The sequence below is a fragment of the Anticarsia gemmatalis genome, chromosome 9 (assembly GCF_050436995.1).
Source record: "Anticarsia gemmatalis isolate Benzon Research Colony breed Stoneville strain chromosome 9, ilAntGemm2 primary, whole genome shotgun sequence".
Lineage (NCBI taxonomy): Eukaryota > Metazoa > Arthropoda > Insecta > Lepidoptera > Erebidae > Anticarsia > Anticarsia gemmatalis.
Window position 1 is genome coordinate 11,895,959 of NC_134753.1, and position 1,153,433 is coordinate 13,049,391.

At 34.0% G+C, this 1,153,433-nt stretch overlaps 25 protein-coding genes and 1 pseudogene across 40 annotated transcripts; 15 read left to right on the forward strand and 11 right to left on the reverse strand.

The window, feature by feature from the left end:
- The first annotated feature begins 2,966 nt into the window (after positions 1-2,966).
- Ndg (Nidogen) lies at positions 2,967-13,008 on the forward strand. The gene is made up of 6 exons (XM_076118051.1): positions 2,967-3,183; positions 7,182-7,672; positions 7,750-10,079; positions 10,187-11,167; positions 11,291-11,750; positions 12,002-13,008. The coding sequence occupies exons 1-6, from the start codon at positions 3,001-3,003 to the stop codon at positions 12,231-12,233; spliced, it is 4,677 nt and encodes a 1,558-aa protein (XP_075974166.1). The 5' UTR covers positions 2,967-3,000; the 3' UTR covers positions 12,234-13,008.
- Positions 12,927-17,219, reverse strand: LOC142975297 (transmembrane protein 50A). Its single transcript, XM_076118057.1, has 4 exons — positions 17,010-17,219; positions 16,542-16,679; positions 15,581-15,716; positions 12,927-14,890 (listed from the first exon to the last, which is right to left on the reverse strand). The coding sequence occupies exons 1-4, from the start codon at positions 17,103-17,105 to the stop codon at positions 14,784-14,786; spliced, it is 477 nt and encodes a 158-aa protein (XP_075974172.1). The 5' UTR covers positions 17,106-17,219; the 3' UTR covers positions 12,927-14,783.
- A 1,074-nt stretch (positions 17,220-18,293) lies between these two features.
- On the forward strand, positions 18,294-19,546 carry LOC142975298 (chorion class CB protein M5H4-like). The gene is made up of 2 exons (XM_076118059.1): positions 18,294-18,453; positions 18,948-19,546. Exons 1-2 carry the CDS (start codon positions 18,403-18,405, stop codon positions 19,323-19,325), a joined length of 429 nt encoding a protein of 142 aa, XP_075974174.1. The 5' UTR covers positions 18,294-18,402; the 3' UTR covers positions 19,326-19,546.
- A 147-nt stretch (positions 19,547-19,693) lies between these two features.
- On the reverse strand, positions 19,694-47,832 carry Hexo1 (beta-hexosaminidase 1). Of its 4 annotated transcripts, none has more exons than XM_076118054.1 (16): positions 47,696-47,832; positions 45,442-45,500; positions 41,249-41,385; positions 36,392-36,522; positions 35,349-35,454; positions 31,113-31,276; positions 25,899-26,007; positions 24,759-24,880; positions 24,146-24,280; positions 23,065-23,170; positions 22,364-22,539; positions 22,000-22,098; positions 21,486-21,606; positions 21,117-21,209; positions 20,445-20,592; positions 19,694-19,963 (listed from the first exon to the last, which is right to left on the reverse strand). In XM_076118054.1, the coding sequence occupies exons 2-16, from the start codon at positions 45,492-45,494 to the stop codon at positions 19,876-19,878; spliced, it is 1,788 nt and encodes a 595-aa protein (XP_075974169.1). In that variant the 5' UTR covers positions 45,495-45,500; positions 47,696-47,832; the 3' UTR covers positions 19,694-19,875. The 4 variants fall into 4 exon arrangements, with proteins under 4 accessions (XP_075974169.1, XP_075974168.1, XP_075974167.1 ...); XM_076118053.1 differs by lacking the exon at positions 47,696-47,832 and adding an exon at positions 46,944-47,039; XM_076118052.1 differs by lacking the exon at positions 47,696-47,832 and adding an exon at positions 46,832-46,853.
- On the forward strand, positions 47,657-50,425 carry TfIIEbeta (transcription factor IIEbeta). Its single transcript, XM_076118056.1, has 6 exons — positions 47,657-47,797; positions 48,101-48,214; positions 48,500-48,662; positions 49,223-49,332; positions 49,667-49,844; positions 50,142-50,425. The coding sequence occupies exons 1-6, from the start codon at positions 47,736-47,738 to the stop codon at positions 50,400-50,402; spliced, it is 888 nt and encodes a 295-aa protein (XP_075974171.1). The 5' UTR covers positions 47,657-47,735; the 3' UTR covers positions 50,403-50,425.
- A 491-nt stretch (positions 50,426-50,916) lies between these two features.
- On the forward strand, positions 50,917-54,371 carry LOC142975422 (uncharacterized). 2 transcript variants are annotated; one of them, XM_076118240.1, is made up of 7 exons: positions 50,917-51,123; positions 51,494-51,634; positions 51,914-52,045; positions 52,416-52,579; positions 52,923-53,059; positions 53,677-53,863; positions 54,176-54,371. In XM_076118240.1, the coding sequence occupies exons 1-7, from the start codon at positions 51,040-51,042 to the stop codon at positions 54,357-54,359; spliced, it is 1,029 nt and encodes a 342-aa protein (XP_075974355.1). In that variant the 5' UTR covers positions 50,917-51,039; the 3' UTR covers positions 54,360-54,371. The 2 variants fall into 2 exon arrangements, with proteins under 2 accessions (XP_075974355.1, XP_075974356.1); XM_076118241.1 differs by lacking the exon at positions 51,914-52,045.
- Positions 54,372-55,465: 1,094 nt separating this feature from the next.
- On the forward strand, positions 55,466-59,850 carry LOC142975429 (uncharacterized). Its single transcript, XM_076118252.1, has 7 exons — positions 55,466-55,668; positions 55,750-55,890; positions 57,255-57,386; positions 57,690-57,841; positions 58,186-58,319; positions 58,944-59,127; positions 59,695-59,850. The coding sequence occupies exons 1-7, from the start codon at positions 55,591-55,593 to the stop codon at positions 59,825-59,827; spliced, it is 954 nt and encodes a 317-aa protein (XP_075974367.1). The 5' UTR covers positions 55,466-55,590; the 3' UTR covers positions 59,828-59,850.
- A 712-nt stretch (positions 59,851-60,562) lies between these two features.
- LOC142975419 (UDP-glycosyltransferase UGT5-like) lies at positions 60,563-64,340 on the forward strand. The gene is made up of 4 exons (XM_076118236.1): positions 60,563-61,612; positions 61,695-61,917; positions 62,948-63,164; positions 63,531-64,340. Exons 1-4 carry the CDS (start codon positions 60,779-60,781, stop codon positions 63,793-63,795), a joined length of 1,539 nt encoding a protein of 512 aa, XP_075974351.1. The 5' UTR covers positions 60,563-60,778; the 3' UTR covers positions 63,796-64,340.
- SpdS (Spermidine Synthase) lies at positions 64,327-69,482 on the reverse strand. Its single transcript, XM_076118237.1, has 4 exons — positions 69,140-69,482; positions 68,312-68,531; positions 67,838-67,963; positions 64,327-66,686 (listed from the first exon to the last, which is right to left on the reverse strand). The coding sequence occupies exons 2-4, from the start codon at positions 68,513-68,515 to the stop codon at positions 66,153-66,155; spliced, it is 864 nt and encodes a 287-aa protein (XP_075974352.1). The 5' UTR covers positions 68,516-68,531; positions 69,140-69,482; the 3' UTR covers positions 64,327-66,152.
- Positions 69,483-69,734: 252 nt separating this feature from the next.
- Positions 69,735-71,806, forward strand: Atg10 (Autophagy-related 10). The gene is made up of 3 exons (XM_076118149.1): positions 69,735-70,239; positions 70,669-71,560; positions 71,751-71,806. The coding sequence occupies exons 1-2, from the start codon at positions 69,944-69,946 to the stop codon at positions 70,868-70,870; spliced, it is 498 nt and encodes a 165-aa protein (XP_075974264.1). The 5' UTR covers positions 69,735-69,943; the 3' UTR covers positions 70,871-71,560; positions 71,751-71,806.
- Positions 71,807-72,337: 531 nt separating this feature from the next.
- On the forward strand, positions 72,338-106,313 carry LOC142975359 (phospholipid-transporting ATPase IF-like). The gene is made up of 17 exons (XM_076118148.1): positions 72,338-72,960; positions 80,852-81,050; positions 85,456-85,581; positions 88,497-88,718; positions 90,802-90,981; positions 91,380-91,685; positions 91,935-92,182; positions 95,401-95,814; positions 96,172-96,343; positions 96,753-96,943; positions 100,457-100,738; positions 101,049-101,185; positions 101,557-101,692; positions 102,073-102,218; positions 102,912-103,079; positions 103,540-103,695; positions 104,132-106,313. The coding sequence occupies exons 1-17, from the start codon at positions 72,856-72,858 to the stop codon at positions 104,319-104,321; spliced, it is 3,378 nt and encodes a 1,125-aa protein (XP_075974263.1). The 5' UTR covers positions 72,338-72,855; the 3' UTR covers positions 104,322-106,313.
- A 395-nt stretch (positions 106,314-106,708) lies between these two features.
- On the forward strand, positions 106,709-108,804 carry LOC142975300 (transmembrane protein 126). Its single transcript, XM_076118061.1, has 4 exons — positions 106,709-106,949; positions 107,328-107,499; positions 107,967-108,098; positions 108,498-108,804. The coding sequence occupies exons 1-4, from the start codon at positions 106,837-106,839 to the stop codon at positions 108,738-108,740; spliced, it is 660 nt and encodes a 219-aa protein (XP_075974176.1). The 5' UTR covers positions 106,709-106,836; the 3' UTR covers positions 108,741-108,804.
- Positions 108,805-109,279: 475 nt separating this feature from the next.
- On the reverse strand, positions 109,280-119,956 carry LOC142975299 (uncharacterized protein CG5902). Its single transcript, XM_076118060.1, has 4 exons — positions 119,637-119,956; positions 119,035-119,120; positions 115,446-115,676; positions 109,280-114,544 (listed from the first exon to the last, which is right to left on the reverse strand). The coding sequence occupies exons 1-4, from the start codon at positions 119,828-119,830 to the stop codon at positions 114,390-114,392; spliced, it is 666 nt and encodes a 221-aa protein (XP_075974175.1). The 5' UTR covers positions 119,831-119,956; the 3' UTR covers positions 109,280-114,389.
- A 460-nt stretch (positions 119,957-120,416) lies between these two features.
- Positions 120,417-134,484, forward strand: LOC142975301 (uncharacterized). Of its 4 annotated transcripts, none has more exons than XM_076118064.1 (24): positions 120,417-120,789; positions 120,858-121,045; positions 121,513-121,709; positions 122,093-122,222; positions 122,530-124,100; positions 124,189-124,262; positions 124,586-124,818; positions 125,214-125,376; positions 125,711-125,809; positions 126,030-126,187; positions 126,513-126,681; positions 127,493-127,623; positions 128,058-128,177; positions 128,621-128,739; positions 129,154-129,272; positions 129,529-129,646; positions 130,069-130,297; positions 130,770-131,046; positions 131,453-131,522; positions 131,686-131,789; positions 131,942-131,979; positions 132,058-132,517; positions 132,604-132,703; positions 132,790-134,484. In XM_076118064.1, exons 1-24 carry the CDS (start codon positions 120,645-120,647, stop codon positions 134,117-134,119), a joined length of 6,342 nt encoding a protein of 2,113 aa, XP_075974179.1. In that variant the 5' UTR covers positions 120,417-120,644; the 3' UTR covers positions 134,120-134,484. The 4 variants fall into 4 exon arrangements, with proteins under 4 accessions (XP_075974179.1, XP_075974180.1, XP_075974177.1 ...); XM_076118065.1 differs by having other exon boundaries at positions 129,157-129,272; XM_076118062.1 differs by having other exon boundaries at positions 124,583-124,818; positions 132,790-134,483.
- Positions 134,485-134,507: 23 nt separating this feature from the next.
- Rbbp5 (retinoblastoma binding protein 5) lies at positions 134,508-139,579 on the reverse strand. Its single transcript, XM_076118066.1, has 11 exons — positions 139,433-139,579; positions 139,285-139,310; positions 138,867-139,061; positions 138,401-138,607; positions 137,007-137,188; positions 136,568-136,687; positions 136,085-136,278; positions 135,525-135,700; positions 135,146-135,259; positions 134,727-134,847; positions 134,508-134,599 (listed from the first exon to the last, which is right to left on the reverse strand). Exons 1-11 carry the CDS (start codon positions 139,449-139,451, stop codon positions 134,523-134,525), a joined length of 1,431 nt encoding a protein of 476 aa, XP_075974181.1. The 5' UTR covers positions 139,452-139,579; the 3' UTR covers positions 134,508-134,522.
- A 471-nt stretch (positions 139,580-140,050) lies between these two features.
- Positions 140,051-149,385, forward strand: LOC142975329 (poly(ADP-ribose) glycohydrolase-like). The gene is made up of 12 exons (XM_076118109.1): positions 140,051-140,184; positions 140,263-140,549; positions 142,579-142,740; positions 142,963-143,072; positions 143,452-143,595; positions 143,803-143,891; positions 144,459-144,621; positions 145,109-145,239; positions 145,767-145,954; positions 146,529-146,772; positions 147,172-147,317; positions 147,807-149,385. Exons 1-12 carry the CDS (start codon positions 140,145-140,147, stop codon positions 148,197-148,199), a joined length of 2,097 nt encoding a protein of 698 aa, XP_075974224.1. The 5' UTR covers positions 140,051-140,144; the 3' UTR covers positions 148,200-149,385.
- Positions 149,386-149,580: 195 nt separating this feature from the next.
- On the reverse strand, positions 149,581-947,040 carry bru3 (CUGBP Elav-like family member bruno 3). Of its 7 annotated transcripts, XR_012959608.1 has the most exons (15): positions 946,883-947,040; positions 858,298-858,338; positions 842,217-842,305; positions 727,365-727,447; positions 332,334-332,382; positions 301,486-301,611; positions 202,452-202,531; positions 163,404-163,562; positions 161,413-161,530; positions 160,574-160,750; positions 160,166-160,255; positions 159,155-159,232; positions 157,894-158,070; positions 157,479-157,669; positions 156,683-156,892 (listed from the first exon to the last, which is right to left on the reverse strand). XR_012959608.1 is itself a non-coding variant. In XM_076118110.1 (13 exons), the coding sequence occupies exons 1-12, from the start codon at positions 796,111-796,113 to the stop codon at positions 157,542-157,544; spliced, it is 1,602 nt and encodes a 533-aa protein (XP_075974225.1). In that variant the 5' UTR covers positions 796,114-797,066; the 3' UTR covers positions 149,581-156,892; positions 157,506-157,541. The 7 variants fall into 7 exon arrangements, 2 of the variants coding, with proteins under 2 accessions (XP_075974225.1, XP_075974226.1); XR_012959609.1 differs by lacking the exons at positions 842,217-842,305; positions 858,298-858,338; positions 946,883-947,040 and adding exons at positions 778,953-779,012; positions 782,789-783,277 and having other exon boundaries at positions 156,681-156,892; XR_012959607.1 differs by lacking the exons at positions 842,217-842,305; positions 858,298-858,338; positions 946,883-947,040 and adding an exon at positions 795,777-797,066 and having other exon boundaries at positions 149,581-156,892.
- On the forward strand, positions 547,090-554,295 carry LOC142975463 (parkin coregulated gene protein homolog). The gene is made up of 5 exons (XM_076118312.1): positions 547,090-547,379; positions 548,176-548,330; positions 549,281-549,452; positions 551,485-551,634; positions 553,350-554,295. Exons 1-5 carry the CDS (start codon positions 547,244-547,246, stop codon positions 553,508-553,510), a joined length of 774 nt encoding a protein of 257 aa, XP_075974427.1. The 5' UTR covers positions 547,090-547,243; the 3' UTR covers positions 553,511-554,295.
- Positions 947,041-947,433: 393 nt separating the features above from the next.
- GCC88 (GRIP and coiled-coil domain containing 88 kDa) lies at positions 947,434-957,885 on the reverse strand. Its single transcript, XM_076118464.1, has 12 exons — positions 957,594-957,885; positions 956,815-956,913; positions 956,326-956,441; positions 955,191-955,336; positions 954,829-954,911; positions 954,332-954,504; positions 953,598-953,814; positions 952,330-952,727; positions 951,591-951,794; positions 950,870-950,979; positions 950,471-950,548; positions 947,434-949,929 (listed from the first exon to the last, which is right to left on the reverse strand). Exons 1-12 carry the CDS (start codon positions 957,676-957,678, stop codon positions 949,758-949,760), a joined length of 1,881 nt encoding a protein of 626 aa, XP_075974579.1. The 5' UTR covers positions 957,679-957,885; the 3' UTR covers positions 947,434-949,757.
- A 1,651-nt stretch (positions 957,886-959,536) lies between these two features.
- On the reverse strand, positions 959,537-963,767 carry LOC142975368 (ELAV-like protein 1 pseudogene; annotated as a pseudogene).
- A 45,837-nt stretch (positions 963,768-1,009,604) lies between these two features.
- Positions 1,009,605-1,064,587, forward strand: Atet (ABC transporter expressed in trachea). 2 transcript variants are annotated; one of them, XM_076118117.1, is made up of 8 exons: positions 1,009,605-1,009,835; positions 1,047,432-1,047,616; positions 1,056,923-1,057,228; positions 1,057,723-1,058,297; positions 1,061,993-1,062,184; positions 1,062,507-1,062,905; positions 1,063,198-1,063,298; positions 1,063,423-1,064,587. In XM_076118117.1, exons 2-8 carry the CDS (start codon positions 1,047,462-1,047,464, stop codon positions 1,063,921-1,063,923), a joined length of 2,229 nt encoding a protein of 742 aa, XP_075974232.1. In that variant the 5' UTR covers positions 1,009,605-1,009,835; positions 1,047,432-1,047,461; the 3' UTR covers positions 1,063,924-1,064,587. The 2 variants fall into 2 exon arrangements, with proteins under 2 accessions (XP_075974232.1, XP_075974231.1); XM_076118116.1 differs by lacking the exon at positions 1,009,605-1,009,835 and adding an exon at positions 1,027,883-1,027,944.
- A 40,431-nt stretch (positions 1,064,588-1,105,018) lies between these two features.
- Positions 1,105,019-1,107,714, forward strand: LOC142975433 (trypsin, alkaline C-like). Of its 2 annotated transcripts, none has more exons than XM_076118262.1 (5): positions 1,105,019-1,105,074; positions 1,105,631-1,105,802; positions 1,106,107-1,106,166; positions 1,106,688-1,106,943; positions 1,107,394-1,107,714. In XM_076118262.1, exons 1-5 carry the CDS (start codon positions 1,105,035-1,105,037, stop codon positions 1,107,679-1,107,681), a joined length of 816 nt encoding a protein of 271 aa, XP_075974377.1. In that variant the 5' UTR covers positions 1,105,019-1,105,034; the 3' UTR covers positions 1,107,682-1,107,714. The 2 variants fall into 2 exon arrangements, with proteins under 2 accessions (XP_075974377.1, XP_075974376.1); XM_076118261.1 differs by having other exon boundaries at positions 1,105,020-1,105,080; positions 1,105,634-1,105,802.
- Positions 1,107,715-1,110,547: 2,833 nt separating this feature from the next.
- LOC142975488 (trypsin CFT-1-like) lies at positions 1,110,548-1,112,706 on the forward strand. The gene is made up of 4 exons (XM_076118342.1): positions 1,110,548-1,110,636; positions 1,111,069-1,111,237; positions 1,111,584-1,111,836; positions 1,112,382-1,112,706. The coding sequence occupies exons 1-4, from the start codon at positions 1,110,588-1,110,590 to the stop codon at positions 1,112,664-1,112,666; spliced, it is 756 nt and encodes a 251-aa protein (XP_075974457.1). The 5' UTR covers positions 1,110,548-1,110,587; the 3' UTR covers positions 1,112,667-1,112,706.
- Positions 1,112,707-1,114,012: 1,306 nt separating this feature from the next.
- On the reverse strand, positions 1,114,013-1,116,764 carry LOC142975272 (trypsin CFT-1-like). Its single transcript, XM_076118013.1, has 5 exons — positions 1,116,666-1,116,764; positions 1,115,496-1,115,664; positions 1,115,306-1,115,425; positions 1,114,841-1,115,096; positions 1,114,013-1,114,317 (listed from the first exon to the last, which is right to left on the reverse strand). Exons 1-5 carry the CDS (start codon positions 1,116,721-1,116,723, stop codon positions 1,114,030-1,114,032), a joined length of 891 nt encoding a protein of 296 aa, XP_075974128.1. The 5' UTR covers positions 1,116,724-1,116,764; the 3' UTR covers positions 1,114,013-1,114,029.
- Positions 1,116,765-1,120,426: 3,662 nt separating this feature from the next.
- On the reverse strand, positions 1,120,427-1,123,165 carry LOC142975714 (trypsin CFT-1-like). The gene is made up of 4 exons (XM_076118721.1): positions 1,123,055-1,123,165; positions 1,122,273-1,122,441; positions 1,121,803-1,122,055; positions 1,120,427-1,120,728 (listed from the first exon to the last, which is right to left on the reverse strand). The coding sequence occupies exons 1-4, from the start codon at positions 1,123,101-1,123,103 to the stop codon at positions 1,120,444-1,120,446; spliced, it is 756 nt and encodes a 251-aa protein (XP_075974836.1). The 5' UTR covers positions 1,123,104-1,123,165; the 3' UTR covers positions 1,120,427-1,120,443.
- Positions 1,123,166-1,126,490: 3,325 nt separating this feature from the next.
- LOC142975571 (trypsin, alkaline B-like) lies at positions 1,126,491-1,128,724 on the reverse strand. The gene is made up of 4 exons (XM_076118505.1): positions 1,128,673-1,128,724; positions 1,128,295-1,128,463; positions 1,127,680-1,127,929; positions 1,126,491-1,126,817 (listed from the first exon to the last, which is right to left on the reverse strand). Exons 1-4 carry the CDS (start codon positions 1,128,719-1,128,721, stop codon positions 1,126,530-1,126,532), a joined length of 756 nt encoding a protein of 251 aa, XP_075974620.1. The 5' UTR covers positions 1,128,722-1,128,724; the 3' UTR covers positions 1,126,491-1,126,529.
- Positions 1,128,725-1,153,433: the final 24,709 nt, after the last annotated feature.

Here is a 1,153,433-nt window from a genome sequence, read left to right on the forward strand (position 1 = left end):
ATAATATATACAGGTTGATTTTAAGAAAACAATAGTTTGTCGTATCACATCTAGCTTAAACCTAAAAAGACTAATCGCTTTTCCTTTAAAACCTCGGAAAGTCATACAACTAAAAAAGATATACATTTTCATAAATGCGCTTTTAAATGGAGTAGCGTGTTCATATTTTGCCCGTAACTGTACAATGTACATTTAATGAGCGCGGGTTGCGCTGAAAACCACATACATTCTCTCGTGACTGTACCACAGAATAATAAGTACTATACCAACATACCTTTGTTCATCCAATTGGGCGCGAAGTACGTAAAACGTTTCTATCTTTTAGCAAAGGAAGAGTTAATTTAACCCAGATTATGTGAACATCGGAGGCAAGTTGCCAGGAGTGCACTCACAGAGGTCACTGACCCGCGAACTGTGAATTAAATCGCGAAGATATTTTCGCGCGTATTATCTGACAGGTCAATGCTCACAGATAAATGTACTGATACTTTAATATTGCGACATTTAAAACAAAATAAAAGTAATCATATCTCCGGGTTTTTTGTTGTTTTGTTAGATATTCGAATTCAATTGATGTATTTTTTCGTTGGATAAATCCCATATATTTATTAGAAACATTAGACCCGTTCGTATTTCCTGGATTGCTATACAATTTTAAAAATTATTTTCACATACATTAGCTGTAACTATATGCAGACTTAAGGTCACCTGACACTTATTTATACACTATGAAACTGGCGGTAAGACTAGTACCCGAATTTTAAAAATATTACACTTAATACAGGCAAGAGCGACATTTTATGAATTAATGTTATCGTCTCCACAATTACATATGACGCAAGGATTCTTCAGACGTTTTAATCACACCACTTACCTAGTACTTATAACTATAGGAACTTTTAATATGACGGGGCTATCTAAAGAAAGTTCAATATAATAGTATTTATGGATAATATTCTTAATAAAAACAACTCACACGCAGTATATTCTCAAAACGCATTCCGATACCGCAATTGGGATTCCCGAAAGTTAAAAATACACGAGAATATCTTCTCGAAATAAATCCGAAGACTAAGTGTCACCTCTCATTTATCGAGGGTTTTTAAAGTCAAATTCTTTTCCAAAAATAGTTGTGCCACTTCTGTTTGTTTGTGGATGTGGGACTTTGATGAATGGGAATGCGAGAATGCGTTACGGTTGCGACAAACGTACGGAGAAATGACATTTTGAATGGGTTTACCTAGTATTGTATTTATAACTGACTAGCTTTAGACTGTAATTTTGTTTGCACAGAATATAATGCTATTTTCTTCTAAATACGAATAAAACTTTTGCCTATATAGGTTCAGTGGTTTCAGAGAAAATAACTCACAATTCAGAAGATACCGACAACAGATTAATGCGTTTATATAAAACTAATTTCTTATTTGCCATTTAGCTAGCCTAAGCTAGCTATCTATAGACTACGGGTTAATCTACCTTCTAAATTTATGTACAAAAACGATATGCGTACACGATATATTATGTAAACAACTGAAGAGATATTGCAGAACAGTTTTCAGTTTTCTTTTTATGTCACGTTTAAGAAAAATAAGTAGTAGCTATGGTTGAATCCGTAGCAAAATGACATCTTACTCGACACAAAGCGTACAAAAAAGAATAGACTACAAAATTTTAACTGCAACATGACGCATGTACAACTAAGAAAAAATAAAAATCAACTGCAACTATGATATTTAAATGAATCTTGCATAAAGTGTTGATATTAATAGAAGGACTGTGTATTCTCCCTCTCGGAATATCCACTTAGTCACGTCTTGCCTCCGTACCTAGTGTAACTGTAGGCTACTGAAGCAATCTCCACGAGCAGTCTGGTCATTAGAGTCTCATCTTATAGACGTTGTATACAAGTTGAATGTTGCACGCACCGTTGAATTAACCGCTGAACTAACATGAAGGATATTCGAGTGTGTATTCTATAGACCAAGTTTAGATACATAATATTACGCTTTTACCCATGGGGTAGCAGACCAACTGTCGTTCTAAATACCGATACAAAACAAACAAAATTATATAAAAGCGAAGTTTGCAAGGATCGTACCAACAGGCGTTCTCTAGTCTCTACCTACCCCTATGAGAAAAAGGTGTATTATTTTATGTATGTATGTATGCATATAATAATTAATTAATAGATTAGTTTCGTAAAATTTGAGAAATAATACATTGTGTGAGTAACGATTTGAAAAACAGTACTGACAATGATCTGTGTTCTAGAAAAAGAGGGAATGTTGGAAGATGAAGGTACAGAGCTAGTCTTATAATAAAGTTTAAATGGTAATAAAGACATTTAGCAAGTATTAGCAGTACATAATGAATGAAGCAGTAATCGGATGCTTAGATAATAGCAGTTTAATGGGGACAGACAAACAAACAGCGCGTTACAAACTTTGTGATAGATAACAACATTCCTAGCACTAAGATACTTAGTCATTACTTAATTAGGTTATGTTTTGATCAAGGAAATATGTAAAGAATACATAATAATGTTTTTGGTGGCTGATCATCATTTGTATTCATTAATTAGGTGTAGAAGTAATAAGAAGTAAATCATGTAACAATACGAATAGAAGTACTTAGTATTTGGTAAACGTAGCAACTGGCGTTTTTTAGTATCCTACCGTTAAAAAACATACTTCAAAGAGCGGGAGCAAAGCCATGGATTAGCTAAAAGATTCTAGTTGTTGATAGCTCCTCAACTGATGCGTAACTTTTGATGTGGTTACAAATAATCTCCTATTAAAAAGATACACTAATGATCACTGAAAATAAATAAAACAAAAACAACATCAACCCATTAGCACCAATTAGCCGCCATTAATACCGAAAAACTCGAGAGTAACTTACGAAACAAAGCTTAGTTTATTTCAGTAGTACGAGAATGTCCCATTAACTGAACTGTGTTCGTTCCAGTGATTCCAGTGCGTTGTGCGAAGTGGTAAGATGTGGACGTGCGCGGGAGTGCTCGCGCTTGTCGCGTGCGCATGCGCAGTCACGCGAGATCAGTTCTACCCTTATGGGCCCGGACTAGACCGAAATCTCCCGAAGGGCAGCGAAATACCGTCCCCGGAGTTCTCGTTAAAAGTACCCGTTAGATTCTACGGAGAAATCTACGAAAGCGTTTTTGTAAGTACTTTTTTATTTTTATTCTTTTGGGTATTAATAACACTGTCGTGTGTAATCTTCACAAAATACTCATTTGATGATTTGAAAAGTATTAAAAGATTGTAGGCAGATGTGCATGAAATACATCTGAATTTCACCGTTTACAATCTTAGTCCCATGTAATAGGGGTCTAGCCTATTGCCGAAATTACTGGGCACGTTACTATAATTATTTAATAAATTATTTTATTTACATAAATATTTTCCCGAGCGGTTGCAGGATATAGTTTCTATCCTAGCACCATAATTTTGTCGCTAAGATTTTCGTTTTATATAAAGGGAAACGAGCCTGTTGCTAATTTTACATTTGGGAACATATTATACGGGATATTACGAACACGAACCAACTATATTTTGTAACATCATAATGCTATATTGTCTTAGCATAACCGTTACGATTATGGTCATTGTATAAGTCTTTGATCTCTCTGCCTATCCCTACGGAAAGAAGGCGTGATTTTAAGTATGTATAAAAGCTTGTGTACTTGTATAGTTCATTTCAATATTTGATTTAAAATGTCTCAAACAATTTAACGCGAATAAAGTTGTGGACAATAACTACCTAGTTTCCAAAAATATATCCGATTCACGAGTCTCATCTTTCTTTCTAATTCTTTTTCTATCAAGCTCCATTCACGCTTTAAAGCAAATAAAGCCCTTTGTACTCAAGGCAAGTCTTCAATAGTCAACGATTTTAGTCTTTAAATGACTAAGTAGTGCAATACATCGCGGTTCGTACACGATTCTCGCGAATAAAATCATTGAGTATCGGAGATTTATATACGAAAGGCCTTACCAATAGTTACATACATAGGCACGTATAGTCGTGAATGGTACTGATCTAATAGCATTAGCTATTCAATCCTGATATTAAGTATTCATGCTAGTTTGTATTGAACCAGACATCATACGTCACGGACTATTGTCGTCTAGTAGGTACTGTATTTGCATACTGTAGTATTTATTATTTGGCCACTTTTGGTTGCACAGTTACACTAAATATTCAAGACTTCGACCAATAAAATCCAGCTGAATTATACTATCCCAATTTAACCAGGGTGGTAATCATAAGGCCTAATCCTTCTCTCATTCAGGGAGCCTAGCCTCGTAACGGATTTCTGTTTTAATGATTTGAAAAACATAAACGATGTGATAATCTGTGTTTAGAAAAAGATGGCGACGAAAAAGAGAAGTACAATATCAGTTCTTCTCTCATTCAGGCAGCCTAGCGTCGTAACGGATTTCTGTTAAAATTTTTGATGATGAAAGTTTTGATTGGGAAAAACGACAAATCAGAATCACCGAGTTAGTGCGTTGTCGTACTGATTCGCAACTCTAAATTTGTGTAGTGTATTAGGTAGATTATATGCTACCTAAAATCAGCTACGTAGTATGTAATGCGTTATGACCTTCGGCACAAAAGTTATCATCGTTAGTGTGAAAACCACCGGCCAGAGACAGTTATATTATAAATATAAGTATCCATTGAATAAAAAACGTAATTTTTCAAAAGAAAATGAACTCAATGGAATAAAATTTTACAGGATTATAATAGAACATAATAATAGATATATTTCTGAGGAAGAATATAGGCAGCCCTTTCAGCAGGAAGCGCAGCGGCATAAGCTAGTTTAAATAAACTATGTTGCCACGCAAACACTTAATGAAATAATTAAAAGAAGTAGCACATTGACCTCAGATGTCGAACCTACAATGAGAATACCTACTAAGTTAGATTGAGTCACAGCTAATTTTATTGTTATTTCGTTACCTATTGAATTAATGCGTTAAGTTCAACATGTCAAATTACATTATGCACATATTTTGGATTCCGTTTGCGACATTTTGTCAATACATTGGAAAGTACATGAATGAGAATGAGAATGTTATATATTAGGGTGTTTCCACTCCGGGTATATTTATCGGTATGTTTTGCAATTTGATCTTTGCACGAAAAAGACGTACACAGATCACGTCGACAATGTCTTGAAAAAAGGTCAGGTGCGTAGAACTCTTAACCCTTGGTCCGTTATGACAAGATGTACGGATGTGGCACAAGGGAAGTTTGTAAGGATCATACCAAGTGGCATTCTTTGGTCCTACTCCCATGGGAAAAAGCGAGATATTATGTATGTACATAAGTATGGATGCTACTTTAATTGCCCTTGACGGGTGTTGCCCCGGAAACGTGCGGAAACGCCCAAAAAATGCACGCCTGATTTGAAATCGCAGTCAAGGCACTTATCATCATTATTACATGAAAGAAGGCGAATCACACGAATAATTTCAATTATATGGAACACAGTCGACAGCCGCATAAGGAAAATGTATATCTACTTATTATTTGCCGCTTATTTATTTACACTAAATAAGACCTGAATCCTGTTTAGAAGTTTTACTTCGATTTGACTAACTGATCATACGTCACAGAATGAAAACATGTAACACATCCCCTAAAATCATGTTTCATCTACTGAAACACTAACAGAGATTCCTATCTTAGTGTAATATAACTCACCATAACTTTGAGCATCGGGAAATTGACCTAAATTATTTGATTTTGACCCTTAGTGTTGTATCAGACAATGTCATGAGAAATGCAAGTTAGGTACAACAATGTGTACTGAGATGAACGGAAGTGCACGTGGGTGCATATCGCAGTGATAGCGACAGGTCATTGACTGCGCACTTGATTTTGGAAAATATATACCTAAATAAATACACATAATGAACCTCTAAAGTGTGAATCGAAAAAATATTACAAATAAATAATTCAATTTAACTATTTTCCACTTTGAGTTGTGGGTTTTTCATCCTGAAATGGGAGATTCGGAAAATTAGATGTAAGATTATGGTTTCTTTTTTATTACAAACATAAAAAATGGAGACTTTAGAAACTATGAATCAAAGAATACTTGAAGAATGTTAAGTAACTTTTAGTTCTGGGACTATCATCATAAATATATTGTGTGACTTTATCATTAATGTGATTTTATATTAAGTTTATAAATTATAATTTCTTGTGCATTTCGTTTATTTAATAAACGGGTTAATACCTGTCTGTATATACCATAGCAACAAAGTTACCGGCGTAAATTCACTCACTGTATTATTGACTGTCATAAGTGTAAGCATTTGATGTAAATGAATAAGTGATTTGATTTTGAAAAGGATTATATTCTTTGCTATAAAGCAAAGCAAGAATAAAACAGAATACTTTCGAATACGATAAAAACCTTCATACCTATCAACAATTGCGTAAAAAGGAACGATAAAAAGTCAGTACCAATTTATAAAAACACGTCGCAATTAGACATTTTAAGAAACATTATCATAACGAGTTGAGCGAATGTCGGGACCTTTAGTTAAAATTACCTAAATGCCGTATTATCGCACCGGGTCAACACCGTGTTTATATAACTCACTAATGTAATAGATAAACTACTACTTACTATGTATTATAATCGTCGAAATATAACTTGATTTAGAACTATAGAATTACATATTTATGTTTCTAACTAGAATGATCTAACGACTCGTGCGTTTTCCAATGCCGGTGATGTTTATTTACTTTCACCTCAAATACAGTGTCAAAAATCTCATAATAAGTATATTGAAAATATTTGAAAATATGTAGTAGCTTTTACCCGCTCCGCCACCTAAATTTTCCTATGGGAACGCGTAATTTTCCCGGGGTAAAAAGTAGCCTATGTCTTTTCTGGGGTATCAAAATATCTCCATATCAAATTTCATGCATATTGGTTCAGTAGTTTAGGCGTGAATGAGTAACAGACAGACAGAGTTACTTTCGCATTTACAATATTAGTATGGATAATAAGCTATAATGATAAATAATTAAAATGTGAAATAAGCCATATCTATGATGTTAAACGATTACCTGTAAGAACAATCATTGACGCTTGGCACTGGTTATTGAAAATGTCATTTGCTTCTTTACAGATAAATAACTTCGGAGTACTCTCATTCCGGACAGACATCCCGTCTTTCCTAAACATCGAGTTCCCGCTACCGTACCCCTCCATAGCAGCATTCTACACTAACGTAGATACCACAGAACAAGGCGCGATCTACTACAGAGAGACAGACGAACCCCACGTCTTATCCAAAGCAGAGGAGAGCGTTCAGAACAACTTCCATGAATACTATGACTTTAAGCCAACCAGTGTGTTCATTGCCACCTGGCTTGATGTCACATACTCTACGAACAAACCGAACCCACCAAGGAACAGCTTCCAAGTCGCCATTATTAGCAACGGCACAGAAAGTTTCACGGAACTCCTGTATCCTGAACGTGACATCCAATGGATCCAAAAAGAGACTGAAATCGTAAGCCAACCCGATGCTAAGGCTCAGGCTGGTTTCGTGTCAGAAGATGGACGCATGCTTCCCATGCGAGGCTCTGGTAGCCATCAGATCAGAAATATTGTTGCGTAAGTATTCATAAAATTTTAAATTACTTTAACTATGTTGAGCTGCTAGCTTAAATCAATGTTATCTTCAATTCCAGATGGTCTAATACACATGAGCCCGGGAAGTACGTATTCCGTATTGGAAATATACCTCCAGAAGGAAACGTTGCTGTTCCAGATCAATACAATCAGAGCGAATTGGAAATCGAGGAGGAAGCTAAAACATGTGGACAGACTGGTTCAATCGTGTGCCATACGGAGGCTAGATGTATAGACTATCCAGCAGGAATTTGCTGCCAATGTAACGAGGGATACTATGGAAATGGAAAATCGTGTATTAAAAACGATCTCCCACTGCGAGTCCATGGAAAAATTAACGGTATCTTGAATGACGTGAAGTTGAACGACGTCGATATACAAGCGTACGTGGTGGTTAGTGACGGTAGAGCGTACACAGCGCTCTCCCTCGTGCCGCAAGGACTCGGCAGCAGTATGCAACTACTCAATGTACTAGGAGGAGTTGTAGGTTGGTTGTTCGCGAAGCCGGCATCATCTGCCAAAAACGGTTACCAATTAACGGGATCTTTATTCAATCACACAGCAGACGTATGGTTCCCAGCATCTGGTGATAGAGTTTCAATCAACCAGGAATACTTTGGACACGACGTCTTCGATCAAATTACTTTAGAGACTGATATCAGAGGTACAATTCCAGTGGTTCTAACAGGAACCTCACTAGAGATAACGGACTATGATGAGCAATACACTGTCGTCAAACCTGGTGTACTAAGGGCCGACTCGAGCAGAACATTTAAAAATAAAATTACGGGCGAAACAATTGAACAAAGAGTTTCTCAAACTTTCACATTCAGTACATGCCGTTTTGCTCCTCCAACGGCCGAAGAAAACACACCATTAACTTTAAAAGTATCCAAGAATTACTTGGGCTACGAAAGTCCAGCGAATATTGTTAGGTATGGTATGACTAACAGAGTATTCCTTCTCGGTCAAGAAGATCCTTGCATCAAGGGCCGCGACACTTGCAGCCCTCACAGCACATGCGTGGTACAAGGAGACACGTTTGCCTGTGTTTGTCAGTCTGGGTTCGCAACTATCCAACATGAGGACTCAACGGCTTGCATAGATATAGACGAGTGTGCGGCCGGAACCCACAACTGTCACGCTAACGCTGACTGCTACAATCACGCCGGTGGCTTCCAATGCAGGTGTCGACAAGGGTTCACAGGTGACGGATATAAATGCGAGGCTCTATCACCTTGCTATAACAAGAACTGCGACCCGAATGCGCGTTGCGTAGAATCTGGTCAAGAAGCTTCGTGCGTCTGTAACCCAGGATTCGTTGGTGACGGACAATTTTGTTACGAAGGACAGCCCCGAGAGTCGCCTGATAACAACGAAGCTGATTACAATGACTCTGTCGTGTTACCAAACTGTGACAGAGACAACGTGTGTTCATGCCCGCCAGGCTACTCAGACTACAGAGACTCATTGAACAACAGGTTGTGTCGACTAGACAGCTACAATGTTCCAATACCTGAACCAAACAATGAGCCATACTATTTTCCTCTGTCTTCTGTGATTACTACGCCACAGCCTACTCCGTATGCACCACCCGCAGGAGACCTTACTAGCGGTTCGGGAGGTGATCGTAACTACCAGCCAGGACAAAACAATCAACAGAATGGCTATGACCAAAACCAAGGCAACAATTACCCATCACCAACAGATAACAATTACAACGTACCACCGGAGTACAATGGTGAACCAACCCCAAGGAACAATAATCAACAACAGCCAGAATATGAATATCCAACTGAGAGGAATGTTTATGTAAACCAATGGGGTGATAACCAACAACCTACAAACCCACCAGAGAACAATTTTGACCAACGGCCGCAAGACAACTATAACCAAGAGCCGCCAAATAATTATGACCAAGGGCAGGAAAACAATTATAATCAGGGCGGACAAAACGGTTACAACCAAGGAGGACAAACCAATTACAACCAAGGTTCACAAAATAATTACGAACCCCAAACACCAAGGAATTACAATCCCCAGCCGCAATTCAACTACGATCAGCAGCCGCAAAATACCTATGAGCAAAGGACTCCCAGGAATTACGATCCACAAAACCAATACAATTATGATCAGCAAACACCTAGCTATGATCCACGCACACCACCGGCACCTACCTACGATCAACAAAACAATTACGGCCAACAACCTCAAAACAATTATGATCAACAGCCACAAAACAACTATGATCAACAGCCACAAAACAACTATGATCAACAAAACAATAATGATCAACTACCTTACAATTACGATGAGCCTAACAACAACTACGACCCTTATCAGCCAACATCTACCGAAAACGAATACCCACCATCTACAGACGATTCCGGTATGTCTTTAAAATATATTGCATTATTATTTTACTTAATAGCAAATATAATTTTTAAAACAGATTTTAATGTAATTTTTTATAATTATTTATACTCTTTTTTTCAGTGTCATGTGAAGATGATTTTGACTGTCCCCCGCATGCCATCTGTGTTTACGATCAAGAAGTAGGCAGGAAGCACTGCGTTTGCCCTGAAGGTTACGAAGGCGATGCATTCGAATGTATTGAACGCACTGGACCAAACTGCGCGTGTGGTGTAAGTGCGCACTGCGTCAACGACCGCGACACTTACGTCTGCGTCTGTGACCCTGGCTACCGAGGCGACGGTTACGACTGCCGACCCAACTTTTTCAGCTGCAAAAATAACTCCGACTGCGAATTCAACGCAGAATGTCGGCCGGATCCCAAGAGCAACGAGAACGTCTGCCAGTGCATCAATGGGTTCATCAAGGACCAAAACGATGCCTGTATCCCTGATGCTCAACTATGCAATGGAGCAAGATGCGCTGAGCACGCAAGTTGTCTTTTCGATGGCGAATTAGCTCTGAACTATTGTCACTGCGACGATGGTTACAGTGGTGATCCGCTCTCACAGTGTGTACTCGCCGGTCAGACATGTGAAGTGAAAAACGACTGCAGTCCGTACGCTGTCTGCACACCTATCCTCGCCACTTACCAGTGCATCTGCCAGGATGGATATTACGGTGACGGATACAACTGTCTTCCAGAAGCAACGTGCAGGAATAACCCTAACATGTGTGATTTGCACGCTTCTTGCTTGAAGAGAGAAGGTGTTTACATTTGTGAATGTAATTCTGGTTATAATGGCAACGGCAGCTCCTGCGAATTGAATCCCAGGCAGGCTGGAAACTTCTTGGTGGCAAGTGACGGTGCTTCAGTGTACAGAGTACCTTTCAGAGTGACGCCGAGAGATTTCGCCACGCCTCTGAACAGTGGGATATCGCAGATAGCTGTGGGCGTGGACGTCGACTGTGCGATGGGAACAATATACTGGGGCGACGTTGTCAGTTACGCTATCAAGACAACACGTTATGATGGAAGCGGCTTTGACACATTCTTGGCTGATGGTGAGTAACTTTCATTCAGCATAAAATGCGCTAAGTCATTTCCATTAAACCTAGGATCTTTAGCGCGAGGTGTATCATTTATTTTCTTATTTCAATCCACTAACGCATTATTGTGTTTTACAGCTGTGAAAGCACCAGAGGGCATTGCAGTCGACTGGTTAGCAAGAAACATATTCTGGACCGACTCGAAAAAACTAACGATAGAAGTTGCAAATCTGGACACTAAAAAGAGAAAAGTATTGTTTGCTATCAATAATATAAGCAACCCTAGAGGTATTGCGGTGCACCCACAAAGAGGGAAAATCTTCTGGTCGGACTGGAAGCGCGCGGACCCTAAGATCGAGTGGGCTAACATGGACGGTTCTCAACGAGGCGTCTTCCTGGACAAGTCTGATGTTGCGTTGCCAAATTCTCTGGCTATCGACTGGGTTCGCGACCGATTGTGTTACGCTGACGCCGGCCATAATAATATCAAGTGCGTGTCTATTGATACTCGTGAAAAGGAGACGATTGCTACTAACTGCTCATATCCCTTCGGACTTGCGATCAACGGAGACAATTTCTATTGGACTGACTGGAGAACGTAAGTACTCTTCTTCTAAGTTGTCTTTGAGAAACATCTACATAATACATAGAAAAGGGGAATACAGGAATAGTCTTAGTATCTACACAAAATTAACGAAATATTTTTGTACAACCCTCAACGCGTTAAGCTTAACCATTTAAGATCACAACTGCAATCTATTCATAGCCCATTTGTTCCCCGAGACCAACAAAGGCTACCCACGTTTGGCTATTGGACAACTCCAAATAACAAATAATTCCATTTTACAGACTAAAAATTGAATCAATCGACGTTGGAACGCAAGTCCGCGGCCAGGTACCAATAGCGACGGCTTCAAGACGCTTGTACGGAGTAGCAGTGGCCCCTGACCAGTGCCCACAGATAAGCAGCCCCTGCATGTATAGAAATGGAGGCTGTTCGGCTGAACAACTGTGCCTATCCAACGGAAATTATGGAAGAACTTGCGTCGATGCTGACAGCACGGTCACGAGGCGACGCTAGGTCGTTTTCAGGTTAAGAAGTTTTGGCTAATGTAGATACGATTAAGTGTTTAATAAGACACTAACGGATTCAGGGAAATATTTAATTCAAGCAAAAACATTTCAAATTATTTCTCTTTAACTATATTTGGGTCAAGCCCCAAACTAAATACCTGGATCTGCCATTGATAGAAAATGAGAGTTAATATAAACTCAGATGGCGCTAGTGTAGCAGTTGGAGGTCAAAGGTAGTTTAGTTTGAAATAGATGATAAAAGATGTCGACCTTCAAGAGTAGAAACGCCATTAGAAATAAAACAAAACTTACGACTTTCTCTCATATTCTACGGACTTGAAATGTTTTTTAATTAGTATCGTATTCAGCCATCACTTTCGAAACCTAAATATCTATTCTAAGAAGTTGATATCGACATTAAATGTGTCGATCTGTTGCATAATGCGTGACAACTGATAAAACATGTTTTTTTAATTACATAAGAGTACTTAGTTTAATAAATATACTAAAACCATGATAACCTTAACCCAAATCTCGTAACCACTAAAATATTTCCCGCCTAATTTAACTTTTTAATCAAAAAATAGATAATGCTATTGTTGTCTCAGTATTCATAGACAAATGTTTTTTTCTGAATACTGCCAAAGAAAAATACCAAAAAATTGAAGTTGTAATCTAAACGTTAGAATAAAATAATGAATACTCTTATTAAGATCTTTAATGTACTTCAAACAATGTAATTTATTAATGCCAAAACAATAAAGTTATTTATTTATACAGAACATTTATTTTTTGTTAACCTTTTATTGACAATAACATAGTAATAAAAATAATAATTGGAATCTTTGTCAGAATGTAAAATATGATTTATATTTATCTATATTTTAGTACAGGTAACATTTGTTACTTTAACCATCTGGGTACACATTATAGCTGTTTAAATTACTATGATATTGAGTATTGATTTCTACAGTAATTTATTTTCTACTTTAGAAGTCTATCTTCGTCCCAATTTTACATTCACTGACGTCATTATAATGTAGTTTGAATTTGCGTATTAGGCATTTTTATAGCATTTGCTACCTTGAATGAGGAGCTCGTGGTTAAGTAACAACAGCCACTTGGATAGCCGAGGTTGATCAGCGGATGGGTGACCATATTTTAAAGACACGTTAAATTGTCAATTACAAAGATCATTGACAGTCATTACCAGTAGTCAGAAGCTTGAAAGTCTGACAGCTAGTCTTACCGAAGGCTTCCAGTCTCATCAGTAGGCTGATACTGTCTATTCATCTTGAACGATAGACACGTAAAAAATACAATTAATAACCCAGTGTAATCTCGTCATGGCAAATACGCAAATAAAAATAATCAAGTTAACTCAAAATGTAGGGCTAAAGTAACTCAGATGGTTATAGCAAACTAAGGCCGTATTTCACCACTCCTGGATAAGTAACAGATAGCTTATTTGATGGAAATTTGACAGTCATTTTTATGGTATCGTGTTATAACCCAGGTAACTGGATTGTGGAGGTACGATAAGCAGTCGCTTCTTATAAAATACTAGTATTCAGCTGCATTCGGTGAGATTGCAAGCCGACTCCAACATAGTTGGAAGAAAGGCTAGGCTGACAGTTATTTTAAACCAACTACAAATAAAGACGGAGGTTCTCAATTTGACCGTAAAAACAAAAATTATTACTTTTTTTCTTTTGGCTAAGCTATCTGAAACTTATTCATAAGCTTTGAAACTGGCCCTAAATCTCAAGTACTTAATAATTTAACCTAGATTATAACATAACTCGACTAATAAGTCTGTCTAGCACTGATTAGTCATATGCAAATAATAAAACAAATTAAGTAGCAATTTGAAATTGTCAGTAGTTCAACAATAGTGGTATACTCATATCCCAATACTGCCCATTACTTGAAGATACTAGAGAATTTACCGCAAGTTGGAGAAATATAATATTGTTATTTTGAAGGTCAGGTGTGTCTCTTATCACTTGGAGTAATAGAGTGCTTTAGTGAGGGAACCCTAAATAAGGACAATTTCTGTGAGGGAACCCTAAATAAGGACAATTGGGCGTAGGATGTACCGAAACCCGCACGCCACGGTGCGGTTCTCGGTACATGCTACGACTACTATTTCGTCGCACGCCGACACACATGGTGGTTTATTTGGTATGCCTGCCCTTCTGGCGTGAAAGTATAATTAAGATGTTTGCAGAAATAGCAGGTGGCGTTCTTTACTAAAGTAAGGTACGACTTTTGTAGTCTTGAAATTCCACAACCAATTTTATTTTTATATAGTCTAACTTCCACAACCAATGATTTTTTCAAGAAAATGAGATGTTAATACTACAAATATAGTAATACTTATACACTAAGAATACTAGATACTATAGTGATTCATCCCCATATTTCTACGATGGACAATATAAGTTACCAACTATGATGAACTACTAACAACTTCTAATACAAACAGTAGCCAAACTTACAAAATTTCGAGCACTTGGTGACGTAATAATACCAGACAGACATTTGTCTTTGAGATTTAGCCCCATAAGTCCTCGGTGCGGCCGAACTTAAACACTAGCGAGCCGGCGAATATCAACGCGTTCTGCATGAAGAGACACACGCCGGGGTACGTTTGATCCTTGCCTGGAAATAAAAAATAAGTAGTTATTATAACACCGAATACATCCGAACGAAGCCGAAGCTGTAACGAAGTGGGTATCACAAAATGGTCGGTGGCAACGGGGAAGCCCCAAATGGAGAGAGTCAAGAGTTAACAAACGACTGAGGGGGCTAGCACGACAGTAGAGGGACATGGATTTAAGCTATTTATTTAAAAAAATGCCCTTAAAAACGAGTAAAATACTGCCACTGTTAACCTACTATCCGAATGCAGAATCACAAGCAGACAAGCAATCAAATGTTTCTCGAATATCCTAACTAGTAGGCTTGATAATATATGCGCCATTTGCAAAAAGCTGAAAAAATTTGCTAATTTTCTATTAACTATAAAATGTGTATATTTGACATGCTTTCGCCAACACCTTCCAGTAAACTAGGTGTCGCAATATACATAGTAATAACTGACATCCTAAGATTTGTTTACTACAAAAGAATATCAAAGGGTTATTGACTGGACAGATAAGAATACCAATATGGAGGTCATATTCCAATACTGTCTGAACAGTATTATATTGAGTCTAATGCCATTAATCTTTTAGCACACAATTTGAAAGATTGCTTTCAATAATTCTAACATGATATTTTATCTGTACAAATGATCAAAAAGAAATGATGAATAATGTCTTACAACTAAAGTGACTTTCTGACACTTACTTTTATTGACATAATTGGCAAAGAGTATCCATACAGAGGCGATGAGGGACGCGAATCCTACTACAAAGCCAAGGAAGAGCCACAGCCTAGCTCCTCGGGGGCCCATGCACCCTCCTGTGTATGTCTCACCACGGACCTGAAAATTAACAGTTTATAAGCCTATGAATAGTGTGAAGACAAGCATATACATTGCTAACTTTGCCTCATAAAATGATGACTACCGCTATTTGATTGCTACCCTATTTTTTGATTGTTATTAAGCTACCAGTGCATTGTTGGTAGTAAAGTTCGACAATAGTAACAAATGACTTGTTGTTACACTAACTATATAATGTCGCACTTACAAACTAAGCACATATACAGAAGAGAGATGAGACACACTCTACACTAGTTTGGTATTTTTACAAGATTAGTAGCATAAGTAAAATACAGTAAAAAGCAACTGTCTCCATGTTAAATTTAATCAAAAGCAGTTGGGTACTTTAGCCATGATACTAGAACTGACAGATGCACTTTCACATTCCTTATAATATTAGTTTTGGATCTGTAGGTAGTATACAGACAAGAATTGCATTATTTAAGCAATAACAAGGATATCTGACCATTAAACTCAAGTACATAAATCTCTCATTCTGTATAAGTTATTAACAATGATCTTCTATTGATTGATCCATGTTTTCTATTTAAATGTATATATACTACATTTCCATTTCAGATGTACTCTGTGTCTGTCAAGAGTTGCAAACACAATGACATTTATTTAACAGTGGGTAGAGTTGGGATAATTAATGTATAAAAAAGTACCTATTCAAAGAACAGCCAGAAAAGTGTATAAGTCATCATTTGTTTGAATTGGCTGGCTTGACCACAGTCTTATTCACTAACAAATTTGCTTTTTCACACATTTTAGGTCATGACACAATGTATGATCATAATAATAGATGTGTACAATATTACTCACCTGTGCGTTTGAAACTGAGTTCACCATGATGAGAGACAATGTGGCCATCACGCCGCACACATGGGCAGCTCCGGGCAGGCGGTTGATGGCATCTGGCACTGTAGCAGCGTCTATTATGAACCACCATCCTGCGAAAAACTGTACAAAGAGAATATCGTCAATATGTCATTCTGCACTTTCTGCAGTTACATCAGATTTTGTTTTTGACGGTAATCTGCCGATCAATACGAATGAGAAGGCTTAGATGACGCTACTACTCATTAGTATCAAGCTATGTACTTGTTAACATTAAAAATTAGGCGACCGTATTTTTTTCTTTACAAAGAACTCATTGCAATTTATCGATCGAGTAGCAATATTTTTGCTATCTCCCGATTTTCAATAAACTCATAGGTATCCCTGTTATCTATTATGTTTACACACAAGACAATAAAGAATAGAAAACTGCATGATTCATCAAATACAAACCAAGAGCCCCGATATGATGGACGCGATTATATTGCGTTTCTCTCCACTTTCAAACCACACACAACTCGGCATAGACATGTTCTCGAAACAATTCATCTTGTAATGTGAATATATTAACAATTTATAAAGAATATCGTTTAATATTTTGTGAAAAACAACTCTTTCACATAAAAGTAAATACAGATGTGACAGAATTTTTCGATTGACATTAATGACATTGCTATTATTAACGCGTTCCGCTTTTTCATAAACACAATATTTAGCATGGCAGATGGAAACAACAGTTTTGTAATCCAAGTTTCTCTAATTGCAATAAACTTACGAAATTAGTTTGCAACTAAATGGTGATACTAATATGAAAGGAGTGATAATAAATTTTGCAATGCTTGCAATTTAAAGCCCTACTGCAAGAATAGTTACGTGGCAGTACGTAAATATACTTTAATCACTGCGTTTTTAATGACCGCACTCGGTACTTCTATTCGTAATTATTATATACTTGTTAGGTAAGTGTGAAAATTACGACAAATATATGAATTACGACAGATATGATCCCATGTACCTTTATAATTACAAATTACTTATAACCATGCTGGTACCTAGGTAACCATACCCATCACAATTCCTACAATTAGGTAGTTTATGAAACAAGGTATTTATGGGTGCGGCAGAACCATTTGATCGTACTTTCAAGTAAGTTGCCATAGTAGGAAGCAAGCAGAACATAGTCCGTGCAAAGGGCACTCAGTCGACTGATCTACCAATCTGGCAATCGAATAGTCCTCGGCGTCGCGGCGTCGCGTCGCCCAGATTTTTTTCCCAGTGGACATAAAAATCGTTCACTGCTACGGCTAGCACCATAGGTCAAGTTAATTGACAACCTTTGCCAAGATACGTCAATTGCTGTAAACATTTCCTTTTGAGACTTTTATTCAACTATTTTATTTTATTTTCAAATCCCTAGAATTCTTTAATATTAATACATACTATTACAGTGCATCGTTTCGAGGAATACAGAATAATATATTACTTTAGACATGTGATTGGTTTACCTAATATAACCCGTTATTAGGAAAGTCCCTTGCTAGAAATTGTGCAAAGGCAGTATCAATTGATAATTATTATTATTGTCGACAAATCGTATTTTTATTTCAATAATAGGTAAGTATAGCGTAACATACTAATACCTAAACCTAAAGTTTTCGAAAGATAACCGATAAAGGTGTAACATATAGATAGCTAGAAATTTTGTAACAGTTCCTGTTCATTGTAATAATTACACACTTTTTTGTTACGCAGTTAGTTGTATGTAACTGTTACAAGTATTGATAAGCTAGTTTAGTATATAACTGTATCATTTTAAAATTAAATATTAATTAGTTAAATATCAACCATGTGGGTGAAGGGACTCTTCATAATTTGCATTCAAGCCACACTTTTGAAGGTAGGTGCCCTTTCATTTTGATGAAGTAAAAACAAAATCGCTACTAAAGCAGATCGCTACCAAAGAAAACAATGGTTATGGGAGACTTTGCAAAGCGCTATAGTCCGACAACTTAGGACAGAGCTGCAGGATGTAGCTCTGTCCTAAGTTGTGCTCCATTTATCTAGAATATTACTATTAATGCTGTGTATTTGCACTTGCTGCAAAGTTGTCAGACTATACCTATCAAGCGTTTGCTACTTATCACGCGTTCGATTCCTACCGCGAGAAAGTATTTTTATGACATTCTCAAATAGTTCTTATAATTAATTTGGTTGTAGGGGAGGCTTCTACGTCGTATTTTGTTTGTAACAATCGAAGAAAGCTTGTCTCATGCCTTTTGCTAACAAGTTCATGAATCGGCTACGACATTTTTTAAGAAGAGTGAATCCTTTTCTGCCGCTTGGGTTTTCATAAACATTAATTTCGTATACTTACAAATGTTTTTTTTTCAGGCTGTATTATCTCAATGCATCAGACAACCTGTACCACCAAGCGAAGGTCTACTTCCATCCAATATGGCGTACGAAGGATTGGCGCCAATAGCTCCTGTCACTCGTATTATAGGCGCGAACCTTATCGTTGACACATCAGCTCCTGAACCTTCGGGCGTATCCATATTCTCCGACAATCTTTACATTGAAGGAAATGTTTTAGTTACCGGCAGTCTGCCATTTTTAGGTACTGTGGCCTTGGAAGGCATCGTTCCCGCTTTGGGAAATAGTGCTGTGGCTTACGAGTGTGGTACTGGGGATATCGGTATGGTTAGTGATGTGCCAAATTATGAACTTGGATTAGGTTTGGCTGATGTTAGCAGGATAAGTAGATTGTAAATTTTTATTGTTTGTTATAAATTTGTATAAAGGGAAGCTGTTGTTTGTTTACCCAAGACCGAAATTGCGTTAGGTACCTAAGCCTTAAAACCACGTTATGTACGATTTCGTTAGTAAAAGACTCCTATCTTTCAGATATAATTACTGACACTATTAATAAAATATTGCTATTCCACAGAACATATCGATCGAATAAACATGACAAATAAAAAAATTGTACAATATTAGAAATCCTAATACAGGTTTTTTCTATTTTATCAAACATCTTTGCGAACTCCTTTTTCCCTGTTATGTACTGTGTGTACGAAAACAAGTCACACTCACATATAAGTACATATTTATATACCCACAAAAATAAAACACTACACTACATCCAAAATAAATCATTTATTACAAAAAGATTGTACATTACACAGTCACGATAAAAAACACATTCCGTGTAGTGATTCGTGTAGAGTCGATCACTGGTGTAATTTCTTCAAGTCACGTACATACGGTACATACGTGCTAGGGTTTAAGTCTAAAGTTACGTAATGGCGAGTGGTTGATATCAACCGCGGTAGCAGTAGCCCTCGTTCTGATAGCACCATTCAGGTTCCAAGGATTCTGCCTGGATACCCATGCGGACTAGACGCTCCCTGATGGAAGAAAGAAATATGTTAAGTAATTTTATTGCGAGGGGGTGTTTAATGTCGTATATAGGTGTTTGTTTAAAAATATCTATCGTATCATTAAATTCATTTGTAATACTTGCTATTAAAGAAAATAAAGATACGGGACCAAATATGGATTATAGATTGTAGTATCCTGAAGTACCGTAAATGTGTGGTGTCAATAAGTGGTGGTCCACTGGTTTACAATTTTTATGAAAGTAAAAATTTGTAAAATGTTTTCATTTAAAACATTAATTGGTTCCCGACATTTGAGGTTCTAATAGCAGCAATATAACTAAAAATCTGTCATTTTTTAAGACGCTTACAAACAAGGTAACACTATTAAAAAAAGAGAACGCCAAGCAAAATTTAAAAAAAAATGACAAGAACTCCAAATGCTAAAAATAGTCAGCTATCCCTATAATTGTATAGGTATCTTAAATAGTGTTATTAGCGGTGTACTCACCGCACATGCAGCATGCGTTGCTCGGCGTGCTCCCAGGAGGCGCGCGGCTCGGCCCACAGGCGCTCGGCCAGCGCGGCGGCGCGCGGCCACAGGCGCCCGTCCAGCGTCGCCGTGTCCGCCTGCTCCGACCACAGCGCCGCCTCGCCACCTATATAACAATATACAATTACATTTGTTTATCTTTAACATGGAGGCCTTTGTCCAGCAGTGGACGATTCCCGGCTGAGATGATGATGATGATGATGATCTTTAACATAAGCTCCTAATGGGAATAATAGCAGCCCCTGGAGGGCACCAGTGAGGGAAGCGGTAGCGAATCCAAGTCAAAAGATAAAGTAACAAAAAACATAAAATCGGTATAACTAATTAGTTCATGGTGGCTGGATTGTTTTTGGAACCTATGACTTATAATATAGCTATATTGCGAGGGCCAAATTAAATAATTCCGATTATTATTTGCAAGGGACCAATGACTACTTAGTCGTAAACATCGAATAACAATCACAAAAAATAATAAAAAATTAAACTAATCTGAAATAAGAAAATATTTTTTTACTTTTTCAAATGAATCTTACAGAATAAGTTTTCCGTTTTATCTAAACAACAATTAAATATGTATAAAACACTAGAATCTTTCTAAAAATTATATAAAGAAATACAATTGCAACTTACCGAGTATGAGATCTTTGTGTGCTTTGGCAATGTCAGCAGGGCTGTTCATGTAAACCTTCTGCCAACCGATGTACGGAGAACACCAGTTGTTACCTGTTTAAAAAAATAATTATTTATTTAAAAATACAAGTACACTATTCTTCTAAATCATACCTACCTTGAATAACAGCTTGTATTATTTTTAAGAATTATAAGGACCACTAAAACGCAAAACGGTATTAATAAGAATCGGGTGAGTTTTACAGACAATTAACCACATTGCCAAAATGCCAGAAATACAAGTATTTTTTAAATATTTTCTATTGAAAACTCTTTAACACATTTCATATAACTTAAGATACAAATAGATTCAAGTAAATGTTATCTTACCGTCTCCAACCCAGGCGCCGTAACCGCAGTCGAAGTACAATGCATCATAGTTGGACATAATTAGACGGTAGCCCTTCTCCAATAGACCTGAGATCTGAGGGTCCACACCGGTAGTCCAAACCTAAAGAAATAAACAATATTTACTAAAATATTATATTATTAATACTTTGTATGCTGAAGTCTGCCTTGTACGATTTTACGGCTAAACTGCTGAACTGGTTATGACAGAATGAAGCATGTTGCAAGTTAAATACAGAACTAAAGTAGTAAAAAATTAACACCTGAAGCAAAAAAGGGAAATAAACTTTGTACACAAGCTAAGAGTCTACTATTGAAATAAAAAAGAGTATTAACATAAAAAAGGAATCCTCCAGAAGGCCAGGCAATGGCCCTGAAATGGAACCCGCTGAAGGAAGAAGGAGAAAGGAATCGACAACCATTGATAATATAATCAGACACAGGTGGTCAGACCATACAAGCAGTACGTAAATATTTTTTATAAATAAACACTTACCTGAATAATGTAGTCCTTAGGGTCTAAGAAGTTATCGACGTGGGAGAACTCAGTCAGCGTGCTGGTCCACAAAATAATTGGCAGTTTCTTTCCAAAGGCCTGGAAACAAAAAAAATAGACGTGGTTAGAAGAATACCTTCCATATGTGAAAAAGGTCCATACTAATGACATAAATGGCTTTAACGGCAAAACTGCTTAACCTCGAATTTAGATATAATTTGTTGATTGATAAATAACATTCCGGAAACGAGCAAAAGTATCTTTAACTAAACTTAAACTATCTTTAACAATAAACCAAACATAGCCAGATTGGTTCCAGTATCCAGTGGTTTTAAGTCTTTTAAACTATAGCATAACTAATTACCTTGTAAGCTCTATCAGAAGCCTTCTTCTGGAAGTAGTTCCACAGCTTCAAGAAGCTTGACTTGTCCAGATCCCAGCGGTTCTGGATCATGAAGTTCTGAATCTCTTCGGAAGAGTTCCAGCACCTCTCACTCACTTCGTCTCCTCCCATGTGGAACAGGTCTGTGTTGAACACGTCTGGAAACGAAGAAAATTATAAAGTAAAAGTAGGTAGAGAGTAGTAAAGTAAAAAGTAGATATAATCAATGGTCATGACTGTTTTACTGCTAAGCTTATGTCTTCTATGGCAATTTGAATAAGCTTGATATTAAGGCCATCTACCACGCTTTACCCAATAAGGTTGGAGGAATTAGAGAAGAAAATATATATATGTCTCAGTCTCGTGTCTATACAATATATACTTACAATTCCGCATTTGCGTAAAAAGATGGGTTCACGACTACGCATAAGCAATGACATTAAACAAACTAATTTTTCTTCTAAATCAAAACTTCATTGTCAAACAATGTGTGTGTCTTATAAATCGCGACGCAAATTCGTCACTTGCGCGGTTCAGGATTTGTCATTTACTTAATAGTTTACCTGTGAACCGTAAGATGGCGCTATCAAAATATCCGTTGATCGCCAAGTGTTAATTAATAAACAGATTGTAGCTCCAAAGAAAAGTAATAAATATAAACTTTGTTCTATTTTTTGTTTTACCTGCCATATCCCTGTAGATATCTTCCAAATGGTCGTACAGCTCCTCCTTGGTTGGGTTCAGCTGACCGCAAGGTGGCTCTACGCAGAAATGTGCCCATGGCTCAGCCTGCAAAATGGAAATAAATACATATGTATTATGTAGTTCTTATTACACTGCGGAGTTATTGTTTTTATCCTTCTAAACTAAAGGAGACATCTTATAGAACTAAATATTTTGCTAGAATGGAATGCGTAACTTGTAAAAATAATTGTCTTGAATCTAGTATAGATACTATTTATTTTGTATGTTTGTACAGACCATATCACAGAAATTCAGTGCTAAGGAATTACAGAAATTTATTTTTTTATTAAATTTATTGCTCGCAAATATTTTAGATTCATCCTTACCGTTAAATCATGATTAATTTTGGATACTGGCTTTGAAAATAAGACCGGTTCCGAAAAATAAATTAAAAAATGAAAGATCGACTTTTATTATTATAACCGGATTTGCATGTAGCTGTTCATAGTAACAATTCGTTTAATTTATTCAGCAACGGCATTTATAACTGCATTTAATTACTACACCTTATAATAAGAAAGAATTATAAAATAAAAACATAGAATAAATTTGCAAGTGAATTATGTTTTGAGAGAGCTTGGATACTGATGCAATTTTAAATCTCATCCTATGACCGTGTGCACAGTTAAAGAATCACGGTTGATTGTGCATACCTAAGGCTGATTTTAGTCTTACGCCGACGGCACTCGCACCGTCAGCGCTTATGGCCGATATATTATTATATGAACTTCTAGGAAGCGTTTTTAAATGACGCGTAGCTATCAGCGCGCACAGTAAGGCGATCAGTACGATACTAATACGCGCTGAGCTATGAGCGCTGACGGTGAGCGTGAGACTAAAATCAGCCTAAGAAGTTTCTCTCTGATGATGATTTAAGTTTCTTAATGGAAGAAGCAGTATGAATTAGCTCAAAAAATAATACTAAGAGCATCCAGTTGTCTACATTCGGCAGCGGTCTGCACCAGGCTGTATCAAAACGTATATAACTAGTACAAAATGAAAACATGTAGCTATAGTAACCTTGAAGCACACAGTGAGGCCGGTGTCCTGCCAGCCCTCGCCCACGTGCGCGGGCGCGTCGAACTCCGGCAGCACGCGCACGCCGCGCACGGCGCCGAACTCCACGATGTCCTGGATCATCGACTTGGTGTACACCTGCGGGATGAACCACTACTGTTAATATTCTGTTCGAATAATAATCTAAACTTGGCCAGCGTGATGGACTTAAAGCCTAACACCTCCCTCATTTCAGGCGACCTTTGCCCAGCAGTAGGACATTCAAGGGTTAAATTTGTAATAGCTTTTTCATTGATGAAATGGGCAATAGTGGCCTAGTACTTACAATTGACCCAAAATTATTTAGCGCGCTTCTGACATATTAGTTGAAACAAATCATTTTATTGTCTTTTGCATAAAGGAAATCATTACAGGAAATGAATAAATTCCACTTATATTCCTAAAACAGCTCTTAAGAAACTGTTGGCCTACTTATCATAACAAACCAAAGGCCTTTTCTTTCGAAAGGAACAAAACTTTAATATTAAATAATTTTCTAAAAGGAAAAAGAATTAACATAATGTAGATTCTGAATAATTGTACTAATATACTCTAGATTCACTGTATCGTAACTTACTTTAGCTGGCGAGTAAGCACCAATCTTATGAAGATGAGGCCTCCTGGTAGACTCCATGGGGAAACTGTGGCTGTCTGTGATGTGCCAGTGGAAAGTGTTCAGCTTAACGGCGGCCATAGCATCTGGAAAAATAACATAATGTTACATTTTGATTTTAAATTTAACCACTCAACATTGCACGACCAAAGCAAAAACCTACAAACATTATATTTTATGATGCTTGCGATACCCGAAAGTTTAGGCAGGCAGAGGAGTGCGAAATACATTTGAGGTTTTCTCCAGTAAGAATATATTATAGTAAATGTACAAAAGTATTGACGTCATTGTACTGACCACATATTTTTACATGGAAAATCCTTATAGTGGTGCGTTTAAATGTCAAGTACCTACTTATCCGAGACTTATTTTTTATATTTATATTTTCTGTCTTTTAGACTGGCTCTGTGGCACGGCCGGTAGAGTATTCGATTGCTAATCATGAAGTTCCAGATTCGAATCCCGGGACGGGCAAGGTGCTACTGGTCTTTTCTTATCTAATTTGGTATATCTCAATAGTAGTCCCGAGATTGATAACGAGCCAATTGCCACGTCCAGTACGTGGCAATAGGCTCGGCCCCTATTACATGGGACAAATATTGTGAGTGGCGATCCGGAGTTTGGTAATGCAACCGGTATATATATGGCAATAGGCTCGCCCCGTATTACACGGTACTAATACTAGTGTATTTGTTACTACCGCTGCCTATATCTTCAGGTTTAACAGGCGTGTATGCACGTTATAATTTTACCTATCAATATTTCTGTGCCTCTGGTGAAAAAAAGGTATAAAACCGATTTTGACGAAAATGACTTAAGAAATTAGAGTGTACTTATATCCCACTTTAGCGAATTTTTTATAGTGTAAAAATTAAGATAACATTTTTTGCACATTAACAAATTTCTTATTTTAAGATAAACAAAATCTATTTTTAGCAATGGATAGGGCATTTTTCTGACCATTTTGGTATACTAAAGTCATTTTAGAAAAAATCGTACTTATAACCATTTTCACTAGAGACGCAGATTGACCTTAATCAGTTTCAATTTGATGTTTATCTATGCTTGTGAGCGTACAAAATATGAGGAAAATGCATAACTTACTGATAGTAGCCTTGATGGAGTCGACTGAGAAGTAATTCCTCGACGTGTCGAGCAGGATACCGCGGTACGGGTACACTGGCTTGTCCTTAATTGATACATCTCGCACGATCTGTAAGACAAGAGAAAATGGATTAAGAAACTAGATATGGATCAGAATAGACAACGGCAGATAACAAATATCATAAGCCTATACTCAGGCCGTTACAAACGTGCGAACTACGTCTTATTCAAAAAATCATAGGAATGGGACAATGTGTAAGTGCGAGCGAGAGACTCCGATAAAATGACATGACTTAGTTCGCAAGCTTGAAATGGCCCGAGTATAGGCTTCATGACTTATGGGTAAGTGTCTAATAACCTGATCTAAAATTATAACAAAATATGTATGAAAAAACCTTGTCAATTTTGATGCAACTGATGCTTACTTAGAAAAGATAACGCTTGTCGTAAGTCTATAAAGTCTAAGTTGTAAGAAGTAACTTTGTGATCCAAGTGGTATTTAGTGTGCGAGTAAAATGAACATCGGTCGAAACTTATCGAATTAATGTTTTATAAAGGCCCTAGAGAAGTACAAAGATATAATATATATGAAGAAGTCAAATAAAAGTTCAAATAAAGTCGATGTTACGTGAAAACTTCCAATAGAAAGTATTGAAAAACTTAATTTTATTACGTAGGTGTACCATAGAACGCAATGAATAGGCAAATAAGTTAAAAACTATAAAAAAGTGAATGTGGTGGAGCTTAGTTATTAACAGGATATTTTGTATAATTACTATTGTTTGGAAGGGGAAAATTCCCCATTCACCACAAACGTTAATTGGGATTTTTTGTAGGAAAGTGCCAGGTACCGCGGAAAATAAGTACGCCTGTAGATTTTTTCCCGAATCTTACAGCCTACTGATATTATTATAATAAATGCGAAACTTTGTGATTGTGTAGCTATGTTTTAATTACTCTAACGCAAAAACCACTGAATACATATACATATAAGTCAACGGAATTTGGCACACAGTTAGTTTATAATCTGGATTATCACATATCTGCGATACTTTTAACACTAGGAAACCTTTTAACGCAGACGTAGAAGTCAACAAAAACTAAACTATAAAACTCATAAGTTATTACAGAAAAAGCCAGCTTTTTATATAATTCGGTATCAGTATCCGTTACTAAACATCCCCTATTGGTTTTTTTTTTAATATATTCAATGTACAGAATTGACCTCTCTACAGCTTTATTATTAGTATAGATTATTGATACTGCGCCTTACAAGATTGTAAATCTGTACCAAAATATTTTTCGAAATGAAAACCAGTTACTAAACAAAGGTGGGTGCTAACACTATGATATCATCTTTGATTAGTTTAGTCATCTATTCGTATTTAAAATATGAATAGCAGATGTCATATTGAGATGTTAATTAATTGAAGTGCTAATTATATGAAAATGTACCTATAGTTTATTATTTTTATCTTTAAACAATATATAATGTTAAATATACAGTAAACAATATTATGTATGTACTTATGTAGTCATGTAAACAACACATTAGATTGTTAAAAAAATAAGTGTAGTATAATATGTTATTTAATTAATACACCACCTTGCTACAGACTCTTTAATACCTACTACTAATTACCAGTTCTAAGGGCCCAATATGTTTGAATTTTCCTGTTTACTTTTGCTAGCAGAATTATGCATGCATATGTGCTTGACTCAATTTGGATGGCAATGTCTGGTTAATATTTGGTGTAGAGGAAGATTTTTGAATATAATTAGCCTATTAAGTTTATATAAACTTAGCTTGAAAAAACAACGGACTTTCGCATCTATGATATCATAAAAAAAGATGGATTTATTTTAGTATTAAAATTGTCGTTTTTTTGTCTATTTAATGAAACAATAAACGTGAACTACAATCACGGTACACTTTATAATTGTACGCACAAGTCATGCTCAGTGCTCAGTGGTCAGACTCATAACTGACTTTCACCAGGATATTCTACGTCAGAACATTCGACCTGCTATAAACAAAATAATACAACGTACTCATTTTGAATCGGTTTCAATATCCAGTGAGAAATTAAACAATAGGTAAATATTTTAAAGGCTATTGGGTCTAACAAAAGATTAGGTTTATTTCTCGACTTGAAGACAGATAATTTTTGTTTCTCCAAAATACCCATTTACTCAATACTCAACGAAAAATCTGGGTCTGACTAGATTTCCAGAAACAACAAATGACCGAAGAATCTGGAAGTATAAGAAAGGGCATTGCCCGAGAACCTGATACGGACCCAGGCTAATAACAAAATATAGAGATCAGGATTCCATTTTGTTTGTTTTTTAGGTTGAATTGACGCCAATATTCGTCCAAAACATGTTAATTTAAGAATCACAAATAAAAAAATCATCTAAAGGAGTCCAAACCCAAGGTTGATTGACCTGTCAATAAACAAGAAGATAATATAGCAGAAATGCCTTGATCCTGACTTCTTTATGCTAATACTGTGAACTAATATCAAGATTGTCAAGTCAATAACCGCGACCGGTTCGATGGTGTAAATATAAAACTCGTTCTCCTGTTTCATTGTACCAGGTTTTAGGCCCCAAGGCGTGTGAGAAACATACGTACCTGCCCATTTAAAGGATACCTAATGACAATGTAGTTTTTTGTTTGTGCATACAAATTACTTGTTGCAGATGATGGAGTGTAAGGCTTGCTACACACATATTTAGTTTGGCATTAATCTTAGCCGGGTGGCAAAACCGAATATGTGTAGATGAATGTTCGGAGAAAATGCCGCTCGACATCGCCGATTCGGTTTTGTTGTTCGATAAGTACTGCCGAACCGAATGTGACAAACCGAATATATGTAGATGATGCCGATCGGCACAGGCCGAACAAGTAAACCGAGTAGATTACAAATTACAAATATTGCTGAACCCTACGTGCCGAACCTAATATGTGTATAGCAAAAGCCTTATGAAAAAAATAACGAGTAAACTTATTGTCGCTGACTGACATACGACTAATTGAAATAGCGCCTTGGGAAAACATTACAGGGAACATAGGTGTATGTAAGCATACTGTTAATTAAATGTACTTCAACGTACATTATATTAGTGGCTTGTAATTGAACACGTACATATATTATTACGGAAACACGTGTAGAATATAGGTAGTGTTAATTAATTAAATTGATTAATTTACCCGTGATTATTTTCAATAGGAAGCGATTTTTCCGATGCGCTGGCAAATGATTTCATATTTATTTAAAAAAAATGATTTCGGACAAACAAAAATTCGATCGGATAATAGGGCTATAACGTTCTGCTGTATTGATTACTTGCATTGTTATATTATCGCAAATCTCAATTAGTTTTCTATTGTACTTTTCCATTTCGGAAGTAATTTGTACAAAAGAATAAATCTTAATGTAAACTGTATCCCGTATGGAATAGATAAGGCGGACGTAGCAATTGAGAGTCATGTGAGCAACCGCGCTGGCTGGCAGACGATACAATAAATCGAATTACACGGTCATTAAGTACTTAGAACAATCCTGTATAAGAATTGAAAAGGATTGATAAAGAGTAGCTTCAAATGTTAGATTGCATATACAAACATTTGTTTTTTACCTATTGGTGTTCCATTGCTGGGCAAGGGCTAACTCCTCCTAAACGAGGGAGGATTTAGGCCGTAAGTTCACCACGCTGACCAAGTGCGGGTTGGAGACTTTACATGCTCTTACACATAAAATCACGCCCAGGGATAGGAAGAGACCAAAGAACGCCACTTGGTACAATCCTTACAAAGTTCTCTTGCTTCATTCACATCCATACATTTAGTCAGATATTATATTGTATATCTATTTTATACTAGTTACTGATTCCGCAACTCGGTCTGCGTCAAAGATATCCTCAAGTAAATGCTATCGATAAAAAATAAAGAGAACAACTTTATTTAGAATTTATATTGGTACGGATTTGTAACCCCAATTTTATAGCTATTGCCTAGGCCGTTTTATTCTTTTGTTAATGATAGTTGCGCGGACGCCTTTTATCGTGAGTCACACAGACTTTAATAGTTATAGTAACAGTCTTACAAAGAGTCGAATGTCTCTGGGCATCGAATACGGCTGGGTATGTAAGACACAAACTTACTTTTTAACCGACTTCAAAAAAGGAAGAGGTTCTCAATTCGACTGTATGTTTTTTTTGTCACTTCTTTTTTCTACATGAGCAGCAGCTTTTATGCTAATTGTAAGCACTAAATCCGAAATTTTGTTAAACATAAACGCTAAAAACATTTTGTAATTAGTCCTGCTATCGCTTTTGTAGATGCAAATGATAACATTCAATACACGAATAGTTATAATTCAGCGAACCGTCCTTCACGGTCTAACAGCCAAATAAATCAGCAACAGTACACAAAAGACATATTGTTTCAAAACATTCTATAAGATTGGTGAACAAATCCTTTGGTCACGTTTTCAATCGGATTAACGAGTGCTTATCCAAATCCGCTCACCGTCTGTATACTGCGGTAACATAATTAGTATTCTACACTAATAAATTAGCACCATAGCAATAACACTTACACACAAAACATTTAAGTTTGAGTCAAGTGCTAGATAATCTGTCAGGACTAGAGATAATCTTTGAAGTCGCCGAATAAGTCTTATTCCTTTGTCTGTTACGAAACCAAACAGCAAAAAAAAACATAATTCTTAGTGATATCATAATAATGCTATAACATACACTTTCAAAATTCTCATTTTTTTATGCACGTAGAGTGCTCCAACATTTCTAATGTAAGTAAGGATTATCTTAGTACCTACTTAGACATCTTTCTAGCTTAGTCTTAGCCTGAATTTTAAGTATACTGGTATCTTTAAGCTCGCACACACTTATACATAAACATAAGATAAAGTAACTACATTACGATTTTAAAAAGCGGTACACGTATTAGTTTTAAACTTAAAAAAGACTGAGCACGTTAGCAAAGAATTTATACTAGAGAATATTATCAATCCGAGCTCGCACGGCCTAAATACATCACCTATTACGATGAAAATTTACATAGAGATAGTTGGAGAACCAGAGCCAAACATCCAGGCTCCTTTTCGTTTCAAATTAAACGCGAACGGGTGATGGGTCACAAACCAATGACGTCCATAAGTGTGTAAAAATTTGTATTTAACTTACCAGCATGTGATTCCTAATGTCGTCGTACACAATCAGCTGCGAAAGGGTCTCAAGTCCGTTCCTAAGTCCGAAGAATGATCCAGAATTGATGGTAGCATTGAGGGTGTCGGATGAAGCCGGAGTAACGCGCAGCGTGTAGCTTTCATCCATGTCCAGGGAGAACTCTGGGAACAAAATAAGAGCTAGTATGATCTTCTGGGATAACTATAGGCTCCAGAATTTCTAGGAGGGATGATATCCACCCAGATATGGACCAAAGAAAGTCTGATTGCCACAGTATTCCAATATTTACTTAGTTACGGACGGTACAGCTGTGCGCAACTGCTAAACTAGGATTTTAAAAACTATATAGACATATTAGAAAGGCTAAATAAAATATTTTTTGGTAATGTAAAAGGAAAAATATGAACGGATCTTGTGTCGCGAGGATTTTACATAGAAGGCCGAGTCTGAGAATGCATAAATCTTTTGTATGAAGGAAAGTGTCAACCCAGTGTTCTTAACTATAGATTACCCTATGCACGTAGTGTACATGCCATTTCAACTACGGCCAGCTAGGTAAAGTAACAGACCTAGGATCGTTAACAGTCGTATCCTAGGTCTGTTACTTTGTTTATAGTTATCGAATAGCTTCTAAAAATACCTAACTACTGGTAAAGAAAACGTACGACAATTCCACACAGTAGATATCGCCTAGTAATTGTAAAAGTGCATATTATTATAATAACAAAAATAAAAGTAAACCACGTCAAGGTCGGCGGAATATGACGACTTTGGAAGCTGTCTTTAAAAACCGAATGTTAGACATCAATCTGTAGCAAGATTTTCCGTATACGATGAGCAGTTCACCCAAATCACCTTCTATGAGTTCATATGTTAATGAGACATTTACTAAAACCTCCATACTTAAACAGAATTCTAAAAAGGAATGGGTCTAGTGTTTGTTTCTTTTACTAGTGAATGTAGAGGCACCGGTCTGGCGCGTTGATGCCAACATACACATTATGTCACCTAGGTGTAATGACCTCCATGCTGGTGTCAAGGACTCCAGATCTCAATTATTCTCAATACTTATTGAATAAGAAAGATGTAGTACATTCATTCTGTTGTTCCGTAATGACCGATAATGCATTACGCAAATATGCGATAGAGGAATGTGTATTGTTTAACGATTGTTACGATGTTCAACATTTTGATATATAGATTTTTATTAAATTCTATGAAGCTAGTGTTCATACAGTATCTATTATTTAAATATTTGGTCTATACATATAATGAAATATACAATAATTATACTAATGAAAGACTAATTCAAAGTTAAGCTACGATTGTTGTTGGACAACTCACACACGGTCATTTGATTCCAAACTAAGCAGAGCTTGTACTATGGTAACCAAATAACTGATAAACATACTTATATACTTTTAAGGAGGAGCTCGTGGCTTAGTTTACAACAGCCGCACGGATCGATCTCTGAGGTTAAGCTACGCTTGCCGAGGTTGTTCCGTGGATGGGTGACCATCCTAAACATATCGAGTTTCTCCGTGTTTCGGAAGGCACGTTAAATTGTGGGTCCCGGCTGTCATTTTCGAAGATCTTTGACAGTCGTTAACAGTAGTCAGAAGCTTGAAAGTCTGACAACCAGTCTTACCGAAGGGTATCGTGTTAATACCTAAGTAACTGGGTTGTGGAGGTCAGATAGGCAGTCGCTCCATGTAAAACACTGGTATTCAGCTGCATCCGGTGAGACTGGAAGCCGACTCCAACATAGTTTGGAACAAAGGCTAAGCGAATATATATATACTTATATACTTTTAAATATATACTTATATAAATAAATTGACAACCAGGCTCAGAACAAATACTTACCCGTGCTCATGACACAAAGATTTGTCCCGGGTGGGATTCGAACCCACCACACGCGGCGCTACGGTTGTTGCGGCGAGGTGACCGCTTTAACCACTGCGCCAAACGTGCAGTTAACAGATAGTTAAAGACCCAGAATACATCACGCCTTCTCCCGATAGGGATAGGCAGGGACCAGAAAACGCCACTTGGTACGATCCTTACGAACTTCCTTTGCTTCATTCACATCCATACATCTTGTCATACAAGACCATCAAACCAGTATTTCCATTTAATTTTCAAAAATCAATTTACACGCAAACAGAATTGTGTAGACCTGGTGAGCTAGCTGTTAACAATGTATTCTGTAGTTATATTATGTTGGTACTATTTGTGATAGATAGCTTGACGATATCTCCTATTGTTCCTTTTACACTTAGCATGTCCACAAAAACGTGTTTTATTGTCATTCGCAAACAATCAACGCTTTTTTCTTTCTTTATAATTCAATCAGATATTTTTTGTGTACTTCGATACTCTATCGTTATTTTGATAACAAAATGATGTCATTATATCACAGTTTCATTATTATCTTCTGATCTAAATTTGATCCATTTGATGTAGTATCGAAGTTCTACGTAGCAAATGAAAACTATATTTCTTAAAAGACTACTCCTGCACTAAGAATTGCTCTTTTGTCGCGGGGACTTTTACAAACAAACAACGGACACAAATACAACAATTCCCGAAACAATTATTTGTAGATCGCACAAATAACTGTTCCGTTTGGAAATCAAACCTACAACCTCCCGACGCAATGGAAGCGGCGGGCGTGGCGACCTAAACCAGTGCGCCACGGAGGCAGTTACTATAGGGCTAGTCAGAAAAAAAGAGGATTTTTTGCTTTATATTCATACCTAACATAAGCTTCCATCTTCCCTAAAGCCTATAAGCTAGCGTTAAAGTGATCCATATTGATAGTTATCAAGCATACCAACTATACGTAGTTACATAATATTATTATGTATCTCCCATACACTTCACGCATAAATGGAAAACATCACAGGTAAAGTTCCACCCCTAACCCACATAGTTATCGTTCAATGACCGTGAGAATGCACTGGGGTGGTTTTATTTTTAGAGACTAAACGGTGAGAGGGGATAAACCCCCGCCTATGTCGTAGGCCATTTATTTTGAAGATTGTTCAAAATGGGGTTTCAATGTAATTTGATGCTATTATTTAGCGGAAGTTATTTGCTGAGAACATTTTATTTAGGTGACCGTAATCTACACTTATCCTTTTGATATCGTAGATTTAAAACAATGGTGTTTAAACAACATCGGAGAATGCCTTCAAAATGCATGAATGTGTAATGCAAAGAAAATGCTGACGTAACGCTAAATAAGATCCAATACCTTATTGTTGCATTCAGAACACAGGAATTCAGCATTAAATGCTTTGCCTACTTTAAATCATGCTTTGTTGTCATGGGGTAAGGATAGCCATAAGAATGACACTTGCTACCATAGCTAAAATCTTCTGCTTCATACTACTACATTCATATTTCATACCTCTTGTCAACAAAGACGTGGTGTTTTGTATAATTTATAATAATTATAATTTAGTTTTCACATTTTCTGATCTCAGGTGGCAAAACAAAATAATAAAGTTAGACCTAGAAGCAAAGCAAGGTGGTTAATGTGTCCCTCGCGGATACTAATGGCGCTAAAATTAATTAAGAGTAATTTAGGGCACACGTTTCGCAAACTAGTAGTGTAAGGTTTCCTTTAGAAAGTGAGATAAATTCGAAATCTGTTTAAAGGCATGCATCTTTAAATTTTTGATGAAATAAATCGATAAAAAGTAAAGTACAACATAAGATAATTAAAAAATTACACAACTTATTTGGGTTCGCATGTCAAGTCGTGCCCAGGCGTACGGACCATGGAAAAAGATACATTTATACGTAAAATACTGCTACATCCTACAACTTGTATGCATACGAAATCATTATAGTTTAAGATCCAACTAACAACTTTGTTCAATTACTTAACAATGAAAATATTGTTAAGTAATCTATACTAATATTATAAAGCTGAAGAGTTTGTTTGTTTGTTTGTTTGTTTGAACGCGCTAATCTCAGGAACTACTGGTCCGATTTGAAAAATTCTTTCAGTGTTGGACAGCCCATTTATCGAGCAAGGTTATAGGCTATATATCATCACGCTACAACCAATAGGAGCAGAGTACCAGTGAAAAATGTTACAAAAACGGGGAAAATTATGTCTCTCTTATGTGACGCAAGCGAAGTTGCGCGGGTCAGCTAGTTACTTCATAAATAAGCCGTGGTTTATAATTCAAGAATACAAGAGTTTTGTCATAGACTTACCTCTGATATCGGGGTGCTCATTGTCAAGATGCACGATCAAAGACTTTCCAGTGGCTTTAGGAGTAATGCCTCTGGGTATCGCCGTGTTAATCAAGTCTTTGAACCTCTGTGAACAAATATTTTAAATAATAATTAATTACTTATGTATGAGATTATATAAATTATTCTATGACTCAACAGGAATGTGAAATACATGCGTATCCATACGCTAGCCTGGTTGCACCCTTATAGGAGAACATGATAAAGGGATCCAATAAGAAGGCAGTATAGTTTCAAATTTTCAAAAAAAAGTTAGTTTATCTGGTCAGTTTGATGGCCTATAAATAACTTTTTGGCGTCAAATATCGAATTAATTTCTGGTATAACTTGAACAGTGATTCGGCGAAGCCACAGAATAATTGTTATTCCAATCAGGTAGGTTCGAACCAAGGAGATTTACTTGAACCGTTACTACGTACTTGTTCTTCAATACAGACTTATTGGATCGCCGCCAGTTTACAAGAAAGGAAAGGAGTGTATTCAGGTGCAATCAGAGAGCTATACTCATAATTAAAGACGTTAAAAATATAATCTTATCTCCCAAATAGCAGCTTGTATCATTGCATACGATATAAATAAGAGAATTGTCGCTTGGCTTTGAACCGTTCGCTAATCTTAAAACTCTGTAACGACTAATCTCAAGAATTTCAGGTAAAAAAAGTATTATTTTACCATAGATAAAATTACGTTGGTTGGGTCGCAGGGAATATAACAAATATACAAATTACAAGCAGCGGTCACAAAGTACAATACAACCAGACCCTGAACGACTATTTGTGGACCTCAAATATTTGTTCTCATCCAACCACTACGAAAATACAAAAATCCATCATTGCGCCACAAAAGTGCTCAAACATACTCACATAGTTTTAACATTATGTATCGACCAACCTACACATGACCAGCAGGGTCGACTCAAGGTCTATTTTGGTCCTTATCCAGGAGAAGACCCTTGCCCTGCAGTGTTTGCGAGACAATTATAGTTAAATAAAATATCTACTCACATTACCAGCCTTCCTCATAAGATCATCCGACCTGCCCTCCCTGACCAGCTTGATGTCAATGTGGTTGATGTTGATCTTCGACAAGAAGTTGCCCAAATCCACTTGTCCCGTCGGCCTCGGCCAGAGCAAGCCTGCAGAAGAGACGCATGTTGAAAACTAGGCTTAATTGTGAACAAAAAATTTGAAAAGACGTTAAGTCTTTCCAGCCAATATGATGGCCCGGTTGGTATAAAGTACGTTTTCTGCCAGGTACATACATGCGAGGGCCCTGATTTAAGCCAGAATCAACTAACTCAAAATAACGACAATCATACACCTAGCCCTTAAGCTTTCTAAACTAATAGCTTAAACATTTTTTAAGATATTAAACTCAGGTTTTATACATCATTGTAAAAAGTCATTATATATTTTGAAATAAAATTGATTCACTGTGAACTGTAAGTATGCCAAGCATCTAGAGCTCAAACCTCGAAAATTACTTATTAAATTAACCTTAATCTACCGTTATCAGTGTTTATATGAAACTAATATTATTAAATTTATCAAAGGATAAAAATACTTCTGATTGATATGAGAAACGGAAATAACTAACACAATTAGTAACTGTCCCAACGGTATAAATCCATAAAATCTTCAGTGATTTATTTAACGCCGATGACTTGAAAATCAAGTTATTTGCATGCAGCAAAAAACCAATACCATAAATTTGGAATATTTTTATATAAAATAAAACAATATTAAAACAATTTAAAACCAGTTCTCGATGTAAATTGGTATCTCAGAATTTATTATTATTATTGTCAACACAGGTTCTGGTCCGAAATAAAATAACAAGTCATCGAATTTAAAAAACAAGATAAAAACTAATGGGAGTCCTAAAGAAGCCCTAAAATATTTTACCCAAATAATTAACATAATATAACCCAGACGAGCTTATTTTTTGGACCCATAAAAAGGATAGAAATGACCAATTTGCATTTAGTTCTGAAATGCAAATACCTGGCATAATACCTACTTATATTTATATCCCTTTTTAAAAATTAACATAAACCAGCTTATGGTTTTAGGGTCAAAGACAACATAATGCATATTTTAAAAATATTTTTAAGGATTATAGCTTGCATAAAAAAAGCGTTGACACAGGTTATGGTGCCTTGAAATTGTCTCTTAATAATTCAGATCGTACAAAGCCATATTGATTTTGAACAAGTCAACGACCAGTGATATGGACTAAGGCTTATCTTTTGTACCTAATCAAATGAGGGAAGCAGGCCATACATTATGCCATTCGCGATAGACAATCTGAGCACTAGTGTTAAATGGCAGCTATCAGTACATAATATAAAACCAAGTTATCCCCGCATAAGTATATCTGTTGGCGTAAAACTCAAAAACTACTGAACGAACTTTCATGTACCTAGTGTTTTGTTAAGAATTTTTGTACATTGGCTAATTGGCTACAGAATAATGAGTTGAAGATGTTGATAAAATAAAGCGAAGATTGGTAAAACATCAAAATATTATGATTGTTGTCTTGTAAATAATTACGTTAATGTTAGGTACATGTTTACAAAACAAATATTTCAATGTTACTCATTCTCAGATCAGAATCATCAGAGCGACTGATTTTAAACGTTTAAGATCACGTACGTAGGAGGAAATTCCATCTCGAATGGAGCGCTTTAAAGAAACACTGAAAGTGTGTTTAAATAATATATGGCACTCTCGGAGATGTTGTGATAAAAAGGTAAAAACCTGGATATCATTTGTTAATACCATGCCACTAAAAAACCACTTATTGTACGACTCAACACGTAGGTAGATATTGGAATATAAAGACTTTTTTTTCGGTTTCTGTGGTCTAAGTTTTCATTATTGATCAACTTCTGCCCGAGACAGTTGTTCAATCAATCAATATTTCTTTAGTAGTTTAGCCGTGACTGCTTAACAAACATCCTACATCATAATATTTGTGAAAATAGCACCTATAGATTATGTTAACATTCCATTTTTGAGTAAGTACATCGGAGTGGGTGAAATTGAATCAAAATCCTTCTATAGCCATAGGTCGGTACCAGTCACCGGATTATATTCACTTACATTAAATAACGTCACAAGCGATTATTTGTATTTGTGTGTCTCTACGTTATGCGTCGCCACAATGCTTTTCCTATTACCGCGATCACTATTCTACAAACATTGCTTTGGCCTCATTCAGAGATGATACATTTGCATAACAATACAATAAAGAAACGATAAACGCAATTTCAAAAATCTCATGTGATGTCTACTTGTTGTATCTGAACGACAAATGTTTAGACATTTTTGTTTTTACTTTTATCAGCTGATGACATGCTTTTTCGGTTTGTAGGTGGTTTTTCTAATGCCACAAATAAAAAAGGTTTTTGAAACCAATCAGAACCAATGCTGATTACAGATAGATCACCGTAATGATAACCATTGTTTCAAATTATCTATCTTGGGTCTCGGTTCACTACTTCTACATCAGTCAATTGAGATAGTTTCAGAGAATCCTCTACAAACAAAATACCATCTACATACCTACTACTTATACATAAACTAAAACGATTACGTAAATATGTAATCAAAAGTTCAATCAACAGTATTTTTTAATTACATCTAAAGACTGATTTTGAAGGTACTTATGTGTTCAGTAAGTACCAATTTGCCGTAAAAAACTGTATAACGATAAGTATTTTTGCGTTTAGGGTAAATGAATGAAGTTCGATTACGATACCTTATCTTCTTATTAAAATAAAAATACGATTAGATTATGATTACAGTAATATGGTATCACTCATATAAACGTTAATAATAGAATGGTTTTCAATAACCCAACGGTAGTTAAGGATAAGTAAAACCACAGACAACATATTCATATCGCCGATCTATTGTAACCTACCAAGGTTATGGTTTTAAAATAGCAGTAAGTAAAAAGAAAGTAGGAATAACAAACGTAATGTAGAAACATTAGCGTGATTTACCAATATCATGTTAAAATCCCATTAGCTAAACGTAACAATAAAATATTTCGGTACCTCAGTGAGTCATACGATTGACATTTGAAAACCGGTCTTGATTGTGTCGTAGCACGAACCATTTATATAAATATAATTATCATTGTTGTTCCTTTGATATATCGATTGAAAATCAAGAATCAAGGCTGTTGAACTCTTTTTAATGTTTGGCCGAAGAAATTTGTTTTCATCGTAAATTATGTTAAGCAAACGACCGTTGTCTATCCGGTGTTTAAACTGGTATTTTTATTTAAATTTAAGCTTATTCGATAAAATCCTCCGTTATGTTATAAAATCAAGCCAATATATTACTTTGTGAATATAATTACTAGTTAATCAATTTTACTGTTATACTCAACTGATCTCGTGTTAATATTAGTTTTCTGCTAAACTTCAGACTTCATACAATTTTTTTAGGTCCATATCAAAAGCAATGTATGCCAGGTAGCTTTTATTAAAGAACATAGATACTTTTATTTATTTTTTACTAAGAAAGGGAGAAGAAAATGTTAACTCTGATAACTCTAACCTAACCTAACCAAAAAAGTAATCTGATAACTTTAACCTAACCTAACCAATAAATCAGATAAACGTATAAAATAATATTACAAAATATCTAAATATCACATTCCTATTGGGTTAAATAATACCCGGTTAATAAATACCTAGACAATAAAGATCTTAGTCGTAATTAGATATAATTATATCGATTAAATGCGGGTAATAACATGCATAGGTGAACATTATTGAACTTTACTTAAAAAAAACACATCTACTATAGCAAAGTTCAAATTGTATTAAATTTAAAAAATGCAAAAATGGACATCGCGTAAGATGGGAGTCGGATACTTTGTACGTACAAACATCTGTGTGCCTGCCTACCTCCCCCATGGAAGGTAGCCAGATATCACGAATTATTATATTTAGTATTTATCTAACTTTATCTCAGTGCTTGAGATAAAGCGACACTAAATATCGCTGATAAGTGATAACAATGACACATTTTTGTATCATCGTATTTGTAAACATAATTACAGCTCATTGTAGGACAGCATACTTCGGAAAATTTAACTTTAGTATGACACCCTAGTGACCAATTAAGTAATGGATTCTACCTCATATATCTTTTAGGGACAAATAGCTTCTTCAAGCCGTTCCTATAACAGATTTACTTCATATTTTAGTGATTTAACTTTTGATACAAATATGTATTTCCTAAGAAGAAGTCGTGCAGGCAACCGGTCGTAAAACATCAGCCAAATATCTTTACTGAAAGCTTTTGAGAACGAAAACATGTTGTACGGACCTTACTCAGCGTAGGATAAGGACAAGACAAAGAAGATACACTTATGTATTGTTTGTATGTTACGATAGCTTTACCAATAACATCATGCCAATTATATTAAAGCCGTATGAAATAGAGCAGGTTTGTTGATATTTACCGTAATCATTACCGAGAATTTCTTTATAAAAAACCCGTTAATTCGGAACTGATACTGGTCAATAGATAAAACGTCGCGTCATTATTGATTATATTAAAAGACAATAATCTATGTATCTACTTACTAAATTATGTACATTAATTCATTGAAAATGAGTAATATCCTGAACCGTTTCAATAAAATTGATTCAGCAGTTTTGGCATAAAGAAGTAACCAACGTACATTCATCTTCGCTAACTCTCGCATCTGTCTGGTACCAAAGACTATACTAATTACTATAGTAAGACACTCCGGCCCGTATTGCAATGTTTCAGAAAGAAATGACCTTAAGTACCAATGATTTTACTCCTAGATCAGCCCTTTCAACTTTGACTCACCGTTTTCATTGCAGAACATCTTGCATGCTTCCAGGCAGAGTACGGGCTCCTTATTCTGCGGGTCATTGCGGGTCTTCACACATTTGCCGTCCTCACACGCCCATCTCCAAGGCGATACTTCCTCGCCATTTGTGGCACTGAAGAATAAAGCAAAATATTAATAACTTGCATAGAATGTGAGCATCTCTGTGCACTTACTCGGAGAAAAACGAAGTCTTATATTTGGATGGTTTCAATTAAATTGCCTGCCGTTTCTGAACATCGACTAGGACAACAATAGGAAGAACTTTAGAGTTAACGAACTAACCAACTCAACTCAAAAGCTAAACTTATCTATATTTTGTGTCGATATGGAAGTAAAGGTTCTGGATTAGGATGTCAAAAAAGCCTTGGGTAAACAGAGGCACAGGCGACTTCGGATGGACAGAAGGAGGATATCAATTTTATACGACACTAGCTGACCCGCGCAACTTCGCTTGCGTCACTTAAGAGAGAATGGGTCAAAATTTCCCCGTTTTTGTAACATTTTTTACTGGTACTCTGCTCCTACTAGGCGTAGCGTGATGATAATATATAGCCTATAACCTTCCTCGATAAATGAGCTATCTAACACTGAAATAATTTTTCAAATCGGACCAGTAGTTTCTGAGATTAGCGCGTTCAAACAAACAAACAAACAAACTCTTCAGCTTTATAATATTAGTATAGATAAAGGTGTCATGTCTAAACCAAGTGACAAATCAATTCTGGATTCGCCCTTTGTCCGATTTTAGTTTAGCTAAACAAGGCAACGAATGTAGAGTAAGTTTAGAAACTTATAGAATTACCTGGACCTGATAAAAAAATACAAGATACCAGGTGTTTAAGCCTAATTCTAACTGTAATGTACCTATATTTCTCTCTAACTCTAATGGTCCGATCGTGCTAATGTCGGGAATGCACTCGCTTATAATTGCAGTGGCGATTAAAGTCGTTTATCCATTACATTCAGTTAACTACTTGTACAGTCAAGGTTACGTGAAACTAGATTAGCGTCATTATGACCTAAGATCCTTCGCTAGTCGTAAGTATATTTGACGATGAATCCTAATGAGGGTCGATACGACCTATCGACCCAATAAAGCTTTTGTGAAATTGTGGATGTAATATCTATCAATAAGAAAAAAAATGGCCGGCCGGCGGAAAATTTGACCTATGTGAAAATTAAAAAATGAAGTTATACATAATTTAGGACAACTTTTGGCACCATATTGGCGCTTATGAATGTTACCACATTCTTAAGAATTTACCGCTTAACATGTCCATATAATTTACCGCCAGTTTGGCAGCTGGAACTGAGAAAAGCTAGTAGATGATAGTGAACTCTTGGGCACTCTTCTAAATCGCCAAACAGGCATTCTTCAAAAGATCAATGGAATTTAGTCAAGAAAAAAATTGCTTTTGAAAAATGTTAAGAAATGTTAGTTGAAAGTAGACATATTTTGCAAAATTCGATCGCGTGATAAATGAGAATTACCTAAGTAAGTTAGACGGTGAGTAAGTAGTAATTATTACAGGTAGGTATAGATACAGTCACAAGCATAACTGTCTGTACTACAATATCAATAAATAAAATTATTTACAAACGTACCTATCTTCCTATGATTACTAAAAATAATTATATTTATTTGTATTTCATACTAACCGAACGTAGATCATTCAACTCATTGTAAAAAACCTACCTTAGAAATTCAGTGTTGTAGTAATTGTTGTAAGGTAGCCCCAGGATCTCGTTCAAATGTAAAACTAGGCCCACCCCAACTAAACTATAAAATACAATCAATATTTAAATAAGTACTTATTTCGAGACTCATTTATCATCAGCTATTTTCACAGTAGCACACGACCAGGGGGGCTTACTCCCGACGGAATCGAATTTGAACATCATTGAATTAATTCGAGCTCGAATTTGATTCTGTCAAAAGTTAGCCGGCAGGTACTACACAAGACATAGTACGACACGTACACATAAACTCTCCTGATATCTACCAATTACACATACAGTAAATTAGTAAAAAATAGGATTGCAATGATTACAAAAAAAAAGATGACGGTTAAGAAGAGTACAAAAAAATGTACGCCGGTCCGTGGGCAGTCGATTTAAAGGTTATTGTTTAGGGTCCCGAGACCCAGTATTGCATTGCACTGCTAAGCCCTTCGGAAGCTACGCCACTGTTGATATTTTAAAATACCCTTCTTTCGAGTCCTAATTTGAAGAGGTAAAATATTAATTAATGCCTGTGACTGTACAAGTGTACATGCGTCATAATATAATGACACGTACAATATAGGTATACTATGTTTTATTGATTTACCACAGTGGTATATACGGCCATGAAATAATTAATAAGTAGTTCAAGTCAGGTTATAGAGGAATGACCTAAGCCAGGTTACGACTAAACAATAAAAAAAAACAATTGTTACGAACAAATATGGAAATAAGATAATGCCATTTATATCTAAAGTTCATTTTTCATCTTGTTAAAATAGCCAATGAATAGGTAAAACAGTCGCAAAATTGTAACCATTAAAACCAATCTACGTATTATCAAATGTAAATAGGATCTAATATTTTGTAACTATCCAATTTTATATAATATGCAATTACATTTACGGACTCGTAAAGTGGTCAATAATAGTAGGCTACTTCGCCGGGGTTTTTACGAATTAACCTCAACAAATTATATACATAAACTTTCCACTTGAATCACTCTATTTATTAAAAAAACCGCATCACGATCCATAGAGCCAGACGGTGGAAAGCGACTTAGTTTTAGACTATGTAGATAATATATAAAGTACTTTATAATTGCAAAAACAAAACACGTATCACATAGACCTGGAATCGATACCACCTAATACAGGAAACATACTGCTTACTATGTAACCGGCTGAGAAATTATATCGTGGGAATCATAGCACATAACGTGCGCTACTGAACTCGAGTAGTAAGTAGTGATGGTAAATAATATGAGGGGTATTCGTTTGACATGTTGAAATATTAGTGACATAATATGTCACTTATAAACATATTATTATTAACAAAAACATATTATGTTTTCAGCCAACACTCACTGGCCAGCAAAAGGCATTCCGAGCATTATTTTTCCCAGACATTCGGTTTTAGTATCATAAACTACGGAAAATGAGTAAAAAATTGGTGCCAAAAAAAGGATACCTACCTAGCCACTAATAAAATTTAAAAAAAAAGATTTTTTTAGACGGGAAATGGCCAGTATGTTTTTTTTAATAGTTTAAGCGTGGAAAAGTTAAAAGAAAAAATACAATACGAGTGCTTCGGTCAATATTCGCTAGTTAAGTTAATCGATACTTAATTGCAGGTGTTGAAATGGACCATACATAAATTAGTGAAACAATTACGCGGATATCTTACTTACTATACCGGATATATATAGCGGATATCTTAATTACTTACTTACTATTAATAAGTAAGTATACTTATACTTACTTATTAATAGTAAGAGTCCCTCTATAGGCATTTACCTAATTATTTTTATCCATGAATTCCGACTGATTTAATCTATACTAATATTATAAAGCTGAAGAGTTTGTTTGTTTGTTTGTTTGTTTGAACGCGCTAATCTCAGGAACTACTGGTCCGATTTGATTGAAAATTCTTTCAGTGTTGAATAGTCCATTTATCAAGGAAGGCTTTAGGCTATATATCATCATGCTACGACCAATAGGAGCAGAGTACCAGGGAAAAAAGGTTACAAAAACGGGGAAAATTTTGACCCATTCTCTCTTATGTGACGCAAGCGAAGTTGCGCGGGTCAGCTAGTATTATTATATACGTTGGATTTGAATTCAACATGAGAATATTGTCATATTTAGTAGTAATAATATTCTGCGATTGATGTGCTAAATAATCTAAAAATTGCTTAAGACTCTATATTGGCCACTATAGTTATTGCTACGGTTACATGAATTTTCTAATTTTCCATCAGTACGATTTATCGGATAACTATTTTTTTAAACAGATATGAACTTCAGAACATCTAATCAGATATGAACTTACATATTAAAATAATTACGTTTAATAAATTATGGGACTTACAACGGCACTTGAAAGCAGATGGACAAACGATACAAAAATAATAAACCCAGATTAGTAAATAACTAGAAAAACTTACCATAATAATACTGCTAAGTAAAGAGTGTATATGAAAAATCTCTGAAGCCACATCGTAGTCTGTAACAAAAAAATTAAACCAATTAGGCATAATGCAGTCTCGCCTTTGCTTTGTTAACGCCTCATATGGGTTATGACTTTACGAGGGAATGTTAGGCGTGAAATACACAATCACTTACAGGCATGCTTTCACGGCATACTTTTGTACAGTGAGGACTAGGCCTTTGTGATGCTATCACGATTTATTTTTGTTGTAAAATTTTCATAGATAAGTACTCGTAACTACTCCGTTGTAGCTTGTAGTAGTCTTTTTATTTCCCTGTTATTTTATTTTAGGCTGCATTTCATGTACTCTAACCGTTTATGTCGCTCTTATTTAATTCCTCAGTGGCGTCTAAACATAGTTCTATATTTTTAGGTGATTTTGGTTGGAATAAACGGAAAATATTTAGTTAGCGCAACCTAGTTAAATACAGCGATAAAGTGGGTAACAAAACGAAAATACGCAATCGTAATTAAAATAATCAATCCATTTATGGAAGTTTTAATTTTGGCTCTACGTGATATCGTTTGGCATAACGCTTAACTACCTCTTAACAAAACACGCAAATAGTTACGTTTGATATCCAACAGAGCAATATCCCGCTGACTTGAATGAAATTAATAAAATAAGATCAAATGATAAAATGTGCTAAAAGACCTACGACCTCACGACGTGTCGTGAGCAAAAGTAAAAGTCAACTAAATCTAGGGCGTCTAATAAGTGACAAAAAATACGCAACATTAAGATTAGCTGATAACAAACCCATGATGCCGGAAACTCTATTGAATCTTTTTAAAAATAAATTTCGCACTATACCTTTCAGCTATATTTCGCATTACATGTAAAATGAATATAGATGTAACTACCAATAAATTTTAGCAATTTTTCTTTTTTTCTAAAAAAAAATACAAAAACAATGCACCTACCTGAATGTTAACCGCGAGCTACAACATATTTTTACTATCGAAAGTTCACAAGCGGAAAATGAAAACTAATAAAAGTTACGTATTAACTGGATAAGTACAGTCTTACTTTAACTATAAAATGTGAGAAAAATATTCATAAAACTACACCCACAAAACATGTTTGTTAATATAGCATTTCTTTTATTTATATTTTTTTTAAACTACATTTATGTATTTACACAGTCAGTATTCCAAAATTATACAACACGCACAACATTCCAATGTTTAAAATTACCTATATTTAACTCGTTTCTCAATAAAAACCAAATCATAAGTTACAAACAAAATAAATACAAATTCATAATATTTACAGTCATAACAAAACAAGACCATGTCCTAAAAATAAAGCCAGGAAAATATTGTATTGATATAATTATATTCACCTGCATGCACAAATAATTGAAAACACTACCATTTAAAATACATAAAAAGTTCACATATATTTTGTAAACGTAAATATGTTTATGAAATACGAAATAAATAACGAATACGCACCTAATGTATAACGTCCACACTGCTCCGCGAAGGCAAGAACAGTGGCATGTGGACAAATAATTTCCCGCTCATGCAAACAGACAACGAAACTTGATTTTTCGCAACTTGCAGCGGCTGCAGCGATTTTTTTTTTCATGGCTTATACGAAAATTTATGTATATAGCTCACTTATTTAAGATCCGCATTGACAGTATTTCTCGCTGTAATGAGTTGCAGCGCTTACTGTGTAAGTAAGTTGGTTCGATTCTAGTTAAAGGTAAAAGCTAAGATATCTCCCCTGTACTTACTTCATGGCTATCAAATATCAAGTTTGTTTAATGTTTAATTAATGTTAGATGAAATTAAAAAAATATAATATATAAAGAATTAGCGTGGAAGCGTTAAAACAGAACTAGTGCCTATTATTATCTTATTAGAAACGCATAAGAAATTTAAAACGCTTCCAGAAAATGTTTTTGCCCTTAAATTATATATTTAAGTAAGTTACCTAAAATAGACCTTTGTTAATACATTAGAAATACAAATATGCGACTATGTAATTAATTACTTATAAGAAATAGATTCCTATATAAGTCGTATTTTAACAGCTTTATAACTCAAAATACATAGTTTCAAAACTGCAGGTGTCAATTATAGTTTGACAGCTGTCTAATGAATTTGACAACTACATTGATTATCGAAACAAAAGTAGCTTGCACAGAATCATAGCTGAGTTACTAAAATTGGGTAAACATGAGTAGAAACGTACTTACTTTTTAGATAAACATTAAAGAAACATCAAGTGGTGCAACAATGGATCCCGCTTTGCTCCGGGAACGTGAAGCGTTCAAGAAAAAGGCACTTGCTACACCGAGGTACGTTACATTCTTCTGGACACCGTGAGCTAACTAGCGCACAGTTCGCGCCGTCACGTCATTTGCGTACTTTCTCTCGCTCCCACACGCGGGCCCAGCACGCGATTATCAGTCAACATCAAGATTACTTTTAGAAAAGTTATGAGAATGATTTGTTTTTATTTCTGTGTGGTTTTAAACAATATAATACAATTTCTTGAGAAATACGTCACGTTTGCGAAATGTGCGTCAACATTTTTAGTTTCGTTTCTGTTTACTAACAATTAATGTCACAACTTTAACATTATTATTTTAATATTACAGTGTTGAGAAGAAAAAGACCAAGGAACCAGACTCCTCTTTCAAAGATGACAGCAAGAAGTCAAAATCTAAATCATCAAGCTCGGTCAGTACTGCACCGAAGCTTGATGCTACTAAGTAAGTACCTCTGAGAATTACTACTTTCAAGTGAACATTATCTGTTCATCAACATAATTTAATCAATTATGTATAATACCTCTTATTACAAAGGATAATTTGAAAGAAAATAACTCAACATAAATTTCAAAATTAAGTTCTGCGGCCTATGGTCAGATGAGCAAAATCCCTGCAATAGCAAGTTTTAAGTTATTTAAGTCATGTGATTCAATATTATAATACGTATTGCTATAAGGGAGAAAAACTTATCTATAAACCCTAAAATAAAATCTATTATTTTTCTAGCTACAAAACCATGCCGGGTAGCTCATCCTACCGGTTTGGTGTTCTGGCCAAAGTAGTGAGGCATATGAGAGCCAGACATCAGGAAGGAGATGATCACCCTCTCACACTTGACGAAGTTCTAGATGAGACTAACCAGCTAGATGTAGGCAACAAAGTCAAACAGGTAACTACACTATAGTAACAACTATCTTTAGAAACATAATGAATAGATTTTGAAAATTTTTTGAGTATTTTTTTCTACATACATAAAGCCTCACCCACCTTTACTCATTAAATTAGGCCTAATGCTAGTAGTTCTACAAACTTTTTTTGATGTGTATTGTTTTTTTTGTCTATTGATTTGCAGGATAACAATTCTAAAACATAACTACTTGTATACAAATCAGTTATAAATAATTTAGTAATAATAGTAAGTGTGTAATAGTGTGTATAATAGTAAGCATTGCCAACTTTAAACAAAATATATTTTACTTATTACATAATATGCACAAACAGTTATTACCAAAAGACTTTAAATTTTTGTTGAAAACATAAAACAATAAATTGTGATAATAAAAATAATCACATTGATATAAATAAAAAACAAATACAAACTGTTTTTTTTAAATAAAATTATGACATTGACATCATATTTTATTGTTCTTTTTAATCCTCTATTACAAATGAAGAATGAGGTTTATTGTATCTGGAACTTCTATTAAAATTAATAAATTCTCTTTTCAGTGGCTGCAAACAGAAGCTCTTCAAAACAATCCTAAGATAGAGGTCACACCAGATTCCAAGTACATTTTTAAGCCAGTCTATAAAATTAAAGATAAGAAGTCACTATTGAGGTATGTGAAAAATATTCATTAACAAAGTATAGTCAGAAAGGACACAGATTGAAGGGGATGGGCCTAGGAGCATACCCTTCAAAAGGCAAAAATAAAATAAATATAGGAAAAAATAAATAGAGGCTTCTTTATATAAGCTTTTGCCATATTATTATGGAAAATCTTATCATAATTCATTTAGTAAGTTTTGATTCACAAAGATTATAATGTCAGTACTTATTTATACAATATGAGATGTGAATCTGATCAGTTATTATCAATAATAATAAGAATAAACCCCTCTTGTTTCAATCTATATGAACAAACTTATTAAGAGCTTTATTTTCTCTTTCAGGTTACTAAAACAACATGATCTGAAAGGCCTAGGTGGTATTTTACTGGAAGATGTTCAAGAATCTTTGCCCCACTGTGAAAGAGCTTTGAAAAGTTTGGCACAAGAAATTTTATACATAACTAGGCCCACAGACAAAAAGAAAATATTGTTCTATAATGATAAGACTGCTACTTTAGATGTAAGTATTTGAAAAAATGGTTTTATTTATTTAATGTAAAGGTTGTTGGATTCCTACAAACTTAAATTTCTTTAAGTATTCAGTCTAAGTAACAACTGAACAGACTAAGGCTACCATTGCTAATGGCATATGAAATCTGAGTTGGATATTGGACAAGGCACTGGGATGACCCCAGTTTTTCTAGTCATCTGGAAACCCAAATTTATAATTTATTCAAAGAGCCTTTTATCAGGCAGTATACCGAACTTCACTTGCCGGACCTGAGGTAAAAATGTAATCGCATTTTATTATTCACAGGTTGATGAAGAATTCGTGAAACTTTGGCGCGCAACGGCTGTTGATGCTATGGATGACGCGAAAATTGAGGAATATCTAGAAAAACAAGGTATCAAATCTATGCAAGATCATGGTCCAAGGAAACCTGTAGTTCCTAAACGTAAGAAAAATGCGTCAAAACGACGTCTACACAAGAAACCCAGGGACAACGAGCATTTGGCTGATGTGCTTGAAACCTATGAAGACAATACTTTGACACAAAAAGGTGTTACTATTAAGTAAATAAAAAATATTTTTGATTAAAATCTTGTTTTATTGAAGGATAGTAGGTATCATACAGATTTTATTTCTAGCTCCTCGGCATCTAATATCTTCATATAAGGTGATATTTTCAAGTTCCGTACAATTTTTTACAAGAATCCATCGTTTCTTGGCCACATTTGGGCTCAAAATATTGAAAAATTAGAAGTCAATGCTGCGTTTCATTCAATCTTTACAGCATTACATTATTTCACATATAAAACAAGTGGTTGCCAGATAAAAAATAAATATCCATTATCTGTTACGGAAAACCATTACGACGTCTCTGTATATCGAGTTCTAACCCACCATACTTTAAGTAATTATGCGCTTTCGTTATTAGCTATGAGAATTTGTATAGGAAATCAGTGACGATAGTCTGTTTACTCGACCATTTTAAATGATTTCGGAAGGGATATTACTGTCATTGAAGTGGCAGCACTATTTTTTCAGGGAAAATTATCGAACTTCCTTACTGTCAATAGTGTCACTGTCAATCGTCAAATGTTTTTAATTTGTTAAACATGTCCAATGTTGTTATTTTGTTGTGAATATAAGGACATATAAAAGAAAAATATAATTATTTACGTCCGGATAGTATCACTGGGTTATATAAAATATGGCCACGGACGAACAACATTTGTCTTTAACCTGGGATGCTTTCCAGAACAATATTTGTTCTGGTCTTAGCGCTCTGCAGCAGGTACGTTTAGGTAGTGTTTATTTGTTTACTCTTTTATTTGTGGTCGTGATAACTCGTAGTCCTATCTAGTTATGTATCGATCGACCGCCTGATAAAACAATAAGTAAGTAATTAAAGTAAGCAGAATATCTCTAATGACTAAAATCTGAACATATATAATTTTATTCATCCTTTCTTTTGTGGACCCCTAATATTAACCTTTAAACCAAAAAGTTGTATTGAGTACCTAAGTTATGTCAAATCAATTTTAGCCTATCAATACAGTAGGTACAATAACTTGAAACTCAATTACTGTAGTGATTAATTTTTAACTGGAAAAGCTTTGTTTTATTAGTTTTTCACCTGTGACCATATTGTTTTTAATTTTTAGCGCGGCGAGTTCGTTGACATGACTCTAGCAGCCGACGGTCATCATGTGAAAGTCCATCAGATAGTCATGTCACTTGTGAGTCCTTACATCAAGGATCTCATCACTACTGCTAAGTGTACACATCCAGTCATCTTTCTCAATGTCAGTATAGAATAAAAAATTGCTTTAAATTGTAAAAAATACGAATCATTTGGCAATCAATGTTCTGAGTATGGTTCTCTTATGTTTTATGGCTTTACCTGGTTTAATAAATTATTTAAAAAACTTTTAGAATTTTCACACATAAATCTTCTTGAATCACTTTATCTTTAAAAATCCAGCATTAAAATTTCTTGTGTAGTTTTAAGGATCTAAGCTAACATAGGGACAGACAGGTTAAAAAGACTGTTTGATACTATTTACATGTCTGATTCATTTCAGAATATATCGTACACAACCTTATGTGCTTTAATGCAGTATATATACACGGGAGAAGTATTGGTGCCCAAAGACATGCTACCTGATTTATTAGCAGCAGGGAGAGCATTACAAATAAGAGGACTGAGAGATGTGGTATGTTAATCATCTACACATCTATACTTAATATTATAAAATTGTAGAGTTTGTTTGGTTGTTTAGTATTTGTTTATTCAATGAAGAGCACTAGCTTCTACCTGCAACAGTTTCTGCGTGAAATGATTTCCCAGGGTAAAAAATATCCTGTGTGTTAATCCAGTTTATAAGTTACCAGTGTGAAAATTTCATTGCCATCTGTCCAATACTCTTTTAAAGAAAGAGTAACAAACATGCACAGTCGCACACATTCATACATTCATCCATACTTACAAACATTTGCATTTATTACATAAGTAAGTAGCATTGGCAGGCCCTTTCCTGGTTGTGGAACTATTTTAGAATAAAATACATATGAAATTCTTTTCAGGCTAGCCATGACACATCTCAAGAAGAAATTACAGACTCAAGTCCACCAAAGAAAATCTTGTTAAAGAAGTTTCAACAGATACAAAATAAATTGGATAATGAAATTGAGGAAATAATAGAGGAAAGACTGGACGAGGACATGGAAGAAGAGATTAAACCTGTAGAGTATGTATCAAATATTATTTCCTACATATATACACACATACATAAAATCACGCCTTCTTCCGATAGGGGTAAGCAGACATCAGAGAATGCCCCTCAGTACAGTTCTTACAAACTTTCTTTGCTTTATTCACATCCACACATCTTGTCATACAGGCCCAGTAAAAATGACTACATTCACCAATATTCACCTAACTTCGAGTTGCACTCAGTAGTACATATTACTAAAACTGCAATTCTGTTCTGAGAATGTTAATTACAAGTTAGCATGCACGCGTATACGTGCACGTGCGAATGTGATAGCAGATGATAACTAATAAATATCTGTAAATTCTTACTGTTCCAGAATTTTCGTCCCTGATAATATTGAAGACACAGACGACACAGATAGATCCGATACTCCTATACACCCAATGGAGAGTTCAATGGCTCGCGATGACACTATCAATAATGAGCAGTTACTTGTACCGCCTAAGGCATATAGTAAGTTCATACTATTTTTACTGTATATGAATAAAAACTGTGTCGCGAAGCTAACTGATACTTTCTGTGTAAACATTGTACGTAATCAAAAAAATTGGAATAAAATATTATTAACACATAAATATTCATACATATGTAGGTAAATATCACGCCTTTTTCAATAGGGGAACGCGGCTTCATACGATCCTTACAAACTTCCCATGCCTCATTCACATCCATACATCTTTTCATACATATTATTATTTTATGTACGTTAACCATATTCAAAAACCAGCAACCCCAATTAAATGCTGTAGTAGTAGTAGTAACAGCACACAAGCGCAATGTAGAGGCCACTCGGTGGATCGATGTACCAATCGAGCGAGTGCAATGGATGAGCACTCATTTCCAAGTGGACATTAAAATCAAGTTTAAAGGCAAGTTGTTTGGCAGCACCTATAGCACTATATGTATGAACAGCCCTGTGTCACGGTTAGTAGTGTATACTACTGGCCATGGGATCTCGGGCTCGATTTCCGGGTCGGGCAATTACAAACTGTGTGTGTATTTTACACGCCTACAGCTTCGGGTATAACAGGTGTGATATGATGTATGTATGTAAAACTTTTCGTTTTCAGATATCAAAGGAAATATACAATACAGTATGTCGAACCAGGCCGGCTTGCAAGTAATAATAAACAGATATATTTACAATTTGAAGTATGTACAAAAGAACCTCGATAGATATTGGCGATGCGTTGACTATGCTTACAGAAAATGTCCGGCTAGTGTCTATACTAATAACAAGAATCAAGTTTTAAAAAGGTTTGTGTTATCAATCGTTTACTATATTTATCACTTGCTGACCCTCTCGGCACCATTCGTGTTTTTGGTCATGAAATAGAGATTTAGACATGGATTTGTTAAGAGAAAGTATAGGTTACTATACTCATGCTAAACTTCATCGAATTCGACTTATTGGTTTAAAGCGTGAAGACATAACAGACAGATATTCTTAGATTAATAAAATTATTTACACTTTACCAATCACTGCAAATTTTCATTATGAGTAGCGTAGTGAAATATAAAAAAGCTATATTTTAAAAAGTATCAATATTTAAGTAACAGTATTTACAGGAAAAGCGACCACAATCATCCGTTTCACGATAAAAAAATAATGAAGAAGGTTCAACTCGGCACTGTTTACACTGCTATGGACGAAGCTGAGAGTCAAGCTAAAGCCAAAAAGAACGCTACCAATGTTGAAGAAGTGAGATGCCCCAGCCCCCCAAAAGAAACTAATCACGAAGAAACCGAATAAATATTATTTACACCCAAAATATTGCGTTTTTATTCAAATGTTATTTATTAAATGTATAGATGAGAAATTATAATTATGAGACCACTATGAGACGGTAGTACCAATAATAAATAATGAAAAATATCGACAAAATGTTATAATCATTTTAAAAAGATCTAAGTAGGTACTTTTTTATGTCTTTTTCTTTCTCGAGGAAAAACATCTTTCCGGATAGCAAGTCGCCATAGTACTCAGTGCTACCCGCCTTTTTCTGGGAGGTACCTAAGCGGAAAGCGAGTTTTATGGTACTGCCACTAAAAAAAAAACATCAGTGAACCTCATTTTTGTTTTTCATTGAGCAAGATCTCTAATCACCAAGCAAATGTTCTTTAAAATTATTAGAGACAGAATAGTGTTAAATGTGCGAACTCAAGGCGTCATAATGACCCATGGCAGGATGGGTTGATCTTGACGACATACCTAGTTGGCTTTACCGAGTTTATCGTAGCTTGGAGAGACCGAAAGACCTGGGTGAGAGCTTCACAATATGGGGAAGACTTGGGCAAACGGAATATCAGTGTATAAAAAAGATGTAAATGATGATGATTATAATAAAAATGTAAGAACAAGACCAAACTAACTTTTGATTATTCAAACTTAAGGTCTAATTGCCCACCTAAATACTTAAAATTTAAAATGTTATTTATTTAAAAAAAAAAGACAACTCCCGCACTAAGAATTGCTCTTGTGTCGCGGGGACTTTTACAAACATACAAACAACGGACACAAAGCACAACCAGACCCGAAGCAATTATTTGTGGATCGCACAAATAATTGCTCCGTGTGGGAATCGAACCCACGACCTCCCGTTGCAGTGGTATCGGCGTGGCGACCTAAACCACTGCGCCACGGAGGCAGTCTAAATGCCTTTACAACTCCATCAAGTCTATAGACTGGTGTCTCTATAGTCAAAAGCGTTCCAGAATTTTTATTAATAGATAGGTAATAATATTGCATGCATATCTCTCATAATAATGGACGTATTTAATACGTCCATGCAGCCATGACATGGCGCATGGCATGGGTGTAACGCTTTCTTGGCCACACTCAAATTGACATCTGTCAGAACTTAGTGTCAAACAAAATCAAATGAAGACGCCCAGATGTCAACAAGTTAAATAAAAACAATTTATTACCGTGTGTAAATAGATATTAATGTACAAGTTTAATTAATTATTTTATCAATTTTATCATGTCTCAATCTCAGTTTTCGTTGTTATGGAACGCGCATAAGAAAAACATATGTAGCGGGCTGAGCAGTTTGCAGCAGGTTAGTTGAAGTATTCTTGTACAAATCGGTAAACAATGCTATAATTACTTTTGTTTTTGATGGATTTATGTATTGTTTTAGAATGGTGAGTTTGTGGATATGACTCTGGCTGCAGACGGCCATTTAGTGAAGGTACATCAAGTAATCATCGCGCTCGCAAGCCCCTTTATCAAAGAACTGATATCTACTGCTAAATGCCCCCATCCGGTCATTTTCCTTAACGTAAGTTTTATTTTTGACAAGTTTTTACCATTTTCTTTGTGTTAGAGCCTATATTTCTATGTAGTTATTGAATGTATTTGCATTCAAGTCTGTCTGTAGTGCAAGTGATCTAAAATGCATGATCCATTATGTATGGCTGACAACCTCGAATGATGAATATCATAACTGTATAGTGCAAAGTCTTACTTACAGGAATCTTGTGTACCAAATGTAAATGTAGTTGGGTGATGATATTATTAGCTTTTTGGGTTGGAGTGTAGCAAAGGGTGTGCAAGGCGACTAGGACTTAGAAAAATTTTCGAAAATTTTCAAAAATGTTATATATTGTAATTCTTTTGCTTTTATCGTATAGATTGGCTAAAAATAAGCACTTTTTGTCCCTTGAGTTTTTTTGATCCGACCCACCGTTTGCCGACAAAATGGGTTTGAAGTTCTCTCCTTACTATAGGAAGCTGGACTTAGAAAATTTTTCGACGAAAATTAAAAAGTCTCAAAATGTTGCTGTTTTTGGTTTTTATCGTATAGATAAGATAGAAACCACCCAGAAGGAGGAGCCCGGCGGGGCTCCGGCGACATCTTCAAAATCCCATTTATTTACTTTTCGTCTCTTTTGATATTACAGCATGTCGCCGGAGCCCCGCTTCGCGGGGCTCCTCCTTGTGGGTGGTTTAAAAAAAAATAACCACGAAGGCTGAGGTGGGAGCTTCGCTTCGCTCGCTCCCACCTCAGCCTTCTAACCTAACCTACCCATGTCGGTTTGCCAAAAACTCCGTTTTTGGACTTTCATTTTGATTTTGTCGGCGAACGGTTGATCTGATCAAAAAATTCCAAGGGATAAAAAGTGTTTATTTTTAGCCAATCTATACGATAAAAACCAAAAACAGCAACATTTTGAGACTTTTTAATTTTCGTCGAAAAATTTTCTAAGTCCAGCTTCCTATAGTAACGGGAGAACTTCAAACCCACTTTGTCGGCAAACGGTGGGTTGGATCAAAAAAACTCAAGGGGCAAAAAGTGCTTATTTTTAGCCAATCTATACGATAAAAGCAAAAGAAACACGATTAATGAATTTTTCAAAAATCGTGAAAATTTTTCTAAGTCCTAATCGCCTTGCACACCCTTTGCTACACTCCAACCGCTTTTTGTTTTATTTCTGTTCTATTCCACAGTTTGTACTAAAAAGAATATTGGAGTAGATACAGTCCAAGTTCAAATTAAATGCCATTCAGCTTCAGGCAGTTGCTTAAATTAACTGGATCTTGGACTTAAATGTCTTATACCATTAAAGTTGGTATATTGGCATTATTTGAACATGAACAATGACAATAATTATTTATTTATTCTGTTTTTTTTTGCTATTTCAGAAAGTATCATATACAACTTTATGCTCTATATTAGAGTATGTGTATACTGGGGAAGTGCTGGTATCTACAGACAATTTGAATGAGTTTTTAGAAGCAGGCAAAGAACTACACATCAAAGGACTTGAAGATATGGTAATTATTTATTTATTTAGATTAAAATTGTTAGTTCAAATAAAACTATAAATTTACATTAAAATATATTATGTAAAAGGTTAAAAAGAAATAACTTTTTAAAATGTCCTATTTTCTAACTAAAGTTTTACTCAACTTTTGTAATAAAAAAAAATTAAAAGATTTAAAAATTTACAGCAATAATTCCTACATTTTCATTAATTCCCTCAATGTTGTCTAAATTACGAACATAAATTATGCAGAGGAAAACCAATACAGCTTCACAGTACTCTATGTTTAATTCAAATGTTTTTTTGTTAACAGAAAATACATGAAACAGTAAGTTACAATGAATTATCACAGAATGAAAACGACACTGATTGCAATATGGAGACTTTAAATGATGATATTTGTTATTTTGAAATATCAAATGTCAAGGGATCAGATGACACTAAATATACTATATCTACTATTAGGTAAGTTAAATACTTACTAACTATTTTAAATGCCAATGAGTATTAGTTAATCCTTCTTTTATGGCAAAACAGTTGAACCATTTGTGATGAAATCTGCCAAGGCAATTGATTATATATTATAGAATATAAGTTACCATCCTAAACGTATAAAACGTGCGGGCAAAACTTTTGGTAAAATCTGTTAAGGATGTTATTAGCACATAACAATCTATAACATCATTGTAGCAGAGATAAATGCCACTTAGTATGATCCTTACAAACTTCCCTTGGTTTATTCACATCCATAAATCTGGTCATATAATACCTAATATATTATAATGTTAATTTGTTTTGTGTATTTGTAGGGAAGGTGACTTAGACAGCAGCAAAGCATTAAGCGCAAATGAAGAGGCATTATACACCACAGACGGCAATGAAGACGACTCAATGATGGATGGAACCAAACAAGAATATGAAAAAGAAGAATCATTGGACAAGAGTAAGTGAATAAGTGACTTTATTTGATTGAAGCTTAGATATGCATAATATTTAGTAGCTTGCAATTTTTTTATTTTATATCGCTTTGGAGTTCCCATACACGGGACACCGCCATATCATTAACGTAGAGGAAGACATATTTTACTGTTTTTCTTAGGCGCTTGTAACTATTTTAGTAGCGCTCGCGGGTCGGTAAACGTCTAAATCTGAGGGCTCGCAAGTTGGCAACATTTTATTGATTGCTTTTATTATAGGCTCATTGTTGTTATATTTTTTATACATTTTATAAAGAGAGCATTGCACATGGTTAACGATGCGTACGGCGCCGGTGAGCGCTACACGCTTAATTTCTTCACAAAGAAAATATGCCGGTGGCCCTTATTATAAAATATGCTGCTATCTATAAATATATAATTACATAAAATACTATAATACATTTTTACTGATATGTAGAATTTGTGTCGTTAGGCCGAGTAGATTCCGAAGCTTGGCCCTGATATATTTTGCACAGGGCAAACCTTTTGTGGTCGTCTTGGCAACATTTTATATGAAATGTTTTAGATAGGATAAAAAATATACTTATAATATAAGTCCGAAGTTTTTATTCATAATCATGTAATTTCAGATGTAAGCGTAATACAATACACGGTATCGAACCAAGGCTCGCTTCAGATGATACTGAACAGATACATGTACTACTTGAAGCATACGAACAGAAACAACTCGCGACAGTGGCGCTGCGTCGACTATCTCAACAATATCAAGTGTCCAGCACATGTTGTTACCAAAGATGATGTTGTTTTGCAAAGGTTAGTCATTTTAACGATTTTTTTTAATTCATTTGTAAAATAGTAAGTACAACAACTATAACATACTTACTCGCCAAGCTCTTTCGCTTGTTAGCGAGATACACTCTTAATATCTACTTATCTTTTACTTTTTTAAATTTTTATTTTCTTTCTTTTAACAAAAGGATGTTGACTGATGAATAGTTAAGTTAAATGACAGTTTTCGTTAATTCTCGATTATTATGTATATGTATGGATATAGGGAGGTAAAATTCATGTTTCCCATTAATTTCTTAATAGTATCTATAGTTATATACTTGTAAATAATATAAAGCTGAAGAGTTTCTTTGTTTGAACGCGCTATAATAGTCTCAGGAACTACTGGTTCGAATTGAACAAATATTTTTATGTGGAATAGTCCCTTTACCACTAATAGAAGTGGAAAAGAAAAGAAAAATGTGAAAACGGAAAACTTAGGTCCACGTGGACGAAGTCGAAGGCGCCCGCTAGTTAGATAATAAACACTATAATTTACTATTATTATTACAAATGAATAAAAGAAGCTTATATTTATTTATTTTTAAACAGAATCGCGGCCCACATTCACCCGTTCCATGATAAGAAGATATTGAAGAAAGTGCGCGCAAACGCTGTGTACTCCGCCATCAGTGAGGCAGAACAAGAAGGTCAGAATAAAAAGAACCTGGTTTACGCAGAATGAAATAAACATAGTGTTTTAACAAACTATTTTGTATTATTTATTTATAACCTTGTTGAGAAATTTAGGTCGAATTTCATTTTAAGTTATGGATGTCAGTAGCGCAATTCTCTACATTCGGTACTGCCGAGTATAGAGGGTTTGTCATTTAAAATGTACGGCAAAAATAGTTCTTATAGGGCCCGGTAGAGGCGTTAAACAGGTTTTTGTGATAAATTTTTCGATAGCTAGCCGATTTTTGGCAGTCGATAGTAGCAGAGAATCGAGCTACAGTTCTTTTGAAACAAAAAGAAGACAAATGACGAATGACACTCGACGCTTGCTATGTCTCGTTCAATAGGTAGTCAAGGAATGTTTCGGTCTTTAAGCGACTTTGTGAATTATAATGAGATGTATTTAGTGTAGTAAAAAGGTAAAGTCCTCCAGTTTCATGATTGCTTGATATGTCTCGAATAATGTGACAACAAATGTATAAATACATCTGTCAGTATTCCTCTTGAAAAAAAAATTAAATCTTATTGTAAAAATAATTTTAATTTCGAAATTTATATTAAATTATGTTACTTAAGTAGGTACCTACATTGTATTGCTCTGTAAAGCAAAATTTTCAGCTTGAATGATTTCAATAACCATTACAGTCATGGTATAGTGATTATTATGAATAATTTCTTTGAAACCATCCATATAGAACATGTCTCGTTATAAATAGCTGCCTACTTATCTATTTTATACCTACTTACTTAAATTACATAAATATGAGTTTTGCAAAAAATCACAATTCATAGGTAAAATACACTCAATTTGTGGATGCACCGGACAGATAGGCATACAATTATCTTTTGTATCATTCCACTTCTCTCGGCCAGCTAATAATAGAGGGACGCACAAATTACACTCACATGGCCGCAGTTAACCGCGCCGATTCTTTGAACGCAGACGCGCGCGTTGCTCACGATGAAATATATCGTGTTACTTGCGTTAATCGTTGCTTGCGAAAGCTATAATATATTGGTGCTGCTCCCTTACCCAGGCAAGAGTCATCACATGGTCTTCGAACCACTCCTCGACGAGCTTACAACACGAGGGCATAATCTTACCGTCGTCTCCTTCTTCCCTTCCACAAAAGTTAATAAAAACCGGCGGGATGTCAGCCTAGTAGAGTTTGCGCGTCTAAACGTCGAAATAGTAGATCTACAAACTTGCGATTGCACTCCAAATTTCTTGCTGAAATTCATTCACCACGTCCAAACAGTGCACAGTTTTACTAAAGCTAGTGTGGAACTTTGTGAAAAGTTAATAAATTCTCAAGTCTTTGAAGAGTTCGTGAAAGCTGAAGGGAATTATGACGTTATTTTGGTAGAGCATTTCAATAGCGATTGTATGCTCGGCCTGGTTCATAACTATGGGTTACCTTCGGTTGGTCTGATGTCGTGTACCTTGATGCCTTGGACACCGTCATGGATCGGAGGTGATGACAACCCGGCGACGTTCCCGAGCATGATGCAGCCTTTCACGGAAGACATGACGTTTATGGAGATGGTTGAAAATTTCATCGATATTATGTTTAATAAGTATTGGCATTCTTATTATGTGGGTATCAAGGAGCGAAGTATGTTGGAAGCGAGACTAGGACGGACACTGCCTTCTTTGAATGAAGTCGCTGGCAATACTAGTGTTGTGCTTGTGAATACATACCACGCTTTGAACGGCGTAAGAGTTTTGCCTCCATCAGTTATCGAAGTCGGGGGTATCCACCTTCACAACAGGAGCATAAAACCACTCCCCTCGGTAAGGAAATCACTTGTTTGAACTTCTGACCCAATAATAGTTTGAAAACTAAGTATATTAATGTAGTGTAATTTTGTCTCAGGATATCGAGGAATGGGTAATAGAATCAAGGCACGGTGCCATCCTCTTCAGTTTTGGTTCCTTGATAAAAGGTTCAACGATGCCGCGCAAACAGTTGGAGGCCATATTGAAAGTTTTCGCGCGTTTACCACAACGCATCGTTTGGAAATGGGAAGGAGACACCATAAAGAATCTACCCGATAATATTATGATCAAACGTTGGTTGCCTCAGTTCGATATATTGAGTAAGTGCCTTATATTACATCATTACTTACACGGTTCTTGGGTGGCGCAACGGTACGTGTGAGCGCCATTTCTATGCAGAGGTAACAGGTTTGATTCTTGACTCAGAATGGTCAAGATTTTCTGTAATGGAAATTTCTGACTTCTTGTTATCATGGCATTGAGTTTCGTGTTGACTAACCTAGAAACGACTCATAGAAGTATGCTATGATATTATTAATCACAAAATCATCGCGTGCGCCTCACGCACCGTTGACACAGTTTCAGTGTTTGTACTTCTAATACGTACACACAATATGCCCAACTACACAGCATATTATATGTATGTAGGTATTATATGACGCATATATAATTCATAGGCCTTGTATGAAAAAAATCTGTTTATTGTTAGGTATCTCAACTGCTTTTTAAATACTTAGTTTTTCTGTAAATATCATCGTTCGAAATTGTTTCGAGTTTACCCCATAACAATTCAAGTACAGAACAAGCTTTAGATAGGTACCGTATTTTCAATCTTTGTAAGTTTGAATTGGTTATTAACTAGAAACTGTCCCCAGTTTCACCCGGACTAAATAAGTAGTGCTTAGGTACACTAAAATCTTTTTTGAGTAGGTACCTATAGCTCTATCTATTGAAGACTGCATGTAATTTCGTTCAGAACATTTTGAGTTTAGTTTAGTTTTCGCGAACAGACAAACTGACGTGGCAAGTGAACCTAGTTTTAATACACTTTGATATATCTATACTAATCTATACTAATATTATAAAGCTGAAGAGTTTGTTTGTTTGTTTGTTTGAACGCGCTAATCTCAGGAACTACTGGCTCGATTTGAAAAAATCTTTCACTGTTAGATAGCCCATTTATCGAGGAAGGCTATAGGCTATATATAATCACGCTACGACAAATAGGAGCAGAGTACCAGTAAAAAATGTTACAAAAACGGGGAAAAGTTTTACTCATTCTCTTATGTGTCGCAAGCGAAGTTGCGCGGGTCAGCTAGTGATATGATAAAATTTCTCTCTCTATTCCAGATCACCCTAACTGTGTAGCGTTTATAACCCACGGTGGTCTACTAAGTCTGACAGAAGCAGTAGCGTTAGGAGTACCTGCTCTCATCATACCAGTGCTAGGTGATCAGCCCGGAAATGCCGCGTACGCGAAACGAGCTGGAATCGCCGAAGTACTGCCTTTCAGTGAAATTAATGAATATAATCTGTATGCCGCGATGGTGAAAGTTTTGTCGCCAGAGTGAGTATTTTTACTTAGTAGCTATTATAAGAAATCTTTTTATCTGCCTTTGCGGTCTGCGGAAGACCTCCTAATTAACTATCGTATAGTACCTACACATAGTTTAATAGGGGGTTTTGCGTTCGAATTCTTATTAAAAATGCAACAAGGGGCTATTGAGTTTTTTCTACTGTTGTTAGCATCTTTTTTAATAGTATCTCAGAGAATAGTGCCATAACGTACATAACATCTGTTCACGTCAAAACTACTAAACAGTGAAATTTTCGTGGATATGAAGCAGGTAGTCGAAGAAGTAAACATATTATACTACTTATTCAGAGAAATCGATCCCTGCACATATTAAAAATCCTTTTATTTATATTATAGGATGAGTGCGCGAGCCAGATCATTTAGCGAGCTCTGGTGGGACCGTCCACTATCACCGATGGACACAGCTATCTACTACATAGAGAAGACGGCAAAATATGGCCGCCTCAACATGACGTCACACGCCCGTCTTTTAAACAAACCACAACTCTTGTTATTTTACAATATGGAGTTTATTGTTCTATTTGTCTGTTTTTTAAGTATTAGTTTAGCTATTTATAGGTGTTGTTGTAAAACGAAAAGGGTTAAAGTTAAACAGAATTGAATTTATTTGTGATTTACTAGAGGCGGTATATCAAGGCGGACAATTTTGCTTAACATATTTGTTAATGTTAACTACAAAACATCTCGAGCAACGTTCGACAATGTCGGCAACGGCGTTGCGATTTGTGTTGGCCTTTAACAGGCCGTTACAAACGTGCGAACTACGTCATAATCAAAAGAATGAAATAAATGTGACAGTGTGTAAACTAAGTGTGAGCAAGAGATAAAATGATCCGATAAAATGACGGTGACTTAGTTCGCACGTTTGAAATGGTCCGAGTATAGTGCATGCCTGGGTCTTATATTTTATTTTTGTACGTGCATTAGGCTGTTGCTAAACATACGGTCGTGAGAATTATTTATTTGTGCCTCATAAGAAACTAATTACTATGTAAGTAGGTAAATAAAAATACTTATCGGAATAGTAACGACATATTAAGCAACCATATTTTATGAGTTGTTAAACTTCCGATAAGAATTTTATTTTACTATTTAAACGGGTTATTAGGAAACATAAAATAAAGGCGTATTATTAAAAAAATACATTTATTGTCCCTGATTTAACATTTATAAAAAAATATACAAAATAATTGTACAAATATTTATTACGATTTGTTATCACATTATAATGAGCAACTTTACTGTACGAGCGGAATGTAACGTAAAACGGAATTAATATGCAATTTCTAAAAGGGCATATAACACATTATAAATACATAAGACTTGCGTCCTTTTGAAATTGTACATTTACATATTTCCATGACTTTAAATAAATAGTTTCGTAAATAATATCATGTGTATTTTATTAGGCAATGGTCCCATGAACTCTGGCCTTCAGATTACAAAACGTTTTTATGGAAATATTCGAGTCTGTCGCAAGACTTTTATGGGTATATTCCCAGCTGTCACGTCTACGCTGTCACCCCGGTGTGACAACTGGGAATTTTCTTCGTACTTTTATTCCCGTTTGTCACCCCGAGGGACAGTGTTAGGGGGGACAAATGGGAATATACCCTTTTATGGCTTAAAATGGTTTGTAATACAAGGGCTTATTTATTTTTAAAAACTATAATGATCGCTTTAATTACGGAGAATATTTTTGTCTGTTATATTGTTATCTATCGTATGGTTTGTGTTCAACCTAGTGTTAAATTTGTTTGAGCCCTCGAAAGGCCATTGACATGGCTTAACAACTGTTATCTTCATTGATAACGACCTGCGCCAAGGGTTGCTTAACCCACAGATCGTTTATCGACCGGTGAGTGCAACTGGCTATGAGGGCCTCAAACTTATAATATAATATCAAGCTGTTTAATAAAATTGATATTGGCTTACTCCTGATCGGAAAAGGCGTGATTTTATGCATGTAAAATTGACTAAAGTCGGACAACATAAATTATAATTATGCTTAAATATTTTTTGTTAGTAAAATGCTTTTTTTATTCAAGCAAGCATTATTTAAGAGACATTACAGACTAGATTATAAGTATAAATAAATTTCATAATTACGTTTTATGGAAGGAATGTTAAACTTCAATGACAGTGTCAGTTTCACCACTTGCTGATAAACTATTTGATAGATAAAGTGGCAGCAAGTAACATGGATAAGCTATAGAGCTATGTATGTATAATTTTGTTAAATGGTTGAAAGAATCATGTGTATTGAATATGTCTCTCAGTTTACTTTGCAATACATCGCTACTGTAATGTAACGTATTAATTACATCACTAATGAGAAAAGCACTGAACAGTAAAGTAGCGATAAAATAGTTGTCAACTAAGCTAGACAATACAGGTGTACAGCCTTATGAAAAAGAATTAACACGAAACTCACACTATATTTGTGAATTTATCGCCAAATGGTTCACGATATTTAATACAAAAATTATTGATCTTTTTAGAAGCTGCCATCAGCGGAGTACATTAAAAGTCATAAGCAGAAGTGCTGAAACCGACTGTTATATCCGAACCGAGTATTTATAAATATACACTATATTGTCAATAACACTTACAATCTAATATAATTTGCAACAATCGTAGAAAATATACTTTTATTGGCCCCGAAAATATTGATTATGCTAACATTAAAGACAAACAAGCTGTTTTAAATACATTCATAAGATCGAATCACTTGCGTTCTTAAAATTGTATAAAAATCCAAGAAATAGAAAATGATTTAATTTCACTGCATAATTATTATTCAACTAGGCAGTGATACATTTCATATAAAAAAATTCATAAATATTTGCGTAAACATAAAAATATTTCAGCCTGTTAGTATTGTGTAAAACACGATATAAAAAGACTCTTAAACTAATATAAATGCACATTTAAGTACAAAAGTTAGTTGTGAGAGTATCAAGCTAGGCGTTTTTTAACAAATGTGGGTAGTACGAACGCTGCTTTATGTATATCACTGTTGTAGTACCTTAACTTCATATTATCTTCATCGGCTGAAGACAATACTAATTGTGGAACATCAAATTGCACATCTCCATCGAGGGAGCCGATTACGAAGCCTATTTGGCCGGACGGATAAGTAGGTACCGACGCAATAGCGTAGGCAGCTTTAGGGAATTGATTTCTGCAAAAATTGAGGGTATTTGAGACTAATTCTAGATCATTCCATACGGTTCCTGCTTGGGAGCAGACAATACCGTTTGGTTTTAATGCACTCTTCATTAGCGCGAAGTAGTTTTCTTGGAACAAACTGACGGCAGGTCCGACGGGGTCACTGCTGTCTGTGATGATGATGTCAAACTCGTTGCTGTGGTTCTTCATGAACTCGAAGCCGTCGCCGACGTGTAATGTCAGTTTCGGACTGTCGAAACCCACGGCCATGAACGGTAGATACTTTTTCGATACTTCGATAACTTTGTCGTCGATTTCTACCTGTAATTAAAAATAAATGTTTATAAGTGCTTGAAATGATTAAAATTTCGTTTTTTATAATAAGTTTTTTGTATCTCTACTGACGTCACATCACAGGAATGATAAAACATCAAAAACAATCTTCAGTTAGTTACAATAGAGACAAAGCTTCCATATATTGATAATATCCTTCCTATTGAGGTCAGAAAGTCATCTTTATCGTATACATAACTGATAATACATAACATTGCTCCATTGATAATGGGGGTTATATTGTATTCGTTATCTCTGGACTTAGTTAAACGACAAATATTTCATTCATTACTAATTACGTGAAAAACTCATTATTAATAGTGTATTAGTTAATTCTATTGAAAAATCATTAAGTTAATCTAACTAATGAGTCAAAAAGTTATTATGAATGTTAAGTTTTTAGATGTGACGAGAAATAATACGAATAAATATAGTCCCAGACATGTTCCTTGTGGTATGCCAGTGGTTATCGCGATATAGAGGTCAACGCTTCATATAGATACGCGTTTCTATGTAATACGTAAACCATCAAATATAATTGACGGATAGAGGTTGCTATACGCGCCACAAATTAGACGATAACATAGAAATTTTATAATCAATGTAATCAAAAGCTTCTTTCTCTTAGTGTGCATTTAAAAGAAAAACAGATTTCTACAAAAACTATTTTATAATATTGATAAACCTAATCAAGTATTAAACAAACACTATTACATCACAGTATTATCTTTTAAGTACACAACAGTTAGACATACACATGTGTACACTTGTTACTTTGTAATATGTTTTAAATCATAGACACAATAGAATGCAATCATTATTATTGTAGCAGACAAGAGATGTAATATTATGAAAATATACCCTTCTGTGTAGACATTGAAAGATTTTTTTCAGTAACAAAGACTGCACATCATATCATTAGTCTCCATGCCACTATAATCATAATCCTAGCTTTCTTAAATGGATCAAAGATTTGTGTGTCAGACAGATAAGATTTTTCTCTAGAGAAATATTTTAGTCTCTCTAATTGATATCCTGGCCTGGACTGGACATACTTTTTAACGGCATTTTCTATAATAGTAATTCTGATACAAAATGTATGCCTGGTAAAGCCATAAAATTAAAAGTATAATTCCCACCTGAACAATTTGTTTGACTTTAGGATGTTTGGCCACTTCTCTTGCAACACCACCATCGCCCCCTCCCACAATAAGTACCTTCTCTGGGTTCTTATGACAGCACAGAGGCAGGAAAGATATCATCTCCTGAAATATACAAATTATAATATTAAGAAGTGTCTACCTTAAATTATTTTTATTTTAAACAAAACTTTATGACATAAAACAAATGGTAATGATATGACAAATTAACAAGCAAACTTAATATAAAAATGTACAGGTTGATTCTTTTTTTATTATATTATTTCATATATCATTTTCATATTTGATAAGGTCAACAGAATGTTGATTTCATTTACTCTCAAAATACTGTACAGGCATTACCATCTAATACTTATCATACACCTAAGTCAATATTCTAATATATCAGTGTTAATTCCTTCTTCTATGTACTACATATCTAACACTATTTAAAAAGACAAAAGTATTACATACCTGATATGCAAACTCATCTTTCTCTGTGCATTGTATAATGCCATCTAAAACCAGCACTTTGCCAAGACTTTTGGAATCACAGACTAACACATCTTGGTACTTTGACTTCTCAGTATGCAGCACTTTTGTCACCTCAAATGAGAAGGTGGCTCCGGGCCACATCTCACATGACTCTGAGAACCAGTTGTCTTTGATTTGATCCATAGTGAAGGTTTACTGGCTGAAAATAAATAGAAAATATAAAAATAAATTTAACCCATTAATGTCCCACTGCTGGGCAAGGGTCTCCTCCTGTAATGAGGGAGGGGACATAAAAAGGAAAAGTGAAATAAAAATAATGAATTGTATAAAAAACAATATGAAGAGTAATAATTTTAGATAGACAATTTGTTATGAACTCGCCTGTGAGCAGGAAATTATTTCCTTGTAGCATAACAAGTTGTGTAATTAAAACAAGTCTTATTGATAACTATATTATAAATTCTCTGAAGTAGTAATTGTTTTTCTATAGTATAATATAACATTATACCTATAAAAACAGTTCTCAGTAAGTAAACAGATAGGCTTTAAGTATCTACATTTTCCTCAAAATAGTCGTATTTATTGAACTACGCAAACTATTCTAATGATTTTATCTTTACGGATTAAAAACGAAGGAAAACTCCGTAACAAAATATATAGGTACTAATTATACACACGTGCGACGAATTCGAAAGGTAATGAACCTTAACATAAAGTCAGCGAGAGTAATGTAAGTAAATCGCACTTTAGAACAAAAACAAAACTAAATTTCAAACGTAAGTTTATAAATTAAAACATGACAAATACCTTGTTATAAATGAAGGCGGAGAAAAACAACGTAGTGCTTACGTTGTAACCTTGCTACTGTACCGTTTAGGGCACGAACGAAGCTAATTATCCACAAGCAAGTTTATAATTTTTGAACCGCCCGGGCGAGTCGAACTTCACGACGTGATAATATCACAACTGTGACTAACCGACCCCGTTCAATGGTTTTCGATAGGGTTTAATGAGTTGTTTAATATTTTTTATCACTTGGTAGATAAGATTTAATTACGCTTGCTTATTTAGAAAGAAAATATCGAATCCAATACCGCTACAACTAGGTACAAAATAAAATAAAATGACAGTCAGTTCACGTCAAACTAAATTCAACTTTATTGACATTACAATGACATTTTTTGTTTAGTTCATTAACTATGTTTTGTCGTGCACCAATTTAAAACTTGTAATTCAAACGAGGTATGTTTTTAGTAAAGTAAAAGTAACGACGTTATAGCTAATTTAGTATCGTAATATGTGACAGTTTTTTATCGATCTCCGAAAACATTTCTATTTATAATTTAAAGCAGTCTTAATGTTCTTAAACGAATTCTCAAAACGCCTTAAGTCAGGCGTTTGCAGGCGTTGATATCAACTGTCAAGAAGTTGGCGGTGTTTGTTGTTGTTTTGCGCCTGTAAAATCAAAATAATTTTGAATATAATATTTAACTTTGATTCTACAGTGTAAAGTTTATATTTACACAGTTTAATGTAAGAGCATGAATAGTTATTGAACCGACTCCCTGTCTTTGGCTGGACGGGACCTCGGTCCTAAAATTACAATCTATCATGAGTTCTATAACATTTGAGGAGTATTTGGAAGCTGCAAAGATATTTGTAGCAAAATCAAATTGGCTTTGTGATGGATGGTCATTGAAGCAGCATAAAGACGACATGCAAATGACTTATATAACAAAACAGTCATTCATACAACACAATGAAGACAAGAAAAGTGTGTTATTGAAAATCGAGTATAATATCTTCTATCACTTGAGCTATGGAGTTCCGGCGTTTAGTTTTAACGTCTGGAACGCCTCTGGTGCTTTACTGTCTTTAGAAGATATCCGGAAGATGTCTTTCGTTCAGTAAGTATGATAGAATATATAAAATTATTATTTAAGAAGTTCTTTTGGGAAATGAGTAGCCACTGCCAGGATCTTCCCCACTGCAAATCCTTATAGTTCAGCAGCTTTGTCATGAAAGTATAACAAACATGGACAAAAACATCCTTTGAACCTATAATGTATTTGAGTGAATATTGCTAAACAGTTTTATTAAATGTTTTACCTAATAGCTGCATACTGACTGACCGAGGAGCCTCGCGAGGCAATATCTAGCTTTCTTTTCTTTCAGATTGAAATGTTGCCTCGCGATGCTGATTGGTCAGTCAGTACGTGACTATTAAAGAGTTGTAAAATAGAACTGAAGAAGAGAATCTTTACTTTTGTTATTTGCCAATTTGGTATTTTCTGTTTAAAATCATAAATTATGTCAAACTATAATTTTAATTTCAGGATAAACCAAAAGGATTTCTACTCAGTGATAACCCAGCAAGAGCACCCTATATTTCAAAGACCATACTTTATGGTACATCCATGTCACACAGAGGAATTACTGGCAATGTTCAAAAAAGACTCCCGAAACATTATAGTGACTTTCCTCAGTCTTATCACACCAATAGTTAAATTTAATTTACCTATGGAATATGGACTGTAAACATCAATTCAATATTCTGACAATGAAAAAAAAAACCTCTTCATATTTTATTAAACAAATAAATACATTTTGTTTCTTCAAGAGCTACGTTTAAAATGAAAACCACATCAAAGTAAAATCACACGTTTTTCCCTTAGATGTAGGCAGAGACAAAAGCAAAATAATGGCATTTGCTAAGATCCATCACACATTTTGTTATACAATTTTGCAATTTCAATATATTCACTTTTATTAACTAATAACTAGTAACTATAAAATGGAGAACTGCACTGAAGGCTTCCGAGGCCCATGGAGTTGAGTTAAACTGAAGGTCATAGGAAAAGTAAGGCTATTAAGCCACTGCGATAGTACACATTGATCATAATAATGATAGAGAGCATCAAACACTCAAACAAAGATGTTCTTTTTGTTCTGCTATGTTTTGTCAAGAGCAAGAAGAGATGACAAGATACCTGGACATAAATCAGATTGAATTGTTAGAACTGTCTGCTGATATGGCTAATTTGAAAAGGGAGCAGCAGTTTGCCCAATAGTGGGACACCCAAATCTGGAAGAAAAGAATGGTTGCAACTACCCTAAGCCGACTTGATTTGAACAAGATATGTTAGTACATAATTTGTAATGGCAGCAGTATGGAAAAGAGTATAATAAAATAATTAAAGGCTCTACTTTGAATGCAAAAAGTGCTGAGTAAGTATGATAATATATTGACTGCTAGTGATATTTGATTATATACCTTATCTTCTTAAGTATTAGGTTAATTTTCGTTTGCATTAAATTTGTTACTTTTTATTCTCTGGGAGATAAAATTTATTATGCTATAAAGTGTTGTACAAATAATTAAAGTGAAATTGATGTAATGTTTTCTTTTGTCTTCTAGAACTGTAACACCTTGTTGAAGAGGTTTTCAATCATGAAAGAAGAATGAGTAGCTGGTAAGAACATATTTTTTACATTAAACATAGCATTAACATAAATGACCCTTAAAAACATGGACTCAAAAAACTTAACATTGATCTCATTTATGACAAATTCGAACGTGCGACAGTCGATTTAAGGCGACACATAAACATACCTGCCTACTTAACACTCATTCTACAGTACTCACATACTATCGTTGTCTAGCCAGTTAAAAACTTCTTTCACCATCAGCCATTCAACTTATACAAAAAAAAAGTAAAAGTCACCTTTATTTCTATTTTAAGTATCAGAATCTTAAACACCTGTTCTAGTATTCAAACGCTACATACTTAATTTGGTAGACTCATTAATAGTAGTATTTTATTCAATCACTTCGGTTATTGTGTGAAAAGTAAGCCAAGTTCTAATAAGGTTGCTTTTACTTTTAGTAAAATAGGATGTATTCTTTCTCTATGACTCGTATCTCTATTTTTAGAAGACGAATTTCCAATGACTATAAATATGTCTTTAATAATTGATTTGAATGGAGATGACACTTTCTCTGATTAGTTTTAGATTTATGTATATTTTTTTAGATGACTGGTTAAGCTATTTTCAAGGTTTTCAAACCAAGCAAGGCCTAGGCTGATATAGATCAGCGATACACCCATTTAACATATGACTAAAGTGTAGTTTTTTGGAAACTTAGCCTCGCACTACCGAGTGCCCAGTTAAATCATAGCTAACAGATGTTAATACGTTTACTAATTAATGTCACCCTACATATAAAACCAGTTAGTGTTCAAAGCCCCCGATGTCAACACCTGTCATTATTCTAGCCCATGTTTTTATTATTTTTAAACTACGATAACAGCTGATAAATGAAAAACTAAATTATGAGAAGGTCTAGGGCCGACGTCACGATGTCGCTGTCATGTCGTCAACTTTTATTGATATCGTATTGAGCCGCGATAAGATAGTTTTCGCTATCAGTTTAGCCGCTCACATCCATTGTTGTATTTGTGTTCCACCGTACACGGTCATACGTTATTGTGTCCGGAAAATGTAACTCGAATGTGAATAAAATGAGACAGTGTGGTGTGTTAATGTACAATTGGTTTGCGCGGCTGTGCGAGTGTATCAAGTCGTGTTTTGTTTTTCTATGCTGTTTCTGCTGTTGCTGCTGCTATGTGAGTTCGCAATTTTAATTATTCACTTACGATGTTATCCAATGTATTGATCGCGGAAGTGCGCGGACCAATCACAGCGCGTTATTATTGCGAATTGACCAATGATTACGCGTAGTCGTATTTACGGTTCTAGTTCAAAGGGATGCTACTGATCATGGAAATGAATTGAAACATTAAAATATAAGTTGTTGTTGTAAATGTTAATATTTTTTATGATATCATGTTATCAGATCATTATGAAATCGATTAGTGTGTAATCACATTTCGATGTTTATTGTTGCTGTTGTACGGTGGCTGATAAACACTCGTACAAAAGTCTTTTACAAATTACCTATTCTTGTTTGTCCTATTTTGGTAATTTATTTGACAATGGGAATAATAATATAGAAAATAATTATGGACAGTGCTTCCTTAACTTTTGATATGATTGTTGAAAATATTATTTAATCGTCTCAGTGATTAGTTATCACTGTCTTATTAATATTCAGTACTTAATATTATCTGGCACTTACTGAATGAAAAATGTAAAAACCAAGTGTCGCAAATGTTATCTACAAAGTTCCTTTTACTTTAAAAATATTATAAATGTATTATATGAGAAACGAGTGATATTTTCTTCACAAAAATTAAATATTTTTTCTTTTAAAGGCCCAGATTACCATGTTGTGAATTTCAAAAATAATAAGGCCCTTAAATTGAACTGAGGAAACTTATTTCTCACCTTTTAAATTGTCAAATAGTATTTTTTTAATAAATGATTCGTCTATGTTCGCCGCGTATCTTATAAAACACGTTGAATACTCAACTTCAAGATAATTTCTAACAATTTTGCATATCACTCCGAAATCCTTGAGATTAAAAAAATATGCGTTGTTACGTGTATAGTTGTATGTATTTTTAAAACATCTTGGTCTTTCATTTTTCTAATTGACCGATCAAATCAAAGCTATCCAATATAAAATTCCAAAAATATGAAATTAACTTAAATGTAAAGCCTTTATTATTATTTTTTCTTTCCTTCCACTAAAGCTTAGCCGTTTTGTGAATAGAAAGGATAAGCAGTCATTATAAAGCTATTCCTACAGATGGAAAAGCGAGTTAGAGCACACAATATAGAATTGTCGCTGAAATGTACTCAACTTAACTAAGAAATCTTGATAGCTATGGTACTTTATTTGCTAGATACTTACCTACTTCTTTAAAATACAACTCATAAAATGTTTACTCTACGTAAACTGCTTTCTAGCCAATTTGCACTACGATCGTTCAATAATGCTTACAACTTGAAAAATATCAGCTATTACTCATATTCGTATGCAACGATTGATGATTTACGTTTTGTTATTTGTTATTATATTTATCGCAATACATGGATCAGCGGTAAAACTCTTAAATCCAGCCTTATCTGAATCATACCATATGCTGATACTTAAGAAAGAAGCTCCAAAGTGCTGAGCTTAATCTAGTAACACACTATAAATATTATGCATGATTTATAGCTTGTTTCATCATCATCAAAAGGTTGACTTTATAATTCAGATGTTCTTAATAATGCAGTTAGTATCAGTAGCGATTTAAGAACTGCGCCCCTTAGATTACACACATACATAATATTGACCCTTTTTCCTATAGGGGTACCAAAGAACGGGACTTGGTTCGATCCTTACAAACTCTCACTACATTAGTTGAAGAAAACTGTCTCTATATAATTTTTCAGAAGAAAAAATGTTGTGTGATCATTTACTAATCGCAAGACTATGCTAATTGCTAGAAAAACCGAATAAAAGCGGAATATATGCTGAACATAAATTCGTGGAATGTGATCTGACAACTTAAATGAGTGTGTTTCGAAAAGAACAATCTCTGCCAATATCAAAATTTAGGATTTTCTATATATTTTATTGCGCTACTGACTTGATCTTCCAGTATTATTAGGTACCATAGACATACTCATTAATGATGATATGCTAAAGTCATAAAAACCGTAAGTACTAGTCTTTGCTCTAATTTCGTGTTTTTCAAGAGCCTGAACGTAAACACCTGTGCACTAAATGACGTTATTCTGAACGTCACATGATTCTGACGAAATATTTGTGATTACTACAAATCGCTTAAGTAATTAATCAATTCTATTAATGGCTTGACACGACATCAAATTTTGTCGTCTCATTCTTGTTGAGCTGGCCTGAGAAAGTACACGAATGCAGCATAACTCTTATCTTAAGGGGCAGGTATAGCCGTTTACTATAATCAAGACTTTTTATAGTTCGTGTTAAGCAGGTCTTGCTCCATTTCCAAAAGCACGCTTGGTTTTTAGTATCCTAGGCCATATTACATAGCGACATGATGATCCATCTTCCTTGGTGTTTGTCGCTATGGTTTCATCCACTGTTTTTTCCACGGTACTTATTTCACCTAGACTATATTACCCAGACGAATAAAGTAGATTTTCCAGGATCATTCTTTTATTTGAAAGAATTTCATCTAAGTCTACTCTAAGTGATATCTACGTAGTCAAAAGCAAATCATTTATTCATTTAGGTCAAATGCTCACACTTATGATAGTCAATGAAATTTGCTTCAAACTATTTATCCCTAACTCAAAGTCATGGGCTGTCTAAAATTTACAGTACCATTCAAGCTTTACACTGAGTACTTAAAGCGAGAAATCACAATGAGTTCATATGTTGTCCTTTAAAGAAATAGGTCATACCATCAATTGCTCGTCCAGCATTTAATAACAAATGAAATAGTTTTTCTATAGAGACTTAATACGGCTAGGACTGCCACGAGTTCGCTAGTTTCATGGACATTCGTAGCCATTATAAAGTCTTTAAAACTTTGCGTGATTAAATTGTTTTAATTAGTAGTTAGTGTTTTGGGGAAGTCAAAGGTTTGAAATTTGGTTAACGAAATTTTGTAATTTATAAGAAATACAAAAGGATTTTATTGTAATGCGCGTTTGTGATAAGGTTTTCTTTCATTCGGGGTGGTGAAAAAAAAACTACTAAAAGAAACGTTTGTTTTGAATCTCCTCTAAAGCAAATACTTTTGGCTATTAAATTTTCGTTATCTGTCATAAGATTTGGAGCTGGTTTACTACTATACAGATACAAAAATACAGGAAATAATTTGTATGACCTTGCTTGATGACCAGCAGTCGCAAATGGATACCAAACTCCATAGCCGTCGCGTTGTTTGTAAGACTGGACGAAAAAATGTCTTACATTATAGAGAAGTCCCCATAGCATATTCTATATATTATTATGCATGCATGTTTTATTAAAAAAGCAACATAATAACGTAGCCATCAAGTTTGAACATGTCCACCCTGTCATTGTGCACTGAATGCCAAGGAAAGTGCTAATTTGCAGACACGTGCCACCCTTCTCACAATTACTGTGTAGTTCCAGCTAACATTGGCCCAGTGGTCAGAGTCGCTATGGCCGTCCATAGCAATGACCGCGAATATGTCGCGACTAATAATTGATTGTTATTAGTAAGTTTAAAGTCAGTTTTAAAGTTATTTTGAGGACCGATGAAGGTAATTGATTTTGTATTGGAGTTTTGTTTTACAATGTCATGTCAATGTCGCGAAAATCATACAAGGTCTTCTGGTAGATTCCCTCAATGCGGTTCTTACTTTTTCTTATTTCTTCTATTTCTTTATTTGTTCTTTGTTACCTTTGTTCCAATTTGTATCCTATCCTAATTTGTTCTCTTTTTATGTCATCGTGCCAAATTCCAACTGTAGGAGCAGAATTGACCATTCTTTGGAGATGTTAAACTTTCTTCTTGAGCTCGTTTATCATTCAAATGACTTTATATTCTGACATTTATGTATCTTCTTTCTTACCTTTTCTAATCACGGCTTACACCTCAGTTTTTGATGAGTAACTAGAGAGAATGTGAGATGAGTAACGTGAATTTCTTATTTCTTGTGTCTCTATGAAACTTTCCGATTTACGGAAAATATTGTTGAAATTACATTAGTTATTATTAAAGAATGAACAAAAAATCATTTTTTTACGTTAAGTCACGTTAAACCTGTCGTTTCCATCTGTTATCTCAAACAGTAGAGCTATCTCAATCAAGATAGCTTATAATCTCAAATGTTTACTAGACTCGTGTATCTAAATAAATAAAGATAATATTATTTCAATACTATTACATTTTGTAACTACAGAGTGTTTTACATACAGCTTTTCTATCTGATCTTATTCAGCCAATATTTTGCACAGATTTCATCCTGTTTTACATCTCATCATCATTGGCCTGTGTCCATCTATTGCAGATGATTTAAGTGGTGTCAGACAGGGGAATATTTGTAACGAAAGAACTTCTTCATTCATAGCTTAAAAAGCCTATGTGGAATTGACAGCCGCATAGGTCACAAACCATGGTCGCGGTTGTTATTTCGTAGAACCGTGGAATTTAACGATAAATGTCTTGTGAATTTTTATTGGAATACTCTGATAGACGGAGTTACTAAGTCATATTCCCATGCAAATACATATGTGAAATACACTTGCAAACCTATCATTTTGTGTACCATATCTCAGGCGAAAAGTCTTCGTCTACAGACTACCTACAATATTTAGTTATAAATGCACTTCCATTTGCTACATACCTCTAAATTGCGTCAGCATATTTAAAAGCTGATCTATTAAATCTTAACTGCCTAAGATATGACGCAATAAATTACCGACGTCATTATATTCCAATGCGCAACTTTAGTGGCTTTAATGGTCACTCCTATTCATGACGTCACAATGTATTAACTCTGAACTTTAAGCCCAGTTTCACCACGTCTAAATATCATACAGGTAGCTTATCATATGGAATTATGACAGTTGTTTTCAAACTGTCTCTATATTTAACAGATAGGTTATCTGACACTTTAATATGAGCTGGTAGCGCCGGGAGTGGACGTCCCAAAAAGACATACATAGATCATATCGGTGATGACTTGCAAAAAGATCGGGATATAGGTATGAATGTGAATTAGGTAAGGGAAGATTGTAAGGGTACAAGTGGCGTATCTGGTCTTTGCTTACTCCTATTTAAAAAAAGGCGTGATTTTATGTATGTATGTTTAATATGGACTGTAAAATTGGCCCTTAATCTTTCTCTTCGTTTCCTGAAATCGCATCGTCGCAATCTCAGCAAATGAGCCTTAACAATATTTCAATCTGTAGATAACATCACTATGGCACTTACGCACGTTTATAAATAGATTCGTTCCGTAATCAATTTATCAAGTATTAAGCCTTATCTTTTATGACAGTTCCGAAAAACGGATGAGGAGTTTCTTCCGTTAAGGGTTAGGCAGTGTGCAAAAATAAAATGATTAGGTAGGTATATAATAGCGGCCCTTTACGAAATTTAGTCAGAATATGTTTTAGGTGTGAACAGAAACAATATCAAATCTATTACATAAAAATAAAGTACACCTTTCCTGATGGGTCTTTCTTTACCTTGCTCTGACAATGCAGTGTGGTCGGGCGCTAGCGTTTGACCATGAATAGGTAGTCATTTTTAATTCAAGTCGTTTGAAGTTTTTTCCCAGAATCCCCTCCCAGCTGTCATAAGTATTGGTTTAAGTATCGCTACCTCGACATTCACATTGTAAAATATTCTCTCTCATTATATCGATCAACTTTGACCATACAGTCTGTGCATTACACTCGAATGAGCAGCATTGTTTTTTATAATGCTCCGTACTTAAACTCGATCGAATACGTGAGGTTTTCTCGAAGTGATGACTCGAACGAGTAAAATTATTTCCTTAAAATTGTGGGTTTGGAACACAAATTTAGTTTTACTCGGGTTCGAGTAAAACTATCGCGCAATGCCTTATGTAAATACAGAACATAATAGGAACATCTTTGTTCTAGACCCGTTGCATTAGTATTATGTCTTCAAGTCGAAATAGTTTTCAATTGTGATTCATTATTTTATTGCAGTACAAGTTATTATGGGTCCGTTATCAGTGTGCGTTCTAGATTTTCAGTGGCTTTTCGGATTACCGCGTTGAAATTGATATCCAATGAACTAAATGCTGATCTTTGAGGTGAATGACATTTCATTTTTATTAAACCTTAGGTAGCTTCAAACAACAAATAAATTGTTATTGCTTTAAAAGATTATTGCTCGCAGATATCGATATTTATCGCTCGTTTTCATATATGCTTCCTAAATTTGATAGTGATCGTTGATTTAATTGTTAAAACACTTTGTTGGTCTAGTCTTGACCCTTTTCCCAATTTTTCCTACCAAAAAAATTTAAGCTGCCCTACTCTGCATTGATCTTTTCGTCATAACTTTTTGCTTATCATTCTCTTAATTAGCAGTAATGCAGATCTCAAATCTCTGCGGATTACATATCCCAAGGTTGTAGTGACGAAAAATACTACTAAAACCGAGGAAAAAAAAAATCCAGTAGCAGTCAGAAATTTTATCGGTCTTTCTTTACCATGAACCATTTACCTCGCCCCAGAGTAAACAGATGTTATAAAGCAGTATTTTTCTAAACAATTGTACGCACATAATCGATATGGTATCGATTGTTAGTATAGAAGAACGTGGGACCTTGGCTTCACACTTTATTTCGCACAACTACCCTCCTCGTTGATAGCCGCTTGAATATTTAAACACATTCCGACGCTGAACTTTCGTATTGGATTTATAAGTTTTTCTAGACGGAAAATATTTTTTCTTTGTTACTACTTGAAATTTATTCCACACATACATATGTATAGACATGAATTCACGCCTACTTCTCATAGGGATAGGCAGAGACAACGCCACTTGGTACGATCCTTACAAACATGCTTTGCTTCATTAATATCCATACATCTTGCCATACAGAAGATTCCAATTTAAAAATATTTTTCGCTCTGGAAAGACAGTTTTTATACACATAAAATATTGACTCAACACAATAAGCAAAGCAAAAGAATATCTAAAGATGCACACAAATTGAATCAACTAAATCAGAACGCATTACGCATTTCACAACAATTATATTTAACAAAGTTAGCAAAATTTCAATAACTTGACTAAATAATTAATTTAACTTTGCAAATTGATATATGGCATCATCTCGACACTATGCTTCTATACGCTAAGATTTCTTTTAATAATTATAGTTATTCAACAAGAAATAAGCTTTTTCCGCTGTGAACTTACGCCTTGAACTTAATTCTAACACTAACAACTGTATAACTATTAATTTAATTTACAATTCCTAGTTTTACTAACACCGGGTGTAATTATGTTTTAATTGTCGGATATCAAACTATCAAAGGCACTGACAAGTTCACATAGCACCTCCTACAACACTTTGAATAATTACGTGTTACAAACGTCTGAGGTGTTTGAAAACGTTCCTTTCTATTGAATCATTAAATAATACGCCAGTCATTTTACGTGCACACAAAATACTTAGTGCATGGTGTATATTTGATACGTAAAGGGACACAACGAATACACGACCTTAGAAACAGTATAATTAATTTGTAAAATGTCGGCTGACCATTGGGTAAACTTTTTTGTAACTTTCATCATCAGCTTTTTAGGGTGAAGGCAGAACAAGAACTTAAAACCACCTTCAAATTGTAATGTCGCGTACTCTACTTGTCAAAATTGCCAATAAACGGAAGAAATTCAGACGCAATCATTCTGTTTTAATAGCATCCAACTCCTAGTGCCTATATGCCATCAGCCTAGTGCCGTAACAATTCAGACTCCCAGTGGTAGAACGCAAGAAACGAAAAATAGCGTCTGCGCAGTATTATTTTCGTAGTCTTACTTGTCTTCAATCCGGGCGTCTCGACCATCAGAAACATTAGCATATAATATTTTTCTAATAATTTTTCTTCTCCCCCAGGGCAACAAAGTGTCAGCGGTGGAAGAGACGCGGCAGATCGAGGTGGGGGCGATGGTGGAAGGTGACAAGAAGAAACACAACAAGATCAAAACCTCCAAGTATACGCTCCTTATGTTCCTGCCCAAGAACTTGTCCGAGCAGTTCCGCAGAGTCGTCAATTTCTACTTCCTGATAGTCACTGTTATAGCTGTTTTTATTGGTAAGTTTAATCCTGAAATATCGTCAATCTAAATATAGTATAATATAATATATATCAAAGGTGATTCGACTGACTGACATAGTGATCTATCAACGCACAGCCCATACCTCTGGGCGGATTGGGCTAAAATTTGCCATGCAGGTAGATATTATGACTTAGGCATCCGCTAAGAAAGGATTTTGATGAATTCTGCCGCCAAGGGGATGAAAGTTTGTATGAAAATTCTGTCCTTAGTCAGAAACCACGCGGGGGAAGTATCAAGTCTAGTTTACTATAAAATTAGGTCTGAAAGATACGTCATACATACATACATACTTAAAATTACCCTTTTAACCCTTAAGAGTAGTAAACTTCCCTAGCTCCATTTTTCATCCATACACCTTGACATACAGGAACGTTAGCTACAAAGGGGTCTAGAATGCGATTGCGACTAAAACGCAAAGGAATCTGAGATCCATATCGTACCTTTAAATTATTATCGCTCTTCCGTGTAGCAGTACACGTACGCGTATGGATTGAAATCATTAATAGCAATTGAAGGTTACCGGAAACTTAATTTTTCTGGCTAATTTGAGAAGTGTCATTGATCGTCTGAATTTCAGGAGTCCGTATGTTACTGAAATAGATTTAAGTCTACGGTCCCTTTCTTCGAATGTATAACCAATATCTATATACAAATTATTTGTAGGTGGCAAATAAAAGTAGGCTTATAGTTTAGTTTTTATTACTGAACAGAAAGAGATTACCCGAGGTCTTGCGGTCACTGTGGTTTTTACTCTAAAAATGCCCATTTACTGGGAATTCCATTTATACATAAAATCGTTTAAGTGATAAACTAATTTAACGATGAGTAATCGATTATAAATAACTATATTAATTTCCAATAACGATAACTTCATCACGTGTATTCATCTCAATGAAATTTTATGTTGTTTAGTTTATTTAGCAATAGAAAGAATAATTTGAATAAAACCGTTACCCAAACATATCAGATCAGAGTTAGTTTTCATGTTATTCCAAGTATTCTAGAGATTTTCATATGTTTATTTGTTCACTAGCTGACCCGCGCAACTTCACTTGCGTCACATTAAAGAGAATGAGTGAAATTTTACCCCGTTTTTGTAACATTTTTTACTGGTACTCTGTTCCTATTGGTCCTAGCATGTTGATACATAGCCTATAGCCTTCCTCCATAAATGGGCTATCTACCACTGAAAGATTTTTCAAATCGGACCAGTAGTCCCTGAGATTAGCGCGTTCAAACAAACAAACAAACTCTTCAGCTTTATAATATTAGTATAGATTAGTATAGATTTTCCTCAGCTTGGCAGGTTTACGCTAAAGCTTTAAAATCCTATGTTAAATGTAGCAAAGGTATAACGACAATTAAACGTGAATATTCTTGATCAATCACATTCACGTAGTTAAGCCATTATCTTTGTCTAGCCTGCGGTTGTAATGAAATAATTTCTTCGACAATTTCAAATAATTGGTACGATTTGAATGAAAATGCTGGGTTATTGAGTTTGTTCTAATGATTCACGTGAACTAAAGTTATTTATAATAACGTATTTTTATTAAACTTGCTATTAAAGTAATCGTATTGGTGCGCAGCTTAAATAGATTTTCTATTATGAATGAAAGTCTGGAGAAATTAAAAAACGTAACTCGTAAAATAACTCCTTTTGATACCTAAACGATAAAAAGGTACCATATTTCTGAGACTTGCTGCCTGTTCTTATTGTAAATGCAAACATATTCATCCTGCTCTTTTACCGATCTCTCTTTCCAGGCAGTAGGCACATTTGCCAATCTATCAGATAGGTTTCCAAGTATTCGTTGTCACGACGTCGTCAAAATCAGTCTATGGTTATTTTTCTTATTAATATTACAAACCCTTATTAGAAAGCCATATTAAAGGGGAAACATTTAATAATCTCGGGACATCATAAGCTTTATCTTATCAAAAAAATTTTTAGCAATGAGGACTTTCTTGATCTCGAAGTGTTTAACAGTATTAATGTCATTCTGTATCGGATTTCTTCTTATCTTCAGCTGTTTTAGCACGTGATAATCCTTGATAGATCTTAGGCCAGCCATATTAATTTAATAATAGAGTCCGTTTACGGTTCCAAGCTTTTTTCTTCACGAATTATCTCCTTCGCTGAAGAATTCAAAATTTGTGAACATAAACTGTCTTCTATTCAGCCCACTTCTACCCACTGTTGAATACAGGCCTCCCCTACCGTACGCCATATTTTACAATCTTGCGCTTGTCTCATCTATTGTAGTTCTACACATTTCACGATGCCATCCGACCGTCAACTGTTTTACTAACTAATAAACGTCTAAAGCTCAGATTAGTTATATAGTGTTTTGTCACTTTCAATCAATTTTGAAACTGCAATTGAGTGAATAAGACAAAACACTGTTGTCTGTCTGACGCCTGATTTCGTTTTTGTGTTGTAATCCTATATTTGCCCGCATTTACCTGAATTTTTATGTTCGTAATAATATATCGTTACTGTACAAGTGCACTATTTCCTCAACTAAGATCTATAAGTAGATATCGTTATCGTAGTTACATTAATTATAATAATTATAACAGATAAGCATCAAACGTAATATTGTAATCAGTCATAAACACACTGTACTGTAATGGTCGATGTAAATAAATATCGAGTGGTTTACAAGTTTAGATGCATGTGCTCACTCATGCGGTGATTTGTACAATGTATTTCCTTATTTTCCCTATGGATAATAGTCATAGTTCAAGTACTTTTACTAAAACGAAGGTGCCCGGGGCAGATTGGCCAGAAGTTCTAAATTTTAGTAGACCGATTTTACAATCGATAGTATCAATATCGTGAGTCTTGATCACTTAAGCCCTTTGTAAAATTAGTTCCTACTGCACTCGCTAGGGGTATTGATTAGTTTTTCATTAAAAAATTGATGATGGTTATCCGGTTTTCGATAGTTAATAGTGGTAGAACATCGCGGTACCGGCTACAGTCCTTTCTTCAGAGGTTATCTACATTATTTTTGAACATGGACATGGCATAGTAATATAATGAGTACGTCAAAGCAACTGCCTGCAATAAAAGCACGGACGTATTGAACATTATCGTGCTTATGACCATAGCTTTTGACATCATAAGTTTTATAACCCGTGAGTAAATTTAAACGGTGCAAAATACACGTATCTTATCGTGGTGTAAACGTGCCCGATATATTTTGGCTATGATTAGAATATCGCGCGATTTACATATCCTTGTTGGTTCTACTTGATAATAATGTTACGCACTGATTGGACTGGAAAAGGAACGATATCCGTAGACCGAAGGATGAATTTTTATATGGTCATTTGGCTTGTGGCTATTGGCGTTACACATTAGCATTATAGAAAATGGTTATAAAAATATTGCTACAAGAGACGTGCTTTCTTTTCTCTATCGCCAAAAATTCTAGTCCGGCGTCGCATTTTACGAAATGACCTCTGAATTTCTATCGATCGATACCAAAGTTTGACTTTATGTATATCCAACACCGTAAAAAATCATCCTTTAAAAATAGGCACTGAAGTTTTCTCTCATGTAGTGAGCTAAACTTCGATATGTGTATCTATAACATTTAGTTAATGTTCGTTAATCGTATATATTGTAGAACACAGCCGGTCGAGAGTACTCAGGTTATTCGCACTTCACATATACCTGTGTTATTTTCATAAAGATAATAAACTCGTTGATAAGCTGACGCATAATTCCTGGACAGTATTATGATACTGTTTCGGTACCAACTATTTATAGGAGTTGCTGTGTGATTTAAAATATAAACGTAGCCTAGGAATCCCCTAGAGTCATTCACCTGGATGAATGACGATGTGGATAGTCTAGATCGAAAATATAAAGCTGTTCTTGACTGTATTTCTATTCATCCATTTACTGTGAAAGCTGCAGTTTTGGAAAACGAAACACTTCATCGACAACACATAGTTATAAAGTTATTCGTTTTCTAAAACTGCAGTAATTAAGATATCTTATTGCATATTTTTTGCGGTAGTGTTTTATTCCTGACTTGCCTTCCAATAGCCCCCTTTACACACACACTCTATCGCACGTTTTTAGGAGCGTGAAAGATTACGCGCGGGAAAGCAGCGAGCTCTTCGCTTGTGATTTTCTTCGCGGGCTTGACAGATGAGCGCGGCGCGTGTCTTTCCTTTCCCTTCGCTCTTTCACGAGCGATTGTTGTTTTATGCGCGATAGAGGGTGTGTGTAAAGGAGGCTATTTGGTCCGCTTGTCAACATACAATAATTATAATCTACGTAAAATGTGTTCAATCATAGTCTTTTCCAATTGATTCCCTTTCCACAGTTCTTTAAAATAAAGGTGTTTTCTTTGTTCTCAGACAGTCCAGTCTCACCGTTCACGAGTATAGCTCCCTTAACTTTCATGGTGCTGGTGACGGCTCTCAAGCAAGGATACGAAGACTGGCTGCGACATAAAGCTGACAACAAAGTTAACAATCAGATAGGTAAGTTTTGACTGCTATTCTTAAAAAACTCTTATTTCCCTTGCTCTAAATATTTAAGTAGGTTTGAAACAAAGAAAACAAAATATATCGTAAATACATAAGTACATCTTCTGTCACATACATGTACTTGTGTGCAGATGCTTGTTGTGCTTTAATTTGATAGTCTTGTGTCTGCTATGAAAAGGAAAAAGTATAAGATTGCTTTTTCTATTAGAGATGTGTGAAGTAGCTTAGCGTTATTATGACAGAATTCGCTCCAATAGGATTGCTTCAGTGGCATTTAACACGGCTAATCCTATCAGTAGAGATTTGGACGGTGATTTTGGTGCAACAGCGTTTGTCGAATAATTTATAAGCGATTGCTCTAGAATAGCGTTCGCTTGAGAATTGAGCAATAAACGATTGGTACCTTACTCTGTTGTGAATATATTTTTGTAAGAAGTTCTTTGCAAAACAAAGAAAACTCAGTTAATGTCTACATTCTCATCTACAAACACAAAAGAAAGCAAATAAAACGAACGATGTAACCAAAAAGCATTGTATAACATGTTATCAAATATTATCAGTTTACAATCCCGTCGTAAATATTCTTTAATACGGAGTAGCTTAGGCTGGGCAATGTCAATAAATGTTTAGTCAGATCTGATTCATTTGCTTTCAATGTCAAGTTGTAGGTACATTTGGTTATCTTTAGCCGTGGACTTGCCTGTAAAATACTTCAGAAGTCAAGCATAACTATTTATAGTTATTGCTAGATCCTTGTTCGACGACAGTGCGAGCCGTCTTGTAATTCCGTTAGACTTTATCTATGCCAGCTTTTTACTAAAAGTGAGATATTTATCTCATTAAAAGTGTCAGAATCTTTCGGTATACAGAATTCTTTAAGATCCTTATCTCTGGCTTGAAAGTAAAAAGCGAAACGATGGGTATATGTAGTTGTTAGGAGTTCTGCTTCGACTTTAGATTATAATCATTAACCCCCGGTTTCTGAGTACATTTAGCGGTAGTTTATATTCAATATTTTTTTATGAGTTTTAACGCTATTGAATAGATAAACTACCTCTAAATGTACCTCAAAAATTGGGGGTAAATCGTTTGAATTGCTTACTTAATTATCAATTCATGAATCAACAATAACATCGAAACTTTTAAGAGACATTACGTTGCTAAATGCTGAAATAATTTTGATGGTAATCAGTTTTTTATAACTAACGATAAAGATAGAAGCTTATAATATAAGCTATAATATAAAATATAATATTATTATACTCGTAATAATGCGCAATGCGTCTACGTTCTCCAACTGATATAGTTTTAATTGACGTGATAAATAAACATACAATACACATTATTGATTAATGTTTTTATTTTTGCAATGACGTGTATTGTTGATATCGGGAAAATACATTTCGCTTGTCATTGTAGAAAGCATTTTCTAGTTAAATGTAGATAGAGGCATTCGAGCTTTTCAATTTTCTTTTCGAATGAACGTACATTCTTACAATCTTACTGTATCTCTAAGGACTTTTGAATTAAAATACAACTACTTTCGCCATGCCTATTTTTTGGTTCCATGTATTAAGTCTACTTTTACCAAACTTTACCTGTTTTTTTTACCCAAAGGTGTTTACCGCAGTGTCTCTACAACGTCACGTTCGACGTCTATCCATGTATATTGTAAGACTTGTTAGTACGATTTAGCTAGGAGAAAGCCTATTGCCATAGACTTAGCACATTACCCAGCTCAGCTTACCTACATTATTACGTCAACACCACACCAATATTTAATACTAGCTGACCCGCGCAACTTCGTTTGCGTCACATAAAAGAGAATGGGTCAGGTTTTTGTATTCTGCTCCTATTGGTCGTAACGTGATGTTGTATAGCTTATAGCCTTCCTCAATAAATAGGCTATCGAACAGTAAAATATATTTTTTATTCGCACCAGTAGTTCTTCAGATTAGCGCGTTCAAACAAACGAACTCTTCAGCTTTCTAATATTAGTATAGATAGCTCTAATACATAGTGACTGTAGCGATATCGTATCAACTATATACCAAGCTGGTAGTAAAAGTATGTGCAAACAGTTTATTTTCAATTTATCTATTTACACACAAATATGAGGACACAGACCTTGATCATTGGAGTATCGAGAGTCGAGACGTATCAGTTTATCTCTATACTTGATACAGATTCTATCTGATAGTGACTGATATCCGCGTTTACGAATATAATGGGATTTTTGGTATGTTCATAACATATCAGGGACGACAGGTGGTATTTAATAGATAATCATTTTGCTACAATATTTGCTAGTGGAATCAATATGATTTACTATGGGTTTCAAAACGGTGTAGACCTGTTATTCATAGGGCTCTAAGATTATCGACACTTTACCTACTACGTTTTACGATAAAATGACATAGACAATGCAATTAATTAAACGAAACTTCTAACTGATAGAGTAATGAAATGGACCTCATCAAATGTATCAAAAAAATTGTGACTAATTTATTTAGCCCGTCTGTCGTAAATTCAGAACTGCAACATGAAACTGGTCTTTAAGATCTTTGTGGAATCAAATATATCGTTACTAGCTGACCCGCGCAACTTCGCTTGCGGACATAAGAGAGAATGAATCATAATTTTCCCCGTTTTTGTAACATTTTTTACTGGTACTCTGCTCCTTTTGGTCGTAGCGTGATGATATATCTCGATAAATGGGCTATCTATCACTGAAAGAATTTTTCAAATCGGACGTGTAGTTCCTGAGATTAGCGCGTTCAAACAAACAAACAAACTCTTCAGCTTTATAATATTAGTTTAGATTACCTATACATTTTTCTATTTAAGTTTATATTTAACTTCTATTTATATTAATTATTTATCTATTCATCTAACCATTTCTTCTACAGTCGAAATAGTCCACAAAGGCGTAATAAAAGAGGTGCGGAACTCATCAATCGCGCCGGGCACATTAGTCCGAGTGCGTCGCGGGAAGGAGGTCCCGGCTGACTTAGTACTGCTATGTTCAGCGGGGGAGAAGGGCAAGTGCTTTGTCACTACAGCCAATCTTGATGGAGAAACAAACTTGAAGACTTTAAGAGTACCGGTACCGCTAGTTGGGTATACTCCAGGTATTTGAAAACTTTTAAATGGTGTGGTAAAGTGAAATGTTCTAATTGTGATGTGTTGTGTCAATGTTTATAATAAGTGTATCACTGCTGGACAAGGGTCTTTTCTGGGTCAAGACAAAAGTCTACTGTAATAAAGAAATGTCTGAGTCTACCGTGTTGGTGAAGTGCGGGTTTCCAATGTTAACTTTTGGTTGTTGATGCTAATAAAGTTTCCGGTAGATACCTTTATAAATTTAACTCCTTGCTGACCCACTGCTGGGCCAGTGGCGTTTTTCAGAAAAATGAAGAGCATTGCTGCTCTACTGGACAACAGTCTCCTCCCGGAAAGAAAGAGGGGCTAGGCCTTGATAGTTACTTTAATTACCTATAAAAACTAGCGGTGGTTGCCTAGTAACTAACTAATCCTTTGCCAATTCGTATCTGAAGATTAAATATTGGTATCGGCCGGAAACTTGTATCATTATCTGTTCAATGTTGTCATTGTCAGGAAGTGTTGGTTTAATGTTCTTCATCCGTTTTATGTATTTGTGACGTCATGGTCTATTAACACTGTTGTTGCCAATGGTATCGTGTTTAAGAATACTATGATTTGTTCTCCAAAACATAACTGAATAATATCTTATTGTGCACTGTCTGTAAAGCGGAATTAACTTTATTTATATGAATAACAAGCTGACCTGACGATCCTTCATACCGCCTAACAGGTGATTCTCTATACATTTTGGGCAATTTCTTAATTTTTCTCTCCATAAGAACTATCCTCGTATTTTAAAGAATATCTTTCAAACATAATTAGCAAAATCTGTTCAGCGAGTCTCAAGATTTGCGCTTAGCAACACATATAGCGATATATTACATAAACTATAACATAAAAATATTATATTACATACGTATAAAATACGTAGTTTAATAGAGAATTTAGAATTAGTGAAAGTAGTGTAGTTTAAAGTAGGTACGGGTATATCTTTAGTAGAAAATTGGCTTTTAGATAGATCTTTTTGCATACTTATATCTTAATAATACTTGTATACAATATATCGTTGCGTGTTAATCTGTAATACTTATGTAAAACGTCGCATTTCCTTTGTTTATTATGTAATTACTTATCGTATATAAAAACACTTCATTTCACTTATTGTTTTCGAAAGGAAAATTAGTAATGCCCGTTGATAAAGGGCTGACTAATTTTACTTTGAATCTTGATACGTATTTTTCTTAAATCTTGTCAAATATTTAGATTGTTTATTATCCAGAAGATTGTTAAATTAGAAAACGTTTTTAGGTTTACATTATGCTTATGTGTGCATTACGAAATCTCTCAAATTAACGCTAAATAGCCTAGTTTTTAATGAATTGATAGTATTATAGACTCATAGGCGATGATTAAACAATTCTATAACTAGCAAATATGTTTATCAAAAGGACTTATTCAAACTTTCTCTTGTAGGTAGAATTTGTTATGACTTTCAGCTGAAGTAATCCAGTAGCAAAAGCTGTTTATGAAGTTAACCAATTACTGTATTTGTCATGATAAAGATTAATACTAATAGTGCAATATGTGGTTTATTGTATGTGTTGTGTTTTCTCAGCAATAAATGTATTCGAGTCTCAAACACGCTTTTATTTGTGTTGTCCCGTTTCTCATTGTCATCATTATTTGTATACTGTTGGTTATTTATTACAGGTAGTTATTTATTTAAGGTTCTTATCTTATTATACCTGAAAGTCGGACTGAAGACAATCTTTATAAGGTTTATTATCATGCACACTGCAGGTGGTAGATGTATTTGATAATAAAAAATTGCAGATGTTTGCAAGCTAAAGAATCTCAGGTTTTTCAAGGTTACATACGGAACAGTGTTTCTTTTCAAGTTGATTAATTTCTATATGGGGGTTAAACTTCACAATAAAAAATCTTCAAATAAAGATTCAAGCCTAAGCTGGACCCCCGTTTATATCGTGTGGGTTACACCTCCTACCTATCAACCAAATTCCTAACCATCAGGTTATAGCAAACTGAACAGTCTAACACCAAGGGAACTGAAAGTTTGCCAATATATCATAATAAGTCCTCATTCTCTAGACATACTGCCCACTGGTATGAAGATAGAAGTGCCGCATCCTGTAGCAGATCTGTACACGTTCTACGGTCGGCTCGAGATCCCAGGGTTAGACAGTCTGCCGCTCACGCCCGATCATCTCATGCTGCGAGGCTCCAGAGTTAAGAATACTGAGTGGGCGATAGGATGTGCTATTTACACCGGTAAGTAGTTGCAATAATATTATATTAGCTTTTTTAGTTTTTCAGAGACTTGGGTGTTTTAGATTCGGCTTCGAAGTATAATTTTGCGACTCGTTGAAGTTATTCTTATCGTCATGTGAAATCGAGAGGTATCTACATCAGATCCTTTCTTATGGAGTCGTTGAAGGAGGAGTCTATAAATAATAGAAAATAATATTTTTTTAGTTACCAATCCCTTGGAATACAGGTGTCCACAAGTCGCTGACCACTTAAGAAGACCACGATTGTTTTCGAAAAATATTAAATTCATAACCTTTTCATACCGAAGCAATTTAAGTCTTAATATATTTACGTCAAACTTAGTTAGGAAATGTCTCCAATGAGAAGTCCCGAACTGACATCATATTTTTTATTCACAGGCGAGGAAACAAAACTAGCGCTAAACTCAAAGTACTCAGGGAACAAGTTTTCATCGTGCGAGTTAGCAATCAATGGCTTTCTTCTCTTCTTCATATTGCTGCTCATCCTCGAAATCTTCGTCTCCCTCGCCACTAAGATGCTGATAGAACGACGGAACCCTGAGAGGGACCTTTATTTAGGACCAGGGAACCCCGTCCCGGCTCCCATAGGAGCCATTCTTCAAGATCTGTTTTCTTTCCTGCTGTTATATTATTATATTATTCCTATGTCGCTGTATGTTACTATTGAACTGTACAAGTTTATTGGTAAGTACCAATTTTTTATTCGTCAATATAATTTTGAAAGCTATAGTTAAGCCACGTATTCGGCATAAAATATTTACTCAGAAATACTATGTTTGTAACAGCTTAATTCATTAACGATCAACGATCTTATTTTAAATCCTTATTCAAACATCTCCTCATCTTGAGAAATCAAAATCTATTTCTATCCATACACTGCAGAAAATCGAATTATTAGCATAGCACCTTTACAACGAATACTCCCAATTTTAGGTGCGTTATTCATCGGTTGGGACGAAGAGCTCCGTTGCGAAGAAACAGGCCGACCAGCTGTCGCCAACACATCAGACCTGAACGAAGAACTAGGCCAGGTGGAAGTTCTCTTCTCTGATAAAACAGGCACTCTTACTAAGAACCTGATGGTGTTCAAAGCGTGTTCTATCAAAGGACATGTGTATGAGGAGAGGGACTCCAAGCTGTATGATACGGAGCGGTTCAATGAACCCGTGGATACGCTTCAGGTCAGTTTTATTACAAGTCTTTATTAAATACGGTAACTAAATATTTGTGTAGAAAACGCTAGTTTAGTGGTATTGAGGTTTTCATTGTACCAGTGGCGTAACTACAATACCGGTTCACGTAAATGGCACGTAAGTCGTTTCAATTCCGGGGCTCTTTGATTCTTTAGCTAAATTAGCTCTGGCATTCAACCGATTCACTTCCGAGGAGTTACACTACTACGTACTTGTATAGCGAATGTATCTGGGCAAGTACTGTTTCGACATTGGACGTAGAAACCCACTAACTGACAGCTTGACAAAGTCAAATAGTTAAATATCTAATACTTTCGTATAAAGTACTAGATCTTGCGTGGAAACCCTTCTCGTGTAAATCCCGAACCTTCGGGAACCCCGGGATAAAGAGTAGCCTATGTGTTATTTTGCGTCTTCAGCTACCTACATATTAAATTTCATCGTAATCAGTTCAGTAGTATTTGCGTGAAAGAGTAACAAACATCCATACATAATATACATACTCACAAACTTTCACATTTATAATAATAGTAAGATTTTTTGGAAATATAATTAAAGTAAAATTACTCATTCTAGTTTCAAATGCCATTAGTTAAACAAGAGATTATCATATACTATCACATTTATTCAATAAAATAAAATAAGATCGGAACGTGATAGTGTTATCGGTTTATCTTAAGAGCAAGGTTTCGTGGAACACGAGAATTTCGTTTTTACTTAGATAACAGCGTGGCACGTGTTTCTGTCATTTATAAATAATATTCGATGTATTGGCGTTAGACATGTGATTTATTGGCACTAGATATACTTTTTATATAGCCTGTTGGGCAAAGGTCTCTCACGCAAATATCCTCCAGGAACGTCCAGACCGTCCGACCGACTTCGATTGGGCCTTGCACGGCTTCGCAAAAAACCACCAGTTCTTCGAAGTTTGGTTGCTATTCAAGTTTTAACGTTATCCGTAGTAAGTCATAAGTTTTAAGTATGTACACGTTACATACCTAAGCCGAAAAGATCTAAAATCGTACCTACTAGGTAGGTACAATGAATATCGTACTCTAAACTTAAAATTAGCCTTTAATAATCCTTCTAAATATAGGATCCAACTTTAGCTGAAGTTAGCTAAACGTAAACCTCCTAAGTACCTAAATGGAGCACTGGATTTGCCATCAAACCTCAAGTAAAGACCAGCCTTCAAAATCTTGCTCATTCACTGGTCCAAAATCTCCTTGCGTTTATCGATGTGACATATCAAAAGTGTGTTGTTATCAATCAAGATATACTTACATTCAAATTGCACGATCCCTATCATAACATTACATGTAGTGCATATGGTAAAACCCACACCGTATCATCCGATCGAAGTTATTGCTGGGTAATACCGCCATAGCTCATGACTAAGACAGACAGTGAAGAAATTGGACTTTAGATTTCAGTCTGAGATATCGAAAAATCGTAAAATATATTAGTCATATTTTAATAGATAAACTACCGCTAAATGTACGTCAGAAACCGGGAGTTAGGGTTTCAGATTCTGTTCTATCTCTACATTTTGTGTTAACTAACCGAATCTTATTTGCGAAACTTTTATGTTGCATAATTTTATGCATGTTGTAAACAATTGTTCTTAACCTGCATTAAAATTTGACGTCATAGGACATACCGCTAACTACAGATTGTTCTGAATTCTCAGTACTGAAGTTTTAATGACTTCATGTTTCTGTATAAACATTATTGTATCAGATTTAATCAAGCTTGTAATGACGATATCTACAAATATGCAATTCGTATATATACTCGTCTCATTAAGTGCAATTTCATTGCTATTATCAAGGTTTTTATATCAATAACATACGTTTCTCTATAAAAAGAAATCGAAATAACTAGTATCTGCCCGCATCTTCGCCCATAGAAGCAAAGACTTTAGGTTCCGCAACTTTTTTTATTGCCGCTCCCCTACTAGCATAATTTTATATAGCCTAAAACCTTTCTCAACTAATGGACTGAAAGAATCAGCCTAGACTACGTTGAATTCTTTCTCTACGCTTTCCAGACCGGACTTTTCAACACAAAAATATTTTTTCAATTCGAACAAACAAACACACTCTACAATATTATGTTATTAGTATATATTTACAAGAGTTATTTTACAATACACAATGCTTACTCAGCATTATTTATCAATGCCAAAGTGTGTGTCATTTATTTATACATTTTGCACTCAATTATTTTATATTTGTAGATTATGTCTTATTACAATATAAGTACTCGCTGGCCCGCGGCTCTGCTCGCTTAGAGCTCACATTTAATAATGTAACATGTCATATAACATGTTGTTCACGTGTTATAAAACATTGTCATATAATAACATGTCATGTTACATATTGTGTACGTACGGTACGGATCATTGCCATTATCAGCCCCTTAGGGGTACGTTTAAAAATAAGAAGTTGCCCCTGATTAGTCACCAGTCTTTAGATCTCTTACCTATATCGGTTCGGAGGTTTAGCCGTAAAAGCGTAAAAGACAAACTTTCACATTTAAGTGTAATTATATATTATAATTATTATTATATTACTTATATTTAGTTCTTTTTTCGTTTATACACATAACATTATTATTTCAAGTATTTATTTAATGTAAAGTTATAAAAATTGTAAAGACAACAAACAGATTAATCGTTAAAAAGAAAAAAAATGTATAACATTTAAAATGGCTGCAATAAAATATGAATCAGGAAATAAAACATCAAGGATCTGATTAGTTACACTATTGATCGTAATGCGTACTAATCTGTAGAAATTACCCGTAATCTTTACGATCTAATTGAAACTATACGACGTAGCAGCTGTTGATAAAATATCAATTAATTATAATTAATAGAATATGCCTATAACCTATGCTATCAAAATAAACTCGAATGGTGCATGTGACTCAAGCTTTAGGCACGTATGTTACTGTGCTTGAAACGTATACGCATGCACTCGTATACGTTAGTACTCGTACGCCAAAAGCACATCAAATTCTTTAGATATTTTTATAATCTTGTCTGTAATCAATACTTTAGTATTTATTTAGAAAAATACGTTTTGAAAAACATAGATGTTTATCTAGTTGGTCAGATTTTACAGTTACTCTGTTGTCGATAGATGTAAATCGCCTCTATTGTCTTTCTTACAGATAATAACACTCACTTTCTATTCCAGACAGACATCAAATTCTTTTTCACAATCCTCGCTCTCTGTCATTCGGTACAAATATCAAGCGAGGACATGAAGAAACTGAGCGCTCGACTCTCAGTCACGGGAAACTTGCAACTCGTCAACTTCTTCCGAAGAAAAAAGGTCAAATCGGCACAAAATGGCGTCTTGGACAATGTGTCATGGAATAGTATTATTAATCCTAATGGGAGTAAGATGGATTATCAAGCAAGCAGCCCAGATGAGAAGGCTTTAGTCGAAGCAGCTGATAGAGTTGGAGTGACTTTTTTGGGAGAAGAAGGGAACAATATGCTGCTAAAAGTTGGGGAGAATACGGAGATGTATGAAAGGTTGCAGGTTATTGAGTTCACGTCGGAGAGGAAAAGGATGTCCGTGATATTGAGGGATAAGGATGGGAAGGTAAGTTACCGACCATTGTATATTATTAAGTTTTAACGTGTAGCTTGACTTCAATCTTTCTAAACATTTACAGTAGGCTGCAGAATCAATATTGTTTAATTCAACTTTACTTAACTTGGAGAAATTATGACTTTTTCTATGTTGCTCCTTAGTATAAGGCACTATATGGCGTAAGTCTTTCGAGCACGGCTCAGTTTGAGTTTAATTCAATTGATAGGTTTCAATTTAAAAACCCCACCCTCTAACTAAGTCCAAAGAGTTTTGCTCTAGCTACGGCCAAGCAAATATCCTCATTCGTAACTTAACTTTTCAGAGAAGATTTTGTTACTGAATAAAATAGTCCTAATTGTATTCCAGATCTGGTTATTCTGCAAAGGCGCAGAAAGCTCAGTATTCCCTCTATGCAAAGACACGGCTCTCATAGAAGATACGAACAGAGATATCAACACATTTGCCAACAGAGGTCTGAGGACACTCGCGGTGGCTTACAGGGAGATATCTGAAGAAGAGTATGATAAGGTTACTGAAGGTAGGTGAACTGATTGTGTAGTTTGTAAAGTATCTACTCACACAATTGGAATCGACCCTGATGTGTGGTGATAAGGATTGAAGTTTGACAAGACTCATCATATGCAGAAATGAGGTACAGCTTGAGCTTGCTTCTAAAGTTCTTCTCTCCATAACTTTATTTTTCGTTAATCCCGTCTATATGTCAATAAACATGCATAAAACAAAACACCTCGAACTTTCAAAGGGTTTCCTTTTGATATCGTAGTGCAACTTAGATTGGTACATTTTGGCGAGCTTTTTTCCACCTACCTCCCCTAAATTCGTTAGTAAGGATATTTTCATAAGAATCTGTTTTTATCACTTTTTTTTCTATCATATTGTTATTTATGTATAAAATTTTGTACAACATACTTTTATTTTGTCTTCAGCAATAAAACGCTTAGACGGCAAAAGCGCAGACGCATTACAGCAAGTGACCCAACAGTACCGCGTACTAGAGCGACAACTTATACTAGTGGGTGCTACTGGCGTGGAAGACTGTTTACAAGACGATGTGGCCGACACGCTGGCATCACTGCGACGAGCCGGGGTCAAGACTTGGGTGCTCACTGGAGATAAGGTAAGGGACCCTTAGACATTTAAATTGTAACTGTTCCACTGCAGGGCAAAAGCCTCCACCAGAAATAATTAAGATGCTAGTTTTTAGTCCACCAATCTGGCTAAGTGCTGCTTAGGGACCCAACATCCTAAAACGAAATTTCACCATTAAAGTCCTACCGTCTGGCAAGGGTCTTGTCCCTTAGAATAAGAGTCTAGTCCTTAGGATAAGGGTCTTGTCCCTTAGAATAAAAGTCTTAGAATAAGAGTCACTTTGAGTCCAATGGAAAAATGAAATTGTACTTTACATTGTCATTGCTATGTTTGATTCCAGTCTTCAACTATCTCTTTAATCAGTTTCATTACCACTCGTGCAGCAGTTTAACCGTGACTACATAACAGATAGACATCTGCACTAATAATATTAACATGTATTCGGTTTGTCTGAACCCACACAATTCTAGAAACCAATAAATGCAAATAAATGTCCAATTTATACTTTATCTACTAATAGCATTGCTTAAAAGTTCGCGGTACCGGATATTAATTGTTATCATCACGTATAAGTAAATATAATTTTTTTTTATTTTATTTTATTGTGGTGAACGAAGCAAACAGTATTATAACATTATGTAATAAAAACATTAAATTTTTAACACTGTCACCAATGAAGCTTCAAACAATGAATTGCACTCAGCGACAAAAAGTTAACAAAACGAATGTTAAACTAAGTTAAACAAAAAAAATGCGAGAGTAAGTTGCAAACATAACAAACATCATCTCACAGTTATTCTAGATACATGATTGTGTCAATACTTGTATAGAAGTTATTCCGCACTGGTACGTAAAAGAGATTTGAATTTAGAAAAAGTTTCATGAAATATGTCAATATTATTAAACTTATTATTATAGCAGCTGCATGCTCTTATAATAAATCTATTTTTACCATATGAGGTTCTTGCAAAAGGAACGTCTAAAACTGAAGTACAGCGTGAAGTTGGTCGCCTACAACGTAAACCTATGTTAAATAAAAGATAAGAGGATTCAGTTAAGTTGTTTAAAACTTTGTATAGGAGAGTTATGTCATTGTGTAGACGGCGACGTTGTAGTGAAATTAAATTATTGGAATGAAAGTTAAAATTAGGATCATTGCAGTTTCTATATTCCAGATGTTTAACAAATTTATTCTGTATACACTCAATTCCATCGATATGAACATTGAAATGTGGATTCCAGACGGTAGATGCATATTCAAGGTGTGATCTTAAATAACTATTGTATAGTATCATGTATGTATGTTTCTTTTTAAACTCTTTACCTTGTCTAAGAATAAATCCTAACATTTTGTAAGATTTAGTAATAATATGATTATAATGAGATCTAAAAGTTAGTTCACTATCGAGGATCACACCAAGGTCTCTTACCTCATTGATTCGTTTAAGATTAGTGTCAAAAAGTTTATAGTTAAAAATTATGGGGTTCTTTTTTCTTGTAAAACTGATTATATAACATTTATTAGTATTCATAACTAGACCATTTAATTTGCAATAATTACCGAGACTATACAAATCGTCTTGGAGAACTAGAGAGTCAGAGATGTCAGTTATTTTCCTGAAAATTTTAGTGTCATCGGCATAGAGTAGGCAACCAGAACTTTTAATGACATGAATAACATCATTAATAAAAATATTGAATAAAAGTGGCCCAAGATGTGAGCCCTGAGGCACACCGGAAGTGACGGGAGCAAAAGTGGACGTATAACCTTTAACAGTGACTGCCTGTGTTCTATTTCTAAGGTAAGATTGAAGCCACCTCAGAAGGTCTCCATGAATACCAATATTAGCTAACTTGGTTATGAGAATAGAATGGGAAATTTTATCGAACGCTTTGGAATAATCCGTATATACGACGTCAACCTGATAACCTTCATCCATTGTTTTAGTAACGAGATCGACTAATTCACATAAATTAGTCTCAGTAGACCTATTAGAAACAAAACCATGTTGATTTGGAATAATAAATTGTCTAACTTTAGGATAAACTGAATCATAAACAATCTTTTCTAAAAGTTTAGGAATGAGAGACAGCTTAGATATACCACGGTAGTTTGTGACGTCACACCTATCACCTCCTTTAAGTATAGGTACTACGTGACTCTTTTTCCAACGGATAGGCATTACTCCTTGTGTTAAAGATTGGTTAAAGATAATTGATAACGGAAGAGCTAACACTTTATGACAACTTCGTAGAAAGATGGGCGGTATACCGTCAGGCCCAGGTCCTTTCGAGCAGTCAAGTTTTTTTAAATATGTCTCAGTAAGTTGAACTGTTCTAATCTTACATACGCTTATATACCCACGTGGATCGCAATATGTATAATCAGACGTCATACGATTATTGATAAAATTGTTTGTATCATTATGCGACTTGGCGAAAGTTTATCTATGTCTGTGCTAAACATAGAGCAAAAACTGCTGGATATATTTCAATATAATTGATAGGTAGGTATAGCTTTAAGTAGGTATAGGTGTAGCTTTTGTAAAAGTAAGCCATTACTGTCTCATTTGCATTGCTTAAAGGGGCAAATAGTGTCATTCCGGGAATGAAAATGGGTTTTGGCTAGGCACCACGAAACGAGGGCCAAATGAGAGCCGTAAACATTAAATGCCTTTAAGAACTCTCATTCATGTGAGGTTTCCTAGTGATGTTTTCCTTTACCATAAAAGCTGTGATCAACATCACTTTCACAAGTCATTAACGTGTTGCCTCGGTTTTGAAACTCTGGACCAGAGGTGTAAGCGTAAACCACTCTTTTACTAGATACGATTTGCATAAGGATACTGTACATAGCGTTTATATTTACAACATTTCATCGGTTTATTATATTTAATCTAAAGTTGGATATATTATAACACTTCGTATTAAAGTCTTACGAGAGCTGATTCAGTAAGATTGAGTGAGGTAATAAATTAACCAAATCTAATATTTTGATAAACATAATTGTTTTCGATGTTCATAGATATGCCATATTATTGATAGATAAAACGTTTTTATAATATTAAGCAGTAGGTGAAGTTACGTCAGTGATCTTATCAAAAGGATTTACTAACACTTTTGGGCCCCACCTTTTTTTTTTATTGTATGTAAACAGGTGATTCCCCGGGTCAGTGACTTAGCTATTCTTGGAATCAAGTAATCTTTTCGCTAGAATTCTAGCCTCTTCAGCTTTGCTTATTCACGGGCTATGATTATTATCACTCAGTACAAAATTAAGAAACTTGCTCTGAGCAAAATTGTATAGAGTCCATAAGCTTTTATTTCGTGTGTCAATTTTTGCTCACTGCAATAAGATAGATTGTAGATCTTTGGCCGAAAGCGTATCAACTAGTTTTACGTTTAGTTCCTTGAATCAACTTCGGAGCAAAAAATATTTTTATCGATCTTACATATTAATATCATCGCCAGTAGAGGCTAATCCAATCATTTCACTATTCTTTTGACACAAATTTGTATAACTACATTTTTTTATTTTCAGGTGGAAACAGCAATAAACGTAGCACAATCCTGCGCACATATATCAGAGAACGACCGTCGTATATTCCTAATAGGCGTTGAAACAGACGAGGCGTTACAAGCCCATCTAGAGGAATGCAAGCGCATCACTCACGAGCCTAGTTACAGAGATCTAACACTCATTGTAGATGGCGCTAGTATGAGTTTAGTGTTGGACACGCCTTCTGCGCCCGCCTTTGTTAGTATTTCTATGATGTGTAATGCTGTTTTGTGCTGTCGGTTGTCGCCTATACAGAAGGCCAAGGTAAGATTTTTAAAAGTATAGTAGTTTATAATTCTCTGCAGCAAATTCGTAGTTAAAATTTGGGAAAGTATATCTAATCTGATAACTGATTGTGAAAATAACGATATTAATAGACTGTTGTCTGAAACCTCGAATAAGGGTCTACAGGGCATGATTCTCGGACCTTAACGTAATAAGTTGGAATTGCCTGAAAATTATAGCAGCCCATTCCCTAAACAGCCATACCCTGGAAAATTCCTAACTGAAGTAATACTATTATTTAATAATAAATTTAAAAAGAATCTAAATCAAAATTATTTTATAATTTCAGATAGTAAGACTAATAAAGAACAGTCCGGAGCGTCCGATCACAGCGGCAATAGGTGACGGCGCCAACGATATCTCCATGATACAAGAGGCGCACGTCGGCTTCGGAATATTCGGGAAAGAAGGACATCAAGCTGCCAGGTAACATACTTACATTTTAATACAAAAAAAAAACATAAATCTACAGAATAATAATATATCCCATGGTAAATCAAAATCAAATCATTTATTCATTTAGGTCAAGTGCTGACACTTATGATAGTCAATGATACAGAGAGTGAATTTACCGCCAGTTCGGAAGGAAGGGCCAATGGGAAGAGCTGGAAAAAAACTCGTGGCCACTCTTTGTAAACAAAATACTATGTTAATGGGTTATTGTGGTTTTAGGAACCTTTCCTCTATTGAATCGATATACGGTCCTACCAGATAAGAAGGCGATGTAGGAAATGCAAATTTCAATAATGAAAGAGGTACATGGTTAGCAAGTTTTTAATAAATTTTTTTTATTGCAGGTCGGCTGATTTCGCCTTCACAAAGTTCTCGATGATAAAGAAAATATTACTAGTGATGGGACACTGGTATTATCAAAGATTAGCTACGTTAATACATTACTTTTTCTATAAGAATCTAGTCCTTGGAAATATAATGGTGAGTATAATAATTTCAGTTACAATTTCATGCAAATAAAGCTTTATTTATTCTATCATATATGTAGCGGTAGAGTGCGATTGCTCACGCGGTGTTGTGTTCGATTCCCGAATATTGCAAAGTGTAATGGATATTTTTATAAGTTTCTGACGGGATTTTACTAAATAGGCCATGTGCTAACTTACTCAGCTTAACTCTATTAGGTTTCTCATCTTAACGCAAGTGCGTTATCATTGGTGCTACTAACTTGTAAGGCCTAACGCGATTTAATAAAAATACCTTATAACTAAACAGACTATACAAGGTAGTGATTATAAAGTATTTTATAAAAACGTTAATAATAAATTTCAAATCTTTTAAACTACTTTTTTTTATTTCAGTTTATATTCCAAATCCACACGGTGTTCTCGACGCAGTCGATCTTCGACTCCATGTACCTGACTCTGTTCAACCTGGGCTTCACCTCGCTGCCGTGTCTCATACTGTCCGTCACTGAACAGAGGTGGCCCTCGGATCTATTGCTCAAGTATGTATTTCATACTAGCTGACCCGCGTAACTTCGCTTGCGTCCAATAAGAGAGAATGGGTGAATTTTTTCCCCGTTTTTGTAACATTTTTTACTGGTACTCTGCTCCTTTTGGTCGTAGCGTGATGATATATAGCCTATGTCATTTCTCGGGTATCAAAATATCTTCATACCAAATTTCATGCAAATTGGTGCAGTGGTTTAGACGTGATTGAGTAGCAGACAGACAGACAGACAGACAGAGTTACTTTCGCATTAATAATATTAGTATAGATTATAGATTTATATGTGCGATTATGCCACTTGAATATAGCTATTTCCTATAACTATAATTTTTAAAAGGCTTTACTCTGTCCCTTTAAATGTTATTATAAGAAGAAAGCTTTGAGCTAGCTTTTCGATCGCTCTTCAAGTTTGCTAAAATAGAAGCTGACTATCAAAAAAATAAAATCAACTAAAGATAATATGTAAACGTTCATGGTGTTAAAGTTATTGCGATTACTTCTGAAATATTTTGAATCTTACACGTAGTGCGTGCACGTAAACTACGTACACCAATCTGGTGCTCGTAGAAAACATCAAAACAAAAAAATTTTGACTTGCTATAGATATTTCCATATTTTTTCTCATTCTTAGAGAAGGTGACAGGTGTCAATGACGGGCTTAAATTATTGATTGTTTTTTGTTTGCCAGGAACCCAATGTTATACCGTGACATCCGCAAGAACAAGTTGATGTCGTGGCCGCACTTCGTGGCGTGGTGTCTGTCGGCCACGTACCACTCCGTCGTCATCTATCTGTTCTCAGACTTCATGATCACGTCGTCTGTCATCAGTGTGGATGGCAAGACTGTTGATCTTTGGTGAGTGTTACTTGATTCATTATAACATGCAATATTGCTTGAAGGTATTTTCGGACGAATTTTAATACACGGCGAGAAATACTAGGAGTAATATTGGTAGAAATTGTTGTCAGATTTTGAATCCTCAATATCAAAACTTGTAATTGTCTAAAAATAAACGTTCACATTCTGTCTAAACAAAGTCAACCACATAAAAAGAAGATATGAAGCTTTAGCATAAATTGAAAAACCAGGTATCTCGAAATAATTTATTTCTTGCATTACTATCATTAGCGTTTCTAAAAACGAATTAATTTAAGCAGTAATACTGCTTAAATTTTGAAAATGCTTCGGACTTGTCTCGTGTTTAGTTTGAGTGATTATTTTATAACCGGTTTTGGGTTCAAAAGGCATAACGAAAAAGTATTACAACAAAATGCTATCCGCGTTAACGAATGACATGTAACTTTGTTTGTTGCAGGTGTTTCGGCGCGGCGCTGTTCCACCTAATGATGGTGATCGTGAGCTTCAAGCTGTGGCTACAAGCGCGCTACCACACCAGGATGTTCGTCGCTTCTATCGTGCTCTCACTGCTGGCCTATGTGCTGTTTAACACTGTGTACGCGCTGGTCTATTTGTAAGTAACTAATTAATGTTTTATATTTATTTAATTTTAGTTTTTTTTATCCCAACCCGCACTTGGCCAGCGTGGTGGACTCAAGGCCTAACCCCTCCCTCATTACGGGAGGAGACCCTTGCCCAGCAGTGGGACATTAATTATGGGTTAATTTTTTTTTTTTTTATCCCTAACTTTCGTTTTCTGCTTCAAAATATTTCTCATCTATTTCTCCTCTTTTCGCGTAATTTAGCTCGATTATACAAAATTACAACAGTACGATGTGTCTCTGCATTTGCTACTATTCATTTAATAATATAATTCTTTCCACTTTTAGTAGTAGCTTTATAAAATCAATCAATAAATCGACTCCCACAACAATGAAAAGATGCAAAAATATTCCAAGTTATCGTAAATTTACTTTATCACTTACTTACTGGTATATTTTCTTCCTCAGACAAATAGACGGCGACGTACTAGGAACGTATACCCGCCTGCTCTCATCCACATCGTTCTGGGCACTCAACGTGCTAGTCGTGGTCGCATGTCTCTCACCTGACTACGTGGTTCGCCTAGTGTCTGACAAGTGGGGCAGAAGACAAGTCGATAAAACCCCTGCGCCACATATATTCTCTACTAGGCTATGAAAGCCTGGTACAACGTGCTGGAAAACAATAGAACTATCGACAACGATCTAGTTATTGTCAAAATGTTTAGTATGATACTGTGTTATTGGCGAAATTAGGCATTAAGCCAGAATCGCCACGAATCTTAACAACAAAAAAAAGCGGATCAGCGCCGCTAGCGGGTGCCGCAGGAACTATTTTTACGTACATTTTAAGTGTCAAAGTATCATACTATAGCACCGCTATAAATCTTAGCGCCGTGTATATTCTCCACCAGGCTATGAGATCCTGGTAGACTTGGATTTATAAATACGCTTGTGGGTAGCGCATGGTAAGCAAGCTTGTAAAATATGTAAAGATTCAAAATGGGGGTGCTGAATTAATTTCATCGACTGTAAAGTCTGAAAGCCATTTTTTCCTGCAGCCTTAAAGAAAGCATAGTTCGGAATATTGCGAAATTATTGCTATTAGCGTTCTGTACGTGGTAAAGAAGCCTTCTTAGTAATAAGTTAAAGACATGTATATTGTGATAATTGATGAATACAGGGTGTAGTTAGTTTGTAGCACAGTTTATTTTCAAAATGATGATGAAAAAACATATTTATAAACAAGAATAAAATTGCATTTATAAAAACTATATTTTGAAATTAATACGGTTAGGAAAATAATGTAAATAGTTATAATTTATTGACAAGAAGCAATAAATCATAAGTTGCTGTTAGGGTACAAAAATATGAACATATTTTAGATACTTAATTAAAATAAATTAAAATACTTGTATTTTTAATACGTAAAATCATTTCCTATTCTAGTTAGTACCAAAAATATTAGAAATAAAAAAATACAGTCATTAGCATAAATAAATACACAATAATTTTTATTTCGTGGCTGTGTAATAATTTATACTCATGACTGTACCTAGCAATATGTGACATATTATTGTAAAATGATGAATTTATTTAGAAGTATAAATAAATATGTGATAAGTAATAAATAAGTATTTTTTAACAATTAAATATATTTAGAGTTAAACTCATAAATGTTTCTCTTTGTTATTAGTGAATGTCGCTAGTCATTTCACGAAATCACTTTATATTAACCTTAAGTTTAAACCAATCAATTGTGAATTTAAAACAACACGGTAAATATCGCGAGTTATCAATTCTACCTTGGTTTGTTTGACTTTTCGGCTGTGCGAATTTTTTCATATCTATCCAGTGCCAAAACGTCAAGTTAACCAAAATAAAACGCAGATTTCGCTTTAAATCCTGTGTAATATTAAATTTAATAGTCATGCAATGCGTACGTTTAAAATAATTATGATTATTGTAATTAAATTAATAAAATAAAAAACATATTAAGTATATTTTTAAATAGACAATATTGTTAAATTGTATTAGGTTCTAATAAAAATGAATGTATATTTTATATTTATAAATAAAATATCAAGAACTAATATACCGATACGGGTATTTTCTACGTCATTGATAATATTACAGTATTTAGATTTTATACCTAGATGTATAAAATCTCATTAATATGTATTACAAATATCTATATTATTTTACTCTTGATTGTGTCAATGATACAGGATCTACGTTATTTATTTGACGAGGTAGGTCTTTCAGAATTATAAAATAATATCACAACAAAATGTGAAACAAAAAACAAACACGCATTTCCTCGTGTAATAAGAGAGGAGTTATACCTTTACTATCTTACTAATAAACTTCGTGTAAGCTGTTTTCGTCTTTTTCCCTCATATGCAGTTTCAAATTTGATTGAAAGAGACAAAACACTGTATAACTAATCAGAGCTTACGCGATGTTCAGTAGTAAGACATTTACTATAGTACATTCTGTGCCTCTTCGCAATTTATATGTGTCTCAAATAAACCTAATCCAAAGCACTCGGCACGCAAGTATTTGTAAATATTCTTATTACGTATTATTAATTTACTGTAGATAGACAAATTAGAGTAAGATATCAAATTGCAAATCATTAAAATATAAACGAATTTATTTTTATGAATGGCTTTTATTTATTTTCTCCCGTAGCAGACGATCTTAGCCTTTTGAATAGGTCCAAAATGGGGGTGAAAGCTGGTAAGTCAGTAAAATATATCACTTGAACGTACATTTTCACGCCTTCTTCCCATTCAGGGAGGCAGAGACCAAAGAACGCCACTTGGTACGATGCTTACAAACTTCTCAGAAAGAAAAATATTAAATCTACATAATCGTGTGTTCTTAGCATGTTACTATCCACGTAGATAAGACTAATTTAGTTCTAAATTAAATTAATACAATTACAGCATATAATATATTATATTATTATGGTAAAGCATCGAAACGAATGCTAGAAATGCAAAAAAGTTAAACAGCTGTTATTGACAGATGTCATAAGTATCAGAATTTTTTTTTAGATTGTAGGTTATGTTATAAACCGAATCAAATTGTTTGTATTTTTATCATTTATTAAATACAATACTGGTTGTTGTTGTTCATTTTACGAAAATTAACGAGAAGCCTCAACGATGGCGTTATATAAAGGGAAAGAAGTGCCTAAAGATGCTGTAATTCTAGACGAATTGGAGGCTACCCAGTACATTTGGAATGTTGTATCAGACTGGGAAAACCAATCCGATGTGTAAGTTCATATTTATGACTAAAACTTAGACCGAAATCTGTAGATATTGTTTTAGAATTACAACTATTGTAAGCGTCATTGCTTTCAATATAAATTCTAGTAGCGTAATTGAATGAATAACCAAACTTTAGTAGAACATTCGATTATGAATTGCTTTTAACAGAAAATTATTAAAAAATTCAATGCAGGTAATAATCATCCGTTAGTGGTCAACAAAAACACCTAAGACTAAAAGAAATGTTAAAAACTTAGTCATACTTAAAAAAAAGATTAAAAAGTATTTATTGGAAAAAACGTTGCTACAAACAATACAGAATGGTTTCACATACTTTGCCATTAAGCTGACATGCAAATAGTAAACAAACATTTTCTTTGCAGTTGGGCACTTCAATATGCACCATTTGTCCTTGGTGGGATAAATGCAGTCTGTGGCATTATGATAAATAGATACTACAGGCAGAAGTTGAAACTCGGCACTTATGGTTACATTGCCTCTGTGGTCCCTATAACAGCTATGCCTGCTCTTTTGACTTCATTGTTTCATAGACATGTAAGTACTCAATTAGTTACCGTGTATAATTGAGGGACAAGGCTTCAAGTAAAAGATTTAGTAAACTGTTGAGATGACTTCGTACCTAAATCCTTTGAAAACTTAACTAACTTGACTATCACCACTTATGAATAAGATAACTTACTCAATGTTAATGTTATTAGATCTTATGGTAAATAACATCAACTGTAAGCCCCTCTACTTGCTAATTAAATTAGGTACGTAACTTGTATATGGATCAAAATCTAAACCCCAACCATTAATTACACTATTGTAATAGGAAATGTAAGAACGATATTGTACTCCTGTGGATGTAGCAATGAGTACTGTTAATGCAATATATTATCTGTACTAAATTGTTGTGAGAGCAACTTCATAGGCAAATGAAGACAAAAACAATATTTTAATGATGAAATTGAGTATATTTTGCACTTGCATCCATTATTAATGTTTTTCTATGTTTTCAGTTAGTAACAACAGATATGCTGTTAATGAAAAAGGAGTCCTGTCCAATATGTTACGAGCTGCGGTCAGGGGCCATACAAGTGGGGATGGGATTTGCATACCCCATGGTGTTGGGACCACTGGCTGCTTTGATGGTGGGTAGCATTTTTAGGATTTTCTTTTCTCGTAAGATTTGCTTTTGTTCGCTTGCCTCACATAAGAGAGAATGGGTAATTTCCCCGATTTTGTAAAATTTTTCGTTGCTACTCCGATCCTAATGGCCATAGCGTGATGTTATATAGCCTAAAGCCCTCCTCGATAAATGGTCTATTGAACACAAAAATATTATTTCAAGTTGTTCATGAGATAAGCACGTTCAAGCAAACAAACAAACCCTTCAGTTTTATAATATTAGTATAGATAGATGACAGAAAGTAGATAAATATGGGCCAAAACTGGCCAAATGTGACTGCTGAAATATTGTGTAATTTACTAGGCAACTGTTCTGGTAGAATTATTCATGACAATAAAAGCTTCTCTTCACTCTGTTTCAGTACGCCAACCGCTACAACACTGCAAGGATACCAGAACTGACTGAGAATCCAAGAATCATGTTTAATTTCCTTAGAAAAATAACCAGGCCTTACACAGGAACCCTTACCTTCATGGTCCTCGGCCAGGTAGCCGCCTCATCAATATTAACATACTTTGAAATGAAGAATAACTTCAAACTAAGAGGGAAGATAATGGAGATTGAAGCTAAATTAATAGCGAATGAAGGAAATAATGATAGTTGAATACCAAATGCATTTAATGTAGATATAGCTTGTAAATAGATTTATTTGTTATTGCTGTTTTAAATTCATTTTTATTGTCTCATGAATTTACCTTGCGGAGTGAATAGATAGGTTGCGGCGAATCGCAAGATACATTAACTAAGCTGTAAGCTTAATAATTGAGCCCTAATAAAATATGATATTTAAATTTGTTAGATGTTCAATACAGGTGTCATTAAAAGGCTGCTAAGAATATCAGGAGTCTAACATAATAGTTGCTGTAACGTAGTAGTAAAAATGACTATGCCTATTGCGTTCTTTATCATTGTAGACTGCAGAATAATGGTAGTTACAGGTGGCAGCTAAAGTCATGTTTTACGGCTACTGAGGTAGGTAAGTACTAAGGAAGGTCTACTACGATTCGTGAAAACGAAATTTTAATTTACTGAAATAATAAAGGTGTTCGTTTATGACCTTTCTGTATTCTATTTTGTGATTAAAAAACAAACGAAATATCAACGAATGTACGTTTACGGGTTCTAAAATAAAAATCAAGAATATAGTTTCAAAGTAACCTATATTATTAGTTAATCATATTTAAGAATTACAAAACGGACAACAAACTATGCACACAACTGTTACCAGATATTACAACTTCTAATATTGAACACATACAAACTGCACTTTCGACTTACGACTCTACCGTACAAGCGATTAAGATTCATTTTTGTTCAACAGTTCTTTAAAACAAAAGCATTATTGTCAAATAGGTGAATTTTTCGCAATAAGAAAACTGAATGCAGGTTTGTGATTGGTAGAATCACAAACACTGCAATGCAATCGTGCGCGTTAATTGGCCAGTCATTTTAAGAAAAACTGATTTATAGAACTGTTTCCAAAATGCATTCGATCCTAAATCGCTAATACGATAAAGCCTTAAAACTGACCATTCAGAACACAACCAAAAACTATGCAAGTACTATTTAAAAATACCCTTATCATAAAACCTGACTATGGATATGATTTCTCATATTACTACCAACACCTAACTCAAGGGCCGCGCAAACAATTTTAGATTCTACGCTTCTAAATTTATGGTTTATTTTTGTACATCAAACTATGATTATAATGTCAGCCACGGCCCTACGAGTGACTTTTGCTCCGGTACAAAATCACGGACAGTTCCGAATGGTTCATGTTCTATACAAAATCGTTCCTTATGTCTAGTAATTGTATAAGTATGGATATTATGTATTGTTGATTTGCATCTGACTTTTGGCTAGCTTCAGAGTATTGTATTGTTTGGCTGATATATTCAGTTACTATACTTTTTCCGTTTTTATTGAAGTCTTTAGGAGGTATGTTCTTTGTTTCTCCAGCCCTTCAGCTTTGATTAAAGGTACTTATAGGTAGTTCGACTTTTAAGGTTAAAGATTTTTTCAAAACGAAAATAGTATAGCCTTATCACCGGTATTCATATTTTGAGTGGGTACATTCACACAATGGTTTAAACTCAAAATAATAATAATAAAATCCAGTAAATGCAGGATACACAACACAAAGAAATTAATGTGTGAATTAAAATATTATAAAATGTTCGAAAGTCGTGCATTGATTGAAGTGAGCCAGAAGTCTTAAAAGTAATATTTAAAACAATTTAAACTCAATTATAATATTTTCTTAATTATTTTTTCTGATATTATCAGCTCTGTATTGTTGGAAGTTGATAGAGCTTGTCTCACGACCACAAGGAAATGAACCAAGCTCTTGCTGGGCTCATACATTAAATAACAAAGAATTAATATGCCTTCGTCCATATTGTTTGTAGTCGTGGAAATAACCCGAATAATTTCTAAATTGCTTTAACACCGGTATTTTTTTCATTTTTAGGCTATTTCTGATACTGTTCTTGAGAATGGGTGTAGGGCACACATCAAGGCTGGCACGCGAAAGGGCTTTACCATACCCGGTTCAAGATAGTCTTGGAAGTATAGATGTCCTTTTATTTATTAAAAACGTAATACAAACTACTAACTTCTTTGTTGTTTAATGTATGAGGTTTACATTTTATAAGGATGTGCACTAACACGAACGCATGTACGAACGAATATTAACTCACAGTCCATCGTATGATCAATTTTCTTCAATACAGTCACGTATACGTACACGCGCACGTTACAGCGTGCACCCTACCTTAGTGCCGTTCCATATCAACAATCGTAACACATCTCGTCCCACAGGTCGGTGATCTACTTTATTATTACGATTTCTAGCTGTTCACTATTAAGGATAACAATTATACGTGAATATACTTTGAGTAGATGTAGACGTTTTATATTTTAAAATGGATTTTTAGTTAATTTCAGTCACTTCTTAAGGTAGGTATTTTTTTTTCTATATGTATATGTCCCACTGCTGGACACAGGTCTCCTCTCGAACGAGGGAGGGGTTAGGCCTTGAGTTCAATAGCTGGCCAAGTGCGAGTTGGGGGACTTTGCACGTCATTGATAATGTTTTATGATGGATAGCTTAAAAACAGGTAGGTACAAGATTAAGTCACATAGTATATTATAGAACTTATTTATTTTATATTTAGTCATATCATAATTTCTACACAGCATTTTAAAGAGTTGTACGATTTATTCGATGTTTCAAAACGGCCACATCCACTCAAAGTATCCACAAAATACGTTTACGAAAAGCAGACAAGCATTATAAACCCTGGCAGTAAACCCTACCACAAATAGCATCTGTTTCACAATTAACAACTCAAGTATCAAGAACGCATACTGTCCTTTTCTATTTACATGTAAAAAGAGCGAGAGAGTATGATGTTTAGGATAAGAATAGTTGATACTTGTGAAACAGGCCATCAGTACAAAATAACTATTTCAATCACATCATCATCTCCCGGTGTTCGAACGTCGTGTCTATTTACATTAAATTTTAGAATTCCAACAATGAAAATAATAATTCGATATCTAGGCATTATTTGTCACACTTCACAACAAAACGCTTTCAATAATTATCAATAATAGCTTCTCTTTACCTAAATATATATCATTCAATTTCAAGTCTTACACATTTTTGATATTCAGCTTTGTTCCCATCATACCGAGATAACGAAATATCATTTATATTCCCCCATGCCCCGTCAACAAGATACAAACGATTCGATAGAATCACAACAATTTTCTCATCACCTCATAAATTATATTTAAAAGTAAGACACACTTACGTTCTACAACAAATGAATTCTTAAAGTAATTAATTATTTACTTTTTTTGTTCACTTTCATGCTTATATGTTTTTTTTTTAGAATTTTCACGTAATATTTGTATTTTTTTTTCGAGAACATTATACGTTCCGTTCTACGATTAGATTCCTTACATGATAGTTATAATGCTGGGGCCACACTACCGGGAAATGCCATTAATTATCGCGTTAAAGGACGTTAACCGTAGATGTAGCCACGACTTAACGCAATAATTTGACAACGGCATTTACATTGTCGTTTGACATTAGGCGATAACTCAAGTGGCGGTACATCAAAGAGAATACCGCGAGAATTAATGCGATAAAGCGGTCACACTACGCCAGTCAGTGTGCGTCGGGAGCTCGACGGGATCGCACGTGTTTTGTGTTTGCAATATGGAGACATACTATGGAGTGGAGTAACGAGAAAGTAATTGCGTTTCTGGAGCTTCTGCAAACAGAACCATGTTTGTGGGATCCAAAACTGAAAAGTTACAAGAATCTAGGATCGCAAAGTGATGCTTGGCGTCGACTGATGGAATTAGTACCTTTTGAAACAACTATTGAAGAAATGAAAAAAAAAGAAGGAAAGCCTGATGAGTTACTATAGAACCCATTTAAACAAAATTAAAAAATCTTTGAAAGTAAATTTTACGCCGTTTTATCGCCAAACGTCAAATCACGTTGGCCGTATTAAGTGTAGCCACCTACTTTAGCGCGTTAAAAATTATCGCGATAATTACCGCGATAATGGGCATTGGACGTTGGCCGCTAATGTGGCCCCAGCATAAGTGAGTGCTTAATTAAGCGCAGCGCGAATGTCACATGTAAGTACTTTTGGTTTCAGAATAAAAAATAAAGAAATTATTTGTCTACAGATGTTGTTGAGATCCAATGAGCGTTTCATGTGACGTCACAATTCCGGTTACGATGACATTATGATAAATGTTAATGATCTAGATTGTGATATAATATTTATCTATTAGCGGCACGTGCTAACCTTGCGACAATAGAAGCAGAGGTCAATAAACTTTGATAAGATCTTAGGTCACGATCGCAAATGATCATAATATTAAGTTCAAACTTATAGGTATAATTAGAGCCGCCAAAGAATAAAATTCGATTGTGTTGTGCAAATAGCTCGTGTCTAGTTTTTTCTTTTAATTTTTAACAGTTTGGATACAACGTGACGTTTAATTTTATTGTGCCAACTGATTAGTCTCAATATCCTTCAGCAAAACGTGGCTAAGTCATTTAGTCATCTCGAAGTAACCGAAATTGCAACAACAAAACGCAAAGATTCAAAGTATAGTACAGTAACACACAGTGTGGAAGCATGGGCAACCCTTACAGCCAACCATGAGTCAAATTACATGTATTCACTAACCAATGTTATTTATTTATTAATTTTAAACACCCACCGGTAACATGTCATACAACAATTAATATAAAATACAAACAAACCTTAGTCCCCCAGAGTGGTGAGTTTAGGCTCTTTTTATAGTATCAAAGGTACTATAAAAAAACCTCTTTCTTGTTGGCTTCAGACTATATAGATGCGGTACCGAAAGCGAAGCGATGCGAAGGCGAATTTACGCAATTAATCACGTATTTTTTTCTAGTACGGTTCGAATATAACAAGTTGCATTGATATTAAAAATATGCGCTGCTGCCTTCAATACTGCTTCCGTGACCACGGGTCGGCCGTAATTAGGGAATTGCGGCTGCTGTCACTAATAAAGTTAATAGTTACGCAGAAATAGGAGGAAGTACGATGACAGAAACTAATTTTCCAATTAACTTGTGCTCCTTCAGTTGAAATGGAGCAACAAGGTAATAGGCCGCAAATCGTTTATTGTCTCGTCAAATATCGACTCACGCTTGTCAAGAGTTGTCGTTTAATACTGGAAAGTCAAGTCACCACTCTGGGAGGACTTCTAGTCAAAATTTCGTTCAAAGTGTATTGCCGATACTGAATGGAATCACGAAACACACTAACACTTTAGCATTGCATTAATGATCACACACGTAACACTATCAATAAATGTAAAACTCACTGCGTCGTATTAAACATTAATTCATAAGCATTACTATAAGATGGCACCTTGATGTTATCGAGGAATGTCATTGGCAGTGTTGTTCTTAACATTAAATGATTTTGATCAAACATCGATCTGGGTCGTTCGCCAATTCACTTTGAGCATAATTGTGACTTCTATCCGGACGTTCTGCTCTTCTATGATACTGGACACTAGACGTACACTTAGAATCTAAATTATTACTAACACGATATCTAGCACTCGGCCCACTGTTCCAACTCCGGTGTATATTATGATAGTGTGTGTATGGTATACTGTTGTATACAAGTCTTAGATTGTTAAGTGGGTACCCTGCGAGGGGCGGGCGCGGCGTCTGCTAGCATCGCTGGCTGATGTATTCGTTGTATGTGGCAGAGATCTCCTCGGACTGATAGCGAGTTAGCTTGATGCTTCGTCGCATCTCGGCAGTGATGGCAGCCTTGTAGCCGCCCTTTCGTAACAGCGAGTCGATTGTTTGAATTTGGTCCCAACCTGCAATTGTGTATTAACATTTTATAGTAACGATTGAAACGAAGGTAACGCAATGTTTAATATTGTCGTCACGCTACTGCCGCAAGGCAACCGAAGTTCTTTGTGCAAACACAAAAAAAAATTTGTATCGCAAACCAGATGTTTTGTCAGGTCTGTTTATACTTGGTGCCCATTATGGGTTGCTAGTTGTAAACGAGCGAGCGTTCAAAATTAAGAATCATTGCATCGAAACTAACGTTTTTATCTCATTCCTCGTCCGATTATTGCACTAACAAAACAAAAAAACATTACTAAAAAACTGTACAGGATATTTTCTAGTCTTTATTTTTAAGTAACATAATAAAATAGATTGTATAAGGAAATTCGAGTAAGCCTCAAGGTTTAACATAGCACGCACAGTTGCGCAATAATCCGATCTTGTGAAACAGAATACATAGAAATGATGTGCATTATGCGTAGTAAGTTAAATACGTAGTTATAACAATTAGTGTATTATCTTTCACTCTTTAGTTACACGTGGATCTGCGTTATGGATCTTAACCACAAAGGACTTCCCTTTGTTTGTTGCGGTCATTAACTCAACGAAGTATACAATAAATAGAATGTGTCTTGACTAATATTTTTCAAGAACTGCTGTCTTCAATTATTGTAGTTTTGTACTGATTTTTATTGAAGCAGTAAAATAAAAGTCAACAACATATATTATGATATGTAGCCGTCTCCACATAGCTACATATCCAAAACCAAAATATAAAAGGTGAACGAAGTCCAAAAGCGATTGAGTGTTAAGAAAAATGTCGTAATATAAAAGAGTCGTAAATTAATTAGAGAAAACGAAAATATCTATAAGTACAAAGTTTGTTTAGAAATTATTCTTCTATATTTATTTCTATAAACATACCTTGCTCAGTAGCAACTTGAGGTAAATAAGTGGCAGTTCGCTTGGTGCCGCGTTCACTGATGAACTCGATCCTGATGCCGTGCTTGCCGAGCTTCCAGTCGAGGTAGTGCTCGGCCTCCTCGAAGTGCTGCAGGATAGACACCGACACCGTCAGCCGAGGCACCTCCTCGCGCGTGATGGGTGTGAAGCGAGAGTCTTTTAGCGCGCTCGTTATCGCGTACTCACGGAGGCCTGGTGGAAGAACAATTGAATTAGTTTTAATAAATGACAGTCTTCTAATTGTAGGAGACTAACAGTCAAAAACTACAGTTTTATTTTTTATACATAGTACAACATTTCTTATGTTCCAATCAAAATCTTAAAATTTACTTTACACATATGTATAAGTTCCAAGGATTACCATATTTTGACACATATTATTACTTTAAATATGCAGTTAACAAACATTTATTCTACGATCGTAATTAATTTGAAAATGTCTAGACTAGCATTTCAATAAACTCTCTGAAAGTCAAGGTGATTTGATTAATTTTTATTAGTCATTGCTTACTGGTCCTTGTTACCTGGGTTATAACACATTACCCCTGCCTCCCCTCCGCCCAGGACCCATTTCCGAAACATGGAAGAACTCAATATGTCACCTATCCTCAGAACAACCTCAGTAAGCATAGCTTAACCTCAGAGATAGATCTATGTAACTATTACTTAGCCACAAGCTCTAAATCAGACAGTATAATAAACATAATTACATCTATTACAGATGGCTGCTGTAATGTGTTAATAGTTACTAAATCAATTAGCTCCAACAATCAATGTAATTGTAAATAGATAAGTTACATTGTATCTAATGGGATGATAAGTCTGTTGTTTCTTACTATTGTTGTATTTCAATGAAACTGTACAACAATGGATTTTTATCAAGGATTATAGCCATACTTGTAAGACAATAGTTTAATGAAAATAAGTGTAGCATAAAAAACTGTAATTTTTTATTGTTTTCTTAATATTTTAAATGTCAGTTTAAAAAATTGTATAGACTACTCCCAAAGCAGTGTTTTCTTAGTACATCATTCCATTGCTGCTGTTAAATTAATTAATATACAAAAGAAAATGTATTTATTTTCACACTTATAATCGCGGCGTTGGACCTGGGTATCACCAAATAACAACACAAGAAATGAAATCGATTTTGTATTAACATCCCACACAGATATTGTAAAAGATGTCAGCGTAATAAATAAAATAAAGTTTAGTTCAGACCACAGACCAATACGTGCAAAAATTAAGTTCAATTTTAAAATCCACCGAGCGAAAACATTTAAACATAGATTTAGAAAACTCTCAGCAGAAGAATTAATTGCTAATGAAGAACAACTGAACCAAAAGCTCATTAATTACTTTGAACCTCTTAATTTAGTAAATTTAGACGCAGAAGCACAATATGACAAAATAGTCACCGGTATTCATAAATGCATAAACAATTTAAAAACTAACAAAAAGAAAAACAAAAAGCTAAGTCCATCGACCCTTGATTTAATAAATGACCGAAATAAATATGGGATTGGTACAACAAAATATAGAGAACTAGACAAACAGATCAAAAGAAGCATAAGAAGAGATATCAGAAATATTAACACTCATCTAGTCACAATAGCATTGGAAAAACATAGATCTTTGAGGACAGCAAAACAAGGAATCACCAAAGGCAAAACCTGGATTAATAATATTAGAGATGACAGCGGTATGAAACATCACAATAGGGATAAAATCGTAGAAACCTGCACAAATTTTTATAGCAAACTCTACTCAGATCCTAATAAAAGACACTCAAAAATAGATTTTAAGTTCTCAGATACCATCGATGATATAACGAGCACAGAAGTACTAAAGATAATAAACCAAATGCCTTATAACAAATCTCCCGGTGAAGATGGTGTTTCAACGGAAATTCTCAAATTTGCATCTCCTATTATTTTACGACATATTACCAACTTATTTAATACTATTCTAAAAACTGGAAAAATCCCTCGTCAAATGTGCTATTCCAACATAATCCTCCTTCATAAAAAAGGCGACAAAGCTGACATCAATAATTACAGACCTATTAGTCTAATACCACACCCCTATAAAGCCTTTATAAAGATAATTTACAACCGAATTGACGGTTATCTCGATTCCCACCAACCTCCCGAACAAGCCGGTTTTCGCCCAGGATATTCAACAATTGACCACTTACACACCATCAATCAAGTAATAGAGAAGCACTCTGAATTTCATATACCGCTCTACTTAGCTTTCATAGATTATACAAAAGCATTTGACAGTGTCACTCATAAGTCCATATTTACCGCCTTAGCACAACAAGAAATAGATCAAAGTTACATAGACCTCCTCAGTAATATATATTCTAATAGCACGGCAAACATTAAAATCAGCCGCCCCGGACCAACATTTAAAATAGACAAAGGTGTCAAACAGGGTGACCCACTGTCTCCCAAACTTTTCACAAGCACTCTTGAGGAGATATTTAAAACCCTAGCAGACTCATGGCAGTCAAAAGGAATCAAGGTTGGGGACAGAAAACTCACAAACCTACGCTTTGCGGATGACATCGTCCTCTTTGCATCATCCGCCTCAGAACTGCAAGACATGCTCCAAGATCTGAGCGCGGCAAGCCTTGAGGTTGGACTAATGATGAATCGGTCCAAAACTAAGGTCATGACCAACAGCACGATGCGTAAGGTCATGGTAGACGGGCAAGATATACAATATGTCGATGAGTATATCTACCTTGGCCAGCTAGTCTCTTTCGAAAACAGGCAGGATAAAGAGATCGATCGCCGTATCGAAAACGCCTGGAAAAGCTACTGGTCAATGAAATCATTGCTCAAGGGTAACCTTGCAATGATACATAAACGAAGACTCATCGATATGTGTATCTTGCCTGTCCTAACTTACGGTGCTCAAACGTGGTCGCTGACTGAAGCTCAAAAGTCCAAGCTGAAGGTTTGCCAAAGAGCCATAGAGCGAAGCGTCTTAGGTATTAAACTAGCAGACCGAATTCCAAATACCGAAATCCGCTCAAAAACGGGAGTCGCTGATGTGGGCACTAAGGCTGCGCGGCTAAAATGGGATTGGGCAGGACACATCATCAGGATGCACTCAGATAGGTGGGCAAGAATCGTGACCGAATGGACGCCTGAGGGCCGACGACGTCGAGGTAGGCCACGAAAACGTTGGAGCGATGACTTGGACATCTATCTGGAGGATTGGCGTGAGATAGCCGTTGACAGGGACCGATGGAAGATTTTGGGGGAGACCTTTGCCCAACAATGGGACAGTACGGGTTAACAAAAAAACAAAAAAAAAAACTTATAATCAAAGAAGTTTTTTCAAAAACTTTGCCCAAATATTATATAACTAACACCCAGTAACTAAATAAGTAAACATTATATTATTAGTTTTTTTTTACACTTACAAACTACAATGACTGCAAGGTCAGACAAGTGTCATAACAGGCACTTAAGAGATAATATTATTTTATCTTCAAAATAAAACATTGTAAATTAAACATGATAAATTACAATACCTGAGTGTAAATGCATTGCATTGAATGTCCCAATGCATCCTCGAAGACGATGCTCCTTGCCAATTTTCCATGTCACAAACAGGGGACTGAGAAAAAAAAACCAAACGTAATTTTCATATCTCCAGGAAAAAAAAAACAAACTTCAAAAGATGTAGAATATAAAGTATAAACAACCTTTACAAATTAGACATTCTGTAATAGTGCAGACAATGAGCCAGACTGCTCCACTCATGTACACACCATTATAAACTTTATGCATTTCCACACAAAGAAGCATTTAGCATGCACATTTTTGGAAGTGATGGGAGAGTGGGTGTATTGACCGCGAATAAAAAACAAAATTACCTTTGCGTGGTCGTCATAAATAAGCACACGTAATTTATTACTGTGTGCACTTGTACTCCCTATGCAAATTAGTGAAAGTGAAAATATGCATCTATTTGCAATGTACTGAATAGACCTGTATTTGAAAAAGGTTTTATACATTACGCTCTGACCTCATTAGAAACAAAGATGTGGAGGTACCAGACAAAGCATGCCCAAGGGAAGGCAAGAATATTATTATCAAGCAGTGTTATACTTACAAGAATGAACCAACTTACTAGGCATCGTTAGTAAAATTTGGCGTTTGAGGAGGGTCCATACTGTGCAGCTGACAATACAAAACATCGAAACAAAAGTAACACATATCAGGAATAGCTACAGACTCTTGGTAACCATTCAAAGGTCGATCTATATTATTACTGTATGAGTTATTTAGTTTCTGTTTTTTCGTTCCACAACATACTGAAGACATCTTGGTTTTTATAGAAATTAATAACACTAAATCTACGAAACAAAGCAGTCACGAGAGTCTTAAAAGTAAACGAAACCAAACACTCGTTTCTTTCAATGGGGTTCTAAAACCACAGGCTATATTCACGTCAATGAGCGAATGAGCCTGTAGAAATTACATTTGACAGGCGTAGTGATGTAAATATTCACATGTTTAGTTCGTTTTTGGTAACTCTTTTCAAATATTTTATGCCAATCTATTAATTAATCAATGTTCTTGTAGGTAATTACTAGCATTTATTTGGCATATTACAACATTCAAAATGAATTTGGCCTAAGTATTTAGATTTCTTTTAATAGTTCATTTTAGGAAACAAAATTATGACCACACAACATTTAAATTCTGCGTCCTATTCAATTTATTTACTGAACTCTTATAATTAAAAGAAATTTCGTAATGAATAGACTGTAAACGAATACAAGTTCAATTTATGACAAAACAAAAATCAATTCTTTCGTTTTATTACAGACAGTGTGGTGCTATAGACTTTTATCTGTATTTATTGTCTTTGCTTTATTACTAGACAGTCTGTCAATGGTCGACAGTGTTTACAAAAAAAGTAATTTAGTAGTTTATGGAGCGATGGCTGTCATCGAGTTTTATTTTAATATAGTAGAAAATAAGAAAAGAAGCTTTGAGTGCACATAAAATGAAGATATTTTCGTGAATCATGTACATGTTTTACAATTTCCTCTTAGGTATAAGTGAAATAATCATATATCTGTATTTAGAACCATTAGTGATGTTGTGTGAAAAAGCTTGCTAAGTTCTGACGATGGCGTCCGATGGTGAAATTTCGTGTGCGAATGATCCTAATTTCGCTGTTATTTACTCGTTTCTAAAAACATTCGGCAAATTGTATGGCTTAGATGTACCTACGTTAACAAAATTGCAAGAATTCATTGAGAATACACAAGAAGGTAAGGTATCATCGCACATTCGTCATTCGCAATCATAAACAAACATCTTATAAGTTTTTTGTTGTTAGTATTGGATCCATTGAAAGAACTGCACTTGAGATTACTGCGTCGTGCTCAGAAATCAGTGCCGAGCAACAGATGGGAGAGGTGTATGATAAAGTTTTGCCATCAACAAGGTCACCATCAGGAGGCTTGGGAGATCGAGAGGTTCTCTTACAAGAAAGCTAGCACACAGATCAAATTGAAAGTGTTGAAGGTAATTACGCCTACTCGGTTTTTTCCTAGATGGTGTGCATCAAATCTCATTTATTAGTGGCAGTAAATACTTTCACAAATGATTCATGCTTGAGTGTGTAGTGTGTGTACTCTTCAAGTGAGTTTTACTCTAATGAGGTTTACATATTAAGGATATTTGCTTAGACAACAGACATAGCAGTTATTTTAAAGCATGTTTGTTTGAACTTATGAATAGATGTTTGTACTTCTTTTTTGTATTTGAAATTTTATTTATTGAGGAAATTATGGCGGTGAGCCAAATATTTTGCATGCTTTAGTTTCTATGTCAATTGTTTCTATAAATGTAAATAAAAATGTTCAAGTAATTTTTCACACAAAATAGTTAATTTAGGCTATACCTCATACATTTTAAGTGATTAAAATGTAAATAATTAGATACTAGTGTGGTAAATTACCATAATTAACATATTATACTGTTTATTTCAGTTGCTACTAGAACATCAGTTCACTTGCCACCCAAAGTTTAAGAATGCTGTCAATGCTCTATCATGTAAGGACCTGCGGTTGGATCCTATTGGCAGGGACAAGAATGGGTGTGTGTACTGGCTGCAGGTAGACCATGAGGCTAACCTTTGTTTGTATAAAGAAGATCAAGATGAGGAAACATGGCAACTAGTAGCTAGGTATGTAACAACTATTTTCTTTGTTGAATTATTTGATAAAAGTGATAATTTCAGTGACACTGGTTCTGTTATAGAATTGTTATGCATTGCTATTGCTAGATTAAATAAGTTTATAGAATTATACACAAGGCAGAGGATTTAATAAAGAAAAGAGAATAATGTACTCTCACATAAATTGTGAAATGAAAAGCAGATTTATGTTAGATGTTTTTGAAGTCTAAGTCATTTAATGATAGAATATTGATATATTTATTAGCAATATAAGAATATATTATCTACACTTACATATTCTCATTTGTGACTGTTTAATATTAGTGAACAAATGAACATATACATGCTCTATGACTTATATTTGCTTTAAACAACATTGTATTTGTTTATAGGACTAGAGAAGAGCTGGTAAAAGTAATAGGTCAGTTGAAAAGTGGTGAGGATGTGTGTCCTCTAGTATCATCGAATGTCAATGAGGACTCCAGCAGTGCTGAGGCTCCACCACAGTTCACGGCACAAGAGGTAACTACATGTTTTATTAATTAATTGCCTAAGCATTAACTGTATGGAATAGATCATAAGAGAAAGTACATATAGTTAATATGTGGTTTGATTGCATACAAACTACAGAAATTTATGTCTTCTGTATGTATATTTTGTATTATAAACTAGCTGTAAGTTTACTATAAGTTTAAAATAGAATAAAATTGAAATTCTCTCAATAAAAGCCTTTATGCACTGTTTCTATGTTACTTTATCTTATTAAGTAAATAGATTTTTGCAAGATTCCTCAATAGTTGTACTTCATAAAATATTGTTATTTTTGCAGCCTGCTAGCAAATCATCAGAAGTGGAGGAAGAAGAAAACGAAGAAGAGTTCCTAAGCCCAGAGTCAGAATCAGAACATGAAGCAGAAGAACAGAAACAAGAAGACCCAGCCTCAGATCCACTCTCCAACACAGAAGAGAAGGAGGGACCTGAACCTATTGAACCTGAACCTATTGAACCCTCAGACAATAAACAAATTGAAACTGTAAATGTTCCTGAACCCAGTGAAGATAAACCCCCTCCTGAAAATATTGAACCAGAGCAGCCAGAAACAATAGAGCCAGAGAAAACAGAAAAGGCAGCAGAAAAAAGCCCAGAAAAAAGTCCTGAAAGAGAAAAATCTCCAGAACTTGCTGAAAAAGAAAGTAAAGAAGAGAAGACAGAAGAATTAGCAAAAGATGAAGAAGTAAGCGAAGCAATAGAAGAACCGGTGATGGTTGTGACAGGGGAAGGTAATGGGGCCGACTGTGAAAGTTCATGGGCTGATTTCGAAAACTACATCATTGGTGAAGAAATTTCTGAACCAGTCATGTTTTTCTATGGTGAAGGTTGGGGATACGACAATGACACCGGTAACCCAGAAGCCATAGAACAAGAAAATAGCCCAGAAGAAAATTCTGCAGAAGAAAACGGAAACGGAAATGAAGAATGTGTTAATGGTGAACATTTAAATGAACTTTCTAATTCAAGCAATAAAAGTAAAATAAGTAAAAATGTTAAATTAAAAAGTAGTATACCTTCTGTAGCTAAAAGATCTTTAAAAAAACAATCTAATGATACCACAGAAGTATTAAATCCTGACTCTAAGAAGCACTGTATGCGCGACGAAGAAGAACCCGACACAACTAATTCTACTAAAAGTACAGAAAATGACTTAAAAAGGGAGGCTAGCGTCAACGACAAAAGTACGACGGATAGCGAAAGTCCCAAGAAAAACAATATAAAAAAAGGCAGAAGTAAAGTGAAAAAGAAATCCAATGCAGCAAGAAATTTAAAACTAAAAAATTCAGAAGTAGTTAATTCAGAGACTGATAACTGTCACGATAGTAAAACAAGTATTATTGAGAAGAGAAAAAGCAGTGTATCTTCTGTAGATCAAGAAGATGGAGTCAACACAGAGAATGAGAAAGAGAAGAGTCCTGATAAAGAGTTGAAAGTAGAAGATCCCTTACCTCCAAAAAAGTTACGATTAGAAATGACGCCCGAGAGTGATGTAAACGCACATTCCAAGGAAACGGGAGATAGTGTAGATAACAGTGAAATCAAGAAAGACATTGTGAATAATGTTGAAACACCTATATCACAAAGAAAGAAAATCAAAGCTAACAAAGGTAAATTTAAAAGAAAAAAGATAGTAAAAGAAAATGACGATAATGTAGATAAGAATAGTGACAAAGACACGGCTAATGACAATGGTAAGAAAGAATGTAAATCATTGAAAAGATCGTTGTTAGACACCACAATCAGTGGCAATAATAAATCTGAATCTCAAAGCGAAAGTGAGGACGATGAACCTATAACTAGCGGCAAGCGGCTTAAAATTAAACCTAAGAAAATTATTACTTCTTCAAGGTAACATCTTACTTTGTAATTTAATAAAATCTTTCTCATAATTGATGTTTGCGTGTGAATGAGTTGTCAATGTATGGTTTTGTTTCAGAAAAAAGATAGAAGCGAAATTGCGGGCGAAGCAATCGAGTGACGAATCTGAGGAGGAGACTCTCTATAGTATAGGTATTTTAAAACTATGATAATTTCATACACAGAATATAAGTCTACAAAAAAATTACACACGATTTTGACCACGAAGCAAATAAACATTTGGGCTTTTACTCTTATGCTGATTAAGAATTTCATACACAAATTATTAGTATCGAAAAAACTTGCATTCGATGTCGACCGCTATGTATAAATCCGTGTTTTTTTATTACTTACTGTCCTCGTAAAAAACCACACTTTTTCTGAATAACATAGGCGTAGTGTGGCTTTTCGTGTTATTGAAAGAATTTTCAAAAACGAGGTCAATACTTCCTAACATAAAATATGCATTTCAGCAGGTAAAAAATCAACTAAAAAACTGGTGAAAAAGAAAAACAAAGTGAAAGTGAAAGAAAAAGAGAAAGGCAAAGATGAGAAGAAGTCGAAATCTGGCCGAGCGTCGGAGGACTCTGACGTGGCGCCTGTGAGACAGTCGCGGAGGATCGCGCAGATGAAGATCAAGGAGGAGGCTGAGCGGAGACATTTAGAAGAAGTTGCACTTAGAGAAATGAAGAAAATACATAAGAAAAAGGTATACAACTAGAATTTGTACTAGTCATTATTTGTACTATTCAAATTCCCTTAAAATATTGGTTCAACCATATCTTAGTCGTGTCCGTCCATTTGTGACGCAGTATTATGTAGGGCATTGCAGACTTTGTAACTCTGGCTTAACATCATAAGCTTGACGCGCGATTTTATGTAGAAATTTTATACTCTATAACTCTGTTTCATTCCTTTGTGACTTTTGAATACGTATAAAACACAACCAGACTCAATAAAATATACTTTCATATAAAAAGTGTTAATAAATTTATATCTACAAACAACACGTCATTTTGACGTATAGCACGACTTATCAGTGCGTACACGTGCACTAATAAATAAATAAATACAACTATCAATCTAAAACATTTATATTACCAGAACAAAGACGACGAAGAAGAAGAATGGGTGGCTTCAGGCGCCAGTAGCCCCGAGGCGAATCAACGACGTCGCGCGCCCACCGCCTGGCGCTCCGACTCCACCGGCCCCGAACCTGACTCCGATTCTGATGAACCACTGTTTGAACTGCAAGAGGAGCCTGAGCGTAAGTCAACATTTTGCTAGTATTATACGACTTTTGATGTTAAACTTAAGTGCTTGTATATAAAACTGCGATGAGACGACATAACATCTTATTAATTTACTAGCTCGTATGACGCATATTGTTGCGGTGCGAGATCGTTGCGCAAGGCTTCTCCCTTCTACAATTTAGGTGATAGGAGATGCAAATGTCACTTCGTATTGTAGTTATGAGTACAAGCACTTACTTAGATAGTATTTCCACTGAAATTACCGTCATCATTATGTTTGGGTGATTCTAATAAACTGACGTCAAAGATAATAACAAAAGTAATCTAATTAACAAAATTTTGTTACAGCTGATTTCAACAAATCGGATCATGAATTCTCGCCGGAATCAGACTTGGAAACCGGAGAACCTGTAGAGCCACTAAAGAGAGCACGTACATTACAAGAAGGTACGTCTGCTATACATAGTATACTTTGAAAAACTAGTTTTTTAATGCATCAAAAGATTTTTTCACTGCAACATCGATACATCGATCGCGTTGTGTATTGACAGCGGGTACCTTGTTATCCAGTATCGTCTCTGTTACACTATTTAATATATATTTATGTAGCCAAGGGGGCGATTACTTCGGCCTCTCTTTATATTTATGACATTTTGTGATTTCTCAGAGAAAGACGACGGTTTCTGCAAGCGTTGCGGCAGTGCGGAACAACCGGAGTGGATACTTCTATGTGACAAGTGTGACGCGGGCTACCACGCTAGCTGCCTCAAGCCTGTGCTCTTCGTCATACCGGAGGGCGACTGGTTCTGCCCACCTTGTAACCATGTTAGTATTATGAGTTTTGACTTATGCATTTAATTGCATTATAGTAATTACTTTTTTTTATGCCCATTAAACTGCTACTGCTACTACAAATAGGATATATTTTTTTTGCTTGTACTTTTTGTATTCGTTATTTTGATAGCAATAATAACCAGTTTTACGTGCTGTCCAAGATTCAAAAAGGATCGGTTCAGTGTTTCAAATCACTACTCATGGGCTGGTTCCCTTACGATAGAGTAGAATAATTGACGAATGTTGCTTCATAACTTTCACTGCGTAAAGGGGATTTAGTACATTACTATACTAACATATTTGTTTTGTTCCCCAGGACATGTTAATAGCATCCCTAGAAGCGGAATTGGTGAAGTTTGACGAGCTAGTGATAGCCGTGGAAGCTGAGAAGGAACGTAAGAAACAAGAGGAGCCTGTCAAGAAGGAGGAGTCGGAAGACGAGGGGGATGCCGAGGCGGAAAAGGAAGAGGAAGACAAGTCTAGTGGTAAGTGATTGTATAGGATTATATATTAGGTCGGGGAAAAAGTCTTATCGCATTATAGTATGTATGAACTTGTAATTTACCTCTACGAAGATTACAAAGAATATACCAGAATGAGTGTGATAACTTTTGATTATATTCTACAGCAGAAACATTGTTTAAATTCTTCCCACAACCGTTTTATAATATTTTTATGTTTATGTTGGTATTTACTTTTATTTCCCCAATACCATATGGGATGAATAGCCTGGAAGAGAGAAAAACAAAGAGAGCGAGATGTTGGGAATGTTTTAACATCCATATAGGCGGTCGATTTAAAATTTCGGTAATAAATTCCTCAATATCCATTACCGCCACAAAGTCGTCTAAAATATTTAGTGTGAAGCTGGGCCTCTGAGACCGTCCCTCCTACCTCGCTGTCGGCGCCGCTCTGTTTCATGTCGTCGCACTTATTCATTAGTACTTTAGATTCCTGCCGCTTCTCACACGTCGCGCCGTTGAGCGATTCGCTCGGATAAAACCGCGCGTGTTTTCGCTCAGAGCGTCGTCTCGTGGCGTGCTTCAAACGTTTACACTTTTTAATCTTACCGCTCGACGCCGCCGCTTTACTTGCCCCTCACAGCGGCAAGGTCGTGAACGGCCGTTATGCACCTAAATATGCTACAAGCGGCTACTATCACAGCTCCCTCGGAGTAGTTCGTTAGCCTTTTATCTCAAACTGAGAAGTGGCCCCGTTAAACTAATATATCAATACGGCTTCAAGATAAGTGAATAACCGTATAGTATAAAAACGTTGGTATTGTGGTGTGTCCAGAAGCCAGCGCCAGCAGCGACTGGACGTCGTCGTCGGACGAGGGCGGCGTGTACCGGCTGCGCGCGCGCCGGGCGCTGCCCGTCAGCTACCGCGCGCAGGAGTACGACCGACTCATCAGCTCCGCCATCAAGGTACACTTATAAACATTTGTTGTTTTACAATACGCGCTATCTATCTCAGCCGGCTTGAAATAAACAGTAGCTGCGCAGATGACATTTTCTGGAACTAAATGGTAATGTTACAGACGTTACCTGTTGATCTAAACAGCTCTGCTGTTTTTTACATTTGGTTTTTGTGTGGGTTTTGACCCTGTTTTATACAAGTTTTATGATATTATGTGATCCAAAGAGTAGTATTTTCGTTGAACGTGATGTAGAGTAGCTAATTAATGCGCTGGTGAAAAATGTCTTACAAGAGGAAAATATTTTTTTATTAAAAAATATAAGGTTTTCTGCTCAAAGCAGCCAAAAGTCTTCTGCCAATGATAGAGACAATAATATTTTAGACTATAAAATTATTTTTGTATTAATTTCTAGACCCGCTCAGTAACATGTGTTATTTGTAGGAGGAGTACGTAGAAGCGACAACTAGCGCTGGCAACCAAGGCCGCGGTAAAGACATATCCACTATCATTGAAGCTGCCGAAGAGGAGAAGATGAAGGCAGAGAGGGAGGCCATGGAACAGGTATACTATCATCGTAATAACACCGTAAGGCTTAGCTCATATGACCGTGCGGAGCCGCATGGTACAAAATCGGAGTAAACAGCTAGTATCGTTTACATCACCGCGCTACGACCCGCGCGCTAGGTCTTGAACCGCGCGGTTTCCCGGTTCTGTTCGCTCGGTCGAAAGTTCCGCGCGGTCATATGAACTTAGCCTAAAATACTATTACCGCCCCACATAAGAAAGAGTGAATATAAAAGTCAGTCGTCTTTATGGAACTTCAAAATAGCAACTAATTTTCTAGTCGAAAATTAGCCTTTTTAATAATATTTGTGCCCGTAACTGTGCGACCAGATATTTCCAGTATCTCAAAGTTTATAAGTTGCACGTATTTGGTGTTATTGAATTTAAAATGTAATGCGTAATCCTAGGCATTATTTAATGAATTAATTTGTTTCTCTCAGGGTAAACCGATTGAGAAAAAAATAAAACGTAAGCAACGTCGCAAGCCGCGCAAGTTGAACTCATTGGAAGTACCTTCGGAAGATGACGATGAAACTGATGAGGACTTCAAGGATACTGGGTAACTACACTATTTCTATTAAATACTAGCTGACCCGTGCAGCTCCGGTCACGATTTTACTTTGCATTTTCTTTACGGTGACCTTTTAGGTGTCTTAAAAATTATTTGACAAAAACAATAAGTCGAATTGGTTGAGCTGTTCTTGAGTTTTGAGCTTAGCAACACATTTAGCGATAAATTTTTATGTAAAAATGATGTTTTATGATATTTTTCAGTATTAAAGACGTCATGTTCTGCTTTGAAATGAGAAAAAAAACACCTACTTTGTTTTCAGTACATTTACTTAAATCGGATTCTTATTTGATAAACTGCTCTAAACCATCAAACTAATATAATATGTAATCTCACCGTGAGCATAGTTTCATAAGGTTAAGGATTATTATTCTCTACTTGAATGTACAATTTCTGTGTTAGTAGAATGGAATCATCATCAGAAGAGATATCGTCGTCGGCAGAACGTGACAGTTCCAGTGACTCGAGATCCTCTGACTCAATACCTCTCCGGCGGGCGTGTAGATCTGATAATAAAAAAGGTAAGTGCTTTGACATATAACATTGAAAGCATAATTCCCCTGAGTAAGATGTACGAATATGCATGTAGCGAAATATTTTATTTAGACATCGTACCAAGTTTCGTTTTAGTGTATCCGACGTCATATAGGCACGAGATGAAGTAAATTTTTGTATCATCGTCTTCATTAACAGCAAATTTCTATTTACTGCTATCTATAGGACCCTCCTTGTCTAGGTATCATGCCAGCGCATTTAAATATATTAATTTATGTACAGAGCGTCCGAAACTGGCAGAATCGTCACCTGAAGTGAAGAAGAAGAAGAAGGGTTTGTTTGAAGAGAGTTCCAGTGAGTCCGCCGGTGCTAAGGAATGGTCAACACCTACCAAGACAAAGTGAGAATCACACATGATTTATTTCTTTGTTCTGCTGAAATAACAGTTAAACTGTGTCCAATTTAATAGTGTACTTTCCCCAAATTTTGATCAAATTAATGATGAAGCAACGGATTTTTGTATATTTTGTGACGATAGTTTATATTAATTTATAGGTACTATGTTGAAATGTTTGTTTTTGGGACTTGCTTACAAAACACAGATTTAAGACTTGTTTCAACATAACTTCTCATTATAACAACACTAGGTTTCATCTTTTGACACAATATAAAACAAAAAATATCTACGTCGTGCCATATTATCGTGCTCTCTCGCTGGCACTTACACACTGTCCCATTCCTGTCATTCATTTAATTATGATAAGCTCGCACATTGGTCGCCAGAGTATGAATCTAAACACTAAACAGACCATTATCCCACAGATCAAAATCCAAATTCAAGCATCCAAAATCCAAACGGCGCGACAAGTCCAGCAAGAGTGGTCGCAAACGTAGCGGTCTGACGCAGTACGACGCCGAGGGGAACGTGATCCGCGCTCGCGTCACGTACGGCGGGCTCAGCGGGGACGATGACAACGACTGGTCGCCCAAGCACCGGACACGCCAGAAGAAGATCAATTATACTGAGATGCCTAATACTGAGTCCGAGGATGTGAGTATTTGAAGCCCTGTTTTGTTATAATTTTGATAAGAGGTTTTCCAAACAAACAAAACTCATAGTGAATGATTTATTATAGTCGTTGGTTACAGGCCTTCCATTTGTAATATTAAGTAGATTCTAGGTTTTATTGTAACATAATTTTTTTTTATCATCTTGCTGAGGTAAAAGGACAAAAAAAAGTTCACACATGTTTTCATAACCGATGTGTAATCAAGTTAAAAATGTTGTTGCATTATCACTTAAGATATTTAGAGTTGCCATTTGGTTTATTACGCCAATAATTTTCATTCTGTATAATATTTTTTCACTCACTAACTAAAGTTACTGTACGCTCAGCATATAACCTTTACCCTTATTCAATATGTTTGTTTTTTCTCAATTTTTGACTTGGCATTACTGACACTTTCTTACTTGCGTTTGTCTGTTCCGTATTTGTTAATAACCAACCACCCATTTTTCACAGGAGATGCACAAATCAAGCGGCAAACACATGCCAGACAGTTCAGACGAGTACAAGATCGAAGACTCGGATATGACGTCAGACTCGGATTCAGACCGCGCCAAACGTAAGAAGAACGAAGAGGAACAATCTTCTGAGGAGAAGAGAAAAGCTATCAGTGATCTTATCAAGAAGACAGCTGTGGTACCGCTGGAGAAGCTACCGGAGGATGTGACCAAAGCTAAGACGGAAGAGTTGCAAGCGCATCTCAATGAATTGGCTGCACAGAATTCTGCTGCAGGTATGATTTTATGATGTCATTCTTTAATAATGCCAATATTTGACTGTGGTAGTCAGTTTCATTGAAACTAGGCGGCAATGCAGGATTTTTGTAGTGTCCAAGTGTGTTCACAATACACTCTCATAGACAAACAGGGTGGATAATCGACACAACCATTAATAGGTTAGGCACATACATGCTCTCTGAGGTACGGAAGTCTAGCTACAACCTGAACTTCCTACGAGTTCAATAAGAATTTCTTATCACATTAACCAGGGATTATTCGACCCGGAACCTGAGGGCTCTGCGCGACAGTCCTGTAAACTGGCCTGGGCATGAAGTCTTTAGATCATATTATGATTACAGGTTTCTAGAAAGACAATTAATGTTAAGCAAACATTATATTATACAACATGTTTTGTTTCAGAAGCTCAAGCGAGTGCAACAACTCCGCGACCAATGCGGGGTAAAGGCAGCCGAGGTGGACGCGGGAGCAGGTACGTTCCTCATTTGTTTTATACCAAACATACTCAAGATACAAACACCTGATATTTAGTTTACATTCATGGGTTCAAAATACTATAGTTGCCTTATAATCAAGCAGTAAGTTATTATTAGTTTTACCAGTTTTTTTATGATAATGTATTGTTCGCATTGCAGAGGTCCCCGCGGTCGCAGCAGTCGCGGCGGCGGGTCGGGCGGAGGATCGGAGGCGCCCGCGCCTGATGATGCGCTCGCTAAACTTATCGGTGTTAAGATCAAAGGTAAATACGGTTATACATGAATTGTCTGATAATGTTGTATTATGCAGTGTGTACCGGATGTTTAAAACTATAGAGAAAATCCGGGGTTAGTAAAAAGATTTATAAATTGTCGTTAATATCGTTTAATTCTATGCATCCTTTCGTAATTCCAGATCTCAGAACAGACGGCTCACCTATGAAACCTAATCAAGTAAGAATAAGATCAACTCTCTCAAATAACTAGTGATGTAAACAATACGTATTTACATTCGTTACTGTTTATTCGCAGGCCGAAAGAGAGCGAAAACGTCAAGAACGCGAAGCGAAGCAAGCGGAACGTGAAGCGAAACGTCTCGAACGTTTACAGAAGAAAGAAGAAAAAGAGAAAATGAAAGAACAAAAGGCGAAAGAGCGAGAAGAAAAACGTCTCGCGCGACTCGCGTTACAAGAAAGTAAGAGAATCAAACGAGAAAAGATGGAGTACGCAGGACCTGCTCCTATTCCGTTTTCTCATGGACCTCAAGGCCCGAGGCCGCATCATCCGGCGTTTGGTCCCCAGCATGGGCCACACGGTCCTCCAGGTGGACCCCATGGACCTCCCGGTGGTCCTCACGGGCCGCCAGGTGGTCCGCCTGGACCCCCGGGAGAGATGAGGGAAAGACCCCCAGCACCTCGATTACAAGTTCGCATGGAGTTGCGTGGAGTCTTGCAGCCAAGGGCTGACCATCCACCTAATGCTCTGAGAGAAGGTAAGATTCGAAATGTGTTGATTGTCTCTATTATTAAGTTACTGAAAATTTATGAAGTTTGCTAAACGACTTTATTATTATTTCAGGTACGCTGTCGGTTGCTGGATCACCGCAACCCTTCAAGCCTATCACTGAAGAGCCAAGCATCATCACAAGAATGCCACACATGATCAATCAGCAATACAGGTAAATCTACTTGCTAGCTAACATGAGAATTTCTACAATGTTATTTTTGGTCGATGTTAATTAATGTGAACATTACGTGTGTACAGAGGGCCCATGATGTACCCGGGTGGCGGATCCCCGTACGGGCCGCGCGCGCCGCAAAACATGTCGATGTACGGCGTGCACGGCGCGCGCCAGTACCCGCCGCAGTACTACCAGCACATGCACCCCGCCTACCCGCGCGGGCCCTACTCCGCCGGCTCGTCGCCCGCCAGCACCCCGCCCCACGCCATGCCGCGCCAGCACGGGCCCCTGCCGCCGGGCCACGGACCCTCTCCGCACGGCCCGCTACCGCCCGGACACGGACCGCCCGGACACGGGCCACCACAAGGGCACGGTCCTTCACCGCCCGGCCACGGCCCCTCGCCTCCGGGTCACGGGCCTCCGCCCCCCGGCCACGGTCCTCCACCCCCCGGCCACGGTCCTCCACCTCCTGGCCACGGACCCCCACACTTAAACCTACACCGGCCGCACGCTCCCGGTCCGCCTGGAGCCCTGCCGCCCACTACGAGTCCCCACGGCCCGCCGACTACTCTCCCCGGTGCGCCCGTGGGACCGAGTCCGCTGGCCATGCTTCGCGGTCCCCCGCCCGGTCTCGTCGGTCCCCCGGGACCACCGAACCGCGTCCCGCCGGTCGCGTCGCCGTCGGGTCCCCCGCGCTCGACTCCGCCGATGGACCACGAGCCGCCGGTGCGGATAAAAGCAGAAGTAAAGACGGAGCCGGAGGCCTACCGCTCCCCGACGGGCTCGCCGGCGCGCGAACCCTCGCCCGCCCCCGCGCCGCGGGATGAACCGCCGCGACATCCGAAAATCAAAGTCACGGAGAACAAAGACAGGAGACCGCGCTACCCGCTGGGCCCTTACGCCCCGCAGTACGGTCCCTACGGGCCGTACGCGCCGCCGCCCAACCCCGCCGAGCGCGGCGCGGCCCCTCCCCCCCGCGGCCCGCTGCCCTTGCATCACCCGTACGCGGGTGAGCTTCGACCTCGCAGCCCGGCCCCGGACCGGCCGCACCCGCTGGAGCTGTCGCACGGAGGCCCGGCGGGCCCGGCGTACCTCCCGCCACACCTGCGGCCGCTGATGCGGGCACCGTTCGGTCCCGTGCCGGAGCGCGGCAGTGCGGCGGCGCCGGCGTTCCCGCCGCAGTACCCGGAGGTCGCGCGCGCCTCGCCCCCCGAGCGCGTGCAGTCGCCGGCGCGGCTGGAGGCGCTGGCCCCCGTCAAGTCGGAGTCGCCGGGCCCGCGGGTGCCGGACGGGCCCGCGGGGCCCCGGCCCGAGGGCGAGGCGGGCCCGGCGCGGGGCCGCGAGGAGGGCAGCGTGTTCGGGGGCCTGGTGTCGTACTTCTCGAGCCAGCACGAGGACGACATCGACGCGTAACTGTACATATTGCCCTCGACCCCGGGACCCGAGGGACCCCGACGGTCGATAGATAATTATATATTTATGCGACGCCCGCGCCTCGCCCTGTACGATATTATGTGTTAGCGTAGGAAGTTTAGTTTAGCGATAGGGACTAAATATTATATATTATTATGAGTCTTTTTGGTCTCGAATAGGCGAATGTATTATTATTTTGGTTATGTTTAAGTGAGATTTATTTATATACGACCGATAGGTACTTACAGTATACTCTGAATACGAATTTTATTAAAGAGATCGATGACATTTTTTTTGAAAAAATAAATGTTTTCTCCTACAAATTCTGTTGTATCATTAACCTTAACTTTGGTATGGTTTAAGAGAATATGAAATAAAAGCAGTTGAATAAATTTTGAGCACTTTATTTACGAGGTCTTCCCGCGACTTTTTTACTTCCAGCTGCTTGTTTATTCTTGCCTCCAAATGATAGTGGTTGCTCTGAAATAGAACAAATATGATATTTTTAAATCAGGTAAGTATATCATAATCAAATGAATAAGTTCAGGTAACCATGGTTTAAAAGTGAAGCAAGAGTTTGAAAGGTTGAAAACACAATATCACTCACCGGGTGGTGCTATCTTCAACGATATATCGTATGTTTTGCTCTTGGGTCGTTTGGCAGCTGGTTCCAACTTCTCAGGAGTTTCTGTAGGTGTGACAGTCTCTTGCGTCGCGGCCCAGCCATCCTGTGAAAAGTTAAATTATTAAGCTGTTTGTCCCTTGCATATGCAAAAATGGTTGTCCCCTTTATTTTAGGTCATATGATTGTTGAGACAGTATTCTTTTACAAAATAAGTAAAAGAATACTGGGTACTGACTCAACAATCATGACATTACACAAGAATATTTACAATTTATAAAAGGTATTTTAACTATGAATTCCTATTTAGATCCCCACGGTCGACCTGCTGCCTAAACTTCTCCCACTGGTTTAAAATATTCTGTCAATGTGATGTCAATAAATAAGACAGTAAGATAACTAACCTCTGGGTCTTCAATCTCAGGTGCGATCGGTAGGAATGAAAGCATATGTTCGTCCTCTCCCTCCTCATCCGAGCTGCAAAACGCTGCTACGGGTTCGCACGATGTTACATCCACCTAAAAAAGGGGGTTTAAATACATTATTACTTAGCAATCTACGTGGAATAGAATTAATGTTGTAGAGCCGCAACAACTACGTAGCTGTTGAGACGAAGTGATCATAAACAGTTCTATTGACTATTTGATAATCAATCAGTATGGATAGCAAAGTAGTTAGGTGGCGGTTGTTTGAGTTTGCGTTCTGCTCGTGAAGATAAATATTTTACCGGCTGCCATATTCGCTAAACTAAGTTAAAATATCAAACGCCTTATTCCTTCATACCTCAACTTCCTCATCATCATGGCTCTCCCCCGCCTGGTCTACGGAGCGGTCTTCATCTTCCACGTCGAACTCGCTCTCTCTCTCCTCGTATTCCACGTTCTCGTCCAACTCCTTGAAGTCAGGCGCGAATGCCGACCAGTTCTCTACTTGGTTCTGCGCCCAGATTGATACCACACCTGTGAATTTTATACAAGTTTAGTTTTAAAACCATATAATGAGATTTATATCAAATCTAAATTTTAAAGTATATTTTCAACAATGTTTAACCTTTTAACCTTTGTTTAGCATTTTTCTCTTTGCTAATTATGTAGACCAAAAAGACTTGTGATCATGTTGAATATGAGAACTTGTACAAAATTACGTTTAACAACCACAATAGAAGATGCTTGTCAACTTTTCTCTCAAAGATTAAGTAATTTCTAGAATATAAGATGTAGATAAGTTTATGTATGAATGTGAATGAAGCAAAGGAAGTTCGTAAGGGTCGCACCAAGAGGCATTCTAGTCTATGTCGTTCCCTATAAGAAAATGGCGTGATTTTATGTATGTGTATACCGTACCTGCACTAATACTAGCTATGATAGGTCTGATCGGATGCCAGACGACGTCAAGCAACAGTTCTCCCTTAGTCCCGTGTAAGATCTTCACAATGTTGCCGATAGACTTCTCCCAAATGTACAACGCGTGTTGGCGCGCCGACCCCGCGCATATGTACTCGCCGTCGCCCGAGAAACAACATTTCTTCCATGTTGTTCTGTAAATAAACGTATATCCAGACCTTTCTTGTGATGGAATACAATTTTAGTTATTGAAGGTATGTAAGCTTTGAAGCCGTAAAAACTAGTGTACAAATAAATACATATACCTAATATTTTTTTTGTTAAATATAAATGTGCAGTCAAACACAGCCTATTTTATTACATAGTAACAAAACCAGCTTTAGTCTAAAAAATAATCAAGGTTTCGATTAAATGAGCAAACAATATTACAGTCCCAAAAAAGCGTTCTATAAAAAATCTTATGCATAATTAAGTTTTTCTTACTTATTGACAAGATCTTGTAGTTTCTGTATCGGTTCAGGCTCGCCGTTCATGCCGCATCGTAACACGGTGTTTGTATCGTACACTCTTATCACTCGATCTGATGTGTTTACTAGGAAACAGCTGAAAGGCAAAGGATCTATATCATATTTTTTTCAAAATTATCGGAGATTTAATAAACAGACCCAAAATCCTAGTGGACAAAACAAATACTTGTTTTTCATGGAAACCTAACCCACAACATACTGATCCAGTGGTATGGGTGCCTGTTTCAATTTACTGTGACTAATGTGATAATAAGAACTTATAATAAAGAGAGTTGGGCAACTAATATGCTGAAAATTTATTGCAGTACGAAGAAGCTTCTTCATAATTCTCACTGTTTATGTTTACACATACTTTGAACTAAGCTGTAGTTATTTATTTTATATATATAACTTACTCTCCTCTCCTAGCAAATTCTATACTCTTGATACTAGTAGTACTTGATGTGCCAACAGTTATTTTAAAACTGGCCTTTATTGCTAATGTAGTAGAGTCTAGAATTAATATCTTTCCTTTCGCATTGCCTGTATACACATGGTCTCCTCTGCGGTCAAATGATGCTATTACATTTATGTCACCCTGGAACAAGATAATTAAAATTACAACTTACTCTAATTTTTTCTAAGCATTTTGAAATCAATCATAGAAATGCATGCTGTAACCCTCAAGTTTCATTTAGAGAACATGTAAGAAATATTTAGATTACATTTAATACTATGTAAACCACAACATCCTCTTTCATTCAACTTTAGATACAATAACTTTGATATGCAACAAATTTTTCGATCTCAGTGTAAACTAGAGATGAAACGGATATCCGGTAACTATCCGGTATCCGGCCTATCCGGCGGTCTTAATACTATCCGGCCGAATACCGGATAACTACTATTCGGCCGGATAGACATCCGGCCGAATAGTAGATAGTTATAATGTCATGGAGCTTCAAACTTTATGTGCAATGACCTTCGCTATACAAAGATTCTGCAGCGTAGTATGGATATATGTAGGTCATTCATACAACTTTTGAAGGCTTATAAAAATAAAACTGCCGATTCGAAAACAAAAATTTTCAAAATAGTTTCTTAAAATTTCCTAAAGATTGGATTACACAAATAACGGACATTCGAAAAAAAAACGTTACATACCGAATTACCTGTATTAATTAAAACAAAATTTAGTAGGTAGGTAGTAATTGTTTTCTTATACTCAAAAAATAAATTAAGGACTTTTAGAAAAAATCGAAATCGTAATCAGGCGTTGTGATTGAACTTAATTCAGTAACAATTGAAGATTGGGAATCATCTTGCTGCATCAGTTCTTGAGGCTTAACTTGATTTTCATAGGGCATTTTTTAAAAGAACGCAGGTAGACGGCACACAATTTACAGAAAACAGGCAATACGTCCGGCAGCGTCAACACGCACCAATACACTGGCGTGGATGACCGCTCTTTCTTACACCGGACCGGTGTGCGTCGCGCCGAGGGGAGGCGGTGGTGCATCCGGCGTAAATTGTTCGCCGGACCGATGTCCGGTGCGTGTACACATACTCATTATAAACCCTACGCCACCGCTTATCCGGCAAAAAACACGGTCCGTTCTCCGGTGAAAAAAACGGATGTCTACAAGCGCTCTAAGTTCTGTCGAATATTCGGCGGCCGGATATCCGGCTATCCGGCCAGGTGGTAGGCCGAATATCCGGTATCCGGTATCCGGCCAAACTGCTATCCGTTTCATCTCTAGTGTAAACACTACACAAAAAGTTTAAGCAAAATAATGCAATAATAACTTACATCTTCATCAATAGGTAATATTTTATGTTGTCCCTCTGTATCAACCAATAAAGCCGCATGTCTCATCGGACATACTAGAAACCGTTTGTCGTTCCTTGGGTCAAACTGTACTCTAAGTATAGGTGTAGGGAATCTGTACCGTTGCTCACATTCACCCGTGAGCACATCCCATATACACACATTGTGGTCTGTTGATGCTGATAATAGCTGAAAGATAAATTATGAAGATTGTATAACTATTATATTCATTAATTTAAATATTTCTCTTTAGAAGTAGCTACAAAAACTGTGCTTCTGTTAAAAAACTATACTTGGGTATTGCCATTATCCAATGAACAACATGAAAATTAGGACCATCACACAACACAAAGGTAGTTCAAATGATGTGCCAAATAAGACAATAACTTTAGCAACAATTTTTTTTTATTAATAGTTTCTGAATATAGCTAATCATAAAATAACTCACCTTTTTACAATTCCTAGACCAGCTTAAACTACAAATAGGGTAGACATGCGCCGAAATTGATTTAGCTATGCCTCGGGTCAAAAAGTCCCATATAAATATCCTTCCATCATTGCACCCCACTGCAAGGAGGGTGCCTCTTCTGTTGAAGGCACAAGTCGCTGCTAGAGATATAGAGTCTAATGTACCATCAAATTCCTGAAATGGACAAACATAAGTTTATATATTGTTGACTGAATAAAGTGAGGTTATTTATTTGTTTTGGTGTTTAAAACACTATAATCTCATTGCAACTTTTATGTTTGTCGATTTGAAGTTCCATGTTTCGTTAATTACTGCTCAATCTTGCACTAAAATTATTAAAATGAGTTTTTTAGGTGAATGTTTACAAAAACTTATTTTTCGTATTGTAGCAGCTTACCTCAGGATAATTTTGCCCGAATGATTCTGGAATATAACAGAATGATTTGTTAATAAATAGGAAGATAAGTTACAATTTACAATAAAATGTTTATCATTGATAATGTAAACACAAACATAAACTTATTTCGTGATGGGTAAGTACTTACCTAGCAGCTCCAAATTCATGACGGTAACTTACAGCTATATTAAATTGATTCCGTAAATACTATTTTGTAAATATTCTATGATAATTTCTAACTTTGATTACAATTTTCAAAAAACTCAGGCTTCATTTCACTCCCGCAACGCTAATGTTTGACACTTGACAGCATTCATTCAATTTCATTCAATAAGCGGCTCTTGCATGGAAGTAGTAGGTAGGTACCTATAAAGTATAATATTACTTCTAAATAATACTAATATGATAGACGCGCGATTGATCTTAGTTCTGATAGCAGTATATTTGCGTGTTTATTTAGGAAAAATATGAAGAAAACAATAGATTCATTTACAGTTCTTGTTCCTTAAACTGTTGATCACATTACTTAAATCTTAGATTTCTTGTTGAAAAATTCGCATAGCTTAAATTAGCGTTTTATGGGCATTCCACCGCGGTATACCACTGGTAATGTCATTACAAAGGTTTTTTAGCAGGTTTATAATTCAACGCCTTTGCGCATGACTTGTGAGGATATTATTTTAGTTATCTAAATTGATTACCTATATTTATTCGTTTGAAGTATCATTCAAGACATCACTATTATGATGACAGTTGACTAATTCTTGACAGAATGACAGCATCAGTCAAACCGTCAAACCGCTGTTCAGAAGTTTTCATCTTTTCGATTAAACATTACAATTAAATCACACATTGAGTGTATGAAATTAATTTCTACATCTTTATTCAGAACCTTTTTATGTACGTATACACATACAGGCTAACATAGTTGCATTGTAACAATAAACACACTGTCAACTGGCCATTCAATATTTACAGATTCCAAACATTATTGGGTTACACACACAATGAGTGGTGATACAGACAGTGGTAATCATTGGAGAGGTGTTCCTTTAACTGAGTTATATGGATCGCAGTCGCCATGGGGAGCTCCTGAATTCCCGCTTGTAGCTCCATCGTATAACCATGCAGTTTTGTATCATGTCCCGAGTAGCGGCTGTGTGGCGGGAGATCGACCGCCAAAACCACAAATGGGACAAGATAAATGGGACTCGGAACATGTCAGAATGCCTTGTTCTAGCCACAGTTTATATCCTGTTGAAGATGTAAGTAAAATAAGTATTTATCTATTTAATTGTGACAAATGTATGTGTTTTGAGCATGAGTATTTGTTCTTACCCCGGTTGTAAATGTATCTATGTAAGTTATAAGTATTTTTATATAAGTATATTTATCAGTTATCTGGATACCATAGTAGCTCCGTTTAGTTTGGAATCGGAGGACCGTGTGTGAGTTGTCCAATAAGGCAATAATATTTATTTTATCTATTAATAATGTATGTGTTGAATGACTAGATATGACCTTATCAACAAAGGACATTCAGATGCATGTTGTTTGTTATTCATTAGCTTGTATGTGCTTGGTAAATCTAATAATGATTGTGCTTGTTTATTTTACCTAATCACCCTATTATTCTGTCGTTAACATTTACCATATTTGAAAAATACAATACTTAGTATAACCACAAAATGTAGTTGTAAAGATTACAGCATATTGTAGTGAGTAATAATGTAGCAAAGTTATCTATCTTTATATATATAATACTTCTCTTGAATGACTGGACCGATTTTGATGAAATTTTTTGTGTGTGTTCAAGGGGATCTGAGAATGGTTTAGATTCACAATTTTGTCCGCTGGACAATGTTTTTTTAATTAATTTTTTATTCATTAGTAGTTGTTGATTTTAGAATGTTTTACATTGGATCCGACAGACGGCGCTACCATCGCAGTGTCAAATATTTTTAGTCTGTCCTGACAGTTAGCGCTGTGATGAAATTAGAAAGATGTTTTGTTATCATTGTATTAATGTAGACCATGTGCTGGATTTTGCTTATTAAAAAAAGTTAAAAAATTTCAAATTAAAGACATGTAGACAGGACAACATCTGTTGGGTCCGCTAGTATGTATAAAGAACTCTTCTGTTACCGAGTCACTTATAGACAACCAAATTGAAAACAATTAACTCAGGAAGCTGACATTTGGCATGTATTTTCTTTGATGAGATGATTTTTGTAAATTCCACACCAAAAGTGGTGAGAAACTCTTAGTATATAAATGATCGGTAATGAAAATATTTGCGTAAGGGGGAAATCTTAAGTCCACACAGAATATGAAACTGACTTAATTTTTATTAATTTAACCTTAAGGAAAATCATTATGTATAAAACAACATGATGATGAAAATCATTATGTAGAACAACATAATGATTTTCCTGTGGGTGGTTTTTTATGTTTTTCTTTTATCTGCCACCATTACTTTTAATCTCCCAATAGATTTCAAGTTTTTAGGATTCTTATAAAGGACAGGCATTTTGCCAAGTGTCAGGAGTTTTGGAAAGGGCATGTCATGTATCTGTTCCTAATTAAATAGCTACTAAGGTTAATTTTTGTATCCTTTTCTGCTTTGCTAGACATGTTTTTAAGTGCAAATAAGTATTTTATTGTTATTATTTTGGTAATTTGTTGGTTTTTTGAATTTTGTGGTATGCATTGTTTGTAGTTCTTAGTTTTCTTAATTGTAAGATATTTTAGTTTGCATTTGACTCCTGCATGGGATCCACTCCGGATGTGCCTGCTGCATCAAATGGTAACTTTGTTGGGTCATTTTTGCGTCGCTTTTTACCCAATTGGTTGTTTGGCAATTTAAAATCTGCACAAACTGGGGACATAAAGGTATCATACTATAAACTATGTTCATTGGCCTTGCAGCTACAGAGCTTATTCTGAACCTTTGTTAAAGTTTGAAATATAACAGGCATATGCATTATTCCTGCCCATTATACATAAACTTGTGGCAGAGGTGCACGGGCATAGTAATGCTTAGCAATAGAGAAAAAACACCTTACTTTATTATAAATGCTGCTTAAAACTGACCAAAGAGTTTGGAAACATTCCTCAGTTTTACATTAGGCTTCTTGATGCTGTTTCGGTGATTGTGCATTTATAATTGTGATTATAAAGTGAATTAAACAACTTATTTGGTTGTGTACAGGAATACAGTTTAAATGCTAGTAGCTAGATTTGTTTTAAGCTAAAAACTATCTTTAACGATAATAATATGTGTTATTTTTACAGAACTCTGGTGAGACTCACTTGAAGAAGAGATGGGAGATGATTGAGACTGCTTTGTCTAAAACTTTGAGAAACAGTCATGATCTTGCCGACGCCATATTAAGTTATAACACCAAGTTTCGCAACATTTGGAAGTTTAGGGGACTGCATAAACTGTTTGATGAGGTACCTAACTATTTATAATTTGAATCCTAAGAAGTTTTAAGTAACATTAACAGTATTGAAATTAGTTCTTGAAGGAATACAAATACTAAGCTATTGACACAACTCATCCTTCATCATGAGGTTAGACCTATGCCTAGCCTGCTGTGGGACAGTAAAGGGTTGAATTTCTCATTATTAAAAACGAATTTTAGTACTCATAACTAAGATGCATTTATATTTCAGTATTTGGAAGAAGAGGAATCCCAATACTTCTTTGATGTTACATTACCAGAGATAGCAAAATTGGCTTTGGCTCTACCAAAGTTGGTACAAGCACCAATACCCTTGTTGAAGTAAGAAATGCAATTTTTTCCACTTTCATTAAAATTCAATCATTTATATTGTAATGTATTGACAAGTTATTACTTTGCACATTATCTCTGCACTGAGGTGCAGAACTGGACGACTGATCATGTCGTCTCTTTCATTCCTAGGTCGAGCAAAGTACTATTGGTCATTACTAAGTTAAATTAGAACATTTCTCAATAGTAGCCTGGAATTTGGTTACCTGCCCGGTAAATGTCGATAAACTCGCCCCCATTACATGAGACTAAAATTATTAACAGAGAAATGCGGGCAAATCTTCAGATATAACAGGCGTGATATTATGTATGTGGATATTAAGTGTTATGATAATTTACTTTTTATACTAATTAATGTTTTTCTTTGCAGGCAACACAAGAATCGTTCAGTATCTTTATCACAGCAGCAAATATCGTCATTACTTGCGAATGCATTCTTCTGCACATTTCCTAGACGAAACTCCAGGAAAGCTTTCTCCGAATACTCGTCGTATCCTTACATCAATTTTAATACGTAAGTAAACAATGTACATAAAGAAATAACTTAAACAGTACTGTTAAGAATACTTATAAACTAAAAAATATATATTTTGCAATCATAAAAAAATACCTAGAATCTTTTGCGAGTTCTTCACATTATCCCTTTCCGAACTAGCATTTAATTTACTATAACTGTATCGACATTGAATTAAGTATCGATTTCGATTTTTATTCCTTTTAGATACTGGCTGTATGAAGCAACGGATTCCGATGCAAACATGGAAAAGCTGAAAAGCATCTGTCATTACTTCAGAAGGGTGGTTACTAAAGGTGACATTCTTTTTATTTACCACTTATTCTTTGCTATATTTTGATCACAATTACGTACTAGATGTATCATTCAATTGTTTTAGTGGTCAGTAGGTATTAGTCTAGCTCAAAGGATTCATACAAGTGAAAGGATCAGTTTCTTCAGGACCAGATTCAGATTTTGACAGTTAATGTATGAAATACAACTGTCAAAATTCAATCTGATATGTTATCTGGTAGATATAAATAAGTGGTGAATAAACCTGGCACTTTTTTTATTCTTAAGAGTATCATTTTTTTTCAATCGTCATTTTAAATCTATTGTTAACCCTTTGACCGCCACGGTCGGCTATACTCGACAAATCAAAAGTGCTCACCACGCTTTCGTTGGCAAATGTCGACAAAAATATAGCGTCGTGAGCAAGTTTTTAAAGGGCAAGCAGCAAATTTTAAATGGGGGTCTTTCTTCGAGATCTGGCTCTGATCATGTTTAGTGACATTATAGTAAAGTAAGCTTTTCAAACATTCACAGTTAATCTAGTTCACCTTTGAGCGTGGCGTGTACATGTGTGGTATGTTCCAGTACAGTGCCGGTCGGCACGGTCACGTTCGCCCGGCGCTCAGTGGCGCCGCGCGCCTGTCCGTCGTGGACGCGCTCCGAGCGCCCGCTGGCCGCGCTGCCGCTACACGTCGATTCAAGGAACACTATCGAAGATGCCGACGGACTTATACAAGTTGATTTTGCTAATAAGTACGTTGATTCATTAAAATTACAGTCTTCAGTACTAAGATTAATGTGATTCTGAGTTTAATGTAAATTATAAATTTAATCCATTAATGTCCCACTGCTGGGCATGGGTCTCCTCCCATAATGAGGAAGGGGTTAGGTTAGGTTAGGCCTTAAGTCCACCACGTCGGCAAATTGCGCGTTGGGGCAGTGCAAGTTCGAGTTAATATGTCATAATAATTTAAACCTATTAGATAACCTTGTATTAAAATTTGTACGTGTCGTTAGAGGACTGTAAAGCCAAGTGGTCTGGGCCAGCTTATTTGTTGTGCTCCCATTTTTATACCTCTTATATTTTTATACTACAACATTTGTCAAGAAACACGTGCTTAGATTGTTTAATCGTTGCAAAAAGTGCTTAGTGTACGTAAGTTGCTGGTATACGTGCCCGCTCATATACTTGCGTGCATTTTATCATGATTTAATTTTGTGAATTGTCTCTCTTTGTAAGGTTCCTCGGAGGAGGTGTGCTCGGTCACGGCTGCGTACAAGAAGAGATACGGTTCGTGATCTGTCCCGAGCTACTCATCTCTATGCTGTTCACTGAGGAACTTAGGCCTAATGAAGCTTTGATGATTATTGGTAAGTTCACATACCGAAATTTTATTAATCTTTTGAAACCGTTGACACAACTTGCAGTGTATATGACTGCCTCTGTGGCATGGTCGGTAGGGTAAGACTAGCACGCAGTGATTAGATTCACATCGCGAGTCAGGACAAACGTTTTTTCAGAGTTTTTCCATCAATAAATAAACTGACAGCTGTGATTGCCGGGAATTAAGTCAATTATTTAAGACAGTACTCAGTAGAACTACCTTTCCTCTCGCTAGTCGTGTCTGTTATTCATCTCACTAGGCTAGGAGTATGGAGTAGAGTGTATACTTGTGTATTGTACCAACACCTGAACATTATAAACAAACTCCTGCACATTTGTCTGGTTTCAATGAAAATACACTAGAAGAAAATTATTTTCGTAGCCGATGTTTCTTCGTTTTATCTACGCTATTTAATTGTAGTAGTCAGCTACCGTCGCAATACGGTTACGTAGGCTTTCTCGAATGAAGTATTTCGTAGCATATATATCATATTGTATTGTCTACGCGTCGTAGGCAGCGAGCGCTACAGCCGCTACACGGGCTACGGCGGCACGTTCCAGTGGGCGGGCGACGTGCTGGACCACACGCCGCGGGACTCGTCCGGGCGCCGGCGCTGCGCCGTGCTGGCCATCGACGCCGTGCCGCACCACAGCGCGGTTAAAGAGTTCAGCAGAGATGCCGTCACTAGGGAACTTAACAAGGTACAGTAGAACACGCTAGTGGCTTCCCTAGTAGATAATTATAGTCGGTTCATTTCATACGTACGAACGAAGTCACGTCATTTTATCGGAGTCTCTCCCTCACACTTACAGATTGTCACATTTCTTTGATTATGATGTAGTCCGCATGTTTGTAACGGCCGAACTATAATATCAGTGTTTTTGAATGACTAGGATGGAAACACATGCCATCATAATATATTGACTGCTGTGGTTATATGGCGCAATGGTTAACGTGGTCGCCACAATAACTGAAATGTCGTGTGATGAGGTTGAATCGCACCGCAAAATAATTGGACAACAAATATCTGTTCTGAGTTTGAATGTTAACTTATCTATTAAGTATTTAGGTATTGTATTTAGATGCGAGTGTGTTTCTTAAGTTAGTTTGTCAGGTGCCCAGGTCTGGTCACCATAGAACATGGTGAACATGTTCAGGAATATTTTTTTAGCAAGTTTTTTTTTTCCAAGCTTATACTCTAGTCAACGAAACTATCTGTTTCGTAACTGACGGTCACAAATTTGAACCTATCACTTGAAACTTTCCATCCCACAGGCATGGATAGGTTTCTCTTTCGACACGGACGCGTCCTCCCCCTCCCTGCAATACCCCGGCGTGGCCACGGGTAACTGGGGGTGCGGCGCATTCGGCGGGACCCCCCACCTCAAGAGTCTGTTACAACTGATGGCCTGCGCCGAGGCCCGCAGACCCATGGCGTATTACACCTTCAGTGACGACAAGCTGAGAGACGATATTGTAAATATATACAACTTGCTGGCAAGGTTTAACGTTACTGTCGGTAAGTATATGAAGAAAACCACTAAATAACACGATTATTGTAATGTGTGAAACGCAAATGCGTTTGTATAAATCCGATAGTACGGCTAATCCTATACGGTCCGAATAGCCCATAAGAGTAAAGGAATAGAAAATATAACACATAAATAAACATAACTACAACGGAATTTGCTAATTTCACTAAAATTTAACTAACTAACTTCAGAAAGGATGTTGTTTTTCTAAGTAGAGTGATAATAGGCAACGATATAGAGTATCTGAAGGTTTTCGAAATAACATTGAATTGAATTGAATTTTGAGTATAGTGATCACTTTCATAAGATAACTCCTGGCAAATTGTACAACGCTAAAAACGCGACGATCACGATCTAAGCATTTATGTATTTAATTATATTTCCAGGTCAATTATACAAGCACATAGTAAAATTCTCAGAGAACGAGAAAGATGTGGTAAAAGGTCGATTACACTCGTACTTGGAGCAAGTACTTAGAGGAAACAAACAGCCATCACCCAAACTGGAGGACTGTGATAATAAGATGGAAACAGTAAGTAATTATACGTATATTTAAGCCTTTATTATTCCTTATAAACTAAAAGGAACATTTATTTATGTTTACATTCTTAATTTTGTTTATTGTTATATTTACATTGTTATGAGTATATGTCGTGCATAATTTAAAATATTTAATATTGTTTATGTACATAATATTTATACGTAGTATAATATTGTACAGATGCGTGCACGTCGTGCACGTTACATCTAGTTACGTATACGGAAGTTTTCGTAGATTATACGGAGAAGGTTAATGTCGAAGGCATGCGTTATGTATTAAAAAGTAAAAAATCTATATTTTAGTTTTCCGCCATAGTTAATTACATAAACGAAGAAAGAAAAGACAGACAAGTCAAAGAACGTCAAAGTTTTCAGTTTTAGGAATTGAACCCAGTTTTTAATTCAAAATCATGCATGTAGAAACATTCCCAAAACAAACAAAAAGTAATTAATGAATTACAATTAAAATGTTTTGTTTCAGAGCATGACAGAAAAGATCCCAGAAACGATAGTAAACATAGAAAAGGAGCTCGATTCACCGGACTTATTCTCACAAGACGAGATGGACCAAAGTCTTATAGAACTAGCATTACAAACAGAAGAGAAACACAAAGACACAAACAAACAAACAAACGAACAAGAGAAAAAACCAGAAAGTACTTCAAAACCTTCACTATTTGACACCATACAACAGATGGACGAGCAACCTAATTCCAGTGTTTCAAGTCCATCGCTCGGTAACCAAAGTAAAAATGTAATAACACACGATTGCAACGCGTCAATGGATAGCGAAGAGAAATCAGATCCGTCTAGTGAGCTGAAGAAAAAAATCAGTAAGAAAATTACAGACTATTTCAGTAAGAAGTCCATTTGATCGTATACTTGTTGTAGTTATAATAATGAATTGTAAATGTTGTGTATTTAATATATGTATTGTATTTGTATTCGATGTGTATATATGTATTTATATTGTTGTATTTGATGGAATAAACATGTATTTATTGTATGGATGGTGGCTGACAATAGTTCATTTATAAGATTGGGGAAATTAATAGTTTTTTGTTGTTAAGAGGTAATACTCGTATCTTTTCTCCAAATAATTACTCAAGGCCGTGGTTGAAATAAATACTACACTATTACTTTTGCTTGAAGTTAATTGAAGCTCAAAGCAAATATTTCTGTGAACAGGTCTAATTGTTTAATGTATGTAAAGGTCCTCTTGAAATAAGATTTTTCTCCTTTTTAGAGGCATATGTGATCTAAATAACATTTTCTACTAAAATGAACTATAGTCTAATAGTATTATTTAAACGACTAAAATTGTATGTAGATATATATTAGTTACTGTTGTAGTTATTACCGTTACACTGTTATGTATGTATGGCCTTGTGTGTTCGTGTATTATTTTATTTACAACGTGTTTATTTTATTGCACTCTGTTGTAAATAATTGGTATAATATGTATTTAAATTAATGTTTCACTGTTGGGAATGGTCTGTTTTTAAGGAGTTTACTAGTCAAATCCGCCGACCCGCCGACAAATGTCGGCGAAATTATGTCGGTGGGATTTAGTTTCAAAAGAATCGTGACGGCGAATTCTAGACAATCTTTGAAATAAACTCGCTGACATTATGTCGCCGACATGTGTAAGTAGGTCGGCGGTTTTCATGTATAGCCTCTTTAAGGTTGAGAAGGGTTAGGCCTTAAGTCCACCATAACGGACTTGTAAAAATTGGTAAGTTATAGCAAATTATTAAATGAAATTGGATAAGAGGATGTTGAATAAAATAAGTACAATTCTGAGATTTTTTAAATTAAATATTTGCACTAAAGACTGCGATAAGTATTTGGAGTGAACTCTATTGTGTCGGTAAGAGGTTATTATTATATTAATAATATAATGTAACAACAAGAAAACATAATTTTAATAATTTATCGATTCTCGTTGATTTTCTATCTTATTCCCTTATATTGATTATATTTAATAGTTATATTTAAAACTGTTGAATGTCGGAATTGTTTCCAAAAACATTGTACCTGACATGTGAATGTAGGACCACGACGAAATAAAACACATACCATAATATAATTAAAATTATTTATTATCCTTCATCATATCTCTAGCATACTAAACGTAATAAGTGTATAATAATAAATAATTGAATAGTAATTTAGTTTTGAAATCTCAGCAATATACATATTAATAACTCGATAATAGGTTTAAAAGTTCATTTAACTAAATTAATACATGCAAAGTAGGCGAATTATTATTGTTATTAGTTCCATAATAACATGTATCTATGAACATATTCCACAATTTTCTAAAACTGTCAGTTACTTCTAATACACTAATAATAAGTTAATAATAAATATATAATAATAAAATTATATAATAAATTATAAATGAACGATTAACTAGCGACTTCAAAAAGTGATGATAACACTTTATTTTTATACAAATCTTTGGCGAACTATAACAATATATGAGAATAAACATTTCAATAGCTAGCTATTTGCACTGAGCTCTCACAGTTACATCGGAACATAATTGTTGCTATTTAAGTATACAGCTCATATTCACACAGTCGACCGCCACACACACCACTCTTATATACATATACAATCAATATAATATATATATTCAGCTATAATTATTATAATAGTATATAAAACACCTGGTGATATAACTATACTTATTTTGACAGTAACGGACATCGATTCATTTAACATTATAGGATTATCGTTTGCCAATAAAATATATTATAATGTCACCCAATGTTCGTCTAGTATACAGCTCAATATTCTAACATAATAGCAATGTGTGTGACAAGTCTTCACATGAAATAACAATTCCAATGATTTATAATACAAAAGTTACAGTATTCGACTTAAGACGTCAATTGAAATATATTATCCACATGTCCGTGTGATACATCTGTTATAACGATATAAACAATTGTCTAACGCGTGTTTTAACTAAACTTTACAACAATTGGGGCTGAGTGATAGCGTGGAACTAATCTGTATAAATTTTCTTTAACTATCGTTACTAACGATATCGAACTATCCCTCGATAGAGATATCTCACGATGTCATTAGATAAATTGACAACTTAAAAAAAGACAACAATGATTTTCATGAGATCGAAGATTGCACCAATAAAAGAAATAACTTTGTGAGACAGAGATGGTACTATACGTATAGGCATCTCTTACTAGCAAAGCAATATTATATTACTATATTCTTTATATTAATAAGAGAAAACAGCAAGAAAAATATCTTATTTACAATTCAATTTATCTACGGACATCGATATTTATACTAATTCTAATTAACAAAATTAAATTAATTCAAGATCATTAAAATTATAATGGCAACTAACATTATGGCATTAATATTGTACAGTTTGGTAACGCGATTACAGCGAGGGCTCAGATACACTAGCGACATCTCCTTTTAACTCGAAATTAAGTTTAATTTCTAAGTCCTGTAATCTGCGGAGGTAGCTAGTGTATGTGAGCCCTGAGGTCAGCAACATAAAGGCCCAAATCGAGTGTCGTATAAGAATAAGTGTAGGTTGAATGGACGATTAATTCAAGCGTATATCACAGGCACCACGTGAGGTGTCCCTTGGCTAAGCTATACATATGTAACGCTGACGCCGACGTCCAGGATTGTTCTAGAACCCATAATTTCACTAATAACAATTGTATCACCATTTAGAATTGAATAGTTGAAAGCCAGGTACATGTTGTAGTATTTACAATCTGTCATGAACAAGCCGTATCGTAATTGGCATAATATTACACTATTTACATCGTATTTATTTATTCTAAGTCAAGGAAAGAATAGATTTATCGATATTTAGCCTTAGGTGGATGGCATCAAATTGTTAAACGTCAGTCTAACAAAGGTATAATCTCGGTTTAGTGTGACAATATAGATTTGTAGGCCACGAACAATCTTGAACTCGCATCGGCCGTAGTTTACTCTTAAACTATTCCAATATAAGTTATCCAGAACAATGCGCGGGATATAGTTTACGAGTATTTAATTGGTTCATCCATTTTTACACTTTGGGTTTGGCTGGCGACTGAGGTCCGCGTGAAACAAACGTTCTCTGGCTTTATGTAGAAGCTCGCCTAAAAATGAAAAGTTATTTCACTAATTTATGAAAATGTTATTAAGGTTACAATCATTATGATTTACATTTTGGCATGCGTGTTGGTACAATTTACATTCTAACTAGGCCCAGTCGCCGGTTACCCTTACAATTTTATTTATGGCTTGTTACCATTCTAAAAAACGGTTAATGATTATGATTTCCACTTAGCATTAACACAGCGACACCCTGTCACCCGCCCGGGCGGTCCCGGGGCAAAAGGCTAGTAAGCTCCTAAAGATATGACGTCATATGTATGTACAATCGAATTATTGTGGAACTAATATGCACACGTGGTCCCACCGCGAGCCAAACTATCTGTTCTCTAAAGTTATGTTTGAAGCATATATCTACAATTTATTAATAAATGTTTACATGGCAGTTAATTTCAAAATCATTGTCTACACTACGATTAATCCGAGTTTAACCTCACGTTACATGTAAGGTGTAACTGTTCCTAAGTTTCAATATAAATTTGAACTTCGTTAACGCCTCGGCATTAACTATTCATTAACACACAGACGAGTGGCTCGCGGTAAGAGTTTATATTTAAACTGTGACGTCTGTCCAGTGTCGATAACTTTTTACAATATATTATACATCCAGTTGTAGTTTGAAGCAAAATAATAAACAGAATCGGTTATAGTAATATACAGTTGAAGATGTTTTCGGACGGCGCATATTTGTTTCGTGCTGACTGACGCCGTGAGGCGGCGCGTGGTCAACATCTCTCTATAGGTGATCTTAGGCCGGACGGACAGTGTGCTGCAATGTGACATGCATACAAACATGTGTAAGTTACTGCGACAAAATTGATTGTAGCATTATTGTGTAAATGTCACTGTAGGTGTTAAGAATAGCATGCGACACCGCAGCACAGGGCAGCCTCGACGCAAGACCAAGTCATCGTATAGCAGAACTATGAGAGTTACATCGTCTCTACCTAAATCATACTCCATATACTTGCCTTAAGGTAACTTTATCTAACTTAACCAAACGGTTATACCATTCATAACTCGTGCTACCACTCTATACCGATAAATTATCTCAACCTTACCTAGTCTAAAGGTACATGCTGCGACCTATCAGTATTCTGGATAACTTATGATAAAATTAAATTATTACAGTATATTTTCATCTCATTATAACATAGTAGGTGTACTTCAAAATATGTCGATCTAATGAATTAATAGGTAGGAAGTATTAGACATATTCCATAGTATAATCGCACTATATTAAACACTGGTTCTATTACAAGTCGAGACGAGTACGTAACGCAAACGGAGACAAGTACCGCGTAATGTAACCAAACGTACGAACGAACGTGTGCTTGAAGCTAAACTATGCTAAGCGATAGACAAAATAAATAACAGAAAAAAGATATGACTAGATCGTTTTGTTTCAATACTAGGACCTACTTCATAAAAGCACTATGCGCCTCTCTCCATATTTTTATTATATAAATAGATATAATATGATTAATTATACCGAATCTAGGGTTTGTTTTTTTTTCTGATTAAAATATTGGCATTCATCTTATGTACTAACTAGCATCGAACGGTGTTGAGTCAACGTGTTGTATATCGTGTGGGTGTGGTGTGCCCTGCGCACGCCGCACCTCGCACCATCCGACGATCTAACTAACTAAGTATTTCGCCTAAATAACGATCCGCCTTCAATTCGCATACCTTTTACAAACGATTCAAACGTCCTTGAGTGCATCGATAATGTTCACATCTACGCGAGCGCTACGACGAATTTGAGTATGCGAACGATATAAATATTTTATAAAATTTCAGGAGTTAAATAGTTTTTTTAAGAAATTCGATTTCGTAATACTAACAATGTTGTTTTTGATCCGGCGCGCGAGCCGCGTATGAGGCACCGTAGCGACGTCACGTCTACGAGGGTACGTCGTAGAGGATGCGTAGCACCCCATGTGAGTAGTAGTGGCGCTACGTGTGGGCCGCGCGCGCTAAGTGTGAGATGACAAGTGAATGAGGATACTTCAGTAACGCAAGTGGCACTAAGTGAGGGATGGTCGGGGGGCACTGTAGAAACAAATCAAGCGAAGCGCGTTGTTCCGTTCGAGCCGCAACTCGCGATATACAGCGGTGAGATGAGGATGAGGTCGGTTACGCTACGATAGTTACGAGAGAGTATAAAAAGTGGCGACAGACTAGTCAGTGGACCCGAGAGTGATGCGGCACCGCCGCCGGGCAGGCAGATGTACGACGAATCGTAGTCTAAGTCAGAGAGTACGGCAATACCTGCCTACATGAAAAACATTTAGATACATTTAAATAATTGCAAAGCATACCCTGTATCCTAGAATCACTTTTATGGGCGATTGTTTTATACATTCAGAGAGGACTCATTAATCTATTACAAACGTTCGCGTCACCGCAATATATCTTTAGGGAATTTAATTTTAATCAGTATAAAGATATAAGTACACAATATTATTAATCGTCCCGGGCGGGGAGGCCCGGGCGCATTACGCCTACATTACCCACGAGGTGATATTATCGATAATCGATATACTAAGTATACGTGTTCCGGTTTGGCATCGATTTATCTGTAACCTAAGTAGGTACGGCGCGGGCGCCGCCGCCGTCAGCGCTGCACTCCACTCATCACATCCGACCCGAGCGACCCCACGTAGTGTAGAGTGAGACACACCTACACTCTACTGACTCTACAGAGTAGACGTCTCGTATATCCACCACCCATCCAAGGAACGTACATCCAGCGAACACGCCACCGTGCGGACCGTCATGTCGGGTCATGTCGGGGGCCGGCTCCGCGGTCGGGTTACGAAACGAGACCACGTCGACGAATTATCTAAAACGGTAACACAATAGACATCCATTTAAAGTAATTATGCATCATAAATGATAATGACGCTTAAACAATTTTAAGAAGCGTAACAACGTATTGCACATTCGTGAGTCAGAGAAAAGAACTAGAGACACCTAAAACGATAGTATTATTTGTTTACATACATCGTTTTAACACACGGCTTACTCGTAAATAATAAACGCCTAAACCTAGAATACTATATCAATATAATATAATTATTTGTGTAAATATAAAATTCTATGTCTTGTGGTGAGTGTAATATTTGACTAGAGGCGGGCGGCGTGGCAGACGGCGGCCGAAGGCAACCGCGCGCCGCGTCGCGTCGCAGGCGCAGTCGAGCGCCGTGCGGTGCGGCCGAGCAGAGCCGAGCAGAGCCGAACAGAGCCGAACAGAGCCGAACGAGACCGAACACGGCCGAGCGTGGCCCACGGTCGAGCGCGCTCAACCACAGCCCCGTGGCCGAACACAGTCGAGCGTGCCGATCATTACCGATCACTGCCGAGCACGGAGCCCGCCCGCGCGCACACAATATATCTAAGGTATCTCAGTATCATTTTATATTTATATTGGTACCTTTTTGATTATGAATCTATTTTTGTCTGTATAGAAATTACACTAGTTTTGTTTTCTGTTATCTCGCGCTCCTCTCACTGTTGACTCCCCGATCGCATTTAGTCACAGTTATTGTATTTAACACCTTAACACGAATAGTTTTTCTTTTAAATATATATATATGTAATATGTACGTATATAGACACATACACGAATGCCAGAAACAAAGTTGGGGAAGCGCGCTCCTGTGAATTGACGTCGCGATCTCGCGAGTGTTCGCCGCTCGTTCGCCGCGCGCCCCGCGCACCGGGTATTGTCCAATTCAACTACCTACTGAACTTCTTAAAGCCATATAAACATTTTAGTAATTGAAACTATACTCGAAGCTTTGTCGAGGCGGAAATACGACACTAATGGCTCGGATCTAGAGGTATCTTCTGAAATTTCCCTGTGGGTATGTACAAAAATAAATTATGATTTTTCTTTAGAGGACATTTCCGAAAGTGCCTCATCCCCGTCCATTCGGTCGGTCGACGCAACACTACGCTCCGCCTCAGCAAGGCTTCGTGCAACAAACTTACGAATAGTCAGGTAACTATCGCGGTAGCTTGAAAAATGTGAAGGCGAGCTTGGAAGTTTGAACACTATAAGCCTTCATTCAGGCTGGAATGTAAAGAAATTTAATAACATTTTAGCTAGTCAACAATTTCAATACGATTTGCCTAGTTATAAGTAAATCCCGGGAGCGGAGTGAGGCGCGCGACGCACGCTCGACTCAGAGCGATACACACATATGCAATACAGATACAAACGGCCTGTACAGTCCATTATGTTGATATTATACTTTTTATATCACAGCCCATATTGGAATTTACAACACATAATAACACGATCTCTTGAAACGAAGGCCTAAGTATTCGGTCTTATGTTGAAGTGCACTTTCATTTGTACACAGCGTTAAATACAAACATTTAATTTTTGTCAACAACATCGTTCACTAACATGTAGGTTTGTGAGTGCTGGCCGTACCAACGGACAGACAGACGCGCATAACAACGTGGATACGGAATATTGTATATAGAGTTCAGTCACAGTCGGTGTATCGAGTAAACGTGCCCTGTAATAACCTCGTGTAAGATGTGTCCCTTGTATATATCGTGTTTGATCCTCAATAACGGCGCTGTAGAATGTCGTGTGGTACGAGCCAGCCGTATTAGCTTATCAGACACACACATAATAAAATTTAACAAAATATAGGACATTATAAATACTCCGATAGTGATCTATAGAGCACTTACATTAGTGTGATCAGTTCGGCGGTGGGAGACAACAGTGTCCGCGACCGTCGGGGCCGCCGTGCCACGTGTGCTGGCTCACTGTCACACTGTCGCGTATCACGTATCGCGTGTCACGCACGCGCACGTACACGTACACGTGCACGCGCACGCACTAACATACACGCACACGCTCGCGTGACGTCAGCACACGTGTGCACCGCCCACGACGCTACATTTTGTTGCAATATACAATAATTAAAATACATTTTTTTTCTTACATTTTCAACTTACTTAATAAATTCAGTTTGGCTTAGTCAAGCAAATAACTAGTATAATAAATTTATGTTAAAAGTTTCAGTTAAACGTTAAGTACTTAGAAGTAGAAGTATGATTACGAATGACAAAATTTTTATAACGTGTCATTTTATAATAATAATAATAATTTAATCAAAGTTAATAAATTGTATATATAATAATATAATAGAGTAATTTAATGATTAATCGATAATGATAAGAATGAAGCATTCCTACGCGCTGATTTAATAAATTACTTTTAACTAATTTAGTATACTCGCCGAGTGGGCTTGCATAATTCTTTAGGTAAGTATGTTGGTAATGATATTTGCTATACAATAAATGTGTTTAAATTCCTTGGAATTGTTGATAATACGCGAACATGCGTGCCGCGGGCCAACCGAACACTCCGGTCGACATCTGAAACAACATACGTTCTAACTGATTAAATATTCTAAGAGAGGCATCACAACAAATATGATTTCATTTAAACAGCCAATGAGTTTTAGGACAGACACTGACACAGGTCCACTGTATAAAATTTTGATTGCATTTCTTATTTTATTCAGTCCGATCCATGTCAAGAACTTGAACTGAATCGAACCGATTAGGGTACGAACTACATTAGGCCAAACTATGTTTTACACTTTTTATTTTATTTATTTATTATATTTTACACATTTCATCTGGATACCTTCCAGTAATGTCTAAACGCTGGTCAGAAATGTATCGAATGTGAATTGGGTAACTAGCAGATGCACGAAGTGGCATGCCTTTTCAAAATCTATTGTCTTGTGTTATTCTCATGCGAATGGCATAAACTCCAAGGATTTTAAATTTCAAGTAATCCGTAAACATCGTATGAGAGACAGATGGTCAAACCTCCCTCAAAAATGAAAAGCAAAACTCTAATTCCTCATCGAGGTTACTTTCTTATAGAACTACAAAATTGTGGTCTAATGTAGTTCTATCTTAAGTGTATAACATAAATGAATGTGGAGCTTACATGGTTGTAAGTTACAATGTATCTTACAAGTGGCACGCGATGAACGCGGGACGGCGTCTAGGGCTAGTAAGGCCGATTGGCGTCCTTGGGCCGTTTCAGCTGAACCTTCAGCCGCTTCATGCCGATCTGGAAGCCGTTCATCGCCTGGATCGCGGCCTGTGCCGACGTTGGGTTATCGAACGATACGAAACCTGGAATTTTTGAATGAGACAATTATTACAAGTACCATTATTCCATTGGTTTATTTTGGTGGAATTGTTACGCAAATTTAAGTGTAGAAAGTTATCCGACGGATAAAAATCAACGCTGGAAATAAGTATTCAGACGTTTTGAAGATTTCATGACAGAAACAAATTGAAGAATGACAAAATGAAACTAAAGCTTCAGCTCGTAACGATGATAAATATCAACATACCGAAACATTTGCTCTGATTAGTAGCGCGGTCGATAAAAACTTTGCTGCTGATAACGTTGCCGAACGGCAGGAACATTTGCATCAACTCTGCGTCTCCGAACTCCTGCGGCAGGTGGTAGATGAAGAGGTTGCAGCCCTCGGGGCCAGAGATCGAGCAGCCTGGGAACATAAGAAAATCTTTAAAGAACTCACAAATCTGCCCTTGAACAATATTGTGAAGGTTTTTGTTAAACGAGGCCCTGGTCCCTCGTCCAAGATAATTTCCAGCAACTTTTTCTTCTGAAATTCTGCAAGGTAGGCTATATGATTTGTAATGATATGACAAAATGATTGAATTCGATTTAGTCATCTTGATGTTTTCAAAGGTTAGAAGGTAGTGATAGATGTCTTATAATTGTCCATTAGTTCAATTAGATGAATGAGTGATTCTTGTTAGTCAGAGGTAAAAAAGATGGTATGATGATATGTAGTTTCTAGCGAATTTATATCATAATGAAAACTCAGGTAAGTTTATAAATTATCTATAGCAGGAATAGCCGACCTAAATTTCTTCCAATGAATGACTAGAATTTGTATCTCCAAAAACAAATATTAATATGAACTTAACTTTAATGAATAATGATTCCATATTTGTATTTTTGAAAGCTGTGATGTCGATGGAAGTAGGTAAGTAAGCGAACACACAAAATAAGAAGACATAAGTTTATTAGATAGGTATATTACAATCACATAGAGTACACATAACATCAACATAACATAGAACATAGATACACCAATGTGTTAACTAAGTACAGCGACAGACTTGCACGTACCATTAAACAATGCCACTGAGATATATCCCTATTTCGATCTTACGCAAGTAATTTTACACAAGAGTGAGTGAGACAGGATTAACCATGAGCGGCATTGTTTAATTGAACAGTGTGGACGTGAGAATTTGATACAGAAGATGTGATATTGAAGACGTGTGTCACTGTAGAAACATCGACCTAAATACACGATGTCGACATTCATAAATACGCTGTTTTCCAGCTAAGTATGGAAGAAGAAATGCAAGCGAATTCAGTTCAGGTTGTTTATGTAGGGTGACCCGATAGAGTAGAAGAAGCGTTCAGCTGGAAAACAGAAAACACATACATTCAATGAACGTATATCACAGCGGCTTCATTGAAATAACACAAAAGAGCGGTTGATGGGGGTGAATGAACTCTTGGACTGGGTTAGTTGAAGATTCAGTTGTCCTCCTCAGGGCTCCACTTACCTTCTCGTTGCGCCGGCGCAATGGTCGACATCGGCGGAGGGATCGGCTGCGGAAACTGCCCATATACCGCTGGATAAGCTGTCGAACATTAATTTGCACATTTTCACAATGAACACCTATAGTTGCGTACATACATGCATATCATCAACAATATCATGAAGCTCAGTTATATCTAAAAAATATAATTTGCCAACATTTTATATTGATAATTATATCTTGAATTACTGGTGACATTGTAGTTCAGTAAATAAATAAACAGTCAACATCGAACACAAACTACTATATGAGTACCAAATGAGCCCAATTAGCGTGTTTTAAACATCTCATGGTACATTTTACATACGAGTACAACAATATCAGATACTGGCAAGTGATTGATCTACGCAGTTATGTTGAATTTATGAAAGAATGCCCTCGAAGCGTCTAGTTGTAAAAGAACTTTGTCTTGGATCTTATTTACCTAGGTAATCGTTCACTTTCTTTGAACAAAATCATCTAACGATGTTTTTAAATCTTAGGTGAGTAGATCAACCATTCGCAATATATGTAGACACCCGTTCCTCTTGCACATAAATATTGTAACAATAGTATCATCCAATCAAAATACACAAATTTATCTTAATACTCAATACTCATTCTATACATCGTACATTTGTGATAACAGCTGCTAGTTGTTGCTAAAGGAGAACGAAAAATGTGGGTACTATGATAAATGCAAATTTGGAATTTACAGATTCTTAATATGACTTCCTTTAGCAACAAATGCTAATATGTAAATACAAAACTTAACCAATAGTATGTCCAGTATATCGCAAACGGAATTTTAAAGCTTTTTAGCACATTTTGTAGCTGAAAATTGCTCTTTATAAAGCAGTTTTTATATAGCTTGAGGTTCGTAAAATTTGCTCGTAAAGTTAGCAGTTTCTTCTACTATTGGTTAAGTAAAAAGCATGTGTAGAAGCGGTGTGGGGGTTCGGGGCGGTGTTGGGCGGAATGGGGCGGGTCACTCACCGACTCCGGGGAATGGCTGCATGCCGGGGTAGGCCGCGTGCTGCAGCGCCGCCTCGCCGTTGGGCAGACCCTGGGCGGTTACTGGGACCGCTGAAATTGTTTAAATATACAATATAACATATTATGTTGACAATTAAAAGCTGATGTGTGCTGTGTTAATTATGCAGAGGCAAATCGGAATTACGTATTAAAATTCCTCATCAATGTGGCTTCATATTTTATTGTATGACTTTTGGAATGTTAAAAATATCTTACTTCCGTAAAGAATTGCATCAAAACCAATCTTAATCAGAACATGTGTATTGGCATCGATCAGAAACTTAACTATCCTAAACTTTACGAGAGTATAATGAAAAAATATGGCTTTTTGATGGTAATAGCGGAAGAAATTTACATGAGAGTACTTACGTCCAGTGAAGGTCTGGTGTATGCCGTTCGTGTAGACAGCTTCCTGCGGTGGTGGTTGTCCGTTAGCGGTCTGCGCCGCCATGTTAAAGCCTGGCATCGTTGGCGACGGCAGTGACGGCAGCGCTCCGTTCAGCGGCTGCGCTCCCCCTGTACCTATCGCTAGGCCTGAAAAGTTGTCTGCAACAAAGAAAATGATATTAATTCTACCGGAAAAAGGATTAGAGAAAGAATTGGTTCTAGTAGTCGTATCGTTAAAAAAAACAATTTTTATTTTCAGTTCGCGAACATGGCGAGTTAAATGTAGGCCGAAATTTCAAGCAAAACATAAGTATACTTAATCTAATATATCCAATAATAATAATTCACGTAATTTGATATTATATTCGGCAGCCGTTGCGGGCCGTTATACATTATTAAATTCAGTTCCGTTATTATGGTTTAGTGACAAATCGATGACATCACTTTTTTCTTTGCCAAATACCTAGATAGAAAAAAAAAGTTATTTGAGCAAGATAATACAAATATTGTCGTTTGCAACTGTAACTCAACTGTATGTAAATTAGACGTGACGTCATATCAGTTAAGAGGTCGGGGTGAGGGGTGTCGTGACGTCACAATACATGTATGTCAATTTACGACTATATTTAGCTAAACTATTTATAGGAACTCTATTTAAAGCAGTCTATTATTACAGACCTTGTAATGAGCCTAATTTTAGCTAAGTAATATAGATATACCTTTGCAAACTTGTCACTGCTTCTGAATGTATTTTTTAATTATGAAATTCAATCCAATCTCATATATTTTTGTTAACTCGACTATAAAATAGGGATATTTACCCGAAGCAGGCGGTACTACGGAGTTAGCCATTCCGTTGAGCGCGTGAGACGCGAGCGCCGTCATGGGACTGATGTAGCCTGCCTGCGCCGTCGCTGCCACCATCAACGCTGCTTGTTGCTAGAAATAAAAAAAGACGGGGGTTACTACCAATGGCAACGTAGCACTCTCATAGCGTGGTCTACGGACTACGAGAAAATACGCGTAGGCTATGAGTGTGCTACGCGTAGGCTACGAGTATGCTACGCGCAGGCTACGAGTATGCTATGCGCAGGCTACGAGAACGCTACGCGAATGTCACGTATTGTTTTGTCGTCTAACTTATAATGAAGGTGCTAAGATCTTTTTGCCCAAAAATCACACTCTAAGATTGTTGGTAAGTAATAAAAATAATGACATTTTAATATTTAAAAACGGGTTAAAATTTAATAAACCTTTTCAAGATGCTGTATAGAATATAATGTTATCTTAGTCTCCTATCTAAGTTACATCATAAATACCCGTTATCGTAGCAACGTAGCAACGTAGACTGCGTAGCACATGTTACATCACGACATAATTCTACACATTACACAATCCATATGTGAAACTCATAACATCATATTAACGGCTTTACAGTCGGCACTAACACTATTGAAACTATAAACATCTTAAACTTAGTACTGTGCGGTGAGATTACGTAACGTACGAGCGAACTACGAATACAATAATAGGGTAGTTGAATATCAGACAAATCAGTTTTTATAAAATGTCAAAAGTACGTATAAAAATACCACTTAACGACGTCACAATTTCGTGGTGTGTAGTATGTTTCAGTCTTTAATAATTTTAATTTCAATACTATTTATGAAAAATAGTTACATAGCATGAGCATTGTAGATTACCCTTTTACGAGTACAACTTCAATAATTTTCTGTTAACCCAATCTACGTCACTGTAGTATAACTAACTAACTCTAGTCATAATGTAGTTGACACTTTTACAAGAAGCCTATTCTTAAACACATTTCCGATGTCTAGAAAGTTTTTTGGGTGAATGTAAAAGTTTTGTGCGTACTAGCTTTTAGACACTACTTTGTCATTGAATTTCGGATCACGAAAATATGAACCTCAAACTTTGATATCATATTTTGTCTTGATGAGGACTTATTCTTGTCATTTTTTTAAAGAAGATTATACTATTATCAATGTCCGGATCAATCAATGGAATGTTGTAACGTTCCTCAACTTTAAGAGTCTTAAGTAAAAATCATTCTGTCTTTATCATTTTGACGTGTAACGTAGAGACAAAAATACATTCGAACATGCCTTAAAATGTAATGATTTTCCACATTCGTTTATTTTTCTAATCTGATGCCTTATTGATTCAATGGGTATAACCTGTCCGTTGTCTGCTACTCAGTCCCTGTTTTGCATTACATAGAAGAAGTTTATGTGTCTCCCGAGATTCAGCTCCATCAGAATTTCGGTAGACACATAAGCTTCGGTATTTATGAAGTAAACAGGTAAAGTTCAGGAGCCGGTAGCCCCGCGGTTGCAATATTGCATGCCGTACGTCTATCAATTTTCATCAACCTGTACACTGGTATTAAAACTTTCGGTTTACGAGTATACCTCGGGAAATTGTTTTTGAATATTTTTGGAATATTGCATTTGTAGTGCCGTGTAGACCAGACCATGAACGTATAAAGTTCGATGTTTGTTGTTGCAAAACCAATGAACAATTTGTTTGAAAATTTTGAGTTTGAATATCGGTGGGTATTTAAATTTAGTAAGACAGTGGTTATAGTTTATACTTCTGGTCATTTTGTTTGATGTAAAAAACTAGTGCTCCGTTGATAGTATTAAATCATATTAAGTATTTATTATGTATGTTATTGCAATGTGCGTCTATACATTCCGCACTCAAGTAGTTTATTCGAGTTCAGTAAAGTTGCTTATATGTAGTGTATTATCGGTTTCAATTGTTAACAAGTAAGTAGTAATATATTTACCTGTTCAGTGATAACCTGGGCGTAAGTGCTGTAGGCACCGAACTGATTGAAGACGAAAGGATTGAGCAGACTCATGTTGCCGGCCATCTGCTGCATGCGTCGCAGTTGCCGCTCCTTCTCTGTGTCCGCAAACTTCACCACCAGGCTCGATGACGCGCCCTGCAACAATTATTAATGAACACATAAGAACTAGCGTTTTAGTGAGACTATTTCTTCAGTATATTTTTGGGCATGGCTTTAGAAGATTATTTGTGATAGTTAAAGACCTATTATGAAGAAAAATTGGGCGTTGGATAATTATATTCCATGTTACATCTATTTTTTGTCTGTAAGGTAACGTGCCATAGGAAACAATAAATAACTTAGGTTGTAGTTATCAAGGAGAGAACAAAAATAGCCTAAAAAGCAATGTTTTTACGAGATACACAATAAAATTACCGCTGACAAGCAGCTATTTGCCTGTCACCTACAATCCCTTCCCCAATAAAGTGGAAAATTAATCCCTCGTCGCGCGGCAGAGATACCGCGCTGACCTCTTTAAAAATGCAGCAACAAAGCCCTCCTGAATATTAAAACTGCAATAGCAGCCGCGTAAAGTGCTCCCCGGACTATAACAACGGCAATCCCACAAACTAGGGTACAACAAAACGGTCGGCACAATACGCCAGCGAAACGTTGAGCGTTCGCATTCATTATGTATTTGCAGTCGGAGTACAGGCAAAAATGGGTGGGCGCGGGTAGGCCCGGCACGAACCGCGACGCAACAGGTCGCAGCCCCCTCGTTGCAACAAGTTATTTGGGCTCACATCCAAAAATGCATCGGCCGAGACGTTGAAGTTGGCCGGGCACGGGCCTCTCTTGCGGAAAACTGGCTTCCTTCCGAGTGCGGGCAGTAGTCGGCGCGGCCCGCCGCCGGCGCCGCGCGGTAATTGAGCGCCGACGACCCGCGATTGTTAAGTACGCGTTAATTGTTCGCGCGTGTTTGCTAAAAGTATTTCACAGTCGAGCGCCGCCGCCGCCGAGCCGTCGAGCGTGCCCACGCATTACATCCCAGTATTGAATTATTCCGTGGCCGTATTTATTTCGGTGTCGATTCCATTGTTTGATATTTTCGATTTCCGCTCTGTAAACGTTGTGGCCGTTCACTCAAAAGCTTTCAGTTTCCTTTTTTATTCGCAAATAAAGTCCTAAGTGATTTTAAAATGTTTATGCATAATAATTGTTGCTATATAAAAAGATAAGATACTTTAGCAATTAGTTAACTAAACAGCGCGCGACGTTTACGAGTAAGCAAGTTTGTAATTTAATGGAGTTGGTTAAGTCATTAAATTATTATTAACGTAAAAGATTAATGGTAGTATTAAGGCTCTCCGAAATTTGCTTTAGGTAACGGTTGATTAATGTCTGCTTTATGAATAAATATTTGAAAAAGTTTTGTCGTGAAGTTATTCTTTAATGTGTTATTATAATTTCCTGGATTCAGAGTTAAAACTTCGTTCGCTAATGTTCAATAACTTCGTTGTTTACTAGTGTATCGATTTTATTAAAGCATTGTTATTTAACAACGATGATAAAAGCTGCGCCGGCGCAGAAACATAACAAACCAAAACAAAAAGAAAACAAATTCTTAAACGTGATATAAATATTTTGTCACTATATAACTTCCCCTTATTATAATCTCCAACCTGTAAAACAATATTCCTTACTCAACTAAAACACATACAAAATACATAAGTAACAAACCAATCACATTACGCCGTTACAGCCCTTACATATTACCTCACCTCACCTCAGTTCAAATGTCACGGCTATGAATGAACATAACCGTCGCACATCAAATTACTGCCTAACAAATGTACCAACATTACACTCGCGTATCACTGCCGGTTGTTTTAAAATATATGTTTTACAAGCTTATTTTTAAGGGAAATCTGAGTGAGTGTGGGTTGGGATGAGAAGTTAGTGTTGTATAATTTAGTAAAGATGAAAGAATAAATGATTTATATGAATTTGACTGCCTCTGTGGCGCAGTGGTTTAGTTCGCCACGCCGATACCACTGCAACGGGAGGTCGTGGGTTCGATTCCCACACGGGACAATTATTTGTGCGATCCACAAATAATTGTTTCGGGTCTGGTTGTGCTTTGTGTCCGTTGTTTGTATGTTTGTAAAAGTCCCCGCGACACAAGAGCAATTCTTAGTGCGGGAGTTGTAAAAAAAAAAGAAAAAAGAATGCATTAATTACCTATATTTATTTAACAAGGTTATGGTTTGCCCATGTCGGTATATCTTGAGTCGCTGCATATATTTGGTTGAGTATACAATTCAGTAGTTAATTCTGGAAAACTTAGCTCTTTATTCTTTAGTAGGTATACCTACATAATATCTACCTACTTAATTTTTAAATGAAAGCAGATATTTGATTTGAAAGTTTGGATATAAAAACGCTTATAAACTAATGAATCGCAAAGAATAGAATAAACATCGAATCAATTCATCACTTCATCAAACATTTATGAGACAAAACTATCACATCACTTATATAACTAAACTAAGAAGTACACTACAGTATGATATATGAAACTAAAATCCATACTTCCATATCCATATCCATACTAATATTATAAATGCGAAAGTAACTCTGTCTGTCTGTCTGTCTGTCTGTCTGTCTGTCTGTCTGTCTGTCTGTCTGTCTGTCTGTCTGTGTGTCTGTCTGTCTGTCTGTCTGCTACTCAATCACGCCTAAACTACTGAACCAATTTGCATGAAATTTGGTATGGAGATACTTTGATACCCGAGAAAGGACATAGGCTATATATCATCACGCTACGACTAAAAGGAGCAGAGTACCAGTAAAAAATGTTACAAAAACTGGAAAAAATTTCACCCATTCTCTCTCATTGGACGCAAGCGAAGTTGCGCGGCTCAGCTTGTATCTTATACATAGCGTATCTACTCCAAAAATCCCAAAACAAAAACCGTACCATTCCGAGAATTCATCCATAATATTACACAAGTTCCACTTTCAAAGAGCACCCCTTTAGTTCAAATAAAAGTATAGTATGTTTATAATATAGTGTGTTTATATAATATTCGGTCATGTGGAAAGATTGAGTGAAAGGCGATTAGCGGAGGATTTGCGGGGCGAGCGAAGGCGGCTTTCAATGCTATTGTTACTATATATTATTATATGTATAGAATGGGATGTGTGGATTTTTGTAGAGTATTCTTTGTTCATGTCGATGGCTAAGTCTCGTGAAGCTAGGTTAGGTTGAGATAACTTTTTTGTTTATTTGATTGATTTAATTGAAATGTTCACTAACTAAAATAATATAATTAACTTAATTACGTCGAAACAATGTACCCCGGAAATAAGGCTAAACTACAAATGTCAAAGAAGTCAGATTTTTCTGTAACTGTCTTGTTTCCATAAATTCCATTGTTAAGTAGTACATAATGCCTTTAGATATTTCCGAAAATCCAGCATTCAAAATATTGTAGTTATAATTTTAAAATTAGCAGCTAGATATCTGTATATTACCTACTCAAAAAGAAACTCACGAAAGTGATTTCAATCAAAGTACAAAAAGAATCTTGTTTTATTTTTATCTTTGAATTCTAAACATGTCCAATCTCAGTTGAGTGCAAAATGTTAAAAGCGTTAAGAGTTTAATACCTTTAAATGTAGCGAAGCGCTGCAATTGTTAGAATAAGCACATTGTAGCTGCTTGAGTCTTAGTATAATTAAATGTAAGTTTAAGACTTGCTTTATGTCTGTTTAGTATATTAAAAGTTATTTAAAAGCCTGTTTAAAGGGTATTTATGATGAAACTTGTTTTTTGCCATATGCAATTGAAAATAAACTTATGTTAAACATGTTAAAAGTGTTTAATTAGATGTCAAAATTATATGTCAGTAACGCGTTGTGAATTCCGTCATGTTGAAGTTGCGTTTCAGTTGTAAACCAGTTGCGCTGAATTTGTAACAATCAAATGCGTTTTTTTCAAATTTATGTCATGTTTAGCCACCAAATTTCTGAGTATCTGAATATTTATTTAATCGAAACCTATTGGATACTTTAGTATTTTAAACGACACCCGAAAAATTATAGTTAAAGATAAATATGATGGTGTCTTCTTTTAATATTATTGAAAGTAAAGTTGCAAATCCTTATAAAACTTTCCAGTAATTCCATTGATTTGTACTCTTTGTATAATGTGTATTTATTAGTAAGTAGGAGGCATCCTTATTCCCGTATCATGAGAAATGAGGAAAACATTCCTCGCTAATTCGCCGGGGAGTTAATTATGATAGTCGTTTGTATTGAGGAAGCCTTTGGTTTTTAATTAATACTGTTTCATTTGTATGGTTTAATGAGATCTTTTATATTATGTGGAGAGAGGGCTAATACCAGTCGTATGTAAGTCCGTTTCTAGAGAAAAACGGTTTTTACTTATACCAGTATTTTTTTTGTTGTTTTCTAGATCATTCCAGAACTCCTACGCAATATGATACTTGAAATACTAATCATTGAAAGAATTGGCTGAACTTATTAGAAAATCTATATTGTTTATTTAGCGTTAACCCATTCACTGCCTAGCTGAAAATTAACGACATTACCCAGATTCCGCTGTATTATGATATCAGCCCGCCCATCGGCGGGTCCGGCATCTCGATTAAGTATCCTTGCCCGCCCATCGGCGTTTTTGGCATGTAGCTGTAGATTTCGACATAAACCGTTTCACATGTTCAGTTTACATGTACTGTACCGTGTTTAAAGCGTGTATGTGAAGTTTCCTGCGATATTTGTGATAAAATTGTGACAGTTTTATTGGTTATTAGCTGAAATAGAAATGGAGCATGAAGGTAAGGCATAACTCTCACTTAATTAATCTAAGATGAATCAAAATCATACAATCCTAAAAATTAAGCTAATATATATGTAAAGAAATCTATTAGGCCTTTTAAAAACCCACATATATGTGCCTTTTTTAATTGTCAGGTGTCGTCAATCCTTGGGTACATTAAATTACATACTTAGTTAAAAAAAGTACATTATGCAAATTTGCTTACAATAAATTTTTATCGTTCCTCCTATTTACTATATGTAATATTTTCTTTCTTTTGTTCAGACAATACAACTGAATTTGTTATACACAGGTAAATATGGTTTATGACTTCTGGGTCCTACCATGATCATTATGTCTGCTGTTTTTTCGTGCAAAATGATTTAGCTCGTGCGATATTTGTTTGCGCTTCTGGCCAGAACATTTTTTTTATGCGTGTAGGTTATAAATCTTCTTATTATATTTTATCGACGCAAAACAACATCAATTTCTATTAAAGGTAACTTAATTTTAGTTAAAATTTATAATTATAAAATTTTAGTTAAAATTATAGTTCTTATCTAATTTCACAAAAGGTTGTTAAATCCTGAATAAGTGTTATGCCCGCCCATGGGCGGGTTCGGCATGAAAAGTCGGAATTGACTTTTTTCCAAACCTGAGATATCTGCAGGCCGTTTTGATAACGAATAAATTTTAGTAAAACGAATCATTTCACAAAATCTTTCATTTTTCTAATGGTTATTGGCTTAGATATCGGAGGTTAAAATCCAACCGCCCATGGGCGGGCTCGGCGTGTCAGTAAAAACGTTTCACCCGCCGATGGGCGTGCACGGCACTGAATGGGTTAAATTGTATTTTAATTTGAACACAGGAAAAAATTTAATTATTGAATTAGATGAAAATTTTTGACTACTTTGAAAATTAGGTACCCTATCCAGACTTCTTTTCAATTATCAGTGGTTTTTGGATCGAAGAATCACCTACAGAATCTTTTTTTTAAAGTCGGCTGCAGTATCTGTAACACAGAAAAATAAAGTAAAAAGTAAGTTTCCTTTGTATCGTATTAAATAGTAGTTCAAGTATTGCGTGGTGTGGTCACGAGCAAGAATGTCCCTCCGGCCGCGCGGGCGTCGTAAAATACCATTAGTTCAATGAATTACAGCGACCGTGTCTGCACTTAAGTATACAAACTAACTTGTTCAATATTACTAAGAGTATGTCTTTTAATCTACTTATAGTATAAGAAATAAGAACTAGGATATTAAAATACGGTCCTTACAAATTTTGACTTTTGTGGATACCGATCAAGGTAATGATAAAGAAGAACCTCCCCCACTGTTGAGCTAATGTTTCTTATAACATGAAGTACGCGATCTAAAAAATTGAAATTTAAAAGCCTTAAGACTAAAAGAGATAAACTTGACTAAGTTTTTAGAACTGTCTGAAACCAATTAATGATTTAGGAGGCACATTTAAGACGAGATTTCAAACTTAAGTATCCAAAAGCTAGTATCTATCTAAAATATTAGTATTCATGAATTTTTTAGGTCGCAAATTATAAAATTTACATTCAAAGGCGGCTCCACAACCTATGGAAATGGGAGTACATCCTACACTCGCACAAACAAAATAGTTACTCCAATTTAATAACAGAAACTTAAACTAATAACCCATTAAACAAACAAGAGACAAACACAAACGTAAATTATTTAACTATAAGCGAAAGTGAGGTTGCAACAGTAATTATGAATCTAATAATACTCGCGTTAATTGTACTGAACGTGTAATGAATGGTTCCCTTGCTACTCGTTAGGCAGTACGAGCGTACTACGCCGTGCTACGCCGTAGCGCTACGACGTATTACGGCGTACTAATAAAACACGTTATAAACTGTTACAGCCAAGATTATGTGTGTTCTCGAGTTATCGTGAGAAATTGGAGACGTATCTTTTATAGAATAAATGTTATTTTTAATTTCTAAGTAAATTATTTGTTTATTCGGATCAGATGTTGGGAAATTAACCGTCGCCGCGTCGTATCCACTACAAATATTGTTTATAAATATAATAATAGTATTATCCTTGGATGGTAACTAAGGAATAATGTTGAAAAAAATTGACTAATAAGCAGAAGTTGATATGAAACACATTGCCTAGTCCCACAACCACACATCTTTATTGTACGGCACGAAAGCCTAAAATCTAAATCTTTGTTAATGTTTTTAAAAGCGAAGTTATTTAGTCTTCAAAAATGAGCCATTCAATTTATATTTGAATAAAAATAAGTCGGTAAATGCACGAGCACGGATTTCCTCTCAAACACGATTATGACGCTGACCTAATGAGACTTTTATAGACGTATATTTTTGGATCATCATGTTTAAAACATTTTGCCGGAATAAGTTTCGATATAGGAAGACTTAACTTTTATTTTTTAGCAAAAATTTAGAAGAAGTAAGAACCATTTTGTAGAAAGACGGTAGTTATCTTTGGAGTTGCTTAGTAAAATATATGCCAAATTAATATATATGTCATTTAATTTGACGGCTTTAATTTTATTTAAGCCAATATTAGTTAACAAAGCCAATCAGCTGCCTTTTGTCCAAGATAAAAGAAGAAAAATGATGTGGGAAGTTAGTGAAGTATGAAGAGTTAAATTCGCATTCTATGAAACTACAATTACATTACTTTACAACATATTTCGTCAACTATAAACTTGACGTGTTTCCTTCGCCACAAAACGCGTAACTCTTTACAACGAAATGGCAATGGCGTCAATAGTAATAAAATGTAAACGGCCACACCGCGAGCGGTCAGTGTATAAATATTGAGACAATAAACATGTCCGGACCTCAGTTTGTAAACAACGGACCTCGCACGATTTAGTACTCAACTCCTGTAAACATATAGCTTGGAATGTAAAAAATAGGCCAAGTTCTTCAATTATTTTGTTACAGTTTTTGTATAGGGTTAGCTGAAACTGTAGTTTTTACAGCCCCAATGGCAATAGATTGGAAATACAGTCTGCTGGAATAGTTAGACTCGTGTAGGTACTGAAAATTCAGTTTAAATCTGCTGTATGTGAAGTTTTTCACTATTAAGTGTTTTACAGCTGCATAAAAAAATGGTAAATGTTATCATAATTCAAAAATTATTGTATCTAAACGACAAACGCAGATGAAAATTTTATTAATATTTATTTGGATAAATTGCACAGGACTTTTTGATTTTGGTAGGAAAACTCACATCCGTCGGTTTCCATTTTCCAAACTTGGCTGTTGCCCACAACGTATCCTTCACAACACCAACAAATATCCCGGTTTCACCTAAAAATACTGAGGCATACCCTCGTGGCACCTAAACAAACAGTATGTAGATGTGTGGAGCGGACGACAGATCGAGATCAACAGTAAATAACTGCGTCAGAGACAGAGGGTTTCCTGCCAAACTGACACTTAATGGTGTGCAGGGACGGACTTGAGGAAATATCTAATAATCGCACCAGTAATACTAGTAAGTATCACTTGAACTGTAAATGGTATTGTTCATTCGTGGTTTTGTTGGGTTTCTAAAGACAGGGTTAACGCATTATTGTACAATTTATTGACATCTGTCATATAATAAAACTCACGTTTACACAGTGTCACATTTTTCGATTGTAGAAATAATGATGACCAAACAAATATTATTAACAATAGTTTTGAAAGTTTTATTGCGTCAGATTGTTTCCTAGCGCTCATTTAATTTCACTTTACGCTTAATGCCTATCTATTTACTAGGTTTCTTTAATGTCCTATATTATCAGCTAGTTACAAAAATTTTACTCATTGTAGTTAGATATCATCCAAAAACGTGGCTCCTTTTTCTACATACCAATTAGTCAGAGCAATAAAAACGTTCGTTTACGGCTAAGACAATAATTCTTGCGTTGTCGTACTCAGATTTTTACTTTGCCTTGTTCTGTGATAGAACCGAATAAACCTGAAACTTGTAACTAATTGAGCATCTAACACAAGCTTATTAAAAATATGTTGTTAATTATATTAATTACGTGTTATTAAGCATCAAATCCGTGTCTGTATGGAGTGCGGAAGCGAGCGCGGGCCGGCACAGGCGGGCGGAAGCGACGGCGGGGGCACGCACACAATGAGCGCCGTGTTCCAACTGAGGACACTGTGTTATGAACTCCCTAGTTAATGGAGAATTAGCATTCATTAAACACTTCACTAGATGAACTGTATATGAAAAAGATGTAGATGAAAACCGTTAGAAAAGAATTGTCGTTATATTTTTGCGGATTTGACACGCAACTTTCATTTAAAAGAGGATTTATATAAACGTATGTCATATATATAAACTCTCTGTTTTTGAATAAAGGCATTTAAAGAACTCCTAAGGGTTATGGATGTATCGTTAACTAGTTCTTTTTTATGGCATAGGATTGCCAAATGGAATCAAGGACTTCATTAAGGTTACTGGAATTTTAGTATTAGGAAAAACTAACCAACATATCAGGGCCTGTTCCAGTAAAATGTGCACGAAATTCTTGTTTTCCCACTATCATCACTTAACACAGTTCACATGAGCGATAATTCAGAACACAGTGTCTCTCTGTGTCGCCGGTGGAACAGTCCGGCGGTCTAATATGATACGGCAGATAGATTGCCGTTGATACCGGTACAGATGTGCACATCTCTTGCACATTACCAGTGCTATGTCATCGTACGGACGTGTATGGCTATGTTACACTCACGAATTCACCTACGATGAAGAATATTCTCGTGATGTTTCAATCGAGATATAATTCTGATTCATGGTTTTTAAGAAATGACTAGCAAACTATAGATTTTGATAATTCTTTGTCATATTACTTTATTATACTTAAGTATTAAGTTAATTAATTTATTAATTAAATGAGGTTTTTTCACCGTTTGTATATACGGCGAAAATACCTAAATGTTAGTACATTTTTATAGTGTTCATACACGATCATTACTGGCATTGAGTAGTTCGCGCATTTCGTCTGAGTATATTAGCAAGGAATATTTACGTCAGAAAAGTAAACAAAAAGATATCATAACACTCAATTAAACACGAACAATGCATTCACGAACAAACGCGTGCACAATACGAATTATACTTTAGCTCCAATCCCAAAAGTTCCAAATTACGCTCCTTCGAAAAAACAAACTTTATTACTTATTAACTTCAAGATACCTTTCGAACCGAAATTTTTAATCTTTCCTCCGCCGATTTAATTAATTAAAAGTTAGTGAAACTCAAAACGAGTTATACAATTGTTAACAGACACGAATTTCAAGTAAATAGGGTTAACTTAATTTTGTTGTGGAAGGATCTAGAACTATAATAGGAGGGTAATGGACGAATAAATAAGTTTTTGTTTTAGTTTATCTCTTTTTAGCAAACGCTATTAGAAGAGAACAAAAGATATTTTAAAGTAAATGAGCTTACAAATTAAATTACATTGGATATAGCCAACTGAACTAAAATCTTCTATAGCAATAAAGAATAATAATTCATTGTATATTTCTATCAATTCTCAATATTAGGTATATTTTAGCTGCTGTATTTCTTCACAAAAACGACAAATAATTTCCCTCATCGACAAATGGATAAACTAATTTGACGGTACTTCATCAATCAACTTCTTAATTTGTAGACTTTTAACTTTGTAAAGTCGAAAATTGAATTCTTAAAAGTTTCCGACGTTCGCGCTTTCAAAGTAGGGCGCATACCGAAAACACTGGCAAAGAATAGACGACCGGTTTTTTAGAAAAAATAAACCATTCTTATAGAATATCCTTCTGTATTCCTCCAGATAAATTACGTTTAACTTAATGTGTAGTATTTCGACAAAATTACACATATCTTCTTCGTTGCTGTTAATAAGATAGATTAACTACAATCATATCTATAGTTAAGTATTGAAACCGTATCTAAATGAAGTAGGATTACAATTTGGTTTGACAAGTAAATCAGAACAACAACAGAATTAACGAAGAGGTTATCTATAGCTAGTAATATCTATTACTTGTATTAATCATAGCAAACCGCCGAATTCGGGCTCCCTTAATTGAAACACAAATAGCTAGGTGTGATTGGACCGATGGTGAGATTAAACTAGTTCAAACCGGTTTAAATCTCGACAAAGGGTGCGAATGTTAAAAGGCCGGGTGTGCCTTAAGGCGTTTTTACATTAAAGATATCGCTCACAGAACAATTAATGAATAATTAATACTACGGATTGTATAAAGCGTTTTGTATCAAAGTCTTGTATTGATAGTTCGAGTGAATATTAATTACTAATTCGTTAAGTTTGTTGAACCCGGATTGTTTGAAACTTAAGCTGGGAAGTGTTGAAACGATACTGGATTATGAGGTCAAATAATTGTGCAGTCAATTGTTTGGTGGAAGATTTGTAACACCATACTTATTATTGGACATTATGATTTTATTTGTGGAAATATGGAGTTTCATGAAAAACTTTTCGAGTATTGTTTTAATTTGGTTTATAGAGTAGGATTGTTAATAATTCGGAATCACTCAAAACCATTTCATTTTCGTTATAAGTAAGTAGTTCGTCTAATAATTTAAAAACTGCGCAACATACCTACAAGATAAGATCACCAAAAAATACGAAAGTCTGCGGCGTAGTTTCCGGTTATCACGATAATATAATGACATTACTAAAAGAATACCCTCAAAATATTCTGACCTGGTCTACATTTTTGAATATAATTTTCCCCAAGGAGTGACAGAGACGAAATGACAGTCACTGCGTAAAAAAACTGATATTCACTCGTATCTCGTTAGACTAAAAGCCGACCCCGATATGATTGGAAATAATGAAGCTAGGAAAAAATAGAAAATAGATTTTACGATAGAATGTGGATTATTCACGAACCAGTCACATTTATGAGTGTATTTTAGGGTTAATGACCACTGAATTTGCTGACCCGTCGACTATAATGTAATGTATCCTAAAATATTGGTTTCTTACTTAATTAAGAGGTGACCTTTGATGTAATGACCAAAAGTCATAAGAAATTAAGACTGAAGTTATAAAAATGAATACGTGTTAAAAGCAGCGCGACACATTAAACTGGGTAAAGTGTTAATAACACACTCGAACAAAAACACCGCCACATCGTATGCGGTCCGACAAAAATGATCTAAACCACTCAAAATTAACGACTAATCCTACCACAAACGGCGACCACTAAAACCTTTCTTGTGACTATAAAACGAGCTCAGTATAAACGCAGCTTTACCCTTGTTTTATTAGACCCTGCTCATAGATGGCTGGGTGTAATTCCCTCATACAGACGCGGCCAGTGTCGAACGCACTGCGCCCCGCATTGTTCCCAAAGAGGGAGTGGAATGGGCTAAAAGCCCGCTCTATAAGCCTCCTTCTTAATTGGAATCTTTTAAAGTTTACTCGGGCAATAAAGGAGTCTGAATTACTTAAGTACGAGGCTCCGTACGACCGTGGATTTACCTTCAATGAACTTGTAACAGATGTTAGAATGAGTGGCAGCAAGCGGCGTGTTTTATGCGGGACCTCGGTAAAACCGCTCCGTTGTTTAATAAACGCTGTTTGTTATCGCGATAGTTTGCGAATAATTGTTGATGGTTTAATATAGTGGTTGTTTATGAACATTCCGAGGTAAATAGAGGGTGGGTACACGGGGTAGGGTATGCAAACGCGTAAAAGAGAGTGAACCGTTAATGTTTATGTCTCACTTTGCTCCTGATGATTGACATAAAGGGTTACTTCGTTTGCACGAAGTTCGAGTTGCCGGAATTAGTTTTAATATAAGCTCTTATTTCAAATTATACAACCGGACTTCTGCGAAAACAATTAGTGTTTTATAGGTAGAAATGTTACATTCTGTACATATGTAAAACCATTCTTACCACATCAACTGAATACAGAAGTTCGGTATTTACAAAGTATCCCACACGCTGCTTTTCTTACATAAAAGTAGCTTCATAAAACAAAAATGACTTAATAAGCTTACAAAAATAGAAAGTCAAATATATTTGTAAAAGCACTTCGTATAAGCGTTGTATAATTAATTTCTTTCCGTTGTTCGGTCATTTTATATTGATGACGTCATAAGCTTAGTTGTGTACTTCCAAATACACAATACGTAAGTCTTAGAGGTTATTTCGATTGGCCCCGCTTATTTTCGAGTTTGGGTCCGTGCAATAACTGGCTCTTGTATTATTCATCTTCCAATTATTGTGAAAGGAGTTTTCTGTTTCTTCCGTGCACGATTTGTTGGCGAGAGGGCAGGTATTCAGGTACAAGAGGGCTTGTTTGCCTCAACAATTGGCTTGGCGGGCCTCTCAATGTCGTATTTTCATTATTGAATATTAGATCAAATGTCGTCGATGAGAAAATCTCGTTTCGACCGACTCGTTCAACGGGAATGAATAACTTGTATTTATTATTTATGCTTTGAATTGAGTCCCGTTTGTATTATTTAGCTTTTGTTGATTTCTCAAAGCTTTTTATTTTGGAATATTTCGAGCGTTTTGTGTTTACGCGATGTCGTTGGGATTTTGAATTGTTTTTTTAAGACATTACGTGTTTTTTTAAGTCAGTTGTATTTTTTGGTCAAAAGAATAGCTAAAATTGTGTTTTTTTTTTTACTTTAATATACATAAAAGGCAATTGTTTTAGAAATTAGAATATTTATAATAATTGTGGTAAAATGGTGCCATCAGAAAATGTCTTAAGAAGCAACAAAGCCCAATATAAATATTTATAGTATTGTATATCAAAGCGTATCTTTATTGCCTGATTAACACGCACCATACAAACAACATATAACGACAAACACCGAAATAAATCGTCGTTGTATAGAAAGTTTCAAATTTTCCTACTCATACAGATTTGCGCTGGAAGGGATGCCTGATTACTTTGGCGACCGAGTGGATTCCCCGAGGCACCGAACAGTAAGGGTTTGTTAATGCGAATATATTTATACATGTGTGTATCTTACATCTATGTATGTACTTGTATACAACAGCTACCGCCAACTTTGTCTTGATTTTCGTGTTCTTTTAACTATTGTCTTAGATTGAAAGGTGTACGCTTAATATCTTACTAGCTTAGTCACCTGTGATATCGTGACAAACTGGCAGACCTTTGCACTTACAATATTTCAGTATGGATAATAAGAAGAACCCTGTGTAGAAACAAGGGATAATGTAGCTATCTATTACTGCAAGAATTTTTACAATCGGTTAAGTAGTTTCAGAGATAACACACTACAAACAAACTCAATATTTTTATTATACAAAAGTAAATAGAAGTAAGAACGGGGGAGTATATTTTAGTACCTGAAATGTCTATGTTTGTATCTAAGTTATTGTGTGTGTGTGACATTCAAATCTAGTTGAAGATTAATGTGTGTGTGACACTCGATTTCGTCTCAGTAGATTAGTCTGGACATAGGGTTTATCTGATGGTTAGTGGCTCTAAAGATAAGTGAGAGCCTACAATTTCTAGATGTAGTGACTTGGATGTTAATAGAGTTAGGACTAATGTTAGGTCAAGTAACAAATGTAATTTGGTTATGTGTGTCACTTGCTATGTTATGGAGATGTCTCATGATTCGTGGAGATAATTACTTTTAAAGTTGATTGTAGTGGTCAGAGTCTTGTCTTAATCCATGGGTACATATTAAGCCCCGGTTTCTGAGGTATATCGGCAGTCATAGGTGTAGCGGCAGTTTATCTATTCAATTGCGTTTAAACTGATATAAAAAATAGTTTGAATATATAAACTAGCGCTAAATGTGCCTCAGAAACCGGGGTAAGCTGTTTAAAGATACTGATTATGGCATAATCAAAGATTTTGTCACGTGTGATGTAGCCGATTTTGTATCCCTAGAAGAGCAATTTTAAGAGCTATTTACTGTTCGCGATGTTAACACAATCGAAGCGTGTAACAATTGATTTTCTATACAAATATAGCGTCAAAAGGTCAGAGTTAATAGGTATCAGTTCAAACTCGTCTACGTGGGAGTCTATTGATAAAACCACTTTAGCACAGTCTCCATTACTTCGTGGAAGTAAATTATACTGAAAAGTAAGAGTATATTTTAATCGATATCATCATTAGTCCAATAAAACTCCATTAATCAAAGACTGTCACTCATTACAATATTTTAATAATAACCTTAGGCACTTGTCCCACCGCCAACGATGAACGAGTAACGAGTAGAGCTAGAATTGGAAACGAGTTGGCGAGCCGCGGGGAGCGAGTGCGTAGTTGCGATAGTTGTGTAGCTCTGCTACAAACGAGTGTGCGAGTGAGGCGAGCGATTACTCGCATCACTGTCATCATCGTAGAGAAATGACAGCTGGTTGCTCTCTCGACGTGTGTTCTAATCGCGCGGGTATCGCTGAGCGAGTGTTATCTTTCATGGTTCTGGTCGCTTAGCAACAGACTAGTGAAGCGAGTGCTCGCCGTCAGAGTGAACAGTCAGCGATCAACTGTTTGTATATGTGTCTCTTTTGTTTCCATGGAATACATATCTACTATACGTTTCTTGAACGATAAAATAGCCGATAGTTTGTCGTTTTCTCGTCGGCGGTGGGACAAGTGCCTTAGGGTGGGAGCTGACAGTGCGGAAAAACGCAGACGCAAGGCTACCTATAGATGTGCGTTTAATTTGTGTTGGCTGTCGATATTGCAGCCTCGCCCTTACCCCGCAGTCCGGGGATTAGAGCCGGCCTTATTTTATCTTTTTTTTTCTTTTTTCCACCATGTAATAAGCCGAATTAAGCCGCGACAGGACGCCGTGCAACTATGGGGTGCTCTCAACCTATACAGGCTGTATGTATAAATGGTATTGTGTTAGATTATATTGTAACTGTGAACACCTTGTATTTATATTGGGATTACGAACACGCTGTATACAAAAAGTGAGGTTATATAAGCGTTATATACACGCTGTATAATACTGTAACTTTTTCTTTGTTCTAGCTTTATTCGCAAGTACATTAGGGTCGCCATCCAGCCTAATCATTTTAGGTAGTATATTAGTTTATCCACGGAGCGAGTGCCATCAGACCCTCCCAACTCAAAGGTATAATAATATTCTATAGATTTGAGCAAGTTATTTCGGAAGACTTTGTACCAAATATTCCTCGTGTTATTTTTAAAATGATTTAAAGATACAGGTTGTTTGATAAAAATGATCGTCATATTTTTTGTCTTATACTCAATACATTTTTAGTTGAAAAAAACCTTTTAATAAAATCTTCCAATACAACTAAAGTCACCATGATCATTATCTTCGCTAATACAATTTAAAGTACAAAAGATCTCAATACAGGGTGCTGAATATACAGGGTGTTGTAACTACAGGACAATAGGTGGGTAAAACTCTTAATCCGTATCTCAATTAAGAGGAAGTTTTAAAGTAATTTATAGTGTTAATTAAACGGCCAGAGAGCGCTGCTAATGTTTCGCTAATTTGAGTTTACTAAGTTTTTAGTGATGGGAAAAGTGGTTATGATTAGTTTTTGCAACGGTTTTTTGTTTAACCGAGATAGTGATGTTAATAGTTTTATTCGGTATTTTGTTCTTTTTTCTTTTTGGTTAAGTTCAATGTTTGCTTTATTCAAATGGTTTTTAAATTGAGCTTGCATTTTTAGATTTCATTTTAAATTATGCCGTATTTTTACTGTTACTTTCAACTGCTTTATTTTTGCGAATAAAATGGACTTATTTCACATTTCAAAACACACTTAGCTCGTTTAAGTCCAGAATATAAGTTTTAGATGAAACTGAGTACGTTTCATACCAAGTTATATTTTCATATCTCGTTTTTGAAATACATAATAGAATTATTCAACAAATAAACCCAAATCAGTATCTAATCCTGCCTCTTCCACATCACCAAACATAAACTATCAAAGTATTATATCGCAATAAATACAAACCACAGGTGTTGTACAAAGTGACCGTAGTGAACTTCTTACAGATAATCCCGGCTTACCACAGACTAATAACGCTTGATAAATTGCACCCACTTCACAGAGCCCGTAAATTTAGGCTTTAAGTTCTTATTTATTATGAAAAATAAGCATTCTTTTCTAACTTAATTACATGTTTCGGTGCTTTTAATGAGTCAGTTTAGGGTAGATTATGATTTTAGGTGTAATTAATTTGATACTGTACTTTTTATGTGACATTATTACCTAGAAATTGTGTAGTGATCATGAACTTTAAGGGTATAAGTTGTCCTTTAAATATGTACCATATCATCATTATGATAAAATAACAATTTGAGAAAAATAGTAAGTGAGTTTTAAAAAAATCAGTGCCTGGTATACTAGTTTCTTCTTTTGCTACGCCTAAACACCTCTTCACAATGTCTTATAATACAAGAGCATTAATTTCATTATTATTTTATGTATATTTTAACCCAAAAAAATACAATTACATATTTTTACATAAAACGAGGTAACACCGAAAAAAACAAATCGTTATAACTTTCCACATAATTTCACATCCCTAATCCGAAAAATCGTTCGATCCAATGATAAGCTTAGAAACAAAAATATGTCCGGTTATTTATTTAGGTGATATATCACATGATTGGAAAACAAGTAAACAACGCTATCCGTCCGCGTGGACGGTATATATCATTCATATATATCGATGTATATAAATATATCACGAATCGAATCGTGAGTTCGTTTTGTTTTGTGGTCACGGTACATATGTTTGTTGATACCGATTTCTAACTAGATCAGAACTGAAACAGTTTTTAGTTATTGGTTTTTATCACAATAATAATAATGTGATTTCTCATTAAGAAGACGGTTAAATGATCATTTACGTTACGTTATAAGAGCCTGTTTGAATCAGTAAATATTTGAGCGATTCTCTACAGTCGGTAGCATCAAGCATTGAGAATTTGACACTTAAAATGTGATGTAAAAATAGTTTCTACAGCGCCCGTTAGCGGCGCTAATAAAATTTCATACAAAATACTCGATAGATAGCCGGTTGTCGATAGTCGATAATAGAGAGAATCGCGCTATTGCAGTGACTTACAATGCAACAATGATATGCTTAAAAGAAGTAAAGCCTTTTTAAAATTATACAAGTTACAAATCGTGACGATTGTTGTCATTTGATTTTTTTAATCAAACAAGCTAACCATTCACAAAAGCTTACCTAATACTTACTTGAAATAAATACGAACTGTGTAAGATTATTTAGTTCTTAACAGTTCAACTAACCAATAAAACCTAACATTTCAGCGACATTTCATTCCTAGCTTTACAGCCATCACACACGTCAAAGTACGCACACAGACAGACAACAAATTACATTACATATAATATTGTTGATGCGTATTGGTATAGAAAAAGGCCGGTAATATTAGAGTGAGCGGCTTTCTGTGAACCGTGAAAGACGATGTAGTGATGTTAGCGATGGTTACGATGTATCGATGTCGTTGTAACGATTATTATTATCGATATGGTGAAGTTAAATCGATTGTTTTTATAAACGTTCTTACGATTGCTGTGTTGTATTCTTTTATATAAAAGTAAGTAGATTTTTACAATATGTTGAACTACTTGCATATTTTGCTTCATTCACACATAAAAGTGCTAAGAAGCGTTCTCTGGTCTTTGTAACCAATAGTATAAAAGAGTTTACTATTGGTTACAACGACCAGAGAAAAGAGCTTTATGTGCTAAGATTTCTAATCCAAACTATCTTTTATATAGCAAAGATCAGAAGACAACTTTTCTATGGCTATTCTCAAAGTTATATCACTACAGATCGACAAACTCTATATCCGCCATAATCCATCTCCTTCGTAACAACTTGCAATCTTCTTCATTGCGATAAAAATAATTCGCCGGCGCAGATGTGTCGGACATCTTACTAAAATATATGATGAATAGTCGCACTTCCTAAATATAACATCTTGACATTACAATATTCCTACAATAAATTGTGGATACCGAAAAAATACTTGGGTATAAGCAACTGGTTACTTGAAATATTTTTGTGTCCAGTTGGCATGTAAGAAAGAAGTAATGTAATAATTATTATGCATTTAAGTAGGCAATAGGTTCTATTTACTACTACCTATACTACAGAGACTGTTTACTACTGCTTAGTATTGGTTCCTTCATGAGTATAAGAAGCCTTCAAGAACTTAGTCCTTAGTTCTTAGATAATTTCAGACTGGCTAATAAAACTTTTACAAAAAGGGGAAATATCGTTTCTATTTATTCACTTTCAAAATATTCCATCTAAAGAATGAATAAACACGTCAATATTATTATAATCCCAAAAATTCACAATCGATTGAATCGTAAACATCGAATCGTAACAATCGATACGGAGCCGTCAATAGTGAAGCCACGAGGGGTGGAAGGGATAGATAAAAGGAAGGAATAAGGAGCGCATTATTTCGAGCAAGCCAGCAATCAGAGAGATATAATCTAAGACTCGTCATGTGTGATGAATGTACAATAATATCATGTACTCGCTGTAGCCCGCAGCGCGGCTTTCCGCTGGGAATTTTACCATATAATGTTTGTCTATTTATTTTGTGTTGAAGAAACAATATTGTAGCCGTAATATAGTTCTCAAATTAGATAATGTTGTTGCTTTTACTTATTTCAATGTTACAACATTACTTTACCACAAAAATGAAATATAAGCTATGTTAAAATCAATACACATTATCTAATTCATCATTTTTATGCCTAAGATACTAAGTTTTACCTCAAGTAATCAATAATAATCTTAAAGCTATATTTTTCCATTTTACCAACTCTACGGAACCCGCTTGAGAAAATTGAGTTCGCTCTTCATTAGCCAACAACTTGCTAGACGGGATTTTGAAAAAAACTTTTTCATAAGGCGTTTAGGCCCGAGTCAAGTTTCCATCAACAAAATTAAGGTACTCTCTTAATATCAAAACTTTGTCTTAATGGATCTGGAATTTTATATTTATTACTCGCCAGCGATACTGAGTGCACGTTAAGTTATCAATTTGTGCCAAATGAGAGCACCTACTTTGTTTGTAAATCGTGCTATAATGAGTTCACTTTCATACACTTTCTGTTTATGTGTTCCAACTTGTATCATTGTAAGTTCCAAAGTCTGGTATTGTTTCAAATAATGTGCTGGATTTTAATGTAAAATTATAGTGAGCCACTTAGTTACCTCGGTGAATTTATATTCAGTGTGGTAAACCAGTAAGTTAATAACTGAAAGACAAAGATTACTAAATCAACTTGTTTATTAAGTTAGAACAAAGACGTTCATAGCAAACGGTGAATTCAAATGGTAGAATTTATTTAAAAGAAGGGAACGTGAAACATTTGCGTCGCGTCATTGACAGATTGAATGATTACGGGATGTTCCGCGGGACTGTCCGCCACTGATCACTGTTGACTTTTATTGAGTGCACCGTCACGCCGCCGCGCCGCACTCGCCCCACCGCCCCATTCAATTTAACACCAAATTGAACATACGCCACTTCCAATCGGAAACAATGTCTCAGTTTAAATACCACTCATTTAACACTGAAATTATCTTGAGCGCGACAACCCACCCGTCGGCCATTAATTCACTGGCGCTCGCTGCACTTTACTTAAAAAAAACTCAAAAGAATCAAACAGCATTAACCGCTTAAGTTTCGCCCCGGGCGTCGCATCGCAGAACTCACTTTTAGCTCATTAATTTTCATCTTTTCGCGTACAACCTAACATAATTCACCCTTGAACGCTCCCATACTACGTGATAAGGGTACTTTTATACTGGGCAACAGAGGAGCGCTGGGTTTTTATTAAATCTCGCGTCAAGTCGCTCGAGTGTCGACTACTGATAGCGAAGCGCTGTTTATTTATAAAACAACGCTTTTTCCGCTCAAAGTGTTCCAGTTTTTTTTCATCCGTGTCGGTGGAGCCCGTAATACGTATTGTTTTCTCCTTTTCAAATGTAGGGACGCGTTAAAAACGTCTCTGTTGTAACAAAGGGTAGGGCCCCGTGCTGTCGAGTCGCGCCCGGCGCCCACCGCCGCAGGAAGCATCGTCCCATTAACAGCGGACGTACCAAATGACTGGACATTATAAATCCTGAATTCTTTCATTCACGAGTGATTTATATACGCCCTTAATTGTAATGTTACTTTTTTGTTTTAAGCGTTTAAACCGTCTGTGGAGGTAGCGAAAATTATGTGGACGCATATTAAGGTTGGCCATGTGTGTAAATATACATAGGAGCGGTGCGAGCAATTCCTTTCCGATAGAACCCATGTATCATGTGCGTACATATGGAAAAATATGCCGACAAGCAGACGCCCCGAATACATTCCAGTTGTTTTTACCGGCGGTAATAATAATGAATCAATCAATCAATTGGCGCAACTCCGTCTTTGTAGTTCGCCGTGTGTCGGTACCTACGTATTCTTGTTACGGTCACTGAGTTCGGTACAAGTTTTTTAATCATACTTTTCGTGCGGTCTTGCGAACTTGTGTACGGAGTGAGACGTGTAGGTGTAATTTCCACGGGAACACGGCAAACACTGGAGATGATGCTTCATTTATGTTGCCAACTCGATCATAAATAAAATTAATCTTGTTGTTTTTATAGTTCGCATAAGCATTTTTGAGCACGACTTTAGTTGTTCTTTTGTGTTCAACTTGAATATTTTTCCTCATTTGATTGTAAAGTAACTTTGCACACTACATACCTATTTATTTAACGCTAACTGCGTTAGTAGTAAACAACAGCGTACTTTCAAGATACGGATGTTCCATATCTATTAGATAAGCCATTTTCGTACTTAAAACAAAAAAGCTTTCATATAAATGTAAAGCTTTGCAAAGAAGAAAATGCAATTACGAAGCTCTGAACTCGAGAGCAAAAAATTCAAAGCTCTCTAATTTAGTTATTTAAATTCGTCGAAAGTTAAAAAGCAGTGCGTTAGTAAAAGCAATATCATTGGGGAGTTAGGTCGATTATCGGGACACTACAGTCGGGTCGATGATTGGCTCCAAATATCAGGGGCTGAGATTCCGCTCCAAGTGCTCTTTATTCGGCGCACCGCAAGCTTTCTCTTGTTATTCTATGCAAATTACAGACCCCAGCCGAATGTAGACTAAACGGGCATTTCGGAGATTCGAGTTTTTATGCAAACAGAGCTAAGTTATTCAAGTGCGCGCCTTTGCATGGAACTTGCATACAGAAATGGTTGAATGCGCTAACGTTTATGCGCTTACCGGCGCGCCGCGACGCTCAGCGGCTTGTTCTGTATTTCCTGCCAACTCTACTCTGTATTTTTAACTAAGTGTCCCGGCTCTGGTTAATTTATTTATCAATTAACTTTAACTGACTATCTACTTGTGGATTTCTGCGAGTGTTTAAATAAGATCAACATCTAAATGAGTTGTTGTTTTTGATTTCGAAAAGAATCTCGATTCGAGGGCCGGTTATACCTAAATGAAAAGTAAATATTTTCAAAGCCGTTCAAAGTTTTTAAAGAGCAAAAGAAATGAATAACGCTCTGCATATATTTGAAAATGAATTTAGAATGAATGGCGGGTTTTCTTAGTATCGCAATCATGTTTTAGTACTTACTTTGAATTCATGAAAACGATTTGCGAAAGTTTTTTGTATAGTGAAATGTCTTCTTAATATATTTTACAATTTATTTTATCTTTTACAATGTCGCAATATTTTTTAACATTTTGACTAGATTCGTTATAAAATTGTAAGATTTTCATACGTGTTAATATACAACATGGGACTATTAGTGCCAGTACTCAATAAATATCTAGTTATTTTATTTTTATCTCAAAGTTAGGGCAAATTTACAATATCTTTTAACCATTTTAAATGTTTTGCAATAAATAACGTATCTGAATCCACTTAATTGGATTCTAAAGTAATTAATTGTATGTGTTTAAAACATTAATGTATTGTAGAAGACCGGCGTAGCGAGTGGCGCCGCCTGGCGGGCGCGTAAACACTCTTACAAACATATTAAACGTTAATTCTGATATTGCAAGCACCACACCTTATCTATCCACGTATAAGATTTACGACACAAACTAAAGCAATTTCGCGTCACAAATCGACAAAATTCGTTACTAATCCGCCGACCTAGAACATTATAAACATGTTGATAAGAATCAGAAATCTCATATACAACGTACGGTTGAGAGAACAAGTAAGGAATTAGCCGGTGTTCATACATAAAGTTCATACATACAAACATGTCTGAGTTATATTTTTGTAGTCGTTCTAACGTGTTGGCTGGCACTTTGCCAGAGCGAGACGGCGATAACTTACCTAGTGCCTTGATTAAATCAGATAGGTCCTTTGAGTGGGGACAAACAAACGACTGGGGGTATAAAACTGGTTGATGATTCGCAAATACGCTGTGTTTTATTAGACGAGGATAAATCTCGCTTGATATATAACTGTGGGTACTTAATTTGGGGTTAGCTCACGTGGTTTATGGGTTGACTCGTAGGACGATGTGACGTCATCCTTCTCGTACTACGAGTTATTTTAAAGCCATTTTTCTACAACAAGACCGAGATATCACCTCGTGAGGTAGATCATAACGTAAGAAAGTACAAAAACTATGAATTATAAGTAAATGATTACATAATTATATACTAATTTTCAACTGGCTAATTGTAGATTCGCCACATGAATCTGCGTTATAGTCGGAGAAATAGTGCTTAGGTTAATATGTCAAGCAGTTAGGATATCATAAAAAAATAGCTCGGTATTGCTTTTTATAAACGATTTAAGCCGCGATTTGTGATTGCATTTTCTAAATTAATTATATATGTAATACTAGATACATAAGAACCTATATTCAGCTTATACATGACTCACTCAAAGAACAATCAGTTCGACAAAGCCTCTTTGATACTCACATCATTTCGACATCAGTATGATTCATACGCTGTAATACACTAACAAAGGGCCGGGAACTTTCCTATAATATTAAGTATCATAATAAAAAGTAATCACATATTTACGATCCATAACACTAAGCTATAAAGCCTCTGAACATCATATCTACTGCCTACCTTATTGAAATCAATACCTTTTTTGTTTATGGCACAATCGGGTTATTTTTTTGGAATTAGTATTGGAATTTGGCGTTTTACTGTACCTATAATTAATTATAGATCAGAGAGTTGAGATGGGTTTTCTTTCATGGAAAAGGAAAGGTGTATTCTGCAATGCCGTTTTATAGAGTTTTACTATTTTTATTAGACTGTTAAGTTGAGCTTGAAACTTTTCAAAAGGGTCTTAGAAATCAAGTAGTTATAGGCAGCAAAATTTGGTAATCAAGTCTTTGATTTATTTGAGAAATATAACACGCCATATTTTTTTTCGTAATATACCATGTGACAATGTTTTACCCAAAATATAATCCATTATTGCCATACTGTCCTTTTCTGGGATAATTCTGGAGTATAATGTTGTCTAAGGCCTTAATTCCAATAAGTACGAGCTACCAATAACTCTACGCTCAAAATCTGAAAGTTCAAAATCTAAAGACTGTTAAAAATATTTTCGAATTAATTATCTCATACTACTTCCCTACAAATTACGCCTTCCCAGTTGCATTTCAAGATATAAATACATTACTTATACAAAATAATTCGCATTTTAATGTACGTAAGAGTCCGCCATAGATTGGCTAGCACTAACGAGTGAATAATTACACAATGATCCCTATTACAAATGCAAAAATGAGGAGCCCGATGCATACATAATGCCGCCTTGGGACTTGGTCTGAGTTACAAGGGAGTTTACTATTTGGGTTTCAAAAATATGAGTATACGTGACTGCGTGGTTATGGTGTTAATTAATCGATTTGTCAGGTTAAGCAACTTTCTCGCGGTCGAGATTTAGATGGGTGACCGTTTGCGATCAAAACGTTCTTTCTTTAGGTAACCAAAGTATAGAGGAAGCCTATCTACCTACCTACGACCTACTTAGGAAGGTTATCCTCAACATTATGCTTATGTGTCTGCTTGCATACAATTCACATGTCGATTTATTTTAGAACTTATAATTTCATGCGTATATTGCGTATGTACCTGTTTACAGAGGGAACACATCTCTTAGTCACCAATAGTAATATAAACATTAAACATCCTGACTGATAAAAGTATGAACTACCTATGAAACTTAACACTACTATAAATTAAGCATTTAATTCAAATAATCCAATAATAAAATATATCAAAAAACCAATAACGTGGCATACTAATAAAGTGCGATCTATTTGAGCGCACCGTGCACTTTCTGTTAATATTTCTAACCTTGGTTCTCAAGTCGGTCGAGTTATTCTGCTCCATCGAGTCGCAGAGTAGTTTAGAGAAAGGTAAGATGTAGAGGGTGTTCTTGGCTGCTGTGCCAATACTATCCTGCATCGCACTTAGCTGGTTTAGTGGTGTTTTACTTTGTATTTCTACAGGTATTTTAGAATAAATTTGTTTTATGCTGATGTTTTTTGAGTTGGTAAAGAAAATGTGTGAAAGAGGAGTTTTTTTAATCGTTAGTTATAATAATCTGATGAAAAACAACTGTAAATAAGATTTTTTTTAAACGTACTGAACGTAAGCATAGATTTTAGTGTTTATTTTTTCGAAAATTTAAAGTTGCAATTGATTTTTTTCTATGGCTAGATTATTCGATGTTTCATTTTCCCCTGAAAATCGAGCGAAGAGGCCTTTGTCCAGCAGTGGGATACAGAAAGAGCCGAATAAAAAAACCCTGTTAATTTCATGATCATTTACTCAAGCAAAATAAAGGCGTGATCAAATAATTATCATTTAGTTAATAGTATGATACAAAATATTTATTAACCAACGTGAAACTTTATAATATTAGCCCCAAACGACAAAAGCAAACACATTACCCATTCACAATTAAATTGCCTTAAGCCTAGGCTAATGTAAACCTAATCTCTATTTTCTATTAGTACCCTAGTAACTTGCACCACGCGATCAGCTGGCGGAGGCCGGCAAACATCCCGTCGGTAATGACTGGACAAACAGTGATCTGCATACGCCTCGCCTCAGTCCTGAGGCCTGCACTTTCAACGAATTTATTAGCCCAACGAGAGAGGAATACCATTACCGCATTTTTAACGAAGCCTTTTAGATAAGATCCGGTTTTTTCTGGTTTTTCAGGTCAGTTTACTTAGTAATATGTTTGGAAATGGATATGAGGTTCTCTGAATGGATGTAGCTAAAATCATCAGCGGAAATCAAAGCGTTTTCCTGCTAGATTACTATTAAAATTAGTACAAGACTTGTGCTAATTAGCAATCTAGTTAAAATTTGGTTTTATTGGCAAAATCGTAGTAGTAATCAATACCCAATAAGTATAGGTACAGAAATATATCAAGTATGCCAGGTTCCTTTCCAATTCTTTATTACTGTATTACTTGATCTATACAGCGCCGCTCGCGTTTTTAAAAAGCCTTTGTATGACACCAGATACCTATACAATAAATAATTCAGAGGTTTACTCGAAAAGCATAACAATGAAAGATAGATTTTATTATCAATGTTCATTTTGAAAGAGTAGAAATCCATTTTGCCATTGCAAATTACCAGAAATCATATATCATATTTTTCAAAATCAAAGCCGTACGTTCTCTTATCTCTCTCTCTCTCTCTCTTATAAAGGCTATGTATAGCTGGAGGCTGTATGGATGTCTCCGGAACTGTAATCAGGCTCCCTCAGTACATGCTAACTTGAACTGACTCGCGGAATTTATTCCGTCGGCTTTACACAAACCCTATCTTATTCATAAAAATATATATTATGAAGTTATGAAAGGCTTATAAAGAGTTTTGTTTCTTTCACTCCTTAACGAAATGAAAGAGAGAAAACATATTATAGTAGTTTTTTAACTAAAATAGGTTTATAGTGTGTTTATTAATTAGAGGGTTGGTATTTGTGTATTGATCTTATTATTCTTTATATTACTCGTTTCATACTTTTCCCAATAACATTGCGTAAGAATTTAGTCAATACCACTGATATTATTAACGGTTCATGTGCTATTTTTAAAGGCTGAAAATATGTTATTAACAGTTTACGTTTGAAAAGGAATACTTATTCAAAAATAATTGAGAATACCTACATAAAAATAACTAAAGTGTATTTAAACTTAAACAGCGCCAACGTGAAATCTTTATTATTGTTTTTCATGTATTTTAGGTTCGATTTGAATGTATGCGATTAATTTTGATCCACAGGTAGCTTCTTAAAGGTTGCCTGTATTTTTCATAGTTCATTTATAAATATACTCAGTTTCTTGCGATACAAGCCCTGGCTTCATAACTTCTTACCGCGCGGATGAAGTCGCAAGCTGGAACTAGTAAGCTATAATACAAATACAACCACAAAATGTAATCCTAACCGCGTATCCACAGTTTAAATACACAAGACCTTGCGGCATAACGAACAAACTTCAGCGCTCAATAAACTATGCATTTATGTATTCGCTTAATTATCGTACGTCTCGCGGGACTCACTGCGAGATAGATGAGAGGGAAAGAGACAGAATATTGATAATTGGGGTATATACATTTTAATATCGTAGTAAATAAATTCTAGTAGTCATTTTAATTTAGTGACGTTACATGAATAAAAACGGTTGGCGTGTTTCGCAAATTAGAGTTATACTAGCAGACTTCAAGTCTTTTATTTTGTTTTGAAACCCCGTCGAAATCGTATTAGGAGTTCACGGTTCACACTTTTTTAACGCAAATGTATGAAATAAGTCAGTATAAAGTTCTAAACAGATGTGACCAACTTGTAAAACGTACGTAATGTGTGGTCGAAAAATAATTTTAATTTAACTCTCCGAGTGACACTACAACAATCACAAAGAATCGGTTGTAAAAATACTTTTCTTGTTCAATAGTTCGCAACTCCCTCTATACGAGGAAATATTACAATCTATTCTAAAAGTAATACTACAGAATATATCCAATTATTTACTCAATTATATAACCTCTTGGCACAGGATGAATGATAAGTCGTAGAGATAATGTTATGCGCGGCCGCCATCCCGCCTAATTAGCCTTTGTTACTTTATGTTAATAAACTTTACTATTTCCATATCAATCTCGAATGGAAGAAAAACACAGCTGGCGTGCTCTCACGAGTACAGCCGAGTATAAGCGAGTGAAGCCGAGTGTAGCCGTGTGTGTGGGCTTGTATCTCAGAGGCTTTGAACCTTCTGCTTACTTTAAACTTCTTTAAAGGTTAAAAAGTTTTAACTGTATTTGTTGTTTTTGCTTAGTTGTAATTTACAAATTGGTGTAGTTATTTTATTGAATATCAATAGAGCACAGTAAAATACTAGATTTTTTATCGATTTTTTAGTTTTCATTTGTAGATAGATTGGTTTAAACGTTGTCGCACAACACTAAATACAAATGGAAGAAGATAGTGGTAAGTACCTACTTAATTGTAAGTAGCCGAGAGAAAGAAAAAGTTGAACGCCCCACATAGATGGCTAGACAATCTAATTGAAGTTGAAAGCGACTGAATGCTAGAACAAGTTTCACGTCAATCTAAATCTACGGTGGTAAATAAACAAAAAGTACAATAACCCATTCAATTTGAACAAAAACTTCCCTTTATCCTTGTATCAAAACGAAAGCCATCAAATCGCGTCCATTACACAAAACTAAAGTGCTTACAACAGCTTATTACGATCATAACAAGTTGGAACACAAAAACCGGATTGTAACAGCAGTCAGTCAATCTGTTCACATCGCCGTTTCCTTACAACCTCATCGGGGAGCCATTACGATGATTCCATAGTCTCGATAAACCGTTCGAGAATATTCTCAAGCGAAACTCGTACGAAAATATTCTATCATTACCTTAAGCTGCGTAGTAAATCGACGATTTCATCGCCAACTTTGATAATATTGGAGCGTTCTCCTTTACAATATGTTAGGATGGCACGTACGGATCCCGGTGATACCTACATACATATGTAAATGTTTTCAATAAGGGTGCGAACGGGGAGGGCTGGCGTTCGTATACAGATGATAATTTAGAACATCATGGACTGTCGATGTCGCGGCCGATGATATTTACGCTAGGCTATCTAAGGCTGCCTGCATTGTGGCCGATACTAGAAATGTTATCAACTTGAATAGGATATTGTGCTAAAGTATAGCGTGCGATTTGCGTGCAGCAAGGAATTTGAATAGAATGTGCATTGTCGTCAAAATGATATGATGGAGAAAATTCTGCGATGTTGCCAACGTGGCCCTTTTGTTACATTGGGTAGACTGTCTGGTAGACAGAGACCTGCAATGTGATGCCGTTTTTTAAGTTCTAATAGCTTTCGACATTCACTCCTGCTTATAATGAGAAGAGACGAACAAAGAGACTAGTTTATAAATTAGAACTTTAACCCAAGTTTATCCTTGTTGCAAGAACCATCTCAATATAAAAAGCAGAAAAAGATTCTTAATCAAAAATCAATTAACACTTTTCACACAACCGACTATCAGAACGTTACCTCCTCACAAATAAGCCGTAACATCACCATATTTATAATCTAATGATATGTTTACACCAATAACCATTCAATTAACGTATGACGTCACATAAAGGACATTATAGGCTTATCTGCTCTGGCTTAATTGAGGAAAACTGCTTATTGCAACATGAACGACGATTTAGTCAGTCATCTGCACACTTTTACTAAGCTCTGTATTAAATAACATGCGTTTATGTCGTTCGCGATGATAGGCAAATTTTATCTTGACTGACCTACTACTCTCGTGTAATTTTGGTTAAATATTTACTTAAAGAGATATAAGAATTAATTTTTGGTCACTGAATTGTAAGACGCTGAATCTTTAACTATACCTATGGTAAATAAAATACAAAGCAGATTAGTGGTTTAGTCTTGAAATACAGACTTTAATATTTATAATATGAAACACCGCTAATACGTTATATAGCTATTACTTTCCATACATTAAATAAATAATATGTTATATTATATAGCTTATCAATAAAATTTCACATTCAAAATCTTCTACTTGGTACAAAATAGATTGTTACACAAGTAGTGTTGCTCTCGTATACAGGTAGGTATGACAATAAAGTGTTGTCGAGTAATAATTTGCACCGGCGCCTATCTGACTGGAGTTTGTACACGGTACAGACTGTATAGTGTAGGTACAAGTCGGGACACAATAACGTAAGTGTTATACTATAGTGATAGTCTATTACTAGGTACTATTCGCATTTTACTTTTGGTATAAAGATTAGAAATGTGTGATGCTTAAAAATTGAGACAGGCGGTAGCGTGGTTGCTAACAGCAAAAATGAAGAGCGAGTTAAGACTTAAAAACTTGGTTATGGGAACTCACGGTACTGGGTCGGTTATACCTTGACGTGGAAATTCATTGTAAAACTGTATTGACAATAATTTTTACCACGCATTTTCTGAAAGTGTGAACTGCCTAAGGTTAGAGTGCTTAATGTTTAATGGTTAAAACTATCGCTATTCGTGTTAAATACGCTTTCAGTTATGTACTCCATTATTTTGTCCTCTAATACAATTATACACGTGTTCGATAAAAAACACAACAACAGTTACATATTCCGTTGATCGTATTCCTAACTAACAGTTCACGGGTTAAAAAACAAACGTTTTTGAACCGTGTTACATGTTAGTTCGTTTATTGACACTATAAAGGATTTACATTTTTAACTCTTAATTTGTGTAGTTTGAGTATGTTTGGTTGTCTTTTAGGAAAATAACAATTAAATTGTAAATAAGTTTTTGAATTCATGAATTTCATATTTAATCATTTAGTTGTAGTCTCATTTAAAGAAAGGAATTTCGCAATGTTCTATTGTGCTGACCTCACAGTCTAGGGTTTGATTTTCCGGTGTTGATTTTAATAGGGGTCCTTATCGTTGTAAGGGACTTAATTACGCACGCAAAATATGTGTCTATTAAGTACACCTGTGCCTATCCATTTAAGGCGAAACGGCGTAATATTCTTCCTTATTTTGTTGGTAAAGGTGTTCTTTGCGAAGGCGAAGCTAGTCTCATAATTAGAATATTGAAAGAGTTATGGGTTCGAATCCATATTGCGCTATCAATATTATCACTATTCTTTTATTAGACTTCAAATTTTACTTGATGCATTAATAAAATTTCTAGTACATGTAAAAATCTTCCATAAAAATAGTTTGTAGCAATTAAAATAATCATAATAATATATTTAAATTCAAGATTAAATAACTTGTATAGAATAACTCAAAACTTAATCTCCAAAGGAAACTAGACCGAGCAAGAGAAAAGACAGGTACCAAAACTGTAATTACTGTGCTACGAAAATGAAGTAACTTCGTAGCGTCGTAGCATTTCGTAGCACGGTGTAGACGCGCGTAGCATTTGTCCCTAATACATTTTGTGATGAGTTACGACTTTTAAGCTTGGAGCTTTTGTAATAAGTAAAGAGAGTGTAGATATAATAATGTGCTTACGAGCTTATATTTTGTTTATCTTTAACCTTTACATTTTAAGATAGATGCTGTGGTACAGGTATATGTACCCAAATTATACTTGAATATAATTCATAATAGAGTTTTATAAAGATACTTCGTAAACCTGTGTATACTAACAAGTCAATATCTAATAATGAAAAGTCCCTCAATTTAAAACTAGTAGCGGTCAGCGAGTATACCTTCTACTACACTTTTTGTATTGTGTTAAAAATCCGGAGTCAAACAGGCTTTTACTTATCTTCAGAACACACGAGCGGACCCACAGAACATTCAAATTCAAATTCAAAATTGTTTATTTGTAAATTGAGTACATGAAACTAAAATATCCCAAAACATAAAGAACATTACTCAAAACAATCTCTCCATTGTAATTATAAAGCCATATTAAATACTCGACTTTAAATAAATCCTGCAAAATGAACGAAATAAACTCGTTTACTTAAAACCTTATTTATTAAATAATGCGAAGGTGACTTTTGTACCTAACGTCCACATTTTAATCATGTAACTTAATCTATGGCCTTTTAGGGCTTGCTTTAAAATATCGTGTTTCTTTTTATTAACAACCCGTATTAATTTTGGGTTTGTTTTTTGAAAAAGGCTTGTAATGAGAGTGGGTAAGGTTATAGTCCATCATACGTAACTTGAGGGTAGTTGATTCCATAAACATGTGTAAATTTTTAACCTATTCAAAATACATTATAACTTTACGCTTTAGTTCAAATAATATCTGCTTAAAAAACAGCATTTTATTAAACTTTCGAAGAATTTGAAAAAGCATTTATGAATGTAAGCTATCAATAGTATTTTTTAAACTAAGTGGTACGTTATAAAAGAGCGATTTCATTTTTTTTTTAATAAAAGGGGACTTGATCACATTTGATGCCAGTCAAAGAACAATATAAGTTAAATTAAAAAACGAAATCCTGGACCTCACAACAATATAATTCAATAATAATAATGATTATCTCTACATTATGTACTTAAACATGATTATATATTACATAACACACATAACAGCAACAACCACAATGTTTGTTATACAGTAGCCACAGGAGGCGGCACAGATTAACACAAACACGCAGCGTAAACAGACGCGACACGTAATCGAATGAAGGTTTACTGCCTAATTATTACGTCACCACGCGGTTATAAACGATATTACAGTTATATTACAGTACTGAATGTACTTTGTAATGTAAAATTATTTACTCTGTGTTCCCTTCATTTTAATTGTAATTATTAGGTATTGTAGCCATATTTTAGGAATACTTCAAATGTTTTTGTTGTTATAATTAGCAAGAAACTACCGCTTTAATAATGTTATTAAAGTACATTAGATGTAAAAATAAGTAATCTCAATTTCAAAAGTAATTAATAATTTTAAAATACACGTAAAATTCACATTTTCATCTCTAACGAATTCCAACAAAAACAAGAAAACGTCGGAATCTAATTGAAAATCTGTTGACGAGGGCATGTTAATTATGCACACACATATACTTTTAATATTGTACCGTCGATGCCTAAACAAATACCGTCATCGTCGCGTCTTCATTTTAAAACGTTACACGGGACCGCTTTTAATAAGGGTCGTTTCACACTGTTTGTACTGGCGCGGGAAAATCTCTTAATTTTGTGCCCGCCTCGCCCATAAGCTGGGTAAATAGTGCGCAGCGCCCTCTAACGGCGTTTATCGGTAGCTCGCAAGTTGCAAGCGCCCGCGGTAATGCCCCCTCTGCTAAAATATTTTCTCATCTTTGAAGAAAAATAGTGCGGCGACTTATCTACTAAGTTTAAATGTTTCATACTTTATTTGAGTCTTACTTTTAAGAGATTAATTTCGTTACGTTGAAAGACAAATTGCCTAAAAGTTTTTGATATCTCTCGAAATATCTTGTACATTTTGGGTCTCGAGTTACTTGGAGATTTATCTTTTAAAATATTTTCGTTATTATGTTGAAGCAGATGACTGCTTTGATTCTGAGAAATCATTTGCCAAGCTTTATGTTGAGAGGTATCTTTATAAGTAAGTATTACAAAAGAAACAAACCTTGTATTTTTTGGGGTAAATATCTAACATCGGTACCTATATTAGAAAAAAGTATTACATTGCCATTTAACCTAAAATATCCATCCTAAATTCACATGAAAGACAATTGAGTGTTTATCCGTCGTGGCTAGTTTTTAAAAGAGGTTGCAGTGTTTTAAAAGGAAAATAAGTATTTTAGGCAGGATATTAATTTATATTTTTTTATTACCAATATTTAATCAAACTTTGAAGCCGGCTAGACTGGAGTTCGGCCAAAACAGCTTTATCCCATTTAACTAAGATCTAATTAACAATGTTGAATAAGTGAAATACTTTCTAGCACTAAGAAACACGTCAAACATCTTAGCAAACGGCACACAAGTCAATCAATATTTGTACAGAATACAGGACTCAGAGAGAGGCAGACAAAAACGTCATTAGGAGGAGTCGAGAGCAAATCCGGAGGGCGGAGTGAGGCCTTTGTGTCCTCCCGGTAAAAGGAATTATCAGGCGGACGAAGCGCCCCGAAATTCTATTCTGATTCCAACAAAACCTTTCGACTTGACTCAATTCGGCTTGTCAATTTTACTCCTAGTTTTCACTTTATTATTGCATTGAATTTTACGTTATTTATTGGTTGGAAATGTTGGAATTAATAATTTTAATGTAACTTAATACATATATGTATGTTGTTAGTGTAAACACCGTTTTTTTAGACGTTATATAATTGATTTTGTAAAGCACTAAAATACTATATTAGAATAATTATTATTTTATATAAATAATGTTTTTACTATGGAATAATTTGATTACTATATTTTTTAATATGCGCAATATTTTAAGCCGCCAGCATTAAGAGATCATTCAGAATATATTTTTTTCAGCAACTAAAAGCAACATTAGACATATTTATATTTTGAATTTGGAATAATATACATTTTTTTTTGCAAAAGGCAGCATTACACCACAAATAAAGTAAGCACAAGACTGTCAACTTCTTTCATATTACAGTCGTACGTTTCCCTAAGTTACCTACAACAATTAATATAAGTGGATTTCCGTGAGGTAAGCAGGGTCGAGTTGTAAGGCTCTAATTACAACTCCCAAATACAACCTACACGTAGGATTATGGGCAGTTCAGTATAAGTTTTTACGAGCCCTCGATAAGCAATGAAATGTATGGAATATGTTTATTGTTGTGTAATTAATTACGTTGCGATATGTTTTATTGACACGTTTTATTATTATATTTTTATTATATGGGCGCTACATACATAAAACATTATAATGTCTATGAAAACACTTGAAACTAAATAAATGATTATTGTATGACAAGTAAAATATTTTTTATTTATTACTTATTATGCTATCTGTTACTTAATTATTAAATAATACAGCTAATAATAAATAAACCCCATTATTTACAAACAGTTCCCACCACTATAATTTAAACATCCACAAACTAAAATTAGCAACGTAACCGAATCCACCGCACGAACGCAAATTAATATCAACTCAATTATTCAAGAGATTAGCAAAAACGAATCAATTATACGAATTAATGAGTATCGATGTTTTATTCGTACTTTCCGACAGTGTAGGCACAACGTACGAGCGTCGCCGAGCCACTAATTAAAAAGTTAAACTGCTGGTTCGGACAGTCGATTCTACTTTTTGGTTCAAACTTCGCTACCTATTTACAACTCTGTATGCACTTTGTTAGTGTTTGGTCAGTATTTGAATTTCGAGTTGCTTATCGGAGGGAACAATGTGTGATTTTGGCGGGAGTGTGTTTCTTTTTTATTTTTTTGTTCTGCTTTTACAGCCAGCTAATGTAGGATTTTGTCAGATTTTGTTCGTGACATGGTTTTTCGTTACTTGCTAGTACGAAAAACGATAGCATTTTTCTTTTTTTAATTTATTTTTGCTTTGTCATCATTGACAGTCGTTACCAGTAGCCAGGAGCTTGAAAGTCTAACCAGTCTTACCGAAGGGTACCGTGTTATAACTCAGGTAACTAGGTTATGGAAATCAGATAGGCAATCGCTTTATGTAAAATACTGGTATTCAGTTGGATCTAGTAGGACTGGTAGCCAGTAACATAGTTGAAAGAAAGGTTAGACTGATGACGATGTTAACTTTTGATTATTTATTTATCAAAATAATATGCTAAAGTTAAAGGTAGTTCACAAAATACCAGTCTATTTTTAAACAAGCGCTAACAAGTTCACAAAGTTATACATAACTCAATACCCGGCATCGTTAAATGACATTACATAGAGTAATACATAAGTAATATACAGCAGATAGGCATTAAAAGGTCAGATGCTTTTTAGAGTAAATAAAATCGCATCAACGTCACCGTGCGAACGTTTTATTATGAAGCCATTAATACGGGGAGGTAACGGTAATTAAATTTTGAAAGTACGCCTATACGGTGAGGGGAATGGTGACCTATTTTTTTACCTTTTTTTAGGGAATATAGTAGCTTTGATTTGAATAGATTTTTTGGTGATCTTTTGTGTTAGTTAAAGTATGATGATAGTCTTGTTTTATGTACAAAAGTTATCCTAATTTTCGTCAATCTTAGAACTCTACTGTGATTACTTTTTGTGTACTTAACTGAGAATTGAGATACCATAAAAGACCACGATTTAACGCACCTTCCGAAATACGAAGAGACTCGGCATGTATAATACGGTCAGCCATCTACAGGCCGACCTCGGCAAGCCAAGCTTGACCTGAGAGATCGAAACGTGTGGCCACGAGTTCTAAGTCATACGCACAAATATGTAAAAGAAATCTTTAAAATCCTTCAAACAGATAATTTAACTATAATTCTATATTATCATTTTTTCCGCCAACATTTAAAAAACAACACTATTTATACAATTTCCTTTGTATATATTCGGTACTACATACATATCCATGTTAATTACCTGTAATATCTCACATGAAGCCATCAGCACAAGATCAGCTAGATCTTTATGGCGTACCGTGCAGTTGCGTGGAGCCGCGCTAGTTTGTTTGTTACTTCGCTAACTATTCTATCAGTACCTACGTACTGAATTACTCAATGTTTCGCTGGCAGTTAGTGTGGTGCAAGGTGAGAGAGGAAGCGGGAACTTACATAATTTAAGAATATGTAAGTTGTTGTAGATTGAGATTAATGTTGAAAGAAGAAGTGGTTGGTTATTTCTGATAAATAGAATGTTTTTGTAGTATCACTATTTTGCGTCGATTTTTCATTTTGGGAAGAATGTTATTAATAAGATTTTGTTACGAACGTAAACTCGCCCGATATTATGATTGTGGGTAAAGTATTCTTTTAGAACTGTTAGATTTATTAAAATTTAATAGTTATTCATTTAATACTATTATTTCTATCATATTGTCGTTTTGTTAAAAACACTTTTTTTTTTTTTTTTTTTTTTTTTTTTTTTTTTTTTTTTTTTTTTTTTTTTCACACACGGTCATTTGATTCCAAACTAAGCAGAGCTTGTACTATGGTAACCAAATAACTGATAAACATACTTATATACTTCTAAATATATACTTATACAGGGTGTCCCAAAACTCAACGATAATCCGAGACAGGATGAAAGGCCAAGTCATACCGGTTCTAGGAAAAATAAAAAAACATTCCATATCACTTAGTTCAGCAATAACAGACACTTTTCAAAAAAGTTTAAATTCTACACCCTTGGTCGCATTTTCAAGTCCTGTGATCACCAATGTTACAATTTCACTGTGTTTTTTTGAATTTCGTGATCTTCATTAAATATGCTATTACTCGTAAAACAAATTAATGCATAAAACATTGTTAATTTTATAAAAAAAGTTAAGTTTTAGTGAGTCATGGTTTTCAAAAATATCGTTAGTTAACTTTGACGCTTCATATTGAAAAAAAAATGTACTACACTACCATTGGCAAGTTATTCCAAAAGTTGGCGCAATCAATCAAAATTTCAAAATGGTATAACACTTGCCACTTTTCTTGCCATTAAAAATGTTATTTTTATTTGAACGAAGAGTATCCTCGCAGATGGATCGGAAGCAGTGGTTAATTTTATGGCCTCCTCGTTCCCCCGATCTAAATCTAGTAGATATTTTTTACTGGGAATGCATATAAGAAAAAGTCTATTCAAAATCAATACAAAATCTATCAGAACTTCGCCAGAAAATTGACACAGCGTTAGAAGAAATAAATGCAGAGAATTTTGCTTGACTGGTGAAAAAATCTTTTGTACGCCGTTGCAGAGCCTGTATTCGTACCAGAGGAAAGCAATTATTTTTAGTAAAGACGTAATTGTGTCAGTCCATAACAAATATTTAATGTAATAAACATAATAGGTAATAATAATTTAAAAAAAAAACAATGAACGAACCATCGTTCTTATTTAATTATTCTCCTTAAACTAAAGTAATTCCAAATTGTTTTCCTCTGGCACGAATACAGACTCTGCAACGCCTTACAAAAGACCTTTGCACCAGTCAATCAAAATTCCTTGCATTTATTTCCTCTGACGCTGTGTCAATTTTCTGGCGAAGTTCTGATAGATTTTGTATTGATTTTGAATAGACTTTTTCTTTTATGCATTCCCAGTAAAAAATAGCTACTGGATTTAGATCGGGAGAACGAGGATGCCATAAAATTGTACCACTGCGTCCGATCCATTTGCGAGAATACTCTTCGTTCAAATAAAAATAACATTTTTAATGGCAAGAAAAGTGGCAAGTGTTATACCATTTTGAAATCTTGATTAAATGCGCCAACTTTTGAAATAACTTGCCAATGGTAGTGTAGTACATTTTTTTTTTAATATGAAGCGTCAAAGTTAACTAACGATATTTTTGAGAATTATGATTCACTAAAACTTAACTTTTTTTATTAAATTAACAATGTTTTGTGCATTTATTTGTTTTACGAGTAAAAGCATTTTTAATGAAGATCACGAAATTCAAAAAATCACAGCGAAATTGTGACATTGGTGATCACAGGACTTGAAAATGCGACCAAGGGTGTAGAATTTCAACTTTTTTTAAAAGTGTCTATTATTGCTGAACTAAGTGATATGGATTTTTTTTTTAATTTTTCCTAGAACCGGCATGACTTGGCCTTTCATCCTGTCTCGGATTATCGTTGAGTTTTGGGACACCCTGTATAGATAAATTGACAACCAGGCTCAGAACAAATACTCGTGCTCATCACACAAAGATTTGTCCCGGGTAGGATTCGAACCCACCACACGCGGCGCTACGGTTCTTGCGGCGAGGTGACCGCTTAAACCACTGCGCCAAACGTGCAGTTTACATAATTTAAGAATGAATGCATGCATTATTAAGACGTAAATCAGCGTAATATTAATTCCCTATTATAGTTTAGTCCAGTATAGTTGTAGTTTTACAGTGAACTGCATAAAACAACTACAACTAACCAGCCGAGTCTGTCAAAAATATACCCGTAAAGTTATAAAATCGCGCTCGCTCTCTCGTCCGCTCATAACTTGGGTCATGCGTATAAGTGTTGCGTGCTTACCGGCATAGTTTGACTTCCGTGCAGACTGGTGATGGCCGCTTGCGCCTCTTGGTGTGAGCTGAACTTCACGAACGCACAGCCTGCAACAACATTATAATGTTAATCACTTGGTTCTATGACGTAATATATGATACACTAGTTATAATGTTTGTAAGTGTACCGCGATTTTGTATTCTTGGTACTTTTGTATCGAAAGTTACATTTGCTGGAAAAAATAGTTTAGTCGAAACAAATTGAGGTGATAGTTTGATTTGTATTATGTACTCCCAGATTTTTTAAAGTCGACTAAGACTTTGATTAGATTCAGAGAGTGTTAAGTGCTATGGTGCTCTTTACTTTAAATACTTTTCTGATCTTAGAATTTTTTTAAATTTAATTAACTTCAGATAAAATCCCTAGAATATTATAAAGATAAACGTTACTATAAAATAAAAACATAAGGACAAGTTAAGAAACTATCTCATTTATTATACTCAATGAAGAATATTAAGAAAATAAAATTGTATTCTAAATCACTACGTAATGTTATGTCATTCTCATCAATGCGACCTTCCTAAGGTGAGTCTCAAAGATTTGGATAATACAACATTTTTAAGCAGACTTTATAAAAATATCACTTGAAAAGTGTTTTACAGTTATTAAAACGTGCCTAGTTTTTCAAATACAAAGTGATTATTTCATGAATAATATCTCAAGTCATATAGTAATATAAATTATTATAATAAACTCTATGCATAATAAACACTTATTTAGATTTATATTATAATGTTCAACACTTGAATTTTAAATCTCTGTACTTTAATACTAAATTGAGTCTTTTTGAACTGTTTGTTTAGTAAATGAGTGTATTTTATTATTTATATGGGTACCTTAGTTTTATATATTTAACATCATTGTAAGGAATTAGCAGTTAAATAACGTGTTACTATAAATTTTAAGTTGACAATCTTTAATACCACTAAATTATAACTTAATAGAGTTCATACTTTATATGACATATAATATAATAAATACAAAAGTATCTGACTAGTATTCAAGTTTCACGGAGGATCTGTAGAACAGATTCTGATACAGATTTTAGCAGTAGTAAATTCATATAATCAAAAATATAACTCTTACACACGATAAAAAAGAAAGACACTAACCGTACTAACATTAAAGGATAAATAATATTTTAAAATACAAACGTATCAAGAAAATTCAATAACAAGATGTCAGTGACATAAGGTAGGGTCGTGGTGACGTATCAATCTTACTTCGCACCTGCCGGCCGAGGGTTACCGATAATCGTAAAAGAGTAATCAAATATCGATTGTCGGTGATAACGATGGGGTATGTTATGCTTGTAGGTTTAAGTGACATTTTTTAAGGTTTTTGATAGAAGTAGTTCGGCTATCAAAGTGAGTTTATGTTTTGTGTACTTATGAAGGTTAATGGCTATGTAAATTAGATGAACGTAGTATTTTTTTAACCAACATCTGACCCACTGCTGGGCAAGTGTAAGAGGTTAGGATATGAGTCCACGACGCTGGCCAAGTGCGGCTTGGACTTTGCATGCCTTGAATGTTTAATTATTACACAAAATAAAATTGTATCACATTATACAAAACCAAATTGATTTATAGAAGTATTAAAGACAAAACATCATTAAAGGCGTTCAAAATAACTTAAGATTACGAACTAATCAAAAGACCCAAAAATTAATCAATCAGTACATCAAAAACAACAATACACACATACATTAAAAAAGCGAAACAAAAAATGTCCAATCATCGATACATCGGTATCGTGAACTCGGTACACATCGATCAAGGGCCTCGGGTCGCCGTCACCGCGAATCAGCGTCGCGTATGCCTAATGACGACTGATGTTGCGAGATCCGACCCAACACTAGCGCCCGAGTAAATCAATTACAGGTTATATTGACATTGACGTTTTGTTATTATATGATTTTTCGTAAGGTGAAGAGTTCATTTGAGATGGAAGTAATATTGTTTTTTGGGATTAAAACTGTCTACCTACTGAACGAGTAAACGAAAGATCTTTGTTGTACATTTTTTCATTGTGTTGAGGGAATAAAATACACTATCTAAATAAAATGGTTGTATGTTACTCAAATAAAGTGTTTGAATGTATGTCTCTGAAGTCTCCACTCCACAAATAATACACCCTTGTTTTGTCAAAGTAACTAAGTTCCAAAAAACTTTACAAACTTAGTCGATTAAACTCCTATGTTTGAGAGGTAACGTCTGATGTTTCAGAAAAGAATTTGTTTATCAAAAGAAACTCGTAGGTAGAACTCATCTCGTCGGGATCCACATTGATTATGCAGATAGCTCTGTTATTATCATCTGAGATGTTTTAAGAAGCGAGCTCACAAAAGCGCCGTCGAAATTGGTCCACTGGTTTCGAGATAATCGAATATAAACAATCAACAAACTCGCCCCCTTTGTTACATCAAAACGAATATTATACATTCCTCTGTCTCCGGTGGAAACGTAAAAACGTGTACACACGAGTGTTATACTCGCTAAGTACGCTCGTAACTTCTTATTGAATCAGCTTTGAATCCCGCAAAAAAACCGCGCCACTGAAAGGTAAAAACTCTACCGGGAAAATTGTGGTGACTATTTTATCTTTCGCGGAGCTCTCCGAGAGGAAAGTACGATTATGCTCGACTGGCTTTTATTCGTATTATCCTTTGTTCAACTGGATAAAAGACCATAGCTGAAACGTTTTCCGAAAAAGGCGCCTCAAATAAATTAGGACGCACTTTTAAGCCCCGCACCATGTTTACATCCCCGCCTCCTGCGAAAATAGAGACAACGCAAAATAAGCACGCCGATATAGAGGCGAGAAAAAACAATTTGTTCGGCACGATCGGCGCGGGCGGGCGCGGGCGGGCGAGGGCCGCGCCGCATAAAAGAATAATAACGCGGATTGCGCGAGGAACACAATTTAAATGGCGACAATCGGTGGAGCAAATTGAGGAGTGACGCAGGCGGACCGCTCGGCGCCGCCCGCGGCTCGCTCCCTGCCTTACAATGAAAACGCTCGTTTCCACCTCCGGAAAAGCCATTATGAGAACGTCAGTTGGCGAGTGAGAAAGAAGTCAAAACTTCGCCGGCAAACATGGAACTATTTACTGCTTCCACATTCGGCGACGTGTGCTTGGAAGTTGGATGCAATTTGTTAACCCTTTATCGCGAGTGCAGACTTGCTCGTGTGCAGATAGTGCAGGCAGCGTGGTGTGCGGCGCGCGGGGGGGGCCGGCTGTGTATGACGAGGAGGAGCACGCCTTTACGGGGGGTGGAAGGCTATGCGTGGCGCGACAGCACCTCTGCACCGGGGCAGGTAACTTGGCCGTCCGCCAAAGATCTGTTTTCCTGTTGTTGGCGGACAAACTCACAGATCAGTTTTTATCGCGCGAAAGGCCTTTATAGCCGACCGATAGGGGGCGCCTCCGACCGAAATGTTTTCGCGTCGCCGTCGAACACAAATATTATTGGATGGGTTTATGTATCGGAAGCATTACACGCTAAAAACTTTGGCACTCGACGTCGGATGCGGCGACACTTAAAAACTGACGATAATGTAAATTGTAGTACACCGGTGATTTGTGTTGACAATTCAAAGAGTAGCGAGTAGCGATCGAACAAGACTCGTTTTCGTTCGTCGGTGGAATATTTACTCGTCAACTTAACAGGATAATTTGTCAAAGGTTCTTTTGACGACAGCATTTTTTGTGTGCGCTGTGAAGAGGCACCTTTTATACGTTTGACAGGCGTCATGTAAAGTAAACACGTGTCTCACTGAAGAGATGTGGGCTCTTCAAAAGGACATCTTTGTACCGGCAATTTTCTTGTGTTTTGTTTGTCAAGTTATTTTTTTATTGTGATATGGAAATAATGTGGCAAAGGCAACGCTTATAGTTATGATAGGCTGTCTGATATTAAAGTAAGTTCGCTTGCGTGCTTCAAATTCATGAAAGGTAAAGATGGCATGGATATAGGAGATTATATTTGTATTTATATTGCTGTTATAATTCTCATTCGTTTTATGAGCGTTTGCGTCTCGTTATAGGCGTTTAGATAAGATTATAATACAGGCTTTTGGGTCTTGAAACAATTTTTTTGATGTTATTGGGAAAAACTAACCATTTTTTCTTATACTCGTAGTTTCGCCAACAACAACCTTACTTATTCCAATATTAAATACCATAGAAGAACCTACCATAATCAATGATTACAGCACTTACACAAATATATCGACTTCTCATCTCAATTATATCACACTTATTTTTTCTTATTCACACGACGTGTTGTTATCACCAATATTGGACCCAACATTTGGCAATATTGGTCCAATATATCCAATTTAACTCGAATAAATATAACTTTCTCCATACTTATACGTCAAACATCACCAACATTGGTTCAAACATTTGTCAATGTTGGTCCAGAGATCCAAGTTGGTTGTAAACACGGCGATAAATAAACGTTATTAGCTCATGAATGGACAGAAGTGGCACGTTTCTTAGTTTTGAGTGCAACTCACGCTGGTTTCTTACTATGTTTTATCTTGATATATCACTGAAAGTCCCGGTCAAAATAGTCTGTGATGTTTTTTTGACCGACCTGTTTGGGGTTAAGTTTTCTTCAGAAGAAAAATAATGTCGTATCCTATTTTTTTTTCTATCTTTTATTGTATGAATTACGTAGGTATTGTTTAATATTTTATACTTGGATTGAAAAATGTAGTGTAGTGTACCCATCCCAGTAGTCCATGCATCAGCTTATTCGATAGGACCAGATATCAATTCTCGAGTTGATTTTATTTGTGGTCATAATAATGGATTTATTTACTTATTTTATATGCATATTAATTATTTCTGAATCGCAAGCTTAACATACCCAGTAGGGGTAAGAATGTTACCTTTATCCCTTGTCATGTCTTTGAAAAATGAATAATAATTAAACGTAATACAAAACACTACATAAAACATATTATATCTACATACATATATCTTCATCACTACATGATTCATTCACATCAACTTCTGTATTAAGGGTATAAGTTCCACCCTCGTGATATCTTTCCATGATAAATTCCGAGGAATTGGTATAGCGCATGAAATATGCGAAGATAGGAAAGTTTCTAGACCTAGGTACGAGTGCCTAGGTATAGCCTAAGTTTATTACCGATGTCGGCAGGTATGAGTTTAGCTGGTTTTATGAATTTTATATTTGAATTAAGTTAATCTACATTTATTTGTGACTTTTTAAAACAAATATTTTTTAACGCATTCAATACGCATCTAAAAATCCTTACTATAATGAGTATACTAACCTAATAAGTAACTTATGCTAGAAAAGCATTATAATTTTGATCAAAAACAAAACGCAAATGTAATCTTATCGATTCATTAGATAAAAAAAAAATCAGTAATTTATCATTTACATAATCATTTAGTTCGAAATAAAACTCAAAAGTTTATAAATAAAACAAAAAAAATATATTTTGTACCTTTTCTTCTCACAGATTATAAATAACAGTGTCCCTTTCGCACACTTCATTTGTCTTTAACCTAGCAAAATCTATGATACAATTTTTACCTATCGTGTTAGGCGAAGGAAGCATAAGTTACAGCCTAGTGCGCCTTTGCGCTAGATTATGATATTTTATGAGTACTTAGTTCGCACAAGGTAATTCTGTTGTACGCACAATATGCTTATTTTATTTTTTGTGATAGTTACCGTATAAAAAGTTCGTATTAAGGTTAAATTATATGTCTGGGTGAACTGAGATTATTATCAATATTGGGTTTAATATAGCTTACTAAAGTGGTCTTTGTAAGTAGCTAGAGATCACGAAATCTCATGTTAGGTAGAGTACCTAAGTAAGGATTAGCACATGAGTGCAAGGCCATGTGTTGCTGGGATATTTTCTTTTTCATTCTTAGAAGCAGCTCGCAATTGTAGTCTATATTATAAGAACATAGTGTCAATGATGATTTATAATCTTCTAAAATAGTTTCTGTTTTTTTATTACGAACATTACTCACATTTGTAATATATCTTATGATGTTATTTTCATAAAACTAGGCTAAAACTTTTTAACTTCAATTCTAGCATGGTTTCCGGCCCCCAAAACAAAAAAGAAATCCAAAAAAATATTAATGTCACCCTTCAAATCATGATTTCACATAGACAATATAGGAATGATATTTCTAAGTGTATAATGTTCATAACACAAACTATTGAAGAAGGTAGCTGAACTCAATATTATTAGTTGGCGAGTTCGAATCTTTAATTTTAAACTTGTGCGTCTGAAGTTGGTCCGCTCGCGAGATGAATTCGTGTGTAAACAACTCTCTATCTATTATAATAGAAGTGTTTGTACGATCGTATGTGAATTTAACAAACTATTTTTAGGGAATGTGTCTAATAATTGGTGTAAATACTTTGTTAAAATACAATATTTCTTATGATTTCGTGTTTACAAACAAATATACGTCACAATAAACCAACTAACAATGTTTTAAATCAAATATTGAACAATAGCTATTATATTTAAACTTGTAAACTTAAGCTGCGGTACGAAATAGTTCACGTTTTGTAAACTATATATGTAATTCATATTTTTCAAGCAATAACTTGGGCCACGTAACTCTGTAATGACAGTTACAATCGTCAATAATAATCGTTGCCATAGCAACAACGACCACATCTCTAAACATACATACATTATAATAGTATTCATTTAGTTCTAAGAAACAGACTATATTCACTAACCTCCTTGAACATCTCAAGATTAGCAGGATATCTTACGTATAGTGTATACAAAAAAGCAGACCCGCCACTCGACGCTAATGAGTGGTTTTGTACATCACCTCGCTAAGCTGAAGTAAAGTACTCCTGATTATCTAAACCTTTAAGCTTGCTACTCACTTAGATGAGTAGTATAGAAGATATTGTAGGTACGAGTCAATATGCTTCGGAACACTGTGAGATTCTTTGAGCTTTATGTAAAAAAAACCCACGTTGTTGTTGTTGTATTTCCTAGGCACTAAACGACAAAAGTAGATGATTGAATGCTACACAATAATTTTTATATAAATTAACGATAATAGACCATAATGCTACATATTATGTTTCATATGAATTAACGATAATTACTGAATAAAAAATGCGTTGTTTACCTAAGCTAAACGATGCAGTGTGTTTTTACTTAACGATTACGATTACTTTTACCATTTACGTCGGCAACGCAATGGGTGGGTGAACCAACTAGCTCATAAGAAGAAGTAGGATGCCTTAACTACTGGGCTACCGTCGCTATAATCCTATTTCTTGATCGCATTTTGCACTAGTCTCGTTCAGACGTCCTTACTTTTTCAAGTACTCTCTCTCTCTAAGTCTCTAAGTGCGTACCCACCTTTACAATCCTTACCTACTTGTTTCAAACGAAAATACCTTCACCTGTAAAATATAACGCGGATATTGGAAGTAGTAGGTGGCTAAAAAGAGGCTCGAGTATATTTACGTGTGTCCCAAGGGTCTGTGTTTCAACGAGGTTCGCCATATGCACGCATTTGCGCCTGCTATGTTTTTCTTTTTCAATTCTTGGTTTTTTGAAAGAGTTTGGGTAGGACTATTTTTTCATTTTGTTTATGAATTATGAACCTTTATGTTATGAGAGAAGAACGACTTATAGATGAAGTTCAAAATTTTGTGTTATATATTATACATCTAAACATTAAACGTGTACAAGAACTGAAATTTAGAATTTAGCGTGCTTTAACTTTGAGGTTCATAAGAAAAAAAATCTCATTAGGAAATATTTGTCTATATTGTCATATATCTTACATTTAAACCGTTCCATATTACATTTTTCGACCACTAAAAATATGCCTTATAGTCTTACGTACTTCTAAATAAAAGATAAAAAATAAAGGCCGATTTCACCGTCAGCTTCGAGGCGCCCGTAGCCAGTTGCGCTCACCGGTCTGACATAGATCTGTGGGTGAAGCAACCGTTGGCGCGGTCATTCTATAGATGGGTGACCGCATAGTGGTATTTGAGCTGGGCGTCTCCGTGCTTCGGAGGGCACGTCAAAAGTCGGTCCCGGCTGTTGTCCACTAAGATAACAGTCGTTAAGCCATGTCAAAGGCCTTACGGGCGGCTTGAACAACTTTGACACTAGGTTGACCACTAACCATACGATATGATGATGACCGTCAGCTAGTTTAAGTAATAAGGTTGTCGGTCTGAACTGATAACAAGTTCACTGAAACAAGTCTTATCGCAATTTGTTCCCTCCTTTGAAATATCGTTGAAATTTTTGACATCCCTAATGGTAGTTCTATTTTTGTGACAAACATTTTTACTTTGCAAGTCTATAAATAAACGCACGTTTTAAAAAGGGTGGTTTTATGTTTCAGAGTATTGAACTTTATATTTTTTTTCATTGAAGGTTTTAAGCAAAATAATGAGTTACGATTTATATTTTCCGTTTCGTTGTTGTATTAAATTAAATTTTATGCCGATTTCCGATTATATTTAAAAATGTAATCACTGTCCATATTATTTAGAACCAATTCATCAGTTTCGTAAAAAAGCTTAACGGACAGAATTAATTCCGTATACTTATGCAAAATAGATTTATATATTTTTTCAACCAAGAAGTAAAACTTTAAACTCAATATTAAATTTCATTTAATCAAATTTAGAATAGAAACAATTCCCCACAATACTATATATTATATAAACAAAGCTAAATTTTCCATTACTACGTTAAAAAGTAGGTTTTCATAATACGGTAATGTCGCAAGGTGCCTGTACAAAATAAAGAGTACAAGCAAACATCAGTCGATTTCCCCACGGTAACGATTGAAGATCGAGATGACTGTACTAGTATAACGACTATGCAACAGTAATACGTAGTGTTGGACTATAAAATTTTAAATTGTATCCATGAACTTTTTTTACTTCATTTTTGACGCAGTGGTTAACGTGGTCATCTCGCCGCAATTGTAGCGCCACGTGATCAAATCTCACGCAGGAAAAATAATTGTGTGTATAGCACAGGTATCTGTTCTGATCTTTAATGTAAATCACTATATAGTATAAAGCAAAGTCGCTTCCTGCGTCTGTCCCTGTGTCTGTTTGTATGTTAGCTTAGATCTTTGATGATTTCTTAATAGATAGAGTCATTCAAGAGGAAGGTTTATTGTATACAAATTGTAAAGGTTTTTTATAGTAGCTAGGATTTATTCAGAACCAATTCACTTCACTAATTATGTAAAGATGACCATTGTTAGAAAAATTATTCTCGCGTCTATCAGCGAATATATAGTAATAACTTTAAACTAAGCAAGTTAATAAGCAATTAATAATGCAACTAGGAGCCCATAAGCGCAAAATTCTCAATACACATTAACAAAGGTTCGTATTTTATTCCCCGAACACATTGGAGCTAAACACTTATTATTAAAAGCGTGGAACACTTTCATTTAATATTAAACATGGCCTCCGTCGGCGTATCACTTAAAATAATAAGGATTTCTACTGAAGATTACACAGTAACCCTCGGGAGGATAATTAATGTTATACCGTGAATATTAGCTTTTCAATTAGTCGTCTTTTAGTACCTCAAAATGGTTCTCTTGTTACGTAGGAAAAGGGTTATTTCTTTCGTGTTGGTTGTGTAAGGCGATAGTTAATTAAAATCCTTTCTCACGGGATTTGTTGAGGATGCTTTGTTGTGCTAGTTTTGTGGGGAATGATGCTTGTATGAGAATTTTGATGGTTATATCATCACGGATTTTGAAAGATCTATCGCAATTGAACATTTATAATAATATAACTGTTTGAAGCAACGAAAATTTGAAATAAACAAAATTATGTAATGTTAATGTTCTTTTTAAATTGACTTACTAAATGTACCTATATTTTCAGGTAGCCTGTTAAGGTTGTATTATATTTAGAAAAAATGTCTGAACAGACAAACAAAGTGTTCTTAGAATCTTACAGACAAAAACAGCTAAGATAGTCACAATGCAATGGACAAAATTCAGTCGCACAACAAGATTTGCATTTATTTCCAACACACATTGAAACGTAAAACTAAAAACTGGCGAACAAAACAGCTTTTCTAACCGTTTTAAGAGTGAATACGAAACGGCTTCTTCCAAGCACAAAAGACTGTCGCTGCCAAAGTTTGTTAGGAGTTTGGCTTGTGCTTTTGTTTCACAATCACTTTACATTAGTACAACGGGCCTAGGGAACTCTCACAATGGGTAGTTGAAGTCGTTTTAAACAGTTTCGAGTTACTGTTTTACGCACGATTGGTGGGACGCAGTCGATGTGAAATAATGGCTATGTTCGTTGTAAAGTTTTTAATGTGTGCTTGATGTATTATTGTAGTATTTTTAGAGGTTATAAAGAAGGTAGAAAGAGCTCTTGTTTGTACAAATTTTATTCTGCAGATAATTTGGTGAAGCATCGTTCAGTCTTTCTTCACTCGCAGACTTTATGGCTACAATATCTCTTTCGTAAAGACTACATGATTGAAAAAAATCAACGCACAAATAAATAAATATTACTGGCCAACATCTACATTGCAGTGTGGCCACGAAACTCGCGGGCTTTTACGTGTCTGTTAATTCCAATGAAATTACTTTCGAATATAATTTCCCGTTACGGCGGCTCTTTACAAATTGTTTGTTAACACAATTACATTACTTTAACTTTAACCAAGTTTTGAATACAAAATTGATATTTAAAATTTCATTGTGAATTTTCAAATTAATTTATAGTTTATTGATTGTATTGAGTGTTTAATTGCTTTGTGAATGATATTAGTAAGTTATTTTGGAGTATAAAGTTATAGGCTTTTTAGTTTAAGTATAGAAGTTTCTCCTTATGTATTTTTATTTTGGGGAGAAATTAGGTCCAGTCCTGACTTCAACAGTGACATTACTAACATACATATGTACATACATACATAATATCACGCCTATCATACCCGAAGGTATAGGCAGAGTTGTATGGAACACACCCACATTTCGTCATTCAGAGGTAAGCCTATTGCATATACCAAACTCAGAGCTAATATTGATAAATATTCTAATATTTCATATATGTGTAGTTAAAAGAAATACCAGCTGTTTTATGGGAATCGAACTCGAGACCTCATGATCAGCAGTCGGTTACAGTAAGTTAGTCTAATATGGTATTAAGCTGTCACTCATAGATTTACAATTAGATACGAAGGTTTCAAAGGGTCGGGTAATACAATGTTCGATTAACTCGTAACTTGTGAGTTATCCGAGATATTTGATGTGTGGTTCAAATAATATGGACCTTCATTGTGAATGACTTAATAGTTTATAGTATAGATGATTGCTTGGGATGTTAGTGATTACTTATTGGGTGATTATGAAAGTTGTATCGCCGGTAAACACAATTTGTATATAAAATTTTAGATTTTAATATTTGTAACTAGTGCATTTAGTATTGCCCGGAAAGTTTTATTGTTAGTTATTATATTCATGTTTTTTGTAAAGTTAATATTTTATGACAAAAAATAAAATTCGCCGAAAGGCGTAAAAAATTAATAATGTTATTTATTTTTAATCTATTCAACCAGTTTTGAACTAAACAGGTCATTGTGAATTTTGATAAAAACGCATTTAAAAGTATTTGTCCAGCTTAAATTTTATTAAAACCTTTAGCTTTGTAGTAGAGTAAAGTTTATGAAAATGAATAGAATAAAACACTAACGTTTTTGAAAGTATTTGATACAACTATAGTAACAAAATTCAGCAAGAATATATCTACTACACAAAACCTAGCACGTAATTTAAAAATTTTAAACAAATTGCCTCATTCGAAGCAATTGCTGGCAATTTTAATTTCATTAAAGCAAGATAGTTTTTTTTTCTAGCGATGGAAGATAGAGGTGTCAGTAGGATTGCGATAACAGACACGCGACCGACAGTGGCGCAGCTCTAATGTCTTGATTCTTTACTACTTGGTTTTGTTTGTATGTAAATTTGTATGCTGCATTTGTTGGCATTACACCAGTAGGGTCTAGTGACCTGGGGCTATTTTTAAATATAGGTTGTTTTTTTTTGTAGATATATAACGAATATAATACCTACCTATGTATGTTTTCTTTTATGCATCTTGCAAATATAAATAGGGAAATAATAGTAAGATATTTTATTAAGTGATTCCAGTTATAGCAGTGTGAAACTTGCTTCGAAAAAATAGTGGCCTACTATTTTTTCTAATTTTATAAGTAATAGTAAGTAACGCAAGTAGTTTGAAGTGATATAAACACATTACTAATTAGTTTAATAAGTTACTGCAGAAAATAAAAATATTGCCATTAGAAATGTTCAAGTTATCTAAAAGTCTGTTTTTATTTTGCTAAAAATAAGCTAACATACTAAAAGTATGTTCAAAAAATATTTTAAAACAAAATAAACCTTAATATGCATAACTAAATATTAAGAATGTCTGAAAGTCTTATCAAAGTCACATATTTTATTTACATTCTGAAGGCTTTTAGTCCAGTCTTAATACACGTGTACTTAATATTTAAACTCAATAATTACTAGGTTTTAGATAAATGCAAGTAAGTACGTATATCAAAGGGTTTGTAAATGTTCGTGTGAATTAATGTGATGCTTCGTTTAATGAAATGTAATTAGTTGTGGTTTTTAATTCAAATGGTTCGCGTTTAATGCGCCGGTTTTAATCTAGTGAAGAATAATATTAAGATATAATTATTTCAAAATATTAAAGGTGTGATTGGATTGTAATAGTGCATTTTCTTTAATAATATGTGATAGCTCATTCACATAAAAAATATGCTCCATACGTTCAAAAGTGGTTAGTAAACCGTTCGCTTAAAAACATGTTTTTTGCTCGCCGGTACCTTAAGAACCGGACATTTAAGCCCTAGAGCAACGAAGCGTCAAAAACTCGCTCCTTGGAAATCGTAAAAGACATAAAAGCACTTAATACGATATAAACAAACAAGAAACGCCCCGAAAATCGATCCAATAACCTTAATCGCGTCGAGCCGCGATATTAAACGAGGCATAAAAAGATAAAGGCCGTACCACACGTATACTTTAAGTGTGTTCGCGCCGAGCGGCCGTGCTGCCTTTAGTAGCAGTTTATAACTACTTTGCAAGCACACTGGCGCCCCCGCCCTTATGGAGGCAGTGAAAAGATATAGCGGAGTTACTGCGCGCGTACTGAATACGAATTTCGTGAGAATGGTGCGTACCGATGGACAGAGTTATAGCGAATCGTTTGCTTTTTAATATTGAGTGTTTTTATGATAATACGAGTGGGGTTTTATCGATATCGTATGTGGCTTTGTGCGGGAATGTTCAACACCTACGTGTCTGGTGAATAGTCAGCCGAATGATTCCCTTCTTTTTATATCTTTTGGATAATTCCACGTAACTGAGAGGTTTGGCGGGAATTATTTTTTTCCGTTTTTTCTGTCCTCTCTCTGTAATATTGAGAGACGGTGAGTTACTAAAATGGAGAGTTTTATTTAGAAGAGTAGGATATGTTTGTTGGCTACAAATAGTTTACTTGATGTAAATTATTTTTACTAAACATTGCAAGATTGCTAATGTAAGTTTACACCGATATATTAGACCTCCTAACTTTTTTATATAATAGCAAACAAAACTAGTTAGTGTTAGTTTTGTTTGCTATTATATTAAGAGGTTACTTAACTTATAATTCATATATTTGAAAGCAAAATTAACACAATTCCAACTTCTTAATTATTAATCAATAATATTAAAATACCAAACAATGAATATAGGTAATTACATAAACAATCGTACACAAACATTGTCTTCAGATTAACATACAAAAAACCCTCCACCTCAATCGATAGCCGCTGCGACAAGGCGGAATTCCGCGCGGGATCTATTCCGCACAATTAACCGGCGGCTTGCCCACACCTTATCTCTCCGGGCAGCCGTCCTTAAGAACGTAGCGCGAAATAGGTCAGGACCGGCCCTTATTAACGCTTTTGTAGGCTATTGGTTATTGATGGGCTAAGTTTTTGGTCGTGCATTGTAATGCAGTGGGTGTAGGCAATGGTGGGCGATGAATTGTGCACTGTTTTGTAACTTTGATCATGTTGTGGAATGCTCTTAAGTATACATTTTATAAGATTGTTTTCTTCACGGTGTTTTTATCAATTTGAACTTTTTTTCACTGCTGTGCCTTAAGGACACAATAATGATTACATAATAATAATTATTATAATACAACCGGTCTTAAACGCGATTGAAAGTTTAGGACACCTTATTTGTTTACCCGACGTTTCGATCGAATTACATCGACCGTGGACACGGGCTGACTAATGGCGATAATGATTTAAGCATATTTATACTTTTTGTTAGTAAGTCGAAAACGCAACGTATGACATTTAAAGTATTTTATACGCAATATAGAAACCTACCAGAAAAAAATCAGTTTCAATCATTATTTCTGTATACCTATAAAAAAAGTTAAATAAAATAATCGAAATAAAATAAGTTTTAGACTAAGTAACTTATTTATTTGCAATCTCTTTTCTTTTTCTAACTCTCAACAAAGTAAGCGCATCAGTTGTTATTACAGTACAAACTATCACCTTGTGAACTTACATGTGCCAAGTGCAAAGTATTTAGCTAATGCAACTGCTAACTTGCACGAAAACTACCTCGGCAACTCTGGAAAAATATACACGAGATACTTTTCAACAAGGTGAAAAGAGGAATAATGCTTGGAAATACATATGTATAGCTTTTGTAATGGGTGACTTTTCAAAATTAAAATTGAGAAGTTTTTTAATAGCTGAAATAAAGATGAAACTTATGCCAAATATACTTAATATATAATAAACTTAGAAAAAAACATTGACGTATAAAAATAATATTTTATTTAAATAAATTTTGGAGAGTGAAAAGTTTCCGATGGTGAGAAAAATGGCTATTTTACTTCCTTAAACTGGTGGTTTCACTCGCATGGATAACTTTAAAAGAAACCTGCATCCTTCCCTAGTATATGTATGTATGTACATACATCTATATTCGCTTTCATAATAAAAGTACGAATTATCTACAAACTTAAACTAAAGTTTCTAAAAAAAACTTTTAACTTTAATGAATACACATCCATTTACACTACAAACCAAAATTAATAGGCAACCACCTAATACGTATGTTTTTTCGCACACTACATAATTAATTAGGCACACGGATCCATTACAAAGTGCGGCATCATTTAGATAGTGTAACGACGGGTGTCACTGATACCCAACAGTATACCCACCGCTTAATTGCTCGCGATAAATACTGAATTTAAAGTATAAGAGGTAGCGGGAGCGATTGGCGGGGAGTGTTTCTCAATTTTAATCACTTTTCCTTTATGCAATTTTCTATTACACAAGTCTTATATCGTAAAACATATTATACACATATAAATTTTGAATTCACTCAGAGTAGGTCACTTACAATGAAATACGTTAATTTTATCAGCTATTTCATTGAGTGTGGAGTCGAATGAGCGAGCGAATGTCGAAGAGTGCGTTACGATTATGGTGCGAGGAAAGGATTGAGTTTAAAGTTGGCCTTCAAGTTCTATTCAAATCATATATTTATTTTGTATTCATTGCGACTAGAAAACTCAAGTCTAAAATAGAAACTTGGCATAAATTATAATATTAAAAATCTACGCTTACATTTGTATACTTGGACCACACAGCTGTCGTGTCGACTGCACGCAATATGCCTATTTTTTAACCTCTCACGATTAACAGGCTCTTAAATTTTGATAAAAAGTAGAAAAAACAATGCAAATCCTACCCCCCTGATGTTAAAGCCAAATGACAGGCGGCACGAACTTTAAAAATATATTTAAATAAATAATTAATCAACCTGCTTTTGAACGAAGGATGCCCTTTAAAATATTTATGATTTAAAAATAAAAGTAATTGCACGCTGAATTTGAAATTAGAATTTAAATTTGATTACATTTTAATATTTGAATTCTAGAACTTTTTTGTTTTAAAATAATTTGATATTGTGTCTTGGGTGTCTTACTTTAAAAAATACTTTGGAAAAAAAACCATTATACATAATACTAAAATGCACAGCGCGTCTTATATTATTTGGTGAATATTGTAAAATACCTTATTTACTGCCCGATAAGTTTCAAATTAATAATTATAATTGTTCATATTCATACGTATTTTAGCGAATTTTATGCTAAACTTACCATTGCTATGTAACACGTGTATCATTTTATAATAATAACAAACATATTCTAACAAAATACATTTATCAACAATTCTACAAAGTCTAGTGTTGAGAATAATCCGGGCATCTCAGTGGAGTTACTAATAGCTTCAATAATATGCTAATATGGGGACATTATGTGCTAATGTTTCACCGTTGTTCGACATTCTTCTTAATTTTTATATGAGGAGTTTTATTGGGACGTTTTGAACTTATTGAAGTTTTTATATTATTCTGGTTTTGATGCAAGACTATAAGAGTTTTTGGTTGAAATTAATTTTAGGTTGCTTTTTTTTAGTGTTTTTTTTTAAATAATGAGGAGCAACATTTTGAATAACAAAACTTTGGATAGAATTAAGATGCAGTGGTTTTAGTAAATCGACTTTACCATTTTTGTTCGATAGAAATGGATTAAATTGGTACTAATTTCATAGTAGATAAAAATATAATAATTTAATAATATTTCTATGAGCAAAACAACTTCCTAAATTATTATCTTATGTTCATATAGTTTAGATGCATAGCCCTAGAAACTTTGTACTAATTTTATCACCGAACCATAAAGTTAAACGCTTATGCACTTAACTTTTTTTACTAAACACTTAAATTGTTGTAATGGAACTGTTTTGTATGTATGTATGTAAACGACTCAATAACATGTTTCAACGGTTGCACTAATGCCTCAAGTCATTATTTGGTTCTTAGAAGGCTTAAATTAAGGCTTAACCCTTAAAAACGGGGGGAAATTAAATTTCGCTTTGCCTTTGACTTAATGGGTTCGAGGTTCATTTTTGGTGTTTTTATTTTGACAATTATTTTTTGTATAGTCGTTGGCAATTAAAGGTGCTAAACATAACTACGGTTTTCTTCATCGGAAAATTGCTAATTGCATGTAACTGTATATAAATCCATCTATCCTTTTGAGCCTCTATATCTCACCAATATACTGATTTAAAGACAAAAACACGTTTTTTTAAAATACACGTCTAAAATTTAAATTAAAAACAATATGGTTAAAATTTCTTCAGCAATAATAACATTTAAAATTACTTAACTTTAGCTTGCCACTAATCATTTATATTTAAAATATATGCATACATTTATTTGTAAATAAGTATACAATAAACAGTCGGGTAAACAAATGAACATATTTATTATAGGCGGAGGCAGTGAGCGGCTACGGGCACAGATCATTAAAGGAAAAGAATAGTCGTAGCGATGCGGAATTACAGCTGTGCTACGAGTGCTACGAGTCTTGAGCTACGCGGCTACGGAGCGCGTACACTGGTTACGTCGCGGAATGTTGTTCGGATGTCCACAAAAATAAAAAATATTGTGAGTATTTTCTTTATGCAATCTTTAATTTACATCAGTTTATATACCTTGAAGTGTTCTTGTTATTCAATTGTTAAGAAATAATGTTTTTTGACTAGTTTTTTTTTATTAATACATTACTTTCTTCGTAGGGTTTGGCATACTTGCATTCATATAGAAATTCACCTCAAGCACAGCAACTAACTCAAGATTAGTATCATTGAATGCTAGATTCATTATGTGCACCAAAAAATTTTACATTAAGAAAAAAGCAACCATAATACATTTAGGTATACGAGCAAGATAAAAAGTATACTAACTTTCAATTTAGAACAACGAAAACGATAATGCGACTTAATTTTTTTACTATGCATCTGTCAACGGCACAATTAGATGCCAAATAACCAAAATAAAAAAAAAACCAAGACGTTGAAAAATATATTAAAAATTCGAATTCAAATATAACCCGTTGCCTCGTGGTGGGTGTACACGGACGGAGTGAGCGTATTGCAGCCGTGATCGCGATGAGTGGTCGTCGGCGACCGTAAAAATAATAGCCGACCTGCCTCGAGTTATACCTACTGTGTGCACTATGCTTTATCTAATATTATCGATCAAGTTATTGTGTTCTATTGTTTGAGGTTTGAAGGGTTTTGACTTGGAAAAATGGATGTTGAACCCCCGATTTCTGAGGTAAATTAAACGGTAGTTTATCTATTCAATAGCCTATAAACTTAATTAAAAAAAAAAAACAGTTCGCATAGATAAACTACCTCTTAATGTGCCTCAGGAACCGGGCATAAGTGAGTGCTAGTTACAGTTTTGTGGTACATATAACATGTCGAAATCGATACTGGATTTGTTTTTTTTCCTTGAGTACATTTAATTTTTTTTTTGTAACCCATTTATTTCTTTATGAGTGGAACAATTTTTTAAGCGACTATTAACTCAGAAAGAATTATTTTATTTCCTAAACTTTGAAGGGACGCTACTGTTCTAATTTGTTGACAAGGAGTTTATTTACTTAGTCGCAGAACAACGACTATACAATGATTATATTATCATTACATCAAATACAACATTCCCACTGTCATTTGCATTCGATCACCATTAATCTCGAAAGAGCGATATCCTCCTCATAATTATCGTTCAGACATTTTTTAATAACCCACGATTTTACCTAATGGACACTTTTAACGGCCGTATGAATAATTAAAACTGAAACCCATTTAAATGTTATAAAATTAATTCAACTGATATCCTACGGTTATTGGTTTTTTGGACGAATCATTAAGGTAACATTGTCGATTTGAATATTTTGCATTAATTTATTGAGAAAATGTATTTTTATTACAATTTAAGATTTTTTTATTAAATCGTGACGAAAATATTAATTTAAATCGTTTTGTAAAAGTATACTAGATATCAAAGCGTGCGCTGTCTTCATCTGAAGGTATTAAAAGAAAGTTGAGAGCAAGTAAGTGATAAGATATATTATATTATAAAGATCTAAAATATAATTTAATTTTACTAAACTAAAAATGTTATATTTCTAGATACTCAAATTTCAATTCTAATTACAGCTGTTTCAAAACAAATTAAAAAAACAAGTCTGCTCAATCCCACTAAATCACAGCAAGCAATTACAATAATTATAATTGTCACAGTATAATTGATACTATGTTAGTATAATTACAGCCCACAGGCACAAGCTCGTTATAATTCTCTCTCATACTTGTATGTACACGAGTTCAGCTTACATTACATTATAACACAACCTTCAAACTAAATTGCTGTTCAATACATTGTCGAGTGAAAGTAACAAACTATATTTTTCCTATTACCGGCTGAGCATTGAGAGCAACTCATTAATAGTAAAAAGCAACCGCAGCGCGGCCCGAGTAGACAGCGAATGAAATGGGTAATAAAAGTAATAAAGTGTATTGTTTGCCTGCAGATCGATAGCCAAAGACCCATTTAATTAATGACCAATCTCCCGAGACTCACCGGCACTTACACTAATTAATTAAAGTCTGCTGCAAACGGAGTAATAAAGTGAAGTCTCATGTTTGCTTTCATTGTTTTAAAAGAAACGCTCGCTCCTTGCAGATATCAACCGTGTCAATGTTATTAGGCGCACGGATGGAATTTCCCTATATATCGACGCTTGACGCAATCAAGGAGATTCGATTGAAGGCAAGATTGAACCCCCGTTCGGGAGATTAGATGGAGCACCTATCACTTTGCGAACGACGATCACCTGCCCGGATCTCCCCGAATCTCCAAAATGGCGACGTTTAAAAACTGAATCCACTTTGTGATCCGAATCCGATGAGTCGTATCGATCCTGTTTACTCCACTGAGTCGATTACTGCGAATCGATTTGCTTATAGCACTCGATTTAATAGCATAATCATGTTTGGAATAATATTACGCGTTGTTTATTATTCGTGCTTTAGTTTGGAAAGTTTTCGGATCTCATTATTAGGCAAGTTGTGCGAGGAGCGCCGAGTTTGTTTTTCTCGATAATTGAAATTGATTAATAGGTTGCGAATACAAATAATCGAAGTATCTGTGTGGGTTGTGTCGATAATACTTGGGTGAAGTTATAAAAGAGTTTTTTTGTCATCACTAATATCTTTGAAGTAGCTACTTTGTGAGAAAAAAATATAGAAACAGAGAGACGTGAATATATAAAATTGTTTCATCGAGTCCAATGCGAGGCAATATTTTGAACCACCTTTGATGTTGGCTTATTTAAACAGAGGGTTTCTATGCCTTTATTGCGTCACTCACAAAATGTTTTCCCTTCGATATAAGTTGGATGATATACGTGTATTACGTCAAAATGTCGGCTACTGTTATATATATTTTAGAAGAAGACATTACATATGTAATATTCGAAAAAGGTCAGACTTTCTAACGTATGTAACTAATGAAGTTTTAAAAGTGCCTTGAAATAAAATTCCACTTGTTTCTTAGTTCTTGATCTTTTTACTTCTATACCTATTTAAGTACTGTTAAGATTGTCTCTTATCAAGAGTTGTACCTAAACGTCCCAAGGATGAGTCGTTTCACATTAATTTAATTTGAACTAGGTACTTATAAGGTTTCGTAAGATTTCTAACAATCAAACCATAAAGGGTTTCGGGTTAAAGAAACAAAAGGGTTCAAATTAATGTTCTCAACGTTTTTGATTAAGCGTAAAATAATAATTAGAGTCTGACGCTCAGAAATGGGATTTTATTCAGAGGGTTAAAAATGTATTAGCCATTAAAATTTCGTTTTAGAACGCTCTTTATTCATTTGAAGTTGGCTGAGTCGTCTCGAAATTAAGTGTTTTGAAATACCTATTTATTTCATCTAAGTAAGGAATTGTTAGCAAAAAGAGAAACTGAAAAATATGTTTTTACTGTATGCTGCGTAATTAGTCATCATTTACTCCGCGATAAATGAACATACCTACTAGAAAATAATTTTATAACAACAATATTTAGTGCTGTAAAATTTCCTCATCGTAAAAAACCATTACAAGTCTCTTTTTCTTCACACAGTATCAAACAACGCAATTTACTTCTAATCCAAAACCACGGCACAATTACGTGTACACGATAATTTCCCTATGCACAACATCCATTGCCTGTTCTCGTGACTTCGCCAAAGAAAACACTTAAAAAGTGCCGGCATGTAATTTAAAATAAGGTGCAATCTTTATTTATTGCGCGCGCTTCGTTACAAAGTTAATAAAAAACGTGAAAAATTGCTCGCTCATCCGAAGGAAAAACAAAATGTATCTGCTACTTATCGACGCTCGTTTTTCTTTAATAATTTATAAGTTGACTGTTTTGTATGAAAAAATGTATGGCGAGGTTATTGATCATTATTAGCTTTTATTACGTAAATAGCTACCATTATTATTAATAACGACTTTCTGTTGTTTTGATGTTACTGACGCTTTAATAACGATTTAGTAGAAGGCTATTTTGGACAGTCTAAAAGCATATTATAAGCAGTTTTTCTAAATGGATTTTTTTTGAAGAGACATATAAACGTATTAAATATTTCGTTTTATGATTTCGAAATAATACTTGCACTCAACGAGAAAATAATAGTAGTAATTTCAATCATGGTATTAGTACTCACAATTATGTTTTAACACATTTTTATTTAAACTAATCTGTACAGCAAAAGTATGAACGGATCACAGTTATAGAATCACAATTAGGTACAATATATTTCCATTACACGTTTCTCGGAACCATTTGTCGTTCGGTTGGCAGGTTGCCTGCCGTCGCGTTACAAGCGAAATATATCTCTGGGTCAATTGCAAGAAGAATCCACTTTAAGTCACCAACTGTCGTTGCAGGCAAAATTGTTATTTATTCACAAGCAGTCTTTGAAACTTTCCGACCTCTTTAAGCAGTGTGAAGTGTCTGAAATGAAATACAAAAGTTCTTGATTCGTAATACAACGTTTTTTCATATTATTTCGCATTGTTTACCGTTTGTAAAGTACGAAATGTAGGATTACAAAGTTTTGTTTTGTTAAGTCGCGAATTTGTTGGATTGGTGTGTTTCTTGCTTACTTGTTTTTGTAAGCGTGTGGATGAGATTATGTGTTACTCCTTTTTACTTTCTACTGAACAACAAAATATAGCTTATTATTATTTTATATGCAATGTAATTACACATAAAACTGCATTACTATTCGACTCTTCGCTTCTTCGCTACAATCTTAAACATCATTACGGCTATGCGATCTCCGTACTCCATACACTATTTTCTACAGACATTTCTTACGGCCTCTTTCTTGTTTTGGAGCGAAAACACGAAAATTTATTTATGATCCATAAAATCCAACTTTCATACAACGTTCTAAAATACTTTAATGAATGGGTTAATTTTCTCTAAAAAATATTAAACAATAATACAACTCCATAAACTTAGTTAAACGTTCGTGAGTGACAAAGAGTTGCGTTTGTTTGTAATTTAGAGGGCGCTATTGTGCGAGTAGCCATTGAGAGGGTTCCTTGGTTCACTCCGTTCCGGCTTCCCGCCAATTGTGGGTTACTTCACCGCTTTTATAACCTGACGAATGTTCCTCGTAAAGCTTGTGCTGTAGTCTTGTAAGTTAATTGAAAATATACAGCTAGCTTTTTGTTAGTGAATGAAATCTTGGTATAACGTGGACTCTAGGTCTAGACTGGAACCCATTCTTAAAGGAGATCTAGTGCCAGAAATAAATTTAAAATATGTATCTATGACTGACTACTGTATTATGAACTTCGCTTTAAACACTTAAAGTATCGAACCCTTAACTATCAATCACTTTCAATATCTGCTGCATTATAATATTAAATGTAGATAATAATATGTTTATGCAACATATTTAAAAAATATATATATTTATAAAATATTAGAATAAACTTTTTTAAATTCAGGAAAAAATATATCCGTGTGGCAATTGAAGCTACAATCTAAAATATGTCTGTGATCCATCGCCTTTTAATTATACAAGCAACGTCTGTAAGTTTTGACCTAATAAACAATCATTAGTCAACTAGCGCAGTACTATATTATTAGTTGTACAGTTATTTAGTAAAGTCTGGCTAATTCAGTCCTGTCCTAGATTCTCGTCACCAAACTTTGAAGACGCTCAAGTACTAAAATCTATGATGCTCAACCGAGATAAGTCACGTTCGAAATTCTTAACCACCAGCAATTCAGGTTGGAAAATCACATGGATTTATTTAAAAGGTTTAGGAGGCAAGAGAATTTATTGATAAATAACGAATAATTTAATAAAAACCCTGAATGTTTGTCTGTGATTAAGTGTTTTATTGTTCTTAACAATAGATTAAGATCATATACTTAACTTAAGAATAGTACGGTAGAAAGTTAATCCTAAAAATATTAAATGTCATCACATGTATTGTCTCCTTAAAGATATTTGTGATAACCAATTATTACTTGAAATTAGGTTTAAAATCGAATACACCGAACAATTATTAAAATATCTATTAGCAAAACAAAAGCTATTCGTAACATTATAGCACATCTTCGAGTGTAAGCCGGTCTCAATCACAAGAAGTCGTGTTTGGCCGTGTTTCGGCTTCCACGTCGTGTTGCGAGGGCTGAAAAGCTTTTTAAAAAGCCTCCGTATTGAGTGCGGTTCAAAACGTTCGTTGAAACGCCAGTTAAAGAGATTACGGATGAGGAGTCCTTTTTGTTTGTGCTGCATAGATTTTTTTTGCCCTCCTTAATTTCTTTGCTTTGAGTGTTTATGGTACCTAATGGCCGAATTGAATTCGTGGTTGTCAAAATGAAGGCTCTTTTGATTTGTGTTTGTGTTTGCATGTTTAATGAGGAAGTGTTTTAAAGCTGATTTTTGTTGTATATGTTAAAATTATACTTCAAATGTTCTGTAAACTGTTTACTATATTATATTATTTTTAAAAATTAAGCGGCTTACCAACCATAAAATAAATTCACTGAAGTTGTTAATAAAAAATAAAACACGAAGAGCGGAAAATAACAACAACCACTACGTGTGATACGCAAGAGAAGTGTGTCAAACAACTACAAAAATAGAATCAGAAAGCAAACCCCAACTCAAAACCAACACAATCAGATCACACAACTCCAAAAAAGTACCTCAAAACATCTGATGAAATACCCACGAAAAATTTCAATATACCCAAAATAACCGCGTCCCAAAAAGACAGGAATCATTTTCCTTTTATAAAATATATGTATAACGTATAAAATCAATCAAAGGCCCGAGATACGTACATATATAATAAAAGGGACTTATGTGTAATAGTTGGAGGTCGTGCCACTGGTCTAATCTTAGGGGATAATCCGTTATCAATGAGACGTGAGCCCCCGTTATATGAGGAAGCCTACATCGATCCACCCCAAGATGTAATTAATATTTTGTCTTTGTATATTTTGTGTGCTGGAGGATGGACTTTTGTGAATCGGAAAAAGGTGAAGATTATAGGTGTCCCTTAGTATTGCTTGTAGGTTATTCAAATAATGTTGATCTACAGAACACTCTTTGAGTATTTTAGATGAAAGTGAGAGGGTTGTTTGCAGAAATGCTGACGAGTAAAAAGTTATTAAAACTCGTTTTGACACAGTACAAAGTTTGTACATTTCCGCTCCGAATGTTTCTGATTGTCTGATAATGTATACGACGCGGGATTACATTCGCAACTTGACAAATAAACGACGTTTTTTACCCTCAAATTAATCCACGGAAGTCCCAAAAACATGGCAACCTGCCGCAATATCAAGGCGATTAATTGCCGCTTTTAAAAATACTCATTCCGCTAAAAAATCGCATAAATTGCTCATAACACCCCCGCCGTTGAAAACGTTCGGGACGAGATTTTAATTACAGAAATATTATTAAGTCAGTCGTCGAATAAAAGCAATTTAGGGGTAAAAAATACGAGCGACCACAGAGCGGGACAAAGGCCGAGATTTCCATATATAAAAAGCATAAATAATTTTGCTTGTGGCCACCGAACACATAAATAAAGTAGTACGTTTTGTCGCCTCACACACGTGCGCAAACAGCCCGGGGCACGCAAATAATGCGAGTGTCACACTGAGCGCGGAGCGGGGGGAGGGGAGGGGACGGGGAAGGATGTGCTCGGACGAAAAATAAATAGGTACACAATCTCTGGCGCACAAATACACACATTTCGACGGTGTAATGTGTTTGCGGTGCTACAGAAAATTTTATTTTGTCGTGTGACAAAAAAACGCGTGTCGCCCGCACGGATACTCGAATTATGTGACGTTTGTTGTGATGAGAAATCGAAGATATCGTTGTTGTCGCGACTACAATTTATTTGCTACGTTTAAGCAATAAAATTGTTTGTCAAACAATAAAGACTTTAGTTTTTAATGTCTTTCTATGACATCTTTTTTCTGTCCTATATTAAATTTTTTGGAGACCACACGAGTACTTTTGCTGAGTGAGACTAGACAGTTCACTCTATCACCATTGAAACGGCTCAATTCCTTTTCGTCTAGCGTATACGAAAATTGAGTGCAATACCAACATGCTCTCTAACCTATAAAGGATCACATCAAACGGCGAACCCATTTGACATATTGCACTAGCAAACTAGCACTAAAGGTATATATACCCATCTTCTGAGAAGTTTCCCTCTTATGTTAGACGAAGGACCCACCGGCCGGCCGCGTCATTTACATAGGGGCTACGACGAAATCTGTCTGTTTATTTTGGACGGCACGAAATCGGACGCACTGACATAATTAACTTTACACTTTAAGCTAAGTGTACTCTCAACTTAATCGTGTTAGTCGAAATGTTTGTTTTGGTAGTATTTTAAATGGCGTATCTCAAGACAAATTATTTGCAAAAATATTTTTAAGTACTCTTTTGCAGGACGAAAAGAGAAGAAATATCGTCAAACGTATATAAATTTGATAAGCACCTGTAGTGTGTTCCGTAAGAACAATATTTCTAAGAATGTTTTAATGGCAAACCCCAGCCAGTCGATAGTGTAGAAAATCGCGCTACAGATTCGGAAACAGTTTTTATTAGATATTGTACAGATACTTCCCTTACGATTATTATGAATGTCATTTAGAATATTATTTTCTATGATGGATCAGATATCAATTATAGAGAGTAAAATTACAAAACAAAAGTTATTAATTTTGATCGATTGATGGGTGAATAATTAGCTTTAATAACAAACTAAAATCACTAGCTATAGTAAATAAACAGACAACAATTTGTTGTTGTTTATACAGGTTATAAACTAAATGTATACCAAATGTTCTTTTTTAAAATTTGCGTAAACAACAAATATCACACAACATCTATCCTTACAAACTTTCATATTTATAATATAATAGAAATACTAAAGGATATTATAATAATGTTACAAAATAGTAACAATGCATGAAGAATCTGGACTCAAATAAATATAGGCAATCTAAAAATAAAACCTAAGTCCCTTACGATACATTCTAATTCCCATATTATGCATTGTGTTACAAAGCCTTAGCCGCTTACGCTTCAAAAGACTTGAACCTATTCAACTGAAGGCTTTACAGTTCCTTTCTCTATTTAGTTGTTGGAGACTAGAGAATGTTGTGTATTTTTAGATGTAGAGCAGTCTTTGCTATAAGTTGTAGATGTCTTCAGAAAATGGCGTTATTGTTAAAGAATCGGCTTTTTTGGCACTTAAATTTAGGGCTTGGGCAAAATATTTTTTTAAGCAATTCTTCAAGTAACTGCATTTTCATAAGATCACCTTGATCTTGCCTAGTTCTTATTTTTACTGTAATCTTACACTTCTACAGCTATCAACAATCAATGTATATAAAACTCCGTTACTGAGTATCTGACTGACGAGCAACGCACATACGTAACTACTGAGCGTAGAAAATTGAAAAAACAAGGACCTTTGAAAATTCTATCTAGGGGGTGACATTCTCCGCTGGGAAAGCCGCGGGCGGAAACCTAATCAGTCATAAAAAGCATCGAATATTATTGAGTACAAGTCCCACACTAAAACGTTCACAGATAACTATAATAGAGACGATCCATTCATAACTATTAAGTACACAAAGCCGACAGCTAAACTGCCTTTTATAATTACGCGGGTGAAATAAAAAGCTTTTATAGTCCTATATCTCATTGCTAAGGTGGGCATATGCGAGCAGACGGCCGACTTTATGACCAACATAAAGCGACGTAGAAAGGCGTGCGGAACCCTATAATATGGAGGTATAAGACTTAATACCGTAACTTCTATTTAGCGCCGCGCCTCCGCTTACATTGTCGGCAAATTCATGGTTTGTCAGTTTAGTCGTATGGCCGTCTCATTGTGCCAACCCTGGGGCAACACTATATTAAGCTATTGTCGCACTGCCCTACTTAGTTGATCTATGTAATTTGGGTTAAATGAACCCTAGGGCTGATGGGTTGGAGTAAAAATGTTAGTTGCACGTTGAGTTATGGTGTTGTGTTGTTGGTTCAAGGTGTGAGCTTAATATCATAAATCTTTTTGGAGGGAAACGGTCTGTTGTACTGACTTGCATTGGTACATTGTTGGGATTAACTCGTGTATTTATGTTAGGAGTCCTGATTCTTCATCATCTTTTATATTATTACGATTGAAAGTTTCACTAAACTTCATGACCGTAAAATATAATAGGTAGTCATATTTTCACAGTCAGTTTCAGCGTGGGTTTTCCTTAACTTTAGGATAAATCCACAAAATACTCGTAACATAATTTAAGACATCTACGCACCCACAAGGCTATTTTCATTAACTTTATCGAATAACAAAGTAAATAAGACGCCACGTCAGAAAACTTTACCTCAAAAATTATATGGAAAGTTATAAAAATATCGTATCAGGAGTCTGTTGAATTGACAGTTCCATAGCGACGTCCAAAAAATTTGCGGTAACTTTTGGCTTGGCTCCAAAATAGCGTCATAAAAATTTTGAATGTTTACCGTCGATCGTACTTTCGATTTCTCGGAGGATTCTTGGCTCGGCTCGCTTGTTCGTGTACAAACAAATTTGGTAGGCCAATGTCTTCGAAACTTTCTCTGTTTGGAAGGGCGCCAACGCCACAGAGAACCGACTTTCGAATAAAATAATTTATTCCCATGATTTTTGGCCGCGACGCAATCGCTTTCGAATTATCCCCCTTTCAGTGGCGCACGCCACATTGAATTTTAGAGGGTTATTTCAAATGTGCGGTTTTTACTCTTTTGAAATAAGATTATGTGATTTCGGTTGGCGGATTGCATTTGGCTCGTACGTTCTTTATGATAAATAGTAGCTTTTCTGATTTATGTTCAGGTTTTTCGTTTGTTTCTTGTTCTGGGATTACGGCGAGATGGGAAAGGCTTTTATTTTAAAATAGCCTTTTGATTTTAGACGTATGTATAATTTAGTAACTTCATTATATTTACCACAAAGCATTAGGTAGAAGACGAAGACAATCAAAAAAACAAATTTTATAATGTCGGCAGACCCCAATCATTTAAGAACTATGAAAATCAACCACCATCAATAAATAACCTTCCTAAACCTCGACAAAATTTTCAAACAAACCCAAAACCTAAGACTCAACACTTTAATCCTTAACCCTAGGCCACAATCACTAACGCTCATAACCGCTCCGCTTATAAGCGTTACAGCTCCGCTTTTCCCCGCTCCGCTAAGTAATTCAAACTAGAACAATGTTTAGGCTTCATCAACCTGGCCTCTTGCGTTATAAGCCGGCGCGTGTGCCCGGTATCTTTATCTACAGTTGGAACTGTTTTATGGTATCTGAAGTTACCCAGTTGTGTGGGTACATACGGAGGGATCGATTGACGAGCTTAGTTGTGTGCGTAGTTTGAAAATATTACAGGTGTATTGGTAGTGTATTCCTTTGTACTATTCTTAGGATTTAACCTAAGAAACCTTATTTGAATGCTCTACTTTTAACAGATTTGTTACTAACTACTTTTTCTGAAAAAAATAGAGATTTTTATAAAACTCGTTGCAATATTTAATAACAAATAGTCTTGAGTTATCCTTATTTACGCCATCTAATACCAAATAATTCATACTTAGATTACCAGAAAATACTTATAGACAACAATGTTCAAATTACCATAAAATACAGGTAGACTACAATAGTAAATTTAAATTAAAACGAAAATCACGTTCAATCATTCGAAAACTTTTCTAACAATTCAATAATCTCCATTACCACTACCAACAGAAAAGCTGTCGATTCTTCAAGCCCGTGTGTATCAGTAGCATTATTAGCTACGTGATGGCGCACGGCGCACTCACACGACGTGCGCGCTGTTATCGCGAGCTATTTACCTCCGTGTTATTAACGATTATAATCTGATATGCTCGCTTAACGCTCCGCCCGTGTTTAGCCGACTTTAGCCTGTTTTCTTAGGAGTTCGCTGTTTTGATAACTTGTAATTAGTGTGTAAGATGTATGGGGTTTAGTTTGGATTTACGGATTCTGTATTAGTGTGAACGGATTTATGTTGGATTAAATTTATACGAATTGGTTAAGTTATTTATTGTTTATACTAATTTGTAATGTAAAGTATATATTTTATAGATCAATATTCATTTTTTTTAAGGTGTGGTGTATTGTTGCGCTGTATGATGCAATCAACTTAATTAAGCAGCTGCACAACTGATTAAAGACAAACCATGCTAAAGCATCTGATTCAGACGCCAAGTAATATGATATAATTATTTAGTAGAAACTCACTCTTTTTATAAACATTGCGTAAAACCATTAACGATATTATTATGCAAACAATTACATTTAATGAAGAAAATTCAAAGAAAATTAGATCACAATGAGATTCAAATAAAAACATAAAAATACAGTCGTAACAATGTGCAAATAAAACGTCATTTAAATGATATGAACATCGTAATTTTTTATTGCAACACACTGTATACCGTCTCACTGGTTCAACAACAATCTGTATATACGATATATACAGTAGGTATACATATACATAATAATATAGTATGTATACATGTATCTAGAGTGTATCTACGTACACTGTATACAGTCTTTCTTTTTCGTTTTTTTATACACTAACAGTATACATAATAATACAGTATGTATAAATGTATATATACATTGTATATACAAGTATACAGTCTCAGTTGTGTGATTACTGCAAGACTGTAATGGATACTGTTGAGCGCCAATGTGGCTTTCTTTGTGCTTTAACGTCGGGTAAGTGTTGTAATATAGGGTGTGCTTTTTGTTGAAAGAAAATTGGAAGGAATGTATTGCTGTTTTATTGTGAAGACAGATATTTTGGTTTATATTTAAACGTTAATATTGAATCAAAAATTTTAACTGACGGTTATAAATGGTTACTTGTTAATTATATTTTTTATTAAAATTTAGAGATGAACTGAAATGAAACTTGTATTAAAATAAAACTTTTAGAGATTTCTAACACCATAGTTACAAATAACAAAATTGAAAATGACATGCCACAGAAATATTATTAAACTAGCTGACCCGCGCAACTTCGCTTGCGTCACATTAGAGAGAATGGGTGAATTTTTTCCCCATTTTTGTAACATTTTTTACTGGTACTCTGCTCCTATTGGTCGTAGCGTGATGATATATAGCCTATAGCCTTCCTCGATAAAGGGGCTATCTAACACTGAAAGAATTTTTCAAATCGAACCAGTAATTTCTGAGATTAGCGCGTTCAAACAAACAAACAAACAATCAAACAAACAAACAAACTCTACAGCTTTATAATATTAGTATAGATTAGTATAGATTATTTTATGCTTGTACTAATTGAATTAAAAAGAGCTACTATAATTAAAATCAGTTCACATCTCTTACCCGTAAGACATCAAACAGAGAATAACACGAGCTTATTATAAACTCAGCAATAAAACGCGCTTACGTTACGTTTATTGTCTCACCTGTCTTTTGCTCTACGTAACGCACACTACGCTAGTCAGAATACAATAAGGAACCCACGCAAGGCAACCCATTAAGAAATCCTGTAAAATACGCGCTATTTAACTTGCGCTAAATAAAGTAATCAATCGCTTTACAGAAAGCGAAAAATATATACTAGTGGCTTATGCAAGGAGTGCTTTTGACGGGACAGTAACAAAAATTGTCTCCGTACGTTCCATTCACTGTACTCCTTGCTTTTGTCTTTTAATTTCCGCCTAACTAATTTTTTATCTTCTGTGTAGCGGTTCGTTGCTATATTCGCACAAACAAAGTTAACTGGCGTACTATACACACACTAGCCTCCGGTTTCTAAAGTGCATTTAGCGGTAGTTTATATATTCAATAGCGTTTAAACTCATATAAAAAACAGTTTGAATAGATAAACTACCGCTAAATGTGCCTCAGAAACCGGGGGTAAGAAACGCAGTAACGTACACTACATAACGCAATATGCACACTATACAGTGCGATACGTATGCTACGTAACGCAATACGCACGCTACATCCCACAATACGCACACTACATCACACAGTACGCACACTACATCCCACAATACGCACACTACATCCCGCGATACGCACACTACAAATCGCTAGAGAATAATAGACGCGTTAACGCGTTTGCGTATGACATTGATCTCGCATACTGTCAACGCCACGCTTCAATTTATTGTTTAGGCGTAGTTTAGGACTTTGTCGTGTAGTTTTCTTGGCTTTGTAAATTTAGTAGTTTGGTAAATGATGTTCCTTTTATGTTTTGGAACACAGTGGGATTAACGCAGTTGAAATGTAGTTTTGTGTACGATTAATCTACTTGAAATCTATTTAAAAACAGTTTAATAAATATAATATAATAATAAATTATAGGGAATTATTATTAGTTTTTTGCTAAAATACATACATTATTATAAAATGATTTGGAAATATTTTTTTATAATCGGTTCGATTATGTCAAAAAAAGCATTAATTTTGTATATTTAACGACGCCATTTCTGTTTATTTTACGCAATAAAATTTTGATTTTCTTTTTTAATATAGATGTTCATAATTAAAACGCATAACACAAAAAAAGTGTCTATCAGGTCATTAACCCGAGCGAAATATACAAAAACACAATTACATGCGAATGACAATAAACTTAAAAAATTTCAACATTGTGTTTACTCACAAACGAACACTTTTACGACATTCACCCCCATTCCGGCATCGTGCGATATTACCGACCACCATTGTTCGTATAAAACCGTAAAAGCTAAAATATCGAGTGATATTGGTACAGTTCATAAAATTTAACAAAAAAGTCTCTAATGACTTAGTAGATGAATGTGCTCGTAAAACATGAATGAATAAAAATATAGGAAATGGTAGGTGTTTCCTAGTTTTACTGTCAAATGTTTAGATATAAAATGTTGCAATGTCCTTTTGTTGAAAATTTATTTGTAAAATGTATGTTTTACAACATATAATATTTTTTTTAAAGATTGTTGCTTAGTAAATGTTAATGTTGCTCGTCTCTGAATTTTGGGAACCAACTTTTATTTCTATATTGATTAAAATATGAACAAGACTAATAGTAAAGCCTAAGCTGGCTATTTTCGGGTTTATATAACCGTTAAAAACACGACAAAAATGTTTAAAGTTAGATCCGAATACAAAAATAGCAATTGCAAAAGTATAGTCAAAATCATCAATTTACTGTAACCAACAGAAGTAAATACATAATCATATACTCGAAAATACTCAGAAAACATCCGTACTAATAACACGGAACTAAAATGTGGACCGACACCGCTCAGTTCTCGATCAAATTATAGGCAACATGATGTATGTGTGACGTCACAAGGAGCAATGTTAACCGAATAACTGTGTAGCGTAGGAGTAATGTTCTTAGTGTTTTATTTGATTTTTATGGGAAAGAATAATAGACGGGGAAATATAGGGCCTTACATTCTGTTAAAAAATCGTTATCAATAATTTAAGTTGTAGGTTTTATTATTACTACTCATGTAAAAATATGCAGCATGTATTTTTTATGTATATAAAATCATTATTTCGTTAAAGATATTATGAAGGCAAATTTAACTAAATATTAAAGACAATAAAATATGTAGAAAGCTTATTGAAATTCTCGTTTCATAAAACTTTACATTTACTACAATAACACAAAATCATAGTCCTTGAAAATTTCAAAACGCTCTTCGCAGTTGCAAAACAGCGCAGCGGAAGCCGAAAATTCGTTTCCGACAGAATGTTAAGCGAGTTAAAATCTCCAAATAAAAGGTGAGCTGACTACTCAGCTGACTTCGCTGACTCCAACTTGCTATGGTAATGAAGTTCTCGGTCCCTTCCCCCACCCCTCGTCGCCTTTCCCTTTGTCGCCTGTCATGGTACAAAACAGGGGGCCTACTATGATTCAACGAAAACTTTGAACGGAAATTCGAATGTTTAGGGATTTCATTAACGTGTAATGCAATATTAATTAATTTTAATATTATCAATTTCTGCCTACTTATATCTTACTACTCATTCGGCTTCAACCTACTTTTTCTTTTAGTTTTTCTTCATCCGTAGGTTAACTATATAGTGGCTATATATAGAATGCCTTGTGCATTTAACCCTTATACTGTGTAAATCAAGATCTTTAATAAATAATTGAATTTGTAAGCTTCATTGACTTGCAAGACTGACCGAAAAAAATCAAAACCAATTATAATTCACGAAAACTTGAAACCAAAAATAGATTTCACATTTATTGAACGCCGAAATTGTAACGAAACATCGGTTTGCAGAAACATAGTAGGCCTTCAGTTATCAGAGGCGATGATCTAAATGTAAGGGTCAGTACTGTGATTGTGGACGCCTCAGGACACGATGTTTGATAAAGGCACTGGAAACTGGGTTATTGGTTCTGACTGATGTACGGACTTGTTTGATAGATAGCGTTTTGTTTTGATGATAGATTTGTTTTTGTTTGTTTGCGAATTATGCTTGGGTGTGGCAATACTGTTTTAAAAAATAAAATATTTGTTTTGTTGGACGTATACAAATTGTATAATTCGGGCGGCGACGGTATCGTAAATTTATTTTTGAGACTGGTCTTTGCCTACCTCTACGGGAAAAAGGCGTGTCGTATTATATGTAAAAAAGCAAAACAAGTGTTTTTAAATATCTAGTCGCTCATGGTGAACACGGAACACCCATTGTTGAAATAAAAATCAAAATATGTGGTCAAAACAAAAAAGCCTAATAACCTCAAAAACCCCGCACGTGATACTTAAATAAAGCAACTGTTCCAAAACTCCTTAAATTGTTTTCGAGATATATTTTTATACACGTAGTAACCATTGAGTTTTATAGGTGGGCTCTGTAATGAAAAGTGTTCATATTTTCCAAAGTTTCCCTAACTCCATAACCCTCCTTTTCTCGCGCAGTCGGGTAATAAATACAGTGGGAGTTTCGGAAGATTGTATCTTTATTGATACGATATCCACGTAAATGTAGCTTTTATAATTATTGAAACGGCTGGTGATAATTTTTTGTTATTTTGCTTTTAAGGGGAAGGGTGAAGGAGTTAGAACTGTGTTTGTTTTTCGCTGACATCTTAATGTTGGGGAAATGGAGTATTATTTCAATGTGAATTTGTAGGTTAATAATTCAAGGCTATGAACAACGAGACGAACGAATTTTCTTAGGATTTCCTTTGTGATGGACTTAGGATCAATTTTTTCATGTTATCAACAAAGTTTTGAATAAATATTTTCTAAAATTGTTTAGAAATTATACTATAATAAAAGTCCGAGCTGAAGTGCCTCAAAGCTGCATTTTTGGTGTTTTATTCTATCAGATAGTTCTAAGTTGTTTGCTATCTCCAAATACAATTGCAACCCTTTCCTCGGTTGCCCAGTACACATGTTCGGAGAGATAAGAGTATCTTTTGTTTTTATTTTACCCCTAAATAAGCCTAGGAGCAATGTTCTTTAGAATAGTATTTTCATACTTTAGTTAGATAGCTAGACTTTAGCTTGAAGAAAAACATGATGACTAAAAACGTATATGAGTCTCGTATGATATGAGTTTAATATGTGTCGTAAGGGTTAAACTGTTGAAGCGATTTTGATGAAGGTTAGCCAAAATATATTCTAGATACTAAATTTAGTTTTTTTGTGAAATGGATATTGAGGAGAAAAATGTTACTTAGTTACGAAGTTGACTATACTTATACACATATTTGCATACATCTTTATATGAATCAATTAGACATAATGAGGACAACTTTAACATTATCTTATCTATTTAAAAAAATCTCGTGCTGATAAGACTAGTGATTTTTAGCCCTTATTATCGATTAAAGGAAACGGGAGGCTCTCAATTCTTCTGTACTTCGAATAGTTTCCATTTTAAATTGTACCAGATCTAACGAGTAGTTTTTTTAATTGTAAATAGTCGAAAAATCACGGATAATCGTTACGAAACCACAAACAGAACCCAAGGATACACATTTTTCTTGCTTTTTTCCTGTAATTTGTCTTCAGTGTAATTCTAAACACTATAAAACTTTAATGTTCAGTGCGTTATCTTAGTAATTTAGACGTGTATATTTATAACTCTCTATAAAAACGTCACGGCGGGTGACCGGGTGACTTGTTTGTGGCTACGGTTCCGTCGCTCAACTGATAACTACCCTCATTTGCATACGAACTGATGAACTTAAGATAGCCACGTGTTGATAGATATTGCTACGTTTATAATATGCGTAAAATATAAATAAGGAAATGGAAATAATTCGGTGGCGAAAGTGAACTTTCTTTATAGGTTACTAAGTAAATATAAAAACACCATGAGATTACTGTCAGTTTGAATCAGGTATTATATTTTGCTAACTGTTACGTTAACATAACTATCTAACTATTAACAATTTGTTTGTTTGGGAAGGTAGTAGCTATAGAGAAACGTATCAAAAATCTCTCTAAAATATCTATGTAAGTGTGGGACAGCTCAGATTTAAAATAAAATAATACTTTAACATCGCTACTAAAACATTCACCTAGTCACGTGATCATTGAAAAGCACATATTCAGCTGTCCAGTATTTATAAAAAATATAGCATTAAAAAATAAGCATAAGAAAGAAAACGTGCTACGAGTTCACGTAAATCCTTTTGCATGTAACAATTCACAAAAAAGCTGAAACACCTTGTTAAAAAGAGAGAGAAAACAAATGTCGTGTTTACGACAGAGATAGCGATATACGAACACGTAGCTAACCAAATTTCTATCGAAGCGTGATTGCGCCCGTGACAAATGAATAAACAAAAAAACTCGCGACCTGATGAAATATTATGTTTCGGAGTGTAGACAAATTACTGGATACGTTTGTTCGTGTTGCACAGTGGGACTGTTGTGTAAGGTGTGGATAAAAGTCAATTTTTGGAACCTCAATGTTGTCGCCAAAGAGTTTATCAGACATCTGTATTTAGATTATTTATTTAGTTATGATTTAGTTCTATACAAGCAAAAGATATCATGGTAAATTTGCTACATCACTGACTGTTATTGGTGAAAAATATGTAGTAGTCATCATAGTCATCTAACTCGGGGAAGTAGCGTAGGTTTTATATATCGCGATAAATATTTCAAGGGCTTGAAATCAAATCAAAAACATATCTATTACTTATAGATTAATAATATTTTTGATCAGATCCTTGTACGATAGGCACAATGTGCGTCGTGTCTGTCGTAACGCCATCTACCGTCAAATATAAAACGGATTCTTTATTTGCCTCCGGTCTCCGTTTATACGTTTTCGGTTAAACTTTGTACTGTGTTTAAATAAACCTTTATTATTTTGTTTGAACCTCATTTTCGTAACCAGAGGGGGAGTTTGTTATAGACATAGATGAGATATAGGATGTTGTTTTTGTAGGTCGATTTCTGTTTTGGAAGTTAAGTACCCCCAATGTTGGGGTTGTCCCACTGCGGGCCAATTAAAGAGGTTTTATTTTGACTCAATTTTATGTGTTTAAACAGATTTTTGGGATACACGTTTTGCAAAAAGATATGAAATGAATGCGATGTTATTTTTTATTTCATTTCACTCTTTTTGATTACTTGTTATATGATTATAATCGGTTACAAAATAATATCTCATTTAAGGTAGTAATAAATAAATTTAAAAACAATACTGGCCTTAACACTGATTAGTATCATAAACTTCAACGAACAAGCATTCTTTGGAAATAATATTATAATCTTAATAATGAAGTTTTTTTTATAAGCCACTAAGCAGTGTAATAGACAGACCGCCTAAGGGTATGTTCTAAGTTTGACAAGACGCCTTATGTTCATGACGTAAAAGCTCACCTAACTGCGTGAGCTTTATGTAAATAGATAAAGTATATTATTATAAATATCTATTAATTTATTAGCACCTTAGGAACTGTCGTAAAACATTTAGGGGTTACTACTATTAATTTATGTATTGGGTTAACTGAATTCTTGGCTATTATGAAAACAATCAACAGAGCATTTACTTGGCATACTGACTTACACCCACGTTTTGCCATTTACAATGTTAGTCTTAGTCTTACGTTGACTATTGCCCTATAACAGGCATGTTATCAAACACCTGCCTACTACGATAACATATTTAGCTTAATATATATAAATTACTACGAATTAATTACTATAACACATTTATTTGTTCGACCCGGTAATCAAACCTGAGAACTCGTGATCCGTGAGACAACCGCCTATACGAGAGACAGATTTTAAAAACGTACTCAAAAATATAAACACGTGCTTTCGAAAAATAAGACACCACCAAAACCCACTAAACAGAATCACATCCCATACAACTAAACGTCTTAATATCCACAACGCCATAATTAAGACACGGGTGGTCCGAATTAGGACTTTAATAACATACCCATACGGGCTAAATTGGAACTTAATGATGCGATAAAAAGTTTCATATGGTGGATATGACTCCGTCGGAATGTAATCTGGACGTCGTAAAGGAGGTGGTCAGAAGCGGATTATGACGTCACTAGGATACCGTGGTTAGCGGGTTATGACGTCATTTGGATACTATGGGCATCCTATTGTTGGTTGATACTTGAATTTTGTACAAGTGATGGGACATTTTTAATGATTGAATAGTTTTATTTTGATTGGTGATTCCTTTTCTTGTCACAGCAAGAGAACCTAGCTCAGCTGTGGGACATTAGGAGTTTCAAATTTGTTAATTCACTAGTACACAATTGGTTTTCAACTAACTCACTAAAGTGTCGGTTAGGTTAACAAGTACGATTAATTATTAAGAGCCAGTTTATTTAGTCGACTTGATATATTGTATTTTATGGAATGTAATATGGGAATAGCCAAACCTTTAAGGTAAAATCACCTAGAGCTTACTTAATACATATTTGAATTCCAAAAAACTTAATTGCATTTAAGACGAGCTAATTTTTATCAGCCAGTTTTTAAGATCAAAACTAAATTAAAAGAAAACCCCATCTTGTCTATGGGTCAAGCGTGTCGTTTACGATGCAGACGGGTGATTGTGACTCGATATTACACCATAGGTTGCAGGGACGCGCACTAACATGGCGTAATGTGAGTCCGTTTGTGTCAGAGCACATCAGAAACACACGGTCACTGTGTGTTCATTAGTATGAATGAGGTCATTGACCTAACTCAGAAGTGTGTTTCGTTTTTGAGATTTTTGGGAGCAAAATCATGTTGATAGAATATAAACATTATTTATACTAATAAAAATGTTAATCTTCATTTAATAAAAACATTTAGAGTATTTTTAAGTTAGTTTATTCATGCGTATTATTTTTTTCTATGTGTATTTTAAAATAAATTGAAAAAATCGAAATAAATTGTAGCGTTTTTGTCTACACTTAGCCCAACATTAATTGAAATTTAAAGTTTAGTATTACTTAAAAAGTTGATAAATATCTCTTTAAATATCAATTCACAAGAGATTGTTTTCAAAATAGTTTAAGTTTTATGTGCAATTCCATTTTTTGAATGAATCCAAAAGAAAAACTATAAAACAAATATATATTATCTATGCAACAAATTCAATTAAGTCTGTAGTCAAAGTTTTCGTATATTTTAAAAAAAGTTTATTCCAAATTCAAATACTTTTAGAAAAATTAAACATATCCAAGGCCAAGAAGTTTTAGTTCAAAATAGTTTTGAACTATTATTATTCCTTTTAAGAATTTTTCAGTCTGTTCGAAATGAATTTTATTTAAAACTAGTTGACATGCCCAGCTCTGCTTATGAATTTACTTTACATATTTTCTGTCCTTAAAGTCTTTTCTGTGTCTTACAAAAACAATTAGTCAAATTGGTTTAGCCGTTCTTGAGTTTTGCGCTTAACATATTTGGCGATTAATTTTTATAAGACACTAGCTGACCCGCGCAACTTCGCTTGCGTCATATAAGAGAATCTTAATTTTCCCCATTTTTGTAACATTTTTCACTGGTACTCTGCTCCTATTGGTCGTAGCGTGATGATATATTATAGCCTATAGCCTTCCTCGATGAATGGGCTATCTAACACTGAAATAATTTTTCAAATCGGACCAGTAGTTCTCGAGATTAGCGCGTTCAAACAAACAAACAAACAAACTCTTCAGCTTTATAATATTAAGTATAGATAAGTATAAGTATAGATTATGTTTTTTGTTACGTATATGTATATGTATTGTAGAAAGAGCGCCATTTTGTACTTCGTAAAAGTTACTTACATAAGCTCGAATAATAAAGAAAATACTGTAGAATTATTTCAACTTGTAACATGTGCCACTGTGCTTGAAGAATTTTTACTTCGAATTGAAAAATAAAATTTTATTTCAATATCTCGGAATTGAAATCATATTGTTTTTTGAAACTGATTGCAGATACGGAGTCCTGTTATACTTGATTGGGATATTACATGAGCATTACTTAGTATTTCAATTTAATACCTTACATTATTATAAAGCGCAATGTTAATAATATGTGAAGTGTTTTTGTGTCGATTTTGTTTGGAAATGGCTAAACCAATTTGAATAAACTTTGTCTAGGTGATAGAAAATATGTAAGGAAAAGACATTGGAAGAACATACTTCTTTCCTCGGTTGGAATATGTTTAAGTTATCTTAATTACAAAATTGACTACACAAACAAATTTCAGTAAGCAAGTACATTAACAAACGAACACTCAACTACATACATTGGCGGCCATACCAAACCGAGAAGCGAGAAATTTAAGAAAAAGGGTAATCCACCTCAAATAATTCGAAGATTACCCAAGCGAAACCGTAATTATTATAATATTTATTATTCCTTTTGTAACGATTATTTAATAAAACAAAATGAATTATTTGAAAATGATTCGCGTTAATTGGCCGTTTCGACAACAATTATGAAATATTAATGTAGTTTGATATTCATTTTACGTTTGATTGGAGACTAATTGTCTCGTTTGTTTGTTAATCATTTGTTTGAAGTAGTATGTAAGCTAGATGTATCTACTTTTCAAATAGTAGGTGAAGGTTAAATATTTAGAAAGCTAAGACCGCTTTTTAAAAGTAATCTGCAGTTATCGTTATTGTAGTCAATTAACTTAAGTTAATTTAATTTATTTAAGTTCTTATTTACAAAAAATGCGCATGTGATTTTAAAACAACACTTTATTTTGATTAAAACAACCTTGTTGTTTCTAACAAATATTAAAAAAACCTTAATAACTTCACTTGTTTTGAACTAATTTAGAACTGTACCACGATTTCTCTTCACTATCGACAACCGGCTAGCTATCGAGAAATTTACACAAAATCTGTTTAGCGCCTCTTGCGGACTCCGTAAGAAATATTTTGGCAGTACATTTTAAATGTCAAACTCTCGATACTCGATGGTTTCAATCGGAGAGAATCGTGCTACTGCTTTATATGGGTGTTCCTATTGCAAATACCAAATCTTATATGCCAGCCATCGAAATCCCACGCTCCGATAGCCCGAAGCCTACAAGTTGACCGTATGACCGTTCAGTACGTCTAAGTTGGCTGCACTGCGATGCGCTCGGAGGACACAATCACCATTAAGTTAAAGGCTAATTAAACCCCTGAGAAACTTACTTGTCTCCCGCCGCGGTAGCGCTAACTTCGTAACGTTGGTATCACTGATAAGAGAAAGCGGTTAAGAGTTCGAATTGCGTTTGTATGGTTGTTTTCCTTGCTTAGGATTGCTAAGCGTATGGTTTACATCTAAGATATTTGTTACACGATAGAAGGTTCGAACACTATAGTATCACACAGCACAGTTTATTTAAAAAAGGAGATTTTTTGTCACTTAAAATAACTTAAAATCTAGAAATATCTTTACGGATTCACCTTATACTTATGATATTATATTATACTTTTGATATTATGAAAAAAAAAGACATATTAAATCATATCAAAGGAATAATACCAACTCAATAGATTCGTTAGTTTCTTGTCAGTTTTTAAATATAAATATTAATAATAAATCCGCTCGATAGTTCAGTATAGCTATAAACAGTTCAGTCATGCCCCACGTTGGGCGCCAATACCGATTAGTGGTCAAAATAGGCACGAAATAGAACTCTATTCAGTTATATAAAAAAGACACATAACGAAACTTTATGAATAAATGCACCTGCTTATCACGTATCTCAGTTGACAGCTAGTGTACGTCAAATTGATGATCTCTTTTCAGTACATTGCTGCTTTGACATAACGTGTTCATCACTATAATCTAAGAGAGAAAACAATGTACAGCATAGTGGCTTTCAAATGTTTGACAACTGAGATACGTGATAACCCTCCTGCTCGCTTTTAGTTCATATCTTAGACCAAACCAATACGGCTTCAATGTTCTTGCAGGCAAATTGTTTCCGTTCAGTGTACACTCGTGTCAATTTACTTGAACGCAGAATTATTCGTGCTGCCGACTTGTTGCTTATTACATTTTTAATGAGTTAGGCTTTTGAGGCTTCCACTCTACCGGTAGAAGAACTTTGTTACAATAATAGGCGATATTTTAAATTATTAAGAGCTGATGTAATAAAAAAAGTGTGAATAATTTGTATGTTTCATCTGTGTGAATAGAAAAGGGGTAGTTTTTTAAGTGTTATAGAATAAAATAACATTACGCATGGATTTGTTTTCCGGTAATGAGTTTGTGTTCAAGAGTATCAAGGTTTTAATGCTATTAAAGGACTTACCAATATTTTAATAGTATTCTACTTTAACGATGTTATTCAGCTTACAATCGCTGTACATACCTGTAAACAAAAAAATTACAGAATTAGTATAATATAAACAAATTTCAAAAGACACGTTTCAAATACAAAGGCCACTTATCGACCCAAAAAAGACCAACCATAAGAATCAAACTAAAACTCTCTTGCCCAACCTTTATAACACCTACACGAAAGCTCCAATAATTGTAAAACGCTTAACAAATAAACATAAAACTGTAACAAAGTGTTAGAAAGATAAATTAAGCGAATCATAATCCTAAAAGCCATCGTCGTTTGAACACGATAGCGTAACTCTGCCGACCCCTTGGGGCTACTTTGTAGGGATTATAGCCGTGACGCCCATTAATTTTAATTTTAAATGCCGTAAAAATGATTTAATTATAATTTATTTTGATTATTTATTATTGCTACCTTACTTTTAAGGCTGCAAATTAGAATTACCTGCCTGCTTAATTAATTTAATTCTTCGTTTCGTTGTGGTTAAAAGTTATACTTGCTAGCCGAAGAAATACTGTCTTATTTGTTTAAGACTGTTATTGAAGGCTGCCAAAATACCGACCTACCTTTGTTCAATGACACTTGTGCCTATTCTTCAACAGAATACTTTTTGCTTACTTCGCTGATAGCTTATCAAAGCTCCCCTCTATATTATGAATTCATAAAAATCCGATGCCATAAGAAGCGTTATAAAGTCTCGAGTTATAAAAGACACATTTCACAGCCAAAAAACCGTTGAGCGGCGCAGTTAGTAAACGTCTTTTGATTTACTTTGCGACCCAATCATCCCCACATGACGGCGGAATCACTTACATAAGGCGAGTAAGCATCTCACGGAACGAGTTTTACATACAGAGAAAATCTATTAGGATGAAAGCAGTATCAAACCAAGCCTCTTATTATGAGCTATGGTACATCTTGCTATCTTATTTCAATTTGTACGCTCCATTGATTGCAGATGCCTCGGGCGCTCTTCGTTTGCAGTCACCGCGAGCGACGGAGACGACACTACACAACTCCCGATACAGAAGAAAGGGATAGTACATATTTTTCTATGGACGAAAAATATCGAAAAAAGTTATCGCATCAAAGTCTCGGCGCCGTAAAGGTCTCATTAAAACTGTTCTGCAAAAGAATTCAGTCCAATTTATATGACAGTCGGTTGTAGATTGGTTGGAAAGTAAATAATGTTTTTTGTCTATTGTTTTAAATGACGTTTAAGCGTTCGGTTATTTGGGTGCTTTAATGAATGTAATTTAGTTAGAAAGTTTGTGTAACGATGTTAGGAGGGACTGAAGAAACTGTTTATCTAAGTTGTTGAAGTAGATGAGTATTTACTACATTATGTAAGAGGGAGGGGGACGGAGAATAACCTATCACGAACGTTACGTGTATTGTCGGAGGTGAAAGTTCAAAGATCCGAGTCACTTCGTGTCGTAACAATGAATGAATAAACAGTAATCTGTTTTCTTTCTAATAAGGACAAGAGTACGCGATGTCATTTCAATGACACGCTCGATTTCGTATTCCTGAGAAACTAAAACAAATCCACTTTGAATTTCAAACTGGTTTTCTTATCTGAAATGATACAAAACAGTCAGTTCTAGCTAAAATCAATTCTATCTTTCATTACACGTAAGTGTATCTGGATGTGAACGGTCTAAAACGTATCAACTCGGTAATATCCCAACGTAAACACATTAAACAAACGTTTTGAAGCTACATCAATATCCTGCCATGAATTTTCCAAAAGGAAAACACGTCTACGACCGACATATCAAACATTTCCAGAAACGTTCGCGGATAAAAATATTTGTCAAACAAATCTGAAGCACACGCGAAAATATTGACGAGAAAAAAAAATGATTTCCTAAGAAAAGTACGAAAGGCTGCGCCGCGAGGAAGTTTTCTTTTTCCATCAACTGTCAATACCTTACAGCCAGGATTTACTTTTAAAATATGTCATTATATATTTTTTATATTACGTCGTACAAAAATGTACTTATTTCGCGCTCCGTTGATCTGAAAATGTGACATCAACGCAAGTGTGAAGGCATGTCGTGGTGTTGGATGAAATTTACGAGGTGGCTATACACTCCATATCACGACCTCTTCGGTTTACGGTCAGTGGTTTTTATTCGGGAATAAAACAGCGATGATTCGATGCGTGGAGACTATTGCACTGCGCTCTGCAGCGTTTGCACCGTGCGCCGTGTCAAAGCGTTTTTGTGAAAAACTGGACGAGGTTTTTTAAATTAGAAGGTTGCGGTAGACTGTTGAAAGCACTGGACCGTTTTAGGTTTGTAGGTAAAAGTTTAAAATGTAACCGTAAGGCGTCTATATCAATAAATATATGGAACAAAATTGAATGGAGCGTTTTTTATCCATAACTTTACTATCTTATAACGTGATAATACATTCTTACTCACAAGCAACAAAATATCAACATTTCAGCACATTTTCTTCCACGTCGTTCCGAACACAAACCCCATTTATCAAACCTTTTACAGAAAAATACCTCTAATAAAATTAGTATAACCACCGTCACTTTCCACACCGTCAATCATCAACCAATAACATTGCCACATTATTACAGTTATAATACCGGTTAAAATCGCGTGCGTTAGGTGTGAATGGCATGCGATGACGATTGCGTGCGATTGCGTGCGAACGCAAATAGTTAGGATTCAGTGCACGCATCACAAATACTGTCGAACACTTTATTGGTGTCTGTTCGAGTGTGTTTTTATACACTTGGATGTTAGAAAATTGAACATGATTCTTTATTGCGAGATAGTGTAATGTATTGAAGGTTTAAGCAATCTTATGGGTGAAATCGTGTAAGAATATTGGGTTGTTCCCGATTTGTCTTGAGACGCGAAATGAGACTATAGAGATAAGGCAGGCTTCAGTTGTTTTTATATAATTGTTTGTTTTGTTTTTGTTTTGAATATATGTGGGAGTCATATCGAAGCGTACCTAATGTTTTCTAAATATTCAATTTTAGACTGTCCTAGTCTTTTCCCGTTGTAATTTGAACTTTGATGTATTTTTTATCTAGCCTGTTTCTGTGTTCCACTGCCAAATTTTGGATATTTTACTAGTAAAATACCTAAATAGAAGCACTATAAGCTGTGCTTGAGGGCGTAGAATAAGATACGAAAGCATTACTTTTTTTTTTAAACCTATACTAAAAAGTGACCCAGAATTGCATTATAAAAAGGAAAATATCAAATTACATTAAATTCACAGGCGAATTTAACGACATCAAACAATTAAAGCCAGGTTATTTGAAGTAGAATTTAAGCAAGTACCATACGACGGTTTCGGACGCTTCTGCTTACCCGACTGACATAATCCCTCGGTCGTCCGTGTAGCCAGCGGGAAGCAATGAGGATCTGCACCGACCACGGCTCTACATAACTTACATTGTTCCTTCCACACAAATTCTATGGGAGTATGTGTTTTGTATGTGCGTTGAACGGTTTTTACTGGTTAATACCGGTTTGATAGCGTGTATGTGCCAAACTTTTAATAGTACTATGGTTTTCCTCTATAATGTTTTTTGGCTCAAATCAAATCAGAATATTTCGATTCCTAATATATTATGAGTTATATTTAAGTAATACCTATAGTTAGTTAGGATTAAGATAATTATTTAATATATAGACTCATATGTTCAAACTATTTTTGCAAACAAAACATCGTCTTAAATGTCAATTGTCTCTTATATATTTTTAAAAACCTTATTAATTTTATATATTAAACTGTCAATATGAGAGTGGTATAAAATAAAGTGTTCACGCGACACCTCACAACAACATCACCGCAACAATTCATCACACTCCTTTCCGTCATTTAAAGTACCAAATATCCATGAACAATAAACTGTAGCCATCATTAGCGTTAATCCCAATATGTTGGAGCATCACAAGCGTGTCTGATGTCAAAGGGCGTTAATGATGTCAGGCCGTAACACTACCCCCGATGCCCCACTGCCTGACTATACGCCAGGTGACATCAAAATGATGTTATGACTTTTATGATGTATTTCGGAGTTATTTGATTAATAAGTTTAAAGGCGCTCGCTAACTTTATATGATATATTTTAGGCGAAATTTGCGTGCATTTATTAAGGGTGTGCAAAGTCCGCAATCCACAGGCTAACCCCTCCCTTGTTTGGGAATAAAACCTTGCCCAGCAGTGGGAGAGTAATGGTTTATAAAAATAATTAATTATAGGCGAGAGGTCTTGTATAAAAAAATCCAATGACAAGATCCTGATGATTTGAGACATTTAGTTGTAAGAATTTAGTAACTTAGGAAGTAAACAATAATGGCCTATTCTTTATTACTTAAGGAAGAAAAAAACATGGTAACAAAAAGCTCATACACCTCAGCTTTTGCTTTGAGAAAGAGGTACCATTCTAGAAAAGTACACTTTAATATATTTGTATCATTTATCTAAGGCATCATTCCGTTAAATCAATACCACAATGAAATCGAAACCAAAATTTTAATTCCACCAAATCCGAGAAACATCCTTCACTTAATACGTTATATCTATTTATAGGGTTGCGTCGCATCTATCTGCTCATAATGTGTTCGGGACCCTTTCACGCACGAATAGAGTCCCAACAAGCTCGGATAAAAGGGCCTGGACCTACAGGGATGGGATTAAATATAGTCGCGACACTCAGGTGCTGTTGCAACCTTATCGGCAATACGGTTAGTCAAATACACTTTTGACAAAGATTACGGTTCCTAGTTGTGAAGATGAGATTTTGAAGGCTGAGAATTGTGATCTGACTTTAGGAAAATAAAAAATCGGTTTGAGGAATAATAGATATGTGACAAATTTTTAATTTTTAGTCCTACAGGTAGATTATTTTTCGTAAGAAAAGTCGCATGATGTCATTACCGCCATTAAAAACCGTGCATGTAACCAGCTCGTACACTACGGACCACAAATTTTAAAACTACATCAAGAATTGAGAATACTTTTGCTTTCTTTGGGAATGATTTTAGTCTCGCTATCGATTGTTACACAGCCAAAATGAAACACGTAGTTATCAGAGCTACGTTAGCTAGTTACATACCTATTATTCTAGGTACTGAATTTCAATGTCCCTATAGATAGAGCCTTGTTGTGACCGACAAAACTGTTTAGCGGTTATAATTATATTTCGTCAAGCGTCTTGCGTTTCGCTGGACGCATCATTAGTGCGCTTTGACATCCGAGCTGTACGCATCAAAACAGTGATTCGCAATATTAATTTCAGTAGGACTATTATAGACTAAATAAGTAACGCCAGCATGTAAAGGTGTGCTGTTGTTTTTCTCTTCTTGTGTCTTAACGTGTGATATTCCATAAATAATCACGATCACATGATTTTTAAGTTAAACGTTCAAAGACACTACCAGTCCCAGAGATTATTTTGTATATTGTGAGAGTAAAGTAAGAGTAGAAGATCGACTTTAAGCACCAAAAGTCTTATGTATAATCTATTTTGCTAATTACTTTTGCAACGAAACTCCATAATACACTCTTTATACAAAATTTCACATAACATCTAGAACACCATCTCTACATCGAACCAAACAAACAAAAAAGCTTTTCACTCTATCACATTTGCAACAAAACTCTATTCTGTTCACAATGCCTCATAAAACACAATACGGTATATAGCTCTACATAGAGTTCGTCACATAATCGGGAGTGCACAGAGGCCCCGTGAGTCAATTTGCATCGCGGCGGGAGGCCGTCCTCGGAGACCTCTGCTCAATATTTTACGTGTAGAGTATGCAGGTGTGAAAGGGGACAAAAATATAGAGACAGGATCAAATTGTAGAGCTGTATTAGTGTTGGGTTAGATTGCTTCCCGTGTTATGTAAGCGGTTTCGTGTATTATGCTTTTGTGTGACATGATGGAATACTTTTGTGTGTAGTTCTATCTACGAATTGTGTCAAATTTTGGTGAAACTTTGGTAGTGCAGAACTTTTTACTGTTTGTTTTTCACGTATATTACAATCTTATATGTATATATTAATCTGAGTATTATGCAATCAACATTATTGTTACGTACATCACAATCTTCACCCTATTTAAATTGTTGTTTTAAATACACAATGATTTACTAGTAAAAAAAAATGATAGCTTGGTAGTTTAGTTATCAATTGCTAATATATGTATGATATGACTGAACTTACGATAAATTAAGCCTAAAAAGGGGGTTTCTTATAAAATAGTATTTGTGTACGATGTCTAAAGAAAATAACTGATGGTTTGAATAAAATTATGTTATCGTATTTTCAGTTTTACCACTTGAGAGTGCTAAGCATCATTATAACCCTAGAAAACTTGTGTGAAAAGCCTAGCAAGTAAATAAATCAACAAGGTAATAACGGCCAAATAAATTTGAGAATCAGAAATAAAATCAGTTGAAAAGCGAAAGTAAGATTGATCGAGGTTGTTCGATGAAGTTCGTTGTTGCTCTCACGATATACTTCGACTCTACTTAGCTCTACATGTAGAGATAACAATGTAGAGTTTAGAAAATATTCGAGTTTCTTGTGTGTTGAAATTGTAGAATGATATACATTATAACTGACGGAACGTAAGGTTCGTTAATGCTTGACATCTACGAGGTTTGAATTCAAGGTAAAATGTTGTGTTTTTCGTTACGTTTCATTTAAAATGATCATTTGTTTTGGCAATAGATTCGTCTTCTACACATGGGATTCGTCTCATGTGATATAATATTATCATTGTAAATGCCGAAACGTGTGCGTATTTCAGAAATCTCTGCTTCCGTCTTTAGGATGTAACAGGCTTATATATGTATGCATTTTTTACAAAAATAGTAATACCTTAAAATATCGAAGAAACGACATAAACGCAAGATCTTTCTATATAGTGTTACATACAAGAAAATACACCAATCAGAATCACTCATTCCGCACAAAGACAACGAACAGAGAGATGTAAAATCGAAGCGAGCACGGTATGCAAATTATATCAAAATAAATGAGTTTCAGTATCTCCGTACATTTTATGAATAAAAACATCAATGCTAAGAACTCATATTATGCGAGAGGAAAGAATAACAACTCCGATGTGAATCTTAGACGTAAGCTGTAAGCAATTAGAGCACTGATTTTATGCATAATAAGTATACGTGTAATGTTACAATGTAATGTTTTGTAATACAGTATTATTTTTAAAGTGTCTTCCGAAACACGGAGAGGTTCTCAAATATTAAAGAACAGCTATCCATCTATGAAATCTCCGCGCCACAAGCTGCTAAACTCTGATGTGGTAAGGTCTATTGTAAACAAATTGTTAACAACACACACATATTTTATTTTGTGTGGAAATTGAACTCTGGACATTATATACAGCAGTAATATCGGTGTAACTTTACTAACAAAAACAGTGCAGGTTTGGTATGTACTAAAGTAATAAAAGTCTCTTTAAAGCAACGCTGCAATATTTAATACTAGTCACACACCAGCCTGTCAAAAGACCGAATAACTTTTTAACTTACCCCTCGCAACCAATATACGTTCTAATTTTATCTCAAATATTTTAATACACGAACTCAGGGAAATTCGTCGTGTACGTTATAAGTTTTTCTCATCGTTCAGTATTCAGTGACGCGGACGGAATGTATCCCCAATCATATCCGCACGGGGCCCCTCTCTGCAGATTGATATTTGATCCTTCACCGACGGTGGGCTCCGGGGCCCCGCTTTCGATTGACTGTCAATACACCAACTTTTTGTTTTCGGATATTAGGTTATGTTTACAATTTTGGTTGTTATTTTGTTTAATTTTTTACTTGAACCCGCATTACGCCTTCGCTTTGCAGTATTAAAATTTACTTTCTAGTCTTGCTAAACAAGATTCGATGAATGAGAAATAAAATAATATTTTGCGATGTTATTGAACACAATGGTAGCATAATAAATATAGTTATTGTGAAAACAGTGAAATAAGATTTGCTAAATCGGTATAAATAAGTGTAAGAACATATTCTTTCATATAAATTATGTCAACACTTATAATCGTCGCAATCTCCACACCAATATAGGTAGTCAATACACCCCTGTCCCATTTTATTTCATGATCTAGTTTTACTCCATCAGGAAATGCGTATGTATCTTTACGCAATTTTATTCAAAAGGAAAAATTAGAGACCCATTTCTTTTTACGTTAAAGTTTGCATGCGGGTTGAAAGTAAGCAATGTCTAATCAGAACGCACTTATAAGGGGCCCCGGAAATCGTGAGGACAGCATAATAGATTATTATACTAATATATATTTATATTATAAGCCTATTACAGCCTATTATATTATTATGCTTTAAGCAGCTAGGGGAAATAAGCAATTAAGTAGGGCAACCCAATTTGCTATCGAATATTTGAAGTACTTCGACCCGTTTAGTAGTATCAGATATTGTACAATTGATAAACGTTTTTTAGGGTTGGGGTTGCTAGAGATATTTAACTAGGAAGTTGGTAAAATACCTATCGTAAATTGTGTTTTTTTGTGACCTTGAGGGTAGATGAAATATTATTATAAATTTTAACAATATTCAAAATATAGTTTTTGATATTTATGCGAATGTTAACCTGTTAAATAAAACGTCAATAATTTAGTTTAATTAGTTTAGTTTACAAAAATATATTTTGAATCTGTACATCTACTGTGAATTACTTTCACAATGATATTGACAGAGTATCCGCTTCACATTATATAAATAAAATACCCAAAATTTGTGAAAAGAATTGACGTAGAATCACATTATCAATAATTTGTCACTACTAAACTTACCCACTGCGTCACCACCTCTTCTAATTTATACACAAAAGTACTTGCGGCCTAGCCCCAAAGCCCTAAAAAAACTCATTTAATCACGCAATAAACCAACAACAGACGTATCGGTGTACAGTGCAAATTGAACGACGATATACACTCCTTAAATTATTGGGGTTGGACAAACATTGGGCCAGTGTTTGGCATGTTGGGCCAATATTGTCCGAGGCACGTACAAACGCTATTCATTAACTTTTCGAGTATGACTGTTTTTCTTGAAGGGCTAGGCTGTATGAATACATCGGTGTTTGTTAGTAAATGTCTTTTGTAGTAATGGGATTTTTTTAAGTGTAGTTAATAGAGACAGTGTGACCGATATCATTTTTAATACAAGTAAAAATTTCTAAAATAAACTCGTGATAAATATTTTTTCCCGGAAAATGTATTACCTAGCGAGCATAAATAGTAGCCACTGGGTCTAGTGTTATTGTTTTATGCAGATAACTAAGGGACACTATTGAGCCAGCTATAGAAAAGAAGTAAGTATAGACCTTTTCGTATATAGCGCCCACCTGGAATACTTTAGAGGAACTATATTTTTTTGTCACATAAATGACAAGCACTTAATATGATTGTGTCAAACATCATCATACCGATATGAACAGTCGTAACACTATATTTCCAACTCGACTGTACAAAAACAGGCTTTAATTTGCGATCACGAATGATGGAGGCTTTTAGCATTCTCCACACGTAGTGTTTCCGCTATGATGTTTGTCCTTTCCGGAGTTGTTGAGCGAAATAATATCAAGTATATGATATTGTTATAATGTTCTTTATATTTGACGATATTGTTGTACATTCTGAGATAAAATGTTTTTGATGTGCTTTGAAATGTCCTGTACTAATTACTTTTTCAAAAGTTAAAGACTGGTAATACTTTGGTGGTGTTAATTGTTGAGGTTAATGCAGTGACAGTTGTACAGATTATAACCGTGCGTTGCGATTAATATAACTTGTTATTTGGGGTTTTGAGAATCGTTTTTTTTAAAACGATTTTTTAAGCAAAGTACTACAGTCAAAATATATCACCTTTGAAATATTCCTGTAAACCTGAACAAAAGGCAAACGATTTAAACACCATATTTATTGAAAACCTTCACAAAATGTTCTTCACTCGAATTATTTTAAGGCTCAAAATAACGATATGTATAAACCTTTTTCATTACTCACTTTTGCCGTCCAATTAGCAGTACAAAATACGCTTTGTCGCAATACTTGTTCCATTGACGCGTGACCGGCCCACTGTGCAACGTTCAATGTTGTTTTAAAACGTTCGCGCTGGACGCGTTAAGCGTAATGTAAACACACCTTAATTGGACCCGTTTGATCAATCTTTCAGTGCTGTGCGTGAATTATTTTTTAAATTTCGGATTTTTTTTTGTTTTAATGTTTTTTCGGTTTTGTTTTCGATTTAGGGGAAAGGGTTTGGTAACCAATGGACTGAAAAATATATATTATTTTTTTCAATGATGGATTTAATTAAAAAATTGAACAATTTAGAACATATTGAAGCAAATATACCAATCTCAGTAACAAATTTTCGTAAAGCCCTAAAACTATGGTAGATACTTATACTACACTTTATTTTAAATTGTGGCATAATACAACCTAAACTGTATTTTTAATTACGAGAATCATTATTCATAAAGACAGCTTTCTGTTAAACGCTATAGACATTATAATTTAACTTTTTTACTTGTTTTACAATTATTATATTTATTGTACACTATTATGATCTTATCAAAAATAATCGTACACCAGTGACCAACACTACATAATCTGGCCAAGTATATAAGTTTCCCTCAACACGACACAGAATATTTGCCAAACAAACACGCGAGCGAATACAACCAAATGAATATAAATTGGTTATGATAATAATTTATTTTGTTGCCAGACCTGTTGCTCGATAAATGCAGTGTTTGCCAACTTGTTGGTCATTTTCGTTACGACCGTATTTAGATATTTATCTTAGATCAAGGAAAATATCTTGGAGATTGTAGTGGACTTGTGTGATGGACGAAATGTGTGTTGTTTTTGTAGTTTGAAAGCCTAATGCATGTTAAACTAAAAGAGAATATTATTCTATTAGTTCAGATACGAAACTAATTTATTGCTGCGATTGATAATCTTCGTGAAAACCTTCGTCTTGTGAGCCAATTTTTTTTTTGGTATTTTGCAAACGTATCATTTTGCTTTACCAGAAAATTTGCAACTGAAATGTACAATTCTTAAAAACGTTGCCTTTTAGGAATCCATAAAAGGATTTCATAACCGGAACATTTTACATTATAATTAATATATTATCTTAATTAATTTAAAATGAAAGCTTTGTTCAAACAATAATATATTTAAACATATTCACAAGCTCCGCCTCATTCCGACATACAATTCTGATGAAGCTACCAAATAAAAATTAATATAAGAGCAAATATTTGAGGAGCGTCGTCGCCCCGAGGCACAGATAATATCAGCGAGATGACCAAGATGGCTGAGTTATAATTACTTTTTATTTTCCCTTCGTTGAACAAAATTAAGTGCGGACCAACTGTGATGAGTTTTATTGATTGTGTTTATTGATGAATGGGATAGCTTGTAGGTTATGCAGACATAAGATCACAAAAATTTCTGATAGGCCAAAGGACGCCACTTGCTACGATCCATACGAACTTCCCTTACTTCATTCACATCGATACATCTCGTCAAACAGGACTGTGTGTATGTGTTTCTTGGGCTCACCTAAAGCTTATGTGGCGATTCCTAATGATTATGATTCTATTAAATTATGTTTTGTGGAACGTTTGACAAATTAGTTATTCGAAAAAACTATTGAATTGCTGAGCTATTTCTCATCTAACATCATCAAGTCACTTTAAATTTTGAGAAGCGTTTCTATGATGGGCATGTGGCTAGTAATTTTTGTGATTACTAACGTCGCAGCGGCATATAAGTATTTTTTTTATTCTATAATACAGTAAGTAGTAGTGTTGTAAGGAAGATTTGAAAAATATGTACATAAAAATTTTCTCGGAACATTGTGACTTGTGACACACCTATTCTTTCGAAAAAATGTTAAAAGTATATTATATGGAATTGCAAACTCCGCAATATTATCTAAAATAATTCTTTTCCCACATTTATAATGCACAGCTTACCCACTTTCTAAAAGCCTAAAGCAAAGCTGACACTGTTATATTCTAAGGTCAAATATCTCTTGTTCGTACAGCGTTGAATAACTAGGTGATAGTGCCGTCTCAATAGGCGGCGACGTGTTAGAGGCGTGGCCATCGCTATTTATTGGCCACTGGGTCAAAGGCAGAACGTAAAGAGTTTTTGCACTAGTCTAGGAGACTGTGATTCAGTCACTATTGAAAAAAGTGATTATTTGCAGAGTATGTTTTCTTGGTAAATAAAATTCTTTTGTATGTGTTTGTTATTAAACGGCTAAAGGGCTGGATTGATTTAGATCAAATTTTGAGGGTATTTCTGTTGGTTAAAAATATGATTGTACGCGACCATTGTTGCACTAATGTAATATCTTTATTTTATGTACTTGTTTAAATAGTATGAAGCGTTGTAGTTCTTTTACTACGAGACAAAGATAAAAATAATTAGTTACTAAGAGGACAAAACCACCTAGTACAGTTAAATAATCTTGATTATATAGACGCAGACAGTTGGAATACGTTGTTTGACTGAACGCTAACGATAAAACTTTATTTCTATTAAAACATACCAAACACATAAACATAAAGTAAATACGAAAGTTATAATCCCGAATTGATATATCTATTGATAACAAGACATACTAATATTTACAACAGAATCAATCAAAACTTCTCTTATTATATCGACAGTTATAATAAAACAATATTTTTATAGTTTCTGGGAATTGCACGCCGTATATGAGGTAGTTAAATAATAAGTGCTCATAACATCACCCTGTATAGTCTGATCTTTTGGACGCGAGCCAAAAACGTGACAAAAAACAATAGATATAGGGTGTGTTATATAGAATATTTCGTGAGGATATAGCCCAGCGTTTAAACGTACGATGATTTTGAGGTTATCATAGTTTTGACTGTAGTCGAGTTAAATTACTATTAGCGGATCATAGAACATTGAAAGTAAATTATTTCTCTACATTCGAGATTAACTTTATGTAGTTAGTTCGTCAAAACGAATAATTACTTAAGTGTGAGAAACATGTAATGAACTTATGGATTCTTAAAATGCTGTTCTTTCATTACACAATTTAAAAACATCGCGCCATTCTTTTACCTTATGAGAAACAGTAAAAGTTATAAAATTTCCATTTCGATAACATCATGAGTAGTTTTTTTTATTTGGAAAAATAACAACTTATAATATGACAAAAATTAACTATTTTTTAACTATAACACTCTTATAATATCACACATGTAATATTTATAGAACAGTTCTCCCCAATTTGATATTCTAGACTTAATTCAAACCTTACCTGTACACTAGCCGTACGTTTAACAAACGCTTCGCTCTCAATAACGAATGTGCGGCCTAAGTAAAAAACAACACAGTGATCGGCTCCAATAGTCATTAAACCGTGTTTGTTTTGTCCACCCTGGCCCAGTTACCCCACTGTGCACACCTACGCCGTGTACCTAGTTTAATTAAATCGATGGCTTTTTATACGGCTTGCTTTAAATGTAGGAAAGGTTGAAGGTATTGTTGTAGAATAAAATATGAGCTGACGATTTGTGGAAGTGAAAATATAAAAATCATATCATAAAAAAATTAGTATTTTCAGAAAAAATACAAAACGTATTGGCTTTAAGGTTCCTGTCACAATATAACTGCAGCTGGTGTATAAAGCTTATAGGAAAAAATTTCAAATTATTATATACTTATTTTTTCAAGTCTTTTTTTCTGATATGCTCAAAAGCGTGCATTATATAGCGCAAGTGACGTCGGTGCAAGTTTAATCTTTTCAAATAAGTTACAAGTTAAATCGCTAAAATACTTTAAATTGGTATTTCCAACAAATATTTTGTTCTTAACCTAGAGCACTCAATATGACAAAGTAGTGTTTTTTACCCACACACATCACATCAAAATTTCAAAAAAACATTATCCAAAAGTAAGTTCAGTAAGTATTCGTGCGTGTCCGTTTTCGTCATAAACCTTGTAGTTCCGGTTTCCCGGTAAGAAATAGACTGTTCCTCCCATGGGTGTCGTTTAAGTCACTAAGTAATTGTACGAGGGACGGCCACCGCTTACCTGAATACTTCCTACTATGAACGTGGAGGCGTATTTATGGAAGTGCGCTATGTTTCTATGTTATATCGTAAGAAATATTACTATCTGTCACTATTGTGAGGTTATTTTTAGCAAGATGCGAGTATTTTTATATGGTTTCGTAGATGTTTGTTTGTCATTGAAATTGTATAAAAAACATGCGCGATTTTTTTTTGCACTTAATTGTATCTATATTGTAAATTATGTTATATAGGCAATCAAAGTCTAAACCAACTAACGTAGGAGGAGTTTTATTTTCAATAGTTGGAACGAGAATCACTTTAAGGTTTTTCAGGAAAAATATTTTGTACTATATTAGGTCACAGCTAAAAAAAAGTTCTGTAATGCTATTTGAAAACCTCTAACATATTCTTTACCTACAACATTAACATACCCACATTAAATATTGTAAAATCGTATACAACAATTACATATCAATGTACAAAATATCACACAGATGTAACCCAAATGTCCACAGCTATCATTGTTATCGACACTATGTCGACACTGTAAACTGTAAAATGCGTTGAAAACGCGATCCGACACACATTACGATATTCATAATAATGTATTTTAATTGACAATGAATTTGCACTTACATTGAGTATACAATACATTGGGTGTAATGTGCATTATTTGTAGAAAAAATATGAAAGTCGTTTTTATTTACCTTGTTATTTAACTTTCTGTTAAATGCATTAATGTGAAAATCAATATAGTTTAATTACTGTGCCTGTATTAGGAAAGCGAATGGTTGAAACGCAATATTTAAAGAGCAATTTAAGATTGAGTAACGGTTTTATACTGATTAAAAATGGTATTTGTTTGAGTAAGCAATGATAGTCGATAATTATAACTTGCTCTGGCGGTGAAGGAAGACATCGTGATGAAACCTTGTTGAGATATGCTATACACATACTGGTTAGGTGTCCTTACATAGTCAAGTGTAAGGTGATTGATTAATTTTATGTTTTATCCAAAATATCACTAAAATAAATTGTTACATTTGTTTTTCAGTTTTCGCCTAAACAAACACTAAAATACCCTTATTTAAAGCTTACATTATGCCATAGAAATTTAACCGCACTACGCCGTGCGTTCCCTACAAACTGCACGAATGTAAGCAATTATTGTAATTGGCGTTTAAACCGGGCGCAGCCGGGTGACAACACATGTACGGATAACATTAGAAACCACTCTTATTTATAAAGGTTTTTATAATTAATTAACTGTAACTTTGGTCTTGGCGGTACTGTAGACGACTGCTGAGTGCTGATCATGAGGTTTCGGTTTCCAAGTCGAAAAATGCCAATGAGCTTGAAATCATAATAAAATATATTATAAACATGGGACTAGCATTGATAAGGGCAAAACGTAGGTATTTTATTCACCTCTGCCCTCACTTTCGGGTATGAAAGCCATAATGTTTCTTTGCAGAAAATAGGAGCTTATACTTTGCTAACGTGCCTTATTAATGGCAATAAGCTAGCCCTTTATTGCATGGTACTAATATTGTCAAATGCAAAACGTGAGAATATATACGCCTCTGCTTATACCTTCGAGTAAAACAAACATGATGTTATATATGTAATTAATTAAATGTTTTAGCGTGTTCAATGCTCGTATAGTCAAGCTAGTTTATTTTATTAAAGGCAATTTATTTAATGATATTACTACTCCATGGAGTTTTAATTTTATTGTTGAATGCAATGCTTGGGAAGTATTTAATAGTTTTTATGGTTGGATAACATGGTTGTCATGTTTGTTGGACAGTCCCTAAAGGGTTATGGTGCATCCACACCTTAATGGTAACGGGTTTGAGTCCCAAAGGATACGATTGTAATATTTTGGGTAAGTTTTAAATTAAGTAATTGGTATTTGCTGTTTTTAAATTTGATTGCGTGTTGCATTAGGAAATTGGCTTTGTGGCATCCGGGTTCAAAGCTATGCGGCATTTTAAGTGTTTCATAAATAATTGTTTCGTATATGTGTGTTTATGAAGTCACTTGCCTGTTTTATCAATTGAGTTTTGAATTTTAGATGTTCCTTAGTACGGACATGTACGTTTAGTTTTAAAACTAAGGATATCTGTGTTATGGAAATACCAGTTATGGCTATTGGACAATGTAGATACAAGTCATTTTACTAGCCTTTCCATTTAACTACGATACCAAATCATGTATGGAAAACTCCTTTATTTATTAGTCTAGACTTTTCCTTTTTCTATGCGAGGTAGACCCCGTACAAGATGGAGAGATGAACGTGACTCCTGCAACAGTGGAAAGCCACGGAGAAGGCCTTTGCTCGGCTGTGGGACGATATAGGCTCATAATATAAATATTAGTATTTTACCACTGCCAGGAAAACTACTAACTTTGTGAAAAAGAATTAAGTACAGCCCTATACGCTAAAAGTAATTAAAGTATTATATCGTTGGTGTGGTCACATGATGACGTCACAACGATAATTAGCGGACAACGCTTTTTATGTCCCATTAGAAGTAAAGTGAGTCGTAAATGTACAGGAACTGGTCTAGGGCACAACTGATTAGTAGGCGAGCTTCGTGGTAAATGCATTATACATTAACTGGTGTTAAGGGAATAACTTAACAAAGCTGGTTGCGAAACAGTAATGAATTGTTGCAAATTAATTGTCACGTTGGTTTACTTATTTTGTTTAAGCAACTAATTTTCTTTATAATGAAAACACGTGAAGTTAGATCTATTTTATCTCAATTTTGTTTATTTAGTTTTCTCATTTTCTAAAGTGATCCAATCCGTTGCAGCCTCTACGTGCAAAACAAAAGGTACTTGATTATAGATTTTATACATATATTTTAAACAAACAGTCTTTATTATATACTTGTGCACTATTTAAATGTTAAGGAAAATGTGTCAGGTCTTCACATTTTCAAATATGGTGTTACGTTGCATTGCATTGCATGGCTTTGCATCGCATCGCATGCGTCGCTGACTTGTGTTAAGTAAAACATCGCCTTAGCTAATACGTTCCACTACAAATAATTACTTTTCTTTAATTATTTCCCCATTACCCTAAACCCTAACATTTCCTCGTACTATATAATTAAAAGTTGAATTTCATTCATTTTTACGTGGACAGTTTACTACACACTTAACAGTAATGGTTTGTCATAAAACCGTTGTTCATTATTGTCGCCAGTTATAACCACGCAATGTAATGTACTGAGCTGTGTACGCGTGTATACAAATGGGCGTATATGTGTATTGTGTACTGTTTTTATGTGAAAATGATGAAAATAGATATTTTATTTTGGGTATGTCTTACTTTGATGGGAAAATTAAATGCTTATTAGTTTTGTTCAAGTGTCTACAAAATGTATTAGGCACCTATACCCATAAGTACGCGTGGGTTTGAAAATAATAATTAGACTTTCCACCTGTTTTTATTTTAAAGAATATGTTTGAATGATACTTAGTGGTAGTAAAATAGTAGTTATTGACATATTCCTTAACCAAAAGGCTATTGAGTATCTCCGTTGACAACCATTTGATAGCCAACGTTCTGTTTATATTTTCTAAAATGACTGTGAGTAACATTTTATGTCAAAGGAAGCAATGCACTACATAGTGACACTTGAATTGACGTACACTAGTTGTCAACTGTGGTACTCAATCCGCACGCAGGTAGCTAAGACGTATCATAACACCCTAAAACGTATAATTTCATGGAAAAGTTCCACGAACACAAAACTCTATCTAATACCTTTTTCTGGTGAAGAAAACACAAAAATCGTATCCATTCGTCAATATTCCGTCAAGTTATTACATTACGTAGAGTCCCTGAGGTGCGCGGCTCTATGCATAATGTTACCGCGACAAAGACGGTATGTCGAAATATACGGGAGAATTAGTTCTGCTACTTTTGTGTTTGCTAGAGATGACTCTATGTAGAGTTCTATAGCTTTTTAACATTCGATTAGCTGATACTCGAAACTTTCAAGTGAAGAAATTGTAACATGCTTTACTTTAGACCATTATTTATATTATCTGTCAGCAAATTACATCTACATAAATCACAGTAATACAATTAAATATAATAATGTAGTAACAGTAGAGTTCGGCAGAGTCTGTAGTATAGAGACTCTACAGATACAAACTCTAGCTTTTATTTCAGCATCTAATATTTAATCAACAGTATTCAATTTATATTTAAAGCTCTCTTATAAATCTTTAGCTACTCTATGGAGTAGCTAAAGATTTTCTTATGAAAAACCTTATTTTAAAACAAAGAATTTCCGGACGAACTAGTATTAACCATTATAATATTAGTTTATTACTCATTAGAAAAAAACAAGCTAACTTTACTATATATTCTACAACCTTAGTACTTCCGATAATGAATACATATAAAACCTGTCTCTAGGTGCGGTTTGAAAGCCATTTTAAAAATATTGTTTCGCAGTAATATATTTTTACGACTTTGAACCGACTTTTTTATGTGTTGAAAGCATTTACTGTAACCCAGTGTATTATATTTTTTACGATTTTTCCTTTCATGGCTAGTGGTAGACTTAGTGGTATAGGTCATTTATTTTAAAGATGATTAATACATGCCTTCTCCCTTGGCAAACAGGCGTGATTTTATATATTATGCGTGTCTTTTTATTGACAACCTTTGACAACAATGGTTTACGTCAACAGATAGTATATTACATATTACATACTACTACTTCAAAACTACTTCAAAGCATGGTGATATGGGCAGTAAAACACTATTAAATTTTACCAATTTCAATTGGTAATACTTGCACTGCACTGAATTAACATTCAGTGCAGTACAAGTATTATCAAAAATGACTTTAAACGGGTTGAGAACCTTTCCTTTTCTTCTAAAGTCTATTAAAAATGCTTGTCTGTGGACCGAATAAGGCTTATATAATAGTCTTAATAGATACGAAGATTTAAAAAATAAAGGAGTACCGCTAAAGGTTTTAATATCTGAGTAAAACAGTTAATTAACACTCAAGGTATGGATATTAACTTTTATCTTTTAAAGTTTTATCTTAATATCTTCATCTTTTGTTCAGTTAAGAATATTGTAGGAATCTTCTCTTTTTCCTACAAGTAACGAAGCAAGGCCATCTTTTTATAGACTCTACAACTATTCTTAATGTTAATAATAATAATACAAAATCCTTTCAAAACTGGTTTAATTTGAAATGTTTCGGTAGTCCACAATTATGTATTTGTTCGTCTTGCGTTGCATTCACGTGTAGTAGAATTAAAAACATTTATTTACAGCCAAAAATGTGATATAATTTAACGCCTTACCGCACAGCATCTTTAGTGAGTAAATTGAGTAATCATATTTTTTTTTATAAAATACATACTCGATACCATCTAGATTCTAAACATCTTAAATCAATTTTACAGACACGAACTCAACTAATTAGTGCAAAAACGTATTCCAAAACGTCTCCACAATCAAAAAGAACATCACACAAAAATAATCTCTTGTATTCATTAAAGTAGAACACATATTTTCGCTCAGTGAACGTGCCTCGTATATACTGTAAGGTGAGTAAACCACACACTCACTCTTTGCCGTTACACCTCGCAAACTGTAAAGGGACCCCCAAATTTATCTTCTACGTCGTTAGAGCGGATAATGTTGCCGACTATTTTATTTACAACTTAAGACGTGACTGAATCAACGTTTTGGTTATGAGGCCTTTGAAGTTTTGAACGCTTTTAATAGGTATGTTCTTGGGTATACGTTTACTTGGAAGTAGGTTTTGTATATAGAATTACTAAGTACTACGTATCAATGTGCTTAGTTTTACTGTATGTGTTCCTGTTTGTATTTTGAGTGACATTTGCTTTTATACAAGATTTGAGGAGTATCCAATTATCGATGTGTTTATTAATAACTCGAGTTTATTATTATAGTATTTAAAGTGCTCTTTAGTTTTAATATGGTATTCATTTTATTGCGTAATTCTGGACGTGTTGCAGCGCTACCATGACTTATGTCAATCCGGAATACCGGGATTTAAGATCTGGTTGATACATTTTTGTCTTAACACTACTACTATTTAATTTACTATTTCACTAACGACTTATTTTTTTCCATTAAAATACGCAATGCAATCGCAAAGCATGAAAATGTACAATGCTATCAATATCAAACTAAACTTCACTTGTTTTATTTACACACAGACACTTAACTCCGAAACTTACCTAGCAATATTTGTTCCAACATTGGTATCTATTCTCACGTGCAATATTAAATCCTCAGTTCATTTAATTCGGATGAATGTACGGCCAATACCACGTATATCGGCTCCATATTAAGTGGTGATAAGTATAGGAAAGTTTTCGGCGCGAACCGTTGTTAGTTGGTATATTTATTGGGAATGGTGTCCGGTTGTTCCTTATTTATTGAGTAGTGGTTTGTTTATTATCCGTGTTAGGTTTAGTGGGAATATCTAGTCTGTTTTAGTGTTGTATGTTTGTAGTAATGATAGGTTAGTACAGTGTTTTACGAGTTTTATTTAGGCTGGATCTTTTGTTAGTTTGAATGGTTGTTTGAGACAAATCTTGTAAATATACCAATTTTATCAAGATAACAGTTAACAGGAAGATTAATTTACTTAAACATTTTAGCCGCCTTAAAAAAGGAGGAGGTTCTCAATTTGGCTTACAGCTTAAATTGAGTGGTGGTTACTGAGTGTGACTATAACTTTCTCAAATATAAACATGACAAAGTAAGTACAAAACACCCAAAACTACATGAAAAACAAAGAGAATATGCTCTTTTTCACATAGCTGCCAGGTCTTGTAACCCCATGACCCGTCATCAAAAAATCGTCAAATTAATTCACGATCATTTAAACAAATCGTACTTCAACTACTTGAAGATGAGCGTCAACGGAAATATTAATCAACCGCGGGCTCGAACGAGTTCAATTTGCGGCGCTCGTAAAATCTCACCACACCTGAGTGCTATACGTCATATGAATTAGGTGTTTGACATGCCCGTGACGAGTACACAGTTCGTAAAACGAAGTGGATCACATTATTTTTACGGTTACGAGTGAAGCCGAAAATGGGTTTGGTTTTGCGATTCAAGTTTTTTTAGGACATTGTTTGGTTTGTGTTTGGATTTTGTAGATGTTGAATTCAATGTGGACTTGGAGTTTATGGATTGCAAAGAGGAAATATATATTATGTTTTTAAATGTCCGTCTATCAAGACACTGGGTCAAAATAAAGACGTATAAAATATGTTTATGTCCTTAACAATATAATATACGAAATGTTGTCTTACTAATAAACGATGTGAAACGTCTGATAAGTTATAGAGGGTTTTACTTTTTTAACTCATGTACCGTTTTACAATTCATTGGAAATTACAAAACACTGTATTACTAATGAGAGCTTTAGCGACGATTATATTATTAATGAGGCAGCTAGTGTACGCTATATTTCTTAACAAATTTTGTTAATTTCATGTACTCGTAATAAGAAACTTCAACATAATTCTAGTAATAATCTTTTCGCAACGCCTCTAGGCAGACAGCTTAAAATAAATTCTCAGAAATAAATATCTTGAGTACAATAATTACGTGTGTGCAGTAATGAGTTTGTTTGAGACGCTTTGTGGTACAGCGGCCGCTGCAAGAGATCTCATTTATAACTAAATTAGTTCACTACGATATTATAAAGTAGCGCGTTTTAACAAGACCTGCTTAGCTGCTAGGTTTAGATTTAAATTGTGTGCTTACGTTGGATTTTTATTTAAAGCGGGCAGATTTTTAAACGTGTTCTTATTTTATTTAGTCTTTTAAACTTTGTACTTTTACAAATACATTTTCATGTTATAATTATTATTTGGCATTTAAAACGTGTAAAAATATCTAGGTAATGATCATAGTTGAAGATGTAATTAAATAATTACAAAATCGTTTTATCTTTAAAACAGTTGAATATCGCAAGCGAACTCGTTGAAGAAATAATGAAAATTATTATTCGATAATGGCGTTTTGATACAAACCAAACTTTGGAACAAACTTCAAGATTTATGTTAAAGCTATTGGAGCGAAATCATATCGCGATCTTAACAAACGTGGGAGGAACGAACGAAACTCGATCTAAAAGTATTAAAAATTAAAACCTACTGAAACTTGTCGATAAACTTCCGATATTATATCGTGTATAAATAAAGGATATTTTTACGAAGTTTTCATGGAGCTTGTAGGAGGAAGGAGGGGGGCGAGGGTAGGTTGGGGGGGGGGGTGAAACAAAACGGATCAGCTTGTATCTGGCTCTCACAGAGGCGAGAGCTCAGTTGTCTGCGGATGCAGATTACCTAGATATGATGGCTTTTATTTTGAATTTAGGTATTGTGTTTGAAGATAGCTCAGGTGGATGAGAATTTGATCGTGAGGCGTCAGCGTTAAGGTTTTTGATAGTGATTCTCGCAGCCGTTTTATAATGGTTGGGTATGGTATGAATCAGGCCTTGTTTTTACAAGTCATTAAAGGGCAACTAATATTTGACGTGGACAATCAGTCATAGAAAGACAGGCGTTTGACTAAAGCTGTCTCATATATTTTAAGACTAGTTGGATTTTTAAACTATTTAATATAAGCGCTTTTTCTAACTTATCCATCAACTAATATAAATATTTTATGTGGTACTTCATGCTTAATAGACAAGATAAAAAACATAAGCATAATTTTGCTAAAAGATTATCGTATGTCGTTATATACCTCAAATATACGCCAAATTCCAATACATACTTTTAAAAACCCGTATCCAGCCTCTTTAACCCTTCGTTTGTCCAGACTTGGCAGGTCCCGAGCACGAACGGTATGAGCACCTTATTTCTCGCACATTACACTTTGAAATTGTTTGAAATATGTTATAGCCGTCATCGCGTGTGGAAAACTTGCTTAAACACTAACACTAGTGCTTGTTTTCTTTACATAAAATGTTTTAAACTATGCCCCGGGAGCTTTTTAGGGAGAATAGTTTTGAAGAAAAGATTTTTCTGTATTTTCCATTTACATAAGTTCGGTTATGTGATGTTCTTTGAGAGTGAATTTTGTTGTTTTAGTGGATTTGCAATGAAAAGTGTTTTCTTATATTGACTATTAAAGAGGTTTCGTTATTATAAAGTCTAAGTTTTTTTTTATATAGCTTACTAGCTTTTACCCGCGACTTCGTCCACCACCTGAATATGGACGCCATGGGAAACCATGGAAATGCGTCATATTCCCGGGGCAAAAAGTAGTCTTTGTCCTTTCTCGGGTATCAAAATATTTTCATACCAAATTTCATGCAAATTGGTTCAGTAGTTTACAACAGACAGACAGACAGACAGAGTTACTTTCGCATTTATAATATTAGTATGGATTAGCAGCACTTAAGAGCAGCGTAAATTGGAATAAGACTGCAAAATTTTGTATGCAATGCAATGCCAGAGTATATGTATATTGTATAAGTCAATTTTCAAAGCTAAAACGCATGAAACTAAATTCTGATTGCCACATTCATTTTCCATTAAACTAATGAAAATCCGCTGCAATATCCTATCAGAATTAACAATATTGTTTCAAATCACTGTATTATTTCACGTTGATTTGCAAAGTCATTTACTCGATGTTATCCCTTTAATGCATTGAATTTTAAACTATGACGTGAGCGAGCTTTGAAGAGCGTATTTTTTTTCCCGAGACTATTATTTGTTGGGAAAAGATATCTCTGAGGTGATAGTAAATATCCATACCAGCAATGCCACGATTATACGATATTAGTCTATACGTCACGTATTGGAATCTAAACTAATGAACTAATTTGGAAGACGTTTGCTAAGGTGATATGGGTGTGAATGTAAAACATCCTAAATTTCATCAAACGGATGAAAGCCAGCAAATTAAAGTTAACAACTATTTAAAAGTAAATCATAAGATGTTAATTAAATAGTTAAAAAATGTAAACCAGAACATAGTCTGTATCAAAATATCTACTACTTTGATTTAATTGTTCAAAAATTACTCTATCATAGATTCGTTTCAACAACTTTTATATTGCGCTCTTATTGAAGAGTTGCATTTAATCATAAATGTAGATGAAATAGTTTACTAATACGCGTTTGATAGTCGATTACAGTTTATTGGTGTTTTGATTGATCGAAAATGAGGGATTCGTCGCTGTTTAGTATTATACTAATTTTAGTATATTAGGAGGCAATATTCGTGAAATTTTAGGAACAACATTGAAATGGGAACTTAATGACAAATGGTTTATTACAGATATAGAGTATATGGAATATTTTTGAAAGACCGAAGACTTTTTTAAGCTCAAAAACGATATGAAGAATGGGTAAAGTAATAATTTTCAATTAACAACAAGCAAAATGAATCAGGCTCGAGTCCATTTTATTGTTTTATCACAGTGAAACGACGCGTATTTATTTCTTAAATGTTTATGAATTATACACAAAACTCAGTGCAATATAAGGCTGTGGGTTACACAACTGAATTATAAACAACTAGCTGACCCGCGCAACTTCGCTTGCGTCACATAAGAGAGAATGGGTCAGAATTTTCCACGTTTTTGTAACACTTTTTTATTGTTACTCTGCTCCTATTGGTCGTAGCGTGATGATATAAAATATGCTTTTTTTTCACGAAAAATATTCTTAAAATTATTTATATCTCTTAATATAACGAAGTCGCGCTAAGGCATATCCGCCATTAAAACAGTTGCCATGACAACGGAATTTTGTTAATTTAATGTCATTATAATATTGATTATTCGCGACTTCGTTCGCCACCTGAGTTTTCCCGGGAAATGCGTCATTTTCCCGGGGTAAAAAGTAGCCTATGTCCTTTCTCGGGTATCAAAATATCTCCATACCAAATTTCATGCAAATTGGTTCAGTAGTTTAGGCGTGATTGAGTAGCAGACAGACAGACAGACAGACAGACAGACAGACAGACAGACAGACAGACAGACAGACAGAGTTACTTTCGCATTTATAATATTAGTATGGATATGGATAAGTCTGAAACCGAATATAATAATTGTTTAAACAATGACTGAAACTGAAAACTTAAAAAAGACTAATATAAATCTCAAGCTTAACAAAGATCTACAAATAAATATAAAGCATTTTATACCGCGGAGTAATTAAATCTGTTTAAAATTAACATACAAGCACCGTATGAATAATAAAGGCTGAATGTATAATGTCCCACGTCACGTTTATAACGAGAATGTTCAGTTAAAAGACTAACGACTCTACAAGTGCATTAGAGCACTCATTATTTGCTACTAGATAGTTTAAATAGACTCTACGTTTTATTTGCAAGTTTCGTTGAAATGGTATATTTTGTAGTACGAGGTTCTACTCTCCTTTTTATCTCTGCAAGGTTTAAGAGAAGTCGTAAATGTTAGTTCTGATTAAAAACTACTCGTGTGACAATTTTCATCCACAATAGTAAAGAATTTTTCGCTAAGCAGAGAACTAACAATAACATTTTTGCTTGTTAAGATATTAGCAACATTGATAAAGTAAGACGGTGACAGGAAGCTAAACAATAAATATACTTAACTACAAGAGAATATTACGACCCGTTCTCTAAGTAGTCTATAATTTACATTATTCGTAGCATGCTACGTAAGAGCTACGCGGGTCTACGTAATGGTCTACGTATTTCGTAGCCGTCTACGAAAGTGCTACGCTAACAACATCATAAACACCGAAAATGTTTCGTGAAAATAATTGAACAAATTGAAACAACTTGTAAGAGAGACAGGAGGTATACGTCTAAAAGTTTTATCATTTTATTCGGAAGAAAAGGGAAAAGATAAAGCGATCAGCCAATAAAAGAGTTAGCACGAAATTTCGATGAATCCGCGATATTCTTTGTGAGGCTGCTTCAGCTTTAGGATATTGGTGCCATAGAGGCTTTTTCTTTAGATAATTACTATATAAGAGGTTTATATCTCTTTTTCTTCTGTCGTTTGTCACCCATGGATTTTGTCACATCGAGAAAACTACCATCCACGGCCACTTCTAAAAGTATTTTTTGACATTCAAATTTTGGGATGCATCTATTGAGCTCTTTTAGATCAATATCTATTATAGAAGACAATATCTATAATCTAAAAGGAAATTCTGTTTAGTTTCATTACATATTTAAAAAAAGTAAGCAAATTATTATAGAACGCTTCGATCCAAGATAAAAAGATTAACAAACAAATCCTTGTCATCTTATTCCACGAAGAAAGGACAAAATAAAGCCAAGAACCAATAAAAGAGTTAACACGAAATTTCGATGAATTCACAATAAAGTTGTATAAAAATCCATAGTCAGTCGGTGTTCGGGTAACAAAGATCTGAGGGGATCAGACGTACATGCCGTTTGTGTTATGAGTTAAGTTGGGAGCTGCAGCGAAATGAAAAAAATAAGTATAGTTGTATCTATAGAGAAATATGAAGTCCAAAATTTTGATTATAATATGTTACTGGCATTTTCATAAATAAGGCCATATTATAGGTTTTTTCTAATAAAAGGTCAATTGCAAGTGTTAAGATCATCAAAGAATAAAAATGTAATTAACACCGTGGACTTAATTATTCTTTTTAAATTTTTAGTTGTTTACATTTTTAAATGATATAACAAACCACATATTTTTATTTCATTCATTAAAATTAGTTTTTAACGACACCAATTTCAACTCAAAAATATTGGTTCTGCATATATAACAATGATCATCAATTTCCAATAAAATTAAATCTCATAAAAATATTTTGAGGAAGACAATTTAATAATTCCATCTACATAAAAACTACGATCACAAAACTCGCCAACTCGCTCGAAACTCGTGACTTAACCCTACAAAGTTTTAAGAGTGTCATTTTATTAAGTCTTCGAGATAAAGATCCGATCGAGATAGCTGACATGTGTCGGCGACGTGTCGAACAAATACCTCTCTACTCGTTTAATGTCCTTTTTAAAGAACAATGCGAAGACAATGGTTTTAAAGGGGACTCCCCTGCTTCTTATACGGTTGAGTGATTGAGTGTATTGTGTCGAGTGATTGATAAATATTTTTTGTGAAATAATGGTAATGTCGTGTTTGTAGGGTTAAATAATTGTACATTTATCTTTTTGGTTTTTAAAAGTATGCTTAAAGCTGTGATTATATTGCTTTTCCGGGAATAGAAAAAAGTATAGACTGTACTATTAAAATCTAAGCTGATGAAAACCAGCGATATGAGATATACTATTTCTTTAAGTTTAGGTTAGTAAAAGCGGAAATGTTGAAACAGATGTCTTGTCATTGATACCTAAGGTTATCGATTCTAATAAAGGAGCTGTACTAAAAAGTACAGACAGACAAAAAAGAAAACATTTCAACCAACAAAGAAAAAGAAGCGCCTTTAAAATTTTATTTTAAAAATCAATGTTCACGTGTGGCGTTTATCGCAACTCGCATGCACCCGGCAGATTGAGGGTTAAGATTCCCTCGTTTGTATTCAACACGCGCTCAGTACGCGAGGTAACCCTCCCGTGCCGAGCTAAAAGTTTCCAGTGCGGACGGGCCCTAAATACCCGGGGATTCTATTAGCGTATCGATGTTTTATGGCCCAATGAGGGTTCTGATATTTGACGTCGACGTAAAATTATAATTTATGGGTAAAACCGTTTTTTTATTTTAATAAAATTTTTCCGTTGTCCTTTTTACGAATATTGGGGTATATTGGCGAATATGTAAGCAGATGTCTTTTGTTTTTGGACATGATTTTACTTGAAAATGTGGAGGGTATAAGAATTTACATAATTTACCCAGATCCAATAGTGTTCGATTAGTGTAAACCCTTTTTTATCGAACTACAAGAATCTATACCAAACATACTGATAATAAAAATCAATTGTATAGCGACAAAACAAGCTAAACAAACAAAAACAGTTAAAAATTTAAGAAAACATTCACAAAAATCCACGAAAATATGTTAAAGAAATCATTACACATACATACGCAGCAGAGTACCGCCAAGTTTGTTCTCAACACGCCAAATAAAAATAACTTTTTACATCAAAACTTTATTTTCGCGTTCCCAACGTTGATTCGTACGTGAGTCCGACTATATTTTGCGCTGATTACTGTGTCTTGGTACATGGAGTTTTCGCCAGTATTTTTTCTTGGAGTCGACTCAGTTGCAGTCTAGTTTGTGTCTATTTAAAAACGTTTTATATTTTGTTGAGATTTTTGAACTTGTTTGTTGAACTGTAAATATTTTTTTGTTATTAACTAACAGATCGAGTAAGTAAAGAAATTTAATCCATTGTTGGCTTACTGCTAGGTAGGGATCTACCAAAACGAGAAAAGGGTTAAGTCTTGAGTATGGCAGTCTAGGTTGAGGACATGAATTATTACAGGAACTGCTCGAAAAAATCTCAGGCACGAAGTTTTAGAATCTACTACAATAGCTAGCTGTAAAACCATCGAAAACCTCCGATTGACACAACCAAGTGGTAACACAAACTAAATTTAAAATTGCACGATCATTCCACTATGGTAAAGAACCACCTCACTAAACATTGACTTTTTGAATATCATACAAAAATTTTAGCAAAATTCTATGTAAATAAAGTCATTTTTTTCACAGGAACTTGGCTCACATCTTCCAAAAACACATTTTCTTTGAAATGTCTTGAAATCCAAGACTTTCTATTCCGTGTGCATTCACTAATGAGGTGGGAAGGTGTAGACGAGGCATTAATACGTTCGACGACTTGTTTACGCTAAACCTTGTGTTCACTGTTTGTCTGGAGGTGTTTGTGTAAGGGAACGTGTGTACTGGCTTTAATTGTAATATTATTATTACGTACTGGCAATTTCTTTATGCTCAAATTATTACTGCGTGATTTAGGTTTGTTGGTTCTTTATAATGTTTTACTTGCTTGATTTGGATTACGGATCTCATTCAAGGATAGACTTTTTTACTTGGACTTTTTGAACTCCTTCCATGGGCTTTTAACGCTTTTATGAAATAATTTTTCATTATCATTAAATCAATTCAATATTCATTCATTTTGTTACTTGAAAATGCAAAAAATAATATCTTTTGAAAGAAGATGATAATAATACCACTCAAATTGAACTAAAATTTTATATTTGCGTTAAATGATCATTAAATAAAAGTAAAAAAATATTGCTATAGTCACAATCAAATTGTGACTATAGCAATATTATTTTCTCGGTCTATCATAGCATATATTAATTTTACGAAGCCTCGACTTCATAGTACAAGTAGAGTAGAAAATTTATTGTGTTACTCCTTAAGGAGAGGCTTCACGTGCTAACAAATTCTGTAACGCAAAGGATTATTCTGTATTATTGTTGCATGTTTTGACGCGACTGCCTTCATACGCTACGAAGAAATCGTGAGTGTTTTGTTTTCTTGTTGATGATGTTTTGTTTTTAAATGTTGATTTGTGTAGATGTATCAGTAAAAGATAAAGCCTTCCTGTTTTCATTTCATGGAAATTTACTCAGATTTTTTTGTTAGGTATTATGCAATACAATGAAATTAAGCAAATGCTAATGATTATTTAGGAGAAACATAAATTGACAAACGTTCCTACTATTTTCAATTACGGAAGCAGCCTGAAAACCATTTAAATTACTGACAGAAGATAATATAAATATATTTAAACATTTTTTTTTTAAAAGCAACTTTTAATTATAAACTTTCTTAATACACACTAATCCTTAACCAAGGACATACAACTTTATCAATCTAGATACGCCAAACACGTGACTGCCGTTTCATATATCTATAGTACGTCCAAGTCCTACAGTAATCATTACCAATGAACCGACAAAGCGCATTTTCGGGTTTTCGTCCAACATCGGCCATGTATTGTGTAAAAGTCGCATCGCTAATGGATTAGCGGCTGTAGCACACAATAGCTTGGATGTTCTACCGCTGGATGGACAAGGGGAAATTGGACGAAATTGACGTTCTGCGGTCGATTTCTAGTTTTGCATTGTGCGAGTATTGATGGGTTTTTACTTGGTGAAAGAGAGATGTCTTATTTAGTTGCTTGTTTGGTGTGTGGAGAATTATGTGCTGGGTTTGTAATATTGAGTAATTAAATAAGTAAATCGATGGTTGGTATTTTTGAGTGTATACGTAATTTAGTGATTACATTCAAAATCAACAAATTATTGTCTTAAAAAATCTACTTAAAATATGATGCTTTAAGAAAGTAGACTTTATTAAGCGAGAATACTGGAATAAAGAAATCATAATTATTTATTAACAGTGTATCTATTTATCAGTAATTAATCCAATTACAATCACTTGACAACTACTTGACGTACTAGTGACTACTATATTACAAGATTCGTGAAACAAGAATCAGTATTTACGTTTAAGTCTTGCCTAAAACGTTACACGCAAATAAAAGAAAAAGTCCTTAAAAGACACATGAACAAATAAATAAATCTCATGACATTTCCAGTAGTCACATATCGAATGATTCGTGTAATCATTATCCGCGTATCGTGATCATTAGTGCAAAGCACTTTGGTTATTGTCGACCGATAGGCCCCACGGTTCGCTTTATTTTTGCCATTTAATGAGCACTTAAACAGAAAGCTTTAAAATATATATTATTATGATATGTGAGTGTGATGTGTGGTAATGATAATGAAATGTATGACCCAGTTTCTATTGAAAGTGAAATTAGTTTGTTTTAATGTTTTTGTTCATGATAGTTCAGTAATAGACGATATTTTAATACACAATATGATTGTACCATATCATAATGATTAACATTCTTTTTTTTTTTGAGAATAGATAGATAGTTATTACTCTTTCACGCAAAAACGACTGAAATATAGATATAACTTGTTATAACATAATTATATTATTATGTGTATGGTTTAACTCGTTTTAGTGCCATAAAATATGGTGGTCTTTTGTACCCCAGTAAAAATTAGAAATTGATTAAATAAAGCTAGGAACAAAGTGCTGTAGAAACCACTCTTGTGATGATCTCTACTTCGAAATATTAAGAGTTTGAACACACACATAAAATAACGCAAACCAGCACTAAATACAACGTATATTAAGACAGCCACATAAAGTCGTATATAACACATTCAACCACCAGTGAAAAGCTAAACTAAGGGAAATAACACATGAAATTTGAATAACTTAAACGAATAGAAATCATCCCTTCGGTACAGAACTTTAAATGATTTTAATTGAATTCTGCTGTTCCTCTACTGTTTCATTAGTCAAGTGATTTATGACAGCTGTCTCAACTTTACTAATTAACCTAATTTATATTTTAGTTTTTCACAATATAAATTAACAAGTTGGCGTTTTATTGTATGTTTGTTATAAAGTTTTTGATTGATGGCCGTCTTGGAAGATTGAAGTGGTACTGTGGAAGGTAGCTCTAATGATCTTAGTAGTTCACGTGTATATTTGTGGTATAAGGGATAAATGTGTACTTTATACATACATACAAACAAAAATAAACACGCCTTCGTCCCATAGGGTAGGTAGAGACCACACGAGAGAACGCCACTTGGTACGATCCTTACAAACTTCCTTTAATTAATGTACTATATATTGGTATTATTTCACTTATAACTATTTTTAACTATACATTTTCCGATTTTAACCAAATACCATATCAAGAATGATTTATTAGATCAATGGGTACAAAGTACAATCACATCCGAAATCGCCTTTTAAATACTATTCTAATTTAAAATACATAGTAAAAAACTCAACATAATAAAAATCGCTACTTTTACATAAAAGCTTCCTGTTTTTGTAAATATAAAAATTATTCATTTTCCCTACAATGTTATTATAAAATATAAGGCCTCTTAATTTGTTTTCGTCGAGGCCTGAAGGTCTAAAGTTAAGTAGGTACTTATACAATTTAACGTTATGCTAGTGGGTATTTCATTAGAATATCAAGGATATATTTTTTAACTTACAAACCAAGAAACAGGGCTTTTTCTGACGTAAAAAATTACACATTTTCTTAAAAAATTAACTACAAATAGCACAAGAACACTTTAATCATTACACAATTTTGTGTTAGTTGTATATTTTTAAGCTTGACAGTCTTTCGATACGATACTATCGAGTTCACATCGACTAAATGTTTTGTTAGATTTCAGCAAGGAACGTCATGTATATATAAAAACGCCTTAATTTTAAGATAGGAAACGAGGTCAGTAACAATACAAAATATCTAAAAGCAACTGAACATCACAAACATAGAGAAAATAATGTCAAAACTGACAAAATTCGTCGCATATACACGTGACAATTAGTTGTGGAACAAAACTCTTAGCGAACTTGCGCCGACAGCCTCTCTTAATTGGCAAAAGTTTCTTGTCGAAAAACTGAGCGCCTCTGAATGAACGGATGAACGAATGAACGAATGAATGATCACAGAAGAGGCGGAGGTGTAATTAGTCAAAAATTGTCGAGCCCCGAGGAGATACTGTGTACGTTTTGTGTACCATTTTGTGTTCGTTTTGCGTTTTGATGTTAGTGCTGTGTTTTAATTGTGGTGGTGTATTTAATTACTTTTTGTAATGTTCCTTTTGGTTTGTTTTTACTTGGATAATGTACAAGTTATTACAAAAAAGATAGAATTAATGATTGAAGATGCGTAATCGCTTTCTTGGTTGAAAAAAAGATGAGCATTAATGCGCATTTATTATAAGTACAAAAACAGACAAAATGAAAGTTTTGAATTACGTTAAAAAGACGACATAAACACCACAAGTATTCGTTACACTAAAGTAACGCAAGAAAACCTTTAAAGTTTGTAGAAAAGGTTCGATAAAGAAAACATGCTTCAGAGACCGACCACGTTAGAAAAATGTCGAAGGGAATGCTTTTAGAAAAATAAAAACACCCAAGGAGAATCCGTAACTAAATAAATTCACCTGAAACTGTATAAAGAGTCCAGAAAATGTGGAGCCCGCAACTGCTTAGTATTTATTGGCAAGACTTTGAGCAACCGCTCATAATCAAAGTTCAAAGTGACTATAACGCTCAATCGTTACAATCTAATGGTAAATATATTCAGGTCAACACACCAGTATATAATCAAGTACGCCGCACTCAAAGGAGAAGTTCCTACATAACATCGTAATATGTAGCACAAAAACAAATATTAGCACACTCCCTCATGGTTACGATCAAAAAGTTAATGAGTTTTTTTATAGCTACACAAGTATAAGAACTCGCGAACATTATGAGGAGCAGTCGTCACGTAATAAAAGAGAAACGGTACAAAATATGCTCAGAAAAATGAGCGTCACAGCGGGACAGAAAGACGTACAGTTGCTCTCATTAGCCTCTAATTACGGGGGTCCGAGCCGAGCGCGACCGAGCGCTACCGACGCCACCCGACACCCGCCGGAAATTCAAATTTAAATTTCGTACGTTCTACTCTCGCAAATTGCGATTTTTCACCAATAAAAAAAACGGCAATACCGAATCGAAATTTTAAACGGTTATTGTTTCCTTTTTATGTTAATGACTCGTATTGAAATTTTGTAACGGATGTTCGGAAATCGGCATCGGTCGTTTAACTCCGGTAACGGTCGGGCAAGATTGAGTTCCCAACGTTTTTATTGTTGTTACTCGTTTTGTTCGCGTAACGGCCCTTAATTGTTTCTCTTTTTCGAGAACACTTCCCTATAAAAGTGAAGGCTCCGTTCGCGGAGATAGTACAATATAAATTTTCTCATCAACTCGCAGGCTCTTTTAATAAAAATATAATAATCTCTCTCCACGGAACACTTCATTAAGGCGCTCAAAGAGGCTCGCCGGCGATTATCAGTGCCGATAGCGTTTAGCATGGCAACACCATATTATATTAGAATATTTTTTACTGGCAAACTCATCTTTGACCGCGAGCGCCGGGAGGCCTCCCTACTTTTCATAATTATCACTCCCCCTGTCATCGCACCGGTTCAAATCGCGTATCTTTAATTTCGGCCGTCGCGTCAGCGCCCAAAATTCCTTGCATTCGTAAGAATTAAAGCCGGCGATAAAGGGAGGGCTGTTACTTCTTATTAGCGACGACACTAATAACCGTTCTCGGTGTGTTCGCGTGACAGTTTTATACTGTACAAATTAGAAAGCAAAAACGTCCGAGCGGATCTGCGGTAACAAAAGAAGGCGGGTATTCGCGAGGAGTGCGGAGGACTTTAGATAAAGCGGGCTATTCGTGAGCCGTTTGAAAGGAGTTAGGCGTCGGGTATAGACGGTTAGCGGGCCATGAAGGGCCCAGCGTGGAACATTAAAACGTTCCGCGCGCTCGCCCGCGCCGCCATGCGTGATGCGACTCACCGGACCATCATTTTTAAACTCCGTTTTGTTTATAAACGTCACGATGTCTCTACGTATATTTTTTTAGTCCTGTTTCCAGCAGAGCGAGTGTACCGCGTATTATTACACACACCGCGTGTGTCGTTTACGTAAATCAGATGCGCCGTTAAAAATAATGGTGCGAAATGTAATGTTTGTAAAATTTCGGTGTTATGGTAGTATTTGGTGTTCATTGCGTATTATTGTATTATGTATTAAAGTGTAACGGGTTTACGACGAGCAATAATTGTTAACTTTCAATTATTGTCGGTCGTTCGGCTGGACTGTTGATGTGTTTACATTATTATTGGTGTTATTGGTGTTCGGCTATTTATTGAGTTAACCAACTTGTTTGTGAGTTGATTCGGTTTTAATATCATTTTAGAACCAATAATATATTGAAAAACAAACTGTGGCAGTTGTTTAAAATATGCAGTTTTTGGTCAGTGTTTGCGAGTTTCGATAAAGAACTAGAAAAGTGACTTCAGAACAATATATTGGTTTCACTGAAATAAAACTTTACTCAAAAACTAAATATTTTTTTATTAATACTGTTGTGTACAATTTTTAGTTTCATAAATTTCTTAGTGTTGTTATATTAACTAAATGTCTTTAGAACATGCTTATATAATATTATGAGAAGCGTCCATACAAACGTTTACATAAGCGATTCTCTAACATTGAGAATAAGTTTTCGCTCACGGGTAAGCGGTTAAGCGGCTTTGTACGTTTTGTTTGTGTTTTCTCAACTAGTTTTATGCAGTAGCTTAGAACGATTAAGCGTTTCTAAATATTTATGCTACAAGACGCTTTTTTGGATAAGTCTAGTTTCCAATTAAATATTTACTGTCAACTAAAGTAACTTTTGAACTGAATGTTGGTTAACTTTTCTTTGTAGTGAAATATAATAAATTATAAATTAAATTTTGTACTGGCTCTATACACGCATCACAAGTTATACAGATTGAACTCTGAGTAGAGAATTTTATCTTCATTTTTCTGTTTAATAATGATAACAGAGTACAGATTTTATTAAAGTTCAGATCATAACAATTCACTGGACTAATCTATTAATTACTTTTGCCTAGGATGCTTAGAAACATTGGTAGAAAAAATCTAAAGCTACAATTAATGACAAGGAAGATAGATCTCGTCATCAGTGTCCCACCAAAATAATACAAATACAGCCTCAATGATCAGTATTCAAATTAAAACTCAACTCGTTTCTTCCTTAAATATAATTATGTTAAAAATAATATGAGTTTAGAAGGGCGCTCATAGCTGAATGAGTGACCAAACATAGTGAATTCCGGACATGATTTCAGAGAGCCCCCGGGAGCGAATTAGTGAGGCAACGTGACTTTACTGAGGATTTTTTGTCGTCATGAAATATTGTGCTGCCTTTACTATTACTTGCTTTTAAACTGGTTTTATAAAGGGACTAGTGAAATGATTTAATAAGTGAAGGTACATCATTGTGGCAATGTAGTATCTGTTGTCGAAAAGTATCGCTTATCATGTGAAGGGTTTTATATCTATGTATATTGTAGAATATGTTTGCCTACAGCGAAGAACGCGCCTGAGAAGATTAAATGATAAAACGTAAAAGCAATGAAACGATTGCGTCAAATTAGACTCCTCAGGTCCATATTTACTAAAGTGTTTCTAGATCCTGCACTGTTATTTAAGCTTATTAATAACAGTGCAGGATTTTACTATTTACTACTATTTAACTAAAAAAAGTTCAATTTCATTTATTCGTAAACTGAATTCATATTCACATACGGGGACGGTATTGTATATTATGCATTTAGATTTGTAAATCTACATTATTTTTCAAAAACTCTTCAGAAACGACGAATCGTCTTAAAAACTGAAATACGATTTAAATATCAACTAACCAACCCCATTACACAATTCAAACGAGGCTCCGTACTTGGTGGCCCGTGTAACCCTGGCTTTATTTACTTTCTCCAGAGGCTTGTTTTTACAATGGCCCAACTTGAATGTTATCGACTTTTGTAGACTTTTAATGTCTATTTTATACAACAATATGATAATTAAGGTAGCTTTGTTGCCCCTAAATGTTCTGTGACGCGATGTTGAAAGTAAGTCTTTAGTATTATAAAGTTTTTTGCCGTTTGTTTTTACCTTTGAATCGTTTAGGACAATTTGGAACATGGTTTAATGTACTCGGCGGTGGAATGGAATTGTTTTATTTTGATTTTGTTGTAAATGATTTAGGAAGAGAATTTGTTAGTTGTATTTTTCGTTTATGTGGATTATTAGATGTTGTTATCTTTTCGTAGTCTTTTTGTACTGTGGTTGAATATAGCTTTTGCCGCAAGAATTACTATGTAATTGTCGATAAACAAAATGTTAAAAAAAGAAGTGATAATAAAGTATCGTGATTTTTAAATTCTCATCATGCTCAACCCGTGGTGCATTTTTATGTGCTGTTAATAGACTAGAAACGTAAATTGTATGGATTACAAAAAATAATGAACCCCGTAATGCCTGTAGAAGGCACTAAAAATCTAAATATTACAAAATAAATTTCATACAAAATTATCTTAACTTTCAGTAATCAAACCTGTCTCTTCATTATCACACACCGTCATACTCGTAATAATTAATGGATGTAACACAATGACACCCCGTACACGAAGGGTTGGTCATTGTAAGGTAGGGGAGAAGTGCACGTCACTGAGACCTGTCAAACCTCATTAGTTATGAACAAGAGGGGGTATGTAGAGTTACATGCAAGTGTCATGTTTTCTATTTGGGTAGTTGAAGCAATATTTTGTAGGTGCAATAATAAATAGCTTTGGATTTTATATTCGCTTTGACTACGGCCGATTATTCGTACTAAAGCGCTTCGTTCGCAAAACATCTACATATCCTTTTTTTAAGTCTTTTTTTTTAGCTCGTTTTTGACCACAAGAGTGGCTCTAGGTCATCATCTCGACTCACAGAAAGATAAGACAAACTTTCGCATTTTATACTAAAAATGAATCTCAGTTGGCAACTATTTTTCACTATGGTGTACATTGTTTTCTGCTTTAGATTATAGTGATTACGTCAAAGCAGCAATGTATTGTATAATGGCTTTAAACTTGACGTACACTAGTTGTCTCTGTTGTCTGTTGAGCTGGTCTCTAGATAATGAAATTTTGTTCGGAGATAGTTTGTTTGATATCGCGATATCAAACAAACTATTGTCTTTCTTAAAAATCGAATCTTCTGAGTAGCAGCTATTACAACTTTGTATGCTAGAGGAACTTAAAAAATAAACCCACTTTTGCACCCTACTCATACTATAAAATATATCTATAGCTACACGTGTCTACACAATAGTCCCTATTTAAGACGCACCCTCGAGTGCAGAGGTCATCAGTCAGCGGTCATTAGGTGCCAGCTATTAATTATATTACACGTCGCGTCATTCGGTGCCATTCGGCAATGTTCGGGTCTACTCGGGAATGTTCGTGAGCTGGCCGATATATTCAATTTTGTTCTAGTTGTTATTGATGTGGTCTTAATTGAAATCTAATTTTAAGATATTTGTTTTGCGAGTAAAAAAGTGCGTATGAAATTTTATTTATTCATAGTTTACAAAGTTCAACACTGATAGTCCATTTACGAATATTGTTAAAGAACTTAAAAATATTATTTATAGTGTGTTTTGTCTTTGAATTTTTGGCTTCGAATCTTGACCAAGCAGAATGCATCAAAATAAAATAGTTTACTTTAACTTGCATATTTTTTGTATCCATTAATTTTATGAGGTTTGATTCTTTAGGTTTATTGGGTTGATCAAATTATCGTAAACATCATCGCGGGTTAAAAAATAATACATTGACAAAATACCGAGAACTTTAATAATAACCATACACTCCTTTATATTGAATAAATTCAATACCAAAACATCGATACCAAAGTACATCACTATGTATAGTGACGTGACGTATCCGCTCTATTAATCACTCGGCTCAATTATTATAGCTTGTGTTACAGCACGTGCATGTAATACGACGACACCACGTCATGTTTGATACACTACAATTGATCGAGCGAATTTGATCTTACTATTAATTTGTAGTACAACTCCTGACCGGAGTGGAAACTGAGAAATATGTTAGACTATTTCTAGTTGAACTAAACTACTGAACAAATTTGGATGTAGTTTGGTATACAGAGAATTTAGAATAGATTATACTTTTATCTCATGAAAATTTTAAGACGTAGTGGAAACTAGTTACTATAAGCTATATATGGAAACTAGTTAATATAAGCTACTGAACCATATAATATTACTCTTATACATACAATATAAATACATTATAATACATAAACTTATAATATATAATCAAAGCTCTTATACAATATATACATATACATCTTAAGTACTGCTATAATTAAATGAGACTCGACCGTGTCCACAGACAAACTGTTCAAACAGTTTTGTGGACCATAAGTATAAGTTACATGTAAGAAACACTGTTTTAATAATAATAAGTAAATAATAATAATAATATGACAGATGATTTCATTTAAAACATGGTAGTGACCATTTTTATAATATGGCCACGATATAACCGATACCGACACGATATATATTTTTTGGACCTTGTCAAAGGAACTCTGTCATTTTATCAATTTAAAGCTCAGTAAAATAAAAAACCGTCTCAGAACCCTCAAAATGGAATTAACAGCGAAAATGCTGCACGCTTAACAGTTCTTACAAAAACACGCCACTTAAAATCACACGTGAAAAAGTTGATAAAATTAAAAGTCATCTCTTTAAACCGTCAGTAAGCATTGTTTCTCGTCAATTTAATTAGTGTTGTACACGTAAACCCATCAGTCGTGTCACAACACTACTGTTTTATTAAACGATCCACTACTCAATTATATCGAAATTGAGATGATCGAGTGACATCGATGTGTTGAAAAGTTTCCGTAACGAGGGATAAATGTTCCGTGTATGGAAATAAAAAAGTTTACTGTTTTATATTCTTATTACTAGTAATGTTGAAATAATTTTCGTGTTTTTTTATTTTATATTGGCTTAAGTATGGGTCTCTCATCTCACCTAATGATAGGTGATGATGTAAACGAAGATGGGTCATGACTAAGAATCGCATGTAATTAATTATTTTTTTAACAGTGAAGAAAAACACCGTGATGAAATTTTGAGCGGCTTGCAGTTCTTTAACATAGTTTTTGAATAAACGCTAAGTTCGCAATACTCGGCCATGGTGGAATCAAGGCCTAACTTCACAAGGAAAAATGTTTCTGGCAATGAGATAGTAAGGCGTTAAATTTATTTATTCTTAATGTCTATTTTATTTAAGTATATACAATCTGGTTTTTGTTAAGCATATTACTACATACATTTATTATTATTTTAATGTATAGAGGTATAATGTAAATACGACTCTCATTTTACCAACAGAAAACCCCAAAAATGCTTTACATTGGCATCGGCCTGTTGTACAGTCAGACACAAATATAATTAGTAAATTTTAATCTCCTATTATTAAAATCCCTTTCTCCCAAAAATACAACAGACATTCCGACATACGAAACAAATTACAAAGTGGACCGAACAACGGCTCCAAAAATACGTATTCAATAAATAATTACAATCCGCTCGCAAGAATGCAGAGGGAGATGAAATTAATTGGGTCGGCTATTATTAACCCCACAGGCTATGTTATTGTTTCCCGTGATAAACTATAGCCTATAGCTTTTATGGAGGCTATTGTGAAGCACGCGTGTGCGCCTTTGATAAAATTGCAATAGCTTTTTGTTACGCACTCGGAGGGACAATGCGGGTCAATGAAGACCTTTGTCATGATCTACTGTCGAGAACAGTTGCAATTGTTGATTAGAAAAACAATAGGAGATTCTTTTTTTATTTGATATTTTTTACGCGATAAGGCAAGCCATTTGAAATCTTTTTTATTAGGATGTTTTGAAATGATTTAATTCAGAACATTAATATGCTGGTTTGAATTATGACCTATTAACGCTATTCAAATTTCTAAGTTTGGGTTGAGTAAGTAGTAGATACTCTTTTGATTACAAGTACCGCCAAAAAGTATACGCCAGTAAAATCACAAACGGTAGGTGTATTTTACGTTTAACGCGTAACAAATTTACAAACATAAAAAGGTAGAAATCAGGTACTCAAATCACAGGAAAACATAAAACAAAAACATTTAACTATTCACCGCAAAGTTAAACTGTAATTTAGTTATCAAAGCCACTCCGCTTATCTCGAGTTTCGTCCCCGCTCTACTGCGCTCCCACAACGCAGTCTAAAAGCACTCTTAAGCATAAAACACTTTGAAACGCGTAAAAACAGCTATTCACCGTTGATTAGCAACTCAACTGAACTCAAAGGAGTTATTTCATAAGTTGCAACACTCTGTATAATGTTTTATGTTTACAGCGTTTTCTTTTTCAGTCTGGTTTTGACGGCGGCTAGTGATGTGCTGATAATAACTAGTTTTAACGTTCATTAACTATAGTTTTTTTTTAAGTTTATAGCAAACAGTGGAAGTTTTGAGTTAAGATATAGTATAATGCCGTGATTATTGAATTTACCAATAGAGAATTATTATTTTTTTATTTTATTTTTTATTTCATTTATAGTAGTACCATCTTGCTGGCTATGACTTAAAACCGATTTCACTAAGAAAGAGAATTTAAGTTCCATTAACACCAACTCCTCTCATTATCTTAGAAGGAAACCTTTGCCTAGCAGTGGGAATTAAATCAAAATAAAATATTTTAGATATGCTAAAACCAAACAAAAGTTATAATAAGAAATTAACTTTGTTTAAAACACAAAAGAAAACAAGTACTTTAAATAACAGTAGCAACAAAGCGAGCCCTTCCTCTCGTTACAAAACTCTTTATTTCTCTATCGACTTGTGATTCAACCGTCCCTTGTGCCACAGTTTTCCCGTTCGTCACGAACCGAGGCCACCATCAATGTTTACGTGATCTTACTTTATTAAAATTCCTCTTTTCCCTTCAATCTCTACCATTTTTATTCTATAGGCGACTTAATTAATTTCCACTACCGTTGACTTTCGTTCAATAGAAGCTCACGATTTGAGTTGGCAATCAAATTGGCTTGATGAATGGGTCCTGATTTGATTGTTGGTGTGGTATGTTTATAACGACGTATTATTAGTTTTACAAATTTTATAATAAGCAATACGTGAAGGCTGTATTCTATGTAAAGTTTAGTAAAAAAAATGTATTATCACACTTTTTCTAATTAAATGTATGACTAAGTTTTGAATACTAAGGTTGAGACAAACTTTTGCATTAGAAAATATACTTGAAACAATTTGTTTCGTTGAAAACTAAACATTATTGCATAATAACAACAAGAAGACTTGAATATGTGAGACAATATCAAGTTAGTCTGAATTCTTAGAATAAGAGCTATAATGATAAGTAATTATTGACACCATCTAATAAATGAAGTCCTTACCAATCGTCTCTACAAATCGCGAGTAAAATCAGTTCAAAGCTTTTAGTCCAACAAGTGTATTGAATGTACTTTTTTCCATTTATGAGGACCGTATTGATTTCGTTCTGTCCCGGATTTTTGATTTTATTTGGCGATCTTATTTGCTATGGGTTCGTGCGGTTTGATTAGGACGCGAGCAATTTATTCGTTGTATCTGCTCAAGGCTTATATTTAGATTTGTATTCGAAAGGGAACCGAAATGAGAAGAAATATATTTTATTTGAATATATAAATGGTAATTGAAATTATATATATTCTGGTTTGACGACTACCTCGATTACAAATATACGTTTTTCTGAAAATAAATATTTATTAAGACTTCAAACGCTATCGAGTGTGTTGACATTTTAACGATAGGAGTTCGATACTGTCGCATTAAAATGCAATGGCAATTACCACTAAATTAAAAAACGTTTCAAATAACCCTTTAAGAGCTACTCTGTGTCACAGACAGACATAGTAAACTACAGACACACACACTTCTTTGAGTCAAGAGTTAAGAAAAGAGATAATGAAATAGCTATTATATTTATGGGGCTTCAAGAAACCTTCTAGAAAATGCCTACAAGTACAGTAACCACCATAATAATCATAACAATTACTCCACCATCAACTCATTTGCGTAATTCAAGTGTAAAACACACAGCGACGTGTTCCACGGTGTAAAACATCGCTAAATAGCATTCAATAATTACGCGAGTCTCAAAGGTGCGCGGATTGTCGCGCGACATGATTTTGTCGGGCGTTTAATGAGCTCGACTGTACCTAGGGTTGTTTAAGTTGGGATTGTGATGTGTAAATTGTATTATAACGTAGAGATTGTTAGGTTTTAATAAGTTTAGTATTCATACTTATATTATGAATGCTGGTTAAGCTTTATTGAATTTGATGAAATTTAGAATTTTTGAAAAGCTAGACTAGGTTATATCCAAGAATATACTTAAACTACTTTTAGGGGATAAAAAACGTACCATTTTTTTAAGCTTCTTAATTTTTATTTCTAATCATAAATATTAATTAAATTTTAAGAGCTCACAATAAATTACAAAAATAAAAAGTAAAAAAAGGACGTAAAATTTTTACACTTCAAAATGAGTGATCGGCCATTTTAATTATTATAATGTACATCATTATGCCTCCGTAACAAAACATGTCCCAAACAATATAATTTACAATTCTCCACACGTTTTACTTTAATGTCCATTCCTTTAAAATAATGCGACATAATTTAATTTGACTGAAGCTCATATATACGTCTATATATTTATATATTTACCGAAAAATGTAACATCGTTTAATAAAGGTGGCTGTTAAATTTGAACGCGTGAGAGAGACGTAATTATTACAATACATGGTTTTGTGAGTGCGACTGTACGGCTCAGGGCGTCTCGTTTGAGCGTATACTTAAGTTGAAATTATTGCATCGCTGCTAAATTGTCGCTGATTTATTAAGAAATTTGATAGCAGATTGTATGGTTAATTGTAGGTTTTGCGTTGATTGATACTGTTAGCAAAAGCTAGTTATTGATTTGCTTGTAGAGTTTGTTTGTGGTCCTGTTACTTCTATAGTAATATATGTTTTTTAGTAAACATGTGATAATATCACTGAAAATTTTTTATTGCAACATAATAACAAAAATAATTTTAGGCTTACTTTATAGTTGACTGTAATTCCTCTGTTTATATTATACGTAAGATAGTCAAAATACACAGTATCGTATTGATTAAATGAAGATTTTTTTTATGTTTACTAAAGGAAACTATTAATTATAATCTCCCCTAACAGTCAAATTAAATCACCAACAAGCAAATCATTGAATAACATCAATATATCGCTATTTGCGTCCATCAATTCAAAGAAGGTGACTTGGCTTTCCATGACGTGTTTCCGAATCATCCTGACTCCGCATTTTCACTCGGGGATGTTCGGCTGTTTTCGCCGTTTGTCGGCTATTTACGTACGACTGACATGAATTAATCGGTAGACGTTTTTCGCGTGAAAAGAGGCTTAAGGACCGGCGTAGCGTTGTTTTGTGTTTTAAAGAGGGCGATAAATGCGAATCATTTCTTTTGACGCGTCCATTGTTGCTGTTTCTTTTTAAATGAAGTGTATAATTGTCTTCGAGTGTATTTAAGGGGGGATTGGATGTTGATTGTTTGTTATATCAAGTGTTTTTTTTAGAAGTGGAGATACAGTTTGGGTTTATGTTAATGAAGTATTTATTAAGGCTCATTACTATGTTTAGTTTGGCGTTTGACAAAGGTTATGCTACGTACATTGTTTTAACGAAGATCCCTTTATGAAAAAGGTAAAAAGAGAAACATATTTCAGATTTTTTTAAATATTTCTAACAATAAACTAGTCAGTACTCTAGCCTCGCATTATTATTGAGTTATTTTTTCATGAAAAAATTCCATTAAACTCTACCCACTAGAAACACATCAAACTTACGTTTCAATATCAAAAAACACACTGAAAGCCAAAAAAAGCTGATATGCCGTCAAAAAAATCCAATAAAGTAAATCTTTTAAGGCGTACAGTGAACTTATAATAACTATTCTGCCGCCGCTTCTCTCATACGGTCTATTATTACACGGTGCTAGTATTATCTAAGACGGCAACGATGGCAACGATGTCATTATCGGTATATTGCCTGCTTTATCATCCTGCGTGGAAACCGACCCTTATTTCCAGGTTATGGGAGAAATTGATTCGGTGATTTGTTTAAAATTGGTATGGGTTTTTCTTAGGTGATGGTATTTAGCTGTAAAAAACATCGTCAATACTGTGTGTATTTCACCAAAATAACTATTTTATGTAAGAATATAAAACTATATTAGTTAAATTTGATCAGCACTTGAGACGTTCTTAATGATATTAGAATAACAAAACACAAAAACAATTAATTAGCAAGACAATTAAGTTCCAACATCGTTTATACACAGAACTAAATTCAATACAAATACCTAAAGCGTACCTAACAAGTTATCCTCTTTTATTCACTTACAAAAGATACTTCAGTGTAATTAATTGTGAAAACTACGCTCAATTTCAACACTACTGATTCCATCTAGTTGAGTTATGTCATTGTTCATTCGTTCGGTATTTCATTCATTCACTTGTTCGTTCATTCGTTCACTCTTTATGGCCTATTGTTAGTTCGGGGGTTATTCTATTAAGTGTCTAATTAAGACATTTGTCATGGAGTTGTCTATTGATTTTAGTGAGTATTTCGGCTTTGCTTCGAGATATAAGTTTGTTATGAAAAAATATCGAACATAGCTAAGAAATTTAATTATAACAAGTTTTCTTTTTGTTACTACTAAATATTTAAAAAATGTTTCATTGACATGCTCAGCCAATGAAACATTTTTTAAATATTAAGTATTGTGTAGGACATTTTTACATTAATATAAAGTTACCTGTTTGGAAAAATTATAGATGTCTAAAAGATTGGCATGAAACGTAAGATTATTTTTCTAACCCGCACACTAACAAGGAGAAGCCCTTGCCCAGTAGTGAGATAGTCATGAGTTTAAAAGAAATCTTCGCCGCATATGCAAAGGGAAAATTACGTATATTTTATTATAGTCAATATTGATCAGGCACATTTAACCCTCACAAAACAAAAACAGCCTACTCTAACCAAACAAACAAAATCCTTTTATTTTCTCTCCAAAACCGGACCGACATTTCACTAATTTTATCATTCAATTTCGCTTCCCTACAATATAAAGCTTAATTAAATACGTATTTCATATCTGAGGATCTGAACAAAACAGAGAACGTACGTTTTTTTCCACATAGTTTAACTTTTCCCTCGCCCCGGGATAAATGTTTCATGTAACTGGGGATTCCCATGGCAAATATGGCCGAATGATATAAAGTTAGAAGGAATTAATAGTTTTGTGAATTTATTTGTGTATATTTTTAAGTTGTTTGGTGTTTAATGTGATGAATATTTGTTACACTTCAAAGATTTTAGTTTTTCGTATTGTCAACTTTTTCATTTCTAATAATTATTAATCAATATAATGCAAAATTATGTTTTTATTTTTTAATTTGATATCGTTTTTTTGTCTTAGTTTTACGTGACAACACTCTTCCCCTTTCTAAATCAAAGATTTAATTGTTCAGAATTGATATAGAATTTTCAAGTGATTGGAACATTTTAATACTAGCAGTTGATTACTTGAATACATATTATTTGCCAAATATTAGTAAAACAACATGCCAAAATATCTAACGAATTTATTTAAAATACATCTCTCAAGATAAACCCAAAATCAAACATCAACGGTCAAGCTAAAACATCCGACATTGTATTAACAGAAACCATGACCCATTTCTCATAACGAAGGTCGTACGAAGACGTCAAAACGCTCATTAGTCGCAGGACGTAATTCCGTCGTTGTCACGTGACGCGACCGCAACACGTGCGCGTCACGGTGACGTGACGTTTGCGTTGCGGCCGCCGACCGCAGATCGGCCGCACTGAAATAACATGCGGTGGACGCTCACCCCTTTTGTAACCTTATTTTTGATGAGAACAGATTTTTAGTACTGGCTGGTTTTAATGTAAGCTTCTAAAACGCTAATTTAAAAAAAAAATACAAAACTATAGCTCGATTCTCTACAACTATCGACTATCGAAATCCGGCTAGCTATCGAGAATTTTTTTCACGAAAATCTGTTAAGCGCCTCTGGGCTCCATAAGAGCTATTTTTGCAGTACATACATTTGAAATGTCAAACTCTCGATATTCGACAGGACAGACTATACAGAATTGCGCTACTGGAGCTTTGTCATTACTAGAACGGTAACGATTAAGTCAAATAAAAAACTTGCGTCTTGAATATCACTAAGCTGTGTTACGGATATGTTTAAAAATATAATAATTATTCGATATTGAAAAAAATAAGCAACGTTTATTTTTCGACCACCTGTGTAATATTCTCTTCTATTTAAAACATCGTAGAACGTTTTCAAAATACAAAAGCAGTTGAGTGATCTTGAAAAAGGAACACTTAAAAGATTCTTAACTTTTTAAAAGTGAGGGCTAATTTAATTTTCTTTTTTGTTTTATGCCATTAGAAGAGTTTTTTTTTAATTTATAGGTTAGAAGCGCGTAAAGATTTTATGGCTAAAGTTTCGTGTTAAAATTGGGATTCTTTATACATCCTTGAAAGTGGTTATAAATATTTATGTATTTTAGAGTTAATATTGTACTTAAAAACTGTAAAATTACTTTTCAGTAATAAAATATGGATGAGTTATCTTTTAAGTTTATGTCAGCTGAGTTTAATTCTGTTATTTTTTGCTGTTAAACAAATCTTAGAAAAAAAAAACATATTAATACGGCTTTGGTTTAACTGTCTTCAAAAATCATATCCGTAATACAAAAATAACCACAGATAGAACGTCTGCCGATTCCTATCGACCATTGATGGGAAATGATCGAGACATTTGCAGTATTATGGTGCCCATGGGCTATGGTGGTTATGTGACGCTATAGTCAGCATTTCGGCATATTTTTTGATATCGTATGGGGTTTGATTACACCATAAGAGAGATTTTTTTTCATATTGATATAAGAATGTATCTATCGAGAATTATGAATTTAAATGTAATTAGGTATTTTGTTGCTAATTTTACCTCTTCCTTCAAAAATAAATTCAGTAATAGCGGCAAAATATTTATTCAAATAAAATGTACAATATTCGATATAAACACTTCACTTCAGCATTCCAACACTATTCTCACTGCAAAGAAACAATTTAAAAAGCAAACCAAAACTTGAACAGAAACATTTTTCAAAAATTAATCTCCATTTTATATTCACCGTCCCCAAGCCGTCGGACAAATATTCAAACATTAAAACGCAATAAAAACTAAGTCTGCCTCCGTTCTCCGGCACTTAAGCCTTCGTTTTATAGTAAGGATGTTGGGAATCACTGGCAACTTGGCCCCCTAAAATATGCTATCGTAAAGTAACAAGATAAGGTGTTCCGACTATAAATACCGCGAACGGCTGTCGCTAATAAACTTGGGACCAATGATATTGCAATTTTACTTTTTTGTTTTTTAACGTATTTTTGGTGACTTCCAAAAAAGGAACGTGCTTTACAGTACATAGGATGTTTTAAACATATTACACAATCTGGCTGGTTGATGTCGTAAATGAGTGATATCTAATCACTGAATATTTCGTCTAACAAAATTGTTCTAGTTTAAAACTGTAACTTCGAAATTCAGCGTCAAGGGAGCCTATATTTTTCAATCGAAAGTTAGTTTTAATTATAGAATAAGTTACGGAGAAGTTTTAAAAATCCTCATCGTCGTTTAACTGTCAAGGAAAGATATGAGAGGGCGATTTTCTACGATCACTGCGTACTGAGTAGATCAAGATTTTAGAGTCTATCTAGATTTTTGAACGGAAAACTGATCAGATTATCTCAAATTTTTAAGTCTTTTTTATCGTAATGACTCTGATGTCTGACTGTGTAGGCCTTTCGCTATTTACTACATTAATCCTAATAGTATTGGGCGAGTGAATTGTCATATTCTAGGCACGGTATTAAACTCCAGATATTTTTCTAATTTATATTATATTTATATCTAATTTATATTAGGATATTTACTAAACAGTAGTAAATATCCTAATAGAAATTAGAAAAATATAATTTTTGATGTCAAACTTTCAATACGATAGTACCGAAAAATCTGCTCAAAATTTACAACTTCCAACACGGTCCTTAGAAAACTGAACATCAAAATATGAGTACACACATCATACATCCAACTGGAAGTAACTCACGTAACACGGAGCCGACGGATTGTAATGAAATTTGCGACTTTCCCATTACTGTGACAGTCTACGTAATACTCGTACTACGGCCGAAACTAACAGCGTTCATTTGTGTGAATTAAATATACTTTACACATGTACTTTAGTGAGTTATGTTAGTTGTATGTTGGTGTGTGGTTCTATTGTGAGAGAAGAAGAAGAGAAAAGAACATTACTACGTTGATTGGAAGATTTTTAAGGTGTATGTACGAGTAAGATGATTAAGTCTATCTTTTTCCTTTAAATAAACCTTTATAGTATTTAAAGTTTAAAAGAAAGTCAAACTATAGTGACTTAGATTTCGTATTTTGAGCTTAAATATTCCAACACATTTTTGAATGGTAACAAAAAAAATGTGTAACAAAATACAGTAACTATGAGAGTGAATACAATAATAAATTGTTCGATGTATTTATGTTCTTGTAAACAGCATGTTACTACATTCGTAACAAAACAACCAATACGCCCTCACATTAGAAAAGCCATTCGATTTTATCCCCTACCACTGTACAACAACGATATCTAACTATTTATATATATTTCTATTCAAATGTTGATCCAACGATTTCCGCGATATTACTCTAGCTTACGGGGGTCGAGCGCATTATTCGAGAAATTTGCGCCTTAACTGTAAAAACATAATAAAAGTCAGCGACCGTAAGAAAAAGCAAGCTATTCTCGACATTGGGAACGACCATATTACGACCTATAAGTACCGTATAACCAGCCACTAGTGCCTTGAGATCAATACGTGTGGAGCAAAATATTCAACCGTATGTAGTATGTATGTTTTAAAGATGGAAAGGATTATGTAATTCGGTGTTTTGTTGTTTACAAATAGGTGTTAACATTCATTGGGGTCCTTATAACGGGCGTTAGTAAAAAAGGGATATAGAAAAATATAATTTTAGATTTATAGTTGTGGTCTAAACTTACAAGTAAAAAAAGGAAATCTATGGTTTAACGACTTATATGTATACTTAAATTGTTAAGTTTTAAAAAATGTTTGTAAGGTAATTGTTCGTAAATGATTGTTTAAACTATGAATGACTGAAGCTTTTTTATATTAACAGTTCTTGATAGAATACAAAATCCCTATGCTGTTTATTTCGAGAGGACTCCAGTTCCCCGCAGTGGGACAGTAATGGAAATTATTATTTTTAAATAGTTTTTTAACTCACATTGCTAATAATGATAAGTATGCACTATCAAAATAATTACATGGATATACCACATGAACATATGTGTACAGAGTATATAAGATATAGATTAATACATTGTTTAAGTTTCCGAGTAGAGGAAAGTGGCTAGTTTTTACTTCAAGTCACGTTTTCAGGTTTCTTTTAGGAACTAAAAGTGGTCCAGAATTATTTATAAGCGGAGATATTTGTCATTTGTTATTTATCGATGTGCGTGTCACGTAACATGAGTGGGTATTTGAGGTTTTTTGGGAAAATATACTAAATTGGTAATTATTTATATCTATTTGAGAGTAATCTATGTCTGTATAAAATAAACTAGTAACCTATCCTGAAGATGATATCAAGTCTTCTGTAAATCTCAAAAACTGCTTTAGGTAATTATTAGTAAAACAAAACATTTTCTAATTTTATTTCTTGATAGTCTGTATGAAAAAAAATAGCAACTTAAAAATGGAAAGGAAAGTGCTATAAAATACATTCATGAGTTCTTCTATCTACGTATATCAGATACTTTTTAATGCCAAAACCGTGTACACTCGACTTAGTCTTGCATAAAAACTGTGTTACCTAAGACATTTTTCAAAAAAGCCTAAGTCATTGACCTAACTATAGTCCATTAAGGACAGATAACTTACAAAACCTTCTAGACCTTTCCAAACGCTTAGCTCATAATATATGCGTACACTGAATGCGTTACCATGTAAATCAGGTTGACGTGGAACGCCAGAGCTATTTTTTATCGGTCCAAAGAGGCTTCGCTTAGTGCAGAACAGTGTACCGAGAGCAGCTCATCTAGTTCGCATGATAGTGAAATATGGACGGTACAAAATATTCTAAGAAAATGTGGGGAAAATTGTATGGAATTGGAGTTTTGAGGTGATTTTTTTGGAGATGGAAGGTTAATAAGAAGTGGTTTAAGAAATTTGGACTGATTTTCTCTCAGTAAGTGATGTTGTTTTTTACGGATTCTAACATAACTTACTTTACCCCAAATTGACATGAATAAAATATGTTTGAAAATTAATTTTAGATTATCAATGATTCTATAAAGGACAGTATAGTTTTAAAATTTACACAGTTATACTCTATTTCTATTTTTTCCTTAGACGCTGATCTATGAATGTTGCCGATTGTTATTCGGTTCTTCATAGTAATCAATCACATCACAGCTTCTACATAATTTATTTTATAAAAAAAAATTCCCACGCAAGTTAGTATCTATTAAACTCTCATCTCCAAGTTGAAGAGCTCTTTACATGACGTTGCATACAAATTGTGCAGCTATTTTTCACATCATACCTCCGCAAAGGATTCATACTTCACTCGCTCCTTATTGCGTTGTATGCAATTTTGTATAACACCCCTATCATGGGTTAATATTGCGCTAAGGTAGTGCTTTATATGTACTTGAAAGTCGTCATATATCTGTGATACAGGTATTTAATATTTGATAGAATTTGAAAGCTTTGGTACGATTTTGTGGACTTTTGAGTTTCTAAGTTGCGCGATTGTAACATTGGCAATTTCGTTAAAATTCCGTGGTTTGTTTTTTTAAATGCATGTGAATAACCGAAAGCAGTCTAAATTTCGTAAAGTTCAAGATTTATTGTAACTGTTATTGTACTGTAAAATGTAAATAAAATGTTCACACTTTCATTGAGTACAGCTGTTTAACAATAGAAAGTCGGATAGTTAACACCAGAAAAGCTGAACTCATAAAAAAAAACTAAAACCAGAAACCCCAACTACATGACCACATTAACGTGAGTACAAATCAAAATCTTTTCACGTTTGTATCAAAGTGTGAGGTAAATTGGCGATATTTTACGAGTGAGTCATTACGAGCTAGTAAAGAGTCGGGTTTGTTGCTTTACGAGTGTTCCCGTGACCTGCCGACCTTATTACGTGGCTAAACGATAGCCGGTAACGAGATAGTCCGCGTTATGACGAAACCAGTGGTTGGGGATGTTTTGCGAGACTTTAATTGTTAGAGTTTGTTGATGATAGTGTTTTTAGCTTTTTGCTAAAGTTAAGAAATGTGTTATAAAATTTTAGTAGACAAAGATAACAAACAAAATTGATTCTGTAAAATTTGCATAGCTTGTACGTGTACATAAACATATTTTCATGAAATATATGACATGTTACGTGTTAATGCACCAGTCAACAAAAAATACTTAATAATTTGCGAGGCAATTCTAACCGACGCTGTTTTTTTGCAACGCATTTTTTATTCCACCGCAAATCGCAAGTCTTTGCAATTGGGCTACGACTCCTTAAAACTCTAAATTGAGGAATCAAAATTCAAAAATTAATAGAGCAAACTTCCTCCAAAACTCATCCTCAATAATATCAGAATATCTTAGAAAACACATAAAATTGGGTACTAAAAATTCTCGCAACGAAACGCGATCGTAAGCGGACATCGGCCAACGTTATTCGCCTTCGACTATCGATAATACGCTTCCATAATAGGACCCCTGATACTGACGTGAGCTACCGAGATAAACCCACGAATTGCAAATTAAAACGACTTTTATTGACCGTTAGAACATTTTGTTACTCTACCAAATGCTATTTGATACCCTATTTAAACGAATACAAAATTGAGTTCCTTTTTTTCTTTTCGTGTTCTCTCTAAGAAGGTAAGCTTCAAATATTTAAATCTTTAACACTTTGTAATAGCAATACACGATATGTATCAATCACGTACCACATATTCACTGACAGAAATAAAATAAATAGCCCAAAAAGGTAATTTAAAGAATACAAATAAGTTCCGTGTGAAAAACTGAATTTACGACAACTTCGACTATGATGACGAAATTTTACATGAAAATCTGTTCAGCGCCCCTACCGGGCTCCGTAAGAACTATTTTGACAGTACATTTTAAATGTCAAACTTTTGATACTCGACAATATCGACTGTATAAAATAGCACTACAGGTTTTATGCTATAAGGCAAATTTAACAACTTTGACACGAGGTAAAACAAGAACAAAACTCAATCACTAGCGAACGGAAGTTCAGTAATACGTCCGGTACAACAGGTTTATAACATATAACCTAATTGTAACAAACTGGGTGAAAGCCTACTAGGCTCAGGGAGTCAGGATGATGTTTTCATTCGTGAAATTAGATTTTTAGTTGCGCATCGCAGCTTTATGTCACTTAAGGGACGTGAAATTTTATATACGAGATACAAACAAGTATGGCGGATGTATTAGGCTTGAATTGTGATTTTGTTGTCTTTAAAATGGGATAAAGTTACGCTGTTTGTATTAAGTTTTCAGTTCATATGAGGGGAGGGAGTGATTTTGGTTGCTTTTTAAATTTTGGTTTTTAAGGTGAAGGTGCGTCTGCTTGCAGTTACCAAAAGCAAATCAGCAGTATATGGTACGTCCTCCGTTAATATCTGGGTAATATTAGAAAATAGTCACTTAAAAAAATTTAGAATTATTGCTTGAAAATTGTGAAGTGTTATCAATCTTAAAGGATTTTTTTCGACTCACTTATGTTTTATTTTATTTCAACCCGGTATTATTCTATTACAAAAGAACGATTAGCAAACTTTTATTATTATACTACTAACAATACTAGTATAACTTTTAATCAATACCTGGATAAGAATAAAATTTTAAATTCATACAATCACATTTTACATAAAAATTTAATGATACTGTAAAAGTTTTTCCTTGAAACACTAAAGGTGAGTAAAGGTCAAATCGTCCGAAATATATACAATAATATATTTATGAACCAAATATTGTCAGATTACAAGCTCATGCATACAATAATTATTCATTTCATTAACCTTCACTGCCACGAATTAATTAATATTATTTGTTTGCTTTCAATATTCCGGAACAGTTTAATTTGGGAATAACACTCGTGTATAAGCAATCAACTTTTGTTTATGAGTTTAACCGAAATTTTGAACAAAATATAGGTTCGCGTAACAAAAATAAGAATTTGTTTTTGGTGTAAAAACAATAGCTTTAATAACAACATGTACGTTTTGCGAGTTTTTTCTAACATGCAACATATCAAATGAAATTATTGGGAAAATGTTGAAACAAGTCAATGATTGAGTGACTAGCGATTTTCGCTGTGGGTCTTTATAATGAAACTACGATTTTTAAAACTACGAAAAGAATTTTGAACCAAATTTTTATTTAGCTTGTCAATAATATTCTTTCATAATTTTAAAATGTAACGTAGAATATTTTGACAATTACAAATGTAAATAGTACACTTAGAACAGCGCAAGACTAACCAATTTCCTAACATTACATTACAAACTAACTAAAAAAATAAACACAAAAAACATAGTTACAAAAACCCTCAGTCACTCAAATATCAACAAGACAAACCCTTCAGTACATAAAGGTATGATGTAACACGGAATATTCCGAGGCCTCACTTTACAAAAAACAGGCCTTTTGGTCCCGTTTACATAAAAAAACCCTGGGTTTTTCCCTACTGTTTGGTCCCACTTAATTATAGTATACAAAATGAAGCGGCAACTAATTAACTCGAGCTAATTAGTGAAGGACGTAGGCTTATAACTGACTATCTGATAGTCTAGACTTGTTTTAGTCCGTATTTTCTTTTGAAGTGCGTAGTTTGTTTTGATCTGAATTGTTTTTGAGGATGAATTTGTTGTTTTTGGAGATAAGATCGTGTTTTGTCTTTTGGCTCTTTGCTTAAGGTAGATAACTTTTACTTTTATGAACGTTTTTTTGATTAATACCTTTCAGATCAGACCAAGATGGGTCGTTGTTCATAATATGTTTGCTTAGTCATACTTATTTTCTTTGACGGTGTATGATCGTAAAATGACTACATATACTTCAGGATGAGACGACATTTACGAATACTCAATTAAGTTTTCTAGAAGATGTTATGTAATAAATACAAATATTGGAAAGCGATTATTTCCTTTTAACTTGTGCTTTATAATAATCTGATACTGACAATTTTACTCCAAAAAAAAACCGTTACAAAATTTAAACTCGCCAATAACACCCATTACTCCTAACTGAATCTTAAGATTGAGGTCGAAACACCACTTAATTTATAACAGCAAAACATTAACGATTATGTTCAGGGAAGCTCGTTAAAAATATTTTATTGAACGTCGGCTAGGCGCTTGTAATTAAGTCGAATTAACAATTTGCCGTGCTATTCTCTACATCTGCACGCACTTAATAAGTTTATCGTCCAATAATGTTGCCAAGTAAAAAGCTTTATGTCTGTATAAAGAGTAGGTATGCTATTAAATTGTAGCAGTTTGGCGACGGATAAAATTGAATATGACAAGTTGGGGATGCTGTGGGATGTTATGACGTTTGTATGATATAATTTTAGTGATGTAGTGATGTATATATTTTGGCTGTATGTATTTTTATGAAAAATATAATTTTACGAAAAAAAAATCTTTCATTATGAAAGTGCATTTAGAGAAAATGTTTCTTAATTAAAATAAAATTTAGCCAGAATATTATTTAAAAAAAAAATTGATGATATTCAAATACCGCTGCGTATAAAAGTACCCATAGTAATTTGATCGAAACACACCATCACGCCTCTTTTCCTTGTTTTGCATGAGAAAAATATTGAACATGTATTAATGACACGGATGCAGCATACTAATTCCTAAATAATAAATAAAAACTAAACTATCGATGTAATTCATCAAATAGATAACAGAGCAAGGAAAGTACAGTGAAAGTTGGCGTCCCCTACTTAGCAGTTTCTCGTATATGGGTACTTCCCTAAACCATGGGGTGGTCAATAAATAATTCATCTAGTACCCGCGTTTGTTATGATACGTGTGGTATCTCTCCCCTGTTCTTCAGAAAGGAATATAGATGTGATGTCATTAGTTTTAGTTGCGTTTACTATTAAAATATTGGTAAATGAATGAACTATACGTGCAGGTATTATATGATATTGTAGTTATGGATTAGAAGTTGTAAAAGATTAAGAGACCGGAAAGTCTATCAGCTTAGATAATGTCCCTATAGTTTAAAGACTTTCTTACGATTTGCAAAAAAGTCGTACAAAAGTCGTACAAAAAAACTGTGCCCATGTTAATACTTTAATAGTAATAGTGGCTAAAAAAATAGATTTTAAAAGCCGTTCTACAGAAAATATTTTAGTTTCATTTATTTTAAATTCAAATAATCCACGGATCTGCAAAGTAAACGTATTTCACGTTTATTTTTTAACTTTAAAAAGGCCAGCTTTTGCTTACAACTCAATTCTAAATTCAAAACCCGAACTGTCAAACGGCTATCCACAGAATAAAAATAGAGCACGACACATTAAAAAAAAGCGAGCTTTGAACACGTGGCCTTTGGATTTTAGCACTGACATTCCATTTTACTGACCTTTACTCGCACCGTCGGGGCCACGTAGTATGGAACACTCTTCTATTGTGCCGAATGGTGTGAACAGTTGACGGACATCCTCCTCAGTTTGTTGTTTGCTGAGCATTCCCACGAACAGCTTCCGATCTGTGGAGAGACCTGTTATTAGTGGTGCTATAAACAGTGTCTGTATAGTTGCGTTCTGTTGCTCGTGTGTAAAAAGTACTCTTGCATTACAAGAATCAGACTGTATACGAAAATTCAACATCGTGCTACGTCGCGTCTACGCCACGTCTACGTCGTAGTTTTTCTCTACGCTTTTTATTAAACACACGAGCAACCGAACGCAACAGTAACAATGAGCCACACCACATCAAGCCTAGCAGTGGTGCGTGGAGCGGCGGTCTTTGGACTTCGGTGCCGGAGCCTCCCGTGTAGACAAGACAGGTGCGGGCGGCTATTGACAGGGCGCTGTAGCGCTCGGTAAGAGGTTCAAACTAGCAACATTTTTACTACAATATTTCCTGATTAACCACTTGTCTCAATATCTTATCGCCAGTAAAAGATTGACCTAACTAAAGTTTGGTGCTTTTAATGTTTTTTTGTTTTTTGTAATTTTTTTTTTCACTTAACATAGTTTTCGTGAGTTAAACTAAAGTAGGACTCTCCTTTATTGTTGATGAGTTATTGATTCTGACTGCAAAGCAACACTTATATCTCATGCTTAATATTTTTTATATTTTTTTACTATTGTCATTAAATTTTTGTGTATACGAGTCATGTCATACAAACATAATTATGTGCATACATATTTGAAATAGTTGCTGGCCACATATTGTTGTAAAAATGTTGCTCGTTTACAAACCCCTGTACATTCGGATAAAGGCGCGCGTACACAACGCCACTAATAGTGGCACCGCAGTCGCGCTTCAGTCCGCAAGCGTACCTATTAATTTTGTGGTGAAAAATGGCTTATTTACAAATAAACCGCTTCTCGTTTTGATAACAAATGGTTTTAAAATCAATGAGTAAGTTACGTAAATGCTCATACTTTTAGCCAATTTTATAGGAATATATTTGTTTTGTATGGAATGGCTGTGTGGCTTTTTGTATGGGATGTATGGGCATTTACGTTGGTGTTTGTAGCGCTGTGTGCGCGCGCACTAGTTGCTACTGTTGTCAATGTTAAGTCAAGGAAGAGACAGCCTAGATAGAGCTTGAAATTTGACAGTGCATCGAGAAATCTGAAACTACTTTTACGACTAATAAAGTTTATTTTCATAAAGTTAGTTCTTTACAACTTGATTTTTTACTTTTGATGTAATAAAATGTAGATTTTTCAACAATATGAATATACGAAAAGTTTGAGAAAATACTACGAATATTAGAAATTTATTTTACTTAAAACCTTTTTATTTTTAACCACAACTTTCATTTATATAAGTAGCTTTTTAATATGCAATCACTTGAATAAATTTACATACAGATAGATGATGTTTGTTTTACATATTTCGTCATCTTTATATCACACAAAGCGATAAAAAGTTTCATAACTCGCGACAGAAAGTCGTCAAACAATTTCTGGATGCACACAATACAATTATCCATATATCGTCGTAAACAGCGCCCTATCATTGGTGATGAGTGAGCCGCCGCCCCAACACTCCCATCACCTCCTTCAACATGTGATGTAACAACAACAGCTCTATGATAACACATAACACACAGTTTTAGTTAATGAAATACAACGAACAAAATCCAAATTCAGGTCAACACAAAAATTAGCACATTACACTAAACGTTGCATGGTGATCGTGAGGGTTCCGTAGAATTAGGGGTCACACATCGATATTAGGGGCTACGGAATCCTCTAGGGGTCGGTTTTGTTACTTTTCAAGACTTCTGTGTGAGCAAATCCTTATGCGATTTACTTTTTTTTTACTTTTACAGCGGCAGTTGCACGCGTCAGGCTCTATACAGAAATCGACGTTTTTTTTCTTTTGTATATAAATTAATGACATAATAACATAAATCCACACTAATTACGCATCGAAATGAATACGAAAAACAGAAATAAAAAATATTTTTTACAGCACGACGATAACTAATGGTGCAGAGTGAGTGTATTCGCTTCACGTCGAATCTTATAGAGTGTCGAGTTCGCCTTGAGTGAGAAGTATATTGGAAGTAAAAGACAGCGTTTCAAATTAAAAAGAGAACTGTCAGTGGTACAGTTGAGGACAGAATTGTTAAGGTTAAGTTTGAAAGTACAATCGAGAAAACAGTGAAAAGAAAAATTGAGAGATTAGTAAGCAAGGCGTTCTCGACAAGACTAGACGTGAGCGAGCTCACTGCGCGCGCTATTTGACAGACAGTGACAACAGTACAGCCTAGGGCACGCACAACACACGCTACCTGCGTCCGCCTACGCGCGCCGTCTCCCCGCGCCCCCTGGAACACAAAAACATGCTACACACGCTTACTCCACCGCTCCACAATACTCATTGTATGATGTGTTCAGACATTTATAACATATTGGACAGGATCCCTAAGGACTTCTTTTGCTCCTAAGTTATTACCACGATACCATAATTCTTTGATATCTTTTTTCAAAAGGTGTATATGACTGTATTTATAAGACTGATGATTGTATAATAACCGATGTATATATTTGCTAACCGTTGTACCTAGTAGAAAAAGTTGCGTATCTGAATATAAGTTTTGGTATTACCTTGAAACAAAACAAACATTTATATGAAATTGCAAAGATATTATCAATATATCGACGTACTAAGTTGTGCATCGAATAAAATTTAATAAAAATTTTCATTTTAATATTTACTACACACATTATTATATTTTGACCGAAATCCGCTTACAACTATGTTCAATATCGTACAATGTAAAATCTCAAAAATATCCAATAACGAAAATCGAGTATAAGAGGAGAATATTAAAATATTCTTTGAGTCTTACAAGGTCTCTTAAATTGAAAAATAGTCTAGTAAGCATTCAACTTTATAAAATAATCTGTATTCCAGCTAAATAATTGGAGTAAATATGTATTTCAATAGATAAAAGTAATACATTTTTAAGGGTCTATTCAAATATATTTATAGTTTTTCAAGTTTACTATGTAACTTATTCGGGCATTTTTTGTTAGCAGGGATGATGGTTTTAGGTCAAAATGTATTTGTAAAACATTGTAATTGCGAGTCTCTATGGACTGTCTATGCATTACGGAGAATAGTGTCGTAGGCGTATTGAAATAATAATACAGTTGCAGAATTATTTAAAATAATTACTTTCAAACCTTTATTTGTTCGGTCAAAATTAATATTGAAATTAAACTATAAACTTCAATTTAAACAAATCGAAAACTGAGACCATGTTAAGTCAATTACTCTAACTTATTGCTTTCAGTAGGTATTAACTACCTACTGTTTTTTTTTTGGATCAAAATTGCACCCTCTTAACAAAACATCGTGAAATTCGCAAGCATTTCTTTTTCAATTGAAACCCAAATTCGAAGCCACAATTCCGTTACTATTGAACACTTTTAGTGGGCACAAGCTTTGTTCTGCGCAAAATTAAATGCAAACATCCCTAGGTTGCCGCTGTTTGCAGTTAAGAAAGCCTCTGCTTGGTAATCAATTGGTTAGTGTAGTTTTAGTGTGTCCTTACTGGTTTTCAATGAAATTGTTGGTACTTTTTAGTGAACTATTACTAAAAAGTACCAACTACTAAAGTACCTACTTTTAAGGTGGATAGCGTTTAATGATTACGGCTAGTATTATTTTAAGAAAAGCTTCTTTAAATAACTTTTAGATTTTCTATCGTAATCGTAAAAGGACAACAAATTTTAATGGTATATTATTTTCCTATAGCGATAGTGGTGTTGGTCACATAACTTATGACACTTACTCAGCTATGAATGTATCTGCGTATGATAAAAAGTATTAACCGTACTTTAAACAGTTTTCTTTTAATCCGCTTTTTGTACCAGAATCTTCTTACATTAACAGAAAATTATTGTATATGATTAGACCTAGTAACTAGACACCAAGTTATACGATAACAAGTCTACCTACTTAACTCCCCACGTACTAGAACTAAAACCCACAAATGCATCCAAACATTGTTCGGAAATATTAGAGGCGGTGCGGTCATTAAATTCAGATTTATACCGTGAAACTCCCGTGCGACGGCGGCTAATGACCGAGGTAAATTGAGATAATTTCACACAGAGCTTGATAATAAGGCCGCAGACGTATGTGGAAAGTCCAGTACTTTGAAGAATGGCCTGCGAATGGCTTTGGTCGGCTTTTGCAGGGTTAATTTTTGGTGATGCCGTGGGAATTATGTCGTATTATAGAGCTAGATAGATAAGGATGAGGAGGAAAGTTGGTTAATTGAAAAATTGCTTATAAGCTCTATAGAAAAAATATATTCCGAAAAAAACCATGACAGTGTCGACAAAATGGAACATTAGATTTCTTTAATTGATATAGATTAAATACTTACTTACTTAAGCTCAAAACAATTAGATAATTTAAATCATATTTTAAAGAACGAGAAATGAACAAATTCACCCCTCTTTGTTCTAAAAGAATCGGTATCACGAGTGTATCTCTCTGCAAAATATTCATCACATCATAAATAAAACCTGCCCTTATGAATAATCTTTTTACAAAACCACCTTTACGGCTGCCAGACGTTCAACCCCTAAGAGAAAATACCCTTAATATAAATCTTTCCAACGTAATCCCAAAATTAATTTTAAAATATATTCATATGTCCGTAAGGATTAAGTCCATTGAGAATCTTAGGTCAAAAGTACTTAGGTATAAGTCTACCCGCAGCTAAGCGAATAAATTATAGCAAAAAGGATTTAATGTAAATTTGTTTTGCGTCTTGTTTGCTTAATTTGAATTAAGTTTGATTGTAAATAAGTTTGAAAAGTTTTTTATTTTGATAAAATTTAATCTGAATCCTTTTTTTTTTTTAATATAGAGTTTAGTTTAAAGATAAATACGTTTGTATTTTAAATAAAGCATGTAGAACAACTATTATTCTTTGAACAAAAATTGGAAAAGCCTGTCTGTCTGTTTCTGGCGGCGAAACAGCAGAGCCACTTTAGGTGAAATTTTGCATCGATATAGGCAAAGACTCGATCGCTAAAAAGACATGTTTTTAAACACGATGTAAAAGGTGACGTTTAAGATAAAGAATGAAACAAAACAATATGGATTTTCATCATTGATCATTGACCAAAGTGTAAAATATTTTCCTTTAAACGAAAAAATTATCAAATTTATCATAAAATATTCACAATAAACGACCCGTAAATATTTTTGTTCGACGTTAAACCGTTATAAGTACAGCTTAAATCATATTATTAGCTCACTTTTACTGACAAGTGTTCTTGGTACTTTGTGAAGGGGTGGATTTGATACTTGAAATTGTAACGGAATAAAACACTGTAAGACTTTGAAGTGTTTTGGTTTTTATATTGCAGAAGAGAATTTTTAATATTGTAGAACATTTTTGTGCATATTGTATGATATAAACGTTATATAGAAACAATTGTAACTTCATCATTGAGTTGTGATAGAAATTTTCATTTTAGCATATCTAAAGTATGTCAAAAATACTATTTTGAAAGCTGCTCCCATAAAATTCACAATCTCAAAGCTTATATTTATTAACACTGTCAAAGCTAGTTGTTTAAAATACTTTATAAATATTTTTTTAAAACACTACTACGCAACTAACAAAGAACACGCATTTCTACCAAAAAATATTTGTTTAAAAAATTCAGTACCAAAACGGAAACAAACAATATTCTCGAAAAACATTATCCTCTTAAAAGATTCCCCGTACTCGATAGCATTCATAATTGCTAGGCTCACATCCACGAGTGGTACAAAGCCTCTACAGAACTCTTAACTGATAAAAATACGTTTGAATTTTGCTACAGCAGGAAAGATATTGAATCTCGTAAATATTGGAATATTTATATGGAAAAGAGTTAAATTGTAACGAAAATTTTATGAAATATTAAAAAAATTAAGGAACAGAGAGTATTTTAAATTATTGTCGGATTAAATGGCATCGTAAATTAAAATGTAAACAATAAATGTGTAGATTAAAAAGTTATTAGGTTTAAGGTTAATTTTCTGTTTTCTTGTTTACAAAAATAATCAGTTATTATTATCATCATTTTCATACTGATGGAATAATCTCTAAGATAAGTTATTTAAATACTTATATTATAGCATCAAAAAAAAAAACAATAAAAAATAATTAAAAAGAAGAGATTATAACCTATGTAATAATATATACTCGTAATATAATAAGTGAGAAATACTAAAAGAAAACTATATTAAAAGTAGCATAATATAACATTTTATAATCTTAATAATATATATTAAAATCTCAGTTACAATGGATATTAAATCACCTGTACGATCCAGTTAAGTACTGTAGCGCACTAATTAGACAGTGCATTTTGCAAATCTGGCTCGAGTGGTCGTTGTGAGCTTTACAACGAACTTCATAGCTTTGGGATTAAAGCCTCTTAACACTGGACGATATGCACAATGGAATATAAAAGCTGATATTTCATTGTATTTTGATAGGTTATTTTATGTGAAATGGAGGCTTTTGTTAAATCGATATATTTTTTAAGTGGCTTGTTATTGGTAAAAGTTCAGTATGTTGTTGATCAGTTCTTACAGCAAGCATCTTTAAAGATGCTTAATATCCATAAAAATGAAACATTCCACTCTCAGCACAGGGCTAAATAATTGAATCGAATGAAATGAAAACTGTATTCAGAAACCATGTAGCTTTTAGACGATTAGATTTCCCTACAAAACACTACGTACAGTCAACTAAACGTAGCAAATTACAAATCGCATGCAATTTAGTCTCACACGCGTCGACTGAAATTGAATGAAATACCCCATAATTCCGTCTATAGCCAACAATAGCCGCGCATCACTAGTGGTCACACCGCCTAATCCTCTTTATAACGCAACTTTAATCCGTATAAACGCGTCGCCGCGTCGTGCCCATGCCGCACCCCTCCCGTACCCGTCCCGTACTCGTCTCGTGCCCGTTCATGTTCCTCATTAAGCGCTAATGCAACACTATAGCCGTAGCCCTTAACGCCGCGATAAATAAACTAATTATACGCTGAATGGCCACCAATTTGTATTGCGAATTGATTAGTTATTATATACGTGGTTTATGTAAGGCGCTTACGACCTTTTGTCTTATGTAACGAGGTCTATTTAGATGGGAAGTCACGTGTGAAAATCACACTACGTACTAATCATCGCAAACGAGGTGTACTGCATTGTATACGGGCTTAATAAGGCATGTACATAACATGCATGTGGTATTGATTATAAATATAAAATGATAAAAATGATTCTGAACTCTCTAAAGATAATAATAATCGAATCCTTTAATTGGTCAAGTGAATTTGCTTTCGACAATTTATAACTTTAGCTTGATAAAAACGGATTATAATACTTTACTAATTTTATTCCGTCACAAGATAAGGTTTCTGTCATCCACAAACCTCTGTTTTAAATCTAGTTACATATTGCGTATTCCGTATTTCTCACGACACTAATTGAACTATTAATATACATGATACAAGTCTTCTATTTTATTTCATACAAATTTAAAGATTCACAGTATCAAAGAGAATTTCAATCGCACCGTTTCTGACCATCAAAGTTTTCACAATGTAATATCCGAAGTACTCGTTCAATAAAAACTCGGCAACTTGCATGAATGTTTCGCACACCTTCCTGGCATATTACCAGGTCCCTAATCAATCATAACAACATATTGTTTGCTTGGAGGGATAACGTTTCCGTTGTTACGTGAATTATGAGGGTACCAGCATTATTGATAGGTTTCATGCAACATTAGCGAGTTGATTGGTAGACGTTCCGTTCCTGTTTTATTTTCGGGATCGTATCGGTGGAAATTGATCGGGTCTGCATAAAATGGGGATAATTTTTGCTTCTTTGACTTTTGAGTTTGCGAATGGCTTGATTGTTGAGTTGATGTTTATAAAGTGAAATGTGTGAGGTGAATCATATTGAAGACAAGGGATATCTAAATTATTACCTAATTCATGTTCAACGTGTTTTTTTGTTTGTTGATGTCATATATTTCATTCTTCAAACGTTAATATAATATTGTATTGGACCAAAAATCAACAGTTTAGTACTCTTACGAGCTGAACTTCATAAAAAAGTCAATAACAGTTTATGTCCTCATAAAACAACAATACAATAAAACTACATCGCGAAACTGATATCCATAGGAAATATTAGTAATTCAATCTCAATTTATCTATATACATAAATATAAACCAAGAAATTCAACTAAACAAAAAGGTGATTTAAATCTGACCCGACCGAATTCTATTCGACTGTTGTACGGTTTTTCAACTTTCAGTCTAAAAAATAAAGATGTGTTGACTTCTATTTTATATACGTCCAGTTATATTAAGTCATTACCTAAATGAACGATGATAGTTGACAAAATCGTCTCTGCCTTACACTTTCAAAATTCGTTATGCTTAAGACTGTTGGAGCAAGAATTTCAATGTTCAGTAGACGCTATTAATTAGATGTGCTGTGTTCGCCCCATCGCGCAGAGTTGAATAGCCAATTACATTGATAATTGGAGGTCGGGCAGGTGTCTTAGGGACAAAGGCAGAGTTCTAAGTAAGAAGAGTTCGAGTTTCAATATTTGATTTAGTTGAGATTGGTTTTTGAGATTTTGGGATTTATTGTGGTGAGTCTCGAGAGAAAAATTTTAATTTCAAACACCATGAGTCCATTTAAAACTTAAATTGTAAAATAGTAATTCACACCAGCTTCTGAAAATACACTAATTTTTTTAAATTCGGTCATTATACTATGTTTTATCGGGCCGTGAGTTTTTAGACAATCCTAATATTACTTGGAAAAATTAAATAGTAGTCGAAGCAGTGAAAATTTTTCATATAATCATTTTTTCGACTGCTACCAAGAGGTAACAAGGAAGACCTTGATAACTAAAAGTACAAAAGCATGAAATACAGCCACGACATAAGTTATTATCAATCGCAAAATAAATGTACTTGTAAAAAATGGCTTAAAAACTAAAAAGTCGCTACCGCTTATAACTTCCTTCGCCCTTTTAGTGTGACGAATTTCGGAGGCTGATTCTATTTAGTTGATGTGCGAGTTATATAGCTTGTTTACCAGAGGGCGCTACTGTGCACTTGTTACGTGCTAAAACTCAAGTTAATTGGGTATCTGGGTTAATATGAGCATGTTATTATGAGCGAAGGTACTGAAAAGTTATTAAGAATTTGTATACTTTATTTTTTATTATGTAAGAAATATTTTGTTGAGTTTTAAGATACTTAATTTTAAAGGTTTTCTTCCTTTGCAGCTATGTAGGAAAAATAATATAAAAATATTTTTTTAAGTTTGAATAAATCTTAAGCTAAGTTTAAGGGTTTATTAGTCTGCTGCACGACAATAACAACGTCTAGGCTACCTTAGCAAAAGCTCCTTAGGAACAACTTGCTAAAAATTATCATTGTACCCTCAACTAAAAGTATGCTGCAAGTCCATTACCGACGTTTATTCACATTTTTCAAACCATTGTTAAAAATCGTACAGAAAACATCAGTCAAACAGCGGCAAGAAACAAGTCTCCAAGTCCCTACGAAATTGACAAGCTCAAATCATATCCCCCAACATCACCAAAAAATAATAAACCCCTACTTAAACAGCATTAAACAGTGTCCATTTTGTTCCGACACGTTTAATTAATGCCGTGTGGTGGACACTGCACAGTGGGACAGACAGCGCTGCGCTGGACAGTGGGCAGGTAGCCGCCTAGTGCCTTGTCATCGACAACGTTCGTTAGACGCGGTCGCATTGTGTCACGCTTCGACGCTGACGTCTCTGTGTGTGTTTGTTTGTTCGTGTGTGTGTGTGTATACTGATGTAGATGTGATGATTTGGGTGGGATATGTCTGAAGATTGACTTTTGATGAGTAAAAATTATGTTTGATAAATCATTTTGTATAACATATGTTTTGCAAGGTTAAATATTGGTAATTTTTTGGATTGTTTTGCGTGAACTTTTTGAAGTTAAGTTACTGTTTTGGTTATATGAATGGTAGATTACTTTTATTGTTATTTAAATAATATTATGCCTACCCTACGGACTGTAAAAGGTTTTGACATTAACAATAGAAAAATAGCCAGTTATTAAAGTAGTACAAAAAATATATACTATTTGTACCAACACCAATCAACAACTGCTAAAAAACGAGCTCTCAGCACAAAACATTGAACCACACAAAAATCGATAATCCCAATCAAATTACACATCATTTTTAGATGAAACCACATCACCACATAACAGAAAGCGTACCATTACCAATGAAATTAAACAATAGTATGCCTAGCCTGCACTCTCTGAAAGGTTATTGACGTAGCAATCGAAGCGTTTAGTTTCAGTACTTATTAAGGTAACAAAAAAATCCGTATTCGTTGTACCAGTACCAATTAGCAACCAACAAAAAACGAACTCTCAGCACAAAACATTGAACCACACAAAAATCGATAATCCCAATCAAATTACACATCATTTTTAGATGAAACCACATCACCACATAACAGAAAGCGTACCATTACCAATGAAATTAATTGCATTGGCTCCATTTGCCGGCGTTCGGATCAAACTGGCGGAAAACGGACACCACCAATTATGACTATTAAAGTTAACCGCGTTGTCTGGTGGTGGCGTTTGACAGGACGTCCATGTTAATAAATTAGTGTGGATGTGCGTGATGTTTGATGGTAAATGTGAGCATGAACTTCAAGCGACTGTGGGGTGTTTTGAAGTGCAGGCGATTTGGTATTTTGAAGTGTTCGATGAATGGAATTTTGAAAAGGGTGGAAAATTTTGTGAAGCGAGGTTTTTGGGGTTAGTGCGTTACAATTTACACTTTTTGATAAGAGATATTTTGATAAATCAAAAAAAAAATATAAAAATAATATAAAACAGGTACTAAAATAAACGGTCGAGCAAATTCTAAAATGTCGTCATTAATAGTATGAAGTAAATCTCTAAGTGGAATGAGAGTACATTTCAATCGGATCAGATAGTAATATAAAGAAAATTTGGGTACATAACATATAACGGTATTGCAGTTCCTTAATCAAATTGAAACCATATGATATAAGAATTTCCTTTATTACTTTCATACATTATACTTATGCTTACCTAAATTAAGTCCCTAAATACTTTTTGCACAATTTAAATGTTGCATAAGCCTTTTACGACATCCCTTTTCAGCATTCCTAAAAAATTAACTGCTTTAAAATTACACCCAGTTAAAAATAAAGCCTCCCCGAGATGTTACATCATAATATTTAGAACAAAAATATAAACAAGCACTTTACAACATCAGTCACGTTATTACGGAAGGGTGTAAAAAACTTTTTACAGTCGACGATTAAATGCAAAGAGTTGTACCAACTATGATGTTGTTTGTATTTTTGTTTAGCTTTGTTTTGTATAGGATTTAGAGAAAATGTATTGTGGATGTTGGATGTGATTAAAATATGAAGAAAATTTGGGTCACTTTTGAGATATTGTAGTATTATCCTGTGACACATGGTTCGATCTATACTGATCTTTATTATTGTTTTGTTATTCCTGCTGCGTAAAGTTTAGCTTAGGCATACTACAGATGAGTGACCAATTTATCTATAGAATGACTTATATCTCTGTTCTAATGCGTCTCTTCCATTATTTATAGTATGGTACTATACTTCCGATCGTAAATATAATAATGCATGAAGGTATACCAAAAACCTGGTGCTTTTGCCGTTTATTGAGTAAGTCTTAACAAAAGTACATTTATAGTACATTGTCGACTAGTTCCTACAATACAAAGTACGAACCCGGAAACGAACCCATTTCATTCAAACAGTAGGATAATAAAAGGCTAAACCGCCGACTCATTACTTCAAGATGTTCCCAAACTATCGCCAAGTTGAAAGTTAACAAGAATGTTAGCCGAAGCCGGGGGGCGTGGCTAGTTCACAAAGTTCGGTTTTGTCATTAAACCGAAGGAAATTTTGGGAAACCCCTCAACTTTGTAAAGGTCAACCACTTTGGTATGTTTTTTAATTTGCAAGTGACGTATAAGAAATTGCATAAATTAGTCGTTTAGAAACCTGAATTGGCTTCTTAAAAATGTGCGAAATGTACGCAACCGAATAAGTAAACTAGCCTTGTAGCACACAATATAAGCCCTTCTTCCAACTATGTTAGAGTTGGCTGTCTGCATAGATGCAGATATATACCAGTATTTTTTGTAGTGCAAAACAACGTAAATGAATCATTCTTTTAGAATAAGTTCAACAGTTTCAAAGATATCAAGCAAATATTTTTTAGAATCAATCTATCTATATTTTTGAATACTTTATTTAGCTTATTTCTGTGTCCCACTGCTGAGCAAAAACCTTGCCTTATTTCCAACAACAATCTAACTAAAGATCCAAAAATGACCTGAGAATGTAATATAGTTGTAAATAAATATAATTTGTGAGAGAATTGAAAACAACAAACCGATAGAATGAAGAGAGCGTAATTGTTTGTTCGTGAACAGAAGCCTTTTTCAATTTGCTTCTCAACTAACGATCAACATCGTTTGTAATAACTTGTGTAACTATATTCTAGAAGAAAATGGCTCCATTTTTTATTTGATAGAAGTACAATAACTTGTACAGTTACAAAAACGTATATTTACAATAAGTATCTAGTTTTGTCTTGTTTAAAACAAAAATCTTAAGGTCTTATTTAGCTTTTACAAAGTAATCTTCAAGGTTATCGTAACCTTTGGAATGCACCGTTAAGTTATTATTTTACATAGAAAACTACTTCATTAGCGTATTTAACTTTATTTAATGACATAATATGTTATGTACCTATTTCTGCCACTTCTATGCTAAGTATAGGCCTCCCGACAGAAAAAAAGTTCAGTAAAAAATAAATAGTCTGGTCTCTGCCTACCCCTTTCGAAAAAGGACGTGATTTAATGTAAGTATGTATAAAATTATAACCAGTTTCTTTTTTAATCACGAAATGATTAACATGAAAACATACCATTAAAACGCGACGTATTTCTAACAGCCATTTAACTTCAACACAATATCATTCGAGAGCGTTAAAGCGATATTTTCCGTCAGATGATTAACCATCATCGTTCCGTTTTGCAGAGCAATTTTCATTAAGCCATCATTAAGGGGAAAGTTTTGGAGTATGCCTCTTATCCCCTTGGGTCCCGTGTCGTCCTTGATTAATTTGGGTGGCCCCTACCTCCGATGTAGGGCACTGGAAGAGTTATCAAATGGATTTATACATGACTATTTAGGTAGAAAATATTTTGGAAATGATTACCTACTACATTTAAAAAATCTAGTCTTTTAAAAAGTTCTAGTCATAGAGTTTATGAAAAATCGTTTGTTACTTACACTTACTTAAAAATGTATATGAAATATCTTTTGCTTCCAATTACTTAAAAAAATATAAAGGTCCCTAATATGTTACGGAAGTGCGCGTTATCGCAAAAATATAGATTCCGTAATACACGTCCATTATGTTTGAAATAATCTAAAATATTAGTAATCTAAGAACAAAAACTATCGAATCATGTATCAGTTATTACGCCTTAGAAATCATCCATCATTGTCTGCACAGAATAACAATGCTACATACGTCGCAACGAGAAAAATACTCCAGCGAATTGGTCTCAAAAAATAAATATTCGTCTATTGTTATAAATCCTTCACTGTTCAATATTCGGTAGAATCCGACTAGTTCGATTTCACTATTGTTTCAAGTATCAGGTACCACTTTTGTTCTACGAAATATCGAAATTGGGCCAGAAGCTTACAAAGCTGCTTTCTCAAATCGAGAGCTTTCAGGCTTGTAGGTTTAAAAGTTCGACTCAAAGCTGCGACTGATCAAATTTTTCGGAATTTTTGTGCTGCGCATGGAGTTGATATTAATGGAAGACTTGTAAGTGCACTATGGTAGTGAAATATTAAATGATGACATGTCGATTTAAAGGTAATGAAAATTCTGATTTAATTTTATGGGCTTTTCTTTTCTGTCACAGGGTTGTAATCATAGTCTGTTTAACAATTTTATTTTATATACATTAAGCTGTTGTAGACCTCATTTACCAATAAAATAAGTTTTAACTTTATTTACGAAATTATTATTGAAAATATACATAATATATGTCTGATCGTAATAAGAAAAAAAACTCCATAGAAACCGGCAAACTACTACTACTTGCCTTATATTCCACATTTATAACTAATCAATTACATAAAGGTACTAGGTCTTCATAAAAGTTAGAAGCCATTTCCAGTTGCTCTCGCTCCGAAGGTAAGGAGTGACCTAACCCGAGCTCAAACGAACGCCACGTGACCAGGTCACGTGCGCGAACATTCGTCTCCCACTGTATTTGTGTTACTATTTTGTATTTCTATCCCGCTTTTACTTGTAAGAGAGAAAGAGATGGAGAGATGATGAAGGAGCTATTTTGTGTGGGTTTTCTTTTCGATAAGTGTTTATAGGTAAATGGTCTTCGGAGTCAAGTATTTACTTGTATATTTCTATTCTTCTTACACTGGCCTTATATACAGACTGATTATAACCGGCTTAGTATCGAGAAATTTTATACTAAAATCTATTTAGCGCCTCTACCGGACTCCTTAAAAACTATTTTGGCAGTACATTTTGAATGCCAAATTTTCGATACTCGACAATACCGACTGTATAAAATCGCGCTATTGTTAATGAAATAATATTTTGAATTTGACATATCCATATTTGAAAACCACAAGAAAATCTTGAACACACTATAATTATCTCGTTAATATTCCAACAACATACTCGTAATATAATACACATACGCGCTGAATAGAGCGTTGATTGTGAAGGCGTTTCAGCACTTTAATTAATGCCTTCTATGTTTGTTTACATACAAATACTTTTTGATTATTTTCACACTATACATTTGTATTAGTGATGAACTTTTGTGGAATGTTTATTAAAATTAAACTTTATATTCTTATAAAACCCTGTATTCAGTCTTTGATATTCTGGATTTACTGAAAAACTGTTTTTATTACGTGTAGCGCGATTTTCTACACTCAGAATGTACAATAGTGAACTTAACATCTTAAATTACTTGACGAAGTTGTTCTTTTGACACACTGTAGTTGTAAGTGCTAATAAATATATCAAAACAAGATGTTCGGTTATCTGGGCTTGATAATGATAGCAAATTGATTCCAAAGTACAATAAATTGCAGTTAGCTTGTAAAGTTTGAAGTGATTATTAATTTTTAATTTTAGACTATGCCTACAAATAAATGCCTATAAATAAGTAATTATTGTTGAAACACAGTGAGCCTCTGCTATCAATAATGTAAGCAATCTATATATTTCAAAAACTTCAAGCTGTTTGAACATCTTTAAAGGTATTTTATACGAAAGAAATCAAGAAAACAAAAATCCAAGGTAACAATTAAATACTAAACCAAAACAAACAACAAACTATTAAATCCAATAGCAAATCTATTCCACGACAAAGTTAATAGCGCCACAAGCAGCCGGCGATAATGACTGGCCGGAGTTCGAACCCGTAATACAACCATTGATTGCTTAACGACTGCGATACCATCTGCATCTGTTGTTCTAAGCTTTATAATTGTTTCATTTGTACCCGATGTCGCGATAACAATTGGATTTTAGCTTAATGATTGTGGTGTTAAGAAATTAGACTTGGTTATTTTTGTTTAGTTTCACATACATATGTTAAATCACGATGTTTTTTCTGTAGGTAAAATACATAGTTAGCTTAGCTTGGCTTTAAAAAACATGGAATAATTCAATTAGACATATCGGTAGGTATGTAACATGTAAAGTAGCTCAATTCTTTATTACTATCGACTACCGACAACTGACCTGTCATCGAGAAATGTTGTATAAAAATCTGATCAGCGCTTCTGACGGGTGGAGCAGAAACTTTTTTGGCAGTACATGCTAAATGTCAAAATTTCGATAGCTAGCCGGTTGTCGGTAGTCGATAGTAATAGGGAATCGAGGTACTGAGGGATAAGGTTTACTAAACAATTCCTAGATGTCATTTTAAAAAGTAATTATAACATTTAAAAAAATGTGATTATGCTGTTTTACGTAATTAACATAATGTTCAATTAACTAGAAGCCCACTCAATACTTCTGATACACCTTTACTTTTGCACCGTAATAAGCAAGAAAATAGGTTTTAATTGAGAATATAGATACAATAAATTTAAAAAACGCTATAATACTGACGTGAAAACATTGTGAAGAAGGCTATAAAATATAATATTCAAGGAATCGCTTGAAAAGTTGAAATGCAGTGATCTTTGCAAGTTATTTATAGTGCACATTCCGGCCACTTACCGTCCAACTTTGATAAAGGTCACTAAAGATCATCTATTATTGAAGTATGGCAGCCAATACTTATCGATTAACTTACTTTGTAAAGGATACTTTACACTGTAAAAATTTAGCCTGGGTATTAATCTCGCCTTATTGTATTTATTTCATTTACTATTTAATTCTTGTCCAGGTATTATTCTCGCGTTTTAAACTTTAAAATTAAGGTAATTAAATAATATACGCTTCGCTTTTATCAATCGAAAAATATTCAAAATTCGAGACACTGAGATTTTGACCGACGCGACATGGAAATGGAACCCGAAACCTTGTGATCAGCATTCGTATACAATACCTCCTATACCATAAAAGCAGTAGGTAAGTATTAATTAAGTAATATAAGAGCCCAAGCTATTTAGAATTTTAAATGTCACAACACAAGAAAGTACATTTTCTGTTATTAAGTTTTGCGGTTACGTTCTTTGTATGTTTTTTACTTTCATGTAATTGAACGAATAAATTTTATGAACTAACTTAATTCTTATGAAAAAGAATTAAGTTATACTTTTGTGTATATTTTCTTTAATACGTGGGCCACTACTTATATTTTGAGCCTAACTATGAAAAACGGTAAATATGTGAGTGAAAACTACTTGATCGTGTTCTCGGGTATTCTTATGCATGATCTAGAGAGATTTTTATCCGATCGAAATATTTTTTTAATATTTTTTTTTCTTTCCCGAAGACCCCTCAAAAACAGGGTGTTTAAAAGCATAACCTGTTTCTTGTGCCGATGAAAAATCAAGGTTAATGCTATTTATTCTTGACGTTTTGGAACTAAATAAAGTCATTTGATGTCAAACTGTAGTGTATGACGAGAAACTAATTTATTCGATTATTTTCGTGCACATAACAGCCGGCTGTTTAACAAGATGTGTTAGGGCGGGCATTGTCATTATGGCACTCGACCTGTAGGATTTTGTGGTTTTTCCATATTTTAAACCAGTCTTTCGGTAAACTTTTGATTGTAAATCAATAAGAATGAACCATTCTACATTTTTCTAAAGACATTTTGGGCCGTGACAAAGTTTTTATAAAAAATCAAGGGACTATTTGTTTCGAAGTGCTTCGAGCGCGAAAAGCTTTTTCTGGATTTGGTTCCTCTTAATGCATCCATAAAGTCGATTGACGTTTACTTTTCGGCTCATGCGCATAGATCCTAGAACTGTAGTCTGTCACAATTTGATACATGTATTTTGAAGCAAAACGATAGAATTTTCAAGCATTTGTTCGCACTAATCGGCGCGAGTACCTTTACGAATTCTTGTAGAAAAAGAATTGGCTCATTTAAAAAAAAACTTCTAAACGGAAATGTTCTCTCCAAATATTTTATTTCTAAGAGTGGAAATAATGTATAGGATTGTATCGATCTATTAATGTGTAAGGAAACGAAAATGCATAATTAATTTTCGCACAGCATTGATTTTTCCGGACACAACTGGTGACCTTGGACGACCTTCAGGAATTTCATTGGTGAGGGAAAAATAATCATGATAGAACTCTACATATTAGCGTTTTAAATTTTGAAAAGATTGGACTTTATCACCAAAATAATAAATAAGTCGATATAGACATGACTGTTTCTATAAGTCACGTCGAAAGTCGTAAAAAATATTTGCACGAAAATGTTAATATCCTAATACCATTTTCCCGCACACTTACAATTTTCGATCGACGATATTGAAAATATTTTCAGCGTAGATTTCAAAACTTTCTTAGGAATGTAGTAGTCAAAAAGGTCAAACTTTACGATGAAAAAACCAAATGGGATCTAAAACAATCAGATTCGTCAAGGCTCAAAATATAAGTAGTGACCTAAGTATATACAACAAGAATACTCCTGTTGTACAATTTTCTAACTATCTGTCTGCTAAGTTTGACATTTAAAATGTACTGCCAAAATAGTTCTGACGACGCCCGTTAGAGGCGCTGATCAGATTTTTATGCTAAATATTTCGAATTCACACAAATCTATTGTACACTCCCTTTAACAGATAAAGTGAGTGACATGAAAAGACTCGTGGGTCATGGAATGGTTTAATAACACGGTACTCGCGTAGACAGTTGACCTTATGTCTTACACTAAATACGTAATCGATGAGGCGTTGAATTAATTCAACTGTTATGTGATTGGTGTGGTATAGAGAAGAGTTTTTGAAATACTTTCGGCTGTATGGTTTGATGAAATTAAAGAAAAGTCTAGTCGCTGTTAAAGTACAATAATACTCGATGAAGAAAATATGATTATCATTACTAACTATAGGTTAACAAACACTTAGTGAAAATTGTGTTTTCAATTAAATACACAAAACATACTTTAGGAAGTTTTTTGCAAAACAAGGATAATTTCAAACTTCATACTCGAGAACTTAATGTAAGAACTATACCATGGTTTAATAGGAAAATTTATCCTTCAATATACAGTACTTGGCAACCTATATCATAGTTTTACGTAATAATTATACGTCAGACTATTATATATTACATTTGCATACGTATTTATAACAATTATGGAGACAAATACACGCGTCCTTCGGTGGCGAGCAACAAAATTTTAATCGCACATGATAAACATCACAATATAACACAGATTCCGACCTAAAATTCCTTGCAAATTGAATTATTTATCAAACGAGCAGATATTAAAACGATTTTATAGTCTATAAAGTCGGGAATTATTATTTTAATGTTGATGGCGTCGATAAATCCTTGGTAATAGCCCGGACACAATGTTGTGTACGGTCTTAAGGTAACCGATCAATGAATGGTCTATTACAAATGTGCTTCAAGTAAACGGTGGTTAGGATATAAGAAAAAAATATAAGTGAGAAAGATTAGATATGAAAATGTTCATTTTACAATACCACTGCATACGTTGCGATATGTCTAAGCTGCGTTGAATTGTTAGTATAGTTTGTACACTAGCTGATATATGTAGCTTTGCTTACTAGACCAAACGTAATAACAGAGTGTGGAAATAATGATTGTAATTATTTTTGTGTCGGTTATCACTAGCGCATTTAAATAAACAACATCTTCATGATTTTTCATAAAAAAATTATAATATAGGTGAGTTCACAAATGATTACTTATAACTTTTGATTATTCACTTAAAAAGTATTTTTTAAATGTTTTTTATCGTCTCTTTGAAACTGCTTAGCATAATGGTAGCAAAATTGCCATTACACATTAAATATTTTCTTAATGTCCAAGACAGTCAAAATGATATCCACATAATATTGCATCGTACGTAAAACGAACGCGATGCGATCTTCAACAGACATTACGCGGCCCGTTCAATGCATATATTATGAATTTAATAGTCATCACGCCATGTAATAATGCTTTATTCGAGCTACGCCAGCCTTTACCAGCCATTACATTGTATAATATTGATGTAAAGCTTTCCAAGCGTTTCAATGTCTCGATAGACCATTAAACTCGTTCACAATGTAAAAACTAGAAGGCTTTGTTGAGAAATATTGAAAATACGCCTAAGAAATACTGAATTTGACTAATGCAAGCGTGGCTTACAAAACAAAAATATCTAAAAGTTTTCAAACATTCCAGTCTCCAATAAAGTCCCATTTTACGTCGTACAAAATGTTTCTTGCAGTTTCACAAAAAGTGTCCGTCAAACCAAACAATTGTGAATAAAAAAATTCAAAGCCATTCTTAAGAAACTCCGACGTCGAACCGTTACAGAAAAACGTAACACAATGATGGAAACTTGCAAAAACTGCTCTCTCTTAAGCGTCGTGTCGTGAGTTGCACGAATAACTCAGAAATTAGACATCGAGAGGTGTACCGACTCGAATTAATGCGAGAACGAATAGTCGAATAATCGAATAAGCAGCCCAAACGCATTCCGATTTTTCGTTTGCTGTGCGAAAATTAATAAAGCATAGTTGCAGCTATCGGTTCAAAATTAATAAATGAGTGAAAAATTTTGTATAATCAAATGAAGTCGAGTGAGATTGGAATGCTTTTATTAATTAATTTCATTGCGAGAGCAAACAAAATATTCTCGGTAATTTCATTAATTCAAGCTAAATATTTGTCTATCAACCGTTCCATATTTATTTACTGTAGTAAACAAATGTATGCTTCTATAATTTATTAAGTAAGAATGTATTTACTCGGATAAAAATCGCCTAACGATCCAATAAAGTTGTCCGACATTCCGAGGCACATCACTAGCGCCGACAGCTTGCACGTTTCGTGAGACGCAACCATCAGAGGGAGATTCCCACTTATAATTTATTAACAGGTCATAAGTGCTAAAATGTGTACATTCATAAGTCCAGAGGTACGTGTGTTGGCTCCTCGTATAAATAATTCAACGTATCTGGGTGCTCATGTCTACAGCCATTCGATGCTCTGTCTTTCACTTTTTCTTTTTTCTTCCACGAGGAGAAATAATTGAGGAAACTGTTAGGATACTTCGGTACGATGTATTGATGAATTTTTGAAGAGTTCGCTCTTTTGTTTTCGAAGACAAGAAAGATTATTTGAGAAGCAATTTATTACGTGATTATGTATATTATGATGATGCCGGTGTATCATATATTAGGTAGATTTTATTTTCAGTAAAATTAAGTTAATGGTTGAAAAACAATTTAAATAGGCCCAAAGATTAAACGAACGAAAATAGTCTGAATAGCGGTAAACCTCAACTAATCCTCTAAATTAATTTCGCCTAAATTTTGTTTACATGTAATAAACGGTGGCACTACCCACTCAAATAAAAAGTTTCAGGGCTTACGTCCCAAAAACGTTGAACTAAAAACCATTAAGAACCCTGCCAAATTGAATTGGTACGGAACCTTTCCTTGCTAAGCTATTTATGAATGGATAACAACCGGTCGGGTTGGCAGGCTGGCCCCTCCCGGATAAAATTATAATTGGGATATAATATGCGGAATATGGGACCCAAAGGATTTTGTACGCGACAGCTATATATTTTTACGGGTCAATCATTTTGTCTTGCCAAAGGCTATGCGACAAATAGTATGGAAATGCTAACTAGCCTTAAGGAAAAATGTACCTACTTAAAAAGTTTAGTTCATATAAAAATTGCGAAAGCTTTTGTTACAAACTCATCTACGTAATTTAAAATTCAGCGCAAAAAGTATTTCCTCAATTTCACAACGTAACACAAAATCATGACTGTTTGATAAAAGTTTGAAATTCAATCAATCACTGATAGGCCGAATCTGAAAGCATGACAAAAGGGAACCGGGACCTCGTCCGTCCCTAGGGGCGGACTTGAGATGCATTTGGAAACAAACAACACATTCGGAAAGTCTCAGTGCAAACTTTTATATTTCAAGTTCGGTAGTCTCTCAGTTTCGACAGGGTTATTTTGTCGATGGCCACCTCCAAAGTTTCCCGCAAAAGCGTCAACATTTGGTGTCACTTTTCCTTCGGAAGTTACTTTAAAATATTTACGACTCAAACTTTGGCTGTACAAGAAAAATTCGCCGAGTCGTATGGCGAATTTATAGTTTGCCGATGGAGTGCGGAAGTTTCGCATTAGAGTATAATCTATCTTTGCTCTCTTATTTTTGTCGTTGCGGATTTATTTGTGTTTAAAAGTGCGCTGATGTAAGATTTCGGGAAGTTCATTCGCTTGTTTTGTTTTATGGAGATCCGATGCCGAACTCTCGAGTTTGTTATGGACTTGCTAAATCTTGCAAAAAATCCGTCAACTTTTACGTACTGGTGAAATTTTTTGATAAATGAACGTCGTAATATTCTGTTACGCGATACTGAGAAAATGTGAGGCTTGCGTAATTTCAGAAATATGTTCTTTTAGGCATGTTTCATTACGTTGACTTTATTTATATACCTTTAATAATAAATTATCAACGAGTAGACAACAAAGCTAATTAGAAAATAGCATGTTCAGGACAGGATAGGCTCAAGTTATGAGCGACGAGCAACAACTTAGATTTTATAAGTTTATAGATATTAGAAAACTAAAGTTTAGTCACATTTTAGAAGCCATTACAGTAGAGTCAATGATAAAAAATATATTGACACTCACATAACAAGTAGTACTTAGAATAAACACTCATAAATTCAGATTACCTGGACGACTTAATCATCTTCGGCACTTCCAAAAAAGATGCCAGTGTAAAATCACAAGGGAAAATCAATCGGTATTAAAACCGTCGGAATCTCATTACTTCCGGTGTTGCGCAGGCGATTTATCACCGTCATTGCGACACTCTCTCCGGCTGACAGTCAACACGGCCCGTAGATAATAAAACACGCCACGAACATAACTATCTATCAAGGTTTTATTTACGAAACTCCTTTATAAACATTGTCGAGGTGAGAATACAGAATTTTGTGAAGTAAATAGCTTGGTAAATGAGTAATGGTTGTGTTTTGGACCGTAATTGTTATTGAGATTGGAATTTGAATTTGAGGTTTACCTTTCAGCTAAAGTGTCGTTGCTCGTTCGACTTTTTTCGTCTACGAAGTTTTGCAAGTATTTTATAAGCATAACTTAGATTACACTTGATTTACATTCAAAGTTATGCAAAACAATGTTAAGGTAATTATTTCTCGATAGATCGAAGTTTTAAAATTGAGGTTTTGTCTAAAAAATACCCGTAAAAAAAGTTTAAATTAATATGAGTTACATTACAACTTTTGTCAAGGTTTTGAGTTATTATTATGAGAATCACGAATATAAAATTTTCATTTAAGTTGCGGCTTTCGTAACATTAGTATTCATCAAGTTAAGTTTCAATTTTGAAACTAATGCATAAAAAGTGATAACAGTCTTTGGGCTGGATGTATATTTTATTACATATTAACGTCTCTTAGAAAATATGTCTAGAACGAAATGTATGGCCTTAGTAAAACATTAGCGAAGATGGATCTGCAGCATCTATCATTTTTAGATCCAAAAATTTATTACGTGCCTATTTAATTTAACTTTATTAAATTATTTTTATCTTGGTATAATTTTTAAGCCATTGAGTATTATGTATGAAAACCACGATAGTTTAAAAACATCACAAATACATGCCAATGTAATATCTATGGAGCTATACTTTATAGTTAATATATAAATGATTCAAAATATAATAAAAGATAAAGATAATAGATAGAATAAAAAAGATAATAGATAAATGATTAAAAAATAATGAAGAACTGATATTTTGAGGACGGCAGAATACTACTTACACCGAAATCGAATTAGGTCTCCTCCCCAGCTAAAAAAGTGCTCATTTCAATTTAATAGATTACCATACCCATAAATTAAAAAGGCAGTTAAAGACATTATTCAAGTTTATACCTTTGCTATCATTTACATTATAGGACTTTAAGAGGCAATAAATTGAATACTTACATAGCTGATCGTAATGAGGCAGAGATTCATAGAGTGTTGTTTAACGAGTGCTGACACGCGAACGGACAAAATATAGTTGTCGTTATAATACAGTTTGTAGGGAACGCACTCCATATTTTATTCAGAGCATTTCCTTGTTCCTTTTAGGGTGGCGTTGTATTAGGCATATAAGAACAATTATTTTATATGAACTAGATACATTTGTTTATTTATTTTGTTTTCACAGTGTAAGTTTAAGCATTTGCATAATTTTTGATCGTTAGAAAAATAATTAATGGAAATTTTTAAAGGAAATTTGGGAGAAATGCTTAAGTAATTGTACTGATCAAATGGGATCAAATGACAAAATAATAATTAAAGGATATTCATTGAACAAAATTCATTTCTAAATTACATTATCATAGCTAAAGTATAAATGTATTAACTAGTCAGTCAGTACGTCTGATATAATAAGCCACAAACAGTAAGCCTAGTTAGAAAATCTCCATAATAAAATAAGCATGAAGTAACATGGTTTCGGTGGTGTGTTATAGGCACTAACGATGGAATTAATATTTAATGAACGTGTTCGGGCTTAGTCGTTCGACGTGATTTTTAAATTGGTATGTTAATCATTTTGTTAGTAATAACGTTGTTTGTTAGGTAAAGGTGTTTTATATTTTGTAGTTAATGGATACATTTTTCTTTATTTTCTTCGAAATTTGGAGTGTATTCGAAGTGTGAAGTATTTCAAAATATAAAATGCTTAAGCAAATTTAGTAGTGGTCAAGTTTACTGCGTATAATGTAAATGAAAATGTATTTTATTTTAGTAAATTTTGAGTAAATTGTTTAGGCAGAAAATATTATTACATAGAAGTAATTTACAAACAAAAATGTTCAATCTATAATTTTATTTCAGCAAAACAGAAAGGTAAATCTGAATCGGGCAATCCAACTAAAAATATAATTTAGATGGAAAATCGTATGAGCATAACAAATATTCCCGATGTGGAATTAAATCAAATCATTCAACAAAATGATTGATCACACACACACAAATTTGTGTGCGCTTTGGCGGGAACTTCAAAGTGAATTTTGATTGATTATGTGTTACATTTTTAATGGGTATTTCAAAAATCGTGGTGCGACCCCTTGATTTGTTGGGGGTGAACGTAAATATGGGTTTTAAGGTTGAAATACTGATTTGTTTTTCGAAAAATCACAGGTTATTTACCTGTGTTTTTCACTCAGATATTATTTGATACAGTTATGGAATATTGTGCATCATTCGTGGATTTATGATGGCTGGATCGGGATCCGACGTCCATTTTACTACATATTATATGGATAAATTCAACGATCTAAAGTAAAAGAAAAAAGAAAGAATTACTTTTTGAAACTATTGTAATGTAACATTACATTATTGAACAATTTACATTAATACCAGTATTCTCATTATTCTCTCTCCTCTTCCTGAATTTAAAACACAAAGGAAATACCCAAAAGATTTTCCGTACACAAAATCACTTGGCGCCAATCTGCTCATACTATTATCATTAAGACGGCACAGGGCTGAATTTAAATAACTATTTAACGGGGCAATAATGGCGGGGGCACGTACGTGCAGCAGATGTTAATTGCTTGCAACGTTTAATAGGCACGGTTGGTTGAGTCCGGCCCTGGCGTCGGCCTGGTTAGGTCATGACCACACTAATGGTATAGTTGACGCGATTTTACGACTGAATGTCTTTAATGTGGAGGTCGTTCTAGATTTGATTGTCTGGACTGTGACGTCATTGTTTTCTGTTAACGCTTACTATGTATTGTAAGGTTATTGTAACTTCCATTAATTTCTGTACTGTCAATTGTAATGTTTTCAAATGTGGCATAAAATGTAAGAAACAATCAGTACAAATTCCACTTGTTAAGTTAACCAATATTTTTTCTCGGTGGTAAAACGGTCCATAAATCTTTTACCACTAAATAAAAGTGAACGCAATAATCTCCTGTCTTACTCTTTAGGGAAATACAAAACAAAAATCTCAAGTTTTTACGATTTAAAGTTTTCGTATTCAAGATGAAACATCTCCACACCTCGTAAAACAAGAAAAAGTAATACTACCGACTTGTAAGTAATAAAAGAGCCACGATTAAAACCCTCCAATCGACGCTGACCTTAATTTTAAGGCCTCTTCAAACGCACCAGCCTTCCGAATGGAAACCGCACTGATTCCACAGTGTCCGTATACATTCATCTCTTTCCAACCACTGAGGTTTGTATATCTCTGTCCCTTACTTTCATGAGTGCATTCATTTGAAATATATTTCGGTTTGTGAGCGTCGGTTTTGCAAAGATTTGAGTCTCATATTAATCATGTTTCACTTTGTGTTTAGAGTGTTAGAGCGATTGAAGTGGAAAATGAAAAACGAAGAAAAGATCCTTTTTGAGGATACTGAATACCTTTTTCGAGAATTTTGAGGGACACTGTCCTGTGTCACTTAAAATTGTCTTGTTTTACTGTAGTAATAAGTTTAAAGTATGGCTTACGTTAAAGATAATTGAACTAGAGTATATTTAACTAATTGCAGAGTCTCTTACCTCAACTAAGTGATAGACTCGAGCTTTTCTCTTATTTTTGAAAGAATAGAACAGTAATACGTTACTACAGGAAAGGTATTACAGTTGGAGCAAATTTTTAGTAACCTATTACAGTTATTTGCTTCCAAACGTGGGACGGTTTAGGCCTTGAGTCCACTACGCTCGTCTCCATACCCTTAAGGAAAGTGTTAAAGAACTTTCAGGCATGCTAAGTTTCATCACGATCATTTCCTTCACCAAACAACCAAACAATGATACACATGTTTTTAATAAAGAATCAAAAATAATTTAACTCACCTAATCTGGAATAATTAATTATGATTCAGTAATTTTACAACACTATAAAATCCGTAACAATTCACATAACACTCAAAAAATTTCCGTTAACCGTTATTTCTAACACTTCCTACAACTCAATTAAACACTACCGAAATACGAACTACCCTCATTTGAAGGCATTTCGTTTGCGTGCGGTATTAAACTTAATACTAATGAAAGTCGACATCAATTAGTTGTATTTGTTGTCGAGCAATTCACATGAACATATTACGTAAATTAAATTTTCGATACGAATCAAAAGTAGTGTTGATTAAGTAATTTAGTGGTTAAATTCTAGCAATTTAATTTTTAGATAGACGAAAGTATAAATAATTATTTCATATTTTTCTGCGTGTCCGTGTTTACGGTTTGCGAGCAACAATAAGGGTATAATGTATTTATTGAGTAAAAATTTATAGAAGAAGCATAGTTATACCATCGTTTTTAAAACGAATAATTAAGTTTGTAATGAAATAAATGGCTTAAATACTCTACGCCAAGCGATATATAAAAATAAAGACGATCTTTCTAGGAAATTGTTAAAAATTTTACTATCTTTGATTAACATCCAAGCTTTTTATCTTAAAAATATTCGGTTCACAATACAGCAATAGAGATTACAAACCCCAATACTACACAAGACAGATCGAAGTATATCCATCAAAACATACTTCCATTAGTAAATAATTAGTTTCAATACTCTACCGAGTTAACACATAATTCGGTACGTGACCACATCACTATCTATCCGAGTATCCGAGTATTCGAGTATGTCACAGCAATCGATAACATCCAACTTTGAATCACTCAAGCCAGTATAACTCATTCTGTATTTAAGTTCAATAATTTCCTTAGGGATTTAGCCGTATTTGACGATGGCCACCAACTGTGAATTATTAACCCTGCCGAAGCTCTTTGGGTCATTTCGACCCCGAAATTAAATTACATGAGTTGTAATTCGGATATTAAGTGACTTGTTATTATTTTGTTGGTTGTTTATCGTTTTGTGCAGTTGTTTATGATTTTCAAGTACCTAAGTCAAGAAATATTAAGAATTAGAAATTAATATGCTTTTACTTTTTATGAAAACTTTCAAATTTTGTAGCTCTTTTACTAATCCTTATTTCTTATATTACGAACGAATATAATAGATGCTCATTAGTGCATTGTAAAAATGTATTAAAATAATATTCAGTCGTTTATTTTCCGGAATATTAAACTGCAAGTCAAATCAACACGCAATTTGCACTTCTAACTTCTCCATACTTTAATAATTCCAAAAACACGGAAAAGAACGACGAATTGAATAACAACATCGTATTGCGTAAAGGAGCCGTCAATTTGTGCCCTAATTGTCCTCGGAAAATGTACGGACATTACGTCCATACATTTTTAACGGCGACGACCGCCCGGCGTCAGTGTCCCTGCCATTCATTTTGACATGCCAAATAATAATTTCATGACATAATAAGGCCCCTTCAAATGTTAAGTGAATCGAATTTGGAGATTTCCTAAAATTGATTTTTGAGTCGAGCATGACCCGGTATTTTAGGGTTGGGTTGTAAATGTATTTTTGTTTTGAACGTAAATCTATCTTTGTAGTCACATGTTGGAAATATTTTATTTGTTTTAGGAATAAAGATACAGAAAAATCGTTGCGAGCAGCGTTATTTTATTGGTCACTAGCTGACCCGCGCAACTTCGCTTGCGTCACATAAGAGAAACATAATTTTCCTCGTTTTTGTAACATTTTTCACTGGTACTCTGCTCCTATTGGTCGTAGCGTGATGATATATAGCCTATAGCCTTCCTCAATAAATGGGCTATCTAACACTGAAAGAATTTTTCAAATCGGACCAGTAGTTCCTGAGATTAGCGCGTTCAAACAAACAAACAAACAAACTCTTCAGCTTTATAATATTAGTATAGATTTCAACTAAAAGTTCACTATTTATCTGTTTTTAACATTTATTTTGCTCAAATTGAATAATGAAAAAAAAATCTGTGCTTGCGAATACAACACGTACAAAATATACATACAGTATATCAATAGAGAATACACACCGACATGATCGAGTAAGGAAACCACTGAATCGAGTAAGTAATAAGTTTCATTATAGCCTGAGGCTCGATCGTTAATCTCACCGTGCTATATCAATGTGTAGAGGCGTTGAAATTGAATCAATTGTAGTTTGTTCTATCTGCAAGTATCTTAAGTAGTTTGAGTTTTAATATAAGATATTTTTAATGGTTTACTTCATATTAAAACTCGTGACTATGTAACTAAAACAGTTTACTGCCGATTATATTATTATTAAACCAAAGTAAAAATGCCGATTTAACAAAATATCGACTCAAAATGAATAGTGAACCTCGCAATTATAATGTGTGACTTAAACTATGGCACTTGATATTAAAACTTTCCGTAAGAATTCTGGTAATATGTCGCTGAAAAATTTATTATATAATAGAGAAGAGTTGTGCTAGGAGCCAGCTACATAAATACATAGTTTTTAAAATATTTTACCTTCTTTATATCTTAGTAATATTATACATATTCTTATTTTAGTTCAATATATAACAAGTAGGTCAAGAGAGTCTTAAAAGATTTTTCCTTTAAAAGCTGTACAAAACCCTGTAACGAGAATTTCCGAGTCCATAAATGAATAAATGGTGTATTAATAAGCAGTACTAGTTAACAGGATGTTTCATTAAAAAGCAAACAAGCCATTTAAACGGAAAGAGGATTACTGAACTCGATAATGGCAAAGTCGCGATCAAAAAGCTCACTTCATAAATGATGAGTTCGTATTTCATAAAGTTAATCATGCTCGGGAACGGATCCCGTCATGATACGACTCAGTGTCGACTCGAGGTAAGAGCGTTTGAGGGTTAAAAACTTGAAGGAGTTTTGTTACTGTAATAGTAAACGTCATTATTTTAAATAACTCGCGTTACCTACAAAGGTTGTAGTCATAGTTAGACTTTCAATTTATTTGCATTGTAAAAGAAAATAGTTTTGGAATCTTTTGAAATATAAATCTCATGAAACTTTTGTATTAGTTTAAAATTATAAAGTTATATTTCGGACAGCTAATTGTGATGCTGGCTTTGATTTAAACATAGTCTAAATTATTTTAAAGATAGTGTACAAAGAGACTACTCATTTGTGGTAATTACATAATATTTTACATTAAAAATACTAATAATTCGAGTTTATAATTGAGTAATTATTGAAATATGTATTTCGGACGAAAAACATTTTAACAAAATTATTAAACCATCGGTGCATGACGGGCGTCATTCCGTCCACTAGGGAACGCTTTCACATGATAGGCGTGACGATTTCGTAAAGTATCAATTACGTTTATTGTATTATTTAACATTGACCCAATTTTGTCAGGTCAATTAAAGTATGTAATTTTTACTTCCTGGTATAGTTTTGGTTATATTTTTCTGTTTAAATACCGTACGAATAAAAGTTGCTTTTAAATATTTGTAAGTTTTAGTTGGTGGTGTTTGCTACGAGCCTATCTCTGGATCTGGAGTCGTAGCTACAGTTTGAATTGTATGTGATTAAAACTAAAAAATATATGCTAATACCTTACAGTTCGGTTGTATTAGTATCTTTATTATGCGATACCCATCTATTTTTCAATGCAGTAATCATAAAATCTCTATAAAAACCGAAGATAATGACCTACGATTGGTGTTTATTTTGTGTGTGATAAATTGTATTGTAGTGTTTAATAGTGATCAATAACTGGAGCGATGCACCTAGTTCAAATAATTTGTTTCTCCATTTCCTAATTGTCGTATAATATCAATTTTCGCATCTATTACCTACATTTTCGTGTCTTAAATCTACACCTACACAGTGGAGTGGAGTATCTTAAATCTATAGGTCATAATAAATGTATTACAACAACTTAATAAAAATAAATATATATCTACGTAACTAGCAAATACGTCACAATAACAAAATGAAAGTTACCTCCTCTGTTCTCACTGTCCGCCGGTTTCACCTGTATTGCACGGTTCATCTGAAAAAGAAAACAATACGTTAGTTAGATAAAAATTAATTGATATAAGATACAAAGATAGATTACATTTCATAATTGCACTACAAAATATGGAATAATTATGTCACAATGACTACAGCCCGGTTTAGAAAAAAAAGCTCAATAAAGATGCAGAGCATCATATCTTCGAAAAAGTGAGTCCAAATTTAGGTTGGATGCTCATAACGAGTCGGTAGCCGTTCATACCAGATGTTACTTTTGTTAAGGTAACCGGTAACTGTATTTTTGATTTATCATACAATTTAAAGCATTATGTGTTCAAAAAATTTAGTCTAAATTTGAGTTTAATGCTAAGAACGCGTCACCAGTCCATACCAGATGCAGGTATCGTTTGAGCAAGCATCTGTCTAACATTCTGTATATTTGATCATCATAAAAATTACATCACGATAAATCAAATGCATTACTAGTATAAAAACTCTTGATAACTAATGATTACAATTATCGTCTAACGCCTAACTATAATCTAAACACAATTTGAACCCTTCACAATCAATAACATTAGCACCAACAATAGTAATAGTTAGCGTTAATTCCGTCACAGTCACCGTCCGTGTTTTATGCCAATAAATGTTAATTTGCCATAATTTATTCTAAAATAAACGAGCCTGTTGACGCGTTCGCATAATTAACTGGATACTGGATGCAGGCTTACTTAATTGCATTGGATTATGCGTGATGGCTTTGAAATTACATTATTTTGGTACTTTTTTGGGTAAATGATTAGAATTTTATGTTTTCTGTTTTATAACCAGTGAGTATTGCACTCACAAAATTACTTTGTACTATTTTTGAAAAGGTTTAGGTATAGGGATGGTTTTAGACATAGTCCGATGTTGAAAGCAGTCAAAATAAATTTCGTATTTGGCCCGCAATTGTTAGGTTAGGAATAAGTTTATGATATCACTTTTAAAGTTTAATATAGAGACACACAATTTGTAATATTCCTTTTATCGTATGGTTAATTCGTAATAATAGTTAAGTACCTAAACATCATACCTAATAATACATATCTAAGAACCAAAAAAGCTTGCATTAAACTTGTGTAGCATCACATAATACTTAATACAAACCAAGTATTTAACAGAATGAAACTGACAATTGAAACACCTTTCAATAATAGTAACAAAAATAGACTAGAACATATAACTATCTATCTTTACATTTTTCAACTACAGCCATTAATTCTATTGCTAGGCGAAGTGATAATTCCACAGCCACCCTCGGGGAGCCGTGAGTTGTGACGGTATGCTACTGTTCGGTTTAGTTTTACACACTTTACTAGCTAGTAGTTAGTTTATACCGTTTAACCGCGTTTAATGTTAACTTGAGTTTTTATCCGAACTTTTGAGTTAAAATGTTGCGTATTAAGTTAATAGACATAAGGTGAGAAGATACTTTCTGAATTTTTGATGTACAGGAATTCTAGCTTCTTATGATTACAAGTGAGTATAAGATTTCACTGGCTTCTACTAAATTGACCAAACGTTACCCTATCCTGGGCTATTGTGTGTTTCAGTTGACAATTAATCGCCACTATTTTGTACATTATTTATTTTCTATAAATATGATGAGTAGTACGTTATATCGAAGCAGCAATGTACTGCGTAGTGGCTATCAAATTGACATTGTTGGTCATCTAACGGGAGTCTCGTAATCCACAGACTCTGCTTCAACTTCAACTACTGCAATTTACTTCATAAAACAAACCCCACTTCAAAAATTTTCAAGTATCAAAATGTCAGTGAAAACGTGTCAGTACATAAAACCGTGTGACCTATTTACATAAGCCATACAACCTTTAAACTGAAACTGCTGTGCATGACTTTAAGTGGCAGTTTGGAAATTGACACACATAACTTATATGAAGATCGTTAAGGAGAGATGGATATAGATAAAGTGAGGAGAAAGAAAAAGATGGAAAGATAATTGTCAGCTTTTCTTAAATATTGTTTCTTTAACCCTCGGATTGGAATATTTTGATACTTTGATACATCAATTGACATAATTTCATTATTTTAATTACGTTTATAAAAAAAATATTTAAGTTTATTCAATGCTATAAAATGTAGATATTTTCTGTAAAAGCTGAAAGGTTATGAGTTCGATTCCCATAAACTATAATAAACAGATAGGTAATTGTATCAGTAGTGTTTCCATGCTTTCTTATTATTGTGGCAATCTTCTTTATAAAGGAAGTTATTTACTCTGAAACAAATAGTAGGTATGACATCATATTATACTCAAACTACATAACAAGTTTATATCCATAGAAAACTAATGTTTTCGTAATCACCATGAAATAAACAAGGCCTAACACAATTCAGTAACAGTCATAGGTGTGACTTTTACACCCTCAAAGCTAACACCGTATTGTCTAATCACACTAATACAGGTTACTTAGTATTAAAGTAAATATTAAGCTTTGGTTTGCTTAGTTAAAAACAGCCGCGCGGAACGATATCTGAGGTTAAGCTACGCTTGCCGAGGTTATTCTGTGGATGGGGACCATCTTATACATATCAAGTTTCTCCGTGTTACGGAAGGCACGTTAAATTGTGGGTCCCGGCTGTCATTTCCGAAGACCTTTGATAATCGTTAACAGTCGTCAGAAGCTTGAAAGTCTGACAACCAGTTTTGCCGAAGGGTATCGTGCTATAACCATGGTAACTTGGCTGTGAAAGTTTGATAGGCAGTCCCTCCATGTAAATTACTGGTATTCAGCTGCATCCGGTGAGACTGGAAGCCGACTCCAACATAATTGGAAGAAGGGCTAGGCTTATAATTATGATATAGCTATAGGTGAGAATTTTACTTACTTTTACATCGTCATAAACCTAGCACTGTATTGTCTAATCCCGCTAATACAGGTTAGTTAGTATTAAAGTAAATATTCAGCTTTTGTTTGTACCAACGTTTGTTTGTGTACCGTGTTTTGGCAATTTGCATTCGTCCTCTAGAGAATTGGTTTAGAATTTGAGTGTAATTGTTGGTTTTGCTAAAAGTGTAGTCTAAATTTGTGTTTTGCGACATTATTGTTAAATTAAATAAAACAGCTACACAAATTATATATATGTATTTTCTACCTTAGCATTCGGAAAAACTTTTAAGTCGTGTGAGAGACAACCATGTCTTTAAAATAATAATTTCACTTATGTTTTCCAGAAATCTCAAAATAAATAGTCATCTCGGTATTCACATAACTGTTTTACTCTAAAATCGTCTTCCAGTATGTTTCAAGTTACTTAAGTAATAAAAAAAATATCCAAAGGTTGGCGATTTCATTGCCCTGATTTACTATATATCAGCCAATTATAATTCACTTTCAAGCTTACTAACTATACTGCCCTCTATCTTATCTAAACACCAAACAAACCACGTATTCCATTGCATCAAACATCTACACCGAAAAATTCTCGTCCAGCAATCGCTACGAATATTCGATTCCATCTATTTACATTCCCCGGATTTGGCCGACTGTTTTTACGGCCACTTACATTTATAACACTCGGTGGGAATCGTGTTGCGAATCTATAAAGCGTTTAAGTACTGAAAACCACTTGACAAGGCCTCAATGATATTTTTTTGCAACGTTTTTTCCCTACTGATTTTGCCCCGCTTCGGTGTTTTAATTCAATGTCGCGGTTCATATTTTAATAGCTTTGATGGTTTTTAATTTAACGTTTTACTGGTTATTCTGATGTTATACGATTTTTTAAGTAACGTTAAAGCGCGGTTTTTATGCATTGAGCAGATAATTATGAAAATATGTTGAGAGGAATCAGGTAATGTAACAGTTATGTGTAATCTAATCTAGATTAATCTATTACAGTACCCATATACATCATCATAATGTCATGTGGTTGTAATTGTTGTCATAGAAATCAAATCAAAACAGTTTGGACCTTGTTTAATTCAGAAATCAAATACATATCACTTGTACAGTAGTATTAGCTAAAGTATTTACATTTTCCACTTCACGTGCTATCAAACACTCGCACTAGCATTTACTAGACGAATATTTACCCTTTTCGCTACATACTATCAATTAAATGAATTCAAGTAACTCAGAGTAACAGTTCTGCTTATTCTCTCTCTACAATGCAGTAACAACATAAAATTCAATACATTACATACATTTCTTCCACATATACATTTAATAGATAACTAAAACGCGAAATAACGAACAAAACAGCCATTTTCATTCACAACTATGTCAAAGCTATATCGTTCATTGTAACATTCCGTCGTATAAAACTCATAACACCAATGGCATACTCAAAAAGATTTTAAATTTTAAACGTAGAGTATGTAAAACTATTCTAATGGCTTTTAGGTATATTAAAGTGAACATTTATAGTGAGAATTAGCAAGTGGATGAGTGAAAGAGACAGAGTTATATGCGCTATGCAGGGGGCGGGGCTATATACTCTACGCCTCTACAACTTTAGGTATGAGGTAAAGCCTTTTAATTCACGATTTCAGTTCGAAATGTTAATTTTTGAAGGTTTTAATTAATTTGTGATGTAAAAAAGCCCATTTAATTTAATAGTTTCATTTGATTTTTAGTTTATTTGTGATGTGTTGATGAAATTGTTTACTCTTATTATTTATTTGTGACTGAATTTTGTTTTAGGATTTTAATTTTAATGAAATTACTTAATTTGAGTAAACAACTGTATCAAATAATGATTTCTAAATTATCTCGTTTTTAAATATGATCGGATTAAACTAAAAATGAAATAATGTTTAGTAAATATCTATTTAACAATTTTACAAAATTATTTTCATTCAGTGTCGTATTTAATGCAAATGAATGTCTTTGATCGACCCCTAAATTCATAAACTTATGTGATGAACTAAGTAAATGAGTGATCACAAAAACACAATCATCTAATCTATTTTTGTAAACACACGCACACCAATCAAGCGATCACTGTAAAGTTTACGATGCCATTGTCTGTTGAGCCATCAGACTCTATAATTTAGGGTACTCTATGGTAATAATACACAGATAACATCTATATTAACCATACACAATGGTTGTAATAGCCTTCAAAGTTTATCGCGCCTTAAAACTATGGCAGCCATTACTGAATGTTGCAATGAAAAGGACGTCGACGTCGATTGACTGGACGGTCACCGATTGAGACAGTTTTAAAGCTGATAAACGGGTCAGTGACGCCCATTGGTAAGATGATGGCGCCGATTGATGGGATAGCAATGGCGATTGATAGGATGGATGCACCGATTTTAGTTTTAAGGTTAAACGAAAGCTTTGCGTTGTTACTGATTTGTCAAGATGGTGACGCCGATTGATAGGATAGCAGCGCCGATTCTAGCTTTTAGGTTGACGGAAAGCTGCTTTGCAGTGTTACTGATTCCTAAGGATGATTGCGCTGATTGATAGGATGACAGCGTCGATTGACGAAAATTTTATATTCTACAAGTTTTAATAATGTAATTTCTTCGAATTTTCTAGTTGTTGTTAGCTATTTAAAATTAATCCTGTATTATTATTGAGATACAGGCCAATTAATTGCTAAATGCTACATTTTTATTAGTTGGTCACCATGGTGAAGCCAATGCATAGAATGATGATATTGATCATAAAATGATTGAAATTGAAGTCGATTGACGATTGAAAGCTGCATTGCAGTTTTATTGGTTCGTCAACCTTTTTTTATGTGTTGTTAAGTTAAAGCTTTATGTTGCGAATTGAAATTGCTACTGGCATTGCAATCGTGATAGATACAATTATATGTGAACTATAAATCTTTTTATACTATAATCTTATGTCGTCTTGTTTGAAAAACTTTGGCCGGGATTATAACTGACTAGATCTATGAGGCTTAAATAACTTTGATACTAGTTTGACCACCAAACTACAGAAGTTATAAGTATCAAAATTTAACATTGCACTATAAATATTCGTGGTCATTTCCAAAGTCTAGATCACTTTTCCTATAAACTATGTTTTAACTAAAAAATTGTTAATTTATCTATAACTTATAAAATATAAATTATTCTCCATTTACAGTTATCATCATTACGAAACCAAACAACCGCCTATTTTCGTATCAAATAATGACCTAACACCTACAAAAGTTTTTACGTAACGTCCTACAATTTTCGTCAACCATGAACACGTCACTTACTGGATGTTCCACAGTGGTCACACGCGACGTTGACAATTACATGCAACGTGTAGATTCGTATCTAACGAATAATTTGCGCCATTGTAGAACAGCCCGATAATTTGACGGTTTTAGTCCCGTTTTGTTGCGGTCATAGTAATTAACGAGAGTGTTTGTTTTCATTATTTTATGTAGAATGTATGTAGTTTTTGTTATTACCTTTCGTGTTAATGTAAAACTTATGTTCTTTTAAATAACATGGATATGGATAGTTTTATGTATTATCTGTTTATATCAGTAATCAACGTCGTCGGTAGTTATACAGCTGGAATATTGCAGTAGCTATATGGAAACTTTCTAGCTAGTAACTACTATAGCTTGTAGTCGTAACTAAGTAAGTGTGTGTTCACAATAAAAGGTATGGGATTCAAATAATAATATGTCTCATCTTTGAATCTTATGATTAATATTTCTTTAAAGTAAAGTTACTTGAGTGGGTATTCTAAAACCTACATATTTGACCTGTACACAAAGGTCAAATAATAATTTCTTAATCAAACATAACTACTTAAATTAATCAACTAGGCAAATATAGAGTTATCAAACCAATCAAGTTCAATTTTATGAGCAAACAGACTGAAATCAAAATAGTTCCATAATTTACGAAACTAATATACCTAAGTGTATAGTAAACTAGTATGTGTATTAAACTAACACCTATCAAGAAAACTCGAATATAAAAATATTCGAACCGAATGTTCTTTAAAACAACATTTCATTTGTCAACACGTTAAATAAATCTCTTGTCACGTGGTCAGTTTGACACATTGACATATTGTCATGATGACACTTGGTTGCTAGGCAACGGTGTTGCCAACAAACGCAAATGAATCGGAACATTATTTTCGGATATAATGGACATATCCATTAAGTGACAATGTAAGAATCGTGTTTTATTAATGATTGGTCGTTAATAAATGTATTGGTTTTAAGGCTGTGTTTGAGGAAATAAATATTCTTTGTTTGTTGAAAGTATGAAATCGTATATGTGTATGAAAATGAACAATATTGTGCTTTGTTTGTTTGGTGTATAAGCGTATGTGTTATTTTAATATGCATGCATATTTTTATTAAATAATAATCACATTATAGAAAGTACGCCTTAAAATATCAAAATATAAAGCATAACTAAAATAATTGTAGACGGAACTTAACTAAATAAGAAAACGTCTTTATCACACACACACACACACGATTTTCACATACCTTTCAACATGGTGATATTATTCAAATAACATCATAAGTTTAAAACTTGAAAACTACGACGTGTAACGTAATCTAATTTAATACGGACCTAATCACATACACAACTTCAATATTAACGAAAGCTAAAATAAATTCTACATTCATCCCAAAACTCTATATTTTTCTTTCGCATATAAATTAAAGCCTTCATTTTGAAATAGATGAAACTCAAACAAATATTAACGCATTATAATTTAATTGGAGAACTTCCATAGATGCGGTTTGGAGAAAATTTCAGTTACGAAATTATTAGCTTTTGCGGGTAGCTCAATAAATGTTGAAACCGATCGTTATTTAACAATGGTTATCCAATCTTAAGTTATGCAAATATACCAATTTAATTAACTCCGCTACTAGAAACACAATATATTTTTTCGTATATACGTAATAACGCTCACAAAAAATTGATATTAAAATGTTTTTACATAATCCGGGTACATTTTATCAACAAATTACTATAAACTTAACTAGACATTAGTGCACTCGCGACTTTGTCTCTGTAATTTGATCAGAAAAGTATCGATATCTTTACATTTTCATAGCGGTATGCTACTCTGCTACATCAACTTAAATTGTTACTAAGGTAATATAACTGTATGCGTTGATTAAAATACATTCTTCCAAATCGTTTCTTTATTGACGCTATTCTAGAACTAAGCGAACGAAGCTCGATTAAAAATCATTAAAGTCGTTAGCCCAAACATTTGTTTTAATACATTTTTGTTCGAGTAACCGAAGTAGGGGTCAAAGTCACCTTGGAATAGTTTTTTCGTAGATATAAGTTGTATTTCTTTAGTCAACTGGAAATACGAGATGAGATCTGTCAGTGTTTGTTATCGAATTCTGCAAGTTTGTGAGTCTATAGAGACACGTGTGTAAGATGTATTAATGTTATTTTTTTTGGTACATTAATGTTGTATTACGAATCTTCTTGTGTAATTATCTGAGTAGTTTAGTGATGTTTATCATTGATTAGATTACATTCTCCTGTCAAGTGCATTTTGGATCCATACAATATGAATTTTCAAAATACTTTTTGAAATGCTCAATAACGAGTGACGGTTTCACTTTAGTCAGAGTGTCCACATAAAACTGTATTTTGTTGAAATCATGACACAACAAATTAAAGTTTAACATCATTATAATTTAAAGCTCCTCATGCGTTTAATGAGCTTTAACGATTTACCCTTCCTATTTTTGAAGGATACGGCGTCATCCTATTATACAATAAATATTATAAAGCAAAAGTTTGTATAGTGGATATACGTTTCTTCTTTGTACTGCTAAATGAACATGCATAAAATTAACCATATAGATAGTTTAAAACATATAGTCAATGATATTACTTTTGTCTTCCAAAAACCTACCCTTACACAGCTGATTGAGGGAATCAAAATTCGTACGGAAGTAAAGCATCGTGTTAGTTAGTTTATTTTATCCTAAAGTCAAGATAATTTTGTTGCTATGTCCCCCACTATGACGAAAACTGCTGACACGATAGATGCGTCATCAGAGTTCTAGCCTGTAGATAGGAGTGCATTAATACCCTGTCGTGTGCGAGCTTCATAGTAATTAATATTACTCAAAGTGAGTAATTTACATGCGATGACAATCAACTGAAACTGTTGTACGTACTTGTTTTATTACTGAAAGGCTTTGTTCGTTTTAATCGTGTTAGTTTATTGAAGGTTTTTTCGATGGTTTATGTTTTAGGTATTTGGAGTCTATATTTAAAACTAGAGTATATATAATTTTAAGGTTGACTTTCGTATAGTTTGCACAGATTTTAGGTAGGTAGTCATTACTAACAAGGGCAGAACTTAGGTGTCGGTTATTATTGAAAACTTGTCAAAGTATCGAGTAAAAGTTCCGTGTGAGGATAAGAAACTGGACTAAGAAAAAAGAAGAATGAAACTCAATTTTAAGTAATAATTACTTATATATTAAGCTTCCAGTACCTCGATTCTCTACCACTATCGCGTGCTGACAACCGGCTAGCTAACGAAATTTTAACATTTAGAATGTACTGCCAAAATATCTTCTACGACAACAGTCAGAGGCGCTGATCAGATTTTCATACAAAATTTCTCGATGACAGGTCGGTTGTCGGTAGTCGATAATAATAGAGAATTGAGCTACTGCTCATAAGCTTCAATTAAAACCAAAAAAGTATTCTTTCAAATAACCTAGTGCTTCCGGAACTAATAACAACCTTAACTCTAAATAACATAATTTCAGAACAAATCGTTAACCCGAAAGTTGTGCAAAAAACCCCGGTTTTACCCACTATATAGAAGTAATGGTGCGAAGAGGGATATTCTTTCACAAGTTGGTCTAGTACGGCCTATGATAAAACTTTTTATGTTCTGCTTATGTGTTATCGCAGTTTCGAATCCATAACGCTTATAAGGATATATGTAGTAACGGAACACAAGTTATTGCTGAGTGCTTGAGTTTAGTAGTATAAGAACTAAGTTACGGTTTCAAGGGCTTTTTGAAGAGACAACTCCCGCATTAAAAACTGGTTTTGTGACTTTTACAAACATACAAACGATGGACATGACGTACAACTAGTGTTAGACACACTTAGATACAGGTATTTTGAGATTATCTATATACATTTTTGTTTTGTTTGTGATTCGAACGCAGTGGCGTGTGGTGAAACTCCAAAAACCTTAAGAATTGGTCAAAATTTTTAATATTGATGCCGAATTACAAAGTTATCTTCCGAATGGCGAAGATAAAAATTATGTTATGTTAATAGCTGTTTAATTACGTTACTCGTCAAAAGAAAAACTATTCTTCTAATAATAAATCAAATGAACAAACAAACATATCATAAACACAAGTTTATTTCAAACGGTAATTGTAGTTGTACACTAATTATAACTTTGTTTTATCAAACACTATCACGATACCGGAATACAGTAATCAAATACTTTTTAATTCACTTTATAGATTTCTTATCATTTTTATTTGTACACTCTATGAAGTTATTTTGATATTGAATCATTAACTTTATAAATCGAAATATTTAATTCAAAGCTTCCAGTCATGACCTTTAAAACAACATTCTGTATGCGTTATAAAACAAAAGTCACTCACTCAAATATAATAAACACTAAAAAAACGCCTCTTTTTAGTCTCGAGAAACCAATCTAAATATTATCTTAAACAAAGAATCATAATTTTATATAAAAATCAACGTTCAAAATATATGAAACACTTAGCCCACACTATTATTACATACCAACTCAGAAGAAAAAGAAAATAACAAATCGAAATTAAACTTTTCTAAAATTAAAATACAAACACGATAATAATTGTTCAAACATTTCCCAGAAACAACTGCATAAAAACAATTTCTAAAAAGTTGTTCAATCATTCTATTTCACGGCATCTACAAACCCTTTCTTTCATCCCATCACCAAATGAACTAGTTTCTAACAATAATATTTGCGCTCCGGCCACATCTTTACTTCAACGCTGAGGTAAGTCGGGAACAGTATTTACTTGCGGTTCGTAACGCAAACACACTTGCTTTGATCATCATGCACTTTATGCCGTCGACGTAAATTGAACAAAATTGAAGGAAAACTATTATTATTTTAGATGAAACCTTTCATTTTCCTAACTTAATGTGTTTTTAGATTTAACGAGCATCAAGCGAAATAAAGACATTACTTTTACATTATTAATTTTGCAATTATTTTGCAATGCTCGTGATTGATAGCATCAAAAGGATAATCATTTTATATTTACTCTATAAAACAATTAATTTCACTGATATTCTATAAAAGTAGATTTCATAACTTCTAAGCACTTTTATATAGACATACTGAACTCAAAATCACTCGGGAATAAAATACAGCTCTATTCTTTACATCTTACTATTCACATCACGTAATTCTTAGCGACACTAAAGTATTTTACTACCTAAAAATAGCACTTCTATCTCAAAATCAAAACTTATTTTCACACAAAATGATCCTCATTCAAACACACTGAGAACACAATAGAAAATTAAGGGCACGGTCAACATATGAAGTTTCAGTGATAGAGCCTTACAATGTGAGCTGAATTTTAATACGCAGAGCGGGGACAGTGTATAATTGCATTAATTTGTCTCTGTTTATGTCGCAAAATGAATGCCGTGAAGGTATTATGTATGCGTCGCGTTATTTTTTTGTTTTGAGAGAATTGTGTGAAGGTATTTTTGTACATGTATATTTTGAGGAGATGAATGGTTTGAAAGAACGTAATTTCGTTTGTAGGAATTTTACTTTTACTTGCAAATTTGGTAGTTAAACTTATAATTTTTAATTTAAACTTATATAAATAGCTATGAAAATGACGATATATGCACGGAATTTCGATACATTTTTCACTCATTTACTCTCTCTGAACTATCAGTTAAAATACACATCCACTATCGCAAAAGGTAAAATATATCGTAGTTAGTAAGAAAATACATTCAGTAAATAAAATATGTATAAGTATTTTTAATCACGTAATAAAAGTATTCATACGTAATATTGAACAGCGTTTCATATTAATATTAAATGTAAGAGTAAGTGCTTATTACTCTAATAGGAGGCATTACGTTTCGTAAAACATTTATCGACTTAGAAAAACGGAGCAACAATTATTTTTATTGAATCGCTTCTATTTCTTACGAATGGCTTTTACTTTTATATACTATACTACTACTTACTTATATATACTACAGTTTTCACTCTTTTTAATGTAGGAAAATAAATTATAGTTTAATTTCCTATATTAAATGTTATATACTATAGTAATCACAATTTTTTTGTGTTAGAGCTGAAAATAAGTTCAGTAGTTTGATATTTGTTGTATTCATGTTATATACTATACATATGTAATCACTCATATTTATATATGAAAATATAATATTATAATTTAATAATATTTTGTGTAACGCGAAATATACTAACACTTCATAAAATTTCACCGCCATTATTTCAAATAACCAGATCAACAAATTTAATACACTAATTAACATCTAATTTAAAACATCAATCAAACAATTTGGTTAATTAATAAAATTGTTTAAAAGCTTAAATTACTGCAGCTATTTAATAATTTTGCACAATACTTGGAAGTAAAGTAGCCAATCTGAGTCGCAATGACGGAGCGTCCTGAACGTTATCACTTCGATCTCCGGAGTAATAAAGATTTGAACGCAGATAAGCCAAAGAGCAATTGTTTTAACTTCCAACTTTCACGTTTATTGATTTAGGTTATTTGAGAAACATCGTAAATGTAATTGTTTTGTTTGATTTAATCATGTTGTTTGTTAGTAAAAATAAATGTTAGTAAAATAAAACCCAAAAAAATTAAATACAAAACGTTATTTATTTAATTGTTAACATTATCACTAAAATGCAATGCAGCTGTTTCTTATTTTTTTAAATTAAATTCAAATCGCTATTATAATTTATTTAATTGCTAATCAAATAAAATAACCCATTTAAAAAGACCTATTTAAGCACCGCTAATTTAATATGACCTAATTAAATTATTATAATATTTTCACAAATAAAGTAAAGTAAACAAATATAAATTTAAACAAAACAAACAATGACCATATGACTTGTGTTTAAATCGCACATAATACAGTTAAATCTAAACTTCTAACTTGATAAAACGCACTGGACCTGAATCTGTAAAGAAAAAACAAAAATAAAATAAAAAAACAAACAAAACGAACCAAAAAATCACACTTTTAAATATTATTTTTATAATGCAAATTAGATGTTTACTCACAATAACAGGCGGCGGATATTCAACTTTCGCTGAACGCAAAATATCTACGAGATGAACCATATGGACAGATGAATTAGTCTCAGTTCAAAATAAAACTTGGTTATAGTAGTGATAGGAGGCAGCGGATGGGCGCGCGGTCGCGGCTTTCGTACTCGTCACTTGTGACACGACACGGCACGTCCGTCTCGCGCGGGCTGCGGATGGCGACTGAACACGGGCGGGCGAAGGCATACGCACGCGGGGAGGTACGCACTCACGCAGGCTTGACAGCCAATCGCGTGCGTGCGCCGCGCGCACCCCCGCGCGTCTGTGCCCGCCCCGCGCCCCCCAGTCACCTCACAATCGATGCCCTATATTGCATTAATTATTTAGGAAACACGCAATAAGATAACGCTAGGTGGCAGATAAGAGATCTCCGCGTTGCTTTAAATAAATCATCGTGTCTTCGTCCGGTATCGGCCGGTCGTCCGTCCGTCCGCCGCGCGTGTTGCGCCTTCCGTGTGTACTGATAACGCATTATTTACGTTGTCAGCCCGCGTTGGACCTTTTGTTTTTATCTCCGCGTTATTTATAGAGTTTCTGAAGAAATATAATAAGAATAAAGTTGATTCATTCTTGAGGAATTTTTATTTATATGATTCAACCTCTGTCCCACCTTCGCACTCGGTACGCAGTTCTGTTTGCGTAGCGTTCCGAGGGAACGAAAACAAACGATATAATATATATTTTTTGGAAGGTTGTCAACTTGTCGTTTGCCAATATTAATATATACGGGGATAACGGGGCTCTCACCGGCGGCTTTATTTTATGTTATGTTAAGGTTTTGTACGAAATTAACGAGAAAGTTTTTTTGAAAAAACAAAATATACGAGCAGAGGAGGACGCGGAAAATATTTGTGTTATGAAATATTGTAACAGCTACTCGACTTAAAAATGCGGGCGGTACGTTTATGCGAATAATGTTTTATAATATAATATATAATATATAATAATATAATATAATATAATATAATATAATATAATATAATATAATATAATATAATATAATATAATATAATATAATATAATATAATATAATATAATATAATATAATATAATATAATATAATATAATATAATATAATATAATATAATATAATATAATATAATATAATATAATATATAATATATAATAATATTAATATAATAATATTTTAAAGCTGAAGAGTTTGTTTGTTTGTTTGTTTGTTTGTTTGTTTGAACGCGCTAATCTCAGGAACTACTGGTCCGATTCGAAAAATTCTTTCAGTGTTAGATAGCCCATTTATCGAGGAAGGTTATAGGCTATATATCATCACGCTACGACCAATAGGAGCTGAGTACCAGTAAAAAATGTTACAAAAACGGGGAAAATTTTGACTCATTGTCTCTTATGAGACGCAAGCGAAGTTGCGCGGGTCAGCTAGTGTTTTATAATTCTGGCCTTAATAAAGCTGGAACGCATTCTTTTATGCACAGCTAATCTTTGCAAAAAAGCAAATTCACTGCCATTTTAGATGCAATCTCGAAAACAGCTGAATCCAAAACTACACAACAAAATGAAAAAATCCGTGTACAAAATAATCTACCTTATATAAAATTCCATACAAACAAGCTCTCCGTAACTAGTAGACATAATTATAATCTCTTTTGTATCCGATGTGAAGTTAAAAAAGATTAGCACAGTGCCCCAGTTTGGTGAGTTGTTGAACAGATATAGGTTACTGAGTACGTAGGGTCATAAAGTGACGCGGCTCTTGTTAATCACTCCTCTCGAGACTTTAGGTATATTTGTGGGAATGTAGGTATAAAACTGTCTGGGTACAATTGAAGGTATTGTAAGTGACAGAGAATTTGAAAATCCTGTGTTTTATTCCCGAGTCGACTAGTGTTTTACAGTTTTTTATTGATATTACTAGTTATTAGTTTGGAAAGGCATTATACCAAGTAAATTGCAACTGGTATGGTGTATTTTTCCAGATGTTGATCTGTATTTTTTTTTCGTGACGGAAAGATTGTGCTGCTTTGGTTGATCCGAAAATCAAATTGAAAATGACACTACCAGTAGCCGTAGCAGATCATTAAGGTGATAATGGTCAGTAAATTTAACTTGTCATTGGTGACAGTCCCAGGTTCAAATCCGATACAAAACCCGAATCGAATGTTATGTTATTGTAATCCAAATCAGATTGTATATTCAAAGATGTTGAATATCAATGGGGAGCTACATTTCGGTAGTTTTCTGTGCAACCCTAAAGGAATTATGTAAATAAACAGAGCCTTCTCTTTCCTTACTATTATCCTGATTGTAAGAGGTTGCTTGTATTACATCTGCTTGTTTTACAAAAAAGGATCAGAAATTCTTGTGGTTCAAGACGTATTTACTTTTATACTTGTAGGTTGATTCTAGATATAAACAAAAACATGACTAGTAAAAAACAATCGTTTTGAACCATACAGATGTGTTATTCATTAATTGTATCAATTTTAGAGCCATAATAATACTTTTGTATGCTTATGATTAAAGATAATATATATGTATAGTTAAGACAGTTGCGGCTTAACATCGGCTTCAAAAAATGGAAGCCGATGTTTTAATTCTGAGTAAAATAAGAATATTCTTTTTACCCAAATTACACACTGTTGGACCTTCGTGTATTACATACATGTACTATACTTACTACTTCGTGTACTATATTATGCAAGTGTTAAAAAAGTAACTATATAAAAATCCCATAAAGATTAAGAAGACGTACAGATGAAAGATCTCCCAGCGGTCCACGAGCTACCGTACACACATTTAACAAAACATCTAGAGGCTAAGATCATCAATCATCCAGGTCTCATTGTGATGCGGGAGGCATATAACAGGTGGTCGCAGCTGACGGTGTCTGGAGCTGAATCCTTGATCATGCTGGACTATGCAAAGATGTACAAGATGAGTGAGATGGTAGTTAGAATATTGTTGCATTTTTTAAAAGTAGTTTTTTTCAAAAAGAAGGTAAGCTTATAGTCTTAGGTTATTTGATAATGTGTTTGATAGGATAAACGAGTTCTTAAAACGATTCACCTGGAAACTGTTATAGGTGTGAAAGAACACGTTTTGGGGATTTTATATTCTTGTTTTCGATGGCGTTATTAACGATTACGATAAATGTTTAAGATACCAAATATCTCGCAATACGTTCATTTTATTTTAGTAATAATATTTTTTGTTGTGAGCCAACAATATAATCTTACATAAGAGTAGCCAAGGTATGTAATATCGCCGTAATATCTACGTAAACACACTAATAAGTATTACAAAATATAGTATCATAACTAGCAAAACAAAATCCCTTTTTCCCCTGAGTAGATTATGTGAGAGATAAACAGCTATCCTCACAGAATTATATGTTTATAAATTTTAATAAAACACATCCCCTTACGTAAAGAAAGTAGGCCTGGCAGAAATAATGGCACGCATTATTCACCACTCACAGGTACAACACACCCTCCCCTTAATATCAGTAAGGAAAAAAACGTAAAACAGTCCGATCTAATTTAAGGGTCGCTTAATTGTTCGCTTAAAAGCAAGATGGAAGGACTTCAACGTAATGTGCGATTAGGACAAGTACTTATAAAGAAATTGATAGCTTGCTTTGTTATTAAGAAGTGTTCTTAGCGCTCGGGAAATGATCAGGTATTGTGGTGCGGTCAGAGTAAAGATGGGGGAACGTAAAATCTGTTTAAGTTTGTACATTATTGATTGTGTGTATCAAAATCATTCCAGGTGGCCTCAATACGCAGAAAAAAAGGAATTCAAATCATACGATGATGCGATATTAAATAATAAAGGTACAAACACTCTTCAATTTTTCAGTTACAATTTTAAAACAAATAATTCATTGTCAACGAAACGTCCCAGAAATATATTTCTAAAACGTTACGTAACAAGCAATAATTAAAATGTCAAATTAATTTTCAAGTAAAAAAAACAACTTTTTTCTAACTTACACAGGCGAAGATATTTTCTTATTTACAAATAAACATTTAAATATCTTGTTTGATCTTGTTTACCTCTTGGTCATTAAAACTTTTTTTGCAGACTAAGGTAACTTTTAACAAGCTCCGATGATTGACAAAATGGATGTGTTTTTTTCGCTTATCGACTAAAGTGTCAAGTTTGGTAGCCTTGTGATCTGAAGCAATTTACGAAGACGTGTTTTTAAAAGTTAGTATATGAGTTTTGATTACGGATCCAAAGTTCTGATGTAGTTTTTGATATAGAAGAGAACAAATACAAAATTACAAAGCAAGAAATATTACATTATAATGTAACGCTATTAGAAATTAAAGGTTAAGATACCTGACGTTTCGATCGAATTGCATCGACCGTGGTCACGGGCTAAGGAGTCTTAAACCACGGTCGATGCTATTATTATATTATGTGTACACGTTATGAGAGTAGAAATCGTTAAAAATATAACTTGTTTTATATGTTTCTTCAAACAAATCTCAGTTAATATAAAACTCATGAAATTGATAAGCACAAAAATGTCAAAGCGACACTTTAAAAGGCGACTTTCTGAAACACTTACACATTAAATATTTTAACGAGCCGCCCGTGAGGCAGTAAACTGTACAAAGAATAGCCAAGAGACCTGCTATAAAATATAATTGCCTGATCGCTTGTTGGGAGAAACTGTATCAATATCAAGTTATTTTTATCTCATTTAATGGCTTACTTTGATTTTGTATGATGTTTTTTACTAACTTTTTATTGTTTAAAATGAATGTTGCAAAAAAAATGTTTTCAAAATTGAAATATAGTCTAAGTATACACATTTTTTGACCACCAAAGATATCTTAAGAGTGACGCTAACCTATTTTTGCTAATAAATTGAAGAAATCAAGCTAAAACTATACAATAACTATACTCTCGTCGAAAGTATAATTATAGTCTCGTCAATATTAAATTGTTACTTGTTTCATAATACAATGAGGTGCAAGTATTTTTACTTGGAAGAACCCGGTTCATTCATCCAGAGATGCGAAAATCTTCAATCACTGCAAAATATCTATTTAATTCTTAACTACACTATCTTAACTGAAAAAAGTCCATCAACACTGAGTTTATTCAACGTACCGAGATGAAGAATGGTGCCAGAGTTTGCTAGTTACTAAATAAGCTGTGGAGCTAATGAGATTGAATCTGTTTTAATTTTATTCGGTCCGCGAAGGATTTCCTCTAGAACTTTCCCTTTGTCAATGTTATTGGGGCATGATGTTTATAGACTTAAGTAGGCCGAGGACCAAAAATTGTTTTTAATTTTCAGTAAACATATTAAGGTTTACGCCGTTCCACCCTCCAGGCTACATTGTTTTACTATGTGGTTAATTTGGATGTAGAACGGAAATTTTAGTATCATGAATATGACGCAGACATAATATAAGGCCCGCTCATTATTGTGATAATATTTCGCAGCCTTTTCATTCAAATACAAAGCATTTTCTTTTACGTTTTTGCGAGTAATAAACTAATTCAGGGATTATGTTCGCTAGAAAATTATATTATTCTTTTTGAATAAATGTAAATTATCAATTTCAACCTTTTTGGCTAGACTTCTAAAAGCCTGTAACCGAAACTCGAGACCGTCACCATATATTACAACTGAAAAAGCAATTTCACATTGAAGACGGCACACAGTGAATGAGCGTTTTATTAAAATACAGATAAATTAAAATGTCTCGGTAACTGAGTCCTGCCTGTTAGTGGTGTGTGTCTTTTAATGGAGCGGCTTTTATGATTTTGCTACCTACAAATATAATGTTTAATGATACGTTTATATCTGTTAGATATTTATACGTGTAACTACGTATGGCTACAAAGTTAATTATTATTACTTTATTATTTCCGTAAATTGAATTCACCATTCTAAAACACTTCTTACTTTTAACCATAATGGTACCACAATCCTATTCATTATTTATTTTTACTAACTACCTGTATTTATTTCCCAAAATTCAGAAGCCGATAGAATTAAAGTATCTGTACTAAAATTCACCCAAGAGCCTAGAATCATTACATCAATTAGAATCTATGTCTTCACACTATTCCACCAGTGTCCAGTGATGCCTGATTTAATTAAAACTCCTTAACAGGCTAAATGGGTACGAACAACTTGATTCACAGCTAAAACCGACTTTACGGTGAACGGATTGTGCGATCAGGCGTATGTCATGAAAGAGATAAATTTTTGTCGCGTTTTTAAATGATTACGAGGTCGTTTGGACTAGATAAGGAGTTACGACTTGAGTTACCTGCGAACTGGTGATGACTAGATAGTGGAAAGTAATTAGGGTTTAAAATATTTAATGTTAGGTTTATCTCTTCGGTAGGTTTGTCATCTGAAGGTTCTTAAAACTTAATTTGAATTTAACGATTGTTAATAGACTCAAGTTGTGTTATAATTATGTATTAGGGAACCCATTTATCGTTTCGAAATATCGATTGTTTTCTCCCGACTCAATCATTTGCAATATATGCAGACAAATTACTTATTGATTGTCGTTTTCTTATACACAAAAAGTATTTTAAATGCTTTGTTAATATAAAGTCTAATCATAAATATATATTTTTTTGTTATTTAAGTTTCTGATTAAAAGAAATACAAGTACTTCTTGTTATGCGGCTAGAATAATAAACCGTAAAAAATTAACTACATATCAAAGGTAGAGTAGTTTTTTATTGAAATAGTTACATTTTATACTCTCCTGTAAAAGGGAGTAGGTTACTTTCCTCATATTATTTTTGGTACGTACCTAAAATGGAGGATGATACTTTTATGTGACACTCATTTTATATTGTGCTCTTTGTTTTTGTTTTGCTTATACCTGCTTTCGCTTTCTGCTGTTTTAGAATAATTCTCTTGAAAAATAACTGAATAATCAACTTTAAAAATCATGCTTTTAAGTGTGGCTGGTTTTGCATGCCCTCAAAAGCTACATTAAACAATTTTTAGGCATCCTAGTGATTTATTACTTATACACATATTACTTCGAAAGGTCAGTGGTGTTTTTCTTCGGGTTCGAACCGTCGACCGCTTCCGTGGGACGAGCACCACTCAGCTATCACCGCTCTATTAACGCAAGAATATAAAATTTTTAATCCTACCCTCAAAAATACACATTTCAATCCGCCACCGCCTCTCCCAAACACCACAATACCTTTGCTAATTGGATTAGAAGTGAGTTTTGTAGATCAAAACCCATAGCATAAGATAGTTGGCAAAGAGCGCTTACAGCAATCGTTCGACCGCGCGAGAATTATCTGTTAGTAGTGACGTATAGGTTAAGCCTTGAGTAGTTCGAATGTCGATTTCCATCTAATTGGCTTACCGAATGGATTTTGTGTTAGATGCAGGTAGGATTTGAGAACTGTTTGATTCATAAACTATACGTTTCAATGTGTATTTGCGATGTTGAATCTCAAGATGTCAGATTATTTGTGTCTTTGAAATTGAAATGCAAGATAAACGTGTTTGTATTTTGTGATATTGATAGACGAAATTTGTATTAAACGATTACAAAAAAAAGTAAATACAAATCTTTTTTTAACGAAATTAATTGTATTTTTATATAATAATAATAATTGATTTTCCTTTTTTAGTCTATCGAGTTGCTAAGCTTTGTTGTGTTTTTATAGAAATTAAAGTTAAACATTATAAACCGGATTTGCTTTTATAGTCGGATTTACTAAAAACGTTATAAAATCGGTTCAGTAAATTAGCCGTGACAGCAAGACAATCAGAAAGACAGACAGATAACTTAATTAAATATTAGTATGAATAGTGTGGATGCAAAACTCGACTAATAAAATTATACCCTAATAGTGAAAGATACTTGAATAGTAAATTCCACAGGATGAAGTTGGTGTAACTAATCTTATTCAAATGAATTTCAATCTAGATTTAAATTACAACTATTAGTAAATTGGTTATTCAGATTGTTGAACTGAAAGCGGTTTGTTAAAGCCTAACTAAGATTAGATATTGAAATGTGTTTGATTCAGAACTGGAGGTAAATTTGTAATTATGAGTTCATATTATTAATTATAGTAATTGTTGCAGATTTAATTACTTGTTTTTTAAAGAGTAGCTATATTGCGGAATACGTAATATTATAAATCTTGGATTAAAAATTATTGTTTTTTATTTAAATAGCTATTACTGCTATTACTATATTAATACTGCTACTGCTGGGCAAAGGTCTCATTTGAACAATAAACAGTTTGTAAAAGTAACGTATAATACGAACTCAAAATCGCAAGTTTTATTTTGAGCGAATGAGATACCCTCGACTGTAAAATTAAAAAAAAACAAAAGAGTAAATTCTCAAAAAATATTTCAAAAATTATATACTATCGATCCAAAATCATGTAAACACATTCATAATCTGAACAGATAACACATAGTTACAATCAAACCCTTTGCTCTAATCATCGCGCTAACAACTACAGTCACTAGCAGAGACGCTAATTAAATTTGTCTTTACCCTCGTACCGGGGATTAATTTCGGTTTACCGGGAGCTCGGGCGGTTGCCATGGTTACGCGTCAATGCGACTTATGTAATTTTACCTGTAAGGTTATTATAGAGACGTGGTGGAATATGATAGAGATGTTTTGAATGGAAATGAATTTGCGAATTTAGTTACTACTATTATTGGGTTTTCTAGTAAATTTAAGTGAAAAGTGAACTTTGAAAGTCTGTAACAAATTCTATGGAATTCTTTAAATAGCGATTTCAGCAGTCAAAACTTATGTATATGTCATGGGACCTTGAGACTCCTTTTTTCATAGACAGGTAAAAGTTCGTTGTATGATTGTACAAATAGAAAAGTAAACTGCGAGTATATTTAGGGTAGACGTTACGTGGGCAACCACCCTATAAGCAAGTCAAATTATATTAGAAAAGTATAAGTATTCGAATACTATTAAATCAAACGACTCAAGACCTTTGAAGTTGCAGTAAAATTAAACCTGCCACTGCAGCCTTTCCAATACATTTGAACTTTCAGACACAAATGGAAAAAACAGCCATTCATTTCGTTGAATTTTATAAGAAATACGCAGTCAAGAAGACCTTTAAAATCTCTCTAAGCGAAGGGAAGCCAAAGAAAATTAGCTCAATAGTACTTCGCAAAATGTACGAGTCGCAACCACGCCGGACTGTCGGACTCACAAAATTTTTCTCTAACAAATATGGGCGAAATAGGTCGCAATAATATTAAATGTAATTTTGGAAGTTAAGACTTATAATTTTCGCGAAGCTTTAGAAATATATTGTAATATATTATGTTTCTGAATATAACCTTATATTTTTAGTAAATTAGAGAAATCTGTTGATTAATTTTCAGCTTAGTCGCTTCGTTTCAGTTTGTCAAAAACAGCTAAATTAATTACGCCTACATAAATTACAAATGTATTGAAACTACACCTGTCATTCAGTCTTACAAGTCTGGAAATTTTTCCCTCGCAGGGCATTGCCTTGCTGATTGACGGCCGAGCCCAGCCATTATTACAAAGTGCCCTTTCTTAAAAGCTAGTAAATTCAACGGTTGCAAGGTGACCTCTAGAGTTCATAAATCAATCCGTTGCAGAGCGCTCCCTTCAAAATCATTTGACGTCTTGTCAAAATGTACAATGATTAATATTGATGGCAAAAGGATTCGTTTTAAACGAATACCTTCTGTTTTTAATAGCCTCATTTGCGTAATTTTCTTTGAAATGTCAATTTCCAAAGAGATTTTCCTTTGAATGCAATCTGATGTAAAAGTATTAAATAACGAGAGAATTTATGATAAGACTTAATCGCTTGAATTAAATTGTTATTGATAATAATTTATGTCTGAATTGGGGAAAGTGAAAATGTGAAAGAATATAGAGGTATAGGTTTCTCGGTTAAGTCATGAAGTACCTGACTTGAAACAGCGTTAAAATAAGATATAACTTAGTTGTGCCTTATAAATTCACCACCTAACTACTTATAAACATAATAAAAACACCCTTTTTCGTATTATCAATAAATTTATCGTAACCAATTTACATCGAGATATAACCATCAGAAGCGCAATCAGCAATAATTACACCTTCAAAAATTTCGTCTTCAACATTTCCAGTATCAGCGAAAAAATCAAAATATGCCTAATACAAGGTCGGCTCATTTCACGTGGAGTCATTAACTAGAATCCATTTGATCCTTATTACAAGGGGATAAGGTATATAATTGGTAGTTGATGGTGCTGCCGTTGGAAGTCGGAAGTCCGCCGTGTCACGCCGGACCGGACCTGTTCACTCGAAAATGAAACCAATTAAGGTAGTGGTCTAAGTGTGATATGTAAGCGGTTATTGGGTGTCAGCACTTATACAACTATCCAAATTGATAGGGTTGCTTTTTGTGATGATGCAATTGTTATGTTGAAAAATGGATTGTAATTTTAAATGTTTTAGATCGGAGTTTAGGTGTAGTTAATAATACTGTTTGTTTTATTATGGATCTTATACATCACTAACTTACCGAGTTTTCGAATTTCGAGGCCTGTGAGTTTCTTGACAACTCCGCTCATAAGGTGCTACGTAAATTCTTCTATGAGCTAGTGGTAAATTTAGTATATTTCGTAACTACTATCATAGGCGTCAATATTTAATGAATAAGAATATATTTTATTTTATTATTGTTATTTTCACAATATTACAGCTTTTCTAAATATTATTTTATTAAATATTTACAATATTTTGCTATTTATGAAAACGCTATTAGTTTATAACTCAAAGAATACTCTTTACCACTTACTTAAACTTCTCGACGTTTGCTGTCGATTTCAGTATTGACCTCTCAGGAATTACACTTTGGAAATTGCAAACATTTTAGGCAATAACAAAGATTATATCCTTATTCAGTTACAATTTACTCAAAGACTTTAAACCAATAGTAGAGGAATTTTCTTCACTCGGTATTATCGAGTAGAGAATATTATCTGGGATTTAAAAATTGTCGATAACAACCTGATTGTCAATAGTTTTGAGAAGATACCACGTTTTTTTTTGGTTTGCGGTGTAGTTTTACCGTTAAATATTACAAGTTTATTTTGATTTCTTTATAAATAACTCCTGCACTAAGAATAAATTGTTCTTGTGTCACGATAAAGTACATATAGATCAGAACATTTGTTCCGTGTTTGTATCGAATAGTACGATCTAGTGATGCACTAGTAGTGGCCTTGCGACTACCTTAATTACTGCGCCACAGAGGACGTTAGTCAGTCAATACCATAATTTTTGAATAACCTTAAACCTATTGCAAATTCAATGATTCATGAAATAGTCAATGTCCTTACTAGAAATAAATGTGTCCGAACCTCTTGAATTAACTCATAATTTTCGACACCCTCACAACTGATACCCTATTTTCTCCATCCCCCTTTATTTTTCTTTTAGTCCTCCAAGAGCAAGTTTGCTCGTAACTCCTAAGATAACTTGAAAAGGTACCTCTCCAGAATCAAACGTTAAAAGACTTAGTCTCAGAACAATTATTCTTTTCTTACATTCAAAGCTTTGAACTTGAGCGAGGATGAATAGTAATTCATTTGTTTTAATCAAGTCCCCTCCAGAGTCAACGTAAACTTTTTTTTATTGTCAGTTAGAGGCACCATAAAAGTTGAATTCAATTAACCTTTCTTCTAAAACAGTGGACTAACAAAATGCCTATAAAATGGTAAGACATGGGCAATTCATTCGAGCTTAGTGCCCGTGAGGAAAATAGTGCCTAAATAATAAACTTCGCCGTTATGTCTTGCGTTTCGGAGATTTTTTGCGGTTTATGTCCCGCGTCTAAAGTATGGAATAAAAGTATTATTGCCGGTATGAGTCGTGCGTCTTAAATCATTTATGCTTCTTTGTGCTTTTGCTCTTATTCACCGGCAACTCAGGTAATGTGTTTTATGTGCTATCTGATTTAGAACGAAGATTTTGGTTGCATTAAACTTCCAATTGTACATTTCTGATATGTCTGTTCGATATTTAAACCCAATATGTGAAGAACATACAAGGATTTGTTCCGACAAAATCAAGATTTCCAATGAAAACACACCTGAATACAGCTTAATAGCGTAATTGCTATACAAATTTGTATTCGCTGGAATTCCGGCTTCTATGCATACATCCTCAATGTACAGCTAACCTAGTTTAAATACTTTTGCTGACTTCACAAATGATAGTACAAATATATTACAAGGTCATAACGAGGAATCTCATTCAGAAGTTATGTAACTGTTTGTTTGTGAACCGAGATAAACAAATAAAATAGACAAAAACATTGTGAATAGGTTGGAGAAGGAAACTGCGTGCGTTTTAAAATAACTTGCACTCATATTTTCTGTTACATGTGTGGTTTGTTACATAATTGATTTAGATTATAATGAGTGTAGAGAATTAATAGCTTTTGAAATTTATGACGCTGTAGTTAGTAATAATGAAGACGACGAAATAGATGAAGTAATAAAACAATCAAAGGAAAATATATCTGAGATACATAAAGGTATTATTTAACTAACAGAAGAAATCAGTGAAAAAAAGCTTGCAAACTAAATCAATGCGACAAACAAGCAACACTCTATAAAGTAAGAACATCCTGTATAAGCCCGTCACAAAGCCGAAACTCCGGACTGTCTAACAAAAGTCTATTAAAAAATATCCCTGGTTCTCCTTTTGTGTCTACAGGAATGTTTTTTAAAACACGCATGAGGAATTCGGATTTCCTCACGTATAAAGCGCGAACTTTTTCGCGTCGAATGGCCTTAGTTAGAGGACAATGAAGTTGCAAGTAGTTTTTCTGGAGCTTAATTAGAATTGAAGGGTATTCTGTTGCGAATGTTGCAAGTTTTGAAATGGAGTTTGTTTTAGATGTCTTTTGAAATGTTGATGATGATTTGTTTGAAGATGAAGATGGAGATGATAGTATTCTTCTATATTTAGACTAAGAATATTTAGATAAACTTGATGAAACTAACATTTAAATAAAAAGGAAACTATTTATTGTTATTGATTTAGAACAAATTCAAGATCGAAAGAAACAAATCTTACAATTTTATATCATGGCTAAGGAGCTTAGCACTATAAAACAGCTTTGCAAAAATCAAGCCTATTCCTAAAGCTAAAAGAAAAATAGTTGTCAGTACAACCAAATATAACGTAAAACATCCGTTTCCAGCGACTATTAATACCTATTAAAATTTATATCCAGAGTATTAAGTGAGCATCCGAATGGCAATACACCAGTTTTTTCATTCACATCTGAAAATATAGAGGCTCGTTGTAAAAACGGGAGCCAATAAACCGTAGCATGTGGTGCGACCGAAGTTATTTCAGCTATTTACTCTTTATATTATTCTGTACATTAATTTTCTTTATTCTGATTGTTTCGGAATGCATTGTAAAATGAAGCGAGTGTTTTTGGTGCAAGTTGTTTTTTAAGTTTACGTTTGTTTGTTGTGGAAGTGTTTTTGTTTTGTCTTGTTGTTGATGATGGTAGTTATATTGTGAGACATAATACATAGCTTTATTTCTATCTTTGGTTGCTATTGTATCTCATATTAGTTAGTTAAAGAGTGGAAATTTCTATCCTGTTTTAGTAGATAGGTTATAATCTAAATCAAAACGAAGTGCAACAAATAATTTACTACTTTAAAGTGCTGTATTTTCATTCCTTATGTAGTAGGTAGGCAATCAAAATTATGATGGTCGCAGCTCTTTAGATCACATCAATTTAAGCTGACTTCTGACTAAAATATGACAGTGTGAAATGTGGTTTTACCAAAAGTTAGTTACAAAATTGACTAAAACCAAAACAAAAATTCGGGCAGTAAATTCTTTTACTTTTTATTACTTCCTAAATCCAATGCTATTCGAATGGCCAACGTCACAAATTCTAATATTGGTTTCAAAAAATATAGTTGAATATACGCAGGACTACGCGACATGAAATATTGGCCTTCACTCACTATACGAGTATCAACAGCCATTTCTATTTATTTATGAGTTTTGACTCATGTTAAATATTACTTTTTCCATTTGACAAATAACGTGCTAAGTGTGGTATGTTTAAAATTAAGGCGTCTTTGAGGACTAGTAATTTTAGTCAATGGAAATATCAGTAAGGGATGTTACAGAACGCTACTTTTCGCGATCGGCGTTTTAACGACTATATCGATGTTGCATACCAGTTTAGCGATGTTATGATTTAGAACACGGTATTAGTTAGAATCGTCTAATTTTGAATTTGTTCAGATGCTGAATTGTCCATTTAAGCGATTTCTTTTAGAGTTTTGAAAGAAATTGGCACTACATAGGAATGATTTTTAAATGTCTATATCTCAAAGTATGATATCCCCTTTTAAGTATAGCAGTTTGCTGTTCAAATTAACTTATTATTTTGACCTCAGTAATTATTTTGAAGCAAAGGACTTCTTTTAATTTCATGTTTCAATTGTCTTAAGAAATCTTGAAGATAAAGAAAGCAATGTAATTATAGAGCTTTGTGCAACGTTTGTTGGAGTAATAATTATGAAGTATTTAATTTTAGTTTGAATCTGAATCTACTTAAAAGTTATATTTAGGTAGACATTTCTTTCGATCTGGCTAATATTAAGAGACCTACATATGTAGGAGATAGGTTATAATTTGGGGTAGTTTCACAGTTTAGCAATTAGATTAAAAAAACCGATTTGCTAGATAAAGTGACAGCAAATGTATGAAAATAACCGTAAAAAATTCATCTGATAGTTATCCATAAGAGTAAGACTGGCATCAAGGGGACGGAAGTCAAGTCTGAGTTGACATAAAAGTGACCCGTTGAGGTAAATTAAATTTAAACTAAAAATACTAATTATGATTTGAAAGTGATTAAAAAATACATAATACTTAAATTTGTCTTGGTTCGGCGAATAATATTTTACCAATACTATAATCACACTAATCATCATCATCATCATCTATACTATACTAATATTATAAAGCTGAAGAGTTTGTTTGTTTCTTTGTTTGAACGCGCTAATTTCAGGAACTACTAGACCGATTTGAAAAATTATTTCATTGTTAGAAAGGCCATTTATCGAGGAAGGTTATAGGCTATATATCATCACAGTACGACCAATAGGAGCAGAGTAGCAATAAAAAATGTTACAATATGGGGAAAAATTTGACCCAATCTCTTATGTGACGCAAGCGAAGTTGCGCGGGTCAGCTAGTCCTCAATAAACTAAAACAACCCAATCTAAACCTTACAAACTACACATCAACTAAGAAATCCAAAACAAATTACTTCACGACACACACCTATCTATGGTAATGCAAATAACCGCGCCCTCTACCGGCCGCCGCTACTATCATTATCAATTAGGTGATTATGCAGATTCGATAGTCCGCCGGTGTATAATTTGATTCTACGCCTACCCGCACGCGACGTCTTCAGCTTATAGTTACTATGTGTGACATTTATTGATGCCGTATTATGTGATGTGATAATTTTGTTCAGCGTTTTGGGTAAGGCTTTTTGTATCGATTTTGTGCTATTTATAGAATGGTTCTTATAATGCTGGTTCGTAATGTCATACTTTGATAATGACGTTTTAAAATATAAATGACGATACATTTTTTGGTACATTGTCAAAGTATCCATCAGATGGCTTATCTGATAAAATTTAGATTCATGTATGAAAAATTTGCTGTTGGTTTATTTAGTCAATATGTTATCCTAACTGATACATAATATTCAACTAATTTATTAAACTTGGTCTTAAGACAACAAAAATACATTTTCTGTTCTAATATTTTTTCCAGCCAGGATGCTTATGCTAACCTAGTAATTGAGTTTTTAATTCTTAAATCGACTTATACAATTTGATCATAAGTACAAACCACCTCCATTCATTCCTTTTCAACTCCAACCCATCTCTTTACAAACCTCACCACCAATCACTTAACCCCTCAATCACAGACAGCAATAACATTAATTAATAAGTATCCGCAAGTAAACAGCCCCGATCTTAGCACCGGTGCCTCCTATTTGAGCTTTCATGAGCAATTAGTTAATTATGCAAATTCGATAGGCCATCGGTATGTAATTTGATTCTGAGGCGGGACCACTCGCACGCAACACACGACGCTTTCCGATCATAAGCGCAAACACTGTGGCCTCTGTGTTGAGGCTATAGAAATAGCGAATGGGACTTTGCGATTATTTGGTTAATTCCTACGAAATATTAAATAAAATATGTCTTTTTTGTTTATTCTGGGTGTTTTAATAATCAATTACGCAACAATGTTATGAGTCTAAAATTAAATAGGTCTACAAATGATCTAGAAATGACGCGATTTAAAAAGTATGTGGTAACATTTTCCTTCATATTTACCTATCGCGTAGAATGTGAATTTTTTAAAGTGATATAATAGACCTCCTGGGAAAATTATCTATCAAGGCTCAATTTTGTCAAGAGTAGAATTCAGTAATTTAAGAATGGAAACGCAACAGACAGGCCCAGTGACTATTTTTATATTCATAATATGAATCCGCAGCAGCACATAAGTAAACAAGCATTAAATACAACTAACCTAACAATCGTACAATTCAACAAACAAAAATTACATAACCTAACCTTCCGAGTGCTCATGCACTAGGCTATTTGCACCGCCTATTTCGAGGCCTGAGCCCAAGACCATACAGCATTGTTTCCGTTACGTGACTGCCGAGGCCCGATGGGGATTAAGCCTTATACCTATATACAGGGTGTTTCAGTACGCAGCTGGCGCGTTGTTGCGTGAAATTCTTCACAGTGTCTATTGAGATCGATGGGAGAGGTTTAACATCATGTCTGTATTTCCCCAATGGTTTAGTATTCAATTTTTTTTAGTTATTTTTGAAATGGTTCATTTGTTTTGAGGTATTGAAAAGAAAGGATTTGCAGAATAGGATGTCGGATGCAATATCGGGATGTATGTTGTGACTAAATGAACCAGTGCATCTTCAGTTATTTTCGAAACCCAATGATTTAAAAATATGTGTGCAATTAACACCGGGTTGCAATATCGGATTAATAGAACCAGTTCATTATTATTAAATTTTGAAACCTATTGAATAGCTTTTATAAAGATATATGTACGTTGAACATTGGTTGCAGGTTTGAAATTGATTAAGTACAAATGTTTTGCAGTCTTTCGTCATATTGAAAATGGAATAAAAAATTGCTAACGTTCAATTGCGTAATGTATTTATGGCTTTGCCACTGTGACATGACAAGCATGATTTTAATTGAGTAAAAAAAGCAAAAGCTATTAACTTTTAAAATTTACTTTAGTAGAACTAAACAATTATATCTAACATAAAAAGTAGGAAGTAAATTAAATACTGCACAATGATTAAAAAGTAATAAAATATTATACGACTGGACTCAATCATATGAATATATACGTAGCAATAAATGTGTATTAAAACTTTTATAGCACACAGCAGTAGTTATTTTACCTCTATGTATATTGTTATCTAGATGAAAATCAAAGAAATATTTTCTTCAAAAACTAGTGATCAATGAAATGAGTAATGTACAGCCGCAGGCAATATTAAATAAACTATAGTGTAAATAAACTATTGTAAAGTAAGCATAGCTCGTAACAGTGTGGAAAATTTTATGAATCAATCAATATGATATAAAATTATTCCGTTACTGAGTGACTGACTGCTTGACATCGCACAGCCGTAACTACTGAGCGTAGAAAGTTGAAATCTGTTATGAAGATTCCTTAGGAAGTGTAGAGGAGACGAGAGCGTGAGCACTTAGAGAAGATTTTTAGAAATACTCCCCCAAAGGGAGTGTAATTCTACGCAGACTAATCTGACTACTAGTTTCATAATATTTGTTAAATCATTTTATCAAATCACTTGACACATTTTCATGTTAACTCTCTATTAACTGGCTCCTAATATCACCTAAAACATTCTCACAGATGATATTTAGTACTAACGAATGAGCAAAAAATGCCGTATTTACTCGGAGTAGACACAAAAAAAAACTATAGATAACTTTCGGATGACTTCACACAGTCATTCTTCAATAATCAACATTCAAACTAATTCCCAGTTTAAGGATATTTCCAATAGAGTCTATAGCCTTACCACTCCTACCCTACATCGAATCCAGGCCATGTAAAACAGGCAGTCACACATCAAGCAATGCCTGTAAAAACACCGGCAATTGCAGAGGAGTGGCGCAATCAATTATGGCACGCCTTTGTTATTCTATATGTTTACTGTGCGCGCTCATTACTTACTGGACGTAGCTCCTTGCCTGTTTATACGGCTTCTTGTACAGTATATTACTTGAGGGTTTTTTAGGTTAAGGTATTTTAAGGAGTCAACTTATGTGAGGGCGTATTGGAAATTAGGGGAGCAATTTTGATAAATACTTTGATGTAGTGTTATTAAGTTACTCTGTGTTTTTTTAATGAAGTCATGTAGAGGAAATATGACATGTTTAGATAGATGAAGACCTAAAGTAAAGTGAGATTATAAATGAGAAATTGCTACCAGAAAAACTTCTAGATAGAGTTTAAGAAAATAACAATCGAAATCTATCGATAGTTTGACTCAATTTAATGATAGTTTTATTTTAGCCATTGCATTAATTGCATTAATCTTATTGTTATTAATACTTTTCTTGTATATTAAGTTGTATTATCAGTATAAAATAATGACTATACAACTCAGTTTTCACTACCATAAGTTTTCTACACACAATAAACACCAAAGTATCCAGTTTCACCATAAAATAATGAAACACATACTAAAGTTTCTTACACCGCAATCTTACACAAATTGGCTGCAAGCAAAGCAAGCGGGCGCTTCCAGTGCATCGCATCGCACCATGCAATGAATAAATTTCAAAGATTAAGACATTAATTTTATTATTTCATACGGCGAAGTGGCGAGAGTATGAATTTCCAAGTCGGTATGGTAATTTCTCGATTTTCAGTGGCTGTGTGAAGTGGTTTTTGTAATAGAGAACAGTGATGGAGAATTGTAGTAATTATTTGTTAATAAAATATTAGTCTTGAACGCAAACGGAAAGTCTTTTTAATACCAAAGCGGGTTTTACGCTTTTGCTTCGTGTACGATATTATTTTTTTAACTTATCACTGTTTCACAGCTGTGCAAGGGTCTCATCCCAAACGAGAGAGGGATAGTCCACCACGCTGGCCAAGCGAGTTGAAGACTTAAAATAAAACTAGGCTTTATTTGGCATGTTATTAAAAAGACACATTTTCTATTGTACCATAAATATACCATTCTTACACAGGGAAAGTATATTATTTTTATAAGCTCTTTCTAAAAGCTTTAAGACTAATTTTTTTCTACTTTCATATCACCTTCAAGATTCCCACCTATTCATAGCCACAGGTCATCTCAATAAACAATAGAGCTGTCACTATAAGCAACCCTAACTAGCCATTACCACACCGTATCTGTTTTCACATTGTGCTATAAGTTCTGACGTTAATGATCTGACTACAAAGTTGCGCCTTGAACAATAGACTTGTCTATCTTTATTGTTAGCCTGTCTTCTGCGTAATCCTTGGAAAACTACTCCAACTAATACAGTATCTATTACGATATACGTTGATATTTTAATGAAGGATTAGACGGGAAAGTCTTTGAAAAGTCGGGAAAGAAGAAATGTATCTAAATTTGTTTTATTTATTGAAAATATTGCTGTTAGATTATCTTACAAATGTAAAATTACGTATTATATACTAGCTGACCCGTGCGGCTCCGCTCGCGTGAATTTCGTACTGTTGCTTGTTCGTTTGAGCACGCGAATTGCATAGCACTCGATACACCTACACATAAAAATGTTAACAACTCTTTTGTCATCTAATGGTTATTTACGAAAGGGACCCGAAAGGCACACAATGTGACACAGGCTCAGGCAGGCCTGATTTCCTGTGGTTACCTTCTTTTCCGCTCTCGTCTGTATCCGTAGCAGTTTACAGTGTAAAATATAATACCTTATAATAGACTTGTAGCGGAACTACTTTGTTACTTACATTTTAAACTTATAACTAACTCAAATTATAACTTAAATTGTATTACATTAAATTAAACTTATAACTAGACTATGTACAGAAACCTAAAACTAATATAAACAACTATTGTATAATCTATATAAGTACAGCACATTTTAATCATAACACTAGAGATGTCCGCACGGAACCTGAATTTCACGGAGGCCGAATTAGCGGCCGAAGCCGAATTCAGTTTCCCTGCACGGCACTAATATCCACAAAACATATTTCGCGCTAATTTTACTTTTCATTAATATTCATAAAAATAATGTTCTACAAACACAATGACATCTTCATTTTATTTGCATATGTTTAATGACATTGTTGTTTTGAACGAATGTCCACGCGCCGGCCGCCTGCCGACCCTTGTGACGTCACGCGGCTACCTGCGCGGGCGCCTTGCACCGAGATGTACCTCGGGGCGCGAGCCGCCGCTAGTCGACCGTTAACACCATTCGATGCGACACGCATGCCGAACGTTGCTCACTGGTCCGCGCGCTAAGTCTTTCGCGATCTAAATTTAACGCTGATGAACTTTCTTAGCTTAATCCATCGCTCATGTTATTTCTCTCCTTCTGTGCTGTGCTTCTTAATTACTTTTGTGTGCTGAACGCTCTTACTTAGAACTTTATTTAAGCTAAGTTGCAAATAAACTATTATTTACCAGAAAGCGCAGTTTATTTAGTGGTTGGTCTGGAACAATCCCTCCAACGCCACATTGGTGACCCCGACGTGACATTGACGTGACCGTTACATGTTCGCCATCTTGTGACAAACCGTGCGACTACACGGGAAAAGTGTAGGGCAGTGTGTAATGTCGGCCGACGACTGCCCCAATAACGGCCGCTTATTTGTAACCGATAAACGGAATAATATCAAATTTTTAATTGATACTGGTAGTGATGTCTGTGTTTTCCCCTACTCATTCGCAAAGGAACGACGCGACAAAGCACCTTTAGAACTTTGTGCCGCTAACGGTTCCGTAATTAGTACCTATGGTCATATTAATTTAATTTTAAATATAGGTTTGCGTCGCGACTTTCCTTGGCGATTTATTGTAGCCGATGTTACAAAGGCGATAATAGGTGTGGATTTTTTATCCCACTACAACTTAATGGTGGACGTGCGCAGTAAACAGCTGGTCGACGCACATACTAGACTCGCCGCCTCGGTTTCATTCGCGAATTTCGACAGTATTTCTTCAGTGAAGGTTAAGTCTGGCGACTCGGTGTATCATGCTATACTAGCACAGTACCCCGAGATCACCCGACCTCCTGGTTTGAATAACGTCACGAAACACAACACCTGTCATTACATTCGCACTACACCAGGGCAACCAGAGTCGTGTTCTCCACGCAGGCTGTCGCCAGAAAAATTGAAAATCGCCAAAGCGGAGTTCGAGGCCATGTTGCAGATGGGGATATGTCGCCCCTCAGAGTCTCCTTGGGCTTCACCCTTACACCTGGCTCCGAAGAAGGATGGCTGGCGACCCTGTGGTGACTACCGTAGGCTTAACGCACGCACGATACCGGATAAATATCCAATCCGCAATATTCAGGACTTTTCCCACGACCTTGCCAACTGTAAGGTGTTTTCAGTCCTGGACCTGAGTAGAGCATACCAGCAAATTCCCGTCCATCCCGCCGATATTCCCAAAACCGCCATTTCCACCCCCTTTGGACTCTACGAATTCCCGTACATGACTTTTGGACTTCGAAATGCGGGTCAGACCTTCCAACGCTTCATCGATGAAATGTTGCGAGGGCTAGATTTCGTTTACCCGTATATTGATGACATTTTGGTCTTTAGCGCAGACCTGAAAATTCATGAAGCCCATCTTCATGAAGTTTTCAGCAGACTTAGAAATTTTGGTATGGTGCTAAACTCGAATAAGTGTGTTTTTGCCGCTTCGGAGGTTACTTTTTTAGGTTATAGGATTTCTTCAGAAGGTACTAAGCCCTTGCCTGAAAAAGTGGACGCCATTTTAAATTTTTCACAGCCCAAAACGGTCAAAGAATTGCGTCGATTTTTAGGGATGCTCAATTTTTACCGTCGGTTCATACCAGATGCAGCTCAACAACAAGCCCCTTTAAATGCGCTTTTGGCTGGTCCTGTCAAGGGTTCTCATCCTGTGACCTTCGGTCAGAAGGAACTGGATGCCTTTGAGGCGTGCAAACAAGGTTTGTGTCGCGCGGCTATGTTGGCACATCCAGACTGCAGTGCGAAGTTGGCACTCGTCGCCGATGCTTCCGACGTTGCGTTAGGTGCGGTCTTACAGCAGCTGAAGGGTAGTACTTGGCAGCCACTAGCATTCTTTTCCAAGAAGCTGTCTCCTGCCCAGACCAAGTACTCTCCCTACGACCGCGAGCTCTTAGCCATTTATGAGGCCATCAAGCACTTTAGACACATGGTCGAGGCACGTGACTTTATCATTTATACGGACCACAAGCCGCTCACCTTCGCGTTCACGTCGAGAAAAGATAACTGCTCACCCAGGCAATATCGTCACTTGGATTTCATCTCGCAGTTTTCCACCGACATACGGCACATCTCGGGAAGTGACAACGTTGTTGCTGACACCTTGTCCAGGGTAGAGGAGGTTATCCAGCCAATTGACCCTGAGACATTAGCAACCGCTCAACTCCGAGATCGAGAACTGTCACGTCTACTTACTGGAAACTCGTCTTTGATTCTTGATAAGGTTAGGTTGCCTGGTACCAATACGGAGTTGTTCTGCGACGTAAGTGGCCCCGTTCCGAGGCCGTACGTTGTCAACGCCTACCGCCGTCAAGTCTTTGATAATTTGCATTCCCTAAGTCACCCTGGGGCCAAAGCAACGATTAAGTTGGTGAGTGATCGTTATGTTTGGCCGGGAGTTCGCAAAGACTGTCGCGAGTGGGTTCGCAGCTGTTTGCCGTGTCAGCGGTGTAAGGTTACGCGACACGTTTCTGCTCCCTTAGGCTCTTATGGTGTTCCTAGTGGTCGTTTCCAGGTGGTACACATTGATCTGGTTGGTCCATTGCCACTGTCGCTAGGATATCGGTACTGCCTGACAGCCATTGACCGATTTACTCGCTGGCCCGAAGCTATTCCGATCCCGGATATAACCGCCGAAACTACGGCGAAAGCTTTGTTAAGCGGCTGGATTTCCCGTTTTGGCTGTCCTTTCAAAATTGTGACCGACAGAGGAGCTCAGTTCGAGTCCGCTTTGTTCAAGTCGCTATCAGACATGGCCGGTTTTGTCCATAGCCGTACCACAGCTTATCATCCTGCGTCTAACGGTATGGTGGAGAGGTTCCATCGGCAGTTGAAAGCTGCCATAACCTGCCACGCTGACAGTTGCTGGGTTGAGTCACTTCCTCTTGTACTGTTAGGAATTCGTACGGCTTTGAAGGATGATCTGAATACCTCATCAGCAGAACTGCTTTACGGCGAGGCGTTAAGACTCCCAGGTGATTTCTTTCTTCCCCCAAGGGACGAATACCACGACATGGCATACTACACATCTCGCATTCGGTCCTTTATGAATTCTTTAAAGCCACCACAGGCATCGCGTCACAGTGGTCATCGTTCTCCATTTGTTTTCAAGGATCTGGCTACATCTTCACATGTCTTTCTCCGCAATGACACTGTAGCTGGCTCACTAAAACCTGCATACTCTGGCCCTCACGAGGTGTTATCTAGGACTGATAAAGTCTTTACTATTGTGTTGAATGGTAAAACAGTCACAGTGTCCATAGACAGACTGAAACCTGCCTACATACTCTGTGATTCACCCACCGACGCTCACACAAGCACTCACACTAACAATCAAACTAATGATCACACTAGCACTCAAAATTACACTCATGCTAACACACCTACTAATACTCCCATACCAACACATCGTTCAAACCAGTGTAGTCCTGATGCTGAAGACAATATTGTCAGAACTACCAGATCGGGTCGTAGGGTGAGATTTCCTGCTTATTATCGCCCGTAGGAACGGTCTCACGGGGGGAGTGATGTAGCGGAACTACTTTGTTACTTACATTTTAAACTTATAACTAACTCAAATTATAACTTAAATTGTATTACATTAAATTAAACTTATAACTAGACTATGTACAGAAACCTAAAACTAATATAAACAACTATTGTATAATCTATATAAGTACAGCACATTTTAATCATAACACTAGAGATGTCCGCACGGAACCTGAATTTCACGGAGGCCGAATTAGCGGCCGAAGCCGAATTCAGTTTCCCTGCACGGCACTAATATCCACAAAACATATTTCGCGCTAATTTTACTTTTCATTAATATTCATAAAAATAATGTTCTACAAACACAATGACATCTTCATTTTATTTGCATATGTTTAATGACATTGTTGTTTTGAACGAATGTCCACGCGCCGGCCGCCTGCCGACCCTTGTGACGTCACGCGGCTACCTGCGCGGGCGCCTTGCACCGAGATGTACCTCGGGGCGCGAGCCGCCGCTAGTCGACCGTTAACACCATTCGATGCGACACGCATGCCGAACGTTGCTCACTGGTCCGCGCGCTAAGTCTTTCGCGATCTAAATTTAACGCTGATGAACTTTCTTAGCTTAATCCATCGCTCATGTTATTTCTCTCCTTCTGTGCTGTGCTTCTTAATTACTTTTGTGTGCTGAACGCTCTTACTTAGAACTTTATTTAAGCTAAGTTGCAAATAAACTATTATTTACCAGAAAGCGCAGTTTATTTAGTGGTTGGTCTGGAACAATCCCTCCAACGCCACAGACTGACCATTGCTTACCCGTCTGGATTCAGAATATTATTATAGGTCCTATCTGCGCCGGAGCTCTTCAGACGCGTAATAATGTATACTTGCGATGATACGTCCGAAACCGCGTAACCCGTAATTATTTTTTATACTTATATCATCCGTTGTTTATTTTTTAAAACTTACCACATAGTCTGTTTCATAGCTATCCAATTTATTTCCTTAATGCAACCAATTAATTTGGTTATTAAATATTATGTGATTCGAACAACAACGCCATCTGTCAGTTGCGGCGAACAACGACAACAAACGAAATTACTCGGTTTGCCATCTAGGATATCCCGATCGCACCGGACCCACGTAAACCAACATTTTTGTGTAATATATCATACAACATTTATGTTTAAAAATCTTATAAATGTATAGCATGATTCAAAGGTATTTTTTTACAATAAAGCCATCAAAATAAATTAATTAGAAAAAACATGCTTTGTTGCGGTTTATAACGCCATCTATTGGTTGGTGCGAACAACAGGTATCGATACGGCAGGCGCCGCGTTAACTATGCGAATGTTGTGAAATGGATTGTAACGCCATCTATGGTCTCTATAGGGAAACGCAGGTTCAAACGATTTCTACGTATTTTTTTCAATTTTCTAAAAATCTTTGAAATTTTAAGCTATAAAAAGTATCCTAGAAATTGCTCCACTACTTATTCTATGCATATACCAAATTTCAGTGCATTCTGTCCGGTAGTTTTTACGTGATAGCGACACATACAGACGGAGGACAGACAGACAGACAGACAGACAGAAAAGAAAATTATAAATTGCAGATTCGGTATCAGTATCCGTTACTAAACATCCCCCATTGGTTTTTTTTTAAATATATTCAATGTACAGAATTGACCTCTCTAAAGATTTATTATAAGTATAGATATATGTGAGTAAAGTTAAAAGAGCACACAGAATGGCATTAAAATGCTAAAATATTTCGTAGTTATATTTTTACGTCGCAACAGAAAAATGTTGGATTCAAACGAAATGATAAAACAAATAACTTTTAACCGAAAACGAAATGTTTTTTTAACTGAAATTCAGAAGGGCAACACTAACGAAAGTCGAGTGCGAGGGTCCGTTCAACTCACTTTCCTCCGCCCTTGGCACTCCTTCCCCTCTTTAATTACAAACCAGAATGCAAATAAGTTGCTTATAAAATAAAAAATAACTCAGCCAGAATTTTAAATATACAATTCCCCACTTTTCATCAAAGAAAAAAAATGTTGTGCTGAAAACTTGAGCAGCATTTGTTATCTAAGTTTCATGATTAAGAGTTTCTTCAGTCCGCCGGCAAATGATGCCAAAAAAACGTTAACTTGCCCGACCTAAGTTGCTTACATAATTGTTCGAATAATTAGTACCTCATTCGTACAATTAGAAAGTTTTTTTTTATCTTTACAGACAAGTTTTAATGAATTAATTTGCGAATCCGACTGTTGGCTTCTTCAGTAATCATAATAAATATAATCTAATAAACGTCCGTGATTGTAATACTGAAGGAGGTTTTTTTATATAAAATGTTTTGAAGAGGACGCTGACTTCAAAATATACTACACTCTGACTCTACAACTGGGAGCTGCTTTTGTCTATAATAGAATTTTCATTACTGATAATCTAAAATCTGATATTGTGTCAAACGTCGTTTTAAAGTGGGGCCAGTCAAGAAGTACCGTCCGAAACATGCAAAAGTAAAGACAACATATTTTATCTTTTGTTCATTTACCATACTAAGAAATTGTAAGATTATTAACTAAAAACGTTTTATACGAAGAAAGTGTGTGTTTATTGCAAATTCTTCAAATGAATACAAACACATCAAATATCATACAAAATTTCAACAAACATCAAAAGTTCCTAAAGTTCCTTAAAATATTTGCCATACAATTATAATACTTACGCTTCAACCGAGGTGACGACCAAAATAAATATTTGTATGAACGTAAGAGGACTGAACCGACAAAATTATTAAAAGCTTTGCGGTTAAAAGTAATGGACGAAAACCATTGTCATTTTCAACTGGAGTACATCATTTTAATAATTAGGTCGTGTGGAGGAATGTTTCATTTATAATCGTTTGGATTTTACATAATGTAAACAGTTTTATTTTTCGGTAATTTTTGGTCCAAATGATTTTTTTTACCTAATTGATATGCGTTTTCCTGTTTACCTATTTTTCTAAATTATTTGGCTCGTTATATGCCTTCCCAATGTCTTAAAGACATATATTTTATCGAAATGATCGATTGGTTTAACCGTTTCATAAAACTATAAAAGTATAATTTCGAAAAAAATTAGTAATTTGAATTTTAATGGATAAATGAAGATTCGTATTCGTCGATTCGTAAAACCATATCAAATCAGCATGGAATGTCTTAAGTCCGTTTCTACAATATAAAACTTAAGCCCTTTAGTAACTAATATTAGCGAAGTATTCAAGAATGCATATTGCGTGAGAAGTAAATTTTACTAACTAAAAGGGATAGTTCCCGTGGTTACGTGAAGTGTTAGAGTGACGCCCTTAAAACCACAGCTTTAAATATGACCACGGATACTAAATTACGACATTGAAGGCGAGAAGAACTTTTATTGATTACCTACTCAATCTTACTTTTAAAATAATAATATGACAAAACAGGTGATTCTGTACATTTCGTAACAAATATTACAAATTGATTTATTTACAGTTTTTATTTACGTTCCAAATTGATGTTCATCTAAAAAGGGTACTCAACATTTTATCGACTAGTTAAATAAGTCCAAACAAGCATAATAACTAGCAGGATATAACCGATGAAATCAACAAACAATTTAATTAAAATTCCATTTTAAAGTTTCCAAAAAACTCTAAAAACTTACGGACACACAGATATCAGAATTCTTGGGCACTTTTGGCCGAGTCTAAGTCAATAAATTGATGTTATTTAATCAGGCGTAAGCACTTCCAATGAAATAGGCGGAAATTTAACAAGTATCCTAATAAAACTTGTGCGGAGTTCGGCCCCCGAAGTTTGGCCCCGAAATATTCAACAAATTCAATACCTAAGCATACAAAAGATAGTCGCTGAGATATTCCAATGTTTGTTACGTTCAAAAATTGCTTATAAGTTTAAGATTGAAACTGATAATGTGAGTTATGGGTTTGGGAATGCAAATGTAATATTTTCTGCTTGAGTGGAGATTTAAGTGTAAATTATGTAAAAATTTAAGTTAGTTAAATAGTAAGAAGCGATTTTAATTCTGCTTGCAAGATAACAAGCATGTAAGAAAAACAAATTATCGTAATGACAAAATCCAACCTATTGCTTAACCGGTAAAGGTCGAAGCCGAGCCATAGTTGTATACAGTAGCGCGATTCTAAACAATTGGTACTATTAAGTATCGAGATTTTGACATTTAAAAAGTACTATAGAAATAGTTTCTACGGCGCCCGCTTGAGCCGTTGGTTAGATTATCATACAATTTATTTCGATAGCTAGCCGATTGTCCATAGTCGGTAGCGGTAGAGAATCGCGCAGCTAAAGAAAAAAAACTATGTGCCTTAAAATTTAGAAAAGTGTATCTATTTTCCATAACATCAAATTTGAAAAAGTAATAACTCGTATTATTGCGTATTTTACACTGTAGTTCAATATAACGCAAGTGAATTTAGTTCTAATGCTACACATACCGATGTTATGAAAATATGAAATATTGAAGAGTGCGGATGTTCTGCTTTAGCGTTGCGTCAAGTTCTTGAAAGATTCCGTGCATAGCCTAACTTTGATATGAACTTCACACATACATAACTCTTTGCTAGCGTATTATTATTATGTACATATTGCACTACGGTTTTCATCCTGTTACTCTATCTCAAAATAAATCGTGCTGGCACTGTAAATTTTGTAGTTTAAAGACTAGAAAAAATATATACGGTCATGAAACTTAGACTAAAATGATATAAGGTGATAACTCAGCTGTTATTTTTTTTCAGAAGTTCGATCGAAACAAGAGAAGGTAATTTTATTACCAACTTCAAAAGGGAGAACTATACTAATGTACTATATTCGAAGGATTATTGCATCGACAGCTTAAATTAAAATTAACCATGTAATAGTTCGTCCATATTTTTTTTTTATAATTGAATTCGAGCCCACGACAGTATTACTTTGAGTAGACGCCGACATATTACCTTCATTATAATGTTAGTACTAAAGCCTAAACCACGAGCTTAAAACAAATATCATAATTTTTATCGCTAATCCTTTAACACAAGTTCCCCAACCGGAGAGATTATAATAATTTATTTACTTGCAAAATATATTATGTCAGGGTACCTTGAAGGTGACGGTATGACAATGCCAACAATAGCTTGTCAGATAGCTGTGTGTCATCCCTTTAAAAAGGCTTTGTACCATTTGATTAATGCAGGAAAACTGAGCGGAAAATATCAACAGTAAATGGTGGATTATGACAGTTATACTTTTAAAATCGTGTTGTAATTGTCGCTTTTTTTGCGTTAGGATAGAGTTATTTTTTGGTGGTCTAGAAATTAGACGTAATCTCTTTGAAATAATGAATTTCTATATTACGCTGGGACTTTAAAGACTATATGTGAAACGAAGCCTAACTAAGTTAAAGTGAGAAAAAATACAGTATCGAAATTTTTACATTCATGCATTCTTGATTGACATAAAAAGTATCGATATAGTTTTCTAAAAGTCAGTTAAAACTTTGATGAATAATAAAGTAGCATGTTTCTAGTTTCTATCAGTCAGTATTTAAAAACACCTGCCTAACATGCCAAGAAGCTTCATGTGTTTTAAAGAATTAGACGTTATAACTGGCAGCTGCCAATCATATGACGTCTTTCAATATTTACAAAGTACACGTCTCAAAAGCTAAAATAACTAAAAAAGTAAATCAAACAACACTAGCACATACAAAATTCCATCAATAACACCGAAATCGAACGTACAAACAAAATAATTTTACCAGTAATCAGCTTGTTTATATTCAGACATTAAATTATACATGAATCAAATCGGAATACATAAAAGTGCGAAAATGTCTCTGGTATTGTGCGATATTTCAGTTCAGGAGAGTGTGTCGTTCGCACGCCCGGTGTGGACGAGGGTTTAGCAAACAGAGCTACAGCATCAAGTGTTCCACCACTCGTGATGTGTGCACCCGCCCTAATGTGTGACGTCACTACGTGTGATGGTTTTTGAAACGTTTTGGCGTGTCGAAACTTTAATGTTTCATAAACTAGAAAAGGATTTGAATGAAAAAAATTCGTGGCGAAATGTATTTTGATTATATTTTCATAAAATTTAATGTAAGATTGATTTCTTAAGCTTATTCGGCTTATTAACCTAACTTGAATTATTACTTACTTACCAAAGCAAGTAAGGAGACATGTATTGTGAGAGAAAAAATAATAAAAATCTGAAAAACTATTTATAGATCGCTCCTGCGTAAAGAAAATTTTATTTTTCTTTTTGATCGTACTTTAGCAAGTATAGTAGTTCACACAATATTTCAAAGCACCGTTTAATACAGTCGCCTTTTAGTAAAATGATAGCAGGTAAAGTTGGAACAACGACGTCAAAGTTTAGATTATAAACACGATCGACACCTCTCTAAGATTCACTTTAACACAAGCTTGCTGCATGCAAAATAGTTTTCATATTTTATTATTTACAATACGTTGAGTTTGACGGACATTTTCTGTTTATTTCTCTTTATACTTCTAATGTTTTTGGAGGAAAGAAAGCAAATAGAGTCATTCGGGGTAACTGTTCGCAGTGGGTAAGTGAGCGCAGGGCCTATATCTCTGATCGGGGTGAGGGGGCGGGGGTGACTGTTTTGGTCAATCGTAGCTGCAAGCGACGCGAACTAGTCGCGACATGTCAGTGCGCCGCACCACTCTTTGTTGTTTATTTATTTGCAAAAAACTGTTTTAGGCCATTTGATTGTGTCTTTCTTATTGTTTGGAAAACATTCTGACACACAAGATTGTGAAGCAACACCAGGAAAGTCATGTTTTTTTAATTAAATGGTTATTGTTGTTGAAATTTGCAAGCGTGATATAAAGTTATATTCATTACTTTGGACTCAGCGGTTCTTATATTCAATTTTGGGGTCTGCGGGAAAGTGTGCGCGGGTAAGTGGGCGCACGCGCACACTTGCCCGGATTCATAAAGATAAATAAATTTATATAATTTTAGTAGCAAATAAACTCTTATTTACTTATTTATTTTAGTGTAGCGCCATGTTTCGAAATTATATTAGAAAAAAACTTGAACTTGCGACTGTTACAACAAATCGCTAAAGCAAAAGCTCTAATTGAACAGGGTAAAAGTAAAGCAATTAGTATAAGCGAGTCATGTCTTCGCGAAAGACTTAAATTAAACGTAGCTGCATCTTCAATAGGTCGGTTTAAGCCAGAAACAATACAAATTATTTAATTTGATTAGGATTTTTTTATATTTATACCTAGAATGTTCAAGTAGTTTTGTTGATTTTGTGTTTGGATTTTCTGAGAAAGAGATGTTGGGTTCTGGTTAATTTTCATTAAATTTACTTCAAAGGCTAGATAATTTTGGTGAAACAATTTAATTAATATCATTAATTTCGGTCAAATTAACCAATACGTTCACTTGCCCCAAGTGCGTCTTTTTACCCCATAGTTGTGCGCACACTTACCCACAACACGGGTCAAGTGTTCGCATTCCGACTTTCAGTTGTTTTTGTCTGTTTGAATGAAAACTAATATACTTACAGATTTAGTTTGTCTTCCAAATTGTAGTCTAATAAATGTTTATTTTGATATGTTACTTTTATTTTACTGATTACACTGTTCTAATTCACAATGTGGTCCCAAAGGTGAAAGTGCGTACACTTGACCCGAATGACTCTAATCTGCGTTTATTTTGCTGTGTGAAAAGTAGTATGACAGAAAACTGTAGGAATAAAATCATTACTTAACGTACTAAGGTTCGATAATTTAATTCTTGCGAGATTACAAAAATAATATTAAGAATTGAATCTCATTCCAAATAAAAAAGCCTTGCATACTATTTTGCCGATCTCCGTAGCGCTAAGATTAGGGGGGTTGCCTCGTGACAACCACTGCGTCATGGGATCAGTCAGTTTGATATTTATATGAACAAATATCAATTGTTACACAACTATATTCTTCAAGAAGGAAATATACACAAATTCTATAAAACTATTATTATTAATAAAAAAACGTCTACAGAAATGCTTCCAGTATCATTTACAAGAACATCAAAGGCCCCATCGGAATGTATCACAAAATAAAATATTTAATATTGTTCAAATGACTTGTAAACAAGTTCAGGGCGCAGTCGGCCGAAAATAATCCAGCGTAATTACTGAAAGACTGTACTCATCCCAAGTTTGCTAATAAAGTGGATGGTTAAGTTCCGTACAGGCTCAACGTTTGAAACTAAAGATACGTTCACACGAGACGAAAACTTGGGCCAAATATTCCAATATTGGCAACTTCATTTTATAGAAATGTTGAGAAGATAATAATATGGATTATTGAAGAAGATAGCAAAATGAATAAAAAACATTTTGACGGATAGATCGATACCGGTTTTGAAACAACTGTAATTAACGCAAATAACACTACTAAATTAAATTTTGACTCTTAAATATGGATAAGATGGTTTACTTTTTTTAAATTAGTACCTACCCAGTAATAGTTCAAAGGTCGGTTGTGGCATTTAGGAATTAAAATGTTACTTTACAAGGCTTGAATCTTATCAATTTCGCAGTATTATCCCATCTTTATTAACCTAACAATAATTCTAGCTACATCGATAGCCATTATAAAATCCAGACCCAATTCTTTTAGTTTCTTCAAAAACTCAAACGTAGCACACAAAATTAAACCCACTTTCTGCTGTATAATTTCGAACAAGGTACTCCTCCAGTGTAAACACGCCCCAAGAAAGTAAAGATCGAAGTAAAACTTTGGAAATTGATCCGAAGTGTACCGAGAGTTCGGTTCGTCTCTATTGAGAACACATCTACTTATAATAATATCCTCTAGCTGTGTGAAGCTTGGGTAAAATGGGGTGATACCACGGTATCATGAGTTCTGAGTTAAGATCATAGTTAGTTGTACTGAATATAGTTAGTACAAGATTAGAGTAACCATCATCATTTCGACAGCTTTTCTCTTCTAAGTCATGGAGTAGGTCTTTTCCCATTTGCTGACCAAGTACTCCCGAGAGACTGTACTGCCTCTGTATGAGGCACTTCATGAAAACCATGGAGTGAATATGGGTTGGGAAAATTGGTAGCGTTCTGCCTACTTTTTGCTGGAATATTCTTAGTAACACAGTGGCGTAACAGCTGTTATATTTCTGGGCTTAGGCAGTAAGGGGCTTACTTATTACCACAAATGCATTAGTACTGTGGAATCATATCCGTTATCAAATACAAGTCAAATTGTTGATAAAACTAAATCTGAATTTGAAAGTAATACCTACATTAATTAAGAGCACTTTTCCCAATCGGAGAATTAGACCCGAGATCTGATAAATCAGAAATTGCATAGACTACCGGGCCCAGAGGCAGTCAGTATGAATAAAAATACAGTACATCGCAACATTTTCTTTTGTTGCACAACTCCTATTTTGTTGCAGACTTAAATCCCAGCATTTTGCTTTTTAACTGCAAAATACAATTGTAAACTGCTTTTAATTCCGTGGAACATTACTGGTGAGTGTAACATAGTGAATGGTTATAATTGAAAAACGTCAGAGCCACTGGGACGCCCCGCGGAGCGGCTCGGATTAGGGTCTCCTGTCAAAACACCATCCTGACTGGGATTTGGTTCAAGGTACGGGAGTTCTGTAGTTTTTGTCGTTGGTGTAAGGGAGGAAAGATTTCGGTTTTTGTATAAAGCGTTTTATTGTAGGTAAGTTCCGATTTGAATCCTGATTGTTAGCGTGCGGATTCAATGAAAAAGAGTGCTTAGTATTATTTTTTTTTCTGATAAGAATTTCGTAAAATAGCCCGCTTTACTTTTCACCGCTCGTGGGTTCGTGTCTTATCCTATCCACACAATTCAACCTCGTTTCGTGCTATTTGCTCGAGTTTTTAGCCATTTCCAATAACTATGTTAACCAAATTCTTATAAAAAGTCACTAATTTAACAATACAAGAATGTAAAGAGCACAATCCGCTCCCGCTTACCTTTTACAAATTGTCCCACATCACAAATAGGAAATTATTAGGCCGAGCTCGCCTTTTGCAACCTTTGCTCTGGGACAACTAGCTGATCACAAACTTATTTTTAATCATAAACGTCTTTTGCATAAAGCGTTCTTATAACGATATTGTCAACAACAGTTGTTATATAATATTCCTGTTTGACGTTACTGAAGGTAATGGCTATCAAAGGATGTTTTTCTTTGTTCAAAGCAGGAACGGCAGGATGTTATTATCTTAAAACTGATATTTGACGGGCGATTTTCTTCCACTATTAAATATTGAGTTGCTATGGGGAGTTTTACATGAAAATCTAAGCGCACCCTAGTGGGTGTTCAAGGAACTATTTATTTAAGTTGATTTTAAATGTCAATTTCTTGATATGATAGCTTGCTACAATAGTACTGAGGGTAGGAAATCGTAGTGATGTATTGTAAAAGGTTTTCAGAAATATTAGGGTTCAAGAGTGTGCATGGTATGATCGCAATTGTACGTATTTTAATGCCATACTGATTGTTCAGTATTCAATCTGATTAATTTTGAATTTGTATAAAACCAATTTTATATATTTAGTTCTGTTAAAGTAACCTATCTTAGTGGTTGACAGAAGAAGGTCGAGGATATATACTGGTGCAGCAGTTTGGGAAAGACCTTTGTTTAGAAAAGAGACAGTATAGGTCCAAGAAAAAATGGGTATCGTGAGTGAAAACTCATTGGATCTGTCTTCCAATCTGTCGGCAAATTCACTCTCTGTATCATTGACTATCATTACATAAGTGTCAGCATTTAAACTAAATGAATAAATGATTTGATTTTGAAAATTTCACATAGGTTTATCCGTGAAACTGTCCAGTCAAAGTCAATATGAAAATCTATTTCTACCTGAATACCTGTCACGTTAGTGGATATTATCGTTGTAAGTAACAGTCGTACAGTGGAACATTAAACAAATATTGACTCATTCGGCTTGCAACTGTCCATGTTATTACTCGAATGACGTGCGATGTGATGATTTGTCTGTTTATACACTGAATTTACGGCGAGAATTTGTTATGAGATTTTTTGATAAGGAATGTATTTTTTTTGTGAAATGTTAGATGTATTGGTCAAAGAACTTAATGAAGTGCAGGTAAAGGTAGTAAGAATTGGAAATAAAGAAAGAATGGACAATTTAATATAGCCCATAAAAAATGAGAATTTACCTGATAAAATTTTATAAATAAATAAATAATGAAGATGAAATTTTGCTCATGGGAAAGTTAAGAAATGTAGTTACGTTATTGCATTACTAATAATTTTACGTATTTACATTAGGAACAGATAATATCTTTGCATATCGATATTTCTCTAGTGACTCTTATATAGCAAAAATAAATAACTTTATATTTCAGGTTAGATCTTAACAAGGTTCTAGAATAGGCTTATTTTATAAAGGAGAAACAAAGTCCCTATTTTTAGTTACCTAAAAAGCAAGATAATTGGCTTAACACACAGTTCCTCTTTAAGAGGAACTTAAAAAAATTCGAAAGCAAGCTATTTTTAGTGAAATCTATTTACGTAGCACTTATACAAACTTCAAAATAAAGTTAGGGAATACTAGTACGCGCCATTTAATTTTGTTTATCTGAATATAGCAACAAGCCTCAACAGGAAAAAAATAGCAAAGTCACAGGCAAGGAGTGTAGGAGACAGAAATAACAACTATAGCGTTTTTTCTTTCTGTCTTTGTATTTCTTGTCTATGTCTCTAATCTTTAGATAAAGACTGATATGCAGTTCACTTCTTGCTTTGAAAATTTTAAGTTACATGTTTATTATATACCTAGTAGAATAAGGCAATTAGCATAAACACGTAAAATAGGCGTTTTCGTTTCGTAATCTATTATACAATTAGCTGACTCCTATATTCACGCACACAAAGTTAACTGCCACTGCACCTAGCGGCAATAAACCGTTCTTCCGTAATAGTGAGCGAACAATTTCTTTATTATTTCCCTTCGAAAGAGGCTGTTAACAAGCAATAATTGTTTCAACCTCCGAGGGGAGAGCGTAATGATTTAGTGGGGGATATTCGGACGAGTTCTCAAATAGACTTTTTGTGGGATTAAATGTGCCGGTTTAAATATTGGAAGAAATGTGATGCTTTATGTGTTTTTATATTATATGTATGTTAGTTTGATTGACGATTTACGCTTTTACTAACACGAAACAACTCTTATGTCTGGACATGTATACATACAAAGAGCATAATTTGGTATGTTTTTAGTATTAAGCTAATATAACGGTATAATTTTCGTAAAAAAATGTCTTTTTACAGTAGACTTAATGTGTGGCATCTATTACAAACCACAATTGAAGTGTTTGGTAAATTGGTGTTGCATACCTGAAACAAAAGAAACATACTTTTAGTATAATGTAGATATGCAAAATATAGATAAAAGTAAATAAGCTGTTTAGTATTACTAAAAGTTATTATTTTATCACTAACAATATCACGAACAATGAAAAACCACTGAATACGCAATCAAACATCCAGTAATTTGATCCGACACCCAAACAAATAAAAAGCCACACTGGAAACATTCCGCAAATCTTTAATTAACCAGTGACGTGTCATGCATTGAACAGCAAATAGCATTGGAATAACGGCATGTATAATTATATAACGGCAAATATCACTAAATAACGGCATATGTTTGTTTGTTTGTTTTGTTTGAAAGAGACAACTTCTGCCCTGAGAACTGTAGCTCAATTCTCTATTACTATCGACTACCGATAACCGACCTGTCATCGAGAAATTTTGTATGAAAATCTGTACCGCGATTCTGTACTACTATCGACTACCGACAACCGGTTCGGATCGGTTGTCGGTAGTTGATAGTAGTAGAGAATCGAGGCACTGTGAGTCGATTCTCTACTACTATCGACTACCGACAATCGAACTGTCATCGAGAAATTTTGTATGAAAATCTGATCAGCGCCTCTGACGGGTGTCGTAGGAAACATTTTGGCAGTACATTCTAAATGTCAAATGTCGATAGCTAGCCGGTTGTCGGTAGTCGATAGTGGTAGAGAATCGAGGTACTGTAGCTCGATTCTTTACTACTATCGACTACATACTAAATGTCAAAATTTCGATAGCTAGCCGGTTGTCGGTAGTCGATAGTGGTAGAGAATCGAGGTACTGATCAGCGCCTCTGACGGGTGTTGTAGAAACTTTTTTGGCAGTACATGCTAAATGTCAAAGTTTAGATGGCTACCCGGTTGTCGGTAGTCGATAGTAGTAGATAATCGAGGTACTGGTCTTGTGTCGCGGGGACTTTTACGTACATACAAACAACTAAAACAAAGTACAACCAGACCCGGAACAATTAATTGTGCGATCCACAAATAATAGTTCCATGTGGGAATCGAACCCATTCCCGACGCAATGTGTGGTGACTCAAACCATTGTGTCACGGAGGCAGACAATATGACTGTAAATAACGGCAAATAACATGGTGTTGTGTAAACAAACAGTGACGGGTGAGTCCAAACTACTGTTCGCACCTGACCGCGTCACGCGCGCCCGATTGCACCCGTACAATGTATATGACTGTATTTAGTAATGATAGACTGGTATAGACTGACTGTATGACTTTTTGATATTCAGCTTTTTCGATACTTAATTGATTTTTAACAGTTCTGGTGTTGAATGAAATCGACTTGAACTAGAAAGTTTATCAGTAATGTATGAAACAACGCAGATGTCTTAGGCTCAAATTCAAGTTCAGGTCAAAAAATTCAGGAAAAACGTTTTTTTGACGATAAATTCTATACGACAACAAACGCAGTGGACACTAGAAACGGAACTTTACATTCAAACTGATATTTATCACGGTTCTGCAAAAAAAAATAATATGTATGTATTTAATGGTAGGTACAACTAAATTCAACTTACTAATAAAATCTCATAGAATTTTATTTGAAACAATTTTATTTTCAAGTAATTTTCACTATATTTTTCTATATAGGTCACAGTTTTATTTCAACGTCGTTATGTTTATGACAAACGATACTTTTCTGGTTTAACGGATTCACTCATCCGTTGGTTAAAGCAGTACTTACTCAGCGGTAAATCTAGCATCGCTAGAGTAATCGTTAAAATTATGACGGTAGCGATAATTCTGATGATTAATTTAACTATACTCTAATTTTAACCCGAAACAGAAAATAGTGTCTATCTATAAAGCACTCCTCTGTATCTATTACGCTTATTTTAAGAGTAGTTTTGGGGACTATAAAGTATCTATCGACAATTTTATTATACAAAACTTGGCATCTTTGATTAAAAAATAACAGGCATTGATTTTCTAATTGTTAAGACTTCGATACTATAGAAAGTATTGCAAAATAAGTCTAGATAAATTATAATGGGTCTTGGTAACAAGACGACCAGTAGTTCATCATCTCTGTAAAGAAACACACAAATAGCAGAACTTTTTGAAAACACAGTTATCTTGACAATTAGCCAATCAAACGGCATCCGCATCGCAATTCGATTTAATTGGACCCAACGTTGTTGAACTTGACTCAATCAACATTACCGATAGACTGTAGGTTTATCTTGTTCAATATTTGAATAAAACTACTACGGATAGGTTTGTAACTAATGCTCAATTTCACTAGAACTTTGATATCTGTTTTATGGGTCAGGGAACTAGTTGTGCACTTCTTGGTGTCGAATTTATGCAAGTTTCGATCGACTGAGATAGTTTTGAGTTCATTTGGTTTGTTTTAGAAGTAAATATTTTGGGGACGCACTTGATATTTGGATATTTAAATGCAAAAGTTGACTGTACAAATATATTTATTTATTAATGAAAATTTATCTAGAAATTAGTTCTACTTGCTCTATTAAGAATGTCAATGAATATGGCGACATAAGCTTTAAAAATACTTTTCTGTTAGGATTGTAAGTATAATTGTATGATGTTGTAGATTTATCATATGAAAGTTTACCATATTGTACGAGGAGATAATAATATAAATGATTAACCCTAAACTCCGTAATTGACCTACATACACTTGCAATACTCCATTGACAAACAACTCAAAGCATCCTCTCATCGACACATTCATCTCATATCAAACGAATATTACAGAAACCTGTGGGATGTAATTAAGCTCAGAAGTTGACATTCCGGGTCTACTTTCATCTCGTTCACTGGACCCAAATAGTTGTCCTCCCGTACCGCACACGGCCACAATATTGCTGATCAAAAAAGGGTTGAAAAGGGCGCAGAACGCACTTTACGCATCGCTTAATTGGCACGACCATTTAGTCTGTGAAAGTCGAAACAGCCAAATTGGATTTGGGTGTCCATACCGGGAACTCTTTGACGGAGCTTGATTCACAATTTGACATTACAACCCTGTCAAAGTAACTTGATTATACGCCAATTTTATAGAATCTTTCGTTCTTTAAAAGCACGTGTAGGTGTGCGTGCGAATTTCATTGGGTTTTTGGGACGATCGATCGTTAGTGGGTGGACCTTGTTTGGTATTTACATGTGATAAGTATCTACTTGTAATGTTGCTTTTAATGAAATGGTTGTGTAATTTATTGAGTGATTCGACGCTTGAAATACTTATGATGCTATTAAGGTTGTTTTTGTAATTAGAATGTTTCTTTTGTTCTTTATTCGTGCTCGTGTTAACAGACACACCTAGTGTTTCAACAGTCCTTATTATTACAGGAATAGGTTTCAAAACATTGAGCAATATTTTGTAAAGTATATTCTTTGAATCAGGCTTTTGTCCAACAATGAGACACTTGTTCCTACCTAAAACTATAACAATAAAAATGTACAGAATAGTCGCAGATGTGAAAGTAGTCGAGTCTAAAATTTTCAGCAAACAGCTGCATCTACTCCCTATCAACGTAAATACGCTGTTCAAAACATGAACCACCCTAATATACATAAAACAAAGTCAACAATAGAACATCACAGGCTGACAGACATTACGCAACATCAATTCCGTTTCAAACACTTTCAACTTTGGTAACATTAAATTAAATTTTACTAAGCAAACGGACCGGGCGTGCACTAAAGAAATAATACGGAGTGTTCGACAAACAGATTCGAACTCGTTAATGAAATCATTTTGTTCTCAAGTAAAACAAAATGAGAAACAATTATGAAACGTTAATAACGTCCGCGGCGCACGCAGGCACTTCATTAAACACCACCCTTTATTAACATTTCATTGGCAATTTATTTACAATAAAGGCTGGTTTATACGGGGTGAGTTACAACTGTAGTATCAATGTTGGTGTTAAAAAGGCAGGTTTGGACCAATGCTTCTTGTACAATTATGAAATTTCACTCCAGCATGACAACTATATCCAAGGAACAACAATAATATTTGTTTTATATATTCTTATTTTCCCCTTTCCTCGCTGAATTCTTACGGTATATTTGTTTCTCTTTATTTTTTTTTAAATGGTAGTAGGCAATAGTTTAACATCCATTAATACCTGTTTCTCAACGACTACGCTCTGACGTCAATAATCTTCGAAAACTTTACACTCATTCATATATTATGTTTTCCTTAGTAGGTAATGTCTTCTTTGTTTTGACACCTGAATTGCCCTGAGCCTTACTTAAGAAATTTCAAGCATGGTCTGAGAAGTCGTCATCTAAAACACACTCCATGCAAATATCCTCAAAACTATTCCACAAAACAAAGCCAAATAGCTTTATAAATTAGATTGAGCACAATCTGAAACCATTACAGAATCACATCAGTAATTACCAATGATGTCGTCCCAGTGGATAGTAATCGTCAATTTAAACTTAACGGAGGTTAAGTACTGGGTAGTGGTGCCCTCTAGGGACGTGAAATGACATGCCGACGACGAGATTGGATGTTATGTGGATACTGAACCCTGTTTGTTTTGTTTATAGTGTTTGATAGATGGGAGATGGAAATGAGGTTTAAAGTCAAAGGTTTTTTAGAAAATTATTTTGTATTCTGTTAAATATTTAAATTTGTGATTGACAAATAATTGATTAAATAGTGGATTTAATAGATAGGAAATTAGACTTGATTCTTGAACTCGAGCTTGAGAATCAAATACTTTGAATATAAACACTTGTATAAAAAGAAAATAAAATGATTGACATAGAATATTTAAAATTGTTATCGTCAAATATTTTTTTAATAGTATCGATTTGGATAAGTACAGCTACCTATTAAGATGGATGTGAAAGTCATTTTATTTGTCCGTCTTTTACTGTTTAGTGGATGAATTAATGAATCGATTTTGATGAGTTTATGTTCCGAGAAAAAGAATAAGCATAGAAAAATGCAAGCTATTTTGGTTTATGAGCAAGTAAACCAAAACATTTCTTGAAAACACACCATGACAAGTTACTATAAATTATAAATACGAAGAAAATCATTCATAGAACTTGACATACAAAGACAACCATCAAATATTCCACGTGTCCATAATGACGTCACAACATGGCCGCCAAGCATGACCAACTAGAACGATTGTCAATCAATTTATTGTTTTCGTTACTATAACGAGTTGTACAAATAAAATATAAAAAGGTGTCAGTCTGTCAGTAACGCGCGACTTGCTAACAATGTGATGGTAAATAACAAAGCGATGACAAGGGGGTAGGGGGTTAGGGGGTGGGGAGGGTGTACCTGTAGATCTGTTTACAACATATTATTGTTTCTGGACTTACGAGGGTGTTTGGTAATCGTTCTAGTAATGTCTGGGTGGAATATAATATAATTATATTTTGATAATAATTATAACAAAAGGGTAATAACAACCTATTTAAGGATTTTAGAAATAATAAAAGTAACATATTTGCATATTTGGACATTATAAGACTTGATTGATATTTTTCTGATTTTTTCCAAACATTTTACAACAATTTTGTATTACTCCTAAACAATAAAATATAAAATAGACAGTAAACTAGACACTTTCCTAGAAGGAGGGCTTGAAATAACAAGCAAGTCTGGAATTCTATGACCGCAGGCTCAATAAATAAATAATTATAAACCTTTGTGTGCAGCAAAATAATCACTACGCTAGTGTTTTAAAAGGACTGCCTCCGTAGCGCAGTGGTTTAGGTCACCACGCCGCTCCCATGGCGTCAGGAGATTCGCTTCTCACACGGAAAATCATTTGTGCGATCCACAAATAATTATTTCGGGTCTTCGTACTTAGTGTCCAATGTTTGTATGTTTTTGAAAGTCCCCGCGACACAAGAGCAATTCTTAGTGCGGGAGTAGTCATTATAAGAAAAGCGAACGTTACCTAAAAAACGTCTGTAACAGTAATATTTCCACAGTATTCCCCTCTCATTTGAAGTATGCATTAAGTACTCCTTACAACGAAAACACTTGAATTAATTTCCTTTCTTGAAAGTATATGCGACGGAAAATGATAATCACATTATCTAATACAAAATCCATTATAATCATAGCTCATGTATTTTTAATAGGCTTGGAGTCTTTGTGAGTGTACAGTGATGTTAGAATGACTTACAAGGTACACATAGTCTTGTCATGTTTTGAGGTTAGAAATATGACAGTTGTTGAATGGTTTGTACTGCGATCACATACCTATACTTAGAAATAGTATTAGATATTAGAATACAGACTGCGACAGTTCCAGTAAAAAATGTCCCCGCGAAATATCACGTTCATGATAGTTCACTGGGTGGCACTGATAGTCATTATTTTGATAGTCAAAAGTCGATAGTTGAAGGAAATGGTCCCTAAGTTGATATTTCGTAAGCAATTTCTCTATGTAAATAAAATTGTATCTAGCTAAGAAATGGATATTTTATGTATCATTTAGAACTGAAATTACTAAAAGTACATTTTGAAATATTTTGTCTTATATTCTGATTATTCTTTTATAAAATAGCGCATAATGATAAGTTCTTTCATAATAATATGTTCAACATGTAACATAAAAATGTAAGCTTTACTCCAGCTTACATCATAATTACGTACAAACAAACATGATCCCCATTAAATTACTATAAAACTTCAACTTTTAATATATCGCCGGCTCGATATCTTCGGATTACGACCAGTTGTTGAAGGAGGCTTAACGCATATCTTTGAAAGAAAGCAGCGCGTGATGTTTACGCTCTCTCCATATAGACTGAGCTTAGTTGAAAGTTGGCTAAATCCTTGCTACGTGACGTAATTAAGTTGGGCCTTACAGCCATACCGGGGTTCGTACGCTGCAAGCGTATTCAGCGCTTAACCGTAAAGCTTTAAGCGTAGGCGCAAAGAAGTACCTCGGGGAAGTTAATTTATGATTGCTTGATGGCTTCCAGCGCTTGAGGGTATTGTTTAAAATGTGCTGTGATGTAATCGATGTCTTGGGTTTACTGCTGTACTTACTGTTTTGTTTTGTTTAGACGTTTTGCGTCTGTTCGTAATTTGTAATACGTAGTTTAATATTAAATTGAATATTCAATTCGATTTTTTTAAAGTGCTTTATATTTTTTAAATTGCAAAGAACAACTTGTATGATTTGCTTCAAATGAATCTTTATCTGTGTCGAATTGATGTCTTATGACCTTTTTACTCACAAAAACCCATCTGTCTGCTTTTCTTTCACACGTATAATGCCAAACCAATTTTGAAGATCTACGGCTACCGTTTAACTCGACTCGTGCTTATCGATATAAACATATTTATAATAAAGTTTTACTACACAAAGACTGTACTGTCCCACAAAAGACTACCAAATTCAATTTCATTAGAAGTGTACCTCAAAAATCAACAGTGACGAAATTTTTCCTTAGTAGTCTCAACGGACAGAAACACATACACACACACATACACCTGTGCTCCTTTTGTTCCTTCAGCGACTTCAATAGACGTTAAGTGCACGCCACAATTTAATCAAATCTAAGACACCTCAATGTTTATACTTTTTTGCACTCCCTAACACGGGTTTCGGTAACGAATTTTGAAATACAGAGAGTTTAGTTTGTCGGTTACTTAGAAGAATCGAAATTAATCGTCGAAAAATTGACCGTTTGTCTTTTTGGCCTATACAGCAGAATTGAAATGTAAAATATACTATCTTCTAGGTTTTACACAGACCCAAAATAGTGTAACCTAAATTGCCCTTATGTGTTCCAATAAAGTTTTATTAGCATAAATCGATTAAAATAAACCAACTGCAACATTATTTGGACCCCAAAATCATTGTTAGTTCTCGTAACAAATCAAGATTATCAGCAAATATTTTTGCCGTTTACAAAATCGCTTACCGCACCGCTACTCTCAACTCAAGCTAAGCTAAAAATACAAAACAAGTATCTAATCAGACGAAAGGTTTGCAGCAACAGAATATTACATGCATAGTGTAGTGCGGTCATGTTGTATTGTGCGGTGGGTAAGAGATATCGCCTTGTTTGTTAGTGCAAAGTACTGTGAACTACGAGTGCTCTAAGGAGAATTTTATTCAACAGCGTAGTGTGAAAACGCAGATGGTAAAAATGTTTTGTAAAACTTGAACATGTTTGAAGACTGTTACCATAGGCTTTTTGGTGTTTGAAAAGTTATGTAAGCTGTTGAACATATTATTAAAAATAATAGTCATTTTCAGCCGAGTCTATTAAAAAAATGCCTTTGACGGATGAAATGCTAAATATAATATCAGTCATATATCTTTCGAAACAGAAATTAAATGGCTGTATGCTTTGAGAAGCTTACAATCGACTAATTTATTTGTAACGAAATACTAATGCAAAGACTTCAATTTTTAAGAAGAGTTTTAAAGTGTATCACTTTAAAGACACCTTGAAAAAATCATTAGACACCCATCGTTGGTCCCATTCGCGCTTTGAATAAAATATAGGGTCAGAATAAAGCGAGCCTTTTATCTATTAAACGCATTTGCTGTTACAAATCTACGGTGCCTTGGTAAGCGTGCATAAGTGGGTACGTAGTGACAGCGGTAGCGGGAGAGGGCAGGTGGAAAATTTGATGATTATACCTGCAATATGAAGTTAGTTGAAGCAGTAAGCAGGTTAAAAATGGACGTAAGTATTTTGAAATTTTGACAGCATAGTGCTGTCACTGGTCATGATTGTTACCCCAGACTTTGTTCCCGAGCATGACCGGACGGTAGAAAAATGCGTGTCTTTTTGAACTCCATAGTATGATGATATCTTTATTTAAATTAAGCTTTTCAGTTTAAGTGTCTCCTATAACTAGACATTGAAAATAAAGTTGGAAAGTATTAGTTTTCTCAAACACCCCATTCATCCTTACCTTTTAGAAAAAAGTAGGTGTGATAAACAAGAAAAATACGTGTATAACAATGAACGTAGTCTTACATTCACCTTAAAATAAACTAGCGGACGTGCATTCATGACATTACCCCACAAGCTTTATTTCCCAGTACAGTCTCACAATAGTGCTGTCACTGGTCATGATTGTTACCCCAGACTTTGTTCCCTAGCATGACCTGACGGTAGAAAGATGCGCGTCACTCTCAATCTCTTTGTATATCATACTCGTTAGTGCTAACGACGTGTTTTCTTGTATTTAAGTGCGGAACATTTTGTGGTGGAATATTCGAGAAATTTTGAGGTAAAAGTAGATTCTGTATTTAGTGTATGTGTGAACGTTTACGTAAATTGTTGTTTGCATGAATTTAGTATAAGTTTGTGCTTTTGGGAAATATTAAATTCTTTTCAATTATAATGAGTTATAACCGTGTTGCATGAAGCAAGTAACAACATCCAGGAAGTAGTAAATTTATGTTTTCGTGAGAAATAATGCCCATGAGTCCGTTTTCCAGCAGACCCATGGATAAGAAACATAATTTCTTACAAGTAATCAAAACAATTATTTTTATATTAACAAATAAAAACGCGATTTTTTTTAAAGTCCAAGAAAAAAATCATTGAAGAGGTAAGTGTGAGTTGTTCTTTAGTAACGAATTTTATATTATTCCTTAAAAAATATGAAAATCATATAAAATATCTCAATATTTTAGTCAAAATCGTTCCCGACTTTTTCGCCAACAAACTAGGTACCAGGTTTTTATCAGAGATTTTGAAAAGAAACTTGGCAGTCTCAACGTTGTTTCCGTGCTCTTATTACTGGCAACTTCGTAGGCGTTTCGCTTAAGTATGTCGCTTTCCGGTGCCGGCCCCAGCTCTCAAGGTGTAAGGACTTATGGCTACTGGATATGCTGTTCAAGAAAGTAGATGCATAATATATTATTTACTGAAATAAGTAGGGATCTGTAATCCATTCTAACGCTACCTTATTGTTATAGCGCCATATCGAGAGTTAGATATTAAAAAATACTTAGTAAAATTTTCATTAAAAAGTAAGCTCATGCTACTAAAGAAATACATTGATATTCAATGATGGTTGGAACTCGAGTGATAACTAATTATGATTTTATTGTAGCAAATGTTATTTCATATCCGAAAGGTTTTGGATAACCTAAACTAGATTCATATTTGATTTAATGTGTGGTTAAGATATTGCACTCATATGATAGACAATAAGAAAATAGTGGAACATTCGAATACAGACCGATAAAGGGATTTTATTAGCGTTTTGAAAGATCAAAAACTATTAGCAGTATTTTTTAAACTACTGATACTGACACTAACACCGTATGTTACTATGATATAAATAGCAAAGAATTCCGAGATTCCGACTACAAGATTTCAACATCACCACTCCAAAGGCATTTTATAATAAAACAATTGTTAATAATAAAAGCCGAAAGCCTCAAAGCAGCTTCAATATCGTGATTTATACTCAAATAGGTTTCTATTTAACTTTATGTATTTTACTTGACAAGTGTAATTGTAAAAACTTTACAAGGGTAAAGTCGTAAAATATCGTTTAGACCGTTTTCTCGTTTATCTCGATGGAAACGATTCGTCCAAACTTTCACTTTTCAACTTTGGATAACTGATACCTATTATTTCTACTTGATACCCTTTAGGCATTTGTTCTTATATTTGTAATGACATTGAGATGTTTTATTTTACTTTATACCTAAAACTGACTTGCTGAAAAGATACTAATAAATATTAAAGACTGCAAGTTATTAATTTTTATTAGCTTAGGATTTTTTAAAACTAAAGAGTTAACAATGTCTTCTTTGGACTATCACACTTAAATTGACTTATAATAATATGATGAGTTAGCTCAAGATATATTGTCTTCGGGTGCTAATTATGGTTTTTCTATAAAAGGACATAAATTACAGCAACAATCCCTAGCACAATGACTGTAACCAGCCGCGTTAACGAAGTTCATCATTAAGATTCTAATGAAATCTAAGAGTCATAATCTTGACATTCTAATCGATCAACGTATTCGATACTTTTCGGTAGTACTAACTTGATGAAAACCATAAAAACTAGAAACCAACCTCGAATTTCTACTTCCCCGTAAAAAAACACCTTCAAAGAAAAACAGACGTCAAGTTAACAAAAAGAAAGAAATCTCAGACCTCACTTCCACAAGTTCTACATCCGTCCTCAGGTAAAAAGACTCATTCTTTTGACAAACGTCGCGGGTACGAGGCAAGGATACAATTTGCAGCAACCTCCAACGACGCTGCGCATTTGATGCAAATCCGACTCCGTGGTTCATTATGTACTGATTCCAGAGCGTTTAGTGTTTGTGTGCTTTTGCGGCGTGAATTATAAATGTGTGTTTGCCTTTGTTGCTTGTTTTTTAAGTGTAGGTTTCTGTAAAATGAGAGGTTTAGCAGAAATGTATATACGTGGTAAATGTCTTAAAATGAGAGAGTTGGTACCTAAAGACAATTAAAAATTTGTGCATTAAGTGACCTTGCAAATTATTCGTGTCTGTAGTTACTTGGGACTAAACCAAAATGCTTACAGTTACAAGAATATTGAAATAAGAAAAAAGACCCTTGTTTCTGTTTTTTGATTGGTCTATAGCCCGTGTTGAAAAAAAATTAAATTACTTTATTCAAGAAGTTCAAAAAAAAATCTTCTCAATGAAAAAGGAAGCTTCTCAATGCTTCCAATGTAAAAAATACAATCAGATGCTTGAGATAACAGCAATTATTACTTTTGTTCTCTGTGAAGACCCCAGTCTTCAATAGAAACATTATTATTTTTAATCAAAACAAACTTGCATCTCATTTTTCTTTTCCTTTAATAATACTAACCATTTCAATTAATATAAGCTCACGAATGTCTCAAAAGAACTGAGCCGTGGAAATGCAAAATAAAAATACAGAGCGCAATAAGACGAGACTTAACAGGAGCAAAAGTATTTCTTGTTCTTTAAAGCCGGACCAACAATGTTTTGCGAGAAACATTCAACAAAAACACGTACACAAAATTATTGTATTAGTTCTACTACCATTATCATCATATTATTTTTACCAAATTTTGACTTATGGCAATTACCTTTTGACCAGAGGCACTATTCTCTACAGTTGGTACTATCGAATACTAAGAATTTGGCATATAAAAATAGTTTCTCAGTCGGTCTGCTGATCAGATTTTCATACAAAATTGCCCGATTGTCAAAATTGGCAGAGAATCGTGCTAAAGGTCTTTTTCAGTAATAATGTTCATTATTTAAGAAAATAAAACAGAAATTGATATAATGTTAGAAGACAGTACTTTTGATAAATAATAGTTCACTATCGAGGAGTTGTGTAGTTCGTAGTTTTACATTTCCAACCACCGCACAAAAATCTTGAACATGACAGTGTATAAAAGTTTTTGTTGAATGTTTTCCAAAAACATTTCAGTGGTATACAGAAAATAATATCTAATCTGTGTTGTGTAAACGCAAATCAAAAGTGGCAATCGCGACATAACGGAAGAGATGAATTAAAGTCACTATAGTCGGCGGTTTGCATTTTAATTAATTAAGAGCGTGAGGCTTTGTAGGTAGGACGAGGGGTGGAGGGAGGGGGAGGGGGGTAGGGCTGCCAGCTGGATTTTCTTAAGATGTTAGATTTATAGTGTGCTTTTGGTTGTTGTTTGTTGTGGGGAAAAATATACGTGAAAACGTCTATAATTTGAATTGTCAAAATTATATTTGTTGTCACTCTTTACATGGAAGTGGAGACTCAAACGCCATTTGCTAGAAACTTATTTATATTTTGCCTAATTCACAGATCTTTTATACAAAACTACTAGTTACAAATAAACAACTTGCTTATGGACTTAAAAATGGAAATATATATGTTGTGATACATTGACATGACATGGCACTCTGCCTAACACAAATATTTGAGATTTAAATCATAAGAATCTAAAGTAAGAGTTTTTAATTCTCTCAAAATTGGTGTTACTTTATTGGTACTGCCATCTCGTTACACACTTAATCGCGTTGTAGTAATCGTCACCAGCCCTAGCGTAGTCGCGCAACAGTCGGTGTTTACGCACGGAGACACTTTGCGACTTTACGCCGACATTCGTTTTCTGTCGCCCGGCTTACCGCCGGCCTTACTCCATTAGGAAAATTAATGTTTTGAGTTACCGCCACGGAAACGTCTTGTGGTTAAAAGTATGGTCTAACAATATTATGGAAACTGTTTCTTGATAGTTCCAATTATGTTGGATATTGATTCCTTTATTTTTCTTGTGAGCTGTCCTATATTCTTATTTGGGGAATATAGTATGTTCTATTAGAGAAAATATGTATTTTTCTTGGGTGAAAATACGTATTTTTATTTGAGTAATGTTTTTATATGCTCGGTATATGGCAATAGGCTCACCAGTTATTAAATGGGTCTTGGACTGTAAATAGTAAAATGTAGATGTATTTTTATACACTCTGACTTAACCTTCAGGTATAACAGGAGTGATGTTATGTAGGTATGTAATGTTTTTTACAATAAGACGTTCTATAATTATGTTATGTATCTATAGTATTACCAAGCACTTGTCAAGAATTTTAGTGTTTATTATTTCTTATAGTGATTATTTTAATAGCGTTCAGTTTTCAATCGCAAGAAGCTAAATTAGATACAACAGTTACTAAAATCTTCAAAAACACGATGAATAATACAAAGTCTCTTGTCCAACTTTAAAAAGTCATGAACATCGAAAACTTATATTTAAAAATACATTTCGAATACGCCAGCAACATATGACGTAATAAAACAAGTTTACCTTTAAAATATACGACACACAGTGCGCAGCATTTCATTTCAGATGCAGCCGATAGCCAATCCGCGGCGGAAACTAGCTCGCAGATTTCTTTGACATACAGGAAATCATCTTACGGGAGGATACAAGGTTTGTTTATTATTTACTGACGATTTTGGTGATTGTGGATTGCTTTTATGAGATTAATGTGTGTAGTGTAGAGGTAAAGAATATATATTATGATTTATATTTTAGGGACTAAGTTTAAAGTAATAACAAAAGTTGCATATTTTGTTATAAACATGTAGTAGTTTAGTTAGTGTTAAAAGGGTGATGAATGACGAATTTCACATCTATACTAGTATTATAAAGCTGAAGAGTTTGTTTGTTTGTTTGTTTGAACGCGCTAATCGCAGGAACTACTGATCCGATTTGAAAAATTATTTCAGTGTTAGATAGCCTATTTATTGAGGAAGGCTATAGGCTATATATCATCACGCTACGACCAATAGGAGCGGAGTAGCAACGAGAAATGTTACAAAAACGGGAAAAAATATGACACATTCTCTCTTATGTGACGCAAGCGAAGTTGCGCGGGTCAGCTAGTTTAAAAATACTGCTTGTTAGCATATCTTTACCTCTCAGAAAGAATTGGCGTGATAGATATGAAAAACAAAGACAAACTTGTAAAATAGGCATGAATCTCCATACATCTACTCCATACTCCATGCTTCCATATTCGACTCTTACGTCAAAAATACTAATACGTCCGTGAACCTACAACGTACAGACAAAGTTTATTGACTAAACAAGCTTTTCTTCCCAAATAATAGTGACAAAAGAACAAAGTTTGAAGCACGTAACCGAAATTCAATAATAAGAACTGACTTCAACAAAAACTAAAGTCAGACCTAAATGTATCCCTAACGAAGACGTTGTCATCCTAAGCCTATGCCTTAAATATTTATACCACCTCCGTATAACTCTTTTGTCACGAAAACGTGAAAAGAACCAATTACGTACGCACGTAAAAGATTGATTGTCAAAAGTTGTTTTCTTGAAACAAATGGGTTTTTGAAACGACGAGTGGTGAAATAAAATCATGTGTGTTGCCTAAGGGACCGCTTACAGGCTAGTAAGGGTTAATACATAAGTAATGGTGGCATGCTACCAGCTTAGGCCTCGGTAACATTAGTACCGTTCGGCTGAGACCTTTATGTGAAGGATATGAGCGAGATACTTTGGGTTGGGATCGTGCAAAGTTTAGTAAATATTCAACGGGGGCTTAAAAGTTTAAACAAATTATGTAATGAGTTGTAGTTTGTGTGTTTTTGGCTGGAAATTGGTTTTCTAATAGTTTCTTTCTGTGATAAAATTAGATTATATTCATCAAAGGTACATCATTTTCTGAATAACTAATTTTATGATACTCGTGCATCAAAATCTCACACACTACGTCATAACCAAAAGAATCACAGTAATGTGAGAAACTCCATTGAAGTCTCATGACATAGTTTGCACGTTCGAGACTAGAAAGACTAAACTAGACTAAAGACAAGTCTAATTTAAAACATTATTAAAATCTTCAAAAAAAGTCTTCCAGCCAGTCAGTTTCCTAGAAAAACAGCCTATTTATTACTTCCCAGGTACAAAATAATAAAAGCGAAATATATTCAGCAATTACAGAAGCTGACGTCAAAACAATGTCAAGCAACCTCACAGATAATAGCATTACCGTCAAAGTATGACTTGTTTAAATCTCACTCATTGCGTTAAAAAGTAAATTGTTCTTGGACCTATAACGTTCCTTGTAATTGGATTGCGGTATCCTTCGGAGTTTTACTTGAAAACCGAGTGTCATCTTTGTTTTTCTAAAGAGATTTTGATTATTGGGAAGGCTTGATTGTTGTAGGATATAATTATATAATATTTTGTCATAGACCACCACACACGTGGCCAAAAATTATGCAAAACTGCTTAGGTTGTGATAATTAATACAGTAGTACATTTAGTTATGGTGATATTTATTACAGTATTGTACTGTTACCGTACAAGAATAATAATTTCGTATGGAACATTTTGATTTACAAACCACGTTTATTCACGTGACTTATTATGAAACTAGGTTTGCTGTTTATGAAATAAATAAAACAATTTATTTTCAAGATTTTTTTAAACACTTTTATATAATACATTTCCTACCAGATATTTTATGTAGGTATATAGGATTGTAATTCTACACAAGCTACGAGCGTTATACGCCTGAACGATATACTGTTTCACATTGAACGCTGCAGACGTGACAATGTCACTACGACAGTCGCATTTTCAAACTAATAGAAACTTCTAGAAAACTTTCAACGTACAATAGCTGGAATTTTGCATCAATCTACGTGTTTGGACTCTCACATGATGTAGCAATGTGACATACCATTATAAATCTCATTGAAGATACAGGGCCATCCATCACTGGGAGGAAATGAAGTCTGGGAGCGAATGCCGGGTGTCGTGGAGGCGCGCGGCTTCGTGCGATTCCGTGCGGTGTCGTGCGATGTCGTACTTGCGATGACGTGTGAAAGTTACTTGTGCGATTAGATTTTTATAAACAATACAATCTTTAAGATCCGTAATACAGGTTTTAAATATAAAATAATCAAGTACAGTTAGTTACGTGTATGAATGAGTGAATCTTAACAACACAAATATTTAGTGAGGCCAAGTTATTCAGAGTTGAAAACACTAGTTTAATGTGACGTTTACCACATTAAGCAATTTTTATTACAGGTACACAGCTGCAGCATCAATACTTTTATAATTACAATAGTGTATCTATTTATAAGTAAGCACATAGAAATTTACATTGAGTCATTGGTCTCAAGACCCGCACTAAAACTGTACTTGTATTATTCCAAAACACAACAAAAAAATTGCTCACTCATATTTTAAAAGAATCACTGCAATATCCAATGAATAATTACTGTCTACTAACAAAGTTTTACAAAATAATTACCATGGCAACGGTAATTTGTAATTAATATTACGTTCTCCATCTTACCGTCGTCGTAAGAATATGACAGTGACCGATCCTCACGTTACCGAGTTGCGATATCTAACTTGTACCAATATAATTGTATTAGCGTTTCACGAATGAAATAACGAGAATTTTATACTTGTAGTTTCCATGGTTTGAGGTTACGAGTTTGATTCCTAGGTTGGGTAGATAATATTGTGCTTGAATTGACTAAAATTTTTATCAGAATAAGGCACTGAGATATCTTTTTTTAGAGTTTTATTTAGTAGGCTAAAGTTTTATCGAATATTAGAGTTACAAATATTTTGACGTTAACATAGAGCTTTTTAAATTTAAAAAAATAAGTTGCCATCATAATTACTCAATCCCTCCCAGTAAAACGACCCTTAAACAAGAAATTGCAAGACTGAAGCATGTCCAGTAAAGTCTACGTATTAACTTTACCTATACCAAGTAGGTTGAAGTAAAGTAGAGAAAAATATCAAGCGAGCTGTAGAAAAAATACACTCCAGTAGAACCGTCTGAGTGCGGCACATTTCTTTGTTACTACACTATAAACTAACCGAGTACGGACTATACATACATACCTACGTATAGAACATACGCTTCCTCGAAAAGGTACTATATGACTGAATTGGTTAACCCCACAAATGCTGCTCGAGGCTATATGCGTCAAATAAAATGAATTTGATATGCGACGTCAAATAAATGCGACAAAAAAATTTTATTTACTACTTTTTTGTCGTTGACAGTGTGTATGATAGATGTTGCAAATGAACGTTGGAAGTCATATTTGTATGAAGTAAATAAATCGTGCTTTGTAGTTTGTTTCTATTTGTCGTGTTAGTGATCAAAGTATTGGTTCATGCGTGAGCTTTATGAATTTAGATTGATGGCAATGACGTCATAACAAATTACTGTTAGAGGAAAACTCAACGGTGATTGTCATAGTGTTGACAATTTCCTTAAGGCAGTAACAGCGTTTTGAAACTGACGTATGTTAACGTGATGCTCAACGTAAAAAATAAAACTGTTTAAAAATATATAAATAAACTAAATATGAACTAGGAACGTAGCTAAATATGACTCTCATTCGTACAAAATACAGACTACTAACAAGCTTCAACTTACGTTTATGTTCTCGTAAAATAACTGATTGCTTTAAATTGTATTTGCTCTAAAGAATAACCAAGTTGTATACATTTTTATCAAAATATGTTCGATGGTTTTGGTGTATAATAACGTAAGAAACATGATTACATAGATTTAAGAGATCAGCCTGCCAGCACAAATCTCCTACATTTCAAGGTAAAGTGCCTGTTCGAGTTAATTTCTGAATTCTATATTATAATAAACCATACGTAAAGCTTGTGCTTGTGTCCTCATATACTTTTAAATTCACAATAGTACTGGAATGCGTCTACTCTGCAAATGTCTCAAAGCGAAAAACGCCAATTAAAACGTCATTTAAAATTCAAAATGGGTTACTAAATATAACAGAATGTAAATAAAAATTTGCAATACAAACTTTGAAGTGCTATCTAGAAAAAATTAAAACAAGTTTTAACTCGTAATTAAGTTAGTTGCAAAATGTCGGACAAACTTGTGCCGAGAGACAATGATACAAGTTTCAGAGCGCTTCATGATTTTCTAGCTTGTTGGTTTTCGTTCAAAACTTTTATTACAAAACATTAATTGCATGTAAAATTAGATGTGATGTGTTTTTATACACATGTGAGGAAATGTTATTATTACTAAGATTTTTAGATAGGTAATGGTTAGTTAGAATTTTATAGTTCGTATCTTTTTACTTAGTTATACGTGTATTCTGCGATTTTTAAACTTTTTAATAATTCATACAAATTATAACTGTAAGCTTTAATATATATATTAGAAACAAATATTCTAAATTTTGCATTGATACCGAGCGATCTTTGTGTTTCGTGAAGCATCAATGTTTAATACATTAAAAACCTTAACAAGAATTGTAATTCCGTCGTCGTATTGATTGTGAGAAACATATACAACGCACAATCAATAAATAAATATAAATAATAATAATATAATTATACGTGGACTGTCATGTTACATTTTCCTTCAAAATTAATATTTCTTTGAACGTAACAGGCTAATGCACAAACTTAGTCCAAAGTTCTTCTAGTCAGAACCCGTAGATAATTGCCATAATAACATGAAGCGAGTGATATGCCACCCGCCCGGGGCCAGACGTTGGTAAATGACCTCAAGTCTAATATCACTGCACCCAGCGAACGGTGAAAATGCACCCTGTTCTATTCATATTGGTATATGTACTGATTGAGTTAGAACGTCATCAAAATATTGATTGAACGGTGATGACTTGGTGTGCCCGTAATTTGATGGCAGTAGGTGTTGTATAGGGTTCAAGTTAAATTGCGTATTTTGGGACAGCAATTGCGTAGCCAATGAACTAAACTTGCTTTGTAGTTTATTGTAATTGTAGGTATTCTTTATTTAACTTTCTGTATGTATTGGTTAGATATCAGGTGGATTTTAATCAAGTTCTTCTCGTCTTATTTATCCGTGAAATTAGCCGAGAGAATAATATCAGATAAGAGATAATAATAATAATATGACATCGTTATCTGTGACAACATACTACATTCCGCGTGACTTTTACATCCTCAAAAGAAAGTTGAAAATACCTTTATTTGTACCTTCTAAATGTATAGTAGTGATGAATTATTGCGAATCGATTATCGCCGTAATAATGCTAGAAGCAAAATTTTACTTCAATATCTAATATCAATGTAAAACAATTAAATGTTCGAACAATCCATAATAATCTATACACTAAATCGTGTCACATTCGTTTTATCATAATTTACTTATCATCAAACCGTAATAATAAACTTCCTATTCACAATAATAAAGCCATGACAACTGCATCTAAAAGCTACAAAAATATTTCCGTTGGTAACACAATCATGGCGCGGCCGGAAGCCCCTAGTTTTTTCTCCCTTATGCCCGTGAAAGACGCAGTAGGAAGCACTTATATATTTCATTTCCTGAACCGTTTGAAATATGTCTCTATCGATTCCGCTTGTATTTTTATTTTTCTAGTTTTTGTATGAATAAGCTTCTTTACTTGGTACAAAGTAAGTTGTGTGTTCTAACTGGCTTACTTTATTTAAGTAGTTAAGGAGATTATTTTTTTAAAACGTAGCCAAGTTTTGATTTCGCGTGAACTATATTCAAGCTTGATTTCATCAAAATCAGGTCAGAAATTTAATCATTAAAGCAAAACGTATTTAAAGGCAGACACAGTAGACTCTCGTATTTATGATTTCGGATTATGATGATTAATGTGTCATGTGTGTGTGTGTGTGTGTGTAGTAAGCTCTTTACTCATTACATTTAGAGCCAATTTAAAAGAAATAAAAGAAAACAAAATGTTAGTAGGTATAAACTTTTTACTCAAAGAAACATTTTCTGACCCAAGTTTAAAGTAAAATATGATCACATAAATATGTGACGTTCGTGTAAAAGTACTTTATTTCTGTTCGTCCCTTGAGTGGTATTAGCTCAATTATATGTCTGACCTTTAGAAAGTCTAGTAAAAAGATAGACTCGGTCTACAAATATATTAGAAAAGGACTCGATATTGAATAGTCATAGCACAAAAACACGTGTATAACGAGATGAATAAATAAACAATTAAATGCCTAAGTTCTCCCGAAGTCATGTTTTTTTTTTCCTTAAGTTCCTAATTGCAAGATAGTAAGGTTTTTTCTTATAAAACACATCTAAACATTTCACTCTATTTTTATTCTTTAAGAATTATCTTCACAGCTTATAAATAATTCAGATAGCCTATCTACTAGGTATAGCTAAGGTATTTTAAGGTAAAATGCGCGTTTGCGTTAATTCCCGTATTCTATTATACATTACCAAAAACTTAGTTCTTAACATTTGAAGCCTTATACCCCATCAATGAAGCCATCGTGGAAAACATTTCAAAGCATTAATCATATCTTTAAATACAAAAAAACGCCCAAAAAAACAAATATCATTCACAAACAACAATCCACTTCATTACAAACAAACTGTAACGCAAAATTTTATCACGGCTCGGAATTCGTGCCGCACATGGCAACAGAAAGATTTAATTGTACCGCGCAAAACGTGACGCGGCACCGATACGTGGCCATCGGAAAAACTGGTGGCGATTCCTTTTAGTTTACAGTTCGCAAATCCGGTACGACTATTATAACTTACTTTTTCGGGGATTAAATTGAGAATTGTTTTTTTTTCGTGTGTTGATGAAGGTTTTCTGGTTTTGTGTTTGTTCGTGTATTAATTGTATAGGAATTATTCATTTAAATGCGATTTACGTAGCCATTAGAAAAGCTCGCGGTGATTCCTTTTAGTTTACAGTTCGCAAATCCGGTACGACTTATAACTTACTTTTTCGGGGATTAAATTGAGAATTGATTTTTTCGTGTGTTGATGAAGGTTTTCTGGTTTTGTGTTTGTTCGTGTATTAATTGTCTAGAAATAATTCATTTAAAGGCGATTTAGGTAGCCATTAGAAAAGCTCGTGGCGATTCCTTTTAGTTTACAGTTTGCAAATTCGTTACGACTATTATAACTTACTTTTTCGGGGATTAAATTGAGAATTGTTTTTTTTTTCGTCTGTTGATGAAGGTTTTCTGGTTTTGTGTTTGTTTGTGAGTTAATTGTATAGAAATTATTAATTTAAAGGCGATTTACGTAGCCATTAGAAAAACTCGTGGCGATTCCTTTAAGTTTACAGTTCGCAAATCCGGTACGACTATTATAACTTACTTTTTCGGGGATTAAATTGAGAATTTTTTTTTTTCGTCTGTTGATGAAGGTTTTCTGGTTTTGTGTTTGTTCGTGTGTTAATTGTATAGAAATTATTCATTTAAAGGCAATTTACGTGACCATCTGAAAAACTCGTGGTGATTCCTCTAAGTTTACAGTTCGCAAATCCGGTACGACTATTATAACTTACTTTTTCGGGGATTAAATTGAGAATTGTTATTTTTTTCGTGTGTTGATGAAGGTTTTCTGGTTTTGTGTTTGTTCGTGTATTAATTGTTCAGTAAGTAAAGTTTAAAGGCAACGTGACCATTGGAAACATTTCAAAATTTAGTTTCTACTCTATAGGATTCTTTACCGACACTGGTCGTTTACTGACACGCTGTTTCCTACAAATGAAGCCTATGTTGAGAGCCTAATTTAAGAGTGTTGCTAATATTTTTACAATATTATGTCTCCTCCTAAAATAAAGAAAAAACTTGTAAAGAAAAAACTAATATTCATTTGAATAAAACTAGTGACTTCGCACTTAGCACTATTTTTATTTATTTCGAACAAATTAACTAAGCTTTGACCCTTGGGATCGTCTGACGCCGAAAAAAAACTTATGTCTTCATAAATTTGATTTAAGAGCATAAATATCACGAAATTACGTGAGCTTTAAGTAATTCTTTGTCTCAAATAAATGAACAAGATAGAGCGAGAGAGAACTATACCTACATTATTACTTCTTAATAAAGTTATGTTTCGCCCTATTTTGTAGGCGAGATTTGGAACTCTAGTAGTAGGTAAACAAATTAATTTTGTACTGAACTTAATAAGAGAAAATATTGAAGCTAAACATTGATGGATCAACACTGTTAGGTATATAGAATATAGAATACAGGCTTTAAGAGACAAGAGACTTCAAAAGTACGTCGTTTTACTAGTAACAAATTATCTAATTGTGTATATCGAAAAATAATATTTCATTAGAATTTGTGAATTCTAAAGTTCATACTTAATACATTACGAATAATGATTTGACATCTGCATTAGGTAGGTATAATTCCTAAATCGTTTGGTCACATTTCGAAAACTTGCCTTCTTTTTTTGCGTCGTCTCAAATAAACAAATATCTATTTACAAAGCCATACTAATCAGCTTTTAACAAACCAGACAGATTTAATCGCCATATTATCACTTGACCCGAATCAATAAAAAGTCGATTTAAAACCTTTCCACTCAAGAACAGGTGTAATTCCCCACAAATCAATCGCCACCGTCTCAATAAAGGTCTAGCCAACTAAAATAAAAGTGTTCAAGAGACGTGAGAGGCTCTGAGTAGTGCTCGACACAATTTACGGTTACTCGCATCTTATTTCGTCCGGTTTAATTAAACCCACCCCAGTACATTAATATCAATTATGGTAATCCGACCAGAGTGGATTCAACTGCCGACCTTATTCGACTATTCTGTTGGTTTGTGGTACAAGAGTTTGATGTAGCGATTTTTGAATATTTTATTGCTACGAGATGATGGAAATAAAAACTATAATAGCAAAGACAGACACACGAACAGACATAGAGCCCTACAGACAAATAGACAAACATAAAGACTTGGTAGACACGTCAAACGCCAAACTTGTAAAAAATTGTCTCAATCAGAAGGCAAATATGAGCTCTGACGACTAAATAAAAGATAAAAGTTAGCTGCATCTAACAATCAGCATTCAAATGAACATAAAATATTTTTTTTAATGTAGCAGCACTTGAAATCATTCATCTATTTCTCACTAACTACACAAAATTATAATTTATTGAACTTCTACAAAAATATTATAATCGATGGTGACGTAATAAATACGCTTGTACTAGTTGGTGCTTGTTTATGCTTAAAGATTGTACTACCGTTAAACGATCAATAATGGAGTCTTGAAGAAGCCAAAGAACCTCTCAAGTTCAGCTCTCTCTGCTCCAGTTATGAGAAACCTGAAAAACTTTCAAGAAACCAGAAACTTGTTCTATATTGCAAGTGGTTCAGTAAGTTATTGAAGTTATAATAAAATATTGCGCATTTAATAGAATGCTGTTTACCTTAAAATGATTATTTGATAATGGACGTTTAAACTTAGATGACTCAAAATATGATATGACATAATTTAATTTTTAAATACCTACTAGTCCGAAAATTCAGCCTAAAGTATATAAACACTAAACTATGGCATAGTAACATCATTTTATATCGACTTCTGCAAATTAATATAAAACGATACCTATCTCTTTGTTTTTAAAATGCGCAGACAGTAAATGTGAATAGTGCAAAGCTTAATTTCATCTTTTTTTTCAAGGCATTCCGACTCTTTTGAATAAAATGCAATCTGCCACTTAAACGACACTTTCAAACATCTTCCACAGAGCATAATTTAATTAGGTACGAAAGGAAAAAACACTCAATAAAATCGCGACATCTATTCATTAGTTCGCCGGAACTCACCTCCCGCAAGCCGCACAAATACCACCATTTAAACCTGTATAAAGGTAGAATCGTTTCAAATATTTCCATCTAAAGAAACCTTCAGGGCTTCTTCTGGCCTTTTATGTAGCAATCACAGCCTTCGACAAACTTTACGCTCCTTTTGAATACGTACAATTACGGGCAATAACTCGTTGTGAAATTGATTTCGAATAGTGCTGTGTTGTTTATCGATTTAAAGTTTTGATGTTTCAATTGGTCGGTGTGGTTGCTGAGCAAAATTAGAAGCTGTCTGCCCAATTCTTTTAGTACAACATGTCATGTCTTACCTGAAGGAGTAGGCAGAAACCTACTCCTTCGGCTACTTGGAAACTTTATTCACATCCATGCATATTGCATATTAGTTTGCTGAAGTAACTAAAAGATAGTTAGCTATTTTGCAATTCAAAAAGGATTTTGTTTAATTTTTGTTACTTGTACAAAAAGCAAAAAGTCATGGTTTCTAGTAAATTAAAAGTCTTATCTACGCAAAATAAAACTAAAATACAAGAGACTTTAAAATATTCATGATTGCAAACAACACAATAAAAGGTATCAAATTTACAAAAAAGGCACCAAGCTCGACTGTTCTGAATATATGAACTCTTAAACCTCTGTTTTATTTCTCGAGTATATCGTCCATAAAAAAACACATAAGTTGTCTGTACACTTCACCTGCGCAGTAAAGAGAACTCATCAACTAATCACGTATTCTACAAACTTACAATGTTGGCAACACTGTTACTCGCGCACTTACAGTGTGACCACACGTGAAAATAAATTAAATTACAAAACAGAATGTTGCATTCATTTATCGATTTTGTTAGAACATCACTAGTGGTCGCGCAAAGGAATTTCAGATACAGGCGTTACTATTACTGTACCTACGCATTTTATGTAAAGACTTTTATGAAGGCAATGAAATGCCGCAAGATTTTAGAGTTATGGAGCCATTCAACTGCGTAAGATGAAGTATTCGTAAGGTATGTAGTCAGCAGAGTTGGGAATGAAGATGATAATTTAAGGGCATCGCTATTTTGGGCCATACTTCCCCTTTTATGGGCCCCTTCGTGAATCACTGAGTGTTTTCACTGAGAGTTTAATAAGCGTGCTTATTACTGGACACCCATATTGGACTATAAAGCTGGATATTTTTATAACAAAAAGTATATGAACGCAGATCTTTTGAAGTGTTCTTCAAGAAAAACAGATGCGTAGCTTTTGCAACCAGCTAGCATGTATGGTGAGTTCGAGTGAGGGGTGACATGCGTAAAAGTCAATGAAAAATGAAGTATCTCTAGAACAGACGTTTAATTTGGCGGCCGATCGAAACCGCGATATTTAATACTCAGCACTATCGTGTACATAGTGCTACACATCCCAAAGCGCTTAAAAATAGTTTTTGGAAATTGCTAGAGACGCAGGTAAGATTTTCATATCAAAAATTTCGATGGCTGCTCAATTGGTTAACATGCCTATGTAGCGGTTTTGTTTATATAAAATTTGACATCAGATTACGTTTTTCCTTCAATAGATGAAAAAATGTCAAGCCATATCACGTTTAAATTAAATGTTGTAAGTGAAAACTAGAAAAACGTTCTTTGAAAGCGATATCGGAGTCAAAGCAGTTAATAAGAAGGAGTCTAAAAATAACTGACCTTTATTAAACTGGACTATTAATAGATATTTTTATTTGAAGTGAATAATATTTGTTTTCTTAGATTGTTAAATCTTTGAATGTTTTTCTTTTATAAAGGCGTGGGTGGTATTTAATATCGTTTTGTTAGTGTTTTTTTTTGCACGTAATTACCTAACAAAATTATTTTCAACCGATTTCCTCATTTTACTAGAGAACACTACTGGGTAAAACTAGTTTAACATATATTTCTTCCTTTCTTTTTCCTATAGGAGTAAACAGACCAATGAAAACTGAACCACACTAATTTTGTGATACCATGAAACCACAAATTTAGTAAAATAGTAAGTATCTCTTATACTTAAAATTCTAAATTCTATATTTCCACCGACTGCGATTTCCACCGTTTGATGTCTAAATCTGAATAAATTTTATTGAAATTGAGCGTAATGATTGCTCGAAAATCAGAAAAATGGTACTCTTTTTCTCAAAAATCAACTCCGAAATATCGTAGGAAAGTTTGATCGCAAGCTAAACAACACTAGCCAACTAGTATTCCATACTTCTAAGCATCAAATGACACACCTTACACAAACTCCTTTCAAGGAAAGTGACAGTTATTAAGGCTTATTACTATGCGGGCGGAGGACGCCTATAGTTTGATAATGACGTCAATATGAGCTGAAACAGTCATTATAGGGATTAGCACCTCGTAGTTTAGATGTATGAGGGCGTTCCCATCGATTGTGAGTTCGGCAACTTTGTATGAGAGTTGTTGATAAACTATAGTAGTACTGTGGAGTAAGTTGATGATAAGACTGTGAAGATGATTTTATAAAGTAAAAAGAATTTATTTCAAGTAGTGTGGTTTTTAATGTATTGTATTTTATCTTCGTCTACTTTTTCTTGTATTTAATCAATTTATTATTGTGAATGTTGATTCATGTATAAAGGTATAAGGATTTTAAGATATGGGAAGAGGATAGTTGAAGCAGTAGAAGTAGCGGAAAGGAATAGATATTGGTTATATATTTTTTCTAACATTGTAGTTAAAATTATTAATCAATATACGGCGTAAGAGTGTAAAAAGACATGGTGTAGTAAGCTGCATAAAGTTAACAGACTAGATTTTCTAAAAATATTTTTAACACTTTATTCTAAAAAATATTGTAGATTTTATCCTACAACTTTTTCCAACACTAAAAAGATTACTGCTCACTGACACGGCACAGATTCCATCGATAAAATAACTTCATAACCCAACCCTCCAATGCGAGTAAAATTTTAACCACACATAATTGCGTCAAGCCGGACGCAGTCGCATCTTTATTAACCCTAAAATGTTTACGTGAATTATTTTATGTCGAGGTGTGTTTAAAAAAATATGGCAAAAAGTGTCCCGAGGACGGATAGCCGGAAATAAAAAGGTCGTCTGTGAAAAGCTACGGATGCCGGCTAATAAAGGAAGCGAGAATCAGAAGGTTGCAGAAAGAACGGCTTTATTATTATGACGCTAATGTTAGGAGTTATATTACGTTTTTTGTCATGTTATTGTTTTTGTGTGACGGTGTAATTTTTATTACGTCGTAAGTACTGTTGTGTTTTGTTTTTGATGGTATGTAGGTTCGTAATGTTATGTGGGATCAGGTAGAGGGTTAATAAAACTGTTTGATGTGCAGTTTTACTGAGATAGTTTTTATGTTGGCAAATAATGTTTTTGGTTTTCTACACAAAACTTGGAGGTTACGCTTACTATACATCTTATGATAATGTAGGTACTAAACTTAGTTCAAGGGGTCCCTCAAACATAATTTAACTCATATTAACGCTAATTATATGATGGTGTATTTGACACTGTGTGACAATAGTCAGTAGGTACTCATTCAAACATTTTTTGTGACAGTAGTCACAAGTCATTTAGTCACAAGAAACCTCTTGCTATGGTTTTGATGATAGAATTGTTATTACTTTTTATTTTAGGGTTACATTGCTATGTCACTGTTAGATCAAAGATCTGTTTCAAGATGTAATAAGTAAAAAAATAGTCATAGTTCATAGCTAGAGTTCATGAACGCCCATATGCTCTACCTTCGTTAGAACATTCAAACGGCGGATTATCAAAGCTTTCGATTTGTAACACGTGTCCGTGCCAAATGCAAACTGACATTCAGATAGTCAGTTTTAGGTTAGAAATTACAGATTTCAGCATGCTCTTTGAACATTTGTTGCATATGGCTTTTAATACAATCAGAATATTAGAATGGAGCACTATTTTGTTGCCGGATGGATTCAATTCTGATACAAAACAAATCTGTGTCATCGAAAAATATTTATTTGTGAAAATCTTCATACCACACGGCCAATATATGATATTATAGTGTTTATACTGAAAATTCCACAAGAAAAGAAACTATAGCCCACGCAGAACTACGGACAAGAACAAGAAAAATAGGAAAATACTTGTTCAGGTTTTTCTTCTTATTCAATATTCAATTAATTTCTACTAAACTTACGTCTAACTAAAGAGTACTAAAAAGCATCTCACAAAAGAACGTATCATACATCAACAATTCAACGATTTCTCCACTTAATGCATTCTCGAAACTTACATACTACCGTTACTCAAGTAACTCGATCGAATAGAAACGGTTGAGCGAGCGAACGAAATTGATTCGCCCGGGACGCCACGCGATCCGGCCGGGTTATATTGTGTTAAATCATATGTACTGTGTAAGTAAACATGTACAAGTACCTACAATGTGTTTGAGAATTTTTATTCGATTTGATTTGAGTTGTGTCTGAAATTAAATTTTGTTAAATGTTAAATAAATTTTAAAGAAAGTCAACGTGATGCCGCTAACTACGGTCTCTGCATCACAACATTACGATTTTACAGCTGATGCTAAGTTGCGAATAGTTTCGAAAACCATGTGTTAATTTATCGCCTGATGTAATATTTTTGTAACATTTTATCATCTCTTAATAGCACGAATTACAACGAAAATTTACTCCAGTTTTCAATCATTTGTACCCTACAAATGATTTAAAATTGGAGTAAATTTTCAATTGAATAAGTCGGCAATAGTATCTGTTACAGATTTTTGACAAGATAAATGGCGTAAATAACCAACGACACGTGAAAGTCAAGGACAAAAATACAATAAATTCAAACATAACACTTCAATTGCAATAACATTTTTATCGTAATGTATCTGTATAAACAGGCTTTAATCAAGTTATCGTGAATTGAAAGCTCTTAAATCGGCTTATTTCAATTTATTGTCGATCTACCGATTTTCAGCGAAATATACGATTTATCTCATGAAACGATTCGAAATGTGCAATTATTTTGTAAATTTTGCGTATCAAGTCTATAATGCATTAATCTCATGACTGTAGGGTTTATACATTTATTTGCACTGTAATGTACTCAATGTTCGAATAAAAGACACGCAAGAGCATATACTTGAAGCCAGTGAAAATGTTGAACCTAAAAATTTAATTATCGAACATAATCTTCACGTGATACACTGTAGTTCATAGTAAAGTGCACAGCGTATCATCTGGCTATCGGTCGGTGCGAAGATGCAATTGTTCCGGGTGACGTGGCCTCTAACTAGGTTGGCCTTCATTACACTGCATGCCAAGTTAACGTACACCTACATGCATCAAATGTGTCGTATATTGACATCGTAATTACAACGCGGTCATGTTTTACGGAAATCGATCGTAATGTACAATTAAGTGAATGTTTGCTGGCTTAATTGTTTAAATTTATGCGTTTGCATGAATACCAGAGTGTTTGAATATTGTATTGGTATTGTTTAGTATTCAAAATACTGTGGTTAAGTGTTCAAAAGCATATTGTGATGTCGTTTTAGTTCAATTGAATGTTTGAAGCATTCGGTTGTCGGCGTGCTCATGCATAACGTTTTAATAATGAATAACAAATAAATATTACAGTTTAATATGTTGCCATCCTAAAATTAATTACTGTTACATTTTTGTATCAATTCAGTTTCACCGAAGAAAGATCCTGTAAAACTATTTTTGCGCTAAAAAAATATTTCATTATTCATAATATAATGTAGGTAAACATAGCGGTGCAGTTTCTTATTTCAATGATGCGAACTCTAGAACTCTGGTTCGCATTTTGCTTTCCATAGCTCTATAAGGAAAATTGTTACCACCATGTAAAATATCGTGTATATAGTTGCAAGCTGCAGTTTTTGTCGCAACCAACACATTAACAACGCCGACACCAACGGATTGTAAACACAACCAATACGGCAAAACGGGCGCCGTATTTCCACATTTCGGCACCACGTTTCTAAAACCACGGAACACGATTAAGTCTACTACACAACGCTATTACAGCAAACTATAGAACCGGCTCGAACCGGCGAGCACCGGCTTCGTCCGCTCTAAACTGGTTAAGACCGGTTCCGTCCGGAAATGTTCTTTACTACTCGTTAATTCAATCGTACGCCGCAAATTCAATCGAGTCGTGTGCGGGGGATTTTTTTAATTCGATTTTTTGGATTTTAATGATGGTAATGAGTGATTTGAGTTTACGAGGATTGGAATGTTGGATGAAGTGGTTTGTTATTGCTGAGCTTTATATTATGGGGGTAAATTTTATGTCAGACGTAAGAATATAGAGTTGTAAAATGTAGAATGTTTTCACGAAAAGACTGGAATATTTGAACCGTAGTAGCAGTTACATCAGATTTTTGGATACCGGCTAGATATCATTTTGCCCATATGTAATATCGCAAGTAAACATAATTTAAAGCTTGAATCCAGAAAAGGGAAGAAGTTTTAAATTTGCATAAAAATAGGAAGGGCGATGATTGTTAATAAGTGAAAGTGCAGTTGTAAGTGTATCTTCTTGAAGACCTTAAGTGACACACTCAAACAAAAAAAACGTTTAAGAAAAATTTACACCAACAAAAACAGAATTCCATCTAACTTATAAACAAGCTAACATTACATAAAGAACTAAAGTAGGAACAAGAACAAAACATAATTGCGTACGCTCGGTTAAAAAAGGATCGAATAAAGAAAAAGTGACGCAACTAATGAGGGGAGCAACGTTTTGATGGACATTAGAGGGAAAGAGGCCAACGCGCACTGAATTACATTTTGTATCAGGTTTTCTTCTTTTACTTGGTTTTATTCTAGTTGGGTTGTGAAGATAATATTGTTTTTTCAGATAGGAAGGCTAGAGAGTGTGATAATTGTTTTAATTATTTATACTTCTTAATACTATACAAAGTTACAGAAATAGTCAAGTCTATTACGTCTGTTTCTCTTTTCGTAGAGATAATGTTTTGAACACTGTTTAGATTCTAACCTAATATCTTTGCAAATAAATTGATAAATAAAATAGCTCTATTAATCGGAGGTACCCGGAACACAGACTAGAGCAGGATATTTTTATAGGCAATATCTTGGCAGTAGTTAGTAAGAGATAATTTCAGTGAACTTGACGGTGCAAACGTCGTTAAAGTTGTACATGTGTCTTGCACTGTCTCTTTCATCTAACTCGCAGAAGGTGAAACAGAAACAATTTTAATCAACTCCTTTCACTAATCAAAATTCTTTTCACAAAGCCTGCTTGAAATCAAAAGATTTAAACTTGACAGTATTATTCTGGTGAAATTAAAAGTTAACTCCGCCTGGCGTCCAATGACTTAATGGTATTTCAGTGTTTGCTTTTCGTATCCGTTTTCACTCTTAATCTAAAGCCTGCCCTCGGATTGACTCGTTTTACACTCACTCATTGTTGAGTTCATTTCTTTTTGTGTAAAATGAGGCTTAATAATTTTGAAAGCTCAAATCTCAAGGGAGGTTCGGGTGTGCCGCAAGGCGATGTCTTTGTGCCGTCTTGTTTTGGTTTTGAGATAAGCTTTTGATAATGATTTTTGTTTAAGATTGAATTTTTCTAATCAATTATGAAAGGTATAACTATTGTTGTTGTTGTTGCTCTCACTATTAATCGCATGACTAAAGGCAAATCTCCGGGTCATGATGGACTCAGCATCGAGCACCTCCGATACGCTGGCCCACACTTACCAAGAGTTCTCGCCATGTTGTACAGCTTCTGTGTGAGCCATAGTTATCTGCCGGCAGAGATGATACGAACGGTAGTTGTACCCATAACTAAAAATAAGACGGGTGACCTCTCGGACCCAGGTAACTATAGGCCCATATCACTGGCTACGGTAGTGTCGAAAGTGTTTGACGGCATGCTTAATACACAACTGAACAAGTCAGTAAAACTACATGACAACCAGTTCGGGTTTAGACCTGGCCTGTCAACGGAGAGTGCAGTGTTGTGTCTTAAGCAGGCTGTCACGTACTACACACAGCGCGGTACGCCTATTTATGCTTGCTTCCTCGACCTATCAAGGGCTTTTGATCTGGTTTCCTATGACAGGTTATGGAGAAAATTAGAGGAATCTAAGTTACCTAAAGAGCTAATTAACACCTTTAAGTTCTGGTATAGAAATCAGATCAATCATGTACGGTGGGCTGGAGCCTTGTCTCATCCGTATGGGTTGGAGTGCGGGGTGAGGCAGGGAGGATTGAGCTCGCCTACGCTCTTCAACCTATACGTGAATGAGCTGATTGACGAGCTCAGTAGCACTAGGGTCGGCTGTTATATTGATGATGTCTGCCTCAACAATATTAGTTATGCAGATGACATGGTGCTGCTTAGTGCGTCTGTCTGTGGTTTACGAAAACTTATTAAGAAATGTCAGGAATACGCGAAGTCACATGGATTGACCTATAATTGTAAGAAGTCAGAGTTAATGGTTTTTGAGTCTGGAGGTAAAAGTCCGAATGTGGTACCGCCTGTAACCCTTAACGGGATGCTATTACAGAGAGTACGTATATTTAAATATCTAGGTCATATATTGACCCCTGATCTTAAAGACGATTCTGACATCGAGCGGGAGCGGAGGGCGCTGTCGGTCAGAGCGAATATGCTGGCTCGTAGGTTCGCACGCTGTTCGCTAGAAGTTAAGATCACGCTTTTCCGCGCTTACTGTACAACCTTTTACACGTGCAGCCTATGGGCTAGATATACTCAAAGGGCGTACAGCGCTCTCCGTGTTCAGTTCAACAACGCGTTTAGGGTTCTGATGGGGCTGCCTCGCTTCTGTAGCGCATCAGGGATGTTTGCGGATATGCAGGTTAAGTGTTTCTTTGCAACGATGCGTAGAAGATGCGAGTCTCTGATGCGCAGGGTGCGGACCAGCTCCAACAGCATTCTAAGCATGATTGCAAAAAGGATGGACTGTCCTTACCTGGTTCATTGTAGTGCCATTTCACATGGAATGAAGCGACAGTGAGCCAGCCATGTACTTTAATTATGGTATGTACTAATATAGATATTAAGTTTTACTAACAAAAAATGAGTCATTGTTACTTGTAATAAATAATATTCTATTCTATTCTATTCTATTCTATATTAAGCTTATTCTAAGAACAATTATAATAAATAGATTATTTATGAAATATTACTCTTTATATTTCTATAAATTTAAGTTTTGTATTTTAATAATTAGGCTCAATAAAATGTAATTTCACTGTACCCGTTTTGTTTTAATTCCTAGAATTTACATTCAAAAACCAGTTATTTAATGACAATTTGCACTTTAGCGGACCCGTACGGCGAATCACCCCGAGCGATATTCATTTAGATATTGTGCCATTTGGATCAAAGGGATTACGCAATTCACCTAGCAATAGAATCAAAAACTGTCAATCAAATTAAAAGGGTACAATTCGTAAATGAAAAAAGCAATTTATTTTTACAATTTATCGAAGTGAACTGAATAAAAATAGAAGGTAAAAATGTTGGAGCTGATGCTTTTTTGAATTACACATTGTTGTAGATTATAAAATACGTGAACATTTAAAATGTGTTGATGATATGGGACAATTGTTCTGCTTTATTTCATCTAAAACTATACTATATCCTATTACTTTACGAAGCTACTGTGGGCAATAAAAACAACAGATTTTTTGTTTCTTTTTCATAGCAAGCAAATGATTACAACTTTTCATTGTTTGTGTTGTTGTTGTTATGTTTCATTATTCGGCAACCAAAATCAATTTGTTTGACGCCTGCTAACACAACAATATTAAGGCTTTCGATCAACCTGACCACAATCATAAGAAAGAATAACAGTGAAGCACACACCCCACTCCTAACGATTACAGTCTATTTATATTGACTTTTGAAACATATTGACGTACACTTGTATAATATTGTTTTCATACTCGTATACAAACGCCTCGCCTCTTTCTTCGGTGACATAACTGACACCTTCGAGGACCCGCCTTCTGTACTAAGGGGCGCGAATTCGATTTCAGAACAAATATTTGTACCGTGTGTACTCAAAACGGCACCCACTATGCACGAAATCTAAACTTGGATGTTATTTATTTATATAAGACTCTGGATTGAAATACAGTGATATGGAACGTTACAAGTTTGGCAACAATTGCACTAAATCAACAATTTGTAGTAATATTTCTCTGCATAGTTATTTGTCTTAAAATTTTGAGAAATAGAGCTCAGAGGTACAAATCTAAGATGGCATGCATTTTTCCATGAAATAAGAAGTCAAAACTGTGTCTAAAGAAATAGGTAGCATGGGTTAAAGATTTTGTATAAAGCATATTTATATTATAAAAAAAAGTGACTCGAAAGAATAAAAGCTACGAAGCGACCTTTAGCTAGATATGGAACGACATAGGCAAGTAAAAACAATAACATAGGAAGTCAGTCAACTAGGACACCCAAGAATAAATTTCCATCAAATATCATAAAATAACTAAACATCAAAATACTTCCATCCCATATTAATTTCAATACATTAGCTGATACACTTGAAAAGGTTAATAACACAGAGAACATGCTCACGGAAAATTATGAAAACGTAATCATGTTACATGTAGATAGTGATTAATTAATAGATAATTTGATACACGAGTATTACACGGCTTGATTGGGTTTTTGAGGACGTAATTACTGCTCTCGAATCCTCAATACTGATAGCAGTAATAGGATCTTGAGAACTATTGAGAAATATGAGGTGATGAGAATATTTTGGGTTTATGAAGGCATTTGGAATAAGATCTTGATGTGATGTAATTTGTTCGGTAATATGAGTAATATACTCGATTTGGGAGATTTTTTTCGTTCTTTGAGCAATTTCATACTATTTTCTTTGTAATAGCTGAATAAATTGTAGGTAAGTAACATTTTAAGTAACCAAGTCAAGTCAATCAGTCTGGCATCAAGTCACCTAAAACTAGAGATCCTGTTTTTTTTTGCCGATATTAATGTTGAAGAAGCTAATTTTCCAGTGAAATATAGCTTTGGCATCGGCTACAAATACTAACAATCTAAGTATTTTCTAGGCAAGTGACAGAAATATTTCTTTTCCGAGTTGGTAAACCAAAACTTGATCAAACATCCTACCCAAAACCTATTAACTAATCACACAAATCTTAAACCGCTTGACACAAAAATAAATATTCCCTTCCGCCATTCATCTCCAATATATCGACGTGACGTAAGCCAAATCTGCGGCATATGGTAGTCCCCCACACATGCAAGTCTTTGTTCAAATATAATAATAGAATGACTCGCAACATTCACGAATAAGATGTGTAGTAGAAATCTCATTCGTAATAGTGCTGTCTAGTGTTGGGGCTGATATCGATAGGGCAAATATTGTGGGTAGAGGGTTTATACTTTAGAAGATATGGTTTGGTGAGAAAATATATTTACTATTGATTTAATCTTTCTCAGATTTAATTGTATTGTAGGGTTTTACATACTTTCAGCTGTGAATGCAGGTCGTCTAGATTTTTATTTTTGAGTGTGTAGGTCTTTGAGCAACAATGGGACAGTATACGTTAAGAAGAAAAAATGATTTGGTACATTTTGATGTGTATCTGTGGATAATGATTGTGTTACGGCAAGGTCATATTATACTGATATTTCAAATGTGATAGAGGGCAAAGAAGTGGAGTTACCAAAGTAATTTTACTGTTTTAAGTGAATGCTGTAGATGTGATACCAAAAGTTTGACCTTTTTAAAATAAAAGCAAAGCGATTAAAATAATGTTTTCAATTCTCCTGCATCGATTCTTCGTTATGGCTACTGAAAACTATTGAAGCGTTGAAATGATGTTTATAGTAATATCTACACCAAGAATAACGTTAAAAGGGAAGGCTAACGATCAACAGCAGAAGCAGTTAGAACTAGTTGGTCGTTTATGAGCTGACATTAAAGTTAATCACCTAAGTGCACTCCAATAAACTTGTGACATGAGAATAAAACAATAAAAACTTAAAGACATATATAAAACTCAAGTGGTGGAGATCGTGAAGGTATGTCACGATGATTGCAATGGAGATTCTAATGCAGAGTCCGGAAATACGTTCTTAATGTATTTCTTTACGGAAAATTTTCATCAACAACAGTCTAAAGCTTGAGGTCCAATATAATACTATATTTACTACTGCCAGATTCAAAATGCTTCGATTTATGAAAATTTAATATAATCGTTAATTTATTTCGGCCATTTGTTGACATTTATCATAGACGATATAATTACTGAACACACATACATTAGCTCAGTAGCTCAGAGAGAAGCTTACGTGAAGAGCTAGCAAGAAACTCGAAGCCACTTATATTTCAATCACCACATTACTTACAACCTGCTTCATCCTACATAATAGATCATGCGAGGAGCAGTCAACAATCAGTGATGAATAATGTTATACAACCTCTTTGTCTACAAAAACATTGGAAATATTTAATTGCATTATTAAATGAAAAATAATTATCAAGCATCTCACACTCATTGCCAGTTCATTAAAAAACTTATCTCCTCACACATAAATTAGACTTATACCAATTCTTAGGACTCAACGCAAATCAACGGACGGATCGACCAATCAAACGATTCAATTAAAACTGGAGGTAACAGATAGAGGGGTGTTCAATTAAATCCTTATATCACCGCCAAACGTGACACATAAATAATGGGAAAATTTGTTACTAGGTTTCAAATGCTCGGTTTTGATAACGTTTTTATTTTTGGTTTGGGCATTGCGTTGTTTTGATGTAGTTTCTCAGTTGGTCTTAAAGAGTGCATAGTAATTTACGCATGTTTAGTTCTTAGAGTTTTCTGCGGTAAGTTAGTTTTTGTGTAAAAATTGAGCTTTTATTTAGTTTTGATTTGATATTGGTTTTTGAATTTGAAATGTTTACACTAAAATATTCAAGTCAGCATTGCAGTAAAGAGATCTTAAAATACAGATGTAATGATAATTAATATGTCACACCGGCCTCTTATGAAAGGTTTAATTCTACTGTATTCCCCGTATTTACGATTTTGTTATCAAACATCCTATTAAGATGCCATACCTGCAGAATTAATATAAAACTTAAATCGCGTAGTGTTTTTAAAAAACAGAAGATAAAAGTGTTTGAACTATCAATTTGATTGTAATCGATATCGAGATTCGGCCACAAATTGCCCTCACTACAAACTCCTATCGTCTCACGCCTTCGCTCGAGTGATACATTACAGGCGGATAAAAATATTTTTCTAACGTAAGGACCTGTTGCTTTGATACGAGTGAGGCTTAGGATCCGTGTTTTCGTTGGCCAAACGTTCAGTTATCTTGCCACGATCAATTTCGTCCTGTTCATTCGTGTATGAGTGGACAATTTTTTCGGGAAACCGTTTAGCGGGTGCTTGAAGGTTTGATCAAATGTTTGTTTAGATGTTGGATATTGGATCAAATGTTTGCTTGCAGATTATCTCTAATTTGATGAATGACGTACCTGAAACAAAAGAAAACATACCGTTAATAAAGATATAACTTTAAGTAAATGTTGAATGACGAAAACAAACTTCGCATTCGCAGTCTTCTAAAAATAAGGCATGAAACTTTCGCTCCAGAAACCTTACAATTTCCCAGTACCTTTGCAATCAAAAGTAAACGTAGCCGTCATTCAGTATGAAAACGACGGGGCTCTTAACGATTCGAAACAACGAAACTTACTCAGAGAAAATGCTTTTAGACCTACCAATCTCAAGGAGCAATTTAAAAGGTATGCCTAGTGGGGCTTTTTAAGGCACTATTCTGCCTTATTACATGAAATAAATTAACATCCAGTGCAAAGGTATTTCAATGAGCAAAAGTTGTTCTCATACATCACCGGTGAGAGGCAACATTGCCCGGAGACTCCCACAAATTGCCGCTTCCACCGTTTCACTCCTGTTTCCGTTGCCTTGCACTTCCTCTTTGCATTGGAAGGAGTTTTCCGTCCCTCTCACTCTCACGGTAATGGCGTGTGATGGAGAATACTTTGACGAGAGTAATAAAGAGTAATCATTTTGTTCCGGTAAAATATTGAATTGGATTTGCTTTGTGTTGTTAGTTCCTTGCAAATTGTATTGGAAGTGGGCTGTATTTTACAAGCTTTATTATCATTACTGTGAAACAATAATTGTGTGGAATTATGGAAATTGCTTCCGATAAATAAGATTATGTTGCTTTGTCTTTCACTTTGTTAGTTAAGAATAATAAAAAAGACGCCTACAGTAACTAATAACCCAGTTTCGTTTAGTAAACTGGTAAATTGCTGTAAACATTCAATTCGAAATAAAAAAAGATCTTTCGTTGCTTTTAATAATACAAACTCAATACATGAGCCTCAGTTCAATTCATGTGCCAGTCGCTACATATGTATGTTTCAAGTAAAACCAATTTCAGACGTATAAATCCAGATCTTGTTTAACATATAATAATTTAGAAACGTACATACGACGAATTACGTCACCCCAAAGCAAACAGCGAAATACAGGCGTATTTCTCAAAAATTACCAATTGCTACGTTATTTTCGACAATCGATTTGTGTCAAACGAGCGTGGCAGGTAAAAATCGGTGTGGTCGCGTCGCTAGGGGCGAGCCGTGCCGCCGGTAATCCTATCGCGTCGGGTGCCCCGCCATGCCACCGCAAACATTAAAAAAAGGGCGAAAATGACATTTCCAATTTTCTACTGTTGCTCCCGGGCAAATTCATTTTATTTGTAGGCTCGGATTTTGCCCGTCATCCGCGCGAGGATTGGTCCCCGCCACCTAGTTGGCAATATTTCATTCGCATCAAAGGAATTCTCACCCCCAGTACCTAGTACCGAGACTTTATTAACGAATAATTCGAACTTCCTCCAAAAAGGATTCTCTTAAGAAAATTAAAGAATTTACCCCGCTTTTTGATTCTACTCCTTTTCTAGAAAAATAAAAAATAAATGAGTCGACTGGTGGTACGATTTTTTTTACTTTTGAAATTTTAATATTTCGTCCGGAATGCGAATGTTCCCTATAAAGTTTATTAAGAATTTATCCGGAACGTGGACTCTTAAAAATATCTGTAGACAGTTATTCGATAAAAAAAACGGTGGGAGTAATTTGATTCGGCTCGTTAATTTTTAATTAGGGCTAAACTTTTTTGACGCCTTTGTTGTAAACCAGTTTAAAAACTAAAGAAATGTATAAAGAACAAATAAATGAGTTGACGACAGTAATACAATTTTAAAGGCAATAACTTTGCCTAAATGAAGCTAAATTGTTTGTCCATTACAAATTTATTTGGCTGAAGCGTTTGACTCTGAAGTAGTGACATTTCGATCGAGTAAACAAGAATAAGTAACTGTGCCCAGATTCAGTCCGTAGGTACGAGACTGCAATTTTTATAAAGTTCTCTTATAAAAACTGGGGGAGAATTTGAATGAGCTCCAAAGAAAGAATGAGTAATGCTGAATACTGAAAAATGCTTAAGTATCAGCATAAATCATCCGTAACAAAGAAATCGAGTTGCAGGAAAAACTAAGAGGATCGCGTGAAATGGAATGCATAAGGTATTTACGGGTGTAAGGAGATACCGATATTACTCTTAGGTATACTAATGATAAATGTTGCGAAGAAAGATTTCATCACAGAAAATATGATAATGTCGCTCGCGTTGAAGTAACTCAGTGCAGTATTCGTATTAAAAATAAAATGATTGATTGAAAATTTTAAACAGAAGAACGTAAAACAGTAAAAACGGCAGTTCACGAAAATACTTAAGACAACATAAACCATAGTTATTTAGCAGAAAGATAAGAAAACATAAGCAGTAAACCCAGTTTCGAAACTGTTAAATACCAAAGTGCCTCTAAAGTGCATTGCTCCTAAAAACTCGTGCATACATCGTAAAATGATGTTGGTCGCAAAACAATCGGCTCACAAACAACATTTTAGTACCAGCCGAAATGAATGACAGAGCTTGTCACACAGATAGAATTCATGTAAAATTCATGTTGAAGCCGGCTCCCGCCCGTGGTTCCCTCTGAGCGAGAATTTGCTATAAAATTACTCGCAATCTAATCATGTTGACGCCTCGTCGGATTAGTGGCTTCAAGTCTTGGGTTCCATTCAGAAGCATGCTTGGATTTCTTGAGCTGATAAATCTTATCTTAGAATAGTAGATTTGTTGCAGCTGCGAATTTTTTACGCGAAAATTGGGTGGCGACGACAGATGTAGATTGTAGATATGGTAATAGGGAACGTAATGTTCTATATTAGATTGAGGTGGACTTTTATTGATTTTGTACTACGCCATGAGTAAACTGAGTTGTATGAGACATGTCTATTGTTACGAGTCTATTTCTGTCTTGTGTAGTCATTCTAGTGGTATATAATGAGGGTTTGTCCTCCCACGCGGTAGTACTTTTTGTCGCGTGGGTTTAGATTCTTTTATCAATGGAGTAAGAGCTAAAAGCTTTTAAACAGTTTCCATTAATTGAAGTTTGTTAACACTTGTAGAATTTAAAAGCCTACGTGTTGTCGGTTTGTAAATTGCGTGGTTTGACACAAGTCGGAAGATACGCCTTCTCTTCATCATTTGTTTCCAATAAAGTAAAGAAGTTTATGAAACGTCATCCTCGAAATAGCTATCTTATTTTTATCCCAAACCTGACATTTAAAAATCGGACAGAACAGTTCGTACGTTACTATAAAACTGTTTTCATACATCTAATCTACCCATCATGGTTCGTGTACTATGTACGACTTATATCATAAGATTATGTTTACAAAACATTCAAAATTAAAACAAGACTCCCAAAAATCAAAATAGAAAACAAATTGAAAACAAGAACCGGACACGCGTCCGGTTCTCACGTCGAAACAATACGTCTATTACACATCGACGCAAACGAAACAAACTGTGTCGGCTTTGCCCAAGTTTCTAATACTCTACAGCGCAAAATAATTCCATTCACATTTCCATTTCAGTTGTTTGCATGAATACGGTGAGCGTATTAAAAACATACTTTGAGTTCACGAAACAAGATGTGATGAGGCACGAACTTTCTCTCGTTGTATGAGATGCTGAAATTAAGTTTGGTAGCTGTTTTATTGAAAATTTTAGTACTATTCACTATTAGGAGTGGCGTGTTTATGCAACATTTTATTAATAAAGTATTTAAAGTTATGGTCGTGTTGTATGATCGTTATTTAATATCATATGGGAATGAATATGAGATGAGTTTTTTCTCGCTGCACGGGTAACTATAGTCGCAATTTGGTTATGAAATATAAAAACTAAAGACTGCACTAATAATATTTTATTTTTTGGTGTATCGCGACGACCTTCGCTACCGCGTAGTGAAATAAGGAAACTAGTTTTACTGGTTTGAAATCCTCCTATCAATTCATTTAAACAATCGTTAGTCGAATTTCATTGCGTATTTATCTTATTATTAAATATGTATTGTATAGTAGTCGTGAAAAAAAACAAATGTTGTTTACGATGGCAAATATATAAATTAAACGAATAGTAGTGAGAAATACCTACCGTTTCATAATAACACATTTGGTAAAATACGTGGAAAGAATTAATTTCAATTTATTATACAACAATTATATTATTCTCTGAATATCCTTTAAAGCTTTTCCTCTATGATTTTCATGTAAAATTGTTAACAAAAGTTCAACTCCTTTCATAATTGTCACGCAAAAACACCGACAAAAACCTAACACATTGTGTTTTCTCGTTTGGAAACACGTCACGTGTGATGAAATCGCCTTACAGCTCAAAACACCAATGAAAATATAAATTAAACTGTGTACCTGTATCAATGCCTACCATTTCTATGGGAATTCGAACAATGAAGAGTGCGGGATTATTTTCGAAAGCGAATTTCAACTGAATGCATGCACGATGTGCGGTATCGAATGGAATTTGTTGCTTTCATGTGGGATCGAGTACGATTTAATAATATTTAATAATTCCATACAAATTTGGTAAAATACTGTGAAGCTGGACATTTCGGTGTACAAAAACATTTCTCGGAAATAAATATACGTTGTACAACAATAGTGGGTGAAACAATTGATGTTTTTGATCTACAGTTGCGGGATTAAACAATATATACACGACACTCGATACGACTATCAATACAAATAGAATATACACATTCATTTACTATTACAGAGATATATTTTAAAGAATGTACTGTCGTTATTAATTACAATACGATTCCTATATTTGTTACTTTTACCAGAAAATAACAAAAATTGAGAAAGGTCACCTTAGTTTTCACTTCTTCTTATTAAACTTTATTAGCAAGGCCTTAAGTCAACAATAGACTACGTTAGACTCGAAGGAAAACTCGAACTAAGGACAATAGAACGTAAAAAAAATGATTCTAAAATTAAGTTTTCGCGTCTTGACTTGTTTTCTTGAACCAAAAAATCGAGCAATAGTTTGATACATATTCCTGCTCGTGACTTCACAAGTGGGATGTATTATAAATATATCAGATTTTACTCTTTGTGTAAATTTTGTACGCAGTTTCATTTTGTTGCAGCTCATAATAACGGTCGGGTGATCATCAAAGTATTTGGGCTAGTGTTAAATGTTTTAACATTTGTGTATTTCGAACTGCAATGTTTAATCTGAATAAGTGCTTTTACATTATTTTGATCGACATTATATTTGTTGATGATTGTTTTTAAAGTAATTGATACGTTTTAAAAAGGGTATTTATTATTTTTTATTTTAAAACCAGACAATTTATTCTTATTGGTGTCCAGGTTTAGAGTTGCTTGTAAATTTCAAAAGGTGGTTATAACGTAAGATTTTTATGGAACTACTTACGGGCAGTAAGTTGAAATAAAAAAAACAATTGATGTTCTTTATACGACAGAAATCATAGCTCATGTTGAACCATTACTTAACGCACAGGCTGTTGATGATATTTTCGTTAAATAAGACTACTTGAGTTTAGTTCAGATAAAAAAACCCACACATTCGGTACTCAAATCAATAAAAATAAAGTTACTCGAGTTTTTTATTAGTGCACTCGAAAAGTACACACACACAATATTCGGCATCAAAAATCATAAAAAATAACACTATTTCACCTTGCATCCAAAATAACATCACATACCTATATCAAAGTTACCAAATCTATAATCTCGATGGAGACACACGTTGGCAACAGTTCCCGTGGGTTTACGGCTCAACAATTTCTAACTACTCGTGTACCCGTGTCTCAGGTTATGTCAAAATATGCACTCGGTATGTAGCTCAATTCGGTTGACTTGATTTCGATTGCATTTTGGATATGTTGGCCAAAAGTTAGTAAACTGCCACATTGCTGTTAAAAAATGTTATCAAATGGTAGTAAACATTTGTTAAAAACCATTGATCATAATGGTATTATGTAAAACGCTTTCATTTTCTAATAATGCGTGATTTTTGAGTATAAAGTCATTGGGAAAGGTTAAAGTTATTGATCATCGTTTTTTGACGGTAGGAAAAAATGCAAACAAGTATAAGAAAAAAATAGTAACGCTCTGGCTACAGTTCGATACGGGCCCGTGCTCGCGTGTAATTTATAAGACATTTAATTGAACTAAATGTATGCAAAACTTTCCCTTATTTATATTAACAGATAGACATGCATTCATAATAGGTATTAGCGAAAAAATCATGCGCGTTTTACCATAGCAAAATTTTAAATCACAACTCTACAAGACAATTATAACAATTGACCACAAGACCCAATTTTTGTCCAAACTCTTTTTTAACAGTTAAACCTAAAACAATATTGTTACAATTCCAACGAAGATTCAACGGTTGATTGGCTCCAAGGGTTGTCTAAATTAACCGCCCGCCGGAGGTGTCTTGCACCTCCAGTTGAGAAATTGGATTTGCATTCACGGAGTTACAATTAGCTGACAGAACAGTGGACACCGAACACTCGTTGATGTATAATTTAGATAGCAAAGTCTGTAAACGTTGTTTGAATCAAAACTAGTTTGGTTGGATCGGTTTTTTCAATTTGGTATATTTGAAAATATAGGTGATAGCTGACTCGCGCAACTTCGCTTGCGTCACATTAAGTCACATAAGAGAGAATGCTTCTACATTTTCCCCGTTTTTGTAACATTTTTTATTGGTACTCTGCTCCTATTGGTTGTAGCGTAATGATATACAGCCTAATAGAGATAATAGCTTAGATAATGATACGAAGCCTTCCTCGATGAATGGGCTATCTAACACTGAAATAATTTTTCGAATCGAACTAGTAGTTCCTGAGATTAGCGCGTTTAAACAAACAAACTCTTCAGCTTTATAAAATTGGTATAGATGAAGAAGAATATTCAAAATGGAGTTGCCTACGAAGGATGTATTCTTTTTGTTGCCGATATTACGTAATGGACTATTAAAAAAGAAAATATCTTGATTTTTTTTATTTGAGCGTTCAAACGTATGGGTACTTGAATCTTAAATATAAAATTACATCAACGATAAATAATCTTTATTACATTCGTTAAGAGTATTCGACTTTTATTTACTGTTTCACACGAGCAAAGTCGTCCCTGTCAACTATTTTGCCTACTCTGCATAAGTATCAAAAAACGCGGAAAACAAAATGATTCATCATGAACTATATTTTACATTTATATTTTTCTACCAACACAACAACAGCATACTATACGCACTGAAGCCCAATGCCCTTGTCTAACATTATACGCTAATTAATTGGTAATCCACATACAAAGCAAATCAATTAAGGCCCAATAATTACAATCTACAGTACTGGGGGCGAGCTCAATGGTATTAGTTACGTAGGAATGTTACTTCTGGTTCATGATTTGGATTATATTAGTATACGATTAACAAATGTATTATTGGATGAAACTTCTATACTAAAAATAAATGTTTACAAAAGACTTTACTATCTAAAACGCATAGTTATTTGGTCCCTATCTGCTCCTATGAGAAAAAGGCGTGATTTGTATGTGCGTAAATAGTCTATGAATATAATGATTTTGTTGTACCAGAGGTACATATGGGTGTCGTAAGGTCAAAATGACAAAATGATCCTGTAATATTATAGTAGCCGTCAACGCACATATTTGTACCGATTAGCCAAGATTGCCGGATTGGTCAAGCATTAAAAACGTATAAAAAAATTGTGACGTTAATATATTTTGTATATTATTATAAGCTTCTCCAAAGAGTAGAATTTGAACTTTATAAGAGACAATCTATCGTATCGTCAACCATCTAAATCGGTTCGATCGTTTAGCCGTGAAAGTCAAACACACTAGTCAGCGCTACTTTCACACTTATCATAATAATATGAATATTACACGAACTCACCGGCTTTAATCCATCTATTGTAGATGATTCATATTTGATATTACTACGGTTTCCGTGCACCACAAAACCAGTTGACAATAAATCAATTTCTCACCGGACTGGTGGTAGATACACGGATAATTAGCACTTCGCACTAAGGTCAAACATAATTGGCAATTAATTACAAGTCGTCATGTCTGTGTGTAGACGTTTCAGTTTGTAATAATGAAGCAGCCATACGTAGTAATTGATGTAGTTAGCTTGCAACGCTTAATTATATGTCAGTGGGATTATGTAATTATTGAGTACTTTCTCGTTAAGTAGGGGAAGATCGATATTGGCTTAGTACGAAACACGTGCAAGTTCTAATTGGTTATAGCGTAGAAAGCAACGATTATTCAAGTGACTGATACCATTGACATTCTGAAGAATAGTACAAAATAATAGTATAGTATAGTAGTTGGGGGACTATGAGAGATATAAAAATAAAAAAAATAGTTATACGATATTTTGCGTCCGCACTAATCATGTAGGTGTCTAATATACTTGATGGAAAACCTAGTGTATAATACAAAAATTACCAAATAATTGTTTTAAAATGTAAAAGTTAAGTTACAGTAATAAAGTAAACACATAAATATAAATAAAACATCCTTCAAAAATTTCAAATGACAAAAATCTAAAATGAACTCCAGATTCAGTTCTTTAACTCCGCTCGCATTTCTAGCGGAGCGGCTTGTACTAAATTTATGTACATACACTAAGATACCCCTAAGATACCGTATAAAATTGTAGGTCAAGATACGCAAATAAACACAGAGAGTGGATGTAAGGAGGATTTGTATAATGTTGAGCAAGGGTCAAAAGACAAGCTTGAATCGGGTCACAAGCTTTGACTCGAAAGGCCGCGATGAAAGGTTTTACATACATTTAAACTGTCTAAAGTAAATGACAATTTATTTGGATGTTTCTTTTCATTCGCGGTGGTTTTGAATTTCGTAAATAACATGAATTTTAATTTAATGCATTTGATGATGCCATGTTAAGATACTTACCGCATCTCTGTTATGCATGAGACGTCGTTAGACTGGATACCAATGTACTTATTATATACAAATAATACTAAAGTAAGTGCGTATGTATAGTCTTTTGCAAGACGAAATTGATAAACAGTCAAAAGAAAGAGATCGTATTAGTTGGAACAAAATGATTCGCGAACACGCATTTTTCCTTGAAATACCTACCTAACGTTTCGACGCAGGTGGCACTCGCCGAACTGAACTTAAATCGCAATTATCACAACTAGCATTTGAAGTGGCTAGTCTTTGTAAAAAAACATTTACAATATAAAAAATACAGTTTGTAGGTTGTATAATAAACTATATTTTCTAGTACAAGGCTGCACACAAAGTTTTATAGGCTCTGTCTTGAATATCAAAGTATAGGATCATAAACTTGTGCATTTCTATTCCAGCGGTAGAACTATGAACGTAGTACGTTTAGTGTTGAGGACAATGCTCTTTTGTTGGAACAGCTGTTGTAAAAATATATGCTTTGGTATAGTATTTCTAGTTTCTGCCTACCACTATGGGAAGGAGGCGCGATTTTATGTATGAATGTAAAATTGTATAGTTTTCAGTATGGACAAGACAAAATTTTCGAAGTGGTAGGCTATATCACGCTATTATTATTTCTGTAATTTTATTAAGAATACCTGATGGCAGAATATTCAATGGTATCAAATGTGACTTAGCGGAGAATTTCTTAGAAAAATGTTGTAGTCATAAATGATTACGTCCATGTTTTTGGTATGTATTTGCTATCATGTAACATTTTGAAAATAGCTATCAAAACAATGCATAAAATATTAAAACATTACCCAAACAGCGCATACGGAACAAAAAAACCATTACCGGACATGATATAGGTAAAAAACTGTCCATCACTAAAAAGAACGAATGCAACAAATAAATAATGAACCACATCGACGTGAAAGAAGAAAAATTGAACGTCAATGTGGGGTATAAAAACAGGGCTAATGTACGTCGTATTATCATGAATAATATAAAAAGTACAGTCGAATATCATAAAGTGCTGTTATAGAAGTAATAGGGGAGAAAAGGCCTCGGGCCGTGGGGGTGTGTGCTCCTGATTCTGCGAACTGTAATTTTATCTAGATGTACCGAGTTTACAATCTTGACAATGTTGGAGCATTGCACAACGATGTTGTTATGTAATTATGTTTGTTATGTTCTGGAATGTGGGAAGTTTGAGGTTTTTGAAGTGTTGTTTAATTGGTTAAGTAGTTTAAAAGTATTCATTTGTGATTTGAAAGTGTTTTTGCATGAAGTATACTGCTTAGCTCATTTGACACTGAACTTAATGGTTTCCGCAGTGATAGCAATTTAAATTATTAGTTTCTGTCGATCAACAAAAGATTCAACCTAGTGTCAAAGTTGTTCAAGCCGCCCGAGAGGCCTTTGCCGTGGCTTAACGACTGTTATCTTAGTAGACAACAACCGGGACCGACTTTTAACGTGCCCTCCGAAGTACGGAGACGCCCAGTTCAAATACCACTATGCGGTCACCCATCTATGGAATGACCGCGCCAATGGTTGCTTAACCCACAGATCGTTTACCGACCGGTGAGCGCAACTGGCTATGGGCGCCTCAAAAACTCAGCTGTTAAAACTACATAAATTATACTTCTTGTAGATAAAGTTCTGTAACACCTAATGATAGTTACCTACAATAAAACAAACGATAAATATAACTAATTTCGGTCTTTTAAAGCGTATCCAGAATTTTCGTCTCCCTGTCCACACATCTCTCAAGGGCCGTAAGTAAATTCAATCTGTTGGCCGCATTCCCAAATCACCTGAACACTCCGGCGCGTATTAGGCTCGCGTATAAATCTAATTTGGATATATTTTCTTACATTTCAAAAGTTTCACGATCAAAATGAAGGGAAGATGGAGTCTGTCATGAACTTGACAGCGGGTGATGAAAAAGAAGAATGGATTTTGTTGTGACATTATCTAATGTAGGACGGGTATTGTTTTGTGGATAGATATTTCTAGTTTTATGTCATAAAAAAAGAATTCGTTTCAGTGTCTTTAAATTATGTTATGTACTTTTCTATCCGCTTATATTATCTGCTATTTCTTTGAAATGCCGTAAAAATGTTAAAGCGAAATGAGCATCGCCTGAGACGCTAATCAAGAGCTTTTATTAACATAAACTAGTACTAATCTCTTTGGTAAAAAAATTTTGGTCACTCATAATATAGTACTGTTTAGTACTAGGTGTGTATTTTATAATACGATCATTACGTGTTCCACAAGAACGTGTATGTAACTTCCTAAGACTTGGCAGTAAAATACTCTCTAAATGTAAAAATATTAATACCAAACCATCTGCGCAAGTCCGCTTAAATTTAGGATTCTTTTTGTGAAGAACAGAATCAACATTTACATTTTTCTTTTTAATTTGAACAAATGGAACTCCCCAAACATTTTTACTTAAAGCGTAAAGCTTTTTCTTGGGTATTGCTTCATCAATGGTTAAGTTGGAAAATTAAGAGCTTTATAATTTACCCTTAAAATTAATTCCAGGGAGTCAAAAATCATTATTTTTACGTACGTGTAATTTTCTATTCACCAAAGTTATTCCGATTTTTTTTTCTATTAAATGTTTTTAAAACCCGTGAGTCATTATAGCAAGCTAATAAATTAAAGTCCCTTCATAATAGACGTTTAAAATATATCGTATAGAGGTACACTTTAGAGCGCCATTTACAAAATATTTTTGTCTGTAAAATTTTGACAAAGGCAAGTCGATGCTATCTTTGAAACCGAAATAGCCATTAACCATCGATTTATGTCGGAAGCTCGCCATCGTAGTAATGCTGCTCATATGTAGCTACAATACATCTTGCTTTGTCCCATTCAATGTGTAGACGACGAAACGGCGCTGGCATACTGATGTGTTACTTTTAAAATTTATTGCTGCAACCCCTTACTGAGGGCTGTGGATGTGTCGATAGATATTTTACGAGTTTGAGGCATGCTGTTAACGTCTAAAGACAACATTGCGATGAGCCTGGATGAAAATAAGAAACGTACGAATTTTGCTGCTCACATGGTTGTGATGTGAACCATGATGACAAGAATACTTTAGTTGAAAGAATTTTAGCTGATGATTAGAGATCTAAAATAGAAGAGTTATATTAAGTGATTAAAAATTTCTTTAATTCTAATAATTAAAATATTTGTTTTGTAAACTTTGTACTTACAGAGTAAGTAGTACTTAAATCTTCGTATTTTTTTTAAATTGTTATTATTATGTTTTTTTATAGTTCCATTTAACTCGCAGAATCTAAAATAGTTGAATGTTTTCACACTGAAAGCAACTGTAGATTTTCGAGAAAAGGAGCAAAATATGGTATTAAAAATATAATTTTACCGTCACCTCCAGAAGTAAAATCAATTCGTCCTAAATTTAATTGGACCTACCTACAATCAAGTTCAAACACATTTCATCGATATCGACAACCTCTATTCACTATCCAAGTCGACGGTGAATAAGAAGTAATGAGTTTTCTTTTACATCGCACCTGACTTCTGGCCTCGCAGACGCCTTGTAGACTCCGCTAAACAGGATTAAAACCCTTTTTTATTTCTATTGCTTTACTTCTATTCAGTGTTATGTAGCTTTTCAACTGTGCAAATCATTTTGTTTGTGTAGAGATAAATAGTGAGGTAGTTCTTTGTTTCGTGTCTTTTACTATATTACTTATTATAATCTTAACTATTTATATAATGTATGACAAAATGTATGGAAGCGAATGGCGTGCTGGTCTCTGTTCCTAAAAATTGCGTGACTTTCAGTCTTATAGATAGAGGGGTTTTGTAATACGATCATGGTTTTAATGAAATTAGTTTTAATCGAGCCTCTAATTTCAGTTGCATAGCCTGTAGTAATTTTTAATTTTTGTTATTGATGTGGTTAGACATTTCCTCTATCCTAGAAATCTATCGAAAAAGGATTCTTAGTAGTTATATCGTTATTAGGTTACGTTAACTCTATGTCACGCTTATACTAAAATTGCGTTGCAAAACGTAACTCAGCGAAATGTTTAAGAAACAAATCACCATTGGCATATTTACTAACTTCATTTTATTCTTTACATTGTGAGTCACGACAGTCGCACAGTCGCACGGTTCAATATTCCCATATGTTAGGTACTTAGTGTTGATAATTTAAAAATTCTTCGAGTTATCCCGGATAAACGCGACTAGTGTCGTCGCGTGCTATGTTTTATGGGGTCCCAAGGAAGAGAAAACAGCGATTTTCTGATTATATTTCGAACACAAGTGAACATAAATACCTAATATCGCTAAAAATTAAAAGTTATATTAACAAGTTACAAAAAAGCTGCCAACTAACAGGCAAAATCTGATTTACGGATGAGTTAAAATTGTAAAAGTAATGGTGCATCGTATATTGCAAGCGTAGGTACTCACTATCTGTAAATCCTGTAACAGAAACGAGATAATCCTAGGTCACATTCGTCTATAACTTGCACTCGAGAAGTCGAAGCGTCGCAGCCACGCGGCGACACCACACCGACAACATGCCATTTGTAAACTATTTGTATGCGGGCGAGTGTGCCGGCCTCACTTTTCTTACTTTCAGTGACGAGCGACCGGCAACACTACTATCTTAGCGTGCTTTCCAACTACAACAACTCAGAATTTAATGTTAACTTCCTCAGCACGGTGTCTTCATACCGTCCCGTACGACGAGCACCGTGTCTCAAAACTCGATTGTTGGAAAAGCTTAGTTTATTCAGTCACATTGGTATTTATGTGCCGTTCGAATATCGCGTGCATGTTCACTGAATTAAATTTTGTTCGTGCGATCTTCTCGCTCGTGCGCTTGATACGTTGATTGAAAGGTATTTACGTACGTGAGCGTTGCTTTGCAATGATCTATTTGTCTGCTGATCCCGAATTTTCGATTGAAATAGATTTGTAGGGTATTCTGAGAAATTGGATGATATTGCTTCAGCGCTCGTTGCCTGAGTTTACTATTTGTATTTTCGGAAGCAGTATGAGTCGGCAGATATGCAGCGTAAGCTTTAAAATGCAAATAAATGCAACGTAAGCTGTTTGTTGTTTTAGAATGTTGGTTTTATACATTCAGTTTGCAAACGCTGTAGATGTAAATCAATATTTATTAGATAATGTTGGAATAGAATTTGAAATCCTAGACGAGATAAAACCAGCGGAGAATATGTTTAAAGTACATTTTACTGCTAGCGCATAAGCATATTAAACCGTACATAGTAATAACGCTAAAGTTATCACTGTAGTTATCTGAGGAATTGGCAACGGTCCGTCATGTTATGAAGAATATAAACCACAGTAATACAAAACCGTTGCATCGTTCGATGCATTTTTATAGTCTGCGCAATAAACCGGGGCGGGTGAGACGAAAACGACAATAGCGCACTTAAGTTGCTCATAAACGGTATATCACATCCTACCGAACAATGTTATTTATATCGCAGTATTGCTGAATATCTCCTGATTTGAATAGATACTGTAGAATATCTGGAACATTTGCGTATTCAATTTTTCAATGAAATTAGTCATGCTGCGAGTATTGAAGAAGTTTTGGGAAAGAATTTTGAAGATATCTGAATAGTGAATGCATAAAGAATTTGGGTAGTTCAGGAATAAAGTGTCTTCTTTTGTTCTAGTTATCTAAGGTAAATTATTGAACCTGCACAACGTTATATTGGCGACATTAATAGTTTTACAGTTTATAAGAAATTAAATAATAATTATTGTAATTCGTTCTTAATAAAGGTTTATGAAATTGTTTGTAATAGATATTTCGTCGTCTGTCAAACCATAATTGGTTACATCGCAACTTCATAATCATTTACGCTTTTTCTGACTATAACCATAATATTATGGAAAGTACAGATGACACGTTACTAAGGCCAACAAAATTGTCACATTAGTAACACCTAATAAAATACATACACAGAGTCGATGATAACAATTTATGCTCTTCTCGCAATTTTATAGCCTTCGCAACAATTTTAAAGACTTTACAAATCAATCCAACCAAGAAGATTTGAATCAGGTCACAACAGACAAACATGTAAGCTTCAGTTTCTATATCATATTTTTTATTGATACAAATAAAATTTTACTATCCTGTTTGTCATGTTAGTAGTGTTTGTGATACGCAGTTTTACATAGTTTAACGAGAGGATTCGAGATATCTTGGCATCTGAACTAAAGGATCTGTTCCAAACAATGATTTATTGTAGTTCCACGTTGTTCGTCTGTATTTTGTTTGCAGTTAAAACGTAGATGTTGTTCATGTTTTTAATGTCAGCAATCTTGCATTAGTCGTTATTAGTTAATCGGTTCGCAATTACAGTTTTATTATTTCTTCATCATCACCTTACATATTTTTTCACCTACCAGCAAAAAACAAAAGCGGCGGGTTTGTATTCCGTATAGGTTATATCCCGTTCCTAATATGTGTATTTTTAATTATTGCTTATTGTCAATTAACATTTAATGAATTGGAGAAAAAAGTTACCATCGTCCACTTTTACGTGTCATCTAATTTTAATTTACTTTAATAGCTTCCTGCAATATACATAGTAAAACTACGTTTAAGGTATTAAATAAATATTAAGCACTGTAAATATAATTACAATCACATTACCAAATTACGAAACCTCATTTCAACCAAATTCAATTATATTAATAGCATTCAAATTCTAGTAGGTGTCGCACAAGGTACTTCTTTGGGCCCATGTCTATTTTGACGTTTGGCTCAAGTCCAACAGTCATTATTACTGTATGAATGTAAGTATCCATACTTACAGGTTTCATGTAAAGATGGTTTTAAATTTGCATATATTGTTATGATAGCTATTTGTAGTGCTCATTCTTTTTTATGGGGTTCCTATGACTGTTAGTGCAGTTGTATGTGTACTAGGTTTTCTAGACTGTGTATATTGAGGTTATTGACATTGTTAAACCAGTCTGTTTCGATTTTTGTTTACATGAATATTATGCAAGTGCAATGATTGTCTTATTATTATGCAAAAATGATTTAATTTATTATTGCCAACAATGTATAAACAGCTGTTTTACAAAAATAACCTGAACAACTTTTACACATAAACCTTCCTCTTTAATCACTCTATCTTTTACAAAATCCGTTATGTAGTTTGAAAGAATTAAGCATTACATGGGGACGCAGGAAGCAATTTTGCTTTAAACTCTGTAGTGATTATTTATTTCTGAAATACTTGTTTATCATCGTCGTTATCATAAATGTTACCAACTCTCACATTTAAAATCTGTGACAAAATGTTAAAAACACTTCATTTACCTTCAATATCATTTAAAGCACTTTATTGTTCTCGTTTTCATCGTCCACTACCAATTATAAGTGATTGTCGATACGTAGAATTGCACGCAATTTTTCGGTCATAACTTATCACGATTCAGAACGGTTGAAATATATTTTAACAGGCGGATAAAATGTCAGATTGTTGTGAATGCTGATATCATAGGTTGTGCCTCACGTTTTATTTATGCGTTTCATTGATTTGTACGAGAAATTAAGACTTCATAATATTGTTTTATTCGTGAAACTTTTGATGCATTTCTGCATCTAGTGCGAATGTGATTGATGGAACATTTTAATCTATTACATAGCAATTCAGATTCTAGTCCTGAAAATGTTAAATTCAATTACGGTTTACTAAACTCAGATAATTAGCTACTGTATTTATAAAATGTTGCTTATTTGAAAGCCGAGAAATGAATCCTTGTTAGATTTAGTACTGTATCTCCAAATGAATTTCACAGAGGGTACCCAAATTTACGAGTTATTCCGGTCTGATCCCCCAAACCGATCCACATTAATATTATTTTTTAATTCCTATCTGATATACCGAGGTAGTAATTCAGTAAACTTTCATCAAGACAAAAAATCTAAACAAAAAAAACCAATCAACGGTAGATATTCTTTCACAAATTTCGCAGCACTTAGTCCAAAGCTAATAATTGAATTGTACTCAGGAATCCGGAAACCATCATATAATGGTAGTTGATTCCAGGGGACTTCGCAGTGCACTTGCAGTAACTCGTTCAAATGTTTGCTCGCCCGTAGGAAGGCTAGCTGTTGGCAGAGAAAAGGATATTTCCTTGCAATTATTAGGATTGCTTGATTGGTTCGAAGATGGTCGGCACGTTCAATGTGTACTTTGTTGAAATTAATTTTAAATTTGCTCATTGAAATGTTGAAAATGAGAGGTCAAATAGAAGAATTTGCCTTTTATGAAGAAAGACGTGGTTTAAAATCAATCAAAGATTTGTTTTTAGTAAGAGGGTGGCCTCTTACTAAAAACAAATCTTTTAGGAAGTGCATGTCCTACAGTTCTTACATACTTATTTATACACGTACTGGAGGTAATAGTCCTACTTGAAAATAAACTGATTAAATTTTAATTTGGAACTAAGAAGAAGTAAGTAAAGCCACCTGAACAAAGTCGATACTAAAAAATACCAAACTCATGGGGTCTCTATTACATCAAATGCTTAGAAAGTTGGAGCGCTCTGGTCTTACGGTAATCAAACTGAGAGACAAGTGCATAGAGTCGGCTCTCCTGGTATATATACCTATGTATAAGTAGTAGTGAGGTATGTACGACGATTTGTTGTTACTTTGATATATGTATTTCAAGAAAAGAGTATGTGATGACTCCCGAAACGAATCAGTAAATAATGTTTATATTAATGCCTTGTTAATAAAGCATTTTGGTACCTGCGTGATTATCATTGTTAGACCAATATTTGTATTCCTCTTACAGTATCTTTTTTCGGGAATTAAGTTACTCTTAAGGAGATTAGAAATTTGTGCTCAAAAAGTAATATTCCGTTAAATAAATCTTATATATTTTTCATAATAATGTGTCTTAATTATTGGAAAAACGTTTGTTAATTAAGACTTAAGCCGTATTTAAATTAACCACAGTTGCCATAAGAGAATACCGGAGTAATGCTATGCGGAAATCATGAAGTCGACCTTTTGAAAGTCACGTTATACAAAAACAATTTGTACCGGCGCGGCGATGGCGTGGGTGAAGCGAAGGTGGATTTTTTAAAAGTATTTTCCTTACACGTGGTCTTTAATGAGAACGGTTTGTTTAGAATCAAACAAGAGTTTGGAAGAAGCCAAAAAAGTAAACAATTAACAAAACGTGACTTTTAGAACTTCTAAAGTTAGAAATGGTAGAATTTTGTGATGTAAAACTCACGTTGCTACTGAATTTCTTAAGGTTAGGTAAGTAACTGATGTTGAAAGAATAGTACTGAAAATACCTTAACATAAGATTTTCTAAGCAAATAATGAACATGTTTTAAACACTTAAGACAATAAATTGCCTAATAATACTAACCACTAAAAGACCCATGAGAATTAATACAACCAGGAGCGAAAAAGATAGAAAGTGGGCAGTACCTTAAATTTTTTTAGAAACTTTCTTAACAAACTAAATATTGGAGCAACTCCATACAACGAAGACACCAAGTACAAAAGTAATCAAGTAATCACGCTACTAGTATTACCACTAACCAAAGGTTTGTAAATCGTTTTAGATTGCGTTCATCTCAAAAACCCGTTAAAAGATTCATCAAATAACACGAAACCCTAAAACTCAAAAACAAAACCATTATTTAAATGTCAGAACAACAATACAACAAAATATCCGAGCAAGATTCCATACAAAATATTTTCCATTTGAAATCACAAACTAAATTCGCGGGTTTTGCATACAGTGAATATCTGCGGATGGTTTATTGAACGGAATCGAACCGACGTACCGATGAATCGACAGTAAATTAATAATCATATTACTTTTTCAGTGGAATGCAAATATTTGATGATTGCGATGCGGCGAGTGGCGAGTGTTGATACTGGGGGTTGTGGATGCTCGAGCCAACTGGAAGTGATTGAGCGTGGTTGTTTTTCATTTGTTATTGTCAAAAGTAATTAATGAAAGGTGATATAATTTGCGTATTGTTTACAGTCATACGCAGTTGAAACTTAACTTGTAGGACTTATTAAGCCGCAACTGTTTTGGTAAAAGTCTTTTATTGGTGATAAAACTGTAAAGAACAAAATTAATTGTGATTCTAAGTTTCTTTATTCTTAATAGATTTCCGTGAAGAATATTTTTATTTTTGAATATAGTCAATACTGTTATCTTTCATTATTATTTATTGATGACATACCTCAAAGTGGTAGATGTGTTCGAAATATTATTTGTATTCACACTTTGCGGTACCCCCTACTCACGTCTTTTCAATATTTTTAATATACACACATCAACACTGTCTAGGGATATTTTGTATTTATTTATTTTTTGTAAATTCAAATTTAGAATCGTCCAAAAAGGTTTACAAAATAGTCTTTTATCAAAATATTTCCAAACTGGCCAGTATTTTTTGAGGTTAAGAACTTTATACAAAATATCCCTAGACAGTGTTGATGTGTGTATAAACAGTCAATGTTCCCATCTAGGTCATTAAGTCATAGTTCCGTGTCAAAGAGTTTTATTTACGTAAACTATTGTGAAACATTCATAATCGGTTTTTCTCGGCTGTGAGGAAGCTTTTAGATTTATTGCTGTTTTTATAACTAACAATGGCTATGTTTTAGTTTTAAACAAATGTTTTTAATTATATTTTTTGTAGCTCATATAGTTTTTGAATACATATTTCTAATGTAACATTTTTTCAGTTATATTTACTTCTCCTTCATAAATAATAATATAATAATATTTAATATCATTTAACAGCAGTTTATCAACCTCCGGTTTGCAACAAAGTGAGTTATAATGGCTAGAAAATTTTCAACACAAGTATATATTACGATCTTACGACAATCATATTATTATGATAAGGACATACCACAATATGTTCTCAAATTGAGTCAAGTATATACTTCAGCGTACATTCATTTTAATTAGACATGAATATATACTATTGCACATTATATATTTGAATGATATTTACAAAATTAATCAATAATTATAATTGTTCTTAAAATCTGAAGTGTGAGTTACAAACAATTGAAAAGCAGGTCTTCATCCACCTATCCGGAAGTCGGTTAAAAAGACCGCTACCCAGAGGTGTCGGGCCGTGTGAATTGCACTAAATTATTCCCCCGGGCCGCCGCGGCCGGGTTAATGAATTTATAATCAAATTACAACACTGGCCCCGTGAGAAATTTCACAGATAAATCTTTACATTGTTATTGTTTTATTTTGTTAGTGACCGTTACTTTGTTTCTAAGTGCTTTGTATTGATTATGGAGAGTAGGAGGCGAGTAAGATAACTCATTTTTGAAATAATTTTGAACTTTTTGACCTTTTGAAACGAAAAATGTTTAACACAAAGAATATCATATATTTAAGATATGATTCTCACAGAAAAAGTATATAACGAAGACAGTTTGTTTAACTGGTTACTGTTGCTAATCATGACATAAAATCGTTTTCTTTTTTTAAGTTAGTATTGTCAATGCTGCTTTGTATATATAGGATGAGTCTAAAAAATACATCAGTGGCAACAGCAGCAAGATAAAAAAAGTTCTTTCATTAGAAACTTTGATTAATGAGCCATAGGAGTACTTCCGGAATAATTATAGAAAATGTATTTTAAGATAGGCTTTACAAAATGTAAAAATATGACCACTATAAAAACCTACTTCCTCTCTAGTTTCCAGTCTAAACTAAACTCCCATTCAAGCCACTACATCCAAGTGGCGGTCGGAACGCAAACGGCATTATTTATTATCTAACATGCGAGAAACGGAGCCCTTTTGCGAAAATATTAAGTAAATATCAGGCGGCGAATGGTGCTCAGATTATGGCCACGAGAGCCGCGATAACGATCATAAGATATTTTATTGTAGCCTACATAAATAATGTTGATGTCGCAATGATTTTGTCGATCACTGTTTAGGGAATTGAGATCTATGAATGAGATTAACGTTTTGTGTTGGGTAAGTGTTTTGTGGACGTGTTTTGTTATTTTATTGTGATATTCTTGAGATTCTTTTAAACAGTAACGAATGCATGAGCAGGAATCATTAATACGATGTCTATTTACTTAGTTCTTATTCCTACACAGATACTTCATAATGCATGACTAAAGGTGTCGTAAATAACCTGATTGTTTAATAAAAATAATAAAAAAGTTACGCAATTTTAAGGTATCTGAAAATGAGCTCTGGTCTAACTGTAAATCCGTATCACTTGGTGTAAGAATTATGCAACGATCTTTGTTTATCTAGTGTTTGCTTTCAACGTTGAGCGCCTAGTCCGTAATCGTTTTAAACCCTTATTTCTTGGCAATGAAGTACTTCAATGTAAAATCAAACGAAATCAACATCGATTAATTTGTTTCTCGTTCTACGCTGTTCGGGTGGCCACAACAAAGCAACCTGCCGGCTAAAACAAACCTTGTCAGATTGAAATGTTTCGACAAACACTAAACGTGTAATGAGACCGTTCTCTCAAGATATTGTCTCAGTATTTCGCTCATCTTCTTCTAAATTTGATGGATTCCGAAATAAAATCGTTGTTCTGATTTAAAGGGGATTCAATCCCGGATTTGTAGGGCTCTTTTTACACGAATTTTCCTTAAGAGGTTAGGATTACCAGTTTTGGTTTTGTTCCATGAAATACTATATTATCGAGCTTGTTTTCATACTCTAGAATGTAAATTTAAGTTTCGAAGCGGAAGTATATAAGCTGTTATATTACCATGATGGTAAACAAAACAATTTGTTTTTGTATTTAACTCACGTTACAAGTTATCACGGAACACCTATTACGTTAATAACTGGAGCAACCTTTTAGTTGAACCATAAACATGGCTCACGTCATCAACCCCAAAAACTTCTCATCCTTCAAACGTTTAATAAACCCGTGGACCCTAACAAAATAAATCCAAATTTATAATTAATTTCACCAACTTTATTGCTCTCAGTGAGCCTGTAAGCTGAAAATATTGAAAAAAAAAGATCCGATCACCTTTTTACGACATCGTAAGCGAACCCATTATAGGGGTCACTTGATATGGGATTTCAATGTGAAACTCTTCATTGCACGGATAATATTTTGGGCCGTAACACTAAAATAAAAATGGTTGTAAAACTCTATGTACAAAATCATGACGTGAAAGTCTATAAAACGTTGTAGTTATGTTTAATCAAACTTTTGTGGGCGGACATCGAGTTAAAAGTTTTCGGTTTGAATTTAGAACGTGTAAAGTGCAGTGACAAACGTAGGTACGGATTTGAATGGAATTCGGAGTGTTGTAGGCGAAAGGCAGCGTTGGTTTGTATGCTAGTTGATGTGTATTTGTATGTAGGTAGTGACCACTGTCCTATAGAAACGCCGCTTTGGAAATCGCAGTCGGAATTCGGCTGGTATTTCGGTCTTTTTGCTTGTAACTCTTTGTATTACTGGCCAGTATTTATTATGAAGTAAGATATTTCAATTTCGAACTATGCATGACAAATATAAATAAAGAACCTTTTACTAAAGTGTTCAATAAAAAGGTTGGTAAATAAAAGTTTGCATACATTTATATTCAATAATCCATTTTAGTTTGTCCACTCACTATCGGGATGAAAATTTAAAATGTTTTTAATCCCACAGTTACCTAGTTCAAAGCACAGAGTATCAAAATCGAACGTCTAACAAAAAAACCGTTAACGTTAAAAGTGTGTGCCCCATAAAATGTTGTTCATCTGACATAGGGCTGTCACTTCACGTATGAAATAAAATTGTATCAAGACACTATCGGAAGAATTTTATTTATATTTTTTTTTCTAAGTAACGTAAATTAGATAAAATTCTGCACCGATATTTTAAGCCTAAGAATAGCTAAGATTACAAATTGCTTTGAATAAGACTATTTTCTTCAAATATTTTTAATTTTTTTTCATACAATCAATACTTCTTAGCTATTAACTCCACGTACATTCGCAACACAGAACTCAAAACCCACCAAAACTTCAATCTAAGCCGCTAAAACAAGCCGCTACAAGATCCGCTTGTTCAAAACACAGTACAAATCCGACAGAGCCGACGTTCCCGTAGTGTGGCAGTCGACACCCCTACTGACATCACACCAGCCAGCGATACGCAGCGGCGCGTGATCTCGCATGAAACGAACGGATTTGGGAACCGCCTGAAACGCTCCAATCCAAACGCAAACGTTTGCCCAAGTTTTGCACTCAAAAGAATATGCTATATTGGTGTTTGAGCGTGATATGGGTGTTTTTAGAATTCCAACTGTTAATATCGTCTATGACGTATTTCAGTTGACAACTACTTGAAATTAATTTACTAGTTTTAGCTGCACGTTTAGCGCAATGGTTAACACAGTCACCTCGTCGCATTAACCGCTGCGTGTGATGGGTTCGAATCTTACCCGGGACAAATATTTGTGTGATGCGCGCACGAGTATCTGTTCTGAGCCTGGTTGTTAATTTATCTATATGATTATGTATTTAGAAGTATATAAGTATGTTTATCAGTTATTTGGTTACCATAGTACAAGCTCCGCTTGGTTTGGAATCATATGACTATGTGTGATTTGTCCAATGATTTTCCGATGATATTTAACTATGCTGTACGTTGTTTTCTCCCTCCGATTATAGTGATTAACACGTTACATCAAAGCAGCAATGTATTCAATAGTGACCATCAATTTGACAGACACTAGTTGTCAAAATAAATGAGATACGTGAGAAGCCCGCAAGTTAGAAATATTACGACTGCGAACAAAAGTCGTGAGTATCAGAGAGTACAAACAAAAGGTTTCGTTGCACATCTTGGCGTACAATCGTCACGCTACTGCATTACCTTGAAGGAAAATTCATCTACCTTTGTTATTTGACATTTTGACCGACAGTAGTAAGCTGCCATAGTCTAGCGTTGTGAACAAGTTTAAAAAAAAAGATAATACAAAAATATAAAACAAATTGTTAAATACCATCATAGAACATGAAACTTGAAAGCTACTAGAATTTCCGTATAATATTCATATTCAGCATTAATTAGGGCCAAAAATAATGAAATGGTTGGCCGAAACGTCGGGAAAAAATCGGTTTAAGACCCACTAACATTGTATTCTTATGAGCAACATTTTGTCGACAATAGCTGTATGAAATCTGTACCAAATAAAATCATAAACCATGAACAGTGTTTTCTTAAATATAACATTTTACCCTTACAAATAACCTCAAACCTTCCCCAAAACATAAAACCATAACCAACTGAATGACAAAATTGATATACTCCATATAAACAGTGCAAACCAATTCACAAACATATTACATACACACAAAACGCAATAATTATCTAAAACGGAGTAACGGAAATAGAATTTACTTTGATAGATACATCAAAGCGTATTCACTTGACTCGAACATATTCGCAAACGTATATGAAATTCTACATTTATTTATATATACGTCTCTTGTATTGATTTGATGTGGTTTTAAATTTATATGCTTCTGATTTTGATATTTCGTGTCTCAGTTTGTTTGCTTGCTTTGATTTTGTCATGCTCATCATTTCTGGTATTGCAGTTGCTGCTTTCATTAATGTTTTGGAATTTAACATGAGTATTGAAGTATAATAGGTAAATATATGAAAACATTTCGTATGGCTAGATTATATATTATTATGTAACTCCACAGTAGGTATACACAATTATAATATATGTATGTGTTTTCTATACAGAAACTTTTTAAAGACTACATATTAGTTTACATCGAGTAATTATTTTTAACGCCAATGCCATCAGTTACTATTTGCATTGAATCAACTACTTTTTCTACCACTCTATTATTCTAACTCACAAATTCAGCACCACTAACTCAAGTACTAATATCAAGCATCTTAAGTATTTTTCCCAAAGAAAAAAACACTAAAACCAAACAATAATACCTTCAAAAAACTATTACATAAAATAAAAGGTTTGTGTAACTTAAACAGGCGTGTTCAAGACGATCATTAATCATTTGGTCTCTAAGAATTTTCGTCACGTTCCCAAAAACAACGGCGGTGTCCAGGTGAAAGTGTTTAACTTTGTAGTTGTCTGTTTCTATATTATTTTATGATTTATTACGTTTATTCTGGACCCTAACAAAATAGGAGATAAAAAAATATGTGACAAGTTTTCGGAAGGTTATTTAAAGTAAAGAGTCAGACGTGTGAAAAAATGTCTGTTACTATATTTTGTGTGTGGTTAAAATATTGGCTGATAGGTAACTGTGTTTACTGTCACATACTAAGGCCAAACCATTGCTCTAATTTCAGATCTATGTAAATAATGACTAATATCCCGAATTTCAAATCAACATACATGATTTTCAAAGGCCTTACAAATAAATGTATATGGTAAAACGACGCGGAACATCAAACGTATTGACAGGGGCCCATCTATTGCGTTCGCGTCCTCTCGCTTGCAGCCGATATTAAATGTTTACATTTGAACGTACCCAAGGTAAACGCAAACAATGGGAACAAACCGTTGGATTTTCGACCAATATCTACTAATCTGTAGGTATTTTCATCAGTGCATGGGTCTGTGACATCAACGGGTGAATGAATTGTCGGTACATGCGCACTTACATTATATTTTTTCTTATTTCTTATCGTATGGTCAACCTAGTGTCAAAGTTGTTCAAGTTGTCCGTAGACCTTTGATATTAACGACTGTTAATTAAATTGACAACAACCGGGACCGAATTTTTACGTGCCCTCCGAAGCACGGAGACACCCAGTTCAAATACCACTTAGAGGTCACCCGTCTATCAAATGACCGCGCCAAGGTTTTGCTTAACCCACAGATCGTTAACCGACCGGTGAATGCAGTTGGCTACGGGCGCTTCAAATTATTATGAAATTATGTTTTTATAAATACTATAGACTTGCCCTGTCACATTGACAAACAAGCATGAATTTAGTACGGGATCAAGGAGAGTTGTATAGACAAAGAGGTCTATATAATATATACTCAGCATTAGAAGAATTAGGCTGAAAATTATGACGCGCGGTCAGTAGTGTATTCAACTGCCGCGCAAGAGGTCCCGGTTCGAATCCTGGATCGGATCATCGATTATCGTTATCGTGCTTTGCCCAATCAGGGACTGAACCCGAGACGTTATGGTAAGCACTTACCTACACTATTACATCTCTAGAACTCCAGAAGCAGTCAACGCATAACATCAAAAGGTTAGTAATTCGAATGAGTTTTACGTTTCGAAATGTTAGCTGTGAAATGAATTTTCGTGGCTTCGTATGAAACTAGTGTTTCATGTTTTACTTTTGGTACACGGTATTCCGTTATTCCGTACGTCCGGTAGTTCTGTTACTTTTATTTGCAACATGTGTATGACTGCAACCGATATAGAGTTATGAGTTTTACTATTTACAAATTGGTGATGTCCAAATACGAGGGTTTATGACAATTTTTGTTTGAACTTCTAGCTTAGAATCGTTGATAGGATTGGTAGTATTGAGTAATTTGTAATATAAAACTCTGGTAATTTAAAATACACACTAAAATCATTTTAAATCTCTGCTTGAGATACGTATGTATTATAAAGCAATTTATCATACAAAACATTTCTTAAACAATCTCTAAAACAACTGTCTCTATTTTTTAAAAATTGCATCCATATTTTAGCCTCTCAAAAGTGGATTTTGTAAAAAAAGGAACTTAAGTTCTGATTCCACACCATAAAATAGGACATTTATGTATAATGGTATCTGTATGACGGTAATCCGAGACAGCTGTTAATAACGATAAAATTACGATCACAAATAAATAATTCTCGGAACGTGTCAAAAACAAGCCTCATTTATCATCACAAACGTGTCAATCAGTACGAATTAAATACTGTTTGTGTAGTCAAGTATCAAGTTCCGTATTAAATTGTATCGGTTAATTCTCTGCGCGGATTATACATCTTCACCGGATTGCGTGTGTACTCTATAAACAGACTATTAACCTTTAGTACCTTTGATATTTAGTTATGGTGTTACGTGGTGTATGAATATTATAGGTATTCGCATTTGCGTTTAAAGATTCTATTATGCTTGAGGACGAAGGCGTGATATCTCGGTAAAAAAAACGATTGGTTGGTGATGGATAATAATATACTAAGTATATTATGTAAACTAGCTTTTAAACGAGACTGTATGTTGTGAGATATTTTATGTTGTGTTACTGATAGTACCGCGGGCAGAAATTAAGTATTTTTTTCTATACATATTACAAATTTCTATCATGACACCAAACTCTGCTGATTTACTATAAAGGTTTTATTTAATTTTAGTTTAGTTTTATTCTACGTATTAATTGTGTGTAACAAAATCATAGACAAAGTCAAGAAAATTCAGAGCCAATTCGTATTCTTATGATATATGTTTTTTTAACCCATTACTATCCCACAGCAGGGCAAGGATCTCCTTCCAAAGGAGAGCAGGGGTGAGGCTTTGATTCCACTACGCTAGTCAAGTGTGGGTTGGGGACTTTGCATGCCTGAAATAAATGAGATTATGATCTAGTAACTAGAAATTATAGGATTATCAAAAATATTCCACATGACATCTAATTCCCCAATCTATAAATTTGTTCATCCATTCCATGATGGATAAATAAAAATAAATACTTTTTAACTATACCCAACACAAACAATTTTTGGGAAAACATAAAATATATTCACTGCAAAACTATTTTTAGTTATTCCATTACGTCACAAAAACCTTTTACCCCGGTAAAAGCATGCGCACGCGAATTTAATTATAAACACTGATCTTGTTATTGGGCCATCGGGTCATCGGGTCGTCTGTCAACCGATGTGATATTGCAACCTTTAAGCCTACGCTCTATTTATTGCTCTACTGCCTGAACACTGCCGGCATAATGCCTGGGTTGTGTTGACTCAGTAAGTGCAAAAACTTTGTTTCGGCAAAATTGATTTTATTATTAATTTATGCACTTAAGAATGGCTGCTAGGTTATACGATTTCATGTATGCTAAGTGATAGAAATTTCCAATCAAACGAACTGTTTGCAAAAAGAAAAGGCACAGCGCAGTTGAATGTTTATTTGTATCAAAAGAAACTAGCAAAACGAGCAGACTTTACGAAATTATTAATCAAAACTAATATTTACAGGAAAAACTAATTTTTACATATAATTTAATCGCAATTTCCATGATAAGTACGTGAGATTTTTTCATAAAACGATATATTCTGCTAATACCGATAAACATAATAACAAAAAATTGTACAAGCATTTCGTAGAGGGAAAGCAACCCTCTTAACCGATGCGCTAACTATGCCGTCAATCTAGCTGTAACGCGCTGATCCGTAAGAAGCAACCGACGGGGTCATGATCCTAACACGAAGGGGGCGAGAACACAACTATGTCAATATTCCTTCAATATCCAACACTATCTACGCAAATAGATATGTTAATCTGTTGTACAACAAACCTTATCTATATACACCGCGATTTTAAGCATCAATAAACATTGATAATTGATGGATCCTCTATTAATATTGACTTGCCATGAGTGCGGGACGCTTTGTCTTACAAAACGTCGGTTAGCATTAATGTTAGCGTGAAAGTTTGTATAATTTTCCACCCTGTTCAATTAACCCGGGGCTTAGCGATATAACGTAAGCGAATGTTAGCACTGAAGTAACTTTTGTCGAGTTTAATTGTGTGTGATTTAAACTGGGCCCACACTTAACTACAGTCGGGAACAATCATGTGTGTTACCATCTTACTTATTGTTAAGCTTTTTATTACCGCGTTACAGTTTAAAATGCTGTTATATTATGTGATGCGATACAACATTTCAAAGTTCTATTGATCTATACTCACATATTGTAAATGACAATAGCGCGTTTATCTAACTCTCGTACGATCAAGTAGCAACAGTTTGGCCTTTAAGATTACTTAAAAAGTCGTAAAAAACGCTAGAAGCGCTTATGATTTTCAAAGGAAATATTTCGTTAGTTACTAGGTTGTCGTTAGTAAGATATTCAATCCATCAACAAATAACGATAGCGCAAAAGTAGAGTGTGACCACGCTGACACTGACTTTCAAAAATCTATGAAAATATACATTTTGTCTGTATTTTTGCATGTCTGCAGTATTGACTGAAGCATTCACTGTGCTCAACTAAGGTCATTTTATATGTAGACTGCTGTGTACCTAACCAAGGTTTGCAAAACATGTTTTCAACATAAAAATAGCTAATAACTAATACGTGCTTTTATTCACATACTAAAGTATATAAATCTGGTTATTTTAAAGTTCGTGACTGTACAAATTTCGTGTAAATTTTCAGTGGGCGACTGTGTAGGTGTAAATTGTTACAGATTTTTGTTTACCTGAGATATAATTTATACTTTTTTTTATTTTGATTTTGATGAATCGGTCACGGGATAAAATATTGAATAGCAACAAAACGTGGTGCCTTGGTGAATGATGGCACTACGTTCTTCTTTATAGATTTAAGAAATATACATTGCTGGATTTACTTAATACTTTACGTACAAGTTTATAAAAATATTTATAAAAGAACGACTAATGAGAATACATTATAATTATTATTGAGTAGGTTCTGAGAATTTAAAATTAATTTAACATATTTATTTAATTGCACCAACATTTTGTACCAACCAATATTTTGGCGTTTTTATTTCATACACACATAATGTATGTACGAGTGTATGAATGTATGTATCTATTTTTGTATGTATTAAGCAAGAGTCAAACTACCAATGAAAAACCCAAACTTTTTATTCCAATTAAAAGACTGAACCAGTTTATTTCAGGAACAACTTAATCTCTTCCCGGACAATCAAGATTAATGCTAATCGAGGAAGATTTCACTAATAGAGACAAAAAACTGTTTGTCTTGCTCAAGACACCCCTGGGAATCAATGAACTGTATATTTTTGGGAAATTACGAGTCATTTCAATAAATCTAAATGTTTAATGAATTTTATTAGACAGTTGTAGTTATGCTTCTTGACATTATCTTTAAATGATGATAATCTAGACACAAATTAAGTAAATACTATCTTATGCGCTAATCTTTTGCATAAGCTTTCTATACATCAAATTTCATCAAAATCCGTTCAGTAGTTTTATGACGATTAGTACCGAAAATTCCATCCAAACATCCAAAATTTTTTGTTTGAAGTTTATTTTAGTAAGAAGATCGTACCTTACATTACTTATTTCATCACCATGGCCGAAAGCGTTTGGAGAGATCATCATCATAATACTATTAATCATATCTAGCTTTAAATCTAAAGACTGTTTTTAAGAATTCTTCAAAAGGAACAAAACCCTTTGTTCTCATCTCACTAGTTTTCACACATCCAAGACGTTAAATTTCACAAGCGCAAACATTAAATTCCATCAAAAAAGTGGCAATAAGACCCAGAATCATAGCTCCCGTGTAATAAAGCCATGCTGCACAGTTTCCTTTTAAAAATGTCCGACTAATCCGAGCTCTGTCGTTAATCGTAACGGTTATAGACGAAAACAAAGCTGAGAGACCGAAGTCGTTGCACCCATTGACCTCAAGATGCGCTGCAGTTGTGCAACCGTGCGGGGTTAAGTGAAGGGAGATAGCGGGTGTAATCATTGTGAAGTTTGAGATGATTATTGTGTTAGTCGTATACAAGGGATAGACAATACTGCAGAATGGAGGGTTTTATTGATAAAACTAAAGATTTTAATTGACATGCAGTGATGAGAGGATCACCTCTTGGAATGTTATTAGACCTTGAGTCAATCAAGCCTAACGCAAACTTTTCAATCTTTATATTTATATCAGTTTAAAGCATCAACTAATGTATTTTTGTAATAATTAGAAAAGTATTATTTTTATGTAATAGAAAGACTCAGATTCATAGATTATAAAATTCAATACTTTGTTGTGGTCACTGTTGTTTGTTGTGATATACTCACGACGGTAGTTAAATATACATTGCTGACATTGCTTTAAAATCTTACTTTCCTTTAACTTAGTCCAAGAAATAAGCGACAATGTAATACTGTACAACGAAATTCACCCGGTGTAGTACAGTACAGAGAGCTATCCGAGCAAACCTTTGAACTTCAAGCATTTAACTAATCGAATACCTACTTGTCTTGGAAATTTCTAATAAGAGTCCGCTGCCCATACGGACGTTGCGTTTATAGTGGGATGTGGTACTGTTTATTGAAAACTTTGTGTCTTCATATTGAACGGTTTCAGATCATTTGAATAAATATTGTATATTTGAAAATGGTGGGTTTTTGGCGGATTTATTAGACTGTGCAATTGCTCTAGGGTAACTGTTTTATTAAGTTGATTTGATTGCATTTATAACACGTCCGAAATGCATGTAAATACAGAAAATACTTAATGAAATGCACAATAATATAAGTATGTCAGAAATTTTAATTATACAATTAGTTTTTTTTTTTACATCAATAAGTATAAAACGATTTAACATACACAAACATATAAAGTAATTACTAGTAGGTACCAGAACTTAAGTTAAAACTTTAATTACAAATACAACAAACAAAATGCGTTATGCTTACATTCCTAAAAATAAACAAAACAAAATCAGTTTAATAACCAAAACTAAATTGCATTCCATGTAAACGGAACTTACAAACATAGAACCACGTAAACGTCATGTCGAACAAAATAACTCTTATATTTTCATTTATATCGTAACAAAACAAATAAAGGCCACTAAAAATGGTGTCAACTTCAATTAAAGCAATAAAAAACGGTGTTATAACTAATAACGAATTCGTGCTGAAGGCTTAATACCCGGCCCTTCGATGTATGGGCACGGATAGTGTGAAAATAATCAAAGAAAAATGAAACTTGACTGTTCAAAAATAGAGTCGGGTTTTGATTGCAAGTGGTAGTGAATGAAAGCAATATGAAAAAGTGCGCATTGAAATTAGTTTTGATATGTTTATTTGAAGTGTTTTTATGGGGTTTATGGAGTCTTGTAATTTTAAACGTGTTACTGTTTTGTTACTTGATGGATGACTTTCAATATCATCCGACAAGGAAAATTATCTAGAGGAATTATCATTCCTTATGATTGAAATGTTAGGAAAATGTACCTGTTTCGACAACAGGGAGACTCTTCTACTGCTTAAGAAAGAAGAATTTTAGTTATTGATTCACGAATGATAATTTATGAATGAATATGATTCAGCGGCAGGCTGTATTACTATCAATTGCCTTATCCCCTTTATATTACTCAAGAAGTTTTTAAAACGTAAAATATTCTTGCCTCAATTTTTAAAAGCTTTAATCCGAATAAAAATATATATTTTACAAATTAAAATAACGATTACTAGGTAAAGCGAAGCCCGACGGACATTCCCGTCAAATGCACGGCGTCGCTCAATTAAAAACATAATTGAGTATTTGGGCGAAGCCAACGCGAGGGGAGGGGTGGGGGCGAAGTAAAATGACACTTGTATTCTTGAAGTTTAATTATTTAGTACTCAATTGATGAATATAGGCAAAGCTTTTCGATAGTGTGACATAATTTTGTTAAAGAAATTCTGAACCACGGTTTCAACACGAGGCAAACTCGCGTTGAATTCAAAGATTGTCGAAAGAAAACTCTTTAAGATGTGATAATTCGTTTTTTTATTTGTGTTTTTATACAAATATTTTACAAATCAGTATTACTATGATTTGGTAGTTTATTATAGATTTCATTTTATGTATTTTATTATATGTAATAAACATGCACCGCTAACGTTTGATCAGCGCCTCTTACGGGCGTCGCAGGAATTATTTTGGCAGTACATTTTAAATGTCAAACTTGCGATACCCGACAGTGCTGACTGTAGAATCGTGCTACTGTAATGTAGAGAAAGTACGTTTAAATTGCTATTAATCTAGCTCGATACATAAAACAACTTAAATATACCTTTCAGAACACACAAACCAGTTTGTATCAAAACTCAGTAGCACGTAAACGAGGCTAAACCTGCACAAATAATCTTTGATATCACTAAGAGAAGTGTTTTTGCTTACTCTGCCAAAAGTTGAATTCTCTTCATTATATTAAATCTTGCCTAAATATTATCTCAGTGTTTTGTTTAACTTCAACAACTTCTGTTGAGTTTTGATCAAATCTTGATATTATAATACTTTCACAATTTTAGTTTGTTCAAAATTTTCAGGTTTAAAAATTGTTTGATGTAGGTATTTAGGGGTTAAATTGAATTTTATCGGTTCTTGGAGATCGTTATGGATGAATAGAAGCTTTAAGTGAAAATAAAATGATAAAGTATACGATCTTTTTAGTCTTTATTTAAAAGGAGAGCTCCTGTGCTACGATATGATCTTTAGTGGCGGGGGGTTTTTACAAACATACCAACAACGAAACATAGACCTGAAACTAAATTTTAGATCATACGGACTTTATTATGATATTTATTTACCATGGACGCCAAACTTTCTGTGTTATTTTTACCGACTTTAAAAAGGAGGAGGTTCTCAATTTTACGGAATATTTATTTTTCGTAAATGTTTTCTACAGTAACGTAAGAACAGATGCCAGATCGTCAAGCATTCAATAGATGCATCGACCAAATGATGTTGTTGCTGAGCCTAAACTGAATCCCCACCTATACAAGTTTGTAACATCAATCTTAAGACCATGGTTGGCAGGCAAATTGCTTGCTTGGTCCCTGTTGTGGTACAATGCCTGTTATTTCTTAGATTACTATGGACACTGTGTTACTAGTCTTTGTCGTGTTTGGTGTCTCTAGGTTGTGGGAGATTGTCTTTTGCTATATCTTCATGAAAATTGTTATCGTCTACTCTTGTGAGTTCTTGTTTTCCAATGAGATAGTAGTACTTTTTTATCATACTATCATATCGACTTAGAAAATTAATATTTTCTGAATGGAGAGTACCTATTTTATCGAGCCGACTTTTGAGTAGCCATCGATAAATTAACAATCATTCTTAGAGTTCTTTCAAAGTAAATTGTAATACGTCAAATGACTCATGTAAAGTGTACTGCAATGGTGGCAAAATATCTTCTGAATTTCAACGCAGTACGGCGTTAAAACTACACCATCCTGGAACCAATGACGCTTAATTTTAATATACAAGTACAATCGAACAACAGCCAGTAAATATCAGGATACAAGCGCAGTGCGCAGCGGGTTTCTATGCAAATTTCATTTACCCGTAATCCACTCAGCGAGATTGGTCTTGATTGATAGGCGCAAATTGGAAATAGGCTGTAGCCGAACAGGCGAACACCCGCTGGCAGCCGCGACAAACGGTGTACGTGGCAAAAAGCCGCATCGACAGGGTTATTGAGTTACGCACTGGACTGACATGATTTTTGTCTAATGGGTTATTAGGAATGACTGTCGTCGTGTAAGAACAAAAATAAAGGTTGCTTTATACTATCTATGCCATAGACAGTCTACAGTCGGTGATTCCTATGGGGTTTGTTAAGTTAAGACGATGTTATAAGCTTGCTAACATTTTTTGTTCTATAGTGACAATTGTAATACAAGCCCTTGTAATTTTGTCGTTACTTGAAAGTATACGCTTATGAGTAACATAGTAGGAGGTCATTTCTAATCAAGGCATGGGGAAAAAAATATGTTAACGGTGCTTTAAAAATGATATATAAAGTAATAATAAATAAATAATTTCAAGTCTGTTAATGAATTATGTATATAATTAAAACTTTACTGTTTTCGAACACCAATTTAGTTACACTATACTAGAATTAATTGGAAACTATTTTTATTGCCTAACAAAAACTGTTATGGGTACCAATATTTGTAGCACGGAGGTTTCATAATTAAAATTAATAACATAGGAAATTATGTTTACATTGAAACGCAATTTACGTAGCTTAATTAAAATTTTCTCTAATAACGATGTTAACGCACGCTTTTTGTATACAGGCTGTAGCATTTTGTATACAGGGTGGTGTATTTTGTTTGTCGCTTTGTCGCCCCTGGCCGTTCAGCCTTGTTTGTTCCGGCTTGACCGGCAGAGTGTCAGATTCACGTGTTTTTTTGTAAAAAATAATAAAAAATGCGCCTATTTTTGTTTTTTTGTTTCGTTACTCGTGTTGTAATTACATTCATGTTGCGTTGAGCAATTTTAATTTATCTCGTTTAGAATGTTAAAAGTAAAATAATTTTACGAAGTATAAAATAAAGAAGTTAGTTTTAGTAGATATTACACGAACTGTTTAAAATTCTGAGAACATTTCATCATATTTGCTATTCTGAGCTGTATGTTCATTTCTTGGTAATTCATTGCCTCACTACGTAACATTACAAGTTATTCGTTTGAACGTCAGCAAATACTCGACGACTCTATGTTTACTCACTTTTTCATCTTCAACTTTATAAATGTCGTGAAACATACTCATTGTTTAACGTTAGTTTCCAGAACATGTAGTCGGTAGAGTAAAATAAAATGCATTTTCTGCATGTTATTCCTTTTGATACTGAATATAAATAACAGTACGTAGGGCAGGTAGAAAACTAAAACACCTGCAATAATTTCTAAATTTTTTATCTTAATCCACCTTAATTAATCTGACCTTTAGATACTAAGCTACCTACCTACTACTGTCACTGAGACGATAACAATCAAAAGTATGATAGCAATGATAAGGCCCACTTTTATTCCTAAGTATCAGTAAGCTTAGTTTCCAGATGATATTCCCCACACTTGCTTTACTATATCTAACAAAACGGCAATCTGACATCTTCAAATTCTTTCAAAACCTGTGCAATAGCCCCAATTACTAAAGTTTTCGACGCTAAAAAACTCAACAAAGAAAATATCAAATCAATAAAAAGAATCCCCAATAAAACTTGCAATAAAAATAAAACTCAGAACGTTCTCAGTACATTCGATCTGGGATATACAAATCGTGTGTCCAGTTCCGCTCGGCTGGCCCCCTACGCGGGTGACACCTGTACCTGTCACTATCGAATTGGGGAAGACGTATGGACATGTATGTGCATGTCCCGACAAGATTCTGTGTAGGAAATTGTAGGAAGTTTGATAATAGACGTTATTGGAAGTGATAGAAGGAATATTGTCTCGTATTGTTATATTGATGATGTTGTGGTAGTTTGATGTGATTGTTAGTGACGTAAATGATAATAAAAATGTGGTACGGATTTTTTTTCTATTTGCAGATCTGTGATAATGCTTAAATAATGTTAAGTATATTGATATTGTGTTACTGAACATGCTATTTCGATATAAATATCAACGTTGAATTACTGCACTGGAAAATTATGTGTAAGAAAAATCTTTGCCTTATTTAAAAATATACTCAAATAACAAGATTCCAAGATTTGCCTAACTTAAACTTTTATGACAAATATCTAAATCAAGTATTATTCAAGGTTGTAAATATAAAAGTATAACTCATTATAAAACAAATCAAAGTTTTAATCGTCACCTGTTCGATAGAGTAGTTGACGAAATTGCGATCCCCGATATCATAAAACTTTCCTTTGATAAAAATATTACTCATTATAACTTTTGCGTACACAAAACTCATGCTGATCCCGCGAGAGGTATCACATGAACGGACTCCGAATAGATGGGAAAGCAATTTCCTATCTTATTACGAACCTTAATTCGTTTTGCACCTGAGTTGACATCAAAACTTATAATCAGGACGTAATTACCGGTATAATTACAACGAAATTTGGAAAATTTGATAGAAATTTTCAAGGCGATCATTGGAATTGTGCCTAATGAGACCGTTTGAAACGCGATAAGTCGTGTACTGATAAATTGGGCCCACTATAGAACGGAGCTTTGATAATTTTGATGTCAAAAGAGGGATTACTACATTTTGTTATTGAATTTTGAGTTATCATTAAAGATGTATATTTGAATGAAGTAAATATAATTTGTGAAGATTTAATTTTGAATAAAGTGGTCATTTACATCACATCTTAAACATGACAAGAAATTAAATTGAATAGAAAATTTGAAATGATCCAGTAATTAAACGACATTGTAAATATAAATAGAAGAAGTACGACGGAATATTCTAAACACTTAATAACCTACAAAACAGTAAGATCTTTGATTGAAAATGAATTAACAACCCACAGAGGAAGATGAAACAAAAAGAGAAAGCAATAACAATATAGATGCCGTAGAGTAAATTAATATCAAGTGTTGCAGAATATTTTCTGCAGAAGGCTCGCGAACATCTGCAAAATGTTTTGTTTCTACAATCGCGCCAGTGAATGGTTGAGAACATCAATTGCAAGAGCAGAGTTCTTTGTCTGCTGATAAAGAGTGTGCGCGGAGGTCCATTTCGAATGCTTGTCACTGTTTTGTTGTACTATACTTTTTAATTCTGTGAATTTTATTTGTGTGCGCGATATTGGAGTGCTGTTGATTGATTGATTTCTGTTTGCAAATACCAGTTTTATATTTGCAATAACTACATATAAAATTGATAGTGCTTTGGTCAAATAATGTATACAAAAAAAACACAAACTGTAATGTTTGTTTGTACAAAATAAACAAAAAACGCTAGTATAAGTATTTACATAATTAGACTTACGATAGATACCGGCTAGTGTTTAGTCCTTGAATGCTGAACTTACCTGTAACGAAACAAGATTTAAATAAATACACAGTCCAACAATGTAAACAAATATTCGATTTAAAGGCAAAAACATTTTCAAATATAAAATTCATAAATCATAACGTCATTATTAATATTACAAAGAAAAATCTATTCAACTCCCTTGTAAAGCATAGGAACAAAATCTTCGTTGAAAAACTTTATCATGTTAGAGGGAAAAAATATCTCGTTCCCAGGGTATTACGCAGACGCTCCACCATCCAACTTTTCACAAATTCCCAAAACTTGTAAGACAAACGCTGTTCCTTTAACATTCGCACAATTACCTGTTACAAGTTGGCGAATGCAAATTTCTCCCATATTTATTTTCGCCGCCCTTCTGTTCGGAACTTTCTTATAAATAACTTAATCAGGGTCAATCCATCAAGCTGTCATTCTACACAGAAATACTTTTCTGTTACTGTAGCACCTTTATTCAATAACAAATTTTCAATACAAAACAAAAGGAAGTTTTACGAATGGGTCTCCAGTTTACTATTACTCATTTGGAGCTGCCAAAAACATCTGACGTGACCCTGCTTACGTGTAACATACAATATTTAGAACAAAAATATATAAAGTTACTGTTAAAAGTTTGCAATGTAATTTCGGCCCGATATCAGGTATGTGATTTAGGTACACAATATGATTGGGTTTCTGTTAGTATAGAAGTATTATCAAAGCTATTACGTATATTTATTACAAGTTTAATAGCTTTTTGAAATCGTTTTATTTTCCATTTCGCTGTTTTATTAAGTAATAGTTTCGGTTTTAATATTTTATTCCGCAGTAACATTTTAGTTAAAGTGAAAAAACGTAGAAACATTTTACCGTAAGCTCTCAGAAATGTTCCGTCAGCAGAACATTTTCGCATAAACATGTTTGGAGTTCGGGTCAGTATGCTTAGGCTGCGATCACGAACGATTTCACGGGATATCTTAAAGAATATTCGTCCAAGTGCGGTAAGCCCGCAACAAATTCAAATACTCCAACGATAAAAGCATTTTTGATCTCGATTTTAGTTGAGATCTGTAAAATTTCATATTTCTGACTTTGGTAACGTTGGTAGATAAGATTATGGATTTATTTGATTCAATCAAGGAGCTCGTGAGGGCTGTAAGGGGTTCTGAGCTAACAACTGTTCTTAATCCACTCTATCTGAGTTCGAATGCCGCCCAAACGGATTGGATTACCTTTACGTACTTTATCGGACTTTTTCTCTCCAATATTGGATATAAGCTCTCAAGATTCGACACCCCTTTTGTTTCTTCCGTTTTTTGTAATGCCGTATTACGTATCTTTGTTGAAATGTACGTGTAATATTTTGAACCCATTTTTTGTTTACTATTCAAGATAAATATATTTCAATATGTCTATCAATAAACTGCTTTACTATTCTATATTCAACATAACATCTCTACAAAAATCAATATTACCGAACCGATATCCCAAAACAATTCGAAAGCAACTCCAAATTAAATTGAACCAAACAACAGCAAGCGGCGACAAATTTTTAAGATCACGTGTTCCTATCCAATCTAAGAACAAAAGGTTTAAAGAGAATAGTTTAGTTGCAGCTACGGATATTGTGAGCAGGCAACCAGTATCCTTTATGCCTTTTATACTCCTCCCGTCACAAACATTTAACACTGACTTGCAGACAGTAATATCGAGTCTTGGACAAGATAAAATCTTGTGAGTTTGAAAGAGTTTTTCCTTTATTTGTGAGGGCAAATGGACTATTGCATGGAAGGTAGGTGCACCAATGAGGTTCAGTTCGAAAGTTTTCGATCTAGATTTGTCTCTAATGAAGGTGGGGGCGATTTTCTTTTGTAATTTTTCGGAGCACGGTGCATTGGATTAAATAAAAGTTGAATTTATGTTACACTAAAATTGGATTTCGATGTTTTCTTTTAATTGAATTGTTGGAATTGTAGTGCCATTACCCTATTGTATTTAGAACAGGTTACATTGTATATTGTATATTCTCTAAGATAAACATTGTCTAAATAGCAAAACAGTTTTTTATTTCCATGAATTGGTAACAAAAAACCACACCCACACCATATGGGATTCATAGCATGGAAGAGAGAGAGAGAGAGAGAGAGAATTGGTAACAAAACTATTGTATAACTAGACATAAAAATAAACTTAAATTTCTATCATACAAAATCAAAATCTTCCCATACATCTACCAGCTACTTAAATATCATTAATAATTCCTCTCATACTCAAAACGATCCCTATTTACTTTGAAACAGCCTGAAAGTGGCAGCAAAAGACACGTCACTCCCTGTAATACAGATAATTGCATTCAACCGGCGCAGGGGAGCGTCGACGTGAATATGTAACTCACTTTACACTATTTAAAACTCGTACGTTACTGTTTTGAGGTACTTTTTACTCAAGTACATGTATGCTGGGTTTTGTAATGAGGAGTGTAGTGAATAAACAGATGGAAATGATGATGTAGGATTTATAGAGCGGTAAAGATTACCAGGGGAATGAGTATCTTGTTTACAACTATCTGATAGTCACTACTCTCATTAATACATTGTTTCTTTGCCAAAATATTAATGATTTTCGGTAGGTTAAAATTACAATGTATTGCATAGTCTTCAAACTGACATGTCAACTAAACTAAAGTAAAATAAAGTAAAGTAAGCATGCAGGTTAATAATTAATAATTACTTTACTTTACTGATTAATTATTAATTATGTGAGAGAGAAAGTTAATATAACGTGCGAATTAACCGGTTAATGATTATAAACGTCTTGAAAAAGTTAAGAGTTATTTAGAAATAATCTTTAATCCTCTACAGTTCTTTGTGTTTGATGCAGCATTCATATGGAGTACTTGTTACTGATTACGTTCCTGTAATGATTGTCGTATGAGTGTGGGTGGTCTGTTCCTACATTTACGAGTAAAATAGCCCGCTATTTTGTATATCTAATCTTGAGGAGCTAATACATCACAAACACTTCTCCCAGTTTCCTTAAACAATTAATAGTGTTCCTAATATCATTGTACAAGTAGGTCGTCTCTCACATAGTAATATTATAGTTTCAGATATAATTCCAACTTCGTCGTCCCGAAGGTATAAACTGAGCCAAATAAATGGATACAATATACTAATATGACCTATAAATTCTATTAATGCAGTAACTATGCAAAATTAGGTGTATTATCGTTAAGTTCCCATAGGAAAATAACCTGAGAACCTGTACATACTGTATTACGCAAGAAACTCCCGACTACTAACCACGAGGTCCCAGGTTTCGATTTCCAGTTTCTATTGGTCTTTTTTAAATTTATATTTGATTATTCCCAATATTTGTTCGGAGTTTGGTCTCGTGTTGTTCTATTAAATGTGACCAATATAATTGATAGCGGGTGAGTTTCAGACACCTTCAGGTATAGCAGGCGTGATATTATGTATGCGTGTACTCCTTCATTATGAAATAATCTTGTATTGCTAAGACTATTCTATAACATACATATAACAATTACGGATACACGAACTATGAACAAAAAGCTAAGATTGATCTATTTCGGAAAGTATTTTGGAAATTGAAAAAAAATATAAATCCTAGATTATTAAGCACGTATGTATAATTTGATTAAAGTATTATGTGAATGGCTTTTCATTTAAAATAGTAGCTTTTTTTTTTTTTTTTTTTTTTTTTTTTTTTTTTTTTTTTTTTAAGTATAAAAAATGAGATCGTTTTTTTTTTAAATTGTAGTTATTATTAGAAACCTTAGAAACGCATTAATAGATCTTTAGTGATTCTCTTTAAAACGTAAAGATTATAAGAAATATAAAATCCAGTAAAAAGATTAAAACTGCTGTGACAAAGCTTTTACATCATAATCCTTTACCGCTTCGGGGTACTGCAGACGCAACATTACAAATTCCCGTTCGATTTTTTTTATTATTTCCAGTATACGATATTTCTACGGCCAATTACAATCCTCTTATAGTCCGGGGACCGTTGTAGTACATTTTCTATAAAACCTATATAAGGCTACTGCATATTTCGTGAGTGCAGGGTCGTTGTACGATTACATTTTCTTTTATCCTCTCTCCAGAAATGGGTAAATGTGATAAAAATGCTCAACGCACGGAAACCTTTATTTTTCTATATGCTCCACTTTCCGTTTTATTTGTGGATGCTGTATTTACTATATTCTTGGTGTTATTTTGACAAAAGTATAGAATTTAGTTGTCATTCTAGTAATGATAAACTGAGGCACTGTAAAATTGCAAAAAAATATGAATCTTCAGGTAGGTAGGTAATTTTTTAAACAGCAGCACCTGTATTACCAAAAACCTAAAAAAATACAAGATTGTTTAACTGATTCTCATAAATAATAATATCGTTTGCATATCTATATATCTTTAAAAGCAAAGTCCATTAAGGCAATAACAAAAAATACAACGTAGACCAGAATGCACAAATTTTAGTGCTACTCTTCTAAAATAAACAAACAAAAACAATCTCAAAACAAGAAAATAACTAAATCACAAAAGTAGGGCAGTGTATACAATAATTACTTATAGATACAGTTCACACACGACACAGCGTGTATCGAGTTTGTCGGAGTTCGCAAAATTCCTGCCGCGTAAAGCATGTCGCACCTAACTTAATTAAATTCTATTATACTACCAGCGAAGATAAATAACTCGCGCCCGTTAGACTCCCCTGAACAACTTGGAGAGTTGAAATTTAGAAAGAATGAAGTAATTTCTTTTGTTGAAGGCGCTGTTGAACGTGAAACGGAACGTAATTGTTGTTGGTTCAAGATGTGGAATGTTGATGGCGTTGACACTTGTTTTCTTTTAATCGTTTTTGTGGAATTGTAATTATATTTTAGTGGGAATAAGGGAGATAAAAATAGCATTATTACTTTACTATGTTTTATTAATGTACAACTTACTCAAAGTTAAATATTTTGCACAATATAAATTGAACTTTTAACCGGGCAGTTAATTGGTTGGTTAATTCTAAAACCATTTAGTTTAGTTTGAGAAACTGCAATATAACTGTAGGTAACTTCTATAATAACTGTAGGTATTTTGTATCCTTCCCAGTATTCATCTTATATTTTGACGCGGTTCGCTTTACTCTATCTATACATATTATGTCTTTGCTTTCACGTTTTATGACGACCATAGTTTATTTTCCGCAAATAAACTTTGTTGCTGGCTACAATGATGAAGTATCAACAACAAACTTACTTCTAAAATTCACTCCATCCCATAAACAATCACAAAAAGTATATTCTAACAAAATCTCTCTCACTTTAATCACGGCCTGATCGAATTTCCTGCCCGCAAAGTTTCAACAGGAAGCGGAAACTATTACGCTTTACATCGCTGTGTGCATAGGGTACTTTACACTTAGAGGACACTGTTTGCTATGTGATGCCCGCAATGTATACCTAGGGATGTTTATACTCGACTTATTAGTCAATCAAGTGATTCTATTAACGTATGTTAATATTTGAATTATGAGTTCCCTCTCAGCATAGATAGTAACAATAAAGACCAATATGTTTTGGCTTGAACTTCTCCTTGTTGCAATTTAGACTCATTAAAATCCTTGTTTCTATTTAGGCTCATTAAAAAGCGCTTAAACATGCTGTGGGACTAATATAAGATTTTTTTTTAAATCGTTTTCACAGATTATAAAAATATCTGAAATAAATTATAGTATAACCTACAATATGAATATAGATATACAGAGACAAAACAAAGGAAGGTTTTATAAAATCAAAATATTTTATATTTAATGTCTCCTGAATAAAAATAATACTTATAAAGTTATTACGACCGCTAAGAAAATGCTCTCAAGACGAACCTACAACTTGAACCCTGTTATTACTTAAAATAATACACGAACATCATTCCCCAATAGCAAATCACAAATCCTATTTACAAACAACCTAATTCGCTTACAAAGCACGATCTGTATAATGAACGTTACGAACCAACGACTAAATGAGTAATCATCTTTCAACACCTTCACATTTGAACTGAGAATGCAAGTCAACCGTTGGATGTGCGACGCTGTAAACACGCGTACATACTAACACGATTAGATACCTCCCCTCCCACCTTTTGTTCTCCCCTCCCCCACCCCCTATCACACCCTACAAACCCCGGACATGAAACCGCGCTAATAAGGAACAGTCGACTTGTAATTTCCCATTTGTTTCTATTTACATGTTGAAGTGTTGTGTTCGGATTATATTTTTGAAGTGATTACGGCTTGGATTTTAGATTTGGGTGGGTAATTTAATTTGGGAATGCTTTGTAGCTTTATTTGGAAGTTGTGGGTACGTGTATCATTTTAAGGTCGAAGTTATTAGTAAAACAGTCATAAATATGTATTTTTAAGAAATACTACTCGTAGCCGGCGGTCGTGTATCACAAGATGTATGAAATTGCAGAATGAGAAGTTTGTGGGGATCATGGAAAGTGTCGTTCTTTGGTCTCTGCCACAGTGCCTCATATGGGAAAAAGCTTGATTTTATGTAAGTCTTAAAAAGTTATTGTAAACAGCTGTTTTCCCACAACTGTAATGTTTTACGTTATTAAGAAATATCAGATGAGAAATCTGAGACCTCTCATGACTCAGTAGAAATGAGTCAGCATGGGTATTCCCACAGATAAATTGTGACTTTATTCTGCTTACAATTGTCACGTAGAGGAACTAAATATTCAATTTTATTTTTACCTTACACCTCAATTTATTTACCATGACATTTCCCTCACCCTGCAAGGTAGAACCGTCTTAAAATTCTGTTTGTTTCAAGCAAAATCAAATCTTAAAACGACAAATAAATAAAACAGCGACCAATATCACGTGCAATTCACATCATAAGGAAAACCCATACACTTACAAAATGGGTCAAACGTTCCCAAAAACATCATAAACAAAGACAGCTATTGAAACACTAAACGGCTTTGGCAGTAAACGCCGGCTTTCAAAGAGGTCCCGACTCCCGATTCTAACATTTGCCAGCTATACGGAACCGCGTCACGTAGGTAAGGCACCGCCGATAAATGATTATTGCCACGGTGAAGGCTCTAAACCACTGAAACCTTACGGACCTATTCGGTGGACGCGAGTTGGGTTTTGGTGCTCGTTTGTGGATTGGACGTATGTACGGATTATAGATTGTTGCATTCTATGATTGGTTGCTGAACTGTAGATTTAATCCCCAATGATAAAGGAGTAGAAAGAAAAAGAGAGTTACGTTGCCACCAAAGATATCCATAAACGTGAATATTACTTTTGAAATCGAAATACTTGTAAACATGTAGTAATATCTGATAAAATTATGTATGTAACTTCGGCTTACTTATTCAGTAGCTATAACACTATTTCCTATGTCTCAGTCTTTATGGAAGAAAAGAGTTTTTTAAAGAGACTAGCAACAACTGCACGATCGCCTTGAGACTGGCGACTTGAGATCTGGGTTTCAATTGTCCGCGACACACTATTTGGGTTAAGCGTCATGTTTTATAAGATCTGAATTAAAAACTAAACCTTAGCGAAGCTAGTCGAATTATATAACTATACTTAAACTCAAAATCTTGACTCACTCAAGAATCTGTAATAAGAAAAGGAAATGCGACTTTGAGTAGAATTGACCACTCTCAATTTTAGCATTAAGTGTTTATTTTTCAAAAATCGTTTTTAGCTTAAATCTCATTCACTTTTAGATGAGAAATGTTTAATTTTGTGCCTCTATACGATTGGCATGCCTCGCTTTTTTCTGTATAAATCAGTTCACTAAGGATCTTATTAGGAACTATATTATCGTCAAAGCAATCATAGCTTCATCCGTCTAACTGTCGAATATGTGGTTCAATTTATTAGTAGTCGCTAACTTATTTTCCATAACATTTCTGCTCATGGGCTGCTATTTTAAACACGTAATCACGAGGATGTAGATACTTATTACAACTTTCAAAGAATATCAACTTTGACACAAAAATAAGTGCTTATATAAAAATACATGCAAGCGTAATAAAATAAATTCTTCAGTAGCCAAAGGGATATGACAACCAAAGTTTAATCCAAAAAGAGCCGTCAGTAAAATATAATTAAACTTGTATATAAATTAGGTCGGTGCGGTTTAACGCGGTGAAATATTTACCTACATAAAACTTGCAAGCAACTTGCAAGGTGTTGTAGGTGCAAACTTGTAATCTGCTTGCAGTTTCTTGGTTATATATGTGGTAATAAAGCTGTTTATCAAGTACATAATAACAATCTGCATGTAATTTGTATCTTACATCATAATTTTCGCAGGTTTATTTTGTTGTATGAAGTTGCGAATTGTCTCTTTGCAATTTGAAAATATATTACTATCTATACTAATATTATAAAGCTGAAGAGTTTGTTTGTTTGTTTGTTTGTTTGTTTGTTTGAACGCGCTAATCTCAGGAACTACTGGTCCGATTTGAAAAAATCTTTCAGTGTTAGATTGCCCATTTATTGAGGAAGGTTATAGGCTATATAACATCACGCTACGGTCATAAGGAGCGGAATAGCAACGAAAAATGTTACAAAAACGGGGAAAATTTTGACTCATTATCTAAGGTGACGCAAGCGAAGTTGCCCGGGTCAGCTAGTTGTGTAATAAAGTCTATTAAAGTTTTGTTTGAGAGCTTGTTAATATTAAAGATTCAGTATGTGGTTTTTATGTTATAAAATGTGGGTTTCAGTATGGTGATTCATTGCTTTTATTTTCCCTTTTATAGTCATTGTCATTGTCTAGGCAATACGCATGGATCATATTTGTATATCTCAATTCATCTACCAGTTAGCCGAAAAACTTCGAATACTAGATATAAAGTCCCTTCTTCTTCCTCATAATTTCTTAAGATCAACTTCCTAATTGTACCACCACTCGGTTGATATCCATATTGCAATAGCTAGAAATCCCCAAATAGATATGCTAACTTATCCAATTACTTCGTCGAAGCTGCAGCAGCTGTAGGCATACATAAGGAAACTTAGGAGCATAAATAAGGAATAACTTTACCTGTTTCCAGTTCCGTCACGTGGAAAGGATGAGTGAAAGGCGATTAACGAAAAGGGTTTATCGGTTGAATGTGGGTAGAAATGCCAGAGGGGACCTAAAGGGACAGATACTGACCATTATTGGTGATTTGCAAAGTGATCATGTGCGTAATACGGAAGAAGAAATTGAGGGATTAAAAGTATATGAGGCTGTATGTGTCATTATATGAAATACATAGTATGTGTTCAATGATCAGCGATTACATAGACGTTACTGAAGCATATTAGTATGTAAAAGTTTTTTTTTAACATTACCAATCACAAGGCAAAAGTAAAATTTAATAGCAAGAAAGGATAAAAACATATCTGGCTAGTTATAAACCAAGTTTAGTATTTGGTAAAATTTAACAAGTATTGTACTCTAATATAAAGCAATTTCATAATAATGAAGAGGACTACAAAATATTCAAACTACGCCCCAATATTATTACAAAACAAAATCCTATAATACCCTAACAAACTTTAAACTCATCAAAACCATCTCGAAACTAATGAAACGAGCTAAAAAAATATAGAAGCACAACAAATAAAGCGTCCGCCTATTACGGTGGCAACCGTGGTCGTACTCGAGTTTTATCAGCTGTGAATTTCTCTCATAAATATTCGATTGGGCGCCGTGCCCCGGGCCCGGGGCGTCCCCTTTTGTAATATTGGGATTCATAATTTGACCCGCAACTAACTTAGCGATCCACTGAATTCGTGAAACACTAATAAGCCAATATAAATAGACTGTCTGGAAGACTTTTTAAGGTTGGACTTGTTTGAGCTCTTTTAAATCCAGAAAATGATAGAATAATTTGTTTTGAAGGATTTGTGCAAAAATGTGAAAATAGTTCGAAGTTAGTAGTGTTTGATGAATCAGTTTTTTGATAATATATTTTAGGTTAACTGAGTAATTTAAATACGAAAATAAATTATGGTATACTAAAAGATGGATCATCCAGATATTGCAAAATTTGTAACGAAGAAATTCGTATTGAAAGTGAAGGACTGTCTTTATTTATAAGTATAAAAAGTACTAGCACACACTTTATTTACTCGTAACAAGGAAACGTAAGTCATTATAATTATTAACAAACATCAAAATTCATGTAATTCGCAAAAGTAATCCAAACATCGAAGGCAAAAAGTTAAAATCGCACAAGAAAGCAGTTATGGTTTTGACGCGGTGACCAGAAACCGTTTTTGCGCGGCACCCTCGTTATTCACAAACTATGTTCAAGCAACGTCGACTCCTTTAATTTTGATTCCTTTTGCTCTCACGTCGCTCAGTCTTTTATTTCACTGCTTTTTTTCACTTCCCCAATGATTCTTAGTACATTTTTTCAAATTCAAACCCAACTTTTTGTCGCCGAATGACGAGAATTAGGTCAATTTTTTACCTTTTGATTGGTTACGTCAAAGGAATCAATCTGTTTCTTTGAATAAAATTTGAACGGATTCAAGTTTCTTTATTAAAACTCTAGAATAAAAATCGGGAATACATTAGCTGGTAATCACGGTAGCAATATTTTTTCATCGAATTCATCATCTGTGATAATAAGAAATTATGAAGTTTGTTTCCTAAAAATCGAACCCTTTTAAATACCAAAAGTAAACAGAAAGCAATTTCATTGCAATCGTTTAACGTTATTATTTTTTGCAAACATTAATCGCGAACGATGTCGCGAGCAAAAACTAGTAGCCTATAAAACCAGTCTCTATCCAGTTCATCTAAAATCCACAGACATACTACATATTCTATAAAAATAAGTAGATATACGCATAATAAGATGCCATAACTCACCTGTCGTTCCTCTGAACTCAATAAAAGTCAGTCGTAAAATTGTACAGAGGTATGACGTATTCGTAATGCATGAGCTCGCGTCATGCTCGTGTCATGCTCGCGTCATGCTCGCATCAACGAGTTTAGTAGAGCTGTCAGTCTAATACTTGAAGGCGTTTGTAATTAAATGTTGAAGAATGAGTGAGCATAAAACAGTTAATTGGCTGAGTGGCAATAGACTGATTAGGACGAACAAAACTTGCGAAATTTCGAATTATATTCAAGGAACGTTTTACGCGGAGTCCCTATTTATAACTTAAAGTCACTTGAAGTGTTAAAATGTCACTGAAGTCAAAAATACTTTTGAAAAGTATTCTCAAAAAATGTACACGCAAAACGGTTATGAATTCCTGCGAAAACTTTATTCGGTATAACTTCAATGTTTTACGAAATTGGCCTCTCGAAATTGCCTCTCAGACGGTCGTAATAGGCGACATTCTGGAACCTGACAATTCGGGAGACGTACTTAACAAATAGTTTCGTGAGTCAAAAGCTTGTTGGGTGATGAACTCATACCTGAAACTAGCTTAGCTTAACCGTCGAGAGCTGAGCGGTAAAAGCGAAGCGAACTTCAACTTGTTAGTTGAGATTTAAACGAATTTACTCTGATAGTATTCTAACTCTTTATGTCGAGCGGGATAAAACGTTTGACTTTGTTAATGAAAGAGAATATCAAATTGTTAGTTCGCATATCATTGTATGTTGGTAGGGCTGTAAACTTTGTTGGCGGAATGTTGCCGCTCGAACTGTTTCTTGTGTTCATTAATATTCTAAAACTTAGACCTCTAACGACGTCGTTATAATGGAAGATATGTATCCTAATATTGTTCGGATACTGAAAGCCTATTTGGTCAACTTCTGTAGGTATACATTTTTTGATACTCAGTAAAACATTTAAGTATGATACTGATAGCATATTAATTTTTGTCGTAAATAAAACTTTACTTTTTAGTGGCGTATCTTCTTGGATTATACCATGCATTCTAACATCAGTCTTCTTTTGTCCACAGATATAAGAAATAAATCACCAAAGTGTCGTCTGGGTATACAATATAAGTTTGACACAACATCTTACAAACAATCAAGTCTAAACTAGGTAATCAAGCGGGAGAAAGCAAACAATAAACCATGACCGCGACGAACATTTGTCAAGCGATAAAAAAAGTAAAGCCATCGAGAGTGGCGAGAATAAGTACCACCTAGGAGGCGTGACCGGCCAATTTGGTGGAGGAGCCTCGAGGGCCCAAGAGTAATGCCTCTGACGTTCACATAAGCACCATGAAATTTATCGACCCTACGTGCCGGACGACCAAAATAAAAACAAACTTGCCAAGTGTCAAAGTTCGTTTTCCAGCCACCGGCGGTTTTTATATTCAATTACAGAGGGTGTGGAAACATTTTCGGAGGTGTGCTGGATTCGTGCACTGGTTTCGGTGGAAATATGTGTGAGTTAATTGGGATTGGTGTGTTCACATCTGTTTTGATGTTATGGTGATTGTGTAGTGTTTCCTTAAATTACATAATTATCATTATAATTTGCAACAAGCAAGTATTCAATTTTAACAACAATTACAACTGTCTTTAAGTTTTGCTTAATCTATAGCAGAAGACGTTTTCTATTCAATTTCGTTAAAAATCACCAATTCCTACTTACAAGGTCCTTACCTGCAGATACATGTAAAAATAATTTAAGGAACTTAAAACGATCTTTACTCTATACAAAATCTCCCTGGTAGCTACGTAAATCAATTAATATCTCTCAAATAGCAACAAATAGTTCCCAGTATTTGTCATCAAAACCTGTCTACTGAACTTAAATGATGTATTGAAATCACACGACAGACAATGTCAATGAACTTGAGAACTGAATAGAAACGTATTACTTTAGAAACTATTAGGTTGGTGCTAAAGGTTCTAGTTACCTACTTGGAATTGTTGATTTCGAGAAAGATATTAACCACTACGGTAGATTTTGTTGCATTAAACGTTTTCTGAGAAATAACGAAAGCCAGCGATTTTAAACTTTCGCAACTTGTACACATAATAATATAATCTTAAACGCGATTGAAAACTGGTGACATCAAAAATTGCAGTGCAGTGTGATGACGTCGTTAGTTTTGTGTGTCGAAGTTTCATTTATAGAAGATGGTCATTTCGATCCATGACATCTGATAAACCAATTTAGTTGAATAGAACACTTGCCTGAATCGAAATAGGTATTATAATGTTAACGCAACGACAAAAATGTCCTTTACATAATCGTGTGAATGCTGAAATAAAATTCCTTTTCCCAAATATAATATGAGTATGTTAACCAGTATGTGAGATATTCATTCGTACATGCAAACTCATAAGCATAATGACTGCCAATTTCCATGTAGAACGCATATAGAGTAATCCTGAGTAACTCCCGCAATAAAAGTTCCATTATCACCCTTCTATCGAACCTTAAATTTTTTATAAACGCTATCCATCGCCTTATTATTTACTGCTTTTTATGAAACGTCGCTTTTTATTCCGGCAATGTACAGTAAACAACGTATTGCTTCGCTTATGAAAGTTTTCATATCGACTTTTATCGTGACATACAATTTTATATGGCACACGTATTACACATCCACTAATATGATGGCAGCTATAAAATTGTTTTAGTCTCTATTTATTCTTTTGAAGTATGAATTTTCTGTTTACTAAGCGATTCTGGGAAACAATTTAAGAGGCAAGGTATTTCTGAGAATTCCAGATATTTTAATAACGTATTATGCGTATGTAAGCTTCAATATGGGAAAACATATTTTGAGTACTAAATAGCTCAACTTAGAAGGTCGTTATGTATTATATGTATACAGTTTTGTCGTTTACTAAACAGAATTACAAATATTATACTTTTGGGTTATAAGACCTACTCTAACAATAATAAATACTGGCAAATACTCAGGTAATATTTCAACAAGTATTGCACCAATCGCTGTAAAGGCTGATAGAATTACACTCTACAACTTACAAACTAATCATAAACTGTACATGAAAAGCGGAGTTTTCAAAACTTAAAACAATATCTATGATGAGAGTAAAATGGTGAAAATTCAAGTTCACGCGGCACGTTGCTCGCTGCGGACGGCCGCCCGGCCGCCGCCCCTCGACCGCCCACGTTCGCAGTAGTGTTGCTAACGTATTCCCGGAGTTAGTGCTTAGACCGGATAAATCTCTTAAAAACGCTAAGCGTAGATATTTTGTTGCTCTAATTTCATGGAATGAAAAACTGGTTTTGAAGATCCAAAATTGAAATCAATGAAAAGCGGTATAATTTTATGTTTCAAGCAATAATTCTCTTTTCCACGATTTTCAATAGTTACTTAAACCGTTTCCATTTGTGATTCACATCAACGAAGTAATCCTAAAATTTATATATATACAAGAACCTCGTAAACACCTCTTTGGAGAAATATATGAAAAATATAATTCAATATATTTTATTATTTCTAAAAGCTGGGGCCGGCCCCGGGAACTTGGCATCACTACCGTCCGCCCCGCACTTTTATCGTTGGATAATTGAATTTCCGCACTCCGCTACAAACAGGAAGTTCCGCTGGTTTACGTTCAGCGCTGAATATTGCATCCATCGTTGATAGAGTTATTATTTTCGATATGACGATTAACCCTCTTGGTTGGTAGTTGAGATAATTGAACTGTGAACTTTGATGAGAGAAGTTTTCACAGTACATTAGTATGTCATCTAAGTAAACCAAATAATTTATTGAAGTTAATATACATTAAGCGCAAGGATTTGTAATCAAAACGTCTCTATTACAAACAAAATTGTTGTGAATGTGTACAACTATGACAAACTCTGTTAGACGTAACGTTGCACAGAGGAAATATAATTACATAATATGAGAACATAACCTGACGATATGCACATGTCCGAGCCATCGTCGGAATACATTTACGAGTAAATTGCCAAATATAGCCGTAGTCGAGCTTTGCAAAATGGTCCACTCTCCCTTATTGCTCTTTCTGGAACATTTTCACCAGATGCATTGGCTTAAAATATTGGTAATACCAACACGTTTCTAGGATACTCTACATATATTTTTCCACGTGATCTTGTAGGTATCGTGTCCCGTCATTGGAGTACCGTGCCAATTGCCTCTGAAGCCTCTTTAAATAGTTTTTGAAGGCTTTATTCGCCGGGCCTTCTGCTCGCGACTGCTCCCCCTCTCAGCCTCCTCGTTTCTCCTCGGGCCTCCTAAGGCTTCCGCTCTTATTTACACAAGGCGAACCTTCAAAGTCCCAAGTTGTTCGGCACTTTCTGTAAAGCTCGTCTTTTCAATTTCAGAAGCGAGTAACGGAAAAATGGTAGGTTTTTTTTTCAGAATTAGTTTAAAAGTGGATTTCGTAAAAATAAAATTTGAAAATATTTCATTCGATTTTCTATTGCTATGCCTATTGCCTGACTATTGTACGTCTTACAGATGTAAGTCCGCATTATAAACCGACCGACTATTTAGTAATCGACTTTCAATTTGAACTAAAACAGTATAGTAAAACTTAAAAGCAGAAACATAAACAAACAGAATGCATTTCGCAAAAGCGCTTAGTGTAATACATGCTTACAACATTCCGACAAGATAAAAACAAAATCTCCGTCTTCCACGACACATGTCTTTCAAGTTGGTCCATTCACATTAGCAGCAAACTTTCTCCAAGTATCCTACAACTTCGTATACCCTGTTTTACACTAAGACAGCACCTACCCTTGTTCGTTGCGTTCCGCTTCTCAAGGGAGGCTCTTCGAACTATTTGTGAAAAACAGCAAATAAGGCTTTGTCAGCGATAGGCGAAGTCGAGTGTTCGTGCTTGACAATACGCTCCTATTCATTTCCGCTAAAACCCACTTTGAGGGTTCAGGTTTGTTAGAACAAACCGACTTTTAAAACGGTGTTCGGCTTTGTTTAATTCTTACACGATTCTTACTTCTCATCTTGTTTTGTAGCTTTTTTTGTTTTTATTTAGTCTGTCTAAGAAATATAATTGCGTTTCTTGATTAGTTTTAGGTTTATTACTTTTCTGAGATGTCGCAAATAATTTAGGGAACATTTTTGATTGGACTATGGAAATAAATGTAATATTTATTTTTCTTGAATAATAAATTAAAATATATTACCTATTTCTAATCAGTCATGAGAAGTTAATCCAATTATTACACACACGGATACACCCAAAAATCTCTTCCACATAACTGAAACGCGTCCCATTTCCCACATTAATATAATTACGTCATAGATGTAATTAGATTTATATATTTAGACGACAAAGCCGAGCTGTATCAAAGGAGCCCTTTGACTATTCAGTTGTGCCCTCCCGAATGAGAGGTACTATAATCTGACCGAATGTCTGACTGCATTTACCGGCGGACCTATCAAAAAGTTCCAGTCGTGGCATTATTCGACTTTGACCAATGTCGCGTGCGAGCCCGAGCGGCCCACCTCGTCCCCTCTGATCCACCCGTGACGATACGGACAGATTGACAGTAAGTGAACTGTGAAGTGGGAATACTTCGTTTATCTGGACGATATGATTATTTACGGTTGTTGTCAACAGAAAACATTTTTTGGACATTTGCATGATTTTTATCGAGTGAGTTTTTTGTATTGTAAATAAGTTTATATTCTGTTTACAATATATTTGTAAAAACTGTTCAAATAAACAATTTTAGTAGTCTTATTATTCCTCCACTCGGCTTTTTAGGTCTGATTTTTACAGACAGAAAATTATACAAAAATACTGACTAAAGTTTCATAGTCGCTGAGTTGGCATACTTCGTATTTTTCTACATTGTAGGACGAATACGACTCCCTAGCGGAATTAATCAATTTCACTCATAACTAACGACGTCACATATATTAACTTTTCTGTATTGAAGGAGGAATTAATGTAATATATCTGTATTACTTTACAGTTCGGTGTCCGTTGCGCTCATCAGTTTTATTTTCACCTTGTTTGAGTTATATTTATGCCAGATACTTTTACAATGATTTTCATATACCAAACTTTACGTATACACATAACAATGTTTATGATTTTGAGGTTTTTGACGCAATTAAAATGTATTTGTACATATGTATATTACTATGGAAATGTACTGTTAAAGATATTATATAAGAACTACAATAAATAAACAAAGAAAATTTGAGAGTAATAATAATAAATTACCTTTTACCTTTATATCATATACCTTTATATACCTTTTATACCAAATTTCAGTCGTTCACACAACATTGTGACCTGCTTCAGTATATCCAACAAAACAGTACCACTATTCACATCTCAAAACTCACAACTATCAGTATTCACAGACACATTTATCAACTAGCAAAAGTCATATTCAAAACTCATCTATTCATTCAATACACTGTGAGCTTCAAAGTTTCCTGTTTACCAATTAAAATTTCGACTTTCAACCTCCCCTTACACCTGAAGGGTTAAAGCCGAACAGTTTTCCGACTAGTAGACACGAGAGTTAATAATTCCCTTTATAGTAGAGTAAGTTGCTTACAAGCTCTGTGGTATCTAAGTAACTTCGGTACGGCACACATTTGGCGGTCTCTTTAAATATTTGCTCGGTGGATTGAAATTATTTTAGCGTTGGATGAACGGAATTTGAGTCTAAAATTAGTTTTGCTTTGATAATGTTTAATTAGTATGTTGTAGCGTCATTATGATTATGTTAAATAGTATTGGTGGTCATGGGTCTGTTTTATAGTCATATCGATCTCAATTTCACTTACATTTTGATCTAGTATTTATTTTTAATTTAAAATGTTAAAATTGGATTTCAATGATTGATCTGAACGTAACATATTCAAAATATTCTGAAATTGAATATAACACACTTTCAAATTGAAGCGGTTCGAATTCTAATGTATCATGTTTGTTCTTATTATAATATTATTAAAATGATCCAAATCTAGAAAAGTTCCAATCAAAACAAAAACCCTCATACCAATAATTGATTGATGACGTCACATCCCACGTCAACAACACAAAACTAACCAAATAACATAAAACAGATAAAGTAGTAGTAAAAACTCCTTACGTTGCAGGACAAATGGAAACATGAACGGTTGTAATCCACAATTACACACAGACTTTGGCAAGAGATTCAGGATAAAATACATAATCCTCGGCGCGCTGGGGTAAAGCCGGCTCGGTGCAACCGCGGTAAATAAATAAAAGGCTGCTTTAAGGTTCGATTGTACGACATGTTAGTGATAATGTTGGGCTTTGAGTTGATTTTGAGGTGAAACATAATATTCTGAAGATAATATACCGAGTAAATAAAAGTGTGTTACTTATGAACTTGAAGGCTGTGATAAAGTGGCAAAAATGCTAAAGTTACTAATCTTATTACAAGCTTTGCATTTGGTGCCTAGTTTAGGTAAAGTATTGGGCAAAAAATATCATTTTTTTTACTTCTAAATCATTGTCCATCTATTTTTTTTGTAGGCGTAACTCACTGTTAGGTGAGTTAATTACATAGTAATCAATAACTAATAATATGATTACTGAAATGCATAAATTACGGCAGTCACTATTTTCTCATAGTTAACTCACAACACAAACATACGAAAACAGACATAACAAAATAGAAAACAAATCATCCATTAACGAGAGGACAACAAGCAATATTTGAGACCTCTCAAGGATCTCATTTGTGCATTTTTTATGCACTAGTAAGTGGACATCGGTCCTTATTGGCGTTGGATCCGAGCCGTTTGTCGAACTCGAACGAACACTCGTGGGAATTCGGCCGAACTCGGATTTACTTCGCTCGGCATCGCGGACCCTTGAATGTACTGTCGGTCACTAAATATGCTGGAGTCTATTGACTCTATTTAGTACTTAACATAAAATTTACTCATTTGCTCGCCAAAGTAAAGTATAACCTACGCCGAAATGTCCTCAGTCACTCAGTACACAGAAAGATATGGCATTTATTTCAAAATCCACTAAAGAAAAATCATATTTCTCATTACAAAGTAGTTTTTTTTAGTATAAGAGAAAATATTTATTTAAAGCTTCCTATTTTAAAGACATCATTTTTTGACATACATTTTATGACACATATATTTTAAACCAAAATGTTTCTACTAAGTATTTCCTAAAAGAACATAACTCAACCAAAATGCATTTAAAGAAAAATAAAACCCGAATTTTATTTTCTAATGCAACAAAGACAAAAATGACGCGTCACCGTCCGCGAAACGAGTTGAGCAATAATATAAATTTTTATATCGAACAGAGCGCTTCCGTGGCCGACTGTACGACGACATTGTTACTGGCGACTCCAAGAACTAAAGATCCACTTCTATTTTCCGATAGGGCGGGCATAGTATCATTCAACTTTTTTATTATCTCTGAACAGGTCAGCGGACGGTACACTCGTACTATGTTTTTATCGATTTGTCCAGTCAAATAATACGGGTACATGTATCTGATAGGGCCGAGGTGCTTTTACGGCTGTTACAAAAACAATGTATGGACATTTGCGTTGTGAGTTAATGTAGAAGGGTTCGAAGTTAAGATTTAGATTTGGATGTCGATTGAATTGTTTGTTTGGAATGGTAATATTGGACTTTATGTTTGATAGCTGACAACTAAATGAGTTCTGTATTTTGTCACATGATAAAGTGGAATAAGTAAGTTGTTTAGGGTGAAATGAATAATATTGTCATTTGTATTCGCAGGGTTGTTTTTGAATAACGAGCGAGATAGTGTATAGTAATATAAGTAACCTACCTAAATAGTAGCAATTTAAAACAATTCTACTGAATTCTGTTAAAAAATCGGTTTGAAATATTTTATGGTTATTATTATTTGGTTTCGATTGCGTTTACTAGAATCCGATTTTATCAGATACTTTAATTATTATTTGATATCAGCTATTCTGTATCCGGGAATCAACTTTAATCAATACACCCAACACAAAATCATTTCCGGGAAAATGACTAACTCTCGGTTTCTGAGTACATTTAGCGGTAGTTTATCAATTCAATGGCGTTTTTTTTATATGAGTTTTAACGCTATTGAATAGATAAACTACCGTTATATGTTCCTTAGAAACCGGGGGTAAATAAACTAACGTTAACCCGAAACTCAGATACATGCTTATAACTAGATTCTGTCGAGTGTCACCGACTATTTCTCACCGAAACCCACTATTTACGCTAACCTCATCGAACACTAAACCAATTATGTGGACCGAAGTCTTTGACGTGCGCGATTCAAATTCAATTTGCCAACATTTCGCCACACTTAATCTGAATAATGAATCCAGCTAATTTTAATCCTGTCCATCGGCGCGATGCTGAAGGGAATCTCGTGATACTAAATTGGATTTTTTGTAATGAAAATTGAGTTTTATGGGACGTTAGTGCTAAGCTTATTCTTTGGGTAAGGGTCTACTTACAACAGTGGAAACGATGGTAAAATTCTTTCACAATATTTTGAAGTTGAACTACTGATATAGTTTTTAATGAATCCAGTACTGTAGATTTTTTATTTCGACATTTATAAGGTGAGTGGTAGTAGTAGTAGACATAAGTTGTTGATGTAAAATTTTACGTAAGATGATAATATATGACTAAATAAATCAGCATAAAATATTATACTGGTAATGTTTCTGCTTTTAAGATATTACAAATGTAATACTGATTTAATTTATTTTTAATATTACAACTCATAAAATAATTAAGTTAATAAAAATATCGTTGTAGGTAGAAGTTTTAAGGCTGAGTAAAAATAAAATAAAAGTTTTATTATTACTTCAGTATTTCCAGTGAAACCCGACCCTTACTAAATTTTTAGGCCAATTTTCTTCAGACTAGATTGAAATTAAATCTAATAGTTTTAGCCTGTCGTCTTGGTATCTAAATAGCTTTAGGTCTACGATAAGGATGTTCATTTTAGCTAGTGATGTCAGAACTATAATTTAATTTATAATGTCATTAGGTAAGCCTTGCCGACGTTGTCTGGGTATCTTTATCAAGGTACTCTCTACGATACTGCTTAATGAAGATAATTTTGTGTGAGTTACAGACGAATTTGTTGGTTTTAACGATGTTGAGGATCGCCCTAGAAATATGAGGCAAGAATATGTTTTGTTTGAAAGATATGAAAGCTGCCTTTTTAAGTTGATCTTGTTAATTCATGTTGAATATATGAGTAAGTAGGCTTGATTTTATGGTAAAATTTATAGTAATTTGCTTCTTTTGTTAAATAAACGGTTTTTAGGTTAAAGAAAATTTACGATGGCTCATAATTTTGCATGCAGGCATGCAAAAAATATCGAAGGTGATTTTGTGTTATCTAAATTCCAAATTTTAAGTTCATTATAGTGGCAATAGGCTTATAACTTCTATTACATGGGACCAAAACTACATTAGAATATAGGAATATCAATCAACTGCAGCCTACACAATCACCAATTTCATCAGTGTGTCCGTTAAATCAGCTTTGACGTAAACCCCTAGGTCACATTCACTGTACAGCCTAGCTCGTTCAATTTATATTAGAATTTAATACCTTTATCAGTGAATGTACAACAATGCCCTTTCGCCTGCCGTGTATATCCCCTTAAAGGATTACCGCACGATCGCCATTAGGCCTTAACTCTACTAGCCTACTGGCTAAGGCTCTTACAGACTAAGCAAATTTTAGCTTCACCACTTCTGAAAGCTAAGGGAGTGCGTTTTTGTGTTCGTTTGAATCGTGTTAAAGTGTGTATAAAGTAATTTTAATGTTTGTAAAAAGGCGTCTATGTAACAGTAAACTGTTTTATAGTTGTGTTTTAATGGATATAATAATATAGATAACATATAATAAGATGCAAGTTGTCTAACAAATTACAAACTTATAGACTTTTGTGTAATAATCTAAAAAACATTGTTTTATGTTACAGAGGTGCAGTATTTTTTTGGAGAGAAAATAAGTCAATAATAGTAGCAATAATATTTTACATCTATTTGTTTTATATTATTTACATAATTTAAATCGTAAATTTTTCATAATAATTTACGGACGTGCATCAATCCTAAAATTACCAAACCGTCCAGCCCAAACCAGTAATGAGGACGAACCTTCACCGCAAAAGGCAATTTTAGAAACGGTTATTGTCAATTTCGTATCACAGGTAACAGTAATAGATGTGCGCTGTGTTTGATTGGACTTGATTAACAAGTGCTTTTGTGTGTGTCAGTGCACTTGTGTGTGCGTTTGTGTGTCTGTGCGTTTGTGCGCTTGTGTGTTTGTGTGTTACAATACAATTCGTTGACGGTCTTTGACGTGAATGTCATGGACTGAGTTATGGTTAAGTGCATGTGTTAAGCTGATTTGTGCAGAAATGCTTTGAACTTTACATTGGTATGTGCTTTTGTGATTCTGATGATGTCTGGATGGCGGGTGTATTATTTTGTGTACAGAGTAATGTTTTACAAATACAGAAGTATAGAAATTGCATAAATTGATCTTCTAATGACAATTATAGCATGCTGCATTAAATAATTAAACTGTTTTTGGGGGTTTCAGCAAACAGTTGTGTAAAAAATAAAATGAAACTTCCTCAATGTTCAATACTTCTTATTCCCTAATCCAAAACTAAAAACAAACTATCAACATTCCGAACTTGTAAGATTTCCAATGAAGATTTTCATTTTGTGAAAAAATTTGAAAGCTACTGAACGAGCAGTGAACATCATACTGTAGATCAAATTAAAAAACCGTTCAGCCAGCGCTGGAGGCTACATAGGGGAGTCTTCGTGTTCTGTCTCTAATTAGAGGGAAGGTCGCGTTTCTGGACGCTCTTTGCTGTTTGGTACATGTCAGAGGAGTTATTGAAGTAGTGTTTTTAATGTATGTGCAGTTGTGATTATTGGAATTGATGATCATAATCATCTTTGATGCAGTTATGTTTTTCTGTGTGATAATTTTTGTTGCGGCTTTTAAACTGTGGTTTTTGATCGGTCGCATAAAACTTAGTATTTGTAATCATACATTTAATATTTATTCTAATTATTAAGTATCTGTATGTTATGTGAGCGTTCCTCGCATTTAATCTTTCATTTTTAATTGAAGGTTACTAGTTTTTATCAATAAGCAGATTACGGCAGTTGATTTAAAGGCTAATTTTGTAGTTTCTAGAAGTAAAATAAGAAGTTGTAATTATTTTCCACTCTTCTAACCATAATATTATAATACGAGATATTCAGACCTTCAAAAACAGCTTTAAAAGTAAACCAAACACTCTACAATATAAAATGCATCCTATCTTTAAAAGCTTCCAGGAAAACGATAGCCTAAAAAAATCAAAGCAGAAACGGGCATAGCCTAACAAAACACCGCGGAACCACGTCGCGTGCACCACAAGAAGCCTCAGGCTCTTCACTACCGTACGCCAAAAGGATTACCCGAGTAAACAAAAGCTGTATAAAGTTAATCCCAAGGGTTTATTATTTAACAAATCTGTGTGATATTATACCCGTCTTGGCCTGCAAATGGTGGAGGAAATATACTTTGCTGATGTTGTAGATAGGAATGTATTTGTGTGTATGGTAGTCCAGTCATACAATACGTGACTATTTCAAATAATTTGTAAACAGTTTACGAAATAAAGGATATTTTTAATTTTTTATTTCATCACTGTCATGACAATCCGCTACATTTTTTAAAGAATATAATTCATCGTGCTTTATTTTCTTGAATAAAAAAGTTTTTATAACAAATAGAAAATCTGTAAAGAATGTTGACAATTGTAGGCATCCAAATTTAGGCAATTAAAATCATAAAATAGACCATATTTTGATAGCAATAATTTCGGTATTGTTGTATTTGTGCCTAAAATCATCACTTTTGGCTGTTACTATGTCTAACCGTTTGACAAAGTATTTGATTCGCAAAACAAAAATTTCCAATCCATGCGCACACTAGTTCCACGATGACACATGCCTCCCAAATAGCCTACTAATTAACCACCAAATCTAATTAACTTTCCCACTATAATATCTAAACTAAAATCCAGATGTATTGACCTATAATACAGTATGAATAATATTGTTTCCCCATCAATTTCATACATAAACACGTAGCCATCAATATTCATGAGTACCCACGAGTCATTATAGATCGTTCGTGTATTAACGTCGCGATTATTTCTGCGTTATAAATGATTAGGCTTAGCTGTTTGATAAACTAGCTTGTCTGTAGATACAATTTTCTGGATATTTTAGGGCTTTCTTAGTATTTATATATGTTCCGGATATTATTATGTGGGTTTCCGGGAGAACTATTATTCATCTTTAACTGGTTGAAAGTGAAGTACTAAATTAATTACGTTTTGATAAGTGTTTTCATTATCATTTATTAAATTCTTAACTTATTTTTATACTGGCAAAATAACAACTTGTACATACTTTTAAAGTCTTAAAACTCTAACTTAACTCTCTTAAAACTTAACTTAAAACTCTTAAAACTTAAAAGTCTTAACTTTTAAAGTCCAAAAAAAATGCATACGAGCTATATGTAATTTAAACTTTTTAGATACTTGTAAACCGCACTTTATTAATCTGAAAATACTTCCACTGCCTTCTCTATATATATATGAAATATGTATATTTGTAAAAAAACATAATTATTTATTCGAAAGTTTTGAAGATAAATATAATAGTAGATCTAGATATAAGGACAGATTATGCTTACCACAAATAAGACTAGAATTATATAGAAGAAACGTTTATTGTATGTGTATTCGAATATTTAATAAGTTACCACAGAGTCTAATAGAGTTACCGTTTATAATGTTTAAAAAACGTCTATTTAAATTGTTATTATGTAAGTGTTATTATAGTATTAAGGACTTTTTAGAGGATAAGATAGAAATATTATAAACAAGTACTTTGTTAAAAAATTTGTTAATATTTGCACGCCACATGTGGCAGAATATGCGCTCTTTCACCTGTATTATCATCTTTAAACACCATGTTTGAGCAAATAAATTATTTGATTTGATTTGATTTGATTTGATTTACTAATGACGACCAAAGCTGCAATTCAGACCTAACCATAGGTAGATTTCACAAATATTAAATCCGTGTAGGAGTGTAAGTTATTCAACATTTCACCTCATCATATAAAATATGCACTCATATTGGTTAGGTCATTACTTAAAACTACAAAAACTCAAAAGTTATCTGGGGGCACGGAAGTGCCCCCGCAAGTCGAGCAAAAAAAAGCGGCACGGCCGTAACATCCTTTTCTCGAAGCAATTCGGGCTATTTTTGACACCCCTATAATTTCGTTGTGGATAAAACAAGAAGCCTGGATTTTCAGCAACTAATCAGTCATTGTATAAACACGGTATATTTAAAATTTCAGTCAATTTGAACCAGTAGTTTAAGAATGACAACTAGTTAAAATTTTGAATTTTGTCACTCACTGATTCACTGACTCACTGACTCACCGATCATCAAAAGTCTAAGGTACTTCTAGCAGACTTAGAAGCTTAAAATTTAGAATACAAATAGGGTTTAGTGTCTTAATCATGGGAAAAATTTAATATTTTCTGATTTCGGTCCAGTTTTCTAAATACACCAACTGCAACAATAACTTTGTAATCTCATATAAATGTATAAGATTACAAGGTTACATTTGCAGTTAATGAATTATTACTGTACAAAATAAAATAAATAGGTGTAAATAGATACCTACTATATGAGGCATAACGGGAGAGGGTATAGGGTGGGTAAGGGTGTTTAGCCCATGAAACTGAACAACATTCCCATAGGAAAATATGTTGAATTATGAAAAAAAACGTCTTTCCATACAAATTGGATACAAATTGGACTTATGTTCGCTCTACAAAAAGAAGTGAGATGCCATCAAAAACATTCTGTAAAAACCTCAAGTCTCGCCGTAAAAAGTTGTGAGATCTATGTAATACCAAGTCGATTAATCTATTTAGTCTCTACTTAAAGGACCTTCTGTCTTAAGTTATTACGTATGTTATTATCATGCCAATTTTTAAAAAAATACCTCTAAAACAAATAGATCGACTTGGTCATCGCAAGAAAACACAAATTCGCCATTAACATTTCAGGAGCATTAACTTCTCGTCGTGCTGTGTAGTGTGATACATACTAATAATCAAATCATGCGATGGCCAGGTCGGTCTATTTGTTTTAGAGGTATTTTTTTTTAATTGGCATGATAATAACATACGTAATAACTTAAGACAGAAGGTCCTTTAAGTAGAGACTAAATAGATTAATCGACTTGGTATTACATAGATCTCACAACTTTTTACGGCGAGACTTGAGGTTTTTACAGAATGTTTTTGATGGCATTCAATATACTAAAACACTTGCCAATAATCCAGTACTATCTAAAACCTTCCAAGCGTTTTTACTACACTTTCATTATCCAATGCTCCATTTACTTAAAACGTAAATCTTAAGTAACACCGCGGCGCGCAATGAAAACGGTTTTAATTCACTTAAACAACGTTCTAGTTCTTTTCAGCGTTTAATTAGATCGGCTATTGGTGGCACCTGAGGCTGGTCTTTGTTCGAACCTCCCCGCGAATTGTGTCTTCTTCGCTTAATGGAGGATGAATTTACACCGAAGCGTAATTTGAATGCAAAATTAAACTGAAGGTTTTTTGTTACCTATTTATTTTATCGCGCGAAATTAAAAAATATTGATTCTGATAATAATAATCTCTTATGCTCACAAATTTAGTCTTGTTAGATTATATTAAGCCAGGCTCTACTGGCTTACTCGCTTATTTGGATAATATTAAATCTCTTTATTACATATTAGTAATAATCATGTATTGATGTCATTCAAAACAAAATACTTGAACTGACAGGGCAAAATATAAAAATTTCACAATTCACTTTTAACTGCAACCATTCTTCGTTACAAAATATACAAAGTTCGTAGAAAATAAAACGCAACAAACAACAAAATATCTCACAAAGGGAAGCAAGACAGCAGTATCCCGTCTCCAATTACCTTTGGTACCTCAAGCATAGAACTCAAGGTCCAATAAACCCAATGTTCCTTCACTGATAGTCTGTCAGTACACATTACAGTACTGTGTGAGGCACAACCGTTTTCACGGTTAATGGAAGTGCAGGGGGACTATTGCGGGCCGATGTTCCGCGCACTGCACTCGATGAAAGGAGACTTCTCGAATTACCCAACATAACTCGCTGTTTAGTCGAGCGTAGTGCGCTCGGTGTTCGGTGTAATTGGCGCCTTAGTGGCAATTTGCCGAAGACAAGTAACATATTGCACGGTGATGTGTATTTAATATAATTTATTGGTTGTACCTGAGTGCAGAATGTAATCAGTTTGCTTCTTGAGAGGTTATTTATTGTTGAGTGTTATTAATTTTAGGGTTCGTTTGAAGGGGTATATTATTTTGTTCGGTCGCTGATATAATGTGTTGTATTAAAAAAGAACCTATTTTGAACGCCCTGTATCCATGATTTAAGTTTCAGTAAACGCTATGATGCAGCAATTAATGGAGTATTACAAGGAATTCTAATAAAGAATACAAACCACTATATGTCAAAGAATAGTCATTTTGCATGTGAAAACCAAAACAACAACACTCGTATCAAATAACAATCCCAGAAACTTATTGACCTACTTTCCATTTTCATTCCAAAAGCTTTTTAAACTATCTCAACTGTCATTCTCCATCACTGACAATCACACATCAAATTAGAACTATCAGTACTTTTACGAAAAATCTCAAAGTTAGTTAAATTTTTCTCCTCGCCCCGTGAGAGTAGGTACAAACGTTGTAAAAGTTACTCGCTTGAGGTTACGATGACCGTCTGTCAACTCGTATCCACCCTCTTTTGTGGTCTCCGTTGGGAATCTTCAGGTTTCAAGGAGAAAAAATCAAACAAAGAATTTTTAAGGTATATTAGGCAATTGTTGGAGCAAGAGTATGGAAAATGTGCAAAATCAGTTGATAAAAATTTTGTAATATAATGCAGTTGTACAATCTATGTTTTTTTCTGGACTCCGTTCTTATATATTTACGTAAGACTCCTTGAGTGTCGGCCTACCCTATGGGTAAAGGCGTGATTTTATGCATAAATATAAGGCTTATGCTTATGTTGTACTTTCATACTTCTCGGGACTAATTGCGGAAAATTAAATCGTGATTTAATTTTTAAAATTATTTGAGTTGCACTAGCAACTAAGCTAATTTTAAGAGCAAATTACTGTAAAGTTCGAATTTCCTATGCAATTTACTCTAACTATACTAGTTCCTATGAACATTGAGGCATTCAGTAATTTCACCATTAAAAACGGTCAATAACCCAACATAGAACGCAATCAATAAGCTTGGACGTACCACGTAAACAACTCGATCGTATTAACTGCGCCATCAACGGAAGCCTATTTAAATCTCAAGAGTAAAATGCACCATTGTGTGGGACAATGGTAGGAACTAATGCTGCGAAACGAATTGAGAACGGGACAAGTTCGCTGTGACTCGAACATAAATAAGCATTTGCGCTTACGCTGCGGTGTGAGTGACGGTCTTGAGCGGAGTCAAGTTAGTAATTAATAGTAGATTTGTTTTTATTTTGGTTTTATACTTACGTATTGAAGTTAATATTTGTTATTTATGTAGATGGTAGAGAGGAAACTTACCTGTAACAAAGAATAAACTTTTGTTAGCAACAATGTATTTCAAAAATGCAACAACACATCGTAATTCTAGTTTTGTAACGGTGAATAAATATTGGAAAACATTAAGAAGAGAATTAAGTGGCCAATGCGATTAACTATATTGTTAAAATTATTTAGACAAACAAAATTAAGACAGACAATTAAAAGTAACACTAATATTAATAATCTTATTTTATTTAATTATTTATTATTTTAATGGACAATTAAAAGTACAAGACAGACAGACAGACTATTAAAAGTAACACTACTATAAATATCCGCAAATTTTAAACTGCATTATTATTATTAATTGATCACTTTTACCATGGCTAACTCTTCAAACATAATGTCCCGTCACCTCTTTTCTATTGCACCACCCACAAACACAGGAAAGCGTCCCAAGAATTAAGATCTCCATGATATATTGAAAGTGGTGAGCGCATAATAAATCACAAACAATTATAAATAATACACTCGCTGTAATGAGCACACGGAAATTTAATTGTGACTGGGGTTTTAATTGAAACGTTTGGGGAATGTTCTTTACGGTGTCATAATAGGGTGAATGTGGAGTTTTACCTGTGTGTTTAATGCATATTATAGTATGTATTTAGCAATACATATTTTTATAGTCAAAATACTTTTAATTAAGTCAAAGTAGAGTTACGACTGGGATGTTATTGTTGCTAGATTTTTTTTTGTTTTTGACGACATCATAAAAATACTGAAGGGATACTGAAGTAGTACAGTATTATTATTTGTATTGGTATTGTAATTTTTATGAAATTAACTTTAGAATAGATTTTATTAGTCTGATAAAACAGCGATACACCATACCATACTGAAAAAAATGTATTAGCCATTTTAATAACACGTTTCGTTCAAAGTTAAATTTAATATCAGTACTATTACATTTTCAAACAACAAAAAGTAGTAGTAAAACAACAATATTATGTAAGTTAACCAGATTCCCATCACAACAAACCAATGGACCCTAAAAATAGCATTTCCATTTTTAACACCTTCCGTGTCCAGAACAAGTATACACAAAGTAATTCTAATAAGGTATGAATCCGCAGGAGCCGTGGGTTCAAGATAAATACATATTTCATGAAGTACCATTGAATAACAATCGTAGGGGCTCCGGCCCAAGTCTATGTGACACATATTAAAATGGACTCGCTTTAAGTGTATTAGATTTTTATTTTGCGTTTTTTGGTATCTTTGTGAAGGATATTTTTGATTATTTTTTTTATTAAAATGAACAGTATGTGCAATTCGATTGATTTGATTTTAATCTAATTTTGAACAAATTTTTACCTTGTTTTTTAAAAACATTTTTTCCATGTTTATTATTCGTAACCCTACAAAGCTGAAATATATAATCAAACCAGTTTTCCAAACCTATAGTTTCTTACATTAGTCTAAAGCCACCCAAAAAATCAATAGAAACAAACCTTTTAAGTCATTCAACATCAGAAAACAATAAGTTTAGCTCTTAAAAGAAAACAGAACATTTTGCTTTAAAAAGCGAATGCCTTATAGTGAAGCCTCTGAATTTACATGCTTACAGATTATTCTTGTAAAATGTTTCAGCGCTGAAATACTAACTGACGTGTTTATTCTCCGGCTTAGCTGAAAGAAAAATTTGTAAGTGGACGGCAGTATGGACGTAAGTTTTGTGTTGTATTTTGCGAATTTTTAGAGCTAGTTTAGAGAGAAAAGTTTTTTTTTGGATAGTCGAAAAATAGACAATAATTATCTATGCACTGTTACTATACATATTATAATATTGGCGTTCGTTCTTATTTTACACACAAAACATTACGTACTTTGATTTGCTTATTAATTGAGTCATTGTTTGTAGCTCGTAAATGTATCATTTCATGAGACAGCTATGCAAAATTTATCAAGCAGTATATTACGATAGCCTTTAACCAGTAAGTAGCCATTAGCCAATACTAGATTTCAAGTCCATAATAAGTGTTCACAAGACTTTACTATTATAAAAAGCTATAGTTTTTAAAATAACCAATGACAAAAACTACCGAGTCATGAAAATACCTATTATGAACTTTGGCATAAGCGTACACAATTGTGCAACATTAGTCTAAAAACAAAACATTTACCATATCTTTAACAAAATAAACCACTATAAGGGTCTATCAATAGATCAGATATTACAAGACCCTATTGTACACAACACGTTCTTATATCTCAACAGGCACATAAACAGAGCGAAGTTATCGGCGATATATCACACGATATTGCGAGCCACGTTTTATTGCAGGACCTTAGACGTCTAGGGTTAAATGCTATTGTTATTTTTATTTAGAAGGTAGGTTTATATTAAGAAGTTTTAAAAACAATAATGGAATTAAGGAAACAAACTGTAATTTGATAATTGTTTTGCATAGTGTCACTGTAGTGATAACAAACTTTTTATAACATAATGTTGCAATATTTCTGAATTTGTCACATAAAACGCTTTTGAATCGTTTTAACATATTATTTTACTTGATATTACTAAAAACTACATCTAACTGAAAAATACATATTGATTCTATAAGATCTTTGAGAAAAAGCCAAATTCATGTCACTTGTATCTATTCCTTTTATGAAAGCTTAAATGTCTTTACAAAATGCTTTCAATTTATTAAATTGACCCAATTTACTAATAAAACCATAAAATACCTGCTTTAAAAATAAATTAAAAAGCAATACGCATAAATTATCCCTAAAGCTAGGCGGTCTCGTCTTCAAATAAAATCCTCTTTTATTTATTCAAAAAGGCCTCCGAAGTATAAAAAACCAATTAAACCATCAAGAAACCTTAGGTTATATTATACGAAATTCAATTAAGCCAAAAAAATACGTTAATAAAAAGGTGGAATCGATTTAAAATGGCAACACCACAACTAATCAGGATGCGGGGCGCGTGATTTATTTCGCGTCAAAGTTGAAAATTAATTCACAACACCGCTAGAGGCGGTCGCCGTGAGTGTAGGGCTATTAGAAAAGCGGTAGCGGGAGCGAGCTTATAAGCAAGTATTATATGACACGTATGAATAATGAAATATGATGATATGGTCCGTACAATGACTGGATGTTATTTTTAAAAACAGGTAGGGGGTAACAATAGTGTATAGTATTTTTTCAATCATTTTGGTGCTATTACATAAAACTCTACCTTAGTGTCTCAACGAAAAAAACGTTTTCATGGCAACATAACAAAATTTACTTAATAATAATTGATAACTCACATATAACATTAAAATTTTAATAATTTTGTTTTATAGTAAACAGTTACTAGCACATAGGTAGAAATTTGGCCCCGAAATTATGAACTCGCTTGTTTTTCTTCCAATAACCCGCTATTCTAATGGCCCAGCAACGTACGCCGGTGACAGAAACTCCGGTCTTAACAGCACAGCCAACGAGCGTCAAGCGAAACAAAGCGGTTGCCACAAACCGCATTCAGGTAATTCCGATTCAAAAACATTCGTCCAATTTAAACAACGTGTTTTAAGAAATTAGATTTTAAAATTATATTTCGTACACAGTTTATGAAATCTTTTCTGTCCTTCCTTCCTTCTTTCTTCGTTCCTTCTTCGCGTGTGAGGTAGTTAGACCATGTTAACCCTGACCATAAAACGAATTTTCGTGATGTTTAAGCCCCAAAACAGTGTTTGCAGAACCCTAAGATAGATTTTCATAAACTTTGAGAAATTGTAATAAATTTTGGACAAAACCATGATCCTAAAATGCACAACTAAAATTGTCGCATAGAAAACTTACTAATTTTGAAATAATAACACTGTACCTAAAGTATCTATGCAAGTACCACAGAAGTCAATCCCAATGGAAATGACTAAACGACGCCCTAGTAATGGGTAGATAACCTAGTAATAAAATAAAAGAAAAACCATAACTCTTAAACTCTCGCGTTGCATGTTTAATTATATAATACGACACGGGAATCAACGCATTAAACATTTATAGGTAAAATGCTTGTTCACGTTAATTAAAAACAAGAAATGAAAAAACTTCAATTTCATGATAAATCAATGTTTTTTACTATAAGCCAAATCAAAAATTACCACACCAAAAAGCAGTCAAAAAATTCCTTCATAAACACATCAAGTGATGTTAAAACAGTTTACATTGTACAACAAACAGCTACATCGTGTTCGTCACGTCGCGTTGACGTGTTGACAAGCGACGATTTTAGGATTATGTTGTACAAACGGCTTGCGTATCGATTTTAACTGTCGCTAATTCAATTTTGAGATATTGTAGGAGGTTTTAGAGATGCTATTGAATTTTGAAAATATGTGGAGATAGATTTTGTCTGAGCATAGTAAGTAGACTCATGCTAAGATTAAGTAAGAAAGATTGAAGAGTGTTGACGCAATGAAATAAATGAATGATATAAAAAAAGAAAAATATTGCCCCTACTGATTTTTTATCAAAAAATTGTATTCATTATTTCAGTAAGCATACTTGGACATCTAGCTTGCGTCCTTTAAAGAAATAATAGATTATGTTATCACACAAACCTATTGCTGTTTACTGAGTACAATATTGGTAAAATTACGGCCTTTGGAATCTACAGATGTAAAAACTGGCATGATTTTATGTATGTTGGTACTATGTCTGAAAAGATAATGATATCACGATGGGTATAATGTGTTTTACCCATCGTGATATCATTATCTGCTTAGATCACAGCCTGCTTAGACCACATTATTTATAAGCTAAATATCACCCAAATATACTTAAAACTATTTGAATTGCACTCCAAATGACTCCATCCAACATAAATAGTTAAACAGCGACTATCTTGATTGAAACAAAAGCAGTTGCGTGTCAAGTAGTGCTCAACTAGCGTGACGGTTCAAATCGCCGTGATGTGTTGAAATTGTGTACGCACTTGAATACTTAAAAATATTACACCATCAAATGATACTCATTAAAATGAGGCTTTTGTTTGGATTCCATAGATAGTAGGTTATATTGATATGGAACTTTACTTCTATAATTTTCTTTACAAAAAGATTTGGATATAGCTAATTAATTATGGCTCTTAGATCGTTTGGGCCACACAGATAATTTACTACGGTAATAATTTGGCCACAAAGATAATAATTTGTGCATAAAAGTTAACGGAAAATTGTAAGACGACTTTAAAGTTTATTACAGTTTAAACAAAAAAATGTTATTTAGAATACAATTACATACAATTTACATTAGAGGTTTCTTTAAATTATACTTTGTGAAAACCACAAGTTAATATCATGCGGTAGATAAATAATTAGAACGGTTTGATTGATAGCTATTCACTGAGAGAGCTCTAAAACATCTAATAATAGATTCTCATTAATCAAGTAATCATCAAAGCTATCTAGCAAAATATTAGTATGTAATATATTTCAAGCAACAAAGTAAACAGTAAAAACAAAGACTACAAGTTTCAAATTCAAATCGTAATAAATAGTATTTCAGATCTGCACGGGACCTTGTTGACCAACAACTTTTCCTATTAAATAAACATCAACTATCCAGCAAAATAAATAACAAGTTTAGATTGAAATGAGCCCTCTCAGGCCGCACTCCTGTTTTCCAAACATACGTATATTATGTTTGTTTCGATGTTAAGGAAGAAACAAAATATCAGACGTATTCTAGTTCATGTTCCGCGAAATTCTCTTCAATAATCGACGAACAGTCTGTCGATACTTATGCAGAATCTTGAGAATCTATCCCGCCAATATGGAACTTAATACTCCTTGAAACCTCTTGGGTACCAAGTAGTGTTCCATCAGATTTAGCAGCAGTATTACCTCCGTTTAGATCTCTATTTAGTTTCAATTTATCAATTCTATCAATCGACTCATCATTCACGTTTATAACGAAATTAAACCTGACTTTAATGTTGATTCCGACAGACAACTCTACATCGCAATATTTCCACTACATTTTGCAAATAACAAATCATCTTTTTGGCTTTTTTAATGTAAAAGCCGTGCAATTGTTCGAGCCATAAATAAAAATTGTTGCGAAAACACCTCAGCAGTTTTAATATTTTAATCCCCGCTGGGAGGGAACATAAATTTTGTTTGACTATTTGATCGCGAGCGGTATTGTAGGAAACGTGGGTATTTCGATTCTGTTAAAGAATATTCTTAGGAATTGTATCATCAAATTGGTACTTTTGGCTATGAATAAATACATATTACATTAATATTTCAGATTGCTTGACAACAATAACGATGTTATAAGCAGGCACTTTCAATTAAAGCTAAAAAGAACTTACTTCGAAATTGCTTGAAAGAGTAACAACACCATAGTTATAAAAAAAAGATTTAAAATCGCTACAGCATCGTTCGATTTCAATTTGGAAACAATTTAGCGCAATGAAGAGAGAAGTTGACAAAAAATTAAACATTTGGGCACTATTTTACGGGCCGCCGAAACAATCGTTGCTAATGGCAATAGAGTTCAACAATGCTTTGTTACTGAATTGCGCGAGTTTTCAGGGCTCGTTGACGGTGAAATGCGGTGGTTTTATCCGCGCTGCCGATTCTGCCTCTCGCTAATAAATCAAGGCAGTTTTGTCAGGTGTTACAATTTGTATCGCCGGTGCTTCGGTGTGAGAAGATTTTCATTTTTTCTGCGCCACCCTGTTCACAAATCATCAGAGTTGTGGGTGAGTAATTGTTTTTTGTGGTACAGGTCGCCGTTTGAGAGATTTATGTGATTGCAGATGGCGATCTTTGCGGACAAATGTCAACTACGGATATATTGAAAACCAATAAATATGTGAAACTAAGCGGGTTTAAAATTAAACCGATGATCGTTTTCCGATATGCTTAAAGCCTTCCGTATACGAAATACAATCCTTGACGTACTACAAACAAAAGTCACTCATCTGCGCAGACCTAAAGAGAACTAAGCTCATATGACAATAACAAAAACCATTAAAGAGGTACATATCCTATAAGTACCACTCATCCATATCTTATTTAGAACTTGAATGGCATAAACATATCAACGTACGGCTTCAGCAAAAAAACATCATAAAATGACAGTTAAAGCTCAATTTCAAAAAGCACACAAATCAAAACCCACCCAAGAAGGAACAGCAGTCTCAAAAGACGTCAAACAAACAACTGATAAAATTAAAGTCAACTTAAAACATCTAGAAACAGCATACTAAGTGAAGTGGTAGAACGGAGTCAAAGCGAGGACTAACGCATTTATTTGAATAGTGGCACACGACAGCAAATATTTAAGGTTACATAGAAAACGTGGTGTTTGCTGTACTGCAGACATTCCTGTGCTAATACTGCTAATGTGATCAACGATGTACCGGTAATTCTATTAGATGGTAGAGAGTTTTTTAACGAGATTGAATTTTGTGTAGATGCTGGTGCACTACATAAAATGTTACTGGTGTAATAATTAAATCAAAATGTAGAAGAGAAAAAACGCAAAATTTTTTTTTCTTTTTTTATTACTAAAATAGTTAAAATTAAGTCTCACATTATGATAGGAAACACAAATATCATTGAAATAATATACCGAATCGAAAAAAAAAACGACTATTTACAGATTGAAAATTCAATGAATTTTCAATGGTATTGAAAAATACCGTATTCAATGCCACCGAGTGGTATAAGTTGACACTTCCTACGCTAGTTGTCGCAGGTTCGAACCCGAGGCAACACACCAATGACTTTTCGAAGTTATGTGTGTATTAGGAATAATTATCACATGCTCCAACGATGAAGGAAAACATCGTGAGGAAACCTTGCATGCCTAAAAATTTGTTTAAAACATTTATTGAGGACATACAAAGTCCCCAACCCGCACTTGGCCAGCGTGGTGGACTCAAGGCCTAACCCCTCCCTCATTACGGGAGGAGACCCTTGCCCAGCAGTGGGACATTAATGGGTTAAATTTATTTATTTTATTATTGATTTTAGAAGTCAAGAAAAAATAATGTATATGTTACTGTAAAAGCCCGAACTGTGGCAAATCCTAAGATTTTCCGGTAAAACCTAAGATTTACCAACTCTCAATGGTAAAAGTCCGAACTGGCCGGAGTTTAAAAACTATGTTACGATATATAAAAAAATCCTCCTTCATAACTATGTTTCTAACTATTTCACGGTATAATTATATACTGTGACATAGTTATAAAGAAGGAGTTTTGGGCACAGCGACATGGGTAGGTTAGGTTAGAAGGCTAAGGTGGGAGCGAGCGAAGCGAAGCTCCCACCTTAGCCTTCGTGGTTATTTTTTTTTAACCACCCAGTAGGAGGAGCCCCGCGAAGCGGGGCTCCGGCGACATCTCGACATCATCAAGTGAATATAGGTAAAAGTTCGAAATAAAAGAATTGTTCGGACTTTTACCATTGCGAGTTTGGTAAATCTTAGGTTATACCGGAAAATCTTAGGATTTACCACCGTTCGAGCTTTTACAGTAACATATATATTCTAAAATAACATGTAACACAAGGTAAGATTTTTATTTAAGAATATTCCAATATGTACTTTCATATTCTTCTACCTCACTTTCAATTTACAAAACATGCATCAAATAAACACCAGAAATGAACTCAACAAAATGAACAGGACCTTTCAATTCCCTCCAAATATACTCTATTATACTGGAAGGCTTTAATATTTGTCACAGGAAACTGCCTTTATTTACCCTATAGGCGTACATCCGGTAGGGCAGTCCATTGATTCTTGCGAGGGCGGAAACTTCGCTTGATATTTGTATCGTCCACTTGTAAATATAGCGAGTATTTAATATGTAACTTGGATACGGATGTGTGTTATGTTGTTGGGAATGTTTGTTCGTGTGAAGTAGGATTTTACCTATGTTGTTACTACAAGCCGGCTATTACAATAGATGAATATCTTGTTATGAATGAAAGTTGTTTATAATTGGTGAATGTTTTCAGTTAACTTATAATATACTTAAGGTAACTGAAATAATTCGCCGATCGGATATACGTTAAGTGTTTATAAATTGTCATGTGCCTAATCTCAGTGTACCCTTATGGGAAAAGGGCGTGATTTGATGTAGTATATGTATGTGTGAATTATGTGACTAGTTTCATGGTTAGTTATTTAAAAGAAATTAGGACATCAAAACCGAACACAATAATTTCTCAAAAGATTTTTCAAATTGCAGACCTTTCAAAAATATTCTAAAAGATTTAAGAGATTTTCTCTTCGGGGACTAAGCAAAGGCTAAAACAGAGTAAAATGATTTAGCCCTGGATTTAAGTAATATAATATTTCCAATAAATTCCAAGAATTCATTCACCAATAAATATTTGAGTATCAAACTTATTGTAAAAGTATACAAGAATGCACGCACCTCGTAAAAACGGGAAATATTTAAAACATCCCTGGGCTAGTCCAATAGCCGTCTCTGGCTCTCAGGAATTCATTACGACAGAAATTTGTTTGCGATATGAAATTCCTAAGACTTCGCTATTTCCGAACAATTCGCGTCATACCAATGACCAGGTTTCTGTATGATGTATTTTATTAGTGTTTTGTTGTATAAGAAGATCTTATTCTTTAAAAAACGCATAATGTAAGCTGTAAACTTTTTTTTTGGTTCAGGTCTTATTTTTTTCAGCGGCCTCCCAACGATTTTTAGTTTTTTTTATCATAAAATAATTATTAATTTAGTTTTTCAAGGAACCATAACTGTCAACAGCATTTGTTTCCTTTCTTACTTTTACAAATTATTTCATATTAATTCCAATATGCGTATCAAAATGAAAATCAATATCATCATCTTTCACATTACTATAAGCCTCAACAACTTCAGTTAACGAATCAACACTTCCAATTTCCAATTTATTACATTTAAAAACAAACATTTCAATATCACGTACATTTCAACCAATTTCACCCTTCCGAAAAACGTCCGGAACATAAAAAATCGTTCCATTAAAATCAAATACAAAATGACCGAGCGAACGTTTTAATTAATCTGCAAGAACCGGTTCAATTGTGTCGTACCGTTATACGTTCCTACAATTGTTGCTAGGTAAATTTAAATATTTTACACTTAAAAAGAGCCATCGAACGCCCTACGTTTTAACGATCCCGAACAACGTTTCAAAGGTGTCGATGTTTTAAAATTTAAAATTGTCGATGAAATTCAATTATAAAATAATTTATTTGGGACTTTAGTAGGTTAAAACGTGTTACGTGCGACCGACATCAGAAAGGCTGATGTCAAAAACGAAAAGTGTTTAAAAGTTTGCAGGAAATTTCGTATATTCGGTCAATAATTTACGTTATTTTTGTAATATAAAATAACGTTAAAGTTAAAGGCTCAATATTATTAAACGTTAAAACTGTTAAACAGTGAATTTGTGCTATTGCTCCAATTCCAAATTTTAACATGAAAACATATTTTATGCGAGTCCATTGCTTTTAGTCATAAAAATAATTTAAGAGAACAATTTGCATATAGAATTTAAGTAATTCAAATAAAGTTTATCATCGACCTCTTGCTCCAAATCTATCGACTTAACAAGAAACAGAAAACGTTTATAAAGACCTCACCAAAAATATATCCTCGAAAGCAACATTAAGATTGAGATACCTGGAAAGGTGAAAGTCCTAAGTCAAGCAAAATCTCGAGCATCGATATCTCGGGCCATCCTTACCTCCATTACTTCAACTTCAATTAGATGATATCTGACGTTTATAGTTCTTTATGCATTCAAGCAGTGAGATTATGCTTTCCAGGAGTGAGATAATGCCATTTAAACGTAGGTCCGATCATTATTCCCGTGATACTGGCGTAATGAAAATTTTGTAAAGGTTTTACGATCGTCCAACAGTGCTTTAATGAGCTATCTTCGGAGGTACACCTTTTTTAAGGAAAATAAATTTTGTTATGTTAGTAGATGTAGATTGAAGGTATTTGTGTAAATTTTATGGAGATGAAATGAGATTTATGTGAGTTTGAATCGTTTTGGTTAATTAGCTCTTGTTCGTTTTATGTGGGTTTCTAATGTTTTTGGAATTGCTTGTTGAGTTGTTCTATGAATCTGTTCCAGTTTAAACTTTTAATTGCATGTTTGCATACAATACTATTGCATTGCTTACTTTTATTTAGATTTTATGTACAGTGGCATAATAATTTTCGTTACTTATGGCACATGACATTTGGTTTTCCATGTGTAGAATACAAATACGTTAGCTAGGATAGTTTAACGCTACGTCACGTTGTTTGCGTAAGTTAAAAATATGAACGGATTTTGGCTTAGTATTTTAGTTATCGACAAACAAAATACGAAGCCTAGTAAACGCAAAATATTCCAGCATACCAAACGATATAAAAGTTGACATTATCTGGCTGGTTGACATTCAAATAATCTAAAAATAACACCCGCGAGAAGAAATATTTACGATATCCTGAATATTTTCCGAAGACGTTCAGATTGAACATCATTTCCCACTAACATCAAATCCCAGATTTTCTCCACTAAAACTTTTATGCTAATGAATTCGTCAACATTTATCAATCAATCTTAAATTACGGAGCGAGCGCAGTACAATATAAAAAGAACCTTGTATTCAAGGAATAAGACACAAAGTTGCTTGGAAGGAATACCTTATAAATTGCAAATACACCATTCCGCAGATCGTAAACGTCGTAACTCGCCCGTCACATAAACAATACTATCGGGAGTTGTTTGGTGTAAAACATAAGTTACGAGCGAGTTCTGACTCGGCACAGGAGCTATAAAGTGCATGAATGTGAATGAGAACGAAGAATAATGCAATAGGACCGTTGAAGTCGCGAGTGATAAGGCTTTATGTCTTTCAACTGACTTGACTTAGACTTAGTACGTGAGTTTTAATACTAATGTATGCAAAACAGCAGCTAGACACAAATATACTACTTGGAAGTTAAACCATCTGTCGTTCATTTTGATATGCCTTGATATAGATCTTAAACTTATTCTTAAAAATTATGTTATCACATTTAATTTCTCACATCAACTAACCACACGACATCTTCAGAAGAACAAATGAACTGAAATTGAAAAGGCTTTTTAAAATTCAAAACAATGTTTCACTGCAATATCGTTTTACGTTAATCCGTCTTAAAAAATATAGCGTTAAATATAATTCTTCACAATGTGGTTACCATCCAACGGATGCAACTAGTTGTAAGCTCCTCGCTTTGAATAATACGCTGTTATCTTAATCCTTGCACCATCCTCACGTGAATCAATCAACTATCCACTATCCCCTATCATTTACTTATTCAGATTTTATGTGTCGCCGGCACCGGACCGAAACTTTATATACCATCAGCTGAATGTTTATAGAACATGAACCGAAATGTGACCCGTTTTTGAGACAAAACCTCCATTTTCTTCGGTACCTATAAAAAATATAGGAGCCTTGCTTGCTCCGTTACGATTTTCATTGGTCTCGTTTTGCATGTCAATCCAATATTCAGTACCATATTTTCTATTAGGTTCTATTTTGTTTTAGGTTTCTTGAACCGTATTTTGTCATTAGGATTGTAAATTGGCTATTTGTTCTTCATTTTATGAGTTTGAGACGCTGTGGTCTTATTCTTTTAGAATTTTGCATGTATGTTTTTAGTTTGAGGTTATTTTGTTAGGGTCTTCTACATTGAAAATGTTTCGTGTTAGAAATGATCAGGTTCCATAATTTATTCCGCAATGTCTGTCAGTCAATACCGACAATCCTAATAGTTTTGTGGTTGCTTTTTTATTTAATTTTGTGTAGTAGAAAATACTGCAATAAATCAACATTCATTCATTCATATCGTATGGTTAGTGGTCAACCTAGTGTCAAAGTTGTTCAAGCCGCCCGTAAGGCCTTTGACATGGCTTAACGACTGTTATCTTAGTAGACAACAACCGGGACCGACATTTTACGTGCCCTCCGAAGCACGGAGACGCCCAGCTCAAATACCACTATGCGGTCACCCATCTATAGAATGACCGCGCCAATGGTTGCTTCACCCACAGATCTATGTCAGACCGGTGAGCGCAACTGGCCATGGGCGCCTCAATCAACAAAAAATATACGAAAATTGCACAACAATCACCAATTTGCTCTATTTACCTAAACAGACGATGCAACATACGAAATTTCAAAGCCAAAAATGAGCATTGACGTCAAAGGGCGCGAGCATGCCCTATTTATGATTAGGTCGTGCCACTGCTCGGCGCATACCAATGAGCGCACGTTACCCGTCATCCGTCATACGTGTTCCGACGATCATCGAAAATCAACGCGTAATGTATTTGAACAAGCCCATACTCTTCAATATTCTGTAAGGAAGACACCATCTTTACACAACAAAATAATCCAGAAATTCTACTCACTAATAAATTCAAATTAATATTTTGATTTCAACATAATTTATATTTATTACTAAGCCTTGTTCTACATAATATTTCACAATTTTACGCATTCATTACTTAGGATCATCTCTTCTAAGAAAGAAAATTTTCTCCAGGCGTAACGTCACATTATTAAAATCATAATTAATTTTCAAAATTCCAACAATTTTCATAAACGCTCAGATATTTTACAACGTTCGAGAATTCGCGTCGTAAAAACCATAGGACACTTCAGGGGGCGTTTAGTGTTTTATATGCCAAAGGGATTTATGTTATTACCGTCCATATTTCTGCGGACTGAAGCCGCTGAGAGGTCACGAAATCTTGCCGAAAGGTGTGACGTGTCTGTCGTATGGGTGCGTCTCTTTCGCTCCTCGGTGTTGCTTTAAAGCGATGAATATGAGAAGTTGTATTCGGATCACGTAGAGGGCGCGGCGTGCGCGGCGCTCATGAACTGCTACCAAACCTCACCAGATACAACGTTAACAATGAAAAAATTCCCTCCCCGCCAAGGTGGAAGAGTTGCGATGACAAGTCCCAACAAACTTGGTAATCAGTTGTAACAAATTTATGTCTCGTGCGTGAGACTACAGTTTCGCTTTCTCCAACAAATGTTATTTGTTGAGAGAACGTTGTGGACGTTAATTGTCAGTTGGATGCTCTTGTTTTATCATAATTATGTATTAAAACTTTTTGCGAAGGAGAGATTAAAATGGATTGAAGTTGGGAGCGAGGGCCTGTTGATAGCCGATTACAGCTTCTGTATTCTCTCGTTCGTTAATACGCTTGATAGTCGAATGACAATTGCGAAAACATTAATACTTCATTACAGTAAATAGGTATTCTTAACTTATTAATTCCAAAGATTATAAGTATTTACTTAAATTATTTGGTGGAACTTAATAAATGGAAGAGATTAAAATATACGTCTGGTTCTCTTGCGAACTGGAAATACAATTGTATGAAGTGAATGAAACGGAAAACTGCTCTCACTTTATAGTGAATTTATAATTTTGAGTATGTATTTATTAGAGGCTGCCCACGACTTTGTCAGCGTGGACTTTACCTGTCAGCTCCACACCTTTTAATTTTATCGTGATACGAGTAGTAGTAGTAGTATATCATACTTATAGTCTATAACCTTCCTTAATAATAATATAATAAATGGACTATTCAATTCAACTATAAAAATGATATTTGTTTGTGTATTGAGATTAACGTGCTTAAACAAACTCCAGCTTTATATTAATTGAAGATAAAGATAATAGAAATACGTTATCGAAACTAGCTAAAACTAAAATCTGAATTTTCTAAACAAAAAATCTAGCAAAACATTTCTTCAGTGCATCCGATAGACAGAAACTACAAACAAGTTAAATACTTTAATGCATTCAAGTCGCGAAAACATTTTAAAACCGGCGAACGGGTAAACTCATGCAAAACAAAGTTGATGCTCAACTCCTTAGAACACCATTCTGCTTAGTTTTCGTATTTCTTAATACAAGCTAATGCTTTGATTCGGGTTATGCGCTGTGGCGGGGAGCGATAAGCTTGTATTAACTGTTTGTTTACTTTATAATTTAATTTTGCAAGTAAAATGTCGTTTTCTGATTTGACATTCTATGAAACAAAAACAATAATCTTTTGATTTTTTTATACATTTAATTGTTACACGTAAATTTTATGCTTAATTCGCTCACATTGCGAAAAAAATATCTTCATTTGTTATTTTTTTGCAATTCTTTGCTAAAACTAAATTACGTTCGAAACGAATAACATCTAAATTAAGCTATCGTCAAGTTAAGTTCAAGTCGTGCTTATAATAACATGGATCTTCCATAATTCACATACATGTAGGCATTCTAAAGCACCACATGTCTTACTCTACTTCAACACCAAAACCATAAATGAAACAAGATATGTCAAAAAATAATCACATGTCCCAAAGGTCTATGAACCCGCATTCGCTTATAACTCCCGCCGCACGAAGCTGAGCTGGTATAAAAGAAACTGCACCTTAGGCGAATACGTGAAGTCAATTTGCGAATAAACTTTCTCAGTTGGTTTGGCACTGCGATACTAGCAAGACTACTTTAGTAGATTTAACATAGTGCTTAATGTGTACGTGGAAACAACTTAGTTGCGCTCACAATGAACTTTTGTTGTCAAACGTTTTTGGATTTGCATGTTTGTAAACAGATGGTTTTGTTTACTAATCTGTTGTTAAGATTCTGTTATTCGAGAATGTGAATGGAATTAAATTAGACGAAAGTAAATATTACTGACTATTGCGAGGACAAAAAATAGACTAATAATATAAAGATTGAAATAGCCGTCACTTTTAAATTGGCTTTAAACAAAACATAGCTATGTATATTTTTCTTTTTCACATGTAATTTCATAAAAATGCCGTACTGAGGAGAAGGCCTATACTTCACAGTGGACAGAAGTGAACATATATAGATAGACAGATGGGTGTAATTTTCATCAACTTTAACAATCCATACATATCCCAAGAAGCTGTCTTCAGTTCTAAATTAAATATTTTCTACCTGTTTCCAAATTAATTCACAAATTAGTAGATTTGCGACGCAAAAATAATTTACAAAATTTTGATTACAAATTCTAGGTTCTACATGATATATTCTTATTGGCATGATATATTCTTATATGGCTTGAAAATTGCACCAAAGAATTCTGCATTAACAAAAAAATATTGTAAACAAACTCTATGTAAAAATGGTTATCCGTATCTTTGTAAAAAGCTTTGCCGGTGGAGTAACGATGACGGATGAGCTGAATAACGTCAGCACTGCTTCGTGTTGTTATTGGTTACTGTATTCATCTATTTTTAACGTATTTTGCAGGTTTTAATTTGTAGAGATAGTACTGGATTTTATGAGTAAATGCTGTATATGCTAGTACTCTATGTCTGTATGATAAGATGTTTGGATATGAATGATGCTATGTGAAGTGTATGAAGTGACTGGTACTGTATTATAAGACGTATGGATGTGAATGATGCGATAAGAAGTGTGTGAAGTGGCGCGTTTTGGTCTCTACCTACCCCTTTAGGAATAAGGGGGTGATTTTGTGAACGTATGTATGCAAGCTGGTTAAAAAACAAAAAAAATAGAATCCATTTTCAATTCTAGACATGCTATTACAACACCAGTAGATTATATTCTCTAACGAAATTTATAAATTGAGCTACTTATAAAGTATACCTTAAGTTCGTATAATATAGAATAGAAAAATGTTTGCAGCTTACCTTTAACTTACTTGCCAAATGAAGATAGAATATAATAAAGAACTAAAACTCTTACACCAGTTACAAACTCAAAACACGAAAGCCTGCAAGCTCAAATCCCAAAATAAAGCTAACGCCATCTAAACAAGCAGTACATTGACGAACAGACACGTAGCCCGGTAATATAGTCATGAATATTAATGAGGCTCACTTTATTCGCTTATTTATTAGCTACTACGGCGATAATAACGCGGCTGAACGTGATGTGTTGCATCACAAAGGTTAGGCTGGTGGAACTTGTTTTTGAATGTTGGACAGCAAATGTGACATAGTGAGTCGCATTTGCGAGGGGAGTGATTTTTTTGTGTTTTTAAGATAGCCAAGTAGTAGAAATACAAAATTTTAAAAAAGTATAGTTATGAAAAGGGTTCATTTTGAACATTTTTTTAACTGACATTGAATAATTGACTGCTTAATAGGGCGCCTACATAGTTATACCTCCATATAAAAATCAGCGCTGCCCTACGCCCTAAATTTCGTGTTGTGTGAAACATTGAGTTTTGTTAGTTAGATTCACATACAATATAGCTTAATCCAGAATATTTTTAGCGAAAAGTCTATTCTATTCGTGCAAAATAACTTACAATATACAGCAATTTATAAACGTCACTTAAAAAAACAAAAGCAACACATTACTTAAACATGTTATTATAAATCAAGCCTATCAAAAAGCAACAAGATTGTAAGAAAAACAGCGAGGCATATTTTAGTAATACGTCACATAAAATCAGATAAAACAACGTTGAACTCGTGACAAGATTAGTTTCACTTGTGAAGACAAACATACGAACTCCATAGAAGTTTATCTATTTCGGGAACTTGAAGAAAAAATATTATAAAGTATTTTGGAGGGTACGTGAGACCCTCAAGATGGGACGAAGATGTTTCGAAACTAGAAATGGTTATTGTTTTTATAAGTTTCCTTTTTCTGAGTGTGACTTCTTCTAAATCATTATTTTTGTAATGATGGCAGAAAAAAATGGTGTACAAGCCTCTCCCACCCGGTTCACTTGTGTCGTTTATATGAAAACGAACGGCTAAACTGTATACAATTTACTATTTGCAAAACTATCACGAAAATATAATAATATTAATTAAGACTAATTACATTTATTTACTTAGTTTTTTAACCGATAAATATTTACGTAGAGATTGATATAGCTGCATTTTTTACTATAGAAAAATATCCAAGTAGCTAAGTTCATAATGAGATATTACAGGCACTAAGCACTGAAGCAGAGAATAGTAACTTTTCCAAAACTATTAAAATCAAAGCGAAATCTCTCCATCAATTTAATAGCCGTCATTTCTTTTAATAAATGTTCACTAAATTGAAACTATTAGGTCTGTGTGAAAGCCGGGATAGCTTCTAACTTGATACCGTCCCTTTCAGCATCGGCTTACTCGGCCTCATTATAAATCACCGACTATTCACCTAACTGTATAAAGTTATTTGTCCTAGACTTTGGCCCGCTTTGGTCCGCTTTGGCCTGTTTTGACCGGCTTTGGCCCCGGTCTTCAGAGACAACGTCTATTTACAGAATTATTGTCATAGTCTCTGATTTATTACTCTGCTAATCTGGTACTTATTGTTTCTAGAAAACAGCTTTCAGAATTATTTTATTTAGGATTTAGTGTGAGGTTTGAAAATGCATTAGTTGGAATAAACATTCGCTGATCTACTTAGCTTTGTTCTATGTAAGTGCTAAGTTGAAAACGGTCACTTGAATAAATAAATGTTTGAAGTAAAATAATAAATATTGCGACAGTTTTATTGTGTTACTTTTATAACGTGTGAATGAAAATAAGAATGTTTTAAGTACCGTGTGTATTTCAAGTATTATTGACACCTGACTTCTCCCTACTTAAGAGTGTTCTTGCAAACTTATTTAAAAGTGCGGGAACATTTCCAGTAAGAGTATTATGTTTACGACAGCCATCAATAGGTATATTGATTCACCAAGCACCTGTGTCGTAAAACTTTGATAAAGAGGATTTTAGCATAATTCGATAAAGTTTTTTATTTTTACAGTTTGCCCTTGGGACGTCCTGATAGTCTCTGTTTTATTTACTGGAGTTAAGTTTTATTGGAAATAAGATTTTGGCTTAGACTAAAGAAATAGTATTATTTCGAACCTGAGTAATTGGATTTCAGACATCGGGTATTTTGCATCACATTTTATAAAGCTTCATAAAGAATTACAAGATTTCGCTCAAGAAATACAAGCTACAAAAGTAACTCAAGAAAATTCAAATTTGTATCCACCTCCAGCAGGTAAGCTCGAAAACAAAACAGTCAACAAGGAAGACGCTATCAAACTGGATCGAACAAGTACATCGCACAAACAACGTCGGCGAACTGAAATGAAGTCCGCGGAATCAACTTTAAATACATACCGAAAAACAAACTGGAGGGGATGGCGGGAGAGGAGTGGGGGGACGAAGAGTTCAAACAGCGAACAACAAACGTAACAGTAAATTACACAGCGATCCGGTTCAAACCGGAACACGCTGGTTATTTGTTCAGATGCAATCTCTTCCCATTCCGAGTATATGATTAAAACAGTGCAGGACACCATTCCTATGGGAAATCATCGGGGCGAACGCATTGCATAATTAGCAGTCGCAAAGGCGGTGAGATAGACGGCGCGTATTTTAGTGTCACGCGATTTGATAGTGGCAAAGGTACTAAGGTACTAGACAAACAGTCCCTAGAAAGCGACCGAAAGAGCACATGGCAATACGTTTAAACTGTGGTCTTCAGTGCGCAGTACAGCACTTAAGAGCGAAGTAAACAAATTTACAACAGAAACGAAGGTATTATATTTCAGATAACCGTATCTATGAAGATTCTTTCTTCAACTTTTCCCTTTATTTTTACAAATCCCACTATCTCTGCATGTTTGGACATTGGCAGAGATCCAAATGTTCTCAACACAGGACATCAGCACACTGAATACATTCATAAGACAATGTAATAATCGTTGATCAGCGGCTTTAAACTGCGATATTTGCTTTCAAGATTATAGAGATATAAGATTTAACTTTCTGGAAATATTTAAAAGCTCTTTCTATTGCTCAGAAATAAATTCGATCAATAGCCACAAAAAGTTAATAAAAGACGGTATCTTTGGAATTAACCTTTCATTTAGCTAGCTAACCGGCCTTAGATATTATAGAATAATATTAAAATTTATATTGTTACTTAAGATCGTCCTATTGTTCAGTAAAAACCTTCCTAGAATCTACAAAAGGCAAATACAGCCGTAAACTCCGCTTGAATTCCAAGAAATAATTATAAAAGCGACATAATATCGAAGACTTTGCTAATAGAGGCCACCCCGCGGCGAGCACAGAAGCGTTTGTGCAAATGTACCGAGTGGACATTCCACACAAATAAGTTCACTTGCAAAGGGAAACTGAAATAAAACTTTACATATTCCTTGTATGCACTTCTACTTCAATTATACGACTGTCCAGTTAGAATTTCAACTCTTATTAATTTTTAAAATTCAAAATGAATGCGAGTTTCTGTTTGAGAATGGTTTCGTTTATGAATTTGTTTGATGTTTTTTCTGTCTACATTTGTATGTGGTTGAATGCTTTTGTTTATGTTAAGCAAGTTAGCTTGACCCTACCTGTGTAATCCTTAGTTGGATATCGGTGACCTAACGACCTTTGTATGACAAAGGATTGGTGTAATGATGCCAAACTGAAACACCTCACAAAGTGATTAAACTTCCGTGAAATCAATACGCTTTGTAAATTAGTGTTGTAACTACCCTATATTATTTGGATTCCTTAGTAATGTCAAGTTATTTAAACAAAGTTTTCTGTTTGATGTTAGAGGTAACTTAATTAAGTGTTTCAGTTTCTATTTTGATATTCGTAGACTATATTACTTTGTTATTAATTACATTCTGGGCTCTAAAATCCTCAAATAAAAAAGTAGCTATAACAAATTGTAATTTATAGTTGCCATTTAAAACACACGATGATTTGTACCTACCATAAGGAAATTTCCATTGCGTCTATATTTAGACAACAACCTTCTACACAATATCCTACAGACATCCATTAATACAACACTACGATAAAGACTTCATTCACCCAAATACGGTTGAACTCTAGGAATAATAGAATTGATGTGTCGCCACCACGCCCAGCTGAGAACGATGAAAGGCAAGCCAAATTACTCGATGTCAACGAAGATGATTAAAAACCTGAAGCTTATCACAATAACAATGCCATTAGTGGCAGGTGTTTACCTTGAGACGTTTAGAGGTGACGGAGTAATGTCGTGTGGTAGAAATAGTCTGTAAATTGCAATCAATTTAATATACGCAGTTCCTTGCATATTATTATCAATGTTATAGACAAATACATTCTAGTTAAGTAATATTATATTCTTTACAGTGAATAGGTACTTTAACCATCATGTAATAAACGCTATAATTTTATACTAAAATTATTTTTTTATAGTTGGTCGGTATCTACCTCCCAATTCTAAGTCATAAGGCCTTTTAAATTAACATACATCCACTTACGGATGATATCATTAACTTGCTTATTATTAAATAATGATTCCTAATGAATATGATAATTGGACACAGAATAGTTCCCTGTATGACCCTCACAATATATCCAACAAAATTCAACAATGCAGGTGATCAATACGTTTGATTGATTAACAATCAATAATGTCCATAGAAATATCCTAATGCGGAACCGTAAATGTACAAAACATACATTATTACCAACGAATTTAATCACATCAGATATGATCGTAGTTGTCAAACGCCAGCGACGGGCCGCTAATTATAAAAAAGCAAACGTCACTAACTTTCATGATTGATGATCGCAGACAATTCCATTCATCATAGTTAATTTTATTGAAGTGTCGTGTGTGATGAATTAACCTAACCTGGGTTTTTTTCTAATGAAACCTGTTCGTTAGCGGTAATGGAGTTAATTCGTGCGGTGCATTTTATTCTTGTGTTATATCGTGATCGTGATCAGTGTTGTTTGTTACTTCGTTCAAATTGCTTTCGAGGTGTGGACGGGAATTTGTGTATTACATTCGTAATGTAATGAGAATTAATTAATTGGTTTTGTACAAAGACTTGTTTTATCATGCGTGGTTTATGTGTATTCGTATCATTAGTTAATTTGTTTACAATTAATGACAGTCGATATAGTTAATGCTTAATTAGCTCTATGTAGAAATATGGTTGTGATGAAATTAGTTTCATGGACAATTTATTAAGACAGTCATTAGATGATGGAAACTGAAAAAATATATTAAGTACCTATTATTGAATTCAACGTTTTACACTCGAAAAAATCCCTCAATCAAGATTACTATTATTTTTTTATTTCTTAGTGACACCACGCCTGTTACCAAACGGAGAAGGCACAACTGTGTATGAGTGTCAGGATTTATTCCACGTTATAAATAGCCTATTGGCATTTTTACTTTTACTAAAGACTGTATTATTATTGAATTCGCAGCCACTTGATCTACTGATGCACTCTACTAATATGAAATTACATTAACTTAGTCATCACTATGAACCAATTATGTTAATTTGTTAAAGGTTGCATGTCAACAAATTTGTCATACACGTCGTCAGTGTAGACACCCCTGTCTGCCCCACTTTATTTGTTAGAGTCAATTAATGAAGGTGACACAATGTCGCTAGCATGCGATGTGCTAACCAAATGTCAAATGTTACACGGAAATAGTAATTTTTGTAGTAATTTTCCTACGTTTTAGGGCTTAGTCTTTTTACTTATGTAGTGTTTGATATCATAACAAAGTACAAAGATGGAGAACTCTGACTGGCGACTGGGTATATTTAAATTTATACATAATTACAAATTGAATGATACTGAAACAGAAAAGTACATAGTTCTTAAACAAATTTAGATACACACATCAATTAACACTATATTTTTTTTCAATAAAAAGTCATTATTATTAAACAAAAATTTGTTTCCTCTGGTGCATAATTATTTTACGGCTAGTCAAAAGCTCGCAAATTTCCATGAACTTAAAACTCTTTATATTTCCTTTCATTTAGAGAGTATACTGATAAAATCTTTGCCTTTTAACCTCTGCCTCCTATAACGCAAAAGACACAGCTCCCATGACTTTTATAACGTAATTCATTTCAATAACAAAGACCGCTTTAATGTTTTCATTACGAAGGTTGTTTCAAAGAAAATATACGAGCCTTTAAAAAGGGTTTTTATGTAATTGACTAGAGAATGCTTCAGGAAGTACTAATTATAAGTACATTTAGTAAAAGGCCGTTATTAAAGTTCCATCATCGAGTTTATACGCAGTGTATCGTTTTCATGAATATAGAATGGTTGGAATATTGTTTATATGATCCATATCGAGTGTCGGCCATGTTTCGCGGAATTGTAAGCTCAGAATATCTTCAATATGGGAAGCAAATTTTGTGTTTCATTTGGATTCCATATTATTCTGAAAATCAATATCTACAATGTTTTTGTGACTGATTCTATCGTAGTTAATATGAATATTTCTCTGAATTATATCGTATTAATACAGATATAGCTACTTGTTGTAAAAATATACTGCTTTAAAACACCAGTTGGATGAATTATTGATAAAAAATAATGCCAATAAACTTCATCTTGTCTGACAAATCAATCCTGACTTTGTATCATATTTCAATAACATTGTTAACCAAAGAAAGACTAATGTCAGCCAGATTTACTCCACATTTACAAGCTACAAACAAAACCTTGTATCTAAAACATTTTACTACTAGTCTATCAAAGCAACACAACAGCCAAACACTGGAGCTACTAAGTGAACACTGTCTCAGAATCAAGGCCCGTCTAGCATCTCTGTTGCGAGTGCATACGTCACGAATAAATCAGCCGAGGTTTAGATGGATGCACCTAAAATCCGCCACTGATCCGGCATTAAACGGCAATTTCTACGTGAGAACTCCAGACTATTGTGCAAGAGAATTGTGAAGCTACTTGTGTTTTGTGAGGATGTTTAAAGAATACTTTTAGGTTGTTCAAGGAAGTTTTGTAAAGCCGTGATTCTACTTTGTGTATAAAAAGTAGTATTTAGAAATATTAATTACTTATAGATACGTGTTTTATCTGTTTAATAAAAAATATATTTCACCTTTGGTTAGGAAATTGTTAGTTTTTTGAAACACGACTGCAATATTTACTTATTTTACGAGTGATAGTGTTTCAGGTTTTATCAGATACATAAAATCACGCCTTCCCTTTCTTTTTTCATAATGGTAAGCAGCATTCAGAGAACTTTAGTTTTAATATCTTAAAATAAACTTAATTTGGTAAGATGTCTAGAAGCAAAGTCCAGTCGCAAAAAAAGTAATTTACCAAACACTTTTTCTAACAGACTCAACAAAACCTTCATTCAGTTAAATATAAAGCAATAAATTAACACCAACAAAGACTACAATACTTTCAAGAAGAGCCAAAAGGCTTTGTTACGTATTACGCAGAATTCGCAACACATGTGCGCTTTTCAAAAGCTAACCGAAGCACGATCGCTAGTAAGAAAGATTTGCTAATGAAGACGAGAGGGTGCGACGTTCTTCACCCTTTTGTTTTCCACTGAGCCTGTGTTTTAAAGCCTTTAGAGCTCATTAAATTAAAGGATGAGATTTACACTCGTTACAGCCACGTTTTTGTTGCTCTACGTACGTTTTTGCAGTGTAGAGTTTTCAATGAAATCATATTTTTGTTTGAAATGGAATGAAGTCTAGAAATTAGTACATTTTATAAAGCCTACATTTTTCAAATAATAATACTTACTAAATGTATCTGTTTTGAACACGTGAATCGTAGATGATGAACTTACCTGTAAAGAAGAAAGACAAGATTAATAAGTAATAAAAACAGCACGTAATAACGAAATACAGAAAATCATGTTTAATTTATAACACGTCTAATACAACAAAAAAGATTTTCCGGAAGCAACTAGGTAAAAATACGAACTTTTGTATTTACATAATAACTAAAAGTCGAACATTTATGAAACTGATTGACGGTTGACATAGTAAAGATACAATTTTATCTCTCATTTTAGACCAAATTATGATAAAACATAGGCAGAAACCCTGCTTAACACATAGAACTGAGTAGCGTGTGAAAATATGAAATAATCCTATTACACCAAGTTGGGACTCTACTGTGCAGCTTGGGTGTGTTAAGAGCATTACAGGCACGTAAATAATGTACCGTTATAGTGTCTGTGAAACGATGAATGAAGTAGCCATGTTGTTTTTGGGACTAGCTTAGTGAAATAATATTGAGATCTTAAGTTGTCCTTACAATATTTTATAAGGTGCTTTCAATTAAGAAAACAAATTAATGATTATTTGTACAAAAAGTAGGGTTTTTGATAACACAATAGTATTGTAGTTAACTTATGAAAATGCGTGCGTAGCGTCATACGGAGTCTACGTCGTAGCATATTCGTAGCACATTGACTGCTCTTTTTTCTTTTATTTTTAGGAAGAAAGAATAGTAAGAACAATAACAAATATACGAATGTTCAATTCTAACGACCATCCCAACACATACATCTCCCACTGACCAACATTTTATCCCAAAAACGTTACAACTGACATCTTGAAAGGACAAACTGTTCGTTCGTTCCTCGACCAAAGCTGTGCTACGTCGTCGTTATTCAATTTACATGCAAATGGGGGGTGTGGGGGTTGAAACGAGGATTGGAAGAGGAAGGGGGTGAGACCGTGCCAATAGTACGCTGATGTATCGCATCAGAACGTGTCCTGTGGATACGGTGTGTGGCCTGAATTGAGAGTTTCAGCGAATTTGTGTTTTCGGTTTGAAGTTGGAAATAGTTTTGGTTGGAAACTCTTATTTGCTTTTTTAGCTGTGGGTGTATGAGATCCAACATTGTAGCTTCGGCGTTATTTTTTAATAACTTTTATTGTTTTTTTTTATGATTTTATACAATGGGTTCATTTTTATCAATACCAATAAAATGTTCTTTGTTAGATTATCACAGCTTAATTAAATGATCATACTTAATTTACAAAGGATGTCGTTTTTAACTCATATTAAATTTGCCGCCACTAAAACGTGCCTTAGTTACACGTTGAATGAGGAAAAGCTGGTCAAAAATACTTTCCTTGCTAAGTTAGAATAATGTAACCACGTTTTGAATATCGAATCAGAAGGTCATATAAATATTTAAGTTATTCAAATATACGGTTATATAAAAATACGGTTCATATAATTTTCAAAGAAGAATTTCACATTTTTGAATTCAACTCCTCACAACTCTCGCAACTTGTATGACTGTGGTACATTGTAACGCGTGCGAAATATGACGACACAGTGGCTGTCCGTCCACGATATTGATAGGTCACAACGGACACCGGCGATGCCTTTTTAATAATGTCTTTGTTAGAAATAGGTTCTGTGACAAAGGAAGCATGAAAGCCTTTATTAGAACTAATAAAGATAGGAGTAGAAAATGGGTCCAGAAAATGATGTCATAATAAGCAGAATCAAGCAATCTAATCTAATCATTTCTAAAAAAAATAGATTCTTAAGACAAAAACTATCTTACCCAAACAGTTAAAATTGTTTTAATCTTTAGAACTGTTTTTTTTTTTTAATACTGTGTACCTTTATTTTCAGAGGTCACCATCAAAGAGGTTATTTTGTTTAAATACTTGTACAGAACAGATATGTATGAAATAAAATGTTTTCTACATATGACAAGTAAAGATTTCATTACAAAATACTCGAGCATTTTTCTACACTTTACTTTCATTGCTTTATATGTAGCTTACTACATAACATTATTTTTCAACTTCTAAAACTCAAAATAAACGCAATCACCCTATCTCCCCTTTCCATACACATAAGGTAACAGAACATCATTACGGACAAATTAAGGGATAAAACAGTTGTGGTGGACCGCAAACTTGTGGTCGTTGAAGGATTGGTTGTGGTCGCCGCGGAAATGGCAGGTGGTGATGACGATCTCGCTGTTGTGTTGTGTGGTTGAGACTACAATTGAGTTCTAATGTTCGTGTTTAGTTTGAACAAAGATGTTATAGGTGTTTTTCATTTTCGGTTTAAAGACATTTATTTCTCAAAAATAACATGTAGTTCACTGAGAAACTTGAACACACAGATTGAGAACTGTACATAATAACATTTTACGGGTGATAATGAAAAAAATATACTTTATCAGATACAATTACTTTTAAGTATTGAGTACAAAATACAAAACTTTATTTTTGGAAAAGTTTAGTACAAAATTTGTTTATAATGTAACGCGACTCTTGGATGGAAATGATTAAATAATTACTTATTGATTAATTGTTTGATAGGATAAAAGTGTAACTATTCAATACTGTAGGTATATACTAACAGAATTTTAAACCAGTCAAATAGTTCCAGGTTGGTAACAACCGAGATAAAGCAATCAATATCTAAATTTATATCAAAATTATATCGTAGGTATATCTTACTTAAGTCGAAGGGTACCTCTCCTAATCCAACAAATAACCACGACAGAACCAACACAATTGATCAATTCGAATCAATATACAGACCCTTATCCCTTCACGGCAAATAGTACCCAATTTTAATTAGGGACCCTAGAAACTCGTAGGTAAAAGAACAACAATGCCACGTCACATTAAACACGCAATGTACTACAGCAACTAGAAAAATACTATCTCTATTTCTATCTCTTTCCATCTATATAGGTTTATCTGATCTCTTCCTCGCAGGACGGATGAAGGGTAATTTTAAGCGGGTTCCAACGTCCTTCGTATATTTGGTAGTACATTGGTTTAACTGCAAACGTCTTTATTCCGAGAGCAGCTGTTGGACGCGACTTGGACATAAAAATAAAATTTAAGCGTTACGATCGCGATCTTGTTTGTTCTATGATTGTTTTCGGAATGTTTGACGATATTTAAGCAGAAATGCGAACTTTCGATTGATATTGACGGAATAAAAGAAAAGTGATTTTGAATTCGAAAGAATATTTTCATAAAATAAAGCTAGCAATAATGTTGAATGTTTAAGCTGTTTGCTAATAAAAACAAACATGGCCACGTGTTAGCAAGTTCAGTTAATAACGAGTTGGTCGACATTGTAATTAATCCGTGGGGAATCGTTGGAAAAACGGACGAACTCATGATAATGTATTTGCACTAATTGACAATTTGCTCGAATGTTTAACATAATTTTGTCACAAAACATCTCTGATATTTAAGTTCATATTTTTCTGATTATTTACTTTAAAATTTTTATACTGATTTCAAAAAAAAATATTAGTATTGTCGAATATAGAACTTTATCTTTAAGACTCAGTTAAGAAAATAGTGAGAATCCAGTACAATTAAATAAGACAGTGACAGTCTTGAAAAATAACATCAAAATCCGTATACCAGTTTTATCGTAAAAACGTTAAATATAACTAAAACTATATTCATGTTTATAATAATAATTGGTGTAATAAAGTAGCGCCAAAAACAATCCCTCACAAAATTAATTCACTTCCGCTAATAAATTTAAATTATCTCCAAGAAAAAGACAGCCATTACACAAGAACGATTAAATTGTTCACCAAACACTGCCTTTGTTAACAATCCCTTAAGCATGTAAGTACCAACCTTTGTTTCATCACACCTTCATCATAGCTGATTAATTGTTTACTATATTAACTTTGCCATGAGCCCCATACAAACCTAACTAGATCCCTCTTACTACAACCCAAGCAATAATGAAGTAAAGCACATATATTTTCCACATCCATAAGGTACATTTTCGCTTGCACCAACAAACAAAGAAAGGTTTTTGCAAATGGTGTGTGAAGTGATTTAATCAAATTTATGTCCGTCTTTGCTCCGTTTGTCTTTATGGCTGTGGCTTTCTCGGAAATAGATATTTTTAAGTTGTTTAAGACCTTTCTTAATACTTCAGGTTGGTTGAACGGTAAATTTGTATTACGTTAGCTTGTTCGCGCAGTTTTCGAAGTTATTGTTAGTCTGTCTTTTCGGCAATAGAATAAAGTGTGGAACTTATTGAGCGGAGTTTGTGTTCAATGACTGCATTTATTTGTTTACGTTACATCTGAATAATGTGGAGTAGCATTAAGATCTTGAGAAAGAGTTGCACGCATCTTAAATAATATTTTCGTGTGTCTACAAACGGTAAAATAGCACTTGTTTTGTATGTATGTTTGTAATAAATAATAAATAAATTTAACTCATTAATGTCCCACTGCTGGGCAAGGGTCTCCTCCCGTAATGAGGGAGGGGTTAGGCCTTGAGTCCACCACGCTGGCCAAGTGCGGGTTGGGGACTTTGCATGCCCTCAATAAATGTATTAAACAAATTTTTAGGCTTGCAAGGTTTCCTCACGATGTTTTCCTTCACCGTTGGAGCATGTGATAATTATTTCTAATACTTTCTATTTCTATAGACTGCGTAAACAGGCATGTCATTTTAACAGGACCAAATAACCTCATCAAAAGAAATAAAACGTACACACTAAACAGGCAATATTTTATTTAAAGCTGTACATTTAAGGCTCGCGTCGCGAAATTCCGTTGGACTATTAGCCGTGGAGCGCCCTGTTATAATTGCGTTTCACAACAAATTACAACTTAGAATGAGGTAGGAACATGGGCCAAGTGCTTCCAAGACTACCGGGAGCGTTAAGTGGAGATTCACGCATATATGGGGTAAGCTAAAACGTTGTAGACGAAATCAAAGGGATTTTAACGTAGGTACTACTTTTTAGTAAATACTTTTAGAGTTTAGACAGATTGCGTTGAATCGATGCATACGCTGCAGAACTATGACTTATAGAATTGTTATTTTTTTAATCTAAAACTAAACCAGAACTCTTTCTGAATCTTCTTTTCCTAAGGATAATATGTAATTTACTTTCAAATAATCACTGATTGGTAAACTTAGTAGCTTTCTAAGACGGGTGATCACTCAGAAGTGAGAAGTATTTGAGTTATATGATGGTTTTAAAGGACACCTCAAGCCAGTCCCAAATTTTACAATTAACACACCTGTCGGTCAGCCAAAAGTCTTTTTGATACATTAATTCGATTGATCACTAATTACACGAAAAAAAATCATATTGTATTTATTTCACATAGGAATTTGAATTGAAGATGGTTTGGTTTTGAACAATGTGTTGCCTTCTCAAGGGCTCATCAAAAAAGATCGACTGTAGCTTAATACCAGGTGTGTTAGTTGACAATATTAATATGATTGCTTATCTAATACCAAAGAAAATAAAGATTTAGAATAGTATTTATTTCACATAGGAATTATTTGTTTTGACTATCCACTGCGCTACAGTTTTCCATCTCGCAACTAAAGCTTGTTATTTCAAAAATCAACAGAGCATACATTAAGTTTTCTCTACATCAGATAATACTGTGTAAGAATATTCTGCTTTATGAGTTTTGTCAGACATTTGTTCAGGAAAATATATTTAAAATAATATTTTCAAGCAAGAACTCTGTTTTTCTTAGATGTGATGTTTTGTTACATTTGAAAGTGATGAAGTATTAAATACGGTGTTATCTACGTGTTGCATATTTATTATCTTTTCATTATGCATAAAGGAAAAACTATATAGCTTTACTGGATTGTTACAGTGTTATTTATCTTTATACCCGAATTGGTCAAGACCTTGTGGTAAAACTGCCCCACTATGAAAACGGTTATTAGTCAATTAACAAACCTCATATCGTATATCATTACGCGACGATCGAGAACCGGTTAAATATGGATAATTTAGTATTAAAAACTGGTCCAGCGGGCGCCATAGGAACAATTTACACCACTGATCACTTTGTGTAGGGGCAGTCACAAATCAACGGACTTATTTTTGTGTCAAATACGTATCACGAAAACAGTAAAGTAACCACATTCCATTTTAAATTTTCACATTTTCTTAAACTAAAACCAGTTCTAAAGCCTTCAAATCACAAAAGAGCCGCAATCCAAAGCACGTCACACAATAGTATTTACAACTGAACACAACATATTTGAAGCCTGCAACTTACACAACATACACGTGTCCGGATAATCCGGTACTGTGCTATATTGTTGCCGGACAATAGAGAGAAACAATACACCCGGTTGTAGGGAGCTTTGAGCAATCTTTTGATATTAAAGTGGACGGTATTTGAGGCTTGAGAAGCCTGTTGGAGAGATGGTACAAATTGTACGAAAAGATAAGCTACGTTATCGAGATTTGGTACTGGATGGGTAATCGTTTTTTTGTGATATGAGTGAAAAATAATAAATGGCAACATTTCCATCTGACATCAATCAAATGTTTTTGTTTTCTTAACTTATAGTCGTGCGTTGAATAGATTATGACGTAGGTAAAGAATTTAGAGACACGCAAAAAAAATACAATTAAGGGTAGGTCTACTATAAAAATTAAATTTGAAACGTTCAAACAGTTAAGTGTCTGCCTGGGGTCCATTATTCCAGACAGACACAGAACTATAGGACCATCAGTGCAACAGTCTTAACACTACTTCATGTATCAATTCCGCCTATGCATCTAGTGTTGTAAAAATTCCCTAAGAAAAAATCAGGAGCTTCCATCGCTGTGTGTACAGCAGCAGCATAATTACTAACAATTACTTCTTCCCACGCATTTCCTGAAGAGAATCATTTAAGAACGTCGCATCCCATGGGGAACATTACGAGTCACCTGACCTTTGAGGGAAAGGATCCACTTGCCTATCAATCTAAGTAATCGTTCGTTCTGATGAAGCGGTGCGTTTGTGTTCAGTCTTGGTTATTTTGAGGTTTTTGTTATTAATAGAGTACTGTGGAAACGAGAAGGAACATGTGTTTAAGGTAAGATAGAAAAGGATGGATATCAATTAACTGTTGCTGATTAAATAAAGCTAACAAATAAAGATGTTCATACAATCAGGTTAGCCTGAGACTAAATGTATTTTTGAATGGCTTTTACTTAGATTACTATGGAACGAAATTAAACGATTTATTCATAAATTTAACAAATGTGACTTTTATGAACCGTAATAAAGTCAAAATCCTAAGTTCTTCAATCACCAAAAAATAAGTAAATCTGTAAGCATTAAATGCTACAAGTTCCCGAACAGAGAACCGGTTCAAACAGGTTCGAACAGGGTGGAACAGGGTGATATATCGCAGGCAGTGATCAAGTGGGCCCACCTGACCTCCAATATGTTACCGGCCGAAGACACGTGCTCTTACAAGAGAATTTCATACGGTTCTATGGTGAAAGACAAGGTGTATTATTTCGAAGACGTGTTAACGGGTTACAGTTTTGAAAGTTTAAAACTGGAAAATAATTGACAGATGGTTACAAAAATTGATTTGTGTATGTAATAATTCAAGAAAAAATAAATTGATTTTTGCATCAAGGTTAGGTTTTAGATGGATAACCAAAAAGCCACCATTTCTTCTAAGAAGATGGCGCCTTTACTCACTATTTAAGTAATTCAGTGTCTGCCAATAATTACCGTGACTGATAAACTTCGTATAATGATAAGTTAACAAGCAATGGTCGTAAAGATTATTATGCACTAGACACCACATTTGAGTTTTAATTCATCATAGTACAATAGCACAAAGTGTAATAGACACGTAACAATTATAGAGATGCCACTTTTCTTCCACACCTGAAAGGCATCATTAACAATTTTTACCCAATTCAATAACAGGAGACCAGACAATTCGCATCCTTAATTTAAAAATGGCCGGTTCAATTTAGAGGGCGTCCTAATTAATTGATCTGGAGATTCGCGGAAATTGCGTCCCAACCTTCGTCTTCTCCCCGCCAGTGTATCTTTCGCTTTAATTTAGAATTGTTAGCGCAAAGGGAATGCAATTTACGTAAAATAATTGTTTGATTTCGAATATTTGTACCCTTCTAACAGTAATTTGGTTTATGGAAAAGGTTACGCGATCAGTTTTTTGGGTCCTAATGTAATGAGATTTGGACATTTATAACGTGTGATTTTGTTACTAAACTTGCTTGAAACCTTGGGATATATTTTCGATGAAATATTTTTGCTTAAATTTTTATGGGAGCATATTATATTTTATCAAGTTACTTATTTCAGATGTTACTTACCTATATAGTTACTTAGATGTTGTCTATCCGAAAGAGTATGCCAAAAATAAATGTCAATAGGTAGCACAACTATTTTGTATCCTTCATAAAATCTTTTATTTGTAAAGGATTAGTTCTTTATACGCTAGGGGCGCATTTTCTTTTAAAGATGATAAAAAATTGCCACTCAAACTTAAAACATGCTGAAAGTGAGTTAAATTGATATTCAACAATTTCGTAATCACAATAACCAAAATTTCAAATTCGTAGCACTACATAGAGACTGAGACAGAAGCACAGACGAAGCACCTGAGATGATAATGTATGCAAATTACCGTTAACTTGGCGCGAGCGCGGCTGTATCAAACTTGTTATTTGTGTGTTTTAAGTTGCGATGATTTACGTGCGCCGGATTATGAAGGAATCACGGTTGATGCGGTTGACGAGCTTGTTGGGCGATTTGTTGGCAAAAAATCTTGGTAATAAAATTGTATTCTCAAATGTGAAAAATTTGAGAGAAAAGTTTTGTTTAATGATTTGAAGAGGGATAAAAAAGTAATAGTTATAACTACCATGACTACAGCGTTTTGACAGTCGCTGCATGATTATTTTATTTATTTATTAAACATCTTTGTAATACAGTTATTGAGTTGATGTCCCACAAAACTACCGACGCAGTTTGACTGTAGGATGTATAGAGAAAATCTATATAAGAAATCATAGTCATCACAGTATAATACTCATTCCTTTAACTTATTATCAACAAGGTTAAAATCAATAAAGTGATAAGTAAATTCAAAAGCACTAAAACGCAGCAACTATGTCACTGCTAGTGATTGGCAACGTTCACCTTAATTAGATCTTAAGGTAGGTTTACGCAAACGTTTAAATTGACTTGCTACATTGTGGCTTGCTACAATGACGCTCGTTGGTACACCTTTAACCGTAATAATTGCTAGTGGTACGCATGCCACATTTTGTTGCAGATTCCTTTAACACTTTGTAAATCAATTGACTCTTATTTGCACACACAATATTATTACTTTATCAAAGAAATGAGTACGATATTTTATTTAATAAAATCATAACATTTGCTTTCACGAGCTTTCAACTAAGATATCTAACTTCTAAATTTTTAAGTGTATTATATTACATAACAACGTACTCATATTTTATACGAATTATCTGTTAACACAAAAATGTTTTTACTTTTAACAAAACTTCAGTCCAAAGTTCATTGCTCACCGTTCTCCGCGTCCGTATGTATCGCGCGTTAGTGAAGCAGTGTTACTGTAATTGGTTCTGACTGTAGCAGGTGTTGGGCCGTGACTTACGGTGTTTTGTGCGGTGAGCGAAACTCGCAACTTGTTGTAACGCGATTATGTCGCGTGTGCTGTAGTTTTAAATTGTCTTGACGTTTGTTCAAGCACTTTTGAATATTTATGTTGAATTTTAATCGCTGTGGAAGCGTTTTTGGGTTATTAATTGAAAATGTTTTGTGTGGGAATTTTTGTGGACGTTTACGGAATACGTAATTGTTTATAACTATTTTAAGTAATTTGAATTGTTTAATATTTGTTAAGGTATTATAACTTTCTGTTCCAATTGTTGTTGTCATCGTTAATTTGAGATAAAAATGCTTTATTGTACTCATTCTTTAAAACACACGTCATCATCTAGCAATTTCTTTAAAGTTATCAAATATATTTAACAGGTGTCAGCGCACAAATCTTACTAAGTTATTTTTTAAAGAACAGCAAACTAATTAGCTAAGCAGACCTTACCTTAACAAATGGAAACAAGCTGAGTTTTTATTATTATTATTTCGCGCTCTATTTTTGGTTGAGTTTTTGTGCAGGAAAATGCACCTATTTCCTAAAACATTTAATGCTTTGTTCTAACACAGAGCAGATCATTTTTCTCGTTCGCTACTAAGTTCGTTTATGCAAATATTTTCCAGAAATAAGGCTATCATAATCCTTGAAGAAGTTAAATCCGAGTCTAAATATAGACTTCAGTTTATCGGAAATAGTCGGAAAACAACGGATAAGAAATTTACCATGAACTCGCCCACGATTTATACGAAGATCGTAAATGGGAATTAATATCTAAAAATCTATATTTTCATATTTAATATTATTAATTTTAAATGCAAAATTCGTCTTATGTTGTGCTCTTGTTATAGTGAACTAGATTTAAAATACTATGAAGATATGAAATACTTGTTTGGAATTTTAGAAATGAAGGGTGTTTTGTAATAAATATCTTTCTTCAATCTCTAGTTTTGATGAATTTAAGCATACAGATACATGGGAATTCATTATTAAAATCAATCTCCACAAATGGCCAAACATAAAATCAAAGATTCAACTTTATGCGCGGGTGAAACTACGAGGGTCAACTAATCACAAATAAAAGTGATAAACATTTTTCTAAATACGACACCACATCACCTGCGGCAGTGTATCACAAAACCGTCCAATTAAGACTTAGTTTACAAAACAATGTTCAATCGACGCTCTTCGATAAATAACGAGTATACATTTACATTATAAGAAGCTGGATTCAAAACATTCTGAAGAAATGTTAGCTAATTGAGCTTTGTTTATACGTGATAATGAAAATAAGGAACCTATTAATGAGGAACTTTTTTGTGATGTGTTTATAGTTGCAGAAAGAAAATATTTTGAAATTGTTGTACAAAAGGATGATATTGTGTAAACAACCAAAGTAGATATAAAAATAGAATAGTAAAACATAGGCCGTAGAAAGAAAGAGTTGAATATAGTGCACTTAGTAAAAAAAGTATAAATACAACCAGTAAAATCTTTATAGTATGTTCTATCATGTGTGTGAACTTTTAAATCAGATCAAAATGCAGGATATCATTTACAACGTCCAAATACCAAACAGTAATACCAAAAACAAAACAGCTCGGAATATCCAAAATAATACAACGATCATCAACGAAATTAATAACATCGGACATTCTATAGATAATTATGATAGAGAACAGGCTGACCACACTATAGCGAATTCTCTGGGCCCGATGTCAGTGTCAGCCGCCCGTGTCGAATTTAATGAATGCTTAGCGATAAATAATAGAGTTCGTTAGATGAATTAATCAGATTTCGGGTGGCCATTGTGACATTGATTGCTGCGCTACAGGCCTCGTGTTTTGCGAACGAAAATAACTTTGGGGCTTGATTTATTTGTAGTGGAAAAGTGGTTTATGTGAAGTCTTGTTTTCTTGCTTCTAGAGTGTTGGGACTATTTTGACTGCCATAAACACTCCACTTTACACACAATTGATACGAAGAATGATGTTACAAAATTGTATCAAAATTGATCAAGTCTCAAGACTGCAGTTATCGTCGTTCGATAAACATTAATAGCAGTTTAAAATTCTGATACGAGTGCTAGCAATTATACTAATGGCAATAATTTGCATTTTAAAATATTGCAATGTTCATTAGAAAGTCGAATGAAGTGGTCAGTCTATTTTATTTATCTTCACTACTTCTTTGCATACTTTCTGCTTCGTCCTCGTTTACTAAGTCAGTAAAGTGTGTCCCAAAAACTTTTACTTTCAAATTAGTCTTTACATTTCTTAAAATATTCAAAATGATATTTTTCGGGAAAGATTCGTATGGAAGCAAATTTCGCAGTTGCCTAACAAGAGCAGCGCGATTTTTGCAACTGTTCCTTACGAAAATTTCAGCTTACATAACGTTATTATCCCGAGTAAAGGGCGCTCCGCTTTGAGCGGCGTACAATGCTCGTTTTGCTATACTACAGGTTTGTACATAGTGTAGGAAGGCTGCAATGCACTACATCCAACCGTCTGGAGTACGCTCCCCTTGACCGGTCTAACTTAATAATAAAACCTCTTCGGTGGCTGTGACGTCTCGTTTGTGGAGTTCAGTTTTGATTTCCTAAAACGTTTTTTATTTGTAAAAATCAATACTTGACAATTATTTTTTAAGTTAAGTATATTTATAAAATGGAGCAGAATTTAATGCTGATACTCATAATTAATTTGACAATATGGTTTTGTCATCGGATATTATATTTTTGTTGTACAACGTAGAGCAAAATAATAATACGTATCTGTGTCAACTGTACAAACAACTTTATTCAAATAAAACAAATAACATAGCTCCACAAAGTCCTACATTTGCTAGCTCCAAAATTGCCGCAGTGCAACCCAATTTAATTCCAAAAAAGACCGAAAAACATTCTAGAACTACAGAACCACTCCATGACCAAGAAAACATTTGCCATCCATTTTTTCCCTACTCCAGTTCCGCGCGTCTCTCGAAACGGAAAATGTTCCTTCCTTCCTTATTTGTCTAAAACTGACGTGGACTCCAGAGGGGTATCGGAGTAACTTTATTTAGTTTTCTATTCCAATGTGTACCTACATCGTGTAAATGAAAAAGGGACGAAACCGGTGCATTTGTCATGTGTACGGATATTTACTTTTTGTGGTAAAATTTATGGTCCCGTGAGTTATATGAATAGGTGATACGTCATCAATAAAGGTTGTCTTAGATTTATTTATTTCTTCAAGATTGAAGGCTTCCTTGTAGGGAAATGTGTTGAAGATATCTGATGCGTGAGTTTTTTGTGTAAGTGTACTTTCGGTCCGGTTCATGGATACAGTCGACTTATTTTATATGTTCAGTTTTCTGTGAAACTTTATACCTCTCAAATATTATTCGTGCATGGAACTAACAATAGAGAATTGTACAATATGTCAAAGTAGGTATCTGGACGAAATGTATTTGTTTTTTTTGTTTAGTTTTAGTATCGTATGGACTATAATATCCAATGCATTGTTTATTTCAAACAAATCAACGGACCCTGCTGAATATTTTTTCAATTCAAATGAAAACTTCAAGTCTGCACTGAAAAACTGTCAGTCAGGTTATTGTTCGCAATAACAAAATCCGACTGTAGTAACGAGAATTCAGTTACAAAATATTTTTATTTTGTATTTTTATCAGTACTGTAAACTGTCTCGGTGGTACTAGTGACATGGCACTACTGGTTTTTGGTATTTTTAACGTAATCTACCAACTGTAAAAAACTCCCATGGACAACCTTAATGTTTTTCATTTTCAAATATTTGTGAGAACTATGTCACTGGGTGCCAGCTTTTAGTTTGTCTTAATAACTTTAACTTAATGTCTAGTCAGATAAAACATCGCGATTATATATGAATTTTATTATTATACATTTTCATAATCGAATACTTCTATTTTTCTTATTTTTAAAAGACAACATGCTATTTTATAGAATTACAAATTGTTATTCGTATTGTGATCATTATTTTGAACGATATTTTCAATTACTAAACTGATAACTCACTTTTAGTTGGTCATTACAAGTTTGGCACGAAAGAACTCGTGAGTATCAATTAGTCACTTTTTCGTTATAATTAAGTACTTGTTTTAACCGAGATCTGTTACGTTGATTAAAATTTCACATAGAGATTCCCAAGCATCGTGTAACGCGTTCTGACTGGAAGGTTTCGATTTCAATTCGGTTACGGCTTCCTTCGCATTTTATTTCACATCAGCGAGTTTTTGCGCCGAAAATATGATATTTTCATTTAGCTGGATGTTGTGTAAGATAATTGGTGTATTCTATTTTGCTTCGCTAATTCAGCTTCGTCTGGACCATTGATAGGTGAGATTTATTACAGTTTACGAAATTGTTTTTATATTTACGTAAGCTTTTATTTGTTCAAGATTTTAATTTTATTGTTAATATTGTTTTATGTTAGCTCTCCATTTATGAACAGGTTGCGTTGTAAAATATCGCTAAGAGACAAACACAAATCAATTCACACCAAAAGGAAAAGAATATAGATACAATAGACTAAACTCCACATAACTGAATCCGGCTTCCAAACATTTTATCTTACATCTTTCACGTGTTCGCGTCGCAATTCCCCCCGACATTTATAAAAGTGTATTCGGTGGAAAAACTCAATAACCGTCAAATGTTTCAATAGAGGCTGACGGGGACAACACGGGAATCTTTCGAACAAAACCGAGCAGATTGTCGGGCCGAGTGTAGTGCCTTGCGCGACTCGGTTTCTCTTACGTTTCTCCATCTGTCGCAGCCGACGCGTAATGCACATTTAATCTCCCAACCACTTCAAAATCTGCCAAAATGCTTTATTGCTCTTGAACAAGTTCTCAAGCTGGCTCTCGGTGCTCAAGATAAAACTTTACAGGCATAATGAATCTTAATCGCGCCGCCAATTCCCAAAATTGTTCGAGAGTTTTGTTTTAAAATAAAACTTGAATTTATCTCGTTTGCTCGGAATTAATTTTGCCTTTTGTTGCGTTACCTGTGTCGGCCTCTTCGTACGTATTCATATTTTTGATTGACATGTTGTCGAGGGTAGGGCAAGTTTTAATTATAGTGTTGTATTGAGTAGTTACAGAATGTATCTGACCTGTCCGAATCACTTATTAAATTAATTTTAAAATAAAGGGGGATTTTGCTTTACCCAGAATTGATGTGTAATTAAATATGCACGCTTAAACAGAGAACGTGTTATGACATATTAATTAATTTTATTTTCAATTGAATTCGGGGGAATAATTTTAACGACGACTTAAAAATATTTTAGTTTCCTAGTTCACTTGGAACATAAATCATCTTAGTTGTAATTCCGATTTGTACCAAGAGTAATAAAAGCGAATTTCGTGTCGTGTAGTTTCTTAGATCCCTAGATTTGGTTCGTCCGACTCTGCGGCACAAACCGGCTGTCTCAACGGATTAGGAATAGGAAAACTTTTAATCCCTAATATCCTTTCGTAGGAAATGAAGTTTAAACTACGTACATCCGTAGCGTTGTGAATGAAATCGGACTTAAATCCTTTGAGGACAGAGTGTTTGGAGCCAAAATAGAAAGTTGTGTTTTGTTTGTCAAGTTTTTAGTTGTCCACGAGCACAATACTGATAACTTTTTTACTCTTTAATGCTTTTGTAGCGTTGAACTGCTAAATTTGCTGTTAAATACAATGGCAATTTTGTTTTTTCAGTAATATTCAAATAGTATAATAATGTTCTAGAATCATAATAACATAAACATTAAGGACATACATTAACACGTACCTGTATATAATGCAACGACTGTTCTAATTAAAGATGTGATTAAACGGTTATTTTTTCTTTTTTTAGGACTCATAAGGTGCATATTTCAACGTACCCCATGTGATTTATCTCGATTTTACCACGTCAAAGGTTTTCATGAGTCAATAGCACATTTCATATACTTTAAAGTGCGTTTTTTTTCATACGAATTGAAACCACTATTTGTTAAACACAAAATTAAAATATCAATTTCCATACTAGTTTTAATTTCAACTTGTTGACTTACTGAACTAAATCTCCACTATTTGTATTCTCGTTAATTACTTTCCGTTCATAGTTTAGTTTTCTACTAAAACACAAAATTAATAACGATTTCAAACTCAAAACCACTTATTTGACGTTCCTATTAATTTGATATCTACTCAAGTAAATAATATGCCTCATTTCACATGACGTTCTAAACTACATCAATTTATAAAATACTAGTTGGTTCGCGCGGCTCCACTCACGTGCATTACCATATTCCAGCAGTTTAAGCATTGTTTTAAAGGAAAATATAGCCAAATGATTACCTATCTGCAATGCTATATTTCTTTGCAAAATATTGTTACTTTTTGCCCATGGTCAAAAATGGACACCCGAGATGAGCAAAGTTATGATTACTAAATCAATCATCATTATGGTAAAGCTCTACGGTATTGTAAAGTATGGCTTTGAAAACAAAGAGGCAAGAAATGCACGGGCTCACACGACATTATGCTGTCTAGTGAACCAAAATAATCTGATAATTGATTAGTGTGTATGATATAATCCACAAAATAATATTACAATAATATATCAAACAATTTTCTTCACATAACAATTACCTTAATTTAGTTGGAGCAAAACAAACGTTCATAATGATACCAAATATAAACTCATAAAAACCTAGATTGCACATACCGCATTATTGTTCAACTTTATATATTCATCTTGTATATTATATATGTTAACAAACTCTCACGAAAACATATATTACGGCTGAAACTTTACGTTTTAAGATCTACATCTGAATTAATTCGCACATAAAAAGTAGAACGTAATTTAAGAGATTTATTGTTATGTAGAACAGTTGCAATATAAATTATTACCTTTGTTATTTTAGAAGCACGTCATAATATCTATGTACACATCGTTCTTACTAACTCTCGATTAAATGTTTTAATTGTAGAGAGATACACGAGTAAAACCTGGTACTTATTATTGTGAAGATTATGTCAATGTTGGAAACTAATTCAATCAAAATAAGTTGTTAAATAAATAATTCAACATTTATCACTTTAATATCAGTATTGAATTGATTATTTATATAAATGCAAAAAAATGTTATCCCACGGTCATGAGCAATTAGAGCTGGCGCTCAAAAAAAAAAACAAGATACGACTGTAAATAAAAATAATCAGCGTAATGAAATACAACAATCCTTTGCAACAAGGGAGGGAAAACTACAAGTTTCGGGTCCCGGGGTCACTCAATAAAGCCTTAATAGGGATTTGGCCGAACTCATCTCATTAGTTTGATTGCACGAATCTGCAGTCGTGTTGCGACAGCGACATAGTTGCGGACGAATTGATTTGCTTTCAACAACTTTAAGGTATACGGTTTAGAAGTTTATGCTATCGCTGTACGTTTAAGTTGAATACAGTTTTAATTTCATTTTGGTACTTAGATTTAGTATAACATGTTCATTTCGATTTTTAAAGTGCACTTTAAATTGGTACTGAAACAAATGCTGTAATGTTGACATTTAATACACGTTTTAACATTTGACGTTTTCGGTAAGAAAAAGATAAAGGTTCCTTTTAATAGAGTTATTACGAATTAACCTTTTGCTATGGGGAATATCATAACCAATGGATAAAAAGTACAAATCAACCAACAGAAACAACTACTAAAATTATAATTTGCAGTTTCAATAATATTCTAATAATTCAAATTCTGCGAGCTCCGCCTGCAATGATAGTGAAGTACTGACCAACAAAATAATTGTATCCCAGACATCTTCAATTTAATTCTTAAGTCAGACATTTAGAAAAAAACAGATATATAGAAGCAAGGATTATGAAGAAAAATCAAGTTATTTTCAAGGAGAAATATGTAAACTAGGATATTATGTCAGTTGTACAGGCTGCAGTTCTTTGCATAATCAGGTTCCACCACAATGCAATCAACAGTCTGTCGGGAACTGATTATCTCTATATTCAGATATGCACATACTTGATTTGTTTACTATTAAAACTGTTTGTTACATAAAAAACTTATTTCGACTGCATAACTGCATAAGTTAATACATGTACGCATATCATTATTCCATTCCATATAATTTAAGGCTAAGAGAGGCACCGATATAAAAAAATCATATTGGGTTTGTTTTTAAGTTTCAACTTCAACAACAAAGAGAAAAGAGAGAGAAACTCATGGTAAAATGCAGTTATAGTATATGTAAAACAGTGTCATAAATACTAAAGAAGAATTAAAATATAATAATACATTATATAATGGTTTTTATTGTTATCAAAACACAATTAAATTCCACTATGAAAACAAATATGTCTACAACAATATTGCTTTCATCGCCACCAAATTCTAACGACACATAAATAAAAAAACTTTAGACATCAACAATAAACTAAACCAGGGACAATGCGTTTAAAAAAGTTCAAAGTACACAATAACATCGCATTCTCGGCGGCGTTTTAAAGCAATAAGTCAGAAGGCATTTCACACCTAACATTTGTGTGCCTTCGTACCTCTAAAGTAGGAATAAACAAGCTAACTTTTGCCATTCCACATTGTGTGGATGGAACCGGGTTTTATTCACAACCAACACTCAAATTAAACTTGCCAGATTATGGAAGAGTACCAGAGATGATAGTAGCATGTCATCTTCATGACAAAATAATGTGATACCAACTAATTTATATTGTAAACCACCTCTTGTACCATATTTTCTGCAAATAAATATAATTTTAATTTTGAATTTGAATTTTTACTTTGGTATTGAAGAAACAGGATTTACAGATGAGAAGATGTTTAGATCACTATAGATGATATTGATTTTTTTTGGAGACAAAATTATTTGATATTGATATTTGCATCGTGGGTAACATATTAGATTGCTTTGTTACAAATCAAGAAATGAGTTCAAAACCCTAGCCTAGTTTTGTTGTTTGATTTAATTGAGAGATCTAATAAGACTAGTGTACCTAATAGTAACAATAGTAAACGGACCAGCAACTATTTTGACCTTTGCATGTGGCATTCTACGTTCAACTGTGTGGCATTCAACAGTCTATGAAAATATATTGGTATAGTTTGAACCACTTATATTAAGTAACTTTATGTACTATGGTATATGAATTATAGACATATGAAACAGAACAATACAGGTATCAAATTCTCAGCTTGTTCAAAGGAAACGTAATATACCACAAACAGTTTCAAGGGAGGAACAATTAAGATCAAAACCACTACAAAAGTTACAGCAAGTCTACGTTTGAAACAAACAAGCAAGATAGATTCGAGTAATTATAACCGAGTAACGTTACACTCTGAACAAAATTTCGTATAGCATTACTGTCTGCTACAAGTTTTGGTAAATCGATACAATTTGTATTGTACTTTGTTACAATCCCATTCAGATTTTAATTAATTGTCAGAAACTGCGGACCGTTTGATTGAAACACTTCGAGGAACTTGTTTGACATTGTTTGGACAGGTTTCTCGAACAATCCGTGTCTATTCGGATTACAGGCTTCTTATAAGTATTTTGGATTAATCAGAACACGATTTGTCATAAAAGTTAGAAATGTCTACTTCTAATTCAACCTGAGGATTAATTTTGTTTTGTACGTAATCAAATTCGCTTGTCTCCCAGTTGTTTGTTTGCGATATATTATTTTGACAAACATTTATTAAATTAATTTTGTTTACTTAGCGTAAATAAACAACATTCATAATTTTATCACCACACCAAAATTTGACTGCCAGTGTCGCAACTTACAGAAAGTCAAAACTTGCATAATATTTCGCAAACGACAGTAAACGAAAAATAACATCTGTCAAAATGTCATCCAGTACTCTAAATTAGATTAATCAGAAAATGCTCAAGAGCCTACTAAACTTTAGTTTAATTTCAAAACATTTACCCCCGGTTTCTGAGTACATTTAATGGTAGTTTAACTATTCTATAGCCTTTTTTTATATGAGTTTTAACGCTATTGAATAGATAAACTACCGTTAAATGTACTCAGAAACCAGGAGTTCGAAATGTGATTTCATTCTGTTGACGGTCATTTACAATTCTATCTATAAAAAAATATACACATTTGATCGGCGTCCCTACTGATTTCCGCGAGAACTACTTATTCTAATTAACTAATCGGTTGGTTGGTTGTCGTGTGCTTAGTGGTCTACCTAGTGTCAAAGTTGTTCGAGCCGCCCGAAAGACCTTTGACATGGCTTAACTACTGTTATCTTAGTAGACAACAAAATGGGTCGTCTTTTTACGTGCCCTCCTAAGCACGGAGACGCCCAGTTCAAATACGACTAAGCGGTCAACCATCTATGAAATGGCCGGGCCAAAGTTGCTTAACAAACAAATCGTTCACAGACCGGTGAGTGCAACTGGCTATGAGCATCTTGGTAACTTGTCAATAATCGTAATCAATAATACAGACCGTAGAAAATCGAATTTAACAGTCTATCGTCGTGTAAAAACGTGTGAACAACTCAACACCCAAGACTCTCGTACACAGTCATACGATTCTACAAATCCGAATAAGATCCAGTTATTTTGGTAGTAAATTTCAAAGGGATTATAATAGATGTAACAGCACTTTGAAGTTCCGACGCACCGAGAGGGCCGATTTATATGTGTCCGCAAACAATCTAATTTGCATGAACAAGGCAGACAGATGGTGTAATTTTCTCTGTCTCATATTATGTTAGGAGCTTACACTGGCCTTATTAGGTGTTAGTTGATCGTCTTGAGGCGCTATAGTCTAATGATGTTATGCAGAAGATGTGACAGGGTTTAGTGTGAATTTATAAATTGTGTGTGTGGTTGATATGTATTTATCTTATTGTAAGTATTAGGGCCTGTTTGAAGGCTTATGGGTAGGTGTTGAATAAACTATCCGGCAGATTAATGATAAAAAATATGGCATTTAGGGTTCCAGTGTGATTTTTTTATGATTGAGTTGTATGATAGATAGATGATACGTGTTTACTTGACTATTCTCAGTTTGAAGAAAATTGTTGGATTACCTATTCAAATAAAGTATATTAGGTTAAAAGATCATCATCAGCTTAGCCTTTATTCCATCTTTGTGAGAGTTGTCTTTGAAAGATGGCCTATCTTTCTCCATAACCCAGTTTTAATCTATATTTATCTTAGCCACGATACCTAAGTCTTACCCTCGCCATCGTAAGACTGATTGTCAGACTTTCAAGCTTCTGACTACCGTCAAAGATTTCAGAAAATGACAGCCGGGATACAATTTGACGTGCCTACCGAAACATGAATTAAGTTAAAAGATAACCTGCAAAATATAAGTGAATATAAATATAAATTTTTGAACGATTTAAAGTCTAAAACATAATATCTCTTCTTTATTTTATTACGAACAAATTTCACTTACATAATTATATAACTTGATTACTATTCCAAACAATATGTATGTATTTTTGCAGGACAGGAAAATATGGTGATAAGGTTAGGCGAGTATTACATAACGGTGCAATGATTTGTTTACTTTATTATCATTAAAAACAAAGCAAAACTTTCAAAAAACATTATTTAACAGCAACCGTTGCAAAAATTAAAAGTATTTGTAGGTTTTATTCGAAAATTTCCATAAAACAGGACACAAACAATCTTCCACGATACTACTAGCGCCTCACCGCGGCGTTTTTCGAAACTACAGCCGCGCGGCGCGTGGCTGATAAAACTGATAAGGATGTCGTAATGTTTCGTTCAACGGCGAATTATGATGTGAATATAGGTGATAATGATTATGTATATGTTACACATGTTTATATGGTTTATTTACTACAAATGGTAGCCGTAGTAGCATTTGATAACAGCGTTGTCGATAATATTTGACAAGGCAAAAACAAAATTAGTAGGAACGCTGATATTTCCTGTTTCTACAACTGTGGAGATTAGTCCAGGAGGAAATTACAAATTTGGAAATGATACTAGACAGTTTCAAATAATAAACCTAGGTAATAAATGTTTTACGTGCGTTAACATTTCTTAGAATACAAATGTTCATTTTTATACCAAAGGACGTCAGAAAAGAAATAAAATTACCACAGTAGACAGTTTTAAGCAGACATCAATCCGATCATGTCTAAATTTTTTCCTCCACATTTTGGACGTAAAAAATAAGAGTACACGCACAACATTTAACAAATCTTGTTACGCATCCCCTATTTCGTCGGGATTTTCATTTCAACATAATGTCATTTATATACCTGATTTCGCCAGCCGTCATGAACGCGCGAGCTAGACGCAGTCACGCCGGCACGCGGGTTGGAGCGGGACAGAATGACAAACTTCACGAATGCAAGTTTTAAAGTTCAACTTTAGCACATAATGAATTGACTCGATTTAAAGTTTAAAGCATACTTTTGCTATTGAACTTTGGTCTTTATTATTTAGTGTTTACCGGATTGATATTGTTTTGGATGTGGGTCCATGAGTGCTGAAAGGTGACTGGCGTCCGGCGAGTGCGGCAGCAACAGGCTGTCGTGTGGGCGGAGCTTCTGGTTGGTCCTTCTGCGCATGATACCGTCCGTTGCCATGACGACGGCTCTTTCAGTGTTTGTGATTGCGCGAAACTCCCGCGGAGGTTTTCGAAGGAAACTTTCGGTTCTGATTGACGCGTAATGTTCGTAATTGTGTTCGCCTGTTGGCGGGCATTTTAGGGCTTTATGTATAGCCGACGTACGGCTTCGGCTATGATTTGTTCCTGTTATAGAATTTGATATTTTTTGCCATTTTATTTTGTTCTATTGTGTTGAATTCAGATAACATTCTCCGAATCATGGTCACAAACTTATACGGCTTGCCAATTGTTTTTTACACCCATTATACTTTCACAAACCACTTCAAAAGAATTGACCTAATGACCTACATGCTTAATTTCGTTCTATGAAATCAGCCATCTAGTTTCTACACTTCCAAAACACAATTCTCAGAAAAGCCCATCGATAATCCACATCAATATAATTCCGATGAAGTATGGTGGTATTCACTGTTTCAAGGTAACGGTTTCCGTCGGTACTGGAAGCGCCGGTCGAGGGATTACGTCGAAATAAACTTCAACGAAGCATTATTCTATATCTGTGTATATTTATACGATTGACTATCAAATTTGGTAAACTAAACGTAGTTTGACCAACTACGTTTATAGTACCGGTTGCAATGTGTAAAAACTATGAACTCCTAAAATTTTATTTGAATTCATTATTATTCAATAGTATTATTATTCAATAGTAATTGTTTAAGTAAGTTATCTAAATAGGGTTTTTATTTTCGTAATTCGGTTGCATCAGGCTTTAATAAAAAAAAATCTATAAGTCTTTGTACATGACCGACATAATCTTTGAATAAATTGTACATGTATGTTGGGATGCTGTAGTGTCCTACAAAAATAGTGTCAGAATTAACCTTACATTGATTAGTATAAAACGTAAAAACTATGTAAAAACTGATGCGATTATATCTCCTCAAAAAATAAGGTTCAAAAAATAATACATTATTATTTTAAAATTTTAATTCAACACATTATTATTCGCACTCTCTAAATTTCCCCAAAAATATTTATCTACCTTCAAAGAAAACATTTTATTAGTGATCATTTGCTCTAAACCTGATACGGCCATGATAGCAATTAATTAAATGCGTTAATCCTTACTCGGATTACAAAAACAACGGTCCGAGCTCTCGGCTTGTTTTTTTTTTTCTAATTAAAGTCGGATGTCGTGATCTCTGCGTAGATCATTGTGATTTGAAAAAAGATTTTGTAAATACATTTTGTTTTGTTTACTTGTATTTTTTGTTATTTAATTAATGCTTATTTCCAGTGCGAGTGTGTAAACAGTGACTTTTAATTCTCATTAGCAGTATTTAAAACAAAGATTTACTTATTTGTTGATAAATTAGTCAGTTAGGGCTAATAGATGGCAAATAAGTTACGACTCTTTATTTTAATACTGTGTACAGAATATACAGATATTAACATAAAATAATACTTCGGTCTGTTTCAATACAGTTACATCGGCGTTATTAAACTATTCTCATTTATTAAAGTAAGGCTCGCCTAATATTATTATCTGTGGCATACCAGCACAGCATTGGCTTAGCATCTTCTACGGCGTAGTGATTTCGTAGTACGGCGTAGCTGCAACGTAGCACTCACGTAGCAGACGATTTACCGCAAAATAATACTGCGTCACCGTAGTAAAGAAGTCATATCGTTACTCGAGAAATTCATTAAACATGAAGTCATTTCAGCTTTCGTCACATAATGTCGTGAAATATAGAACGAAATCCATATACATTTTTAAGATCTTTTTGAGTGTTCTTATTCACGCGCATAATTTGAAAGCACATTTTTGTTAGCCGGCGTTCCATTATTTCCTTAATATTTTATCGTTTAAGTGACGATGCGGGGATTCGTAATTTTATGCAGATGTTTTATTTTTTCGTGTGTTTGAATATTTAAAGTTTTAGTTCTGCGTTGGTCACGAGAAAAAACTTAACAGCTCTTCCTAGGTGTACTTCAGGAATCTCTCTATCAGATTCCTATATATTATTATGTGGTAGGTACTATAATTATATGGTATTATTCATTTAATCGTTCATCAATTGAAATGAATCAAATAAATATCAAAATTGAGTGAAGGTTTGTGAATCATATTTATGTTGATAATTTATTTCTAAAAAGGCATCCTGTTGTTCAAACCTTTCAACCAAACCAAGAAGGCGGAGCCGTGTGAGTTAGCTGGTACAAAATATTTGTATTTCATTTTTACTGCAGCTCTACCACTTTTACTTAAAAACTTCAAGTGTTTCACCATTTCACAGAGATTTAAAACAAACTTTTTAACTGTACTGCTTTGAATTACTAGTGCACGCTAAATAAACTCATCCCTGAAGATTGCCACACAAACTTACCACATCAAATGTTTTACTATTCATTAAGCTGTTTATAATAGTGCGATGTACATTGCTCGTTTTCTACAGGATTTTATAACGCAACTTGTGTTGTTACTGTCAATGTATACGCGGGAAGTAAAAACGGTCGTTTGGAGTTGAATTATGGAAAGTAGATGTGGAGAGGTATGTTTACTTTATATTTTTTACATAATAATTATTATAAAATGGATGTGGTTATTTCTTTGTTTGAACAAGTCCACATTTCAGGTCTGAAGCTGCTGCGTGTGCGCATTTCAATGCATTAAATAATAACCACAGCTATGTATATCTTAAGGAACATGTACTACTAATTTCTGGCATTTGTTTACATTCTCAATTTCTTTAAAAGAATAACTAAACGGTCACATAGAAAACATTTTTTCAAAAGTACGCATATATCTTAACTCTCATTATTATTTCAATTTACAAACTACGCCGTCGTACATCGTGACTGGGAACGATACGTACAACTCGTCTGATCCCTTAGAGACGCTGCCCCTTGATAACTCGCAACACGCGAGACCTGAACTAAGTGGGACCTGTCTTTCTTGAGGTTCATCAACTTAGTACCAAATTGTATTCTTAATCAGCCTAAAAAAATAAAAATTGGTTAAGTTTTTAAAGTATTCTTCAAGGTATACATTTAGCATATAATTTGAACTTATTTTTCTTTCCAAAATGTTTTGTGTGTTGGCGAATATAAGAACTCTTTCCTCAGAGGTCTAAGAGTATTTAATATTTCAGCAAAGTGAATAATGACTCATTATTGGGAAGATGAAATAGTTTCTGTGATTCAAGAAAACATTTTTACAGACATGACAATTTTCGTTTGTGTGTTTCATTCCGTTTAGTCAAATAACTATTCAAATTTCACTATAAATTATTATAAATTAAACGTATTTCTCGGGTATTCTAAAAGGAACGTGTAAAATAAGAAGCTAATAGCAATGTATGTTACATATAAACTTACAAGCAAAAACTAATAACTAAAAATTCTCAACTCTTACTTGGTTTAAGACAGTGTCATTACCAGTAACCCGGGGTTACAGCTCAGGTAAGATTGCTAAACTAGGAACTAGAAGTTTTCTCATGGCCGATAAATTACTGAGTCACTTTTACAGCTCAAGAGAACATACGACTAAACTTTCACGTATGCTGTCCAAGTTATAACAAGATAGCGTTTCGACTTGTTAAAGAATTTCGATCGCAAAAATTCTTTGGAATTTTCTAAGTCCAAAGTTAGAAGTGTAGAATGTTTATTAGATATAGTTGTCTAAGTTTCGCGTGAAATCTTGTAGTTTTGTCTGTTTACGGACTTTAGTCAAATAATTTTTGGGATTTTACTGGTTTACTATATATGTTTATGACTAACAATATCAAAACTTGCAAAATAATTTATTTCAAAGTTTTATAAAACGTACCTAAACACATCTTATATTACGAAAGAAAAATCAATCATTGTGTTTAAAAGACACATAAGTGGCACCAGTTCACATTTAAAAGTCATTCACAATTAGTTATAATCCAAAAGATTAAATTCATCAGTCACAATCAAAAACACATTCACAAAATTTCCAAAGCAAAGCTATACTAAATTATCAGCAACTATTCGCTGAGCCCCTCCCCACAACCACAGCACAAGCCGCAGTTGCATAAAGTGGATAATCCCCGAGTTCATACTTTCATCTGTTTAATGGATGCAGTGAAAGCCATTTATTGCCGTTACGCGCTTTTTACACTCGCTCCTCGTGACGCTATCGACTTCAGAAACAAGCGATTTGATATTACGGCAATCGTTTTAGGGATTAACTTTCAAGCTTCATCAGCCAAAGGGGTAATAAAGAAAAGTGGATGCTTCGGTGTCCCAAAGATTATGGCTTGAATTATTATTTTTAATGGCCATTTGGTTTTTGCTTTCGTATATTTGGGGTGCAGTTGTTTTGAAGAGATTGGTGGAGATTTAGCATTTTTGAATATGACACATCAAATGTGGCCAGAGTTTTGTTATAACATTATTCTACCAATATTCTGAAAATAGTTATGGATCCATCTTATATGACATAAAAATTGAAATACTATTAACGTCATCCTTTTAAAATTTTATTGGACTTATCATTGATAACATTGATCTATTACTATTTCTAGACTTAAAAGATGTTTTCAATATACTTCTAAAATATGACTTCCTCAATAACTTCACAAAGTACTTTTGTATTCTACCAGCGTTTTCAATAAGTATCTTATAAACCAATAACAATTTCTCCAGACCCACTCGAGAACCGATTGCGTTCTATTTCTGTACATTTACTAACACTAACTGTATTTGAACCCAGAATATAGTTGCCGAAATGCACAGGAACACATTTACTACAATCCATCATGGTGGATTTGTGGATTCCGTACGTCATAGCGAACCGTTGCGTCCTACTAATACTGACGTCTGAAGAACCTGCATTTGCGGAACCCTAAATATTAATCTACGTAGTTTTGATTAATGAAAATAGGAAAGTTACTTTTGAACTTTTGCTGCTGGGTTTGGATTTGATTTTTAAAATGGGTTAGTAGAAACAAAAGTATAATAGATTTGTAGCTAATTAAAAGATAATTATATAAGCGAAGTGAAAAGACTTTCTCTCGTTATTGAAATATTTAGATAGTCTGTGATTATTAAATGTTTCTAAAGTATTAGCTTAGGCATTTAGTTTACTTTTGGAAGGTTTGGATGATAGTACTACAGGCTACTTATGATTTTTAAGCCTAAAATTTGACCATTGTCAAAGTTGTATTACGGGTAATGAAGGTGTATTCAATTTTAATATTACTCAAAAAAATATAAAGCCTTTGTTTATATTTTAAGCCTCATTCTCTTTGTGTTCTTCTTGAAAACTTTTTGATTTTAAAGTACTTACCTTTTATTTATTTTATCGACACCTTTTAAGTTTCATTAAGTTTTTGAAGACTTACCTGTAACAAAAACAAAATTAAAATATATTAGAAAAGTAATAAAATTTGTGAAAATAATACACAATTTTTGTTTTCTCTTTTCACATTTTTGTTTTCTAAAAGGTTTTCATGAGACTTAATTTTCTTTAATTCAATTTGATAACATAATGTTGACCTGTATCTATGAGGAAATGAGAAAATAAAATTATATTTTTCTAAGAAATCAAGTTATTAATGGATCAACTAGCAAGTCGATTTAATAATATTGTTTTATCATAACAATCGAGGTAATTTATTTTTAATTTTTTTTCTTGGTACCTGAATTGTATTATATTTAGAGAGTTATTTAACAACAGTTTAGTTTAATATCATTCGACACATAGATAAGAAGTACTATTTCTAATCTAATATATACAATATACATACAGTCAGAGCTAGGCAAAGACCAAAGATACAATTTGAGTACAGCTAACAAACTAAAAAGTAATTCTCAATATCATATTGCAGACAGAAATAAGGAAAAGGCCCACACAAAAAGCACCATCTAAAATGATAATTAACAAAAATATTGTTTAAAATTTTCACATCTAGATCAAAAAGCAGAAGCAAAGCAGAGCTTCTGAGAAGCAAACAAATAATTATAATTATAACAATCTACAGACGCACACAGTGAATATTTTGCTCGGGCGAGTCATTTGTTACAAGCTTATTAGTGCTGCCCTCCGGGGAGCTCAAGATACGTTGTCTAGGGAAACCGGGGGAGATGTAAGTATGGACTAGATATGGCTGCAAAGAAATTTAAATTAATATTAAAATTAAAATTTAAAAAAATCTAATATCCGCGCTCATTTCACAAATGCTTGTATTTAGTGGGATACAAACCTATTACATGATGCATTGTGTCGAAGCGACTACGTTTACCACTACATCAAAAATGAAATCTAATATGAGTAGTCTCAGAATAGAGTTGACTGGCATAAAAAGAAGAAAGTTATTGATTTGTAAAAGGAAGAAAAAAAGCCGAGGATAGTTAAAACAAATAGTGGGCATGCTTTTGGTTTATCTATTTAGGCGTTCAGCATCGCTTTTTAATACTGGACAAACGTACATATAATTCGGCAAGTTACTGAATCAATATTAAGGATTAAATTTTTGTTCTAATCAGGCGCAATGACAAAGAGCATCATTTTTTTTTTTTTTTATCGCTTAGTTTTTATAGTACACAAATTATTAAAAAGTTGTAAAGCCACATCTAGTAAAGCATACCGTTTCCTAGATTTTAAATTACTCTGTTCGTGATTGTGAGCAGTTTGCATATCGTTGTAATTGGTTGGGATGGATGGATGGATGCCCGCCAACCTAACGAATTGGACGGCGAGTAATTATAAAGTATTTTACCATGAAAACTGTAGATTTCTTCAAGGTTTCGTTAAAATTATTATAATTATTGTAGTAAGTTAGTTTTCATTAGACGAAAATAATACACAATTTGCTAAAAAAATTGCGACTTCTATGATGGTTATGTAAATAGAACCCAAAACTTAAGAGTAAAATACATGTCATTGTTTTCAGAAGCATATGATATAAGAAAGGATTCGTTGACTTAAAGCTTTCAGTAATAGTTGCAAAGACTCAAAATATCTTGATTTCAGAGTGTAGAATTAAAATGTTATCAAAGTGTCTAGCTAGTTCTTTTCAACAATTTGAATAGTGACTAGTTAAAAAGACAGATAATTCTTCTATCAATTTTATACCGAAATCCAACTTTTCGTCTTAGTGACTCCACTATATTTTAAGTTTTATTGAATACTGAAAACTTATACGAATTCCAATACACCAGTGCCTCGATTCTCTACTACTATCGACTACCGTCAACCGAACTGTCATCGAGAAATTTTGTATGAAAATCTGATCAGCGCCTCTGACGGTTGTTGTAGGAAACATTTTGGCAGTACATTCTAAATGTCAAAATTTCGATAGCTAGCCGGTTGTCGGTAGTCGATAGTGGTAGAGAATCGAGGCACTGTATTCCATAAATAAGAATATCGATAGAATATGTATTATTTGTAAGATATATCTTTTATTCTTTGGTTTCAATTTTGTTTGTCGTCTAAACGATACACGTGTCGCTAGGTTCTTTGAATTTATGTTATGTATTGTTTGCTTTACAGGTTTCACTTGAATACGTTTGTTGAAATTATTCTTTATGTTATTGACTTGGCTTTTTGTTAATTAGCTATTTGAAGGAAACTACTGTTTATGTTTTTCTAAATTTGTATATCCAATAAAGAACCGAAACCATTACAGTATTAATAGGTGTTAACCGAAAGATCTCTGTTGATATTACTTTTGGGGCGGTTAACATGAAGTAACTATAAAAAAATTAAATTGTTTTTGAACTAAATTAAAATCAACTTTTGTTAAATTTTGTTTAGTTGTGTGTAATTGTACGAGCTAGTTTTCATATCCAAGAAAACTTAAATAATAAAATTGTAGAACAACCTCTCTAAAATTGAGGTTTGCGTAAATATTGGATCAGATTTCAAACATTACAAAACCCACTCATTGCACTCAAAATCCAAATGACGTAATATTAGGTACCACCACCATGTCATTCAAATGCCCCATGTAATTGTATCATTATCCAGTCTCAATACACAAACAACATTAATTAAAGTCTTTACAAAAACCTTCGCTACGGATATTTCTCAATCGAAGACGTTTCAATTGCATGTGATTCCACACAGTATGTGGCCCAATGATTGTGAAGTAATGAGAATCGAATGAAAAGATCGGATTAACAAAATTGGTTTGTTGACAGAAAGTAAAGGTCATTTGAAATCTTATTGAATGATCGTAATTTGTTTTCTCTTGTTCGTCTCTGATTGCAAATTACTGTTTGAAATTACGTATAGTTTGATCTAGAAAGTAAATTTATCTAATAAACTTATTCAAGCGGCCCGACCTGTTATCGTTCAAGTTTAGCTAACTTACCTGTTATTTTTATAGAATAGAATTGTATAATTTTCTAAAAAATATTTTTATCGATGTGTTAAAACCCTAAAGTGTATCTGAGATCGAAACTGACGTTGTCAATTTATAAAAATGTATATGCATACTAAAATACATATTATGTTCCGAGTGATGCGTTTTGAGAATCAAATTGATTAACCAAGTTGAACCAAAACACAACCGGGCACAGACACAAAACCTTCAAACCTTTCACAATCACAGCATTAAAAGAAAGGAAGTATCAAATCTCCCCACAATTTATTTGTTGAAAAGCTAGCACTAAAACAAGTTGAAAACCCATGTCCCAAAATTAAACTAAACGATCGCAGTAAAAATCTTAACCAGAAATGTCCCACCATTCACCATTGAGACGAATAGCAAGTCTCCATTCCACCGTCTTTGAATCTGTTTTATGGTGGAAACGTGAGTCCTGGACTGTACTTAGCCGATCGTAAATCTAGCCGGACGATATACCTAGTTTATGTACTTAAACTTTGTTATTTATATACGTTTGTATAGCTTATTAATGGCTGCCGGGTTTTTATTGCTGAAGGTTGATTGGAGCTGGTACCTGAATAGCTTAATTGCTGGTTTTTGTGAGTTTAACTGCTTTTTTGTTTACTGAGTATGTGTACAATGCTATTTACTTATGTAATGCTTAAATTAAGACTCATTAAGATAAACCTTTGGTTTTAATTGGTTTTAAGAATACTATTGTTGACCAAAGAACAACTGTCTATTACTATACTGTTGTGTGATTTTCACATATAAAACCTCCTTCAGTATCTAAATCGTACTGTATATGAGAAGACTTTTTAAATATCGTCGAAAAAGTACGTAAGTTTGTCCTGAATTCAGTTCCACCAGCAATAATTCGAACCACTCCGATCTACACCGATTCCATCGAAATAACATTCACTACAAACTCAATAAAATTTACAGCTCCGCTCTCCAATAATGTTAACAAAAATAAATTGACCTCCCAGCAAAATGGAATCGGGTTTTAAAATTGGTAGATTCTGCCTACCTAGCAGTGGAAGGGAGTGGTGTGAAAAAATCGCAGGTATCGGCCAGAGCCGACGGGTTGAATTTTATTCATCTTTTTGCAGAAATCGACTGCGGCTCCGTTATTATTGTGTTTTATAGAGGAAAAAGTAATAATGCTGCAGAACGCAAAGGGAAGTACATTTTTGGGAGGATATTTAATTTTGTTGGGGAAGTTGCCTGTTTGGTAGTTGGCGTTGAAATCAAATCATAGCTAGTTCAAGCTTTTGATGTTTTCATATTTCTTGAGGAACTTTGTTATTAAGGAATAACATTTATTTTTGATACTGTGAAATATAATTGGCAATATGATATGTATATGGAATAAACGCACTGTCCAATTAAAAAAAAATCTTTGGGATATGCGTGAGAGTAATCAACTTTGCCTGTACTTATTGTTCGTGAATCAATACAACAAAATCTTTTTTTAAAAAGGTCGAAGTAAAGCTTAACAATGGATTCTCCAGCTTCCTCAATTACCTCTCTAGAAAATAGGTTTCCTACATCATTTTCAGTACATTTCGCAATACAGGCACAAAATAGCCACCTAAATCCTAACAGCTAAGGAAAAGTATACTGGTTAAGATTATATTATTAGTTTCGTACAAGATCGGCAATCTTCGGCTACCGTCGGCTCGCTTGATAAAATGTTGCTGACGTTTCTTTTCCACACTTCGCCCACGCAGTTTACCGCAGTTAACATTTTTACCTGATACACAGGGACGGATTTGAAACTTGTATCGATTAGTGGTGTAATTTGTAGCTAGATAGTTATTAAATGGCGAGGTAAAATAATTAACGTCTTTCCTTTTCAGATTTTTTCAAATTTTTCCTCTGCTAACGAACCCATTGAAAATTACTATCCCCTTATCGATCAAGGTCGGCGTAAAAAGTTTTTAATGGTGTAAAAATATGACGGCCATTCTTGACCAAGATCAATCTTTGTTAAGACATAAAACGTAAAAACCAAAGCAGCAAAGAGTTCTGCTAAACACACTATCATACTAGCTATCATTATCATGAAAATTTTAGGTTTTTAATCAAAAGCTAAATATTAAACCCGAACTTTAATAATCAATATCCGTTTACCACAAAATCCATCCCTGCACCCTCTTCGAAGCCTGTATAAATTTCTGAGATGTGATGAATAGGAAGATCCTTTTAGTGTTTCGTTTTTATTTTCTCGCACCGAAGGCTGTGTCCCGGTCAATCGGTACACGTATTGTTGCCAGTATTCTATCTACCAGCTTAGTACGGTTCATTTAGAATTTAGGTGTAGGTGTGATTTTGTATGGAGGGAATATTTTCTTAAGGAGCTATTGTGCTGTTTAAATTTGTTGCGTTTGGTTAAGGAATTTGAGTTATGTAAGATGATAAAAACGTAGAAATGAATTAGAAACTAGATTCTGGCCACAACTTTATTTCGGTGTTCTTGCGTCAACCTGTCAACAAATCGGGTACGATTTGCTGATTTTGCTCAAATCGTACGAAAAAGGCACATATCTAATATTTTTTTTACATTAAATACGTCAAATTACTGGTGCTATATTGTTAAAAATATTAATAAATAATTTTGTATAAAATAAATAAATATAAATAAATATCATTGGACAACTCACACACGGTCATTTGATTCCAAACTAAGCAGAGCTTGTACTATGGTAACCAAATAACTGATAAACATACTTATATACTTCTAAATACATACTTATATAGATAAATTGACATCCAGGCTCAGAACAAATACTCGTGCTCATCACACAAAGATTTGTCCCGGGTGGAATTCGAACCCACCACACGCGGCGCTACGGTTGTTGCGGCGAGGTAACCGCTTAAACCACTGCGCCAAACGTGCCAAAACATTTATTCTCTCATCTTATGAAACAAAAGTGTCAGGATTTTCTTTTGGAAATTTCTAAACAAATACAAACATAAAAACAAGTCAGACTTAATTAATTTCCAAATGAGATTGTCGTGACAGCTCAATATAAGCGGCGTGGAGGGAGCAAAACTTAATAGTTCCTATAAAAGCACTTAGTTGATTCACGAATTAAGGGAATGGACTACATCGGCTAGTCTCAGACTAATTCTGATGTAATCGGTTCAATCCCATGGGAGATTTTATGGTTTAAAGAGTGAGTTACTAAGATTGGGGGAAGGTTAAGTTCAAGAAATTTATACATATGTATACTGTGTTAATTAAATGTTACAAACTATGTCTCTTGATCCGATCTTTATTTGATTATTGAAGTAATTTTTAGGTCTTTATCTTGTAGTTTCGTTAAGAAAAAATACGGAACATATTGTGTTCATAATTATGTACCTATTAATTTTCTAAGCAAAGCTTACTAATATATGTCCAAATAAGGTAGGCAGATATCCAAAAAGTATAAAGAAACACAAAAAACATTGCATCCTTCTAAAAACCCAATTAATAACTGTGCAGTTTAATTCAGTGGCTGTTGCGTATTAAATTTATATCCAGCTATGAAAAAAAAACACCTTTATTGGGCTTTTTTAACTAACTACAATTTAGTTTCAACCAAACTCTGAAGGAACCTGACCTCATAATAATACACTACAAAAAGAAAAATACATTTAAGGAAGCGGTAAGATACAGGCTGTACTCCGTATCTCAGTACCTAGGGACGGGCGTACAATGCCGACTGGCCAATGTAACAACCTTATTTCGCTTGAATTCGTCTCTATACGGTTTAGAATATATGTAGAAATGTATGGAGATAGAGAATTTAGCGAGGTCTTTGTATGGAGCAAACAAATAAGTAGCGGCTGGTTTATTTGTGCTCTGATAGTCGAGTGGTGTAAGTATTCAGCTCAACATTGAAGGTTCAAACCTCACATACAGAAATGGAATAAATATTTTTTTAAAGTCATGTGTGCAATTTATGACTCTTATTTGATTTAACAGTGACCTAAAAAAAACAAAATACAATCGAATTGAGAACCTCCTCCTTTTTTTGACGTCGGTTAACAACTTAAGCATGTAACATAAGTTCCTGGCAAGTTAAAAAGATTAAGCAGTTTTTGATAGAAAACAAAGTCCTTGACTGCGGTAAGTTAGCTTAGTGGACTTCAATATAATACGTTAATTTTTTTAAACTACATTTTCAAAAAAAATATTAACTTTACTCCCGAAGTCAATTCATTTTCCTTTCCTTCTATCCGATACACTATAACTTCACAAAAAAGCACAGCTTGCCAATCCAATTTTCATCAAGTTTAATACCAAATCTTGAAGCGAACCTAACCACGTAGGTTCATTGTAAACTCGCAGCATAAAAATTTTCATAATGCTGCTGGCAGCTGATGCGATATTAAATTTTAAATATCGGAAGCTTGTGTCACCCGACATTCAATTTGGCGCGGAATCTATGTTGAAAGAGAACATACATGCCACTAATATAACCGATTTGATGGCGGCTGCAGAGATTTGAGAGATCATAATACGTTTAATGGCGTTAGAAGGTGGTTTACGGGAGTATTATATTAACTGATACTAGCGTTTGCTAGTTTTTGATGAAGATTTTAGGATTCGGTCGGTGGATTTTAACTTATATTGTTCTCGACTTTACTTTGAATTATTTCTATTGTTAGTATTTGACTATTCAAATTATTGCTTCTAATAGCTCATAAGAGTTTACGGATATAGTCATTACTGAATCTATCTTCGTCTTGCAAAATGTTTCCGTGTTCTATATCTATTTTACTTCATGTTTTTGTTTAAAGTAATTCAATAGCTACTTCATGTTTTACTTAAAAAAATATAACCTCAATAATTAGAAGATAAGTAGGCATTTAAAATTAGATTGTAAACAGAATTTCATTCGATTAATTTACCAAGAAATGGGAATCCCTTAAAGTTTTCTATACACAAAAATCAAAGGACATTTTCCGTAGCCCATATAAAAGAAAGTACTGATCAAAATTCTAAAGATATTTCTGAATAGAGATATTGTCGAAATACCTCATATTAAAATGTAATAAAAAACTCCATCGCTAATAAAATTCTGTGGCGTGGACTGCGCCTAACGTTATGACACATACGAAGTTAAATTCGCTCATAATTTCGAGTAGTTATTACTTTATATCACAAAGTAAACTTGAAATTTATTTTTATTATAATATATTGTATGTATTTTTATTTCATCTGCTGGGGGTTCACTTGTATTTTAACACAGGCTTTCATTCTGCAATAAAAGTTTTCCATAGTTTCAAACTGTTCCGTAACAAGCAACGTTAGGTACCATAAAACATTTCCAATAAAGTGGTTCTGACCCACAAACGGACGAAACCCAATAAACTCCCTCGACATCAATTGTCACTATTTCTGTATTTTAAAAACAAACCATCATAAAATAATATCCCGCACCCTCGATCTGAGTCAACAAATTAAACAGTGTGTCGCCGGCACGTACGCAATAAAGCTCCCTATGTACACATCGAACTCCCGTCCGAACCGCGGGCGGCGCCACCGTCGACCAATCGATACACCCCGTTGCCTAGCAACGATCGTGTTGCAAAATAAACAATCAGATTCGAGCCCCGTCTAGAACAAATTTACTTAGTTATTTTATTACTTGTGTCAACATTTTAGATCGATATTATTAGATTATTTACTTAACGGGGTATGTTTTTTTGATATATTTTTGGTGACACGATGGTTTTGCTCCCGCCGTGCAACGTTGAACAGTGTGGGAAGGATTTCCGTCACTCTTTGAAGAAGCCAAGTCCTAATTATCCTTATGGACACAAAACGAGAAAGGCGCGGGTGGTTCCCGCTTTTACTATTCAAGGTAATTTTCATTATTTCCTCAATCATAATTATGTTTTCTTGCTAGAGATTTTTCTTAGCTCAGTCCGGCTTATGTTGTAACTGTTAGTTATCAAGGCAATTCCGCAGGCTAGTTTCTTTGTGATCCACGGGAACACTAATGAAATAGAGCTCAGGAACGCTTTATGCCTGTTATTTTCCAGTGAACTAAAAACTGAAAGGAGAGCCTTTTACTATGATTGGTCTGTGTTAAAGAAGACTCTGGTGTTGAGACTTTATTGTGCACTTTAATAAAAAAGAAATAGTATTTTATATAATCATAAGCATAAAATGTTATCTTTATGCTATCTTAAATAAAAATACATGTGTTACTGTATGTTAACTGGTACTGAACTATATTTTTTTCACTTTATATGAAAAAATACTGCAAAATTTATTTGATTCGCGCAAAGAACGCATTAAAAATGTCTACAAAGTAGGCTACGAAGTCAACAGTGGTAACTTGTCACTGTAAGTGAATTGTAAGAATGATTTGTACATTTTTTTTATTTAAAATGTTGTGTTTATGTTAAGTCTTTGAAAAGCTAAGTATTTTTCAGAAGTGACCTGTTAATGTTTTCAAATAAAAAAGTTTCTTTCTTGATAAAAATATTTTCATTCAAAAACACTTGAAATTTGTATGAAACAGCACGTAAATAGTTGCAAGCTATCAATAACCTTATATTCACGATAACGAACGTCAGTTATGAATTAAAAAAAATATATATTGTAAAGTTGCTAAAATCGTTCTCTCTCATTATTTTTTTATTTTGTTCCAGCCATGCAGAAAAACACGAAGGTGATACCTCCTCAGAAATGCGGAGTGCTGGACCCTCAGCCGCAGAGGCCGACCATGTTCCGCAAGTGCTACCAGCGCGGAGAGTTCCCTGTCTGCATAGAGTTCACCAACTTCGGGAAGAAACTTGCTTGGAAGGTATCTTCTATTAAATACTGAATTGCCTTTTTGACAACATTTGGTAATACATTTTTGGTAGTGTTGTTAACTGTGACCCTGATCACAACTAAAACTAGTAATGTATATATATATTTTTCATTTTGAAATCTCATTAACCAATCTCGTGAAAAAGTAATCATCTGGAATATTCATTTTACATACACATCAAATCGTTTATTTACTTACATAAAGCAGCAGCCTATTTAGTAACTCTTTCAACTCAATAACTAATCCAGAAAACCTCAAACAAAAAATTTTCAAAGGCAGAGGCTGATTACATCTTTCACGACATCTGCAAAAGGAACATTCAAAGTATTTTACCCTTATAGGAAAGAGCTTTACTATCACGATAACATCAGGTTCTCTCAAGTAAAGGAGTAAATCGGATATCATTTTTATACCAAACGTAATAAGACGTCTTCTTTGAGCCTTTAATTTCTGATTCTCGGAAATATAGTGCTAGAATCGGAATATTTTCCAGTCTGGAGAATATGGAATTTAATCAATTTTACGCCCTATTTAGATGAGCGAGTGGGAAGGAAGTAAGCCCTAGATTTATTGGATGATTACGAATTTGCGTTGAAGAATATACTATAGAAATGGTTTTGATGTTTTAAAGATTAAGGTTGAGGTAAAGTATTAAATTCGAAACACGAGAGAAACATAACGTGTTTATTATAAAAACGGAACATACTTAAGGCAGTAGTATAATGTCTCAAATTTTATGTCTGTTAGCTTAGCTAGTCCATACATATTCGGTTCGTCATTAATCGGCTTAGCCGTGCGGCAGATCAAAATAGGTTAGTCGAGTCGGCTTTGTTAGCAAGCCTTACAGTAAAATCTCAGTTCTGATACTTAATATGTATATAAATTTAATTTTAAAGTACAAACAATGTCACGACCTAAATGTAACAATTCTCTTTGTCCAGGTACCAGTAGAAAAATTAGACTTCCACCACTACCTGCCGATGTTCTTCGACGGCTTGGCTGAAGCGTCGTACCCTTTCAGCTTCATAGTGGAGAAGGGAATCAATGACTTGGTCACCAAGGGATCCTACAAAGTCTTGCCTGTGGTGCCGCAACTGATCATACCGATTAAAAGTAAGTTGCGAATTTCTATGGCTAGTTGATTTAAATTGGCTTGGGTTCTACTGCCGCAGCAGTTTTTTGTAGTGAAGTAATAATATACTACCGAAAGTTTAGTTTCACTTTTAACTACCTTTAAGTGCTTAATTTAGTTCCTTACTACCCTACTGGGTATGGGATAGATATAAACGTCTTGTTGCTACTAGTTAAGGTTACTTGTATGTAAAAATTTAAAGGTAACAAAATAAGACGTACGCTAAAACTAAAATGACTGCTGCTCAATTTCAATTGCCCGGTGAAATACCATCATATTCTAATGCCATCGTCTATTAAAATTCGAACCAAATTCAGTAGCACCGCTGCAAAAGCCATAATAACTCTTTAGTCATATTCTTTAATACCCAGATCAGCAGAGAACCCCTCTACAGATAATAACTTATATAAGCATTTTCATCGCCATAAAGTGCTTCTGTTCGTGGGAGTAATTTCTACTGCTCTTTCCATACTACGACATTACATTTTTAAGGTTCCGTACCCGAAAATGAACCCTATTATAACCTCCGTTGGCTTGTTCGTCAGTCTATCCGTCCGTCTGCCTGTCTGTCCACCTGTCTGTCTGCTTGTCCGTCTTTCTGTCATCAGTCTTTTTATCATGAACTGCAATAGCTAGACAGTTGATTTTTTACAGATCATGTATTTATGTTACCATTACAATGATGAACACTTAAATATAAATAAGCAATAACTAGATTTGTTTAATAGATAATGGTATGTAACCCCACATGAGCGAATACGACTCACGCTTGACCGATTTCTCATAGTGCATTCTGTAGTCTACATTAATTCTTAATATTTCGCTTGTAAGGTTTACTTGATCAGCGTTCGCTTTATGGCATTAAGCTTTATTATTCTTTGCATCAAAGAGATCTTTGACGTTTGATATTAAATGCACGTTATCTGCCACGGCAATCTTGTTACTTTGTGACGGTAGCCTTTTAGAGTTTTATATGATTATATTAGAATTTTATATAATGTTGATAGATTTTAAATCATCTGGGTAAAATTCAGAGATTATTTTTATTCTGTGTACGAAAATGATAATAGTTTTTTTTATAGATAAGTCGTGTTTCGTTAATCTGTGACAGAAGACACTTAAAACTAGATAAAATATTCGCGTTTAACCCTTTTTAGTGAGGTTCGTATACTAAAGGGTAAGCCGATTGCCATGTATCATAATATATGATGTATCATACCGGGAAGCAATCATTAAATGAAGTTTGCCTTTTTCAATAGTTTTTAAATGACGAAGCGAAAATCTAGCTTAGAAACCATCTTCCAATAATAATAAAGTTATTTGGTTATCATAGCTCTGCTTAGTTTGGAATAGTGAATGCAATCCCGATCTCGCGGGATCCCGATCTCGCGAGATCCCGTGTATTTTTTCGGGATCAATCCCGAAGCATAATATGACGAGATCCCGTTCGGGATTGTCGGAGAGGGCATTTTCAGCAGTTGGCTACATTGCAATAGACTTAAGATACCGATTAGAAGCTCGTACTATGATACACTTTGTATTTTAAGAGGCTACTTTCAAAATGCCATGTGATTACTTTTTATTTTGATCTCCTGGAGCTACACCTACTTTTTTGATTATGTTCATGTTATTACACCTGTTAATTATGTTACGTTGTTAGTAATATTAAAAAATAAAGGCTTTTATTTTCTTTCAAATAATAATTTATTGCATTCACCACACTATCACACACATATTACATTAAACAAGCCGTTCGAATTGTATTATCTTTACTAACTAGACGGGATCCCGAAAATCTCGGGATCCCGCGGGATTGATATTTCTGATCGCGAGGGATCTCGAGTTGACGATCTCGAGTCGGGATTGCATTCCCTAGTTTGGAATCAAATGACCGTGTGTGAGTTGTTCATAGAATTAAAAAAATATATTTTTAAGCTGTAATTTAATTAAATATATTTTTTTTTTTTTTATTTATAAATTGAAGTTATACTACATGTTTCTCTTCACCCACAGATGCGTTAGCAACAAAACGGCCGAAGGTGCTGTGCCACGCGCTCAAATGCATCCAGATGTTGGTGACGGGCTGTGATCGTGTTGGGGAAGCTCTCGTGCCTTACTACAGACAGATACTGCCTACCCTCAACCTCTTTAAGGATAAGAACTGTGAGTTTGTAAAAATTGTTGGTAGATCTTTTTAGAATTGAGTTTGTTGATGGTACTTTATTGATACTGTTTGAATTTATTTTGTGTTCGAAATAGTGTGTTTTCTCACATCAGTAAGCTAAGTGCGTTTTCAGATTGCATATAGAAAAATATTCTTGTCTTGCTTGTGTTCAAATTACTTGCCACGATCAGTAAAAATGCCCTGCAACTTTCCCAAGAAACGATCTAATTAAAATACCCATCCGACCGTAGCAAAGAATCCTACACCACATATATTTCTGAAACCATTGGGGACAGTGATAATGACGAACAATTTACAAAACATTAGCTTCAGGTAGGCATTGGGGTGCAAAGCGACACGGCACGGCCGCAACTATTCGTGTGACGGGAGAACCGGTAAACGACAGACTTGCGATTTGAATGACGCGTTGTATATTATAAAAGTCGGAATTTGCATTTTAATTTATTTTCGTATCAGCTAGCTATGTTTTAATTTTAGTTTCATTCATAAATACACACGCAATCACGCCTTGTATTTTGAAAATCAACATCAAATTACCGCTTTTTCATCAGTTATGTATGTTCAAAACAATTTGTCGAGTGTTGCAACTTATTTTGAATGTTTTAGTCAAACATAAAATAATGTCTAATTCGTTTTTTAAGTAAGTAATAAAACATTGAAACCCTATTCATTCCTATCAATCTAAATCGCTTTGTAACACTGCTTAACAAAAGTCTATAGCTATACAATACACATAAAACGCAGTCGCCACTGTGTGGAGTAAACAAAAAGCCTGCCAGGACTTCAGTAACAATGCGGTGATGGTGTCAACTGGCGGTGAGCCGTCGCGTCACACGCCGACACCCGTACAACACGAAAGCACCCGAAAACACACGAACGAAATTTCACGCCACATGTAATTAATCTACTCGGATGCCCCGACAAGTCTATTAGGTTGAAAACAATATCTTGCTCGCTCGCACTCCACGTGTCAATTACGTGAGAATGATTGATGACAGGACTGATGACGCAAATCTGGGTGTAGTCTTCCCTCGTAATTAGGTTTTGAATTTACCAGAGAAAAATTGGATGTTTCTTTTTTAAAAATTGCGCGGAGTGATTTTGTATGCGGAGTTTTTTGGTACTTTTACTAATGATAGTAGATGTTTGCTTAATTTTTACATGTTTTGTGTCAATATTTGAAGATTAAAATTTACTCGGTTTAAATGAGTGCAGAGCAGGGTGATAATATAATGTCAAATTCACACGCAGATTTAAAGGAATTTGCATTTTATACCCATTGCTAATAATGTTGGCAGACGGCAATGAATTTTAAAACTTTGTTAATGAAATGAACATTTCCAAAGCGAAGTATTCATACTTAATTATTTTTGTGGTTTGCACGTTTTGTGGTTATTGGTTGCAGAAGCTTTACCTAGGTGACACATTTGTTACAAATTAAACAGAGATTAAACAGAATCCATACTAATTTACAATTTGTATTTTTTCTCGTAAGAGACACATAGCCCATTGCGATTATCAGTCGGTAAACAATCAGTAGACTAAGCAATCTTTGTCATGCCATGTATGCGTTACTCCACAAATAAGTGGTTCAATAAATTCATGTTTGAAACCAAAACAGCCTGAATATCATTGACACTAAGATGATTACTAACCATATTATTAGTTATTAAATAGTACATTTTCTTACCAGGTAACCTCGGTGAAGGGATAGACCACACAACAACCAGAGGTGAAAACGTAGCAGACCTTATTGAAGAGACGTTGCAAATCCTCGAACGGTACGGAGGCCCTGACGCATTCATCAACATTAAATACATGATACCGACTTACGAATCATGTGTACTCAACTAATACTCACTTTAAATCATTTCTTAGTTAAATTTGACTTCGCATCTACTCATTTTTATATTGTTTACGTAGTTTTATTAGCGATCAGGTTTGTATTGCATTTTTTTATATTAGTCTTAGGATAGCTTTTATCATGTTTCAAATTGTGTGTTGTTGTCGTCGTGTGAAATTGATATTAATCGATTATTGTTAGTATTATTATTTATTTATTGGTGACTTTCTAAAGTAGTTTTGTGTATTACATGTTGTGTTCGAGCGTTACATCAAAGCGAAATTAGTGTTAATCACAAACGTGAGACCTGTTAGTCCAAATATCATGATTTTAATTGTAATGTAACGCTCATCAAATTTTATTAAAATACACACAATTGCTTTAGTAAGTAACTATTAGTTGTTAGATATAAGGTAGTTTATAATGTACCTACTTTAAAGACAGCGGCATCACAGTATTAAGTATACAGGCAGTAAAGAAACTCCGAACATACGTTTCCAAAATTTGTTTAGTTGCTTTACTGCTTGTAAACTTACTAACTGTAGCGTATCTCTGAACAAAATGCCGCAAGTTTTCAATTATTAAGGTTCATAATATAAAACATTTTCAACGTTTTCTTAGTACTTAGTATTAACGTTACCGTTTAAATTGATAGTTTTTTTATTAATCAATATTGTGTTTAAAGATATTCTATTTAATAGTTATATTTTAGATGTAGGCGCCCTTAGTCGGTTATGTTCAAGTTTGCCTTTTGTTATTTGTATTTCGTTTTGTTTAATAAATTATGCGTGGTGAATTGATGGTTTATTAATTCCTTCTTCTTTTAACTAAATAACCCTGTTACGACTAAGATCTGGTTAATTTTCTCTTTTATATGGTGTTCTTCAATAGAGGAGAGATACTCGTCAAAGATTTTAGTGTATAATTTGTTAAGGTTAGCCATACGTTTCTTATTAAGATCTGATAAACACCTTTTTTGGTAAATCTATGCCCTGAGGGACAAAACTGCAGTAATTTAGATTAAATTATCAAAATTTATATTTAAACACTATCTAAAAACTAATAACATAATGCTTTAAAAGTAAAAACATTTTTATGAAAACATTCATAATAACATTATTTTTAAACAAGTGCAAAGACTTGTTAACTTGTCAAGTTAACTTATTTATTTCAAAATATAATTTGTTTTATCACAGAAAAATATACTAATTTAGAAAACTATTTTAAATTATAATCTTTATTACTACTTTACTACATTACTTTGTTTTTATATTAACTTAGACGTAAGTGCAGTGCCCCCTAATAAGGTCCATTACGTTAACTTAGACGTTAATACATTCAACCCTCTAATAAGGCCCACGCCAATAACACTAATGCAGTATTTTAAGACTCATATTTAACACTAATTTTCTATTATTATATACATATATTCAATGCCCAACTAACTTTTTCTAACATTCTTTCCTCAATAGTCAAAACGTAAAACTACTCTTTAAATAAATCACTTCAAAATATCAGCCTTGAATAAAAACATGACGTATTCAACAACAAAATACGTACATCAACAAAGTAACACGAAAACCAGTAATCTCACTCACCCAACACTATTTTCAACCTCGATATTTCACCAATAATTACACACCAATGAAGTTGTACCCCTAGGGACGTTACAGTCAATATTTAGATCAGGCCAAAGCAATTTACAATCTGTGAACCATACAGGGTGCTATGTATTCATGCAATTTGCATGTACTCCCTCAGTTTGGCATAACCCTGTGCATATGATGCAAGATTATGTGTATGTTGATTTGAATTTGATGGATTTTGATGTAGATGTGTTATCGTGATGGGATTGGGAGTTAATTGTGGAGTGTTTATGGCTGCAAATAGTGCTTTGGTAAAGTCAAAAAGGATATTGAGAAATAAAGCAGAAACGTTGGGTAGAGATTAAATCTGATCGCGTATTTGATTTTACAGTTCTTGATTTGAGTTTTCATAAAAATGATTTTGATAATAAATAAAGCAAAATAATATGTTTCTTTATCGAACGGTGATTCTGATGCTTTTTTTTTGACGTTCAAAACTTCGAAATCTTGCGTCAGATTTACCTAGTTACATAATAATCAAACCCTCTAATAAAATTGTGAGTTCACACTGACTGCCTGCTACACAATTTATGTGAACAACAAATCTCCGATTTTTTTTTCAGGCTATTGCATCTTACAAATTTTCTTTAACCAATGAACCACGCCTCATCAAACCTCAGTAATATTAAACCTAAACCAAAACAAAATGAAAATTTCATTATAACGGCACTCCATTAAAAATAATACGGTGTACAACATGCAGAAAATAAATACAAAACGTAAGAGCAATATCGGGGAAGGCCATATGAGATACGTGACGTCAAAGGACACTATTGAAGCACTTACCTTCTACGAACGACGATATGACGGAGTTTTAAAACATTATGAGACTAGATGTTATGAATTTTGAGAAAATTGAGTTAGTTCGAGATTCTTATTAGATTTTATGGTGATGTTAAAAATGAGTATGTTAGTGATGTGTTTTTAAAATATTATAAGTTAAAAGAAGAGCTTTAGGGACGAAAGCCTGTGCAGATAATATTTTTTAAGATACAGAGCTAAGAAATGAATGCATGAAAAGATTTAGGATTAGGTATCCTAAACTACGTTTTTTTTAAATATTGTTACACTGTTTTTAAATAGATAATAAATTACATAATAAAGCTGAAAATGTAGGCAGATGTAAGAAATACGTTCACGTTTAACTTTAGTTGGACACGTCACTAAACTCCAGGCTACTATAAAGCAATATACTGATAGGAAATAGAAAATACCAATAATACTTCGCTGACAAGGGAGTCGAACCAAAGACGTGGGGTCTTTACATAGGAGCAGTCAATAAGTAACATAAGTCATGAAATAACTAATCTGTTTAATAAATTCACACAATCATTCAGCTAAATGAAACTGTAATCAGAAACAGAATCAGAAATTACATAAAAAAGCTCATTTTCTTTACAATAATGAAACACTGGGACTAGTCAAATAGTTTTGGAGCGCAGTCTTCACGAAAATTACCCCCTTGATTGCTGCCAAGATAAATTATTCGTGTCTGAAGACGCTCAGCACGGAGATAGAGAACATCTGGAAGGGTTTACTGTAATCCTTTTATGTGGAATGTAAATGACCAAAAGGATAGAATATTTTGGGAATTTTGAGACAAACAGACAGTAAGTCCAAGTTAAACAGAAATAACTATAACTGTAATTTAATAGGAACTAGTAACCTATGTATGTAGTATTACATTTCACATACGATGCATGATCCTGACATTGTATGAAACAATTACGAGTCATATCAAAAAAATATTGATTAATTAAAAAGATGAGATCTTTGCATGTGTCAATATTGGCTAACCTGACAATGACCATGCCATCACCAAAAGAATTTAAATAAGAAAAACCCAAAAACCAGAAGCCACATCATGACATAGGTAAGTACCTACTATATTCATGAGGAAGTATATGATATATTTTTATTTAACCAGGCAATAAAAAAAGTTCAAAAAAAAATACTTGTTCAAATCGGTCGTTAGAAAACTAGCGTAAAAGCTAAGTCTCAGGTAACAATCACATCCAGTTCAACTCTATCTTTGCCCTCCCGTTATAAATGTTGAGGGGCTAAAAAGGTGTCGCCCAGAATCCAGACCGCGTCTGCAAGCAACTGATAAATATACCGGGTCAGACGGTCGGTCTTTGTGTCATTTATATCAATATACGTACTTGTAACAAACTGAGATGAACGTGGATGAATGTGGATGAATGTCACTCATATTACTGTGTTTTTTTTAAGTTTTGTAGGCATTTTTATGGCTGTGATTGTTAAAACAAATATCGTTAAGAAATTATCACTATAATATCAATAGTGATATGTATTTCATTTTAATGCAGTACTAGAGGAATATAACCAAAATGTTAAGTATTTACCCAAAAAATATTTTTAAAAACTATTGATACACTAAAGTCACTATGTTTACCAACATGAAACAAGCGAGGTGCAAAACTGATCCGTTTATCTGATCATTATGCGTCACTGGTATTTTTAAGGCCTAATGTAACCTATAAATATACAAAACTATAACGTCTTTAAAAACAGCAGTTTAGATCCGTTAACATTTCGAAGAATTCATTTGCTGCAGCGCAAAAAATAGCAAAATCAAAAAAGAAAAATACACACCTATCCATAACCCTCAGAAAATCCAAATTACCATTCTCAACACAGTCCAGACAGAATTATCTCTTTTTTCGTGATCCGATTTCGCACCGGTGTCCTTTAATGAGAGCATAATGATGAAGAATATGATGCTGCAGTCTCCCTGATATTAATCGGCGCCATATTTCTTAAGGCGCCTTACGACGGCCAGTCCTTTGCTTTTACTGCTTTAGTTTTTGACTGTTTGGCTTCTTTCTTAAATAAAACAGTTTAGTTTTTGATAAAAATGTAAGTAATATTGAATTTATTTAAGAGGTGTTTATTCGTGGACATCACAAAATTGTCTAAGTTGAACTTTTATTAATGTATTGTTTTTTTAATTGGATACATTAAAATTTGAATAAAACCACCTACATTTTCGTAGAATAGTGTCAATGGGTGGTTTTGTTGGCCATAATTTTATTAGTATTATTAGGTTACACAGCATTCACTCGTATCTGAATTACTTGGAAAAACATCTGTGCATTCAATTTATTATTTGTAAATTGATCAATTTCACAATTCCAGTGAAAAGAATCGTATCGATGAACCAGAGTAAAATTCCACTCTTCTCGAATAAAAACAGATTTTAAATATAATATTTCTTTTTCAACGAATCAAGAGCACTCCAATATCAGGTTTTTCCGCGTATTTCCAGTATCGAGCAATTATTTTCTTCAGAGAAACAACGTAATACGCACCGTTTAAAAAATGAAAAAGTGCAGCTCTACAAAAAATATATACCGTATATTTTTGTTGGGAGCCGATGTAAAAATAATGGAACTTTTTATGTAACTACAATTTTGTAATCACACAAAAGAGTAATTATTTATTTGAGACTAGCCTCTGACTTCGTACGTGGAGACAGGTTTCTCGTCTCGAAAATAATCCGTGGTTAATGTTGTACGTACCTATGTACCAAACGTCATCATAAATATAAAAAAGCAATAGCGTTTGGTTAAGAGAGTAATAAACTCTAAAATCCAGTCATCCAAAAAAAAAAAAAATTACCCAACATAACGAATTTTACCCCAAAATTTTTCTTCTGTCCAACAAAATCGTGGATAGAAGGTAGTTAAACAGTATTCTATAAAACGTGGACTCTCACATAGCCTATAAAACAGTAAACTTCGACCAAATACCCACTCGATACTACAGGAATATACAAATTAGTACGCAAAAACTGTGCTCACGCCAATCAAATTATGATACTCGAATTTCAACGTTTCATTTCATTCAATTGGATGTGTTGCGAGAAAATAAACACGAAAGCTGTGTCTATTTGGTTTTATATGTATAGTGATACTGAACAGATATGTAGGAAAAACGGACGTATTTTTCTTTTAAAATGTGCCTCTCAAAATAAAAATTATTGCGCGCATAGTTTTGATAAATGAAATAGCTTTACTTCTTAAAGAGATATTTATTTACAGTGCTTCTAATCTAGCTTTAAGTCTACACTAATCATAAAAAAGTATAAAAATGCGCTAACTATTATCTAGTTTCGGCACTGAGTACTTTGCTAATATTAGTTAGGTGAACTTGAAATGTTTTTAACTCTCACCAACATACATAGATGAAATTAGATGTTGTCATGTCAACCCGTTCATTTCATCACAGACAGTTTGGGCATGTTTGTTTGTGTTTTTTGTCCACCTTCTCTTTATTACCAGGACTGGAAAGTGTTACAACTTTGACATACAACTCATAAGATACTAACAATCATATAAAAAAAATTGCAGACATACAAAATCTCGTGTAGAATTAGTATTACTCACAATCACAACCATTTCAAAACATTTAATTGGAAAACAAAACGAACAACACCTCACTAAAAAAATAATTAAGAAACCTGCCAGGGCTGTTTACCAGCATTTCGGTATTTTTCTATCGAGTTCTCCTCGCCACGTAAACAAATTTGCAGGTTTTAATCTCATTTCTTTTGGGGTACCATAAGCTTTGTTTGTTTCTTTGTTGTATTATTTTGTTTGACGTTTGATCGTAATTTTATTGGACAATTTGATGGAATATTATTATTTTTGGTAGCGGTAAGATTTTTATTGATGAAAAGTATTTGTTAACGTAGCTTTGTGTTAGTGACTTTTTTCAGAAAATTTATACAATAATAATAGCAAGAAAGTATAGGAATGCGTGCTTAAAACAAGAGTAAAATCGCATTCACGTGTGAGGTATAAGTACCAACAACTTAGTTGACAATCTAGTACTCAAGATGCGCGGCTGGTGGAGGTATACGAAATTAAGAATTTAGAATACCAGTAGACCAGATGGTGGCCAGTCTGCCGCAGCTTCTTTATTTTCAAATATACAAAATTATAATTCTAATAAATCGTGCATGCCAAGACTCTTTACTAAGTTATCCGACCTACAAACAAACAGTGACCCATCTAAAACTATACGTACTTCAATGTATATTTTGATGATTAATTTAATACTACTAATTCTACTACCAAGAAATCTACACCGATTCTCGAATATTCCACATAAATATACAGAACCCCAGAACGCAAACAGTAGTCTTTACATTTTTATTAGGAGAAAGCAAAGCGAAATGTTTCACTAATTGAATTGCAATGCGAGTGCACAATTTTATTTTGATAAATCTTTTATGAGCGTGAGTATTGAATATTTGTTCTAAGAAGAAACGAACGGGAGCGGTTGCAATTTATCGTTCTCCTTTTTATATTAAATTTCAACAGGATTATTTATGCGTTTTGCTAATTAGTTTAATTGGTTTTTGATTATGTTACGAGCTCCCTTTCGTTTGAATAACTTTAGGTGAGTACTTAATTAGCATTTTGGTTTTATGATTTGCAATAACGTCTCAAAAATTCGAGGACTATTTAAAAGTAAAGCAACAAATGGGTAGATATATGTACGTAGTTGTACTTGATAATGTTTGATCAATCTACAACAACTGTGTAAATGGAATATCCACAGATTTTACATACAATAACTTTTATTTCGACAATTCTGACCAATAAATTTCTTGTTTAACAATTAATATTTATCCAGAAGAATGTAAAACCAGGCGTATTCTATTAAAAAGAGTTACTGGTCTTACTACTAGCCCATTCATCATTGCTTTCACTCAAACCGATCTCTCAACAAAAGTCACTTAACAATTTCATAACCTCCAAATCCTTTTACATCAAGACTCATTAGTTAAAAATAAAACTAAAATATCCCTAGACGTTTTAACAAGCCAGCAATAAAGGGCAGTGCAGCATCGCTACAAATAAATCCTGGTGTGCCGTGGTGTACCGTGGTATCTGCCACTTAAAATGGCCGCCTGTTACAATGTATTGTATTGCGATGTTCGCGTAATGGTAGGTCTTAACTTTGATGCGAATGGACTTTATTGCGCGGTAGGTGTTTATAAAATTGTCGCCGTGTTTGCTTTTTGTGGGAGACATTGTGTGGTTTTATTTTTATAAGGGAAGTTAAGGTTGCGTAAGTGATTTTGTAAAAGTTTTATATTAAAACTGTGAAATATGAATCAGTGCATATGTGTTCCTTTCATTTTGCATGATCAATTAATTAAACAGTTGGATTAACTCTATCTTATATAAGTATATATTATTTTAATTATACTTTTCAGGTGGGTACTTTATGGACTATCATATAGTATCAAGAATAAGCAACAGGCTTTATAATTTATTTATTAGAATTCAAGAACGATAGTTTTCTAGAACTTAGCTGAAATGTTACGCTTCTGTGTTACAGTCAGCCACTTTTAGACTATTTTACAGCATCGCCTAGACAAATTTTGCAGCGAGATAAGAAAGAAACAGGACAAAAGGGGCATTACGGCGGCTTGTGGCTCTTAATGCGGATTATGGGGGAACGAATGACGGGGTCGATGCGACCACGCTTACTACGAGATAATCGAGATTAAACGAATTTCGTGGCTACGGTGTGATTGCGGTTTTAAAGTTTATGGCTTGTTGCAAATATGCTTGGTTCGTTGTCAGTGAAGTTTTGTACAATCTTTGGGTGGACCAAACCTTTTTACTGAATTCTTAGAATGACTTAAAAATATGTTACTAAGTAGGTAAGTGTTAATTGTAACACACGTATCGACTACCGAAGTACTTGATTGTAGCAAGGACTTTTTTGGAAGACGATTTTAGACAGGCACTTAACGAATCAGTTTAATACCTACCATTTTATGCAGTCACGTTTTATTAGAACAGTATCTTTTTCATCAAATAACTTCATAAACTCTTTGCAATATTTAGAAGTATTTTTGTGCAAAAACTACCATGTAATCCCTATATTACGTTAAACATCGAAAAAACGCAACACTACCATCCACGTTTAATTACCGTACACTGCGTCCGTGACATCGTCTATTGATTTGCTGTCAAACACATGATCGGTTACCGTGCGCATTAATTGTTTCCTTGCTTCGTACCGCTTTGTGCTGTACCGTGTCGTTGTAATCCTATAATAATTGCATTCAACTATTGTGTTCTGTAATTAGTAGTAGTGATGAAGGGAATCTGAAAGATGATGGCTAAAAGCAATAGAATTAGTTCGTGAAGAGATGTAAAGTTTCTAACATACAATTTGTCACCGCACGGGACACAAGCGGTGAGATCCTAATGTAGCATGAGATTATTTTTTGGGCCCAGAATTTATGCTTCCTGCGACTACGGCCGTGTGATGTTTGTAAAACGTATCCTATGTGTTAACGAACATTTCAGTAGTTTTTGTGCGAAAGAGTAACAAACATCCATCCTTCCTAACAAATTTTCGCGTGTATCATGTAAGTAGATCAGTAGATATTTTTGTACTGAAAAATAGTCGAACGTACTAACTAGCAACAGTGGCAAAAATCGTCAGCCTAAAACCAAAACAGAAAAAAGAAACATTGGTGCTTATTTCCACCTTGTTTGTTTCTCATCTGGATGTGAACCCACACATGTCGCGGTAGTGTTTCCGCGCCGCTGAGCCGAGACTCAAGACGGACCGATCTACCACTATTCATATCGCATGGCAAAACTTGTGTGACGTAATACTACAATCACAGGTGGCATACAGGTTAGAATCGAAATATTTTTATGTTGTTTTTTGGCGAATGTTTTGTGGTGATCGAACAATAAGTGCTAAGTGTGGTCAAAAAATCCACACGTTTCGAGATTACTATCATATTTTACGAAATAGATAAACAAGGCCTTTAACGATAAGGATTTTTGTGTACACACATGACATATGACGTGCGCATTAATAAGTACTAAAGACATTTTTGGAATGAACTCTAGGTCAACGTTAATTTTAACTCCCCTACAGAAATTGATTAACTAAAATAGTGTGCATTAAATAACGGTAACTGAATAATGTCATTAACTCGATGACACTATTATGTGTGGGCCTGTGTGGTAAATGGCTGTACACGTAAACGTGCTTCCAATGTGTATTCACCTTAACATTATAGTAATCTTTCTGGAGTGGAATTATTGGAGGTTGAAAGCTTTTGGGCAGGTCTTGTCTGTCTGAGGCAAATAAGAAATATGTACAAAGTACGAGAAATATGTAGAAACTGTTGCTTATATAAAACTTACGTGAAAATATAAGCCCAAAATAAGCTGTGTGACTGTGAAGTGTAGAAAACCTCTCATATATTTTTTGTGTATTTTTCTACAAAATCTATTTCCTTTTTTGTTTCATTGCCAAACTTAAAGGAAAGATAAAATATGCGAAAAGCCTATAAAGTAGTCCAGGCTTTGAAAATAAAATTGATAGTGACTATGTTTGTGAACTAGAAATCTGAACAGAATATATTACTTATGAACTTTTAAGAGATAAATACAAAATTAAGGACAACCAGACAAACAAACATAATTTTCTCGTTACATACTTATTTTCGAACAGCTGACCAACCTGCGACGAAACGTGAAGCAATCCTGGGATAAATGCTTGTTATATTATGGCCTACGCTGAAACATCAACCCATCCAACATAAAATGCTTGTTATTCCAATTCCCTTATAATATTAAATAACAAGCAAAAACAAACCTTAATAAATTCAACAGTAAAATAATATTTTAATCCTTATTTTCTACGCAATTCCAGTGATTCACGGTTCAGTTCACCGTCGATACAATTACCTAGGAAAGGCAAGTTCAAATCGTTACTGACGTCTAAGTTGGTTCCAATATTTTCTTTACTGTCGCTACGATAACATCGCTTCAGTTGAATCGAGTAATGATAGCTAGAAAATATCTGTTGCAGTTTGTTATTCATTACTATGGGTATTCGAACGTAAGTGTACATTGATGCAATAAGATTTGTTAAATACATTTTAAGTTAAATTGAAGAACTAGCTGTGTGGTATTAGTTTTTGGAACTGCTATCGCTGGACAGTCCAAGAGCTATTAGATTATAGCTATATTTGAAAACTATAGTTTATTACGGAGATACCAAAATATACCCTAATTATCTCTTAATACAATAAAACAACTCTAAAATCAAAAGATATTTCTTATTTCCCACTTAAAATTTGTTTAAAATTTTGTATTGTTTGTACTTGAAAGTACACCGCAAGTTAACATGTTTTAAAAGTCTCTATGAATTAAGTAGTGTACCTACGTTTAAAGATAGTAATTACTGAAAAATAAAAATATAAAGATCAGTATTTTTTAGCTTTTTTAACTTTTTGCGTAATATTCTTCTTTTCAAAAATACAAGCGACTACAATTCTAGAACTCATAGTAGAGCTCTAACAAGCCGTTCGTTTCGCATGAGCGCTCGCACTAACTACGTCTAAATGTGCCGTACACATCGACTGCCGTCGTTATAAGTTCTTAGTATCTCTTGTTTATATCTTAGATGTTACGGAATTACTGGAGCAGTAAACTGAGTAATGTGATGTTTTACTGCACCGTGACATACTTACCTGTTTTGATTTATGTTTTAGTTTGTTTACAAGGTGTTTAGACTTATGACTACTAGTGACGCAATGGTTAACTTGAAATATGTCTCTACAATAGTTTGTGTGATCGTGGTTTCAATATTATTTGTTTCAAGACGGAACAAACATTTTAATGATCCAATTTTGTGATGATGTATGAATATACGTTGACCCCAGAATGCAAGATTATTCTTAGTACAAATTTTAATCCCAAAACAGTAATTGTGATAGGTATAGCCACCGTAGTGGTTACTATCTCATTAATGTATCGAGTTAAAAGCACTTAATTTCATACAAGACAATCTTCAATCTTTATTACTAACGTAATTTAAAAATCCTAAAATGTCATATTCATCGATCGTTTCTCGAACCTTCCATCAAACATATTAGAGTATTCTAAAATGCACAATCATCTTAATATACCTCCTTCTTAATACCTCACAAAGCGTAAATCCCACGGCAACACACATACAAGATGTTCAGTAGATGCAGCATGCAGATAATTGCTAGCAGATGCCAATCAAGTTCGATACCGGCGACAGATCCGTTTGTCATATTAATACGATACGGATGCGACGCTACTAATTATTTTGCTTCCCTGATTCTGTTAGATGGGATGCTGTTCTCAGAATGGATAATAATGTTCTGTTTTTAGTTATAAGACTTTGTTTACCGTATTACCTGAAGTTTGATTTTTAAGATTAATAATAATAAAGATCATGTATTAATAAAGAAATGCAGCTCTCCTGGGCAATGGTCTTCTCCCGTAATGAGAGAGGGGTTAGGCCTTGAGTCAACCACGCTGGCTAATTGCGAGTTTTTGGACTTTGCATACCTTTAGGTATTGTTCTAAAGGACTCTAAGGTATGCATGATTGATCGAAAACCCACATATCTTCGAAAAGTCATTGGTGTGTGCCTCTACCAACTCTTTACAATGTGTCAAAAGCCAAATAAATTTCGACAGAGACTATTTAAGACTCAAGACTCAAGACACTAATTACTCTTCACATATAATAGTAATCTGACAAACGAAATGAATCAGCATATCTACAAACCATATACCTCAATATGACAAGTTAGATTAAGCCCAATATAATAACACACAACCTTGCAACTACAGATGAAAATAGTTGAACAAACAGGAAACCGAGGCAACAACTAATTTGTTCCTAGAATTCCTGTAGGCGATGTAGGTCGGGCTAAGGTCAGTTCGGAATCAGGTCACAGGGCCGTGTCTATAGCTGATAGAGTTGTTACGTGCGTCATAACTATTCTGTCCTGACAGATGTTGGATATTTTGAAAGTGTTACTTTGTTGATATAAAAGAAAGGTATGCTTTGGGAGATTTAGAATGGCATTAGTTTTAGTTCCGATGCAATTATTTTGGAACTATTAATATTTTTGAAAAATATTTGCAAAAAAGTTTCTTTCAAACAAGTTTGACTCCAATTTTTATTTTAAAAAATAGATAAAGAGCTTATTTATTAATTAGAATTGATGAATAATTTTAGACTGTCTGAGACATCTATGAGAATTTATGGACTTTTTATAGTGTTGCTAAGTTTTTTTGTTTAAGTTTGAAGTTTGAACATAATTATCTAAAATAATATTGTATTTTCCATTCAAATTACAATAAAAAAGCTTTCAAAAATTGTATTTAATAAAGATACTAATAAAAAAATATCAACTCATCCACAAAAGTGAACACATCACATTTAATATTTACACCTCTTTATTACCTAGCAACAACAGAAAATATTTCCCCAGCTATCCAGTGGCGGAACAGCGTGAATTTCACAGTTCCACTATGACGTAACATCATTGCCGAATTTAGGTCACAACGTTACTGCGACGCAATATTCACGTTTTCAAAACCTACCTTTCGAACTAGTGATATGAATGGTATGTGACGTATTTGAGTCATTTGACATAGTTGTCCACTTCAGGTTTGATGTCTGGACAAAGCTTTATTGTGGTTGATTTGTAATATACTGTTTATAATAAAAGATATTTGACTGTTTATCACCATGTCACAAGCTTAAACCCCGGTTCGGGAAAAGATACAGGCCAAGCGGGCTTATCACGTGTCTCAGTTGACAGCTAGCATACGTCTATGGTCACTATTCAGTACATGCATTGCTGCTTTGACGTAACGTATTAATCACTATAATCTAAGGAAGAAAACAATGGTCAGCATAGTGGCTTTCAAATGGTTGTCAACTGAGATACGTGATAGCCCCCTGGTCGTGGTCACGAGCTGAGTCTCAATAGTTGATCAATAGATAAGCAATAGGAGTGTTTGTTTCGTGTCCGGTGCTTGACGCTCGTCAGTGGTTCTTCTGCGATATATATACTTATAACTTTGCCTATACCTTCAGGTAAAACGAGCGTGATGGTATGATATTTATAGAAGCAGCTACGAATTTGTTATTGCGCACAGATGTATCAGTCTAAGATACACCTCTGCCTAGCCTTTTGGTCATAACAAGCGTGATATTAAAATCTGTAGCTTTTTTACTAAAACAATAACCAATTTAAAATATTCCACACTAATCAAATTCATACATTTCTGGTGTACAGTCGTCAGTCGCAAACAAATTTATTTTCGAACATCGCGCGCTCGGTGACCTAATTCAACTCAGGTGACCTGCATATATGAACCAATAGCATTCAAGTGCCTGTCAATTGGTTAACTATATTAACCAATGGAGAGGCTAGGCGTGGCTGGGCATTTTGCCAACAAACTCCTGCAACTTTCTGCCTACTTGTTGATATTGAATATTTTCTGCTGGGCGGAGAATCTTGCTAATGGTTGAAAGCATTGTCTATTCAACTAAATAGTAGTTCGTATAGAGTATCACCTTCACCTTCACACCTTCCCTCATATTCCAAAATAGGCATCTTCCTGTAGTATAAACAGAAATGTGCATTACTCCCCGAAACTACCATTTATTTGGTGTCCAAAATTTAAGTTGTATCAAGTCTGAACGTGCTATAAGTTCGTTGTCCATACGTTTAAAAAATCGCCCCAAACTAGATTATACTTGTTACTAAGAGTTTACTTCCTGTAATTATGTTTAAGGAAGCTCCGTATTAAGCCAACATATTGCCATCTAACGGTCAGTGTTAAGACTATAAAAGGTATATGGAAAACAGGCAAGTAGCTTTTGGTCATATACTAGCCTCATGGTATCAAAGCTTGGTATTACGTATGTTTGTTTACACAAAGTAAACTGGGACTCGAACCCATAGACTTTATACTTCTAGTTAAATAATTAGTTCTTTATTCTCGCTATTATACAACTACGTACTTTACATCAATAAAACTCATGTTTAGAGATTTGAATGAACTCGCAGTGTTATGAAATGAATTTGTTACGTCAGTGCAAATTCAATATGGCTGACTCTGAAACACTATGTATATTTGTATTGTACACGTGAAGTGGGAATTTCATTGGTTTTTATTTCACTAGTACATGTTTTATAAAACCTTGACTTTGTAACCTTATTATGTAAAACTTTAAAACACACATACAAAATAGATACAGGCAGTCCACATTCATTCATACTGCAAAAAAATCATTCATATCCAAATTTTACGCTGCCCGGAAATCGAACCCTTGACCCCTGTGACAATGGTAGAGCTACAGTAGCTGTTATGATTAATAATGATACTGCTATTTATTTGTAACTAGCTGACCCGCGCAACTTCGCTTGCGTCACCTAAGAGAATTGGTCAAAATTTTACCCGTTTTTGTAACATTTTTCGTTGCTACTCCGCTCCTAATGACCGTAGCGTGATGTTATATAGCCTATAGCCTTCCTCGATAAATGGGCTATCTAACACTGAAAGAATTTTTCAAATCGGACCAGTAGTTCCTGAGATTATCGCGTTCAAACAAACAAACAAACAAACAAACAAACAAACTCTTCAGCTTTATTATATTAGTATAGATCACATTAATCGTTCAAAAAGTAACAACTATTTTGATTCCATATTGCCGACGGCTATAAATATTACGGCACGGGCGCCGGTTTCCCGACGGAAATGATACTATTGATACTTTGAGCTATAAGCACGAATTCCAGTTGCATACAAAGTTTTGCTTTCATTCAAGTTGCGTACCAGTCCGTAAACGTTATGTGGGTTAAGCAACCATTGGCGCGGTCATTCCAGAGATGGGTAGCCGCGTAGATTTATTTGAGCAGGGCGTCTCCAGGCTTTAATGGACAAGTTTACAAGTCGTTTTCGTTTGTTGTTAGCTACAACATCAAGGGCCTTTCGGGAAGCTTGAGGTACATTACCATAATTTGACCACTAATTATACCATAAATAAGTTATTGTTTTAATGTACAATTTAAAATAAAACACATAAGTATTCTACGTATCGTATGATGTATGTGTATAATTTTTCAAGCACCCCAAAAATATATGCCCCAGAAATTTTCTCTCCCAAAATAGACACTTAGGGGGTACTCTACCCCTATTCCTTCCCCATAAGGCCTCCGCATCTAACACCGAAATGCAATTACCATTAATTAATAAACTGACTGTGCTCCAAAGATTTTCACTTGACTCGGGCAAGCTCTTAAGATCCCATTATTGAATTCATATTTAATAAATACCGGTGCTTTCGGTTTCCAGAGATTTTTCGCTTTTAAGGCAGTTTAGATACGTTTATGTGTGTATGGAGGAATTTTAAGGTGTGTTCCTAGAGTAAGTAATAACAAATGGTGCTTTTTGAGAAAAGTTAATATGTTTTTGGCTGTCAATAGAGTAGTGTATAGTAGTTTCAATTCTTCACGGTTCAAATAATATTGTTTAAGTAGATGTCTAGTACAAGATTTGTTTTAGGTCTAGATTTACATTTTAACTTCTTCGTAAAAATACCTTAACATGTCAATATATCAAAAATATAATTCTGAAGTCAAGCATTTTACATAAAAATTTCAATTATAGTATCTAACTTAGAGTAACTGAAATATCGAACTTAAAACTAAGATCTTTTAAAGTTTTGAAACATCAATTTTGGGCAGCCAGACACAAAAACACAGACACAATATTCCTCCACCTTTCTACGTAAACAAACCTACCTATACTCAACGAAAGCCTACCAAAGCGAAACTCAATTCCGTTGAAGACATGCTCACTTTAAAAACAAAACTAATTTCGCGAGAAAACAGCAAAGCAGAATCGCATTACAAACTTAACATAACTAAATTTAATTCTGAAAGCCGAACTGGATGCCTCTTGCTGCTAAATTAAAACTCAGTTGAAGTTCAGCATGAATTTATATGATATCTTACGAGAGGTTACGCGATACTACCTTATACCTTTCATCTTTTAATCGGTATTTGATTTTCAAGGATTTTGTTTAGCGTATTTTTTATTGGCGTTATTTGGAAATGTGATGGGAATTCGATTTGAACAGATACGTATCATGAATATTATGTTTGGAGTCTATGTCATTTAAAAGGGGTAGACGTTTTAAACATTTATTTTGCTCTTTGTAGAAAGTTTTATACTTTCACTATGAAATGATGGCTGTGTATGTCAATCTGTGTGTGATTGTTTAATGTCGCGTTGCGAAATGTTAGATGATAAGATACCGAGGTCAATCAACTGTAATCAAATAGGAAATTTGATTGTTGCTTAAGTGTTCAGCTTGCCTCATGCGAACGAGACTTTGGTCGTGTTAGGTCTTATGACGCCACACAGTTACTCTCCAAAGAATATGTAAATTTTATTTTAATTTCAGACTCCTCCAGCCGTGTCGTATATAATAAATAAAACAACGCCCAGAGAGGTATCAGTGCAACCGTAAACACTAATAAAAACACGATGACATTAAACAATCTCGCTCACCGACGCGAGATGAGGGCTTAACGACTGTGTGCACACTGAGCAAATGGTTTGTGGCAGATTGTAGTAAGAATTTGTTGACAATATGAGAGAGTGGTTTGGTTATTGATTAAAGAAGTTATTGTAATGGGTGGAGAATCGTTATGGATTATGGAAATTAATACTTACTATAAATGTTTTAATATTTGTGTGGAAGTCAATTAAATACTCATGAATACATCAATGTATTCAAGTTCTTTATATAAACACATTACCTAGTTCTTTAAAAAATAACTTCAAATATCAGTATAAGGTTATTTGAAAAAGTAAATTGAATATATTATTTTGATTTTCATATACATTTTGTGTGATTATCTAATGGTTGAGTAAAAAAAATGTAAAGTTATTGGCGCTTGTTCATCATATTGATCAACAGTTTGTTACAAAGAGTAAGCATAGTCAGAACTAACACTTATTTATGTTTATGAAACATATACTATTATGTATGTATGAGTACTTTGGCTTTGCTTGTAGTGCGGGCATGAAGTGCAATCTACCGCGACATTCTTTTACATAAACGATGCAGAATGGTACAAGGTATGAGATAAGCGAGTTGAGATTGACTATTAAGTTAGAGCAAAACATATTTAAATAAAAAAAGTTTCGATAATTTTTGTCAACTAATTCTCATACTCGAGTATTTTAAATGAGCATAATATGCAGCCTCTTGCAATAAACCTGATTTGTATTGGTTATAATTATCAATTGCAAATGCTGCAATCAAGATCAAATAATTGTATGAGCTTAGTATACTGCTAATGCAATTTTTTTACTGTAGATTTCAAATATACTCATATTCATAATATACTAATATTGTTAATTGAATGCGTGCTTTACAATGGAATAGTAAAGTAAAGTCAATATAACACCACTAAAACCTACATTTATTAGTATAATGGGGATATTTTCTGTCGCTCGAATCTCGTGCCTTGTACCACACCAAAGGATCACATGCAAGCCATTTGTTGAGGAAAAGCTATGGGGTTGCAGTTTTTATTATGAAGCTTAAGTTTCGCCGGCATAAGTCAAGACATTTTTTGTTTTATAAATAACACGGGTCAGTGAACACTCAAGGAAGGAATTATATAAAAATGTTATGAAAAATAAGCTTTTACGTGAAGTTGTAAGATTTGTTTTAAATGTCTTGTTAGTATTGTATGATGTTTTTATTTTATCATAGAAATATCTCTATAAATGGTAATTGGTGATGGGAGATGAATGACAAACAGAGCAAGAGAAAAGCAGAAATTTGATAAAAATTAAAAGCATTTTTTAAAGCGTTTACAAAAATCGTAATAAGTAAGTATTTTAATTCTGTTTACAGAAGACACTAGAAGCCGAACTATTGACACACTATTGTATCAGAAGAATTCACATGATGACATTATACATAGGTATATTGCGTTTAATGTTCCGTAGCGTTACAAAACCACAAATCGAACACTCATTTGTTACAAGATAGGTGTCAATGTATCGAATAATCAAACGGATGTTTCCCAGTACCTTCAGTCCACTCGAAACCATATCGATTACAGCCTCCAACAAGGCTACATCGAGACCGAGTCGATATGCTTGATGGAGCACACGATTAATATGGGTAACGAAACGATTGAACATCGAGAGAACTGTATTCCGTCTTCGGACTTCGAAATGCAAGACGAGTGTTTTAGTGATGCGTATTGATGATTTATCGCTTTGGATATTCATTGACGTTTATTACAAACGGAAATCAATTTTCGTGTAGTAAAAAGAGACATGAACTGTAAATAAACTGAAATGTTACACTTTTATTAAATACTCACCATATAACTATGACTATTTGAATACAATAAGAGCACTACGAGTAATACGTGTAATAATCGAAATTATATATTTCGTCGAATACGTTAAGGTCATTCTAATAACGACGTATTTGACTTGAAATTATGAATGTTAGACAAGAATTTAGAGCAATTTTTAAGTTGCACTCCAAAGCATAGAGATACTCAACTCCGATAACTAAACATTTAACGGGCAAAGTATAGATACGCTCGGTTAAAATACTTTCGAGCAACAAACCGATAATCGCAGTGGACTTCAACTCGAACTAACTCTATCTACGTATCTAGAGCAGAGGATACCAAAAAATATCCTTCTAAACTAACGCCTCTAATACATTTAGACCCGTCCTGACCTATTTGTTCAGAATTACTGTACATCAAATCAACCACCAATTTGCCAATCGGCTGCACACAAATTCAATCAGCGGCACACATTTTATTTCCAACTCATTTCCTTTGTAACGTTATTTGGGAGCGTTCTCAAGTGGTGTGTGTTGTAAAATATTTCAAATATACTGATTATTGGATGATATTAGGTTTTTATTGTGTTGTTTGCGGGAAATTGTGGATTAAGGGGTTTTGTCAGTCGGGAGTTTAATGAAGAATTAGATTGTTTCAAATCTTAATAACGCCCAATGTTTTGCAATGGTGCACAGCGAGTAAATTTTGAGTACTTCTTTACAGAAGATTATGTGGGATATTTTGGAAGTGAATACTACGTATCGTCGGTATAATGGGAGAATTAAATATGTTTGTCATATATTTTACTCTAATCACTACTAGCAGAACGAGATAGTTCTGGACGCATGTAGCAATGCTAGTACTTCTAGTAGTCCTACAATTATAACTTTTTATTCGTTGTGCCTATGATGGCGGCTCCACATTATTGCCGTGAATTCACGCGCGTATTCTCGCCGTGAATTCACGGACCGACTTCATGCCCTCCACATTCACGGAATGCTCACAATAGTTCGAAGCCCTCCGCGAAATGGACGTAGAAGCTGCTGCTGCGATAACTTTATTTGCTGTGTCCCTATACCACTATATAGATGTCAAAAACAAGAAAGTTGTTGTTCCTCACACCATTTTTCTATAATCTGAAAAGCTGAGCGCATTTATAGTCCAGAGTAAACTGCGCCGGGGCCGTGAATGTGTATGTGTATGCGTGAACGCCGCGCGAACCCTTTGTCACGGGACTTTAATACCGACTCTGATCGGGGAACAGGCGTGAACGCGCGTGGACCCCGTGAAAACCGTCCACATTCACGTTCGCGTCTGTTCACGGAGCTTCACGGCAATAATGTGGAGCCGGCATAAAAGTTATCATTAACTACATATACGCCGTCTGCTGAACACGACATTTTGGGTTCGATTCCTAAGTTTGGATTGAGTTTTTCTGTTTAAGCCTTATCAATTGATATACTTATGCCGAAAAATTAATGCACCTTTCATCTCGACATACTAGTCCGAAACTTTAAACAGCCACTATAATCCAGTTAACAAGTTCTAAAATAACTTTTAAAAGGCTGTAAACCTTTTGTAAAGCTTTACAGCTGAGCTACAATATTTCCGTAACAATATTCGTTTTAATTAACTATGGACTGAATGTACGGACAAAAGACAGTTGGATGTCCGCTCTGGGGTGCTGATATACCTTTTAGAGGACACGATACGACGACGACACGACATCGGAAAGAGCTGGTCATTTTTGGGAAAATATTATATTTTAATGTAAATTTTTGTGGTTATGTATACCAACAGTACTATTTTTACTGATTCGTTGAATTGACTAATTAGATTTGGTTTTATTATTATCGAAAATAATGCATTAAAGCTATCAATTAAATCTTAATTTTGTGAGATTAAGTTTCGGGTAGGAGGTTATCAATAAAAAGTCTAGTTTCATCTAATCTAGACTTTAACTAAAAAAAAGTTGCGACACTACATTACGCACTTGAAAAAATGAGTTATTAGGCTAACACGTTTCCTTGTCTTACAAAGAAAGATTTCATTTTTTTATATTCAATACAAACAAGTGTATTAACAAGCAATAAACAAACCTCATATCACTTCACCCTACCGAGACTGATAAACACTTGTTATATTCAAATGACGTCCCCAAAAACCAATTTGAACATGTTCCATCGTGCATTATAAACGTCCCTTGGGTTAAATTATTCGGGATTCAGTAGCAGCGCGTCAGTACCATTGACAAAGGTCATTCATATTGTGCTTCACGCTTCGCCGGCCGCACTAATTCCGATTATGTCTATTTGTGACCAGGCTGTAGGTAGAATATTGTACTGAAAAGACTTTGGTTTGGATTCAATGTTATGTAATAGGGAAGTTTTGCAGTGTGTTGTGGAATTGTTAGTAATGATGTCACATGCAACTTCTATTTGTGGTGTATGACATTTTTTTGACGTAAATTTTAGTTATGTTAACATAGAAAAGATGCGATATGCAACTTCAATACATGTGCAATTGTGCAGTCTATGACATTTTTTAAATAATTTGTGTTATGTTAACATAGAGTAATGCCTTGTTCAGATGAAGGTATAGACTGAAATAAATACTTATGTTAGCGTGCGCTTATGTTTTTTCTATGTTTTCGTGTAGGAGACAAAAGTTTTGTATTTACTAACGTAAAGGAGGCAAATTCATAAAATATGCTGACTTTAAAAATAAAAATAAAAATAGCCTTAACCATTTTTCAACGACTGCTTTGAAAGTTGCTAAACAAAGAGACATTATACCCATATATATAGACTAGATAATTTTATTATATAATCCCATTGTCTTCTCTACAAACCAACTCTATGTCGTATAGTGTCCAGGTTAGTTAGTGTCAGAGCCGGTATTTGTTCGAAGCAGGTCGGCAGAAACTCTAGGCGTGAACCGCTCTATTGATACAAGATATACGCATTCAAGACCACACCTGCGTGCTTGCTAATTGCTTTATTAGAATAGTAATTGGATCAAAAGCACAAGATGTAGGTACATGTAGTAAGTGCTAGATATTGGTTGTTATAGAAACAATACTGTATAGGTATAGTATGATAATATACTTTTGTTTAAGAGTATTTTATGTGCTGGTTTTTGTTGAAGGTAAAGCAAGTTACGGTATTATAATTTCTGTGCAATTGTGAATAGCTGAACGGGTTCAAAATAAGTCCACTCGTGATCAAGATCAAGCAGTTGAAACGTTGTCAAAACTTATTTGTTATCGATACCTCTGAATTTCTCAGTGTTTTTTTAGTAATTAAGTTTTGTGTGCAATTGGAGATAAACAAAAGTTATAAATATATTTTTTTAAATTAGTTATGTTAAAGTCCTATTCAGAAATCAGCTTAGTGGACCCAAACCTCGCTCCTCCGGCATTCCCATGCCCAGTGCCCAGTAGCAAGACAGTAACGATTGAAATATGACACTATCAACACAGAATACAATCATCAAACAACACGTCACACCAAATAACACGTAAAACACAAATTAACTGTGTATCATATTCCTCATTATCACCTCACTATAATTAACTGCGATACAAAATGACAGCGCCACACATGAACGTCAACAGGCAATTAGTAAAATATTTAACATGAATAAATCAAAGACATATTCATGTCATATTACGTTTCACTAATCGTATCACTTGACAACTGTGTTTATGATATGTAGTAGATAGACTCCCGGTTTTATTTGCTTTGACTTTCTAGCTATTATGCTGTTAACGAGTTATTTACGGTGACTATTAGTTACAATTATAATTATTAGAACTCATATTCTTACATTGTACGCCACATAAGAAAGAAAGAAAACTACTTCATTGGACATAGAATGAATAACACAATACATGCAAATTAAGCTAAATGGTCGATATACCAAATTAAGCTAAATACACTAGACGATATACAAAATATGCTTATGCTACCCAAAATGAGCCCAAACGGCTGCAGCTGAGCATATACCACTGTCCATTAGGAAACTGTGCTTATTTTCAGCCGAAGCCTTTTTGAGTTCCTAACAATTTAACAAATAGTTATATCTTAAGATCAAATAATGTATTGTCAGTACAAATACTGCATAGATCTACCACCGAACTCGTCCAAAAGGAAGTAAATAATTTTAAAAAAAGTCACTAAAATGTGACGAAAACGTAAGCATAACTTACAAAATATTTAGCCTAGTAATGAAAACATTAGCAAACCTGTATCTTGCATCAGCCATTATTAAGTTCAGATAAGTATTTTTTTATACAGTTTCCAAATCGAAGTAATTTCTATGATACGACTAACAATGTACCTGCGTAATATTAATATAGAAATCTATAGATAAGTATTCATATTCATTTTAATATGTGTGTGTTCATGTATGTCTGTATGTGTGTGTATGTGCGATGACGTTGATGACAGAGCATTGTGGTGGCTTAATCATATCAAGGGCTCATTAATTATTCCCGAGGGTATGTTCGCTATGCACGCCGGTTCAATACAGATGTATGGGCTTATTGTTATTTATGTCAACCTAAGGTGGTTAGCGCCTATTGTTTTTGGGTTTTAGACCCTGTGGAGCACGTGTTTTGTATTTCAATATTTTGTATGGAGTTTAAATCGCTGGAGTTCGTGCTTACCGAAGTGGAAAATTTTTGTTGAGCGTGTGATGTTGTGAAACTTACCTGAAACAAAAATAATATGTTAGTTAATGAAATAAGCATAACATTATGTAAAATTTTAGACAATAATTAATAATTCCAATAATCTTTACTCTAATTTGAACGTAAATTAACGTACATGGATTTGAGGCGAGAAAAAGTTAGCGTGACGACTTGGACTTGATCATGATTTGGATTCAAATAGGTGTTGAGTGGTCGGCAGGAAATGATCGAGAATATAGACTGGTGAAAGAGTATGAAACGTTTGTCTGACAACGGTTCCACTGCTGTATCATCCACGAAGAAAAATCTACCACGCACATGAGCTTGCTGCCCAGTGTCTAATAGAACATCTTTTTTATTCGTACGCTCGGCAATATAAGTCAACGTTGGGATAAAACAAGCCCTAATGAGTAAAATATTACCAAAATAATTCTGTAAAATCTTAGTAACGATGTCATTGCTTTACCTTTTTCCTTCAGCACATAATTACTTGACATAACAAGTTCAAACATACCTTCATAAATAAACATACACTCAAGTTGTCGAAATACTATCAAAGAGGTAACCGGAGCCGACTAATTAGAAGCATATGAACATCTCAGCCGCGAATGTGCCGCTATAATACTTGACTCGTAATTACGTCTTATATTCTTGATACTTGCTACGATTGCTCATGTGGAAGTTTTGAGGTGAAATTGTTTTGATACTTGGGTTGCGATTTTTTTACAGGAGGATCGAGAGGAATAAGAAAATAAATGGTTGTTACCTACAGTCGCAAAATATAGAATCACAGTATACTTTTCTACAATATTCTATAGCTCTAAGTTGTACGTTCGATACTGTTGATACGTAACGTAACGTACATTTAATATTTAAAACTGCTTAAATATAATTCATGCAAAGTACACTAGAGGTGTTAATCACGCTTTATAACATTTTCGGTGGTTAATCGATTATCAACAGACAATTTAATGGTAGAATATGTGTCTCTATAGTATTAATTGACTACAATGCTCCAGGGAAATATTATTACTTCTTTATTTAATACGACCTGTTGTCAACAATCCTATTTCCCGTTGAATAAAAATTAAAATTTTAATCACCAGACCAGAATTCCTGTATAAAACGTAGGTACATTCTATTAGCACCTTCAGAAGCAGACCGAACAAAACATATTCGTTAATTACAGTAACCTTCTGAATGCGTAGTACAAACATGTCAATACACGAACGTTTGCCGACCGTAAAGTATGGAAAACATTGCCGCTAATACTTTGTTGTGGGAACGTAATCTGTACCTGTATTTGTATGAAATGTATGGAACGATATAATCTGTATGGAAAGTTTTTGTATGAAAATGATGTATTTAATTTAATAGAATATTTTCGTTTATAAATTTGATGTAAACATGTTTTGAGAAATATAGTATATTTTCATAACAATTTAACGTGACACGTGTAGAATTCCGGTTATTTTTGTGTGTCATGTTTTTCACAAAGTATGCTTTTGTTGTATGTATTTAAGATAGAAAGATGAGTGAGTAGCTAATGTATGTGTATAAGTAAAAGGTGAGATGATGTCTATCATACAATAAATTATTTATAAACCAGTGTTTTACCTCACGTAAAAATAAGGCTTCAATCATTAAATTGGTACTACGATTCCTTCATCTATCATGTTCTACCAACAACATTTTATAAATTTAATATAACAAAATGGCTACAAGAAAACGCATTTTACAAAATATCGCAACAAAAACTAACAAAGTGTAAAAATCTTTCATTATTTTCATTTTGCAAAGAAAAAGAACGTTACATCGTTCCACCGCGGAGTGAAACGACGCATTTGACTTTAACAAATGATATTATAGCCAAAATGCAATGTCGGAGAACAAGAATCGCCCACAAAAATATACGAGAACTTTAAAATCTTTTTGGTGATAAATTACTGAAGAATTTTTCTAAAAGTTCAGCGAATTTAAGAATGTGAATCGATTTTTGAATATCGTTTTGTTTGCGTGCATTGGGGTGAAGTATGAGTTTGAATTGATACTTTTATTATCTTAATAGTTCTATGGATAATTACACTGCCATTAAGATTTAACATTAATTAGGAAATGAATCGTTAGGTAATAGAAAAAAAAGGCCCAATTTTTTGTTCAACTTAAACAGACATCTAAAAAATATTAGTGCATGCTTAAACCTAAATATACATTTCAATAAAATTATGGTCTAGCTAATTTGGGTAAAATACATAGGAATATATTGAGGAAAGCTCAACTAAAAGTATCAATAAAATGTATCAAAGTAAAGTATCAAATTAGTTAGTTAATGAGATCACTTCACCAACTCTATGGGAACTATACAATATGATACGGTGTTTCATCCCTGTAATGGATATCAATGGGGTATTTTTACCATTGATGTTATGGGTTAATATGGGGTAATGATGGTAAGAGAAAATTCTTTGTGGGGTGATTGAGTAGTGTTCGATAACTGAAAAATATCGGAAGTAAGGTGAGTTTTGTTAAAAAAAGGAAATGTTGTAAAAAGGATTGACGAAGGATTATGTATTTTTTTATATAAAATTATTTCAAAAAACTGCATAAGTAAAGAATACTATAATTTGATGGAGACACTATTTTTCGTGAAAATATAGAAAAAAATGTGTAGATAAAAATTTTACTGTATACCTGTCAAACTTTTTTAATTTGTATTTTATAGTATAGTACTACTTTAAATAATATTTTTTTGTCAAACCAACTCACCCTCCAGACTAAAAACAACAAAGCTCAAAGAACACCGAAACTTAATTTAAAAACGGTTGCATATCTTAAAAAAACAAACTTAAGGGGTCATACACATCCCACCCCACGGGTGGTAATAGAGTGTCATCTTGACGTAATAAATGATCACCCCCTCTATCTCTGAGGTGAAACTTACTGTTACACTGTTTTTATTCTAACCACATCAGATTACAGTGCTGCCAGTAATAAGAACGAAATGGTGAAGATTTTCAGTCATTTGTTATTTTGTGTTTGTTTTGGAGACTGAAGAAAATAATGCTGGCTTGGTTAAAGTGACGTCATAGTATTTTTACTTACATGTAAACCAATTCGAAAGCTTTGAACTTCTGGTTTAGGTAACATTATAAATCTTTAGCATTTTGTTATTAAGACCTTTAAACCTTAACTTATTAATTAGATTTTTTCACACGAATGAGGACATAAATAGATTTGTATGTGTAAATATATAATTGTTTCTGCCATATTATAAGCGGCAATTCGCATTAAATTAAATTCCGCGAATGTAGAAAACAGTAATTCTATATAAATATCCGGCAAAACATTATATTATTATTTATATCACGACCAAAATGAAAAAAGGCTAAACCCAATCACAAAATTAGCCCTCTATTTTTACCAAAGAAAAACAAGAAGCTAATTAAAACCACGTAATTACTTCAACTTTGATTTCCTGAAACTCCGTATTCCGATTAACCAGTGAAATTAAACTCGGTACAAACGGAGATTTAGCAAAACAAACGCCAGGACGCACATCAAAAACACACAACAAAATGTTAAAATCTATTCGTAATATTCTCACAGAAGGGTTTGTAGCACAAAGAGAAGGAAATTGCCTATCTCGAGTTGGCAGTGATCAAACCTGTACGGCAATCTAACTTGCCTACGGACGGTATATACTATACTCTAATGAGATATTTCAGAATAGGGTTATGGCGTGGTCAGTTCTGGATGTGCTTTTAATTAATGGTGGATGTGAATGAGATGGTTATCATGAAGTTTAGATAAAAATATGTACGTTTAGAACTTAAATGAGTCATATTTAAGTAACGACAAAAGTTATAACACGCGATTATTTTCACAAAACGCATCGTCTTACGATTAACTTACTTTTTTCATTTTTATCATGATAATAGAAAGATATGCTCACTTCTGATTTTCTAACGGGCACAGCTAACTTCGCGGAGTAAATGTATTGAGTATCATGAAAAAAAATCGTCTTCATTATCAACAACGCCAGCTTTTCTGAAGCTTTCTATAAGCTTCCTCTTTAATCAAATAACAGCTTTAAATTCTTTTCTCAGTTAATTAACAAACGAATTCTTGATATATAAGTTAATTTTCAAGTCGATTTTCCCAAAACAAATGTGTAACATAAAGCATGAATGCAACCAAAATATTCCCCTCACATTTACATCAGCTGCATCAAACTTTAGCCACGGGTCCATATCATTATATAGCCTATAAAATAGCCTATCAAGTTGGCAGTAATCAAACCTGTGTTCCAATCTAACTTGCCGGACGGTATTCAGTTTAATGAGATATTTCGTGAAAGTGCCGCGACGTGGAATAAAAGATATATGCTGTGGCATCGTGGTCCGCACGGTAGATTAATATTTTGATATGATTACACAGTTTATAGTGTAGTAATTTATGTTTTTTAACTATAGTGAATTTTGCATATTATTACATTCTTAGTATGCGCTATGGATTGTAAATAAACTGCAACGGTATCGCAACTTTACTTTTTTCGTGAAGTATGATATCGTTTTCAAAGCTTATAATATTTGTTCTACAGTTTAGTTATAGGTAGTATTATGAGTTGAATCTAGAACTACAAGCATCTGCTTGTTTCCTAAATATTTTTCGGACCAAATAAAATCTATTTATATACCTACTGGTATAAATATAATGATCTAGAAAAGAAGCAACCAGTATTCCTTCGACCGACAAACTAACCATAGAACTCGTTATCAGCAGTTCAAAACTATTGCACAGATGCAGTTTGTCCACGAGCTACAAGAAAAAATATCTTTTCGCCAATTTTAAACATGTACTCGGTAACATACGGAGTTTCTTTGACGACAATTTCATATACCTTTCCCTCTGTCACTTCCAGAGGTATCATCTCTCTAAATCGCAACCCTTCAAATATTGACAAACTTTTCGCAAGTGAGACGGTGCTCCAACTTTTAAGTGTCTTAGATAAATTAAGATTTCGCTTTAGTGTGTTTTATAATACTTTGCCGGTCGATAACCGATGCTTGCATCAGTTCGTGTGACAGTGTGTGTTTATTTAATACGTTTTAGTTAGGTTTGAAGATAAGATACGAAAAGCATAATAAAAAAACGCGGGGTAACGTGGCGTCAGTTCTTTGGTAGTTCGTCCTATAAATACATGTAGTTTTACTCAATATCACTTTGTTCATTACTACTGAATCGTCTAATCATGTAAAAAAATATTTATATTTTAAAGCAATTTTGATGCCCTTGCCTTTACTTCGTGTTTTTATCCTCTACAGTTTCATGTTAACCAGAAATAATAATTTAAATATTTTTTTATATTAGAATATTGTATGGAAAAAGATATTATTGTATTGCAACAAAGAAAACAAAGGACTTGCATCGCTATAGAACAAATCTGAAAAACAAATTGTTTCCAAAAACACGCAACACTGTAACAAAAACTCGAAAATATTTTTGTTATGGAATGCGCTCCCTCTTGAAATCAGGATGTCCACTAACCGTCTTGCGTTCAAGAGCAAAGTACGAGATCTTTTATTGAACAAAGTTGCAGAATCGTCACAATCATCTTAGTTTATATATATATATATTCTTATATTTATGTATATTGATTTATGTATATTTATCTTATATTTATTTAAATTTATGTAGATAATATGTATGTATATTTGTAATTTTTATTTTGTGTGTATATACTTTATATTATTATTTATTTACACCTCATATTGTCTACACCTATTATTATTTATTTGTACACCCTTTCTCAACTCACTCTCCTTCCTCTTTTTAACACCTTCATAAAAATCTCTGCATCACCCCAAGGTAGACTGGCAGAAAATGCCTCTGGCATTAAGTCCGCCTTTATACAGCCCTGTATATAAAGTTTGAAATAAATAAATAAATAAATAAAATACATCAAAAACAATTACTTACGTACGCATAGTTTTTTGTTCAAAAATATAGTGAAATAGTTTCGCCGAATATTACCGGTCGCATAATGGTGAAGAATGCTTTTGTAGCCCATAGCGAGCGATGACATATTGGTTAACGTATAGCTGGATCATGTAGTCGGTTCCGAGGGACTACTATTGTCTCGGTGACTCTTTCGGATCTAGTTTTGAGAGAGAAGTGCGAGGAACGAAAAATATATGGGGCTGGAGGGTTTGGTGTTTAAATCTTTTGGATTGTCATGATTGTCAATGAAGTTACAATTTATGGAATGATTCTAAAACAATGTTTAATTCTTAAAGTATCTACAGATATTAATCTTTCTAACAAAATAATTGAATTCTGTACTATCTACTAGTAATTGCTACACATAGACACCCCAGGCAAAATACCTAAGCTGCTTCTGCATTAAAGACCATCATTTACCCTGTTTTAGGTTAAAAAAATAAATATCTTTCATCTTTTTCATCAATTGAATGCCCTCTTTTTTTGTCGTGTCCCGTAACCCAATAAACCATTAAATTAAAATTCAATTCCAATAAAATCCTAGTTTATTTTTTAGGTTTTTATTTTACCTAAAAAGATATACTCAAATCCAAGTTAAACTACGCTTCGCTTAAACCAATAATATCAAAGAACCGTATATCAATTCCTATTGCACGAAGAATTGCACAAAAGAGAATAAGATCAGATACTAGTAGCTTATTCGATCGACAAAACAAATAATGCAGAAACAATTCACGAACGAACTCCATCGCTCAGGCCACTCAATATCGACTTACAATCGAAAACCCATAGTAATACTCCGGTCGGAATATTCAAATACTTCGCTATATCCGATAATACCGCTCTCATGCAAAATGCATACAATATCATTCTTTACTTCATACGCGAATGCTTCCCCTGTGTAATTCATGTAAAACTGGCTTTATTTGAATTTTATGCGTCCAAATTTTTGGTTTATTTTCCCCTTTTAAATGATATACTTTGGTTATTGGGTACTTCCCGGTTTTAATGGTATGCCTTAGATTGAATTGTTTTTAGTGGAGAAAATATTGGATATTTTTGTCACTATTTCGCTTTCCTGTTCCGTAGTTATCGATTTAATATATGAGATAATTATGCACACTGTTTTCTTTAAACCTTTAAATCTAAGTAGCTGCCAACTTACACTTAAATACACATTTATGTAAACATCAAATACTTTTTTAATTGGTCTTATCACCTTTAACCTAAAATACCGAAAACATACAATAAAATACACACAAAAAACTGCTTATTTCCGTATATTTTGTCATTTTTAGATAGAAAAACAGGAACTACATATATTAAAACAATATCATAACCCATTCAATTCACCCAAAATCAAGAATAAAAGCCAAGTACTTAATTCCAAACCCTTTCCCTTCCGTATATTAATGACACAATAATATTAACAACTCAATTATAAAAGTTCTCCCCAAGGGACGCGTTGTTTTACAATTTTATTATCCACACTAAACTACACGGATTACGCAAATGTGTTTCTAATGGGTGTTTCTAAATACATTGGATTTACATTCGCTGATCTTTAAAGAGAATTTCGGAGAATATGTATACTGTAATTCTGTAGTCATTTATTGACTGTATATATGGAAATTTAACCCTAGGATATAGGCAAGTCAGCCACTAATGACGATGTTTCTATGTTTAAAATATCCTATACGCTACCGGAATCGTCTACATTAGATGGACACAAGCCAATGATGATGATGATAACCTTAGAGTAGAAGGAAATCGTAATACATTGTGAATCAATACAGTAGCAATTAAAGTACTATAAAGTAGTTTATGTTTTCTATTGAAGTAATGAGCTATAATGCTTTTATTCCAAAATATATAAGAGCGACTTGTCGGGATTTATAAGTAACAGATTACCCGATATATAAAGTGTCACACGTGTTTTAAACATGTTTTTTTACGGTAAGCAATAAATCTACGCATGATTAAACTATTCGTTAAACGATAAGGCATATTACGTATACATATTTTTTTACTCAGTTAAAGTCTCTTACTTAAAAGAAAAGACTATACAGTATATTTGAGCCTATACCTATTCAATTCCCCCAATACGAAACATAATCTATCACAATTTCTTTACACCGCCTCAAATCTTATATAATCCGAAAGCCTATCAGAACTCTCAAATAAACCGTTGGATCTAAACCAAACCAATCAGGAGTAATCACGACCCAATCTAGGTACACAAACAACAAATCTCTCGGGGCCAGGCTAAGGCCTAAACACTACCGTTACACCCTCAGGCAGTGAACTGTTTGATAATACCAACGTGAGAAATACTTGGCTGATCATAGTATGATATTAGTGTATTGAAATGTGGAATAATATTCACATCATATTATTGTTCGATTGGATAGTAGTAAAAGCTATTAAAACCACTATCAAGTTTGGTACCGTCTATGTTATTTATTTTAAATACAAAATTTATAGTGCCGTATTTACTTTATTTATTTACCGTATTTCTGTAAAAGATTTTGACCAAGAAAAAGAAGTTTTACTCGACTCAATGGTCTACGTTATGTCTATACTTAAAAGTATCATACTCTCGAAAAGTTCGTAAATCCATAACTGAAGATAATTAGGCATGTCACCATATTACAATATGGCCGAAACGGTCTCGCCTGTCGTTTTGAATGTGTACCTAAGAGAAGAAGTTTTTATTGTACTCAATATTACATTCAAAATCAAGTTATAAAAAGTGCTGGCATTAAAACAGAGTACGGAACAGTCTGTGATAACAAAGGCCCATCCCGTCCAGTGTTTACGGATTAATATTTTACTCTAAACCACATTTAACCTATATAACTTACTAAACTAGCACTAGAATTCGTCAAAAGTTTCCAATTAAACTCATACAGCTTCACAGTTGAATGATTATTCGCAAATTCATAGCATAGTTGGTTCAGTTATTCAATTTATTCGTTGTATGGCCGCCGGTTCATAAAGACTCAAGTGGGGGGGTTTCCATAGATACAGGGGGGCTGTTGCTATAGGCGATAGCAGTTGCCTTGGTATCCGTACAGATCCTTGAGTGTGGTGCAAGTTGGTAAGGTGAGGTGACAATATTTTTTAGTTTTCATCTACAGGTAAGTAGCAACCTGTATTAAAACATAAATTGAGCGAAACGTCTGGTGAAGGCAATTGGTGATAGACTAGAAACAGATTGGTGACCAAAAATTTGGACCTGGAATCTTAAGCTGGAATTGATACGTTATGAGCTACGCCTGGGTTCTTTTACTTTTCGAGGTGAAAGTTTAAAAGGACAGCACTCTCCTCCATGAATTTTGGTAAATGAAGTACCTATATTAACTTATGTAAACTAACCTAATAACTATATTCAAGGAAATAAATAATGAAGTTGAAATCCAAAGTATTGTCAGCCTAAAACACATGACCAACGACCAAGCAATGACAGATAAATCTAACTATCTCATACATACATAACATCTTAACAAAGACTAATCTATGAGATAAATATCAAACTAACACAAAATAATTTAAACTCTGCCCAATCTTCCACCTTGTACCAAACGTTCACGATCTCAAAGTCCTCATTACGAGTTGAACAACAAATAAACATCGCTATCGCTGTTTATTGGACATTATTTATCGAGGTCTACTGCCGTGGGCTCCAGTTTCTTCTCAGGACGACTTCAAAATAGCGTATTTTTTTTCAAATATCGCTATTTGCTCTCACCGGTTGGTAAACGAACTATGGGTTAAGCTACCTTTAGCATGGACTTTGCATAGATGGGTGGTCGCGTGATAGTACGTAACCTGCATCTTCGCACCTTCTAGGGCATGTAAAAAGTCGATACTGATTGTTTTCAATTAAAATAACAGTCGTTAACCTATGTTTAAGGTCTTCGGGTGACTAATAACTTTGGCACTAGGTTAACCACTGACTATACGGTAAATAAGCTGTGCGCTTGACGGACCTACCCCTATGCGTCTACCTAAACGAACGTATACGCGTTTCCTCAAAAAGATTCACGATAAAACGCTAGTTTGAAACCGTTCTTACTGAATAGCTAAATCTTCGTGAGACGGTGATAAATTAAAAGTAATTTTATTATTGGGTGAGGTTAAAAGATGCGGTTACGAGTAAATATTAGATATACCACAAATACGCAATACAGGCAACGTCCGTGGTGCATTGAGTTCGATTCCCAGATGAAACAAAATTTAAATTGCATTTGTGTGGACGGAAAGTCTCATCCAGATATTTCATACTGTTATAGTTCTGTAAAATGTATTTACAGATTTGTTGTCCTGTAAAATGTTAACACTTGGTTTGATACGCTGTTTGTTATATTCATAGTTGCAACCAGAATTGTATAAACATTGAAGATTGGCAATAAATAGTTATTAAATATATAATAATAAATGTATTCAAAAACTACTTTGCATTTTTATTTATTTTCATTTTTACACATTGCTTCCAATTGTTAAATAGAATATAATTACTTAATACATAATACATCTTTACATATAATTCTAGAACTGAATAACATTCGCAGTATGATATGGTAAAAATTACATAAAAATTAAAACAAATTAATTATACTGTTGTAACGTACACACATATAAATATCATTATAAACAGCACTTTATAAACAAATTGATTTAATTTCTATAAAACTACAATAAAAAAATCAATCAAAACTGAAAAGTTCTAATAAATCTATTTTAACAACTTTCAGGAAAATATATCATACATAAGTTGAGAATATTAAAAACATTACAAAACACTCACAAACCATAACAAAGTATTAAAAAAAACTATATTTAAAAGCATTTTTATTTGCACAAAATTCGCCAACGCCATCTAACGACAGATGTTTGCAGCTTCAAGCCTGGGCGGGACGCGTAGGGCGGGCGGCTCCGTAATACATTAAACTTGGATAGGTGTCGCTACTGCAAGGCGGGACCGAAGCTTCCCAAGAAGGTTCCTGAAAACGAGGCTTTTAAAGAGATGGCGCCCTAAGGTAAATGAAAACAATTTTCAGGATAGACTACTTTCAATTTTATAAAAAAATATTTTCTCTCTTTATTATTGTACTCGTTTAAGTAATATATTATCTTTGATGCTGCTTATAAAATACATTAATGTATAATTGGTTATCAATATTTATTATCATGATAGCTGTAGACAGTAGGGGGTTTATGCTTTGCAATGGGTCGAAAAAAGCCTTGCACGATGAAGATGATTGTTTTAATTATGTTACGATCAATAATTATAATTTACATCAATATTACGTGGTATTAAGTAACATTAAAAAACGTCTAATATCTTAGATATTTCACTATGGCAAAAAGCGTGACTTAAGTGTATAATGTATGTGTTTAGAAACAGTATATTTTAAGCTAAACACATTTTAAAAGGTATTTTTCTCAGAAAATAATCTGTAAGTAACGCTTCTATTTATGGCCTGTCTTCACAAAAAAATAAGTTGTCTACATTATGTAAGACGAAGGTTTGAAAAGAAGACATTATTTCACTTGCCCCTGTAATACTTTGCTGAACATTATTATCCTTGAAAAAGGCTCTAACGAGTTTCCTTTCTAAGGGTTTTTTCTTTCAAGTTGTGTGTAATATAACAAAGGAAAAATCTGAATACATTATGCTGAGAAGATTGTTACCCCTCAAAAGAATTGCTATGGAAAATATACATTAAAGTAATTAGACAATGGACAATAGAATTTGAGCTTATTAAATCATATCTAATACTATGAAGTTTAAAAAAGTACAAAAGAAAAAAACGAATTTAAAAAATAATAAGTCAGAAGTCGTTTAAAATATTAAAGTGTTTTATCCAGTTACGATATTTAGTTATCAATCGCACGTCTGTCGCTACCATACCATTATGTGCTAGTTTTCAACCAAAGATGTTTGTGATTTTGCAGTATAGGTATGTTAGATTATTTCTGCGTGGTTTGCCATTAACCTTGATCACTGATAATCATTTTTTATAGAATTTATACTGAGGTGTCATACTGTGTAAATCCTAAATAGAGAAAGTATTAACCAACACACAAAAAAGTAAGTTTTCGCTTATACCATTCCCATGGGAGTCTACTACAACCTTAGATAGCATATTAATATACCAGTATCCACAAACAAACAGCAATGCACGTGTCTGCCCTCAGGGCTCTCAACAAATTGGGCACCAGCAGTGTCACGACTATCAGACACCGGGCGGGACACTGCCTAGAGCAGAATCCTCTCAGTTTCGATGTCACGCCGTGGTGTCCGAAACTTTAAACTGTTTATTTTGTCTGTTATTGGATTTCGAATTTACGTGTCGTTCAATGTAAATTTGTAAAAGATTCACGTACGGTTTTCGTGTTTTAAAAATAAGGTAGTGGCTTTAAAGGTGTTCTAAGAAAATGTTGGTTCAATTCTAAATAGAATGTTTGGAATTGAAATAACGTATAATAATTCTAAAGTGGACTTGTTATGATATGACACATTTTATAAACTTTAGAAAAAATGTTTAGTTTTCTACGAAACATAAAAATCCTTAGTGGTTTTCAAAGAGAATTGAACTGAGACAAAATTATGTAAATGCTCAAATTTTGCTTTAGTATTTTTACTCCGATATTGCCGCACACTTGCTACATTGTAAATCGGGGCCCTAGTTCTGATTACGGATTCCCACTACTCGTACATGAACAAACAAAGCCGATGCCTTAAAAAGTAAACCTACCAGTTCTATGAAAGAGGGTTACTAATGTTTTCTTAGAAATCCAACCTTTTGAGACCATGACAAGGTTTATTATTTTTATTTCCCGACGTTTTTGTTCTGAGGCGCCAAACCGATGTCTAGTTTAGATTACTTCGAAAGTTAAAAATTAAGAAAGGGATAACATTTTTTGTTCGAGTGAGAACAATTAGTAAGCTGTTAACACCCTTTTTCGATTTACGATATGGACGTATGATCGTTACAAAGAATGAAAGGCTTTCTCTGCCTTTGAAGGTTTATCATAGGAACTAATTAATTTATTATTATTAGTGATAAAAAATATTGTGTCTAATATTGATCATATTTAAGAGTGAGCGTAATATTAACTTAGCAATAATTTGTTGTAATATAAAGACTTGTATAAAATGTTCTTCAACTAAGTTGTTTCCACGAGATATTTGTAGGAATGAACTACTTCAAATTCATACACTGTCTGAAGTCCTATGTCATAATTTATTCGCCAAACTGTCCCATAAAAACATTTCGCAACAAAACGTCTAAAAAATGCAGCACACAAACCACCTTATCACACCCCAAAAACGAACATCGTATATAATAAAATTCAATCCCTGACACTTACCCATAAACTGTGGTAAAAAACCTTATGCAAACTACTGTCGGTCCCGCAGTTATCGCGAGACGGTCTTTCCTTGTCCGTTACCCAAAATTCCGCGCGTGTCTCGCCGACATAAATCCGTGTCCGAAACTTGCCGAAAATAACCGAAGGTAGCCGAATGTGGCCGGCTTTAGTGTTGTAGAATGCAAGCCGTATGGCGATTAGGTTTTTCCTCGTACGGCTTAATTTTTTGCTCTTTCGTATAGGTTTTGTTTTTAAAGTAATTAGTACGGAATTGGGTTTGTTTCGTTTATGAGTTCAGCTGTGAATGTAAAAAGTTTGCGATTGCCGAATGAAGTTTCCATCGGTTTGAAAGTCGTATGAAAGTGTTCTTAGTAGTTGAATAAAATTAATGAAGTTTTTATGACTTTTGATATTGGTGGAATTGATAAAGCGATATTATTATTGTTCATTTACGAGTAGATTTTGATACGTCCGCGAAGAAAAATTTATCAGCATGTTAACTTAGAAATAAATGTCTTCGTATGCTGTTTGTATGATATATCAGCTAGTTACAATACCTAACTTACATTCTCTAATTATTCACCATTCACACATAATGCAATTTGACATTGACAATTACGAATCAAATACAAAGTTATATAAAACTGCACTAATTTATTTGGTACTTGCATCAACATTCCAACGTTTTTGTCACCTACACCTAAATGTTTCAAAACCTTATTAGCCGTATCAATAAACATTAATTACTCGTACACAGTGACAAAGGCCAGCTAGCTAGTAATTAACTCCTGACATTTGCTGTAAACAAAGTTCGTATTGACACGTTCCCGATGACATTTGGACGTCAAATGTCAAGAAGTGTTGTCGTGGTTTTGATTTTATATAGCGTATAATAATATGTTTTGTATATAAAAATAGCAATAACAAGAGAGAATCTGTGTCTTATTAACAGTCCTTTCTGATTATATTTATGTTAATGTTGTTATAAAAAAAAATATCATAATATGTTCTTAAAGTAATGCAAAGCCCACCCCGCACTTGGCTAGCTGGACTCAAGGCCTAACCCCTCCTTCATTACGGGAGAAGACGCTTGCCCAGTAGTGTGTCAGTAATGGGTTATATTTATTATTATTATATAGTATAGATAAATAAATAGTCGTGGTTTTTAAATCTTTGGCACCAAGTTGAATCTTAACGGCATTACATAGATACTAATATTATAAAGCTGAAGAGTTTGTTTGTTTGTTTGAACGCGATTATCTCAGGAACTACTGGCCCGATTTGAAAAATTCTTTCAGTGTTAGATAGCCCATTTATCGAGAAACGCTACGACCAATAAAAGCAGAGCAGCAGTAAAAAATGTGTGGGAAAATTTTGACGCAAGCGAAGTTGCGCGGGTCAGCTAGTATTACATAATAATACATAACCAGCACTGTCATCTGTATTAATTCTAATAAATTTTAGTACATTTTAGACCTTAAGCCGTAGAGAAAGAGTTACTTTGGCATTTAAATTATTTGTACTGCATTTTACTATAGCAACAACTCGTTTTTTAAGTTGAGTATTTATATCATCATTGTGGTATATTATCGTTACTTTAATAATATTATAGATACTATTAAGGCACATCATATCCCACGTCAATATTAGTAAATATTCTGAAACATATAATATCAAACATTACATACCTATTCCTAATACCCGTCTAGACCTCCAAACTATCGTTTAACGCAAAAAATATACGCCAATAGTAGAAAACTGCGGTAATATTCACGCAATAGCGCGTCATTGTCGTTCAGACAGAACATTTGAGGCGCTTGAAGTGAACCAATTCGCTATCGACGACCTTGTGGGCTACTAAGTGTTCTAGAAGCTGTTGTAAGCGAGTTTGAGGTGAGTTTCTCGAATTAGTTGCTCTTTGTTAAAGATGTGTGTAGTTGTATTTATTCAGTTGCAAAATGACAATAGATATCGGTATGTTTGGAATCAAATTTTAGATGAAAAAGAAGCTACGCTTTTGCCGTATACTTCAAGTATAAAGTTTAAGATTTTAGAACGTTTTTATAAAATCTAGTAAAGTATTGCTGAAACCAGAACTTAAAACCAAAGAAATTATAATTAGCAGTCGCATACTTTATTCGGCATAATAATATTAAAGAGCCATGATACATTTTATTGTCGCTTTAATAATAAAAATATAATCTAGTGATTGTATATATCTATATAATAAGTTAAATATGGAACTACACATTTATAACTTTACATCTAAAAAAGTTAGAAAAATTTTGTCTGAATACTTAGGACAATACGACTACTCAGATACAGAAAAATTACTAGACATTGTACAGTAAAACCATTGAATACTGTTAGTTTTAAAATCTACACCTAGTTTATAGTTTACTACTGTATATAACTAACTTTTTGTATTGTAATCTAGGCAAATAACCAAAATAATGTCGAATAAAATTTCTTTCAAAGTCGCGTCAAGTGAAGTCCTGTAACACAGGTTTTTTTTAAAACCTAGCTCAGGTCGGTCACAATTAATTATATTTAGAATTAATAATATTGTATCTCTAGCGCATGTTATAAGTATAATTATTCCGTTCACTAACAATCAAAATAGTCTTTCTTACTAACTCTCTTATATACTGTATAAAACTCAAATGTAACATTATACTATGTAACATTATAATAAGTTTGGAGCCAATAAATAAATTTATTATAAAAAAAAATTATTATTGTAGAACTTTAAAACTGATTCGTAAAGTAAAAAGTTCAAGAATTCTAAAATGAGCTAGTAACATACTTCAACAACTCTGTATTTCGAGCCTATCGCTCTAAAACTAACAAAGGTTCACCTCCAAACTGCAATAACAAAATACCACACTCCACACATAGTAGTGGTGAAATGCCAAAAGCCAGTTATAAAATGCCAAACGGTAGTCACAGGGGCAAACATTGTCCTCTTTCCAAACCTTTTGTTAGTCCATTGTTCAGGTACTGAGTTAGCAATTTTCTTTATTCAATCAGGATTGAACACCTTTTGCGATGACAATGGGTTAGTTCGAGCAATTCTGATGTACGTAATTGTTGAGGTGTGTCTTTTTGATGGAAGTTGTTCTTTGGTGAGATAGAAGAGTCGCACGGTTTCGTTTTTGGTGCCAATGCGCACATAAGTGATTATTGTCTTGCTTATTATTACAGTGATAATGTGGTAAGATGATGCCAAAAATGGTTATAAAATAACTGTGGATTTTATCATATTATCGAGTTTAGAGCTTTATCTGACTTTATCTATTTTTGTTAACGTAAATTTTATACAAGAGGTAAGTGCTCTATGAGACAAGAAGAGCTTAAATTAAACCTTGCCTTGTGCGTATAGCATTTTTGTTCGTTTCGTTAGATAGTCACTGTATAATAGACAAAGGACTATAAAAATAAAACCACTACACTTACTCCGTAGTACTGTAATCAAAATCAAATGTCTCCTTCTTATTCTCTAATAATTACATAACCATAAAATCATACAAATTAACCCTTACACTCACCCTCCATCCCTTTATCAGATCAATAATAACAACAAAAGTACCATAGTCGTCTGAACGCCATATTTACGCGTCAAAATATAGTTTTACGACTGTTTTACGATTTGATTTACTTACAAATCGGTACAGTTTATGGTTTATAAAATAAGACGCGTAAAATACTGCCTTTCAAGCACGTTTTTTGGCCTTTATTCTTTCATATACGAAGTAGGAAAACCTAGAATGAAGTAACAGAAAAAATATAATGAACTACATATGACTTGAAATTTCATCTTTATTTAGTCAGCTAGCATAACGATTATAATGTGTGAGAGAGTTGTAGGTTCGAAAACCGCACTGTGCGACAAAAAATGTGTGACTTAGATTGTTTTTTTTTTGTGTTTTGTTGTATCTATTTTTTTATATGTAGCTTGTAAAATTACTATACATTTAGTTACAGCAAATAGAGTAACCGCGTTACTCTGGTGTAGCGACTTAATAACATGATGTAACTATGAACTAACCAATAAAAAACCGCTTATTGTCAGAAATTATAACAAATATCGGGATCTTTTAAGAAGTTTAAACATAATACGAGTAAAATAAACAGCAAAAAGCAACTTAAAACAAAGCTCAACAACATCATAACTAAATAAGCTAACCGTATTTCACAAATAACTAGCTGTAAAAAAATTTAAAAAGAAAAAATATTGCCTGCACAAAATGCCAAAGGAAAGGTGGAAAAGCAAAGAGCTTTTATGGAACAACTTTGGCGGACTGTGTCGCTGTAAGAACGTTTACTACGTATATTTGAGGTACGGAGTTAGTGCGAGCGGTAGATTTCGGACCACGGTTTTAAAAAATCCGAATACCTTTGAGGTTTTACCGTTGATTGCGGAATTGATTAGTGAGAGCGTAATGAAAATTGGTTTTGGATTTGGTTTTTGGTAGCAGTTTTTTGGGCAGTGTAGTTGAAGTCTTGCTAAATACAAGGGAAGTAAAGGACTTCGTGATGTGATTACCTTTAGTTATATTTAGTATTGGTGTACTTGAAGCAATAGGTAATCTACAAGATTAATAATATAATTAGACAGCTTTTTTGATTATTACTGTGTACCTGTCATCATGCTATGTAATGTGCATACCTACTGGAATACATTATTTGTAACAAATAAAACAGCTGTCCAAGGATAAAAAGAAGCATTTTTTATTTTCTAAAAAGGAAAACTGACGCTGAAAATCAATTTTAGCACTAATTTTAGCATGCCATCGAATAAAATTCAAGGATACTTTATTTTAGTAATAACAAACAACGTCCTGCGTCCTATCATCTGTTTAGAATATCGAAAATAAGGTTTCAGTTACACACAAAGCACCCGATTATATACTCAACCCGCCCCAACTCCGAACCTATAATAAGGAAAAGAAAAGAAAGCAGAAAGTAGAAGCAAAACATCGTCGGCAAACAGCGTCTGACTACGATCTCCGCAGATATGCAAAACAGAGTCCTTTGTAACATGATCTTATTGTGCTCGCGAATCCTCGCCGCCGCACTGAATACCAAACGACTTATGTCGATTTAGAAATTTATTAGAATGCCACAAGGTTTTGTCATGCGAAACGCGAACTGCCGACGTGCGCTCTACGAGTTATTGTTGCATTATAGCTTGCATTCTGAGGTGGGTTCACTTCGATATGAATTGCTTGGGTAAGTGGGCTACTGTATAAGTATGATCATGCTTCGGAGAAATGCAGGTACTTCGGTTTTCTTGGAGTTAGATTTCTGTATGTAACATTGTTGGGTTTCTATGCATGCACTTTAAAATGTCGTTAACTGTGGCAATATAACTAAACCTGACCCAGAACAAAAATGTATAATATGATAGATTCTCTCTCTTGTACGTATTTGTTTCATAGTAAGGTGTGTTTTTTTTTTGTATAAAACACTATACAAACATGGTTCACACATTTATAGTGGTTATTTCACTTGCAAATGTAGACAATTTTTTTATTCGACAAGAATCTTTACCAATATAAGTCTACTATAATTGGCATTAAACTCCCTTTTTTCCCGGCCTCCAGTCACCAAAATCCAAAAACAAAACCCTTCCTTCCTTCATAAATATTCACGAACTCTCACATAACTCAACCGGCCAGATTAATGGAAGCTGCCACAATAACAGGGTGTAGAGACCACAGGCTAGTGACTCCCATGTCAATCGCGGGAACGTAGCTGTGACAATGACAAGTTGAAGATTGCAACGGTTGCAAATCCCTCGGGCACCGTACAGAAATTGATCGGAGTAATTTGCCAGCGTTCGGACTGGTACAGTACGACTATTCGTCTTGATGCTGGGTTGAGGAAAGAGTGAGTAGCGGGTATTGTGTTTAAGGAACGTAGTGAAAGAAACGAAGAAGAAAATGTTTTTAAGCATTAACATTTTTCGTTAAAAAAAAATCGACTAACATAAGACAAGTGTCTTCTTTGAATGACATACTTACATTAATTTAAAATACAATCAGGTAAACGTAAGACCAGCATCAAATTTCAGTCGTGTTAAAGATCTTCAGCTTTTACTATCAAAAGGAATAGAAAAAATCTTATGTTAATGCTTGATGTCAGTATCGTCATAAGATTACATTAGATTAAGATACAAGACTTTGGTGATGTCACTTAATCATACATCATATAATTATATGAAATCGCTCTCACTTTTAAATTACACCACCATTTTTACATCGCTTCTCGCTCCTCTCAACACCAAAACCGAATGTTTCCCGAATACAATTGCCAATGATCCATAAAACACATAATTCAGGCGCGACCGAGAATCGTCACACGTCCACAATAAATATATACCAATTTCTTTTTCACCAGACAGATAGATAACTGAACTACAATTTTGCTTTTGTTTATGTTATAACTAGTGACAGTATAAACAAATTTAGCCCATTACTGTGGGATTACTGGGCGAGAGCCTATTTCTGACGTGATAGAGAGAATTGAGAGAGAAGACAGTCCACCACGGTAGGCTAGTGTGAGTTAGGGACTAGGCATACAAAACAATAATAATTCAATGCTAAGACTAACTAATCTGACCTCTAATCAAAACCATATGCCTAAGAATACGTTATAATATTTCAAACATTTACTCTATTACGGTTGCCTAATTTTTATTATAAATAAATACGTTTTTTTTACACATTCTCACTGTCCTAACCTTAAAAATGTACGTCAAGACTTGAAGCACTAAAAAAAAGGTTACTTAAGTCATAAAATATTACAGTAAATACACATTTAAAAACCACAAAACATAGCCAACTTGAAGCCTACATAAAACCCATTAACAGTAAACGAGAAAAAACTTCAAAGCCCTTATGAAAACGATGGTGGATTTCGAAAATTTTCTATTAAGCGACTGCTGCCAGAATGGACTTGAAAGTTGAAACGTCAATTTTACGGAAGATTTCGCGTAGAGCCGTTATACTGAATGTGAAGATAGCTGATTCAATGGATTTGCTTGTGGTTTCAATAGTATTCTGAAATGGATATTTTGTATTGAATGTGATTTTGTATGAAATGCTAAAAGAGAGTTGTAACTTAGCTTCCAGTGTGGTTAATGTGTATCACAGTTGACTACTATTTGATAGTCACTATTCTGTACATTGTTTTTTTACTTAAATGATAGTGATTAATTCATCAAAGCAGCAATGTTTTGCTAACCAATAAATTTCATTCATTTACATATTAGAAAATAAATAAAGTAATAAATATTGGCTATCAAACTGACGAGCATTAAACGTTAATTGAGATATACAATGAGCGAACAGGTTATTGGTGAAAAAATATCCCGTGCAGTTTTCTTTTTGCAACGCTAATTGAACATCCATATTAGTTTGCTTGTGGTACGTAGACGTTATATTATTAAAAAAAGTGTGTTTCAGTGCGTGTATTAGGAAGTAAATGGCCAAATAAAACTTGAACCAAACTGTAATATTCTAGTTCCGTGTTCATTTGTAAAACTTGGATTTGTTGACTGTTCTTTTAGTACTAGTCAGCTCCAAATAACTTAACCAAGTCAATTTGTAATTAAAAAGTCATTAACTATCAAAATCATTTCCTCCACATAATAATTTCATTTTTATTTCACTCTTAAAGACAGACAGACATCTCTATCATAGAGTTATCGTGAAAGCGTTTCGTTCCGGCCACCCGTTTAAATGCTAAAAGATTTTATACCTAGCGAGAAAAATTGGAGTAAATTGCCTCTACTGGAAGATAGGATGATATTTTTTATTTCAGACTACTGTAGACTTGTGTGGGTCGATGCTGAATGGGATTTGTCTGTGTGAGTGCGTTGACATGTCGTTGATTTGTATGTGTGAGTTTGTAGTACTCGTACTTTGAAGTGAGTAGATTTTTATTTTAAGATGTGTATTTAAAATTTAAAAATGTTTTTGTTTGTTTAAGGTACAATTTTGGTTATGCATATAGAGGATACGGTGATTTTTTTTCGGACTTATCATGGTTTCTGTGAGTGTTGAATGAAATAAATTGAGTGAAGTGAAGGAATCATTAGATAAAGTGATTTAAGGGAAAGGATTAGGTGTATTTCTTTTTAGAGATTTAAAAAAAAAAGCTTTTGGAACCGGGTGAAGCCGGGATGGGCGCTAAAATTCTTATGTATAATAATTATTAAGTATGAAGTAAAATTTGTTGCTAATTTTGCCATTTTACTTTTTATGATACACTCTTAATACAAATCTTCAACCTCACAATCTATACCAAAACACTAACAAAAACACCAGCATAGTGAAGCAACATTAATTAATCTGATGTACAAGTTATTAGGGAAGCGCCAACGTTTTATCATAAAAGATATAATCCGCACTGGTAATCCCTCGCCTCACAGATAGCGATACGATATGTACAGACGAACATTGATAATAAGAATATAGAAGAGTTATACATTATAATAATATGGTAATTTGTTTATTTTAGTGATCATTGCTGTCTTAGAGTGAAAACGCATTCTTTTCCTGCGGTTTTAAGGAGTAGTGTAAGCGATCTGGGATATTGCACCTCAAAATAGGTATTTGTCTTCGTCATTACGTCTACGCTACTGCAGGCCATAAGCCTCCCCTCCTCGTACCAAAAGTCGGTAATTAAAATATTTATAACTTAGTTGGCGCCTGAAGTCTCTAAAACACAATATTAAGGATAATTGATTCACAATCTACAGCGTGATTCGGAATTGATAAGTTGAGAATGATATTTACAGCTACACAATATTGACTGAAGTTAACTAACATATTATTATCATATCTTTGCACCAGCCGAAGCCTTTCACAATACCATCTATTGTGACAACTGGCCAATCTTTTATCACAAAACATTCCAAACTCCGCCAATATTTCTGCATACAGTCTCAAGATCAAACTACAGCCCAGACGCTTCTAGCAAACATTTAAATCCAGGCGCGCCCCTATCAAATGCTCGTTTACACAAAGTATATACTCCAAGTGTCTCGAATCGTTGCGAACACCGAACCGAACGGTTTTCGGAACACTTTTTCCCTATTTCCGTTCGAATAAAAAGGAGTCAAAGGGAACTTCATGACTTTTGTTATACGGTATAGCTTTTTACATTGTCGAACGAGGCGAGGCAAATTTTCTAAAATCTTTTGTTAGCCCTCCCTTTGTAAGTGTCGTCGTATAATGAATGTTTTTGGGCATTTTTTTTTCTTAGCGTCTGTATTGGCTATGTTATGTTTTAGGGAATATTTTCTTGTGTTTTGTGCTGAGAATCAAAGACGTTTTGGATGTTATGATTAGTAATTTTGAATACTACACAGGTGGAACTCGTAATCGGCAGTCCTATATAACAAGATGTATGAATGTGAATAGAGCAAATGAAGTTTGTAAGGATCGTAAAAAGTAGCACTGCCATGATTACATGGCAAAATGCGTACTAACATAATCAAACTTGAAAATTCTACATTAATGCTTCAAGATTCTTTCGTATGAAAGGATCAATTTGTAGTCTAATATGCTGTAACGTAAGCTTAAATTCTAACTTAAGGTCAATATTGTAATATTATGTAGTAACAAAGATATAGATATAATTTTCTTTGGGTTTATCTTCTGTTGCTTCTCACTCTTGCTATGATAATATTATTAAAGTAGGGAGACATATCACAAAATTCTACTTTTAAAATTCCGCCTTATATTCAACGTACATCACAAATCGGTTCAGTAATTTCTGATAAAACCCCACACAGACTTTAAACAAAGTCAATAACCCTATTAATTAACAAAATAATAATAATATTACATATAAAATCCTCCCCACATGATAGTTTCACATCAAATCGTTTGATAGTTATTCCAACGGATTATATTATTCGCTCACGTTTACATTACGTTTAAATATTCAGTGTGTATTTTCAGGTCATGATACCGACTGAATATCATTGGGAAAAGCATTTTAGTATTGTGATAGAGTTTATTCAGCTGTTATTCTGTAAATAAGGTTCTTTTTACATGAAATAGGTTTTCTAGTTGTATTATAATGTGATAAAACGTGAATAATATCACCTTTCTTTGATATGACCTTCCAGATTGGCAGCAAATTATTAACTATTATATTAACTCCAGTGGCTATAATCAACATAAATGAATAAACAATTTGATTTGAAATAGAAATATCGATCATAAAATTAAATAAGTAATCAACTACGAATCGTTCTTAAAATGCTACCGATTGAATATCGACAAACTACACACGACAAATTTTGTATGCGAAACTGATTAGGACCAGTAGCGTATAACGCAGAAATATTTTGATTACGTTTTAAATAATACAGTATTTAATAAATTAAGCGATAATCTTTTAAAACCTGAAATTACTTCAGAATATAAAATCAAACTGATTTAAGGTCAATAAACTCCCTAACCTTTAAACTACAAGTATTAAATACATAGTAATACATATAATGTTACTATATCTCAGTTCTTAATCCACTCATATAATATACAGGTGTCTTGTAGCTGCTTACCAAAGGATTAACTTTCTTTGTGAGCGGGAGGACCGACCTTGAAGCCCTCAGACGCAATGCAGGTTCTCTACGTGGAAAACCTCTTGTATAAAATATAGTGACGTCGATTTAGATGTATGCTAGTTTTATTTACGCCGTAGTTAGTAGTTATATGATAAAATGTTTATGAAAAAAAGTAGAATAGTGAATAACGGCAGTATAAAAGCATATTTTCTTCACTAGACGGTAGTAAAAGACTGGATAATTATTTAGAAATTATTCAGGGAAAATGATTAAATAAATAAAGAAAAGTGGAATTTTGTGAATAACAAGAATTTAAAATCATACTTTCTTCACTAGACGGTAGTAAAAGACTAGATAATTATTTAGAAATTATTCAGGGAAAGTGCTGTTTCCAGTATCAAGACACAAATTTAAATCAATGAGTGGATACGTCGTGTAAATAATTGTTAATTGTATAGTATAATCAGCTTACCAAATAAACGTAATAAGCTAATAAAATGATATACTTAATTTTTTACTCTATATTCAATCCAGTCTTTTGAGTTTTTGAGGCTGAAGTTTATAATTCCATCAAATAGTTTAACTCCTATTAACTAAATCTTAATTTTCCTTAATCAAATAACCTTGCATCTAAAACTTGCGCAATTAAGCCTCAACGTTCACTTGAACGACAAGAAATTTTCATAATTCCTCCATTACGTAAGACAAAAAACATTTTCATTATAAAAACTAATGTATGCAGAACACGGCTCGTTTGTGAAGCCCATCAAGCCCTTAATCGAGCCACCTGCCGTCGCAATTACCCTAATATCGAATCTCATATCTGACGTAATTAGTAGTTAAGCTTCGATCTTACGTTAAACAAAAGATTGTAAAATGAAAACCTGGAATTAAAATTGGAGGATAGCAAAAATATTTTTGCTGAAGATACTTTTCACTCTCCTAGGAATTTAAAAGTAAAGAATTCATAGGTAAAGTAAATAAAAATATTGCCAGTAGACACTATTCAACAAATACGAGTAAATAATATTATGTTATTCAGCAATAAGCAAGTTGATAGTTTTCAATTCTTTATATTGCAGTATCATCCTGCAAATAATGAACAGAGTCAACATCTAAAAAACCCAAATTAGAGAGGTATCGCACCCAACTTGGAGCATAAACTAAACTTTATTAAAAATAATGGCTACGAAAATCAATCACGACTTTCAACCTCCGAAACGAAAAGTAGACATAATCCCAGCTACCTAACTAAGTTTAAAAGCAAACTATCTCCAAACAAAATAAATCATGTCACCACATTCTAAATCACCGTTAAAACCGATACACTAAGCTTAGTTTAAAGTTACCTTGCCTTAACAAAAGCTTAGCGTCCGATATTAGGTGCTTGAAATCAATTACCTGTCCATTGATTGGACAATTTGTCGTCAGCTAATCCCCTATAGGCAATCGATATTAACTAAATTATCTCATCAGGCGGCCACTCGATAAACGGCTTAATCGCTTTTGAGAGCTTCGTGTAGTTTTTTGTTACAAGAATAATAGACTTGGCCTGATTCTAGGTTTTGGATTTACATTGTCCTTTAATTTTAAACTAAAGGGTAAGTTTAAAGTTTGACTGCCTCTGTGCGCAGTCGTTACGCGGGCGTCTGACTGCTGATGATTTGTGTTTGACTATAATGACTTAGTAATACCGGTGCATTCAGCAAGCTCATATAAATAAGGTCTGGACGTCGATATCAATAATGATTATATATTGTCTGTTTATTTGTTACCCTTAAATGGTCTGCTAAACAATTTAAGCAAAATTAAGAATGAAGACAGATTACAGACTACATTGGGAATTTATAACATAGCTGACCTAAGCGGGTCTGCTAGTTGGTGTCATTATTCAACACTTCAAACCACATTTAATATGGTCAGTACAACAATGTATGTACTTGTGTACATAGACACAGTGCTTGTTAGCTATTATAGATAAGCTCGCTTACATGACGGTTACATAACTACTACACTGTATATTAGCTTGGATTTAGGGAGTAGGAATGTAACATTATGCTTGTACCTTTACGAAGAGGTAACTGGCAAAATATATACATTGGAAAAAAAAATTAAGGTTTTCTTATGTTACGGAAGTTATATTTTAATTGTTTTGATATAGTTTGTGTTACTGTTTATAATATAAGGGAGTACGATTATTTACGAAAAATCATTTACGCTTTGCATTGAATTGTCGTATCGCCAGGTGACACTGGCCATGGTTGCAGACTACCATTGCTGTTTAACTTATAATAAAAGTAAAAAAATAAAACGAGACCAAATTTACATCATATCGTTTCGGTAAAGAACTCTGCACTCATTAATAATCTCTTTACTTTATACACATTTTCCCAATATATTTCAAATAATCTAATTTGAGGGAAATATTTTGAGTTTTTAGTATATATTTTTTTTAAATAACATTCAATCTCATAAAATGTTATTTGAGCCAAAACAAAGTAAAAAACGAAACATTGTCTTAGATTAGCATCTTATATAGAACACAAAAAAGTAATAAAAAGTCAGAATCACTTTTTAATAATCATAGATATCAAATTCTTTGCATTATGAATAGAAGTCGTATTTTATTCGGCGCTCACATTTCATTTCCTTGCAATTGGGAGGAATATTTGAACTGTGAAATGTTGAATAAAATCACGGTCCTTTAGTCTACCATACGTTACCGAGATAAAAACGTAGCTTTAATTGAATTTCGACATTATTTTTGCTTCAAAAGTCTGTTCTGGAGTTTAATTTTGTAGTTTTGGGTTACTACATAGTTAATTCGTTAGGTAATGGTAGTATACAAATAAGAGGATAGGCAGAGACTAAAACGCAATTCGTTGAGATTCTTACTAACTTTTTTGTATCATTTGCATCAATACATCTTGTAATATATAATAGTATAGGTGAATTCTTGTTGTAATATTTTTTTATTGGAGAAATAGATATGTAATATCAATAAGAATTCTTTGGAAACTGAAACGAGGCCCGAAATCCAGTCGGTTTACGTATTTGCTATGCCGTTAACTTTCACGGGTACGTATCATGAGCTTCATCATGCGGAATATATTTTATTAGCCAAATACCAGTAATAGTTAATTTAGGCTAAATGTACCAAAAATTAATATAATCTCAAAAACTTTTTGAAATAACCCCTTCAATACTGTTTTATCATGACGTAAATACAGCCTTGATGTAACTCAAAAAAGACTACATCAAAGGTTACCACAGCTTAAAAAAGCCAACAGCACGTATCATAAAACTTCATAATTTTAATAATCGTCTCACCAAATGTCACTTAGGCTTAGAGGCTATGAAACTGTGTAGTCTAAACACCCACATTACCTAGTGGGTCAGTAAGCAAGGTTGAAACAACCCCAGTGACCTTAGGTTGCTGAGGTGACATTAACCGACCTTGAACCTTTGACCTTAAAAGTTAATTAAAATATTTGAACGCTTTGATTACAAATTAAAATAGATTTGGTTTAATTTCATTTGGATTTTCAATATTGTCGCAACTATTTATTCTCTTTGCGTTGGTTTTTTTTCATTGAGTATTTAGTTTAGTTTTACAAAAATCGTGCGGAGATTGTGAAGTTGATTTTATATAATTCGCGGCCTCCCTGGCACAGTGCTTTAGGTGGTCGCCACGCCACTACCACTGCGACGGGAGGTCATGGGTTCGATTCCCATACGTTACGTTAATAGTTTGAGCAATTGTAGTGCGGGAGTTGTCTTTTTTGGAAATAAAGCCTGTTTAAAGGCGTGTAAAGAGGTATGTGAATTACTAACATGTGTCGCCTTTTATATAAAACAACTTTATCTCAAATAATGTATTCACTATGTATTTAAATTCCTGCGTAGGCCGATTTCTATTCGCCGGGCATATTACTAAAATCTAGATTACTAATAGTAATATCTCAATAATTGAGAATATTCCAACAAAATTGTAAATATAATCAATCTGCTTGGGAATTAAAACTAACATCGACAGTCACATAAACTCGTAATAACATAACGTACTTATAAACAACAAAGGTTATTAGCAACATTAATTTGGCTGGTAATTAATTATAATTAAAGTCGATAATGAGTAGATATTCAATTAGTCGCAGACGAAAATTATTCCCGAGAGAGGCCATTAAATTACTAATTGTACAGACACTACGAAGGTCTAGAGATATGAAAATGAATTTCTAGATTGGTATAGGATCACTTTTGTAATTAATATAACTATTTATAGTAAGTACCTGAAATGTTAGGAAACTGAGTACCTATACTATTATTATTATTAAAGATTCGTAAATACATAATATCAAGCCTCCGTCAATACACCTGTATTGTAAAATTAATGTTACTCTCTATTTTTCAGTTTTTAAATTAATTGAAACGTCGGCCAGCTAATAAGGTGTCGTATATTTTGCCAACACAGCTAAACTAATAAGTAGGCTTTAAAATTGGTGAAATTACATTTCGGGGACTAAACATTTTTCACAAAAGCCAAACCGAGAGCAAATCTTGTATATTGTATTTGCGTAACTTTTACATTGCGTAATTTTTCAGCGATCATAAAAAATATTTAGATGTCTGTCTGCTCCATCGACCTAAATTAATATATAGGTACTACTGATCCTAAACCGATCACTGGAAACAGACGTCAATATCTACATCCAGAAGCACTCTGTACTAAAAATAAAAATCATACATGATGAATTTATCGCTTCTCACTTCAAATCAATCAGTTCCTGCTCAGCTTTAAATGTTAAGCCTGCAGATTGATATGAACTAGTTCGATAGTTATAAAACTCACTCCGAAACGGCAATAATCCATTTTTCACTTGCACCAAGACAGTTCACAGGACTGGATTCGATTGCAAAATTCTAACTCCGCTTCAAGCTCAAAACTTTCGAAAGTGTTAGTCAGCAACTTTAATACGTTCTACAAGGGAAAAAAACTGGTAATTTGGACACATTCTGCAGCGCAAAGTAAAATATTCCCCTCGAAATTTGAATTTTGCGCTCAAAAATTTAAAGCTAAATTTAGAAATTCAATTTTGTGTTCAATTAAAATTTTCATCTACACCGTCTTGATTTCATTCTCTTTGTTAGTTTGTAATTAGATTTTGTATAACGTTTTCTTTTCCATTTCATACCTTCTTCATCTTACAAATGTTAATAAAATATCTGTCCAGTCCCGAGTGCTATAAAACAGGAAACATCTCAATAAATCAATATTCAGAACGTAATAATACAAATAAAAACACACTTAAGAAAATAAGATAGCATATTTGAAGCCATCAATTTTATGGGACCATAAAAAAAGCAAATTCGTTTTGACCGTGGAAAATCCTGAAGGTAAGTTGGGACCCTTATAAAACCCGAATAATCTACTGGCAGTGGATTTTCGTCGGCACTGAACTGGCCTAAGCAAACTCGAGGGATGAAACAATTTGTGCACCCTAATCAAATAAGTGTAAAAGGAAAATTTAAAATTCCCGCCCAGAATTTGCATAATGACCCGCGCGTTGGAATAACGGCTCAATCTGGAGGCAACGTTATTATTGCGCTTGTTTTATGAATGTACAGTGACTAGTTAAAGTGAAGGAAGACGAAGCATCTTAGACAACACTCGGAGCGTCGCAGTTCAATGGGTTCAGTTTAATGTGTGGATAATTCCTCAAGATTAGCTGGTGTTATCACTTGTGCACGTGACTGTAGAAATTAAATTTTGAGAGAACCTCAGGTGAATAATAAGTAGCAGTGACTCATATGAGCAGAGTGGAGTAATAAACTTGTTAATGCTACATTACTAAGCGAGACTGTATCTATACGAAGTCACAGTTTTACTGACTACGTGTAGTCGTTACAAAATTACACTTTACGTAAGCATTCTTGTGGTTTTCAGCACATTTACGATTTGTTTTGTTTACTAAATTATACCATTCATCTCTCGGAACGATTTGCAAGATATATTTGTACTGAAATATTGCTGCGAATATTTTTTTCGGTTAGCGGAAGAAATTGGTTGTAATGGTCCTGTGAGTGCTGGCAAAATGTGTTACTGGATAAGTACAACATAATTTTCTTTTTGCCGAATAATATAAGCCAGAGTACTATTCTGTAAGTTATTTTTCGAATAAGAAGCTATTTGTGATATTTATTGTCGTTTGTATGTGCTTCAACTATATTTTGTTGTGATAAAACTTTGTGAAGACTGCTAACACACCTTTTAGTATTTAGACATCTAGATTTCCTTCAGGAAATAGAAACGTTACGAGACATTTATTAATATGTTTATAGACCCTCAAAACCTGTTTTCATTATTGACCACTATATAGAACTACAAAATACCTAATGAAATACTTATTTTGTCACATACGTTCAAATCTCATTCAATCCAAAACTCCATACAGCCTTCCATCCAAAAACAACCCATTCCACACCACTGCCATCCAAATAATTATGACAAAAATGTAAATCCGCCGTATTTACTCAACGTGTTCAATGAACCGTAATTTTTATTCATTTATGAGTTACTTACGCATGCGTTACATAAATTTGAATGGAAATCAATTCTCGTGGAACACAGCTGACTGGGCAAATGATGAAAATTATAAATCAATTTGATGGTAATACATTGGTGGTCATGTGAGCTTGACGGCGAGCAGCGGGTCGTACTGACGCGCAAGTGATGTATGACTGACTGAATGCTCGTGTTACCGACAACAGAACGGTAATGAAGGTTAATGAGGATTGAAGAAGAATTGATTGGAACTTGCTGATATGAAGTTATGAGATGTGAATAAATGTTTTGCGGATAAGTCTATAATACGGTATTTCATGTGAAAATTGTTTACAATGGTAGTAGAGACCATTATAATCAATATTATATAATAAACATGCAACACGAAAGTTATCACTATAATTCTTGTGCTGTAGTTTTTTATACTAATACAAAATTAAAACATGAACACCACAAAAATATTTTTGGTAAAAACACGAAGCTTTCTATTAACAGTAAGCACTCGTAGTATGATTACGAGTGTATTCTACAAAGGCTAAAAAATAAAAGGCAGATTATAAAATGTTTTTTACTTCTGCGAAAACGAAGTTCTCTAAAAATCTTCTTACGAACGTTCGCAGATAATAACTTGCAGAATGTTTTCTATTATATACGGAATCCTTGGATTACGACTATATAAAAAATCCCCGTTAATAACAAAAGAAGTTTAGCTAAGCAGTTTCCTTCTAAAAAGGAAATTTATATTTTTGTGAAACCTTTTGCTAAAAGTACAAAATATTTCTTAGGCAAGTTTGTTTCAAAGAAAAATATGTAGAACATCGTGAGAGGTGTTCTATTTTTTTAATCTGGGCTCACCCTTTTGCTTTTAAAATTTTAAATATAAATATAAAATATATTTTTGTTGGTACCCTCTTATTTATTTAAAAGCACTCCGTTTGAAAAGGCACGGGGCATAAAGTAGGGGCGTCAGGTAAACAAATTTATTGTCCCCACAGAATTTTAACCCGAGAACTGGGTAACTCGTAAAGGAAAGTTGGTACTGTACTTGCTTAGACGGAGGTCCCGTAACAACATTGCCAAATTAAAAGATTTTTCGTTAAGTTTGAATTAGTAAGTGAGTTCCGACTTGGGTGCTACTATGAGTCCGATCTTGAATGATATCGATTGGAAATTGAATGTTCGAGTGATAATTTTGAGAGTTTGTAATTTTTATTCAACTGACTTTTTACTACTTTTGAGTCATTTAAGTGAACAGCTATTTTAGTTATCTGTACAGAGACACTTGTAATAACCTACTTTTTGTGTTTTTCGTAACTTCGTACGGTTTATCATAAAGTATTTCATTCTAACACACCACTTCTTAGTGTAATGACAGAATGAAAAGTGTTCAATTACATGTTCAATTCTATTCATGAATCAATATTTCATTAATGATCATTTATGACGCTCGCCTTCTTCTGCGATATTATATGTAAGTTAGAACTTTTAACTATTATTCTCGCCGGTCATCTAATCTCATCTCACTTACGATTCCAAAGAGTGATAACCTAGTGACTCAGTACCTTAGTAGCGGACAAACACTCGGCGGAGTTATTACCGCTCGCAAAGTTTGCTTCGGTTTTAAGTTTAAATAATTTTGTAGACCACTTTAAGTAAATACACTCGGTGGTACCGGCCCACCTATACAACTTTGGAAATTATGAAGTATAAAATATTTTTGTACAAAATATACTGCGAGACAAAATATTAGTCGCGGCGGATTTATGACTTTGTTTATTATATGAATAAAAGTTGAGCTGAAGTTTCTTTTTGTTACTTACTGAGAAAATGTAGGTTTACTTGAAACTGTTATTTCGCCAGCAGTTACTTACCTGGAATAAAGAAAGGGTTTAATTAGTACACTTGTTTTAAAAACTTGAACTGAGATGAAGTTTGGAAGGTCGTTGTTGATACCTTTTGTATGTTTTCGGGTTGAAGATGATCGTATCTCTACAACACAAAGAAAAATTTATATTAAAAAGTATAGAAGTTACTGTTTTACAAGAATACTATTTCAGATGTAGGTATTTAAATTAAAAAGTATATATGCTGGTACATGTATTTTCTATGACAACATTTTTTTGTTAACTTTTGCTAGGTTTTTACAAACAGTTATTGAAAGACTTACTTACTACTACTATACTATACTACTGCTATAAAGTAACTGTAAAGTATGTAAAAAAAAACAAAACACACAAATATGCCTTAATCAATTTACATCGCATTAAAGAGCCAGTCATAATAATTTAAAATTTAATGGCGTCCAACTGTCAGCAAGTGTGAGTTTACCACCGTTATTATTTGAAACAAAATATGGCATGCCATTTGAATTCCCTGTAAAATGTTCCGAACAAATTACCTGGCCTGTCACGCTATTTTAAAGAGTAAATTGAAACTTCTTGCAATATATTTTTGAGGGAGTTGTTTTATTTTGGAAATGGTTCTTCATATTTTCTTTCTTTGAAAACTTTAATACTTACTTGAAGGGCAAGTGCAGATTAAAATGACAAATATCGAAAAAAAAACAGCTTCTTTCGTGAAATTTTTACTAACCTATAAATATAAATACCCTAATTATTTATTTTGTTTTGCTTTGAAATCGAACCTACAAACATCACTGGCGTTCTGATAATTTGAACTATTATTTTGAAAGATCTCTGATCGGAGTAATAAGTTCACAGAGTTTCATCGAACATTATTTGAATTTCCAGTCTAGAACAACATTTTCTCACCGAAAAACCTAATACCAATTTGCCCACTTTGCTGTATCGGAGATCCAAGTTCTAGACAACGATGAGTAGGCGTGTTTACCCTCTAATCTTATCTTTTCGATCCCAACTTTTGACGAGACTACGTTCAGCAAAAATATACTTCGACGTACTTTACAAGTTATGTAAAATACAGTTCTCGACATGAAAGGTGACTTCAATGTCCAATCACGTTCTTATAACCTTGGTTAAACAACTTCAGACATTATTGATTAGTATTCAAAGCTTTCAGAAACATTTCACTGAATATCACAATTGAAACACGATACAATTAATCAACTCGCTATTCACTCGACTGTCATAAATCTGATGAATAATAAATTCCTATTCAGACCTAAAATTTCAAAGTAACAAATGCATAAAATAAGTACAAAAGCTTTTCAAAGTCTTGACAAATCCATCGCATTATAAAAACCCCATGGATCGTACGACGTTGTAAAGAAAAATCGCATTCGCGAAAATCCACCCTGATCCCCAAATTCCAGCGACTCCATCACGGCACCGAAAAAAAATGATTACAAGACCGATGCTACCAGACTAACCGCCTATTACACAGTGAAAAACAAATGCAATTTACGTTCGACGTACTAAATTGGCGGGTACGGACGTTATTACAGCTTTAGCCACAATTACGGTGTAATTGAAAACGGAGTGGTCGTTACAGCGCGGCGTGACGCGGCTGTTATGCAACTGTGGAATAGAATGGCATTCTTTTTGGCCGTGATTTTTGGTTAGGAATGCTTTTATCACCTCTAGACTTTATACATTAATATTGTCTGGGAGACAGACACGATAAAATGAACGATGGCTTCGAGGGTGGGTTTTAATTGCGACTGATAGACTAGAATATATTTGGCGCCCCAACAGGGACAGTGATATAACACGAGTCTGTAAGGCGTATTTTTATGAACGAAAGGCAGGATTTTTTACAAAAAAGGTAAGGGCATAACAGACCCTTGGAATGGTGTCGCTTATTTAGATTTTTACGACAACACATAATACTGCTCTTCTCTCAGGTGAAAAAAATCTATAAACCAAGTTTATATGGTGGTTATATGCGCTAGAACAAGCAAGTGTAAGTAGGTAGTGACAAGTTGATTGCCAACCGCTCACGCCCGCCTTAATGACCCTATTTTCCTTTGTTGCATGTCATAATATGTGGAAATAAGCAGCTATTACATTCATCGCTGTCATTTCACTGGCATTTTCATTTTTATTTGTATTAAAATGTCTGACAGGGTAATTTTTGAAAGGCATTTGCGCTTATGTTTGTAAAAAAAGGAATTTTGTTGCCAAATTCACTTTTGCTTGTAATGTGCTGTAATAATAGTATCATTATTAAAGTCTACACCATAGTAATAATATTACACGCTACATACAACTATAAAAATGTGTAAATTACTTTGACGCCATTAAAACTGTCTGGACAAGTTTTATTGACAACTAGTTGTAACTTTGCGGCTCCTGGAAGACTTTATTTATTACTTTGTTGATGAAGAAAATTTATTAGCGTCTAGAATTTTTTTGTTTAATCTTTAATGCTTAATATTGTGTGTTTTTGCATATTCCCAAAGGTAAAATGGTTTTTAAGTAGAGGAAATCCGTTGATTAATTTAAAACGTTAAATTATAATAAATGAATAATGAAATAATGTCAACTTAAAATTACTTCGGCTGACTACTGGAACTGACTGTGTACACATTATTGAAGCTTACTGCATTACAGTTTTCAAATTACATGTCACGTCAAAATAGCCATAAAGCAGTCAGTAAATTCAAAATTTGGAGATCCAATTCACGTGCAAGTGTGTAACGTCCCAACTGATGAGAGCTCAGCACTGACTCAAGAGGTGAGGGAAGAGCTGTATTTAGCGAATGTTCATGAACGCTTCTAGTCTTTGTGTTGGTGCTATTAACAAGCGAATTGTGAGCTGATAGGTTTTCAATGCCGGTGTATATTGATTTTGTTTGTGGGGAAAATATGAGTTGTTTTGTTATAAAAAAATGTTTTTATTGACTTATGTTGCACGCAAAATGCAGGTTTTCGAATGTTGTATGGCGGACAAATTTAAAGGTTTTTTTTTCTCTGGCACGATTTAATAAACTGGATATTGATATTTGATAAGTTTTCAATATGAAAAAGTCTAAAAGAAGTATCAAATAGAAATCAATGGAATACAAAAGGAATTCAGAATAAAACAGGAAAAGGAAAAGATTGAACACACAATTTCCGAGAAATTTTGATATATTTAGTACATAATTCAAGCCATTATCCAAGTAGGTCGTAATACGATACTATATCGAAGCACTATTGTTAGAAAAAGGATACCGATACGAAATAAGGCAACCAATAAAAGCCCAATATATCAATACCGCGTCCTCCCATTACTTAAAGCACCCACTTTAGCTACAAAAGAGACGGATGCTGCCGTCCCCCCACAAACTTTCCTTGGAACAAGCGAAGGGTTTAATTGTTTTCCTGCACCACGAGAAGCTGAGAAAACGCGGCTAAAACGCGTTTCAAACGTAGAGAGAACTCGCTCCACTTTCTCCGAGCCCCTTTGTTTTGAGTACTCTAATTTTTAATTGAATGTACAGGGTCGGCGATTGCTCAAAAACTACGGGCCGGGAATCGTAAGTGGATTAAATTTAAGGTGCAATACTCTTGTTGTTTATGGAGTTTAGTTTGGGGGAGGTATTTAAGGGTGGTGCTAAGACAGGGTGCGGTACATGCGATCAAATGTCAATGTACTCGTAATATTCTGCAGCATAATTTTGTCTTTGAAGTAAACAATGCGACAGTTTTTTGCTGTAAATTGATTAAATTAAAGTGCCACATGCAGACTCACTAATATTATTCCCTAGACGACATTCGTTTTTAATTAGATTTTCAATTAAACGATTTAAATACTTGCTAGTATTTTTATTTGCCACAGCGAAACTATCTATTTACCGAGAAAACATCCAAAACAACAATCCATCTATCCGTAGAACTTTAAATGCATTAGAACTAAAACTGTTCGAAACACTCAACCGATGAGTCAACATTTAAGATTTATCAAGTTTGTAGCTCTCAGGCATTTACAGTCCGTTAGGAATTTAATCAATACATACATTTGGTACAAACGTTCCGAACACTCGGTCATAATGGCCTACCAACGTTACACTTTGCGGAACCACTTAAAAACATGCAACATAGTCTAACATTAATCCATTAACTGAATTTCGACGGTTGAGTGCACTAAACGTAAATATTCATTATGCATGAGTTTGTTGAAACTTTCAAAATTGTTCGTTGTTGAAAACGTCTCAACTCCACAAGAGGTAAGTTGTTTTTAGCTTAAGATTTTTAAATCAAGCTTATGATATTTGCATACTGAAAGTTTGCTTACTGTAACACAAGTTAAAGTTAAAGCGAAACACGAGCACACGAAAACTGTGTAAAAGTAGGTTTACTTTGTACCTAAATCCAGAATTAACTCGTTCAAAATGTTGTGGAATAATTTATTTTTGTTCAAAGTTCTCAAAAGTACAACAATTTAACGTAACATGCCACGAATACTTTCATTATAGAAGCACACGGTGCTCTCGAAAACGTTAAATAAACACAGCCTCCATCTTTCATTAAAGTTTCGGCACCAACTTTTTCATGGGTCCCCCCATCGAATTTATTATTAAAATAAAAAAATCCCGAGTTATCCCACCCCGGGATTCTTGTAAAAAGTGAGTGACTCTTTGAGACAGCGCCATAAATTGTAGTAGACGACGTATCTTGAAATTGTGTTCGCGAAAGTGACTTTTAACGGGCAACGAACCCAACAGCGGCAGGCGCGTTGACGCCCGCTAAGCTCCTTTTTGTTACCAGATTAATGCGGGTCCCCCAGTATTTTCAGCTCCGCTATCCTAAATTTAAACGAAATTGGAAGCGCCTTTGTGATATTTTTAATTAATATCATTGATTTTTCGGGGTTGGAAGATTACGTTCGGGTGGAGAGACAAATAAAATGAAAATGAAAGGTTGTTTAGTAGTTATAAAAACTTTGTATCCTTTCAAAAACCTTTTCGTTATAATTGAAATATAAAACTACAGCTCTTAGGGTTCAAAATACAAAAACAAAACTTCATTAAAGGCTCGTTCATAGAAACATACCGCGTAATTTACGAGCGCATCCCCCCGTAATACCATTTAACATATCACAAGACAAACTACGGGAAGCAGATTATAATTAATAAAGTTTGACAATAAATCATGCTCGTGAGTGGTATCAACTGTTTCACGGAGTAATTTACTTACTGAAGATGTTATCTGAGTATGAGTTAATTCAATTCTTATGAGACGTATAGTTGGAGTTCTGTTTATTGTTTTTGATGTTGACATAACAATTTGTCTTTATGTTTCTATTAATCTTTATTATTTCTATTTGTGTATATCATTACTAAAATAATGTGAACAATTGATATTTTCGTATATACATATATTCTATATCGTTACGAGAAGACTCGTGTTATTTTAATTTGTAAAACTGTAAGCAGTATAGCTTTGTTAGAATATGTTGCACTTGAAAAGTAGCTTCAATTAATTTCCAACACAAAAGCTCTACAAACTTAGATCATTAAATCCTGAATTTAAAACACATTTTTTCAAGTACAAGTCTTATAAAACACAAAGAAAATATAAACGAAAATCAAATCCAACTTGCGAAAAATAACAATCCACTTTGTCTTGTAACTTAATGTAATGACAATAAAAAACCCAACAATGTACAAGAAATATGAAATTTCCTTCGAAAAACACAGGTTCCTGATTTAAGTGGTGATTAAATTGAAATGTCTGGTGGAGGGCCATCGATCAACGTAGACGAAGCTCGCAGTACTGAGGACACCGTCATCAATTTAGTTGTTGCTAATAAAACTACAAAGAACAACGACAAAAACTATTTTGTACAAATACATGTGATGAATCGGTACAGGGATTCCATGTGGCTGGATATGGAACTTTCTAATTGAAAGATTTTGGTTTCTTTGTGAGTTATTGTTTGATTATAATGGATAGTTATTGATTTCTGCACCATTTTAGTGAACGATGGAGAACATAAAGTATTTTTTTTGCGTAATCAAATTCGGGTCGAATTGTATAAAGTGCCTGACAACCATTTGATAAAGTTGAAATAATAATTAGTTTTCTGTATATTTAATTCCGTACTTACTTTAGTACTTGGCTTTACTTCTGCTAATATAAAAAAGTAAATCCTAGAAGTGTTGTAGAAGGCAAGACGAGCTAAGTACCGCATCTGTCAACTCTATATCTTTATCATAGGACACACAAAGCGTTTTACTCCAGTGTACCGTGCCAACAAATGAAATTTTCGATCGAGACGAATGACTGTGCATTACTCTTTTTGTATGCTCCGACAACAATGCCGCTTTTGAACAACGAGCGTTGTATTGAGAAAAAAATGTTTTGTGACATATTCACGTATAATGACATTGTTTTAATGAACAGGAACTATTGAAATGATGAGAGAAGTATAATATCTAAGATTTTGTATCTCTGTGCAGTTCACTGGTTTTGTTTTGGTCGTTTTCGAAATAAAAAGTAAAATCTTGGATCGTACTTTGTTGCGCAAGTACTAGTCAATGGAAAGAAAGTTGATTGTATTGCTGCGAGCTGAAAGTTCTGTTCGAAGCGATCATTGAAAAGATTGTGATAAAGAATCAATTTCATTATTGAATTGCTAGCTTTTGCGGTCTGTCTGCACAATTTTGTTAGTATCAATCAGGGACCAAAATCCAACGAATGAAATAACATTGTTGCTTTTGATATTTCTTTTAACTAGATCATTTTTATTGTAAAACTAAAAGCACCTTTTGTTGCAGTAAAGCACTATATTAACCAAATGGAAGGTAATAGAATTAAAATTGATGTCATATACATTATCCGAAAAGCCGCAGCGTAAATATTCGCACTATAATAAACCAAGCAAGATGCTTAAAACAAAGTTGATGTTGTTAATATTTCTAGCAATTTTAAAAGCTGAACAAAACATGTTGGAGTCAACGAAGAACCTTTATTAAAAGTTTACACAAGCTCTTACATTATGAGAGAAATTCTAAGATAAGGTTGCTACTTTGTCTAGAATTTTTTGTCTTCATTTACTGCTGCTTTAATAAACATCAGCACTAGAATAATAAAATGGGGTAAGCGGAGTTTGTAAAGTAAATTTAATTACGGACACTAAATATTTATTTTATCTACTACCCTGTATGCTATTCAAAATTGTGAATATTTTCGGGCCGGCATTTAATTAATGAAAAGTGTGTTTTTGTTAAAACTTTTATCGTCACGTTAGTGTATATTAAAGTGAACATTGATTTACTAACAAAATTCAGATAAAAATGATAATGGGAATACCAATTAAAAAAACAAAAACTTTTGGAGGAAAAAAAAATCAATAACACGTAGTATTACTACAATATCTCATTCAAATACATTACTACAAATTCTAAGAACGCCACATCACAGTGAAATAATGAAAGGAATATGAAAACTAAAAACAATGTCATATTAGCATAGAGATGGAATATCCTAGACGGATGAAATTTCGCAGACGTACAGAGTGACTCGCGAATATTTTCCGACCGAATTGATTTAGTGAGGCGGGGGGCGTCAAATAGGGAGCGTGTAGACTATTTTGTCTATTGCTTTGGGAATAGGCAGGAACATAGGTATGAAGGTAAAATGCATAATTGAAATGACATTTTCTTGTTAGCGAAAGTATGTACTTCAAACATACGATGAGAATGTACTCAAATAAACCATAAACATAAATTGGGGCATACCTTTAAAATTATTATCTACATTTGTTTAGTTATCTATTATGATCTAGGCAATCAAAACTTCCTGCAGAAAAAAATCGGTGTTACAAAATAAAAAATGCATTAACTGATTAATCCAGGTTACATTGTAGTCAAAATATTACAAGAAAACTTTAAAAGCACGAAATCGCAAGAAGAAGCGATTTTGATATAAAATACTAAAAGTATTACATTGAAACTAAAATGAGCGTTAGGGATCGATTTGAACTAAACTTACAGTTGTTACAACTCCAATCCATTGAATATTCATGTTCATCTCAGGACTCTTGAGAAATAACCTCGAACGGTTACATATTTTATGCATGCGGTTAGATTTATTTCTATTTAGATCTATTCTTACTTTCATCATTTCAAATTTCTATTCATTTTCAAATAAAACGTCATCTAATAAATTAACAATTTTTTCGATTCTTCGATATTTTATATTTTAAGTAATGATGACCGAGTGGCATAAATTGGTACGCTCCCACGTTGCGGGTTCGAACCTGTGACCTTTGTGACTTTTCGAAGTAATGGGTATATTAGAAATAATTATCACTTGCTCTAACGGTAAGGAAAACGTCGTGATGCAACCTTGCCTTTCTGAGAATCCGCAATTGGCAGGCGTGGTGGACTCAAGACCCTACCCCTCCCTTATTACGGGAGGAGACCTTTGACCAGCAGTTGATCTACTGTTACTTTCATCAGTTACAATAATAATTTAAATTCATCTTTACCTAAAACGTTATTTAGATTAACAAGTTTTTCGATTCTTTTATACTTTACATCTTTATATTTTTTATCCTTTTGATCCAAGTTTCGTAACAAGATTATGTCCTGTCTTTTTGAACTTATAAGTCTTCGTAAATTGTATGTTAATTTACTCAGCCAAGACTCTGTAAGATATTCAGAAGGGACAATGTTGTCAGAATATTCTCGGTCCGTGGCGACATCTTGGACAACTCGCAAACTTGATTATTAAGGGGGGTTGAACGGGTTAGGGGGATGTCGGGATGAAATGCATCGAGTTTTATTATATACAGGATTAACTTTTGTATATAAGCTTTGATGTAAAAAGTTTGTTTAGCTACAATTTTGTTGAATAAGTTAGTTTTGTAATTTGCATCACTGATTAAAAAATCTGTATTACAATAATTCGTACTTGCAACTTAGTTTACATCACAACCTAGCTCAAATGTAACTATATATTTTTAGGAGGTACTTATTGTAATAAAGGATGTTTAACTTTTGATATCGCCTTTATATTTTATGATTTCTATTAATCTTTATTTGTACATGATAGTGTTACTTTTAATAGTTTCCTTCTCAAACAATTACTTCTAGAGCAACACTAAAGTTTTAAAAATCTATTTCTATACGGTATTATGTACATCTTAACTACCAATACGCTTCATAACTACATAAAATAGGTAAACCTTTTAGCTTTCCTTCCGTCCTCTACTTTTGCTATTGTTCTGATAAATTCGTCACATTAATCGTCCTTCATCTATCCATTCCACGTGACTGAACTACTATTACTTTATCTTTACGCTTTACATCACTTGAGCTGGCAGAAATACCAAGGAAATTCTCGGGAAAATGATTAATCTCGCCATGCTATAGTTCTTCTATGGTGTCGTAGCTTGAATTCTGTTTATTTTTTTTACCATGATCTACTATAAATTTTACTTAGATAGAATATAGAGATATAGATTTGTTTATAATGTGTTTTAGATATCGCATATTTTTCATTACATTTAAACTTTCGCGCTGCACGTTTATTATACCTATAATAGAATATGGGCAATGAGAACACGCATTTTACCGTGGAATGGTTAACGTTTCCGCGGAGGTTACACTCGCCTTGTTCGCTGACTGACTGATAAATTTTTTCAGTTGCAAGTAATTAGCATAATAATTGATAACAAAGATAAGTATTTTTTCCTTTTGTACCTATAAGTACGATTTTACGGTAAAGACAAGGTTAAAATGTTTTTCAAAATTAAAAAAGGTAACCACCAGCCAATAATTCAAAATTAATTACCATAATATCACCAATATTGGGTTTAGAACTGTGAATGTTGTAACGGTCGGTCGTCTTTGATTCAATCATTCCCGAGAGGCTAGGTAAAGGGCAACTAAGTAATTATATTAGGACGATGGGTCCTAGCATCTACGGAAGTAATTCAATCTGGAAGGATAGTGCGTAATTAAATTTAAGGGCCGTACAAGTGTGCTGTAAATATTGTAGAGAAAAAGCAAAAACTATAAGTCCCTTCATTTATAAAACACGAGTTTTAAATGTTATATTCCGTTTCATATCATGGAGTGTCAATGTCAGAATGAAAGCGTAAGCGGTCAATTTGTTCTGCAACGGGTAGTAGGAAATAAAAAAGGCCACATTAGATATGTAGTAGTTCCAGGAAGAACGTAATATGCCGTGAATTTTGATAGATTATTACTAAAATTGAATTACGCATTTAGCAAATTCATTTGATCTTTATGCTCTCCCGTTAAAAAAGAGCCTACTCTATTTCAAGTTTGATTGAAATAATATTTCTTTTAGTCTCTAAATATCAGAACAAAAAGTAATATTAAACCTTACATACTAAAGTAAACTAAAGTATACAAGGTTTATGAGCCAAAACATTTCAATTCAGAGAAACGAAAGCTAATATTCAAAAACATTATCTAACTCTACATTTCAGTTAATGTAAAACTCTTAAAAAGAAAAAAAGCCTTCACATTAATATTATGAGGGTTTTTTAAAGAAAAATGGAGAGCCCAGTTGACATTTTGTCCGTGGCCGTCGCACGAGCACTTCGCTAATGAATGCAAATTTCATCAAGCCGTAACACACGCTCCTCATAATAAAATGTTTAATTTAAAAAATATATAGCAGCTAAAGAACAACGTTACGTTATTAAATCACTGAGCTGTTCTTATTAAATATTGCTTTTTGTTGTTGCTATGACGTTATTTTTTTATGTGTAGTTAAGTTTTTTTTCTGTACGGTTTATGGATTTTAATTCCTATTACTTACTGAGACCTCGTTCGTGATATAACAAACACAACAATTAATTGCTTGGCTCCTGTGCTTCGCAATTATATAATAGTATGAGCCTAGAATAAGTGCTATAGAGTGTAGTAATGTAACTATTAATAATAGACAATAAGAATGTGATATCAACTCACAAAATACTTTTTTACCTTTATATTTTACTTTATAACTTTACTTAGCCATCTAAAATTAAACTTAGATCCCGAATTATTAAATTAAAGTACCTTCCAGACAAGAAATTTTCAAGTAAATACATATATAAACATCCATCTTATCAAAACAATGTACCTATCATTATTACCAAAATTCTCTTCAACAACAAACTACACTCTCACAATATCTCCATCTCATCGCAACGGCACCTGTATTCCCTAAACGAATAACATTCTAACTACAGATTCACATTAGTAAAGTAACGGGTAATTATTTCACTCAAAACAACTAATAAAGGATTGTACGAATTTATGACAACTTTGAACTTACGTCTTCAGTATCAAACCAAATCCAAATAAGTCAAAATTTTGTTTAACAAAAGACTGTATCAAGTAGTTCCATAAATAAATTTCCATCTTATCAAAACAATGTATCATTAATACTAAAATTCTCTTCAACAACAAACAACACTCTCACAATATCTCCATTTCATCGCAACGGCACCTGTATTCCCTAAACGAATAACATTCTAACTACAGATTCACATTAGCAAAGTAACGGGTAATTATTTCACTAAGTATCTGAACAAAACTGCTGAGTGCAATACGGAGTAATGGTGGGCATGAACGTAGCGGAGCGGAGCGTTTCAGTGTTATAAAATATAGTGATATAGTATATGTTCATATTAGAACTTATTTGTAATTAATTTTGTAAATTATATTTCAATAAATATTATAGTAAGTAGATGTATTTTTGTGAAGTTATTTTTGTAAATTGATAGTAACGCCACAACCCCTATTGAGGCTTTCTTATGAATGTTAATTCGGCATTACTGTTACTAGATTTAGGACGTATGTAATAGATTTAATACTAATCACACTTTTTTTAAATTTAAAATACGTAGTTGGATGAAGTGTTACAATATAATAAAAAATAAAGATGTAATATTTATTCCTTCACATCATAATTTCTATTGCTTTCTTATTTCACTACTACAGGGTTAACCTTTTCAATGCTTCATAGAATTATAGCATACTCTTTCATTTGACATGAAGCAAAAGCAGTGTAAAAGGACTTTTTTACAAGCTACTACAAGTATAATAATAGAAATAAATGTTTATTCACAACTAAAATAAATAAAAAATAAAATAAATATTTTTGGACAAGTCACACACGGTCATCTGATTCCAAACTAAGCAGAGCTTGTACTATAGTAACCAGACCACTGATAAACATACTTATATACTTCTAAATACATACTTATGGTAGATAAATTAACATCCAGGCTCAGAACAAATACATGTAAAATAATACTAAGTAATAAATTAATTTTACCTCTACACCAAATTCTCGCTATACGCTTGATCCGAATGTTATCCTCAGTGCAATACGAAGTAACGTGAAAGCGTTGCAACTTGTTCTTAGTACAGGTGGTGACGGGAAGCAAGTGTGTTAATTAGACTAAGTTTATCTGCGCCAGGCTGATGATGGAGACGCGGATTACTGATCGAGACATACGGGAGCTTAAGGAGAAACATACTTATTGTAGATTTGAAAGCATTGTAATTATTCTTGAAGTAATATAATGATAAAAGTAAAGTCTTAAGAAAGTTTAATTTTAGCTGAACAGGTAGCATTTTAATTACGTTAGCAGAGTTACAATATTATTTGTGTATTGTTAAAACTTTGTTATTTTGAAAAACGTTCGGTAATATAAAAAAAAATTAAACTTATTTATTCATTTATTTTGTCGGTTCTTTCTACAAGGGCCCAAAGTGGTTCGGTTCCAGTTCGAGATTTATTAGTACAAAACTATAACAATTGAATCACGTACCTTGTCAAAATTAGCCATAAAAAACTATTTTATGATATCTGTCTATCCACAAAAAAAAACACAAAAATAATGAGCCAACATTTTGTTAACTCATCTACGTAAGTCTACTCTCCATCCTCACCAGCCGTGTATCACAAGACTTAGCGACAGCATCAAGCTAAACCCTAGCAAGAAGAGGAAAGCTGATTCGGATTAAACTTTGAATATGTACGAGCGACTTTAGCTGAACTACAGTGTCGTGTGTCTGTGCTCAGAAACTGTTGGCGATCGACTATGTTGAATAATTTCTATTGTGTCGGCTCAGATGAGTGAGTTGCTTTGCTATCTTCACTTGTGTGAAGAGGTTTCGTTTGATATTCATTTGTTGGGGAAAATTGGTTGGGATTTTAATGAAATTGTAAGGAGAGTTATGTTCAGAAAGTGTTGGTAAAATAGATATGAATAAGAACTGATTGCACGAGTTGAAAATGGTTGCGTTGTTTTAAAACCAAAGCAAAAGTGTGTAGCTCATATATCTCGGCGAATAATGCAAGTTAATCTTTCTACTTGTTTATTGAGATAGAATAAGATATTAATGGTATACCACATAATTATTACGGTTTAAAAAGTAAAGGCTGGCATTTAATCCCATCCCGTTCGGTCACCAAGTTCAATAAGATACTTTTTAAGAGAGTCAATTACAAATTACAAATTAAAATATTACAAAAAAAAACCCTCGTAACAGAAATCCGATTAAAACTAGCGAACAAATTCTCAACATCAATCAATACAGCTTAAAGCTTTAAATCGCCTCATGAATGACAACAACAGTGATTTATCCAACAATGATTAATTCATGAACATTCAAACATATATAAATAACTAGATGACCCGCGCTACTCCGCTTGCATGCACCCTTTATTTTACTACTTTAGGGGTAAGTTTTTTAAAGTACTATACTTTAACATCTGCTAAATATCATCCAAATATGTTTTAAAATTTAATTGTTTAGCTGTTATCTGTTAAAGATATTATTATACAAATTTTCTTATTTCTAATACTAGCTCGCCTACACTAGCGTGTTTTTACACTACTCCCTAAAAGTTAATGTAGGAAAAATATGTAGCATTTAACAAAAAAATCATAGGTATGGACCTATGATGATTTTTTTGTTAAATACTACATTTAAGTTGAAATTTTAGCTTTAGACTCCATAGTCTAAAGCTAAAATTTTCTTCAAAATAGTGTGTGCAGTGATGCAATAAAACCATAACAGACAGACAGACAGACAGTTTTTCGCATCTATTAGTATTTATTTGGAATTTAAATGAACAATGATTAGTATTTAATGTACAATACAATTGTGGGAACATTTATTATATTATTAGTATATAATTGGATTAATATGGTTAATCGCATAATAGGATTTTGATTGGTATTTAGTTTTGTGTAAAATAACGTTTAACTAATAGTTTTAATAATATTTTGGTTAGTTGTTTGATACTCCTTTTGTTGCACATTTTCGCATATTAATGTTATTATTTAATTTTTCAGCTGCATTTGGCTAGCGTGATAGACTCGAAGTCTAAACCTTCCCTCATTCCGTGAGGAGACCCTTTTCCATCAACGGAAGACGAAAGAGTAAAATTTATTATTTTTATATAATATTTTGAATATTGCCATACAAAGAATCATGTTGTGTGTAGAAATGAAAACCTACCTAGCTCAACGACAACGGCAAAAATCTAAATTATTGTTCGACCATTTTGATACTTTCCTCGAATAACAATTAAATAAATTCCTTGCAAAATATTGTTTTTCCTTAATACAAAGACTTTACTGTATATTTTTTACTCCTGTATTATTATTTCCCACAGCACTAACTACCAATGCATTAACCATTTCAAATACAATACCGGCCACATTATACCGCGTTTCGTTTTCTCAGTTCTCTCAGCTCACTGGTCCACATTATTCCACAATCTTGAGCCCCAACTTAATACATAATACATATCGAGAAGCAACAATAAATAATTCCAACGATTTCGTTCCTCATAATGACTTGCAACTCTCCAAATTTCCTGTGGGGACTATGAGCTATCTTTAAAATTAATTGAAACGTTTTAGGTGTAATCTCTTGTAATAATTCTATCGTAAAAGGCCCGTCTTGAAGATTAACTCATATAAATAAATAATAACTTTATAATGACTTTGGCAGTTGTTAAATAAGATATTCGGTTCGAAATGGTCATTTTGGGACGTTTGAAAGGTATTGTTTGATGTAAAGTAACATTTAGCGTTTATCTAATTCTTTTGTTGTTTGGTAGGTGATGCATGTAACTATGTGTAGGTCCTGTGTATAATTTCTGAGTCAGGTAAAGTGAGGTTTTCTTTTTGTTTTGCAAGAAAAAGCAAGATGAATCTTTAACATTTGAGGTTAGATGTTTTAAAAAATAGCTGTAATCATGAAAAAAAAACATAAAAAACTATCTTTGCTAATCAAGTAAAATCAAGTGTATTTCAAAACTATCTCTAATACTCTTTAAGCTATTTAATATTCAATTTATCATGTAATATTCATATTGTAATTTGTAATGCATACTCCAAAATTCATTTGAAACGGCGAAGTAATTTTGATATCTCCCATGAGACTAAACAATACCGATGTTGAATTAGAATTTAATATCATAAGAAATAAAAGTACTTATATTAATTTTGCAGCTATTTATATATCTTAGACTGAATTGCATACATAAAATCACGCTGTTTTCCAATAGTTATAAGCAAAGTCCAAAAAAAACTATTAAAGTAGGCACTTAAAACCCAAAATGCGACATAATGTTAAATTAAACTTTAGAAAACCAAATGATTGAGTTCATAACTAAATATTTAATGGTCGACGCTGTTTAAATTTTAATAACAAAAAAAGATCGATTCAAATAAAATATGCTAAACTTAAGAATTCCCGCATTTACCCACACAAAGAACTAATATGTCATCGATATACGAATGACTGCAACATTCCGATTTGGCGAGGAAAATGCGGCGTATTACATAAAAGCCGTTTTCACGGCATTTAGCTCTCGATTCTATTACGTCATTACATATTCACACAGTCATGCTGCTATGGAATGTAGGGTGTTACATCAAAGAGAGTATTCGATCAAGGCGCCCGTGTATTTTTTTCTTTTGGTTCATTTACCACCAGCCATACGCTTGCCTCGCCTTGTTCGTTTGCCTTAAAAAATAAATAAAAGCGGTTTTTAAGAATAATTATAATAATAAACCAATGCGCCGGAACTTTACACACTTTACAATTCTAAATAAGTTCCTACCAAATATTCAATACTTACCTAATAAACATGCAACGCTACTGTTTTAAGTTTATGTGTATAAAACCGCCTAGCTTTGTGTAATATGTACTTTTGCCAACCATAATATACTATTTTTAAGTTTGATATTGGCCATGCCAGGTTCCCAGGATCAAGAGATCACTGTCAGTTAGTTGAAGACTATCTTTTGACGACTGACAATACCTGCCATCGAGGAGAAACAAAAAAAGCGTTAAAATAAATAATTGATCGTCGATAATAAGTCAATACGTCAATCGTAAGGCGTAATTGCGTGTTACTATAAAATTTTGATTCTTTATCATCTTTATCCGTTTTGTTTTACAAATCTCTGTACTTTCAATAATCCATGTAACTGAAAGTCAAAAATCGATCACGTACAACTTTCTCGATTACAAGAATCTGAACAAAACTCATAAAGATCAATCAATCGCCGCCGCCTTCATCTCGAACCGTCCTGTTAATGTTCGGTTTATGTAAATATTATGAGAGTTTAACTATTCACTTATTCACTTAGCGTCAGCTCTCTCGAGCTGTCTTTTTGTATCGAAATACCTCCCCTTTTCCTTTCTTCGGAGTTAAAATTGTTTTTTGTCGTGCCTTCCAACTTTTCTAAGTCGATTTAAAATGTACTTAAAACGATTAATTTGAATGAAGTTAGGGGTTTGTGTGACAGTGACAGCTGAATTTATAACAAAGTGGATATTTTTGTTTCTTAATTTTGTTTGAAATGTTTGCCTTTCATATCTTTTTGTTTGTCGGACCGTAATAAAGGTAGAGAATGGGTATAAAAAGGAAATATAACGGGCTATGAGTTGTCACAAACTTTGTAATCACGAGTTTTTGTCGTATATTTTACTGCGACGATCTGAAGATAAAAGTTAAATTGTAAGAATGAAGTAGGAAACAAATATCACATTGTTATGTTCATATATAAAACAACTGCTTTTTAAATCGTATTTGGTGTCGTAGAAACTAAAGCAAGGATATCAGCTTCAAAAATGAATACGATAAAGTATAACAATCGATTTTAAGCAATTGCGTCAACTTTTATAATGTGTGTGAACTATTACAATTTTGCACATGAAATTTGACATGGGCAGAATGGGTCTATGTATCAATAAACATTACTATCATACAAAAGTCGCTAGTATATAAAGGTTATAGAAGAACTAAAACTAAGCAACACAGTAACGTTAAAAAATAATTTCCTAAATCGTCCTTTAACTTATTTGCTCTCGTGGTACGTTAAAGTTAGATGTCATGTATAATATTGGATAACTTGTATAATTCCACCTGTGAAATATACAAATATTAACTCAAAATAAATAAACCAATGGAAAAGTACACGAAATTCGACCTTGAATTAAAGCAAAGAAAACCAAGCTAAAACTTACAAAACATAATTTAATCTGCCAAGTGTTCGTGCTCAATTAAGCGAACGAACTAAAGTAAATGAAACAAAGACATGTTATGTTGATACTATAACGTATTCTACAATCCAGTTACCAAACAACGCGTTAAGGACGCAAGCGACTAGACTAGGTAGAACGAATTAAGTTTGGATGTGGCTATTAGATTGACTGGAGATGATAATTGAATTTCTTTAGTAATAGAAAATACATACAGTTTATAAAATAAAATATAGATAAGTTACTAAATTCTGGACTTTTGAGTGCATTTCACAAAAACAGACTGTTCAATAATCTTCTTCAGAAAATGGAATCCGACAATTTATGACTCTAACCGCTAAGCCTATAGAATGCCATAGATGCAGTTAATTGTCGATTTAACAAAAAATATTTTGATATTGGCATTAAACAGGTCACTTCGAGTTTCGAGATAGAGAGTAAAATTTAATGATTCTTAAAACATGGTCATGGTACAAACGAAAATAGACGTACTTGGTTCCGAAAGATAAAAATTAAGGTACATACTACTATGTTATCAATAGCGACTGTATATCCATTTATGTATACCCTGATCCATCACAATATGCACACATTATATTAAGATGTCAATTTTCCGCTACAGCTCCAAAACCCGCTGTTTTCATAGCCCCACACAAGTAAAATTCAAGCCACGTCCGTCCACATAGTGTGTCCACCTTGCGACGCTCGCTTTCTTACCCGGATTAACTGGAATTAAGATCGTACGTATCTTTGTGTTTGCCAGACGTTGCAACTGATGCTGTAAGGACACGCTAAAGGAATTTCAAATACTGTAAAATCTTCGTGCATTGGAATTAAATGGAAGGTTAGCGAGCTTTTTTATTGGATATTGAGTTGTTTGTATTGGATAAGTAAGTTGGTTGAATTTTTATATTGTTCGGTGTGCTTCGTGTACTGATGTTTTAGTTAAAATATTTGCATATAGAATTAAAATATTGGATGCTAAGTAGTTTGATATATTATTATGAAGATATATTTCTGAGACTAGTTTGAATAGTTTTATACATTTTAATTACATTTTGTTAACTTAAAAATTTATGTCTGCCTGTTAACTCCATTGACAACCATGTTCTTCCGGTCTCCAAAAGTAATATTAATTTTACAAGAATATTCCGCACAGGGACAGTCTAAAGAAAAAAACTATAGGTTGAATAGAAATAAATGCAACGAATAAGTTGTATTCACTAATGGCATTGCGTTATTGTATTACTTCTGTAATAGAACATACTCGTACGTTGCACCAGACGTTTATATTCCAAAACAATTTACGAGCTCGAAAGGGAAAAGGGTTTTTGTGGTTCAGTCTCCCGCAAGTACGGACCACAATTACCTTTTTTCCTCAGGAAACTAACAAATTACCTGTCACTGCAACACTATTGCGATCTTCGAACTCAATATTGTGCGCAAAAAGTAATCTTTTCACTCGTTTCACGGAAGCTGTTAGAATTTGCAGGTTTTGTTAAAAGGCTAAAAAGAAAAGCTTTTTGAATCTCCGCACATTCGCTGGCGATAAACGCCTATACTGTTTTTAAAGCACCTAGAATGTGACTTTTGTGAACGCCGACTCGGCACGGTCACCCTGTATACGTTGGCTTTTAAAACGATTTGAGGAGAAAAAATACTAAAGTTTACTTCTATACATTTATGAAAGTGCAGTCTTGTTCTCTGTGTACAACAAAAATGGTATCTAGAAATATCTTTTAAGATCTATTTAAAATGTTAAAAAACAATTTCATAGATTATCCTTTTACGCATTTGCTCTGTTGACCAGTTACGATATAGTTCTTAGATATTGTGCATAATATTGAATGAAGTAGTTGTATAATTTCACCTTTGAAATAAACAAGCATTAGCTCTATATATTTTGAACGCAACAATTATTCATTCATTCGTTCATCTTTCAATTACCTTACTAGATTTATAGATATAGAGACCGAAAACTTAATGAAAATAAAGAAACAAACAAACGGTGTAATTTGACCTAACAAATACAGTCTAGTCGGTGTAATCAAAACTCACTCTGTATAACCTAATTAGGTCTAACGGCCAGTCATTTCAACAAACCCCAATATTATATAGGTCAGAATTTTAGGAAAAGGGTAATCTTATAGAAATAAAATTTTGTAAATTATTTTTCTACCCTACTACTTTTCTACTTGGCTTTGGCGTAGTACTTATTGAAACGAATATACACTTTATAGGCCTAGACTTCCCAGACTATGGACAGTAATGTAATACAATATTTTTTTTAAAAAGCTTGTTAAAACTTAACAAGTACAGATAGCATATTTGTTTCAGCGGGAGTGGGAAAACTAGAAATATTTATATGTGCCTACAATTTGATTAGTTGGTGAAACTTAGTTCAGCATTTTTGTTGTATTTATATTATTATGTTGTATGCTCTTTACTCTTTATTAATTTATCAATACAAAACATTTCAACAAGTCTGAAACAGTCTTAATACTTGAAATCATAAACCCATAAATACTTTTGATAGGTACTTTATCATCTAGTCGAAAAGTATCAATAAACAGTACACAAAACAATAGGTATTTAAAACGATCATTACAGTAGGAGTGACGCGCCGCGCTACATAATTCAGTTGGTTGTCAGCTGCAGGCCTCGCACCAGTTCCATGCGTAGTGTTGTGAGAATGGTGTGGAACATGGAGAGTTCTACTTAGTTTTGGAAATTGTTAGGAAGCTATTTGGACTTAGATTCAGGATCGGTAATTATAACGTTACGACACATATGCATTTCTGTGTCGTGAAAATGCACAACAATATAAACAAACAACAATAAACAATATAAAATGTCCAAAGAATATTTCTTAAAATTGTAATTTGACTCCCACTTGAGTCCACGATGGCCAATTTCTGGTTGGGCCCTTTGTATACCCTCAATAAATGTATTGAACAAAAATTTTAGGCATGCATGGTTTTATCACGATGTTTTCCTTCACCGTTAAAACAAGTGATAATTATTTCTAATACAGACATAGCTTCGAAAAGTGGTAGTGTGTATAAATAAATTAGAAATCATAATTTGTAAATCCTTGAAGTTTTGTATTTGTATCATGAGAATTCAGTAACAATATAAAATGTTCAGAAATGGAATTGAAATTCGATTACCACAGGATTCAAAATACTACTCAAAATAAATGATTTAGTTTATATCACATAATTTTAAGCCTATTCATATCTAAATTTTAATTAACAAAACTCATAAACTCGATATTCTAATTGGACAACAGCACTAACCGTTTCAATAATTCGCCAGCAAACATTTTGTGTGATGGCCACTGTTTATGTGCTGATAATGTATTCCTACTGTATCGCGCTGATTATGATGATTATATTGTACCTAGTATGATTGTGCTGCCTAATGTGAATTTGATTTGGTTACAATTTACTGTAATTTATACATGTTTTCTTCTAATATTAAACTTGGATGTAACTTCTTGACACTCTTCGCCAGATATAGTTTCTATTTCATGAGTATTTATTCAATCTCTAATCAATTTTCTACAGATATCTGCTTCCTAATTACAACAGTATAAGTATTGAATCTAGACTCTAGCTCGAGTCTCTCTATCATAGCCTCCTGTTTTTGTAATTTTCATGAAATACACTAATATTTGTTTATCCCAATTTAAACTTTACCGGAAAAATTGTCAATATAAAAAATTGTTTCTATTCATAGTATTTCGTCATTCCCTCTACAAATTCTACGTTCATGTATATAAGTATAGCTAGTATCCCAAACATCGTATGGACAGAACAACAATTGTAATTACGACTGTGATAGCACCCATTTGTCATGCAATAGGCATCAACCATTCATTTGCTCTGGCGACAACGTGTTCGTGACTAGAGTCTACTGTTCGGTAATAAACGCACATACGACACAACGTCTGTGTGCGACTGATTACAAACTTTCGATACTATAGTGTTGAATGTTTGTTAATTAGATTGCTGTGAACATTTCATTTGAAATGTTGTTTACAAAAATTTACTTCAATTTGATATCGGAATTACAAGTATTTTTTTTACTCTTATGATTTATTATTTAGTATGTTTTTTGGTCTTTGCCTACCACTATGGAAAAAAGGTGTGATTTTACAGATGTATGATTATTATTTAGGGTCAAGTTCTGCTTAAAATCAAGTCATTATACTGCAACTTATAGTCGTCAAAGATAAAGTATTGGTAGGCAAGACCACTGAGAAGAGCTGGCAAGAAACCCTGAGCTAGCATAAATTACGACTGTCATCAACTTTTGCTATGCAAGTGTAATAAAAATACAGCTTAATAAAAACGTAACTCGTAACTGTTCCGGTTTTAGGAAGAAGCAGATCTGATTTTATAAAACGTATCTAAACCGACAAAACCTTCCCTTCCTCACGTCCATTTTATTCCAAAACCAGTAACGACTTTCAAAAACATCTGTTATATTTTTCACATGATGAAATATCTTCAGTGGTATTTGATGCATCCTAAATAATATCGTATAACAGGGTGGTTCGTGTCGTCGTGCACGTGGCTCCTAAGATTTATGGCGTCTACCCTGTGGCTAGTACATGTGTCTTTGTTGAGAAAGTTGCTAATATTACAACAGATGCTGTAGGAAGATGTGTATCTGAAGGTGATATAATAGATGATGATATTTTGCAAGATTATCTAAAGAATATGATTAAGTTAAAGCAGTAATTATTATGAATTTTGATGTGAGTTTAAAATACATAGATGAAACATATTAGCACAACGTAGGTTTGTATAAAAATATCTTCCATCTCTCTCTATCATGCTTTCAAAGCTAACTAATTATGATGAATTTGCCATAGATATAGTTTAGGTACCGGATTCAGACAAATCACAAAGTATGAGTTGCAAATATACCGCAGTTTTATATCAAACCAATTTTCATTATTCATTCTATATAACAATATTCATAGATACATATAACAGTCCCTTAGTGGACAATTATATCTAGCTCCGGTATTAATTACAAATACACACAATATCAAATGAAACATTCAATTTGATGTTTGACATTCAATTTACTACCTCGAAATTGACCCATAGACGAAATATGAAGTCGTAATGTATATTACAAAGGGACTTTTGAATAAGTTCTTATTAAAGCCCAACATTTTTCTCAATCAAAAGCATTAACATTTTAAAAAGAATTTCAACTTTAAAGTCTTAAAGTTTTATAATTTTTTTCTGGGTAGATACTTCCTAAGGTTACCACTACGAAAAAAACTTAAAAATATTACTTCTTTATCAAAATCATTTGCTAGATTTGTTTCTACATAAGTAGGTTTCAAATCATCTATGCTTTAAACTAGATCCTTAACATATTCCCTCTAAACACCATCCATAGAACAATGTTCTCCAAAGATCCATGAACGTTACGCTACAGTGTGACGTCTACCAGTCACTTATGCCGGTGCTGCAGCAGATTTATAGCCGTCTCACGTCTAGCAACCTGCGGTGGCCGTCTTAGCCGAGACGAACAGATTTATGATGACATTTATTGGACGAATTAAAACTGTATCGGGGTAATTTGTTGGGTTAATTAGAGGGGTGGTTTTAGGTTATTTTGTTGCGTTGTGTGTGTGATTGTGTGTGTGTTTTTGTGTGCGTGTGTTTTTTTGTGTGTGTGCGAAAAGCAATTAAAGGATTTCGTGGTTTAAGTGCTATAACGTATGTATATAAAGTTTCAAGATTACCTTCCTTGTACCTGAGTTATTTGTCCCGTATGTATGATACAAACTTAATAAACAAAAGCCTCTAGATAGATGCCTATATTACAGTAAATTGTCGCATTGGTTTACTTTTGACAGGTTACAAATATAATGGTATATGGTACACGGTGTTATATGACTGTCAATAATATACATACATATTATTATGGTTAAGAAAAAACAAACCGAAATGTAAAACCAAGAAATGATAAAGTACATTTTAGTCTTAATAAAGACATTAATACTAAACGAAAAGCAGACATAAACAAAAGCTACACTAAATAAAAAGTACTAAAGCGTCTCCACAGTAATAATAACCATATTTTCAACGAACAAACTTTTACAAGTTGAGCGATATAATAAGCAGATATCTTTATGTTTTTCTTTCACTACTATATCAACGTGGAAAGTGGAAACTCGAGTTGAGACTAAAGGAAGCGAATAGTTGCGGTGTTTGTATTGGGCTTGCAAATATTTATCGAGGTTTTCGATTTAAAATTTCTTCATTTACTTTTAGGAGAATGAATATTGAACGTTGATATTGATGTTTTATGTTTATTGAGAATATTGGAATGGAACTTGGTAGATACTAGTTGACACTTAATAAATTAGATTTTTTTTTTTTTTGGCAAGAAGATGTGAGGAGGCATTTCTGCAGCATTGTACGTATGTGTGTGGTGCCATTTAAAATCTATATATTACATATTCTTATATAACTAAAACTAATAATATTCCTAACACTAAAATTACAAAATAAAAATTTAACAGAAACTCTTCTATACAAAATAGATTTCTAAATTAGCAACCAACACACATTAGCACAATTTCTGACACACACAATAGCACCTAAAATGTTCAACTTGAAACACCAAAAAAAGATATTCCAAATAAAAATCCGTATCAGAAATACACAGAAGAAACTCAAGAGACATATAGACGGCTATACAGTTACATTTTCGTCTGCACTCGTGCAAGGAAACGCCGTGAGAACTTTCCACATCCCTACAGGTGTTTGCAACGCGATTTTATTTTTTCCTCCAGCCACAGACCAACCGCATTTCTCAAAACATCGCCTGTTTTTAGTTGAATTTTTTCTTCCGAAGTTTTTCTACAGCGATACGAGTTTTAGTAATGATCTCGTTATCGCGAGTGTTCGTAGTGATTTCGGTTTTGGAAGTGTCTTCTTGTTAGTATTGAATGTGGTTTTTTGATTCGGGGCTTTTTTTTCGCTTTTTGTAGTCGTAGAAATGTACTTGACGTGAAATGTCGTATTTATGGCATAAAAGATACGGCTTTCAGAATATTTTCTTACATTTTAACAAGTAGTGAACGCTTTCGAAATACTAAGAAAACGACAGCTTGGGGTAAAGATAGAAACATCGGTTAACAATAAGACGTATGTATCTATTTATGATTATAAATTAAATAATCACTACGTAAGTCCTGCTTTCATATAACACGGCAGTATATTATAGACTTATATTTTCATTTTTGGAAGACCTTAGGTTTAAGGATTGTGAAAATTCCTTATTCTCTTTAACTTTAATACATTTAATATCTCCTCCGAAATATTGATCAACTCTTTCTTCTTTCGGGTCTTATTTGATAAATTTTAAATCTAGTTTAAAATTTTGTTATCATTAATCATCCAAATATTTACACTTAAAATCAACCTAAAACAGCAAACCAGGCGAATTATAACTACCCTATAATATTTTACATCTATTAACATTCCCTACAATCCATTGTTCTATACATATAGCATGAAGGCGTGCATCGCTGACGTCCTATTGCGACATGACAAACGGCTCAATGCAACGCCTCAAGTAGCCGCACTCGCTGTGAAATATCGCCGGTCGATGTCCGCACTGTTTAGGACATCTGTGCGATTTGTGCTTGGAATTAATGCTGTTTGTGTTGCTGTGGTTGCTTGTTGAGGAATGGGTAGGTTTGGTGGGTGAGCATCTCTTGTAGTTGAGGAAATTTGAATGAAGTGCTTTTAATCAAAGATTCTATTATGTCACGACTATAATAATTTAAAATGTAGATATACTTTCTTTATACGAGTCTATGAAATATATAGTTTTTCATTATGTGTATACCATGCATAAAAACGAGTTGTCATGAATAAATTCAAATTTAAAACTTTCGAGTACGACAGTAGATGATAATACAAAAAAAACGGTAGAATTTAACGACTATAATTTTAAGAATAGCATCAACTTGCATAAAGTTTCTGTACCTGCATAATAATAACAATAACAGACAAATCTGAATACCCGGTTAAAGTACAAAAAATATTATAAAATGATACATTAATTACATCACACAACATATAATAATTATATGTTGTGTGATATAATATAATATAATAGATATATAGAATATTTTCTCTTACTTAACATTCCAAACTCCAAGAAATCCAATTAACAAAACCACTAAATACAAATTCGTATCAGGAAGCTTCAGATAGTAAAATTCAAATCAATCTCGGCTCATCTTTTAGAGAGCAGTTCAAATGTACTGTCGGTCATAAACAAGGACATAACGAGAAGGAGCCGTAAATGTTAGTGGGTAGTTAACTAGCTTCCTGTACAACGATCTATATTCAGGGTTATTCAGTTCCATTAGCATATATAAGCATGTGTGCTTGTGTGCAGTTGTGTGTGTCAGGTAGCGTCAAGAGATTGTGTAAAGACTGATTTTGAAATTGGTGATTGTGTTAGATAAGAGTGTTTTTGGTTGTAGGTTTTATAAGACTGATAATATTTCAAAATTTGCGTGATACAAGTCACAAATAACAACAGAAAAATTAATTATGGCAGTGATTGTGAGTAGTGTAATTTTCAATGTGTATGAAGCAATTTAAAATATATTACCGTCTATTAAAAATCTATTTCGTCATCCTTTCCTTATTTCAGATTTTCCCCATCAACAATTATAAAACACTCAGTATACGTTAAAAATGTCTCACTTCCGTTAGCAAAAAATCAGGTAAATATTGAGGGCGTAAACTCTTAAAATGTTAAGCAATGAGTAAGAGTTATTATGTCCATAAAATAATATTCCACGTTATTATTATTTATATTCAATAACTATCAATATCATATTTCGCTGACCGTACCAATATGTAATGTGTAAGTGACAGGACTTGCCCAATTACCTCTCTACCGACGCGTCTGATTGAAATTAACAATGCTTGATTGATAATCTGATGGGGTATCAATTGCTTGCTTGATTTCAGTAAATACTGATTTATAGTCAAACAACTTAGATTAGAACTATCTTGAGTTTAATAATAGTTCTGTGCTTGTCTAAGGTAAATTAGTTTGCTACACCAATCTGTGGAAGACTGTGTCGCAATTTTCTACTCCTATCAGCCATCGACTATAGGCTAAAACCTGCTCAGCGCCCCTAGCAAGTGCAAAAGGAACTAATTTTTAAGAAGATTTTAAATGTCTATCCCTCGATACCCCATAGTACCGACTATACAAATTGCGCTAGCTACGTTCTACATTATAAGTTTGGTAAAGTAACCTAGACTCTCTACTAAGTTGTTGGACTATAATATTAAGGATTATATCCGATGTAATGAGATTTCGGCAGGTGATGGAATTAATTTAGAATTAGGATCATATTAGCAAGATATAATTATGTATTTAGCAATGCAATTGCTGGTAATGATCTTGATTAATTATTTATTGCGATGGTTGCCAATAGCGTGTTACTGCATAATGTTAGTGAGATTTGAAGGCCTATGTGACATATTTTCAACAACTTAATGGCTTTATCAACTTAATCTGTATCTTATGCTAAAGTCACTAACAAAGTGTTCATTTATTTCAATTACTTGTATATTTAATAAGTCCTTTAGTAATATATTTTAGTATTATTATAAGACAGCAGAATTTATAAACCTTGCCCTAAGAAATGTTCTTGGGCTTGCAATAATCTTAACAGAAGATCTTAATCCAGCAAGAACTCGTTGATAATATTTAACTCATCCCGACTCCATTAAAGTCAAATAAAAACATTAAGTACGAAGAAACCAGGCGAATAATAAAACGACATCGAAAAAGCCACTTGAATCGAAAACAAAAAGTGACGCGGCACGCTGATAAAGCGAAAGGTGGCTAATGCGAAATCGATGTGAGTACTGACGGCCTGACGAATGTCCCACAGCTGGCACGAATGTGTCAGTTATCAATTATACCATAGATTTTGGTGATTAGCTCATTATTATACCTTGATAAGTTATGGAAAACGTGTTTTGCATTTAACTTGCAAAGATGTATAGGGATAAATAAAATTTAAATAAATATCAAGTGTTTTGATATACCTACTTTCTTGAAGTTAAGGTACATAGTTAATATTTTCATCTCACGTGGGAGTTGACATGTCATATTTTTGGGATGCCTCTAGTCGGATAGGTGTATGGCTGCAACTTATCGTCGAGTTAGGCTAAGATTTTTGGGACACATAGGAACTTGATGATTGTTGTAATGAAGAATATTACAAAACAAGAAAGTGATTATCTCTTATACTAAGCGAAGTCATGAGACAAAGGTAGTGCGCCTTCATCTCTTTCGGTAAACCAAGATTGTTTTACCGTTCAGAAGATTTGACACTTTTTTTCATACAAAAATTTTAGAAACGAATAAAATAATATGTCTAGGATTTAAACGCTCATTCTAAGCCCATTGTTTTTTTTCCATTCATCATCTAAACTATCCAATAGTCTCCAGTATTTCATTTTTCCACAATCATCGTGCGCAGTAATCAGTACGTATCCATCACATTCTCGTGTCACGTCACAAATGTCGGCCGCGTCATTTGTCACGGCTATTGATTCCGTGTTACCGGACTGTTGTTGCTTGATTGTAATAAGATGTGAATGTTGTTTTATATTGGTTGAAGATGGCTTTGATTGTCAAATATTGTATTTGGCTTTAAAATTTTCCAGGATGCATAACATATTTGAGTGCCTGTAAAAACTCTGTACTCAGCCTTGTACAGATTTTTAAATCTACAAAAAATTGTAACAAGCGTATTTCGAAGTTTTCGTTTAGGTCTTCCAGGCATTACATAAGGTCACTTTATCAGTGCTTAATATATTTAGGCTGATGAGATAATGTTTATTTGCAAATTTCTGGTTAGAGACAATTTTTTTGATATTTTTTATTATTGTATTCATTTAATCTTTCTTTTATTATGATTAGAACTGCACATTTTTCAGCAAATTATAATCTACAACAATAAACCTGAGACCACAATTTGACCGTATTTGAACGTATCATTAAAATTGCCGAGTCGCAAAAAAATAACACCCCATAACAATTCATCTCAAGCTCACTAAACTGTTCTCAGAAACAAAACGATATAAAACTAATTAAACCCAACAGTCAATCAAAGTAGTCCAAAGTAAACCGTATAACAATAAAGTGCAGAGTGACAATTCTCTCCGTACTCTCCCGTGAAATAGAAACAAACACTTCCTGTAGGCTCGGGTTATGCTTTATTGTCTTGTTAGTAAACTTTGTGGCGGCGACGTCATTTCAGCCTACAGTTGAGCCATGAAAATAGCGAGGAAAGTGAAATGGAATTGTATAATCCGCATGAGATAATCACAAGATATTTTTGTAGAGAAGTGGCAAGTATAGCCACTATTAAATAAATAAGTGATAATATTAATAAAAATCTTAAGAAATGCGACTGACGTTGAAATGCGACTGATGGCGACAACCAGGGTAACTTGCGCCAAAACGTCAAACGATGTATGTATGTGCGCGGATAATTTATTTATAATAATAGGTATTTATTTAATAGGTTATTAATAATAGGTTATGCTTGAATAACTTTTTGGCTTAAATAACTCATAAATCAAAATAACAAGGTAAAATAATTTCCTTACTCAACAGATTGAGACATACAAACATAAAATCACGCATTTTTCCCACAAGGGTAGGCGGAGACCAAAGAACATTGATACATGTGAGTAAAGACATTCTAATTAATGGTCACTTTCACTTAATTTGTACGTTTAGTGTGCGAGGAAAAACATACAAATTAAAATTGATGAATATCTTTATCATTCAATATTAAACAAAAGTTTCTGGAAACTAACAACAAAATCGATCTGACTTAAATAATATTCGCATAACAAACTACCTACTACTACCTAACTACTAATACTTCTTTGATTTCGTAACATGAACAGACAGCCATTGTTCATAATTTCGCTGAAACAAATCTCAAAATGGAAATCAAATCCTCTCAATTGTTAAGCGCATTTGCAACTAAACAATACCTGCAACCTATTGTGTTCAACAAAACAGTTGTATTTCACAAAATGTAACTAATCACATAGAACGTGAGCTAACATTACAAACAGGGAACAAATTGTTTTGTTTCTAACGTTACAACTGTCCTAACGAATTTAGAACAAAATTGGACGTTTGGTCAAAGTCGGTCAACGGTGTATACGTATTGTGTTGATAGTTTGGTTGAGGCAAAATTTTATAAGTCGTATTTCAGTTCTTCGTAACACTGTAATTTAAAAATTGGAAAATATGTTACAATTTTCAGACAATTCAAGTGTCTACATTGAAGCAATAGTATAGTATAGATTTGTTTACTGATGTAGCCATTTTATATTTTCCTCAAAATCCTAGCTTTGCCCAAGCATGGCAACTTGCAGGAATCGTTTTGCTTACGAAATGTATTTTTATTCATAGATCCTCCATTTCTACCACACACGTCTACGTAATACCAATACACCTGTTAACTAAGTGATATTTCAAACGTGACAATACTTATATTTAAGTAGCCAGTTCAGTCCCACGGCCGGACATATATATTATGTCCTACTGCTAATGGCTACTGTACTGACTATGCAACAAATTAAATCAATGAAAATTCCTACTTTGGATTACCGGTCAAACCGCAGTTTCCATGGCCCAACTCGTACGGTTTCCAGTGAGCGAACAGCGAGGCCTCTTTATATCAAGGCCTGCCAGCCTTGTATATCATTGTAATGTCTATAACATAAGTTTTTATTCTCTACTTGGATATTAGTTTCGGTTATGGTAGAACTAGTGTGATAAAGGAGTAAGTGAAATAAAGTTGTGTTTTTATATGGTATTGTATCACGCTCATTTTAGAAGGATGGAGACAAACAATGGTTAACACTTTTTCTTACGCTGGCCTGATATTCAATTGTCAGTGAATTTCAGGAGATACCGAGACCGTCACAGATTTTCTTTTTATAATTCTAGCGCAGACTCGTCAACTAAAGTTGAGAATCAGACAATAATATTATTGTGCCATTTATTTTATTTTTTTAAAAGACATATTTTTTGGGTTTTTCGGGTCTCCGTTAGACAGTGGTTTCGAATTGCAATAAACATTTTTACTAATAAAATCCCAAAATAAAACTTTCTGATTGCATAATTTTCTCCTCTTAATAATCGAAAACATTGTAGCTTACCCATCCATAAAACTTTATCTTTCGTTAAAATGGCCGTTAAAACATAGTTCCTACTTACTAAAATGTAACTTTAATTAAACAACTCAAAGCCTTAAACATAACTTGAGCCTTATCGCAAAATACAAGAATTAAGTTATGACACTTTCCCTACCACAAAACATATCCCAACGATCAAAGTTACAGTTTACAAACTATTATAAGTACATTACACGCCTTGTAATACAACAATTACGGAATAATCGTTGTGAACACGCAATGTAAGTTGAATACTTTGATACGAACTTTGTAGAGTTATGGAGGTGAAGTTCATTGATTGCTGTTGGGAAGATATAAAAGTTGTTCCGTAGATGGGAGTGCAGTGGAACGCATAAATTATTTTGGATAGTTTTGTTTTGTAGTATTTTTTTCTTACAGGAAGTCTAGGGGTATTCCAATTTTTATCTAAAATTTCCGACGATTTTAAAGGATGATCTTTTATATAAGTATTTGTTCACAATTATTAATCCATTATAAAATTAACTGCGGTCAGTTTTATTTCAGAAATACGAAAACAAAAAAAAAATACATTTAGAAGTAATTGGTAATTCTTATAAATAAAATAATATTATATCTGTTTATCTACGCATTAGAAAGTAATCAAAAATAACAGTTTACACTTAATCTAAAGGTCATAATCGTATCCAAACTTCACAATAATCATACTACTGATTAATGCTTAGTTAATTACTAAACGAGCTAATAAGCACGTTTAGAATATTTCAATGAAGCCAGCATCATCAAGTGACTGAGATAGTTCGACAACTTGGTATGTCCGTTATGTGACAATGTTGCATTATTGGGAATTCGACTTACGTAATTTAGATTCCGGGCAAATTATTGTCCATTATGATGTGAGGAAGTTAATCTGTGAGGTTTTGTATTTAACCCGTTTATGAATTGATTCAGGGCACGAAGTTTTCGTTATTCTAATGGCATACTATTTTTTGGAGTTGTTTCTTTTTTGTGTTATAAAAATACTCAATCAAAATTATATTTAATCGTTATCGATCTCGATCACTGCGCCACCAAGGTAGTCAATTGTATCACGTATCGTGTTTTTGATTTTCACATATCTATACTAATATTATAAATATAATTTATACATACTCGTAAACGTGTCATTTCTAACTTCTACCTTTAGGCGCGCATTTAATTCAATAATAAATAAAATAAATTTAACCCATTAATATCTCACTGCTGGGCAAGGGTCTCCTCCCGTAATGAGGGAGGGGTTAGGCCTTGAGTCCACCACGCTGGCCAAGTGCGGGTTGGGGACTTTGCATGCCCTCAATAAATGTTTTTAACAATTTTTTTAGGCATGCAAGGTTTCCTCACGATGTTTTCCTTCACCGCTGGAGCATGTGATAATTATTTCTAATACACACATAGCTTCGAAAAGTCATGGTGTGTTGCCTCGGGTTCGAACCTGCGACCACTTGGGTGGGAGGTGTCAACTTATACCACTCGGCTATCACTGCTTCATTTAATTCATTTAACTGCATTTAATTCAATAGTATCTTAAAAAATATTGCTAACATAACAGAACAATTATATCGCCCTCTATTCATTCAGGACAGGTCCTTTTTAAATACCATTCAATGACCAACCATCTAAATACTGATTGTACAAAAACTGCTTACTGTGCAAACAATTTGTCAAACGCTGCGTGAAATTCGTTATGTACGCTTCATAATAACTAACAAAAAGCTATTATAATAATATTTTAAATGTATTTTAACGTAAAGTAAAACATTGAGTGGAAGACAGTTTACAAAGCTTTGCCAGCAATGTGCTCATAAGTGCATGAAGACTACAAACCCGCATTTAACTAGAGTGATGAGGAAAGACCTTGCTCAAAAGGCTTGACAACAAAGTTCATCTAGCTGTTTCATTTATAAAAACTGGTTTATAAAATATAGTTTTTTATTTCTATGGTTTTATTTGTATAATGAAGTATACACAATCTTAACGGGTACTTTGGCTTAATTATTATTATCATTTGTTTATACATATATTCAGAGTCGTGAATCAAGCAAGGCAAATTTAGGAATCGTGGCTTTGCTCTCTGCCTACCCCTATGGAAAAAAGACGTGCTCTTATGTATGTATATTTAAGCTATTAATTAAATATTAATATTAGCATTAAGAAATTCATGTTACAAACTAAAACTCAAAATTTTGCGATTCACTTAACTTTTGATATTTCAGATTCAGTTACAGCCCATCGTCTATCAATCCTTACCTCAAGCTGCGTGCGTTTCACAAATATCGCGAATCAAGAACAGCACGAACGATCATTCCGAACATTTTTTATGAACATACATACACGACAGCCGACGTCTTCCCGTCGCCTCGTCAAAATTATTGCTACATGTTCTCTATAATTCTACACACTTTATTATATACCAGCCTTTGATCATGAGACTCGACTTCAAGACGTACAATTCTGTGAGGTGATTCCCCACAGCCGGTACAATGAGGGATTGACGTCAAAGATTACTAGAACAAAATAGTTGTTGTGAAATGCGGTGATCAATTCTTCATGCAAAATTTGTCGACAGTGGAAGCAAATTGCTTTTTTTGTAGCATTGAAAATCACAAAATTGTATGGTTCTGCTTAAATGTTCATTTAACTACAAAACATCACTAGTACGACTCAGTTCAAGGCCTTTCTTAAAACCCTTCAGCATATGAAACTCATGGCTACGTGGTGTCTTTTAAAGGAAAATTTTTATTATACAACCACAAAAGCTGCAAAAAGAATAGAATCTACGACAATTTCAAATGTCATTGAACCCGATTCTCCAATTTTGCAATTTTAGCTTAAACAACCAACAAATGTTCTACATAATTATAACAAAGTCGCCTAGCATGAACTCCAAAACATGTAAAAACACATTGTAAATGTAGGTATGAGTACCATAAGTTCAGTTTTTGGTACGTTCACTTGTTTTTCGGTCGTATTTTATGCAAAAGTGTTCCTGTAATGTTTTGTGCCCGGGACGTTGCTTATCATAATGTTGTTTAAAAAATATGAAGATATTTTGTTAGTGCGAGTGTTAGTGGTTTGTTTTAATGCGGTAGTTTGTACTGCGTAATGAGGGAGGATGTGCAGGTGAAATGTGTAAAGTTTATAGAAATGTTCAGATTTTTATTTTATGGGAATATTTATACGTAGCTTTTAGAGTTATGTTTAAAAGCGAGTATCTTTTAACGGGGGCAAAACCGAGCTTTACTTCGTCCTTTTAGTATTAGGATATGCTTTAGTATTTGTATTACAATAAGTGGAATTACCGAGCAAGCCTACTGCTGAACAAGAATCTCCTCCCGAATCGAGACAGAGGTAAGGCTCAAGAAATAAAGAATATTCTACAGAAATAAAATGTAGCATAATTAAAAGCGAATTCCCATTTTCAGTAAGTAACAAATGAATTTCTGAACTAATCAAAAGCAACAACGTGTGTTGTGGACAGGAAAGCGAGTGGTGATCCATCCGGCTGCGGACGGCTGCGAGCCATATTGTTACAACTAGGCATCGAGGTCGTTCTTTCAACGTTTGTTCGCAACTTGTGCCAAGAAACATGTGTTGTGTGCGTTTTAATTCGTTTGGGCTTTGATTTAATTAGTATTTTATTGTATAGAATGCCAGGGTGAATTGGATTTTCAGGCTGTGGTAAAGCACTTAAAGCTTAATTTGTTAGCATATTTTTATTTACCAGCCTTTGTTTTAATTTATTGTACTAATAACTCGCCTTTATTATTCCTACTCACCACACTGCTACGTGAAAGCCTTGCATATTTTGATTGAGTTATTTATACTTGAGTTTACTTTCTGCGTAATTTTTAAATTTATGTAATTATAAATAATTTATATTTTTTTAAAATTATGTGTCAAAAATAAATTAACATAATCTGCACACTAAGTAAATTGACTCAAAATTACAAATACTTTTTATAAACAACAAATAATTATAATATAATGTTCTAGAATAATATTTCTTACAAAACATATCTCATTTGACTTCTAGCAACAGATCAATTAACAGAAAAATCTCTAGCACAGCCTTTAAATCTATAACACTAACTAACTCACTTTTGACGTGACTTAGTTAAATTTTCAACAGTAATCCCTTCTAATCAAAGACAGGGGACTGATAAGCCACCCGCGAGATAATTAGCTCGCTAACTGTTAGGGTATTAATCAACAAGATCAAGGCATTAATTGGATTATGAGGATTAGTCGTACCTTTGTAGGTAAGTAGGTAATTGTGCTACTTAGCACTCGATGGTATAGGTCTATCGATATTCGGCTATAAAAGTACTACAAAATGTTGTTGGAAATAGTGATTCTCTTGAGATGATATTAACATTATTTAAGATTTTTAAGCTTTAATTAAACTCTGAATAAATAAAAATATGCATTAAAATTAGTATAAAAGAACTTCATTTACGTGAACAAAGAGTACGATTTAAAACCATACGGTAATAATGTAAGTGATCTTTAATTTATCGATAAAATGTTTTATATCGGGCAAGCAAATACCAAAAAAAATCTTGGTGTGAATTTTATGGTGTAATGAAATAATTATTTGTTTAGCAATATAATATTTCCATGCTAAGATTTTATTGAAACAGATAAATATAGTTTACCTGTACTACCACTTAAGGCGCTAGTAATCAATTGATTTTAGATAACAAACGTCACCATTATTTTTTTTATAGAATATTATGACTATCGCAAAAAAATGTCCAAACCAAAGCTCATTTAACCTTCCTTTATTTACCTAAATAAGCTAAAAGATTACAATCATAAGATAATACGCAACCTCTTTTAAAAATCGCGCTAAGAAAGAGCCGTATAACGTTCGTTTAGCGAGCAAGCAGTTAGTTTTAACGATAACACCTTCCCATAATAGTAAGCAACTGTATGAACTTCATAAGAACTAATACACTGTAATGGTAAAACAATAGCTGTTAGTTTTTACCTTAAAAGGGGTTCGTTTTATGATTTAAAGTACGGTTGGCTTTTTTTGTTGGGTTTGGCTTAAGTTAGGAGTTTAGGAGTAATGTCAAGTGTGTTGGGTTTTAAAAGAATATACCTATGTTAAAATTTCGATGCAAAATTATTGTTATTCGCTATAATTTATTACCGATTATTTAAAAAAAGTACATTTAATGTCTGTTTGATATAAAGGACTACTCGCGATATTTCAATAATGTCTTGGCAGTAATCTACTATATCGCTCTAATTGACCAAAACATATAAACGTCTTAATATATATTCATAAATCACATTAAAGAACCAAACCTTTCCTATAAAATGAGTAATATAGACTGCACACGAATAACTTCAATAGTTAACATTCACGAACACTCTAAAACTTTCCTGTTCATTGCTATCTTTGACTACATAGCACACAAATTCTCGGCAAGTGGAGAATCGATGGATATCGTACAACAACTTTAGCACTTGTGAGTTAATGACGCGTGCACTTTGCTAACTGACATTAATATCGAACATGTCGATAGTTAATGGTTTGTACGGGTTTTTGTTGATAGCTTTTACGTACAATATAATAGTTTGTTAAAAGCATCTTTATTTGGAAGAAAAACGTGAGTAATCAAATAGAAGTGAGTATAGTAAGCAAAAAATGATTTATTTAGCGTATTTCGTACTATCTTTCCACCCACAGCTTTGCCCGCATCACTTTAGGGTGGAATTTACAACAATATTTTCTAGGTACTCCACTCCTACTCTTCAAGAAATATACATACCAAATTGTGCGTTGTCGGTCAGTTAGCCTCTCAGTAACAAAAGGTATTAATAAATATAGTTTAAAAGTAATCAATTATTCTTTAAAAGTATTTAATTTATAGAGTTCCATCGCATGCCGTGGTTGTTGAACCTTATCAGTTATATTTTTCTACATAAATCATGAACTTGGATAATATCAGTGGTTTAAAATTAAAATATTATTTGGAAAAACTTACTAAAATGATGACGCAGATTTGTTTGTCCGATAATAAATTCAACTACAGAAATAATTCTAAATTCTAACGTTTCAGTAATCTATACCTACTTTGTTATGAAAACATATCAAACAAATTTGTGAGGGAAACAAATTGACAATTGAAAACTAAAAATAAAGACCCCAAGACTCTAAATAAAGGCTTAACTGACAATTTGCAATCGGCTATCAGCTTTCAAATATTGGGAACCCTATCAAGTGGTTAGGTATAAAGTAATACACGCAGGTCAAATATAACGACCTACCCGATAGCAGCTCGATAAGACCTTTTATGTGAAACCCTTATAAACAAAATTCCCTTTTAATATAACAATGACGTGATACATTCAGGCAGTGAGACACTGGGAGCGTTTACAAATGAGAAATATTTTAATTTAAACTTGGTATTCGAGTTATAAAACTGAAAACTACGATTTAAATTAAAAATATGCACATTTATAACATATCCAACTATTAACTTTATTTACATAAAGATTTTTCTTTGATTGACCACCCTAAAACATTGACTCAAAATTTTACCAATGGTTAAAACAGATTATAATGCTTTTCTTTGTAGGCATGTTCAATGCAATACCTTTATTATTTAAATCTGATGAAAAATGAATAAAACAGAAGATCTCTTTTTCAGAAACAATTCTAATGACAGTCTAATGGAACAGCGTATATGATTACGCCAAATTGGCAAAAAATGCAACTGACACTTGCATTCACAAGTAACGGTCAAATCAAAGCTCTAACATTAACTACAGAAACTCTCAGTAAGTAACAACCCTTATCAAGGACCTTTTGGCACAACTTTATTTGGATCCCAAAAACCGACTCATGGGGTCCATTTAGACCCATAAAAGTGGATCGATACGGGTTCTATTCTGAACCCGGCTTGGACACGGATTGAAACCTTATCTACTGTATTGACTTTTGAGGGTTAGCTTTCGGTATGATAAGGGTTAAGGAGGTTATGACTGAATATTGGGAATAATGATTGTATGACGTGGTAAATATTTATTCAGGAGTTTATTAGAATTTACTTCATTATGGACTTTTAATTTTAAAAGAGTAAAAACTCTTGTTCCCGGAGATGTACTTTGTTCAGCAGCTCAACAATAATATCTTAATTTTATCATAATAGGTATTTGTGATAAACATTGGTGCAATGTAAAATAGTGACAAAAAGTATGTTTATTTTGATGCACAGTAAACGCAAACTTCTATCCAACTACAATTTCTAGTAAACGTTTCTATCAAACAATAAATGTTATTATGCCATTTATATTAAAAGCTATCTTTACCTTCTTTGCAATTATGACATTTGCTATGTCACGAAAAAAAGTAAATCTAAAGCCCTGTGCTTTTCTGGCATAGCAAATGTCATGTTCATATAGTATATTAGAGCCTAAATTTATGCCGGAAGGAGCTAATTACCCAGCAGTAAGTAAAAATAAACGGTAGACGTAAACTTAAATCCAAGAATAATTCCTAATAAATGCAAGTTTCTATCTAACAACTAGCTGACCCGCGCAACTTTGCTTGCGTCACATAAGAGAGAATGGGCCATAATTTTTCCCGTTTTTGTAACATTTTTCGTTGGTACTCCGCTCCTAATGGCCGTAGCGTGATGTTATATATAGCCTAAAGCCTTCCTCGATAAATGGTCTATCTAACACTGAAATATTTTTTCAAATCGGACCAGTAGTTCCTGAGATTAGCGCGTTCAAACAAACAAACAAACTCTTCAGCTTTATAATAATTATAATATTATAATATAGATATTAGTATAGATAAATATTATTATGATATATGTATATAAGTTATCTACATTTATGTCGTTTGATTAACCTACAGTATAAAGTTTTATAGTTGGTCCACTTTTATTGGTTCCAACTACGCTTATCTGTGAATGCAGTCGCCAGTTATTGCTGAACCTTAGATTTGAAATCGTATTGGTTTCGGGTTTAGTGGGTAAATGTTGGATATTTTGTTGTTTAATATTTGATATAGGAAACAATATTGCATTGATGCTTTTATGTATATCGTTCATGTTATGTAGAATCCGGGTTATGTAGAAAACGAATGAGGGATCAACTCATAAAGATTAACTAGAACTTGATTATTATTGTTCTAAAATAATTATTAAATATCTTCCATGATTTTATGTAAATCATATTTTCAATGTGAATACTAGAGAAAGTTCAAAATCAGAGATGATCATATAAAATTTCGATCTTTTACCGTAGACAGTTAGTAAGTTAATCTTGTGAAAATTTGTGAAATTTTGTGAAATCAAATTCTAGCATTTCGTAACGATTACCACCTCTACTTATAACAACTGATACTATCTTTTTACTAACCTTCCAAAACCATAAAGCGCTGTACTTCAATCAGGTAAACCAATCTTTGAACTGTCCGCGGTAAAGGTTGCTTAACTCATCGTTCACCGTTACTTTGTACAATCCATACAAGATTACATAAGACGACTATAAACTGTACAGTATTTAGAGATACTCAAAATAAAACCAATCTAAAAACCCGGAACATAAACCCATAAGTCGGAATCACAAAAATGATCCTTTCCAATCCTATCACAGATTAATATATAAAGGATAAGTTAACTGAATCGCAGTAGGCTACTCGAGTCTATTCATTACCGTCTATGGAGTCCGCAACTAAATCCGCTCGGATATCGGGTTTGATTCCCCGTTTAAAGTCGAATAGGCCGGAAATCGATTGCTTTGGAAGCTTTACGTTCGAATTGTAGGCGAAAATTGTGTGGATGTTGAGTTACTGGATGTGGTATGCTTGTTATTTGGGAATTGCTATTTGCATGTGAGTTTATGGGTACAGTTTTTGGATTGTTGTTTTGTACATTGTGATTTAAAAGTACAATAGCCCGATTCTCTACTGCTATGGAGTATCGACAACCGGCTAGCTAAGGAAAATTTGGTATGAAAATATAAGCAGCGCCACTAGCGGACATCGTAGAAACTATTTTTGCAGTACATTTTAAATGTCAAACTCTCGATAATCGGTTCCAATTATAGAGAATCGCGCAAAACAGTAGCTTGTATGTGTTATTGTTTTCTCTGGAAGTTTTTTGTATCAATTCAAAAGCGGTTTGATGCAGATAAAGGCATAATTGATTATAGTGACATGTCTGTCCGTCGGCAAGATTGTGGGCGCTGGAATTCGTAAAACTAAAATTTTATGAAATTTATACAAAATAAAAATCACATTTAAATATTGTGATCATTTTAAAATTAAGGTCATAATAACAGTAACAAAATTTACTAAATATTACTAAACTAATTTTTACTTACAAATTTTATGATATTAGGTATACATATACCAAATGTTTACGTCACCGTGAACAAATATTAGTTATAATATCCCGCGGCACCTTCACGTACAAACTTGCACGTAGCTTATTAACGATAGCACCGTGTGAGAATTGCCACGAACGTTTGTTGCGACAATCGCTATTATAAGATGTGTTTATAGTGCAAGTAATATATCTTATATGTTTTAAGAAGTTAAGGAATATCGAAAATAATTCAACCTCTTAATGAAATTAAGCATTGAACTTCATTAAAATTGTATTTTAAGAGAACTTTAAAAAAGATATCTGCTGTTAGACTTGTGTCCGACGTTAGCTCCACGTTAATGCAATAAATATCGAACTAAGAAAACTCAATTTTGAAACCAATACATAATAATATTTACGTTTAACTACATAATATTAAAATTGATGATAATATGAATAATACAAAATGACGTTTTATATCCTTTCAAATCGCGTTTGAGACCCGTTCAGCCAACCAATTGAATATCATGTCGACAAGCTGTGATAGTAAAAAGACTTTAAATAATATCAATCTGACAAAAACCCAAATTAACCCATATAAGAACACAATGTGACACTAGAACCAAATTTTCGATTACAAACACCCAAAACACATCCAGTCACAAAGCATCTACGCCGGTCTGTGCAAACGGAAATAACACGCTTAATAGATTCGCCTCGGCTCACAAGTGCGCTGACAACTGTATAATCTATTTATGAGGAAAACTGGCCATTGCCACTGTTTCGACGCTTTCGTTTGTATACCAACATTAGATGTGTTTTGAAGGATTTAACTAAACGCTTTGTGTGCCTCTATTTTGTTTTGTCTGCTGCTGTTTTTATGATCTATAATAATTCCATTTATTTATGAAATGCTAAAACACAAAAATTTCTAGCTCGTCTAGAAGTCATTCTTCACAGATAATTGTCATCAAACAACAGATTTTTAGAGAACAGACTTGAAAGATGATTAAATGGGCCTTTACTAAATGATTCTCAAGTTCGAAAAATAAATTTCGAGCAATTTCTCTCAATGCAGTTTCGAAGCAATTTTTCAATTGCCCTTTTTTATGTCCATTTAGCTAGCATAGGATTATGAACAGACACACGTCTGCGCTAACAAAGTGTTTGATGATTTGATAGAAAACCTAAATTGTAAAAAAAAACAATCCATAATATTGATAAGAACTTGCTACAGTAAAAATATATTTACAATGTTAAATCAGTAGTTAAACGGAGTTTGAACAATTATATTATTCACCATCAGAAACATTATCGAGAACGAAAATTAGCGTATAAATAGATACGCATTCAATATTATCATTCCACATATAATTTAGGTAAACCGATAATGACGGTAACAGATACGGTTATTGAAATGCATTTAGTTCGTTAACCGGTTCATAGTAGCGTAGCTTTTGCTCCATTTAATATAGATAATTTGAATCAATTCGTACCCCCAGGGAGACAATGGTGTAAGTGCGAATTAACAAGAGTTAAAAAACTATTTAACCAGGTTGTTTTGAGTGTCATTCTTTGATTTTGTTTTAGGTTTATACCGAAAAATAGTATAAATGAAGAAAGATTATATTTTAACGCTAATTTACGAGCGTTTGTTAGATTATCGACATTTTTAATTGACAAACTATTGAACTAACGTGACGTCACGATATAAAGCCTTCATTTTACGTTTGAATTCAACGAAAAAACGAAAAAAAATCCGTGAATAGTTAAGTCGCATATTTTACTTGTGTTATTCCATTTAAATAATGTACCTTAACTTCTACTATTCAAAATTGAATTTAAAAAATGACATGTTCGTACTTTACACCTTTATTGCACTGGGGATGTGAACTGTTTAGGTGAAAATAATGTGTTTGTGGTTTTGTTTTCTGTCCGAATTGATGTTAAATGACACTGGCATTTTGTTCGCTTTTCAATCTAAATTTAATTCACTTCATGATCATTTCAATTAAAATTTATATTGCTGTTTGTTTTTATAGTGTATGCATACTGATTATAATTATGATTTGTGTATGTCGTGTATTGACAATATTTGGGTTCAGCATAATTGTGACTGTTATATTTTCATTAATTTCTGCGATTCTAGTCGTCAAGTTATCAGTTTCGATTTACAAAATGCGGTAGAAAGCTAGGCGCGTACTAAAATTCTATGTAAACGAAACTAAGACCAAAATTTCGGTTGATTCTTACTACATGATAATTATCAAAAATTGACATTGTAATGAGACTTCAATAAGGAAATATTGTAGGCCTACTGCTACTTAACCTTTAAAATTAATTATCTGAGTTATAAATCAAAACTTGCTAATTTGCCTTAAAAAACTATGTTACTTTGATGGTATTCTGTTGCGGTCACTTTTGAGAACGGTGTGCTCCGTTTACGAAACGTTCTTTGGTCAGTCTCAAGGTAGGTGATCGCTTTTGTGTAATTTGAGTTGAGTATCTCCTTAGTTTTAAGTACCTACGTGCAAAACTCCACTGTCCTTACTATGGAGTTTATAGTCACTTAAAAATCTAGCATTTACTCAATAGGTAGATATTTATTGATTAATTTTACCTAAGCAATAGTTTTTGGTTTTCTTAGATTGTTAAAAATGGCGTTATTAGTCTAATAGGTTGTTTTTTATCGCATATTTAGAAGTAACCTAGTGTCAAAGTTGTTAAAGCCGCTCAAAAGGCCTTTGACATGGCTCTAACCGTTTACTGACCGGTGAGCGCAACTGCCTATGACAAAACATGTTTGGGAAGAAACTGTTGATTAAATTAGACACAAACTTGTACTAGTCCATAGTCCTTTATTCCTAACAATTCCAACGTTAGCAATAATCGTAAAAAACAGTTCTGTACGTTAACTGTTCTAACGTTAAAGGCCATAGAACAATACGTAATAATGTAACTACAATAACAGTAAAAGAACTTACCAATACGAACACATAACGATGATGAATTAAACACCACTCACTTCAAATAAACAAGCGAAAGCACTTACCTGAAAAAAGAGAAAAAAAAAACAAATTAAAAACTCACTCAATCATCAATCTCTTAATGGTGTTCCGGCATTACGTAGTATTATGATGATTTATTTCGCCGTTGCAGCCCTTAATAGGTCCATTCGAATGTTCCACGACTACGTTTTCCAACTACGAACACAGTGTCACAATTGCAGTTTTATCTGGTCGCGTTAAAAGATGAGTTGTGACACTGTGTTTCGTGTTTTCAACGGTGTTTTTTGTTCGTTTGCATAATTTATGGGATGACACTATTCAGGTGGTGTTGCTTTTTAAAGGACTTTACTTGCTGTAATGTTTTTTGTGTTTTTTTTTTGGTGATTATTGTGATAGAGTTAGGGTGGTGAAATATTATATTTGTTTGCGTTTTAATGGATTGTGTTTCCTTGAGTTACGCGAACTGTTCATAAACGTGGTATTCTTTCACTAGCTGAATGCGGCATTCATTCACAAAAACCAATGCCTGTGTCATTTGGTTTGCATGACGTCATTTGAAAATTGTTCAATTCGAACTCACAGTCAATGACACTCGAAAAGAAAGAAACGCGAGCGACTAAAAGACCTCTTAATGATTATATCATACATAAAAACAGCTATCAAACACAGTTTTTCTGAATACACACAAAAGTTTTAAACTTAAGATTAAATTAACACATTACACACTTCAAAATTAAACATTATGATACCTTTTTCATTGCAATACAAAACACAAAAAATACCACCAATTTTAATTAGCCATCAAGATGTAAATTCGAAGCAATACAATCAAATTAATATCATTCACCGATTCGAAACCATTATGAATTTCAACAAAACTTGTTATAAACTGTAAACGTGAATATGAATATGATACAAGCGACGTGGGGCAATTAAAATATGATTTTGAGTCAATCATTGTTAGTCTGAGTGCATTTGTTTTGTCTGTGAAAAATAAACTATTCGTTTTGTCGCCGTACTTTTTTATGTGGTTCTATTTTGTAGATATTATTATAAACGTATTTACGACTCTCAAAAATTCGGTAATAATAAATTATCATCATTTTAGCTCAAGTTCTTTTAAGCATAAAAGCGTATATAGGCCTAAATTAAAATAATTACGTTTATGTTAAGTTTTATTTTGTGTAATAAAAATAAATCATTTAATTAAATTTTGGACAACACGCGCATGGTTATCAATTTCCAAACAAAGCAAAGCTTTTCATTGATTGTACCTAAATAGAAAAGCTTGATTTGATTTAATAATGAATTAATCAATTTTAACACATAGGAAGATTTCTGGAAATCTATTCACAAGGACGAAGTAGGAAGCCTTAACTTAGCTTAGCTTGTTACAAGAATAAAAATATATTTCCATTACACAGCACGTCCACTACATCGGAATCTGAGCGTATGGAGCGTACAGACCGTAAGGATCTGACACTTTGAATGCAGTTCTACGGTGTTGAAAGGCTGATCCAGAGGAATTCCATAGAAATGAATACAAAGCAACAAATCCGTACAATTCATACGCTACGATTCCTTCACTACCTTACATTCTTATTACTCTCCTATAAATTCCTTAAAAAGAAACTCTAGCAGTATAAACATTAACACCTAATAAATCTACAGCACAATTTCACTAATCATTCTAACCAAACAGTACAAATTAGATAATGAACGAACAAACGAACGAGTGAACGAATGAATGAACGTGTTCCGAAGAATTGCGTGTTGCTGCTGATTAAGCCGAATTACGTTTTGAGGAATGTTGCATTAGTTAATGCACGGGCTGCTATCAAAAAGAGAACCAGGATATAGGGAAATTTGAAAGGTAATAATATGCTGTAATTCATTATGACGGGTTATGACACTGTACAGGCAGATTTGGAAAAAAAGGGCTTTGCCCAGCAATGAGATACAATAATGAGGACTTACAAAAAAAAAAAAAACTAAATAATTCATTAAATAGATTTTTATCCATGTTATATGGTACTCCTGTGTAAGTACTCATTTTTAGAGTTATTTGATCTTGTTAAAATCTTGAGCACTTTTTTTGTATATTATGAGTTCGGACTAATGAATTTATGTATGTAAACATACTTTTATTCTCCTTTTATATATAAGTGATTCACCCACAGACTAATAATTATTTTTAGTTCAATAACACCATAGAGCAGCTTGCAACCCAACTGCAGTTATAGCCCACTGCTAGACCACTTCCATGCCCACTAACTCCGCAACAAAAGCATTAGCCGTGCGCCGAATAATGTTCAGTTTGGTCGAAAATTTTAGGATTTCGTGTAATTGTGATTTAGTGAGGCCAGTTTGATATGCGATAAACTTATCGACCGAATGGCTTCACAGCTATGCTTACTGCGTGGTTTAACAGGATTATTCGCGAGGCCTTCATTTGGTTCGAAGCGATAACTTTGTCGGTATTTCGTTTCGGCTTTTGTGAATGCGTGTGGTATAATTATCGGGATTAGCTTTTAGAGGCTTTCGTATTTGCACGTATTTATTAAGCACCGAGTTACTGGAGTCGTATTTCTTTTCATTGTGGAAAGAAAGAGGTTTTCTCTAAAATAAATTATAATAATGTAGTTCATAGCAAAACTACGAAATTTTAATAAAACTTTTGCTGTTCATGTTTAGAGCTGGCATACTCGGGAAGCTGTATAATTTCTATGTATTTACTAGTATCTATGTATTTACTAGTAAAATGGTATTCAGCTACATTTGATGACACTGGAAGTCGACACCAACATAGTTATAGTAAAGGCTAGGCTGATAGAATTAATCCGAAACGTTATATTCATTCAAAATTTAACACATACAGTCAAGAGTCTGACTTTAAACGACGTTTAACTAATGTTATTATTCAATATAACAATAAATTCGATGAGTTTTCTGAAGCCACAACCACACGCGTATACACAGTTCGAATACCATCAAACGATTAATCATCATCGATGGTGTGTCTCTGTCGTAGGTGGTTGATCGTTGACAACAAATATATCAAAGAGCATTGGTTATGAGCGAAATGCCATATCTATACAAATATTATAAAGCTGAAGAGTTCGTTTGTTTGTTTGAACGTGCTAATCTCAGGAACTACTAGTCCGATTTGAAAAATTCTTTTAGTGTTAGATAGCCCATTTATTGAGGAAGGCTATAGGCTATATATCATCACGCTACGACGAATAGAAGCAGAGTAACAGTAAAAGTGTTACAAAAACGGGAAATATTCTGATCCATTCTCTCTCATGTGACGCAAGCGAAGTTGCGCGGGTCGGCTAGTTTTTTATAAAACCACACTCAACCGATGAAAAACAAATTATCACTCGAATACAATATTTCACGACCTCATTACGGCACATAATTAATCATAATTAGGGGCCGACACACTGGACAACGTATTAAGGATCGCTTATCACTCTCTGCGTAGTAAAAATGTAATTACATTTAATATTTTACACGACATTATGCGAATTACCTTTAATAACTCTTCGTTATTTCGGCGTGTGAGTAAATGGCGAGGAAAATTTTATTTTTACTCATTTTTAACGGATATTTTTGGCATATTTCGTTTTTTATGCCCTAATTGGTGTAGTTTTTTAAATTAGCTGTCTATAAATTAAGCTACTTAATATTGTTAGATACAAAATAAACACATTTAAATCCGCTTCAAAATATTATTTGCATAAAACTACCGAATATTTGGCATGTACGCCTATTAAAAACATTAATTAATAAATCCCAATTGCCAAAAAATCTAACTAGTTATTATAAAATCAATCAAACCAAGTAAAAAATACAAAAGCTGTATTTTCCGTATAATATCTATACTTCTATACTAATATTATAAAGCTGAAGAGTTTGTTTGTTTGTTTGATTGATTGTTTGTTTGTTTGAACGCGCTAAACTCAGGAACTACTGGTCTGATTTGAAAATTCTTTCAGTGTTAGATAGTCCATTTATCGAGGAAGGCTATAGGCTATATATCGTTACGCTACAACCAATAAGAGCAAAGCACCACTGAAAAATGTTACAAAAACGGGGAAAATTTTGACCCATTCTCTCTTATGTGACGCCAGCGAAGTTGCGCGGGTCAGCTAGTTAGTTATAAAAATACAAAATACTTGAACAAAAATATAATTTTCGCCGTCCACAAAACCACAGTATTTTCCGCCACACAATTAAAACAGTATTCCTTTAATTTTAATTTACTTTAACCGGCAGCTGACGGGACATTAACGATAAACAATTATTAAACGGTTAATTCTGTGTAATTCCTGTAACGGCCATGCTTGTTGCCAACGTTCGTATTAATGTAATGAATTATTGTTCAGAGGTCAAGTGGGTAGAAGGCTGGGTCGATTACTTGGTATGTTTATAGAGCAATAGAAATAGCGGAGTGTCGTTTTAAGTGATTTAAAATCAAATCGATGGAACTAGTAAACTAAACTTTGCTTTTTGTTTTAAATTGTAAAACATAGTTTCAATTCTTTAGTCTTTATTGGTTCTCGAAAAAAAAATTATACTTTACAACTTATACAAAACTATCTATTTAGCTTTTGGAACCCAGTATTAGTCGTAACTCTGTAATTATATAATCAGTGTTACTACACCACGTTTCATTGTAGAATGGTTGCACCAATTTAGATGATATTTAGTTGCGTGATGAAAATCATTCCGGGGAAACATTAAAAAAAACTTGAACCACTTAATACTAAATTCTCTTTCCATAGTTACAATACTTAAAGAAGTAGGTACTGTTGTAATATTCAAATGCCATAAAGTGGTATAACGATGATACATTCAGTTACGTTCATATTACATAAAGCAATTACTTGCAAAACAGTTCGGTCCACATCGTAACGTTTCAGATGACCTCTTGTGAATATTTTACATTTTACTGCAATATAACACGACGAGACAGCCTGTGCGTTTCCATTGACTTACGTTTTAACGAGAATATTCTGTACCTAATATACTTTAACTAGCCGACCCGCGCAACTTCGCTTGCGTCACATAAGAGAGAATGGGTCAAAATTTTCCCCGTTTTTGTAACATTTCTTACTGCTGCTCTGCTCCTATTGGTCGTAGCGTGATGATATATAATAGCCTATAACCTTCCTCGATAAATGGGCTATCTAACACTGAAAGAAGTTTTCGAATCGGACCCGTAGTTCCTGAGATTAGCGCGTTCAAACAAACAAACAAACTCTTCAGCTTTATAATATTAGTATAGATTACTTACTTGTAATATGGACTTACGAGCTACTTTCGCGACTGATAGATATCGGATGAATAATATAATATGAAATGTATGAAATTATCTAAATATTATCAGAAGGAAGTTTTAGTTAGTAGCAGTTTTTAACACGTTTCCTTAACAATACCCGTTGTTACGTAATAAATAATAAAATGATTATATTAAAGTATATCGTTTGATGCTTTTTGGCGTCAAAGTTATGTTTTAGTTTTTTAGCCGAAAAATCATTATTTTGAAGAACAAAAAACAGAGAAATTCTTCGATACTGTTAGTCGAGACGAAAAAAATATGTCCTGCGTATACAACCAATCTCTAGAAAGTATCTTCCCGCAATTTAACTCCAAGCTCCAATGGAATTCCAACACCTGTTTTTTTTTCCTATACAAAAATCCCTATCAAAGTATACAAAATTCCCGTACAACATTGAAAACAAACTTGCTTGTAAGGAATCATAAAAGTTTAACTGACCGACAAAATGCGGTCACGATCCCATTTTTCACGTTACTTACATCATGTCGATATTATTAGAATGCATTTGCCTTTCATTGAACGAAGCAGAAACTTTGAAGAACAATGTTGCACAATTTTTAGTATCATTGCATTTTGCGCTTAAACAAAAATATTAATTACTTCAGTAAGTAAATTCCTAAACTATATTAACTTAAGTAGAATGTTAGCTACATAAATCTATTCTTTCAACTACTAATTTTAACTGACTCACTAAAATCGGCGACTTGGCTCGCATTACTTTTTTTTGTGAAAAATCAAGAATTTTCCGGGACGGATGAATAAATAGTTCCTGTCACTAATACTATCGAACAAATAAACACTTTCATTTTTACATGTAATCTCCATACACTTGATTATACTTGTATTAAATTCCCTATTTAATAAATATTACGATTTTTTTAAAATATTTATCGCAATTTTATTTGAAAGTATGTATAACATATATTTTGAACAAAGTCACTACATAATGATACCTATACGATATGTCATAAGACTTCATATGACATTGCATGTAAAGACAACGTTCCAGACCATAGTGAGTAACCTTCTTAGAAGTTCATTGTAGTACATTAAATATCTCTCAAAGGAACATTTTACCTTCAAGTGAAATCGCTTTATAACGTAACAATTTACCCTAATATCTTGTGTAAGTTTGCTGTATTCGTTACCTATCTTTCACATAAATCGGGAGCTTATTTTATATAGGATTATGTTGTTACTTGTTATTACTGCATTTGATATTATAATTGTGAAAGACTGTAACAGTTTCTGAACAATTTCAACGAAATTTATCTGTGTGCGTAAAACCTTAGGTCTTTCAATAATATAGTCCATTACTTTTAAAAAGTCTAGCTCTACTTTTATTAAACACAAATTTTAATAACAGCATGATTTAGCTAGAGTCATATAAAAACATAATGCATTTTTTACTCATTATCCTGTTTGTCATACATAATCATATTATGCATTGTCCTACAAGTCACATCCTATCTACCAAAAGCACTTACCCCCAGACCACAGTTTGTATGATACGGTCGTAATACAACACTACCCGTGATTATAAATGCACAGTTACTGTAACTATCTAAGCCTCGTGACGGACGAGGTCTTAGCTTTGTGTAAGAGATTGTTCATATGGGTTCGTGTTAATATTTATGAAGTTTACTCAGAGTTAAGGAAGCATTTTATTTGTTTTGAAGGAAAATATATAGAAGACTAGCTGACCCGCGCAACTTCGCTTGCGTCATATAAGAGAGAATGGGTCAGAATTTTCCATATTTTTGTAACACTTTTTAATGTTACCTACTCTGCTCCTATTGGTCGTAGCGTGAGGATATAAAATATGCTTTTTTTTCACGAAAATTATTCTCAAAATTATTTATATCTCTTAATATAACGAAGTCGCGCTAAGGCATATCCGCCATTAAAACAGTTGCCATGGCAACGGAATTTTGTTAATTCAATGTCATTATAATATTTATTTTTCGCGACTTCGTTGAATTTTCTGAATTTTCCCGGGAAATGCGTCATTTTCCCGGAGTAAAAAGTAGCCTATGTCCTTTCTCGGGTATCAAAATATATCCATACCAAATTTCATGCAAAATGGTTCAGTAGTTTAGGCGTGATTGAGTAGCAGACAGACAGACAGACAGAGTTACTTTCGCATTTATAATATTAGTATAGATATAGATTGTTATGACAGGCATGTATCCAAAATTGAAAAGAGTTTCTTAAGTCTAACACAGTTTTAAACTATTTTGTCAGACAGTAGACTTGTGGGTTGGGACGTCATCTTAAAGGTTACTGTAAAAATGTAATGACTCATTTTTATAGTTCTATGGACAATAATTAGGGAGAAATGTATAACAGTTTTACTATAATGATCATTAAAACCGACCTTAATAGTCTTATACGTAAAAAGAAACGATTTTGTTTCCGTACCAATCCGAATAACGTGGAAAAATTTCGTAAATTAAGCTTCCAACAATGCAAAATAACACGAAAGTAGAGAAAAACTCTGATTTATATGTACAAAATTATAATTAGTAATCGACGTCTACTAATATTATACGCGCTTCAATCGAAGTGTACCAAATATAATAGTCCAAAATATTCCTTTTACCATTTTGTACATGGACAATTCAAATTGCTCTCGTATTATACATTCAGATGATTCCATTCCTTTGCGTGAGCGTGTCGGTCAGATACGCGGCGATTTTTAAATGGTTGCACAATTAATGTGTTGCAGCCTGAAATGTTATGCCTCAACGGTTTAAAGGGAACTCTGCCAAGGGATTTAAACTGACGATTCTGTGGATATTCAACTTATCAATTCGGTTTTACATATAAATTACAAAGAGATTTTGAGCTGTTTAATTTTATTCCCTACTTTTATTTTGCTTCCTAAGGACATTATAGTACCTATACTCCGGTCAATTTAGACATTTGACCCACGACAAATTCAGGGGAAGCTGAAAATTCTTAAAATTGTTTAAATTATAATTATAAACATTGTCTTAAAAGTCCCAACCGATTCCATGTAAGGAAAAAATTTTAGCGGGGTAATAAGGTCCAAAAAATGAGTTTTTCGCGATTTTCTTGAAAACGGTAAGTTTTATCGCAAAATTACCCCAGACATAATTTGTAGATCAGGGAATTTCCTATAAAAAAGGTATCAATAATTTTTTCCCTAAAAGCCACCGCTTCTGAGATATAACGATGCAAAACCTCTGGAAAAGGATTATGTATTGAGAACCATTCCAAGTTTTCGTAAGTCTTTAGCATCTTTTTTTACTCGTGAATCACTTGCATCAACATGCTGCTCGGTCGTATCCATCCTAACATTAGCCAGATCTTCTAATTTTTCACAAACTGTATTCATTGCATGCATACTATAAACCCATTTACTTATGACACTCTGTTTTGTGCTTCTTCCTCGAGCAATACCTCCATCTGTCTTCATAGCTTTCATCATAGACTGCTCAATTACCATGTCCGTTGAAGTGCCACAGCTTAATTTGTCTGAACGTCTCACAGTGAAGAATCCTTCTGAAATTTTTTATAGACTTCAGGATCTATGAAATTCTCTAATTGTAGCATATCCTGCAAGTATAGGTGTGCAGACTTAGCATACGGAAAATGTCCAGACGCGTGAAAGTAAGGAAGCATTTCTTTGACGCAGTTTAAATGAGCTTTCCAATCCCCCATACGTTCAGCTCTTAAAAACTCTTTAAGAATTGAAACCATATAAAAATATTGAATCCAAAGTTTCGCTGTTGGTCCTCGTTCCTCATAATCCTTAAGTTTTTGATTCAGTTTATTAAGTAAAGCTCCAGATATTTCATCATTTTCAATATCATTGTATGAAAAAAATTTATCTACTATATTTTCGATATTAATTATTAAATCAGCATCCATGATGTCATCGATTTCAACGTCTTTTAATATTATAATTGCTAAAGCAAGTTGAAGTAGTGTATGAGTGTATTATGACGCTCGCAATTTTTTGCATCGTTATATCTCAGAAGCGGTGGCTTTTAGGGAAAAAAATATTGATACCTTTTTTATAGGAAATTCCCTGATCTACAAATTATGTCTGGGGTAATTTTGCGATAAAACTTACCGTTTTCAAGAAAATCGCGAAAAACTCATTTTTTGGACCTTATTACCCCGCTAAAATTTTTTCCTTACATGGGATCGGTTGGGACTTTTAAGACAATGTTTATAATTATAATTTAAACAATTTTAAGAATTTTCAGCTTCCCCTGAATTTGTCGTGGGTTTACTGATTTTTTGGTCTAATTTGACCGGACTACTACTTAGAAGCAAAAGATTGAATTAGAACTATTAAAATTGCTCTGCGATATAAGTTAAACTTTATAGTTTTGTATCCGGAAGAATAAGTGGGATCATATAGGTTTGATTTTAGTTTTAACTTAGTTATCAGCAATTGCGTTGTCCCTCAACTTTATAAATTCTTATGCCTAATTTATTAGAAGGCAAACGCATTAAATTTACTCTAATACTATTGAAATTTCTTTACACATTATTCTATAAATCTACACTCAGCTGTTCAGGCATTTATACAATACTTGGTAGAATACAATCATATAAAATAACGATTTCGAACACATCAATAAAAACACTGAACGTTTACAATCAATAAATAACCACAATAATTTCAATAATTTTCCACTCTTCAATACAAAACTCCACGAATTACAGCAATAACAATATTTTAATTTTACAATGAAATTTTAACCCTCCCAATCCCATTTGCGATTTCATGTGCCGTATAAAGAATTCATTTAATAAAATAATGCGTGTCTATATTTCAAACGTATTTCATTTTAACCCGTAAACGGCATTTGTATCGGAGCGGCAGATGGACGGGTCGAAAGTACCAATAATTTTTATTCACAGCTTTAATAAAAAATAATTGCAGGCCGATGGGATAACTATCAATATTCTTTTTTACATTGTGGAATTCGCAAAAAGCATTGGTATGAACGATTGTCGGATATTTTTTTGAAACGGCTTTTTTATTTTTCAGCTTCTGTTACAATTTGTTAGTTGGGCGAGTATGTAAATGTTTTTTATGTAATTGTATGTTGCACAAGTAAATTGATACGTGTTTTAAAAGTTCGCAGCCGGTGCTTGTTTAATGCCTCTGTATTTTAGGTATTTTTGTTGAACTAAGGATTGCTATTTCAGAGGATTGTTTGGACTCAAACATGCATTTTGCTTTTAAATATATTTTATGTCTGTGATGGATCGGTAAGTAATTTACGGCTATTTTTAATGTTCTATCGATGATTACAGTAAGATTTCTATCTTAGTTATTACGTTTTACCCCTTTTACCAAAATAATCTAACATTAATTCATTTCGGTAAGAAAAGTTTCGAAACTTCTGTTATTGACATTATAATACGTCACTTAGAATCCAAACTCCTATTAAGCTAGAACTAGGATAAAAACTATGTACGAATAAGAAGAAACTGCACCGCAATAAATAAACTACAATTTATAGCAAAAAAGTGGTCCACATCGATGATTAATGTGGAAAGCATTCGAAACACACCGATCATTATATCTTGCTTATGGAAACAATTACAAAATGCCAGCTGGTACATATAACTCATTGGCTTTGCGGTGCATGCTTTCTTTTTGCCAAGGACTGTTTGCATCTGAATTGTGGGAATAAATTGCCGTTCAGTGGTCGTGTGTGCCGTTTGAAGTAAAGAAATATGGGTGGTAATGTTATGCTTTGTAGGGTTAAATATTCTTTAAAGATTGCATTAGAAAAATGATGAAGAGTATCTAATAATTACAGAATATGTTACAAAATTTTAATACTCAATTATTGTGTATATCAGAAAATTCGGGCTATATCACAGAACGAACTGATTTTGAAGGAAAGAGGGTAGGCTTTTGCCCAGCCGCGGAACACATAAACGGATAAAAAAAAACAATACAGTAATATTTTTAGCACTAAACCACTTTTTCTGTATCTTGATCATTCCAATTAATTTTCGGATATATCAACGTAAATATATATAATTATCGATAGATTTTATTAATTAAATTCGCACATAGGCATTCTATTCAAAAATAATACAGTAGAATACAAGTTACAATTTCCTTCTAAGAAGCTGTAATAGAAACAAAAGTACAACTTAACTCACAACACATAAACATAGTACTACTAAACGGCTACTTACGTACGTACCCCTTAGCACAAAGTTCCGAGGGATCGCACCCAACTTCATTATGAATTTATATTCACTCAATAGCCCTTACTTTTGGGACCCACTGTACTTTGTCAATCCCTTAGATGTTTGGAACAGTCGTGGAGAGTTTAGGGTTCCTTGAGAGCCTGGAGTTTTGAGTGTGTGAAGGTTCTTTTTAAGTATAATTGTTCTGATCTAATTTTAGCTGTGTTTAATTGTACCATTGTTAAATAGACCTTAAGAGAAATTTAATTTTTAAGATACCGTATAACTTCAACAGAGAGAATTTCGCAAACATAAGAGTCTAACAAGATTGGTGAAAATATTCAGTAATTCTTCCTACTAATCCAATTTCGTAATTAATTTATGATTAAAGCTGTTTACGTTTTTTGTCATTGGCAAAGGTTAATTTTTTTCTTAAGATTTGATGGAAAACACAAGTTAATTATAGTTATCAGATATCTACTTCTTTTTCTAAGAAGAACTTTACAGCATTTGATTGTAACGTAATAATGGGTCACAGGATAAACTACTCATAACAAGTATTATTTTATCTACCAATAAAAATAAAACGATCCATGATTATGAAGAATGGAAAAATCCAAGAATAAAAATAGATTATCCAGCCACACGTGTCCAAATAATTTCTTCTCAGAAATCTCATATTCAATTTGAAATCCTGAAGGATAATATGAAGAACAATAATTTTAATATCATTTTATATCCCTGAAGCGATTGTTCCAAAATTATAAACGGTTATACATAGATTCTTGGAAAAAACCGTAATTACGTTCCGTTCTACGCGAAATATCGCCTGAAACAATTTGACGGTGTAACGTATTTTCTCAAAGATACCTATTATTCTCGTTTGATGTTAATTTTACAAGTGCCGTACTTTTTTGTTCTTTTAATACCTTTGAGATTTATAAACCAAAAAATTAGGGAGGATATTTTGTTTTTTTTTTCTTGTATACAGGGTGATGAGAGTTTTGACTGACGCGTTTTTTAGAGGAATAAAGAAAAAGGATGTAGAAATTTTAATTTTTTTTTTGTGTTTTGGAAAATATTCTACATTTGTAGCACGTATTGGCTACATGTTATAGCTAAATTCAATCTATATTAAAAAATGGTACGATTTTTCCACACAATTTCAAACTCAATCAATATTTCCTGCAAATCAAAATGGTGCCTTTAAATAGCCGCCCAACGTTTATGAATAAATGAACGTTTTAAACAAGTTTTTTTCTGAAACTAATGAAAATTTGATATTTCGCTGTCGCAGACTGGACCTGTGACAGAGTTGTTATGGGTGACACACAGACATACAGGATAAAAAGCATAATCATTATTTGTGGCGTAAAATTTTTTTTCTTGTGTAAGATTAAGTAGCGAAACTGATCAGCATTATTTACTATGACGACAAGGTATTATTATAGTACTCTTCAGGCACTGGTTTTTTAAAAGTTTATAAAAAAAAACTGACTAAGTAGAAGAAAATATTTTGGCTTTAATTATAGTCTTTTGAAAGGCGTCACTTGCCGCTTCTTATTTGAAATTACTTTAGCGCCTTTTTAATTCAATTCCATAATAAATATAAAAATCTACAAAACTACTTCAATCATTTTGGTATCTACCAAAACCGAACAAATTAACTTCAACACTACCCTTTACACCTTAACCCCAAACTTAACACTATCAACCACAAAATCAACCACCCAATAATATAAACAAATAACCGAGTTAACCCTTCATTTGGCTACCCATATTTCTTGTCCGTCTATCACAGCGGTTAGCCAAGCGCCCTATTTCTAACACTAAATTATTCATAACTCTGAAGGCTCTGGCTAAGTACTGGTGTTGAATCTCACCTTGTTATACAATGTTTTCTTATTACTGTCATTATTATATTTAACTGCCTCTTTGGCACGGTCAGTAGTATATGCGACTGCCGCGCAAGAGATCTCGGGTTCGAACCCCGGGTCGGGCCAAAAAGTCTTCTGAGATTTCTGTTAAAAAAATCTCAGAGATTGCCTGGAACTAGGAAGTTGAGGTCGCAGACCTAAAGCCGTTGGTCCTGCGCCTGACCTCTCTTTGGTCGTGTCTTTTTGCCGTCGTTTAGCCGTCGCACTAGACTATGAAATGAAGGGAATAGAGCGTGTACCTGTGTAATGTTCACACACTTGGACACTGTAAACAAAGTCCTGAGCAGATGGCCAGTTTCAATGAAACGGACCGCCGTAGTCGGATATGGGCTATCAAGAAATTATTCACAGCATTGAAGGCTCTTGCTAAATACTGGTGTTGAGTGTCACCTTGTAATACAATGTTTTCTTATTACTGTCATTAAAATAGTGTGAAAATTGCCCCTTAGACACGTCTGGCTCGGGATTTTGAAGTGGTTGAGATGTTATTTTTGTTGGAGACATTGTTCTACATGAATGAAGTTTGTTAATGGCCAGGGTGAAAATTGAGACGAGTAAAAATTGTTGCTTATATAAAAAATGTCCGGTCAATGTACCCAATTGAAATAATGATTGTCTCTCAATGCAAAATGTTCAGTCAAATGTGTAAATGTAACTTAATAATAACGCAAACCTTACATTACGATGATTTTTTACGCAGATAGTAGCACTAGGAAATATTTGTTGTAAATCGATTTCATTGATAAAATAACCCAAATTTAGTAACCTTAATTTTGGCGAAGAAATGTATAAAAAACAACAATGATTTTTTCAAAATTATTTTGAGCCCAGAGATGTTCCCGAGCAAAAACAAGTAAAAAAACATTCCTAACGATTGCCTCTTTTGTTCTATATTCCTAATACAAAAGGCCTTGATATCACGCATGCTATCGTTAGCACAGCGTTAAAATTGCTGCTCAAACACCTCGGGTCTACGTCAGATCAGTTCAAGGCGGGCTATATATAACACAAGTAGATCACGCATTGTTGGAGCCTGAACATATTCAATGTCTTTTATTGGCGGTGTTTTAAACGCGTCATGGTTATTGGAAGCTTTGCGGTTGCTATGGAAACCGTTTGAAACATTTTAAATCTAAAGCTTTTTTAAGTTTCGTGAATTACGAAGAAAGAATTAAGTACGACTAGGTATGACTACGTCTGTAGGCATATACCGCGAGTATATTTTTTAAATCGGTTAAGTAAGATTGAGCTGGAAGTAAAACAGAACTTATGAAAAATAGTATTTGTTTAATTATTTCAAGCAACTCTTTATTGCACATGATATATGATTAATCGTATTTCTAGCCGTTACGCGTACCTTCTATGTTTTATAATTTTGACAAAGTTTATCTCCATTCTATTATAATAACTAACATAATTGTAGTTGGTGAAACTATAGAGTAATACTTCGTTTTCTTCAACACATCTAACCTATACAAGCATTCGCGAAATCCAATTTAATTTCTAAAATCATACAAATAACCCGCTAATTAATAAAACAATAACTCCATCCAAAAACCACTATCTATTACAACGAAAATTTTGCACCTAACCTCAAAAACGTAGCCCTTACAATACGCGGTGATAATCAGGAACCCTAATACTCGCATAAAGATTTCTCTGAATAAATAATACCAGCCTAATTCAATTTCGTTCCCATACAATCCCGTTTTCGCCTTTACAACATGATAAAAGGTTTCGGGTACTTTAATTTGTTACTTATTATCATTTTGGCAATGTGTGACTAGTATAATTGGATGGTTTTCGCATTATATAATAATGAGATGTGATTTATGGTGGGATTGTGTAGAAAGGTTGTGGATGAATTTTTTGTAGGAAAAATGTGGGAGTGGGCGGTTTGATATTTAATTGTTATTAATCACGTAATAGTCACATTAATTAAATCCTTAATTTAGTGGGATTTATTTGTAAAATGTAAAAAATATCTGGGATATAATAGCATTACAGTAAAAGGTTCAATTGATCTTTAAAATAACTTCCTCGCTGCTCCAGAACTACTTATAAAGGACTATAGTGAAAAAATCTCGTAACGCGTAAACACATCAAAATACCGATGACCACTTTCAATGAGAAAGACAAAAGTTGTTAACACAAAATATCGTACTAATATCAAAACAACAAAGACTTGTTTGGTTTGGTTTCTGTTAAGTTTTCACTGCATCGTTGTATTCCGATTTTGACAAAACTTCACATAGACACACTTGAGAATCAAATATAGTCTCAACTTTTTTCAAAAATCAACTCGTTGAAATTCTAAAATAAAAGCAAAATCATATAAACAGCTAGCGTAAAATAAAAATCTTAACATACGGTCAACTTTACATACGAATTTTCACAGTATTATAAAAAAAATATATCCGAAAAAAAGCTTAGTCTTTTTAGTTGGAATCCGATTTGTAACGTTTGGTGAACGGTGCATTTTGCCGCTATGAAAAGGTTTGCAATATGATGTAACAAGTTGATGGAGTAACGAGTATTCATGTCATTAATCTGGTTTGCGTTTATGGTATTAGAGGACGTTTTATAGGTTCATACTATTACTTTATACCATATATTATATTATACCTATGTGTTTTCGGTAGTGTTGGTAGCGGCTCCTTACATCATCAAAGATTTATACCTAATAGAAAGATTGTTAAAATTAATTGGCGATTAAAAAGAGTGGCCTGGAGTTTCTTGCCAGCTCTTCTCATTGGCCCTACCTTCCGAACTGGCGGTAAATTCACTCTCTGTATCATTGACTATCATAAGTGTCAACATTCGACCTATATGAATAAATGATTTGATTTGATTTGATTACTAGTAGTCCGTCCCGGCTTGTCCGAGTTACACATGGTCAATTATAACAAATTGTGTACTAAAACCTTTCTCGATAATCACACATCCGTTTGACTTTGAGTTTATCACAGATAGACATTAGACAGACCCGCGTTTGTTCTATAATATGTAATGTTAGGATCTTTGTAAAAAAATATACCTCAAATAAAAAAAAATAATCTAAATTTCTAATTAATATGACATAAGTTTCGACTATAAGTACTATTTTCTTGCTCGTCCTTTATGTACTTAATAATTTTATGGCCCGTCAAAAATAATATTGTTGGCATATTGTTATCAACTACAGCTTACATTGAACCAATATCTAATAAATTAGAATCTTTAAAATTACTGAACAATAATTTACTCAAAGTTTATCCATATTCATGTAAGACTTTTTTAAACTTCTATAAACACCACTATAAATATATAAAACACACACCGTAGTGTTGTTACGCCACACAAATGGGCACTTCGCTCATAAATGGTGCCAGATACATTGTACGTACGTACTTAAGCCTATTTAACATAAATAAATAATACTGAAAGCAGTTCCAACTGATTTATGTGGGCCGCAGTAATTTTTGTAGAGCCTTAATTGAATAAAGAAGTTGGAAGGTTGTACTTCGATGTTTTTAGTTCCCTTTTTGTTTTTGTTTTGGCTGTAAATTACTGGTGAATTTTGTGTTGAACTTACAATAGGTAGATTAGATAGGTAGGTAAAATCTGATTACAGTGAGTTTTGGAGATCATGAGATCATGTTAATTTTCCAATTAATACATGTAATATTCACGAAATAATGACTTTGTTAAGACAAAGCTGCTATCTCGTAAATGAACGCGATGCCATAATTATCCTGAGTATTTCATCAACCAGCCCTAAATACAATAAATATCTTTCTTTGTTTCAGAACTCGAGAGGGGCAGATTCGAGCCTTTTTTATCATACCTACAGCTCTAAAGCTAACCAAACATAATCATAATAAGAATGAAGATCATTGAAATGATTAAGTACCTATTCATTACTTATATTTATCCAGCCGACTTTTCCAATGATATTCTATTTACTACAAAAATACAGTCCGAGACTTGGAAACAAAACTAAGTATAAAAGTCAAACTAAATCTATAAATAAGTTAACCAAAACTGACTAATGACGTCATAGAATATGTAACTATATTCATAATCGTCACAAGTTTCTAGACACCCTAAATACATTGAAACTTTGTAGACTAGATGAAAACAATTGTATTACCTAACATATCAATAAATATGAACCTAAAATCAAATCATAAAGTTTGTTCGAAATAATAAAGTTGACCTTACATAAATGAGTAATATAATAAAACATTATATTCTATCAAAGTAATAAATATATTCTACTAGGCTCTTCCCGCGACTTTGTCCGCTTGAAATGATTTTCCGAGTTATAATGTATCCCATGTGCTAATCCAGGTTGAAAGCTGTATTTTGAATTTCATTAAAATCCGTCCAACAGTTTTTGCGTGAAAGAGTAACAAACATACATACATTTATATACAAACTTAACAAACTATTTTACCTATAATAAACAAACTACACGTGAAGGAAACTAGAATTGTATATTGAAGAATAATAACAATATACTGGATAAATAAAGTTAGAAATTAATATAAGTATAATACGTATGTATATAACGATTGAAATATAATACGTAACGTGACGATTGAAGATAAAGTATAATAAACTTAGAATTCTGTTTAAGAACTCATGAAATTGTCCTCGTGGTCTGTCGACAAATAACGAAGAAAAACCAAAATAGACAAAAACGTAAGCTATAAACAACACGAAAATATAAACACGGTATCAAAGTGACCCAAATAAGATGACCATAAGTTGACCATATGACGTCATACTCGTACCGACAAGCCAGCGGGCTAATGGACTCCGCTACTTTAAAGTTTTAACGATCTTTACTTAGAGCTAATGTTGCTTTACAAAATGTTCAGTAGCAAATGCTTCGTACCGACTCGAACTAAAAACAGCATTAGTTTGGAAAAAAGAGAAAACACTACTTAGTACATGATGTAGTTTTGAAACACATTACGCTAATTTTAGTTTGTCAAGTTGGGAATTTTAAAATGTTCTTGAGTGCTTTTTGGAATATAAACTGAAAGAAATGTTCGGTGGAGGCTAGTTTGTAATAGTGATGAGTTGTGAAAATACTATTTTTGAAATTGTTTTTAAAGGCTCTTGCTAAAACTATGAATATTATGTAGTCGTATCTTCTCGGCTCAGTTGTAGGAAGTGTAGCGAATAAAATTAAATATAACCTGTAATGAAGAAATAATGATGATTTTTGAGTTCGAATGATGATCAAATTCATTCAAATATTTTGTTCAAAAACATATAGTTCTTTAAGATCAGATATCTCCTGTTTGTATTCACGTATTGAAAGCAAGTGTTTTACTACCAACAATCACCTGACACAAAAATTGCATCCCAGCGGACAAATATTTTACATTCAATTTTATTCAGTAAAAACACAAATAAAAATTCCAACGTCTCAATTCCCCTCAGCTACTACAAATAAACTGGAAAAATAAAGCCGAAAAATTTTAAAAGCCAACTCGAACAGTTTCAAAGAATGTCCCAAGTCACGTGTTCGCAAGTTATTCGGTAGGCGCGGCAATACTTCTCGAACTTTCTTGTCTCTTTAGATAGGCAAACTTCGATTAGAAACTAAGCCCTGCTTTCGAGTTTGACAAGTGGAGTCCGACTTCATGTTGTAAAGAGTAATTGCATGTGACTTTTTATAGTTGCAGACTTTTTAAAAGGTTTGCTAGATACTTTTGGTCCAATATGTTTTTAGACCGGGTTATAAAAACTTGTACATTTCGATTTGCCTCAAGAAAGATTTAAGAAAAAAAGTGCATCTGTTTTTGCCTAGCTTAGCAATTCATACTTTAAAGATCTTCAAATCATTTCAAAATTTCGTCTATAGCACCATTGCATTTTTAAAATCAATCACTTTATACTCAGCCTATAAATAGAGTTCAGTCGTATCGTTCTCTCATTCGTACCTATACATAGTTTAAGCCTTGAAACCTATCCAGCGTTTGTTTATACCTAACCTAAAATATACGACTGCAGCGTTTCATATTCAAATGCTTATGTTTTGCCTAACATATGATAGAAAACATCGCAACGGGATTCCTAAATAACCGCGTATGCATATTGAATTTGTTTGAACGTAGCAACTTTGATAGTTTATGCCCACGAACACAGAATCTAGTACAAAGTGATAGGTGTTCGTGTAATAAATTACATTAAAATATACAAGCTTCTCGTACACTGAAACCGAACCGTCTAGCTGATTAATTACCCAGCTCGCCTTGGGCTACAGAAATAAAAAGAAACTATAAACAAATTGAACGTACTGCTAATCGATCAAGATCCTTTTATTTGCTTTTCCTTGGTCGTGATTTTTGCGAAGCTTTCTTTCAGGTAAAAGTAAAAAGTAATGTCACATAATATGTTGTATATATGTATGTAACGATATATAAATGTAATATTGTTTTTAAAACTAGCTGACCTTTACAAGAAAGTAACATTGTCAATTGAACATGCCAAAAATAACATTTACTTAACAAATATCAGCCAAGACACATGTAATAATAAAACCCTTTCGAAAAATAAATACTATGAAAAATTATTCTGTATCCCGCAAGGAATACAATACAAGCAATAAATACATTTCAAGACACCGGCGCTCGCTTATTTATTTAGAAACCGAATTGATATGTTAGCAATCCTTCAACTTAGAACATAAATAATGTAGACTAACAACGGCATAACGAAATGGTAATCGAATGCCATAGTATCGATATCGGTATAAATGTGTTTTGTGTGTCGTAAATCTCAATAAGGCTGTGGAAACTCTTTCACGCGAGAACATTAGTGTTGTGGTGTACATAAAGTTATGTATTACGGCGTTGACGGCATTGTATTGGTATTTTGTATGTTAATAAAATATTATATTGTCCTTGATCAATGTATTTTTCTAAAGTATTGTACTTGTGTTAAATATTGTCTATTTTTGTAGTAATGATAAGAAGACAATAATAACTTCTTGTAAATAAATAAAGAAAGTAAAGGTTTAAGGGTCAATGGAGATTGTTCGTTCTCAAAATGTTATACTAAGAATCTTATACCGAAATAAAATGTTACCTTATTCTAGGGAAAAGTTTTTTCCGAGAAACCGTATACCCAAATGTCTCACGACAAATTTTATCTAGACTCAATAAATAAGTACGTTGGATGTTGTTGATTTACTGCGAGTCCTAAGTACGGATAAGAAGGGATTTTACGAAATTTGACGTCTAAAAGGTGAAAAGGGAGTTGAAAGTTTCAAGGTTCGGCGTAATGTAGGCGTGAGTATAGGTAAAATTATAAACGACAGCTGCCACACTAAATTCGACTTTAAATGTAACACCGCTTGATTGAAAGTGAAATAACATTCCAGTTTATAATGTCGTTGCTCACAGCCGGAATACATTATTCAACACTCCACCTAAACAATGTGAAAATAAAACTAAAATTCCTGTGACAAGTTAGGTTGTTGTTTCGTTATTGTAATTTATTACTGCTATGTATTTATAAATGGATTTCTTTTTGTTTGTAAAAGTTTAACCTGAATCTAAGCTAGTAAAATATACCACTAAAAGTAGAATGTAACATAATTATTTCAGCTATCTCTCTCGGTGTATTTATAGTGAAAATAATTTATCTGTTCAAAGAGCACTTCAGTCTAGAATCCGACTGTCACAATAGTAATTTGAAGCTCGATATCTTTACGAGCTGAGTCACCTCTTGTTTGAAAGTTCATTCACTGCAACTATTCAGTATCATGTCATCCATGTAGACCATTGAACTGAGACACTTGAGATAAAATTAAAAATAGAAGTTTCAGCGTTTTATAATCGGTATATCTCAAGACCCGTTCGGCTGGAATTTATAATGACACTTGGCATAAATTGAGGGCACCACTCGAGTCGAAGCCTGTTTATATGGGATATGTGTATGTGTATATGGTAGTATCCGTGCGCTGAATCGACGGTTGGAAAATATGGAATATTTTTGGTTGCATCCCTATTTCAACTGGGTTGGGTAAATTGGGGGTAGATGATGACCTAGTAAACTGCTGCTATTTACGAACGAATGTGATCCCTTAACCCCATATGTTAACTCTGTATGTGACTTAAGTAGTTTCTATGAATTTTCTGTACGCATGGAACCTTTGTTTGTATGAATATTCTTTAATCTATACTAATATTATAAAGCTGAAGAGTTTGTTTGTTTGTTTGAACGCGCTAATCTCAGGAACTACAGGACCGATTTGAAAAATTCTTTCAGTGTTAGATAGTCCATTTATCGAGGAAGGCTATAGGCTATATAATCTATATATCATCACGCTACGACCAATAGGAGCAGAGTAACAGCAAAAAATGTTACAATATCGGGGAAAATTATGACCCATTCTCTCTAATGTGACGCAAGCAAGTTGCGCGGGTCAGCTAGTATTATAATACAACGGGTCTTAAACGCGATTGTAAACCGTTGCCATAACTTTTAAACTCTCGCGTTGCATGTTTAATGTATAATAGAATACGGGAATTAACGCGAACACGCATTTTACCTTAAAATGCCTAACGTTTCGGCGCAGGTTGCGCATGTAAACCGTTGCGTTATAATATTATGTATATAAGTCGCAAGAGTTTAAAAACATAGATTTTTTTTTTGTTGCAATATAGCAGTAATACATGTGATAAGAGCTAAAACTGTACGCAATATCGAGTTAATATACAATAAACTAACATTTTATTCATTTATATTCTCTTTATTATTAATGATCGGCTACAAATCTACGCACCACAAGTGGTTAATCCGTTTGCATTTATATTCGTTATTTCGTAATCCCACAAAATACAATTTATTAGCTCACATAGAAAACATAGTTCAAATGAATATAAAATGATTATAACGTCAAAACGTTTACGAATTATTGCGTTTATCATTAAATGAGGCGTATTAATAGCTTACCGCGCATGTATGTTATAAAATTATAAACTCAAACAACGTTACACATTTTAACTTAAAACAAAACATGGCACCCAAACTTATTAACAAGATAAAACTGCCTACAAAAACGAAAAACAACGAAACCAAACGGAATTTCCCGAACATGTAAACACAGACTTTGCCAGCAAAACACAAACAGATACCGGCCAATTTTACTTAGTAGTTAATCTGTAATTCGTGATTCAAATCCCCGGCGCGGTCGATGGGACACCGCGCCTATCCGTTTAAATGGACAGAAAAAACTCGAGGTGTGGCCGATTCGACCGTTGGGAATCGGTTATGTAGTGAGCGGTCAGCGGTGCCTGTAAATAATGGCGTGTCTGATGAAGAAAAACCCGATAAATGCGTGATGTAAAAGAGGAAATTGTTGCCAAAAAACGTAATTTAAAATGTTCGTTACATTACCATATCGTAATAAAGTCCAGTATCTGCATCGTTCTACTTGATACTGTAACCGTATATTTGAATATGTGGACTTCATACTCGCCACACGACTGTCTCACTTAACCCACAAGAGAAACGCAACATAAATCATTTGGTGAATTCTCCCGTTTGTTCGACAATACCACACAAAACCCGCAACTGTTTGTCGCTCGACATCACACCAGGCCTTACATGTACGTACATTCAGACTGCACTTTGCGGCGTTAGAAGGACAGAACACGCCATTGGGGATCCGCAAAGCTAAATTGGACTTGGGGACCGGTCACTTGGTTCGTTCCGATCGACTTGTTTCTTTCGCGCTCACGCTAAGCAGGAAAATGTTTTAGATTATTCCGAAAAGAGATAACGAAGTAAGCGAATGGGGCAATTTAGTGAAACATTGTATTTCTGTATCATCGTTTGTTCCGACGATTACTTCGGGTGTGTTTATGGTAATAAGGGTATTTGTTATGGCAGTTTCTGCAAGTATTCGATGTTCTAAATTGAATTTCTGCGTGTGTAATTGAAAATTCTCTGGGTTATTACGTTTAACATCGTTGTAGGGAGTGTTAGTTTTATTGCTGCGTACTATGTTATATTTGAGGAAATTGTTACTTTGTGGTAATAGGTTACTTCTAGCTACATGCAAAAACCGCAATTCGAACACGGTCGTTTCTCTTCATTTGTGAGGTGGTATTATCCTAATTTTAGATACATATAGTATTTTATAACAACGTAAAATGCGCTACTACCGTTCAGTACAATTTCTAAAATAATGATCCAATTTAAAAACCAATTCCAAATGTTTCAAACACATCTCTAGAATTTTATATTCATAATTGAAAACGTACCGTTCGAAAAGTTTTCAATGCAATTCGTAGAGACACGTGCACTATACAAACAGAGGCTCTAGGGGTTAGACACCGTAACTCTACACTCCGGAAAGACTTGCAGATACAAATGTAGAGACGACTACAATACACTTTTCCTGTTTTACTATCCTACACTGTCCGATTTTTCGATCTCAATACCGTCTTCCGAGAGAATCTTATTTCTATTTGCAGGCAATATCTTTTATTGAAATTTCAGTTTGAATGATTCCGCTCCGTTCGTGGAATGAATTATTTATTTGTTAATTTTTCAGCTTTGTCGTGGATGTGTTGACAGTTTATTGTGTTCCTGTTTAGCTTTTGAATTTTATATGATATCGTTCGCTTTTATTTGTTTTATGCTGGTTTAGATGGTTTGAAATCTGTTTTAAAGAATTGCATTAAAAAAATATGTATTTTTTGTCTTTAAGAAAGGGCTTAGTCGTAAAATATTAACAATATGGGTGATACTATTCTTGAATTAAATACTAGTTTGATACGGCGTAATTTATTCATTCTGAATGGATCAGAAACAAAAATACACGTAAAATGCATATTAAAAATAGCTACTAGCATTTAAGAATAGCTTAACTTAATAATATTCACATAACCGAAACATACCATACTTATTGTAATCATAATCCCAACTTCGCTAGCAATATCCCAGTCAAAGATAACCACTTTTCCTCAATAACAAACGGAACAAAAACTAAAGAATATTCAAGTACAATAGATAAGTTGGTAGGAAAAAATGATGTGTCCTGTCTCGGGGTTCTTGTATCGCTGTACTAACATCTGGGACTATGGCGGTAAATTGCACCCCAGGGATACGTCGATTCTGTTATACTACATTTGTTGCTTACCCAGTTGTGGCATTGAGATAAATAGGAAATGGCATTTTACTAAGCTTTTATGCTTGTGAGGTAATATTGAATTTTTGCAGGTCTTAAATATGATGTGGGGAGATTTTAGAGTATTGTATGTTTCTTTCCTAAATATTTCAATTTTTGTCGGTTACAATCTCTGTCTTTTTCTCTTGCAGCTAAGTTCCAAGGTTTAGGGTAAGATTAGTATATCGATACTTTAATAGTATAACCAGAAACGTACGACCTTTCAATACCTAAACCATAATCCTAATCCTTTGACCTTTGTAAAAAGAATACTCAACAGTTACAGAAAAATTAAAAACACAAAAATAGGTAGTAAAATTAAAATTTTATTTTGGCTTCTAAACTTTAAGCTAACTTTAAGAAAAAATGAGCCATTAAGTTTTCTAATTTGCCGTATTCATCCCTACACATGAACAGCTTCTTAGAAAATAATTTTCATCTCTCTTACATTTTCATTCATACTTCAACCGAAACCATTGAGATTGATTACTAGTACTCACACGTAGCCACTACCGTCTGACCTCCGTGACCCAGACTCATACCAAATCAAATCTACTACATATAAATACAAAATCTACGTGCCACTTGGAATATCAACATTTCTACGCAAATATTTCTAACTTATATAAACTCTGTGTAGGAAAGTATCGGTCAGGTCACTGCTGAACTGATATAATTAAAAATTGGCTGGAGGATAGACCATTACAGCCATTGTTAAAAATTAGGGATATAAGAAATACAGTAACCGAAAATACGTCTACCAAAGCAAAGTAAGTGTGTTAATCCATGTTTAAAATTAAGAATTAATAAACGGTTTATCTATTTAAGTTCATGGCGAAACGGATGAACAATTAAGACGACAATTGGTACGATGATACAAATTATTTCTTAAAGGCAACTTTTGATCATGAATACGTTCACACATGTTAACGCAAAAGTAAATAGGTAATCTAAAATACCTTCCAATACCAGTTTTATTCAAATATATTCAAACATAACTAGAAATAAACCAATAATTCGTCTATTAAAGCAATAAAGATAGCGCCACGATATTTTATAGTATTTTTATGTTCATCCCCGCAGTTATAATATTTACATTTCATTTTATGGTATCATCCAAGTACGGGCGAGGCGTTTTTATATTTCTACGTTTAAACACCAGGGGCCGAACTTTGACATGCTAAGGCGAACCAAGATCTATCGTGAAAGAGAGAGATGGAGCTATAGTGTCCGTATAACGTTGTCCTTTTCTTATTAGAGAATTGGTCAGGAATAGAGTGGGGCCCAATTTTTATATTATTTGGACATGTGAGAATAATAGCGGAGTCGACTGTCGAAGAAACAGCTGTTAAAATATAGAAGTTTATCGCTTTCAGTAGGTATTTTAACTTTCTTTTTTGGAAAGCTTCAGTAGGAACTGGGTAATTTAATTTTGATTTAAAAGTAATATTAGGTGGAAGCGAATGTTTTAAATTTCAGTTTATTTTTAATTTTAAACATACGATTTTTGTCGTTTATATTTCATCGTTTCTGCTGTTTTAATTTTTGTTGCAAATTAGTATGAAATGGTTGATCACATAATATTTGGAAAACATTTCAGTTGCACCAAAATGCTAAAATATTTTCATTTAAATATTTGAGTACAGCCTTTTCATAAATATTTGACTGGCATATTTCGACGAAAGTTTTTAATATTAAAACATCATTTGGCCAAGTATAGATTATGATTTCGGTCATTAAATTCAGTCAAATGCCGAAACTTAGTCGTAAGTTTCTTATACTGAATTTAATCAAAAATAGATCATTGGTTCGATTGGAAATTACTGATTCCTAAACTAATCGGATTCCTTGATCTCGATCAGGACACTACACTACAGACTACTACACACTACTTACACACAGGCAGTGATATGAAGTAAAAGCAATCATAATTTATTTATTAAGGTCAAAGGTAAAATTCTACAGGTTCTGCTCTATACTTAGTCCTGAACTACGGGTATGTTGCTATAGAATATTCTAGAAGGAAGCTAACCGACCAAGACAAGTTCTAACACGTCTATAAAACAGCGGTGGCCCACTTCACGCGATCGGTACAGACCTTGATGCGCTCGTAAACATTACACCGAAATAAGCGAGCCAATATCAATCAGGTAGGTGCGGCCGATGAAATGAGGGAGAATTATTAACATGAAATAGTTATGGTATTCGATATTTTTAATAAACTGTAATTTTCAAAGTCCCCAACCCGCACTTGGCCAGCGTGGTGGACTTAAGGCATAACCTCTCTCTCGTTATAAGAGGAGACTTTTGCCTTGCAGTGGGACAGCAAATAATAGTGCGAGAAGCGGACTAAATTATGGCTTATTAAATTCAGTTTAATTTTTCTTTTGATTGCTCTGTCTATTTTCATTCAGATTGAATATGTTTAAAAATATAAATGTTAACATTTTATAACTTATTTTATATATTTTTATAGTTATTGGTTGGTCTTGTCAGATTTGCAAATATTGTCTTCTGTTAGTCCTTCTTATTAGAAAAACAGTCTTTCAAAACGGTTCATATCTTGAAGTATGATATCACGAAAGGTGCAAAACTATCTCAGTTTTCTGAAAACGATTTTATACAATACATGATGTTTATATAATATGTTTTAAATATACAACAAAAACTACTTAACTTTCCATGTAAATACATTGCCATTATCATAAATACGAAACGACCACTTTAAATACTGATACATATTCTCAACCATCCCTACGTATACATTTACCTATCTCTTACATAGATAACCTGCTAGGTAATTTGCAAATTGATTCTAGATTCCGGCTCTTGGCAGTGTTCAACGTAGGTTCAGTATATTTACATAAACCGAAATATACAGTACACATACGTTAAGCCTACAATCTACATTTATTCCAGCCTATTACCTATCCCGTAATTGATATAGTCTGGAAAGTAGCCTGCCAAATTGAATGCCTCCATGAAAAGAAGGTACTTGAATATGAAAATAGGCTTTGATTGCTACGTTGGGTAACAGCTTAAGTAAAAGATTGAATTAATTGTGTACTTAATGGTACAACTGAGGCCATACATAATTTATAAAGGTGATTCAATGTAGACTGAATAAATAAATTGTTAGATTCTATCACCTAAATTGAACGTTTGGATTTTCATAGCCAGTAATATTCACGACTTAGACGTGCAATCTTTGAGATAGTGGTCATATTGTAAGAAGCGTTTTGTTATTCGCATAGCACGTTTAAAATTGGTCAGGTCAAAAATCTGTCGACCTATCAAAGCTTTTGAAGCTTTTGAATGATTCACACAAGTTCAGAATACTGTTAATTCTTAATTATACTGAAGAAATAATATGAATTTAAGATCACAAAAAGATAGCAACTTCTACAATTACTGAGTAACCTAACAATTCTGTCAATAGTACCTACTAAGGTTGGTTGAACTAACTATCAATATTCGACATCGTCTCTTAATTAGAGCGTCTAAATCCAAAGTAACCAAAATTCCAGCTATCTAGAATTTCGCTTTGCTTTACAGATTCGACTTAATTAGGTTTCATCATTGAAGTTTGTAATTTACCTCACCTTTCGGGGCAAAGAAAGTTTAGATCTTTTTATCAACATCAGCAACAAATAAAACAATAATTGCTTCACATTTTAATGATAGATCAAATTTCAACCTACTGTCATATTGCAGCCATTTTCGATTAAGAACTATTACATTCGAATTCCTCAAAACGTCATCTATATTACTTTCGTCTGCACCATACCAGTTTTATATCACCAACATAACAAACAATACATTTTAACTATAAATTCAATACGAAATCTATTTTTCCAGCCAACATCTTGTTTACTTCCACAACCGTACAAGATTCGCTTCAAAATAATATGAAATAAGTCAACCGCACCCTTCGTTAAGACCGAGGCTCATTTTCTCCAAAACCAATACCATAGCAATATCAATAATCAATTGGTGCATTCTTGGCATCGGTTCAAGTCTATTACGAAGGCGATATAAGCGATGCACACGCAAATGTATTGGGATCCTTTTGTGAGTCTTGCATCTGGCCTGTATTCTGCTTTTATATTTTACGTTCGCATTGGATTGTGTTTGGAAATAAATTGTAACGATGGCGTATTTCAAGTGTTTTGGGTCAGCGTTGCATTAGTTTGTCTGCTGTTTTAGTCTTGTTTTCGAAGATTGTAGTGTTAGAAGTGTTAGTAAAGTTATTTTGTAGTGTAAATACGTGCGAATTGTATGAATTTAAACGAAGCGTTTTATCACTTCATTTTCAAATCTTATACAGATGCTCTTTTACAAACTATTCATTACTTTATTATCAAGTTGTTTTTTCAACTGCAACCAACCTTTTCTAGCATCAGAGTACGAAAGGATGTTTAAGTCTAAACGATCATACTTATCAAAATTGAATATACCTAATATGAATTACCTTTTTCTGTTGTTACCTCAGTTGAAATTGAATAACTGATAAATTTTAACTTCCGGGTCAACGCGAAGACGTGTTTTATATTTTGTAAGTTAATCAGTTTAACCTGTGGCGAAACGTCAGGCATTCCAAAAAGCGTGTTCGAGTTAATTTCCGTACTCTTTTATAATAAAGCAATGAATGCATCATAAACATAAGTGTAAATTATCAACTAAAACTTAAGTACATGATAACTCGTACTAGAAAGTGCACGAATACAAGTGGCATTGATCAAAGTGACCGGTAGTTACTGCAAGCTGTTCAAAGTGAATGCGACTGAAGAGCTCTCGTTCTAACGTCTCATTAGTTCTGTTGTACGTTATGCCTTAGATTGAAGTTGGTGGTTCAAATAGAAATGTAAGATAATGCTTTTGAATGGTGGAAATATGAATGTGATGTTGAAACCATTTCCGAATACTTTTTTTAATGACACAATGACATATTTAGGATACTGAAATAATTTATCTTATTGATTTTTTGCCGGGAGATATTTTAAGAATAAGATCACAAATACTGGTACAAGTGAAGTATACACTAAATATATTGTCTAATTGTTTTGCCAGTAACTGTTAATTACCAAATTAAAGCAAGAGTACTGTATATTGGGCTTTCAAAACATAACATAATATATCTTTTCTGTTCCTTCACTGGTTTTTTTAAAGCTTACAGGATTTTTTCTTCGTTCAGAATTTTAGAGATTTTTAAAGTCTAAGTTCTTTAACCATCAGTCAAACTCTGCACTCCTAAAGCTAAAACCAGCGAAGTCAATTCTCAATAGACAGTTCATGACCTCAAGTGAGTCACGATGACTAACACATTGTTCGTCATAACTTGATGCAAATTGGAACTTAGGCAGCTTTTGTTCTGTAATGGAGACATCGCTTAGTGAAGTTGTTGATTAAGATGATGTCATTATGTTGTATTTGAAAACTTCAAGAATTTTGTTGATGTGATAGTCATTTATCATGTTTAATAATTATTGTTAATCTCAATTTTTACAGTAAAGATAGTCTTAGATGTGCCTTTGTAAAAGTCTAGAACCAGAATTACTTTTCTATTAGTTTAAATTTTGACTATAAGGTCTAAATGTCAATTGGTATTAATTGATGCAAATTACAACTTTAAGATTTTACACAAATTACAACTTTAAATTAGTTAGCTTTGGTTTTATATTATGGAGGCATTGTTCAATATATGTAGTTGCTGATAAAGATGGCGTCATATACTTAGTAGTGAAAACTATGCAAGAAATTATATGGTACAGTCATTAATCTCAATATTTGATTAGACAAGTTTTGTACTAAGATAAACGAGTTATTGTATAGTATTTTGAGAATAATTAGATCTGTTACAAAAAGGTCAACTATGAACTATAAACGTGTTTTCAGACCGAAATAAAGCTCGCCTTAGATTTGTTTTTCATGCTTCGATTTATTAATCAACTAGGTTCTGTCCGCAACTTGGTCCATTTGAAAGAAAATGAAAATTCTGATTAAAAACTTTATTTCTAAATTTCATCAAAACCTATAAAAACACCTCCAGAAATTAACAAAATAGACAGCAAAATGACTGCAATAAAATACAGTTCTACCCCTTATACAGCGTGTTCATTAAAATATTTCCATTACGTTATCAAACTAAACGTGTATTTCGTGACTTATTACCGATTATACAGGGTGTGTCAATCGTCACCTGTCGAGTTTCGTGAGAGACGGAAGTGTTGTAAAATGTTTGGATAAGGGAATGTTCGTTTAGTTTATTAATTAGAAAATTAACAACATTTTTATCGGTCAATTGTTATTTCCATTAACATTCTTAAGGTTTTTTTTTAATGGAACAGGTAATTTACATATTTGGTGCTTATAAGGAATAGACCTTTGTGTTATAATAAATATAAACAATCGGTAAAAAAATATGTCTCGCATTTACAGAAGTAATTATGATGTTCTACTACATACACTGTTTTTAAAACAATTTTTTAAAGAATGAAAAATATAGAACCTGAAAATGAAAATCCCTTCAGTTTAAGCATTTTCTAGGCTCATAACAATAAAGTTCACCTTACACTATATACGTCACCATTATTTCGTTTCACCTAACATATTTCAAAAATATCATCAAAATCTTTACTTCAAAAGAACATAACTTCTATCAATATACTGCAGCACTGCACCCAAACAAAGGTTATAGAAAACCCATAGAATTTACGACTATAGCTTATCGACCTTTGTAGTATAGTGTCACGCAGGCCATTTCGATTCTTAATAGGCCTATTCCCCAAAGAGGGGCCACGCACGAATCCATTTTGTTATTAGTAATCACACACCCAAATTATTAAGTCATTACTCTAGGGTATTGTATTTAAAACGACGTCGGTATATCGAGTTTTTAATAAATTTCATTTTCATTTTGTTTAAGTGTAGAATGCTGTTATGATAACAAGGTTGATAGTGTAATATGGTGTTGTGAAATATTTTCGCGTTATTATTTTTAATAATTACACATTCCCATAAGGGCGTAAGTACATCCACACACGATCAAATTAACCACAGTAAATTTTGTTCGATACTGGTAAGTGACCATATACTGTCAATTTTACTGAACATGATAGTATTTACACAGCAAGACCGTTTGAAAGCGAGGCTACTTGACTTGCGTACTGGCATGAAGACGTGTACATACTGTACAGTAATTACGCTATCAGATTTACTGTGCAAATATACTTGTCATGATACCTTTCACACTGTCAGGTTTACTAAGCGGTTCTTTTAGTTGCGCATGGTAGGTCTACGCCAAGTGTACTGGACAAGTCTGCTTGCCATGTATACTGATACAAAGGAGATCATTCAGGCTCTATAAATTTTTGGGGCATTTTTTAAAGTGACGACCAACAAAAATAAACGGTACATATCGATAGAACTAGCCATTTGTAGTTATAAGCTATGATTGAGTATAATGAATGTGAATTTCTAGCATCATAATAAAACACATTATACAGCAATAACATTCACTCAATATTTCATAGGCTATTTATAAAGTATACAGAATTTATTAGTTCATAAATAATTCTAATGCAGTAGCCAATAAGTTGTATGTTTTACGAGTCAACACGTCATTGTTATTGGGTCAGCTTTGCCATCGTCAAACTGAATATGATTCGTGACGTTTTAAAATAATATGTTGCTTTGTATAACTAATGCTAATGTTTATTTAAGAAGTAATTAATGCTGCTTTATAATATGAATATTGTACAGATACTAATAATATATTTCTATGGTAAAATGTGATGATTTTGCATCGCATCTTACCTATTATCACCTCATGATATGTGTTACAATATGATTACAACCAAATATAATGTTCGTGTGATTGTTTTTTTTTTCCTACTGCCCATTAGAGCATACGCGATAAACAGGTTCGATTAAGACATAAGTACCTTTTTTTTCTATCAACGTCACCAAAAAATACACGCATAAGTACATAAAACCACACATTTTGTCCATAGGCAAAAAATATATTTTCAAATCACACACCCGTGTGAGACGTTAGACTTTATAACCAAAATAATTTATACCAAAGATAATGTAACATGTGGCAAAACCAAACGATTTTGACAACCACATAGAACATCATGAGATAGACAAAGTTTGCTGAAGGCTTCGTATTGGAAAGAACAATTAAAAACTTCCTACATTAACCCCGGTTAGACTTGCAAGTTTGTAGGTGTGAGGGAACTGAGCCCCAGTTTAAACTTTTTTGCTGAAATACTGACCTTACACTAAAGTCTAGACTTGTCTTTTTGTGTGAATAAAGACTAAGTATATAGAGTTTTCTAGATACCTACTCTGATTTAATTTTTTATTAAAATGAACGTAGTTGGTAATTATATTTTATAAAGAATGTGTACAATTTATATGCAATATTGTTTTGCTTATTTATCGGCAGTCCTGTATGACAAGATATATGGATATCAATGAAGCTTGGGATGTTTGTAAGGATCGTATCAAGTGGCGTTTTTTAGTCTTTATATAAAAATAATTTTGGTTGGATATGATATATAGTCTTTATCATGACCGATTTAACTTTTATTAAATTTTATACGGCTAGCCATCTTTATTTGATGCAATTTTCTGCCCATAAATATTCTGCACGAAATAATTTAAAAGGCGTGTTAGTCAAGGTTACATCGTTTACAGACTGTGAGTCATAATTTCATTCTTTGCGTCATGGAGTAAGGTACACCCAAAGTTTCATTATGTATAATTAGTAACTGATAAAATTAGAATCTGAATTCGATCATTTTTTGACCGATAAAGACAGGTAATCATACTCGTTGAAGACCCAATAACCTTAAAAGCAACTGACCTAAATTCAACGCTACTTACTGTCAAAACACCGCCAAAACTTATTCCAAAACTGGAATTTTCTTCCCATTTTTCACTTAAATCGTCCCAAAACACAAAACAACACTTATTCAAGGCTCATATCTCTACAATATTGCAGGTTTTATCGTAAACAGACTCAATAACATCAGAGATACATAATATATAATTATAATATTACACTCGCGGGATGTTCGTCACAAGTCCCGGATTGTTCACGGGATCTGTGCGGACTTTTGTTCGCTCCCTGGGTCCTTTGTCGATGGTTCACAATAAAATTTTATTCCGGAAACCTATTCGCAGTTACCTTTTATTATAATGTTGCAGCGGGCATCCGGGGTACTTTTCAGTCGGGGCTATTGTTGTCCGCATAATGGGCCAACCTTTTTATTCCGCTACAGATTTTTGAATGTACTGCCAGCATTAACGCTTGTATGAAATTCGATCGATCCGATGTCTGGAGCGTTCTTTATTCCACTTTGAGTGGGTTTTGTTTCATCGCCGTTCGATTTTTCTGATTGAAAATTTTTGAGTGAATTTTACAGTATCAGAATGGAGTTTATGAGGGTTCTGCGAATAGAAACGCTGAAGCAAAATATAATTTCGATTTCGGTGAATATCACAAGATCTGTGTAGGTTTACATAATTTTCATACAATGCCTAAACTGGACCTATTCATCTCATAACGTATAAAGCAAAAAATCACGAAAAATTAATAACCTATAATCATTTTCCAAACCGAAAGTGCTGTATCGTGAGTAGTCATTTAACAAACATCAGAAGTAATTATCACCGACTATCGTTAACAACTAACGCTGTTACTATCGAATCATTATGATCATTGACCTGAATTTCAAGTACAGGCTGCTCCAAAAGCCGCCGAACATATAGAGTTTTTTGAAACCTTATATTCTTTAGCGCGATTCTCTACCACTATCGACCGGCTAGCTGTCGAAAAATTTTACACGATAATCGGTATAGGGCCTCTATCAGGCTCCGTAAGAACTATTTTGGCAGTATATTTTTAATGTCAAACTCTTGATACTCGACAGTACAGACTATACAAAATTGCGCTGCAGCTGATCACCATTTGAAAGCTTTATTATTTTATTATGATGTACATTGTTTTCTCTCTTAGAATATAGTGACTACCACCTTACGTCAGAGTAGCAATATACTGAATAGTGACCATCAATTTGACGTACACTAGTTGTCAACTGAGATACGTAATACGCATACATTATTAAAATATCCTGTTACTTAAAAAGATTTTGTAAATGTGAAATTGTTTGTACATTATTATATCATTTACTTTGTTTTTAAACTGTTTGATATTCATGAAAGTAAAGTGTATCGTGATGATACTGATTGATGTTGACATTTTAAATAAAATCTGAAACATCATTGGGAATAATAATTTATAGTTTACGTCGTATTTATATTTAACTGTAAACTGATGGAATGACAGGTTAATTGTGCTCGTAAAATAAAAATGTTATATGTTAAGTTATAAAATTTCATTGAAACAAAAAATAATTCTGGGATTACGGACACTTGGTTGAATCTCAATAAACAATCAAAACAGCAATTAATTAATTATGGTTAGTTATTTTTGTTTTTTTAAATCTTGTAATTACTGATACTTTTTATAAAAAATGGATCTGGCTACTTTACTTATTATCAAAGAATATAAAAATAATAACGGACGATAAATTTAACATAAAACCCAAAATACGTTGAAGAAAAAAACACTCTCTCTTATACATTGCTTTCCTTGCAACTTTCGTGTCAATTTCCACGATCATACATCAAAATTTTCTCGCAGCAAATCAGCCTAAAATTTCATACACATTTTACTACGGGTCCCATAGGGTAAGGGTCCCCTCTTCTATGCGTCTTTTGTCCGTGTGACGTAATGAATGGACCTGACGCGCCAAGTTCAAAAGGTATAATGGGTTTATTTTGTTAGCCCCAAATATATGGGCCACGGGATTGGTATATAAAAATATAAGCAAAAATATATAAGTAGGGGTCGGGATTAGTCAATCTGATACGCCGTTTATTTTTTATAGCCGATTCTTATATATAATAAAATAAGGTATTTTGAATGTTGGATGAATGATTTGACTATATTTTAAACAATACAATTTAGAATTGGCGACGCTGCTATACGATCTTGTGTTCGCTTGAAATGGTTGTCAATTATTAACCCTGTTTCGTTTCTGTTATATTTCCGACAATCATCTAACACAGTTTACTTCAAAATAAGCACAAATCCAAATTAACGACACTATACATAGCGTGTTGTCAAAGCATAAAAACATTAAACCAAATAACAATAAACGCAATGAATATAAAAATCCAGCATCTTGCAAATTCTCTACAACGATAAAACTTTATCCTACTACATCCCATACATTTGAAGCTCTTATGTGCCTTTAAAGACTCCCTCTTCCTCCCTGTCGTATAAAAATGTAAAATCTATAGCAATATTATCGCTTGTGTCGTTGAAAATCTAGAGAAGTGATGTAATACAGTTTCTGTACTCAGACTGCCATACTTGCTTAACAATCTAATATTTTATAGAGAATATTTTCTAGACGAAGCGGAATAAGCATTTATTGGTGCTGTATTCAGTGTGTGTTCGTATGTCTGTTCTATTCTTTGTACGTTTTCAAGGGTTAAAGTGAGTGCTTTTTTAAAATGGTTAAATTGTATAACCAAATAATACTCCATGAAGCTAACATATAAATAGCTCAGAAGGTGAGAATGCTTGATTAATTTATATATTTATTTTCCAATTTACAAAGTGAAGTTTGTAGTTTTCCAATCTCGCGACTTGTAGCACCAACCTTCAATTTTCAGTTGTATTTATTATACGTTTCATCAAAATGTTATGTTTTGGAATCTAATTACAGCAAATATTGTAATAAAACTGCTTTAAATAGAAAAATCAGTTCATGCAGTAGGTTAAGACAGAATCATGGAAGAAATTTCAAACTCTCCAAACATATTTCCATCCACGTAGACGAAACACATCTCGACACTAACATAGTTGGATATAAAACAGCAACCAATACCCTTTCACACCACGGCCCGCAAACCACTCGATCAATTAACCGTTGAAAGGCCGAGCTAATTTTTATACACAAAAAAATCCAATTTTCACCAGGGCTGAGCAAGTGCGGATCTAAACAAAACAGGGGCAACCCGTTGGACGTATCAATCAATTACAAAGGCCGACGCCTCCAGCGATATACGGTGCAGATAGCCGGCCGCACCCGCACTCTGTGTTCTGTGGTGTGTGTTAAAAGAGACTTGTAGTTGTGGAGGTTTTTGGGGATTAACACAAATTTTTGGTATGTTAAGAAAAGAGAACTACTTGGTGACTAATGATTTTGGTCATAACTGTTTTAATGATGTATTTACAGATTTTAAACATGTTTTTTACTTATGTTTTAAGGCGCGTCCGGTACAGCTGATCAAACAGTCTCGGACTAGACTCTCTGGTCGTGCAAAGCACTACTCGTTTATTTATAGAATATTTCTCAATAGCCACATAGAATTGGTAATGTGCTTGGTAAATGGACAGGTAAGATTCGCCAGTATTTCGTGGGACTAATGTTGTTAATGGCGAATCGTAAGTGTATTTTCATACACCTCAGCCTAAACCTTCGGATGTAACATGCATGATAATATGTATGTAAAAAAAAAATATTATAAATTTTTTGAATTCGATAAACGAAATCTTAAAAATACCGTAAGTAGTCCATCAAACCAAGTTACAAACAAACCTCTGACACTAATAAGCAACATATCATACAATACATTACAAATAGACAACAACAAAAAAACCCTCCTTATCCTCACTTGCCACGCCAACCTCTCCTCTCTTAAACCACAATAAGATCTATTGCTCACAACCCTAATCAATATCCACGCGTTATTTGCCAACATGACGTTTTTATTAAATAAACGCCTACACGCTGCTCTATCGAACAAAGAACACTTGACTAGTTGACGGAGACAACTTTAACTGAAATGATCGCAGGTCGTACATGGATTTTCTGTCAGAAAATAACTGATGTCTCTTTCTGATACCTAGAAATGTATATATTCTTCTTGCTCTTCAAAATTTTTGAGGTTAAGAAGAGATTGGAATAAATGTTAAGAGTTTTGGAGCTTCTCCAAACTAAAGAGACGCTTATTTTTCATACCAGAGTATTGCATTACTTTCGAATTCTCCAGTTGTATGTCTCTTTATGCGTGGTCTTACTAAAAACTGGGTGATTTAAAAAACATTTAGTACTATACATACACAAAATCAGGCCTTTTTTTAATAGAGGTAACAGAAACCAGAGACATTTAGTACCAATAGCAACAAAGTATCATAACATTATTAATCAGTCATTATAGCTGTCAAGTGTTAGTCAATAAACTTCTTCCTAACAGCCAGTTTGAGGCTTAAGAATAAGTTTCAAATAAGTTATTTAACAGATAAAGTGACAGCATGAAAGCATCTGCCACAATTCCTCCAGATAAGCTAACCGAACCATATTTAGAAGTCGTTTTCTTGGCGTATTTAGCCTATAAAGGTCACAATGACGTACAAACGTGCATGTATACACATTAATAATCATTTAGGTTTAGATCGTTTATCCTACTTACTATCGTGCAAAGACGCTGGACGAAAAGCCAGTTTGTTCTTAAAGCACGCCTACTATTCTTTGTTTAAAATAGCCTAGGATTCTTTAAAAATCTTTTTAGTACTGAGTAAGGATTTAAAATAAAAATTATCCAATTCTTCTCATAAGAGAGTTAAACGAGTACCTTGACAACAATTATAGAGCTCTTATTTCGAGAGAAGCAGACTTTCTGATAACATCATATTTTGCCAATAAACCAATTAAAAAACAAATATCACAATACATTGGCTTTTATCTAAAACTGATCTATTTGCTATAAGCACGAAAAGTAATCAAAAATGCACAGTTATATCACGCAGAAGCGATTAAATCTCTTTCTCAGAGCTCATATCTTCAATTTAGAACTATTACCGTGTAGTGGTTTTTATTCTCTCATAGTGCCATTTTAAGTGCTATGAATAAGTCAAGCAAAAGAGACCACAGTCCCAAAAAACTTCATTAAAAATGACACAGAGGAAGGCAATTAAAAGTTTTAATTAGCCCTTTCAACATTGTAACTACATTGAATATGTGCTGACAACTTTTAGTGAGGAAACAAAAAGGCATTTCTATTCAAAGTTACTTTTGAAAACGTACGGGAAGAATAATCTTGCTACCTTTACTATTTACTACTCTTTTTATCTTGATGAATTTTTCATACAACACTTTAACTTTACAAAAGCAGTAGAAGGTAACGGAAGATTCTAGCCCCCGGTTTCTGAGGTACAGTTAGCGGTAGTTTAATATCTATTCAATTGTGTCAAAACTCATTCGCTATTTTCGCTATTCATATTTTCTGGGTCGGGTGATTTATATAATAAGTACAATTAGAGTAAATTTATTTTATTTTAAGACCGTTTAACCTTTGGAAACAGTTGTTTTGACTAATAAATATTTCTATACCGAAAAAATCGGACTATTCCCCTAAATTACTAAGCTCTCTTACTTTAAACAATAAAAAAAACCCTTAAATACCTTCCAATTTTTATTACCTTATCTAACAGTCTTCAAACCAAAAGATATGCCAAAACATTCACCACACACTACGTATAGGTACATTAATAAAGGCCATATTACCCGGTCTGGCATGCCAATGTAAAGAATGGGGGCGAATTCCAAGATCACGCCATAACGATACGACGCTATATTAATAATTTCTATGCGCTGCTATATATTGACACACAATTATGTCGGGTTATTAGATTTCTGGATTGTTCTTTTGTTTTGAGTGGGATTATGGGAATATGTACATAGATTTTGTGTTAGGTATGTGATGTTTTAAGACAATATACAGGATACGAACATGTTCAGGATTATTGCTGAAAAAAGGCTTGCACTTGGCCTGCATGGTGGACTGTAGGCTAACTATTGACCTAATTCCAGGAGAAGATCTTTGACCGACATTGTAACAGTACATATTGTGCATGGTATATTCTATGGATGTTTTAGAGAATTAAGAATAATGTTTTTTTCATAATAATATTAGTTATGAGTATAAGTTATAGTTCTTTTCAGAACTTTCTCTTCTTGTTCAGAACTTTCACATTCACAGACAGAAGAATAACCAATTTTGATTCATATATACCTACAGCAAATACGTGTTGGTATTTCTACTTACCATCACAGTTTTAACGTCAATACTTGACATATTAAACTTCCTACCCACTAGACTCAAGTCAGTTTTCTTTCAAGAAAAATCTCTACAAAATTCAGAAGCGTGATAATTATTCCAGTTTCCTAAGTGATTTAATTGCTCGCGATGAAAAATGTAGATGTATGTCTCAGCTAAAGATTTTATTTAGAGAGTAGGTACCGCCTCCCGAAATTGCAATTAAAGTCAAAGCGGCCAAGTCTTAGGGAGGCAATGTACCGTGATCTGGGGCATGTAAACGTATTATCAAGTCGCTTGTGATAAGCGATAGCGGGGAAGAATTGACGATATTTATTTCAATTTATGTAGGCAATTATTTTTGTAGAATTATTTCATTCAATATTTGAATAACGTATACGAATGTCGCCTTTAAAATACTTTTAAAAATATGTCTTGAAAAATTACTCTTGACTTTATTTCTAAGTTCATAATAAATTAAATCATAAACGTCAGGACATTGATTGCAATGAAATAAAATTATTTTACTAGAAATCGGTAATAATGTTATATGAGGCTTTTAACTAATGATGGTATGAACAAATATGTCAAGAATTTATTCCGACAGACGAAAGCTTGATTCGTTTTAATATCAATGAAGTTAGGGAAGATTGTAGGTATCGAAGCAAGTGGCATTCTATGGTTTCAACCTTCCCTCTATAGAAAAATACGTGGTTCTATGTTTGTATGGTAACCATTAAATAGATTTATGTCATTCGGTATATTTTTTATTGTTTCTCAACTATAAACGACACTATCATGTCTGAACGTAAAATCTCAAAAAATATTACGCGCAGAATACCAAAAAGTTCTTACACTCGTTAAACTTGCATGTGACAGTAGCCATGAAAAGGCCATTTTGAAAAAAAAAGTGGACAAGAATTTCATTCCGCGTTCGGTTTAAACGTCCATAAAAACTTTAAAGTTTTTTTAAAAAACGCCGTTTAATTTTCAAACGTTTAACTATAATTACGTTAAAAGTTAACTATAGTGCTATTAAGGCAATTGCCTTTTATTGCACTGATAACTGCAAGCGATACAAAACTGTTGAATATAATCATTGTTTTCGATAGAAACAGTATTAAGAAATTGTCGGTTATTTAGAGTTTATGATTATGAGTAAAATAACAGGGAAATATGGACTTAAAAACAATTATGAAGATAAGGTTGTTAGCTTCTGCCCGCGATTTCGTCTGCGTGAAAAGATTTCCCGATTAATATCCGGACGGATTTTAGTCTGGTTTTACTGGTCATGACCAGTGAGATCACAGGCGTAGGTCCGACAGCTCCATATTATTATGTTCTCTGAGACACAGAGGTCTACAACTTCTTAACTCCGGGCAATCCAATTAACATCCATTAACAGGCAAACTCAGGAGTTTTTAGACCAACCCGGGACGCGCATCCAATATGTCCTGTGCCCACACCTCAGTAGCGCGATTCTCTATAATTGGAACCATCGAGTATTGAAAGTTTGACATTTAAGATGTACTGCCAAAATAGTTCCTACGACACCCGTTAGAGGCGCTGATCTGATTTTTATACTCAATAACCAGCCGGTTGCCGGTAGTCGATAGTACTAAAGAATCGAGCTACAGAGGGAGTATTATTAATACTGATTAGTGTTAAAACTATATGTAGTGACTAGCTGACCCGCGCAACTTCGCTTGCGTCACGTAAGAGAGAATGGGTCAAAATTTTCCCCGTTTTTGTAACATTTTTTACTGGTACTCTGCTCCTTTTGGTCGTAGCGTGATGATATAAAGCCTATAACCTTCCTCGATAAATGGGCTATATAACACTTAAAGAATTTTTCAAATCGGATCAGTAGTTCCTGAGATTAGCGCGTTCAAACAAACAAACAAACAAACAGTCAAACAAACAAACTCTTCAGCTTTATTATATTAATTATATTATATAATTATATTATATAATTATATATTATATGTATGTAGTGATATTTTACTAGAATTATTTGATTAAAAGTACTTTTATGGTTATTGCTGCTGAAATCATTAATTTATTTGCTATTATATTTATATAAAATAAATATGCGATATTAAAGTTAGTAAAATTAATTGCTGTCATTTAATGGCTACAATAATTTTAGATTACAAATATATGAATAATTGCTACATGATTTATATTAAGTAGATTTACAAAATATTCATAATGTCGTATTAACTATTTATTGTCGTTATTTTATAAGCAAGTTATAGCAATTAGTTATAAAAATGATTTTTCGTAATAAATAATAATTAATAATTGGTGATATTCTATACTTTGCCGGCGGTCCTGTACTACGCAATGTATGCATGAAGCAAAATAATCGGTATCCTATAAAGTGTGTGTTCTTTTGTTTCTAATTACCTCGAGAAGAAGGCGTGATTTTGTATTAAAATTATGCGTTTATGTAAATATAAATATGTGGTAATAAACGTTTTTGGCAAAATTTTACTTAAACTTAGTTTTTCGCTTCCTTTCACGTCTTAGCCCATACTTGAAAATAGCAAGGTTATAATGATACCTAAATACCTTGTGGGTATATATCGTAGGACACGTTGTTCCGTAGGCGAGCTGACATCTTTATTAGAACGAGGTGAAATCTGGATGACATTGAATGTTGAAGATTTTTTTTATTATGCATCAGACATTTTCATTGTTATATTTTATAGACTAGTCTATGTGACGATGATGGCATGAACAATTTTGCGTTGTCTTATCAAAACTGTAAGTACTAGGTTCATGAATAATACTTAAAACGTTTACTATTTCTCTAGCAGCACAAATATTTCATCACTCGTAACTCAAAACAACGAAAACTGGTAAATAAAATCGTTATGTTTCACACGATATACCTTAGGTTTGATAACGAACTTAAACAGGCCCTCAGCTGGAAACCTTAACGTGACATACTGACCTCACAAATATCTAATAATCAAAACTTCCCCAAAATTTCTCAACCAACATAAGCAATCTTTCCATCATTTCCTTAACAGCGGTCAAAAAGTGCGCGAATGCCTTATTCCAGCAATATCCCTGAGTCACCTCTCACGATACGTCAGGGAAATGACGTGGCGCGTTTATTTGTGGCCTCTGTTCAAGCAAACAAATCAAAAGCTTTTTGTTTGCGATATTAGTTTCATTTTGGCGTTTTCAAGAGTTTTTGCTTATTGTGGGGTTAAGTAGTAATAGAGGAACTACTGTTTACTGTGAAAACAATTTCTTATTGACGTTGAATGTTATGCTTAGTTTGGCATCCGGTAACTCTTATAATATTGGTAAATTAATATTATATATTGAAGTGTTTAACGCTTGTGATATCTATCATCACGTAAATGGTTTCATGTAGCGTATGTCGCCTTAATTCTAGATTAACTGTTCATATGCACAATTTTTTTTACTAGGTCATACATTTGCCTCGCTTTAGGTTCGTACTCGTCTTCAGCTTTCCCAATTTAAAATTAAAAGGAAGTTGGCCATTTTACCTGCATATATTTTAGAGTGATGTGCAAAGACATGGTTACCCGGGAATCAGACATCCAAATTAGCTAAGGAAACTCTTCAAGCAGGCAAGGCCAAATTCTAAACCAGTAAGTAAAAGATGGTTGCAGATATTCTACCTATGGGAGGACAAATTCTTAAATTAAATGTCTCCGTCCTTTAGAGGGCACGTAAAAGTGTTAGTTCTGTTAATAAACAAATAATTTTGACATCTCATCCTAACTCAGCTCGGGAGGCCGGCGCTCAGCCGAGCGGAGATGAATTGTATACTATCATATTACGAACGGGCGGGGTGTGACTGTTAGCGATGGTACAGTAACGAGTTAATCTTAGAACACGTGTCAAATGACTGTCATCTGTGCCTCGATTCTCTATTACTATCGACTACCGACAACCGACCTGTCATCGAGAAAGTTTGTATGAAAATCTGATCAGCGCCTCTGATGAGTGTTGTAGGAAACATGTTGGCAGTACATTCTAAATGTCAACATTTCGATAGCTAGCCGGTTGTCGGTAGTCGATAGTGGTACAGAATCGAGGTGCAGTTTTCATTTAGATGATTTTCATTTGTGAGTAACAAGCGAGAACTTAAACGATCTACGTTTCTTCGAAAGAGCTTAAGGACAAATAGTGCGCTTTAGATAGTAGTAAGCTCTCCGATGAGAGTATAAAATGTGCAACAAGTATTAAGAAAAAAGAAATCCATACCTCGTCAACATTCGTATAAGTTATTCATACAATAATTCCACATCGGAACAATAAACCTTATCTTTGCACAGAATTAAAAATATCGAATCAAATCAAAATCTGCGCCACTGCTACTAGCACTGTACCACGTCTAGTGTTACTACGCCTACATAGATTGGCCACTAGGGGAATTTAGTTTCTTCACGGCACCTAACTTTGCGGCTACTAATGGACACAGAGCCTGTTCACGTTAAATTCTTATTTTCTCTACGAGTATTTGCCAAATTCCTAACTACCTATGTTTTAGTTTTCCGTACGTTTTATTTCACAAATAAAATCTCGAGTAAAAATTCGAGGCTCTAGGCTATTTAATGTTATATTTGGTAGCTTTTTTACTAAATTTTTGTATATAACTTTATTTAGAGAACAAATTTTTTTATTTAACTAGTAGTCGGGTCAAAAAAATATGACCCAATATTTTCAGCACATATCTGAAAATGTTAGTTTATATTTTTTCAACAGAATAAAAAATATCTTTGGATAATATAAAATAGTTATTCAGAATATATTAAAATAATAAAATATTTACTTCAAAAATACCACATTGCATTAAAACCACTTGCGCAATTGATGTAATTTTATGATCAATTTCATAATTTGGCTTTGGATTAAATCAGTTATAATAAAGACTAGATGACCCGCGCAACTTCGCTTGCGTCACTTAAGAGAATGGGTCAAAATTTTCCCCGTTTTTGTAACATTTTTCGTTGCTACTCCGATCCTAATGACCGTAGCTACCGATGTTATAGCCTTCCTTGATAAATGGGCTATCTAACACTGAAAGAATTTTTCAAATCGGACCAGTAGTTCCTGAGATTAGCGCGTTCAAACAAACAAACAAACAAACAAACTCTTCAGCTTTATTATATTAGTATAGAGTATAGATAAGAAATGGAATTCCTCGTTTGTTTCCATTATATTTTAAATAGCAAAGAAAGGTTCACACAAACTATAACTTTATAATCTGGTGGTCATCTCAGTACATTAAATATAACGACTTAACCCTTTTAATGTTTAAAATTATAATATACTAGTGCAATGTTTATAGTCTACGTTTTTCCCGGGGGTGTCGTGTGAAGGGACAGTGGAAATGGAAGGGCTCGTGGTGACCATGACTAGTCCTACAAATGAGAACGTAAGATCCAAGGGAACTATTTGTTTTGATCTTTTATGATACAGGGCATTGCGACAGTTGTTATAAAGTAAAATTAAGTCTATGTTAGAATCATGTTTGTAAATAAAATAAGTCATACCGTATGACGTATTTTATTTTATGTCTTAGACATATTAATTTAAAAATCCACTAAGTAATTTGGTTTAAAAAATCGATTGCGGTCAATCACGCAGTCAATAATATTTTGCGCAAATAAACGTATTGTTATAATTTTTTGTTAAGAAGAGTGCGAATATACTTTATATTTTTTAGAATAGTTAAAAGCTTTTTGTAGCTCAAAGTTAGCATCGAAAAATTGAATTGAATGCTGTATGAAATATTACACACTGACAAGTCATTATGACGGCATAAAATAGCACAATGCATTTTTTGTGTCGCAAATATTTTATACAAGAGTGCTTAAAAAATATTCACAAATTCTTTTAACATTTTATAGCTGCCGTGACTTTTCACTACATAAATCAATCAAAAAGTTTTTATCTAGATTTTATTATGCAGGCTTTTACTGAACATATACACTTTCGCCTAAAGTGGAACATCATTTTACATAATATTATAGCAAATTAAACACTAGGCTACAGAATTTTCAAAACATTCTTCAAGAGTTTAAATGAAGAATGTTTCAAACGAAAATAAGGACTACCACAACGGAAGACTACTGAAATAATTCCTTGTATGTTTATGCAAAAATTAAAAACCAAAATAAGTTGAATAATTCGATACTCAACTCCAATAATCCAAAAAAGTATCTTTATAACAACAACGCATGTCAGAGTCGTATCAAGTAACCTATATTTCAAGATATTTTTAGTCTGTATAATAACTTACGAAAATATGGGCACCATATCAAAATAATGAGTACACTCACGTACAAAAAACAATAAAAAGTATACTTAGTAACGTAATTAAACTCGGTAAAGAGCCCTTCTGATCGGCCCGCGACTTTATTTAGCGAGTGTACTTGTACGGGGAGTTTTTCAATTGGACTTAATTAAAAGAAAACAAACGTACGTGGTCTAGCCGGGAGATAGCGATTGCGAGTAACGTGCAGTTGTCAAAATAAGTAGTGAGCTGAAGCGATTTAGAGATTTTTTTGTCAAAATATTAAAAGTGTTTGAATCAATCAGTGTTTATCAAAATTCTCTTCATTCCAAGAAATCACCAAAAAAGTTAAGATTACTACTTATTAAAATAACGTGAATATTGATACATTATTGTGGAATGAAATGATGTATTTGACGATTGTTTCCACATTAAAAATTATGCATAATATTTGTGATTCTTTACAAACAGTAATTTCGCAAAATAAAGTCTTTTTTTATCCCGTTTTCTCTTGTAACTTAAACCCTATTTATCTGATTTTCATTTGTTTTTCAAACTACATTATTTAGTTTCATCTTACACAGGTTCCGGATAAAAATGTTGGCCCACAAACTTTGAAAATAAATAAAGTATTTACTTTAAAAACCGGATATAACAACGTTTTCACGAATAACGATAACTAGTTAATGGAAGAACAATAAACTAAAGATTTTAAGTGTTCGGACATTGAAATTACTGAGTGTTTATATTTTCCATCCTGTTTGGATTCCTAGTTTAATTTTAAAATCTTTGTACAAACACTTCATTACATTACTAAGAAAAGCCATTTTAGTATTAAAAGAGACATTACATCATCCACTCATACAAACGATGTCAATGTTATACATGCCTGTTGCAATATACGAAGATTGTAACAAAATGACATCTTATTGAACCCAGGCACCGAATTTTTGCCTCTTTTTAATATGTTTAAATGCTGAATAGACTTTATAAACAGCATCCATTTCTAACGCAGAATCTAAAGACCAAAAAAATTGCGCAAACTTAAATCAACTGTTGCGCAATTCAAGCCTAGTTGCGCAAGTCAATTTTACATTTTTTATATAAAGTAACTCACAAAATTACAATAACTCATAATGAAAGATAGTGAACAGGCACATAAAGTATTTATAAATATAACCAGAAATGGGTTACTCTCGGTACAAGCGGCCGCTGACCCCGACTCCATTAGAACATTTCCTCGACTTTTATGACTTTACTAAAGATAAGCAGATTGCACACTTTCTTCATTGTTATAATAGCGTGACGTTATAAGGTGCTTAGAATTTTAATGGCTTGCGTTATAAGATAGAAGATTAACAGGAGTGAAGTGTAAATATAAATTTTCCAAGGATTTTTGTTTTTTTGTGTTGTTTTTTTTTATTTGTATTGAATTTATAGCAGAAAAAAAAATTAATAGCGCATGTCTCTGGACTTGATATTTATGATTTTTTTTTGTTAGAGATCTAGGAGGAGAATAACGTTCTCTAGTCCAGATGTAGGAGAAAAGACAGAAATAAGGGAGCCACAAAAATATGCGAGAGGGATAACGAGATTGATAGAGAGACAAACATAAATGAAAAGAGAAGGCCAGTTAAAAACAAAACATTGGCCAGATTTTACTGTCTCTGCATTTATTTCTATTTTCTTAAGGAAATATGACATATTATGTATACATTTCAGTGCTACACGTTATCCAGATACTTTAAATCTACAGCAAACTTATACAGTAAGTTTAGTATACTGAACCGATTACTATAAAACAGAGTCCTGTCTAAAATCACCTTGTGCAGCCACGTGCGTTGCAAACATCCGTGCGCGAGTTCGTGTAATACCGTCGGATCGTCAGTAATGCTCGCAAAGCCCACTGCCGATACACACTATTTCTATTTTAATCACGGGCTATGGAGTACAGTCATAAATAATCCGTCGGTTCAATCGACTGCTACAGTTAAAAATAGGTATGAACGTTTGTTTAGATCGGTTTAAAGTTTACATTTTGAGCTCATTTTTTGTTTATATTTATTGGTTTGAATTTACTGTCATTGGTGTTGATTCTGTATTTTATATTGCATGTATTTTTTCTCATTTGCTTATTTTTTTGGGTATTTCGATTTATATTTTATTTTTGCTGCTGTCATTATTTTGAATATAATTTTTATTACAAAAAATCTAAAATATTAGGAATATAAAAACATAAATAGTATCTAAAATTAGTTCCTAAAATCTATTTTAAGAAATTGATATTTGAATGATAATAACAGGAATAAGCTTAAGTTTAACTTGTATGTATTATTTCTGTTCTTAGAAAATAAGTTTCTATTGCTTATAACTTAGAGCCCAATTTATTGCAGAACCAGTTACCCAATCGTAACAATTCATTCCTCGGTCACTTTCTGACCATTACCTACAAAAGAGCCCCCCCTTTTACAAATCGCCATTGCCAAATTACACCTCTATTCTTTGTCCTTCTTTAATTCCGTCGAAATTTCGTTCTACCCTCAATTGAGCCTCCATGTTTAATAGCAAAGCAATTACTAGCCTGATTGGGAACACCCTTTCGATAATAAGCTCATTTTAATTTCCAACGCGAATAATACAATGATAATCAGATTTGTGCCGAAGATAATACGATATCAACTGATAATTGGACAAACAAGTTTGTTTTTAATTAAAATTTTGTATTTTGGGTTATGTTGGATGGTGTTCGTACGGGATGGTTTTGGCTCAGGTTTCGTTGACATTATCAAATGGAAATATTTGAAGATTATTTTGTAACACTGCAAGAAATGGATCTAATAAAATTTTCGCTGTTATTAACTTGAATAATACTTTCTTGAAAACAATGGTTTTAATAATTGTCGCCAATAAAATTTGGAGTCAATTTATTAAATTTTAAGTTAATTTCTCGCCCTATCTTTCTTTATTGAATTTAATTTATCCTCTTTTCTTTTATAACTTAGACCCCATTTATCAGATTACGACTTTCCAAGAAAATACAATCAATATGTTTTTCAGAGCAAAATAAGACCTATAATATTTTATATTACAACAGAAAAAAAAAGATTAAACAAACATAACACAACACTTAAAAAAAGTCCATTAATCTACCCTGAAATAACTACAACAAGAATTTGAACAAAACAAATAAAAACGCATCAAAGCAACGAAAGTAAACTTCCATTCAATTCACAAATCAATCGCTCTCAATCACAGAACAACTAAACATGCCACAGTTGAACCAACACAAATGTTTTTCATATAACGTTGCACTAAAATAATTCGGAGCTCTTTATATTTTCGTTTTTATAACGGTTTTATATTCCTTGCATTCGTTTTCGATACCAGCTCCTCTAGTTTTCAAATAAATGACTGTGTATTAAGAGCAATGGATTCTAAGAATAAGTCTTTTAAACCGACTTCAAAAAAAGAGGAGGTTCACAAGTCGTCTGTATGCTTATGAAGGTTTTTAATTTCAAATTTGATCAAAATCGGTCTCTATCAAGTCAAAGAAAGAAAAAATATACTGTCATAATAAAATTTTATGTCTGTCTGCATTTAACAGTAGTCTTCAACAATACTTTCACAGACCACAATGTACCATAAATATTTCGAATAAACTATAAATCAATAAAAATATTATTGATACGCCACGTGGCACATCACTTCAGATGTTTATCACTGAGAATACCGCGGCCCTTTCACACCGCACTCATTACCGCAACGCTAATAGAAGATAAACGAATGTTCGACGTTGCGTTGCGTCAGCGTTTTTTGGGTTAATTTTTAAGACAAATAGTGTTGGAAGTAGATCAATGTGTTGCGTTGTGTGAAATGATCATATCTGTGGATGGAGAAGTAAGAATTTATATTAGTCATTGAAAGTAAGAACATAAAGATTGTGGGCAATATCTTTATTACAATGTATTTTAATTATACATTGTGAAGCTTTTTGCATAAATGTTTGCTGTCCATACCTAAACACTTACAAAGAAACCCTTAAGAAATTATATTTTTTAAAATTTTGTGAACATTGATTTGTATTTAAAGACATCACCAATGAAGAATTTAAAATGCTATATTTTTATTGTATTGAAACATTAATATCGTCAGAACAAGTTCACATAAAGCACAGTGTTAACTAAAAATCGCTGACTAACCGCAGCGCGATTCACCATCAATGTGTAAACCCCTCATTGATAAGTAAGTTTATATTTAGTATAACGCTGACCGACGAAAGAGCACAAGCAGGAATCTAGCGCATAAACATAAGTGTTTCAGACTATAACATACATTTCAATGTATTAACGATTCTGATACCAATTCGGTATTAAGGACAGGAAAAGTTTAAATGGAAGATTCTGTACTGAATTTCTTTTTTGATATACCTTTGCCAGATTTCTTCTAGAATATAGTTTACCTATTAAAAGCTAAGCGCAGAAAAATATATATTTTGTATATATTATATCATATTTTACAATAATAAAATTAAACAAAATGTCCGTATAATATTACATATTTAATTTTGGTAGTCAAATGTTGGGTTATTATTTCTTTAATAGATTTAATAACCAGACGTTAGTATCAATCCATTATACTTCTCCATATGATGTAAATAATAGAGTCGCTCCTTCTTTTAACTTAAAGGACAACTAAGTATTCGCCAACTTTGGCTATATTAAATGAAGTAAACTAAAAGAATCGTTTGTGAATCACTACTGCAGATATTTGTTGGACGGGAAATCTTGACTCAGTGAGTCACGTTAAAAGTTAAGTCATAATATCCAATATGCCAAGTTTTACATATATACTCATTTTATGTACTTTTGTACCTTTACATCTATCTCTACTAACCTGTCTACTAATATCATAGTCTCTGGCTGAAGACCATAAAAACTACACGTCCTTCGCAAAAAAAGCACTATACAAATTGATTATCCACTAGTACAACCAAATCATATCCTGTCCAAAGTTTTCTTTGAAATCCAACGACATTTATAGTATTTATCCAGATCTTGTCAACCGAATTTATAGTAAAATCCTTCAATATTTATACTAATCTACTCAGGCAAAAGGCTTTAATAAAACGCAAGAAAAACATATACAAGATTGACCACACAAATTAACAAACGAATCTTAAAACAAATCTTACAACTAATCTAATTTATTAACTAGCAATACAAACTGAAGTGTTCATTGATGGTCACGACCACACAAGTTGACAGACTGGTGACCGCGGTGACACCACCTTGGCTCGATGCCTACTCTTGATTTACTGATTTCCTATATTTGACATATCGCTGCAGATTGCATTTGCTAATTGATTGTTATTGAATTTGTGGGCATTTTAGTTTAAGTGAAAAAAAGTAGGAATATAGATTGTCAGCTGTATAAAAACCTCTAACCGAAGCTGTAGGCAAAATGTAGGTATATAAGAATTAACAATAAAGCTAACCCTATAGAAGAAGGGACAAGAATAAAAAATATATTACCACTGATTTATAAGAGATTTTGCAATTACTTCAGATAATTACTTCTAGGTTAATAGACAGTTTATAAAACAAAAAAAAAATAGAGTATTTTTTCCTCAAATAGAATTTGGAGGCAAAACGGGAGAGACACAAAAATTTACTTTCATTGAATTTCAATGGTATATTACTCGTTAGACAAGATTAGAACACGGAAAAAGCATTTCTTTGGCTGTTCAATATTTCTTCTTATTTCTTAATTATCTAAACTTTTCTAAAATATCATCGACAACATCGCACAATAATATTTACCTTTTCATTTACGTCAACTTGTAAATACTGCATTGAACGACTAACATACAGGTTAAATTCCAACACAATTTGTATAAATACACCCACGAATTTCTGCAAAATAAAGTAATTCAAACAAATCATAAAGATGTTAGCGCGTTCATATTTATGTAATGTTTAGAACTGGGCTCATTTAACGGTCTGTACACTGCTTTATAAATATTCTACAAATACCTGACGGAAGCTATTGACCTAATAGACGGATAAAGCTTGGTATACACTGAGATGTAGCTTTAAAAATATGAAAGTTAGGTATAGGCTCTGAAGTGTGCACGTGACTGTTGACCACAAGCTATCGAGTTCGGATCCCGAATCAAAAAATAGTTTTTCAATGTAATGCTAACTAGTATAGGGCACTAAACTTACACATAGTCACACCGGACTAGCAAAAACACATCTAAATGTTTCTTTTGTCAGCTAGAACTCATGTAAAAAAGGCAACATTCAATACAAAAAATATTAGAAAATAATACACTTCGTCTTAGAAACCCTACCTCAAGCTTACCTTTCACAATGGTTTAATTCGAGCACAATTAGTCTACAGCAACTGATCAGGCTCAATAACAATTAGAGCCACGAACAATGACTCATGGTCTCAACAAAGCCAGCTTAGATACAACCTAAACGTTATGAATGAAGAGAAAAGAATTGATGGAATATGCGAATGGTTTTCTAGGTTTGTTTTGTATTGCTAGTTTATAGTTAGTATAATATTGAAGTAAAATAAATGGAATATGATAAAGTTGGGATAATATATTTTAAGGCATTTAGTTATGTTGACTATTTCGATATGTGTTCAAATGACTGATCATGAGGTCTCCGGTTCATTTCCTAAGTCGAGCAAGGTACTGTCGACATTTTCATATTTTATATTAGATTTTTTCTCTAACCCGGAATTTAGTAACATGCCCGATATATGGCAATAGGCTCACCCCCTACCGTATGGGACTAACAATTAAATTATTTATGCGCCTCTGCCTTCACCTTAGAGTATAAAAAGCGTGAATTTAAGTACATATTTTATATAGATAGTCTAAAATCTACTACTAGTTGCTCTTGTCAAGTTGTTTCATGTTAAAATTACTAACTCCAACTGAATCTACAAAGACACTGACAAAAAGTCGTAAAGTACATTTTTATTACTCGAGAATCCAGTGAGTGCATTTTAATTAAGTTTACATTGTGATAGTCTGTTAACCTGTACTTAGTTCATGTTGTAGGCATACCTTATTTTCTTGAAACAAGAGAGTAAAAACTACTTAACACATTTTTTAAACGCTCAGGTACTTTTGTCTGCTTATTCGTTACGTTTCTGAGGCTTAATTATTGAAACTTAAGTTTATTGAAATTTAGCTGAAATAAGTTTATTATGTCAACATTAGGCCAATTACAGAATTTCAGAATACAGGTCAAAATCAGAATACAGTCCAATTTCAATTCCAGCGATATAAGTTACATTTCAAACACGCACAGATTCTTTTTTTAAAAGATCGAGGAGAGAATGATGTTAAAGCATTTTTTAATTCTTAAATCTCCTTATAAACCATTTCTTTAGAAAGTAATCACTACTAACTATTTGGCTTCATTCAAATATAATATGCAAACAATAAAAGAAATCCTTACATCACAAAGAAAGGCGGACACGAAACATGACTCACCTAATTATATTTTTCTTGAATATGAAATCATATGAAATGTTTGATACATGCCAATCTGTTTTAGTTAACAACGACCTCGATAAAACATTCCCAACGTTTGACATAACAGTTATTAAAATAACTATGTGTTTTGACTAACAGCTGCTTTTTGATACTGTTTAATTAATTTTATGTTTCCGTTTTTGTTTGAAAAAACCCTTTGAAAATGTGCAGTGAAAATGATAACTGTTTTAGTGATAATGCGCTTATGTGTAATCGTTTTAGATTATTAAGTTTTTAACGGATATGATAATGTCTAAATGATTTAGCTTGGACTTCTTGCTTTTGACGTATTTATTATGTTTAGTGTTTGGTTTTAACCTTGTCTAAGCCTTTAGAATTTACTTTAATTTCTTTGTAACATTGTTTTGGATTGTCAGATCGCAGAGGTCATCATAATTTATTAACTTCTTCTACACTTACATATAACATTACCATCAAAAGTCTTTGAACCGCTGAAAAAGCTAAAGCAAAGTTAGCATGAAAGCAGAAAGTATTGGGTAAGAAGTCAAACATTCTGATTCAGAAGTACCTTTCTTCAAAATCAGTTTTCAACAATAGTGATGCTTGTACTATTTTACTCTAGCTTTGCTCTAGTTTAGTGTCAAAATGTAAAATATTCTATTCTTGCAATACAGTTTCGACCTCAAAACGTAATGGAAAATTAGTGTTAGCTAATCATTCAAATTAGAAACCGCAACTCATAGTTCTATTCATAACACACAATGGAAAATAATTTTACTATGCCTAGTATTCTTGTATACAATACCTAAAGAAATGTTGAATAACTTGAATATCAGTTTTTAGCTTTCACCCTAAAAAAACTTACCAACTCATCGTAGTAATTCGCAATATGCGAGTAGATCAGCGAATCGTAATCCATTGTCGCTTTGTCACAGCACTTGCACACTTTATCCAAACAAAGCCCGCAACGAACACACCACAGGTATCACTGTCGTAATTTCAAGGTATTTCTAATAAATGTAGTACAATACCGAAGTTCCGTGCGTTCCGTCGATATAAGACGCATTGGTCGACTACACTGACGTACAAACGCTGTAAAGCTAAATTAAGACCAAATTTTAAACACAAATCTTTGATGTCGGTGGTATATGTATAGAGCTGTTGATACACTATTGTTCGAATGTATGACGTTCGCGTTTTATTTTTGCGAATGTTCTTGTCAATCATTTTTGTGTAATCTTTGTTAATGGCGGGAATAAATGAGTGGAATGGATTTATTTTGCTTAGATATTTTTACGAAATAGATTTGACATAGTTTTTATTGCCAAACATTCTTATAGACGCTCAGCAAAAAGATTACTATTTGATGATGGCCAAGACTTTTTAATCAGCGCTGTAATGTTGTCATATTTTAATTTTAAAATGCTGCAGAAACCATTTTTCGTACTGTAAAAACTTTCAATCTTTCGCAGATACTAACAATCGTAAACTACATTATATTTACCATGTTTTAACCTACAAAATCATACTAAAACAAGCCTAGTCTTACGGTATTCTCATCTCTATATACATATTAGTAAGAGGAAGCGAGTTATAGCGTGTGCCCGACATGACTTGCTTCAAACATGTTGTTTTATCATTTCTAAGGAAATTTTTTGATTCCGATTAAACGTATTAAAAAGAAACATTCACTTTTGAGAGAGTATCCATCAATTTGATTTCCCGAATTCGAAAGATAAACATTTTTATTATTGGGTAAAGATGGTTACATCGTATATAATATGTTTAAAACCGTTATTATTAAAACAAACCCATTGAAAAACAATTCACGAAATAAAATTATACATAGTCATTTTTACATTAAATTTTTTTGTATACTATTTTATGGAGTTGTTAAGACATTAAATTTAGCATTTATTTTAACCAAAGGGCATTAAATTTTTACCAAATCCTGAAAATAAGAACCTTAGATACTATACAAGTGGTACAAAATTATTTTTTAGCCAATTATTGGTAAATGTCGTGTTATACCAACAAATCTTAATATTTTCCATACTCTCAATTTTTACTCAATAGCTGATATGATACAAAACTTAAACATAAACTTCCATTCTCATTCATCCACTATTTGATATCCATCTGCAATTACAAACCGAGATTTACACATGTAGAGAATTTTACAGAGCTGCAAATACGCCTGTTGTGCAATAAACGTAAAGTTTTATTTCGTTTTATTTGTGGATAACATCTAAACAACGCTGTTGTGTACGTACTAGATTTTTATATTGTTTATTCTTTTGAATTGGATGGGTGAAATGGATACTGATGCCTTTTATTGTATTGAACTTTTACTGTCTTATCATTACTACTTCACTATACTATTTTCAATCTTTTTTCAAAACTGAATTTCTATCAATTCATGGAAAAAAAAAGTTCGACTTTACGTACAGTGTGTGACCACAATACTGCATTGCTTTAGATTTGAATAACGTATTTACTCTAATGACTGATAAGCTTCTTATGGTAACGTTGAATCTATGAACATATTATTATTTTCGGAGGTATTCAAGAGTGTCTTCATTGTTGCAGTTTCAAATCCTAAGACAAACGAACAAGCTATCTATTAAAATACTGTAATAGTATGGTCAGATAAAAAATGTAACACATTTCTATCACAAAATTGCAGCACAAAATCAGAATTCAAACATCACACAATGGCTCTACCAAAATATTCTACGAAAATCTTGACCAAAACAAACGTTTATACATACATATACACACGAACAGATGTGGCATATTACAACAATGTAGCAACAAGCAAGACATTACAATATAAAACGCGCCGCTAAGCTGCCTACATGCCGCATCGGGACAATTTATCGCTCTGTGATCGCTAGATGCGGTCTGGCAACGCACAGACAATACGAGATAGGAATCTGTGGATGCGCTTCTTATCTAATACATTTAAAAATCTTCCGGATAAATATTTATTTATTTTTGCGCTCATAAAGTCAGTCGCTATTACCGGTCGATAAACGATCTCTGAGTTAAGTAAATTTTGGCGCGGTCATTGCATAAATGGGTGACCGAGTAGTTGTATTTGAATTGAGAGCCTCCGTGCTTTGGATGGCAAGTTGAAAGTCAGTCCTCGTTGTAGTAAATTAAGATAACAGTCATTAAGTCATGTCAAGGTCTTTGGCTTGAACAACTTTGACACTATGTTGGCCAAACCATAAAATAAAATTAAAATAATATAAGAATTGGCTAAATTGGACCCACGCTAACTTAAACCATTATGGTCAAAAAACACCGACCCTGAGGGTCAACTGCACGTTCAAAACCAATTAATAGAGAGCAAGCTCGTGGCCATTTACATGGTCCTTTGTAAAACGGCTGCAATAGTGAATTACAAATTCAAATACTCTTTGATAGTTGTTGTAGCCCCTTTTGTCCTAAAATCACATATGATTTAGTAAAAGGCTCATCATCAGCCTAGCCTTTCTTCCAGTTTGTTCGAGTGAGCGTTTAGTTTTGATTCAAAGACTATTGAGTTCTCTATAGTGACTATTCGCAAGTTGAAGATATACAAGAATTTACGATAAAGTCAAATTTCGAAAACCGAGATCAGATGAAGAAAATCTATTTTAAACTTTATCTAAAAATATAATGAATGTGAAAAATGATTCACTAATGGAATGAACATGGAGGAAGTGTGAAAATACCGAAACGAGAAAAAAATACGGTTTTTAAAACAACACGAAGATTCAACACGACATCCATTTTTATATCATCACGTCTCTTTTAATCAAAATGGTAGGCAGAAGAGCTTTAACTGTCCTATATTATAGTTTTCATTTGTCAAAAAATCTGAAATGGTACTAAGAATAATATACTGGAATAAAAAACCCTATTTAAAGAAGTAATTCAAAAAAGTTACTCCAACAGAATGCAAAAAATAACTTAATTATGTTACCCAGAAATCAAACCTCAGACATCTTGATCAACAGTCACATTTACTACTAGAAGAATAGATGCAGTTGACCGAGAAACTACAGGATTTAATACCATTAAAAAGCATCAAGAAAGTCCGTACGACTCAAGCCAAAAGAGCCCATGTCTAAATTGGTCTACAGTTCGCCAACGCGCGATGTCCGGTGCGAACAAGCGGTTAATTTGTCGCCCGATTGACTGTTTCATTCATTAAGGAAATATTTAAACGATTTATGGTCATTATAGGTTAATTTTGTTTAAATTACGTCATATCTGGCGTCCGGTTACAAATTATTATTAAAATTGTGACATTATTTTAATTGTTTTATTTCAATATAGGGATTTTTTGACTGACACAGTTAAGTAGCCATCGTCTTGGTGCCACTTCAAAGCATTTATTTGATTCTCGCAACACGTATTCCTTGGAGTATGACTTAGACAACCTTTTTTTGACAACAATAACTTAACTCATGATATTTTTATCATAGTAAACATTACTACTTACTACTTATACTACTACGTTGTAAATATGTAACTTTTACATCATATTCGTAAGTATTTCCCATCAAATGACCAAAGACTTCATGTTAGACAATTTATCAGCACAACCTATCTCGTAACAATCACCTACTAAAGAAGCGTTCTATTCTCACAGGAAAGGTTCGCCATCCATTTTAAAGCCATCTAAACGACAACTACCTCCTCCAATATTTCGACACTAAATTCCACACGCATGACCTGTTGCAGAAACAACTGGATACATTCCAGTGTTTAAGTGAAATATAGTCAAATAAAGGCTTGGTAGTTATCATTTACATTTTTCAATTTGCAGCCTCGGCTTGCCAAGAGTGCGTGGAACGGAATGGCTGTTGAAACGGCTTTGTAAACGGCTCTAATTCTTGTTATGGTTTCGGGGGAATAAAAATGATGTGAATTTTAAAGTTTTCATGTTATTGTTGCAGTGTGCTTGTGATACTGCAATGTGGAAGATATTTTCATTTAAGATTAAGTAATGGTTACTTCTAATACGGAAAACAAACGTTCAATCGTATAAACATGCATGAAATCACGCTTTCTTCCAATAGGAGCAGACAGAGACCAGACAACGTCACTTGGTACGTTCTTACAAACTTCCTTTCCTTCATTCGCAGCCATAGAATATGCAGAAGACATCTTATTAATTAATTAAACAAACATATTTCCCTTAAGAATGTTATCAAAATGTTGAATTATCGTATTCAATTTTTAGCTTGTCAATGAAATAATAATACCTTTTATATTAAGACTCAAAATAGTCTCTTCTTAAAAATCTTCAATAGCCCTATTACATTGTAGTCTTGATACCTTCCTTGCGATAAACTTTTTATTAACTTACTCAACACTTATAATCTTTCTGTACAAAATAATTAAAGCACACTTAAAATCCTACCCGCTACTAATAACTCTCACTTATAAATCAGCCGCACAAATGGCGCGACTATTGAATTCTTAAACAATTTTAAACGCCCTAATACATGTTAGGGGAGCGTGAATTGTTAGGCTTTCTTGAGGCTTTATGAGTGAAGTAACAACACGAATATTAAAGATTTTTGTACTTGAACGTTTTATTGCACAACGCCTCGTTACGACTGGAATGCTTGATAACCGTTTCGGTATTTTTTATTAAGGATTTCTCTTATATTTCGCGAAGTCGAGTGGAAATGACATGTTATTAAATAGCTCGGCGTTATTTCTATATTTCTAGTTATGTATGTTTATTAATATTTTGTGCGATGGTGTAGAAGCGTAAGGGTGAATGGGTGGCTGTTTAATGAACGGTTTTTTCTGATGCTCACATTGGTTACATGAGTTATAAATTGAGATGTAAAATGTAGAGTAGGTACTGCAAAGAAAGGCTACAGATGCTGTAACCTGACACTTATTGTAAAATTCTCCTATATTTAAATGTTTAAATAGCAGTTTAGCTTGAATATTACAATTTTAAAGTAACCTTAAAGATAATGTGTTATCAAGTCGGTCTAGGTAGACAACAATATAAAAGTGGCTTTGATTATCTCGCAAAAATGTTAATCCATTGACTAAAAATACATAGGCTACATTTACAAAGTTTAGATCAATGTCTACGGTAACAAAATTTGAAACTTAGTCAAATAAAACAAAATAAAACCGGGAAAAACTACTTACATCACAAGTCATAACCAAAACATTTTTACTATTCAACAAAAACCATCGAAAACTAACCAAAGCCCTGCAAAAGCGATCACAAAAACCTATTCCGCATCGGTATAATATTTTCATAGGTAAAGAGCCATTCTCCAAGGGCCCCGGAACAAACACATACATATGCTATTTGCGTACGTGACGACCGAATCGTATAAATGTCTGAGAATAAGTTAGAAATGTTTTAAGATTAACAGTGCAGTTGCATGAGGTTTTTTTATGTGAGTTTAAACGCTATTGAATACGAGTAGATAAACTACCGTTAAATGTATCTCAGAAGCTTAAACCAGACTAGGTTGGTAGGGTAAGCCCAAGTCTATCTTAACATATTTGTTTCTAGGTATAAACCCTTATTAAATCTGAAAGGAGACCAATTATAAGACACTAAACTAATTTTCAGCTATTATAATAACCTAATTAATTAACAAAGTTTATCTCAGAAACATTTTATAAAACATATTTTTTCAATAACAAACTGTAAAATAAAAATTCATTGCAAACAAAATATTCTAATTATATTTAACCTCTAATCCTCTTTATTTCCAAACAGTCATTATGTGGCACATTTAGCTTCATCAGTGATTAGTCGCGCCCTCCCGCCGATGTATCAACAACACATCCCGATTTAACTATAATGGGAGCACATTATAATAAATTCACACTATTTTAGGTATATGTTAATTTGGGAGATAAGTGTCACTGTTATTTTGGACGGTTGTTTTTTTTAAAGTGACCTTTAAATACCCATAAAATAATTTTAATAGAACTACAGTATTGGAGGTAGCCTAAATTCAGAACGTAGTGACTATCAGTTTTAGTATAGACCGGCTATTCAACGTGCGTAATGTGGTGATGAATGACCACAATTATAGATTAGGTACGATTTGAGTAACATACGCAACCTCCAAATGATATCAAGGTAAAGTTATCTCTCTGATAAATAATAATAAAAATCTTCACTTGTCTAATGTAATAAGTATATAAAAGTAAATAAGTTTTACCTATTATTGTGTCACTACAATAAATAGACAAATCCTTCATTAATTTAAATCAAATATAAACACCCATCGCTATCAATATTAAAATCAATGTAACACCCATTATAGCCAAAGATTCACCATTCATTCACGCCCGTGTCAATGAACCTCAGGTAAAGTAAACATGTAACCGCACGGTACGTGTTAACCGCAACCCAAATATCCGAAATTCACACTTTCCCATAACCCACATCCCCATGGCAACTATAAAATATAATATTTTAAGACGAACTCCCATAGATATGGATTATGGTAAAATTAGGACAATTAGATTTTTGGTAGTCTGGTAGACTGAAGCAAAATATTGAACACGTATTTTCTTATCTATAAGTATTTAAAGAGTCACACAAAACAATACCGTGTACATTTTATAGCAAAATCCAAGAGCTTTTTTCATTCTTGAATGATATTTAAATACTTTACACCTTTTTTTAGAAAAACTAAAAACATATCGAAGATTTTTCTTTTACATAACATCACGCCTATGATAGGCGTGATCTTAAGTTGAAGCTAAAAGTGTACAAAATACGTTTTTTCTACACACATATTTATACAGCAATTTTTTTCCTCTCAACATCCTAAGACCTTCATAACCCCATAGCAACAATAAAACACTATTTCAAGAAACTCCCATAGTGATACCATCTCGTATTTTTTAGGGATACGGTGTTCGTCAGCCAAATTATAAACAGGCGCTGTACAGCAAAAAAATGTTCATCCCGAAATTTTCTCCATAAATCATCGTCGTGGTTAAATTTTATCTTCACGATTTATTTTCGCCTACTTTTGTGTAGGGAATATTTCTCGCGACACAATAATGTACGTTTTATTTATGTAGTGTGTGGATTGTTTTGTTTGTTTTTGTAAGATTGTAAAGGTATGGGTTAGTAAGTTATGGGAAATGAATTTTGTAGTATGTTGTGATCAGAAAATTATAGCTGACAATATGCTGATAATTAATAAAAACTGAACTTACAGATTTTTTGTACTACCTCATTTAATATGACAGGGGAGTATAACGCAAAGAAGTAACTTTTTAAACATTTAAAAGTAAATAAAAACAAGCATTTCTGTACTTCGTTCTTTTCTGTATTTATGTAATATAGGTAATATACGTAAATGAAAAACACAGGGCCCAGTCTTTTACAAAATTAAATATCACTACCCATTTCAATATAAGTCCCCTTATATAAAATGGTTGGGAAAAACCTGCAAAAAATATTAAAAATGCCGCTACGCTTTCAACCAGCAATTCATAAAATGCACCCCAAAAAATGTTCACATAAAGGTCTTTGTACACTAGCGGAAGTGCGGCACACGACACGACGATGAAATTGTATGAGGTATCGCGTAATTACGCCACATGTAAAAGGAGATCCGAAATTATGCCGCGTAATAAGCGGCTTGACTGGCTTAGTGTATATGTTGCCTAACATTTTATGGGTATGGTTTTGAGGGAAATATCAAATTTAAAAAAAAATACAAGGCTTTTTTATTAATACATATTATAAAGTAATATTATATAAAATATTCTTGTTTTCAATATGACTTCATTCGTGCTAATAAAAAATGTAATATAAAATCGAATATGGTGACAAAAACAAAACATATAAATCCACAACTGCACTTGTTAAACGATCCAAAAAGTATACAAAAAGTAGTGTTTCTTTCTACTTTCTAGTCTTAAGCCAAGATAGCACAAAGCGATATTTTGGTCACACAAGCTAAAGTCGCCCCACTTAAATATGTAAAAATGCAAATAAAAAATCTCGACCCAGATTTTCGTCCCGAGATTTCAGCTTTAGACCAAGAAGAGCTCCTTATGCACTAAGCCGAACCGACGACTTAAAATTTTACGTGTTAATTTTTCGTACGGATAAGTCTGAAGACATGTCTTAGTAAAGTTTTTTAACCGTATACAATTACTGTAAATAAGCTCGTAAGTAATACAAATTATATTACTAGACAGCTGTTGTGCCTAATAGTTTTATTCACCTTGTCTTATAATTTACTACACGCAAAGAGTATCTATCAAATATCAAAGCAAAGTCTATGGTTTAGCATTTTTGTAAAATGTATGTCATTTGGTAGTCGTAAAAAGTGTGCGCTTAAACAATCAATTAAGTGTCTCAATATCTATAATTTTTGAGCTAATATATTTTTAATACCAAAAAATACATTTAAAATTTTTGCGTTATATTTTCGTTTTATTATATTTTCAATGCACTAGTAAAGTGGCACAGCTCTTCTGTATATAAACAAGGTTATAGCATTCGAAGTGTTATAAAAAACGCCATCAAACGTAAAACATACTTATACTACGCGACGTAATACGCGAACGGCCGCACGCGCCCGATGTGTTAACTTCATAATTTATGAATACCGTTATGGGCACAAAATTTCTTACGCCTGAATTATTTAATCTACTTTTCCATTACGGTTTCGCTAAAATGACACAATTTATATTCAGAGCGGACGTACAAAACTCAGGAGTATGACTTTATGGAAAGATTAGGGATGAGATCAAAAATTAAAATACGTTACGTTCCCGTATCGTTTACGTTCCGCGACGTTTTATGAGGACTCGTTGGGGTGACGTAAGGTTATAATGTTGGATTGGAAGAAATGTCTGGTGTGAAATGGTTTTGTATAAAAAGTTGTGCGTGGTGGCGCCACTGAGCACGACACTTATCGTTAAGTTTTAAGAATTGTTATGTTATTTTCTAATATACGACTGATTGTATTTTTATAAGGTAGATAATAAGACAAGAATTGTAAATATATATACTTTATTTAAGAAATTGTACAGAAATACACTAAAAATTGTTAATTAATGTAAGCGGCTCTCGTCGCAGTCAAGTTTCCTAGTACTTAAGCTTTTGTCCAAAATGTCTTACTGGAATCCTATTGGCTAAAATGCGGGGATTCTAATTGGTCCATTTTTATCGGCCAATAAGAGGGCCTACATTAATTTGAGGATTTTGTATAAATATGGTGGCCATTTGTACTAGCAACACAGTCCACAGCTAGCATCGAAACAATAAGGATCTGAAAATAAACTTTCTTCAAACCGCAAGAAGTCTTCTTATTTACCGGCACAGCATAATGTACCCAGTACATTAAATGGTCCTTCGAGCCGGATCCAGGAAGAAAACATTGAAGAAAGAAGCCTGAACATTATTGAAGAAAGGATCCTGAATAACAGTGAAGAAACAAGCCTGAAGCATTATCGAAGAAAGGATCCTGAAAAACAGTGAAGAAACAAGCCTGAAGCATTATTGAAGAAAGGATCCTGAAAACAGTGAAGAAAGAAGCCTGAAACATTATCGAAGAAAGGATCCTGAAAAACATTGAAGAAAGAATCCTGAAAAATAGTGAAGAAAGAAATTATTAAAACTGAAGATAGAAACGTGAACAAAACGAAAACATGCCGACTACGCGTTCAGAAGGAAAGGGGCGCAAGACGACCGCACAAACACCGTCGTCGTCCGAGGGCACGGCCAGCACCTCGGCGACCGGTGCTACCACCGAGGCTACGGGCACCAGCGTCACAGGAACGACCGACAACACAGAGAACACAGCAGCCACCACATCGGTCACCGCGACGACAGCGCCCTCGGGACGAGCCTCGGCACCGCTTGCGCCACCAACAGACGAAACACCTTCGGTAACCGCTTCAACAGCACCGACGCTCCGGATGGACGCCGCGTGCATGCAGCCGCCCGGCGGGAGGACGGACCCTCTTCCGAACCGCAATAAGGAAACTACGAAACCAGGTGAGACAGTGACAGTGCAAAGGAAAGTGAACATTAGTGTGCAACCGAACAAACCACAGTGCCCCTCCCCCCCGCCAGTGCTAAGGGCGCAAGGGGGATCAACCGCGAGTCGTGTTAAAGCTATTAAAATCGCAAAAGCGCGGGAAGAGTTGTTACGCTTACAAGTGGAGTTGGCTACCGCGCGCTTAGCCGTCCTAGAGACTGAGGACTCAGATGAAGAACAAGAAGAGATATCCGTGTGTACGAAAGAGGAAGTGAACGAAAGGGTTGACAGCTGGCTAGAGAGGCAAAACACGCAACCAATCTTGGCGATCACGAACGAACCACATCAGCCGGAAGAGCCGTCAGTTATCAGAACCACTATGCAGGGAGATCAACATCAGTCGCACGGGACTCTCACACCGGCGGGAGCTCGACAGGACTTCAAGGAACTTGCGGAGGCCATAACGTCAGCAGTGAGAGCGGGTCAACGACCTAAGTTCATCGAACTACCTATTTTCAATGGTTCGTATCAAGATTGGCTACCTTTTCGCGCCGCTTACTATGAAACGGAAAGTGTGTATAGTACAGTAGAAAACATAAACCGCCTGAGAAGAAATCTTAAAGGAAAAGCCAGGGAAGCAGTTGAGGGTCTGCTTATCACCGACGCTCACCCATCCGAGATAATGCAAGCACTCGAATCTCGATTTGGACGACCAGAGTCAATAGCGATGATGCAAATGGAAGCGCTACGAGTTTTACCACGTCTCACAGAATCGCCCCGCGACATATGTATATTCGCCACGAAAATCTCCAATATCGTCGCTACATTAAAAACCTTAAGCTGTATCAACTACATGTACAACCCGGAAGTGAGCAAGACAATAGTGGATAAGCTGACGCCTACCCTGCGATACAGATTCTTCGACTTCGCCGCTGCGGAACCCAAAGAAGACCCAGACTTGATGAAGTTAGACAAGTTCCTGAGAAGAGAATCAACGCTATGCAGTCCTTACGCGCTACCTGAGCAAATATCAACACAACCGCCGTTCACCGCACAGAAGAGGCCACAGAGAGTTCACAACATCACGGAAAAACCGTACACACCGAGATGTCCGGTATGCGAACAAACAGGACACTTGGTGACAGAATGTGGACGTTTTAAGAAGATGAATGAAGATGAACGATGGGACATAGCCAAGGCCAAACGACTCTGCTTTCGATGTTTGAGATATAGGAAAGTTACTCACCGTTGTGCTACGAAACAATGCGGCGTGAACGACTGTAAATACACTCATCACGCGCTTCTACACTGTAACAAGAAAGAAGATAAGAAAGAGTCCGAAGCGTCGGAAATCATCACCTCTACGTGGACGCCTAGAAAGAAACAGTCTTTCTTAAAAATCATACCAGTGCAAGTAGAAGGTTCTACAGGTCTAATTAACACCTTCGCGTTAATGGACGACGGCTCTACAGTGACCCTGATCGACAACGACCTAGCCAAGCAAATAGGAGCGACAGGACCCGTCGACCCGTTGAAAATACAGACAATTAGTGACGTCAAAACGTCAGAAATAGCCTCTAGAAGAGTCACATTCTCGATTAGAGGTATGAACGGCTTTGAAGACAGAATACAGGCTCGTACAGTAAGAAACTTCCAAGTATCGTCGCAACGCGTATCTAGGGAACACATCAAGGCGTGTCAACATCTGAGGGACATACAGGGAGAGTTGACATATGAAGACGTGAAGCCGAAGCTACTGATCGGACAAGACAACTGGCATCTCCTACTGACATCGGACATAAGGAAAGGAAACAAAGACCAACCTGTGGCATCTCTCACGTCACTAGGTTGGGTACTCCATGGCAGTTTGCTGAAGCACAAAACCCAGAGCATCGACTTCGTATCCCATATGACCGAAACAAATGAAGACCACATAGAAACCTTAGTCAAGCAGTACTTCGAGATGGACGCGATCTGCCTGAACCCCAAGAGACCTAGATCAGACCCAGAGGAACAAGCCCTTCGAATCCTAGACAACACTACGAAAAAGACTGAAGATGGAAGGTATGAAACAAGTCTGTTATGGCGTAAAGAAGACTACAACTTACCCAACAACTACGAGAACTCCTTGAAGCGTCTACACAACATCGAGAAGAAGATCGATCGAGATCAAGTTTTGAAGACGAAGTACAAGGAACAGATGGAAGCACTCGTACAGAAGGGATACGCAGAACCTGCACCTCGAGAAACAACACCCGGTAAAACTTGGTACTTACCACACTTCGCGGTCATCAACCCCATGAAGCCAGAGAAGTTACGAGTGGTACACGACGCAGCAGCCAAGACGAAGGGAGTGTCTCTCAACGACATGTTACTCAAAGGTCCGGACCTCCTACAGTCTCTACCAGGCGTCGTGATGAAGTTCAGACAACACGCTATAGCCGTCACAGCCGACATCAAGGAAATGTTCATGCAAGTGCAACTACGAGTTCAAGATAGAGATGCGCTACGTTACCTATGGCGAGGAGATAGAAGAGACGACAATCCCCCCGAAGAGTACAGAATGAAGTCACTAATATTTGGCGCGTCGAGCTCACCATCAACAGCGATCTACGTCAAAAACTTGAACGCGAAACAATACGAAGTGTCAAACCCAGAAGCAGCGTTAGCCATCAAGAACAAGCATTACGTGGACGACTACTTGGACAGTTTCGAAACATTGGAAGACGCTATACGTATAACAAAGGACGTGCGACAAATCCATCAAAACGCAAGCTTCGAGTTGAAACAATGGAAGTCGAACTCACCATCACTATTAGCCGCATTAGGAGAACAAGAACAAAGGGAAGATCTCGAGTTATACACGTCGACAGAAACCACAGAACGAGTGTTAGGAGTCATATGGAAGATCACTACAGACGAATTAACGTTCAATCTCAACTTGGCGAGAATTGAACCGCCACTACTGAAAAGGAAGACGCCGACGAAGAGGGAAGCACTCAAGATCGTTATGTCTCTATTCGACCCACTAGGACTCGCATCACCGGTGACTATCAAGGCGAAACAAATACTACAAGAAGTCTGGCGCAGAGGAACAGGCTGGGATGCTGAAATACAAGAGGATCTCGCAGAGGAATGGAAGATATGGATGGAACATCTACAAAGACTTCGAGACGTGACCATACCACGGAGATACCTCGGCTACAGCGATGCGACTAAGCTTCAGCTTCATGTCTTCACCGACGCGAGCGAGTCTGCCTACTCAGCGGTCCTATATTGGCGAACGGAGACGCCGAACGGGGACGTAGCAGTGTCACTCATCATGGCTAAGGCGAAGGTAGCACCTCTTAAACTGACGTCGATACCCCGCCTAGAACTACAAGCAGCAGTGATGGGAACCAGAATAGCTGAAACAGTCATAGAAGAACATGAGAAGAAACCCGACAAGAGAGTATTTTGGACAGATAGTCGAACAGTGTTAACTTGGATACGAACGGGATCAAGATCATACAAACCCTTCGTGGCTCACCGCTTAGCAGCGATTGAAGAGAGTACAAAGGTAAACGAATGGCGTTGGATACCAACCAAGATGAACGTAGCCGACGACGCCACTCGAGACGTACCTGTTGCCTTCGACAAGCACCACCGATGGTACAAAGGTCCTGACTTCCTGCTCACCGATGAAGAACTTTGGCCAACAGAGAAGCACAACGAGAAGACGGAAGATTCGACAGAAGAGAAGGTACACCTCACACGCCACAAGGAAGATCTGAAACTAAGTCAAGGTTTACCCGATGTATCACGCTTCTCAGACTGGAATCGACTTCGATACACAACAGCGAGAGTTCTACAGTTCATTCAACTGTGTAGAAACAGGACGGATAACGTCAACTACAAAAGGACAATCAGAAACACAGTGAAGGACCCGAACTGGAATCAAACAACGAAGAGAGAGGTGGTCAAGAAAGCAACTTCCTTACGCAGCTACGACAAGATTATCCCGGTAACAGCTGAAACACTCAAGAAAGCAGAAGAACTTCTCATGTGTGCATCGCAAGTAGAAGCCTTCGCAACAGAAATAGAAGACTTAAAAGACAACAAACCGATCAACAAAGAAAGCCGTCTACATCACCTAAGCGTCGAGCTAACCAACGACGTCTTCAGACTCAGGAGCCGAATCGACGCGATAGGAGCAGCCAACGAAGCCATCAAAAGCCCTATGGTGTTAGACGGAAACCATCCGACCGTAAAGTTGTGGGTCAACTCAGTACATCGACAGTTACATCACGCCGGAGTTGAAGCTACAGTGAACGAGTGCAGACAACAATACTGGGTCATACGCATTCGTCCAGTGACCCGAGCTATACTGAAGAGATGCCTGTTTTGTAGAATGAACACACAAGTACCGCCACACCCAAGGACCGGAGACTTGCCAGCCTGTCGCCTCGCGCATCATCGACGACCCTTCACGTATACAGGCGTGGACTACTTCGGACCTCTCTCGGTAGCTGTTGGCAGAACAAGACAGAAGAGATACGTCGCAATCTTCACGTGCCTCACCACACGAGCTGTACATCTAGAAATAGCGGGTTCACTCACAACCGACTCCGCTATTATGGCGCTACGCAGGATGATCGCGCGACGTGGGTGTCCAACAGAAATCTGGTCGGACAACGGTACCAACCTGAAGGGAGCAGACAAGGAACTCAGACAAGCAATCGACGCAGGGACATCGCAGGAAGCAGCGAAGAGGACAATCTCCTGGCGCTACATACCCCCCGGTGCACCATTCATGGGCGGCGCATGGGAGAGATTAGTGAGGTCAGTCAAAGTGGCCCTCACAGCGACACTGCACGAGCGAAACCCTACGGAGGAAGTCCTGTCTACTCTACTTAGCGAAGCCGAGTACACCGTGAATAGCCGACCGCTGACTCACGTATCAGTTAACGCAGAAGACCCTGAAGCTCTCACGCCCAACCACTTCCTATTGGGCGGACCCGGCCGAGTACCACAACCCGGTACATTCACAGAACGAGACGAACTTTCAACATCAAAATGGCGAGCAGCGCAACGACTAGCCGACGTTTTCTGGACGCGGTGGCTGAGAGAATATCTACCGGAACTTCAAAACCGGCGGGAGCCCCACGGACGCGGACCTGCGGTACGAGTCGACGACCTAGTGCAGGTCGTTGACCCCAACCTGCCACGCAACATCTGGCTACGAGGACGTGTGACAGCTGTCTACCCAGGCCCGGACAACGTCGTGAGGACCGTGGACATCCTGACCAAAGGAGGAGTTCTTCGCCGACCCGTCCGCAAGCTGGTGATACTGCCGCTCAGGGGAGACGACGCACCCGCACCGACAGAAGATGCGACGACCTCGCACGGCGGGAGAGATGTGCGTGGTGGCGCCACTGAGCACGACACTTATCGTTAAGTTTTAAGAATTGTTATGTTATTTTCTAATATACGACTGATTGTATTTTTATAAGGTAGATAATAAGACAAGAATTGTAAATATATATACTTTATTTAAGAAATTGTACAGAAATACACTAAAAATTGTTAATTAATGTAAGCGGCTCTCGTCGCAGTCAAGTTTCCTAGTACTTAAGCTTTTGTCCAAAATGTCTTACTGGAATCCTATTGGCTAAAATGCGGGGATTCTAATTGGTCCATTTTTATCGGCCAATAAGAGGGCCTACATTAATTTGAGGATTTTGTATAAATATGGTGGCCATTTGTACTAGCAACACAGTCCACAGCTAGCATCGAAACAATAAGGATCTGAAAATAAACTTTCTTCAAACCGCAAGAAGTCTTCTTATTTACCGGCACAGCATAATGTACCCAGTACAAAAGTGCCTTATTACAAATGTACGACAATACAACGTATAGAGTTTAAATCGTATACCGTGTTTACAATAATTTAGCTTTCACTCATTTATTTATTTATACCAGAAGCGTGTACCCAACCTGATGCACTAACAAAGCAGAACTGGGTATTAAAATTGCATAATTTTGGTGATTAGTTGATATGATAAAAAAAATCATAAAATATATGAAGTATAAATACAGTCGATCGTCTTTTTCTATAATACCCCACATACACTTGTACAGTTAAGTTCTAAACGGAAGTTTATTTTAGTCCGAAGTTAGAATTATTTTTAACCGTGACCCGAGTGCTACGGCTAAATATAGAATATCCTTTTTTTCTCGCGGGTGAACTCAACACTCGCTTTGGTACACTGGGTCAATGGACTTTGGTTTGACCCTTCATAAGCGTTTTTGAGAATATATTTATTTTGTATTAGAATAACTAGGAACTCTTTGGAATGTACAAATACTGATCATACTATTGTATGTATGTAGTATTATAAATGTACAGGTTTGTCTGTTCGTCCTGCACGCTTTCACTGGTAAACAGCTGAACCAATTTCGATGATATTTAGCATGGGAATGCCCTTTGATGCAAGGACCATTCTTAGTTTCGGATTCTTAATTAGTTACGGAAATTGTCTTTTGAAAAAGCAGAGAAAAATATTTGAAAAGTCATGATTAAAATAAAGGTAAATTATATTGTGAAGTAAATAAAAATAATAGGCTATAATTTAAATAAAAAATTAGTAAATATTCAATGAAGTACTTATTCCATTTTGCCATCGAGCACAATCGCAAAAAGCACTAGACTCAAAGAAACTCCTTTAAGACATCACAGAATGCGGCGTAAGTAATCTAATCCACTTTCTCGTGTTGCCATTAAGACTTGTACCAAAGACTGTACATGTACCGTCTTTTTAATCCATTACTGTGACGACCTGTCAAAATCGTGCTTGCATAATTTCATAACGGTTTTACGTTGCTTTTGAGGGTTAGTGAGGTCTTGGTGTGTTACAATACATGTGAAACAAGGTATGCTTTAGATTGTTTTATTATTTTAGTAATTCTATAATATCAAACCATTACTGCCCCACTACTGGGCAAGGGTCTCCTCCCGTAACGTAGGACGGATTAGGCTTTGAGTTAAGTGTTTCTATATGACACTATAATAATTGAATCTTTATAGGTTTCTGTCTGAGAGGAGAACCACCCAGTGATAGATCAGAAGTGAGGTAAACTTGGATACTTGAATGAAGAACTTCGAGTGATCATCATTTGAATCAATATTGAATACTAATGTAAATCATCTGGCTTGTAATATTCATATGTTTTTCATAAGCTATGTCAAGACCATTACATTTATTACATTATTATTGATAGGTATGTTTTGATTGATTTGACGTCTTAGGAACTATCAAAGTCAATGCTAAACTAATATAATAACGTTATAAGCATTATGATCCAACAAACTAACAACAACAAAATTGAATAACCCTAACACTAGATACTCACATTCATAGTCGAGACCTAAGGGGTTTATCGGTTATTTGCTAGTTCATAAGGTACGAGCAAGTTGGCACGAACTATGCATAATTGCAAACTTTGTACACTACACGTTATCGCCGCATATTCAAAATGTACAAAGTTTTGCGAGTATACGCTGTGATAACAATCGATACAATTATGTATACACAAGGGTGTTATCAAGAATTTTTATATAGAGTCTTCTCACAATAGCTAATATATTATAAATCTTTTCTTCGGGAGGCGACACTACTCATTCACTTATACTGCGATTCTCTACCACTATCAACTATCGCCAACCAGCTAGCTGTCGAAAAATTTTGTTTGACAATCGGTACAGCATATCTAGCGGGCGTCGAAGAAACCATACTAGCAGAACATTTTAAATGTCAAACTCTCGAATTGTACTACTGATCACCAGCTATTATAATAAACTCCTGTATAGATATAGGTGGACATGTCACGTTTTAACATTTAAATTATAAATTTTATTCCCAACGAAAAATAAGTTAGTAGAAACTTATACTATTGGCAACAGAAGCATCAACGCATTAAATTAAAGTCTGTTAAAAGAGTTATGCTATTTTTGTATTATTATCTATTAACAATTTGTCGTAGGGGTAATAACGATATAATTTTCGATAATAAATGAAAGGAAACATTTACTAATCTAAATTTGGCACAATCTTTAAGTCACGCCGAATTCTCACGGCTTGCAAGGCAAGTCTGAGTGTAAGTAGACATTATTTTTGATGAAAGTTTAAACATTATTAACTTATTTATTCATAATTTATCTGCTAAATAAAGCCAAGTACATAAAGATAACAATAATATATTTTAGCTAAACGAGCCTCGTTAAGCTAAGTCGCGTTTATGACGCAGTCATTATACAATCGTTTTATTCCCTTATAAAATTAGCATCGAGTCGAGAACACCGAGTAGTGGTTCATTCTACGTTTCACCTTCAAAATTTAAGGAACAATTGCTTTATAAAATTTGAATAATATTATTTACTTTTGTTATGTACATAATGGATTTTGGTAAAACATTTTTATTGCCTGAAGGCTAAGTACCGTTTTAAGGTTAAGAAAATTATCTTTATTCTAACAGCCTATAGAAACTATGAACTTTCGATATTAATGTACTTTTTGGAGTGTGGGCGTTTATAGTCTTTGTTACATTTCAAAATTAGTTGTAACCTAATTAATCAAGTTTAGTTCGCCACGTCACTAGATAACTATGCAGCGGGAGGCAGCAATTTCGATTCTTAGGAATCACAAATATTTTTTACGTCCTACAAATATTTCTTCCAGATCTTGATTTGTTTTATGTTGTTGGTATGCTTGCAAAAGTTCCCCCGAAAGAAAAGCAACATAAAAGCCGTCTTCCAAACATATCCTACTCCTAATAAAGGCACTTATCCATCTCTATCAATTGTTAGATCCCTTACTGCATTGTAAAAAGTGACCTATTACGTAAGTTTAAATAATAGTAAAAGTACTACATTAAATTACAAATACTCGCGATTCGTCGTACACAAGCATTTTGTACGTAACGCGCGACAGGAACTAAGTCGCTCAGTCGGAATTTGTTACAGTGCGAAGCAATCAGTCTGCTACTTATTAAGTCTGAAAGTGCTTTGTATTTAGTTTATGTTCATTTGAATTTGAATACGTAATAGAAGAAAGATGCTTTATTTACATTTCGAAATCATTATTTTATATTTGTGATGATTGTTAGTTAGTTGGTATAGAATGACCATTGACCATTTACTCAAAAAAATAAAGTCTTCCTCGATAATAATATCTCTATATGTATGTATATAATTATGTACTGTCTGTGTACATTGGTTTACATACTCTTGATATATACTTAGTATAATTTAAAAGTTTAGTTATTCTCCAAAATAATTAAATTCTATCTACTCATAGAAAAACGAAAAATTCAGATGAAAATCTAAAATTATCAGGTAGATCAAATCACTTCTAATATACTAAAAGAACGAAAAAAACATAGATAGCTTTAGGAGTACGCATAGAAAAATATCTCAATCACATTACTGTTGATCTACTGATTGAATTCTGTTTAACTTATTTTTATACTAATAATAATGTAAGTTATGTTATAACGATGTATTTTTTATGTGAGTTGAAAGTGGGACACTTATGCCTATTATGCAAGTGAAGGGTTGGACGTGACTGTCTAAGACTCTTCGCCTACTCTCTATTATTTTTAAAATTTAATTTAATTGTAGGCGTAGATGAGCAGTTTTTATCTAATTTGCTGTATTTTTATTGTAATTGTTCAATGTAACTTGAGTGTTCATAAAAGTAATGAGTTTAAAAACAATAATGTTGCATTATCTTAATGTGATTTATCCTAAAAAATGCCTAATAATATTTTTAATTCAATAATTGATCGTATTTTTTATTTTTTTATCGCTGCAAATTATTTCCCGTTTGGTTATTCGAATACTTTATATAGATTCCTACATTTCTATCAACAATAAAAATTAACCTTCGCAGTATACATACAATAGCAATATAAAATACCGTATTCGGTCTTATAACTAAGTAATAAAACTAATATTTACCCCAGGTAGTGTCCGTTTCTCATGTAGGGCTGACTGAGCGCTCGAAGCGCTCTCTGGATTGAAGTATGTCAGAAATGCACACCCTGTAACAATACAAAAATATATGTTAATACAACATTATAATACAAAACTTAGATACTTAGATTAATAAAGAAAAAACAAAATTCCACTTTATTTGACTTCTTGCGAAACAGGCAAGAGGTTAAACCAAAGGTTTACATTCCCACCAACACCCAAAGGTCGATGACTTCAACTTTCTTGTACCGAAGGAATACTCTGAAAGCATTGATAGAAATGCAAAGATCCATACGGATTTTGACTCCATACGGAATTCGAGCCCAAAACCTCTGCATCGGCTATATCGCAATTCTGAACTCGTACTTAAAAAACTGAACAAAACAAAGTTACATAAATAAATAAATAATAGCTCCAAAACTAACCTACATTTTATTTATGAATATTAAATTAGTAATATTTCAGTAAAATAAAAGTTGTTTCATATATTTGCCAATTCATTCGAGTTTAATTCATTCATTGAATCGAATCATTCAATTCATTCATCGTTATTAATAAATTCATTCATAAACAAACTCGGAGATGTAAGGGTGAATACACACTTGTAAATCTGGCATAAGAGGATAGACTAGTGTAGACTGCAGCTAATGTATAAAAATGCAAAAACATACTCAATTAAATAAATTAAAGGCAATTACTCATTATACACAAAATCGAACAAAATTTGTAAAAAATCAACTTAAAGCAAAACTAAAACCAAAGATAAAAAACACACAGGAACTCATTGATGAGGAGAGGTCTCTATAAAATTACATTTCAAATCTGTATTAAATTTAATAGGTTGCATGAACTCTCAAATAAATTTAATTCAAATAAACTACTAACTAACCTACGATTGAAAATATCTCATTTTTGTAGATGGTTAAATATGAGGCTTATTTAAATAGTTTTTATTTAGATATACACTTTGTAAGCGACGAAAAAGGTAATATTTTTGGTTTGATTTTTTTTTCCTTAGGCTATACGATGCTGTAACCTCGATTTTAATCACATTTTATAATATTAAGAATTTTACAAAATTAAATGTGAACGAAATTCCTGTGATTAATTAGGTACTTGTATATTAAACTTCTGGAAATAATATTTTCCGTAATTGGACGTGATCTTAAAAATAATTTCCAATTAATTACAGTCTCATTAGAATTCATGAAAATTTGCGATTTTCTGTAATATGGAAAATACGACATGACGTGGTTAATGAAACTGTTTTTTTGATAAATATAACTTTTTTTTTAAAGTTTCGTTTCGTTTAAAAAATATAAGGCCTTGCTATACAAATCGTACCAACATATTGTTCACTATAGCCTATAAATAACCAGCCAGTTATCGAGATATTTGTATAAAAATTTGACGAGCGCCTCTAGCGGGCGCCGTGGGAACAAATTTTGCAGTACATTACAAATGTGAAACTCACAGTACTCGACTATAGAGAACCGCTCTGCTGAACAAAACTAAATCCTTTATTCAGTAAATCTTCAGCTTTTAAAAGCAAACTACATTACCATACGTCATAATAGCGGGGCGTTTCATCTGCTATAGTCCAGCAACACGAATAAATCGGTGCCCAGCTTCCGGACGCCATCTTGGATTGCGCTAACGGGTTCATTTCCTGCGCCTATACATTTCCGGTCCATTCGATGTTGCCAAGTCATAATTTTTAAAGCTCCTAGTATATTTTCGTTTGTAAGCTTAGACTGGTTCAATTGTTGTTAGGCTAGAAAGTGCAGGTTTGATTTGAACAATTACAAAAAAAAGTAGTAGCTTTTATCAACTACGTATGATTAAATATCTAATAAAGGCCAATTTTTAAAGAACTTTCCATTATTTTGTTGTGCGAACGCTAATACTAAAAGGGGTCTTTTTGTATACATACCCTTGGACGGTAAGTATTTTTTCTTATAAAATTATTAGACACAATTTTCTAATATTATATCATACCTACGTTAAATATATTCTAGTTCTAAGACATGTAGATAAGTAGCACTATTTACTTTCCGTACCAATTATTAATCTTCTTACTTTTCATTCTGCACATCTAGCTTACTTTTCATTCTTAAATTCACAGTACTATAACCCCACAAAATTACAGTATTTTCGCCAAAGGGTACACAATATTTCCTCAAAAGATTCCCGCTTTAATTATTTGGGTATTAATTGTGTTTATTCCGGAATATTTGGGGCTCGGGGTCGGATTATTTGAGTAAAGAAACCGTGACGATATTGGGTGTATAATGAAACAATTGTGGAACATTGGGTGCTAATTTCGGTCCTCTGCCCATTAACTTGATTCTGAGACAACTTGCCGATTGTTTTTATGTGCACTTTGAATTGTTTGTTTTGTTTTATTGAAATTGTTGAGAATTTTGAGTGAAAGGAGCAAGAGAGTAAGATTAGAAAGCATTGTGCCACTTAGTAATTATCTGTACAAGAGATAGTTTAAAAACGATAATAATAGTGTGAAGTTATTTCGAAATATATGACTAATCTGCAAACTTTTTAAGCATTTAGAATTACAATTCCCCTTCTAAAATGTACGGTGCATAGTATCAAAATGGTTGTTAGACAACATAAGCAATTGAAAAATGGTTGTGATATTCGTTCTAAGTGTCTATTTTACAGGTATTTGTTTAAATGTTTCAATTTTGACAGTCCCAGATTTTGGATAGTTTCTCAATTATTATAGTTTCAATTAGAACAGACTCATTATGTAGTACCTATATTCAAGTGATTTATAGGACAGCTATTTTTCTTTTTTGTTATTAAAAATGTCTCGATTCCGACAGTTAAACTAAAGAGCTTACAACGATTTCATCTCCCCAATTCTAATGCCAAGAGCAAACAAAAATACCTCCCACAAATAGATATATTCTTCTATTATAAAATAAACAACATGAACGCACTGGGATCCGCTCGCAAGTGGCGCCTTTTAAACGGTGACGTAGACAAATGGGCGGGACGAGCCACATGACAGAACGATGCCGTTTCTACCGCGGACACAAATTATTGTGTTTGTATGCTTTAAGGAAATGCTTGTTGAGGAAATCGATAAGACGTTTAGTCTTGATGTATTGAGAAGAGGTTTATGATTTTGTGAAAAACCTTGGAGATAATTATGATGAGATTTGTCTATGAATTTTCTTTAAAAATTGGATTATGCCTTATTTATTGGGTCTTTTTAAATAGACTAACAAAATATATTACTATTTCAAACAGGATTATTTTATAATAAAATCATTAGTGATAATAAAAACATAAGATATATTTTTCTTTAGAAGAATATGACACATTGAGAATTGCTGTTGCGTCGCGGGGACTTCTATTAATATGCAAATAACGGACACAAAGTACAACCAGACCCGAAACATATTTGTGACACAAATATTTGTTCAACGAATCCACGACCCTCTCACGCAATCTTAGCGCTAAGGTAACCACCTTAACCGCTACACCAAGGTGTACCGGTGGTCGTGACAAACAAGCAAACCCGCAAACCTATCATATATCAATAGCAGTAAAATATTATAACATATAAACTCGTATTGTTAAAGTTAAATATTTATAACTTCTGATCACAAGGTTCGATTCTCGGGTTAGGCGAAATGCTACTGGTCTTTTATATTTGTATAAGACTATTCTCAATAGTAGTCCGTAGTTTGGTAACGGTTAGCAAATGGCAAAAGGCTCGCTCATTATTACATGCGACTAACATTATAGGTGACAAAATTTGGGTGTATTTAATTCACCTTTGCCTACACTTTCAAGTATCGCAGGCATGATGTTATGTATGTATGTATGTATGTTTGTATGTATGTATGTAAGGTCATTTACACAAAGCAGTAATCAAGATGCCAGCGTCAATAGTCATGTGTACGTTACAACTTACCGCGACCACAAATTGGGATGTCAAGCAAATTACGTTTGCTTACCTCTCCCACGTCTGTGTAGAAGGGTTTCAATAGAAGGTAGTTTTAGTTTTATGAATATTGAAGAAAGTATAAGGATGAGTATCTGACCCACATGATTACAGTCATGCAAGTTTGATAAAAAACGTAACTAAAAAAGAACAGTCCTTTGTCTCAAACAATAACTGTCCCCAAAATTGTCATCAAAATTGGTTTAGCTGTTTAAAGTCATACCATATTTATTAAGTTACGTTACGTCTACCTCCATTCGCGCAACTGTCTTAAACAAAATAAAAAAAAGAGATTTAAGATTTCATTTTTGATACTTTAAAGTAGCTGAGGTCTGATGCCAGGTCTTTTAAATCAAATTCAAGTTATCACAGGTATACAACAGGCCTTTAACTTTATCTACGTTCAATTACATTTTATTTCGTTTAGTGGTTTAGCTGTAAATGTCCTACACATACAGACTTACACATTACTAAGTATGTAACTAGAAACAATATCAAACAAACTAGTACTAACAAAACATACTTCCATTTGTTCCCAGTAAGCTGTGACAAACGTAACCGTACAACGTGTCAGCGGCTGTCAATCGCCTCGCACTACACGCAACGGAATCAAGCCATCAATCATTTGTATGATTTAGTAGTACTACACAGATTTGTATAACGCAAACAGTGGTTTTTTCTTTGCGAATAGGTTATGTAATCGGTGTGAAAGATGGGTACTGTTTAACTGTAGTTACAATAAGTGAGATTATTTAAGTCTCTAGTACTTATAGGATTACATGCGGTGTATTTAAATAAGGAGTACATAGAAGTTCAGGGTAATCATAAAATCTAGACTAAATATAGGGGCTGTTTTGAACTCTCGGTAGGACGTGGGAGGGCTCTTTGAGGTATGGGAGGTTTTGACTGCAACTACTGATATTTCCTTCTTGCCAGAATTGGGAACGAAAATCAAGTCTTGTACATTAGCACATATTACGTTACTCCGCACAGGAGTATTACAATGTGCATCCTTGCATAGGACTAACTATTGATAGCCACTTTTCTGCACATCGTTTCTTTCCTAAGATTATAATCACTAATACGTTACATCGAAAACGCAATTAATTGTATTAGTGATTATCAAATTGACGGACATTATTATTACATGACAACTAGTATGCAAGCATGACAAGAAAAGGTATGTTTATCCCTTAACACTTATAACTAAAAAGACGACGGTATAAAAAGACACATTAATAAAGCCAAAATCAGTCACAACGTTCTTCCAAGTTACTATCTAACCGCATTAATACATTTTCCTGTTAGGAATATTCTCAATTAACACCCGGATTAGAGCCGTAGCCGATAAATAGCAATAGGCTTGCTCGTTATCTCATTACGGGATTATACCATTCGCGGATTGTGGTTGTGGATACACCTTTATATTGTGCGGTTTATATTTTAGGTGACTGTGTGTACGACGCTTTATTGCCATTGTTTTAGTAACTAGTTCAGAATTTAATGACTCTAAAGTTTTATTTTGTATGCTTGCAAAGTTCGTTTTAGGTTTACAGTAAATAAAATGTTACATAGGCTAAATTTGTTGGGTACTGATTGGTCAAGTAAAAAAAAGCTTTCTGTATGAAACATATTTTTAGTTCTATAGTGCAGGTTGACTGCTTTGCTGGTCAGCGTAGTGTAAATAAACGGCAATCAATAACAACCTTAAAATATTTTGGTTGTTATTGATGATATGTAGTTTTATCAGTATTTTTAATCCATTTTTTTATTGTTACCACATATACAAATATTATAATTAAATACATATACCACATTTTCGCTATTACAACACCAAAAACATCCTTCTGTATAAGTTTCATATAAACTGAACATAACAAGGTAAAATTGCTTCCGTCATTCTACCCACATTTCATACTAAAAACCTTCCTCTATTTTACACAGGTCTTAATGAACTGTCCGCACATTTAAATCAACATTTTCATATATTTTACAGCAGAAATATATCTCGCAATGAGGTACCGTCATAACATTTAATTTCATTATGTTTTAGATGTGCTAAACCCACATACATAAGTATATAGGGTGCAGTTTGTAATGTATTCGACTGCCAACTACGAGGTCCCGAGTTGGATTACCAGGTTGGAAAAGAGGTAGTGGTCTTATTCTTTGGATTTAATTTATACTGGATTATTTAAGGTCGGAGGTTAGTAACGGTATACGGTAATAATTAAAGGTTAGCCCATATATGGAACTGATACTTTGAATGGCGAAACATGAATGTATTTCATAAACCTTTGTCCACACCTTCGGTTATAACAGTTGTAGTAATATTATGAATTAATGTCGACCAAATATTTTTTTGCTGCCTCTATTGTCTAAACATCGACCGGTAGACTGTCGCGGATCACGATACGACTCAGTTGAAAACAATTATCAAGTATCGAAAAGCGCTAAAGGGCTTTTCAATGTTTGTATCAAATCGTCAATTGTGGCCAGAGTTTACATAAGTGTGCGATAATCGCTTATATGTACGTTTAAGTATAGTATATAACATAATTACATGATATTGAATATTATTTCGGAACCATCCTCAGTTTCGATTCCAAGAAAACCTACTGGCATTTGGCAAACTTCGTAACATTGCTCAAACTCCGGCTAACTACTGATAATTTCGCGGTAATCAAACAAATTAATGTCCGATCATATTCCATGTAATATTTGGTAAGCTTGTATTAATTTGCGCTTCAGTTAGATTTCCTTGAATACTAGGGTGTGATTTATTTAACTTAACACAATTATAACTTTATTAATACAATAAAAAGTAGAATTACCAGTACTCCATAAATAACAAAACCGCGGGGCTCGGTTTCGGCCCATGAGAAATAAGTACATCTTGATTTTTGAACGTACAAATCAGTATAGTCTTTGTGTGAGTTTTAGACCTAAGGTTGGATGAAAGTAGCAGACAGGTAGTATTTGCGCGATTCTCATTCGCTGTTGACTATCAACAACCGGATAGCTATCGAGAAACTATGTATTAAAAAAAATATCTAGCGGGTACCGCAAGAACAAAAAACATTTTTTGAAGTACATTGCAAATGTCAAACTCACGATACTCGGTAGTGTCGTCTATACAGATTTTATCCACAGATAGGCTTTCAGATACTCAATTTACTAGTATGTAAGTATAAATTAGTAGCCACACGTTTTAAAGCGGCAGTCGTAATTTCAATGTACAAAATAATATTCACAAAGACGGAATCCTAGTCCCAATTTTGAATATTATTTCATTACGTGGGGCATAGACGAATGAGCCTGTGTTTTGTTTGATCAGGCACAAAGCTTTGGCACAGACAACTAGAATGTTCAGCCTTGTTTTAATATTAAACCTGCATGCTTTAAACGTTCAGAATATAAGACTCGGCTGCGATTTTAAATTGGACTGGCTGAAATGTTTTTGGGGTTAAGTTTTAAAATATTTAAATAAAGAAATACTCGGTTTGGATATTTTACTCGGACTATTATAGAAGTGCGACTTACGACATGTCATGTTATAGAATTAGTTTAGCTTAGCTCTTAAGTCAAGATATATTATATAACAGGTTTGTAATTCTAAAAATATTATAACTTTATCGAAAACCTGCCTGGAATCTAGTCGAGTTTAGGTTACTAAGCAGATTATAGTGTAATTTAACATGGAAATAAGCGAAAAATCAAAGTCACAAGTTAAAAAAATAAGCTATTCATATTTTATGATAAAGTAAAGTTATTTTTAGTGCAGTTTGTTTGTTGCTACGTCATATTAATTTCTTGTATATCATGCAGATAAATAGTTGACGTATGTATAGCTGACTAGTTGACTAGTTGTTATCATGCATAACATGATAGGAATTTATTTTGTCGAAAAATATATCTACTTGTTTCAAACAAAACAACATTGGCCAACACATCCAATTTCACTATTTAAAATAAACCGTTTGGCACGTATCAAATAAGCACGAAAGCATGCGATTAGACACCGCACTAATTTACGTTGGCTAGTCGAATTTGCATCGACGCCGACCGCGAACCGACCACGGCCCGCTAATTACTAGTTAGCCCGGCTTTTATTTCCGAGCCGGCTTTATCTAAGCTGTCGTAATCTGGCTTCTGTTACGCCCAGGCTTGCCTATGCGGTTAACATACGGGTTTGGCAAAGAACTTTCAAGTTTTTTGTACAGAATAATATCGTTTTGTAAACGTCAGATAAACGTGAGTAATTGCAAGATTCTTGTTTTTGAATAGATCGTTTTTTCAGTGTCCGATTAGAGTGAATTCATTGCGCTTTCGTGGTTGTTGTTTAGTGACTGCTGTTGATTAGTATGAATTAGTGGCTCGTGTTATCTTTTGAAGGTTAACTACGATGTATGTTTTGAATTAAATGAAACTAATGGTCGTCGATTTTTTTATTTTTACTTTATTTGTAAAACGTGTTATTGAATGAATGCCGTATGAATATGATGAAATATCTACTGCTTATTTTTTTCTCCTTAAAGTTGATTTTGTTGTAAAGTAAAGGACAAAGGCTAGAAGTTATAATTTTACAGAAATATGAACAAAATTTGTAAACAAAACTTACAACACAAATTAAATTGTCAAGCTTAAATTAGTTTCAGATACAATCTTCGCGAAAGTAATTTAAAACTACAGAAGTAAGAGGAAGTCTTGTAAATTCAAAGACACTCTAAAATACTAAGTGCTTAAATTATTCAAACAAAATGGAGATAAAGTTTTATTACCTCATAAAATACACTTAAAGATAAACAAGGAATGGTACGCAGCCGCAATTACAGCTCAAAACAAAGGAGCACCAACAAAGTTTATTTTAATGAGAATATCCCTAACTTATGAATTTCGAATCGTTAATGAGAAAAAAAATCCGTGAAAACCCGAAGTCTACACTCGGAAAAAGTTTCCTTCCTTCAGAGACGAGTGAAAAGATGCAACGCTGCAGGTTCAGTATAAAAAATAACCAATAAAAAGTAGGTTCTAAGTTCAGGAAAGCGTCTTTCAAAATGCTGACTTAAGAATTTGATTTAAGAGTTCTTTTTGTTTGGTTTGCGTTTGAAGTGAGGTCGTTTTTTGTTGGTCGGACAAAAGTTCGCTTTCAAGTTTACATTGTTGGGTGAAATTAGTTCCAGCTGAATGTCAGAAGGGGTATTAAGTGTATCTATCTAGTGGGTTGCGTGTTGGGTGGGTCTATTTGCATTCAAATGATTGGTCAGGAAGCAATGATAAGACTGTCGATAGCGCGTCATTATTGTACTGGAATATTGAGCTCCGTTTTATAGTATTTGCTCACGCTTTCAATGAAATTGTTTACTAAATTGCTGCTAATGTTAGTAATGAAGGGTTGTTTGAGTTAGATTTGAAGTGATTTTGTATTGAATATTGATTTTGAAATAGAAATGTTTTTGGGTGATTGCATAGCTCGTATTTGTTTTGAGTTACCTGTAATTTATTTTTTACAGTATTGTATTACTGTAGCAAATACTCAATACTGCATAGATTAGTAGGTACTAGTTCTTTGTACTGATGGTACAATTTTCTTTAGATAACATTTAGTTTAACAGACCCAATAATTGAAATTACGTGTTTTTAAGACTTATTCTAGCCGTAGTTTAGAGTCGACAGTAGACTATTTCTGAGCGGTGATAAAATATAACAAAGCTTTTACAATCTGTTTTTACCTTAATCATAAACTTGGTCTAAGGACACACTTTTAAGAAACACATACTTATTTCTCTATCACCAGAAAAAACAATCGTATGTCAAAAAATATTTCAAAAGATCAATCAAACAAAATCAGTCTAAAGTTACAGTTGGTACATAGATAACCGTCATATGCATTAATTAATTAGCATTCCCAGTGCTAATTACATTCGGCTAATTATCCGACCAACACCTTGCTATTATAGGTCGCTAATTAGATTATTATTTAACATGACACTAATGTTATTATTATCTTAACGTCGTCTCTATGCAAACGGGGAGAGATTGTTGTAATAATAGGGGTATTTTCCTTCGAGAGAGTATATGCTTCTACATAATAGATGTTCTCTGAATTTCCTATTCCTAGGAAATTAATTTGTAGTTCAAAGTGAAACTACACATAGTTAAAGATATAAAGAATCTTTATTTTGCTAAGCTAATGTCCATCTATCAAAATACGTGTAAAGCCAATTTCGAAACCTAACTTTGACATAGTATTTCATATTGCAAGAATAACTCATATGATAGTAATTAATTACGGGACGTTTCTAATAGCATTTCAAATAAAAACACACATAACCTAATTCGAAACCTGTAAAAAATACGGATCCTGTTTTTGTCCCCTTTCAAACTTGCTATTTTTTCTTCATTGACGATACCTTTCTTGGCGGTTTATCAGTATTTCAAGTAGGGAGTACCAGGACTTACTATATGAGGTGTAGTGTGTGACGGTGGTTGGAGAAAAGGGAATACCAGGACTCAAAACATAAAGACACGATAAATTGCACAAACTTTTCAGAAACAGTTTCCACATAAAGTCGTAGGTAATATAGTTCTAAAAAGCATAAACGTTATAGTCTGAACTACTAAAACAAGACAGCGTAAAAGACAAAAATTAAAAGGCTCATAACACAGTTTACGTTTCAAAGTAATTCAATATAATATTCGAAGCGGTTCGTCTTAAGCTTTCACTAAAGACGCGATGCCTCGGGCGGAATTGCATTATCACCGCGCTTTAATTAGCTTCTCGCAAAGAAATATGTATAGAATAATGTATGTACGAGAGTAAGGATTAATTGATTTTCAGATGGGGAAAATTGTGAGTAATTGGAATATGAAGGTATACGTGGTACATGTTTTGCAACATAATGTTTCCATTTAATTGTACTGAGGCTGATATGCGTGATTATTACATAAAATTATAAAATGTGAAATTGTGTATACAGTACACTTTCGTATTTAATTTGTGTTTTGAAATAAACAAATTGATACGGTTAATCAATTTTAAATTTTTATTTTGTGTCTATGAACAAAATATTTCACCCAAACAGCATGGTGTACAATTTTGACTGAAATATGCTGATCTTGGTTATATAATGTTGTCCAGGATATCAACAAAATTCACAAATTAAGACAACGATAAAGGATTTCGATAAAAAAATACAAATGAAGACAATGTAAGTTTCATCATACGACTTTATCTGAAGCAAACAATAATTGTTAATCTAGATTAAATAAATACCTACTTACAGTTATGAAAAAAGAAATCAAAGGTTACAACTTCCATAAGTAAACAAAACTAAAAAAACAATTCATCGTCAACCCCTGCGACATTACACACCGCTCAAAGCGATACACGACATATACACATACATGTATATACACTTACATGTATACACCGTACTGTATACATATACATTACATGTATACAACGCGTGTGTTGTAAGCTTTTTGTTCTGATTACTTGAGCGTAATAATGTATTTCTTTTGTTGTTTCTTCAGCTATTGTAATAGAGCTTAGTGGAGTGTATAATTTAATTTTGTGCTACTGAAATATTACTTCGCTTTTTAATTTGTGGTGGCTTTTTTTCGTGAATGTTTTTGAAGGTTTTGTGTTATGTCATGCGTGTAATACGTTTGGTTTGGTATTTTCGGCAGTTTCTTTGATATTTCTTTATACGCACTTCGTGAGAGTATGAAGTATTGCATTACTGACATCTAAGCAGCGGTAGAGTATGATGTACATTATAAAAAAATAAGTTTTAGGATGACAATAATATTTTAACTTTAAACTTGAGTTAGTTAAAGAGATATTCAAATAAAGATAGGAAATAAGTATGATTACTGAAAATTATAGCTATATAATAACATTAACAAACGATTGCGATTTTAAAAATATAATTACATTTGAAAATGGCTTCTGTTAATCTTCATACAATCTACCCCACATGAGCTTGTTACAAACTAAGTTAGCACTTACAAATAAGTCTAACAACTATAATTTCCACTCATGCAAGCAAATTCCAATAAGCTTGTACTAAAACATTTAGGAGAGATTAAAACGAAAGTTGAAAGTAATAGTAGAGGACTAAGAATTAAGACACTCAGCTATTAGCACCTTAATTAATGGAGAATTTGTCTCTGAATTTATTGCACAGTCCGGTTTACAGACAAATGAGATGCTGTAAAAACGCCTCGGTGATAATCTTGTTGAGAGAATGAAAGAACTTTCGTGTAATTATGTATGGACGACGAAAATGTTGGGGAATGAACTTGCAGTTTTTGGGGATTTTAATATGATATCGATTTTGTCTGAAGATAATTTGAAAAGGTTGGTGGTAAAATTTTTTGATGGTATATTGAGCTTCAGTATCAAAAATCGTTACGAATAGTATGAAATGGTAAAAGATTGCACCTGCATATAGGTTAGATTTAAGCTTAAGTAAAAGTTGGCGCAGAAAAAGTTAATATAGTTGAAAATAAAGTCTAAAATAAAGCAAATATAAACAAATGATAACAAACACGCATATTCACAATATTTATCCACACATTTTATTACAAATCCAAGGAACCGAATGCGAAATGCTCCAAAACTCAAACCGAAAGTAAACCGCCTCAATAAACCAAAGGAATTTATATCTTCTAAACGGCAAACGTTCGTGACACAATACGGTAACGTCTGATTTTTAATGTAAAATTTCGTGGCCAGTAAAATATAATCCACAATCTGGCCGATCGGCCGGCCGTGTGTTCATTTGTTTATAGCCTCGCTACGTCCAACGGCCTAAACTTTTTACTTCGCCAGCGAATTCTTTCTCAGCAATTTGCACATAGCTACCTTGCTTGCGTTTCCTTTCGTTGGCAGATTTGTTACCTTTTTTTCTTCAGTGGCCAACGTTTTTCTTGTTTAATTACGTAATAATACAGTAGATTCCTTTGCCCGGAGTTTTAAAGGCGGTGGGTGCTTTGTAGGCAGTTTTTTTCACAAAGTTTTTGGACATCGACGTTTTTCGACATTGTTTCCGTTAATTTGGCATCTTTGATCTTTTTAGGCTTGAGGAAAGGTTGTTGTAGAATAGTTTTTCAACATTTATTACTTTTTTTCGACCCTTTATTTGTGTGCTTTGACGTTAGTACCATGATTGGTAACTGAAGTGGTCGCCAAAAATATTGTGATGAATGTCCATGTGCAAATGAATGTAGTTTAATTTTTGATCCGTCTATTTACGTGTACTTACGCTATAACACAAACCACATGAAATTTATTCATTTAAATAAACAACATACTAAGCACTCTTATTAACATATAATATTTTTATTTTATTTACAATACTAATTTGATAAATTATTTTTACTCAAACAACCATTTCCGTAAAAGAATCATAAACATATATAGGTCAAGCATGCGTCAGTAAACTAAGCCTCGTTTTATTTAGCAAAATAAATATCACAAGTGCAATATGCCAGCGAATTTCTGCAACAAATGTTTAACCCGTAAACTGTTTAAAAGCATCTCAATAACAGAAACATTTTCGAATACCGAATCTTTTCCACAACATAATACAAGAGCCCACAGCAGCAGAAACCGAAAACGTCCAAAAACAAGAAGAACAAGCCCGAAAAATGTGAAATAAGGGAACAAAAAGTAACAGAAGCGCAAAACAGTAGCGCAAAAGAGCAGCGCAAAATACTAGGTCTCATTCACACTGTTCCCGCTAGTTTCGGGCACGGGTTAATCCACCGTTGGCCGCTCCGGGAATTAGTATTCTTCTAGTGCCCCCACCCGGAAAAAGTTGGACTTAAAAATTTTGAACTTGCATATTTCTGAATGGTAGATAGAGATATCGTGTGGGAGTGCTTTAATGGAAATCTGGGGTTATAATCTCAAAGTACGTGGTGTGAATATTGTGTTTGCCGAGATTTGTGGTACTTAAGTTGGTTTTTAAGTGCTTTTTATAAAGCTCTTGAAAGGGTTCGTGGGATTAGTGGACGAGTACATTCTTTGTAAATATTTTTTTGCTTTTTATTTTTGACGTCTAAATTCTGTCTCATGAATTTGTGATCAAAAATTATTTTAGAGTGTGTTAAAGCTCATTTACATAACCGCTTTTTTATTTAAGCGTAGTTTCAGTTTATTCTTATTTTACAGAGATAATCAATGTTTCTTTATAAGCTGCACGATAAATTAGGATTGATTCTCCTTTTATATAATTGCCATACGATATAAGCGTTGAAAATTATAACTAAGGCTTACTCATAATAGTAAGTTTTCATATTTCATTAACATCACATCAACACAGTTTCCTTATAATCCCATATAACATGTAGTTACATTGTTTATTATTTAATAAAGTGGAAATCCCACAAGTTTACGGCTTCATCGCTGTTCAGAACTTACTTAGCCAAATGGTTGGAGTTTGTTCGCTCGCCAATGTACAATGTACACTCGTTTCATGATACGTTACAACTTTACTCGACAATTGTTCGTTAAAATGGACATGGTTTTTTGTTTGTGTTGCTCGTTTAGTTTTGTAGGTTGAGAGGTTAAGCGTTTAAGCGTTTTCAAGTAGGGATAAATGTTTCATCTATATTCGAATATTTGAAATAATGTTTTACAATTTAAAACTTTTAACATTTCATTTTTTTCTCTAATTTTCTAAATTTTATTCTCATCATCTATGATCTATGAACATCTTAAGGTACTTTCTTTTCATTTTTCACTGACCGCAAGGTAAACATGGTAGACATAATATCCAACCTGAACTCAGTAGAAGGACAAAACAAGACGAATTATTCTTCTGTCTTAAAACTTTAAAGGTAAACAAATGCGTGCAATACAAATAAAAAGAAAAACAATTCATAATCGCTTCGAAGTAAAGCCTTAGTCATTATAAACTCCATTAATGCAAAACTCTTCAAACGTTGACGTTTGTACATATTTTTCAAATTCAAATTATTCAAGTAATTTCCATTGTAGGAAGTATTTTCCATAAATAATAGTTTACATTAGAAAACACATTTCTTACTAACTCACGCACATTTTTTTGCATTTGCAATCTATTGTGGCGATGTTATCGTTGCCTAGTGTTGCCTGAGCCTGTATGGAAAAATATTATTTTTGTTTGTAACTGTAAACTTCTTATATGTAAACCAATCATGTATCTATTATCATGTTTTTCAGCTATTTTGACATATATTTTAGTGTCAAAAAACCTTGCAAAAATTACATTGGTACAGCTACTAGCAATAGGTCATAGACAAGCAGATTTAGTTCAAGAACTTAAAAGAATTTACATATCTTATGATATCTCAAAATTAATGAACAGTGATTCTTTAATAAAATGAATACTAGAACATTTGAACATTTCCATGTGAAGAAGTATAAAGTAATTACAGGAAGAATTGTTAGGTCAATAGAAATACGAATTGTTACATTATTTTCTGCATTAAAATAATAGAAAAATATGAAATGCAGAATTAACCTAACACAATCATAACAAATAAATATTTTTTTATTTTATTTTATCTACAATCCTTTTAAGGTCTAGCAACACTAAACCATTTAAAAATAAAATGCATTTGCGTCGTGTAAAAAAAATGCGTGTGCGTGAACCTTATCGCCTGCCACTTTAGCGTATAACCCAGGTCACTGCTACTTATAATTACCAACATGATTTTGTTTTAATAAACTTCGCAACAAAGGGTTTAATGTCAGCTTATAATAAAATAAACATTTTATGGAAATTCATTCTGTTATTTTAATGTATAAAGCTTTAAAATATGTAGAGAAGAAAAAAATAAGTTAATGTTGGTAAGTTTAATTTAGCGTAAAGTAAGTATTACTCAGAATTAGCCATAACTTTGACACGACCATTTGCTAGGCATTTCAGTCTCGCATGGAATGAAGAAACAAGATCATTATTTTATAATGCATAATCACTACATCATTATTATCCCGTTAATATTTAAGAATACAAGAATGACATAATTTCTTATCGCGAATATGCAACTGTATGAGAGCATTTTTTGCTGCAAAATTGTCGAACCTGCCGATCGTTACTATTATAAAATCGTGCCTACTAATATCGAGTCATCAGAATATTACAAGTTCAAATTTTGTCTATTATTGAAAACCACGACTATTTTCAATGCGTAACGGTAAGAAGTAAAGAATCTAAACAAGACATCGACCTTTGACATCCTACAAGAATATTCGCAACATTCAACCTTGATACAGATTTATTACGAGCCCAGTATACGTAGCGTCGCGCTACTGAACATTATTGGTAATATAAATAAAAATAACAAATGTTATGCCGTGACTGTACCAATTTGTTCTGATAATATTCGGCGTTCAGCCGAACCGGCGTGATGCTATCAGTATTGCGGGGGTAAGGTTAAGGTCTGAGTGATAGAGAAGCGGGATTTATTTTTCATAGACAGTTTGAGGGTTAAAATTAGTCCAAAGTTGTAGCACCTTGTCAAACAGAACAATAATAGTCAAAAAGTACGATTACATCAGAAATATCGATATGTGATAGAATACTGAGGAAAATTTTCTTTGCTTTTAATTTTTGACAATAAAATTGTATCTTTATTATTTTAAATATTACTGATGATTGACAAAAACACATAAATAATCATTTTAATCCATTACCGTCGCACGACCCTCGTGCCCAAATAAGAAAGAGTTTTAGGCCTTGTCACACTTTGGCTGGTGAAATACTTCATTACTTGCTTTAAATCATCATCATCATCATCTCAGCCGGGAATCGTCCACTGCTGGACAAAGGCCTCCCCCATCGAGCGCCAATAGGACCGGTCCTGGGCCGCCCTCATCCATCGGACTCCGGCAACCCTTACCAGGTCGTCGGTCCATCTTGTGGGGGGCCTGCCAACACTACGTTTCCCGGTTCGTGGTCGCCACTCCAGAACCTTTCTGCCCCAACGGCCGTCGGTTCTGCGAGCTATGTGCCCTGCCCACTGCCACTTGAGGTTCGCAACTCTTAGATATCGCTGTAAATAGAACCGATCCCTATTGTCAAATTTTGCCAACTCTAATCGCTAATCGTATTGCTTATCGTTCCAACTTCTTGCTGTTTATGTGTTATGCATTTTCTAATATTAAATTGGGAAATTGGGCTCTTTCGTATATAAAGACTATTATTTATATCTACTCTTAAACTTTGAATGGAAAAGTTTTCAAAAGGTTATTTTACTTTAACTAAATTAACAAAGTTTTATGTGTTATGTGCTTACGTATTAAAAGAAAGAGAGCTAGGTTCTGTTATCGATTTGGTACCAACAATTCTACTATATACTTTAATATGTCAATATCAAATTGTTTACTACTTTAATCAGTAATATTGTCACTGGAGATAACAAAATTTACGATTCATAAATCAGGAAAGAGTAAGTAAAAACATCATAATCCAGTTTCACTTGTTGGTATATTGTGTTAAATAACAATAGTCCGAGCTATGATTACTAAACTCATTCAATAATTTGCAATGTTTTTCATTCGATTTCAAACTACAATGTTTTTAACTTTATTTCAAATGCTTTTTCTACCATACCGACTCATACATATCGAACAGATTTTTCAATATTTCACTAAAATAACAAAAAAAAACAATCATGATAACAACAAAAACTTTACGATCCATTATCACAAATTTCGATTCTTAATAAATTTTATACCTAACTTTTCCCAGTAAAATCAGCCGTTGCTTCGGGAGACAGAGGGGGGAGGGGTGAAAGGGGAGGGAGGGGTTACTTTCATTTGGATGTTCCATTCACCTATCACTGCCATCGAGCAACTTTGAGCACTCAAAGAAGATTCTCAAAGTAATATCTATTCATTCTGTAAAATAAAGTGGAGAATTTGTAATTAGACGAAAATTGCAGTCTTGAGACTGTGGTTTGGATTTTGGGGTTGGAATACGTATGCTTTACGTTAGAACAATTTATTTATTTTCTGCCAACATTTTTTTTTAAGTATTGTTTTATAAGGGAAAAGTTGAGGTCAGGCAAGCAGCCAGTTGTAAGGACATCGCAAATTTCGTCCACAGTATGTTTTGAGTACAAAACAAAGCTTTAAGTACGACTTATCGCAGTGTATCAAGAAAAATAATCGATTTCTTATCGCTCTCTACCTACAAGCTATAAGTTACTATTAAACCTATGACACATGATTCATATTATATAACTGTCTTTGTTACTATTAAACACATTATGACACTGATTTATCTTTGTAAACATTTTATTTTGAATATTTTTATGATTTTTTTATCATTGTAAAATTACTAGATATAAAATAAATTTGATTCAACCTGTTTTTAGCTGTTGGAAAAAATACTAACATGCACTTATTTTACGAAAAATATAATAACATTTGAATGGTACTAAAAATAAAACATTTTTACAAAAATATGCTACATCCATTTGTAATAAATAATGAATGATCGTCACTATGTTATAAATAAATCAGATATAAATAGAAAGCTTTTCTTCACTTTCCATGGCGGTAGTCACGCTATGATAAATTTGGTGTGAGGTTGATTTTGTTTTTCTGACACGGTTCATGTTTGTCTTTTAAGGTTATAACCTTAGTTAGCAAAGGTGTCATAAGTTTTCATAAGCCATTAAATAAATAAAACAAAAAAAATATATATCTTTAAAGATATTCATTTCATTGTACAGAATATTAAATTTACTATTTAGAGAAAATATTAATCTCATATTATAATCATTCCAGAATGCATGTCCATTCGTAACTTTTAAATTGTCGCGTCGATGTTTTTTACGTTAATTACCGTATCCTATCATATAAATAATGTCAGTTGTGATTAATTTTTAAAATTAAAATAACGACCAAAAGACGACATCGGAAAGTATAAAGACAGCTTAAGGACATCAAAGACACGACAGATACAATTAATGCAAAACTCCAAAATTTAAACTGTCATAATTCCCCGAAACCGTCATTAGTTCTTCCATAAATCTCAATTGGTTCCTCCAAACGGCTGAAAGTTAAATATTCCAACCACATTTTCCCCAAAACCCACATAATTTTGTTACAATTCAAAATGTCCCTAGTAATTGCTGTAGCTGATTAATGCCCGAACAATCTAATCTATAATTTAATTCAAATCATCGGGACCCCAAATCCGGGATTCAAAAGCACCCCGAGTATTTATATGCTCAGTTACGAGAGCCAACTTTCAAGGCATTTCTCGGACAACAATTATACCGGGATTACGCCGGACTCATAACAGTCCCGGAGTATCCCGGGGTATTCCGTTAAATAGGTATAATGTGCACTGGCCGGATTAAGTATGGCGGATCATATTATCCTTAATTTACTTTTAAGTACAAGTTTATGTGTTGGATTATGCCTTTATATGGTGTTTGTTGTTGCTAATTTGATTTTGGGTGTAAGTGGGGTGTGTTCTGTAATTCACAAGATATATACGCTCGTTTATTTTAACGTGTATATGTTTGTATGCTGTGAAAGCGTTGTCTTTTTCTGCTTGCAACATACAAAATAAGCTTTGCAGGTTTGAAAAATACGTGCCAGCAATCGTACCGGATTTATTTATTCAGGCTTGGCATGAATTACTGTCTAGTCTCATAAAAAATCTCTTTTATCCAAATCCAGGTCGCTATTTTCTAGTATATTTTCTCGGTAAACAACAAAATGTGTCCATTTAATCTGGATCAATGATCGGCAAACGACAAAAAAACTAATTTGACCTCGAGCAGTAAAACGCCATTTAACAGCGAGAAGTAACAAAAACTGTAGGTAGCGTCGTCAGCAAAGAGAGACAGTTAAAACAAAAAGTGGGCTGGCAATAAAAGTACCCCCCACGAACTAACATATATGATCGCTATCTACTAAGTTTCCAGTCCCGCTGAATTCGCACTGTGTACAACCGGCCTAATGGAGCCACGTGAATCAATAACTGCTGACCGGCTCATTACTGACCCTGCTTTCAATCAACATCAAACACCCAATTTAGAGCCTTACCATCATTATTATAGAGTTGAATTTCTTTTGTAACGCTCTCGGCACTAAGGCTTTTAATATCGATAGCTCTAATAAAAGTGTCAAACTGCTATGTCCGCGCGAAGGAATACAGTGAACGTTTTTATTGACTATTACTAATAAAATAAAGGAGAAATGAAAGTTTCCGTCGGATGATATCGCAATGATACTTAGAGGTCGACGTCGGAACAGACATTAAGAACAAACAAATGATTTAAGTTGTTTCCGTGATGAATGGAGGAGGAAGAAAGTGTCAGTTCAGTTGCTTATCATCTCGTGAAACTTGTTTGGCCTTTGTTTGAATGATTTGTTTATAGAGTTACAGTTTTATGTCTGGAGACTCTTACTACTAGTAATAATTTACAACGAAAACTTAGTGTGATGTAGAAACAGTCACTAATTTACTGTGTTACTTAAACAAAACAGAAAATTATGTGCTAGGTATGATAAGTAACTTTATTTACATACATTTATCATACCTATTGTTCCTAACAGTACCTATATACTTACAGGTATATTCTTGTGTTAAGAAATAAATAAGTTTTATCATCTTCATTATCAAATCAAAAGCTCTTTCTAGAAACTATTTATTGTTTTTCATAACTAATAATTTTAACATTTCTCCGACGAATTCATTATTATCCATCTCATTTGTATTAACACCTTCTAACTTATCACCAACTTTAATTTATTATTCGTAATTAAAATTCTGATGTACGAATGCCAAAGTAACATCAGCCTGAACATTATTATGAGGAATTAATCCATTATTGCCATACTTGGCTTCGAGACCACTTCTACTTAAAGCCGAGAGCTGGCATCGCTTGGATTTCCACTTAACTCAAAAGTGAGCCACCAAATCAATCTTCTTGCCAAATCTATTTTACATTAAGCTGAAGTAAATATCTTATCGTGTTTGCTTTTGTGTGTTTTAGTGGGAATGCGAATGTTTTGTTGATTTTATATTGGAAATTTGTTCTAGCCAAGAACATTTCTGAATATGGTTATTTATCAGGCACTGTTATTGAACTAGAACTTTAAATACATTTAAATATATAACCATCATGTCTGATAAACCTGAGAATTTGAGCAACGGTATAGGTATGAAATTAATCCTCGTTCCGCCGTTAACATCTCAGTCTCAGTCTCATGTATTACCTATCAGCTTTTTAAATATATATATACACAAGCTACAATTTAGACAGAAGTCTAAGAGTGTAAGATAGAAAAAAATAAATGAAACAAATCAATCATGAAAATAAATATCAGGCTAAATCACTATTACCGTTCTTTCTAGATCATATTTCAATCCAATTTCCTTATTGCCAAAAATAATGTCTATCGGATTCTCGTTACAATAAATAACTTAGAGGAAGCAATTTCGTGATATCTATACATTAAAATTTGCAATAATTACAAAATTTATATTTGCCATTTCTAGTTTAATGGTTGCTTTGTGTGCCAAATTGGGTATCATTTAATTAATGAAATTGTATCAGATAGCAAACACAATAAAAGTATTTCATTCTTTTTTAACAGTCGGAACATTAAAAAGTTTATGTATTATCATTTTATGACATAAAACAATTTGCCCTTTGCCCCTGTCAAAATTAAAATTTTAAATTATTCTAAAATATTTTCCTTCACAAAACATATTTTACGAGTCATAAAATAACGCGGGTGAGATAAATCATTAGAGCCACAACATCTGTTCCTGCATGATCAAGTCTCCGGTCAGCGAGCCCTCCAGATTGAAGAAGGTCCAACCCATTGAGAGTAATTAAAAACGAAAAATAGCCGGCGCTGTGTAAATTTAAAATTTTCCTCCTTTCATTAATCATCTTGAGGCCGAAAGCCGACAAAGCCGAGGCCGGCGCCGACAACGTATAACAAACGGTACGGTTTGAGCATCTCCCGTCTCTCTTACTCTCGTGCTAAAGAAAGGAAGCGACTCCTCATATTTCAACGTCGATGCCCATGTAAGGGACACCGACCGTATTTTCTAAACAAAAGTTTTGGGTACGGGCTATTGCCAGATTTTTTGATAGGCGAAATTTGTGGCGTATAATTTTGTAGATGTAGGTTAAAGATGCTTTTAATATCGCAGTTTTAGTGTACAATTTTGTGTAATTCGAAAATGTGCTATTGAAGATGTAATTATTTTGTACAATGTTGCAAGATAAAAGTGTATGTTACAGTGTACTATGTTTTCACAGGTCACGACATACTCAACTTTATAGCGGTAGATAATTATACAGGCACAAAATTACCCTTATTATTATGAGAAATTTCGAAGTTAATAGCTACAATATAGTCTGCAGATAGCGATCTTTATTTACGTCACATTACATTATATTCTCTTTTATTTCAGAATCTAGATTCCATTTACTCCTAGAATTTTCTGTAACAGCTGCGAAAGTAAAACTAACACCATTTGAAAAAAGACAGATCACAAGAATAAAGCCTTGAGCAAGTAAATTATAAAGCACTTAAGTCCTCTCTTTGCGTGGTTCTGAGCAGAAATGAACAACCGTGGTACACTCATTAATAATTTTAAAAGGAAAAGCGGCTATGAAATAAAATAACAATATTATTAAAAGGTCCGTCAGTCTGTGTTTTATGAATGGCCGTTTCCGTTACACAGTTGCAGATTTTTGTTTTTGTATGAAATTTTAATGGAAAAGTGTATACGAGTGTGGATAGTGCGCGGATTTATTTCCGCGTTGATGATACCAGCTATGAAAGGGAAATAGGCTATCGGTTGATTACTGAAACTCGCAATTTATAAATGTTCATTGGGAAATGCCCAATAAAATTTCATGAATTGAATGAAGCTCTCGGGCTATAAATTGGAAGCCATTATTTATTTGGACAGTAGCAGCTTTTAGGTACTGTTTAAAAAACACAAAAAAGACAAACAGCCTGTAACAGAAACAGAGAACACTTGTAAATGTCTATGTAAAACTGAATTGAAATGGTAGAAAAATATAGTTTTTGAATGGAAGTCAGCAGATTTCCCATGCGGGGAGACGCGAGACAAAATCTGGCGTAAGTTTTATTCTCCTTGACAGAAACTTGCCAGTAGAGCCTTTTTAGTTGAACGACGAAACAGAATTCAGTGCGCAAAGCGGAATTTCTAGTAATATCTTCAAAAGTTAACGCTTCGCTCGCGGCTAAGGTACTGGCTCGAACAATTCTGAATCGTTGTTCAAAAACAAAATGGTAGAATTAAAGTAAAAAATCCATACTTTAAGAGAAAAACTTTGAAATTGGGAATGCTCGTAGCCCTAGACTCATTTTCAATCATATTGAGATCTGTATTATAAAATTAAGATAAGATTTTTTTACAAAGCAACTGTGAGTATGAAGTAATACTCTTTACAACTTTGGATTACTGAGCAATAAAGAAAAATAAGAAGGACATCCATCCAACTTTAGTCTTCAAAAATACTACATTACTTGCCAAAACTGATCTTTATTTGACCTCTCGGCAATTGACCTTGTATAAGAGAGTATATGTGTAAACAGTTGATCGAATAAAGATCCCATAAAACGCAGTAACGATATCACTACTTATCGAGAGAGTAATGTATTTGCACATAAGTAATAAGAATTAGTTGGGCAGGACACTTGGCAATCGGTTTTACAAGCTAAGTTGTAACTATGGCATAAAAATAAGGAGGTTTATTGGTAGTAGTGTGACGATAAATACTACGAATGATGAATTGGGATCAGTATTGAGATGTTTGTGACATTTATTTGACACATCATCTTATAAAAATAACGTAACATTCTGACCTTGACTTCTTTTGAATTTTAAAACTTAATAATATTAAAATCGAAAATCCTGTTAATCCTGTACAGAAATGATAGATTTATTGGTTACAAAAATATCTCAAAATTGGCTAAATAACACGGCTTTATCATTGTAATTGATAAAAAAACATGAAACACCTTGTATTGACATTGCTTCAGTGCACCTTTCCAATCTTTTGGAAAAAGCTTAAGCAATAAAACTACTTCATTCATGTAATACATATGTATGTGCTAAAGTCAGAATTATTTTCGGTCATTTCGATAATCGTCATATAATTTGCCATACAAATGTTTTTCAACGTTTAGTTAAGTTCTCCTTTAGTACTAAAATAAACATTATGAAAATATACCGCCACCCTAGCATATTACGTCCGTATTTTACAAAAGTGAAGTAAGCGAAACAGTTTATTTAATGATGCACTCAAGCAATGGACTTCTAAGTAGCCTGCTTACTGGCCCACTTAAGCCCGACACTTGTGCCTAAGTAGCCGTGTCTACAACTATACTAACGGATTTTTTATGTGTCGTATGAATTTACTGAGAGTTTTTGTATGCACAAGTATTTCGTAGGCATCGAGTTTCATCGTATTTATGTCTCTTGAGTGATTTTTACTGGATTATTGATTAATTTACTGTCAGTTCTTTCTTCTCTGAATGTTAAATTTAATGTTTGCTTTTGTAAATGCGTAAATATTATTGCTTACTGATAGACTTAAAACGTGCAAAAAGTTTTTGGTCAGTGTAACAATAGCCGAGCCTAGTATAAACCCGGTTCGGAAATAGTGTTTTGATAACTAAAAGTAATTGCGTATTACTACGTGTTAATACAACACTACTACTACTAAAGTAAACCTACAGGCTAACTAAAATAAAATGTAAACCAAGCCCATAATGTAAAAGCTTTAACAATACTTCAAAAAATCAACAATGAAACTCCAAACTCCCGTAACTTGACGACTTTAACACACGTTTCCTATACACGGAAGCTGAAGTTCTCTATTAAAAGAACACTAGACAGTTTTAATTATGCAAAATCATCGATGTACGCTCACCTATTCGGGTCAGCCGGTGTGGAGGCTGGCAGTTTTAAAAATGAAACAATAGACGGGAAATGAAGACCAGCCATGGTACGTATGTTGAAATGAAATAGTATTGTTAAGGGCGCTTCAGACGGAAGTATACGGCAGCGTGTGTTGTACTTTTGTATCGGTTTAGAAAAGCGGTTGACTCGAGCGATGCAGGGAAATGGGATTTTCATTATTTTTCGTAAACAGGCCAGCAATGCCACGTAGTTCGAAGTGGAAACTGTCGACGGCAAAATTATTGTTTTTTTTCCTCCCTAGTATTAATTACGGGTTCATAAATAAGAACTTTTCTAATGAAATTAATTACATGTTGGCTGCCTATTCAAAGCACGTTGTATTTATTGTGTACTGTAGTCGCAACTGAACTAATAGCGAACATTAATCTTTAGTAATGTTATACTTTGTACGTTCCACTTTCATAACGACTCGATGGATTTTTGTTGCGGTTTGAAATGTTTTACTTCAAACATATTATGCACTTCTTTTTATGAGTAGAATACTTAAGCAACGTAATTACTAAAGAGCTACGCATACTTAAACCTATTAACTTATTTATTTAAAGATATTTTTTTTCACGCAACTAAATACGGAGCATATTCAATGTAACAAAATCCGATGCTTATAAAAATTAACGGGTAAAAAAATTCAAGTCTTGATCTTTCTCGCGGGTTTTACCAAATACAATCAACTCATCTGTGGCCGGCCTTATAGGCTCGTTCTACGTTTATTACACACGTTTTCGCTGACCTAACCACCTCTATGAGAGACGAGTCCTTTCCACTAGTTTGGGTATAGACTAATAAAACTATGTAGACGTGGGTTTTGTGTTATGTGTATCTAGATGATGTTATCGCGTTTGTTGAGTATTAGTTCATTGGGGTTCGAAATTTGTAGTCGGTATATAGTTTGATATTGCGAGGGTGGTTTTAGTTGTTCAATAATGTTGTTTTAAATATGATTCTATACTTAATGTTATTTTGAATTAACAGTCATAATTTGATGTTGGTCGGACAGATGAACAGACAATTTGTATTGAATTCTGTTCAATTTAACTCGAATTTTGACCACTAAATTAAGTTTTATCTACTTATCTATATCAGATCCAACAATTTATAATGCGATACATCTACAACAAAATTTTACTACAAAATAAATAGTATATTTCTATTTTTATAGCCAATGTACAAAGGTAAACCTCCAACCATTTTTACTACCCGGTTCTTATCGATGCAGACCTTGAAAATAGTCAGGTGCGTAGAACTCGCAATATATGAATATATAAAAAGCAAAATAGGTCTATTGGGATCACTCGTGTTGTTTCGTAGTTTTTGGCTACCTCTATGAACATGAGAAGCATGTATGTTATCATTTTAATATGTGATAATATTAGAAAATATTGTGCTATAAAAATATAATATTATTATACTTTAGGCATAAAGAACTTACTTAGTAAGTATTACTATTACTAACATACATACATAAAATTACACATCTTCCGATAGTGGTAGGCAGAGATCAAAGAATGACAAGGTACGATCCTTACAAATTTTATGAACGAACATATTTCCATCTCCTTATACCTTTTAAGCCCCAATTAGTCTTTTTAATATAATGACTTTTGAAATAAATATCCTATTATAACATAATGACACCATCTTAACTACTATAGAGGTAATAAACGTGTTTAAATTTGATATATAATAACAAGAAACACACCGTTAAATAATACTAATTCTGACCCGTCTACGTATATTTTTCTGTGGTACACGTTAAGCCTATACCCAGCTAGATTGGAAATTCTTTACGCAGTCTCCCGTTTGATGCGTGCCTTTGGAAAACCAATTGAATTTGTTTCTGTTTCTCGGCCTTGTTTTCCACGATGGTATTTTTTTGGCCGCTAGTGGTTTCGTTTTACAACTCCCTAAGAGTTTGATGTTTGCTATGTTTCATATTACTTTTAGTTTTCGTGATCTGAGTGTGTGAGGGGAATTTTAAGTGTATCTGTTTTTGTCATTCTTGTGTTGTACGAGTAGCCTTTGGTTGTGATGATACTTTGATCGTGGTATGTATTATTTATGTTAGTTTTAACAAGGATATTGTGTCTTCTAGGGTACGTTAAGAGTAGAACAGCTAGTATATAATAGGAACAAGAACAAATACCGTTTTTGAGAAAGATATTTTTGGGTATTTTATGTTATATGATGAAACTGTGTTATTAGGATGAAGAGAGAGAAAAAGTACTTATGCTTTACATAATTGTACTTGCTTAAAATTTGCGAATTTCTTTGAAATACAAGATTTATGTATAAAGATTCTATTCATCAAGAAATGGGACATCCATTAAATATCCTACGAACCAGCCAAGAGCAATACTAACGCGTTTCATTCAAACAAGCTATTAAAATCCATTAGCAAAAATGAAGACATTTTCAGTGAATACTGAAATAACACCAAATAGAGCTCGGAAGTACTAAGAAAATAATAAAACTCGTAATGGAATGCAAATTATATAAGCATTCTAAATCTCGGCGGATACTAATTCAAATGGTTGTGGCACGGCTATAAATAAATATAAAAATACTAGTTTATACTCGCAACTCCGACTAGGAAAAAAGTAGCTTGCTTTGTCTTTATCCTAGAGATATAAAAATCGCCTCGCCAAATTTCATACAAACCTTACATACATCATACAAACCAAAATTCATACAAACTATAGTCATTTCGTAAGATAGAAGGACAAACTCTAGTACATATAGAATGTCAGTGATCTAAACTTGCAAGTCCACCATTCCTTTATTATGAATATTATCGAAAACTGTTTTTTACTCTCGTTCAAAAAAAAATTCAAGACAATATAAGTAATACAGGATTATATTTTTCTACTCCAAATTAACATGGTTTGAGCAAACTTTGTTCCTAGTTTAACCTAATACACAGTTTGAATCGAATTATGCTATATGTATGTTTATATGTATGTGTATGTACGGCTTGCCCCAAGCTTAGCTGGTGTCAAGCGCGGTATGTAATATGATTTATTTTAATAAGAAATATGATGCCGAGTCGGTCCCCCGCAGATACGGAAGTAAGTGTCACTAAAACCAAAATCAAATATCTATATTTTGTTTTGCATTCTCTTGTTCACAACAACACTTGCGTTATAACCTCTAAATATTAGAAGGTATGCTTTATTTGCGTACCGAGTAGATTCCTAAAAAAAATAATAGAATACTGTTCGATTATTGAAACTCATAGCCGCACTTAATAGAAGAGTGTATAACTGCATAATTGACTAACAAACATCGCATTTACAATTTTTACTAATATATAAGTAAGATAAGGTCATTCTTATAAAAAATACCTAACTTTCAACGATTGCCCATATCGCTACTTCGGGGAAGAAAGGGCGTAAAAGCCAAAATAGCAACTTTACAGGGGAGCGAAAAAACGATTTTTTTTTTAAATTTTGGTAAATAACTTTTTTTCCAATAGAGTTAAATTCGAATGAATTGGTGATATTTACTTGCATTTAAGTGCTCTTTAATACCAAGAAGCTTAATTTTAAGTAGACCTTATGGTTTAGAAGATAGGATGGATTTACGACCCAAAATTTTAATAAAAATGGCTTTTACACCGTCTATAAATACGTACTATAGGACGTAAATCCACAAATATCTATAATGCTAACATACATCGTGTCGTATAAACCATCTTTAGACAGTGAAAAGGTCGTAATGACTGCACCACTTATAACAATTATCGTGAGTAAACCTACAATTATTATAATTTTGTAAGATTTAATGTGGTGAATATTGAAATTAAGGTGCATAGAAGCTCAAAATAATAGCATAATAATTATTATTATCTGATTTATCATAGTTCTATATTACAAAATTTATTATAACGAATTAGGTTACCTACTTGTTAAGTTAAATGCACACGATTCATGAATAGTGAAACAAAAGAAAAGATTTAATTGAATTGAACTTTGATTATTTTCATTAATTTAAATTTTAAGTTAACTGTGATAAATAATTACTATCATCTAATAAAAAGTAAGAAAACGAAACAAAAAACAGAAAAGGAAATAGAAAAAAAAGAAGATTACTAATTATTGTCAATTTGATTTGATTTATGAATGAATAAAACTGATTTGCATCTTAACTAAATTTATTTATTTAATACACCAATACCTACCTAGTAGAATAAATTACAAACATACCATTATTTTTTACTATTTTATCTATTTTAGTTAATTTATACGTAATAAATATTGTATTTACGACCAAATATTCTTTCATACTATGGTGATACGCCCTTATTAATTTGAAATAATTAAATAATGTCATATACGTCAATTTTTTTTAATAAAAATGGTTTTGGTGAGAAAAAAATCATGGGGGTAAAAGCCATTTTTTTGGGAATATTGAAATTTTAAATATACAGATCGATAGAGCGTCGAAAACTAAACAAAGTTGCATTATTAACTCATTTTGGCCAAAAGTGGCTTTTACGCCCTTTCTTCCCCGAAGTAGCGATATTGTTCTATCTAAAAGTTTCAAAGCAAAACGATTAGTTTCATACATTAAAATTCAAAAGGACAAGCTTTTCTAACTTTAGTTCATTCATTATAATTTTCTTTTTTTCCAACAAGAGCTGAATTAATTCCCGTCACCCTCTTCCTGTTACATATTAATATATGTGCTTGAGTGCTCTACTGTTTTCAGATTTGTTGGCAAGTCTTTCAACTTACTTTTGCGTAAAATTTTTCTTTTCATTTTAATACTAAAATTATTGTTTACAATACAGCTTTCATATTGAGTATTTCTATTTAATCATATATTTTTTTATAATATTCTATATCAGCAAGTAGTCTGGCAAAAATTTGAAAATTGGCATCACCAAACCCAGAACCAATTTAATCAAATTTTAATATAACTTCGCAAACACAAATCTTGTAAGCATTCTCATGTATTAAATCTATTGTAATATTACTTATTCTAGTAAATATATATATTTGTATATTAGAATTTTTACAAAACTAAACTCTACTAATACATACAAATTAAATTACGTAGATGTATAAAAAATAAGAGAATCCCAAAAAGAAGCAGTGTGGAACTAAAAGCGTGTATTAAAACGGTACCAGGACGTTCCCAAGATAAGATCCCCTACGTACTTGGAAGTTAATCATGAACCTCAGTGCCTATTTACATAATGTTTCCTTTATCCAGCAAGTTGTTCTTGGGATCGAAAAGTTTCGCGAGACGCACACCGCCAACGCTTTGTATGAAAATGTACTACCTATACAAGTTACTGAGACGAATTAAAATATTGTACGTTCTTAATAAGATTAGATGGTAATATTGTGTTGTTCTTGTTAGGTTGTTGATGTTTGCTAATGCGAAGTTAATGTATGTGTTTTTTCTGATTTATGTGCTGCTTGTTTGTATGGAGTTTTGGAGGTTTGACTTATGTTTCTTATAGATTTTTTGTTTATTTTTTTACTTGTACTCGTACAGTTTTAGAGAATTTTTCTTTTTGACACTTCATATGCATTCTTATTTCAATCTTTATTTCATTTCATGTTAAATTTATTTTCTAGTATTTTCAATTTATCCGAGACATTATACGTTTTTATGTAAAGCAATTAATATTACAAACTATATCTTACAATAAAAAAGCAACATATTTATAATTATACACTCAATAAAAAATAAATAAACCATCATGACTCTGGTGTCAAATATGAATGATTAATTCAAAATTATCTCTAGGATATTAGTGAAAATATCGCAATATTTTATTAAAATACCCACAAATTTCACTATCACATTACAAATAACGAAACCGATATCATAGTTAGCAGAGCAACGTCTGATCTCTCTCAATATGACAGGTGCTACAATCGCCGTTGGGCATAGACTATAAAAACAAACACTGCATATAAAACGCAGCTGTCAATTCAGTTACAACTCACATGTGACGTTGAATATCCGAACAAAAGCTTGATATTTCTGTATAAAATGTAATCCGGCTCCTTTGACCGATCTTTCGGTCCGTGACAATTTTGTATATGGATTTTTGTAAAGGATTTTTCTCGTCGAAACACATTATTGTTAACAATGTTATAGTTGCTCTCTGTTTCTGTTATTACTTTTATTAATAAAGCCTTCCATTTCAGTTACAAATAATTGAAATGCATTTTTTTATCTTTGTTTGTGGTACTGCACTTTTGATGTCTTATTATTCCTAAATAAAGTAAAACGAAACAATGAAACCTATTTTTTGCACCTCTGTACATAGGCTGACATTTAGAAGGTTAAGATAAATCAGATATACTCAGTGATATGCCTGTTTTGAAAATCCTACTAATATTATATATTTAATGCGAATGTTTGTGAGTATGTATAGATGTTTGTTACCCTTTTACGCAAATACTTCTGAATCAATTACAATAGAATTTTGGTATGTAGGTAGCTGAAGATCCAGAATAACACATAGGCTCGTTTTTATCCCGGAGTTCCTGAGGGATCGGGATTTACACGGGAAGGGATTCCACGCTGACGAAGTCGCGGGCAGCCTCTAGTCTACTATATGAGAATTTAAAACACGATGAGACTACATGAGATTTATCTATAAGAGTAAAATAACGAGCACAATACAAATGTGACTCACTTAAAGAAAAATAATCGGATATTCAGAACCAATTATAAATCCAAGAAGATTCCAAAAACGTAGAAAAAGGCAATGTTTTACAAAATCGTTTGGTAAACAAGAGCACTCCCATCGGGCACAATAGGAGAGAACATGTGAAATGAGATGTCTCATAACACTGGCTACGAGTTGGTACGTGCGGCTAGATACAGTCGCGGTTATGAATGTGACTTCGATACTTATTAGTTCAAGGTCAAAAGTTCCAATTGTTTTGAGGTTAAGTACTAAGACACTACATTTTAACATACTTACAATAGACTTGTAATTAGTATGAACTTGTACTATGTAATTAAAAATACCTTCTAAGCGTTGTCATCATAGTTTGTGCAACATTAAGTTATATAATTTTAGGACTTTGTTTCATCACAATAATTTATGATTACAGATCCCCCAAAATAAACCACTCGGTAATATAACTTTTGTAAATTTGCGCCGACATTCTTAAACTAAAAACGTCGATACTGACTTCACCACGTCAGTAAAGAAAATATTAATACGAAGGTGAGAAGTGCTTAATATACTTAATTACTTGAAATCGTACAGTGGGGCAACGAGACTATAAACTTATCATCATCATATCTATATACAAGTAAAGATAAAAGCAAACATACCCACAAAAGCCAAAACAAAACTTACAATCAAACACATCAGCTACACGATTTACGCACGCATGCCTCTAATGCGGCCTCAGTAACGAGAAAGCGACCCTTCGCGGGACACTCTGCGCTTGACAGATATTAAATTCGCATCCCACGATGCCAACCGGCCACGATATATGGCTATATGTATTGCAAGCGAATACATTATGCTTGCTGATGTTGAATGACGATTGTCTTGTTTTGACATTTGGGGTGTAATCGCTTCTTGTTACTGTTTTGGTTTGATTATGAATTGTATTGTTGTTTGATATACGATTTTACGGTTCAAATTCTGATTTAAATTATTTTGTGTATTATTTAGATGTAGGGACAATACGACAACACATAGGCTTATATTTAATAGGTTTGAGTTAATTAATGGAGTGATCACCAAATTCTACATAATTTAGCAGCGCATACACCTGTTTTTTTTTTCAGAATCTGACTAACTTACGTAAAATTCCATTTCCATATTCGATATTCATGCCAGTCATAAACATAATCAAATCATAAAAAACATTAAAAGCATGTTCGATGCGAGTTCACAGTTTTTATTTAGAGTTTCATAAAAAAATATTTTTTCAAATACCTATACAAAATTACGACACTTCTTATTATATTAAAATGACTCAAATATCACTCGTATATAACGCACTGTTTGTCCAATGACGTCACCCAACACCAACCCTTCACCACTATACAACAAACACACTCCTATAACAAAACAATAAACGTAGTCCAGGAATTATACGTTTGATCAGATACAATAAACACTCGGCCAGGCTTGTTGGAGTCAAACGTCACGCGGGTGACGCTTCAACTAAATACATAAGAGCAGCGGGGGTCATCAATTAGTGGTATGACGTCACTGGTTAAAGATGTGAATGTAGTAATGGGGAGTGGATAAAATTATGTGTTGAATTTTCTACTGTTTTGCAAACAGTTGATGATCAACTTTTATTTCTGATGGTTTTGTTAATGTTATTATGTCGCCATACCCCATAAAGATTGACAAAGATCCTTTGACTTATTTATACACGATTTAGTTCAGACCCATAGCAAGCTATTTTTAATGTAGTGGGTACATTATTTAATGCAGAATAACACCGAAAAACTATTTACGAAATTCAAATATAGAAATCCATCTAACAACAATTTCTTGACTCTGGCCTTGAACCCTACGCGATCAGAAGTTATGTGCTAAGAGTTTACGTAGACAAAAACAAATACATTTTCTAATAAATATATGGAAAGTACCGTTGAAAGTACAAGCAATGTCACGTACGTTTATTTAAATATAAACAAACAAAACTCATTAATTTTCATCTGTACCGTACAACTGTTTATCACAATGAAGTTTAATGAACAATCCAAATTACAGTTTCAACAGTAATACGTATAAAATCGCCGGCACCTCTAACTCGAGCCACTTAACTCGCCCCTAAGTAATTCCCCCCTACCCATGGAGGGGTGATTACCCTTTATTACTCCCCCGTGCGCGCCCTAATGCATGACACTATTACGCCGCGCCAACTAATGTACATCTCTTTTTATAAACATGGGATTGTTTTAACATTATTGGGATGTACGAATTCAAGGTTTGATTGAACTTGAATTTTTAAATACTTCTATGTCAGTTTGTAGGAACTGTGACCGGCAATCCTGTATGACAAAATGTATGAGGCAAGGGAAGTTTGCCAGGATTGCACCAAGGAGCGTTTGTTGATCTCTGCTTACCCTCATGGGAGACAAGTGTCATTTTATATAAGTGTGTTTGTAAAAATTCAAGGTACTTTATTATGATCCTTTCGAATGGTTGTAAGTTGTGTAAATGCTTTTATAACGCTTAATAGTTTTCACTTGTAAATGAGTATATTCTGTTTTCTTTGAATAGTTTATCTGTAAGAGACTATATAGTTTAAAAAAAATAATTTATGTCTATTTTTCTAGTTAAAAAACTGGTATGCCGTAGTCGTAAAGCATTATTTTCGTCGTTTAATAAAGCTAGCTCAAAATGCCAGCAGTATAATGTAGATTTTTTTAAAATACTTGCATGAAGAGCTTTCAAATAAATTTACGTTATAAGTTCTGCTGCTATAAGCTCAAAGAGAATATACGTTTACAAACACAAACCTCGTTTAAAACAGTACAAGATAAACATAAAACAATTGACACATCACTTAACCTAGATCTGTAGTGTACATGAACTCTCTATCCTTATAGCAGTGGTTGTCTCGAGATAAGATACGCGTAAATGCACTGCGAGCAGATTGCGTGCTGATGGCTGGTCGTAACCGTATAGTTCATGAGTATAATACGATGCTAGCAAGCAATGGAATGCAAAGTACATAAATGTTAGATGTAAGATAATTATAAAAGTGTACTTAGCTATTGAAATGCCTTTGTATTAATTCATAAATAATGGAAATAAAAATAGACTCATAATTAAGTATTCAATGAAAAGTAAAGGCTGCATTAGTCGAAGAAACAAAAATCAAATTGAAACCTGTCCCATTTTTTAAATTCAATAATAATTGACATACTCAAAAATTCTAGTATTGTAATTTTTGAAAGCCCTAAGTTGAAAATGACACCCATGCCCGTAACTATTGCTTACAGAATATCAGTTTCAAATTAAATTTTTATTATGCGTTCTTTCGAGTGACTTACAAATTAAATTTTAATTTGAAACCAACATAGTTACACAAAAATTTGTTCCCGAACATTTACTAAATTCCATGTAATAGTAATAGCAAATATCGTTGCCATCCAAGACGGGTTCAGGTGTCATCCAACAATGAACTCGGTTCAAGTGGGTCGCCAGAATTTAAGGCATCTCGGAATTTCACGAGGGATCGTGGATGCTGAAAGAAATGGAAGCGGTGGCAAGAAAATTTTAATTAAATATTACAGAAATGTTGAGCACTGGATGTGACTTTTGGAGGTATGTAAGATATTAGGTGATGTTGAATAAGATGAATGTGGAATTGAGTAATTTATGTAGGATTTTTTAAGTGTTTTTTGTAAGTAGCTTCTGTTTATGAATTTGGTTATATCAATGTATCAAAGCCCTGTTACTGTGAAGATTTTTTTATGACCACTTTTTTGTCTATGTTATATCACCAATCGTGACTTGGAAAAATAATTGATCTAAGTAACACTTATGTGATCAATATGAAGATATCCATCTTACTTTCATTAAGGTCAAAATCTGTAAAACGTACATTTTTAACTATCAACAAAATTACCGTTCCTTTGATAAAAGATAAAACAAATTCCAAACAAGACAATTTTAATGAAGACTTAGAAGAATTTCTTTAAAATACCCATAAACTTCCAAAACTGAACACTTCTAGTTTCATACATCCACAATCCACTCTTGCCAGAACAAATAGTATCAAAGACGATGATAAGTGGATTGGACTGAGCTCATATTGTACCGCTGTTTCAAATTTAAACAGTGTGACTGGAATCCGAAGCCATCTACTATTTACTTTAATTCACTGATATTTCGCTGTTACAATTTGAACTGTTACTGTTTCTGTGACTTTTCTAATATAATATAAAGAATTTTGATTAAAATTTTGCTGTTTCTTTTAGAAAATTGAAACGCTTGTGTGACCTTACAAAGCGCAAGTTTCTTCAGTCGGTATTATTGAGTATCGAGAGTTTGACATTAAAAGTGGAGTTAAAAATTAGTTCGTGTCACATCCGCTAGAGGCGCTGATTAAGTATTCATTTTAAATTTGTCGGTAAATGATAGTCGAAAATCTCGATACAGATTTTTTGGATCGGCATATGTTTTCATTTATTTGTTTGTAAAATCGTCATTCATCAATCGTCTTTCAAAAAAAGAACTATAGTTTGCGTTCCTCACAGTTTAACCCCACCTCTTTGAGGACAACTGTCTACTTAAGAATTTGTACCAACAGTCAATTTATTGTCTCCGTGATCTGAATCCTAAGCTCCATTTCATTTCAAATTCGAGTCCTGTAAATGAAAATTAATAAATTACTTTTACTTTTAAGGGGTTTTATGAATTTAAATGAAATAATTATGTCTGAGGCGAGGGGTAAACAATCTGGCTTCTTGCCAAGATTTAATCTGGCTAGTGATAAGACTGACGGCATTGGAAACACTATGGGAACTGTAATAATCCTTGATGATGCCACGGTGAAGATGAATACTGGGTAGGTTTGATTTCGTGGATGTGTTAGGCATCTCTTGTTATAGTCTACCATGTTTAGTGGTTCATAAAATGTCTGTCGCTGGAAAGATTTGTTTTGTTTTAAATCCACAAAACTAAAAGGCCAAGATAGGTAAATGTCTACGTGTTAGTTGCTTTTAATCAAATAAATTCACAATTGACAATATCGATTTGTACATTTTTTTTAATGACTTTATAATTACTAGAAGTGTCAAATAATATGGAAAAATGAATTAATTATCACTTTTTTTGTCAAACAAAATTATTTACGGCCTAAATCTAAATCCAGAAATGCTGTGGAAAACAACGGACTTAGAAACAACGTCATAAATTCGAAACGAAACTATAATTTGAGACTTGCCATCATAAACATAAACTTATTATCGTGAATCACAAACGCAATTCTGACTTTACATTACCTACTTCAATCTCAAAAACAAGTCGACCATTGAACATACGTTCAAGATTCGAAATTAACTTCTAAGGAGCTACAAATTTCACCAAAGCAAAACTTTTAATAGTGTAGTCAAACTTAATATTGTTCAAACAACGTTTGTGAACATTAGTATTCACTGAGCCGAACTCATTTTAGTAAGTGCGTTGGGATATGATATGTCATGTGTTTTTTTTTCATTCAAAACTTTCGACTTCGAAATCAGTTGAATTTGCAGCATGCAGAGAGAAAGTTCGTTAAAATTTGTTCTCTATGATTATGTTTTGGGATATAAGTAAGTATTTTAACTTTTGTCTAAGTAAAAATGTAATGTAGGAATGTGAAAACGTAGCAATTGAATTAAACAGTTTGTAGTGTTTAACTTTATTTTTTCTCGACATATTATACAAGACAATTATTCTTTTCAATACTACTTTATTATTTTTAGCACATAACGATGAAGGTTAAATAAGCGGTAAATAATATTATAACAAGTATTGTACTCATATTGCTATTAATATGAAAAAATATAGAATAAAATTGTACGAAAATCGGAAACAAAGAATCTTCACATAAATCAAAAAAAAATTCAAATATAACATCGTTGTTCCTTATTAAAAAAAAAATAACATCAACCAGAATTTACAGCAACTACTTTCCATTTACGTTTCAAATTACCCCAGTTCTTTGGTTCAGTAGTAATCCTACCGATTATTTTAATCCTAAGAACTGCAAGAGTACAACTGGCTGTAGTTCTACTGTTCCAGAATTTTCTTTTGTCCGTGAACATAATCAAAGCTTGGCTGTCAAGTGGATTATGAGTTCGCAGTCAGCCATTGTGCTTTGCAATTGACTTCCTTCTGCTGCTTTTAGCCAGTTTGCAGTGTAAAGTTACGTATAAATTGGGTGCAGCACTTTTGGATTTTGAAATTTATTTTGGGTGTTTTTTTTTGGTTTAATATTAGGATTGGAGTTTTATAATATTTGTAATAGTAAGTTATTATCGTAATGAAATTTGCGAAAGTTTTGGATATGAATTAAGCTTAACTTCATAAAAATTTAAGTTTATTTTCATTTTGCACCTTCTAATTAGTACCGGGTTAAGTTAATACTAATTGTTGACACTTATTCAAACCCCTTTTAATCTAAGTTCCAAACATCACTCACATTTAATAACATAACATCTAAACGCAGTTTATTTTCTAAAAAGTTAGTTAGTAACAAAACAAGATGATTCATTATCACAGTCCAAAAACGTCCTTTCAACACCCAAACGCCTAAACCGTCCCCATTAACCATATCAGCATCTATCCCTAAAATAAAACGGTATTGAGTTGCTCTCAAGCTAAGTACCATTGACGTCTAATTGTGGCTGTCAGCCGAGAATACCTGAGCCCTCGACCCTCCAAGAGAGTACTACAGTACATATATACGTACATATATGTATGACACGGTAATTAACGGGAGCAATTAGTTGATGATTGGAGGACGATTTTTCGTTGAGTGAACGCCAAGTGGTTAAAGTGATTGTTATATTGAATTTTGGGGACGTTGTTATTGGTTTTTATTATTAATGGGTAAAAATGCTTGTTTTTTAAAGTGGTTTTTGTGGTTCCATTTACAGGAAAAGTGATTAAAACTGCTAAATCAAGTGATTTTAGATGGTATGAGTATGTCAACGAATGTCAAAATTAAATGATGAAAAAGAAAGTAGAAGAGATAACGTTTCTTTTTTTAGTATGTTTTCAATATAGTGTCAAAGTTGTCTTTATAGTACTCCGTTCCTCTTATGGCCAGTTTCTTCATAAAAGTAACAGTCAAAGTTGAGGCGTAAAGTTAAAATAGCAGTCAATTTTTTTCACAAATTTGATGAAGAAATACATTTGCCTTTGTTATACAAATGACAAGTAAAAGTCAATGGCTTTAGCGGTTACTTAAGACAAAATAAAAATGGCCGTCTCAGTATCTAAAAATATGAAAAAATCAATAACAACTTTGTCAGATCTTTAGAAAGAAATATTTAGTAAAAGTACTGTCAAATATCAAACTAGCATCAAAAATAAGAATCAAATCACTGTCAAGTATCAATTAACTATCCTAACGAGGCATAAGACTTTCTATTTACGTATCTTGTGAAACCCACCGCTCAGTAGATACTAAACTCTGACCGGAGATTACCTAACTCACAGATAGTTTACCAACCGGTGAGCGCAACGAGCTATAATGAGCTGCTTTATATTTGTTACTTTCGTTGCAGCAAATCCGGCTGTGGATAAGAGCTGAGTGTAAGCCGTTGTTACGGAAAACACGTGTGTTGACGTGAATCGAAGAGATTTAGGATCTTTTTAGTGTTTTGAGTTTTAGTTTTATACGTAAAAAAAGTTTTACATACGTAAAGCTGTTTTAATTATACTGTGATTCTAAATCAATGTTTAAAATGTTATATTATACATTTTACTAAAACTTTTGCTGGATAAAAAATATTAATTAATTCCAAATTAAAAGTGAAAATTAACACAATTTTAATTGTAATATTTCATGCAACCAAGTATTCTACTAGCGATAGTTAAATTATTTTTGAATAATCTTGCTGGACAATACATTATATCGCGAAAACCCTTTACAACAGGTAACAATAGCTTTATACAACTAAATAAAACGTATATTCGGCCTTGTATGTTTCCAACAGTTTTGCTAGTGGAATGTTATGTAAACTGTTACAGTTTTTGTTTAGCTTGTAAAACTAACACTACTCTGGGCTACAACTGGGTTATTCGAATACAACAAGTTCTATGTGTATGGCTTTATTTAGATAGTAATAAATTAATATGTAGCTGTTTTATTTTTGAACTGCTGTCCTACTGCCGGTCGTGGGTCTCATTTTAACAGCATATACGGAGTATATAATGAGACCACATTATAGCCGATGGATAACTAGAATATACGCACTTTTATCTAAAAATAAAATTGCTTAAGGTAAGCTAAATCTTATCCAACATAGTACCATCTACCTAATGTGATTCAAAATTAAATTTATGAAATAATTAATGATGCATTATTTGTGTATAATTTTTTTTTAGGTTGGTTACTAAAAAGAAAACTTTTTTTTTATAATTCATATTTTTGTAATTCTTTGTCTCAAATAAACAAATAAATTCGTAAGACTTTTTTCTAATACTGACATTGTATTCCAAGCATGAAACTACGCAACAAATCACTCGCATTTTTCCGACATTTTTTATTTATTGCTACCAATTTCCACGAACGGTACAATGAGAAGATCCATCAAACCTTAGACACATACAAATGTTAAGGTGAATATAGATTAGTTTACAGCATTTATTAACGGAGAGGTGCAGCCTACATTCTGCACACTGTATCATAATTTTACTTTTAACGCTTACTCTATTTTTTTTAACAACTTTAAATAGATGTAATAAGTTAAGTCCCCCTATAAAGTTTTAATTGAATGTAAAGGTTTTTGACTATGTAATTGAATAGGAAAAGAATCTTTACGATACGTCCTTACGACAACCAAGAAAATTATCTATACTAATATTATAAAGCTGAAGAGTTTGTTTGTTTGTTTGTTTGTTTGTTTGAACGCGCTAATCTCAGGAACTACTGGTCCGATTTGAAAAAATATTTCAGTGTTAGATAGTCCAGTTATCGAGGAAGGTTATAGGCTATATATCATCACGCTACTACCAATAAAAACAGAGTACCAGTGAAAATGTTACAAAAACGGGGAAAATTTTGACCCATTCTCTCTTATGTGATGCAAGCGAAGTTGCGCGGGTCAGCTAGTAATTCATAATTTTACTTTTAAAGCTTATGTACTCGCTATTTTTCAACAACTTTAAACAAATGTAATTAGTTCATGGCCCTCTTCGAGCAAGAAAAATATCCTTACGATCGTTTGCACAACCATAAAGATAATTATGTCAAATATTTTTTAATGTTACTAAAATCGGTTTGCTCTATGTGTTGCCTACGTTTCAAAACTTTTATATCTCAGCTCTAAAAACATACTGCTTATAAATGCATAAAATCTTATAATTTTACCAAGTAGTTAAGGTGCCTGTAGGTCGCTCAAAAAGAAGTACAAACACAAAAATTCCGTTACAAATTAAAACTCACATGTACCCACACCTTTAGTCACACAGTCATGTTAGTCACAAACAACTGTTTATCGGGCAAATCCGTCAATTTCAATAGAAAAGTTAAAATGACAAAACTTACTGACATTTTGTTTGTACACCATTGTATGCCGTCTTAAAGTGTTGTAAAAAAAAAACTAAAAGTACTTACAACTTTGCCAGTTTTTACGCGGCAAAGTTACGTTGTATTGTTAGGCTTTTTGAACGTAATCTTTTTTGTGGGTATTCGGAGTTTTTCTGTTAAATTGTTTGGTTGTTTATTTTTATTTGTATGGGCTTGAATGGCTTCGGATAATTGTTATCTAGTTAGGATTTTTATTTGTTTGGAAAAGATTTACTTTAAGTGGAAACAAAAGAAACTATTTTTTCTAGATGACTTTAAATAATATCATGACATAACACTACATCATAACATTGGAAATCAAATTAATTATTTCTTTCGACGTGAGTTTATATTTGTATGCAAAACATTATTCATACACATTATCAAAAACTCACCATTATCAAATTAAATTAACGATTGACCTTGCTCTATCGTCAGACAACTTAGTAAAACAATAAACTCGGCCTTTTGGACCGATTATAATATTATTTTTAAATTACGTAATTATTCCTCAAAAATCATTGTCTGATAAATAAAATAGCTCTAAATAAAAAAAACACATAAACCATCTCATCCAATTTACAAACAACCAATCATTTTACTACTAAAACACCTAACACCTTTAACGATATTTCTTCAAAAAAACTAGAGGCAAGTTCTAAGAAAAACTGACCAATTTGTTTTTACCGTAGTGTTTGTAATTAGTGAGGTAATTACGTCCTTTGTGAGGGAACACTGCACTTTAATTATTGAACGCTGAATGCCTACACTTTGTACTACACGACTCTTATATTATTTACTGTTAGAATTTGAAATTTAGTGTTAATAACTAAGTACAGAAAGTGACTAAACTAAAAAAAAAACTCAAAGTTAAATGGACTTCGTTGGCGTCAGAAGATTTTTGGTTATAATACCTGCGTGGATTGATTTACTTGGATAAAAGGTACGTTACTAAAGACATTTCGAGAATCAATCTATTCAATACATTTGCATGATAATATAACATTCATCTTTATTAACTATCGCATTTAAAGCATTCGTGGGACTGAAATATAAAGAACTACATAATCAAAATGTTCTAGCCCACGTGTATACAAAAACATACTAAATAAAAATATAAGCTTCAAAATAAAAGTTTAAAGTCTAATGTAATTAAGAATATTTATAATTTTGCCATGCTATTCACCATTACCTAAATTGCATTACAAATTGTCGTTGTACCAAAATCAAACGTTTTTCTACCAAATATTTTGTTCAAATTAACATTATAATGACATACATCCTAAGCTATAAAACAAGCTCCACAACGTGGCAACACTGGCCACTGAACGATACATCAACACCAGTTATTAATGTGTTTTACGTACAAATGATAGGTCCACGTGATTTGTACACCGCACACGCTATGATTAACTCTCATGACTAACTAATGACTAGTTTATTGTCATATGTGTTTAATATACGGTTTCAATAACGAGGTTTAATAGCAAGTGTACGTTGAAATGGTAACGATTTTAAGTTCAAGCAAAAATCGTCTCAGTAGCTCGATTCTCTATTACTGTCGACTACCGACAACCGATCTGTCATCGAGAAATTTTGTATGAAAATCTGATCAGCGCCTCTGACGGGTGTCGTAGGAAATACTTTGGCAGTACATTCTAAATGTCAAAATTTCGATAGCTAGCCGGTTGTCGGTAATCGATAGAGGTAGAGAATCGAGGTACTGATAAAAGTATTACCAAACCAGATGATTTGCATAATTAAAGAACAGTTTGGTTTTTTGCAACGCTTCTATCTACACAGCAATATTTCTGGTTTGATGATTTTTGAAATAAAAATTCCTGTAATTTATTACACAAAATTCTTTATATGCTACTTTGCTTTTAACTGTATAAAAGATTTAAATACATCATAACCCGTCACAGCACACAAAATAAATTGTACGTACAATACCTAATGAAACCAAGTTCTGATACAGTATAAATTGTTTAACACTTGACATATTATATCCCAAAATAAAACAAATATCAAAGACCTACATATATATCTTGAAACTAACTAAAGTATCCTAGACTAGGCATCCTAACAATCACTCGAAACACCAAAGGCATAAAGTTCACCACGAAAACCAAAGAATGATGTCCAATAAACAGTCCGTAACACGTTCAAATAAATCTTGATACAAATGTACGACGACACACAATAAATACTACAGAATTACCCTCAGTAGGAAAATAAATAAGACAGGGTGTCTGTGGTCCGATCCAATGTACTGTTTAATGACTGGCCGTTAAGAATGTTGAAACCAATTGTGGATAATTTATTGGAGGTAACTTTTGATAGCCTAACTAAGCCTAAATCCTATACATTTGCCTCTCGTGGAAGTGATTTGAAGGTTCGTAGCCAAACAGACCAGTGGCTTTTCGAAGCTATTTGCGTTTTTGTTATATGTTTAGATAATATAATTATAATGGAACTAATTCTAACGTTAATACGAAATACCGTGATGGAACTAATATGCCTGGGAATTTGGTATATAAGTTTTAAAGGGATGCAAAGTCTCCCTTTGGCCAGCAGTGAGACAGGAACGGGTTAAAATTGTCACGTTATATCGCAAGAATAGCCTAAAAAATAAGCAAAAAATGATTATAATCATTCATGAAAATTCTTTACTTTTACTTGCAATTAATAAAAACAGCACGATGCTTATTCCGTGGTAATACTGTTCGCGTGTTGACGTTACAATCATTAAGGAAGATGACTTAGCAAATACCTACTAACAGCTGTAAATGGGGCCAATGTTAAATCATTTACAACATCGCTTTCATAAAAATTCCGTTTCATTCAGGAACTGAATGAAAATTGTGCCAGTTATGGGTATGGCAACCGGGTGAATATGTATATGAGTAACTTTGTATTTTTTTTCTTGGCAATGCCATGTCAGTTTTAAAGGTTTGGCCTAGAATTGATTGGGCATTGGTACCTATGTTGATTACATCCAATTTGCGGATCCGGTAGATACTGATGTTATGGCCAAACTTGCAACCCGAATTTTCAATAATTTTTAGTCAATTCCAAACTTCAATTAATTGTAGTTTAACCTCATGAATCATTAATCTTTTCGTTATATTTGAATTGTGACTTAGTTGTATTTCATAAACTTCTGCCTACACCTTCGGTTATAACAGCCGAGATATTATATAGGTATGTATGGAAGGATTTACATTTCAGATTAACGCATCGTAAATTCGTAATACAGTTACCACAGCTGACCAAAAATAAAACAATATACCTACTATACCTTAAAACACTATAAACCTATGAAAAATCAGGTAAGGTGTTACAAAAAATACAATTAATTTGCTAACAAGAAAGCTCGTTAAATGTCATTGACCTTACGAAGGTCAGCCATGGTAAATAACTGGCGTAATACTGTGTACACTAAACTAGTTAGTTCAGATTAGAAACGACGGCTCAGGGTTTGTGTAACTTTTTACTTTGGTGTTTGAATATGATTCAAATATAATTAGTTTGCTGTTTAGCTATGTTCCGCTGAAGCATGTCTGAATTAGCGTTTTTTATGACGAAGAAACTAAAAGAGATTTTGTAGTCAATGATACAGGTCCCGAATTAGAATACCGTGCACAAACATATGTAAAAATACTGAAAGTAATGGTTCGATAACCATTAAGTTAATTTATTTCAGCTTGCTAGGAATTCTGGCACAAAGAAAATATTTAAAAAAATTCACGCCGTTTTATCCTAGGCCAACATAAAAATTACAGCGTAATTTATGACCTCATTACCCATTAACCAAATTGCTGATCTTCAAGAAAACCATTAAACCAAATACTCAAGCACATACCAGAACGCTCATAGATCAACATTATTAAAAAAAAGCCTGTATAAATCTTTTGCTCAATTGAGAGGAACTTTTAGCAGAAATTCCACTAATTTGCAATAACAACCACAGAAAAAACATTAATCTTCATCCGACCGAAGTTTTTGCGGACCACTCGGGTTGGAGAAAAAAATTTCAATTATCGTAGCCTTCCCTCAGGTCGGGAAGTCACATAGGATTTTATTCCCATCAGAATTAAAGCACAAATGAAATCCCATTTTATAATTTTCTCCGATTTGCAGATAGCGGAGGTTCTTTTTATTACTCGTGTTGGTTATGTACTTTGGATCCGGTTAGATTTATTCAGTGTTTCCGATGATTGCAAGGAGTTGCCTTTAGCGCCTGATTGAGTACGGTCCGAAATGAATTTGGCGTTGATACGACAGGTGTCGTACTTCGATTGGTATTTTGTTTGATGTTGGATGAAGGTTTTCGTATAGAAAGTATTCGATGTACCGTTTTCAAAGTGTTATGTTTTATGGATATAATATTTTGGAACAATATGCGTACCTATATAAATGTTATTCAAGACGGAAAAGTTTTACGTGCGTATGTAATTTGTTTTGTATTCTAATTTTACCTAAGATATATTATGCGTAAAACTTATCATTTTTTCTCGTCCATAAGGAAAACAACGAAAAGCTCTTTTTGTCGCTTGTCTAAGCTCAAAATAATCCAGTCACCTAATATAAAAAATCTTATTACGTTTTCCTCTTTAATAAACGCATCTGCATAAAACAGTATATCCTCATAATCTCGACCATAATTCTCTTAGAAAAAAGTTTAGTCGGGGACAAAATTATTCTCCACAATTTATGTTTGGGCAATTTCAACTCTTTGAGAATTTCATTGTGAGTGCAGCCTTATCTCTGATCGAACCTTCTGGAAAAGGCTTTTTATTTAAAAGACTTTATTACTCTGTGTAAATATTTTTGGGTAGCGTTTTGTCTTCATTTCGTTTAATTGTTGTTGTCTGAGCGTTAGGGAAAGTCTGACGCCTTATGTTTTTTAGTGTTTTAGAACTAAATTGGATGGACAGTACGTTGTTAATTATTTTTGGTGTCTTGCTCGGTCTTAGGTTGTCTTCTGTCTTAATTTGTAACTTCTCTTTATTAGATTTTAGATGCTTGGTTTTAGATTTATCCGATCGTAAAGGAATATTATTTCCATCGATTTTTTCATTTTTATCTTTTCTATAAGTTCACTTGCTACATTCAAGTCATTTAGGACTTCCAAATGCATTCGAGAGTAATAAAAAAAAATAATTACATTCGTATCCTATTTCAAAATGTTTGCATTATATTTATTAACCAATCCCGTCAAAGATTGTTAATAAGTCGGTAAGTGCAACTACGATATCCTAGATCCAACAAAAAACCCATTTAAACTTCTCAACTATACGATTGCCAAACGAAATCGAACTAAACCCTTACCACTTAATATATCAAAAAGTTTTTCGTTCAAATAACTACATTAAAATTATTCGACATTGATGATCTACTGCAGAACTATATCGCGTTTGTCACAAGTCTATGGGATGTTAGTTAATGGAATAACTTTAGTATCAACGGTAGTTTAAATTTGTCGATTTCGTAGTACTTTTATTTATGACTCGGTCTTGGGAGCCAATGTTTGCATTTAATGTTGGATGAATGTTTGGTGTTTAAATGGTGTAAGTTTGAATTATAGTTTATACAAATGTTAATTCGAATGTCCTTTAAAATATTTTCGGTATCTTCGGTGATTTTATTATAGTTTTAAATATTATGCTCATAAGAGTATTAGTGATATAAAAAATCTTATGTAGGTTTCATCGTGTGCCCTAATCAGAATAAAGTTTCTAGATATTGAAAGTTAGATCCAAATTGTGTTACATTAGAGTGATATACCATACACAAAAACAATAAAACACTTAAGTGTTTTCATTAAAATTGTAAGCTGTATAATAACGAAATTTTAATAAGTAACTAATTCATTATAATTCTTGTAAGTACTCAAATCAATCACTCCAAAAACACTTCAAATATAACACAATTTGAACACAAAAACCTTCGCAATACGAAAAAATAAATTACCTCTCCCAAGACATTTGTACGTAATTCTGTCTGTCCTACTTTCTTTTCAAATTACAAATGTAATCGACTGGCACTGAACGGGTGACCCGGAGCGTGGGCCTTCAGTAATGACCTTCCATGTCATTCCCGAACCCTCAATTGACTTCAAGATGAGTAAAAAATATGAGAAAGTTCCCTGATGTGGGTTCTATATCCAATCTTGTGATGATGTGCTCGTTGTTATAGAACCTGATTAGGCTGTTTGTTTGCATGAAAATTTCTTAAAAGTACGTGTATGTAAGTTACATGTCAATCACGGTGTTAATATGGTATGAAAATCTGGATAAGTGTGCTTTTAATATATTTTTTATATAACAATTATAACTTCACATTTGTTAAAGATATGAAAAGAAACACGGAGATGCAGAATAGTTTCCCCTGATGTTATCTGTGATGTTCTTATAGTTTAATAAGGTTAACTTTAACATACAAAAAGTATAACTTGCAAAATAACTCTCTTAATTTTCATAATTATAAGCTTCACGGTCATTACATAGAGTAGCATTAAATCAGACGCTTAAAGTCCAAACTATATAAAATTAAGAATAACATCGATTTAAATACTGACTACCATTTTATATACCAAGCTGAACTTTACAGGCCCACAAAAACAACATACCAACTACATAGCCAAAAAATTTTCAACAGTCCATAAAAACATTTTCCCAATAACATTGAACCACAAAGCAATAAATACGTTCAGGGGACGTGTCATCAAATTTTCAGTATGACATGAATGCAGTCAATTTGTGGTGGTCACGGCTCGACCACAGTGATTACCGTGGTGGTGCACTGTCATCAACTTTAATATTGATGCTGCTATAATGTGTTCTTGTTCTGTTTAGTTTAATGATGGTTAATGAAATGAATTGTTCAATTAATTCTGTGAAGGCATTTTTGACTCTGGGTTTTTTGCAAAGACTGTATCTACTTTTAAAAAGAAGAAGAGCCATAAGATCCTTCTGATTTGTAATCATTATCTCTGGTCACCATTTACAGTTTGCTATTTGGTCTATTTGCCTGCTAAAATTGCTTTAAATGCAGCTTAGTAAATATTTGAAAAGATGTTCAGCTTTTTTTAACATACAAATCTATTATTTGGAAAACATAATATTCTGTAACCTAGCTATACGTCTCAAAGGGAAAATAAATAGTACTCTAATTTTAATAGCGTTAATGTAAATAACATTACACAAACTTTTCTCTACAGTTTTGACCAACACAAAAACCTCACGCAATCAATTTTCAAACTTATAACAAAACAACTCTAGTTAAAAACTTTCATACATAAAATAGTAGAAAAAATGTGGAATTTGAAAATTTCTCGTCGAACGATTTTAGGCATTTTTGTAATAAATTGAAAGGCTTGATTGATGACACGAGACCGGCCGCGCATGTTTACTGTATACAAAATAAACCTCCTGGCTTACTACAGACACTCGAATGCGAATTATATCGTGTCAAAATCGAGTTTAAGTCAATCGACTTCTCAAATTGTAAACTAATACATGAGTTAATATTGTTTTTTAGAAGAAACCAATTACAATCGGGAATCAAACAACAAACTTGCGAACAACGATAAGTCATTTAAACGCACTTGCTCGCTCGCATTTACAAATTGTTACGGTCTTATATACTCTGACTCTTTTGATTACGACGTAGTCCGCAAATTTATAATGTCCTAAGTATGGATTCTTTCATTCAGTTTATTTAAGTTTTAGATTGTTTTAATTTGCTAGATCAGTGTTTTATCAGGCGTCAGTTTGGAATTTAAATAAACGATTTTGACATTAATTCGAATCTCATACGACTAGACTTGTCTTCGAGTTTCAGAAGTAAGCCTGCTGATAAAATGATATATATTGCACATGTGATTGACATCTGCATGGAATATTTTTCGAGGTAAAAAATGTATACAGCAGATAATAAAGTACAGTATGTTATTGCTTTGAAAGTTACTTTTTTCGTTGGTTAAGCTGTGTTTGAGAATTAATAATATATTCGAAGTGTATATTTTTATTATATAGTTTAGTCAATTTGTTATATTAATTGATTAAAAGAATATGTGTGACGTGTAGTAGTAGATTTATTCGGTTTAGAAAGATTAATTAAAGCAATTTATTAGGTAAATAAGTCTCACGTTTTAAACCTCGTAATACAGCAAATTCAGGGTTAAAGAAAAAAATATTAAAATAATGTAGACATAATAAACAGAAGCATTTTTGAGTGTTTATCCCAACCCGATTTACCTGTTAAAAATAAAACAAACTTTAACGTCCGCGTCTAACTTGTTACTCTATTTCAAATTACAAATCACCCATAGGCTAAATACACATAATATATTATCATAATAAAACTCTTTCGAAAACTGGAACGAAAAATTCACTTCATAACAAGCCTTTTTCTTCACATTTAATTGAAACCAGCTCGCATTGTAAAGGAAATGAGATATTCCTTATAATACATATTATTATGTATATCCCGCGTTCTTACAAAGGGGTGACGTTATATAAGAAGGGTAAGCGGTTATAGGTTATGAAATTGAAATGTTCTGCGAATGGGGTAATTTTGAATACATGAATTTTGTATGTGTTTTTTAATTTTGTTTTTCTGTTATGTGGTCAACGCAAAAAATCCCATAATTATTTTGGTTAGACGTTCTTATTACTTTCAACCTGTTTTACAAAATCCAGATTAATTTATAATAAGTATTTTAAAATCTTAAGTTTGGATAGATATTTATAGTTACTCAATCATGGCAATACTACCAAATACCAGCCGGATTTTCATGAAATTTAGCTGTATTGTAGCTTATGTATCAAAATACATAGGCGGTAGGTAAGTCTTGTAGCTTATTAACAAGATTAATATATAGGTTTTATAACATAGTCCACGCAAACAGAGTCGCAGGTAAGAGATAGCGACTAATAACTTAGAAGATATGTTAGCAAAAAATATATAAAATTCAGGCGAAATCATCTCGTCATGCTAACTTACTCCATAAGGCTATGAAACTGTTTTTAATCAATATTTACTATCGCCATTACTAACAAACAAAAATTATCCAACACCCCAGCAAAATCATGACCGCTATCTAAATAGGTGTTATCTCCATGACCCAATTAACGCAGATGCATACTAATAGGGAAGGGGTCGTGAGTTCGATTTCCGTTCGTACAAAAACCTGTAACTTATCTATTGGCATCACGTTTGAAACAGATGTGTTTATGCACGTGATATGTTTGTTTAATTCAAGTGAATATTGGGGATTTTAGTAGGTCATATATATAGAGAAATAGTTTTTATTATAAGTTGATTATAACTTTTTAGTTTAATTTTCCTATCTCCCTCGTTTGGGAGGAGACCCTTGCCCTGCAGAGGCACAGTAATGGGTTAAAAAAACGTTTCAATATACCTCTAAGTATAAGCTTTCCAAAAATGGATAAAGAATTTTATGAAAATTTTGTCTTAAATTCTCTTGTTAAATCAACCTCTCACTAATTGCGCTTGGTTGAAAGCACCATGAATATTGATGTACTTAATAGAAAATTAATTTCCTTAAGTTTTCTTTCTTTATGTGATTGAGATACGATTGCGCTATAATTATTCTATATTGTATAAATATTATACTATATGATATTTTTTAACTTCCACACCCTCAATACAAATGCATCTATAGCATCGAGATTACGGAACAAAAAATCAAGACCGTAACAAAAACAAGTTAACGTCATGCGTTAATCACAAAATAGATGTACCACATGAATAAGTAGCACATTGTTATCACGACTTATCTATCAGTGATACATGATAACGGAGGCTTCACAAACATAATACATAAGGTAATGTTTCTAACAATAGAAACATAGGTCATACATAGTTTATATTCGATACTTTCAAAATCTAATACATAGCATATTATGTTGGTCTATCCGTATCCCTTATCTAAATTGTAAAATATTCGAACCGTGGAAACGTATTTAAACTTAAGAAACATATACATAGTTATGACATCATGTAACATATTAAGCGTATATCTGAAAATATACCACGGCAAACGAAGCGTAAAAGAATGCACTTATAGTTATTTATATAAGTAACAGTTTTCCCGAATGAAAACGGAAACACTCTGCTACATACGTAAGTAACGAATTACGAGATAAATTGTGTTGCACTTCATATTTAAAACCACTATTCTTGTATCACGGCAAAATTAACCGTAAATACATTTTCAATTTCTATATTAAATGTACATACACACCACAGTATACAGTAAAACATGAGTCCGATCACATATAACTTATCACATTATCACTAGTCGTACTTATCAGTGATACCACGATCATACCTGATAACGGGGATTTGTACAGGCTCAATATTGGTTCAGACATCAGTGGGCCGCTCGGCTCTGAAATGTAAATATTTTGCACTGAAATTATGTACCTATTACATACGCGGTTACAGGATCTGCTTTGTGTTCGTTGTTCCAGAATTTTCCATCATGTAACAGTTTATATAAACCTAAATATTTATTATTTGGGAGAAGAAGCACTAGAGTATACTTTTATGCACTGTTCAATACACAATGTTTACTACTAAATTCTTAGCCTTTTCTTATGTCATGAACGCTGCAGGTTCACAACAACGAATAAAACGATCATCGTCTATTATACCTATTTACTGAGTAGTTTTTAGTGATATAGTAGCAGAAATGGCTAAAACATTTACTACAAACTTTTTGTATTTGTTATTTTATAATGTAAAAAAATATAGTCACTTTAGTTCCTGCTTTTAGAAAACTAACAATAGTAGTTTTTTCTAGAAAACCTTATCTCCATACAGTAAGAAACACAATTAACATCCTGTTTATTCTAGTTGTACAACGAGGTACCATTACTAAACTCGTAGAGCCTCCGAACACCTATTGTCCTTGAAGCCTCCAACTAAAGACACTTCAGCTACGCTCGTAGCGGATTAAAACCAACATAGTCTCGCGTAGCGCTACGGCGTAGCAAGTAAACGTCTACGTCGCTACGTGCTACGACTAGACCTAGCGTGGAATAATATGGCATGTGTTATATCAGGGATTACTGTCAAATTGTGAGAAATGATCTGTCGTCTTTGGTCGAATGGATGTCGTGTTTGTGCGACCAATGTTGACGGGTAATAAACTTGTCTGGTTTTGTGTTATGATGGTGTTTGGAAGGAAAACTGAAATTATTTTGATCTACAACTCTATTCTTGGAACATGATTGCTTTTCTTAGATTATTACATTACCGTGAAATTGTTTATTATAAGATGTGTGCATTGGTATCGCATGTTTATTTGTGAAAACATTAAGTATACTTTTAGTTTTTTGGTGTCTTTATCCTACCGAAAAATAATATTCTTAAAAGGCTGTTAATGTTACATGACGGAAAATAGTTTAAATTGTATATCCCAAAATAATGACTGATAACTTTTTCCAAACATTACTTACGTATATTTTAACAAACACAAAACACATCCATTTGTTGTCGCAGTTGGTTAAAGCCATGAATTTTTTACACGTTAGCCACTTACAATGTTATGTTGAACAAATTGTTCGATTCTTATCACACGTATGAGTGATGTTATCATATCAGTAGTTATTGAACAAAAACATCGTTACCTATTATAGATAAATTGTTTGAAATTTGTTGCGACATTATCTGTTTTGTTTTTAATTGTTTTGTTTAAATTCACAATGGGGTATTTTCTTTATTCTTCGGAATTAAATTGTTTATTTTGCTATTAATGTTTTCATTTTATTAGACATTCAAGTTTTTTTATCATTGTTTATCCGGTTGTATTAGAATTGTTTTGATTTTATTGCTTTTGTAATCACTTTTAGCACTATCAAGATTCATATGAAACGTGTTCTATATTTACACATTTCTTTGTTAATTTTTGAAAGCGTAAATACGGTTTTTACACATTACGTCTACATTGCACATAATTCTTTTTTTATTTTTTTTTCTTATAAGAAACACTTAAGATTCACTTTAACTGTTAAAACAATTTTCACTTTTCCAAACAACGATTACACTGACTCCAAAAAAATTGAGCAATATTTTTTATTCTCAGTCCTTTCTAGATCGAACTTTATTCAGTAATCTATTTGACCCTTTAAATAAGTTTACGTAAAGTCGAGGCCCAGCTAAATCGCTTTGTCGATCCAAATACGGTAGATTTCTTCTATTTTATCAAAATCCCTCGAGTCCTTTTTCAAGGGAAAAATCGCCGTATAAGGAATAATAAATATAGTTGACTTATTTATTTATAGGGACTGAAAATGGACAAGCACACTAATGCCTGAAAGAGTTTTTTGGGAATGGAATTTTATTGTAGCACTGCGATCATCACTTATGAAAATCACTTTTGTCATTGAAATGTCTCTATAAACACATTTTTTTCTTCACCATTTAAAGATCATGACACATTCGAATTAGAAGTAGTAGTAGTAGAAGTATTATTCGCGTTAAAAATATTGTTATTTAACAATTACGCAAATACTAATTTATAAAAATATTTTATTTCGATTATTTTTATGTGTCAATGACATACTAGCTACGCTTGCCTTGATTTGATTTACAACACTAAGAACTTTATCACGGTTAAAAATTCATTTATTGTATGTTAATTGTCTTTTTATTTTCATTCACTATAACACTGCACTCACACACAACATAGCACAAAACATCTATTAACACTTGAAATCACTTTATCACCCACTGGTCAAAAATCACACAACCGTATACACTTATCTACACCAACAACAAAAACAGTCCAATTATAAGAAACACTACACGAAACTTCATCAAAATAAACTTCCAAAATATTTTTCCATCGTTTGGTCGAATCATAACACTTATTTTCGCAAGCGACTTTTATCCAAGACTGAGTGCATCTGCCAAGAAAGTCTCACGAATTATTATTTGATGCATCCGTTAGATTTTAAATAACTTTATCTTAATTGAAATCTTATTATGAAGGTAGGTTTTGGCTACGGATTTCGTTTTGATATTATTGCTTGGTGACAACGGTATAATGTTTATGTACTGCGGCAGTTTCCTATCAGTATTATTTTTTATGTCTATTTTACCTAGAAAATACTATTTTAATTTTTTGAGATTTTTTACACACTAAACTTTTCTACTTGATTCGAAAGAAAATTAATTTTATCACTTTATTACATCGTTTATAAAATTAATGCATCATAGCAATAAATTAATTTACCCCACTAAACTTTAACACTTAATTTCACTTTACTTTAACACCGAAACCATAAACCCATTATTTTTATTAACAAAAGGCAAGTTTAATTATCGAAAGTTCATTCACAAACAATTTCCGAGGAAGATTCAGTGGACTCCTAATTAATTTTCAGGTCAAATATAGTTAGAATGGTCGTAAATCTCGAACAAGTTTCGAGTCGGTAGGCTAAAACCGAGACACGGAGTACATCACGAAATTTATTTGCCTCGCACTTATCTCCAAGGTTTTCTTGTGAATTACGACTACTAACGAAATAATTAACTTTATGATTACATTCGTGAAGGTTAAATTAGGTTGTTAACCTGTCAAATATTGTTTTGTGCCAAGACGTTTCTTTAATTTACTTAGGACTTCAATGTTTAGTTACAACGTCGTTTTATTTAAAGAAGGATTTTTAAGTAAAATTTTCTACAAAATAAAATGTATTTAAGATTTACGACTTCATTAAAAGGAGTATCATTTTCAGTTTTAATTTCCTTCAACCTAAAGCATATTCAGTAAAAGCAAAGACCGCGAACCGCTGAGAGATCTACATGTCTGTCTTAATTTTTAATATTTTCCTCTTACATTTCCCTAACGTCTGTGCTAACTCAAGAAAGCTTTTAAGCCTTTTAAACACATTTCCATAGCCTCACTTTGACTTCAGTTTTCAACATTATTTTTGAAACACCGGCCTTTCCACTCGTTTGCGGTTTATCATAAATCTGTTGTGTTTTTTGTCGAATAACGTCAGTCACCTAACCAGTGGGCGAACGGTAATTTGTTTGTTTTTCATGTTATGACTCACCGGTCAGACAATGTCGCGAACTTTTTGTAAATATAGTAAAAAAATGATTTTAAAGGGCTAACGTGTAACAACTCATGGCTCGTCTAACCTCTCAACTTACCTCCGCAAATGAGAGACATTGATAATGATATATTTATAAACCTGACTATAATAATATTTGACTAAGTCTTTCGACTAACTAGCGCGTCTAACACTTGAAAGCTTGGCTATTTTAAGAGATTTTTAAATTCTATATTAGAGGCGTGAAGGCAATGAAATATTAAACTTTGTACTGGCGATAAGTATCGTATGCGCTACTACTATTTATATCACTTTTTAGAATAAAAAATGGCACTAAAAAGACACGATTTATAATCGATTTTGTTACACAGCAATAACCGCCGCTAAGTCAACACAACACACAACTTTTGTAATTATTTTTTATATATTATATTTGAAATGAATACATCAAAAGGTAACTAAATACACCGAAAAGGTTTTTTTTACGCGTCGGCGATGGGTATCATAAGCGTACGTTCATATTGGATTGTTATTATTGTTGTTTACGCGCGTGGCGTCTGTGGCCGGAGCGGCGTGCGTGTGGCGCGGCCGTCGGTGGCTGTCGACTGGCGGGTGGTCGTGTCTCCGTGACGTCACCTTACTCTGCCTGGCGAGGCGCTCTGCGCATGCGTCGGCAGCCGCACACACGCGCGCCCCCTACAGCCTCGCACGTGTTTCACAATTGACAGATAGTGCACACATGCAAGCCTCGATGTGCCGCCAATGTATGCGCTATACGAAACTCATATAAGTCTGATAACTTGTTCCGAACTTCGATTATTACGCTGTTGTAAGGAATTTATGGATTTATAGTTATGGGATAAACTGTTGTGCTTATATTTATAAGGTTTTAGTCACAATTACGCCTCTAGCGGCTGTTCTAGGACCAATTCAGTGTCAATAGTGATAACGATAAGGACTTAGATGAAATGAAACAGAGTAGAGAGTAAAACCGATTGAATTGAATGCACTTCTATGTAGTTTCAAATATGATTCTGGTAAAGTAACAGTAAATTTAAAATGTTTTTTTTAATAAATTAATGTTTCTCGTACATTGGAATGTTAAATAAAAAGTAATTCTTAAAACATTTGAATACTAAATATTTTCTTGATGTTTGATACATTAAACTATTTTTACAATTATTATTTTAAAAACCTTTTTTTATTTTACTAACTAAAAAAATAACTTCGTTTTAAGGCATACATTACAATTATTGGCCTAAGCTCTACTAAAAAGGAACTAGCCACAAAATTCGTGAGTATAGTCACACACATCCTTGGACCTTGACCTCACATAGAGCCGTTACAAGGGGCATTATTAACTAAGCACACAACCGATACGCAGAGATAGAGTCCGATAGAGTTAATGTCTCTATGTCCGTTAATTGGGTAGAATTGGTCTTTATTTATGTGTTATTTGCTATATAAATAAATGAATATAGTTTATTAAAGGTAGAGTTTATAGAAAGGATTTTTTTTTTCAATTTGGTTCAAGGGTCGAAAATCGAATCTTAAAGGAAATATTTTTTTCATTTGCTTTGTTTTTGTTGGCTTTGTTGAACGAAACAACAAAAAGATAGTTTAATAGTTTTGTTTGTGGTGAGTTTATAAAAAAGGTACAATTATGAAGTTTTGATATTCAGTTCCAGGAAATTAACGGTAATTTCTATGAAACGGCGGGAGATTAATTCTGCCCAATACGTGAAAATAGTAGATGGTTGATCAATTATTTTTTGTTACTTTTGTAATTTTTATGAAAAACTAAATCAAAATTTGGCGTATTCGTGTAGCCTGGAGGTTGTTTTGTAAAAACGCAACACAATAACTAGAAGCTATTTCCAATCTGAACTCAGTTGGCCAGAAAAACCATTTACATAACGGAAACGCAATATTCGTGGTTTTATAACTTTTTTCCAATTTACCATACAATGGACGTTTTGTGGTCAAAAATTATGAATTCCACAGTACAAGTTGTCATTGATTGAACGTATGGTGTCGGTAAAAGCATTATTGTATTTATACAATTGTGTCAAACTGAGTGAGTTTAGGATTTTTATAAGTTAACACGTAATATTAGGTAGCTGAGAAATCAGTAATTTAAACAGATACAACTGTGTTCAGTCTGTGTTTTCAATATTTAAAACATAAATAATGTTGTAAAAGTGTTTGTAAAAAATCAGTGCAATATCTTTGCAAAATAACTTCGTAAAATAATACGACAAAACATATTTCCGAGTATGACAAGCTGTTTTAATTTTATTACCATACTACGTGCTTCGAAATATATACGCAATAAAAACTACGAAATAATGCCAATACGAATCACTTAGAGACAAATAAGAGAAAAATAAACGTATCAAACACGTAGGTGTCTGTCTAACAAAACGGTTAATAAAATGTCTACAGCTGCTACGCCGCTACGTCGTAGCACGTTGCTACGATACAGTTGAATGAACTTTTTCTCTGTTGTAAATTATTATTGATGGCTTTTAGTTTTTTTTTTGGTTTTCTTGTTTGTTTTGTTAGTTTTAAATTGTTAATTGATGTTTGTAGTTTGAAAGGTGAATAATCTTCTAAACGTTTGAGGTAGATTTTTTCAAATTAATTAGAATTAACTGGTAATGCTATATTTTGTCTTATATATTTATCTAATTGAAGTCAAGCAGATATGAACAACTACCTGGACTGAAATTTTAAGGTATTGACAACTTTAATTCCTAGGAAAACTGACATAACTTGTCTACAAAACTGTCAAAAGGTTATAATTTTGCGTTAGATTATTTTTTATCTATAACAATAACCATCGAAAAATATTTAGTATTCTTTTAAATATGAAATTTTGTAGGTACTATTGAATGTAGATCTACATTTCTTCTGCTTTCAAGTAATGTATTGTTAGCACCACGTGAGGTTATTTGCGTCATAGCGACATGACTCAAGCAGATATTTCTGAGACAACGTGTTTAATGACGTAAAAATTAAGTTAAAAAGAAACCTTTACGTTATTTTTGTAAAAGAAAGGGTTTTGTAACAGGAAAACCGTTAAAAAACTTCAGAAGATTTTAGAGGGCTCTACCTATGACAAATTATATACCAATATAATTGAATAAATACAAATGAAACATTATTTTTTCAATTTAATTGTATTGACACATAATGCAAAAATACAAATGAAACATTATTTTTTCAATTTAATTGTATTGACACATAATGCAAAAATACAGAGTTGCGAATACAAAAATCAACGCCACCGTTATTTTGTGCGGGTATCGGGTTTCAAGCGAAAAAAATATACAAACGAAATAGTTATTTTAGATCAGGTTACTCATTATTTCTGTTATTTGTTATAAATGATAACAAATAAGTTTAATTAAAGGTAATTCAAGATATTTTTTATGCAAAAGCTTTTTGACGCGATACGGTAATGGTACTCAGAACACAAAAAATCTCTTTTATTTATTTATCGCAAATGTGTTCAAGCCACCCAAAAGACCTTGGATATAGCTTAATCTTAATTTACTACCCAAACCAACCTTCCACGTATCCCACTCACGCAACTTAAATACATCCAAGCGGCCACCCATCTATGGATTGTCCGCGCTAAGATTGCTTAACCCACTAACTGCATTAGCGCAATTCAGTATGAGCTCTATATATGATTATCATTAAAATTCATACTAAAGCATATAACTGCATCACAAATCCACAATGCATCAGAAACTTGTGAAATAATCTTGTACAAGTTATAAGCTTGTTAGTAAGTGTAACTCGCTCTGTGCAATGTATTAGACTGAAATGAAACAAGTTTCAGTTCCTACATGTATGAGAGAATAGCCTTGCATTCCTATTATACTGATAGTTAATAATAATCTAAGTGCTTGAGATAGGTTTTGAAAGTAAAATTATTGTTAATAAGAATTCGGTGTTTCTTTTTAAAGTCGATCGTGAGTTGACTTTGTCTGAGCCTTTGCGATACCTGATGAAAAGGTTTAGCGTTCGATTCCTGGTTCAGACAAAGTGCTACTCTGTTTTCCTTATTTCTATTAAAATATTCTCGAAAGTAGCTCAGTTTGGTAACGTGGCCGGTATAGACGGTATATTGCTTTAGGTACGCCGCCATTAACAATTTAATTCTGCTACACGTTTGACTACAACTATTTCAAGAAAATAACTTAGATGTGAATATTATTCATAGTCATGTCTTAGTATTGTGATAACAAACCACTACGCAGCATTTATATCAGCTTTAATTTTTGATTCTTTTTTTTCCAAGAAAATTCTGTATCAAATTTATTTCCAACGCACCAAAAAATCATCATGACGTCACATCCCTCCTACTTTCTTTCAATTAAGCCAAACATGGGTTAACAAAGAACAGTGAACTGATAATTGCGTTAACCGTGTTATTCTCCTACGCTCCGCCTACGCAGGCCACGCCGGGGGCTTGTACTAGATCAATATAGCTTTGATACTGTTTGCCTTGAGGCTTAAATGCTACATTGTATGAAGATTTTGTGTTTTCCAAAATTGGTACTGTTTGAAGTTTGCTACATGCAAAAATAGACGTTGGTTAATTAATTTTGATAATTTAAAAAACGGGAGGCGAAGGCATCGTAAAATCACAAGCACAGAATGATGATACCGATGATTTTCTCTTATATTGAAAAGTCAATGTCTAGTACGTACTGATATTTACTTGATGCTAAATACTTTATAGGATTGAATGAATCTTTTAAATTTTCTTGTTGATGCAAAACATCTGTAAAGATTTGTTTCACTGATTTTTAGGTGTTAACATCTATAGATAGGGAAACAGCTTAAGTTCTCTTAAATGTTTATCAGCTACATATATTTAGTATTTAAAAGCGCATTGTTTATTTCTATAAACACCGAAATATCTCTATTCTCTACATCACAACAAACCGAATTTGCCACATTGTTCTTGAATTTGGTGCAAACCCAATTTTATTTTTACTTGTAATCCTTGTATGCATTCCAAAACCTTATTAAGCTTCAACACATTTGTATCACCACCTAATCTGTGCAACGACTCCCCACACACATTCCCCATTCGCACAAACATACATACATAGGGTGAGTAAAGATCATAGCAAGCGTAGATCGGGTCGAGCGCAATCAAGCGGCCGTCAATCAGCAGCCTTACTTAATTACCTACCATCGTATGTGGGGCAGTTATGTGTGTGTTTGTGTTCAAGCACTTGTGTGTGTGCACTTGTGTTTATCAAAAATGTTTGATTTTGTTAGGCCGATTTTGTGTTGAATGTTTGGTTTCACATTTAGTGAGTTAATTAGTCATGAGTTGAATTTTAATGTGTATTTATTTTAATTTCGATTAAATTTGTAATCAACAGAATCACAATGTCATTTTCGACTATATAAAGCCATTGTTTGGTATTTTAGTAATTATATTGCATTTGATAGATTAATTTAATTACCACCACAAACACTAAAAAAGTAATTGCTTTTATTAACATTTTTCGGCCTGTTTTAAACCATGAAGTCAAAATCTACTGCAATCTGTCCAAATAAAAAATACTCAACATTCGTTTCAGTTATCAAATGCAAACAAATGCTAACAAGAATGTACTCACAAACTTGTGATTAGGTTATTTGAGCCACAACATGTATGACGTCATAACAATTTAGAGCCTTCGTATTTGTAAAGGCTGTAGGGCTGAAGGGATTAACGAAGAAATTCACAGTTTTGTGTCTACATCGGCCGGGGTTGTAATTTGATGGGTTTGTCATTGGCGAATAATGGTTGGGGGTTGGGGCCAATGGTTGGGACAAATATTGGTACATACGCATACATGCTATCTAGACAATAATTTTAGTAGCTTGTTACATATCGTTGATTAATGAACGTATAAATTAAAAATAGCTGTCTATTTCTTCTTAAATAATAGTATTTATACAATATCACGTCTGTTATACCCTAAATTGTAGGCAGGGGTGTAAAAAATGCACCCATGTTTCAGGGGAGAGCCTATTGCGATTTATCGGGATTATTACTAAACTTCGAGCTACTATTTGGAAATATTCTAAAGTTAGTGTTTATAATGTTTGTAAATAATATAAAATAAAAAAGAAAGTAAAATACACACCTGATATATAAAATAACGATGGAATTTTATATTCTTATCGCGGTCATACAGAAACTATGAAATTGAAAAAAGTACTGACTTTTGTACCATAAAAAAGCGAAAATATGAACTTTATCCGACTTCGTAACACACGACGTAGCGAAAAAATACCATTTTGTAATTAAAAAGCGACCGGCAAAAAACCACCGATAAGATAAAAATAACTTTTTAACAAACATTTACCTACTTATGAAGTAATAGTAAATATAGAATTTTTTTCCGCAGACATATTAAAAGCTTTTCCCAGCTATATCAATTAAAAATTGATTTTATAAGTGCTATCATAAGAACTAATTAATCCACATAACTTCGAGATTTTTACTTTATTTACCTAGGTTACATTTATGTGCTCACATTGTGACTAGAAAAATCAATTCCCTCAAGGAGAAAGTAACAAATATTTATACTGTATTTTCACAAACTTTCGCTTAACCAATATTCGTAGAATTTTAGTATAGAGCCTTAACGCACAACAAAAAGCTCGAAGAACGCAGAATAAACACAATATCGTTCGTAAACGCTCTATCTAGAGTCAATAATGTACAAATAGTTACAACAACCTACTTTCACTGTCTCTATCTTTGGCTCTACATAATGGCGTCTAACAGTAACAAATTTGTATTCATAATGATTTCAATTACAGAGCGGAACTGGAACTCTGCCCGGTGAATGCTATAGACTCTACAAATGTAGAGTATGTAGAGACTATAGTCCCCTATCACTTTGAAACTTGATACTGACGTTGGCAAGTTGTGGGCGTTTGCTCTACCTACTGCGATCTCTACTTTTAGAGGCTTCTCATTCAAGAAGCTTAGTCATTCATTATTTTCTTTTGGGCGTATTACGTCATACCATTTGCATGGAGAGAAAAATACCGAATTCTATTAAATGTATTTTTTGTGTGTGTGGGTGTTTGCTAAAAGCAAAAATAAAATTAATTAATGTCTCATGTTCCTTTTTGTTTTTTCATTCATTCTATATTGGTGTGTTCGTCTTATCCATTAAATACTTCAGTAGTTAAGTATGCAGTATTTAGTATGACAACTACGAGTAAATTATTTGCTAACTAAGTAGACGATTCAAGGTCTAGTCGAAAATGTCGTAAAGAATAAATGCCCTAAAAATCCCAAAATAGTTTTTGAAGAGGTGCCAAATCCACCTACCTAACAAGCGTGATTGGCGTAACCTATCTTGTACTAAGAAAAGACGACCTTTTTAATATTAATCTTAACCAACTTTACAATTTATTTAACAACAGCATATAAACCAGCTTTTTACACTCTACGGTCTATAAAATAATTGTATGACTTAACAGTCGCAACATAAAGCGACGCTGCCATAATTGTTCATTTCATAACAAAAAAAAAAACAAATCATCTGATTGTAAGAAAATTCTAGTACTTGGTGGTAAACAGGTTGGACTAATATTTTCTTTGTAATTGTGGAAAATAATTGTTCATTCGTCATCGATTTCCAACAAAACAACCCGAATTGTCACATCCACGCAAGTAAAAAGGATGAACGATATAACTAAAGCATTTTTACTAAACCGTAAAAAAATATATTTAATAATTCCTACAGTATCCCTTCAAGAACAGACAAAAGCAAAATCAAAGCGAATAACAAACTTAACCTATTTCAAAAGCCTGCGCCCACGTGAGCAAATGTTTCTGCCAGTCGAGCAGAAAATGTGGCTCCACTTTTTTTAGCTTTTTTTCTTTAAGCGTTACTTTGAACCGACCTATTCGTTCGTTAACGTATCCGTCAATTTTACAAGCATTTATTTGCGGGTAGATGAACAAAATTTTGGGAATGTAGCCTCTATTACAAGAGCTTAAAAGCGTTTTTAAAATTGGGGCAAAAAAGGGGAAATTTTATTGTTTTTGCAATTTTTTGTGTTGTGTAATTTTGTTTACAACAATTTAAGATGAAAGTTGTTAGATTAATATTATATGAAACACTTTTATATCACAAAAATATATAAGTACACATTTCTAGTACCGAAATTCTAAGTAAAATATAACATAATTTGACTCCTAATAAAATAACTGTAAAAAATATTACAGTGAGGCAAAAATAAATTGTCGACTAGTATGTCATCTAACGCCTATTCACCGTAAGTGGCCAATTCTCGCAAGCATCACTACACAGCACAGTGGGTTAGTTAAGCAATATTCAGTTATAATGAACACTTGTTCACATCAAAGTCTTTGGAAATTAGAGACAGACGTGGTAGTCTTTATTAGAAGGCATTTTTATATCTAACAGTTGCATAGTTGTGTCACTATGTAAAACGAAGGGCAAAATAATTGTGCCCTAAAATTTAGACACACTTCTACAGGCTTAAATATAATGTACGTTGAAGACGGGCTATTTAAAGCTATCTTTTAAACAGTGCTAGGTTTGTTATTCGTAATCAATTACGAGAATAGTATCGAATTTTCGAGAAACTCCTAGTAGTTTCAATTGCTCCTATGTATCATACTGTATAAATATTTTCTGTAATATAAAATCTTTGGTCTCTGCCTACCCTTATGGGGAAAAGTCGTGATTAATGTCTGTACGCATAAAGTATCACTATGAATTCGGAAATTACAATAATTTTTGTCACCGACCCTAATTATTAGCCGGCTATTGTATATTTACTTCCAGTTATAACTTACTCTTCATTATTATTACACTTAACTATTTACAGCCTTTATTTATGTTTACAACTCAATCAAATTATGAAATTTCAAGGGTTTTGATTGATTCATTTTGTTACTCATTTGGGTTTTCGATCGTGTCGGATTGACCCATAAACGTTTACTGTTGAACATAAATAAAGTTGTGACGGAAATGATTATAATCGAGTCGGTTAACGAGAGGAAGTTTATTTCATTACGATTATTATGACGCGTAAAATAAATCGATTTTACATTTAGTCGATTAACTATCTGTGTTTCTGAACTTGAGGATGTTTTTTGTCTTGTTAGGTTTTAAACTTTTGCTTAAAGTTTATTTCAACAAATGTTTCTTATTGTGTTAATTGAAAAAGTGTTGCCGGTACTTGTTTCTTCCTATGAAAAACCGGCTACTTGCATCAAAATAAGAATAGATTTTCAATTCTGACGGCCTCAGAGATAAATACATGTATCATGTAGTTATTTCATCTTTAAAATAAAAATTGTTCAACTTAGCCTACTCCACGCTAAGACTGGGGTAGCCTCCAAAAGTCGGAAAATGGCAAGACGACAGATATTTTCAAAACATACGTTTAACTTTGGATGGCGTCTCTGTATAGATACCAAGAAACATATATAGAAGCACATACATTAGTATATTACAAAAATATAGTCATAGAAATATATTTGACATACAAACATAAAGTAGGATAGCGTATTTCTATTCAGCAGAAGCAGTAAACTAGTGTAGTTCAAAGTTCCCGGCCGTAAAAGATATAAAACTGAACTGAAACTTGCAAGCATAGACAGGTGATTTACATATATCATGCTATAAAAATGTGGATGAGGAGCACGGTTTTGTTTTTCTACTTGTTCACGTAAAACCACGTTTTAGTGGAATAGTTGAATTTAAAATCATAATAAATAATATAGCGACTTATGTGATACTTATGTTTACATGTAAATCTGTGATTTAAATTATATCTCACGACACTCAGGGCTTTAATTACTTAAATAAGTTCGTGTACTTTTTCAAGCTAAGAAGCGGAGGTTAATAACGAAATCATTTACATTATTGGATCTTTCAAAATAATATTGTTGACAAGAATGTGTTTAATATATAGATGATAACAGCAGGCGAGAACAAGAAACGGAGTGAATATGAGTAATGCTGATTTAAATATGTATTATTTTTTTAACCTATTAAGACTTTACCGCAGACAAGAATTAAATTACCTACCAAACGTACCAAAATATCAATTAGTTATTTCAAACTTCCAAAACTGTGTCATTTAAAATCCCATAAAATCAAACCCGGGCCATAACACAACCATTACAAAAGGGTGACAATTTATAGTACAAAATTTTGAACCGAAAATGGCTCGCCTTTTTCCGTCACCCTTGATAAATATGAAACGAAAGGGACTTTCCTTTCATTCGCTGCTATTATTAAATTTTATGTTCCATCCTTCTCACAATGCGTCCACTTATTATAATTGCTATGTTCAAATATTAATGAAGGCCTGTTGAATTTCGTATTTGTTGGTTTGTGTTGATTTATTAGTTGGAAATAATGGTGAGGTAAAATTTTCGAGGCGTTCGGAAAAAAAAATTGATCAAAACTACAAAATTACCAATCTGTGGGTTACTTTCGTTTTTGTTACAAAGTGTAGTTACATACAGGGCAAAATATAAGTAACGTATATTCCTCAAATTAAAATTTCTCACTAACAAATCTATTTGTAAAAGCTCGCCGAAACATGCATAGATTTATATAACAGGCTTTTTTGTACCAATTACTGCATCGTATTGACCTGGGTTAACATAGGATATTTTTGCCCCATAAAATATTTTTAGTGGACAAAGTCGCGGGTAGTAGTTTCTTAATCATATTTTAAAATTTAATTCAGCTTTTATCACCCACATCACAATACAACCAGTTAACAAAATACCGTGCATACCAAAACATTTTCCAAAAAATACCTTCCTGAAATCATTACACGAATTCCAGAATAATAAGGCTACTCATACAAGTACGGTACAAAAACGAAACAAAATAGTTTGTCCGCGACAAATTTTTCACTTGGCGTCATAACACCGTTTGCGTGTGACTGTACAAATAAAAATGTATGGAGTCGAAACTTGAAAAGCGTTGCAAACGGCACGCGACGAAAAAACAATGGAGCAATTTTTCTGGATGCCGTTACACCGTGTGTTGTTTATGTTTTAGTTACATGAAGTGCTTATGGGGTATTGCACTTACTGATCGCTATTTGTGAACCCGAGTGCTTTATAAAGGAAAATGTATGGAGCACTCGTGTTTTATTTGCTTTCAGGTGTTGCTAGTTTTTCTGTCGACTTTTGTGTATTGAGTAATGGGTTTTGTTAACGTATTGGATAGAAACCTAAGAATGTATGGAAATTGCTAGTAAAAACTTTATATCGATGTAAAAATTTGTTTGTGTAACCTACATGTGATTAATACATTTGTAATTGATTATTATTGGCTTTATTTAATACTAGCTGACCCGCGCAACTTCGCTTGCGTCACATAAGAGAGAATGGGTCAAAATTGTCCCCGTTTTTGTAACATTTTTCACCCGTACTCTGCTCCTATTGGTAGTAGCGTGATGATATATAGCCTATAACCTTCCTCGATAAATGGACTATCTAACACTGAAAGAATTTTTCAAATCGGACCAGTAGTTCCTGAGATTAGCGCGTTCAAACAAACAAACAAACAATCAAACAAACAAACAAACTCTTCAGCTTTATAATATTAGTATAGATAATTACACAATAATATATTGAAATAAGAAAAGTCATATTTGATTTGAGAAACTAAACGCTAATGCGTTTATGTCTTCAGATGTCAGTAACGTGAAAAATTTCACGCTGGTGACATCTAAACATGCCGCAGAGTGAATTTTTAATTATAAAAAATTATGATATTATTTGTTAGAATAAATACTATAGTTCTCAATACAAAATAATTGCTGTTCATAATAATTATGGACAATTGAACCGGCAATATATATAAAATTAGATTTTACATTATACATTAGAGAATGAGAACTAGCAACTTACACGCTAAAATATCATTCATTATTTTTACGAACTAACAAAATCCTTCCAAAATAAAATCCACAGCAAAAAATACCTCAACATTTCATCTCCAAACGAAACTAACAATTGTTAGTCGGTAATGAGCGTTGCGAGCGCACTGACATTTGTCAGCGACGTCAGTAGCGTGACAAGTGTCACGCGTGTGACGTCACAACACGCCGCAGCGTGAAGCGTGTTTTTTTATTACGCCTCCACGGACCGAGCATAATCTTTAGGTGACGTGACCTGTGTACCTTATTTATTGTTTGTTTTGATTTTGGTCGGGGAAGGTCCATGTACGTGATGGACGCATTATATGAAATAGGAGTATATCATATTATGTAAGGGTTCCTTTATTTTTGTTGCGTAATTTTCGTCTTTCAATATTTCCACCTAATGTTTTATTAGTATGTTATAATATAATCCGTAGAATATTAAAATAATCGCATTTTCTTATGTTCTGGGGCACAGTAACACTAAGCAATCTAAGTTTGAGAAGTTGATTTAATCTTTTAATCATACAACGTACTAACATTATACGTGTAAAACATACATAACTTCGGAATAGAACTAACCAGCAAACATTTGCTTCATAACAGAATTTTCGTGACAAAGAAAAAAACGTCCCTAATAACAAAAGAATTTCCGTCGTGTCTAGTTTATCACGTGTTCAAATAAATCATACTCACCGGCGAGGTAATAAACAAAGAATTTTCTCCCTCTAACCATTACTATATTCTTTTGGCGCGCAAACCCAATCTAAATCAAGTTACGCCGTATAACTTGGACTAATCAAAACTAATCTTACTGCATAATTTCATACGAATCACGCTCGCTAGATTAAAACTATTTTCTACATTATTTCGATATTTCATTGTGACATTGAACAATAAAAATCCGCCGGCCATTTGCATAGTACACAAAAAATATAAATATGACATGACCTTGGCTAACAAAGCCAATTCCAGCCATTGTCAAACTTTTAGCTTTTATATACGAGACAATATTTACTTCTGCTGCTTTCTTCTTCTATCTGAAAGATATGAAGTCCCATAAAAAAGTTTCGCCACTTACCGCGAAAACATATTTCAAACATTGACTATAAATCGTTACAGACCTTTGTGCATCCCGGTGTGCTTATCCTTAAGTACGGTCAGCTCGTAAATCTTTCCGAACTCCTCGAACATGGGCCGGAGGTCGTCCTCCTCCAAGTGGCGCGGTATCTGTCCGATGAACAGCTTCACAGCATCCTTGCCCGCGCCGGGGGGCGCGCCGGTGCGCTCGGCCGGCGTCTGCGGCGACGCGCGCTTGGCGTCCATGCTCACGCAGTGCACTGGCGTCGTCGGCACGCTGCCCGCGCTCTCCGGCCTACTTTGACTAACACTGACCATGTTCGGCATGCTATAACCCAACAACATCGGGTTAACGCTCCGAAGGTTCGTTCCCACAATCATGTCTATCACAGTAAACAGACTTTTAATGAACACAAATTTTAATAATCACAGTGCTTTGTACTCCGTTTGCCTTAATCTATAAATTCGGTTTGCAAGTTTTTTTAAAGCTCACTCGTGTTTACTTTCGTTTTTCGCGGAGGGCGAGTGTTTAGGGAGGGGTGGGAGAGCGGTGCGTGAGTGTGCGTCGGGTCTGCGTCTGTGTGCGTTCCGTCTCTTCTCACAGTCACCCCGTAATGCGTAATATTATCGATCGCTATAGTAACAGTAGTAGGCAGTACAGCCGTCCCCCCGTTTTTCTCACTGACGCGGATTTATTCCAATGTTTATATCTAACAAGTGATATTTTTATAGAATTTAATATTAAAATTATTATTACGCACTAATATACACTAAATTGCACATCGATTAAAATTAACGACACCGATTTATTAAATACTTATTTCAATAGAACATTTATTAATTGTAAAATTTATTTTAAATATTAATTAATCTTAAAATATTTGGCACGTCGCTAATATTTACACAGTAAATTTGAGCGGTATTTTTTTACACTATTTTGTTAATTTAAATAATATTGCACTTAATAATGTTGTTGTTGAGTTTTTCACACGTGAAAAAGTATAATGTTAGTCTGTGTTTACGTTGTTCGCGCGTCGCACGGGGCAGTGTTTACAAACAAACCGCGGACCGACACAGGTTTATTTTTTTATTTTATTTTCCACCACCGTTTAACTGTGATTGTTCACACGCAATTTGTCACTGTACACACAAAAATATTTGTCGATACGTATCGTTTATTTTCGGTACGAACGCACTTATCACTAACATTACTTAACTAACTTAAATAAGGACTTGACGACGACAAACGATGACGTGACGCACAAACGAAAATCACAAAACACGAACTAAATGAGACAACAAATTCGCCGTGTTCCCGTCTATATGCCTACATGTCCACTAACCTAAAATTCCCTCGGAGGTCCCCTCATAGCACACGCCATGGGGGAGCCTCCAGTCTTGATACAATCCTCCCTTTCACTCACCCTCGGATACGCGAGTAAATTCGCTTTGTGTGAATAGGTTGATTATTTGAAATTTCTTGTTTCTGTGCGCTGTTGACGGTGTCGAGACGTGTACGGCTTTGCTCCTGAATTATGTGCGATATTTATCTGCGGTTGTTTCTCTTATTTATTTAAATATTAAAATTATAAAAAATAATGCGAACTATTTTTAAGATGTTATATTTAGTATTTTAATCATTAGAAGCGATTTGTTGCTAAGATTTGATTTTTAAATATTTATTTTGACTTTATTTGACACATTTTTAACAGAATAATTGCTTTAAAAAATTATATAAATGAATAAAAATTCAGCTTACATTTTTGTTTACAAAAATAGTATAATATGATTATTTTCATGAAAAAATTATATGAAAAGCTATTTTCGGGATTTGAAATTTTCTTTTTTTGGCGCCACTGAAATACGTCGTCATTATTAATAAACACAGCTTAAACCCACATCAACTGTTAAAGCCAAAAAAACTTGGTTGTTGAATTATTTAGTCGGCCGACGCTTAGGAGTTACTCGTAAAACCGAATGCCGAATTCGGTAAAAGGTCTTCAATGTTTGGTCGAGCTATAACTCAAGCCCCAAAAATAGCGAGGGATGAAACCCTCCCGCCCTCACCCCTCCCAGCCTCCGATGATCTTTGCACGCAACTCCTAATGGTTGATTAGAAAAATATATAAAGAGGTAACCCCTCTCTGCGTTATCTTTTTTTTTAAATTATGAACCTCTAGAGAAAAATTTATATGGAAATGTAACGACTTAATTATGGAGTTTCGATCTTATATTACAAAGTTTTATACAAAGTACGTAATTATACTTTCTAATATTACTTGGAAGATTTACGTTATTAGAAAATATAAACGGGGATTGAATTTCTTTTGACCTAGTTTCTTAATGAGAAGAATTATTTGTTCAGAGGTTACGTTATTTTGGGTTCGTATTAATTAATTTTAGTTTTTTACTTTGATCTTTTTTTGGGTTTTAGAGGCTTATAGATACAGTTACTAATATTATTATATGCTTTAGGCTTTGTAGACGTAGTAATAATAATATATTATATTACTTATTTTCACAAGGTCACAGTCTCGTTTGTTTCTTGTTTTAGATACCTTTGTTGTTTTAGGTGGGTCAGATTTAATGAACCTTTTATATTTATATTCTGCGATATTATTTCAAAAGCTTTGTTTATAATTTGAATGTTTACGTTGTAAATAGTATTTTATCAACTTATATATTTTTAAAATGTGTGACGCCGCTTGCAGTTTATTAAAAAAAATGCGTTTAGAAAAATTGTAATTAATGAACATTAGCCAATAAATTAAAAATACATTCAACGTGTAAAATTTCATCATAATCAATTTAATCTTTAAAGCATTTTACAATATTAATAAGGATTAACAATTAAACATGGATAATTTGAATTTTATGCTTAAATTTAACTTTAAATATAATTCAAATATGAAATGAATCAGATAATATAATTAATATTATTGCGGACCGAACTCAATATTTGTCGGATCAATGTTTGCACAAACAGACCTTTGCCACAATTTCACCCACATTATCATTATTGACTTTTCATATCAATAACGTAATATAAATTAGTGTTTAAAATTTCGGAAATTATTTTACTGTTATAAGCTTGATGTTTGATAACAAACATACAAAGAATAAATCAAATCGTTATCATATTAATAATATTATGTGTTTACGATTTTTTTACAATCATAATAAATTTAACCCATTTATGTCCCACTGCTGGGCAACGGTCTCCTTCTTTAATGAGGGAAAGGTTCGGCCTTAAGTCCACCACGCTGGCCAATTCGGGTTGGGGACTGTACTTTTTTTACAATCATAAAATTTTAATCAGATCTTTTATTAACAGTCAAAGATTCAGACATGGCAACTATATAATTTAAAAATACCGCATACGTAAAATATCACAATAAATATATACAAATTTATACATAATATTACGCCTATTATCCTAAAAGCTGTAGGCAGAAATGTACAGAATATACCCACAATTCGCAATTAACAATGTTACATCCATGTAATATTCGAGTCGACATACAAAATATAAATAAATAAACATATTTAATTAAAATGAAACGTTCAGAGATGCAGGTGCATCAATTAGGTACCGTTTGGTGTGGTCTGGCCCCGAAACGTCAGCGGCATACGATCCGGCGACCGAATACGGCAAATACTACAAACCACAAATGTTCGGACGTGAACGTTCAATGTTACTAGTTTCATGTTAAACTGATTAGTTTATTTGTAATTGTAGTTAATATAAAATTTGGATTTATGATTTTAAACTTTTTGATGATAAATGGAAATTTCACGGTTCAGACAAAATAAATTTCAATCAAAAAATTAAACGTGCGTAGTTCAGACGTAGTTTTATTTTTTTACTAGCCGACCCGCGCAACTTCGCTTGCGTCACATTAGAGAGAATGGGTCAAAATTTTCCCCGTTTTTGTAACATTTTTCGTTGCTACTTCGCTCCTATTTGTCGTAGCGTGATGAAATATAGCCTATAGCCTTCCTCGATAAATGGACTATCTAACACTGAAATAATTTTTCAAATGGGACCAGTAGTTCCTGAGATGAGCGCGTTCAAACAAACAAACAAACAAACAATCAAACAAACAAACAAACTCTTTAGCTTTATAATATTAGTATATTTTTTTATTAAATACGTTCCTAGAGACAAGTTTTTTACCTAAGCATCAGTATTTAGCTAAATATACCTAAATTATATTAGTCTGTTACCACATAAATTTTACTTGCTATATTTTAATAAAATTGCCGCCTAAGAACTTCTCGAAATTGCTGAGATCAACATAGGCAGGTATTATATATTTTTAATTCTACATAATTGCAATACACCAAGATTCGACTGTAAAATCCTAAAAAAATAACAAAGTCGCATTTTACGTAAAACAAAACGCTTGTAAAATCTCGCCGAGCAGACAAAACCGCAACTTGCTACAATTTACATCAGTTCCACCCACAAAGAAGTGTTCTAACATTTATACCTTTCTAGAACAATCCGGAAAATATTCGACATGCCCACAAAATTTTAGATTCCTCCCAGTTGTAAAGTTTGTTAACTAAACAAAGGGGTTTCGACCTACTTATTGAACATTTTGCATTGAATATTTGAGCAGCCTGTGCCGCGGTACTAACTGTCTTTGCACGACATTACTTGCGGTGACTTATCTACGACAGTTATAGTACACAAAGGCAGTTATTCTAACATATGATATATCGTAAATCTATTTTGATATAGTAACTAAATACTACATATTCTAAATCAACAACTCATGTCATATTTGTCTGTCTATTGTGCGATAAACTCAAAAACTACTAAACCGATTTTCATGGTCCAACAATGAAAAATTATTTATGATGAAGATTAAGGTATAATAATTTTAATAAGTAGTGTCGTGAAACTTAGCGATAATAATTAATGCTATTTGCTAAATCTACTGGCAGCAAAACAGTCATCAAGTTCCGTCTATAAACTATCAGATAGATATAGATATAATAAGTGTTTAAACTAGTCTAAATCAGTAAGATATTTGTTAAGTACTGATATAACATAGAATACATGTGCATTCCACAGCACATTGTTTCTATGCTACACACGTTGTATCAAAGCCGTTGATCCACCTTAAGATTATAGGGAAGCGGGAAACGTTGTCATGGCAACAGTACACCTTACCGTACTCATAACAGCAGCATGAGATAAGTTTTTGGTTTAAGATCAAGTACAGGTACCTAAAGTAAAAATACTTCATGACCTAAATTTAGTTTAATAAAAAAATATGTAGCTTCGCATCGAGTATTTTACGTGAAATGGGTTTTAAAAAAGCGGTATAAGTCGAACGGTTCGTCAAAGCTACGTTTATTACTGGTTTAAATCGCTCCTTCAATGCAAAAGGGCCACAACTCAAAAAAAAATGAAAATCGTTTTATTGCAAAAATGACACCTGAACCGACTATATTTTATAGTAAAAAAAAAACCCCCATCATTTTTGCTTATATTATGGCTGCACTGACTTACTGCCCTTTTTGCATTAGCTCACTTTGACAGGTAATGTCAGTGCAAAACAGCCACTTTGCGAGTTGCGCCCGGAGATTCAACGCAAATGCTCGTCAGTTGCATGAAAAAGTGCCACAATCGAAAATATGTCTGTGTTGGGTGCAAAATTTCAAGTTAATGTGATTATATTTTACAATACAAAACTGCCATATTTTGGAAAACGTCCTTTTTGCATTCTAACTATAGTATTTGTTACCATATTTTGTAATACAAAAGTGCCATATTTCTGAAAACGACCGTTTTGCATTCAAACACTAGTATTTGTTATTATATTTTGTAATATAACAGTAGCATATTTTGAAATACGTCCCTTTTGCATTAAATTATTGTGGAATAAATTATCATTTTTAGCGTGCTAGAATGGGAAGGCCAGAAATATGACCGTTTGGTATGATAATAATTTTAGTTTTCGTTACAATTTTAAAAATAAGATAATACATTTTGATGCAGGCAAAGTAAAGAGGCACCCTTTCCTTTCAAATTCCTCTTTCAGGGGCAAGATCCGACCAGTCCTTTTCAAATGCGTCTAGGTCATCCCGCCATCTCCATTTAAGTCTCCCGCGTCTGCTATGACCATCTTCTGGTATCCAGTTGGTAGATATGCGGGTCCACCTTTCCGAATGCATATGGATAACTAGCTGACCCGCGCAACTTCGCTTACGTCACGTAAGAGTCATATTTTCCCCGTTCTTGTACCATTTTTTACTCCGATGCCGAAAAAGAGAAGAGGATTATGTCATCTACAAAACAATGGTTTGTTAACTGTTTACCACTTACAACTATGCTTTTGATTGCCATAACACCGCCAGGCTCCTGAAAATTTCTCTGAGGGTGCTGATAAATAATTTGGGAGATAGCGGGTCTCCCTGTTTCACGCTTGGAATGGATATTGTTATCTATTGCTTTGATGAGTTTGATGTATGAAGGTTCGATTCTACATAGTATCTTTAAGTAGGACTTGGATGGAGTGATGATTCTATGGCGGAATGAGTAATGCTGTCAAAAGCTTTGGAATAATCCACGAATCTATACTAATATTATAAAGCTGAAGAGTTTGTTTGTTTGTTTGATTGTTTGTTTGTTTGTTTGTTTGTTTGAACGCGCTAATCTCAGGAACTACTGGTCCGATTTGAAAAATTCTTTCAGTGTTAGATAGTCCACTTATCGAGGAAGGTTATAGGCTATATATCATCACGCTACTACCAATAGGAGCAGAGTACGGGTGAAAAATGTAACAAAAACGGGACAATTTTGACCCATTCTCTCTTATGTGACGCAAGCGAAGTTGCGCGGGTCAGCTAGTGCTAAATATAAAGGCTTATAAAACTCAAAAACCTTTTCTATTATCTTATTTCTTTAATACTCCTGCTGCACTCAGTCTACTCGTCACGTTACCCATTGATTGATGATGATGATTGATGTTTAATTTTACTAAATAATGAAAGTTACGCACAAAGTTGATCTCAATAATTTTACTTACTTAATAAAAAGTTAAGATTTTTTCATTTAGATTGTTTAATACAATGTTTTCCTGGTCTATTCAGTTATGGTTTTACTTAGTAATTATTATTAAACTTTTTGATACGGTTTTTTTACTAAAAAAGTACAATTAACCATTTTTATTTGTAAAACTGTGTTTAATTTTTGACATATTTCTCATAATATTGGTTCAAATTTTGAATGCAAAAGGGACTTATATGCTTTTTTCTCTTAATAGGTAACAGCTATTACAAAGTTTATTTTGTAGAAAGATAGAGCTAAAAAATACGCATCTAATGATATATTAACATCTTATATTTAATAAATAAATATATGAAATGTTATAAAAAAACAGTTTCAAAAATTTGTTTTGGCTCTCCTGTAAAATTTATAGATTTCGATTTGTGGCCCTTTTGTATTCAAGGAGCGAAATATATGTACTTATTTGGATAAAACGAAAGCCTTTACTTAGGACATTTTCGTTTTCTTACCAATATTATTTAATATTGACTATAATTTGTAACGAATTTTGTTCCTATTTTCTATCCCACTCGTATCTTTCTGCCCTAATATTCAACTATATTTTTTTTCTAGTTTCCTATCCGGTATAGTTAAGACCCATGGTAGTTCCTCCACACGAACCATAGTACTGTCTCCGAGCTTCAACATGACGGTGACGCTTTTGTAAAACGTTTGACGTTACATGAACACCCAATTAGTGAGGTGCAATTTTAGAAAAGCATTTTGGAAGTATTATTTTTGGGTATATTGTGATTCGGTTTTAGATGGTCTTTATTCTGATATTGGGCGAAATGGAAAGCTAAAGAACATCGCACCGGACTATAAGAGTTAACAAATAAAGATTGAACCTGTGTATTGTGCACACACTTTGCCACAATAAACAAAGCCCTACACAGTTGGCGGGTTTCAATGAAACTGGCCGCCGTAGCCGAAATCGGCCAGGACGACATGACATCAGTATAACTATACGACGATTTAAATCACGTTTCGCCATTTCATATTCAATGAACAATACAATTATACTTATTTTCCTTGACAACTATCCCACAATATTACTATACTGACAATGCAGTTAATATTTTAAGCTGCTTAAATAATGAATGGTGAATAAAATATTTTATAAAATATAACATTTCCTACGTTTCATAAATTATATTCCTATAATATAATCGACTAAGTCATGAATTGTTTGATCTATCAAGTTTGTTCGTAATGTTACAACTTTGACAGTTGGATGGCAACATTTTAATGCTTTATCATTTCAACTTACTTTGAGAACTGTCAAAAATCACATTTAACTTATTATTGAAGAGTTTGGATGGAAGATTGTGAGACGATATGATTAACAATGTAATGTTTTATGATTCATTTAAGCATGAATATTTTTACGAAAATGTCAATAGAGAGAAAAATTTGCCTTTTTTCAAAGAAATAAAAACGTCTAAAATGGCTAATTCCGGTGATCCGATGACTAATTCAATACCAAATTCACATACATTTGTAAACGAAAATATTTTTGTTTGGTTCAGAATTTTTAAAGCTACAAACACACTGACACGTAATCTATAAAGTTCAACGCACACCATCTCGATTGCGGGTAAAAACCCAACATTACAGCCAAGTACTGACACATTGGCTCAGCTCTTATCACGAATCGTAGTACAATCAACTGTTGGTACAATTATCGTGACTTTTATTAGCGCATGACACGAATTGAGGGTGACAAAGTTAGTAGCAGCCCTGTCACCTAAGGTTGCCTATTGTCAGTAATCGAAAGCCCTATGCTATCGTGTGTCATTCGAAATAGGGGCCTGAAGTTATGCATTTTAATTTTAGATTACAAAATAAGTTGTAAATGTATTGTGGGTTTGCTTTTTGCCCCATATTTTATTAACTAGTGCACTGCTTTAAAGATACGTACAAAACGTTGATGTAAATTTTAGGTGTATATTGCTAAGTAAAAATAAAAAATATTTTATAAAAAGTATATTTATTTCAGGAAAGAAAGCATCACGAAATAACATACCTAGTAACGAAAACAATTTTATAAAAGTCCATTAGCTTAAAAGGTCAGCAACACAAAAAATCCGTACGACAACTTTTTGACCTGTTTAAAAATAAATACTGCGAAAGCTCCAGAACATTCTACCTGCCCCAAAATCATGCCCCCAATTTGCGCAAAATCGATTTGTAAGTTCAACCCTAATTCCACCCCTGTGACGTAGAGTAATACAGTCGTAAAAATACCACAATTAAAAACATGGAATAATACACGTGTCGTTTTTATCGTAATAGCACCATTTTGAATATTTTCTACACTTTGTTTTGATTTGTGAAGGTTGAATTCAGGGTTTGTCAAGGTTACAAACAGGTTAATGATGTTGTTGAGTTGTGAATATAATTTTGACGGAATGTTGAAAAATGTAGTATTTTAATGATGCGTCAATGACTTGTTCATAAAAGTTCGAATTCGTTAATGTGTTGCAAAATAATCTTTGTTGTTTAATTGTATCAAACTAAGCTTACAAAAATATTATAAAAAATCTAGGCGTTTTATCTTATTAAAATACGAATAATTTTTAGAAATGGTTTTAAAATGTGACTTATATTGATTTTTTGTAGTTGATAAAATAACAGCAGTCACTGTATTGGTTTTCGTTTTTGTACAACCATTTAAAGATACTTTCATATCAACATCTACAATTTATTTATTTATTTAATTAAGGTTTACCAACAGTTGTTACAGTTTATATACATAAATAGGAAAATACACGTATTTTAGCCTTAAGATCTAACTGTACAGCCAATTATAGGCAAAATGCAATTTACAAACTATTAAATGCCTTAATACGAATATAACCTCAACTCCACACAAAAGCCTTCAAGCACCAGACCGTCAAAGCCGCTTGCCGTCAAACTCCTGAATGAAGACATCGGCACAACTAGCCGCAAACAGTCTAAATAGTCCCCTTACGTGCTCACCGCTCGGAACAATGGACCAAAGGACCCCTGACTGGGGGTTGAAAGACCTTGTTTAAATGACTGTTTATGAGTAGCTTTGTTTTTTGAAAAATGTGGGTTGTGGTTTTGGTCAATAATAGAAAAACGATAAATATGATAAGGGAAATATTTTTTAGACTTAATGTTTTTTTTATCGCGTCTTTAGAAAAACCAAAAAATAAGTTAGATCCAAAACATATTTTGGTATGTTTTGACCTACCCTCTTAAGTGCCAACAGACTCACTGGAACATTCTACCAATAACAAAGACTAAAGTCTAAAGTCTAAAGACGGCAAAAAGTTAATTCAATACATTTCTGCCTTCATCTTAGAGTATAAAAAACCTGATGAATTATGCAAATGTCTTAGAAATAAAGAAATATGATACAAATCGTGATATCATCTTTTAAGAAGCGACAGCATCAAAAACTTACACAGTAGGTTGATCGCCTCTCGCCAATATTTCCACCCCAACTCCCTGTACCTTACATTACGAATGTTGTTATAGAAACCCCCTCTAATCAAAGATTGACCCTCGTAATCTTCATATAAAGTTGTCGCAATATCGCCGCAGGTTATAACGGAATTGAAGATTTGATCAAATTCCTAGGGCTTGAGATCAAAACCAGTCTTAATCTAGTTCTGAATACATCTACCTCTAGATTCGATTTTAGTTACTTTTTTGCTGGTATATCAAGAATGAGTGTAAAATTTTAACAAACAAGAAAATATTCGCAAATAAAGTTTATAAGCGCTAAGTACTATATTGTTGTTTGTTTGTCGTATGGTTAGTGGTCAACCTAGTGTCAAAGTTGTTCAAGCCGCCCAAGAGGCCTTTGACATGGCTTTACGACTGCTATCTTAGTAGACAACAGCCGGGACCGAATTTTACGTGCCCTCCGAAGCACGGAGACGCCCAGCTCGAATACCACTATGCGGTCACCCATCTATGGAATGATCGCGCCAACTGTTGCTTAACCCACAGATCGTTTACCGACCGGTGAGCGCAACTGGCTATGGGCGCCTCTATATTGTACTTGTTGCCAAGAAAATGATCGATATTCCAAACAACACAAAAAAAGGAATTTAGAAAACGATTATAAACAAAAACCCCACCTAGAAATAAATCTCTAATGTTACAACAACATCAAAATTTAAATTTTAAAACATAAAATGAGTGACGCGTTCGTTTGTGATGTCCACTGCAGGGTTACAAAACCCAACCTTTTTTACACATATCAATTAAAATCATCACACTTATTTCTTCCTTATTATTTACCACATAAGGTCGAAAGTCGCAAGTGATGGTTGAAATTGGGAGTAAAAAGACCTCGGGTTGTATTTAGGGGTGAATGTAAGGGACATGGCACGCGCCGATGTGAAAGGGTTGCTTTATAATACAGACCTCGTTATAGTTTGGTTTTAATTGATTGAGCGATTGTGAAAAATAATGTTCTGTGGTTTTGATCCTTTTGGTGTAAAATGGTTTACGTTGGGGTAAGGTTTTGTAAGCGAAAGGGTTGTTTTTGTGTAAATAATTAAAAGGCAAGTCAGTTTTTAAAGTCTTAGGTAACTACTTTTTATTTTAGTAAATTGTAGGATATGTTTTTTTAATAATAATTTTAGCCATAAAAATATTATATTCGTACTAAAAGAACTTCAATAAGTTCTGTTTTTATTTGAGGCATTATTAAAAATATTAAACTGCCTATTTCTTAATTATGTGTTAATTGATCATTTTTAAGCACTAAGCTAATTCTAAATACCTAAGATTTTTTAACTGACGAGGTGTAATGTCCTTCCTTACTCTACCATCAAAAGATTTACAAAATATCTCTAAGAGAATAAAGTGTATGTTTTCGTAGTTATTTACCACAACGCCTATCTCTATCTACCAGATAATAATAAAACTAACCACACAGTATCTTGGAGCTCGCTCGAGGCTCATCCTTTTAGTACAGCAACTTACACACAGGACCGACGTCTGGGGGGCAATAAGTTGGCCATCTACTCTCAAATTATAACTGCGGTGGGGCGATGTAGCTGTTTTTGGACTTTAGATATGTTTAGATAGAGAGGTTATGGTAATGTGTGAATGGTTAGGATGGCAATTATGCGTAGGTGTTTGGAAGCCGGTGTTATGAAAAAAATATTTGAAGAAGGTTCGTATTACAAAATGTCAGTAGCAGCAATGACTTCTTTCTCAGTTTAAAAAGTTTTGTTGAAGACTGTTAGAATGGCAATCTTAAGTAGTTCATTGATTACTTTATTTTTTTGGTTAAATATGTGAGTAGTAGCAATTAAGTAATACGTAGTGGGCCATCTAGCCTTAAATTATAACTGCGGTGGGGCGATGTAGCGGTTTTTGGACTTTAGATATGTTTGGATAGAAAGGTTATGGTAATGTGTGAATGGTTAGAATGGCAATTATGTGTTGGTTTTCGGAAGCCGGTGATATGGTTGGTTTTTTTAACAAACTTTTTTTTTGTTACAGGATATTAGTTTGTAGTAAAAAGTTTTGCTTAAGACCAGTAATCCATGCTCGGATTCTAAATTTAGATGCACGGGTCGATTTTAGAGTCAGACCCAAAGAAATAAAAACTGAAAAAGAGTAAATAAGTGGAACAATAACTTTTTGAAGTGTATATTTTTGATAAATGCAAAAAAGTCTCTGTTAAGTTGATTAAATTGTCTCCGACTATTGCATTAATCCAAATGTGGACAAGGAACGCTATAAAATGATTAATTAAACATTGCTTGTAACTCCTGCGCTTGGATAAGTTCTTAAAAAAGCTAGTAAAATCAAATTTAGGTTGAAATAGAGAAATTAAAACTGCGCAAAAGAAACCCGAAACCAGTAAAACTATAAAATTTATCAACCACGAAACACTCAAATCAAATCATACCTGCACCAACAATTCGGCAACACGACACAATCTAATAGTTACTTTCCCCAACAACACTACAAAGTACTATTCACCCTTACATTTTCATAGTACAATGTGAATGAATATTGCCGTGTCACCTCTATTTTCCGTCCAACTGTCCAGTGACTCGTACGATATGTATGAAATTGGTTCACTGTATTCGTAATAGGCGTTTCAAATCAATTGATATTGATATTAATGGTTTTGAATTTCTGTTATATCATTGGGTAGTTTGGTTTACGATATATTTTTTTAAGTATAGTTAAGATTGTGATTGAAAAAATAGATTTATGAAGCATTTTTAGCGCATAAAGTAAGACGCGAGGTGAAAACGGTTTATGCTGATTATGCTGTTCTAAGAAATTTGAAAATCTTACCTTCATTGTCTACGTTTTAAAATCAAATAATTCAATTAAATATATAGTTAAATAATATGTGGCAGAGATTAACGGAAACCAAAGTTTAAAAAAATTGGCGGGGAGCAAAAGTCGAAGTCATAAAAAAATACAAAACTACAACATTACACATAGCAATAGTTTATTTTAATTAGACGCATGCCGTTCAAACTAAAGACTTCGGATAAAATAATTAATATTACGAACAAGTTCCTTTACACATTCATATACTTAGGTACCTATTATAACGTCAATGAACTGCCCAAAATAATTAAGTAATACATCCTGCCTATAATAAAGCTATAGAATATTTTCATCATCATAATCCCATAACAACGGGACCCTCTTTAATCCGGCGCAAACTGGTCGGAACTAGTTTCGGGCGAATCTTCGTTTTGGACAACCCACCCCTGATTGCTGAAGGTCATTGAACCGCAATGCACATTGAGGGTGACGAAATAAAAGAAATAATCGATAGTTTTTGGACTTTTTTGGAGAAGAGCGTCTCTAGAGATCAAGTGATTTTATTTTTCTTTTTATACGGTTTTTGGGGACAGTATTTTTTCTTTCCTTTTAACTCTCAGTAAATTTTGTAACTTTGCAATAGGGTTGGAAAATAACAAAGGTGTATAATGTATTAAATATTGGGGTGCTTGACGCGTGCACCAATACATTGTATTGAGAACAAAATAATTGCTTGCTAATTTCAAAGACCTGTTAGTTTATTGAAGAGTGTAGTTTTTTATTACATTAACTTGACATCTACCTGAAATGAAACGTTTTATTGTCTTGGATTAACTTTACAATATGGTTTAAACAACTGCACTATAGCGCGATTAGGCACTGTCGGATATCGAGACTTTCACGTTTGAAAAGCAACGCTGATCAGATTTTGATACAAAATTTGGCGATAGCTAGCCGGGTCAACAGTCGTTAGTGGTAGAGAATCACGCTATTGAGACTACGCACTTTTAATACAAAGTTATAAATACCGAATAGTATAACATCTGAACAATACCTTTTATTAGAGTCTCTATACCTTATCTATCTATATGTAGACGTGATGATATAAACCCAAGAGTTTTTCTACTTGCCGCCAGTTCTCGTGATTCTTATCAATTGACTCGACGAAGATAAAGCACACTTACCGAACTTTTGTTTTCATTCACTGTTTCTGAGAAAGAATATTCTACACATACTAACACACACAATACATTTCGTTTTATATACTCGGTTCCCTCCTAAATGTTCGAGAAATGCCTGAACATATATTTAGATTATTTCTTAATACAGATCGTATTGATACGTAAGTAATATTTGATATAGCAAAATCAAAGTGCTTTTCACTAATAAAATTGACCATTGTCGCTTTTTTATATAAGCAGAATGTATGAAATGACTACTAAGATGCCGATTTCGAAAGTCTAAAAGTCTTATGTTTTACAAGAAAAAGCAATTTAAACCAATTTAAACAAATTCAAAATTCACCCACCCATTTCCTACACCACGCATTACCTCTCAAGAAGACAACAGAAAACCAAAAAAACCTCCCAAACATATTACCCATAAACACACCCACTTTCTTATCACACACCGTCATACAAAACCCAGCGTGTCATATCCAACAATAACTGCCACACACTATCTCTTCGCGTGATATTATGTTGACAGGTCAAAACATTGATTCCATACATACTGATAACGCGATGACAAATGACACATTTTGAGTTACACGTTAAACCGGACGTAGGGGTAAGTGAATTAGAGAAGGAATTTTTATGGTGTGCATTACAAAATATTTTTTAATGTATGAAGTCATGCAAGGATTCCAATGTAAAAGGTACAAAATTAGTAGGGTTTAATAACTTTCTCGTGATAGTTCATCCTTTTTTAAAGTAAGAAACGCGTTAGTAAAATGGTCTATCAAAGTTTTCTTAGATCTCTTTATCCAGATCAAAAATCTATATAAAGAACAAAATGAGTTAAAAGACTGAAGTTTAAAAGAAATTGGGAAGCCAACATATGCGAGCATTCCTACTTTTTATGTAATAATGGATACACACAGATAGTTTTTGCATCTGCATTATAAACACTGATTGATATACGGCTAGAAATCCATCTATACATATCACGAATATGTTACCGATATTAAGAAAATGCGTACAATAAGCGTAAATAAGGTATCCAAACTTTTGAATTTTCAATCGCGTATAAGACCCGTTGCATTATAATATTAAAATGCGTACAGTTTGATTTTAAAAATATAAATCATATAATTTCATTTCAATAGTAGTTTAATTTCACAAAATCGTACATTTTCCATTTCCTTTCTTATCTATACATGACCTCGTCATCAAAAGTTTTCTTCCTTTTCTTTGCAGCTGTGGCCTAAAGGCAGATAAGCATCAATGACCAAATAGTTCGGCTTTTTCCGTACACTTTCGTGGGGTTGGGTGTGCCGACTATCGAATCGTCCCCGACGTATTTAAAGGCAGAGGAGATGGATGTGTGATGTGGGTTAGTAAAGGTGTAGAGTCGATTCTAGATTGATAATTTTTGTGTGCCGTTTTAAATAGTTATGTATTTTTTTTTTAATATCAAAAATGCTTTATTTCTAAATATTTCAACATTAAAAAATACTAAATAAGAGAAGGGTTCACTCATATTTTAATCCGATTCACAATTTTATGGTATTAAGACAATCGTAGTTAACATTTTTTATATAAAGACGCGCTCCGAACACGTCGATTTTTTAAAGAACACCATAATTTCAAAACTAAATTTGTATATTTTTAACACCTCAGGTAAAATTAAGGAATAATAACTGTTATAACATAAATCAAATTACAATTTCTGAGTAAAGAGTGAATCTCTTGAGTAACTGAATTGTTACTCAAGAATTCAGATTTTAAACACAACCAATACAAAAGTTTCGGGAAGTACCCTTCCTTTACAAAAAATGGCTAATGAAAACTAACAACGACTCCACACATGGCTATATCCCCCAAAACTGTGCGCTAAGAGAAGGGCTCGGACTCACAGGGAACGTTATTGATTTCCATTATACCCGCACCGCCGCTCGTCATCTTAAAGACGTGTCGCGTTTCACACACTTTTATGTTACTATCAAGATATTCGATGTTGGGATATTTAGTATTGTGTGGAAGAGATTGTGGCTGTATACATAATGTATAATCGCAACCTTTGGCTCGACTCTTTGAAGGAAAATCTAAATATATGTGTCTGATAGAGACCTAAGCTCCCCTTTTCAATGGGATATGTACCTTATTTCAGGCATCGTCAAAAGTACCGAGATAGATGTTTAGAAGCCCTCTAATTTTGAATACACACAGTTAAGTAATTTTCCAATGTAGTTTATTTTATGATTGTTTTGCATCAGAACTTTGTAGCACCAAATCCTTATCGATAAAAAAATCTTTATAAAGTAGAATTCTGTCTGCAACACACGCGGATCGTACTAAGTAGTTAACCTGAATATTGTCCGGAACCCAGTGCCTTCTAGAAGCGATCTTTTATATTATCTATTCTGTAGCAACATCCAAATTTCAGACTTTCTATATAACAGCGTCCCATCAAACCTCAACTCTGCACTTCCCACACACCAAACTGCATCCAACTGACAGATTCCCCAGCGTACCTTTACCCTTTAAGTCAGAATAAGTTTACCCACCCAAGTGTGCGTTACCCTTTAAGTCATTGTAAACCGTTTACTTTCTGTAGGGTAAAGCAGAGTTATGTTTATTTTATTTTACGTTGTGGTTACGCGTCTGTTTACGTCGTGGTGCGGTGTTGTCTGTGGCATTTTACTGCCGATGTAAGATGTGTGAGTTTGTACGTTTTTTTAGGTTAGCAACAGAATGTTCTAGATCTTTTTCTTTTTTGTTTGGTTAGTGGTTATACTGGTGGTGAAGTTTATCGAACTTTTTTTAAATCATATTGCCTTGACTTGTGTTGTGGTGACTCTTTTTAATCGTAACAATTATGATATTAGATCATTTTTTTAAATGTAAATGGCGATAGAAATTAACTCAATACTTAAATGAACTGGCCGAGAGTTTAATGTCCACTGGATAAAATATTACAAGCAATCTAATCATACGCAGAATTTAACGCAACCATTACTTACTAGCAGACTATCTCAGCAACATACAAATATGTAAGGAACTCAAAAAGTCGAACATTTTAAAAATCAATTCACAATCTCATTGTAATATCGGTTCATTACTTATATTTCACGAGGTGACGACGAACAACGAATAAAATAGAACGAAATGAATGAATGGAACCGTCCCGTTCAGATGCTATCAGATTGAAAGAATCGAATGAATTCTCCGCTAGTGAATGATTCGTTTTCTTCCGAGATGAACAATTTAATGAAAGTGATAAAAAATATTTATTTGTGGAAATGCTACGAATTGTTCAAATACAGACGACAAATATTAAGATAAATGTAAGGGTTTTATTAAACAGCTTTAAAGTACAGAAACAGGCATGATTGACAATGAAGGAACAGAATTATAATGTACTTAATTAAAATATGGAAATAATGATACTTTAATTCAAAGTGATAAAGAAAGTTTACAAAAAGCACTTTCGGTCGGTATCGTCATTATGATAGATAAGTTATTAAAACGACTTGACATCATCTGAACCAAGAACCACAAAAAAGGAAAATCTGCTGAAGCACTGATCGATTTCAAAAGACGATGTATTTTCCATTGCGTCTGAGAACACTACACTCAAAAGACACAATAAACATCTCAAATCTCAAGACAATACAAAAGTTGATTAGAATAATCTTAAAAATCAAACCGACCGTCATATATCGTAGACCTTTCTGTAATACGGGACGATAGCGCAAGGGATAGCCACTATCGCGTTCATCTCGACCATGAATACGGGTGGGACTCACACCGAACAGTGGCACTCGTAACTTGATATGTAATTATAGGCTTTTATTGAGAACGGGTTTTGTTACCTGAGATAGGGAGGTTATGTTGACTTTTGAGTAGATAAGTTTTGTTATGGTTTCTTTGGAATGTATAGCTAATGTTTATTGAAGATTTCAGAATCTTGTGGTAACATTACTTATATAGTACATGTTATCGTTAAATGTACTGCTTTTGTGGTCTATTGTCTTTCTATCCCAAAAAGACGGACAATCTAAGGCAAGGTACCTCAAAGCTTCCACTGGTTGATAATTACCAGAAAGCTTATTATCGCTGTTTTCCTTGCGTAAACAACTTTTGAAAAAATTAAATGGGATGAACACACAATAATAATGAACTTTACTTATTTCGTGTCGTTAATTGTTACAATATTGTTACTTGCAAACTTGACTCTTAAGTCTTACAAGTTATCTACTAAAAAAGCGTTAACCATGCAGAGAATTTTCTGCAGTTCAATTTTCATCAAGCCTGTCAGATCTACCTGTTTAACCAGAATCAAAAACCCCTCACCACATTAAGATAATAGATCCTCCACACAAACAAGGACCCAGCAAAGCTCCCTGGTGAACCCCCAGAGGCCTCAAGTTGCATAACTAGTTAAGATTTAATTAAACGCTTCCGCAACTCGTGCTAATTCGCTAACCCAATAAACTGGGCTACTGTATACAAGCTATAATACTGTTATACCCTGAGCCAGTGTTAAATTCATATACAGTTTTGATGGTAACTGTTGAAATCCTCCAGGGATCCACAATGTCGATGAAGAGAAAATATGAATTCATAATCCTTAGGCAACAACTGCAGCAACTCAGCGAAACATTGCTTATAATGACCGAATGCGAATTGTCTATAAAAGTGGCAACACTGGCCAATGCAATAGAATAGTCCTTAAAAATTATGAGTTTTAAAATAAAGCAAAAATTCTCTAGCGTTTATACTACTTTTAAGACATTAAAGTGCAGGATCGATAGAATTTTCACAAATTATAATTCTATTAAAAATAAATAGTCTTCAATATTCCCATTTCATATTTTTTACACCACGTTTTAATCAAAATACTACTAAACAATATACAATACTCCCTAAACATTACATCCCAGTGTAAGCCGTAACCCCAAAAACGTACTCCATACTCCAAGAGTGACCTGATAAGTTAAGCGTATGCCTGAGGCAAATCGAGGGAACACTGGACTAACTTCATGCGAGCCCCTAAGAGCACTTCAAAGCGATATCTGGAGACTGCCGTAATAAAAGTAGATAGTCAATCTGTTTTGAATTCCAGATGTGAAGATTTTTGTTTACGCCTCGGGGTACGTTTTAGAATTTTGGTGTCTTTTAAATTTAGACGAAAGTTTTGAAAGAAAATTTTAGGGAAATCTATTGCTTGCATAAAGTACAGTTTATTATTTAGATAGATATTGTAGTGGGTAGAAATATTATTATTTATTTATGACCTACAAATCTTTTTTGATTAAAAGATTTAATTAGGTAATTATACGATTTATAAAAATTGCAAACATTTGCATATTAAAAGTAAGCTAACAGTAGACTTGAATATCATAAGTACTTCAAATATTACAAGTTAGATTTTTCTACATAGTGATTATTAATATCCAATATTTTTTTTTACATAAACTTATTTTGCACTATTTCTGCTGTCTATGTCTGTCTGTCTGTCTAAATGCAAATCCAATAGATATTAATATTTCCAGGTAAAATTATCCAATCAAACAAGTCGGTTTTACAAAAACCTAAAATAATATTGACCAAAAAGCTAGAACAACTAAAGCTGGGCCAATATTTGCAACGAGTAAATCAGGCTTACTAACTTTATTTGCACCGTTTACAACCGACGTAGAATTTTAGTACAACTAAATAGTTTCATTTGAAATTGGGCTCGCTGATCAAACTGTTTTAGTTGAAAAAACTTGGAAATTTTTAAGAGAATTTTGCGAAAACGGTTGGACAACGGTTATTTTGATGTTAGTTGATGTTTTTTTTGTAGTTAGTTAGTTGATAGTGGTATACCCACCAGTTTATACATCATGCTATATTATGTAGGTATGCTTTATTGTTTTATTGTAAGGTGAATGACCAGATGTATGAATGTGACTGAGGCAAGGAAAGTTTGTATGTACCACATGACATTCTTTGGTCTTTGTCTAGCTGTAATTTTATGTATGTATGTATGTACGTAAGATGAAAATGGTTTTTCTCGAATGACGTTTAAAAGTAATCTCAAATCAAGTCATCCACCTATCAAGCTTTCTGAAGTCTATAATATAACCTTCTTTGCGTCTTCGTCAAAATCGGCCTATGGGAAAAAATTATGATCCCTGATATTCCCTGTTTCACCTCGTAACGTTCCCACGCGTTCCCATACATATTTCCCCGACGTAAATATACGAAAGAAAAATCATATTTTATAGACATTGTCCACACTAAGCGATGAGCACTCGGAAACAGCCAGTCATCCCGAGCCTCACATAAACACTTTTGTGAGAACTCATCGTGATCAAACGCTGGTAATAAAGATAGATTAATGGCGTCCCTTCGTGACCCGAAAGGTTCCGAACTTGTACGAAGTTTGCCGAGTGTCAGATGTACGATTCGCAGAATAGTTTTTGTAATTGACATTGACTGTTTTTGTGGGTCTAGATGTTAGGTAGAGCTTTATATTTAGGAACAAAAGTGTTACCTTGAAAGAACATTCATTTTCGTTTTTTTTTTTGTAGCTAAGAACATTCTCTATCAAAGCTTTACTAAACAAATAACAGGCATTCACAATGTAAGGACAATAAATGATAATAAACTCTATTAAACCATCATCAAATAAAAACAAAGTGTTTACTCTAAATGCGGTCCAATAGCAAGCCAAATATAGCACCAAGCATTGCATCAGCCCTTTCACAGGAATAAGCTGTTCAAATACATTATGACGTAAAAAACCTTACAGCAACAACTCCATATATTTTTTGCACCCATTACCATGGCTGCAATCCTAAAGACTCTTGATTTATTTGGTTACGTTAAGTACATACCTATACTCCTTCCCCGACAGGATGGAGATTTATTGTTACATTTTTTCCGCTCGAAAGGAACAGCCCATGTCTGTTTATCTGTACTACCTATCTGCGAATAATGAGCCTGCTTTGGTCTATTTGGCAGGAAAAGAAAAATTCAGGAATTCTGTGATGTATTTGCAAGCCTAATCATGAAAGTAGAGATAGTTCCGACAGTTATAGAAATATCGACTAGTGCTCACGACTCTAATCATGTCAAAAGATTTTCCGAGTTATTAAGCTAAGTAACCAATTAAGTATCCTATGTATTATCCAGGTCATAAATTAATCTGTGAACGAATTTCAGTACACTCGTTCCATCGTTTTTAAAATTGCGTGAAAGACTCACAAACATTAAAATGCCCTTACGTACTAAAATTAATAATATGAGTTATATAATAGGACTTAAAATTAAGAATATTATCCGAAAATGTATTACCATCTGTAGCATTAACGCTTCGAAAAATCTTTTAAAAATTGTAACAATTACCCAAGTCCTACTTATTTTGACATTGTACTAATATTACACTTAGTACCCAAAACTTGAAAAACTTTTTCTAGTATTTTATTTGGTGTAGACTATCTCTAGACTTTTTGAGCCTCCCTAGAGGACAAGACCTATCTAAGAATAAAAGTATTATTGAGACCTCTGAAAAACTGTGTCAAACTTATGTTTTAGTTACTTAAACTGTCTGGATGGACATACTTTTGCGTAAATAATGTATTATGTAGAAAAGTATTATCTAAAGCACTAAATCTGTAATGACAATATTATTTTTCTTGATTTTTTCACAAGTAATAAAAGAACACTCACACAGAAATAGAAAGTTATCATTTTCATATTCATTTCAGCTCCAAATTAAAACAAAAAGCCCTTCATTTAAAATTCCACAAAAGCTACATTAACAAAATTGTCACCACTAAAACAAACAAAGCGGCTGAAACTTCAAAACAAAGAAACGACAATTTTCAACGACAAAGTTTTTTGTACGACAAAGAATAATATCCTTTTTCCAATATCACTAACGACTAAAATTGACGGTTACAAAAAGAATCCAAATTATTATTCCAAGCTTTGTTTGTCTTCATCAAAAGAAACCTTGGAGGTATCTTTAAAAATCCACTGCTGAGTTATCCAGTGGAAATTCTTTAGTCTACATTTGCAGTTCAGTCTCAGGTAAATGGAGACACACGAGATGGTTTTTCCATAGTTAACGGCGGCAATAACATATTTACAAATAAAAGTGTGTTTTTTAAAACAGTTGTGAGAGAAGTTCAGGGCGACTAAATATTCCAAAGCCTAGCTCTATTTTGCTATTTTCATGAATTTAATAAAAGATTGAATAGAGAGAGAAGATTTTTATTTGAAAACACATTTTACCCCCTGTATCCCCCACATATTTTTTCTCCAAAAAATGTTGTTTATACATTCATATTTTCTTTTCAAAGTTGAATGCAGCATACCAACAAAGGCTGTCCGTTCCCTCAACCAATATGTCACACACAAAACTCAATAGCGCAGTGGGTGTGACCATTTTATTCTAGCGTATCGTCGGCTTTGCAATTCGCTCGCCGTTCCGAGCCCTACAAGAAAGGGGAAGCCCCCAGATGTCGCTCGAACAAATTATTTACTACCCAACCTTTTGTAGAAGACCTGCATCCTCGCATTTGTTGTTGCTAGCTCGGTGTCAACCGAATTTTGGAGGGTAGCACACCTGAAATTGGATGGAGCTATTTATCTTGATTCTTTTTATGAAACAAATTTGCTTTGATTGAGTGTGTAGTTCTGGTAACCATTTGTTTTTGTCTAAAGAATTTGTTAGGGGAAAGGTGCTGGTAAAATATGTGTGTTGAATTTTTAAGGTTGTTTTTTGTAGGTGCTGTTCTATCGTGACATTTTTGCATGAAAACTAAGTCAAGATTTATGATATGATTTAGCCTCGTAGTTATAGTAGTACACTGATTTCATTGTGAAAAAAATATTACAATGATAATACAATTGACATAAAACATAAATTCTGTTTAATCTGAGAAACAAAGTAATAATTTATGACCAATATAATACTGGACGAAGATAATAGTACTATTAGAAGAAAATACTGAATATCCTGTCTAATTCAACCATTCAGAAATTACCCTTAAAAGCAAAATAAGACGATTACACTCTCACGAATAGGCTTCGTCGTAATTTCTCTGAACAAGAGGCAATTAAGGTATCAAGGTGGCACAAATGGAAGTGAAACTACTTAAGGTAATAATAATATTAGTATAAGATCCTATGGTGATCTATGGGGAGTGCGTTTGTTAGGCTTATGGGAGACATGATGTATGGGAATTGTTTAATCCAACTATGATATATTGGCTTTAGAGTTTAATAGTATGTGTAGCACTGGATTTCGTTGTTCGGGGAAATCTTTTGTTGTCAATTTAAGAAGTGCTATGAGTAAACATGTTGGATTAAAAGAAAAAATATGTATTGTTGTAGACACAAAATTGTGTTTAGTTGCCTTTAAATTGTTGGTTGTATGGAAACAAAAGCTGACATGGGGTGGATAGTGTGCATACTCTATTACTTACGTATTCATACTTCTTTTTCATTATCTCTATGGTTTGAAATATAGAGTTTATCCGACAGCTACTTGTAAGGTTACATGTTCGATTCTGTTTTTGTCGTTTCAAGTTAGGTAGCAGGCATGAAAATACCCCCTATTACACCAAACCAAGAGTACCACAGTCCTAAAACATAAACAAACAGAAACCCAAAACGCAACATTTCATACTGACGATAAAACAGCAATAACAACTTAAAAAGCTAGCACATTTCAATTAAGAACATAACTCTCTCACCCCTGGGGGAGAGGAGAAACAAAATGAATACAAAAACAAAACCGGCAGTATAAAAACACATGGAATTACAACTCCGGACGAATTTGACCAATAACATGCGAACAGACGCAATAAAAAAGTCGAAACCAAGTGTTGCATGAAACACGTACTGTTTTCTGTATGAACTGAACTTTGGTTGAAAGACTTTTAGTTGTGGTGATATTTTTACATAGTGAGTTGTTTCAATCTAGTTTAATTGTTGTCCATCTCAAATCCTTATGCATCATCGTGTTTATCAAGATTGCCGAGATTTATTAAATGATTGTCCGACACAATACATGACAAAAAACACAATTATCCATCTTTATTTGTGGTATTGTTTTGGATTGCAGCATCAACAAGCTGTCATCAAAATGTTTTTCTTGGTAACGACAAAATGAGCCATATTCCGTACTGTTCTGTACGGTGTACCTGATTTGCTCACTACACTTATTCAAAATCGAATTTAATATCCGATAATTTCATACACGTTTAACTTTCTCTTTCAAAAAACAGACAAAAGGCAGACTGATGACAATTTTCAAATAATCAAATTAAATAGTTTCGTAATTTTTTCTATGCAGAGATATATCTATGTACAGTGGTATTATATTAGAGTGGTTCGCAAAGGCGTTCGACCACTGCACCGCTGCAACATGTGTGGGTGACTTTTTTATTACCTGCGTTTGTTTCCGCGCACCCTGTATACAACACTTTCTATTTACTTTGTTACTGGATTTTCGAATACAGTTCGCCGAATAGATTTCTACTAGTAGTTTCATATTTTGAAAGAGTAGTTTTGTTATATTTGCAAATTTTATTTTCGTGGAATTTTGGACCTGTTTTGAAAGAAATACGAAAAATTGTATTTTGTTACTATGAACCACCATAGCTAAGTTTGATGTAAAAGCTATGGTGCTACTAAACTGTTGCAACCACTGCAGTTTTGTAAATTTCTTTGTCCAGCTACGATGCCTGACCAGTTTGGCCATTGATTCTGTAGCACCTCATAGCAAAGAAACCTATTTATGGAGTAAGTTCAGTCATTTTGATTACTATAAGAAAAAAAACCGTAACAGCAATAAAAAATGTGATACGTACCTATGGTGTATGTCTACGAGTCTATGCCTAAGACGTAATTCTTGCTCACAAATGGGTTGAACTTTTATTTTAATAATAACATTATCAACTCAAAGAAAAAAAAACAGCACCCGTAAAATAACCCTTTCCATATCCAGAGATAATTGCTTCATATAGTTCAAAACACAGCAATACACCGTGCGCTATCGTGATACAACATCGCGATGTGTTCCTTCTCTTTCTACCCTGCAATGTGAGAGCAAGACAACAACACATACAACTGAAGTTTCGTTACAACAGTTAGCTGAACGTGTTTACTTTGTTCTGGCAAACTACTGGATTAATGGAAAGCAAATATGCGAGGTTATATAATATTTTGTGATGGCGGGATGTTCGGAATTTCTTTGGTATGCCATTGTTTAGATTTGTGTGAATTAGGTTAGAGTTTTTAGGTGAAAGTTTTAATGTAAATTGGAAGCTTAAATTATTGTGACGTGGTTTTAAATGTAAAACTTTGAATTGTTGTAATAAATCTTGAAATACAGGATTTTGGTTTCTACCTTCTCGTTGTCTTTAAGAGCCCTTAAAATATTAATTCATTCCAAAATACACGTACCTAATATTTCTGATGAATCACCTTTGGAAATGTATACTTTGGTAACCCTTTGTGTTTTTATAAAAACGTTTTTAAATATTGCACAAATAACGGTGTTTTTTAATGTATACAGCTTTTCTTATTTGCTTTCCTACTATTACTGAAACATCAATGATTTACAAAAAAAATATCTTCCTTTCCCGTTTCAGTAGATTGATTTTTGAAAAAAATACTTTTATTATTATTAAGTTATTACACAAAATTTTAATTAATAAACCATAACTATCAATTTAATGAAAAAACATATTGAATGTATTTTGTAACAGAAGCCAATCGCGGTATATCATGATTACCTTTCATCCATACAATAAAAATAAGGAAACACTTATGTATATAATATGTTACCCTACTACAATTACAAAGTAACATCTAACTTCAGGTGACGTCACTACGTGTAGCCAGTGCCTTTTATTGCGCAAAGGGCACTAAGGCATTATGTACGAATTATCGTTTAATAGAGTCGGGGACTGAGTTATTGTCTTACTAATTAGATTTAATTACCAAATTTTTTCTTTACCCTAAATCTTAAGACCACATATAACAGTTTACACACCTCTTATAATAAACAAATCTTTACTTTAAAGGTACACGATTAATTTGCCTTTCCATAATACATTGAATGAGGTTAAGATACAGAATACTAAACAATATAGACAATAAAAAGAAAAGTACAGAAAAATATTAAATGTAAAGTCTTTTAAACCGAAGTTAACTGTAATATGACTTGTCTCTATCGTTAGCTCAAAAAACGGTTTACTAATTGTATATTATATAAGTATGTTACCTTACTACAATTGCAAAGTAACATCTAACTTCAGGTGACGTCAGTACGTGTAGCCAGTGCGTTTTATTGCGCAAAGGGCACGTATGTACGAATTATCGTTTAATAGAGTCGGGGCCTGAGTTATTGTCTTACTAATGTCTTATTATGAGTTTCTGGTATTCATGAGCGTGGGTGAAAATGGAAGTTGGGTATGTGTACGTGATGTTATTGAAGTTTTGGCTTCGTTCGTACTAATGTTTATTGGTTTTAATGAAAATGTGTACTAAGCGATGATTTTTTTTGGTACAATCGATATTTTATACCTTTCTCTAAGAAAATATTTTCTTTCAATTTAAATTGTGATAAAAATATGTTTAAATTATATATGTGTTTACTCTTTTCTTGAAAATATTTTTGTTTGTTTTCTTACTTATTATTTATTCTTTCTGCTAATCATATCGTAAAAAAAATGCTTAATACCCTATTATGGGATTTATACTACCTACGAGTATATCAATATCTCAATATTTCTATCGACAGAATAAGTCTAGTCTCTACTCTTCCCTTTCAAAACATTATCTGTCGTGACCTTATTGTTATCAATATAAACAACAACAAAAAATATATATAAAAGCTCCCGCCATCATGTCCCCTTACAGTCCTCATATTAAAATATGCAAAACAAAACACGTCATTTAAAAACATTATTTTAAAGAATACCTTATTGAGTCAACATTATGCATACGCCCTACCCCACTTTGTACAATCCGGAGTAAAAAAAGTAATTCGGCTATGATGTCTTTATTACAAGACCTTACAACGTATAAAGTTATGGCCCTCTTCATTTCAGCAGATAGACCTTTGTTTACGAACACACAGTTTTATATCGGACCTCTAGTTTTTTGGAATGAAACTTCAAGTTTATGAGCGTTTGCAGCAATCTGCTGTTTGCTTACCTACGTTTATTAGGCGGCCTCTAAGCTTAAAACGATGTTGTATAATTCTTTTATTGAACAATATTAATGAACTACAGATTTATTAAAACTAGGAGTTCCATTTTACAATAACACTAAATGTGCAATGTTTTCATACAGTCTTTGCCAATTCAAAAACAAGTTAAAAATATTGCGCAACACTGATTCTATTTAATGCAACGAAAAATTGTGCATTTTACTAGCTCAATACTTTTCTCAATAAGTTCACTCTTAGATATCAACCACAAATCATTTAATAATACTATGCAATTCATATTGTGCAAATCACATTGTGCAAAATATGACAGTGTGCAATTCGTATTGCGCAAATCATACTGCGCAAGACATATTGTGCAAGTTTTAATGTGCAATATATTGTATCGTCTAAGGTTGGCCTTAGGTACAGTAAAATCGTTGCTAGTTTCGTCATTGGTCTAAGACCTTTGGGCTTTTAGGTTTGTATCCAAGGTGACTTTATCAGTAAAGTTGAGTAAGAAACTTTTACGAACTATTTTCTTAGATAAGGTTAGTAAAACCTGGTCGAATGTAACAGGTTTATGTGGTATTATTACGAGACGGTTTGTAGGTGGAGTTCAAACTGGTACAGATTTTTATGAATCCAAACTCAATATTTTCCGAAACATATTAGGTAGCAAATTAAAGTAATTGTAACTTAGCTTATTTTTTTATGAATTTAAGTCAATTTAACATTTGACAGATTACACAAAGTAGTCGCCTCGCTATATCACTTGCAAACAAAGGTGAAAACAATTATACATATTCTACCATTATAGTTTTAAAAAGACTATAAATAACTTAAAATAACCTCAATGTATAAATAACATAATAAATAAAACATACAATAGCCCGATCCTCTACTACTATCGAGAAATTTTGTATGAAAATCTGAAAAGCGCCCCTAACGAAGTATTTTGGCAGTACATTCTAAATGTCAAACTCTCGATACTCGACAGTACAGATTATACAGAATTGCGCTACTGGTCAGTTCTTAAAACTTTTTTTAAATTATAACCTTCCACTATTAATTTAATTACACTTAAATACTACCTAGTAGAAGCATACAAAATGACTGTGTATTTTTGTACTTTGGTCAACTAAATGCGACCAGTTAATTTGGCTAATACCTAGCTTTTATTCTAACACCGAGCTATTTAGCGTAAGTGCTTCTAATTTAATTCAACTTAATATTCTTGTTATATTAAAATCACTGCGGCATTTCGTATGTATTTAAGGGATACTTTATAGAGGTAGGTTACGGTGTGAATATTTTAAAGACTGCCACAAGGAGTGGTTTTAGGTCACATTATATTCTAAGAACTATAAAAAACTTGGGCTTATTAATACTCTAAAGTGATTTCTCATGGTTCATTAAGAAGAATATAAGAATCACAATGCATCATTACAAATAGAAAAAGGAACTTAATACAAAGTTTGTAGCAATGGCAAAAGAGTAGCAGAATAACTTTTAAATGTTGTAAATGAAATATATCCTATGCTGGGCATGACTCTCATCCTAAAGAAGGGCATCAGTGTTAGACTAGTTTATTATTATATCCCTAATTTAGCACTAATAAAACAAAGCCCCATATTCTAACAGCCAACTCATCACCAATTCAAAACCTACACGAAAATTATGGTTTTATACCTCAAACATTACACTGAAGTATTGAAAAGCGTTATAACGTAACCATACCCTGAAACCATATAGGCTGGAAACAAAAGCAATAGACTTTAGCTTTACAAAAATAAGGTTGATATTCGTGTAGCGGGTATGTTTGAAGTAGAAAGTTGACAATAGCTGTGTGCGCAACGCCAAAATGTTTTGAACAAATATTCATTGAATGCAAATCCACTGAGGCAGTTTGGATTAGAAGTGCTATATCGCTATACTGTATACGCTAGCAATTTTAAAACGTAAGCGAATTGTTATTGATTTGCTTCGGAATTCCGTTTGGGAGTTTGTTCCTGGAATTTAGTGGGGAATTTGGGATGTAAGGTTACCTTTAAGGTAGATCATGTTTTGAGTAATCGGAAAGTTCGTAAGCCCTATCGCGTAATATATTTAATTTACAGTTTGACTAATATATTTATGTATTAAGATTAGTTACAGAATATCAATATTTATAGCATGTTAGGTTGTATCAGTACATTTTTAAGCAAGAAGCTTAATGTTAAATCAAAATCTATACTATGTTAAGTTAAATACCATACAAATCTCTATCATATTAGTTGTGCAATTATACATTGATTGATGAAAAAGTTTCGTTTTTATAAATTCTTGTAAGTTATTTAAAAAATTGTAGGAAGAATTACACATTTTTAGACGATATACAGTTTCATTCAGGTAATAGAGGGCGAGCCTATAGCCAAACGCCAAAACAAAAAAGTATTTGTTATAGTTATCATTGATGTAAAGTGTATGGAAAAAGCACTAAACATACGACTTTAGAATCCCTTTCAGCTGGAAATGTTATCAAAATAATATTTAAACTGTACATCCACGCGGTTTAAATCCACAGGAAGCATTACGATTCCCCTCACGATCTTTTTTGGGTGACAACAAAATACAAAAGCTGTACAAAGCCAGGCTTGTTCTACTTTATAATTGTAGGTGTTGTTCATATACCAGGCGTATGCAAGCCGGTTAAAGGATCTCTCACACTTGCGGTGAACGTGGTGTCGCCACAGATAATAATCACCAAAATAAAATGTCTACTTTAATTATTAACCCACTAGCTGACCCGCGCAACTTCGCTTGCGTCATCATAATTTTCCCCGTTTTTGTAACATTTTTCACTGTTACTCAGCTCCTATTGGTCGTAGCGTGATGATATATAGCCTATAACCTTCCTCGATAAATGGGCTATCTAACACTGAAATAATTTTTCAAATTGGACCAGTACTTTCCGAGATTAGCGCGTTCAAACAAACAAACAAACAAACAAACAAACTCTTCAGCTTTATAATATTAGTATAGATTAATGACCCACGGCTGGGCAAGGGTCTCCTCCCGTAATGAGGGAGGGGGTTAGGCCTTGAGTCCACCACGCTGGCCAAGTGCGGGTTGGGGACTTTGCATGCCCTCAATAAATGTCCTATGTTCCTAGACCTATCTGTGATAGTTGATTTTGTTACCTAAGCTCTAACTCATTCCAGGAGACCCCTTGTCCATCAATAGGGCAGTAATGGGTTACCTATTTTTTCGACCTCTTGCGCAGTACTCGTAACCGGCGGTCCCGTATAACAAGATGTATGGATGTGAATTAAATAAAGGAAGTTTGTAAGGATCGTACCAAGTGGTGTGGTCTGGTCTCTGCATACTTCTACGGGAAGTAAGCGTGATTTTATGTATGTATGTTTTATACATCTTTGAGCAACTGCACCAGCTAAAGGGGTGCTTTGTAATAAAAATATTTGTGACCGCTGTAACAAAGTGACAGCCAGTCAAACGTGAAAAAAGAACAAGCAAGCAAACATACATATATCACTTTAATAATATAATATTAGCATATAAAGATATACATAGACAACACCTTTTATATGACACTGGGGCATTCATATAAATAGTTTTTTTTCTATAAAGTATTTATAAATGTAGCCAGTATTTTTATACTCTAATTATAAACCTCCGCTTCGCCCCCGCTGCTGTGTCACAGCCTTAAGGGTCGAGTAATTAACATTTTTATATAACACATTTGCATATTGCCTTGATAACTCTATGAATTTAAATTTATTAAAGGTTGCTCTACTTGTTATGTTGGAGAGTAATCAAAGGGGTCACTTCGGCTTTGTTGTGGGAACTATGAGAACGAATATTATATGTGTTATATGGATATAGTGGGAATGTTTAATGAAGCCGCGGAGGTGAGTAGTAATTTATTTAATGAAGTATTATTTTGTTGATGAAAAGTATCGGTTATGGTAAAAATTAAACTATAGTCGCAAAATACATAGGTACATTGTTTTCGAATCGTAAAAAATATTATAAATTTAACCCATTACTGTCCCACTGCTGGGCAAGGGTCTCCTCCCGTAATGAGGGAGGGGTTAGGCCTTAAGTCCACCACGCTGGCCAAGTGCGGGTTGGGGACTTTGCATGCCCTCAATAAATGTATTAAACAAATTTTAGGCATGCAAGGTTTCCTCACGATGTTTTCCTTCACCGTTGGAGCATGTGATAATTATTTCTAATACACACATAACTTCGAAAAGTCATTGGTGTGTTGCCTCGGATTCGAACCTGCGACCACTGGCGTGGGAGGTGTCATCTTATACCACTCGGCTATCACTGCTCCTTTATATTTATATTTAAAAAATATTATATTCCTTTATATTTAAAAAATATTATATCCTAAAAATCATTTGCTCATCGTTGCTGTTAGTATGAATAAAGTAAGTAACATATTTTTAAGTTAGTATGAATAAAGTAAGTTACCTATAACCGTTATTTGAGAAAGTAGAAAGTATTCTACTTTCTTTACTATCTAACATCATTCTTCAACATAAGATGTTATCAGCTTTTCAGCATTCTAACTATAAATGGTTATTATTTATAGCTATACGAAAAATACGACCTAAGTCATAATTATCAATCCACTATTTTGAACATAAAAACTATATAAAAACTAAGACCACATCTTCTTCATAATTTAAATTTAACTAATATAATAGTTTCCAAAAAAACTCTACAATACTTATTACACCTTTACTTTCGGTGCACATTTCGTGGTTACGAGGATGACGCCGAAACTGTCATGGCCGCCAATCACGCGGCGCACATAAAAATGCCGTGAAAACCTCAATATTAAGACCTCCAAGTATTTCCGTCAAGTTTTTCGTGTAATATTTTGAAGACCTCAGAGAAATTCGTTTAGTTTCCACAAAAACCTTCCTCGTTTTTGGTAAGAACATATTTCTGGCTAAGATATAATTTCATTTTATTTTTCAAAATTATTTTGCACACATTTCAAGATAAGAGAAGAAAAGCCCGAAAGACCGAGAGAGTGAGAGAGGGAAATTATTTAATTTTAGTTATAAACATGGAATGATCCCCTATTTGTCTATGCTGCCAGCATATTACTCTACACCTGCTTTTAATTTTTAACGTGCACAATATTCATTTTGAATTTTCATCCTTTTCTTGCTTTATATTTGTATCTCCAATATTAACAAAACAATTAACCTTATTTCAACCCCGATTTCTGAGGTACATACATTTAACAGTAGTTTTTCTATTCAATAGCATTTAAATATCATATAGAAAACGCAATTTAATAGATAAACTACCACTAAATATACTCAGAAACCCGGGGTTAAGCCCTACTCTTTTTTTAAGCCTTTCCAAGCCTACTAAATTATTGAACCACAAAAGATGAAACTTAGGAAAGCCCAAATGACTCATCCTGAAGCCCAAAAACTAAGCCTGCACTGTCATCGAGGCGTATAACTCGTGCTATTCATCACGCGACAGTTACCGAACTAATTTAGTCGTAGCTATAAATCTTGGACTGCAACGTTGTATTACCGACTACCGGTAGTAATGACGTTGTTATTATGCTTGTGTCATGTTTTGGAGTTCACATTGAAGACACTGGCATGTCAAATATATATGATCGTAAATTAAGAGAGGTGATAGACACTTATAATAAATAGATGAGTAAAGGTGTTTTAAACGATAATATTATTTTTGCCATGTTACTTTTACCATACACTTAAGCTTGTTGCCGTCTGCAAAAGAAATAGTAGTCAGTGTTTTAAACAATTAAATCAATAACATTAAAAAATAAGTAATGTGGAGCACTCCTCGTTCTCCTTGCATGTTCTTTATTATACACATTTCTTGATGATAATCTATAGTTTCAAAAAATCAAAAATCTTTCAACTTATTCGATATTATTCGTCTTTTATGCTCTCACTTTATTTATTGTATAATTTTACTACAAGCCGTGAATTTGGCCTTTAAAGCCATTATAACGATAACCCACATAATTATAATTCTCCTTAGTCACAATGACTACCGTAATATGTTAATTGCGGCCCAAAGGAGGTTGTCGAGATTTTAAAAATTCACGGATTAATGTAAAAGTTGGATGGCACTCTCAGTCTGGACTTTACACAGAGAAGCTTTCAAATTAAACTTCGTGATGTTTTCTTACAGTAATTTTGGGTGGCCGGAATATTTTTCAAGTAAGTCTTTTGACAATATTATGATGAAAAATAATGTTTTGTAGCGCTTTCTTTATTATTGTAGGGCAGCTTTAAGTAAATGAGAACTAAAGAAAAAGAGACATCGAGAGTTCACAGTTTTATATTTTTAAACCAGGAAAAAATTAAAGCTTCTTCTTCAACCTTAATTTAAGGTTACTTATCTTCAACTTATAGATATAACGTATCCAGATACAATAAAGATACAAAACTGTAACTTCGAGTAGAAAGTTGCAATGGCCAATAATTAAATTTAGTTCCAGCCTATTCACAAACTCGTATTCGAAAGTTCAACATCCCAAACACAGCATGACTTTTTTCGCATCCGATCCAGCACAGAATACCGTCGTTATTCACCACACAAACACCAATAAAGTCCCGTATAGCCGGTCTAGTTCGTTCTCGTAGTTTCCAACTGGTGGACACAAAGCGAATACACGGTTATGACGACACAATGCCACAGTTAGGGGAAAGTCGTTTGCAAATGTCAGCCGGAGCGATTTTTGTTCTGTGGGACTTTTGAATACGTTTCTTTCTGTTTTATTGGTTGATTGAGAGGATTGGAAATTGATGAGTGTCGATGGTGGAAGTGAAATTTTCGGGTTAGAATGGCCGCGAAGCTTCCAAGAATAAAAATTGAATTTTATAATACTAGATAATATATGATGTGAATAATGAAGTGTGTGAATAATGTATAATGAATTTTATAATACTATAATACGTCTTCATATCCTTAAGCGTAAACAGCCGTCTGCGGTAAAAGTAAAAAATCATTAATATAATCATTTCAGCGTTTTACGATTGTATTGCTAGAAAAACTGTGTAGTTACAATATATACGCCGATATTTGATAATGATAGGAAATCGCTTCTCTGAACGCCCCGTCAAACCTTATCAAGGTATCATAAAGAAGACTTGTTTCATAATAATATTCTCCTATAAAAAAGTCGTGTAAAGTAATTACCGAAGCGTTTACACCAAAAACAATAGCGTCAGCTATTAGCCGGTCCATATATACAATATTTATTTTGCCCCGAAAAAAATTAAAAACGCCGGCTGTAATTGAATACGAGAAGTTTACGAGACTCTCGCTCGGTTCATTTATCTGTTAATCCATTTATCTGTGCCGTGCAAAAATCCGAAACGTCCCCGAAACGTTGGATACAGTGCTTGCCCCCGGGGACACCGATGTTGAGCCTCACTCGTACTCCAAAATGTTTTGCTCTGCGGTCCACTGTGTGTAATTTGTTGATGTTGATTTTGTGGTCGGCGAAATTAATTTGATCATTTCGAAATTAATTGTAAATAGATTCTGGTGGATTGTAAATTTATTATGAGTGGTCAAGCGTGAAATGATTTCGTCAATTGTTTTTTTTTGCACATTTTTTAATTGCATTATTCGTTGTTGTAATTGAAACTTTTTCCATTATAACTTAACTACGATGCCAGTTATTATTAAAACAACAACGCGATTACTACATAAACGAAAGCAAAACGTGAGTCTCACCTATAAAAGAAAAACCAGTTATTTGCATAAAATAATCGATAATACGGTTATTTTATAATACATATTATACATTACACAAAATCGACCTGAAACATTGACATATTTTCACCTAAACCAAAAACCACATCCTGAATCCAAGGGTCCCTAAAAATCCTAGCTCTGACAGAGCAGTTTTAAATTGTGACCGGTCCCTAGAGCCAGTGGCTGTTGTGGTGAATCAACGACTGTACTGAAACATTACTTGTATACTATTCCTATGTGGATAGATGTAGAATTTTTAGGTTAAAATATATTCTGGAGTATTTATTCTGGTTTACGAAAAATGTCGTATCGTGTCATTTGGTTTGTTGAGTAAATTCAGATGATACATACATATTATGGAATAAAAAATTATTAATCTCGTATTCTTTGTGTAATTTTGAGTTTAATAGAGTCAATTTTGCGGTCCAATTATGTTGTATCTAAGAATCGCGAGTTAGTTAAAAAAAACAGAATACTGTTTTTTCTATACTAAGGTTCGGCAAATGCCATTAAAACAGTCGTTAAAATGCTCACAATACTGTCATCACTTCACTAAAAGATTATAATAATTTATATTCTCTCAAAGTAACTATACATTTTTGCTCCTCAAACAGATTTAGAACGTTTAGTCCTATAGCCAACATCAATGACGCATAAACATATAATTCCTTTATCTAACACTATTAAGTACTAATAACCCATTTAAAAATAAATACAACACATCCGTATCCACTTAGCGTTATTCTTTCCCCATTATATTTCCGTAACAGCCCCTAAAATTGTTTCAACATATAAAGCACGATGCGTGTCTTTTCACGCGGCCCCTCAGCCTCTACATGCATTCCTTACTCTTAATTAACTCGGAACATTTTTCTGAATATTTTGTGTAACCACCGTGTTATTTGTTGTTTTTATAATTACATCACTGTTTAGGTTTTGTTGGGTTTAATTTTGAGCTGTTTATTTTGGGGTTTGTGATGTATGCTCATGTTGGTTTGTTGCATTTTTTTTTTATGAATGTGAACTTCGTTTTTTTCTTTCATCCTGTCATGCTATTTTTTTCTGGAATTAATCTGGCAATATTTTTGTTATTGTTATTTCAAATCAGTTTTCGAAATAGGGTCTGCACCAAATGTATTACAATAAAAAAAATATTACATCATATTTAAGCTGTAATTTATGTAAACTCTTCGCAATTACAAAGGTACACATGTTTAAATTATGGCACATATAATTGACATGACAGCAAAAAAAACATACTAACATCCCGAGAGAATACAAATAGCATATCAAACTAGAAAAATAAACAACAATTTTAAAACTACTACTTCTATCTTTCATTTTGCATTATAATCTAACACAAACAATCAAACAAATAAATCAAATGTTATATTTAAATCATTCTCTTGCGTAGTATTTCTTAGTGCGTGCACGTAAGACCTAGGCACCATCAATCTCGCAGCAACAAGGCTCTTATCGCTTCACATCGATAATTAAATGTTATTGTGTCGCTCGTAAATCCTCGAGTTATATGCCGAGGTTATGAGGAGTGCGAAGCATTGCAAGGAAATAAGTGTGAACTATGTGATTGTGATGGAAATTCCTAGGCTAAAGTGTTGTGGTAAAACATATTTGTATTATAACGTTGAGTTTTTGTCAGTAGAGTCTTATTGTATCAGTAATTCTTCTTCAATTCCGTTCTGTCTTTGTCTGGATTCCTTATTCATAATTAAGAACATTAAGTGTGGTTGTAAAATGATAATTAAAGTCTAATGAACCAGTAATATTCTTATCTATTAGTAACTTTCGAATGCGAATAGCATACGATATATCATAATAAAATAACTGTTCAAACATATTTTACAAATTATATCAATCAACGGCTATCAGACCATCGTTTTGATACTTCGGTATATATCGCTCGATAATTACAATCAAGTTTACATCTTGTTGTGTGTTTCTTACTGCTCCTATTCGCCTAAAGGATACTATTTTTATATTTTTTACCAAATCAACCCCTACTTACAATAAATTGTGGACAAATCCAACCAATTTTCCAACACCTTTACTGTGATATATCTCAAGTCTCTATCGAACGGGACAGCACTTAACTTCGTCCAATACAATTTAGTCGTCAAGTCTATAGACCTAGTCTAGTCTAGACTGTGGCTAGGTTATAACGATGCTAATTAAGGGTCGCACCTCACGTTTACACCTGCATTGCAGATGTACGTGTGAGATGGACTGTAGGGCTTCTACTAGCTTGTTACAAAGGCAAATAGTTAACAAAGTTACAAAATTTTAGTAACGTAATTGGTTTTCTATGGATTTTTTTTAATATTGGGTAAGTAGTAACCTTGTACCTATTAAAAATTTACTATGCAATGGTTTAATCGAGAATTTACCTGTTATTAAACAAACGTATCTTGATGATTTTACCAAAATTGATAATTTGCTGAAAGCAATTATATCTAAACATTGGAATAGTCCCGCGGATTTTTCTTGAAATACAGTCAATATGATTTTTGCTGCAATGTTTGTGTTGCGAATTTAACTTATGTTGAAAGACTCAATCTACCTTAACTATAAACCAAATATTTAAAAATATCTAGCCAACTCAACTGTCATAGAAACTTACTGATTATACAAGTCACTAAACCTTCCATGACCGGTCAAAACCTCTCATAAACTTATCTACAACCGAAAAATAAAATACACTCATACTATTAAAGGTAGTCTTGAAAACAAGTACTCATATAAAATAAACGTAATACAAGTAGCTCTGTACGTAAAGAAAAACAACAGATTGTACTTTTCTGTGCCCGAGCTTATCGCGTCGTAAAATTTGAAGAGCCGTGTGCGCTTTTATGATCGCTTGTCAGAGCCGAGATAAAAAATCGTTTTGTGACATACGGTACGTAAGTAGGTATATACCTTAGCTCGGTAAATTTAAGCTTAAAACAGGCTTTCGACCACCAATTCAATGCAATGCTTTTCGTGTGTTATGACACACTTTCGTGTGTTGTGAATTACACGATTTCTGTCGGATTGAAAAATATGTTATAGAGTAAGATCCCAGAGCTGCCAGACCTACGTCATTTTAGCAAAGCTGAAACTTTGAGGATTGTTAGTATAAAGGGTCTGTTAAGAGGTATGCACATCCACTACCTTGAAAGCGGGGCCGTTTCTGAGGTAGCGCGGAGTGAAGGTGCGTAAAAAACGACCCAACCCACGTTATAGTAGCAAAGTTGGTTTTCAGATATGTTATTAATGATATTATGTAGAATTAAAATTGACTATTGCCAGACCGTTTCCCGGGGCCATTACTTCTGCCAGACGCCTTAAATGTTATAAAAAAATGAGGTCAACTACGTCATAGTAGCAAGCCTAAGCCTTTTAAGACCCCCTGTATGCGGACAGACCATTCCGCAGGGCCCTTCGTCCCCTAGACGCCATTAAACTTTCCCTATGAGTGCGAGAGTAAGAGCATTATGGATACGCATAAATGAAAAACAATTGAATTAAAAAAATAAAAATTGAAAAATTATTGAATACTAACTGACCCGCGCATCTTTGCTTGCGTCACTTAAGAGAGATAGGTCAAAATGTTACATAAACGGGTTATGTAACATTTTTCACTGGTACTCTGCTCCTATTGGTCGTAGCGTGATGATATTCAGCTTATAGCTTTTCTCAATAAATAGGCTATCCAACAGTAAAATATTTTTTCCTTGAGAAGTTGAAACCTAATTATTCCCAACCTGGAATGCTGGGAAAAAATTACTCAGACCCCAGAATCCTGATATTACAAGACACGTCAGTATTCTATACTACAGTTCACAAACAAAGCTGATTTTGATCTGAATTATGCAAGTGTCACACTGAACTGAGATCTCGGGAGATAGGACAAACTAACTATGAATTTGACTAACTGTTGCAGACTTGGCTTTATTACTATTGTGTGTAGCATAATCAGAGGGCAGTCGTTTGAACTTTGTACGAATACCCAGGTCCAAAAACTTTAACTTTTTCGATATATTAAGTTTAATTCACCTAAATATTATACTCACAATAAAAAAAAATAATAACACCATACACCTATAAGCCCTGCATTAGTAACTGTTGAAAAAATAAGGAATATGTTATGATTCAATAGCCAATTGTTTTATTTATTCAACAGTAAGAATCCTTCCTACACAACTGTTTTAAAGAAAATTATACAAGCACATATAGTAGATTGAGAATAGATAGATATACAAAACATAGATATTTACAACTCAAATATTTTATCGGAATACCGCAAACACTAAAATGCCTCGAATTCCGAAACTCATAAAACAAATTCACAAACTAAAACTATAAACCAGACAAAACTCTCGTTATAAATAACGCGCGTTCATACAAATCTAGAATGTAGTAAACGGGAAAAAATCAAATAATTAAACGAGAGGCTGAAGGTAAAAGCGATAAAATTCCAAACGCAATAGCGCTCCCGAGCGCAGTAGGCGCAACCGTCGAATGAACGCAACTCCTCAAATGGAAACAACATTGCGAAAAAAACTGAGCGAAGTTTAAAATCGAAATTTATAACGGGACCCGCAGTTTGTTACCAATATGCAAACTATTGTATTTGTAGAATGAAATTTTATAAAACTAAAATTATGTTACACAATATGAGTTAGTTCGTAAAGTGAAAAGTAAATGTGTGCTAAGAGGTGCAATAAATAGTTACCAACATTTATGACTATAGTAGAAATGTTTCATTATGCGTGCGTGAAATACGTCAGCGCTTTAGTAAAATAATATTTTAATTATTACAAAATGTTCTACCACAGTTTTATGTGTAAGTATAACGGTAGCTTGGTAGGTTGAATACTTGTATTTCGGTTTTGTGGAAAATTTTAAAGGTCTGGCTCATTTACCTATGCAAAATTTCTACTAATGCGATTAGTGAATATGACCTCTCTACGGCTAGATTCATTATCAACCTCTATTATAACTAAAGTAACTTGGACCCAAAACGAGCTGACATAATCACATCAGCTTTTCTAACCTAACTTATACCTTAATCCAGCTAAACAAAATACATTTCAAGCACAAAAACCATCAACAAAATTAAAATGCGTCACATCAACCCTTTTATTCTAATACGAGTATGTAAATATATTTCCATATCATCAAATCTGGCATACGGAACGCTAAAGCCAGGCTTGAATTTTACGCGGCCAGTTATACCCTTCCTACTAATCTCTTAACTTTTAACTGAAAAACAATAAAACGTCGCACTCGGTGGGCAGGCGAAAAATCCTATATTTTTGGTTAAAAATTCCGCCTTTTATTTGGGAAGGTGCTTTGCGAAATTGAGTTTCGGTTAAGGATTTAGGCTAATGGATTATGGGATTATGTCTTCGGGTTGAAAGTAGTATTAATATTGAAGTTGGTGTTTATTAATATTATATTAATATCAAAGTAAGTGACCTCGTTTCTGGATCAAAAAATATATTTTTGAATAAATAAATCGTAAAGAAGCAGAAGGTGTTTTTAAAGACACTATTAATAATTAATAATCTCTTGTCGATCCAAGCTTTTATTTTTCTCTATTAAAATGTATGTATCTTAAATCATAAGTTGTATACCACATAATCTTCAGAAAACACAATATTACATGTTAACCTAAAACCTATTATATCCCAATTTTACTAACTCAGCATTCAGAATAAAAATGGAAACCCTCGACCCATTAAAAACAATGACCACAGGCAGACATCAAAATAATCATAAAAAGAACGTTTCCCGAGTGGGGCCCATAAAACGCCCCTCTCCGGCATATAAATTATATACCCATCATAGATTTGCTAAGTGCGTATGACAGTATCAGCCACCCCACTTTGAATATCTATCAAAATCCGGTTATATGTTTCGTTTGAAAAATTACTGCCGATCATAAAAGATTCTTATTTGACCGGTAGTCATATTTGTAACCCTTTACCTATATGAATCTAAGTTACTAATATTCCTAGAGTGTCATTTGAATGCCGTAGAGTAACACGTTTTCATTTTTTGAAAACATGCACCTCTTGCACTTTGTGACGGTCAGTATAGTTCCAAAATCTATGTACCTAACAACTGGAAACATCCTTTTAGTTGATTTTTCGATTACAAACACGTGTTCTGGATTATTAGTGTCTTACAATGAGTGTAATGTCTACTATTCTAACGAGACAACTGACTCTTTGTCTCATCATCTGGCTATCAGTCAGTACAAACAAAAAACAATCTTTCGCGCATACATCAGAGTTCACATCCACTTTCAGGATTCACATGTATCACCAGTTTCAACTACACGTTGCTAACGCACGCAGACCAGCCCACTTTTACGACGGACGTATAAATTCCGCGTCGTTTATTTACTTTTTACAGCGTCTCCTCCGCGGCCTGAAGTGGGAGCGGAATGGCCCGTTCATATATGTGTACTTCAGCTGTTATGCAGTTTTACATGTTGTAAAAGAGACAAGATGCTTCTTTAGGATATTGTCATGGCTTTTGTTAGAAGGTTTTTACTTTGCAAAACATCTGTGTACATCGTTAGACTTTGTGATGCACACAAACTGTTTATATTGCGTCTTTATAAGCATATAAAAGTCCTTTACTTGTCATAAAAATGAAGAATGATATTTTAGCACACAGTTACCACCATATCTCGCTACCTTGTTTCTGATAATACTGGGCTGGTCTTTCACCGTGTGACGCAAACAGACGTTTCATAAAAATCATTCTACTAAGGCGCCACACACTAAGTAAGGGTTCAAAATTAAGTTGCTTTTCGTCACAAGCAGCCAAGGTTCGAAGAGGATAGAATGTCCTCAACATGCAGCTAGGCTATGTCGAAATCTCTGGTGAAAACGCAGCCTTAAATCCTCACTTCTATCATTATCACAGGCCGCGACCTCATCATAAAAGCACTTTCTCCCCCTTAAAGAGGCTCAAAAAGTGCGGGCACCGGAACGTTCCTAACCTCACTTACAATTTCCTACACTTCCGCCAAGGGATGGGACACGACGAAACCTTTTAAATTAAATTTATTTTTTATCTGTAACATAAAAATTATCACGTATTGCGATACAGTTTTATGACGGATACTTTAATTAGGGTCGGGGAGGTTAATAATGTTGTAATGCCGGTGGTAAAAGATTATATCGCTTTTATAAGCTTTTTGTTTTACTTTGAATGAGAATTTGTGAGTTTATTTTTAGGTATACGAATACTCGTTTTAATTGTAGAAAAGTGATGGTTATATTCCTAAAGTTTAGTTAGTTTATTTTTCAAACTCTAACAGTCAGGCAGAAATATTTTTAAATAGTTTTTTACTAGCGAAATATTATACGTTTTCACATAAGCAATCTTTAAAACCTTTTACTTTTCCAAAAAGTCTAAAACCTCGGGTACCAATCAAGGTCAATCCAAACCACAAATTACCTATACCACTAACAATTCAATGATCCGTATCAATAACAAACTTAATCATAGTTCTACAAAACAAAAGAAAACCTACATGACTCACAATTCTAGTACTCTACGACGATATCTCCAATTGACTTACGATTTACTATACGACGATATCTTGAAAAAACAACTGCAATCGACACTCAACTAAGCCATTATTCGCGGTAATTTCACATGTTAAATTTGCATACTAGATGTTATCCAATCTTTGATTATAAGTCTATCAAACATCGAAGAACCATCACTGGAATGGAACATACGGAGCTATATTCTATCGTGCTAGTGTTTTTATTCTTTTTTGTATGGAATTTGGTGATAATGTACCAAGTATCTGAAGCCAATGAGTGTGGTGACGTGGTATTCAAATCCGGGATAGATTTGTTGAATGTGTGTAAACGGACAAATGTTGCCGCGGATTGTTTTAATGTGTTTCAAAGATTGGCTAATAGTAAATGTAAATAATATTCGTGATGTGACACACTGTTCTATAATTGAGTTGTGAGTTAAACATATCACGACGAAGGCAGCCGTTTGAGGAGTCTTGTAGTATGAAGTGATGAAAGAAACGATGGGAGAAACGCTACCTTTTGAAAAGATGATGAAAATATACAAAATAATAGAGGCTAAAACAATTTTTTTGGTTCTTGTTACTTTTGAGTATTTTTGTAATTAAAGAATTTTATTGTTTGTGCATTTTTATTACCATTTTATAAGTCTTTTCACATTATTGTGCCTTTCAAGATTGCGAAAAAGGCAATTTTAAATTTCAGTGAATTGAGATATCATCTATATTTAATTTCCTCCTTAGGTCTATTATTTATTTTCACATGGTAATGTATTCATAAAACATAAATTACACTTATCCATAAAGAAAGCATAAAACAACCTACTACACATAAAATTAAATCAGTCCGTCACGTCCACACACTATAAAAAACCCAGCATTCTTAACATTTTCTCCCCACACGAACAAGCTAGGTACAACAAGCTGCCCTATTCGCCGATGCCATAGACCTTACCGTAAACCTATTATAAGTAGCATGCAACTCTACATGCAATGCTGCATGCAAGCTGACTGTTACCAACTTATCACTGATCAAGACACCTCATACTCCATCAATGCACGGGTAAATTACCCCGCGATGGCCACAATTATGACTTGAGAACACATTATGGTGATAAGGTGAATAGGGGTTGAAATCCATGTTATAGTAGCAAAATTAGGTTATCTTGGAATTTCGGTATGGTGAATTGTAAATTTTGCATTGATAACTGTGGTACTTTTAGGCTTGCCTCGTGGGCTTTACCCTTTTATCGGTGAAATCAAGGCGGCTTCTAAGAGCTAGCAAAATGGTATTACCGTCGCTTCTATTAGAATCTACTTGTATCTACATACTTGTTGTGCTATGTTCGTAGCTACTTGATGTACTTAGTTAACTACAATTCTAGGTTAATAAGGTTTTTTCATCTGGATATATTTTCCTTACATTTAAGTATCAGCAAAAACTAAAGCATCTTTTTATCGGTATAAGAACTCCGAGAAAAGTCTAAAAGGAGGCCACCCATCTATGAAATCTCCGCGCTAAGGTTGTTTAACCCTCTAATCGTGTACTCGACCGTTGAATAAACCTAGTTTATGGGTGTGACAAGTAGCTAAAAAATTAATTAGTTCGAAAGAAAGCCGTAAAGCCACAAACGCAATTTATTTTATCTCACATCATAAAGTACAAAGACGTAACAGAATCAATGTGAGTAGTTAAGGTGATGACGCTACGTGAGAATTAAGTGGTAGGTGTATGGCTCGTAAATCTGGCGAACTATCTGCGATACACTGGTTGTCTGGAGAGCACTTAGCACTGTCCTCGGGTGCCGGTGGTGTAATGCAACAGCTGAAGGGAGACGAACGAAGCGTTTGTTTACTATGATATAATAGATAATAGTAAAGTCATCTTTCTTATCTACCTTAGGTGTGAATAGCAACTATCTTACTAATAAATTTAATGTCGTATTAGCTCTGATCAGTAACACTGTGTTAGGTACCTTTTAATCAAAATAGGAGCAGTAACGAATATGTGACTGAAGACGAAGTTTTTTAATAGGACAGGAAAAAAAAATATAGCAGAAAATGGTGACTGTTGACTTAATATTTTTTTCTTAGGCTATACTTAATCTTAAGTTTCAATGATTATCCCATACCGCAAAAGGTGGAGTCAGGCTATGATAGCATTTATGTACTCGTATTTCGCGACGGTAAATAATTACGGGCGCCTCCGCGTGCATATTCCTGTGTTCTCCTATGAGTGATATTTTCGTCTTTACATTTAGTATCAAATTTTTCATTCATTTTCAGTTTCACAAAACGCCTCCCGCTACCGCTGTTACCTTAAGCAGCGTACTCACAATCGGCTATACCGGTTTATGCTCTTTTTAGCGCGTCGGAAAGAGCACGGCGTCTTCGAGCGAGCAGCTGCGAACGCTCCTACTGGACGAATGTTATAATATTATATGTTGTTTACTTTTTAAAAGATGACGCAAGGGAATTTTTAAAATGTTTGTTAAATTTGTTGAAGCTTTGAAAGGGGTGGGTGGTTACTGGTCATATTGGGCCTTGTATTATATAACTTAACCTTAATTGACGAAAAAAAGAATTACCTATTTGAAATATAGCATTAAAAAATTCATATAATTTAAAAACACTTAAATGGAAAATCCAATCAGATTATAACTATGAATTTGTAGCTTCCGATGTTAAAAATAACGATCAAATATGTAGTTAATTAAACAGCATGAATGCAAAGCATTCGTCATAAAATTTCGACCAAATAACATTTCAACACAAAACTTTTATAAACTCCCACAAAACAGATTATCGTACAAAACAACACTGTCATATGAAAACGCTGAAATTCCCTCAAATATGAAACAAAACCGAGTACCAATATGATTGGGCATGAAACATTCACATATAGACAATTCCACACAAGCCGGTGTGCATATTTAGCGAGGCTACGCAAGTGTCAAGCGTCCAATCGATAGTGTGAACCGGGCCTAACGCCGCCGGCACGCAAATCTGTGTTACGGCTATATAGTGATCTGTAAGGACGATTTAGAATGATTGTGTCGTGTTAATGTCGATGACTTTATGTTTACAAATAACAGTCGAACGAATGTTAGTCTTATTCGTTAAAACTTTTAACATACATTGAATATTTAAATTTTAATGCCTCATAAGGTACACAAGATAATTGATGTTATGTATTTTTATATAGTCCGATTTTAAAAAAGAATTTTCCCAGCTACACAACATTGTACCTTTGCAAAAGTTAGCTGAAGGGCGATTTAAATAAGTATTTTGAAGAACTGAAAACCTAAATAAATATTTTGCCATATAGGCAACATGACTTGTTTGGTCACAACGACGTCGGTTTCACATAATTATATTATTAATTTAGAATGCTTATATAACTACACTTACGTGAATATCCTTCTCCGACCATGATGAGAGCTGGTGCCAGCCCATAAGAGGTGAGGGCCTCCAGCTCCAGGAGATCTGTGAGCTCCAGTCTGTGGACAAAAAAAAGTTAATAAGACAAAATATATAAAAATTAAAGACGCATAATTTTATTCTTCGTGAAAAATTTTGTTTATTTTCTTGTACCGAATCCTAAGTTAGGATCCGATACAAGACAATAAACAATACTAAAAGGTTAGGATTCCTAACCTTTTAGTATTAATAAGAAAACATTTTTATTAAGTTTATGCTATGTTTGTTCTTTAAGTCGAGCATTTAAAAGAAATACAAAGAATTTTATACGAAATGTGATAGGAATGTGTATTCTATTTTATCTGCCGAAGACTTTATTTTATAGGAAAATATAATTACAAACTAAAACACTGTGATAGACGGCTAGAAGAAATTATTTCAAATAAATAATCAAGAGCATGTGATAGCCGAGTGGTATAAGTTGACACCTCCCTCGCCAGTGGTCGCAGGTTCGAATCCGAGGCAACACACCAATGACTTTTCGAAGTTATGTGTGTATTAGAAATAATTATCACATGCTCCAACGGTGAAGGAAAACATCGTGAGGAAACCTTGCATGCCTAAAATTTGTTTCATACATTTATTGAGGGCATGCAAAGTCCCCAACCCGCACTTGGCCAGCGTGGTGGACTTAAGGCCTAACCCCTCCCTCATTACGGGAGGAGACCCTTGCCCAGCAGTGGGACAGTAATGGGTTAAATTTATTTATTATTATAATCATTGATTTATCGATAGTTCATCAACTATATATGGCGCATCTTCGACCGGAGGCACCGGTTGACTTGAAATGATCCTGTGACCGTAATGGGTTAAGTTTATAAATAAACTGTTATTTTAACACTTTTACACAAAACACTTGCACAAATTCTACTCCAACATATTAACAAGTCCACATTAAAGTCCCAAAAAGGCATCCTACAAACTTAGTACATTAAACTACAAACAAGTTGCGCAGACGAACTGCTTTAAATGCATCACACGTAACAGTCTATCGTTCTGAAACTGTACTCGCTCACGTAACGCTTAATGCCTAGACAGACTGTAATCTTGTCATATCTACTCAAGTTGAATTACGACAGAAATAAAGATGCTTTAGAAAGGTAGCTTTTTTGCGAGTGTATTTCTTTGGTGGGGTAGAATTATAAAGCAACAAATGAACCAGCTATAATAATAATCTAGGTAGTCAGTTTTTGAAGTTTAAGTGTCTAATGCAGTCAGGATTTTACCCGTTTCTGAGTTTTCTTTTATAATAATCATCATCATCATCATTGGACGGTGGCCATCTATTGCAGATAATTCAGGTGGCGTCAGACAGAGGAATATTTGTAATAGAGGAACAACTTCGTTCGTGGCTTAAAAGGGAGGCCTAATGCGGGAGCGATATTCTCGACTCGCAGTTTAGGTAGTTTATAATAATATGTCAGTTATAAATTAAAAATCATTACATCGATTAATTGTAATGGAATTTTTATAAAACATAAAGATTGCTTAAATTATTATCCATTTCCTAAAATTTACTTTTCTTCTTAATCGGTTCTACAGTTTCACCCAAAACGGAAAAAAACAGATAGAGCATTTCTTTCCACATAATAACTTTATTATGATTACTAATGAAATAAAGTAAACTATGAATGTGGTGAAAAGGTTTTGTAGCCGAGATGAATGTGGTAGGTTACAACATGCTACCTTTTCTTCGCTACGCCAACGCTACGCACTAACCTACGCTGACTTTCATTTGATTTCTGCCTACGCGTCGCCTTTAGTGTACATCCGTAACGCTTTTATAATATGACCTTTAAAGAAACTGATAAATAGACATAATTGTACCTAATATTTCAGTACTAATGATAAAAGACTACTTTAGAAACTTTAAAACCTTTTAGAGTCTTTCTTAAGGCTATTACTACAAAACTACATTTACAGTCTGCTGAATACAAAAGGAGTATAATGCATTGCGTAGTGGTAGCAAAGTGATGAAACTTCACGCACTTGAACCAACTGCATGACGGACATCAATAATTAAAATTAACAAATTAATAGAATATATTAAATATCCAATTTACCCGATAATTACGGATTTTTCAATACCATTTTGAAACGCATCCAATTAAAATGTAAATATCACTTCACCATCAACTTTCCAACGCCTTTCAAACTTATCGGAGTGCGAACTAAAACCGACCCATGAATAATACATGTGCTGCCATCTGTTATTTTAAACAGGGAACGACGTCTTCGGAGTTTTAATATTACATTACTGTTTTAATATAGAATAATTATGGTAATGCCCGACGTTGTAAGCAATGGAAATGAAAATCGTTGAAGTTTTACTTGTAGGCTAAATAGTTTGTTACTCGGGTTTGAGATTTACAAATTGAGATGGGAATTCATTTTTTATTTGAAGAATTTGAAAATTCTTAGTTTTCATTCCGAATATTCTTTGGGGAATCGTAAGATAGCTCTTGAAAACGTGTGCGTAAGCTTGGAAAAAAAGCGATATTTACCTTTGCATTTGTAACCATTATTATTTTAAGCAAATAATATAACGTAGTACTAAAGTAATACTCTTCAAGTACAAGATTCTGGTGTAACGTATCATTTAATGACAGATAGCTGTAGAAACCACTACAGAAATTAGCATTATGAACGACCTGTGATTAATAGTCGTCAAAATTTTGGCCAAACTGAACAAAAGAAGGTAATTTCGTACACGATGGTCCCATCTAAGAGCTGCTTATGCAAAAATGCAATTTTATCACTAAAACACTGTAATCTAAAGCATTAAAGTCACAATCACACAAATCCCAAATCCAACTATCCTTAACTAACACCTACTTAACTTTCTTTATCCTTTCCATTCGTAGAAACGCAGATGCAATTCCAAGTAGGCGGTACCCCCGACAGATTCCGAACGCGTCCCGAACAAATCCGATAACACGTCACACCGAAACTCGCAGACTCAATTTCAAGAACACGATTACTCCACGATAGGAACAAGAGTTGAATGTTAGAGTACCTGCTTCATGTTTTTAGTTGTTGTGTTAACTGTGTGTGATAGTTGGAAAACGAATTTTGTAGGAAGTAGAGAAGTTAGGTAGTTCTGTTGAGAAATTATACAGAAACCATTTTAAAACAGAGAAGACTACGTCTTTCTATCTGTCCGCATATTCGCTTTCATGACCTGATACTTGGCTGTATCAATAAATTTCCTTTAAAAACTGCATAGTTAGAGACACGTGGTCAAAGATTAGCATCAGCTAGTAGTCCATTGTCATAAATGAGCTTCGATTGAAATTAATTAAAAAACTAAATAAATTTTTGTACCACACGGCAAGTTGCTAAAATCGGTCTCTAAATCACAATATATTCTGATTTACTTAATCTGTTCCTATCACATTACTAACCCAAAATATGTCAAACAAGCCATAATTTGCACAGATAGCCGTCGGCCCAATCATCTTTAACATTCATTGTTTCTTCCGCAGCAGTTGGCTTACAAAAACTCCCACAAATTCGACCGAAACTATCCCCAAAACACAATACAGTCCATATTGTATAGAACAGACACATACAGTAAACATATCCTCGTGTTATAAAAATCAACTGAGCACGACTGGTTCGTAACTCGCGAGGACAGACTAAAAACGAAGCCTATTTATGTTCCCGTGCAGGTTTTAAGTCCTTTATTTATTTTGGTGGACTTTTTGAATAGGAGGGGTAACTGAAACTGGCCTTTTTTTGTCTGCATAGTACAGGATTTTGGCCAGTTTTTATAAAGTAAATATAATTTATTTGTGAAAATTTTACAAAAAAAATATACGTTCCGTTTTAGTCAAAATTACGCCCACCCAAATTTTTTTTGTTCTAGAATATTTCCAGTTTTAAAATAGTCAATATTGCAGTCAAAGTTTATTCCACTGCAGTACTATAGATGCAACATTCTACTCGTAAAAAACCAAGCAACAACAGACTATTAGAAACACCTGCGAACAGTATCTATATTACTTCAAACGCCTTCCAATAATTCGATAAAATAAACAGAAGCAAACAATACAATTTTAATGAGGCAAGCAGAACGTTTTTACAGCCGAATATCTTCAAAGCGAAAGCCATAACATGGCTTAACAGCATGTAACGGAGAGGCCCGAAACACTAAAATAAACAAAGAAATAAAAGTCCCAAAAGGATTTGCAGCAAGTACCCTCAAAATCACAATTCAGCCTTTTTGCGATTACATAATATCGGTAATATCGGCTTTTGCGAAATTCAATAATACCGATGCTCGTAAAAGGGTGGGGAAAAAACGGTATTTGGCCCACTAAACCGTTATTGTCAACCGCTGAAAATAACTGGGATGTTTTCTTGTTATTTCATTTTAAAAGGTCCGCGGTAAATGTTCGCTAAAACTGCTAGGGTAGGTGGAAATTTTTGTTATCCTACACGGATAGGTGCGTATTTTTTTGTAAATTAGAGAATGTGCTTTTTTCATTTTCACGCAATTTTGTAAATAAAATATTATTTTATTACAATTTTATACACAGTACAACTAAAATGATACAACTATGCTTTTTTCATAATTTCATAATATTGTATGCATGTTATTGTTTATTACTACTACACTTTTTGAGGGCTCGCAAAGTTTTCCCTACAGTGGCAGTAATAGGTTAAAAAATAAGGAAGTTTCAATGCCGGATGTTGTAAACTCTTATTTCTTCTCATTAATAATAGTAGGTGCATAACTTCATCACTTGCACTGCACACCTTCCAAATTGCATAAATCAGTTGAAATAAAACATTTGTATAGTAACAGTAGTTCGGCTCGCACACACCACAAATTGTCCGTATTGCTTATTTACGTGCGGGCTGCACCTGCCTTGCTATTGGGCGTTTCGTTATTGTAGCGAAGGATGTTTGTGGTTCAAAATTGAGGGGTAGAGGTGTGAGGAAAAGGATAAAAATTGATGGCAAATAATATGAAAGGTACAACTCCATACTAATATTATAAATATAACAGGGTGTCTGCTATGCTGTCACAGCTAAATGATAACAATATTCTGCAAGTTACGGCACACAAAGAATCGCTAGTTAATTATTTTATATAAGAAGAAACACTTTTACAAAGAAGGAGACGGCTAAACCATGGAACCGAATTTCATAAAATATTATGGAGATAGTTAAAGACCTGGGGGGTAATTGTGCATCTGTTGACAGCATCTCAGTAGACAACTATCAGCTGCTATGCTGTACATTGTTTTTTTTTTAGATTATAGTGATCAACACGTTATTTTAAAGCAGCAATAAATGAATAGTGACCATCAATTTGACGTACACTAGTCGTCAACAAATACGTAATACGCATACTGAGTTAAAACAGGTTACGTTTTTGGAAAAAGCTCACTGCAGCTCTTTTTTATTTTACTCAAGTTTTTATTTGGATCCACGTGGTTTATCTAGAAGAAGAAGTACATTGCAGTCAGCTATAAGTTTCAAAATAGCCTCTAAATCATCACAAATTCCTTCACATTTCATTCACATAGACAATGCAATGCTCTTTATAGTTCAATCATTCACCTGGCTGTGGCTACTATTAACATATGAATGGAGCTTGATGGAAATTGTAAGCCTTGTATTTTAGCTCCCTTGCCACCGCTGTGAAGCACATTAGGGATGGTTTCTAACCTAAATAGATATGAGAGTGCATAAGTTGTTTCACAGTTTGCAGAGATGGGTATTAAATACGTCCTTTTGATGAAATGTTTATCAATTTTGTATGCTTTTTGGTGTTTAGTTCATAGAAACGTGAAAAATGTATTTTTGTTATCGTTGCTTTAAATTCACTTTGGAACCAATTTTCTATCACCAGATTTTTATTCTGTCCCTAGTTATGTCGTAGAAACAGTTTTCTTTTGTTTGTGTGTTTTAAATACATCCAAATTGTTGGTTGTGTAAATTATTTCCTGATGATGGAAAATTGTACACTATAGTGCATCAATTTAGATTAGAGCCCTGTATTCAGGGTTCGCGGCTGTCGGCGGCATACAAATTCATAATTTAGAACAAAAGTGACCCGTAAACTTATGTAGCTGACGATGGTACGTTTGCACAGGTACTATATTTTGGAAATACATAGAAATATTAATGTAAATCTAGATTAATCGTGCAAGACTCTCTACGAAGTTGTCGTACTACATGCTTTGAGAGAAATTAAATAAAACTGCTGTATTTAACACTAAAAATAAAGTACCACAATAAAACAACACAGCACCCTTCTCCAATTCAATTCTCAACCCTAAAACAGCCATAACTTGTAAATAAAGTAAACGATACAATAAAACGCAATCAAACAAGTAAGCTAATATCGTTTCTCAAGTTCCCTCCCCACTGTAACTGCTTGTACTAACTTAATTTGATGACATCAATCAGCTTGCAATGGCACGACTGCGATGAGCAACGCTATCTGTTCTCTATTGTACATTTTTGTGTTAAATAAGTAAAAAATATATTGCTCGCGAATGTCTTGTGGAAGTTACAGTTCATGTCAAAATATTTCCTGTTTGTTTTTATGTGTGTGAAAATTTAATGCCTTTTTTTCTATATAATGCTTGCTTTATGCTATGTGTGACTTAGCGGAGGATAAGATCATAAGTTAAAGTTTTTCCTCCATTCACCTCTATCAACCATTTACTTTGTCGTTACCTCTTGAAAAACATTTTAGCGTTTTGACTCACTCACTTAGCAATTTACATTAATAGGTATCTACTCAATTCGTACCTTTTCATAAAATGCCTACACCCTAGTTCATACTCTTTGCAAAGTCATGTACGTTATACCTAATTCTTTTGGTATTTTTTATAGCATGTTAATGATAGTTTATATATTTTTGAATTTTAATCATTAATGCGTATACTTATTTCTTCATATATGGATTTTGTAACCTGAAATAAAATTATTATATTTGATTTGCATAACTACAAACACTATGAAATATAACTATGTATATAAGCCACAAGTACTATCAATCGATCTGAATCTGTGCTTACTGTATTAAACCCTAGGCCCGCGCTGGCTGAGTGAACGTAGCGATTTGTAATCTCACCATTAGTGGAATGTATCGTGCTTGGCGGCGTAGGCCTGCCAACAGATGGTACACTGGACAAGATACACGGATGTATAGGATAGACAACTGGTTTGTTGAGAATTAGTAGTATTTCAATGACTTTCGAACGACTGTCAATAATAAACTCAATATTGACTACTAGGTTCATAAAGTTTCTAAAATAATAGAGAAAAAAACCTTCATAAAGTAGTAATTATTGTGTAGTGGTGGTCGTATCATAGAAGCAGATAAAAGGAGGAAATTACGGAATTTTTTAAGGCACAAGATTTTTTGAGTCAGCAGGTAAATATGAATATCTTTTTTATCTTTCTTACACTTAGACCATCTATTCTAAAGTATACAACGATATACTTAGATTGACTTCTACCCACAGCAATATACCTGCAACTGCTATAGTGCTATTATATTATCGATTGTCATCATGAAAATACTACCAGTCTTTTTTCAAACGAAATTTATGCAAAACCTATACTAAGTCTCACAATTTACTGGTAGCAATTAAACAAATCACCAAATCTTTGGACATTGGAATCACGTACGAAACTTTGTTGTAACTTCAGTCACGCCTCAGGCTTCAATCAATCAAAACTTGAAGTCTCCGCTTACATCCTATTAGTACACGTAGAACGTTATACGAACACATAATAGCCCTTGTTGCTAGCAATTGGAGTATATTAGCTACTGCAAGAGAATCTGGATGCAGTAGACGTGGGTTGTTGGTTTCAAAATGTTCAGTGCTGTTGTCTACCTTGAAGCTGCTTTGATTAAGAATGTTCCAGAAATTTTATGAAAATCAAATAAGTAACAATTTTACTAAATGTGTTGTTGCGTTAACATGAGTTTAGAGGAATCTTTTTGTACTGTTCTAATGCCTATGTGAATGTGACAATATTGAGCAAATGTTTCTGAATTTTTCTTTCCGAATTGCCCTATGAAGATCACGCCAGTTTTTCAAAACTGTGTAAAATGTTCGTCGGGATGGATTATTTTGTGTCAAAATTGATATACCTTGGTAATATGAACCTACCTGTTTTCGTCCCATTAAAAAAAACAATTATAGTTAAGCAGAACATTGACGACAGTGATAAATAAATAAATAAATAAATATTATGGGACAACTCACACACGGTCATTTGATTCCAAACTAAGCAGAGCTTGTACTATGTTAACCAAATAACTGATAAACATACTTATATACTTCTAAATACATACTTATATAGATACATTAACATCCAGGCTCAGAACAAATACTCGTGCTCATCACACAAAGATTTGTCCCGGGTGGGATTCGAACCCACCACACGCGGCGCTATGGTTGTTGCGGCGATATGGATTCTAATGTACACTGTCAAACATTCTGTAGAAATCGCTTTCAAATGTATCGCTAATTCTTTATAGGACGCTCCTATTGGTCTTTTTGGTAAGTCCACCGAACATCCCGGCAACATGTCGCATAACAAGGCACAAGGAATAAAGAAGGGAGGGGGGACACAGGCGGGACAATTAGGATCGCAATTAGAGGGCAGTATGTTGGAGATTACGACCGCACACTCCACAGAGATTCGCATTCCAGTGTCGGGAATAACAAAGCTTGCCAAGTAACTATTAAGACGTTCTGAACTCCGGGCCTCGGTTTATGGCCCCTCAAATTGCACTTGTATTTTTGTGTTAAAATTGTTATTGTTATCTAGGATTTGTTGCGCTTTTTTTCCGCTGAATTTTGGTACAGTTTGCATCTGCTCTTCAAAACGTGCTGGGTTTTATGTGGGAGTGAAACATGATGATTAATAGCTTCTAACTTCTATGCTACTCTGATGTTTAGTCAATTTTCTTAATGTTTTTATTTCTAATGGGTCACAAAATCATAAAATTAATGTTTTCCTTTACAGTTCAACAGAACTTGACGGAAAATCTAATGATCAAAACGTTTCTAAAAGTGTAATTACTTCATCAACTATTTTCAAAATATCTGTAGTACAAACGGACACCCCTTTTTTTATCTCATAAGTAACATACAACACCACTGGCCATTATGGTATCATACTCGTATTCAAAGATTCTTGTACAATACATACTACAGCGTAACCTTTTTACGTATTTTTCTTCAGCACGTGATTTGTGAGTCCTTTTCAATATTCTACTACCAAAAACCCACCAATTGAATAGTACTAAGCACCAAAAAACAAAATCTCTGCCGTCCGTTCCCAGCGGTTAGACGAACGAGTGATTTTAATATAGGAAAGTAGATGCATCCGTCCATACGCCAGAAATGTAGGGAGTTGCAATATTTTTAAATTTGTTTCAGTTGAGACTGACTTAGCATGAATATGCGAATTGAATTGTCGTGCGAGTATGCAAATCACTGGATTTGTATTTCGTTTAGAATATGTTGTTTTAAATTAGGTTTCTTTGTATTTAAATATAGAGAAGTTATGTTGTAGCTTTGATATTTCTTTTAACATTGTTGGTACAAATATGTTTATATTCTTTAGCAAATGAATGAAAGGATCTTTCAAGATCTGATTTATCTTTGTCACATTTGGATGCATATAAATTAAAGCCTGCTTGCTTAGCTTCAATGAAACCATATAGGTATATTAACACTATAACAGTAAATTATTTTTTTCTTGAATGTGTCTATTTCTGTATCCCACTGCTGAGCAAAGGCCTAAACACTATTGCCTACTATATTACTACTTACAACAAAAATCATGGCCTGAAACATTGAATAAAGATACCTTAAATATGTAAAAGAAAATACCAGCCTCTGAAAGCCGCCTATTCCACAAAACGAATTTTCATATAATCTTTATTTAGACGATTGTCAGAGAATTTACGGCTGAAATATTTGTTTGGTAAACACTATTCATCTTTATCTCTTAGAAGCGGCTTTCGTTAAATTATTAGAGTTCCGGAATTAAATCTACGTTTTATCTGACCTTAGGACTGGATTTCTGGAAATTATTCGCCGTTACCGATTTAATTTTGGGACGTAGGCAGTTTTTGGGTAATCCTTTGTAAGACGGTTTATTTATTAGAACTAAAACCCGAAGTAAGTTAAATTATAAAATCGATGGAATTGATAGTGTGTACCTGAAGTAATATGTGTATGGAAAAAATCCTATTCCTCTTTAAGTTATCAAAAATGTCGCTGAACAAAATGAATCAATGAAAAGCGTGATTGATATTTATTTTTATCAATTATTTGTGATTGTAAATTACGTAAATATAGTTACCGTAGTGTAGTTTATAAATCAAATGACGTTAAAGAAAAACTTATTAACTTATAGACACATTGCTCACCTTATACGTGAGAAATAACACGTAACGTTTTGTTAATAGCTGTAGTACCCTAGCATTGCCTATTATTTTCAAATATAAACGACCGTTCCTTCTCGATGGCCACCTACCGAGCGATTTGAACAGCTGTGAAGATCTTTTACTTTCCCTGCGTTCATGCCTACCAAAAACAATGTAATATTGCAATATATTACTTGATTGATTACAAGATTTGTTGTTTTTCATTTAATTTTGATAGATAGGCAAAGAAATGGAAAGAGAGAGATTGTTTTATTTTCTTTCATGTTTTACCAAGAAATACAATATATACCGCCGTTTTCTCAGCACGGTTGGTTCAAATATTTTTATCACATTTTCTTTTCAAAGTTTCGATGCAGCGTTGTTAACAAATCGTCGCGAAAACTGACATAAATTAGGCTTCAGAAAATACTAGTAAAAAGTAAATACTTACCAAAACAGACTTGTATAAACATTTAAACACATTTCTACCTGCACCCTTTATGCGAAGCTTCGTCCAGCGAATTCCGGTCGCATCTGCTTTTTATGTAGAACCGAATGTATATTTGTCATGGTAATTTGAATTTACTCGCATGCACCCCTTTGAAATGCAAGGTTTTAAACATGCTACGGTTTTTTTTTCACGGACTACGAAACAAATGGAAATGAGGGCTGATTTCGGTGAAAATATTTTAAGTCCGTTGGTAATTATCATTTTGTCCAAGTGAATTTAAAAGGTCGGGGAATTACATTATTGCTGATTTTATGACTTGTCATTTGCAGTCAATTTATCAGATACAACAATTCTATCATACTTACATAAATAATATAATTAAGCCTGTTTTACCCGAAGGTTTAGACAGAAGTGTATGAAATACATCTACGTTTCACCGTTAACAATGTTAGTCGCATATAATAGGGAGCGAGCTTATTGCTATTTGCCGGGCACATTACCAAACTATGGGACACTATTGAGAAATATTCTTATATTATAAATAAGAAATTACTTATAGCAGTTCGCCCAACCCGAATATAGAACTGGAGACCTCATGATCAACAATCGTATACGAGTTATTCGCGAACATACATTTTAAGCACTAATTAGAAGTTCAAAATAATTATTCCGATATCATTTTCTTACACTCCAAAGAAGCTATAACAATGAATCAAAAGTAAAATATTCCACACGTTTCTCCCTCATTTTCATAATTAAAATACAGCGCAACTTTTCATAATATTCTCCAAGATACACGTGAGAAGCCCTCATCATTTACGATACGAAGAATGCACTATTAAATCTTAATAACGCGTTCTAATTGCTACGTAATGGCTCTTGCCAGTATTACAACACATTACGTCAGCACTTCCAGGACTTTGTGTGTAAAATATCGATGGTAAACATGCAAGAACGAAAAAACTACGAAATATATAGGTAATTTCTTTTGTAAGGTTAGTCAAAGTTATTGTTGGTGTACACGATCTAATTAGCTGTCTAATGATTTCATGCAGTTTGCAGTTAAGTTGACGGTATATGACTGACTTGACTGCAGGTTTGGCAGTGGTTAAAATGGTCACCTAGTTTTACTAATCAAGGTGTAATTCAAATTCTATCAATGCAAATTAACTTATTCTTTGAATAAGATTTAGGACGCCAATGTCTCTAATCTGCTATTTATAATTTTGACGACTTGTATAGTTTTCAAACTAAAAATAAGTAAAGGACAACACGAAAAGTGTTGAAAACTACAAAGAAAAAAAATCCAAACGGTGAAATTAAACTTTTGTCGAGACAACGCCACCTGGCGGCGCGCACGTTAAAATTTAATCATCGCCGTGGTCATTCGCGCGCCGTCCGTCGCCCCGACCGCGCGTCTGAATTCCATTGCTTTTTTGAATACATGTAGGTCGTGGGACACGCGTCGAGAAAAATCTGCTACATTTAAAAGTGGTTTATACGAATTCTTTTTGGGAAATACTTTTATACGTTTTGCGTGAAGACTCACACTTTAAACGTGGTAGACTGAATATCTCTCACTGAGAATGAGGTTTTACGATGACATGACTCTTATTATTTCGTCTCGTTAAATTGCCATATACCTGGATGTAAATCGGAAATATTTTGTATGTTAAATAATTTTCAAATCCACTAGTGTCTGACTGCTGAGCCTTGTCCCGAAGAAGGGGCGGGTTAGGCCACACTGACCATTTTCGGTTGCATTCTTTCAAGAATTGTGTTAATGAACTCTGAGGCATGCAAGGTTGAATCGGGTTGTTTTCCCAGTTGTAGCCCATTTATTACCCAGCCATCATTATTTAGAGTATAAATCAAGTATCTACAACACAGCCACAAATAAAAACTTCTCAAATAACCAATAAACCACAAACCAACAAACAGAAATACTTTATAAAACAAACCACAATAACTGGTATTAAAGCTATCATTTTAAAGTTTCGATTAAAACGAGTAACGCTGCCACTAAATCCATGGCGATAATACACGAACTATCTAAGGAACAAAACTCATAAATTTTTGCAGCCAATGCCGTAGTTTTGTTACTAGTGTCAATTGTTTTGTTATATGCTAGGGCTACCTGGGCAATATGATTCATTATGTAGATATTTTATTCTTAAACATTACGTACATATTTTCAGGACAAACCATACTTTTCTCGAATTTAGTTATAAGCTGGACTAAACAAAAATAAAAAAACAAGCGAACCTTATGTTGTAGATAAAATCAGGTTCTTACTTCATATTGTAATAGATTTTTAATCTCAAACTTCATATACATAATTGCTTCCAAACAATGATGACTAACTTCAACATTAAAGCTAATCATCATATTTTATCTGTATAATTAATACACCATTTTAATAGGTCTTCTTACAATTTTACATTAAAATTTTTTTTGATGCCTGAAAACAGTCAGTTTAGAATTGCAATATTTAATCAATTTTCCTAATAAATAGATAAAATTTTCAACCCTGTACAATCTGTACATCGATTATTACCGAGTTAAGCGACAGAAAGTTTCCCGATACTCTCACGTTGTTGCCGTAGCTGCAGTTGCACACATTTATGTAAACGTCTTCTTATATTGCTGTACGATTAACTTGCTTATTATTAATCTTGTAATTATTGACATGAACTTTATTGCTATAGTCAATATGGTCATTCATCATCATAGTCTAATTAAGAAATAGTGGTACTGGGCTCATATATTGTTGTTTAAAGTTTTCGAGACACAAGACAGTTCAAGACTACATTATAGTGCAAAATTGTTTAAAATTTTGGTGTTCTTTTATCTTACAATAATACAAACGAACCACTTTAAATATAAATGATTGTAGTTTCCACAATGGTCTGTCTCAGTTAGACTCAATTTCGATTTATTTGATAAACAATTCTTAGAAGATTCCTCCGAAATCACTCTCCAAGCGCCACACATTTACTTATTAAACAAATACAGCAAACCCTTATCACTTAGACTTTAACTTCAACACAAATTAAATATTCAAAAAACAGATCACCAAATGAACAGATTCCCATCGCACGATCGATTAAGAGCGAAGCGCAGCACTTAATCTGTGAGTACGTACTCAAGTTGAGTACGTCAACAGACCGCAACCTGTAGTGCCGAGCGATTTGCCGTGTACCCTACTATTGTATAGCACGTTGTACATTGATCGCTGTAAAGACGTTTCGATTAGTTAGGCTGATTGCTACTGAGTGATGGGTATTAAAACTTGCAGAAACACTACTACAATGTGTATCCAAGGAGTGTTGTGAAACTGAAATACTTTCAATAGAACTGCGGGTTGTAATTTCCGTTTACTTTAGGTAAAACTTTCCAAACGCACAAATAACTACACTTTATTGTTGTAAAAGGTTTAAGCACTAGAACACATTTTAGAAATAGATTGTTATCAAAAATATTTTGTACAGTCGTCAATTCGACGTCAACTTAAGCATGTTAATTGTTAACAAAGCAAATCATCAGCTCAGGCACATTGACTCAACCTCTATACATATCAGATTCAAAACTTAAATCTTTATATTGTATTCAAGCTGTCTCAGAGCATACTTCATAAACATTTTTACTAACTAATTTATCCTCTGGGTTTTTAAAAGAAAACATAAGCAACCATCTTTTTTCCTCTCTTACCTAGACAAATATTACTACTTCATAGCCCACCGTATATTTTCATGTTCCATACATAAATAAAGGCCTCCATATAAAACTGGCAGCCTTACCTTGTGCATTTAAAACTAAAATTCGTCGTGGAGACTTTGAATGTGATGCACACGTCCCCTAGACTATAAAATTAACAATTCTTATCACTGTCGCCGCTCGTAAAGTCGTCGTATGACGATGTCGTTGTATAAACTTACTATCAGTTCTCGAATGGAAGCAGAAAACGTGGTACTTTTTTCATAACTTTTAACTGGAAAACTCGAAATGGTCACGATTGATCATACGTTTACGAGTACTAGTAGTTTCAGGAGAGCTTCCAGTATCCAATGACTTATTAATGGTAATTATAATTGAGGCAAAAAATATTATTTTTGTTTCTCATTATCTATTTGGTCCTTGCAATATTATTATCATCCTACGGCATAAATATTGCAGCGCATTTGTGATACTGTTTTCTTTTTCATTGACAAAAAAACAACCAAATATTTTTCAGCAATCGACTTTCACATTCTACATGTTTCTCATAACAAAGTTGTAGCAATCGACTTTCTCCTTCTAAAATAATACGAGAACAACAAGTACGTCCCCAAAAATCACACTATCAAACCCTAAAAAACGAGTTTACCATCGTGTGGTGAAGCATCGCTGATGTGACATAATGGTGCATTTTAGTGTTGGCCCAGCAGTAAACCTGCAGCGGTAGGGTTAATGGCCGGAGATGTGCGCCACTGGTTAAAATGTAAAGAGTACTTTTATTACGTTTGCGTCAGAAATTCTGACAGATTTGGGCAAGGAAAATCTTATACGTGGACTTAAGGTTTTCGTATAAATAAAAAGGCCAAACATAACTTTTAAACTCTCGCGTCAACTGATACAGCCTGCGACCACGGCAAGTGCAACCTGCGCCGAAACGTAAGGCATTTTAAGGTAAAATGCGTGTTCGCGTTAATTCCCGTATTCTATTAAACAAAAAGACCAAATTTATTACTATTACAAGTTTCTACTCACTTACCTAACTACCTATCACCAAGCACCTATCAAACATTTTCTGCGAAACTAAAACGTAGAATTTGAAAAACGCAAACCTTCGCTCATTCGACTAATGAGTTGCCAGACTTTTTGGACCTCCGGCAACTACCGCTGAATATTTCACAAAGTAACCGCAACTTGCAAGTTTTTTCACTTTCTTTTTGTTCACAGCTTGTGAACGACACCTTTGAAAGTGTATATTTTATAGTTTTTCTCAAAAGGATAGTGTTAGACAGTGTATTGATGGAGCTAAGATACTTCTACTACGATGTCTTGGACCGTTTTAACGCTGTTTTCAGCTTTACGAGAAAAATAATGTTAACTTTGACTTTGACGTATTCTATGAACTATAGTTAATTATGTATTAAACTTACCTTAATTCGTCTTCCATCATTTTCGATGATTTGCTTTACACCTGAAAATAAAATACAGAAATTAGCAAAATTATACGATCTAGAAAATATCAAATATGAACAACCATGTGAGCCTAAAAGATCAAAATAATTTGGCAAAAATCACACGAAATGCGATTACGAGTAAATATTTCGTACATACTATACATTGGTAAAATTGATATATAATCCGGTAGGCACGTTTTTAGTGATGTACCTGAATCCATGAAAATACTCTCATATTACAAGCCACAAAAATGCAAACTCAAAATGCGTGTTCTAAAATTTCTAACAAAAAAAATATGCATCGCGTTGGCAAGGGAATAAATTTGGCTGTATTCAATCCTCCCCAATAATAGTTTTGGAAACACCGGCAGATTTGACCAACTTTGTGCCGTGGCGGGCAGCAAATCCGACCGGCAACGAGCATACAACGATAGATACGGTATTGTTCCTGTTATTGCATATTTGTACTTTTATTGGATACCGGATTTATTTGCTTAGAATTTCGGGGAGAACGTGTGAAATGTGGGTTCTAGTTTCGGTGAAATAGGTCGTTTTGTACGGAAATGTTTATATGAATTGACTCTGTCTCTCTAGCTTTGTGCTTTGCGGTCTTGAATATCGTCCCTAAGCCGCACGTCTACTTCTTCTTGTTAATTTATTTTCACCTGTTAGCTCACCAACACTAAAACCACACACTCTGATCATGAAAAACAATAAAACATTATAATACGGTTCTTCTGCGAAAGCATTTTTAAGAAAAACTGAATACAAGTCCACATTAAAACTACGTTAATTAGAAATGTGCCAAATAGCAGTAATACAAAAAAAAATTAAATCGCATGTTACGTACAGTTTTATAAAATAGAAGCATTTTATACATACATCACGCAATTATACTTAACTATATTCCTTCTAAAATACCCATTTATAGAGGTAACAATTGTATCAAAAATATGATATCTAATTGTCAATCCAGACAATTCTAAACTCAAACAAAATTTCTGTTAAATACAAACTCTTAATCTTACAAAATACAACCCAAAAGCCCAAAATATTCGCAACAAAATAAACGAATAGTCTCAAAAACATTCCTTTCGACAGTAGTTCATATCTCCATGTGTGGAGACAAATCTGCATCGAGCTTCCGTCGACTTTAATTACTTTTTATTGGAGCTGCACTGACACTGTATCGGATTAGAACTTTTGTGCGGCTTTCTGTGTGTGATTGGATTTACTTTCAGAAAACAAGCGAGGAAAAAGATTTGTTTGCTGCAGTAATGTTTGTGTTTGTTATGTTATCTTTAGTAAGGAATAGGCTATTGTAGTTTAGTTACTGGCCAAAGAATATTAATAATGGTGAAAATTATTAAGAATGAGCGTAAAGTACTGACCTATTTCATTGTCTTGTCCTTCTACGTGGGTCAGAATAACATGTTATTTCTCAAAAATATGCTACCTGCCTAAACTTCCTTTGGAATAGAGTAGATAAGAATGGGCTATTTTATTTTACTTACTAGTCAAATTATTATTGGTAACAGGATTAATACTAATACGAATGAATGTTCTGAAATAAGTAGGCAGAGTAATATAAGATATATCTGCGTTTCACTATTACAATCGGGTGCAAGACTTTAGGCTACTATTAAAAAAAAGCCTTTGCCCGACTTGGGAATCAAATTCCAATACCGATCGCGCCACAGAAACTGTCAGTTATAAAATAACATTGTCGATAATCAGCAATAGTATGAAGTCGTCCGAAAAACTAGAGAAAATTTGAAGCATAGCTTCAAATTTTCTCTAGTTTTTCACTCCGCAAAACAAAGCAATTATCTGATTGGTACAGTGGTCCAGATCAGATGACAGATGCGGCTGTGACTTATGAGAGTCCAGTGTCCACATTATTAAACGAGGCTTAGTGTTACGACGCCGCCGGCGGTACTAGTCTTGTGTTAGATGTACGGGGGTAAAGGATGGATAGCGTAGAACGACATGGTTGCATTGTTGTTTGAATGAATGGGGATGGTAGGACTGTGTCAGAATTGGTTCTTAGAAATATATTTACCAAAGACAATTGAAATTATTAGGCTCTAAATTTAATAACAAAGAGAATTTATTTGTTATAGATACCTAACCTAAATGCATTAAACCTAATTTAAATCCATTAAAAACTGCTATGTATGTTACATAGCAGTTTTTGAATGCATTTAAATTTCATATGAAAATGTTGGTATTTCAAAGTTTTATTTAGGAATTAAAATTAATAGTAACATGTTTAAATGTAGGAGAAATCGAATAGCTATAGTGTACAAGGTATAGTAAAATTTATTTAAAAAATGATACATTTTGAAATTGAAATAAAATATCATATTGTGTTACAAATTTCATACAAACGTGGCTATCGTGTAACATGGACGTGTAAATCTTGCTTACACGTCATATGATCAATCACTTTAGTATATAACAATTTTGTTGCCTAGTCTATCTGTCTGTGTGTCTCGCGTATAGCTCGGAAATTCGCTGACGGGCAACATGCCCCTTTGTGCAACACATCTCTACACAATCAACTTATATAGCGTGAACTGGATTAAACTCTACCATACAAATCTAGTGTTTTTGTCAAAAAGTCAGTGTTATATGAAACAAACATAGAGGATGTAGACAAAAACCGAGACCGACTTTGATTTTTCTTTTCGGAAAGTAAGCCTTTTTTTAGAAAGGAAAGTTCGAAGTCGGCCTTGTTTTTTATCGATGTTAATAACGGTAGTAAAGCCATGTCAATCGCTTATGGCTTGAAGATTTGGACGTACTACTAGTAAATTCTTGGTTAAATTTAGAAAATTATAATTTCTACAATATATGTATTCGTAATATATGTATTTATTTAAAATCGTAGTGTATTGTTTTATAAAACACCTTGCCCAAAAATCGAACGGTCATAAACGCGATTGAAAACTAACGAGTTGCGAGAGTTTAAACATACATACATAAAACCACGCCTCCGTCCCATAGGGGTAGGCAGAGACCCAGAGTTTAAATCGTTCATTTACGTTTTCAAATGGTTTTGTCGTAAGCAAGAGCAAGCAAACAGACAGATTATCAAATAAATAAGGATAGAATACATATTTTAGCTCCGCTTAGTTTGGAATCAAATGACTGCGTGTGAGTTGTCCTATGATATGCACTATTTATTATTAACATATTACGTCATCACAAATACTTCACATACTGAAACATGCAGTTGAAACACGGTATTAAATATTTTTGTTTGAGCCTTGTTTCTCATTATCAGTAGCGCCAGACACCTGGCACGGCTCCAGAGGGTTATATCACAAATTTTACTCTTAAAACTATAATTAACTATTCAATCTCACAAAACTTAGCTTAAAAAACCTTTTTGAGTATCTTTACGGATATTTTTGGTATTATCAGTAATTTTTTTTTTCAGATTTTAGATCAGAAAATAAACATAATCTCCAATCTCTACATACACAAACTGCCTACATTTTTGAGTCTAATAGGCGTGAAGTTATATATAAAAAAAAATTGAGAAGGATTTTTTACATAAATAGAGAAACCCTTCATAATATGTTGGAAAAAAATATAATTAGGTTAGTAATACACAAAATAGAAATAGTAAATCTCTATCTAGACTTCCAATTATTGCAAGTACAGTTTATCAAAATGACCAAAATGTCTTTTTACCCTTAGATTACAACAAAAATAAGATATATAGACAAACTTACAAATTAAATTGATAAACATTTTTCAAAGCTCTACATAAGCAATTCACTTAACAAAGCTATCGCAGAAGCGTATTAAGCATAACATACTACAGTAGTACAATAACCTCTACTCTACATAGAGCTCAATGCAACTTAAGCTGCAGAAATGTAGAGTCACGTGCAAGCATCACAGTAAACTCTCTACAATCGATTTCTTCACTTTTGTGTAAAATATACATAATTCATATCATAGAGCTCAACTCTATACAGTTTTGAGGTTTTCAGGCTACTGTAATGTTAGGTTTTGGTAATGCTTCTGGAATCCGTTTTTGGTATAGTATGAAATATGTACAAGTTATATTTTCTGTTTCTTAAAAGTCAAGAAAAATGTGTTGCTTCATCTCAAAATTATTGAAATATTAAAGACTCGAGGTTAGCTCTGCGCGGTCTTTAGTTACTCCGATCACGAGGACTCGGGTTCGATTCGGGAAAGTGCAATTGTTTTGTTTATAATATTGGAATTTCTCAGTAGCTTTCTAGTAGCCTGAAATTTATAACATGGTACTAACATTGATAATGGCTAAACGTGACTGTTTTCTTTGCCTACACTTACGGTACAAAAGGAGTGATATTATGGACATTTGTACCTATGTTATGAATGTTGAAACAAATTGCGAGTAGTTAATTAATTGTGATGTCAACATAAATTTAAAAACTTAGAAGATTATATAGAGAACTGATAGTATAAAACAAACAAGAATACATACAATAAAATTAAACTCGTAATTTAAGAACATTGAACATTTCCCTACCCAGTAAATTATCCATTACATACCATGGCGTAAACGACTACTACTAAAACCGTTCCTGCAGCTCACGATGAGGACTGCATTTTTTTACTTAAGAGAATAAACAAAATCTACTTGTCTCTTTCCATCCATCGCATTTTCTTTAACATAGCGTTGTGGCTATAAAACTAGCGGATAAAATTAGTTTCGCATTGGAATTTTCAAAGTGACACGTATTTTTTATAGACTAGGAAAAATGTGAAAATGCTTAAAAATGTTTTATTGGTGTGTCGTATTTAAAATTGTGTTAAGATGAAGGTAATCGAAATTTCCACTATCTCTTTGATATTGATTCCAGCAGACAGTGGGTTTGATTCACAAATGGAACAGAACTTTAACTATTGTAAAAATAATTGAAAGTCTTTAACAGTTTTTACGTCACCGAACCTTAAATCCTTTTCTAACAAAAAAATAACTATTAAGTAATTTTGTAAGTAAACCATTGAGGTTAAGCCCCAGCTATTAGATGAGCAGAAACATCTTCAAGATTTTGTATCCTTTCATCTTTAAATTTACACTACTTGCCCTCAAAGTTCCTAAGAAAGTGTAAAAGAAATATTGACTAACCTATTAATTTTAATCCACCGCCGTTTTCATAGCTTAGCTTTAAAGCGATCTTTTCTCAGACGCCAGTCACTATCTCCGCTTTTGTACAGCGGCTATTCAGTGCTGGCGGGTGAAGCGCAGAATTGGACAGGCAAACCCAATTACCGTGGAACGTACTTTTTATTTATGCACTACTCTTTTGAAAAACTCGCCCGGTGGTAATACAATGGGTTGCAGTTTGTCGTTCAATCCTCTGGAATCCAATGGGTTTTGTGAGATTTGATTTTGATCTCGCGTGAATTTTTTTCGATAAAAACCGGTGGAAAAACTATTTCTGTGTAAAGGCTTTTCACATAAACCTAATGCGTAGTCAAACGATAAAACATACGTACAAAAAGCTATGTTTTGTTGCAAGAGGATATATTAGTATCAAAGAATAACATTTTTGATTACAGACTGGTTTTGCTATATTTCTACTTCATACTACGTCTTGTGCCGTTTATTATTATATATTCGTTACTATAACGGACTTTTCTCAATTGCTGAAACGGTCTCTAAATCTTTTTATTGCGTTTTTATTGTTTACTCAAGCAGTTTTCGTTCTCATAGCATAGTCATACTTAACGCCTCAAAAAATCGGAGGTAATATAATAAATCTTTGGAAGTAAATAAGTGGTTTTGTTTGCCCCAAAAACTGTTACTAGATATTTAATTTTCAATTAATAATTTAGCTGTTGTCCAGAAAAGTAGGGAATATGCCTTAACTAACTCGTTTTATAGCGACTATTAATTGGTATTGTTGTGATAAATGAATAATTTTAATCCATGTGAGACCTAGTTAACGCATTGAATAACCCAGTGCCTCATTACCTCAGAAATGCGAGCGTTCTTTACAAAACTAAGTCCATTCGATTTGTAACTTATCTCCCATTAATAGGGCATACCTAACCCGATTGAATGCATTGAATATGAGTGAACGAGACTCGCAAGTCATTCGCGAATGAATGAAAGAAACACACGGTCACGTAGGTTGTCGAGCGAACGATGTGATTGTAAAATCATTCGTGCGTTACAGATCATACAGATTTTGGCAGCGTTCCATTTTCGAATATGATTCGTTTTTTAAATTATCTGTGAACAGAAACGTTAGTAGTCTTGTGAGAGTGTAATGTGGTAAGTAATGGGTTTTCTCATTTCTTTAAAGAACCCTAACTGCGGGAGGCAATTGGTTCAGTCGTTATTCGTTTTAGTAGCTGGTTCGTTTACGGTGCATTTTTATTAGTGCTTATAATATTATTGCTGTGAGAAAACAGTTGTTTAGTTTAATATTGATGCAAGGTTAATTTTTGTATTTGTTTTATATTACAACTAAAATAAGTAATTAAATATGTAATACGTTTTAGTGCTAGACCGTGTTAGTGTATAAAGAGATTTTGTTTCAAATTGAATTAAAATTTTGTTTATATACGAACGAGGCTCCGGCTGCCTTTTTCTTTTTTGAAGACTTTCCCTACCACATTTTATCTAAATCGTTTTTATTTTTTTGCCGACCGACAGAACGACAAAAAAACCTTACTCGCAATTAAAATATAAGTATGTATTCCCGTATAGAACTATAGACCATCGGCTAAATCGGTTTCATTAATAGCAGTCTTGAGATTTATTTATCTCTATTATCGTTTAAAAATGTATAACATAACACAACCAAAACCGCCTCACCTTCTAGTATCACAATAATACACTCCCACGTATAAACATCCGAAAACAGCAGTCAATAAAACACTCGATTTAAAACACAACATTTTACACGAACTTGTGCTTGGGAAACTTTGTTTTTGGCAGCGTACTTGCCTTCCGAAGTTGGACGTTCGAACTCACCGTGTATCACTGAACAACTTCAAGCTGAATCCAACGGGTGCTTGATCCAGCTCTTTGGCCGCCTCTCTTTTTTAATTAATACCACTTCGAACAGAGCCGAAAGAATGCTTCAAGTCATTAAAACTTTTAATAGCATTTGACTTCGGGTTGCAAGGATGGTAACAAATTTTAGTCGAAAACTTTCCGTTTTTGAAGCTAAGGAATAGTTTGGTTCTTTTTTAGTTTAGATTGTTGGATTTGAGTTGTGGGGCTTGGAAGCGTTTTTTGGAGCCTCGGAATAGGTTTGAAAGGGGCTGAAGCTGCGACATTTTCTTAGCAATTTATAACAGAAAATGACTATAAAAAATCAACAAAATAATAACAATGAGTACTACCTTTGTACAACAAATTAATCTTAAGTCGCGACAACTTCTACAAACACAAAAAATTGACAAAATATCACACAAATTATTTTATCCTTTTTGGAATCAAACCCACACGCGAACATGTAATAATTTGGTGACTACCTTAACCACTGCTCTACGAAGATTATAGTTGGAGGTTCAAGTCTCAAATACATTTTATTTTAATGTCTCAACACAAAGATAATTTAAAACTTAGCGATGTTTTCACTGTAGTCATATAAAAATCGGCCATTTAGTCGTCCAATTATACCAGTTTCATGTACAGCAATGATTGGGTAACATCGGTCAGACAATCACCCACAATGACTGTACACAAGCGGCTAGTTCAGGCTAGAGCTTGTCCGTCTAGATTCTGATAGTAAAGCCATTGTTCTTGTTGTATCGTTCCGATATGGTTTAATAGTGGGAATTGGGTGGATTGAATCAAAGTGAATATGTTTTGGAGGTTTAGTTGTAGTTCCTGGTAAAATTCAGTATTGAGATTTTACTTGCTATGGATATTTTTATTTGAAATTCATTTAGAAACTTGTAAGCAGTGTATATATGTATGATTTATGTTGGCACTCTGATATTACGTATTATTTTTCATGTTCTTTTGGGTGGTAAACAAGTAATAGTCAAGGATAAAGACCGATGGCCGATGGCCCAACATTGTAACAGCATAGGTAAACAAAATAAGTAATTAAATAATTAAGTACAAATATTTATGTCAAAATATTTGTGTAAAAAGACACAATTACTTTCAGCATCTATGCTACAATAAATGCTTAAACTAGCTTCTAAACATATAAACATAATCTTAATTCATTACTCTACAATAACATACAACTCAAAAAGTCTTCTCCAATAAAAGTTTCTCAGACAAAAAAGTCTACAATATTAAAAGTGACACGTCTTTAAAGCACGGGCCCTTTCAAATGAGTCATCTGAATTCCGCCGAGGGGCCCTAGGTGTCAAGCTTCATACCTCCAATTTGAGAGCTCTTGCAATTTACAAAGGTCTTCACATAAATTGTTCCAATATTCTACGACGCCACCGGCATGTTAAGCTTAAGTAGGATGGCTGTTACACCGATGTGCTTTGATATTCATAACCGGAGGTATTTGAATGTTCGTCTTGTTCAAAACATAAAAAAAATATTCTAGTTTGAAATAAATTGATAGATGATGGACTTTTGACTGCAATAACAGGTTCGTTTCGATAAAATAAATTAACAAAATATGGAAATAACTGTTGTGTATATTACTAAAAATGTTAAGTTGAAGACAAGACATGTTCTTAAATTAGATATAATGCCATGGGAATACTTTGAAGTATTTAGCAATGAAAAGAGGATTCATCAGTTGATATGTACTACTAAAGAAAATACATACATACAGCACAAAACAATACTCGTCAAGAAATTCAAATAAAACACCACACTTAATTAAATCAACATTCAAAACACGAACTAACTGCTCGGAAAACAATTAGTTTTACCACCTCATAACTATCCCTAAAATGCGTAAAAGCATTACAGTACGGTGTAACACAAAACCTTTCAGTCACGTAACGCCGAACGCGTCGGCAATCGATCGCGAATGCCAAAGCGTGCGTATTTTTCATTAACGCCAGTATTCACCAATTAGATATAATATATATCTGGCAATATCCGTATATACTTTGACTGCCTCTGTGGCTCTGTCTGTGGTATATCCGGCCTTTACTTATTTTATGTAAACATACACACATAAAATTACGCATTATTTCCGTAAGTATAGGTAGAGACGCTACTTATTATTTTCCTTACAAACTTCCCTTGCTTCATTCACATTACGTCGTGAATAATGTTTATAACTTCAATTTGTATTTTTAATAGTATTCCGTAGTTTGATATTTAGCAATATATAGGACACGTTACCAAACGATTTCCACAGGTTTGCCCACTTTACATGAAAATAACTTTGTTAATAGTTAAACGTTAGTGTATTACATCTTTGCCTACACCTTTGTGAACAACATACGTTATATTACATTTATATGTACATAATACATGTATGTTCATATACCCGCATTGTACGAGTTTTATCTGGATATCAAAGGGGATGATTTTAAAACAATTGCTATTTATGAAGTTAATTGAATTGTATTATTTTAGGATGTATCAATGTTATACGAAAAAGGTATGTATAAGTCGTGGGGCGTATGTTCTTCTGTGTAGGTTTATCTTTATTGAAATAAGGCGTAATATTTATTATTATTTATGTATGTACCAAGTTGTTTAGTGAAATCCAATAATATTATTTTGTTATCGTATATTGGTATACCTGTCAAATTATCTGTCAGAAGATGGATGGCGCGTATGGCAATGGTTGTTATAATAGTGTCATTTGTCTTTATCAACTACGTGCTCAACGTGTTCTATGGTTCACAGATAGATTTATAAAGTCATCAAGGCTTCTTATAATATAAATATCTTATAAATAACTCAAATTAAATATATTATCTCTTGCAACACAATGTCAAATGATTCTTTCATACAAAGAAATACATGCAATCTATGTAGATTATAAGCTTATATGTATAAGCAAGAAAATAAGACTCTTATTACCGTGATTCAGGGCGAGACTAGAAAACGCCACTTGTTACGATTCTAATTAATCATCACTGGGGCCCAAAAACCTGTTAATTTGACCGTCCTACAGCAAAGCAAAACCCATATAATAGACCAATTTCAGACCAAAAATACATCAAGCATTAATAAAACATTTCCATCTCACAAATTTTATACAAATACAAAATTAAAAACGCAAACAAAACATCTCATTTGAGACTCGTCTGAACAAAAACTAAAGAGGCAAGGAAGGAAAACGGCAGTCTTTAATAAACCAGTAGAAATAATCTTCCAGCTTAGAACGTCTCGGCAAAGGCACAAAGACTTTAAAAACATGGAAATAATCAATGAGACCGGTAGAATTTAAAACGGGATTTAAAATATAGATATTATGTTGTAAAGAAGATGTTTGTACTTAGTTTTAAGCCTTTAGTAGTAAGATATATTTGCGGTTAATCTTGAGATAATTTATATGCCATCAAAAACATCCTGTAAAAAACCTCAAGTCTCGCAGCGTAAAAAGTGGTGAGATCTATGTAATACCAAGTCGATTAATCTGTTTAGTCTCTACTGAAAGGACCTTCTGTCTTAAGTTATTACATAAGTTATTATCATGCCAATATTAAAAATATTTCACGTTTAAAACAAATTTCTTTCTTTTTTCTGACTTAATTAAAATTTAAACTGAAAATCACCTACAGTCAAACAGACACACAATCGTCAACGTAAACAAACCACTTAACACAAACCACATCACACAATAAAAGAAATAAACAGAAGCAGAAAACTCATATTTACGTAACATCCACACATCTGGTGCACGATAAACTGTACTGCACAATATAAATTGTAAGATAGCTATAAATGAAAGTTACACATTATTACAGCCAGCCCGTAATAAATACATCTAAAACAAAGGGTTCCGTATATTTCAAACTACTCGCTTTTACAACTGCATTCAATCATTTCGAGTCCAATTTCGTCTCGGTGGGAGATGCGTGTTATAAGAGGTAGCGGGTTATAGTACAAGTCGCGTTATTCATTTTCATAATTACATATATGCATCGCTTTAATCATAATCTTTGCTTGAATTAGATGCAGCCAAGACTTGAATCCATGTGCAATATTATCTCCCATATTATGTGTCCATTACTTATTATGTATTAACTTGTTTCTAAATAAAAGACTACATCCTTATTTATCCTGATAATCTCTTGCTTTCAACTCACAGTCTACTACTGACATCAAACTTGCATTATTTAGTTTCTCACCAAATGAAGCTTCCTTATTCAAATGACAAAAAAAGTTTGAAAAGACCACGGTAAACACAAAAATTGCTACAACATTAGCACTTAAGTTATAACTGTACACCAAATGCATCAAACCCAATCGCTCTCTCTCCCGCTACCCGCGTCGCTTCCGCCTCTGCTTTGCACTCCACAGCTAGACGCCAGCGTTCCCTGCTACTCCCTACGGACTCCTATCGCTGAGAACCGGGCGAGGCTTAATCTAACGAATGTTACCCTAACACAAGTTACTACAAATGGAATTCGATTCAGGATTTAACTAAGAGCTTTTATATTAAATGATATTCTCAAGTAAACACTTTATTTTGTTTGTTATTATATTTGGGTGTAATGAGGATTTAAGGGTATTGTTTTGTTTCTCTAGAACCAGCTAAAGGCATGGCTCAGACATTCAAAGTTTGAGACGTTTAAGAAAATTAATTCCTGCGCTCGCTGGGTGAAATAGATTCCCTGGGTGAATTAGGATTTCTAGCTAACCTGCACGGCTCCGCTTGCATATAAACTCCAATACAGTTTTAAGCTTCTGAGAGGTTGAAAATAAGTCCATTCCTCTATCTGTTCTGCTTTCATGATTGCAACACTAAATCCAAAGATCTGGGTTCAATCACAAGCTTCAATTTACTTCATCATAAAACAATTCTTCAAATGTCTAAATTAAGTGCAAAAAATTTACAGCCGGTCTTAGTTTAAAATGCAAAAGACAGAAATCTACTGAACTATACCTGGCATATCCTACCTAATTTGTTACCTAACATAATAACAAAATACATCCAGGTCATTATACCGTAGCATTATCTATGCTCAGCAATTACCCATTAGGGCAGTGTTCATTGGTTTTGGACTAAACGTTCACCGGGTCATGTAACCACATCACAATATAACTATAAACTAACATGAATTAGAAAGTGGTTTTGATAACAATTATTTTACTTGAATAGATCGTAGGGACATGTGACGATCGTTTTAGAAGGAATGCTGTAAAGGTTAGAATATTTGTATGAATTAATTTGTATCTCTATTTCCTTTGTGTGATGACTATGTACTTAAGTATTCATTGAAACGATCAATCTGATTATGGAAAAAGAACTTTGGCGTGATGACTATCTATCTATCTAGATGGAAAGGTACATCTGGTTGGTTGGAATGGGTGGAAATGGCCAATGGTTGCGAAATTGATGAAGGAGTGGTTTTTGTAAAAGTGTTAACAATAAATAAATAGTTTAACTAAAATTTATTATCTGAAGGACCTTGCCTTGCTTTCATACTTTGGTTGCAAACTTGTAAAGGATTTGGTTTATTACTTTGTAAAAGATAATCTCTCCATTACTCTTGAGGGAAATTGTATCGTGACTGTTAATTACGGTTTGGACGAACTCAAAGCAGAAGCCAAATTTCATATAAAATACAGAGTATATTAAGCAATATTCAGCAAATCGATACAAACCCCATCTTCATACGGCTCACCCGGTTGTGACGTCACAACACATTGACAGTGGGTTCGACCCTCGTCAGTGATAACGTCAAATCAAGCGTCGTGAACTGTGACGTCAGAGGGTCCGCTGTTAATTGTGCAAATTATTTGATACGTTTTATTGAGGCGCAAGAAAATGTTGTGATTGCGTTTACTTAGAGAAGTTAATTTGATCATAGAGAATATTCAGATTTTGTTTGTGACTTATGTATTTCTGTAAAAACATACCAGTATCACCGATTCCCAAAATCTAATACCCGGTTTTGTGTTTATTTTCATTGAATGGAAATAAAGTCCAATTGTTAACTTTTCTCGAAACACACACAACTTTAACAAATAAGTACGAGTAATTCGGAAACCTACAGAATATCAAAATTCTTGATACAGTCAAGTAGTGCACTATAAAATCATTATGCTGTACGTAAATTATTTCATCATCTTACGTACATAAAATCACGCCTTGTGATTGAAGAAAGAAAGCAGCAGATATAATAAAACCCAGCTACGATCCCTCGAAACTGTTTTTCCTCCATCTTCCTCTATATACAATACACACATACGCCCGTCGGTTACATAAAAATCATTCGGTTTCTTCACATTCACACAATTTTATTCACCAAAATACTTTTATTCTTGAAATATTCACAGAAAATAAAAATGCATTTCTCCAAAGACCTAGGTGTTCTGTATAAATTTCGAGCCGAAGTAACTTTCTATCAAAGTTTCAGCAACTTTTATTTCGTTGCTGATCCCTAAAGGCTATTTTACGACTAACCCTTAAGATGTCTGGCAGAAATGTCTGCCACTTAAATGTAAACCGTCTTACTGTTGTGTTACGGAGTTTAGGGTTAAATATTGCTAAGTGGGTTTCTTTTAAGTTTTAGTTAGATATTATTAGTTAATTTTAAAGCCACTTGTTTTGGGGATAGAAAATAAAGCTATTTTAAATTGGTTCACATTTATGTTTTTGTTGTGTTGTTATTATTAGATGTATTGTAGTAACAATAATAAGCTTTTTCTTATAAATATAATCTTAGTTAAAATGCCGAGCGAATTTATTATCCCTAGTTTTTTAAACTAACTTCTTCTCTCTCTCTTCTGATGTCTTAATAAATACTTTACACATTCATAACAAGTACCTAACTAATTGTATAGTCATCATTAATAATAATTCTAATATCGTCCTTCGCAGTTCACTTTATACACTTAACACTAAACACATAGAAATGCGTAGAACCCAAATTAACTTTAAAAGAAAAAAACGTAAAAACTAAAAATCGTATTTGGTACAGTTTATTTATAATCATGTAATTTGTAGTAAAATATTTATGGTCTGGATTTTGGTATAAAACCTATCAACGCATAATCAAAATCTAATTTGTTAGCAATATCAATTACAATGTCATAACATGTTATTTTCCACGTCACTACTCACAATAATTACAATGATTGAATTCAAACCAATCTGTTTTGTTTTCATTGTTGTGGTTTTAAAATAATATGTAGTGTAATTATATTGAATTAGTTATGTTTAATTAAAGGTTTGTTTCAGGTGATTGCTAGTAATACGAACATAGAATAAAGATACACTGGTTTTATCTCTGCACCGCCCTAAGGTAAACTGTCCCAGAATGCCAAAGGCGTTAAGTACGCCTGTATACTTTTGTATATGAAGTCTATAAATATATGCTTTTTTAAAGACATAGCTACTTTTCAGGTGTAACTGGCAGCGCTTAATTACGAAGAACCCAAGTTTTAACTCGAAGGGGTGGTCAAATGGAAGAAAAAGAAGTTGAAGATGATCATAAGAATGAGGATGAAGACAAAAGGCGAATTGACGACTTGGTATAGCAACGTAACTTTATTAAACAATACTAATCATGTAATAACAAAACGCATGTTTAATCCAATGATTTCCCTGAACCGTTTCGATATTTTTAAGTATATGCTTACATAAACTGAACTTACAGACTACAATTTCTAGATACCTACAATGGCCTACATCTGCAGCCAGTCTATTGGGCGGATCATTTAACATCTCACTCAATTTGTTTATCCTTACCTACAATTATAAAATTAAAACTATCGGAAACATTATTCCTTGTATTATTTCGATAAAATTCACTCTCCACAAGACAAACTACTTTTTTTGTCTAACAAAATCACATAAACCCGTAAACATAGTAGTGTTGTTATGAATCAGCTAAAACTTGTACCGACGTCCGACATAGCTCGTTCGCTTGTTGTATGCTATCGAAAATAATTTAATATTGTTAAATTCGGAGCGTGCTGCGTTCCAAAAACCACAGACCTTACTACTGGTACTGTGAGTGATATTGAACTTATTAGTTCGAGTAGAAAAGTCACTTTTTTGGACCTTCATTATTTGAGATTAAGAATAAAGAAGAGTTCCTGTCTAGGTTTTATTTTAGGGCCAGTTAGCTTTGTAATAACTACAGAACTGATGGCTTATGGATCATTTGTCGTCATTTCATGTAGTCATTGTAAAAATCTTGACTTTTTAAGTACAATGTCTTTGTGACAAATTTATTTAGTGTATTAGTGCTCTACCTCGTCGAAATTGTCTAGAAATAACGATCATTCCAATAGCTGAGAATAAAATATGATATAATAGAATATATATTATGATAATACTAAATAAAGATCAATGAGTACGAATCTCAAGAATTTCTGTAGGTACAAACGGGATTGCAGAATTTGTACTCAAAATATGGTCAATTCAGAATTTTTGTTTGCAAATTCTACGATTCTCATGTTACTTCAATGTACATTACATAACGTTACTTAACGGTACAACCTTATCTATATGAACCAACTGATAAATCATTATAAAAACTCATAATTACTGCTTACAAACTCACTATTAACTCACTCCAAATTTCTTAGTAAGTGCATCGGGCATCAGACGCAAGTTACCGAAACAACTAAGTACCGAACTTAGTGCCAGTTGTAAGATCCAGAGCCAAGTCGCCACTAACTGAGCGTGTGATGCTAATTGTACCATTGTTTTTGTGTTAACATGTTGCCTTTATAGCCCGTTTCGACGTTTTCGAACGTTCAAGGCTTTTCGCTAATGTTTATTAAGTTGCTGCAGTGTTGGGAAGGAAATGTGAATTCTACTTCTGAGATGTTATAGTAAGTTAGGCCTAGTGATTTTCAGAATTGGTGATAGTTGGGCGTTAAACAGTCATGTATAGAGGTCAAAATGAATTTCTAGTGTAAAAAATGAGACACATAAAAATAAGTGGGATATTAATGTATTTCGTCAATATCAATAAGAAATAATTAATCAGAAGTGAGCTAAGAATGACCTGTATCAAAATTAAAAAGAGGGAGAGACCACTCAATCATTCGTCTAAAGATTATTGCTTATTACGTTTTAAGTTAGTTAAGATAAGTACCAATGGACAATCCCATGGACAACACGAAAACTCAACCGTGGGACAAAAAAGAAAATTGAAAAAAAAAAATGTGTAAGATATAAATCTCAATGACAATAAACTCGTTTCATGCAAGTAAGATAAACTCATGAGACCTTATGAAATTGTAATACGAAAGACACATATAATCATCTTCGACTTAAACATAAATAACACAACTAAGAAGAACTCATTAAAAGCAGTAACAATGAAAGAAACATTGTGACAAAGAATATTATAAGAAAAAGAAAGAATAATGAAAGTCACATTGGTATTGGAATCTTTATCACAATGAAATTGCGTTTAATTACAGTGTTATATTTTAATTACTATTCAATAGTCACCGTCTTCCCGATAGTCGTTATTTAAAAGGAAATGAGTAGATGACAGTTTTTAAAATTAAGTTCAATAAGTAGGTATGTTTATTTTTACAATAGCAACTTTTCAAATGGTTAATACAAACAGTATGATAAGAAAGTTTAGCTTATAAATTGAAGTTAGATTATAATTTCCGAGATTACTTTCCGATGAGATTACTTTTACTTAAGAAGTTTTCATCATATTCACATTATAAAAACCCGTTACATTTTGATGTAGCCGTAACATTAAAAAAGAATTACTGACTACGTACTTGATTTATCTTGTGGTAAAGACGCTCAAGAGCGTAAAGACAAGATGTAAAGTTTCAAATTCTCCATTAAAGCTAAGTGCGTCTAAAACAATTTTAACCAATTCAAGTAATGCGCGAGCAAAATCTTAATTTATCTCAGAATTCAAAATCACAAGTCAAGTCTTCTATTGAGGTAATTATCTTTTAATGCCAGCGTAAACCTATTGTGATTCTGAATGGCTTAGTCCCAGCTTTGACGTTCTCATTGTCATAAAACTAAAGACGGGTTCCATCTTAAATTTGCCGTCCTAATCCTTACCCACATTATATAGACCGGTAAACATTAATAATTCAACATCGGTCGCGACAAACACTCCTGCATATTCATAGATAGAAAGAGCTGGTATATATTTTTTGCTCTCTCCCACAAGCTAATTACAAAAGTCTTCAACGTTTTTGACTTTTTTCCGATTCCCATCTGCCTTTGATTGGGTATCGGCACAAGGGAATATGAATGGACGATTTAATTAAGGCTTGCTTTCTATCCCAAGTTTGTTATGAATGAGATCGTTAGTGTCTCTCACGATTGATTACAAAAGTTGACAAAGATTTTATTCATATATTCATTCGTTGTGGCCGGTACCTGTTGTTTCTATTCTTTCTTTTATACTCTCTCTAATAAGTTTGGAAGTGGCGTTTTGTGAATGTCGCCCGGGGCGGATGATTAATTGTTGAAATAAAACCAAAGTTCTTTTGTTTGATAATCTGTGAATGGTAGGAAGATGGAGCGTTTCTGTTACTCGTACAAATAAGGAAGGAATAGATTATGCTTGATTATTGTAAGGATAAATAAAGGAGGAGGAATTGGGGACGGTAATCCCCATTGTCGTTAATACTTAATGAAGGAATTTTGTAGCATTTTGTGTCTGTAAGCTTTACATCCCATTTTAGATAATAAGATGTTAAGCTAAAATAGCAAATGATTAATAGAATATTTTTGAGCGTTATGCTATCGTAACAATTGTAAATTTATCATAAGCCGGAGATAATATAACTCGAATGTCTTAAGGTAAGGAGATGGTCGTGTACAGCATTCAACATTTAGAACATTAGCAGCTGACGAGGACGTGTTTGATACAGCTAGTTTATTTTGGAAATACACGTCTTTAATTACAATTAAGATAAATTATACATGTCGGACTATACAAGCTCGTATTATCACGCCTGTTATATCTGAAGGTGTAAGCAGAGGATATTATGGAAAAGGCAAATTGCAAAACAGAGGTGTTACAAATACACCCGAGTTTCGCCATTACCAATTTTGGTATCTTATTTTAATTATAATAATTTCCGAAGACGATGTCCAGGACTGAGCAAAGTGGAGGAGAAAGATCAGGAAGGCTGACCCCACTACCATATGGGATTCATATCATGGAAGAGAGAGAGAGACAGAGAGAGAGAGAGAGAGAGAGATTTTAATTATAATGTTTAACTTTTGAAAACTTCTTAAAATTTTTCTTTGAAGTGTATTTAAACAAGAAATAATAAAATAAGTTGTTGAACAACACTCATATATAATTGGTTCGCCACTTGTTTGGGATCGATCGGAAACTTTTCTTTTGTTCAAAGTTCCTTAGTTCCGTAGTGTTAAGTGTGCGTTTAGGTTTGTTCATTCAATTTATTAGTACCTTTTTTATTTTCACAGTGTAGTTTCCAAAGTTAGTTCATATTTACTTAAATATTTATGTAATCTTGTTTTTTAATAGTACCTAGTATTTTAATAGTTAGTTATTAGTTTTAATAGTATTTTTAGGCGCAAATTAAGTTTGTAGGGATCGTAGCAAATGTTGTCTTTAGTGTCTGCCTACCCCAGTGGGATAAAGGCGTGATTCTATGTATGTTTTTAAGTTTAGATCTAGATCCGAAATCATCATTTTGAGAGTTTCCAAAGTATCGACAAAGTAAAACAATACAGTTATACTTCATTTAGCCGACTAAAACTATTTCATTACCGATGCGTGTTTGTATTTATGTTTCTTGAAATATAGTCTATAATCATTCATAACAAAGGCTGTGGGCAATGTAACATCAAGGACTATGAGAGGGGAGTAACCAAAGTAAACGATTCCATATTTGTAAAAAAGAAAAAAAATTGAAGCTTGAAAAAATACGTTTTAATATCTAACTGCTATATTTTCTCAATCTATGTATAAAACATTGGCATTTAGATAACAATTTGTCGCCCTATTTACTTTTATTAATATCTGAGTTATATTTGCTCAGCGGAGTCACAAGTTTGCCCTCAAAGGTCAAGGAGAACTGTGGGAATACCCACACGTTTATTGTGAAAATCTACGTAGGTGTTGACAGGTATAATGTTTTATTAGCTCAATTTAAAATTGTGTGAGAATTTGACATTTACTTCCCAGAAATAGGGAAAAAATTACGATGATAATTTACACGGAATAACTCAAATATTAGTGCAAAATGCCACCTTTTTAAGATACAGATCCTTTTGTCATTACAAGTTTAGTGAATGAGACAAGATGCAAGACTAGCTGATGTATGGATATGAATGAAGCAAGGGAAGTTTGTAACGATCGTACCAAGTGGCGTTCTGTCGTCTCGGCCTACCCTTAAGAGAAAAGGCGTGTAAATATTATAGGTACATATGTATATAAATATGTAAGACTCAAAAATATTAAATTTAATACTTCATCACTTTATTTTCCATACAAACATATCCAGTAAAATACAATGATTGCAGTTAAAATCTTCGCGTACGTGTTAAATTACGTAATAGAATTCCGACGCGGGGATATTTTAATTATGTCTGAAAATGCAGCTGAACGCCTAGTCAGCGAGCAACTTGCCGACGAGTCGACGATGTATGTGGATGTGTGTGGATGTATGAAAATGTTGGATACTTGGTGAGAACATTTTGTAATGGAGTTGCAATTTTGAAGGGGAATGTGAAATTGTTTTTGTTTTTTTCTCTGTGCGGTTAATTTAGCTGGTATTTTACTTGGTCGTGTTTATATACTGAAATTCTTATTTATCTCTTAAAATTAAAGACTATTATTCATTAATCTGTTCATGATAACATACTTTACAGCCGGTGACTGTACGAACTAGGTAAGTTCACGTGCAAATGAATACGGTGAGAAAAAAAACGATTGAAAAATTAAAAATTATGATCTGAATAAACTCTTTTGATCAGTTCGTTAACAATCACTTTCAGAAAAACTACTATTACTCATGATAATTAAGTAAAAACAAAAGTAAATTACCCATTAGTTTCCAAGTACTGGACATGGATCTGTTACTACAATCAATAAAGAATTTGGCAATAAGTCTTTTATGCTGACCTAGTTCTAAAACTTCACAAATCATTTAGACCACTCAGGCTTGATACAATTTGTCACTATGACAAAAAACGCCAAAAAATGTTGTCCCCAACTAATTCAACTTTCAAAAGAAATACCATATTCATACGCCTAAACGTAGTGCCCTCGTGAAATTATCCTGAACGAACGAGTGTTATAGCAGAACGCTGGCATGCCAGTAATTGAATGAAATGGCACTGGCTAGGCTGTTTGGCAATTAAAAACTGACGCTTGTGTCGCTGACGGCCTGTTTTATTCACTGCATTTGAAATGGTGACAAATTATCTTGTTTACTGTACTTTTTGGTGATTTATTGTAGGAATTAGATGGTTTTTGTGATGTTGTCTAACACATGGACGTCTGTTTTTTATGCTTTTTTAAAGGTACTGAGTAAATTATATTATTATTGTCGCGCACGTATTTTAACTAACAAACAAACATACAGAAAGTAGAATCAGATTCAAAATAACTATTCATAGATCTCTAAATTATTTGTTTCATGTGAGTATCAGACTCACGACACACTGCGCAGAGGCATATTTCTAGACGCCAAAAATAAAATCACGTACAGAATTTTATTAATAATTTAATTCTCATTTCATGCGCAATCAAATTCAGTTATAATAACTGCACTTTACTTCAACTTAAAACTACAGTTCCGTTCTATAGTTAAGGGAGATAATGCTTTATTGGTAAAATGACATTTACATTACCAATAAAGCATTATCTCCCTTACTTATACAATCTACCACCAACATACACCTGAACTGCATAGTAATTGTAACATCAATACCCAACAATCCCCGGTAGACTGCACTAAACTCTAGTCTAACTCTGTACAACAATGTCACGTTAACCGAAGCTATTAGTACTACGCCCGTTTAAGATTGATTACGGTTTCAGTGCGTCGCTTTAAACCCTCAAGTTGGTGGGTGAAATCGGGGCGATCAATCAAAATTATATTACCAATAAATCTACGGTGGTTCACGGTCGGTGAGCAACGAATTTACACTGTACGATAGAGAATCGGGTCGGTGTCGTGTCGTGTAACTAGTTTTGTTGGCTTATACATATGTTGGTCTTTTTGGCCTAGGACTGGTGATGATAACATTTGGAAAGAGTGTTGAGGTTCAGTATTTGTAAAAGCCAAATGAAATACTTTTATCTATTGCTAAAGTCACTAAATAATGCTTATTTTCTATGTGTCTTCAATAATAATGTTATAGTTTGTTACTTATTTAACATCATATCTCATTTTGTTTTTTTTTTTTTGTTTTTTTTAAAAGACAACTCCCGCACTAAGAATTGCTCTTGTGTCGCGGGGACTTTTACAAACATACAAACAACGGACACAAAGCACAACCAGACCCGAAACAATTATTTGTGGATCGCACAAATAATTGTCCCGTGTGGGAATCGAACCCACGACCTCCCGTTGCAGTGGTATCGGTGTGGCGACCTAAACCACTGCGCCACGGAGGTAGTCAAAACGACTGTACAACCACCATTATTTTGTTTCAGAGGGGAGGGATTTTCCTTCTGCTATGGTGTTGCAACAACTCAGTAGCTATTGATAAACTGACTGCGCCCTTAGCGTATTCCGCATTTCTATGTCATCATTTTTATGTCAATCTCGGTACTCTACAATACCTTAAGATATTTGGTGAACAACGTTTAATTTCCTTAGTAAATCAAGCTACTTCTTGCACCAACGACACCAGAATCGTATCGTATTTACTAAAACCAGTAAAACTTTTGCCATACACTGATTGCTTCATAATAATTTATAGTCGGTAATCTGCGATCCATCGAGTTCGCTATGAGTCATTGATACGCAACTCAGTTATAGCTGATGTGTTCGTGTTTTAATTTGGATTAATACTTTTCATTTTATAATAATATTATTTCGTATGCAATTGTTTCGTTCAATTATAAGTTGTGCTGTTATAATTGGATTTGTTTTTACTTTAAATTTCGGGTTGCAATGCAGAGCGTGGTATGAAATGATTTAATATCTGTATAAAACGTCAATTTGAGATCATTTTGTAAACGAATCTCCTTTAAATAAAGATCAAGTGCGAATTTGCTTCACTTCAAAAGAAGTTTGTATGTTTTTATCACTCGGAGAAGAGAGGAGCGATTAAAAAAAAATGTTAATCTGGGTCTACTTCGAAATTGGTCACAGTCATAAGGTCAGGATCTGATGACAGGAACCAAGAGTAACCAGAAGAAGTCTTATAAATTCGTCGACTAGAGTTTATTTTATGTTTTCAGGGTAAGAGAGAAAACTTTTAGTTTTACATGCTCATGTACGATGTTCAAATACAGTATCAGCTAATGTACTGCACCAAACATCTTTACTCTAATGAAAAGTAATCTCCCAAATTTCCTACAGTTAACTGTTAAAGCTACGCGTTATCTGTCAGTCAGGAAACTGTTACATATAGTTAAAGTTATTTAGCTATTGTAAGTTTGTTGGCACGTTCTCAACCGTCAGTGGCAGGCCTTCCACGCATTCATCCAGTCACTGTGAACTATTTAAATTTGAATAAACTTTCATTCAGTTCTTGAAGGTGCTATAGATTCTTTTGCGAAGGTCGACGTTCAAGGCCTAGGTTGCACCTTGGAGGTTATATCATTCCAGTGATACCTTTTAGAACTATCCATTTAATTCTGACCGTATGATCTTTATACTTACAGTTTTTAGACACAAAATAGCCACGAAATAGTATTGCAGGATAAAATTTTCTGGAAAACATAAAATATTTTTCCAAGTACTCCCTTACCTTTCCTAACCCCTCCCTTGCTTTTCCTCCCTTACCCTTCAAGACCGACCTCTGATGTTTCTATAGCACCATGGCATCTTTCTTAATAATTGCGCAAGGGACGTCATAAAAAAAATATTTTGTCATTTTTCCAGCGTCCTCGAACTGGCCTAACTGGAAACAGTCACTTGTGTAACATAATTTACCACCGTTATACAACAAGCTTTCAAACGCAAAGCTTATTAGTTTCATAAATTAACCCATACACTTAAAAAACAAGTGCCAAAGTAACAAATACACCTGTTCACGAACGAGTATAAACCAATTAGTTCGAGTTTCACACTCGCGACAAAACATTTAAATCACGACCAAAAAATACGGTTTCATTTTCTGTTTCTCAATGAATGTAATAATTAGTGAAATTGCCGCTTGCGAGGCACACGGGGTCGGATAATTAGTTCAAAACGAACACCGAACCTAGGTGAGGCTCTCGACAGTTCAACCCTTTTAAAGGCTTTGCCGAACAGAACGCATTCTTGACGCGCGGTAGAGCGTTATCGTGTACCGCGATACAACGTCGTTTATTGTACTATTCGTCACGCAGAATGCATCTAAATTATATAATTGATAATTCCGTATCTGTTAAAAATAATGTAGCCATAACAGAAAACCATCCCCAGCATCAGGCTTCCTTGCCTGCGACGATGACATGCGTGGCGTACGTCGGTCGAACGTAAAATATACTCTCTCTCATTTAAAATGAACTGCCAAATTAATTTTGTACAACGTCCGCTAGAGGCGCTGATCAGATTTTCCTACAACATTTTTCGATAGCTAGCGGGTTGTCGATACTCGATACTAGTAGAGAATCGGGCTACAGGTAGTGAAACCTTAGTTAGTAGGGGACTAAAGCTCTAAATTCTAAATTTTATTTACTTCCACTATTTCCATATGCGGCGGTAGCAATGCGCTACGCAACGCTATTAACGCTCAAACGCGCGCTAAAAACGCGTTCTATTTGGCAAAGCCTTTATCCCTTCCACCCTTCCCGTTACAATGTAAAATTCTAATTCTCTCGTTAAGTCCTCTGGCCTTTTCTGACCACTTTTGCGGAATATAAAACAGGCTAAATGGATTCATATCTGTATATAGGTAGGTTGGAAATTATGGTAATGCGACCTTGTTAGTGAATATGGATGGGTCTGTTTTATTCTATATTTTTATATTGTTCTTGTTATTTTATGTAAATATACTTTCATAATGAATTAATGTTTCTGTTTGCTTATATCAAAATACTTTGTGGTACGGTAATTATTTTTTACATCTACATATCAATAGAAATTTACATTTGAAAAGTAAAACTTTAGTAAAAGTACACATTTATGTTCCGAATTGTTATCTACTTCTCATAATATAGAAGTGATTTGCATATAAAACGTTAGTATTTTGTTTGTAGTTCTATATCACATCTTAGTTACAAGTAGTTTCCTAGTCAAGGTTGGTCATTCATCAAGGTCAGATGTACTTCAAGAGTCTAACGATAGACGGACACTGCTGAGGCTGCCTTGTACAAATATGTGATGCTAGTTAAAAAGTGTCGGTAACGAGATTACGATTAAACGCTAAAGAAGTAAATTAATACCATTTTTTAATCTCTATCAAAAACCGAATCATAGTAACTACCACACTTAACACTTTTTCAATTGTTTTTCAAGTAAAACTCCAAATAAATTAGTAATTGCTATTTAGTATTTAATATGACCTACAACTAAAATATCTACATTTCAATTTTGTTATTTGGTTATTTTCCACCTTCTCTTCTGCACAGAGCTGGATTCTTCGTATTTAAAGACACCCAGGCTTTTTATATCCTTTAAGATCCATCCCAACTATAATCCAATATAAAATCCAACTAACACAGGAGCATGTTTAAATCAAGTCCATTTATAATCGACAGTAAGCAGTGTTTTATTATATCGCAATGTATGATCAATTGCTTTTCCGGGCATTTTGGGTCTTTTGATTTAGTTTAAAACTAAAATATCTTCATTATACTTTTATTCTTTAGTTCCTATGGACAAAGAGCTGGAATATTTGTATGTTTATATATTATTATCTTTAGTTTTGTAAAACACTTACGTTTTATAAAGATAATTCCTTTAAAATCCAACTAACACAGGAGCATGTTTAAATCAAGTCCATTTATAATCGTCAGTAGGCAGTGTATTGTTATATCGCAATGTATGATCAATTGCTTTTCCAGGCTTTTAGGTCTTTTGATTTAATTTAAAACTAAAATATCAACATTATACTTTTATTCTTTAGTTCCTATGGGCAAAGAGCTGGAGTATTTGTATGTAAATCTTTATTGTATACTAGCTGACCCGCGCAACTTCGCTTGCGTCACATAAGAGAGAATGGGTCAAAATTTTCCCCGTTTTTGTTACATTTTTTACTGCTGCTCTGCTCCTATTGATCGTAGCGTGATGATATATAGCCTATAACCTTCCTCGATAAATGGGCTATCTAACACTGAATTTTTTTTTCAAACCGGACCCGTAGTTCCTGTGATTAGCGCGTTCAAACAAAGAAAGAAACAAAGAAAGAAACAAACAAACTCTTCAGCTTTATAATATTAGTATAGATAGATTGAAATAAGACTTAACTTTTATTAAGATAACTCTCTCAAAATCCATCCAAATTATAATCCAATATAAAATCCAACTAACACAGGAGCATGTTTAAATCAAGTCCATTTATAATCGTCAGTAGGCGGTGTATTGTTATATCGCAATGTATGCCAGTGCGTCGACTCACAACCACCCGTCACTCGTGTTAATTAAACGTTCTATCTGCCTGGATGTAAACCCATGGATGAGACAACTACGCACTCATTTATACCTATTTCTTGTTCAAGTAGTGAGTAGATATAATTGACAACATTTCATTTTTTTAAGTAACATATATTATAATTTTATTCTAAACTAGATGTGAAATAAAAGGACCCTTATTTTTTATTTTTGTGATATTTAGTTATTTTCATTCACGATTTTCACTTTGAAAATTGTTTCATTCTAAACGGACGTAAGTGCCAAATGACGTCACATATACGGCGGAATAGCATAATGCCTTTGCCTCACAAGTCACATCATTTTGAAAAAAAAATATATAAATGTCAGTGTCTTGTCAACCTGGCGCGTCTATCGTATTATTGTTTGCTTACAAATACATTAATTGTTTTATAAGTTATTATTTTCCGTTCTCCGTTATTTATAAGTCATAAAGTATCTGAAGGATTCCAAGTTGCTGATAGCGGGAACTTGCGCATAGTAAATTACTTAATGCTTTTAGAATATATGCGCGAAAACATACTTACTTATGCATTACTTTGTACAAATTTTCTGAAGAATGTGAGAAGCGTAAAATAGACTCAGGACTAATCCTGAATTATTGTGGTAAACATCAGCCTACTTTATATGACTACAGCATATTTAATTTAATGCTCCAGTATATACACCAGCAGCAAGACCATAGCTATAGGGATTTTTATCAGTTCTGTCAAGATGCTCAAAGTGAAAAGGTGATTGACAGTGTGGCTGAAGCAACAAAAGATCAAGCAGATTCAAAGCTGTGGCATTCCATGTGTCAGGGAAGAGTCACTGGTTCTAGGATCTATGAAGCAGTACATTGTCAAACAGGAGATGGTGTTTTGGTGCAAAGTATCTTAGGTGGCTATAAGGTGCCTGAATTTAAAGCCATAAGACGAAGTAAAACATTATAAAAACAATTAATTAAAATATTAGAAAATGATTTTGGAGTTATTCTAAGTTCAGGCCTAATTCTAATTTCCCCTGTTATTGGTGTTCCACCAGATGGGATTTCTGCGAAATTTGTTCTGGAGATAAAATGCCCAATAAGTGGAAAAACAATCAAGAATTATGTTAAAAATGGCGAACTCCAAGGATAATGTAAGGCCGAAATAATGGTTCAGATGCATGCTGAAAGATCTGTTTTGTATTGCTGGTCCAACTTTTGAACAGACAAAATTAATACACAAATTGAGTATGATGCAAATTACACTACAAAGATTTTAGAAGACGCTGAACCATTCTGGAAGCAATATATTGTTAAGACTATTTTAGAAAGAGTTAAATAAAACAAATTGAAATTAGTTTACGTCTTTTTATTCATTTTTTTATTATAGGACTATGGAGATTCATTGACCCACATGCTACTGTGACTTTTTCATCTGAATGTTGAATTAGTATATTATATATATAACAGTGTGGCTTGAGTATCTTAAACACGGACACACAACACCCACAGCATTACACTATTTTTGCTTGTTTGAGTTAGGCGCAGCAAAAAATTGTTTTCGATCGTCTCCAGAACTGTTTTCGTAAGATGGTACAAAACAATATTTGAGATCCTTCGTAACCCTATACTGTTAACTAGGATTCATTTCGAGAAATCTATAATGTTTAAAGTTCATAAATGATGCGAAATACTTCAGTAACCTATTTACTGTGGTATTTTCGTGTTTGTTTACTTTAAAACATTATTGACATTTCAAATGTCAATCTACATAATTTTTATTCAAATTGCAAAGGCAAAGGTAAGACGTTATTCTTCCGTATATGTGACGTCATAGCGTATTTTTTGGTTTTTATTTTATTTCTCCCGAAATATTGAGCCAAAAAATATAAAAAAATATGTTTTGTATTCAGGATGAGAAAATAAAGAAATGGTATTTTTATTTTAGGTACTTTAAAATTTTGAAATGTTGTCAATTGTTTTACAAAAGTTGGTGTATCTTAAAGTTTAAGGCTCTGTTGTTGGGAAACGTAGTAACTATTTAATTTGATTGCGTTACAAAATGTTGTTTAAATTTAAGAGACTTTACTAAAACTGCAAGAAAAATGTTGTAAAATTGAAAATATAGCACATTTTTCTTGTCTTTAAATTTTCCTTCGAAATATAAAGTTCTAATCACATTTGTCTCAAAGTGACTTGCGTCAAAGATCAAAATACTAGTACCTAGCGGGAGTTAAACCTGAGACCTCACAATCAGTTGCCGGATACACCACTGACCGCGCCACAGAGGTAGCTAATATCCCATGTAATAACAATTACGCTACAGTCATTTCATTCTTTTAAAACCGTTACCATTATTTCCAATGCTACCACACTCAACCAAACAAAGGCGTCCATAATCTCGAATAACACAAGTAATATTCAAGTAACACAGTCCCCCACTGACCACAGAGAACATCTGCTAAGTTTTCTAACCCAACTTATCCTGTATTGGTCTCTGAAGACGAGACAAACATTGTCTTGTGTTGTGTGCTTCGTACAACAGTCTCAAAGGGTTTGGGAATACAATAGACCGATGCAATGTGCATCCGATCTTTCTGTTATAGTTGCTGGTTTTCAAGATTGTGAAACGTAAAATTCAATGGGTAGCTTGTGTATACAGTTTTGTATTCAGTTCTATAATAATTAGATAAGCTTCAATGGTATCCCTGTGCTTTACACAAGCATTTATACGATTTGCTAAAAGAAAACTTATAACATTTTGTGCAAAGGTTGTGTATGATAACTTGACTATTCGCAGCAAAGCGACTAACTGCGGAAAGTAAGGTTATTCTAACGGTGCAGCAGCACGATTTTATACAATTGGAAGCATCGAGTATCCCGAGTTTGACATTTAGGTGAACTGCCAAAATAGTTTCTACGACGCCCGCTAGAGCCGCTGTACCGAATGTCATATTTTCGATAGCTACCCGGTTGTCGGTAGTCGATAGTGGTAAATAATTGGGGGATTGTTCTATCTTATTAAAAATAAACCTACATTCTAATAATGAAGTACTGACAGTTTCTAACTCCTCACACAAAAGATAACCATGATAAAAGCCCTGTAAACTTTTCAATCTGCCTAAGACATCACCGAAACGTCAAACAAAAGCAAGATACACCTTATTAATCTCCGTGTAATATAAGTTCATACAATCATCATTTAAAGAACCTTCAATCAACAGAAACCAACAATATAATCCTCTTAAAATTCGTATACGCCATCCAGTAGCCCTCGTTCTATGTGATTGCATTTACCATTTCTCTATACATACACACACAGCCGCGTCGGGACAATGCTTGCATGTATTTATGTACACTTTTTCAGTAATTGGTTTTCGATTTAAACGCAGAGAGGCTGTGTAAGCGGCCAGCTATACTTTTACAGGTTCTTCCTTAATTGGGGCTTAGTTTTATCCGAACGTGCGATTTTGTTAAGCAACCAATTATAGTCGTATCGAAATTATTGTAATTGAGATTTTAAGTTTTAATAAAGCAAGATATGATATCCATACTTATTAGCATAAATGTGGGCCTGTCTGCCTCTTATGCTATTGTAACTAAATCGTGAAAACGATGTTGATAAAATTTTACTACATATATGTAAAATTTTATCAACAAGTAGTAGTTATATAGTTATATTATTATGTAGTTATATGGTTTACAATCATAGACATATTTTTTTAAATTGTACCTTAGTGGTTAGTGGTACTTAGTGGTTAGAAAAATAAATTTGTTCTTTTAGGAATTGAATTGTTATTGGTTAATGGCAAGTAGTTATTATCCAACACAAATAAGTTGTAAACTTAAGCACACATAGAAATAATAACTGTCCAATTCCAATAATATCTTATTTTTGTAATAACTCAAAACATTTCAATATTTCTCAAAACAACCGAAAAGCTTTTCATAACAGCCTTACAAAGACATTATTCCATTGCAAGACAGAGACAACGCTATACAATATCTATACATCTATCTCTTTCGTACCGTTTTAAATAACTTGAGAAATTTTAATAACTCCATTGTGGTACAAAGTGCAATGTTAAGGTGTGTTTAGGCTAGACCATTTCACTGTAACAGATATCAAGTTTCAAGCCACTCACAATCACTACATAGTATAAAATTAAGTCGCTTTCCTCTTTACCCTTTATATACCCAGATCTTTAAAACTACGCAACTACGGTTTTTAATAGAGTGATTTAAGTGGAAGGATTCGTGAAAAAATTGAAAAAGTTTTTCGTAAAATAACTTTTTGAACCAGACGAGGCTGAAGCTGATGATGAAAATGCGTTAATTTTGTCGTAATTTTTTTTTAGTCACTAGATATATCAACATAAAATTTTGCCCGATTAGAGAGTCGAACCGAACGTATTTATAGAATATTTCATCAAATTGCTAACCCAAGATCATACATACATACAAACATAAGAATCACGTCTTTTTCCCATTGCCCTCTTTTAAACTAAAACGATGCGTCTATTAGTATGTGTCCTATGTGAAATCTTCTTTATTATAAATGTTCGTCTTTTACTTGCAAATCACTGGCAGTCATTAAAACTGAATTATTCAGAAGCTTTACTTTTGAGGCGTCTTGATCAATATTCACGATATTTGCGGGTAAATCTGTTATTATCATAATATGTTCAAGAAACAGCTTTGTTCAAAGTTCATTGTTATTAATGGTGAAAAACCAGCGTCAACATTTATGATACAACACATAATTTTTTAAGCTTTTAATCTTTCACGATTACGGTAGGGAAATGCATTTAGAACCAATATTCCTGCAAATCAAAAGACAATAAGAACTGACACGAAAGATTAGGTTACTCTAAGTACCCAATACAATACTACTACTAATTTACACATATTAAATTTCTGTAAAAAAATAAGTCCAAAAATACCAGTAATTCAATATTTTTTTATTTAACAAAACTTAAAATTTGTAAAACAAAATTTGTTAGATATTCGTAGTAAACAAACCGCAATTATTTTGATACATTCCTTCCTAATAGGGGCAGGTCCCTGTCAGTTACCACCCTTAAATATGACCTCACCTTTCAAACGCACTGTATCTCGCTTACAAACATATACATATAATATCATCACGCTTGTCATATCCGAGGGCAGAGGAGTATGAAATACACCTGCATTTCGCCGTTTATAATGTTAATTCCATGTTATAGAGGGCTAGCCTATTGCCATTTACCGGGCACGACATCCCGTCTCCGAACTGCTATTGAAAACATCCTAAAAAGTAAAAAGGTTTTGTCTGACACACAATCGAACCCTCATAATAGCAGTCGAACACACTACGGACCACACCAGAAGCTAACACTGTATACTTAACCATACTTTTTCAAAATGAACCCTCAAAAGCGCTTACATCATCATAACCTTCCATCAACACTTCATTTCTTTACCCTCAAAAGATATACTAGCAATATTCCGATCACCTCGTAAACCATCCATACTCAAATGTGTCCAAAAGAATATAAAAAACACCATAGAATGCTCTCAACGAAATTGGGACTATAAACAAAGGCAGGTGAACTGAAAAATCAATCTGCTTAATAGAAGTTTCGAACAAGGGTATAGATTGTTCCCGGTTCTGTTTTGGTGTGAACGTTTCAAAGCCACCTGGTTTTTAAGTAATTTAAGTGGTGTTGGTGCAAAAATGTGTCAAAGTGTTATGGGTCTTTTCTTCATTATTACTAACGCAATAATTGGAAAGAGTTTGTTTTCATTAAGGAATTACGCTTACTACAGTTGTTGCTATGTTTAGACATAAGAGCTAATACAGATAAGTCAATTTATTTGGCTGAAAGTATCATCACACATATAGAATTGAAATGATATCGAATTGTTAAAGATCTACACAGTAATTAGTATGTATCGCATCTGTATCAATGAAAAAAAAAATTAACCTATTAATGTCCCACTGCTGGGCAAGGGTCTCCTCCCGTAATGAGGGAGGGGTTAGGCCTTGAGTCCACCACGCTGGCCAAGTGCGGGTTGGGGACTTTGCATGCCCTCAATAAATGTTTTAAACAAATTTTAGGTATGCAAGGTTTCCTCACGATGTTTTCCTTCACCGTTGGAGCATGTGATAATTATTTCTAATACTCACATAACTTCGAAAAGTCATTGGTGTGTTGCCTCGGGTTCGAACCTGCGACCACTTGCGTGGGAAATGTCAACTTATACCACTCGGCTATCACAGCTCTTCTCAATGAAAAGTGAAACAAAATTTCATTACTACACTATAAGCACGGGCTTATTTTTAATACGTAGATTGAATGCCCAATCATCACCGTAGGTGAGTGCAGCATAAGTAGTCCAAAAATAATGTTTCATAATTCCACGCTACTGAACAATGAAAGCAACGCTCTTATAATTAAATACTTGACTAAAACTCAGTTATCCAGGTTATTCATTTAGATGGAAATGTGAGAGATAGGTGCATCTGTTCAACTGAATTACTTTCATCGCGGGGAATTTTACCGAGTATGCTAGTTGCGTTATATTTTGTTACCTGCTATGTTTGTCTACACACAGGCAGAAGGCTATTGGGCTTTTGCCCAGTAGTAACTAAGGACTCGTAATGATAATCTCATATCAAACAGATTTCTTTATTCACTTATTTGAGAACAAAATATAGTAGACTCGCTGACCCGCCAAACTAGCTTGCTAGCTTGTGCACAAACTTATATCCCCTAAATTAGCCACGGATGTTTAAAAAATAATTTCTTATGTGGCATCCCGGCTCAACTATCTCCGTCAAGTTTTAACAAAACAAGTTCAGCGGCTTAGCCATGAAAGCGAAATAAGCAGAGGGATTTTCTAATTTCTTAAATTAAATATGAGTGAAATGTAGTATGGTATGATACGGTTTTAACAAAAGCAAGCTCGACTTTCCTCGGACGTTAATAAAAAAACTATACAAAAGAAACACACACATAAAATTACACGTACATCACGTATCAGCCTTTTAATCAAGCTTCAATGATATCGAATGATGCTCTCAACGATTGAAATGAAATCCGTCAGTCAATCTATGACCGTTGATTGAAGTTGATCGTCCAGACTGATTGATTTTCAATTGGTTTTCAATCAGTTATTGACAATCTTTCATTCATAGGCTCCAAGGCTTTGAAATGATAACCAGATGGAAATGCCGTGAATGCGTTTGCATAGAAAGTGTAGGAAGGTATTGAGGTAATTTAGTTTCAAGATTCTAGACGGGTTCGACGTTATTGACGCTAGTGCGATTTGCGAGGTTCCGTGTTTGATTCCTGAGTCAGACTACAGACAGATGTTTATAAAAAAAAGCCAAATAATTTTCCTTTTTGGCTCGACTGCGTTAAGGAGTGTAACTATTTCTATAAATTAGACAAATGTTTTATTAGAAACAGTAATGGTTCTTTCATATTTAAACACAATAAAAATGTCATATGCAATCGTCACACTCATTATAGTCGTCATGTTTATCTTAAAGCACCAAACTGATTCATTATTTCACCTAAGAAAAGCAGTTCAAACCAAATCAGTAGCAGACAACACTATAATTTAGATTTCGGACGCAATCCGAAATCATCAAAACACCTATAGCATTCTGAGTAGTAACATTACTAAACTCTAATTCCAAACCCATCCACAGCACAAAGTTAATCACACGACACAAACGATCCACATAATTAGCATATAAAGTTTACGCAAACAAAACCTTTGAGCAACCAATCTAGGCGATTAATTACAGCAATTTCCATAGCTATCGGAACAAATAATAACAGCCGTGCTATCTACAGCATCAAAGTCAGCTAATAGAGGCGGCGGGGTACGGCGCAAAATTGAATACGTCCCCCGACAATCTCGGCGATAGATGCAACTTTTAGGCGCAAGTTTTAGATATGAGCGGGCTTTTTTAAATTTGATGTATTTTGTGAATAAATCTGCAGTAGATAACTAGTATTGTGTTACGTGTACTTTTTCAAAATTAATAAAGCGAAGTGCAATCGCACCCGAACGAAAGTTGTAATGCTTTGTGCTCACACGCAGCTTTATTCGATCGCGTCGAGAGTTTTACTCAAAGTAATAGCGCGATGCATACGTGTATGTACGTGTAAATACACCCACGTGTCGCCATTACTGTTAAACCCATGTGTAATAAGAGAGCTAGTCTATTGCCATATGGGTAAATATATATCATAATATATATATCATAATCCTGGGTGCGATATCAAACTCCGGGATACAATTGTAAAATTTTAATATAAATTAGAAAAAAACGTATAGTATAAATAGTATTTTGCCCGACCTTGGAATTAAATGTGAGGTTTTTAATAATGACTGATTAGAAGTCGGATACACTACTGACAGCGCCACAGAAGCAGTCTACAATTCCACTTAGCAATGTTATGTTAAAGTAGAAAAGTAAGGATATAACTAAGTTTTAAAAGCAGCCTCTAGCTTGCACCAGATCGTTGAATGTAAACTGTAATAGTGAGGCAGCGATCGGTCCGATAATATGTATTTCTAACGGCTAAAACGTGTTTGCTTTTTACAAACGAACCAAGTCCGGAATAATATTGAAATAGTTGTAACAATACCGTTTTCAAATTAAAATGGAAATTCCGTTTTTATCTGCTTTGTGGTTTGGGATCGGGGTTTATTGAACTGTGTTTGTGTTTGGTTTGAATTGATCGGCCTCTTTTAAAGTGGTGCTTTTTTGTGGTTATGTGTTTTAATGTTTGGTGTTTTTAAATTGACTTATGGTTAAAGATAGGGGTTTAATTCCAACTTCCCAGTTACCAACAACACTTAAAAATAACTAGTTATGTGACGCTATGAAACACTACATAACGCCATTAATACAAGTCATTTAATAAAACATATAAACAAGACAATAACAAAAACTGAGTTATTTGTCACATTTATATCCACGTACATTTTGACTGTAAAACTCAAAACCTATACGAATTAGAAGAAATCTGTAGAAATAACCATATGTTTATCTCTAGCGAACCTTTTTTTTCGAATCGAATTATATTTTTGAAGACTCAGTGCCCATTATTCGCACGTCCCTACACTTGAAGCACCAACTATATTAACCCAGCATCAGTCCTTCAAAAAGCAATATCACTTTCGTTAATCAGCAATATTACACGAACTAAAACGTTCAACTCGCAACAAACGCCAGACAATTCATTACAGTTTTAAAATCGTTCCCTACACGAGACACTCTTCATTCAAGCATCGTTGTATTGAAGTGAGTGAGCGAATACGGCGTAAACATTTTTACACAACCAGTCTATTTTGAGCTGCTAAGGTTTATAATACAAACTTAGATGTACTAGGCCTCTGGGCTTTTTTTTTTTAAATACTTCATTCCTTATAAACCCATATGAATAATTTTGTGTACCCATGTGATGCGTTATTGCCTAATATCTGGGGGTGAACGAAACACGTGTCTAAATATTATAATAGTATGTGCAAAATCCAGCTTTCCCGTTTGATGACCGAGTTTCTTCGACTCAGACCTCAAACACGAAACCTCGCGATTTGTAGTCGCATATGTCATTCGGCTCTCAAATATAACATGAAATTCACAATATGACATGAGACAGACAACACAGAAAAATATGAGTTTCTTAAATTCTATGAATCATCCTCTATTTCAAAACATATCATACTATTTTAAACTCATTTCAAAACCCAATATACTATATCATCATATACTAAATCTCTAGTAAAACCATCTTACATATTCCCAAACAAAATATCGTGTAATCCATAGGCCAGGGTGGAATGGTTACCGTTAATAGTATTGGTATAGAGGCGCCATAGTTCTTTATGACTGAGACGGTGCGTGCGGCGACGTGACGTCAACAGTGACGTCATCCGTGACGTCATTGTTGCCGGTTAATTGTTTAGACTCTCGTTCTATGCTAATACGTTGGGTGTTGTAAGTGCAGTGAATGGGGCTTTATTAAAAGTGGAAGTACTTTTGGATAAGTGTTGGGTAAAGGACTTGGAACTTTCATAGACATTTTAGATATTATTTAATGTAACTTTTTGTCTAATTTATACATTTGAAAGTTAAACATGCTGTAAGTATGATTTTTATGAACAATCAATAAATTTGAAAGAAATTTTAAAATCCTGTACTTTACGAATTACCTAGTAATATCGTTAAATAGCAAACCGAAACTTTCAATCATAATATTTTGCATTAACAAAAATTTACTACCCCCAACTTGACTCCGGGATAGCACTTAAGTGCAGTCATATTTTAGTATTTACTAGAATACTATCTTACTTACGTAGATACTTCATACTAGCTCTACATAGAAATTAATTTGCAACTTAAGTAGATTACTCCAGAATCTAATTTCCAAAGGTCTTAAAAGTCAAAGTAAAAATAAAACTAGATTAGTTTTTACAAAGTCGTGAGTTGACACCTGGGACGTTATTCATCAGGTGCGAAAGAGAAGCTAATTAAAATTTTTAATAACCTCGAGATAAAGTTGAGATCTCACAGTTTTTCTTATAAAACTTTTGAATCAGATGCTTCATCGTACTTTTGAACTTTACTACTAGAGATTAGATAAGTTAATTAAATATTAATCTTAAGTTTTCTCAGTTTTTCTTTTATCTTACTGTACGATCTATGTCAGGTGTGGATTAAAATTATTTTATTTAAAAATTATGTTATTAACTAGCTGACCCCCGCAATCTCGCTTGCGTCATATAAGAGAGAATAAGTAAAAAAAATCCCCGTTTTTGTAACATTTTTTACTGGTACTCTGCTTTTATTGATCGTAGCGTGATGATATATACCCTTCCTCGATAAATGGGCTATCTAACACTAAAAGAATTTTTCAAATCGGATCCGTAGTTCCTGAGATTGGCGCGTTCAAACAAACAAACAAACTCTCCAGCTTTATAATATTAGTATAGATAAAGAAACATATATTACTAACGAACAGGAATCAGTTTCTGACCGTTATTGAGACTTCTCGTAAAATAAACTTTCACTAACTCGGGGACTGAACTAGGGCACTCTAATGATAGACACATATTATTTTGCTGTCGCGTTACTTAAAGGAATCAAAGTTACCTCTTAAATACATAATAATAAGGTACATCTAAAGTATTCAGTCCTAATAGAGATATCAACAAATTAGTCAAGGTCAGACCATCAAGTTTTACCTCCACTACATGAAAACGAAAAGCAGCAAAAGCCGCAGTACATTTTTATTTACAACATTTTGTCCCCAGTTACAAAACTACCTTTAAAATTCAGTTGGCAACAACGTCTAACTTGTTTTATAATAACTTTATTTCACTCTTCTATCTCACCGCACAATACCTTAAGCCTCCATACGGCCTCTTGGCACTAGAACACAAAAATTCTGCCAAGACTTGCATACAATATATGACAGAGCCGCGGGACAAGTTTAGCTAAGTTTCGTATAAGTTTATTGAGTGTTCCAAATGCTATGCCTAGATGTAAACGATTTATATTGAAATAATAATGACACCTACATTTCTAACGGCTAACTACTTGGCTTAGATACTCAATAGTAGAAATCTTGTAAAATTATTGCTGGTAAACATTAAAAGGACCATTCTGTTGAAATTTGAACTCACGATGTCACGATGCATTATCAATTGCCTGGGGCATTTATATTTCTTTTGTCGCAACTGTTGTACAAAATTGGCTGGGTTAATGACTGTTCATAAAATTTTAATAAAACAATGGTTCTGATTAAAGGTAACCTAAGCTACAATTTTGAAAGTTACGTACTTAATGCGAAAGAGGTACATTTTAAAATATCCCAGACATATTATTCTAGATTTTTATTGCCGAACTAGTAAAGTCTAGGCCGTTAGTATTTTGGGTCAATCGGGACCCTGATTAAACTGTCGGGTACCTTTTGTTCGAGCCCCGGTTTAGGCAATATATTACTTTCTGACAATCAATATGTCTGAATTGGGATATATTTCGGTCACATTTAAATACTTTTTTCATTCTACTCGAAGGCTCAAAATTTTACTTTTGTTAAACCTACCTACATATATGTATGAAAAGTATAATAAATTAATATACGATATCGAAAGGGGCACGTATTGTATGTGTGTTTGTATTATGAGACATGTTTTTCCAAATTGTATTTTAGAACATAAACGTACCTTCTTATTGCTTCAACTTTGTATGGTTGGATGATCAAGTTCCCTGCTTCTTCCTCATACAAAAACTACTGTACAAATTTTGTAAAATTTGGAACACAAAGAAGGACTATGAGTTTTTAAGATTACATCAGATACTTTCAGTAATTCGAACCGCGTACACCCATAGGAAAGGAGGTGTAATTTTTTGCATGTTCATACAATACTGCACGCAAACTCAAAAAAGGAAGCCGAAACCAATAAATAACATTGCAAAAAAATCGAAATAATTCGTGCCAAAAAAGTAAAGTTTTTGAGACACTTTTATACGGCTTTGCGGTGTACATTGGTCTAATACGGGTAGGTTGTCGCGGTTGCCAGCAAGTTTCGTTATAAATCGGTAGAAGGAGTGTGGGACGAGATAGCAACCGTTTTGGCAGCCTCCCTGGCCTTCCAATAAGGAACTGCGTTTACTAGACAAACTGTCCCACTGTGTTTAAGAATTGAAAATTTATATTTATTATAATTTATACTGAAGTACGTGTTGAAGTGGACTACTGTTAATGGAGATGCTTTTCCAAAGTGTCCCAAAAGAAAAATATCTGTTTCATGTGAAAAACAAACAAACAAAATTAAACAATCTTAACATACGAGTACACGTAAATAGTTAGGCATAAATCTTCAGGATTTAAAACGTTACTTAAAAATGATTATTCCAAAATAATAAAATAGAGTGTATCTATAAAACACTACTTATAACGTAGAACCTCATTTTATACAAAAAAACTCAAAAAGACAGATGGAAGTGTAGCTAGTTCACTCAGTAGTTGTATATACATAGGTTTATACATACATTAACTGCTGTAATTACTTTGATGGATTGCAATTTATACCACAAAATTGTTTTTCGATTTCTGTTTGTATTTTAAATTGAGTAATTGTCATTAACCTGTTGAACGAGCGTTATTAATTACGTATATTGTTATGTAAATACATGCATTTTAAAATAAATTATATTGCCTTGCTTGTACCCATGACTTCGTCTGCGTAGAAATAGTCTTGATGAAAAGTATTACATGATATGTTGATCCAGACAGTGTTATTTTATTTTGTTCACGATATATCTTTGAGGAAACCCTTATCACAAGATTTTGCTTCATAAATCGTATAAACACAAAAGCTTTCTACATTTCTATAATAGACGGAAAGTTTTAAGAGACAAAACTATCCTAGTTAAAATAAAATTGCAGTCCTTACATTTATTTATAAAGTAATTTACTTTAAAAATAAAACCTGCCTCGTCAACGTAGCACCTGCTACGCGGACGCTACGAGGCTACGAGTGCTACGAATGCTACGCAATATGTGCTTTGTCAATTTTACGCTTTGTTGTTTCGTGATTTATGATTAAAATAAATCATTTTTTATTTTCTGCCTATAAATATATTTAAGATTATAAAGCATATCTTACAATACCACGACTAAGTGTGAAACAATTATTTTGTTTAAAATATAATAAGTTATTAATAATACCAACATTAATATTATTTAGGCGAAAGTAAAAAAATTATCGCTTGGTCAATATACCACATTATATGTTTAAAATCACGCCTTGTTCTCATCGGGGTAGACAGAGACCGAAGAACGCCATTTGATACCTTTCTTCAAAATTCCACATTCGTCAAGCACTCAACTTAACCCAACCATTTAACATAGATATCAACACCAATACACTCGGCATACTAAAATTTTCATACACAATTCTGTAATGTAATCCTGTCTGAATTATTCGTAAGGCTAGGTGATACGGAGTGTCGGGCGGAGATAGCGTTTAGGCCGATTTCTTGGCACGAAGCCCTCAATAACTGGTGGTTGGTCGAACCAGACGTATTCTGGGACGTTTGATAACTTTGAGTGATTGCTTTTATAAAGATTTTTGAAGTTTTATACAGTTTTGCGATAGAATTTTGATCTGAGTTAGTTAATTCGGTAGTTAGTTGTTTTAGAAATGCTGAATAGTGCAGTAATTTAAATTATTTTTCACAGTTATTAAGGAATATCATTGGAAGAATAAAAACATAGGGCCTGATTAAATAAGCTGCATGAAGTGAGAGAAAACGATTCACTTATAATTTTCTACTCTTTTTATCTTTCGTCTATTTAACAAAAGAGATGTGTACTAACATAGATCCTATTTGTTTATAATTTTGTAATAAACTAGACCTGAATAATAAGCATTTCAAATATATACATCAGTTTATTTCAGCGTTCGTAAAATGCCCAAATATATATTGCTTCTTTTTAACAATATGCAACAAAATGAAAATTAAAAATACAAAAGGTTTAATTACTAGGCTAGGCGTTGAGATAGCCCAATCAGCGTGGCTTAAGCATAATTTTTGGCACCAAGCCGAAGTAAGTCTGATTCTACCTTCCAGACAATTGGTATTATATTCAATTGTTTTATATCTTTAGGTAGGCAGTAGACTTAAAAAAAGAGACAACTATTTGAATATGAAAATAAATTTCGAAATTACTATTAAAAGAGCGACTTAGTTTTAAAAACCTGATAGAAAACAATACTTAATTCCGTTTTTGTTTCGTTCAGAATAAAGCTAGAAAACTAAAGGGCTTAAGTTCTAAACTGAAAACCTAAATCAACATTTTTAGTCTTTAATTTACCTCTACTATTGAAACATCATCATAAATCCGAATATCGACAATATTTTCATAATCGACAATTATATTATTTATTATGTTAAACGCATTACATCCAAAAACTTAAACGATAATAAAGTCTCAACACGTCCCCTTATTCCCAAGCACAAAAACAAACCTAACACAACCATAAAATACAATATCAAATACCATAAGCAAACCACGATGGAAACGTATCGCTAACAGAATACGTACACTGCGGTCGAAATTGCGTTCGAGCTGGGCAAAAAATTTATATTATGAAATTTAGCCGCTGGCCACTGACATAAAGTTGGAAGTTTGGTACACAACAAAAAGCCGACAAAACCGGGTCAACTTACTGTATTTTATGATTCCTAAGGTGACGGGAAGGAACAGTCATGGGATGTTTGTGGAACGTTTGCTTTCATTGGTTTAGAGTTATCTTTTCGATTTATGTGATGTCCTACTTATTGATTTGGTTAAAGATAAAGTTTACTTTGGTATTTTGATTATAGGTATATATTATTAATGTTACCTTGATTATATATATTATTAATTGATTGATTGATGTGACCTTATTACAAAGACTTCGCTGTCTATCTGATTTCCACCATGTAACTACATATATCATGAAGCCTAATATTTATAGAAGTTTGCAGGAAGATAGAGAGGTGGTGTTCTTTGGTCTAAGCATCTTAGTAAAAAAGGCGTAATTCTATATATAAATTTAATTTCGCAACAACGTCGAAAAATGGTATTTAAAATCATACTCCATTTATTTATGTTGTAAATACATTAATTACTAAAATGATACAAAATACAAGACAGATATATTATTATCTTCTCAAAAATCATGCGAATTTCAACCATGATAACCTGTCTTATAGATATTATTCCTTCAAATATGGAACTGGAACTGACATTCAATTAAACTTCGATATTAGTTTTACGAATCTATTTTGGTTTAAGAAAAACATTTTTGTATTTTAGTCACTACTTCAAGGTTCGTAAGGCAAGAGTGTATGAAGTATTACAAGATTTTAATATTGTCATTAAGTTTAAAAAATAGTTTTTTCTGTAATTATTTGTATCTTTCTTTCTTTATTTGTAACCATATTTTCTTTGCATAAAACGATGAACGTAATGTGAATTCTAAATAATGAATAACCAAAAGTCCACAGTGCAGGAAAAAAAAATACCATTTCTTTTCAGTAACTTAAAATTTTTTCACCTAGAAATCGAACCTACTTACGAAGTAGTAGAAACTGGGAGCCGTATGAAATGAGTGGAGTGGCGTGTGAGGGTAATTAATTAAAACCGTAAGGCGTCTTAGCAAGGTCTTCGGATTCCCGAACTATCGGCTTACTCGACTTCCGGCGACCTGGAATGTTCGGGATATTAACCTCTTGGAAGACGGTGTAAGTTGGGAACTTGTTGTGAATTTGATTTAATTTATTTGTTACTAGTTTAAATATTGTCTTTTTGATAAGCCGTAAAGTTTATTTTCAACAATTAAAATTTCTGTTCCCAATAAATTAATTTTCCTAATTTACAGAATTTTAGGTACTCAGCAGTTGAAAAACATAAGATTATTCTAGTTATTAAGAGTATTTCTGTATTTATTGTAAGTATGATGACTAGGAACTAAATACCTATTCAAAACTTGGACTAAAATGGCTACTAAATTTATTAGATTGTATGTTATTATAATATATCATTTTGTTAAACGAATATGTTTATTTCGACAGTAAGTTACCAAAGTCAAGCCTTAGCATATTTAAGCCAAAAGAAAATATGATAAACGTTGAGTTCGCTAGCCGCCTATAAATTGTACAGAGACTTAATAATTCCATAACTAACGCTAGATCACTATGGTACTCCATTAAAACACGATAAATTGTTGATCGAGTCGCCAAATTTTATAACTATGCTAATGCAATTATCTCGTATGATATCGTGTTTCATAGTGATGGGAAACTTTTGAGTAAGCCGATTTGAAAGCCGTGATCCTCTTTGATGGATTTTGATGAACTTTGATGTGTGTGATATTCACCACTTATGGATAAACTATCCGAGATTCATGTATGATAAAATCGGTTTAAATTCTGTTTTTCGATTCAACAATACTTTTGGTTTGATCAAGCCTCTTTCTATTTATCACCAAGTTTTCTATAAGCAGCGTATATTAGTACATTACTTTAATAACAGGACTGCCTCCGTGGCGCGGTAGAGTGTATCCGACTTGGAAACACGAGGTCCCTTGTTCAATTCTCAGGTCGAATAAAGTGCTTCTGATCTTTTTAAAATATTAGATTGTTATCAATAGTAGGCAGAAATTTGGTGACATGCTTAGTATATAGCAACCCAACTAGCACACAAGCGCTATAACAAGCTGCACAATGGCCGGTTAAAGGATTTTTATAACGCCTTAGGCTCCTTAGTAAGAAGTATAGTGGTTCTATAAGCGGCTACAGATCTCTTGTAGCGTCAAATAGGCCCATACTGTCCAGCTTATAGCTCGACATTGGATCTACAGTGGTCGTAAATAGTAATTATAATAGTACGTAGTATAGTAGTAATACAGGAGCGCTAAAATAAGATGAAGGTGGTATAATCGCGCTACAAGAGCTTTTTCGCAGCTTCGTGGCGCTTACCAGCTGTTGTACAGAGGTGGTTAGCGCCACGAGCGTTCGAAAAAGTTCTTGCAGCGCGATTATACCACCTTTACCTTATTTTAGCGCTACTGTGTAACGGTTATAAATGCTAACGCTCTAAATTAGTAATATGGTCGGTTTATTATGGTGTAAACTAAATATATTTTTTTAAAATGAATCATCAGTGACAAATGAGGAGACATTTTATTTTTACGGATTGGATTATTAAAATAACAAGTAGTCTATCGCATTTATTTCTTTGTGTACGTGATATGAAAGTGCGAGTTCCAGTTTGCTGTCAATATATATGTATATTATCGTCAATATTTTCATGCGCCCTCAAAATATTCAGTTTTAAATGCAAAAATTATATAGATATGTGGATTTGGAAATTGTATTTTGAACATAAATAAGACTTTGAGGGTTACAGATAATTTAATTAGGGTTATAGGTAATAAAAAATGATTTTAATTATGTTAACGTTACCAGGCTATAGATTTATATGATCTTCAAAAGATCGTAATAACCTCAAAAAATATGTTTACCAAATGCTATAATGGCGTCTCGATCAAGCACCTCTCAGAGTTGGTTACATCTGCTCTAGCGCCTTAAGCTGTACAAAGGCTCTAGTGTTTGCTGTTGTAGACCTCAAGGTTCTGCAGTTGTGGCATAGGAGTGCTTCAATATAACTGTTTTGGTCGCACACCAGCATTTTACTCGTACTTTTAGGGGTCTGTCGTTGAATATTAAAATAGTTTGAAAATCATTTTTTTTTTTATTTATTTTTTTTATTTTATTTATTTTATTTATTTTATTTATTTTATTTATTTTATTTATTTTATTTGTTTTATTTGTTTTATTTCTTTTATTTATTTTATTTATTTTATTTATTTTATTTCTTTTATTTATTTTATTTATTTTATTTATTTTATTTATTTTATTTATTTTATTTATTTTATTTATTTTATTTATTTTATTTATTTTATTTATTTTATTTATTTTATTTATTTTATTTATTTTATTTATTTTATTTATTTTATTTATTTTATTTATTTTATTTATTTTATTTATTTTATTTATTTTATTTATTTTATTTATTTTATTTATTTTATTTATTTTATTTATTTTATTTATTTTATTTATTTTATTTATTTTATTTATTTTATTTATTTTATTTATTTTATTTATTTTATTTATTTTATTTATTTTATTTATTTTATTTATTTTATTTATTTTATTTATTTTATTTATTTTATTTATTTTATTTATTTTATTTATTCTTTAAAAACAGTTGACAGACTGAACCACCACTGCACCTATGTAAATATATTATGATAATAATTTTAAGCTTTAGTATAAAGGTATATTACTCGGTTATAGCGCTTTAGGTGCTTAACATAATTCTGTAATCCCCATGGCTGAAAAATGTTTCGAATGATACCTTATACATCTATTTGCCGTACAGAAGCCATATAAATATCTGATATAACGCTCAAGGCGCTATTAAAGACCTACGCAACTCTTTTATACATGAGTAATACACTAGCCCTAAAAAAATATGTTATAGAACCTAAGGCATTACAAAAAGCTTATTTACGCTCTTGAGCGCTATAAGCGCAACGCATAACTCCGTTTAAACTCCTTTATCTCCTAAAGTCCCCTTATACAGTTAACGGTGTTATAGAAGATTCCATTAACTCAGTTATACTTCCCTAGGCTGTCTAGCGATGCAATTACATGCTCATATATCACTGTAAGTCATTAGTTTCCTACTAAACGGCTACTGTCCCGCCTAGCTGTTAAAGGGTTTTTTAAATAGCTAGTATACAACTTATAGAGAATTGTACAGCATTTGAACGACTCTTATGCAACTATCAGGCTGTATAACGACTGTATAAGCAGCTTGTGTGCTAGTTGGGAATAGGATCGCTCCGCGGTAGTAGTTTTTAGACCTCTGCCTACACCTGAATATAAAAGGCGTGATATTATGTACGTATGTAACATGCTTAAGTCAAAGGTCACTGCATAATATTTCTTTCAAACAGCCATAACACATTTGTAAACCCTTACCGTTCATTACCCTTCGAACAGCTCAATAAAATGCCCTCGATAAGTTATCGCAACACAAGAAACATTTAATTACACCACAGAATGTGTATGGAGCACGTCATACAGTTAATGATTGTACAACTATAATTAAATGTATGGAGCGAATCAAATATGCTTTGAACACGATATCGCAGTGCATTGGAGTAGTTATTTGATATAGTATAGCGAAATACTGCGACTTCGTCCAAAGGACTTTTGTTTTCTCCTTTTTAACCGACTTCAAAAAAAGGAGGTTCTAAACTCGATGGTTATATTTTTCACAATTTTTTGTTACTGTTTCTCTACTCTTGCTAGTCCTTACGGGATGTTTTATGACCCTATAGCCTTCCTCAATAAATACCAGTATTTTACATGAAGCGACTGCCTATTGACCTCCACAACCCGGCCTCCTGAGTTATAACACGATACCCCTTGGAAAAACAGGTTGTGAATTCGGTACTATGAAAACGAAAAGCTAATTTATATAAACTTCAAACACACAGCTATCCCAAAATAATGCTACATTTCAACCTAAACACTACGCCATTTATATCCTAATATAACAAAATGAACAATATTAATAGCAGTTATTGTACCGTTTAACCGCTTGTTTCAACTGACCTAATAGCTATTTAGATACTATTGATTTTCATACATTAATGCTAAAACGTTCACGGATTCATTGATATTGTTTATCGATACATTTAAATGAAAAGCTCGTTTGGGAATGTTATTAATAATATTATGATAGCACTCAGCCGATTGCATTCATCGTTTGGTTAACGATCGATGTTAAGCAACGTTAGGCCGATTATTCTGTAGATGGGTTGTATTTGAGCTGAGCACCTTCGTGCTTTGGCAAAGTCATAAAGGTCCCTATGTTTTTTTTGGGACTTATATTAATAACATTATGCACTCATAGAAACTGGTTTCTTACAGGACACTAAAAGATCAGATGGTAAAGTAATCTTTGTTGCTGTCTTAGTCAAAATATTTTTCTGAAAGAATAACACTCTGGTCCGACCATGTGTCATAAAACATTTTCCTTTGAAAATATTTTCAATGCAAAGTGAATTAAAAGATCATTGGTCCCAACTGTTACGAACAATTTGCTGACGAAATACTTTTTCAAAATGGTGCATTAATATTCAGAAACAATGGAAACATTCAGATATTGGCCGTAAACTGCGAATGAGAGACGCCATGCGTGCAACTTTATTAATACTGCAATTAAATAAAAGAGATATTTCATTATACTCCATTTTAAGTAAGGTTTCCACACAATAGAAAGAGGCATGGACAATGCCAGTTTTTTTCTTTAAATTTAATCATTGACATTGCTAGCATAACTTACTATCAGACATTTAAGGATTAGCTACCATCTTAGCACTGCAAAACAATCTTAAATGTATAGAATCTCGTGTCGCTGTTAAATAATGTGCCATCAACTGCAGTTTTAAGAATTTTGTTAAGTTCTATTGATAAAATGTACCAACGATTTGTAATGATAATCTGTAGCTCGTTTCTCTACTACTATCGACTACCGACAATCGACCAGTCATCGAGAAATTTTGTATGAAAATCTGATCAGCACCTCTATCGGGCGTCATAGGAAATATTTTGGCAGTACATTCTAAATGTCAAATTCTCGATACTCGAAAGTACCGAAAGTTGGAATGATCGGACAAGTGTTATTAAAATAGTTTCGAGATCACCTATTTTTACTAAGTGCTTATATGAAAGGTATCAATAATAATCATAAAATATTTTACGGCAATTCCTTTTTTCACAGAAATGGTAACCCTATCGCTGAGGGATGCAAGTTGTCACGCTTGAAACAATGTAAATGAATACTGAATATTATTGAGGCTTAAATAATTCGACAAATATGACAGTTTTTATTGTGAAAATACCGGAATACTGTTATAACCAAAAAGAAAGGCGAGGGACATTAAAATCAGAATAATTTCGCATGACATATAACACGGGTGAAATAAATAAGAGATTTAAAGGTTTGTTTTCTTAAAACTATTATCCTCCGTTCAGAACGGAGTCTTTGATCTCCTTATTATACTTAATGAAAATCGGTCCAGTAGTAAGCCGTGAAAACGTAATAAACAGGTAGACCTTTGCATTTACGATATGAGAAAATAGAGTATAGATGGAATTATCTAACTCAAGTACTAATTAAAACCTCATTTTTATCACCCATCTCTTCATCCAAATCCAAAAGTCGTATAAACCACGAACACACAAAACAATAACAGCACTTTGCATATACAAACAAAGTTTAAAACCCTTTCAAGTTAACAGGGTCCTGTCCCAACATCGTGACCTCGGCTCATGGTAATCTCGGCTAAGTCAACAGAACTAACCTAGGTAAATAGAACTAAGTAACGTAGTGACTTGCTAGAACAAATATTGTAAGATCTAGCTTGGAATATTAAGGAATTGGTTTATAAAACTAGATATATTTTTTGATATGTTCAGTCAATTTATTTACCATCCGCAATTAGAGTACCTCTGTGGCGAAGTCGGTAGTGTGCTAATTACGAGGTCCCGGGTTCGATTTCCATTTCCGGCAAATTGCTAATTTTCTTTCCATAGATTATTCTCAATTGCAATCCGAAGTTTGGTAACGTTCCCGGTATATGACAATAGGTTCGCCCCATAATACATGGGACTGAACATTGCAAAAAACACTAACCCCCGGCTTCTGAGTGCATTTAGCGGTAGTCTATCTATTCAATAGCGTTTTTATATGAGTTTAAACGTTATTGAATAGATAAACTACCGCTAAATGTATCTCAGGAACCGCGGGCAATTGAATTCTATCTAACACATACTCTTCAGAACAAAATATACAACGATCTGTAACCATACACCTAAAATATCTACATTTTAAAATACATAACCGCCGTCTCCCCATGACAGAAGCGAGACAGGACATTTGCATTTTATTAAAATCGCAATTTTATATCCAACCTTCAAAATTCTCTTTCATGGCGGATTTCAAATGTCTCTCTTAATTAATTCTAGCTGTTTTGGATTTTAATCATGCCCGCTTTTGATTAGAAAGAGTAATAAAGTGAGGTAATCTTATTAGTGGGGTATCTGGCTTAATAAAATGTGGGGTTTGTTGAATATTTTGGGGTTTTCATTTACATGGAGTCGGGGTATTGTGATTTAGGCTTGTATACTTTTGTCTGATTAATTGCTTTTGAAAAAATAATATTATCCATTAATTATCACTGTTTTTTTTTTATTTTCTCTAGCTAGTCCTGTAGGAAAAAGGGGTGATTACATATATGTATGTTGCTGAATACATTTACCCCCGGTTTCTGAGTACATTCAACGGTAATTAACTTATTCAATAATGTTTTTTTTTTATGAGTTTAATCGCTATTGAATAGATAAACTCCCGCTTAATGTACCTCAAACACCGAGGCTAAGAGGCTTAAACTAAAAAGATTGGGGAACGATTATAAATTATCATGATCTCTAAAATAACTACTGCAATCAATAGCGTAAAAATTGGATACTTCAAACTTTAACATATCAAAATATTACGTCTTCAAAAGACTTTGATTACGCATACCCATAAAAGTGAAGTAACCATACTCTATAAAATTCAAAAGAAACTATCAAAAGCATTTTACGATTTTACACAATTTTAATGTGAAATACAGAGTCCATTAGTCAGTGGTATTCTTTGACGACACGCTGTAGTTTCATAGCCAAAACAAACTGAGAATTTGTGAATCATTGCCAAGAAACGGATGGGAGTGAGGCGCATTAGCTCCGGGGAACGTATTCTTGTTACATTATATGCTGCTTGTTCGTACTTAGATGTTTTGGTATAAGTATGTTTGATTTGGTTGTAAATAGGTAGTGTTTTGTTATCGGGTCGAATAAGTTTTGGTTTTTGAGTAGTGTTCATTAAAAAGATAATTTAAACCTTAAAAATGAATATATTAGCGGGACCTTTTTTACACTATACGTACAACGGAAACTAGGTCTTGTTTCGTGTGGGAATTGAGAAATGACTTGAGCATAGAGTGTAGCAGCTTATTGTCAATACACAAACTGTCAAAGCTAAAGGTTTCTATGTCTTATCGCTCGTGCCAAAATCCCACTTTGATAAACTAACAAGTATCTCGTCCAAGAACCAATTTTTTGACAACCTTTTACAAATACCAAAAATCGATTCTAATCATATTTTTTGGACACTTTTCTCATACAAATGCTACGCTAACAGCAAAGAATATATGTATATATATCTTACAAGCTCTTTCTAATACACCATCACTTCCACAATTTCTACACCCTTGCATTATCCATATAATATTTCATCCAAAAATGTCGCGAAACCGTCAACAAGGCCATATTCCGTAAGTAAGGAACATTAAAATAAGATGGGACGGCACAATATTTCAAATACAAATTGGTAGGGACACGGTACCATTTTTTATCATTTGCTCTAATTTATCGCCGGCCTAAACTTGGTTGACGGGCTCATAAGATATTAACATTTAAGTAATGTACTAGATGTTTTGGTACATAGGAACTTGATACGATGTTCTATGTCACGAAATATTTTATGAACGAAGGAAATGGAACAAAGTTTCCTGTATTTGAAATGAAGCAGGGTTTTTCAGTGGTTGACGACTAACTCCCGGTTTCTGAGGTAAATTTAGCGGTAGTTTATCTATTCAATAGCGTTTAAACTCATATTAAAAAACGCTATTGACTTGCAGTGGAGAAGGCTTGCGTTCAAAACTCACCTACTGCACAGTTTTGATTAAATGAAAACTCATCCTTCAGTGAAAAAGGATCGTCAGTCGTTAAGAACGTGACATTATTGAATTAAATGATTACATATCCAATTCAATCTATGACAACTCAATCTACTTTATTATTTTTCTCCATTGGTAGCCTCAGTGGAAACATTTGCTACTTCTATCTACTATCAACAACCGACTAGCCATCGTCAAATTTTGTATTAAACTTTAATCAGCGTGCAGCGTCTTTTGCAAACAAACTTCCTTCAAGCTATTTTAAATAACGCTAGGCGATAGTAACTTAGAAAATCGCGCTACAAATCTACAAATTTTAAAACAGATGTCAGCCCGTGACCACTATCGATGTAATTCGATCGAAACGTCGGGTGATCAAATAAATTTCAATCCCGTTTAAGACCCGTTGCATTATAATATCATGTGTACTAGTCGCGAGAGTTTAAAATACGTTAATATAAATAAAACAAAGTAACTTGTACCTAGAAGGTTACTGTCTACCACCATTAGCTATAACTGTCCATAAAATAAACTAGTACCTACTAATATTCCTTCATCGTATCTTATTGGCTTCACAGACTAGTACAATCGGTAACAATCTGATTGGCTGTTGCTAACCCGTTGCAAAGTAATTCTGTCTGTATCGACTTACGTCACGCACCTAACGACATTGAACACGTTTAGAGACTTAATACACTAGATCGGCCATAGCTAGTATATTTCTTAGGCAATCGTAGAGAAGCTTTGCCTAGATAATAGTTTTTGGAGTACATATTCAAGGCCATCTGACTCCAAGTAAGGCAGTGACTGTGCTATGGTAATCAAACAGCTTGGAGTGGTAATTAAGTTTCTTATAAAAAACTTTATATCATAAACGTTTTTCATGCTTATGGATAGAGTTCAGATCAATATTTAGAAATAGGTAAACGATAGATAAATGAAGCATGTTATCCTTACTAATATTATAAATGCCAGAATGCCAGATGACTGTTATATCTTTACGTCTAAGCGGCTAAACCGATTTTGATGTAATAAGGCACTAAAATAGTTTGAAACTCTGGTTCAAGCATAAGGTATTAATTTTATTTTTAAATAAATTCAGGGACTCAAATAAAGAATCAAACATTTCAGAGAACGAAGTCTACTAGTGTAAAATATAAAACTTGAAAAATAGTCACTTTTCAGATACCCGAATATTATTCTACACCTGTAAAATCTACAGTATCCTTAACAAAACGTCCCAATACATTTGCGTACCCGTTTTAATAGCTCCAATAATGTGTAGTGTCACATCTTTATGTGACGTAGTGGCAAAAACGTGAGAGATATCGCAACCAAATGTGGAATTTATCGATACTAGAGAACGGATTTTGGAAGGCATGTGCGAATAAATTCGACATTTTATGTGTGACTACGTTATGTGGTTGCCGCGATGCTGTTAGATTTTTATGTATGTATGTAGGTATGTATGTATGTTGGATAGATTTTGTGATATTTCAGGAAAATATATTTAACTTTGATTCAGTGATTAATATTCAATTGTAAACTAAACTCCAGCTAGTTGCAAGGTCACATAGTTTTAGTGATGGCAGCCTGATTTTCGCAGCCATTTTATATCGTAATTACCTGAATCTGAAGTAGCAGGTTCTTTTTTATAGCTACATCATTAATTAGCATATTTAAATATGCATTGTCCATACATATTAGGCGATATCAAAAAAGGGTAACCCAGATTTATTATGGCGACTTTGTGCATATAAAAGGTATTTTCTGATATACTTTTTATTACTGAGATATAAACAAGGGACGATATATAGAAGGTTTTATACTTGTTTCATTGTCTATTCCCATTTTTAATTCTTGATTTCTAACCTATTGGTAACACACAAAAATCTAAAACCTAATCCCAAAGGAAAAACACATTCACATATTCCCAGGCACACCGGGAGCAAATCTAATAATTCGATTGTTTCAAACGACCAATTGGTCACTCGGCCACGCACGACACTTGAACAAAAAAATGTAAATTCGTTAGAACTAGCAATCAGTCGCTCGCTAGTTTGTGCCGTGAATTTGCATACTGCATTATGCATCCGCGTCGAGGATTGATGCACTTGCGCTCTTTTCGTTATTTTGAGATATATTTTGGCATTTTGAAGACTTAAAATGGCTTCAAGCCAGCTCAAAAACTAAAGTAATGAGTGGTTTTTCATGTAGGCAAATATTTGCAATCTACATGAACGATTATGCAAATGATTGCTTTCAAATTGACCAATTTAGCATATTTAAAATAATATTTCCATAAATATGTTCACTTAATATGGTATATTACTTGATGATTACATTCTAAATATATACATAATAATTATGTCCTTTATCATTGATAGAATTTAATCACAACTATCCATCACTGCAACCTTACATACTTTTCAACACTGATTACATTTTATATTTGTAAAAAACCCTTTTTTTCTATAAATTACTTCACAACAAGGAAACAAGTCGGTACAATTACATTCACTTACACTACAGACCTCATCACCCCCAAAAATCACCTAAACACGTACCAAAACTCATCCAATTAGCCTCTCTAATCCTCCTCCGTACAACGCCATCTAGCGTCGCAATTAAAGCTCATATTTACGCGCCATATTTGTGCAGCTGCGTTTGCTGATTCATTGTAAACAGCGCAATTTGCATATCGCTCCCTGTGTGCCACTGTCCTTACGTTGTTGTTTTAGTTAATTAGTTGTTGAAGGATGTTGTTGAAGGCTGTTGTTGGGTGTTGTTGGGAGTTGTTGTCTTATCTTGTGATGTTAGATGTCAAAGCTTGGAATAATAGAGGTTGCGTCTAATTATAGCGGAGGTTCTATCGAGCTTAGAGTTAGTTTGAGGTTTGTTTGTTTATAAACAAGTAGCTGTTTTAATTGAATATTCAGATGGTTGAATGAAAATATCCTGAGATAATTATAGGTAATTAACACTCTTTTGTGGAAAACTGTCACAGAATCTCAATGCAAAATCTTGATTTGGAAATACTGTCTAAAAATACATAGCAAATTAAAGTTTTAATCGAATGGGAGACACATTAAAGACATTCGATTTTTTATGCCAGTTTTTATGAAACAAAAATAATTCCTAGTCGTCCCTGTATAAAAACTACTTTTGATATTTTTACGAACATACATTTCTATAACACAGAATTACTACTCAACCACTTTTAATATTTTTATAAGCATACATTTCTAAATCACATAATACTCACTCAAAAACAAATAAGAAAACTAATCTTTTAATTTAAACCTGTTAAAAATATAATTTCCCACAATTCATAAACGAAATACCAACAGGAATTCTTTCTCAAAAACGTTCGCCATTAAATAACGTTAAAACCGTTTAAGTAACAAGTTGTTTTCACGTAAACAACTCAATTATACCTGCATCGTTATTGCCGTACTAATGTGGAATGTTTTATTTATAACATACGCCAAATGTGTTTTAAAGAAATGGAGTAATTTGTGTAACATTTTATGAAATTTAAGAGTACTTTTTCTGTAGCCAAAGCGTAAAACCTTACTGAAACTTCGCTATCGGTCTGTATGTTTGTCACCAGGCTGTTTAACCGTTAAAGTTATACAGTAGAAATTACAGAATTAAATGAATATTTAAGGACGTTAAATACAACAAAAGTGATTTTTTGCCTTCTATATCATTATATAAAAACGCACCGTGGGTTTGCCACGGGTAGTGGAATCCACGGTGCGTAATTCGAACTCGCACTTTTTTTATAAATATGTTTTGTTTGGCAAATAATTGATAATGAACGTCATTATAGCCATATTAACATCTTTCGTTACTAGAATACTGCTTGCATTAAGAAAGTAGATCTATATTTTGAGATGACTACCATTTTAATGCTTTCTATTGGATCCAATTTATTAATTTTAGTTCACCGTGACATTAGTTTTCTACATCAAATTGAATTTCAAGAGCAGAAATAAGCCAAAAACCTACACACAAACACTATAACAGCTTCCACACCTCTATCACAAAACAACTGAATCAACTCCCGTCACCGACACGCGTTAGTAAACACGCCGCAAGTTCGTGTATTACTGAACGTGCTTGCAAGCGTGTGAACCTTCCTGTATACTGTCACCTGTCTGTCACTCTAGCCCAAATAGTAAGCTCACTGAACTAAGGTACTAGAAGCAAAGTTGCACTTACGTAACGATCGGTGAAGTAACCTTTTGGTAAAGTTAAGTAGGTAGGATGGAATAGTGGTCATTGAGGAAAGTATCGTCTGTAGCTTGATTGTGCAGTGGATGATGATTTGGTCAACTGGTCTTATCAACAAGAACTATGTAATTCGTACATTTCCTATGCCACAACCAGTTGTGTCAATGAAAAGTCATCATCGAAATAGACCCGTGGGTTCAAAATTTTATTGTTGTACACAGCTAATGTTATAAATAATATGTTTCAATGGTGAACATAATACTACATGTAAATGTTGTTGTATGCAGTTATTTAAAAGCTACGATACCTTTATTGCTACCCAACATTTCAGGGTAAAAATTACAAACATGCCTGAATCAATCAAACAATCAGTCAAATAGTCTAAGTAGAGTTATTTTAATACCAATAACACCAAAATAAGTAGCGCATATTCGGAGCTGTTCTCATATCGCATACTCCCACAACCAACCACGTTTCAAGTGTCTATCGCTACACAGTTACAAAAAAAATATCTAATCACCGAAAAATCTGTCTATATCTATAAATCCCGTGGAAAAATCTGGGTTCAAACAATTGTGCCCCAACTAGCTTGACCACCAAACCAAACATCAAACTAACTAGTTCGTGTATTACCTAGTCAGGCTCTGAAAGGTTCTGGGTAATGTCAGTTGTCTATCACTCTTGTTCAAATGCTTGAACATATCGTTTGAGTGACAGCCTTTCAATACAGGTGAGCTTACTGGAACCGTTTGACCGGTTTCCGAATGAAAACTAGATTTAAGGTTGCGTTTGCTATTGAAATGTTTGGGTGAATGTATGTATTGTATTGTATACTAGCTGACCCGCGCAACTTCGCTTGCGTCACATAAGAGAGAATGGGTCCAAATATTTACCCGTTTTTGTAACATTTTTTACTGGTACTCTGCTCCTATTGGTCGTAGCGTGATGATATATAGCCCATAGCCTTCCTCGATAAATGGGCTATCTAGCACTGAAAATAATTTTCAAATTGGACCTGTAGTTCCTGAGATTAGCGCGTTCAAACAAACAAATAAACTCTCCAGCTTTATAATATTAGTATTAGTATAGATACGATATTATGTTATAATATGTATTCCATGATATCGCGATATTAATATCATAATCTTATAAATAGTACCGTTAAATAATCATTTACTGTTTTCGGGAACAAATTAGTTTTTTAATGCAAGATTATATAATTAGACGTGTGTTTTAATGACGATATATTTTTTTGTAAATTGCTGTTTTGTTTGCCTTGATAAATTGCCGTCCCACTGCTGGGTAATGGTCAATAAAAAACTTATAAATGTTTGGCTTTATTAAATATATTTTAATGAAACTGATTGCAATTCAATAAGAATCAGATTATTATGAGGATATATATTGCAATAACACATGTCACATTAATAAATATTTCTCTATTCGAGTACCTACTCGCACTTAACTGTGCGTGGTGGTAAACTATTTTATATACGAAATGATAATATTATTAAAATTCTATCTCATTTATAATTTTCTTCTAAACAGCATTTAATTACACTCGTCTTTAATACCAATAAATATATAAATCAATTTTATATCATTAATCAAAAAATAACAATCTCAGCCTATATTTCTCTCAACTTATATTTATAAACAAAACAAAAGTCACGTGCTTAGGAAACCATGACAACAGAATCTTAAGGAAACTCCACGAACCTTTCTAAGAACCCCGAAAATATAAATTATATTTGATAAAAGGACTATAAAAATATATTCGGGGGCAAAAAACTATTTACTTTATCGGAAATATTAATAAGAATTATTGGAATTTAGAGTCAAATTTTATGTTTTTAAAAATGTCTTTTTCACTGAAACTTCAAACACAATACGTAACTAACCTCAGATTATGCAAAAACAAAGCGAAAAGTTACGTAAAATCTATCGAAAATTCATCACGAAAACTTTAACAAAATTGAATATCGATAAAGGCTAAATTCGCTTGCACATTTTACTCACCTCACACACAAAACAGTAACTATATACACAACACATAACAAACTAAAAACGTCACTATGCGCGCTACATGAGGCGCGTGTACACGTGCGGGACGGTCCGCGTTCACCCGCCACTGAGAGCTCAGACGGTCGACACTACTATCGAACTATGTATAATAGCCTTAAGTCAAGGTTAGAGGTAAAAGAATAGGGATGAAAATGTATCCTTAATTCTGTCTAGAATTCTGTTGAGTTCGTGCGACAGTCTGAAATAGAAAAGCTTTTTGAATTATGTTATAGAGTAACTGTTTTATATATGTAGTTTTGTAAGGATTGATGGCTTATTTTCGATTGATGTTAATTGAGTTAGTTGGAATGTACGATTAGCAAAGTTAAGCGTACTATAACGCGGTTTTTCTATGGATTGTTGGTCGTTTTGTATTTATTTGCGAAATGAAACAATAATTGTATATGTTAGCTTGCGTTTATGTACTTTTGCTGCAACTTGAGTTGAACTGTCTTCATTTAAAGTTAGTTCAGTTGACAAAATAATCAAGTAAACCCGTCTAACAGTAATAAATAGATACATTCACAGAAAAAGCAAGTGTTAAGTTAAAATTATTTATTACTATCATTCAAGTAGGTTTAATTTCTTTGCTTCTTAACACTTCGATCATAATATTGAACAGTTTTTTTGGTCGAACATGATTTTTACTTAACTTAATACACTTAACTATTACGATGATTCAACATCAAAATTTAATCATTTATTTATTTCGGTCAAATGTTAACACGATAGTCCAATTTGGAAATAAATAGGTCTAAATAGTCAACTCTTTTCGTATAACACTACATCAACTGCCTGAAAACCCATTTTAAACTGAAACAGTCACTATCAAAAGCTTCTAAAATGTAAAACAAAACGTTTTGTGTGAACACGAGCAATAATGTGAGATTTTCCAATATTTGCCGTGCAGTTTGATAGCAGAGGAACGGATCAAAAGGCTGCGAGGTCAATCTGTTGAACTACAGTGACCTCTGGCGGCTGTCGATGGGAATATTTTGATATGTGAACTTTCGTAGTTTTAGAATAAGTGAGAGTGAATCAAATTTATTAAGAGATAGTTTTACGCCTTCTAGATGAGTCTTAGATAACCTATTTGATAGATAAAAAGCAGTAAAGTATGAAAAATCGGTCAGTTGTCTACATGATTAACTAACTATTAATTGTCCAGAAGTAGAAACCAACTATTTATCTTACATACTAGTGAAAGAAAATAGTTTTACTAGGGCTTTCAAAGCCTAAAAAATACTTTAGTTATGATAGAACTTGGATGATTATTGCTACGATCGTAGAGTGTTACAGTGCTACGCGGCTACAGCTACGCAAAGCTACGTATGGTGTCTAGAGTTAGCCAAAGGAGAAATGATTGTTCCATATACTGTTAGTTTCATAACTATCAATTACTACTGTTAGTTTCATATAAACGGCTGATGGACCACTTTTTAATTATGAATGTGAAAGTCTGTCAGTTACACTTTCATAACTAAACCACTGCACATTTTATAAAGATTTGCATGAAATGAACAAAAGAAAGTCGAAAAGAATAAAATAACAGTCGTTAAGTCATGTCAAAATCCTTTAAACAACTGATATTTCTTTAACTATCGTTAGTGGTCAACCTCGTTGACCACTAACGTATAAAATAAAAAAGCAGAATAATTGACATCTGAAATAATCTTCACACATGTATTTTCTAGAAAGGCTTTAAAACAAGTATCGTTGGAAGCTCACCGACTCGTTACAGACGCGCCACTGTCTACGAACCTACAAAGAATTTAATCACGAGAAAATACTGGCCTCTTACAAAAAACTACACATTTCTTTTTATATTACACTAGAAAATGTACTGGAGAATATGTTTCTTTTTCGTTATTTTATTTCGACTACACACTAGTTGCTTATAATGTGTCTTCAAAGTTATTTTTTATTAAAAACCTTTCTTTTATATGATGTAATGTCTGAAAATTATATACTGTTTAATTTATTTCTTTATAAACTAGTCAAATAATCTAAATTGGTATGTAACGATATCAAAAAGGTTTCACTTTTTGCGATACGTGTTCGAAGTAGTAAGTAATGAAAACTCTGTTATCATAAAGACGATTTATATTATTTTCATTATGGAAATTTACAACTCAGGCATGTCTAATATAAGGACCACGGTATCTTTAGTTTTTTAACACAGTATGTATGCATTATGATTTGATTTCATTGCTTCATAACATTGTAGTTCTTTGTACTAAAATAAATTTGATTTATTATTTTCGTTTAAATAATCTACACATATATTATTTTAACGCAACATCACTAACCAAACCTCTATTTAGTCAACCATTACATTAATTTCTAATACCCCTATTCTCAAAACCATTCGAAAAACAAACCACTCGATAAATAGCTGACTAACACTATAAACTAAACTGTCGCAAGTATAAAGTTCCGTACAATTATAATTCTGTCTCCTCGCAGACTATTACGGACGCTAACTAAAGCGCCTAGTCACGTGGAGTCGATAAATTACAATAAAAATTACCCGCGAAACGTGGAGATAGCCGGAACCGAACCGGGAGGAAAGTGCCAAGACAAGTTCCTAACTAGGTTTTGCAGTTCCGTATAACTTAAGTTTTTGTCAAAGCGCAACTAATATTGCATCAAATTATGTTTTTTGCCAACGATTACCTTTTTCCTTTGTTTAATTCTGTGTGTTCATATTCTTCTGTTATACAAGCTTATCTATTAAACTATATATAATACGCGTAAAAATAATGCAGCGTCATTTTTCTCATTTCAAATCAATTTCATATAAAATTGAATGAAATGAGAGTAAATTATATAATTTTAGTATAGTGCACGTGAGCGTTTAAGCGGACAACCTTTATTTATTGTTTTAATAATATAAGTTATAAATTTATTAAACAGGTATTTTTTAACCATCACAATAAATGTATAAAGTAGTAACATAACTTTATATAAATTTAGTTTCGGATCCATACTGAAAATGAATGCCAAAATAATATTACGATGTAACGGGTCTTAAACGCGATTTAAAATTAAGGTTAGAGTACTTTATTTGTTCACCCGAAGTTTAAAATCCGTTGCATTATAATATATTATTATGTGTACAGGTCGCGAGAGTTTAAAATCGTTGAATGCCAAAATGTTATATATCTGTTTTCCTGCATAAAGTTCCTCCCCAAATGTACTCATGTCTATACGCACACATGTATCACCCAAACCAATCAGACTTTAAAACGATTACAGAACAATTTCCTGTTACAAAACGGTACCCTAAAAATTAACAGGTGAACGCGACTGTAATGAGGAAACTTGGGGAATGCCGAAGGATTGCCAATTTAGATATTCAAATCGTGTTCGGTTCATTTTGTGGATATTTTGTGTACGTTTCAGTTTTTGTAAACATTGTTGGGGAAAAGCGAAGAAAAATTCTCCCTACTTTTTTCCCTTTTTCCCCCTTTTTAAGACAAGTGTGAAGTGAATTATGTTCTTGATAAAAGTGTGTGAATTTTAGGTGTTTAAGGTGTTCGTTATTGTAATGGAAGGAGTGCTCGGAATTTGTGAAAGGAAATGCGAAGGTAATGTGTAGGAGTGATTTATTGTTACACAATTGAGTTGCTATTGTTTACTTTTTCTTGTGGAGAATTAAAGAAAGAGTTGCTTACAAATATTATTTTTTTGATTTTAAGTTTCGCAGATAACCTTTTACTTGAATAGTGTTATAGTCGTAAAGCTTTTGTAGGTTTCTATCTTATGATATCTTCCATTTTATCGTAAACCAAAATCCGTTTATTCCCTAAACTGCATAAAAGTATTGAATTTGCAGCTATATTCATATGACTTAAAAGTCCAGTCAATTATAATATAAAGCACTTTATCTAAATAACGTTATATACTAACAAACATGATTACTAATACATAAATCAGTAGCATCTATCCCAAAACACCTCTATTCATACAAAACACCCACTTCCAAAATTCATTGAAACAAGCGCCATTTATAGAGTTGTCTAATTAGATCGTTAACATGACTACGCAAACTCAGTGTAAGTAGTGAAGTAGTGACGTCACGGAGCGTCAGTACCGAACTGCGAAATTGCTGTCAACTCAAACATTTCGGCGCAACCGAGTTAGCTTGTCGCAAAAACTTAGTGTCGACGACTTGAGTTTGGGAGGCGGTTATTGGGAAAGTGATAGATATATGTGAAAATTACGAGTGAATTTAATGTTTCCATTAAAAGTTATATAATTGAAACAATAATTGTTAATGTAACGCGAATCAATTTCAGTTCAAATTCCTAGTTAAACTTTGTTTTCCGAATTTTCAAAAGTATTTTATTCATTATATAATACTTACAGTAAAACTACAATTATATACTATTGAAGATTCATCGCAATAAAATTATTAAAACTGTACCATTTTAATTCATTCAATCTATTCTTGTTAGTTCAATGGAATATAAAAATTATTAACATCAAATATTTCTGAATCTATACTAATATTATAAAGCTGAAGAGTTTGTTTGTTTGTTTGAACGCGCTAATCTCAGAAACTACTGGTCCGATTTGAAAAATTCTTTCAGTGTTAGATAGCTCATTTATCGAGGAAGGCTATAGGCTATGTATCATCACGCTACGCCCAGTAGGAGCAGAGTACCAGTAAAAAATGTTACAAAAACGGGGAAAAATTTGACCCATTCTCGCTTATGTGACGCAAGCAAAGTTGCGCGGGTCAGCTAGTAATCTATAAACTATACGAAGCGTACACTGTTCAATTCATTTTGCGTGTATCGTAACGCTGTTGTGCTCAACAGAGAATAGATAAGGCAATGTATTACAGTCTCAAGACAGATGCGTGGGTAACTCGCCAGCTGGTTCAAGTGATGGGGATGAAATTACATAGCGGTGTCTAACAATAATGCATAAAATACATTATTCGGAAAAATAATATTTCGTATTTATTATGTTAACTTTCGGAATTGTACTTAAAATTTACTGTGAGATCGATTGTCATTATGTATGTATATTAAACTATACAACTAGGTTTATCAATATTTTTATTTACGATAAACTCATTTCCGTCTTCGAAATATGTGATATATATTTGACGTTTACAGATATTATAATACTACATCATTCGAACAATTTAATTATTCACCAAATAACTTATCTCCCCCTCTCCTCCCTCCCTTATATTAGCCTTAAATTCTAAAGTAACTTGACGTGAAAAGTATAACGCAAAATCACTCGTAACTCTAAAATATCGTGCGTTACTATAATACGAGCACATCATACAAATCTAATGCAACAACTATTCGCTTCGCAGTGGCTATTAGTTGAATGAACTTGAATGTTTGTGACGTACATTTTTACAAGTTTACACGAAATGTTGGCGAATGCACACGGTTTTTATTTTTGTGAACACACCTTTTTACACTGGACAATATTTTTGAGAGACTTTTGAGGGAAAAAATTGTATGAAATTGCAATTCTATTTTGTATTGTGTTTAGGCATCTATCAGCGACTCTCGGTAACACATTATAATACAATAGTTTACAGTTTTATTAATCCAGTTTTATAAAATTCTTTAAAAATGTAACTAACCGATTCTAAGTTGATGACTAGATTCATGTTAAATATAATGTAAATCGGTTTAGACGTGCATGCGTAATAGACAAACAGGCATGGCGAGGTAACTTCATTTTAAAACATGTAGTGAAAATAATATGTATTATACAAAATACTAGGTATCGTTGGCATTATTCCACATAAAAATATAGTATATTCGAGGACAGACGACATTAGCCGAACAAGAGTTGATGTAGTGTCGGAAACACAGTTTGGCAACGCCTACCGACATTATGCATGTTGTCGCCGATCTTGGCAAAATTGTGTCATTACGACAAATACATCGTATACTGACATTTTAAAGTTTTACTCATGTATTTGAGAAGATCTGTCGCGTGATTCTGTACAGTCAGTACTTTCGGTGGTTTGACATTTAAAATGTACTGCCAAAATAGTTCCTACGGAGCCCGCAGAAGGCGCTGATCACATTGTGGTGCAAAGTTTCTCAAAAACTAGCTCGAAAAGGGGGAAGAGCCTTATGAGAAGAGCTAGCAAGAAACTCACGGCTACTCTTTTCAATCGCCAAAAGATAAACAATAATTGATCATGCAAGGAGCTGCCAACAATCAGCAATATAGAATAAACGTCAATTATGTGGTAAGAAAAATAAATATAGCTAAGCTAAATATTAGTCTCTGATCTATATGTTTAGGATATGGTAACAAGTTTGGTTATAAAATTAGGTAGCACACCTGTTACGTAATTTACTAAATTTTATTAGTTACGTAACTATTATATTATTTATAATCACTTTGAGTATTATAATGGACTAGTTTTTGTTCACGATTTCGTTCGGGTGTTCTATATGTTTATCGAGATAATAAACTATCTGTGTACAAAATCCATTCAGTAGTGTTACTTTTAGTACTGAAAATTTAAAGTGATAGACTTGAATCAGAACAAAACTCAAAAGAATATTATGAAGTATTTTTTCCGGTGACCATCATACGAAGTATTTATGGGTTTTAAACCCATTTCACATTACGCATTACCATTGGCCAGAAAACTACTTCTCAAGTGTTACTCAAAAATTTTATTTGAAAATGAGTATTAACTAACGCCTCCTTCCCATAGGGCTAAGCAGAGACCAGCGAACACCACTTGATACGATCCTTACAAACGTCCTTTGCTTCATTCACATTCATATATCTAGTCATATGTACAGGTATTATAAGTATTATTTCAATCTCTAAACAAAAACTCCCAATTAATACGTACTACCAAAATAATAAAACAAACTCAAATAATCCACTTCTGAGGCAATAAATTAAAAATTACGAAAAAATAATCGTAAAATATTTATAGCATCTTAATAATATAAAGCTTTGGGATAAAATAATGATAATAAAGAGGTTTTAATGAACTTTTTTGTTGGTTCATTAAGCTTTAACGATGTTCGAGGAAAGACGATGCCTATTAAAACCGACTCCAAGGGAACGCTCCTTTGCTGATTAGAAAAGAAAATTTTCGAAATGTTTATAATGATTTTATAATTATGTGTAAAATGAGGAATTTTCGTTAATAATTGAGTATCTTCAAGGGTCCATAGATATTATTTGAGACGAAATGAATGTTGTAAAAACAATGTGCTTTTAAATAATACTAATAGCAGAAAAGTTTAATTACTTGTAATTTTTCATATATTTAAAAATAACATTCATTGTAAGTTTGAATGTAAATGTATCTATTATTTAGAAGAATATAAGTAAGTTTATCAGTTGTCTGGTTATCGAAATACAAATTCTAGTAGTTTCTGCTATAAGTATGGAATCATGTAACTATATGTAAGTTGTCCAAAGATAATTATCTGTTAATATAGTATTATATAGTCCGCCAACTTTGAAGAGAGCCTTTGCAAGCACGATTTCTTTAGATTATAATGAACTGTGTACGGCATGCGCGATCTATTTAGACTATGATCAATAATTCAGTGTATCTGAAAAAGTACACCCGTAGATAAGTACCCACCATAAGCTACAAAAATCACTGATGTCCTGAATTCTGAATTGTATATATGTATGTACATTATTTTCGTGAACCTTGCATACAAGGCTCTTAACTAATTTGAACAATAGATATAAATGCATAGAAGTATGATTTTAAAACTTTACGAACTCATATCACAAAATCATCAATATAAATTACCAAAACAACCATTGAGAATGACATCAACCTATCAAAAGCGAACTTTATACGGACCTAAATCATAGTTAGACTAAAAGTGGTCCAGATACAAATAATCGTGTCAGACTGCACTATAAACAACGATACCTCTACCGTGCGTAAATTTTCATTTGGTGGACCGGCCCCAACGCTCACTATATCATAATTTCGCCATTGAACTCTAAAATATTTCCAAAGCGCACGTGAGTTAAGGTGTGTCTATATTGAGGGTGTTTTAATGGACGATTTTTATGATTTATTGTTGCTATGCGTGTATAGTCTTAGAAGAACACGTTTCTGAATTATTTTATGGATGGTTCAAAGTAATGTTTGAAAGAATTAAGATGTCTTACAGTTGTAAACTTTTTTTCTCGCTAGAGATTCAGATTAGTATACTTGGCCTAGAGGCGAGTTTTCTTAAAATAGTTGTTAAAACCATAATATATACAAGAAAATGTTATCGTTACTTGGTACAGTAACATTTTCCTGTATATGTCTCTTGTACGGTTGTTGTAATATATATTTTACATAATAATCATAGTTACTACTTAATAATGCTCAAGTGCTTTTCTCGTATTCTTTTGTACAAAATTAAAAGAATTATTTAGATGGGTTTATTTTGAGTATTAAATAAAATAATTATTATCCATGTACAATATTGCACGATCGACGTAAAAAATACATATTTATATCATATTATATAAAAAAAATCGTGTATTAACTAACACACAGTATACACAAAGCTTTACCTTACATTTAAAACTACAGTATATCATGTACGTTATTTGTAGATAAAGTTTCAGCTACAATGTATGAAGGTTTTTGTTTTTAAATGACAGCTGACGAGTGGCCGCCGGCTCGTGATAAAAGCGTATTAAGTTTTGTGTGAAATGTTTCATATTTTGCTAGTTTAGTTGGTTAAATAGCGAAGCTGATTGTGCGGTTTAGTTTATAATATATTGTTTTGTTTACATATCAGTATTATTTGTTAGATTTTTTTGTAATTTTTTATCAAAACACGTCTAAATATTTTATAAAATCAGTAATTTAAGTGGTAACTTAAACATGCTTATTGTATGCGAGTTTTTCAGAATGAGTTATCCCAAAATCTGAAATAGCCTACATATTTTAAATACCCTTAGAAATATTGAAGGCAGACCCAACAAGGACAAATACCTATTTCACAGGAAACTTCACAAACATACAAATAGCTATCTAAAGCTACTTTCTTGAATAGAATTCCAAAGCAATAACATTATTACCCTTACTCTGTAGGGATCGTACTAAGTGGCGTTTTTTGGTCTCTGCCTACTTCTATGGGAAGAAGGCGCTATTTTGTGTTTGTGTATGGAACACTTATTGCTCATATCTTTAGCTACATGTTGTTCCATAAAAATCATCTAAAAGACATCAACTTATACTTCTACAGTCATAAACCTGGCTCTAATACTAAACTAATACGAGTTTGTAATTCAAATCTCAGTGGTAAGATAAGATCATATTGCCTACGTCTAGTTACAGTAGTTTCGTTGAGTCAGGTATCAGTCCTATAGTTAACTTGAACGTTAGTTTTTATAACATAGTAACGATTAGGGTTAGGCAGTTGTCACGTGTTTGGTAGGAATAAGGCAGTTGAGACATCGCTGGCATTACCCCTAGATAAAATAGTCGCATAAATATGTTTCCGGTCCAGAAATATTGTTTTTTTTTTTGGAATCTGGAGCATCTATGTATTTTATTTTATTGTAATGCAGAGCTGGACAGGAAATTTTAGTTAATAATAAAACGTAGTGATTTATGGTAGTTTTAGTTACCATTAATAATTTTACCTGATAAAGTAACTACTATAACTTACAGTTAACTCTGTAAGATATGATGCATGATGGCATCGACTATTTGGCATGTGGAGGATAGTATTTTTCAACATATTTTTAATAAGGATTTTGAGGTGGGTATGGTAATACTTTGACAAAAAAATCTATTTTATTACTTAGGTCACTATTTATATTTTGAGCCTTGACGAATCTGATTGTTTTAGACCCTATTTGGCGTTTTCATCGTAAAGTTTGATCTTTTTGACTACTACATTCCTAAGGAAGTTTTGAAATCTGCGCTGAAAATATTTTCAATATCGTCGATCGAAAATTGTAAGTGTGCGGGAAAATGGCATTAGGATGTTAACATTTTCGTGCAAATATTTTTTACGACTTTCGACGTGACTTATAGAAACAGTCGTGTCTATATCGACTTATTTATTATTTTGGTGATAAAGTCTGATCCTTTGAAAATTTAAAGCGCCAATAAATAGAGTTCTATCGTGATTATTTTTCCATCACCAATTAAATTCCTGAAGGTCGTCCAAGGTCACCAGTTGTCTCCGGAAAAATTGATGCTGTACGAAAATTAATTATGCATTTTAGTTTCCTGATACAAGAAAAGAATGACACAATCCTAAACATTATTTCCACTCTTAGATATAAAATATTAGGTAACAACATTTCCGATTAGAAGATTTTTTCTAAATGAACCAATTTTTTTTTTACAACAATTCGATAAGGTCCTCGCTCCGATTAGTGCAAACAAATGCTTGAAAAGTCCATAGTTTGGCTTCAAAATACGTGTATCAGATTGTGATAAAACAGGAATCTAGGGTATAATGCGCATAAGCCCAAAAATAAACACCAGTCGACTTTATGGAAGCTTTAAGATGAACCAAATCCAGAAATAAATATTTGCGCTTGAAACACTTCGGAACAAAAGGTCCCTTGATTTTTTATAAAAACTTTGTTACGGTGAAAAGTGCCTTTAGAAAAATGTAGAATGGTTAATTCTTATTGATTTACAACCAAAAATTTACCTAAAGACTGGTTTAAAATATGGAAAAATTACAAAATCCTACAGGTCGAGCTCAATAAAAACAAAGCCGGCCGTAACGCATCTCGCTAAACAGCCGGCTACTATGTGCACAAAAAAAACTAATTAATGAGTTCCTCGTAATGCCGTTACAGTTTGACATCAAATTACTTTATTTAGATCCAAAACGTCAAAAATAAATACCGTAAACATTGATTTTTCATCGCCTCAAGAAACAGGTTATGCTTTTAAACACCCTGTTTTTGAGGGGTCTTCGGGAAAGAAAAAAAAATATTAAAAAAATATTTCGATCGGATAAAAATCTATCTAGATCATGCATAAGAATACCCGAGAACACGATAAAGTAATTTTCACTCACACTTTTACCGTTTTTCATAGTTAGGCTCAAAATATAAGTAGTGGCCCACGTATTCTAAACAAATATAATGGTCGACTTCTTTCAGTTACTTCGTATGTATATCTTTACATATTGTACAAACAAACTTTATTACAAACGTAACTCGGAAACGATCCTGCAATTATCCTTACCCTTATTACTTCAACAGAATTTCGTTAGATGGCGTTGTCATAAACTAAGCAATTGAAAGACCGTATGTCACAAACAATTTTATTATCAAGGAAAGCATGTAAGTTAGCCGTTATAAAATGGGTACTTTTTACAGCCAATAAACAGCGCTAATAACTTTGTCAGTAAAACGTTTTTATATGATACTGTTGATGTGAAGAATCAGTAAACGTAAGGTTTTTGTTTGTAAGAGGTTTTATGCACTTGCGTATTCGGCGGCCAATGATAAAGATGAAGTAACAGGTTATTTTTTCACGTATAACAAATACCTGCGTTTGTAATCCTATTCTATAGCCTAGTTAGTAGAGAGGCTTGTATGCAGGGTATGCGGCTAGCGGAAGAAAATATAATATAAAACTAACAATTTAGAACAATAGTGACCCTTAGGCTTATGCAGCTGACAGTGCCCTTTTTATACAACTACTTTATTTTGGAAATACATAGAATTATCAATTATAACCTAGATAAATTGGTCTCTACTAATTTGTCGCACTTATTAGAATTAACTTAAACTTAGAATAGCTGTTTCAATTGTAGTTGTCACCATACGAAAAAAGATTTTCTTAAAACGCTTAGCCCCCGGTTTCTTAGTACATTTAGCGGTAGTTTATCTATTCAATGGTGTTTAAACTCATGTAAAAAACGCTATTAAATAGATAAACTACCGCTAAATGTACTAAGAAACCGGGAGATAGTGAACAAGGTACAAGATTTACTTTGCGTGTTGGAATAGTTCTGACGAAAGGGAGCTTTCATCGCTAGACAGTCAATTGTCAAGAGATCGGCTTGCGTCGTGGCTATGCTTAAATTATGAAAGTCATCAAACAGAGCCCATGAGAATAGTGGATAGTGCGTAGTGAATCTAATACGGAAGTGTTCTATTACGTATTTTGTGATTGAAATGAATTGACAGTTTATGAGCAACAAAATAGACTATAAAACAAGAATCTACTGTAAATTGGGTTGTAAAATAATCGTTATAGTAGTATCACTGAACACTGAATAACAGGATATTTTAAATGTCATTTAAAGTGTTCATTATAAACAGAAGTTCCTACGACTAGGCTTAGAGTCGACAACATTGATCGAGTAGAAGACGAGAACTTCGCATTCCTTTAAGAACTATTTAAAAACCTTTCAAGAATGCGACTGCATCTATCATCTAGGTTGTAAATGCATCTGCTGATAACAAGGTATGAAGTTCGATTCCCGGGTCGGGCAATTTATATCTAGTAATATCTACATACACACATACAATCACACCTTTTTTTCTATGAGGGTAGGCAAGAAAACGCAAGAGTAATATATGTAGTAGTGTACTTAAAGAAAAATATGGACACCCGCTAAATTCGTTCCTTGAATGCACCATAAAGAATATCCTCAAGCATTTTCGTCCGAAGCACCACAATTTAACACAAAAGTAGCTGAATCGATGCATTTAACCACAAAACGTTCAGAGGAAACAGTATTCAAAACTTTGATCAGGGGCCAAATGTAATCCGTACTACCTGAAAGGTCCCGAATTCACGTTTCTTGGCACCAATTCTTAAACTGTCCCAGGCCATGTTAAAATGAATACCTAACCAAAGAGGTTTACTATGAAAACTCAGTTTTTTATGAACTTACAATATTCCTTATGAAAATTACGAAATTATTGAGGAATACATATTAAATTAGTATTTGGCTAGTACAATCACTGTGGTAAGATATCATATTCTTGACAAGATTTAAGTAATTTTACGAGTGCATTATGTAAGCACAGGCACAGTTTCTTTTTATAAAAGTACTATTTTTAACGTTAAAATTTCACTAAAATTGTTTCTTAAATCAAGGTCATAAATAGCGTTATGTATATCGACAACTAGATCCAATTATTTTATGTACGTGAATTAAGAGTATTTGTCAAAAATACAGTTACTTTTGAGTATTTTCGAGTTCCATTAGTAACGTTCAAGTTTTCTCAGTATAATGTAGTGTAGAAATTTCACGTAGTGTTCGGACAGGTAGGCGCTAGAATTACTTAACGACACTCGTCGAGAGTCGCGGAATAATTACACTGCAGTCTGTGCCAGACAACACTGTGTGTTTGTACCTTGTCATACGAGTACTTTGCGTTGAAGAATAGAAGATGCGAATAGGTTAAATATTAGATTGGGAAAAAAGTCTATTCGCATTATAGTATGTACGAACTTGTAATAAAATAGTTTCTCTACACAAAAAAACTCGATATTTGGGTACCTCACGAGCTCACTAAAAGAAACCTAATGAACCGTGTACTCATTTGTGATTCTTGAAGCCAAAGAGATTTTATTACAAGTTCGTACATACTATAATGCGAAAAGATTTTTTTCCCTGACCTAATATTATTACAAATAAATGACGCCCGGTATCAGTCGCGTACATAGATTTATCCACTGTATCAGTCACTTAGGGGTTCATTATTAAATAATCGAAGTCTATATTTTACCCTAGGTCTTCAATTATCTGCAAATCGGTTTAATGGTTGAGCTAAGGAAGTGCATACACTTTTACATTTATAATAATATCCTTTTTTGTCTTAATTGTTTAGCTGTGATAACGTAACAAACATACAGATATATATTTTTATTTATATTGCTAGTATGGAGAAGTATAATTATGTGTGGTTTAATATTATTACTCTTAGGTTAGGTTAGGTTTCCTGGGCTTTTTCCGCACTTAGCCTCTTAAATGGGCCTTTGTGCGTGTATCTACCCTCTCACATTGTTGCGTTGATTCACCCTCACTCCAGCCATCCTAGTTCCTCCCAGAACTTCAGTAGCTTTTTCAAGTTGCTGCAGGCTTCCTGGAGTGTTGTTGTCAATATTTTTGTTCGCGCTCGTTGGTCCGCCACGCTGTTGCATTCCACAAGTACATGTTGTGGTGTTTCCTCTGCCTCCATGCATCCTCTGCACAGAGGGCTGTCCGTCACACCTATTGTACATAGATGTTTGTTTAGGGGACAATGGCCGGTTAGGATTCCTATTACCTTGCGTATTTTGTCCCTTTTTAGACTGATAAGGTTGCGGGCAAGATTCTTAGGTGCCACCGGAACTGCAGCCTTAGTTTGCCTGCAACCTTTGCTGTTGTTCCATTCTTTTAGGTGTTTCGCTTCGGTGTTTCTGTTCAGCCAAGATTTAATTTGTGCTTGGGGGATAGGCAGTAGTGGTTCCGGTCCAAGTACTGTTCCATTTGATCCCCTTTTAGCTAGTTCATCAGCTGCATCGTTTCCCATTGAGTTGCTGTGCCCTTTGATCCATTGCAGGGTAACCGTGTTCGTACGTGCAATAGCCTGGAGCGCATTATGGCATTCCAGAACAAGGGCAGATGTTATAACGTTATTTTGTAAGGCTTGTAGCATGGATGCACTGTCCGAGACAATTTTTATTTTAAAGTCTCTGACATCTCTGGCTGCGACTGCTTGTGCTGCCTTAGTGATTCCTATACATTCTGCTTGGAAGATTGTATTTAGTTTATCTAGGGTGGCTGATATTTTGATATTTAGATCGTTCGAGAAGACGCCGGCTCCTGTACCAAGTGCGGTTTTGGATCCGTCAGTGTATATCCTAACTTCGTTGATGCCAGAGTCATCTTTAGATTCCTCTTTGAGTTGGATATTGTATCTTCTGTCAAAAACGTGGTGACACGGCGTTTTATCTGTAGGTGCATCGAGAAGTGGTATTTCCTTCAGGATACCTTGCAGAATTTTGGTGTGTGTTGTTTCTGGGTTCTGCTGCCATAGCCCGTTTGCTTTTAGTCTTAAGGCAGCCGCTTGTGCCTCCTCCTGTATAACCAAATCTAAGGGCCTAAGGTTTAGGAGGTACTCAAGTGCATTTGATGGAGTGGTTTTCATGCATCCAGTGGTGGCTACACATGCTAGGCGTTGTGTGCTCTGGAGTTTTGTTTTTACCGTTGTCAGTTGTGTTCTGGGCCACCATACAACTGATCCGTAGGTGATAGAAGGTCTGATAACTGATGTGTATAGCCAGAGTGTTATGTTTGGGTTGAGACCCCATTTGTTACCAACCATTCTTCTACACTGGCCGAACGCTATGCAGGCCTTCCTAGTTATTCCCAATATGACTCGCCCAATTCAACTTGTTGTCAAGAACCATGCCCAGATATTTCACTTGAGTTGACAGGGTGAGTTTGGTGTTAAATAGTTTTGGTAGTTCGAGGTCCGGTAACTTCCTTTTGTTGGTGAAAAGGATTAGTTCTGTTTTTTTGGGGTTTACTGATAGTTGGTGTTCCTTACACCAGTTTTCTATAATCTGAAAAGCTGAGCGCATTATTTTGCATAGTACGTTTTCAGCTGTCCCATTTATCAGTATTGCTAGGTCATCTGCATATCCAATAGTAGTGTACCCTTTTTTGTTTAAACTAGTTAGGAGGCTATCAACTACTATGTTCCATAGAAGCGGTGAAAGGACGCCTCCCTGGGGGCATCCTCTGACCACTTTTGCTCTCATTGTGGTGTTTGCCACTATTTGTACCGCCCTTTTGCTGACTAGTTCAGTAATCCATCCAGTTAGGACTGGTTCTACTTTAAGTCTTTGTAGGGCATGTTTAATGCTGTTGTGCATGGTTTTGTCAAAAGCTCCTTCTATATCTATGAAGGAGGCTAGTGTTGAGGCTTTGTTTGTAAAGGCCGATTCTATTTTGTGCACAACCTTGTGCAGTGCCGACTCTGTTGATTTGCCTTTTCTATACGCATGTTGTTGGGGATGTAGTGGGTTTTTCTTTAGTACTCCATCCCTTAGGTATATGTCTACAAGTCTTTCCAGTGTTTTTAAAAGGAATGATGTAAGACTAATTGGCCTGAAAGCTTTGGCATGAGTGTAGTCCTCCTTACCCGGTTTGGGGAGGAAAACTACCTTTGCTTCTCTCCACAATTTGGGTATGTATTTGAAAGCTATACAGGCTCTGTAGATTGGTAATAGGTGTTTTATCGTCTCGTCTTTTTGCCATTGTAGTAGCGCCGGGAAAATCATGTCTAGCCCTGCTGATTTGAATGGCTGGAAGCTTTTTATGGCCCATGCCATCCTATCCGCGGTTACTATTTTGTTGGCGATTTCCCAGTCCTGGGTTGTTGGTGTGTTGTGGTGCTCGTCTGACCAATCAAGGCCTGATGTCATCAGACAGCCTGGAAAATGTGTTTCCAGCAATATTTCACACGTTTCTCTGTCGTTATTTGTGTAGGTGCCGTCTGCTTTCTTAAGAGTGCCCAGAAGATTCGGGTTCCCTTTGGAAAGTATTTTCTTTATTCTTGCGGCTTGGTTTGTCGAGTCTATGTTGCTACAGAAGTTGTGCCAAGATTCCGTTCTTCGAAATCTGATGCGCTTCTTATAGTGTTTTTGTGCATTTTTATATTTGTCCCAGGCCTCAGTGGTTCTGGTGTTTTTTGCATGGTTAAAAAGTGTCCTGAGACCCTTTCGTAGGCGTTCAAGTTCCGGCCCCCACCACGAACGAAATATTATTACCCTTTGAGCAATGTTTCCTATTAAACTGAAGTAATAAGCATTTTAATTTCTGTAATTGCAAATTTTATTTTGCTTACATTTAAAATATATTTGATTTATACAGTTTCGAAATAAACAGCACTAAATCATATAATTTCATAGTTTAAAAGCATTTCAGTGTATCATTTTGGTGAAATATTATTACCTGACCTCGTGGCCAATATCTTTAGTTTTAAATGGATGCCACAATTGGAAGCTATCCATGCCAAATCTGGAATTTATTGCTAGGTAATTACAATTTTTAATATTAAAGTTAGATTTTCGTTTGATAGAATGTTAAAAATACTTTATTTGCGTTATTACTTATGCTGGTGGTACCGGATTCGATGCCGAAACTGATTATAGATTTGACTTCAATAATATTTTATTTTAAATCTAAAAGGGAGTTTATAATCTTTAAAAAATACAATAATCGTCATATAGAGATACACAAGACTTACTCCCGGTTTTAACTACAAAAGAGCTGCGCTGCAGCTGATTATTATTTTTTAAAACAAAACCAAAATCTCTTTAAATCACTTTTATCACAAAACTCGTATATTAAAGTTAAGTTATAACTATTCAAAACACACAAAAATTAAGCGCAATTAAAACTTTCTTATTTTAATTGTCATCCATTTGAATTCAAAACAATATTCAGGCGGGACTTAATCAACGCAAACGTAATTATTTACAGCCAGTATCTGCGTCCTCTGAATAAGGCATTGTACACGGCTGAACAAATATTTCTGGCATAAACATAAACACGTGCCATCTAAATTTTAAGTACAGTGCGTAAATACTTGAATAAATTTTTTCTTTTGAAACTTAGACTACGATTGGCAACCGGCTAGTTTTCAATAAGTTTTGTATCAAAACGTAATCAGTGCCCCTAGCGGGTGCCATAAGTAATTTTTATTTTGTACATTTTTAAAGACACTCGAGCAATGGCTACACAAAATTGCGCTACAGATCATGAATTTACGGTAGGCGTTTGATACAAATACGCATTATCATAATTGTCAATATGCAACAGCAAAATACACATAAAAACATCGTCTTAAAAATCCTTCTCTACTTCTTTTTCTTAAAATGTATTCTCATTAGCCATTGGTATCACGCAACAATATCTTGGCCAACTTTAATTAAATATAGTCGTTAAAAATATTTATAACGGCCGGTAAGACTTGCATTTTTATTAGTTTTTAAAAGATACCTCGGAAAGCCCGATAAATAGTCTGAGTTTGTAATTAATGGTGTGTATGAGAAAGAAATGCTTTGAAAATTGTTCCTTTGTTTTAAGAATAAGGGCTGTTACATATTAGACGTATTATTTGTCGTGTTTAAACCTTTTCTTCTTCTTTGTGATCTTTACACGCCTATGAGCTGTTATTTCTGCTGACAGTATTGGGAATTTTACATCATAAGTGTCAACGTTTGACTTGAAGTGTGAATTATTTGGTTGTGATTTTGACATCATCTACCTAACACTGCAAAGTGCTTTAAATCTCAAACCTTCATACAAATAAACAAGTTATTATCAAGCCCAATCGAAACCCAAGGGGCAGTGATTTAAAAAAGTACACAATATTTTCATTAAAATTCAAGTATTATAAAGCTTTAAAGAAAATTCTTATTCATTATTTATACAAATACTATTATACATAGCTCAAAGACTCCGGAAACAAACAAATTTATATGTATCGTTTCATATGAAATAATATACATAAACTTACAAGGAACGTAAGCTTATTTAGAAAAAACGGGCTGTAATTTTCATGTTCCCTATATTATCTAGTCAAGTGTCAAGATATTAATCTAGTGGAGGTCGGATATGGCTTGTTACATCGTCGTATAGGCTCAGAGCCAACTACCTGTAACTATACGAGATAATGTAACCGTTTCAAATTAAATGCACCTATGGAAATTTAAAGGCCTTTTGTTATTTTATAACAAGCGTAAGGTAGTTAGTTTAGTGATCAAACGTGCTCGGTGGGACTATGATCGAATCATGTATCGATAGGACTTTACAATAAAAAAAAATCTATGAACAAGCTATGAATGACGTTTGAGTCTCGAGTACTTTTATAAACATACCTATATCAGGTTCAAGCCACCCGAAGGACTTTAACGTGGCTAAACGACTGTTATCTTAATTGACAACAACCAAGACCGACTATTTACATGCCCTACGAAGCACGGAGACGCCCAATTAAAATACCACGAATCGGTCACCCATCCATGGAAAGACAGCGCCAAGGCTTGCTCAACCCACAGATTGTTTTACCGATCGGTTAGCCCAACTGGCTATGATATATATTGACAACAACTAAAGCCCGGAGACGGTCACCCATCAAGGAATGGCTGCGACAAGGTTTGTTCAACCGACAGATCGTTTACTGATCGACTGGCACCACGAAAACCAGTACACTAATCTATGCTTACCTAACAAGCAGAATGAAAGCGTAACAAAATTCCAACAGACATCGATCAGTTCGGCGGCCACTCGGACAAACTCGCCTGATACTGGACAAGCTATTAATCCAACAGTCGACAGACAACACTGACTGAACGTCACACGATTATGTGTGAAGCCAACTATTTATCGCTACAGAGTAAATGGGACCGATGCGAATATAAATAACTTTAAAGTCTGATCGGGGATAGATTAGGGCGAGTTAGATTTGTTCTAATGCTGATGTTGTTGTTTGTTTGAATGGTGTCTAGTTTGGTTGGAATTACAAATGCTTTTGGTTAAAGTAATGGCGTTTATTGTTACAGAAAAGGTAATAATTTACCTTGCCGTTATTGGGCTACGGCACCGGCGGCCAGTTTCTTTGAAACTGATTAACTGTGTAGTGTGTCTGTGTACAGAAATACTACAGTACTAAACGATAAGGAAGTTCTCGTCTCGGGAGCCACATAACTTTGATAAAAATATGTTAAGAATATTTGAAAACAAAAGTTAAAGATCACAAACGGCTTAAACATGGCTTAACTGTGTCATCACACATTTTATGCCCTTTGAAACCTAGACATTCAATTTCTTTCACCAAACATCAGAATAAAAATCGGTCGCTAAGTAATGCTGCGGTTTTAAGTTCCTATTTCATTAGTACAAGCTACTCATTATCCCTGGCAAATTAAAATCAAAGCATCCAAAATGTTGTACAAAACAGGCTGCAATACAAAGGCAGTGTTAAAATTAAACAATTCTTCGTCAGCACCTGCCAAGTCTCAGTTATGAGTCGTGCGCAGATATTGACAGTTTCTTGGCTCGCCCCATTTAATTACGGACCACTTTTTACACGACTGCGATGCTAGCGCCAACTGGGGATATACGGGGACAAAAAGTATACAAGTGCACCAAGTTAAAGCTATACAATACATAAGGCTTTTATGTAGAAATAGACTTTTTTGTAGTACAGGTTATTTTATCAGAGAATTCACCTTCGCACTTTTCGGTATGCATGGAACATTTTTTTCCCAATCATCCAAAACTGAGCTTAATAAGTAATAACGCCAGTTTATTCTATGAGCTAATAAGCAAATGATGAGGTTTTGAATCAAGGTCCCAGACTCTTTTCTTAAAAGGTTACATTCTGGTAACACCACAATTTGCAGCAGAAGTTGTCAGCCGACAACATGTCAACTTCAGTATCTGAGAATAATGATATCAAACTAGCCCTTTAGTAAATGGCACTGGCCATGAGTGTTGTTGTTGCACCTCTACCTTCTTCTACACAGAGCTCTACGAAATATTAAGCCCAATATAATATCATAACATTAGACCATTCTCATAATACGTTCCCGTATATCCAAGCAAGTTTTCTGGCACACACCGACCGCTGTCGTGAATGTTTCCATGCAATGTAATTTATACACCCATTGTCTCTATTTGTACTGCAACTGGTCGCGCAACTGTTGCTCGACGACTGTTTTATTGCCTGCCATTTTATGAGAGTCCAATTTGAATTGCCAATGGATTAAGCGGTTGAATGTTTGATTGATTTATGGAGTTGATTCATTTTTTTTCACGAGTTCCTTTTTAAATTGCAGTATAAATCCATGGGCATTTCCTAGTAGAACCAGTAGAATAGCTATCGAATCGTTTAAAGGACTTCCCTGCCGCTTTATCGGCTTATAATATTTTTATTGCCACCAAAGCAATAATGACACTCTGGATTCTTAAGAAAAAATATGGGAAAACGAAACTAAACACTAATTAACCTAGGACTTAACGAATTGAATTGTATTAAATCTGTGTTATTGTGAAAAAACCACACTAATGACTCTCAGTCAAAATTTGTACCTCTCCCAGTCTGACTTCTGTCTTCCTTTGAAAAGAGCATAAGAAAACACCCCATAATCAAAACCCCAAAATCAACAAACACAGTGAGTTGAAAACGACCACGAACAAAAATACCTACAGCTCTATAAAAAACTTTGCGCACACAATCTTTTTCCCCCTTCGCGTATCTTGTTTACACAACCAAATATCTTTGAATATAATATCCATGAAACATAAAACCAGCCATACATTTTACTATCCATCACTGCCAACGCGTGTACTTCAATCCTACCGGGGGATTATCAGGGGAATCAAACTGGATAGTGAAATACACCTTTCACCAACTGAGAACGGATAACTATAACCTTACTGTGTTTTTCAAGCAATTTGATACTATGACTGATAATGTAAAGTTAAACAACCATAATGTCAGGTTACCAGGGGGGCTATCACGTATCTCAGTTGTCAAATATTTGTAAGTCACTACACTGTACATTGTTTTCTCCCTTAGAATACATGTGGTTAGCACGTTACGTCAAAGCAGCAATGTACTGAATAATGACCATCAATTTGACTTCCACTAGCTGTCAACTGAGATACGTGATAAGCCCGCAGGCCCGGTTAATGTTGTTGATTTGGTTTTCTGTGAATATTTTTTGTCATAAAATTTATCTTCTATGGCTAGACACGAATCTCTTTTCATAAGAGGAATTCACCAAGGACTACGATTTTTAATTATCTTGTAGCCCGATTGAAACGACACTTCTTCAAGAACTGTTCAAAGTTTTTCACATTCCTTCGATATTTATATGTTTATGTATAACAATTCTCTGGTCTCTTTCTAACCCTATGGGAAAAAAGCCGTGACTACATGTATGTTGAATCTATTAATATGTTACAAATATCACCACAAGTCTTTGTGGTTTAATTCAAACCTTCTGCGACAAACTCAAGTAGTTTGTACTGCCTGTAGCATTTGACATACAAAGTAATATTTAAAATAATGTAATGTGTAGCATTATTCATACATTAACACGTAGAATTTACTGCAACAGATTACATGGTCCCTAAGGACTGGAGGTTATCGCAGCGCTTTGTCCAAAGTTCAGCTTGATACCACTTTTATGACGCGAGCGCGGTTCACATTTTGTATTCGTAACTTTGGTGACACAGTGTTTTGAGACGTACAGGTAGGTCGGTTGTACAGCTTGTTGGGGATTGCGTTGGAACGTGAATGATTAATAAGTTCTGAACTTGGAAATCACATTGACAACTGTAGTGTTTGCAAAGAGATTGTCTACGATTTTCATATTTTTTTTTATGACTATCAGAAAATACTACTTAATAATTTGATATACAATCGCGATGGCCGAAAATGATGTTTTACTATATAAATTGTTTTCCCAAATCTTTTTATTATCAGACTTTATGTCTTGTTTCGTGTTTGCTGATCTAAGTAGGTCTTCTGTTTTAATCAGTTTTTCATATTGTCCTCGTGGTGTTCTCTCTGCTTAATTAATCACAAAAGCTAGCCATCCTTCCCACCAGTATACCCAAACCACCTTTATCGTTGTACTCGCCATACTTTGTGATGTATAGCTTACAATGTGTTTTATCTCCACGACGTAATATTAACGTTACACTTACAACGCCATCTATCGGCCGCGGCAGTAAACAGACAATGTAACTTGCGTGTGTCGTTCGAATGGATTTTAACTGCCACTCCTGATGGATTATCTGGCGTGAAGTTTTACAACCCTTTACAACCCGAGGGTGTAAAATGGGGGCGAGTTTTGTGTAAAACAATTTCGCGTAATCTTAGTGTGATAATGTTTAAATGATGCCGTTATAAGTGACATTGTAATTTTTAGGTTGGTTATTTTGTTGCTTGCGGTTGGCAGTTGCTAGTAATAAAATACTTGGCAGAGAATGTTTCGTTCAAAACTCGAATCATATTTTAAGAATTTATATAATTTTAAGGGATGTAGGTATACTAAATGTATATTATGATTACATATTTTGAACACAATTTAAAATTTGCAACCTTGCTGTTTATCACAATCTACTATTCTCCAACTGATGAGTTGATAAACTTATTTACTTTGCCATTATTTTTCACAACAACAAAAACAAACCAAAAGCAGACTGTTTATTTTTAAAAGCATATAACGTCAAAAGTCTCGTGTATTGCATAATGTTTCAATTTAGTTGTAAACACGGGGTTACATAAACGGAAGACGCCGCAAAAATCCAGAGTAGTCCCGCGTCTGTTGTGAACGAGCCCTAATATGTTAAGGATGATAGTGATGGGAAACGGGAAAAGACGAAAGAAAAGACCTATGTAGTGTCTATAGTCAGGCTATAGCCAGAAACTCCTTTACGTATTTGAGACCTCTATGGTCTCAACGGCATAGAAGAGGATTTTTTTTAAGGATTTTTGGCAGAAATGGATATAGTCAATAATTGAGTATTCAACAAGTTAATTCAAATCTCAAGCTACTATTTAGTTATTTTTATACTTCCCGCTACTCAGTTTGCAGGTATTGTTTGATAGGCGATAACCAAATACTAGCCCGAATATAAACAAAAATTCGTTCAATATAACTATTCGATAATTGTGGGGCTTTTGGCGTCTTGTAAAGGTGAAAAATTAATTATAGTTTATTGTAAAAAAGGAATAATTTAGCTATTATGTTAACTAGTCATACTAAAGCCGTCTTTCCGTCTTTGATAGACGTCGTCCCATCCCTAGTATCGTCTGTAGACAGCGACGCGTACTTTGCATGTTGAGTGCGGCTGATACCAGCGCCTTTTGCACTTCACACAATGCATTTTAGCTATCCAACTCTCTTACCTCACAAAATACCTATCAGCCCTTGTTTGAACGAAGGATTACGTTCTTCGTTTATATGCAAGTTGTCTCGCTTTAAGACCAAGCTTTGCGTCCTAAATTGTGACTCAAAACAAAATTCGCTATTGAAGATGACAAACCTCTTGCATATACCCATGCATGAATATAGATCAATGATAAATTTTATCATTGATCTATATTACTTTTTTGTTACTACTGGCCGATTTCCTAATAATTTGAACAATTTAATTGTCTATAAAAATCCTAAGTTACAACTGAAATGTAAATCGGTGTCTTTAGTTTATATAATTTTTGGTTAGACTTTGACGTGCCCTATGAAGCACGGAGGCGCTCAGCGCAAATTACTCTTGCAGTCACTTATCTATCGAATGTCAGTGCTAAAGTTGCTTAGTCCACTGATTATCTACAGATCGGGAAACACAACTAGCTATGAGCGCATTTGTTACTTTAAAGATTTAAATAATCATCCTCCATCCTAAGATTCCATACAGGTTTTTGTAGACCATCAACCATAGCTCATCAGTTAAATAAAAACTGCCATACCACCTATCAGTCATTCAGCCATTTACATTGTTTAACTACATTCACCTGACTAAAATAATCATCAATCATCCAACCAGTTTTCTATACAAGTCGTCCAACTTGTAAACCGATTTGTATGAACAATCAGTCTTGTGTTCCCAAAGTGGCTGAGAGTGCATCTTGTTGTTCATTTATCATAACGTTACATACGGGTTGAATGTAGAAAAGATATGATAAAAGAAAGATTTAAGAAGTGTTTATATGTTTTAGAATTGTTTTCCCAATTTTTCTTTCTTCTTTTAAAGGTACCTAACTCCCGCACTAAGTTTAACACAGCCGGAACCAACTAAGCGGTCACTCATCAATGAATAGGACCCATGACCGCACCACGTATGGCTTAACTCACATAATCGTTTACTGACCGATGAGCACAACTGGCAACAAACGACTCCAAATTTTCATAATTATTACGGAAAGTTCTGTATTTAGTTTAGTCTTTAATCACATAGAGAGAGTCTGGACGCGAAAGTTTACAGTTTACATTTTTCTCCTATACCGTGGTACGTTAGCATCACCCGCTGCGGCGTTATCTACATTGATATCCAAATAATCTTCCAATAACATTCCCTAATACATCCCCTATCCATCATAGGTCCAGTGTCATTGAGTTTCTCGTCACGGCTTGCTCCTAAATCGTCTCATTGTCCCGCCTCGTGTGGCTCGCAGCCAAATCCGATACTCATCATTGTCTTAAAGTTGCAATATATCGCCAGATTTACGGCACTTTTCAAACGTTTCTTTGAGATTAGTTAATAATATGAGTTTAAACAACTACAAAACCTGAGCGATTAAGAGCTATTATTGATTCAGGTGCAATTTTTTTACAATATATAGTTACTTTCTTTGATATTTGCCTTGCATTATACAAATCGGGCCGCCTACTATGATTCAACGAACATTTGGAAAAGATATATAAGACATATCACATTCAGGTCTACCTAAAGATATGTGTTAATTACACATAGTTTCAGCTATATAGTTTTGAGTGTCTAGTTCAAAAAAATATGTCTACTTGTCTTAAAAACATTCTTCAAAAATCTTCGAATTGGAAAAGGCGCACAAACCTACACATACAATAATTATCTTTCAATGGTCCTAGTGTATGACAAGATGTAAGAATCTTAATGAAGCAAGGGAAGTTTGTACGGATCGTACCAAGTGGCGTTTTCTGGTCTCTGCCTACCCCTATGGGAGAAAGACGTTATTTTATGTATGTATGTATGTATGTTACAACTATGCCGTAATACGAACTTATAGAGAACATTCACAACGAACACTCATTCAACCATCTTCCTTCACCATTGTTGAGTCTGTACGCAATTTTTGCTCAGCACAGCTCGGTGGAGTCACACAATAACCAATCATAGCGATGTTTAGTGCGATGGAAACTCTGATAAAATAGTTGGGATTAATGATTTTCTGTTACCCTTACGTAAAGATCATCCTTTAATGGGTTAAAGGATGATCTTTACGTAAGGGTATAGAGCTTTTAATTAACCAATTTTTTTAATTGTTTCTTAATAAAATAAATATTTTAAAATGTGCGCAATTTAAGGATTCTTAAATAAGCAAGGTTTTTTCTCGACATTCTTTCTTTTCTTGCCAATTTTTAAAATTGGATTCGTGCAAATTTGAAAACAATGATTGTTAACGGTAGCTGATAAATTTAATGCCATCAAAAACATTCTGTAAAAACCTCAAGTCTCGCCGTAAAAAGTTGTGAGATCTATATAATACCAAGTCGATTCATCTATTTAGTCTCTACTTAAAGGACCTTCTGTCTTAAGTTATTACGTATGTTATTATCATGCCAATTTTAAAAAAATACCTTTAAAACAAATAGACCGACCTGGCCATCGCATGATTTGATTATTAGTATGTATCACACTACACAGCACGACAAGAAGTTAATGCTCCTGAAATGTTAATAATGGCGAATTTGTGTTTTCTTGCGATGACCAAGTCGATCAATTTGTTTTAAAGGTATTTTTTTAAAATTGGCATGATAATAACATACGTAATAACTTAAGACAGAAGGTCCTTTAAGTAGAGACTAAATAGATTAATCGACTTGGTATTATATAGATCTCACAACTTTTTACGGCGAGACTTGAGGTTTTTACAGAATGTTTTTGATGGCATCTCACTTCTTTTTGTAGAGCGAACATAAGTCCAATTTGTATGGAAAGACTTTTTTTTTCATAATTCAACATATTTTCTTATGGGAATGTTGTTCAGTTTCATGGGCTAAACACCCTTACCCACCCTTTACCCCCTCCCGTTATGCCTCATATAGTAGGTACCTATTTACACCTGTTTATTTTATTTTCTACAGTAATAATAATTCATTAACTGCAAATGTAACCTTGTAATCTTATACATTTATATGGGATTACAAAGTTATTGTTGCAGTTGATGTATTTAGAAAACTGGACCGAAATTAGAAAATATTAAATTTTTCCCATGATTAAGACACTAAACCCTATTTGTATTCTAAATTTTAAGCTTCTAAGTCTGCTAGAAGTACCTTAGACTTTTGATGATCGGTGAGTCAGTGAGTCAGTGAATCAGTGAGTGACAAAATTCAAAATTTTAACAAGTTGTCATTCTTAAACTACTGGTTCAAATTGAGTGAAATTTTAAATATACCGTGTTTATACAATGACTGATTAGTTGCTGAAAATCCAGGCTTCTTGTTTTATCCAAAACGAAATTATAGGGGTGTCAAAAATAGCCCGAATTGCTTCGAGAAAAGGATGTTACGGCCGTGCCGCTTTTTTTTGCTCGACTTGCGGTTGACGGTTTTGGAGTTACTGATTTGATTTACACCAAACATAAACGTACTCTACATATTTTGCACTGTAAACTACCGACTGAAAGCCTCCTCAATCCACTTCACAGTGAACCATCAAACACAAGCTAACATTGAAAATTCACAGAAAAACAACGTTTACACGGTAACAGCGGCCAATTCTTCCACATCGACTTGGCAACTTGAAAAATCAACCGCGCAGACTAAGCGGGGCATTCACAAATTCACATAGCAATTACCGGGACAGTAGCTGGTTTTTTCTTTGTTGTAAAATTCGTGCCAAGTCTATTGGTTCAACTTGTTTGTGGTCCAGAGTGGCCGCGTGTAATTAAATCGCCACTGCCAAGAAACTGTCTGCGACAACATGTGGCCCGCATATGTCGGTTTTTGCTAGTTTTAGAGATTGTGATTTATTTTAGGTAGTCATTTTATTAAAAACTAGAGATTCGGCCCGATTTTGTTCGGGCATAATTTAATTTTGTCCCGTTGATTCCAATCCCGTAGAAATTTTGATTTCGTTGATTCCAAAACACACACTGTCGTGACAGTTTCGAACATATTCAAAAAATATTATACAATTTTGGCTAGTTATTGAGAAGATAATGCAGGTTAACGTTAATAAATTTAACCAGCTAATGCTTGATGAAAAATGATAATCGAGTTCCCAATGCAATATCGAGTCTTGTGAAAAGTATAATAGGATTTTGTGATCTACTGGTATCAACTATTGAGTATGTGGCAAAATATTCACCATAATGCTACATGATTACATAAAAAACCTAACTTATAATTTATAGATAGAGTGATAACCAAGTGGCCTTAACTTGCACCTCCCACGCAAATGGTATTTGCTGCGAAGAGGTTCAAACCTGAACCAATTACTTTTCGAAGTTATGTGTATTAGAAATATAATATCACTTGTACTAACAGCGAATTAAACCGACACTTGAACAGCAGTGGGACAGACATTTAAAAAAGCAGATGTAATACTGTCCTAATAGTGGTGAAAAGTTTGGAGAGACTCAGAAAATTATGGTAGGTTTTCTTTTTTGCAAAAGACATCAGGCCTATATTTTCTTTGACTAAAGGTATATACTTTAACTAAAAGTATTATTCTGTTTCCACCTATGTACGCGATGTGGAGTGCACTATGCTGTGTCAACTCACTTATGCGAAGTGATTCGTACGGGGAGAACTGGCAAACTTGAAGGGAAAAGTGAAGAGGGTTTTTTTAGAATACAATGTCATATCCGATGTATCTGAGTACTGATCAGGAGGCATCGGGTTTGACTCCTGGGTCGAGTTTTATAAGTATTTTCCAATTTAAACTAGAATGTTTCACAATAGTTGCCTACCCGGGAATCGAAACCGATTATACCCGAAGGTGTAGACGGAAGTATATGAAATTCACTCACGTTTCGCCATTGACAATGATAGTCATATGCTATAAGGGATGATCCTTTTGCTCTTTACTAGGCACGTTACCAAACTCCAGGATAGTATATTTTCTAATTAGTATTGTATTCTGTACATTATACATTACACTCTCGTGCACACAAGGGCACTCAAAGGCAGTTGTGTTTTAACAAAAGCGTAATTCAAAAACTGCATCGGCCTACAGCGTTAATTTATTCAAATTATAAGAATCAACAAGCTAAATGCAAGATGGAGGCATCTCAAAGCTGAGTTATCAACTCCCAATGAAAAATGTACCATAACTTCTTAAAGTATGGTTGATTGTTATTTAACAATTGACAGCTGTATTTTCTCGTCTTAATTTATAAGTAAAGTTAGTCTCATATGTTTACCGTTAAAGTATAATTTGTGCATTTTATTCTTAAGTACTGATTTTAGTTTTAAGATAATTGAAGTCTACAGTTCATTTTGGATGTTTTAGTTCAATAACTAAGGAGAAGTATGATCAACAACAATTGTTTTTTTTTATGTTCATTTTTATTGCGCAATATTATTGAACATGTTGCACCCTTGGTTATACATACGCGATTAAGAAAGAATAAAATATAACATGTTACATATAAACTTTTCAAACTATCGCGGTTTGTACAAATAATACTAGATTTATAAGAATATAATTTACGGTGTAACTTAAGCGGAAAGTCGGGCGTCAAATAAGGTATCGTAACCTTATAATTTTCATCGCATTTATGATCCGTTTAGTAACTTAGTGTGATGTAACATACCTATAGCTACACAGACACACAGACTACACTATAATTAATGTAGCAAGTAAAAGTTAACATTTAATTAGTGAAAACTTGAGCATGCAGACGCGAGCTGTTACTAAGTGTTGACGTGCTTAATACTCGCTGATGTACACGGCTTACTCTTATTAGTAAACTGTAGGAATACTTAAGTGCATGTAGATTTATATGGAGTAAAATATAAAGGTAAAGTACTCAAAGAGAACCCGCTTTCTATTAACTACAAAGACTCTAAACAAATTCAAAATACTTACGTCCAAAAGTAAGTGCCTGAGATCGTTCCCTTCTTGTTTTTAATGAGAATGTGTAGACCCCTTATCTTGGTTTTCCTGGTTTTCTAGATATATTAAAAACTTCACTTTAATAGAAATACTATTATTTTACCCGAACAGACCCCAACCATTACCTTAACAGGGTAATGAAGCCAAAGACTGACCCACTGTAAATACGCACGTAGGATAGGTAAGCAAGTATTAGCTGTACTTATTCTATTTCACTTTTATGCCTGATAAATTATTTTTTTTATGTAACAAAGATATCGAACAACACCATACACGGTTTCACAACCATACACACACCACTTTCAACCACTCATAACAAGGAAGTTTCAAGACTTCTTAACCATACACACCACCTACAAAACCACTCATAACAACGACCTACCCCTAAAACCAATATCAAACTCTTCAAAAACATCTTTCACCACTTCCTGATCCGACAAAATCATTCTCTCGCTAATCCACGTCACTTTGTAATAACTTGTTCAATACTGTAGCTAATTAAACAACAAAATAAGTAGGGTGTATTAATCAACTCGCAAAGTCCATTAGTAAATGTTGAGGACAAAAGAGTTGGGACAATCGATATGATCGTGCCGTGCCCGCAAAATGCTTCAGTGTTTTGTGGGGTGACTATATGATGGTGGAAATATTTCAATATTTACTAACTTTCCTTAGTATTTGTTGTGTATTTTGGAATTGAGAATAGCTAGCGAATTAAGAAGTCAAGCCGTGTTAAAATTTTGTACAAATGGTTTTTAATTTATCAATATAAATGTATCACTTTGCGCTGAACGATTGGAACAATTTTTATTACAAACAAATGGCTCAAGAGGCTATAAAAATAAAACCTACTCTATTCACAGGTTGCAGTGTTAGTCAAGTAACGTTTAAGTTCACGCCAGTTATGTTATGTTAGTTTAATATTTCGAAAACATCGTAGGTTTTGAACAAAACCTTTGGGTGTTTATGTTTACCCATAGGTTAGGCATAATACCAGTATGGTGGCACCTGCCTCGCCAAAATAGTGTTTTTTTTTCTAAAACGTCTATCCGTTATGGATAAGAAATTCGTAACAAAGAAATAGGTACGCATTTAACAGTGATAAATCAATACCTTAAAATCAATTTAGGAATGGGCTCAAAAACCCTATTGCTTTAGCACTAATAAACGTTTCATACCCATTTTCAATCATTTCTTTCTATCCTCCCATCCTCACACTGTCCTCATCATGGTACCCCTACACTAATGTTACGTACAAAAGAGCGATGATGGATGAGCGCTATCTGATCGTCTCGACTACATCCACGACACCCTTTCGCTTACGTTTATATTATAAATTGTTTTCCACAATATTATATTACATTCTAATATTTGTGTAGTTGGAAAATACGATAAATTTTGTGTTTATTTTTCATACAAAGTACTAGCAAACTATTTTTTTATAGAGACTTTTACCTTGAAAATGTCGCAAAGCTAGTAGGTACTTACTTTCAAAACTAAACACATATTTATAAATATTGGATTGATTAAGAATTGGAAACCGAACTCAATACGTTATAAATTTATATCAAGTTATGAGCAATACAGTCTTTTTTAAATATTTAATTTGCCAGTTTCACAACTTTCGAATAAGTGTCGTTTAATTTACCAGCAATATTGACAAATACTAATACACACCTATTTGCTTTTACTTTATTTATATAGGTTTCTCTGAAGAACACAAACCGGCATTAAATTTAATTTTAAAACTGTTCAAAATAATAACATATATAATAGCTCTATTAAAATAATTCTGTTTATAAAGAATGCCATCTATTCAGTATAGGATCAACTTTTTTTGTCTTGGGTGACGTAGAAGTGCTTTTGCTACTAATGTACGAAGATAGATCAGATGACGTTAACAAATACATTATAATAAGTAGTACGTTATGTTCAACACTAGATGGCGTTATTATAAAACAAAGTCACTAGCCGCATGTCGGTACGCGTTCTTTAGTTTTTGAATTTAGAATAGTATTGAAAGTTATTTTTGTACTTATTATTTTATTATTATAATTATTTATTTATGCAAGAGATTTCAAATTATAATATAAAACAACTATTACCGTAGTAGTAAAGTTATTTTGTATGCTTAATTTTCATTTACATTTTCATTCTTATGAAAACCCCGATTTTTATCAAACGAAAAAAAATATTAATATTTCCGCAATAAATTCCATAACTACTTACCAATTAACATTTTCAACGTTTATCCTCGGCTTGTACACATCACACACACATACACAACGAGTTATAAACGTGATTTAAAGGCAACGAAACCTTATTAATATTGTCCGACGTTTCAACCGACTTACATCGGGCACGCTCGCGGGCAGACTGATGTGGCTGCTAAGCGTCATCTTCTTGCAGCGCGAGTTTCTACGTGTACCCTCGCTTGAGCGTTACTATTTTCAAATTGTTCGGAATTGTCAGTACTTCGACAATCAACACTAACGACATCTTTATACTAATTTATCTTTACGCGTATTCCGGTGAAATTTAAACATCATCTGATTCCATATGGTTAATAAACGGAATCCATCTTCCCGGTAGAAATTAGCATTTTTTTGTTTCCAATCGCTTTTCGTACTAACTTTATGTGATCAATCGCGCTTAAAACCCGTTACATTAGACAACTTTATAATCATACATACATAACATCGCGCCTGTTATACCCGAAGGTGGCGGCAGAAATATATAGAATACACCCACGTTTTGCTAATACTTTAGAAAGAAAGAAAGAAAGAAAATAGTATTTATTGAAACACACAGAAACCATATCAAAACACAATAATATTAATATTAAATAAGCAGCGTCCTGTGTGCCAACAGGGAGGTCACTCAGCATTATGCTGGTTGTGACAAACCACAACACAGCGCTGGTTTTCAGTGACCACCCTAAATGACGCCATTTACGGGAGCAGCAGAAACAGAAAACAAAAAACCATTGTTTACAAACTTACTTGTATACCCATCACCAACAAAAATACCCACATATTAATTGAAAAAAATACTAATAAATAAATAATAAACAATATCATTCATCAAATAAACTGTATCATTATAAATATTATGTAGGTACACAAATTATTGTCGTACATACGTGTAGTTATCTCTCTCACACAAGACCCGTCTCGCTCGCCGCCGCCGCGCCGGTCCCATCACGTGAATTACTCACAAACACGCGCCGGCGCGACAGCAGCGCACGAGTCACGCGATATTGAACATAATTTCGACAGCCTGATTTTAAAAATTTCCGTGGACACTAACAAAGATGCAAAACAAAAATGGCAGCCACACTTCGTCAACAACAAAGATAACAAATCATCTTTACTGCTTGTAAATAAAATCCTTGTTTAATTACTATATAAACTTTTATTATAATATAAATAAATAACAGGAATGTCCGTGACTAAGTTATTTTACAACATAAAAGCATTAATTGTTTCACAATATTTTATAATCGATTTGAAAAACAAAAATTTATGAAGTCAGATAAATACGATTCTTATTATAATACTGATCTATTTATAAATGTTTTAGCAAAATATACATTCTAAAATAGTATATAAATTCTGATTTTTAAACTAACGGGATGTATTCACATGAAAATTCTGATATTTCCAACAAATTTCGTAACTAATATCGAGCGTTATAAAAACCAAAAATATTCGGAACCCCTTAACATTATTGCCCAGCAGTGGGACAGTGATTTATCTACGTAATTTTAAAAATAGAGACAGAGTTGCTCTAGACAAAGGCGCTTATTATTCATATACATAGTTGCATTTAATAATATACATCGCTGGCACTTACACATTGTCATATTATTTTGATTCTTTGGATTATCGCATGCTTATAAAGGCCCGATTTGTATATCATATTACTAAAATTCTTGTGTTTATAACGTAGTTCCCATGTTTACGTTTAGTTATTTTTGCTATTAAGCACTGTACATAATGATGAAATCATGCTATAAATATATTTTTAACAAAAAAATCCTTACTTACAACACCCAATTTTCATATGAAGAATTACCCGTCAATTTCATATTATTTACAGATAGTTCTCTCAATTTAATTTATTCGTATATAAATTCTGTGCACACATGATTATAAATATTGTATTTGTTTAACAAACTTTCTAGTAAATACTTATAAGAGATGATATTACATATTTACTCCACAGGTACTTCTATTAGCAGGAATTGATTTAGAACAATAACAACCAAACAACTATGTATTTAATTACAAATTCGAGATTTATAAGAAAAATAAACATAACATCTAACTTAGAAAACACTATCCAGTTCTAAAAGATTCTAGAAACTAAAATTTCCGTGTGATAATTGTGTCTAAATTAAAATAAACAAATTTTCGTTGTAACATGGATAAAAAAAAACAAATTGTAAACCCTACTTGAATATCACTCTAAATTGTTAATTTAACATCAATTAATTTTTATTTTGCACATTCGTATCACGATATTATAAGATGATGTAGAACATTAACCGCTTTAACGGTTAGATTTGCTATTAGGGATTTTTGTAGACACTCATGTTTGTCCCATATTGGTGTTATAACTTTACACGCACATTGATGCCTCCAGATATCTACCCAAGAGCAATATCAATCAATGAATTTCTATCTCTCGCATATCTTATACAGATTTTCACTTGAATCTTGTGATTTCGTCAAAATTTTTGTTTCAAATTCGTTAAATAGTGATGTTATAACATAAACGTTTTTTAATTTCACTTGCAAGAGTAACAAAGATGTCTAACATTTTGTAATTTCTGTCTGACAGATTAGTTAGAATTTTCGTTACCTCACAAACCGAACTTTTTAAATAAAATGAATATTAAGACTTGCAAGGGTCCACTTGTAGAGACATTTCTCTGTAAGGTGCGCGGGTGGCAGAGGTATACAACATTTAGGCTTGGTTTAAGAATGCTGTATACCAACGCCAGTCGCAAACCTTACAACGCTCTCTACTAAGTCGTGCCATAGTAGCATCCATCTTTCAAGTCTCCCTACATTATTATTTAACTACAAATATAATGTTCTCAAAGGTTATGAGAGAGCATGTTCTTCTCAGAGTCAGTGAAGTGCAGCACCGCGGCGATCGCGTTGAGCATGTGTCGCCGGCCCGCCGCGTCTGATGACATCAAGTACGCCATTACTACGTTCTTTAAGTATTCTAGATTCGCACCTTCACGGGATTGGATGCGGCGTAACCTGGAAAATAGATAAAATGTGTTTTAAGATTGGTGTTACTCTGTATACTAGCTGACATATTTGGCTCTGCTTGCGAAGAATAGATACACACTAATCGTCTAACGGTCTCATTACTAGCTGATGTCTAGAACTTCGTCTGCATCAAGAATTTGTCATTGTAAAAAGACCTAAGTGCTAATTCAGGTTATAAACTATCTTTGTGTGAAATGTCATCAAAATCCATTCAGTAACCAACATCCAGCCATACATCTATACTTTCGCATTTATAACACTTAGTAAGTACTTATAAGTAAGCTACTTTACATTAAAAATGTAATTAGAATCGGTCCAGTCGTTACGAAATAAGATGACGGAAAGGCCGGTAGGCGGTAACGAATTAAACTCGTCAGCGTTTCGCCATAGTCATCCCGATAATCATATACCCAATCCATCAATATAATATGTAACCTGTACTCATGTTAAAAAAACATAAACATATAAAAAACAGTTCTAAATAGTCAAAATAAAGTTGAATTTTGCGAATTATACGTGTATAATTTACCTGTCTATCTCCTCTTTTAATGTTCTTATAACTTCTTTGAATCGTTCTTTCTCTATTGTTGCTTCCCTCTGGCAGTCTCTGTAATAAACGAAAAAATGCAATAACATTTATTGAGCTGCTACACGACTATATCATTGTAGTGTTACTAAAAATCATACAATGTTATAAATGATTGTAGAATGTTATATAGACTCAGTCATAGTTCAATTCACATTAGTACGGCAGCACCCAACATCGGTGCCGCAAGGTTCTTTTCAGATTGTAAGCATACATTGAATCTTTCTTTTAAATTATGTGGTCTAAATATTATAAGATAATAACGTTGGCATACCACGAAGCCATCAATGTGTGAATTGAGCTTTATTGAGAACTTATAAGATAATGATGAGATTGAAATACCTGAACTGTCCCTCCATAATATGCTTCTCTTTTCTGAGCTGTGATATATCGAGGTCTTTTCTAGCTAACTCGTGCGCATAGTGTAACATATGCGGCGGTGCTGATACATCCTGAAATTGCAATAAAAATGTTTTTATTAGAATCAATTGTAGGAATTATACACCCTATGCTGCCAATTTTTAAGGCCGAATATTCCGTAATCCAATTTTCTATTTAAGAATGTACACATTGAACGAGTTGAGAATTTAATAACTAGTCCCTATTTCATCATACAACAGTACGAATACGTGCAAGGTTTTCGATGTCAAGGATAGAGCGAAGTGGATTGGTATTGATAGCTTTTGTCTAAATTCTATAGCAAGATTTAGGTAATATATTAAATAGCTTTAAAACATTGTAATATATTAAGTAGCTAAAACAAGCGTTATATATTCTGGAGTTTTTGAACATTGAAAACAAATGGGTTAAGGTATCCCAAATTATGAACTCCTGGATTTTAACATATAGGTGACGCTACCTAGTTTAAATTTGTGTTTGTAAAAACCGAAATATCTCGGAAACTATCAGGTTTATATGCTCAGTTTGCAATTCGTCAGATTACCAATAATTTTGTATAAAATACATCCATACATGGAGGAAAAAATCGCTTTCTTCCCATAGGGGTAGGTAGAGGCCTATGGATAGGTGTAATTTTATGTATGTATGTGTACAAGGTACTCACAGTAAGCATCCCATCTTTAAAGTGTTGGTCCTCAGCACTAACTCTCCGTGAGCGTTCGTTCCTGGCGCGGATGTAGTTGTCAGTCTCATCTAACAGTGCCGCGTACCGCTCACGTTGTGTGGACACTTGCTTCTCTAAACTTTGTATACGAGTCTTGAAGTCCGATACTATTTCTTTGTGGTAGTCTTGCTCGTTTTTTATTTTCTGGAAATAAATAATATAACGTTGTTAATGTTATGATGTGTGATAATTTAAATGTACATCTTTGAAATGATCACAGAGCTTTGAAAGCGTAAGAATACAGAGTATACCTTTATACTGTTTACACATTCAGACACTTTAAAGACATGTAATAAATATGGCTGATGTAAAATATAGGCAAGATATTATTCTGAATATTGTATAGCATAGTAATTGCAATTTAAACAGCAATTTTCGATTTGCTATCGTATATAAGTATTAAGATCACTTCTATGCAAACATATGTGAGCCTACTAAAAATAAAAAGTTCTAATGAAATGTTATCACGGTCATTGCTGCACGTCCATAGAATAATAAATAAGAATATTACCAATAAAATTATAATATACCAAGATACCAAATTCAAAATATAACAATAATAATATAACAATATACCAGAAATAAATAATAATATACCAATAAGATTGATGTGACCAAATAAATTTTAGCACAAACACTCTTTATTTCTACTTTATTTAATTACCTAGTAAGAACTTACCTCTTCATAAAGCTTCAAAGTATCAAGCTTATCCTGTTTCTCTTCATCAAACATCAACTTATAAGTCTCTACTCTTTCCTTCAGTACTGCTATCTCGCTCTTAAGATCTCCCACCTCATTCTCTACTTCACTCCCACTATCTCTTACTTTCTGCTTCTTATACTCATCAAACTCTATCTTCAAATGTTCGTACTCTTCTCTACATTTTAAATGTATGTTTTCATAGCCTTCTACTTTGAAAACAGTACAAATATCTATAGGACTGCCAAGCTTTTCATTTTCGGCAATCAATTCTTTTTTCAGTATGTGAATTTTGTCTATTAAAGTTTGTAGGTATTCGCTGTCTGCTAACTTTTCGTTGTCTGTTTCGCTTTTTTGTGATGTTTCGGCTGTCTCCTCTAAAAATAAAAATAGCAGTCAATAAATGATTTCATCGACCCTTTGCACTAAGATCGAAAGTCACGGAGACAGTCGGAGACACGCATAACAAACATACAAACATCAGACATGAGTACACATAAACTTAGCTCCGAGTGAAAATTCAAAACTGCACCACAACAACAATGGTGGATTCCACAACCACATTTTTTTTACTTTATGTTGACTACACCCACACTGAGTAATATCCACTCACTACGACACTATATTAGAGCCTAAACACCGAAGCCGCCGACCCACCGACGCGCCATTGTCGACAACTTGATGTCAGCAAATTTATTTCAGCAGTCTACTAGACGCCGATATTATTATTTTTAAATAATTATACAGTCTGACGGCGACTTAGGTTTGTATAAGTTGATACCTCCCACGCAAGTGGTCGCAGGTTCGAACCCGAGCCGGCACACCAATGACCGTATTAGAAATAATTATCACAATATGCTCTAAAGGTGAAGGAAAACATCTTCATGCAACCAAGGGTATTCAAAGTCCCTGTAGCGACACTGTGCGCGGAGACGACTGCGCGTCGGACTATCGCAGGCGTGCGCCTGACTACACAATACAGCGTCAGCAGTGTCGCTACATCCCCATCCTGCACGTGGTGGACTCAAGGTCTAACCCCTCCCTCATTACGGGAGGAGACCCTTGCCCAACAGTGGGACAGTGGTGGGTTAGATTTATTTTATTTATTTACTACTTCTGATATGGTCTATATCGTCTGCATTCATCAGCCTTGGAGTATTTGCGGTATATTTGTATCGAAAGAACATCTTCATTCAAGTATAGAAAAGCCTATGTAGGAATATAAACAAAAGTAAAGTATTTCTTACCAAAATCACTATGAGCATGTATCTTATCCAGCAGGCGTCCGTTCACCGAGTCCTTCAGCTGCTGTATAATCTGTTGGTCGTGTCGTCTCCTCAGGTCATACTGTCCGACAGTCTCCGACAACTCCGCTATCTTCCCCTCTAGCAGCGCCACGCGTTCTTCTTGACGCGCGCATATTTTACGAGCTGATTCTTCTGCGCGTTTCGCTTTTATTTGTTCCTGGAAAAAGTTTAATTTTGTGTTGAACAACAGTTTGTTTGCAATACGCGGATTTTTTTACACTTGCACCATAATACGCGAAGTTACAGGCAAAGCATGCGTATTAGTTATACGTTTAAAATATTATCCCGACTTGTTTAGATTTAAATAGTCGAGTCTACGTCAAACAACCCAATTTCGATCGATGATATCGTGATCCGCAATCCAGTATCGTGGATAGCTCGCTCTTTAATTGTGTACTTTGCTCCTGGCGCGATGTAGCCTCTACTTTTCGACTCAAAGCCTAATTCTTTATTTATTCCAGGAGAAGACCTAGAAACCTGAACTATTTCGCTTCGAAGGTATTGAATGGCACGACAGCGAGGGCCATTGTGCATCGATCGCCCGATCGGTAGAAAAGACAACCTAGAGTTCACTACTGCACTGGATCTACGTTCAGTGTGCTCAAACACCTAATTGTGTTCAAGTTGTTTGGCAACACCTACAATACGTTATATTTGTATACTTCATATGTTACCTCTCGTATCGCCACAGAGTGTGACTGCTCCAACAACGCCAGTTTCTGTTGCAGGCGCACGAGCAGCGCGGGGGTCTCCGACGTCCGCGCCTCGGCACGTTGCAGCCGACGCTGGGCAGCTTCTAGCGAACTGCTTAGATCACGAACTACTTTTTCTAGCTCGGCTTGTGACGCTGGAAAATATAGATTTACTAAATAAATGCCTGTTTGAGTTCGTTTTATGTAAGTTTAGCGTCAAGAATGCCCAAAACTATTATTTTGTTAGCATGCCTGATACTGTGTGTTTAAGTTGCAACTGTAACTTAGTAAATTATTTTTGTTTTAGATTGATGTTATTTCGTTTTGGTATTATCGCCAGTCTGAATTTAGCAACAAGGTGCTGTGCAGAAGACAAGCTCTTAAAGAAGAACTGTTGACAGACTTCACCTGTTTCAAAAGACATGTAAAAATAGCAGATTCTATACAAATAACCGTAAAAGTACATATATTATTCTTACCTTGTGCATCATTATTATTTACAACTTTGTCTTCCAATTTCTCCTTAGTTTTCCTTTCACTATTTAATTTTACATGTAGCTCTCTGAAACACAATAATAAATCAAATACTACACATTATTTTCATACATAACGCCTTTTCCAATGAAGTAGGCAGAGACCAGACACTATCTTACATTATCATTTTATTTAATTCTAATAGTACTTGTACATATATTTTAAATCACATAATTCACAATTTCACTCACACAAAAATCTACTTCTTTGCAAGAAAATCAGCTAATCATATTGGTTTGAGTTCCCATAAGAAGTAACTGCGATTTGGACAAAATATTTAATACAAATAAACAAATTGAACACTTACTTCATCATCGCTCCATGATCTGCCCTCTCTTTCTCTCTCTCCTGTATTTCATATGCTATCTTAGCCTTCAGGTTATTGACCTCTGCTATGTGCTGCTGAACTAATGTCCTTGTTTCCTCTCTCATTGCTGCTATTTGATTCTCATACTGTAAGTGAGAACATAATTATGTGTATAAGGATTTAGCATGGAAATTTATACAGTAATAACATTTTATTGCTAGTATAAATGTTAAAGAAATCTTCTTCAGAACTAAACGAGTTTTCATGATATATGCACTCAGATGACAAAAAACTTGAATGAATTCTGGATACATTTATATACTGTAGAACAAAGTTGGGAGCTGTTGTGAGAATATTTTGGATGAGTGACAATATAAATTTGTAAATCATAGCAAGATTTCCTACTGATTATTGCATAGTCCTTTGGACTCTGTCTGCCTTTGCTGCAACATGTAACAACAACAATGTGGGTATTTTTCTTGCAGAGTTCAAATTTTCTAAGCCTGGCTTTGACTAAACACTAATTATATTCATAACAATGATTGGCCAAACAGAAACTTATAAAATTCTTCTAATTGCCTTCAGAAAAATATATTTGCATAAATTATAGTGCACATAGGTACTTAACAATATTTATATTATTATCAATAACTTATTCTTCATCAACATTCTCATTCATTAACTACATAACAATAACAAGACAATTATTAATATTTATAACAACATTACACTATCAACAATTATATAACAGTAATAACAATAGCAATGAAACCTTGCATGACTATAAATATTGTGTAACACATTTCTTGATGGCATGCAAAGCACTTGACCAGCATAGGCCTAACTCTCTCAGTTTTGCCCTGCTAAACCAAAACGCTGTATCTTTTAAAATACAGTTAAAGAAAATTGACAAAATGTTTCTTTGTTACCTTATTTTAAACCTTATACTGTAGTCTCTTATATGCTTTATCTTGTTAAATAATAGTTAAATTGATAAAAAGTTGATCACAGGCACTCAACAAATTTAAAGGAACTGATTGGGCTCAGTTAAACAAAAATACTGTACGTTGACCCACAGTGTTTTGGTTCGGTATGGCAAAGTTCTGGGTTACAAATGAAACAAAAGTAAACATACTTTATCTCTTGTGAGTTTCTTGTCAGCTTGGAATGCCTCTTCCATCCGAGACTTTTCCTCTGTCAAAGCAGCCAATGACTGCATAAGAGCTGATAGTGAATCATCTCTTTTCTCTTCTGAAAAATAAGAATAAATATTATTTGAAAAAGTTACAATACTTATACCAAGTTGAAGACTGATGGGAAGACTTTGAAAACTGGTGTATGAATGTTTTCATTGATTCAGTACAAATCATGTTCAACTCATAGACTAACCCCACTACATACCACTTTATACTGCTTAACAATGTGAGAGTTTGTGGTGAAAACAATCAAAAATTTTACTGAATGAAATCTGTTTGTTTTTTCTTTTAATGGTTTGTCAACAGTAAGGCTCAACAGTCATTCTCCATGTAGTATTGCAGCTTGGTTTACTAGCTATAAGTTGATTTTGCTATCTAAATAATTAATATATAATAAAAACAAGTAAACTTAATTCTGTTGTATTTACCTCCATCTTCCTCTACTCTCTCAGTCCTGTTTAAAGCTTTAAGACTTATCTCCAGTGCCTCTTTCTCTTTGATAAGACCTTTGTATGCTGCAACAACATCTGAAACATACAACATAAAAATTTAAAATTTAAAGATAGTCAGAAATCTTAGATATACCTTAGTAAAATAATACTATGTGCAATAAATCTGAAGGAAATTGAGTATAACAGTCACTTAGTTACCACAGCCAGTATCAAAAGTTAAAACATTTTGAGGTAAATTGTGTGTCTACATCATTCTTGTAAAAGATTATAATTATATGTATAGATCAGGGGTGTGTAATGCAAAAGAAGTAAGGATAAAAAGATTATAATAAAGAGCATACTGTCTCATATGAATTGTTCCAAAAGGGAATATTTTGGTAATTTAATACAATTTTTATTTTTTTTATTGGAAATGAATACATTTACTTCTAGTGCTGATTAACTTTGTATAAGTGTATCCAATAAAAACACTAACTTTTAGAGCTCTATTCAGATAACAACTCAAGGACATATTGCAAATATGCAATTTTTATGGTTACATGTTTTTTTTTAATTCGAATACCTATTTGTCGGACATGCCCTAATTTTTTTTTATTAATTATGACTTAAAAAAAAATGCCAATAATCATAGATAAGGTCTTGTAAGTGCTGGAATAAGAAAAAAACATTAATATATTTTCGTCATGCACCTGAGCATATGGATAGCGATTATTGCAGTACTTTTTACCTTAGCGCTTAATAAATACATGTCTTACCTCTTAGCCGGCCCTCGTATCGCTTTATCTGATCAGCTTGTTTAGTAATTGTTGAAATTAATTCTTGTTTTGATAACGATTCCATTGCGTTGAAGTTGAGAAATTTTACAATGTTATTCTATAGTTTTCAACCACTGTGGCTTTAGTCGCGAGCTAAATATCTTATATTAGATTATTTGTACGATCCAAAAAATGCGATAATATCCAAAATGTTTATTTAACTAAAATATTCACGATTTCTCTGTATCAAACAAATTGTTTTTATTTTTTGACTGACTGACGTCAACTGACGTTTGTGACATGACGATTGAATGAGCAACAGACTATGGCCCGTACTATCATTCTTGTGGTATCTGTATTTTGCATTGAATGAATGATTGTTACTAGAAATAAAATTAAAAAACAAGAAATTTTATTTTTGTATTACTTACGCTTACGCAACAAACTTTCGTATGATGTTATTACTTTATCCAAAAAAGATGTCAGGAACTAATCATATCGTTCAGCAATTTATTGAAAAGGACCATGAATACTATTTAAACATAATAAAATATAATGATTTGGTGATGATAAGTTACCAAATACTTCTTTATATTTTTAAGTTTCTAACATAATCTTACAGAGATTAAAATTATTTCCAATTTGGAAATCTCTCAATATCGTTTCGTAATATTATTACACAGCTAGCAAAATCACACCCAAAATGGCCTCATGGACGAAACGGAAATGGATTTTTAGGTTACATCTACAACGCGGTTGACTTATTACTTCTTGGAAGGTTTTCCAAAGTAAAACATTAATAATAATACATTCCCTAGAAAAATATTTAATCCAAACTTCTATATGATTGGCAATGAAACACCAAAATGCAAGAACGAATTCGTTGCCATAAATATCCGAGCAGGCGCTATTGATGTATGGGGTTGAAATGCTTGCATCGAGGTCATTGACCGGTGACTTAAAAATGGGGTAGCATTCACCCCCTGTTCTAATTAATGTCCATGTTGTTATAAACACACGATACATCCAAATGTGGTATCTAATTATTATTTCGAGTTGATTTTAACGAATATTATGCTTAGCGTACCGACTAGGTACGTTCGATTTTGCAGATGAAGGATTTTGTTTGGGGCCAAAAATTACATCGTAATGCTATATTGACCCATGAATTTCGATATCGGGTCTGCAACTCATAATCAATAAAATCAATCTTACGAATGGCTATAGCTTATTTAATGGTAGGTACCTAATTTAGCTCTCATCTATCATTCGGCATTATTATACGACAGCTGAATTAGTCAATTTGCAATTACCATGAGAAATAAATTCGGTTGTTTCTAAAGTGCCTCAGTCACGCTAAAAGCAAAGCTTCAGAGCGATTTTAGAATGCTCTTGAAACTTAATAAAATAGACTATCTATTTTATTAAGTTTCAACTGTTTGCACTGTAGACTTTTACTTCGGTATTTCATACCTTGTGCCTAAATCTTGTAATTTGAAAAATTACTGTAGGTATCATGTATTCTAACAGCGAAGAAGTAGACGCTTTATGCAAATCATTGTCCTATTCGATCGCTGTGGCAGCCGGTTCTACAGTTCAGATTTTAGTGCTCTAAGATTCTTTCTTTACGTAAGCATTTCATGCTAGCAAATAACTGTCTGATCTTGCCTGATACATAGATCTGCAGACTGTAACAATCTTTGTTACGTAATGTTACAGGCCGGCTCCTCGTGATAAGTTTTTCTGTCTTCATTGTAAATTGATGGTTTTTGTGTCATTTTTTAAGGTAGATAATCAATGCCACATTCAGCTAGTAAACCCCATTTCGCTAGCAAATTACCTTTGCAATGGCATAAATCCGACAGAAAGCGAGGATAAGCTCAAAAGAGGTTTCTATGATTAGTAAAAGGATTAGGGTTGGGAAAGAAACATGAAATAAAACATTATTTTTATATGTATTATTGCTAAGGTCAATATTTAATTTCTATCAATATCCCCTACGTCAGATTACATTCGTTGACATTATTTCAAAAATTAAATGTAAGTAAGCCAAACATTTTTTCATACATTATCGGCGATTTGTACTCTGTCTTATAATTCTAGCTACATTCTAGGCCAAACCCTACAATACCCAAACCTGCCCAAAGTAAATACAAACGAAAAAAATTAAACCAAACATTAAATGTGGGATAAATAAACGCTAAATAGAAAGATGTTAGTTTTTTTATATAAATTAAAAACGGAAACTATTCTAAATAAATAAAATACCACAACTCAGAACACAAAATACTAAAGCTGAACATAACGATAACGTGGACAGGTGTGTAAAGGTATTATTTCGGTGGAGAAAGCAAGCGTATTTGTTTTTAACCGACAGGGACGACACAACACAGATTATTAGTAAATTGTATAAAGGATTCCTGCTTATTTTATGCGCGAATGTTGCAAAGGAAGCCTAAAACGGCTATAAAACTCAAGCTAATAACTGGGTTTGTGAAACTTTGGCCATTTCCCTCAATCAGCCGATGGGGCTCCAACACATGTAAACCCTTTCTAATTTATCTTCAATTAAAAGTTCGACACTTCTAATCGTTACTTCGAGATAGCGTGTACAATCGCGCACAATTACAGCACATCCACAATAATAGAAATATTATTCAGAGGTATATAATCTACCTTTGACTAGTATTGATACACACCATTTAGTATTTTTTATGTATTGTGTGCTTTATATGGGTATATTACTTATATTAAACCAAACACCACACCAACATAATTTTAAACCAAAATCCTAATCTACGTATTAAATTAAAGAACACAGTTTTCTTTAAATACTTAAGTATGTATACTTAAAGATTTAAATGTTGCGCAAAATTATAACTGACTAGTTTCGCGTATTTTAAGTACTTTAAATAAATAATTAATCTTAATGAAACATTTATCCTTATCATAGAAATTAAAGAAAATACTTAATCAAAATGCATTATAACAAGCCCATCTATGTTTTCGTGAATATCATCGCCTGTTTCCACTTTAATTATGATATGCATTTGTCTATCAATAATTTAACTATTACAGAAAGTACTATATAATGAATATTTGAAATTATACAAACAGTTAAGACAATGTATTGTTACTGAGTAGATTTACCCAACTAATTTTGAACTTACACTACATTCAATATATTAATATAAACATCGAAATGAAATCTATAATTTCTATTACGATTATGACAATAAATTATGTTTACAATGAATTTTTAAGTTACTTAAATTTAATAATAAATAGTGATGATTATATAATCAAATTAGAGAGACAATATCATGATGTGAAAGTCAAACGTCATGGATTTTAATTTGTGCAAGTGTAATAAATATGACAAGAAATTATTTGTGATGTATTATAATTTCACTCCAAAACTTACACGAAAATTCCAATTATTAATATAACCGTTTTGACTTTCACTGTAATATACAATCACTATAATAATTATGTGCCCAACGTGATACATGAAGGTATCAGAGTCATAATAAAATGTTGATCAATAACTAATTTAGTGTAATGTCATGGTCCTTTCAAATTATTTCGATCGAGATTTACATGTCAGATTTGATGGAGAATTTATATAATAATAATGGAATCAAATAAATAAATAAAATAATAATTATGATCCTAATTATTAATTGTTCTATAAAATGTATCCACCTTACTTTATGACTTTGTGCACAATTCAAGCTCCAGAATTATATTATTATTACTCGACATTATTATAATAATGGGGCCATCCTTATTTTATCAACATGAATGGAAGTAATAGTTTTAGTCATATTTTCACTTACAAACACCATTTTATAAATCAGTCAATGCATTTCTGACCTCTTTGGTAATAATTATACAATGAATATTTCCTTTATACTATTTTTAATTATTGCAACTATTTTCAAAAGAAATAAAATAAATAGTTGTTGTGTACAATAATAATTGCACTGCTTTTTAATATACATATTTTAATAAAATATTTTTTTTACTTACAGTAAAAGTTTAATATTGCACTGTCAATCGTTAAACATATTATAATTATTGCCTGGATTACGGTTATAATAGAATCTTGTTGGCATCATTAACCTACTAATACCAGAATGCTAAAGATTACAATATGTCTTAAAAAGACCCATGTATCAATGGACATAAGTTAATATATAAATTTGAAGTTAGAAACAAGTCTGCAGTTAAATTATACATGTATGTCATTGTTCTCAAAAAATTGATTAAGTATGTGCTTGACTTTTACTTAATTTTAATTCAGTATGTCACTGAGACATACTTATCAGCAGATCATTATATTGGTTAAAAAGCTACATGACTTGCTCCTAACTTGAATATCTTAGGATTTATTATTTAGGTATTTCACTAGACAGGTATTCCATGGACTTCATAAATTAAAATTAGGTCAATTTTGTAGAACACTCGGTATATGTCAGTCATTTAGAAATTTTCTAGATATTATTGTGATGTTATATTTTTGTACTTATAATGTATGAACATTGGTTCAAACTGACATTATGTCATGATTTGAATCACATTTATTCCATATTTCGCTCAGTACCGTTAGTCAAACTTCAAACCATGACAAAGTAATGATCAACATTTTTGCATTTAGCTACAATTTATTGACTAGATTTGGATCATTTAAGATTTACTCTTGTTCGTTTTGAAGCTGACCTGGAGTACCTGGCCGTTCAGTGAGTATCCATTCAGGGATTGGATGGCAACAACAGCCTCATCGTAATTAGTCATGGTTACAAAACCATATCCCTTGCATTTGTTAGTGGTGGGATCTCTAATTATTTTTACACTCTGGACGGCACCAAATGGGCCAAAGAGCTGCCAAAGTACACTCTCTTCAGTGTCAGCCCCAATGTTGTACACAAAGATGCACCATCCTGAACCACCAATAGCATTACCTTGTATGAGCGGGTCAGCCAAAGGAGAAAATCTCTGAAGACCTTTGTTGATGGCGAGCAGGGCTTTGCCGGCAGGACCTACGAAGCGGCGAGCTGCAGCAGGCGCGAGGTAAGCAGCTAGAGGAGCGAGAGCCTTGTTCTGGTTGCTGGGGTTGTTGGCACATTTGACCGTGATAGGTCCTGTGCCACCTGGAGGTATAGTACCATTCAACTCACGTATCGCGTTCTCGGCCTCGTGTCGCTGGTCGTAGCGGATGAAGGCGACTCCCCGCGACGGGCCCTGGATGTTCGACTCCTCGGCGCCCACCTGCAGCAGATGCCCGACGTTCACGTTCTCGTGGAGGATGCGCGAGCTGATGATGGTTCCGTACGGACTGAAGAGCTTCTCCAATTCTTGCTGTGTCATGTGCTTCGGCAGACCGGACACGTAGAGATTGGCGCCTTTAATCGCGTCGGAACTCGGGCGGGCGTACGATACCTTGATGATCTTGTTCTGCAGTCTCAGCCCGTTGAGCGTGTTCACAGCCTTCTCCGCATCCTCCGGCTTGTGGTAGTTGACGAACGCGTAGCCCAAACTCTGTCCGTTCAGAATGTGGTCGGGGAATACTGTCACTTTGTCTCTAATAAGCTTGCAACTTTCTACTTCGCCGACACTCGAGAATAACGATCGAATCTCCTCCTGTGTCATCGTTTGTGGCAAATAATTAATAATGAGGTTGGTCTTCGACTCATTATTGCAAGGTTGGACCTTGCTACCATTTTGCGTGGGCTGGTTCACGTTTACGCCGTCGAGTGGATTGGCCATCATTTTTACTATTTCTATGTTTACACCAAATTAGGTGAAATGTCACAGAAAATGTGACTCTCTAATAGAAATATAAAACGGGTAAGTTAAAACATAGATCCACGTTCTTCGCTAGTTATAACAACACCACTTCGCGTTGGTTGAAAGCATATGCAAGGGAAGAAAATCAATAAGATGCTGTTCACTGTTGTACTTATCCTGTTTTCGGTAGCACGGCGCCGAGTCCGTTGAATCAAAATATAATCAGAAACACAAATAAACGTTAGTTTATTAGATCTTATGGAGAATACGAAAGAAAAGTGAAAAGGAAATCAACCAAAAATCTATGCGACTTGCGACCTATTCTCGTAAATTCATTTCTTTCACTTCACTTTCTTTTTAAAATGTTGCCATGTTACGAATGTTACCTCCTCTCTTCTACTTCATGTAATATAATATTTTAGGCAAGCATCGATTTTGTCACGTTTGAACTAAAAAGGTTGTTAATCCCCTTATATAATATGGAGGGAAATATAAGAAAATCTTTTGTATATTTATTATAAGGTTTAATAGCTAGTATTTCATACAAATCTATTATGATAATCTTATTGCCTATGACAATTCACCTAAACATTTTTCAGATGTGTTTCTTGAAAAAGGAGTTCCTTTTATCTCTAACTAATTGTAACGTGCTTTAGTTAATCTTACTTTAATATCCGTCTTAAAAGAATCGTATTCGAGAAATGACGTCTTCCTAACAATTATTATAGTTTCGACGCTTACTTAACGATTCAAAGAATGATTTGTTTTTGCATTAGTGTTGATTTGTCTCTGTTAAATAGGCTACGTATGAAAATGTAAAAATTTTCAGCAGTTCAACCACAATATCTTAATGAATTATTTTACCCACCAAAATGCTAATATTTTTTACGATACCACACTGTCACAATGGTACCAACATCAGCACCGTATAATATAGCCAATACAAAAACCAATAAGAACAAGCGTTTATAGAAACAGCTACAACATAAGTGTATGCTATGAAACAAAACTTTACCAAATATTGTTTTTGGAACCATGAAAAAATCTCTTTAAATAAGTGTAAAATAATCAGTTAATAATTAATTGTTCGCAGCTCTAAATAGCACGCTACTTTAACGCCATCTGTTGATAATTTCAGTGAAACACGTTACGAAAAAAATGCCAGCATCTATGAAGGGCACGGTCTAGTTCTACTTTCGGTATAATTTATTACTGTATACTGAATTAACTACCGCTAATTTTAACATACAAACGCTACACTAGTTACGTAGTATTGTTTAATTGTATTCACGGTAGTTCCATGACTCGTAGGACGGACGCAGACACTATGATAAATTAATATTGTGGAGTAGACCCAGACTTTGCTCTTTGTTTAATAGTCTAATAAGAAATTTACAATTTTAACATTCTATGTTTTGTAATAGGTATATTAACATGGACACCTCAAATAAAATTCCTATAACATAGAATTTAAGATATCTTTAATTGTCACCATTTTTTTTTTACTTTTCTAGGTACATCCTCATTGTTTCGGTCTTTAATAATGCATGTTTTGATAATACGAGTACCTACTTATTATAAGAAAACAAAGGAAATTTGCACTGCGACCTAAAATATTAGAGTTTTGAAGAATCTGTAACAGTATATTCAGCTTTGAATAAAAAAGAAAATGTAATAGCAACTCGCGATCCGCCATATTGTTGTAAGGGAGCGAGTAATCAAATATACGAGATCCTTTGTTACACTGAGGGGCGATTTAGAATGGGTTGTACACCCCAATATTTTTGTTTAGTTGTGCATATCGATCGAAAGGGCTACTTTTTAGATATCTACTCATTATTTTGATTTAAAATGATATCATTTTTGATGAATGAAATGCTGAAAACGCCTTATCTGACTTATAATTCAGTTTTTTTTTTGTTCTAATTTTCAATGTTTTGTAATACATTACTTAGGTACCTACCTACCTAATATGTAACATCTAAGCCATTAATACTCTTGGAAACAAATGTCCTGCGACATCAACTACACGTGTTACCAACTGGTGCAGCAGTGCGGCGTTATCGAATATGTCTCTGGCACATGTTGTGGGACATTTAACTTTGTTCCCTGTTCTTTAATATCCCGCAAATTAATTGAGTGTGACTTTAAGTTCGAACTGGCTATAAACTACAATTCCAGTAGTACCATGAGGTTAGCTCTATAATAGTAGTACTATAGTAATACCGTATACAGTTGTACATGGTCCTAGGCGTCAACTTTAAGGCGTTTGCAGTGCGAGTTCCGACACTTGTGCTGCCAAGAATGATGGATGTTGCGCGGTCGAATTCCACCAGAACGCACAAAGACGTAGTGCAATAGTGTTATCATAATAATGATGTATACTTAGATAAAATATATAATTTATCTATGGGTTTTTGAGAGAGATATATAATAACGTTAATATTTCCAGTATTTTAGTAAAATAATAAATACTAATATTAATGAAGACGGGCAGAAGTAAAGAGGGATTTCATATTTGAGGCACTGGTTAAGATGGCCGCCACGCATGCGCCTGCGGCGCGGATCGCCTGCCATGGGTTCGATTCCCACATGGAACAAACATTTATATATATTTGTGAATTAGTGAATAGATCTACATCATAAATATTTTTACTGAATACTTAAATATTATCAAAATCTTAGTTTTATGTTCGAAATCATCGGAAACTCAAGGGTTTGATCGGTTTATAATGTAGAGTATGTAGTTACGCATCCAAGAAAGTTATGTTTTGTTTATTTATAAAATACTTAATTTTTATTTTAAACGTTTGTGATTAAAGTAAAATATGTATCTATAATTACTTAATTCATTTTAATCTAAATATTTATACTTAAAGTTTTCCAATTTAGAGATAGTTTAAGGGGTTGTAAAAATAAGGGAAATAAGGGATTGTAAAAAATTAAGTAGCAAAAGTAACTATTGAAATACGGTGTAGTGACTTCACTGTTTCGTATTTTCGTGGCTAATAAAACGTTTCAACACGTACCTACCTAATAATTACAATTTAAACATTATTTACGAAAACACATAAAACGCTTGAGCATTTTCAATGAACCTTTTACAAGTACAAGTTTAATATTGTTCAATAACCGTTAAATATTTTTCCGTTAACTCAGTCAACTACCCAATTGTTATTCCTATGTAGACGTAGATAGCTATTTCTTCTGGCGCAGTTATTACTTAAGAATGAAAAACAAATGCAAATTTTCCTTAATTACTCTGAAAAGTTGATTAAGTGATCATGTTAATCGTCCATTGAGCAGCTGTGTGTTGTGTGTATGTGTTGTATGTTGTATGCAAAACAACGCGGTGTTACAAACGGATGTGTGAGCACAATGGAAACCAACTGACTCACCCGCTTACGAGTTTGTCTTTGTTTGTGGTGTAAGTTAGGGATTGTAGCGATTTGGATTAGTGATTTAGAGTATAAAGTAGTAAGTGGAAGGGAGTAACGATAGCTATGAACAATAACAGCAAATAACTTTGCAATAATATGATGAATAATATTTTTTATCAAAACCAATTGCAAAAACAGTCTTATAAAAGTAAACTCTTAACAAAAGCAGAAGTGTCAACTAGTCTGGTAGTTTATAAGTCGAATATTGCCGAACAGAAAGTAGCTTATTTAAGATTTGAACCAGCAGCACCTTTTTTGCATTTCTAGCTCAATACCCTGATCAATATTCTCTTTAGGTACTCGTAAGTTAAAATTAAAAACAATTTTACGCTTAAGAATGTTATTGCGGGAAAAAATGGGATAATATATAATTCGATATTTTCGTTAAACCTAGCAGATAAATTCAAAAATCGACTTCCCGATTACTAACTCAATAATCAAACTATCAACAAAAATCAGTAAATAATTTAAGTTACAGAGTCTTTACTCAATACAAAGTGAACAACCAATGACTAATCTCAATTTGACCTGTCTACTCGTCTGATAACTGCAGTCACGAAGACCTTTGTGTAGTCGCAGGTGTGTGATACGCAACATTGTAGCGAGGATTAAGATAATTGATCAACAGCTGGTGAGATATCGATGTTGGTATTTTATATGTTTCCTGAATTATTCATAGCCGGGTACGAAGTCTTCTTTGATGGTTTATCGTTTGTCTGATGGATATCTTGTTGTTAGTCGGCTGTCTTTAGAAACTTTGAAGGACCGTTAAAACTATTTTGGAGTTATAAAAACATTATTTGTTTCTATGTTGGACTGGCAGAGTATGAATAACACAAAGCATAACTAGCATAATGTAGAAGTAAAGGGATGTGAGGGTTTTAGTTTTGTTGTTGGCTGACCCCCTGTCACTATTTGCACCAATGTTTTGATCATGTTTTACCTTCAAGGTTATTGTAAACGTGGCACTAAGTAGCTATATAGGCTAACGCTTCCCCATCTAAAAAGAAATTCTAAACCAGTATCGTATCATAGTTTAAACTATTATTCATATTATACAACAAGGGCTACCAAGATCTCAAAACTTCAGAATTTGCTGAATCTGCTAGTAGAATTTAAGATGAATCAAGTTTTAATACAATATCTTCAAACCCGTTTCAATGACGGATTTCGAAAAAAGTTAAATATTGCATTTGGGAGATGATTCTCTCTGGTACTGATGGTACTGTAATAATAATAACATAAGTAGCTTGATCTCTACCACTATCAACTAATCAGCGCCTATAACGGGCGTCGTAGGAACTATTGCGGCAGTGCGTATCGACAGGACGTGCGTATCGAGGATTGCGTTACTGTACATTTATTGTGACAGTACCTACACTCTTATTAACAGATTTTCATGCATTTCGTAATATGACACCAAATGAATAATACAAATACCAAAATAACAATATCACAAACTTAACTTCCTACTTCATCTAATTGACATTTACAAAAAATGTGATAACCTCCAAAAAAATATCATGACATTTGAACTTCGTTTATCACTTGCACCGAGAGAGATGTTTCAAGTGCGTTCGGTGCACGCGTACCGGTGGATTGCTAAATGTAAACTGTTTCCCTACATTACAACCAGCTACGAAGGTTTCGTTGTAATGGATGAAAATTATGAGGTTCGTTGCGTTTGGTGATAAATATTTGAGTTAGATGGGTTTAAATGGTTGGAAATGTCGTTGGCAAGTATTAAGTTTAGTAAGATATTGGTGGACATTTTAATACATATTCTGTCATTTTGATAGGCTATATGTCTTCATCTTTATGTGGAGCTAATAGATTTTTCAAGGTTATTACGTCAAGGATAAATTTTCCAAAAGAAAAGAATATTAATGATCTTTACGTTTCACTTAAACTGTAGCAATGAATAAGTTGAGATATTTTAATCTTTACTTGATTATCATCATCAGAGACTTTTAAACTCCACTTACATATCTACTTTTGAATAGTATAATAATAAGTAGATTTATAACCGTGAAAATACAAAACACGCAAAATATTTTACAAGCAAAAATGAAAGACGGGCACTATATCTTCAATTTTGCTTCAAGTCTTTAATTTCCAAACATAAGGGAAGGCGTATTTTCTTTTATCTTTTAATGAACGAGCCCTATCACATTAGTCCCGTGTCTCTATAATCTCATGGTCTTACTTTTGACAGGGGACTATGGGAAGACAGATAGGCATACCTTACGTATATTTTGAAGAACGAGGGTATGTAGATACTTAGCCTATTCATCAGGCTTTTTGCAAACATTGTGAGGTCAAGACCTCTAGGGAATAGTGTAAGTATTTAAGAGTTTAGAGAAAATATGTATGAATTTAAAATAAACAATATTTACGGCAAATTTTATTAAGCAATTAAAAGAAGAAGAAGAATATATTCAAAAAACAAGCAACTGATAATTATATCCACGCACTGCAGTTGCGCCATTCTCTTTAGTCGGTTCTATCGATTATATCGAGACTTGACATTTAATAATGTACTGCTAAAATAGTTCCTAAGGCGCCCGCTAGAGGCACTGATTAGATTTTAATACAAGATTTCTCTATAGCTAGCCGGTTGTCGATAGTCGTTGGTGGTAGAAAAACGTGCTACTGATTTAAAGTTCTACTATCTATCGGCATTACAGTTTTTCAAAATAACAAAGCCTCAGTATAGTTTAGGTATATCATAATATTAATCAAAATCTTATACTAACGGCTTTTCAGCGATAAACTCGGGCTTCATATAACTGTTAAGTGTGAATCTTTGATATTAAAACCTCCTACCGAGAGCATTAAAGCGAAAACTCATAATGGTGCACTATAAAATCCACGGGATGCCGTAATATTAATCAGATAAACTTAATCTTTAATCTAACTTGCACTAAAACATTATTAGTTAGATTTATAAGAAGACTAGGCTCGTGTCTGCGACTTCGTTCGTGCGTAATCATAACAGAGTAAAAAGTATTTAATGTTTTAATCCAATTTATAAACTACCTGCATGTGTAATTTTATGAAAATCCGTCCAGTAATTTTTACGTGAAGGGATAATAAACATTTTCACAATTTGTCGCATCTATATAATAAGTAATATTCTGTTATAAACCTTCTTAAACTGCAGGTTTAATTACAAAAGTGGGTAATAACTTTTAGACCTATAAATTCTATTGTGGTTTCGCCTTACTTAAAATGAGCGTAAGATTAATGCTGAATTACTTACATTTTGTGGTCGTTAGTGCTTAGAATAATTTTATCATTGCTTTTCAGTTGTGGTGTGCGAAATTAAGAAAGGTTGTTGACATTATCTTTCTTAAAAAAGCAAATAAATATGCTAGAGGTTTTCGGCTTAAAAATTCAAACAAAAGAATAAGTAGGTTTGTTTTCTTATTCCCAAGCACCCCAATCTTTCCTGCTGTATTTTGGAGTGTTTAAAAGAGTTTCATCAAAACTTTGGCTTCATGGAAAGAGTACCTACTTTAGTGTGACCGACCAGTAATAATAATCAATTTACCACCTTTTCCGCTGACCTTGACATGTGCTTTAAGAAAGTTAGCCATATAACTACAAAGACTATAAAATACTAGTCTACAAACCGTACCAAAACTACGAAGAAAAATAGCTCACATAAAAATATCTAGAATATTCTAAGAAACTGGAAATTAAAACTCATTGTTGAGGAAAAACAACTAATATTGACCTTTGGTTTATCTCGCGTAGTTAAACGTCGTAAGTACTTATTATGTTGGGCATAAATAGAAATGTTTCATTGTTAATTGACTGTTATTTTATGTAGTAACTATGGGTAATTTATTTTAAGCCTGAGGCATTTGCTTAACTACAAATATCTTATATTTTTCTCTTAAACACAGATAACTGTGGCGCAATTCTCTACAGTCGGTATTGTCGAGTATCGAGAGTTTCACACTTAAAATGTACTGCCAAAATAGTTCTTACGGAGCCCGCTAGAGGCGCTAAGCAAATTTTTGTCTAAAATTTATTGACAGATGACCGCCTCATAGTTGATCGATAGTAGTAGTGAGGATCGAGCTCTGGCTCTATGTAATCGAATACTGGCTCAAGCCAGTATTCGATTACATCAGACTTGAATTCAAAAACTTTAGTTAAGCCAACCCAAAAATGCAGCCAATTTTAGCAGGAAACTAAGTAGGTACCTATTAGTTATGTTAGTTAACGATGTAAGATAGGTATCCATTGGATTCATTCACATAAGTTCATAGAACTATGAACGCCTGAGGTATTTAAATGCTAACCGCAAAACCAGAATGTACAACACTTGAATTTCATATTAAGTGTATTAAAAACATACCTTTTCATTTGTTTATAACCTGTACCTAATACTTACCTACCTACTTGTTACTGATTTACTCGCTCCAACAGTCATTGAAAACGTTAACCTAAGGTATTAAAGTGAGTCATTAGTACCTTACCTACAAGTTCTACACTTTATACTATAAAATTCCGAGATAGACATTTAACATTTGACATTTAAAATCTATGTTTGAAAAATTAGTTCCCACGACACACGCTAGGGGCGCTGATCAGTACACAATTTCTACAAAGGTCATCAGTTGGCGATAGTCGAAAGTGGTAAGAAATCAGCTACTTTTTTTACTACCGTTTAGTCTATTAAAATTGAATAGGTAATTAACTAAACTAAACATCCTTTCTTATAGTTTTTCGTCAAACATTTTTCGCCAAAGCAGTCTCATCAATGTAACAAGGAACGTTAGAAGCCACTCAAAGATATTGACGCAGGAACAATTATATGCAAATGTACCTATACGTTTCCAGAACATTCGATTGTATTAATTCTACTCGAGGTTAAAATATCCTTGAATATTCAGCTGGGGCCTTACATCAAAGACAGTTGTTTTATGCTAAGGTTTAGTTTGTATTAGGTAATTGTTACTGGTTTTCTAGTTTCATGTCTAAGGACTTTTGATAATTTGTAAGTTAATGCCTTTGTACTGGCAATGTTAAGGCTTTCCCATTTACACGTGTCATTGTAGTTTTTAAATTATTCCGGGAGGAGATCCAATAACGAGGCGGAAAGGGCAGGTAGGTATTTTTTTTGTAATTTTAAGTCTACTATCTAGTACTAGTAGGGCTTGAGGTAGGTAGTCATTTAAAGTACAGCAAATTGTATTATTATCATCAATTACCAAATTATTCTCAATTAATTTAACTAACAATAATTTCTTAATCAATTTGAGTAAGGTTCTTTCACCGGGCTCACGAGTCATAAGTAATAATATGATAGGTATTCGAAACAACGAAACTAAAATTAGAAAGAATTAACTACAATAAAGCCTCTCTTTTATAGCGAGTCTGCTATAGGGCGGGCGGCGCACGCGACGTGGCCGCAGCACCTCAGAATAGAGAATGTTACTAGGTATGCCAAATCGCTTGTATTGACACAGTATAGCCTGTATGAATACATATAAACTAGTTTTTGTTTCAGTCAAAAATACCAAATAGTTTTGATTTTATAAGCATTCAAAGTTTCGAAAAATATCGAGTCCCGCTAACAGCCGCGTGAGCGGCTGTGACGTCATACTACATTACCGCGCCGCGCGGGCCACGTCCCGCTTAGTATTAAGTCGCCAATCGTTGTTGCAGGTGTAATAGCTTGCGTAGTATTTTGTTGTGTTTTCGTCCGCTTATGTATAAAATAACTTATAATAATAGTAAATACTATTCGATTAATAAAATGGAAAAAGGATTTTAAAAAGGGCAATCGGATAATCTACCTAAAATAAATGGAATAATGGTTACGAATTATTTGTGAAGCAAATAGAGGTTTTGTTGCTTCCGAAATCCTACTTGATATTATAAATTTGATAGTTTATGAGAATGAACATAATATACATACATAAGTACATAAGTAATACATACAATAACATACATTTGTCATTGTATGTATGTATGTATGTATGTACGTATGTGTGTACGTACGTACGTATGTACGTATACAAACATACGTACATACATACAGTACGTATGTTTGTTTATGTATGTATGTAAGTATGTAGGTATGTAAGTATGTATGGATGTTTGTTACGCAAATTTGACTGAACCGATTACGATGAAATTTGATATATAGCTGAAGACCCAGAATAACACATAGACTACTTTTTATCCTCGAGTTCCCGAAGGAACTCGAGTTTCCATGCGGACGAAGTCGTGGGCGGCTTCTAGTATATTATACACTAGCTGACCCGCGCAACTTCGCTTGCGTCCAATAAGAGAGAATAGGTGAAATTTTTCCCCGTTTTTGTAACATTAATTACTGGTACTCTGCTCCTTTTGGTCGTAGCGTGATGATATATAGCCTATGTCCTTTCTCGGGTATCAAAATACCTCCATACCAAATTTCATACAAATTGGTTCAGTAGTTTAGGCGTGATTGAGTAGCAGGCAGACAGACAGACAGACAGACAGACAGACAGACAGACAGACAGACAGACAGACAGACAGAGTTACTTTCGCATTTATAATACTAGCTGACCCGTGCGGCTCCGCTCGCGTGAATGATTTTTTTTTACTAATACAAAGCTTAATTATTCCTTAACAACAAAATATGCTTTTTTTCACGAAAATATTCTCAAAATTATTTATATCTCATATAACTCGCGCTAAAGCATATCCGCCATTAAAACTGTTGCCATGACAACGAAATTTTGTTAATTCAATGTTATTATAATATTGATTATTCACGACTTCGATGGCGAAACCTGAATTTTCCCGGGAAATGCGTCATTTTTCCGTGGTAAAAAGTAGCCTATGTCCTTTCTCGGGTATCAAACTATCTCCATACCAAATTTCATGCAAATTGGTTCAGTAGTTTAGGCGTGATTGAGTAGCAGACAGACAGACAGACAGACAGACAGACAGAGTTACTTTCGCATTTATAATATTACTAGCTGACCCGCGCAACTTCGCTTGCGTCACATAAGAGAGAATCAGAATTTTCCACGTTTTTGTAACACTTTTTACTGTTACTCTGCTCCTTTTGGTCGTAGCGTGATGATATAAAATATGCTTTTTTTCACGAAAAATATTCTCAAAATGATTTATATCTCATAATACAACGAAGTTGCGCTAAGGCATATCCGCCATTAAAACAGTTGCCATGACAACGGAATTTTGTTAATTCAATGTCATTAAAATATTGATTATTCGCGACTTCGTTGGCCACCAGAATTTTCCCGGGAAATGCGTCATTTTCCCGGGGTAAAAAGTAGCCTATGTCCTTTCTCGGGTATCAAAATATCTTCATACCAAATTTCATGCAAATTGGTTCAGTAGTTTAGGCGTGATTGAGTAGCAGACAGACAGACAGACAGACAGACAGACAGAGTTACTTTCGCATTTATAATATTAGTATGGATAAGTATGGATTAGTATGGATAGGTATAATAAGTAATAATGTTAGATATTTACGATCACTGCATAAGTGCATATTATAATGAAACAGTTTTTAACCGAAATAATCACATACTTATCGATTTTACATTTTTCCTGCCACAGTAAAATCAATAAACTCGCGATCAATCCGGTTAGAAATTGTTTCATTATAAGATGAAGTTATTTATTATTACTTATGTAGGTACTTACCTACATAATATTAAATTACATTTAGGCACAACATATGATTTCCTAGTATTTGAATTGAACATTTTTAAAAGTATTTAGGAATAATTTCAACGCACCGAGCCCGCGACCGCAAGCGGACTGTGTGAGCCAGACTGAGCAAGTGTAGAGTGACGTCACACCGTCACCGAGAGCTAGCGTCGTGCGGTTACAACTTGTTTTACTTATAAATCGAAAACTAATTGACGTATCGAAGTAATTTTATCACCAGTATTTTTTATTTTTAAACGAGAATATGGAGTGCTAAAAATATAAATTAGGTAACATTCTCCATTGTAATATTATTAATCTGTGGCCGCACTGTTCGATGCACTCCGATCTATCCCGCCAATTTCCGCTAGAGTGTCCCCCGAACCTGTGGCCTTGACAGTGTTGACACACTTACCGGTGCATTCCACGCGCTAAAAACTTAAAAATTAAAATTTTAATCAACCTTACGCAAAAAGGACGCTTGTTTATGGATTTTGTTTTAGTTTTTAGTGTAATTGAATAGTAATAGTTACTATTTTGTGTAATAAAGAAGTCATATGAATAAAATGAGCTTTCTACCCATCGAGGTGGCGATCACATCATAAACACGTAAAAACTTAATTATTGTGCATTGTTTTTCTAAATTCCAAAGTGATTAGTGATGATTATTAATCAAGAAAACTATTAAGTGGTAATAACGTGTAAGTAGGTAGGTTAATGCATTGACCGCACGAAATATCAGTGTCGTCACAGGATCGAGACGCGCCGGCGCCGAATTCGCGAGCCCTGCTTCGTTGCCGCGTAAGTTCCTACCTAATCATTTATTATTTTGTAGTCATACCTAGTCGAAGTGAGACGTATAAATGAATATTTGCACAAAGTTATAACTTTGATTACACTATTATTTATGTATTGATTAATTAGTATGTATAAGATTTAATATTCTTTTTTGTCCAGCTTTGTTCTTTTTCTGTTTGTTACATGACTATTAACCTCTAGTCCTACCCATACGTTAAAGGAAATAAGCCATGGGCGGCTTTTTGTTAATCCTATTTGAGTTAGGTACCTTTTTAAAAATATAATAAGTTACAACAGAGTGATAAAATGTTGCTTATATTACAGTCTTTAAAGACGTTTGTCAAGTAGGTAGGTACCTACATTTTAATGTAAAACAAAGCCCTTGGAATTGGGCCGTGTTGTATTTCTTCCGTTCGGTTGGTACCCATGCGGTTTGAGTCGTTTTCGACCTCTTTTGGTTAGAATTGCTAATGGTCTGTTTAAATAGGAGGTTGAAGGTCTTTTTAATGAAGGTCACAAAAGAAATTGAAAATTCTTAAACAGAACAAATTTCATGACCATATCATTTACACTAAGTAAATTATTACTATGTTTTATGTAAACACATTCCGCCTTGTTTTCGAGGGTGTAGGCAGAAATTATGGAACTTCACTTGCTATGATCAGAAACTTTTGAAGAGCTTTTCGATAAGTAGGTAGGTACCTACCTAGGTACCTGTTTCCATTCTATTACAAATTATTAATCTATCTATCGTGTGGTAAGTGGTCAACCTAGTGCCAAAGTTGTTCAAGCCGCCCGAGAGGCCTTTGACATAGCTTAACTAAATTATCAATTAATCATATATTATAGTAGGTAGGTACCTACCTACCTACCTACCTAGTTTTTTAGCTGGAAAGTAATAAGTGTGTCAATTTTTTTCTTGTAGGTACCTATTTGCTTTTAGTCTAGTTTGATACTTACATAATAAAAGTCTAGGCAGTAACAGTTACGAGTTAGCTAGAGCACTAGAGTAAGTTTGTGGTAAACCAATCGTAGAGTTAGGAAAGAGAAAGTATTGTATAAGTGCTCTGTTAAATAGAGCGATATTAGTTTCTGTAATGTAGTAATAATGGTTCTTTGATTCTTTGTATGGCGATAAATATGTTTAAATGATGATTGTCTGTTTGTCACTCGTCCATGGCTAAACTGTTCAACCGATTTTGATGAAACTGCATGGAAAAGTCGTAGGATATCAGGGGCTACTTGTTCGATTGTTATTATATGTTAACTAAATATCAGCTTGTACGCGACGGCGCGACCAGTGTCATCTGTGCCGAAATGTCACGTAAACAATTTGAAAAAAGATACACACATAAAATCACGTTTTTCCTCATGGTTGCAAGCGCTCCTTACAAACCTCTTTAGCTTCGTTCAAATTCATACATCTAGTCATCCAGGACCGCATAGCGCATGATACAAGAATGAAAAAAAATAAAAACAATACAGGTACATTTATTATTACATTCGTGCATTCCTTTAATGAAGACTGACACTAAGTCCGACCTTATCGATAGCAATTTGCATCAGACAGTTGACAAACTACTTTTTTCGCACAATAACCTTTTCCACTTGTTAATAAAAACCAGTTATTTTGCACTTTGCTTCCTTATAGAAAAAATCATCGTCGTCGTTCAAGGCTATCTAGTCATTTAGTCTTTGTTGTTATGCACTAAGTACTAGGAATTGTTCTAGGTATGTAGTTAATTGATATGGTGTAATGTATTGTAAGGAAGCTATTTAAAATGGTTACGAAGTTTTGTGTTGCAAAAATTACAGTAGAATATAATGTATTTTATTAGGAAAAGTATCAGGTAAGTTTCGTCCTTTCAAATTTTTTGTAGCGGTTGATATTTGGATGTCCATCTTAATATATTTTTTTTAAAACAAACGGCAATACTTTTTAAATAATAGTGCCCTAGCCTACGTAGTTTTGTTGTTAGTACAAAGTAGTTGATAAACCCGTTTTTTGCAATACTCACTTAGCTAATTCAAATTAATTAAATTATCTATGCAATAATAATTTCTTAAATGACGGTGTTGACTGTGTGTTGAAATACAAACTAATTAGACAATCAGTAGAAAAAATTATTTACATAATATACATAACATTAGACAATCAATCAGTCAACACCATATTTCTCTTTCACCAAGACTATTTCATATCCTATGGGACTCCCAACGCCATAGCGGTCCTTTACATAGGTATACGCTCCACTGGTTGGGAAAACCCCCATGTCCAATACAGTCCACCGCCCATAATATTGTCTGCGTTGCAGTAAAGTTCAACAACCTTCACGCGACTGTACTTTCTTGATACTTTGTATGTATAACAATGACATTTGATGTGTTACTTATTAGTCATTTCATATCTGAAAGTTGTGTTTGCTTCATCTTGGTTACTTTGTTGCCGGTGTTTGCTCTCAAAGGCTTGCGTTGCGTAGAATATTATACCAGTGTCATTAAAGTTTAAATTACGCAAAAACTTATGAACGATAGCTTGATTCTCTACCACTATTGACTATTGACAACCGGCTAGCTATCGAGAAATTTTGTAAGAAAATCTGTTCAGCGACTCCAATGTGCATCGTAGAAACTATTTTGCCAGTCCATTTTAAATGTCCAACTTTCGATACTCGACAGTACCGACTGTAGAGAATCGCGCTACGGGTTTATTAATGCGATTTTTTTTTATTGTGATCAGTGTATCTATATGTTCGAGTACCTATATAGAAAGTCAAAATAAGTAATCATGTATCAAAGAACGCTGCATTATTTCCCAGTTTACATTTTTGATGCATATAGAAGGTGCATAGTTAGTTAGGTAGGTATACTGTAAACTCTGATTCCTAATGTGAGAATAAGTGAAAACTAAAATAAACCACTTATTACAACGATCTCCACATTTTAAAATAAACTCATGATTCTCATCCACAGTCATACATCTCTTCTTATAGAATTAGCTATAAGACAATCTTTGCATAATTACGTAGAACCAACTGTAAGTAAGTTATCTTATTGCACTTAAAAATAAACCCCCTGGTTAAATACATACCTTTCAAAGAAAATGTCCATAAACAAACAAAGATATTGCAAGTTTTCATAGTAACTATTGACACAGTTCCCTATATGTGAAAACCAGAATAACCACAATTGATAACTGGTTAAATGCCAGTTCGCACATAAATTGAACGTAACTTAAGTGCACATGCACTTAGTTGTATGACTCGATGAACAAAGTTCAATAGAATATTATAATATTAGATAGTAACAGATCTTTTGTTTTAGGGAAGGTCTAATAAAATTTCGTGAGGATATATTACTAAATGTAGATATGTGTGTTTGTGACTCTTTCGTGCAATATCTACGCATTAGGATACGCGACTTATCGCAAACACGCATTTTTCCTAATTAATATACGAAAAACTTGCAACGCGAAAGTTTAAAACTTCTGTACGCAAAAATTTTCATGAAATTTTTGGTACACAGGTAGTACCTACATAGCCTGGATTACGGCTAGGATACTACTTATTTTATTACTTAATGATACTTCGTATTTAGTTGTGGTCTGCGGTTAGGCAAGCAATTTTAAAATTCTTTTTTCCATAAATGAAGTAAATCTTTGTTCTTACAATGGAATGACAAAGCTTATAAATCATTCACTTCATAAATATGTAACCTAGTTAATGAATAAAATATCTCGTAAAGAAAAAAACTAGACAACAAAGGAAATCTCACCGTTTACGTACAGCAAATAATTACCGACACCGTAAACTGGTCCGAGTGCATTCTCAGTGCACGTGCACTTAAAACGCACTAACGGTTGTAATTATGTACTTTTGTTTTTTTCTTTGTTGCGGACTGAAGTGTGATAGACAGCCCAATTCAGTTTGTGTAACTGTTTCGCGCTTTCAACAATAAACAGTAAAAAATGAAGTCTGTTAAATGAAAAGCCATGACAATCATGACGATTTAAACTGATAATTCAGTTTTTAGACAGTGGCTATGCTGAAGTATAGACCTAATTAATATATTTTTGTTTATTAACATAGAGATGAAGCCAAGATGATCTTTAAGATTACTTAAAATACAGTTCAGCAGTTCGGTGCATTTAAAACGAAAATATTTACAATCAAGAAACTTAAAAAATATATTAGTATTTCGAGTTGGCACAAAACAATGTCACCTTTCACAGTCACTATCAAAACAAGCATCAGCAAGTTTATAACAAAACATATTTTTATACCCATTAACTCTTGGGTTAAATACAAAGTCATACATATTAAGAATCAAACATTTCCATCAGATAATTGCCAACTATGTCATATGACTAATCATTAACGAGAAAAAAGTTAATGTAATTGAGTCCACTCAGTGCGAATTGAGTGCAAATTAAGTGCACATGTACTCTGAATCATATGGCTGTATCCTGTTTTATTGTGTCAATGATGAATGATAACTGCATTGTTCTGGATTTGGGTCTGGATCTGGGTTCATACCCATTGTCTCTGCCTTTCTGTGTGGTTAGTGGTTATGTTTTTTTAATGGAATAAACTAATATTCCTGTCCCTAGACCTCTGTTTCAAATAAAAGCCTTTTACGATGCAAGTTTGTTGGCTGTTACGTTATGTTTGCAACAAGAAATAGGTCAAAATAATATACAACTGTTCTTAAATTTCAAAACCTAACTTTATAAATTAAAACTTAATGTTAACATGGTTTCGACTTGAAATAGTCTTTCGAGTCATAATAACATAATAAATACAGCTCTGTAGGCACATTTGGTTTATTGGTTTAAAATATTATGTATTAGTAATAATAGGTACCTACGTGGTACGTTATACATATTCAATACTTATATATGTGTACATTTATTTATATACGGGCTTAATCGCTCGCTAATATTATAGAAATTAGGTATGCCTGAATAAACAAACATGATGTAAATGTGAATGCATTTAAGGAAAATTGAATCAAAATAACTTTTCTAAAAATATGCTTATATCAGTGCAAATCTCAGTGGAAATCTTGTACAGGAATCCGATAAATATTATTTAATGATAAATTAGAAGTTGATTAAAAATTGTACTGATAACTTTCCATTGACATACATAGATAACGTTGAGTACATTCAAAACTCCCACAAAACGCCCGGATGTAGATATGTATGTATCATTATTTTATGTAACAAAAGCATGTAATTGAAATAATCAAATTGCATGTACTTAATGTACTTATATTAAACTCTATGTATGTTATTCTTATTTGCTGTAAAACTTTGAAAAGATTTAAAACGTTAAGCCTATACCACGGATCTCTGAAGACTTTACTTCGGAACCGACCTTGAACGGAATACTAGTATGCTTATCACGTAACTCAGTTGACAACAAGTGTACGTCAAATTGATGTTTAATTCAGTACATTGCTTCGCTGCTTTGACGTAACGTGTTAATCACTAAAATCTCAGGAAGAAAACTATGTACAGCAAAGTGGCTTTCAAATAGTGGTCAATTGAGATACATGATATTAAAATAATGCAATGCCATCCTAATTAACGCGGTCATTATATAGATGGGTGACCGCTTAGTGGTATTTGAACTGAGCGTCTCCGTGCTTCGGAGGGCACGTTAAAAGTCGGTCCCCGTTGTTATCAATCAAGATAACAGTCGTTAAGCCATCTCAAGGGCCTTTCGGGCGGCTTGAACAACTTTGACACTAGTTTGAACACTAACCAAACGATAGATATCTCTCTAAATTAACCTTATAAAAGAACTTAGTACATGAAATTATGTGATAAGCCTAGTGATAAATGCTATAAAAGAAGTTCAAGACAAGATAGCTGTTCAGTATAAGTCAGGGTATCTTTCCTGGTATCTGTCTTCGCTTCACGCCTAGGGAAATCAAATATTTAACGTAGACTAGATATTTTATCGGCTGCCTCCGTTTGTATTCATGCTCGAAAAGTATCTTAGTTTAAAGAGAAGGTCTGAAGAGTAAAAAGACATAAAAAAATAAGAACAATCGCGATCGTTATGCACGAGGGTGTAGGCAGAAATGCTTTTACGTTTCACCATCAACAAAGTTTGTCCCGTGGGAGAATATTCTCACATAAATGAAAAGCCTTTTACTACTTTACCCGAGCTGGGAGCCTATCGCATATCGCAGTGCATTGTTTTCTCTCTAAGATTATAGTGATTAACACGTAACGTAAGGGCTGCAATGTACGCAACTAAATAGTGACTACCAATTTAATGCAGGTACACTAGTTGCCAACTGAGAAACGTGATGCCTATACTGGAAATAGAACCGGAATCCTCGTGATCAGCAGTCGCAAAAACCCTTCAAAATAATTCACAAATATATTTCTATAGTACAACATAACCTATTGATTTTCACGTAACGTCTTGTAAGGTATCTAAGAATGCCACATCAATGACTAGCATTACATGGCCGATGTCGTAATGCAATACGTCACTGAACCGACTGTATTCAATACAATAGTTATTTGTGATCGCTTGTACAGTTAAATTTTAAACAAACCAACGTGAATTTTGTTTCGGTAATTGATGCGTTATAAGCGTGGATTTCATAGTAAACGGAGTTTAATTTTGTCCTTATGACAAGATGTATGAAGCATTTGAGGTTTGTATAAATCGTATCAAGTGGCGTTCTCTGGTGTCTGTCTACCACTATAAAATGAAGACATGATTTTATTTGTTAAAAATAACCATTATTTAAATTTTATAATTTGATAACTAATTACATTGAGGAAATATTTAATTAATAAAGAAATAATGTTCTTGCTGGATAGTGAGATGGGTATTGACATTGACATAACAAACATTCACAATAATTACATTAATAAAATCTAATTAAAACAAATATCACATAAGTAAACAATTATTGCTTGTGGGAATCGGACAAACAATATACAGTACAATGGTACCGTCATAGTTCAGTCATTACACAGCATCAATCTTCATAATTCTAAACAGACCTTAAACATGCAACCGAGACAACCTTTCTTCATTTGACCGTTACCAAGATTGAGCAACAAAAACCGCACAACGAGTTGTCAGGTAAGTTGTTCGAGTGCATTCTCGGTGCGTTATGAGTGCACGTGCACTTGACCGGACAATCACCTCCGCGCTAATTTAGTAGGGTCACCATTCACTGGTCTTTAAGTATTGATTCAATGACGTAATAATCACTACTTTAGCGGTGTAGTCCTAGTTTATACGTGACTGCTGATCGCGAGATAACGGATTCGATTTCCGGGTGACACAGTGTTGATAGGTCTTTCCAACTTATGTTTTAATTGGTTATATTAGCCATATAGGTAATTGGCAACTAGCACCGATTTTGTAAATAAATTTCAAGGCTGTATTCTGATTAAATACATGCTTGAACAATAAAATTATAAAAACTTGCAATATAGTTACACATCGATACTAAAACGATGAACATTTTTATACCAGTTTCTGCAGATTCTTATGATTCGTTTTGGCCTAGTTATTGAGTACTAGTCAAGGTCTGCTCGACACGGTATAATTCAGATCGAACTGAGTTGCATTTAATATTCACTGTTAATTGTTGGTGCTGATTCATCTGTTGATTAGATGCAGCTGCTCAGTGCAATGCTAAATTTAGTTATGAGTCCTTTTATTTAAGAATTCATTGCATAAATGTGTCATAATGTGATCATCAATAGTAGGTAGATCATCATTACATATATTCATTGTACATAAGTAATCTTTGAAGTCACATAATTGATAGCTAAACTGGGCGATATAGCGAATGGCTATAAGTTGTAATACATACTCAGGAAATTCATATTTTTAAGCAATATTCATTACAATAATATTTTAATGATGTGATTATATTCTCGCCAAGCTGTGCAGCTTGTTGGCGAGATACATTCGTTTATATTAATACACCATTCTTATGGCTTATTACGTTATTTGATCCATAGAAAACATGAGTTTTGTGTTTTCTATGATTTGATTTACAAGTTCATAAAATACATTATTATTGCGTTAGTGCGTTAATGCTTTTATGAATCCCTAATATAATTTCTTAACTTTTTGACCATGACCAAACCAACTAGCAAACAGCAAAACAAATGATTAAAAATTAATCAACAAACAAGAATCTCGTCATACACTCGATATTGCGTAGAGTTGAGTGCAATCTGTGTATTGGTCAGTGCACTCAGTGCGTATGCACTCAGCCGGCCGATTACCTTTGTACTCATTACCGCGTCACGGTAGGGTTACCATCATTGCACAGTGTAATGAAATATCGATATCCATCAATGTATATGTTTGCTTTTTATTATGTCGGTACATTTTAAATATCAGCTCAAAAATAAAAGTTATTTGCATTATCCGAGCGATTAACGCCTGTTATAGCTGGTATCCTAACGTGTAGACTAAATTGTAGGTAATACATTTATGTTTCATTGATATGAACCACTATTTTGACTTTCACCGACTGTGCCTATGAGAGTGTCGCTAAACCGCATTAGAAAAAAGAATTTGTGTAGTTATGATACACAATGTTCTCAATAAATGGCGAATACATTTTATTCTTAGAAAAAGTACCGGAAAGTTATTAAGGAAACGTTTAAGAAAGAGCATACAATTAGGCATTCTAAGAAAGTTTATAAATACTTCGACAGTTATTATAATATTACATTTAAACGTGAGCCAAAATCTATCTAAATGTAGGTAGGTAGGTATATATACTTATCAACATAATATCCTTTTATTGTATCATTCATCTGTCGAGTACTACACACCTGTCCATCTTTACATCACTGCCACTGGTTAGATCACTATTGAATATCAAACTATACAAGCACAAAAGGTCAATGTTTTGACTCAAACGTGTTCATTGTGCATTGTATTCAACGTTTTTCTAAATATTTTCGTAAGTTATTGTCAATAGAAGTGACTTCTGTATGGGCCGAGTGCGTTTTAAGTGCAGATGTACTGAAGCGGGTGATGTCTTGAGTACAAGTGTACTGAGACGGGCGGTCTGTACGAAATATTGATTACATTACGAGCGTACGTTTCCGGGTAAGGTTACGATACTATCTGTGGAGATATTTTGGGGTATTTTAGCGTGTTTGTTTGTAATAGAGATGTTTGTTAGTATATGAGTGAATGGTAATAAGATTATTGATATTATAGTACCTATACTGTTTCTGTTATCTAACCAGGAAAAAACTAAAAACAGTGTAGTTGATATCTTGGTACTAGACTTTCGAGTAGGGGATATTGACGTATATTCTTGGCGAAAGAATATAGCGCCATAAATACCTAGTATACTGGATGCTATTTCTTATGGTGCAAAATATACTCCCCAAAAGGCATGATTAGTTGCAGAAAAGAGCTTGCTAGACCGCATTAAAAAGAGACAGTCAGAAGTATATGTCCTTAATTGACTTGTAGATTTTATATCAAACAGCTATGTAAATATTCAGGTAACCTTTTAATAGTAGTTCACCTATATAGTCGCCTAAAATTGCCAGGTCAATAAAGGTTCTCATTAAAGCAATAACGTTTTATTACTCTCATTGTGAATGTAATTTAATACGGTTGAAGTTTAATTGATTGACGTCACGTATGGGATTAATGGTTTAATCTTTAGGTTAAGTGTACGTACAACAATGTAAGGTAATACAGTCGGTTAAGAATATTTCCGGGAAATTACTTTTTTGTCTTTCGAGTAACGTACACCAACGGGAGCTATATTAAAATGGGTGCATATCTTTAGATAGAACCTTAATAGCTTAAGTTCCCATGGTTCCCGGGTGTACAATTTTTGTATGCAAAATTTCATGAAAAGTTGAGTGGTTTAGCCCTGAAATATGAAGTGTATAGTGGCTTAACACACAAACTTGAATAGTGTATGTTCCAAAAGATCCTTAAATCTCATAAAATGATAAAAGCATTGAGTATGTTTTTAATAAGAAGTGAGGAATTTGATATTGGTAATTGACGACAGAAATGTAGATAGACAGCAAGATCTCTTGCGGTTACTGATGAATAAACCAGGAGTAAATAAGCGTGATGCTACAAAATAAAAGAAAGGAAATAAAAGAATAAGCTTGTAAACATATTTCCACAACACCGTCACCGAACCTTGTACTTTGCGTGACGGTGTGACCTAACACGCACTTGGCCAATTATTTACTATTTCGTCGATGTAAAGCGTAAGTACTGAACAGTCTTGTAAAAAAATATTCTCGAATGTTGAAAACATCATTATATTCAGGGCCAGATTTAACATAAATATTAGGTTTTGAGATTAGTAAGATTATGTTATCATTTGGAGTTTATATGTCGCTGTATTTTAAAATAAATATTTTCTTCTAATATTGTAAATTTTTCATTAAATTAAATCTAATAAAAACCGGACCAATAAACCGGGCTTCTTATATTTCCGGAACCGCAGTTACTACATACCATTGTAGTTTTAAAAAGTGGTCAAGTGCGTGTCGATATCAAGAAAGATTTATCCCACAAACTTATTCACTTCTGCATTAAATACGTTCAACGAGTTATTAGGACTCTAGCTAAATAACATTTTCAATCTACACTATCTACACTAATCTACACTAATATTATAAAGCTGAAGAGTTTGTTTGTTTGTTTGATTGTTTGTTTGTTTGTTTGTTTGTTTGTTTGTTTGTTTGTTTGTTTGTTTGTTTGATTGTTTGTTTGTTTGATTGTTTGTTTGTTTGATTGTTTGTTTGTTTGTTTGAACGCGCTAATCTCAGGAACTACTGGTCCGATTTGAAAATTCTTTCAGTGTTAGATAGCCTATTTACCGAGGAAGGTTATAGGCTATATTGTCATCACGCTACGACCAATAGGAGCAGAGTACCAGTAAGAAATGTTACAAAAACGGGGATTAATTTCACCCATTGCCTCTTATGTGACGCAAGCGAAGTTGCGCGGGTCAGCTAGTTATTAAATAAATATTCCACATTATTATAGCTTATATTTTACTTCGTAATAAATCACTACAAATCCTAAATCTTTATAAATATGATGGACTCAGTATCGCAGTACAAAGTCATTATTTCTACATTACAGCCTACAAACACAGTAATTTCATCGCGCAATGCTCAGCAAAAAACCTTCTTAGTCATCTTACGTTATTTATTAAAGATGTTATTTTCTAGAGTTAGCGGAAAAATGGAAGTGTATGGAATTCTTAGAATTATGCAATTATAATGTCGTTTACATGTCAGCACATATTATAAGTGCAAAAGTCTTTTATTCTATGCATAGGTTTTTCAAAGAAAAGAAACGGTTTTCTTACTGTAAGTTTCTCCGTCAGCTTTTCCGAAACGGTGGTAGATACAAAACATTATGTCGATTTCAAATACTTGTAAAAACTTCACCAAATAAAGGATATTTGAACTTGAGTGGATACAATATAGTCACTATTCGCTATTGGGGTTCAGAATAAAGGCAAATAAATCGCCTTTTATAAAAAACAATACTAGAATCATGTTTTTATAATAGCTAGGAAACAACATGCATCTAATTAAATAAGGAAGAACTACCCATTAACAAAAAATAAGCAGGATCAATAACCAATAAAAATACATTCAAAATATCAAAAACAAAGTGGACACAAATCTGGAAGTTTCTGTTCATATCATAAAGGCCTTTTTTATCAACACACATGTATTTTTGTACAAAGGACCAAGGTGTCTAAAGACCTTTGACGCCAGTAAAACCCGTGCAATAAAACCCATTGAATAGAGACGTAGTTATATCATATTCATAATTGCGAAGTACTCATAAAAACATTTATTATCACAAATCTATAGCGTTTGGTTCAAAGTTCATTCCATTGTGTTAGTTGGGTTTTCCCATAGCTGCCTCTCTTTCTATCATCTACTTTAGAAAAGGATAGAGAATATTACTTTGATGCCGAACCAAATGGGTTTGAATTAAAAAAGTTTCAAAGAAGAGTGTTTGAGTTTTGGTATTGTAATTGTTTCTTTTTTGTTAGAGTTTCGTACTTTTGTATTAAGTTTACTAAGTCGTTATTGCGGTTTTTCTTATACGTATGTACATAAGCACGAATTCGCAAATTTAGGGCTAAATATGAAGAAATTATTATAAGTTGTAAATATAATAATAAGAAATGTGTTGAAATTTGAACGAACTGTCTAATAAAATGCGTAATACTGTCTTTGTATGCTTTAAAGGCAAAACTGCTGAATCGATTTTAATAAAATTTTGCATGGAGATGTGACCAAACGTTGGCTATTTTTTAAAACTATCTTCAAAGCGACTGAAATATGGGATGTATGTCGAAGTCTGACTCGAGCAGAGTCATGGTCATGAGTAAATATTAAATAAAAACCCATGGTAAATTTCCTTCGATCAGACTTCCTGACAGTTACGTACTTTGTTGGACATCCAGTCTTTTATCATCAACATTATATTACTCATAATCGGGTTTCTTTGATAAGAACTGCGCATCCCACTGGACGGTATTGATAATTGTTTTAATCTAACATGGAAATACTTTGTGTATATGATAATACCATCATGGCATTATCTAGTATACAGTTATTTATTTATAAATCTTTCCACCCACAGATGTCCTCTTGCCAGTATGTGAAGTGACACATGAGAACTTACCAAATGAGCAAGAGATTGTATGTGGTCAATACACACATAGTTTTTATAATTAACCTCGTAATCCGGTAACTTTAATAAAAAGATGGGATCAAAGACCCACATGACTGCTCACAAAAAGTGATGCCTATTTGTGCTCTTACAAGCACGGAGGTACTCGTATATGAATCTAAGTACTTAAGTTTACCAGTCACTAAGAAAGCGTTGACAGAAAACGACACGAAATCGACATTTTGCAACACAATACGCGTCTACATGCCAAAAACATCATAGTAATTAAGACCTGCTTAAAGTTAAGGGACATTTCAGTAACCGACCAATAGATCTATAGGTTTTCTTCATCACCGTAGCCAATGGAAGCGACCTGAACTAAGTTTGTTACCTGACGTGAACTCTATGATAGCTAGCAAAAATAAACTTCGTTTTGACCACACTGCACTGACAGAGGAGGTGACCGTTGTCGCTGTAGGTGTGCAAATAAGTAGGCTTTGGTTTATGTAGACCTTGACTATAACATTATATCCAATAACTGCCTGATGTTGTCTTGTAAGTTGTAGCTTAGTTAACAGCATCCATCTGTTACGAGATGGCTTCAGTCCAATTTAGTTTGTAATTTATTGATAGACTGGTTTGATGATAGCAAGTGCTGCTGCCAAGGTTCCAGAACCTTGAGTGGTCTACTGAAGCCAGCTGCAATAGACCATCCAATTCAGCATTTTTTATTTGAAATACTTTATCTAAGGGTCAAAATTTATTGTAATTGTAATAATGGGTCAAATTCAGTTGTTCTCCTCTTACTTGCGTTGAATAGTATCACAGGTTTTAAATAATATTTCGCGATGTCCCCGTGGAGTGGCCACTGAAAAAACATAATTGTATCTTATTAAATAACTAGCTGACCCGCGCAACTTCGCTTGCGTCACATAAAATTTTTCCCCGGTTTTGTATCATTTTTCACTGGTACTCTGCTCCTATTGGTCGTAGCGTGATGATATATAGCCTATAACCTTCCTCGATAAATGGAATATCTAACACTGAAAGAATTTTTCAAATCGGACCAGTAGTTCCTGAGATTAGCGCGTTCAAACAAACAAACTCTTCAGCTTTATAATATTAGTATAGATTATAATATTAGTATAGATATGGTTTGTAATTTGCTTTTCCAAAAATGATAATAATGAATCGTAAAGAACCCGTCTTCTATGTTTGAAAATAAATTGTCACTAGGTGTCAGGAACTCGAATGACACTGACTAGTAAATTGTTTAACCTGCGAGTCTGTATCAACGCCTAGCCGTCACCCACCCAACAATGGACTACTCAAATGATCTCTTAACCTTACAAAGCGTTTTTCAACATTTGCTTTATTCTTATCTTTTTTAAGAAGTAGGTAGTCTCTAAAAGTACAAAGTCTAAATGCAAATGAAACGGTTGATAAGATCTTCATTACCACCAATTAGAGTCCCTTTAATAAACGAAACCGTTCAACGTTTAATTAAAAACCAGTATTCGTTAGATCAATGCCAATTACAAGGCGCATGTACATAAGACTATTTCAGTCGGAATTTTAAGCTCACAAATTTAGGTACATCCAGGGTAAAGGGTTTTAGTAGCCTGAAGAATAAAAATTTTAAAAAAATTGGAGCCAAAACTATATAGATAGAATGTCACCCGTAATTGTACGATCGTATTAGTTATGCCCGTATTATTTAATAGACTAGTTCATATCATCGAGTTGATGGCGTTTACAAATTCCTGATTCAATCTTTGGCTAGTGTTGAATATGAACAGAGGACGTAAAGGAGAAGCTGTATCCTAGAATAATATCCTTATAGTATTGATCTTTCACTGCTGGACAAAGATCTGGTCCTGGAATAAAAAGGACGAGTCCTAATAAAAAAAAACAACAATTATTTCCTGCCATGGCAAAAAATATCTCATAATCAGGGTTAATGGTCGTCAAGGAGTATCAAAAGACGTTTCCATTCTTCGTTCTTGTGTTCACTCACCTTAACAAATGCTCATAAACCAGCTGCACAAGCTCAAATGACTCTGATTGGCGCTAAACGATGTTGAGTGAGCGTTAACTAATCGTAATGAACGCGAGTCGCCAACTAATTGTACAGTACTAGAGTCGGTGCTCTTTGTGTTCTCATGATTGATCTCCAGTTATGAATTTATTTGTATGACTTTACATTACTACTAAAGGGTATTATAGTAGCAAGATTATTGGTAGTTGTTTTTTTAGTAACGCAATTTTCTATCTTCGATTGCTGGCTATAGAGTAGTTAAATGGGAAAAAATGATCAGTGCGCGAGCGTATATTCAAAGAGTTACTTTTTGGTAAGTTATTTAAGATGAATTCAAGGCCTAACGGTAAAGGATTAACAAAACTAAATTTGACGGACGGGGTGGCAAAGAAAACAAGCTACCAACAGGTATTGCCGAGAAAATTATAGGACGGTAAGGCAGTTAAAGCAAAAAATAAATACTCAGCACGATGGCGACACTATTTTACCAAATGTTAAAAAACTCGCTGCTATGTACCTGTTTAAAAAAGGCTGAGGGTTTTATTTGTAAAATGTAAAATTATTTATTTCTGCTTGATTCAAGATAGACTTCATCAAAACATTAAACATGAAGCAAAAAAATATCTAGTCTCTATTTAATGAGCTAACTTAATCTGACAGACAAAAAGCCGTTAAAAAAACTAGTTTTCTAAAACGGTAAAACCAATAAAATATTGCCTGAATTGCTAATAAATTTGCACTTTCCACACATGAGCGATGACTCGATGTCTAAAGTCCAAATGTACCATATTTTAACACAAACATGCGCGCAGAATACTAATTTATCGGCGAATTCATGAACAAAGGAAATGTTAGTCATACTATAGCAACGGTTACTAACGTTTTTATACATTATTGTTATTATTTTGTCATTAGATACCAGTTTCTGGCCACGGTTTCGCTTGAGTTGAAAAAGAAAATGGGCTATACGCATGTCCGGGATATTAAGCATAAACTAATTTAAGTGTAATCGGTTTAGTAGTTTAGCTGTTTAAGCGTAACACCCAGACGAAAGTTCTTTAGCTTTCATAATATTATTATTGCCTGTACCAATTTTGATACAGCAGCCTAAGCATGTTTGTCCTTCTCTTGGTAATATATCATTTTGTTAATTTATAATGGTCTTATAAATTAACAAAATGAATACTCCGCCTTACAGACAGCGCTGCTTTCGTTTTTAACAAACGAAAGCAGCGCTGTAATATTAGTATGGATATTGAATGGATTGTATAATACCTACTATACCTAGGAAACACGACGTCTGTGGTCTAGATTTGCACTTTCACTTTTTATTGCTTGAAATAGATATGACTAGTTGTGTATCGAGTGCAAGATAATAAGATCAATAATTTAATTATTATTTATTCCTGATCAATATTTCGCAGTAAGTTGATATTTGTTATGGACTTAAAATGTTTATTTTCTTCCACTCTCATTTCCTCTTTTCCGTTCTCAGAAGTTTATTTATTTCTCTCTCTGACTCTTGTCATAATTCGTCCCTTATGGTGGTAGGCTATCCCTATACGTTTCTTCCAACATTCTATCTTCAACATCATTTTGTCTAGCAACGTATGCGTTAAAATCTAGCCGCAACATGTTTTAAGCCAGCAATCAATAACGAAAATACATTACATCCACAAAATAACATTTAAAGCAACATTCACTGATTCCCAAACACTTAATTATACAGTGACCAACCAATCAACTTTAAGATTTAAAGCGGCCATTTTTAAGTCTAGTTACAATCGCTTAAAGAATCTTGAAAGCTTGCACTTCTTAAAAAAAGATCTCAAACGGAACCGACTCGAGTTTAGTCATCGAATTAAGTAAGTGCATACGACAGTGTGTCTGTGTGTATATTCTGCTATACATAAAAGGAATTCTTGCTGTTTAGTGTGTAGTCGGAACATTTTGTTTAGTTTTAAGTTATGTAATAGTCTTTACTTGCGAATATGCTTATGCTAATATTTTAGTGCTTATTTTAGATATATTTCTTGCTTAGATTTTTTTATAAATGAATACGTTGAGTAAGCGTATTTTTTTAAAACTTGGGTCTCTAGAAAGAGACTCTACTTACGCCAACTACAATAATAATTATCAACATTAGATTCCTTTGCTTTCCCGACTGCAGATCAAACCTTAAACATCCTTACCCTCTTATTCATAAAAGAATATAAAGTTATGAAAGGCTTTAAAGGCTGAAAGTTTTGTTCCTTTCACTCCTTAGCGAAATGGAAAAGAGAAAACATATTATAGTAGTTCTTTAAGTAAAAAGGTTTATAGTGTGTTTATGAATAAGAGGGTAACTCATTGACTATGTAAGGATGTCTTTATTCAAACATTTTTCTTTGCTGTTGTTTCTCTGCTGGGCAAGGGTCTCCATCCGAATAAAAGAGGGGTTAGTTCTTAAGTACAACTACCTATTGTAACGACTATCATAAGTGTCATAGTGACCTAAATGACTAAATGATTTGATTTTGATTTATTAGATCTGCCAAATAGCAATGACGAATGTAAGGATATCGTTAACAGCCATTTAATCTACAAAATTATAGCCTACAAAGTAACCAAGCACATGACTAAGTTTTAAGTCAAAGTCTACATTTAAGTACACATGCACTTAGTCATAACTTCGAATTATATTATTGTTCTTCTCGATATAAACTCTTATAAAATATTACGTTTAATAACACGTGTTCTGTCTATCATTGTTTTTAAAAGATTCAAAGTTCAGTAATACCTATATAATTATTGAGTATAATTTGCCTGCTTTGCAAACATTGTTTGTATCACTAAATTCTTAACAGTATTTCTTTAGCACTAAGAATTTGGTCATTCTTATGTCTATATCCTCTTTTAAATAATACCCCGATGTTTCTCGGCTTTTTAAGTGGGCTTATAAAATAATTAAAATTAAAAATTAATATTTATTTAAAAATATAATCTATGTTACTTTGACGTTTCCTTTCATATATAAAAACGCACTTTAGAGACAACTTAAAGATACCGTACTTTTTTACATCAAGATAAAGTTTAGCTGTGATAATTTTTACGGGTTTTTCAAGGTATTTAACGTAAATTTATAGATACATAAACTCTTAATTCGCACCTTATATTAACAGAAACATCTAGAATATCATACAGGTCAGTAAATTTTTACGATTCAGATAAGTATATTTTTACCGTAATCTCAATATAACTAAACGACTTTCATATCATTGTTTATATCCCGAATAATCTTATTGCAATATAATTGATGTATTTATACCAAATTATCGTTTAAAAGCTTTTTATCTGTGTTCATTTCGGTTCACCTTAACCCTTCCTCAACCTGGTGATAAACGTTTTAATTTTTGTTTATATTATTATGAAAAGATATTAATTAATTACTGATACGCAGTTAAGTGATGTAATTGAATATCAATATTATTGATACTCTTTTGTGCTCCTAGCAACTGAATCTTCTTTGGTTATGACGGTCTGACACAGAACCTGAGAAAAGCCCAAAGCATTTAAGTGTTCCACAATCCTCAAAAACTCACCGACCTATAACCAAATCCAGGATCAGCTTCTAAATTATGCAGGTAGTTGAGGTGTAAGTACTTTATATGGCATAATCGTGCATAAAGCTTTTAAAAACTCTTTTCATATAAACGTACAATTGTTTACAATACCGTATTATAATAGTGTAAACTCTGTACTTTTTGCTCTCACAATAAAAATTTTCGCCTTGATTTTCAAAACAAACTGCAGCGCTTTCCATTTTATAATCACCACGCAATTTAGAACTTTACGCGTTTGACATAAAGTTGGGCAATTCTCAAAAGGGTGAGTTTTAACGGTTTTTCATCAGAGAACGTATATAAATGAATAGATTTTATTATCGATAATTTTTATTTCTACGTAAACGTAAATTATCTATCGAGGCCTACGTTTAATGTATCATTTGATATTGTTATTAAAATAATAAAAAATAGAATACAGTCGAATTCTAATTTATATGGCGTGTCCTAACGTGAAATTGATCTAATTATGCTTTAAAAAAATATTGATTTCTCAAAAAAATACTGAATTTATTTATGTACATCGGTACTTTAACTATTTAACTATAATTTCTAGTATTATATTTTTGGTTTTATAATAAACTACAATAGTTATGGATGTTTTAAGAATGTCCGAACGCATAAGCATAATTTATCTGGCCCATCTTTGCGTTAACTTCCTACAAAAACCGTCGCTTGCACAGCCGGTGAAGGCTCCTGGTCCGCTCGCTGCTAGTCTCCTCCGTGTTTTAATACCATGACCACGTTTCTTTGCCGCTCCTCGCCAAAATTATACATGATATCGACTTCGAAATTGGATTTTGTAAGGTAAGTAAACTAATTTTTATGGTCGTATTTTTTTTACCAATATTGACAGAATATTATTCACAAAACACATCAAATTGTTTCATTGGGGTTTTACAACATTATTTGCTTTTTTTTATTCAATAACTGTATTAAAATAACAAGATAAATGGATTTTTATGAAAAAAACTAATAAATCTGGCCCTAATTCACCTGGGTTTCTCTGGCGAATTTGCACCAGATAAATGAGATATGTCCCAGGTAAATTATGATTTCAGTAAATTTTCCCTTATTAATGACAAAATTATTGTTTATTTAAGTTCTAGATCAAAGAATAGGGGAAAATAAAGAAACAGACTACAGAAGAAAGGCTTGTTAAAACGGTGAGCAGAGAGAAAACAGTATGAATATGTTAAAAGAAACCAACAGCTGTTGAAAGATAAAGAAGAGAAGGATAGACAGATATCTCAGGTACAAAGGCGAAAATACTATTAAGTATTGAAGAAATATCATCAAGACAACACATAGTGTGAAGAAAAAGATGTAGAAAGAAATTTAAGGCTTATTATTTAAGGAAAAAAGAACAAAAGAGAATCGCTATTTTTCTGAAATATTATACTCATCCTGAAAATAAATGATAGATACTGCTGGTTACACCGTTGTCTTCATCAATTTTGTAAAATTGTCCAATAAGAAAATACCCATAAGATTTACAAAAACGATAAAATCTATACTAATATTATAAAAGTCGAAATTTTGTTTGTTTGTTTGTTTGTTTGAACACGCCAATCTCAGGAACTACTGGTACGAATTGAAAATTTATTTTACTGTTGGATAGCCTATTTATTGAGGAATGCTATAGTCTATATATCATCACGCTACGACTAATAGGAGTCGAGTAATTCATAAATTAAATCCAATCTGAAAAAACATTACGACAAGTGTAGAAAAAACCTGAAAGTAATTAAAATAGTAATTGTTTGTGTCAAAGAAAAGTAAATAGTACTGAAAGAAAGATAATAGTTAAAACCCCTGTACACAAACATAATATAAAAAAAATTAAAGTAGAGTCGAACTGATTTTGTTATATCGACCACTGATAATTATTATGGCATAGATAATACAAGTTCAAAATCCTTCCAAATCTCTTATAAAATATTAAAAATAAGTAAATTATATGATCTTGATCATGTACTTGTCTTATTCAAGTGTATCTTGATCATGTTTGTACGAGCTTTATAACAGTTTGAAGATGTGAACTATTTTTACATTTCTCAACACTTTTTTCCGATTTACTAAGGTTCTTAAGAGTTTACCTGGAAGTGTTCCTAATTGTGACTGTGATTTATTTATTATAAGCCAAAGAAACGGCTGCTTGCGTTTTTTATTTCACATTTTTCTAATTTACCTGTGCCTTATTTCTCATCCACCTGGTCACATCTCATTCCGCTGGTAATCAAAAATTTTAAAACATTGTATTTCATTAACTAATGCGACTACAGGAGGGCCTCCGCTATTATCGAGTACCTTTTTGAAAACGCTATGATATTAGTGCGATATCTTCGCCAAAATAAGAATCTAAAATTTTGCCAGATAAATTATGCAAAAACACTTCATTTCTGAGAAATGCCCAGTTGTTATTGAAATGGTTAAAGTTTAGCATAGTTTGGTGATGTTTTACATTGTAAAGGCGCGTTTACATGCGGGTAGAATAGTGTTTTGTTTGTCTTTATTTTAGTAAATAAGGGATAGAAGGGTCATTATCATTTGATCGATACTTTAAAACAGCTTACTACCATATAACGCCGGTTTAGCTGTTACTACGGCATTGATTGAATCCGCTTTCATATATACGGCAGAACTAAGGACCCGTTTTTCATTGTAACATCATTGATAGTTCAGACCCCCGTTCAGATTATTGATTTGCTAGCTGGTCCAAACTTCATACTCTCTCCTTGCTTGTGTAAGCTACTATGCTCCTTATTTGGCTAAAATTGGATAACAGTTTCAATTATAATATCCCAAAGAAATATGAGTTACTAGTTAACTTCCTGCTGCGTTGAAGTCTGGTCAAAAGCCAGCAATATCAATCTTCAAACCGTTTATTGCTGGTCAAACAAAGTACTTAGTCCAGTAAATCAATTACAATTCACTCCTATCTGTCACAACATAATTGCAGGTCACACGTGCATATTATACAATCATTACGCACAAACATTACCGTATATGTTACAGATTGATATTTGATGACTCTTGCATGTACTCGTGTATTTACTTGTATGGAAGGGTATGTGTAATGTTATCTAGGTTTGTACTTATAGGGAGTATAGGAATGTGTGATAGTCATTTAATACTTACGAATTGAAACTTATATCGAGTGTGCCGTGTGCGACGGTCAGGATAACAATTGACTATTAACTGGAATAAAAAGTAGTTATCCCTTATTAAGAGATTGCTTTTGTCTCGCGAGGACTTGTACCAACATTTTTGTTATTTTTTTCTGTTAAACAATATTCAACAGCCTCCTTGAGTGCCACGGGAGAGACCTTAATTTATTTTTCATATGATTTTAAACGCACTTTCTACATTAGATCGACGTTCAGCTTACAATACTTTAGAATAGTAAAATGTGGCAAAATCCTCTCGAAACATTAATTAATGCTTCCCGATTCAAGTTGCTCACATAAATGTATCATTAACTTAATACATAAGCCATAAACCATTTCACTATGTTTACGCATTAAAATCAAAACAGGTCATCATTATGAATTAAATGAAAAGCACCACTGTCTACAGATTCACAGAACATCTTTATCAAATCATCTGAAGGAACAGACAGACGATTGTACAAAAATATCCATACTTAACTATACTTATAAGCAGCTTACAATTATTGTAAAGAAAATCTGTTCGTATGACAAAATATATGGAAATTAATGAAGCAAACGAAATTTGTTACGATTTTATCAAGTCGCGTTCTCCTGTCTCTACCCCTGGCCTACCCCTATGGAAAGAAGGCGTGATTTATGTATGTATGTAATCTGTTTGACTGTTTGTTACGCTTTCACGACTAAACCACGGAACTGATTTTTATGAAATATAGCATAGAGATAGTTGGAAATGTCACTGAATCGATTTTGATGTAGTTTTGCGATGAGAAGCGATTGCTGAAGACCAGGGATGAAACATAAGCGACCTAATTTTTCTTCAAATTAAGCGACTAATTCATTAAAGGATAGAACTTTGTCCTCGAGCGGTGTCGGTCAACAAGTACTAGTATAAGCGAAAGCGGCTTGACCTATCGACGTTCCCAGTTACGTTACTAGAGATAACCTTAGAACCGTTGTCGATAAACTGGGATAAGGCTGCGGTTACTGTTTTGTTTTAGTGCATACAGCTGTGGGATGAGTATGATAATAAATTGTGTATGTTGTGATTGATTAAAGGACGTTTTGTTACTTTGTTTGGATGCCTTTGTCATAGGCTAGAATAATTAAATAATTGGTTTGTAATGCGGTGAAGTTTTAGAATATCATAGATGTCTTTAAAATTTATTGGAATCAATATTTTGATTAAAGACATTCACAGACACTTTATTGGATATCCTAGGTGTAAAAGAAATAATATTTTATCTAGAATACGAAACCTCAAGGACCTAGGTAGATGAATGAGCTATAAGTTAATTCAAGTTAATTATTAAACATAAATGTGAGTTTTGCATTAGCACATAAGTTTCTGGGCCTGAGAAAATTACGTCTTTAAATCATTGTCATATCAGTTAACAAAATTCTATTTACTACGATAGTGTGTGGGTTTTTCAAATTATTGAAAAGACACATTGAATTTTAAAGCACAAAATGACAAGATATTTTCATGACCACATAGATATTTTCTGAACACACCCTAAGAGCACAGATTTTACAAGTTGCATAAACAATTTAGTTAAAAATATAAACTAAATACGTAGTTTGATAAGAGTCTGTTAAAAATATTTACATTATAGTATAGACTAATTTAATGTTACAATAAGCCTTGCTTGTAATGTTTTGTTTATTGTTTTAATGAGAGAAAGAGATGGAGTATGCGGTTATAAGAAAATATACATGTGTTTTTTTGCGTAGTTTAATTTGACGGCCTTCGGTTCTTCACGAACTTGAAATTGTGATTGGATATTTATATTTTAAATCGTATTTCAGTGCACCAAATAAGATATATAAAATATCGGTAAACATAAACATTAAATTAAGTCGGTAAACAACCATTAATTTTTCTTACAACATATTCATTTTAGTTCTATGTCTCTAATATGAAGGGCTCAGTAAACAGCTATGCAATCATAATTTCTAGATAATAACAGTCTAAGCATAAAATAGACATAAGTTTGTGGCTGTTTAAGTGAAATTACACACACGTTTTTATGTGAAATAATGGATAAGTTAAATTAGCAAGTGATTTCAGGAAAAAGTAAAAGCTCATAAAACAACATTTAAATCTTCGGCAACATAAAAACCCTGATTTTATAGCTTTTGAAAAAATGTCGGTTAGCTTCTCTTAATTTTGCCAGTAGTTGTCATGCATTGACTGTAACTTTATCTATCAGATAGATTACCCGACACTTATACGTAAATCGAGAATCTGTCCCTTAAACTGCTATCCAAAAACACATTTTTATACAGTATTCCCCCATCAAATAGCCTGCAAAACTTATCCAAAGCTCTCTTATGCGTGTAGTGGACTTGTTTACACTCGGCCGACGTCAAAGACGCGAAATAGCTTGACCTCCTTACCTGACACCTATTCTGATGACGATGCCTTGTAGGTTTAACATGATGCATGATTAGAACGTGTTGATCGTTTTGTAGTACAAAATATTGTAAGATATGCGCTTCTTTTTGTGTAATTATGTTAAGTATTCAAAGTCGCACTTGGCTAGCGTGGTGGACTCAAGGCCTAAATCCTCCCTCATTACGGAAGGAGACCCTTGCCCAGCAGTGGGACATTGATGGGTTAAATTTATTTATTTATTGGGAAATTTGAGGACAAAGTTGTTTAAGCTGCCTGATGATATTTGGTTTGGTTCAAAGTCTGTTCGCAAAGTATCAGACTACAGACAGAATCGACTTTTAACGTCCTTGGTGTATTACTATTCAGGGCTCAATTTCTAGGGATAGCTACTGGCTGTATCCCTAGGGAGCTTTAGATCCAATATTCTACAAATATTTGCATTTTCTAAGTATGATTTCTTTGATTTAGTTTTTTTTTGTACTTTGTGTCTAGTTTATATTCAAAGTATTTGTCAGTTTTTAATAATAAAAGCGAGAGAAGTTTTTTCCTCCTTACTCTAGTATATTTTTCACCCGAATCCATAGTCGGCTAAAAGTAATAACAAAAAATCACGTGAACAAAATACACACATGACATTGCGTCGAGCTTAGTACAAAACAAGTGCATTAAGTGCACGTGTACTAAACTGACCGATAAACTGAACATCTGTTGTTATGATCGGGAAGTGTTTATGAATATGTTGTAAGAAAAATTACAAGACTGATAAATATGTTATTATGATAATTATAAAGTTTTCAAAAATAGCTGTTGTTTTTGTAATATTGAAGGCTTAATTTCCTTGTTTTGTTTTGGTAAAGTTTAAGTCATTGTCGGTATCATGAATTACGTACATTTACAACACAATTATTAGCATGATTCACAGAATTCCTTTGGTATTGTTGTATTTCGTGCCCACATATAATATCTGTATTTACATAGTTACAAAAGGTCAATAGGACATAATGTTTTTATAGATACTTCATTCTAATATTTATTTTGTGGCGTTTCGCACTAGTTCTCGTTTGTAAATAAAAGTTGTTGCTTTGATAACTGCATCAGCTATTGAACTTGCACTTCCCATTTCGATAGTGCATTATGACGTCATACTTTGCATAATATAATCTATACTTATACTTATATACTTATATAATATTAATAATATTATAAAGCTGAAGAGTTTGTTTGTTTGTTTGTTTGATTGATTGTTTGTTTGAACGCGCTAATCTCAGGAACTACTGGTCCGATTTTAAAATTTCTTTCAGTGTTAGATAGCTCATTAATTGAGGAAGGCTATAGGCTATATATCATCACGCTACGACCAATAAGAGCAGAGTACCAGTAAAAAATGTTAGAAAAACGGGGAAAATTATGACCCATTCTCTCTTAAATGGCGCAAGCGAAGTTGCGCGGGTCAGCTATACATAATACATTTGAATATATTTCATAATACTTTACATAACCGTATCCGATAAGAAGATCGTAAATCCTAATCTCAGGTCGTCACAACGATTGATGACGTACTCCTTCTCGTAACAAGATAATGTGCGTAAGTAAATATTTATATATCGAGTTATTTATTCCTTGATTGTGTACTAGTTGACCTAAGCCGATAACCCCTGTCAATTTAAAAAGACATGATAAAAAAATAAGCCTGCTTTTAATTCCCAGTTTTATTAATCTCATGCTAAATAAAAGATTTCAAACTAGCATCTAAATGTTGGCTATTAACATTATTAGGAAATGCATGGGTTATTCATGGATGAGATTGGCCAAAGTATGGCGAACATGGCATATACAAAGAGAGCTTATAAAGGCTATAATTCATTATGATATTGGAATGCAAAATTCAATGAAAGACAAACAAACTTTTTGAATTATAATGTGTATTATTTGAAACTCAAGTGGTAACAATAAGTAACAAGATAAAGTGCGTAAGTAATTATTTATATCCATTTTATATTTACTGTTTGTATTGTTTTATGTTATATGGATAAGGCTCGTGTCAATGTCATGGTCAGTGATTATAGCAGTCTTGCGCAAGAGATCGATTTCACTTGCTAAACGTGTTGGATGTAGCACAATGTTTTCCTTATTGAATTTTACTTTGTTAATACTTTGGTCTCTGCCTAACCTTATAGGAAAATACGTGTATGTATCTATGTACTAAACACATGAATCTACTAAACATAAGATCCCGTATAATCTGAGAAAACATTGTTGTTCTCTAAAAAACAATAGTAGTGCCTAAGATTTTGCCTGGTTTTTGTGAAAACAATCTGTTTCTCTGTTAGAAGATATTTTTACTAAGGTGTTTGTTATTAGCTGGCTGTTGCTAATACTACCTTTTTATATCTCGTGAAACCACAAAACAAACTGTTTTAAAAAAATTTAATTCTGACAATATTGTATTCAATTCTCGCTATCGTAAAAAGAACAGTATAGAAGTTACCGATTGTAGATATATTTCTCTATGCAAAAACTGCGCCCTGGGGAATGAATCCCGGATCCAAACACCGCAACCAATTTTAATTTTATTTATTACTGAAACCTAATTAAACCTCAATATTGGTAGTTAATCAATAAACTGGCATGGATTACTACTTACTGTTTATTTATGCGTGGTAATGGTTATTGGAGTAAACAACATAAATATAGAGAGATTATCTAATGTAGAAGTAAATGCAGTTAAGTTATTATTTTGAACAATAGCGGAACTAAGCTTTATCGCAAACACTTTTTTAAAAATGAAGTTGTCGAAAGTTAAACTATTTTTTTGTGCTTTTTAAAACATAAAAAAATATCATTTCACAGGCTTCTGCTTATAATTGCTAATATTTATAAGAAGGATCAAACCGTAGTCTACACGATACACCTACATAAAATTCGCCGGTTTTCAGACATGATTATTTCTCACTATAAAATTTCTTTAAAACATCCAGAAGCAAGACCTAGCTTTTAATAATAAAGTTACCGTTTCTGCGGCACACACACGAATTGACCGGAACTTGTAACAATACCGCTCCAATTATTTAGACCTGCCTATAGTCTAGGCCCAAAACGGCTCACCAGTACTCACCACCCTCCATTCACAGCGGCTACGCTAGACACTACGCTACAAAAGGCTTCGCAGGTAGATCGATATTGCGTTTCAAACGTCCGGTAAACGTCATGTAAATTGAACCGTGAGGGTTCAATGCTCTACAGGCTGTAGGCATACTGTCTGAAACGTCCTGGGCTTTTAGACTATAGGATACGGGGACGACACGTGATACGGTCTTAAGGGTAGTGCATTTAGAGGGGCCGATACGGAGACGATATGGTATACGATAGTGGAATACCGTATTTACCGAGTAACTTATATATGCTTAACAATTTTTCCAAGCTTGAGGATCGAAATTAGAAAAAAAACGTGTAGTACAGACTAAATTACAGAGCGCATAGAGCGTGCTTCTTAAAAAAAACATATTCGGTAATGTGTCCACTGTGCCCAGCTTGTACTCGGCTTCTTTAGACCGTGCAGGACCATGCAGGCTGGATGCATGTCGACCTGTAGGCCTATTATCCGAATTTTTAGTTCGTTTAGAGCGCTGTCCCGTGTCATATCCGTATGGCATGACATAACCATGTGATTAAGCTTAACATGAGATATTCGTGCGAGTGCGTGCTAGTCTCTAAAATACTGTTTTTATCAAGAGTAACCGATACGATGGATGATATGGAGTAAAAAGTTTACACGTGAGCGCGGTCATGCAGATCGGTGATTACTTTGTAATAAACGACGTGGGAACGATACGGGTTTTCCGTAAGCTTGTTACCTAAAATTAGCAGTGCGTTGAGATGACATAATGAAAGTTGACACTTAGTCTCTCTGTCTTATAGAGGGAAGACTTTATTAATAATATTATTAATTTATTAATTAGTTTATTCGACGCTGATGTTGTTATTTATATTATTCAATGTAGGAGTAATTACAGCATTTTAACGTGCCTTTAATTTGTCTAATTTTGTGTTTTTAAATTTGGTTTCAACAATGTGACGAAAATAATTGAATTTTTATAAATATTGATTAACTTTTCCTTAAATTCTCGGAAATCTTATTTACTATAAATGGTTCTTTTAGTACGTTTTTATAAGTTTCGCTGAAGACAGGTCACGAGTTCTAAGTATCAAATGTCGGGAAGACAAAGGAACCGCGTCAATTACTCATTCAAAGTTCTCTGCGCATTTATAATGACAAAGGGATCTGCGCAGTTACATTGCAAACAAATTGCCGCTCAGTAAAGAAAATAGGCCTTTCCTTTTAACTCCTATATAATAAACTAAAAACACGAATAAAATAATGGGAATGTAGTGTAATGTAGAATCATGTGGACATCCACATGATTCTATATAGTTCAAAGTCAAGGTGTTTAAAATTTTCAAAGTGCCGTGGGTTATAATTGACTGTCCATTTTTTTTGGACGTATGGATGAGACGCTTGGGTGGCTTAGGCAGTCTTTTAAATAGTACTTGAAGAGGTGCCAAGATTACCTACTTAAACAGCAAGGTGTACCAAGGTTGAACACTTTGTCATTTAAGGAAAATATTAATTAGTACCCTAGCATTGGAATTGTAATTAACTAAAGACTACGTTTACTACTATTGCTGATTAATTTGTAAGGTTACAGCCTATGTACGTAAAAATATCGTAATGTACAAAAACAGAGGCCGTTATAAAAAAGTTATAAATGTAAGCAGTTTTTTCCTCCTCTATCATAGGGAAAACAACAATCAAAATAAAAATCTCGGCTCAGACTGTTATAGTCTATTATTTCCATCAATACAAACACTAGTCTCGTCATAACAACGGCTCGAGCCGTCAGACGTCCCCCCCCCTCTAGCCGACGTCGGTCTGACTTCCTATGTAGTCGGTGCGTTGACTTGGGAGTTTTTTGTTCAGGTAAAGGTTTTACTGTAAGCGGAGGTTGTTCCGCTATTATAAAAAAGTAAGAAAACCAAACTGGTATCAAGACATACAACCTTAGACCTAGAATGCTTTTGTAAAGAGTAGTTTGCGCTGCGATACGATGAGAATTAAAAAAAAATAGCTTCATGATGCAATAGCTTCTTGAAGTGGTGGTTTCTTTCATTGTTTTCAGGATTTTTTAAATTACAATAGTAACAATATAAAATGCTAATAAACGGCATCTTACAAACTTAAAGGGTTTTTAAATCTTCAATTAGTTAGGCAACTACTCGGTATGAGCCGGTGTTAAGTTTCGCTAACTCTGTAGTGCAGCAATTGAACTGAGATAAAATCGCTCTCCGAACTACCAAACCGCTTCCGCTAATCGCTGTAATGAAGGCAGATTCTTAGTACACGCTTCAGGTGAAGTGTTGTTGACAGGCGCAAATAAGGTATTGTTGAAGACCGAAACAACACAATAATAATAATAAGACTAACTAAACACGTAGGACATTGACCCTTTAGGCTTTATGTAAGTATAATTAAGATGTTTTGCTGATAGAGAACTGTTTATTTACTCTTGTATGTTTTGATTGACAGCTATTTTGTTAAAGACGATTTTATTATGATTAAATTACGTACCTTAGATAGATTTATAATAATTGTCAAATTCTTTTTTAAAGTCACTTACTTTTGTGGACTCGGCTGAAGATTCTGGAAGGAAGGATGACATCAAACCTTTAAATGTAGGTTGCGTTTAAGACCCGTTATGCTATGTAGTATAGCGATATCGCTGTATAGTTTACTACCTTAACTATTTTTGCAACAACGGTATCTATTTTGGTTCAAATTGTGGTCCAGGTAATACAAATATTCACTTGTACTTATCGTATCGCATAAAGCGCAAATATTTTGTTAGAAATGGTTTCAAGTAAGAATGATATGATTAGGATTGGATTCTAAGACTTCGCGTACACAAGTCTGATTGCTTAACCACGGGACTATCATCACGTATACTAAGGTTGTTGCACTGTCTGTCTGCCTGTCTAGAATATTTCCTTATATGCCCTTTAGTGCATCATAACCATCGAAACGTCCATTACTTGATGAAACGATGCAAATATCAATTTTATTTGCGGAGACGTGGAGACAGGTCGATGACCTTTTAAATATGTTTTATTAAACGTCGTGCAAGAATAATATTTGAAGAACGCATAGCTAGTCATAAGTTAAGCAAAAACAGCAGGTTAAGTAGATAGCTATTTAGATCTGGATTCTACAATTTTTTCTACTACCCAAAATGCGGGTTTGTTTGATGATTGTCATACAACAGTTTGAAGGTGACTTTTTACTCATTGACTATTTTAATGCTGCGTTTATGTGTTTAAACTAGAACAATGTGACAGCACAGATTGTTTTGGTTTTAAAGGTATCTTATAGCTCTGGAAAGCCTTCCTTAGAAATCATATCCAGAGGAATAAAAAATCATACAATTTTAATATGTCATTACCACAGTTATTAGAGGTATCTAAAAGGAAAACCTATTTCATACTAAATCCAAACCTAAAACATCGAAACCACCAATTGCACAAGAGACGCAATTCTAGATAGTTTTAAAACATAATTATACCAATCATACTACCACTAAGCACTGCAATCTTATATTTTCCAACCAGTCGTAACCACAGACTAAGTTTTCTATATGTAGGTCTAACTTTAAGCCTAGCCTGGTTTAACTGTGCCCACAATCGTCTTATAGTAAGCTCCACTTTTACTTTTTACTTTAAAACCAGTAGCTTATAAGAAAGTGGTGTCAATGTCTTACTTATAAGGCTTCAGTTTATTAACGCAAGCTTTAAGGAGCCCTTTATAAGCCCTTTAGTAAGGGGTAGGAACAAGAAAAACTGTATTTACATCCCTAATTATTGTGAGTTTTTCTTGAATGAAGGACTGAGTTTTTGAAGAAAAATAATTGTTACGTACGTATAGACTTACAAATCTAAATTTATATCAAATGGGACTGTGTGTTTGTTTATCAACTCTAATATAAAATAATATTTTTCGGTAGAGAACCTGGGAATGTACAAGCCGAGGCGACTTTAACCATGTCGTATGTCTTGCTTTTAATATATTACTATTTATAGTTCTTCATTCGTAAAAGTATTTTCATCAATACTTACAAATTCAATGCGCAAAGGTTTTTAAAATAGATACACTAAAACGCTTTCCAATTACTATTTCATCGAGGTTATTTAACTCACAACTAGGTCGCATGTGATTTTCATGAGTTTATCATACGACTGCAGCTAGCAATCGTTGTGCTACCGTTGTTTGCTGCCCTTGCGTGTACAAATAATAATGAATTAGTACATTTTTATTGAAATAGTTCTTCATGTGATTGTAGGTTTGAGTTAAATGGACAATTGGTAAGTTATAGATTTATTCCACAAACAAGAAGAAGAGTGTAATTGTAATACGTATAGGATTTCTTTTATCTGATGTTACTAGTCTATTGACAACATTTAAAGCTAATTGTAACTGCAGTTAAGATTGCTAGATACCTAAGTCTATAACCACTTAAACAAATTCTCAATAGCTCTCAGAAACATATAGACTTTTATCAGAAATATGAGCGGTCACCTATCTAGAACTGTGAGGTAAAAGGCATTGCTAACCATACGTATTTACTGGACGTGAGTGTAAATACCTTATTATAAAATGTCATCAATTTATAAAGAATATGTATGTATTTTACGTGCAATTTTACCATAATACCAATACGTTTTACAGAACTAAGAAACTAGATATCATTACATTATTACATTGCATTCAAGGAAACTCCAATAATCACTAGTTTATATCACCTTCACCTTACACGAGGCAACAAAGCCATATTTAATCACACACCACTATATCCTCTCAAAGTACTTGTATAACAATCGTTTAGCGATTGACTAACAACCGATTGTTAGGTACAGTTTACACGATAGACGTGTCACAGTTTATAACTATTTCTAAGTGGGAATGTGTGTAAAATATGTAATGGAGACTGTAAAGAAAGTAATGTGTTTTGTTTAATATGAATTGTTTTTTTTATGCATTCTGTAAATGTTCTCATAATAGTCTAAAGTAATGAGATTTTTGCAACCAGTGGATAAGTAAAGGTAAACTTAACAAGTGCAACTTCGATAGATTTGACGTTTTCTGACAGATTTCTAACCAAAAGCTTTATATTATTTTTATCGTTTCGGTTGCATGGTAACAAATACTAAACTAAAGGTTGTAACGTGTTTTCAAAATACATTTTACAATACGGAGCCATCACTAGTTGATCACCAATCCAAATACTAGTCGCAGCTATTTTCCTTAACTCCCCGTAAGAGTGCAACAACAATATTTTTAGTTCAAAACACATGCAGACGAAGCCGTGAGAATCTAGAGTATATTTTTAGCCACGCTAGAGTCGATGCTACATTCACGTGGTAGTTTAAAAGTATTCAATTTAGAAATATAGAGTAAACAATGTAGAGTTTAATGTTGTGATCTACTGACATAGATCGGTTGTTTTGATGATAGAGTCACTGAAAGAGTTTTAATTTGCATTTTTGATAATTGACTTTATGTTTTTGTACGATAACAATGTGGCGAAAAGAGTTAAATAAATCAAATTACAGTTGTTAAATTCCAAAATACTTTAATATGTTAATTTTTGTTCGATATGTTTATGTAGAGTTCATGTACTTATAAACAGAAAAGAATAAAGATAGCATTGATATAGTTTTGTATGATAATTTTATTGCACTTACTACAATGATACAATTTCATTTTAAAATGTAGAGCAATATAGAGGTAACATTTCCATATTTAATTCATATAACACATTAATTAAATTGTCTCGTAATTGTAGAGTTTTGTACCAAAAGTAATTAGACAAAGTATCAAGACTGTTTCAACGTAACAATTTTGATACTTGAGGTGTAATTTATTATGAAAATGTCATATTTAATATTGTAATTAAGTTTATAGCAATTTCCTTCGGCTGATAGCAATTTGTTTGGCTTAAAATGTTTGATGAAGATTAGTGGTTTTATTGCTGGCATTTGAAGGTTGTAACTTGACTCTACATGTTGTTTACAATAACACTTTAAGTAAATTTTAATTTAAAAAATTGCAAAATAGTCGAGAAACTATTTCTTGTTAATTCAGTTATAGAGTTCGCTTTTTTAAAGTGTTTTAGCTAACCTAGAGTCAAAAATCCATCCTTTAATTTGGTTTAACAACGCTATGTTATATAACAGTTGTTAAAACGGACTTCTATAATAGCCCTTCAAAGACGCGCAGCTCAAAATATACCTTATTTACCGACCAGTGTATTTGTATTTGTAGAAAGTGCAACTGGATCGAGTAGAGCTCTTGACACGAAAGCAAATACTCGGATCTGCACATTACTTTATTATGTAGACGGCTCTCACACCCCCGAGGGTATCATGAAAACTATGTACGCACACCTAGTGAAACTAGTAGGTAGAGTCTCCAACCCTTCTCTATTTGCAAAGAGATTTGTATCTAACTGTAGGTTTTACACGTGGACTACAAACGCGAAATGAACGACTGCATACCGAAATAACACTGCAATCAGAATAAAATCCCAATAAAAACGAAATCCATCCATAAACGGAACAACCGTATAAATTTTAATCCAATATCGATTCCTTCAAAATAGAATAGCGTTTGAAATGCACGTTCGTTCAAAGACACAATATGACATTATTTTTAACTCTACAAACGTGGTTAAAACGAATGCATTGAGAAACTTTATCCCAAAATAGGGCAGTTATTTCCTGAGCCTCTACATCCGCAGTACGGCGAGTCAGCCAGAAAGAGGGCAACATTGCGCCAGAAAAGGACAGGCACAATGACCGAAATCGATGTTAGAGAGAGCACGCTCTACGTCACCTCTCTCGCTCGCCGCCGGTGCGCGTGTACTCAAATTGCACCGAGAAAGCCAGTGCGTGGTGTACTTGATTCGCACTCGTTTGTCGCTCTGATGTAACGAGATACAGAAACCGAAATGTAATCTCTTTGTCGAATCGATTTTAGATTTCTTTCCTTTCCAAACCTTATTGTTTAATTTACAACATGATGTATTACGAACTAAGATATTTATGACAGTCTGACAATAGAAGATGCATTGTAATTTCCGAATCGAATTACGATTTTAGTGTTTTAAGATTTGAATAGTTCTAAGATGCTTTGAATCTTAGATTACAATAACAATAAACGTTACGTCACGATATTAGAATTGACAATCGATTGGCAGTGTGTCGGGTTCACAAACATTAAACAGCTGTAGAGCTTCGGGTGGCATCGTCTTTGTTCGGCGCCAGGGACACAAGTACAACGGGTACGATCCGAGCCGCTCCGTTGAGTTCGTTGTCGTGGTGAATCAGTACTCAGTAGCACATGAGCATTCACCGTGGAAGGTTGTGTCAATGCCGCTCACGCACACAACAATAAAATATTAAACAAAAATCCTTTGTAGTGCGTAGGTATTTTTACATGTGTGTGACAGTCGTGTGCATTTTGTGACAGAAAATTGTTCATGACCCCTGGATTTGGATAGCCATACTTTATTCAGGTAAATGTTTATTTATTTTCACCGATATTTTGTGGAGATGTTGATTCGTAAAATGTCCGCTTTGTGCTAAACAACGGGTATACGATTTCGTGAATTGGTGTGAATTTTGCGTTTTAACATTCTTCATGTTACGTGAATATTTACGACGACGTATGTATTTAGTGCTTTTTATAGTAGTTATAAAAATATGATTCAGAAAGTAGTCGCGTTAATTTTGTTATTTTTTTCGCTTGTAGAAATAGCGTGTCGCGTTGCAATTAATCAGAATATAATGAGTCAAGTCGTGTGTATAAAAGTTATTATTTGTTAATTAATTAGATTTTGTATGTGAATATGAAAATATGGAACCAACAAATTGTTTCGCACTCCTGCATACAATTGGGACGATCTGATAAAACTCACTTTTGTTGTGCATGTACAAATATTTGTATAGAGTATTTGTCAAACATTATAGCGTTCATAAACATGTCTAGATCTTTGAAAAACAAGTCTATGAAATTGTCTGGAAGTTCCAAGAACAGATGAAGGTGAGAGAATCTTTTTTATTTTGACTTTAGATCATTAAACTACTGGCAGTATTAACCTTATAAAAGAAAAATAAAATAAAGAATATTGTTTAAAAAGTAATGACTTTTAGGTCATAGAGATGTGCGATGCTATTCAAAAACGGTTACCGAAAGTAACTTTGAATAACTGTCAATTAAATATTGTTAACGATTTACCTACCCGACCATAACCATATCGAAAAGAGTATGACTTCATAAGTCTTACCAACGTTTAAATATAAGCATTATAGGTATGGTTAGTGCCTTTTCAATAAATTAAAGAAGAAAGATTTCTTCTTATTTTATCTACCAAATAATTTATTGGCAAAGAAACCACTATTCTTATAAAGTAACTATAAGACAACATGAACTAAAAATCTTAGCAACAAGGCGAGCAAAAGAAAGCAAAAAAACTGGACCGAAATCCGCGCAGTATTATGAAAGGCAACACAATACAAATATCCCTATTGTCATGACCGTAGGGATGTGCCTTACTGTCCATTGTGTATTTCATATTTGAAGTTATATCTTAGCTATAACGGGTATGGCTCGTGCTAATCGATAAACGATTTGTGAAGGCAGGATGTGAGATTTACTGATGGTTGATTGATGAGTTATTCGATATATTAGATAGATTCTATAGTAAGTCGGTTTGGTTGGCTTTGAAACTGATGAACCAATTTTGATGAAGTTGTTACTAAAAATATTTTGGATAGTAAGTACCTAACTTTATATAATTTACCATTGAATCTTGTAAGGATAACCCTTACAAGATTCAATGGTAAATTATTGTCTTTTTTATACTACTTACTGTTCATATAACGGGAAGTGTTCGTATTTTTAATTTTGTTGTCAATTATGGCAAAATTGATGACCTGATGAATGTTTTTTTTTGTTTATTTATAGCCTATATTAACACACAGGATTCTTTAATATACGTGTATAATTTCATTTCATGTGTCATAATTCGCGTCCGCAAATGCTTTTAAAAGGTATGGAAAACCAAAACCAACATTCGAAACGAAACGCTGGTGAGAACGGCATTCCCGTTAAGTATAATCCAATTTAAAGGCTTAACGATAGCCGGAACCACTCAATAAATACGTTACGGACGGTTAAATAAAAACTGTTCGCGTAAATTCTACTTAGGTTAGGTTAGGTTTCCTGGGCTTTTTAAATAGTAAATTCTACTTGTAAAAATATATAACTAACGAAATAATAGTTATTTATCGATAAACTTTATTCCCCGATATTGGTTAAAAACACTTTTAATACTTTATGGGAATCGAACCTGCAACATTCTAGCGACTCGCACTGCTAGTAGCCAGTGATATTCCTTTATTCCTCATTTCTCCACGGACACTACACTCAACAATTAGCTCCGCTAACTGTTTTTTTTTTAATAATTATTACGGTATATAGGTACACCCAAAAATATTTACCATATCTACACAATAAGTATATAACAACTACTATAAATAAAACACACGCGTCGGAAACCGTACATTGTTTATGAACACACTGACGTATCCAAACTATACAACATTATCACTTAATGTTTACGAATATGACATAATAATGATTGATTGAGTGCACGCGAACTTGTTCGTCGTATACAATGCAATTATGTAAGGTAATTACCGCAATTATGATAATATATGTTTAATTAATTATGTTTATTTTGTGACAGGAAATACTGAGACATATTGAGAATAGAATTAAATGAAATAAAGTACAAGTCTACCTTCGAGTGAATTTTATCCTCAATCTTATTTTATCGTAATAATATAGTTAGTTGTACACACTATAAAGAGTGTTAAATATGGTAGAGAATAAGGAAACTAAAGCTATGTAAAACATTAGAATAAAGAAAAAAAGAACACAAAATTCAGTAAAACCTAAATCATCTCAAAAATCAAGACTTGGAAGCGACTGCGCAACTCTAAAAGTCCAAATAGTAGGTATAAAAATACCTTTACACTAAAAGAAACGGAAGAATTCTGAGATTATCATCAAAAAATATTTTTTGTTGTTCGCTTGACGTTCCGACAAAGACCCACTAGCCGTGGTACAGACAATGCAAAATTATAAAATCATCCTCATTTTAGTTCTAATATATGAATATTTCAATATTTTACTACGTTTTCCTTAGTAACAAGAAGACTCAATACTACATAAGTATCTATTTAAGAATTCACATTCAACAATATTAATTCCTTGTGTGTTCCCAGTAATTGTTATTGCTAATTAAATTGAGACAGCGCGACAATTTCATTAATTATTCCGAAGGCTTCATTGTAAAGGCTATGTTACGTATGAAGGCTTTGAATAAATGAACGTAATTAGAAGTTATTTTTTCTACCATTGATATAGTATATTTGATTTCATTTCATTGACTGCATCTGTGGTTTGGACAGTAGTGTATACAATTGGTGAGGTCTCAGGGTTCGTCGTTTCCTCGGAGGGTTTCAGTGATATTGGTATTTTCTTAACTATCTTTATATATATAATTCTTCTGTAAGTGTGTATGTCACTGAACTTCTCTTAAACGACTGGACCGATTTTGATGAAATTTTTTGTGTGTGTTCAAAGGGATCTGAGAATGGTTTAGATTCACAATTTTGTCCGCTGGACAATGTTTTTATATTTAATTTTTAAGCAAAACAACGTTTGCCGGGTCAGCTAGTACTTTTCTATATAAGCTTGGAGTTTGGTAATGTGTTTGGTATATGACAATAGGCTCTTTTAATGGGACTATAATTTTTGTTTTTTTTTTTGAAACGGCATGTTAGTACCTATTTAATTTTACTACACCTCTATCTACACTATTCTACACTTTCGGGTGTAGCTCGCGTGATATTATGAATTTATACTATATGAATATGATTATACATTTACAAATAGATATAAAATAAAATAAAATGACGCCCAACATACTTCGTTGATAGCGAGTAAAATTCGATAACTCACATGTATGATTTATGAGACACGATAAAATTGGGATGTTGGTAAAATAAAATGTACATCTAAAATAATAAAGTTGAGATATGATTTGATAAAATAAAAAGGATCAGATATAAATAAAATGAAGCTAAGAAATACGCGATACATAGCACACAAAAGTATTTTATTAAACTAGTTGTCATTCGCAGCTTTGCCTGCTGTAAGTTCACACAAAAAATTGTTGAGACCGTACCTAATTTTGAAAGTAAATAAGTTCTTTTTTTAGTTTTCAACCTTATCAACCTTTTTTCAAAATTGGTTTAGCCGATACAGATATACGTAAGAATATAATTTAGATTAGGTGCATTTTAAAGTAAACTCAATGCTATTAAACTCTCTATCTATGAAATTGCGCGATTAATTTATGAGTTTCTAAAAACCACCACAATTTATTAAGCCGTTAAAATACTGAAGCAATTTTAAGAAAATATTATTTTTGACACGTTGGATAATATCCAGATTCCGGGTATCTACAAATAAAAGCTAACGGGCTCGTCATACGTCTGATTTACTTAGACAAGGTGATTACCCCAAAATTCGACAAGTAGTTTTGTCCATGGTCCATTATATTTTTATTATTTTCTTTGATTTTGAAGCTATTCGAACTAATTCTGGATCGCACAAATAATTGTTCAGTGTGGGAATCGAAGCCACGACCTCCCAGCGCAATGATAGTGGCGTGGCGAATACTCCGGGGGCACAATTGTGACCCTCTAAGTCGAAGCTTACAGAGGCGCACATCATTTAATAAAAGATACTTAATTGTTATACCCATACTTACGTGTATACAAGTGAATGTACTAGAATCAGAAGTAAACGAATCATTACATACATATATAGCATTCGTTACCGTCTGTATAATCACGAGCAGGTAATTTGGACGACATCCAACAGCATAATTGCAGCTGATATGCCAACACGATGAACTAACGAAAGAATAATCAGGATTGTTGAAATATTTTAAGCCGTTCTGGTTAAAGAATCACGGTTAAGAAGTATTTAAAGCCGCTTTAAGAACATCAAAAGCAGGCAAAATTAGGGCAGTTAATTTCAGTGGCAAAAAATATTAGTCATAGTGATAAAAAAGATTAAAAATGGCTTTAAATTAAATTATTGCGACAATAATTCAGTTCGTTTGGTACCAAATAATGTAATACAACATTATTCCAGTCGCTGCAAGACCAAGTTAAGACAAATATTTGAAGGATTAAAACTGACTACCTATTAACTATTGTGTTAAAGAAAACTTTGATTTAGCTACAGTTATTGAAAGGAACATGAAAAAATATGCGTATGTACTCATATCAGCTAAATACGTTTCGCTAGCACAGCAAGCTTAAACTAACCTAGAGGCTTCCAGGCTTTGTAATCTTAGCCTGGCAAATAGCCACGTGACGAAATAAAGATGAGAATAATTTAGTACCAAGTACAATTGAATAAATGTCGCAATTTGAACCTAATTGATATAGTCATAAGGACCCAATCCGTAAAGTATACAATCCTTCGATTTCCGAACATAATATATCTACAGATATTAAAAGTAAAAATACACTGTTATAATTTCGTATCCATTTCTGAAGGGATCTTGGGTCGAGGGTCCTACAACGCCCTTCGATACCCTTGACCTCAAATCGAGATTTGTTTGACTCTGATAAAGGACTTTTAGTATATTATACACTTTTGTAGAGAAAGCCGATAATGGGGCCGACTAATCATATTTTTGGTAAGAAAAGTGATATAATCTTAAGTCTTGATCGGAAGAACATAGAAGAAGAGTAAGCATTTAGCTCAAAATAAAAAAAAATAAATCAATAGATTAGCAAAGAGAAACTCTATTATCTTATTTTAATGAACTAAAAGAATATAATAAGATTAAACTACGAATACTACAAAACCACAAACAAATTAATGTAAAACTTTCTTGGAGAATGGAGAATGTTACCTAATTTTGATTTTTAGCACTCCATATTCTCGTTTAAAAATAAAAAATACTGGTGAAAGAATTACTTCGATACGTCAATTAGTTTTCGATTTATAAGTAAAACAAGTTGTAACCGCACGACGCTAGCTCTCGGTGACGGTGTGACGTCACTCTACACTTGCTCAGTCCGGATCACACAGTCCGCTTGCGGTCGCGCGCTCGGTGCGTTGAAATTATTCCTAAATACTTTTAAAAATGTCCAATTTAAATACTAGGAAATCATATGTTGTGCCTAAATGTAATTTAATTTTATGTAGGTAAGTACATAAGTAATAATAAATAACTTCATCTTATAATGAAACAATTTCTAACCGGATTGATCCCGAGTTTATTGATTTTACTGTGGCAGGAAAAATGTAAAATCAATAAGTACGCGATTATTTCGGTTAGAAATTGTTTCATTATAATATGCAGTGATCGTAAATATCTAACATATTACTTATATGTATAATATACTAGAAGCCGCCCGCGATTTCGTCCGCATGGTAACCGTTCCCGCGTAAATCCCGATCCTTCGGGAACTCCGGGATAAAAAGAGTAACAAACATCCATACATACTTACATAGGTATGTACATACATACGTAAATACATACATAAGTACATACATACATACACACATACGTACATACATGCATATATACATACATACGTATATACAAACATACATACGTACGTACATACACACATACGTACATACATACATACATACATACATATGTACATTTTCACAAACTTTTACATTTATAATATTAAGTAGGATTTCGGAGGCAACAAAACCTCTATTTGTTTCACAAATAATTCGCAACCATTATTCTATTTATTTTAGGTAGATTATCCGATTGCCCTTTTTCAAATCCTTTATCCATTTTATTAATCGAATAGTATTTACTATTTGATTAATATAATATAAGTTATTTTATACATAAGCGGACGAAAACACAACAAAATACTACGCAAACAATAACGATGGGCGACTTAATACTAAGCGGGACGCGGCCGGCGCGGCGCGGTAATGTAGTATGACGTCACAGCCGCTCACGCGGCTGTTAGCGGGACTCGATATTTTTCGAAACTTTGAATGCTTATAAAATCAAAACTATTTGGTATTTTTGACTCAAACAAAAACCAGTTTATATGTGTACACACAGGCTATACTGTGTCAAAATTTAAAGCGATTTGGCATACCTAGTAACATTCTCCATTACCAAAGAAAAAGAACTTGTTTCAACAACACGAACCCATCAAAACTTTTACTTATAATGGAAGTAAAGTAATGGTATATTATGCATGTGGATCTTTCATTTGTTCAACATAAGCCGAAAGAGGCCTCAGTTGGAAACGTCGCCGAAGTTTTGGGCACTTTGCCATCTCATGCTAACGAGGAGATTTCAGTTTTTTAATATAGGCATATTAAAAGCACGTGGACTTAAAAATATATAAAAATTGAGAAATTTTTCACTGACATAGTTTGGATGGTAAATACGTGACGATAGGATCTTGAGATAGGGTGTCGTGCAAGGTTGGTAACTATTAATATAAAAAAATGCCAGAAATATTGCAGTTAAAAAGCATGGTACTATACAGATTATACGACCATGGTAAATGTGGAATGTATGTGTATAATACACGCATATATACCACAGCACATAAATACGTGATTTTACAAAGATCCTTAGCAAGTAATACCTATTATCTAAACTATGGGGTCTTGAAGAAGAAATCAATCAATGACTTGACAAATTTTCGAAATGATGAAGCTAATTCCTCAAACTTACAAGATTACCTAACAAATAAACCCTTACAAGATCAAGAACTGAAACTGTTACATAAAATAGCAACACAAGTGGATAATATAATACATGTTGTGAATGAAGACTGTTTCCCAAGTAACCAGAAGTAGGGTACCAAACCACGGCAAGTTAAAGCGATCAATCACGAAAACTAGGCTAGTTTCAAACCATTTTGAGGAGGGTATTTGCAATTACCGGATGAAAGATAACGTTCAACATAAAGTTGGAAATGTTACGTCAGCAATATAATTTGGAGAACTAATTGATAATAGAAACGACGTTGTAAGTTTCAAAGCACTTAGTCATGTTCAGAAATTATAATTCCTTAATCGTTAGAACGAAAATGAGTATCCATGTGTTATAATTATAACTTATGAAGTTGTAGGTATACTTGAAATATTTTCCAAAACCTTAAGCAATTATACATGAAAAGTTTACTGAAGTAGGTTTCTGATAAGGCTCATTAAGGTTCATTATCGCTTTCCAACATGGCCGATAACAATAGCAGCCAACCGTAAAATATACAAGCAAATATTCAAATGCCTGAAATTATAGCTAGGTATTTTGTGACCATTAGTGGAACGAATATTGAAATCAAGTGGAACGCGGCGTCAGGACAATCAAAGTCGTTTAACTTGTCAATTTTCAACTGGAATTGATTGTCATGCCTTGGGGCAGCGAACAATTGTTTGCTCTACTCATAATGAAAGCAAATGTATTTGAAGGAAAAACATTCGCACGAATACAATGAGTGTTCAAGGCGACCAAGGAAGGTTTAATTTAGGATATCGAGCATTTGAATTTGAAAGTCTTTGTGACGAATATTCAAGTCTAATACAAAAAAATATTCAGTAAACAATAGGAAATGAACTTTGAATCCACAAAAGATGAAGAATCTACAGCAACATTTATGAAGCCCTACTTCGCTTTATGAATGAGAATTTTAATCGCTGAACATTCCAAATGCTTACCGATAAGCTTCGCGTGGTTTATCCAGGTTTATTTCTGAAGGATTTAATACAATCCGCAGTAAAATTTAAGCTATTTGAACTTGTAGGAAGGTCAACATTTTTATAGCAGAATTTGCGTGTGGCGGTGGCGTGTACCAAAAGTATATCGATCGAACATTGTAGTCTCGGAGAGTACAAATGTACTAAGACTTACGTCATTGTAATATTATGTAAGTTAGTGAGGCGGATTTGATCATTGTTTTCAAAGAGAAAGGTGTTATATGACAGCAGACAGTCGTAATGACTTATGAATAGATGGTAATGAAAAAAATGACGAACTTGAAGGAGTTTTAAAATGTTATAAAGTAATTGTTTCAGTGGCCTCAGAATAATGTATAGCGGTGCATATTTGCATAACTAGGTTGGATAACAGTTTTTTATTGATGATACAGTTCATGCAGTTTCCTTGTGATTACCTTGGTTTTAAATTAAAATGTTACTTCTAAATTTTTTCGTTATTTTCTTTTATTGTGTTATCATTTGAATTCACAAAAAGTATTTTTATTTCTTTATACATAATTAAGTATTCAGGGGTAAACAAATGACACATTCTAGCCAAAATTACGATTTGCCGAAAATATGTTTTCAGGTTTCTAAAATCCATCTTTTAAAAGACCACCGTGTCTCTTGTGAACTTTCAGCCTTTTACAGCCTTCCAATCCATCAAGTCTGTTCAGGTTTTAAATCTTAGTTCGAACATTTTTCAAGATAGAAAGTTCTCCCTGCCGTTTAATTTGTCATATTATTTTTATTAATGTTGTTTTCTATTAATAAAAAATATTTTGGTGATCTTTTGATCATTTCTTATGAAAGAAACTTGTGATAGAAAAACAAATCTTAGAAACCGTATAATATTACTGGGAGTATCAAATTTGATATCTGGTTCTTCAGTTTCATAGATAGCCTCATATATACGAGTATATAGTCTATTTATGTCAGTATATTCGAAATATATCTTCCAAAAGCATTTTCCACACACGAACAGAATTTTAGCATCGATAGTTATTTCGCTTCATTCTCATTGATGGCTCTGAATTTGATCTGGTTGTATTGGGGATTGGGGATTACGGTTTTATAGAGGATATAAGCTTTAAGTGTTTTATTCCGATTGCTTTTCAAATGGTCTCGTATTTTTTTCCTCCGGATATGAGGATTACGCATTTGAATTCATGTTTTTAATCTCGTATCTCAGTTCTTCTTTTATAGATAAGCTTTTTCTATTTTATGCTGTTTTATATATATCTCAAGAAGCTTAGTTCCTAAAGCCATTTTGGTCAATTGTTTTCTCATTTTAGAAAAATATTTTATGCTTAAGAATAATCGGTTATTAGAACGAAAAGTTTATTAAAAATAATAACATACATAATATAAAACATAAAAGAAGGTGCCTTCCTATGAAATTCCGAGTATCTCCGAAAACAGAAAATATTCAATATCTATCCCTGTAGCTTAAAAAATACCTAGCCCTACTTAATTTTACCAAAGAAGCCAAACATGATATTTCTCAAAGTTTTATAACTTCTAACACGGAGACAATAGTGCCACTAAAGAATCATTACGGTGTTCTCTAGAGACTAGTATAAAAAAAGTTTAAAACATCTTTAAAGTTCAGAGATCATTAGGACGGTAACTTTATACTGCAGAATTAAAACCTTGAGTTCCAACACTACGGTTGTAAGGCTTTATACTGACAAATTAGACTAGAAGGCTTGACTTGGGTCAGGATCAATTAAAATAATTGTCCACCTAACGTCTATTTAGTAGCTAGAATTATTTATAAAGGAAATATTGAATTGGTTTTATGATAGCGTTAAAAAATTTAGTGTAGTGAATATACGTATTCATTTATAGGCACAATTAAGTGTATTTTTTATGGGATCAGTTAAATCTTATCAATTTATGGTTGCCTTCGACATGAAATTGGAATCCACAATCAAAGGTTTAAAGTCTTATTGTATACTAGCTGACCCGCGCAACTTCGCTTGCGTCACTTAAGATAATCATAATTTTCCCTGTTTTTGTAACATTTTTCACTGTTACTCTGCTCCTATTGGTCGTAGCGTGATGATATATAGCCTATAGCCTTCCTCGATAAATGGGCTATCTAACACTGAAAGAATTTCTCAAATCGGACCAGTAGTTCCCGAGATTAGCGCGTTCAAACAAACAAACAAACAAACTCTTCCGCTTTATAATATTAGTATAGATACGTTGTGTCCATTTGTTAAAAAATTAAGTAATATTAACCGCGGCAGTGATCTCATATATCGTCTCGCATGTATACTTCTGCATTCTATAAACAGCAAGACATACTCTTAGACGACCTTTTTAAAATATAGTACACGTAAATTGGCTCATTTTCTATGTAAAGCAGATACGCTGGAGTAAAATAGTGGGCCATGATGAATACGTAATCATCGTACAGTCCGGCTGAAACATGTTGGATTTTTTGCGAGTTCTTCGCATAATATAGGTCAAATTGCTATGTGTCATGAATTTCATATTTGATGAAAGCTTAGGCCTAGCCTAGGTTTTTGTTCAAACGATTTTGTATCTAGTTATTGTGTTAAATTAGGGACACGTGATGTGCTTTTATAGACAGGAGCCGAATGACACAACACTGTTGAAAAAATAAGCGGATTATGGGACATCGTGCTTAATAATAAATGAAAGAAAAATTTGTGAGAAATGACATTTATAAGAATAACATTCTATATAGTACTTAAAACTTTCAAGAAAGCCATTAAACAGAGGCACTAATATTCGTGCAACTGCTGTACCAAATATTACGGACAAAAAATCGCGATAGTTCATTTCTCTCTCTATTTTCCAAGTCAAACATTTCTTCAATTTTCTTTCACTTACTAAACAGATGTGAAACATTGCATTACCACGTGTCGCTTGTAAACATTACTATCTCGTTAACGAGTTCAGTAGACTTATTCTTATCTTATCACTGCATACATTGTTTCATGAGAACTAACAAACATCCTATATTTAGCACAAGCCAACTATTAGCTATTCAAAATTGGAGGAAGTGTTGCCGAGAAAAAATACTTCTAGTTGTAAATAAACATAAATAATTCGCAAATTAATTAACTCTATGTTAATTAATCCATTTAAAGAACAATGACCTCTAATGGCCGGTTTTAATTAAATTGCAGTGTTAGGTATTTTGAATTCATATGCAGATTTTAGATAAGCAATAAGCATTTTAATTAAATAACATTTTTGCCAATTTTGGATGCTCTTTGAAATAATACTTTTTACGCATCATAATTCCTATACCCCTTTTTATTCTGTGATGTTTGCTTTTGTGACTAATGTACTGGAATTGTTCAAATCAATGAATCTTTTAACGCAATTACTTATATTTTGGGAAAAGGTAAGCTTGTAATTCATAAAAGTATCAATTATGGGAGCAATACCGCGATTCTCTACAGTCGCGACTGTAGAGAAACTTTCGATACTCGATACTTGACAAATCAAAAACAGCAAAAAAATCACACTAATAAATTTTTCATACAAAATTTTTCGATAGCTAGCTCGTTGTCGATAGTCGATAGCGGTAGAGAATTGCGCTACTCATCATCTTATTATCATAATGTTCTTTATGGTCAAAAATTCGACATTGACCAATAATTTTGTTCGCTTCTGAATTCCTTTTTACTGTTCGAACAGCACTACAACAATCAAAACATTATCTTTGCAATCATATGACGTCAAAGTCATTGTACGGGAGCTATCAATAAATCCGATTGACAATCATTTATGGCTCGGCAATTTCTGATAACACTGATTTGTGATAACTACAATGTTGTAACGAATTGGTAAAGGCTATTTTGTTGCGCGTATAATCGCGTACAGATTTTTAATATAGTGATAATCTTTACAAATATTAATGTTAAAGTAACTTTATTTCTATGGTTAAGCGATCAGCTGAATCGATTTGAATGTCGAGTAGATGCAGAAGAAATTGGAGCTAGTGGTTTCTCCTGGTCCCGGCCAACGTGCCTCGGGGAAATGACTTCTTTAGGCAGCAATTTTCACTTGAATAGAGATAAGGGTAATTCATAAAAAAATTAAACATGGTCAACACCATATAGACTTTTTAAGTTTTAAAAATACCAAAATTGTTGGCTGGTTAAAATTATTGAACCATTTGAAATGCGTTAGAACATTTTTTCTTTTAATATGGGCTTTTTAATACATCAAGGGTCTTTTAAAATACGTTCACGTGTAACGAACATTATTAATGGGTGTAATATCGGTTGTCACTTTTCAATAAAGGCTTAATCGATGGCAATATCTTGTGTTGAAAACTGTCACGTGTGCCTTTTGTGGGCTTTTGTACTCGATTAAAACATTTTAAATGGTTTTTCATTAAATTTATCGGAGATATTATGAGTAATCCAATAACTTTAACATTCATTAAATCTCTATTAATTACATTTATTACGAGTTTTTGATCGCATAAAAAGATGTTTCCGATGCTGGAATGATATACCAACTTGCTATTTTTATTAAAACAGCACATAGGGAAGTATGTAACGCATTCATGTGATTTAGAAACCAAATCCCGGAAATGATGATCGACAGGCGCACATACTACACCAAAAGACACCACATCAAAAATAGTTTTTCAATGTATGTAAATATTTCGAGTGGAAAAAATATACAATTACAAAAAATCACGGCTTTCTCATAAGGATATAGGCAGAGACCAGAGAACGTCACTTGGTACGCTCTTTACAATCTCATCTTGCTTCATTCACATCGTCAACTTGACGTCATACATAACGTTCATGGGTTGTAATAATGTGTAAAGTAATTGGTTCTACATATTAAAATATCATAGAATCATATAATAGTAAAATACATCGCATAGAGATATAAGGTATAATTTATAGCATTAACCTTGGTCGAAGGTTGGCCATAATGACAGAATGAATCGGTGCGGCCCTTTGCGGAGCCGAAACGACAAACTCGATAAAATATTGCTTTGGTAAAAACCCTATCTACTGAAAATTATTGTGTAATAGACAAACCCTTTGAAAATTGTTTAGTAGTTAGACTCATTAGGGCTCGGTATATAATTTTGGTATTACATTTTGTGTAATCTGAAACCAATTGTTTTGTGTTTGTGATTTGTGTCCGTACGTCTAATATTTATGGCCCTGAGGTTGTATTTTTCTGGTAAGAATATAAAATATATGACTAAGTTTTCACAATTAAAAATGAGAAATATTATTGTATAGCCTACAGATAATCGGATCGAATCAGATATTAAATGCCTTAGTAATATTAGTCGAACAAACTTATCCAAAAACAATAAAACATTTCAAGTTAGACTATAAAAAGTCACAAGTAGAAAATTCAGGTACTGAAAGATATTAATTTCAAAACCTGCAGTAAGATTTGTGAGAATTGATTCGAAAGCATATGAATAAAATATAGCATTAATACTATCTGGAGCTAATAATTTATTTCCAACTACATCGGTTACTGAAATAACCGAACGGAAGCAAAAGCGGCGATCCGTTGAACTTAGCAACGTAAATCTTGCAAGTAATCGCGTTTCAGCTATAAATCGGTTCTGCTTCTGCGATATCAATATCGAATGAGTGTAGAGTGCATTTGGAAAGTGTGCTATGTACTAATGAAGAGTGTAATGAGTTTTATTTTCAGTCAATATTGAGTTAAATGTTCTACTGAGAATAGTTTCACGTCTTATTATGATTTGCGTATGTCTTTTTGTTTGTTTGTCTTTTAAACTGTCTTTGCAATTAAATAAAAAAAACATTTATTACCAGTCTAGTATTACAGAATTTTGCTTATAACTGTTACAACCCCACTAGGCGCAGCTTGTATCGAGGGAGACTTAGTAGGTTAAGACTTAGCAAATTTCAAAATGTCCTTTTCCATAATTTTGCAGGTCTCCTAACAAAGATTTTCGAAAAAAATTATCATCTGTTAGATAGCCCATCGATTTTAACCAGGCATACTGTCATCTAGATCGATCTAGCAATTGAGCCCTATAAGTCTTTACACACACACTTATAAATGCTACTGCGTATCTCGCTCATATAATGTTGTATTATATAACTTCAAATATCTAAATTGTAGACGCAACAATCATCAATGTTTGCTATTTCATGATACACTTAGTTCCATTCGTGTCAATTCAACCAATAAGACGTACAAGGCGAACAGTTCAAATTCATTGTATCAATTACATGCTCTGTTGCTAAGGATTCTACTTTATGTTTGTATTGATACTTATTGAGACAGAAGATTGAGTGATGTTCAAAAAGTCGCATGTTAGACATGCGACTTTTTGAACATCACTCAATCTTCTGTCTCAATAAGTGTCGAAGATACAGAACCAACAAATATTTAAGAAGTGTTTTTATCTGATTTAGATTTTAGTAGCGCGATTCTCTACAGTGGATATAATCGAGTATCGAGAGTTTGACAATTAAAATGTACTGCAGTAATAGTTTCTACAGCGTACGCTAGAGGTGTTGACCTGATCAACGCCTTTAGCGGACGCTAAATTTTGTATGAAACCTGTCATACAAAATTTATCGATAGCTAGCGGATCGTTGATAGTAGGTAAATAGTGGTAGAATATCGCGCTACAGCATTTGTCCGCCAGTCCTCGAGAATAACGTCTTAGTAATAGAATCATGAAGAACTTATTAAACTCAAAATATTTGGAGATAAAAAAGCAAGCAGTAATTCCTTAACCTTGCTACTGTTTTTGAAACGGTATGTAATAACAATCAAAAGAATACCTTTTATTATTTCTCTCTTTTCAAAAATATAACCAGATTTGTTATCTGAATACAACCTTCTCGTAACCTTTAAACAAGACCGAATTTCTGAGATATGGAATTTTTTATACGTTCCGCGCCTCTGCCTTCGTTGGTTTCTTTTAAGACAAAAGATAAATCTTGGAATTCCTAACGCGCCGGTTCATAAAAAATGTTTTGTTTTTCCGTGGGACTGCTCCAAAAAGTGTTGTGAATTGTTTCACATTTGAATTTCTAAGTCATTTTTTGAAGTGAATATTTATTTTAACCCATAACTATCCCACTGATGGGCAATGGTCTCTCGCGATTGGGGGAGAGGTTAAGCCTTAGGTATTCATTCATCTCTGGAACTCATCTCATATAGAGAACACAAAAGACGATTACTTAATCATTGTCTTTTCAAAGATATTTCAATAGCAGCAATTGCCGGGAGCAATTCAACTGTCTTATAAATCGTTTGCTAGGAAACAGGGGCATGCAAACATATGCGGACCATTTGTCAGGAAGACGGGAAATGGTATATCTCCCTTTATGCATTATTTGCCTTTCTTAGTTTCCTTTGCCTAGCGTTTTACACTGTTTATGGTTCGTAATACTAGTTTAGCGTGTTTGTGTGTTCTAGGTTAGCTTGTGGCTTCGTGCACGAAGAATTAGGACACGTACGGTCGCTAAACCTGAATTTACCTAAGCTAGATAGGCATTTTGAATAAGATCGCTACTGGCTTACCCCAAGGTTAAAATTAGGTCGCCATTAAATTATATCATTAGTTTTTTTTGCAAAACAACTAACACGTTGTAAACTATGGGTGAGTTCTTTGTCCAACAGTGAGACGATACCGGCTTATAATAATAATTAAGAAATACTGACTGTATAAGCTACTTCAAAGTACCCACTTAAGAATTATAGTCGTCAGTCTTGCTTTATAATTTACGCGTTTCTAACTGCAGTCGTAGACTAAAAATATGCCACCCAACGCTAGCAAAAGCTTTAAAATTTTAACCGTATCACCCGCCTAACTGTCTGTGTAAACGTGTGCTGTCTATTATGACACTGACACGGGGCGGGCTATTCATAGCCGTGCCGTAGTGCACGATGTGACCTATGTAATTATGTGGACAGTCGCTCGGATACGTTTGTGTTTCAAACAAACGAACTATGCCCTCATAGTTAGAGCTCCCCTTAGAAGGAATAAAATTGAAAATTGACACCAGATTACACGTTAAAAAAGGTTTTTTTTCCAGCCTGGGTCTGTGCCCCACAGGCCACTGGTGAGTGAAGGCCTTAGAAATATTTAAAAGATTAAAATTTAAAAAATATGTTTTTGAGATTGACTAACCCCCGGTTTCTAAGGTATATTTAGCAGTAATTAATCTATTCAATAGCGTTTAAGGTCATATAAACATGACAGTTAGAATAGATAAACTACTGCTAAATGTGCTGTAGAAACTCGGCATTAGTAGCTGATTTCATTCATAAAGAAAAACCGCATGACGTCAAAAGAATTGGTTTTTATATGGATATTTCATACACAGTTTAAATACTTGTACGTAGAGACGAACTTACGTAAACAACTAGAATAATAACTGAATACAATTTTTTTTACTTCGATTATATTCGAATAATATAATAATAAGATATTCTATGCAAATCGTCCTGTCACCTTAAGACATTACGGACAAAGATCAATAGAAATATTTTTTGTAATTTTATTTTTTTTGTATGGTTTGGATCTAGAATATTATCAAAAGCTTGCCTAGTAACGTATCTTCGAAATAAATCTGTCTTTAACTGAAGCGTGGGTATTCAAATGGGCCTTAATTTTCCTAATAACTTTATACATTTTCTTGTCCCGTTTTTTTCTTACCTTGTATAAAAGTTCAGATAATTTCAGTAATTATATTTTTATCGACGAAATTAGTAGGCTTCATACCAAATTATTTTTATCACAAAACTGACCTTTTCGTAATACGGTATAATTATTTTCATCAATAACTTGGAAGCCGTGGGTAGTAGGAAATTGGAGGGCTATTAGAATTTATTTATAACTTCTTTAATTTTAAGTTTGATGTCATATAGACGGTGATGTGAATAAAATTCGATCGTTACTTATAATAGAAAAATCAGGAAAGAATCTTTTTTGTTTTGCTTAAAGATATATTTTTCGTCTTTATAGACGGTGTATCGGAAGAAATAAAAATGTACATATAAATGTTAGTGACTGTACTGATATCTTTACAAAGATAGAGGTATTTAAGATAGTATTTATCGTAAAAGTTTTATACCTAACATTATCGGATTAAGAGAAATCGGCTCATGAACCATGACTCAAGGGTTATAATATATGGCCAATCACATTTAAAATATAAGATATACTGACCTAGTGCCAATGAAATAAATCATATAATAATGGAAAACAAAGTCTGGAGAGGTAAGTAAAAATAATCATGATTTACACAAACAATATTTTCATAATGGTCTCAACTGTACCAATTTTTCCACTACGCTAATAAACTTTAGGAATAATAAACACTGGACTTACTTGAACTAAGATTATGTACACGTTTTCATTTCAGGATATTGGCTTCTTAATTTTCAAAACTATCTCGGCCTGAAGCTAGTCAGTGTATCCGTTAAATGCTAATTCGTTCTCCTCCCTTTTGTTGTTCTTCTTCTTAATCTCTTCACCTCTTTGATTAATTGGCTTTATTCATTTCAATATGAGTGTCTACTAAAGCACCTATTTCACCAATACGGGATTTAAACCAATCTAAATCCCCAATACGTACTATTGGAGCTTTGACGTGATTTCTAATCAATTTGTCATAAGATTTGCTGATAGTTACCAAGCGGGCCAAGCGCCGATAACCACTGATTTATAATAATTACCCAGTCATAATTAGTGTTCATGTCAGTGCGTGTAGACGTGTTGTGTGATGTTGAATTTAAGTGCAACGTGGGTGCAGGTACAACATTTATCTATTATACTTTTTACTAGTTATTCTTCGTAGAGATACATAGATGCAGGATTTTTATTTTTATAAAAGAAAGTATTTTTCTTTCTTCACGTGGTCGTTTGTCTTTAATGAGGGTCAGCCTTTCTTATGTTTTCCCTCCACTGCACTTTTTCATATACTTTACGGAACGATTTTTTCCTTTTAAAGATGTTGATTAACATCGCTTAAACTCTAGGTTATTGATAGACACAAAATGCTAGATAACTTAGAAAGGCCATTATCTAAATTAAGATTACGCAGGTGTGTATTATTAGATAATTTTGATGATTTAATTAGATAGTTCTTGTAAATTTAGTAGTCCAATTTTTATCAGGACGTTTTAAGTATGTCGTAGTACCTACCTGCCTATGCATTGACTAAAGCAGTCCGTGTTACTTAATTAAAATTTGTAACAACTACTAGAATAAAGCCTAACAGATGGAATTAAATTTTCTATTACACTATGTAAAATGTAATGAAAATATAATGTAATAAATCAATTCAAATTGCTATATTTCTGCCTTCTAGAAGTATTACCGAAGATTAACTTTGCGTGAGAAAACCCCAGTTTACTTTTCCTTTTTACGACTCGGTCTAGTAAATTGCTTATCGCGTAATTATAGACATGAGACGTAGACTCAGGAGCTTCATTATTATTTATATCTGTTTAATGGTTGAAATACATTCCGCCTTTGGGTATTGTTAGATCTAGAATACCTTTTCACATATTATTATTATCATTTTGTATGATGATATATTCTTCAAAAACAACTCGTTATTTTCTTTCTTTTAGTTCTGTTTGTGGATTGTCTCTGTCAATTAATCCGGATGTGGTGACCTTGAAAAGATTATTTTTTTTAATATCTAGGTTAGTATATTATCTTATATCATCATATGTTAGGTACAGATACAAATTATTATGTTTGACTTTACATTTTTTATCGCCAAATTTTGAATAGGCATGCAATGATCTTGAATACTGTTGACATTTTGAATACTAAATTCTGATCTGAAAAACTTTATAGTGTTGCAGATAATCAGAAGGAAACATCTGACTGAAGCAGTAATAAGTATTTCATTAATAGGCTTTTTATTTACGACGTTAGTGATTAAGTTTGCGTCATCGTGTTCAGGTTTTATGTGTTCTGTAACGATAGCAACTAGCGTTTAATGGCTTTTGAAGCCAACGCCCGGAACAGCTGTGTGCGGTACTATGAGAAAGTCTATACTTTATATAGGTATTAACTGTTATGCTTTTATGGGTTAGCTTACTTTTCTTTCAGTGTAATATTTTCTACTGCTTTTATAGTTTTTTATAATAATAGTTGTACTTGTACGTGATAATGATCAAAGTCTTTGGCTCTTTCCTGGAAATATGAAAGGATAATAGATTGAACAGTGGCTTTCTTTGGTCTCTGCCTACCCCTATGAAAAAAAAGCGTAGTATTATGTATGTATGTATTATAGATTGAATTTTATTAATAAAAAGCGGGCTCGAAAACCAATACACAATATAATCTGGCGTAGGCATTTAAATGTAATCGTCTAGAAAGAACAGAAGTGATGTAATAAATCAAGTCACTATGTTTTATTAATTTCCAAAAGTCGACATCATGTAGCAATATCACGTATCTACCGTATGTGTAAGGTTCGTATCAATCATACAACTTTGTATCTTTACACGTGTGTACGCAATAACATGTATGCTAATCCGGGTGTAAACGATAAGAGGCAATAACAACAAAATCGTCATTCATTAATTAGTTAGCAATATTTAGAAGCAGAAATTGGGTTCCAAAAAACTACCCTGTGGTACTCCATTTAGGAATCGCTCAGAAAAGATTCTTGCGGATGAAAAGCAATCAGAACTCCAAATTAAAGATACAATTATACTAACTACTCATTTAAAAGATAAATATGCATTTAGAAAGCAATGTGTAAAGAGCACTAGAGACGGTCAATAGATTCAAAAGCTTCGGATTGTTTTGAATAATATTTTTTATTTTCTAATTTTGGTATTTTAAGTACTAATTTCGCAAAATTCATTCTCAGCAGTGTAATAAGAGACCAGTAATCTCATTTATTGCTAAACATACGGCTATAACTAATGACTTGTACAATGTTTTCACTCTCAGTTGCGTGGTAAGTGAACTAGTGTAGTTGTTGATCCCGCATCAATAAACGCAAGTGGGTTAACGCAACAATTGCAGGGGGACTCGGTGAGATTACGAGTGATACAATGTTGCAATTGGACTTGATGTGCTTTGATCTGATGTGATTGGTCTGTAATTTTGTGAAAATATTATTTTTCGTAGAGGTAAGGTAGATAAGTATATTTCCATAGTACCAAATCTGATCCTTTTGCTAACAAAAGTTTTCTAAAAGAAAGTAACAAAACAAAAATTTTATTTTTTGTCCTAAGATATGGTTTAAAAAAACTAGAGGTATATTCTATAAATCGTACCGTGCATTATTTTGCTAATACAATTTGTACCTCTACACAAATAGTAAAACAACTGGTTTTCCAATATTGAAAAAAAGTCAAAGGTTGTAGGTAATTGTAACAAAAAACAAATGTTTTCTGATAAATAAAATAATAGGCTTTATTAACCGTATTAATTTCAGTTTCCTTTTCATTTTTGTCTTTTTTTATCCATGACAACAGTTAAACTCAACAAAAAAGGGGAAATAAGGAAAAGGTTAAAAAATGTAAAAGCTTGTCCCAAAATAATAGTTTATTCAGTAATAGTATCGTTTCCTTTAATTTGGTGGCAGCCACCTGTAAGTAGGGCAGTAGGTGGAACACGCACACATAAATGAATGATAAAACAACCTAAATAAACAACGAAGCCTTAATCCAAGTAATCTAAGATACATGAACAATTATAATCTAGATTGTTCCTGTTAGCGCATTCGCAAAACAGGAAATTGCAATGATTTTTTCAAAATAATATTTTTCTGTCTTATTTATTTTATCGTTTCTATCGGAATTTTAGTAAGACTTTATGTAGGGTTTATTTGTTTGTAAGTGTTTGAGAATGGGTTATTATTTTAAAGCGTAATTTTATAAATACATTTTCATTCATATTTCCTTATTTCCCAAATCGCACTTGACCGGCGTGGCGAAAACAAGGCCCAAAAAAAGCATTTGAGATACTGAAACATTTGAAAGAATTGTCTCTTTATTATGAGCAGAATAAAATGTTAACAAAGGAATCATATTTTTCTTTTCTTGTTGTTACTTCGCCCCGGGTTCCAGATTAACATGTTTTTCTCACGAGCGTGGGAAGGAAAAACTGATTACATTGTAATGAAATACAGTATGTAAATAATTTATAATGTTTTCTCAATTTGGACCTACGAAACTTCGGCAACTGGAACATATTTCATTTTGAAATTGTACTTGGAACTTTTGCGTGGTATAAGTTTCATATGATTTACTTGGTTCTAGAGTACTGTACTATACTGTAAGTTACTAGTAATATTTTTTCTATATAAAATGTAATATATATCTTTGATAAAATCTACAAGTATTGATTACTTAACCAACAATAAACTGGGATATTTGATTAAAAAGGAGTAAAAAAAAAAAGAACAATAACGCAAACACAAACTAAATAATAAGAAAGTTAAGGATGAATGTTACTTTAATAATAGTGACAAAGAATAAAAGTACAAATTAATGAGGTAATACAAGTCCTGTTAGGAATAACAAAGTGTTCTTAATTACTTCATTAAGTCTCAACTTTAGCGTTAACTTACGGAATATAAAAGCTTTAATAGCTAAGTTATCAACAGAGAGTTACTTTATTAGACTGAAATTCAAGACTTAGGAGGTCATATGATTGTATTACTGGTAGTTTTGCCGAACTTTATGGTACTTACTTAATCTAAATTTAGGTTCTCCTACTTCTTCCACACATATTACGATCACATAATCCTAATCTTAAATCTTCACTCTTTCTAACTAAAGGACATTTTCCATTTTATCCAAATAACACATTTTATTTTAGTATTGGCCTATTTTATAATTTCAAGGTAATTAACAAGTCCCTGAGTATAATATTATACCTCTACGTCCTTAATTATCTCCTCTATATCAAGGCTCTAGTTAACAACTTATAACTTTCATCATTCCGTTGAAATGATAAAACTTAGTCACTTACGAACTCGTGAAAACTGAGACAACTGCATGACACCAACTTAATTTGTTTACAAGTTGAAGGATTATTGTTGAACAGGTAATTTAAAGTTAAGATATTTAATAATTTTGTAACCAGTGTCGGTTACGATTGTATTAGAAAAAAAAAATGCCATTCTTAGGACCAGTTTGACGGTATCATGTTAAAGTGTCAGATAACCTATACAATAATAAAAATCAGTACGACAGTTTTAATTCTCCATTTAGTTATGTTATATATGCAAGAGAACAGTGTTATAATGAGCTTCAATATAATTTAGAATAAAAAAAATCTACGTTGAAGAAAAGTTTACATAAAATAAATATAGAGAGAGTTCATTTTTAATCGAACGTTGGACGAACGTTTTCAGATGAAGGATCGCTTCATATGTTTCGGTTAAAAATTTAATCTAACTTTTGACACTTTGATACTATTTTATGTGTAGTTTAACAAACTGTCGCTGTCTGGAAACCTGAACTCAATTGAGGTCCTTGCAAAATATAAATCGTTGATTTCGTACTGCAATGTATTGTTGCGTGATTTTCTACCTCTATCGACTACTGACAACAGACGACAGTAATTTTGTATGAAAACTTGAGCAGCGCCTCTATCGGGCGCCGTAGTAACTATTTGTGATGCACGTTTTAAATGTCAAACTCTTGATACTCGACAGTGACCGACGAAATAGCTCTACTGGTCGTTTTTAACGCCGAAGGTTCAAAGCTCTCTTTCATTAAAAGCCATTATTTGTAAAGATAATTAACCTATTAAAAAGTAGTGCTTTTATTATAGTTTATCGTACGATAGAACCGGCATCAAATGAATGGAGCTTGAATAAGGTAGGAACTATTATTATGCTATCTATTCTTGGATTTATAGTGGCAATAAAATATAAGCAAATGTCGGCGTTGAAACGAAAAACATCGACAGAATGTCAGCAACTATTAAAGTATTGATAATTGTCCTTGTGAGATTTTAATTAATTTTAGTCCCCAGATTTTGTAAATTTCTTGCAGATATACTTGAATAGTTTTTTTTTCTCTCCTAGTGCTGGGCTGGGATCTTTTCTCGAACGGGGAAAAGGGGTTAGGCAGCAGTAGGATAGCAACGGATTAAAAAAAGTTCTTTAGATTGAACTAAACACATTAGAAAATAATAGTTGTATTCCAGAATTTTCTATTGCAAATATTAATATTTAGCCCCAAGTTGGAATTCTTAGTTTATCGGTTTCTGCGAACACACTTGAGAGTTTCCATTCTTCGAGCAATTGAACCCAACTCAAGATTTGACTTGAGTTGGAGACAAATAGCTTTCCCATTGTGCTTCATTGTTCACGTCAAGAAAGTTAACGGCAAATTGGTCTGTTACCGAAAATTCTACATTTCGTGTATTTTACTGTTTACTTACTTATTTATAAGGTTCGCAGTGTTCTGTTAGGTGCAATGACATTTGGAGGTCATAATCACGATAATGTTTGAAGTTGGTTATAGTTTTTACCAGGTTTCAGCTTTGAAATTGCTCGGAAATTTTTGATGAAATTACTTTTATTGAGAAAATAATAGTATGTTGGAAATATTAATAATATCTAAACGACGTGTGTTGATCCCTCACTTCGTTCAATTTTCATAAACAAATACTAAAAATAAGTTCAATTGTAAATCTATTATCACTTAAAAAACTAACATCACTTTAGAATCTTCATTATTTATCAAAATATCATCACCATCGCGTTTGAGTAGAAACTTCGTTAAAAACCAACTTGTCAGTTGTTGGCAGGTGAATTAGTATAACCTAGTTATTGGTCACGCGATCTGTGAAACTAGTTCTATGAGTTTAAAATCGTCCGTTTTATTTGGACTTTTCAACCATATTTTAAGCTGTATTGTTATTTCTATTATCCTCCTACGCAAGTCATCACACACCCGTGACTTTTCAAAATTTGTGAATTAGAAATTTAAATTAACTAGTATAGCGGTTATTCCATCACTAAGAAAATCTGATTCAGAAAGATATCATAAGGCAAATTTACAATTCTAGTTAAGAATTTTAAGTTCTAGAGCTGTAAAAACTTCGAGTCCAAGCAACAAAAATAAACGGTAATAAAAACGAGATCATAAACTTCAGATATCTTCTGAAATATTTCAAAGAAAATCCAATTGACGATAACTTGAATTTTATCAGATCATGGGATACGAGTCTAGCCACTTCAGACACAGATAATTCTATCAACTATAAAGTTAAGGAAACACCTGAAAAAGTGACGTAAACCGCAGATGTGGTGGGCGATGACTTTTAAGCCAATAAGTGTACACGTGCCCTCAAAATAGGTAATCCAGTTTTACATAACGACATAAATACATTTTTAGAAGAATATTCACATAGCAACAGCATTCAATAATTCAGAGCGCATATTGTAAAAACCTTTTCCAAGAGGATCGTACCAATTTATTGGCGTTCTTTGGTCTCAACCTATAGAAACAGTCAGAGTCTGAACTACCATCTAACACATTGTGTAAGTTGATTAAATAAATTATTACGAAAATACTTGCTAAAGTAACATCGTACCACTTTAAAGTTATTCTCGGTATAACTTCAGAACATTTTAATTTAAATATGGTTTAAGACATTGAAGTTATCGCAACACTCGCGACCGTAGGGAATAAAACGTGAACGTATTACGCAATATATAATATAGCACAAGTTACCTTCATAAATTTAATATAATCCGTGGTTCTGGATTACGGGACGTTATTAATGGAGTAAAGTAATTGAAATTATAATACGGGGATGAAGGTGATTATGTAAAGTAGGCTAAAACAGATGTTTAAAATGTAGGAGTAGTTAAGGATCATGTGTCTCAAAAATAAACAGGAGAACAGAGTGTCAGTCATCCAAACTTGAACAAAAAAGCTGACTTTCAATCATTCAAATTACAACATCTTTGAAAACTTTAGTCCAAATTCTAGTAGACTTAGACATAGGCAGCATTTTTGAGGTGTCAGTTTCGTTTGCACAACTGTTTGCTTAATAACCCGAATAATATTGAAAGTCTATGAACGAGCATATAACCAAGTTACAAGCTATCAAATTTTATATTTCTTCCACAATATTTATAAGATTATTCATACTAAAATGCTGCTATCTTAATAATATCATTGCTAATTTTTATTACAAGTATTATTCCACAATTCACTGGCACTATTCTGTCTGTATTGACAGTGTCTTCTCCAGTATTGTTTTCGCCCAAATCTATTGGCCTACATCCAAGTTGACCCTGAAGTATTATTGATCTAGGCCCTAGAAACTATATCGTTCTAATAATAATATTCATTTCCATGTTTGTTCCTGAGATTTATGAATGGTAAACAGTTCATATTAGTGGCCAGTTTATGAATTGGGTCAGTGTATAATAGCCCGTAACTATCGCAGTAACCCATTAGTAAAGAGGCTTAACTATTAATTATAACGTTGCTTCATTCATTTAGATATTATAAGTGTAACTAGGTATAAAGAATAAAACAACTTTAATCTGATTGCATTAAATTAATTCAGACACCGCATCTTCCGCGATCTTTGATAGTCAAATTGCACATTTAAACATAAAAACAAATAATAAAACAATTACATCAACTTCCTCTCAACCATGTCAATCAAACCAAATTCGACTTTAGTACCATAACTTTACAATTCAAATTACTGTAACAGATTCTGTTCATGTAGGTCATTAATTACTCCTTTATTAGTATTGTCGGACATCACCTTTTATTTCAATCTCTTTTGTATTGTTAACACGTCATTGTCGTCCCGAGAGGTCAATGAACGATCTCAATCGGCCATGGCCCACTATTGAAAGAATCGTTACAGTATTTCTATGCTTGCATCTTATTTTGCAGTTTCTAACTAGATCACCTAGTTCAAGATATATTCTTTATAGCCTTATTTTATTCAGGTCAACATTTAGTTTAACATTTGAATGATACATTTTTATAGTTAAAGCTACTGCAAATTTGTCTATAAGTAGAGCAGATCTAATAATCGTTATAAAAATTCTGTTGGAGTTTAGTTACTTGTTTGGTAAATGGCAGTAGGATCGCTTCTCTATGATACGGGACTAACTTAATAGACTAACAAAATGTCAGTCTATTTTATACTTATCAATATTAAAAACTAAATTGCTTTGGCTGTCTCTGGACCTTACTCAAAAAAATATATTTTATTTATAACGTCACCTGTTAGAATAGCAGCTGATATTACAGCTACTTTCCTATGACATAAAGATCAATCATGATCGTAATATATTCAGAAAAGGCTTCATCGAAGATATTAATAATATAACTGGTTTGGAGTCCATGATTCGTTGCTGTTTTATAATTTATTTTGTTGGCTGTTGTACCGGTTTTGTTATTGTTATTTATTGAATAAGCATCACGAGACTTCCGAGATTTGCCATTCGAATTTATGATAAGATGAGCGGGTTTGAAGATAATGTCAGTTTGGTACATTATGCATTTTTAAATTTCAAATATGCAAATGTTTAATATCTTTGCATCTATTTGTCGCTTTCATGGTGGGGTTTTGAACGGTTTTGTATACAATTTTGAATGGTTCTGGAACTATTGAGGGACAAGCAAATATGGAATTTTATACATTTTCTATGAAACCAACACGAAAAGTGAACAATGCTTGGCATGTATTTAGGCAGTCATGTTTTGAGTTGGATAAAACACCCCAGACAGTAAACTATTTAAACTAAGATTTGCGTCGTTACATCGTATTTCTTCCGAAACTATTTACCCAATGCTAAAGGCATTCCAGTTTGGCAACATTATGTTAAACTAAATTGTCTGAATCCCTAACATAGTTCAAATTAAATAATTTTAACTGCCTCTTAGTCTAGACCCAAAATACAGAGATAAGACTAAAATTCTGAGTTCTGCGAAATCTGGTATCATTAGGTATAATAGTGAAAGCCGGCTCAGCAATTTTGATACTTTTGTGGACTTGTATTATTCAACACTACTAAAACAGAGCTTGCTTGATACTTTCTACTTTTGAACTATATTTTGGACAGGTTTTCTAAACAATGTTACGTGTTTCGAGCATGAATAGTTTTCAAAAGACATGTTCGTAATAAGTGTCATAGGCATGTGAGACGGGGCTCCAAAATAGTACCTAACTATTTGCATGATTTTAATGTGTCTTCAAGGATCAACAACAATTTTCACCTACATAAGGTACAAGTGGAAAAGCTGTGGGTGTCAGCCAATTTCCATCAATTTCAACAAAATTCAGTAACATGTTTCAGCGAATCGTCAAAACCTTTTTCATCTACCTGTGTTTTATCTGGCAGGACATTGATCCTCATTAAAACGGTACAGCCGCAGCGTTAAACCGTAATTGTAAATTTTACTGTCGGTCCCTTTTTGGTTCACTGTTATGAAGGTTGACGGTGAAATTCTAACTTTGGAAATATTCCCGCGAGATGTGGTATAATTTATGCTGAGTTTTAGAAAGATTTATTGCAGTTGTTCTGTTATTGTAGTTAAAGTATTACTAGATTTCTATGATATTTTTTATTGGTAGGTGCGCACAATAGGATTATAATATGTTAAATTAATAACCTTTAATGTTTTGGGAAAAGCAACTGTCAACCAAAAATCACAGTAACCGAGTGTTCTTTTTTTTTACCTCTATAATATGTTTACCAAATTCTGCCATGCAGAGTATAAACTATAAGTTTACAGCACTTTATCTAAATCCAAGCAGGAGGTTTGTTGTGATTGAGTTACAAACACCCATACAGAGATCCGTACCGATAAAGATACTTTACAATAAACAAGAAACGATCTCTATGAATTTCATCAATACAAAATACGAGTATGAATGTCCATCATGTTTTCATCTTTCTTGATATCAATACAACGTGGTCTTGTTTTCATATTACTGAGTATCGGTAACATTAATTTTACTAAGTGATTCCGCGAAACCGATCCTGTTGATAGATTTTGGTCATGAAATACCGAAGCTAGTTGATACTTTGAATAATTTATTGTGTTGATTGATTGATTTAAATCTATCAATGTAGAGGGTTGTAAAATCTAATTGATTTGGTAGTGTACAGAATTTGTAATGACAAAGTGGGTTTTGTTAATCAATTTGTGGAATTATGATTGACATTTTCTGCTGAGGTATTGTAAGGAAGTGTCTGCAGTAAATAATTGAAAATGTACTTAATAATAAGGCATACGTCATTTATTATACAATTAATAAATAAAAGATGAAATAAGTAGACAAAGGAGATTGATCGTTTCAACAAATTATCCAGTAAATAATTCTCGATCATATTTTGTACTAAGTACAACGAAAGAAATCTTTCTTCAATTTAGTAGTACCACATCAAACGAGGTTATAAAACGCTGTTTACGTACGCTCTGCAACTATTTTGAATTTGAAGCAAACCAGTCGAATTATTTTGGTCTATTTAAAGCGTGTTCACGTGTTACGAACAGAAATAGTGCAGTTGATCTAATTTTGCTTCAATCAAACCTTGCAAAGCAAAACGTCTTAAACGCTAATTAGAACTTTCTTTAAAAAAGAGAGAGAGAGCGAAAGAGAGATATACATTTACATAAATAAATAAAATTTACCCATTTATGTCCCATTGCTGGGCAAGGGTTTCCTCTCTTAATGAGGGAGAGGTTAGGCCCCAAGTCCACCACGCTAGCCAACTGCGCGTTGGGGACTTTGCACACTTTTAAGAACTGGTCTAAAGAACTCTCAAGCACCTAAGGTTGCATCAAGATGTATAGAAAAAATGTATGTAACATAATTTTTATATAGTTAACAGTTATAGTTAGTTGAAGAAAGTTGTATCACACTGAAATAATTTCCATCTCATGTTCTACAGTATATTCAAATAACAACTACAGCCGTAAGCAAAACTAAAAAAGTACTAGAGGCAGAATGAGCCTTGTTACCTTTGCCTGCTCGACGACAGTACAAAAGCCGCCATTTTGACGCGTCTCTTGTCAACTATAATTGGGCTTGTTTCTATGCAATTAGATACACGGGGTCTTGTTTCAAAATAAAATGTACTTTTACTAGGGACTCGTATTTTTCTTCTGTATTTATTATTCGATGGCTTTTTTGAGGAACCTAATCTAAAGGTAAGAGTCTCAGGGTGTAGCAACAAACAATGAAATTTAAATATGTAATTTTCCAGAAATAACATAAATAAATCATCAATAGCGTCTTTATAATTTTATATTAGAACTTTTTCTTTATTTACAAATCCTCAATGTTTTGTCAAACTATAGTTTTGCAAAAATCTTTATCTTTATTTATTTTGTAATTCAAGCTCAAATCTTGTTTTATAATTTTTTTTCGTGTAACATATTTTGTAACTCCTTTTATCAGTATTGTGCAATAAAATAAACATTCTAAGAAAATTCCACATAAAATGTCGGCCGGAAAGAATTAGCATATATTCAAATTAATTACTAATCGTACACAATCAAATTAATCTTATCTAAACTATTATCAGTTATTTAAGATATAAAAACATGTGTTTCGTGACGTAGGTATTCTATTCTCTTAGTATAAAATAAATTATCTTGTAATTTTGATAATAATCACTTATTAAATATCTATACAAATGTTTAAATGTTTATTTCGTATTGTAATAGGCGTGTATAAAACATTTGGGAAAAAAGGTATTTCTTAAAGTATCCTTTATTTGATATTGACTCTTCTTCATGCAAAATCGTAAGAAAATCCGTTTAGCTTCATTGTGAAAGTCTCGCAGAAAGACAGACAGACTTTTACATTTATAACATTGCGATGAGACGACTCCGTTTTATTGTGGCATGAGTTAGTAAAAATCTAATAGGTACCTATTATTTTTTTGGAAGAAACAAAGACAATCCAATCTTCATAACAACGTATGTGCCTTTAGGCCTAAGCTCTCTTCGAGGCACGTATACAAACAATCCTAATTGGTTTCTTGCATAAATGATGCCTGCTGTATCGTTTTCCGATAATACATAGTATGCGTATGTACATGTACCTTTATGTATATTATTAAAGGTAATACCCTCGAGGTGTAACTAGATTTTCGGTACTTTTGTAGGAAATTACTATCGTATAAGTAGGCTTTTTGTAGGGAGTTACAAATAAATTATTAATTTGTTTATGTAACAAATAAAGCAATTTTAGTCTAAAGTTTTGTCATGTGTACGGGCAAATATCGTTTTCAAGATATAAGACCCATATTCCTTTCATTCTTATTTCGTACGTGTAGCCTGTCTCGAGGTTAAATAGATTACCCGGTTTACTTCTTATTCTTGTCATTGTTCCTCTTTGAACTGCAAAAGCCTTTGGGTGGGTCGTATTAGAAATGTTCATTTTAATTACACATATACACATAATATCACTCCTCGTGGGTGTACAAAATACACCCACGTTTCGCCACTAACTATTAATATAGTTAGTAAAATATTTTACCTCAATGGCAATAGCCTCGCCTCTATTACATAGGAATATACTTCTTCTAATTCATATACAATTGAGAACAATCTTATAAATTAAAAGAAGACCAATAGCACTTTGTCCGACCTGAGAATCGAACCCTATGGTTAGCAGTCAAATACACTACAACCACGCAACTGAGGCAGTCCATTTAAACTATTTTAGTAGTAGTATGAAGTAAATTGTAATTACATTATCATATTATTAAAATAATAATACGTAAGAGTATCAAGTGCTCTGTAATTATTTCCACATGAATGACGTCACGGTACATCAAGTTTATCAGCTGATCCAAAGTATTCATTTCGTACGACCGGAGTCGACCTTGTTCAACCGGTTGCGGTCACCAACCGGTTTTTGTGTAAACAAAGGGAGGTATACACCTTAAATCATGGCATTTATGTAATACTTACTTTTGCTTGTTACTTCACCCGTGTGCAAAGATTTTCCCAGGTAAAAGTATTTTTAGGAGTTAATTCGGGTTTTAAACTATCTGTATGCCACAGATTTTGGTAAAACGCACCTCTTATCCAAATTTAATGTTTGGAACTTTTATACTTTACGCGTTATACGATGATTATCAGTCAGTCAATCCGTCAGTCAGGCAAATCATTTTATTTGTATAGATCTATCTGTCTTCCACAGAAATTTAGTTGTTAGTCCATAAATTGTGTGCCAAATATACTTTATTCAGTAGTTTTTGCTTGAAAACGTAATAAACATCCTTGCTAACTTTCCAGTGTATAATGGCAGTAAGATGTTAATTATAATCTTCGCAGCTATGCAGGGAGCATCATAGTTAGAACATTAGAAATATTATGACTTATTATTATACTCACTTACTCGCAATCTAGAGCACCTCTTTTTCATCGCAATCTCTATAAATACATTCATCTCATTATCGTCGAATTGTGTCAGTATTTTGTACATATCTAAAGCCTCTGCAGCAAAAAGTCCTTGCCTTAGCAACCTAAGAACCCTTCACCCACGATCTCAATCCCAAGACACAATCCCTCTAAGGACCGTACGTGATCATACTCCGAGAACCACATAGCGACAGTTCAATTGACTAGTCGCTAGACTGGTCGTTAGAATAATTGATACAACTCACCTTGCGTCGTGTTTGGAATAGCTAATTGTTTATTTTGTGTTTAGGGTGTATCAATGTCATCTGTTTTTATTAAAGGTCCTTGGTTATATAGAAATGATTATTACTTATTTAATGTAAAGTGTAATGAATGTATATTGAGGAATTTAAAATCATATTATTTCATGTTTACCTGTCACTAAAACAGTCAGTTTGTGATTACGCTCTATGCCGAAACGTCGAGCTAAAGCAAGTGCGATTACGAAAATAATATCTACTTATCGTCAAGTAAGATATTTTTTCGCACGTGTAAAACCTTTTTAATACAACCATAAAGAAAGACCGTAGCCTAATAACACCTTACACATGAATTTTAAAACCACAAAAGGTATTTTCTTCGCCCCGTTATTTAACCCCTAGATTTTATCTGTTAAACACTAGAATTCTAGGATTTTACGACCCAAAAAGCCTAGTTCAAGGATAATGGCTAGATTGCAAACATACCTGCCACATTTACACAGACATTAAACATTTTAAAATACAACTGTGTAAAGAATAGTCAAAAATAAACACATTACTATCATACTTTTAATTCTTAACAAAAATTTTTAGGTCGCTTACTAGTTTAATGACACAATTTTAAAGCTATCTGTAGGTTACTTCGTTATAATTATGACGGCGATTCGAAAAATTGAAGAGTAGAAATAGATTTCATAGTTTTGATATACCAACCACACGATAAGTACACATATACTTGGGTATAAACGAATTCTAACTCTCAAATCCAATGCAAACTCCTAAAAAAACGCAACCATGTTTTCGTAACCACAATACAATCTTACTTACGCGATACATAGAAATATGACTTTTTATAGGTATGTGACTTTTTCAAAACACATAACTGTTGCAGTCAGTAGTGAAGTAAACATAAATAAACCCTTATCCCTATGATCTGTCATATCTTCTATATTATATGCTCAATATAGAAGATGGCAATCTTTTATATTACAAAGAGTAATACAAAAGATTGCCAGCAATTATCACTTATAATACATATCCGTACACCTGCGCTACAAACATAGATATCACTGGTCAAAGATCTATGCCTTTCAGATATTCAGATACCAATACCTATAGTTACCATTTCAATTAGCGATATCAAACTCATCCTTATCATTGTTTATGCAAAACTTTGTCTGTGTTGTACACTTTTACGGGCAAACCGCTATAACAATTTTGATGGAATTTCGCTTGGAGTTAGCTTAATATGCGTATTTCAAACGTGTATTGCTACTTTCCTTTTTTCTTAATAATCTTTTTTCTTTTAACTCATGACAATCCCACTACTCAACAAGGGTATTCTCTTCAAAGAAGTACAGTTTAGGCCTTAAGTCCACCACCCTGGCAGAGTCAAAATTAACTTTAAGTGAACGAAATTGGGGATGAAACACTGTACAAGCTTAATTGTTTACGATATTAGGTGAGTTCCACCTACCCAGTGTCGTTTAAACGGATTTTCTATGAATCATTCACGAACAATAGCCCAGAAACTTATGGCTGTAAAATATAGCCACTTCCTACACAGATAGTTGGAAAACTAATTAATATTCTACGAAAACCTACGAAATTTCCGAGTATTTCGGAATTTTGTTGGAACCCATACATTTGTTCACTAACGACTGGGTCTTGATGACCGGAATTTGGAAGTTAGTATAATGTGTAGGCGAATACAACAGCTGAATAGAGAAGTCAAATATTGGTCTCTAATAAACTAATAGTGTTGAGCGGGAGTTTAAATCAAATCCTTGTTTAAACTATTACTTTATTTTGCACGTGAAAATGGTTCTTTTTATTTTTAAAAGCAGTTGTGTATCCAGTTTGCTATTAAACCATTTTGAAAGCCAATTCTAATATCTTAATACTATTATATTATCAGTAGCATTCTGTACAATGGTCTGTTTTAATTTCCTTTCCTTTGTGGAGGCGTACGACTGAGTACGACCAAAATAACGCATACAACCTTAAAGACAAAATATAAATTATGTACATTTTAAATACATAAATATGTATTCTCGTATAAAAATATTCAAATTTCTTGCCTCGTCTAAAATAGATTGCGGTGCCATATTTTCGTATGCCAGGACAGAAATAGCTTCAAGACGGGCAGGCGTAGGTGTTTCATTATGAAAGGGCTAGCTCTTGAGAATATCTTTATACTAACTAGAAAAACTACTACTATAAACTACTATACTATTTGTTTATATAGAAATATCTTGATGGGCGTAGATTAAGTTCATTTATTTGAATGACGCTTACTTCCACATGTATACATAAAATTACACTGTCTTACCATAAGGGTAAGCAGAGAACTACTATAGAATTCGAATCATTATTCAAATAAAATTATTTGTCAAACTGAGCCTGATTTTTTTTTATGAAAGGCAATAAAGCTAACAGTACCTACTGATACCCGGCTCTCTAGTACAAAGAAATTTCTCCTTACCTGGAAAATATCAGTCTAAAGAAATAGTCACGGGTTTCATTCGGTTTATTATAACCAAAACAATAAATACAACGTGATTTCTAAATATAAATACAAACAACAATCTTAGTTCTTGATTGAAATTGAATAGTCGTGTTTTGGTCTGAGATTGTTCGTTGTTTTCAGGGCTTCTAAACCTTGGGATACGAAAATAAATTGACATTTGAACTGAAAGCCTGGAATCTTGGAGAGTTATAAATAAGTTCTGTTTTAGCTAATACAATCAAATAAAGAAAACCTTATTGTTGTGACAAAGGAAACGACATATATACATAATAATGTACATGTTATATACGAGGGCTTAGGCAGAGATGTACTGAAAATACACTCACGTTTCCCCACTTACAATGTAAATCTCCTTTTCCATATACCGGGAATTGAACCCGCGACTTCATGATCAGCAATCAGTTACACTTCCGATCACATTACAGTCACAGAGGAAAACTTTATTGTGACATTCTGGAGAATTGCTTAATTTAAATTAAAGAAGAAACGCGGACTATATTTTTAATTCACTTATTCACTTCTTGCAAGTGTAAGAACAATATTCTTCGTCATAATACAGATAAGTACAAACAAAAAGACATTAATCCATTACTAGATAAACATAAACGCAAACACGACACCCACGATTTCCATGTTGATTCTCCTCTGACGTCACTGAAACCTCTATTGTAACACCTACAAGACTATCTATATCTGCATATAGATTAAGCAGTTTCAAATATTGGACTTTGCAATTTCTAAAAGGGCACATGTGTTATGTGTTTGCAATGATTGATGTGCCCTTTAGAAATTGTATATTCATTTGATTTTGCTTCTGTCCTTGAAAGAAAAGTAGTGTATACGATGGCTTTTCAAGAGACTTTTAATCAAGTTCCTGTCAATATATTTTTGGATAATGGTGATCTAGGCTGTGCCTTACTTTTTATATAAGTTATGTAAGTCGGCTCTTTTGTTCCACATAATTCAAACTTGTCATCATATACCATCTATAATATTATCACGGGATTAGAAAATAGTAGATACATTTTATACCTAGATGACTTCCTTAACACGTGTCAAAATTCACAATCCTCATTAATCTACATACATCGGAAAGCTTTAAATAAAAAATGTCTTTTACATTGAAAATGTTCCGAATAAATTAAATTATTGTTCTATCCATTCAGCATACTTTTTTACTCCATCTTTCCACAATTCTATCAGGCATCCACAGCATCTATACAACTAGACAGTTCGACTATTAATCAATCTTCGTCACGTCGAAGGCTTTTGTCGTCTCGACACGAGCCTCGTTGAGTTTCCTCGTGAAATCTTTTTGTGACGATCATTTCGCTGTTTGTTCGAGCAACCTTGACTTTTATAGTTGAATTGATTCTTCAGTATTTGGTGCATCATCAGTTTTAGGAAATAAGGCTGCGTTTGTTTGATTTGCTCCTATCTTTTAAAATATGAGTTGACTTGCTACTATTTCGTTTAATTTGACTGGAAAATGTGTTTATTAAGTTATAGGTAACCTCGATTTTATAACATGCATAGATACATTTTATATTTGTGTATAAGGCTACGTTTGTTTGATTCGCTCCTATATTAAGTATGAATTGATTTAATGGTATTCGTTATTCTTTTTAACTGTACTGAATATGTATTTATTAATGTTAAAGGTAACCTCGCTTTTATTACATAGATAGATACTTTTTCAGACATGATTGCCTGAATCATGATAGAATGCCAAAGCTTTGGAATTTCTCCCCATAATTTGATACTGTTTTTGCTATAACATTATCTGCAATGCTTTCTTCTGATTACTCTTTATAAATCAATCCGTCTATCTCCAAGCTGTCACTTCATTTATCATTGTAAGTCTCACTCCAAACAAAAACTTCTACACTGAAGAAAACAGTGCAAATGAAATCCAAGATTGTTTAGTGTTTCAAGACACGTTTCTTTAAGTGAGTTGCAAAAAGTTGCATCTCATTTGCCAAGTCTTAGAACTAACAAGTTAGTTTTGTTATTTTTTGTTTGTTTTTGTTTTAAGCCTTTCGAGGACAGTATACACTTTTTGTTAAGTATTCTACATACTTGACATTATTTGACAAAAAGTGGGGACTGTCTTTGAACGAGTTAATGTTAATAAGAGTAGGCATAGAAATTGAAGCGTATATGAAATGTTTAATTATTTATCTTGAATAGTGATAGTAGTAAGAAAGCTACTGGCCGAGGGTAAAAGCCATTTAGGAGAGTGACAGCATTCAACATTTAATTACATGAAATTAAAATTGTTATTCATTTTCTATCTGCCAGTTTAGGTAATTATACTGACTATCCTAGTAAACTATCTTATAGCGAAATAACAAATAAATATACATGTATATAGATACATATGGACGCACATAAAATTACACCTTTTCCCATAGATGTAACCAAAGGAAAATATATATGTATGTTTCATTAAAATAACTGAAGGAAAAAAAGCAGCAAGAATTAACTCTAAAGTTATTATTAAATTAACCTTCAAACACCAAGTTTTTGTTCGTTTAAAAATAACTGGAAGATTTTAATATACTTTTTTGTACCAGATAAGTATGATCATAGATGACCTTTGTAATGCAGAACTACAGCCATTAGAAGTCAAAGGCATTGTTTATCAAGACATTAATCTTGAAATTAATCTAAATGGATGTTCGGAGTGTAATAAATGGTTTGTTTATGTCGTTGTCTGAAGTAATATGTTTTGTGCAAGTGATGTAGCTGTCATATGCAAGTCGTCGCGTGTCTGTAGACAGACTTTTGTAAATGAATGAACTTTACACTAAGAAGTAGAAATTGTTGGTCTTTTATAGTCATATTTAGGGAACGAAAAGTATGTACCGCTAAGTATGGTTTTACTAGTAGCTAGCATGCTTAAGTGTATCGTTCTACTACTGAAATGAGATCCATCTATCCTTTGGCATTGCATTTCCTATTTTCATTTGTTTGTGAAAATTGAAATTATCATTTATTTTTTCTCAAATGTTAGAAGTTGTTACTGGTGAGAAGACTGAAAGAGCTGGTGTTAACTATTTTTCCTTTGTCCTTAGACTATTTTAACCTGACCAAATTATTTTCATCTTTCCAGGGCCCCATACCACACGATGTCAATGCAGCGATGACGTCAGGCCTAAAGATGGAGTCGAAGGGCACTCAGATCCACCTGCCGCTGATGGGGCGCGGCAGCCGAGGGGAACTCAACGACAAGGTTACCTTCGCACAAGTCAAGTCTCCGCCTTATTCTGAGCAGCTCAATAATGGACAAGTTTTGGGGTAAGTTAACTAAATTTATAAAATAAATATAAATAAATATTATAGGACAACTCACACACGGTCATTAGATCTCAAACTAAGCAGAGCAAACTATGGAAATCAAATCTATACTAATATTATAAAGCTGAAGAGTTTGTTTGTTTGAACGCGCCAATCTCCGGAATTACCTAAGCGAATTAAAAAAATCTTACTGTTGGGTAGCCTATTTATTGAGGAAGCCTATAGGCTATATAACATCACGCTACGACCAATAGAAGCAGAGTACCAGTAAAAAATGTTACAAAAATGGGGGAAAATATGACCCATTCTCCCTTATGTGGCGCAAGCGAAGTTGCGCGGGTCAGCTAGTAACTGATAAGCATACTTATATACATCTAAATACGTACTTATAAAAATACATTATTAGATATAAGAGATAGATTTAAATCAAGATAATGGTATTATTTAAATCAACATGTAAGATTTAAATCGAGAAGATAAGAAGACAATACAAAAATTTAGAATTGAATTTGCATTAATAGATAAGAAAATTAGTTTTTTTGATGTAAAAGGAGGTAATGAGCGTTATATATTATATCTCTATGATAGGGTTAATTAGGTAAAAGTGTAGTCTGTAGATTACAAAAGAAAAACACTAGTTCAATACGGTATCCAACAGAGGGTGTTTAAAGAGTTTAAGATTAAGAAAAAATCCTCAATTACCAGAGACTTCATATAACCTTGCCATTTAATTTAATACACACATTTCTATAGCAAATAACTAAACTTCTAAATATGTACTAATGGTGAGAAATAAATATTATTACATAAGTACAAACCAATTAAAATATTTATAGACATTGACGCACGAACGAGTTTTTGCTTATATTGTTACGTCTTATTATTCCTATAACTAAGTTTTTGTTGATACACGTCATACTGTAATGTGTAAGTCTGATATTGATCAATACATATACCTAGGAAAAGTTGGATGTAGAGTTCAGGGAGGAGATATTTTACATCCACGTAGAAAAATATTCAATGTTTTGGGTTATATATGAATAAAACTATGAGTACCTAGCTTGTACTCAACAACGAAGAAGAGGGCCCTGGCATGTACGATTTATCTAGATTAAAATTAATATCTCTTTAAACTTTTAAAATTAAGTAGCCGTATCAGCTGTTCCACTATCAGTTGCGGGTCACTGATGTTCTAAATCTTGAATTCTTCCACCAGGCATTCTACGAAGTTATAGGACTACAGCTACTACATAAAAAATTAGTTGAACCTATTTCTGATTTGAAAATCGATATCTTGTTGTCACCCTCAAAACAATGTTTCGTTCCAACATTCTCGAACCTTCCATTTATTTCTACGTATCTATCATCAAGTATACCTTTTTACTTCTGTAACAAAAAATATTTCCACAAAAACTTGGGTAGTCCGATGATATAATTCACCAAACATATAACCTGACCTTTGGGACCTTCGCTCCGAGAATGCTAATCCCAGTAGTCTGGGAGGACCAAAACAAATTTCAGGTTACGCATAACTTTGTTGCCGAATAAAATGAGAATATGGCCAGTGTATATTAAGTTAGATATTGAAGATGAAGAAATATGTTTTCTAGGGATTCTTTAACTTCATGATGTTGTCCTGTTTGCGGTCTATTTCCAGTAATTGATTATCTGTTGTCTTTTCTTGTAACACATTCAGGTTTCTATGAATGTTCTGATTATAGAGAAACTAAGTTATGAGGTCAATTTTTATTGGGTTTTCTATTAGCTTAGGTTTTCTATTGGTTAGGAACCTAGAACTACAATCTTATTTAGCGTGATAATGATGTACTAACAAGGACTCCAATTTAATGTTCTGGCTACAAAATTCCTCCAAATTAAATAATAAGCTATCGTACTTTACCTTCGGGTATATTACACAAAACATATTATTTCTTAACAACATCAAGATTTTTTGTTGCCACCTAAAAAAGCAATGGAAATAAGCTTAACTGTTTTTTCTCTCATTCAGTTGTCATACATCTATGTATGTTATTAACATCTATGAATAAAAGAGTGTCGGTTGCCGTAGTCATGTTTTTTTGGGTCAGCCATAAGTTCAAGGCGAGTTTATGAGGGTTCGTTCAAAGTTATTCAATGGTCCCGGATTGTGGCTTTATAACTATATTAGCTAGGTTTTATGTTTTTTCAGTCTGGATTTTAAGGAAGTATTAGTAAGCAAAAACAATAATTAACACGTTTTAGGTACCTATCTAAGTAACTTAATTATCTAGAATTTATTGTTGAACTAAGTATAAATCGAAATTAAAATAATCTATAGCATTAGCTCAAAACTATATAAACCCTGAAATCATCTAGATTATGACAAAAAAAGGTACACCTATCATCTAGATTGATAGCAAAACCATATTATATCAATCTCCAAACAACATAAGAAGATAAAACGACAAAACTAGAACATTTCAACACCTACCTCCAAAAATAAAAACTCTCAAATTAAAAAGCTGAATATTACGTAAATGTCGTAGATTTCACGGGATACAGATTTCAGTCCTAATTTCACGTTTTCCTTCACGAAAGCGAACGTGAAACAGACATGATGAAGGACGGTACTCTCAACGTCGCACACTTGGCTAGACCCATATTTGGACAGACGCCAAAATCTTCAGTTATGATTAAACAACTGTGCATTCATTAATTATTGCGAAAAATATGGAGTGCAACCAACAAGGTGTGGTTTTTTTGCCAACGTCGGTTTAGTTCACATTCGTACCATAAATTAGAACTCACTATTTTAAAGATATGTTACTCTAAATCTTAAAATTGTGCTTTTTTTGCACTTACGCTGTGTTTATAGTTTTGTATTTACGCTTTGAAATTATATGCCTAATCTTATGTATGAACTGCAGTTTTTAGGAAAGTTGAAGAACTAACGTTTAGACAAGCGTCTGCCAAACACTCTGTTCATTGTTTTCTATGACATAATTCTTGCGAAAGCATTGTTTTACTGTTGACACATAGAAAGGAAAGATACGTAGATATATTTTGTACAACAAGTTTATGAAGCTTAAAACATCAAGCATAGTTTATACTGTTACGTGTTCCACAGTTTGACCCTTTTCACCACCACATGGTAATTATGTGCACGTTCTCGCTATTAAAACTTTATTATACAAACAACAGAGATTAAATTAATTTGTTAAAACAAAGCCTGCATAAAATTCAAATTTAGCAGCTTTACATTTTTAATATTATCTCTTAAAAAACAGTTGTCAGCCTTTATGCAAATAGAGTATATAGAAATGTACGAAAGTGTGTCTATCTGTCTGTCACCCTTTCACAGCTAAACTGCTGATATTAGTATGTGGGTGGAGGTAGTTAAAGATTCGGCCAGATACATAATAACATCTTAAAATCTTATGCAGCTGAAATACAAAAATCAACATGTAATGCAAGCGAAGCTGGTTAGTTATTTTTAAAACAGTTTTCAGCTTTTGCTAACTAAATTCTTATTTACACCACAAAACGTTGTATTTTCTAAGCTTTAAATAAAATGTAAGCAAAGTGATCCTTACGTTTGTATATTTTATTTCTAGCTTGTAACCTGTAAATCTGAGTCACTCGGTCTCAAGAACCACTTTGGTGGCTTCTTTAGCTAAGTTACGTAAATAAATCCGTGCTTGACATGCCTCTGTTTTAATCTTGTAGAACCACTTGTGAAGTTTTCGTGGGTGGTAGAATAGTGTTCGAGAAATTGTGTTTGAAACTGCTTGTTATGTTAAACTTAGTAGGAAAAGGTTGTATCTACACAGTGATAGTCTACTTTTAGGTATTAAAATATATCTTAATTTAAGGCCAAGAGTAAAATGTACTGTACAATACGTAAGTTAGGGTGAATATAGATACATTTAAAACTCTTAAACCCTTTTTACAGATTTTTATCTGACGTTTCTGGCATGTTTCTGCTTTGCATTCATAATTTATGTATATGGAAAAATCCTCGTTTTTTTTTCAAAAAAGCAAAGATTTAAAATGTCTAGTCTATATAATACTACTATATAATATATCTCTATATAACCCAACAAATATGAAACTCCACGCATTTCCTTTTCGAAATCTGTTTATTTATAACAAAATACTTTTTAACCAACCAATTTTTGTATTCAAAGGAAAATACTCGCCAAATAATATTAAAGATGAAAGGAGGAACACAACTATAGCATTTTTATCTATCTCTTTATCCTTAGTAGACCTTAAATTTCCTTTGTTGTTCGATCTTAGGCTTTACATTTCCCAGTTTCTTGAAACTCCGGCTCCAATTCTCTTCCTATCCACAATCCCGTTTATATTTCATGAACAACGTGCAGAGTAAACATTATTAAAGATTGTACAAGCTTGCGAGTATTCTTAGTTTGGTCTTCTGATTATTTAACAGAAAACTGCTGCAGTATTTGTTTCATTTAACTGAAAACAAACTAAGATTCTAGAGCATATTTATATATCTTTGTTCACGAGTTGAACATTTTTAAATTACACGTTCAAATTTGCAGCTAATTTGAGCAGGAAATTATTTCTTTTGCTCCACCTTCAATGTTATATGTCCCATTACATCAATGTCACTCGAGATGTAACGAGTAATTTAAATCAACGTAAGGAAAATAAGATAAGAAATCCAAATCTCAAATTTAAATTATGTTTCCAATACTAGTATTTAAATGTATAGTAATAAGTCAAGCAACTTGAATCGAGTTTCTCGGCTGTCTATAATGTTATACTTAGCTATTTTTTTATCCGCAAGGTTAGTGTCAAATGAAGCACGTTCTATACAAGGCTTTAGGGGTAGTTTAGGCGCGGCCCTGTTTGTTCAAACGATGCCTTTGTCCCTTCCATTACTTAGTTCGTTAATTTTGTATGACGCCGCGGATATAGTTTCAAGGATAACGATAACAACCTCTGTTACAATGAAAATGTTATTGTGCTTGGTTTCTAACTCGTTGGGCTTGTTAGAAATAAGATTACTAATATTATTCCTGGAAACATGGTTTTGTTTAAAATAAGGGAATTTACCGCGAAGTACATTGTTTCTGGTTTATCCCAAATATATACTATTTAGCGTAGTTACGCTATATATATTGCTAGAACAATTTCTGTAGTATAGTATACTATAGCAATTGTATTAGTGTTACATAATTTGCTATGAGGATTCCAGTTTAAAAAAAAACAAGTATTAACTTTCTCTATTGAGCAATTAATCTTGTGATATTTATGATCATTTCATTCTTATTTTTCCCTCCTATATTTGTACTATCTAACGTTAGTGTTAAAGTCTCTCAAAGACTTTAGCCTGTATTAAATTTCTGGTGCTACAATAAAAGTCACTCGGACCAACATATTTCATGCTCTCTTCCGCGCTAATTTAAAAAGGTAATCTCATTGCGTAGGCTTTTTTAACTTTATGTAAAACTCGTTGCTACATTTCAGGCTTGAATTGAAATTTATTATTTAGGTGTGCATATTTTCAAGTACATAATTGTCTGCGAAAAAGTTTATTTTACCTTGAAAAGAATAGAATTTTTGAAAATTACTGCTTATTGTTAGAAGTAAAATTCAAGACTTGCTAAAACCTAGGAAATCTCTGAGATACAATTTAAGCAAATCCTAACAGTTTCGAAGATAACGTAATAACATTTATACCAACCTCAATATAGCTGTAAATAAGTAAAAAAAAAGATCAAGTGTGAAACCACGTGACTATAGGTTCATTAGCATTATGTAACGGGTTTGACGCCGGATGCTGTATTCAGATGTATGTTGAAAGTCTTCTTTGACGTCATCAACTACATTGCACAAACAAAAAAAATACGTTTATATTATCTTTTCCATGTGTCCGTTACTTAGAAAAAATTATTTGGAAATTAGATTCACAATATGACCTGCTTTAATACTTTCTTGAAGATAATGCGGAAAAACTTGTCAAAAACATGTTTTTATTCAGGTTAGATTATCTAACAGGCAGGCTTACTGAAACATAAATATGAATGGACTCTAGCCTCTAGAAATAGCTGTAAATGATGAGCAATGTTCCGGCGTTCTAAATATTTAATGTCGCTTTACTGAATCTTAAAACTTAACTCTTCTAAACTTTACTTACGAATTCATAAACAGTATCCAAATCTGTACTGCTATTGTGATTATCATTATTTACACTAAATTGCTCCATATGATAAACTTCTTTATGTCCCCGAATAATAAGTTTTAGTTATATGAGTTCACCATATATAACAAATTTAAATTCTTCTGCTAAAATGTATTATTTATCAAGCATATTTTTATAGGCTACCACTAAAACATATTTTAGTCTCTCTGACTGTAAATACTTGAAAATGATCTATTGTACTATCAAAATAAAATTACTCATATTATGTATGAGTAATTTTATTTTGAGAGACAATCTGACATATTAAATTCTTACCTAAATCATACGACACAGGTGGAACTTTAGTCTGTCTGAAACATTCACATGCCTGTCCTGAACTCCAATTTACATGAAATAAAGGTTAGGATCTAGAATTTCATTTGACCTTTCTCTGACATACCTCTCCTTTGTCAAAAGTTTTTCGCTGACAAATATTTCGTGAAGGATTTACAGCTCAGTTGATTTTGTGATTGAAATACCTTGAGTAAAACGCGGTCAGATATTAGCTGGGTTACCGGTTAATGAAATGGAGTTGAATGTTTTTGACTTTAAGGACATGTGGTTTTATTCTGTTATGTTATTTTTAACCCTTTTGGCAAGCCGTTCTAATTCGGTAGTCTTGACTGGAAATACGTGGAAGCCAGAAATCCAAAAGAAAGAAAGAAAGTGTTTACGCGTCTTTTCGGAAATCTCCAAAGAACAGTTAAGAGAAATCGCGTTATATTTTTTTTTCGTAGTGTTTAAAAAAAAAATATCTTAAAATTTTCTCTCCTTAAAGAAGAAATAGAGACATTACATCAATCGATAGTCTGATGAAGCCTTCTCGAAGTGCTTGTAAATATTTTCCTTGAAATTGATACACGAAAGTTTATCCAGGCTAAGTGTAATTGAATGAAGCCGTCCATTACAAAAATGGAGCGATCGCCCTTGAAATAGTTTCCGCAAAATATTCATATCATCCGACCTATTTACGATAACGGTTTGTGAGGGCATCATGTCAGTTTTTGTCGTAATATATAAATGATTAATTTACTCAGTTTGCTCTCAACTTTGAGAGAGTAAAGACTGATTTTTTGGTGATATATTTCGATAAAAAATATATTGTGAAGTGTCCGAAGGATTGAAAGATGGTTCACTTCTTGTGTGAAAGGTATTGCTTTTTATACTACAGCATCAGTTTAAAGTATAATGTTTAAATATACTTATTTTTCGGACTACTTTTTTAATAATTGGAGGTTTATGTTTTTTTATGCGCTTTATTTGATGTGCGTCATCTATAATATTTTTGACTTAATATAAATTGAGTTTATCTCAATAAATATAAATATATTATACATTTCAAGCCTTTTTAATTATTTTCTTCTGTGCTAATTCTTAACCATACGGAATTCATAGCATGGAAGAGAAAAAGATTTTCTTTATAAGTCAAAGGAACCGGAATTAGGCCACACCATTTACAATAAACAATTTGAAGCATAATAAACGTTGCAATTGTAAAATGAATACAAAGTTCATCTCCATATTTCGCTTGACTAATTCCATCTGAAATTCCGAGCCTATAATACTTTCGTTTACACACAGTGCAATTGAATTCTGAACTGTTTCCCAATACCACTAACTTGGCAAGTAGCCAGCGCGTTGTAAATGACAGAGCGACTGACATGACACTACAGAATTATGCTAACTGTTTTATAATGGTCTTACAGGGTATTTAAATAAACATAAACGTAATTAATTTTTGTTCTTAAGTGTCAGTCAATTTATGGTGTAGTCCTTAATGTTTTGGATATAACATTACCTAATGTGGATAAAATCGAATAGTATTGCCACTTAAATAAATTATAGGGATTTTAGTCAAACACAACATCTTAAAAATTCCGATCCAAATCGTACAATTTTGATGCTGTGTTCCTTTTTTTAAAGACATCTCTCGCGCTAAGTACCGCTCTGGTTTCGCGGAGACTATTACAAACAGACACAATAAATAAGAGACCCGAAACAACTATTTGTGGATTGCAGAAATATTTATTCCGTGTGGTAATGAAACCCATCAACCCACGACCAGCCGGCTATCTTGGGTTTTAAAATTTTTTAAAGTTTTAACTACCTATAAATAATTGTTGTAATAGCTTTACAATATTAATTTCCTTCCCAGTCTAGAGTTAGTCACGTCTTAAAAGCGACTAATCCCCGCGTAGTGTATTCTTGCGCCGCTGTGGGTGGTCCAACCTAGATCTGAATACTAAACACAACATGTGCAGCCCAATATTGCTTTGATGATATTAGTGCTTTAGTTTCAAATAGGAGGAAGTGGAAATATAGATATGTGTCTGATTTATAACGATCATTATTGCATCAATAAAGTCATTTGATGTGCCGAAACAAACATACTTCTATATTGTTCTAAGTTTTATATTTTCACAAAAGTGTATTTTCTGGTCTCTCTGCCTTCCTCTACGGAAAAAAGGCGTGACTTTATGTATGTATGGAAAAACGTATTTTTCAATAACTATATTTTATCTTAAAATATGTATCATGAAACTATTACAAGAAATAACTAAATGTTTCCTACCAAACCTATCAACTATTTCAATTTTATGGAAAGCCTTATATCCTATCTAGTTACTTACGTTTTTCTCACTCAGTAATACATACTAGTACTAAGGGCTATAAATATCGTAATAGAGTCGGGTAGTTCTCTAATAGAAAAAAGTGCCGGCCACAGCTGGCGAAAAAACGTTATCAGACAACCCAAGGGCTAAAGAAAAAATTCTATTCCTTTCTTACTTTATTAAGTTTCTTTTTCTACGAAATCGGATCAAATTCCCATATGCCGCTTGATTTCTGTATTTTTTATTACATTATAAATGCTAAAGAGAGTTTTATTTGGTTTTAGTAACTCATATTTAATAACAAATCTTATTTTAGAACAAATTTAGTCATTGATTTATTTAACTGGATATAAGACTTGTGGTCAGTACTCGTTTTTCCGATACTAGAAAAATTGGAAACGTTAATACGACCAATGTCTTAAGTATAATTCACGCAAAAATACGTAACCTTATTAGTGGGTTTTGCTCCTGAAATTAATATCCCATGTTTTCTTGTTACAGAGGCTCACAAGTAAATCTATGCAACGGTGGTGCGGGCACAGCGGCCATGACAGGCCTTCCAAAAATACCCAATGGGTACGGAGATCAGAAGAAGCCGATGGCCACGCTCACACACTTACCCAAACGTCCTCCCGTAGACATCGAGTTCTCAGACTTATCATACTCAGTAAGCGAGGGAAGAAAGAGGGGTTACAAAGCTTTGCTCAAGTGCATAAATGGTACATTTAGATCTGGTGAACTCACTGCCATTATGGGGCCTTCTGGTGCCGGGAAAAGTACTCTTATGAACATATTAGCGGGATATAAGTAAGTTGATTATCTTTTATTCTTAATATAGCAAGTAAAACACTTTAGGTAGGACATTTCTTAAGTTCCGTTAGACTAATAAATATCCGTTGCCTAGTTAATGATATCTCAGTGATCCTCTATTAGTATTAATTATAAGTATTATATAGGATAGACAAGCTGACCTAGAAAATGTGAAGTTACTGTACTGTACAAAATAAAATATAAAAAAATATTTTGTACTCTATAAAAAAACTACATTTGTTTTGATCTGTTTAATATCCGCTATGAAGCGCGACCTCAAAGTGTTATGTTAACACGAAACTGATGATAAAACTGAATCATCTCATATCTCTGAACAGTCTGTACACAACAACGTACTAAAAACATAACACGCACATTACCGAACATGTTGTAAACAGTACATTTACACCAATATCTGACGAAGTAAAAATGTACTTGGAAATCCTCCAAAATACATCAAATTCCTTAACAATATTCTTTATTACTTACAGAACGTCCAATGTTAGCGGATCGATCCTCATCAACGGGAAAGAGAGAAACCTTAGACGGTTCCGAAAACTCTCCTGTTACATTATGCAGGACGACTGCCTGCTACCCCATCTGACCGTCAGAGAAGCCATGAACGTATCAGCGAATCTTAAACTAGGAAAAGACATGACAGTCACTGCCAAGAAGATCGTCATAGATGAAATATTGGAAATGTTGGGGCTCGTAGAAGCAGGAGACACAAGGACGATAAACTTATCAGGCGGTCAGAAGAAACGGCTGTCTATAGCTTTAGAGTTAGTTAACAACCCACCTGTAATGTTCTTCGATGAGCCTACATCAGGGCTCGACAGTTCATCGTGTTTCCAGTGTATATCGCTATTGAAATCGCTTGCTCGGGGCGGGAGAACTATCATATGCACCATACATCAACCGTCCGCGAGGCTGTTCGAAATGTTTGACTTTTTGTACACATTGGCTGACGGGCAATGTATATATCAAGGAAGAGTTAGTGGTTTAGTTCCGTTCCTGTCTTCTATGAATCTTCACTGCCCTAGTTATCACAACCCTGCTGATTATGGTGAGTTTTACACAAAAACATATTATTCTTATTACATTGCTTGTTTACATTGAAAGTGTGAATGAAAATCCAAACATGAGTATCAATCGATTGAAAATATGATGATAAATGTATTATAATCACAGTTCTGTGGAATCAATACTCTATTGTTAAAGTAACATCAATCAGGCATTGTTTATTTAAACGTCTAACGTTTTCAATAATGATGTTATATTGAAAATTCGTGATAATGTAGTATAGTTTGGTACTGTATTTGTAATTGGTAATGATGTAATTAGCTGGTTATAAGAAATTTCACTCATCTGAATCCAATCAAAAGAAATGTTAGTAAACTTTACCTACTTCATTATCTGTAGAATGTAAACATCTGAGTACATTCAATAAAATCCCTGTTTAGGGCTCGTTTACAATTAAATACTACTAATGGTCGTTGCCTTATTGTACCAATATTTGATATTTAGAAAAAATTTAATGCCATATTCATTCTCCATAACACTCTAAAGTTATTTCGCAGGCAAAGGTATTTACTTTCTTGTCAACCAATTTCACTTTTTCAACATTGTATTAATTTCTATCTCCAGTCGTTATTAAAACATCTTTAACTAAATCTTTATCAACATAGCCATCGTTTTGTTCCTTATCCTGTAAACCATCGTGATCGTAACCGTTATAGCTCCCGTCTATTTATGTTACTTCCAAATTGATTACATCAGTTCCACAAATAATATTATTGCTTCCCAACATGCGAGTCGCAAATAAAATTATGAGGTCAGAAATATAAGTATTACTTAATTCTTGAACTTTAGTTGTTCAAGCCTTGATTTGGAGTATTGATTGTTGTAGTTTAAATAACATCACGCATTGCTTTGAAGGGTTAAACATACACTTCATTTTCCTGAGTTAGGCCGGTTTGTACGGTTTTGGTTGTTTGATGTTTGTTTTAGAGAAATATTTTTGGGTGTCTATGTCATATTACTTAACTATAGCTAGCATATTTCCATACAGTAGACCGTATTTCAGCAATTAAGGAATCTATTACTTTTCTTCTTCTTATGATCGACATTTGCTGACCTTATCGACCACTGAGGCAATAGATTTAAATATATTTTTTCTTATTCTTCCATAAGTTTATATTTTAAAAATCATCTATCAGACAATAAATTATAGTTTGTGTCAGTCACAATAGCCACCAAAAACCTAAATTGATAATAATGAGTTCAAATTGTTTGTTGATCCAATTGCTTCCATTTAAATACCACAGATGATTGATGTAGCAAACAAAATGATTGAAAATTTATTGGTACGTATCAATCTAGGCTAGGTTGATTAGTCTTGATCACTACTAGTGGGTGTAAAGGTCATACCATCCATTTAATCCTTAGTTTTCAAGCAACTTAGAAAATATTATATGCCTTTTACTGTCTTTAATATCTTGCATATGGAAAGATTTTCCGAAATTTTCTCAATTCCCTTTAAGAAACTGTTGCCTAAAATTATCGGGGACAGTACAATTTTTACACGGGTTTTTTAGGTAGTTACGACAGATGACTAGAGAAAAAATAATTAATTCGATTAGTTTTTAAAAGAATAGTTTTGATGCTTATTATTAGTAAACATTTAATATTGAGGGTTTCGTTTTTTATACTGCTGTCTTACTAAATGGAAAATGAATGCTTTACTTCCCATACCTGAAAATATGTATAATTTTGTATGTACAATTTTGTAATCAACTTCGATTGTCAAGTCATTGTCGCTTGCTGTAATTCTGAGAAAGTATTTGGCGCTTCTATTTTTAGTCCCAATGATACAGCAGACATAAAAATTTAATGGAATATTACGACACTGACTGGGAATTTTGCGACACAGTTGATAAGCTCCAGATATACTTTTATAATATTGATGTAAATTGGCAAAGGAAGTTTGTAAGGATCGTACCAAGTACCGTCATTGCCTATCCCTATAGGAAGAAGGCATGACAGCATCAAATATGTCACATTTGCAATTTTAAATAGTTATCTCAATTATTATCGAGAAAACTATTCAAAATTACATATGTTTATAAATACTTAATTTATGATTTCATGATGATCTCACTACTATTGAGGCGAAAATTGGTAAAGAGCATAGTTGTTTGTTACTCTTTCCCTCATAAAATACTGTATGGATCGATTTGCTCGATAGTTTAGAACATACAGAATACTAGTATTTTGCCCGTGACTGTCTTACTGCCGGGCAAGGGTCTCCTCCCGAAAGAACAAATGGGTTCGGACTTGAGTCCATCACGCTGGCCTAATGCAGGTTGGGGACTTTAAATGCTCTTAAGAAATGTATTAAACAATTACTCGTTTAACTTCCTTAAATATATTAGCTACAGCAGAAACTACTAAGTATTAAATAAAATAGCATAAACACGTAAATTATTTTTCACCGAACACTCGCGGAAATTACCCGCAGGTTACAAGCAGAAGGAAAAATAACGTTCTCATGTAATTGTAGGGCGGCCTTGTCACTGTAAGGCTGTGAAGGTTGGATTTGTTAATAGATTGTATACGACGTCATGTTATAACATATGGGACCATTTTAGTTATAGGAGTATTCTTGAAAGACGAATAAAAACGGATAAGAGAAACGTACGTATTAGAAAATTTACCGCTAACTGATCTGCAATACAAACTCTAATATTGAAAAAGGTAGTTAGTAGCGTATGTAGAAAAAAAGTAAGTAAACAAAGTTCCTGTATGCAAGAATTGTTTAAAGAAGATTAAATTTGTACAAATTGTGCTGTCGGTTAAGAAATTTTAAAGAAATATTGTCAGGATAAACGGAAAAGAATTCCATGCAAAACTAGGAATTTTCCGCCAAAGTAAACATAGCACAAACTAGAATATATTTTCACTAGCATCCATATAAACGGTCCGTGGGTGTGACGAATTTCATGCATGAGTACGTACACATATCTGTTTATATTTTATACGTATTTGTATGATTGAAAGATTTGTATGGCTGCCTGTCATCGTCAACCCTCCAACATTTGATTGAAGGAAATTGATTCCCGTTTCGTAAATGTCAAACGTGCTTTATGAAGGAATCATAATGGCTTCGTCAAGGATTTCAATGTTTATTTAGGCACGGATTTCATAGAGATTTAAGAGTAATTTTTTGAAGGATCACTTTTTGTTTATTACCTTTAACTTGAGTATTGATTCTTTTGACAATACTTTTTAGGGGATGTAGAAGACTAGATTTAAATTAAATGTTTTATTAAACCATCTATAATTGACAGAAACAAATAAATATTGGAACGAATATTATAATGTTAAAATCGTCTAAATATGGTTTCTCTCAAATGTCTTCGCTGTGTATAATCACATCCTTGCAAACTCTGACCTAACCTTTAAAACGTTAACTTCATCAATTACTTCAAAGGTCAGCCTGGAGATTACTTAGCCGATTCCCTAATCTTAACTCCATATTAAGCATTTCCATCAAATTCACACTTAATTTGACTGCCTCCGTGGCACTCGCCGCTACCACTGCGTTCGGAAATCGTCGATCCACAAATAGTTGTTTCGAGTCTAGTTGTACTTTGTGTCCGTTGTTTGTATGTTTGTAAAAGACCCCACTCCATAGCAATTTCTTCAAATTTGTCTTTTTTTTTAAAACAAACAAATTTAAATTTCCTTTGGTCTTTTCAGTAATGGAAGTAGCGACGGGAGAGCACGGTGATTGGGTGCACAAGCTGGTGATGGCGGTGAACAAGGGCAACTGCGGCAGGGGACAGTCTTCTTCGTCATCATCCTCGTCTTCTGTGCCGCAGAACGTCAACTATAACAATCAGACCAGCAAGAATAATGCGCAGAAGGCCGAGGCACTTGCTATTGTGATAGGTAAGGATAAGATGTATTTATTTTAATAGTTTTTATGGAATTGACGGTCAATTAAAACTATCTATATACTAATGTACAAATAAATTCGACAGAGAGAATAGCCATGCGCCCACGGTGCAAATATTTACGTGGTCCATTTCCATGAGGCTTATCGCTAGTTTTCCACACTTGGGTGCTATTTTGCAATATCTTGAACCAAGTAAACGATTCGTTACTATCAAAAAGAAGTATTGGTCAATGAAAGAATAGCTATAAGCATCTGCTCTACACTAGTTTAAATATAATTAAGTTTTAATTTTAAAATTCGTGTCTCTCGTTTCAGATAAACCAACCTGCACTGTGATAGACATGTCCGAACCAGTCCTCAATCCTGAAAAGCAGAACGCTTTACCAAACTCCACAAACTTAGCACCAGTGACCTGCACCACCTCACTCTTGGACTCCAGCGAGAGCTTTACTAAGAAGCCCATCAAGACAGGCTTCCCGACCTCCGGGTGGAAGCAATTCTGGATCTTATTGAAGAGGACTTTTAGGAGCATTTTGCGAGATCAAATGTTGACGCACTTACGACTTTGTTCTCATACGGTGGTGGGGCTGCTGATCGGGTTCCTGTATTATGATATCGGGAGAGATGCTGCGAAGGTGATGAGCAACGCTGGATGTATATTCTTCACTGTGATGTTCACTATGTTTACTGCTATGATGCCTACTATTCTTACATGTGAGTATTTACATCTTTTCCTTCTTTTTGAGTTTTAGGAAAGTCTAAGCAACATGTGTTACGGACAACTGTGGTTTAGACCCCTGAGCGACCAAATCACTATTTATACCCTAAATAGCCTTGAAAACGCATTTTTTCGGAAGAAAAGATCATAATTTTAGCAAAACTGAATCCAGAAACCAATAAAAAACAATATGAAATTAAAAATTTTTGTCTATACGTCTCAGTACATTTCTCTCAAAGAATTTGTTGACTGATCTAAACAATTAACTTATTTTGTTCTTTGTTTCAGTCCCTACAGAGATGAGCGTTTTCGTGAGAGAGCACTTGAACTACTGGTATTCACTGAAAGCGTTCTACTTTGCAAAAACTATGGCGGATCTACCGTTTCAGGTAAAATACATATTTTATTTTTATTTATTGTTATTAATAATTGTACAAGCTTTCAGTCTCGACACACTACCTTTCTTGAAATAAATTGACAGTAATGACTAACATACGTGTTTTCTTTTCGCAGATCGTGTTTAGCGGGGTCTACGTGATGATAGTATACTTCATGACAGGCCAGCCGATGCAGACAGACCGAGTGCTTATGTTCACAACGATTAACATACTCACTGCACTAGTGGCACAGTCACTCGGTCTTCTCATCGGCGCCGCAATGAAGATCGAAACAGGTGTTTACCTCGGCCCCGTCACCACGATACCGGTGGTCCTCTTCTCTGGTTTCTTCGTCAATTTCAACGCAATTCCTAACTATCTTCAATGGCTTACGTACCTCAGCTACGTTAGGTACGGCTTCGAAGGCGCCATGCTCTCCGTCTACGGTTTCGGCAGAGAAAAACTGCATTGTTCAGAAGCTTACTGCCACTTCAGGAATCCCAATCTTTTCTTGAAAGAAATGACCATGGATAAGGCAAATTTCTGGATCGATGTCGGAGCTCTCAGCGCCCTTTTCGTCTTTATTAGGATAGTCTCTTACTTGGTATTAAGGTTCAAGTTAAAGATGATGCAGTAGGTTCGCATGCACAAAACGATCAGCTTCGTCGGCGATATTCTTTCCATTACGTGATTTGGAATCGGAGTTCGGATTAGTTCGGAGTACCTCGGAGTTCGCGTGTACAAGGATATTATTTAAACCATTCCTAATACGTTTTGTATTTAGCTTGGTGTGATTGGTCGGTGACTCGGTGAGAGAGTGTATGTTTTCATAGTGTTATCACGGCTAGCTACGCTTTATGAATGTACTTATAGGGGTGCATTATTAGCTCAACGGTCTTAAGTCCGATTCTTTATCAAAACTTTGATCATCACGGATTCTGATAGCAAGTTCGTAGTATATAATAATAATTAATAAAAAATAGTTTTCGAAATACTTTAGCTTTTTAGTACGCAGGTTAAATATAGATTGTTTATACGTACCCATAGGGGTTAGTTTAAGGTTTTATAGGAAATCGGGCCCATGACTTAAGTTTTAAGTTCCTTAATTAGTGTTTTTCATACGTTATTGTTATTTTACATCACGCGTAGGCGATATAAACTTGTATGTACTCAACATTCTTAGATATTTAATTAGTATTTTAAAGTACCTTTCATTACGCTAAAGATTTTTTCGTAAATCTCTATGTCTATCCTAATTACCAGTATTTATTATTAAATAAACGACTGTGATTTTTATAAAATGCTGTTGTTTTTTTTTGTTTATAACCCTTTAATGTTAAAAAAAAACCAAGCCAAGAAAGTAATCGGGCAGAGAGAAAGCAGATAAAGGAAGCTATCTAATGTTCTCACTGAAATCAATTTGGAAATTGTTAATGCCAATGACAAAGCCCTGAGTTCGATACTCAGGCGTGAAAAGTAGTTGTTGGATCTTTTCATTAGAACATTTTAGTACCAGGTAACGTGCTCAGTTGCTTAAAATAATACAAAAGAGATACACATCACAAACTGCTGCTAAACTTTGAGTAAAACCTCTTGAGTTTCCTTGGAGATAAAAGATAAACTTTATCACACATTTTCTCTTTAATCACAGAAGAAACAGTAGGTTTGCTACTATAAGCGCCGTGCCTAATATCGTAGATTCGAATACTGAACAAACAACAATACAATATTTTAGTTGTCCTTTATAAGCCTCATGGGTACCTCCATTATTTAATGAGATCTCACTGTCCGGTAGGTTATTATATTTGTATAATCAATCATTATCGTTTAAAAGACAAACAAGTAAAAGAAACACCTTAAAATTGTAATAATCCATGAAATACTAGTGAGTATTTAGTACGAAAAGTACTACTAACGCCATCTACCGTTACAAATTTAAACCAAATGTCCTCGTTGTACCGCAAACGTTGCTAATTATCGTCAGTAGATGGCGTTGCTTGGACAAAAAAATTCTTTGTCATGTATATTGTCCTCGCTGTGTTATGTTCTGTTGTAAAATTTTGTTACAGATGTCACTCTTTTCAGAGTTTATTTTCGCCAAACAGAAGCGAAAACCCGCAAACCAGCACTGTTTATTGCTTCAGGAAAGGTATACGAATGTACATAGATACTAATTTTAAATTATGTGAAAGCAACTCTGTATTCCTTTTACGCTTACAAAATTGATCTTTAATGCTGCTGAACTTAATCTATCACAATCATCGCAGGTACTTATAAAACTAGTCTTAACTCTTAGAGCCAGTAACACAGTTTAAAAATAACTATCTGTTATAAAAAATTACTATACATTTTTGTCGGGTAAGCTACCTGACAGTTATTCAAAAGTCGTGAAACTGGGCTTTAATAACCTTTTTGCTCTGAATAGTTTGATTGATTAACCAGTTCATTAACCATGACAACCAGTCACAATCTTAATCTACTCTTCCCTCAATAAAAGCATTTATCTTCCATTGCGAAAGCTAACTAAACTATGTCTGATCTTCATAATAGGAACCTAAATCCATCCCATGTCTAAATAAGGATATACATAGACCATAGCTATTCCCCTTTGAAACTAAGCCACAAATAAACCTAGCTCAGACATCCTAAATACCTACCCATTCACAACCGAGCATTCGTAATCACATTGGTACAAACGAATCGATAATATTAATGAATCGATACAGTCCTAATCGAGTGAACCGTATCTGAATTACGAATTAATCGGTTTTCACAGCTGTACGTGTGAATGTGTGAATTGGAGAGGCGATATGCATTCACGTTAAATTTTATAACCGGCATTAGACGGTTTTCGGTAGTTTCCGGTTCATATCCGATGCTGTTTTCTAATGATTGGATTTATAAAGTGCTTGTTTGCAGTTTAAATATACGTAACCTACTTACTTACGAAATTGTTTTAGTTAGAAAACCAGTTTTTTTTCTTTGTTTAAGTTCCTTAAAAAATGATTATTTTCTACTGCTTCATTCCTCGAGGTCGGTTTTTAGGAAATAGGAAGTTTGTTTGGCACTCGGTCATCACAATCGTATAGCGCCTTAGCCGTGAAATCGCAAAAGTCAGACAGTTTTTTAGGGTTCCGTATCCAAAGGGTCTCCAGGCTGTATCTCATAAACCGATAGCTAGAAAGCAGACATTTTCATAAATATGTATTGCCGTTGCCCCTATAACAAGAAATACTAAAAATTATAAAAAAAACATAATATTTAGGGAGGTCCCATACAATAAACGTGATTTGTTCGTATTTTTTAGTATGTGTACGTTAATCTTTCGTGCGTGATCACGACTCGCACTTGGCCGGTATTTATTTATATTGGTAAGATTTCCACGGCCTATAAGTAATCACCTTTGGCATAAAGTTCATTTACCTGGCACACATATCATATGACATTCGAAATTCGAATCAATAAAAGAATAAAAAACAAAAACAAAAGCCTAGCGACTCTGCTATTGGGCGAGAGGCGCACGCGACGCTACCCTTTGTCCCGCCAGTTTCACCCGAATCTGTGCCCTTGTCACACATACCGGAATTTTCCGCGCTAAAAACTTGAATTTAAATTACATTTTTATAAAAAGGACGCTTATTAATTGTTTTGTTTTAGTTGTTAGTGTAATTAAGTAGTAATAGTGACAGTTTTGTGTGCTAAAGAAGTTCGATAATAAGTTTTAAGTGATTGCCTTCTGCGATAAAGACGCCATAGTGTTATTGATGGGTTTTCATTAAATAGTGTGTGTTTGTGTTGTTTCCACAGTGCATAATATACACCGTATAGGTATGTTCTTTAGATTAGGCGGTAGATTTGTTATAAGCAGGAGTGCACGGCAATATGCAAAACCGATTAGAACTTTGTTTCTGTCGAGATAGCAATCACATTGAAACGTCAAAATTTAAACATTATGCATTGTTTTTCTAAGTGAAGTGGTAGGTATAAGTGATCAGTGATGATTAAAAAGTAACACCTAAGTGATAATATCTTGTAAGTAGGTAATGCATTCGCCGCACGAAGTGTTAGTGTCGTCACAGGATCGAGACGCGCCGGCGCCGTACCGAGCCTTGCTTCGTTGCCGCTGATGTTCCGGCCCATGGGTAAGTAATAGTTTGTAGTCATGCTGAGATTATATGTACTACTGTTTTGATAACATGATTTTAATAATTAGTATGTGTGTTATTTTAACTTTTACAATGAACCAACCTAGGAACATGGAAACAAGCCATGATAAGTAGTAACTCATTGGATAGAGTCATTCGGGTCAAGTGTGCGCACTTTCACCTTTGGGACCACATTGTGAATTAGAACAGTGTAATCAGTAAAATAAAAGTAACATATCAAAATAAACATTTATTAGACTACAATTTGGAAGACAAACTAAATCTGTAAGTATATTAGTTTTCATTCAAACAGACAAAAACAACTGAAAGTCGGAATGCGATCACTTGACCCGTGTTGTGGGTAAGTGTGCGCACAGCTATGGGGTAAATAGACGCACTTGGGGCAAGTGAACGCATTGGTTAATTTGACCGAAATTAATGATATTAATTAAATTATTTCACCAAAATTATCTAGCCTTTGAAGTAAATTTAATGAAAATTAACCAGAACCAATAATCTCCTTCTCAGAAAATCCAAACACAAAACAACAAAACTACTTGAACATTCTAGGTATAAATATAAAAAAATAAATAATCAAATTAAATAATTTGTACTGTTTCTGGCTTAAACCGAGCTATTGAATATGCAGCTACGTTTAATTTAAGTCTTTTGCGAAGACATGACTCGCTTATACCAATTGCTTTACTTTTACCCTGTTCAATTAGAGCTTTTGCTTTAGCGATTTGTTTTAACAGTCGCAAGTTCAGGTTTTTTTCTAATATAATTTCGAAGCATGGCGCTTCACTAAAACAAATAAGTAAATAAGAGTTTATTTGGTAAGTACTAAAATTATATAAATTTATTATTATCTATAAGAATCCTCGCAAGTGAGCGCGTGCGCCCACTTACCCGCGCACACTTTCCCGCAGGCCCCAAAATTGAATATAAGAACCACTGAGTCCAAAGTAATTAATATAACTTTATATCACGCTTACAAATTTCAACAACAATAACCATTTAATTAAAAAAACATGACTTTCCTGGTCTTGCTTTACAATCTTGCGTGTCAGAATGTTTTCCAAACAATAAGAAAGACACAATCAAATGGCCTAAAACAGTTTTTTGCGAATAAATAAACAACAAAGAGTGGTGCGGCGCACTGACATGTCGCGACTAGTTCGCATCGCTTGCAGCTACGATTGACCAAAACAGTCACCCCCGCCCCCTCACCCCGATCAGAGATATAGGCCCTGCGCTCACTTACCCACTGCGAACAGTTACCCCGAATGACTCTACTTCTCTGTTTTCAAGTCACTTTGTATGTTTGTAAACTCTCTTTCAAATATAATGCAAATAGCTAACATCTCTAAATAAAAATAAACGATCCTTCTCTATCTTAGAAAGTGATCATCACGCATAATCTTTAGTAGCGAAGTGTAAAACTTTGTACTTAGCTCTAAAATAATACAGCACCATTGGGACACAACAACATTTCGTACACCAAGACAAATAAAGGCGTAAGTGGAATACACTTACTTTACAAGAGTCAAAAATATCTAGCAAGCTATACCTTTTACGCCTTTCACTCTGATCTCGTGTTATACACCAAAATAGCCTGCTAATTTCCTACAACTATGAGTACAAAGCCTTCATTTTAAGCTTGAATTTAATAAACGGAAAAAATAAGCCTTTGTATACATACACACTTTTTAATTTATTACCTATACTCGCTTATAATTGTACATACGTATGTAATACGTATGTACTTACCTATATACTACTTCTACTATTCATAACTGCGATAAAAATTACATATTTGCGCTTATGCCTTTATTGAAAAAGGACCATTTATATATTTTATCTCATAATGTCCTGCTCTTACAAAATGGCGGTTTTCTTTCTTTCTTTTGGTGAGAGCCCTTGTTCTGTTGAAAATTAAATAAAGACTTTTTAGTTTTCTCGGTTTAAAGATTCGCTGAGTGTTCTGAGGTTTTATGTTTCACAATGTAGGTATTGTACTGGGATTGTAGTCACGTTTTTCTTTAATACTAGTTAAAGACGCGACTTTGCTTGCGTTGAATTTGTCGAGTATTTCTTAGTCTATAGATATTAAGATGATTAAAAGACTATACTAGGTACTAACTGAACCGGTGGCTCTGCTCGCGAGCAAACACTAAGTAAAAACCTTAAAGCTTTTGTCAAAGCCTTAAAGATCCTAAAGTTCCATTTACTCAGTCAATCTCTTACGCATCCTCAAGAGCGTCTAAAATAGGATACTTGGTTGAAAGGGTTACTAAGAAAAAATAAACACTTACTCTCGTAAAAGATTCATCCAAAATGTTCATGGTATATTTCCGTTGATAATTGTGAAATCAAAATTATTCGCGACTGAAACATTGATCCCAAAGAAAATATAATCAAGTGACGTCACTATATCTTATATTTATTCTCGAAAGTGTTTTTGGTATAACGTAAAGAGTATCTGCTTTGACTGGTAGTCAACTACCCTATTGCGCATACTATTGTTTTTGAGCGATGAGTGCAGAACAAGAGATCTTTAGGCACACTCTCTTTTACCACCGATCTCTTATTCAGACTTGACTGACCGTATAAAACCAGCTAAGAATTCATTGTATACCTAGGTAAAACTCTAATTAGGAACAAAACTCGCGTTCGAAGTAAAGCAATACTGGAAAACACAATCACGACAGTTATTCGCAACAGTCTGCGCAGATTGCAGACATAAAGGTTTGCGATTGTAAAAAGAGCCACGTAGTAAGTAAACTCTGAAAGTTCCACCGATTGCATAGAACTTTGTATGGAGTGTTTTTGCTGCAGTTGCTACTTTGTAGAATGGGAGCATGCGAAGAAGTGCAAAGAAAAATTCAGGTCAACGGTTTTTTTGTTTGTGTTATCTGTGTTCTGTTGGTATTGGTTATTGGTTGCAGATGTCATCAATGATTTGTAATACTTATGTGAAATTGTTATTTTTTTATAACGTTTATGATTTTGGGAGCTTCCTAAGCTACAGCTTGGTTATTAGGGATTTAAGAGGATGGTCTAGAGTTTCTAGTTGGATCTTATCATAGGCTCTGTATTTTAAGGATAGTAAATTACATTATTTCAAAAAATATTAATCAATACAAAAGTACAATCAATGACACACTACTTTATTTGCTTTAACGTTGGTTGCAAATGAACAAGAAGAAATCTTTCTCATCTAAGAAATCTTTAAACTATACGAAATCCTCAACAGGCAATTTGGTAGCTTAGCGTGGCACCAAACCTAACCTCTCCCTTATTCTAAGACAAAATCCTTGCAAGACCAAAATGGTTTCCATATTGGTACTTTATTTACCAAATCTTGATCACATCAAAACCTTATTTACCTTCCATTTCGATCCCAAACACAGGTTACAAGACACTTGACAGTTTATTAGACATCAAAATACAAACTTGCAACGTTTTGATACTTTGTCCCACGTTCGCGTTTATGCTACGATCAAGACGTTTACGGCCGCAGTTAGTTCAGACAGATTTTATTGCTACTCGCAGATATAGCGCTTAACTTGCTAGGAATAAATTTGACTTTTTATTGGCGACATCAAACAGAGGAATGCCTAAATTCTTTTGTATTTTTGCTAGTTTTATAAAATGGCACTTGTCTGCGAGTCCAGGCTTACGAACTAAATTTTTGAATAAAGGAGATGTAAATCTATCCTCTACCGAATATTTTCTAAATCGGTTCAGCAGTTTAGCTATATACTTGACTATCATACGGCATCGTCATAATTAGTGTCAATTCATCATTACTTTGGTATATGAGCATTGTATTGAATGACAAACCTTGTCACAAAGTATTTCATGTACCTAAATTATTTCGCTGCAGGGCGTGCAGGTTGTCTAGGCTCTCCACAAAGTCATTGAACGGTAAAAGATCACTTATTACTTCCAAGTAATGCAAAGTTACTCTCAATGTCTCATTTATTACACAGCTATTGATCCATTACCTAATTTATAATACACACATATAGCAAACAGAAATACCCCTGAGCCTAAATTTTAGTTCTCAAACAGTCTAACATAATACATCAACGAGTGAACGTAAGACAGAGAGAACAATATCATCCCATACATCTGTCCTTCTCTACAAACTATATGATAACTCGTAAACTTGTACACAACAGTTTCAAACACTTAGATAATGCTATCAAATAGTGAAAGTGAGAATTTGAACACATTATGTTATGTAAACAGTGCCTTTTGAAACTGTAGTAGTTTTTTTGATTTGGTGTTTTTTTCGCGTATGCTATGATTTTTTTATAATAAGCTAATTATTTGTCTTGGGGCTTTTCAGTGGCTAAAAATAGCTTGCTAATGTCTTTGTCAGCTCGGTCTAGATGCAACGGTATTAAGACGAGTAGCCGCTTGGTAATGCTAACGTCTCAAACTTATTTACAGTGGTGATTATTCGACTTTGTCGAAGCTGTGTTTTGATAAACAATAATCTGGACAGGTTACCATTCCTCCTGGCATTAGAACAATTTGAAGTCTTGATATTTTTTTTTCGAAACCCGAGAATCGAACTTTGAGCAGCAGTCGTATTAACTATCGTTTGAACCATAGAAATCAGAAAACATCTTCTGTCTTCTATTACGTCTGTTTTGTTACATCTTCTGTTTTCTTTGACTTTAACTATGTAACCATCGAATGTTTTGCATTTCTGACTTTTAAAACAGGTAATTAAGTTATAACTGTTCAAGAAAATAACCTGAACCGTGTCACAAAAGCATAAAAACCTACAAAGTAAATAGCGATATTTTTTACAAGGCAACTTATTCTAAGTAGTAAAGATTAACTTAAGCACTTAGCGTGAATAGCTCGCATTAAGTGGTAGTTCTTTCAAGCGTTCTCAGCAATTGTGATACTTCAGACTTGATTAATATTTACAGCATAACTACTAGTTTACATTTTAATAAGTATTTAAGGTTTTTTACGGAAAGTAAGATTCAGCTGATAACTTATATTTATGGCAGACAGAACTGAAATTCTGCAGAATAATAACTATCTTGTGCGTTGGCGTGTGCAATATTGCATTCAAGGTCTATCCATTATTTGTGTGACAAAGATTGTAATAAACAACTAGAATCATGAAAGGAACAGACATTATAAACTTTTCCTAACATGTTTCCATTTACAGTTCAAAACAATGATCTTTTTTTTTCGTAATAGACCATATAGCCGTTGGTAATGAGTTGCCTTCGCACAGAATTCGTAATCTCTATCTTGGTTGGCCAATGGATTCCAATATTCAGTACTAACAGGAGTTAATAACTGAGAAGATCAGAAAAATAGAAATTTTAAATGTTCAACACCTCATTAATAGGAATGAAAGAGAAGTTATCCAGTAGTAGGTCAGATGTATATTTTTTTATTGTTCTAGTACAGAAACCAAAGATTTTTCAAATCACTGAAGCACGTTTCATTGTAGTAACCTCCAATATTCTATTTTACATTTCTGTCGCCGGCTTACACCGACATACGGCTTTGACTGTACAGAACCCAATTTGTGCTCGAGCTGTACCCGCCTGCGTCGTGATTGGGTTCAAATTGAAAATCGAATGAACCACTTTCACCCACGGCTCCTACCTTTAAGGGAAACGGAAGTACTATAATTTATTTCATTTTATTTATGAATAAAATGTGGCTTTTTGTCGGTAATTTAGTTGGAAGTCATCAATGGAGTGGATGAATTGTTTTGGGGTAAGTGTAGGGGAAACAATGTTGTTTACGTTTTTTTATTGTCTAGTTGACAAAAAATAATACAATAGGTAAGTGTGTTTTCTTAAGGATAAAAAATATTTATAATGACGCTTCTTTTGAGTATACGTCTGTAGAGTAGGTCTATGTAGGCTATACCTGTCTTAAGGGTAAACTATGGTATTGGTGTAAAATGAGTACAATAATATTAATTATCGAAATTCAGTTTTGTAGTCAACATTGTTACCTACTCGTGCCACAGTCATCAAACTGAATTCTTGCTATATTTAAACTAGAAGTTTGTGGGGATCGCAGCAAGTGGCGTTCTTTGGTCCAACGTCCATGTGAATCAAGCTTGATCTTATCGTATGTATGTCTATCATAAACATGAACCTTGGAAATAGAACCTATGGATTCGAATCACTGTGATCAGTAATCAGTATGCGTATTATGTATCTCAGTTGACCACTAGTGTACGTCAAATAGAAGGTGACTATTCAGTACATTGCTGCTTAGACGTTACGTGTTAATCAAAACAATCTAAGGGAGTAAACAATGTACAGCAAAATGGCTTTCAAATATTCTTAAACCACGAAAACGTATTCCAAAACGGACTACCGTTACCTTAGTTCATACGGTAGCAAACTTTAAGTTTAAAAATATATACCAGCAAAGCGATCTCAAAAATATAAGGTTGCTACCAGCTAGTTTCACCCAGACGCATCAATATTTATACCGAAACGAGTACCCGCAGGGCGCGCTAGTCTGCGAGCAAATTGAATTCGCTGTATACTATACGTACAACATGTGCGACGTATACAACGTACGTAGCGACGATGCATCGGTGTTGAAATGAGTTGATTGCATCGGTCTACTGTTAGGATCAAGTCATTTAAACAAGTTGCTTAGAAGAAATTTGATAAAATTTTTGTTTTGAAATTTGTTCTAGATAAATTAGCATGAAATTATCATTTTACGTTGGATTTTGAAGATGAAAAGATTGTCGATAGTACCGAGATTGTAAAAATTGTTTAAACTAATAATAATTTAGTGCCTACTGTTTTGTTTTGCCATCGTGCTCGAAGAATGTGCGTTTTCAATCAAACTGGCAATTGGCGTGATATGAATCAATGCTTATTCATTTATTTCCTTTTCCTACAAAAAAATATTTAATAATTGGTACTTTTTTAGTTTTAGTGGCGGTCTTTGGTCTTTGTCAACCCCTTTGGGAACAAGACGTGATATTATATGTATGTATGAATGTAACTATGTACTTTTAGGAATCACAACGAAATCCTCGGGCATTAAAATAAGTAAAAGTAGAACAGCTCCTTTCTTTTTTAAATTTTGAAAATATGGTCCTCCACATCAAGTTCAAAACTTATCAAGTACAGATGATATAAAACAAGTACTTAGTTCTACGATTGTAGGGAAGAGAACGTCTTCAAATGAAGGCGAGAGACAAGGCTTAACTTCAAAGTTTCACAATGCGAAAGTTTCTTGCAGTTGATATTTCAATTGGAACCGAGTGCTTATAGTATACTGCTGGTAAACTAGGTGTTGGTGACGAAAATAGCTTCATACAGCTTAGATATATCAGACATGGAATTGAGGACATAAGAATTTGCGAAAAGCTGTTCCCACATTAAGATTTATGTATGAATCTGTGTTGCAAGACAAAATGTTTGAAAATAAATCTATTTGATATTGTAAATGACTTAATATTGTTCTAATATTTGTCCTTTACGGGAGGTAAGAAAAAGTTTACCTGATATAATTATATGAATAACAGATGGTTACCGTGTAGGAACCGACTACTCCCTCACGTAGTACTTTAGAGACACTCTCAATTGCCAGTCTACCTATGGATTGGTCACTGAAAGCGACTTTTCAAAGTGTTTCTCGAGTCAAAGAAGCCGGTTGCTTATCAGCTTATAGCTTACAAAATCAACACTAAAATATTGATGTTGTTTTAAAAACAACTTTTTTTTCAGTATGGAAATGATCATCGTTAATTTATAGCACATGCGCTTATCTTCCAGGTCGCCTACGGCTTAAGGTTGTAACTAATTCTTTTTTCCCAGCCTTTTCTGTGTCTTACACAATACTGACCTTCAATTCTCAACAGATTTGCCGTAATAAGTCTTTCGTACGTGTAGCTCGCAATAAAACAAATTGAAGGCGAGTGGCCTGTTTCAATGAGACGTTGTATCCGTCTGCTCGCATCGACCCGGGAAAGTTCAAGGGAAATTTGACGAGTGATGGTTAAGGTATTTGTGTGGTGAGATGTTTGTGGGTTTGATTCTTATATGCTTTTAATATTTGCAAAATGTAATAGGTAGAAGGTATTTTGATTACTTTCTGTCTCCTGTTGTTTTCATTGGTCTTCAAAATTTTATTTTGTTTCTACATTAGGTATACCTCGAACAACATAAATATGTATATAAAATCACGCCTTTTTCCCATAGAGCTAAGCAGAGACCAGAGAAACCTCGACCTAGTCTGATGTAAAATGTTTTTGATATTAATTCCGATAAATAACTTTATTTGTATTTAGTTATGAAATAAATTAATAGTTGTTGCGGGATTCGGTCTAGTTTGTATGGTTTGTTAAATCTCTTGCAACTGTAAACGAATGAATTGTAGAATTTTTTTTTTGATTCTAAACTTGCTTTTCATTAAACGACCTTCAAAAGGTATAGAACAGTGAACAATTTCTTTAAAATTTGGTGTGTTCAGTTACTTAGAATTTTCAAAGAAATCGTATTCCTTGTAATCCTTTAAAGGTTTCTTACTCATTAATATCTGTACCAATGACCTTCTATGTCTTCCTTTGAAACCAATGGCTTTATTTCTACAGATACAAATTAATATTTAAGAATTTATTTTCCTTATAGGAAAATGTAAGAGTCGAAATAATTTTGCATTAAAAATGTAAAAAGAGGCAGGAAGAATGCTACAATTTTATTATTGTCCATAAATTAAAAATAATAGAATGGTATTTGATGTTTTGTTAATCAATTTGATTGAAAAAAGGGTATGAATGTATTTTAATCTTTTAAGAGTTAACTGATTCTTTTGTGAATGATTTTGTCATCATTAAGATGAATATTTTCACAATCAAAAGCCGGTTTTATTTTATAGAAACCATGAGAATAAGACAACAAAATATGGAAGTAAATGGTGGCGGGTTTCACTTTAAAAACACAGGAAACATTGTTTTTTTTAACCTATGACTGTCCCACTGCTGGGTCAGGATCTCCTCCCGAACGAAGATGAGTTTAGGCCTTGACTACACTATGGTTAAGTTGGTATATTATCATGCATAATATAAACATTCATAAACAAAACAACAGCCTCGTAAATAAAACATTATTATATAAAATACACTCTAAATTACGATACTTACGCTTATAATATAAAACGTATTTGTCGAAACGAGAAAGATATTAAAGCTAAATATCCCCTAGAGATACAGGCATCCTGTAAAAGCTACATTTTAGAATATATCCCTTATCCAGTATTTATTTGCGTACAGGGGTTACGCGTAATCATTATTATACGAGCTCTTTAAAAGATTGCTCTCATGTTATGTTCCTTTTGAATCCTTTGAACAAGTATAATTACGAAAAGTATGCCTCTCTCTCCTGTTTTTTCGCTGAAAAATAACTTTGATGGTTGAATGTTGGAATATTTGAACCATTCTTATGTAATAATGAAAAGCTACATTTTAGGATCGAAAATTATTTTTTGGTTGAAGTTTTTGTAAATAAACTGACACGTTTGACAAATTGAACGAGTCCACTAGGCACTTTTGTCTGACTTTTAAGACAAATGATGATCCGGGTTTGTTAACAAAAACATAAGTGAAAACTAAAAAACTAATTTTAATACATAGGTACTGTCAGTCAATATTTCTATGGATGATTAGAGTAAATTTGAATGAAATGAGCAAAAACAATTTCGAAAATGCTTGTTTTAAATTTGAGAATACACTTTTAAGCTTATCTAATTTATATTATAGAGTAGCCCCATTACCACTTAATTCAGACAACAAGTAATGTTACCTTTGTTCAATCTATCTATATTAATCCCATATTTTCATATGGTCCTTAGTAAACGATCAAAACCAACAAACAGAACCATAGAGGGCTTGAAAATTCAAGGGAGAATTCGAGGCTCTGGTCAAAAATAAAATACAAAAATTTGGAAGTCCGAATAAAATGGTTGAAACCATTTCACATACCTCCCTAATACATCAAATCAAGGGCTTTTACCAGAAACATGAAGTAAACAAAATCGTACATTTTTACACATTGCTAGGGACAGTAATAACATAATTCACTTTGAGTTAATCTGAATACATTAACATTCGACCGAACATGTGGCTTAAAAGCCTGATCTGAACAATTAGCGTTTGGAGGACACCCGATGTGTTTGTAACGTTTATTTATTACAGTAAAAGGAACAAAATGGTCTAATTTATTTCGTGTTGAATGGACATGGGAACACTGTAGACGGTTTCATACAGAGTGAACTTTGAACGTTTTATTAACTTAAGGATAGCTTGCCTTGAAGGAACGTTAAAGGTCGTCATGATTGTTGTCTATTACGATGATAGTCGGTAAGCCATGTCAAAATTTTCTTGGGATCGATTTCGATCATTGACGGCAAAATAAAATAAATCCAATAATTAATTATGCTCGTCACATTAAACATATTAAAAGTTAAGCAACGAAGTAGTGATTATCTTGACCACAGTGTCAAAATTCAATACAATTTTAATACGCCATTGCAACTGAAAACAAGAAATCATTTAAACAACCAACACAATTCAATTCACCAAAAACAAACCACTCCAAAAATGAAATAACCAAAATATATAAGACAGAATGAATACACATCATTTATCTTGACGTAGAAACGTCGAGAGAAATACTAAATCAAATACTTGAGCGAGCCTAGGCTTCAGAATATTTGCCCAAAAAGCTTTGGTCCAATATCATCAATTCCAATTTGCTTCCTCTTGAATTTTCGCGAACAAAAATATTGTGATGAATATTTTTTTGTTGGCGTTTTTTGGGTCAAATTTGCTTATTGTCTGGACCCGTATTGACAGATAGGTTATTCAATTAGATACAAATTTGAATATTTTAATACAAAACGTGATTTATCAGTGGGATTGTAATTAATGTCTCATCTGGATTTTCAGGAGATGACCTTTAAAATGTTTTTGTAAAGGTCATCTCAGTCACATTTAATTAGGTGCATACCATAACCTATACACTTAAATGGTTCTGGGTGATAAGATGTATGTCTGCATGTGAATGATGCAAAAGTATTTTGAAGGAATGAAGAGAAGCAAGAGGCGTTTTTTATGTCTGCTTACGCTATGAGAAGAAGGCGTGTTAATAGTCTTGTTTGAGTAATTAAATATGTTTCATTATTCATTTTATCAGGTTTTTTTATTTACAATTCTTCTTCTCCTTTTAATTAGTAAAACATTTGTATACATTTTTATTCTGCTTTAAATAAATTTGTATCCGAGACTATAAATGAGATTATTCCAACGGTCAGTTCCCTAAACCTATATAATCATATTTCTACAACGACACTTCTAACCTAAACCTGGCTTATTTTTATAAGATCGATACATTTCAATAATAAATAACCAGGATGGAGTATGGTTGACATCACGTTGACACAAATATCCCGACATCTCAACCCTCCGTCGATTGATTGATTTGCAGATATTTAAGGATTGCTACACACATTATCAGGCCTTTATTCGGCGTTACGGTACAACTGGGCGATACATACATACATAACATCATGCCGTGTTGACTATACCTATTGGTAGAGTGATGAGGTACATTGTAGGTAAAGGAGAAAGAAATAAGCACATTCACATTTCGTTTAGCGTATGAATGTTCGGCAATCATAAATCACTTATTAGCTACATACCATAGCATGACCAACTTACGACTTATGCTGATAGGTTTTCATTGCCTGTACGTGCATTGATCTAACGTGTAGCTCAAATACTCGGTCGGCATAAGTCAAAGAATACATGTTTCGGACAAGTAATGCCGGACCAAATATCTGAATATGTGTGTAAGAACCCTTAGGCAAAAAATCTCATCTGTAAAAACTTTATATACTTTTATACTCGTTGAAAAAACTGAATTTAGTTATTTTTAACGATTTGTATCGTTTAGGGAATACGTGGAAGTTTGTGTTCTTATTTATAATGTTAATGTGTTTGAAGATCCTGGAAAGTTTTGCTAAAATAACTTCTGACTTTGAAATAAACTTACTTATTATTTTTATTTTGTAGGTGTCTGTGTTTTCTTCGTGGAAAATTTTCGAAAGGTTAAAATAGAAATCAGAAAACTTTGCTTAGTAATAATCTTTATTACAGGCATAGTAAAAACTGACTAAGAAGAGGCTTCAGCAGTGGTACATACAGGCTAATGAACAAAAATGAGGGAGGTATTTAAATAATAATTGAAGTTAGTAGTAGGTAAACATACATAATTATATACTTACATATAGGTACATTACAGATTCATGTCTTAATTTTAATCATCAGAGCTCTCAGAGCTATCAGAAGCTATCAGAGCGAGTATTATGTTATCAAGTAAACAAATGTTAGGCATGCAAGGTTCCATAACGATATTTTCCTTCACCCTTAGAATCTTAATTCAAAACTAAATCAGTAACCACACGATCTTATTTGAGAAGACCAATGAATCGCAGAAATAGTTCGTATCTTATTCCGAATCAGTATAACTAGGGCACAAGTTGGCGACATACTTGCCTCCAGTTAAAGATAGGTCACGAGGAGTGTCGGAAATGTCTAATTTCTATTTGAAATGTGCATGTTGAATGATCTTTGATTTTAGATAGTTATGTAATAGTTTGTGCTGTTTGTATTGCTTCTGGTAAGGGTGACTATTGGAAGCAAAATAGTGATAACGGGATTCTTCTATCTTCTACTTTCTATCTATATCTATACTAATATTATAAAGCTGAAGAGATTGTTTGTTTGTTTGTTTGAACGCGCTAATCTAGAAACTACTGGTCCGATTTGAAAAATTCTTTCAGTTTTAGATAGCTCATTTATCGAGGAAGGCTATAGGCTATATATCATCACGCTACGACCAATAGGAGCGGAGTGTGAGTAAGTGTTACAAAAACGGGGAAAATTGGGACCCATTCTCTCTTACGTGACGCAAGCGAAGTTACGCGGGTCAGCTAGTTTTTGATAATATTATTTATTACTGCGACTTTGTCCGCGTGGACTTAAGTTTTTAATTCCAGTCCTAGTATAGCGTGATGTAAAATAGCCCAAAACCTTCTTTAGTATACGTTTTTTTCAATTCCAATCAGAAGTTTTTAAGATTAATGCATTTAAAAAATTAATAAAGTTGATTGATGAATGATCAACTTCATGTCAGCCAAATACATCCTTCCATCTTTTTTTCTAATTATATTGCGGGTAAAAAATATATTTGATTTGCGTTTTAAGTTCCAACTAATTTTATAACAACGAATAGGAAAAGTTAAATCAATATTTCAAACTATAATCACAAACTAAGAGCTATGATATAAGCAAGCACCAACCAATCCATCCATTTTGAGGTAAAGTGCCATGGAGCTAAAAATAAATTATTGCTAAAGTTCTATACTTATATAAAATATCCCATACCACATTTAGAGATTGAGAGATCTGACAATCCGAGACGAAGATTTATGTTCGTAGGATTTTACTCATGGCGGTCCAGTGACTTGCAAACTAGTGTGTTGGCAGAGGCTACCAGTTTCTCCAACTTATAAAAGTTTACCTTCAATATGATAGCTAGGATACTCACTGGCCACGAGTATGAATTTAAAAACTGACTTTATAGAAAAATACGACAAAATATTTTTGATTATAGAATCCTCCTCCTTTTTAAAAGTCGGTTAACATATAAACGTGCATGCTCCTGTTGCTCGGAAAAATGTTTCGCACTGTCATTAAGAATGTTTCTAGTCTACTCAGTAAATAAACCTCACTACGACACATTAAAAATGAAACCTTAACACTAGAATTAGTACAAAAGAAAATATAGAGAGTCCAAGCATATTTTTATAATGTCATAACAAGACAATTCCGAGCAACACCGCAACAGAAAACCTAGTTAAAATTCCATTCTGAAAGCACTAAGTAAGCCAGGCTTTTATAGTTTACTCAACGTTTTCAAGACGACGACGAAACTTCTTAACGTCCATTATCAAACTGTCTGTCTGTACATTAAGCACTTTGTTTAGTGTATAATCGAATTACTCTCGATTCTTCTCTAATTTCTGCTTTTGACAAAGCCATTACATCGAGTGCTCACCCATCGAGATTCATTCATGTCGAGGCGTTACACCTATAACAATGGATTGCTAACGAAATGGTCACCTCTACTAATGGTTGATGGTGATGTCGTTAGCGATTATAGTACAAGATTACGACTGAAAATAAAGTAATTTTGTTACTAAAAAATAAGAATAATGTTAGCTTTTCTTAGATGAATTCCTGTAGTTTACAATGCAAGTATAAGAATAGTTCTCTTAGTACCACTTGTTCTTGTCTTGTGCAAATTTCATCCATTGCAGGGCAATTTATCGTTTTTACAATATAATTCAAAGGCATACATTTACATTGCTACGTGCGTTTTCACTTTCGATACGGATAATATTAAGACGTTATTGTTTATCTTTAGTGTTATTTGTATCCTAACTATAACTACAGTAGTTTTAATTACAATAATCATAGTACGTGTTTACAAAAACAGTCCAGCCAATCGAAATATCCATTATTTTGGGCGAAACGAGAAAAAAATGTAGTGCTAATGCATCTATTGTTCGTATTTGTGGCACACGGCCGAAACGCCGCCATTATGTGGGCCACGTGAAACACGAGTGTCCTATAGTGATGTGCGAATACGGGAAAATATGCGGGATTTCAGAGGCGAGCCGAAATGAAATGCAGTGCTTATTGAAAGCACGGCCCAAAATGAAGCCGCAGTTACTGTGAATGGGCTGTGAAATGTAAAGGTTTGTGTGTAATTTATCAGGGTTTTTTAAATATTAAAGTGGGATTGGGTTCGGCATTTTGAATGAGATGAACCAGAGAGTTGTTTTTTTGGGGTTTTGTAGTTCCTGATCCAGCATATATTTACTTTGTGGGAATGTTTGTAAACATAATCTAGTTTTAAGTTAACAAGTCATGTTTTTATTCATACATCGCGCCATCATATTCAAAGGAATAGGCAGAAAGTATTGAAAATAAACCTAATTTTCTTTAAACTATACACACACCTACTACTATTAATGAATTCATGCAAATGATTAATCCGATCGGCGTAGAAAGACATCCTGCGATTATGTGAAAATGACTAAACGACGTATTATCAAACAATATACCCGAAAATCTTATTACAGACTGCCATATATATAACAAACACAACCTCGTTAGTTAGCCACATAACGATTGTCTGCGTAGAAATAAACCTTTGTGAGAAATATCCTTCATCAAATCCGCATTAAAGATTTCGCGTGAAAGAGTAATAAGCATACACCATCTTCACAAACTTTCACATTCTTAATATTAGTAAGAGATGCATTTACACAGTTGCTACTAAGACGATCCGAAACTTCATAAAAGCAGAGCCGCCGGCAAAAACGAGTGCTTACACAAACGTAGTGGCGTCCAGACGGTTTAAATAGTGTTTGCGGTTAAATATTCCTCTAGTTTAACATCAGAAGTGATAAATTGCTCAACTCTAACCCACACTAGCGAACTCAGAGGAAAGTTTGTCGCTCATTACCAACTTACGAGTTCGTGTCAAAGTTTTCGGATATTAAGTAAATAAGTATTCGTCCCAAGTGGGGTGATCAATGTCATGTATATTGATTGTGAAATTGTGTTTTTTAAGCTTGTTCTGCTGCTATAGGAGATTTCGAAAGATAAGAAAATTTTAACTGCTTTAAGCTATTTTTGCATCGTCATAAACCTAAGCTTGAATTTCCCACTCCGAAAAACTTGACGAAAAAACTACTAAACGGATTTCAATGGGTACACTAATAGCATATAACTTGGATTAATACATGTGATACTCTTTATTCCGGGAAATCTTTACATGCGGACGAAGTCGCGAGCTCCATTGATTATGAATTTACAAACAACACGCAAAATAAATTTAATCTTTCAAACCAGGTATGAAATCTCTAAAAATTCCACATCACTAGTCCGCAAAAATGGGGCGATCCACCGTGTATTTTGTCATTGTCTTTACATTTCCAATTCGCCGTTCTATTCTAATATCGGCCCATATTTGGCCGGTCCCAAGCCGTCCGGCGTACAAGCGAAGTGAATAGAATACCTGTGACCGACGACGTGAGATATTGTTTTAAAAATGTGATATCTTTTTAATATCGAATTGGGATTCTGTGCCAAAGGAGTTTTGGGAATAATGTGAATTGGGCTGGCAAAGATTAATGGAACTGCGCTTAGTTTTAGATTTTAAAAGGTAATTTAAAATTGGTTGTAAAAACATTTGGTGAGGTAAAAGGCTTGCAGAGTTTTTTATTTTTGTTTTGATCCAGGTGACATCGATTATTGTTTTGTACCTGATTCAAATGGGTAAGCACATCGAGAGAAGTTTTTAATTAGCCTCTCTCTCTTATTTCTGCTACTCTTAATTTTAGGTGACGAATCATACGAAAAGTATTTATATAGGGATATGTTATCAGAATCAATGAGATAGTAATTGATTATTGTTTTCATCTTATTTGGCTAAAAACCAAGTTTCTATTGATTTTATGTACAGACTATATTAACCTTCGATCAACCGCATAAACATTAGGCAATTATTTATGTCTGAATTACAGTTACTAGGATTTGAAAACATTTTTCTTTACTAGAGACAATATTATATGCAAAATTTGTAGTAATTTATTAACCGACTCGGAAAAAATAGGTTTTGTGTGCCATTGCATTTTTGTGTGAGTATGTTCACGAAATCGCTCTTAAAGATTTGTTCATCCGACTGAATAACTTGTAATATTATTTCACAACGGTCAGTTCATGTAATTCAGGATAACATAACTCAGTACTACTGTAACTTTATTCAGAATAATTCAGATATGTGTCTCTGAACAAAGTAAGGAGATTATAGGGCAAAGGGTGAATACTACGAACTGTTGCCAAATGTTATCTGAAGTGAATTTCTCGGGATTTTGTTATGGCTATGTAATGGAGTCTATACACATAGTCGCCGACGTGTGTTTACGATGACGGCATCAGATTGTTTTAAAGAAATTAAGGTATGGAACCTAAAGACTGTATTTGGAATAAAATCCCCGATTCGGCAACATTATATCGGCGACTTTTTATTTCAAAGTAATTATATTGGTGAATTGTTGATTTCCTAAAAAAATACAGTTGCAGACTCGCTGTAATGTGTTGAGGAGTTGATGTCAGCGTCACTTTATTTCATAGAAATCATGTTAGTTAGGTGACATTAGACTGTCTTTGAAGTAAATTCGCCAATACAGCGACATTTGTCAAAAGAATCATCTTGGTGAATGGGCGACTACCATTATTACGCAGTCGTCCACCCGCCGAAATATTATTGTGTTGACGAGTTGATATCGGCGACACTTTATTTCATAGGAATCATGCACTTACTTATAGATTTCTCACAGGCATCCGAGATAAAATTATCGACTCGCCTGCATTATGGCGCCTTTTTATCTTATAGGAATCGTATTGATGACTTTTAGACTGTTTTTGAAATAGGGTTACCAAGATCAAGTCGTCAGCAAATGTCGGCGGGTCGCCGACTATGATGTATAGGTTCCTTAACTTTGTGTTTTAATAGCGGAAAAGGGTATTTATTTATGGTTTTATGTACTTGCGGGTTTTCTGCTGGCAAGAGCCCAAGATTTAGGGATATACTGAAAAATTATACATAGGAAGAGATTTTTCTGCGGTTTTAAGTTTGTGTAGTAAAATTTTTGACTGATTTTTATGTAGCCTATTTAGGGAAAGTCTTGAAATAAATTACAAGTTGCATTTTATTTTGGAAGGAACTAGATGTTTATGCGTAATAACCTTAGCTTATATCTCAATTATCGTTTATAATACTCTCGCGAATTGAACACATAATGTTATAACGCAGAAGGTCTTAAAGTATCTGGTCTTAAGGTATCATGGTTCTGTTGCATTATATTATTTTTCCAATAAACGGTAACAAACATGCATATATTATTTTATCCTTCTATTATTATAGACTTCCGCATTTCTAATAATTGTAAAATTGTCACAAGTAATTTTTTCATACCATTGAAATATTTAAATTAGGCTTACCCCGTTATTGTAAACACTAAACTAATTAAATTTCATAATTCATTATTATTTGTGGTTGATTCTCGTATGGTTAAAATATAGCATTCAAATGCAATTTCAGTTAAATGAATACTATTTCAATATTAAAGCATTCTCGTGTAAAAATCGGTTATTAGGTATTTAACTGGCTAATTATTTTATCGTTTGTTTAAAATAATTCTGAATTATTTTGAAATGTGATGTTAGTTGAAATTATTTATGTTATTGGGAATGATAAAGAGATGAGATGTTTTTGGTGATTTGATTACATATTTTTTGTGTAGGAAAGTTAGGAGGTATGTTACTGCCCCTGTAAATAAATAAATATCATTGGACAACTCACATGCGTCCATTTAATTCCAAACTACGCAGAGCCTTGTAAATGACTTGGTTACCATATGATACGGTGATCAAGTCACTGATAAACATTTGTATACGTATACACTTCCCGGATTTGATTCCCAGGTGGGGAAAAATATTCCTCAAAAGCTATTTATGCTTACGAAATCACTAGCACAAGTAAGTTTTTAATAAATACGTAATTTAAAAAAAAAACGACTTATTACACCTTCAGGCTATTGCACGCGCTACTGTGAAGGAGACATTATAATGTAACAAGATTACACAAGGATAATAGAGACAACGGATATTACACAAAATGAACATAATAATAATATTAGATGAGGTAATAGCTTGTGCCCGCGAATATGTGCATTTGGATAGTTTTTCTCCGATCGTCTGAATGTTTTCGGGTGAAGAGGAAATGTGGTCCCATACGAAGTGGATCAGTAGTTTTCGATACTATCGCAATAGTACGTACAGACGGTGAAATACCGAATCTCGTTTTGTACGAAGCAAGAAGTGGCTCAAGAAAACCAGTTTAAATTAACTTAGTAGATATACTTTATCAAAAATATGTATACTTGTACGAATAGTACCTTTATACACTTTAGTACTTTTATTAATTTAAAATAAAATAAAATCGATAATAAGTTATACTTACACGCCACCACAATTATAATACCTCTCTCTCTTTATCTTTTGATGTTACACTTTAGCATAATTTTTGCGTTACTAGTAGAAAAGTACCTAAATCCTTTTTTACACCACCTCCATTTTAATTTACAAAATATTCTGTTTATTTTTTAAAGATTGAACGACGTCTACTTTCCTCACGTCAATCCAACGTTATCTGATTCCCTTCCAGCCAGTGTTTAGTCAAAAAATATTTAATTTTGTTTTGCTTTGACAGCAGATACAAAAATAATTAACGACACGAATTAGGCCGCGAGTGGCTCTTTCCTTATCGCTCAGAGAAAACTTACAAAAAGGGATTTTAGACTCTATTACCTTGCAAATAAGGTAGTGTTTGGTCTGTATCGTCTCAAGTTACAAGCCTCCCATGGTGTTATTTAATTTAATTGAATGTACATTTTCTTTATTTGATGGCTAATATTTCATAAGTTTATTAAAGTAAGATAGTTAGACCACTTGTTTAATGGTGAGCAGCTGTGTTCGTAGCACGGTTGGAAGTAGTTTTTTGAATAATGCCCTTATAAGGGTGCCTTTCTATCAGAGATGTGCTAAGCTACTTTGTTATACGTTTCCATTTTCTATTTAAAAAGACAACTCTTATAAAAGGCTCATAAAAGTAGTTAAGGTGGTCGCCACGCCATTACCTTTGCGTCGGGATGTCGGTTTCGATTTCCACACGAAACTTTATAATTGTGCCATCCACAAATACTTGTCTCGGGTCTGGTTTTATTTTGTGAACGTTGTTTGCATCTTTGTAAAAGTCCCCGCAACTCAAGAGCAATTCTTAGTGCGGGAGTTGTCCTATAAAAAAGAAAAAAGATATAAAAAAGAGTTACTTGCAAAGCGCATCTTCATACCACATCTTTCTTGCACCACTACACAGCTTAGCATTGGCAGAAAAGGTCACATAGTTTCATAGCATAGCTATTACATCCCCGCAGCATAACTTCATAGCACATCTCTTTTGGAAAGGCACCCTAAAGCTAGTAAGAGAGTTGTTTTATGGGGTTCTAGGAACGGGGATCCTAGGGCTTATAAAAGTGGTAGTTATTGATGAGTGGTATCGGAAAGTTTAATTAAACGCTTTAAGTGGGGGTTTAAAGTGTATTGCTTATTTATTATGAATGGAAAAAGAAATCAAAGTGGTTCTTGTGTTCAATTTTCTGCTTGGTTTAATAAGATTGAAATCTCAATTTATCATGTAATCTATTCTGAGCTCTTCTACAAAACAATCATAATAATATGTTTCTATAAACTCTTTTATTTAATAATTATTTTAAAACTAAACTATAAATAACTTTTAACATTAAACTAAACTAAACTAGAAATAATTAACAAAAAGCAAAATATGTACAATTACACAATATATTATTTACAATATAAAATATGGTTACAAAAGGAGTGCGTCACGCGTCGTAGAATTTCTCCTCACCATCGTCGACTGGTTTTTTTTCTATAAAACAATCATAATAGTGCGTATTACTTGCTGTGACCGACTATGCATAAAATTCGATTTCCATTCAAAAAAATTTACTGAAATATTTTTTGTTTTCGAAATGCAACTTTTGTGGGTCCGTTACTTCTACGTTTGAGAGTTTGAGACACTATAAGGCAACATGCAGTCCACCGGACTTTTGTTAAGAGGAAAAAGCTTATACAAACCCAAAAGTACGGTGTCCATTCCATCCACTATTTTATTCACTTCAACATTCACCATAACATTTTCTATGATGTGTAAAACTCACAATTTCATCCGGCCTGAGGCCAACCGTCCATAGCTCATAAAAACAGCCCAACACAACAATAGCTGGCCACATTGTGACGTCATATAAATTAGTAACTCAAGCAAGTTGAGGGAACCCTCATCAAAAAGTAGGGAACCACTTAATTTTCCCGTCACATGTATGAAAAATTCATTCTGCCGGGCCATAGTTCCGTGAAATGAAGTTAGCTAAGGGATTCGGTGCATTATGCTGTTGCAAATAAACAGTAGGATTTGTGTTTGTTCTGTGTTGTTTGTGTTTGCTCTTGGAGAATGGTCCAAGTGGTTCTGTGATTCACTTATGTGAATGTCAACATCACTGAAAGTATTGATGTTGACCGTTACAACTATATAGTCGGGACTTCAAACGTGCAATTGTGTAATGTCGGACTCTCTCGCACTTACACATTGTCATGTCTTATTATCTTATTTTGCTTAAGACTTGGTTCACACGTTTGTCATAGGTAAAAAAAATAGATAAATCAGTTGACTGAGAAATTTGGTTTAAATGAGAAAATGTGACTAAATTTGTCATAAAATCAAATTTACTCATTTATTTCATTACTCTAGGCAATATCTCAGGGACTTCTTTCTAAACTGTTGAAATTGAGAATTAAGTTCCTGTAAAAAGTGATTTTTTTTTGTAATTTTTTTATATAAAAAGATATTTCTATTGTAGGTCTTTATTGTGCAACATGTTATCCAATAAAAACGTGCTCGAGTGTGCACAAAGCCTTAGTCTCAAGAAACTTGGTTAATACAAGTTTGGACCAGCTCCGGCGAGTTTCAACTGGATTGAACCGGTTATCGCTGGATATTGTAAGTTTTTAGTTTAGTGATGGAAGTTTGTTAGAATATTGTTAGGGGTATCGAGCTCGAAGGTATATAAAAAATATTTTAATTTTTTTCCTATTTTCTCTTGATTGAGCGTTGTTTATGTTATATTGTTATTTAATAAGCCCTAAATGCCCCATGAACATACTTTGTCTATCTGCGAATAAACTAACTACTATTTTAATAAGTAAGTATCTTTTTTGTACGTAACTGAATTAAAATCGAGACAACAGAGCCATCTTTGAAGTCATTATTTATAATTTAAAAGCAGAATGTTCATACCCAAAAGTGCAATTGTAAACAAAAAATGAGTCCAAACAAAAAACACGAAACACCAAAGTATCTTTAAGTCAAACATTCCTTAAACCATAACATCTCTAGCAATGGCAACATAACAACACATTCACGTCAACTCAATTACTCCCATAGTTGAAACAAGAAACAGGAAAAAACTCAAGACAAGGAAAACAAGATTTGCAAGACTAATCCCGCGTTTACCTGAAATTCTTGCATGGATCCGCCACGCTTTGTTTCGGAAGGATTAACGGTAAACCTCTTAACTTGTCGTGTTATCACCACCTTGGAGGATATTCCGGAATATTCCAGAATATTCCCGGTTATTCCCGTTTTGAGCCGCCACTGGCCTTCATTCCGGATTTGCTTGATAATGTTTGTAATCACATTTTGTTAAAATTATTTTGTTGTGTAAGGTTAGTTTTAAGGTAAGCATTAAGTTTTTGTGATGATAAAAATGCGAATCAGTATATTTTGTATCGTAGAAATTTGATAAGAAAAAGTCCTTCCCATTCCGGTAAGAATTCATTTAAAAAATATCTCTTCTTTATTAATTTACTACGTTATGGACATCTACACTACATCATACTTGGCCCATCCAAAAGTCTAAGCAGAAGTCTATTTAATTACACCTGCGTTTCGCCATTTATAGTGTCAGTCCTATGTAATAGTGGGCGAGCCTATTGCCATATACCGGTCACGTTACTAGCCTCCGTGCTTGCTTGATCTGGGAATTGAACCTACGTAAGTCGACCTGATCAGTAGTCAGTTAGTCACCGATATTACCGGTCCGAGGGGCGATTTCCTACAACAGCAACAATTGACTAGCTAACAATAAATTTTGTTTGAAAATTGGCCTCTAATTTAGAAGTATAACACTTCAAATGTTAAACTGTCGTTACTCGATATCACCGACTGTAGATAATCGCGCTACGGATAGTAGCCGCAATTATCAAAGATAACTAATGGTACTACCATTTTCCCAATTTGGAACACAGCCTACATTTACGCACATACTGCAAAGCAATTGAAACGTTAGTGCACGTACGTTATCAAATGAGGCTGCAATCATAACAGGATTACAATCGTCATTTGATAACGGTGTCTCTCTGTACACTTGTTATTGAATCTCGTGTGCGGGTGAAAATACGTGGATGTCCACTGGGTAAAGCGATTGGAAAATTAGAAGGTACTGTTGCTTGTTTTGCCTATTACAAGTTGCTCGTCAAACGATTGTGTAGGCTGCTTAGTACTAAATAGTGTCCATGAGTACTGTCATTGACAATCATAAGCGTCAGTAGTTGATCCAAGTCAACAAATGATTTGATTTTGATTTCAAAAAAATATTAATCATGCATGCTTTATCTTTCATAACAGGGACTTTCATAACATTAGATTATGTAAACAATCACTACATCATTTTTATTAAATAAACCCCCTCGCCACATCTATATGTCTGTCTTACTGTGATAAACTTAATATTTTTGTGTGGTTTATACAAATAGATAGACAGACTAGTTAAGGTTTTGTATTTAATATCAGCTTAAACGGGCCGCTAATTAAATCAGACAGTCTATGTAGTTTGTCATTTTTAATAGGGTCCTAAAGAAAAACAGTATTGACGAGAGATGTTAAACAAGATCCAATATTGAACTCAAGCTATCTGTACTTAAAGTTAAGGGCTATCTCTGTTTAGAGTCGCAGTCTCTATTCTTACCATCAGTTGGGAACTACTTTAGACTTGTTCTGTACTTTTCCGATAATGTTTTGGACGTTCATGTAATAGTTTGTATGATAAAATTGCTTTGAGTTGGTTAAATCTAGATCTAGAGTATATTTTTATAGTTTGACTATTTCTATGTTTTACCCATCTCTTTTTTTTTTGACTCATTTATGTCACATTGGTGGGCAAAGGTCTTTACGGAGTTAGGTTTTCAGTCCAGAATGCTTGACAACGGCGGGTTGAGAATTTGCATGCCTTCAAAAAAGGCGTAAAACTATTTTTAGGCCTGCCAGTTTTCATTACGATGTTTTCCTTCACCGTTGGAACAAGTGATAAAATCCTTTTAAATGACGCCTCAGCATTCCAAATATTCTTTCTTGAAAGGAAAGATAAAATATCGTTCCTGATTTCTTTTTTCTGAATAGTTTTGAATAAAATGTTTTTTTCTGAAATATTCTCCAGGCGTAGATCATAAAATAGCAGTCCATACCTAGCAACTGGGTATTTAATAAACATAGGAAATCAACCTTAATGTTTACGATATAACGTTCCACCTACTATTAACAACACACGCAATATTAACTTCGAAACCTCTCAACTTTAGTAATAAACTAGTTAATTTTTAATACGGATTAGCCACAAAGCCTTAGTTAGTGGGGGTACTCTAACAAATGCTTCGGTACTAGATTTCTTTGGAGTTGACAAATGAGGATGGATGACGCGGCTACTAATTAAATAATGATTCGGTTGCGAAAGTGTAGGGATTTGCGAAGATATGGAGACGGTATTTAGTAAATTATTACATAAATAATAGAAAAAATATATATTAGAAAGACATATGCAAGTATAAGTATAATCCGATGGTTTTCCCAGGGAGATGGTCTGGAACATTAATGACAAAAGGGGCTTGAAATGTAAAGGAGAAGATTTTAGGATATTGATTGTCATCTTCACGAATTAATTTCACGACCGCATTTATTATAGAGAGTGTTATTATAATAAAGTAAAGCATGTGGGGTGCCCAGATGGGACAAGACTATATGAGCCACACAATATATGAGTATATTTGTAGTCTTGTAATCTGAAAACGAATGCGAAATTAAATAGAATACATAATTCAGGATGCCTTACTTACCCTCTATTCACTTTTAAATTTAAGTAGGTACTTTAATTAGCGTAAGTTAACTTTCTATCAGATCTTTAGCCATTTAGTCGCACTTCTGCCACGTTGTCCACACACATAACAATACTGAACATAAAAAAAGTTTCCTCTTACAATATTACTGTAACAACGCAATAGAGCCTTCATAGCCAACGGAAGTGAAGTTGCCGCGAGTAAAACTTTTGTCTTTTAACTAACTTCATGAAAGAAAATAACTTGATTAGGTATTTGTCGTTCTATGAGTACTTGATATGAGCATTATATTAACACATTGTTTGGGTAATTATTGTTGCAAACGTGGCTGAAAAAAAGAAGTAGATTTTCTAAGATTTACTTTTACTTGTTTTATAAATGGTTAGGTAAACTAAATAGCAAATTAATTTCGAACTATTAAAAAATGAAACTGTTTCTGATTTTATAAATTTATTGGTTTTGATATTAATTTACATATGTTGTTAAGAGTATTTTGTTATAACATTACCGTTTATCATTGAAAATTTTGTTAATATTGAAACATGTACATTTGTACCAAGTGCAAAATGATCTCTCAAAAATCGAGCAATGTATCAGCAAGAAAGCTCCCTTACTTGATAGCAAAATATACTTCGTGTTATATCTATTGTACATACATTAACTAAGCCAACCCCAACCCAACTTAATCTCTGATTCCTAAAATCTCCATATTCACACCAAACGACTTAAATCAAAACTCTGTCCAATGTAATAGAGTGTCCATTGAACACAGCTCGGTGTTAAGATCCATTCATTCATTATTTATAATTAGCTCCTCTTTGCCTCAGTCCACAGCGGACGCATTAATCATTTCAATTAGGAAGTCGTAACCAGATGGATGGGCGACAAAAAGCTGACGTTTTTTGGATAAGCTGTTGGTTTAGGGTGTTGCAAGTGCAAGGATTTTTGTGAAGAAGTTTTTTAATGAAACAAAATGAGTTTATTAATTTAAAAAGACAAGTGCCTGGTTTGGCCATTTCTAAATATCATTCAGATAGTTTACCAGATGGAGTTTTCTGCTTTCATACATTTGCTGTCACTTCTTATAGCAGACAGGCTATCTGATTCTTCAATAAAAACTATGCAATGGGCCCATAATAATTTCTGAGATACTATGTAATTTAAATAACTGAATACATAATAATATATTTATGCAGAAACGGATGTTCAATGTTTGCGGCCTATTTCAAAGCCCGGGTTTTTTTTTGTAAAGTGTAAGGTAAACATTTTGCCTTCGTTATATTTTGTTCCACGTTATCTGTAAGATTAGCTATCTGATACATACTCATCAGTCGCAAAATATATCAACTGCCATACAAAATATTTTTAAATTGGTAGAAATTGAATAAAGTAAACGTATTTAAACTAATTTTGAACAAACAATAAACGTGCCGAACTCTATAATTTATTTAAACAAGTATTTTGTTTTTTATTTTACGTATCTGAAAATAGTCACAACTCAATTTGTGCAATATGAATTTATACAAAAAAATGTCGCATTGTCCCGAGTTTTCAGCAATAAAAACACGCAATCATTCAGGCCGTTTGTCTGAAAATTCGTTACAACAGTAAATCGTTGTTTGTGGATGACAAAATAGTTTTCGTTTATGAACGAAACATGCGAAATCTGTGTCGATACAGTAGGCTTTATATTGTAATTCAATAATAGGGTCGTTGGAAAATATTGCGCGATTCAAGATTTTATTGCAGCATGTATAAATGTGTTAGATGTTATGCATTTGTATAGGTATCTATTTACCTACTCAACCCCCTGCTACCCACTATTGAGTACCTATAGGCCATTTTTTTCTACCTCTACCATGCTATTGGCGTTGATTCCTATAAAATATTAGAATAATGCAACCAGACAGTAAAAAAATACGGCAGTCTTTATTTCCCTTTACTTTTGGTTCTATACACTACTGAGAAGGTATTTTTAATATGTAAGTTATATCTAGCAGCTATAGTTTGATTTTGGAAGCGAATTTGGTTCGCAGTTAGATAGTCGCACTCACTATTCGGTAAGGGATCAGTGAATCAACCGTGGCAGCTTAGTGGTTTAACTAAGAGTCTTTGTAATTCGGTCAGTAGCATAAAAGCCTGTACCAGTTGTAGTCAATGAGAATAATTGTTTACGTCAAATCAAAAACTTTTTTACTGGTAATACAAAAGTGAGGATACTGATAAGCATATTTATTTCCTGTAAGAAGGGGGCCCGCGCTATTCAGTACTTTTTAAAATTATCTTCTTATTAGGGGTGATTTTTTGAAGTATCCTAAATTTTACTACGGATCTTTGACGATCTCAAACAAAACAACAACCAATATTCGATTAAAACTGATCTAGCGGTCTAGCCATGTGAGCGTAAAAGACGGAGAAATGTTTGCATAAAAGAGAGAGACTAACATTATAAATTTTAATATAAGTGCAACAAAAACGCTGTCACTTAACTTTTAATATCGAATATTTATCTTTAAAGTGTTCCCACATTTTCTTTAAATAAAAATACATTAAACACGGAGCAGCCAAGCTTGAAAAAACCTCAGTATTTTAAATAAAATCTGTAGAAAACGCCGTTAATCAATGCGTAGGAGAGAATTCTCACTGACTATTCATTGGAAAGAACATTTTTCGCTTTTATTTTATACCAATTTGCGATAAATTATTTCTCTTTAAGATTTTTTATACGTTTAGATTTTAATTACCTAGCGTTTGTGATTTTCTGAAACGATTTGCTGCTTAACGTTTTATTTATAAAACTAGTTAACTTCTAAAGTTTGATTGATTTTAGATTGAATTCTAAAAAGTTTGATTTAGATATGTTATTTCTTTTTTGCGAGGTAATTAAGTGTCTAATAATGCTGACTTAGTAGTTATACCTCTAATTGTTTCTTTTCGAATATTAACAAATCAATAATACACCTGAATATGTTCTTGTGCCTATGCGTCGATGTCGTCTTAATATTGAAAGAACATTATTTATAAATCCGATTTATTTAGAAAATAGTACAATGATAGTGTAATCTTTTGAATCAAAACATTATGTTCTGAGTTACAGCATTCTTAGAAATTTGGTCTAAATGTTTTCTAAATCAGTGGGTGTCGATGGTATTAAACGTCTTTAAGGTTTAAGTTTCTATTCGTACAAAAGGCCTTCAGACATGTCGTAGGTTTTACAAAGACACATATTTTAGTAGTCGAAGGTTTAATGTCTGTGTCATGTAAATGATCGTTGCTTTTTGCTATCATATTATACGTTAGTTTAGTTAAAATTTTAGGTTTCAATAGCTTATATAACAAAGACTTTTTATGTAGGTGCCTTCTCTTTTTATATGCTAGCGTAGGAGTTTACAAAGGTGAGAAATTGATCATTTCGTCTTTAGAGATTCACGTATTGAGAATATAGGTATGAATTCACTAATGCATACTTTACACTTTTGTGTATGCCTCCTTTTTGTCACCTTTGAAGACTTGACACAAGGATATTATCTTTGTAAGCTTTCAAAGTTTCTTTTTGAAAAATACAACATAATATTTGAATGTAAACATTAATAGAAAATCAATAAATCACACAACCGATAAAAGATCACACACAGTCTCCACTTTCTGATCACCCCAATATTCGTATATCCATCAAAGCTGAGATTGAACCCGATTTAACGAGCTACGAGCAACGCCTCTACGCTTGCTACGAAATGCTACGACATGCTACGAAGCTACATAGCTTTTGTTACATATACGGTGCAGCTAAATAAACATGCAAGTGCAATTTTAAATGCTAACGAGAGTCGTAACGACGGACATGTGTAAAGCTTGCTTTTATTTGTTATGGCAGTTGTGTTAGTTTGAAGTGGATTTACATTTTAGTAGCTTTTCAAATTAAAATTGGTTGTTTGGTATTTGCTTAGGTATTGGCACTTCTTTGTGTTCTTATATTGTATCTATTTTTGAGTAGTTTATGTGTCTTTAGTGTTTTTACTTGTGTCCAATAAGCCCTTATAAATCTCGGTAATTTGCAAAGAATATCCACATATGCTATATTGCTGCCAATTGTTGGTTTGACGAGTGGAAAACATAGCCTTTTACCCCGCGACTCTCGCACTGCAGGGTAAGGATTTCCTCCTAAGCAAAAGACTGGTTAGCCCTTAAGTCCACCACGCTGGCCAAGTGCGTTTAAGAGACTGCGTGATGACTAAGAAATGTAAAAGAACTTTTAATCGTGCAAGGTACATAGTCAAAAAGAAATACTAAAAGTTATTTAACGGGCTATCCATTTGTATGATAATCTTGCTAATCGTTACTTACTTTGCCATATATGGACTCTTTCTGCAAGTACAGCTCCTCGACTTTAATAAAATGTAATACACACGGGAATTGGCTACTTAATTTATATGTATTACAATAACGAAGTGAATATTTACAATTTCCTATAAACAGGTTGCTGAACGATAAATCATTGGGAAACTGATACAGCATACATATTTAATTGAATATTTAATATTAATTAACGGCGCGGGTGTCGACGACAGCCGAGATAACGCTTGTTCCTGAATATTGAGATATTGTTCTCTTTTAAGGAGTCGGTTACGTAACTAAGTAACTGTAGTTTCTATACAGTATTGTGTATACCAAAGTGAATATTATTTTACTGTCACAGTGAGGTATATTCATTACAACTAGGTATATATTTTTTTAACTCATTGTCCCACTACTGGTCTTCTTCCGAGTTGAGGAAGAGGTGTGGCCTTAAGTCCTCTTTTGGGATAAGTAGATTTATAAAACACCATAGCCACATGCACACTTTTCCATACGCAAATTTTGCTACTGTGAAGTCAATTACGAAATAATTTATCCTTAAGGCATTTCTCGTTTTCATTTTCTATCCATAACTGAATCAATCAACTTTTTGCGTTTTTAATTAACAAAGACAACAAAAAGGAGTGTTTCTCTTCTTTGTACAATAGTAGTTTCCAATTTCATGGCGACATAAATTGCTATTTTTTGCTACATTTCGGAAATGCATACACTAAAACATTTCTCACTACGATTCTACCTCAGCAATGGTACAAAGTCCTCAATCAATTGGAACGTTTGAGGAACACTTATCGTCCCGTCAGTCAGTAGTAGTCAGTGCTCTACTCGTGCTCATGTCGATGCGATTTACCTGTTGATGCAATTTACTCACGGATTTTGGCTGAAAGTAGGATAAATGGTGCAATGCCTAACGTAGAATGGATGTATAATTGAATTGTGATTGTTTCTATCTATCTATTTATTCAGCCAACTCCCAACCAGGTTTGGTGTCTTATAAAATCATTTTGTTTTTAAAAACGGCGTTTGGTCAACGGCTAAGATATAAGACTTATGGTTAATAAGCTGGATGGTCTTACAAGAGTGTTTTGCCTGCTATGCTGGTAAGCTCGGTGAAAAAATTGAGTTACAGATATTTTTACGAAATTTATGGATTATTATGTTCTGTATCGTATATAATATCGCATACCAAATGAAAGACCAACCAATCAGCAAAATGCAGACGATTCCAACACATTTTTTCTCAGTTATCTCTGCTTATTTTTAATTTTGTTGTTATGGAGAGTAGGGAATATTGTAAAGGATAGTGTGGCTGTTTGATATGCGTATATAAACTTTTATTTAACCCTCTATGATACCCCACTGTGACTCCATGACAACATCTAGAAGTCAACTAATTGCTCCTACATTTCGCTCTACTATACATAGAAGTAATCTCAAATTAAATACTGTACATTTTTAACAAGAAGAATTCCCAACATAGTTGTACCGTTGTTCTCAACAGTTTTAAAAGCCGGCGTGGAATAGCCGTCATAAATCTCAAGTTGTTTTCTGCTTATCTTTTAAAATGCAACGATATATGTTAAAAAGTTGCAGGTGGAACAGAGGTGGTAAAGGCTGAGTTTGTTTTACGCGATATACGTCGGTGTTGTGATATTTAATTTATACAAAAATACCTTTTTTTAAAATTATATTACATATAATTGTTATTTGTCAATATTCTAATACTTACTTCCCAAAAAGTTCTTGCAGTTAATGCAAACATTATTTAAATTCACACACAAAAAGTGCGGCAATTGCAAATGCGAGAATTTAGAGCAGACTCTTACGAATTTTAGTATTCTAAGCAGGTATAGCATTATAGCATTGACGTAATCGTCATTAATATGTTACCGACGGACAATCAAGAAATAAAGCTGAACCAATAAATGTTGCTATATTAGAGAATCATTACAGCAAAAAGTAGACCCGTACACATTTTGAAGTACTTAGGTATATCTACCAACTTCCCATGCAATGATTGAGGGGTCCAATCGCGAGTCTTTTATTTAAATCAATTTGCTTCATTTACGATGTGCAATAGATTTTTAATTATTTTAAAAAGCGTGGCATTTTTATGGAGTTTTATATGTCTGTTTTATGGGGTAATTAAGATAAGGGGATCGTTCAATGTGCCGTTCAAGCAAGGTGCGATAAAATTGCTTTAATTGCCTCATGGGGGTAGTTGTAAGGGAGTTTTTATCATACTGACATCTAACAAATGGTATGAGAAAAGTCTTTTAGAATTTTTAAGTAACAATGTGACATATTAAGCGTAATTATTTTAGCCAGTTGACAAAAAGCTTTAAAGAATTATTAACTATAAGTACTGAAATTTGTATAGCAGTTTTCAGTCAATTGCAAACAGACAGACAAATGCAGCGGCGGTGGACTTTGTGTAAACAATACATGCTGAGTCTCTCTACATTAGATTTAAACATAATCAACTACAAATCAGTTTTTTGAACGCATAAAACAATCCCTACCTTTCTAAGTAAAACTTGCCGGTGAACATTTTGAGTAGTTTTCACAAACTAACGGTTACACAACGCGCATATTGTTTGTAACACTCAACAACTTTGTGGCACAATCTCGATCTCAAGTTCTACACCCTAGTTTGTTTTCAACGCGTTCGGGTCAAAATTTTTCAAAGTTCTCAGCTATCTTCTTTTTCAAAGTTTGCGGTGTTTTCTTTGAAAATTTTAGAAATTGTGAGTATGTACTTGTTTTACATAATATAAAGTCTGCAATTCACACGTTTTGCTATAAGTAATGTTAGTTCTACGTAAAAGGAGGCAAGTCTACTGCCATTTCTCGGGTACTTTATCAAACTCCTGCCATTGAGAAATTTCTTATATAAATTAAAAAAGACCAATAGTACTACTTTGCTTGACCTGGCCGTCAAACCCGACACTTCATGATGCACTACCGATCGGATAATAATGGCAGTCAGGGAATGTGATTTTATTTTATAGAAGTTAAAATTTTGTGCTCACAAAACTACCCATAGTTTGTTAAAACTTTGTGAAAAATAATAGTCTTACTTAAAATTCCGCGCACTCGTTTAAAACATTGTGATCGAACCTTAACCTAGTTTAACCAAAGCATAACTACTAGCATAAACCTTAGAGAATATAAAGAAAATCTAGATATTTTAGACTACTACTTAACACACGTGGTATTGCTCGCGTGTATAGTTAATTTGGGTAAGATAAAATAAAAATCTTGAGTATGAAAGACGAAATAGCGTTAACCGATAACTATCATAATGCAACATTTTATCAATATTGGTTAAGTGGTATAGTTGTAAAAGCGTAACTACCAAATTTATATTTTATCACGTTTATTTACTAGTCAGTGTAAGCGGCTTTGCTCGCGTAGATGTTTCTAGTATTATCTAATATCTGACGTGGAGCCTACAACTATAACCATGCTCAATATCTGTAAAATCGGTTTAGTGGCTGTTTTGTTAAAGTCTAACAGACAGACACACTTTCGCATTTGTACTGTAGTGATATGTATAAGAAAATTCTAGGAAAATTCTCAAGGACTACAATGTCGCTTCTAAACAGTAAGTAGAACTTAGCCTATCGCCTGAAGGCTCTTCAAAGTGAATTTACTCATCCTAAACGTTATGTGATGAAGATAAATACTTTCGCTATAAATTTTGTAAAGGGTACAATGTTTTAATCATGAATAAATAGGGAGATTTACTTCGGTTGATTTTACTGATTTTTACTGCGTCTGTGGCGCGGCAGTGTATCCGACTCTTGACCCTGAGGTCCCGGATTCAATATCCATGACGGCCTAAAATTATGTTGATATTTTCTTAATTCTTTTTAGACTAGCTGACTCGCGCAACTTTGCTTGCGTCACATTAGAGAGCATAGGTCAAATTTTGCCCGTTTTTGTAACATTTTTTCATTGCTACTCCGCTCCCAATGGCCGTAGCGTGATGTTATATAGCCTAAAAGCCTTCCTCGATAAATGGTCTATTGAACACAAAAATAATTTTTCAATTCAAACCAGTAGTTCCTGGGATTAGCGCGGTCAAACAAACAAACGAACTCTTCGGCTTTATAATATTAGTATAAATTATTCCCAATAGTTGTCCAGTGTTTGGTAACGTGCCCGGTATATAGAAATACGCTCTCATCTTATTTATTTATTTCATACAATAAAATTTATTAAGGTGATCTTAATGCCAATAGTTAATCTTAATTTTATTTATCATACCAACCTTTAGATAATGAGACATTTGTACAGAGATAAATGAGAGGGGTGTTGCTATAACATGGCACTAACATTGTAAACGGCAAAACGGCGGTATGACAGGCGTCATGAAACTGCCATCAAATCTCCACACTTTCATCCCACCTATACTTAAATACTATACAAACAGCCTCACTATAACACAGATTTATACAAACACATAGTTATTTGGTATCGCGTCCCGCGGGAGCCGCATATTTCATGCGAAGGACTCAACCACTCGCGAATTCATCATACTTGTATGTACGAGTTCATTGTTATATAACTATGTATAGTTTAGTTACGAAACTGTTATAGTGTAGTGGTAGCTATGCACTATTTCATTGATGTGATTCGGGTTCGAATGTTACTAGGAAAAAAATATTGGTGAAAATTGGACCTAGGTATTGTTTTTTTTTCTTTGCGTGTGTTTGTAGAGTTTTACATAGATATAAAAATAATTGTCTAAAGAAATAATAGGAGATTACTTCAGCACTTATAAGCTTTTTCTTTGAATATAATCAAACTTTATAAAATAAATGATGGTAATAAAATCTATCTCAACTCCTATATTATAAACCAAGTAATACTTATAGGTAGTATAATACCACCATAAAATAACTCAGTGATCCGAATTCATGCTGTCTTAATTTGAATCTCATCCACTACTCTACTCCGTAAGCTTTTCCCCAGCTGTTTTACTTGCCACGAGCTTACAAGATTGCTAGCATTATGCAACCCACAACATACCAATCTTAAAAAATACCAACGCAATACGTTTTTTAATAAACCCCTATCCCTCGAGGATCCGTAACAATGTTATAAACAAATCAAATCCTGACCTACATAGTGCAGTGGCGTAGTGGCCTACTTCCAAAGGGTTGCAGGTTCGATCGATGTAGGAACAAATATTTGTTTGACCTGCAGATGTTTTGTTCCATCTTGTTTGTACACATAAGTGCAAATACTGGGACAGTATTCGAGTAGTTTGTGCAAGATGTACGGTAAGATTATACTTGTAAAATACTGTCTATATCGCTTGGTTTGTTTTGATTTATGTACCCGTAGAACAGGTTTACTTTTAAGTACAGGGGCAACTCTAATTTCTCTTACATTCCAGAGATTTGTGCTTGGGATCAAAATGGGACAAAAAAACGTTCTGAAATTCAGTTCTTAGGTCAACACGCAAAAGCATTAGAAGCAGAGAGACAAAGAAAAGGCTAAACACTTTGAGTATTAATATTCGTTCGTTTCTTGATCATATAAACAGTAGAGCAATTCTCTACAGTCAGTTTTGTCAAGTATCGACAGTTTGATATTTAAAATGGACTGCCAGAATAGTACCTACAACGCCCGTTAAAGGCGTTGATCAGATTTTCATACCAAATACAGCTAGCTGGTTGTCGATAGTCGGCAGCGGTACAGAATCGAGCTACTGATAACGGTCGATTATTGTAAATAAATTATTTATTGATATCGACCGATGATTGACGGATCATAAAACTTTGACAGATGATACGCATAGTATTAATAGCTATGCTGTGTCATCCAAAATTGTACTATAGTTAAAAATATTTTGTGTACGTGATATAAATATCTTTATTACACTGACCAACTGATTTGTCACTCGAGAGTTGTTGCTATCACCTTTTTATTACTTAAAATCTCCACGATAATAAAATTAGGCGTTTTAAAAGCATTTACTACCTATTCGGAAGGTAATCTGTCCACAACAAATGATAATATATTGACGTTTATCTAGCGTTCAGTAAGCCTAGGCGACTTGTCAAGATCACAGATATGTTATGTCTTTGAGATAAATGTAAATTGTATATAATATGCCATCAAAAACATTCTGTAAAAACCTCAAGTCTCGCCGTAAAAAGTTGTGAGATCTATATAATACCAAGTCGATTAATCTATTTAGTCTCTACTTAAAGGACCTTCTGTCTTAAGTTATTACGTATGTTATTATCATGCCAATTAAAAAAAAATACCTTTAAAACAAATAGACCGACCTGGCCATCGCATGATTTGATTATTAGTATGTATCACACTACACAGCACGACAAGAAGTTAATGCTCCTGAAATGTTAATGGCGAATTTGTGTTTTCTTGCGATGACCAAGTCGATCTATTTGTTTTAAAGGTATTTTTTTTTAATTGGCATGATAATAACATACGTAATAACTTAAGACAGAAGGTCCTTTAAGTAGAGACTAAATAGATTAATCGACTTGGTATTATATAGATCTCACAACTTTTTACGGCGAGACTTGAGGTTTTTACAGAATGTTTTTGATGGCATCTCACTTCTTTTTGTAGAGCGAACATAAGTCCAATTCGTATGGAAAGACGATTTTTTTTTCATAATTCAACATATTTTTCTATGGGAATGTTGTTCAGTTTCATGGGCTAAACACCTTACCCACCCTATACCCCCTCCCGTTATGCCTCATATAGTAGGTACCTATTTACACCTATTTATTTTATTTTCTACAGTAATAATAATTCATTAACTGCAAATGTAACCTTGTAATCTTATACATTTATATGGGATTACAAAGTTATTGTTGCAGTTGGTGTATTTAGAAAACTGGACCGAAATTAGAAAATATTGAATTTTTCCCATGATTAAGACACTAAACCCTATTTGTATTTTAAATTTTAAGCTTCTAAGTCTGCTAGAAGTACCTTAGACTTTTGATGATCGGTGAGTCAGTGAGTCAGTGAGTCAGTGAATCAGTGAGTGACAAAATTCAAAATTTTAACAAGTTGTCATTCTTAAACTACTGGTTCAAATTGACTGAAATTTTAAATATACCGTGTTTATACAATGACTGATTAGTTGCTGAAAATCCAGGCTTCTTGTTTTATCCACAACGAAATTATAGGGGTGTCAAAAATAGCCCGAATTGCTTCGAGAAAAGGATGTTACGGCCTTGCCGCTTTTTTTTGCTCGACTTGCGGGGGCACTTCCGTGCCCCCAGATACCTAGATTTATCACCGTTATACCCGAAGATGCATGAAAGACCGCGTTTCGCCATTGAAATTGATTTTTTTCAATTACATCTTTTCTCTCACCAAGCTTCAGAGCAGAGAAAAATGATTTTAATACATAAAATTTATTATTATTATGTTTAGTAGAAGACATGTAAAAGGGGACAAGCATATTGGCAAATACCGGGGACGTCCAAACTCGGGTCTACCAAAAAGACTCACATTAACTTTGAGACATTTTGCCTAAAATTATCTGCACTTTAGTGAGTCTTGACTTAAATCTTAAGATCCTCTCTGCAAGTAAGTCTTGCTTTAGCTGACTACCGAAAATGGCCGGAGTAGACCAACACTAGGCTTTAATTTTTTTTCAATCAGCTGGCAGTATGCAAATACTGAGGCGCTCATAGCCAGTTCCGCTTACCGGTCGGTAAATAATCTGTGGGTTAAACAACCCTTGACGCGGTCATTCCATAGATGGGTGACCGCATAGTGATATTTGAGCTGGGCGTCTCTGTGCGTCGGAGGGCACGTAAAAAGTCGGTCCCGGCTGTAGTCTACTAAGATCACAGCCGTTACGTCATGTTGAAGGCCTCTCGGGCGGCTTGAACAACTTTGACACCACTAACCATACGACAAACAAACAGTATGCAAATAAATTTTGTTTAATGTTTCTACATAATATATTTTGTCTCCTAAAATTAAACTCACGGTTCATGAGATTAGAGCCTGGTGATAGCGTACGGAACCCTAATAACGGATGATGCGTCCGCCACGATAGTATTTCATAATATTGCATGACTGTCATTCTACCTAATCTACATATTTCACGAGAATTTTAAAACAAATAATAATGAATACTTATATTACTTAGTAATTGATTTATTGAAGTTTAATTACTGGATTATATTGCTAATCTATTAATGATACGGCTAGTATAAAAGCGTAGTATTATCTCCGTGTGTTATTTTGTTATTATCGGTGTATCTGACTGCGTGGAAGATGCTCGTACTCTACGCGTTATTGGTGGCAGTTGCAGCTATCACAGGTATTTAAATGATATTTTTAAATTAATTATATTTTGCTGTAGATCGTGGTGATTCTAATGTCACAGTAGATCAAAGCGCCCAAAGGTCCTGACCACTTATTTACTGTAGGAAGCGCCAGCATCGAGTTCTTTTCGTACTCTATGAAGCACGAGGGTGATCGGGAATATGCCATTGAATGGCCACTCATTCATCAAATACCAGCGCCAGAAGGTGTTTTACTCGTGTTGCTTTGTGCACCTGGACTGAGGCACCGATAGCCAGTTGCGCTCACCGGTCGGTAAACGATCTATGGGTTAAGCAACCCTTGGCGGGGTCATTCCATAGATGGGTGACCGCTTAGTGGTATTTGAGCTGGGCGTCTCCGTGCTTCGAAGGGCACGTAAGAAGTCGGTCCCGGCGGTTTTCTACTAAGAAAACAGTCGTCAAGTCATGTCATAGTCCTCCCGGGCGGCTTGAACAACTTTGACACTAGGATCACCACTATCCATACGACAAACAACAAATGGACTGAGAACTGCCTCTATACCTTCTTTCGATTTAATGTTTTTCCAGCTGCAGATGCTGGTAGCCTCAGGATTGCAGGTGGCGAAGAAACTAATGTAGAAACGTACCCTTATATGGCGGTCCTTCTCTCGGCTGAAGACTTTGTGACCTTCAAACAGCAGTGTGGTGGCTCAATATTGAACAACAGAGCTATTCTGACTGCTGCACATTGTTTCTTGTAAGTATTACTGCATTTTTTCAACCTATAACATAGATTTCAATGATATGCATCCATAGTAATAATGAGGAATTACCGTATTAATGTTACTACCGATTGCTATACATTTTGGCACAACGAACATTAAAACATCATGATGGAACCTTGTAAACCGGAGAGTTCTTGAAAAGATCCAAAGTTTTTATCTCCCTTCACTCGACGAATGGTGTAAGATAGTTTTCTTCCTCGGATAGGGTACCAGTGGGACAGTTATAGGTATAATCTATTATTTATTTATTGAGTGAAATATGTTTTTATTTATTAGTTTCTACAGCTACGTGACAATTGACCAAGATGGACTTCCGAATTGGAGCCGAAGTGTCAGGTATTAACCATTTGTGAAGTCTGATTTGTCTTGTCCTTATTCGATGTTGAGTAGGGTCGGCAAAACATGCTTTTGTGCTCAAAAAATCCTTGGAAATCTTAAGTAAATGAGAATTTATTCGGTAAATTTTGGTGGGTGCAGTGGTAAGGATGCAGGTTAATCAGAGTGTAGGATACTGTTGGGTCTGTAGGACATTGCAACTGTGGGAAATGAGTTGGTGAAGGCTGTAGTTTCATTAATAGAGTTTTGTTTGGCTATCAGTGCAAAAAGTGTTTTTAAATGACAAAAATGCTTCTGTGTATTGTATTCACAAGTATTACGTCTATATACCTGTGAGGTGTTACGTCACAAGTAGTTTTGTTGTTGGTATCAAATCAGTAGTATCAAAAATAATCAATTGTAAGTTTACCATGATGAAATAAATTATTCAACATAGCTTAAGCATTTAAGCAATTAGGACGTATGTTGTGTTAAGATTAGAGTCAAACACCCAATCAACCAAATTCATTAATTTGTTTCAGAAACAGTGACATGGTGCAAAGGAACCGAGTCCGTCTAGGTTCTTCTTACGCCAACAGTGGTGGTACAGTCTTCAACCTAGCGAACGTCATTATTCACCCAGATTACACCCCTCTGATTCAGCACGACCTCGCTATCGTACATACTAGCACGTTCTTTAGCTTCTCCAATGTAATCCAGCCAGGATTCTTCGCTGGTAGCAATTATATCCTGCCTGATGATACTCCCGTTACTGCTATTGGATTTGGTATGATTGGCGTAAGTGTTATCAATTATTGAGTTAAATATTTAGGATGTATAACTAAAACATTTACTTCTATGTTTAATTTATATACGAAAGTTTGATGTTGATGATAAATTGTCTGATAGTTTTGTATAGCCAATATTTGATAATAGGTTATATAATCCTGTCGAAAGATTTTACTTGTTCCCACTAATTGTGTTTTGCGTCCATTTAGTAAACCAACAAAATATAATGATTTCTTTGTATTTACTAAACATATCCAAGGAGTCTTTCATATTATTATGTTAAAAACATTTATCTCTTATTGTAGTGCGTACATAAATACATTTTTTTCAATTACATAAATATACGTTCTGTATTAGTAGTAGCCTCGAGGCCTAATCCCTCCTCTCTTCAACGTTCAACGTGGTACAGTAATAAGATTTATTTACTTTTATTATAGTGTTATCATTATTTGTTTCCAGCCCGATGAACCCAGATCAGAAGTCCTAAGACGGGTGCAAATGTGGACTTACAACCGCGAATTGTGTGGTATTCGCTACCCCAACACAATAACTGAGCACATGATCTGCATCAGCGGTAGAGTAAATGGCACTGGACAGTGTCGAGGAGACTCCGGCAGTCCTATACTACATGAGAATGTGATTATAGGAGTACATTCATCCAGTGGGGTTGTGTGCGGAAATGTTGCTGATCCGAAGGTCAGTCAAAGCGTTGGTAGCTACATTGATTGGATTGCAGCCAATGCGTAGGTGAATTAAAATGTAAATATATAATAGAAATGAGATGTGTGTTTAATTTCACCTTTTGTGATGTAATGGGAGGGCGAGCGTATTGCCATTTACCGGGCGCTTTTGCCAATCTATTGAGTATAATCTAGCAAAAATAAAAATATATACCAATAGCACTTTGTTCGACCTGGAACTCGAACCTAGGACCGCCTAGTTAGCAGTCAGATACTCAACTGAACGACAGACTATGCATATGGCGCGGTTAGTTAAGTGAGTGTACACACACACCTTCATATATTTTGTAAAAGAATAGTCTCAGATCAGTATTGACTAAGATCTGCTCTTGTTTTTATGTATAAATACTAAAACATCACTCACATTGAAATACCCCTGTCACTTAGACATGTGTTCTCGCAACAGAAAACCTTTGAGTGCAACTTGAAGTTTAAGTTTACGACTGCTGGTCAAAGATCAAAATTGGTTGAATCATTTAGTCATATCATATCGTACGCATCATGTGAAGCGGAACAGATAACACACAGATAGATATAATTATATTCTTTCGCATCCGTATTAATATGGATTATGAATATATTTAGGCACACACCGATAACGGTTAGACATGATAATGAAGCCGGCTTTTAAATATAGGATATACCTATATTAACATCTTGAGATAAAATATTTTATCAATCTTTTTAGACTTTGTACGAGGCCTTTCATATTGTGTTTCTTTAACTCATAACTGTCATGGTGCTGGGCAGGGGTTTCCTCCCAAACGGAGGAGAGGCCTTGAGTCCACCACGCTGGCCAAGTGCGAGTTGGGGACTTTACATGCCTTCAATAAAGGTATTTAACAATTTTTAGGCATGCAAGGTTTTATCACGATGTGTTTGTGTGTGGCCTCGAGTTCGAACTGTCGACCACTTGTGTGGGATGTTATTGCCTACTACATTGCCTGCATCCCCTAGTCTCAAAAGCAGGCTTCATTAGTAGGTATATTCACTTGTTAAAAATACATTTTAAAGTGTGACAATAAAATCAAGAAAAAGGAGTGCTAAAATACAAAGTGCATTTTATTTCCTTAAAAACACTTATTCCTGAACAAAAATCAAAGTCATGAAACATTTCAAATGGCTCCTTATTTGTACAAAGTTACGTACAATTTTGATTAAACTTAAATGTTCGGAATGAATTAACGTTTTCCCTAAAATTCTTAACTAAAAGGTAGACAAGATTAAACAATTAAGTTAACTAAATAAGACTTATAAGTGAAATAGTGAATTTTTTAGATAAAATAGGGTTGTTTGAAAAATACCGTTTTTATTATTATTTTGTTTGACCATACTTAAACTATTGTTATGCAATTCCTCTGTGGCTCCACATCTACAAGAAAAACATGAAAACATGTGGACATGGCCCACATGTTGTCATGCCCGGAGTGCCCTGACTCTTGCTCATACCAGGACCTTATGAGCTGTACAGAAAACGCTATACACGTAGCTGAATACTGGGCTGGCAGTGTATAGCAAGACAGAAAGTGTTATACACTATTTTAAATTAATATTATAATTTGTTTGCCATCGATACGCTAAGAAGAAGAAGAAGATGCAATTCCTCTTCTTCCATGGTATGGTAAGTGGTCAATTTAGTGTGAAAGTTGTTCAAGTCGCCCGAAGGTCTTTGACTTTGGCTTAGCGGCTGCTATCTCAATTGACAACAATCGGAACCGACTTTTTACTACCACTATGCGGTCCTGTCTATGGAATAACGGTTACCGACCGATGAGCGCTACTGGCTTTCGATTATTTGTACATATTAATCAGTAATAAAGATCGTAATATTATCACAATTTCCTTTAAGTCTAGAAAATAAAGTAAGTAATAGATAATAATCAATATAACAAGTAACACCACACAATGCTTTGTAAATCAGATTAATGACAGGGGAAAATTAATTATACGTGGGTTTTCCATTACAAGAAAAATCGTGACATAAAGCATAAGGTATTATGACCACTAATGTTAATATGAATCAATTTTTATGCCGTGTGAGTGTGATTTACAAAAGTCAAACATTCTATTCGTTTCATCATTCTAAAGGTGCATTCACATTGCTTATTTTAACCGCGTGCGTTTACAACGGCTTGTTCGATATATTCAGCGACGCAGACAATCAGCGTGAGGGCGTCATAATGGCGTCAAAAAACGGCGATGAGTATGTCGTTTAATTTCATTAAATTGTGATTGAAAATAAAAAAACAATTAGGCCGTGATGACCAATTCATTAAGTTGAAATTTACATGATTTTCTAGAGCCGGTACCACCGTCGAGTATTTTACATACAAAAATTATATTAAATAAATAAATATCATTGGACTACTTACACACGGTCAATTGATTCCAAACGAAGCAGAGCTTGTATACTATGGTAACCAAATAACTGATAAACATACTTATATGTATACTTCTAAATACATACTTATATACATTAACGTCATTATATATTAAGAAAATAGTTTTTGCTAAGCCTGCTGAGAGAGCTGATCAGGTTTTCATTCAAAAATGATCGATAGCTAGCCGGTTGTCGATAGTAGTTATTAACCGTCTTACGAATCCTTCAGCGATGTCGGATCCTTCAATATTTCAGCGATACAACGCAGCATTGATTTCCTCGTTGCGGTTGAATTTAATCACCACCGCGCGTTTTATTCGTGTCTTGTATCGCGCCTTTATATTGCATATCTAATCAGATTTACTCAAGCTATTTTCGTAATGATAATATCACTTTTTCCGATGTATTATAATTTAATCTACAATATTTAATATGTTTATATTAGATATCTGTAGATTGTAATATTATAGGTACTATATAAAGAGTTGTGTTGGTCCCGTGATCTGTTTATTATCTTTATATGTGAGTGAATAATGCGTGCCGTAATCTTCGCTTTATTGGTGGCACTTGCTGCCGTCACAGGTATTCAAACATTATTTCGAAAGTATCATAGTTTAATATAATTGACATGGCCAAATTAACAAACGAAGATTGGCTTTCTATTACTAGATTTTATGCAATCTGCCAACTTCGTTATGAAAGACACTTTTCGTAAAGAATAAAAAGCCTACATAAAACAATTTGGCGACACGTGTCGATGGAGAACACAAATAGCTCATTATTAAAGAAATACTTTCTAGCTATGGCAGATCTTAAGATGTAACCCGGTGACAGACAGACAAACAGCAAAGTCTAAGTACCTAATAGGGTATATATATATCCATTGTAGGTGAAATTAAAACCAACGACATCAAGGCTCTCCCATCATTATGTCAAAAATACCTGTCGAGATTCCATACATGGTAGGTTATTTTGTGAAAATCATAGTCTTGATATTTTAAACAATATTTGTAGGCGCAAGGGCCGGCAGTTCGAGGATTGCGGGCGGTTCGACAACTACTATCAACAATTACCCGTCTATGGTAGCTCTACTGTGGTCCGAAGACCTGGTGGTCTACAAATTTAGTTGCGGCGGTACTATCCTCAATAACAGAGCGGTACTCTCAGCTGCACATTGTTGTCAGTAAGTCTTGTTTCTCTTATTAAGTGCTATGTTGAAGAAACTATAAAAAACAATAATATTAAAGAAATATGAGAAATATTTTTACCTATATTCATTTGTAAGTTTGGTTTCTAAGTCCTCACTTGGACAGCGTGGTGGACTCAAGGCCTAATCCTACATTTGGTTTGGAAACCCTTACCTAACACTGGGACAGTAATGGGTTAAAGAAAATATTTTTTTATAACCCTCTCTACTGAACGTTGGTGTCCCCCAAAATTAGAGAGGCCTTGAGTCACCACGCTGGCCAAATTAAGGTTGGATTTATAAACGAAAACACAACATTAATAGTTTTAAACTTATATTTTAGGGATGACATGTTGCGAAGAAGTCGTTTTCGTGTTGGCTCTACTTTTGCCAACAGCGGTGGCGTGGTCCACACCGTGAATAGAGTCATTATACACCCCGACTACTCTAATATAGTCTTCAATGACATTGCTATTCTGCACACTGGTACTGAAATTCGATACAACAATGCAGTCAGACCTGGATCTTTCGCTGGACCTAACTTGAACGTGCCAGATAATGCTGGCGTCTGGGCTTCTGGATGGGGCATGACTGGTGTAAGTAATTAAGAATTGTACTATTGGTGTTAATAATCTACTTTGTGGTGGAGCCGATCCACTTGGCTATGTCCTGTTCTCAAATGTACGAGAAAGTGCTTTCTCCCGCTCCATGGTGCATAAACATGTAATCAAAGAGTACGATGAACACTATGTTACATGACCTCAACTGCTTAATAACATTACAAGTATGTATTATTATACATTATTGAACAACTAAGCACTGAAAGTTTGAACTAAGTGCAAGAAACCAAATTAGTGATGAAACCTTGCAAACTAGAGAGTTCATAGAATAAGAATAAGTTCAGAGCAGCACGTTTGACTCCCCGTCTATTCAGGAGCCATTTACCCATCAATGAGACAGTAGGTTACTCCCTTAAACCCTTCTCGTGTAAATCTCGATCCCTCGGGAACTTCAGCTACCTACATACCAAATTTCATCGTAATCGATTCAGTAGTATTTGCGTGAAAGACTAACAAACATCTATACATACATACTCACTAACTTTCGCATTTATAATATTAGTGGGATGTTTATTTTTCAGCCAAATGAAGGCCATTCCGAGCAACTGAAACACGTACAACTATGGGTTATGAGCCAAGAGGCTTGCAGGCAGCGGTGGGAGCACATTATCACTGCTGACAAGATCTGCGTCGAGGCTCGTCAGGACGGTGTTGGTCAGTGTAGAGGAGACTCCGGCGGGCCACTGTATTGGAACAATATTATCGTAGGAGTACTGTCCTTCGGCGGGCCCGTGTGTGGCAGTGCTGACCCTAGAGTCAGCATGAGAGTCTCAAGATATATTCAATGGATCCAGGCTAATGCGTAATTTGATAAAAGTATTTAATAATATGTTTGTTTAATTTCTACACTGTTGTCTTCATGTCGTATGGTTAGTGGTCAACCTAGTGTCAAAGTTGTTCAAGCCTTTGACAGGGCTCCACGACTGTTATCTTAATTGACAACAACCGGGACTGACTTTTTACGTGCCCTCCGAAGCACGGAGACGCCCAGTTCCAATACCAGTATGCGGTCACTCATTTATGGAATGACCGCGCCAAGGTTTGCTTAACCCACAGGTGAGCGCAACTGGCTAAAGGCGCCTCAAACACTGTTGTACTTGCAGTTCATGTATGATTGAAAAAACAATCTTAGCATTAGTAGGTACTTTAGTTATTAAAATACAAGTGACCTGCGTCGCTCCGCTTGCGTACAAAATGGCATAAACTGTTTCAATCCTCTAGGGGTTGATTATTTAATAAAATAGCCCTTGTTGGGTTTCAAATTTTGAACTAAAATAAAACGAACTAAATAAACCAGAATTATAGACAGATAGGTTTTTTGTTATTTGATAAATGTTGCCGACCCGAATAATATGTGTTTAGCAAGCCTTTCTCCCAATTACACTTTATAGCAAAATACCTATAAAAATAATATGATTTATAAATGAAATATCTATCGCGGTCGGTGAACAACTACAACATTATTAATAATTAAAATGTTTTCGTTAGTAGGGATAATGAGGAGGAAAACCAGTAATGAGTGGAAATTCCGTATTTAGGTATTAAAATTGTTAATCAGACGATAATATCGATAAGTATTGATAATATAGGATTAGTCATTATAGAGGTGCCACTTGATTGATTGATTATTTACCTAATGATTATTGATAAAATAAAAAAATCATAACATTTAAACTCTCGCGTTGCATGTTCAATGTATAATAGAATACGGGAATTAACGCGAACACGCATTTTACCTTAAAATGCCCAACGTTTCGGCGCAGGTTACACTCGCCGTGGTCGCTGGCTGACTGGAGCAGTGATGACAGGACTTCGTGTATATAAGTCAGACGAATGTTGGTCCACTTAAATCAACGAATTCGTATATACTGTAATTACGGTCTCGGTGGCGCGGTCACGTTCTCAGATTCGATTTCTGGGTCGGCCATAGTACTATTGGTCTTTTCTAATGTATATTATCTTAGAAAAATAACCTAGAGCTTGGTAACGTGCCTGGTAGATGGCAACAGACTTGCCCTGAATTATATGAGACTTACATTGTTAATAGCAAAACATTAGTGTCTTTCGTACACACCTTCGTGTTTCCCAGGCGTGATATTATGTGTGTAAAAAACATAACAAACGTTGGTAAAATCAAACACATTTTGTAATCAATATATTCTTATTTTATTACGCATTAGCCTGAATCCAGTGAATGTATCTCGAGACTCGCATGCTGACGGTAGGGTCTTCCCTCACACCACACACGTTCCCTCCGAAGGACAGAACTCCAATGACAACATTGTTGAAGTACAGAGGTCCGCCAGAGTCTCCGCTGCACTGGCCTGTATTCTCCTCACGAGCTTGTACGCAGATCATGTCATCATCGATGACGTTACCCCAGCGTTGTCTGCAAGCCGCCTGGCTCATAGTCCACAACTGCGCATGCTTTAGTTGCTCGGAATTGCCATCATTGGGCTGAAAATATACATAATTATTAAGACTAGTCGCCCAACAGTTGAAACTCGACTATAATGAATTTAAAATATAAGTTATTTAATATCAAATGACGTCAGACCTCAGTAAAGATATAAAACGGTACTCTATGTCTATGCTCTATGTATATAGACAAAATGTCAAATGCATGGTAGTGTGCGTATTGTTTTATTTGTTGATTTAATGTGCTTTATAAGCATTATTATTAAAAAATATTAGCGTTCAGCACTTCTCCTACACATGAACTGTAAGTGTGCCAAATTTCACACTTCTGCGTCTGCACGTTTTTCGTAAAAAAAGGTCCAACGTTTTTGCTCCACGTATTCATATATAGATAGAATGTGATTCACGAGGTTATAGTGTATAATATATAAAGATTCTTTTTAACCTCAGAGATCGATCCGCATGGTTAACTAAGCTAAAAAAAGCTAAAGGCTAAGTTAAATTGTTTAAGTTATTATACGAGCAAAAACATGTCTGTATATCTGCGAGTGAAATTACTTACTCCAGTCTTGCCCCAGCCGGCAGCCCAGACGGCAGTATCATCAGGTATGTTCGAATTAGGTCCAGCAAAAGAGCCAGGTCTTACAACGTCGTTATAACTTATAGCATTGCCAGTCTGCAGAATAGCAATGTCATTCCAGATTAAAGGAGTATATTGTGGGTGCATGATGATTCTGCTCGCTGTGTGGACCACGCCACCGCTGGTGGCCCAAGAAGAGCCGACACGGAAACGATTTCTTCTTAAGTCGTCACCAACCCTGAAATACAAGAAAATATATATTAGTTCAATTTTGGCACGTTACCAAACTCCGGGCTAGTATTGAGAAATAATCTAATAGAAATTAGAAAAGACGAATACTTCTCCCTAACCGGGATTCGAACCCAAAGCTTCTTGATCTGCAGTCGAATGCACTTGCCGCGTCACATTGGCAGTCATTCTAGCACTTATCAATTGAGCAATACTTACGTGAAACAGTGTGCCGCTGTAAGAATAGATCTGTTGTTGAGGATAGTACCTCCACAGATATGTCTGTACACCACGAAGTCTGGGGAACCCAACCGGGATTCGAACCCAAAGCTTCTTGATCTGCAGTCGAATGCACTTGCCGCGTCACATTGGCAGTCATTCTAGCACTTATCAATTGAGCAATACTTACGTGAAACAGTGTGCCGCTGTAAGAATAGATCTGTTGTTGAGGATAGTACCTCCACAGATATGTCTGTACACCACGAAGTCTGGGGAACCCAGTACGACGGCCATAGACGGGTAATTGTTGATGGTAGTTACCGAGCCGCCCGCGATCCTCAAACTGCCGGCTTTTGCGCCTAGAAGTATGTTTAGTTATAATTTACATATGAGCTCCCTCATGTATAAATGTACTACAATAGCTTCAGTTGTTAACACACATAATTCTTAAATAATAAAAACGACATCAAAACTTATGTTGGTTTCAGCCGAATTTTGTTCGCAGTTCTTCATCTTAAAAGCATCACGATACAAACTCGACATCATCAATGCACTTATCAAAATGAATTGAGACTACATGGGAACCACCGGGTTTAAAACAAAAAACAACCATCATTCTAGCCAATAAAGTAACTATCACAATTGTTCTCTCCAATAGATCTTTCTTCTATCCTTCTTTCCATCTTTCCTTTGAAAGTGGTAAGAAAAAGAAACTTGCTGACATCTTTAGGGCTTCGGCCTGGTGAATTAACTGAATCCGACCACACATTTAATTTAAAATATTATCAGATGATTTTAAAGGTGCTCCCACAAAGCAGTTATTTAACGTTAAAAACTGACTTATAACATTTTCTTTTAAACAAATTTGATTTAAAATTTTATTAAAATTTGTTTTGTTATCGTATTACACAATGTTGTGTAACGATAACGTGACAGCTATGTGGGAGCACCTTAACTAAGTAGTGTTAATAAAGTTTTTACATTTGCCCTGAAAATCAAATCATTTATTAATATAGGTCAAATGCTGACACTTATGACAGTCAATGACACAGAGAGTGAATTTACCGCCAGTTCGGAAGGTAGAGCCAATGAGAAGACCTGGCAAGAAACTCCTGGCCACTCTTCTTAGTCGCCAAATAGTTTTTTCTATTAGGTGTAAATCATTGATGATGTAAGGAGCTGCTACCAACACTACTGAACACCAATAGGTCATAATATAAATTAAATCAATATAAAGGTGTTAATAAGTAAGATAACAAATGTATTGGAAGCATGATGGGAGCATCTGCCTACATAATGATAGTATTTCAGTCAAAAGAGGCATCTCAAGAGCATACTATGGTACAAGGAATGACTTTACCTGTGACGGCTGCAAGCGCCACCCATAGGGTGAAGAGTTTGAGAGAGACGACACGCATGGTTCACTGATCTCAGAAACAGATATACAAAGTAAGAAGTAAACAACTCTTTATATACTAACTTGTATATAATCTACTGATTATTTATATCAGCTTAAACTGTGATACACGATAATTATAATTGTTATTGACTAGCTGACCCGTGCAACTCCGCTTGCGTCACATATGAGAGAATGGGTCTTAATCATAACTTTTAAACTCTCGCGTTGCATGTTTAATGTATAATAGAATACGGGAATTAACGCGAACACGCATTTTACCTTAAAATGCCTAACGTTTCGGCGCAGGTTGCACTCGCCGTGGTCCCAGGCAGACTGGAGCAGCGATGACAGGACTTCGTGTATATGAGGCGGACGAATGTCCATCCACCCTCATATTTTGATTTTTCCAACCGCCACCACACACTACACTAACCGTGTCCCTATTCTGTGAGCTAACCGATTGCGAAACATTCGTCCGCCTCATATACACGAAGTCCTGTCATCGCTGCTCCAGTCTGCCTGGGACCACGGCGAGTGCAACCTGCGCCGAAACGTTAGGCATTTTAAGGTAAAATGCGTGTTCGCGTTAATTCCCGTATTCTATTATACATGGGTCTTAATTTTCTCCGTTTTTGTATCATTTTATACTAGTTCTCCTATTGGTCGCAGCGTGATGTTATATAGCCTATAGCTTTCCTCAATAAATAGTAACTATCAAACACAAAAATATTTTTTTAATTCGCACCAGTAGTTCCTGAGATTAGCGCGTTCAACCAGACAAGCAAACTATAATTTTTAATATTAGTATAGATGTAATTCACGTGATTTGATAGCGAACCATTAATTGGTCTTGTCATTCATAATTAAGTATGTTCAACATACTTAATACGTCCGGTGCAGCATGAGGTGCTTAACTAGATAAAAACTCAAAAAATACGCGTAATTTAAAAATCACCATGCATACACAGGTAAGAAATTGATAAAAAACGAAATCTTTGAATTCAATAATATTATCAATAAAAATACATGGAAAATCAGGACAACATTTAATGCGGGAACTGTTTACACTTGCTTTTTACGGTCAAAATCGATTCCTTGTTTTCCAGAGGTGTGGCGGCAATGAACCGAGAGTCAGCATGAGAGTTTCAAGATACATTCAATGGATTCAAGCTAATGCGTAATTTGATTAAAGTTCTTGCCAGCAATAAATGGTCTGCTTAATTCAACACAGTCGTGAAATTATTATTTGACCAACAATCATAGTATAACTTTTTATTAAGATACAGCAGTCCCGCGTGGCTGCATAGTTCCTTAATTTGCCTCTAAGGAGTTGGTTTCTTATATAACTAGCATTGTTTGTTTCCCGATGTTCAACTATCTTCATTCTAGTTATTCGTTGTAACCTCTGCATCGCATTAAACGATTGTCCGCAGTTAGATCCGCCTAACCCGATGTTTGATCGGATCTGTATCTCGATTCTCTACCACCATCGACTACCGGCAACATAACCTAGCTACCCAGCTATCGAGAAATTTTGTATGAAAACCTGATCAACGGCTCCAGCTGGCTCAGTGGGAACTATTTTGGAAATACATTCTTAAAGTCAAACTCTCGATACTCGACAGAACACCAATAGTTCGATTCGATTCGATTTGCAATGTATGCCACAATGAGTTATGACTGATAGAAAGCGATAAGAAATCGATGTTAACCGTAAAAACCAAGTGTTCCACGGTTTCCGACTTATATGCTGTTTATCAGATACTTTTTTTTTAACTCATTAACCGAGGCGCTCGTAGCCAGTTGTGCTCACCGGTCGATAAACGATCTGTGGGTAAGGCAACCGTTGGCGCGGTCATTCTATAGATGGGTGACCGCATAGTGGTATTTGAACTGAGCGTCTCCGTTCTTCGGAGGGCACGTAAAAAGTCGGTCCCGGTTGTTGTCGATAAAGATAACAGTCGTTAAGCCATGTCAAAGGCCCACGGGCGGCTTGAAAAACTTTGACACTAGGTTGACCACTAACCATACGATAGATAGACTCATTAACAGTAATGAGTTAAAAAAAGTGCCATCTTTGCTCTACAATGGGACAGCTCATTGTAGAGCAAAGGTCTCCTCCCGAAGGGAGGGGTGAGGCCTTGAGTACGCCATGCAAGTGGTTGCAGGTTCAAACCTAAGACAACACACCAATGACTTTTCGAAGTTATGCGTGTATCCATACTAATATTATAAATGCGAAAGTATCTCTGTCTGTCTGTCTGTCTGTCTGTCTGCTACTCAATCACGCCTAAACTACTGAACCAATTTGCATGAAATTTGGTATGGAGATATTTTGATACCCGAGAAAGGACATAGGCTACTTTTTACCCCGGGAAAATGACGAATTTCCCGGGAAAATTCGAAAGAAATACGAAGTCGCAAATAATCAACATTATAATGACATTGAATTAACAAAATTCCGTTGTCATGGCAACTGTTTTAATGGTGGATATGCCTTAGCGCGACTTCGTTATATTAAGAGATATAAATAATTTTGAGAATATTTTTCGTGAAAAAAAAGCATATTTTGTTGTTAAAGAATAATTAAGCTTTGTATTAGCAAAATCGTGAAATAATTCAGTAGTTTTCGAGAAAACCCCACAAACGTATCATACAAAGTTTTTATTAACTTTAATGCAACATTCTATTCCTCATGGTTGTTTCTTTCAAACTACCTTCACACAAGAACTATTGAAAAACTTTGATGAAATTTGGTAGACAGATCCCACTAAAATTGTAAATGCGAAAGTTTGTTAGTATGTATGTATGGATGTTTGTTACTCTTTCACGCATATACTACTCAACAGTAACTACACAAGGCACAAAAGGAGCAAAAAAAAAATACAAAAACGGGGAAAATTAACCTCTCTTATGTGACGCAAGCGAAGTTGCGCGGGTCAGCTAGTAAGAAATAATTATCACATGCTCTAACGGTGAAGGAAAACATCGTGATGAAACCTCGCATGCCTGTGTTGTAATACGCTTATTGAGGGCATGCAAAATCCCCAACCTGTACTTGGCCAGATACTTTTAATTGATAATAATATCTTGTTATAAGATTTTGTTCTCTATAAGTTGCCCAATTGGTGTCTGCAAGCCGCTTGACTTATTATCCCATGTATTAGGTGTTCGGAAGGGTCGAAGTTAGCCTGAAATATTATATATTTGTTGATTCTCTTCTGAAATAGAAGAAAGGTCTCTGAGCCCCCAGGCTGATTAGGTGAAAGTTGCATTCGCTCAAGAACTATTCAACTATGGGAAAACCAGTGATGAATGGAAATTCCAAATTTAGTTATTAAAATTGTTAATTAGACGATTGATAATATCGATAAGTGTTGATAATATAAGATTAATCATAACAGAGGCGCTACTACATTATTTGATTAATTACTTAATAAATATAGATAAAATCAACGAATTCGTATATACTGTAATGCGGCCTCGGTGGCGCGTCTCAGGTTCGATTCTCGGGTCGGCCATAGTACTACTAGTCTTTTCTTATGTAACGTGCCTGGTAAATGGTTATAGACTCGCACTGAATTACATGAGACTTAGTTGTTAATGGCAAAACATGAGTGTCTTTCATACACCCCTGCCTACACATTCGTGTTTCCCAGTCGTGATAATAAGTGTGTAAAAAACATAACAAACGTTGGTAAAATCAAACACATTTTGTAATCAATATATTCTTATTTTATTACGCATTAGCCTGAATCCAGTGAATGTATCTCGAGACGCGCATGCTGACGGTAGGGTTTTCCCTCACACCACACACGTTTCCTCCGAAGGACAGAACTCCTATTACAACATTGTTGAAGTACAGAGGTCCGCCAGAGTCTCCGTTGCACTGGCCTGTATTCTCCTCACGAGCTTGCACGCAGATCATGTCATCATCGATGTTACCCCAGTGTTGTAAGCAAGCCGCCTGGTTCATAGTCCACAACTGCACGTGCTTTAGTTGCTCGGAATTGCCATCATTGGGCTGAAAATATACATAATTGTTAAGACTCGTCGCCCATTAGTCGAAACTCGACTATAATGAATTTAAAATATAAGTTATTTAATATCAAATGACGTCAGACCTCAGTAAATATATATAAACGGCACTCTATGTCAGTGCTTTATGTATATAGACAAATACATACACACTACCGTGTGTGTATTGTTTTATTTGGTGATTTAATGTGCTTTATAAGCATTATTATTAAAAAATATTAGCGTTCAGCACTCCTCCTACACATAAACTGTAAGTGTGACAAATTTCACACTTCTGCGTCTGCACGTTTTACGTAAAAAGGGGTCCAAAGTTTTTGCTTCACGTATTAATATATAGATTCTAACGGTAACTTCTGAATGTCTCCGTGGCGCTGAGGTTAAGGTCACCACGCCGCTACCATTGCGCCGGGAGGTAGAGGGCTGAATTTCCACACGGAATTATTTGTGCTATCCACAAATAATTGTTTCGGGTCTGGTTGTACTTTGTGTCCGTTGTTTGAATGTTAGTTAAGCGACATAAGAGCGAATCTGAGTATGGGAGTTGTCTTTTAAAAAGACAATATCAAAAGTTTGGATATTCCTCTATCTTTTGATATTCTGATATTCCCGAGAAGAGTTGACTTTAGGTAAGGCTGGCTGGAAAGACATCAGCCTTTGACCGCATGTGTTTAAAAGAAAACATGCTGTATCGATGACACGTAACTTTGGATAAAAACAAAAAAAAACTGCCGCTTTCAACGTAACTAGTGTAAGGTCTAGCTCTACTTCTAGCTCAACTTGAGTTTCAAACCAGGGAGTTCTTGCTAAAGATACACGTTCTACCAATGCGCAGGAGAGTGTTCAAGAATTAGTTTAACAATAAAAACACTTAAACATTTCTCGTGAATCACTCACTACAAATGTTTTAGTGTATAATACATAAAGATTCTATTTAACCTCAGAGACGGCCCGCGTGGTCAAATAAGCTAAAAAAAGCTAAAGGCTAAGTTAAATTGTCTAAGTTATTATACGAGCAAAAACATGTCTGTATATCTGCGAGTGAAATTACGTATTTACTTACTCCAGTCCTGCCCCAGCCGGCAGCCCAGACGGCAGTATCATCAGGTATGTTCGAATTAGGTCCAGCAAAAGAGCCAGGTCTTACAACATCGTTATAACTTATAGCATTTCCAGTCTGCATAATAGCAATGTCATTCCAGATTATAAAAAATTGTGGGTGCATGATGATTCTGCTCGCTGTGTGGACCACGCCACCGCTGGTGGCCCAAGAAGAGCCGACACGGAAACGATTTCTTCTTAAGTCGTCACCAACCCTGAAATACAAGAAAATATATATTAGTTCCATTTTGGCACGTTACCAAACTCTGGGCTAGTATTGAGAAATAATCTAATAGAAATTAGAAAAGACGAATACTTCTCTCTAACCGAGATTCGAACCCGAAGCTTCATGATCTGCAGTCGAATGCACTTGCCGCGTCACATTGGCAGTCATTATAGCACTTATCAATAAATTTATTGAGCAATACTTACGCGAAACAGTGTGCCGCTGTAAGAATAGATCTGTTGTTGAGGATGGTACCTCCACAGATATGTCTGTACACCACGAAGTCTTGGGAACTCAGTACGACGGCCATAGACGGGTAATTGTTGATGGTAGTTACCGAGCCGCCCGCGATCCTCAAACTACCAGCTTTTGCACCTGCAAGTACATAAAGATGTAACACTGTTTTCCAAGACTGTCCCTCTGCTGGGTAAGGGTCTCCTCCCAAACGAGGGAAAGCCTTGAGGTCATCTCGCTGGCATAATGCGGTTTGGGACATTGCAAGCTCTCAAAAAATGTGTTAAAGAACTTTCAGGCTTGCAAGGTTTCATCGCGATGCTTTCCTTTACGGTTAGAACAAGAGATAATTATTTCTGATAGATCTTCGAAAAGTCATTGGGTTTGCATCGTCGGCTTCTCGTGTGGGGGAACGAGCATAGACCAATCGGTGAAGAGCTCCCACAAGACACGGCTTATATTAAATTTTAATTTGCGTATCAAAGAAGTAGAAGTATATTATCTAAAACTGATTATATTAGGACGGGGAAAAAGTCTTTTCGCATTATAGTATGTATGAACTTGTAATAAAATCTTTTCTCTACACAAAAAAGCTCGATATTTGGGTACCTCACGAGCTTACTGAAAAAAACCTTATGAACCGTGTACTCATTTGTGATTCTTGAAGCCAAAGAGATTTCATTACAAGTTCATACATACTATAATGCAAAAAGACATTTTCTCTGACCTAATATAAAATTTTCCAGTTATTTACCTGCGAGGGCTGCAAGCGCCACCCATAAAGTGAAAAGTACGACACGCATCGTTCACTCACTCAGAAATAGAGAGAATAAAATAAGTATGCCACGGAAGTAATAAAACTCTTTATATACTAACACTTATATCATAATCTACTGATTATTAATATGAGCTTAAACTATGAGATAAAATTGGTTATAGATATAATTTCAATGATTCAGATTAGATAGTGAACCATTAATTGGTCGTGTCATTCATAATTATGTTTAAAATAGGTATATAATACCTCCGGTGTAGCTTGAAGCGCTTAACGAGATAAGAAACAGTTAAAAAATTGATAAAGAACAAAATCTTGGAATGAAATTATATTATCAATAAAGATACATGGAAATACAGGGCAACATATAATGCGGGAACTGTTTACACTTGCTTTTTATGGTCAGAATCGAGTTCTTACTACTTTCTAGTAAAGATTATGCACATTACACCGTGTCGCGACAGGACCTTGCCTCAGCCGGGAAACAGTTCTAATCGACATTTTAACCAGTCTTGGCGGTGCACAGGATAAGGCTGAGCTACGGTCTTGTATAAATTACTTTATTCAAAGAACATATGGCCGGTCGCGACACGGCTCGCGTGAATCATCCTTTCCAACGTCGGGGCAATCACGAAAACAGACGGTACAATGAAGATAGTTGAATTCGGAAACGAGCAAGGGCTAGTTTTATAACCAACCACTTAGAGGGTTACGCAGCCACGCAGGTTTGGCGTATTTTAATAAAATTGGTATGTACCTCAACCTTAATAACGAATTTAACTATGTTGTCTGCGAATAAAAGCTGTGATGAAGTTAAAGTCACCATTTATTGTTTGCAAAATCTTTAATAAAATTACGAATTAGCTTGAATCCATTGAATGTATCTTGAGACTCTCATGCTGACGCTAGGTTCATTGCCGCCACACCTCTGGGCGCCGAAGGACAGTACTCCGACACAATGGCCCGCCGGAGTCTCCTCTACACTGTGTGGCGTCGCTCTGACTAAATTGAGCGCAGATCATGTCGTTGCTGATCATGTGATTACCCAATTGCTGTCTGCAAGCCGCTTGACTTATTATATGCAGCTGTACATATCTTACCCCCGGTTTCTGAGTACATTTTGCGGTTTCAACAGCGTTTTAACTCATATAAAAAAAATGCTATGGAATAGATAAACTACTGCTAAATGTACCTCATAAACCGGGGATTAGTTGTTCGGAAAGGCTGGAGTAAGCCTGAAATATATATTTGTTAATTCTCTTCTGGAAAAGAAAAGAGGTCTCTGCCCTATCCAGGGTGATTAGGTGAAACTTGCATTCGCTCAAGAACTGTTCAACTATGGGAAAACCAGTGATGAATGTAAAATTCCCTATTTAAGTATTAAAAACAATTAGTCAGGCAATTTGTAATATCGATAAGTATTGATAATACGAGTATAAGATTAATCATTATAGAGACCCTTTTACATGATTTGATTAATTACTAAAAGATTATAGTAGATATAATAAACGAATTTCGTATATGTTACTGTAAAAGCCCGGACTGTGGTAAATCCTAAGATTTTCCGGTATATCCTAAGATTTACCAACTCTCAATGGTAAAAGTCCGAACAATTCTTTTATTTCGAACTTTTACCCCTATTCACTTGGTAAATCTTAGGATATACCTCAAGGGCAGGTAAATGTAGCTAATATAAAATAATTTAATAGTTATAAAGAAGGAGTTTTGGGCAAACCGACATGGGTAGGTTAGGTTAGAAGGCTGAGGTGGGAGCGAGCGAAGCGAAGCTCCCACCTCAGCCTTCGTGGTTATTTTTTTTTAAACCACCCAGAAGGAGGAGCCCCGCGAAGCGGGGCTCCGGCGACATCTTCAAACTCTCATTATAACTATATTACGGCATATAATTATATCCCTAGCAATATCATTATATTACGGCTCAAACACATGATAATCAAATTTTACCGTGTCGTTATGTAAATCCTAAGATTTGCCAATGAAATGGTGGTAAAAGTTCGAAATAAAAGAACGTTCGGACTTTTACCATTGAGAGATGGTAAATCTTAGGTTATACCGGAAAATCTTAGGATATACCACAGTTCGGGCTTTTACAGTAACATATATACTGTAATACGGTTTCGGTGGCGCGGTCGGTCGGTTGTGTATTGGACTGATCACGGTCTCAGTTACGATTCCCGGGTCGGACAAAGTACTATTGGTCTTTTCTAATTTATGTTAGAATAGTAGCCTGGAGGTTGGTTTCTATTCTATTCTATCGTATGGTTAGTGGTCAACCTGGTGTCAAAGTTGTTCAAGCCGCCCGAAAGGCCTTTGACATGGCTTAACGACTGTTATCTTAATTGACAACCACCGGGACCGACTTTTTACGTGCCTTCCGAAGCACTGAGACGCTCAGTTCAAATACCACTATGCGGTCACCCATCTATAGAATGACCGCGCTAACGGTTGCTTAACCCACAGATCGTTTATCGATCGGTGAGCACAACTGGCTATGGGCGCTGGAGGTTGGTAACGGGCCCGATATATGGCAATAAACTAGCCCCCAATCGAATGAGACTAAACTAGACCGACTAATGGCAAAACGTGGGTGTATGTCATACACCAAAGTGTACCTTCGTGTTTGACAGCCGTGATATTATGTGGGTATGTATATAAACAAAATAAAACAAGGGTTGGTAAATCAAACATATTTTTGTACTAGTAAATTACGCATTAGCCTGAATCCATTGAATGTACCTCGAAACTCGCATGCTGACGGTAGGATTTTCTCTAACACCACATACCAATTATAACATTGCCGAGATACAGAGGTCCGCCGGAGTCTCCTCTACTCTGCCTGTATTTAACTAGATAAATCTCCAAAAATACAATTTGTAAATCACTGCAATAGACAGTTAAAAAATTGACTAAAACACTAAACCCGTAGCGCAATTCTCTACAGCCGGTACTGTTGAGTATCGAGAGTTTGACATTTTAAATGTATTGCCGAAATAGTTCATATTAAGCCAGCTGGAGGCGCTGATCAAATTTTCATACAGAATTTTTTCATAGCTAGCTAGTTTAAGTAGTCGGTAGTCGATAGTGGTACAGAACCGAGATACAGATCCGATCAAACATCGGGTCAGTCGGATCCAACCGCGGAAAATCAATTAAATGCGATGCAGAAGTTACAATGAAGAAATTAAATGAAGCTGGTTGAACATCAGGAAATAAACAATGGCTAGTTTTATAAGAAACCAACTCCTTAGAGGCCACACAGCCACACGGGTCTCCAGCTGTATCTTATTAAAAAGTAATACTTCGATTGTTCGCCAATTAATAATATAGGTGTATATAGAATAACTTATCTATTATAATGTATTAACTGTATAATCTAAGAATACAACTGTGTTGAAATTAAGCAGACCATTTATTGCTTGCAAGAACTTTAATCAAATTACGCATTAGCTTGAATCCATTGAATGTATCTTGAGACTCTCATGCTGACTCTAGGTTCATTGCCGCCACACCTCTGGGCGCCGAAGGACAGTACTCCGACGATAACATTGTTCAAATACAATGGTCCGCCGGAGTCTCCTCTACACTGTGCGGCACCGCTCTGCCTGGATCCGGCGCAGATCATGTCGTTGCTGATCATTTGACTACCATACTGCTGTCTGCAAGCCGCTTGACTTATGATCCGCAGCTGCACATGTCTTAGTTGTTCGGAAAGGCCGGAATTTGCCTGAAAATTACGTTTTCACTGATTAGCTGGATCATACGAGAAGTCCATCTCAAGCCCCTCGAAGCTGATCCGGGGGACAATTGTGTATCTCAATTGATTTTATTTAACTGAACTCTTTAAAAGCCACTACATGTTTGTTGACTGTCAATTGTTTACTCCCTTAGAATAGGTGCTTTTACACACAGAATTGAATCAAATCACTGCAATTCAAAGCAGTGATTTGACGTAACGCAAAGCAGAGTAGTATCTATCAATTTGACGTACACTAGTTGATAACTGAGATACACTTTACACATGCAGGTAAAAGTTGCATTCCAACAACTGTTCTTTAAACTCTCAGGAACGCAAGATGGAACACAATATTTTCGATCATCGTTGGAAATATGATTTGATTTGCTACCATAGGATGTTCTCGACCTGACAAGAGGAGCTCGTGGCTTAGTTAACAACAGCCGCGTGGATCGATCTTTGAGGTTAAGCTACGCTTGCCGAGGTTGTTCTGTGGATGGGTGACCATCTGATACATATCGAGTTCCTCTGTGTTTCGGAAGGCACGTTAATTGTGGGTCCCGGCTGTCAATTTCGAAGATCTTTGACAGTCGTTAACAGTAGTCAGAAGCTTGAAAGTCTGACAACCAGTCTTACCGAAGGGTATCGTGTTATAACCCAGGTAACTGGGTTGTGGAGGTCAGATAGGCAGTCGCTCCATGTAAAACACTGGTATTCAGCTGCATCCGGTGAGACTGGAAGCCGACTCCAGCATAGTTTGGAAGAAAGGCTAAGCCATGATGATGAGGATGTTCTCGACCACTTGAATGAAAAGTTTAAACCATCGGCTATCCAGTAAAATTTTTATACTTACACCAGTCCAGCCCCATCCAGTAGCCCACACGTTTGCATTATCAGGTACGTTTACATTAGCTCCAGCGAAAGAACCAGGTCTCACTGAATTGTTATAACGGATAGCAGTACCGGTGCGCAGAATGGCCAGGTCATTGGTTGGAAAGGAGTATCGAGGGTGTATAATGGCTCTATTCACGGTGTGGACCACGCCGCCGCTGTTGGCGAAAGTGGAGCCGACACGAAAACGGTTTCTTCGCAAGATGTCATTGCTGAAATATAAAAAATAAAAAAATATTTCATGTTGACTGTCTCTGTGATTTGGGTGACAGTGCATAAGACAGCTGACCAACGGATCGAGTTTCGATTCCCAGGTCGTGCAAAGTCCTATGAGGTTTCTCTAATTTATTTAGAATATTTTATAATAGAAGATTCTTGTTGTGCTCGGTATTTATTTTCCTTTTAGGCTTGCTTTATATTATTATTCCTACAATTTAAATGTTGAAATGAGTTTTATACCCGAGTACATCTTCGGCCAAAATTGGTGTGATTTTATAAATAAGTAAAATATAAAAATATCTCTAGTATTTTGTATAGTTCCTTCAACATAGCTCTTAATAAGAGGCACAAGACTTACCCAAAACAATGTGCCGCTGAGAGTATCGCTCTATTATTGATGATAGTACCACCGCAATTATGTCTGAAGGTCACCAAGTCTTCAGTCGACAGTATGGCCACCATAGACGGGTAATTGTTGATAGTAGTTGTGGAACCGCCCGAAATCCTCAAACTGCCGGCTCTTGCGCCTACGAGTAATGTAAAATGTAAAACATTTGGTTTTTGATTGAAAAAGTAAGCGCTAGATTATCGTAAATATTATGTACCGGTAGAACGGTGTTACCTTAAGGGGAAAGAAATGGGCATGTTTGAGGTTTACACCTTAAGTACCTAGTCAATTAATTGCATAAAACCTTAGCCACTTCTGGTAAATTAAAAGTAATTTTGAATGGAATACCTGTGACAGCTGCAAGAGCCACCAGTAAGGTGAAGATTATGGCACGCATTATTCACTTACTCAAATACAGTTCACAGGAATCGCACCAACGTTATATACTAACCATAACATGACAATCTATCGATAGCTAAAATTAGCTCTATTTTTTAACATTATGGATTTAATAATAATAAATCTGTTTTCCAAAAGATAGCGTAAATTATGAAAATAATTTGGGTAACCTAGATAAGATATGCGACCTAAAGGTGCGATTTAATGCAACGCGGATTATTTGATACCTAAAATAATCTCAAATTGTTATATACACATGCTAATTTGCGAGCAGACTGATGATCTGCTACTGAGAATCGAGACCAAACATTTAAACATTTTGTTGTATTATATTATCATTATATTCATTTACATGAATACCTCTTCGCCTTTGAATACTTTAAAATTATTTTAAAAACTTAGGATACCTTATTTGTTGACCTTTAATTTTCAATGGCGTAAAAGATCTGTTACATTATAATTTTATGTATACAAGTAGCGAGAATTGAAAATCATAAATTATATTGATTTCGAATAAAAACTCAAAAACTGCGATATATTTTGACTTCACGTAATGTCACGTTTGCATTGAATTAGTGGGTCACGACATTAATTTTTATAATTAACTAGCTGACTCGCGCAACTTCGCTTGCGCCACATAAGAGACATAGGGTCAAAATTTTCCCCGTTTTTGTAACATTTTTTACTGGTACTCTGCCTCTATTGGTCGTAGCGTGATGATATATAGCCTATAGCCTTCCTCGATAAATGGACCATTTAAAACTAAAAGAATTTTATAATATTAGTATAGATCAATATAGATACCGTTTTAACGCGCGTTTCTAAATCGTTAAATTTAAAATGAGCAGTGTGAATTCACGTTTAGTATGAGTACAAATTGATTAATTGATTTTAACATTCTTAATGGGTTCCTTTACCCACCTTGTAAGTTCGTCATTAAACATATCTAATGAATTAAACAACGGGAAAACCACTCATGCCGGTTTTCCCTCCTCATTATCCTTATTTACGAAATAATATTTAATTAATGCACAAATTTATTTTTGGCCATACTTATTACGCTCTTTCATTATCAAATGTTTGTTTTGAAAAAAATCAGCCTTGACTCTCTTCCAATTATGAGTTTAGTTTTAAAATAATTATTAAATAAAACGGACATAAAACACATGTATTAATATGTATAAATGCATAGAACCGACCAAGCATGTGATTATGGTGGAGGATTTCCAGTCTCACCGGATGCAGCTGAATACCAATACTTTACATGGAGCGAGCGCCTAACTGACCTCCACAACCCTTACATGAGTTATAACACGATACCACTCGGTAAGACTGTTTGTCAGACTTTCAAGCTTCTGACTATTCGTAACGACTGGTAAAGATCTTCGTAAATGACAGCCGAGATCCACAATTTAACGTGCCTTCCATAACATGGAGAAACTGGATATGTACAGGTCAGTCACCTATCCACAGAACAACCCTGGCAAGCGCAGCTCAACCTAAATCTGTAGCGCAAGTCTCTACAGTCGGTATTATCAAGTATCGAGAGTTTGCCATTTAAAATGTACTGTCAAAATAGTTCCTATAGCGCCAAACCGAACAGATTTTCGTGTAAAATTTTTCTATAGTTCGGTTATCGGCAGTTTATAGTAAAAGAGAATCGAGCTACAGTACGAAATCTAGCTCCAAGTATACAAACAAACAAACATAATTAAGCATTCTCACAGCTTTAAGCTTACCGCGAGAACTAAACGACTGAACTAAGACAATTAGTATACGTAAGTAATGACAAGAAGTAGCCGAGCGTGTTAGTTTCCGTGTGCCTGATTATAAGATTGACTGGCTGATTCAAGATATGACTGTATCACAAACAGTACTGAGGTAAGGCTGCCACAAGCGACTTTTAGTGCTGGGTTTTGTGAGGTAAGATTGACTTTATGTCGAGCGTTAATGACGCTTATTTTTAAAACTATTTTGTCGAATTAATTATGTTATTTACATACATAAAAATATCTTATTTTCGTTCCACTGCGTCTTTTCTACCACTGGACTCTGATCTTCTTCTTGAAATAATAGGGAGCTACATTTTTTTTTACCCGTAACTGTCTCACTGCTGTTAATATACATAAAATCATTTAAAGTAACTAATTACTCAGATCTCGTTCTGGTAGTTAAAGGCACGGTAAAATCTGTGTTTTAAAATTACCAATTTTAAAAAGTAAAGAACAAAATGATAATGAGAAGAAAGTTAAGATTTATTGATAACCCTATTTTATCTAACAAATTCACTATTTCACTTATAAGTCTTATTTAGTTAACTTAATTGTTTAATCTTGTCTACCTTTTAGTTAAGAATTTTAGGGAAAACGTTAATTAATTCCGAACATTTAAGTTTAATCAAAATTGTACGTAACTTTGTACAAATAAGGAGCCTTTCGAAATGTTTCATGACTTTGATTTTTGTTCAGGAATAAGTGTTCCTAAAAGAAATAAAATGCGCTTTGTTTTAAATTGTTATAGCTTTAATTTTCCCTTGTTTTTTGTTACGCTATATTATTTATCAAGTGAATATTATGTTAATTACTGTACTGAGTTTCGGTTATCGGTAACACACCAAGGCAGATAGATATGTGCGTATAGAGTGTTTGCCCACGGCTTTGCCTGTGTGGGGTGTTACCCCCATTGGGGAGGTTTTTTTATAATCCTCTATTAGTGCTCTCTTTCACTCTCCAAGGAACCTACATGCCAAATTTCAGCTTCTGTAGTTTCAGCTGTGCGTTGTCCGTGGGTCAGTCACTCAGTAACGGAAGAGTGTAATATATGTATATTACATACGGAAATAATATGTTTGCTAGACCGCGTAATTCGAATAAAAACTGCCCAGAGATAAATTTACGCTTATATACTAACCATATCTCAAATAGATTAGCAATATAAGCGAATAAATAAACTATAATAAATCAATTTCCTAAATACTGTTAATATTTGTTGTTATAAATAACTCTTATACTACAGATAAGATACTCAAATTATATGAAATACAAATGTGTCATAAAATGATCGGACACAGGGTGATTTGATGAATTAGATTGTGAGATACACAGGGTGATGTTAGTATCACTCAAATATGATTAACAACTTTGATACATAATAAAAAGTGGGTTGGTGAATATGGCGAGACTATATCTGTAGTCTGGGCGCAAGTATAATAAGTATAGGAATTGAATTCAGGTGATCACAGTTCTATTCCAGTTTGGGGAAAGTGATATTTGGTTTTTATTTTTGACTATTCTCTATAGCAGTACGGAGGATTGGTTACGTGTTCGGTATATAATAAAAAAATAACTAAACTATGAAACTATTACCCAGGACTATGAAAAGATCGGTAAAAATGTGCATAATTCATGCACCTCTGCTTATACACCCAGACATTACAGACGTACTATCATTGAAATACATTGCTTTAGTATACTTAACAGATGGCAAATGTATAGTTATAATACAAATTGGACTTTGATATCAATTTCCACTTGTATTATTAGTAATCTATACTTAATATAATAAAGCTGAAGAGTTTGTTTGTTTGTTTTTTTGAACGCGCTAATCTCAGGAACTACTGATCCGATTTGAAAAATTCTTTCGGTGTTAGATAGCCCATTTATCGAGGAAGGCTATATATCATCACGCTGCGACCAAAAGGAGCAGAGTACCAGTAAAAAATGTTACAAAAACCGGGAAAATTTTGACCCATTCTCTCTTACGTGACGCAAGCGAAGTTGCGCGGGTCAGCTAGTAAAAAATAAAATACAATCACGGATGACAAAGCAATGGTACATTACTTGCTAATTGCAATTGTTTTGTTCGTCACGTGAACTTTTGATAACTCGTCAATCTACAAGGCCATATATCAATAATATATGCGGAAGATAATCTTGATTATTATAATCTGTATTTACTATAAATATTATAAAGCTAGAGATATATTGCGTGTTTCTAACGCGCTAATCTCACAAACAGCTGGCCCGTTTTGAATAATTTTACTTTACCTTGCTAGTTCTTTATTTATAACTTTTTTTTTTTTTTTTTTTTTTTTAATTCACGTTAGTTTATTATAGATAATTAACTAGAACTAAACATTAAATTAATACATTAAATAATAATTTTATATGTACAAACGAAAAAAAAAAAAATAATAAAGGAACTAAACATAAATAAAATTAAAATTAAAATAAGGCATCATAAAATATCTCCGCATCGCCGTCCCCGGGTAACGTGCCCAGAAGGCTGGCAGCATTGCCACGTTGAATGGCAATGCTTATTCTTTGCCCTAAGTAAAGGCCAGCCCTCTGGTCACGTGTCGTGCTGATTATTCGGCGAGAGATATCAAAGAAAATTTTTTTTGCACTCGGACCCCACGACCCCATCGTCTCAACTCCGAACGGCTCAAATATGCAATCACCAATAAGATTTGCATATTTGCGCCGTTTGAGGGACTCTGCAGCTGCAGCAGCAGCGCCGGAGCAAATCGACGTGCTAGGAAGATGTGATGGCGCAAGGGTATCGACGCAAGTTGCGTCCCATACCAAAGGCCTACCCATCTTCCAAGGTAGCAACGACATACCATCAGGTCTCTTGCCATCGTCACGTGCCAGCCCATTAGGTTCAAGAACAGCTGGCACGCCGGCGGTGACAAGAGCACGACGAATTATGTCAATAATAATAATAATAATTATGTTATTTATAACTATTTATTCTGGGTAAAACTCTCTTCTTTCTGAGATCCTTGTCGCCAAGTGTCTGCAACTGTTAATGTTGCTTTATAATTTTATGATAGGACATACATTGGTCGTATATCTTATACAGCCTTGCTCATAAGTATTAGGCACCCTATAATTTTGAGTCTTATGAATAATTCGGTTGAAAAATGAAACTAATTTGGTAATAAATATTCATTTATTAATAAATAATTATAAAATATACTAATATTTTGTGTGTCTGCCCTTTGCTTTGATCACTGCAGCAATCCTGTTAGGCAGGCTACGTACAACTTCTTGCATTCATCTGCAGTGATGGTATCCCACTCTTCCATTAAAGCGTTTTTTAACGCCGATTTTGATGTTATGGTATGCTCACGTATCTTGCGCTTTAATATACCCCAAAGATGCTCAATGGGGTTGAGGTCTGGAGACTGTGCCGGCCAATCTAGTAAGTCAATGTTGTTCTCTCGGAACCAACGCATTGTGACTGCCGATGTGTGACAGAGAGCATTATCATGCTGGAATTTGACACCGTCTAAGTTTGTGTCGCCAAAAATGCGCGTCATAGAAGGCATCAACGCGCTTTCCAGTACATTAATGTACTTTTGGCTGTTCATGCGACCTTCACAAACGAACATTTCGCCCACTCCATCGGCAGACATGCAGCCCCAGATCATAATGCTCCCGCCTCCGTGTTTGACGGTAGGTACCACACAACTTGGGTGGTATTCTTCACCGACACGCCGTCGCACAAAAACTACACCAGGCGTCCCAAAAATCTGAAAAATTACCGAAATAAACGTGATTTAAAATTTGACATATTTTTTCTAAAATTAAACTGTTGAAAGCGAAATGGTTGTTGATATTTAACATTAATGATATAAAACTTACCTCAAAGTTAGATTCATCGGACCACACAACATTGGACCAATCTTCCTCAGTTAAATGTTGGTGTCTCAGAGCCCATTCTAAGCGGCTCTTTATGTTGCTGGCGGAGAGCAATGGCTTCTTCCTCGCTTTGCAGCCTTTTAAACCAGCTTTCGCAAGTCTTCTTCTTACTGTTGGAGCACTAATTGATCTTCCAATAGTCTCTGAAAGATCTGCAGCGAGCTCAGAAGAAGTTTTTTTGCGATTTCTGAGGGAATTACGAATAAGTAATCGGTCTTGTCGCGCTGTTGTCTTATAGTTTCTACCTGTTCTCGGTTTGTCCGCGTGAGAACCAGTCTCGGCAAACCTTTTGATAGCAGTTTGCACTGCACAGCGAGAACACTTCACCATTCTGGAAATCTCTATCTGAGACTTGCCTTGTTCATGTAGAGTTTGAATTTTAATCCGATTTTCGACACTCACTTGAGTTAATTTAGGCATTTCGTAAAATAGACTGTATCTAATTTACAAATAAGTCGCAAATAATAGCCTCTTGACACTACGAGTAATGAAAGAAGACTGATTCAAAAAATAAAATTATTTGAAAAATTACATCATTAATAAAATGTCGACCAGATGTTTTATGACACCTTAGAATTCGCAATCCTTTGTTTAAAATTTCCTATTGATAACGCCGCCTAGCATATTGATAAAAGGATTCGTCAATTTTTAAATACTGAATGAGTTGCACGTGTTTTATGGGGGTGCCTAATACTTATGAGCAAGGCTGTATGTATATAAGTATCGTAACGCGACCAATTGATCTGTGAACACTATAAGTAATTAGTTAGGATTAACTACTATGACGTCTTCATTCATTTTGACTATTAAATAAACTGGCGTATTCAGAATTTGTATTCATATAATTCCACACCTTCGAGTTCTTTCTACACACATCCTTTACATAACTTTCTAACACCAAAGAAAAATAAAACAAAAAAATATGCAGGTATTTACCAAACAAATTGGCGACGAAATACAGCGTGCGGATAAATTTATTTGGAACAAAACTCCTCTCGTTTATACACGAAAAGAACTAAGGGCGAAATTGTTCGATAAAGATTTTTTACGCGTCATAAAAATGGCCGCCTTCTCGATTTATGTATGAAATAGTTTTTGCCCGAACCCGTTCGCTGGATGACTTATTTTCCTTGTTTTTTTCACAAAGTTGTTTATTATAAATAATGGTAATACTCCTATGTTTTCGTTTTCGAGATGAAATTGTTAGTCATGAGAGTTTTGCTTGAAGTTATGTTTTTTATTACGCCTTTTTTGTGAAGTGATACATTAGTATTAAGATTTTTTATTCAGTAGACTATATAATTTTACATGAATATGATATCATACTAAACTAAACTATGACTAATTAATAAAAAAGAAAATATTTACAAAAAATTATACACAAAAAATATTATAAATATTACATACGTTAAATTCATGAATACAAAAGATGTTAATGATTATATCATAAAAAAGAATATAGTCTCTCCATGTCTAAGAGACAATTAGTCGCAAGGAGACTGTGACTATATTTTATTTTATTTAGCCTGTTTCTATGTCCCACTGCTGAGCAAAGGCCTCTCCCCAGAGTTTCCAGTCCCCTCGGTCGACTATAATACGTGGCATTAATATGGCGGAATGACAGAGAATAGGTACTGTGGCAGAGACAATTACAGTTTCTATTTTAATTAGCAATTTTTAAAAGACTAGCAATATTATAGACGCTAATACCTGAATATATATTTCTTTTATATGTCAACCTATGAACCAAATTGGGTATAATTTACTTGGTGATAAAATACCGCTTTTAAAAGAAATAACGCGAAACTAATTTTTTGAATGAGAAAATGTAGGTGCCCAAACTCCTGTAGCGCTTTTAATAATCCGTAAGTCAATTTTATAACACTAATTTTTCAAAATCCATTTTTTCGAAAATCTAAATAAAAATACTTTTAATTCGTACAAAACCGATGTAAAAACTAGAATTTATGTCGTTCCGACTAACCGGGTAAGCGGATTTGGCCTAATGGAGTGTCACTGGTTACGTTTCAGTTATTCTCGTTAAAAGTATTGAATTCTACGAACAATACTAAATGTTGTTAATGGCTTTGTTATTGCTTGGATTTGCTTTTAGGTGTATTTAATAATACTTTTAATATGTGATTACTATATTTTTATGTTATGTGTGGTTTGATGGATAGACGATTTTTATGTCAAAGTGGTTGAATCATGTTGATGAGTCGAATTTTGCAGTTGTACAAATTATTTCGATTTTTTTAAGATATCCATTTTGCGTGAATGTACGATACAATCATTTGAAACATCAGCTGTAATCGACGACCATACCGCTCGCACTCGACATAGATCATGTCGTGTACCTGAACTTGCAATATATAATCGCCCGAACAGTAAGTAGTTGACGGCCTCCATGGCGCAGTGACTAAGGTCGCCACGCCACTGACATTGCGTCGGGAGATCGTGAGTTCGATTTCCACACGGAAAAAATATTTGTTGTATAACGGTTTCGGGTTTGGTTGTACATTGTGTCCGTTGTTTGTAAGTTTGTCTCAACGACACAAGAGCAATTCTTAGTGCGGGGATTGCCTTTTTATAACATAAAAATAAGGATCATGTTGTTTGCCTGAACTTGCAATAGCTTAAGGCCCGAACAGTAGATAACTGCAAAAGTACGAGTATAACATATGATTTGATTAAGTTCTACATATAACTATTTAAAGCACTATTAAACCACAAAGAACATTAAAAAACAAACATAACTGTATATTCACATATTCCAAAGCAGCCAGTATTTTAGCACCGTCTGAACGTAAGGCCATAAATTCTCCACTGTCGGGTTAAAGACATGATAATATTTCGGTGACAGATCGCGAGCTTATCTCCGCATAACCCTTCTACCGATTTTACGACTTCGGAGATAAAGTGCTGACACATGTTTATTCATCCCCTATCAAAATATAATTTGGGGTGAAAACAAAAATCTGGGTGGAGGTTTAATGTTGTATTGATTTAGGGTGTATGATGAAAATTAGTAGTGGTATTGCTTGTATGGCTAAGGCTTTACGTTGTCTCATTATAAAGGATTAAAACATTACGAAAATCAAACAAATTTTAAATCATACTTAGTAATAAGTATTTTGTTAACAGTATGAACATGAACATACTGTATACTTTAACATGTATGCGTTAGGTTTTTGCGCTGTTATGTTCCCTACTAAAATGGGAAATCTAAAATATGCTTATCACAATGACATCTTCAGATTTTGAGTCACGTGTTGTAAAACATCGCGACAAGATCTAGTATCTGTGTAAAAACCCAATGATAAGTGTTATTTCATGAGTTACATTTACAAAGAAGGTACTTAGCTATTCATAATGCGCTTATTAGTATTACTTCATGAGTTATGCTCACAAAAAAGGTCGCAGCTTTTCAAAATGCACATCACGCCTTCCCACCATATTTATGTCAGTCCTTCACAATCAAAATGTTCCTAAATCGTACCTTCACGTTTTTATCAGCACCAACTAATTCCAACCCTTCAAAATTAATTAAACTTACAAAATTATTTTTCTCATTGGATGGTGATATCGAAAAACAAACGGTGGGTAGATAAGACCCCGGTGACAGTTACAAGTGCCTCTAATTTAACTTTTGCGAGTCTTTACGAGTTTGCGACATTAAGGGATGAATCCCAATGAGGCAGACCGCCGGATTACTGTGGACGCTTTTTTGTTTTTAGCTGTTGTGGAGTGACGTCATCATTACTTGCGTATACAATAATATGGTTAATCAGATATGCCCTTGTCAAAAATAAAGTGGTATCAGCCCCATCGGGAGTTAATGTCTCTACCGTTTGAGACAAAACTGGGTGTATACAACAAAAAAATTGCACTAGTACCAAGTTTCTATAATATACAAAGGTTTATTTGTATGGTACAAGATTCGAACTGGGTATCTCTTTTAATGTTTATACATACATATATTGTAAAGTAGGAGCGATAAACCAGCTTACGATTGACTATGGGTCATTTCGGCATTCACGACACCTGATGTTCATAAATTATTATCGGTCACGCACAAAAGATGCATGTCTTTGACGTGCAGATGCCGTTAAACATCACAACATCTAACACATCAATCTAATTACTACCAAAAATCAAATTACACAAATAAACTTTTTTTCTCGACGCCCAAAGCCAAGCCTCACTCTCTTCCATTAAATAATGAAAAAATAATTTATCAAGAAATCTCGTTAAACTTCCTCAATATGAAATTACGGGGTCCAAAGAAACAATTTTATTTGCCAAGTGAGAACGCCGCTGTAAGGTTACACTCGCCGATGGAATTACGCGACCACCTCGACAAATTCAATTTGAGATTTCACAATTTTGTACAATTGTTTGTTATATTTTATAGGTTCTATACAATTACGTCAAGGTTATGATGTTTTACATTCTCTTTGTAAGTTTTGTTCAAGATTATTGTGTAATTTGTGTGTTCGATCTGTTATGGGCTGATTTCTCGATCGTCAGAAAATTTTATTTGAGATTCTCCATAGGGGCATTATCCGTTTAGTTCTCTAAAAAAATTATTGGTTAAATAATAGTTCTCGTTAAAGTCTTAATTTGCTGGCAATCGGAACATGTATAAACTATTGCTTTTTGCAAAAAAATTATTCGCCGAAATGCTTTTCACCCACAAAAAACATAGCTTTTCCTTATTTTGTAACCTGAAATAACACTAAAGTATTTACGTGATGATATACTTCTAGTGTAAAAATCTAGGCTTTATGTTCTATTAAATAAAGTCTATTTATTACCCTTTCATTGTCCAACTGATGAACACGAGTTTCTCCAAAACTTCAAAGGAGTTATAGGTCTAGACTCAATCATGTTCCAAAAACTTAATGTTTTCGACTACAAGATATCAAACAATTTAATTTATACCCCAAGGTTATTATTCAGTCAAATGAATACACGTGGCAAAGTCCTTCTCGTACAATTATAGCAAGCAACTTGAACCATTATTTTCAATTTTAATGCACGAACTCACTCCAACAAAACCACAGTTATTATTCTCGAATATAGTTTGCAAACGTAACAATCTCAAAAGGACTATATTATATTCAAAGCGGATATATATGAAGGGTTGTATCTGACATAAAGGCGAGATAATACTGTGAAACATGTTCTGTGATGTCAGTTTTGTTACCTAGAATTATACTGAAGGTTTGTATGTATGTTATTTTTGACATAATATAGTTAACTCAGTAGCTGACCCGCGTTGCTCCATTAGCATAGGTACCATGTTTAATCCTTTTTGATAAAAAAGAACTATAATTGAGAACCTCGTCCTTTGAAGACATTTTGAAGTATATGTTTAATACTATGTTTGACCAGGTCTAAGATAGACTATCTCCAAGCAGGATTTTATCAAATCGGGTTAGTGGATGTTCTGTTGAAGGATACCTACATAGTACGTAGGACCTATACCACTATCTCACTATGAAACACTGTAGTTTGGAAGCAGATAATTCTATCCATGCTTATATAGGCAGATAGCGGGCAATGATTAGTACACACCACGGACACAAGGAACCAGATCCGAAACAGCTTTTGTGGATCGCGCAAACATTTGTTCTGTGTGGCAATCGAATCCACGGCCTCTCGACGCGCTGGTAGTTGCGTGCCGACTACCTTAACCACTACGTCATGGACGCCGTCAATCATCACCTTGACACTAGAATAAACTACAGACTATAGTAGTGTAGTAGACCACTAGTCTCTAAGTTGCTAACAAAAAGCAGTTTCTTACACTAACCAAATTGCTTTTTATTGCGTAACATATTTCCAAGTGGTAAGTTCAATATGTTTCCAAGTCAGCAGCCATCCTAAAGTCGCTTATTTATAAACGAAAGTCTATTGTTTCGTACAAACAAGTCATATCGAGCGAACAAAACGGAAATATGGATGAACGAAGCTGACGTTAGCACTGTGACACGCAGATAGTAGAAATAATGATTTTGTTGTACGAAATAGAATAGTCAGTTGTTGGTAAGAATTGTATTGAAATTGTTTAATTTATTGTGTTTTTGAATGTGTGAAGTGAGTTAGATTGTAAATTTTAATGTGGAGGTGAAAGTTTAAGATTTTGTTTTTAATTTATGTGTGTTTAAAAGAATTATTTATCGTTGCTGTGTTCAGTAGACATTGCATTGTACTCATTAATATTTTATGTTTTGTTAACAATATGCTTCCAAATATTATTTGAAAAAAAAATTAAGATGTCAACTCTCGTAGTTAGCTACTTATGGATCGTACAAATAATTATTCATGTGGAAATCAAATCCACGACCCCCCGACGCAATGGTAGCGGCGTGGTTACCTTTACCACGGCGCTACCATTGCAAGACAGTCAAAACTATTGAGCATACATCTAACACTAGCTGACCCGCGCAACTTCGCTTGCGTCACTGAAGAGAATGGGTCAAAATTTTCCCCGTTTTCGTAACATTTTTCGTTGCTACTCCGCTCCTAATGACCGTAGCGTGATGTTATATAACCTATAGCCTTCCTCGATAAATAGGCTATCTAACACTGAAAGAATTTTTCAAATCGGACCAGTAGTTCCTGAGATTAGCGCGTTCAAACAAACAAACAAACAAACAAACAAACTCTTCAGCTTTATAATATTAGTATAGATAAATTAGAAATACACTCACAGCACTTTGTCCGACCTGAGAATCGAACTAGAGGCAATCAACAGTAACTACCAACCGCGCTACAGAAAGAGTCAATAACAGATCTATTTAACGTTTTTAAACTTTCGCGACTTGTACACATAATATTACCGTGGTCACGAGCTGACCTGACAACGGTCGTTGTAATGCGATCGAAACGTCTGGCAGCAAATAAGGTATCCTAGCCTTTAAATTTTCAATCGCGTATAAGACCCGTTGCATTATAATATTAACAGATCTATTTATCCAAAACAATCATTACAATCTCTATTTAAACCCTACAATCAAAAATCAGCGCAGTACTAACATCCAAATAATCCCACAACATCACATTACTGGATTATGGTGGTAAGCACAGCATAACGATTAATAATATCCCGCTGATGTTTCGTTATTAACCTATTAGAGGTCGGAATTATCATTTGAAATTAATTAGTCGCGGCTTAAAGATTTTAATGGTGATTCTAATGTACGTAAATAAATATAATTAAGCTGAGTTTCGTTTAATATGTTGAAAACTATATATAAGTGCTGTAAGTTTAGAAAAAATATCGTACTAAGGTTTTGTTCAGCTTACACGTTTACTAAATTAAAGAATAAGTCTTTAGATTTTATTAATGGCTTATGCCTTAAGATCGTAAGACGATATGAATATTTTCCAAACAGAATCTCTCTAGAACTGTAACTAACAAACGTATTACGTCAAACTGATATTCAGTATATTGCTGCTTTGTTGTATTGTGATTATTACCATAATCAAACAGAACAAACAATGTACTTCAAAGTGGCTTTCAAACGGTCGAAACGTCTACAGGCGAGGTATCTGCCCAACAGTGGGATGCTGATTTAGATTCTACAACTCGATTCTTCAATTCAAAACTCTACAAAGTTATGAATTGTTCCAGAACATTTGACTGCCTAGGGAAAAAGCAACTCTATTTAATATAGTTATTTCCAAAACCTGGTAATAACGGGTTGAAAAACTGGCAGAACTTTGTAAATATTTCATAACCGATACATTAAGCGTAACAAAAGGACATAAAACAAGATTTATGAGCACATTCAGTTCAACAGGTCTAAGTAAAATGCACATTGTCCATTTATTATGTTTTCAAGCGCCATTTATACCATAAGTAGTGTGACTATTTAATTGCTACAGATTGCGGGCTATTTTCTAGGCTAGTTTAGCTTGATAATAGTGAATAATATGACTCCAAAATGTACTGTCATTACTTACAAGTTATTCTATCTAATTGGCCCGTTTCCACCCACCGATAAGTTAAGGTCTCTACATCAGTACGCGATATTGTCTAAACTAAACTAGGAACCAAATAAACAAAAATATAACACATTTAACTAAATCTCTGCATTTTTTTATTGAACTATGCTAGCTTTTTTCGGAAAGTGAAATACATACGCATTTAGAATTTTTGTTGGAAACAGGTATTCATGGTTATAATAAAGTTTTATGGATTGAGTTAGAGTGCACAAATCAACTTCATGGACGTAATTTTAAATTCCACATTTTTTTTTGCGTTTTTTTTAGTCATTTATTAGGAATGGCTGTATCTCTTGAAACATAGCTTAGCATATTTTCCACTCTTTACTACGAAAAAGTTCAAGATTCAAGTATTTCAAGTATTTAAAAAGCTATTTTAAATATTAAAGAAAATGCAAAATTTATATTGAAGTTTCACAAAGTCAAATCCATATAAAATACCTTTTAAATATATTTTTATTGCCACAGTCTTTTGTCCGTGCATCAAATATTTCATGGTATTCCTATAAAAACAAGCGGGTAATAAATATCACAGTTTTTTGGTTTTTACAATAGTTAGCGAACAGTTGGTCGTGGATTCGGTTATTTTTTAATGTTTTGTGCCTGATTTTATTACAGTTTTCATACATTTTGGTATTGATCTTTTGTTTCTCTGCAGAATATGAATTTACAAAAAACGTTTATGTGAATAGTTAGTACACTTAGTACCCACATTAGCACACGCGTTTGTTTTAGTCTTTTTTACAAATACTTTTTACTGTTATCTTGCGTTTATTACTCATGTTATTGTGAAGGTTTAGGCAGTTTTTAATATATTTTTTTAGATAAACATGAGTCGGTTCAACTAAAGTGTGATTTGTAAGTAAACTACTGATATATGTTATTTTTGGCTAAGCAATATTACTTAAAATGTGAGTCTCCGTATTTGATACCGATTAAGCTATGTCGGCTGTCCTGTGTAAAGATCAATTATCTAACACTAGGGCTATAGTGTAGACTTTGAATTTTAGAGCTTTCTGTAAAGCTAGATCGCTCCTTTAAAATTAATCTATCATCTGCTATAGCGGTAGTATTGATTTGGCTTGATAAATAGCCGTTGACATAAGCAAATATGTCATTAAACATACCAGACGAAATCAGGAAAACAAAAAAACTAACTTTTTAAAATGAAACCATTCGCAGATTGCTATATTCTTACACAATATCTTAACTGCTTCGACAAAAAGCCCTACAAAAAACAAACTCTTATTTAGAACCACTTTACCCCCTAACCTCAAAAAAGAAATACGACATACAATAACGTTAAGCACGCAACGCACACACAGATAGCACACATTTTTTTATATATTAATTCAGAATATTCTCTCAAACGTACAACTCAATTTCACAGAATGATACTCAGATATCTCTATTCACAGGAAAACGGTTTTATTGCACTGTTTTTACATAAAACAGACATAAAACTAATTTATGTATGTTAGATGAAACTGCTTGTGTGAAATTTTGCTGTGTAATTGTTGATCTGGGGCTGTGGGCGAACAAATAAATGGAGACGTTTGTTTTTTGAGTGGGAGAAAGTTTTAGCTGGATTGGTCGTAATTCAAATTTGCTTTGACGGGATAATATGTCTTGTCGGTGCGTCTTGAAACGTTTAGTATGTGACTGCTGATTTATAAAAGTAAAAGATCCTTTTGTTCGTTATCTACAAAGGTTTTTATTTATTTAGTATCTCAATAACAGTTGCCCGATTGTTTACAGTCATCATTTTCGAGTATCAAGAGTTTGACATTAAAATTTATGCCAAAAATAGTTCCTACGGCGCCCACTAGCAGCTGCTGATCACATTTTCATTCATTATTTTTTATTTTTTTTAATAGCTAGTTGTCAATAGTCGATAGTTGTAGATCGCGCAACAATAGTACAGAAAGAAAGAATAGTGGAAAAATATCTGTATCGGTTTGGAAGTTTTCAGTTTTGAGTATTGGCCAGATTGCTGAATTGACACGTTAGGGAATTCATAGCTATATTTCTGAGATTCGAAAACGTTATTATTGAAACAATAATATTTTTCCTTTGTCTTGTTTCGGTGTAAAATGTTAACGCAAAACCTACCTACGTACAAAACTGTAGCACTAAATTAATGTGAAAAAACTATTACATTACAAGAGGCCTTTACATGCATAATATCACGCCTGTTATACTCGTAGGTGTAGGTAGAGATGTGTAAGATACCGTACGTTTTGCCATTAACAATGGTAGTCCCATGTTACATGGAGTAAAAGCGTTCACAAATAAAATAAATAATATATGTAATATAGTTTTTTTGTTGCCAGAAACTGAACAATAAATCTGCGCAGACATTAGATTAGGTACAAACGAGCCTTCAGACCTAAAGTCTAAACCTAAGCCCTGATACAAAAACAACTAAAACTGTAGCAAACGTTTTTCACCTAAATCTGAAATAGGCGTAGAACAAAAACGCTGGTACTGCTAGCGACGAAAGTCATTGATAGATAAAAGTCTCGCGCGAGTTTTAAATATAAAAATATAGGGCAGAAACACTGATATAAAATACTGAATTGCAGATCTCATCAATTCATTGTTATAACTGTGAATATAAAAATGAATGTTTAATATTATTGTGTAGATACATTTTACAAGTCTTTTAGTACACCGTGCATCCACACATTTCTGGGGTGCCGGAGTTAAGAAGGAACCCTTATAGTTTTACCGGGTACCCAATTTTTGTACTATTACTAGATATTAGATAGATATAATTTAGCACGAATCCACCCATTAGTCTCGCCGTCGACGTGGTAAAATAAAACTCGGTTCTTTTTTCTTGTGATCCTCATTGCATCAGTAATCCAACATAATAATAAACCACAGATCACGTTTTTCAAAAAATATTATTGTTTATTGTAAAATTGCCACCTTTCAGTACAGATTCCCAACGAATGTTGGCACTGACGGTACCTTCCTAAAAAAATATACAAAAAATCCTTGTGCCTAAATCTAGAATCCTCGCAGTTATCATGTGTGCCCAGATATGTTTTTATACGTAAATTCTTTCGGATTCGCTGGCGTTTGTCACAGCAAAGATCTGTAGTGTGACGTAATTGGACCTGGATTACATATATATACTGGATAGGAAATCTAGACTGTTATAGTTGGTAAGCCGGCGGGATTAAGACAGGCTTATGACTGTGATGCGGGATTGTTAAAAGCACTTAAATGAGAGTTTAAATCGCGTTTATAGAATAATATCCGTGCTTCGGTACCGCGATTCTCAGCCGCTATCGACTACCGAAAACTGGCTAGCTATCAAAAAAATGTGTGACAATCGGTTCAGCGCCTCTAACGGGCGTCGTAGAAACTATTTTGGCAGTACATTTTAAATTTCAACGATACTCGATGGTTTCAATTGTAGAGAATCGTGTTACAGTTGACACGTTATAAGTCGGTCCCGGTTGTTGTCAATTCAGATAACATTTGATAAGTCATGTCAATAGCTTTTTCGGCGGCCTGAACAATTTTGACACTAGGTTGACCATTAGCCAATGATAAAAAAAAATAACTTTACCACTACATTGCACCTGTACACAAGTTTTAATAAAAAACTCAAATATTTTATACTATTTTTCTACCTGAAAGTGCCGTGAAAGTTTTGGCAAAAGCTATCATGAACAGCAAACTACAAAATATGGTGCCGAAAGTAATTCCAACTTTAAAGCACATTTCTTCTCTTATAGTCTATTAAAACATCCTAGAAAGTCTGACAGCATAATATTAGAGCTGTAGTTGACGAATTAAATAGGAAGTAAGTATCATCCTTATTTGCAAAAAGTAATAAAGGTAAACGATAATAATAGGTATCAACAAGATACTTGCTACGCGTACAGACATAATGGTTATAACGTATCACGCCGGTTATACCCGAAGGTATAGGCAGAGGTGTTTGAAATACACTCACATTTCGCCATTAGCAATGTTAGTATCATGTTATAGCGGGCGAGCCTATTGCCATATGCCGGGCACGCTACCAAACCCTGAATACCTATTTAGAATAATCTTATATGAATAAGAAAACTACCAAAACAGCACTTTGTCTGACTTGAGAATCGAACCCGAGGTCACAGAATCAGCAGTCGGATACACTACCGACAACGCCGCGCCGGAGAGATAATTAGAGATCATTATTATTATCAATTGTGTGTTGCCTGTACTTCTTATTCTTACCTATTAACTTGTAATGTTACTAGCTTGTAATATAATAATATCAGTAAAGAACTATAAACCTTCACTGTTCTACAAAACACTCAATAACTCATTCAACCAGCAACCGTAACTGACACCTCACAATCTTCCCTACACTTCCTACAATCTAAGTTTTTCCTTCAAACCAGCCGTCAGTAGCACAAATTGTTACAATTCATCAACTCAAACTCCAAATCTGTGTTTGAAACTCCAAAGATCCAACAATAGGATTAGTTAATTGCAATCAAGATCTTACTATGTAATAGGAGATATTGTCTTGACAGGCAATTAAAGCAACTCTTGAGTTATCGCTTAGTTTACTCAAGGAAATTTTGTATTTTGCTTCAGTTATCTGAGACTTTGTGCTGTGTTTGAAGAGTTTTTTATTGATCTTGAATATTTGTACCACGATATTCTACCACTATCGACTACTGACAAGCGGCTAGCGTATATTTTTTTGTATAACACAAACGGTTCAGCGCCTCTAGCGGGTGTCGTAGCAACTATTTTTGCAGTACATTTTTAATGTCAAACTCTCGATTCTCAAAAGTACCGGCTGTACAGAATCGCGCTACTGGTTGAGTTAGCATGTGTAGATGTGTACTGTAGTCAAAAATTTGATAAGTTAATTGCAGTCAAATCATACTACATATTTATGTAATAGGAGATATTGTCTTGACAGGCAATTAAAGCAACTCTTGAGTTATCGCTTAGTTTACTCAAGGAAATTTTGTATTTTGCTTCAGTTATCTGAGACTTTGTGCTGTGTTTGAAGAGTTTTTTATTGATCTTGAATATTTGTACCACGATATTCTACCACTATCGACTACCGACAACCGGCTAGCGAAAAATTATTGTATAACAAACGGTTCAGCGCCTCTAGCGTGTGTCGTGGAAACTATTTTTGCAGTACATTTTTAATGTCAAACTCTCGATACTCAAAAGTACCGGCTGTACAGAATAGCGCTACTGGTTGAGTTAGCTTGTATAGACGTGTGGTGCGTAGGTTGTGGTTGTCAAAATTCCGATACGGTATTAATCAATATATTTATATGGCGACCTCCGTAGCGCAGTTGTTAGGCTTTTGGGTAATTTAAGTGACATAAGACATCATATTGGATAACTGAAATAAATATTAGTATCATTCGAAGATCCCCTCGTTTGGGAGAAAACCCTCTCCCTGCAGTGGGACAGTAATGGGTTAAAAATAAAAAAATAAATATCATTCAAAGATACGGCTATGTTAAAATGTGTATTCGGTGTTCCGTGTGGATGTAATTGTATAAAAAAAAGTTCCATTCCATTTGTTTAATGAAACACCATACTTTGTCCAATTAAAACAGCTTTTCCATACCCTTTTTTGCTAATAGACTAATAAAAAAGAATTCCATAGCTATTTATAATTAAGCTTAACAAAGCCATGTTCAAAGCGAAAAGCGTAAAAAATATTAAACCAACAGATTCTTTGCAATCTCATTTTACGTAAAACAGAAAAAGGATTTCCGAAATGGCGCATCATTAATTAAAGTACGTTAATTTTAAAGCACGTTCATTTTAAAGCTCTTTATTTTGAAGTACTGGAACAAGCTATTTTTCTGCTACGAGTGCGTTCGCCTAATTAATCACGGTCGTACAACGATACGTCCGGATTATTTGTGTTGGTAAAATATATTGCTGTTGGCCATGTATGTATATTGGAGAGGGATAAATAAATTAAATTTTAAAACCGAATCATCAGACTTGTGTATCAAAATTGTACGATAACAGTGTGTTAGGGAGATAGATGTCTTATAATTGAAAATTACTTTTGTTTACTCTGAATCTTTTGATAGAACTTGATATATTCTTATTTAATAATATATTGGATCACCAACAGTAGACATATTATTACATTCTGTTAAAAGGTACAGTATCTTAAAAAGGCATTCCTAATTTGTATACCTGTGACAGGTGAATACATCATTTTTGAGATAGATATGACAAAAACCATTTAAATAGCCAGCAATGCTACTGTATTATCTTCATAATAAAAACAATCAAGCACGTCTTTATTCCCTATTGCATATTAATAAAATCAAACCAACCTTACGTTATATCGTGTTCTTTCTGTCTAGGAATAGCGATAGTTATTGGAATTTATTTCAAGCAATAGTTCAAATGACATTGACTCTAAATTTCTAATCAAATTTCCCATATAAAATATCTTGAAACACGATTCGTGATCGTTCTAATTTAACCTAACACACACAATATACTGTCAAGCGTTCAGGATGTTGCTTTGATTCCTCATAATAGGTGGAGTGATCTGTTTACGACTAACACTGACGGATTTACGTATTTATGTTATTTACGATGCACATTACAACATTACGTGTGAACTACATTTAGGCCGGGACTCCACCAAAGCGGAGACGAGACGAGCGGAGAGGAGATGTTTTTTAAACAACCAATAGAATTGAGTTATTGACACGTCTCCTCTCCGCTCAGCTTCAGTGGAGATCGCTGTGCGGAGATGTGTAATATTTGTATGTCGCGATGGAAGCGGAGATGTGAGCTGTGCGCGGACGACGCGCAGTGGAGACGAGAGATGTGAGCGGCGTGCAGTGAGCGATGTCACCCTCCCCCCTCTCGCCCGCTAGCAACCCGCAGAACCCCGCGCGCGCGCCGGCCGGCCATCTTGCTAGTACCGTGCGCGCGAGCACACGCTTTTATCGCACAGCACACAGCACACCGCACACATCTCCGCTTTGGTGGAGTCCCGCGAGCTGAAAAACATCTCTTCTCGCACAGCACACAGCACACCGCACACATCTCTGCTTTGGTGGAGTCCCGGCCTAAGGCCGGGACTCCACCAAAGCGGAGACGAGACGAGCGGAGAGGAGATGTTTTTTAAACAACCAATAGAATTGAGTTATTGACACGTCTCCTCTCCGCTCAGCTTCAGTGGAGATCGCTGTGCGGAGATGTGTAATATTTGTATGTCGCGATGGAAGCGAAGATGTGAGCTGTGCGCGGACGACGCGCAGTGGAGACGAGAGATCACACATCTCCGCTTTGGTGGAGTCCCGCGAGCTGAAAAACATCTCTTCTCGCACAGCACACAGCACACCGCACACATCTCTGCTTTGGTGGAGTCCCGGCCTCAAGTAAATAAAATTAACCCAATAATAAAGAAAATATCAAGCCTCGTCATTACTTTGTGGCGTCGAAAGATTGCGGGGATTATAAAACAACCTATATTCTGAAAAAGTTTAGAATATTAGTGTAATAGAATTGTATAATGCTATAGGTCAAACCATCTTTCGACTACAATCTAGTCTAGTAGTAGTATTTGCTATTAGAATTTATTTAAAGCAATAGTTCAAATGACATTGATTCAAATATAAAATACCTTGAAACACGATTCGTGATCGTTCTAATTTAACCTTACACACACAATATACTGTCAAGCTTTCAGGATGTTGCTTTGATTCTCATAATAGCTGGAGTGATCTGTTTACGACTAACACTGACGGATTTACGTAATTTATGTTATTTACGATGTATTAAGACATGTTTAAGACCTTGAATAGATGCTATGTACTTGTTAGTTTGTAGTTGTAGATGTTGGGGGTTTCATCGTGTGTTGGTGTAATGGTTCTAGTAAATTTAGTTGACTAATTCCCGGTTTCTAAGGTACATTTATCGGTATCTATTCAATAGCGTTTAAGCTCATATAAACATGACATAATAGATAAAGTACCGCTAAATGTGCCTAAAGAAACCAGACATTAGTAAATGTATTAAATTGTGAATTATCTTAATTTTTTTCTTGTCTTGGTTAATACTGGATTTGATTTAGGATCAACTAGAATAAATATTGAGACAGTACAATTTTCATAGTAATTGGTCCATGATAAACTTTTAAATAAACACATGATATTATTATCAAAATTTCAAATCCCAAAAATTATAATTATGTTAAAAACATAAAACTGTTATGATGGGCTTTTAATAAACTTGTCATCTAACGATTTTAAAATACACTAATATTTATGTTGCTCAACATAGGAATCTAATCTACAACAACGACAAAAGCGACTACACAACAGAAATCTTTGAAATGTTATTAATTGGTACTATTTGTCGGTACTTTAAAGTATTTTCACTCACTTGCGCGCTGTCCCACAAATCGCTCCTTGAATACAAAAGGGCCACAAATCAAAATCTATAAATTTTACAGGAGAGCCAAAACAAATTTTTAAAACTGTTTTTTTATAATATTTCATATATTTATTTATTAAACATAAGATGTTAATATATCATTGGATGCGTATTTTTTAGCTCTATCTTTCTACAAAATAAACTTTGTAATAGCTGTTGCTATTAAGAGAAAAAAGCATATAAGTCCCTTTTGCATTCAAAATTTGAACCAATATTATGAGAAATATGTCAAAAATTAAACACAGTTTTACAAATAAAAATGGTTAATTGTACTTTTTGGTAAAAAAACCGTATCAAAAAGTTTAATAATAATTACTAAGTAAAACCATAACTGAATAGACCAGGAAAACATTGTATTAAACAATCTAAATTAAAAAATCTGAACTTTTTATTAAGTAAGTAAAATTATTGAGATCAACTTTGTGCGTAACTTTCATTATTTAGTAAAATTAAACATCAATCATCATCATCAATCAATGGGTAACGTGACGAGTAGACTGAGTGCAGCAGGAGTATTAAAGAAATAAGATAATAGAAAAGGTTTTTGAGTTTTATAAGCCTTTATATTTAGCATTCGTGGATTATTCCAAAGCTTTTGACAGCATTACTCATTCCGCCATAGAATCATCACTCCATCCAAGTCCTACTTAAAGATACTATGTAGAATCGAACCTTCATACATCAAACTCATCAAAGCAATAGACAACAATATCATTCCAAGCGTGAAACAGGGAGACCCGCTATCTCCCAAATTATTTACCAGCACCCTCAGAGAAATTTTCAGGAGCCTGACGGTGTTATGGCAATCAAAAGCATAGCTGTAAGTGGTAAACAGTTAACAAACCATTGTTTTGTAGATGACATAGTCCTCTTCTCTTTTTCGGCATCGGAACTCGAATCAATGCTCAAAGATCTGAGCACGGCAAACCTTCAGATTGGACTGAGTAAGAACCGTACAAAAACCCAGGTTATGACCAACAACACAAAACGTAGGGTCGAGGTAGACGGCCACGTCATAGACTATGTCGACGAGTACACTTGCTAGGGCCAGATAACCTCTTTTAACAACCGACGGGACAAAGAGTTGGACAAAGGTGTTACAAGTGCCTGAAAGAGATCCTGGTCCAGGAAAGAGCTAATGAAGGGTAACCTTCCACTATCACTGAAGTGAAAGCTCGTCGACATGTTTATACCTACTACCCGTCCTTACCTACGCTGCCCAAACACGGTCCCTTACGGAAAACCAGAAAGAGCCAGAGAGCGATGGAGCATAGTATATTATGCATCAAAAGAACAGATCACGTCCGAAATTCTATACTGCGCTTCCAAACTCGCATAGCCGATGTAAGGGAGAAGACCGCTTGGCTGAATTGGAACTGAGCCGGCCACATTATCCATATGCATTCGGAAAGGTGGACCCGCATATCTACCAACTGGATGCCAGAAGATGGTCATAGCAGACGCGGGAGACTTAAATGGAGATGGCAGGATGACCTAGACGCATTTGAAAAGGACTGGTCGGATCTTGCCCCTGAAAGAGGAATTTGAAAGGAAAGGGTGCCTCTTTACTTTGCCTGCATCAAAATGTATTATTTTATTTTTAAAATTGTAACGAAAACTAAAATTATTATCATACCAAACGGTCATATTTCTGGCCTTCCCATTCTAGCACGCTAAAAATGATTATTTATTCCACAATAATTTAATGCAAAAAAGACGTATTTCAAAATATGCTACTGTTATATTACAAAATATAATAACAAATACTAGTGTTTGAATGCAAAACGGTAGTTTTCAGAAATATGGCACTTTTGTATTACAAAATATGGTAACAAATACTATAGTTAGAATGCAAAAAGGACGTTTTCCAAAATATGGCAGTTTTGTATTGTAAAATATAATCACATTAACTTGAAATTTTGCACCCAACACAGACATATTTTGGATTGTGGCACTTTTTCATGCAACTGACGAGCATTTGCGTTGAATCTCCGGGCGCAACTCGCAAAGTGGCTGTTTTGCACTGACATTACCTGTCAAAGTGAGCTAATGCAAAAAGGACAGTAAGTCAGTGCAGCCATAATATAAGCAAAAATGATGGGGGTTTTTTTTTTACTATAAAATATAGTCGGTTCAGGTGTCATTTTTGCAATAAAACGATTTTCAATTTTTTTTGAGTTGTGGCCCTTTTGCATTGAAGGAGCGAAATGTGTCTGTCCTAAGAGTGTGGACATCTAATAGAATTTTATAGTACACACGGTACAAGTGAACATCAATGATTCTAGAGCTCACCAAAGACTGTGTTAACGCTCTCCTGAGTGAAACTCTAAAGGAAATACTATTTCTATTAGCTTTAGAAATGTTTATTTGACTGGAGATTTTTATTGCAAACTTCTACAATCTACTTGCATTTTTGTAACGGAATTTATTAGATAAGAATTGATTTTCGTATGCGTTGATATATTATATCAAATTCTATAACAGTTTTATGATACATTTTTGCTATAGAGCTTTTTTAATTGTCCCAAG

Bases quoted from the DNA above. Each gene is read 5' to 3' on its own strand.
- Ndg (XM_076118051.1), top strand. From the start codon at position 3,001: ATGTGGACGTGCGCGGGAGTGCTCGCGCTTGTCGCGTGCGCATGCGCA. The intron at 7,673-7,749 runs GTAAGTATTCAT...CTTCAATTCCAG, and splicing joins CAGATCAGAAATATTGTTGC to ATGGTCTAATACACATGAGC. The intron at 10,080-10,186 runs GTATGTCTTTAA...TCTTTTTTTCAG, and splicing joins ACCATCTACAGACGATTCCG to TGTCATGTGAAGATGATTTT.
- LOC142975297 (XM_076118057.1), bottom strand. From the start codon at position 17,105: ATGAATTGTTTCGAGAACATGTCTATGCCGAGTTGTGTGTGGTTTGAA. The intron at 15,717-16,541 runs GTGAGTAATATT...GTTAATTTTCAG, and splicing joins ACTCAGTTTCAAACGCACAG to GTCCGTGGTGAGACATACAC. The intron at 14,891-15,580 runs GTAAGTGTCAGA...TTTTATTTCCAG, and splicing joins TGCCAATTATGTCAATAAAA to GCAAGGATCAAACGTACCCC.
- LOC142975298 (XM_076118059.1), top strand. From the start codon at position 18,403: ATGTGGGTGAAGGGACTCTTCATAATTTGCATTCAAGCCACACTTTTG. The intron at 18,454-18,947 runs GTAGGTGCCCTT...TTTTTTTTTCAG, and splicing joins TTCAAGCCACACTTTTGAAG to GCTGTATTATCTCAATGCAT.
- Hexo1 (XM_076118052.1), bottom strand. The intron at 22,540-23,064 runs GTAAAACAAAAA...CTTCGTTTCCAG, and splicing joins TATCTACAGGGATATGGCAG to ACGTGTTCAACACAGACCTG. The intron at 22,099-22,363 runs GTAATTAGTTAT...TTTTGTTTCCAG, and splicing joins CTTCTGATAGAGCTTACAAG to GCCTTTGGAAAGAAACTGCC.
- TfIIEbeta (XM_076118056.1), top strand. From the start codon at position 47,736: ATGGATCCCGCTTTGCTCCGGGAACGTGAAGCGTTCAAGAAAAAGGCA. The intron at 48,215-48,499 runs GTAAGTACCTCT...TTATTTTTCTAG, and splicing joins CCGAAGCTTGATGCTACTAA to CTACAAAACCATGCCGGGTA. The intron at 49,845-50,141 runs GTAAGTATTTGA...TATTATTCACAG, and splicing joins ATAAGACTGCTACTTTAGAT to GTTGATGAAGAATTCGTGAA.
- LOC142975422 (XM_076118240.1), top strand. From the start codon at position 51,040: ATGGCCACGGACGAACAACATTTGTCTTTAACCTGGGATGCTTTCCAG. The intron at 51,635-51,913 runs GTCAGTATAGAA...GATTCATTTCAG, and splicing joins ATCCAGTCATCTTTCTCAAT to AATATATCGTACACAACCTT. The intron at 53,864-54,175 runs GTTTGTGTTATC...CAGTATTTACAG, and splicing joins AAGAATCAAGTTTTAAAAAG to GAAAAGCGACCACAATCATC.
- LOC142975429 (XM_076118252.1), top strand. From the start codon at position 55,591: ATGTCTCAATCTCAGTTTTCGTTGTTATGGAACGCGCATAAGAAAAAC. The intron at 55,669-55,749 runs GTTAGTTGAAGT...GTATTGTTTTAG, and splicing joins GGCTGAGCAGTTTGCAGCAG to AATGGTGAGTTTGTGGATAT. The intron at 59,128-59,694 runs GTTAGTCATTTT...ATTTTTAAACAG, and splicing joins GATGATGTTGTTTTGCAAAG to AATCGCGGCCCACATTCACC.
- LOC142975419 (XM_076118236.1), top strand. From the start codon at position 60,779: ATGAAATATATCGTGTTACTTGCGTTAATCGTTGCTTGCGAAAGCTAT. The intron at 61,613-61,694 runs GTAAGGAAATCA...ATTTTGTCTCAG, and splicing joins GCATAAAACCACTCCCCTCG to GATATCGAGGAATGGGTAAT. The intron at 61,918-62,947 runs GTAAGTGCCTTA...TCTCTATTCCAG, and splicing joins GCCTCAGTTCGATATATTGA to ATCACCCTAACTGTGTAGCG.
- SpdS (XM_076118237.1), bottom strand. From the start codon at position 68,515: ATGGATCAAATCAAAGACAACTGGTTCTCAGAGTCATGTGAGATGTGG. The intron at 67,964-68,311 runs GTATGTAATACT...TGTATATTTCAG, and splicing joins AAGATGAGTTTGCATATCAG to GAGATGATATCTTTCCTGCC. The intron at 66,687-67,837 runs GTGGGAATTATA...TTTTAATTACAG, and splicing joins AAGTCAAACAAATTGTTCAG to GTAGAAATCGACGACAAAGT.
- Atg10 (XM_076118149.1), top strand. From the start codon at position 69,944: ATGAGTTCTATAACATTTGAGGAGTATTTGGAAGCTGCAAAGATATTT. The intron at 70,240-70,668 runs GTAAGTATGATA...TTTTAATTTCAG, and splicing joins CGGAAGATGTCTTTCGTTCA to GATAAACCAAAAGGATTTCT.
- LOC142975359 (XM_076118148.1), top strand. From the start codon at position 72,856: ATGAGACAGTGTGGTGTGTTAATGTACAATTGGTTTGCGCGGCTGTGC. The intron at 95,815-96,171 runs GTAAGTTACCGA...ATTGTATTCCAG, and splicing joins TGAGGGATAAGGATGGGAAG to ATCTGGTTATTCTGCAAAGG. The intron at 101,186-101,556 runs GTAACATACTTA...TTTTTATTGCAG, and splicing joins GAAGGACATCAAGCTGCCAG to GTCGGCTGATTTCGCCTTCA.
- LOC142975300 (XM_076118061.1), top strand. From the start codon at position 106,837: ATGGCGTTATATAAAGGGAAAGAAGTGCCTAAAGATGCTGTAATTCTA. The intron at 106,950-107,327 runs GTAAGTTCATAT...TTTTCTTTGCAG, and splicing joins TGGGAAAACCAATCCGATGT to TTGGGCACTTCAATATGCAC. The intron at 107,500-107,966 runs GTAAGTACTCAA...CTATGTTTTCAG, and splicing joins CTTCATTGTTTCATAGACAT to TTAGTAACAACAGATATGCT.
- LOC142975299 (XM_076118060.1), bottom strand. From the start codon at position 119,830: ATGTCTTCAGTATGTTGTGGAACGAAAAAACAGAAACTAAATAACTCA. The intron at 115,677-119,034 runs GTATTGTAATTT...TTCTTCCACCAG, and splicing joins TGCAATGCATTTACACTCAG to GCCTCCGTGAGTACGCGATA. The intron at 114,545-115,445 runs GTATGTTTATAG...ACACAATTGCAG, and splicing joins TCAAGTTGCTACTGAGCAAG to GTTGGGACCAAATTCAAACA.
- LOC142975301 (XM_076118062.1), top strand. From the start codon at position 120,645: ATGGCGTCCGATGGTGAAATTTCGTGTGCGAATGATCCTAATTTCGCT. The intron at 121,710-122,092 runs GTATGTAACAAC...ATTTGTTTATAG, and splicing joins ACATGGCAACTAGTAGCTAG to GACTAGAGAAGAGCTGGTAA. The intron at 128,740-129,153 runs GTAACTACACTA...TTTCTGTGTTAG, and splicing joins GAGGACTTCAAGGATACTGG to TAGAATGGAATCATCATCAG.
- Rbbp5 (XM_076118066.1), bottom strand. The intron at 138,608-138,866 runs GTGAGTTATTTT...TTTATCTTTCAG, and splicing joins GGTCTAGGAATTGTAAAAAG to CTATTATCAGCATCAACAGA. The intron at 137,189-138,400 runs GTAAGTTATTAT...ATCTTGTTCCAG, and splicing joins TATTACCTATTGATGAAGAT to GGTGACATAAATGTAATAGC.
- LOC142975329 (XM_076118109.1), top strand. From the start codon at position 140,145: ATGAAATTAATTTCTACATCTTTATTCAGAACCTTTTTAT. The intron at 142,741-142,962 runs GTACCTAACTAT...TTTATATTTCAG, and splicing joins TGCATAAACTGTTTGATGAG to TATTTGGAAGAAGAGGAATC. The intron at 143,073-143,451 runs GTAAGAAATGCA...TTTTCTTTGCAG, and splicing joins GCACCAATACCCTTGTTGAA to GCAACACAAGAATCGTTCAG.
- LOC142975463 (XM_076118312.1), top strand. From the start codon at position 547,244: ATGGTTTTGCTCCCGCCGTGCAACGTTGAACAGTGTGGGAAGGATTTC. The intron at 547,380-548,175 runs GTAATTTTCATT...ATTTTGTTCCAG, and splicing joins TCCCGCTTTTACTATTCAAG to CCATGCAGAAAAACACGAAG. The intron at 549,453-551,484 runs GTAAGTTGCGAA...CTTCACCCACAG, and splicing joins ACTGATCATACCGATTAAAA to ATGCGTTAGCAACAAAACGG.
- bru3 (XM_076118110.1), bottom strand. From the start codon at position 796,113: ATGATTGTGGGAACGAACCTTCGGAGCGTTAACCCGATGTTGTTGGGT. The intron at 202,532-301,485 runs GTCAGTAAAATG...ATGTTGTTGCAG, and splicing joins CCCCGACGGTGCGAGTAAAG to GCTGTGCGTTCGTGAAGTTC. The intron at 160,256-160,573 runs GTAAGTACTCTC...AAACAATTTCAG, and splicing joins ACACCAGACCTTCACTGGAC to CGGTCCCAGTAACCGCCCAG.
- GCC88 (XM_076118464.1), bottom strand. From the start codon at position 957,678: ATGGAATCGTTATCAAAACAAGAATTAATTTCAACAATTACTAAACAA. The intron at 952,728-953,597 runs GTAAGAAATACT...TTTTATTTTTAG, and splicing joins ACATGCTCATAGTGATTTTG to AGGAGACAGCCGAAACATCA. The intron at 950,549-950,869 runs GTATTTCAATCT...CGTTTATTACAG, and splicing joins ATTATGGAGGGACAGTTCAG to AGACTGCCAGAGGGAAGCAA.
- Atet (XM_076118116.1), top strand. From the start codon at position 1,027,915: ATGTTGAATTTAAGTGCAACGTGGGTGCAG. The intron at 1,047,617-1,056,922 runs GTAAGTTAACTA...TTCTTGTTACAG, and splicing joins AATAATGGACAAGTTTTGGG to AGGCTCACAAGTAAATCTAT. The intron at 1,062,906-1,063,197 runs GTGAGTATTTAC...TCTTTGTTTCAG, and splicing joins GATGCCTACTATTCTTACAT to TCCCTACAGAGATGAGCGTT.
- LOC142975433 (XM_076118261.1), top strand. From the start codon at position 1,105,035: ATGCTCGTACTCTACGCGTTATTGGTGGCAGTTGCAGCTATCACAG. The intron at 1,106,167-1,106,687 runs GTATTAACCATT...AATTTGTTTCAG, and splicing joins AATTGGAGCCGAAGTGTCAG to AAACAGTGACATGGTGCAAA. The intron at 1,106,944-1,107,393 runs GTAAGTGTTATC...ATTTGTTTCCAG, and splicing joins TTGGATTTGGTATGATTGGC to CCCGATGAACCCAGATCAGA.
- LOC142975488 (XM_076118342.1), top strand. From the start codon at position 1,110,588: ATGCGTGCCGTAATCTTCGCTTTATTGGTGGCACTTGCTGCCGTCACA. The intron at 1,110,637-1,111,068 runs GTATTCAAACAT...CAATATTTGTAG, and splicing joins GGCACTTGCTGCCGTCACAG to GCGCAAGGGCCGGCAGTTCG. The intron at 1,111,238-1,111,583 runs GTAAGTCTTGTT...CTTATATTTTAG, and splicing joins TCAGCTGCACATTGTTGTCA to GGATGACATGTTGCGAAGAA.
- LOC142975272 (XM_076118013.1), bottom strand. From the start codon at position 1,116,723: ATGCGTGTCGTCTCTCTCAAACTCTTCACCCTATGGGTGGCGCTTGCA. The intron at 1,115,665-1,116,665 runs GTAAAGTCATTC...ACATACTTCTAG, and splicing joins GGCGCTTGCAGCCGTCACAG to GCGCAAAAGCCGGCAGTTTG. The intron at 1,115,426-1,115,495 runs GTAAGTATTGCT...ATTCGACTGCAG, and splicing joins ACAGCGGCACACTGTTTCAC to ATCAAGAAGCTTTGGGTTCG.
- LOC142975714 (XM_076118721.1), bottom strand. From the start codon at position 1,123,103: ATGCGTGTCGTACTTTTCACTTTATGGGTGGCGCTTGCAGCCCTCGCA. The intron at 1,122,442-1,123,054 runs GTAAATAACTGG...ATGTACTTGCAG, and splicing joins GGCGCTTGCAGCCCTCGCAG to GTGCAAAAGCTGGTAGTTTG. The intron at 1,120,729-1,121,802 runs GTAAGTAAATAC...GTATATTTTCAG, and splicing joins CCGGCTGGGGCAGGACTGGA to CCCAATGATGGCAATTCCGA.
- LOC142975571 (XM_076118505.1), bottom strand. From the start codon at position 1,128,721: ATGCGTGCCATAATCTTCACCTTACTGGTGGCTCTTGCAGCTGTCACA. The intron at 1,128,464-1,128,672 runs GTATTCCATTCA...CATTACTCGTAG, and splicing joins GGCTCTTGCAGCTGTCACAG to GCGCAAGAGCCGGCAGTTTG. The intron at 1,126,818-1,127,679 runs GTAAGTATAAAA...CGTAATTTTCAG, and splicing joins CTGGATGGGGCTGGACTGGT to GCAAATTCCGGCCTTTCCGA.